The following is a 935,000-nucleotide window of genomic DNA, read 5'->3' as shown; positions in this document are numbered from 1 at the left end:
GGGTCTGTAACAGACAAAAAAATCTCTTCAGATTTAGAAAATCCTTATGTGTGTACTAGGGATGTAACGATTACCGGTACAACGATCAACCGTGGTTAGTATTACCATTTAAATTGTAATTATCATGATAACCGTGTTGGATTATCGCACTTCTCCATAGAAAACACCTATGCAAAGATCTGTTTTTATGTCAAATATTTGAGTATAGTTTTAATTTATTACAATTTTAATTGTATATTCCTAATATTTGGAACCAATATTCACTTTTAAAGTCTTTGAAAAGGTTCGTTAAGCATCTTTGTGTTATTTATGCAATAAATTATATACATTTTTCAAATCTGATTTTATATTTTTTTGTGTTTTTTGTCCTTTTGTGTTGATATAGTAGGTTAAAGTGAAAAAATAATAGACAGATGAGATAAATAAAGTTGTGCTGAAAAAACAGATACCAAACATGGGTATAGTAAACATTTGTTTATATAGTATATAAAGGCAAAATCAAAAGGACTGAAAAACAGACAAAATAGGCTCAGACCACTAAGGGTTAATATTTGAATGTTTCTGCAACAGAACGTGCATTGTGCCAATTATTTTATTTTATTATTATTTTTTTAATGCAACTTGGTTAAATTATTTCAGTGTGTGTATTAGTACTTTTTGAACATTTTGAGCACAATTTCAACAATACCGCGATAATAATGATAACCGTGATAATTTTGATCACAATAATCGTGATATGAATTTTTCATATTGTTACATCCCTAATGTGTACCCTGTTTTACCTACAGAAGGGGACTAGGGCCACTGAGAAAAAAAAAAAAAGTCTAATATTTTTCTCAGAATTCTGACTTTAATCTCAAAATAATGACTTTTTTCTCATAATAATAATAATAATAATAATAATAATAATGATATATTGGACGTTTTTTTTCAGTGGGCCTAATCCTTTTCTGTATTTACCCCTAAAAGGCAAAAAATAAATTTAAAAAAATTACAAGAAGTAAATCTAAAAAAAAAAAAAAAATACAAGAAAAACACATGTGAGGTGAAAGGGACATGTATTTTACAACATTAGACCAACATAAGTGCAACAAAATTTGCAAATGGAACAAGTGAAAATGATCTGGGTAAGATTTGTTGAAATAAGATTTTCAAGATCTATCGTCTAAAAATAAGTTCTTATATCTCACTTACAAGTCACTCTTAGGGTTGTAACGATATGAAAATTTCATATCACGGTTATTGTGACCAAAATTATCACGGTTATCATTATTATCACGGTGTTATTGAAATTGTGCTCAAAATGTTCAAAAACTACTAATACACACACTAAAATAATTTAACCAAGTTGTGTTTTGAAAAAAAAAAAACAACAACAAATAAAATAATTGGCACGGCAATGAGGAGGAATAAATATTCAGTTGTGTTAACCTTACAACAGGGTTAATGAGTTCAAATACCCATAATTGTAACAGGGCATTAAATTATGTACAAATGTTTATGACTGAGAAGTTTGTGATGTGTATGTGTATTGTTTAGTTGTAATTTTGTTTTTTTTCTATTTTGTGTATGTGTGTGTTTACTCGTTACACTTGTAATGTTGCAAGTGCCTTTGTTTGTAAGGTACAGGTCTACATGTGTTTATATTTACAAGTGTATGTGTGTATATAAAACAAAGTGTTAATAAATATATTGTTAAAAAAAATAAAAAATAAAATAATTGGCACAATGTACCTTCTTTTGGCAGAAACATTCAAATATTAACCCTTAGTGGTCTGAGCCGTTTTTGTCCGTTTTTCTGTCCTTTGGATTTTGCTTTTATATACTATATAAACAAATGTTTACTATACCCATGTTTGGGATCTTTTTTTTCAGCACAACTTCATCTATACCATGTGCCTATTATTTTTTCACTTTAACCTACTATAAAAACATAAAAGGACAGAAAACACAAAAAATATATAAAATTCAGAGGCAAATTTCTGTTACTTTGAGTGACATGCTAAAGATTAATATCCCTTTATCACCATATTTATTTCTGCTTAATGATGACTCTACCTTAGAACTTTCTCTTCAGCAAAGGCGTATATTATGGGATGCTCTCACTGCAGCCAAGAAAATGTTGGCATTGAGATGGCACCTCATACTTTATCACGGCAACAAGGGATAAATTATTTTCTAGATATAGTTATGATGGAGAGGTCAGTGGCCCGGATGCATGCAGTCGAAAAACGCTTAGTATGTGGGATGGTGTTTATTTTATGGTTAAAGAAAGACTGCAACATAACTGTCTGTGACTTTCCTGATCACTATTCTGTTTATATCTGTAAATTATATTCTCTTTCATCTATATACATGTATTTGTCTTTATTGGTCTTTATTAGTTGGTTTTTGTATTCTGAGATCCAGATTGGGTTGTAACGGGGGTCGCCACTGGTTCTGTCAGGGGGGGGGGGTTAATACTTTGTGTGTCACAGAATCTTGTATTATAAAATGTGAATTTCTTTTGTATTGTACTTCTGAGATGCACAATGAAAACAAATGAAAAAAAAAAGAACAAAAAAAAAAAAAAAAAAATATATATATATATATATATATATATACAGGGTGGGGAAGCAAAATTTACAATGAACATTTAGTTGTTTTTTTCTCAGCAGGCACTACGTCAATTGTTTTGAAACCAAACATGTATTGATGTCATAATCATACCTAACACTATTATCCATACCTTTTCAGAAACTTTTGCCCATATGAGTAATCAGGAAAGCAAACGTCAAAGAGTGTGTGATTTGCTGAATGCACTCGTCACACCAAAGGAGATTTCAAAAATAGTTGGAGTGTCCATAAAGACTGTTTATAATGGAAAGAAGAGAATGACTATGAGCAAAACTATCACGAGAAAGTCTGGAAGATACTATTAAAGAAGAATAGGAGAAGTTGTCACCCGAATATTTGAGGAACACTTGCGCAAGTTTCAGGAAGCGTGTGAAGGCAGTTATTGAGAAAGAAGGAGGACACATAGAATAAAAACATTTTCTATTATGTCAATTTTCTTGTGGCAGATAAATTCTCATGACTTTCAATAAACTAATTGATCCTACACTGTCTTTCAATCCCTGCCTCAAAATATTGTAAATTTTGCTTCCCCACTCTGTGTATATATATATATATATATATATATATATATATATATATATATATATATATATATATATATATATATATATATATATGTATACATATATAAGTTCAATTTGAAAAATGTATATAATTTATTGCATTAATAACACACAGATGCTTAACGATCCTTTTCAAAGACTTTAAAAGTGAATATTGGTTCCAAATATTATGTATGTAAAATTCAAATTGTAATAAATGAAAACTATATTCAAATATTTGACATAAAAGCACATCTTTACATAGGGTTTTCTCCCCTAAAAGTGCGATAATCAAACACAATTATCATGATAATTAGAATTTAAACGATAACACTAACCATCTGCAATTTATCGTTTATACCGGTAATCGTTACATCCCTAGTCATTCTTTCAGTGATTATGTCTTATTTTAAATGTGATAAGATATTTGGAGTAGAAATGAGAAAAAAAAAACACTTGGTAAGATTTAGGTTTTTGCAGTGTACTGAACCAGGAGCTGTAGTTTCTAATCTGTCTGGTCAAATCTCTAAAACCAGAACCGGACTAGACAGACAGAACCCTAAAGCGTGTCCTCCTGTGGGTCCAACTCACCGATGTTGTACTCCTGGACCTGGCTGATGTACCCGTACAGAGGACAGTGACCGAAAAGAACCAGCATGACCGGACTGGCCCCGTCCTGGAGGGGGGGCACGATGTGGGCGGAGTGTCCCACCACCGCGTACTGGTCCTTGGCTCGTGGGCTCAGGAGGACCCAGGTCTGGTTCTGGATGTGGAAAACCCACAGCTGACTGGACACGTTTCCAGTGGAGTCGATCTTTCCTCCGTACATGTAGATCTTCCCCTGAAGAAGAAGAAGAAGATTTATGAGTAAAGGTCAAAGCTAAAACAAGACTTTTTAAGACATTTGTGAATGTAAAATGGTGTAAAAATCACAGCTGGGATGCACTTTGACTCAATCACTATATGGACAAAAGTATTGGGACACGCTGAATTCAGGTGTTTCTTTTCTAACAGGGGTCTGGAATACAAAAAAATTATGACTAATGACAGAATATAGTTTTATATTGGGATAAATATTCTATTATTAGTTTGGTTTAAATTGTTATACTTTGTGTGTCACAAAATCCTCTATTCTAAAATGTAAATTTCTTTCTCTTTTTTTAGTATTGTACTTTTGGAGATGCACAATGAAAATAAACAAAAAAATGATAAAAAAAAAAAAAAGAACTAAAAATGTAACTAAAGTAAATGCAGCTTTGTAGAAGTAATGCCACCTTCATAATCCAACCTGAAAAAACACATTTAAGTCTTTTTTTTAAAGTCTGAAATGGTGATTGTTTCGAATTTACATGTTTTAAATCGGGTGTATAACATTAAAAAAAAGGAAAATGTCCAGTGGTGAACATTACATTAACCCTTTCATGCATGAATTATGAGAACCTTAATCAAGATTTTTTTTCCTGCATGTTTTTATTCATCTTTGGGCATGGAAAAAATAAATAAATAAATAAATGTGATTTTTTTTTTTTTTTTTTTTACCTATTTTTCATGGAGTTAAAAAAATGTCCACTCAGCTGGACACCATGCATTTCATTTTAGAAGCAAAGAAACATGCATTTACTGATATACAGTGGGAAAACTATGAAATAAAATCGCTTTTAATGCTGCTAATTTGACATTTTCTCACATTTTAACATACCTGCATGGAGATAATACGCAAAAAAAAAACCAAAAAAACTTTTTGTTTAAAAAAACAAAACTGTTAATTACAGTCTAATAACAATTGCCATATTTTTTTTTTTACACTCAAACATGTTATTACAGATCAGATTTATCTGGAACAGCAGAGTTACAGTAATGGTATGAATGTCAGTGTATGGGATGATGCATAAGTGTCCACTGTGTTGGCTGATATGGAACTAAAACAACAAAACCCATGAATATACAAGAGAACACCTTTGAACAGCTGTCCACTGGAGTGACCAGTATGCACGAAAGGGTTAAAAAGATGATTTATTTTACAAAGACTGTTGCTTTTATTGCAATAAAAAACACATATAAACACTATGAACAAGTGCAGAAAATGGCTGAACTTGACCCAAAGCTATAATTTAATCAGAAAATTCAAGTCAGACAGTAAATGACTTTGGATCATTCTTAACTTTACATGAGAAAAAGGAAATAAAGCCGAATAAAAGCGACTTTCAAAGGCATAATAATCCCGTAGTGATGATAAATTATCCTTCTAATCAAAGCTAATAATGAAGTTTAAACATTCACACAGGCTGAGACATTTCCCAAACCTTCATTCCATGACCTTCCAAATGTCCTTGAGTTTTAATAAGAAACCCGTTTTTTATTCCAGAACATTCCCTCTCATCTGTGAGGGTTGAAAACAGCCTGGAGGTCAGACAGAATAATGTCTGCGGATAATACGAGTCTGGCATTTTAGCTCTTTGAGTTCAACAGTGGACATGGTTAACCTTTACGCTGCGAGAACATACAGATGGTATCAAACAGAAAAACTTTGGTGTTGTTTTTATGGCAGCGAAACTCTAAAATAATTATAAAAGTCATGCACAACTTTGCTTATCGATTTAATATGTGACATTTCAGCCGATTCAACCCTCAGCAGGGATGTATATTCCACCAATAAGCAACACTGTGTCCACAGCTTAATCTGATTTATCTGTTTTTATTGGTTTTGACTGTTTTTGTGTTGTTCTTAATTTCTGCATTGGCACTTTTAATATGTCTGTAAAGCACTTTGGGCATCGTTGGTTGTTGTAAATGTGCTATACAAATAAATTTGACCTTCACCTTAATCCATCTGAGCCTTCATCTAAAGCAGCCGTCACAGATTTAACCCTATAACGCCAAACGTATCATTTTTGATACATGAGTTTTGAAGCCCTCTACATGATCAGTGTGATTTTTTTTTTTTCTCAAAAAACCTGATGTATACAATTAGATACATGCAATACACAGATAATCCACCAGGGGGAGGAATTCCTTCACCAGAGGCCTTTCCAGTGACACTACAAGATTAAAAGGAAGATTGAAGGAGCCCCTAGTCATTATTTAACGAGAATAAAGTCGTTATATTTCGAGAATAAAGTCATAATATAATGAGAAGTTGTACCTAATCATTGATGTTGAACTTGGAACATTTAGTGCAGTTCTGCTTTCATTAGTCTATCTTCTATCAACACATCAGTTTCAGGACTTGGAAGAGTTTGCACACATTTGGGTCTGTTGTAAGAATCGAATTGATTTGTAGCAAATTACTTCTTTTGTGGAGGAGAAACTGGTGAAGTGTTCAGCTGTAGGCTATCAGTGGAAACACCAGAGAACTAAACACAGAGGGTTTGTGTTTCTGAACAAACTGTGGGGATTCTACTGGGAGATTTGGAGTCCAACAGAAGGGAAAGTTACTGCTTCGCTTGTTGCATTCGCGGTAAAACCGGAAACTGTGTCGAATTTTCAAAATATTACAAGTTTAATCTCATAAAAGTACGACTTTATTCTCATTAAATAATGAGTTTATTCTCATTAACGACTTTATTCTCGTTAAATAATGACTTTATTCTCATTAATTAACGACTTTATTCTCGTTAAATAATGACTTTATTCTCATTAATTAACGACTTTATTCTCGTTAAATAATGAGTTTTTTAAAACTACGACTATATTCTCATTAATTAACGACTTTATTCTCCTTAATGACTTTATTCTCATTAATTAACGACTTTATTCTCGTTAAATAATGACTTTTTTTAAAACTACGACTTTATTCTCATTAATTAATGACTTTATTCTCGTTAATGACTTTATTGTCATTAATTAATGACTTTATTCTTGTTAATGACGTTATTCTCATTAATTAACGACTTTATTCTCGTTAAATAATGACTTTTTTTAAAACTACGACTTTATTCTCATTAATTAATGACTTTATTCTCGTTAATGACTTTATTGTCATTAATTAATGACTTTATTCTTGTTAATGACTTCATTCTCATTAATTAACGACTTTATTCTTGTTAAATAATGAGTTTATTCTCATTAATTAACGACTTTATTCTCGTTAAATAATGAGTTTTTTAAAACTACGACTATATTCTCATTAATTAACAACTTTATTCCCGTTAAATAATGAGTTTTTTAAAACTACAACTTTATTCTCATTAATTAACAACTTTATTCTCCTTAATGACTTTATTCTCATTAATTAACGACTTTATTCTCGTTAAATAATGACTTTTTTTTAAAACTACGACTTTATTCTCATTAATTAACGACTTTATTCTCGTTAATGACTTTATTCTCATTAATTAACGACTTTATTCTCGTTAATGACTTTATTCTCATTAATTAACGACTTTATTCTCGTTAAATAATGAGTTTATTCTCATTAATTAACGACTTTATTCTCGTTAAATAATGAGTTTTTTAAAACTACGACTATATTCTCATTAATTAACGACTTTATTCTCCTTAATGACTTTATTCTCATTAACAACTTTATTCTCGTTAAATAACGACTTTTTTTAAAACTACGACTTTATTCTCATTAATTAACGACTTTATTCTCGTTAAATAATGACTTTTTTAAAACTACGACTTTATTCTCATTAATTAACGACTTTATTCTCGTTAATGACTTTATTCTCATTAATTAACGACTTTATTCTCGTTAATGACTTTATTCTCATTAATTAACGACTTTATTCTCATTAATTAGCAACTTTATTCTCGTTAAATGACTTTTTTTTAAACTACGACTTTATTCTCATTAAATAATGACTTTATTCTCGTAGTGACAAGCTGTTGTTTTTTCTTATGTGGCCTTAATACGCCGTCGTAATTATTTATACGTTGTTATGATTGTTTTTTACTGGTCTGACCCACTTCAGATTGAATTGACCTAAAATGATTTTCACATCCTTGATTGTTAATATCTTCATTATAATTTTTGCATTTCACAAATTCATCCGAGGGGCCGGATTGAAACCTTTGGCGGGCCGGTTCTGGCCCCCGGGCCGCATGTTTGACACCTGTCTATTAGAAGAATGACTGGTGCAGTTCACAGGTTTTTACTCCAAACTTCACTTCATCACTTTAAACAACAACAGTGACGCTTTTCCGCTGTAGAAAATGTATTATTCACTCGTTCATCCTTCATCTACAGGGTGGGGAAGCAAAATTTACAATATTTTGAGGCAGGGATTGAAAGACAGTGTATGACCAATTAGTTTATTGAAAGTCATGAAAATTTATTTGCCACAAGAAAATTGACATAATAGAAAATGTTTTTATTCTATGTGTCCTCCTTCTTTCTCAATAACTGCCTTCACACGCTTCCTGAAACTTGCGCAAGTGTTCCTCAAATATTGGGGTGACAACTTCTCCCATTCTTCTTTAATAGTATCTTCCAGACTTTCTCGTAATAGTTTTTCTCATAGTCATTCTCTTCTTTCCATTATAAACAGTCTTTATGGACACTCCAACTATTTTTGAAATCTCCTTTGGTGTGACGAGTGCATTCAGCAAATCACACACTCTTTGACGTTTGCTTTCCTGATTACTCATATGGGCAAAAGTTTCTGAAAAGGTATGGATAATAGTGTTAGGTATGATTATGACATCAATATATGTTTGGTTTCAAAACAATTGACGTAGTGCCTGCTGAGAAAAAACAACTAAATGTTCATTGTAAATTTTGCTTCCCCACCCTGTACAGTCTGAGATGGAGCTTTTTATTAAGCACCCAAACTGCAACATCATCCTCAGCCGTGAGACGTAACATCAATTCGATTAGGCGTCAACTCGGGTTTGATTTCAGATTTGTCTTTGGAGCTTACATTGGCAAAGCAGACACATTCGCACACTGTGATGCAATCTGTGCATTACAAACAGTCTGCAGCTCAAACCACAGAGCGCGCACACACACACACACACACACACACACACACTGCGTCTTCCTCTGAATTTATTATTCCATCAGCGGCTCCTGACAGTCTTTTGGCTGAGAAGAAGCTGCTTCACCACTTCACTGCAGCGTATCAAAACCCACAGATTTATACATTAGTTCCAGACAATGACCAGACACCACTGAAAGCACAAAGAGAAGGACATGGACGAGTGGACGAGTGGACGTGGATGTGTGTTTCCTGGTGTTTCTGCTCGTGCCTGTGTTTAATTGACTGCTTGTGTGTCCTTTTCTCTTTAAAAGACATGACTCTGCACAAACAGACTTATGTGAGCTCAGCTATAAATAGAAACCCAGCGCTGAGTGGCTTTGGTCTGAATGTGCATCCTGCTTTGTGTCGGTACCTCGTGCAGAGCCAGGGAGTGTCCATATCTGGGCGTGACGGTGTTGACCGAGGGGTCAAGGGTCAACCACCTCCGGGTGCTGAGGTTATAGCTGCAGAAAGAGGACAGAAGACGACGGTCAGCGGGACAGTTTAGGAAAATGGAAGAGCAACGAGCATGGACTGTCATTTTTATTAAGTTAAGTTTAGTTAAGATAAGACAAGTTAAGACCAGACAAGACAAGTTAAGTTTAATTAAGACAAGATAAGACAAGTTAAGTTAAGTTAAGACAAGATAAGACAAGTTAATTTAAGTTAAGACAAGATAAGATTAGACAAGTTAAGACAAGATAAGACAAGTTAAGTTTTAATTAAGACAAGTTAAGACAAGATAAAACAAGTTAAGTTTAATTAAGACAAGATAAGACAAGATAAAACAAGTTAAGTTTAATTAAGACAAGTTAAGACAAGATAAAACAAGTTAAGTTTAATTAAGACAAGAAAAGTTAAGACAAGATAAAACAAGTTACGTTTAATTAAGACAAGTTAAGACAAGATAAAACAAGTTAAGTTTAATTAAGACAAGTTAAGTTAAGACAAGATAAAACAAGTTAAGTTTAATTAAGACAAGATAAGTTAAGACAAGATAAAACAAGTTACGTTTAATTAAGACAAGTTAAGACAAGATAAAACAAGTTAAGTTTAATTAAGACAAGTTAAGTTAAGACAAGATAAAACAAGTTAAGTTTAATTAAGTCAAGTTAAGTTAAGACAAGATAAAACGAGTTAAGTTTAATTAAGACAAGTTAAGTTAAGACAAGATAAGACAAGTTAAGTTTAATTAAGACAAGTTAAGACAAGATAAAACAAGTTAAGTTTAATTAAGACAAGTTAAGACAAGATAAGACAACTTAAGTTTAACTAAGACAAGATAAGTTACGTTAAGACAAGATAAGACAAGTTAAGACAAGATAAGACAAGTTAAGACAAGTTAAGTTAAGACAAGATAAGACAAGTTAAGTTAAGACAAGATAAGACAAGTTAAGTTTAATTAAGACAAGTTAAGTTAAGACAAGATAAAACAAGTTAAGTTTAATTAAGACAAGTTAAGTTAAGACAAGATAAGACACGTTAAGTTTAATTAAGACAAGATACGTTAAGTTAAGAAAAGGTTAGACAAGTTAAGTTTAATTAGGACAAGACAAGATAAGTTAAGACAAGATAGTTTAGTTTAGACAAGATAAGACAAGTTATGTTTAGTCAAGACAATATAAGTTAAGACAAGATAAGATAAGTTTAGTTAACACAAGCTAAGACAAGCATACTTAAGTTAAGACAAGATAAGACAAGTTAGTTTAGTTAAGACAACATAAGACAAGTTAAGACAAGATAAGTTAAGTTTAGTTAAGACAAGATAAGACAAGTTAAGTTTAATTAAGACAAGTTAAGTTAAGACAAGATAAGTCAAGTTAACTTTAGTTAAAACAAGATAAGGGTACTTAAGTTAAGACAAGTTAAGTTTAGTTAAGACAAGATAAGTTAAGTAAAGACAAGATAAGAAAAGTTAACTTCAGACGAGATAAGTTAAGTTTAGTTCAGACATGATAAGACAAGTTAAGTTTAATTAAGACAAGTTAAGTTAAGACAAGATAAGTCAAGTTAAGTTTAGTTTAGTTAAAACAAGATAAGCGTACTTAAGTTAAGACAAGTTAAGTTTAGTTAAGACAAGATAAGACAAGCGTACTTAAGTTAAGACAAGATAAGACAAGTTAGTTTAGTTAAGACAAGATAAAACAAGTTATGTTTAGTGAAGACAAGACAAGTTAAGACAAGATAAGACAATTTAAGCGAAGACAAGATAAGACAAGTTATGTTTAGTCAAGACAAGATAAGTTAAGTAAAGACAAGATAAGAAAAGTTAACTTAAGACGAGGTAAGTTAAGTTTAGTTAAGACAAGACGAGAAAAGTTAAGACAAGATAAGACAAGTTAAGTTAAGCTAAGACAAGATAATACAAGTTAAGTTTAATTAAGATAAGACAAGTGTACTTAAGTTAAGACAAGATAAGACAAGTTAAGTTTAGACAAGTTAAGACAAGTGCAGTTTAGTTAAGACAAGTTAAGACTTTAGTTAAATTAATATTTTTTTTAATTTTAAAAATGCTTAATTCTAATTCTCTATTATCTAAATATTTATATAAATACCAAATTTCTCATTTTCCTCAGTTTATATTTCAGTCTCACTTGTATTTTTTGTCTACCTGTCTTTCTCTTGCACTGGTGTGTTGTATGTTGCTTCTGTCGACTTCATTGTCAGTATTGTTATTAAAAAAAAAGTCCCCCTTTTTCATCACTCTCAGCCCATCACCTCAAAAAACAGAAACAACAGGACAAAAAAAAGGTGTGAACCTACAATATAACGGTCCGATCTGGATTTGAAGAACTAAAATCGATAAATAACCAGATTCTCTCCTTCAGCTGAAGGAGGAGCAGTCGTCTAAGTGTTCAGACTTCTACTAAATGAAAAACATGTTGTATATTGTGATTAAAAAAAAAAGTCCATTTTCCAACTAAGACAAAGCTGATAAATGGACATCATGGTCAAAATAAACTAATTACTTTCTGGAAATGGGTGTTTACTGTGGAAGTTGTACCTCAAATAGAACAAACGGCTCCCTCTGTTCATGTAAAACCACTGTTAAACTAGTGATAAGGCATTAAATGTGAATCACAGGCTCCACCTCAAGCCAAAAGGAAAATTATAACTTCGGCGAGCGCCAAAAAGTCTCTTAGAGAGCAGTAAACAGCGGCTCCAAATTGGCCAGTTTTTGCATCTTTAATTCCTTTTGTGTCCTGGATAATAAAACATCACAGAGCGGCTAAACTGCATGTTTGCGAGGGCAGCTGTAAAAGGCTGTTGCGTTGTGAAGCACTAATGGGCTGGATCACCATAAAGCCCTGCACATAGTTAGTGTCACAACAGGCCGGCAGTAATCACACCACCAATGGGTTCGGTCGCACTAACAGTTCCACGAAGCTGCACTTAAAGTATGGGCGCTTACATCAGCGTCCTGACATGTTCGCACGAAGAAAATACACACAGACCAGGTTTGGTACGAGGGGGAAAGGATAAGATAAAGAAGATCTAAGGAGAAGAAGTGAAGAAGACGACCAGATATGTCAGTTAGAGTTTTAAGGTAAGGGAAGATAAGGTAAGGTAAGATAAGACAAAAAAGTAACATAAGAAAAGTCAGATAAAATAAGGAAAAATAAGATAAGACAAAAAAAGTAACATAAGAAAAGTCAGATAAAATAAGGAAAATAAGATAAGATAAAAACAGTAAGACAAGATAAGGTAAAATAAGATAAGACAAAAAAAGTAACAGAAGATAAGTCCGATAAAATAAGAAAAAATAAGACAAAAGAAAAAAAGTAACATAAGAAAAGTCAGATAAGGAAAAATAAGATAAGACAAGATAAGATAAGATAAGATAGGACAAAAAAGTAACATAAGAAAAGTCAGATAAAGTAAGGAAAAATAAGATAAGATAAAAACAGTAAGACAAGATAAGGCAAAATAAGATAAGACAAAAAAAGTAACAGAAGATAAGTCCGATAAAATAAGGAAAAATAAGAAAAGACAAAAAAGTAACATAAGAAAAGTCAGATAAGGAAAAATAAGATAAGATAAGATAAGATAAGTTAAGATAAGATAAGACAAAAAAGGAACATAAGAAAAGTCAGATAAAATAAGGAAAATAAGATAAGATAAAAACAGTAAGACAAGATAAGGTGAAATAAGACAAAAGTAACAGAAGATAAGTCTAAATAAAATAAGGAAAAATGGGATAAGATTAAAAAAGTAAGAAAAGTTAAGGTAAAATAAGATAAGACAAAAAAGTAACATAAGATAAGTCAGATAAAATAAGAAAAGATAAGACAAGATAATATAAGATTAAAAAAGTAAGATAAGATAAGGTAAAATAAGATAAGACCAAAAAGTAACACAAGTCAGGTAAAATAAGGAAAAAATAAGATGAGATAAGATAAAAAAAAAAAAGTAAGATAAGATATGGTAAGATAAGGTAAGACAAAAAAGAAAGATAGGATAAATAAGATAAGACAAAATAAGACAAGATAAGATAAGACAAAAAAGGTACAATAAGTAAGATAAGGTAAATAAGATAAGGTAAAGTAAGATAGGGTAAGATAAGACAAAAAAGTAAGATAAGTTAGATAAGGTATGATAGGCTAAGATAAGATAAGATACACTGCAAAAATATAAATCTTACCAAGTGTATTTTTCCCCTTTCTAGTCAAAATATCTCATCACACTTAAGACATAATCACCTAAACTTTTTAATGAGATTTAATAACTTATTTTTAGACAGTAGGTCTGGAAAATCTTATTTCAAGAAAAGAAAGAAAGCCAAGGAACAGCGGAGGTAATGTTTTTGTCGGGGTTTGTCTGTCTGTCTGTCTGTCTGTCTGTCTGTTTGTTTGTTTGTTTGTTTGTTTGTTTGTTAGCAAGATAACTCAAAAAGTTATGGACAGATTTTGATGACATTTTCAGGAAATGTTGATAGTGGCAAAAGGAACAAATGATTACATTTTGAGAAAAAAAAAACCTCATCACTTACTGAAAATAATATCGTATTTTTATAAGATTAGAATCGTAATATTTTGAAAATGATTTCGCAATAGTGCGATAAAAAGTCACAATTTAGAAATTGTAAGCCTTAAACCTTGTTGATTACAGTGAATGCAACAAGAGATGCAACGCAGCAACTTTCACTTCTGTTGGACCGGACGACTAATGCTAACGTGTTGATGGTGGGCGGGGCTAGTAGGCTCAGTATTTGGCTGTGCGTAAACCCCAAATAAAAGTAAAACCTCACTAAATGTTCAAAGTTTTCCATTATGTGCCCAGTGAGTACGACTGTACTCTTGTAAATTATGATATTTTTCACATCTGTTTTTAAATTTTTATTATTTAGTAATTCTTATTATATAATTTCATTATTACCTCCGCCAAGGAGGTTATGTTTTTGCCAGGGTTTGTTTGTTTGTCTGTCTGTCTGTTTGTTTGTTTGTTTGTTTGTTTGTTTGTCTGTCCGTTAGTGTGCAACATAACTCAAAAAGTTATGGACAGATTTGGATGAAATTTTCAGGGTTTGTTGGAAATGGGATAAGGAAGAAATTATTAAATTTTGGTGGTGATCGGGGGTGGGGGGGCCCACGGGGGGGGGGGCACTGATCAGCCTTGGCGGAGGTCTGCGCTCTCCGAGTGCTTCTAGTTCTCATAATATCATGGCTTTATTCTCGAAATATGACAACTTTAATCTAATTAATGTTATTATCTTTGTTAAATTATGAAGGTTTTTTTTTTTTTTTTACTATTTTGTATTCTATTTTCTTATTTTACTTTTTTAATTTTACATTCCCTCTATTGTTACGTTCTTGCGTATAGTTTTTTTTAATTCATATTGTTACACTCCTTATTCCATTGAACACAATGACAATAAAAGGCTATTCTGATTCTTATTTCACGTCTCTATAACTTATTTCACAATTAATTGTTTGATTTCCTGCTTCTGTCTGAACCAACACAGTGAGTTATTTCCTGGTTCAACAGAGGTTAAGTAAATGAATAAAACATCTGAATCCTGTGTAAACCAAACAACCTCCTATAAGGACACGACAAATATCAGTCTACTGCAGTGTTTTTCAACCTTGGGGTCGGGACCGCATGTGGGGTCGCCTGGAATTCAAATGGGGTCGCCTGAAATTTTTAGTAAGTAATAAAAATTTGTAAAAACTTGCTAATAAAAAAATATATGGTGAGTTGAGAGGGACAATCACAATACAAAAAAACATGACAAACTGAGTCTGAAACTGAAGCACTGTGGTTCTGTTTATCTGTCAAATGTTCATTGTGGTCGGTTTCAGATGCTGCAGCTCTTTCATAATTCATAGTTTGAGTTCTTGTTTGTTCAGTATTAATTGTCAGCCTTGTAAATCCAAGCTGGACTGACTGTACATATCCTGACCAAGGAAAATCAAATTCTCACTTTGTGCAGTAATCTACACCTGGCTTTTCTGCCTCCGTCCATAATAATATACATCATTTAGTTGATATTTTATACGACATTTAGGCTATATAGCCTAAATATAGCCTAAAATTAACGTTTATTTGCAACATAGTGTAGCAAATTATTACATGATCAAAAAGAAATTAATTTTAGCAAAAGAAAAAAAGTCTTTGTTTTGAATGTCTGGGGTCGCCAGAAATGTGTGATGTTAAAATGGAGTCACAAGCCAAAAAAGGTTGGGAAGCACTGGTCTACTGTGTTTCTTATGACTTTAAACATCAATGCCACTTATTTAGGACAGACTTCAACCGTCACAAAAAGGAAGAAAATGACTCAATTGTCACATTAAACTAAGAAAAGAAGCGTTACGTGGGCCGTCAGTCACGATTATTGCATAATAGTGTGATTGTGATCATTTAAGGCGGTGATCATTATTGTGAATAATTGAGTTCCCATTCATGTGCATAAAAACAGAAACATCAGAATTCTGTATTATCATGCTGTTTTTGTTTTTTTTTTTTGCAACACCTCCATTGTCTTTCATTCACTCCAGCAGTATTATTAAAGGTTTGACTGATACTTTTTTAATGAAATCACCTTGATTTTAAAAGTTTAACATCAGCTGAGTGGAGAATTAGTAAACTGATGACTATTTATCTTGACCTATTAACCTTTAATATTCACCGCATTTGGTAAAATACGGCTGGTATGTTCTAATTCTACCTCTACAATGACACAAACCAACAGATTCTCCTGTTTTGGAGACTTTATTAATGGACTTTTGTATATTTAAGTCACAGTTTCCCAAATGTTTTCAGTTTAAAACACAAAAAACAAAATGAGTATGTCATGAGTTATTATAAATCTACATTTTATTGACTCATCTACTGTTAAAACATAGTCTGAGTCTGTGGAAGTCTCTTTCATTGAATCGTTTAGGTTGTTTTAATTTTGTCATCTCTTATCTTGCTTTTGTCTTTTACACCTGAGGCTCCTCAGTATTTAGTAGTAGTAATTTATTCGTCCATTTAACAGAACACGATATATACCTACATACAGTTTGGATTTCTACATTAAACATGAGTGAAAAGGCAAGCAACAGCTTGTTTATGCCTACCCTATTTACAAAAAGGAAAGTTCCAGAAACAAAACAGGATAACAAGACAGTGCCATTTTAAACAATAATAAAAATAAAACAAATAATACAATCCAAGCAAAATTTAAAATCTTTCACATGACTTAGAGATGAACATTTATAAACTTTTCCAGAGAACACATTTATTTTTGTTTTATTCAGAAATATTAATTCTACATTATTATTATTATTATTATTATTATTATTATTATCATTATTATTATTATTATTATTATTATTATTATTATTATTATTATTATTATTATTATTATTATTATTATTATCATTATCTTACTATAGTATTATAACAGGTATGTTATTATATTATCATCATTACCATATTATTATTATTTTGTTATATTATTAATAGTTATATTATTTTCATTATCATATTATTGTTATTTCATTCATTACATTATTATATTATATATTGTCTTATCTTATATTATTATAATCGTGTTATCGTCGTCGTCATTAATTATTATTATGATCATGACCTTTCTTTTTTAATCAATGACTAAGTGCTAATGCACTAATGCTAATGCTAGGTGCTATATGCGTTAGAATGGGTAAAAATGCAGCGCCAAAATGTCCATATGGGGATAATAAATGGACAAAACCTTAACCTTGTAATCTTTATTGCTATATATTTTCTAATTTAGATAATGATCCAATCCCCCTGTGTTTGGGAAAGACAGATTCAAACAATCACATATAATATTTAACCCTTTGCAAAAGCAGAAAGTCTTCATATGTTCCAATAAATACCAATAAATTACCTTTTTTTTTGCTTTAAGTGCAACATTATTGTTAGGCTCTTACTATAACAGTGGCATAAAATCGCTTCTCCTTGGCTTACTTAAGTGTATTAGTAATAAACATAATCGGAAATTGTGTCATATTTTAACATTCTGTGCCCAAAAAAATATACTACTACACTGGACTTAAAAAAACCCTACTATTTCTGGATGGAGGACGCTAATACTAAAGCACATTCCACTTGACTTTGCGACATGCTTGGCACATTCTAAGATCGACATATTCGACATCGACATTTCTTGGACTACACTGAATGAAATGTGTCCTCAGTTCTGTCTCGAACTTTCATCTGCTCTGAAATGGACTTTTATTGTATTATACAGACATGAATGTGATGGGAATCTGTCTGTATGCTGACTGTAAATCTCTGTTTTTGTTTTGACTGTGGTGCTGAGCTGTTCTGTTTTGTGTTGTTTTGAAAAATGAAAATTTAATAAATATATTCTTAAAAAAAAAAAAAACTGGCACAAAATGAAGATAAATGATATTTAGGTTTAACCCTCCCGTATCCGGGTGCGCCTTTTAGGCACACTTTGCACTTCGTATTAAAAAAACTCATATTATTTTTCACAATTTAAATAAGGTTAGAATTCAAAAGTTGTTCATTTTTGCATGATCTTTAAAATTCTGGCCACCAACTAAAATGTGCACATTGTAAACAAAAGAAAATTACCAGACTAGCATCTGTCTCTCAAGTGTGCCTAAAACGCACTATTTCTTCCATTTGATATGTATGATTAGGGCTGACCTTGATTTACAAAAATAAAATCAAATTAGAGCAGAAAAATAAATCAATATATAATATTGAATGGTTTGATTTATAGGTGTGCATTTTACGCACACTTGGTGACAGATGCTAGTATTTTTGAACATTTGACCTAGCGCCAAAAATAATTATGCAAATTAACCAGTGTTGGAGTTAATCATTGAAATATGCCAGGATGAAAAAATCTAATAATATGTGATCCACTTTTTATGTAGTATATTGAAAAAAAAATATTTTTTTGTGTTTTTTGCATCCAAAAAAATGGTTTGTTTACATTACAAACACGGCATTTGAAGGGTTAAAAAACGTGACAATTATTGAGTATTTGGTATTTTTATTTACGGCTCAAGTTGATGAAATAGAAAAAAGTGTAAAAGAATTAAAAACAAACTGTATGAAAATTTTTTTGACATTATTCCACAGCTGTGCCAAAAAGGCACACTTGGTGTTTAGTAAGGGCCTTCCTGGACGGGATACCGGACGGTTAATAACACTGGGTTACAAAAAAATTTTTTTTTGCAAGTTGTCTAGGTTTTTTCAACTGAATTAGGACCATTTTGCACCGCTAAATCCAAAAATGACATCTGTTTTTCTCAATCAGGTCAGGTTTTTTTGCTAATTTGATTTTGAAAAATTTGATCTTCTCACAAAATTGATGACATTTTTGGGACTTTATCAGTTGATTTTTTATATAGTTCTCACCCAAAATAGGTTTTAAGAGAAAAAAAATCATTTTCTAACAGGATTCCTGTTAGGTACAATGGTGTATTCACCACAGATGTCGCAGAATACATCAGGCTTATTTTTGCAAGACCTTCTAGTCGAAGCCATTTCATTCACCTGTAATGTTAAAAAAAAACATTAATCATAAATTGGCAAAAGTAAAATCTTCAGAACTTGTTTATTGCCCGAAATATGAAAGAATTTTGTATCATATGATGTGAAAATGCCCATAAATGTAAGCAAAAATGTTAAAAAGCCAATATGTAGCATAGTTCAGAAAGTTGACCTGATTGAGCAAAATTAATGTGATTTTTGGATTCAGCACACCAAAATTATCCTAAATCAGCTCCAAAAACTTCAACAATAAATTTGTTGTTGACCAGTGTAATAATGCAAATTAACTAATGTTGGAGTCAATCATTGACATATGCCAGGACGAAAAAATCAAATAATATGTGATCCACTTTTTATGTAGTATATTGAAAAAAAAATTTTTGTGTGTTTTTTGCATCCAAAAAAATGGTTTGTTTATATTACAAACACAGCATTTAAAGGGTTAAAAAATGTGATAATTATTGAGTATTTGGTATTTTTATTTACGGCTCAAGTTGATGAAATAGAAAAAAGTGTAAAAGAATTAAAAACAAACTGTATGATTTTTTTTTTTGACATTATTCCACAAGTGTGCCAAAAAGGCACACTTGGTGCTTAATAAGGGCCTTGCTGGACGGGATACCGGAGGGTTAATACTGAGTGATCCATGGACTTTTATAAACCTGACATGTCGACACTGGCTGAAAGGATCTGGCCTTGACCTGTAACACCGTAACACGAGTAAAGGCAATGAGCGGGACCTTCCAGGGTGGAGTTCACGGTGAGGAGCCTGTCATGTAGTTTTAGAGTTTTAATTACATTCCTGACTGACACTGAGCTGTAAGCACCGGGTTTCTGCTTTTTCCTGGGAGTTTTCAGACGTTTTCCCGACTCCAGTTACGACAGCAGCGGGGAATACTCACGCTTTGACCATGTGGTAGTCGGAGGCGTTGAAGACGTAGCCTCCGATGACCCACATGACGCCCTGGTCCACCACGGCCTTATGGGACGCCCGGGCCAGCCCAGCCTCGGTGTAGTCCTCCCGGTTCCAGAACGAGGAGTTGGCGGGGACGGAGACGGCGCAGTCCGGACCTGAGGGACACCGGAAACCACAGAGTCAGGATAAAAGACACTTCAGCTGGTTTAGAACAGGGACCACATACAGACTGAGATGATCTAAAGTGGGTCGGACCAGAGAAATAATAATATAACAGCTAATAAATAATAACAACTCCAAACTTTTCTCTGTTTTAATGGAAAAAATAACATTAAATTATGAAAATATTTACATTTACAAACTATCCACACAAAAAACTACATGTCAATAACCTGAAAAAACTGACATTTAGTATGAAATAAGTGTAATTTTAACAATACTATGCCTCAACTTATCATTTATGATATTAAACATTTATTTCCAGGCAGAATATTGATAAAATTACACTTAATTTTCTTCAGACATTTCAGGTTGTTCATTTTTGTTCATGTTATTCACATTTTATTGTTAAAGGATAATTTGTTGATGTAAATATTTTCATAATTTAATGTTATTTTCCATTAAAACAAAGCAAAACAAATGTGATCTCAAGTGGGTCGGACCAGGAAAATAACATAATAACCTATAAATACTGACAACTCCAAATTTTTCTATTTTAGTGCAAAAAAATAACATTAAATTATGAAAATATTGACATTTACAAACTAAGAATACAAAAAACTACATGTCAATAACCTGAAAAAAATTAATTTAGTGTGAAATAAGTGCAATTTTAACAATATTAGGCCTCAACTTATCCTTTATACATGTGCGTTAACATTTAATAAAAGGCAGAATATTGTTAAAATTCCACTTAATTTTCTTCAGACATTTCAGGTCGTTCATATTTGTTCAGGTTATTCACATTTTATTGTTAAAGGACAGTTTGTTGATGTAAATATTTTCATACTTTTATGTTATTTTGCACTAAAACAAAGCAAAACAAATGTGATCTCAAGTGGGTCGGACCAGGAAAATAACATAATAACCTATAAATACTGACAACTCCAAATTTTTCTCTTTTAGCGCAAAAAACCCCCATTAAATTATGAAAATATTTTCAATTACAAACTATCCAAACAAAAAAGTAAATGTGAATAACCTGAAAAAACTGAAATTTAGAAGACAAATAAGTGCCATTTCAACAATTTTATGCGTTTATTTATTTTAACTATTTTATTTATTTTAACGTTATCAATATTTATACTATACTTTATATTATGTGCATTACAGATCAGATCTGCAGAGGCACAAAATATTTAGTAACAGGCAGAATATTGATAAAATTACACTTAATTTTCTTCAGACATTTCAGGTTGTTCATATTTGTTCAGGTTATTCACATTTTATTGTTAAAGGATAGTTTTTTAATGTAAATATTTTCACAATTTAATCTTATTTTGAACTAAAACAAAGCAAAACAAATTTGATCTCAAGTGGGTCAGACCAGGAAAATAACATAATAACCTATAAATACTGACAACTCCAAATTGTTCTCTTTTAGTGCAAAAAAATAACATTAAATTATGAAAATATTGACATTTACAAACTAAGAACAACAAAAAACTACATGTCAATAACCTGAAAAAAATTAATTTAATATGAAATAAGTGCAATTTTAACAATATTAGGCCTCAGCTTATCATTTATACATGTGCATTAACATTTAATAAAAGGCAGAATATTGTTAAAATTCCACTAAATTTCCTTGAGATATTTCAGGTTATTCACGTTTTATTGTTAATGGATAGTTTGTAAAAGTAAATATTTTACATAATTTAATGTTTTTTGCACTAAAACAAAGAGAAAAAATTAGAGTTATCATTATTTATCAGATATTATGCTGTTATTTGACTTGAGATCTCATTGGTCTGTATGTGGAACATGAACTAAAACCAGTTCAATACCATTGCCTGTTAATATCTTCAGTGTCATTTTTGCAGATTCATCCAACGGGCCAGATTAGAACCTTTGGTGGCCAGTTTTGGACCACGGGCCACATGTTTGACACCCCTGTTTTTGAAGGCCACAATACAGACACTCCAAACAAAAAACACTACACGTCAATAACCTGAAAAAATTTTAATTTCTTAAGAAAATTGAGTGTAATTTTAACAATATTACGCCTCAACTTATCATTTATACATGTGCATTATGGATCAGATCTACAAAGACACAAACCATTTAGTAACAGACAGAATGTTGTTGTTAAAAATACACTTAATTTTCTTTAAACATATTTTGCCCAATTTGATGTCAAGCAGGCCAGACCAGTAAAATAATGACTAAATAACCTATGAATAATGGCAAATCCAAGTTTTCCTTTTTGTTTTAGTACAAAAAACCCCAATTAAATTATGAAAATATTTACATTTTACAAAAAGATGTGAATAACCTGAAAAAACAGAAATTTCATTTGAAAAATCAGTGCAATGTGAACAATATTACGCCTCGACTTATTTGTACATGTACATTACACACAATGTTACATAAACATTTGGTAACAGGCAGAATATTGTTAAAATTTTGGAGTTTGGAACTAAAATTTGAACAATTTCTACAATATTACGTCTGTTATTATTAACACAACTCCAGATCACAGTGGATCCATAAATGCACAAAACATTTAGTAACAGGCAGAATATTGTTCAAATTGCACATTTCGGGTTGTTCATCTTTGTTTTTATTTATGTATTTATTTGCATTTTATTGTGAAAGATCAGTTTTGTTATTTTCACAGTGTAATCTTTTTTTTTTTTTTCTACAAAATTTTTCACAAAGAAAATGTGTAGTTGTCATTATTTATGGGTTATTGTGTTGTTATTTTTACTGTAGATCACATTGGTCTGTATTTGGAACCTGAACCAAAATGATTTTGACCTTCACTGTTCAGGTTAATTTTTGCACTTTCATCCCGCGGGCCGGAATGGAACCTGTGGTGGGCCAGATTTGGCCCCTGGGCCACATGTTTGACACCTGTGATTTAAGTTATCCACTCCTTTGGCGAAGTTTAAAAAAAAAAAAGTACCTTAAGTTTAAAATTATTCAGAAATAATGAATTGAGATGGTAGATATGTTTTTGTTTTATTATGGTGCGAATGCTCGATGCAGTACACATTTAAGTTGATGTAAGCAGTGTATTAGTTAAAAAGGATAGGCAAAAAAAAAAAGCTTTTGCTTCTAGCCTATTCCTTTTTTGGCGTTTATGTTTGTGATTGATGTACTGAGTACAATGATTGATCTAAAACCAAAAATAAATTAATTCATTCATTCATTCATTCATTGTTAAAGGATAGTTTGTAAATGTAAACATTTTCATGATTTAATGTTATTTTGAACTAAAACAAAGAGGAAAATTTGGAGTTGTCATTATTTAAATGCATAATGTAATACTTCTTTTCACATTAAACCAAGAAAAAAAATTTGGAGTCATTATTTATAGATTATTATACTGTTATTTGACTTGAGATCACATTGGTCTGTATGTGGAACTTGAACTAAAACCAGTTCAACACCACTGACTGTTAATATCTTCAGTGTCATTTTTGCACAAATTCATCCAACGGGCCAGATTGAAACCTTTGGCGGCCCGGTTTTGACCCACAGGCCGCATGTTTGACACCCCTGTTTTTGAGGTAACCTGAAAAAAACTGAAATTTAGGCCTCAATTTATACAGACCGTATGTGGAACCTGAACTAAAACCACTTCAAAACCCTTGACATTTATTTATTTATTTATTTATTTGGAACATGCAAAGAAATAAAATAAAACAAAACAAAGCAAAATAAAACAAAAACAAAATAACATTTAAATTAATAGAATCTATCTTCAAGTATGTGCAAAGTCTGAATTTTTCATGGTCGAAAAGGAGTCGGAAGAAGCATAACTTACATAGGATTTTCAGTGTAAATTTGCACACATTCATCCAACAGATCGGCCAGATTAAAACCTTTGGTGGCCGGTTTTGGCCCACGGACCCCCTGTTTTTGAAGGCCTTGAGAGGAATCACCACAGACACGAGGCCAGAAAAGTCCACAAACTTAGGAGGTTCATAAATGGACTTAACGTCCCTGATGCAGAGTAGGTGAAGAACCCTGATCTATTATGAATTCCATCTCTTTAATTCTAAAGGTACGACGCTGATGAGAGGAGCTGGAGGTTAAAGCACCTCCAGTCGACTGAGGCTGATTATGGTCGTGAACAGTGAAATGATTAGAGATCAGAAAATGTGAAGAAAGACCAAAGGAACAGAAACATTAGACAGATTAGAGACGCGCCGCCCCCTCCTATCGGCCTCTTCAACTTATCAGTTTGACTAAAAAGCCTTGAATACTGTCACAGGCTATTGTCGTTGCCATGGCAGCACCTTTGAGGAAACACCGCCGCTCACAACTCTGATACAAATTAAAGCGGTTTGAAAGTTAAACTATACTATTAAACCACAGGGGTCAAACATACGGCACGTGGGCCAAAATCAGCCCGACTAAGGGTCCGATCCGGCCCATGGGATGAACATGTGAAATGGAAAAATGACTTTTAACAAATAAAAGTCAGAATGAGTGGAGCTCATTCAATATGATCTAAAGTGGGTCAGAACAGTAAAATACTATCTTAAAAACCTATAAAGACAATTTCAATTTTTTTTCTTTGTTTTAGTGGAAAAAAAGGAAAACGACATGAAATTCAAACTATCTTTGACGTATTGCTTTTTATGTTCATGCTATATCGGAGTCGTTTTTAGCTGATGTGTGTTTGTTTTTCGTCTGCATATTGTTAACTTTACTTTTTAACAGTTTGGTTTTCTTTATTTCTTTTCGCTGAGCTGATTAAAACTGTGAATTTCCTCCTGAGAATCCGTAAAGTTCATCTGTATCTGTAGAATTATTGCACATGTGGTTTGTGTTTGACAGTTACTTTCCACTTGGATTACCTGTATGAGTTTAACTTTCAGCTTCAATTTTTTACCGTTAGAAAAAATGTTGACATACACAGCTTTGGAAATAATTAGACCATTTGGGATTTTCTATCAGCTCTTCAACGCGGTCTTTTGATTATTTATTCTCAGTCTGTAACTGTGTCTAGACTGTTTTTTAACATCAGATGTTCTTAATTTACATGTTACTTGTTACTGATAAAGATTGGCTTTTATTATCATTCATTTAAATACAGTTTATGTGTTGATTAGATTAGATTAGATTAGATTAGATTAATTTAGGTAAAATTAAGTTAAGTTAAATTAAATTAAATTAGATTAGATTAGATTAGGTTAGGTTAGGTTAATTTAGGTAAAGTTAAATTAAATTAGATTAGTTTAGATACATTAGATTAGATTAGATTAATTTAGGTAAAATTAAGTTAAGTTAAATTAAGTTAAATTAGATTAGATTAGGTTAGGTTAACTTAGGTAAAGTTAAATTAAATTAGATTAGTTTAGATACATTAGATTAGATTAGATTAGATTAGATTAGATTAATTTAGGTAAAATTAAGTTAAGTTAAATTATGTTAAATTAAATTAAGTTAAGTTAAATTAGATTAGATTATGTTAGGTTAACTTAGGTAAAGTTAAGTTAAATTAAATTAGATTAGTTTAGATACATTAGATTAGATTAGATTACATTAGATTAGATTACATTAGATTAGATTAGATTAGGTAAAGTAAAGTAGAGTAAATTTAAGTTAAGTTAAGTTAAGTTAAATTAAGTTAGGTTAAATTAAATTAGATTACATTACATTAGGTTAATTTAGGTTAAGTTAAATTAAATTAAATTCAGTTCAGTTAGATTAGATTAGATTAGATTACATTAGATTAGATTAGATTAGATTAGATTAGATTAGATTAGGTAAAGTAAAGTAGAGTAAACTTAAGTTAAGTTAAATTAAGTTAGGTTAAATTAAATTAGATTACATTACATTAGGTTAATTTAGGTTAAATTAAGTTAAATTAAATTCAGTTCAGTTCAGTTAGATTAGATTAGATTAGATTAGATTAATTTAGGTAAAGTAAAGTAAAATTAAGTTAAGTTAAATTAGATTAGGTTAACTTAGGTAAAGTAAAGTTAGATTAGATTTTATTGATCCCACAACGACGAAATTCAATGATAAAGGCGTCAACAGAATAAAGCGCAAGAAAAAGTGTGCGTGCATAAATATAGAGCAAAAACCAAGATAGTCCAAAAAAGCCCAAACAATATAAAATAAAAAAATAAGAATAGTGACAAAAACTATACAGACTATATACATATTTCCAACATATAAAATACATATTTCCGAATTGCATCAATGTCAGCGAGTACAGTATTAAAACGTAAACCAAACATTTCATGCGCCTTTGCCAGGTTTTCTGCTTATGAAATACCTTTACAACTCATAATTATGACTGTTCACTACTTTTTTTTCCTTTTTTTTTTTTTTTTACAGCATCTTAATCATTTCCAAAGCTGTAGATATAGAGTTTTTTTTTTTTTTTTTTTTTGTACCATTACATCCAAACGCAACTCCCTTTTGTTGTAATGGATATGAATTAACCTCAGAAGTTAATTATCCACGTCCAGGGAAATTATTTGGCAGGGTTTAACTGTTAAATCCTGCCAAAAACACAAAACTTTCAGCATAAATAACAAGTCCCAGAGTATTTCAGTGGAATTATTGTGTAAACGACTGGATTCTCCAGCTGCACCCCCCCACACACACACACTCCACCCCCTCCTCTTGTTACTGGACAAGAACAATAACACCAACATAAACCGGAATTACTCCTGAATCACGGGAAAAGCTGCCGAGTTGTTTTTTTGGCAAACAGCTGCAAAAGCAAATGAGAAAAAAAAAAAAAAGTCAGTCGATACGTTTAAGTGTAAGTTAGTTTACGAAGGGATCTGTGTGTGTGTGTGTGTGTGTTTGCCTTTTTATTCGTCTATACTGTGTCCATCCAGTTTGATGAAAGGTGCAGATTAAACCTGCCCGCTATAAAATATTTACCAACCAATTAGTGCTATCGCTGCATCGCCCTGCACAAACAGGATGCTGCAGTCGGGGAGTTCCTTATTGATCATTATCACAACAATGCAGCGGTGGACGTGTGACAGCAGGGGAAGCGTCGCGATTCACTGCAACAATCAAGGTCACTTCAGCCGTTCTGCTTTTAGGGGTTTGTTTAGCTCTGGGATGTCAAACTCATTTTCCCTCAGGTTCCAAACACAGCCTGATTTGACCTTAAGTGGGTGGGGTCAGGAAAATAATAACATAATAACCTATAAATACTGACAACTGCAAATATTTCTGTTTTAGTGCAAAAAAAAAAAAAACATTAAATTATGAAAATATTTACATTTACAAACTATCCAAACAAAAAAATAAATGTGAATAATCTGAAAAAAACGAAATTTATGAGAAAAATGAGTGCAATTTTAACTATTTTATGCCTCAGCTTGATCAATATTCATAAATGTGCGTTACAGATCAGATCTACAAAAGCACAAAACATTCCCACCAGAGGGAGAAAGTGAGAGCGAATGAATAATGGATCAATAATGTAAAGCGCTTTGGGTGTCTAGAAAAGCGCTATATAAAATCCAATCCATTATTATTATTATTATTATTATTATTATTATTATTATTATTGTTTAATAACAGGCAGAATATTAATACAATTGCACTTTATTTGCTTCAGATATTTCATGTTGTTCATATTTGTTCAGCTTATTCACATTTTATTGTTAAAGGATAGTTTGTTTATGTAGATATTTGTAATATGTACTTTTTTTTTTTTACACTAAAGCAGAAACAATAATTTAGAGTTGTCATTATTTATAGGTTATTATACTATTATTTGACTTGGTCTGTATGAATAACCTGAACTAAAACCAGTTCAGCACCATTAACTGTTAAAAATAAGTGTAATATTAACAGTATTATGTCTCAATTTATCATTTGATGCATTCATACACGTGCATTATAGATCAGAGCTACAAAGTCCCAAAACATTTAGGAACAGGTAGAATATTGATAAAATTGCACTTATTTTTTTTTTTTAAACATTTCAGGTTGTTCATATTTGTTCATCTTATTCACATTTTATTGTTAAAGGATAGTTTGTAAACATAAAAAATTTCAAAATGTAATGATTTTTGGCCAAAAAATTTGGAGCTGTCATTATTTATAGGCATAATGTTTTGGGTTTCTTTTTTACTTTAAAACAAAGAAAAGTTCAAGTCATTATTTATAGGATATCATGCTATTATTTGACTTAGGATCACATTGGTTAATTTCTTCAGTGTCATTTTGGCACAGATTCATCCAACAGGCTGGAATGGAACCTTTGGCGGGTCGGTTTTGGCCCACAGGCCACATGTTTGACACCCCTGTTTTCGAAGTAACCTCAAAAAACTGAAATTTCTTTGGAAAAATGAATGTGATTTTAACAATATTATGTCTCAATTTATCATTTTTTATATGTGCATTACAGATCTGATCTACAAATTGCACTTATTTTTCTTTAAACATTTCAGGTTGTTCATATTTGTTCAGGTTATTCACATTTTAATGTTAAAGGAGAGCTTATAAATGTAAACATTTTCAAAATTTTATGATTTTTGGCTGAAATATTTGGAGTTGTCATTATTTATGGGTATAATTTTTTGTCTTGATTCTGTTTTTTTTTTACTTTAAACAAATAAAAGTTTGAGTCATTATTTATAGGATATTATACTATTATCTTACCTAGGATCACATTGGTCTGTATGTGGAACCTGAACTAAAACCAGTTAGACACCATTGACGGTTAATATCTTCAGTGTCATTTTTGCACAGATTGATCCAACAGGCTGGATTGGAACCTTTGGCGGGCCGGTTTTGACCCACGGACCATGAAATTTAGGCCTCAACTTATCATTTATACATGTGCATTACAGATCAGATCTGCAAAGTCATAAAATATTTAGAAACGGGCAGAATATTGAAAAAATTGCACTTATTTTCTTTAAACATTTGAGGATGTTCATATTTGTTCTGGTTATTCACATTTTATTGTTAAAGGGTAGTTTGTAAATGTAAACATTTTCAAAATGTTTTTAGGCAGAAAAATTTGTTGTCATTATTTATAGGCACAATGATGTTTTGTTTATTTTTACTTTAAACAAAGAGGAAAAGTTCAAGTCGTTATTTATAGGATACTATACTATTATTTGACTTGAGATCACATTGGTCTGTATGTGGAACCTGAACTAAACCAGTTGAACACCACTGACCGTTAATTTCTTCAGCGTCATTTTTGCACAGATTCATTCAACGGGCCGGATTGGAACCTTTGGCGGGCCGGTTTTGGCCCACGGGCCACATGTTTGACACCCCTGTTGTAGAAGTAACCTGAAAAAACTGAAATTTCTTTGGAAAAATACGTGTGTTAACAATATTAAGTCTTAGTTTATCACTTATATATGTGCATTACAGATGCGATCTACAAATTGCACTATTTTTTCTTTAAACATTTCAGGTTGTTCATATTTGTTCAAGTTATTCACATTTTATCATTAAAGGATAGATCATAAATGTAAACATTTTCAAAATTTAATGATTTTTGGCCAAAAAATTTGGAGTTGTCATTATTTATAGGCATAATGGTTTTTTTTTTCTTTTTTGTTGTTTTTTTTTACTTTAAACAAAGAAGAAACGTTTGAGTCATTATTTATAGGATATTATGCTATTATTACCTCTGCCAGGAGATATTGTGATCGCTTTGCTTTGTGTGCGTACGTGTTTGTTAGTTAGTTAGTTAGTTAGTTTGTTTGTTAGCAAGATAACTCAAAAAGTTACGGACGGATTTTCATGAAATTTTCAGGAAATGTTGATACTGGCGCAAGGAAGAAATGATTAAATTTTGGTTGTGATGGGGGGTGGGTCATTATTTATAGGATATTATACTATTATTTGACTTGAGATCACACTGGCATGTATGTGGAACCTGAACTAAAACCAGTTGAACACCACTGACTGTTAATATCTTCAGTGTCATTTTTGCACAGATTCATCCAACAGGCCAGATTGGAACCTTTGATGGGCCGGTTTTGGCTCACAGGCCCCATGTTTAACCACCCCCATTCTAAAGTCCGGTTGTATTTGACCAGTAAAGACCATTTACAACAGCGGCAGAGCTTCCATAACGACAAAGGGTTAAATACCTCCAATACCTGTTTTAGCAGCTGAAAAAAAAAAAAGAAAAAGACTAATATTCTTCAACCGGACTCCAGCGAACAGAATTACCTTTGCACCTCGGTGGCATTTCCATAAATAAAACAAAAGGCGGTCTCAGCCTCACTTAAGGAGGTGATTTGTTGAAGGCTATGCATCTGTGAACGACAGATTAAATGCAACGCTGGCTCGGCTAAACAGCCATTCGTTCTGTGCCTTCACTCAGTTCGGTGTAGAAAATGAGTTCATTTGGAGGCTGGCACCTCCGAGTACACTGTGTGTGCTACCCCTTGACTAAAACAGCATGACAGGGTAATAAAGGCTAAGAAAACGCCGCTCTGTTTCTCAGCTCCCTCTGCTTTGGTAATTAGATTGTGAGCACTCTGAGCTGCTGATATAAGTGCAGTTAAATGAAGCCGTTGTCTCTGCGAGCGCATGGCGACGCAGATGAACGGATTCAGAACTAATAGAGCAGTTACAACCGCCATATGGTCCGATTGGAGAGGGACGGAGTGCACAGTCAGGTCGTTACCGAATAAAAACACTCGATATTCACCAAGTCCGCCGGGTTCAGGCAGAACATGGGCAGAAGTTGTGTGGGCAGCTGCAGTGGAAGTAGAAGAACTAAACACCAAAAAAGCATTCAGCTGAATCACCATGGGGAATCTGGATGACAAAGTCAGAATACTGTTAAAAAAAAAACAAAAAAAAACATCCCACTGGCCAAATGTTCTTAATTATATCAAAATTTCCTCATCTTGCCACATTTAACTTGGCTGGATTTCTTCAAACTGGAATCACTGACCATAATGAGCCTTAAAATAAGGAAATAAAGCCAAAACTGAAGCAAGCAGCCACTACAGTTATCTGCAGGAAATTGCTTTTTTTGTTGTTGTTGTTTTTTAAAGCTGCAGGAGGTGAAATCAGAGGGAAAACTATGACCAGAATTTATAAAATACACAACACACTTAAGGACTAAATAGAAACATATATGACTTTTCTAAGATTTAAGAATAAAGTAGTAAAAAATGTTTTGGTTTTTTTGTTTTTATAAATTAAAAAATAAAAATAAAATAAAATAAACAAGAAAAGAATAGAAATTTAAAAAAAAAAAAAAAAAAAAAGAATGTAAATAATTTTTTTTTAAAAATTAAAAAAGAAGAAAAGAGTAGTAATATATCCAGGTCACCTAGGATGGAATCTGATTAGTGATTGGTAATTACAGCTGTCAATCATGTGCTTAAATACCACCCACTTGTCTGAAAACGCCTGTGATTGGACAAAATGTAGGCGTCAAAGGGTTGATTTTCTACAGAACTAAATACACACACTGAATGTAACTTTTGTCAATCTTACTCTGAAACTACTCTACACTTATTCTTTTTATGTGAAAATTCTTCAAATTTCTGGTCCAAAGTTGTACAAATATATCATATCTAAAAGTAATAATAAGATAACTATAACATCCCAAAATGTAATTACATATTTTAAACATGATATTCACAATTTAGAATTTGTTGTAAATTTTTTCATCTTATTTGGAAAATTTCATATAGATAAAAACAAATATACTAAAACACACCCAAATTTTAAAATCTTCATATCAGAATTTGAAAATTCTATTAAATCTTTAGAATTTATCTATAATAAAATTAAAAAAAAAAAAAAAAAAAAAGCTCTAAAACCTTGGCTACTTATAGACAACTCTTCACTATTGTCTGAACTCTCTGTTACATTTATTTATTTATATCTGTCAGATTTGTTATTTTTATTTATTTATTTACCTTTTTATACTATTATTTGTAGACTATGCTGTGTATCTTTAAATGTATGCATTATTTTCTTAAACTTATATGTTCAGATGCTTTTTCCCTTTCGACATCTTGTTGTTTGTTCAAATTTTTGTACTGTATACTCAGTGTTTTCAATAAAGTTGAAAAAAAAAAAACTACATACACTGAAAATCAGAAAAATTTAACTACGACAGGCTTTAAATTATGGAAATTTTAGTCAATGACACTAAAAAACTATCAAGTACTGAAACTTTAATATAATCTAATATTAGTTTAAAATTTTTATTAAGATAATGGTAACGGTTTCTTTTTAAAATTACATTATGTTTATAGTGAAAAACCTATTTTAAACAGGAATAAAAAGAATGTGGCTAAAAACAGAATTATTCCAACTTTATGGTTAAAAACTGTATATGTTTATCTAAGTATGCTTTTGAATGCAGGAGTTTTACTTGCAGTGTAGTATTTTTTTTATAGTGTAGTATTAGTACTTTTACTGAAGAAAGGGGTTGAATAGTTCATAACCTATTGCTATAATAACTCACAAATAGTCTGGCTTTTCTCCATTCAGTTAACTCTCTGGTATCCCGTCCAGCGAGGCCCTTACTAAGCACCAAGTGTGCCATTTTGGCACACTTGTGGAATAATGTCAAAAAAATTTTCATACAGTTTGTTTTTAAGTCTTTTACACTTTTTTCTATTTCATCAACTTGAGCCGTAAATAAAAATACCAAATACTCAATAATTGTTGCATTTTTTAACCCTTTAAATGCCGTGTTTGTAATGTAAACAAACCATTTTTTTGGACGCAAAAAAAAACACAAAATCTTTTTTTTTTTTTTTTTTTCAATATACTTCATAAAAAGTGGATCATATATTTTTTGATTTTTTCATCCTGGCATAAGTCAATGATTAACTCCAACATTGGTTAATTTGCATTATTATTTTTGGCGCTAGGTCAGATGTTCAAAAATACTAGCATCTGTCACCAAGTGTGCCTAAAATGCACACCTATAACTCAAACTATTAAATATTATATACTGATTTATTTTTCTGCTCTAATTTGATTTTGTTTTTGTAAATCGAGGTCAGCCCTAATCATACATATCAAATGGAAGAAATAGTGCGTTTTAGGCACACTTGAGAGACAGATGCTAGTCTGGTAATTTTCTTTTGTTTACAATGTGCACATTTTAGTTGGTGGCCAGAATTTTAAAGATCATGCAAAAATGAACAACTTTTGAATTCTAACCTTATTTAAATTGTGAAAAATAATATGCAGTTTTTTTAAAACGAAGTGCAAAGTGTGCCTAAAAGGCGCACCCAGATACCAGAGGGTTAAGAAAAGCATAAAAAGTACAGCAAATGCATCTAAATTGCAGGAATATGTCCTTTTTTTAGACTTTCACATTACCTGCCTTCATACATTAAACAGTACTGGAAATAGACGGAGGCCTATTTCCATGAAAAATGATGCACTGGTCATTTCAGCTGCTTAAAAATGACTCTTGGCTGTGAGCGTCATGATTTATCCAGGCCTGGCAGCGGAGGCCCTGTTCATTCTGCTCACGGCTCGGGCCCAGCGGAGGGCTCATCGGCTCAGTGACGGGGGGTGGGGGTGGGGGCGTTGGCGTGAACACCCCCCCCACCCAGCTAACCCGACACCGATCCGCGCTGTATGAGACAATGAGGTCAGATGTCAGAGCCGGCCCACCTTGCCATCCGCTTTTGCAGACGCAGGCCTTCCCCTGGCACCGGCCTCGGTCCGGGTAGCCGCAGTTGGCCAGGCAGTACGGGACGTCGCAGGCTTCCCCTTTCCAGTTCCCTTCGCACTCGCAGTACACGGAACCGGTGGAGTTCCCCACGCGACACTCGCCGTGGTTGGAGCAGTTGTTGGGACACGTGTTCACCCTGAGACAGAAAAGGGAAAAGAGACGACACAGTCAGATTTACAGAGAACACACATCCCAGTCTGAAGAAAAAACATCAGGAAGAGGAATGGGAAAGGAGAACCATTCAAAGTAGCTCAGATCTTTGGAACCGTTAGACAGGGTTCCTACAGGTTTCTATAAGTATAATTTAAGACCTTTTTAAGAGCTTTTGTAGACTACTTCGGGCGTTTTCACACAGCGTGCTCGAGTCTGTATCCAAGTATGCTGGCAGATTCGTCCAACGGGCCAGACCGGAACCTTTGGTGGGCCGGTTTTGACCCACAGGCTACATGTTTGACACCCCTGTTTTAGAAGTAACCTGTTACCATTATCATTATCACCATGGTTGTTACCAGAGGTGATTTCTCAGAGACTGCAAGGGAAGTTCAGCTTCCCCTAAAATGACAAAAATTAAATGGTTAAATATGTACGCTTGTGTTGACATTCATCTAACAGAGGAGTTCGTACAGAATCAGCTTTATCACAAATCAACAGACTTGATGTTGTTCACTTCTCACACATTCCTGTGTCTCTGTTTTCTCATACATCTCTGCTCAGTGCATTTGTCCGTAGACACTCAGCGTCCATGCACTTCAATGGGACTGAGTGGAACAGTTTTTTGCATTGCCTCAAAATTGGACAGTAATTGGATAAATGCCACGATGTTGTCCCGCCCCCGGACGCTCAGTGTCTCTGGGGGTGAATGGAGCTGTGGGCGGAGCTCACTGAGCTTCCACGTGCTGATTGGAGGATCAGTCGAAAGGCTGAATCCCGTTTGATTGACAGCTATTTTCAGATCTCCTCCTTCACTGACACAGCTCAGTTTAATACCGTCACACATTCTGCTGTGAAATCGAGAGAGAAACCACTACGAAAGTACTCATTCATTTCTTGCACTGTAAATAAAACACACTCATTGTACTTCCTTGTTTCAATTGAACATAATTTCAATGTTTTCTTGTTTAGTTGGTACGATAAGGTCACTGACCATTTTCTTAAAAAGGAACAGAGGGACGAATTTATGTTTAAATAACTAGACAATTTTTTTTTAATGTAAGCCGACAATGAGCTTCCCCTGTCTGAAAGACGAGCAGTCACCACTGGTTGTTACTGTTTGTATTGTTGATACTTTCTTGTGAGGGTCGTCACCATCTTCTTCTCTCTTGCTCTCTGCCCTTAATTTATATTCTCATACATGATGTTGTTTTATCTCACTCCTTCATTTTTGCATTTATTTGACAGCACCGTGTTATGTTATCCCCACCCTCTTTACTCTGATTCGCTCAATTTATTTGAAGTGTCAGGTTTTCATGTTTGCTGCACACATCTCTTTTATTGTGTTGTTTCTGTTTTAGTGTCTTTACTTGCATTTTGTATCCTTCTGCTTTGTCTGTCAAAGCACTTTGTAAACTTCATTTTTAAAGGTGCTATATAAATAAAGTTATTATTATCCCTCTGGTATCCCGTCCAGCAAGGCCCTTACTAAGCACCAAGTGTGCCTTTTTCACACACTTGTGGAATAATGTCAAAAAAATGTTCATACAGTTTGTTTTTAATTCTTTTACACTTTTTTTCTATTTCATCAACTTGAGCCGTAAATAAAAATACCAAATAATAATAATAATTGTCACATTTTTTAACCCTTTAAATGCCGTGTTTGTAATGTAAACAAACCATTTTTTTGGATGCAAAAAACACAAAAAATTAATTTTTTTCAATATACTACATGAAAAGTGGATCATATATTTTTTGATTTTTTCATCCTGGCATATGTCAATGATTAACTCCAACATTGGTTAATTTGCATTATTATTTTTGGCGCTAGGTCAAATGTTCAAAAATACTAGCATCTGTCACCAATTGTGCATAAAAGGCACACCTATAAATCAAACTATTAAATATTATATATTGATTTATTTTTCTGCTCTAATTTGATTTTATTTTTGTAAATCAAAGTCAGCCCTAATCATACATATCAAATGGAAGAAATAGTGCGTTTTAGGCACACTTGGCAGACAGATGCTAGTCTGGTAATTTTCTTTTGTTTACAATGTGCACATTTTAGTTGGTGGCCAGAATTTTAAAGATCATGCAAAAATGAACAACTTTTGAATTCTAACTTCATTTAAATAGTGAAAAATAATAGTAAGTTTTATAAAACGAAGTACAAAGTGTGCCTAAAAGGCGCACCCTAGACCGGAGGGATGATAATGATGAATATGATGATGATGATGATTATTATTATTATTATTATTATTATCATGAGTAAGTGTAATCGACATGGAACAACTGAGTTACATCTGCTTTTCTGCAACGCCTTCCCACCGTCTCCAGGCTAAATACTCAAATATGTACCCCCCCCCCCCCCCCCCCCCAATTTGATTGTTAACAGCTTCATCCTGTGTCGTCGGCCAGTCCAGCTCCTGTCCCTGATCTCAGAGGTCCATCTACGCTGAGGCAGCGTCGGGCTGGAGGCAGAGGTACCTGGCAGACCCAGCGCCACCACAGGCTCAGAGCGGCAGATGGCAGACACGCCCAACCCACAGGAAAAAGCCGCTGCTCGCTGTGTCTCTCAAAGGTCATTCAGCAATCCAGTCGACTGCTCTGTTTACCAACACCTCGCACACGCAGCGTCCAAAATCACACTTATTCTTCAGAGTCGACGTGTCATTTTAGAGCCACAAGAGCAGATTTAATGACTATTAAATCCACTACATATATATTCAGATTTGTTTGTTTTGTTTTTTTATTTTATTATGTTTTCAGAGATCATGAAATATTGGAAGAACTGTTATCCACAACTGTCAGAGGCACTAGAAGATAGTAGATTATTATGAAGATAATTTTGTGTCTTTATTCTGCAAGCAAAGGGAAAAAAAGCCAAACAAAAAATCAAGATTTGAAAACAAAAATGAAGGTTTCAAGATTTTTGAGCTTAACAAACTCGATTGCATTCTCATTTTCTTTCATTTCAAATCTGAAACTTCTGCTCGCAGGCCAAAATGTTTGGTCATTTTAAAAGTTTTGTTTGCAAGTCCAAAGGTTTTGCACCTCTAAATCTTTTGCGAAGCGAAAATCTTAATTTTTTTTCTTTCAAATCTTCATTTTTTGTTTCAAAAGAGTAGTTTTGTTTGCCGTTTTTCCCTTTGCTTACATAATAAAGACACAAAATTATCTTCATGGATTATTAGTCGTTTTATTTATTTATTTTTCAAAAGTTATTAATCTATCACCATAAAAGAATGTTTGCTTTATAAGGTACAAATAAAAATGTGTTTCTTTGCATTACTTTTGATTAATTTTTGGCAGAAATGAATAAAATCCAGTCAGAAATGAATTACTCTGTGGACTGTTTGATAGGGATCATGAATTATATAAATTTAATGGAAAAGATGATTTATATGCTCCAGCTGAAGAAAAACCAAAGGGAAAATATCGGAGGAGATGAGACTGCTGCACAGGAAATGGACACTGAAATGGGTTTTCATGATCTCTCCATTTTTTAATTTTTTATTATAATAATTATTTTATTGTTTTGTTTCTTACATAAAAAAAAAAAAAAAAATCACCTGAAAAAATGTTGTTTTAATCATCTGTCTCTGACCTCATGTTCTATTTGGTTTTATTACAAAAGTGAAAATTTGATGATTAAAATAAAAGTGTAATAAAAATAAGGCTCTTTTCACTAAAAAAAAAATATGCCATTTTTGACTGGAGAAACACATTCATGATTGATAGTTATTATATTACAAGAGCCAAACAGGTTACATTATGAAGGTGGTTGTTGTTTTTTTTCTGAACAAGAAAGGTCTCCAGAGTAATAATCTACATTTTCTCATTTCATCATTTTCCACAGTTTCCAGAAAGGAAAACCTTGAATAATCACATTATTTGAAAATAGATCAAATTATGCTGAAGAAAAACACCAAGAAAAAACATGAAAAATGTGAAAAAGAGTCAACTGAAAACATATAGACAGAAGATATATGAATTTATCCAATTTCTTTCTCACTAGATTTAGAAATAAGTCAAATTCAGGTCATTTCAGAGCGGGTCTTCATCTGATTGTAATAATTAAATTATATTAAAAAAACATATTTTTACATTTATTATCTCTGTTTAATTTGCCACACATTTTAAGTGTGTATTTCTACTTTAATGCCCTTCGTGCTGATGTAAGTGGTGAATTATCTGTGTGTCTGTAACTAATTTTTCTTGTACAATAGCTGAGGTCTGGGGCTGTGGGTGGAGTGTGTGTTATGTAACACTGTTTTATCTGAACGCCTTTTATTAATTTTGTGTTTGTCTCTTTAGTACCCTTCAAAAATGAGACGCTACATCTAAACAGGGTGTGCTTTTAATTAAATCTCATCCGTCATTTGGTGGATATGCAGATCCAATCACTTACATCTGATCTGAGGTCAGGTTTGATGTTTTTCAGAAATGCATTATTACTAAAAAAAAAAAAAAAAAAAAAAATCAAAATATATAAAACCTGGCAGATATTAACTGTTTGTATCAAAGGCATGATGGTGACTTTTCTGCTGAAACATATGGTACATTTAAATATTTTCATCACAAATGGAAAAAATAAACCTGTTTCTGTTTGGATAATGTAAAGATGTTTATATTTGTTCCATGAGGATGTATTGAAATTTTCCGATATTCTATTCTTTTTTAATTTGAAGCTTTTCTCTTGGTTTCAGTGCTTCCATTCAGGTATGTGTATATTAGAGTGTTTGTCCAATCAAATTTCACCATCATGTGTTGCCGGGTGAAATAAATCTGCCCAGGGGGTAGTTGAAATTTTTTTTGGAAAAGTACATTAGATAAGTCATCATGTAACGAATACAAAATAAACAATAAGAATTAATGCTAAAATATAAAACACAATAAATACATTCATACAATAGCTTTATTGTCAATCATCTTGTTTAAGCTTTAGTAACATTTTAAGAACATTTCTATTTTATATTAATCAAAATGAGTTTATTTGAGTAACTATGTAATTTTTTTTTTGTTGATAAAAGGTTCATTCATTAATTAATGACCAATTAAAGAGGGCACTTTTCAGTTTAAATGTTGCAAACAAAATTTACTTTAAAAAATTACAATTACATTATATATTACTATTATGTTGTATATATATGAATGTATGTATGTATATATGTATATGTTGTTTGTTTACAAAGTTTTGAAAATACAAACACCTTTGGCACAGGAACAAATTTTACCTCATTTTTTTTAACTAAAAATGCTGAAGCAAGAGTCGGGGGTACTTGGCTTAAAAAGTATATTTCAGGGGGTACTCCACTGTAAAAAAATTTGAGAACCACTGATTTAACCAATCAGATTTCATATCAGCCACATGTGGATGCTACAGCAGGTGTACGATAACGTGGGTATTTTCACGTCATCTGATTGGACAGTCAAAAAGCAACTAGTCAGAACAAACTCAGCTACAAACACATCTGTAGAGACTTGAATAAAATTAAATATATCAGTTTAGATTTAATATCTGTTTACGACCCACAATGGCCGACAGAGGAGAAGAAGTAATATTATATATTACTCATCTATACTATTATATACTGTACATATATTATGAGTATAATTGATGAGTATTATGTATTTGATGAACATTTGTGTGTTTTTGTCATTTTATTCAAATTAAAATGTGCTTAGAGGTCTTATTTCTGTCTTTGTGCATAAGAAATCAATATAAGTGAATCCCCAAAGGAACTTTGTGTTGGTAAATGCAAGTTCTGCAAATTGACAGGATTTCAGTTCTGTTGCAACATGTTGATGGTCATATGAACTATGTTTTCAGCTCAAAAATGTCCAATTTCATCACAATTAATGCTATATTTTCATGTCACAAATGGCCAAGTTATATTTGAACTCAATTTACCTGAAAAACAAATATTCTATTCTTTTAGATTCCCCAGTTTTTCTTACCAGATTCTACCCTACATATCACGTTTTATTTTTACAGGTTGCAATCTGGAGTATGGTGCTGATCCATCCTGCTTATGTTACGCCAATACACACATTAAGAATGTCACACGTCACTTTTTAAAGCAACAGTTTTCTAATAATAAGCATTTTTATAAAGAAATAACAATTCTATACTGTTATTTACTCTTTAGTATGATGATAAACTATACAATAAATAATTCTGATCCTAGTTTTTGCACAGGGATCATTAGTGTAAACAGTGACATGGCTGCCGAGCATCAGTGTGATGGGATCTGTAACAACCATGTCACATCCGTCCACTGCCACATTTTGTGTTTCTGTGTCAGCTGTTATTGTTTTAGATCCACAATACTAACATTTATGAATAAGAGGAGAATTAGCAATAGTAAGTCTATAAGTTTATTACTAATAAAGTACTGCTACTGACCAGAGCATCATGGGTAATGTCACGTCCGTCCACCAGCAAAAGTTTTCACATACACGTGCTACTCAAAATCCGATATTTCTGAAAACAGAGCTTCCACTGTCAAATAATATCAGTAGTCTGTGCACAAATGGATTAGCATTATTTCAACACAGTTCTATGCATTTCTTACAACTTTTTTTTTTTTTTTTTTTACAAAAGTGGCCACTCATTTGACCCCCTAAGTAAATTTTTAGCCGATTAGATAAACATATAATAACAAAGAACTGATGACTGAGAAGGATTTCTGTTCATATACATATACACTACAAACAAAAAGTGAAGGATATTCCTTTTTTTTTTTGGGTCATTTTTGCCATTTGTAAATAAAACTATGTCTGGTCATTAAAAAATGCGTTTCAATTCAATTATGCAAGATACCTGTCTGTAACACAACACCCTGTTATATAGTGTTTTTTGCATGATATTCATGGTATAGTATTGACATTAAAATGTGGATTAAGTCAGGTCGAACACCACTGAAGGCCTAAGGTATTATTGTTAATAAAAAGTTAGAGTAACACTAAAGCTAGCAGTGAAAAAATGACCCTATAAACAAAAAAAAAAAAAAAAAAAAGGTTGGGAAAAGATACAAACCCATTCACAAACTAAAACAGGTAAATGTTGCTTATTTATCGAGTTTATGACCTTGGATGATAAGAAATACCAAAAAAAGCTGAGAACATTTTCTATATTTCTTCATAAAATGAATGCATTCATCTGTTAAAAAGCTTAACTCGTATACGTACGTGTGGAATAGTTCAGAAAAGATGTAAAAAGCCAATAGCGAGTTTTTAAAAGCCATAAAATAATGACAGTTTGAGCAGAAAAAAAGTCAGCGGCTGCTTTTATTTCCACCGCTGCCTGAAAAATGTTTGACACTGTAAACACATTAGAGTCTGTATCCAGAGGCAGCGCTTTTTCTGATGACTGCATCTATTTTCAACACAAATCCTACAGCGTTCAGCGTTCTCAGCACAAAAACGCTCATGGTATGAAAAGAGTTTGCATTTAAGAACAGCGTGGCACTCACCAATGACACTTCCATGTCATCAACCAATCAGAATCAACAGGAGGCGGGACTTATGATGACTATCTTATGAGTACTACTGTCAACAATGATCTAAACCTGAAGGATTACCATGATCTAAGGAAAGAACTGAACATCCAATACACTTTCTAAACTTTGCTGCATGATCAGGACATTAATATACATCGCAGCGATGCAGCTTCAGACGAAAACATCTCAAATTCAGTCACATGACCTACCAATTGTGTTCTACTTAGACTTAGCTGAGTAGTTCTACATTTAACTCCATCCAAATCCTATGTAGTTCAGCCTCCTCAGCGCAAAAACAAAACAGAGTTCAACTTTGAGAACGTCACACTCAATGACACTTCCATCTCATCAACCAATCAGAATCAAGCAGAGGCGGGACCTAAGCACTTTCCCATCAACATTAACCCTTTCATGCATGAATTATGAGAACATTAAGTCAGACTTTTTTCTTTATTCCTCTTTAGCCTTTGCGCCACCAAAAAAAAAAAAAAAGTGGTTCCAGTGGTTCCAGGCCCAACAAACCCCCCTCTTGCACGTACAGTATTGCTGCTTATTTTGTCATCAGTCCAGCTGATATCATCATGTCTATGCATGTACTGATGTCAGCATATCAACTGCCTCTATATATGTGCCAAGTTTGAAGTAAACAAACAAAATTTCGCCCATTATAAGTAAATGGAGGAAAAAAAAGATTTTGAAAATTCATTAAAAAATTTTAACTTTAACCTACTTTTCCCAGAATGTAATCACATCTATTCTGGGTCATTGGCAATCTATAAACCCAATTTGGTTTAAATTCAACCAATAGTTTAGCTCCTAAAGTGGTACCAAACAAACAAACTGAACCAAAAACTACACCCCTTGCCTCCCCTTCGGGGGGCGGGGTTATAACCTATAAATGATAACTACTCTAAATTTTTCTCTTTGTTTTAGTGTGAAAAAAGTAGAATTACATGATGAAAATCTTTACATTTACAGACTAGATTATTCACATTTTTTTGTGAAAAGACAAATGAATAACCTGTAATTTCCTGAGAAAAATACGAGGAACTTCACCAATATTACGCCTGTTATTAAATGTTTGGAGTTTTTGCACATGTGTAATTTGTAATGCACATGTGTAATCTGTAATGCACATGTGTAATTTGTAATGCACATGTGTAATTTGTAATGCACATGTGTAATTTGTAATGCACATGTGTAATTTGTAATGCACATGTGGAAATGAGAAGCTGAGGGATAATATTGTTAAAATTGCACTTCTACTTTTTGCACTAAAGCAGTGCTTCTCAAACTGTGGGGCGCAAAGGCTACCCAGGGTGGGGAATGGGATCGCTCCTGAGTGTTTTTTTTTTTTCTCCCGTAGCAGGTGACACTAATGTTTTAGCGTTGGAGCACCCTGGACTCATTTTAGGGACATACAACAAACAAATTTACTGCCATGGTGATCTGTGACTAGATAAAGAGTTTAGGTTTAGAGAACGGACAAGTATTGGACTGAAAAAGTAAAATATGCAATGTTTCTGTTTTTGCACAGTTTGCACTTTAATGTTCTGAGATGTGCAATGTAAACAGGCTCATTGCAGCCACTGATATTGTTAAAATGTTCATCTTTGTTACCAAAATGTGTTTGTTGTTCTAAAAAAAAAGTAACTTTATTGTCATAGTTACCTCCGCCAAGGAGGTTATGTTTTTGCCAGGGTTTGTTTGTCTGTTTGTCTGTCCGTTAGTGTGCAACATAACTCAAAAAGTTATGGACAGATTTTGATGAAATTTTCAGGGTTTGTTGGAAATGGGATAAGGAAGAAATGATTAACTTTTGGGGGTGATCCGGAAGAAATCCTGGATTCTGGATCACTTTGAAATTTTCGTTAACATTGTGGTAAATGGGGCCAAAATTTTCGTTTCCCAATATCTCGCTTAATTATTGACCAAAACTCATGAAATTTAACTCAGAAATTGACAATGGGGTCCTCTATCACATTTCAAAGGCTGATCCGGATCTGATCCAGAGGGCGGATTTTATCTTAATTTATATAAAAAATGGGGGTGCCCTTACTTTTTGGCCTACTGTGCCTTTAATATTAAAGGTAGAAATTTCTGACAAGCGCCATCGTGTAGCTCAGTCAGTTCTGCATCGGGAGTATGCCACCGGATTTCATGTAGCTTTAATACTTAAGGAGCTAGATCCAGAAGAAAACCGCCATTACGAGAAATGTGATTTTCGTGAATAACTACTGAACTAATAAGGATATAATTATGAATCCAGTTGCTAATGGTATGTTTTCATGGTCAAGGAATCTTAAAATATAGGTCAAATAAATATGGGACTAATATTTATGGTGGAAATCACAATATGGGGGAATTGTGCAAATCTCATGCAATTTGACTCAGGGATTTACAATGGGGTGTTCTATCAAATGGCAAAGACTGATCCGGATCTTTCAAAAAGTTATGGACAGATTTGGACGAAAATTTCAGGAAATATTGATACTGGCACAAGGAACAAATGATTAAATTTTGGTGGTGATCGAGGGGGGGGCACTGATCTGCCTTAGCGGAGGTCTGCGCTCTCAGAATGCTTTTCTAGTTGTAAGATAATTGCGCATTTCCTATTTTTATTTGAAGAAAATATTATCTCAGGGAGCAGTCTTGTTGAGTTTATTTGTATCATTCAAGCAAAAATCTTAAAGTTATTTTTAATTTGTACAACAAATTATTCAAGGAAAAGCAAAAAGTATTGTTAAAATATTGACGTTTCTTTCAATAAAAGTTATAACCGCACCACTGTTACAATGTTGTTGGGGTTGAGGGGGTCCTCATCCTCCAAAGGGGGGCCCGACAGAAAAAGATAGAGAACCACTGCACTGAAGTAACAAGAAAAAATTGAAGTTATTTATATGTTAATTTGCTCGTATTTAACTGGTCCGGTCCACTTGAGATCAAATTGGGCTGAATGTGCCTGAACTAAAATGAGTTTAACACCCCTGCTCATGAAAAGTGTTCACCATTGAACCCATTATAAAACGTGAACTGGTATCATCCCCACCATCATAAAGGCATTCTGAGGCTCGGCTCGGCCAAATTACTGTAAAATCAATGCGGAGGACATCAAAACCAGGATAAAATTCAGCGTTTCCAGCTGTAATGGTTGACTTTAGACTATTAGTGTGATAAAGTGTTGGCATCTTAAGGATGATGGTTAAATATAATGAGGCAGAAAAATGGCAAAGACTGCAATTAAGAACTCTGAAAACATAAAATACACACAGAGATGTCTGATTAACCCTTTCATGCATGAATTATGAGAACCTTAATCAAGATTTTTTTTTTCTTGTGTTTTTATTCCTCTGTAGGCATGAAAAAAAACAATGTGATTGAGTTTTTTCTATGAACCTATTTTTCATGGCGTTAAAAAATCATGTGTTTAATTTTAGAAGCAAAGAAACATGTATTTACTGATCTACTGTGTGAAAACTATCAGATAATAACATTTTTAATGCTGCTAATCAGATGTTTTCTCACATTTTAACAATACCTGCATGGAGATAATATGCAAAAAACAAACAAACTAAATTTTTTGTTAAAAAAAAAAAGAAAAAAAAAGTTAATTACAGTTTAACCCTTTGATGCATACTGGTCACTCCAGTGGACAGTTATTCTACGGCTGTTCTATTGTTTATTCATGGGTTTTGTTGTTTTAGTTCCATATCAGGACTCTTATGCATCATCCAAAACACTGCAATTCATACAATTACTGTAACTTTGCTGTTCTTGATAAACCTGATCTGCAGTAACATGTTTTAGTGTAAATCAATTGCTAATTGTTATTAGACTGTAATTAACAAACCTTTTTTTTTTATTTATTTATTTATTTTATTTTATTTTTTCTTTGTTTGCACATCCTCCTGAGACCCAGCAATGCATTTTGTCCTCTGTAGGGGACAAAAGTTTGACAGTTTTACTTTAAAAAGGCTGTCTATTACAAAGGACATTCCATTAAAAAAACCAATCAATAAATAAAAATAGTTTTAAAAATGTATCTCAAAAAAGTGTTGCATTATGCAGTTTCCAATCAAGACAACTTTTTAATGTAAAAAAAAGCTAAAACTGTCTATTTCCTGGGTCTCAGGAGGATTTTATCTCCATGAAATGAGTAATAACTAATATTAGAGTGTGATAAAATGATTGATTGATTGATTTACTTCAAACACGAATGTCAAACAGAAGAAAATAAATAAACAAAACACTTAAACATAAGACATATAATACATATTTGAAAAGGAGTGAGAAAAAGTACAACTTATAAACTCCCACCCCTTCTCCTTATATAATTAATAACAATAATAACCTCCCTCGTCTAATCATATCTATACACTATGCCATAATATGACTGATACTTACAAGTAAATGATTAGGTTTCCGGCTTTATATTATTATGAATAAATATAATATAATTTACATATACACATAATACAATAACACATATATGTAAATACAAATTCATACACAGATCTATACACACATATACACCTACATACACTGAACAAAAATATAAACGCACCACTTTTGTTTTTGCTCCCATTTTTCATGAGCTGAACTCAAAGATCTAAAACTTTTTCTGTGTACACACAAGGTTTATTTCTCTCAAATATTGTTCACAAATCTGTCTAAATTTGTGTTCGTGAACACTTCTTCTTTGCTGAGATAATCCATCCACCTCACAGGTGTGGCATATCAAGATGCTGATTAGACAGCAGGATTTTTGCACAGGTGTGCCTTAGGCTGGCCACAATAAAAGGCCACTCCAAAATGTGCAGTTTTATCACACAGCACAATACCACAGATGTCACAAGTTTTGAGGGAATACACAATCGGCATGCTGACTTCAGGAATCTCCACCAGAGCTTTTGCCTGTGAATTGAATGTTCATTTCTCTACCATAAGCCATCTCCAAAGGTGTTTCAGAGAATTCATGAAGAAGACTGTGCGAGGAAAATGGTGGTCACACCAAATACTGACTGGTTTTCTGACCCCCCTGGACCCCCCAATACAGTAAAACTGCACATTTTAGAGTGGCCTTTTATTGTGGCCAGCCTAAGTCACACCTGTGCAATAATCCTGCTGTCTAATCAGCATCTGGATATGCCACACCTGTGAGGTGGATGGATTATCTCAGCAAAGGACAAAGGAGAAGTGTTCACTAACACAGATTTAGACAAATTTATGAACAATATTTGAGAGAAATAGGCCTTTTGTGTACATAGAAAAAGTTTTAGATCTTTGAGTTCAGCTCATGAAAAATGGGAGCAAAAACAAAAGTGGTGCGTTTATATTTTTGTTCAGTGTATATACACACACACACACCTATACATATATTTACACACACTTACCACATACTTGTACATCTTTAGAACACCCAGTGATCCCCAAGCCCTCCCTCATCCCTGTACTTCTGAAAAATTGTGTCTTTGTACCTCTTTTTAAATTAAAATGTGACAAAACATTAGGAATTTAGCAGTTAGTAGAATTAAAAATGCTTTTATTTCATAGGTTTCACACAGTTTATCACTTTCTGATGATGAGTTTTAACCCTTCCATGCATGAATTATGAGAACCTTAATCATGATTTTTCTCCCCTGTTTTTACCCCTCTTTAGGCATGAAAAAAAAGGCAATTGACAGCTTTTTATGAACCTATTTTTCATGGAGCTGCAAAAACGTCCACTCAAATGTATATGACGCATTTAATTTTTGAAGCAAAGAAACCTGTATTTACTGATACACAATGAAAACTATGAAATTTAAACACTTTTAATGCTGCTAATCTGATGTTTTCTCATATTTAAACATACTCTAATACTAGTTCTTATTCACTTCCTGGAGATAATATACAAAAAACCCATTTTGTTAAAGAAAAAATGATAATTACAGTCTAATAACAATTGATTTACACTCAAACATGTTACTGCAGATCAGGTTTATCAAGAACAGCAAAGTTGCATGTGCATAAGTGTCCACTGTGTTGGCTGATATGGAACTAAAACAACAAAATCCATGAATATACAAGAGAACAGCTGGAGAAGAACTGTCCACTGTAGTGACCAGTATGCATGAAAGGGTTAAATAAATGTTTCTTTGCTTCAAAACTTAAATGCATAGTGTCCAGCTGAGTGGACATTTTTGTAACTCCATGAAAAATATGTTCATAAAAAAAATAAATAAATAAATTGCGTCATTTTTTAATGCCTAAAGAGGAACAAAAACACTCAAGAAAAAAATATTGACAAAGGTTCTCATAATTCATGCATGAAAGAGTTAATAACAATTATCTTTTTTTTTTTTTTTTTTTTTTTTTTTTTACAGTCAAACATGTTAGTGCAGATCAGGTTTATCTGGAACAGCAAATTTACAGGAATGGTATGAAAATGTCAGGGTACGGGATGATGCATAAGTGTCCACTGTGTTGGCTGATATGGAACTAAAACAACAAAAACCATAAATATATAAGAGAACAGCTGGAGAAGAACCATCCACTGTAGGGACCACCCCAGCCAGCATGTCCATGTGGGCCCCAGAAGGGTCACAATTGGGCTGCATATAAGGGTCCCATGTGGGTTTGTCCGCAGTTTCCATGGTGGCCCCACATGTGTTTGCCCATATCAGAATCCGAATCAAAGTCAGAATCAGAATCAGAATCTCTTTATTGAATGAAATTGAGGCAAAGCTCTCAGGTTCAGAGCAAGAATTTACAGAAAAATATCAGTAAAACAACAACAAATATCAGTCAAAGGCACAGATATTTACATTAAAAAATAAAAAGTATTGCAAACTAAGATATTTGTAAAACAGAATTTAAGTAGTGCAAATGATATGAGAAGTAAATATTGTGGGACAAATAGTGTGAAAAATAAATACTATCAGATATTCAGATCTCTGATTCTGATTTTGATATGGGCAAACACATGTGGGGCCACCATGGAAACTGTGGACAAACCCACTTGGGACCCTTATATGCAGCCCAAATGTAACCCTTCTGGGGCCCACATGGACATGCTGGCTGGGACTATGCATGAAAGGGTTAAAACGCAGATTCACACGAGAAACTCAAGGGGAAATGTTTGTCTTAAAGTGAGGCACATTCAACACGATGCAAAGCCAGTCTCCTAAGTTTGCAGTAAACTCGAGCAAACATATTATCATCCATCACAGCTGAGAGTAAAGTGAGCAGATAAACATGTTTGGGAGCGAGGCAGTCGACACAAAGGGCCCTCCACGTTCTTTCATGTTCCTTGAGTGGTCGGATGGTTTGATGTGCCGGCTCCTCCACCTCTCTCAGACACCAAACGACCGGGCGCCCGGGGCCGCCTCGCTTTCATCTGCCTGTGCGTTTCTCAGCCCGACTTTAATCCCATCGCTATGGCGACGGTGCCGAAAAGCGGGCAGGAACGCAGCGGTGCATTGTGCCCTTTGCAGATGTTTGGAAGGATCCGCTTTGTGGTTATTTGTTTTTTTTTTTAGGAAAACTTTTCCTTTTTGTGGCAGCCGCGAGCTCAGAGAAAACGACAGACAATTTTCTAGTGGGATTATTTTATATTTTCGCTGTCGATTAAAGTGTCGGAAAAATGCTTTTCCCCCGAGTTACAGATGACATCCTGATGCACAACTCAAAAGATTCTTCATTTGAGAGTTGAAACGGGAAAAAAAACACAATTCTCCAGTTTAGATAAATATTTTGCTGTTTCCTTCCTCCTCTGAGTTATCTTAATAATTAAAATAAATTGATTATTTATTTATTTATTACCTCCATCAAGGAGGTTATGTTTTCACTGGGGTTTGTTTGTTTTTTTGTTTGTCTGTGTGTTTGTTAGCACGATAACTCAAAAAGTTACGGACGGATTTTCAGGAAATTGTCAGGAAATGTTGATACTGGCACAAGGAACAAATGATTAAATTTTGGTGGTGATCGGGGGGGGGCTGATCTATCTATCTATTGTGCAAAAGTCTTATTCCGCCTTTATCTTTGTTGCTTTTCCAGGCTTCAAATGATCATACATATTTATTTCTCATTGTCTTTTCTTCAGATACAACTAGAAAATAGCGATGTCCCGATATGTTTGGTTTTTTTTGCTTCTGATCCAGTCCAATTTTTTTGGGTTAGTTTTGCTAATATCATTCGATATTGATCCAATACCAACTTTTTACAATGAAATTCTGACTCAAATTTGGAGTCATTATTTATAGGTTATTGTGCAATTATTTTACTCACGTTACATGTGGAACCTGCCCATTTAAACCAGAGTGATTTTGCAACAGTGGCCATTTTTGTCAAACACTCTGCTTTGCATATTTACTTTGATTTACACTGGATATCATTTATATTTACTGAGTTACTGCGTCGATCAACTTCCTACCTCTTATAATGAGGAAATTTTTCAAAGTGGCACCAAATCCAGAATCAGATCCGGATCCAAATAATTTCACTAACTTTTGTTGACATCATCATAAAGAAGCTGTATACCAAGTTTGAAGTCAATCGGAATTGTAGTTTCAGAGAAGAAGACGATTGAAAGTTTTGTAACAGATGACGACGACAGACGATGACGACGACAACAGATAATGACAGACAATGACAGACGACGACAGACGATGATGACAGACGACGACGACAGACAATGACAGACGACGACAGACAACAGACGACAACAGACGGCGACAGACGATGGCGACAGACGATGACGACAGACGATGACGACAGACGATGACGACAGACGACAATGACAGACAACAAACGACAACAGATGATGACAGATGACGACAGACGATGACAGAGGATGATGATGACAGACGACGATCACAGACGACGATCACAGACAACGAAAGACGACGACAAATGCCGCATGATGACAATAGTTTACAGCCTGTCAGCAGGTAAGCTAAAAATTAGCAATCTGGCTCAGCTACTACTGAATGGAGCACATCAGGAGGATTTAGAAGTGGGTATACGCATGGATGACTGAAAAATAAGTAGGTGTACTCCATATACCGCTGTATACCCTGGACTACACCACTGGTTACCAGGTACAACCCCAGAAGAAAAAAAACTGTGTAGAATCAAGTCAAGCCGATATGGAAAGGTGCGGTGGAAAAGCAGCATATTAAAGAAACTTGGCAGATTAGAGCGTCGTATAATCTGGTGTTTTGTAGATTTTTTAGAGTACGATGAGACAAAAGAGACACAACACTGAAAGCCCAAAGGTGGAGTCCTGCTCATCAGTTCTGTCATTCATTAACCCTTTCATGCAATTATGAGAACCTTGGTCACAATATTTGTGTGTTTTTATTGCTCTTTCGGCATGAAAAAAACATGTGATTTAGGTTTTTTTTTTTTTTTTAAGGAGTTACAAAACTGTCCACTCAGCCGGACCCCATGCATTTAATTTTTCAAGCAAAGAAACATGTATTTAAAACCTAATCTCAGCAAGTGATATGGAAAAGTATGCAATAAAAACATTTTTAATGCTGCTAATCACATGTTTTCCCACATTTTAACATACTCTAATACTAGTTATTATTCATTTCATGGAGATAATATGCAAAAAAAAAAAAAACGGTTTTGTTTGTTGATTTACACTAAAACATGTTAGTGCAGATCAGGTTTATCAAGAACAGCATAGTTACAGTAACGGTATGAAATGCACTGTATGGGATGGTGCATAAGTGTCCACTGTGTTGGCTGATATGGAACTAAAACAACAAACTCCATGAATATACAAGAGAACAGCTGGAGAAGAACTGTCCACTGGAGTGACCACTGTGCACAGGATTCCTACAGGATTCTACAACTTAAATTTAAGACTTTTTAAGACTACTTAGAACTGAATTTAATGTCCATTTTACAGTCAAACTGGTAAAATTCATGACTCCTAAAATTTAGGAAAATGTATTTATTTACTCCAGTGCCTTGATTCCCACCACTCCCAGTCACTTCTCAGCGGGGGCTGCAGAATTAGCGATAATTGGTTCCTAATTTCAGTATAAATTGTTCGATTGGATTAGGTCTACATTCTTTGCAGCTTGGACATTTCCCAGACACATTTAAACAACACAGCGAATACATTTATGGCAACAGAACTTAAGACCTACCATATCAAATTTAATCCATTTTAAAGACTTTTTTAAGGTATTAAATGTAGATTTGGAAATTCAAGACTTTTAAGACTTTTTAACCCTTTCATGCATGAATTATGAGAACCTTAATCAAGATTTTTTTTTTCCCTGAGTGTTTTTATTCCTCTTTAGGCATGAAAAAAAAAACAATGTGATTGAATTTTGTTTTTTTTTCATGAACCTATTTTTCATGGAGTTACAAAAATTGTCCACTCAGTTGGACACCATGTGTTTAATTTTTGAAGCAAACAAACATGCATTTACTGTCATAATGTGTGAAAACTATGGAAAAAATTGTTTTAATGCTGCTAATTTGATGTTTTCTCACATTTTAACACACTATAATAGTAGTTATTACTCACTCAAATAATATGCAAAAAACAACAAAACACAACAGCTTAAAAAAAACCCTGTTAATTACAGTCTAATAACAATTAGCAATTGATTTACACTAAAATATGTAGCTACAGATCACATTTCTCAAGAACTGCAAAGTTACAGTAATGGTATGAATTGCAGTGTATTATGGGATGGTGCATAAGTGTCCACTGTGTTGGCTGATATGGAACTAAAACAACAAACTCCATGAATATACAAGAGAACAGCTGGAGAAGAACTGTCCACTGGAGTGACCACTGTGCATGAAAGGGTTAAGAAAGGACCGAACATTCTCCAGCTGTCTTCACTAAACATTCCAAAAGCAGAAGCTGAACGGCAGACAGCGGTGAAACAAAACCACCGCAGCATCTCTACATGATCCCTTTGATAAAATGCTGTCAAGCAGCCGTGCCAATGCAGAGGCTGAATCATGCAGAAAGTGATAGGTTTGTTATGCGTCATCATGTCCCAAGGAAGGCTGTGAAGTGGGCTGTCTGCCTAAGAAAAAAAAAAAAAAAAAAAAATCCTCAGCAGCCAGTAAACCAGAACTGATGTGCACCGAGGCTCTGAGCTCAGGACGCAGCGTGGAGGCATTTAGCAGATACACTTATTAACGGACTGACACTATCGCCAACCCATGTGTAAACCCCGACAGCACTACACACTCAGCTGCACAGGATTAGAGGCCACGGAGATGAGGAAGCTGTCGTCCTATCTTTACGACAACAGAGCGTGACTGTGCTTTTGCCTCTTACATTATTTTGAAGAACCAACATTTACAGAGACCATACTTAATCCCGTCCCAGGCTATTATTTTTCTCATTTCCTACAAGTAAAGCTTTTGGACTTTTTCTTTCCCTTTAATTTTATCCCATAAACAACAGTGGACGGCTTGAATCTTTAACTAGAAATAACATTCTACGGTGTGTGTAAAAGTTTGGACTTTACTATATTTGTCTGAACACAGATGTAAGTTTTTGACGCTCTTCCTGTTCAGTGAAAACCACGTATCTCCAAATCGAGGTTATTACACTGGTCAACAACAAATTTATTGTTGAAGTTTTTTGAGCTGATTTAGGATAATTTTGCTGTGCTGAATCCAAAAATCACATTAATTTTACTCAATCAGGTCAACTTTCTGAACTATGCTAAATATTGGCTTTTTAACATTTTTGCTTACATTTATGGGCATTTTCACATCATATGATACAAAATTCTTTCATATTTCTTGCAATAAATGAGTTCTGAAGATTTTACTTTTGCCAATTTATGATTAATGTGTCGTATGGTGCTGCCAGCTAAAATTGCTAGAGTGAAATAAATTGCTTTCGTATCAATCCGACGTTGACAAAGATGAAAACGAAGAGAATTTTATCCATAACACTGGTCAACAACAAATTTATTGTTGAAGTTTTTGGAGCTGATTTAGGATAATTTTGGTGTGCTGAATCCAAAAATCACATTAATTTTACTCAATCAGGTCAACTTTCTGAACTATGCTAAATATTGGCTTTTTAACATTTTTGCTTACATTTATGGGCATTTTCACATCATATGATACAAAATTCTTTCATATTTCTTGCAATAAATGAGTTCTGAAGATTTTACTTTTGCCAATTTATGATTAATGTGTCGTATGGTGCTGCCAGCTAAAATTGCTAGAGTGAAATAAATTGCTTTCGTATCAATCCGACGTTGACAAAGATGAAAACGAAGAGAATTTTATCCATAACACTGGTCAACAACAAATTTATTGTTGAAGTTTTTGGAGCTGATTTAGGATAATTTTGGTGTGCTGAATCCAAAAATCACATTAATTTTACTCAATCAGGTCAACTTTCTGAACTATGCTAAATATTGGCTTTTTAACATTTTTGCTTACATTTATGGGCATTTTCACATCATATGATACAAAATTCTTTCATATTTCTTGCAATAAATGAGTTCTGAAGATTTTACTTTTGCCAATTTATGATTAATGTGTCGTATGGTGCTGCCAGCTAAAATTGCTAGAGTGAAATAAATTGCTTTCGTATCAATCCGACGTTGACAAAGATGAAAACGAAGAGAATTTTATCCATAACACTGGTCAACAACAAATTTATTGTTGAAGTTTTTGGAGCTGATTTAGGATAATTTTGGTGTGCTGAATCCAAAAATCACATTAATTTTACTCAATCAGGTCAACTTTCTGAACTATGCTACATATTGGGTTTTTAACATTTTTGCTTACATTTATGGGCATTTTCACATCATATGATACAAAATTCTTTCATATTTCTTGCAATAAATGAGTTCTGAAGATTTTACTTTTGCCAATTTATGATTAATATGGTTTTTTAATATTACAGGTGAATGAAATGGCTTCGACTAGAACAGGGGTGGGCAACCTGTGGCTCCAGGGCCACATATGGCTCTTTGGCATCTGTCTATGGCTCCTTTGGTCAAAAAACCTAAGGAACATTTTGAAATTATCTGAAAGAGTCATTACTTTTTAACACTGTTTTCAGCCTAAATCTATTCTAACTTTGTCCATCAGCAGAAATGCACAGGCTTTACATGGAATAAAATCTTTTTTTCCACAGCATAAAAACCAAAATGGATTATTTTCTTCCCAAATTCAATACAAGATGCTCAATTTGCATTTGGTTGTAGTTTGTAAGTAAGCCACTATACATGAAAGTTGTGCTTTTTCTCCATTGCGCAACGTAATTATGTTTTAGAAAAAGTGTCCATCATTTAAAAAATGTAACAAATCTTGAATGTTTTCTTTCTTGTAGTTGTATAATTTCATAAATGCACCAGACATTGTATTATTATAATGGAAATACAAAGTTAAATAGCAAACTAATTCCAAATAGGCTACAGCAGAGCAGTCACCTCATGGTAAAATGTAGATGGGTTTACATTTATTTTTATGGCTCTGGTCAGATTTCTTTCTTTTTTCTAGACAAAAATGGCTCTTTGGGCTGTAAAGGTTGCCGACCCCTGGACTAGAAGATCTTGCAAAAATAAGCCTGACGTATTCTGCTACATCTACGGTGAATACATAATAAATAATAAATACATCCTGTTAGAAAATTATTTTTTTTCTCTTAAAACCTATTTTGGGTGAGAACTATATAAAAAAATCAACGGATAAAGTCACAAAAATGTAATGAATTTTGTGAGAAGATCAAATTCTTCAAAAGCAAATTAGCCAAAAAAACCTGACTTGATTGAGAAATACCGATGTCATTTTTGGATTTAGCGGTGCAAAATGGGCCTAATTCAGTTGAAAAAACCTAGACAACTTGCAAAAAACATTTTTTTGTAACCCAGTGTTATCGTTAACAAAAAACTAACAAAATGACGACAACTAGAATTGTAAAATATTTTCGTTACCTGAAATAAATAAAAACTATAATTAAAAGAAAAAAACAATAATTAACTGAAACTGTATTGTGTGTTTATAAAATTAACTACGTCGTCTAAAAATTAGAAATCAAATTCCCTTAGTTTTTGTCTTTGTCAATGTCGGATTGATATGAAATCGATTTATTTCCCTCAAGCAAGTTTAGCTAGCGGCACCATATGATATTTAACGGTCCATCTCTTCTCGTCACTTGTCGTTTAGAGTCGTCTTCTCGTCCCCACTCTACCTGGAAACATGCAGACTAAAGTTGGGAGAAAGCAGAAGAGTCCTGTCTGGGATTTATTTGAATACGACGGTGAAGAAGATAAAAGATATTAAAAAAAAAAAAAAAAAAAAAAAGGAAAACTAAACTAAAACTAAGCATTTAATTACGAAAACTAATAAAAACTAGCAAACCTGCTCTAAAAACTAATTAAAATTAACTGAATTACAGAAAATAAAGTCAAAACTAAATAAAACTAAACTATAATGAAAATGTAAAACTATTATAACCTTGCTCCAAATGTGTTGATTTTCCAATACGAGACAAACAGAAGGATTGATTATTTTTTCTTAAACTGACAAAAAAAAATTTCCCTCTAAAGCCAAATAACAACTCCCACATTAGGTCTGTTTTTCGAGTTCCTTACAAGTTTACTTTTTGGATATACATGGTTTTCACAGGACAACAATACCACAATCTAATAATGATTGGTCAGTGTATATTTTGGTAACTGGATTTTGTTTTCAGAAACAAAAGAAAAACTAGTGGTTCATTGATTTTTGTTTTAAAATAGAGGAATTAAAATTGAATTTCAAGGCGTTTTTTTTTTTTCAGTGTCAAAACAGATAAACCAAATTTAAAAAAAAAAAACATTGATTTTTATTTTCTCTTTCTCATAACAAAAAAGAAGGTTACTACCTGACAGAAATGGAAATTTATTTTTTTCATTTTCTGAGACCAGTCGTAGACATGCTCCGTCCACGAATGTCTACGAACTCCAGATTTCGTACAAACCCATCCTTCGTAAGAATTTTTGTGACCTAGGCATTGGTGCTCTTTCCTTGAAAACGACAACTTCCGGTCTCAGAAAATGAAAAAAAAACAGCTGTTTTTCGTTTGTTTTTCCATTTCTGTCATGTGGCATCTTTCTTTTTTGTTATTAGGAAGAGAAAATGAAAATCAATCCATTTTTTTAAAATTTGGCTTATCCGTTTTGACACTGAAAAAGACAAAAATTCAATTTTAATTCCTCTATTTTTAAACGAAAATCTATTAAGCACTAGTTTTTCTTTTGTTTCTGAAAACAAAATTCAATTATTCACTTTTTCTTCAGGTTTTTGTCAGTTTTTATATAATAATGTTTGAATTAACTGAGTTTTCATGAATATCTAAATCAAATACAGGAAATTAAATATAGGAAAATACATTATTTACATTGAAACATGCTAAATATAGAGGATAATATTAAAATAAATGCTGATAAATGACTAAAGAAAGGTTAAATAGAGAGAAAAATTCATCTGGCAACTACCACAAAAGTCGCCCTGGGTCTGTATGGTGAAACCACCGACAGTTATGAAGCTGTTAAACTGAGCTCCACCATAAACGTGGAACGGTCGTGTCCTCTCACCTGTAGGAGATGTTGAAGCCTGTCAGGTTGTAGGCGGCGTCGCTGAAGAAATGCAGCAGCGCGTAACCCGACTGAGACACCACCTCTGGAACCGTCTCATTCCCGTAACGTTCAGGGACAATCAGACCACTGGAAGACCCACACAAAAACACAAACAAACTCAACAAACAGCAATGTTTTCCACCAATATGGATTTTTCTTTTTTTTTTTAACTTTTCTACCAATATGGATTTTTTTTTCTTTTTTTTTACTTTTCTACCAATATGGATTTTTTTTTTCTTTTTTTAACTTTTCTACCAATATGGATTTTTTTTTTTTCTTTTTTTAACTTTTCTACCAATATGGATTTTTTTTTTTTCTTTTTTTAACTTTTCTACCAATATGGATTTTTTTTTTCTTTTTTTAACTTTTCTACCAATATGGATTTTTTTTTTTTCTTTTTTTAACTTTTCTACCAATATGGATTTTTTTTTTTTTCTTTTTTTAACTTTTCTACCAATATGGATTTTTTCTCTTCTTTTTTTTTTCTTTACTTTTCTACCAATATGGATTTTTTCTTTCTTTCTTTCTTTTTTTTTTTTTTTTTTTACTTTTCTACCAATATGGATTTTGTTTCTTTTTTTTGTTAACTTTTCTAAAAACATGGATTTTTTTCTCTTTCTTTTTTTTACTTTTCTACTAATATGGATTTTTTCTTTTTTTTTGACTTTTCAAAGGATATGGATTTTTTCTTTTTTTTTTCTTTTTATTATAAATTTTTAAAACACTTTAGCAGCACAGTAACTACAAAAACAGAGCATAAAACAACAAGGGGGGTGGGGGGTGCTGTTCCATATGCTCTCATCTGCTTCTCCACATCAGATCTGGTAACAAGAGTTAGTGTCCTTGAATACGCTCCATTTCTCCCACCTTCGATTAAAAGTTCCCACCTTAATCCTCAGATCAAATGTTAATTTTTCCATGGTATACATTTCCTCTATAATGTCCAGCCACTTTTTAACCAGTTCATTTTGACAACCTTTTTGCAAGCAACCATGAATATTTTAAATGAGTAAGCATCTTCTCTTTTAATTACATCATCAGGTATTAGACCCAGGTAGATAGTCTGTGGGTCCACTGGAATTTTGTAATTTACTGATATGGATATTTACTCATAGTTCAGGCTGTTATTGAATGCAACACCAACATCTGTGTAAAAGGTGTTTTTCAACCTTGGGGTCGGGGCCTCACGTGGGGTCGCCTGAAATTTTTGGTAATAGATAAAAAAATTTTTAAAATTAAAAATTAAAAACGTACTAATAAATAATATACGTTGAGTTGACAGAGACAATCCCAATCCATAACAGACATGACAAACTGTGAAGCTGAAACTGAAGCACTGTGGTTCTGTTTATCTGTCAAATGTTCATTGTGGTCAGTTTCAGATGCTGCAGCTCTTTCATAATTCATAGTTTGAGTTCTTGTTTGTTCAGTATTAATTGTCAGCCTTGTAAATCCAAGCTGGACTGACTGTACATATCCTGACCAAGGAAAATCAAATTCTCACTTTGTGCAGTAATCTACACCTGGCTTTTCTGCCTCTGTCCATAATAATATACATTATATAGACTAAATCAGTGTTTTTCAACCATGGGGTCACCTGAAATTTCTAGTAATTGATAAAAAAAAAAAAGTAAATAAATTACAATAAAAAATATTTTTTAATGATTCAATATATCATTATAATTAAAACACCACACATTTTTCCTAATAAAAATCAAGGATATAATATCTGAGAGGGCGTATCTTGATTGACCCGATCACGTTACCGCTTCAACCTGACAGTCAAAACCGGACCGAACAGAAAATGGAAATTTTTTTTTTCGCCTGTCTGGCCCCGCTAAGACATCTCCAAGAGAAAAAAATCTCCGTTTTGAATGTCTGGGGTTGCCAGAAATGTGTGATGTTAAAATTTGGTCACGAGCCAAAAAAGGTTGGGAACCACTGGCCTAAATGTCGTCTAAAATTAACGTTTATTTGAAACATAGTATAGCAAACTATTACATCATCAAAAACAAATTTTAGACAAAAAAAAAAAGTCTCCGTTTTGAACGTCTGGGGAGAAATGTGTGATGTTAAAATTTGGTCACAGGCCAAAAAAGGTTGGGAACCACTGGCCTAAATGTCGTCTAAAATCAACGTTTATTTGAAACATAGTATGGCAAACTATTACATCATCAAAAACACATTTTAACAAAAAAAAAAAAGTCTCCGTTTTGAACGTCTGGGGAGAAATGTGCGATGTTAAAATTTGGTCACAAGCCAAAAAAAGGTTCGAAACCACTGGCCTAAATGTCGTCTAAAATTAACGTTTATTTGAAACATAGTATAGCAAACTATTACATCATCAAAAACAAATTTTAACAAAAAAAAAAAAAAAAGTCTCTGTTTTGAAAGTCTGGGGAGAAATTTTTGAACGTCTGGGGAAAAATTTGTGATGTTAAAATGGGGTAACGAGCAAAAAAAAGGTTGGGAACCACTGGCCTAAATGTCGTCTAAAATTAATGTTTATTTGAAACATAGTATAGCAAACTATTACATCATCAAAAACAAATTTTAGACAAAAAAAAAAAAAGTCTCCGTTTTGAACGTCTGGGGAGAAATGTGCGATGTTAAAATTTGGTCACAAGCCAAAAAAAGGTTCGAAACCACTGGCCTAAATGTCGTCTAAAATTAACGTTTATTTGAAACATAGTATAGCAAACTATTACATCATCAAAAACAAATTTTAGACAAAAAAAAAAAAGTCTCCGTTTTGAACGTCTGGGGAGAAATGTGTGATGTTAAAATTTGGTCACAGGCCAAAAAAGGTTGGGAACCACTGGCCTAAATGTCGTCTAAAATCAACGTTTATTTGAAACATAGTATAGCAAACTATTACATCATCAAAAACACATTTTAACAAAAAAAAAAAAGTCTCCGTTTTGAACGTCTGGGGAGAAATGTGCGATGTTAAAATTTGGTCACAAGCCAAAAAAAGGTTCGAAACCACTGGCCTAAATGTCGTCTAAAATTAACGTTTATTTGAAACATAGTATAGCAAACTATTACATCATCAAAAACAAATTTTAACAAAAAAAAAAAAAAAAGTCTCTGTTTTGAAAGTCTGGGGAGAAATTTTTGAACGTCTGGGGAAAAATTTGTGATGTTAAAATGGGGTAACGAGCCAAAAAAAGGTTGGGAACCACTGGCCTAAATGTCGTCTAAAATTAATGTTTATTTGAAACATAGTATAGCAAACTATTACATCATCAAAAACAAATTTTAGACAAAAAAAAAAAAAGTCTCCGTTTTGAACGTCTGGGGAGAAATGTGTGATGTTAAAATTTGGTCACAGGCCAAAAAAGGTTGGGAACCACTGGCCTAAATGTCGTCTAAAATCAACGTTTATTTGAAACATAGTATAGCAAACTATTACATCATCAAAAACACATTTTAACAAAAAAAAAAAAGTCTCCGTTTTGAACGTCTGGGGAGAAATGTGCGATGTTAAAATTTGGTCACAAGCCAAAAAAAGGTTCGAAACCACTGGCCTAAATGTCGTCTAAAATTAACGTTTATTTGAAACATAGTATAGCAAACTATTACATCATCAAAAACAAATTTTAGACAAAAAAAAAAAAGTCTCCGTTTTGAACGTCTGGGGAGAAATGTGTGATGTTAAAATTTGGTCACAGGCCAAAAAAGGTTGGGAACCACTGGCCTAAATGTCGTCTAAAATCAACGTTTATTTGAAACATAGTATAGCAAACTATTACATCATCAAAAACACATTTTAACAAAAAAAAAAAAGTCTCCGTTTTGAACGTCTGGGGAGAAATGTGCGATGTTAAAATTTGGTCACAAGCCAAAAAAAGGTTCGAAACCACTGGCCTAAATGTCGTCTAAAATTAACGTTTATTTGAAACATAGTATAGCAAACTATTACATCATCAAAAACAAATTTTAACAAAAAAAAAAAAAAAAGTCTCTGTTTTGAAAGTCTGGGGAGAAATTTTTGAACGTCTGGGGAAAAATTTGTGATGTTAAAATGGGGTAACGAGCCAAAAAAAGGTTGGGAACCACTGGCCTAAATGTCGTCTAAAATTAATGTTTATTTGAAACATAGTATAGCAAACTATTACATCATCAAAAACAAATTTTAGACAAAAAAAAAAAAAGTCTCCGTTTTGAACGTCTGGGGAGAAATGTGTGATGTTAAAATTTGGTCACAGGCCAAAAAGGTTGGGAACCACTGGCCTAAATGTCGTCTAAAATCAACGTTTATTTGAAACATAGTATAGCAAACTATTACATCATCAAAAACACATTTTAACAAAAAAAAAAAAGTCTCCGTTTTGAACGTCTGGGGAGAAATGTGCGATGTTAAAATTTGGTCACAAGCCAAAAAAAGGTTCGAAACCACTGGCCTAAATGTCGTCTAAAATTAACGTTTATTTGAAACATAGTATAGCAAACTATTACATCATCAAAAACAAATTTTAACAAAAAAAAAAAAAAAGTCTCTGTTTTGAAAGTCTGGGGAGAAATTTTTGAACGTCTGGGGAAAAATTTGTGATGTTAAAATGGGGTAACGAGCCAAAAAAAGGTTGGGAACCACTGGCCTAAATGTCGTCTAAAATTAATGTTTATTTGAAACATAGTATAGCAAACTATTACATCATCAAAAACAAATTTTAGACAAACAAAAAAAAGTCTCCGTTTTGAACGTCTGGGGAGAAATGTGTGATGTTAAAATTTGGTCACAGGCCAAAAAAGGTTGGGAACCACTGGCCTAAATGTCGTCTAAAATTAACGTTTATTTGAAACATAGTATAGCAAACTATTACATCATCAAAAACACATTTTAACAAAAAAAAAAAAGTCTCCGTTTTGAACGTCTGGGGAGAAATGTGCGATGTTAAAATTTGGTCACAAGCCAAAAAAAGGTTCGAAACCACTGGCCTAAATGTCGTCTAAAATTAACGTTTATTTGAAACATAGTATAGCAAACTATTACATCATCAAAAACAAATTTTAACAAAAAAAAAAAAAAAAGTCTCCGTTTTGAAAGTCTGGGGAGAAATTTTTGAACGTCTGGGGAAAAATTTGTGATGTTAAAATGGGGTAACGAGCCAAAAAAGGTTGGGAACCACTGGCCTAAATGTCGTCTAAAATTAATGTTTATTTGAAACATAGTATAGCAAACTATTACATCATCAAAAACAAATTTTAGACAAAAAAAAAAGTCTCCGTTTTGAACGTCTGGGGAGAAATGTGTGATGTTAAAATTTGGTCACAAGCCAAAAAAAGGTTCGAAACCACTGGCCTAAATGTCGTCTAAAATTAACGTTTATTTGAAACATAGTATAGCAAACAATTACATGATCAAAAACAAATTTTAACAAAAAAAAAAGTCTCCGTTTTAAACATCTGGGGAGAAATTTGTGATGTTAAAATTTGGTCACGAGCCAAAAAAGGTTGGGAACCACTGGCCTAAATGTCGTCTAAAATTAGCGTTTATTTGAAACATAGTATAGCAAACTATTACATCATCAAAAACAAATTTTAGCCAAAAAAAAAAAAAAAAGTCTCCGTTTTGAACATCTGGGGAGAAATTTGTGATGTTAAAATGGGGTCACAAGCCAAAAAAGGTTGGGAACTACAGGTAAAAGTTTAATGAATAAACAGTTCAGTTCAGTTTCTCTGGAAATCACGGTGACACTTTCTAGAGCTGCGGTCGTAGTCGTACCTGAACGCAGCCAGGAGGGGGGCGTAGATGGAGTCTCCATCGTAGACGTACAGATGATCCCAGCTGCACTCGGTGGCGAAGTGGTTGAAACGCAATCGAAGTATGGTGTTTGGCCTGAAAACACACACAAAAGGACCATGATTATATGATCCCCATGGGTTAAATATTCAGTTCACAGCAACAGTGTTCAGTCAAGGTTATTTTATAATCATCATTTTGCAGTTATTGTCAAACAAGCGTCATAATTCTAAATAATCATGCTGTCAACAGTTTGCGTTCACCTCGACAAAAACAATTGGATGAAACTTGCAGAATTAACATGTTATTATTCCCACATTGTTTTCCCCAGTCTGACTGCCACCCTTTTACTGGGATCATCTCAGTTGTTTTGCTGTTAGTGTTTTCTATTGGTTTTCAGATGTTGTAGCAGCTGTTTTGTTCCTCACTTTTGTTAAAGATTTAATGTGTTTTTGTAGCATGTGGGGTTCCTTCTACAATAAAGTACATATATTTAGAAAAGCATAATTATCATATTACAATTATTTGAATTTAATGGGGAAAAAAAGAGGTAATTTTAAATAATCGCGTTAACTGACTCCATTCAACTCTACGAAAACTTTTAATATACTAAATATTTTGTCAATATTCCTACACTGTTTTTCCCCAGAACCTACTACTACCAGTTTGTTTTGCTATCTGCATTTTCCATTGGTTTTCAGATGCTTCAGCTGTTTCTATCAATTTACTTAATTTTTGAAGATTTACAGGAGTGATATTTTACTTTTTTAAATGGAATTCTGCATTTTCAAACATTCCCCTGTGGTCTGCATAAACTGTAAATGCTCTGCTTGGGTCTGAATTCTTCATTAATTCAACTCCACAGGTGCATCTTCAACCCTGTATCTGAGTAATGACACCAGAAAGGTGGTTTTGAGCGCTGGCACTTTAACCCTTTCATGCATGAATTATGAGAACCTTAGTTGAGATTTTTTTTTTTTTTTTTTTTTTTTAGTGTTTTTATTCCTCCTTAGACATGAAAAAAACATTGAGATTGAGGGTTTTTTTTTTTTTTCATAAATTTACAAAAATGTCCACTCAACTACACCATGAATTTTATTCTTGAAGCAAAGAAACATGTATTTAAAACCCGATATCATAAAGTGATGTGAAAACAGTCAAATGAAACCATGTTTAATGCAGTTAATCTGATGTTTTCTCACATTTTAACATATTCTAATACTAGTTATTACTCACTTCATGGAGATAATATGAAAAAAATAAATATTAACAATTGATTTCCACTCAAGAACCAATCAAGAACAGCAAAGTTACAGTAATGGTATGAATTGCAGTTTATGAGATGATGCATAAGTGTCCACTGCGTTGGTTGATATGGAACTAAAACAACAAAACCCATGAATATACAAGAGAACAGCAGGAGAATAACTGTCCACTATAGTGACCACTATGCATGAAAGGGTTAAATGCACGAGCCACTTCAGGCCCCGCCCCCATCCAGGTTGTTGACCGTGCTTTCTGTCTCGTTCAACCACTTGTGTTCGTTAATACAGCCAACAACTGAACATTTGAGGTAATCGGCTCAAAGTTTGGACATACTTTCCGTTTTTACTACAACCGTTGCTGCTGACAAACAATTATGTCGTACTAGGAGAAATGTTTGTTGGAAGTCTTGATGTTATATGTGCGAATGTCGTGACTTAACTAGTTATAAAACTTAACAAATTAAGCAGGAATTGAAACAGGTTGTAGAAATCCACTGGATTTTTGCCAAAATTAATATAAAGATAGCTTTGCAGCACCTGGAGGGTTCAAATTCAAACTGTATGAACTATTAGGGTCCAAATACACAAATAAATGAACCAAAGACTAATAAAAGTGGGTTTAGCAAAATATGACCCCTTTAAGTGTATGGTTGTGGGGTCTGGGGGTCCTTCCAAAAGAAAACATTTTTGAGGAGAAAAAAAAAAGAAGTTTTGTTGCACCTTTTTTGTCCTACATGTGTACATATACTTGGAAAAGCATCCAAAACATCCAAAAACTTGTTGAAATGCACTGGCGACCAAAAAGTTAGAGCTAGATCTGATGCTCTCCATATTGTTCTTTCATTCATGTGGCTTTGGTTTGGCCCAAAAATGGCTTGGGTCCTGGAGCTAAACCTTATAATGCAGGGTTTTTCCTAATATTAAAAGCCTTAGCTGCAGCATCCAGGCTTGTTTGGACTTCATCTAGGCCAAAAAGTACAATTAGCCCTTTCAATGTTGTTCATTTATCATCTGATAAACAGAGATATGGCATTACTCTGCAGCTTGTGGTTCCAAAAATGAAAAAGAAGCTTTGCGGGGTTGCCCCAAAGCTGTGGAACCAGTCGCCCTTCGATGTTAGACAGGCTAAGTCTCTGCCTGTCTTTAAATCGCATCTAAAAACACACTTTTTCTCATTGGCTTTTAATCAATGAGTGAGATGTTTCTTTTTTTATATTTTCTTATGCTGTTTTTATCACATTTTACTTTGGTCTCTGTTTTTATGATGGTTGCATTCTGTTGTTCTTAGCCCGCTTTGCACCCTGTGTTATCACTGTTTTTACTTATTTAATCCCTTGTTTTATGTTTTGTGTATGACACTTTTGCACTGCTGTAAAGTTCTTAAAGTGGTATGGCATGGCATGGCATGTATGGTACGGTATAGTGCAGTACGGTATAGTATAGTATAGTATAGTATAGTATAGTGCAGTACAGTACGGTTCAGTATAATATAGTATAGTACGGTATAGTACGGTACAGTACAGTATAGTACAGTATTTTACAGTATAGTATAGTACAGTACAGTACAGTATAGTATAGTATAGTACAGTACAGTATAGTATAATATAGTATAGTATAGTCTGGTCTGGTATGGTACTGTTCCAATATTATGTGAAATTACACAGTACAGTATAGTATAGTATAGTATAGTATAGTATAGTATAGTATAGTATAGTACGGGACAGTATAGTACAGTACAGTACAGTATAGTATAGTATAGTACGGGACAGTACAGTACAGTACAGTACAGTATAGTACGGCATGGTGCGGTATAGTCTTGTCTAGTCTTGTCTAGTCTAGTCTAGTCTGGTCTGGTACTGTTCCAATATTATGTGAAATTACACAGTACAGCACAGCATAGCATAGTATGGTATAGTATAGTATAGTATAGTATAGTATAGTATAGTATAGTATAGTATAGTACGGGACAGTACAGTACAGTACAGTACAGTATAGTATAGTATAGTATAGTACGGGACAGTACAGTACAGTACAGTACAGTACAGTATAGTATAGTATAGTATGGCACGGTACGGTATAGTCTTGTCTAGTCTAGTCTAGTCTGGTCTGGTACTGTTCCAATATTATGTGAAATTACACAGTACAGCATAGCATAGCATAGCATAGCATAGTATGGTATGGTATAGTATAGTATAGTATAGCACGGTATACTATAGTATAGTATAGCATAGTATAGTGTAGTATTGTGCAGTACAGCACAGTATAGTATAGAACGGTATAGTATAGTATAGTATAGTATAGTATAGTATAGTATGGTCTGGTACTGTTCCAATATTATGTGAAATTACACAGTACAGTATAGTATAGTACAGTATGGTATAGTATAGTATAGTATAGTATAGTATAGTATAGTATAGTATAGTATGGTATAGTATAGTATAGTATGGTACGGTACAGTACAGTACAATATAGTATAGTATATTATGGCACGGTACAGTATAGTCTTGTTTAGTGTAGTCTAGTCTGGTCTGGTACTGTTCCAATATTATGTGAAATTACACAGTACAGCATAGCATAGCATAGCATAGCATAGTATAGTATAGTATAGTATAGCATAGTATAGCACGGTATACTATAGTATAGTATAGCATAGTATAGTGTAGTATAGTACAGTACAGCACAGTATAGTATAGGACAGTATAGTATAGTATAGTGTAGTATGGTCTGGTACTGTTCCAATATTATGTGAAATTACACAGTACAGTATAGTATAGTACAGTACGGTATACTATAGTATAGTATAGTATAGTATAGTATGGCACGGTATAGTATAGTATAGTATGGTATAGTATAGTATAGTATAGTATGGTACGGTACAGTACAGTACAATATAGTATAGTATATTATGGCACGGTACAGTATAGTCTTGTTTAGTGTAGTCTAGTCTGGTCTGGTACTGTTCCAATATTATGTGAAATTACACAGTACAGCATAGCATAGCATAGCATAGCATAGTATAGTATAGTATAGTATAGTATAGCATAGTATAGCACGGTATACTATAGTATAGTATAGCATAGTAAAGTGTAGCATAGTACAGTACAGCACAGTATAGTATAGGACAGTATAGTATAGTATAGTGTAGTATGGTCTGGTACTGTTCCAATATTATGTGAAATTACACAGTACAGTATAGTATAGTACAGTACGGTATAGTATAGTATAGTATAGTATGGCATGGTATGGTACGGTATAGTATAGTATAGTATAGTATAGTATAGTATAGTATAGTATAGTATAGTATAGTACGGTATGGTACGGTATAGTTCAGTTCAGTACAGTATAGTATAGTATGGTACAGTACGGTACAGTACAGTTCAGTATGGTATGGTACGGTACGGTACAGTTCAGTATAGTATAGTATAGTATAGTATAGTACGGTACGGTACAGTACAGTACAATATAGTATAGTATGGTTCTGTTCCAATATTCTGTGAAATTATACACTCCCTGGCTAGAAGAACTTCCCACTTGGATTTAACTACATAAATAGTTCAGATCCATCCATTGGATAATTACTGAGGTGATTAATAGTACCTTCTCATTTCTGAAACAACCATCAGTTTGACAGAGAGCATAAATATTGGATAATACCCGGATTCATCCTCAGATTATGAAAGAGATTATAATTAAACTTCATTCCACTCCTTTCTGAATGTTTTCCTTTCTTTTCATATAAATCTTTTGGTGGTTTGGTTTTAATGGTATATTCAAATAAATAAACAGAGTGATGAGACTGTATTTTCACACATGCACCGGTCTTGGGAGATTCCAGGTCTGAACCACTTTGAGGATCTTTGGGATGAGGGAAGAAGACCTTACACAGTGGTCCAACTCTCCATCATCTAAACAAGACTTGGACAAAAATTAATACAATTCTGGCATCGCATGAGCATTAACCCTTAGGGGTCCATGGTCACAGGCCTGAGACTGAATCATACGACATTTTCAAGATTTCGATGAGAAAACCGGAGAAAACACCTAAATAAAGATATGCTTTTATGTCAAATATTGGAGAATAGTTTTAATTTATTACAATTTTAATTTTATATAGCTAATATCTAGAACCAATATTCACTTTTAAAGTCTTTGAAAAGGTTTGTTAAGCATCTTTGTGTTATTTATGCAATAAATTATATACATTTTTCAAATCAGATTTTAGATTCTTTGTGTGTTTTTTGGCCTTTTGTGTTTACATAGTACACAGGTGTCAAACATGCGGCCCGGGGGCCACATCTGGCCCGCCAAAGGGTCCAGTTCGGCCCTTGGGATGAAGGTGTGAAATGCAAAAATTACACTGAAGATATTAACAATCACTTTAGTTCAGGTTCCACATTTAGACCAATATGATCTAAAGTGGGTCAGACCAGTAAAATACTACCATAAGAACCTATAAATACTCACAACTTCAAATTTCTGTCTTAGTAAATGTAAATATTTCCATATATTTACACTAAAACAAAGTATAATTTCACAAAAAATGTGAATAACCTGAACAAATATGAACAACCTGAAATATTTTAAGAGAAATAAGTAAAATTTTAACAATATTCTGCCTGATATTAAATGTTTTGTGTATTTGTAGATCCACTGTGATCTGTAAGTTATAATAAATATGTGGAAATTGATAAACTGAGGCAGAATATTGTTAAAATTACATTTATTTTTTTCAGGTTGTTCATGTTACCCACATTGTTTGAAAGGATAGTTTGTAGATGTAAACCTTTTTAGAGCGTAAATTAACTATTTTCACTCTTAAACACAAAGAAAAGTTCAGAGTTGACATTATTTATATATTATTATGTTATTATTTTACTGGTTCAGCCCACTGCAGATCTAATTTAGCCGAATATGGCCCCTGGAATAAAATGAGTTTGACACCCCTACCATAGCTACTGATGTAAGAACTTAAGTGATTTTGGTTATTATCAAGAAAAACATGTTAAATGGATAGATATCAGCTCTGAAATTAAACGACTATGAGCTATTTTTGTTGTTATGATTATATTTGTCCAAACAAATGTACCTTTAGTTGTACCAGGCATTAAAATGAACAAGAAATTGAAGAAAACAAGGGGTGGTCTGATCATTTTTTTGTGACTGTACATTGACCAGGAAAACTTTAATTTGACGTTTTATCGCATTTTATTTGGGAAGATTATCGATTGTGCAGGATCCTGAAAAGATGTTTGATAACTGCCTCTGGGTAACTGACCTACTTTCGGAATTGCAGCTTCCATTTGCAGACTTTACAAGCTCATAACTTGTGTTGTTGTGCGTCCTGCAGTATCAATTTGTCCAATAAATCCCACGCACCAATCGCACTTATTAAGCTCTGTTCCCACTAGAGCGATGCACACGGCAGGAAAGTTACTGATTTCACCGTTGAAAATTGGCTCATTGCAAAACGCACCACCCACTTTCACTACATGAGCGGTGTAAAGAGGATGAAAAACATGAAAGGTAGATAATTAACCAACTGGCAGAGGAGAACCATTTACCACCTACAACTAACACTTACTGGCATTTTCTGCTGCAGTTACACACCCCGGCTCTACATGAGCAGCAGAAAACACGTAGTAAAAAAAACGTCCAAATTCAGCTTTTATAATTCTGCACATCAGCGCCTGCTAATCTGAAGCTGTGGTTGTTTTATTTCAGGCCCCACCTGAAATGGGAGAATGTATCCCACGGGAAAATTAAGGCACCTTCAAGTCCCAGCGCATGAGTAAAATGTCCAGTACCCACAATGCAATGCGGCAGACTGGCACTAATCATCACTCTGTAGAGCTGAATTTTACACTGCATCTGTGCAGAACTATTACACTGACTTTGAACTCTACTGTTACAGCTGCTTTACTCTCCATAGAGCTAAAAAATACTCTATGTAGGTTAAAATAGTTTGACTCTGAAATGTCGACAGTGCATATTTTTACTGTGTACACATTGAAAAAAAAACACAAAATTTAACAAAAACGTGACTTTTTATTCGTCAGGATTCAGTCAGTTCATTACCCCGGTGCGTTTGCTCATATGCACATATTCGACTACAACAGCTTCTCTCCAGTACTCAGCGCCGCCCAAGACAATTAAGATCCATTTAAAGAGCTAGAAAACAACCCAGATGGGAGAACAACAGTAGATGGTACCAGATCCATCTTCACTATGACGAAGCAGAAATGTATAAACCAGCTTAACCTCGAACAACACCCGTGATAAAAAAACACTGTTAACCCATAAAGTTGGAATAAAACATTTTTCCTTGGTCTCATGAAATGATCGTGACAATGTGATTTATTCTTGATAGTTGAAGTGTAACTGGGACTCAGTATGTAATCACTGCACCGGGTCAAAGGTCATAACTGTTGTAAATAAATAGGAATAAAAAGAGCAATGTGTCAGAAAACAATTATTTCAACTTTATGAGCAACAGTGAAAAAAAGACGACAGTTAATATTCTGAGCAATTGTAGAAACATGGATACAACCAAACCCCCCTATAAATATAAACGGTTAATTTCTAAAAAGGAAAACTAAATTACAGACTAATGAAAACATAATTAACACCAATCATTCCTGCCTGTGACCATCAGACTGTTGAATTCCACATTATAACCACATTATTTTAATAACACAACAATTTTTGCACACTTATTTGTGTATATTTCTTTTAACTATCCTATTCATAATATATTGTATACACCAGAACGTGGATGGATGGATGATTATTATTATTATTATTATTATTATTATTATTATTATTATTGTTATTATTATTATTGTTATTATTATTATTATTATTAGTAGTAGTAGTAGTATTGTTGTTGTTTTATTATTATTATTATTATTATTATTGTTATTATTATTATTATTATTATTATTGTTATTATTATTATTGTTATTATTAGTAGTAGTAGTAGTAGTAGTAGTAGTAGTAGTAGTATTGTTGTTGTTTTATTATTATTATTATTATTATTATTATTATTATTATTATTATTATTATTATTATTATTATTATTATTATCATTATTATTGTTATTATTATTATCTAGTAGTCTTTCTCAAATGGGGTTTTTTGAAATTTTAAAAAATACAAAAATACATAAAATAAGTCATCATGTACTGAATTTAAAATAAATAATGACAATTAATGCTGACATATAAAACACAGTAAATACAAATAATATATAATAAAATTGACACTCCTGACCTTATTTCATTTCAATATTTTTAAAAACTCAGAGCCCCCCCCCCCCCCCCCCAAAGCTTTGGTAACATTTTGAGAAAATTTCTATTTTATATTATTCAAGATGAGTTTATTTGAGTAATTAAATAATCATTTTTTGTTGATGAAAGGTTCATTTATTCATTTATTAAGGACCAATCAATTATTTTTTTCTTATCAAGGAAAGAGGGCACTTTTCAGTTCATATTTTGCAAAATTTACTTATTAAGATTCGTTATTTTTAAGATATTACAGTTATTAAATATATGTTGTTTGTTTAGAAAGTTTTGAAAATATAAACAGACACCTTTGGCACAGGAACAAATTTTTTCCCCATTTTTTTCAATCAAAAATGCTGAAGCGAGAGTTGGGGGTACTTGGCTAAAAAAAAGTCTATTTTAGGGGGTACTCCACTGTAAAAAGTTTGAGAACCACAAGGCTAGTACATATTGTATAACTTAATGTTCTTATATTATATCGTAACATACAATTTCCCCCTTGGATTAATAGATTTTAAAGATTTGGATTACAAATATTATGTTCGATATCTTCAATACACAATAGCTTCACTCTTAAAATTTTTGTATCTTTATTATAAATCAGCAGCTAAAAGAAATAAACTCTTAGCCTAAGGGCAGCAGACACAGACACAGTTAGAGTTAAAAACATCTGTTTGATTTATAACGTTCATGAGATTCTAAAAACTGCCACAGCTCCAAATTTGATTAGATTTGCGAAATGAAATCACGAAAACATGCGAGTGGAAAACAAAGTCCTATTTAGTATTGCTATTATCGGTGGAACGAGATGTGCGGGAAATGTTCTGAATAGCCACTTTTTATTCCTCTGCGTTTTATTTATGAGAGCGGTGAAGTGGCGGCTCGCGAACCAGACCGACCCGGAGACGACGTCAGCCTCGAGGTTTGATTAGACAAGAGGGCATGTGAGCGGCAAAATATGAGTCTAATGTAACTGAGGACCGAGCGGGGACATGCGACAAAGACCCCGTTATTCTGCTCCAGCTGTCGTTTTAACCCGACAGCAGAGCCGCACGCCACATCTCACAATTTTTTTTTTTTTTTTTTTTTAAAGTATTCGTGTCATTCTGATGCATATGATGCGCGTGACACTGTTAACCTTTGGCCGAGACGGAGCTGAGGTCTTAAGGAAGCATATAAATGTGCCATTAGCGTGGAATGAAAGCGGCGGACGGCAGGACGACCCGGTCATTAGAGACGACCCTCGACAAACAGGAAGGTCACGAGTACAGGTCCCTGAGGGGCACAAACACCGTGACGAGGCAGACGTGAGTGTGACTTCCAGGCCGGGTCGCTCACAGTTAGTCCACATTAACTCTGTAAAAGCCTGAACCGTTAAATCATTGACAGAATTCTTTGGAACTGGAGCTTTTATTGGTCCTTCTGTCAGTTTTGTATCATATTTGATACATCTGGTCTCAATGCTCAAATATTATTATTTTTGAACAAACAAAAAAATACATACAAAAACAATATATCAACAGGTATTCAACACTGTAGATCAGTTGATGGTTTGGTTGCAGTCAAATGAAAAATAGCAACAGCATCACCCCACCCCACCCCACCCCCCCCAAAAAAAAAGGGAATTTCCCTATAAGGCTAACACAACTGCTATCCCTTAGTTTGAGCTAAACTGCAACTAAGCACCACATTATCCCTGTAAAGCCTGAACCATTACATCATTGATAGAAAATCCCAGTTCTTTGTAACTGGAGCTTTTATTGGTCCTTCTGTCCTTCAGTTTTGTATCATATTTGATACATCAGGTCTCAATGCTCAAATATTATTATTATTTTTGAACAAACATAATATATCAACAGGTATTAAACATTTTAGATCAGTAGATGGTTTGGCTGCAGAGGAGTGAAAAATAGCAACAGTATCACCCCCCCCCCCCCCAGAAAAAAAAAAAAGTGAATTTCCCTATAAGGCTAACACAACTGCTATCCCTTGGTTTGAACTAAACTGCAACTAAGCACCACATTAACCCTGTAAAGCCTGAACCATTACATCATTGACAGAAAATCCCAGTTCTTTGTAACTGGAGCTTTTATTGGTCCTTCTGTCCTTCAGTTTTGTATCATATTTGGCACATCAGGTCTCAATGGTCAAATATTATTACTTTTGAACAAACAAAAACATAATATATCAACAGGTATTAAACATTTCTAAAAAGCCAAATAAAAGTCTACATTCTAATCATAATTATCTGTTGCCATATTAAATTTTTATTACTTAAAATTCGACGGATGTTAAAGTTGATTCTGATTTTAATCTAAATAGCCAAATAAAAGTCAAATTTCTAATCATTTATCTGTTGCTATATTAAATTTTTATTACTTAAAATTCGATGGACATTAAAGTTGATTCTGATTTTAGTCTAAAAAGCCAAACAAAGTCTCCTGTCTAATTGTATTTATCTGTCAAATACAGCTCCACATGTCAAAAACACATACACATTTATATTTCTAACAGAGTTGACATTGGTAATAGTCTTTGACGCAGCTCAAGATAAAAAAAATTCAGTTTATTCAAGATGCAGCAGCTAAAGCTTCTACGTCCTGTGTTTTTCCAATAACCGCCACCGTGTGTGATATTTTATTAAATAATGTAGGACACATACATATGCATGCACATACATGTCATTATAAAATGGAGCAGATTCTATCAATAATGAAGTGAACACGTATTGAATTTTCATGCATTACATAATAATAATAATAATGCTGCAGTGCTTTTCTATAATGTCGGTGTATGGCTGAATGAGTCCACTGGCCAAAGGCCTAAAATGCAAATGTATTGAAAGTATTCATGGTTTGGATGGACTAGAGGTTCAAAACTGTAAGAATGGCTGCTCCTGATCGATACTCTCAGGCGTGATTATGCAGAGTGAAACGACAGAGGCTAAGTATTGAATTTCTCACTTAGTTTGCCGTTGGTTTACATCCATCACTGTCTATACTGGAAAATCCCAACATTAGATGGATCTCAGCTTTTACGAGCGGATCTGAAATATCGAGCCGCAGCCTCAGCCTCAGTCTCAGCGTGTATCTCTGAACTGCATCGGGGTTTAAGGATCTCTGCAGCCTTCGACTTAGAAAACATGATCAGTGGCAGAGGTTTATGATGCATGTTTGTGATGTCGAGGTGAGAAGCTACCGAGCAGAGGCTGACAAGACGGTAAAAAGACCTCAGACTATTGTGTGGATGCTGGAGTTGGAAGAAAAAAGACCCAGTTTGCTGCAAACCTTAAACTTTATTTGAGAATCGTTGTTTGCTTCGTGCATTTGGAACACCATAAAGCAGGGACGTGCACAGGATTATAGAGAGGCAGGGGCTCAAAGTGTGCGCCAAATTTTTTTCAGGCCTTAATAACACAATATGTGGCTTAATGTAAAATTTAAAAAGTAGCTATAGATAACAAAAACAACATACACTATATTGCCAAAAGTATTGGCTCACCCATCCAAATAATCAGAATCAGGTGTTCCAGTCACTTCCATGTCCACAGGTGTATAAAATCCAGCACCTAGGCATGCAGACTGCTTTTACAAACATTTGTGACAGAATGGGTCGCTCTCAGGAGCTCAGTGAATTCCAGCGTGGAACTGTGATAGGATGCCACCTGTGCAACAAATCCAGTCGTGAAATTTCCTGGCTCCTAAATATTCCACAGTCAACTGTCAGCTGTATTATAAGAAAGTGGAAGTGTTTGGGAACGACAGCAATTCAGCCACGGAGTGGTAGGCCATGTAAACTGACGGAGCGGGGTCAGCGGATGCTGAGGCGCAGAGTGCGAAGAGGTCGCCAACTTTCTGCAGAGTCAATCACTACAGACCTCCAAACTTCATGTGGCCTTCAGATTAGCTCCAGAACAGAGCGCAGAGAGCTTCATGGAATGGGTTTCCATGGTCGAGCAGCCGCATCCAAGCCATACATCACCAAGTGCAATGCAAAGCACCGGATGCAGTGGTGTAAAGCACGCCGCCACTGGACTCTAGAGCAGTGGAGGCGCCTTCTCTGGAGTGACCAATCACGCTTCTCCATCTGCTAATCTGATGGACGGGTCTGGGTTTGGTGGTCACCAGGAGAACGATACTTGTCGGACCGCATTGTGCCAAATGTAAAGTTTGGGGGAGGGGGGATTATGGTGTGGGGTTGTTTTTCAGGAGCTGGGCTTGGCCCCTTAGTTCCAGTGAAAGGAACTGGGAATGCTTCAGCATACCAAGACATTTTGGACAATTCCATGCTCCCAACTTTGTGGGAACAGTTTGGAGCTGGCCCCTTCCTCTTCCAACATGACTGTGCACCAGTGCACAAAGCAGGTCCATAAAGACATGGATGACAGAGTCTGGTGTGGATGAACTGGACTGGCCTGCACACAGTCCTGACCTCAACCCCATAGAACACCTTTGGGATGAATTAGAGCGGAGACTGAGAGCCAGGCCTTCTGTCCAACATCAGTGTGTGACCTCACAAATGCGCTTCTGGAAGAATGGTCCAAAATTCCCATGAACACACTCCTAAAGCTTGTGGACAGCCTTCCCAGAAGAGTTGAAGCTGTTAGAGCTGCAAAGGGTGGACCCACGTCATATTGAACCCCATAGACTAGGAATGGGATGGACCTGAAATTCATATGTGAGTCAAGGCAGGTGAGCAAATACTTTTGGCAATATAGTGTGGCTGTGTGTATTGTGTAGCTGTGAGTGATGCAATTGCAGTTTCTCTTGTGTCATCAAATTATTGTCAAAACGGATCATAATACTAAGGTTTGGAGGACACGCGATTCAGCTGCAATTCTAAAAAACAATAAAACATCGGCTTATTATCAGGCTATATATTGTTGAAGATAAAGATTTTAACACATGAACATTCAACTATGAAACATTGAACACTGACAAAAATATAGAAATAAATACTAGAAAAAGAGTCCTGTTTAGTCTGTAGTTCAGCCTGCATGCCTACAGGACTGCAGTCAACATGTTGATCTCAATAATTTGTTGTTGATGTTGCATAACTAACATAGCAGTACGTTTTATCCAAGTGCAATACGGGTACTGAACACACTGCAATGACAATACCTCACAAGGACATATACTTAACATATGTCATAGTGTTCAGCCAGGGTCAAAGTGCAATATATACTAAGCTCTACTGTTTTTCTCGGTTGGTGACATGCCTGTTTTTATACTGTATATATATTTACACTTCCTTTCTTCTTGAAACTTTTTGCACTACGCACCACCAGAGTTGTCTCTTACAATTTTGTTGTACATATATGTAATGGCAATAAAGGCATTCTATTCTTTTCTATTCTATAGTCTGAGACCTGAGATTAGCTACACAATAAACTACAACAATTTCCCAACTCCCCAAAACCAAGTCATAACTTCCAAACTGGTAAGCTAAGGCTAATATGGTATTTTTCCCCAGGCGCACATTCACGCAGCTTTCATTTAAAAAATAAATAAATAAATAGTCCAGGCTCCACATAAACCAGTCCTACTGTGACTGCTGTTGGAGTTTCCTGTTCCTACTGGAGAAACATTCACAGCAGCAAAGGCACATGAAACTCAATATCTGGAGACAAATGTAAATTGTCGGTAAAATCAGGCAGAGTGAATGATTCCTCCTGTTTCTGCTGTGATTCAATGCATTCAAGTAATGTTGGGGGGGGGGGGGGGGGGCTTGATAAACCACAAAGGTTGAAGTCAATCCACTGTCCAGTCTCATCTGTACAGTAACTACACAGTGGAGATGGGACCACAACTTGTACCTCTCTCTCTCTCTCTCTCTCTCTCTCTCTCTCTCTCTCTCTCTCTCTTTTTTTCAATAACTACCTCCATATTGTAATAAACACTTAGTGTAGGAGTGGAGGGTCAAGCATGTGGTTAAACACATGGAGGTCAAGCATGTGGTTAAAAAAAATCTCAAATGCTGTTTGATGTTAGTTTTGTAGCTCGACGGATGTGAATGACAGTTATATGATAGCCATCACCATGGTAACAGCAGCATTTGACTGAAATGTGGTATTGTCATTCACAGAAGAGATGAAGTTGAGTGTCTTAGACATGGATTTACGCACTGAGGACACTTTATTATTTTAACCCTTTCATGTATACTGGTCACTCCAGTGGAAAGTTATTCTACAGCTGTATATTCATGGATTTTGTTGTTCTTTTCGTTGTTTTTTTTTTTTGTTTTTTTTTTACACATATCTTTATTAAAGTTTTAAGACACTACATATCTTTTCCGACATGAATTGGTAAGATTATGTAGATCTCTCCTGAGCATGAAACCCCAGAATCACAAGCCCTCCGCATAGTTTTCACACAATTTATCAGTAAATACATGTTTCTGTGCGTCAAAAATTAAACGTGTGGTGTCCAGCTGAGTGGACATTTTTGCAACTTCATGAAAAACCGGTTCATAAGAAATTTTTTTTTCATCATTTTTTTTTTTTTTTTTATGTTTTTTTTTTTTTTTTTTTCCAGAAGAAATTTTTCAATCGCATTGTTTTTTTCATGCCTAAAGAGGAAAAAAAAAACACTGAGGAAAAATTTTTGATTAAGGTTCTCATAATACGTGCATGAAAAGGTTAATAAAATGAAAAATCAAAGTTGTTTTCTTTCTTTACTCTTGGTTTCTGCAGCATATTTAACTTTAACATAGTTCAGTGCACACATCGATGTATTTTCTGGGTTTTTCCTACAATTTCTTACACATTTCCTACAAATTTTAAGTGTTTTTTTTTTCCCTAAAGGACTTTCACCAGATAAATATGGAGAAAAAAACATATTTGCAGTAAAATTACAAATTTTACATTTATTTCCAGTGAGATTTTATGCCTATATAGAAGCTTTGCTGTCAAAAACTTTATGGTTAGGAGCTTTAAAAAGAATATTTAGACATATTTAAAATATAAATCAATCAGAATTACCGTTGTCTTTGACTTCCTGATGAAGGCTTGAAGCTGAAACATGTAGAAGTGTTTTTTAGGTCTAGATATGACCCAGCCATGGTAATAAAGGCATTTTAATGTTTAAGAGAGTGCTTTGGAGTTTTCTTCTTGTTTGGTACGTGCTGTTTAATGTTAGTTTAGTAGCTCGACGGATGTGCATGGCGGTCATAGGATGGCCATCACCATGGTAACAGCAGCATCTGATTGAAATGTGGTATTGTCATTCACTGATGACACTTCATTATTTTAATAAAGTATAAAATAAAAGTTGTTTTCTTTCTTTACTCCTGGTTTCTGCAGCATATTTAACTTTAGTGCACACATCGATGTATTTTCTGGGTTTTTCCTACAATTTCTTACACATTTCCTACAAATTCTAAGTGTTTTTTTTACCCAAAAGGACTTTAACCAGATAAATACGGCGAAAAAAAAACATATTTGCTGTAAAATTACAAATTTTACATTTATTTCCAGTGAGATTTTATGCCTATAAAGAAGCTTTGATGTTGAAAACTTTATGGTTAGGAGCTTTAAAAAGAATATTTAGACATATTTAAAATATAAATCAATCAGAATTACCAGAATTACATTTCCAAAAATTTGTATGTTTTTTTTTTTTTTTTTCATCTAAAGGACTTTAACCAGATAAATATGGGGGAAAAAAACATATTTGCAGTAAAATTACAAATTTTACTTCAGTTTCCAGTGAGATATTATGTCTACATAGAGGCTTTGCTATCACTTCTTTCAGTAAATGTCACAGCATTGAACACAGGTCCCTCTTTCATCCAGTGACCAAGGTTCTAATAGTTTTGGATTTTTCATGATAGTTTAGTTTTATTTAGTTTTGACTTTTTTTCCTCTAATTCAGTTAGTTTTAATTAGTTTTTAGCGCAGGTTTGCTAGTTTTTATTAGTTTTCTTTTTTTTTCTAAATGCTTAGATTTATTTTATTTTAGTTTTAGTATTAATTTTAGTTTTGTCGTATCTTTTATCTTCTTCGCCATCATTTTTAAATAAATCCCATACAGGACTCTGCTGCTTTCTCCCAACTTTAGTCTCCATGTTGCCAGGAAGAGCGGGGATGAGAAGACAACTAAACAACAAGTGATGAAAAGTGACGGATCGTGAAGTGTCGTATGGTGCCGCTAGCTAAAATTGCTAGAGCGAAATAAATCGCTTTCGTATCAATCCGACGTTGACAAAGACGAAAACGAAGAGAATTTTATCCATAACACTGGTCAACAACAAATTTATTGTTGAAGTTTTTGGAGCTGATTTAGGATAATTTTGGTGTGCTGAATCCAAAAATCACATTAATTTTGCTCAATCAGGTCAACTTTCTGAACTATGCTAAATACTGGCTTTTTAACATTTTTGCTTACATTTATGGGCATTTTCACATCATATGATACAAAATTCTTTCATATTTCTTGCAATAAACCAGTTCTGAAGATTTTACTTTTGCCAATTTATAATTGTTTTTTTTTAATATTACAGGTGAATGAAATGGCTTCGACTAGAAGATCTTGCAAAAATAAGCCTGACGTATTCTGCTACATCTGCGGTGAATACATAATAAATCATAAATACATCCTATTGGAAAATGATTTTTTTCTCTTAAAACCTATTTTGGGTGAGAACTATATAAAAAAAATCAACTGATAAAGTCACAAAAATGTAATCAATTTTGTGAGAAGATCAAATTTTTCAAAATCAAATTAGTAAAAAAAACCTGACCTGATTGAGAAAAACAGATGTCATTTTTGGATTTAGCGGTGCAAAATGGTCCTAATTCAGTTGAAAAAACCTAGACAACTTGCAAAAAACATTTTTTTTGTAATCCAGTGTAATTTTTATATGTTTTAGTTAGTTTTGTAAACACACAATACAGTTTCAGTTAGTTATAATTTTTTTTCTATTAATTACAGTTTTTATTCATTTCAGTTAACGAAAATGTTTTTTCAATTCTTGTATTCGTCATTTCGTTAGTTTTCGTTAACGATAATAACCTCGCCAGTGACACATGTAGATTTCTTTAACATCAGGATCAGATGAGTCAAATCAAATCAGCTCGAAAAGTCACATCAGAGCGTCCCTAATAAATCTCATGCATCTCCTGAATGTGAATCGTGATCAACTTACTGTCCCTCGATAAGCCAGGTGCACTTGGTCTTGTACTTGTAGTTTCCCGGTCCGTCGGTCAGATGCCCAGAAGGCCCCGTTAGCCTGAAAGAAAAGAAGAACACAACAGAGGTTTAACATTATAAACATGTCAAAAGGTAGAATCCTTTTTCCCCAAACAAACTGAAAACCTGGAGAATTTCATATTAGAGCTGTGGGTGCGAAGATGACGGAGGAAGTCGATGTCAAAGTCAGACCCAAAACAGTATGGAGGGAAAAATAGTTGCCTCGCTGCATCAGTTATAGCAGCAAAAATAATGTGAATTTTGAACATCTGACATATAAACTGAAGTTAAAAGAAAATCTCTTCATGAAAAATTGGGCAAAATGGCTGACATTCACAGACAAATGTATCTATTAAGGGATCTTAAATATTCTGACACCAACACAGGCTGTTCTTTTCACTTGCTTGTTTTTCTGTTCAGGAACAGGGAGAAAAAATTGTTAAAATTGTGCTTAATTTTCTTTCGACATTTCAGGTTGTTCATATTTGTTCAGGTTATTCACATTTTAGTGTTACAGGATAGTTTGTAAATGTAAATATTTTCATAATTTAATGTTATTTTTTGTACTAAAACAAAGAAAAAAATTAACTTGTTAATTCTAGATTTCTTTTTGGCTTAATTCAAGATTTTTTTTTACTAAATTGAAGATTTTTCTTTTCTTTTTTTTTGCTTAATTCAAGATTTTTTTTACTTAATTGAAGATTTTTTTTTTTTTGGCTTAATTCAAGATTTTTTTTTAACTTAACTGAAGATTTTTTTTTTTTACTTAATTCATAAAAATTTTATTTACTTAATTGAAGATTTTTTTTTGGTGTAATTCAAGATTTTTTGCTAAATTTGAGATTTTTTTGGATTCATTGAAGATTTTTTTTTTTTTTTGGCTTAATTGAAGATTTTTTTTATTAATTGAAGATTTTTTTTAATTAACTGAAGATTTTTTTATTTTACTTAATTCGATTTTTTTTTTTACTTAATTCAAGATTTTTTGCTAAATTTGAGATTTTTTTTGATTCACTGAAGATTTTTTTTTTTTTTTACTTCACTGAAGATTTTTTTATTTTTTTGCTTAATTAAGGATTTTTTTTTTTTTTTTTACTTAATTGAAGATTTTTTTTCTTTTATTCAAGCTAAATTTTTTTTTTGCTTAATTCAATTCAAGACTGTGGAATTTTTGCACTATGCAAAAACATCCCAGGGGCCAAACTGGACCCTTTGGGAGGCTGCATTTGGCCCCCGGGCCGCATGTTTGACACCCCTGGTCTAATGTGTTGGCTGAAATGCAACAAAAAAAAGAACTCATGAATAAACAAGAGAACAGCAGTAGAATAGATGTCCACTCTAGTGACCACTATGCATGAAAGGGTTAATATTGGGGTGTCAAACTCATTTGAGTTCAGGGGCCACATTCAGCCTAATTGGATCTCAAGCAGGCCAGACCTTTAAAATAATAACATAAAAACCCATAAATAATGACAACTCCAAGTTTTTCTCTTCATTGTAGTGCAATAAAAACATTAAATTATGAAAATATTTACATTTACAAACTATCTTTTCACCAAAAATATGTGAATAACCAGAAAAAAAAAAATAATTTCTTAAGAAAAATAAGCTAAATTTTAACAATATTAGGCCGCAACTTATCACTTGTACATGTGCATTACACACAAAATAATATTGTTGAAATTTTAAAGTTTGGAAAGTGTAACTAAAATAAGAATGTCGATAATATTACGTGTCAACTTATTAACACAACTTACAAATCAGATCTACAAATCCACAAAACATTTAGTAACAGACAGAATATTGTTAAAATTGTACTTCATTTTCAGGTTGTTCACATTTTATTGTAAGGGTTATTAGACTATTATTTTACTTTAGATCACACTGGGCTCAAACCAGTTCAGCACCTTTGACTGGTAATATCTTCAGTGTAATTTTTGCACTTCATAAAATCATGCCGCGGGCCGGATTGGAACCTTTAGAGGGCCAGTTTTGGCCCACAGGCCGCACACTGTAAGCCCGGAATTTGTATTTACTAAAATGCTGTAACTACAATGCACTTAAATGATTTAAGTTTTATGATGTAACTATAAAATTTGAAATATATTCTACTAATTTGTAGACATAGTTGAAAGTACGAAAAAGTTTAAGTTGAATGGGTTTAAATCACTCAGTTTTAGTCATAACCACACCTTTTTATCTTCGCATTGCAATGTGGGTATTGGGCATGTTGTTGAAATTGTGTTATTTTTCTGTGCAGGGGTTCAGTGTGGTTGTGGTGTTAGTGTTAATTTGGATTTAATGTGTGTATGGCAGTGTTTATTGGCCTTTTTGTGTTTGTTTTTGTATTTTTGTAGAGCTGCACCATGAGTCAGAGCCAGAGGAAGAACAATGGCTTTCCTGTTCATCTCAGACTGTTATTGTACAATGGAAGTTTTAATGTTTTGTCAAATTAAGAGTGCTTCCTATTTATACTGGCAGATGACACTGAGCTAACTTATGCTACAATATATTAATCCTTTTATTTATAATAATATAATATTTTCCTGAGTGTTTTTATTCCTCTTTAGGCATGAGAAAGACAATGTGATTGATTTTTTTTTTTTTTTAATGAACCTATTTTTCACAGGGTTCCAAAAATGCCCAGTCAGCTGGACACCATGCATTTACTGACATACTGTGTGAAAACTATCAAATACATTTTTTTAATGCTGTTAATCTGTTCTCACATTTTAACATTCTATATCCTCCTAAGACCCAGCAATGCATTTGTGTCCTCTGTCGGGGACAATAGTTTTACAGCTTTATAAAAAAAATAAAATAAAATAAATATATACAGAGTGGGGAAGCAAAATTTACAATGAACATTTAGTTGTTTTTTTCTCAGCAGGCACTACGTCAACTGTTTTGAAACCAAACATATATTGATGTCATAATCAAACCTAACACTATTATTCATACCTTTTCAGAAACTTTTGCCCATATGAGTAATCAGGAAAGAAAACGTCAAAGAGTGTGTGATTTGCTGAATGCACTCGTCACACCAAAGGAGATTTCAAAAATAGTTGGAGTGTCCATAAAGACTGTTTATAATGGAAAGAAGAGAATGACTATGAGCAAAACTATTACGAGAAAGTCTGGAAGATACTATTAAAGAAGAATGGGAGAAGTTGTCACCCGAATATTTAAGGAACACTTGCACAAGTTTCAGGAAGCGTGTGAAGGCAGTTATTGAGAAAGAAGGAGGACACACAGAATAAAAACATTTTCTATTATGTACATTTTCTTGTGGCAAATAAATTCTCATGACTTTCAATAAACTAATTGGTCATACACTGTCTTTCAATCCCTGCCTCAAAATATTGTAAATTTTGCTTCCCCACCCTGTATATATACATATATCTATATATCTATATATATATATATCTCTATATATCTATCTATATATATATATATATATATATCTATATATATATGCACATATATCTATATATATATACACATATATATACACAGACAGATAGACAGACAGACAGACAGACAGACAGACAGACAGACAGACAGACAGACAGACAGACAGACAGATAGATAGATAGATAGATAGATAGATAGATAGATAGATAGATAGATAGATAGATAGATAGATAGATAGATAGATAGATAGATAGATAGATAGATAGATAGATAGATAGATAGATAGATAGATAGATAGATAGATAGATAGATAGATGTCCACTGCAAAGGACATTCCATAATAATAACAAAAAAAAAAACTATCTGAAAAAACTGTTGCATCATGCTGTTTCCAATCAAGACAATTATTAAATGTAAAAAAGCCCAAACTTTTCCTTTCCTGGGTCTCTAGTTATTACTCAGATAAGCAAAAAAACTGTTAAAAACAAAAAACTGTTAATTACAGTCTAATAACCATTAGCAATTGCTTTACACTCACATATGTTAGAGCAGATCAGGTTGATCTGGAACAGTAATGGTCTGTACTGCATTGTATAGGATGATGCATAAGCATCCACTGTGTTGGCTGATATGGAACTAAAACAACAAAATCCATGAATATACAAGAGAACAGCTGGAGAAGAACTGTCCACTGGAGTGACCACTGTGCATGAAAGGGTTAAGTTGAATGACTTTGTAACTATTTTGGTCAGGAATAGGATTTTGAGTTTGATTATCTTAAAAAAAGTTGTTTAATCAATGATAAATTAATCTGGCTGCAATTGAGAAAATTAGTCAGTGTAATCTAAAATGCTGAGTTGAATGGTTGGATAGTGGGGTTGATTTTACAACAGATTTAAAGTACAAATAACTTGTCTTTTAGTGTTTACTACTTAATAGTTTAAGTTCAATGCTTTTAGCATTAAAGTTGAACCTACTTAAACCAACTGATTAGTCGATCATTACTCAAATCATTTAAGTGCAATCACTTGCCTCAAATGTTTTGAGTAAACTCTACTTATCCGGGCTTACAGCGCATGTTTGACACCTGTGGGTTAATACCACTTCACCTTTCAGTGGTTCTAACATTGTGCTTTTATCTGCATACAGTCAACCTGCATTTCATCACACTCCCTGGTTACAAAACTGAGAGAGAGCGTAGGTAAACAATAACCTGTGCCACTTGTCGATTGCGCAAGAAGTAAACAGATCAGCTAAGAGGCAGAGAATTATGAAACCTCGCAGCAAATTATCACACTGGTCAACAACAAATTTATTGTTTAAGTTTCTTCAGCTGATTTAGGATAATTTTGGTGTGCTGAATCCAAAAATCACATTAATTTTGCTCAATCAGGTCAACTTTCTGAACTATGCTACATATTGGCTTTTTAACATTTTTGCTTACATTTATGGGCATTTTCACATCATATGATACAAAATTCTTTCATATTTTTTGCAATAAACCAGTTCTGAAGATTTTACTTTTGCCAATTTATGATTAATGGGTTTTTTTTTAATATTACAGGTGAATGAAATGGCTTCGACTAGAAGATCTTGCAAAAATAAGCCTGACGTATTCTGCTACATCTGCGGTGAATACACCATTGTACCTAACAGGAATCCTGTTAGAAAATTATTTTTTTTCTCTCTTAAAACCTATTTTGGTAATTACAAATAAGAAATTACATAATTAAACATGCTGACTGGGATCACATCAGAAGAGAACCAACAAACATAGAAAGACATTTTATCAATTTGACTGAAAATGATGGTGTAATGAAAAAACAAGTGTCCTTGATATATCAGAAGCTGTTGTTAGATTTTTCAGATAATACACAGCACATAAAACAACAATGGGAACTGGAATTAAACGTAATATTGGATGAAGATATCTGGGGAAATGTTTGCTCTGGTTGTCACAGGGAGGTGGGGAGTCAGCTTTGGAAGGAATTTGACTGGAAGGTTAAAATACGATTTTTCAGAACCCCATTAAAATCTTTTCTGTCTAAAAGTGGTGTTAGCAACAAGTGTTGGAGAAACTGTGGTCTTGTCGGTGATCAGACACACATATTTTGGGAGTGCCCCATTGTGAAACACTTATGGACTAATGGAAAAGGCGTATTGGATAATTTTCTTAAAGTGAACCTCTCTATGGACCCATTATTATTTTTACTGGACATATTCCCTGATGGTCTGTCCCACGACCAAGAATTCACACTACATCTTCTTCTGATGACTGCAAGAAAAATGATAATGTTATGGCTGAAACCTGAATCACCTACAATTGGACAATGGATACAAAGAATTAAACAGGTTTGTCTAATGGAACAGTTAACAGCACAGCTACAGCTGAAGACTCCGACCTTTGAAAGAAGATGGAGACCAGTATTCAGTCTTATTGGAATGGATATTTAAGCCTGGATTGTTTTGGGGTTTTTTTCTCTCCTTTTCTTCATTGTAACCAAATATTTTATATTGTAATCTTGGGCCCAATCTCAGGACAAACGTTATTACTCTGTACATTGTTTTTTTGTTTGTTTGTTTGTTTGTTTGTTTTAAATTTTGTTTTCTTCAATAAAAGTAAAAAAAAAAAAAAAAAAAAAACTATTTTGGGTGAGAACTACACTGAACAAAAATATAAACGCACCACTTTTGTTTTTGCTCCCATTTTTCATGAGCTGAACTCAACAATCTAAAACTTTTTCTATGTACACAAAAGTCCTATTTCTCTCAAATATTGTTCATAAATTTGTCTAAATCTGTGTTAGTGAGCACTTCTCCTTTGTCCTTTGCTGAGATAATCCATCCACCTCACAGGTGTGGCATATCAAGATGCTGATTAGACAGCAGGGTTATTACACAAGTGTGCCTTAGGCTGGCCACAATAAAAGGCCACTCTAAAATGTGCACTTTTACTGTATTGGGTGGTCCAGGGGGGTCAGAAAACCAGTCAGTATTTGGTGTGACCACCATTTTCCTCGCACAGTCTTCTTCATGAATTCTCTGAAACACCTTTGGAGATGGTTTATGGTAGAGAAATGAACATTCAATTCACAGGGATTCTGTTGGGTCTCTGTAAACTTAATTTGATTCTGATTTGAATTGATAAAGCACTTTGTGACTGTCTGTGAAAAGTGCTCTATAAATAAAATTTACTTTACTTTACTTACTTACAGGCAAAAGCTCTGGTGGAGATTCCTGAAGTCAGCATGCCAATTGTGTATTCCCTCAAAACTTGTGACATCTGTGGTATTGTGCTGTGTGATAAAACTGCACATTTTAGAGTGGCCTTTTATTGTGGCCAGCCTAAGGCACACCTGTGCAAAAATCCTGCTGTCTAATCAGCATCTTGATATGCCACACCTGTGAGGTGGATGGATTATCTCAGCAAAGAAGAAGTGTTCACGAACACAAATTTAGACAGATTTGTGAACAATATTTGAGAGAAATAAACCTTGTGTGTACACAGAAAAAGTTTTAGATCTTTGAGTTCAGCTCATGAAAAATGGGAGCAAAAACAAAAGTGGGGCATTTATATTTTTGTTCAGTGTATATAAAAAAATCAACTGATAAAGTCACAAAAATGTAATCAATTTGGTGAGAAGATCAAATTTTTCAAAATCAAATTAGCAAAAAAAAAACCTGACCTGATTGAGAAAAACAGATGTCATTTTTGGATTTAGCGGTGCAAAATGGTCCTAATTCAGCTGAAAAAACCTAGACAACTTGCAAAAAACATTTTTTGTAACCCAGTGTTATCTGAGGCCGACACCCCAGCGGACAGCCAGCCAGCCGCCGCGAACGCTGTAATAGCACCGAGCGCCCGGGCCTCTTGTTATTGCCTGATCAATTCCAGGCTGATGACACAGCAGCAGAGAGGAGCTGAATTACACAGGGGACAGTGGGGTGCAGTCCGAGAATGTATCATTACTGATGTAGGTCTCAGGGTGCAATGACTCCGCTAACACACCCAGTCGCAGGCTTGTTCCAAAACAACTCTCTCGGCTGCGATTGCGACCCAAAGTCTGCTGAGAAAGCTGCAGAGGAGACACGCCTCCACTGTTAAACACGACAAATCTCTGCACCGCGCTCCAGACCACCGGCAATACGTCATTTAGATGCATGCGCTGGCGTAAAAGCTTGACATTTCTGGAGAGTTACGGACTGTGTCGACTACATTTATTTATTCAGTCCCCATTAGTCAGTACAAAAGGTAGCGACTGTTCTTCTGGGGTTCCACGCGGTAAAAGCAAACATTCCATCAGAATGCAAAACATCATAAATATGTCATAAGGTAAATAAACCAGGAACAGAATAAGAACTGAGGAAGAAAGGAAAAGAAAGAACAAATACAGCAGTAAAAGTAATAATGACACTTTTAACTCTATTAACCCTTTCATGCATAGTGGTCACTACAGTGGACGTCTATTCTACTGCCGTTCTCTTGTACATTCATGGGTTCTTTTTTTTTTTTTTGTTGCATTTCAGCCAACACATTAGACCAGGGGTGTCAAACATGCGGCCCGGGGACCAAATGCAGCCCCCCCAAAGGGTCCAGTTTGGCCCCTGGGATGTTTTTGCCAAGTGCAAAAATTCCACAGTCTAGAATTGAATTAAGCAAAAAATTCTTTTAGCTTGAATTAAGGAAAAAATCTTCAATTAAGTAAAAAAAATCCTTAATTAAGCAAAAAAAAAAAAAAAAAAAAAAAAAATCTTCAGTTAAGTAAAAATAAAAAAATCTTCAGAGAATCAAAAAAAATCTCAAATTTAGCAAAAAATCTTGAATTAAGCCAAAAAATCTTCAATTAAGTAAAAAAAAATCTTTAATTAAGTTAAAAAAAAATCTTCAGTTAATTAAAAAAAAATCTTCAGTTAATTAAAAAAAATCTTCATTTAAGCCAAAAAAAAAAAAAAAAAAAATCTTCAATGAATCAAAAAAAAAAATCTCAAATTTAACAAAAAATCTTGAATTACACCAAAAAAAATCTTCAATTAAGTAAATAACATTTTTTTGAATTAAGTAAAAAAAAAAAAAAAAAATCTTCAATTAAGTTAAAAAAAAATCTTGAATTAAGACAAAAAAAATCTTCAGTTAAGTAAAAAAATCTTCAATTAACCCTTTCATGCATACTGGTCACTACAGTGGACAGCTATTCTACAGCTGTTCTCTTGTATTTTCATGGATTTTGTTGTTTAGCTCCGTATCAGCCAACACAGTGGACACTTATGCATCATCCCATACACTGCAATTCATACCATTACTGTAACTTTGCTGTTCTTGATAAACCTGATCTGCACTAACATGTTTCAATGTAAAAAAAATTTTTTTTAAAAATGGTAATTTCGATTAGACTGCAATTAAGAGTTTTTTTGTTTTTTTTAAGTTTTTGGGTTTTTTTCACATATCATCTCCATGAAGTGAGTAATAACTAGTGTTAGAGTATATTAAAATGTGAGAAAACATCAGATTAGCAGCAATAAAAATGTTTTTATTTCAAAGTTCTCCCACAGTATGTCAATAAATTCTTGTTTCTTTGCTTCTAAAAATTAAATGCATGATGTCTAGCTGAGTGGACATTTTTGTAACTCCATGAAAAATGAGTTAATAAAAAAATTCAATCACTTTTTTTCATGCCTGTAGAGCACAGGTGTCAAACATGTGGCCCGGGGGCCAAAACCGGCCCGCCAAAGGGTCCAATCCGGTCCCTCGGATGAATTTGTGAAATGCAAAAATTATAATGAAGATATTAACAATCAAGGATGTGAAAATCATTTTAGGTCAATTTAATCTGAAGTGGGTCAGACCAGTAAAATACAATCATAACAACCTATAAATAATAACAAATGCAAATTTTTGTCTTTTTTTTTTAGTGTGAAAAAAATTAAATTACACAAAAATGTTTATATTTAAAGACTATCCTTCTACAAAAAATGTAAATAACCTGAACAGATATGAAATTTCTTAAGAGACGTATGTAGAATTTTACCAATATTTTGCCTGTTACTAAATATTTTGTGTATTTGTAAATCCATTCTGATCTCTAAATTGTGATTCACATGTATCAATGATAAACTAAGGTGTAATATTGTTAAAATTGCACTTATTTCTCCTTAAAATTTTCAGGTTGTTCATATTTGTTCGCATTTTGTTCATGTACAGTTCATAGATGTACACATTTTCATCACAGAATATTACTTTTTTCACTCAAAAACATAGAGAAAACTTTGGTGTTGACATTATTTATAAGTTCTTCACCTATTATTTATATTATTTTACTGCTCCGGCCCACTTTAGATCTTATTAGGCTGAATGTGGCCCCTGAAAGAAAATGAGTTTGACACCCCTGCTGTAGAGGAATAAAAACCCTCAGGAAAAAAAATCTTGATTATGGTTCTCATAATTCATGCATGAAAGGGTTAAACAATGATAAAGTAGATGTTGATTGAAGTTCAGGTCTTAGATTATTCCACAAATTTGGTCCACCATATTTCAGAGAATACTGACAGACTGAAGTTCGGCAGCACGGAAGATAAAATTTGCTTGAAAATCGTGTTGGAAAGTTGTGAATAACAGAAGACAACATAAAGAAATTGTGAAAAACTTTAGGAAGAATATGAGTGAAGTGAACATATTTGGACATGAAGACACAGGTCTGGTGAACGTTCACGTCAAAAACTGAGAGAAGATTGAATTTTTGGAAAAGTGGAGCAGATGAGTCGAGTCTCTTAGAAAAACTGATCATTCTTAAAAATTTCTTTTGAATTAAGAAAATCTTATTGAGATACGTGGGACAGGTTGCCGCCCAAACAGTATTGCAATAATTAATGTAAGGATAAATTAAACGTATGATTTTGTAACTCTGTGAAAAATAGGTTCATAGAAAAAAACTCCATCACATTGTTGTTGTTTTTTTCATGCCTACAGAGGAATAAAAACACAGGAGAAAAAAAAAAAAAACCTTAATTATGGTTCTCATAATTCATGCATGAAAGGGTTAATTTCCTATATTTTATTTAGATGTTCATGAAAATTCGCAGTAAATTCAAAAGTTATATCAAAACAAAGAAAACTGAAGAAAAAGTGACTTTTTCAGCAAAAATATCATTAACTGAGCAAAAAAAAATAATCTACATCCACTGTCATTGATCCAACTCCATGTGTTTTACTGGTGAATCAATGTTGTAGAAGATGACAGTGTTTCCACAGTAATTACGGAGCCTCTGAACACCCAAATGGGTCATATCTGATGACCATGAAAAGACGATAAACTGTATTTTACACCAGTTATTTACATGTATTGATAGAATTAGTGGATCGACAGGTATTAAACACCTTAGATCGATAGATGGTTTTGGTTTTTGGATGTTTGGGTCTTTATGGGTTAAATTCATCCTCAAGTCCATTCCATAATTTCACACCTTAAACCCAGACTTCACATTTGTCCTCACTTTCGTACATTTCAAAAATATAAAGACCTCTTAAAATTATAATTACTGTCTCTTAATTTAAAGAAATATTGAATGTTATTTGAAACAGTATTTTTTTTTTACTTCATAAATCATCTGTAATATTTTAATATATACAATATCATGCAATTTTAAAGTTTTAAGTTGAATAAATAAATTATGAATTGCTTTAAAATATCCTACTTTATTAATTATTCAAATAGCTCTTTTTTGTAATTTCACCAATGTATCTATAATAGTTCATTCAGTCATTCATTCGGTAACTACGGAGCCTCTGAACATCCAAATGGGTCATATCTGATGACCATGAAAAGATGACAAACTGTATTTTACAACAAATATTTACATGTATTGATAGGATTAGTGGATCAACAGGTGTTAAACATCTTAGATCAATGGATGATTTTGTCGCCTCTGCCAGGAGATATTGTGATCACTTTGCTTTGTATGTTTGCGTGTTTGTTTGTTTGTTTGTTAGCAGAGTAACTCAAAAAGTTATGGATGTATTTTTAGGAAATTTTCAGGAAATGTTGATACTGGCACAAGGAACAACTGATAAAATTTTGGTGGTAATGGGGGGGGGGGGCGCAGATCTGTCTTGGCAGAGGTCTACGCTCTCCGAGTGCTTTTCTTGTTTTTGGATGGTTTCAGTCTTCGTAAGTCTATTCCATAATTTCACACCTTAAACCCAGACTTCACATTTGTCCTCACTTTTGTACATTTCAAAATATAAAGACTCTTAAATTATAATTACTGTCTCTTAATTTAAAGAAATATTGAATGTTCTTTGGAACAGTATTATTTTTTTACTTCATAAATCATCTGTAATATTTTAATATATACAATATCCTGCAATTTTAATGTTTTAAGTTGAACAAATAAATTATGAATTGCTTTAAAATATCCTACTTTATTAATTCCTCTAATGGCTCTTTTTTGTAATTTCATTAATGTATCTGTAATAGTTCATTCATTCGGTAACTACGGAGCCTCTGAACATCCAAATAGGTCATATCTGATGACCATGAAAAGATGACAAACTGTATTTTACAACAAATATTTACATGTATTGATAGGATTAGATAGGATTAACAGATATTAAACAGTTTAGATCAGTAGATGCTTTTGGTTTCCAGTGGATGTTTGGGTCTTTATGGGTTAAAATAGAAGGGAAAAAACTGAAATAGGTCAAAACTCCTGCAACGTTTGTAGAATACAAAACGACTTCAACTCTAAACCAGTACATTTCAGGACTGGATTTTTGTTAAATGTGAAATGTGTGATGAAACAGACTGTGTTTTCATTACTCTGCACAAAACAGTGCGTTGCCAGGGCATTACTCTGTATGATAGGAAGTGAAATCCTCTGATACGTGCCTGGTGTTAAAGCTGTGACCGTTGCTACTGTGTGAGACTGGATAGTGTGGAATATTCTGGATTTTAGACCAGAAATGAAATAAATCAGAACAGAAATAGGACTGCTCGAGTCTATTTGACAGTAATGTAAATAACTAAGGCTACGTTCAGACAGCAGGTCGGATTTTTGGGTGAAATACGATTTTTTTTGTGTGTTCGTTCATATTATACATTAAATGCGACTTCTATCAGTTTTGAGTTTGAACTGAATGCGACCCTGAAGCGACCCACATACAAAAAAAGAGGTCCTGATGTAATACGTGACCACCCTGTGTTTACAGAAGTAAAACTCGGACGTAGAATTGATGTTTATCGCATTTAAATTACACAAAGGTTGGTTAAATGCGATTTGGCTGTTCTAACTAAAGTCACATTGCAAAATATCAGATGCGTATCAGATTTAGGACCACATATGAAAGTGGCCTGGGTCGGACTTGTGCTGTTCAAATCATCTTTAACGGATCGGATACAGGTCACATAAGGGCAAAAAAATCGGATTTGGGCCACATTTGCCTGCAGTCTGAACGTAGCGTCTTTATACTGAAGTGCACATTTTCATTATCAGCTGCGAAAATATCAGAGGATTTTTATAGGAAAATGTAGTGACAATAGTTTGGAGCAGGGAAAAGCAGATCGACTCTCTCCATAATAATTTTAATGGTAAAACTGTAGTATTCATGTCTCTTTTAATTTTGGTTATTTCTCTCGGAATACACATTAAACCATATGGAAGAGGATTAGGGCCACTGGAAAAAAAAATTAAGGTCCAATATCTTTTATTTCCAAATTATTTATTATTATTATTTATTATTATTATTATTATTATTATTATTTATTTTTTTATTATTATTATTATTATTATTATTATTATTTCTGACTTTCTTCTCACAATTCAGTTTATTTTCTCAGAATAATAATAAAAAAATATATTAGAAAATGTAGTGACAATAGTTTGGAGCAGGGAAAAGCAGATCGACTCTCTCCATAATAATTTTAATGGTAAAACTGTAGTATTCATGTCTCTTAATTTTGGTTATTTCTCTCGGAATACACATTAAACCATATGGAAGAGGATTAGGGCCACTGGAAAAAAAAAATTAAGGTCCAATATCTTTTATTTCCAAATTATTCATTATTATTATTATTATTATTATTATTATTATTATTATTAAATTTTATTATTATTATTATTATTATTATTATTATCATTATTATTATTATTATTACTGACTTTCTTCTCACAATTCAGTTTATCTTCTCAGAATAATAATAAAAAAATATATTAGACAATGTAGTGACAACAGTTTGGAGCAGGGAAAAGCAGATCAACCCTCTCCATAATAATTTTAATGGTAAAACTGCAGTATTCATGTCTCTCTTTTAATTTTGATTATTTTTCTCTGAACACACATTAAACTATATGGAAGAGGATTAGGGCCACTGGAAAAAAAATTAAGGTCCAATATCTTTTTTTTCCAAATTATTTATTATTATTATTATTATTATTATTATTATTATTATTATTATTATTATTATTATTATTATCATTATTATTATTATTATTATTACTGACTTTCTTCTCACAATTCAGTTTATTTTCTCAGAATAATAATAAAAAAATATATTGGACCTTAATTTTTATTTTTATTTTTTTCCTGTGTCCCTAATCCTCTTCCGTAAAACCAAGTGTAACAAATCGAAATAGAAGCAATGTTCGCCTTGTAAGTAAGTACCACTTCCCCTCAGAGTCACTACTTCCAGTTCAGCAACCTATTATTAAATGCACTCGTCTATGAGTTACATGGGAATACTTTAAAATAGGGAACCTTTATCAAATTTGACACACTAATAAAGAAATAATCTGTCAAAAATGCTGGTCAGCTGTAGTTTCCAAGATACAAATAATGGCCAAATACTCACCACAGATGTACATTTTACACTATTTTTGAACCAGTCATATCAGGATGAATAGTGTGCAAGAGTTCATATTAATTTTCTAACATTGGTGACGTTCTGTTCCACATTTATTGACTTTTGAGTTTGACATTGAGTGATTTAGTATTTATCAGAATTTCCATGTTCACTTCAGCAGTTTTTAATACAGATAAAAACAGTTCATTTCAGATACACATTATGTTTTTAGTGTTAAATCTTTTCATTGGGAAGACCAGAAATTACCTAGCCCCCCCACCCCTTCATCAGCTAATCATCTTTTTTCTGCTTCAAACTCTTGTTCTTTTATCTGCTTTAAAAGTCTCTACTTGGCTCTGATTTTAGCCGATCACTAATAATAGACATAACAACTGGAGTTACCAACTATGACGGAAAATCAAAGCTAAAAAACACTCTCCCACGTACATTTTATACTTTTGATGATCCAACATCCCACGCTACTTCACTAATTCTACGCCTTTTATTGCTGTTGTTATTGAGAAATCACTAGCGCTGGCAGAAATGGTGCATTTAATTTATATTTAAGGGTGAATTTGAATATCTACTTCATTAAAAACTCATTTTCGAGTAAATAATAGCTCCAGTGTTTTGCAGGCATGGATGTTTTCTGCAGACCTTTCCAAATATCATTCCCTCAGTTTCATCATACACATAAGAAGCCAAACTGAAAGCATTCTTGTACTCAGACCTTCGGGAAAGATGTTGCTACTGTGCTGATATTACACAAGACTGTTTCTGTTCTGCATCCAGGCAACAAGTGAGCTGCAACTTGTTATTGAAAACTTCATCGCGCTGCCATAGCTGCAAGGTGGAGGCCGACAGCATCAGCTGCGTGGGCGGCTCAACGTCCAAGGCCAAGGGTGGTTTTAAGGTTAATGACAACTTTACAAGCCAAACATATGACAGTATACTGCAGCAATGCACCTGAGAGGGTCATGCTTTTTCAGTTAACAGTCAGTTTATCAGCTTCGGAACACATACAACTGAAGTCCTGTTCAGACTGAAGATTTATGATGAGACGAGCTACAAAATGTACGTGCAAAGCTCCAATCTGTAATCGGTCAGGTCATACCAATGCAATCAGGAAAAATGGTGTTTGGTTTCCATGGGGAAAACTATTTTTAGTTCCATTCTACATTAGGGATGGGTCCTATTTTCCAGTATTTAAAAAGTCATAACAGTAAAGAAAAATGAAAATAAAAAGCTCACATGACTGACCATCATCCTGTCCCTTAAATATACTGGCCACTTTAATAGGTACACCTTCCAAATACCAAGTGTACCTAATAAAGTGGCCAGTGGGTGTATATGCTACTGCTGCTTTATGCTCTACACCACAGGTGTCAAACATGCGGCCCGGGGGCCAAAACCGGCCCCCCAAAACTTCCAATCCAGCCCGCGGGATGAATTTGCAAAGTGCAAAAATTACCCTGAAGATATTAACAGTCAAAGGCATCAAACTCGAAAATAACTGCATAATAACCAATAAATAATTACTCCAAATTTTCTTCTTTAATGTGAAAAAAAGACATTATTCCTATAAATAATTGCAACACCATTTTTTTCTCTTTGATTTATTGCAAAAAACATTAAATTAAGATATCCTTTAACAATAAAATGTCAATAAACAGAACAAATATGAACAACCTGAAATATCTAAAGAAAAATAAGTGCAATTTTAACAAATGTTTTGTGCCTTGGTAGATCTGATCTGTAATGCACATGTATAAATCATAAGTTGAGGCATAATATTGATAAAATTGTGCTTGTTTTTCTTCAGAAATTTCTGTTTTTTTAGATTATTCACATCTTTTTTGATTTGGATAGTTTGTAAAATGTAAAAATTTTCAGAATTTAAGTTAAGTTATTTTTTGCACTGAAAAATTTGGAGTTGTCATTATCTATAGGTTCTTATGCTATAATTTTAATGGTTTGGCCCGCTTGAGATCGAATTGGGCTGAATGTGGCCCCTGAACTAAAATGAGTTTGACACCCCTGCTCTACACCACAGGTGTCAAACATACGGCCCATGGGCCAAAACTGGCCCACAAAAGGGTCCAATCCGGCCCACGGGATAATTTGTGAAATACTAAAATTACACTGAAGATATTAACCGCTAAAAAAGCACTAGGAGAGTGCAAACCTCCACCAAGGCAGATCAGTCCCTGCCGATCACCACCAAAATTTAATCACTTGTTCCTTGCGCCAGTATCAACTTTTCCTGAATATTTCATCAAAATCTGTCCATAACTTTTTGAGTTACTCTGCTAACAGACAAACAAACAAACAAATAAACAAACTAGAAAAGCACTCGGAGAGCGCAGACCTCCGCCAAGGCAAATCATTGTGCCCCCCGATTACCACCAAAATCTAATCATTTCTTCCTTGTGCCAGTATCAACATTTCCTGAAAATTTCATGAAAACCCATCCATAACTTTTTGAGTTATCGTGCTAACAGACAAACAGACAAACAGAAATCCTAACCTCCTTGGCAGAGGCAATGAAGGATGTCAAAATCATTTTTTTCCATTTACAAACTATCCTTTCACAAAAAATGTGAATACCCTGAACAAATATGAACCTGCAATGTCTCAAGAAAAAAACTGCATTTTTACCAATATTCTGCCCGTTACTATATGCTTTGTGTATTTGTAGATCCACTGTGATCTGTAAGTTGTAATGCACATGTGAAAATGATAAAATGAGGCGGAATATTGTTAAAATTGCACTTATTTTTCCTACAAAATTTCAGTTTCTTCCCATTATTTACATTTTTAAAAGACAGTTTGTAGGCGTAAACATTTTCATGATTTAATTTGACTTTTTTCACTATGTTTTACTGGTCCGGCCCACTTCAGATCATATTGGACTGAATGACACCCCTGCTCGACACCATCCGTCCACTGTACTCTGCGTTCATTTCGTCAGTATTTCTGTCCGTCTCCTGGAAGCTAATGGACCACATGGAGAATATGTTGCAGTACCACCGGGAACCAAAGGGGGCAGTGATGAGATTCAAAGTGAAAGATTTTCAGAACTACCACTAATTCCTCTCAATATAAACATGAGCAATAGAGCTGCACAATATATCATTTGAGCATCGATATCGCGATGTACATGTGCGCAATAGTTACATCGCAGCTCCTGCAATGTAGGAGGTAAATGAAATCAACATGTTCTTATCTAATTTCAAGGCTACCTGACACACATTGCACGCAGCGATCCACCAGTCGTCATTCTTAGGGTACGTTTACACGGCAACACTAGGATCTAATTCCGCAAAGATTTCTCCTTTGCGTTATAAAATCATTCTGCGTTAAGACGAAGCCGCTATGATAACGATCTGCGTTAACATGAGTCCGCGAGGACGGCTGAATACACTGTAGTGGCCATGCCAGACCAGTGGCTGGCGATGTAGAGCTGAACTCAGGCATTGGCGAATATAAGAAATGCGTCTCCGCTGGTAAGAGTGTAGACGCAGTAAGTCTAACTTTTGGTGGAGAAGCGACAGCAAACTGAGCACAGTTAGCAGCACGTATGTTGTTCTGAAACCGGCCATTGTTGTTGTGGTTGTTCCTTCTTTTTCTGCAGCTTTATTGTATCATAGAGGCTGGCAAACCAGCTTGGAGGCGCATTACCGCCACCAACTGGCCTGGAGTGGGTTAACTGGCGGTTCTTGGCTGCGCGCGCATGCGGTGACGTCATATTTTACCCCGGAACGCTCCGATTCGCGTTAACACGGAGCTGAAATGTGGAGCGTATCGATAACATTCCACCCTGGACCCTGGTATCAAAAGTTTCCGGATTCAGGCACTCTAGGCACCGTTTCCATGTTAACAGAAGGCTAATCCGCGATGAAATCTTCCCGGAGTCGACTGAATCCTACGCCGTGTAAACGGCCCCTTAATCAGTTGGGACTGAGTCGCTGGAAACAATATTGAAAAATGAGCAACAAACAAAAGGAAATTACCGTAAATGAAGACTTGGTGCGAAAAAGAAAAGCAACGTCAGATATCTGGAATTATTTTGGCTACAAGAAAGTCGACAGTGCCTTGCACCTGTTGCCACAACAGGAAACACAACTAATTAGTTTGACCATTCATGTCTTGGGGTGTAAGAAAATATCGGTTCTGCAATATATCACGATATTTCATTTCACAATACTGTATCTATATTAAACAGTACTGTATCAATATTTTTAGGTATTTATTCAAATGCAGATATTGTGGAGGTTCATATTTTATTTATTATTTAACACTCTTTTATTAAATAATGTTAGTTCCTTTGTTGGGATTGCACAAAAATAATGTTATGATGTTAGTTCTGAACTAATAGAATATGAACATTTGAACAGGATCTTAAACTGTAATGTCTGTAAAACATAATTTAAGTTTAAACACAGGAACATTTTGTGATATAGCATTAGATCCTGTTGTAATTCAATGAAAACGTGTTTAGTACTTGTGCATATTTCTGGTGTAATTCAATTCTTCAAGGAAAAAATCTTTCAAAAAAAGAAACAAAAAATTGGCTTTTTAACAGTATCATGATATATCATATTGTGATCCTAGTATTGCAATTTGTATCGTATCACCAGATTCTTGCCAACACACAGCCCTGTTCATATCGGCACCACACAGCTATTATATCCTCCTGAATATTTTTTCGTATCGCAATATATATTGCAGGGTTAAAAAATATCGCAATGTCAGTTTTTTTCAATATCGTGAAGCGCAAATGAGCAATGCCTCCTCTGTCGTCACCATGTTTGTTATTAATGACTTTTTTGACTATTATTTTCTGTGGGGTATTTGTCCAGTACGTCAATTCAGAGTGGCGTCCTCTAGTGGACAGATTGTCAAACGCTCATTCCAATGCAATGGATGCATATAGACGTATAAAGGAAAGGACATCTGCACCGTCTGAAATGCACACATCTGTTTTTATACAGAAGTAGAGCATAAATAAACCTTCAGTCCATCTGCGTCAAGGTTCAACATGTTATGCGCTGATGCTCTTCTACACACTTGGGTTATTGTTGCCTTTTCTATCAGCTCTGCTCTGACCTCTGGCATCAACAAGACATTATAACCCAGAGAACTGCTGCTCACTAGATATCTTATCTTTTAGACCTTTCACTGTAAACCCTAGAGATGATTATATGGGAATATCTGAGCACAAGAAGAATGAAGGACATGACGTCTGGAAATCAAAACTCAGAAAAATCATTATTGCAAAATCTAAACATGAGTCTTAAAATAGAAACAACAGTGGCCAGAGGAGAAGTTCAGAGATGGGTCTGGACATGTGAGACACACCACAACTGACTTATATCCAACTTATTTTCTATGTTGTCAGACAACTGAACGATTATCAAATAGTGATTTAGTCGTGACATGCTCCCAACAGCTCCATCTTTCTGTGTAAGTACCATATCTTAGAATCTTAGAAAAGCATTTGACATATTAAAATACAACATTTTACTCAAAAATCGTCCATGTTACATTCTTCTGACATAACTTTACAGTGCTTTAAATCATATGTCGCCAACCAGAACAATGTGTTACTAATGATAAATCAACTTTTCTACAGACAACAGCAGGAGTACCCCAGGGTTCTGTTCTTGGCCCATTTCATTTTAGTTTATACATTTATGAGTTACTATTAGGGATGTAACGATATGAAAATTTCATATCACAGTTACTGTGACCAAAATTATCACAGTTATCATTATTATCGCGGTGTTGTTGTAATGTGTTCAAAATGTTCAAAAACTACTTATACACACACTGGAATAATGTAACCAAGTTGAATTTTGAAAAAAAAAAAAAACAAAAACAAATAAATAACACACATGATGTACTTTCTGTGGCAGAAACATTAAAATATTAACATGTCAATATCAAACATACAAATCTGCATTAAAGCTAGCACCTTATGGCCATAAGAGATATCTGCACCAGGGGTGGAAATTAATAGGATTTTATTAATATTAACGTTATTGTGGATTCTGTTTACCAATCCAATTCCTTATCAAGTCTCCTATTGATTCTTGAATGTTTTTTTGAGTGGGAAAAAAAGTAGTTGGACAGGTCTCTCTGCTGGAGGAGGATCTGAAGCAGCAGGGGCGGGGGAGGGTTTTACAGTAGCGCGGACCCGTCCGTGCGTGCGCATGCTCGAACAAACTGGGTCCGTGTGCTCGCTCACTGGGACGGACTGGGCCCGTGCACTCGCTCGCACGCTCGGACAGACCTGGGTCCGTGCACACATAATCGGACAGACCAGGTCCTTGTGGGAGCCCATTATCCCCAAACTCTGGAGCTCTGTCCATGCAGGTGCTTTCCACCATGTTTTCAGAGGCCAAACATTACAAACTGCATACGCAAGCCTGGAGTGCCGCTGCTTGACCAGGAAACGAAGAGCATCACCGTGATTTTCAAAGTGCGGTAATCGAACACGGTTATCATAATAATTAGAATTTAAACGGTAATACTAACCATCGGAAATTTTAGCGCGGTTTATCATTATACCGGTAATTGTTACATACATTTTCAAATACATGCAGATGACACAATTGTTTATACTTCAGGCCAAACTATAGTGTTCTACAGTCGACACTGCTCTCAACTGTCATATCACTTACAATCTGTAGCAGCATGGGTTGAAAATGTATGTCTTCAACTCACTGTGAAAGAAGCATCTATTTACTTTAGTTTAATTTAATTTACTTCAAATATGCAACAAACTAAATAATCCTACTTAGTCTTTACGAATGAAACAGATTATAAGAAAACAAAACAAACAAAAACCTATACATATACATGAAAACAAAGTATGACTTCATTTGCACATTTGAAAAGAAGTGGGAGGAAGTGCAACTTATTTAATTCCACTCCTTCTCCACAAAACAGTCTATTTCCCTTTCCTCAAATGCTCAATCTTCAATAGAAGTCAATGAGTTAAATGTAAAGATGAATGTATAATTTATTAAAACAGGTCTCAGAAGTAAAAGATGTTGGCTTTATATTAAACTCCAATCCAAAATTTGAAAAGCATGCTAACATGGGGAGCAAAGTTGCAAAACCACAACCAAGCAATTAAAATTTTGGACAGGAAGCCAAAAAGATCACATCATTGTCATGTTCCTAAGATATTAAACATTATGAGAAGAAGTCATTCTAAAACTCATCTATAGATGTCTACATAATCCAAGTCCTCAGGTGTTTGGGGACTTTATGGTTCCTCTTAGAGTCTCACATCAGTAATATGAGGAGCGTCCATTGGGAACTGTAAGGAACCTTTACATAAAACCTCATGGAAAAATTGCATATTACCCCCCGCCCCCCCAAAGGTTTGCTTGTTTGTTTGTTTGTTAACACTTTAGCAGCAGAACTATTGGTTGAATTCATACCAAATTGGGTTTATAGATTACCAGTGACCCAGAATAGATCTCATTATATTTTGGGAAAAGTAGGTGAAAGCTCAATTTTTTTCTGAATTCAAAAAAATAAATAAAAATCCCATTTACTTACAATGGGCGGAATTTCAAATGTCTGTAGCAGAAAAACTATTAGCAGAATTCAAACAAAATTGGGTTTATAGATTACCAGTGACCCAGAATAGATGTGATTATATTTCGGGAAAAACAGGTCAAAGTTTAAATTTTTTATGAATGTTTTTAATCCTTTTTTTTTCTCATTTGCTTATAATGGGTGAAATTTCAAATGTCTATAGCAGCAAAACTATTGGTTGAATTCATACCAAATTGGGTTTATAGATTGCAAGTGACCCAGAATAGATGTCATTATATTTTGGGAAAAATACGTCAAAGTTTAAATTTTTATGAATGTTTTTAATCCTTTTTTTTTTTTTCTCTCATTTGCTTATAATGGGTGAAATTTTAAATGTCTGTAGCAGCAAAACTATTGGTTGAATTCATACCAAATTGGACTTACAGATTGCCAATATCCCCGAATAGATGTGATTACATTTTGGGAAAAGTTTGTAGTCGTAAGTTTTTTATGAATTTTTGAAAACATTTTTTTCTCCCATTTACTTATAATGGGCGAAATTTCAAATGTCTATAAAAACATCAATTTTGTTTCAATTTACTTCAAACTTGGCACATATATAGAGGCTATGGATATGCTGACATCAGCTGGATCGATGCCAAAATAAGCTACAGTACGTGCGAGGGGCGGGGTTTGTTGTGTCTGGAACTACTTGTTTTATTCATGTTATCAATATAGTTGATACTGACTGGAATCATTTTAAAGTAGATTCATAAAGGTTTTTTAGGGATGGGAATCGAGAACCGGTTCCCAGTAGCTCGATTCCTTGGAATCATTTGCCTGCCTGTTTAACAATTCTGCTTATCGATTCCGCCTTCATTGTGCATGCGCGATGACGTCACATGTACGCTGCATTGTTTTGGTCAGAATGTAGCCAACATGGCGTTGAGGCAGAAGCGGTCTAAACAGATGACACCAGGTCCACTTACTTGGAACACTGTCAAAGCTTCCATGTCTTCAAAAGGGTGGAATCCCTCCAATATCCTCAAACATTTGTCCACAGCATGTGAATCATTTACAGGAATGTCACGTATTTGATACTCTACTTAGCGGCACTTGTGAATATAGCGGCAGAGTGAACGCCGGGCCGGTTCCGGTGTGGGCAACAAATGTCGTAACTCCTCAAATACAAGTTTCTGAAGGTAAGAAGGGAAAGGAAATGAGGTGCACAACAACGGGAGACAAGCCGAGTCGAACCGGTTCCACGTAGCAGAAATGTGGCAATAGAGGAATTAGTAAAGCGTCTTTAGTTTCACTTTCACTGCCCCCCCCCGCCCCCCAAACCAGCCCGGCGTGATCTGTTATTACCTCCGCCAAGGAGGTTATGTGTTTGTTTGTTTGTTTGTCCGTCCGTTAGTGTGCAACATAACTCAAAAAGTTATGGACAGATTTGGATGAAATTTTCAGGGTTTGTTGGAAATGGGATAAGGAAGAAATGATTAAATTTTGGTGGTGATTGGGGGTGGGGGGGCCCACGGGGCGGGGCCACTGATCAGCCTTGGCGGAGGTCTGCGCTCTCCGAGTGCTTCTAGTTATTATTTGTACATACTGTATATGTTCTATTTTCTGTGCGGAGATGGAAATATAAAAGGCAGTTAATGCAAACACACCCGTTTGTACTCTTTTATTCCCTTACCCAATGAGAATCGATGAGGAATCGGATCGATAAACAATATCGATAATGGAATCGGAATCGTTAAATTCTTAACGATTCCCATCCCTGGTTTTTTTGTCACAAAGAACTTGCTCTTTCTGGTTCTTTTTGTTTTTATTGTGCAAAACTGTGCTTGAGTATTTATTACCTCCGCCAAGGAGGTTATGTTTTTGCCAGGGTTTGTTTGTTTGTTTGTTTGTCTGTCTGTCTGTTTGTTTGTCTGTCCGTTAGTGTGCAACATAACTCAAAAAGTTATGGACAGATTTGGATGAAATTTTCAGGGTTTGTTGGAAATGGGATAAGGAAGAAATTATTAAATTTTGGTGGTGATCGGGGGTGGGGGGGCCCACGGGGGTGGGGGGGGGGGCACTGATCAGCCTTGGCGGAGGTCTGCGCTCTCCGAGTGCTTCTAGTTTTGTACAGTTTTGATGTTATCTATTTTAAGTAGGGTCTGGCATTGCATGTTAGTCTTGGTTATAAAGTCAATTACCAACGCTTCATACTTATACAAATAAACTCTAAAAACATCAGCTGATAAAATAACATTATATAGTCATGACTGATTTCCAGCTATAATCAATTCATACTTGTGCTCGACAGGCCCATCCCTTTCCCTACAGATTGTGAAGCCGAGCCTTGAGAGAAGAAATAACATTTTATTCCTGTACTTTGTGTGACGTTAACGCCCACTAAATCACAGGCGACGACATCAGTCAGTCTGCAAACATGTCACACCCAAGTTCACTGGATCAATGCCGCACAATGGGGCTGCAAAAAAAGCTGATAAAAATGTAGAATGTAAAGAGCCTGTCTGGGAAATGTGTCAGCCCTTTTTGTTTCTCCTTTTCTCTTTAATGTGACTCTGGTCCTATTCCTTGTCTTTACAGAAACCAGTGATTTATTTTGTGTTTTACTGTTCATTTTCACTGTTCGATACTGCCACAAAACCAATAAAAAGTTCCTGGGGAAAAAATGTAGAATGTAGAAAATCAAGTATACCCTGCTTTGCTTCTTCATTAGCTGTACTGTACGTGCATTAATAAATTAAAACACTTATTACATCATCGTTCTGCACTAATTGTGTGGAAGAATCACTGTACGACAATTAATCAGCAGCTAAAATTTCATTGCAACAGCCTTAGTTGTGGCCCTTCCTGAACAGATTTTATTTTGGAAGTAGAAATGGACTCCATTAATATTCAGGGTTCACACACATTTTTCAAGGTCAAATTCAAGCACTTTTCAAGCACTTTTAAGAGTCATTTTCTAATTTTTCCAGCCCAGCACCTTATCACTGGAGTAGAATACATATCTACAGGAATATATATACTTAGGATTTTTTTTTTTTTTTTTTTCACTTTTTATCACAATGATGGACATTGTATTATGTTATAAACATCTAAAATTATGTTTCATAATCGCAAAAAGTTTAGAAAATAAAGGAGAACACAAGGTTTTACCCAAAAAAATGAAGCTATTTGGTGTTCTTCAGACTCACTGGCATCGAGACAAAGATTCAGATAAAAAATGTACCTGAGTGGACCTGAGAACATTTGGTAATATTCTTCTTTTACAAAGTTTTATTTTTCTAAATGTATCACCTCTCTGTAAGTAGCTTTGGTTTGACATCTAATCTGGCACAGTTAATATTAAAAATAGAGTTGCGCCGATCCCGATACAGCAGGGGTGTCAAACTCATTTTAGTTCAGGGGCCACATTCAGCCAAATTTGACCAGAAGTGGGCCGGACCAGTAAAACAATAACATAATAATATATAAATAATGTCAACTCCAAACTTTCCTCTATATTTTAGAGTGAAACAAGTAAAATTACATTATGAAAATGTTTAGATCTACAAACTATCCTTTAAAACGATGTGAATAACATGAACAAACTGAATAAATAAATGCAATTTTAACAATATTTTGCTTCTGCTTATCATTTACAGACATAATATTGTCAAAATTGCACTTACTTCTCTTAAGACATTTCAGGTTATCCACGGTTTTTGCGACATTATACTTTGTTTTAGTGTAAATACATGAAAATGTTTACATTTAAAAAGAAAAAACATTGGAGTTGTGAGTATTTATAGGCTATTACAATAGTACAGGGGTTGGACAAAATAATGGAAACACCTTCACCTCACGATGATAATGCCCCAATCCATACAGCTAGAATTGTTAAAGAATGGCATGAAGAACATTCTAATGAAGTTGAGCATCTCGTATGGCCGGCACAGTCCCCAGACCTCAACATTATTGAGCATTTATGGTCAGTTTTAGAGATTCAAGTAAGACGTCGATTTCCACCGCCATCGTCTCTAAAAGAGTTGGAGGGTATTCTAACTGAAGAATGGCTTAAAATTCCTTTGGAAACAATTCACAAGTTGTATGAATCAATACCTCGGAGAATTGAGGCTGTAATTGCCACAAAAGGCGGACCTACACCATATTAAATTATATTTTGTTGATTTTTTAAGGTGTTTCCATTATTTTGTCCAACCCCTGTATTTTACTGATCCAACCCACTTTAGATCATACTGGTCTGAATGTGGAACCTGAACTAAAATGATTGTTAATATCTTCAGTGTAATTTTTGTGTTTCACACATTCATCCAAAGGGCCGGACTGGACCCTGTGGTCGGCCGGATTTGGCCCCCGGGCCGCATGTTTGACACCTGTGCGATACAGTATCGGGATCGGGCCTCCGATATCAAATTAATTAAGTATCGTAAAGTATCTGAATATGACATGACGTCGCCGATCTACCTTCCGATACAATAGTATCGGAATAGTAAAATAAAAACTTAGTAGTAGTGAGGCCGCGTCCACCCATTTGCGGCAACTAGACGGAAGTGACTTCTTCTTTTTTGAGATAGGCGAAAGTCACATCCGCTTAGTTGCCGTAAATGTGCCGCGCGCAAAAACGAAGAAAGCATGTCCTTAATTTGGAGGTACTTTTCACTTGAGACGCAAAAAAGTGCCACGACAAAGTGCAACATGTGAAGCCAATGTTCCAAGGGGTGGACTAAAACCTTCAACGTTTAATACCACCAATTTGGCCAAGCATTTACGAAGACGCCATGCGAAAGAACACGAGGAGCTGGAGCAAGCTAAACAGCAACAACAACAAGCGCAGCAGAGGATAACCAATTCATTCAAGGGGCGTGAAAAACTTCCGACAGACAGTCCGAAGGCTCAAAGGATTACAGAGAAGATGATAAATTTCATGGCACTGGATGATCATCCTCTCTCTGTTGTTGATAATGTTGGCTTTCGTAGTCTGATAGAACACCTTGAGCCAAGGTATTTGAACCCCGGTGGAAAATACCTAACAGACACTGCTTTACCAACACTATACAAAAGAGTGTCATCGCAGCTAATGGCGCAGTTAAACAATGTTAAAGCTAAGAGTTTTACTACTGACATATGGTCCTCTGAAGTTAGCCCGATGTCGCTAATCAGTCTCACTGTACATTGGCTGAGTGCTGAGAATTATGCTTTTAACAGCGCGGTGCTGCAAGTTAAACAGTGCAGGGGCTCACACACCAGCGAGTTGATTAAAACCACAATGACAGAAATGCTGGATAACTGGAAGATTCTGCTGTCTAAAGTACATGTGGTTTTGGCTATGTAGTCTACTTAAGTATCGGGTATCGGAAAAGTATCAGGAAATAATCAAATTAATATCGGATCGAAATTGAAAAAACATAGATCGGATCATCCCTAATTAAAAACAAATGGTTCCAGACAAAACAAACCCCGCCCCTCGCAGTTATCGTAGCTTATTTTGGCATCGATCCAGCTGATGTCATCATGTCTATGTGTGTGCTGATGTCAGCATACAGCCTCTATATCAAGGTTATAATAGTTTTGGACTTTTCATTACAGTTTAGTTTTATTTAGTTTTGACTTTTTTTTCTCCTCTAATTCAGTTCGTTTTAATTCATTTTTAGAGCAGGTTTGCTAGTTTTTACTAGTTTTCGTTATTTTCTAAATGCTTAGCTTTGGTTTAGTTTTTTTCGTATCTTTTATCTTCTACACCGTAGAATTCAAATAAATCTCGTACAGGACTCTGCTGCTTTCTCCCAACTGTAGTCTACATGTTTCCAGGTAGAGTATGGACCAGAAGACGACTGGAAACCACAAGTGACGAAAAGTGACGGACCGTTAAATATCATATGGTGCCGCCAGCTAAAATTGCTGGAGGGAAATAAATCGATTTCATATCAATCCATCATTGACAAAGATGAAAACGAAGGGAATTTTATCCATAATTTTTATATGTTTTAGTTAGTTTTGTAAGCACACAATACAGTTTCAGTTATCGTTTTTTTCTTTTAATTCTAGTTTTGATTTATTTCAGTTAACGAAAGTGTTTTTACAATTCTAGTTAGCTTACCGGTCGACAGGCTGTAAACTATTGTCGTCATGCGGCATCGGCGTCTGTCGTCCGTTACAAAAATTTCAATCATTGTCTTCTCCAAAACTACAATTCCGATTGACTTCAAACTTGGTATACAGCTTCTTTATGATGATGTCAACAAAAGTTAGTGAAATTATTTGGATCTGGATCTGATTCTGGATTTAGTGCGAATTTGAAAAATGTCCCCATTATAAGCGATAGGAAGTGGATCGCTGCAGTAACTCAGTAAATATAAATGATATCCAGTGTAAATTTCTACAGTCCAGCCCTGATGGGGAGCTGACCAAAACATAATGTCCACATGCTGATCAGGATCTTCTTCTGGATCCGGGAACTTACGGAAAATTTAACATGGGCTCTTATGGGGGAAAAATTTTAATCAGCTTTTTCTCCAAAACTCCAGTTCTGATTGACTTCAAACTTGGTATACAGCTTCTGTATGATGATGACAACACAAGTTCGTGGAATTATTTCGATTCGGATCTGATTCTGGATTTGGTGCCACATTGAAAAATTTTCCCATTACAACAGATAGGAAGTGGATTGATCCAATAAATCAGTATCAATGATATCAAGTTGGAATTTGAATTTTTTACAGATCTGATTGGAATATGACCAAAACATGGGCTATTTCTGTAATATAATAAATACACAGAACTGGGTGATAATAAATGGCATCTGGATACATTTCCCAAAGCTTTTAATTTGGCCGGTAAGCTACAGGGCCATTGGTCCTATTTTTTTTGTCACTTCGTTAGTTTTCGTTAACGATAATAACCTTGCTCTATATATGTGCTACGTTCGAAGTAAATTGAAACAAAATTGATGTTTTTACAGATATTTGAAATTTCACCCATTAGAAGTAAAAGAGAGAAAAAAAAGATTTTCAAAATTCCAAAAAATTTAAACTTTGACCTACTTTTCCCACAATGTAATTTCATCTATTCTGCATCACTGGCAATCTATAAACCCTCTTTAGTATGAATTCAACCAATAGTTTTGCTGCTAGAGTGTAAACAAACAAACAAACCGAACCAAAAACAATAGCATTTTTATAATAATATGTTTTTCTTTTAATAATAGTTTTTATTTATTTCAGTTAACAAAAATGTTTTTTCAATTCTAGTTTTTGTCATTTTGTTAGTTTTCATCTTACCGGCTGATAGGCTGATTCTGGATTTGGTGCCACATTGAAAAATTTTCCCATTATAACAGATAGGAAGTGGATTGATCCAATAAATCAGTAAGTATCAATGATATCAAGATGGAATTTGAATTTTTTACGGATCTGATTGGAATATGACCAAAACATGGGCTGTTTCTGTAATAGAATAAATACACAGAACTGGGTGATAATAAATGGCATCTGGATACATTTCCCAAAGCTTTTAATTTGGACGGTAAGCTACAGGACCATTGGTCCTATTTTTGTTAACGATAATAAGCTTAGTGAGGACACAACGCCACTTTTGTGTTTTCGGTTCAGACTGTTGTCTAAACGTAGCCTAAAATTCTTTCCAGACCTTGAAAACACAACATTGAAATTCAAGCATTTTTTTTTTTCTCTTTTTTTCTTTTATGGGCTCAGCTGGCTGACAGGCAGCTGTCTACCGATAAGGCAGCAGCCGACACCAAATGTACTCCCAGTCATCATTGCCCATTTTTCTAACACCTTTGCTTGTGTATCCTCTTTTATTTGGACATTTTACCAGGGAGTATCTCACACTACTTTTTTTTTTTTTTTTTTTTTTTTTCCTACTTGTCCTGTCCAGCGTTCTAACAGCAGAATGGTAGTCTGGTTCCTTCTGGTGCTGAACAAATTTGCTTTGCCAAGGGTAACTTCATAAAGTACATGAAGCGCCCCTTGACACTCTACTGTGTTTATTATGAGTTATGTTGAACCACATTTCGATGCCGGACCTGACATGGGGGGTGGGGGGGTAGAAGAAGGGGAGAATTCAAGCATTTTTAAGGAGTTCAAACACCAGTACGAACCCTGAATAATTCTTAGAGCACCAAACCCAGGCAGACCAGCCTCTGTACACATACAAGGCTGTACTGAATATTGCCGGTTCACTGTTTATACTGCAAGTGTTTCAAGAGTAGGTTGAAGCAGTCGTTCTCACGTGGCAGGTCTCGGCGGTTTCCTAACGACCGCACAAACGCTGTAATTACCGATGTCTCAGCGCTAATATGGCCCAGGCCCTGCAGGGACTGGGAGCTCCTCAACCCTCAGACAAACAGAGGTCCCTCAGAGGCCAGGAAACGGCAGATTCTCCCTCTGAAACCTCCGACACAGCGCCGCCCTCCACAGACTCCATCTGCTTAAACTGTACTCAGATCAGCCCCCTTATCCACACATGCACAGATACCACACATTTTCCACAGATACACGGAAAAACTCCTCAGAAGATTTTCCAGCCTATATTTAACAGAGTACCGATACATAAAAGGCCTTAAAATCCACCTGTTACTTTGAATACACTCTGATTTTGTACTGGATTGACATAATAATGAAGCTATACTCAATAATTACAGTGATTCGACAAACTACATTTTGTGCTGAAAATGTCCTTATGATTAAATTTTGCAGAAACAAACTATTAAACTTAACCCATAAAACCCAGCGCTAATTTTGTGGTAGTTCCCATATGATTTTTTCCTCTATATTTAACCTTTCTTAAGTGATTTATCACCATTTATTGCAATATTATTTTGTTTATTTTGCATTTTTTCAGTGTAAATCATGTATTTTCCGATATTTAATATATTGATTATGTAGATGTTCATAAAAGCTCAGATTCAAGTTAAGGGTTATTGTATCAAAAACAGAAAAAACTGAAGAAAAAGTGACTTTTTCAGCAAAAATATCAGTAACTGAACTTAATCAAAGCGTCTCCATCCACTGTCACTGATCCAACTCTACGGGTTTTACCGGTGAATCAATGTTGTAGAAGATGATGGTGTTTCCACGGTAACTACGGAGCCTCTGAACGTCCAAATGGGTCATATCTGATGACCATGACAAGATGATAAACTGCATTTTACACCAATTATTTACATGGATTGATAAAATTAATGGATTAATAGATATTAAACCCAATCACCACACAAATAAGTGGAATTTTAAATTGACAAAATAAATCCAGAAAAAAGACATATCATCAACCTTTTAGTAATATTTGCCAAATTTCACATTCATTGCACTAAATTTGCACACCAGCGTCCGAACATTATTGTTTTTAAAGCACTTTTTTTCCAATTATTTAGACAATTTGAAGAACTTTATAAACTCTAAAGCCACTTAAATAAAAACATTTTGTCAAGTATATAACCTTATTTAATTTACATAATTTCTATTTTTATACCTTGAGCTTGTTCATTTTATTTTGATTTATTTTTTTAAATTACATTTGTACCTATATATTGGAAATGTAAAATATTTTGTGAGGTGTGACTATTTTTTTTATCCTACCTTGATGTAATATTATTATGTATAGATACTGCTCAATTGTTTAACCCTTTCATGCATACTGGTCACTACAGTGGACAGTTATTCTACAGCTGTTCTCTTGTATATTCATGGGTTTTGTTGTTTTAGTTCCATATCAGCCGACACAGTGGACACTTACGCATCGTCCTATACACTGCAATTCATACTGTTATTGTAAATTTGCTGTTCTTTATACACCTAATCTGCAGTGATATGTTTAAGTGTAAAAAAAATTGCTTGATATCATTATTAAACTGTAATTTACAGGGATTTTTTTTTACAAAAAGGTGTTTTTTTGGTTTTGTTTTTTTTTTGCATATTATCTCCATGAAGTGAGTAATAACTAGTATTAGAGTATGTTAAAATGTGACAAAACATTGGATTAGCAGCATTAAACATATTTTTATTACACAGTTTTCACACAGTATATCAGTAAATACATTTTTCCTTGCTTCAAAAATTAAATGCATGGTGTCCAGCTTAGTGGACATTTTTGCAACTCCATGAAAAATAAAGTCATACATTTTGTTTTTTTTTTTTCAATTGCATTGTTTTTGGGGTTTTTTAATGCCTAAAGAGGAATAAAAACACTAAGGAAAAAAATCTTAAGGTTCTCATAATTCATGCATGAAAGGGTTAATAAATAAATAAATAAATAACTGTAATTCATGATTTAATTGTCTTTTTCAGTCCACTTAAAGCCACCAGTGTTCACAACTACATGAACAGAAGTGTATTTTAGTTAATTACTGAGTGAAAAGTAAAGCTGCAGTGCAGATGTTGCCATAGATACCGACCAAGAATGTCCACCTCAGCACTTTTCCAGTTTCTAATACAGTTACCGACAGTTACTTTCACACATGCATCGTTAAGGTTAATTAAGTTTATAACTGAACTTGTTAGACATAAACGCAGACAGATTGAAACCGATGGAATTTCGATGCAATTGGCTCAGGAGGCAGCAGCAATAAATAAAACAGGCACTAGAGGAAAGAATAAATATGCATTTAAAAACTCTATTCACCCTGTGTCCCTTTTCCCCACTCGACTCTGGGGGAGTGGATACCGTTTCAGATGGCAACGGGACCTGAGGTGACCCATCTGTGCCCTGTCCTGACTTATGAGCATGGACTCCCTCCTTCAATCTAATTTTTTTTTTTTTACCTTTCTTTTATTTGATTATTTGACATTAAAAAATATTTAAAAATATTATTTTGGCATTTAGAGCAGACAACAAATGTATGCTATATGTACTGAATGTGAATGTCTGATACTGAATGTCAATAAAAAATTAAATTATAAAAAAAATAAAAATAAAATGTCCATCTCAGCTCCAGCGCAAAAAAAGCGAGTTTTAAGAAGTCTAACGTCATTTATTTCTAGAAGTCTAATAAGCATCCCTGCATTTTAAAACAAGTCAAACACACTAAGCCCACAGCGTCTGTATCACAACAAAAAGGCAGTAAAATATTTACAGCAGCAGCCTGACGGTTTTTAACCACCATAAAGCACTGAAACAGTGGCTTGAATGTGAAGAACAACTGCGTCTAAATCAGGAAGTAAAGCACAACCAAAGCTGCAATTACACAGAACAATGACAAAAGGGAAAAAAAAAAAAAAAAAATCACTTAACACCAAAGTTTTCCTGGAAGGTCGTCTATCCATTCAGTCTGACACATATGAGACAAAGAAACTGCAAAATACAATTAACACATAAAGACCCAGTGCTATTTTTGTGGCAGATACCGAATGGATTTCCCTCTAAATTTAACCATTTTTGAGTGATTTATCGTCAATTATTATAATATTATCCTCTGTATTTTGCTTTTTTTTTTCCAGTGAAAGTCATGTATTTTTCTGTATTTAATTCACTGATTATGTAGATGTTCATCAAAGATCAGATTAAAGTTGAGGGTTATTACATGGGTGCTTTTATGAAACTTATTTTAGTATCTGGCACTTTACCAGCTTTTTAGACCCAATAATAAAAGAGAAATTTAGACATATTTCCACCCAAGATGTACCTAATGACGACCTCAGATAAATGTAAAAAGAAAAAATTATACTCTTACTCTGAGCCATCCCAAAATTAATGCATTTTTAATAAAATATCGGGGCCAAAACTGGGACATGAAAAACTACCTATAGGTGTCAGTGCATTAGATCTGAAAACATGGCTGTAAATGGTCTTATATAGACTATAAATAAAGATACTGTGTTAAATTTGATGATCCTAGTGTTTTTTCTAATCCAGACATGTGGGTTTTTCATGAATCTCAGTCTCATTCCAGGTTTTGTGTGTAACCCATCGTGTCCACTTGCGTTACATGCAGAACCTGCCCACTTAAACACAATTAAATCGCGAGTGATTTGGCAACAGTGGTCATTTTTGTGAAAAACTGCCTTGAATAATTTGATTCCTAAAATGTACCTGAGAGAATAAAAAGATATTTTAAAAAAATAGTAGCACGTAATTTTCGTGTCCTTTTTACTGTTACATGCAGATTTTTGTATTAAATATAATGTAAAATAATAAAAAAAAAAAAAATCAGTTCTAGCTGAAAAATAGTTTCTCTTTTATCTCAATAAATATTTATTTTGAACTCTTTCATGCATGAATTATGAGAACCTTAATCAAGATTTTTTTCCTGAGTGTTTTTATCCGTCTTTAGGCATAAAAATAACAATTCTATTGATTTTTTTTTTTTTTTTTTTTGCCTATTTTTTATGGAGTTACAAAAATATCCACTCAGCTGAACACCATGGGTTTAGTTTTAGAACCAAAGAAACATATATTAACTGATATACTGTGTGAAAACTATGAAATAAAAACATTTTTAATGCTGCTAATCTGATGTTTTCTCACATTTTAACATAACTGTATGGAGATAATATGCAAAAAAAAAAAAAAACCTGTTAATTACAGTCTAATAACAATTAGCAGTTTTTTTTTTACAGTCAAACATCTTACTGCAGATCAGGTTTATCTAGAACAGAAAAGTTACAGTAATTGTATGAATTGCAGTGTATGAGATGATGCATCAGCATCCAATGTGTTGACTGATATGGAACTAAAACAACAAAATCCATGAATATACAAGAGAACACTTTTGAACAGCTGTCTACTGTAGTGACCACTATGCATGAAAGGGTTAAAATAGACCCAAAGTGCTTCCAAACTTGCTTCATAACATCTACCATCTACATCTGGTTTGAAGTTTTAGCCCCCATGTCCTGTTTTTAGGACCAGTTTCATAGAAGCACCCGCATCAGAAATCGAGAAAACTGAAGAAAAACTGACTTTTTCAGCAAAAATATCAAAAACTGAACGTAAACTAAGTGCGTCCATCCACTGTCATTGATCCAACTCCATGGGTTTTACTGGTGAATCAATGTTGTAGAAGATGATGCCGTTTCCATGGTAACTACGGAGCATCTAAACATCCAAATGGGTCATATCTGATAACCATGAAATGATGAATAACTGTATTTTACACCAATTATTTACAAGTACTGATAGGATTAGTAAATCAATGGGTATTAAACAGTTTATACCAGTAGGTGATTGCAGTCGTTGGGTCTTTATGGGTTAAAAGACAGATTTTCATTTTCGTCTTAGTGATCTGTCATAAAAAAACAAACACTGCACACAAGGCGGAAAAAAAGCGCTGTGAGATTAATAACAACCCAGCAGGTGTTAGTACTTGCTCTTATCAGACGGATCGAAAAAAACAAAACAAAACCAAAAACCCTACAGTGTTCCATCCGAAGCAGCTCCTTTTTCGTTCAAACACTTTCTGTGCAGCAGAGCCAAGTGGTCTGCAAAAGGCAAAGTGATGCCACACAAGAGCAGAGCAAACACCATCGCTCATTCAGAGGCAGCGACCGTTTCCAGAAGATGGAGAAGAAAAAAAAAGAGCATCATCAGACAGAGTCCAGACTGCACCACGTCTACGCCCTCTTAGATCCGACACCATCATGAAATGTTCTGGGAGAAAATACCACTTGAACTGACTTTAATTAAGAAGCAAGGACTCGATTTGATCATTTTAAACGGTTTTGCGCCTGATTTAACAAAGGCATTACCACTTTTAATCACATTTTGCACCATTAGTCCTTGATTTATTGAACAGAGGCTAAATATACACTACAAACAAATAGTTAAGGATATTATTTTTTAATTTTTGAGCTTTTTTTTCTTTCAGTTAGGATTCCTGCACAGTGCTTTTTACTTTTTTGTGAGTGAAGTGAAACACATTTTTTTAATGACCAGACATAGTTTTATATACAAATGGCAAAAATGACAAAAAAAAAAAAAAGACAAAAAAAAATATCCTTAACTTTTTGTTTGTAGAGTATGACATACACTCATAGGCTGAATCCTAGTTCACCCCTTGGCCCCTCCCCCTTACCCCTCTGTTTTACACATACACATGAAGGGGTAGTGTTGTCCCAATTCCCAATTAGAAAAATAGGACTAATAGCCCTGTAGCTTACCGGCCAAATTAAAAGCTTTGGGAAATGTATCCAGATGCCATTTATTATCACCCAGTTCTGTGTATTTATTCTATTACAGAAATAGTCCATGTTTTGGTCATATTCCAATCAGATCTGTAAAAAATTCTAATTCCAACTTGATATCATTGATACTGATTTATTGGATCAATCCACTTCCTATCTGTTATAATGGGAAAATTTTTCAAAGTCACACCAAATCCAGAATCAGATCTGGATTGAAATAATTTCAATACCTTGTGTTGACATCATCATACAGAAGCTGTATACCAAGTTTGAAGTCAATCAGAACTGGAGTTTGAGAGAAGAAGACCATTGAAATTTTTTCCCCATAAGAGCCCATGTTAAATTTTCCGTAAGTTCCCGGATCCAGAAGAAGATCCTGATCAGCATGTGGACATTATGTTTTGGTCATCTCCCCATCAGGGCTGGACTGTAGAAATTTACACTGGATATCATTTATATTTACTGAGTTATTGCATCCATCCACTTCCTATGTCTTATAATGGGGAAATTTTTCAAAAACCGCACCAAATCCAGAATCAGATCCAGATCCAAATAATTTCTCTAACTTTTGTTGACATCATCATAAAGAAGCTGTATACCAAGTTTGAAGTCAATCGGAATTGTAGTTTCGGAGAAGAAGACGATTGAAAGTTTTGTAACGGATGACCGACGACAGACGCAGGTTGCCGCATGACGACAGTAGCTTACAGCCTGTTGGCCGGTAAGCTAAAAAGGGGAAGGGCTAAGGCGGAGGGGTGTTTAGCCCTTGAAACTGAGATATTTCAAGACCACACTACGAATGGAGGGGTAGGAGAAATCTCCGATAATTCTGTTCGAATCTTCGGCAAGATGGAGGTAAACACAGCAAAAAAGTGCAGCAGTGTGATGAAAGAAAAATACTCAAATGTACAGTCTACTCTCGTTATACCGCCAACTTCCGTTCACGGCCAAATTGGCGGTATAGCGAAAATGGCGTTACAACGGGTTGCGTCCATAATGTGCATGTCTTTACTATATGATGTCTATGCTGCCTCCGTTAACCCGTTCTAATTGCGTTTCTAAATAAATCTTGAGTCTGTTATGTTGTAAGGGATCATTTAAAGTGGGGAAACATTTTAAGCATTATTATACCGTGTCGGGAAATGACACCCCATCATCTTGAGGCTTTGGCTTAATCCCACGTCCTCTTCCCGACATCCTGACCTACTGAGTGTTCTGTGATAAATGAACGGTGCCCGTTCCGTAAACCTACTCGTAGCTTGTCGCGATCAGCGTCTGGCGCGTTTGTTTCAGTGCATTGTTAAAATTTATGTGTACTCGATGGCAATCACGCTGGCGGTATAACGGTCGGGAAATCAATGGTATAAGTGTTGTTTGTGCATGGAACTGGGCTGGCGGATGGCGATAGGCGGAAATGGCGGTAGCTAATGGAATAATGCATTGGGGATTTTTGTGCAATGGTTTTGGTCGGCGGTGAGCGAAAATGGCGGTATAACGGCGGGCGGTTTAACGAGAGTAGACTGTACCTGTTTTCTTTGTAACCAACTTAATCATTTGATCGACCGTTTAACGCCGTTTCAAGGTGTTATAGATCGCATTTCTGCGGTTTATAGTTGATAGATGTAAAAAGATGACCAAAGCCCATGGAACACAGACGGTTACAGCGACTGACGGCATGGGGAATACTGTCGGAAACAAAGATTTCGCATCTGTTTACAGCAGACTTGTCCCATTTTATAGCAGAACGTTTCAACCCCTACCCCTTGCAGCTCTGTTTCAAGGGGTAGTGCCAATGCAAGGGCTAAGGGGGAGGGGCAAAAGGGGGGGGTGCTAAGGGGTGAAATTGGGATTGGACCACAGAAAGACTCTGAAACTCACTATTTCAACTTTAGTGTGTTACTGGCATGTTGACCTGTGGGGAAATGGGGTTCTAGATGTGGTAGTTTTTGTGCTGAAGAGAGCCGAGTTTTGGGAAAAGATGTTAGTCTATATTTTATAAGCACCAACATAAAAACTGTTTAGTCAATCAATCTTTAAAATTTAAACGAAAATTAATATGTTCATACGGATATCTAGAGACGGAAGTTAGTAAACGCCTCACTCCTGTTTTTAACTGTATTTCCCATCATGCAGCGTGTTTGATTTTATTGGATGTTTTTATTTTATTAGATGTCTTATTTATTGTTATTTATCATTTTTTATTTTGTGACACTGAAGAGGGTAAGCTCTACCCAGTTTCATTGTATAGCCATTGTACAATGAAAGACTTATTCTATTCTATTCTATTCTGTTCTGTCAACCATCCTGGCCATAGCAACATGACTGTAAGGCTATTGTATTCCAAAGTTACTAATATCTCCAAAATATTGGTCCTATCAACTTGCCGTTTTCACTAGTCTGTTCCTTAACCAAAAATACATAAGAATGACAAACTGCAGCAGTTCCAGAGTCCACTTCCTTTTATAACATAGATTGGAGGGCATAATGAGACTTTATTACTTGATTACTTTTGTGAAATTTTTCAACATTTATTGTCATGTAAAAAATTCAAGGTCAATGAAGTTACATTTACATTTATATTTATGCATTTGGCACTTGACGCTTTTTTCCAAAGTGACTTACAGGGGAAAAGTTATCGTATTTGGTTCCTTGCACATTTGTGGCAAAAAATAAATAAAAAAGCCAAGAAGTGTATATAAAAATTACAAGAAAAACATGTGTAATGTGAAAGGAACATGTATTTTAGAACATTAGAACATCACTTTTAGAACATTAGACCAACATAAGTGCTGATCCTTCAAAATTCTGCACTGCAACTCTTACTTTTAAATGTGTGTTTTTATATTTTTGGGTTTTATGTGTTTTCTTACTTGCTGTTTTTAAATCACCTTTTACATGTTTCTTTTATAATGTTCTAAATATGTTTCTATTTCCCTTGTCGCTGTATTTCAATGTCCTGTTTGAAGCACCTTGAATTGCCTCGTTGCTGAAATGTGCTATACAAATAAACTTCCCTTGCCTTGATCCAGACCCCTGTCCACATCCACATGATCCCTTTGAACATTATTCCTTACATTAGTACCATTACTTCATGGTACCTAACAAAGCAGGTCCACTCTCTGTTCATGCAGAGGTGGACCTTACAGACCCTGGAGACCACATTGGACCTGAGATTGGTGACTCACTGGAACTGTTGCTGTCACTGTCTTGTAATTTATGTGGAAATGACCAAAAATAGATGATTAGTTTTACCCTTTTATCAGGCAAGTGACAGTTTAAGCTTGGTTTTTTTTTGGTCATTTTTGGAGATAAATTCTAAAAACTAAAGTCAATTCCACTCATATCTTCATTTTTTCTGCTCTTCCTCAGTCATGTCTAATTGCTCGTATGTTAATTTGACTTTTACTTGGCCTTTTTTATATGTCAAAATGACGATAAGTGGTAATGGCTGAGGAAATGACTGAGGCTTTGTCTCACAAAATTAGCATTCAGGAGGATTTGAAAATTTCCCTTTATCATCTGCTTCGTCATCTTTGTCAGTGATTTCTTCTCTGACTAAACTACTGGTTGGATTAATTTAAAACCTTTTTTATGTAGCTTCCTTGGGACAATATCTACAAAGTTTGTTCACAGTTTTGAGAAATTTGGATTTTTTAAATATTAAAAATGTGCCTTTACTTATAATGGTCCATATTTTGATGGGTCGTAACATGGAAATGGTTACAGATCAATCAATATCAATATAGTTCCTATTGAGCACTAATAGGAAGTCATATATGGACTTTCATTTGGGGACATGACCTTTGACCTTGAGTGACTTTAAAGGGTAAAACTAAAGGTCACCAGTGTCTAGATTCCAACAATCTTCTCCAAAACTACTGGTCGGATTAATTTCAGATTTTTTTAAGTAGTTTCTTTGGGACAATGTCGACAAAGTTTGTTCACATTTTTGAGAAATTTTGATTTTTTGACAATTTTTTTTGAAATATTACAAATGTACTTCTAACTGTCCATATTTTTGATGGGTTATAACATAGAAATTGTTACAGACATCAATATAGTTACTATTGAGCACTGATAAGACGTCATATATGTGCTTTCATTTAGGGCCATGACCTTTGACCTTGAGTGACCTTGAAGGGTCAAACCCAAGGTCACCATTGTCTAGATTCACACACAGGTCGCTCTGCACCTAGGGATGGTTGTGGCTAAGAAATGTATTCTCTTAACCTGGAAATCTAACACTCCACCCACCTTTGCTCATTGACTCAGCAAGAGGTTATCAGTTATTCAAATGGAAAGACTGCGCTTGTACAAACGCAACGAACAGAACAGATCTGAGAGAATTTGGGGACCCTTCCTAGTAGGGATGTAAACAATTAATCGACTAACGATTAATTGTCGATAAGAATTTGCTCGATTAAATTATTAATTGTCGGTTAATTGCCCTTTAACGCCCGTCCACACCTGTCTGAAGGCTGCCGGTTTGTTGCGACGCCGTGGCTAGGATAGCCAGTCTTTGAACTGGATCATGGTGTTGATGAGTTAGAATGTCTTTATGGACATGATGGAGCCAAACACAGACCGGCCCGTCTGTTTGTGGGGACGGTGCACCCCTGAATAAATGCACGCACAAATGCGGGGTCGGTATCGGAGCGTTTTCCCTGGAGGTTGGTGTAGTCTACAGTCAGTGAAAAGTTTCAATTTCACTTCTGGGGGGGCACGGGCTGCACCGTACCCCCATAGTATTGGAAGCAGGATGGAAAGTGACGCACACAGACACACGGTTACCAACCAACACGCACTCATCCCCTGGCCGTACTGTGCATGTGCGAGTACTACACCACCACCACCCCACCCCCACAAAACGCATGTGTGTGCACCCCCACACACACCAGCGAAATGCACGCGCATGCATTAGCATAGTCACTGCATTTCCATGGTCACACGTAGCCAGTTTTTTAAAGGTGATTTGTTGTCTTTTGTAAATGATTTTCTGAAATCCGATTCTCCCTAATTATTTCTTTAGATCTGCGACTTACTGCACTCATACAATCTTGGGACTGTTGTGCTGACGGAAGTTGGAAAATCTTTTTTGTTGGAAGGGATGCATGCGCTAAATCAGCTTTGCTTTACCATTTTAGCTTTGCATTAGTTTTGATTTCCCAAGATTTTATTAGTGCAGTAAGTCACATGACCATGATTTGAGCCTCAATTTGTGATCATACTGACCCCACCGGACGAAAATAATGATTAGGGAGAACTGAATTTCACAATTTCACTCATAAAATACTACAAATCACCTATAAAAGCCTGGCTACGTCTGACCATAGGAATGAAGTGATTATGCTAAGCTAGGCTAAGCTAAGCTAACAGAAGGGCTGCGAGAACAAGGCAATCGGTGCACTGCAGTGCAAACTGTTTAGCCCACTTATCGAACTCATTAGTACATGACAAATGAATTAATAAAAAATGAGTGGTGAACTCTTCCTTCAGGGTTTTCGAGGCTGGTAGATCCCATCAGAATAGCCCACTGGAAAAGTTTAGCATTGCATATTCTTCCGCCAGCGCAGAATGTGTGCGTCATCGCAACAGGACAAGACAACGAGCATGTGCAGAATGGCAGGAATAAAGTCCAAACGGAATAAAGGGTTTACATGTCCGAGGAAGAATTTAGCCCGGATTCAAAAGTGGATTAAACCAGTGACTTTAATCAGGTTTAAATTTAATCCAAACTTTTCTTTTTCAACTGGAATGAGGTGTTTACATGGGCATCTGAAATAGGATCTAACCTTTAATCAGATTAAACCAGGAATAAAAGCTGTCATGTAAACGAACAGACTGTCACATATTTTACCTCTGTTCAATAAAAGTGAGTAATTGTACAAAATAAGTATTTAGTTGTGAATCTTCCAAAATGCACTTGGGCTGAGTTTCCAGGATTAAATCATCCACCAGATGTTGCATCTAACAGTAAATATGCCGTCCTCGCTTAATGCTGCTGCGCCAAAGTCCTGAAATGAAGAAATACACCGACATAAAAGTACCGTTCCTCACATCTGCCACGGAGGAGGAGGAGCAGAACTGTGGAGCTACATGACGCTTTTATATTATGTGGTTACGGTTTATATAACGCCCTGTTTCGCTTTTAAAATGCATCAGAACTTTGATGAAAGTTTTTCTGCCTCATCAACTTTAAGATCCATCTCATCTCCCCTGAAAGACTCGCATCCACACAAAGAACAAACTGAAAACCTCGGCATCTGGAGTCCACTTAAACATATCTGTGTGTTGTTTTGCAGATAAATTCAGTTCATCCTGCATCTCAGTGCAGCTGTATGCAAATCCACTCTGCCAGTAAAACTTTCCAAACTCCATCTTTAGCGCTGGGAAGCTGTGGGAGCAGAAGACAAATGTGTGTGCGAGTACAGAACCGGCGGGGTTCATTAGTCTCTGCAGAGGGTCTGCAGTCCGGCCGCTGGAGGACGGCCTTTTAGTAAAGTGAGGTCAGCCTTCGGGTTCCACAGAAACTCAGGAGAGTCGGACTAATGTGGACCTCACAGGAGGAAACAACAGCAGAAGTGAAGACCACACCTGTGAACAGCTTCAAGCCAAAACACAGACACATGTTTCAGCAGTGAAACCCAGGAAAAGGTCAGATCTAGGCATGTAGGAAACAAGGGTATTATCGTTAAAGAAAACTAACAAAATGACGAAAACTAGAATTGAAAAAAACATTTTCGTTAACTGAAATAAATAAAAACTATAATTAAAAGAAAAAACGATAAACTGAAACTGTTTTGTGTGCTTACAAAACGAACTAAAACAGATAAAAAGGGTGGTCCGTCATTTGCCGTCACTTGTCGTTTAGAGTCGTCTTCTCGTCCCCACTCTACCTGGAAACATGGAGACTAAAACTGATAGAAAACAGCAGAGTCCTGTCTGGGATTTATGTGAATACGACGGCGAGGAAGAGAAAAGTTATGAAAAAACTAAAACTAACACTAGACCTAAACTAAAACTAAGCATTTATTAAAAGAAAAAAAAAAAAAAAAAAAAACTAACTAAAACTAAACTATAATGAAAAATCCAAAACTATTATAACCTCGGTAGGAAAATACCGGCTCTGCAATATATCACGATATTTCATTTCACAATACTGTATCGATATTAAAAAGTACTGTATCGATATTTTTAGGTATTTATTCAAATGCAGATATTGTGGAGGTTCATTTTTGTTTTTTTGTTTTCTTTTTTGTTTATTACCTCCGCCAAGGAGGTTATGTTTTTGCCAGGGTTTGTTTGTTTGTCTGTCTGTTTGTTTGTTTGTTTGTTTGTCTGTCCGTTAGTGTGCAACATAACTCAAAAAGTTATGGACAGATTTGGATGAAATTTTCAGGGTTTGTTGGAAATGGGATAAGGAAGAAATAATTAAATTTTGGTGGTGATCGGGGGTGGGGGGGCCCACGGGGGGGGCCACTGATCAGCCTTGGCGGAGGTCTGCGCTCTCCGAGTGCTTCTAGTATTTTATTTATTATTATTTAACATTCTTTTATTAAATAATGTTAGCTCCTTTGTTGGGATTGAACTAAAATAATGTTCTGATGTTAGTTCTGAACAAACAGAATATGAACATTTGAACAGGATCTTAAACTGCAATATCTGTAAAACATCATTTAAGTTTGAACACAGGAACATTTTGTGATAAAGCTTTAGATCCTGTTCTCATAAAATAAAAATGTGCTTAGTTCTCATACATGATGTTGTTTTATCTCACGCCTTTATTTTTGCATTGATTTAACAGCATCATGTTACGTTATCCCTGCCCTCTTTATTCTGATTCATTTAATTTATTCAAAGTGTCATGTTTCTGCATTATTGTACAAATCTCTCCTATTGTGTTGCTCCTGTTTTAGTGTTTTTACTTACATCTTGTATCCTGCTGTTGTGCCCTTTACTTGTTTGTCAAAAGCACTTTGTAAACTTTGTTTTTAAAAGGTGCTATATAAATAAAGCTATTATTATTATTATCATTATTATTATTATTATAGTGTTTGTGCATATTTCTGGTGTAATTCAATTCTTCAAGGAAATAATCATCAAAAAATTAAAGAAACAAACAAAAATTGCTTTTTTAACAGTATCATGATATATCGTGATATATCATATTGTGATCCTAGTATTGTGATTTGTATCATCAAATTCTTGCCAATACACAGCCCTAGTCACATCACTACGAGACACAACACTCTGATGTGATTTACAAACCCTCACAGGAGTCAGGAAGGACGTAACCAAGGGCTGGGATAAGACACCGAGACCTCATTTCTACCAACAAGTCACTTTACAGAAGGTTTATGTTGAAATCTGTCACAACATGGAGATGATTACTCTTATTTTAAACAGCAACCAATCACACCTCAGCAGACGACTGTCCATCTATGTTGTTAATTGCTAATAAAAAAAAATATAATAATTAAAGCTGCAAGCAGCATTGGGCGGGACCTCGCACCAGGCATTCCGCCTCCCGTGCGTTCCGCCTCCCGTGACCGTCGACACCTCCGCTCCACTCACACCTCTCCGTCCCGACACCAGCCCCCTCCCTTTTGCATCCATCCGTTTACTCTATCTTTTGGTGCTATTTAGAAACCAATATGACAAACGGCCTCAGACTAGTTTTAATTTGAGGGTTTTCCTTTGAAAGGTACTTTGCCGACTTCCTGCTGGAGATAGCTCTATGACGCCCACCCGAACATTCGTAGTGCTCATCGTAACAAACATTTTGGCATGGGTTTCATGTCTCTCGGATATTCTGTTGGGTTTCTGTAAATTGGCTTAGAGTCTGGTTTTCGACCAACTCTATATATCAAGCGTCATGAGATAACTTTTTGTTGCGATCTGGCGCTATATAAATAAAATTTGATTGATTGAATAATTTAATTGGTTTTCCCCTGTAAGTCGCTTTGGAAAAAAAGCATCTGCCAAATGCATAAACATAAACATTCCTGCTGGCCACTATGGCGGTTTCCGTGTTTTTTGACATAGGTGGTGCTAAAGAGCCCATTTTGGCACGTACAAGGTTAATTTTTTCATTTTATCAAATTTTTCGCCGGACCTAATATACGTGCCAAATTAGGTGAGTTTTCGAGTATGTTTAGGGGTCAAAATCCAGTTCAAAGTGGCGGCAGAAAAATAATAATAATATTAAAAAACGAACAAAAAACAATAGGGGCCTCGCCTTCTTGCAACCTGCCCTCTCGGCTCGGTCCCTAATAATGGACACAACAGCGCATGACTGGGACAGTGCAAGATTCGAACCACCAACCCTTCAATTACTGGACAACCCGCTCTATCTCCTGAGCTGCAGCCGCCCCATGACGCCTGACACGCCTCAGCAATAAACTCACAACAACCTTTAATCTATGTTGTTAATCACTAATAAAAAAATAAAAACATTTATAAAAGCAGCTCTTATTTAACTTCATGAGTGGATTTTTGGCCTACTTTCTAAGTCGGGTAAGTTGGGGGGAGAAAAACAAGAAGTTCATTCAAGTTCAGCAATTTTGTGTCTTATTTCGTCCTGTTTCATTGTTAATTTGAATCAGGTTAAAAGTCGGCTTCAACTATTTAACGAGCACCATAAATGAATGATTTACTCATTCAAATGTTGAAAAAAGAGTCAGTCAAATACAATAAACCATACATAAATACAAACACTACAAATAATTTTTGATCATCAAAGCTACGCAAAAATGGCAAAACTGTGGCTGAACTACAAGAAAACTAATGCAAAATGTTTACAAAAACTAATATAATTACATATACAGTTGTGGAAAAAAATTATTAGACCATCAAAAGTCATCAAAAACGACAGTTATGCAATCCAGTACTAACTCCTGTGTGTATCATGTGACTAAAACAGACAGAAAAGAAAACATGGAATGTCTAAAAGCACTGTTTTTGTCAGTACAATGCCATAGATATTGATGTAAGAACTGAAGTGATTTTGGTTATTATCAAGAAAACATGTTAAATGGATAGATATCAGCTCTGAAATTAAACTACTATGAGTTAGTTTTGTTGTTATCATTATATTTGTCCAAACAAATGTACCTTTAGTTGTACCAGTCATTAAAATGAACAAGAAACTGAAGAAAATAAGGGGTGGTCTAATCATTTTTTTCTACGACTGTAGCTCATGACTCCTTTATGCTGCGTTCAGACAGATCCATAAGTATTTGGATAAAGACAGTGGATTATCAAGATGAGTGTGGACTTTCAGCTTTAATTCAAGGGGTTTAACAGAAACACTGAAGGATTTACAACTATTTTAACCCATAAAGACCCAAACATCCACTGACGACTAAAAGCACCTACTCATCTAAACTGTTTAATACCTGTTGATCCACTAATCCTATCAATGCATGTAAATAATTGGTGTAAAATACAGTTTGTCACCTTTTCATGGTCATTTGGATGTTCAGATGCTCAATAGTTACCGTGGCAACACCGTCATCTTCTACAACATTGATTCACCAGTAAAACCCATGGAATTGGATCAATGACAGTGGATGGAGACGCTTGGTTTAAGTTCAGTTAATGATATTTTTGCTGAAAAAGACACTTTTTATTCAGTTTTCTCAGTTTTTGATACAATGACCCTTAACTTTAATCTGAGCTTTTATGAACATCTACATAATCAGTGAATTAAATCTAGGAAAATACATGATTTACACTGAAAAAAAAGGCAAAATAAACAAAATAATATTACAATAAATGGCAACAAATCACTTAAGAAAGGTTAAATTTAGAGAAAAAAATAATTTGGGAACTACCATAAAAGTAGCACTGGGTTTTTATGGGTTAAGTTTAATAATTTGTTTCTGCAAAATTGTGTAAGATGGTATTTAGACCTTTACAGTTATGTGTACTATTTGTCTTAAACTTGTCTGGTTCAAAAGTTCGGAATGAAAATGTAAAAATAAATAAAATAATCCCATTAATTACACTGGTCAACAACAAATTTATTGTTGAAGTTTTTTGAGCTGATTTAGGATCATTTTGGTGTGCTGAATCCAAAAATCACATTAATTTTGCTCAATCAGGTCAACTTTCTGAACTATGCTACATATTGGCTTTTTAACATTTTCGCTTACATTTATGGGCATTTTCACATCATATGATACAAAATTATTTCATATTTCTTGCAATAAACCAGTTCTGAAGATTTTACTTTTGCCAATTTATGATTAATGGTGTTTTTAATATTACAGGTGAATGAAATGGCTTCGACTAGAAGATCTTGCAAAACTAAGCCTGACGTATTCTGGTACATCTGCGGTGAATACGCCATTGTACCTAACAGGAATCCTGTTAGAAAATGATTTTTTTCTCTTAAAACCTATTTTGGGTGAGAACTATATAAAAAAATCAACTGATAAAGTCACAAAAATGTAATCAATTTTGTGAGAAGATCAAATTTTTCAAAATCACATTGGCAAAAAAAACTGACCTGACTGAGAAAAACAGATGTCATTTTTGGATTTAGCGGTGCAAAATGGTCCTAATTCAGTTGAAAAAACCTAGACAACTTGCAAAAAACATTTTTTTGTAACCCAGTGTTATTAATCAGTCATCTTCTACAACACTGATTCACCAGTAAAACCCATGGAGTTGGATCAATGACAGTGGATGGACACACTCGGTTCATGTTCAGTTAATGACAGATTTTGTTTAAAAAAAAAAAAAAGTCACAAACACACCATTGTACCTAACAGGAATCCTGTTAGAAAATGATTTTTTTTTCTCTTAAAACCTATTTTGGTTATCAAAGATGTTTCCCTCGGTAAACCCCTCCTGTGACAGATGTAAACAGGGGCCGGCCTCACTTGCACATAAGTTTTGGAACTGTCCTTGTGTCAAAATATACTGGACCAAGATATTTCAGACTTTATCTGAAATCTTAAAAAAACAACTTAAACCAGATCCAGTTTTTGCTTTATTTGGTGTGAAGCCGGCTGCTGTAGAACTTTCCAACAACCAAAACAATATGATATGTTTTGTGGTGTTGCTAGCGCGAAGATTAATCCTATTAAATTGGAAACAAAAAACTCCCCCCGCCCATTCAACCTTAATGAGAGAAGTAATGAAATGCTTACATTTGGAAAAAATTAAATTTTTATTAAAAGGGAAATTAAATGCATTCCACTTAACATGGCAACCTTTCATTGATTATTTTAAAAATGCAAATGTGTAAACAATTTAGGATTGGCGATATATGATGTCGTCAGTTTGGTTTTTGATGTTCATTGTTTACTGTTGTTTGTGTGCTTTTTGTTTTACTGCGTGTTCTCATTTTTGTTGCATTGAGCACAATGAATGTACATGAACACGTTTTTGTTACTATGTGAAAAAACTCAATAAAGAGAATTTAAAAAAAAAAAATATATATATATATATATATTTTGGGTGAGAACTATATAAAAAATCAACTGATAAAGTCAGAAAAATGTAATCAATTTTGTGAGAAGATCAAATTTTTCAAAATCACATTAGCAAAAAAAAACCTGACCTGATTGAGAAAAACCGATGTCATTTTTGGATTTAGCGCTGCAAAATGGTCCTAATTCACTTGAAAAAACCTAGACAACTTCCAAAAAACATTTTTTTGTAACCCAGTGTTATTAATCCGTCATCTTCTACAACATTGATTCACCAGTAAAACCCATGGAGTTGGATCAATGATAGTGGATGGACACACTCTGTTTATGTTCAGTTAATGACAGATTTTGTTTTGTTTTTTTTTTTTAAAAAGTCACAATTTTTTTTTCTAATTTGATCTAATAACCTTTGAATTTACTCTAAACTTTTATGAACATTTATTACCACTAACTTAAATATAGGAAAATACCTGATTTAAACTGAAAAATGCAAAATGCGGAGGATAATATAATAAAAAAGCTGATAAATCATTTGGGTAAGAAAAAATATCATTTGGAAGAGGGTTTTTAAGGGTTAACTAAAGTCCCTCCATTGTCAGAGGCTCAAAATTAATTGGACAAACTGTCTGACAATAGACTTCGTGTCCAGATGTGTCCTATTCCCTGGTTTTTCTATGACAAATGAAGCAGATAAAACATCTGTCGTTGATTCCAGATGTTGGATTTGCATTCAGTAGACGTTCCCTGCAGCTCTTAATGAGGTCTAAAGAAGCATCAATACGAGTTAATGACAAATCTGAATAAATCTATCACAGAGGAGTGGTCCAATAAAGGACTTGGTGCGTTCTTATAAAGAGAGAAGTCACTGGATTATTGGTGAAGCCAGTACATGATGTCAACTCAATAGAGCAGCTTTTTCAGTTCCTGAAGATTCAACTGAGGGCAGAAAAACCCACAAACACACAGCAACTGAATAGATCTGTAGAAAAGCATGTCCAGGAGGAAACTGAGCATCTGATGATGTCCATTACTTCCATATTTCAGGGTTTTTTATCCAAATATTAGAAACAATCCTCATATTTATCATGATCTTAGTTTGTCTGATTACTCCTGAGTCTCTGAAAATGGAGGGAATATGTTTAAAATCCTTTTAACTCTGAAATGTTCAATAGAATATCTTTGTTAAACCCCTTGAATTAAAGCTGAAAGTTCACCCTTCAATCACATGTGGATTGTTACCCGAAGGGGATGCAAGGGGTATAGTTTTTGGTTTGGTTTGTTTGTTGGTTTGTTTTGTTTGTTTTGTTTTGTTTTGTTGGTTTGTTTTGTTTGTTAGTTTGTTTTGTATGTTTTGTTTGTTGGTTTGTTTTGTTGGTTTGTTTTCTTTGTTGGTTTGGTTTGTTTGTTTTGTTGGTTTGTTTTGTTTGTTGGTTTGTTTTGTTTGTTTTGTTGGTTTGTTTTGTTTGTTGGTTTTTTTGTTTGTTTTGTTTGTTGGTTTGTTTTGTTGGTTTGTTTTCTTTGTTGGTTTGGTTTGTTTGTTTTGTTGGTTTGTTTTGTTTGTTGGTTTGTTTTGTTTGTTGGTTTGTTTTGTTTGTTGGTTTGTTTTGTTTGTTGGTTTGTTTTGTTAGTTGGTTTGTTTTGTATGTTTTGTTTGTTGGTTTGTTTTGTATGTTTTGTTTGTTGGTTTGTTTGTTTTGTTTGTTGGTTTGGTTTGTTGGTTTGTTTTGTTTGTTGGTTTGTTTTGTTTGTTGGTTTGCTTTGTTTGTTGGTTTGCTTTGTTTGTTGGTTTGCTTTGTTTGTTTGGTTTGTTTTGTTTGTTTGGTTTGTTTTGTTTGTTTTGTTGGTTGGTTTGTTTTGTTTGTTTTGTTGGTTGGTTTGTTTGTTTTGTATGTTTTGTTTGTTGGTTTGTTTTGTTTGTTTTGTTGGTTGGTTTGTTTGTTTTGTATGTTTTGTTTGTTGGTTGGTTTGTTTTGTTTGTTGGTTTGGTTTGTTGGTTTGTTTTGTTTGTTGGTTGGTTGGTTTGTTTTGTTGGTTGGTTTGTTTGTTTTGTATGTTTTGTTGGTTGGTTTGTTTTGTTGGTTGGTTTGTTTGTTTTGTATGTTTTGTTTGTTGGTTTGTTTTGTTTGTTTTGTTGGTTGGTTTGTTTGTTTTGTATGTTTTGTTTGTTGGTTGGTTTGTTTTGTTTGTTGGTTTGGTTTGTTGGTTTGTTTTGTTTGTTGGTTGGTTGGTTTGTTTTGTATGTTTTGTTTGTTGGTTTGTTTTGTTTGTTTTGTTGGTTGGTTGGTTTGTTTTGTATGTTTTGTTTGTTGGTTTGTTTTGTTTGTTTTGTTGGTTGGTTTGTTTGTTTTGTATGTTTTGTTTGTTTTGTATGTTTTGTTTGTTGGTTTGTTTTGTTTGTTTTGTTGGTTGGTTTGTTTGTTTTGTATGTTTTGTTTGTTGGTTGGTTTGTTTTCTTTGTTGGTTTGGTTGGTTTGTTTGTTTTGTATGTTTTGTTTGTTGGTTTGTTTTCTTTGTTGGTTTGGTTGGTTTGTTTGTTTTGTATGTTTTGTTTGTTGGTTGGTTTGTTTTCTTTGTTGGTTTGGTTGGTTTGTTTGCTTTGTATGTTTTGTTTGTTGGTTGGTTGGTTTTCTTTGTTGGTTTGGTTGGTTTGTTAACACTCTAGCAGCAAAACTACTGGTTGAATTCATACCAAATTTGGTTTATATATTGCCAGGGACCCAGAATAGATGTTGTTGCATTTTGGGAAACGTAAGTCAAAGTTCAAATTTTTTATGAATTTTTAAAATCTTTTTTTCCCCCGATTCACTTACAATGGGTGAAATTTCACGTCTGTAGCAGCAAAACTATTGGTTGAATTCACACCAAATTTGGTTAATACATAGCCAGTGACCCCGAATAGATCTGATTACATTTTAGGAACAGTAAATCAAAGATCAAATTTTTGATGATTTTTTGTTTGTTTGGTTGGTTTTTTTTCCACATTTACTTATAATGGGCAAAATTTCACATATGTATCAGCAAAACTATTGGTTGAATTCATAACTATTTGTGTTTATAGATTGCCAGTGACCCAGAATAGATGTGATTACATTTTGGGAAAAGTAGGTCACAGTTCAAATTTATGAGAAATTTTTAAAATCTTTTTTCTTCTCCTATTTACTTATAATGGGCGAAATTTCAAATGTCTGTAAAAACATCAATTTTGTTTCAATTTACTTCAAACTTGGCACATATATAGAGGCAACTGATACACTGACATCAGCACATGCATGGACATGATGACATCAGCTGGAGCGATGCCAAAATAAGATACAACATGTGCGAGGGGCGGGGTTTGTTGTGTCTGGAACCACTTGTTTTATTTCTAATCCACTGTCCAAATACTTATGGACCTGACTGTATAGGCCAGTGTTTGTAACTTTTAACCATGGGAAAAGAAAAAAATAACAGTGATAAAGTGCCATCGTCATTTTTTTTTTTTTGTTGCAATTCGATGAGCAGTGATTTCCATCTGTCTTTATGATCTGAATTTACGACAACAATAACATTCTGTCGACACATAAACAAGTACAGACGGGCGACAAATTAAAGGAAAAAAAATAAAAAGGACCTTGTGGGATTCCAGGATGACAATATTATCTTTGACGCTGTACAGGAAGCATGTGGTGATCAGATACTTTATATTAAAGTAAATTTGTCGCCACCACATGTAGTTAGAGATTAACAGAATGTTCAGTCTTTGTAGATGTTTGCACATAAACACATATTAACTGAATTAGGCGTCGGAGTTTAAGTTCGAACCAGGACACAGACGTGTGTCAGAGGTTTACAGCGGCAAGAAAAAGTATGTGAACCCTTTGAGATTTCCCAGTTTTGTGCCTGAATTGGTCATAAATTGTGATCTGATCTGCATCCATGTCACCAAGTACAGACAATGTACTCAGACAGGTTTACTCAGTTCCATAATTTCACTTTTATCTGCCGCCATTTTATGTACCTATGTGTTTTATATATGTCTGTGTCTAATTTTAATTGTGTTTTATTGATTTTAACAACTTTGTACGGTGACCTTAAATGTCCTGAAAGGCACCTATAAATAAAATGTATTATTATTATTATTATTATTATTATTATTATTATTATGTTAAAACCACAAAAACAATTAGAATATGTTATGTCTTTATTGAGTACAGCTATTAACCCTTTCATGCATGAATTATGAGAACGTTAGTCAGTATTTTTTTCTTGAGTGTTTTAATTCCTCTTTAAGCATGAAAAAACAATGCAAATGATTTTTTTTTTTTTTTTTTTTTAATGAACCTATTTTTTGCGGAGTCACAAAAATGTCCACTCAGCTGGACACCATGCATTTAATTTTTGAAGCAAAGAAATATGTATTTAAAACTCATCATCAGAAAGTGATATACCGTGTAAAAACTATGAAATAAAAACATTTTTAATGCCACTAATTGCTAAATCACTAATGTTTTCTCACATTTTATCACACTCTAACATTAGTTATTACTCATTTCATGGAGATAATGTCCTTCTGAGACCCAGGAATTTGACAGTTTTAGCTTTTTTACATAAAAAAATTGTCATGATTGGAAACTGCATAATGCAACAGTTTTTTCAGATACATTTTTAAAATAATTTTTAATTATTGATTGATTTTTTAATGGAATGTTCTCTGTAATGGACAGCATTTTTTAAGTAAAACTGTCAAACTTTTGTCCCCTACAGAGGACAAAATGCACTGCTGGGTCTCAGGAGGATATGCAAAAAAAAAAAAAAAAAAAAAAAAAATTCTTCCATAAAACTGTTAATTACAGTCTAATAACAATTAGCAACTGATTTACACTAAAACATGTAACTGCAGATCAGGTTTATCATGAGCAGCAAAGTTACAATAATTGTATGAACTGCAGTGTTTGGGAGGATGCATGTTGGCCGATATGCAAGTAAAACAACAAAACCCATGAATATACAAGAGAACAGCTGTGGAATATCTGTCCACTGTGGTGACCAGTATGCATGAAAGGGTTAAAGTGGTTTTAAGTTAAGCACATTCTGTTAATTCCACATTATTTTAATAACACAACAATTTTTGCACACTTATTTATGCATATATCTTTAATTATCATATTGATAATATATTGTCTAGCATATATCGTACAAACTGCTGCTGTAGTTTAATATGTGTATTTGGTATATTTATATATATTCAGAGCTATATATACAAATTTCTATATTTAGAGTAAGGCAAAAAATTTCATAGAGTTCACATACTTTTTTCTTGCCTTTTAAATAGAGTTTTTAATCTTTTACGCTTAAAGTTTTTATCTGTTTTATCTGTGTTATCTATTTATCTGATTTTGTTTTGTTTGTTTGTTTTTTTCATTGCGATACTTTTTATTGCTTCTGCTGTAATGCTTTTAATGTTTTATGTAAAGCACTTTGAATGGTCTTGTACATGAAATGTGCTATAGAAATAAACCTGCCTTGCCTTGCCTATATGTTTATTTATTTATTTATTTATTTATATAATTTATTCGTTCGTTCGTTCATTCCAAACCCAGTCCGACTGAAGACCAAGAAATTCAAAATGTCACTGAAAATAAATCAATTCCAAGAAAAAGCTCCAACACAAATTAATTAAAAAAAAAGAAACAGTTGCATGTCTTTCTCTTTAAAACCGAAGCATAAAGTGAACTTTTGTTGCTGTAATCGGATAAGAGCGTGAACATCAGCCTGACAGCGACACTGATCAGCGATACCAACAACAGCTGAGGGAACAAGATGCATTAAACAGATAATGGGAGCGTTTCAGCTGAACACAGACACATAACCCCCATATCTGACGTTTTATCGAGTTTAGCTCTCGTAAAAAATAACAACTTTGATTATCCTGCAGCCAGTTGACCCAGACGGGCAAATGAAACACACCTGAACCCATGAAAAATGACCACGAACGAGCAAATTTACAACAATTACAATGGAGGGAGGAGACTACTGTCCAATGGACGACTATAGAGTCCATTTAACCAATTTAAAAAAACATTTAAGATTTACATTATATTTAGTTTTTACACTTATTAGACACTTACATCCACCTCAGTTATTACAGCTTTTAAATTTTCATTACTTTTACTCTTATTTAGTCTTTCAGTTTCATTTTTGATCGTTTGAATAAAGTTATGTTAGCCCATTGAGCGCCAAAGTAGCAATATTGTGACAAGTAACATAATGGAAAGAAACAGAGCTTTTAGAAATTTTGATATCAAAATTTAATGTTAACAAAAAAAAAAAAAAAACTCCACCACCTAACGCGGTGGTTCCCAACCTTTTTTGGCTCATGACCCCATTTTAACGTCACAAATTTCTGATGACCCCAGACATTTTTTTTTTTGGCTAAAATTAATTTGTTTTTGATTACGTAATAGTTTGCTTTATTATGTTGTTAAGAAATGTTAATTTTAGAGGACATTTAGACAATATAATGTAAATATTTATTAGTAAGTTTTAATTTTTTTTTTTTTTTTAATAAATTATTAGAAATTTTAGGCGACCCCAGACATTCAAAACAGACATTGTTTTTGGCTAAAATTAATTTGTTTTTGATCGTGTAATAGTTTGCTATACTACGTTGCAAATAAACGTTAATTTTAGAGGACATTTAGACTATATAATGTAAATTTTTATTAGTAAGTTTTTTAAAGAAATTAATAGAAATTTCAGGCGACCCCAGACATTCAAAACAGACACATTGTTTTTGGCTAAAATTTGTTTTTTTATTATGGAATAGTTTGCTTTATTATGTTGTAAAGAAACGTTAATTTTAGAGGACATTTAGACTATATAATGTAAATTTTTATTAGTAAGTTTTAATTTTTTTTTTTTAATAAATTATTAGAAATTTTAGGCGACCCCAGACATTCAAAACAGAGACATTGCTTTTGGCTAAAATTAATTTGTTTTTGATTATGTAATAGTTTGCTATACTATGTTGCAAATAAACGTTAATTTTAGAGGACATTTAGACTATATAATGTAAATTTTTATTAGTAATTTTTTAAAAGAAATTATCAGAAATTTCAGGCGACCCCAGACATTCAAAACAGAATCTTTTATTTGGCTAAAATTAATTTGTTTTGATTATGTAATAGTTTGCTATAACATTTTACAAATAAACATTAATTTCAGGCAACATTAGGCTATATAATGTACATTTTTATTAGTAAGTTTTAATTTTTTATCAAGTACTAGAAACTTCAGCCGACCCCAAGGTTGAAAAACACTGGCCTAAAGGGTTAATTAAATTTAGAAGAATGGCTCGTTTTCATTTACTTCTGTATTAATTTCAACCATCTCCAGCTGATTACCTCAGTGTCTTCCTCTAAGTTTCTTCTAAAAATTCACTTTATCATGTGTCGTTTTTGTTGATTTTAAAATGTATTTTAACATCATCAAGCACTTTATAACTTCATGTGGAGAACAGCTACATAAATAAAGTTATTATTATAGTAATCATATATTAATGTAACATTATTATTAATAATTTTACTCTACATTTTTTCTTTCCCAACTGATTTATCACCATTTATTGTAATTTTAACCTCTGCATTTTGCATTTTTCAGTGAAAATCAGGTATTTTCCTACATTTAATTTACTGATTATGTACATGTTCATAAAAGCTCAAAAGGTTAATATATCAAAACTTAAGAGAAGTGACTTTTTCAGCAAAATCTATCTTTAACGGACATAAAAACAAGCATCTACACCCAAGTCACATAGGTTTTATTGACGACGGTGTTTCTGGTGTTTCACTATGGAGCCTCTGAACATCCAAATGAATTATATGTGACAACCATGAAATTTAATATTGAATTTTCCCTGAATTATTTCAATGTATTTATACGATTAGTGGTTCAACAGGTATTTAACATTTTAGAATAGTGGATGCTTTAGGTGTTAGGCGGTTAAAACCAAACTGAAAGCAAAAATAAAGTAAAATGCAATGAAAGCACCGTACTGCTTCAGAATGGTTGAAGGCAATGACTTGTTATCTTGCTCTGGAAAAGATAAGTTACACAACAAAGAACAGACTTGATAATTTTTTTGTATGTTGTAAATACTGCAAAAATAAATAAATAAATAAATAAATAAATAAATAAAAGTATATGATATTGATAATTGAAATAAAAAATGCTTAATTTGATTTACTTTTGTTGTCCATCCATGATGCTGCTATTTGTTAAAACTTGCTATTTAGGTATGATCAATTTTTTTTTTCCTTCAGCCATTTATTAGGTTGTAAAATAGACAGTTTAAGGTATACACTGAATACAAAAAATAGACATTAATTTTTTTTCCATCCGTGACGTAGTAGTTTTTGATATTTTTCATTTAAAAATATTTCAAACTAAATTTTGCCCTTTGAGTATGTGTAAGATGGCATTTAGACCTTTACAGTTATGTGTAATATTTGTCTTAAACTCATCTGGTTCAAAAGTTAAGAATGAAAATGTAAAAAAAAAAATTCATCCTATTACCACATGTAAATAATTGAGCTAAAATTCTCAGCACTGGGGTGTTATTGCACCCATTCCCTGCATTACGATCTGTATCTGAAATCCAAAAAACCCTCAGATGAAGGAGATTACGTCGAAAAACAACCAAAAACACTGGTGGGTTTTGTCCTCGTCCTCGGTGTTGATATTGGCCTCGTCAGGACTCCATCTTGGCACGACCCAGCCACAGAAAGCTGCTTTTACCAGTGTTCAGCCGCCGTTGTATGGAGGCATTGTCTGTATGCTAAACACGGCCTCAGACCACAGCCCCCCCACCCCCACCCCGTCCAAAATAAAAAAAACACACACCAAACCCTTTGACCGACTTCAACACACAGACCTGATTCCGCCAACATCCACATCACAGACGAACTTTAACGTTTGACTGAACGACGATCAGCCATGGAGCGCCGCGACGGTTACAACGTCGCTAAGAACGTCAAACCGTGACGTTTTGAGGCGCCGTTATCGCTGATGTTCACCCTCCACCTGACAGGATGACAGACCGATGCTGGGCCTCTTTAACGCAATAAAGTTTGAGAAGAGAAACAGGCAATTTACGGCTGGACTGCTGCTGCTATAAATATCTCTGGTAAACTTAGCGGCCACACAAACGTAGACTAAGTTTAACTTTAATAATCCCCGTAGGGACCTTCATCCGCGGCCTGAGGCTACAGCTGGAACTGTCCAAGCGCTACCGCCAACTCCAACAGCCAGAGCTTCGGTCAACGGTGTACGAACACACTGATAAATACAGCGAAAAGGCACCGTGACCTAAAGGAAATAAACAGGTCAGTACCGCAGCTCATTAGTGTCGTCATTAAACGGCTAATTAACAGGAGTGGCTTTTCCATTGGACATCTGCGCAAAATTTTACCGATATTTACTAAATGTCAAAAAAAACAGAGAGGCATAATGTCGGTTTTTCCATTAAATTACAAATGTAATGATAACAACAAAAATAGCTCATAGTAGTGGAATTTCAGAGCTCATATCTATCCATTTTCCATGTTTTCTTGATAATAACCAAAATCGCTTCAGTTCTTACATCAATAGGCAATTTTCCACTGGACATCTGCGCAAAATTTTACCGATATTTACTAAATGTAAAAAAAAACAGAGGCATAATGTCGGTTTTTCCATTAAATTACAAATGCGACAATTCATTTATTATCGCGAGATGACACCAGAAGTCATTCCATAAACATGGCGACAAACGTAAATATGGTGTTGATTTGCAGATATATTCATTATTATTATATATTACCCCTCTGTCCCGTACTAAATTAAATAAAAATAGGACCAATGGCCCTGTAGCTTACCGGCCAAATTAAAAGCTTTGGGAAATGTATCCAGATGCCATTTATTATCACCCAGTTCTGTGTATTTATCATATTACAGAAATAGTCCATGTTTTGGTCATATTCCAATCAGATCTGTAAAAAATTCTAATTCCAACTTGATATCATTGATACTGATTTATTGGATCAATCCACTTCCTATCTGTTATAATGGGAAAATTTGTCAAAGTCGCACCAAATCCAGAATCAGATCCGGATCCAAATAATTTCAATACCTTGTGTTGACATCATCATACAGAAGCTGTATACCAAGTTTGAAGTCAATCAGAACTGGAGTTTGAGAGAAGAAGACCATTGAAATTTTTTCCCCTTAAGAGCCCATGTTAAATTTTCCATAAGTTCCCGGATCCAGAAGAAGATCCTGATCAGCATGTGGACATTATGTTTTGGTCATCTCCCCATCAGGGCTGGACTGTAGAAATTTACACTGGATATCATTTATATTTACTGAGTTATTGCATCCATCCACTTCCTATCTCTTATAATGGGGACATTTTTCAAAGTGGCACCAAATCCAGAATCAGATCCAGATCCAAATAATTTCTCTAACTTTTGTTGACATCATCATAAAGAAGCTGTATACCAAGTTTGAAGTCAATCGGAATTGTAGTTTCAGAGAAGAAGACGATTGAAAATTCTGTAACGGACGACAGACGACGAAAGACGCCACATGACGACAACAGCTTACGACCTGTTGACTGGTAAGGTAAAAATGATTGGGTTTCCTGGTGTGTTCACACATACGATACATGTTTCTTCTTCTTCTTCGCCTGTTGTAACGTATGTCAACATCCGTTTTTTTAATTCAACTGACTCTAGTTGCGAAAAAAGGTCTTTCCATTGCAGTTCTGTGTGATATACTATTTGCGCTACGCCCGAAAAACCACCTCTTGCCAGCGCAAAAACTTTTAATCGAAAAACGACATTTTTGGCAAAATTGTCGTTTTCCATTAGGTACATTTTTATGCGCAAGTTATATTTGCGCAACTTGAGGGTCAATGGAAAAGCAACTAGTGACTTTGCTTCGTCATTAAGTTGGAAAAATGTCAAAAATAAGAGAAAATGTACATCAGTTTTCCATATTTCACTGGGGGGGTGGGGGGGGGGGTGGTGGCAAGAATCTACTGATACGATACAAATCACAATACTAGAATCATGATACAATGATACTGTTAAAAATAATTTTTTTTGTTTTTCTTTTTTTTTTTTAAACATTATTTCCTGGAAGAATAGAATTACACCAGCAATTACAAATATTAAACACATTTTTATTTGATCACAACATGATTTAATGCTATATCACAATTTTTTTCTAATTCTCCTAGTTTCCAAAGGAACTACCATCTGCCTCTTAGACAGGAAAAAGTGCTTTTAGGATGCACTACAGCCACTATTCTAAATAGGTTGGTTTTATATCTTTTATATTCCATCATAGTTTATAGTTTATCTTTTCCTACTTATTCTATTTTTTACCTTATATGATATTCAATAACAAAGTGAGACTGAAACAGTATCTGAATTCTCTGTATGTTTTGTGAATCTAATGAATTGACAATAATTAAATATCTTTGCCTCTGGTTTCGTTCAGTGTTCTGTTTTATTTCACTTCATGTCATTTTGCTGTTTTCTCTTGTGTCTTTTATATTCTATCATAATTTATACTTTATCTTTTACACTACTTATTCTTTTTTTATCTTCGTATATACAGTCTACTCTCGTTATACCACCAACTTCCGTTCATGGCCAAATTGGCGGTATAGCGAAAATGGCGTTACAACGGGTTGCGTCCATAATGTGCATGTCTTTACTATATGATGTCTATGCTGCCTCCGTTAACCCGTTCTAATTGCGTTTCTAAATAAATCTTGATTCTGTTATGTTGTAAGGGATCATTTAAAGTGGGGAAACATTTTAAGCATTATTATACCGTGTCGGGAAATGACACCCCATCATCTTGAGGCTTTGGCTTAATCCCACGTCCTCCTCCCGACATCCTGACGTACTGAGTGTTCTGCGATAAATGAACGGTGGGCGTTCCGTAGACCTACTCGTAGCTTGTCGCGATCAGCGTCTGGCGCGTTTGTTTCAGTGCATTGTTAAAATTTATGTGTACTCGATGGCAATCACACTGGCGGTATAACGGTCGGGAAATCAGTGGTATAAGTGTTGTTTGTGCATGGAACTGGGCTGGCGGATGGCAATAGGCGGAAATGGCAGTATAACAGCGGGCGGTTTAACAAGAGTAGACTGTATATATATATATATATATATATATATATATATATATATACAGGGTGGGGAAGCAAAATTTAAAATATTTTGAGGCAGGGATTGAAAGACAGTGTATGACCAATTAGTTTATTGAAAGTCATGAGAATTTAAATCTTCAAATCATATTTTACTGCATTTCTAACGGTCTTGTTGTCTACCTGAAGTTCAATTGCCATTTTTCTCATGGATTTGGTTGGATCCTTTAGGATTTTGGATTTGAGAGCTTTAATAAAAACTTTGGTACGTTTTTTGTTGCTTCCTCCACTTCCAGACTTTCTCGTAATAGTTTTGCTCATAGTCATTCTCTTCTTTCCATTATAAACAGTCTTTATGGACACTCCAACTATTTTTGAAATCTCCTTTGGTGTGACGAGTGCATTCAGCAAATCACACACTCTTTGACGTTTGCTTTCCTGATTACTCATATGGGCAAAAGTTTCTGAAAAGGTATGGATAATAGTGTTAGGTATGATTATGACATCAATATATGTTTGGTTTCAAAACAATTGACGTAGTGCCTGCTGAGAAAAAACAACTAAATGTTCATTGTAAATTTTGCTTCCTCACCCTGTATATATATATATATATATATATATATATATATATATATATATATATATAGTATGACATTTAATAGCAAAGTGAGACTGAAACAGTATCTGAGTTCTCTGTATGTCTTGTGAATCTAATGAATTGACAATAATTAAATATCTTTGCCTCTGGTTTCCCTCTGCTTCTGTTTTATTTCACTTCATGGCATTTTGCCGTTCTCTCGTGTCTCCGTTTTCTTCTCCCCTCACTGTTTTATTATTTTGTCTTATAAATCCTTTCTAGGGGCCGATGTTTCAACTTAATACTCCCTGTAAACACTATCACCCTTGCATTGGGTAAATGTGTTCAGCTCTGTCCCCCATCAAATTAAATTCAATTGGATTCAATCTTCCGTTGGCAGAAAACAGCGACAGACATGGTTTTAAAGTCCTTTTCAGGGCCATTTGCCTTGAACGGTTTTGTACTGCAGCAGAAAAGCCCAGAGGAAACATGAGGGAACAGTGAGACAAGGTTGACATGCAACAAATGCCCTGCACTGAATATGAACCAGGGAGGCTGCGGAGATACAGGTTGCCAGGACAACGCTGTTTAATGATGGTTTACTCCTGGACCGTTTTAGAAACCCACATCACAACCATAAGTTTTCACAGCATAGACTGACATCAGACCACGATAGTCCACCAGTCTTAGTCTGTTCAGAAGTCTCTCTGTACGGTTTTAATTTATAATTTCCATTTTTAACCCTTAGGGGTCCGCGGTCACCGCCCCATGACTGAATCGCATGACATTTTCAACACGTCATAGCATCAGAAGTCGGTCACGTAGACTACTGGGGACAAATGTATTCCAAAGTGCAGACTTGAAACACTCTTCCACTTTTTATTTGATGTCGACAGAGCAAATACAACCAGAGATATGACGTTTTGAAATCGAAGCAAATAAACATGAATAAAAGTATGAAAATGAGCTGGGGGGGCGTTATACTTCTGACCATATCTATATCATTTTTTGTCCTTTTTCTAAAAAGAAAAAAAATGGCCAAATCTACTGATTCTAATCCACAGACTACATTAGCATTACAGGTAAAGGTGAGGATGACCCCCACCTGAACCAGATGTGGAAACCAGGAGGACCGGGGCTGAGAAAACGCCTGTGTAAAGATCTGCTTTTATGTCAAAATGTTTGAGTATAGTTTTAATTTATTACAATTTTGATTTTAAATACCTAATATTTGGAACCAATATTCCCTTTTAAAGTCTTTGAAAAGGTTTGTGAACCTCCCAAGACCCAGGAAATGTCAGCAAAGTACCAGCTTTTTTTGTTTTTTTATTAAATAAGTGCTTATATTGGAAACATCATGATGCAACAGTTTTTTCAGATGCAGTTTTAAAAATTTTTATGGAATGTCTTTTGTGGTGGACAGTTTTCTTTCCTTTTTTTGTATAAAGTTGTGAAACTCTTGCCCGCAAATGTGGACAGAAAACCTATAGCTGGGTCTGAGGAGGTTAAGCATCTTTGTGTTATTTATGCAATAAATTATGTAAAATTTTTAAATCAGATTGTATGTTTTTTGTGTGTTTTTTGTCCTTTAATGTTGATATAGTAGGTTAAACTGAAAAAATAATAGACAGATGAGATAGATGAAGTTGTGCTGAAAAAAAAAGATACCAAACATGAGTATGGTAAGCATTTCTTTATATAGTATATTAAGGCAAACTCAAAAGTACTCAAAAACGGACAAAATAGACTCAGACGCCTGAGGGCTAATGTAGAATAGAAGTAAAAACAGTTTTATGTCAAATATAGTATAAAGTAGTTTTAATTTATTACAATTTTGATTTTCTATACCTAATATTTGGAACCAATATTCACTTTTAAAGTCTTTGAAAAGGTTCGTTAAGCATCTTTATGTTGTTAATGCAATAAACTATATACATTTTTCAAATCAGATTTTATGTTTTGTGTGTTTTCTGGCCTTTTGTGTTGATATAGTAGGGTAAAGTGAAAAAATAATAGACAGATGACATAGATGAAGTTGTGCTGAAAAAAAAGATACCAAACATGGGTATAATAAACATTTCTTTATATAGTATATAAGGCAAACTCAAAAGTACTCAAAATCGGCCAAAATAGGCTCAGACGCCTGAGGGCTAATGTAGAATAGAAGTAAAAACAGTTTTATGTCAAATATAGTATAAAGTAGTTTTAATTTATTACAATTTTGATTTTCTATACCTAATATTTGGAACCAATTTTCACTTTTAAAGTCTTTGAAAAGGTTCGTTAAGCATCTTTGTGTTATTTATGCAATAAATTATATACATTTTTCAAATCAGATTGTATGTTTTTTGTGTGTTTTTTGGCCTTTTATGTTGATATAGTAGGTTAAAGTGAAAAAATAATAGACAGATGATATAGATGAAGTTGCGCTGAAAAAAAAGATACCAAACATGGGTATAATAAACATTTCTTTATATAGTATATAAGGGCAAACTCAAAAGTACTCAAAAACAGCCAAAATAGGCTCTGACCACTAAGGGTTAACATGTTTTTTATTCCGTGTACGGTGCAAAAGTCGAAGAACACCTCTATCTTTGTTGTTTTTACAGGGTTGAAACAATCGTACATATTTATTCTTCACTATGGCTACTTTCAGACAGCAGGTCCTAATGCACAATTCAGATTTTTGGGTGAAATTTGATTTTAGTAGTAGATGCTTTTGGTTTCCAGTGGATGTTTGGGTCTTTATGGGTTAAAGTAGAATGGAAAAAACTGAAATAGGTCAAAACTCCTGCAATGTTTGCCGAATATAAAACGACTTCAACGCTAAACAAGTACATTTCAGGACTGGATTTTTGTTCAGTGTGAAATGTGTGATGAAACAGACTGTGTTTTCATTACTCTGCACAAAACAGTGCGTTGCCAGGGCATTACTCTGTATGATAGGAAGTGAAATCCTCTGATGCGTGCCTGGTGTTAAAGCTGTGACCGTTGCTACTGTGTGAGACTGGATAGTGTGGAATATTCTGGATTTTAGACCAGAAATGAAATAAATCAGAACAGAAATAGGACTGCTCGAATCTTTATTTGACAGTAATGGAACTGACTAAGACAGCAGGTCGGATTTTGGGTGAAATCTGATTTTTTTTTTTTTTTTGTGCTCATTCATATTACACATTAAATGCGACTTCTATCAGTTTTGAGTTTGAACTGAATGTGACCCTGAAGTGACCCGCATGCACAGAAGAGGTCCTGATGTAATGTCTGACCACGTAGACACACTGTGTTTACAGAAGGAAATATATTTTTCCCGTCACTTCTTCTCCTGGGATGCAGAATTATGACGTTTGTCTCATTTCTATGACGTAAAGGTCGGATCACGTCACGTAAGATGGCGGCGCACAGTGGTGCAGCGGCTTCTCAAGCTCCCCGTGTCAGCATCTTTTATAAGTCAAATAGGACTATTCTGTATATTAAAAGTAATTTTTAGGGGGGGGGGGTGTTATTGTTCTTGCTATTTTTTTTATATCAGTATTTTATTATTTTTATTATTTTATCAGTAACTTATACTATTTTTACTAAATGCTGCTGGCAGTCGGGGACCTGAGTACAATATTTCGTTTCTGTGTATTTTTATATGCTGAAATGACAAATAAACTTGAATCTGAATCTGGCTAAACCTGACCTGACTGTTCAGACTGAAGTCACATTGCAAAGTATCAGATACGTATCGGATTTAGGACCAAATATGAAAGTGGCCTGGGTTGGATTTGTGCTGTTCAGACTGTCTTTAACAGATCGGATACAGGTCACTTGAGGACAAAAAAAAAAAAAATCAGATTTGGGCCACATTTGCCTGCAGCCTGAACGTAGCCTGTTTTCCTCAGATACAACAAAAAAATACAAGAAATATGTGCAAAATATATACATAAAAAACTGATTTTAGTTCACAGGGGCCACATACAGCCCAATATGATCTAAACTGGGCCTAAAAAAATAATACAATAACTTATAAATAATGTCAACTCCAAACTATTTTCTATGGTTTAGAGCACACGTGTCAAACATGCGGTCCGGGGGCCAAAACCGGGTCCAATTCGGCCCGTGGGATGAATTTGCAAAGTGCAAGTTAGGGCATCAAACTCAAAAATAATATCATAATAATCTATAAAGAATAGAATAGAATAGAATAGAATAGAATAGAATAGAATAGAATAGCCTTTATTGTCATTGCACAGATGTTACAACGAAATTGCGGTGGGGCTACTCTGCATCACATAATAATAATAAAAAATACAAGACAATAACAGTATATATAACTGTGATTAAAAATGGTAGAGACTAAAAATTAAAAAAAAAAAAAAAAGGCAGTGTACAAAGTTAAGTGGTGTGCAGGATTGTACAGGTGCCGAAGTTGTGTTAGACTGTGTGTGAAGGCAACTCCAAATTGTTTTAGTGCAAAAAATAACATTCATTTATGAAAATGTTTACATTTACAAACTATCCAAACAAAAAGGATGTGAATAACCTGAAAGAAATGGAATTTGTTAAGAAATATAAGTGCAATTTTAACAATTTTCTGCCTGTTACTAAATGTTTTGTGCATATGTATAAATGATAAGTCGAGGCATAATATTGATAAAATTATACTTATATTTCTTAACAAATTCAGTTTTTTTCAGGTAATTCACATCATTTTTACCTCCGCCAAGGAGGTTATGTTTTTGCCAGGGTTTGTTTGTCTGTTTGTCTGTCCGTTAGTGTGCAACATAACTCAAAAAGTTATGGACAGATTTGGATGAAATTTTCAGGGTTTGTTGGAAATGGGATAAGGAAGAAATGATTAAATTTTGGTGGTGATCGGGGGTGGGGGGCCCACGGGGGGGGCCACTGATCAGCCTCGGCGGAGGTCTGCGCTCTCCGAGTGCTTCTAGTTGTTTGGATAGTTTTCATTCATTCATTCATTTTCTGAACCCGCTTTATCCTCACTAGGATCACGGGGGTCACTTGGAGTCTATCCCAGCTACATAGGGGCGAAGGCGGGCTACACCCTGGACAAGTCGCCAGTTCATCGTGATGGATAGTTTATAAATGTAAATACTGGCATAACTGAATGTTATTTTTTGCACTAAAACAATATGGAATTGTCATTATTTATTGGCTATCACGCTATTATTGTACTGGTCCGGCCCACTTCAGATTAAATTGGACTGAATGTGGCCCCTGAACTGAAATGAGTTTGACACCCCTGGTTTAGAGCGAAAAAAGCAAAGTTACATGATGAACTAGAAGCACTCAGAGAGCGCAGACCTCCGCCAAGGCTGATCAGTGCACCACCACCCCCCCCCCCCCCCCCCCCCCCGTGGGCCCCCCCACCCCCGATCACCACCAAAATTTAATCATTTCTTCCTTATCCCATTTCCAACAAACCCTGAAAATTTCATCCAAATCTGTCCATAACTTTTTGAGTTATGTTGCACACTAACGGACAGACAAACAAACAAACCCTGGCAAAAACAGAACCTCCTTGGCGAAGGTAAAAATGTTTATGTCTATGAACTATCCTTTAAAAATTTGAACAACAAAAATGATAAATGACTGCACTTCTGTACCTTCATGGTGCCCACATTCACCCATTCACATACACGCTCATTCTTGCCCAAGGACACTTTGACATGTGGACCGTCGGAGCCAGGATTCGAACCGCCAACCCTTCGGCCATGGGAGCCACAGCCCTAAAGATAGTTTTGCAGCACCTGGAGGGTTCAAATTCTAACTTTATCAACTATTAGGGTCCAAATACACAAATAAATGAACCACAGACTAATAAAAGTGGGTTTAGAGAAATAAGACCCCTTTAAAAATCACTATAATAACACTGATCAACAACAAATTTATTGTTGAAGTTTTTTGAGCTGATTTAGGATAATTTTGGTGTGCTGAATCCAAAAATCACATTAATTTTGCTCAATCAGGTCAACTTTCTGAACTATGCTACATATTGGCTTTTTAACATTTTCGCTTACATTTATGGGCATTCTCACATCATATGATACAAAATTCTTTCATATTTCTTGCAATAAACCAGTTCTGAAGATTTTACTTTTGCCAATTTATGATTAATGTTTTTTTTTTAATATTACAGGTGAATGAAATGGCTTCGACTAGAAGATCTTGCAAAACTAAGCCTGACGTATTCTGCTACATCTGCGCTGAATACACCATTGTACCTAACAGGAATCCTGTTAGAAAATGATTTTTTTTCCTCTTAAAACCTATTTTGGGTGAGAACTATATAAAAAAATCAACTGATAAAGTCACAAAAATGTAATCAATTTTGTGAGAAGATCAAATTTTTCAAAATCAAATTGGCAAAAAAACCTGACCTGACTGAGAAAAACAGATGTCATTTTTGGATTTAGCGGTGCAAAATGGTCCTAATTCAGTTGAAAAAACCTAGACAACTTGCAAAAAACATTTTTTTGTGACCCAGTGTTATTAATCAGTCATCTTCTACAACATTGATTCACCAGTAAAACCCATGGAGTTGGATCAATGACAGTGGATGGACACACTCGGTTCATGTTCAGTTAATGACAGATTTTGTTTAAAAAAAAAAAAAAGTCACAAACACACCATTGTACCTAACAGGAATCCTGTTAGAAAATGATTTTTTTTCTCTTAAAACCTATTTTGGTTATCAAAGATGTTTCCCTCAGTAAACCCCTCCTGTGACAGATGTAAACAGGGGCCGGCCTCACTTGCACATAAGTTTTGGAACTGTCCTTGTGTCAAAATATACTGGACCAAGATATTTCAGACTTTATCTGAAATCTTAAAAAAACAACTTAAACCAGATCCAGTTTTTGCTTTATTTGGTGTGAAGCCGGCTGCTGTAGAACTTTCCAACAACCAAAACAATATGATATGTTTTGTGGTGTTGCTAGCGCGAAGATTAATCCTATTAAATTGGAAACAAAAAACTCCCCCCGCCCATTCAACCTTAATGAGAGAAGTAATGAAACACTTACGATTGGAAAAAATTAAATTTTTATGAAAAGGGAAATTAAATGCATTCCACTTAACATGGCAACCTTTCATTGATTATTTTAAAAATGCAAATGTGTAAACAACTTAGGATTGGCGATATATGATGTCGTCAGTTTGGTTTTTGATGTTCATTGTTTACTGTTGTTTGTGTGCTTTTTGTTTTACTGCGTGTTCTCATTTTTGTTGCATTGAGCATAATGAATGTACATGAACACGTTTTTGTTACTATGTGAAAAAACTCAATAAAGAGAATTAAAAAAAAAAAAAAAAAAAACTATTTTGGGGGAGAACTATATCAAAAAAATCAACTGATAAAGGGTAATTTTTGCATTTTACACTTTGTAAATTCATCCCGCGGGCTAGATTGGAACCTTTGGCGGGCCGGTTTTGGCCCTCGGGCCACATGTTTAACACCTGTGGACTAGAAGATCTGGCAAAAATAAGCCTGACGTACTCTGCTACATCTGCAGTGAACACACCATTGTACCTAACAGGAATCCTGTTAGAAAATTATTATTTTTTTCTTCAAACCTATTTTGGGTGAGAACTATATTTTAAAAAAATCAATGGATAAAGTCACAAAAATGTAATCAATTTTGTGAGAAGATCAAATTTTTCAAAATCAAATTAGCAAAAACCTGACCTGATTGAGAAAAACAGATGTCATTTTTGGATTTAGCGCTGCAAAATGGTCCTAATTCAGTTGAAAAAACCTAGACAACTTGCACAAAACATTTTTTTTGTAACCCAGTGTAATTCAACTGGTTTTTCAGAATCACACAGTAGATGTGTCAGTATCGCTGTTCCACCTCCGTTTTTATTGATTTTCCTGATTTACCGACGGCTTTTATCTGATCCGTCCGCTGTTTCCGACCTCTCCGTTCAGCAGCTCACTCATCATTTTAACCGATAAACTGACTCGACTTCAGATCTGGTTACGTCTCGCTTGCATTTATCTGTAAATCTCATCCAGGACACCCACTGAGTGGCATATGTGCTTTCAGTTTTCAGATAAAAAAAAACACCATCAGGCGGAGGCAGAGTGTTAGGAAACTGACACCGAGCCTGGTCTACCTGCTCCTTCAAGAAAAACCGTGTCACGCTGAAACTCTATAATCTGATGGAATCGCTCTAATAACCAACAGAACACAACTCCACTGGGTTCTAAAAGCACACTCGAGGGTTTGAACATAGTACTTTCATGCAACCACCTGAGCTAAAACATTACCCAGGATGCATCTGATGGGCGCTGAGGACTCCCCACAATGACAGACTCCTTAAACGGACACCTGAGTGTAATGGGCTCCGAGTCTTAAACCACAACCAGGACGGGTCATTTCATCCAGAGAACACTCAACCCTGGCACACTGAAACACTAGAGCAGGGGTGTACAACATACGGCCCGTGGGCCAAAAACCGGCCCACCAAAGGGGCCAGTCCGAGTGGATTTATGTATTGTATGATTTTTGAGCATCATTGAGTGTATTTTTGCGAGTATTGTAGGATATTTAAACATATTTAAGTGTATTTTTGCATATATTGTAGGATATTTAAACATATTTAAGTGTATTTTTGCATGTATTGTAGGATTTTTAAGCAAGTTTTAGTGTATTTTTGCATGTATTGTAGGATTTTTGAGCATCATTGAGTGTATTTTTTGCGAGTATTGTAGGATATTGAAGGATCATTAAGTGTATTTTTGCATATATTGTAGGATATTTAAACATATTTAAGTGTATTTTTGCATGTATTGTAGGATTTTTAAGGATCATTAAGTGTATTTTTGCATGTATTGTAGGATTTTTGAGCATCATTAAGTGTATTTTTGCATGTATTGTAGGATTTTTAAGCATATTTTAGTGTATTTTTGCGTGTATTGTAGGATATTGAAGGATCATTAAGTGTATTTTTGCACATATTGTAGGATATTTAAACATATTTAAGTGTATTGTTGTGTGTATTGTAGGATTTTTGAGGATCATTAAGTGTATTTTTGATTGTATTGTAGGATTTTTAAGCAAGTTTAAGTGTATTTTTGCATATATTGTAGGATACTTAAACATATTTAAGTGTATTTTTGAGTGTATTGTAGCATTTTTGAGGATCATTAAGTGTATTTTTGCATGTATTGTAGGATTTTTAATCATATTTAAGTGTATTTTTGCGTGTATTGTAGGATTTTTGAGGATCATTAAGTGTATTTTTGCGTGTATTGTAGGATTTTTGAGGATCATTAAGTGTATTTTTGCATGTATTGTAGGATTTTTGAGGATCATTAAGTGTATTTTTGCGAGTATTGTAGGATATTTAAACATATTTAAGTGTATTTTTGTGTGTATTGTAGGATTTTTGAGCATCATTAAGTGTATTTTTGCGAGTATTGTAGGATATTTAAACACATTTAAGTGTATTTTTGCATGTATTGTAGGATTTTTGAGCATCATTAAGTGTATTTTTGCATATATAGCAGGATATTTAAACATATTTAAGTGTATTTTTGCGTGTATTGTAGGATTTTTGAGGATCATTAAGTGTATTTTTGCGTGTATTGTAGGATTTTTGAGGATCATTAAGTGTATTTTTGCATGTATTGTAGGATTTTTAAGCACATTTAAGTGTATTTTTGCATGTATTGTAGGATTTTTAAGCATATTTAAGTGTATTTTTGCATGTATTGTAGGATATTTAAACAGATTTAAGTGTATTTTTGCATGTATTGTAGGATTTTTGAGGATCATTAAGTGTATTTTTGCATGTATTGTAGGATATTTAAACAGATTTAAGTGTATTTTTGCATGTATTGTAGGATTTTTGAGGATCATGAAGTGTATTTTTGCATGGTATTCACATTTCTTTTACTTTTTCTTTTTTTTTTTTTTACATTTCAGGTTGTTCACATTTTTAAAGGACATTTTGTAGATGTAAACCATAGGTGTCAAACATGCGGCTGTGGGCCAAAAGTGGACACCTGAGTGTAATGGGCTCTGAGTCTTAAACCACAACCAGGACGGGTCATTTCATCCAGAGAACACTGAAACACTAGAGCAGGGGTGTACAACATACGGCCCACGGGCCAAAACCGGCCCACCAAAGGGTCCGGTCCGACCTGTGGGATGAATTTATGAAATGGAAAAATTACACTGATGATACTGACAATAAAGGATGTTTAAATTATTTTAGTTCAGGGGCCACATACAGAGTAATATGATCTAAAGCAGGGGTGTCAAACTCATTTTGGTTCAGGGGCCACATTCAGCCCAATTTGATCTCCAGTGGGCCGAACCAGTGAAATGATAACAGTGAAAAAAGTAAAATTACATTATGATCAGGTTTACATCTACAAAGTTTACTTAAAAATTCTAAATAACATGAAAAACTTGAATTGTCTTAAGAAAAACAAGTGCAATTTTAACAATATTCTGCCTCGGGTTTATCAGTTTTTTCATTTATACATGTGCATTACAATCACAAAAAACATTTAGTAACAGGCAGAATATTGGTAAAATTAAATTCACTTTTCTTAAGACGTTTCTGTTTGTTCATATTTGTTCAGGTTATTCACATTTTTTGTAAAAGTATAGTTTGGTAATGTAAACATTTTCATGTAATTTTACTTTTTAACACCAAAAAACCAAAGAGAAAATTTGGGGTTTTCATTATTTATAGGTTATTATGATAATATTTTACTGGTTCTGACCCATTTGAAATCTAATTGAATTGAAAAACCCGAATTAAAATTATTTTGACACCATGGATTGTTCATATCTTCAGTGTAATTTTTGCATTTCCCACGGGCCGGATTTGGCCCCCGGGCCGCATGTTTGACACCTGTGATCTAAAGCAAAATAATAACATAATATTAGCGGTGCACAATGGTCCTAATTCAGTTGAAAAAACCTAGAAAACTTGCAAAAAACATTTTTTTGTAACCCAGTGTTACTATGCTGGGAAGGAGGTAGTATGTTAACAGTGTTACAAGACCCTCATTAAATGAATAAGGGAATCATGTTATTCACATTTTTAAAGGATAGTTTATAGACGTAAGCATTTTTCACGACATAACTTTGTTTTCTTCACTCTAAAACATAGAGAAAACTTTGGAGTCGGTGTTATATTATTTTACAGGTCTGACCCAGTTGAGCTCATACTGGTCTGCATGAGCCCCCTGAACTAAAACGAGTTCGACACCCCTGCATTAGAACACCGACAGCTGTTCAGCTTCCGTTTCACCTGTTCACATTCACTCCGAAAACGCCGCACTAATGCGTAAAAAGCCCGCCATCCCCCCTTCCAAGACCACCGCCGATTCCTGAGGATGCAAAACGCTGCAGGCCTCCAACCGAGCGGCTCCGTTTTACGACCTGATCGGCTGGAAGTGAGCTGAGACAGCAGAGTGTAGCATAAAAAAAAATGAAATAAAACACATGACAAACTGCCTGCGATCCCTTCAGAAACATTTAGAGGAGGGATGGCAGAGCGGCAGACCCTGGTGGGCACATTTTAGCGGCACAGACATGCACCATCATCACAACGCTGGAACAAGATCAGCACGATAACGATAAAAAAATAAAGAGCAAAGCAAAGGTTTTAGATTCCTGTTTGAGCTCATATTCCACTCCACCAGGGAAATTAGGTTTTCTAATTAAATACTCGTCTATGACATGCTATATGGACAAAAGTATGTGGACACGTTGAATTCAGGTGTTTCTTTTCTAACAGGGGTCTGGGATACAAAACAGTAATGAAAAATATAATATTATTAGGTTATATATTATTATTGTTATTATTATTATTATTATTATTATTATTATTATTATTATTAGGGATGTAACGATTACCAGTAAAACGATAAACCGCGGTAAAATTGTCAATGGTTAGTATTACTGTTTAAATTCTAATTATCATGATAACCGTGTTTGATTACCGCACTTTTACGGAACAAAACCCTATGTAAAGATCTGCTTTTATGTCAAATATTTGAGTATAGTTTTAATCTATTACAATTTTAACCAGGAGGACCGGGGCTGAGAAAACGCCTGTGTAAAGATCTGCTTTTATGTCACATATTTGAGTATAGTTTTAATTTATTACAATTTTAATTTTATATACCCAATATTTGGAACCAATATTCACTTTTAAAGTCTTTGAAAAGGTTTGTTAAGCATCGGTGTGTTATTTATGCCATAAATTATAGACATTTTTCAAATTGGATTTTATATTTTTTGTGTGTTTTTTGTCCTTTTATGTTTTCATTTATGTTTTCCTGTTGGCGCTTGTTTATGAAATTTTGTTACAAATTCACATTTGACTGAGTTTGGGCGTACTTCAATACACAGAACGCCTTTTCTGCTACAGTAAACGGCATGTCTATTTCTGAAAGCAGAACAATAAAAATGATTACACTTTTTTGAGCAAAAAGACCAAACAATTTTTGAACAAATTATTAGGTGATGAAATTGTGTTAATTTTTTTGGGATACCCTGTATTATGTATTTGTTTTTTTTGTTTTTTTATAATTTTATTTTTATCAGGGAGGTCATACATAGTCCAGCATTTTACAAGATCTCTGTGATACACACTAGGAAAAAAAAAAAAAACAAAAAACACAAGACATGTTTCAACAGCGATGATCTTCCAACCCCTGCTCTCCCTTACATTGTCCACCATATTTTAAACAGGTTTATATACTACTGAACAGTTGAACAATGGCTGTCATTTCCACTCATCCATCCTTAACTCTTTCAATGCCACGGGCCGATCAGATCGGCTTTGGAGAACACACCATATTTGTGTACAAACAAACCATCCACCCCCATTTCTTTCTCACATTTCGATGACATTCTTTCAAATCTTCTTGCAAATTACGATCAATAATGAATCGGCTGCGTCCGGTGCGTTTTGAATCTAAGTAGCAATCGGTCGGATGTTACCGAGCGGTTTTTGACCAAGGAAGAGCTCGTGTTTCGTTTTCTGTTTGGGAAATTTTATGAATGAATTTATGAATGAAATCATATGCAAATTAGATGGCCATTTTGTAGTAATATCGTAAACACAGCGATCTGTCAAAACAGTCCCATCTGCTAGAAAATGAGTTCTGATGACGATTCAGACTTCGATTATAAAAACGACGTGAAATACTGAAAAACGGCCAAATTCTGTGGCACTTTAAAGGCTTATTAGCCCCTTAACTGTCTGGCATCGAAAGAGTTAAAGATCCACACACAATACAATCCATATGATATTTCACTAAGTTATAGCAAATCTGGTCTCCTGGGTCTAATGTATCTAATCCATTTAGCCCACAGTCTCAAAAACTTTTCCATTTGCATTTTTAATGAGAATGTTAGTCTTTCCATAAAATAAGTATCATATATAATTTCATACCAATCTATGTATTTGTTTATTCAAAAAATAATAATATTTGAGCATTGAGACCCGACATATCAAATACGGTACAAAGTTGAAACTCATACATGGAAATTAAAATTTGAAACAAAAAAAAAAAATTGGGGGGGTTGTTCAGAAGAACCAATAAAGGCTCCAGTTTCAAAGAACTGGAATTTTCTGTCAATGATTTAATGGTTCAGGCTTTACAGGGTTAAACCACACACCAATGTAATGATATTTATCCCAATATAAAACTGTATTATGACATTTGCTATTATTGTTTTGTATCCCAGACCCTTGTTAGAAAAGAACCACCTGAATTCAACATGTCCCAATACTTTTGTCTACATAGTGTAACTTGGCATGGTGCGCAGTGTGGAAGACTTCTGTGCAAATTAGCCAACAGCGTAATCATCATTGATTTTATCTAAATGAGGCTGTCATCACCACTGCACAGCAATTTTCTACAGCGGACCATCACTAATACAAAGCCAAGTGACAATTTAATGAGCAGAGGAACGAGATGTGCAGCGCCGATAGTGTGAGTAGCGAACTAAAGATAAGGGCTTTTCAGAGGCCCCTGAGCGTCCACTTCCACAGACCGGTTTACAGCCTCCAGGTGGGTCATGAGGCAGAAATACACCTGCATTCCACACACTTTAAAAGAAGACCAACATGTTTACGGTAGCGCTGAACGTCCGGCTGTACTGCATCACATGTGAAGAACAGCGAACATCCGGTTTGTTTTACTGATGACAGGAAACATAAAAACCACAAGGCTGTTAACTCGGCCTCAATGCAATTACACGTGCATTAAATGAGGCTGGGGCTTATCAAATGTATAGCTCTGGTTGGTCTATTCTGGGTAGTTTTACAACGTGATGCAGAATTATCAGGAGGAGCATCTAGAGTCGACAACAGCCGATGCAGAGGGGTGGTTTTCTTTCCCTCTGATGGAAGAGACAAGTGGAAAAGTACGAAATGACACTGATTTCTGTCAGTTTGCTTAAAGAAGTGTGATTTCTACTCTGTTTGCAGAGCACTTCAATGAAAAAAATAGTAGATGTAGGATGTGAATCCCCTAACAGCTCCTATACTGGCATTGACATAAACACAGCATATATTAGCAATGATTAATAAGTTATAATTACTAAGTTATAGTAAGTTATAACAGTTCTCAATAACCCCCCCCCCCCAACCCCATTTTAGCCATTTTATATGATTTTTTTTTTTTTTTTTCTTTTTTTAAATATTAGCGGAACCATTACAGGGTGGGGAAGCAAAATTTACAATGAACATTTAGTTGTTTTTTCTCAGCAGGCACTACGTCAGTTGTTTTGAAACCAAACATATATTGATGTCATAATCATACCTAACACTATTATCCATACCTTTTCACAAACTTTTGCCCATATGAGTAATCAGGAAAGCAAACGTCAAAGAGTGTGTGATTTGCTGAATGCACTCGTCACACCAAAGGAGATTTCAAAAATAGTTGGAGTGTCCATAAAGACTGTTTATAATGGAAAGAAGAGAATGACTATGAGCAAAACTATTACGAGAAAGTCTGGAAGTGGAGGAAGCGACAAAAAACGTACCAAAGCTTTTTATTAAAGCTCTCAAATCCAAAATCAAACCAAAACACTGGTTGTCAACAAGTGTTCTGGTGTTCTTGTGTAAGATTTTAACTTCAAGTCATATTTTACTGCATTTCTAACGGTCTTCTTGTCTACCTCAAGTTCAATTGCCATTTTTCTCATGGATTTGGTTGGATCCTTTAGGATTTTGGATTTGAGAGCTTTAATAAAAGCTTTGGTACGTTTTTTGTTGCTTCCTCCACTTCCAGACTTTCTCATAATAGTTTTGCTCATAGTCATTCTCTTCTTTCCATTATAAACAGTCTTTATGGACACTCCAACTATTTTTGAAATCTCCTTTGGTGTGACGAGTGCATTCAGCAAATCACACACTCTTTGACGTTTGCTTTCCTGATTACTCATATGGGCAAAAGTTTCTGAAAAGGTATGGATAATAGTGTTAGGTATGATTATGACATCAATATATGTTTGGTTTCAAAACAACTGACGTAGTGCCTGCTGAGAAAAAACAACTAAATGTTCATTGTAAATTTTGCTTCCCCACCCTGTAGATTAGCAATGATTAATAAGTTATAATTACTAAGTTATAGTAAGTTATAACAGTTCTCAATAACCCCCCCCCCCCCCCCCAAACCCCATTTTAGCCATTTTATATGATTTTTTTTTCTTTTCTTAAATATTAGCAGAACCATTTGGGTCGTTTTTTAGTCTGCATTGGTATTTATTGATTATTTATTGTTGATTATTTAAATGCCTTTATTCATAGTTGTTTTCAATAGTCCTGTATTTGTGCACTGATGTTTATGTTTGTCACATTGCACTTTGGATGTAGGCTGATGTCTGTGGTAAGCTGCAAATGAATTGTCCATATGGGATAAATAAAGTTTTCTGAATCTGAATCATATCACACCATATGCAACCACAATGTAAATATGTAAATACTATTTATTACATTTTTTATTCCAATTCTCTATTTATATAAATACTAACCCTTTCATGCGTACTGGTCACTACAGTGGACAGCTATTCTACAGCTGTTCTCTTGTATATTCATGGATTTTGTTGTTTTGTTTTTTTGCACAAATCTTTATTAAAATTTTAAGACACTACATATCTTTTCTGACATGAATTGGTAACATTGTGTAGATCTCCCCTGAGTGTAATAGTTATAGTTTTCACGCAATTTATTAGTAAATACCTTTCTTCGCTTCAAAAATTAAACGCATGGTGTCCAGCTGAATGCACATTTTTGCAACTTCATGAAAAATAGGTTAATAACATTTTTTTTTTTATGTATTTTTTGACACTATTTATTTATTTATTTTTCATAAGAAATTTTGCAATCACATTGTTTTTTTCATGTTTAAAGAGAAATGAAAACACTCAAGAAAAAAATCTTGATTAAGGTTCTCATAATTTGTGCATGAAAGGGTTAATGTAAATATTTATATAAATATCAAATTCTCATTTTCTTTCATATTTCATTCCTTACTCGTTTTTTTTTTTGTTTTTTTTTTCCCGTCTTCTTGTTGCACTTGTTTGTTGTATGTTGTTGCTGTTAACTGTGAAATTCTCCCACAGTGGGATAAAAATAAAGTCCCATCTATCCATCCATCTATCCATCTATCTATCTATCTATAGTGGCAGAAAAAATTATTAGTCCATCAAAAGTCATCAAAAACAATGGTTATGATCCACCGACTGGATTAAAGACCTTATGAACCATCTGATACTAGAGAAAATCAGATAAACCACAAAAGGAAATTCGGTCAAATTCTACGCAATGTGTCAGCCTGTCTTATTACATATTAAAAAAAGATGGACACAAACAATTTCTCATTGTAACTAAGGATATATATTGATATATGATATATGGTTTTTTTTATTTTATTTTAATGAATTAATTTTACTTTATGTATTCATTTTGGATGTGTCTGTTCATATATTTTTGTTGGAGTATGAGGTGCATCAGGGTTGGGACTCTGTTAGAATGTGGGTACATAACTATGTTGTTATAGTTTATGTACATTCAACTGTACAGTTATGTATTGTTACAGTTATTGTTACAATATAAAAATTCAGTAAAAAAAAAAAAAAAAACTATGGAGAAAAAAAAAACAATGGTTATGCAATCCAGTACTAACTCCTGTGTGTATCATGTGACTAAAACAGACAGAAAAGAAAACATGGAATGTCTAAAAGCACTGTTTTTGTCAGTACAATGTTATAAGAACTGAAGTGATTTTGGTTATTATCAAGAAAACATTAAATGCATAGATATCAGCTCTGAAATTAAACTACTATGAGCTATTTCTGTTGGAATCATTATATTTGTCCAAACAAATGTACCTTTAGTTGTACCAGGCATTAAAATGAACAAGAAATCGAAGAAAACAAGGGCGGTCTAATAATTTCTTCTTCGACTGTATATATTGTCTTTTTACCTCCTGGTTTTATTTATTACCTGTTGTTAGTATGGTATTTATGGTATACTTCATTTCTATATATAGTAATTATTTCTTTTAATCTGTTTATTTCTTTGTATTTTATGGATTGTTTGTTTTATCTTGTTGTACAGTGTCCTTGGGTGTCTTGAAAGGCGCTTATAAATAAAATGTATTATTATTATTATTATTATTATTATTATTATTTGCTATATTTTATGCTATATATATTGGTCTTTGCTAATTTTGTTCTATTTTCATGTATGTGCAGGATTGAAAAACAATAAAGCCGCCTTTAAATCCTTTAATTTCAGTAATTTTCAAAAAGAAATGTGACTTTAATTTCATTTCATTTAGGTTAAAAACAACACAGCTGCTGATGTTAAAGCCAGGAAGGAAAGCTAACAAACTGTCCACTGAGCGAATCTGTGTATAAATAGAACTGAAGGGATTTTGGTTATTATCAAGAAAACATATTAAATGGATAGATATCAGCTCTGAAATTAAACTACTATGAGTTATTTTTGTTGGTATCATTATATTTGTCTAAACAAATGTACCATTAGTTGTACCAGGCATTAAAATGAACAAGAAATAGAAGAAAACAAGGGGTGGTCTAATAATTTTTTCCGCGACTGCATCTATCTATCTATCTATCTATCTATCTATCTATCTATCTATCTATCTATCTATCTATCTATCTATCTATCTATCTATCTATCTATCTATTATACAGATAAATGAACCAATTCTGTCCTTTTTACCTGGTAAATACTGCAGTTCATAATGTGTTCTATTCATGGCTGTTTCATACATTTGCAGGATTTTCTTTATTTCCCTTTTCAAAGCTATTATGACTAAAAAATAAAATTAAAAAAACGGAAGGATTTCAATACACTAAGATTTCTACTAAATTTTAGACGTATATTTTACTTTATTTTTTAAATTAGCCTGAGATTTTAGTCAATTTTAATGTATTCATTTATTTATTTATTAGTTATTTATTCTATTTTGCTATGGCTAATACAGGTCCTCAGTAACTAGTTTTGTTCTTTCTCTGGGATGAAATGATAAATAAACTCCTTTGAATCCTTTGAATTTCCTGATTCCCATGACACAAAAGGGGAAAGAAAATAAAAGTCAACTTGGTCATGACCCCATAAAGTAAAACTGGTTTCTGTTCTAGGGTTAATGATCTACATGGGTAGGGTTGGGTCAGTGTAAAATATGAAGGTGAACACCAGACCAACCAGTCCAGTTAATCCTCCCACTGGGCGTCACTTTTCTACTCAGACACTCACAACAGAAGAAATGAGATTAAATAATGACGTTGTGAGTCCAGTCCACTAAGCCAGCACTAATACACCATGAAGACTAATTAATGAGGAGAAGGACGAGGGGTAAAGCTAATAAAGTGTGGACATACGCTATGTTTGGACATAGAACTGCCACGACCAGTAGGGCTGTGTATTGGCAAGAATCTGGCGATACGATAAAAATCACAATACTAGGATCACGATACGACAGGGGTGTCAAACATGCGGCCCAGGGGCCAAATGCAGCCCCCCAAAGGGTCCAGTTTGGCCCCCAGGATGTTTTTGCCAAGTGCAAAAATTCCACAGTCTTGAATTGAATTAAGCAAAAAAAAAAAAAAAAAAAAAAAATTAGCTTGAATTAAGGAAAGAATCTTGAATTAAGCCAAAAAAAAAAAAAAATCTTCAATTAAGTAGAAAAAAAATCTTATTTTAATCCCAAAAAAAATCTTCAATTAAGTAAAAAAATCTTCAATTAAGAAAAAAAAAGTCTCAAATTTCGCAAAAAATCTTCAATTAAGCCAGAAAAATCTAATATTGAGTAAAAAAAAAAAATCTTGAATTAAGCCAGAAAAATCTTCAATTAAGTAAAAAAAATCTTGAATAAAGCCAGAAAAATCTTCAATTAAGTAAAAACAAAATCTTGAATTAAGCCAAAAAAAATCTTCAATTAAGTAAAAAAAAAAATCTTGAATTAAGTCCCCCCAAAAAACCTTCAATTAAGTAAAAAAAATCTTGAATTAAGCCAAAAAAATCTTCAATTAAGTAATAAAATCTTGAATTAAGCCCCACCCCCCCAAAAAAAATCTTCAATTAAGTAAAAAAAAATCTTGAATTAAGCCCAAAAAATCTAGAATTAACAACTTTTTTTTCTTTGTTTTAGTGCAAAAAATAACATTAAATCATGAAAATATTTACATTTCCAAACTATCCTTTAACAATAAAATGTGAATAACCTGAACAAATATGAACAACCTGAAATGTCTAAAGAAAATTAAGCACAATTTTAACAATTTTTCTGCCTGTTACTGTGTTTAGTGTCTTTGTAGATCTGATCCATAATGCACATGGACAAATGAGAAGTTGAGGAATAATATTGTTAAAATTGCACAAAATTTTCTTACGTTTTTTAATTTAAATTTCAGTTTCTTCAGTTTCTTTTTTTTTTTATGATAGTTTATAAAAGTAAGTATTTTCATAATGTAATGGGGTTTTGTTACATTAAAACAAAGACAAAAATTTGGAGTTGTCATTATTTCTAGGTTATTATGTTATTATTTTTCTGGTCCGGCCCACTGCAGATCAAATTTAGCTGAATATGGAACTGAACTAAAATGAGTTTGACACCCCTGCGATATGATATATCGCGATGTATCACGATACTGTTAACAAGGTGATATTTTTTTATTTGTTTCTTTTTTTTAAAAGATTATTTCCTGGAAAAATTTAAAGTGCAGCATTTGGATAAATAAAGTTTTAACAGGCGAGTTATATCAGTACAAAAAACACACAAATAAATAAATAAGTTTATTCCTAATAAAGTACTGCTACTGACCAGATCATCATGGGTAATGTCACGTCCATCCACCAGCAAAAGTTTTCACATACACGTGCTATTCAACATCCAATATTTCTGAAAACAGAGCTTCCACTGTCAAATAATATCAGTAGTCTGTGCACAAATGGATTAGCATTATTTCAACACAGTTTCATGCATTTCTTACAACTTTTTTTTTTTTTGACAAAAATGGCCACTCATTTGACCCCCTCAGTAAATTTTAGCCGTGATAATAAATGACGTTCACCATATTGTCATGTACTGATGCAAAACGAATCGGGTTTAGCACCGTGATCCTGCCGACACAGGATGCTGAGGTAGGATATTTAATTTTACACAACCTGTCGCAATGACAACATAATGGACAAACGTAAAACTAAACCGGTTTAAACTCTTACACTAGACCAGTGGTTCTTAACCTGGGTTCGATCGAACCCTAGGGGTTCGGCGGAGGTCAAGACACACACTCGACTCATTAGTCGGGTGTGTGTGTCGGGCTAGGTCCGCGTATGTAAACAAATGGCTTCGGAGACTCTTTCTCTGACTGGCATCCAATATACGCGGTGTATTGTTGTTGCTTATAGCACTACAAGTAAGTAAGTAAGTAAGTAAATTTTATTTATAGAGCACTTTTCACAGACAGAGTCACAAAGTGCTTTATCAATTCAAATCAGAATCAAGTTAAGTTTACAGAGACCCAACAGAATCCTTCAGGAGCAAACACTTGTGATTGGTGACAGTGGCGAGGAAAAACTTCCCTTTAACAGCAGAAACCTGGAGCAGACCCAGACTCCTGAAGGATGGCTGTCTGCCTTGACCAGTTGGGGTTAAAGAGAGAGAGAGTGTAAACGAGGAGAAAAGAGAGAGCGATAGAGATATAGAGAGACTGGGGGAGGGGAGGGGGGGGGGGCACATGGAGTACTTTATGATGAATACATACAACACATCCGGAAGTGTTTATAATCTCTTCCACTCGTCTGACGATGAATTATTTGAGTATTTTCCACATCGTCATGACTTTTGCTACTTCCTGTTAACCACGGAGGCAGCCATGTGTAGCATTTGTTTACATTTTTCGGTCACCGCACTGGTCAGTCACAATCATGTGACGACTGACGCACCATCGCGGATGGGGAAATCGTATTACGCTAAAGCCGAGCTAGTGCCGTAATAAAACAACGATCACAAAAATACTGAAGGAGTACAACGAGAACTTTTTTTTTTGATACACTACATGCAATTATCTTTTTTTTTTTATGTCAAAATTGCGTGGTTCGGAAAGTTCGGCGCGAGATGAAACGAAAACCGGGTTGACCTGACGGCCTACATATGATTGGTGATGTCACGCCCCGCTTGGCCATCACTAAAGAAGGGTTCGGTGAATGCGCATATGAAACTGGTGGGGTTCAGTACTTCCAACAAGGTTAAGAACCACTGCACTAGACATTTACCCAACTACATACGCAAAGTACTACTAAACACATGACATTTTCATCTTATATAGATCTGTGTTCTTTAAAATAACACAGTGAAATCAATGGAGAAATGAAAATGTTACAGTTCTATTTATTCAGAGTCATAAAACACAACTGTATGACATAACTAATGCAGAATCTATATGTAAATGTCCCCAGACCAGTATTACCTGCCAATTTACAGTCATTTGTGATAATTGCAGAGGTCGTCTGTGATCTTCATCCCATGTGTCTGTAATCTGTAACGTAAAAATTCCTCCGCATTTGACCTACCCTACTTCAGCGAACAGAGGTCCTATGATAATATTAGTCCTGTGCAAATCCACATCTCTAATCTTTTGGGATATGTCACATTTTTTGCTTCCTCCACACTTTTGTTCAGCCTATTTCCCGGTCGAGGACGACGGAGGCAGCGCCGGCGATGATAAATGAAAGTTTGAAAAAGTGTTACGGGTGGAAATTCAGGAGGATAGTGTCACGATACGGCGAGGATGAGCAAACTCAACTCCCTCAGAAGAACATCCTCCTCAGAAGGTGATGAGACGGATGAGACGATGACAGCTTCAGTCAGGATCAGTTTTATCGTCATATCTTTGAGTAGTTTTCTGAAAGTTTGCAGCCTGTGTTTGAATTTAGAACTGGAGAATAATGTCAGAACGCTGGAGTAAAAAACAGACATTACTTATGCAGAATATGGTGCACGAAACACAGACGTGGAGGGAGAATTTATAAATAAACAGACGTCAAACAGATTAGACAAGTACTGGACAAATTAGCCATGTCAGAAAATATCGCTTCCGCAATATTTCATTTCACGATACTGTGTCAACATTAAAAAGTACTGTATAGACATTAAAAAGTACTGCATCAATATTAAAACGTACTGTAGATATTAAAACATACTGTAGACATTAAAAAGTACTGTATCGATATTAAAAAGTACTGTATCGACATTAAAAAGTACTGTGTTGATGTTAAAAAGTACTGTATCGGTGTTTAAAAAGTACTGCATCTGCATTAAAAAGTACTCCATCGACATCAAAAAGTACTGTGTCAACATTAAAAAGTACTGTCAACGTTAAAAAGTACTGTGTCAGTGTTAAAAAGTACTGTGTCGACGTTAAAAAGCACTGTGTCAATGTTAAAAAGTACTGTGTCGACGTTAAAAAGTACTGTGTCAATGTTAAAAAGTACTGTGTCGACATTAAAAAGTACTGTGTCAATGTTAAAAAGTACTGTGTCGACGTTAAAAAGTACTGTGTCGGCATTAAAAAATACTGTGTTGACATTAAAAAGTCCTGTATCGACCTTAAAAAGAACTGTATCAATTATTGACATAAAAAGTACTGTGTCGACATTAAAAAGCACAGTGTCAATGTTAAAAAGTACTGTGTTGACATTAAAAAGTACTGTGTCAGCATTAAAGAGTACTGTATCGTTATTAAAAAGTACTGTATCAATTATTGATATAAAAAGTACTGTATCGACTTTAAAAAGTACTGTATCGACATTAAAAAGTACTGCATCGACATTAAAAAGTACTGTATCATTATTGATATAAAAAGTACTGTATCAACTTTAAAAAGTACTGTATCAACTTTAAAAAGTACTGTACCAACATTAAAAGGTACTGCATCAACATTAAAAGGTACTGCATTGACATTAAAAAGTACTGTATCAACTTTAAAAAGTACTGCATCGACATTAAAAATTACTGTATCATTACTGATATAAAAAGTAGTGTATCAACTTTAAAAAGTACTGTATTGACTTTAAAAAGTACTGTATCGACATTAAAAAGTACTGTATCATTATTGATATAAAAAGTACTGTATCAACTTTAAAAAGTACTGTATCGACTTTAAAAAGTACTGTACCAACATTAAAAGGTACTGCATCAACATTAAAAGGTACTGCATTGACATTAAAAAGTACTGTATCAATTACCGATATAAAAAGTACTGTATCAACTTTAAAAAGTACTGTATCGACATTAAAAAGGACTGTATCGACATTAAAAAGGACTGTATCATTATTGATATAAAAAGTACTGTATCAACTTTAAAAAGTACTGTATCGACTTTAAAAAGTACTGTATCAACATTAAAAGGTACTGCATCAACATTAAAAAGTACTGCATTGACATTAAAAAGTACTGTATCAATTATCGATATAAAAAGTACTGTATTGACATTAAAAAGTACTGTATCAATTATCGATATAAAAAGTATCGTATCAACATTAAAAAGTCCTGTATTGACAAAAATATTACAAATAAATGAACCCCAGACTAATAACCATGGGTTTAGCTAAACACAAGCCCTTGAACTCAGCTCCACCTGTCAGTCAGTCTGTCCATATTCTATATCTAATAATCGCCTTCATCGATCTCTGACCCGTATTTCTACTCCGTTCTCCTTTCCAGAGCCTGGAGTGCGACTCAGTTTCTATAAATTCGAACCAGTTCCTGGACGTGGGCGTTCAGGGGGCGACTGAGAGCGGATGTGTTGTTGGTTTTAGTCAGCGGACACCTTCCTCCCACCGCACAAATGTTTCCATGCATCCGAGCGACGACGCTAACCCAGAAAACCTCCGCCTCTTTCAGTCTGTGCATGGTGCTAACGGTTAGCGCTTCAACCCTGAGCTTCTGCTGCTTCTGCTCTGGTGTCAACAGCTACATGAGCAAAAAACCACGAGTTCAAGGACACGTTATGGGTTGTGTGGACACTGGGAACCTCTAAAAAAAAAAAAAAAAAAAAGACTGAAACATCCAGAAAGGAGACAGTAAAATGTATGACGATGACATTATTCTACAGGGGTCACATACGGTTCAATGTGATCTCAAATGGGCCGGACCAGTATAATAATAACATAATAAAAAAATAATAACCTATACAATGTCCAAACTTTTCTATATGTTTGAGTGAAAAAAGTAAAATGACATTATGAAAATGTTTAAATCTACAAACCATCCTTTAAAAAACAGACGCAACCTGAAATTTCTTAAGAAAAATAAGTGCAATTATGTCTCAGCTTATTATTATTGTTATTATTATTATTATTATTATTATTATTATTACTATTATTATTATCATTATTATTACAACTTACAGATCACAGTGGATCTACAAATACACAAAACATTTAGTAGCATTATTAGAATATTGTTGAAATTGCACTTATTTGTCTTAAGACATTTCAGGTTATTTTAATAATATATGTCTAAGTTTTTTATTTACACAAGTACCAATATGATCTAAAGTGGGTCAGACTAGTAAAATAATAACATAATAAGCTATAAACAATGACAATGACTGATTTTTCTCTGTTTTGGTGCAAAAAAAGTCAAATTAATTCATGAAATTATGAAATATTATGAAAATGTTTAAATCTACAAACTATCCTTTCAAAAAAAAAAGGGTGTGAAAAATGTGACTAACCAGTAAAAAAAAAAAAAAAAAAAAAATAATAATAATAATAATAATAATAATAATAATAATAATAATAATTATGAGTGAAAAAAGTAAAAATACATCATGAAAATGTCAAAATTTACAAAACTGCCCTTTGAAAAAAATTAATAACACAAACCTGAAATTTCTTCAGAAAAATAAGTGGAATTTTAACAATATTCAGCCTCAGTTTAACATTTACACATGTGCATTACAATTTACAGATCACAGTGGATCTACAAATACACAGAACATTTAATAACAGGCAGAATATTGGTAACATTGCACTTATTTGTCTTAGGTTATTTTAATAATATATGTCTCAGCTTTTTATTTACACAGGTACCAACATGATCTAAAGTGGGTCAGACCAGTAAAATAATAACATAATAACCTATAAATAATGACAATAACAAATTTTTCTCAGTTTTGGTGCAAAAAAATAAAATTAATTCATGAAAGTATGAAATATTATGAAAATGTTTACATCTACAAACTATCCTTTCAAGAAAAATGTGAATAACCAGTGAAAATAAATAAGTAAATAACATAATAATCTATAAATAATGACAAATTTTTCTCTGTTTTGGTGCCAAAAAATTTACTGAATTCATGACCTTATGAAATATTATGAAAATGATTAAATCTACAAACTATCCTTTCAAGAAAAATGTGTGTGTAAAATGTGACTAGACAGTACAAAAAAAACACACAAAAACATAATAGAGTGAAAAAAGTAAAATTACATTATGAAAATGTAAAAAAAAAAAAAAAAAAACTGCCCTTTAAAAAAATTTAAAATAACACGAATCTGAAATTTCTTCCAAAAAATAAGTGCAATTTTAACAATATTCTGCCTCAGTTTATCATTTACACATGTGCATTACAACTTACAGATCACAGCGGATCTACAAATACACTAACTCATCTTCTACAACATTGATTCACCAGTAAAACCCATGGAGTTGGATCAATGACAGTGGACGGACACATTTGTTTTTATGTTCAGTTAATGACAGATTTTACCGAAATAGTGGTATAAAATGTTTAATATCTGTTGATCCTTTAATCCCATCAATACATGTAAATAACTGGCATAAAATACAGTTTGTCATCTTTTCATGGTCATCACATATGACCCATTTGGACGTTCAGAAGCTCCGTAGTTACCGTGGAAACACCGTCATCTTCTATAACACTGATTCACCAGTAAAACCCATGGAGTTGGATCAATGACAGTGGATGGACACACTTATTTTATGCTTAGTTAATGATATATTTTACAGAAAAAGTAATTTTTTCTTCAGTTTGGTCTGTTTTTGATATAATACCCCTCAATTTTAATTTGAGCTTTTATGAACATCCATCATTTTGAAATAGCCTGTAGACGAGTCTGTTGGGAACAATGCACCGTTAACTATGATGACTTATTTATTTATTTATTTATTTATTCATTGTACTATGTGAGATTGATTGTTTTGGTTAGGGGGGTAAGAAAATATCAGTTCTGCAATATATTGCGATATTTCATTTCACAATACTGTATCGATATTAAAAAGTACTGTATTGATATTTTTAGGTATTTACTCAAATGCAGATATTGTGGAGGTTCATTTTTCTTTTTTTGTTTATATTTTATTTATTATTATTTAACTCTTTTATTAACCCTTTCATGCACAGTGGTCACTCCAGTGGACAGTTCTTCTCCAGCTGTTCTCTTGTATATTCATGGGCTTTGTTGTTTTAGTTCCATATCAGCCAACACAGTGGACATTTATGCACCATCCCATAATAATACACTGACATTCAGACCATTACTGTAACTGTACTGTTCTAGATAAACCTGATCTGCACTAACATGTTTGAGTGGAAATCAATTGTTATTTGTTAGACAAGAAGTTTTTTTTTTGCATATTATCTCCATGAAAAGAGTAATAACTAGCATTAGAATATGTTAAAATGTGAGAAAACATCAGATTTTATTTTATTTCATTGTTTTCATATCACTTTCTGATATTGGGTTTTAAACATGTTTCTTTACTTCAAAAATTAAATGCATGGATATTTTTGTAACTCCATGAAAAAAAAACAAAAAAAACCAACAAAAAACTTGATGACATTGTTTTTTTCATGCCTATGGAGGAATAAAAACACTCAAGAAAAAAAAAAGGTTCTCATAATTAATGTATGAAAGGGTTAAATAATGTTAGTTCCTTTGTTGGGATTGAACTAAAATACTGTTCTGATGTTAGTTCTGAACTGACAGAATATGAACATTTGAGCAGGATCTTAAACTTTAATGTCTGTAAAACATAATTTCAGTTTGAACTAGGGCTGCACGATTTTGGCAAAAAAAATAAAATCCCGATTTTTTTCCCCTAAAAACTCTATTTTCGATTTTTGGGTAAAACTACAAAAGACAACAGAAGTCAGCATGTTGTTTTTGTGAACAGCCCACAATGCAAGCCACTGCTCCGACCTCAAATCTGTGATGGTATCACGTGATGAACCCACAGAAGTTTGTTTTTTTTTCTTCATTAAATCTATATTGAATGAAGTAGCGTATACAAACAATGTATACAACAAGAAAAAAACATAAGTTTCATCAGAGCAAATACTGATGGTTTTTTTATAGCTTTTTTGTTTCCAGATTTATCTAACAGCTTTAAATAAAGTTCTGCATCTTTTAAAAAATAAATAATATTTGGTTTTGTGTTCCAGAACGTACATTTGTGAATGAAAAATTTCGATTTGACGATTTCCCGTTTTTGAAAATCGTCCTTATTAAAAAATCCGATTTCCATTTAAAATCGATTAAGCGTGCAGCCCTAGTTTGAACACAGGAACATTTTGGGATATAACATTAGATCCTGTTCTCATCAAATAAAAATGTGTTTAGTATTTGTGCAGATTTCTGGTGTACTTCAATTCTCCAAGGAAATAATCATTTAAAAAACAAAGAAACAAACAAAAATTGCCCTTTTAACAGTATCATGATATATCGTGATATATCGTATCGTGATCCTAATCCTGATCGTAATTCAATTCTTCAAGGAAATAATCATTTAAAAAACAAAGAAACAAACAAAAATTACCTTTTTAACTGTATCATGATATATCGTGATATATCGTACCGTGATTCTAGTATTGGGATTTGTATCGTATTGTCAGATTCTTGCCAATACACAGCCCTAGTTTTGGTTTTATGTGAGATATGTACTATTCTGTTGCAAATCAAATTACCTGTAAGGGACATTAAAGATTTTTCAATTCAATTCAATCATGATCAGTGAATTAAATGTAGAAAAATACCTGATTTTTACTTAACCCTTTCATGCACAGTGGTCACTACAGTGGACAGCTGTTCAAAGGTGTTCTCTTGTATATTCATGGATTTTGTGGTTCTTTTCATTGTTTTTTTTTTTAACACATATCTTTGTTAAAGTTTTAAGACACTACATATCTTTTCTGACATGAATTGGTAACATTATGTAGATCTCTCCTGAGCATAAACCCCCAGAATCACAAGCCCTCCCCATAATTTTCACACAATTTATCAGTAAATACATGTTTCTGTGCGTCAAAAATTAAGCGTGTGGTGTCCAGCTGAGTGGCCGTTTTTGCAACTTCATGAAAAATAGGTTCATAAGATTTTTTTTTTTTTTTTTCATTATTGTTTTGGGGTTTTTTTATGTATTTTTAAAATTTTATAAAATATTTTTTATTTCATTTATTTTTTCAATTTATTTTTCAGACGAAAATTTTCAATCGCATTGGTTTTTTCATGCCTAAAGAGGAATAAAAACACTCAGGAAAAATTTTTGATGAAGGTTCTCATAATTTGTGCATGAAAGGGTTAATAATGCCAAATACTGACCATATTATTAGAATAAATGAGTCAGTTAAGGGTTAAAAAACAATGAACAGTCTTTTTTTTGTAGACATCATTTAGAAACAGTAAAGTTAGTTTGAAGACTCCTAAACACATATGTATGAGCTACAACTGACTAAATAAATCTATTTTAAAGTGGTTGGGTTTTTTTTTTTTTTGCATATCTTTAGAGGAAAGAAAAACCCTCAGGAAAATAAATCTTGATTAAAGATTTCATAATTCATGCATGAAAGGGTTAATAAGATGAAAATTAATCCCCATAACTGTGTTTTGTTTTTGTGGACATCATTTAGAAACAGTAAAGTTAGTTTTAAGATTTCACACATATGTATGAGCTACAACTGACTAAATAAATTTATTTTAAAGTTGTTGTTTTCATGCTTTAAGAGGAATAAAAACACTCAGGAAAATAAATCTTGATTAAAGATTTCCTAATTCATGCATAAAAGGGTTAATAAAATGAAAATTAATCCCCATAACTCTGTTTTGTTTTTGTGGACATCATTTAGAAACAGTAAAGTTAATTTTAAGATTTCAAACATATGTATGAGCTACAACTGACTAAATAAATCTATTTTAAAGTTGTTGTTTTTTCCTGCTTTAAGAGGAATAGGAACACAGACGAAAATAAATTTTGATTAAGGTTCTCATAATTCATGCATGAAAGGGTTAAAAACAATGAAAATGAATTGGCTCTCTTTTTTTTTTTGCAGACATCATTTAGAAACAGTAAAGTTAGTTTTAAGACTTCCAAACACATACGTATGAGCTACAACTGACTAAATAAATCTATTTTAAAGTTGTTGTTGTTTCATGCTTTAAGAGGAATAAAAACACTCAGGAAAATAAATCTTGGTTAACCTGCTGAGACCCAGGAAATGTCAGATGCCAAATAATAATAATAATGCCAAATACTGACCATATTATTAGAATAAATGGTGATAAATCAGTTAGGAAAAGTTAAAAATAGAGAAAAAAATCATTTGGGAACTGAAACTAAAGTAACACTGGGTCTTTCTAGGTTAAACCGACGCAGAAAACTAAATCCAGAACATGGGTCGGTTCAGTTCATTCATACTTCCTCCTCAGTTTTATACCATATTGTTAAAAATAGTTCAATAAATAATGCACATAATAAACAGAGGGTTTCATCCCCCCTTCAAATCCTGACTGACGCAGCCTCGGTGGAAGCGTCTGAACAGGTCGTCACGTCACGCGTCGAGGAACATTCCTGCAGCGTTTCCTCGGCGTTCGACTAAAACAGCAGAAGCACCAGCATCACCGGTACACGCATGCACGAAAACCAACTGGAATCCAACTTCCGTCACATCTCCGACTGAACTCGGCGCAGTCCAGATGCTTCAGAAACAGTGACGAATGGAGTTTTTTTTTTTTTTTAACACCGTGACCTCATTTAGACACAACCAACACCAGACGGATGAGAATTACAGCCCACGTGCATGAAAATCAGAGGAAATCGAACTGTGTTTACTAAAAATATGACCTGTCGTGTGTCTTCTGAGGCTCTAGTCAGGTCCGTCTAGACATCGACAGGAGTAAAAAAAAAAAAAAAAAAAAAACACTCGATGACAACCGTGAAACAGCATCGTAACGTCACATAAAACTTCACAAGCGACTTTTGGACCTTCTGCTTTTACATAATAACTGCACTTTAGACGCAGTTTACAGTGATTGTTTCTGCAGTGCTGGTCGGCTAATGGGGTCTGGCAGAAGATAGGAACGGTATATGGACAAAAGTATGTGGACACAGGGGTCTGGGATACAAAACAATAAGGATTAATGTTATTATTTAGTTTTATATTGGGATAAATATTAAATAATAATAACAATTCACACCAATTTTTCAGGCAAAATGATTTTTAGAATGATAAAAGGGTGTAGAAAAGGTCATAAAACTATATTGAAAATAGAAATATATGATTGAGATTTCAAATTAGAGCAATGATAAGTTATGTTATTATTCATTCTTAGAGAACTTTCCGAGGGACTGAATTTAGTTCATATAAAAAGTTCTGTAATTTTCTTGAAAATCCTCTTTTGGCAAAAATTTTAATGGATTTAGAAACTTAAGATGTTATACTATTGAACTCCAAAATAGGTGCGCGACTTGACCCTATTATATTGATTAGTTTTGTTTAATTTATTATCTTTGATTCCAAAATGCCTCAGAGATGTTTACTTAATTTTTCTCAACATTGATTTTGTTTTGTTTTTTTAATCTGTGACTTTGACTTAATTTTAAATGTTCTTCCTCTAAATTTCTACAATATTTGTCATTTTCTGGCTGTAAATACTGATTTTTAGAAATGATATGGACAAAAATATCCTCCTGAGACCCCAGCAAAGCATTTTTGTCCTCTGTAGGGGACAAAAGTTTGACAGTTTTTATTGTTTTGTTTTGTTTTGTTTTTTATCTTAAATCAGAATAAACAGGACATTTTACAGCTGTAGACGTGATGTGTCCCAATATTTTTGTCCATATGTGTCACATGAATGTGAGATTTTTCTTCCGAAGTGTGATGTGAGAAAAGTACATGGTTAGTTGTGGTAGAAAATTATTATTTACAGTCAGAGCATGAAAAAATATTTTAGAAATTTAGAGGCAGAACATTTAAAATCATAGTCATGGATAAAAATTATAATAATAATGTTGAGAGAAATTAAGTCAAAACTATCTCTGAGGCATTTTAGAAGCAAAGATAACAATTTAAACTAAACTAACCAATGCAAAGTAATGATATTTATCACAATATAAACTATATTGTGATATTTGTTGTTGTTTTGTATCCCAGACCCCTGTTAGAAAAGAAACACCTGAATTCAATGTGTCCCAATATTTTTGTCCAGATAGTTGAATGTGAGATTTGTCTTCCGGAGTGTGATGTGAGAAAAGTAGATGGTTAGTTGTGGTTGAAAATTATTATTTACAGCCAGCGCACGAAAAATATTTTAGAAATTTAGAGTCAGAACATTTAAAATCATAGTCACGGATAAAAATAATAATAATAATGTTGAGAGAAATTAAGTCAAAACTATCTCTGAGGCATTTTAGAAGCAAAGATAACAATTTAAACTAAACAACCAATGCAAAGTAATGATATTTATCACAATATAAACTATATTGTGATATTTGTTGTTTTCTATCCTCGACCCCTGTTAGAAAAGAAACACCTGAATTCAATGTGTCCCAATATTTTTGTCCACATAGTTGAATGTGAGATTTTTCTTCCGGAGTGTGATGTCAGAAAAGTAGATGGTTAATTGTGGTAGAAAATTATTATTTACAGCCAGCGCACGAAAAATATTTTAGAAATTTAGAGGCAGAACATTTAAAATCATAGTCACGGATAAAAATAATAATAATAATGTTGAGAGAACTTAAATCAAAACTATCTGAGGCATTTTAGAAGCAAAGATAACAATTTAAACCAAACAAATCAATGCAAAGTAATGATATTTATCACAATATAAACTATATTGTGATATTTGTTGTTGTTTTGTATCCCAGACCCCTGTTAGAAAAGAAACACCTGAATTCAACGTGTCCCGATACTTTTGTCCACATTCTGTTACATTTTTCTGCTGTTAACATCTACTTCCACCAGTGCTGGGAGACGCACCAATAACAATAATAAGTAGAATTTTTTTTTTTTTTTTTTTTTTTATTACATTGTGAAACACCTATGATCGCTGCAGAAGTTCCCATGATGCATTTGTGTCCTGCATGTTTTGACAGTGAAATATCATTAACCATCAGATTAGTTGTGAATGATTTACCTCTAGAAGTCTGGCACTGCTCTGCAAGTGTTTTATGTTCCTTTATGTGGCTTTTATTATCCTTTTAATCTTCCTGATAACACATCAGATTGCACTGGCTCCTATATTTTCATTTAATGTTTCCTGTTTCAGGGTTGTGTTCTACTTTTGTTCGGTCCGTTACATCTTTTTCGTCTTTTTTTCACGCATTATATTAAACACTAAAAATAACCGTCTGGTTTCTTTAGTTTTCTCTTGAGGCCGAAATCAGCCTGGAGACATGACAATAATAACGATTTGACTTTTATTAGGTATATTAATTATCAGTACGGGCTCGGATGAACATGTTCGGCCCTATTATAAGTGTATATATGTTGTGGTTTTAAAAGCATTAAAATTTAGTTTATTGAAGGTGTTGGTGATTCATTCAACAGTTACAGTTCAACTAGTTATTGCAGGTTCAACCACTTAAAACAGGGGTGTTAAACATGTGGCCTGGGGGCCAAAAGCGGTCCACGGGACAAATTATGAAGTGCAAAAATGACACTAAAAATATTAACAAAGATGTCGAACTTGGTTTTAAGACTCCTAAACACATATGTATGAGCTATGACTGACTAAATAAATGGATTTTAAAGTTGGTCTGTTTTTTTCCTGCTTTAAGAGGAACAAGAACACAGAGGAAAAAAAATCTTGATTAAGGTTCTCATGATTCATGCATGAAAGGGTTAAAAAATAATGAACAGCCTTTTTTTTGTGGACATCATTTAGAAACAGAAAAGTTAGTTTGAAGACTTCTAAACACGTATGTATGAGCTACAACTGACTAAAATAAATGTATTTTAAAGTTGTTGGGGTTTTGTTCATGCCTAAAGAGGAAAAAAAAAACACTCAGGAAAATAAATCTTGATTTAGGATTTCATAATTCATGCATGAAATGGTTAAAAACAATGAACATTAACCCCCTTAACTTTCTTTTTTTTTGTGGACATCATTTAGAAACAGTAAAGTTAGTTTTAAGACTTCAAACAGATATATGTGAGCTACAACTGACTAAATAAATGTATTTTAAAGTTGTTGTTGTTGTTGTTTTCCATGTCTAAAGAGGAATAAAAACACTGAGGAGAATAAATCTTGGTTAACCTGCTGAGACCCAGGAAATGTCAGCAAAGTACCAGCTTTTTTTTGTTTTTTATTTAATAAGTGCCTATATTGGAAACATCATGATGCAACCGTTTTTTCAGATACAGTTTTTAAAATATGGAATGTCCTTTGTGGTGGACAGTTGTCTTTTCTTTTTTTTTTTTTTTGTATAAAGTTGTGAAACTTACCCACAGCTGGGTTTTAGGAGGTTAAGGTTCTCATAATTCATGCATGAAAGGGTTAAAAAACAATGAAAATGAATCCCCTTAACTCTCTTTTGTTTGTGTGGACATCATTTAGAAACAGTAAAGTTGCTTTTAAGACTTCAAACATATGTATGAGCAACAACTGGCTAAAGAAATGTATTTTAAAGTTGTTTTTTTATGTCTAAAGAGGAATAAAAACACTCAGGCAAAAAATCTTGATTAAGGTTCTCATAATTCATGCATGAAAGGGTTAAAATAATGAAAATCGGCTCTCTATTTTTTTTTTTTTTTTTTTTGCAGACATCATTTAGAAACAGTAAAGTTAGTTTTAAGATTTCAAACACATACAGGGGTTGGACAAAATAATGGAAACACCTAACATTGTGGCATCATAGAAGGTGTTTCCATTATTTTGTCCAACCCCTGTATGTATGAGCAACAACTGACCAAATAAATCTATTTTAAAGTTGTTGTTCTTTTTCATGCTTTAAGAGGAATAAAAACACTGAGGAAAATAAATCTTGGTTAACCTGCTGAGACCCAGGAAATGTCAGCAAAGTACCAGCTTTTTTTGTTTTTTTTTTATTAAATAAGTGCCTATATTGGAAACATCATGATGCAACAGTTTTTTCATATGCAGTTTTTAAAATATGGAATGTCCTTTGTGGTGGACAGTTTTCTTTCTTTTCTTTTTTTTCTTTTTTTTTTTTGTATAAAGTTGTGAAACATGTCCACAAATATGGACAGAAAACCCACAGCTGGGTCTGAGGAGGTTAAGGTTCTCATAATGCATGCATGAAAGGGTTAAAAAACAATTAAAATTAATCTCTTTAACTCTTTTGTTTTTGTGGACATCATTTAGAAACAGTAAAGTCAGTTTTAAGACTTCAAACAGATATGTGTGAGCTACAACTGACTAAATAAATGTATTTTAAAGTTTTGTTTTGTTTTTGTTTTTTCATGCTTTAAGAGGAATAAAAACACTCAGGAAAATAAATCTTGGTTAACCTGCTGAGACCCAGGAAATGTCAGCAAAGTACAAGCTTTTTTTGTTTTTTATTAAATAAGTGCCTATATTGGAAACATCATAATGCAACAGTTTTTTCAGATGCAGTTTTTAAAATATGGAATGTCCTTTGTGGTGGACAGTTTTCTTTTTTTGTTGTTGTTGTTGCTGTTGTTTTATAAACTTGTGAAATTTGTCCACAAATACGGACAGAAAACCCACAGCTGGGTCTGAGGAGGTTAAGGTTCTCATAATTCATGCATGAAAGGGTTAGAAAACAATGAAAATGAATCCCCTTAACTGTCTTTTGTTTTGTGGACATCATTTAGAAACAGTAAAGTTGCTTTTAAGACTTCAAACATATGTATGAGCAACAACTGGCTAAAGAAATGTATTTTAAAGTTGTTGTTGGTATTTTCATGCCTAAAGAGGAATAAATACACTCAGGAAAACAAATCTTGATTTAGGTTCTCATAATTCATGCATGAAATGGTTAAAAACAATGAACATTAACCCCCTTAACTCTGTTTTTTTTTTTTTTTTTTGTATAAAGTTGTGAAACTCTTGTCCACAAATATGGACAGAAAACCCACAGCTGGGTTTTAGGAGGTTAAAGTTCTCATAATTCATACACGAAAGTGTTAAAAAAAACAATGAAAATGAATCCCCCTAACTGTCTTTTGTTTTTGTGGACATCATTTAGAAACAGTAGAGTTAGTTTGAAGACTCCCAAACACATACGCTTCAGCTACAGCTGTCTAAATAACTGTATTTTAAAGTTGTTTTTCATGTTCATCCTGCCTGTTCTCCTGAACATGTGTACTATTCCATTTGTACTTTTAGTTTCTGCTGCACATGCAGACACTTGTGGCTTTTGCATCATGCTCTGTGCAGGATCATAGCTGCTATTTTCCACCTAAAACCCCCAGAACCTGCAGAAACCCAGAGTCCTGGCTCAGTTGTGGATCTGGTCCAGTACCTGCTGTGGATCTGGTCCAGTACCTGCTGTGATGTCACTGAACCTGGAGCCAACATGGGCACTGTGATCACAACCTAAGGCCCCTATAAGCCACACACAGGTTTATATTTATCCAGATCACATGCCTGCACAGCTTTAGGTCTGCTCCAGCACCGGTGTGCCCTTGTAGCAGCGGACCCGGGTTTTGGAGGCTCAGGTGCGCACAGCCGCGCATCCCCCAGCCCTTAACACCGACCCCCGATTTTAGCACAAAGACCGGGTGCAAGGAGCCGGCTGTCCCCCTTTGCACCGGGAGGCTCACCGTACCTGAATCGCCCTCCGCAGTGCTGGCATTGGTCCCCGACCCAACCGGGGAAGCACACACAGTTCCCGGTGGCGGCGTTGCACTGTCCGTTCATGCAGGCTTTGTCGCATTCCTTCGCCTCGGTGACGCCGGGCAGCGCGGACAGCAGCCCCACCGTGGACAGCAGCAGAGCCGCGGTGAGCATCAGCAAGCCCCGGCCCCGACTCCGGCCCCGGCCCCGGCTGGAGCCCGAGCAGGCCCGCCGCGACGCGCCGTCCATTCTCTCACAAAAGATGGCTGCTTACGACAGACGCTCCGGTGCTTCGGGAACGGCGGCGTAAAAAGCCCCGGTGACGCGGCTCCGTGGATCTCCGTGGACGGTTTCCCTTCAAAGGAACGTTTAGTGTGTTGTCGGAGGCTGGTGTCGGCAGGGGACTTGGTTTACATCTTTCCAGTGGTTCTGTTTCCCAGCGCCGCACCGAGCCGCATATTGACATCCAGAAGTGACGTGATGGCAACGGAAATGCGCAACCAGGGGGCGGCAAAGCGCACCGGGCTTTAAAAGAACAGGATGGAAAACCCGCCCCGTCACTAGGACCGTGCTGGAGTTTGGATCTTTACACCAGTTCAAGCAGATCTGTACTTTTATTCCAACTCTGAGGACCTCCTTATGCGTAAATCTCCGTTTTTACGCACCGGTGCGCTTCTGCTCCATATTATTCCAGACTCGCTGCGCAAATAGTTTTCTCTCCTCTGCACCTGTCTGACACCTGAAGATGGAAAGTTTAATGAAGAAGTGTTATCGTTCTCCACATTTAACCCTTTCATGCATGAATTATGAGAACCTTAGTCAAGATTTTTTTCTTCAATGTTTAGCCATGAAAAAAACAATGCGATCGAGTTTTTTTTTTCTATGGAGTTACAAAAATATCCATGCATTTCATTTTTGAAGTAAAGAAACATGTGTTTAAAACCCAATATCAGAAAGTGATATGAAAACAATGAAATAAAAACATTTTTAATGCTGCTAATCTGATGTCTTCTCACAGTTTAACATATTCTAATGCTAGTAATTACTCACTTCATGAAGATAATATGGAGAAAAAAAAAAAAAAAACTTCTTGTCTAACAAATAACAATTGATTTCCACTCAAACATGTTACTGCAGATCAGGTTTAACAAGAACAGTAAAATTACAGTAATGATCTGAATTACAGTGTATGGGATGGTGCATAAGCGTCCACTGTGTTGGCTGATATGGAACTAAAACAACAAAACCCATGAATATACAAGAGAACAGCTGGAGAAGAACTGTGCACTGGAGTGGACAGTGCATGAAAGGGTTAAGTCTTCCCTAAACAATTTATCACTTTTTTTTTTTTCTTTTAACCCTTTCATGCATGAATTATGAGAACCTTAATCAAGATTTTTTTTTTTTCCTGAGTGTTTTTATTCCTCTTTAGGCATGAAAAAAACAAGGCAATTGAAAAATTTCTTATGAAAAATAAATAAATAAATAAAAATATATAAAAAACAAAAAATAAAGTAAAAAAAAAAGACATATTACTACTACTACTAATAATAATAATAATAAAAATGATCTTATGAACCTATTTTACATGAAGTTGCAAAAATGTCCATTCAGCTGGACACCTTGCATTTAATTTTTGAAACGAAGAAACATGTATTTACAGATAAATTGTGTGAAAACTGTTGGGGGGGGGGGGGGGGGGTTGTAGCTCTGGGGGTGAGAGTATGCTCAGGGGAGATCTACACAATGTTACCAATTCATGTCAGAAAAGATATGTAGTGTCTTAAAACTTTAATAAAGATATGTGCAAAAACAAACAAACAAAAAAATCCATGAATATATAAGAGAACAGCTGTAGAATAGCTGTCCACTGTAGGGACCAGTATACATGAAAGGGTTAATTAATAAATAAATTATATATAATATATAATAAATAATAAATAATCATCCTGCTCCTTTTCAAGTATGGGTGTGTACATGTTGTTCACTTGATGATTATTGAATGTTTGCTGATGAAATGCACAAACATGAACGAAATAAATGAAATGAAATAAAGATTTCAATCAATCAATTCATTTTATTTTTATTGAAAAAGGGGATAAAATATCTGAAACATTACCATTCACACAGATGTCCTCTATTACAGCCCTTTTCATTTTGGATATTTTATACATACAAAAGTGTAAAAACAAAAAATTAACTGTGTGCTTACAGTTTTGGTATTTCTCACTTCAAATTGTTAAGTGAGAAATACCAAAACTGTAATAAATACATAAATGAATGAATGAATGAATAAATAAATGAATAAATGAATAAATAAATAAATAAATACATAAATACATAAATAAATAAACAAACAAAAAAGCTATGATTAAGTTAAAAACAATCATAGGTTTTTTGGTTTTGGTTTTGTTTTTGCATGTGTGTGTTTTATGGACACGTCCACAATCATTTACACACGTAGATAAATGTGAGTGCGTGTAAGTAAATGTAAATATGTTTGTTTATATATATAATCTTTATTATTATTCCTGTTATTGTTCTGCAAAAGTAGGACTATGAAAAGTAGTGATTTTTCACAAATCACTGCTCTGCTTTGTGTTGTGAAGTATTATTGTTCCCCACATTTAATCTTCCCGAAGCAATTTATCACCTTTGTTTTTTTTCCATTTAATTAATAAATAAAGATTTCAATCAATCAATTCCTTTCATTTTTATTGAAAAAGGGGATAAAATATCTGAAACATTACCATTCATACAGATGTTATCTATTACAGCCCTTTTCATATTTGATATCTTATACACACGAAAGTGTAAAAACAAAAAATAAACTGGGTGCTTACAGTTTTGGTATTTCTCATTTAAAATTGTTAAGTGAGAAATACCAAAACTGTAAAAAAAAAAAAAAAAAGAAAAAAAAAAGAAAAAAAAAAAGCTATGATTAAGTTAAAAACAATCATAGGTTGTTGTTTTTTTTTGTTTTTTTGCATGTGTGTGTTTTATGGACACGCCCACAATCATTTATACACATAGATAAATGTGAGTAAATGTAAATATGTTTGTTTACATATATAATCTTTATTACTATTCCTGTTACTGTTCTGCAAAAGTAGGAGGACCATGAAAAGCAGTGATTTTTCACAAAATACTCCTCTGCTTTGTGTTGCACTGGATAGTCTACATTTATAGACGATATTCATGCAACAAAGATTCACAAATTACTTTTTTTCTTCGTCTTTTTGTCAGCAATATTGACACCCTTTTTTCTTTTTTCAAAAAGTAAAAAAAAAAAGAGTTATAAATAAATAAATAAATAAATGACTCAGAAATAGGGTTGAAGATGGACCTGTGGAGTCCAATTAATGAAGAATTCAGACCCAAGCAGAGCATTTACAGTTTATGTAGACCACAGGAAAAAATAAAGGAAGGTCCACACAACCTGTGAGCTTCCAAACCGTTTATTCAGTGACGTTTCGGGTCGAGGCCCTTCATCAGACTGAGGACAGACAAACTTACACTGGTGTTTTATATGGAGCATCTAATCACAACACGTGACCTGCGTTATACGTCATAATGGAATAACAGAAAAAAGTCTATTAAAACTTTTCAAACATATGATCAATTATAAATGATCACGAGTCAAACATTTCCAAGTATCCACAAATACAAAATACACAGGTGTTTTATACGCAGTGTCCAACCACAATAGCACATGACATGCAATATACGTCATCTTAGAAGAGCAGAAAATAACTTATTAAACCTCATCATACGTACAATCATTCATAAATCGTAAAGTGTTTCAAATGTCTACAAATACACATAATTTTTAGCGATCAAACTGCTTTGTGGTCATATTTGTAAACAGATATTAATCAAATTTCTACAGGTCCATGTAGTTATACTGTCCATCTGAATGTGGTGACAAACACGACAGCATGTGTGCACAGTTCTTATTGACAAAAATACAAGAACAGATTTACAAAAGCAAAAACAAAAGAAAAACATGAAAAAAAATTGAGAACGTTGAGATACATCCAAATAGAAATTTATGTAGACCACAGGGAAATGTTTGAAAATGCGTAATTCCATTTAAAAAAGGAAAATATCACTCCTTTAACTTACATTATGCTTTTTTCTCTATAATGGATGAACAGAGAGGAAAACGTTTAATGCAGATAGTATCCATAAAATCGGGGTCGTTGTAATTTTTGGAGAGGTGAAAGTGTGCATGACGACAGATGTCCACATAAACTTTGGTGATGATGGATCACTGTTCTCAGACAATAAGCTACATTAAGTTTATTTTTTACGTTAAGCGTTGTAGAATGTCCCTGAAATAAGACCAGGCGCTAAAGTAGCTGTCCGTTAGCTTTGTGCAGCCAAATGACCCAGTCACCACCGCTATAATACGAACTTGGTCAAAGTCACTCTGTTCTTTACGTTGATCATTTTGCTGTTTCCAACACATCAGCTTTGATGAATAAATGTTCACCTGCTGTCTAATAAATCCAACCCAATAACCCACATCAATATTATTAACACCTTTTCTATCAGTGGACACATTAGTTGCTTTCCATTGACCCTCAAATTACGTGAATATAACTTCCTCATAAAAATGTACCTAATGGAAAAACAATGATTTTGCAAAAAACTTGTTTTTCGATGAAAAGTTTTTGCCCTGGTAAGGGGTGGTTTTTCAGGTGTAGCGCAAATGATATATCACACAAAACTGTAATGGAAAGACCTTGTTATGCAACTAGAGTCACATGAAGAAAAAAAAAAAAAAAAAAAAAAAAAATGGATGTTTACGTGCGTTAGAACAAGAGAAGACAAAGAGTTCTGAAAGAAATATGTCACGGTATGGGTAGGTATAGGTTTAGGATTAGGTTTGGGTTAGGGTTAGAGTTTAGGGTTTAGGGTTAGGTTTACGGTTAGGCTTAGGGTTAGATATGTATACTGGTGATCTTGGTGCAAATTGACACGTGATTGAATTGGGTTAGGGTTAGTGTTATGGTTTGGTTTCAGGGCTTAGGGTTACGTTTACTGTTAGGGTTAGCTGTTAAGAATATGTAAGAGTTAGGGTTAGGTTAGGGTTAGGGTTAGAGTTAGAGTTTAGGGTTAGGGTTTAGGGTTAGGTTTACGGTTAGGGTTGGGGTCAGCTGCTACGGATATGTAAGGGTTAGGGTTAGGATTAGGTTAGGGTTAGGGTTAGAGTTAGAGTTTAGGGTTAGGGTTTAGGGTTAGGTTTACGGTTAGGGTTAGCTGTTATGGATATGTAAGAATTAGGGTTAGAGTTAGGATTAGGTTTGGATTAGGGTTAGGGTTAGAGTAAGGGTTACAGTTAGGGTTAGCTGTTATGGATACGTAAGAGGTTAGGGTTAGTATTAGGTTAGGGTTAGGGTTGGATTTACGGTTAGGGTTAGATGTTATGGATATGTAAGAATTAGGGTTAGAGTTTGGACAATGTTTGGGTTAGGGTTAGAGTTAGGGTTACGGTTAGAATTAGCTGTTACGGATATGTAAGAGGTAGGGTTAGGATTAGGTTAGGGTTAGGATTTGGGTTAGGGTTGGGTTTCAGGGCTTAGGGTTAGGTTTACTGTTAGGGTTAGCTGTTAAGGATATGTAAGAGTTAGGGTTAGGTTAAGGGTTAGGTTAGGTTAGATTAGGGTTAGCTGCTACGAATATGTAAGGGTTAGGGTTAGGATTAGGGTTAGGGTTAGAGTTTAGGGTTAGGGTTAGGTTTAGGGTTAAGGTTAGCTGTTATGGATATGTAAGAGTTAGGGTTAGAGTTAGGATTAGGTTTGGATTAGGGTTAGGGTTAGAGTAAGGGTTACTGTTAAGGTTAGCTGTTATGGATACGTAAGTGGTAGGGTAAGGATTAGGTTAGGGTTTAGGGTTTAGGGTTAAGGTTAGGTTTACAGTTAGGGTTAGGGTTAGCTGTCACAGATATGTATACTGGTGATCTTGGCGCAAACTGACACATGATTGAATTGGGTTAGGGATAGGGTTAGGGTTTGGTTTAAGGGCTTAGGGTTAGGTTTACTGTTAGGGTTAGCTGTTAAGGATATGTAAGAGTTAGGGTTAGGTTAAGGGTTAGGTTAGGTTAGGGTTAGCTGCTACGGATATGTAAGGGTTAGGGTTAGGATTACGTTAGGGTTAGGGTAAGGGTTAGGATTAGGGTTAGGGTAAGAGTAAGGGTTAGGGTTAGCGTTAGGGTTACGGTTAGGGTTAGCTGTTACGGATATGTAAGAGGTAGGGTTAGGATTAGGTTAGGGTTAGGATTTAGGGTTAGGGTTGGGTTTACAGTTAGGGTTAGGGTTAGCTGTCACAGATATGTATACTGGTGATCTTGGCGCAAATTGACACGTGATCGAATTGGGTAAGGGTTAGGGATAGGGTTTGGTTTCAGGGTTTAGGGTTAGGTTTACTGTTAGGGTTAGCTGTTTAGGATATGTAAGAGTTAGGGTTAGGTTAGGGGTTAGGTTAGGTTAGGTTAGATTAGGGTTAGCTGCTACGGATATGTAAGGGTTAGGGTTAGGATTAGGTTCGGGTTAGGGTTAGAGTTTAGGGTTAGGGTTAGGTTTAGGGTTATGGTTAGCTGTTATGGATATGTAAGAATTAGGGTTAGAGTTAGGATTAGGTTTGGATTAGGGTTAGGGTAAGAGTAAGGGTTACCGTTAAGGTTAGCTGTTATGGATACGTAAGTGGTAGGGTAAGGATTAGGTTAGGGTTTAGGGTTAGGGTTAGGTTTACAGTTAGGGTAAGGGTTAGCTGTCACAGATATGTATACTGGTGATCTTGGCGCAAATTGACACATGATTGAATTGGGTTAGGGATAGGGTTAGGATTTGGTTTCAGGGTTTAGGGTTAGGTTTACTGTTAGGGTTAGCTGTTAAGGATATGTAAGAGTTAGGGTTAGGTTAGGTTAGGGTTAGCTGCTACGGATATGTAAGGGTTAGGGTTAGGATTACGTTAGGGTTAGGGTAAGGGTTAGGTTTAGGGTTAGGGTTAGAGTAAGGGTTAGGCTTAGCGTTAGGGTTACGGTTAGGGTTAGCTGTTACGGATATGTAAGAGGTAGGGTTAGGATCAGGTTAGGGTTAGGATTTAGGGTTAGGGTTGGGTTTACAGTTAGGGTTAGCTGTCACAGATATGTATACTGGTGATCTTGGCGCAAATTGACACGTGATCGAATTGGGTAAGGGTTAGGGATAGGGTTTGGTTTCAGGGCTTAGGGTTAGGTTTACTGTTAGGGTTAGCTGTTTAGGATATGTAAGAGTTAGGGTTAGGTTAAGGGTTAGGTTAGGTTAGATTAGGGTTAGCTGCTACGGATATGTAAGGGTTAGGGTTGGGATTAGATTAGGGTTAGGGTAAGGGTTAGAGTTTAGGGTTAGGTTTAGGGTTAGGGTTAGCTGTTATGGATATGTAAGAATTAGGGTTAGAGTTAGGATTAGGTTTGGATTAGGGTTAGGGTTAGAGTAAGGGTTACCGTTAAGGTTAGCTGTTATGGATACGTAAGTGGTAGGGTAAGGATTAGGTTAGGGTTTAGGGTTAGGGTTAGGTTTACAGTTAGGGTTAGGGTTAGCTGTCACAGATATGTATACTGGTGATCTTGGCGCAAATTGACACGTGATCGAATTGGGTAAGGGTTAGGGTTTGGTTTCAGGGCTTCGGGTTAGGTTTACTGTTAGGGTTAGCTGTTAAGGATATGTAAGAGTTAGGGTTAGGATAGGTTAGGGTTAGAGTTTAGGGTTAGGTTAGGTTAGGTTTGGGTTGGCTGCTACGGATATGTAAGGGTTAGGGTTAGGATTAGGTTAGGGTAAGGGTTAGAGTTTACAGTTAGCTTTACGGTTAGGGTTAGGGTTAGCTGTTATGGATATGTAAGAATTAGGGTTAGAGTTAGGATTAGGTTTGGATTAGGGTTAGGGTTAGAGTAAGGGTTACAGTTAGGGTTAGCTGTTATGGCTACGTAAGAGGTTAGGGTTAGGATTAGGTTATGGTTAGGGTTGGATTTACGGTTAGGGTTAGGGCTAGCTGTTATGGATATGTAAGAATTAGGGTTAGAGTTTGGATTATGTTTGGGTTAGGTTTAGGGTTAGGGTTAGAGTTAGGGTTACGGTTAGAATTAACTGTTATGGATATGTAAGAGGTAGGGTTAGGATTAGGTTAGGGTTAGGTTTAGGGTTAGAGTTAGGGTTACGGTTAGGGTTAGCTGTTACGGATATGTAAGAGGTAGGGTTAGGATTAGGTTAGGGTTAGGATTTAGGGTTAGGGTTGGGTTTACAGTTAGGGTTAGGGTTAGCTGTCACAGATATGTATACTGGTGATCTTGGTGCAAATTGACACGTGATCGAATTGGGTTTGGGTTAGGGTTAGGGAAAGGGTTAGGGTTTGGTTTCAGGATTTAGGGTTAGGTTTACTGTTAGGGTTAGCTGTTAAGGATATGTAAGAGTTAGGGTTAGGTTAAGGGTTAGGTTAGGTTAGGGTTAGCTGCTACGGATATGTAAGGGTTTGGGTTAGGATTAGGTTAGGGTTAGGGTTAGGGTTAGCTGTTATGGATATGTAAGAATTAGGGTTAGAGTAAGGATTATGTTTGGATTAGGGTTAAGGTTAGAGTAAGGGTTACAGTTAGGGTTAGCTGTTATGGATACGTAAGTGGTAGGGTTAGGGTTACAGTTAGAATGATCTGTTACGGATATGTAAGAGGTAGGGTTAGGATTAGGTTAGGGTTAGGGTTAGGGTTAGAGTTAGGGTTACGGTTAGGGTTAGCTGTTTCGGATATGTAAGAGGTAGGGTTAGGATTAGGTTAGGGGTAGGGTTAGGGTTTAGGGTTAGGGTTAGGTTTACGGTTAGGATTAGGGTTAGCTGTCACAGATATGTATACTGGTGATCTTGGCGCAAATTGACACGTGATTGAATTGGGTTAGGGATAGGGATAGGGTTTGGTTTCAGGGCTCAGGGTTAGGTTTACTGTTAGGGTTAGCTGTTAAGGATATGTAAGAGTTAGGGTTAGGTTAGGTTAGGTTAGGGTTAGCTGCTACAGATATGTAAGGGTTAGGGTTAGGTTAGGTTTAGGGTTAGGGTTAGGGTTAGGGTTAGAGTTAGGCTTAGGGTTAGCGTTAGGGTTACGGTTAGGGTTAGCTGTTACAGATATGTAAGAGTTAGGGTTAGGATTAGGTTAGGATTTAGGGTTAGGGTTGGGTTTATAGTTAGGGTTAGGGTTAGCTGTCACAGATATGTATACTGGTGATCTTGGCGCAAATTGACACGTGATCGAATTGGGTTAGGGTTTGGGTTAGGGATAGGGTTAGGGTTTGGCTTCAGGATTTAGGGTTAGGTTTACTGTTAGGGTTAGCTGTTAAGGATATGTAAGAGTTAGGGTTAGGTTTAGGGTTAGGTTAGGTTAGGGTTAGCTGCTACGGATATGTAAAGGTAAGGGTTAGGATTAGGTTAGGGTTAGAGTTTAGGGTTAGGGTTTAGGGTTAGGTTTACGGTTAGGGTTACGGTTAGCTATTATGGATATGTAAGAATTAGGGTTAGAGTTAGGATTAGGTTTGGATTAGGGTTAGGGTTAGAGTAAGGGTTACCGTTAGGGTTAGCTCTTATGGATACGTAAGTGGTAGGGTAAGGATTAGGTTAGGGGTTAGGGTTAGGGTTAGGTTTACAGTTAGGGTTAGCTGTCACAGATATGTATACTGATGATCTTGGCGCAAATTGACACATGATTGAATTGGGTTAGGGTTAGGGATAGGGTTAGGGTTTGGTTTAAGGGCTTAGGGTTAGGTTTACTGTTAGGGTTAGCTATTAAGGATATGTAAGAGTTAGGGTTAGGTTAGGGTTAGCTGCTACGGATATGTAAGCGTTAGGGTTAGGATTAGGTTAGGGTTAGGTTTAGGGTTAGGGTTAGGGTTAGGTTAGGGTTAGGTTAGGGTTAGGGTTAGGGTTAGGGTTAGCTGTTATGGATATGTAAGAATTAGGGTTAGGATTAGGTTAGGGTTAGAGTTTAGAGTTAGGGTTTAGGGTTAGGTTTACGGTTAGGGTTTAGGGTTAGGTTTACGGTTTGGGTTAGCTATTATGGACATGTAAGAATTAGGGTTAGAGTTAGGATTAGGTTTCGATTAGGGTTAGGGTTAGAGTAAGGGTTACAGTTAGGGTTAGCTGTTATGGATACGTAAATGGTAGGGTTAGGATTAGGTTACGGTTTTGGGTTAGGTTTACAGTTAGGGTTAGCTGTCCCAGATATGTATACTGGTGATCTTGGCGCAAATTGACACGTGACTGAATTGGGTTAGGGTTAGGGATAGGGTTAGGATTTGGTTTCAGGGCTTAGGGTTAGGTTTACTGTTAGGGTTAGCTGTTATGGATATGTAAGAATTAGGGTTAGAGTTAGGATTAGGTTTGGATTAGGGTTAGAGTAAGGGTTACAGTTAGGGTTAGCTGTTATGGCTACGTAAGAGGTTAGGGTTTGGATTAGGTTAGGGTTGGATTTACAGTTAGGGTTAAAGCTAGCTGTTATGGATATGTAAGAATTAGGGTTAGAGTTTGGATTATGTTTGAGTTAGGTTTAGGGTTAGGGTTAGAGTTAGGGTTACGGTTAGAATTAGCTGTTACGAATATGTAAGAGGTAGGGTTAGGATTAGGTTAGGGTTAGGGTTAGACTTTAGGGTTAGGGTTTGGGGTTAGGTTTACGGTTAGGGTTAGCTATTATGGATATGTAAGAATTAGGGTTCGAGTTAGGATTAGGTTTGGATTAGGGTTAGGGTTAGAGTAAGGGTTACAGTTAGGGTTAGCTGTTATGGATACGTAAGTGGTAGGGTAAGGATTAGGTTAGGGTTTAGGGTTAGGTTTAGGTTTACAGTTAGGGTTAGGGTTAGCTGTCACAGATATGTATACTGGTGATCTTGGCGCAAATTGACACGTGATTGAATTGGGTTAGGGATAGGGTTAGGGTTTGGTTTCAGGGCTTAGGGTTAGGTTTACTGTTAGGGTTAGCTGTTAAGGATATGTTAGAGTTAGAGTTAGGGTTAGGTTAGGTTAGGTTTGGGTTGGCTGCTACGGATATGTAAGGGTTAGGGTTAGGATTAGGTTAGGGTAAGGGTTAGAGTTTACAGTTAGGTTTACGGTTAGGGTTAGGGTTAGCTGTTATGGATATGTAAGAATTAGGGTTAGAGTTAGGATTAGGTTTGGATTAGGGTTAGGGTTAGAGTAAGGGTTACAGTTAGGGTTAGCTGTTATGGCTACGTAAGAGGTTAGGGTTAGGATTAGGTTAGGGTTAGGGTTGGATTTACAGTTAGGGTTAAAGCTAGCTGTTATGGATATGTAAGCATTAGGGTTAGAGTTTGGATTATGTTTGGGTTAGGTTTAGGGTTAGGGTTAGAGTTAGGGTTACGGTTAGAATTAACTGTTACGGATATGTAAGAGGTAGGGTAAGGATTAGGTTAGGGTTAGGTTTAGGGTTAGAGTTAGGGTTACAGTTAGGGTTAGCTGTTACGGATATGTAAGAGGTAGGGTTAGGATTAGGTTAGGGTTAGGATTTAGGGTTGGGTTTACAGTTAGGGTTAGCTGTCACAGATATGTATACTGGTGATCTTGGTGCAAATTGACACATGATCGAATTGGGTTTGGGTTAGGGATAGGGAAAGGGTTAGGGTTTGGTTTCAGGGCTTAGGGTAAGGTTTACTGTTAGGGTTAGCTGTTAAGGATATGTAAGAGTTAGGGTTAGGTTACGGGTTAGGTTAGGTTAGGTTAGGTTAGGTTAGGTTAGGTTAGGTTAGGTTAGGTTAGGTTAGGGTTAGCTGCTACGGATATGTAAGGGTTTGGGTTAGGATTAGGTTAGGGTTAGGGTTAGCTGTTATGCATATGTAAGAATTAGGGTTAGAGTTAGGATTAGGTTTGGATTAGGGTTAGAGTAAGGGTTACAGTTAGGGTTAGCTGTTATGGATACGTAAGTGGTAGGGTTAGGGTTACGGTTAGAATTAGCTGTTACGGATATGTAAGAGGTAGGGTTAGGATTAGGTTAGGGTTAGAGTTAGGGTTACGGTTAGGGTTAGCTGTTTCGGATATGTAAGAGGTAGGGTTCGGATTAGGTTAGGGTTTAGGGTTAGGTTTACGGTTAGGGTTAGCTGTTATGGATATGTAAGAATTAGGGTTAGAGTTAGGATTAGGTTTGGATTAGGGTTAGGGTTAGAAGGGTTACCGTTAGGGTTAGCTGTTATGGATACGTAAGTGGTAGGGTAAGGATTAGGTTAGGGGTTAGGGTTAGGTTTACAGTTAGGGTTAGCTGTCACAGATATGTCACAGATATGATACTGGTGATCTTGGCGCAAACTGACACGTGATTGAATTGGGTTAGGGTTAGGGATAGGGTTTGGTTTAAGGGCTTAGGGTCAGGTTTACTGTTAGGGTTAGCTGTTAAGGATATGTAAGAGTTAGGGTTAGGTTAGGTTAGGTTAGGGTTTGCTGCTACAGATATGTAAGGGTTAGGGTTAGGGTTAGAGTTAAGCTTAGGGTTAGCGTTAGGGTTACGGTTAGGGTTAGCTGTTACGGATATGTAAGAGGTAGGGTTAGGATTAGGTTAGGATTTAGGGTTAGGGTTGGGTTTATAGTTAGGGTTAGGGTTCGCTGTCACAGATATGTATACAGGTGATCTTGGCGCAAATTGACACGTGATCGAATTGGGTTAGGGTTTGGGTTAGGGATAGGGTTAGGGTTTGGTTTCAGGACTTAGGGTTAGGTTTACTGTTAGGGTTAGCTGTTAAGGATATGTAAGAGTTAGGGTTAGAGTTAGGATTAGGTTTCGATTAGGGTTAGGGTTAGAGTAAGGGTTACAGTTAGGGTTAGCTGTTATGGATACGTAAATGGTAGGGTTAGGATTAGGTTACGGTTTTGGGTTAGGTTTACAGTTAGGGTTAGCTGTCCCAGATATGTATACTGGTGATCTTGGCGCAAATTGACACGTGACTGAATTGGGTTAGGGTTAGGGATAGGGTTAGGATTTGGTTTCAGGGTTTAGGGTTAGGTTTACTGTTAGGGTTAGCTGTTATGGATATGTAAGAATTAGGGTTAGAGTTAGGATTAGGTTTGGATTAGGGTTAGAGTAAGGGTTACAGTTAGGGTTAGCTGTTATGGCTACGTAAGAGGTTAGGGTTAGGATTAGGTTAGGGTTAGGGTTGGATTTACGGTTAGGGTTAGGGCTAGCTGTTATGGATATGTAAGAACTAGGGTTAGAGTTTGGATTATGTTTGAGTTAGGTTTAGGGTTAGGGTTAGAGTTAGGGTTACGGTTAGAATTAGCTGTCACGGATATGTAAGAGGTAGGGTTAGGATTAGGGTTAGGTTTAGGGTTAGGGATAGGGTTATGGTTAGGGTTAACTGTTACGGATATGAAAGAGGTAGGGTTAGGATTAGGTTAGGGTTAGGATTTAGGGTTAGGGTTGGGTTTACAGTTAGGGTTAGGGTTAGCTGTCACAGATATGTATACTGGTGAATTTGGTGCAAATTGACACGTGATCGAATTGGGTTTGGGTTTGGGTTAGGGATAGGGTTAGGGTTTGGTTTCAGGGCTTAGGGTTAGGTTTACTGTTAGGGTTAGCTGTTAAGGATATGTAAGAGTTAGGGTTAGGTTAAGGGTTGGGTTAGGTTAGGTTAGGTTAGGTTAGGTTTGGTTAAATTAGGGTTAGCTGCTACGGATATGTAAGGGTTAGGGTTAGGATTAGGTTCGGGTTAGAGTTTAGGGTTAGGTTTACGGTTAGGGTTAGGGTTTGCAGTTATGGATATGTAAGAATTAGGGTTAGAGTTAGGATTAGGTTTGGATTAGGGTTAGAGTAAGGGTTACCGTTAGGGTTAGCTGTTGTGGATACGTAAGTGGTAGGGTTAGGGTTTAGGGTTAGGGTTGGGTTTACAGTTAGGGTTAGGGTTAGCTGTCACAGATATGTATACTGGTGATCTTGGCGCAAATTGACACGTGATTGAATTGGGTTAGGGATAGGGTTAGGGTTTGGTTTCAGGGTTTAGGGTAAGGTTTACTGTTAGGGTTAGCTATTAAGGATATGTAAGAGTAAGGGTTAGGGTTAGAGTTTAGGGTTAGGTTTACGGTTAGCTGTTATGGATATGTAAGAATTAGGGTTAGAGTTAGGATTAGGTTTGGATTAGGGTAAGGGTTAGAGTTAGGGTTACGGTTAGAATTAGCTGTTACAGATATGTAAGAGGTAGGGTTCGGATTAGGTTAGGGTCAGGGTTAGGGTTAGGGTTAGGGTTAGGTTTAGGGTTAGAGTTAGCGTTAGGGTTACGGTTAGGGTTAGGGTTTGCTGTTACGGATATGTAAGGGATAGGGTTAGGATTAGGTTAGGGTTAGAGTTTAGGGTTAGGATTAGGTTAGGGTTTAGAGTTAGGGTTAGGTTTACAGTTAGGGTTAGCTGTCACAGATATGTATACTGGTGATCTTGGTGCAAATTCACACGTGATTGAATTGGGTTTAGGGATAGGGTTAGGGTTAGGGTTTGGTTTCAGGGCTTAGGGTTAGGTTTACTGTTAGGGTTAGCTATTAAGGATATGTAAGAGTTAGGGTTAGGGTTAGCTGCTAAGGATATGTAAGGGTTAGGATTAGGTTAGGGTTTGGGTTAGCTGTTATGGATATGTAAGAATTAGGATTAGAGTTTGGATAATGTTTGGGTTAGGGTTAGAGTAAGGGTTACAGTTAGGGTTAGCTGTTATGGATACATAAGTGGTAAGGTTAGGATTAGGTTACGGTTTAGGGTTAGGGTTGGGTTTACAGTTAGGGTTAGCTGTCACAGATATGTATACTGGTGATCTTGGCGCAAATTGACACGTGATTGAATTGGGTTAGGGATAGGGTTAGGGTTTGGTTTCAGGGCTTAGGGTTAGGTTTACTGTTAGGGTTAGCTGTTAAGGATATGTAAGAGTTAGGGTTAGGTTAGGTTAGGGTTTGCTGCTACGGATAGTGAAGGGTTAGGGTTAGAGTTAGGGTTAGAGTTAGGGTTACGGTTAGGGTTAGCTGTTATGGATATGTAAGAGGTAGGGTTAGGATTATGTTAGGGTTAGGGTTTAGGGTTAGGGTTGGGTTTACAGTTAGGGTTAGCTTTCACCAATATGTATACTGTTGATCTTGGAATAAATTTACATGTGATCCAATGGGTTAGGGTTAGGTTCGGGTTAGGGTTAGGGTTTGGTTTCAGAGTTCAGGATTAGGTTTACAGTTAGGGTTAGCTTTTACGGATATGTAACAGTTAGGGTTGGGTTTAGGGTTAGGTTAGGGTTAAGTGTTTCGGATATGTAAGGGTTAGGGTTAGGACTAGGGTTTAGGGTTGGGGTTTAGGGTTAGGTTCACGGTAAGGGTTAGGGTTAACTGTCATGGATATGTAAGGTAAGAGTTAGGATTAGGTTAGGGTTAGAGTTAGAGTTAGAGTTAGGTTTAGGTTGAGGTTTAGGGTTACGGTCATGGCTAAGTGTTGGGGTTAGGGTAATGGATATGTAAAAGGTAGGGTTAGGGTTTAGGGTTAGGATTAGGGTTTAGTTAGGGTTTAGGGTTAGGGTTAGCGTTAGGGTTACGGTTAGGGTTAGGGTTTGCTGTTACGGATATGTAAGGGATAGGGTTAGGATTAGGTTAGGGTTAGAGTTCAGGGTTAGGATTAGGTTAGGGTTTAGAGTTAGGGTTAGGTTTACAGTTAGGGTTAGCTGTCACAGATATGTATACTGGTGATCTTGGTGCAAATTGACACGTGATTGAATTGGGTTTAGGGATAGGGTTAGGGTTAGGGTTTGGTTTCAGGGCTTAGGGTTAGGTTTACTGTTAGGGTTAGCTATTAAGGATATGTAAGAGTTAGGATTAGGTTAGGGTTAGCTGTTATGGATATGTCAGAATTAGGATTAGAGTTTGGATAATGTTTGGGTTAGGGTTAGAGTAAGGGTTACAGTTAGGGTTAGCTGTTATGGATACATAAGTGGTAAGGTTAGGATTAGGTTACGGTTTAGGGTTAGGGTTGGGTTTACAGTTAGGGTTAGCTGTCACAGATATGTATACTGGTGATCTTGGCGCAAATTGACACGTGATTGAATTGGGTTAGGGATAGGGTTAGGGTTTGGTTTCAGGGCTTAGGGTTAGGTTTACTGTTAGGGTTAGCTGTTAAGGATATGTAAGAGTTAGGGTTAGGTTAGGTTAGGTTAGGGTTTGCTGCTACGGATAGTGAAGGATTAGGGTTAGAGTTAGGGTTAGAGTTAGGGTTACGGTTAGGGTTAGCTGTTATGGATATGTAAGAGGTAGGGTTAGGATTATGTTAGGGTTAGGGTTTAGGGTTAGGGTTGGGTTTACAGTTAGGGTTAGCTTTCACAAATATGTATACTGTTGATCTTGGAATAAATTTACATGTGATCCAATGGGTTAGGGTTAGGTTCGGGTTAGGGTTAGGGTTTGGTTTCAGAGTTCAGGATTAGGTTTACAGTTAGGGTTAGCTTTTACGGATATGTAACAGTTAGGGTTGGGTTTAGGGTTAGGTTAGGGTTAAGTGTTTCGGATATGTAAGGGTTAGGGTTAGGACTAGGGTTTAGGGTTGGGGTTTAGGGTTAGGTTCACGGTAAGGGTTAGGGTTAACTGTCATGGATATGTAAGGTAAGAGTTAGGATTAGGTTAGGGTTAGAGTTAGAGTTAGGTTTAGGTTGAGGTTTAGGGTTACGGTCATGGCTAAGTGTTGGGGTTAGGGTAATGGATATGTAAAAGGTAGGGTTAGGGTTTAGGGTTAGGATTAGGGTTTAGTTAGGGTTAGGGTTTAGGGTTAGGGTTAGCTGTTATGGATATGTTAGGGTTAGGTTAGGATAGGTTAGGTTAGGTTAGGTTAGGTTAGGGTTAGGGTAAGGGTTAGGTTTAGGATTAGGGTTCCGGTTCCGGTTAGGGTTAGCTGTTACGGATATGTAAGAGGTAGGGTTGGGATTAGGTTAGGGGTTAGGGTTAGGGTTGGGTTTACGGTTAGGGTTACGGTTCGCTGTTTAGGATATGTAAAAGTGAGGGTTAGGTTTAGGGTTAGGTTAGGGTTAGGATTAGGTTTGGATTAGGATTAGGATCAAGGTTAGAGTTAGGGTTAGCTCTTATGAATATATAAGAATTAGGGTTAGAGTTTGGATTAGGTTTGGGCTTGGATTAGGGTTAGGTTTAGGGTTAGGGTTGGGGTTGGGTTTATGGTTACGGTTTTTGTTAGAGTTAGGGTTACAGTTACAATTAGGGTTAGAGTTAGGGTTAGGGTTGGGTTTACAGTTAGGGTTAGCTGTTATGAATATGTGAGAGGTAGGGTTAGGATTAGGTTAGGGTTAGGTTTAGATTTTGGGTTATTGTTAGGGTTAGCTTTCACAGACATGTATACTGGTGATCTTGGTGTAAATTGACACATGATCCAATGGGTTAGGGCTAGGATTAGGTTAGGGTTAGGATAGGGTTAGGGATTAGGGTTAGGGTTTGGTTTCAGAGTTTAGGACTAGGTTAGGGTTAGCTGTTACGGATATGTAAGGGTTAGGATTAGGTTTAGGGTTAGGGTTACGGATATGTAAGAGGTAGGGTTAGGGTTAGCATTAGGTTAGGGTTAGAGTTAGGTTTAGGTTTAGGGTTACGGTTAGTGTTCGGGTTAGGGTTATGAATATGTAAAAATTAGGGTTAGGATTAGGGTTTAGGGTTAGGATTAGGTTTAGGTTAGGGTTAGGTTTACGGTTAGGGTTAAGGTTAAGGTTTGCTGTTATGGATATGTAAGAGTTTGGGTTAGGTTAGGTTAGGTTAGGGTAAGAGTTAGGTTTAGGATTAGGGTTAGGGTTAGGGTTTAGGGTTAGGGTGATGTTTACGGTTAGGGTTACAGTTAACTGTTATGGATATGTAAGGGTTAGGGTTTGGGTTAGGATTAGGTTAGGGTTAGGTTTACTGTTAGGGTTAGCTGTTAAGGAAAAGTAAGAGTTAGGGTTAGGTTAGGGTTAGCTGTTACGGATATGTAAGGGATAGGGTTAGGATTAGGTTAGGGTTAGGGTTGGAGTTTAGGGTTAGGGTTTAGGGTTAGGTTTACGGTTAGGGTTAGCTGTTATGGATATGTAAGAATTAGGGTTAGAGTTTGGATAAGGTTTGGACCAGGGTTAGGGTTAGGTTTAGGGTTTGGGTTGGATTTACAGTTAGGGTTAGGGTTTGCTGTTATGGATATGTAAGAATTAGGGTTAGAGTTTGGATTAGGTTTGGGTTAGGGTTAGGTTTAGGGTTAGAGTTAGGGTTTGATTTAGGGTTACGGTTAGCTGTTATAGATATGTAAGAGGTAGGGTTAGGATTAGGTTAGGGTTAGAGTTAGGTTTAGGGTTACAGATTTGTTAGAGTTAGGGTTAGATTAGGTTAGGTTAGGTTAGGTTAGGTTAGGATTAGGGTTAGGGGTTAGGGTTAGGGTTAGGGTTAGGTTTCACAGATATATAAGAGTTAGGGTTAGAGTTAGGTGTTACGGATATGTAAGAGGTAGGGTTAGGTTAGGGTTTAGGGTTAGGTTTACAGTTAGGGTTATTGTTAGCTTTTATGGATATGTAAGAATTATGGTTAGAGTTTGAATTAGGTTTGGGTTAGGGTTAACTTTCACGGATATGTAAGAGTTAGGGTTAAGGTTAGCCATTACGAATATGTAAGAGGTAGGGTTAGGTTAGGGTTAGGGTTTAGGGTTAGGATTAGGTTAGGGTTAGGGTTTGGGTTAGGGTTAGCTGTTATGGATATGTAAGAATTAGGGTTAGAGTTCGGATTAGGTTTGGGTTAGGGTTAGCTTTCACAGATATGTGAGAGTTAGGGTTAGGGTTTAGGGTTAGGTTTACGGTTAGGTGTTATGGATATGTAAGGGTAAGGGTTAGGATTAGGTTAGGGTCAGGTTTAGATTTAGGGTTATGGTTAGCTAACCCTAACGGTTAGCTTTCACAGATATGTAAGAGGTAGGGTTAGGATTAGCTGCCACAGATATGTATACTGGTGATCTTGGCGTAAATTGGCACGTGATCAAATGGGTTAGGATTAGGTTAGGGTTAGGGTTTCGTTTCAGGGTTTAGGGTTAGGTTTACGGTTAGGTTAGTGTTAGGATTAGGACTGGGTTTTGGATTAGGGTTTAGGGTTAGGGTTAGGTTTACAGTAAGGGTTAGCGTTAGCTGTTATGGATATGTAAGAATTAGGGATAGAGTTTGGATTAGGTTTGGGTTAAGGTTAGCTATCACGGATATGTAAGAGGTAGGGTTTGGATTAGGTTAGGGTTAGGTTTAGATTTAGATTTAGAGTTAGGGTTATGGTTAGCTTTCACGGATATGTAAGAGGTAGGGTTAGCTGTCACAGATATGTATACTGGTGATCTTGGCGTAAATTGACACGTGATCAAATGGGTTGGGGTTAGGATTAGGTTAGGGTTTGGTTTCAGGGCTTAGGGTTAGGTTCACAGTTAGGGTTAGCGTATAAGGATATGTAAGTGTTAGGGTTAGGGTTAGGTTAGGGTTAGGATTAGGTTAGGGTTTAGGGTTAAGGCTAGGGTTAGGGTTCACTTTAGAGTTAGGTTTACAGTTAGGGTGAGCTGTTATGGATATGTAAAAGGTAGGGTTAGGATTAGTTTAAGGTTCGAGTTAGGTTTAGGGTTATGGTTACGGATATGTAAGAGGTAGGGTTAGGATTAAGTTAGGGTGAGGTTTATGGTTAGGGTTAGCTGTTACGGATATGTAAAAATTAGGTTTAGAGTAAGGGTTAGGATTAGGTTAGGATTAGGATTAGGGTTAGGGTTACAGTTAGGGTTAGCTGTTACGGATATGTAAGAGGTAGGGTTAGGATTAGGTTAGGTTTAGGGTTTAGCATTAGTGTTATGTTCACGGTTAGGGTAAACTGTTATGGATATGTAAGAGTTAGGGATTAGGATTAGGGGTTAGGATTAGGTTAGGGTTACGATTTAGGGTTAGGTTTATGGTTAGGGTTTGGGTTAGCTGTTATGGATATGTAAAAGTTAGGGTTAGGGGCAGGCCCAGACTGGGTAATCTGGAGGACCGGGACAATTCCCTGTGGGCCGGTATAATATTTTGGCCGTGAGGGCCAGAGTTCAGTTTAAATTTTTTTTTTTTTGTTGGGCAGGGGGGGGTCAGTCATAGCACTGGGTTGATCACGTGAACTGCAACCGCTGTTCCTGGGCCCCACCCCCTGTACTAGCAAGCAGACGCACCGTGACCTGACGTCATCTGTCCTTGCATACGGTTAGTAGCTCTAGACTGTATCTGTGGAGCATATACCATCTGTGCTCTGTAGGCTGTGGATGGTCAGCTGTGTTTACTGTTTGAAACATGGAGAATAGAAAGAGCAAGGGTGGTGTGGAGAAGACAAGAATAAAAAGAGGAAAGCTCTGGAAGCAAACGCAGCCAAATGTGACAAAATCGGCAACTTTTTCACAAAAACGACCTCCGGTTGGAAACAACTAATGAGGACGACGAACCGGGTAAACCACCTTTCAAGTTAGTTAATTATCGAGTCAGTGAATTGTGTGGCATTGTGGTGTGTAACATAATGTTATGCATTTTAAATAATAGTATGATGCGACACCACATAACTGGGAAACTTTGTCTTGTAGCTCCTCAGAGTCAGAAAGCAGATCCAGCAGCAGACACCAGCCATGAGCCCACAAGTCCAGAGTGTGCAGGTAGGACTGCTCAGAGAGGGAAGAGGATTAGAATAAATAGGCTCCAATGAAGAGTATGGTGTAGGCCTGTTCAGTATGAAAGGTGCTCTGAGATGCTCCAGGATTCAGCACTACATGAATGAAACTGACACCAAGGCTTTGAAAATAGAAGATTTGTGCTGAGAATTATGACCATTTTTAAAATGTGATTTAGTGTCAGAAGCAGAGCGAGGAGCCAGTACAGTGATCCCTTGCCAATTCACGCTTTAAGTTCCGCGGTTTTAGTTATTCGCAGATTTTATTCACGGCAACAGCTCCCCATCACCATGTTCCTTGTCCCTCGGAAGCCATCAGCCGAACCCTCACCTCCCCCGCCAGCCTCCCCGTCTGCAGCTGCTTCGCCAACTCCCTCCGAAGAAGCTTCATTACTAGACGATCCAACGCCTCAAGTAACATCTGACGACGAGGCGCCCCTAGAAGAGCTATAAGGCTCCCTTGACACATGTGCATTGTGTCATCTTCATCGAAGTGCACAGGTGTTTCATCATCATGGGCCTCATTGTCAGTCAAGGAAGGAGCCGCTGGAGTCTAATGTAAGTTATATTATATAAAAATGTTAAGAGAGAGAGAGAGAGTGTTCAAGGATAGGCTCGGGGGGGCTCCGGCTCCAGTTTGCGGATTTTCGCGGGGGGCGCCTGTCCCCCATTAACCGCGAAAAATAAGGGATCACTGTAGTGATGAGGGGATTGTTCCTGTCAGGATGGAAGGAAGAGGTGAGCTGTTGGAACAGACTGTGTGAACAAGCATTAGTTCCACTAAAACCACTTTCTAGACCCAAACAATAGTACTGGCCTTTTTTATTATTAAAAGTGAGACAGTAAATACACAAAGCCCACAATTGAAAGGCAATAGCATGAAGTAATATTAAATAAGCCTGCACATTTTGCCAATGTAAATATCTGAATTAGTTCAGTAAGTCCAAATGTCTGTAGATATTTTTTCTTGTGATCCAGGTGCAGGCGAGTCTAGAGAGAAACTGGAGGAAGTGTGAAAGGGAGAGCAGAGTCTACTGATGACAGAGGAGCAGCTCAGCAGCACAACCCTGAACCACTAGGCACAAATGAGACAGATGAAGATGAGTCTGTTGTTAGCTTTGATTACTTTGCTCGCCCTCAGTCACAGGATATACAGGGGTTGGACAAAATAATGGAAACACCTTCACCTCAAGATGATAATGCCCCAATCCATACAGCTAGAATTGTTAAAGAATGGCATGAGGAACATTCTAATGAAGTTGAGCATCTCGTATGGCCGGCACAGTCCCCAGACCTCAACATTATTGAGCATTTATGGTCAGTTTTAGAGATTCAAGTAAGACGTCGATTTCCACCGCCATCGTCTCTAAAAGAGTTGGAGGGTATTCTAACTGAAGAATGGCTTAAAATTCCTTTGGAAACAATTCACAAGTTGTATGAATCAATACCTCGGAGAATTGAGGCTGTAATTGCCACAAAAGGCGGACCTACACCATATTAAATTATATTTTGTTGATGTTTTAAGGTGTTTCCATTATTTTGTCCAACCCCTGTACATATATTTTTTTGTTATCATCCTCATCAAACCCCTAATATCACTATACCAAAAGTTTTCAAAAGCAAAGATGGAACAAACCGCAAGTAAGTTGTGATGAAAATCTTTTGTTGCAGAGGATACAAAAATGATAGTTATTAGAAAAAGCAGCAAGCTTTTTTTTCTTTTTTCTTTTTTTTAATTCTTTTTTTATTTAATATTTTTATATATTCTTTTATTTCATTTTAAACATTTTAAAGGTTTGAAAAATGTTAACACTTATAAGAACAAAAATATAGATTCTGTTATTGTTATGTTGTGAGGAATAATAATGTTGGAGACGTCGATGTGCACTCACTTTTGAAATAAATCCACATTGTGAAGCAACCTTTACTTGCACTGAATTGGAAATATTTTAGAAAATACACTGAATTACAAGGCTTTGCAGAACCGTGTGTAGACCTAACATGTAAGGTTAGAATTCCAGGATTTTAATAATCGTGATCTAAAGTGGGCCGGTCTGAGGTATGAAACTCCAGGGCTGAAAATGAGTCTCAGTCCGGCCCTGGGTCAGACACGGCTGTACCTGCAGGCCTGTGCCCTCTGCATGTGGAGTTCAGATGACCGTAACTCTGACATTATTTGTCCGATCGGAAAAATTCCAACAGTTTCTGAAATCTGAGACTCTGTGCTTTATGGACATTCTCGGGTCAATGCGAAAATTTCACAGGCACCCGTCCTAGAAGTCACAAAATAAGCCATTCTGTGACTGGGGACGCACACAGCAGAGCGGATTCACGGAGCGGAGAACCGGAGCGCATAATGGAGTGGATAACGCACAGGTGTCAAACATGCGGCCCTGGGGGCCAAATCCAGCCCGCCAAAGGGTCCAGTCCGGCCCTTGGGATGAATTTGTAAAATGCAAAAATTAGATTAAAAAAAAAAAAAAAAAGACATTAACAATCCTTTTAGCTCAGGTTCCACATTCAGACCAATTCAATCTCCAGTGGGCAGGATTCAGTAAAATACTATCATAATAACATATAAATAATGACAACTCTAAATTTTTCTCTTTGTAAACGTAAATATTTTCATGTATTTACACTAAAACAAAGTATAATTTCGTAAAAAAACCTGAACAAATATGAACAACCTGAAATGTCTTAAGAGAAGTAAATACAATTTTAACAATACTCTGCCTGTTATTAAATGTTCTGTGTATTTGTAAATCCACTGTGATCTGTAAGTTATAATGTACATGTGTAAATGATAAATTGAGGCATAATATTGTTAAAATTACACTTATTTTTTTCAGTTTGTTCATGTTATTCACATCTTTTGAAATGATAGTTTGTAATGTAAGCCTTTTCAAAATGTAAATTTACTTTTATCGCTCTAAAACAGAGAAAAGTTTGGAGTTGACATTATTTCTATATTATTATGTTATTATTTTACTGGTTCGGCCCACTTCAGATCAAATTTAGCTGAATGTGGCCCCTGGACTAAAATGAGTTTGACACCCCTGGGATAACGGATTAGATCTAGTGTTGGAAAATGTAGGCAAGATGGACATCCACAGTTCCAAGACCACCCTGGAGGTTTACGGATGGATTTGTGACCGAAGGAGCGACTGATGGAGCAACATCTGAAGAAGAAAGGTAAAGTTCACCCAGTTCCATTTAGTGGACTGTCTACATGACTGAAGCACTGTCTGCTTTTTTCTATGGAGTTTTTACTTGTTTTACTTTATTGTATTTGTAAATTGACGCTTATACTGCATGGTGGTTTTATAGAATAAAGTACGAACCATGTAGAATATGTGTTAGTTTGTATGTCGGACTTTCTGTGCGTAAAAGTGCGCATGACGCTCTCCAAATTAAGAGCGCATACGCTGATGTTCGGTGACTTTTTTTCTTCAATAGTGCAATTTGACCTTGTTTTGTTGGTGTAATACATTGTTCTGTGTGTGTTATTTTTCCATGTATCCACCGGAAGTTACATTCAAGGATGAAGAGGGAGGAGTCACGGTGATGCGCAAAGGCTGTGGGGATGAGAGCAGATACTGAAGACAGTCCACACACAGATGAAGGACGGAGGAAGAGCCTGAGGATGATCAGTCCAAAGACCACAGACAGTGGACACATCCACAGGAGGATGGACTTTTGGTGTGAACAGACTATTTTCCATGTGCAGACTGTGCCACAGGAGCACTGCCTGGATCAGAGCTGTGAACTGACACAACTGTTTCTGCAGAACCACGAACATGAAGGCACTCTGCAGACACAGAACGGACAAATGCCCTGTGTGTGTGTGTGTGGGGGGGGGGGGGGGGTAAAACACCTGTAAAGTTTGGATTTTTACCGTTTTTGCACAATAAAAGACAAATACTCACACGGTTTGTTGTAAATACTTTTTATATTTTCTAAGTTCATATTTAACTTTCAAATCTTGTATCCATGTGTAATTTCAGTGTTTTTTCTGCTAAAACTAAAAAAAAAAAAAACTAATTCCGTTTTTGTGTTTTTCATCATTTTAAACTGTTATTACAATATTAAAACAAACAGTGACTGCTATATTGAACGTTCGAAGTGTTCTGCAAAAATTGACAAAACGACTCAAAGCATATTTTCTGACCTTTTCATGGTCAAAATAAGAAAACAAGTCCAGGTGGACCATTTTAGACTCAGGAGTATAAAGGATTTGAATCCAATGCGCACATCCTCCTGTCTCATAGACCATTCACACTCTGCACACATCCACCTGCATGTGTCCATGAAGCTGCACACAGATGTGAAGCTGGGCAAATAGGAATTTCATTCAGAAACCGTTGGAATTTTTCCAATCGGACTAATAATGAAAGAGTTACGGTCATACTACACAGGACAGGGGGGCATGTCAGACCTGGCACGGTCGGACCCGAACTGGACCACAACATATTGTGGCATGTTTGCCGCAGTGCATTATGGGTAGTGGGTACCATGTCGTAAATGTGTTATTTTTATGCTCAAAAATTCAGTGGGGTTATTGTGTTAGTACTAGTTTTGACTTAATATGTGTATGGCAATGCTTATTGGACTTTTTGTTTATTTTTTCTGTATTTTTGTCATTTGTAAAGTTGCACCCTGAGTGAGAGCCATAGGCAGAGCAATAGCTATCCTGCTTTGATGAGTCCAGACTTTCCTGCCTGTCATATTAAAAGCACAAGTGCTCATACCTGACAATTGTTAGAACCAGTGACACAAGACTTGGACTCAAATGCACAACCAACAGACAGGAATAAAGTTAAAGAGTGTTTATTAAACACAGACAAAATTAACAGTTCACAAAAAGGTTTCGTTAAGGAGTCTTCGCAGGTCAGACTGTGTGAATTCGTCACGGCGTCCGAGACCGGCAAGGGAAACTCTCTGCCCGGGTCGGGAGCACACAAGGGTAACCCGACTAGGAGGAAACAGGAGAGTCAGGGGACAGACCAGGTCATACACAGAGGATCCAGAAAACAGGCAACGGTACATGGGGATAAAGCAAAGCACTAACCGTGAGTCCAGGCAAAAGTCGAAAACCAGTGAGGCAGAATCAGGCAGAGGTACAGACAGGGATCAGGCAGGCTCAGAAGTCGAGGAACAAACCGGGTCAGGAACGAATAGACAGGCAGACGAACAGGTTCAGAGAATCGCTGGTAGGTATACACAACACAAGGAAGGAATACGAACTGGCACAGGACAGGGGAAAACACAGGGCTTATATACACAGAAGGGAGGGAAGACAATGAGACACAGGTGGAACAAATCAGGGCGGAGACAGGTAATCAACACAGGTGAAACAATCAGGGAGAGGAAGCAAAGACACCAGACATGACACAAGAGGAGGATTAACAAAATAAAACAGGAAATGACACACAAGACAGACAAAACATACAAGAGTCCAAGTACTGATATGACAATAATAAGCTAATTTCCTACCAAAGTTCTTGTAATGCTGTTAGTACGGACACTGAACCCAAATGCAGAACTCAGAGACAGATATAAAAGTTCATAGAGTTTATTAGTCACTGATTGTACTGACAGGTAAATAATGAGGATTATTAACAATATCTTGAGGACAGTGGTCGGGGAGATCCTCTTCAGGTTTGTCCTCCGGACTGAGGACGCGAAACCTCTGTATGGTTCAGCGGTTCGAGTCGGTATCCTGACTAGGGAGAAGCAGAGGGAGGTCAGTGACAGAAACAGGTCATACACGGGTAAGCTATCAGCCAGGCAACAGGACATAAGGGATAGACAGAGCTCACGTACCATAAAGTCAGGCGAAGAGGTCAAAACCAGGAAGGCAGATAAAACCGACAGGGAGCAGGCAAACAGGCAAAATCGAGATGGCAAAACGGGTCAAAAAACAGGTAAGCAGACAGACAGACAGACAGGATCAGAACGCTGGTAAGTAAACTACGAGAGAATACGAACTGGCAACTGACCTGGAGGAAAGACAGGGCTTAAATAAACAAAAGGGAGGGAAGACAACGAGACACAGGTGGCACAAATCAGGGCGGAGTCAGGTAATCAGAGAAAAGGTGAAACGATCAAGGAAGGGAAGTAAAGACGACAGACAAGACACATGAGGGAAAATTAACAAAATAAAACAGGAAGTGACAGACAAACATGAAAGACAGACAAAACCAGACTAACGTCTGGTGGCAGGCTTGACAGTTCTACCTGTACTACAATATTATGTATGGTCCTCAAACAAGAGAGAACATATATGATTGTGTTGTAACGCAAAACTAATGCGTTGTTATGGAAATGTTCAACTGATAACCCACACAAAGAGGAGGAGAGAAAGTTAGAGTTAAAATAATAAATGCATTTATTGAGAAGTCAATCACAGAGAAACTCTGTAAGTGAAGTCTGATTAACCCTTTCATGCACAGTGGTCACTACAGTGGACAGCTGTTCAAAACTGTTCTCTTGTATATTCATGGATTTTATTGTTTTAGTTCCATATCAGCCAACACAGTGGACGCCTATGCATCATCCCATACACTGACATTCATACTATTACTGTAACTTTGCTGTTCTTCATAAACCTGATCTGCACTAACATGTTTGAGTGTAAATCAATTGCTTGTTATTGTTAATAGACCGTAATTAACTGTTTTTCTTAACCCTTTCATGTACACTGGTCACTACAGTGGACAGCTATTCTACAGCTGTTTTCTTATATATTCATGGATTTTTTTTTTAAATACATAATTTTATTAAAGTTTTAACACATTCATATCTTTACCTCCGCCAAGGAGGTTATGTTTTTGCCAGGGTTTGTTTGTTTGTCTGTTTGTTTGTCTGTCCGTTAGTGTGCAACATAACTCAAAAAGTTATGGACAGATTTTGATGAAATTCTCAGGGTTTGTTGGAAATGGGATAAGGAAGAAATGATTCAATTTTGGTGGTGATCGGGGGTGGGGGGGCCCACGGGGGGGGCACAGACCAGAAAATTTCATCAAAATCTGTTCATAACTTTTTGAGTTATGTTGCACACTAACGGACAGACAAACAGACAGACAGACAAACAAACCCTGGCAAAAACATAACCTCCTTGGCGTGGGGGGGCCCACGGGGGGGGGGGGCACTGATCAGCCTTGGCGGAGGTCTGCGCTCTCCGAGTGCTTCTAGTTTCTGACATGAATTGGTAACATTGGGTAGATCTCCCCTAAGTATAAAGCCCCCCCCCATAGTTTTGACACAATTTATCAGTAAATACATGTTTTTCTTTGTTTCAAAAATTGAACGCATGGTGTCCAAGTGGACATTTTTGCAACTTCATGAAAAAAAGGTTCATAAGAACATTTCATTTATTATTATTATTAGTAGTAGTATTAGTATTATGTTTTTTTATTTTTTAACTTTATTTTTTAAATTTTTTATTTATTTATTTATTTTCATTAGAAACTTTTCAATCACATTGTTTTTTCATGCCTAAAGAGGAATAAAAACATTCACCAAAAAAATCTTGATTAAGGTTCTCATAATTCGTGCATGAAAGGGTTAAACATGAAAATACTAAAGATTATATAGACCCAAAATCCAACCCCCCCCAATGGTGGACATGCCCATATGTAAATCGTACCACTCCATACCAGCCCTTCCCGTTCCGGGGGTGAGAGGTCATATTGACCCTAACCTTGTTTAAATAATATCTGGCGTGCAGGCGCCATCACATATTCTGCACATCCAGACATTTAGGTGTTTGGGTTTTAACTCAAGGCAAGAAGTCCGTTCCTGGGTCGGGGGTGTTACAGAGTGGTAAACATCACACATAACAATGACTCAGCATGTACTAACAGTATGAAATATAAAAAAGCAAATTTTCCATCACAGTTATAATGCAATACTTTTTTTTTTTTTTGCATGTCCCTTCCCGGGCTCCGTAAGATTGTGATGAGAAATATAAAGTAAATAATCTAACCAACGAGGCTGTGACTGATCAATAATAGGCCTAGATGATCTTATTATTAGGCTGTAAATGTTGTCCTAGGCTAATGCTTATAGTGTTGGGGTCGTGCTTGTTGAACTGAGGGGATCGAATGGACGAGTTCCAGCCCTTTTTTTAAAATATGCGATACTTGGGAACGCCCCCTTTTTCTCGGTGCCTTCGTGCCGCAGAGTTTATATTTGATATTCAAGTGTGTGCGGGAAATTTGCCGCTACTATTTGATTGGGTGAAAATTGGCATATAGGTGGGGTAATGTTGATTGGCAGGTCAGTGAATAACGCTCTGATTGGTTATTCGCTCGGACATCAGAACAAGGCCAAAACTCGTAATTCGTAACTTGTATTTGGCGATCTGTAACTTCAGATTTATAACTCGTAACTTCAGATTCGTAACTCGTAACTTCAGATTCGTAACTGGTAACTTCATATTCGTAACTCGTAACTTCAGATTTGAAACTCGTAACTTCAGATTCGTAACTGGTAACTTCAGATTCGTAACTCGTAACTTCAGATTCGTAACTGGTAACTTCAGATTCGTAACTCGTAACTTCAGATTCGAAACTCGTAACTTCAGATTTGAAACTCGTAACTTCAGATTCGTAACTGGTAACTTCAGATTCGTAACTCGTAACTTCAGATTCGAAACTCGTAACTTCAGATTCGTCACTTGTAACTTCAGATTTGTAACTCGTAACTTCAGATTCGTAACTCGTAACTTCAGATTCGAAACTCGTAACTTCAGATTCGTCACTCGTAACTTCAGATTCGTCACTCGTAACTTCAGATTCGTAACTCGTAACTTCAGATTAGAAACTCGTAACTTCAGATTCGTAACTCGTAACTTCAGATTCAAAACTCGTAACTTCAGATTCGAAACTCGTAACTTCAGATTCATAACTCGTAACTTCAGATTCGTAACTCGTAACTTCAGATTTGAAACTCGTAACTTCAAATTCGTAACTCGTAAATTCAGATTCGTAACTTCAGATTCGAAACTCGTAACTTCAGATTCGTAACTTGTAACTTCAGATTCGTAACACGTAACTTCAGATTCAAAACTCATAACTTCAGATTAGAAACTCGTAACTTCAGATTCGTAACTCGTAACTTCAGATTCGTAACTCGTAACTTCAGATTTGAAACTCGTAACTTCAGATTCGAAACTCGTAACTTCAGATTTGAAACTCGTAACTTCAGATTCGAAACTCGTAACTTCAGATTCGTAACTCGTAACTTCAGCTTCGTAACTCGTAACTTCAGATTAGAAACTCGTAACTTCAGATTTGAAACTCGTAACTTCAGATTCGTAACTCGTAACTTCAGATTCGTAACTCATAACTTCAGATTCGTAACTTCAGATTCGAAACTCGTAACTTCAGATTCGAAATTCGTAACTTCAGATTCGTAACTCGTAACTTCAGATTTGTAACTCGTACCTTCAGATTCGAAACTCGTAACTTCAGATTCGTAACTTGTAACTTCAGATTCGTAACTTCAGATTAGAAACTCGTAACTTCAGATTTGAAACTCGTAACTTCAGATTCGTAACTCGTAACTTCAGATTCGTAACTCGTAACTTCAGATTCGAAACTCGTAACTTCAGATTCGAAACTCGTAACTTCAGATTCGTAACTCGTAACTTCAGATTCGTAACTCGTAACTTCAAATTTGAAACTCGTAACTTCAAATTCGTAACTCGTAAATTCAGATTCGTAACTTCAGATTCGAAACTCGTAACTTCAGATTCGTAACTCATAACTTCAGATTCGTAACTCGTAACTTCAGATTCGTAACTCGTAACTTCAGATTCGAAACTCGTAACTTCAGATTCGAAACTCGTAACTTCAGATTTGAAACTCGTAACTTCAGATTTGCAACTCGTAACTTCAGATTTGAAACTCGTAACTTCAGATTCGAAACTTGTAACTTCAGATTCGTAACTCGTAACTTCAGATTCGTAACTCGTAACTTCAGATTAGAAACTCCTAACTTCAGATTTGAAACTCGTAACTTCAGATTCATAACTCGTAACTTCAGATTCGTAACTCGTAACTTCAGATTCGAAACTCGTAAATTCAGATTCGAAACTTGTAACTACAGATTCGTAACTCGTAACTTCAGATTCGTAACTCGTAACTTCAGATTCGTAACTCGTAACTTCAGATTCGTAACTTCAGATTCGAAACTCGTAACTTCAGATTCGAAACTCCTAACTTCAGATTCGTAACTCCTAACTTCAGATTCGTAACTCGTAACTTCAGATTCGAAACTCGTCACTTAGGATTCGTAACTCCTAACTTCAGATTCGTAACTCGTAACTTCAGATTTGAAACTCGTAACTTCAGATTCGTAACTCGTAACTTCAGATTTGAAACTCGTAACTTCAGATTCGTAACTCGTAACTTCAGATTTGAAACTCGTAACTTCAGATTCGAACTCGTAACTTCAGATTTGAAACTCGTAACTTCAGACTCGTATCTCGTAACTTCAGATTCGTAACTCGTAACTTCAGATTTGAAACTTGTAACTTCAGATTCGTAACTCATAACTTCAGATTCGTAACTTGTAACTTCAGATTCGTAACTCGTAACTTCAGATTCGAAACTCGTAACTTCAGATTTGCAACTCGTAACTTCAGATTCGTAACTTCAGATTCGAAACTCGTAACTTCAGATTCGAAACTTGTAACTTCAGATTCGTAACTCGTAACTTCAGATTCGAAACTTGTAACTTCAGATTTGAAACTCGTAACTTCAGACTCGTATCTCGTAACTTCAGATTCGTAACTCGTAACTTCAGATTTGAAACTTGTAACTTCAGAGTCGTAACTCGTAACTTCAGATTTGCAACTCGTAACTTCAGATTCGAAACTCGTAACTTCAGATTCGAAACTCGTAACTTCAGATTTGAAACTTGTAACTTCAGATTCGTAACTCGTAACTTCAGATTCGTAACTCGTAACTTCAGATTCGAAACTCGTAACTTCAGATTCGAAACTCGTAACTTCAGATTCGTAACTCGTAACTTCAGATTCGTAACTCGTACCTTCAGATTCGTAACTCGTAACTTCAGATTCGAAACTCGTAACTTCAGATTCGTAACTCGTAACTTCAGATTCGTAACTCGTACCTTCAGATTCGTAACTCGTAACTTCAGATTCGAAACTCGTAACTTCAGATTCGAAACTCGTAACTTCAGATTCGAAACTCGTAACTTCAGATTCGAAACTCGTAACTTCAGATTCATAACTGGTAACTTCAGATTCGTAACTGGTAACTTCAGATTCGTAACTCGTGACGTCAGATTCGAAACTTGTAACTTCAGATTCGAAACTCGTAACTTCAGATTCGAAACTCGTAACTTCAGATTCGAAACTTGTAACTTCAGATTCGTAACTCGTAACTTCAGATTCGTAACTTCAGATTCGAAACTCGTAACTTCAGATTCGAAACTCCTAACTTCAGATTCGTAACTCCTAACTTCAGATTCGTAACGCCTAACTTCAGATTCGTAACTCGTAACTTCAGATTCGAAACTCGTAACTTCAGATTTGAAACTCGTAACTTCAGATTCGTAACTCGTAACTTCAGATTTGAAACTCGTAACTTCAGATTCGTAACTCGTAACTTCAGATTTGAAACTCGTAACTTCAGATTCGAAACTCGTAACTTCAGATTTGAAACTCGTAACTTCAGACTCGTATCTCGTAACTTCAGATTCGTAACTCGTAACTTCAGATTTGAAACTTGTAACTTCAGATTCGTAACTCATAACTTCAGATTCGTAACTTGCAACTTCAGATTCGTAACTCGTAACTTCAGATTCGAAACTCGTAACTTCAGATTTGCAACTCGTAACTTCAGATTCGTAACTTCAGATTCGAAACTCGTAACTTCAGATTCGAAACTTGTAACTTCAGATTCGTAACTCGTAACTTCAGATTCGAAACTTGTAACTTCAGATTTGAAACTCGTAACTTCAGACTCGTATCTCGTAACTTCAGATTCGTAACTCGTAACTTCAGATTTGAAACTTGTAACTTCAGAGCCGTAACTCGTAACTTCAGATTTGCAACTCGTAACTTCAGATTCGAAACTCGTAACTTCAGATTCGAAACTTGTAACTTCAGATTCGAAACTCGTAACTTCAGATTCGAAACTCGTAACTTCAGATTTGAAACTTGTAACTTCAGATTCGTAACTCGTAACTTCAGATTCGTAACTCGTAACTTCAGATTCGAAACTCGTAACTTCAGATTCGAAACTCGTAACTTCAGATTCGTAACTCGTAACTTCAGATTCGTAACTCGTAACTTCAGATTCGTAACTCGTAACTTCAGATTCGTAACTCGTACCTTCAGATTCGTGACTCGTAACTTCAGATTCGAGACTCGTAACTTCAGATTCGTAACTCGTAACTTCAGATTCGTAACTCGTAACTTCAGATTCGAAACTCGTAACTTCAGATTCGAAACTCGTAACTTCAGATTCATAACTGGTAACTTCAGATTCGTAACTGGTAACTTCAGATTCGTAACTCGTAACGTCAGATTTGAAACTTGTAACTTCAGATTCGAAACTCGTAACTTCAGATTCGAAACTTGTAACTTCAGATTCGTAACTGGTAACTTCATATTCGTAACTCGTAACTTCAGATTTGAAACTCGTAACTTCAGATTCGTAACTGGTAACTTCAGATTCGTAACTCGTAACTTCAGATTCGTAACTCGTAACTTCAGATTCGAAACTCGTAACTTCAGATTTGCAACTCGTAACTTCAGATTCGTAACTTCAGATTCGAAACTCGTAACTTCAGATTCGAAACTTGTAACTTCAGATTCGTAACTCGTAACTTCAGATTCGAAACTTGTAACTTCAGATTTGAAACTCGTAACTTCAGACTCGTATCTCGTAACTTCAGATTCGTAACTCGTAACTTCAGATTTGAAACTTGTAACTTCAGAGCCGTAACTCGTAACTTCAGATTTGCAACTCGTAACTTCAGATTCGAAACTCATAACTTCAGATTCGAAACTCGTAACTTCAGATTCGAAACTCGTAACTTCAGATTCGAAACTCGTAACTTCAGATTCGAAACTCGTAACTTCAGATTCGAAACTCGTAACTTCAGATTTGAAACTCGTAACTTCAGATTTGCAACTCGTAACTTCAGATTCGAAACTCGTAACTTCAGATTCGAAACTCGTAACTTCAGATTAGAAACTCGTAACTTCAGATTTGAAACTCGTAACTTCAGATTCGTAACTCGTAACTTCAGATTCGAAACTCGTAAATTCAGATTCGAAACTCGTAACTTCAGATTCGTAACTCGTAACTTCAGATTCGTAACTCGTAACTTCAGATTCGAAACTCGTAACTTCAGATTCGAAACTCCTAACTTCAGATTCGTAACTGGTAACTTCAGATTCGTAACTGGTAACTTCAGATTCGAAACTCATAACTTCAGATTTGAAACTCGTAACTTCAGATTCGTAACTCGTAACTTCAGATTTGAAACTCGTAACTTCAGATTCGTAACTCGTAACTTCAGATTCATAACTCGTAACTTCAGATTCGAAACTTGTATCTTCAGATTCGTAACTCGTAACTTCAGATTCGAAACTCGTAACTTCAGATTCGTAACTCGTAACTTCAGATTCGAAACTCGTAACTTCAGATTCGTAACTCGTAACTTCAGCGTTGTACCTGAGGGTGGCAGAGTTGTGCCTCTATCAGATTTAGTTATACATGTGAGCAAAACATTCCCAATGATACAAATATGGTCTACACTTGCACAAATTATTTTTACAACCTCTTTTTTTTTTTTTTTTTACGTGTTTCAAAACTTTTCTTCAGCTACAAATCTGATGACACGGATTTGCTTCCATATTAACAGAGGATAGGAAAAAGTCAGTACAAAGAAACTATAAACCTGATTTTCAAGTAGATTTGCTTTGAAATAAAGTGATAGAAGTTTGTTTTGTTCATTCATCTAAAAAAATATTTCACTTTTACTGAATTTTACTGTTACTTTTATACTAATTTAGATGAAAATATCTCCATTATGACATTATGGTGAGACAGTCTAAACTTTATTAACATATATTTCATTGCAGATCTTGTTTGTCTTTAGAAAATTAAAGTAAATCTTTTCTCTAAGTGTTTGTCTGTCGCTCTGAATCATTATTTCTCATCTTTAAGAATAAATAAATGTATAAGTAGAATCATAAAATACTGATAGAAGGTAAAGTTTATAAAGACTGTGCCATTAAATGAACATTTTTGACCTCATCGACTTGATATTAGAGCACCCTTGAATAAAAATGATGCTTTCATTTAGACTTTTACACATAAAATGTCATTATTTTTTATTATTTCTCCCCCTTTTCACTTGTATTTATAATTTATTTTCACACAGGAACAAATACAGCAGCTCCATTTAGTCAGGGTTAGTTTGAAGTTTTCTTAGTGTGTTTATTTAAGCCTTTTATGCACTAAACGCTCATCACAGTGAAATATTTGCAGGACAAACTGTTTGAAACACATAAATTTGCAGGTTTGGAAATAATTATTCAACCACCTGTGATTCTCTATTAAAATCAGATGCAGTGGTTTTTTAAATTACCTTCTGATATTGTGTTTTTGGGTTATTAACCATGGTTTAGGTCAGGGGTGTCAAACATGCGGCCCGGGGGCCAAATGCGGCCCGCCAAAGGGTCCAGTTTGGCCCCTGGGATGTTTTTGCCAAGTGCAAAAATTCCACAGTCTTGAACTGAATTAAGACAAAAAAAAAACAACAACCTTGAATTAAGGAAAAAATCTTGAATTAAGCCACAAAAAAAATCTTTAATTAAAACAAAAAAAATCTTGAATTAAGCAAAAAAAAAAAAAATCTTCAATTAAGTTTAAAAAAAAAATCTTCAATTAAGCCGAAAAAAAAATCTTCAATTAAGTAAAAAAAAATATTTAATCAAGCCAAAAAAAGTTCTCAAATTGACCAAAAAATCTTGAATTAAGCCAAAAAAAAATCTTCAGTTAAATAAAAAAAAATCTTGAATTAAAGCCAAAAAAAAAATCTTCAATTAAGTAAAAAAAATCTTGAATTAAGCAAAAAAACAAAAAACAAACTTAAATTAAGTAAAAAAAATCTTGAATTAAGCCCCCTCCCCCCCCAAAAAAAATCTAGAATTAACAACTAATTTTTTTTTCTTTGTTTTAGTGCAAAAATAACATTAAATTGTGAAAATATTTACATTTACGAACTATCCTGTAATACTAAAATGTGAATAACCTGAACAAATATGAAAAACTTGAAATGTCTAAAGAAAATTAAACACAATTTTAACAATTTTTCTGCCTGTTCCTCAGTGTTTAGTGTCTTTGTAGATCTGATCCATAATGCACATGGAGAAATGAGAAGTTGAGGAATAATATTGTTAAAATTGCACGAAATTTTATGTGTTTTAATTTAAATTTCAGTTTTTTCAGTTTTGGGTTGTTTTTTTTTTTTGTTTTTTTTTTTGATAGTTTATAAAAGTAAGTATTTTCATCATTTAATGTTTTTTTTTTTTTTTTTTTTTTTTTTTTTTTTTTTATACTAAAACAGAGACAAAAATTTGGAGTTGTCATTATTATGTTATTATTTTTCTGGTCTGGCCCACTTCAGATCAAATTTAGCTGAATATGGCCCCTGAACTAAAATGAGTTTGACACCCCTGGTTTAGGTGCTGCACTGTCCAAAATAAATGACTTTATTCTCATTTAATAGCTGTAGTTTGTCCCCACTGGACCTGCACTAACATATGGTCAGAATAACGGCAAAAAATAATGGGAAACTATTCTTTTTTTAATTGAAAAATGTGACTTTTTGGTTACTGGAGCCTCCTAAAAGGGCTGTTAATGCTTCTAGTTTGTCTTTCTACATCAGATATTCTTAATCCATTTGGTTTAACTTGTATTTCATTTAAATAAAGCTCATTTCACTATTAACCCATAAAAACCCAGTACTATTTTTGTGTCAGTTCCCAAATCTTTTTTTTTTTTCTCTATTTTTAACTTTTCTTAAGCGATTTATCACCATTTATACTAATATTATGCTCAGTATTTTGCATTATTAAGTGAGACTCAGGTATTTTCCTAAATTTAATTCACCGATCATGTAAATATCTATAAAAGCTCAGATTAAAGTTGAGGTTTATTATATAAAAAAACAGAAGAAAAACTGACTTTTTATGTAAAATATAGCATGAACTGAAGATAAATCAAACGTCTCCATGGGTTTTACTGGTGAATCAATTTTGTAGAAGATGACGAGGTTTCCACGGTAACTACAGAGCTTCTGAACGTCCAAATGGGTCATATCTGATGACCATGAAAAGATAAATAACTGTATTTTACACCAATTATTTACCTGTATTGACAGGATGAATGGATCAACAGTTGTTTTAAAAAACTTTTTATGTCAGTAAGGGATTTTGGTCGCCAGTGGTTATTTGGGTCTTTATGGGTTAAATCAGGGGTGTCAAACATGTGGCCCGGGGGCCAAATGTGGCCCGCCAAAGGGTCTAATCCAGGCCTGTGGGATGAATTTATGAAATACAAAAATCACATTTAAGATATTCACAAAACTTTTAGTTCAGATTCCACGTACAAATCAGTCAAATGTATCGTCATAACCTATAAATACTTACACCTTCTCTTTGTGAATGTCAACATTGTCATGTAATTTTCCTGTATTTACACGAAAACAAACTATCATTTCCCAAAAAAATATAAATATCCTGAACAAATATGAATTCCAAACTTCCAAATTTCAACAATAATATAACAGTTACCACATGTTTGTGTAACATTGCGTGTAATGCACATGTACAAGTTATATACACAGTAAATGTGCCAGTGTAAAAAATGCAGTGTCAAAGTATTTTTATTCTTTCGGAGTTATTCCAACAATGGACAGAGTAAAATTTAACAAGATAACTTCCAGTGGTGGTGAAAATAATTGGAGTTAACAGAGGTTTTACACTGTCAGTGTCATATATTCAGTGTTAAAGTAAATTGACTCTCTCAAAGTTAATTCAACACCCATAAGAGCAAGAGAGCGTTCAGTGTTAAAAAATAATGACTCTGAAGAGCCCCGCCCACCAACCTCTGCGTTCAAACTGAGTGAGAAGTTGGACTCTGGCATCGCCATCTTCCTCGCATCGAAAAACTGCGTTTGTAAGTTTGTGTAAATAAACTCTTGCTTTTGTTATTTCATCCAAGCAGAATCTGTGTGCAAGAATATAATTACGTCATCGTTGTCACTGTTGGGTACGTGTTTTCAAATACCGAATTTCAAATGGATAACGTGATATCGGGTCGGCAGCTTTCATCGTACATGTCATTTTATGTTTACTTTTAATTGCAATATTTCATTTTTACTTGGAATTAATTGGGTACAGAAATAATGTTATCTTCTTTTGGCCCCTGCAGACACTGGGACTATAGTACATCATATGTAACACTGGTAGGAGACAGGTAAAAATCAACACTCTTTGGAGTCATTTATTTATCAACATGTAGTGTTAAGTAGGTTTAACCCTGGAAAAGTTATTTCTTAACACTTAACTCTTCAGTGTTGAATGTGAATAACACTATGGATTGATTGACACTAATTAGTGTAGTGTAGTGTCAAATATTAACTCTTACTAGAGTAAAGTAGACTCTGGAAATGTAACTCTATGTTCAGTGTAAATTTTACACTTTGTAGATAGGGACCATATGTTCACTGATGTAGTGTTAAAATTAACTCTTTAAGTGTTATGTAAACACTGGTGATTTTACTGTGTATATATATAATTTAAAAATTGCACTTATTTTTCTTAAGAAATGTAATTTTTTTTTTTTTTTTGCTGGTTATTCACATCTTTTTTGTTTGGATAGTTTGTAGATGTAAACATTTTCCTAATTTAAAGTGTTTTTTTTTTTTTTTTTTGCACTAAAACAAAGAGAATAACTCAGAGTTGTCATTATTTATGGGTTATTATGCTATTTTTTAAACAGTTTTGCCCACTTGAGGTTAAAGTGGGCTGAATGTGGCCCCTGAAAGAAAATGAGTTTGACACCCCTGGGTTAAATACACTCAGTTTAATTCCATGATGTTGTAAGTTTCACCTGTTTTCACCGATTTGCAAAATGTAGTTTCACTCATAGTAAACCTGCGACATCATCTGTGTCTCAAATATGTAATTTCATCATATTTTACTCTTAATTGTTCGTTTTTGCCACATTATTTACATTTTCATTGGTTTTAATTGCTTTATTGAATCTTTGAATGTTCTTATTGTAAGTTTTTAATTCTATTTATTAGAATTTAGTTGTATTTTTCCAGAATGAACTGCTTTCATCATCATTAAGTTAGTGTATTTTCTCAATATATTGCAAATGAGGCCTTTATTTCACTACATTCTGAGATTAAATGAAGCTAAATCTTTGTTTGTACAGCTAACATTCTGTGTTTTTACTGAAGAAAACTCACTTTTTGTTGCATTTTCACAGTTATCCGATTATTTTTAAAGCTGGATTTAACCGAGTAGTAAATGGAAGAAGAATGAAATAATAATAGTGGAATTATAGCATGAATTATTTAGCGAGAAACATAGTTAATAGGGATGCACCGATACCACTTTTTCCCAGACCGAGTACAAGTACTTACATTTGAGTACTTGCCGATACCGAGTACCGATACGAGTACTTAATAATCCCATTCCAGTTCTTAGTTCCTTTTGTAAATGTGCTTTATTGTCGTTGTCATTAGTCTGACTGGAACAAAGTGCTGCTACTGACATTTAATGTGTTGGAATGAGCGTTTCTTAGTTAATCCACCAGGGGGTGCCGCTCTGAATTAACCATACTGGACAAATATCACGAAGAAGAGGAGAGTTTAATGATGAAGAAGAAAGTCAGTAATAACAAACATGGAGACGACAGAGGCAACACTAACGTAATACTAATAGGCCTGTAACGGTACACAAAATTTTCGGTTCGGTACGTTTTCGGTTTTCAAAGCCACGGTTCGTTTTTTTTTTTTTTTCGGTTCAGTGGGGTAAGAAAGAAAACCCCTCAAAATGTCTGTTAATGCATTTATGAATTTTTTAACAATTTTCCCCCAATTTTTGGAGACAATAGAATATAGAAAAACAGGAATAATATAATTCTGCTGCAAATCAAATAGAAAATAAAATAAATTATTAATATTACTAAATGTATTTTAAACATTAGTATTGCACTTTTCCCTGAAATGTAGTTTCGAACAAACAAGAAAAATCTAATCACAGTTCTGTCAGTTCACATTCTGCAGAAAAATAACAAAAAAATTCCACATGAAGTGCAACATTAATAAGAGGGTAAACTGGTATTCTGTTAAAAACAAACTGAAGAGAAACTGACAACACAATGAACCAAATTATTTATTTTAGGACAGAGAACAAACTGTTTAGGACACTGTGTATTTGTGTGTGTCTGTGTGCACGGGGGATTTTTTTTCTTTGGTCGGAGCCGGGGGGTAGGGGGGGGGGCACAATTCTATACCTGGGGGTAGGGCTGCACGATTAATCGATTTTAAATCGAAATCGGATTTTTTAATTAGTACGATTTTTAAAAAAGGGAAATCGTAAAATCGATTTCATCTCTCTCGTGCCTGCGGGCCGCGCGCTTGCGGGCTCCCGTAGGCTCCTCCTCCTATCAGTGACAGCGGTCTGTCACAGAAGTCTGTGTAATGACCGGACTATAAATGTGTTCATGAGCCCGCAGTACTTATAGCAGTGTAAGCCGTGGCTTCACGCACGGATCCCGCAACTGAAATAGAACTGCATGCGGATCACTCATCTTACGTTGTCCCGGATCCGTACCGTACTGTCTTCTTCCGAACCGGGTCCGGGTCTCGGGTCATCAGCCTCAGCAGAGGAGCCCACACAGCCCTGTGCCCACACACATCCACCCGCTCCAGGATAGAATCCCTCCAGCGTGTCCTGGGTCAGTCTATTCCACGCACGGATCCCTCAGTTTAAACAGAACCGCATGTGGATCACTTATATTAACCTGGTCCACGCACGGACGCACGACTGATGCCTGTCACTGACTTACATTGGTATCACTTCTGTGGGTCCAGATACCCAGGGAAAAAAAACAAACAAACAAAAAAAAACAAACAAAACATATATATATATATATATATATATATATATATATATATATATATATATATATATATATATATATATAATTTAGTCCTCTTACTTGCTAAATTTTTCATTCACAAATGTAAGTTCTGTAACACAAAACCAAATATTATTTATTTTTTGAAAGATGTTGAACTTTATTTAAAGCTGTTCGATAAATCTGGAAACAAAAAGGCTATAAAAAACATAAGTATTTGCTCTGATTTGGACATTGTATTATATAGTGTATTCCCCCTGACAAACTTCTGTTATTTTCTTGTTGTATACATTGTTTGTATACTCTACTTCATTCAATAAAGATTTAATTAAGAATAAAACTTCTGTGGGTTCATCACGTGATCCCATCACAGATTTGAGGTCAGAGCAGTGCCTTGCATTGTTGGCTGCTCACGAAAATGGCATGCTGACTTCTGTTGTCTTTTGTAGTTTTACCCAAAAATCGAAATCAAAATCGAAAATCGAGTTTTTAGAGGAAAAAATCGGGATTTTTTTTTTTGCCAAAATCATGCAGCCCTACCTGGGGGTGCGGTCCATAACTAACATAACGAACGCTGTCGTGAAACGAAAGTGAAACTCTACATACTTTCAACGTTCTATTTATTCCTCTGTTATACAGCGTGTGTGACAGACAGACAGACAGACAGACAGACAGACAGACAGACAGACAGAGCTAGTGTCAGTGTTTTAGAACTACCGTAGTTCCTAGGGGCCAAACAACATCTGTCTTATTAACGTCTTTTTCCTTGTTGTCTTTCACCTGAACCTGAACTGATCCAAACTGGACTGGACTGATGGTGGAGGGTCTTCAGTCTCTTCTTTCCAGGTTCACATCATATTTGTTGTTTTTTTTAACCTTATATCAACTGTTATTTCATATTTCGGGTCAATGTGTACTCCTTTATTAAGTCCGTGTGAAACTTACGTGGCTTTAAATTTCCGCGTCAAACGACGTCTTTCATTCCTTTTTGTTTTTCTCATCATACTGTGCCGCTTCGGTACAGCTGTGTACCGAACTGAACAGGTGCGTACCGAAACGGTTCGGTTCGGTGCGTGTACCGTTACAGGCCTAAATACTAATATTGCAGCGTTTTCACTGGTAAGGTTTAACAGCTTAGCTTCAGCAGGAAGAGAAAAGAGAAATGAGTGATAAGTTTGGTTTTCACTTCTGTTGGCGGCGGTCCGCACCGCTCCGTACTCCCGCTGGTATTCTCATTCTGTTTAAGCATCCTCCAGCACCTGGAAAACAGATGGAATGTACACAGAGGACGGACAGAACGCTGCGTCTGTATCTGTCTGTGTCTGTAACGTTACTGTCAGTCAGTATTACTTTTATCACCGTCATTTATTTGGTTAAATCTCCACACTCTTCACACTCCACACACATTATTCCTCCTCCGCGTACCTGCTGCACTGAAATGGGAATGTCACACGGCCGTAAGTGGTATCGGTGCATTTGTATCGGATTACTTTTACGAGTATGAGTACACACACTGAGTATCGGAGCCGATGCCGATACTGGTATCGGTGATTCCCTAATAGTTAATAAGGGGATATATTCAGTATGGTGCCAAAAGCCTTACCCAGATAACAAATATTTTGGCAGTATTATGGCACACATTTGGTGTTTTTGGCTTTCTTTTGGCGCTGTGGTATGATTAAGGTTATCCATACTAAATATGGAGGCACCAGCAGTATATGGCTGAGTTATGTGTGATGGCCCTGCACCTTTCTGGGCACTAGGGGCACTGTCAGTTTCTTTACCAGGTGGAGATGTCCTGATTGGTTGCACCTGTGACAGGTGTGACACGCCTATTTAAGCAGGTCAGCATGGACGCTCAGTCTCTCTGGTCTGGTCCGGTCTGGTAACTGCCTGTTCTGGTCTGCTGGGCTCTGGTCTGGTCCTGTCCTGTCCTGGTCCACATGCTCCTCTCGACTGGTGGGTTGTTTTTTTTCACATTGTATTTTGGTTGTTGTTAGTTTATTTAATAAATCATTGTTACAACTTTACCACCTCCTCCGTCTGTTTTTGTCCAACCTCAGAGCCAGGTTGTGACACATGGCATATGTGTGGTTAACCAAAAGACTGGGCAAAGAGCGGGATCAAGTGTGGGGATGGTACGGCATGTTTATGGCAAGACAGAGGATTGACTAAAGAGCGGCAACATCTTATTCCATATATGGATGTGTTTTGGCTGGGGGCACATGTGCACACAGCGACCAGCAGCAAGTGAGAGTTCTTTTCTGGTTTTTATGCTTTTATCTTTTCTGGTTTTTATGTTTTATCTTTTCTGGTTTTTATGTCTTTATCTTTTCTGGTTTTTATGTCTTTATCTTTTCTGGTTTTTATGTCTTTATCTTCTCTGGTTTTTATCTTTTCTGTTTTTTCTGTTTTTATCTTTTCTGGTTTTTATGTCTTTATCTTTTCTGGTTTTTATGTTTTTATCTTTTCTGGTTTTTATGTTTTTATCTTTTCTGGTTTTTATGTCTTTATCTTTTCTGGTTTTTATCTTTTCTGGTTTTTATCTTTTCTGTTTTTTCTGTTTTTATCTTTTCTGTTTTTTCTGTTTTTATCTTTTCTGGTTTTTATTGTGTTCTATTGCATCTTGTTTTTATTTATTTGATCTTATTTATTTATTTTATTCTTTTACTTATCCATGCTGCTGTACTGATGAATGGTGGAACACGGAGCACTTTTTGTTTTGTCTGTAAGCGTGATCAAGTACCTGTCTTACATGTTCAATGTATGTCTTGTTGTAATACCAAAGCAATCACCTCGACTGCAAAACAAATCTACCTACGGGTACAAATAAAGTAACATTGACCTTGACCTTGGTTGTGTTTTGGCAAATTTCTGTAAATTCAAAACACTGTGCAAAGAACGGGAATTTCTACCCAGAAGAAAACACCACCTCATTTTAAAAGCATGATCAACACAAATTTTGGGTGAATTTTGGCTTCTCTTTGGGTCAGTTTTGGCTACTTTTTGGCTGGATTATGGGGATTTGGGGCTTTTCTGGGACAATTATGGCTATATTTTGGAAGTCCGCAATTATTTTTGGGTGAATTTTGGCTTCCTTCTGGTTTGATTTTGGCTTGCCTATTTTGGGCCATTTATATCCGCCCAGAACTTTGCTAAAATGGCATGCCAGTTTTGGGCCAGATTTAAGCCATAATGATTTTGTTATATGGGTTAGTTTGATGTTTTGAGTTGGAATTTCAACACATAATTATCTTCATAGTATAACTGCCTAAGTCATACACAAATGGACAAAAGTATTGGGACACGTTGAATTCAGGTGTTTCTTTTCTAACAGGGGTCTGGGATCCAAAACAATAATGACTAATGATAGAATATAGTTTTATATTGGGATAAATATCATTGTATTGGTTAGTTTTATTTAAATTATTATCTTTGCTTCCAAAATGAGATGTTTTTTACTTAATTTTGTCTCAACATTGATTTTTTTTTTTTTTAAATCTAGGACTGATTGTAAATGTTCTACCTTTAAATTTCTCAAATATTTTTCATGCACTGACTGTAAATTCTAATTTTCTATCACAACTAACACAACTACTTTTTTCGCGTCTCACTTAGGAAGAAAAATCTCCCATTAAACTTTAAGAAAATATTGATGTTTATAAAGTATATGGAAAAAAGTATTGGGACACATCATGTCTACAGCTGTAAAATGTCCTGTTTATGATGATTTAACAAATAAACATCAATATTAATACTCAATATGATATTTATCACAATCACAATATAAACCATATTATGACATTTGTCTTTATTGTAAATACTGTAAATAACAATTTTCTACCACAACTAACCATTTACTTTCTTCACATCTCACGCAGGAAGAAAAATCTCCCATTAAACTTTCAGGAAATATTAATGTTTTTATCTCAAATCATCAGCTGTAGACATGATGTGTCCCAATATTTTTGTCTATATAGTTTATAAACATCAATATTTCCTTACAATTTAATGGGAGATTTTTCTTCCAGAAAGCAGATGGTTAGTTGTGGTAGAAAATTATTATTTACAGTCAGAACATGACAAATATTTGTGAAATTTAAAGGTAGAACATTTAAAATCATAGTCATGAATAAAAAAAACCCCAAAAAACGTTTGAGACAACATTAAGTAAAAACCATCTCAATTTTGGAAGCAAAGATAACAATTTAAACCAAACTCATATTTCCCTTAACAATTTAAACTAAACTAACCAATGCAATCATATTTACCCCAAAATAAAACTTTATTATACTTCATTTTTCATTATTGTTTTATATCTCAGACCCCTGTTAGAAAAGAAACACCTGAATTCAATGTGTCCACATATTTTTGTCCACGCTATGAGGCTAATGATGTGTTTTCCTCAGATGCACATACAACTAAAATATACTGGAAACATGGAAACATCAGTAAGAAATAAGGAAATTATAGAAGTGTTATGAGATGAGTTGGACAGAGTAAAAAAAAAAGTGAAAGTCTAAGAGCAAAGAAAAACTCAGTGGAAGCTTCTTAGAATGTACCAGAAGCTTATTTAAAAAAAACTTTCACACCCAGTGGAGTTGAGGTTGTACAGAATGTAAATGGAGGTCACGTTAAGTTCTGACCTTTTAGTTCTGATGTATGTGTGTTTCAGACTGGGAGCAGTTTTCTTGGATTTGTAGAGAAATAAATGTAGACGCATATTTCTGCAAAAACTACCCACCTCACATGTGTTAGAGAAAGAAGACAAATACTTCAAGGAACTGGTTCAAAACTGATGCACCCAGTGAGGATCAGTGGATATAACAGAGGAAGTCTAGTCTATGGAAAAACTGACTTATGACCTATGGATCAAGGAACATATTGTCATAAAGCACTGGAGAAAATGGCTGGACCAGAGACGAAACAATGCATAATTATTATTACTGTGTGGCATTTAAATATTTTGTGTTCAACCAGTGACCCCAAGTTTGTGTGCATTGTCTGTTGACAAAATAAATAAAAACAATGTATATAAAAAACAAAAACCCCTGACCCCTAGTTTCTGTGTTGTATTGTCTGTTGATAAAGCAAATAAAAACAAAGTATAAAACAAAACAAAAACAAAAAGTGACCCCTAGTTTCTGTGTTGTATTGTCTGTTGATAAAACAAATTAAAAACAAAGTATATAAAAAAGTGACTCCTAGTTTCTGTGTTGTATTGTCTGTTGATAAAACAAATAAAAACAAAGTACATAAAAAAAGTGACTCCTAGTTTCTGTTGTATTGTCTGTTGATAAAACAAATAAAAACAAAGTACATAAAAAAGTGACCCCTAGTTTCTGTGTTGTATTGTCTGATGATAAAATAAAAACAAAGTATAAAAACAGTGACCCCTAGTTTCTGTGTTGTATTGTCTGATGATAAAATAAAAAAGTATAAAAACGGTGACCCCTAGTTTCTGTGTTGTATTGTCTGTTGATAAAACAAATAAGAAAGTATATAAAAAAGTGACCCCTAGTTTCTATGTTGTATTGTCTGTTGATAAAACAAATAAAAACAAAGTATTAAAACAAAACAAAAACAAAAAGTGATCCCTAGTTTCTGTGTTGTATCGTCTGATGATAAAATAAAAACGAAGTATAAAAACAGTGACCCCCAGTTTCTGTGTTGTATCGTCTGTTAATAAAACTAATAAAAACAAAGTATAAAAAAAAGGACAAAAACAAAAAAAAAACCAAGTGACCCCTAGTTTCTGTGTTGTCTGTTTATAAAACAAAAAAAATAAAGTTAAAAAAAAAAAAAGTGACCCCCAGTTTCTGTGTTGTATCCTCTGATGATAAAACAAATAAAAACAAAGTATAAACCAAAACAGTGACCCCTAGTTTTTGTGTTGTATCGTCTGATGATAAAATAGAAGCAAAGTATAAAAACAGTGACCCCTAGTTTCTGTGTTGTATTGTCTGTTGATAAAACAAATAAAAACAAAGTATAAAACAAAACAAAAAGTGACCCCTAGTTTCTGTGTTGTATTGTTTGATGATAAAATAAAAACGAAGTATAAAAACTGACCACTAGTTTCTGTATTGTATTGTCTGTTTATGAAACAAAAAAACAAAGTAAAACAAACAAAAAAACAGTGACCCCTAGTTTCTGTGTTGTATTGTCTGTTTATAAAACAAAACAAAAAAAAAAAAAAAAAAAAAAAAAAAGGGACCCCCAGTTTCTGTGTTCTATCCTCTGATGATAAAACAAACAAAAATAAAGTATAAACCAAAACAAAAACAGTGACCCCTAGTTTTTGTGTTGTATCGTCTGTTGATAAAACAAATAAAAACAAAGTATAAAACAAAACCAAACCCCCCCCCCAAACAAAACACACACCGAACACACCAAACTGTACAAACGGTATAGAACAGTTTATTAAATTTAGACTTGTAAGAAGTCATCATATTCCAACGCACTCCATCGCATGAAGCGCATTCATAATAACACCAACCCAGAACGGATTGATCACGGCATCGGAACATAAATAAAGCAAATGAACATATTTACAATTGAACACGGACAGAGAAATGGGAGTTGTGCACGAGAACACACACACACACACACACAACTATGTGTCCGGACGGAAGAGGAAGAAGAGGAAGAGGATCGACATAAACTCAACGAAGCGTGGAACAAAGCTATCATCACATTTTACCGGAGTCGAAAAAGAACAAAAAAAAAAAAAAAAATCAAGTGTAGAACCTCAGATAAAACACTATTGTTAATAATGCTGTTTGATATTGATGATACGATGACAATGACGAGCTATTTACGAGGTGATTTACAGTGTTTCCAGTCGCCTTCTCTGCTGTAAAAAAACGTTCTTGTGTCACAATTCTAGCAAAATTCGGTCGTAAAATTGTGGAAATTTTGGAACAAGTCAACAAAAGGTCCGGTCACAGTACATGCAATGCCCTAAAATGAGTCCCAATGCGCATAGTTCACCTTCTAAACTGACAATTTAACATTTTTCCAATGTTTTTCAATGCTGTTCTGAATTGAAAATTTAAAAAAAACAAAACAAAATCATGAGTCAATTCCAGTGAGCTGATTGGACAGATGAATAAACAACGTGTATCGGACATAGTCAAGACTTAACAGTACTCAAAACCCCTGCAGATTAATCAAAAAACTTATCCAAAAAAGAAGAAATCCTTACAAAAGTACAATCATCGAAGCGATTTACAATTAGCAGTTTGCGTGTGTGTCGTTACAAACGGGTCATGTGACTCTCGCAGCGCTCCTTATATATATATACATAAATCAATGCTTATAAAGGATCACATGACCCAAACCAGGTCCATGTCCTCAAAGGGGACCGAAACGGCGTCGCCTTTGTGGTTAAATGCTTTATCCTGCGTCGTGGGAGATCGGTTCGTTGTGCTTCGGGTGAATGAGGAGCACGTTTAGTTTGGGTTTTTTTTTTATTTTGTAGTTTTTTGTTGTTGTTTTTTTTTTTTTACAAAATAACGTGAGGTGACTGAACAGTTACAGAAAAGTACACTTAACTGACTCTCAAATGGCACTCTGGTCCTGCAGGTCGTCCCTCAAACCTCAAACCCCTCCCACCCCCACCCTCGCCCCCCCCAAATGTTGAAACCAAACACTGAGAATAATGTCAAACAGCTTTAAGAGATGACCGCCGTCGTGGGTCCGTGGAGGTCACGCTGTAACATTCAGCTATCTGTTAATGGCAGAGATCGTCTCCTTGGTTTTCTTCCCCCCTTATAAAATATCACACTATCTTACAGTCGCCTTATGAAAAAGCCATTTACAAGCAATGGCGCCTTACAATATGTACAGTATCGATCAAAATTATCTTCAGAAAGAACAAGAAAAAACAAAACAAAACAAAAAAAAAAAGATATTAACAGGTTTTTCCCTTCCCTTTGGGTTCTGTACAGAGGAGCAGAAAAGGAGGTGTAGTTAAATGATTGAGCACCTCGTCGAGTCACTGTGTAAATTTACACACAAGAAGAAGAAGAAGAAGTAGTAGTAGTAGTAGTAGTCGTATCGGCTTCCAGATCGCAAACTCACACTCATCGTCTTCTAGTCAGGCTCATGCAGAAAAAAACAAAAGCACTCATTCGATTCAGGGAGGCCGGAGCCCCTTCCTAAAGGCAAATCATATCGGGTGAAGTCTGTTCTACGCAACGCATCACCTTCTCCTTTACAAAACAATTTTTTTTAAAAACGCAGGAAAAAACTGATTATGCTTTTTTTTTTTTTTTTTTTTTTTTGGTATCCCGAATCAGGCGTGTCGGGTGCTGGATCAGCGGTTAGTGCTCGTACCAGTGATGGTGAAAACTCCTCACTAGTGTTCAGGACGATCAAGCATCCAAGGCCCCTTTGGAGTGTCCTCTGGGTTCCATACCTGAGGTGTAGCGTGGGTGGGTGAACACTGAGCAGGTGGCCAGTTATGACCAGACCGGGATCGAATCAGAAAAAAAAACAACAAAAAAAAAAAATGTCGGTTCTCTCTGAGCACCAGACGAAGAGGAGGAGACCGTGAGTAGGGTTCGGAGGAGTGGCTGGTAATCATATCAGAATCAATTAGGCGTCACGTTCTCTGGGTAACAGCTTATTGTACGCTAAGCCCCGACGTCTGCGGTAAACACGGCCCATCTGGTACTCGCAGCCTTTTTTAAAACAACCTCCGAGAAATAAATTGCGAGAACCGCTCCGGCCAAGTCTGCTCGGAACATTACGGAACATTACAGAACGGCTGCCGCTTAATTAAAACAGATTAAAAATTGGAAACTCGGGCCGAGCGGCTGTGTAACGGCGTGAGTGTTTGCCCAGCAGGAGAAATATATGTATGGACTTTGCCGTTTAGACAAATTCCAGCACATTTGTCTCTTTAAAGTGATTGTGTGTGAGGCAGTGTGTAATGGTGGGGCGCTGAGGTGGGGGCTGCAGAGGAGGAGGAAGGGGGAGAATGAGGGGGTTGTATTGCGTTGCGGGGTCTTTTTTATGTAGTGGATGTTTGGCGTGCGGGTCGGCCCATGGAGGAGGCGCTGTAGGTGCGGGAGCGCTGCCTCATGGCCAGTCGGCAAGGCAGCTCCAGCTCCAGCTCCTGGAAGAGGGCGTTCCCGGTGATGTCAGCCGCCTCTGGGCGCTCGCCGGGGCTCCAGGACAGCATACTGTGGACCATACTCAACTACACACATACACACACACACACACACACACACACACACAGGCAGCGGTTACTTCAACAGTAAACACTGACTTTACTGCACAGTCACCAGAGGATGGGAATTTAACGATCCAGGTTCCATTATTGAGTGTCTTATTGATTTTCATTGGATTAGGGCAGTGGTTCTTTTTTTCTTTTTACTTTTTACAGTGGAGTACCCTCTGGAATATACTTTTTTTTTTTTTTTTTTTATCAAAGTACCTCCAACTCTCGCTTCAGCATTTGTGATTGAAAAAAATGTGGCTAAATTTGTTCCTGGGCCAAAGGTGTCTGTTTATACTTACAAAACTTTATGAACAAACAACATTCATTTATTCATTCAGATATATTTAACTCCTAATATTTAAAAAATAACACATTTTTTAAAGTAAATTTTGTGTGCAAAATATAAAATGAAAAGTGCCCTCTTTCATTGATAAGAAAAATAAATAAATTGGTCATTAATATCGGTATGATATATCGGTTTGGCCGTTATATTGATTTTTTCAATATCAGCCATAATTTATTTTTGACAACTGATAATTGATCAGTAGTAAATATGTTATAAGATATTTGATCAGGCACCTGTGTGGACAGCACTTGAAGTTCAATAAATGTTAAGAGTACTATGTGTACGTGTATTAGTAATTTTCATTTATATTGTTACATAAAAATCTTAATTATCTGACTGTTTCAATTATATTTGATGGTCAATGTGCTTCAAAAAAAAAAAAAAAAAAAAATCTGCAGTAAATATCGGCCTCAAAAATAGCCCGAGCAAATTTTTTAAAGTTGGCACCAGCTTTAGAAAAACCCACATCGGTTGACGTCTAGTTGACACAGTGAAATGGCGCTAATATTAACAGTATCAATAGAACACAGAGGAGTTTAATGTTAGCGGCTGCAACAGAGGACGCCTCGCTGTAGGCTCCGCCTCCAGAGTCACCGCCCCCTTTGCTAAGCAGCCAATCAGAGACGTTCCACTGGTGCAGTTGAATTGGATGTTGTGCTTAAATGTTTCTACATGTTGGGGGTATTTTCCCACTTGGCCATAATAGAAGCTCTGTAACCGTTTTAAATGGCCTTAGCGCTGTCGTCAGTGGTGAAATACAACGAGACTTTAGAGGCTTCTGAACCAAAATACGGAAATTTGACGTGATGATGTAATGATTCCAAGGAACTGAGCTACTGAACTGATTCTCTACAGAAACCGGCTCTCGATTCCCATTCCTAATAACAGCTTAAATCTTGCTCATAATACTTGATATTTTACCTTAAGTACAGTTTTCATGCTTGTACTTGTTAATACTTCTACCACCACTGAAACAAATCGTCATTTTAAAGAATAAATTAGAATAAACCATCCGAACCGCCCACATATTCAGTTACAAACACATACAGTGCATACACAACACGACGGGCCTCTTAAAATAGAACGCCACACAACTAGTCAGAGTGGGATACTGGGATAAAAGAGCGAGGGTATTTCCACTGTGGGGGAATCCTGATTATGCCGTGGGATTATGTTAATCTCATTACAAGAATAAACAGTCAGGTAGGCAGGGTAATGTAACCAGCATGACACCGGCTCTATACATAGCACAGATGGTTTCATTATTAAAAAACATATGGAAACATGTTCGGATACAGCTTTGGATTATGTTAAACCACCTGTGATTTTCTACACAAATATTACCTTTAGATATTCTGTTTGTAAATACTAATGGTTTGTGGGTTTTACAACATTATATGTACATTAATAAAATAGGGGTTTTGTGTCGTTTAACTCGCATTTGCATACATGAGTAGTTATTTTTCGATTTGACTGTAGTAGACAATAGTAGCACTAAAACTGCGTATTTAACTCTGCTAATTAAGCAGTGATTAAACCTCTAATTGGATCAGCTCATGACTCTGACTCATCGTGATGCATGGATGGGATGTTTAAGGCTCAAACAGCCCCCACTGCCAGAACAAACCCTCGGAGGGAGCATTTACAGGGTTTGGACACATTTTTCAAGGTCAAATTCAAGCACGTTTAAGGCACATTTTCACATTTTTACAGCACAGCACTTTATCGCTGGGGTAAAGTACACATATACAGGGTGGGGAAGCAAAATTTACAATATTTTGAGGCAGGGATTGAAAGACAGTGTATGACCAATCAGTTTATTGAAAGTCATGAGAATTTATTCGCCACAAGAAAATTGACATAATAGAAAATGTTTTTATTCTATGTGTCCTCCTTCTTTCTCAATAACTGCCTTCACACGCTTCCTGAAAATTGCGCAAGTGTTCCTCAAATATTCGGGTGACAACTTCTCCCATTCTTCTTTAATAGTATCTTCCAGACTTTCTCGTAATAGTTTTGCTCATAGTCATTCTCTTCTTTACATTATAAACAATCTTTATGGACACTCCAGCTATTTTTGAAATCTCCTTTGGTGTGATGAGTGCATTCAGCAAATCACACACTCTTCGACGTTTGCTTTCCTGATTACTCATATGGGCAAAAGTTTCTGAAAAGGTATGGATAATAGTGTTAGGTATGATTATGACATCAATATATGTTTGGTTTCAAAACAGTTGACGTAGTGCCTGCTGAGAAAAAACTAAATGTTCATTGTAAATTTTGCTTCCCCACCCTGTATATGAGCACATATACTCATTTTTTTTTTTTTTACTTTTTATCACAATGATGTACATTGTATTGTGCTATAAACATCTAAAATTATTATTCATAATAGCACAAAGTTTAGAAATTAAAGGAGAACACAAAGTTTTGTCAAAAAAAAGTGAAGCTACTTAGAGTTCTTCAGACTCACTCGCGCCGAAACAAAGATTAAGAAACAAAATTTACCTGGAGTCGACCTCAGAACCCCCACTAAATTTTTATTTTATATTAAAAAATAAATAAATAAATAAATCACAGTGTCATAATTACAAGCACTTTCAAGCACTTAAACTACAATTCAAGCACTTTAAAGGATTTCAAGCACCCATACAAACACTGAATGTCAGTAATTTATTTGACTTTTTGTTTCTCCCACAGCTGTATGTACAGTATCCTGATAATTTAGAAGTGAGAGTAAACTACTGCCAGATCAAGCCTTATTATTTATTTTTATTTACCTTTATTTAACCAGGAAGTCCCACTGACATTAGAAATCTGTTTTGCAACAGGACACCTGGCCAAGGTAGCAGCCACAGAAAGTAAAAATTATATGTGTGTTTGTGTGTATTTTTGTAGGTTATGTATGCATTTTATTTTTTTAACCACTGATTTTTTAAAACATTTTTCTTACAAATAACGCAAACAATAATGACAACGAACAATACAGAATTGTGCATTATGCATAATGGCCTCAGGTTAAACAGTGACATTCATCCTTCACTGCATACTCCATGATACTTTAAAAATCATAAACAGAGATGAATGTTTGTAGTTTAAAAGTTTATTTTGAAGAAGATTCAAGGATTTCAAGCACCTGTACCAACCCTGTATTTAGCATAAGAATGAAGTGACCCTCCACTACTCCCATATCACATCATGTACACTACAAACAAAAAGTTAAGGATATTTCCTTTTTTTATTTCTTTTTTTGTCATTTTTTGGTCATTTTTACAATTTGTAAATAAAACTATATCTGGTCATTAAAAAAAAGTTTCAATTCAATTCACACACAAAAAAGTAAAAACGCTGTGCAAGAATCCCAAGTGAAAAAAAAAAAAAAAAGCCCAAAAATTTAAAATATCCTTAAGTTTTTGTTTGTAGCGTATATGTGCAATCACTATGTAAATATCTTCACTCCCACAAAACATCAGGACCTCGGACTCAATACAAAACTTCAAATCCCTTCTCAAAACTCACCTGTTCAAACTTGCATTTTCCTGAGCTCCTTCTTATTTGTGAAACGTCTTTGAGTGTCCAAAAAAGTACTGTATAAGTGTGATCTATTATTATTATTAAATCTTATACTTAAATGTTTATACTTTTAAGAGCCTTTATTTCTTTTGCACTGGTGTGTTGCATATTGCTGCTGAAAACTGTTACATTTCCCCATGGTGGGATCAACAGTCTTATCTTAAGCTCTAGTCTGATTTTATGGGCTCAGGTGCAGTTTGAGGTTTGTGCCACTAGATGGCAGCAGACAGTCACTCACCTCCTGGACGTTGTTTTTGGAGAAAACCTCTGGGAAGCGCAGCGCTCTCACCTCTGTCAGCGTCTGGAGGGAGACATGTAAACACCTGTGAGCGGAGCTGTGCTAAAAGCTAATCAGGCCCTTTGTTCCTGAGACAAAGAGCTCCTGCCGGCGAAGAAACAACTCCAACTCCGCGCCGATACTTTGAGGAAAAACTATTATTTAACTTGACGCCGTGATTTAAATGACAATAGTGTGTTACGGTTTCCCCCAAACAGAGATAGCAGGCATAAAAGAATAATTAAACGAATAAAAGAAGCGACATGAAGACAAAGTGCCTCTGTGGAAAGTCTAAACCAAACCAAAAATGAGTTATCGTCCTTTTACATCAGCGACCTGCCAGTTTAGGAGATGATGTGTGGAACTTAAAGCTGCTTCTAGGTGTTATAAAAATCCCTTTTCATACACAGAGGCATTAATCTTCCTTTACACGCCACCTCCCTCTTTATGTTTCTTGTGTTGCTTACATTAGCCTCGTCTCTGCAGGTTTTATTTTATTACGGGGCTCACTAACCGATTTGTACAGACAACATTACATATATCACGTCTTATTTGTGTAGTTTATTTTATGTGTTCTTTTACGGCGTAATAAACGAGGATGTGAGGTTCTGGAGAAAAAAACATAACAGACCACTCTGGATGTCCCGACCTGGACCCCAATCAAAGTGTTAATATTAGTACCTTCATATGGGAATTTAGGTGAAATATTGACCAGGTTTCAAGGTCAAATTCAAGCACTTTTAAGGGTCATTTTCCAAATTTTTCCAGCCCAACACATTATTGCTGGGGTAAAATACATCTAATGTTGCCAAAAAAATTATTAGACCACCTTTGTTTTCTTCAATTTCTTCTTCATTTTAATGCCTGGTACAACTAAGGGTACATTTGTTTGGACAAATGTAATGATACCAACAAAAATAGCTCATAGTAGTTTAATTTCAGAACTGATATCTATCCATTTAACATGTTTTCTTGATAATAACCAAAATCACTTCAGTTCTTACATCAATATCTATGGCATTGTACAGACAAAAATAGTGTTTTTAGACATTCCATGCTTTCTTTTCTGTCCATTTTAGTCACATGATACACACAGGAGTTAGTTCTTGATTGCATAACCATTGTTTCTGATGACTTTTGATGGTCTAATAATTTTTTCCGCGACTGTACAGGAATACATATACTCATGATTATTTTTATCACTCTTTATCACAATTGTATTATGCTATAAACATGTAAAATTATGTTTCATAATGGCAAAAACTTTAGAAATGAAAGGAGAACACAAAGTTTTATCCAAAAAACAGAAACCACTTAGCGTTCTTCAGACACACTTGCACCGAGACAAAGATGAGGGTAAAAATGTACCTGGAGTCAACCTGAGAAAACCCACTACATTTTTTTTTGTTTGTTTTTAATTTTTCTAAATGTATCACCTCTCTGTAAGGAGCTTTGGATTGTTATATAACCTGGCAGAGTTAATATTAAAAATAAATCAATAAATCACATCACAGAGTTAGAATTACAAGCACTTTCAAGCACTTTTCAGACCTTGAAAACACAAAATTCAAATTCAAGCATTTTCAAGGAAAATGCCGTTTTGCATAGATGTAGATGGTAACTACTAGAGCTAACAGAAACATAGCGATTCGCTGAAAACAGAAATAGAATAGCATTGCGGATGTGATCATGGATGTGTGTCCTGACTCACCCTGACTCTCTCCATCTGGGTTCTGAATGGATACAGCAGCTCGAACAGGATCAGGCCCAGTGAGTAAATGTCCACTTTATGAGAGTACGAGTTTCCAGAAAGCTGCGAGGACGAAAAAATAAAACAAAAACAAAATACCAAATGAATCTCACGTGTTGCATTTATGTTTAAAAGACTGACGTGATAGACAGTGTTTACAGTGATCACATCTGTTCACATCAAACTCATGACTATCATTGAAACTGAACCTTTAACTTGTCATCATTTTTCAGTCTAATATTTACATTTCCTGTACAATGTCTTTTTTACAAATATGATACAACAAATATCAACAATATAGCTCCTCTCTTATATAAGATTGTAGGTAATCTATTACAACAAGTACACTGTGTACGATGAAATGAACTACAACATTATCAATTCCCATCAATGCCCTTTATCTGGCTGTTATTATATTTTTCAAAGGTTATTTAGTTATTTATTTTTGTTAATGTTAATATCATCACTATTATTATCACTGCTGTTAATGATAATGATTTTTTTTGTTAATTATCCTTTGTTGCCAATTCCTTTGTCTTCTCTTTCATTTTTCTCTCACATACCAATGTATAATGATGAATATGTAGTTAGTATCTGTTTTTGTTTTGTCTTATTTGTTGTCATGTCTTTCACATATATTATGTAGTGTCATTTAATAAAAAAAGTTTTAAAAAAAATGATACAACAAATATCAACAACATGGCTTCTCTCTTATAATATAAAACAGTAGGTAATCTATTACAACAAGTACATTGTGTATTATCCTGACACAATGGATGAAATGGAAAAAATAAATAAAGAGATAAAAAAAAACATATCAATAAAATAAAATAAAAATATTCACAGGCATGGTGACTACAACTACATGGTCTGAAAACAATCTTCATCTTCTTCAAGTGTTATGTTTAAGTTTTATCAATGAAAGGTTGCATTTTTTTTTTATTTCAGCATATACGTTATTCTTTCGATTAACATTTGTCTCAGCCGCTGAGTCACATCTGGTCTGAGTCTTCCTCCACAGTGTTAATATTTACTTTTACATATAATAATAAGGTCTTTTTCCTGTTTTTTTCTCCCACTCAGATGCTTGTTCAGCTCTGACATAAACATCATTATGCATCTTCCTAAAACAGTGTTCTCTCTCTCCTTAACATCACTCTCTTCAGCCTATGTAAACTTTATAACTGTCCTCTCCCAGGCACGAGGCCAGTTCTCCTGCCTCTTCGCTCGCAGAGGCATTACGTGATGCTATCGATCCACTTAAAGAGGACGGCTTTGACTTCAGCGAATTATTTAAACAGCATTTATATAGGATTGATTCCGTCTCGCTGCTTCATTTGTTCACCCGAGCTGGGATAGGCGTAAGCGCTCTCTGCTGTATTTGCATGGAAGGAAATCGCAACTGTGAGGTTTGAACTGACCTGCTCCGGGCTCATGTAGAGCTTGGTTCCGACCTGGCCCGTGTGCCGGGTCAGGAGCGGCGCCGGCGTAAGGGTGCTGGACTCGTCGTCGTCCTCCTCCTGGTCCATGGCGGTGACCAGTCCAAAGTCTCCCACCTTCACCACGTCGTCCATGGTGAAGAAGATGTTTGAGGGCTGAAAGAGGGACGAGAAACAAACATCAGGTTGAAGTTCTAAGCACTCAATTCAGACAAGCACAATATGGACAAAAGTATTGGGACACGTTGAATTCAGGTGTTTCTTTTCTAACAGGGGTCTGAGATACAAAACAATAATGACTAATCTCATAATATAGTTTTATATTGGGATGAATATAGTTGCATTGGTTAGTTCGGTTTAAACTGTTAAAAGAAATATTGATGTTTATAAACTATACGGACAAAACTATTGGGACACATCATGACTACAGCTGCTGATTTGAGATAAAAACATCAATATTTCCATACAGTTTAAAGGGAGATTTTTCTTCCTGAGTGAAATGTGAAGAAAGTAGATGGTTAGTTGTGGCAGAAAATTATTATTTACAGACAGACAGATGAAAGATATTTTAGAAATTTAGAGATAGAACATTTAAAATCATAGTAATGGATAAAAGAACAAAAAAAAAATCAATGTTGCGAGAAATTAAGTAAAACCCATCTCTGAGGCATTTTGGAAGCAAAGATAACAATTTAAACCAAACTAACTAATGCAATGATATTCATCACAATATAAAACTATATTATGGCATTTGTCATGATTGTTTTGTATCCCAGACCCGTTAGAAAAGAAACATAACACAAACACAAAGAAACATGTATCTCCTTATTGACTATGTTTCTTGCTAAATAATTAATGCTATAATTCTACTATTATTATTTCATTCTTCTTCCATTTACTACTTGTTGAAATACAGCTTTGGAAATAATGACACAACTGTGAAAATGCCACAAAAAGTGAGTTTTCTTAAGTAAAAACATGAGGCAACTTAAACATAGAAGTGTCCGTTTCCTGTGGGTCACATTAAAGCGGATGGCGGTGACGTGTTACCTTCAGGTCCCTGTGCATGAGCCCTTTGCTGTGCAGGAAGTCGACGGCCTCTGCGATCTGGAGGAAGATGTCCAGACACTGGTTGTGCTCCCTCTGCTCGGGCAGACAGCGCTGGGCCATCCAGTCCTTCAGGTTCTCCTTCCGACAAAGCTGCATCTGGATGTAGAGGTACACCTGGGGACAGAAACAGGACGGTTTACGCTCAGCTATGGCAAGGTTTTCCACTCATACTGCTTCATGTTCCATAAGTTACATCTGAGTGTCAAGTGCAGAATAAATACGAGTGCTGAAACTAAATTCAACAACTTCTTAAGTCACTTTAGAAATATGTCTTCAACACCCTGACCTCTAGTTGTAATTGTTTTTACATGACTGTATTTCATGTTAATTTATCAGCCCTGATGTATTTTATTGTACAGTTTAATGACCGCAATTCATTTACCTAGTGCATTTTATGTTAAAGTTTAATGACCCTAATTCATCTACCTTATTGTATTTTATTTTACAGGTCAATCACTGCAGTATATCTACATAACTGCATGTCATGTTGCAGTTTAACTTTTTTTTGACATTTCTACAATCAAATGACTTTTAATGGCTTTTTTTAATAGAAAAATTACTAAGTGATCCAGTTGTGTTCTAATTAACGATTCGTCTTGTAGTGTGTATTGTATGTCTCGTACTGTAATTGTTCTTTATATGAAGCAGATGATATTCTTGCCTTTAGATATGACCCCGTATGCTGAATGTCACCCTGTCTGTTAACTGTTGTCATGATCACTCATCATATTATTATGATTAGTTTACCACCACCGGTGTGTGAATGCGAGAGTGAATGAATAATAGATCAAAAATGTAAACCACTTTGGTGCCTTGAAAAGCGCTATTGGAATCCTGTCCATTATTATTATTATTATTATTATTATTATTATTATTATTATGTGTCTAATGTGATTTAAGGTTTAAAGGTGGAGTGATCCCTTCAAAAGAGAAAAATCTGAAATATGTGCAATATTGTACATATTCAGAAGTTTATTTATTTTAGTGGTTTTATGGTCATTTTTATTGTATTCTACTTTGCTCTTATCTATTTTTATCGACCTATAACATTAATCTAAAACATTTACAAAAATCTTTTATTCTCTCTGCAATAGTTCTTCTTAACAATACAAAATAGACTGCACTGTTTTTAGTTAGTTTATCAGATCCATCCATCCATCCAGTAAAGCTGAGTCTGAAATCTCTGTACGGCTCTAACAGCTGATTGGACGGAGGCTGACTGACCTTAGGGGAGGGCATGGTCCGCTGGGTCGGGGGTGTAGTGGGAAGCGCCAGGGTGAGTGAGGTTGGTCGGGGAGGTGAAGAAGAAGAGGGTGGGGCGGTTTCCTTCTTGGTGTGCGATGAAGACGAGCTGTTCTTCTCCGTCGTCGTGCTTGGACTGACAGCGCCCGAGGCCGAATCCGTGTCGGCGTCGACGTCTCGGTCGCATCCTGAGTCCTCGAACACGATGTCGAAGGAGGACGAGGTGCAGTCGCTGGGTCCGCGAGGAGGGCACAGCTCAAAGGAGTGTGGGGTGTCTGAGGCGTCGGGGTCGGCCTGGCTGTCCCGCTCCGACATCAGGCTGTCGTGGCCCAGCAGAGGGTGGAAGGACAGATCGCCGTCGTCGACGCTGAAACCCGGAACGTCGCTGGTGCTGCTGGTCAGCAGGGCCCGAGCATCGACGGACGCCTCCAGGACGTCAGGACCACAGACAGGAGAGACGGAGCTGGACACCGGAACTTTGACTGACAGCGCCTCCATGTGGTCGAGAAAACTCATTGGCCAGTCAGTGGTGCTGAAAGGACAGAATGGAAGTTTAACTCTGTCCTGTTGTGTCTGCACTGTCACTGTTTAGTCTATGCTCCATCTGCAGGTCACTAAAAATATAAAACTAAAATAAGAAAACCAGTACAATCTGAATTCATTTGAGTGTGTCTATTGTTATTATTTTTTGACCTAGATGTATTTTTATTTCTTATTTATTAATTTTCATTTTCAGGTATCGACTGGACAATAAGCCACCCCTCTCTCATAGTTTTGCACAAATGTTATTAATATGTAAAAACACTGGAAAAGCATTTTGCAAATGTATTTATATTGCTTTTTCAAATCAAAAGATTTAAAAAAAAAAAAAGAGCTGGGATAGGCTCCAAGCAACCCCCTTGACCCTTGTGAGGATAAAGCGGGTTCAGAAAATGAATGAATGAATGAAAAAAAAAAGAAAGTCAAGTACAACTAAAAAAAACTTTAATGCATAATAGATCTGGATGATACGCCATCAAACTAAATTTCAATTTTGTTTTTCAACTTTTTGGATGATTTATGATTTCAGCTGATAATTCTCTAGTTTGTTTGTTTGTTTATTTCGAATTAGCATTAAAACCAAACAACAAAAGGATTATATCATATAAAAGAAAGTCCAACATTTGAAAAGAAGCGGGATGAAGTTTAATTTATAATCTCCCGCCCCCTTACCCCATCCTTCAGCCTACCCTAAATTCCTACACAAAACACAAAACTGCTGTACATATCAATGACAGACTGTCCATTTTGTAGCAGCATTTCACATTAAAGTAAACTCTGTCCTTTTTGTAGCTGTAACAGTGCACAACAAAATCAACAACAAAAAATAAAATCTGTCCATTACATAATAATAATACACATATTAAAAAACAACAGTTTCATAAACATGTTGCAGAAACACCTACTAAAAATAAATCTTTACCAAAGTATAAGCCACATGTGACTGGAGAAATACATTCACAGTTAATATAACACAAAAAACCAACTGGTTGCATTTTGACCTTTTTGTTGAGCTAGAAATGGCGCCAAAGAAATAATCTTGTTGTTGCGATTCAGTCATATTCAGAACACAAAACCTCAATTGACCAAATTAATTCGACATACTGCAGAGCCATGATGTACAGTAAAGATGCACGGGTAAATCACAAAATAAACATTGTGTGCTTAAGTACAATATTTATCAGCCGATAGCAGCTTTTTCTTGTTTCTGAGAAAGAGAGAATTAGAATTTTCTGCTACTGGTCGTGTGAAATAATGGTCGGCTGATCTAAATTTAAGCTGGGGCCAACAAATTAAAGTGACTACAACCACACCATGAATAAAACAGCTACAAATGACTAATTAACGAAAAGTTCAGAGAGGTTGGAGTCTAATGGAATGTAATATAATTTAACCATAAGAACAAGGATGAGGGTTATCAGTCCGCAGCCTAATTCACTTTGTTCTGACAAACCCTTTGTGTGTGTTGAGCGATGCAGAGTAACAGAGTCTGCGCTGTGATAAATGTCATTATTCTTTCTTTCCTTTCACGGATGCTCTCCCTCAGCAACAGATCGGGGCCCTGATTGGCCCGTCGAGCTACACGGGATAAAGCGTCTAAAGCCTCGGCTCACCTGGCGTCTTTCAACCACCTCTGGTCCATCTCCTCCTGCCAGCCCTCAGGGGGGCTCTCCTGCCAGGCGTTGAAGTAGCGGATTATCCCCGGGTGCTCCAGCTTGGCTAGAGCCTTCACTTCTCGCATCACCTTCTCACGGGCAAGCTCCCTACATGACGGAAAAAAAAAAAAAAAAATACAAGAAAGATGAGGTCTGATTTCTTATTCCTCTGCCAGAACCACAAAGTCAAAGAATTTCTGATGATATTTCAGCTTTATTCGTCCACAGAGAACAACTGGTTTTTGTAGGAAAGCCCAGATACAAGACGATAAAATACAAATATACAAGACATAAACACACAAGAAAAACCACATAGGGATGCAATAAAGAGAGTGATGGGAACTGAATGTGGTTTTCCCACACTGGAAAAAAATCTAAATCTTACCAAGTGTATTTTTCTCATTTCTAGTCAAAATATCTCATTACACTTAAAATAAGACATAATCGCCTAAAGAGTAACTTTCCAGTGAGATATAAGAACTTATTTTTAGACAATAGATCTCGAAAATCCTATTTCAAGAAATCTTACCATGATAATTTCACTTGTTTCAGTGGCAAATTTTTTTTGCTTAATTCAAGCAGAAAATCTGCCAATGGAACAAGTGAAACTTATCTTGGTAAGATTTCTTGAAGTAAGATTTTCAAGATCTACTGTCTAAAAACAAGTTCTCATATCTAACTGAAAAGTTACTCTTTAGGTGATTATGTCTTATTTTAAGTGTGATGAGATATTTTAACAAAAAATGAGAAAAATAACACTTGGTAAGATTTTGATTTTTTGCAGTTCAGGTTGGCAATCCCAATATTAAACATTAAATGATAAATATAAAGTATACTAAAGTAAAATAAAATATAACAAAGTGCTGAATTCTTTGACCTACTTTTCCCAAAATGTAATGACATCTATCCAAATTTGGTATGAATTCAACCAATAGTTTTGCTGCTAGAGTGTTAACAAACAAACGAACAAACAAACAAACAAACATACAAACTGAACCAAAAACAATACCCTTGCCTCCCCTTCAGGGGGCAGGGTAAAAACAACACAGGGTGCAATAAAAGGAGTAGAGGGGGACTGAATGTTGCAGGCTCAATGTGGATTCCCAGGTTGACAATCCCAATCATTAAAATTATATGCTAAATAAAGTGCTGAATTCTGGGAAACAAGGTATAACATCAATGAAGAACCAACATAATAGCAAGGTGGACACAATTTCAACAATATAAATGTAAACAGTTACCGAGAGTTAGGTAGTAAACTGCATTTTTTTTGGGTTTTATGTTACTATAAATCCACTTGTTCTTAGAAAATAATGAATAGGATCTGTTCCATTACACTGACTGTGGCATTAAAATAAACAGCCTAAATACACCAAGGGCTCATTGAGGAATAATTAAATGTCTACTTTCCAATGCACTGCGTGACGCATGAGCAACAACGGGGGTGAAATGAAAATACACGCAGAGCCAAAGCAGCTGAACACTCATTTTTCATGCTTGTCAGTGTAAATATATACACGCGCCATCAAATGTCGGAGCCTTTTCAGTATTTTCTCTTATTTAGATGAGTAACTTAGTGGCTTATGTAACTATTAAGAGAAGATGAAACTGAGATGAAAAGATCCAGCCTCCAGCGAGAGGTCTGCGGAGTTACCTGTTGGGCAGACGGATCCTTTTGATGGCGTAGTTGCAGTCGTCCACTTTGTTGCGGGCTTCAAACACAACGCCGAACCCCCCGCGGCCGAGGCACTGCACTGGCTCAAAGTCTGTCAGGTACCTGAGGCAAGACACTTTGCTCATCATCATGTCAAAAAAAAAAAAAAGCCGATTCTTATCTCAGCATGAAAAAAAAAAAAAAGTGTTACAATCTACAACCTTGATTCTGTGTAATTAACGCTTTCGGTGACTGGGTCATGTTTATGGAAGCGGGGAATGATTTTGCTTGTAATTAATTTCTTAAAACCATTATCTCAAGATCAAGAGTTAATTATTTTGTTTAACTCGAAGCATCAAAGCTTGTTTTCACACGATAACAAGAAATCAAAAAGAGGACAATTTCTATAGAGAAGGAGATAATTTATCAAAAGTGAAAAAACAACTGAGCTGAATGTTATCTGTGAAAAAAAAAGGCAGCCCTCACCCTCTGCCTTTACCTTGACAGAATTACAACCTGATGTGTTTATCAGCAATTAGTGCATATTGATCCAATATTTTCAGCTTTAATCAGTTGCTACAGCTGTCAAGGTGCATGCTGGTACAGCACTCCTGCTCTCTGATAAACTGAAGCAATGAGAGGAAACAATCTTTTGTTTTCTCCGGATGAGATAAATGAACTCATTATCAGAAGAAGAAAGCTTTATCTTGACATAACAAATTAACTCCGTATCTTGAGATAACAGCATTAAAAAAATATGCGTATGGCTGTTTCTGACATCTGTACATGTTAGGCTGAACTTCAAAACTGAAAAATGTTCCCTTTTTTTTCATCTTTCTTTGTATTATGATTATTAATACTACTATGCATGTATACATATATATGTATTTATATATAATTTTCTTTGTCTTATTTCCTATAAGTGTGGTTGGCGATAAGCACAAGTTTGTTAATAACATTATTATTATCATCATTTACTTACTTTTTTACTTTATTTATATTACTCCTTTTTTTGCATGTGTGCATTTCATGGACACATCAACAATCATTTGTACATGTAGATAAATGTGAGTGCTTGTAAGTAAATGTAAATATGTTTGCATATATATGATCTTTATAACTATTCATGTTATTGTTCCACAAAGTAGGATGACCATGAAAAGCATTGATTTTCACAATTTACTCCAATGTTATGTTTTGCACAGCAAAGTTCTGTTTTATTCTGTAAAACATACAAAGTCAGGGTCTTTGGGGGGGTTGAAAGTTTATGTCTTCTATGGAAACAAGTGGGCAAATGTGATTCAGGCCTTAGTTCCTGATCTGTATCTTCCTCCTAATGAGCCTGACTCATGTCGATCTCAGCTGCTGCAACAGTCACCAGTTTTATTTCAGGAAACTTCTCCTGCGTGGACTGCAGCAGGCATGGAGGGAGGGAGGGAGGGAGGGAGGGAGGGAGGGAGGGAGGGAGGGAGGGAGCGGTGTTTGTCATTTTTTGGGTTGATCAGAACAGAAAAAAACTGAAAGCTGATGACACCAGGGAGAGAAAATCTGCAGCTTAATCAGATCTGCGCTTCGGTTTTGGGTGGGTTCTGTCACATTATTGAGCTCTTGAATGTAAATATGCAAATTCCATCGATCAGACTTCAGGAGGTCAGCAGCAGCCCATAAATTACGGCTACTGATCATATTTGGGATGTCTGAAATAACAAAAAGCTTCTGACAACGTGCTGACAGTGATGTAAAGGGACACTGCGACCCTGTGGCAGATGCTGCCGGGCAGGGTGTGGATCATGGGGGGGGCAAGGTCATTTTCATTTGATAGCAAACACATGAGTTATCCAATCATGCACTACTACGACTTGTATCTCCTATCTCTGCCTTGTCCTATCGAGGCAGGCTGGAAGACCAGTGGTCACCATGGTAACAGTGCCGATTCTGTAGCTACACCTTGACAAACTGAGGCTCGCACGTGGCTTTCAGGTGTGAACACAACTACTCTCCGGCACTGTGGTGGTGTTACACGTTCTCCTGAGTCATGACAAAATCATTTAGGCTGAGCATGTTTTTTTGCCTGAGCATCAGTGTGTTAGCGGCGTACCTGGACACATATTCACTGGAACGGGTCTCCATAGCAACTGGCTCTTTGGATTCCACAACTTCAAGGTCAAACTTGGAGTCTGTCTGGCACTGTGTCTCCGACTCTTTCCGTTGCTTCAAGAGAGAAAAGGGGGACGAGAAACTTCGATCAACTCATTATCGAACGCTACGCTAGTGTAGATGATAACAACATTTAATACATTAACTCTTACAGTCTCCAAGGTTCTTCTGTTATTTTCCTGTTTCAATTTGGTTCAGTTTGTCTGAACTGGTTGATTGTACTGGAGCTGAACCTTGTGCATTTTTTGGAATAAGAATACTGAAAATAAGGAAAAAATGTGACGTTCTTGTTCTAAGGTATGTTTAACAAAATATAACAATAAAAAAGGGGAAAACTTATTTTAAGAGCAGTTGTTTTTGTTTTGTTTTTTAAACAGAGAATTTGTGTGTAACAAGTGTATGTAAAATTTCATGCTTTATCATTGTTGAATTTTCAGACATGGTATACAAATGTGCTTAGTTGTCTGTTGTAAAGTATCTTTCCAAGTAAAAAAAAATTAAATTTTATACACACACACACACACACACACATATAAATATATATATATATATATATATATATATATATATATATATATATATATATATATATATATATATATATATATATATATATATATATATATAAAAATTGGTTCAGTTTGCTTAATAATTTAGTTATTTCTAATGGTCAATGACTAATCTGACTTTGAATGGTCAGTGACTAATCTGACTTTGAAGGAAAACAAAACTGTCCCACATGAAACTTTTTACAGGTCACTTGACGTTCAGTTTGAGTTTTACTGATTAATTCCTATGAGATGATTTTAAATTCAACAGTTGTCGCGTTTTAATGAAGTCAAACAAGTTCATTTCTGAGAGTTTTGAGGACCGAGTATGGGGTGATATTGGTTGAGTAATTGATTTTGGGCTTCCCTGTTAGTTGACCTTTATTCTGGGTCTGAGCATCTCGTTTTAGAATACATGAATTCATAAGAACCCCTTCTACATGCTTTTGTGGAGACACTGTCACGTCTGTCTAAGTCAGTGTGATGCTTATTCCACGGTCTTCGTTCGTACCCGCACATAGGCCACAGGAGCTGGAGGGTGGAAGAACTTGCGGACGATGTAGGTGGTGGCGGCGATGCAGAAGATGATGGTGCCGATGATCTCCTTCCACCAGGGCAGGAGGAGCACGGGGTCCTTGTTCCTGCGGTTCTCGACTGCCGCCCCATTACCGTTTATCAGGCTGATGGCGCTGTCCCGTTTCTCCCGGTAACGCTTGCTGTATGGGAAGTAGTAGCCGTTGTCTAGAGAGGAGCAGAATCAGTCAGTGGGGTTTTATTTGTGTTGTCCTTTTCATTAGTCGACTGTATGGCGTCCGGGTTCCTACCGTATGGATACTGAAGGATGGACAGGGCGCCGTTGCTGTACTCATCATGGGAATACTTGTCATTATTCAGACACTTGTCGAACTCATCAGAGCCGACGAGGGCAGGCGTCCGTGATGGGGAATCTGCGTCAAGGACAAGATCAATCAGGACTTTGATTTCAGTCGAAAGACGGATCGATAAAGCCCGAGTAACAAAAATAAGTTATGCTTTAGGAGGAGCAAAGATAGAACTCTAACCAACAGGGATGTTAACAACAACCAGGGTCCCCACTCAGAGAACTGTAGACTTACGGATTAGTGGCTTCCACTTCACAGTGGGGAGTAGGATTATGTCCTTCTCCAAGCCAATCGCTTTGGAGGGGAACTTTTCTGTGATCCTCACTGAGGACTGGAGGTAGAGCTGTCCCTGGAACATCCCTGACAAAGAAACAGCAGCTGATTTTTACTGTGTACTTACAGGATTACAACAATGTAGTTATTATTAAAAACTCGATGTGATAAAATACTTTTAGTAACTGAATAAAAAAATTTCAACTAATTGAAACTGTGCTGTATTTCTAAAAATTTACTAAAATATCTAAATAAATACAAATTCTACATTCAATCCCCCCCCCCAGGGTAATTAGATTTCATGGTTTAGATTGTAAGCTTTTTAAATATCACCTTTGACACAAACAGCATATCATACAAACTAAAAAACTACTACTACTACTACTAAAAATAGCATTAAAACTACTAAAAACTAAACTGAGGCTTTATAAAGGTACAACTAAACTAAACAAGGAAACCAACTTCAACCTCAAATTAAAAACATTCACAAAAAATCAAATAATTAAACTGCTATAACCATGATTTCTGCATCAGGTAAAACTGTAGAAGTGGTTACAGTGTATGATCCGTGTATGTATGAATTTACCGAGGTAAACGCTGGAATCTGAAGACCTTCTGTTTTTGTCTCCATCTTCGTCCTCCTCATCGGTTTCTGCCTGGCTCCTGTAGGTGTTGTCGTCAAACAGGCTGATTGGTGTGACTTTGCCCCCACCCACCAGCCAGGCTGAGGCAATGGGCGTATAGAACTACAGGAGACAGGCGATACAAATGGGTTAACATACTGCAGTGCACTGATCTCCACAGACCCTATCAGGTGTTATTGAGCATTTTAAAGCAGTTCGCATAAGTTACTGCAAACTCTGGAAAAGACAAATCACACTCAATCACCCTGAACCCCATCCCCCTTCCGGAAAAAAAAAAAAAAAAAAACCTCTGGAGAAGACTCAAGAGGGAGACAGATGGTCACAGGACATCAAATAAAACTGAGCGGCTCTTATTTTTGTTTCAGGAGCGGCACAAAGCATCCAATATTGATGTGAAAGACTGGTGGAGAGCGCACCAAGACAAATCAAGGTTATTCCATCTTTTTTTTTTTTTAACTCTTCCAAAGTTTAAATTTTAGTATTAGTTTAGTTTATTGAGGTGGTCTTTGTATGAAATACATTTAGACACAGAAGCATAAGTAAATGCTGAGGGAAAAAATAGTTCTAACTATTTGCCTTAGGGTTTAAGTTGATTCATTTATTTGAGGTCTGACGTAGTTTTTTTTTCGCTTTTTGACCAGTATAGGCTCTACAGTCCTGTGGTCTTGATGCAGGTAATCAATCTCCCAATAGAAGTGGGCGGTACTTTAACTGGAGGAGAACTCAACTAATCAAATCAAAGTCCATATATGACTTCCTATCCGTGCTCAATAGGAACTATATTGATATCTCTAACCATTTCCATGTTATAAACCATCAAATTATGGCCCATTATAAGTAAAGGCAAATTTTGAATGTGTCAAGAATTCAAAAATCTAAATTTCTCAAACCTGTGAACAAACTTTGAAGACACTGTCCCAAGGAAGCTACAAAAAAAAAATTGAAAACCACAGTGGACGCAGCGTCTTCACAACAGCTCAAGGCCTATCAGACGGTGAGCTAAAAGCCACTGGTCTCTTAATTACAATCTATATTCTTATTAATCTGGTCATAATATCTCACCCGATGCTCCCAGACCAGCTGTCCGTCAGGCTCAGTGCTGAATGCCATCACCTTCCAATCAGGAACAGACACTTTAATGACCAGGTCCAGATTCTGGTTCTGACTTCGCTGATTCTCCGTCTGATCCCTCTCTTTTGGTTCCTCAGTGATGACCTTTGGACTCTCCTTCCAACCATCGCTGTTCGCCACTTCTCCTTCCAGGAAGTTGATTCCGGATTGCGCCTCAGGAACGAGCTTCAGCTCAAAGTTTCCAACGCTGAAGTTCCACCTGATGTCGAACGTAATGACAGAGAAGATACAGATACTGATGTTAACTGATATTGGCTGAGGAGGCGCTGACTTTATTAACCGTGACTGGAAAGTCAATAAAGTCTCTGATTGGAGCGATCCACATCCAGCTCCGGCTGACTGACAGTGACAGACTGATGGAGTCAAACTCACTTCTCCATCCCTGATCGAGGTCTGATGGCTCGCACAGTCTTCTGAGTCCTCTGCACCAGGAGCATGTCTTCGGCCTCCATGTCCTCCTCCCCCCACCGAGTGCACCCCCCCGCCGAGCAGATGTACCGAATCTGAGGCAACAACGAGGAAATTTAGAATGCTTTTAAGATACACTATATGGACAAAAGTATGTGGACACATTGAATTCTGGTGTTTCTTTTCAAACAGGGGTCTGGGATACAAAACAATAATGACAGATGTCATAATATAGTTTTATATTGAGATAAATATCATTGTACTGGTTGTTTTGTTTAAATTGTTATCTTTACTTCCAAAATGCCCTGACTTAATTTCACTCATCACTGGTTTTGTTCCTTTTTTGTTATTTTTTTTTATCCTTGACTATGATTTTAAATGTTCTATCTCTAAATTTTTATGTATTTTTCCAGCTCTGACTGTCAAGAGAAGTTTTCTACCACAGCTAACCATCTACTTTCTTAGGAAGAAAAATCTCCTATTAAAGTTTAAGGAAATATTGATGTTTATATCTCAAATCAGCCTGAACAGGACATTTTATGAACTGTAGCCATGATTTGTGTCCCAGTATTTTTGTCCATATCGTTTATATATGGACAAAATATGCATTTTGGAAGCAATGATAACAACTTAAACAAAACTAACCAATGCAATGCAGTGATATTTATCCCAATAAAAATCTATATATTAACGTTTGTCATTGTTTTGTATCCCAGACCCCTGTTAGAAAAGAAACACCTGAATTCAACGTGTTTCAATACTTTCCTAAACATATAGCATCATTTCAAGACATTGGCAAAAGCAATTCCAACATTTAAGCAGCTTTTCTGATATTTTCTTTGCATCCAGACCAATGTTCTTGTGTTTAGTCTGACTGTACCAGTTCTTTGAGACTAGATATCAGTACTTGAAATGTGCCTGTTCTGCTGGCAGGTCATTTGATTATTCATTTACAGCATTGTACTGCTTTTTGTTTGCGGAGTAGGGCCCTTCTCCGATTAAATGCATCAGTTTTTTTAGCTTTATTAACATGTTTTAACTTGGATGACTCCACTGACCTTGCCGCTGTAGGCCCCCAGGCCGTAGGTAGTGAGGGATTTGCCCCCGACCAGGACTGTGTCGTCTCCGATGCGGTACGAGGACTCCAACAGGGACTCCACGTTGAAAGGCACTGCCTCCATACTCTCCCTGTCCCGGTTCCACTGGAACAAGGCACCGTCCAGGGAAGGGATAAGCATCTTATTGCCAAAAACCTGCAGGCAAAAATGGTGAACATTAGAATTGAGTTCTCATGGAACAATATTTTATTTAAATGTTTATTTTCATCCTATTTCAGTTCCAGTAGGTCTTACTGTAGCTGACTCACCGGCTTTAAATGCTTCTAATTTTTATCACCACTGTTTCCTTTTGCCTTTGATCTTCTGTTTATTCATTTTTTTACTCTGCTATGATGTAAAAGAAGCCTGCAGGAATACATAGATCACTGAGCTGAAATGTTTGATTAAGAGCAGAAAAATAAGTTGTCTGAACATCTTTCAATCACTGAGGGGTTAAAAAATCCTCATATTTTAAGGTTTTTTATTTTTGGTTAATTTTTTACTCTGCTACGACATAAAAGAGGCCTCTACCTCAGTGTATTTTGAGTTAAAGTAAACATCGGGCATGAACAAGGTTTTAATTTCAGGAAAAAGAAAAAAAAAAAAAAAAAAAATTGATGTGGGGTACCGGAATCCGAATTGGAGTATCGACTGTGCGCAACTTTCACTGTGACTAATTCCTGAGCAACACAGATAATAAAAGAACTGATTGACTTTCATTACTTCTGTCTGATGCAATTCCTTTTAATGGTCTGTAAACGTCCTGGAATATCTTTCTTTCCAGTTTGGTAAGTCCATTGCTGCTCAGACAGACAATCGTTGAAACACAAAAACACTTGCCCACATCGGCTGACACATATCCGCCCACACAGCAGCAGCTTCAGCCCCCGCACACTTGGACTCAATCCACAGGCTCGGGACCATTACACAACTAAGAGCCTAAGTAATTAACCTGGATCTTTACAAAAGTGTGCGACCGTGGATAATGTGTGCGTTAGCTATTAGGCGTTCGCTGCGGGGGGTGGGGTGGGGGGGCTGCTGACGAGGATGACATCATTGCAAAAAAGTTGAGTGTAATCCCGATTTAACCTGCAACAGCTTTACCTTGTCAGGAGCTGTTAAGGCAATTGTTTTGGTCGGGCACGTCAGTCATTATGACACGACGACCGTCAAACGATTTATGGACGTCCGTGTCGTGACTCAGTCCTCTCAAAAACCTGTTCAGTGACAAGACAGCAGCATCGGACAATGTTTTTTAAGCTGAAATATATCCTAATAAATGTGATCTGTACAAAATTAAATGGCAGCTTTGTCTTTGTTTTTCTTTTTTTACTGTATTAAATGACTTTGGGACATGGTACTGATACACAATAGCTCTGTAAATCATGTTTAAAGGTAATGCACCGTGACATCCTCCCGTTTATAGCCTCTCTAAATGAGAAAACCAGTTATGAACAAACAGCAATAATCAATGCAAAAGAAGAATTACCATTCAAGTGTTAATGGCTCACTGTACAAAAATAATTCTACAAAATGGGACATTTAATAAGCAACCGTTTTGTAAATCATATGCATTCCTTCACTGTACCTAGTTTTAGGCTTCTATGAATCAAGGGTTTCCTCACACTACCTGAAATATTCTAGTAAAGAAAAGCAAAAACTAGTCACTTCATTCAAATAAAACAAACTCCTCATGCTGTTGTAAAACTAACAAAAGCCATCATCATAATTGCATGATGGAATAAAGAACAAAAAAAAAAAGACTGAATGGAGAATAATAAAATCCTCACCACGCAAGTCATATTTCAGTTTCAGAACAAAAGAGGCAATAATAACTCTGGGTGACAGACACTTCAGGTCATAATACGACTGAACCTGTGGTCCTTGTAACTCTAGAACACGAGAACTTGACCGGCGCAGGTCAATCACCTCGTTTGCAAATCCTGAGAGATTCTAAAGTAATTAAGAGCAGTAGCTGTAGTGGATAAAAATGTGTGTCAGGATGATTTACTGGAGAGCCGAGGCGAGAGCAGAGGTGATGTCATCTCTGCAGAAACACAGGGTTGGAGACGAGATGAGGATAAATTTAGCAAGTGAAAGGAGGAGGGGTTAACAATCTGACCATCACATCACACCATGCTGGCATGGCCGAGGGGGTGGAAAGAGGTTTAGAGCGGAGGGGGAACTTCTCAAAGCTGTGGATGAGTCATCGGGCTCCAGACGATTTAATCCGAGCTTCTGATCCATCAGTTACCGTGGATCTGCTGTCCCAGCCACCCTTTCTCTCACTAAAGGTCTGCTGGTCTTTACTACAGATTAATCATGTGAAAGATTATCAGATCAACTGTGATGTGATGCATAAACTCCCCAAATCGACAGCTGTGAGATTTCAAGAGGAGAGACATAGTTTTGCAGGAAATTCGCAAAAGTTATAACTCCCTGAGGAACTAAAGTGTGAGAATGCAATGTGTGCAATTTCTTAGTATAAATACTCAATAAAGTACTTGGAATTTTACTTAAACTTGTACATCTTCATAGATCGGGGGCGCCAAACTCATTTTAGTTTAGGACCACATTCAGCTCAATATGGTCTCACATGAGCCAGACCAGTAAAATCATAAGAGTGAAAAAAATAAAATTACACTATGGAAATGTTTACATCTACAAAATATCCTCTAAAAATGTGAACAACCATTAACAATGTGAAATTTCTTAAGAAAAATAAGTGCAGTTTTAATAATATTATGCCACTGCTTATCATTTACACGTGTTCATTACAACTTACAGATCACAGTAGATCAACAAATACATAAAATATTTAGTAATTCATTCAAATATTTAGTATTCAATTCTTTCATTGATCTTCTGAACCTGCTTTATCCTCACTAGGGTCGCGGTGAGTGTTGGAGCCTATCCCAGCTACCAATGGGCGAAGGCGGGATACACCTTGGATGAGTGGCCAGTTCATCACAGGACGGACATATAGAGACGAACAACCAATCACTCTCACATTCATGCCTATGGGAAATTTAGATAAACCGATTAACCTAACAGTGCATTGGATGGTGGGAAGAAGCCGGAGTAGTAACAGAACAGACATAATATTGTTAAAACTGCACTTACTTCTCTGAAGATGTCTCAGGTTGTTCATATTTGTTCAGGTTACTCACATTTTTTGTGAAATGATAGTTTGTAAATGCAAACATTTTTATGTAATTTTACTTTTTTACACTGACAAAAGAGAAAAATTTGGAGTTGTCATTATTTATAGGTTATTATGATAGTATTTTACTGGTGTGACCCACTTGAGACCTGAATAGGGCTTTAAGTGGCCTCTGAACTAAAATGATTGATTGTTAATATCTTCAGTGTAATTTTTGCATTTCATAAATTTGTCCCATGGGCCAGACTGGACCCTTTGGTGGGCTGAATTTGGTATGTTTGAATAGAATAGAATAGAATAGAATAGAATAGAATAGAATAGAATAGAATAGAATAGAATAGAATAGACTTTGTCATTATACCAGTTGTGCATAGAAATTGCAGACCCCTCTCTTATAGAGCTCTGTTTCATTTTGGCCACTAGGTCCTTCTTGTTTGTCTTTTATTATACTGTGCTTGATACATAGAGAGAATGTCAGTATGTTATATCATCCAAGAACATTTATTTATCTACCTTATTTAACCAGGAAGTCCCATTGAGATAATAAATCTCTTTTGTAAATAAGACCTGGCCAAGGTAGCAGCCGTACAAAACAAACACATACAAGATACACAAATGAACAATAGCACAGAATAACAGCTATTTGAGCACAATGGCCTCTCAAGAAAAATCTATGAAATTCCTCCCTCATTGCATTCTTAATGATACGCTTTAACATATTTGCTTTTGTTTTGTTCTCCCTTATGTGCATTATTACTGTATTGTCACAGCAAAGCATGTTGTCGGTCGTAAATATAAACAAAAAAGGAAGAAAAGCTCCGTAAGGTCTGGACTCCATCTGTTACACACTTTCTTATGTAACTCCATGCTAATGTGTTGAAGCACAAAAAAAAAAAAAAAAAACTGTATTAGCAGCTTCGACGACTGACCAATCACAGATATTCAGCGCCAGAAACAACACCCCTTAAGCTCCTGAACTTTCCAAGAGCACCCATGCTGAGGAGGGACTTTTTTAAGGGTAAATAAAGTCTTGTGAACTACATTTAGACTTTGGTCTGTGGAGGAAAAGGGTTCCTCAGAAGGTTTCTACTTCCTGGGGAAAGTTCCTGCAGTGGAAACACAGGCTAAAGTTCAAGTGGTGTCCTGCTGGCCAAACTATAACTCACTTTCCATAGTTTTTTTTTTAGTTTTTTTAAGACTACTACCTCCTCAATGGCATCACATGAGTACCTCATAAATGTAGTAGGAGTATATGGTGAATTATTAACCATTTCTCTGCCTTAAAAATCATTAGTTTTCAGTCCAGAGTAGTTCTGGTGAGGCCGCAGAGGCTTTTGTGGCCAGCTGGATGATTCTCTTTGACATGTACCAACTCGTCTTGAATGATAAAACAGCCTGTCAATATAAAAATCAACAAGGAGTGTACCAGCTTTAAGCGATAAGACGAGCAGGATGAGACTACTGAAGGTATTCACACCTAAAGAACTTTAACTTTAAAGGCCAGTGGAGTTCCCTCATGTATCAGCATTTTAAATAATGTATAAATATCTTATTCTTTCAGCTTTAATAACTGATTAAAAGAAAGAGAAAACTAAAATGAACAAAAACATTTTGGGAAAAAAAAAAAAGGAATTGTTTGTGTTTATTCCAAAAATACATTCTCTGATTTTAATTTAGAATCTCCAAAGACATATAATATAAATAAAATACACTGAATAGTTATCTTTATATACTTCAGGAGCAGACTATACTGACTGCAATACATTATCTAAGAAACATGGTTTTACTTTCCCAGTAGACTCCATGATATGTCTGGTAAAATATTAACATGTTGGCCTGAAATGGTAAAATGCACATATGATATCAAATAAGAAATTATTTATTTGTCAAGATTTGGTGCACAGATCATATCCCTCTTGTTGTGTCTGAAATCTCACCTTTGTTTTGACTTACTGTCAGGGTATTTTCAGGTTTGACGAAGCTGAATTTCTGACTTTAAAACATTTTTACAGTGTCTCTGGTCAACTTTCAGTCCTTAATTTCACCTAATTAACAATCCAACAGCCTCATACTTATTGTCTTGAACCAGTCTTAACCACCTTTTACTACAGCTAACGTTACATTTCCATTTCTCTATGACAAATGTCTGTTCATATCTGAACCCCTCCACCCATGAATGATTGTTGGAGGCTACACTCATTCCCATTTCCGTTAGGATAAAATAATGAACATTGTAATAATAATAATTAGGGCTGTGCAATTAATCGAAATTCAATTACGATTTCGATTAGTACACGTAACGATTACAAAAATTATGTAATCGAGAAAAAACGATTATTAATTTTGAGTTGTTTAATTCACGCGCACGCAAGCTACCATGAGCTGCTCAGCCCCGCCCCCCTCTAAGCTATAGCTGCCTGCTAGCCGGCAGGTCCACCCCAAGAGGAAAGTTGTACCTAGCGGCCTGGAAAAATAGCAGGAGAATCACAGCAGAAGTGCTTGGTAAACAAAAAAGGCAAGTCAAATTCAATTGTATGGAATCACTTTGGGTTTGATGAAGAGCAAAAACCCATTACATGCAAAAAGTGTTTTGTAGTTGTGTCCGCACCGACCGGTAACACAGCAAACCTTTTTAACCATCTAAAGTTTAACCACCGCCACCTTTATCATAATCTTATGAAAAACTAAAACAGATAAAAAAACTCCGTCTACAACTTCGTCCGCAATGCAATCTTCAGTCTCCGAATCTCTTTACGCTGCAACTCCCGTATTAACCTAACTGAAACCTCACGGCACGCCACTGAATTTACTATGTTTCATACTACACTGAACATACTTGAATTTATAATTTGCACTTTACGTGAGTTTTTTTTTTTTTTTATTGCTCCAGTTCTATGGCAAGTCTAGAGCAGTTTAATTCCAGTGCACTATTTGTTTACTAAAGGAAACATACTTGAATTTACAGTATACTTATTTGCATTCAAAGATTTTTTTGTTTCGTACAAAAGTGAACATACTTTGTTTTAATGGTTAAAAGCTTTATTTATATTTAAAGAGTATAACTTACATTGTTTTGCAAGAAAAAAATAAACAACTTTAAGGTTAACAAATAATCGTTTTTAATAATCGTGATTTCAATTATTGCTAAAATAATCGTGATTTTTTTTTTTTCTATAATCAAGCAGCCCTAATAATAATAATAATAATAATAATAATAATAATAATAATACTACAACAACAGTTTTATATAGTGCTTTTCTCTGTACTCAAAGATGCTTGAACAGAACATTAATTACAAATTTGACTAATCGTTTACACAGATTTCCAAAGCAAATATGGCAATATTGTGTCTTTTATTGTGTCTGTTGAATGTTTAAGACCTTCGAGTGTCAGATTTAAGGATTAATTATCAATTTTAAGGATAATTAGGGTCTTAATTTAGGAAAATCCCATTTAAGACTTTTTAAGGATCTGTGAACATCCCATAATATACACATGTAACATGAGCGGAGATCTGTAATACAGATGATATCAGAATTTATGACATAGGCTATTTGTGGAATACACTGCTCCTTTTTGAGCAGTACATATTGAATTTATTTTGTTATTACTTGCGTTTGTCTTGATCACCCTCATTATTAATGTATTTGCTCAGATCTTAGTTCCTTGCACACAAAAAACATTTAATTTTTTTCTTCTGTTCAAAACAAATGAATGAATGACTGAACTGTGTTATTTTCATAAGGGACGCCAAAATCAAAGCAAATAGCAGAACACTTACAAAATCTTCAATGACCAATGTGGACGTGACGCACATAAGACCCTAAATGACATTGTATAAGGCTGTAAAAATATATTTATTTTAAATGGAAACCTATTGCACTGATTAAAAAGGTTATTTCAGAGCAAAGGTTTGGAGGGTACAGACATTATGTGGATGTGGAGGGCGTTTGTTCATTGTACAGAAACCTCACATCTGAGCAAATTATCGTTTGATGAACCCGGGGATGAATATATGATCAAGGACAACCCCCACACTGCATTCTGTATTTCTTTGTCTCGTCTGTTAGTTTCAGATGATCTTTGTTTTCTTGCAAATGCGTTGGTTAATTAACTGTCGAAAGCATACTGGAAATTACTGAAAACAGAACACAAAAACAGGCTTTGATTTCTGGATTTTAGCGGAATAATAAAAGGAATGATTAAAGATTAAAGTTGCATAAATGCGTTCTTTATCCCTGCGTGTGTTTTAATCAAGGAATTCCGATTTCGCCAATTAGTGTTTCAAGGGCTCCATTCATGTCTTGGAAAAAAAAAAGAAAAGAAAAATCACTATTACTCTGAGACTCATTCAGCTTTTTTGGGATATAACTGCAGGAAGTTTTCAGCTGCTCCACTGGCCTCAAAACGCCGGGTACAGTAGCGTCTGTGTCATTATGTTTATTATTGTCTGAGTGGGTTTTAGTGCAGTTTTGTCATGATCTGGAGGGCTTGATGGCTGTTTGATATCATTAATCATGTCTCTGTGTTTCACCCTTGGGAAGTGTGGTGGTTTGGGTGGGTTCAGCGGGACTCAGGTGGAGGCTTGGAGGGGGAGGGGGGGATGTTGCTGCAGATGCTCGAGCGATTCTGTCAAAATAGTCAGCCTTCACCCACAGCTAATGCGACTCTGTTGGCCCACAAGGATACTGCTCCACTTAACGGCAGCGGACGACATGACAACACCGAGAGGGAGAACAAGTATGTGTAGATTTTTGTATAGAGCTGGGTTACACACATACACACAAACACACACATACATTCAATAGTGATACCTTGGCTGTGATACCAGTTTCCACCAATTTTTAACAAACAGAAACCCACAAGTATTTAGTCTTATTTTACTGCTCATTTGCATGTTTCTACACTCACGACATAAAATGTATAAACCTATTTAAAGTTGAAATCCCCAGTGATGTTAAGCTCCTGTATTTCGTTGCGATAAGAGGTGAATACATTTTCTAAAAAAAAGACTTGTGTAAAATCTTGTTTGTTGCCACTAAAAAAAGAGATAACCAAGAATTGGTACAAACCTGAGCCTCCTAGCCTAAAGCAATAGTTAGATGTAGCCCCAATGGATAAGATTACTTTCTGTCTGAGATCTAGAGGAGAAGATTTATCTTTAAAAAAAAAAAAAAGGACTACCTTCAGAGGAAGGGGATGCTGCCGGTTTGGGATTTTCTTTGGATGATCATAGACTTCTGCTTTAATTTACCATGACTGGTGTGACGCTTCAAATGAAAAGTTAAAATCAAAAAAGCACCTCTGCAACTCTAAATATTGAAATTTGGTATCAAATGTCAAAATATTTTTCAATGCTCCATAGTTTTTAAGCACTTTGTTCGCTGCCATAAAAATTATTAAAGTTTGGTTTCCAGGCTTGTGTGTGTGACGGGAAGGGTTAAAAAAGAATATAAAGATAAAAAAAACAAAAAACTAAAGAAAACAATCAAAATAACAAAATCAGATCATCCAGGAGAAAGATTGATCTTGTGACAAAAATATTGGTTATATGGCCTTTTTCATTTCCATCGCCACGCTGGGAGAATTATTGCTTGTCACATTAGTCACTGTGGGGAGATCGATCGTTATTCATAGTGCAGCGATCAATCAAATTCCCTCATTGTTCATTCATTCGCGCTGCATGCCAGCACAGGTACGCAGCTGTGCGTGTCAGAGTGAGTATGTGTGTATTATTGTCTATTAGGCGAATGACATCATCTCTGGTCTGAGGCATTACCTCACCTCCCTAATCACCCCCCTCCAACAGCATCCCTTTGACCCCGCCCCCTCAGTGTGAGTCACTTCACATCACTACTGACTCCTTCCATGCAACCCCCCACCGCACCCCATGCCACACTAAGCACCCCTGAGCGCCTCGTGGCTTTTTGAAGAGATGGCTTCTTTTTCTGCAGACAATGCTGTTTGTGGCTGTGCTGTCCCTCATTTCACTGGAAAAAGAAATAATACACTCCACACACTCCACAGGCTGCAGCAGGTGACTGGCTGCTTCCTCCCCGGTGTGCTGAGGCCAGCCAATGACACGGCAGCAGACCCCCCTTAGCCTCTAATCACTGAGCAGACTGGTGTCTGAGGGACCCGACGAGCACCAATGAAACTGTTGCCGAGTGCTCCGGAGGCGGCGGGTGAGGAGGACGGTGGGCGAGACGTCGTCAGCCCACCCCCCCACTTAAACAAAAGTGACAAATGCACACAGCAGACAGGCATCCTGGGTAACTGAGGGCAGAGAGGGCAATCCTGGATACACACTTACATAAAGTGTATGAGCATGAAAAATACACACACAGCAGGGGATCATAACAAGTGACGTCACTCAGAGAGTCACTGGGTTCAGAGCTGACAGGCATCTCTCCTCGTTCCGCTCCGTCAGCCAAATAAAAGCCAACAGGTGAACACACACAGTCAGCTTCCACTGACACCGGAGACGACAGCACAGCCATACAAGTGTCTGTCGAGGAATTTTTTGACGCTTCTCATGAAGTCTTCGACACCGAGTGAGTGCAGATGTCAGCAGGAGGAAGACAACGACTATGTTTACACGCACAAAATATCCCACCATTATTCTGAGTATGACAATATTCTGAATGTGACGCAGGTCAGGTAACAGCCGTATTTCCTGACTGCAACATATGGGATGCCTGATGTGATTCCAGTTTATGAGCGCTCTTGGACATATGTGCAGTTCATTCAAATGATGCGTCTCAGACAGTTGGGGTTTTATTAGGGTTTATGGTCTGGTATGTGTATTGTAGGTGAACCAACTAGACAAGAGTTTGCAAATTGGGGTGTAGATACAGACACAGCCAAAAGAAAAACCTCACATTTTGGTTTGGAAAGAGAAACACACCTACTTTTTAGACATTTTCACAGACTTGGATTTGCCATTGAGGATGTGCAATTTGGTGAAAAAGTCACGTTTCATTTACTGGGGAAAGTATTTGCTTGGTTATTATGGGAAATGCACAGATAATTGATCATTTTGAGACTCATCTGACTTTTTCCCAACTCTTTTCCTAAAAATACAGATCAAGAGTTTAAATTTTTTTTTAAAAATGACATATTATTTACTTGGTGATATCCAAAATATCACCAAGTATCACCAGTGGACCTTTTCAGTCATTCGACATTTCACATTGTGATTTGATTAATTTGGTGGTCCTTTTAGGAATATTGTCTTTTTCACAGTAAAAAACAATGGTACATGTCATCATAGTCAACATTCCTCCACAAAATCCTGACAATTACATTCGGTTTTACTTGCAAACGGGATCAAAAGGTCTGGTTTGATGCTGTAATCTGAAATAAAATGCTCATTTTTGTCGTCAATTAACTAATACAATTTTAATTAGTTAAAGAGCAAACACAAGAAAAGTACAGTGTTTTTATTTTATAGTAAAACTGAGACTAAAATGCTGCTAAAATCAGCTTTAAATTTGATTAATTGAGCAACTGAAGGACAAAAATGACTGAAAAAGATGGAATGGGGTTAAAATTGGGTACCCCCGTATTTTCAAGGTTAAATTTACATTCCAATGCAGACAGCGGAGACGTTGCACTGTGTTCAGACAGTCTCCATGGTGTATAAACTATAAGCGCTTGGAGGAACCTTTAGGGGGTCTCCATATTATAACCTCAGAAGACCACCAGGAAAAAAAAAAAACCTAGGTTCATGAATTCTGATTTTGTGAATATCTAACACAGCACTTCTTCTAACTTGGGTCTTGAGGTCTTATGTTTAATTAAAGTGTTTTTTTTTTTTTTTGGTTTTTTTTTTAGTCAAAACAGCCATTTGAGCATCTAATTCCAGTGATTGGCTCTAATTGAAGGTTTGTTAAGAGTGACTGTGGCTACAGTAGCTTTTAGCTGGAACAAAAACATGAAAGCTAATTGGTAATACTTGAAAAGCACTTAAGGTGCTGATATGAGAGATTCTTAAACACTTATCTGTAGTGAGCATCCTTAAAAAGGTGCTTTGTTTCAGAAATGTACATGAGAATCTTTTATCGTATGGCTTTAATGAACTACCAAAGCAGTCTGTTGCTGTCTTTCATGTGCAAGTCAGCGTGAGTGTTAGCATTTTACTGCCACTTGCCCTTCAATAGCCAAATCAACTACTCTTTTCAGGCTGATTACTACCAGCCTAGTGATGTTTCTGCTGAAAACTGTAAACACAGCACACCCAGAGCAAACCCTGGCTGTCAGAAATGGTGTAAATCCTCATGAACTGGATCTGGTCTCTATTGTAAACTCTGACTAATAAAGCACAAGTGCATTCCATGAGGGAGTCGGAGAGTTCTTTATACTCAAATGCGTCCCACCAGCTCCATTGGACTAACATTAAACTGATCTGAGCAGCCACCCAGACCCTTGTTAGTATCAGAGGCTTTTTCCCTGAGGCCAAACTCTCACTCAGAGCGAGTCCACATCAAAGTAGACCATGAGCACATCTCTGGTACGTATCCTGGAGAGCGCCGTGCTGGTCTCGCTGAGGGCTACACTTCACTTTCAGCATGTCGGTGTGGGCGGTTTAAGCTTCTGCATGCATGTACAGACGAGGGTCTTGCTGTGCCCGTATGTGTAAACCACCACAGTCAACAAAGACACTAATCCTCCAGGCAAAAGCGCTACTCTTAGATTTCTGTGGGGGTGTAGAATATGTCTGGTGTGCGTTGTGTTTGTATACATGAGATGAATGTTAGAAACGGCAAACCTTGGTTGACTGTTCAAAGTGCAACGAGTTCATTTACTGGTCCAACTGTCTACAAAGGGGAAGCCAGGAGGAATAGGCTTTGTTTTGAGGCAAAACCTCAGACAAAAACCACATCCTGTGACTCCCACTGACAAATCGAAGCAGTGGAAATGGACTTGGATCTACTGTTTGATATTTACCAGTTGAACCATGTCTGTTCAACTTGTTACAGCAGCTGTAATTGACTCCTCTTTGAGTATTTCCATGTTTACCACAGGCTGATTTGCAATTTTTCATTTGAGTAAAACTGAAATACTTATTTTTTTATGCATGATACTGCATAATTAATTGGTTGGTAGTGGTTGTTCAACACAGAAGGAAAGTAAATGTAAATTTTTGCCATTAAATTAAGGGGTTGGTAACAGTTCTGACATAGAGACTCTTGTGCCATTGAAGATGTTTTTTACATCCTTAATATGCAAACTGGTCTCAAAAGAACTGCTTTTAGTAACTTAACCCCTTAAAGGCCTAGAACTATTTTTGCTTCCCAATGAAAAGTGCTTTATCACCATTTCATCCCCTGCCTTTTTCAGCGACAATCAGGTATTTTCCTATATTTAATTCATTGATAATGTAGATGTTCATAAAAGTTCAGGGTATTATATCAAAATACAAAAACTTAAGAAAAACTGACTTTTTCAGCAAAATATATCATAATTGAATGTAAAAACAAGTGTCTGCAACCACTGCTGTTTGTCAAACTTCATGGGTTTTATTGGTGAATCAATGTTGTAGAAAATAATGGTGTTTCCAGTTTCACTGCAGAGTCTCTGAACATCCTAATGGGTCATATCTGATGACCATGAAAAGATGACAAAGGCTATGTTCAGACAGCAGGTCTTAATGCACAATTCATATTTTCTGGTTAAATACGATTTTTTTGGGTGCTTGTACATATTACACATTAAATGCAACTTCTATCAGTTTTGAGCATGAACTAAATGCGACCCTGAAGTGACCCACGTGTGCAAAAGAGGTCCTGATGTAATATGTGACCACGTAGACATGCACTGTGTTTACGGAAGTAAATATGTTTTTCCCGTCGCTCCTTCTCCATGGATGCAGAATTGTGACATTTGTCGCATTTCAATGACGTAAAGGTTGGATAAATGTGACCTAGCCATTCAGACTGATGTCGCATTGCAAAATAACGGATACGTATCTGATTTAGGACCACATATGAAAGTGGCCTGGGTCGGATTGGAAAAAAAAAAATGGATTTGTACTGTTCAAACTGTCTTTAACAGATTGGATACAGGTCACATATGGGCAAAAAAACAGGAAAAAAAAAAATCAGATTTGGGCCACATTTGCCTGCAGTCTGAACGTAGCCAAACTGTATTTTACCCTAATTATGTCAATGTATTGATAAAATTAGTGGTTGAAAAGTTATTTAACTTTTAAGATCAGTAGATGGTTTCAGTCACTAGTGGCTGCTCAGGCATTGCGGGTTAATATGTAATCTGTTCTTAATGTAATTGTTTGGGGTTTATTCAAACAGATATTGATGTATTTGTTTAACTTGTCTTAATACATTTTGAATGCAAGGATTTTTGTCATTTTATGTAAAGCTATGTTTTTTATTGCGGTGGTTCTACATTGATGATATTCTTGATATTCAAATTGCAGTTTTTTCCTGAAGTACCCTCGCCTAACACCAAAGTAAAACAAAACATGACCTAAAAACACCAATGTCTGGCCCAATCCATGGGGGTAATTGTTGGACAAGGTGAAAGTGTTGTCCTACCTCCGGTTTGCTGAGACTGGAGGACACAAGACACCCTGAGCCAACATCTAGGTCCCACTGCTTCCTGCCCTGGTTGTGAGGATCTAGAGCTGAGATCCGCCCATCAAGAGTACTGATGATCACGAGAGACCTGTGGAGAGAAGACAAAGACTTCAACTACACTCTTCAGAGACGAGCTGTACTTCCTGTAGCGTCAGGGGTTACAGTCCTTCAGCCTTCTCGTGATTCATGTTTTCCAGGTTCAAAACAAAATTCTTCTTATTCCCTCCACATTGGGGGGTTTTCAGCCCACTGGCTTAAAAGACAAGCCATTAAAAAGTGAAGAATGTGAATGTTAAGTGGTGCAGATGTTGTCTTTAACTCTCTAGTCAAGCGGGGTGACCTTCAAGAGCGGTCAACACCACACCTGTCCCACGACAATCCACCTCCTGTGGGCTGCACCGGGCCCAGAAGATGAATATTAAAATGCATGTGTGATGGTCATCATTCATTTTATTATACTCACATGAACAGCATTTAACCCCTTAATAGCAGAGCAAAAGAAATCACGCCGGCGAGTATGATACATGCTTTTCTATTGAGAAAAAAACATAAGACTTTGTAGATCAGGTATGTCAACATCTTTCCCGGATATCAGATCATTTTTGTATGTGTATGGTAATTTTGCCCTTTGTATGATGTTTAATCAGTGAAACCAAAGGTCCCATAGTGTGTAATAGTTTGATTATTTGTCACACTGAGTATTAGTAGTTGTAAACAGTCTAGGTGGTCTTGTTTTAATTCATTTCCAAGAAAAAACATGCACGTTACGTCTTTGTTTATCCACCTCCTTTCTCATGGCATCAGTCATGTTTGTGATGATGATGAACAGAACCCAAAAGGCAGGGCTGTTGTTAACTTCTCCATCAATCACATCCTCTTTATACTTCATGTGGTAGCTATCGGGCTTGTCTGGGTTTACACAGTTCAATGCAGTTTTACAATGCGCTGCTACTGTTTTGTTATATTACAATTGCACTGGGTAAATATGACCTTCCTGAACATCTCAAGAGTGTTTACATGATATGAGGAAAAAGGAAAATGAGGACAGGGGAGAGAAGAAAAGGAAAGCAGAGTTGTTGTTGTTGTTGGATGAAGTAAGCATTTCCTAGAATCATGTGTGCTATTCTAGTTCACTATTACAGCTTTGAGTTTATTCAGCAGCCGTGAATTTGTTTTCAGTGCTGGGACATTTTCATTTGAGCACGTCCTGAAAAATTAGCCGTCCATGCTTTGTGCTGTATAATCGCACATGCATTTTTATTTATTATTTCTTTAAAGCGCTGTGCTTAGATTTGTGGCCAGTGTCAAACCCTCGTTTGTCTCAATAAATACTTGAGTCATACTCTTGGCTGTGACTCGTGCATAATAATAATTTCTCTTTAAGTGAAATAATTTTCAGCCTGTGATACGATACAGTAATATTTCCCATCTGGCAGAACTGTATGGGAACAGCCCATTGATGAAGCCCTGAAACAGATGGTAACAGTGACTGCTGAAGCACTGAGGGGGGTTGACGGTTCTCACGCTAAAAACTGCTCATTTGTTCGTGAAACCTCAAATGTTTGATGAGTTGATGAAGGCGTTGTTTTCTTCGATGCGGAGTGAAATCTCTGATTGGTTTTGGTTTTATTCTGAGCTCTCTTGTATTGGCAGGAAATTTGTGCTCACAAATATTGGCTTAACTGCCCAAAAATGATGGTTTACAGAATCAGTGCTGTTACAAAAACAATCATTTTGAATCAACTAAAAATTCTCATTGCTCTTTACAAGTTCTACAAAGCTTATATCTAGGCTGTTTGATATTTTTTGGCCACAAATTACTTATTTTGGCCCAAAAAAAAAAAGTTAAAAAAACAAACAACTAAAATGGTTTTATTTGTCATTACACATTTCTTTGCCTATTTTCTTGATTTTTTGCGAATACTGTTTTTTTGTAAAATAAAGTGGACTATATTGTCTACATATTTCACCCACAAGGATTGTTGGAAGAGAAAAAAAAGTAGTATCTAAAAATAAGATGCAGGGGGTGAAAGGGTTTTCCCTTAGAAGATGTATGAGCTGTGGATTTCTTACGGCCCGGCAATTCAGGATGCCTCACTTCAGGGAACAGATTTAGAAATAATTGTGGTGATATATTGTCAAATTCCTGAGGTTTTTCTTCCAATTAATCTTGTATATGTAAAAAAGAAAAAAAAAAAAATCATCTGTGATGCGAAATGTTCGAAGCAGTTGCGCTGCCCTTTAGTTGCACACACAGCACAATTTGTTAACAGTTGTTCTCTCTTTTGTTTGGTAACTCCAGGCTAAAACCAGGCTGACGTGAATGAATCAAGACATCCCGCCCCACCCTTCGCCCGACTCTTATGGCTTCTGCCGCATTGGCTGTCAATCATGTCCTGAGCTCCGGCGGTGGCCCCCCTCCTGACTATTGATTTGTATCTGTCTAGAGGAGATACTGTCAACAGGGCTTTTAGCTTTATTTAACCAGCGAGGCTTTGCAGAGTCTCTGAGCACCCACTGGTTTGCGTCCACACAGCTGGGATCAAAGCGGCGTCCCTCTGCAGGCCACTGGGGTATTTGGGCCTGTGAGTGGGTCCCTGGAGGGCAACTAGACGGCAGCTGCTGAGAAAAGATTCGGCGCTACACTTTAGTTTCCCGGCTCAGACTGAGAAAAAAATATGGACTCGGCATCATCCATCATCTTTCTGATGTACACCAGGGTTATTAGAGTTAACTAAGAATAAAACTGAAAGTACCAGTGAAAAAAGATGAATTGGAACAGAAGTAAAGTTTTTAACAAGGCAAAAGTCAACAATGCAAAGGAGCTTTGTTTCTACTACCATTGAAGTTCACAAGAATAATAGATTCACACATTATGGGATGTTTAAATAGAAAAAAAGTTTTTCTTTTTCTGATTTTTTAATATACAATGGATTTGTAAATCATATTTGATGCCATTCTTCTCATCATACCTTTTACAGTTGCTATAAATCAAGACTTTCTTCACAATACTTGAAAAACTTCAACATTACATAAAAACAATTTTAAAAATTTCTCAATGTAAATTAAAACAAACCTACTTGAGCACTAAAACCAACCTGATATCAACAACAATAACTGCAGTGTACACATGACCTCACTGTCAATGAGCCTGATGCAGGTGAATTGCTACTGATGAGCTATAATTCCTTATTGATCTGACCTATTGACCACCGTTCAGTGATGAAGGGGAAGGAGCATGTTCAAGGATGTTTAAGCCTTAAATCAACTACGACATGGATTGTTTCAGAGTGTAAATCAATATTAGGAAGCTTTTTCTTATCTTTCACTCACTGACACATTCAAGGTTGGGTTACACTTGCTGCATAGGAGACACCACTTGTTTTAACTCTAGTGGAGCTGGAAGTTTGCATAAAAATGCAAATAGGATCACTTAACAGTAATGAGCCATGTGTCTTTCAGCGCCATCAAAGCTAAGATTATCTCCCCAAATCTGCTCCAAGCATTATCGGCCTCAGCGCTATCACTGAAGTGTGGAGTACTAAGAAAAACATTGTTTTTCCTCTCAGCCACCAATAAAAACAGAGCACCAAAGCTCGCTTACACCCTCTCGATTGGCTGTGAGGACCTGCCAAAAATATTAGGCTGATTGGTTGTTGCTAAGCAGTCGGCTCTGTGAGAGGGTGGAAACTTTGGCGGCATCGGCACGGCTGGCCCCGCCCCCCTTCCAGTCATGTTGTGAATGTAGAAGAAGTGGGAGAGGGAGAAGTCAGTGAGAGCATCAAGTTCAACTTCAGAGATAGAAAGGGGGTGAAGAAGAGATAGAAGAATTTCATTGTGAGGGGGGGATCAAAGGGGTTTGTGGACTCTTTGTACTTCAGATAAAGGATGGAGGAGAGGGTGGGGGCGGGGGCACTTAACTCTACAACTTAGGTATGGTGATGGTAATGGAGAAAACAAGTAGTAAAAGGAGAAACGGGGGGACAGTAATAGTACTAAACTGAACAATGCAAAACAAACAGCCCGACTGCATCACTCAGAACTCGAGGCAATTTATTTTCCATGTCTGAGCCCCGAGACGCTGCAGCTCTGCCCGTCACCAAAGGGATAACATGTAGCCTGTGGGCTGTTCTGCTGACTGTGACAGAGGCAGACGGTACAGACACTAAAGAAGACGTTGGAATGGAGAATGAAGAAGAAGAAGGGGAAGAAAAAGAGGGAGAGTAGTAGAGAGACTGCCGGCAGACTGAGGGTTGTTAGCGTCCTTGCCTGGATGCTGTCAAAGTGTCATAACAGTACCGAGTGCTTCTTCAATCACCAAGCGTATGGCGGAGCAGGGAGCCAATTAGCCTCGCTCTCACCAGACTCCGCGCTCCTCAGAGACGCTCAGTCTGCGCGCACACACACAAACACACACTCGCTGGCAAAACGGAGCTGCTGGTAAACACACTCCATTGAAAGAAACAACCAGGATGTTTACACAATCTAAGTCTCTAAGGAGCAGAAGCTGCTGAGATGGGCCTATCGTGGCAAGGTGCAGCTTCCCCGCAGCCAATGGCGGCCGTGTTTTTCTGCCGGCTCGGCCAATGCGCGCGCGGCTCTGCAATCCGGGAGCCAATGGCGGAGCGAGGATGCCTGTAACCATGCAACAGCGAGCAGCCTGGTTTGCATAGTGGAAGTGGAGTTCTGCTGCCGCACAGCTGCCGCTCAGCCTGCCGTGCAACTGCTGAGAGAGAGAACAAAAATATGAGAGCGTGGGGAGCACGTGGGGAAAAAAGTTATGGATGCAGCACTGAGCCGGCCGCACCCAGCGCCGCCAACTGCACTGGCAGAAAGTGCAAACATGTGCACATTCTGGCAGACAGAAGAGGGCAAAAGACTGCTCTTTCAGACTTTTTTTTTAAGCAAGAGCCGAGTTCAAATGAAGTCCATATTTTAATTTTAATGTCTGGCAAGAAAATGAAAGTAAAAAGTATCCCCATACATAGCAGACAGTATTTACATGTTTAACATTATTTAACTGTGGTAATCCAATAATGCAGTACTTTTAGAGCTGGGGGCAGTTAATTTTACTCTCTACATCACAGCATGTAACTGGAACTCTATCTTTTCTTTGGCAAACATGAATATGCTGATGTAAATATGCTGAATTTACATATACATCTTGTTTTCACTGAAATGTTTGCATTTCATAGTTTGAACTTTAGGTTAACTCTACCTTAATGCCATCTTACTTTTTCACTTGACTTTTTTAACTGTTAGATTACCCTGTGATTATCCTGCTTTTGTTTTGTTGGTCAAAGCACTGCGTAGGCAATTGCTTTTAGAGGTTCTATATAAATAAAGATATTACAATTCTTATCATTATTATTAACTGTGGTAATCCTTTAATGCAATGCATAAAGACCCGGAGGCAGTTTGTTTAATTCTCCGCAGCACAGCATGCAGCCAGAACACTATCATTTTCTTTGGCAAACATGAATGCTTGTCTATAAATAAATGCTGAATTTATATCGTAGAATTAAGACGGGATTAAGGTAAAGGAGAAGGGAGACATCGTCCACCTGCCAGGAGTCATAAAGGAAACTGACAGGCCAGGCAGTAAACATTAATAATGCCCGAATGACAGCATTTTAACACAGCTTAATGAGACTTGAAGGTTTATATAACTGTCCTCTGAAGCTGTTAAGTAAATATCTCTGTCATAGCAACTGCTGAGGTCGGGGGTGACAGACGATGTGATGTCTGCTTTAAAACCGACCTCTCATCCGGCAGGGTCACTGCAGCAGACCACCACAGTACAGAGGAAAGGGTGTGGTTAAAAAGACAAGAAAAAAAAAAAAAAAGTCTAGTACTGGCATTTAAAAAAAAAAAAAAACACACATGGAGAGCATCTAAGAGCGTTGCCATCACTCTCTCTCCCCTCTCCAACCTGTACCGTCTCACACGTGGTAAAATCCAAACTCTATGGCGCCACGCTCCTGCAGCCTGATTGGTCGGACTGTGGCTCTGAGCTGATGATCTGATTCGTTGTTGCTAAGCAGTGAGGAGCCATTGAGAGGGAAAACAAGACAGCGTGGTCCTACTAACTACCAGCAGAGTCCTTGTTTTCATCCAACACTTCCTCGCCCCCTCCTTCGCTCAGAGTATCCCACCTTTTTGCCACTGCCCCACCCATACTGCAGTGCTGCAAGATGGGTCCTCTGGACTTACCAAAATAGCCACTGACCTAATAAACCCCCTCCTGCTCATAATCATAATTCAGCAATCACATGTATGAAAATCTGGCTACTATGGTCATGAAACAACTCACACACATTCACAGTTAAGTCAACTGCAGAACCAGATATGAGATAAGAAATTCAGGGAAAAAAAAAACAAAAAACATTCCAACATCAGTAACTGCGGCTCCACTTTTATGCAACTTTATCAGACTGAAAGTACAGAATAATGAGCCAGAAAAAAAAACAACACCAGACACAGATACAAACTTGGTTACATAAGGATAACACAATAGGATAAAATAGGTTAAATGGGATTATATAATCTTGTTTAAAGCGACACTGAGTTCAATAGTCCTCTCTATAGCAAAAAAAAAAAAAAAAAAAAAAGCGCATGTACTGATCTAAGAGGATTGCGTTTACAGTGTTCAATTAAAACTTTCCAGAGGCAGTTCAATCACTTACATCTTGGCCTGTTATTTTGGGGACAGATACTATTAATAAAACCCACAACATCTCCCTGGTTACAGGAAAGCGGGCTACTGACACACAAAAAAAAGACAGTAGGAAAAGAAGGAAAAAAAAAACAACAAGGAACTGAACTCTCTGCTCCCAGAAGAAGAAGGAGAAAAAAAAAAGCCTTCTCCTTTTGCTTTACCTAACTATAGCCAGGCTCATGCGACCAACTCAAATTCTGAGCACTAGTCCATCTCTCCAACGCAATTGGCCCACAAGTTGCCCAGCCTGGACGATTGGCTGTTGCTAAGCAGTAGGCTGGTGGGAGTCAGCCGGCAAGCACGGCGGCCCAGAAGAGCTGTTGCCGCTACAGGGCCCTGAGGGGGGTGTGGGGGGAGGGTAAAAAGGGCGGTGGGGGGGGGGTAGCAAGTTCAAACAAAGCTGCTGTCCTCTCTTTTCTCACCTCCAAGTGCTCCCAAAGGTGCTGGAGGCCTCGGCGCAGAGCACACATCAAACCTGGAGCCCTGTCACATGCACGACTCCCATACGCGCACACACACACACACGTAAGCCTACACACACATATACAATGAGACAGATGTAAACACCAAGTCTCCAGAGCGGCGTTTGTAATGTATAGACGGCGGAGTGGAAGGTGAGGTGACAGCCGTCAGCCGACACGACAGGAGCTCACGTCAAAAACTGAAGGCCGGATCAAAGAAAACATCTAGAATATTTATAGATTACAGGATACAGAGGCGGAGAAGGGAACCAGATAAAAAAAAAAATACACACACACACACACGCACACAGACACACACAACAGCAAAGCAACTGACAGAAACTTAGAAGTGCTGACATCTCAAGTTGACGGCTTTTAAATCTGTCCACATGATGTGTTTTCAGCAGCCTGTGTTTGAAGTGCTCCACTCCAAAATCTAATTTGGAAGAAAATAAAAAAGCCATTGCTGACAAACCACTGAAACACATAACCGGCCGGTCTGTGAAAGCAAAGATGTTGTCAAAGTGAGCTTACCCAGAATCCCTGAAAGGAGGAATAAGTGCCTCTTCATCGGCTTGAATTTGTATCTTGAACAAGGTTATGATGTCGATTTTTAAAACAGGGACTTAGGATGTTTTTCTTAACACAATAAAGGCGCGTTCCCGTTATTATTGTCACAAGGTTGCACTTGTTATCACAGTGTTTGACTTGGAAAGGAGCTGCAGAAAACGCCTGGAAAGGTCAGTGGATAAAGTGGTGATATGTTTTAAAACAGCTGATCTAATTAAAAACTGTTTCACACTTACTCCTACTCCTACATGGGGATTGTTTCCTTTTTTAAGTCAATTCTGCTGAAAGAGGAAGGTCAAATGTCCACTAACTGTTATGGATGTTAAAAAAAAACAAAACAAAATCGACAAAACAATCCAAACAATAAAATGTGAACACTTTGCCAGTAATAAATAATGACTGTTGCGTTTTTCCGCCATTCAAAGCCTTCGCGGCCTAATTGTCCAATCTGTAGATAATGTGGCTAAACTAAAGTGACATTTCCAAAGTTCAATAATGACTCTCCTGACAGCTGGATGGAAACCTTGTGTTGCGTATCGTCTATACTCAGGGGACGATGGTACGAGACAAAGCGTATGTGTGATGGGAAGGAGAAAGCATTAGAGAAAGAGCAAGTGAGAGTAAATAAATGAGCAAGAGAAACAAGAGACACTTCAAAAAAGACAAATGACAGAAAGGTCTAAACTCTCTGTTGTTGTCTGGATGTTTTACAGACAAAAAACAGTGATCAGATTCATCTTCTACCTTCACTTTTTTTTGGTCGTCTTTGTTGTGGTGCAGATTAGATGTTTAAATGTTCGTTCTGGATACATCAGACTTGCAAACAACAACTCTAATTCCTTATTTTAACCAACATCTTTATCTTACTGGCATATTAGTTGTTTGTCACAGAGAAAGAAGCGTGTTAAAAGCTGGACAAAATTAAGTTTAATCAAACAATTTCATACAGACTTCATTATAAAGCATTGATGCAAACATATCTATAGATGCTTCATAAATAAACAATACACCATATATGAAATGTAGATTAACAGATCAAATAGAATGACTAATGGATTAACATTTTATACAACAAAGCATATGATCATAAAAGTGCATTCTAAAATCAACAAAAGTTTATGTGAACATTTAGGAAACAAGAGAAAAAGTGGGAAAAGACAGACTGTGATGCAGTGAGGCAGTTGAAAACAGAAGCAGAGACCAGCACTGAGTATTAAGATGTGCATGTAGGTAGACGACGTGTTCTATAGGATGAGACAGAAGCTCAGAGAGCGAGCGGTGGCAGGGTGTGACTAGCAGCAGGTTGAACACTCAGGAGTTTTCCTGCAGCAGCTGAGGAGCCTGGCAGGGGAATAACCTGCTTCTATCAGAGCAAACTGTTCTGCCAATTACTTTCGATTTCCTCTTGGTAGTGCACTCCACATGACAGTCAGGAGCTTTCTACTTGTAGTCCTTCACCACTCCTGCTATTAGACAAAGTTCCTCTACCACTGCTTTTCTTTTGTTAAGTTTTTGTCCTTGATGAACAGTGAACACGGAACAACCAGGGAAAAAAAAATCTCATTTTTGTGCCTTACTTACACAGTTTTTCCACAGAATAACATCAACAAATCTCACCTACTTGCCTCCACCTGAGATTTCTGCAGCCGACAGCATACTGTGCTCACTCGCTCCCTGTTGTGACAAAGCTGGTGTTGCATGGCTTCCTGAGCAACAAAGACTGATATTTTCTTGCCACAAAGCATTAAAGATAGGCTCATACCCAGAAAAGGTTGAAGGCACATGGGCAACATGCTGCATTTTACCATTACGTAAATATTTTAGCAGAAACTTCTCGTATTAATTCAAGATATGGCACTGGGATCTTCAAAAGATTTGACACTAACAATAATTTCTATTTCATGAGTTTTTTCCGACCTAACTCTTTGAAAAGTGTGCAGACAGCAGGGTCATAACACTACACAGAGAATAATTTAGTGTGCGAACCAGTATGCTTTCAATCAGCAAAGACAAGCCTCTGAAATAAGAATGATTTCAGGAGCTGTATCTTAGTCAGTTATGGTTTTAGTCTAAATAAAAAAATAAAAACAAGGCAGAAAGGAGGAACATCATGAAGAACACACTGCACAAAACAGCTAAGGTGGGCGTTAAACCTACTGTTTACCAAGAAGACAAAATCAATGCCCTACCCACTGCGCCAAGAGCTGCATCTCACTTCGGATAGCAGCAGTAAGAGTGGCCGGGTCCAGTAAACCTGACCAAACCTGTAAAACTTCAGAGCACCGAGATTCAGGGGAATTTCTCAGGAGTGGCAAGTCATTTCATCAAACCTTACCGGACTTCATTTGTATTCAAGACACAGGACAAGATAAACCACCAAACCGCCTGCTTTCATTTTTAACAAGTAATTTCCCTTTGACAAATCCTCTTAAAGTGACAGTTCAGTTGAGTTTAGCCAGGGTCTGGTCTCAGATTCTGTTAAACAACTGTGGATCACAGCTCAGACTGTAAACAAACAGTCAGACCCCTGCCACATACTTTGATTACCACTATCAAGACCAACTTCTGTGCAAAATTAATATTTCACAGACGTGTCACTCATGTACAGTCTATTATGACCATTCCTCCCATCTCAGAATAGGAATAACAACCAGATTATGACAGTATCTTATCTCTGCTGTTGTGTAATGAGCTTTTCTGATTCCTGCATTATAGAAATACACAAGTTAGAATGGAAGTTGTTGATTGGACAGTGTCAACCAGGGGAAGCAAAGCTAAAACCAGCAAGATATGCACTATTTTCGTTGCAGCTGTAAATCATAAGTGGCACAAATGAAAGGCAATCAGCTGATCTGCAGCTAAATGTGCGCACTCAGCTCCACTGATAACAATCAAGTGTATGTAAATAGAACATTTAACTACCTGTGCATGCAATCAGTTAGGAAACATGCACTTTTATTCCGCATACAAACCTAAACAGCCACCAAAACCATGTCTTCATTCATATTACCATGGGACATTTGCATCTGAATGGACTGACTGACAAACTTTCTGGACCACGCGGCGGGCGTGTTTTGCCCGGACATGCCAAGATGCACCCCCACTTGAATGGTCTACTTCTTCAAAACATACTTTCATAGACAAAAAATACTGCCAGACGATCACAAATGTCAACTTAAAGCGGTCCTACTTTTGCTTCGTCCCTGTCACATCCATGCATCTTTTTTTTTTTTTTTTGTCATTTCCATTGCACTTTCATTTTCACACCATGCGCCCATTATCGGACACGAAGACTAGCTCGATAATGACTTCATTTACCAGTTTTGGGCTTTGACAGCTCGATGGCACCACTTGAAATCAACACTTGAAGGACTTTAAAAGTAGACAGGGGCATAAAATGGAACACTACACATGGAAACTTTGCTAGTTGCACTGAAAATAGTGGCGTGTTTGAGGGTGCATGTGCATGAACACACCGCAAAGCACGAGACTGTACGTTACGTCAAGTTAGCTAGCTAACAAGCGTAAACTCTTAAACGACTTTAGCTACAATAAACTGACACGTTAGCATTGAAATACACTGGATTTTAATGTTTTAAGTGTATTTCTTTACCGTTTTGAAGCTGTTATGTATATCCAGTCCTTGTTGACTAGGAGAAAACAGGTGTAAAGGGACTCATTAGTGGTTTTCCTTACCTTGTCGGGACATTTCCGTTACTTTCCGGGTACGGCTCGTCGGTTTCCGCAGCCGACCCGTTCTCGTCGTCCTCCACCGTAACGTCAGCACCAATGACCGGGGAACCCAGGTTGTCCAAGCCCCGTTCCATGACTCTTACACCATCGTCCACCGAGGTCGAACCTGAGCCCCGGGCGGCGGGCTGCGGGTCCCTCGCGATGGTGGAGCCCTGAGCTTGCGACGTCCCGAATCCGATGAGCACTTTCAGCAACAGCAGGAGCACCAGGGAAATGCTCACGTTTCCAAAGTGAAGCCCCCTTTCCATTTGTAAGACTGGCACATTAGTGAAATATGAGATTTACATGCCAATGGCCTTGTAAATCTTAACATAAAAAAAAACTAAAGTGCAAAAAAAAACAAAACTCTGTGACTACAAGTAAAATTCCGCCGTGCCCCGCTGAATGCCCTTTCTAATCTGTTCTTTTAGTAAACATAAACAGCCACTGGGACACCATGTTATTCCCTTTATACTTGACTCAGACTTGCCTTAGTAACGATAAATCCCGCCCTGTTTCTACACCGGGATTGGACAGTCAAAACTGGATGAAAGTTAAAAAATAATTTAAAAATCTCTGATTGGACCGTAGACTGTCAATCACGTATACTCGCACACTAAGCAGAAGTCTATTGGCACATATATCTACCATTCAAAGAGGCGGGTTTTAGGCGTACCAACCCCCCAAACAGTGAATCTGATAGGTGCTTTTCGTTGTCAGTCAAGACAGCGCATGCGTACAGTCGCTACCATACAACCGGAGCAGAAGGTGACGCAAAAATGTCCCCGATGGCGTTTCCCGGTGTGAGGATGCGATTGGTTGAATGTGTGCCAGCTTGTCCAATAGGAAGGTCAACAACGATGTGCTGCGCCGCCATTGGTCACTTCTCGGCTCCGCTGAGTAAATGAGAGCACTAGATTCGATACCGGAACTGTCAATCAAAAGTAGTTGTCAAGACAGCTGACATGAAAGCATCAACGTGGCTTCAGTATATTTCCTGTTCCTGATCACGAGTGAGGTTTTTTTCACTCTGGGATAAACAAACAGAAGGGATTATGACATAATGTCTCCAGACCATTCGGAAAGCGGTCATTGCTGTACAGAAAATTACATAAATGTACGCCAAAAGACTTCGTTTGAATCCGTGGATAACCGCAGTACATTACATGACACTTTATTTACATCAATTAAATTGCATTGTGGGAGTTGAAACAGTAGCTGTAAGTGTATAACTTAATGGTGGACAAAGTGTACATATAAGAATGAAAACAACTTAAAGAAAAAAGTTCCATGAGTGTTGTACTATGATGCTGATATTTTTGATAAACTTTCCTGCTGCATTCATTTGTAAATTCCATTTTCCTTCAGTACATGTTTAGGCTTTAGTTTTTTGTTTTTAACCACTTTATAAAGTGTTTATAGCTTAATGTACATATTCTTATATTTTTAGAATCAATTACACTGGTCAACAACAAATTTATTGTTGAAGTTTTTGGAGCTGATTTAGTTTAATTTTGGTGTGCTGAATCCAAAAATCACATTAATTTTGCTCAATCAGGTCAACTTTCTGAACTATGCTACATATTGGCTTTTGAACATTTTTGCTTACATTTATGGGCATTTTCACATCATATGATACAAAATTCTTTCATATTTCTTGCAATAAACGAGTTCTGAAGATTTTGCTTTTGCCAATTTATGATGAATGTTTTTTTTTTAATATTACAGGTGAATGAAATGGCTTCGAGTAGAAGAACTTGCAAAATTAAGCCTGACGTATTCTGCTACATCTGTGGTGAATACACCATTGTACCTAACAGGAATCAAGTCCCAAGTTTCATAAAGTGTGCTTACCAATCTTATTTTGGTATTAATTATTATATTTTGTGAGAAGATCAAATTTTTCAAAATCAAATTAGCAAAAAAAAACCCTGACCTGATTGAGAAAAACAGATGTCATTTTTGGATTTAGCAGTGCAAAAATGGTCCTAATTCAGTTGAAAAAACCTAGACAACTTGCAAAAAACATTTTTTTGTAACCCAGTGTTATTGTTGCTAAACAGTGATAACTTCCTGAGCTCAGGAAAACAGGTCTGGTTTCAGGTTTGTGATTAATTTGCCCATTTTTTTAAAAAAGAATTTCATTCATTCATTTTCTGAACCTGCTTTATCCTCACTAGGGTCATGGGGGTCGCTTGGAGCCTATCCCAGCTACATAGGGGCGAAGGCGGGGTACACCCTGGACATGTCACCAGTTCATCGCAGGGCTGAACATATAGAGACAATCACTCTCACATTCACACCTATGGGCAATTTAGATTAACCAATTAACCTATCAGTGCATGTCTTTGGATGGTGGGAAGAAGCCGGAGTACCCGGAGAGAACCCACACAGACACGGGGAGAACATGCAAACTCCACACAGAAAGGTCCCACCCCCACCGACTGGTGTTGGAATCGAACCCAGGACCCTCTTGCTGTGAGGCACGAGTGCTAACCACTGAACCACTGTATCACCCAAAGAATTTAAAGAATTTGTTTAGTTTAAAAATAATCTGAACCTTTAAACGGTTCATCCTGTAAAACTGCTCAAAACTATACAAGTAACTAAAGCCGTCAGACAAATGTCGTGGAGGAACAAGTACAATTTTTGCATCTGTAGTGAAGTAAAAATACAAAGCTGTAGAAAATATGAATATCTTTACATTATGGGAGTTGAAACAGTTGCTATGTGTCTATAACTCAATGGTGGATAAAGTATACATACAAGAAAAGGCAACTGTGCAGTAAAACCATATGCTTTTGTTGTTGCTGAACTCATTGACCCCGACAATCAACTTTTCCTGAGCAACGAAAAACTAGATTTGAGGATTCAGATGCATTTATCTGGCAACTAAAAGTTGTCATTTTTAAAAGAGTTTGTTTAGTTTGAGGATAATCTAAATCTTAACCCATTAAGAAACACTCCATCCTGTAAAACAGTAACAGTACATACAGTTGTCAGACAAAAACATGGAGGAAGAGGTAGAATATTTGCATCTGTAGTGAAGTACAAGTGTATAGCTGCAGAAAAATGTCAATACTGAAGTACAGCGTGAGTAGTTCAAATCTGTACCCCTATATATGTGCTTCTCTTACATCCCACCACTGGTATGGCTTGTTTTATTAATGATTCAAGTTCATGTAAGGTTGTTGAGAACTGTCTCTACTTCCTGCATCTCTCAGCATCTGTATTTCTAGCACCCCCATGTGGCAACAATTTAAATTGCATCCCCTGTTAGCTTGTCCTGTAAAAAGAAAATAATTTCATGTAAACTTTCATGAAAAATGTAACTTTTTTTGTAGGTTTGGAAATAAAACAAGGAGACAAAACATTATTATTTTGGTCCTGTATTAGTTGACAACAAAAATAGTACCTTCACAGAAAAAAACATAATCACAGTAGAAGGATGAGAAGAATGCTGGTGCAAACATTTCCAGCCAAGTGTAAAAAAAAAAAAAAGTGCCAGGTATTATCAGTTAGGTTTTTCTTTGTCTACAGTCCACTGAGGCTTTATCTGAGTAAAATAAGTCCAGAATATAATCTTTGTACCTTAGAACAGAGGATTGTAGACAAACGTCACAGTCAGGTCAGTCAATTAAGTATTGAATTTCTCAGTCTTACATGTTCTCAAATATCAGACTTCTACATAAAAAAAAAACTAACAAACATATATAAACCCCAGAGTGTAAGGCATTGTGAGCCAAAAGGAACGTGAAACAGGCAAGAGCCAGGACAGAATAACACTGACATAAGCTGTCTGGATGTTTTAGAGCCAAGTGTAAGATTTTAAACGTGCACCGTTAAAGCTACATTAAGATTTTATCTAAAGTGCCTGAATTTTAACCATCACTGGTTCATCTTTTGAATTTTGACACATCTTCATAAAACATGAATGTCTTTAGTAGCAGTTATTTCTACATGATGGCCGGCTACGTAGTCTTTTGCATAATCTATTCCGCTACATGTAAATCAGTGGTTAAAATGTACCCCTGGTGCTGCTTGTTAAAATATGAACCACATCAGTTCACCGTCGGCTGAGAATATTCGAGTTGATGCGCTATGCTGTATGTTTGTTTTAATTTTTCATCATTATAGCAGCCAATCTCCATGTTTTTATCCGTAACTTTGCTTGTATTAATGGCACAAGACTTCTACTGGCTGAAGAGGTAATGTCAAACAGGCACAAATAGACACATTGCAATGAGGTACATGCATGAAACGTCCACACAGCAGTTTGGGTTCTGTTCAATAATTGGAGGTTTTGGACTTTTAGCTGCTGAAACAGACAGAGGAGGGCATATACGAAGCATATTACAACACCTACATCAAGATACGACACCATGCTGATGTGAAATTATGCAACTCGAGTTGAAGTGAAGCCGTGTGGGAAAAACAGCAGATCTGGACAAATAGGTGCATGTTCTCACAGTGACCTCATGGTCTCAGCCTGTACGGAGTTTCGGTGGTTTCAACAGTTTTGGCGAGAGCTGACCTACATGATCTTCCTCTGCTGTTATGATCACTGTTGGTTTTTAACCTTATATTATGTTAAGTCCCTGCTTCACTATGAGGAGCAGCAGTTTTATGAACGACATTTGCACAAAGACTGTCTCAGATTTCATGTCGGTGTAGTTTTTAATCCTTAAGATTGCTTGTTTTGTTGTGTTATTGTGACTTTTTTGTGTCTGATGAGGAATCGGGGTCATACATATTCAGGTTTTCCCTCAGGATTTTTAGGGGGTTGAGAGTTTGTGAGTTTTGGGGGTCGTCTACTATGAAAACTGGAGGTTCTTTGACTAAAAACCTAATTTAAGTGTTCTTCCCAAGGTTTATTGAAGACTTTTGTGCATTAATGAGGAAATAGATGTTGTCTAGAAGGAAAACATTAAAAAAAAGGTTACATAACGCCATGATTTTTGACTATTATTACCATATCTGTGCCAAATTTTGGAAATGCTGAACAGATAAATACCCCCAATAACGAAAGGAAACTACAACCATTAAATCTAGGAAACATAAAGTTACTTGATGATCTCCACGTTGATTTTATATTAATAATGCTAAGGTGCTGCAGGTAAACCTAATAATGATAAGGAAAACCTGAATATGTATGAGGGCGGTTACATCAGCGAAGGCATAAAGTTGTGTATAAATTACAGATGTAGAAAAAAAACACCGCTATAAAGTAGACTATGAAGACAGAAGCCATAGTTGTGGTTTGGGAGAGTCCAAATTAATTATATTTGTGATCCAAAACTCATTGTCTAAGGACGAAGACACAACAACCCGACTGATCACTCGGCTCCCGTCTACTCGACACGGTCAAAAAAGTGTGAAGAACACACCAAATCGACTACCGACTTCAGCGTACTTTCTGCACTTGCGAGAGACATAAAACCAGAAAATGACAGAACATCTCTCTAAACACAGAGCTCACTGTTATCAGTCATTGTTGTCAGCAGAGAGTGTTGAGTAATCAAGAAGGGTTGTTGTTGTAATTGTTGAACGGATGTCTAGTAATAAGAAGATACTGGCGTTATCAGCTCTCTGGCTGCTTCTTGTGGAAGAAGACAGATGTCATAGGCGAAAACTAAGGCGAAATCGGACTATGCTAACAATGCTAACAGTTTTCACTTCATGGAATGAATGAAGTCCATAGTCAACACTGACTGGCACTCATTCAGATACGATATGAGCAGTTGATAGTCTATTATAGAAGACAATAATAGTGTGAAGTACCTTAGCATAGCTGGATTCACATGGAAACTTCTCGTTCACTGGGCTATCCCTCCACCAATCAGATTGGTCCGACTGAATGACTTGGTAGTGGCTGATTACACATGTTGAATCGGCTGAAAAGACTGGTGACGGCATTAACGACAGCCAATCACACGGAACACACGAGACTCACGTGACTGACCACGCCAGACTGTCTGACAACGTCTGACCACCGAAAATCAGATTGGTGTTTCTTCGCCTTGAAAGGTACTTCTACAGACCAAATTAGACAGGAACATAACCTGATAAGCCTTGTATTATATTGGTGTTTTAACACAGTGGTAACAGGTCTTTCTATACCTGTTAACATGCACCTTTATGTCATTTAAACATGAAATCTGTAAAACATTATTTGTGCAAATGTCGTTTCATACAGTGTCTTTGTTACAGGCTGCTTTACACTACATGCAACATTACAATAGGTGTCACGTGAGCTAAATGTCACGGGATGAAAATGTCACAAGTGTATCACAGAGTCTCCCTAAATGTTTAGCAAACTAAGATTTTTGGAGCATCTTGCTGAAAACTAGCATATTAAGGGGAAAACTGTCCTAAAATGAGTCTAACTCTTTTCTGTTCAAGTGTAGAGTGGCCACATTCCCTCCATCTGTTCCATAAAATCAATTAAACTGAACAAAAACCCTCGAAGGCATCACGTTTCTGCTCAGCTTTCAATAGATTGATTCACTGCAGCAGCCAACAGGCCCATAATGCTCTGCTGTGGGATTCTAAGCTCATTAAATGTAACTTTAATAGCGTCATTTTTCATTGGACTAGCGTCGCTTTTTATTCAAGGCACACCCTAGTTTCACTGTGAAGCGCTGCAGTGATTCAGCGCTCTGCAGATATTCAGTCGAACCACTAATTACAGGAAGAGGCAACGTTCCCCAGTGTGAGCGGACAGATGACACGAAAATAGAACTACAAAACGCTACCAGATACAGTTGATTTTACTCATCAGGCACTTTAAAACTCACAGAATCAGAAGCACCACTTGCAGGATGAGAAAGATGGCATGGTCCTGATTTGTAACGGGCTTAGTGAGGTCTGGAAAATTCCCTAGTGTTGGGGTTTTTTGTCCGGTTCTGCAAGAGGGCAAGGATCTGTCCGAACACAGTCTGTGACCGGCAGAAAATCAACGATAGGGCACTTGTGGGAGACGAGAGGTCAGTCAAGACAAGGGACAACTTCCAATCAGTTGACTGGAGCGTCCCGGACCTGCACGCTGCCGTCCTCCATCCCGAAGTACGCCCGCTCCGCCATCCCGACGAAGAGCCCCGTCTCCACCACACCTGAGGATGACAATGCTGCTCACATCCAAACAGCTTCACACTTTCATCTGCTTTTCTTTACGCTTTCAGTTGTGTTTTAAGATTTCTGTCTGGTTTTAGTAAGTTTAACTATGTTCGAGTCCTGTGGTCTGGATGCAGGAGATCAATCTCCCAATAGAAGTGGGTGGTACTTTCACTGGAGGAGAACTCAACGAATTAAATTAAAGTTCATATATGACTTCTATCAGTGATCAATAGTAACTATATTAATATGTTTAACCATTTCCATATTATAAGGCAACAAAAAGCAAATTATTAATCCCATAAAAGGCATCAAATAATCTAAATTTCTCAAAACTGTGAACAAACTTTGTAGACATTGTCCCAAGGAAGCTATAAAAAAAAAAATAAATGAATGCGATCAGTGGTTTCAGAGAAGACTGTTGAAATCTAGATAATGGTGACCTTGAGTTTGACCCTTCAAGGTTACTCAGGGTCAAAGGTCATGGATGCAAATCAAAGTCCATATATGACTTCCTATCAGTGCTCAATAGTAACTATATAGATATCTCTAACCACTTTCATGGTAAAAGCCATCAAAATATGGACCATTGTAAGTAAAGAGACATTTTCAGTCATTAAAAAATTCATCATAAATTCCAAAATCAAAATTTCTGAAAACTGTGAACCATCTTTGTAGACATTGTCCCAAGGAAGCTACATATCAAATTTGAAACAAATATGACCAGTAGTTTCAGAAAAGATTGTTAGAAATCTAGACATTGGTGACCTTTGACCTTCAAGGTCACATCATAGACCCAAATGAAAGTCCATATCTGACTTCCTATCAGTGATCAATAGTAACTACACTGATATCTGTAACCATTTTCAGGTTATAAGCCATTAAAATATGGACCATTGTAAGTACAGTTTCGTCGGAGAAGATGTTTCAAGAAATCTCTAACGAAGACGCCAGATACAGCGCCTTCACACCGCAGCTCATGGCCAATCGGCTGGTGAGCTGATGAAAGGGGTGGAGCCGCCAGAGAGCTAATGCTAAACCACAACGGCCAGGTAAACGCTCTGATTTTCTTCATGTTGGTTTGTTGCATTGTTTCAATACTAAGTGTCTTTTCTGTTTTCGTCCACCTCAGGGTCACTCATGTTCATATCAGAGTCTCCTATACTGTGGCCTCTTTCAGAAACACTCGGCTACGTGTGAGGATTCAAACCCACAACGTCGCACACTGTTTCCTGTCAGCTCTCACCTGGAATCATCTTGATCGCAGTGTTGACCTCCTTCCAGTTCTGAGCGTGCTCAAACTTCCAGTCTAAGATGAAGTTGCTGTTGTCGGTGACCACAGGACCCTGAGAACGACAACAACATGAATCAGTTACAAGCTGTGGTCAGAGTACAGTACAGGTAAAAACAGACAGTGACCACTGGGATGTGAACCTAAAACTATTCCTAAAGTGTCTTGTTCATTGGAAACACATGCATTCGTGATCAATAGAGGTGTAATGGCACAGAAAAATTTCAGTTCAGTACGTTTTCGGGACAGGGGTCTTAGGTTCGATAAATTTTCGGTACAGTGAAGGAGACCAATTTCATAAAAAAAAAAAAAAAAAAGTAATCGATCTTCATGAAACAATGTCTGCACACCCCATGTACCTGTTCAAATACACTACAAGTATTTGTTCAGTACACATCTGTATTGTATTGAAAGCCCCAAACCAAAACAGTTCGGAACAAACAAGTGCACCGTTACACCCCATAATGATCAATGACAGTTGATAAAACCCATGTGTCTACGTGAGAAACATGAAAAACACTCAAAACAAACAAAATAGTTAAACACTATCAATGATGCTGAAAAGTTGAGTCTATCAGTAGGCCTCTTATTTTCACAAGTAGGAAACTCATCAGAAATCAGTTAAGAAATAAATACCAATGAATTTAATCAGCAAAACAAATACAGATTAACTTTATTGATCTACAACCGCTTCATAGAGCCAGAAAGAGAAGGAAAGGAAAAAAAGGAAAGAGAAGGAAAGGAAACAGAAAGGGAAAAAAAGGAAAGAGAAAGGGCAAAAAAGGAAAGAGAAAGGGGAAAAAAAGGAAAGAGATAGGAAAGAGAAAGGATAAGCTCTCATCAAGTCCCATCTGTAGCCTGTATGAAAACAAATGAAGGTACATTAGCACTTTAATGGACAACAAAGTTTCCTTCTGCACCATCAGGAATGCTGAAAGACAGTTAAACTGACTGAAAATACATTAGAAGTGAATATGTTGTGTTTCACTGCACTATGATAAAGTAATCAATACTGAAACTAAAACATGAAGCGCTACCACATGTCATAATGAGGTGGTTTAGAAATGAGATTCAATGCTTCAAAATATATCTGTTAAGAGGAAATTATAGCTTGGGAAAGGTCAGAGTGTTCAATAACCATCAAGAGGACATTGGGGATGTTACCGAGAGGCAAATGTTGCTTAAAATGTCTTGTCAGTCTCCACGATAAACAAACTGGGACTTGTCTAATCATTAGGACAAAGTGCTTCCGGGCTCGACAGTCAAACAGATCCAAACACAAAGAGACAGAGCGCCCAGCAGTGAAGCCCTCTGACTCTGCAGTCTGTTAATAATGTTGCACTTTCCTCAGTTTCACAGTTATTTCAAGCCTTTCCCGAGTCTCACACGCACAGACTGTCATCACATTTGGACGGACACAGCAGTGACTTCAGCCGATGACATGAGACGCCTGCAGAGTGTGTTCACTTCAAGTCCGCTCAAAGACCCCGAGGCTGACGTCTCTGGGCTCTTTGCATTAACACGACTCTGCAGCCCACTTGGATTTGATACACGACACATGAAAATATAACGTCAAGTCACGAACAGCACAACAGTAAACACTGGTGGGTAAACAAACAGCCAAGAAAGGCTGAAGTCCACTGTATCTACAGGGCACTAGTCATGTGTAGTTACAGAACAGAGGGGCTTATTCACATTTTAATGCCCTCATCTGTGCACAAGTAACTGAAACATGCAGTTTTTAATTGGAAACACCCAAGATGCAGACCGTCTTTACCATGTATGTTGCTATACAGCAGGGGTGCCCAATCCTGGTCCTTGAGAGCTACTATCCTGCATGTTTTAGATATATCCCTCTTCCAGCACACCTGATTCAAAGGATAAGCCTATCATCAAGCTCTGCAGAAATCTCATAATGACCGTCAGGTATGCTGGAAGAGGGAAACATCTAAAATATGCAGGATAGTAGCTCTCGAGGACCTGGATTGGGCACCCCTGCTATACAGGGTGTCCATAAAGTCTCTTTGCAATTTAACAAATTCACAACAAATGCAAATGAATAGACAAATCTGTGGAAATTATTAAAAAATGAAAAGTTACGGACCGCCTTTGGTGACATGTGAGAAAAAAAAACTAACAAACAAACAAAAAAAAAAACACGTGGCCACAAGTTACTACTAATGAGTGACCAAAAGACAATTCACCTGTGAGATTGCTGTATAGCGTGCACACCAATTTGATGTTCTTACCAACACTGAACACCTCAATTTGATTTCATTTTATTTTCACTTTGATATGAACTACCGTGATATACTTCTAACACTTGCGGTAAGGCATGGGGTTTTAGTATGGGGCATTAGAAACTAGAGGCCACGTATTAATAAACACATATAATATACACTAACATTTGCAGACTCAATCTGATTTTACCACTTAATATGCAAATAAACAAGCTCATCTACAGCCTAAAACACAGCATGTGCATTAGTTTAAAAGGTCAAAAGTTTGGGTTTGCAATGGTTCTTTGCAAATACAAGTCACTGTGTCATTTGATGTTGTCAATCAACACACCTTAAATATTAATATAATAAGTTTGACCGCTCCATTTGTTTTTGTTGGTGTCCTTTAATGGCTCTCCAAGCATTTAACATTACTGTATTTCCTGGATATATATTCGTTGGCTTTGTCAAATTTTCAGATGTTCCTTGACTATACTGCTGTTGGTACTAGTTAGTATTCAGGGCTTCAGTGTGTCCTGGGATGCATGACTGTTCAGACAACTCCAGAATATGGATAAACACTTCCCAGACCACCACCAAATGCCTCCCAAATATGTTCAGACCTGGTATTACAACAGTCTGCATTTGATCAAATATTGATGTGAGGTCTGCTAGGACGAGCTACTGCACCACTTACCGCTTTACTGACCGCCATCCGTAAGTTGGCCTCGCCACCAAAACGTCTGGCTATCGTCCTAGAGATGGGGACGTATGCCATCGGGATGACCTCGATGGGAACCCCCTTCTTCCACTGTTGACCCAGAGCTTTGGAGTCTTTCCTGGGATGGAAAAAGAACAAGCCATCAGACATTTTCCAGTACCAGACCATAGATATCTACAATTTCTTTCATAGAACACTTTTGCACATATTTCAGTGGACGTTCAGAGGCTCTGTAGTGAACGTGGAAACACCATCACGTTCTGCAACATTGATTCACTAGTAAAACCCGCAGTTTGACAAATGACAGTGGATGGAGATGTATTTTTGTACTCAGAAAAAAAATCTGTTTTGCTTCAGTTTCCCATTTTCTGATTTAATAATCTTTGAGATTTTATGAACATCTACATGATCAGTAAATTAAGTAAAAGAAAATACCAGATTTTCACTGAAACCTACAGAGAATAATGATATAATAAACAGTGATAAATCACTTAGGAGGTTAAATATAGAGAAAATTTATTTAGAAGTGTCACATAACACTTTTGTGACTATTTCACTGGATGTTCAGAGACTCTGTAGTGAACGTGGAAACACTGTCATCTTCTACAATATTGATTTACCAGTAAAATCTCTGTTTTCTCTGTTTTGACAAGTTTCACATTTACAGAGTTTTTTTGTACAACTGCATGATCAGTAGCATAAAAGGAAAAACACTTTTCACTGAAAAATGCACAATGCAGAGGATAATCTATATTGTAAAAGCCAAGTGGCCTCTGTGTGCATGTATGTGTGTCTGAAGATTCACACAAAATCTGGAAAGAGCTGACTGCTGCAGTTTGGGATAGTCATGTATTTTTGGTCAAGGAAGAGATTTGCGAAAACAGTAAGTCGATAGGACCTATATTTTGGGAGATGTTAGTAATTTTGGAATACAATAGCCTTACAATCACGTTGCTATACCCACAACGCTTTGGCAGTGACTGCTGGACAAATGCGGTACAGCATGCACGAATACACAACAGCATAAAAAGTACCACATCTAGAACCTGTGGATCCTCACAGGTCAATGCGCTAGTATTAAAGAAAATAGTGATGAATCACTGAAGAAAGGCTAAATGTAGAGAAACATTACATTGGATGTCACCACACAAATAGATGCAGTTCTTTAAGTGTTAAGTATGACCCATTTGGATGCTCAGAGACTCCGTGGTGAACATGGAAACACTGATGTGATACACAAAAATTGTTTTAAAATACAGACCTGATCAAAATCTTAAGACCAGTTGAAAAATAGCTAGAATTTACCTTTTGCACATTTGGATCTTAATGAGGTTTTAAGTAGAGCTACAATATACAAAAGCAAGAAGGGTGAGTGAGACAAAAAGCACTTTGAAAAAGTAATTTATTGAAAACAACAAGTAAACTGAAATAGGCTGTTTATCAGCTGATCAAAAGTTTAAGACCGCAGGCTATAAAAGCCAAAATCTGCTCAAAATTCTCATTTTCTGTCGGGCATTCACACGGTCATGCCCTCCTGATGGCTAAAGCTAAGAAGCTTTCTCTTCTTGAACGTGGTCGGATCGTTGAGCTGCATAAGCAAGGCCTCTCGCAACGTGCCATTGCTGCTGAGGTTGGACGCAGTAAGACAGTCATTCTAAATTTTTTGACAGATCCTGAGCATTATGGAACAAAAAAGTCAAGTGGTAGACCTAAAAAAATTACACCTGCGCTGAGCCGGAGGATCCGACTGACTGTCTGTCAAGACACAGGGCGGTCCTCGACCCAAATTAAGGCCCTTACTGGTGCCGACTGCAGCGCAATAACCATCAGACGGCATCTGCGGGAAAAGGGTTTCAAAAACAAAAAACAAATTCAAAGACCTCATCTCCTACAACGCCACAAAACTGCCCGTTTAGACTTTGCCAGGGAGCATCAAACATGGGACACTGAAAGGTGGAAAAAAGTTTTATTCTCTGATGAGAAAAAATGTAACCTTGACGGTCCAGATGGCTTCCAACGTTACTGGCATGACAAGGAGATCCCACCTGAGATGTTTTCTACCTGGCACAGTGGAGGGGGGTCCATCATGATCTGGGGTGCTTTTTCATTCAGTGGAACACTGGAGCTTCAGGTGGTGCAGGGTCGTCAAACGGCGGCTGGTTACGTGCAGATGTTGCAGCGGGCATCCCTCATGACTGAGGGCCCTCGTCTGTGTGGTAACAGCTGGGTTTAAAAACAGGACAACGCTGCAGTTCACAATGCTCGCTTGACAAAGGACTTCTTCAGGGAGAATAACATCACTCTTTTGGACCATCCCGCATGTTCCCCTGATTTAAATCCCATAGAGAACATTTGGGGATGGGTGGCAAGGGAAGTTTATAAAAATGGCCATCAGTTCCAGACAGTTGATGCCCTTCGTGAAGCCATCTTCACCACTTGGAGCAATGTTTCCACCAGCCTCCTGGAAACACTCGCATCAAGCATGCCCAAACGAATTTTTGAAGTGATTAACAAGAACGGTGGAGCTACTCATTACTGAGTCCTACTGAGAAAATGTTTTGTTCTGGTTTGGAGAGTTTTTTGTAATTTTTTGAGTGATGGTCTTAAACTTTTGATCAGCTGATAAACAGCCTATTTCAGTTAACTTGTTGTTTTCAATAAATTACTTTTTCAAAGTGCTTTTTGTCTCACTTCCCCTTCTTGCTTTTGTATATTGTAGCTCTACTTAAAACCTCATTAAGATCCAAATGTGTAAAAGGTAAATTCTAGCTATTTTTCAACTGGTCTTAAGATTTTGATCAGGTCTGTATACAAAACATGTTCAAGTCACATCTGGCTCAATGAGTGAATAAAAGTGTAATTACGAGGCAGCCTCTGGTTAAAACACCTTCACACTTTCTGCAATGATGGCACCTTACTTCAACACAAACCTGAAATCAGCGATGACGACGAAATGTTTGGCACAGCCGGCGACGATCTTCTCCTGAGTCAGACATCCTCTATGAGACAGAGACAGAAAAGGTCAGAGGTCAAAGGACCCCATCCTGAAACTCAGCGACCTGAACTGAACTCACCCTCCACCTTTGATCAGCGTGAGATCGGCGTCCACTTCATCGGCTCCATCGATCGCCACGTCCAGCTGTGAGACGACAAACACAGACACGATGTGATACCGGCACAAACTGCGTTCGCAAACGGCGGTCAGCAGCTCCGCTCATGTTTCGCCCCACAGACCCGGATCTCTCAACGCTCCAATTCGAGCTGACAGGGTTTGAAAGCCGACATATTGCGGCCCAATCTCAATTCCACGGCCTTCAGGTCCATTTGTAACGAGCTCGTCATACCTCGGGGTGCCTGTCCAGATCCGACAGAGTGAGGCCGTGCTGCAGGATCAGCTGACGAGCCTGTGGAGAAAGAACAGAGACAGGAAATATGGAGCCGAACCCAACAAAAGCAGCAAGAGGTGAGGCCGAAAACCACAGAGACACTGCAAAATCAATTCCTTTAATGACTTTTAAGACATTTTTTAAAGAAACCGCTCTGAACAAATGCAGGAATGAACTTTTCCTATTGTAAACATCTCCTTGTTTAGTCAAAAAGGAAACAAACTGGTGTGAGGCAATGGATTGCATTTAAAGCCACAATGTTGTAAGAGGCATCTCTGTTGTGTAAGAAGTCCAACTGACGAGTCTAGAAAACTTAAACTAACCTGGAAGGAGGTGGGAACACACACGATGTTCAGCTTCTCCTGACGAACTCTGTCCGCTGCAACGAATCACATCCAGAAAGAAAAGAAAGACAAGTTATGAATACACTTACAGATGTACACTGAAACCTCTTCTTAATGAGTACATGTAAATGCCAAACATCCAACTAGAACACAGACAGAAGCTTAATAATGTTTGTTCAAAAAGAAACATGCTGAATTCAGACAGGACAAAATAAATTAAACCTTGTCCAACAACTGCAACTGTATCCATGAGTAAACAAACGTTCAGACATATCGATTTACCAGTAAAACCCATGGAGTTTGACAAATGACATTGGTTGTAGACGCTTGTTTTTATGTTCAGTTGATGATATACTCCACTCAAGATGCCACTTTTTCTTCAGTTTTCTCAGTTTTGATATGATTACCTTTGAATTTACCCCGAGCTTTTACGAACCGCTATACGATTAGCACATGAAATATAGTAAAACACCTGATATTCACTGAAAAATGGCAAATGCAAAGGATGATATTATAATAAATGGTGATAAATCATTAAGCAAAGGTTAAAAGTAGTGAATAATTCATTTAAAAGTCACCACAGAAATAGTTCTAGGTCTTCAAGGGTTAAGAATGAATTTTACATAAAGTTGCACCAGAATACACACAGCCAAAAACTAATGGCAATTTTAATTGGCTTCATCATTTATTGGTTGTGGTACATATTATTTGAGTTAAGGTCTTGTTTTCTTTACATTTTAATCATGGTCAGATTTTTCCTCAGGTTTGTGGAGTTTTTAGGTGATGTGATGTCTCATCTTGTGTGTTATTTAAATAAAACAATGTCATTTTGACTTATATTGGATCTTTACTATTATAATATTTAGAAAATGGGTCAGACAGAAGACACACAAAACAACCCCATTCATTAACTAATGGCACGTTTCTACTACGTGGAACCAGCTCGACTTGGCTCGGCTCGACTCGGTATTCCTGGAGACCGTTTCCATTACAAGATACTACCCACTTTACAGTACCTGGTCGTCATAGCGATGCGGCGCGTTACTTCCGTGTCGTCTGCTCAGAGAGTTGCTGATAAACTCACTCGTTGCGTGTTGTCTTGTCTGAATTTTTACGTCATCCACCAAAGACTGAATCTCCTGGACCGACCATGGTGTAGTTTTGGGCTGTTATAATGTGAATTAATCTACCACTGTCTTTACCGTCAACTTCCGCATCTGTTTTTTGTAAAACAGGGGGTCACAGAGAAAACTGTCTGACCAGTCAGTGGTCTGCAGTGTTTACACGTCACGTTTTAGTATCTGTTCCCCAGTCCTGGAACCTCGGCGTAGGTGACACCAAAAAATTTGTACCAGGTTCCAGATTCCAGGTCCTTTTTCATAACGGAAATGCAAAAAGGCCAAGCCAAGTCAAGTCGAGTCGAGCCGATACCACGAAGTGGAAACGGGGCATTAGTCAAAGCACAGTTTCAGTGACAAGTGATAAACAGCCCCCACTTCTAAAAAGATAAATTCAAGAACAACACAGCTATGACATGTTTCTATGTCTATAATTTAATAAACCTGATCAAGGCCAAACATAAGGATTCTGTTTTGTTAAATACAACTACACATAGACTTGGACATCACCATGTGTCACATTTCACACCAGAGTTCAAAGACCCACCTACCTAATCTGTCCACAGCGTAGACGATGGTCGACCCACTGCCCACTCCCACCACCTGGTTATTCTGGAACACAACAACATTTCTCAAACTGATGTGACTTTTAAAGCCAAGAGCTCACATTTACTTCACCTTATGGGCAGCAAATAATGCGTTAGTGTAAGAACTGATTTCATTTTATTTTACAAAGGTTAAACAACACACTGATGATGGCTCAAGTCTTTATATAAACAGACAAATGTGTTTAGATTCCAAACACTGGATCCAGTTTGGACATTAAAGGAGTGACATTTTGCTTTTTTTAATGGAATTATGCATTTTTAAAAATTTCCCTATGGTCTACATAAACTGTAAATGCTCTGCTTGGGTCAGAGTTCTTCATTAATTCAACTCCACAGGTCCATCTTCAATCCTATTTCTGTGTAATGACACCAGAAAGGTGGTTTTGGTGCTGGCCCTTTAAATGCACATGAGCCACTTCACACCCCACTCCCTCCAAGTTGTTGATCATGTTTTCTGTCCCGTTCAGCCAACAACTGAACATTTTAGGTAATCAACTCAAAGTTTGGACATATTTTCAGTTTTTAGTATAACCGCTGCTCCTGACAATTATGTTGTACTCTGAGAAATGTTCGTTGAAAGTCTAGACCTTATGTGTGCAAATGTCGTGACTTAACTAGTTATAAAATGTAACAAATTAAGCAGGAATTGAAATGGGTTGTAGAAATCCACTCAATTCTTGCTGGAATGAATATAAAGATAGCTTTGCAGCACCTGGAGGGTTCAAATTCAAACTGTATGAACTATTAGGGTCCAAATACACAAAGAAATGAACCAAAGCCTAATAAAAGTGGGTTTAGCAAAATACGACCCCTTTAACATAATGGAAGTCCAATTTACTGTCGGTATTTTCCCCTGAGTCTTACAAAAGCCAAACAGGCACCAGAGCTCGTTTCTTTTTCTTTCTGATAACCAGGTCTGTGGGAACTGAAGCTGATACTGAGTTGCCTCAGTTGTTATCAGGACACTGTGTAACACAGCTGTGATTTGTTTTGAGCATGGGGTGAATCTCTGCAAGATAGCCAAAAAGTGTGGTTTTCCATTGCTGCAGGTTTGTTCTAAAAGTTAGATTTTAGTCAAACAGATCCATCTGTGGATAAGTGAGTTTTCCAACTATGTTTGTTTTCCTTTATGTTTCTTGGTTTACTTTCCTGTTGAGTTTGTGGATATCTACATTTCCTTTTACGTCACACTGGTGCATTGTGCTCCACTTGACAGGAAAAGAACAGTCTTATTTATGAAACAAAAATGGTGCATTTCCTTTAGAATTCCTCTGTATTTACTATCTCTTCTTCCTGGATTTTCTTTACATCTCTGAAACTGATGCAAGAGGAATTTAGGTCAGTGTTTACAGAGTGAGGAAATACTAGCCTTGGTCAATGCGGTTGCTTCAGTGTCAACACTGACTTAAATGGATCCTTGCATTAATCAATCAACTAATCAATATTTCATGCACATATTTAGCTGAGCTGGTTTTAGTTTAGTCAAAATTCATTTTCTGTTTTACACACATTGTCAGGACCGGTGCAATAATCTAGTCTAACATGCTACATCTGCCCTCACACAGTTATTCATTGTCTGTCTATATGTACATATGTTCAGCTGTACAGTCTGCACATATTATTCTAACCCACGACAAATTTCTCCTTGAGCAAAATAAAGCATACTTGATGAACTGATTTACCATTTACTCATTAGTAGAACATGAAACTTGCCTTTATTATGGATTGCAATACTGCTTACACTACTCTTCTGCCCTTGTTTCTTTTAAGTAAAGAAAAAGATAAAGTAATTCAAAATTACCTATGATTAAATATACCGACACATGGATCATCAAAACTACACAGCGTCTATGCTCTAAAACACAAGTGCCAAACATGCAGCCCACCAAAGGGTCCAATCCAGCCCGTGGGATGAATTTGTGAAATACAAAAATGACACTGTAGATACTGAAAGTCACTGGAGTCAAAATAGTTTTAGTTCAGGTTCCACATACAGACCAATTCAACCTAAAGTGAGTCAGATCAGTAAAATACTATCATAATAACCTATAAATAACAAAAACTGAAAATCTCTTTTTGTAGTGTAAGAGTTAAATTACATGAAATTGTTTATGTTTACAAACTATCCTTTTCTAAAAAATGTGAATAATCTGAACAACCTGAAATGTCTTAAGAGAAGTGTCATTTTAACAACCTTCTGCCTGTTACTAAATATTTTGTGTATTTGTAATTGTAATGTAAATTGTAGCTAATCCCTACACGTGTAACTGATGAACTAAGGCAGAATATCGTTAAAAGTGCACTTATTTTTCTTAAAACATTTCAGCTTGTTCATGTTATTCCGATTTTTAAGGAAACTTTATAGATGTAAACATTTTCATAATGTAATTGGACTGTTTTCACATGTATTATTTTACTGATAATTCAAGAATTTTCATTTTGTCTTCTCATCTTAATGATACAGGGGTTACTATTTTTTTTCTTAGTCTGAACAAAAGAAAATAACCACTTGATGATTATTTTACTGGTTTGGTCCATTTGAACTAAAATGAGTTTGACACCCCTGCTCTAAAAGCTCATTAGCTGATGCTATATATAATAGGGGTTCCATCAGGATAAACAGACATGTAACATATAGACTGGATCATTTCTGGATTAAAATATGTTTTGTTTATTCTACAGTGATGTGCAGCAGCCTGTGCAAAACTTCTTACTATAATCAGATATTAAAATCCTGCATGTGTTCGCTTATCTCTGTCAGTAAATACTACATAAACCGCCTTGTAAGAGGGTACACACAGTATTACAACACTTTAGTATATTTAGGACCTAAAGCCAAACACGGGATCAGATACATAACAGAGTTCATCCTGTTTAGATAACAGGTTAGCAAACAGGCTATAAGCTAACTTTGCTAGCTTACAGGACTTAAAGCAATATGGATAAACTACTGTATTTTACCCGCTAACCTGGTGTAAACTATGAATGATAAGAGGTTAAATCCAGGTGTTAAAGTGCAGTAGTTGACACGGTCCACGGTTACCTGGACGTGGTTGTCCACGGCTGCGTACGCGGCTAGTTTCTTCGCCTCCTCTGCCATGCTAGCGCTAACAGCTAACACTCCGAGCGCACACACGTGCTTCTGTTTCCACGACGAAGGGGAGGAAAGAAATCCAGCTGCGACTTTACTGAAGACCCAACCCCGAAGTCTCATGACCCGGCCCCCCAAACACGGCAGAGAGAGAGAGAGGCAGGCCCACGGAGAGTCAAACTACCCACTCCGCGCCACAAGACGCTACTTCTTCTTCTACGGTTTAAAACGGCAGAGACAGAGACACGGTGGTGCGTTTCCGGTGGTGCCCCCTAGAGTTGAACACCCATATTACAGTTCATTCATTTTCAATCCAGTCTGATATTATTATACTAGTCAACATTTGCTTTGGGATTTTATATTTGCACAATAATTGATGTGGTATGTGTTCCCAAAGTCAGAACTAAACATGGAGAATCAGCGTTCAGTTTCTATGCTCCGTATATCTGGAACAAACTACCAGAAAATATCAGGTCTGCTGAGAGTCTGAGTTCTTTTAAGTCCAGGTTAAAGACTCACCTGTTCACTGCTGCCTTTGACTAAAAGGCTTTTGACTTTTTAAATTTTATATTCTCTTTGAAACTCTGCACTGCAACTTTTACTTTAATATGTGTGTGTTTTTATTTTTATTTTATTTTATTTTATTTTGATTTTATGTGTTGTTTTCTTACTCGCTGTTTTTAATCACCTTTTATATGTTTCTTTTATAATGTTTTAAATGTGTTTCTTTTTGTTTCTTTTATTTCAATGTCCTGTGTGAAGCACCTTGAATTGCCTTGTTGCTGAAATGTGCTATACAAATAAACTTGCCTTGCCTTGTATAATATTTTGGGTGACTTCATACAGGGGTTGGACAAAATAATGGAAACACCTTAAAAAATCAACAAAATATAATTTAATATGGTGTAGGTCCGCCTTTTGCGGCAATTACAGCCTCAATTCTCCGAGGTATTGATTCATACAACTTGTGAATTGTTTCCAAAGGAATTTTAAGCCATTCTTCAGTTAGAATACCCTCCAACTCTTTTAGAGACGATGGCGGTGGAAATCGACGTCTTACTTGAATCTCTAAAACTGACCATAAATGCTCAATAATGTTGAGGTCTGGGGACTGTGCCGGCCATACGAGATGCTCAACTTCATTAGAATGTTCCTCATGCCATTCTTTAACAATTCTAGCTGTATGGATTGGGGCATTATCATCTTGAGGTGAAGGTGTTTCCATTATTTTGTCCAACCCCTGTATATTATGTGTGTACTTTGGCTAGTCATGTAAAGAAAAATGGACCAAAAGGTAAAAAAACATAAATTTGTATTGCACTTTCAGGCAAAAGGGTGATACAACCCTAGAAATTAGAGTTCACAACAATTACTCTTCCAATTTTGTTTTCACTGAAACCACTCAGAATTTTCTGAAACACATACAGTGTGATGTCAATAATGTGTATGGCCACCATCCACATCCGCAGGCTGTACTCCACTGGGAAAATAAACTGTCAAGTTTCCAGAATTACACCCCTGAATATAGCAAAGTTATAGTCCTGATCCCTAGCAAATGTTGACTAGTGTACTTTTAACCCTTTCATGCATGAATTATGAGAACCTTAGTCAATATTTTTTTCTTGAGTGTTTTTATTCCTCTTTAGGCATGAAAAAAACAATGTGATTAAATGTTGTTTTTTTTTTTTGTTTTTTTTAACCCTTTCATGTATTAATTGTGAGAACCTTAGTCAAGATTTTTTTCTTCAGTGTTTTTATTCCTCCTTAGGCATGAAAAAAACAATGCAATCCAGTTTTTTTTTCTGTGGAGCTGCAAAAATATCCATGCATTTAATTTTTGAAGTAAAGAAACATGTGTTTAAAACCCAATGTCAGAGAGGGATATAAAAACAATGAAATAAAAACATGTTTAATGTCGCTAATCTGATGTCTTCTCACATTTTAACATATTCTAATGCTATTAATTCCTCACTTCATCAAGATAATGTGCAAAAAAAAAAACCTTCTTGTCTAACAAATAACAATTGATTTACACTCAAACATGTTAGTGCAGATCAGGTTCAACAAGAACAGCAAAGTTACAGTCATGGTATGAATGTCAGGATATGAGATGATGCATAAGTGTCCACTGTGTTGGCTGATATGGAACTAAAACAACTAAACCCATTAATATACAAGAGAACAGCTGGAGAAGAACTGTCCACTGGAGTGACCTATGCATGAAAGGGTTAATGAACCTATTTTTCGTGGAGTTATAAAAATGTCCACTCAACTGGACACCATGCGTTTAATTTTTGAAGCAAAGAAACAGTATTTAAAACTCATCATCAGAAAGTGACATACTGTGTGAAAACTATGAAATAAAAACATTTTTAATGCCGCTAGTCTGATGTTGTCTTACATTTTATCATACTCAAATACTAGTTATTATTCATTTCATGGAGATAATATCCTCTGGGACCCAGGAAATTGCCAATTTTAGCTTTTTTACAGTAAAAAATGGTCTTGATTGGAAACTGCATAATGCAACAGTTTTTTCAGATACATTTTTAAAATAATTTGTATTCATTCATTCATTTTCTGAACCCTCTTTATCCTCACTAGGGTCACGGGGGTCGCTTGGAGCCTATCCCAGCTACATAGGGGCGAAGGCGGGGTACACCCTGGACATGTCACCAGTTCATCGCAGGGCTGAACATATAGAGACAAACAATCACTCTCACATTCACACCTATGGGCAATTTAGATTAACCAGTTAACCTATTAGTGCATGTTTTTGGATGGTGGGAGGAAGCTGGAGTACCCGGAGAGAACCCACGCAGACACGGGGAGAACATGCAAACTCCACACAGAAAGGTCCCACCCCCCGTCGACTGGTGTTGGAATCGAACCCAGGACCTTCTTGCTGTGAGGCACGAGTGCTAACCACTGCACCACCGTGTCGCCCCATAAATTGTATTTATTTTTATTTATATATATATATATATATATATATATATATATATAATTTTTTTTTTTTTTTTTTTTTTTTTTTTTTTTTTTTTTTTTAATGGAATGTCCTTTGCAATGGACAGCATTTTAGTTAACCCTTTCATGCATACTGGTCACTACAGTGGATAGCTATTCTACAGCTGTTCTCCTGTATATTCATGGATTTTGTTGTTCTTTTCGTTGTTGTTTTTTTTTTTTTTTTTTTTTTTTTACACATATTTTTATTAAAGTTTTAAGACACTACATATCTTTCCTGACATGAATTGGCAATATTATGTAGATCTCTCCTGAGCATAAACCCCCAGAATCACAAGCCCTCCCCATTGTTTTCACACAATTTATCAGTAAATACATGTTTCTGTGCATCAAAAATTCAACGTGTGGTGTCCAGCTGAGTGAACATTTTTGCAACTTCATGAAAAATAGGTTCATAAGAATTTTTTTTTCATTTTTTTTTTTTAATGTATTTTTTTATTTATTTGTTTTTAAATTATTTTTATTTTATTTATTTATTTATTTTATTTATTTATTTTTCAGAAGAAAATTTTCAATCGCATTTTTTTTTCATGCCTAAAGAGGAATAAAAACACTCGGGAAAAAATTTTAATTAAGGTTCTCATAATTCATGCATGAAAGGGTTAAACACATGGTGTCCAGCTGAGTGGACATTATGGTAACTCCATGAAAAACAGGATCATAAAAAATCAATCGCATAGTTTTTTGTTTGTTTCTTTGTTTGCTTGTTTGTTTTTTCATGCCTAAATGTCTAGAATAAAATCTTGATTAAGGTTCTCATAATTCATGTATGAAAGGGTTAAACTGTCAAACTTTTGTCCCCTATAGAGAACACATTGCATTGCTGGGTCTCAGGAGGATATGCAAAACAAACAAACAAACAAACAAACAACTTTTTGTTTAAGAAAACTGTTAATTACAGTCTCATAACAATTAGCAACTGATTTCCACTCAAACATGTTACTGCAGATCAGGTTTATCTAGAACAGCAAAGTTACAGTAATGGTTTGAATTACAGTGTATGTGATGGTGCATAAGTGTCCACTGTGTTGGCTGATATGGAACTAAAACAACATGAACCCATAAATATACAAGAGAACAGCTGGAGAAGAACTGTCCACTGGAGTGACCAGTATGCATGAAAGGGTTAAACACAAATCATCTTTCGTTTGACTCATTTTTATTGATTAAATTTTCTACCAAACATGACAAATACAAAGAAAAAAACATAAGGCAAGGCAAGTTTATTTATATAGCACATTTCAGCAACAGGGCAATTCAAGGTGCTTCACACAGGACACTGAAATACAACAACAAGGGAAAAAGAAACACATTTAAAACATTATAAAAGAAACATGTAAAAGGTGATTATAAACAGCAAGTAAGAAAACATCAAATAAAACCAGAAATATTAAAGAGTTTTAGTGCAGAGTTTCAAAAGAGAATATAAATGTTAAAAAGTCAAAAGCCTTTTAGTCAAAGGCAGCAGTGAACAGGTGAGTCTTTAACCTTGTCTTAGAAGAACTCAGACTCTCAGCAGACCTGATATTTTCTGGTAGTTTGTTCCAGATATACGGAGCATAGAAACTGAACGCTGATTCTCCATGTTTAGTTCTGACTTTGGGAACACAGAGCAGACCTGTACCAGATGACCTGAGAGGTCTGGATGGTTCATACTGGACTAGAAGGTCTGATGTATTTTGGGAAGAAACCATTCAGTGCTTTATATGATAGCAAGAGAATTTTAAAGTCTATTCTCTGAGAGACAGGGAGCCAGTGTACATACATAATAAAAAACACCTAAGAAATAATTTAATCCACTATCCAATGAGATTTTTATGACTAAATATTTGGAGAAAGTTTTGTTGTGCATGAATTTTGATTTAAAGTTGTAAAATTGAACACTAGCTTTCACAAAACTTTAACCCTTTCATGCATGAATTATGAGAACTGTAGTCGCAATTTTTTTCCTGAGTGTTTTTATTCCTCTTTAGGCATGAAAAAACAATGCAATTGAATTTTTTTTTTTTTTTTAATAAACCTGTTTTTTATGAAGGTAGATTTGTTTCTTTTTTGCTTTAACTAAAAAACATTTCAATTAAAAAAAAGCGTTTGAATGAAAAAAAAAATTATGACCCAAAAAATTGCATTTGAACACTTTTTTCTTTGATTGAAGTGATTTTTTTTTTTTTTTTTTTTTTTTTGTATGTTAAAGCAATAAAGACACAAATCTACCTTCATAATTTTTTTGTGGAGTTCCAAAAACGTCCACTCCGCTGGACACCATGTGTTTAATTTTTGAAGGAAGGAATGCAAATATCAGAAAGTGATATACTGTGTGAAAACTATAAAATCAAAACATTTTTAATGCAGCTAATCTGATGTTTTCTCACATTTTATCATATTCCCAATTTTTATTAGCAATTGATTTACACTCAAACATGTTAGTGCAGATCAGGTTTATCAAGTGAAGCAAAGTTACAGAAATGGTATGAATGTCAGTGTATGTGATGGTGCATAAGTGTCCACTGTGTTGGCTGATATGGAACTAAAACAACAAAACCCATGAATACATAAGAGAACAGCTGTAGAATAACTGTCCACTGGAGTGACCACTATGCATGAAAGGGTTAAAAAAAAAAGGTACTAACTCGACAAAATGAACAGTATTCAAACTAAATATTTATACAATGATCTAAATTATAAACATTTAACAACATAAACTAAACAATATAGTTAATAACATGAAAAATTATCAATAAAATGCATGAAGTGTTTGCTCCTGTAGGATTCTGTTGGATTTCTGTAAATTGGTTTGAGAGTCTGGTTTCAACCACCTCGATATTTTAAGTGTCATGAGGTATATAAATAAAATTTGATTGGTTGATTGATTGATGAAAATGAACAAACTGAATGATAAATTAACAATATATTAATAAAATATTGATAAAATGAGCAACATAAGAAAAAAAAATCAACAAAATAAACAAGACAATTGAAAAACAGTAGTAATAACAAGAACATAAACTGAATAACACAATCAATAACATGAAAAATAAATAATAAAATCCCAAAAAATCAACAAAATGAACAAGAAATGAATACAATATGAACAAAATGAGCAAAATAATGAACTAAATGACAAAAACGATCGATAAAAAGTGCAAGAAAATTGAGAAATAATTTCAAACATGACAAAAAAAATGAACAACATAATCAATAAAATGGAAAAAATAAACCAAATAAACAACATAATGAGTAAACTGTAAAAAAAAAAAAAAAAAAAATGTAAGTAAAAAGGAGATATTTTTTTGCATATTTATTAATTGAAAAAATATTATATTTATTATTTATTAATTAAAAATAATATATAGTTTTGCAGTCCATATGTCTCCATGTGTGGGTTTTCAGTGCAACTTGTTCTTTTCCACTGGATCTTCATCAATATTTCCAGTATTTAAAGTCCATTTACACTCCAGTACCTGATTATAGTCCAGTCTACTGTCACATGATCTGAGTTCAGATAGAAAATCCATTTAGAGACGCTCCTGTTTGGTCAAACGGGTTATTTTAACAAGAAAATAAATCTAATAAATCTGAAAATGTGAGAAAACACATGCAGCTTCTTGACTCCAGATGACTCCTGATGTGACGTCTGTCCTGAAGGTGGCGCCACAGGAGAAGCCCTGGGGGTCGGTACGTTCCCAGGGTTCATCCTCTTCAGAGAATGAATATGAAAAAAAGAAGTCTGGAAATTATAGTTAGATATGTGGAAACTGACCTGAAGGTGGAGCATGTGTAAAAGGTTGATTTGATTTTTTCCTTTTTTGTGTGTGTGAATTTGTTTGTATTCTATAAATGCTGGAAATAAACAATGAATGAATGAATGAATGAAAGATTGTATGTCAGAGGGAGAGGAGGAGGGAGAGGAAGGAGGAGGAGGAAGAGGAGGAGGAGGAGGAGGAGGAAAAGGAGGAGGAAGAGGAAGAGGAGGAAGAGGGGGGGGGGGAAGAGGAGGAGGAAGAGGAGGAGGAGGAGGAGGAGGAGGAGGAAAAGGAGGAGGAAGAGGAAGAGGAGGAAGAGGAGGGGGGGGGAGGAAGAGGAAGAGGAAGAGGAGGAGGAAGAGGAGGAGGAGGAGGAGGAAGAGGAGGAAGGTCCATAATATTTGTGTCCATAATTGTAGATGAGACGTTTACTGTCATCCAGATTTTCTTTATTATGTTGGATTTATTTTAATGTGACCCAAACACACATTTGTTTCATCTGAAGTTTAACCCTTCGGTATCCGGGTGCGCCTTTTAGGCACACTTTGCACTTTGTTTTAAAAATCTTCATATTATTTTTCACAATTTAAAAAAGGTTCGAATTCAAAAGTTGTTCATTTTTGCACGATCTTTAAAATTCTGGCCACCAACTAAAATGTGCACATTTAAACAAAAGAAAATTACCAGACTAGCATCTGTCTGCCAAGTGTGCCTAAAACGCACTTTCTTCCATTTGATATGTATGATTAGGGCTGACCTGGATTTACAAAAATAAAATCAAATTAGAGCAGAAAAATAAATCAATATATAAAATTTAATAGTTTGATTTATAGGTGTGCATTTTACGCACACTTGGTGACAGATGCTAGTATTTTTGAACATCTGACCTAGCGCCAAAAATAATAATGCAAATTAAACAATGTTGGAGTTAATCATTGAAATATGCCAGGATGAAAAAACCAAATAATATGTGATCCACTTTTTATGTAGTATATTGAAAAAAAACATTTTTTGTGTTTTTTGCATCCAAAAAAATGGTTTGTTTACATTACAAACACGGCATTTAAAGGGTTAAAAATGTGACAATTATTGAGTATTTGGTATTTTTATTTACGGCTCAAGTTGATGAAATAGAGAAAAGTGTAAAAGAATTAAAAACAAACTGTATGAAAAATTTTTTGACATTATTCCACAAGTGTGCCAAAAAGGCACATTTGGTGCTTAGTAAGGGCCTTGCTGGACGGGATACCGGAGAGGTAATCATCTTTTCTGAACAAAAAAAAAAAATGTTGGATGCCATTTTTTTTTGTTTTTTTTTTAACATCTGGTATTAACAGTGGTGGAAGGTAATAAAAGTATGTTTACTCACACCTTCTCCTTCATTGGAACTCCACAGACTCCTTCCAGTATTCAACGGCTCAGGGATGTTATGGCTTTCTCAAAAATAGAAAAGATTCAATATTCTTTAAGAGCTGTTCCCTCTAAATTCTACAGTAAATGCCGGCCCTTCTTAACTTCATTTAAATCCCTTCCATTCTTTTCTTGTGATTGATGCCCCCCCCATTTTTTAAATTATCATTTTTAATATACTTTTTACTTCTTTTTACATATCTAATTTTACTTATTTTCTATGTATGTTTTTATGGTTTTTTTTAGGTAGGTTTGCTTACCTCGTGTGTACTTTAAAAAAAAAAAAAAAAGCAAAGTATGGCTCTGATTTTTTTGGTGATGCACAAAGCAGTAACTATGACATTTATCTATTTGTCAGATTTTTCTATCTATCTATCTATCTATCTATCTATCTATCTATCTATCTATCTATCTATCTATCTATCTATCTATCTATCTATCTATCTATCTATCTATCTATCTATCTATCTATCTATCTATCTATCTACATTTACTCCTGTTACTTTACCTTTACTTCCATTTTCTGCTACTTTTCACTTCTAAGGGAATATTATCCGTCTTACTTGTCTGCATTTGTTTGACAATTTCAGTTACTTTTGTGTCATTTTATTAAAATATAATAAAAATACAGTACATACTATTATTATAAATTAAGATGAATGCATCAATAATTACAACACAGAGATACAGTAGATTATTGTGAAATGGTGTTTTATAAACTGTATTATTGTTACTTTGGCTCCAGTAAAACATCTGAATCCATTTTGCACTGCTGCATATTTGTTGTTGTTTTCATTCTGGTCTGATCTGACTTGAATATTTTAAAGGTTTGTTAAATAATTACTTCCTGTCCTATATATTTCAGAGTTTTAGCCGCTATTATAAGACTTAAGTGACGTGCATAGGCTGAAAAAAAAAAACAGAAAACGATGCCAAAGTAACCAGAGCAGACAGTGTTGATTTTATCCATGAGCTGATATTTTTCATGTTTCTCATAGATTTTAGTCAAATAAAAAAAAGGGGAAAAACAGAATTTGGAGGTGAAACTAGTGACTGAAAACCCTTTTTGTATTTAGGGCTCCATGTAAACCACAGGTGTCAAACATGCAGCCCGGGGGCCAAATCTAGCCCGCCAAAGGTTCCATTCTGGCCCACGGGATGAAGGTGCAAAAATGAACCTGAACAGTCCAGGTTGTCCAAATCATTTTGGTTCAGGTTCCACATACAGACCAATGTGATCTCCAGTAAAAATAACAACACAATAACCCATAAATAATGACAACTACAAATTTTCTTTGTGAAAAATTATGTGGAAAAAATATAAAATTAATATTACACTGTGAAAATATTTACATTTACAAAACTATCCTTTCACAATAAAATGCAAATAAATACATAAATACAAACAAAGATGAACAACCTGAAATATGCAATTTTACCAATATTCTGCCTGTTACTAAATGTTTTGTGCATTTATGGATCCACTGTGATCTGGAGTTGTGTTAATAATAAGAGATGAAATGTTGTAGAAATCATTCAAATTTTTGTTCCAAACTCCAAAATTTGAACAATATTCTGCCTGTTACTAAATGTTTAGAGCATTTATGGATCCACTGTGATCTGTAGTTGTCTTAATAATAACAGATGGAATATTGTAGAAGTTGTTCAAATTTTAGTTCCAAACTCCAAAATTTTAACAATATTCTGCCTGTTACCAAATGTTTATGTAACACTGTGTGTAATCTACATGTATAAATAATAAGTCGAGGCATAATATTGTTAAAATTGCACAAAATTTTCAAATGAAATTTCTGTTTTTTTCAGGTTATTCACATCTTTTTTGTAAAATGTAAATATTTTCATAATTTAATTGGGGTTTTTTTTGTACTAAATTAACAAGAAAAACTTGGATTTGTTATTATTTATAGGCTATTACGTCATTATTTTACTGGTCTGGCCCCCTTGAGATCAAATTGAGCTAAACACAGTCCCTGAACCAAAATGAGTTTGACAGCCCTGATGTACACGCTGCTTCAGCAAAAGGACTCAAAAGTCCTGTATTTTCCTACATTTATTTTACTGATCATGTAGATGTTCATTAAAAGTCAGATTAAAATTGAGGGTTATTCTGCCTTTCTGGAAACTGGAATTGACTATTATTTATTGCTTGCGACATTCTGATATAAGATTTCTAGGTGGTTTAAAGGTTTACAGAGTAATGAATTTAACCCACAGAGACCCAGCGCTACTTTTGAGTCAGTTCCAAAACTATTTTTTTCTCTACATTTAACCTTTATTCAGTGATTTATCACCATTTATTATAATATTATCCTCTATATTGTTTTATTTTTCCAATGAATATCAGGTATTTTCCTATATTAAATTTACTAATCATGTAATTTAATCATCATGCTGAGATCACATTTGAGGATTATTTTATCAAAAACAGAAAACTGAAGAAAAAGTGACTTTTTTTTTTAGCACATTTATCATTAATTGAACATAAACCCAGTGTGTCCATCCACTGTCATTGATCCAACTCCATGGGTTTTACTGGTGAATCAATGTTGTAGAAGATGATAGTGTTTCCACGGTAACTACGGAGCCTCTGAACGTCCAAATGGGTCATATCTGATGACCATGAAAAGATGATAAACTGTATTTTACACCAATTATTTACATGTATTGATAGAATTAATGGATCAACAGGTCACCGGTGGATGTTTGAGTCTTTATGAGTTAAGTGCTTCTTGTTTGAGTTGTGTTGTTTTCCAAAAATTGGTTTTGTTTAGCTTTTAGCTGAAGTTCTTCTGAATACATGGATGTATAGCATATGTATATTACTACAAGTGTCAAGTAGAATCACCATGGCAACACAGTAACTGGGTTTAAGAGTCTACTGCTGGATGTCACCTGCTGTAAAATGTAAAAAAAAAAAAAAAAAAAAAACAGGAAGTGGAAGCTATTCTAGATTCTATGAAGGAAAAAAAAAGTCAAGTAAAGTAATGAAAATGCAACAATCCTCATTTTCACATTACACACTAATGAAAACCTTAACCCATAAGGACCCAGTGTGACTTTTGTGGCAGTTCCCAAATGAATTTTTCTCTATTTAACCTTTCCTAAGTGATTTGGTGATAAATCACTTACCATCTTCTATATTTATTATAATATTATCCTCTGAATTTAGCATTTTTTCCAGTGAAAATTATTTATTTTCCTATGTTTAATTGACTGATCATGTAGATGTTCATCAAAGCTCAAATTAAAGTCAAAGGTTATTAAATCAAAACAGAAAAAAAATGAAGAAAAAATGACTTTTTCAGTCAAATCTCTCATTAACTGAACATAAACCCAGTGTCTCCATCCACTGTCACTGATCCAACTCCATGGGTTTTACTGGTGAATCAATGTTGTAGAAGATGATAGTGTTTCCACGGTAACTACGGAGCCTCTGAACGTCCAAATGGGTCATATCTGATGACCATGAAAAGATGATAAACTGTATTTTACACCAGTTATTTACATGGATTGATAGAATTAATGGATCAACAGGTATTAAACAGTTTAGATCAGTAGATGAGTTTGGGTCGACAGTGGATTTTTGGGTCTTTGTGTGTTAAATAAAGTTCTTCTGGACTCCTAAAACTGCTAAAAATGTTCATCCTCATGTAAATATCCCGCTGTTTAACTGATAAATGAATGTCACATCAGCAGCAGTGAAACAATGACCACATGTACACACACACATTTACATCACTACTACTTTTTATTTGGCAAACAGCTTGAGATAATCTCTCTTTTTCAGTGTACAGTATATATATATACTATAATAAACCAACACATTCTGTTTGATACCCATTTTTTTCTCATTTTTACATATTACAGCTTACAAATATAGCTGATCTTTTTGACAAAATTACAGATTCTGTTTGACACCTAAATTAGTATGCTATATAAAAATTCACACATCTTACATTCATGATTAGAAAAAGTAGGCTATATGAAATCAGGAAAAGAAAAAACTAAACAAAACACCACAGTACGCAATTTCAAACAAATCCAATTAGGAGGAAGAGGAGGAGGAGGAAGGAAGGAGGAGGAGGAATGGGGTCAAGGTTTCACAAACAGAGTAGTACTGTAATGTCGCTCACTCTGAATCCAATGTTAAGTCCTCTGAGAGAAGTTTGCTGCTATTCCAAAATTACAGAGAAGATATCGAGGAACAACAACAATACTGTCACATAAGAAGAAGAATGGTTAAACCTCTGTAGTCGGTCCAAAGATAGAAACTAATACCTTGCCATGGATTATAATGATAAAAACTAAACTTTGCATTGCAAACTGTACATATTACTTCATACCTCACAATCTCTTCTCTCACCAGTGCTGTCTTAAGGCTTAGTCCAAAGATTATGCAAATGCTTCCCCAGCTTTCCTTTTCATGCCTCGCTATCTCGGCATGAGACATCTGCTTAAATTGGACATCTTTCTCACATCTGTAAGACAAAGTTGAACAGAGCTGCATGAGGGAGCTGCCATTTGGATACTGGGAAAGCAACGAAACCGTAATAAAGTCTGGCACTGTGAATGCTGCGTTGACAGGCAGGCAAACCTTCGATTATTTTCACTATTTTGATTTTTTTTTTTGTCTTTCTGTTGGTTGTGATGTGTGCAATAATTGAGCCCGTTTACATGACCGTTAAAGTCCGATAACTGGGAGTAATCCGATAATTTCCATAATCAAATGCGACACGTTTACATGCACTTCAGAAATGCGATAATCAAAAAATGGTGTACATGTTTCAGTCCATTATTTGATTTCTTTCAGAGGAAGTACGTACGTTATGATGTAAGACGTACACTTCCTGTCATTTTCAAAACATCTGGTCTTGTCTTGTTGCCCATGGCAACGCCTACAATAGTCACTTTTCCATTAACTCTCAAATTGTGTGAATATAACTTCTGCATAAAAATGTATCTAATGGAAAAACGTCAATTTCGCTAAAACTCTCGTTTTTCGCTACAAATTTTTTGCGCTGGCAAGAGGTGGTTTTTTTGGGCGTAGCGCAAATGGTATATCACGCAAAACTGCAATGGAAAGACCTTTTTCCACAACTAGAGTCACGTGAATAAGAAAAAACGAATGTTGACGGAAGTTACAACAAGCGAAGAAGAAGAGTTTTAAAAGAAACATGTCGTGGTATGTGCGGACACACCAGGAAACGGAATCATTTTTTAATTTAGTACGGGATAGAGGGGTAATATATAATAATAATGAATATATCTGTAAATTAACACAATATTTACATTTGTCGCCATGTTTATGGAATGACCTCTCATGTCATCTCGCGATAATAAATAAACACATCATTGCACTTGTGATTAAATGGAAAAACCGACAATAAGTGCTTCTGTTTTGTCAACATTTAATAAATATTGGTAAAAATTTGAGCAGATGTCCAATGGAAAAGCAGCTAGTGTCAGTATTAGCTGTCCTAATGTGGGAGGAGCTAATACGACTACAAAATATGTTACATGTTGCTGCTATCCTTCATTTCATTTTACTGTTTGTTTACGTTTTTCCTTAGGCTCACGTTGTCGCTGCCTAACTTCTGTTTATATACATTTTATTTTTACACACGCCGCACATGTAAAAAAACTAAATAAATCAGATAAACCTGTATACATGCATGAAGACATCAGAGTACTGGGGAAAAATCTCAGTGTGTTAATCAGATTTCTCATAATCAGATCGGAAAAAGCCGATCAGATTGTCCTGTTCACATGATCACTGGAATAATCTGACTGCTCCAGAAATCGGATAATGATCGGAGTATTGGTGCGCATGTAAATGGGCTCAGTGGATCAGCGCAGAGTCCGAGTTTGTGTTTGTTTTGTACCGTGAAGATGGACTGAAAAGTTGCTGTGTTTAAAAAAATGGCAGCTGGCCTGCCTTCGCTTTCGCTGGGAAACCCGGATCTCGCCGGCGAAGTTCTGTTTTATACACAGTATTGCTGAATATTGAGCATTGCATTCGGTTTTACTGAGAAGTTACTGTTTGACTTGCTACTTTTTTTTTTTTCTGTTTGTAGGATACATGTCCATTGGCATCACATTGTATCAAAAAAAAACCCCAGATGAGTCATGCTTTAAGCAAACCAGTGCTTAGAAATGTTTTTTTCTTTTTGTAGATAAGATAATTTGTCCAGACGTCTGGATTATTACATGACAACGTTTGCAAGCATTGATCTAATCATAACATCTAAATAGAAAACAAGACCAGATTATTCTAAAACTCATCTTTGAACACTTTGCTCACAAAAAGAAAAAACAAAAAAATGCATTTGGTTGAATCCAAAGCCCACATGTTTTTTTTGTGTTTTTTTCCTTTTCGTTGGTTTTTAGTCAGTTTGTTCTTCTTCTTCTTCTTCTTTTTTTTTTTTTACACTTACTCACTCTCTTCTTTACTAACAGTTCACCAGAACCGTGTTGACATGGAGCCGGAAGGGACTTGGATATGTAAACACTGCGGCAAAAATCTAAGACAAAACAATAAAAATACAAGAAACAGGATCTGTGGAATGTAAAGGAGCAAACAGATAATCACACATTTCTGACCTGTCCGGGGGTAAACACACACAAAAAAATCATCTCCAAAGAGAAAATAAATATTCTATTTCAATTTAACCTAAAATACTTTTGTAATATTGCCTTAATATACTCTAATATATTCATAATTTGATAAAGATTTAACTATATGTTTTGGTTTGTGCTGTCGATCTAAATAATTACATATAATATATACCTGTGGAATGTATTTTTTAACGGTTGAACACTTCAATTCCACCTTAAAAATGAGGTTTTTTTGAAGAGCTGGCAGATGAAGTACACACACACACACACACACACACACACACACACATATACACACTCCTTTTTTCCTCTCCGTACTGAACGCTGAGCTTTATTGGAGTGACTTACTGACTAAACTAAATATAATGGAAAAAAACAGGGGAAGCCACAGCTAAAAGGTGCAGGAATGTTTAGGTAAATTTCAACACTGCACGACGACAGGATATAAAACTTTACACTGGCCTAAATGCAGTATTAAGGGGGCGGGGAAGTACTGGTTAACACGGTGTAAGTATGTAAAATGTACCCAAACACAGTGTAAAAACACAATGTGAGTGCAAAGTGTCAAAAAAAAAAAGCTTAGTTATTGGTTCTTACATTGTGCCATTGCACCTTTCTGAATACTTTACTGGCAGCATTTTTTCGTTACTTACACGTATTAGCGAGTACTTCGCCGCCGTACGAGCGCGTTGCACTCGGGTAACGGTAAAGCATAAAAAAAGAAAAAGTGTGAGAGGAGAACATGGAGGTATATGGCACTGAACGAGTAGACGGAGGTGAAACAGGGAGTTCTGGTCGGTCCTGTTTTCAGACAACTTCTTTTTTTTTTTCCCCCCCAGAGAGATGCCGTCCATCCGTCCGTCCATCTGTCCATCCGTCTGTCCGCGTTTGGAAAATATTTCCCGTGACTCATCTCTTGTTTCTCGCTCGACTTCCCACATTTCCAGTGCTTCACCTGTTAAAGAATGTCCATATCTGATACAAAAATCAAAACAGTCGGTTTCTCCTTTTTGCTTCCATACAGTTTTGCATTGAAAAATATGTTTTTTCTTTTTTAATCCTCATTTCTGGTTTTTTTTTTTTTTTCCTCTTTCTCTCGTTTTTTTTTTTTTTTTTTAACTCCAGACGTCTATGTTCGGACCCAGAGCTTCCTTCTCTCCATCTGTAGCTACATGTGTTGAGCATCCATTATGTCCAAGTATTTGGCCTCAATGATATGAGGAAGAACATTGTTCCTAAACAGAGAGCAGAGAGAATGGGTTTCAGTGGTTAGTTGTTAGTTGTTCAGGCCGGCGACGAGGGAGAAAAGAAAAGAAAAACAGCCAACTATCAAAATGTCAGATCTTATCACAGAAGATAAATCACTTCCTTCTCTGCGGAACCACAGAACAAGACAGCGAATCAACGATACAGTGGGAGCTCATGTACAAATATGTGAGTGGGTACAAAGGGATGAGGATGGGGGGAGGGGGGGGGGGCTGTCAGCGGGAAAAGAATACCTTAACTCTAGAAAGATGTATTTGAGGTTGCATTTCTATTCTCCTTTTCAACTGCACTGAAATAATATTAATTCTAAGCAATAATTGCAAACAGAGCTGCAATGATTTAGGATTTTAGAGCCAGGGGATATCGTGAAAAGTAAAAAAAAAACAATGAAATCATTATTTTTGTCCAGTTTATTCAAAGATTCAAAGGTTATTGGTGGTTTTAAGCTCTTCTTTATGGTTAGAACTTAACCCTTTCATGCATGAATTATGAGAACCTTAATGGGTGAAAACACAGTAATGTCCAGTTAGAGAGTGAACTTTCATTGATTGCCATTCCAACATGTATTTCAATATAAAGTAGCTCCTTGTTTTGGATAATGGTCCAACGAAAGCAAAAATGAATTTAAAAGTAAAAATGTGGGTCAATTGTCTCTAAAATCAATCAGTCAGAGAGATTTTGATTATCGTTTTTTGACCCTAATCAAGATATTGAGTGTTTTTATTCCTCTTTAGGCCTGAAAAAAACATTGTGATTGAAAATTTTTTTATGTACCTGTTTTTCAGGGAGTTGCAAAAATATTCACTCAGCTGGACATCATGCATTTAATTTTTGAAGCAAAGGAACATGTATTTACTGATATACTGAGTGAAAACTATGAAATAATTTTTTTAAAATGCTGCTAATTTGGTGTTTTGTCACATTTTAACATACTCTAATATTAGTTATTACTCACTTTATGGAGATAATGTGCTAAAAAAAACTTTTTGTTTAAGAAAAATGGTTAATTACAATCTATTAACAATAACAAGCAATTAATTTATGCTCACACATGTTCGTGCAGATCAGATTTATCAAGAACAGCAAAGTTACAGTAATGGTATGAAATACAATGTATGGGATGGTGCATAAGCGTCCACTGTGTTGGCTGATATGGAACTGAAACAATAAAATCCATGAATATATAAGAGAACAGCTGAAGAATAGCTGTCCACTGCAGTGACCACTATGCATGAAAGGGTTAATAAATCAAACTGGACATCTGTCTGAATATTTGGGCAGTTTTACAAAATCAAGCACAGAAATACACCAGCACCAAAAAATGTTTCTCTTTATATTAATTGTTGATGTAAGTTTCATAAAAAACTGTTGATATTAGGGTGCGATTTGTTGGGGGGATTTGTTGGGGGGATGGAGGTGATCAACCCCCCCTCTGGTTTTCACATCCCTACTTCTGCTGAATGAATTTCATCCTTGGGGGGGGGACAACCCCGTCAATGATTAAAAAACTATTGAAATAACAGGCAGGTTGGGACTGAGTTTTCTTACACCAGTGTAACATGTTCAACTGCATCTTAATCGATGAGGTTTTATGTTCCCTTTTACAGTCTGACTGAGTTTTCCGTTGGCCATAAATCCTCTCTCATGTTGGTGTCATCGGCCCCTATCCATGGTCCTGAAACTTAATGAGGCCATCTCCCACATCGCAGGTGTGGCTGTTGCAGAAAATTTAATGTTTATATTTTTTTGTAATATATTTATACATATTTATATTTATTATAATATTACCCTCTGAATTTAGCATTTTTTCATACTGAAAATTATTTATTTTCCTATGTTTAATTGACTGATCATATAGATCAGGAGTGTCAAACATGCAGTCCGGGGGCCAAATGCATCCCGCCAAAGGGTCCAGTTCGGCCCCTGGGATGTTTTTGCCAAGTGCAAAAATTCCACAGTCTTGAATTGAATTAAGCAAAAAAAAAAATTTTGCTTGAATTAAGGAAAAAATCTTGAATTAAGCCAAAAAAAAAAAAAAATTCTTCAACTGAGTAAAAGAAATCTTCAATTAAGCCAAAAAAAAAAATAAAAATCTTCAATTAAAGTAAAAAAAAATCTTCAATTCAGCAAAAAAAAAAAAAAATCTTCAATTAAGTAAAAAAAAAATCTTCAATTAAGCAAAAAAAAAACCCCTCAAACTTAGCAAAAAATCTTGAATTAAGCCAAAAAAAATCTTCAATTAAGTAAAAAAAAAAAAAAATCTTGAATTAAGTAGAAAAAAAAATCTTGAATTAAGCAAAAAAAATCTAGAATTAACAACCTAAATTGTTTTTCTTTGTTTTAGAGCAAAAATAACATTAAATTATGAAAATATTTACATTTACAAACTATCCTGTAACACTAAAATGTGAATAACCTGAACAAATATGAGCAACCTGAAATATCTAAAGAAAATTAAGAACAATTTTAACCATTTTTCTTCCTGTTCCTCAGTGTTTAGTGTCTTTGTAGATCTGATCCATAATGCACATGGACAAATGAGAAGAGGAGGCAGAATACTGTTAAAATTGCACTACATTTTCTTCCGTTTTTTAATTTAAATTTCAGTTTTTTCAGGTTTTGATTTTTATTTATTTTGTATTTTTTGGATAGTTTACAAAATTAAATATTTTCATAATTTAATGGGTTTTTTTTTTTTTCACTAAAACAAAGACAAAAATTTGGAGTTGTCATTATTTCTAGGTTATTATGTTATTATTTTTCTGGTCCGGCCCACTGCAGATCAAATTTAGCTGAATATGGCCCCTGAACTAAAATGAGTTTGACACCCCTGATATAGATGTTCATCAAAGCTTAAAGTCAAAGGTTATTATATCAAAACAGAAAAAACTGAAGAAAAAGTGCCTTTTTCATTCAAATCTCTCATTATCTGAACATAAACCCAGTGTCTCCATCCACTGTCATTGATCCAACTCCATGGGTTTTACTGGTGAATCAATGTTGTAGAAGATGACAGTGTTTCCATGGTAACTACGGAGCCTCTGAACGTCCAAATGGGTCATATCTGATGACCGTGAAAAGATGATAAATTGTATTTCACACCAATTATTTACATGTATTGATAAGTTTAGTGGATCAACAGTTATGAAACATTTTATATCAGTAGATGCTTTTGGTTGCTGGTGGATGTTTGGGTCTTTATGTGTTAAATGTTTTTTGTTTGAGTTGTGTTCTGTTTTCCAAAAATTGGTTTTGTTTAGCTTTTAGCTCATGTTCTTCTGATTACATGGATGTATAGCATATGTATATTACTACAAGTGTCAAGTAGAATCACCATGGCAACACAGTAACTGGGTTTAAGAGTCTACTGCTGGACGTCACCTGCTGTAAAATATAAAAAAAAAACAAAAACAAAAAAAAAGGAAGTGGAAGCTATTCTAGATTCTATGAAGGAAAAAACAAGTCAAGTAAAGTAATGAAAATGCAACAATCCTCATTTTCCCATTACACACTAATGAAAACCTTAACCCATAAGGACCTAGTGTGACTTTTGTGGCAGTTCCCAAATGAATTTTTCTCTTATTATCCTTTCCTAAGTGATTTGGTGATGATTGTCTTGCCATCTTCTATATTTATTATAATATTATCCTCTGAATTTAGCATTTTTTCCAGTGAAAATTATTTATTTTCCTATGTTTAATTGATCATGTAGATGTTCATCAAAGCTCAAATTAAAGTCAAAGGTTATTATATCAAAACGTGAAAAAAATGAAGAAAAAATGACTTTTTCAATCACACCTATCATTAACTGAACATAAACCCAGTGTGTCCGTCCACTGTCATTGATCCGACTCCATGGGTTTTACTGATGAATTAATGTTGTAGAAGATGATAGTGTTTCCATGGTAACTATAGAGCCTCTGAACGTCCAAATGGGTCATATCTGATGACCATGAAAAGATGACAAACTGTATTTTACACCAATTATTTACATGGATTGATAGGTTTAGTGGATCAACAGTTTAGATCAGTAGATGCTTATGGTCGACGGGGGGGGGGGGCTTGGGTCTTTATGGGTTAATATGAATATTATGTAACACTTCTGCAATTAGATCCACCTAAATATTACACACTGGACCTTTAAATGAGCTCTGATTCATTCATTTAAAAAGTATGAATGAAATCTCCATGTGCATATAGAAGGTGTCATCCATAGTGAGAACCATCAACAGCTGCATCTTTCATCACATCATGTTTTTTTTTTTTTTTTTACACTTCTACACAGTATATAAACTCACTGTGTGCAACATTTCCAACACCGACTGTAGGCAAACTTGGGACAGCAGAAGATTGGAGAGTGGACTTGTATTCATCAGCTGTAAATGAATGCTGAGGTCAGAATGCGCTGGATGGGTTTGGCATGTGTCTAGTTGGAGTTCTGAGAGCCAAATGACCCCTGACCCCCCCAGCGCCATCAACTACACTATATATAGTTTATGCAGCTACTTCAAAACTTTTCCAAGTGTACCATCATTTCTTATTTACCACATTTCACTCGTGTGATGCACCAGAGAAGGAGGGAGTCGTGAATTATTCGATGAATTTACAAATATCATTTATAATGTACTGCATCCATCTGCTGTTTACCGCTGCAGCCGCTGTTTTCACATTGTACAAAATGGTGCTAATGTGACTCAAGTTCACCGAGGCTACGTTCAGACTGCCGGCAAATCTGGCGCAAATCCGATTTTTTAGCTCATACGCGACCTGTATCCGATCTATTAAAGACAGTTTGAACCCTCCCAGGTAAAATAAACCAGATCACTGAAATTGTGGGTAAAGCATATAAGAACAAAGGAGAAAACGTGATATTCAAACGGTATCAGAAATTCAGTCGAAAGCGGGGTACACATATAAGGATTTTCTAAATCTGAAGAGATTTTTTTAATCTGTTACAGACCCTCATACATGAAGAAAAAAAAAATCAGACATTGAACAGTTTCGATCGTACTGTGTGTGGTGTGCTCCGACAATTTCAACACTCCGCACAAATAATGATTCAGTCCCACCACGATCTAGAATCTAGTCATGTTTAGCCGCATTATGTAATAAATTTCCAAAGTTCAAAATATAATAAGAATGTCACGTCATCTTGTAAAAAAGCCGCATTATGTCATAAACTGACGCATTTTGTAATAAACTACCTCAATGCATTATGTAGTAAATTTTTTCACATTATGTAGTAAGTTATTATAATTTGAGAAATTTATTACAAAATGCACTTGACACATTTTTATTTTCAGGAAAATGTAATGTGCTAAATTAATCTTTAAACTGTGTGGTTAAAGTTCTGATTCCATTACCTGTAGCTCCTGTGACTAATTTCTACTAAATTGCTCTGAAATTATATTAATTTGGATTGTTATTACATAATGAACCATGTTAATACATTTTTAAAAAAAGAAAAATGTGTCGAGTGCATTTTGTAATAAGTTTCTCTAATTGTAATAACTTACTACATAATGTGAAAAAATGTAATATGTAATGCGTTGACGTAGTTTATTACAAAATGCGTCAGTTTATTACATAATGCGGCTTTATTACAAGATGACGTGACATTCTTATTACATTTTGAACTTTTATTACATAATGGGAATTTATTACATAATGTGGCTCAACAAGGCATCCAAGACAGAAATCTTGTGTGATTAAATGTGATCTAACAAAAAAGAAGAAGAAACATAGCATGACTCCGGAGCAGAGCCCTGAAACACGTCAGGTACCTGATTCGCAAAAACATGCGGGGATGGGTTACAAAAAAAAAAAAAAAAAAAAAAAAAAAAAAAGAGAAGACTTTTCGTATGGGCTCAGGTAAAACTAAATGAAATGCAGGTGGGTAGCGGGCGAGGAAGTGAAAAAATAAAAATTCATGGATTAAAAACATTTGTAGGACATTTCATGATGATGATCGTCTAATTTCACCGTCTTTGATCCACAGCCAGTTTGTTTTATTTTAAGTGAGTTTCACGTCTGTTTACATCCGACCACAGATGTCATTGAGCAGCACATATTAGAGATTCAATGATAGCATGCATTTTAGCCAAAAATGAAGCCCTTAACAGTGAGTTATGTGTAGACAATGTGTTTAATCACAGGTCGGGTCAGGTTGTGGGTCTAATGTACACGGGTACAGGTGGGTGTGGGTTTGGAAAAGTGAACCTGTGCAGGACTCTGCTCAGGAGCTGTCGGCTTTCCGACGGAGGTCTGTGCCGAGTGCTTTTCTAGTTTGCAATGTGACTTTAGCCTGAACGGCCAGGTCGCATTTATCCAACCTTTATGTCATTGCAAGGTTAGAATACTTTTGGAGTTTTCATTATAGTTTAGTTTTAGTTAGTTTTGACTTTTTTTTCTCTAATTCAGTTAGTTTTAATTAGTTTTTAGAGCACAGGTTTGCTAGTTTTTATTAGTTTTCGTTTTCTTCTAAATGCTTAGTTTTAGTTTAGTTCTAGTATTAGTTTTAGTTTTTCATATCTTTTATCTTCCTCGCCATTGTATTCAGGTAAATCCCGTACAGGACTCTGCTACTTTCTCCCAACTTTAGTCTTTATGTTTCTAGGTAGAGTGGGGACGAGGAGACGACTCTAATGACATGTGACGAGAAGTGACGGACCGTGAAGTACCGTATGGTGCCATTAGCTAAAATTGCTCAAGTGAAATAACTCAATTTCGTATCAATCTGATATTGACAAAGACGAAAACGAAGGGAATTTTATCCAGAATTTTCATCTGTTTTATAAACACACAATACAGTTTCAGTTAGTTATTGTTTTTTCTTTTAATTATAGTTTTTATTTATTTCAGTTAACGAAAATGTTTTTTCAATTCTAGTTTTTGTCATTTCGTTAGTTTTCATTAACGATAATAACCTTGTGTCATCGAAATGCGACAAACATCGCAATTCTGCATCCCAGGAAGAGGAGCAATGGGAAAAATATATTTCCTTCTGTAAACCAAGGTTATTATCGTTAACGAAAACGAACGAAATTACGAAAACTAAAATTGAAAAAACATTTTCGTTAACTGAAATAAATAAAAACTAAAAACTAAAACTAAAAAAGAAAAAAACGATAACTAACTGAAACTGTATTGTGAGCTTACAAAACTAACTAAAACGTAAAAAAAAATTATGGATAAAATTCCCTTCGTTTTCGTCTTTGTCAATGTCGGACTGATACGAAATTGATTTATTTCACTCCAGCAGTTTTAGCTGCAGCACCATAGGACACTTCACAGTCTGTCATGTCTGGTCACTGGTGCTTTCCAGTCGTCTTCTGGTCCCCACTCTACCTGGAACACACAGACTAAAGCTAAGACAAAGCAGCACAGTCCTGTCTGGGATTTATTTTAGTGATGAGTGGGGTTGGTTTTTTTTTTTTTTTTTTTTTTTTGCTCACTGTGTGTGCACGTGAGTGACAGAGACAGAGTGGAGCTAAATGACCGAGTCAGACAGGACTAGCATCCAGGTAAAAACTGGAGAGTTTATCCCCATGAAAAGGCCTTCCAAGGCCTTAACTGCACAGTTTAGAAGAGGACAAAAGAGGAGGATGAAAACTAATCCAATTACAGAGGTATGGAACCCGTTATAATGTTAAAAAATGTTTGATATTGCTAGCTACAGCTAGCTGAACTGAAATGAAGCAAAGTTGGCTAATAATGGAAGTGTAGAGGATTAAGATATGAGAGATCTGCTAAGGTGTGGTTTACTGCTGCTGAACTGGGTTATATATGTTTATATATGTTTCTATCTGGTTTACTGCTGGCTGCTTTGTGCATCTCCTCTCACGCTTTGCACATCTTCGCATTGCTTTCACGTAAGTTACGTTGTGTATGGATCACACACACACACACCCCCAACCTGCTATAGGGAATTTATACATCATAATGTACATGTGTTTGTGTCTCTGCTTAGTCAGTGAGCCGCCCTAACCCAACCCCCAAATAAAGTGTCCAGACTAACCCACTGATTCACGCTTCACTAATTTCTTTGAATAGGATGGTGAGGAAGATAAAATATATGAAATAAGTAAAACTAAAACTAAACTAAACTAAAATAAACTAAAACTAAGCATTCAGAAAAAAAACATAACTAATAAAAACTAGCAAACATGCTCTAAAAACTAATTAAAACTAACTGAATTCGAGAAAAAAAAGTCAAAACTAAATAAAACTAAACTATAATTAAAAATCCAAAACTATTATAACTATTATAACTATATTATAACTATTATAACTATAAGCCGTAAACACAGTGTGTGCCTGCATGGTCACGTATTAAATCAGGACCTCTTTTGCGCATGCGGGTCACTTCAAGGTCACATTCAGTTCATACTCAAAACTGATAGAAGTCGCATTTAAAGTGTAATATGAATGAGCACACAAAAAAAAAATCAGATTTCACCCAAAAATCTGAATCGTGCATTAAGACCTGCTGTCTGAACGTAGCCGAAGTCAGAAAGTCACCCTAGAATGTTCCTTAGTGGGACAGAGGAGCCGTACCTGATTGGGATTAGCAGGATCATGAACAGAGGGAAGATCATCTTCATGTACGGTATCGGGTACATGCCAAACGTACACAGCACCAGCAGCTGCATCATCTGCAGGAAGGTGAAGTAGTGGATCTTCCTCTGGGGCACTTTGCGGATGTAGTGGGTAGGCGGGTAAGACGTCTGCAGGAGGCGAGAGGATCAGCGCAGATTAAAGTACAATCTCTCCTGAGGTGCTTTTCCCTCACTGTCCTCGGGTATGCATCCGCCTTCCAGACACAACTGAGGGAAAAGCTCAGCCCACACACATCAAATAAGCACACGCTGGTTTTGTGAACATAAATAACATTTAACACTGTGCTGGATGTTTTCTTATACAGTACAACAGGAGTATTTCTGGCTGTGGTGGGGGTAAAGGTTCACTGATATCACTCCGGAAGTTTCTACATAAGAATATTGCTAAAATTTCTAACCACAGAAAGTTATAAATGTGAAATAAAATGCCACATCTGTCAAAAAAAGTTTCATAAACAGGACTATACCTGCAAAATTATCCAGAACATATAATATTTTGATGATTACTGTTGAATAAATGAGTAAATGTTTGAAGAATAGAGGTTATGTGTACAGAGAAAATGGTGTTTAACCTTAGCCTTCCAGACATGACTGAGGGAAAAGCTCAGGCCACCCATGTCACATGAGCACACGCTGGTTTTGTGAACATAAAAAACATTTAACACTGTGTTGGATGTTTTCTTATACAGTACAATAGGAGTATTTCTGGCTGTGGTGGGGGTACAGGTTCACTGATATTACTCCAGAAGTTTTTACATAAGAATATACTTAATTGCCAACAAGAGAAAGTCAGAAATGTGACATAAAACGTCACATCTGCCAAAAAAAAGTTTCATAAACAGGTCTATACCTGCAAAATTATCCACAACATATAATATTTTGATGATTACTGTTGAAAAAATAGGAAAAATGTCTGAAGAATAGAGGTTATGTGTACAGAGAAAATGGTGTTTAACCTTAGCCTTCTAGACATGACTGAGGGAAAAACTCAGGCCACCCATGTCACATAAACACATGCTGGTTTTGTGAACATAAAAAACATTTAACAGTGTTGGATGTTTTCTTATACAGTACAATAGGAGTATTTCTTGCTGTGGTGGGGTAAAGGTTCACTGATATTACTCCAGAAGTTTTTATATAAGTATATACTTAAATTTCCAAAAAGAGAAAGTCATAAATGTGAAATAAAACGTCACATCTGTCAAAAACAGTTTCATAAACAGGACTATACCTGCAAAATTATCCACAATATATAATATTTTGATGATTACTGTTGAATAAATGAGTAAATGTTTGAAGAATAGAGGTTATGTGTACAGAGAAAATGGTGTTTAACCTTAGCCTTCTAGACATGACTGAGGGAAAAGCTCAGGCCACCCATGTCACATGAGCACACGCTGGTTTTGTGAACATAAAAAACATTTAACACTGTGTTGGATGTTTTCTTATACAGTACAATAGGAGTATTTCTGGCTGTGGTGGGGGTACAGGTTCACTGATATTACTCCAGAAGTTTTTACATAAGAATATACTTAATTTCCAACAAGAGAAAGTCAGAAATGTGACATAAAACGTCACATCTGCCAAAAAAAAGTTTCATAAACAGGTCTATACCTGCAAAATTATCCACAACATATAATATTTTGATGATTACTGTTGAATAAATGAGTAAATGTTTGAAGAATACAGGTTATGTGTACAGGGAAAATGGTGTTTAACCTTAGCCTTCTAGACATGACTGAGGGAAAAGCTCAGGCCACCCATTTCACATAAGCACACGCTGGTTATGTGAACATAAATAACATTTAACACTGTGTTGGATGTTTTCCTATACAGTACAATAGGGGTATTTCTGGCTGTGGTGGGGTAAAGGTTCACTGATATCACTCCGGAAATTTTTACATTAGAATATTCCAAAATTTCCATCAACACAAAGTTATAAATGTGAAGTAAAAAGTCACATTTGTTGAAAAAAAGTTTCATAAACAAGACTATACCTGCAAAATTATCCACAACATATAATATTTTGATGATTACTGTTGAATAAATGAGTAAATGTTTGAAGAATACAGGTTATGTGTACAGGGAAAATGGTGTTTAACCTTAGCCTTCCAGACACGACTGAGGGAAAAACTCAGCCTAAATGTATTAAATAAGCGCACGCTGGTTTTGTAAAATGTTTGAAGAATTGAGGTTATGTGTACAGAGAATTTGTTGTTTAACCTTGTCTTTTCAAACAATAAAAAAACAAACAAACACGTAAACCTTTTTTGAATGTAAGTACAAAATTAATGATCAAATGTACCAAAAAGGTGTGTTAATGTTAAATTTTTCACTGTTCTCTCTCTCTCTCTCTCTTTTACTTATTAGCATTTACTCAAGGACTAATATCACATAAGAAAAACTAAGCATTATCAGAAAAATGTACTAACAAATGGGCCTTGTTTTACTGATATATATAATATTTATGATTCACTTTATTGCATTTTTCTTGCTGTACATGTTACAAGTTGAGCTCTTTAAACCGTTGGTGGATTAATCAACAGCAATACACCATATTTGATAAGAGAATCATGTGTTTGTAGTGTTACAAAAACATAAAACAGTTTTCAGATTTGTGATTTTATATTGTCCAAGAAAGGTTATTTAGATGAAATAAGAGGAGGATCGGAAACTTAGCCCATAAAATAAAGGCTTCACCTTCATTTCATCACAAACATTCACACCTACAGTCATGGAAAGAATTATTAGACCATCAAAAGTCATCAAAAACAATAGTTATTCAATCCAGTACTAACTCCTGTGTGTATCATGTGACTAAAACAGACAGAAAAGAAAACATGGAATGCCTAAAAGCACTGTTTTTGTCAGTACAATGCCATAGATATTGATGTAAAAATTGAAGTGATTTTGGTTATTATCAAGAAAACACGGAAAATGTCAAGATATCAACTTTTAAATTAGACTATTATGAGCTATTTTTGCTGTTATGATTATATTTGTCCAAACAAATGTACCTTTAGTTGTATCAGGCATTAAAATTAACAAGAAACTGAAGAAAACAAGGGGTGGTCTAATAATTTTTTCCACGACTGTACATGAGAGAAAGAGGAAAGGGCTGAAAAAAATGTGGAATTTTTTTTTCTTTTAATTTTTATTTAATCTTTATTTAACCTGGTGAGACAGATTAAGCGAAAGGGAAAAAGGAGCTAAAAAAACAAGATTAAAATTAAACAAATAGGGCGATCGAAACACTAGAATAAGTTAAAATATTTATAAATATTTACAAAGACACAGTTAATACCTAAATAAAAGTAACTGTAGTTAATGTACAAATACAGTGAAGTAAAAAGTGTCATATTTTCATATTTATTATCAGATTTTAGTCTGATATGTGAGGATTTTGAGTTACTTATGGGATCTGACATAGGAATTTAGGGTAGGGGGGCAGGAGATTATAAATTAAATGTCATCTCGCTCCTTTTCAAATGTTTGACTTGCTTTTATATAATTATTTTGTTGGATTTTAATGCAATATTCAAAATAAACAAACAAACAAACAAACAAACAAACAATTCTGTATTTAAGTTCCATAGTTGTGTTAAAATATGTCGTTAAATTCTTCCACTGAGTCCATGTCAGTGTTTTTTTTTTTGTACACTTCCCTCCTGCAGCCATTTGGAGGCGCTAGTGTGCACAGATTGGAGGAACATGCCAGGCTTTACCTTTTAGACAGAGTATGAAGGTGAAATCGGACACAGGAGAAGAAGTGTTTGTATTTAGTAGTTTCCACATATGTGACTTTGTGCTTTTAGTCTAATATATGAGACCATGTGGTGAAGGATATGAACACCGTCATGTGACTGACACCTGCGGTTTAATAATATAGTATACAGTTTAATTCACCAGCTGATCCGTCCTCATTAACTAAACCCCACCCACCTGGTTTACTAAGTAGATTAAAACAAACGCACACAATTGCACTTGCAGATTTGACTGGACTGACCGGTTTTGGTCGTGCGGTCGCTCGTTCGATCTGCAGAGCCTCGCGGTCAACATATGGTCACACACACGCATACACACACATACACACACATACACACACACACCTGCTCCTTAAGGAGGAGAGCCATGCGGTCGCACATCTGGTTTCCGTCGATGGAGGTGAGGGCGATGTAGAGGAAGAGGCCGTAGAGGACGGGTTTGGGGATCCACTGCAGGGGGAGGGGCAGCAGCAGCACCGACACGCCGATGAAGATGTTGGCAGCCAGGGACGTCAGCCGGGTCTCCTTCACCTGGACGATGCTGAGGACCAACACACACACACACACTGATGAATGCGACAAGCGCACAATGGTTTTATACAATGAGACAGACGACGTACCTGTCCAGGGTTTTTCTTATCAGGGTTCGTGCACATTTTCTCGTCTAAATAAATGTGGGTTTTCTAAACCGAATTTACAGCATTTGAGGGAAATAAGTGTTTGTCAAACTGCGACTGCGGTTAAAACTTTTATTTCGCATAATCAACAGCACGGCTAAAATTTACTTAGGGGGTCAAATGAGTGGCCATTTTTGTCAAAAAAAAAAAGTTGTAAGAAATGCATAGAACTGTGTTGAAATAATGCTAATCCATTTGTGCACAGACTACTGATACTATTTGACAGTGGAAGCTCTATTTTCAGAAATATTGGATTTTGTGTAAATAATAATTCTGCAAACATAAATGTAAATAGTTATTTGGGTAAACACTGTCAGTATATACAGGGTGGGGAAGCAAAATTTACAATGAACATTTAGTTGTTTTTTCTCAGCAGACACTACGTCAGTTGTTTTGAAACCAAATATATATTGATGTCATAATCATACCTAACACTATTACCATACCTTTTCAGAAACTTTTGCCCATATGAGTAATCAGGAAAGCAAACGTCAAAGAGTGTGTGATTTGCTGAATGCACTCGTCACACCAAAGGAGATTTCAAAAATAGTTGGAGCGTCCATAAAGACTGTTTATAATGGAAAGAAGAGAATGAATATGAGCAAAACTATTACGAGAAAGTCTGGAAGATACTATTAAAGAAGAATGGGAGAAGTTGTCACCCGAATATTTGAGGAACACTTGCGCAAGTTTCAGGAAGCGTGTGAAGGCAGTTATTGAGAAAGAAGGAGGACACAGAATAAAAACATTTTCTATTATGTAAATTTTCTTGTGGCAAATAAATTCTCATGACTTTCAATAAACTAATTGGTCATACACTGTCTTTCAATCCCTGCCTCAAAATATTGTAAATTTTGCTTCCCCACCCTGTGTGTGTGTGTATATATATATATATATATATATATATATATATATATATATATATATATATATATATATATATATATTTTTTTTTTTTTTTTTTTTTTTTTTTTTAACTTTTTTAGATTTTTGCATAATATAAAACAGAACAAAACAAAACATCTGGGACAAGACATAAAAAATAAAATAAAATAAAATAAAATAAATAAAGTACACCACATAGTATTATTATTGTTACAGATATTATACTACATCTATAGATACATTGCCAAGTATCAAAATATTCATATATTTGTATACATATGCACACATCTATATAAATACACAACACCTCATGTCAGGGCTTATAAGAGCAATTCTCGTCAACAACCCAAAAAGTTTAATTATACAAATAGTCTTCGACCATGTGCCATCTCCGCTTAAAAAGATCCATTTTCATTTGTAATGATGCGGTCATTCTTTCCATAGTGTACACTTGTTTCAGTCTTTGTTTCCATTCTGTTACCGTTGGTGATTTGACACTCTTCCAATTTACTGTTACTATTTTTTTAGCAATCAATAGTAAAATATGTAAAATATAGCTCTGCTCTGCATTAAAATCATTGACCGGTATGACTCCAAGTAAATAGAACAAAACATTTGAAGGGACTTCTCTTTTTACAATTCTTTCAATTTCTTCTTTGATATTTTTCCAGTATATAAACAAGCTCGGACAGTCCCAAAATACGTGTGTATGGTCACCTGTTGTCAGTATATTTTTAACAAATACATAAATTAACTTATACCCTGTAATTTATTCCACTGTTAAACCTAACATTTCTTCAATATAAAATATTTTTACTTCTGAGCCTTACACACGCAAAAAAATCTGCCAATGGAACAAGTGAAAATTATCTTGGTAAGATTTCTTGAAATAATATTTTCCAAGATCTATTGTCTAAAAATAAGTTCTTATATCTCACTGAAAAGTTACTCTTTAGGTCAGGGATCTGCAAGCTTTACAACCTAAAGAGCCATTTTTGACTCAAAAAAGAAGAAAAAAATCTGACCGGAGCCATAAAAAATATATTTAACCTTATCTACATTTTACCATGAGGGGGCTGTTCTTCTGTAGCCTATCAGTGATTAGTTTGTTAGTTTGTTACTATTTAACTTTGTATTTCCACGACAATAATGCAATGTTTGGTGCATTTAATGATTTCCAAACCAAATTACATTGTGTAATAGATAAAAAGCTCAACTTTCATATATATGGGCTGACTTTTAAACAGCCAAACTACTAACAAATGCAAACTGAGTATCTTGTATTAAATTTGGTAAGAAAATAGAGTAGCGTGACATACATTTTGGTTTATATGCTGTCAAAAAATGATTTGATTCTGTGTATAGCCTGCACATTTTTGCAGATGGACAATGTATATGTTTACTTATCGGCTAAAATTTACTTAGGGGGTCAAATGAGCGGCCATTTTTATCCAAAAAAAAAAAAAGTTGTAAGAAATGCATAGAACTGTGTTGAAATAATGCTAATCCATTTGTGCACAGACTACTGATACTATTTGACAGTGGAAGCTCTGTTTTCAGAAATATTGGATTTTGAATAGCACGTGTATGTGAAAAGTTTTGCTGGTGGACGGACGTGACATTACCCATGATGCTCTGGTCAGTACCAGTACTTTATTAGGAATAAACTTATAGACTTACTATTGCTAATTCTCCTCTTATTCATAAATGTTAGTATTGTGGATCTAAAACAATAACAGCTGACACAAAAACACAAAATGTGGCAGTGGACGGATGTGACATGGTTGTTACGGAAATGATCCCTGTGCAAAAACTAGGATCAGAATTATTTATTGTATAGTTTATCATCATACTAAAGAGTAAATAACAATATAGAATTGTTATTTCTTTATAAAAATGCTTATTATTAGAAAACTGTTGATTTAAAAAGTGACGTATGACATGGTTAATGTATGTATTGGCGTAACATAAGCAGGATGGATCAGCACCATACTCCAGATTGTAACCTGTAAAAATAAAACATGTGATATGTAGGATAGAATCTGGTAAGAAAAACTGGGGAATCTAAAAAGAATAGAATATTGTTTTCCAGGTCAATTCACTTCAAATATAACTTGGCCATTTGTGACATGAAAATATAGCATTAATTGTGATGAAATTGGACATTTTTGAGCTGAAAACATAGTTCATATGAGCATCAACATGTTGAACAGAACTGAAATCCTGTAAATCTGCAGAACTTGCCTTTACCAACACAAAGTTCCTTTGGGGATTCACTTATATTGATTTCTTTTGCACAAAGACAGAAATAAGACCTCTAAGTAAATTTTAGCCGAGCCATATTTCTGTGGTAATCTAAACCGATGTCACACACACAAAAAAGTTTTGATTTAATCCAATATAAAATAAATTACTGACCTATTCTTTTTTATTAGTCATATTAAACTGGGGTCAATATGGAGACAATATAACCTTGGCTTCTTCCTACTCCATTCTGGACATAAAGTGTTGTTAAGGAGCCACAATGAAATAGTTTTTTTTTTTTTTTTTCTGTTGGTGAAATTATTGCCTTCAATATTCTACAGTGTTCTGTTTAAAATTGTAATTTCTTTTAGCTTTTTGTTCAGCTTTATATTTTAATCCGACTTCTGTTCGAAATAAAGTTTATCATTAATTGACATTATATCAGTTATACTGTACATTATTTTTTTTACTGTATTTGAGTTAATGTGTTGACATGTGGGGAAATACTAACAAAAAACAATGTACACATAATAATAATTAACATAATAATTTATGCAGGATATACAGACCATACAAATGAAATCTTTCAAAAAAAAAAAAAAACAGTTGGACGCTGGACGTACCTGTCCTGGGTTTTCTTATCAGGGTTCGTGCACATTTTCCTGTCCAAATAAATGTGGGTTTTCTAAACCGAATTTACAGCATTTGAGGGAAATAAGTGTTTGTCAAACTGCGACTGTGGTTAAAAGTTTTATTTCGCATAATCAACAGCCGTATTTCTATTGTAATCTAAACCGATGTCACACACAAAAAAAGTTTTGATTTAATTGAATATAAAATAAATTACTGACCTATTCTTTTTTATGGACTGTATACATTAGTCATATTGAACTGGGGTCAATATGGAAACAATATAACCTTGGCTTCTTCCTACTCCATTCTGGACATAATGTGTTGTTAAGGAGCCAAAATGATTTTTTTGTTGGTGAAATTATTGCCTTCAATATTCTACAGTGTTTTGTTAAAAATTGTAATTTCTTTTAGCTTTTTGTTCAGTTTTATATTTTATTCCGACTTCTGTTCGAAATAAAGTTTATCATTATCATCAATTGACATTATATCTGTTATACTGCACATGATTTTTTTTTACTGTATTTGAGTTAATGTGTTGACGTGTGGGGAAATACTAACAAAAACCAATATACACACAACATTTACAATGCAGAAAAAGGCCATTAGACGAATAATTTACACAAGATATAGAGACCATACAAATGAACTCTAACAAAAACAGCACAACTAATATTTAAAGCAAGACAACATTTACTTCAAAATAAAATCTATCTATCTATCTATCTATCTATCTATCTATCTATCTATCTATCTATCTATCTATCTATCTATCTATCTATCTATCTATCTATCTATCTATCTATCTATCTATCTATCTATCTATCTATCTATCTATCTATCTATCTATCTATCTATCTATCAGATTGGCCAGTGCATTGATGATTAAATAATGTGTTAATCGCGGCTTCTTAAAAAACCCAAACTTATTTCTGTGACTCCAAAATTTTTTTTTTCCTTCCCAAGTGATTTATCTCCATTTATTATAATATAATCCTCTGCATTTCACATTTTTCACTGATATTTTTCAATATTCAATTCAATGATGATGTATATGTTAATAAAACTAAAAAAATGAGGACAAAGGGACTTTTTTTTTTTTAACAAAACACATGATTTACAACATGAAAACAAGTGTCTCCATCCACTATTATTTGTCAAACTCCATGGGACTTTCCACCTATATGACATCAAACTGAATATCTAACCAAACAAGCAAGATGCAAGACATCTGAGGATGTTTTTCACCAATTTCAGTTTTTAAAAAAAAAATTGATCGACTAATCAAAAAGTGGTGCCAGGCACAACAAACCCCACTACGCGCATGTACTGTAGCTTTTTTTTTTTGTAGTTATTTTATGTCTTTTAATCTATACTTGTATTTTATTCTGTTATTTCATTTTTAGCTTACCGGCTGACAGGCCATGAGCTATTGTCATCGTCTGTTGTCGTCTGTCGTCCGTTACAAAAATTTCAATCGTCTTCTTCTCCCAAACTACAACTCCAATTCACTTCAAACTTGGTATATAGCTTCTTTATGATGATGTCAACAAAAGTTAGTGAAATTATTTCGATCCAGATCTGATTCTGGATTTGGTGCGACTTTGAAAAATTTCCCCATTATAACAGATAGGAAGTGGATCGATGCAATAACTCAGTAAATATAAATGATATGCAGTGTAAATTTCTACAGTCCAGCCCTGATGGGGAGATGACCAAAACATAATGTCCACATGCTGATCAGGATCTTCTTCTGGATCCGGGAACTTACGGAAAATTTAACATGGGCTCTTATGGGGAAAAAATTTCAATCGTCTTTTTCTCTCAAACTCCAGTTCTGATTGACTTCAAACTTGGTATACAGCTTCTGTATGATGATGTCAGCACAAGGTATTGAAATTATTTGGATCCAGATCTGATTCTGCATTTGGTGCGACTTTGACAAATTTTCCCATTATAACAGATAGGAAGTGGATTGATCCAATAAATCAGTATCAATGATATCAAGTTGGAATTAGAATTTTTTACAGATCTGATTGGAATATGACCAAAACATGGACTATTTCTGTAATATAATAAATACACAGAACTGGGTGATAATAAATGGCATCTGGATACATTTCCCAAAGCTTTTAATTTGGCTGGTAAGCTACAGGGCCATTGGTCCTATTTTTTATTTATTCCTCTGTATAGCACTTTGGTCCACTGTGGCTGTTTTAAAGTACATTATATATAAAGTTGGATTGGATTGCATTATTTTGGCATTGATCCAGCTGATTTCATCTTGTCTGTGCATGTGCCGATGTCCATGTAGACAAATCTGGCCATTATAAGTAAATAGGAATAAATAAAGGTTGTAAAAATTTGAACTTTGACCTATTTTTCAGGGGGCAATACCCTTGCCTCCCCTTTCAGGTGGCGTGGTAATAAAATAAACAAAAACATATAAAACAAGTGGTGCCAGGCAAAACAAACCCCACCCCTCGCATGTATTTCACCCGTTACACTGGTCTACAATTTTTTAGAAATGATTTGCTTCAGACATTAAATGTGCTAAATGTTACGTATTTTAATAAGATTAATTGGAAAATAAATGACAAAAGTGCCGGTTTGCTGATGTTTTCAAGGTATATGATTAAGTGTTATTACACATATATATTGGTTTATGTACATTTATATAATAGTTTTATAAATCTTCCACTAAATAGAACCTGTAAAGTGAATGTATTCTAATGTGCAGACAGTGTTTTGAAGTAGATCTTGTAGCTCTGAGACAAATATTCCTTTTGAGTCAAACCCATTCTCTCCTTAATTCTTGAATTTCACATTTTGACCCAAGGCTGTATCTTGGAAAGTTCAGCCAACCAGCATTTTTGACTTGATTTTTCTTTATCAGTGACTCTCATGTGGTAAAAATTTCATTACTTTTATTCTGGAAGCATTTTCCTTGTAGACCAGTGTTATAACAGTGGTTCCCAACTTTTTTTGGCTCGTGACCCCATTTTAACACCACAAATTTCTGGTGACCCCAGACATTCAAAAAGGAGACATTTTTTTGCTAAAATTAATTTGTTTTTGATCATGTAATAGTTTGCTATACTATGTTGCAAATAAATGTTAATTTTAGATGACATTTAGTCTATATAATGTATATTATTATGGACGGAGGCAGAAAATCCAGGTGTAGATTACTGCACAAAGTGAGAATTTGATTTTCCTTGGTCAGGATATGTACAGTCAGTCCAGCTTGGATTTACAAGGCTGACAATTAATACTGAACAAACAAGAACTCAAACTATGAATTATGAAAGAGCTGCAGCATCTGAAACTGACCACAATGAACATTTGACAGATAAACAGAACCACAGTGCTTCAGTTTCAGACTCACAGTTTGTCATGTCTTTTATGGATTGGGATTATCTCTGTCAACTCACCATATATTTTTTATTAGTAATTTTTTTTTTTTAATCAATTATGAGAAATTTCAAGCGATGCCATTTGAATTCCAGGTGACCCCACGTGGGGTCCCGACCCCAAGCTTGAAAAACACTGCATTGTAAGTAAATGGGATGATTTAAAAAAAAAAAAAAAAAAAAAAAAAAATCATAAAAATGTGACCTTTGACCTACTTTTCCCAAAATGTACTGACATCTATTTGGGGTCACTAGCAATCTATAAACCCAATTTGGTATGAATTAAACCAATAGCTTTGCTGGTAAAGTGTTGGTGGGGTGATTAATTGCAAAAACATTCGACAGATGAACTGACAATGAAACTCCTCAGTGGCAGCTCTGTTCTTACACATGCATAGGCTCAAAAGTAGGTCAGAAAAAAGTCCAATTTTACCCTAATGTTCCACTATTAAGGATAAAAGAAGTCCCGTCAGAATAAAAGCACCTCAAGTAACCTCGTCAATTAGATGAGACTGAACTGATCAGAAGGAATTTTCAATCAGGTCGAGAGGGTTGTTGTAAATCTTTGATAATTCGTTTAATAAGAAAATATTAGCACCTAATAATCACGTAAACACTTGACTCAAGTGTTTTTCTGATTCTTTCTGCACATGTTCGCTCCTGGTTAGAACATTAGGAGACGAAAAAAAAAAACCCCAAAAAAAACTGGCCTTTTATTTGTTGTTGGAAACCTTAAAAGATTCAAGGATTGTCGAACGCCTCGATGGTCGAGAGGCTCCAAACAACAAACATGCGAATCAAATGAGTGCTCGAAAAGTTTAATGAAGCTGAAAAACCACAGAGCCACTAAATAAATGAAAAACAGCTGGAAAAAAAAGCGAAGGCCAGACAAATCTGAAGGCTAAGAGTAAAAGTAAATAGAACGGCGTCATGTCAGAAGAAGTTGGGCTCTGAGTATGTGAAGGGGCAAACACAAAATTATTTTGCATCCATGGAAACTGCAGCTACTGTCATTTTATCTTTAATCCTGTTTCTTTCACCTTCTTATCTTGAGCAATGTTGCATCTGTTAGTAAAACTAGGCGAGAGTAGTGAAAACAAAAAAAAAAATTAATTAATATCTCCTCTTATACATGCAATCTGAGTTTTGTGGAACATCTCAGGGGGTGTGAGATGCTTAAAACAGCAGGATATGAAAGATTTCTGCAGCTTGAGGTACATTTTTTTTTCTCCATAGTTGCTTGAACCTCCACTGTGATTTCTAATAAAGTGTCCGCTATTTTTGTCACGACTTTCCCAAGTGATTTATCACCACTTCTTATCATATTATCCTCTGCATTTTGCTCTTTTCAGTGAAAATCTGGTATTTTTCCATATTAAATGCACTGATTATGTAGATGTGCATAAGAAGTCAGAGTAAATTCAAAGGTTATTGGATCAAATCAGAAAAAAAAAAAATGCTGAAAAAGTTATTTCCCTCATAGCTGCTTGAATCTTCACAGAGATTTCCAATAAACTGTAAGAAAATGACTTCTTGGTTGAACAGTCAGGATTGGTATGAAATTAAATAACCTCGAGCCGGTGCTTTTAGCTAATTTCTCACAGAATATCCCTTATAAATATATTCCAAACATGTACATTGACATACTTTATAGAATCCTGTGTTCTTCCATACATTATAAGTCCATTACCTCCGATAAGGTTGCATATAATATATTATATTGTAATGTAAACTGATGCCACACAAACATAGTGTTAGTTATTATGAATATGAGCTAAAAAAATTACCTGATTAATCAATTACAATATTAATTGGTAAGTATATTGTTGATTAATTGCAGCTTCTTAACCCTTAAAGACCCACAGCTATTTTTGTCACAACAGTGATTTATCATCTTTTATTAGACTATAATATTATCCTCTGCATTTTGCATTTTTCAGGGAAAATCAAGTACATTTCTCTATTTAATCCACTAATTATATAGATCTCAGAGTAAATTCAAAGGTTATGGGATCAAATTAAAAAAAAAAAAAAAAAAAAACTTCAGAAAAAGTCATTTTCTTTATTTTCACCAATAAACTGTCAGAAAATGACTCCTAGGTTGAACAGTCAGGGATGGTATGAAATTAAATAACCATGAGCTGGTGCTTTTAGCTAATTTCTCACAGAATATCCCTTATAAATATATTCCAAACATTTATATTGACATACTTTTTAGAATCCTGTGTTGTTCCATACATTATAAGTCCATTATCTGCAATTTGGTTACATTAATATATTATATGTAATGTAAACTGATGCCACACAAACATAGTGTTAGTTATGAATATGAGCTAAAAAAATTACCTGATTAATCAATTACAATATTAATTGGTAAGTATATTGTTGATTAATTGCAGCTTCTCAACCCTTAAACACCCACAGCTATTTTTTTTTTCTTTCCCAAGTGATTCATTACCATTTATTATAATATTATCCTCTGCATTTTGCATTTTTCAGGGAAAATCAAGTACATTTCTCTATTTAATCCACCAATTATATAGATCTCAGAGTAAATTCAAAGGTTATGGGATCAAATTAAAAAAAAAAAAAAAACTTCAGAAAAAGTCATTTTCTTTATTTTCACCAATAAACTGTTGGAAAATGACTTCTTGGTTGAACAGTCAGGGATGGTATGAAATTAAATAACCATGAGCTGGTGCTTTTAGCTAATTTCTCACAGATTATCCTTTAAAAATGTATTTCAAACATTTATATTGACATACTTTTCAGAATCCTGTGTTATTCCATATATTATAAGTCCATTATCTGTAATTAGGTTACATATAAGTGTGTGAAATAAGTGTAACTAGGACTGTGGTAAATGTTAAAAGCTGCAAAAATGATCGGATTAATCAAATACAATATTAATTGGTAAGTATATTGATGATTAATTGCAGTTTCTTAACCCTTAAACACCCACAGCTATTTTTGTCACAACTTTCCCAAGTGATTTAATACCATTTATTATAATATTATCCTCTGCATTTTGCATTTTTCAGGGAAAATCAAGGAAATTTTTCTATTCAATCCACCGCTTAGGTACATTTCAGAGTAAATTAAAAGACTATTGGATCAAATCAGGAAAAAAAAAGTTGGAAAAAGTCATTTTCTTCACAGTTGCTTGAATCTCCAATAAACTGAAAATGACTTCTTGGTTGTACAGTCAGAGTTGGTATGAAATTAAACAACCACTATTTGGTGCTTTTAGCTAATTTCTCACAGATTATCCTTTAAAAAATATCTTCCAAACATTCACACTGACATACTTTTTAGAATCCTGTGTTATTCCATATATTATAAGTCCATTATCTCCAATTAGGTTACATATAAATGTGAAATAAATGTAATTAGGACTGTGGTAAATGTTAAAAGGTTAACCTTTATTTCCCATAAACAGCCTAATTTCTGTTATAATGTAAATCGATGCCACACAGAGTTTGTTATTATGAATATGCGCTGAAAACTTATCTTAATAATCAATTCTAAAATTAATTGGTAAGTATACTGATGATTAATTGCAGCTTCTTATCTCTTAAACACCCACAGCTATTTTTGTCATGGCCTCCAAATTATTATTTTTGTCTTTCCAGAGTGATTTATTAGCATTTATTATCATATTATCTTCTGCATTGTGCATTTTTCAGTAAAAATCAAGTAAATTTCTCTGCAATTAGGAAGTTGAAAATGTTGAAAAAAGTTATTTTCTTCATAGTTGATTTAATCTCCAGCATAATTTCTGTCAGGGTTATAATAAAATATAATATATATAATATATTGTAATGTATATCGATGCCACACAAACACAGTGTTTGTTACGATGAATTTGAGCTGAAAAAATTATCTGATTAATCAATTACAATATTAATTGGTAAATATACTGATGAGTTATTGCAGTTTCTTAACCCTTAAACACCCACAGCTATTTTTGTCACAACGTTCCCAAGTGATTTATCACCATTTATTATAGTATTATCTGCTGAATTTTGCATTTTTCTGTGAAAATCAAGTACATTTCTCTGTAATTAGGACTGTGGTAAATGTTAAAAAATGTTGAAAAAAGTCATTTTCTTCATAGTTGCTTGAATCTCCAGCATAATTTCTGTCAGGGTTATAATAATATATAACATATGGGTCAAGTCACACGCCTATTGACTTTAAATCAAAAAATTAGAATTGATGTAATGATTTCAAACTTTTTGGAGTTCAATAGTATAACATCTTAAGTTTCTAAATCCATTAAAATTTTTGGCAAAAAAGGATTTTCAAGAAAATGACAGAACTTTTTAAATGAACTAAATTCAGTCCCTCGGAAAGTTCTGTAAGAATGAATAATAACATAACTTATCATTGGTTTAATTTGAAATCTCAATCATATATTTCTGTTTTCAATATAGTTTTATGACCTTTTATACACCCTTTTATCATTATAAAAATCATTTTGTCTGAAAAATTGGTGTGAATTGCTTTTTTAAGCATTTTAATATCAGATGGTGCCGGTTATGTAGGGAATTTCACTTTTCTGAAAAAACATGTTTTTTTTTTTAAATCACTAATTAATCAAATGAGCTAAACCAATGGAAATTTCTGAAAGTAAGCATTTAACCCTCTGCTTAAGCATGGCTTCATTGGAATTTAAGATTATTTTGTCACTAATCTAAAAAAAAGATTTATTTTTTTTCCCTACATAACCAAAAATAGGTCTCGACATGAAATATCTAGCTTCTGAAGGATTTTTTTCTTTCACTTTCTATAGATTTAACTTTTCAAATCAATAATTATTCTATTCTATTCTATTCTATTCTATTCTATTCTATTCTATTCTATTCTATTCTATTCTATTCTATAATATTAGGCTCTGCATTTTGCATTTTTCAATGAAAATCAGGTATTTTTCAATATTTAATCCACTGATCATGAACATGTTCATAAAAGATCAGATTGAATTCAAAGGTTATTGGATCAAATCAGGAAAAAAAAGTTGAATGAAGTCATTTTCTTCATAGTTGCTTGAATCTCCACCGTAATTTCTGTCAGGGTTATAATAATATATAACATATATAATATATTAGGCTCTGCATTTTGCATTTTTCAATGAAAATCAGGTATTTTTCAGTATTTAATCCACTGACCATGAACATGTTCATAAAAGCTCAGATTGAATTCAAAGGTTATTGGATCAAATCAGGAAAAAAAAGTTGAATAAAGTCATTTTCTTCATAGTTGCTTGCCTCTCTATTGTAATTTCTGTTGAAAAATGACTTCTTGGTTGAACAGTCAGGTTTATTATAAAATTAAATAACCACGAGCTGGTGCTTTTAGTTAATTTTATCACAGAATATCCCTTATAAATATTTTGAAACCATTTACATTGACATACTTTTTAGAATCCGGTGTTATTCCATACATTATAAGTCTATTATCTCCAATTAGGTTACATATAAGATCCCCCTCTGCCCTATTTATTGCACTTTACTACTCAAGTAATCCTGAATGATTGCTAATTACAATTTTGCACATCCCTGCATGGCCAGAATGATACACTTAATCCTCTCGCCTCTTTAAAAACTCCCTCACCTCTTCCACCCGGCGGGAAAATGCTTAGTTACATAGTAATCATGCAATCAGGGAAGAGCAGGATACAGTAGTCTGCAACACAAAATTACAGTCACCGCACACTCTGAAGACGACCTTTAATTGAGCGTTTGATTAGCGCCGGCGGTGAGACGGCGGGTAACTCACGTCTCGTAGAGGTGCCCCCCCTCCACGCGCTGCTCCACGAAAGCCAGCTGGCGCACATGGAGGGTGGAGTGGGGGAAGGCGGCGTGCATCCAGGGCAACCCCAGCACCGACATCAGTATGTTAATGAGCCCGGAGAGCATCAGGTCCCAGTGATACGCCGTGCCCTTCAGCAACCTGAGGAGGGATCAAACTGTTACGCACCGCAACACAACGGCAGCGGAGTGAACCGCAATAACAACCCAACAACCGGTCCCGAATTAGACCACACATGAACCACACATGACATCACTGATGAGGAGGAGAGCTGGACTGAGATGTTCAGGGTGTGTGTTGGTGTTCTTCATGCTCACTGTGTAAAGGTTTTTTTTTTTTTGTTTTCTTTAAGTGTTTTTAACCCATAAAGGCCCAGTGCTACTTTTGTGTCTGTGTGTAAGTTTGTCTCTCTATTTAGCCTTTCTTTTGTAATTTATCACCATTTATCGTAATATTACCCTCTGTTTTTCGCTTTTTTCAGTGTAAATAGTGTATTTTTCCCTATATTTCATTAACTGATCAAGTAGATGTTCATGAAAATTCAGAGTAAACTCAAAGGTTATTGTATCAAAATACAGAAAACAGTAGATACTCACATTTTCACAGTTTTATTTTTTCTCCTACTTATTTATCCTTATGTTACTTTGCAAAATTGTAAAACTGTTATTCTATTTTCTGATCTTATTTTTAGTTTTGTAATTTTATATTCACTCTATTCTTATTTTCTAAAGTCATGTTTTTTTGTTAATATTGCTGCACTGACTGGAGGAGACCTCCGAATTTCATTGTGCACACAATGACAATAAAGGCTATTCTATTCTATTCTATTCTATTCTATTCTATTCTATTCTATTCTATTCTATTCTATTCTATTTCTATCTAATACTATGTAATTCTATTCTATTCTATTCTATTCTATTCTATTCTATTCTATTTTATTCTCTTCTCTTCTATTCTATCTAATTCTATTCTATTTTATTCTCTTCTCTTCTCTTCTATCTAATTCTATTCTATTCTATTTTATTCTCTTCTCTTCTATTCTATCTAATTCTATTCTAATATTATTCTATTCTATCTAATTCTATTCTATTCTAATATTATTCTATTCTATTTATTCTATTCTATTCTATTCTATTCTATTCTATTCTATTCTATCTAATACTATCTAATATTATTCTATTCTATCTAATTCTATTCTATTCTATTCTATTCTATTCTATTCTATTCTATTCTATTCTATTCTATTCTATTCTATTCTTTTCTAATATTATTCTATTCTATTTATTCTATTCTATTCTATTCTATTCTATTCTATTCTATTCTATTCTATTCTATTCTATCTAATATTATTCTATTCTATCTAATTCTATTCTATTCTATTCTTTTCTTTTCTAATACTTTCTATTCTATTCTATTCTATTCTATTCTATTCTATTCTATTTTATTCTATCTAATACTATCTAATATTATTCTATTCTATTCTATCTAATTCTATTCTATTTTATTCTATTCTATTCTATTCTATTCTATTCTATTCTAATACTATCTAATACATTCTATTCTATTCTATTCTATTCTATTCTATTCTATTCTATTCTATTCTATTCTATTCTAATATTATTCTATTCTATTTATTCTATTCTATTCTATTCTATTCTATTCTATTCTATCTAATATTATTCTATTCTATCTAATTCTATTCTATTCTATTCTTTTCTAATACTTTCTATTCTATTCTATTCTATTCTATTCTATTCTTTTCTATTCTATTCTATTTTATTCTATCTAATACTATCTAATATTATTCTATTCTATTCTATCTAATTCTATTCTATTTTATTCTATTCTATTCTATTCTATTCTATTCTATTCTAATACTATCTAATACATTCTATTCTATTCTATTCTATTCTATTCTATTCTATTCTATTCTATTCTATTCTATTCTATTCTATTCTATCTAATATTATCTAATTCTATTCTATTCTATCTAATTCTATTCTATTCTATCTAATATTATCTAATTCTATTCTATTCTATTCTATTCTATTCTATTCTATTCTATTCTATTCTATTCTATTCTGGGCCACAGTAAAAACCCCAGACTGACTGAAAACACCCACATGAACACATGCGATCACAGACAGAAGTGGACACAGACAGTTTTGCATACAGTAATATTCCAAAGTGAGCACACATGACGTCTGTGGACAAACGGACCCACAAATCAAAAGGGCATCACTCTCCTAAGGTTAGCCATGCCCTTCAACACAACCTGAATAAACTCACTCGCTCGTAGGTTTTCAGCGCTCATTGTCTTCGGATGCAACAAGCGAGAAAAAGCCGCGTCCCTGTTGTGCGTCGTTTTCATATTTTAATCCGTATATCACTGATGATGACACGGGAAGCCGAGCGTGGTATTACAGTAAGTTTACGTCAAGGGAAAACGGCGACCTTTCCTCAGCACCAGGGTCTTCGTGTTAGTGAGGGATCACTGCAGCTGGTGTGCAGGCTCTGGGTGGTCACCTTAAAATACTGAACCGATCATGACACGACAGTAGAGACCCTGAAACATCCAAATAACAAAGATCTGTGTCCTCTGAGTGGGTCCTACGCTTGGAAATACATGATTCTGTGCTCATGTGGGTTTATGAGGGGAAATACATACGTGTGCTTGGTTTTATTTTGGTTAGAGGAGTGATATTTGGCCTTTTTTTTAAATGGAATTACGCATTTTCAAACATTTCCCGGTGGTCTACATAACCTATAGATCAGGGGTGTTAAACTCATTTTAATTCAGTTCCATATTCAGCTAAATTTGATCTGCAGTGGGCGGGACCAGAAAAATAAAAACAGAATAACCTATAAGTAACAACTCCAAATTTTTGTCTTTAAGTGTAAAAAACCCCCCAAAACATTAAATTATGAAAATACTTACTTTTATAAACTATCCAAAAAAAAAAACAAAACAAAAAAACTCAAAAAACTGAAATTTAAATTAAAACACGTAAGAAAATTTAGTGCAATTTTAACAATATTATTCCTCAACTTATCACTTCTGCGTGTGCATTATGGATCAGATCTACAAAGACACTAAACACTAAGTGACAGGCAGAAAAATTGTTAAAATTGTGCTTAGTTTTTTTTAGACATTTCAGGTTGTTTATATTTGTTCAGGTTATTCACATTTTATTGTTACAGGATAGTTTGTAAATGTAAATATTTTCATAATTTAATGTTATTTTTTGCACTAAAACAAAGAAAACAAATAAGCTGTTAATTCTAGATTTTTTGGGGGCTTAAGTCAAGATTTTTTGCTAAATTTGAGATTTTTTTGGCTTAATTGAAGATTTTTTTTTTTTACTTAACTGAAGATGTTTTTGGCTTAATTGAATTTTTTATTTACTTAATTGAAGACTTTTTTTGCTTACTTGAAGATTTTTTTTTACTTAATTGAAGATTATTTTTGGCTTAATTCAAGATTTTTTTTTTACTTAACTGAAGATTTTTCTGGCTTAATTCAAGATTTTTTGCTAAATTTGAGATTTTTTTTGGCTTAATTGAAGATTTTTTTTTTACTTAATTGAAGATTTTTTTTTCTTAACTGAAGATTTTTTTTACTTAATTGAAGATTTTTTTTTTTTTACTTAACTGAAGATGTTTTTGGCTTAACTGAATTTTTTATTTACTTAATTGCAGATTTTTTTTGGCTTACTTGAAGATTTTTTTTTACTTAATTGAAGATTTTTCTGGCTTAATTCAAGATTTTTTGCTAAATTTGAGATTTTTTTGGCTTAATTGAAGATTTTTTTTTTTTTTACTTAATTGAAGATTTTTTTTTCTTAACTGAAGATTTTTTTACTTAATTGAAGATTTTTTTTTCTTAACTGAAGATTTTTTTTACTTAATTGAAGATTTTTTTTTTTTTACTTAACTGAAGATGTTTTTGGCTTAATTGAATTTTTTATTTACTTAATTGAAGATTTTTTTTGGCTTACCTGAAGATTTTTTTTTTTTAATTGAAGATTTTTCTGGCTTAATTCAAGATTTTTTGCTAAATTTGAGATTTTTTTTTTTTGGCTTAATTGAAGATTTTTTTTTTTACTTAATTGAAGATTTTTTTGCTTAACTGAAGATTTTTTTTAACTTAATTGAAGATTTTTTTTTTTTACTTAACTGAAGATGTTTTTGGCTTAATTGAATTTTTTATTTACTTAATTGAAGATTTTTTTGGCTTACTTGAAGATTTTTTTTTACTTAATTGAAGATTTTTCTGGCTTAATTCAAGATTTTTTGCTAAATTTGAGATTTTTTTTGGCTTAATTGAAGATTTTTGTACTTAATTGAAGATTTTTTTTTTTTTTTGGCTTAATTCAAGATTCTTTTTACTTAATTGAAGATTTTTTTTTTTTTTTTGGCTTAATTCAAGATTTTTTCCTTAATTCAACCTTTTTTTTTTTTTTTTTTTTTTGCTTAATTAAATTCAAGACTGTGGAATTTTTGCACTTGGGAAAAACATCCCATGGGCCGAACTGGACCCTTTGGCGGGCTGCATGTTTAACACCCCTGTTGTAAATGCTCTGCTTGGGTCTGAATTCTTCATTAATTCAACTCCACAGGTCCATCTTCAACCCTATTTCTGAGTAATGACACCTGAAAGGTGGTTTGGAGCGCTGGCCCTTTAAATGCACATGAGCCACTTCAGGCTCCGCCCCCTCCAGGTTGTTGGCTGTGCTGCTCTGTCCTGTTCAACCAACAACTGAACATTTGAGGTAATCGGCTCAAAGTTTGGACATATGTTCAGTTTTCACTACAACCGCTGCTGCTGACAAACAATTATGTCGTACTCGGAGAAATGTTCGTCGGAAGTCTGGACCTTATACAGCGGTGTGCAAAAATTTTAGAACACTTGTCAAATCTTAAGAAACTGGTGGTTTATTTGTTCCCAGAGCCTGAATTTGACTTTTTTGCCATTGCAAAAGGTAAAGGTAAAGGTACTGAGAATATTTCACCTACAAATTTAGACTCAAAGTTGGACTCTGGCATCGCCATCTTCCTCACATCGAAAAACTGCGTTTGTAAGTTTGTGTAAATAAACTCTTGCTTTTGTTATTTCATCCAAGCAGAATTTGTGTGCAAGAATAAAGTTACGTCATCGTTGTCACTGTTGGGTACATGTTTTCAAATACCGAATTTCAAATGGATAACGTGATATCGGGTCGGCGGCTTTCATTGTACATGTCATTTTATGTTTACTTTTAATTGCAGTATTTCATTTTTACTTGGAATAAATTGGGTACAAAAAAATTGGCCCCTGCAGACACTGGGACTATAGTACATCATATGTAACACTGGTAGGAGGCAGGTAAAAATCAACACTCTTTGGAGTCATTTATTTATCAACATGTAGTGTTAAGTAGGTTTAACACTGGAAAAGGTATTTCTTAACACTTAACTCTTCAGTGTTGAATGTGAATAACACTATGGGTGTTACTTCTCACATAGTGTAAAACTTGACTGACACTAATTAGTGTAGTGTAGTGTAAAATATTAACTCTTACTAGAGTAAAGTTGACTCTGGAAATGTAACTCTATGTTCAGTGTAAATTTTATACTTTGTAGATAGGGACCACATGTTCACTGAGGTAGTGTTAAAATTAACTCTTTAAGTGTGATATATAAACACTGGTGATTTTACTGTGCATGTGGAATTTTAATAATAATCTCCGTGTTATTTAATGTTTTATGTATTTGTAGATAAACGGTGATCTGTAAGTTGTGATTCACATGTATAAATGGTAAACTAAAGTGTAATATTGTTAACATTTCACTTATTTTACTAAAGAATTTTCAGGTTGTTCATGTTATGTTCAAGTACAATTCGTAGATGTAAACGTTTTCATTACGGAATGTGCTTTTTTCACTCCAAAGTTCTTATCCTATTATTTATATTATTTTACCGGTTCGGCTCACTTTAGATCATATCAGGCTGAATGTGGACCCTGAACTAAAATGAGTTTGACACCCCTGATTTACATGTGTTGATAGAATTAGTTGATCGACAGGTATTAAGTAGATGCTTTTGGTCGGTGGCAGCGGTTTAGGGCTTTAACCCTTTCATGCATACTGGTCACTCCAGTGGACAGTTCTTCTCCAGCTGTTCTCTTGTATATTCATGGATTTTATTGTTTTAGTTCCATATCAGCTGACACAGTGAACGCTTATGCATCATCCCATACAGTGCATTTCATACCATTACTGTAACTATGCTGTTCTAGATAAACCTGATCTGGAGTAACATGTTTACGTGTAAATCAACAAACAAAACAGGGGTTTTTTGTGCATATTATCTCCATGAAATGAATAATAACTAGTATTAGAGTATGTTAAAATGTAGGAAAACATCTGATTAGCAGCATTAAAAATGTTTTTAATTCATACTTTTCCATATCACTTTCTGATATTAGGTTTTAAATACATGTTTCTTTGCTTCAAAAATTAAATGCACGGGGTCCGGCTGAGGGGACAGTTTTGTAACTCCTTAAAAAAAAACAAAAAAAACAAACAAAACTGAATCACATGGTTTTTTCATGCCTAAACTGGAATAAAAACACTAAAATATCGTGACCAAGGTTCTCATAATTGCATGAAAGGCTTGAAGGTGGAAATTTCAGTTCAGAAATCAACGGATGACAAAGCGAACACTGGTTCTGATGGACGACTTCCATATTTATTTGCTGCCACCGTTGATGAAGAGTGAGAGGTGAGCGTCTTCACCACTAGATGTCACTACACACTGAAGCTTTAAGACGGTGAAGTAGCTGGAATCATCCTGTGTAAAATCCTGCGGTAAATCTAATCAAAACCTTGGTCCACTCTCCAATGTCATTTATTTATTTATTTATTTATTTATTTACAGGGTGGGGAAGCAAAATTTACAATGAACATTTAGTTGTTTTTTCTCAGCAGGCACTACGTCAATTGTTTTGAAACCAAACATATACTGATGTCATAATCATACCTAACACTATTATCCATACCTTTTCAGAAACTTTTGCCCATATGAGTAATCAGGAAAGCAAACGTCAAAGAGTGTGTGATTTGCTGAATGCACTCGTCACACCAAAGGAGATTTCAAAAATAGTTGGAGTGTCCATAAAGACTGTTTATAATGGAAAGAAGAGAATGACTATGAGCAAAACTATTATGAGAAAGTCTGGAAGTGGAGGAAGCAACAAAAAATGTACCAAAGCTTTTATTAAAGCTCTCAAATCCAAAATCCTAAAGGATCCAAACAAATCCATGAGAAAAATGGCAATAGAACTTGAGGTAGACAACAAGACCGTTAGAAATGCAGTAAAATATGATTTGAAGTTCAAATCTTACACAAGAACACCAAAACACTTGTTGACAACAGCAACAAATCCAACTTTAGCAATTTTTGGGAATCATGTTTATGGCCGCCTTCTAGCCCAGATCTAAACCCTCTGGATTATGTTATTTGGGGCGTTTTAGAACATGCTACCAATAGAACATCACACAGCAATGTCGACTTTCTTAAAGATACTATTAAAGAAGAATGGGAGAAGTTGTCACCTGAATATTTGAGGAACACTTGCGCAAGTTTCAGGAAGCGTGTGAAGGCAGTTATTGAGAAAGAAGGAGGACACATAGAATAAAAACATTTTCTATGATGTACATTTTCTTGTGGCAAATAAATTGTCATGACTTTCAATAAACTAATTGGTCATACACTGTCTTTCAATCCCTGCCTCAAAATATTGTAAATTTTGCTTCCCCACCCTGTATTTCGAACATGCAAAAAATAAAAACAAAACAAAACATTCAAATGGACAGAATCTATCTCCAAGCACATACAAGTCTGAATTTTGCATGGTCGAAAAGGAGTAGGAAGAAGTATAAACTTACTTAATCCTACCCCTCAGTGCTTTTACACCTTTATCACTAACTTGACACAAGAGTCAAACAATACTATTTTCCTAATTTTAACATCAAACCACAACAAATACATAATGCAGTAACTGAGTTACACCCAATAATATGTTCGTGGCAGTGCAGTCATACAAACAGACTCAACAATTCAACCATTTTCTTCAGTAATTACAGCAGATTTATCAGTGCAACATCATCCCTAAACAAACTGGCCTCATTGTCATTCTTAAATACTGTACCTCTCAAGAATCATCTTTTTTTAAACTGAATTATGTTTGATATTTGTTTTCTCTCCACACACAATTTGTTCCACAATTTTACTCCACAGATGCTAATACAGAAACTTTTTAACGTAGTGCGTACTTTATGAATCTTTAAATTTAACTTTCCCCTTAAATCATAGCCTCCCTCTCTTTCACAAAACATTTCTTGAATATTGCCTGGCAGTAAGTTATTCTTTGCTTTATACATTATTTGAATAGTTTTGAATTCCACAAGGTCAATGAGTTTTAAAGTTTTAGATTGTAAAAATAGTGGATTTGTGTTCACGAAAACCAACATTGTGAATGATTCTTATAGCTCTTATTTGCAGTAGAAAAAGTCTTTGTAATGAACTTGTATATGCATTTCCCCATATCTCCAAACAGTAACTTAAATAGGGTAAGATCAATGAATTATACAAAATCTGAAGGGATTTTTGATCTAATATCCCCTTTGCTCTGGCCAGGACTGAGATGCTTCTGGATAGTTTGTTTTGTACATGTTTTATGTGAGGTTTCCAGCAAATTTTATCATCTTTCACAGTTTTTAAGCGGTATGCAGCCCTCACATGCAAGGAAACATTCAAAGAAACAGTGTTTCAGGAGGTAAGTTTTGTCTGTTTTTTCTTGTTTTATTATTATTTTCTTTTGGTGGAAAGGAATCTGAGCCCAGCCCCTGCCAACACGTCTGGTCATTTCCGTTTAACTTGGAACTGAGCCTCTGCCGCTACAGTAGAAATGAATCCAGTTAAATATTTAACATTTTCCAGCCAAGAAGAGAAGTTAGTGTAGCTGTTCAGAACCGTACGTCCTTCAGCCCTGATAGAATGGACACTATGTGGACAAAAGTATGTGGACGCGTTGAATTCAGGTGTTTCTTTTCTAACAGGGGTCTGGGATACAAAACAATAACGACTAATATTATAATATAGTTTTATATTGGGATAAATATCATTCTATTGTATTGGTTAGTTTTATTTAAATAGTTACGTTTGCTTCAAAAATGCCTCAGAGATGGTTTTTTTTTACTTTATTTCTCTCAACATTAATTTTTCCCCAGCTGTTTTTGGTTCCATTTGTTTCTTTGTTTCATTGTTTGTTTGTTTGTTAACACTTCAGTGGCAAAACTATTGGTTGAATTCATACCAAATTGGGTTTATAGATTGCCATTGACGCAAAATAGATGTCATTACATTTTGGGAAAAGTAGGTCAAAGTTCAAATTTTTTAATGAATTTTCAAACTCTTTTTTTCCCTATTTACATACAATGAGTGAAAGTTCAAATTGCTATAAAAACATCACTTTCAATTCAATTTACTTCAAATTCGGAACAGATATAGAGGTAATTCATACGCTGACATCAGCACATGCACAGACATGATGACATCATTTGGATCGATGCCAAATTAAGCTACAATACGTGCGAGGGGTGGGGTTTGTTGTGCTTGGAACCACTTTTTTTTTTTTCTTTTTTAATCCATGACTGGGATTTTAAATGTTCTTCCTCTAAATCTCTAAAATATTTTTCATGCTGTGACTGTAAAAAATAATTTTCTACCAAAACTAACCATCTATTTTCTTCAGATCTGACTTAGAAAGAAAAATGTCCCGTTAAACTTTAAGGAAATATTGATATTTATTTGTTAAATCATCATGAACAGGACATCTTACAGCTGTAGCCATGATGTGTCCCAATACTTTTGTCCACATAGTTTATAAAACTCAATAGTCTTTTAAAAATTTAAACAAAACTATCCAATGCAATGATATTTATCCGAATATAAAACTACATTATATATTTGTCATTATTGTTTTGTATCCCAGACCAATGTTAGAAAAGAAACACCTGAATTCAATGTGTCCACATACTTTTTTTTTTTTTTTTTTTTAACACATATCTTTATTAAGGTTTTAACACAATACATATGTTTTCTGACATGAATTGGTAATACTGTGTGGGTCTCCCTTGAGCATAAACCACCAGAACCCCCCGCCCCCCCCAAGACTAGACCACCTCTGAATTTTTGAAACAGCAGTTAAAGTAAATAACGAAATAATAAACGCGTCCCAATACGTTTTTTTTTTGTTTTTTTTTAACACATATCTTTTTTAAGGTTTTAACACAATACATATCTTTTCTGACATGAATTGGTAATATTGTGTGGGTCTCCCTTGAGCATATAACCCCCCCCCCCCCCAAAGACTAGACCACCTCTGAATTTTTGAAACAGCAGTGAAAGTAAATAACGAAATGATAAACGTGTCCCAATACTTTTTGTTTTCTTTTTGGTAACACTTTACTTGAAGGTCTAGTTTATAATGCATTAAGCGCACATTCATAGGACATTATAATGCACTTATAATGCATTATAAAAGTCATTACAACAGTTTATGATCATGGACAACAACTTCTACCAAGGTTAATAAAGTATTATAAGTGTAGGCATAATGTATTATAAATTCAGCTTTCATTATGTGTTATACATCCATTCCAAAGCAGTGTGAAGGAATTTATTTTTTTAGGTGGGGAACTTTTGTTAGGTTTTGTCACTGGTCTCTATACTCATCTATTTTAGGGATTTCATATTTATTAAAAAAAAAAAAGTATGTGTTTGAATTAACAGATTTAGAGCTGCCACATTATTTTTTATTTATGTATAAAACAACATGTAACACTTCTATTTACTGTCTCTGTTCTTTTAATGTTTTGTTTTTGCAAAACAAATTAATTACGAACACTTTGATGTATAATTTTTGACTTACACTTTACTTAGAGCCAGCAGATACTGCTCGTAAGTCATCATACTTGTGTTATATTATAATCAGTCATCAGTCATCCTGAAACTTATTATTGATGTTTATAAGGACTTATTCAGTTTCAGAAACTATGTCAGAGCAGTTCTCTGTGTCTTTGTAAGTGGCTAGAGTTATGATGGTTATAATGTGTTACGTAACCCAGGACTTGAGATTCTTCCTACAAACATTTGTCACTTTGGTTTGGATGTATAAAACATAATGAAAGCTGAATTTATAATACATTATGCCTACACTTATAATACTTTATTAACCTTGGTATAAGTTGTTGTACATGATCGTAAACTGTTGTAATGACTTTTATAATGCATTATAAATGCATTATAATGTCTTATGAATGTGCGCTTAATGCATTATGAACTAGACCTTCAAGTAAAGTGTTACCTTTTTTTTTAAAAAACACATATCTTTTTTAAGGTTTTAACACAATACATATCTTTTCTGACATGAATTAGTAATACTGTGTGGGTCTCCCTTGAGCATAAACCACCAGAACCCCCCGCCCCCCCCAAGACTAGACCACCTCTGAATTTTTTGAAACAGCAGTGAAAGTAAATAACGAAATAATAAACGTGTCCCAATACTTTTTTTTTTAAACACATATCTTTTTTAAGGTTTTAACACAATACATATCTTTTCTGACATGAATTAGTAATATATTGTGTGGGTCTCCCTTGAGCATAACCCCCCCCAAGACTAGACCACCTCTGAATTTTTGAAACAGCAGTTAAAGTAAATAACGAAATAATAAACGTGTCCCAATACGTTTTTTTTTTTTTTTTTTAACACATATCTTTTTTAAGGTTTTAACACAATACATATCTTTTCTGACATGAATTAGTAATACTGTGTGGGTCTCCCTTGAGCATAAACCACCAGAACCCCCCGCCCCCCCAAGACTAGACCACCTCTGAATTTTTGAAACAGCAGTTAAAGTAAATAACGAAATAATAAACGTGTCCCAATACGTTTTTTTTTTCTTTTTTTAACACATATCTTTTTTAAGGTTTTAACACAATACATATCTTTTCTGACATGAATTGGTAATATTGTGTGGGTCTCCCTTGAGCATAAACAACGAGAACCTCCTGTCCCCCCCAAGACTAGACCACCTCTGAATTTTTTGAAACAGCAGTGAAAGTAAATAACGAAATAATAAACGTGTCCCAATACTTTTGTCCACTTTTAGTGTATCTGACATCCTCACAAACCCTGTGTTCTAATACTGTACAAAGCCTGGTTAGAAATGACATATTCTTAGATTATTCCAAAAGAAATAAGAAATTCGTGTACATCCCAGAATGTTGAATATTCTTACATCCTGGGTGTATCTGCTGCGGAGGGATAACACCGATTAGCAGCTGCAGTGTGTCACACCGACTTAACCTTGAGCATGACATTGACAGTAGCGTGCTTTAAATCGACGCGAGTAAAGGCAGATTTCATTAGTTATTAGACAGTTACACTCAAATACATCTTTTTAATCGGTATGCATGAAAATGATGCGCGGCTATTTGCATAATGGCGATAAACACCAAAAGCAATAAATGAGCACAAATAGAAAAACAAACACAATCAAAGCATGTGACGCATAAAACGGCAAAGCGAAGGAAAGTGAAGGTTAAAAACAGCAAACGGCGTTGATCAAACGTATTTTGATGTTTCCGTCACCAGCAAATAAAGTCTTTAAGTGTAAATTGTTAAAAAGAGATCAATACTCTTGAAGATGCGCGGCTGCTATTTGGCTCCTGGTGATTTTAATTCCCTTTTTCGGAACAGACATCCAATTAATTCCTGCACCACAAACATAAAAGATAAGGTTCGGCCGTCCCTCATCGTAGATTTTTACTGTAGGGCTCCTCGATGGTACATCTATGAGGGAAGAATAAGCTCTAAATTAGTCCCTCCAATGCAAATATGGAACAAAAGGGGACAAGTTCAGCGTCGTGTTTTGGCTCTGAGGCTTCTTCAGAGTTCCCTGACTGTGACAATTTGACTCAGATGTCAAATTTATGGCTCAGTTAATCTGCTCTCCCTAACAAACCGGCAAATATCGGGTTGCAGCTGATCTCCAAGTAGGGCCCGTGGATCCCCAAAGGTCCTCGGTGGCTTTTTTGAAGGGTCACGGGTTGAGTTTATGTCTGTAATTAGAACCAACATGCTGAGAAAACGCGTAGATTATTATTCTGATCCCTGCTGACAGCCGCATAATCGTCATCCTGTCCAGAGCGTAGGAAGAGATGAAAACATGCACAAAGTTAGATGTGCTTGAAACTGACCAGAGGTGGCAAAAGTCGTCCACACATTCTGTCTTCTGGGGTAAGTAGAAGGACTGATTCACCCTCTAAACTTCAGTACGAGTGAAAAAGTTCTGAATCTGGAATGAATTTAACTCATAAAAACCCAAACAGCCACTGGTAACCACAAGCATCTACTGATCTAAGCTGTTTAATACCTGTCGATCCTTTAATTCTATCAATACATGGAAATAATTGGTGTAAAATACAGTTTGTCGTCTTTTCATGGTCATCAGATATGACCTATTTAGATGTTCAGAGGCTCCGTAGTTACCATGGAAACGCTGTCATCTTCTACAACACAGGTGTCAAACATGCGGCCCGGGGGCCAAAACTGGCCCGCCAAAGATTCCAATACGGCCCGTGGGATGAATTTGCAAAGTCCAAGTTAGGGTATCGATCTCAAAAATAATATAATAACCTATAAATAATGACAACACCAATTTTTTTCTCTTTGATTTAGTGCAAAAAACATTAAGTTACGAAAACGTTAATTAACAAATTATCTTTTAATGATAACATGTGAATAACTTGAACAAAATGAAGAAAATTAAGTGCAATTTTAACAATTTTCTGCCTGTTACTAAATGTTTTGTGCATATGTATAAATGATAAGTCGAGGCATAATATTGATAAAATTGTACTTTTATTTCTTAACAAATTCTGTTTTTTTCCAGCTATTCACATCGTTTTTGTTTGGATAGTTTGTAAATGTAAATATTGGCATAATTGAACGTTATTTTTTGCACTAAAACAATTTGGAGTTGTCATTATTTATTGGCTATCATGCTATTCTTTTACTGGTCCGGCCCACTTCAGATTAAATTGGACTGAATGTGGCCCCCAGAAGAAAATGAGTTTGACACCCCTGTTCTACAACATTGATTCACCAGTAAAACCCATGGTGTAGGATCAATGACAGGAGTCGGTTCTGTAACTAGCACATAAAAATTTGCCTAATGGAAAAATGACAATTTCGCCAAAACTTTTGTTTTTCGATTAAAAGTTTTTGAGCTGGCAAGAGGTGGTTTTTCGGGCGTAGCGCAACTGGTAAATCAAGTAAAAGTGCAATGGAAAGACCTTTTTCCACAACTAGAGTCACGTGAATAAAAAAAATAAGGATGTTGGTGGATGCTACAACAAGCAAAGAAGAAGAGTTTTAAAAGAAACATGTCGCGGTGTGTGTGGACATAACAGGAAACCCAATCATTTTTTAATTTAGTACAGGATAGAGGGGTAATATATAATAAATGAACACAGTAGTCGCTTTTCCATTGACCCTCAAATTGCGCAAATATAACTTGCGCATAAAAATTTACCTAACGGAAAAACGACAATTTTGCCAAAAGTCTCATTTTTCCATTAAAAGTTTTTGCGCTGGCAAGAGGTGGTTTCTCGAGTGTAGCGCAAATGGTATATCACACAAAACTGCAATGGAAAAACCTTTTTTCGCAACTACAGTCAGGTGAATTAAAAAAACGGATGTTGACGGACGTTACAACAAGCGAAGAAGAAACATGTCGCTGTATGTGTGGACACACCGGGAAACCCAATCACTTTTTAATTTAGTATGAGATAGAGGGGTAATATATAATAATAATGAATATATCAACGCGAATCAACATGGTATTTACGTTCATCTCAATGTTTATGGAATGACTTCTCGTGTCATCTCGCGATAATAAATAAACAAATCATCGTATTTGTGATTTAATGGAAACTGCGAAATTACGCACTTCTGTTTTTTTGACATTTAGTAAATATCAGTAAAGTTTTGCGCAGATGTCCAATGGAAAAACCACAAGTGCATGGAGACACTTGGTTTATGTTCAGTAATTGACATGTTCTGCTGAAAAAGGAACTTTTTATCTAGTTTTCTCTGTTTCTGATACTATGAAACACAACTTTAATCTGAGCTTTTATGAACATCTACATGATCAGTGAATTAAATATGGAAAAATACATGATTTTCAATTTAAAAAATGCAAAATACAGATAAAGTAATGTAATAAATAATGTAACTAGAAGCACTCGGAGAGCGCAGACCTCCACCAAGGCTGATCAGTGGGCCCCCCCGTGGGCCCCCCCGCCCCCGAATACCACCAAAATTTAATCATTTCTTCCTTATCCCATTTCCAACAAACCCTGAAAATTTCATCCAAATCTGTCCATAACTTTTTGAGTTATGTTGCACACTAACGGACAGACAAACAAACAAACAAACAAACAAACCCTGGCAAAAACATAACCTCCTTGGCGGAGGTAATAATAAATGGCGATAAATCACTTATGAAAGGTTAAATTGAGGGAAAAATTCATTTGGGAGCTGCCACAAAAGTAGCACTGGGTCTTTATGGGTTAAGGTGAAATGTAAAAGGCCTCGGTGATGTCAATAATCATCAGGATAAATACCAAATTTTTGTTTTTCTCAACTTTAATGGATGATTTATTTTTGGTTAGACATGACAAACACTTCAAAAAATGTCTGAAATCTAGCAGCAGAACATTCAGAATGACTACGTTTACTGATAAAATGTATTTTAGTATTAGAGTATAGAAAATAAACATAACGTGCTGCGTACTTTTAATCCCCCTCGGCCAAATATAGTGTACGATTCTGTTGAAAGTTACTGCCCTATAATTTAGATTAGACTGTCTTTGTGTAAAACTTATTACATACATATTTATATTTGAAAGTACTGCACAAGGTCATTTAACCTTGAAAAAGTAGGTCAAGGTCACCTATTATTAACTATTTTTGGCTTCTGCTCCATGCCAAGATGCATCCACAGTATAAATTTGGTTCAGATGTGTCGATGCATTCTTCAGATAATGCGATTATGTCGTTGAATGGACAGACAAACGACAAAATAATTACAATACTCCTCAGCCGAGACATAAAAATAATTGATAATCCTCCTCAAATGCATTAATATTAAAACCTGCTGAAAATGTACACAACAAACTTTGAGTGTTTGTGTTAAAATATTGGGAATAAAATAAAAAAAGGTCAGGTAACGACACTTAAAAGCAGCAGTAACGTATGGTAATGCAGTATTTGTAATTGGCGATCGGCCTTTACCTGTTTTCTGGAGCGTTGGTCAGAGACACAACGATGTTCTGGTCGATGAAGATGAGGAGCGCCAGGAGGAAGCCGAGGCCCATGGCGCTGACCACGTTCATGGCCGACAGGCGCTCGAACGGAGCCACTTTAAAGATGGGTCGGTTGTGAACTTTAAAGACTGGAACTGTTCGAAAGGGACAGAAATGTTTATTTATACACGTTAATAATCTAATGCAATGTGTGTTTACATCATAACATGAAGTAACTGTTGTATTAGAAATGTCTGTTTATAATAGTGACTGAGAAGTATATGTTAACCCTTTCATGCATACTGGTCACTACAGTGGACAGCTATTGTTCTCTTGTTAAATTCATGGGTTTTGTTGTTTAAGTTTCATATCATCCAACACAGTGGACACTTAATGCCTCATCCCATACACTGTAATTCACACCATTACTGTAACTTTGCTGTTCTTGATAAACCTGATCTGCAGTAATATGTTTTAGTGTAAATCAATTGTTAATTGTTATAAAACTATTAATAAAAGTTGTCTTAATCAAAAAGTTTTTTTTTTTTTTTTTTTTGCATATTATCTCCATGAAGTGAGTAATAACTAGTATTAGAGTATGTTGAAATGTGAGAAAATATCAGCTACATGAAAAATGTTATTATTTCATAGTTTTCACACAGTATATCACTTTCTGATGATGGGTTTTAAATACATGTTTCTTTGCTTCAAAAATTAAATGCATGGTGTTCAGATGAGTGGACATTTTTGTAACTCCATGAAAAATAAGTTCTTAAAAAAAAAAAAAAAAAAATTCAATCGCATCGTTTTTTCATGCCTAAAGAGGAATAAAAACAGTAAAAAAAAAAAAAAAAATTATCGACTAATTAATTCATGCATGAAAGGGTTAAATAGAATAAAATTAAGAACAAAAACTGAAAAATGCCTCAGAAACTAAAATAAAATACAACTGCAGATAAGACATAAAGCTACTGTAAACATACGACGAGTACGTACAGTCACATACATGTACATCTGCACTCAGCTCGTTAGCATTAGCCGTTAGCTTGTACGCTGCAGCTAAACATGAGCGATAAAATAAAAAAAAAACACCAATACTGACCAAATAATGAAGTCTTAGCTCTTAAAAACAATCGCTCGCAATTTTTATCTGAGAGATTTTAAGTTTGTTTTGTATGGAAGCCTGTGTGTGGTGGTGGTCTCTGTATTTTACCCATACAGTACCTAGCATTAGTATTAGCAGTTAGCATTAGCACCTTAGGAGCCATTGATGAAGCTCAGGGACTGTCTCCAGATGTTCATTGGTAATTATAGAACACTGATAAAGTTGATATTTTCTTTTACTTTATACCACAGACTATATGTAAACCTCAAAACAAGAAAGATGCATTTACAAGAATAAAATAGCTTTGCACATTGTGAAACCTTATGGGAAATAATTTACTACCTTTTTAAACTTAGATAAAATTGTGCTTTTCTCCATAATACCTAAAAAGCTCAAATGAACACAAAAATAAATAAAAAATTGTCACCTCCCAATAACAAAAGTAAAAATAAAACTACTACTTACGCAGTTAAAACGACACAAAAACCAAATATACTGTAAAAGACTATAAAAATAGTTTATTAAATTAGACTAAATACAGTCAAATATGGCTGCTTCTACGAAACTGCTCCCTAAAAGCAGGACAGAGGGACTAAAAATTCAAACAAGATATAGACTAATGCAAGTTTGGAAGCATTTTGGGTCTATTTTAAAAATATTTACTGAGATAGAAGAGAAACAAATTTTCAGATAAAACATTTTATATTATTTTATATTATATTTAATACAAAAATCTGCATGTAACACGGTCAAAAAGACATGTAAATTACGCGTCACTATTTTTTCAAATATGTTTGTATTCTTTCACAGGCACATTCTGGGAATTGAAGTAAATATGTAAGGCAGGGTGTTTCACAAAAATGACCGCTGTTGCAAAATCACTTGCGATTTATTTGTGTTTAAATGGGCAGGTTCTGCATGTAACACCAGTGGACACGATGGGTTATACACGAAACCTGGAATGAGACTGAGATTCATGAAAAACTCACATGTCTGGATTAGAAAAACCGCCAGGATCATCAAATTTAACACAGTGTCTTTATTTATAGTCTATATAAGACCATTTACAGCCATGTTTCAGATGTAATGCACTCACACCTATAGGTAGTTTTTCATGTCCGGATTTTGCTCCTATTTTTGGTCCAAATATTTTATTAAAAATTCATTAATTTTGGGATGGCTCAGAGCAAGAGTATAATTTTTTTTGCATTTATCTGATGTCATCATTAGGTACATCCTGGGGGGAAATATGTCTAAATTTGTCTTTTATTTTTGAACAAAGTGCCAGACACCAGAATAAACCCAGTTTCATGGACACAAAACACCGAGTTATTGAAGGTAAAGAACGAGGATATTCTTCAGTGGCCAAGTCAGTCAGAGGAAACAGAACAGTTATTATTTACATTCCATTGTCTTGATTTTTGGATCATTTCTGTTTTGTTTGGATTGTTGACTGGGGGGTACTGATCAATAAGGGTATCAGTAAAATAATCCACATCCCTAAGACTGGAAAATTTGTTTAATTGCTTTATTGTAATATTTGCCTAATGTCGCTAATTTGCATCATAGCTATTATATGTGCTATACTGACATATAACATATAATGTGTTTTTTAAATGTAATTATATATACATTTGGGCAGTAAGGAGTTAAACAGTTGATGCAATATTTTTGTTTAACCCACTGGTTCCCAACCTTTTTTGGCTCACGACCCCATTTTAACTTCACAAATTTCTGGCGACCTCAGACATTCAAAATGGAGACTTTTTTTTTTTTTTTTTTGCAAAAATTAATTTGTTTTTGATCATATAATAGTTTGCTGTACTATGTTGCAAATAAACATTAATTTTACATGACATTTAGTCTATATAATGTATATTATTATGGACGGAAGGCAGAAAAGCCAGGTGTAGATTACTGCAGTTACTACAGTCAGTCCAGCTTGGATTTACAAGGCTGACAATTAATACTGAACAAAGAACTCAAACTATGAATTATGAAAGAGCTGCAGCATCTGAAACTGACCACAATGAACATTTGACAGATAAACAGAACCACAGCGCTTCAGTTTCAGCTTCACAGTTTGTCATGTCTTTTATGCATTGTGATTGTCTCTGTCAACTCACCATATATTTTTTATTTGTAAGTTTTTTTTTTTTGTATTTTTATCAATTACTAGAAATTTTAGGCGACCCCATTTGAATTCCAGGTGACCCCACAGTTGAAAAACACTGCTTTAGATACTAAATATTACAGACAAAACTGTCGATTTGAGACTGACCTTAACTTTAATTGTGTTTTAATTAGTTTTGAGCTGGAAGCATTTGAACATTTGACAGATAAACAGAACCACAGTGCTTCAGTTTCACACTCACAGTTCGTCATGTCTTTTATGGATTGGGATTGTCTCTCTCAACTCAGCATATATTTTTTATTTGTAAGTTGGGTTTTTTTTGTATTTTTATCAATTACTAGAAATTTTAGGCAACCCCATTTGAATTCCAGGCGACCCCACAGTTGAAAAACACTGCTTTAGATACTAAATATTACAGACAAAACTGTCGATTTGAGACTGACCTTAACTTTAATTGTGTTTTAGTTAGTTTTGAGCTGGAAGCATTTGAAAGATAAACAGAACCCCAGGTGCTTCCGTTTCAGCTTCACAGTTTGTCATGTCTTTTATGAATTGAGATTGTCTCTGTCAACTCAACATATATTTTTTATTTGTAAGTTTTTTTTGTATTTTTATCAATTACTAGAAATTTTAGGCAACCCCATTTGAATTCCAGGCGACCCCACAGTTGAAAAACACTGCTTTAGATACTAAATATTACAGACAAAACTTTGTCGATTTGAGACTGACCTTAACTTTAATTGTTTTAATTAGTTTTGAGCTGGAAGCATTTGAACATTTGACAGATCAACAGAACCACAGTGCTTCAGTTTCAGCTTCACAGTTTGTCATGTCTTTTATGGATTGGGATTGTCTCTGTCAACTCACCATATATTTTTTATCAGTAACTTTTTTCTTTTTTTTTTTTTTTTTTAATTTTTTTCTCAATTACTACAAATTTCAGGGTTCCAAGGTTGAAAAACACTAATTTGAGCCCTTGACTTAAAGCTGAAAATCCAAATTGTATCTTGGTTGCTTCATTTCAACTCTATTACTGTGTTAAACAGAGGAAAAAATATATATATATATGTGTCACTGTCCACATATCTGGACCTGACTGTAAATCCAAAACTCCAAAAACAGAAGAAAACTGTTCTGGTGTCGTGACGACTCATGCTTTTACACTAACTACCATTCTCTCCGAGCAGCTGTTAATTTCTTTCAAACACTGGCATCTTTTTATGGACTGCTTGTCCTCAAATGCTGCTGAATCAAGTGCATTTGGTTACATTTAGGGAGAAATGACAATACAATAATGGGTCTATTGACTTATTGTCTCTGGGGGTAAAAAGAAGAGAAAATTGGCCGGGCACATTAAATCTAAATTCACTTGAGGTTTTTGGCGCTCGTCTCCGTTTCTGCGTCCACCCCTGGAGAACAGCTGCTGCCTTGGCGACGATGAATGGAGGCTCCAAATGACGCTGAACAATAAGGGGATAAAAACTGAAAATCTCCAGCGTGTCTTGGCCTGCGCCTTGATTAAAGAGCAGAAAATACAATAAAAGGCGGCAAATAAGGTCGCCCTCGCAGTTAGACAGCCTGTGAAGATGCAAACAGGAAATAAGTCAGGACCCTTAGGCAGGTTCGGAGACCTCGAAAATATAATTGCCGCCAAATAATGTGTCACTAAACGACGGCTGACGACCGGCCGCGAACGGCGTTTTCTCTGATGATAATGACGCGATCCTCAAAAATCCTTACGTAACCCAACACTTTGCAATTCATAAGTCATTTAAGAGCGAAGACAAAAACAAGGGCCTGATCTAAAATTAAATAAACCCCACTAAGTGCAGAGTTTAAATAGATAATACCGTGCATCAAAGTTAAACATTTATGGATAAAAACAATAACTGAAACTTGTCTTTTTTTTGTTTGTTTGTTTGTTTTTGGTGGATGTGAAATCTATCTTCCACATTTTTCCGCTTGATGATACAAACATCTTTTAAAGTCTTTTTTTTTTTTTTTTTTTTTTTTTTTTTTTTGTGGGTGTTTGATCATCTGCTAAGAAATCTCCTGCCACCAAATAATACTCCCCCCGTGCGACAACCGGCCACTAACAGCTTTTTCGCAGCTGTTTTCTCTGATGATAATGACGCGATCGGGAGAAATCCTTATGTAACTGAACACTTTGCAATTCATAAGTCCACATCTTTAAGAACAGAGGCACAAAAATAAAGGCCTGGTGTTAAATTAAAGAAGCCTCATGTGAGTACACAGATAAAATAATTAATACTAGGTTATTCAAGGTTATTATTGAATGAAACAAAAATTGAACTTTGAAAATTAAGTGTTACTTAATCATGATAAGATATAAGTAAAGTGAAACCCATCCTCCAATTTCATCATCGTTTATATTTTTCTTTCATGGATGGTTATTCAAGTGTACAAAAAATAACAAAAATTGAATAAAAACGGGACAAAATCAAAAGTAGTTAAGAAAAAAACTGCTTTAAAGAGTAAAAAGCAAAATAAAAATGAAAAATGCAACTAATAATCCAGTCATTTAAGGTTAATATTAAATGAAAAGGGTGAAAATTAAGTGTTGTATCCCTGGGAAAATAAATATTAAAATTACAGAGGAACAGTTATTAAATCTATCCTCCAATTTCAACATCATTTATATTTTTTTTTCATGGATGGTTATTAAAGTGTAATAAGTGAATTTTTTTTATACGCACTATGTTTTCTGACCCTCCAATAAATAAAAAAAGACCAAAAATAATAAAAATTGAATAAAAACTGGACAAAATCAAACGTAGTAAAGAAAAAAACCTGTTTTAAAGAGCAAAAAGCAAAAAAAAAAAAATTAAAAATGCAACTAATAATCCAATCATTTAAGGTTATTATTGAATGAAAAGTGTGAAAATTAAGTGTTATTTAATCATTATAAGATAAAAGTAAAGCAAATTGGTTATAAAGTCCATTGTCCAATTTCATCATCATTTATATTTTTCTATTATGGATGGTTATTAAAGTGTAATAAGTGAATATGTTTTATACACACCATGTTTTCTGACCCTCAAAAAAAAAAAAAAAAGACAAAAAATGACAACAAATCGATTAAAAACTGGACAAAATGAAAAGCAGCAAAGAAAAAAACTGCATTAAAGAGTAAAAGCATAATAAAAACTTAAAATGTAACCAATAATCCAGTCAATTCAGGTTATTATTGAATGAAGAGTGTGAAAATTAAGTGTTATTTAATCATTATAAGATAGAAGTAAAGTGAACTGGCTGTAAAATCCATCCTCCAATTTCATCATTTATATTTTTCTTTCACGGATGGTTATTAAAGTGTAATAAGTGAATATGTTTTATACGCACTATTTTTTCTGACCCTCAAATAAATTAAAAAAAGACAAAAAATTACAAAAATTTAATAAAAACTGGAAAAAAATCAAAGGTAGTAAAGAAAAAAAATGCCTTAAAGGATAAAAAGCTAAATCAAAATGAAAAATGCAACCAATAATCTAATCATATTATTGAATGAAAAGTGTGAAAATTAAGTGTTATTTAATCATTATAAGATAAAAGTAAAGTGAATTGGCTGTAAAATCCATCCTCCAATTTCATCATCATTTATATTTTTCTATCATGGATGGTTATTAAAGTGTAATAAGTGAATATTTTTACATGTACCATGTTTTCTGACCCTAAAATTAAAAAAAGACAAAAAATAACAAAAAAATTGAATAAAAACTGGCCAAAATCATAAGTAGTAAAGAAAAAAAACTGTTTTAAAGAGTAAAAAGCAAAATAAAAATTTTAAATGCAACCAATAATCCAGTCAATTCAGGCTATTATTGCATGAAAAGTGGGAAAATTAAGTGGGAAAGTAAATAAATTGAAATTACAGAGGAATGCTTATTAAATCTATCCTCCGATTTCATTGTCTTTTATTTCTTTCTGTTATTAAACTGTCATAAGTCATGTTTTTGTTATACATACCATGTTTGGAGACCTTTAAATTACAAAAAAAGTAAAAAAAAATAAAAAAATAATAAAAAAAAGCAATTAATTAGATAAAAACTGAACAAAATTGAAAAAAGTAAAGAAAAATCGGCTTGAAAAAGTAATTAAAGCTAAACCTTAATAGCAAAATAAAAATGAAAAATACAACTAATAATCCGGTCATTTAAGATTATTATTGAATGAAAAGTGTGAAAATTAAGTGTTATAAATACTGAGAAGGTAAAAAGTTGTTACCTGGGCACATTGTTTTCCTTTGTACTCATTTGTTCTCTTGTTTGTCTGTTATTTTTGTTGGTGTTTTTTGTTTTGTTTTGTGCGTTTCTTTGTTTTTGTCTTTTTTTGGGGGGGGGTTTCTGTTATAATTGTCCATAAAACTCAATAAAGATTTAAGTTACTATCAATTAAAATCAATTAAAATGAGGAAAAAAGGAATGGCTCTTAAATCTATCTTCCAATTTTATCATCATTTATGTTTTTCTGTTATAGGCGTTTTTGTTTTTTTTTGTTTTTTTTTTTTATTTAACCTTTATTTACCCAGGCAAGCAATTAAGAACAGATTCTTATTTACAAATGCAGCCTTATATTATTAAACTGTCATATACACACCATGTTTGGAGACCTTCAAATTACAAAAAAAAGGAAACAAACAACAAAACAAACAAACAAACCAAAAAATTAATTGAAAAAAAAAAAAAAATGAAGAAAATCGATGCAGATAACAAAAGAAACTGCCTTAAAAATAACTAAAGATTAAATTAGATTAAAAAAACAAAAACAAAGTCAAAGCAAAATAAAAACGAAAAATACTAAAACATTACTTTGCCGTGCACGCAGAAAATGTCGCAAATTCACTTTTTTTTTTTTTTTTTTCTTTTTTTTTGTCCACTTTTCTCCTCCACATCAACACGACTGTTAATGACTTCCTGGTTCATTAAAAGCCTGTGAGGAAACATGGGCCTGTACATGTTGTAAAGAGGTGCAAAGTGGGAGCAGTTATTCCAGGCTCTCACAGATCCAGTTTTCCTTCACAGACGTTGTTCAAGTAGTGACCGCCGCAGCATTTCTGAGGTTTGGAAGGGCATTAACTCCTCTGGACGAATCCCCAAAACAGCTGACTGAGATGCCCCAGAGACATGTTAGCGGGAATAAACGTGGTTGAAGCCGAAATTAAGTTTAAGACTCACTTGAAGTGTGTCCAGAAATGTCGGAGCAGAGGAAACATTCATCATAGCGGCATTTTAATCCCGTCTCCACCTACGTCGTGTCCTTGAGTTGGACTCGTTTTATGTAGGTGCAGCCTGTTGCTTTCGTTTTCACCCATTTGTCAAAACCAGGAGATTGGACCGGAATTTTGGAAAATACCAGTAAACCAGTAACTCCTCCCACTTTCCAACTCTTCAAAAACTCTGTAAACGTATATAAAGCTTGTTCAACCATTTAAGTAGTTGTTGTTGGATTGTGGTCTGTTTTCCAGAAATTGTTTTATTAGGCTTTTAGGTGATGTTCTACTGCTTACGTGGATGTATAGAATGTGTACACTGCTGCAAGTGACAGGCAGCGTTACCATGGCAACACAGATGGAACTGCTTCAGAGGGCTTAAGAGGCTACACCATTGTTTACAGGGTCCTTTTTCAATTTCTAAATCTCAGTTTATGGGAATAACACTGATTTTTTTTTTTTTTTCAAATAGTTGAATTGTAATTAAAATTTAAAAAGAAAGGAATATTTTGCAAAATTGATATTTTCCTCTATGTTTGGGTCTCTTCTCCACAAGTAAATGCTATTTTATGTCACAAAAACCAAAATGTAAACAGTGTACATATGTAAATACCATTTAAATTTTACATTTAAGAATGTTTAATTCTAATTCTCTATTTATATGAATATTTATAGAAATACCAAATGTCTTATTTTCCTTTATATTTTATTCTCACTTGTGTTTTTTTTCTATCTGTCTTTTTCTTGCATTGGTGTGTTGTATGATGCTGTTAAGTGTGAAATTTCCCCATGGTGGGATCAATAAAGTCTTATCTTACAAACTGAGATTTTTAAAACCTCTTTCTTTTTTTTTTCTTCTTTTTTCTTCTTTTTTCTTTTCTTTTTTTTAAAATTAATAAATGATTAAAATAATAATAAATAAATGAAAAATAAATGAAACATTTAAAACAAATTAATTAATAAAATCAATGAAAAATAGATAAATAAATAATTAATTAAATAAAAAGTCTTTCCAAAGTGTAGATTTTCTAAACATTGTAGAACTTTGAAATTGTAAAACCATGGTGTCACACTGTATTTTTCTCATGTCTATTATATCTTATGTAATGAATCTACACCTGAATCATCTAATTCAAGTGTATAAATCAGTGGATGACCTGCAGAAGATCAAGGTCAGCACTGATACCTTTGGGACACGGACCGGACCGGACTAGACCGGACCGGCGTTAAGGACAAATCCACATCATGTAAAGAATACACTTCCACAAACACAACCAACACTGAAAGAAACACAAGATTACAACTGAACTGCACCTTCATCTGCTACATCCACTATTATCCACAGTGTCCACGGGTTTGTCTAAGGGTGTGTCTAAGGGTTTATCTAAGGGTGTGTCTAAGGGTGTGTCTAAGGGTTTATCTAAGGGTGTGTCTAAGGGTTTGTCTAGGGGTGTGTCTAAGGCTGTGTCTAAGGGTTTGTGTAAGGGTGTGTCTAAGGGTTTGTCTAAGGGGGTGTCTAAGGGTTTGTCTACGGGTGTGTGTAAGGGTTTGTCTAAGGGTGTGTCTAAGGGTTTGTCTAAGGGTGTGTCTAAGGGTTTGTCTAAGGGTGTTTCTAAGGGTTTGTCTAAGGGTGTGTCTAAGGGTTTGTCTAAGGGTGTGTCTAAGGGTGTGTCTGAGGGTTTGTCTAAGGGTGTGTCTAAGGGTGTGTCTAAGGGTTTGTCTAAGGGTGTGTCTAAGGGTGTGTCTAAGGGTTTGTCTAAGGGTGTGTCTAAGGGTGTGTCTAAGGGTTTGTCTAAGGGTGTGTCTAAGGGTTTGTCTAAGGGTGTGTCTAAGGGTTTGTCTAAGGGTGTGTCTAAGGGTGTGTCTGAGGGTTTGTCTAAGGGTGTGTCTAAGGGTTTGTCTAAGGGTGTGTCTAAGGGTTTGTCTAAGGGTGTGTCTAAGGGTTTGTCTAAGGGTTCGTCTAAGGGTTCGTCTAAGGGTGTGTCTAAGGGTGTGTCTAAGGGTTTATCTAAGGGTTTGTTTAAGGGTTCGTCTAAGGGTTCGTCTAAGAGTGTGTCTAAGGGTTGTCTAAGGGTGTGTCTAAGGGTTTGTCTAAGGGTATGTCTAAGGGTGTGTCTAAGGGTTTGTCTAAGGGTGTGTCTAAGGGTTTGTCTAAGGGTGTGTCTAAGGGTTTGTCTAAGGGTTTGTCTAAGGGTGTGTCTAAGGGTTTGTCTAAGGGTTTGTCTACGGGTGTGTCTAAGGGTTTGTCTAAGGGTGTGTTTAAGGGTTTGTCTAAGGGTTTGTCTACGGGTGTGTCTAAGGGTATGTCTAAGGGTGTGTCTAAGGGTGTGTTTAAGGGTTTGTCTAAGGGTTTGTCTACGGGTGTGTCTAAGGGTTTGTCTACGGGTGTGTCTAAGGGTTTGTCTAAGGGTGTGTCTAAGGGTGTGTCTAAGTTTATGGATTTTTTTTCAGACAATGTAATCCCCCCCCCTTTTTTTTCTTTTTTTTCCCTTTATTATTTACTTATTTATTTCTTTTCTTATGTTTACGTCACCAGTTTCATTATTTTATTCATACTATGTCTTAGTATTCTTTTCATTGTATTGTTTATCAGGTTTCATTGTTATTTGTTCCTAAAAAATGTGCAGATCTGAACGTAAAGTGTTTACAAACCTGCTTAATGTTGTCATCAGTGTGCCATGGTATTGGCATGTACCTTTCATTTTCTTGTATGCACATCAATAAAAACATGGAAAAAAAAAAAAAAAAAAGAATCCTCAAAGTCCTTCAAATGACCTTTTGAGTTCCTGTTCATGGAATACTAACACCACAGATTCTTAATTTCGATGTTGGTTATTATTCATTAAATTACTTTTTTGTTGCCATTACTTTAATTACAGCTTATTTCTTCTGTAAACTCAGAAATCTACACTAAAACAGCTTTTTTTTTTTTTTTTAAACCTGCAACCCATTTACTACAGTATTTTTAATAAGTGGAAGCTGAAACAGTCTTATTTAATCATTATCAGTAAACTCTACCATACGTTTTTAAAAAAAATATTTTTATTGATTATTATTATTATTATTATTATTATTATTATTATTAATAAGAATAATAATAATAATAATAATAATAATAATAATAATAATAATAATCATCATCATCATCATTCTCTTCAATATGAAACATTTTACTGCTGCAATTTTCCCATCAAATATTGATTTTGCGCAGTAAAAACACGCTAAATTTGCAGATTTTTTTCAGGCACCAGTCCCATTTCATCGACTAACATCATCAATCATCTATCAATATGAATACTGTTGTGATGTACACTGATAATGACAGTAGTAAGTTAAGGTTAAAGACTCACCTTTTCACTGCTGCCTTTGACTAAAAGGCTTTTGACTTTTTAAATCCTCCTTCAAAACTCTGCACTGCAACTCTTGCTTTAATATGTGTGTGTTTTTATATTTTTGGATTTTATGTGTTGTTTTCTTACTTGCTGTTTTGAAACACCTTTTACATGTTTTTCTTTTATAATGTTTTAACCCTCCAGTATCCGGGTGCACTTTTTAGGCACACTTTGCACTTCCGGTTAAAAAACTTCATATTATTTTTCACAGTTTAAATAAGGTTAGAATTCAAAAGTTGTTCATTTTTGCATGATCTTTAAAATTCTGGCCACCAACTAAAATATGCCCATTGTAAACAAAAGAAAATTACAGGACTAGCATCTGTCTCCCAAGTGTGCCTAAAACGCACTATTTCTAACATTATAACCACTGTTTTTGATCCGAAAGCTATTAAGGCATAAATCCTGCTTTTACTGATATCTGGGCTTCATTTGAGAGGGGAGGGTCTAAATTAATTTATTAACATTTTGTTTATTTATTTGCTAGCCCAACTAAGAAAGGCATTGGTAAAAGATTATATGTGTATTTGTATGTGTGTATATGTATAAACGTATATATATGTATATTGATGAATGAGTGTGTGTATGTGTGTTTGTGTGTGTGTGAATAGATATATAAATATAGAAGAGTAATGTAAAAGGAAGAGGGACATATATTATTAATAATATTGTAGGGAGAGGGGGTGGGATTAAATAAGTTATACTTCTTCCCACCCCTTTTCGGGCATGTAAATGGAATTATTGCGCTTTTCTTCTGACTAAGATTGTTATGATTCTTGATATTTGTATAATTATGTATGTTTTGCAAGTGCATATATGTTAAATTTCATTGCATGTTCGGAATAAATCACTAAATCACAAATCACAAACATTGTTAATGTGGCTGTTAATCATTGACATATGCCAGGCTGCAAAAATCAAATAATATGAATTTTTATGTAGTATTTTGAAAAAAAAACCCCACAACAACACATTTTGTGTTTTTTGCATCAAAAAATGTATTGACATCATGATAAAAAGAGATCATTTAAAGGGTTTAAAAAAAACGTAAAATGATTGATTATTTGACATGTATGATTAGGGCTGACCTTGATTTACAAAAATAAAATCAAATTAGAGCAGGAAAATAAATCAATATATAATATTTAATAGTTTGATTTATAGGTGTGCATTTTTGGCACACTTGGTGACAGATGCTAGTATTTTGAACAGCACCAAAAATAATAATGCAAATTAACCAATGTTGGAGTTAATCACTGACATATGCCAAGGATGAAAAAATCTAATAATATGTGATCCATTTTTTATGTAGTATATTGAAAAAAAAATATTTTTTGTGCTTTTTGCATCCAAAAAAATGGTTTGTTTACATTACAAACACAGCATTTAAAGGGTTAAAAAATGTGACAATTATTGAGTATTTGGTATTTTTATTTATGGCTCAAGTTGATGAAATAGAAAAAAAGTGTAAAAGAATTAAAAAACAAACTGTATGAAAATTTTTTTTGACATTATTCCACAGGTGTGCCAAAAAGGCACACTTGGTGCTTAGTAAGGGCCTTGCTGGACGGGATACTGGAGGGTTAAATGTGTTTCTTTTTCCCTTGTCGTTGTATTTCACTGTCCTGTGTGAGGCACCTTGAATTGCCTTGTTGCTGAAATGTGCTATACAAATAAACTTGCCTTGCCTTGCGTAGTTTATTAATGCAGATGCGTTTTTGTGAGTTTAGGTCCCGGGATACATCAAACGCTTGGCAAAAAACTTCGGAAACTGCGACAGATAATCAAGGAACCTTCGCAAACACTGAAAATTTACTTAGTTAAATACTTTTTAAATGTGTTTATCGGCAGTGGCTTCAGTACAACGGTCCATCAATGTGTTGATTTCCTGCGCGCCTGTCCGCTATTTTTACTTTACCGACTAAATTACTGCAGGCGGCAAACGATCTACTTTGTGTCGACTCTAGGAACTGAGTGCAGGAAGTACATACAGGTATATATCATTACACTAAAGGCACTCTAGCGCTAAAATGTCCAGTGAAGCAATAAATGATACTAACGCTCAATGTCACTGAAAAGGTAGGAGCCGATGAAGGAGAACATGAGCACAGAGATCGGCAGAGCGCAGTCCGACAGCACCTCCCTCACTTTGGCATGCAGGAATGGACTGAGAGAGAGAGAGAGAGAGAGAGAAGACAGGAGAGAGTGAGCGGAGGGAGACAAATAATACAGGAATACAATTACTGTGGACAAGACAAGGACAATGGCTGCAATCCTGACACTGCTTAAGTACCTTGGTGCGCCTTTTGCTTACACGATTGAATCCGGCTTTGAGGTTGATTTGATTACCAGGAGCAATCAGAAGTAGAATATTAATGCTTATTAAATCACAGGCCGGAACAGAAGCTTTGACGGAAAAGGGAGCTTTGTAAAAAGCCTGTCTGGAAAGTTCCGTCTGACGGTCTTAAGAGTCAAGGCCCTACTCAGCACTATTCATCCCCAGCCTGCAGAGCTCCCATCAAGGCACCATTTCAACTTGTCCGGTGATTTATCTTAAAGAGTGCTGCAGCGCTGCGGTGCTGCACATACCTCCTTTTAAACTGGTAGAGGGTGTAGCCCATCCATAATGTCCCCAGCATCAGCAGGAGGCACAGGACGGGCCTCTCCCGAGTGCAATGGATGAAGGATTCGGGGAGGGCGTTGAGGACCAAGCCCGCCGCCACCTCGCTCCTGTTTCCTCCTAACAGGTCTGCGCCCCGAGGGAAGTCCTCCGCACTTCTGTTGGCCAGCGTCGGGGCGTGATAGTACCTGTGAAAGACTGACAACAACATCCAAGGTGTTGGTTTGAGTCAACAAGAAAATAAGAGGAAAAACAGAACAGATACACCACTAGTTCCTGGAAAAAAAAAAAAGAAATAGAATTCACACTGCACCACAGATTGTGTGTGATTATTTACCCATAAAGATGCAAATATCCACCGATGACCAAAATCCTCTACTGATCTAAATGTTTAGAACCACTAATCCCATCAACACATGTAAAAATTGCAGTAAAATGCAGCTTGTCATATTTGGGACAAATGGATCAAGTTTGTATCCTCTACTCACCCAGAATTTTTATCACTTCTCTAAAAATGTCCTCTTTTTTAAAAATCTCCTTGTATTTATTCTTTGTTTTATCCAAGCACAAAAGCACAAATTTAAACAAACACAAAGGTTTCCAAAGTGCTGTACAGTGAAATAAATGTAATACAACATAATAAAAAGGTAAAATACAAAGATAAAAACACAATAAATAAATAAATAAATAGACTGTCCACCCCAGATAAAATATCCATGCAAATAAAATCAACATCCTATGCGGTGTGAAAAAGCCAAAGAGAAGAGGTGGGTTTTAAAAAGAGTTTTAAAATTAGACAGTGAGGACGCCTGTCTAATGTGCAGCAGCAGTTCATTCCATAGTTTTGGAATTATTTTTTTCTGCATAAACATGTGTGTATATCTATCTATCTATCTATCTATCTATCTATCTATCTATCTATCTATCTATCTATCTATCTATCTATCTATCTATTAGGGCTGCACAATATTGGAAAAAACTGACATTGCAATTTTTTTAACCCTGCGACATATATTGTATTATGACCCTGGGTCATAATTTGTTTATTTACGTGTATATATGTATATATGTTTCTGTTCAGTGTGTGTGTTCTCCCCCATCCTGTAGGTGTGCTGTGCCCTTTTTGTGTCTGTTTGTTTTGCAGGAAGCTGATTGGTGGAGCGTGATTGCCCCGCCCCTTTAAATGGCCCTGGATGCAGCCCTTCGCTCTCTCTCTCTTGCCTCCTGCCAGCTTCCAACCGTGTGTTCCTGTGTGTGATCATCAGTCTTCGTGCTTTCATGTGATTCTTCGTTTGTATATAGTTGTAAATAGTATTTTAGTAAATTTGAACCTTTTTCTGGTAGGGAAGGTCGGCTCTTTTATTTTCACCTTTTCTCCTGTTTTTGGTTAGGGAGTTTTGGTTAGTTTTCTGTGTTTTATTTCTTGAATTTATTTTGGATTAGGTAATTTAGTTTGAACCTTGTGGAAGACTTTTTGTTTGTTGTTTTAGCTGCACCCTCCCCTAACCCTTCTTTAGTTGTAAAAAATAACTCTTGTGAACTTTAGTTTTTGACTGATGTGTGTGCTTGGGCGCTGGGAAGGGACAAAAGTGTGAGCACATTATGTTCGTCCTGGTAAACCCCTATCTATCTATATACACACATGTCTATATATGTGTATGTATGTGCATGTATGTGTAGTAGGGATGGGAAGATTATCCGATACATATCAATGCGCCGACACGCGCGTGCACGATCCGAGTGCACCGGTAGAGAAGCTGCGAGTGAATGAAAAGTTTGGAATGCATCGGTTATTGAATGTTTGTATCGATAAAATTCGATCCGTTCAATAGAATATATTTTTACTTGCATTTAAAAAGTGTTACTATTTATTTGAGTAAAGTTTTTCTTTCCTTCAGACCCACGTTAACATGCGCCGTGGATTCGCGGATGTGTACACTGTGCACTAACAGTCTGAGCTCCGCCCATGGACTGAGCATGTGCAGCACAGATGAATACTGAAAAGTCTGTATGTGAATGTGACAGACACAGAAGGAGGTGACCACATGTGGTTTATGAACAGGTACTTCTACTACAGGGTGTCCCATAAGTCTCCATACATAGGAGACATAATACATATGGTTCTAACATGTATTTCTTTATATTTCTTCTTTATAGTTCTTCAGCAGTGGAGGACACTCATTGAAATGTGTTCCCGACAAAATGGCAGTCATATAGAGCATATTATATAAATAAAAATGGTTTACATCAAGAAACGTTTATTTTTCCTATGTATGGAGACTTATGGGACACCCTGTAGATCAGCTGTACTGAGTACTGCAGTACAAACCATAGATACTTCCTTAAACTGTGTCATACAGATCCAACAGCACATCCCAGAATACCTTGCGCAGGTGTCTCTTAAAGTGACAGGACTTTTTTCTGTTTTACCTGCACTACAAATACATTACATTACAAATGGATTCAGCGAGGGAGTAAGAAGTTGAGTGTTAGAAACATGGAGAGAAACGACTTTGGAAACAAAGTCCTAACTTTTTCACCTGACTGAATGTGAGGCACGTGTTCTGAAACTGAACTAAAGACACTTTGTAAAAAGTCATGGTCTTATTTGATAAATAAATCATCAAGCTCATTGAATTGCACTGCATATTTTATTTTATTTTATTTTACCAGAATGGATGTGTTCAATCAGAATGTGCTTAATCTCTCTGCATCGTGATTTGGGTGTGAATCATATCTCATTGCATTGTGAGATGCCATACACACATCTTTAATATATTGAATCGGAGATGTTGTATTGAGATACTTGTCATATCGGCCTGAAAACTAAGATTCCCAACCCTAGTGTGTAGGTGTAGGTGTATATATTTATTTATATTTTCTCTTTAATGTTTAAAGAATCCAGAGGTATTGTAATGCTATGATTGTTTTTCAGTGAGAAATACCAAAACTGTAAGCATCCAGTTCATATGTTCATTTTTTTCTTTTGTTTTTTTTTTTACACTTTTGTATGTATAAAATAGGAAATATGAAAAGGGCTGTAATAGATAACATCTGTAAAAACAGTAATGTTGGAGATATTTTGTCACCTTTTACAATAAAAAAAAAACAAACAAAAAAAGTTATTCATCTTTTCATGGTCATCAAATGTGACCCATTTGGACGATCAGAGGCTCCGTAGTTACCATGGAAACACAGTCATCTTCTACAACACTGATTCACCGGTAAAACCCATGGAGTTGGATCAAAGACAGTGGATGGACACACTAGGTTTATGTTCAGTTAATGATAGATTTTACTGAAAAAGTCAGTTTTTCTTCAGTTTTCTGTTTTTGATACAATAATCCTCAAATGTAATCTCAGCATGATGACTAACCTGTTAAACCCTGACCATATTTTCAGGGGAAAAACGCCTAAAAAGACGTACCCAAAGTAAATGAAGAATTACTTCACAATAATAAGGTTCATATGGATGTTCTTGGAAGTCTGGGCATCCCTGCTTAGACTGTTACCCCCGCGACCCGGCCCCGGATAAGCGGAAGAGAATGGATGGATGGATGGATGTTCTTGGTGTCTATGGACATTTGCAGACTTCACAGAATCTATTCCCATTGTCTAAAATATTGTATCTCTTACTATGCCTGAGTAAACTGTAACAAACTAAAAGAGAAATTAGAATTTTTTTATCCTCGCCTGTTTTTTTTCCGGCTGGATTGACGATGATATGCATAAATTAATTGTTTGTGTCAGAGATTTTTAATAGCGTATATTTCATCCCACAAAGATTAAAAATCATGTTTGAACATTAAAGTTTGCACTAAAATACACTTTTGATGTACTTTTATTAACATTAGGGTCTAAACTTTGAGCAAAAGTTGAAAAAAACATCCATTGTCCTGATTTATTATATTTTTCTAGTACATGAATATTAATATAATTTTTTCGGCCCGCAGGTGGGCTGATAGGGCTCAAGGGGTTTTAAAGTATATGATCAGTAAATAAAATATAGGAAAATACCTGATATTTGTTGGAAAAATGCAAAAATATAGAGGATATATTAGAATAAATGATGATAAATGACTTAAGAAAGGTTAAATAGAGAGACAAAATATTTTAGGAACTGACACAAAAGTAGCGCTGGGTCTCTATGGGTTAAATTCCTTACTCTGTAAACCTTTAAAACCACCTACAAATCTTATTTCAGAGTGTTGCAAACAAGCAATAAATAATAGTCAATTCCAGTTTCCAGAAAGGCAGACAAAGTATATCCTTCTGCAAGTTTTTCAATATCCTCGAGGACCAGTAAGGCATTTTTGTCCTCTGTAGGGGACACGAGTTTCACAGCTTTACTCACAAAGAAAAAAAAAAACACCAACAAAACAAAAATGCTTTCCACTGCAAAGGACATTCCAAAAACCTATTTGAAACTGTTGCATTACGGTGTTTTCAGTCGTGACAATAATTTAATGTGAAAAAGCCAGACCTATTATTTTCCTGGGTCTCAGCAGGATACGCAAACCTATTTACAGAGCAAATAAATATGTATATATTTTACTGTTTATATATATTTTTTTATGAATAGTTATTTGTAATGAATTAAAGCAAGCGTATTATTCACTGCACAAATTCATGTTGGATAATAAAGTTTTTTGCCACACTATAATAAAAAATAAAAAGCAACTTTATGTCTACAGTGTTACAAACAGCTTTCTAGAGACACATCACATCCAAACAGTAGAAACAACTGCAAAAAAGAATAAAAATAATACATTGTGAGTAGAAATTGGAGCCTTTGGAGGACGGTGTATCCCCATATTACCTGTTACTGATGTTCGCTCAGTTTCATTGACGTTTCTCATTGACACCAGGGACAGTTTATGAGTAGTTTACTGTAAAAATATTCTTCCTGCTTTCAGTTCTGCTCTTCTATTATAGCAACAAGAATAAGGCCGTCATGAAATATTGTAAAAAGTGTAAAAATACTATTTTAACGATGCTAATGCAGCTTATTTGATCTGATGAGAACATACTTCCTTTGTTTTAGAGTTGTGACAGTAAAGACTCTATCAGCTTAAGTCAACAAAATCACCTAGAAATGTAAAATATCCTGCCTTTAATTTAATTTAATGTATATCCTTTATCCTTTAAATATTTGATTACTATAATTGGGGGATTAGTGTAAAAAATGTTGACATAAGCTGATACTGCAATTTTTTTAAGATGCTAATTTCAGTATCAAGTTGACATAACTGATATGGATCAAGCTTTAAAACCTACTAAAATTACGAGATTTATTGGAAAATGTTGGCTGAAGATACAAGCAACAACAGCTTTACATAACAAACAAGCAGATTTAGGATTTTTCAGAAATGGGTGAAAGTGGATGGTGGAAGTGGGTGGTACTTTTACTTGACGATAACTCAACAAATTAAATCAAGTCCATATATATCAGTGCTTAACAGTAACTATATATAACTATCTCTAACCATTTCCATGTTATAAACCATTAGAATATAGAGCATTATAAGTAAAGGCAAATTTGTAATATTTTAAAAAAATTGAAAAAAAAAAAAGATAAATAAATAAAAATTTTGCAAAATTGTGAAAAAATGTGTAGATATTATCCCACAGAAGTTACATATACGATTTTAAAAGAATCCAACCAGTAGGTTCGGAGAATAAGTTTGTTGAAATCTAGACATTGATGACCTTGAGTTTGACTCCTCAAGGTCACTCAAGGTCAAAGGTCATGAACCCAAATTAAAGTCTATATATGACTTCCTATCAGTGCTAAACAGTAACTATATTAATATCTGTAACCACTTCCATCTTATAAGCCATTAAAATGTGGACCATTATAAGTAAAGGCAAATTTGCAATATTTCCAAAATTTGTAAAAATTAAGAGGTAAATTTAAATTTCGCAAAACTGTGAACAAACTGTGTGGATATTGTCCCACGGAAGCTACTTATAAGATTTTAAAAGAATCCAACCAGTAGTTTCAAAGAAGATTGTTGAAATCTAGACATTAATGACCTTGAGTTTGACCCTTCAAAGTCACTCAAGGTCAAAGGTCATGAACCCAAATGAAAGTCTATATATGACTTCTATCGGTGCTAAACAGTAACTAGATTAATATCTGTAACCATTTCCATCTTATAAGCCTCTAAAATATGGACCATTATAAGTAAAGGCAAATTTGTAATATTTCAAAAATTTGTAAAAATTAATAAAAAAAATAACAGTTTTGCAAAACTGTTAACAAACTGCCCTGCGATGAACTGGCGACTTGTCCAGGGTGCACCCAGCCTTCGCCCTTAAGTAGCTGGAATAGGCTCCAAGCGACCCCAGTGACCCCAGTGAGGGTAAAGCAGGTTCAGATAATGAATGAATGAATGTTAACAAACTGTGTAGACATTGTCCCAAGGAAGCTGCACATAAGATTTTAAATGAATCTGCCCAATAGTTTCAAAGAACAAATTTGTTGAAATCTAGACATTGATGACCTTGAGTTTGACCCTTCAAGGTCATTTAAGGTCAACGGTCATGGACCCAAATGAAAGTCCATATATGACTTCCTATCAATGCTCAATAGTAACTATATTAATATCTGTAACCATTAACATGTTTTAAATGTGAACCATTATATGTCAAGGCAAATTTTTAATATTTCTAAAATTTATCAAAAATTCAAAAATCTAAATTTGTCAAAACTGTAAACTCATCTTGTAAACATTGTCCCACATATAAGATTTGAAATGAATCCGACCACCAGTTTCACTGGAGAAGATGTTTGAAGAAATTGCGAACAAAGACAATGATGCAAACGAAGATGAAGATGATGCCCAACACAGTGCCTTCACAATCTGTCATGGGTTATTGGCTGATGAGCAAATAAAAACTAAAACCGCCATTAACTCATGCTTCTATTCATTAATTTGTCCTGAGTATTATCCCCGTTTTATTCATATTTTTGACCTATAACATGTCCTTAAAGGGCTCATATTTCTCTAAACCCACTTTTATTAGTCTTTGATTCATTTATTTGTGTATTTGGACCCTAATAGTTCATACAGTTTGAATTAGAACCCTCCAGGTGCTGAAAGGCTATCTTTATATTCACTTTGGCAAAAACTGAGTAGATTTTCTACAACCCCTTTCAATTTCTTCTTAATTTGTTACGTCTATAACTAGATACGTAACGACATTAGCACATCTAAGGTCCAGACTTCTGACGAACATTTCTCTAAGTGCGACATAATTGTTTGTCAGCAGCAGTGGTTGTAGTAAAAACTGAAAATATGTCCAAACTTGGAGCCGATTCCCTAAAATGTTCAGTTGTTGGTTGAACGGGACAGAGCAGCACAGCCAACAACCTGGAGGGGGCGGGGCCTGAAGTGGCTCATGTGCATTTAAAGGGCCAGCGCTCAAAACAACCTTTCTGGTGTCATTAGTCCAGTGTTTTTCAACCTTGGGGTCAGGACCCAAGTGGGGTCACCTGGAATTCAAATGGGGTCGCCTGAAGTTTCTCGTAATTGATAAAAAAAGACAAAAAAAGCATACTGAAGTGGCAAGGTTTCACTGTAAAAGGATCGACGTTATTACAATACAAACTTTGGTGCTGCTGGTGGATATACAACCCGGGTTAGGCCTCTAATGCTGCCTTTCCATAACGTGGAACCAGCTCGACTCGGTATTCCTGGAGACCGTTTCCATTACAAGACACGACCGACTTTACAGTACCTGGTCGTCATAGCGATGCAGTGCGTTATTTGCGTATCGTCTGCGCAGAGTTGCTGAAAACTCACTCGTTGCGTGTTGTCTCATCTGAATTTTTACGTCGGCCACCAAAGACTGAATCTCCTGGACCGACCATGGTGTAGTTTTGGGCTGTTATCATGTGAATTAATGTACCACTATATTTACTGTCCACTTCCGCATCTGTTTTTTTGTTAAACGGTGTCACAGAGAAAACTGTCTGACCAATCAGTGGTCTGCAGTGTTTACATGTCACATTTTAGTATTTGGTCCACAGTCTTGGAACCTCAGTGGAGGCGATACCAAAAAACTAGTACCGGGTACCAGATTCCAGGTCCTTTTTCGTAATGGAAACGCAAAAAGGCAGAGTCGAGTCAAGTCGAGTCGATACCACGCAATGGAAATGGGGCATTAACCCTTTCATGCACGAATTATGAGAACCTTAATCAAAATTTTTTCCTGAGTGTTTTTATTCCTCTTTAGGCGTGAAAAAAACAATGTGATTGAAAATTTTCTTCCGAAAAATAAAAAAAGAAAAAAAATTTAAATAATTGTAAAAAATTTTAAAAATACATTAAAAAAATAATAATGAAAAAAAAATTCTCATGAACCTATTTTTCATGAAGTTGCAAAAATGTCCACTCAGCTGGACACCACACGTTAAATTTTTGACGCACAGAAACATGTATTTACTGATAAATTGTGTGAAAACTATGGGGAGAGCTTGTGATTCTGGGGGTTTATCCTCAGGAGAGATCTACATAATGTTACCAATTCATGTCATAAAAGATATGTAGTGTCTTAAAACTTTAATAAAGACATATGTAAAAAAACAAACAAACAAAAAAAACAACAAAAAGAACAACAAAATCCATGAATATACAAGAGAACAGCTGTAGAATAGCTGTCTACTGGAGTGACCAGTAAGCATGAAAGGGTTAATAACACCCTCTTTCCTCCTCATTTCAGTTTAACCCCTTGAGCACTGGTTTCAGATGTTTGTGGTGCAAGATTTTATCAGTTTGAGAAAGAACAGACTGTACCAAATAACTTAAAAAGGGGATTGGGAGCAGTTAATGCAGTGTTTTTTAACCTTAGGGTCGGACACCCACGTAGGGTCACCTGGAATTCAAATGGGATCGCCTGAAATTTCTAGTAATTGATAAAAAATTAAAAAAAAAAATTTAAACTTACGAATAAAAATGTACATCATATAGCCTAAATGTCGTGTAAAATTCATGTTTATTTGCGACATACAGCAAACTTACATAATCAAAAACAAATTAATGTTAGCAAAAAAAAAAAGTGTCTGTTTTGAATGTCTGGGGTCGCCAGAAATTTGTGACGTTAAAATGGGGTCACGAGCCAAAAAAGGTGGAGAACCACTGCATTAGTCAGAAATAGGGTTGAAGATGGACCTGTGGAGTTGAATGAATGAAGAATTCAGACCCAAGCAGAGCATTTACAGTTTATGTAGACCACGGGGAAATATTTAAAAATGCATAATTCCATTAAAAAAAAAAAAAAAAAGCAAAATATCACTCTCTTAAACCCAGTGTAATGTTTTTAATCTTTTACCTATTTCATCTAAATTCCCCCTGGTTCATTTCCTGTTGATAAATTAATCAGCTGATTACAACAGCTCCAGTATCATTGATCTGATTCCAGCAGAGTGTGAGTAAGAGCGGATCAGTCGACTGTAGACCTGGTCCAGACATCCCACTAATCAGCCTGAGAACATCATATAAAAGGCTCTAACTCTGTGGAGAAGTGATTCAACCACTACTTTAAGTAAGGAGGAGGACATTTACTTTGTCAATGAGAGAAGAAATAACGTCTGTCATCAGTTTGATTGGAGAGACACAACCCCGGCCTTTACGTGACGACAGCAAAAAAAAAGTTATAGAGTGAGCAAAGTTGTAACAGGAGTCTAGATATACTATCCCGAAATATATTTTATTTATGTTACTGGATGAAATGTGTCAACAAAGTGGCATAGGTTAATGTTATGGTAATGGCATATGAGCTCGGAGCATATTTTACAAATGGTTTCTCCAAATTGAATGACTGCACCGGCAATCTCCACAACAGGACAACATTCAGAATAAATTACATTACGCCGTCCTCATCACATTTTTTTTTCCTCCAAATTAAATTGTGAGAAAATATTTATGATCTACCAGGATGAGGTGGCGTATTGTAAAATGGCTGAAGACTTGTGGAATAATTCTCTGGAATAATTTAGTATCTGTCGGGCGATAAATTGTGCTGGTTTTGGTTTTCCATCCAATGAAATATCCCAAAAATTGTGTGTCTTACAGAACAATATTATATGGATACTATTGTTATGAAATGGACAGAGTTTATTTTTGTTTTTTTAATATGTGTATTATGGTTGTGAAATGGATAGAGTTTATTTTGTTGTTTTATATGTATATTATTGTTATGAAATGGACAGAGTTTATTTTTGTTTTTTTAATTTGTGTATTATGGTTGTGAAATGGATATAAAGTTTATTTTGTTGTTTTATATGTATATTATTGTTATGAAATGGACAGTTTATTTTGTTTTTTAACGTGTGTATTATTTTTACGAAATGGACAGAGTTTATTTTGTTTTTTATATGTATATTATTGTTATGAAATGGACAGAGTTTTTTTTTTTTAATATGTGTATTATTGTTATGAAATGGACAGTTTATTTTGTTTTTTATCTGTGTATTATTGTTATGAAATGGACAGAGTTTATTTTGTTTTTTTATATGTGCATTATTGTTATGAAAAGGACAGGGTTTATTTTGTTTTTTTATGTATTATTGTTATGAAATGGACAGAGTTTATGTTTGTTTTTTTAATTTGTGTGTATTATTTTTATGAAATGGACATAGTTTATTTTTGTTTTTTTTAATATGTGTATTATTGTTATGAAAAGGCCAGAGTTTATTCTTGTTTTTTTATATATATGTATTACTGTTATGAAAAGGACAGAGTTTATTTTTGTTTTTTTTAATATGTGTATTATTGTCATGAAAAGGACAGAGTCTATTCTTGTTTTTAATATGTGTATTACTGTTATGAAAAGGACAGAGTTTATTTTTATTTTTAATGTGTATTATTGTTTTGAAAAGGACAGTTTATTCTTGTTTTTAATATGTGTATTATTGTTATGAAAAGAACAGAGTTTATTCTTGTTTTTAATATGTGTATTATTGTCATGAAAAGGATAGAGTTTATTCTTGTTTTGAATATGTGTATTACTGTCATGAAAAGGACATAGTTTATTCTTGTTTTTAATATGTGTATTATTGTTATGAAAAGGACAGAGTTTATTCTTGTTTTTAATATGTGTATTATTGTTATGAAAAGGCCAGAGTTTATTCTTGTTTTTAATATGTGTATTATTGTTATGAAATGGACAGAGTTTATTTTGTTTTTTTATATGTGCATTATTGTTATGAAAAGGACAGGGTTTATTTTGTTTTTTATGTATTATTGTTATGAAATGGAAAGAGTTTATGTTTGTTTTTTTAATTTGTGTGTATTATTTTTATGAAATGGACATAGTTTGTTTTTGTTTTTTTTTATATGTGTATTATTGTTATGAAAAGGACAGAGTTTTTTTTTTATATATATATGTATTACTGTTATGAAAAGGACAGAGTTTATTTTTGTTTTTTTAATATGTGTATTATTGTCATGAAAAGGACAGTCTATTCTTGTTTTTAATATGTGTATTACTGTTATGAAAAGGACAGAGTTTATTTTTATTTTTAATGTGTATTATTGTTATGAAAAGGACAGTTTATTCTTGTTTTTAATATGTGTATTATTGTTATGAAAAGAACAGAGTTTATTCTTGTTTTTAATATGTGTATTATTGTTATGAAAAGGACAGAGTTTATTTTTGTTTTTAATATGTGTATTATTGTCATGAAAAGGACATAGTTTATTCTTGTTTTTAATATGTGTATTACTGTGATGAAGAGGACAGATTTTATTTTTCTTTTTAATATGTGTATTATTGTTATGAAAAGGACAGAGTTTATTCTTGTTTTTAATATGTGTATTATTGTCATGAAAAGGACAGAGTTTATTCTTGTTTTGAATATGTGTATCACTGTTATGAAAAGGACAGAGTTTATTCTTGTTTTTAATATGTGTATTATTGTTATGAAAAGGCCAGAGTTTATTCTTGTTTTTAATATGTGTATTATTGTTATGAAAAGGACAGAGTTTATTCTTGTTTTTAATATGTGTATTATTGTTATGAAAAGGCCAGAGTTTATTCTTGTTTTTAATATGTGTATTATTGTTATGAAAAGGACAGAGTTTATTTTTGTTTTTAATGTGTATTATTGTTATGAAAAGGCCAGAGTTTATTCTTGTTTTTAATACGTGTATTACTGTTATTAAAAAGGACAGAGTTTATTCTTGTTTTTAAAACGTGTATTATTGTTATGAAAAGGACAGAGTTTATTTTTGTTTTTGATATGAGCACTATTACTGCTATAAAAAGGACAGAGTTTATTTTGATGTGAAATGCTGTTGCAAAATGGAGTCTCTCCTTCATATGTACAGCAATTTTGTGATTTGTGCGTAGTCAGAATTTAGTCCGACATGCATGTGTAGGATTTTTGAGTGATTTATGGGATTTGACGTAGGAATTTAGGGTCGGTAGAAGGAACCTCATCCCGCTCCTTTTCGAATGTTTGAATTTTTTTTTATATACAGTAAATCCTTTTGTTGTTTGGTTTTAATGTTATATTCGAAATAGACAAACACACAAACAAAAGTGGACTAAATGTTCACTTATCCTGCTCTACTGTAGGTCAAACCACTCAAATAAAAGCCTGCTCTTCACAGATTATTTTTCTTTGAGTATTTTTTTTAATTATCTGTCATGGTCTACTTGAGAGGATTAAGAGTAATCGGAAAATGAACAGAAAAAAAAATAAAAAATTCACTGTCATCATTGCAATACTTAAAAATACTTTGTCTTTAAATGAACCCTTCTGCACGACTGCCTTCATCTGTGGCCGGACGTTAATAATGGGAGAAACTATTTGAGAATTAAATGGGCGAAATGATTAGCAGAGATCTTATGACTATTAGACAACAAAAGGCACTTGAGGAGAGGACAGTCATGATAATTAGTGAGCTGCGTACTTTAATTATATTCTCAGGATTCAGATATAGGACAGAGCAGTTCACAGACGGGTGACAAATTAAAGGAAAAATGAATAGGAGGTACTGAGAGATGCTACAAATCTGTAGTGGCTGGAGATGATACTTCCACATGTGCAGAGTAATTTCACTCATGGTTATTAAAATGTAAAAAAAAAATAAAAAAATAAAAAATCCTACTTTTCTTTTCTAACACCATCCTAACACAAGATATTCCATATATTTGGTGATTTAATTGTTTTATTTGGTATTAGTTTATTTTTCTTAGTTTTTTGTTGTTTTTAATTGTACAGCTTTTTATGTTTCTAATCTGTTCTTGTATTTTAATTCTTTTATTTAGATTTACTTACTCTTCTGTTTTTGTTTTGTTTTTGTTTTTTACAGTTCTTATTCTCGTATTTTAATTCTTTTATTTAGATTCACTTATTCTTCTGTTTTTTTGTTTTTTTTTTATAGTTCTTATTCTTGTATTTTACTCTTTTATTTAGATTTAGTTATTCTTCTGTATTTTTTTTTTTTTACAGTTCTTATTCTCGTATTTTACTCTTTTATTTAGATTTACTTATTCTTCTGTATTTTTTTTTTTTTTTACAGTTCTTATTCTCGTATTTTACTCTTTTATTTAGATTTACTTATTCTTCTGTATTTTTTTATTTTTTTTTTACAGTTCTTATTCTCGTATTTTACTCTTTTATTTAGATTGACTTATTCTTCTGTATTTTTTACAGTTCTTATTCTTGTATTTTACTCTTTTATTTAGATTTACTTATTCTTCTGCATTTTTTTTTTTTTTTGCAGTTCTTATTCTTGTATTTTACTCTTTTATTTAGATTTACTTATTCTTCTGTATTTTTTTTTTTTTTACAGTTCTTATTCTTGTATTTTACTCTTTTATTTAGATTTACTTATTCTTCTGTATTTTTTTTTTTTTTTTTACAGTTCTTATTCTTGTATTTTACTCTTTTATTTAGATTTACTTATTCTTCTGTATTTTTTTTTTTTTACAGTTCTTATTCTTGTATTTTACTCTTTTATTTAGATTTACTTATTCTTCTGTATTTTTTTTTTTTTTGACAGTTCTTATTCTTGTATTTTACTCTTTTATTTAGATTTACTTATTCTTCTGTATTTTTTTTTTTTGACAGTTCTTATTCTTGTATTTTACTCTTTTATTTAGATTTACTTATTCTTCTGTATTTTTTTTTTTTTTTTTTTTACAGTTCTTATTCTTGTATTTTACTCTTTTATTTAGATTTACTTATTCTTCTGTATTTTTTTTTTTTTTGACAGTTCTTATTCTTGTATTTTACTCTTTTATTTAGATTTTCTTATTCTTCTGTTTTTTTTTTTTTTTTTGACAGTTCTTATTCTTGTATTTTACTCTTTTATTTAGATTTTCTTATTCTTCTGTATTTTTATTTTTTTTTTGACAGTTCTTATTCTTGTATTTTATTCTGTTATTTTGTTTTTTATTTATTTTTCTGTCCAGCATTCTGGTCCACTGTGGGTGTTTTAAAGTGCTTTACAAATGAAGTTGATTGGATTGGACTTAATGCCTGACATGTCGATTCAACAGGCATCAAACTGTGTTGTCACATTCATTGAGTCCGAAAAGAATGACATGTCATAACCACTGTAACTTCAAATAAAATAAAACTATACAATGAAAACAATTACCATGACCGTCACCCCAATGTGAGTTTTCATATTCGTGCCTGTTTCGTCTTGTTGCATCTTTTACATAGTTTTCACATTATTAATGGGTATCATGTCTGATCTGCAGCAGTCGATACTGTAAGAATTATTATTATTATTATTATTATTATTATTTAGTGCTGTCAAACGATCAAAAATTTTAATCAGATTAATCACAGAATTGCTGTGAATTAATTTCAATGAATCACACTTAAATATTCATTTTTCATCTATATTAATCGCATTTAATTTTGCATGAGCAGACTCAAGAAAGAAGGGAATATATATGCATTTAACATGTTTGTACAAGCTGGGCAACGCGTTAGCTGAAGTGCTAGCAGAATCCCTGACTAACGTATGCTTCACGTTAATGTGGTATTTTAAGATCGAAGTGCTTCGGTGAAAAGAAAACTCCTTCCTGCAGAGTGTGGATAATACTTTATGTCGGTCGACTGTTCAGTCTTGTTTTTTGTTTTTTTTGTCCTCATATTTCCATCCAGAGACCCCAACGTACTGTTTAGTGTCTTCCATCTTTATGGGTTGGTTCTGCTGCCTGTCACTACCAGATCAACTGACCATTTGTTCATTCACGATGCTAACTCTACTTGGACAAACTGACCCAAATGTGTTGGCGGAGACGTTCAGAGTCATTCTGCACTGCAGATGGGTTAATTGTGTTAAAATTTTAATCAGATTAATCATGATGATGGATTAATCTATGTTAACTGGTTAATTTTGACAGGTCTATGATTATGATTATGATTAATAATAATGATAATAATAATAATAATAATAATAATAATAATAATAATAATAATAATAATAATAATAATAATAAAAGAATGACATGTCATAACCACTGTAACTTAAAATAAAACAAAACTATACAATGAAAACATTTACCATGACCTTCATCCCAGTGTGAATTTTCACATTCATGCCTGTTTCATCTTGTTGCATCTTTTACATAGTTTTCACATTATTAATGGGTATCATGTCTGATCTGCAGCAGTCGATACTGTAAGAATTATTATTATTATTATTATTATTATTATTATTATTATTATTATTATTATTTAGTGCTTATTAACAACAACTACAATAATAATAATAATAATAATAATAATAATAATAATAATAATAATAATAATAATTTATTTTTTTGTTTTTTAATTTTTGTTAATGCACACATCATATGGGTTGAAATCAGCCTTAATGATGTCATTTTGCAATCAATAATTCCCATCAAATGCATTAAAACTTAAGTAATGAGCCTGTTTTTAAGACTTCCTAACACAGACAGGATCAAGATCAAGAAACAGCACATCAGAGATATCCTTAAAGAAATATTTAAGGAAATCAATTATGATATCACATTGATACATATGTATATATTTAGATTGTTTTTCTTTTTTTAAATGAATTCTGAATGTGTATGGACTATGGAAGTCTCATAATTTTTATAATGTTTATGTATTTATAAAGTAGAGGCTTTAAAATAAGCCACTTTAGGCTCTCTGCCTCTCCATTCACCTTTACTGTTTTATTATGACTTCGATCAATGTTATGTATGTCCAAAACAAATCAATAAAATATAATAAAAAATCAAGATCTAAAGATATTTTTGGCCTCAATAACTTTTTCCTGGTTAAATAAAGGTTATTTGAAATAAAATAAAAGTAGAAAGTGCATTAAAAAATATAGAGCGTAAAAGTACAAATGTACCATAATAGTACCAAACTATTTAAGCACAGCAACTGTTTGCCATGTGTCTGTATATTTAGATACATTTTGGATTAAAGTTTCCTAAAATCCGGACATCACCTTGTAATTCCCTGACAGGATGACACTCTGCTAATCCAGTACTGGTGCTGGATGTGACAGGTATGATGCTAGTGTTAGCACTGGTTCTGATTAGTCAGAGCTGACTAGTCAGATCCTGATTTGCACAGTCACAGTGCCAGTAATCCGGCAGCAAGAGGCCACTGTGAAAACACTGATATAAACAGGCTGCAGGCTGAGCTGGAGGAACAACAGAAGAATGTCCACCGTCTTGTGTTTGAGCAACTTACTATTGACTGTGCCTTTGACTGCATCAACAACAAATGCAGTGGAAATGAAGAGCGCGATGACCTCCTCTGTCGACCTGAAAAAACAGAAAAACAACAGAACAGACAGTGAAAAAAAAGGCATTGAAAACTTCTGATACAAACTGAAATAAAAATATGCACTGTTTCGCTGACGAGACCAATGAAAACGCAGTCAATATTGAAAAAAATATAGTTGTTGAAATAACACAGACAATCCAGAAATAAAATAAATGACACAATTTAAACATTTATTTAAACTATGAGGGCATAATTTTGGATATGACACGACAAAATGGAAATAAAAAAAGTGCTAAAAGATAATGATATAAAAGATGCGATTAACTGAAAACACTGTAAAAGTCAATATAAGTTGAAAATGATCTAAAAAAAAAAAAAGTTGCCAAATTAAAAGAAGCAATGAGATGAAAACAATGTAAAAGATGCTACGTGATAGAACACAGTGCAACAATACAAAAATTCCAAGAAAATTAAAAGAAAACAGAACTAAAAGATGATGTAAAAGATGCGATTAACTGAAAACATTGTAAGTCGCTATAAGTTGAAAATGATCAAGAAACAGTTGATTACTATATTGATATCTCTAACCATTTCCATGTTATAAAACATCAGAATATGGCATTATAAGTAAAGACAAATTTGTAATTTTTCAAACATCTGTAAAAAAAAAAAAAAAATGCAAACATCAAAATTTCTCAAAAATGTAAACAAGCTTCGTAGACGACAATGTCTACGGAGTTTGTTTACATTTTTGAGAAATTTTAATGCTAGGAGGCTACATATAAAATTTAACCTGACCAGTAGTTTTGGAGAAGATTGTTGAAATCTATACACTGGTGACCTTGAGTTTGACCCTTCAAGGTCACTCAAGGTCAAAGGTCATGAACCCAAATGAAAGTCCATACATGACTTCCTATCAGTGTTCGATATTCACTATATTGATATCTGTAACCAATTCCAGGTTACAAGCTATCAAAATATGAACCATTATAAGTATAGGCAATTTTTTTTAATTTAAAAAAAATTGTAAAAAATCTAAATTTGCCAAAACTGCAAACAAAATTTGTAGCCATTGTCCAACGGAAGCTACAAATAAAATTTGAAAAGACTCCAACCAGTAGTTTCGGAGAAGATTGTTGAAATGTAAACATTGGTGACCTTGAGTTTGACCCTTCAAGGTCACTCAAGGTCAGAGGTCATGGGCCCAAATTAAAGTCCATATATGACTTCCTATTAGTGCTTAATAATAACTATATTGATATCTGTAACCATTTTCATGCTATAAGCCATTAAAATATGGACCATTATAAGTAAAGGCAAATATTAAATATTTCAAAAATTTGCAAAAAATGCAGACATCAAAATTTCTCAAAAATGTAAACAATCTTTGTAGCTATTGTCCCAAAGAAGATCCAAAGAAAATTTGAAATTAATCTGACCAGTAGTTTCAGAGACGAAGATTGTTGAAATCTAGACAATGGTGACCTTGAGTTTGACCCTTCAAGGTCATTCAAGGTCAAAGGTCACAGACCCAAATGAAAGTCCAAATATGATTTCTATCAGTGCTCAATAGTAACTATATTGATACCTGTAACTATTTCCATGTTAAACCATCAGAATACATCCCATTATTAGTAAAGGCACATTTTTGGTCTTTCAAAAAATTCGTCAAACATGTAAATTTCTCAAAACTGGGTCAGGGTTATAAAACTGAGATGACTTAAAGTAAAATAGAGGTTAAAGTGAAGTGGATTGGGCTGAAACGGCATGAGTGAGACCTTTTGAAGAGCTTCATGAGGAGGCTGACGTTGAAGATCCCCCCCAGGATGAGGAAGAGGCAGTTCCAAAGGCCGATGCAGGCGTAGAAGGCTGGGAAGTCCAGGTTGTAGTCGTCACAGATTCCTCGGATAACTACGAACACAAGCACACAGTCAGATCTGGTACATTCTGACCCATCAGTACCAGTGGAACTCCAGTGGAACTCCAGTGGAACTCCACTACAGATTGTCTCAGGTTCATCAGAGTGGATTTTGGTTTATAAACACCGTTCCTTTCTCGTTCATTTAAATTCAGTCATTTTCAGGATTTTGAGAAGTTGTATTTGGAGGAAAAACAAACAAACAGAGAATGAGCAGCAGTAGAGGCAGATCCATGTTAGTTTAATCAATAAAACATGAAATTATCGATCACTTTTGGCAATTTTGAAAATACACCAAGTTCTAAAACAACAATGAGGACTGTTTTTGTTTTTGCCATTAGCAGAAAACAGAAGAAAAAAACTTGATCTATTTTTTCTTTATTTTCTTTCTTTCTTTCTTTCTTTCTTTCTTTCTTTATTTTACAGATTTCTCCATCACGTAATGTAATATTATTCTTGTCCACATTAAACCAAGAAGAAAGTTTGGAGTCATTATTTATAGGTTATTCAGCTGTTATTTGACTTGAGATTATATTGGTCTGTATGTGGAACCTGAAAAACAAAACAAAACGAACCCAAAAAAACAGTTCGACACCATTGACTGTTAATATCTTCCCTGTAATTTTCACACTTGGTAAATTCATTCAATGGACCAGATTGGAACTTTTTGCAGACCAGTTTGGGCCTGCAAAAAGGAAATTGAAATTGAAGAAAACAAGAGGTGGTCTAATAATTGTTTCCGTGACTGTATAAATATCATCTTAAAACACAAACTGATTAAAGCTCTGAGCTAATGGAGTTGTCGAACCTATAAGATTGCACAGCCAGCGGACTTCCTGTCTGATTTCTGTTTTATATTTATATGCGTTTTATTTTATTCTTCCTTTCAGACTGTTTAAGCAGCAGGTATGAGCTGACTCAATAAGGCTCCAATGGTCTTTCAGGCCGTAAGAACACATTATTTAACTGAAGACACACTTGTAATTATAACCAGATGTATTTATACCTTAATGATGTGATATTGATCGGAGTGTTAACTCACAGATTCACTAAGTGGACAGTTTGTTAGCTTTCCTTCCTGGCTTTAACTGCAGCAGCTGTGTTGTTTTTAACCTATATGAAATGAAATGAAAGTCACATTTCTTTTTTAAAATTACTGAAATTAAAGGATTCAAAGGTGGCTTTATTGTCTTTAATCCTGCACATACATGAGAATAGAACAGAATTAGCAAAGACCAATATACAGTCTACTCTCGTTAAACCGCCCGCCGTTATACCGCCATTTCCGCTTATCGCCATCCGCCAGCCCAGTTCCATGCACAAACAATACTTATACCATTGATTTCCCGACCGTTATACCGCCAGCGTCGCGGCGCGGCACCTCCGAGGTGCGCCGCCGTGGCACCTCCGAGGTGCGGCTCCCAGTGTTGTCTTTTCCGTGGAAACCGGGTCGAAATGGCTCTTTGAGTGTTAAAGGTTGCCGATCCCTGCCTTACAACATAACAGAATCAAGATTTATTTAGACACGCAATTAGAACGGGTTAACGGAGGCAGCATAGACATCATATAGTAAAGACATGCACATTATGGACGCAACCCGTTGTAACGCCATTTTCGCTATACCGCCAATTTGGCCATGAACGGAAATTGGCGGTATAACGAGAGTAGACTGTATATATATGTATATATATGTATGTATATATATATATATATATATATATTTATATATATAGTGTTTTTAATAATGTGACGTTGAAATGAAAATTGTCCCTTTCTTCCATTGTCAATGTAAATATTTTCATAATTTGATGGGGTTTTTTTGGGCTAAAGGAAAAGGAGTTTGACACCCCTAGTTTGGATGGTTTGGATAACTCTTTTTTTTTTTTTTTTTCTTTTTTTTTACGTTGTTTTTAGTGAAGTCATGGTAAACCAAAGTGTCAGTCATACATACAAGATACAACATACAAGAAAAAAAACAATGCTTGTGAAACAATGATTATGAAAACTGTCAATTAATTTCACTGTCAATGTATATATTTTCATAATTTAATGCTATTTTTTGCACTAAATCAAAGAGAAAAATGTCAAGTTGTCCTTATTTATAGGCTATTATGTTATTATTTTACTTGAGACTAAATTGGGCTGAAGGAAAAGGAGTTTGACACCCCTGGTTTGGATGACTTTTTTTTTTTTTTTTTTACATTCTTTTTATTGAAGTCAAGGTAAACCAAAGTGGCAGTCATACAAGAAAAAACAAAAACAATGCTTTTAGATTATGAAAACTGTCCCTTTCTTCCACTGTCAGTGTAAATATCTTCATAATTTAATGATATTTTTTGCACTAAAACAAAGAGAAAAATGTGGAGTTGTCATTATTTACAGGCTATTATGTTATTGTTTTACTTGAGATTAAATTGGGCTGAAGGAAAGTGAGTTTGACAACCCTGGTTTGGATGGTTTGGATAACTCTGTTTTCTTTTTTTTTTTTTTTTAACATTCTTTTTATTGAAGTCATGGTAAACCAAATTGGCAGTCATACAAGAAAAACCAATGCTTTTAGATTATGAAAACTGTCCATTTCTTCCACTGTCAACGTAAATATTTTCATACTTTAATGCTATTTTTTGCACTAAAACAAAGAGGAAAAATGTGAAGTTGTCCTTATGTATAGGCTATCATGTTAATTTACTTGAGATTAAATTGGGCTGAAGGAAAAGGAGTTTGACATCTCTGGTTTGCATAACTTTATCTTTTTTTTGTTTTGTTTTGTTTTGACATTCTTTTTATTGAAGTCAAGGTAAACCAAAGTGTCAGTCACACAAGAAAAACCAATGCTTTTAGATTATGAAAATTGTCCATTTCTTCCACTGTCAGTGTAAATATTTTCATAATTTAATGATATTTTTTGCACTAAATCAAAGAGAAAAATATGGAGTTGTCCTTATGTATAGGCTATTATGTTATTATTTTACTTGAGATTAAATTGGGCTGAAGGAAAAGGAGTTTGACACCCCTGGTTTGGATGGTTTGGATAACTCTTTCTTTCTTTTCTTTCTTTTCTTTTTTTTTTTTTTTTACATTCTTTTTATTGAAGTCATGGTAAACCAAAGTGGCAGTCACACAAGAAAAAAAAATGCTTTTAGATTATGAAAATTGTCCTTTTCTTCCATTGTCAATGTAAATATTTTCATAATTTAATGATATTTTTTGCACTAAATCAAAGAGAAAAATGTGGAGTTGTCCTTATGTATAGGCTATTATGGTATTATTTTACTTGAGATTAAACTGGGCTGAATGAAAATGAGTTTGACACCCCTGGTTTGGATAACTTTATCTTTTTTTTTTTTTTTTTTTTTTTTTTTTACATTCTTTTTATTGAAGTCAAGGTAAACCAAAGTGTCAGTCACACAAGAAAAACCAATGCTTTTAGATTATGAAAATTGTCCATTTCTTCCACTGTCAGTGTAAATATTTTCATAATTTAATGATATTTTTTGCACTAAATCAAAGAGAAAAATATGGAGTTGTCCTTATGTATAGGCTATTATGTTATTATTTTACTTGAGATTAAATTGGGCTGAAGGAAAAGGAGTTTGACACCCCTGGTTTGGATGGTTTGGATAACTCTTTCTTTCTTTTCTTTCTTTTCTTTTTTTTTTTTTTTTACATTCTTTTTATTGAAGTCATGGTAAACCAAAGTGGCAGTCACACAAGAAAAAAAAATGCTTTTAGATTATGAAAATTGTCCTTTTCTTCCATTGTCAATGTAAATATTTTCATAATTTAATGATATTTTTTGCACTAAATCAAAGAGAAAAATGTGGAGTTGTCCTTATGTATAGGCTATTATGGTATTATTTTACTTGAGATTAAACTGGGCTGAATGAAAATGAGTTTGACACCCCTGGTTTGGATAACTTTATCTTTTTTTTTTTTTTTTTTTTTTTTTTACATTCTTTTTATTGAAGTCAAGGTAAACCAAAGTGGCAGTCATACAAGAAAAAACCCAGTACTTTTAGATTATGAAAACTGTCCATTTCTTCCACTGTCAGTGTAAATATTTTCATAATTTAATGTTATTTTTTTTGCCTAAATCAAAGAGAAAAATGTTGAGTTGTCATTACTTATAGGCTATTATGTTATTATTATTATTATTATTATTATTATTATTATTATTTTATTTTTTTTTTAATTAATATTATTTTTTTAATTAATTTTTTTTTAACATTGTTTTTTTTTTAAGTCAAGGTAAACCCAGGTGGCAGTCAAATAAGAAAAAAACAATGCTTTTAGGCTTTCCACATCCCTCCCCCTACCCTACAAAGTCCTGGGCAATGCATCCCCATCTAAGATTAAATAAATAAATAAGCAAAATAAAGAAAAAAAACCCCAAACCAAATCAAAAAAACATATATTGGCAATAATATTAGTAGGTATGACACTCATCAGGCAGGTTTGGATAACTCTTGTCCTCACAGACCCTTTCAGTATCTGCACCAACCATCAAAGTTTCCCCCTCTTTTTCCTTCTTCCTATCATTTCGCTGTGGTCTGTGGGGTCTGATTGGTCAGTGGCGGTCAGCAGCCGGTGCTTTTATAGCTGTTTTGATCTGCTATCTCAAACATAACCTGCCCTGGAGCGGGTCAGGTTTGCAGGGGTAAATCACCACTGAGCTTTACTGTGGGTGTGAAAGTAAACCACCTTTGTGATACTGAAAACCCAGGCTTGAACCACAAGTTACCTCGATAACCTTTTAATCCCGCTTCCTGATTCTAGCCCCTGAGGAGTTGATATCTTGTTAGAATTCACCTAATTATGGACACACTCTCTTTGCTGACTGCACCAGTGACAATTATCTGATTGCTCGCCAGCTGAGACCAGCCTCCTTAGATTTGTTTCTCAAGTCCTGATGATAACGGTGAGCTGAAACATGCAGGGGCTCAGCTCTTTTATTTGAGGCTTTTTCATTTTTGGTGTTTTCTTGGATATGACCTATTTATCTACAGTCTAAGCACTCTCTTTTCTTCATGATACTGTAATACACAGGTGTCAAACATGTGGCCCGGGGGCCAAATCCGGCCCGCCAAAGGGTCCAATCCGGCCCGCAGGATGAATTTGTGAAATGCAAAAATTACACTGAAGATATTATGTACAAACTAGAACACTGAGGTCATCAAACGCAGGGTTACTAGCGACTCCCAGAAATATTACAAAGAAAATGGGGGACGCAGCCTTTACTAATTATGCACCAAAGTTATGGAATACAATTCCAAAAGACATTAGAGAAGCCAGTTTACTGAATATATTTAAAACCAAATTAAAAACATTTTTATTCTCATCAGCCTTTGAAAGGAGATAAAAATGGGGTCACAATTCAGGAACCAGGAATGTGTGCTGTTTTTATTTTTATTTTATTTTATTGTATTTCTGTTTTTATTTTTTATTTTATTGTATTTTAAATTTCATTTTATTTCTTGCACTCAAAAATTCTATGTATAATCAAATATTTTAATGTGCGCTGTTCTTATTTTTTATTTTATTGTATTTCTCTCAAATTTCATTTTATTTCTTGATGTATAATCAAATCTTAATGTATTTTAATATTGTATTTTTTCAATCAATGTGAAGCACTTTGGGCTACAATTTCTGTATGAAAGGTGCTATACAAATAAAGTTTATTATTATTATTATTATTATTATTATTATTATTATTATTATTATTATTATTATTATTATTATTATTATTATTAACAATCAATGGTGTCAAAAGCATTTTAATTCAGGTTCCACATACAGGGTGAGGAAGCAAAATTTACAATGAACATTTAGTTGTTTTTTCTCAGCAGGCACTACGTCAATTGTTTTGAAACCAAACATATATTGATGTCATAATCATACCTAACACTATTATCCATACCTTTTCAGAAACTTTTGCCCATATGAGTAATCAGGAAAGCAAACGTCAAAGAGTGTGTGATTTGCTGAATGCACTCGTCACACCAAAGGAGATTTCAAAAATAGTTGGAGTGTCCATAAAGACTGTTTTAAAGACAGTTTTTTTTGGTGTAAAAAAGTAAAATTACATGAAAATGTTTACATTACCAAACTATACAAACCTGAATAAATATGAACAAACAGAAATGTCTTAAGAAAAGTAAATACAATTTTACCAATATTCTGCTTGTTACTAAATGTTTTGTGCGACTGTAATGCACGTGTAAAAGATAAACTGATAAACTGAGGCATAATATCCTCCTGAGACCCAGTAAGTAAACATTTTCACCATTTTACATTAAATACTTGCCTTAATTGGAAACAGCATGACGCAACAATTTTTTCAGATACATTTTTAAAAAATTTTTTATATAATGTCCTTTCTACTAGACTTTTTTTTTTTTTTTTTTTTTTTAAGTAAAGCTGTGAAACTCTTTTCCACTACAGAGAACAAAAATATATTACTGGGTCTCAGGAGGATATTGTTAAAATTGCACTTGTTTTTCTTAAGACAATTCAAGTTGTTCATGATATTCAGATTTTTTAGGAAACTTTGTAGATGTAAACCTGATCATAATATAACTTTACTTTTGTAACTGTAATTATTTTACTGGTCCGGCCCACTTGAGATCAAATTGGGCTGAATGTGGCCCCTGAACTAAAATGAGTTTGACACCCCTGCTGTAATATGTACCAGGACCAAACAACACCTGTCTGTAAAAACCTGCATTCATGAATAAGCACAAACATCTCCATTCAGAAAAGTGCATGTTGTGTTTCCATGTGTAAAGGGGATGTTACATTAGCTCACATTAAATGACTACAGACTTCTCTTCAGGGCTTCCACAACATGCATAGACCTACAGTTGTCAAAAAAATTATTAGACCATCCCTTGTTTTCTTCAATTTCTTGTTCATTTTAATGCCTGGTCCAACTAAAGGTACATTTGTTTGGACAAATATAATGATAACAACAAAAATAGCTCATAAGAGTTTAATTTCAGAGTTGATATCTATTCATTTTCCGTGTTTTCTTGATAAAAACCTACATCACTTCAGTTCTTACATCAATATCTATGGCATTGTACTGACAAAAACAGTGTTTTTAGGCATTCCATGTTTTCCTTTCTGTTTTAGTCACATGATACACACACGAGTTAGAACTTGATTACGTAACTGTTGTTTCTGATGACTTTTGATGATCTAGTAATCTTTTCCACGACTATAGTTAGCAAAAGCAAAAATTGAAACAACCCATGAATAAATAATTTTGTCAACTACTGAATGGACTCTCAGTTATAATCTTGACACAAAACCATGAGTGACAGACATTTTTTGTCGTTGGGTCGGGTTACATTTTATCACTTGCACTTCCATTCAGCAGAAGAGAAGAAATGAGACTACCAAAGCCCCTGACTGACTGTAACAACTCCAGTCCAGTGTGTGGCAGTAAACATTAAAAAATGAGGAAAAAACAGCCTGTCAACACGCTATATAAGACTTAACCCTATAACGCCAAATGTATCATATTTGATACATGAGTTTTGAAGCCCTCTACATGATCAGTGTGATATTTATTTTCTTGAAAAACCTGATGTATACAATTAGATACATGCAATACACAGATAATCCAACAGGAGGAGGAATTCGTTCATCAGAGGCCTTTCCAGTGACACTACAAGACTGTCATTAATGAAGAAGGAGGCAGAACTTTGACAATTTTGAAAAGGAATTACCAATTTGTTAGACATGTTTTGTGTTATATTATGTTTTTGTTTGTTCAAAAATAATAATATTTGAGCATTGAGACCCGATGTATCAAATATGATACAAAATTGAAACTCATACATGGAGATTGATATTTGAAAAAATGTTTTTTGGTTGTTCAGAAGGACCAATAAAGGCTCCAGTTTCAAAGAACTGGAATTTTCTGTCAATGATTTAATGGTTCAGGCTTTACAGGGTTAAGCAATACTATGATGAGGTTTGCCATGACTTTTTTTTTCCCTGTGATGTTAAGAAGTTGCTTCGTTTACATCTTTTGGCTCATTTCTTTCATCAGTTCCTTCAGCCACATTGCCATAATGGTCTTCTAGTCTCTCATGTTTCCTCTCATATTGCCCCAAAAAGTACATGGAATAAATCTATTATGGCCAGTAAAAAACACACATCATAAGACCATATATTTCACGTTCATCCACTGAAATGTTATTCTATTCATGCTACCAGCCTCAGCCCGACAGTAAGTTGTTGTTGCTCATTAGATACGAGCAAATCTGTCTATTTAAAACAATATGATATATAACAACATTACAAAATTGGAATCATCACATTTTACTGATGAAAAACAAGTTGAATCCTAATACAATTGGTATCAGATATAATGACAAATGTGGGTTCTGTCAAAATAAATGTTCCAGTTTAACCAATAAAGACCCTAACATCCACCGACTTATTTTGGCATCGATCCAGCTGATGTCATCATGTCTATACATGTGCTGATGTCAGCACACCAATAGCCTCTATATATGTGCCAAGTCTGAAGTAAATTGAAACAAAATTGATGTTTTTATAGAAATGTGAAATTTTGCCCATTGTAAGTAAATGGGGAAAAAAAGATTTTAAAAATTCGTAAAAAAAATTGAACTTAAAAATACTTTTCCCAAAATGTAACCACATCTATTCTGGGTCACTGGCAATCTATAAACCAAATTTGGTATGAATTCAACCAATAGTTTTGCTGCTACAGACACGTGAAATTTTGCCCATTATAAGTAAATGGGGGGTGGTAAAAAGAAATTCAAACAAAATTAAAACTTTGAGCTATTTTTCCCAAAATGTAATCAGTGCTATTCAGGGCCACTGGATATCTATAAACCAAATTTGGTATGAATTCAACCAATAGTTTTGCTTCTACAGATGTGAAATTTCGCCCATTATAAGTAAATGGGGAAAAAAAAGATTTTAAAAAATCATAAAAAATTGAAACTTTGACCTGTTTTTACCAAAATGTAATCACATCTATTCCGTGTCACTGGCAATCTATTAGCCTAATTATGTATGAATTCAACCAATAGCTTTGCTGCTACAGACATGGGAAATTTCGCCCATTATAAGTGAATGGGGAAAAAAAAAAGATTAAAAAAATTCATAAAAAATTGGAACTTTCACCTATTTTTCCCAAAATGTACTGACATTTATTCTGGGTCACTGGCAATCTATAAATCCAATTTGGTATGAATTCAATCAATAGTTTTGCTGCTGTAGACATGTGAAATTTCACCCATTATAGGTAAATGGGGAAAAAAAAAGATTGAAAAAATTCATAAAAAATTGAAACTTTGAGCTATTTTTCCCAAAATGTAAGGTCATCTATTCTGGGTCACTGGTAATCTATTAGCCTAATTATGTATGAATTCAACCCATAGCTTTGATGCTACAGACATGTGAAATTTCACCAATTATAAGGAAATGGGGGAAAAAAAAAATTCATCAGAAATTGAAACTTTGACCTATTTTTCCCAAAATGTAATCACATCTATTCTGGGTCACTGGCAGTCTATAAACACAATTTGGTATGAATTAAACCAATAGCTTTGCTGCTACAGACATGTGAAATTTTGCCCATTATAAGTGAATGGGGAAAAAAAGATTTTAAAAAATTCATTGAAAATTGAAACTTTTATCTATTTTTCCCAAAATGTAATGATATCTATTCTGGGTCACTGGCAATTGATAAACCCAATTTGGTATGAATTCAACCAATAGTTTTGCTGCTCGAGTGTAAACAAACAAACAAACAAACAAACCAAAAACAACACCCCTTGCCTCCCCTTCGAGGGGCGGAGTAATGATAAAAGAAAATGACTGAGCGTAACCCAAACTTTGAAATAACCCTTGGTTGAGTCTCCGTAAGTGACTGCAGAGACGCATACAAACACAATGTCATTCAAACAACACAAAAATGACAAAAGAACTACAATGGGTTTACAAAAAAAACAAAGTATTTGGTTGTAATCTTGTGCAGCTTTGTGTGTACATGAGTTACAACTTTACAAACACGCCATTGTTCAGCTCAGACAGGCTGCTGGAAATGTGGTCTAATTATCCCCATGAGAATGTGCTTAGCCCAATTGTAACCCATTTACTTCAAAGATCATCACACCACAAACCCAGCAAACTGCGTTGGTATTAAAACTACATCTTGGCATCGTCGTCGCTGCTTTTCCTCATCGCTGGCTGATTCTGCAGCTTCCAGCCGTCAACATTGTTTAAATTCCAAACAGCAAAACAACGCTGTTGGGTAAAAACCATGTAACAGTTTATGTGTTGTTGTCTCTTTGCAGCGAGGGTAAAGTTTACATGTTCATGTGTGCGATGAGTTATAGTTTCCTGACCCGTGGGCTTCTGTAACCAACCCTTACATAACATCAGAGTCCTTTGAGCTCCTGACAAAAACAAAAACAAAAAAAAAAAAAGCAGGAAATTTGGAGATACGCTTACACTGATGGGGTGTGTTTATGACTAAAACAGGGCAGAGGAGTTTTTTTAACTGCTGTTGTACTCAGTTAGGTGCCCTCTGCTTTTGATTTTTAACCGTAATCTTCTTAGCGGCCGCCCCCATCCTTTTTCAAATCAGCCATCTGCAGAGTCTGTGAAAAAATGGAAGTGTGTTTTGGCTGAGCTGAATGAAAGAGAAACCTACCGCTGATGAAGATGGCAAGGGGAGCTGTGGTTAGAGGGATGACTAGAGGAGAACCGGCGAACAACGAGTAGATGACCCCGCCGATGCACTGGCCGATGATGGTCTTGCGGACATCTGGACGGAGAGGACACACACAGAGATAACACAGGAGGAAATACTCATGTGTGCTGATTAATGTGCACGGATGGCTGCTAGGTTACGCTTCCGATCGGAGAGTTTGACTTTCAACAGTAAAGTCTGAATGTATTTTTCCCAAAGTCAATGAGATAAACCTACAAACAGAGATGCCGGGATTCAAACGTCGTATAAACCCTCGTCCTGCAGAGCTATTGAAAGGCACACGACCACAATTAAACAGAAAACACATGTCTTCCACAATCAGTTTCTCCAATTTTTAGAATCAGTGACTGATATCTCATCATCATAACTTACAAAATGAGACCATACCCTGTTTGTTTTTTGTTTTTTTTTAAGATGTTTGATTGTGTATCAGTCATATGAAAATGTTGACCTTTATTCAAGTCACTAATAAAAAAAAAAAAAAAAAAAAAAAAATAATAATAATAATAATAATAATAATTAGGGATGCACCGATACCACTTTTTTCCAGACCGAGTACGAGTACTTACATTTGAGTACTTGCCGATACCGAGTACCGATACGAGTACTTAATAATCCCATTCCAGTTCTTAGTTCCTTTTGTAAATGTGCTTTATTGTCGTTGTCATTAGTCTGACTGGAACAAAGTGCTGCTACTGACATTTAATGTTTTGGAATGAGCGTTTGTCAATTAATCCACCAGGGGGCGCCGCTCTGAATTAACCATACTGGACAAATACCACCAAGAAAAGTAAAGTTTTTTTGATAAGAATAAGAAGAAAGTCAGTAATAACAAACATGGAGACGACAGAGGTAACACTAATGTGATACTAATATTGTGATATAATATTTCTATTTTTAAGGTTATTAAGGTTTAAAAAGTGAAGCTTCAGCAGGTAGAGAAAAGAGAAATGAGCGCTAAGTTTCGTTTTCACTTCCGCTGGTGGCGGTCTGCACCGCTCCATACTCCTCTCCGTCTGGGTACTCATCCGCCAGCACTTGAAAAACGGATGGAATGTACGCAGAGGATGGACAGAACGCTGCGTCCGTATCTGTCTGCGTCTGTAACGCTACTTGCAGTCAGCGTTACTTTTATCATCGTCATTTATTTTGAAAAATCTCCACACTCTTCACACTCCACACAAATTATTCCTCCTCCTCGTACCTGCTGCACTGAACTGGGAATGTCACACGGCCTTAAGTGGTATTGGTGCATTTGTATTGGATTACTTTTACGAGTACGAATATGAGTACACACACTGAGTATCGGAGCTGATACCCGATACTCGTATCGGAATCGGTGCATCCCCAATAATAATAATAATAATAATAATAATAATAATAATAATGATAATAATAATGGATTAGATTTCTATAGCGCTGTTAGTTATATCAGTGGTACCCAACCATTTTTAACTCATGACCCCATTTTAGCATCACAAATTTCTGGTGACCCCACACATTCAAAACGGAGACTGTCTTTTTTTTTTTTTTGCTAAAATTAATTTGTTTTTGATCATGTAATAGTTTGCCATACTATGTTGCAAATAAACGTTAATTTTAGAGGACCATGTTGTATAGTTCTTGTTATCTGATGATTCTATGTGCTCCAAACAAAACTAAACTAACTAAAAGATGTTACAGATAAATGTTAAACTACCTCAGATGATACAAGATGTCATTCCAGACGTGGAAAAATAGTGTAGAAAATTTGTTTTTTTCCTGCTGTTTAATACAGGTGAATGCAGATATTTATCACTAGGGATGGGAATCGAGAACCGGTTCTTTTTGAGAACCGGTTCCCAGTAGCTCGGTTGATGCAAACATACCCATTTGTACTCTTTTATTTCCTCACACAATGAGAATTGATAAGAGAATCGATAAGGAATCGGATCGAGAAGCAAAATCGATAATGGAATCGGAATCGTTAAATTCTTAACAATCCCCATCCATATTTATCACAGCTGAGCAAAATTTTAATTGCATTTAGCTCCAATAATTACAATAATATGATTATGTAATGACCATGACAGGCCTAAAAAGACAGAATTATCACCAAATCCTAATGATGGTTTTTGGCAGAGATGCACCAATTGACTGACCGGGCTCAGAAAACACCCACTAACACGCCGTCGTAACAGATTTTCTTCCCCATATGAGGAAAACACAGAGAATAAACTTATTAGAAGTGACTTGCCAAGTGAAATGAACGTAACACGTCTGTGCGGCGGTGGTGCCGAGCTGCTAAACTGAGCTATTAGGAAACACTCATCTGCTACTGCAAGATGATGGTGCTGACAGTTGACAGAGATGCTAATATGTTAGAGAAAGTGCAACATACTGCACGTCATTTTTAGTTGGATTTTATGTATACGTAAAGCTTCATCTGGTAATTGATTCTGAGATTTAAAAGAGAGTAGGAATAGACGCTGTAAACTGGTGCTAAATGAGGAAATGAGTTTAGAAAAGTTTCAGGATTAAACATTTTCCGAAAACACAAATCATATGAGCTGGAAAATCTGTGTGTCATTGGTCAGTGTATTTTTTGGTAATTTTCTTTTCGGAAAGAAAAGAAAAACTAGTGGTAAATTGATTTTTGTTTTAAAATAGAATTAAAATTGAATTTCAAGGCATTTTTCTTTTTCAGCATCAAAACAGATAAACCAAATATAAAAAAAAAAGGATTGATTTTCATTTTCTCTTTTTCATAACAAAAAAGAAAGTTACTACCAGACAGAAATGGAAAAATGGAGGCCATTGAGGTCACAAAGGCCTCACAATTATGAACGATGGGCTTGTAGGAATCTCCCAGTTCGTATGAAATGTGGAGTTTGCAGACATTTGTGGAGGGAGCATGTCTACGAACTCCAGATTTCGTACAAACTGGAAGATTCGTATAAACCCATCGTCTGTAAGAATCTTTGTGACATAGGCATTAGCGTTCTTTTCTTGAAAATGACAACATCCGGTCTCAGAAAATGAAAAAAACAGGCATTTTTGGTCCGTTTTTCCATTTCTGTCAGGTAGTAATTTTCTTTTTTGTTATTAGAAAGAGAAAATGAAAATCACGCTGTTTTTTTTTAAATTTGGTTTATCTGTTTTGACACTAAAAGAAAAACACCTTGAAATTCAATTTTAAAATGAAAATCAATGAACCACTAGTTTTTCTTTAGTTTCTGAAAAGAAAATCCAATTACCAAAAGATACACTGACCATAATTTGTTCTTTTCATATTCACTTGAGAATCCACAATCGGAAAACGAAAAAATGACTCGTTATTTCATTACCTCCGCCAAGGAGGTTATGTTTTTGCCAGGGTTTGTTTGTTTGTTTGTTTGTTTGTTTGTCTGTCCGTTAGTGTGCAACATAACTCAAAAAGTTATGGACAGATTTTGATGAAATTTTCAGGGTTTGTTGGAAATGGGATAAGGAAGAAATTATTAACTTTTGGTGGTGATCGGGGGTGGGGGGGCCCACGGGGGGGGGCGCAGACCAGAAAATTTCAGCAAAATCTGTCCATAACTTTTTGAGTTATGTTGCACACTAACAGACAGACAAACAGACAGACAGACAAACAAACCCTGGCAAAAACATAACATCCTTGGCGTGGGGGGGCCCACGGGGGGGGCCACTGATCAGCCTTGGCGGAGGTCTGCGCTCTCCGAGTGCTTCTAGTTATTCATGTACAAATCAAAAATCAAAAAATGAGTTGTTTTTCATTCTTTTGATTTTTACGCACAAATTAAAAATTGGAAATAAGCAAATGGACCAAATATCGGTTTCATGTTGACATTTCTGATATCTGATTTGGTATGACCTGGAAGTTCGTGACTTCTTTGTGTGTTACGTGAAGTGTCTTCTCCTTAGATTGTCTACCATGGACGCACTGTATTAGACAAAACAACAATACCTGGAAGAGCCTAACTATTTTTTCAGTTGTCATGTCATCCTCCTTCAGAGTAACGCGTTTGTTGCCTCTGAATAACACGAAATACTCCATTAGCGCAGAATGCATTAGGCAGAATACTAGCAAACCCACGACTGTCCAGCTCAACACATGAAGAAGTCACTAACTTCCAGGTCATACCAAATCGGATCTAAAAATGTCAACATTAAACCCAACATTTGGTCCATTTGCTTATTTCCAATTTTTAATTTGTACGTACAATCGAAAGAGTGAAAAACAACTAATTTTTTGATTTTTGATTTGCACATGAATAATGCAATAACAAATCATTTTTTCATTTTCCAATTGTGGATTCTCAATTGAATATGAAAAGAACAAAAGATACACAGATTCTGGAAGGGCTGTGAATGCAAACAGTCGTGGAAAAAATCATTAGACCATTCTTGTTTTCTGCAATTTCTTGTTCACTTTGATGCCTGGTCCAACTAAAGGTACATTTGTTTGGACAAATATAATGAAAACAACAAAAATAGCTCATAGTAGTTTAATTTCAGAGCTGATATCCAGACATTTAACATGTTTTCTTGAGAATAACCAAAATCACTTCAGTTCTTCCATCAATATGTATGGCATTGTACTGACAAAAACAGTGCTTTTAGGCATTCCATGTTTTCCTTTCTGTCTATTTTAGTCACATGATACACACAGGAGTTAGTACTGGATTACATAACCATTGTTTTTGATGACTTTTGATGGTCTAATAATTTTTTCCTGCAACTGTATGTGATATGAAGTAAAATGTAAGTGCATGACAGCAGCTGAAGAGACAAAAACTACTAAAATGCCTGTAATGCAGTATCCATGTTGGATTAACAGGTGGTTGTCAGGGGCAACCATCTTGTTTTGAAAAAGTTAAGCATTAAAACGAAACCCAATTAGTGTGGGTGTAGCCTGAGAAAGAGGGAAACAGGACGGAGAAGGTCATAAATCACAATCAGCCACGAAAAATGCAATTGGTGCATCTCTACTTTTTAGCCTCTTTTTGGCTTTTGGTTTGTTTTTCTGACCTATTTATTTTTAGGAGACGGGATGAGGCCCAAATCTTTCAGGAAAAGGACGTCTGGGATGTCTAAAAGCAAAACGCATTCTGTGTTTATTTGGTGTTGCTCTTTAAATAAAGCCATGAAGATTTTTTTTTTTTTTGTTTTGAAACTTCAATTGTGTGGATTATTCACTCCACTCGTCCTTGTTTTTGTCACCTTCCATCTGTATTTTTCCTCAACCTTAACAATTTCTTCACAGATTAATCCTTTAGGCGCTTTTTTTTTTTATATTTACTTTTAATATGAAGATTTCAAAAAGCTGTTCCTTGGAAGTGTTTAGAGATAAACTCATACTGTGGATGAGAAAAATGGGTATGGGTATGACCCAAAATTTATGATGGGAGTAAATGCACTCATCTAATTTACATATTGTGATGTCACATGGTGGTGGCCATATTGGATTGTGTAACATTTAGTAAAACTGAACTTTGAACACATTTACATAAAATTTTTTGTTGTATTTTTGTTTGTTTGTTTGTTTGTTTTTTATATCATTTTTATCTTAAAATAAAATTTATTTAAACATTTACAGAACATTCAAGTAAATTTTCTTTCAAAGATAAAATGATTTAAAAAAAACAACAACAACAACAAAAACATTGGTGCTTCAAGGGTTAAATACCACTTGTCTAAAATAAAATAAAAAAAAAAGAAAGATCTGCTTCAGAGATTAAATGTTGTAAATGTTATGTATTTTAATAAGATTAACTGGAAAACAAATGATAAAAGTGCTGGTTTGCTGATATTTTCGAGGTATATGATAAAGTGTTATTACACATATATATTGGTTTATGTACATTTATATAATAGATTTATAAATGTTCCACTGATAGAACCTGAAAAGTGAATGTATTGTCATGTGAAAACAGTATTTTGAAGCAGATCTGGTAACTCTGACACAATAATAATAATAATAATAATAATAATAATAATAATAATAATAATAATAATAATAATAATAATAATGGATTAAATTTCTACAGCGCTTTTCAGGGCACCCAAAACACTTTACATTATTGATCCATTATTCATTCGCTCTCACATTCTTTTGGAGTAAAACCCATTCTTTAGTTAAATGTCAAATTTCACATTTTGACTTAAGACTGTATCTTAGAAACTTCAGCGAACCAGCATTTAGGGCTGGATTTGTCTTTAACAGTGACTCGTATGTGTTAAAATTCCACTACTTTTACTCTAGAAGAACTTTACTTGTAGACCAGTGTAATGCAGACAGTTACAGAACAGCTGAATATAACAGTAGTCTCTTTTCCACTGGACATCTGCGCAAAACTTTACCGATATTTACTAAATGTCGAAAAAACAGAAGTGCGTAATGTCAGTTTTTCCATTAAATCACAAATGTGATGATTTGTTTATTTATCGCGAGATGACACGAGAAGTCATTCCATAAACGTGGCAACGAACGTAAATATGGTGTTGATTTACAGATATATTCATTATTATTATTATATATTACCCCTCTATCTTGTACTAAATTAAAAAATGATGGGTTTCCTGGTGTGTCCACACATACAACGTTTCTTTTTCGCTTGTTGTAACGTCCGTCAACATCCGTTTTTTTAATTCACCTGACTGTAGTTGTGAAAAAAGGTCTTTCCATTGCAGTTTTGCGCTACGCCCGAAAAACCACCTCCTGCCAGCGCAAAAACTTTTAATGGAAAAAAAAAAACTTTTGGCAAAATTGTAATTTTTCCATGAGGCAAATTTTTATGCACAAGTTATATTTGCGCAGTTTGAGGGTCAATGGAAAAGCGACTACTGTGTTCATTTTGCGGTTGTGTTTTAGATAATTAAACAGGCGCTCGTACCAATCTCGCCGCGTGTGCTCTCGTCGTTGAGCGAGCCGAACGCGATGGCGGGAAGGAGGATGGCGATGTAGAGGAAGATGGCTGTGGTCATGTACTTCAGCAGGGTTTTATTACTGCCAACTATACCTGAAGAAGACACACAAACACAAACACATGAGTCATATTCAGCTCATAATGCAGCGGAGGAGGATCAACGCTTTCATTTCCAAACGACAAAATACATTAACAGCGTTCATCATTCAGTATCTGTGGAAAAATGGAACAAACCAGAACGTGGAGTTCAACTATTGTACAGGCCTTGCACTACCTACTGGCTTAAAATATGGGTAATTTGTTTTAGTTTTGTGTCATCCATCATTTTGTAGAAGCAGTTATCGCTTTTATCCAAATGATGGATAACTCATTTTGGAATAAAACACTTTAATTGGGCTCTAATGTGATCACAGTGATTTTGGTTGTGTGACCTTCATCAGATGATCATTATCTGATGGCACACGCCAACACAGAAATATCTTGATTTTGTTACAGCACAATGAATGTAAATGGGGATAATATAAAATGAAAAAGGACTAAAGGAGAGCAGCCAAGGAAGACCGTTCAGGAACTCTGCTCTTTTACTCCACTACTCTTTTTTTTTTTTTTTGTTGCGGAGTCAGCTGAGCCAGCTCTAGTCTTTATTTAATTAAGCACCTACAGCACTTTCACACACTTATTCAGAAACTTTCTGTGAATAATTTCTGTGGTCGAGGTAAAAACCGACTGGCGACCCATACCACGGCTTCAACAAAGCGAACAGACTGGAAAAGACTGGAAAGAAAAGTCGCTTTGTAATTAATTACCAAAGACCAAAATTGAATTAACCCTTTCATGCATAGTGGTCACTACAGTGGACAGTTATCCTCCAGCTGTTCTCTTGTATATTCATGGGTTTTGTTGTTTTAGTTCCATATCAACCAACACAGTGGACGCTTCTGCAACGCCCCATACATTACAATTCATACCGTTACTGTTCCTGTTCTTGATAAACCTGATCTGCAGTAACATATTTGAGTTTAAATCAACTGCTAATTGTTAATAGACTGTAAATTAAACTTCTTTTAAAATAAAAAGTTGGTTTTTTTTGTTGTTGCGTATTATCTGTGTGAGTAATAAATAGTATTTTAGTATGTTAAAATGTGAGGAAACATCAGATTCACGGCATTAAAAAATATTTTATTTCATAGTTTTCACGCAGTATGCCAGTAAATACAGGGTGTCCCATAAGTCTCCATACATAGGAAAAATAAACGTTTCTTGACATAAACCATTTTTATTTATATAATACGCTCTATATGACTGCCATTTTGTCGGGAACACATTTCAATGCATGTCTGCTGAAGAACTATAAAGAAGAAATATAAAGAAGTACATGTTAGAAGCATATATGTATGGAATGTATTGTGTCTCCTATGTATGGAGACTTATGGGACACCCTGTACATGTTCCTTTGCTTCAAAAATTAAACACATGGTGTCCAGCTGAGTGGAGATTTTTGTAACTCCATTAAAAATAGATTCATAAAAAAAAATTCAATCACATTGTTTTTTTCATGCCTAAAGAGGCATAAAAACATTCAGGAAAAAAAATCTTGATTTAGGTAATCATAATTCATGCATGAAAGGGTTAATTATCAGATGCACTGGCTGTGGCATCGTTGCAGTTAATGTCACAACATTAATTGTCATAGCTGCATTAATTCTTGGTTATTTAGTAAATGTAGGTTCAGTTGACCTAATTTTATGGACACATAACATTATGAATCTAAACCTGATCTACTGAACTAACCCCTGATCATAACACTGACCCCATAAGCTTGTATTGTAGGCACTAGGCATGATGGGTAACTTCATCCACCTCTGGAACAGGGTCAGTCTGGACCACATGACCTTTTTTCTACTGAAATACAGTCTAGTCTTTTCAAAAAATGTTTGGGAAGGAATGCTTCTCGGACCAAAAAAGAGTTTGTTCGAGGTGCTCTTTGGAAAAAGGGATTCAAAAAGTATTTATCGCACTGGAAGAAGAATCCAAGGCACTCTCTTTCAACATTAAAATGCCTTTATTATCATGGCATGGTCATATCTAGACCTAAAAAACTTCAATGCGTTTCAGCTTCAAGCTTTCATCAGGAAGTCGACTTCCTGAAACGTGTTGAAGTTTTTTAGGTCTAGATATGACCATGCCATGATAATAAAGGCACTTTAATGTTGAAAGAGAGTGCCTTGGATTCTTCTTCCAGTGTGATAAACACAGTCTAGTCTTTATTCTCTTTACAAACTAACAGTTGTTAACTCTTTCAATGCCATGGGCCGATTAAATCGGCTTTACGAATACAACCTTTAAAGTGCCACGGGCCGATCAGATTGGCTTTGGAGAACACGCCATATTTGTGTACAAACAAACCATCCACCCCCATTTCTTTCTCACATTTCGATGACGTTCTTTCAAATCTTCTTGCAAATTACGATCAATAATGAATCGGCTGCATCCGGTGCGTTTTGAATCTAAGTAGCAATCGGTCGGATGTTACCGAGCGGTTTTTGACCAAGGAAGAGCTCGCGTTTCGTTTTCTGCTTGGGAAATTTTATGAATGAATTTATGAATGAAATCATATGCAAATTAGATGGCCATTTTGTAGTAATATCGTAAACACAGCGATCTGTCAAAACAGTCCCATCTGCTAGAAAATGAGTTCTGATGACGATTCAGACTTCGATTATAAAAACGACGCGAAATACTGAAAAACGGCCAAATTCTGTGGCACTTTTAAGGCTTATTAGCCCCTTAACTGTCTGGCACCGAAAGAGTTAAAGAAATGACAAACAACTCACTGCATCAGTTAAAGGGTTAAAGAAGTGAAACATATAAATCACTGCATTAATTATGGGATGGATGGATCTGAACTATATGCACATTTTCTTTTTAACATTTCATTTTGTTCGGGCAGTGTACATGCTGATTAATATGAAAAAACATTGTTCTTTTAGGGATTACACACCAAAACTCCAGCCTAAGTCTAAAACGGTGGAAATCCAGTGGCTGAAATATGGAGACAATAGAAACGGTGTAACTACAAGGGCTGTGCACACCATGAACTTTAACATTTAACTACAACAATAATCATTCTGTGAACAGTCATGAAAAACACACTCTGTGGTCCAGCTGTGTCTGAGCCCCACAATGACATTTAATCCACAAAACTCACACCACGGAAATGACAAAAGGTGGCTTATTAATCCACTTTCCCTTGTATAAATATAAACATATTACACAAAATATTACAGCACATAATGTTTTTTTTTCTTTTTAACTCTGAAAAGCCCACAAAAAACACCCACAGAAGATAATATGCATGGGAAATATGCACATAATATTGTACTTTTTAGTTTTTTTCATATGTTGTACATATTCTTATAGTGTGTTTTATATTGTATGCTCATATTGTGTTTATACTGTTATCATTTAAAATATCTGACTATATAAGTTTCACCTTCTTAGTCGAGAACTACCTGTCTAAATTTTATTAAGTGTACATATAATGACAATAAATATTCTTGAATCTTGACTCTAGAAAACTAATGCCCCACTCTGCCCTCACTGCATTTCATCTTATTATGTTTTTCTTAATGTTATCATTATGGAAGAGGATTAGGGCCACAAAAAAAAAAAAAAAAAAAAAAAATGTTCCAATATATATAATATTTATATATATATTTTATTATTCTGAGAAAAAAGCCAGAAGTCTGAGATTAAAGTCAAAATTCTAAGAAAAAAGTCAGAATTTAGATTTTTTTTCTTAGAATTCTGACTTCTTTTCTCAGAATTCTGACTTTAATCTCTGAATTCTGACTTTTTTCCTCCGAATTCTGACTTTAATCTCAGAATTCTGACTTTTTTCCTCCAAATTCTGACTTTTTTTCTTAGAATTCTTACTTCTTTTCTCAGAATTCTGACTTTCATCTCTGAATTCTGACTTTTTTCCTCCAAATTCTGACTTTAATCACAGAATTCTGACTTTTTTCCTCCGAATTCTGACTTTAATCTCAGAATTCTGACTTTTTTCCTCCGAATTCTGACTTTTTTTCTTAGAATTCTGACTTCTTTTCTCAGAATTCTGACTTTAATCTCTGAATTCTGACTTTTTTCCTCCGAATTCTGACTTTAATCTCAGAATTCTGACTTTTTTCCTCCAAATTCTGACTTTAATCTCAGAATTCTGACTTTTCCTCCAAATTCTGACTTTTTTTCTTAGAATTCTTACTTCTTTTCTCAGAATTCTGACTTTCATCTCTGAATTCTGACTTTTTTCCTCCAAATTCTGACTTTAATCACAGAATTCTGACTTTTTTCCTCCAAATTCTGACTTTAATCTCAGAATTCTGACTTTTTTCCTCCGAATTCTGACTTCTTTTCTCAGAATTCTGACTTTCGTCTCTGAATTCTGACTTTTTTCCTCCGAATTCTGACTTTAATCTCAGAATTCTGACTTTTTTTCCTTCGAATTCTGACTTTTTTTCTTAGAATTCTTACTGTTATTCTCACAATTCTGCCTTCAATCTCTGAATTCTGCCTTTTTTTTAAAAAAAAATTCTTTGTTTATTTGGAAAAGTGTGTTACAGAATTTCTTTTACAGGTACAATTCAATTTCTACACATCAAATGAAAAAATGCTTATCTGAGATTTTTTTTAATCATATATAGAACATATAAAATAAAGAAAGAAAGAAAAGTGGGCTGGTGGAGAGGGCTTGCTCCACTACTTGATCAATACGACAAGACACTTTAAGGTGCATATGTTTACATCAGTCTAATCAGAATTGTTTCACATGTAAAAGTATTCACATCACCGATGTATTCATTTCACATCCTTTACAAATTTAACATAGTTTGTCCATTTTGACCAAATAGTGAAAAAAGACTCCTTTTGACCCTTAAAACAAAATGTCAACTTCTCTAGAATTCTGACTTTTTTTTGCTCAGAATTCTGACTTTTTTCTCATAATAATTTTAAAATATTGGACCTTAATTTTTTTTTTTCCAGTGGCCCTAATCCTCTTCCGTATATCATTTCTTATAATATGAATATAGCAAATACATCTATAGGGATGTGCAGCGCTGTCAGGAGTTGAACATGTGAATTTGTGTATTCTATCTATCTATCTATCTATCTATCTATCTATCTATCTATCTATCTATCTATCTATCTATCTATCTATCTATCTATCTATCTATCTATCTATCTATCTATCTATCTATCTATCTATCTATCTATCTATCTATCATTGTCATTATGTTGTTATTCTTAATGTTGCTGTCGTATCATTCATTAAATTCTCCTAAAACTGATCGCATAACCATTGTTCTTTGTTGTTGTTATTGTTGCAGCTACAATTATTAATCGATTAAATGTGATGTGAACTGTCCATTTGTGAATATTAAAACCACTCCCACAGATTCATGCAGGTAGTGGCTCTGCTATTCATAAAATATACGAAAAAGAGACACAGATAGTGCAGACTGCTTCTGTAGAGGGTGTAATATTTTTGTGCTCCACCTCTGGGAGCAATAACAATGAAACTACTATTTTTAAGAAACAAAAAAATATCAAGCTGAAAAGTGCACGTTAACAGGACCGAGGACGCTGATGGTGCAGACGCCCCAGTTCCGCTTTCTCGATAAAAAAGCCCGATCTGACGAGTCGATACGACCCGCTGAGAATGCAATTTGAACGTATGGGCCAATGTCCTTGTCTGATGGCTTGGGAAATTAGAATAATACTGGACACGGAGCGACATATGGCTGGACCGAGACATCTGAGATAGCGGCTTTAGCGGGAGACCGGCCTAGATGTGACACAGATGCAGCACAGATGTATTTGAGGCAAAGGGTGACAGACAAATGAGGAGCTGCCAGAGGCACCCCGGTGTGGCATAATAAGGAAGATGATTCACTTTCAGTGCAAGTCCAGCCTACCATCTGTGAAGTCAGAGAGGTAGAAAGGCAGTCGGCGGCACAAGTCCTCGTAAATCCCCCGGCCGGCTTTGAAGAAATCTTTACACTGTGGACAAAAGGATAAAGGTTAGATTTCAACAAGTCAGTTCCAAGCAAACACTTACGCCCCCTACAGGTAATAGTAATAGCAGCAGCAGAAATCGTGTATAAAATAGACAGTGTTGGGAGTAAAAGTAATGCATTACAGCACAGGTGTCAAACATGCGGCCCGGGGGCCAAATCTGGCCCGCCAAAGGTTCCATTCTGGCCCACGGGATGAAAGTGCAAAAATTAACCTGAACAGTCAAGGTTGTCCAAATCATTTTGGTTCAGGTTCCACATACAGACCAATGTGATCTCAAGTAAAAATAACAACACAATAACCCATAATTAATGACAACGACAAATTTTCTTTGTGAAAAATTATGTGGGAAAATTTTAAGTAAAAAAAAACATTACACTGTGAAAATATTTACATTTACAAACTATTCTTTCACAATACAATGCAAATAATATACATAAATAAAAACAAAGATGAACAACTCGAAATGTGCAATTTTAACAATATTCTGCCTGTTACTAAATGTTTCCTGCATTTATGGATCCACTGTGATCTGGAGTTGTGTTAATAATAAGAGGTGGAATAGTGTAGAAATTGTTCAAATTTTAGTTCCAAACTCCAAAATTTTAACAATATTCTGCCTGATACCAAATGTTTATGTAACATTGTGTGTAAATGTACATGAATACATAATAAGTCGGGGCATAATATTGTTAAAATTGCACTAATTTTTCAAATGAAATTTCTGTTTTTTCAGGTTATTCACATCTTTTTTGTAAAATGTAAATATTTTCATAATTTAATTGTTTTTTTTTTGTACTAAAACAAAATGAAAAACTTGGATTTGTTATTATTTATAGGTTATTAAGTCATTATTTTACTGGTCTGGCCTGCTTGAGATCAACTGGGCTAAATATGGCCCCTGAACCAAAATGAGTTTGACACCCCTGCATTACAGAAACAGATTGCTTTTTTTATATTCCTGCCTGAGACGGTAATATTCTAAAGCAGGGGTGTCAAACTCATTTTAGTTCAGGGGCCACATACAGCCTAATATGATCTAAATTGGGCCAGACCAGTAAAATAATATAAATAATAGGATAAGAACTTATTTATAATGTCAACTCCACAGTTTTTTTCTCTGTTTTTGAGTGAAAAAGGTCAAATTCCGTAATGGAAATGTTTACATCTACGAACCGTACTTGAACATAACATGAACAAATATGAACCTGAAAATTCTTAAGAAAAAAAAGTGCAATTTTAATAATATTACGCCTTAGTTTATCATTTATACATGTGCATCACAACTTACAGATCACAGTGGATCCACAAATACAAAAAAAAAACATTTAGTAAGAGGCAGAATATTGGTACAATTCCACATAATTCTCTTAAGAAATTTCAGGTTATTCACATTTTTTGTAAAAGGCTAGTCTGTAAATGTAAACATTTTTGTGTAATTTTACTTTTTTTTTACGCTACAACGTAAAGAAAAAATTTGTAATTTTCATTATTTATAGGTTTTTATGATCGTATTTTACTGATCTGACCCACTTGAGATTGAACTGACCTAAAATGATTTGAACATCCTTGATAACACTGGTCAACAACAAATTTATTGTTGAAGTTTTTGGAGCTGATTTAGGATAATTTTGGTGTGCTGAATCCAAAAATCACATTCATTTTGCTCAATCAGGTCAACTTTCTGAACTATGCTACATATTGGCTTTTTAACATTTTTGCTTACATTTATGGGCATTTTCACATCATATGAGACAAAATTCTTTCATATTTCTTGCAATAAACCAGTTCTGAAGATTTTACTTTTGCCAATTTATGATTAATGTTTTTTAATATTACAGGTGAATGAAATGGCTTCGACTAGAAGATCTTGCAAAAATAAGCCTGACGTATTCTGCTACATCTGCGGTGAACACACCATTGTACCTAACAGGAATCCTGTTAGAAAATGATTTTTTTTCTCTTAAAACCTATTTTGGGTGAGAACTATATAAAAAAATCAACTGATAAAGTCACAAAAACGTAATCAATTTTGTGAGAAGATCAAATTTTTCAAAATCAAATTAGCAAAAAAACCTGACCTGATTGAGAAAAACAGATGTCATTTTTGGATTTAGCGGTGCAAAATGGTCCTAATTCAGTTGAAAAAACCTAGACAACTTGCAAAAAACATTTTTTTGTGACCCAGTGCAATCATGTAAACTGTTTACTGTAATAGCTGTAACGGCAACGTATCTGATGTAAGCAGATGTTTCAAGAAAGGGGCAGGTATTATAAGTTTTCTTTATCCTGCTCCTTTCCAATCATTTAGATTGGAATGAATAAATAAATAAATAAACAAACAAACAAACAAACAACTATCATAATAATCTACAAATTATGAAAACCGTAATTTTTTCTCTTTGTTTTAGTGTAAAAAAAAAAAAAAAAAGAAAATTAGACAAGAATATTTACAGACTAGCCTTTTACAAAAAACAAAACAAAACAGTGAATAACCTGAAATCTCTTAAGAGAAGTATGTGGAATTTTGAGAACTAGAATTATGAGAACTATATAAAAAAAATCAACTGATAAAGTCACAAAAATGTAATCAATTTTGTGAGAAGATCAAATTTTTCAAAATCAAATTAACAAAAAAACCTGAGCTGATTGAGAAAAACAGATGTCATTTTTGGATTTAGCGGTGCAAAATGGTCCTAATTCAGTTGAAAAAACCTAGACAACTTGCAAAAAACATTTTTTTGAAACCCAGTGTTATTAATATCTTCAGTGTAATTTCTGCATTTCACACATTCATCCCAGGGGCCGGACTGAGCCCTTTAGTGGGCCGGTTTTGGCCCCCAGGCTGCATGTTTGACTCCTGTGTTCTAAGGTAAGGAATTACTTTTAAATAACAGTAACAAGTAATCTGTAATGGATTACAGTTTGGAAGTCACTTGCACAACGCTAAAAATGGAGCAGTAAAAGCTGCTGCACCGCTTACAAAATGAAGGTAATATTTACTAGCAGTTTATGGTTTTTTGACTTTTTACCTCCGCCAAAGAATGGTGAAGGTTATGTTTTCATTGGGGTTTGTCTGTTTGTTTGTTTGTCTGTTAGCAAGATAACTCAAAAAGTTCTGGATGGATTTGGATGAAATTTTCAGGAAATGTTTATACCGGCACAAGGAATAAATGATTGCATGTTGGTGGTGATGCGGGAGTCGGGGGTGGGGCTGATCTGCCTTGGCGGAGGTCTACGCTCTCTGAGTGCTTTTCTAGTTACAGCTGAAATGCATGTGTGTATTTGTATTTATTTATTGTATACATAATATATGGCAAAAGATTTTTAGTATTTCTTGTAGTTTTGTATCTTTTTTTTTTTTTTTTGGTGCAATTTGTGTGATATTTTATACAGTCTTTTTTGCACTTTAAGAGTTTGCTGCTAAACTGACAGCTGTTAAATTGATTTTCCTCCAACACTGACTAAATAATAATAATAATAATAATAATAATAATAATAATAATAATAATAATAATAATAATGATAATAATAAACTTTATTGCAGACACAAATCCATGTAACACAAGCACACAACATACAGAAAAATAGAATAAAAAGGAGATACAGAATTTGTGCATATTATAAAAATTTGTATTGTCCTCTATATGATGAACTGAGAGCCTGTTTGTTTGATGACATGTTTATCTGAAATCCTGATCTGTTCTGGAGCACTGATGACGACAAGATGAAATGGTTGTTTAGTTCAAATGTATTTAAATTAGCATTATTTGTTTGTAAAGCCTGGAAAAAGCAGCAGATATGTTTGTTTAAATAGGTCAGTATTTTATTTATGTATTTATTTATTTATTTTTTATATATAGGCAAGGCAAGGCAAGTTTATTTGTATAGCACATTTCAGCAACAAGGCAATTCAAGGTGCTTCACACAGGACATTGAAATAAAAGAAACAAAAAGAAACACATTTAAAACATTATAAAAGAAACATATAAAAGGTGATTAAAAACAGCGAGTAAGAAAACAACACATAAAATCAAAATAAAATAATAAAATAAAATAAAAATAAAAACACACACATATTAAAGTAAAAGTTGCAGTGCAGAGTTTCAAAGAGAATATGAAATTTAAAAAGTCAAAAGCCTTTTACTCAAAGGCAGCAGTGAACAGGTGAGTCTTTAACCTGGACTTAAAAGAACTCAGACTCTCAGCAGACCTGATATTTTCTGGTAGTTTGTTCCAGATATACTGTGCCTATTGTCTGGTATTTGATCTTTGGTTTGTATTTATGGCGTCTTATAAGCCCATGGAAGGGCTGGGCATGTCTGTATGCAAGACACAATCATAAAAACTTTCATTCATTCATTTATATAGAAACTATTGCACCAATACTGTCTCAGTTTAGAAGTGAAACCATAGAAGGTTTTCAGGTGGATGACCAGGGCTTCTATGATGTGGTTCTCTGATGGATCCAGGCGACTCATAAAACTGAACATCAACTGTCTTCATAGTGCTTCACTAGTTGGCACTCCTGTGGTCACAAACAGTTGACTGGCATCATGCCACCGAGGGACACAAAGCAGCAACCTCATTGCATCATTATAGGCTACCTCTGCAAACTCATTTTCTTACAGTTTGACCACAGCTGAGTAGTATGTAACAGTGTGATGTAGGTTCTGAATAGAGAACACTTCACCAAATCAGAGCACATAGAAAACCTCCTTATCAGCATGTTAGCTTGAGAATAAATTTTACAGCGCTGCCGATGTAGTAAATAAAGTGTATTTTTAACAAAATTATGCCTCAGCTTCTCATTAAAACTTACAGATCACAGTAGATTTAGAAATACATAAAACATTTAATAATAGGCAGAATATTGGTCAAATTGCACTTATTTCAGGTTGTCTGCAGTTATTCATGCTATATATCATATCATGTTAGATATTTTATAGTCTTTTTTGCACTTCAAGAGTTTGCTGCTAAAGAAAAACAGCTGCTAAGCTGATTTTCATCTATTCTATTCTATTCTAAATTTCACGTTTTACCTCAAAAACACACCGATTTTTTGCCTTGACTCATAAAATACCAGGACAAATCTATCCTCTAGGAGTGATCAGGGATAAGACAAAAGCCATTTCTAAATATTTTGCTTTGTCTTTGGTGCTATTTATTCAAATATTGGTCAAATTGCATTTATTTCAGGTTGTCTGTGGTTGTTCATGCTATATATAATATCATGTTAGATATTTTATACAGTCTTTTTTGCACTTCAAGAGTTTGCTGCTAAAGAGAAACAGCTGCTAAACTGATTTTCATCTATTCTATTCTATTCTATTCTATTCTATTCTATTCTATTCTATTCTATCCTAAATTTCACGTTTTACCTCAAAAACACACCGATTTTTTGCCTTGACTCATAAAATACCAGGACAAATCTATCCTCTAGGAGTGATCAGGGATAAGACAAAAGCCATTTCTAAATATTTTGCTTTGTCTTTGGTGCTATTTATTCAAATATTGGTCAAATTGCACCTGTTTTTCTTATTTCAGGTTGTCTATGGTTGTTCATGTTATATATAATATCATGTTAGATATTTTATACGGTCTTTTTTGCACTTCAAGAGTTTGCTGCTAAAGAGAAACAGAGCTGCTAAACTGATTTTCATCCATTCTATTCTATTCTATTCTATTCTATTCTATTCTATTCTATTCTATTCTATTCTATTCTATTCTATTCTATTCTATCCTAAATTTCACATTTTTAACCTCAAAAACACACCGATTTTTTGCCTTGACTCATAAAATAACAGAACAAATCTATCCTTTAGGACTGATCAGGGATAAGACAAAAGCCATTTCTTAATATTTTTGCTTTGTCTTTGGTGCTAATTATTAAAAATTTCAATGTAAATGAACTTATTTTAAATAATATCTATTTTACATAATTTGTAAGATAGTTTGCTCTCCAGATGAAACACCACATATGCTCCCCAGTGTGACTTCATCCATATTTAAAAATGGTAATAAATCATATGTTGGGGAAGAAAATGTTAATTTGGTGTTTCGTAGACACACTCCAAAGGGTCTTTCTATTTCAGTATTTAAAAATCATTGGAGTTTGTTGCGAAACAGTAATGTTTTTTTTTTGTTTAATTAATATATTTAGCACAACCAGACAAAGAACTGGACAACGAATGAAGAGGCGAACACATTTAAAAGCACTGCAGTTTTAATACTTGACAAAAGACTGTAACAAAGATGAATTCAACCTTAAAATGATTTTAATGGTGACTTCCAAATTATTTTTTTTATTTACATTTAACCTTTAAGTGACTGAACATAATTTACAGTATCATTATTACTATATTATTATAATTTTAAGTTTTTATGTTGAGAAATAATCATGTTGTTTTTAAAACTAATCTGTAATCAGTAATGAAACAATGCTAAATTAATATAATTATGTTTTTTTTTTCTTCTGTCTATGTGCTTTGTAAATGTAAAAATTGTAATACTTTAATATTGGGAATGGACCCCAAGAAGAATCGTCTACTTTGGTAGAGACTAATGGGGATCCTTAAATAAAGAAATAAAGAAATTATCTGCATTTTGTAGTTCAAAGCAGGTGTGTTATATTTAATGTACAATGTAGATCAGAGTAAATTCAAAAGTGTGTGTATTAACCCTTTCATGTATACTGGTCACTACAGTGGACAGCTATTCTACAGCTGTTCTCTTACATATTCATGGATTTTTTTGGTTTGTTTTTGCACATATCTTTATTAAAGTTTTAAGACACTACATATCTTTTCTGACATGAATTGGTAACACTGTGTAGATCTCCCCTGAGCATACTCTCACCCCCAGAACTACAACTGCCCCCCCCCCCAGTTTTCACACAATTTGTCTGTGAATACATGTTTCTTCCTTTCAAAAATTAAATGCAAGGTGTCCAGCTGAATGAACATTTTTGCAACTTCATGTAAAATAGGTTCATAAGATCCTTTGTATTAGTAGCAGTAGTAGTATGTCTTTTTTTTATTTAATTTTTTTTATATTTTTTGTTTATTTATTTATTTATCATAAGAAAATTTTCAATTGCCTTGTTTTTTTCATGCCTAAAGAGGAATAAAAACACTCAGGAAAAAAGTCTTGATTAAGGTTCTCATAATTCGTGCATGAAAGGGTTAATATAAAGAACATGTTGCAACGTCTCTTTTTTTTTTAACCCTTTCATGCACTAATTATGAGAACCTTAATAAAGATTTTTTCCCAAGTGTTTTTATTCCTCTTTAGGCATGAAAAAAACAAGGCAATTGAAAATTTTCTTATGAAAAATAAAAAAAATAAAATAAAATAAAACAAAAAATATAGAAAAAACAAAAAATAAAGTTAAAAAAAGACATACTACTACTACTAGTACTACTAAAAATGATCTTAAGAACCTATTTTACATGAAGTTGTCCAGCTGAATGGACATTTTTGCAACTTCATGTAAAATAGGTTCTTAAGATCATTTTTAGTAGTAGTAGTAGTAGTAGTATGTCTTTTTTTAACTTTATTTTTTGTTTTTTCTATATTTTTTGTTTTATTTATTTTTATTTTTTTTATTTTTCATCAGAAATGTTTCAATTGCCTGTTTTTTTCATGCCTAAAGAGGAATAAAAACACTTGGGAAAAAATCTTTATTAAGGTTCTCATAATTACTGCATGAAAGGGTTAAAAAAAAAAGAGACGTTGCTACATGTTCTTTATATTAACCCTTTCATGCACGAATTATGAGAACCTTAATCAAGATTTTTTTCCTGAGTGTTTTTATTCCTCTTTAGGCATGAAAAAAACAAGGCAATTGAAAATTTTCTTATGATAAATAAATAAATAAACAAAAAATATAAAAAAAATTAAATTAAAAAAAGACATACTACTACTGCTACTAATACAAATGATCTTAAGAACCTATTTTACATGAAGTTGCAAAAATGTCCATTCAGCTGGACACCTTGCATTTAATTTTTGAAACGAAGAAACATGTATTTACAGATAAATTGTGTGAAAACTCGGGGGGTGGGGGGGTGGGTTGTAGTTCTGGGGGTGAGAGTATGCTCAGGGGAGATCTACACAATGTTACCAATTCATGTCAGAAAAGATATGTAGTGTCTTAAAACTTTAATAAAGATATGTGCAAAAACAAACAAACAAACAAACAAAAAAATCCATGAATATATAAGAGAACAGCTATAGAATAGCTGTCCACTGTAGTGACCAGTATGCATGAAAGGGTTAACCTCCTGCCATCCAGGACAGTTTCTCATTTTTTGCATGAATTATCTTGAGTGAAAACAGCATAACGTGACATTTTTTTTCAGATATATTTTAAATATTTAATTTTTTTCTATGAATGTCCTTTGCGATGGACAGCTTTTTGGTTTCAATAAAACTGTGAAGCTCATTACTGGCTCTTAGGAGGTAAATGAGCCAAATATGTCATTAACTCAACATAAAAATGACTGTCTACAAACGCTGTCATTTGTCAAACTGCATGAATCAAAAACAGTGTTTCCACGTTCGCTACGGAGCCTCCGATCGTCCAAGTGGGTCATATCGGATGACCGTGGAAATCTGAGAAAGTACATTTTACCTGAATTATTTACAGGTATTGATAGGATTAGTGGTTAAACAGGTGTTAAATATTTTAGATCAGTAGATGTTTGTAGTTTCCAGTGACTGTTGAGGTCGTTGATGGTTAAGGAAATAATCAAAGTAGCATAAAAATAAAAGAAAGCAGTTTGGTTTCAAATGGAAGCAAAAAAAAAAATACACTTAAAGGATGACTGAGTTTGTTTGTTTGTTTGTTTGTTTATGTATTTATTTTGAATTTGCATTAAAACCAAACAACAAAAGGATTATATAAAAGAAAGTCCAACATTCGAAAAGTGTTACCAAATTACAACCTGCTGTTAATTGTACATTGTTGTCTGTAACTGACGCATTCTTCATTCACCCTCGAAGACCCAAATAACTGCAGGCAACTGAAACCATCTACTGATTTAAACTGTTGAGCCACTCATCCTACCAATACACTGAAATAATTCAGGTTTGTCATCTGTTCATGGTCATCAGATATGACCCATTTGGACATTCAGAGGCTCCGTAGTTACCATGGAAACACTGTCATCTTCTCCAACGTTGATTCACCAGTAAAACCCATGGAGTTGGATCAATGACAGTAAATGGACACACTTGTTTTATGTTCAATTAATGATGTATTTTGCTGGAAATGTCACTTTTTTTTGGTCAGTTTTCTCTCTTTCTGATGTAATAGCCTTCAATTTTAATCTGAGTTTATATAAACGTCTACATGATCAGTGAATTAAACATAAGAAAACACATGATATTCACGGAAAAAATGCAAAATACAGTGGATAATATTACAATAAATGGTGATAAATCACTTAAGAAAGGTTAAATAGAGAGCGATATTAATTTGGGAACTGATACAAAAGTAGCACTGGGTCTTTATGGGTTAAAGTGACTCCATTAAAACCTGTTCACTGCAAAAATCTAAATCTTACCAAGTGTATTTTTCTCATTTCTAGTCAGAATATCTCATCACACTTAAAATAAGACATACTGTAATTTCCGGTCTATAAGCCACTACTTTTTACCACACACTGTGAACCCGCGGCTCTAAAATAATGCGGCTAATTTATGTTTTCTTGGCTAATGATCGATCCGGCCGACGAAGAAGGAAATAGAGCTGCTGCACGTAAGCTTGGCATCAATGAAGCGATGGTGAGACATTGGAGATGGGGTGAGTGCAGTTTATAGTCCGGAAAGTATGGTAATCACCTACAGAGTAACTTTTCAGTGAGATATAAGAACTGATTTTTAGACAATAGATCCGGAAAATCTGATTTGAAGAAATCTCACCAAGATCATTTTCAATTGTTCCATTGGCAGATTTTTTTTTTTTTTTTTTTGCTTAATTCAAGATTTTTTTTTTTGCTTAATTGAAGCAAAAAAAATCTGCCAATGAGATATTTTGACTAGAAATGAGAAAAAAAATGTTGAATTAAGCAAAAAAGTCTTGAATTAAGCCAAAAAAAATTATTGAATTAAGCAAAAAAAAAAAAAAATCTTGAATTAAGCAAAAAAGTCTTGAATTAAGCCAAAAAATTATTGAATTAAGCAAAAAAAAAAAAAAAAAAAATCTTGAATTAAGCCAAAAAAAAGTCTTGAATTAAACAAAAAATTCTTGAATTAAGAAAAAAAAAAATCTTGAATTAAGTTAAAAAAAAAATCTTGTATTAAGCAAAAAAAAAAAAAATCTTGAATCAAGCAAAAAAAATCTTGAATTAAGCCAAAACAAGTTGAATTATGTAAAAAAAAAAAAAAAAAATCTTCAATTAAGGAAAAAGTCTTGAATTAAGCAAAAAAAAAAATCTTGAATTAAGCAAAAAATCTTGAATTAAGCAAAAAAAAAAAAAAAAAATCTTGAATCAAGCAAAAAAAATGTTGAATTAAGCAAAAAAAAAAAAAAAAAAAGCCTTGAATTACCCCCCCCCCCCCCCCCCCCCGCCCCAAATAAAAAAATCTTGAATTAAGTAAATGCAAAAAATCTTGTATTAAGCAAAAAAAAACAAACAAAAAAAAAAATCTTGAATCAAGCAAAAAAAAAAAAAAAAACTCTTGAATTAAGCAAAAAAAAAAAAAAAAAAAAGTGAAAATTATCTTGGTAAGATTTGTTTAAATAAGATTTTTCAGATCTATTGTGTAAAAATCAGTTCTTATATCTCGCTGAAAAGTTCCTCTTTAGATGATTATGTCTTATTTTGAGTGTGATGAGATATTTGGACAAGAAATGAGAAAAACACACTTGGCAAGATTTGTATTTTTGCAGTGTTGAAATGGATCCTGGTCCACCTGATGGGACTGAGGACTCTTTGACAGATCCAGATGACACTTCTAGATGGATCTTTTATTTAATTAGTTTTTACTTATTAATGTGACCTGGTTTTGTCTTCTAGATCGACCTCCAAAACCCCAAACATCACCCACCCAATGCCTGTGGCTGTCCTGTTCTGTAAATTTCCCTTTGTCCTGTGCTCCGGTGAGGACAATGACATATCTACCCATTATCTGTCTATAACTGCTTATCCTTTGTAGGGTCGCAGAGGGCTGGGGCCCAGATGACGCCCCGGACAGGTCAGGTAGTTCATCACAGGACTGACATTAAGGGAGCGTTCACGCTTACATTCACACATATGGCCAAGTTCGAGTCACTTATAGAAAAGGTGAAGTCCTGCCATTTCCACTTTTCTCTCTCCTCCAGCTCAGAGCCACTATAGATACTGCTGCAGATCTCAACGTGGCCAGACTTGCAGTGATTTTCACCTCTTTTAATTGAAGAACAGAGTGAAATGTACAAGTTGATGAGGTGTTACTGGGAGAAGATGGCCTTTAGGGCGGATCTGTCAGAAGAGCTTTAGGAAATCAGCTGAGGTTCACCGTGGATGGATGAGAACGTATAGGACTGTTGAAGCTGACGTTCACATCTATGATTTTTAGACTTTTAGTTGGTATTTTTAGCTTTTACCAAAATATGTAATCATTGTGCAATGTTTGTTGTCATTGTCAATTTATTGCTTATTATTACCTCTGCCAAGGAGGTTATGTTTTTGCCGGCGTTGGTTTGTTTGTTTGTCCATGTTCAAAATAACTCCAAAGTTATGGATGGATTTTCAGGAAATCTTGATACAGACACAAGGAACAAATGATTCAATTTTGGTGGTAATTGGTGGTGGTGGTAGTGGTGGTGGTGGGGGTGTCTGCGCTCTCCGAGTGCTTTTCTAGTTGTTACTATTATTATTACTATTAATTACATACTGTTATTTAATACTTATATATCAAAAGTCGCTTTTCCATTGACCCTCAAATTGCGCTAATATACAGGGTGACCCAAAAAAACGGGAATTTTTGAAGTGCGTATTGGCAGACATGAGCAAGTGGCAGCACTGCGAGACAGTGACCTTGAGCAAGTAAACACACCCCCATTTTAGTAACCATTGGAGGCTGTGCGAGAATTGTTCGGTACCCGTGTGATCTCAAGATTCGGTAACGTTCCCTGGCCCCCTAGATCGCCAGATTTGTCCGTTTGTGATTTTTTCTTGTGGGGCTATCTCAAGAGTAAAGTGTACACGACTGGACCAAGAACTGTGGATGAGTTAAAACAGAGAATTCAGGATGAAATTCACAGTATCCCAGCTGAGATGTTGCAGCGGTCAATGAGGAATCTCAACAGCAGATTTCAAGAATGCATTCGTACAGGAGGACGCCATCTACAGGAAGTCATTTTAAAAAAAATGAAAATTCCATCATTGTTTCTTAAATGGCATGTTTTAAGGTTTCAATTACTATGAATAAAATATTTTTCTTCCATCACTCTTGGTTTTATTGGATTGTTAAAAAGTTCCTGTTTTTTTGTGCCACCCTGTACTTTGCGCATTTCTCTCCAGGTACTCTGGCTCCTCCCACCATCCAAAGGTGTGCACTGATAGGTTAATTGGTTAATCTAAATTGCCCATAGGTGTGAATGTGAGGGTGACTGTTTGTCTCTATATGTTCAGCCCTGTGATGAACTGGTGACATGTCCAGGGTGTACCCCGCCTTCACCGATATGTAGCTGGGATAGGCTCCAAGTGACCCCCATGACCCTAGTGAGGATAAAGAAGGTTCAGAAAATGAATGAACTAGAAGCACTCGGAGAGCGCAGACCTCCGCCAAGGCTGATCAGTGGCCCCCCCCCCCGTGGGCCCCCCCACCCCCGATCACCACCAAAATTTAATAATTTCTTCCTTATCCCATTTCCAACAAACCCTGAAAATTTCATCAAAATCTGTCCATAACTTTTTGAGTTATGTTGCACACTAACGGACAGACAAACAGACAGACAGACAAAAAAAACAAACAAACCCTGGCAAAAACATAACCTCCTTGGCGGAGGTAATAACTTGCGCATAAAAATTTGCCTAATGTAAAGTGTCTGCGTAGCTTTTCATTTGCCCAGGTCATTGCTCTTCTCAGTTTAACTGGACTGGTTTAGCTTTTCTGAAAACGTTGCGTCTCTCATCCAAGAGACTTCTTCAGTTCTAACAACTGGTGCAGACACTGGACTTATAAACCTATGGGGGGGTGGTCTGTATAGGTATTAATCCATGTGCAAATGAACTGAAGTGTTAGGGTCGTAGAGAGTGTGTGTCCCCGGGGGTAGGATTGTTAGTGGGTATTGTGTGTGAATTTCAGTTTTTTTTTTACCTCCGCCAAAGAGGTTATGTTTTTGCTGGTGTTGGTTTGTCTGTCTGTCTGTCCGTGTGCAAGATAACTCAAAAAGTTATGGACGGATTTGGCTGAAAATTTCAGGGAATGTTGATACTGGCACAAGGAAAAAATGATGAAATTTTGGTGGTGATCGCGGGTGGGGGGTGGGGCGGGGGGGGGCACGGCACTGATCTGCCTTGGTGGATTGTCTGCGCTCTCTGAGTGCTTTTCTAGTTTTCTAATGGAAAAACAATAATTTTGCCAAAACTCTCGTTTTTCGATGAAAAGTTTTTGCACTTGAAAGAGGGGGTTTTTCAGGAGTAGTGAAATTGGTATATCACACAAAACTGCAATGGAACGACCTTTTTAGAGTCATGACAGCAAAAAAACAAACAAAAAACAAACAGATGTTGATTGATGTTACAACAAGTGAAGAAAAAGAGTTTTAAAACAAACATGGCGCGGTATGTGTGGACACACGAAGAAACCGAATCATTTTGTAATTAAGTACAGGATAGAGGGGTAACGAGCATTCTAGATTCAAAACAACAGATATTTATGATCGTCGCCATGTTTATGGAATGACTAATCATGACATCTCTCAGTAATAAATAAAGAAAGCATTGCATTTGTGATTTAATGGAAAAAACATTACGCACTTCTGTTTTTTTGACATTTAACAACATTTTTTGACATTTGACAAAAAACATGACGCACTTCTGTTTTTTTGACATTTAGTAAATATCGGTAAAGTTTTGCGCATATGTCCAATGGAAAAGTGACTACTATTATGTTTATCACTTTATTATAACTTTTTATTCTGTGATCATTAAACTACATATATATACACGGTGGGGAAGCAAAATTTACAATATTTTGAGGCAGGGATTGAAAGACAGTGTATGACCAATTAGTTTATTGAAAGTCATGAGAATTTATTTGCCACAAGAAAATTGACATAATAGAAAATGTTTTTATTCTATGTGTCCTCCTTCTTTCTCAATAACTGCCTTCACACGCTTCCTGAAACTTGCGCAAGTGTTCCTCAAATATTCGGGTGACAACTTCTCCCATTCTTCTTTAATAGTATCTTCCAGACTTTGTCGTAATAGTTTTGCTCATAGTCATTCTCTTCTTTCCATTATAAACAGTCTTTATGGACACTCCGACTATTTTTGAAATCTCCTTTGGTGTGACGAGTGCATTCAGCAAATCACACACTCTTTGACGTTTGCTTTCCTGATTACTCATATGGGCAAAAGTTTCTGAAAAGGTATGGATAATAGTGTTAGGTATGATTATGACATCAATATATGTTTGGTTTCAAAACAATTGACGTAGTGCCTGCTGAGAAAAAACAACTAAATGTTCATTGTAAATTTTGCTTCCCCACCCTGTATATATACACATACCTCTCAGAGAACTAACAAGGGTACAGTTCCCAGTAGATACCAGGCTTGGTGGGTTCTGGGCAGAGGTTTGAAATCTCAAAAACATCCATGACACTCTTTTTTTGTCATTTTAATCAGCATATTTTGTTCTTGAGTTCTCTCCAGGTTCTCTGGCTTCCTCCCACCGCCCACAGACATGCACTTTAATAGGTTAATAGTTAATATAAAATGCCTGTAGGTGTGAATGTCTGTTTATTTGTATATGTCATAGGTATAGGTATCATCATTAACCTCATATTTTCAAAGTCATATTTTCGGCCCAGTTATGATACCTGCTTAACTTTACTCCCTTAACACTGCTGCTTCACTGTTCATCATTGGCTATGACCTGACGAAAATATGACATAGGCAATTATGCTATGAGGCTAATGATATGCGATAGGCTCCGGGATCCCTGAGACCATCTTGAGTACTAAAATACATGGATGTGTTGTTGACTTGGCAACAAAAAACTAATAACAAAAAAAAAAAAACAAGCTCAAACCTAAATGTCTCTGGATGCAACTGGACAGACTTACAGCCAATCAGAGCAAGTGTGAACAGGAAGTAGACAGTACTGGCTACCACATCTGCCCCGCCCCATATCAGGTACAGGATTGTGATTGGCTCTAACTGATGTCAGTCCAGTAGATCAGCCTGTATGGGTGCCAGACTAATCTGCAGCTTTCTCTGAGGCGGACTTTTTCATTAGAAACCTGTGAGGGTAAACGTCCCCCGAGTCCATGACAGATACTGAGTGGTGCTGTATTGTCTTTACCAATAACTGCCATAACCTCGACTTACAATACAGAACTGATGGCACAATTCAGATGTGTGGTGGCCCAGAGATGGAATGGCCCAAAAAAATATCCATATGAGAAAAAAAAGAGAGTAAAACAAAAAATTATCCATTATAAGAAAAAAAAGAGAACAGCCCAAAAAATTATCCACTATAAGAAAAAAAAGAGAACAGTCCAAAAAATGTATCTACTATGAGAAAAAAAAGAGAACAGTCCAAAAAATTATCCACTATAAGAAAAAAAAGAGAACAGCCCAAAAAATTATCCACTATAAGAAAAAAAAAAATACAACAGCCCAAAAAATTATTCACTATAAGAAAAAAAAGAGAACAGTCCAAAAAATGTATCTACTATGAGAAAAAAAAGAGAACAGTCCAAAAAATTATCCACTATAAGAAAAAAAAAGAGAACAGTCCAAAAAATGTATCTACTATGAGAAAAAAAAGAGAACAGTCCAAAAAATTATCCACTATAAGAAAAAAAAGAGAACAGCCCAAAAAATTATCCACTATAAGAAAAAAAAAAAAAAACAACAGCCCAAAAAATTATTCACTATAAGAAAAAAAAGAGAACAGTCCAAAAAATGTATCTACTATGAGAAAAAAAAGAGAACAGTCCAAAAAATGTATCTACTATGAGAAAAAAAAGAGAACAGGCCAAAAAATTACCCACTATAAGAAAAAAAAGCAAACAGTCCAAAAAATTATCCACTATAAGAAAAAAAAAGAGAACAGCCCAAAAAATTATCCACTATAAGAAAAAAAAGAGAACAGTCCAAAAAATGTATCTACTATGAGAAAAAAAAGAGAACAGTCCAAAAAATGTATCTACTATGAGAAAAAAAAGAGAACAGGCCAAAAAATTACCCACTATAAGAAAAAAAAGCAAACAGTCCAAAAAATTATCCACTATAAGAAAAAAAAGAGAACAGTCCAAAAAATGTATCTACTATGAGAAAAAAAAGAGAACAGTCCAAAAAATGTATCTACTATGAGAAAAAAAAGAGAACAGGCCAAAAAATTACCCACTATAAGAAAAAAAAGCAAACAGTCCAAAAAATTATCCACTATAAGAAAAAAAAAGAGAACAGCCCAAAAAATTATCCACTATAAGAAAAAAAAGAGAACAGTCCAAAAAATGTATCTACTATGAGAAAAAAAAGAGAACAGTCCAAAAAATGTATCTACTATGAGAAAAAAAGAGAACAGGCCAAAAAATTACCCACTATAAGAAAAAAAAGCAAACAGTCCAAAAAATTATCCACTATAAGAAAAAAAAGAGAACAGTCCAAAAAATGTATCTACTATGAGAAAAAAAAGAGAACAGTCCAAAAAATGTATCTACTATGAGAAAAAAAAGAGAACAGGCCAAAAAATTACCCACTATAAGAAAAAAAAAGCAAACAGTCCAAAAAATTATCCACTATAAGAAAAAAAAAGAGAACAGCCCAAAAAATTATCCACTATAAGAAAAAAAAAAAAATACAACAGCCCAAAAAATTATCCACTATAAGAAAAAAAAGACAACAGCCCAAAAAATTATCCACTACAAGAATAAAAAGACAAGAGCCCACAAAATTATCCACAATGAAAACAAAACAAAAAAAAACATCATCCACCTTTTCAATCACGGGGGCGCTGTTTACCCGAAAAGTCTCTTGCTATAAAATTAAGGCCACCAGAAAAAATAAAAGCACTGGCTGAAAATTTTTAAGGCCCTGAGTAAATGTGGCTAATGCTAACGAAGTAACCCACTGAAAGTGGAAGTCGGTGCACTAAAAATAAAGTTAATTTAAAAATAAATAGTGGATAATTTTTTGGGCTGTTGTCTTTTTTTAAATTATAGTGGATTATTTTTTGGGGGCTGTTGTCTTTTTTTTCTTATAGTGGATGATTTTTTGGGCTGTTCTCTTTTTTTCTTATAGTGGATAATTTTTTGGGCTGTTCTCTTTGTTTTAATTTAGTGGATTATTTTTTTTGGGCTGTTGTCTTTTTTTTCTTATAGTGGATGATTTTTTGGGCTGTTGTCTTTTTTTCTTATAGTGGATAATTTTTTTGGGCTGTTGTTTTTTTTTTCTTTGAGTGGATCATTTTTTGGGCTGTTGTCTTTTTTTTCTTATAGTGGATAATTTATTGGGCTGTTGTCTTTTTGTTCTTATAGTGGATAATTTATTGGGCTGTTGTCTTTTTTTTTCTTATAGTGGATAATTTATTGGGCTGTTGTCTTTTTGTTCTTATAGTGGATAATTTTTCTGGGCTGTTGCACCTCTGGGCCACCGTACAGATGGGATGAAAAAATGAAATATATCTGTTGGTGTTGATAATAATAATAATAATAATAATAATAATAATAGCTTTCTTTGAACCCATTAAGACCCATTACTACTTTTGTGGCAGTCTCCATATGATTTTTTCCTCTAAATTTAACCTTTCTGAAGTGATTTATAACGATTTTTTGTAATCTTACCTTCTGTGTTATGCATTGTTTCAGGAAAAATCCTGTTTTTTCCTATATTTCATTTACTGATCATGTAGATGTTCATAAATTTTTTAATGTTTGAATACTGTTTTGATTCTTCATTTATACTGATATACATGACACTGTTTTATTCCATTCCTTCATTTTTATATTGATTTGACAGCATCATGTTATGTAATCTCTGCCCTCTCTACTTCGGTATGTTCCAATTTATTTGGAATGTCATGTTTTCCAGTTTGCCGTCCACATCTCTTTTATTGTGTTGTGCTGTTTTCTGTGTTTTAGTCTCTTTGTTTGCGTATTGTTTTTTTTTTTTTTCAGTTGTATCCTGCCGTTGTGCCCTTCTGTTTTGTCTGTCAAAGCACTTTGTAAACTCAGTTTTTAAAAGTGCTATATAAATGAAAGTTATTATGTTATTATTATTATTATTATTATTATTATAAAAGATCAGAGTAAATCCAAAGGTCATTATATTAGCATCTCACAGAAGAACTAAAAGATATTCAAAATGTTTTATTCCTTCAGCTATCACGCTTTTAAACAGTGGCAACAGCCATTTTAGATGAGGTTTTTTTTTTTTTTTTGTTAGATTGTTTTTAATGTTAGCAGAACCAATAGGGTCTTTTAGTCTGCACTGGTATTTATTGATTATTTATGTGCGTTTATTCATATTTGCTTTCAGTGATATATTTATTTATGTTTTTCAAACAGTTAATCAATCAATCAATCAAATTTTATTAATATAGCACCAAATCATAATAAAAGTTATCTCATGACACTTTACATATTGAGTTGGTTGAAACCAGACTCTGTCACATTGCACTTTGGATGTAGGCTGATGTCTGTGGTAAACTGCAAATGAACTGCCCGAGTGGGATAAATAAAATATTCTGAATCTGAATTAGAAACAGAGAAGTGACTTTTCAGCAAAATCTATCATTAACTGAATGGAAACTAAATGTGAAAATCAGGTATTTTCCTCTGTTTAATTCACTGATCATGCAGATGTTCATATAAACTCAGATTAAAGTTAAGGTTATTATATCAGAAACAGAAAAAAACTGACAAAAAAAGGGACTTTTTCAGCAAAATAAATCATTAATTGAACGTAAACTAAGCGTCTTCATCCACTGTCATTGATCCAACTCCATGGGTAATTTATCACCATTTATTGTAATATTATCTACTGTATTTTGCATTTTTTCAGTGAAAATCAGGCATTTTCCTCTGTTTAATTCACTGACCATGCAGATGTTTATATATACTCAGATTAAAGTTGAAGGATATTATATAGAAATAGAAAAAACTGACAAAAAAGGGACTTCCTCGGCAAAATAAACCATTAATTGAACATAATACAGCGTCTCCATCTACTGTCATTGATCCAACTCCATGGGTTTTACTGGTGAATCAATGTTGTAGAAGATGACATTGTTTCCACGGTAACTACAGAGCCTTAGAACATCCAAATGGGTCACATCTGTTGACCATGAGTGAATTTAGTTTGTGTGAAACAGCTGAATGGACTGCATCTAGTGTCACACATGATACACCAACACCACATTATGCAATTATGGCAATTATGGTATGAGGCTAAAGAATAATGATTTAACAGTTTTACCATAAACTGTGATTTTCTTGACTTGTAAAATGATCTTTTAACCCATAAGGACCCAGTGTTACATTTGTGTCAGTTCCCAAATGAATGTTTCTGTATATTTAACCATCCATTTATTATAATATTATCTTCGGTATTTTGTGTTTTTTCAGTGAAAATCAGGTATTTTCCTATATTTAATTCACTCATCATGTAGATGTTCATAAAAGCTCAGAGTAAAGTTCAGGGTTATTATATCAAAACAGAGAAAACTGAGGGGAAAAAAAAGTAACGTTTTCAGTTCAATCTAACTTAACTGAACATAAACCAAGTGTCTACATCCACTGTCATTTATCAAACTACATGGGCTTTATTGGTGAATCAATGTTGCAGAAGATAAAGGTGTTTCCATGGTAACTATGGAGCCTCTGAACGTCCAAATGGGTCATATCTGATGACCATGAAAAGATGACAAACTGTATTTTATAGGCCTGTAACGGTACACAAAATTTTCGGTTCGGTACGTTTTCGGTTTTCAAAGCCACGGTTCATTTTTTTTCAGTTTGGTACGGGAAGAAAGAAAACCCCTCAAAATGTCTATTAATGCATTTATGAATTTTTTAACATTTTTCCTCCAATTTTTGGAGACAATAGAATATAGAAAAACAGGAATAATATAATTCTGCTGCTACAAATCAAATAGAAAATAAAATAAATTATTAATATTATTAAATGTATTTTAAACAGTAGTATTGCACTTTTCTCTGAAAGGTAGTTCTGAACAAACAAGAAAAATGTAATCACAGTTCTGTCAGTTCACATTCTGCACAAAAATAACAAATACATAATAAATAATACAAATAAAGAAATAATAAATAAATAATAAAAATTCCATATGAAGTGCAACATTAACAAGAGGGTAAACTGGTATTCTGTTGAAACAAACTGAATAGAAACACTGACAACACAATGAACCAAATTATTTATTTTAGGACAGAGAACAAACTGTTTAGGACACTGTGTGTATTTGTGTGTGCCTGTGTGCCTGGGGGATTTTTTTTTTTTTTTTGTCGGAGCTGGGGGGTAGGGGGGGTGCACGTTATATACCTGGGGGTGTGGTTCATAACTAACGTAACGAACGCTGTTGTGAAACGAAAGTGAAACTTTACATACTTTCAACGTTCTATTTATTCCTCTGTTATACAGTGTGTGTGATAAACAGACAGACAGACAGACAGAGCTAGTGTCAGTGTTTTAGAACTACCGTAGTTCCTAGGGGCCAAACAACATCCGTCTTATTAACGTCTCTTTCCTCGTTGTTGTCTTTCATCTGAACCTGAACTGATCCAAACTGGACTGGACTGATGGTGGAGGGTCTTCAGTCTCTTCCTTCCAGGTTCACATCATATGTGTTGTTTTTTTTAACCTTATATCAGCTGCTATTTCATATTTCGGGTCAATGTGTGCGTCCTTCCATATGTCCGTGTGGAACTTGCGTGGATTTAAAGTTCCGCATCAAACGATGTCTTTCATTCCTTTTTCTTTTTCTCATCATACTGGGCCATTTCGTTACAGCTGTGTACCGAACCGAACAGGTGTGTACTGAAACGGTTCGGTTTGGTACGTGTACAGTTACAGGCCTAGTATTTTACACCAATTATTTACATGTTTTGATAGGATTAGTGGATCTACAGATATTAGACAGTTTAGGTCAGTAGATGGTTTGGGTCAACGGTGGATGTTTGGGTTTTTATGGGTTAAACTGCATGGCGACTTAGAGAAAATGCACCCAAACTCCACACGGAAAAGCCCCCAACGGCCCGAAAGTTCAAACCCGAACGTGCTAACCACTGCACGGTCGCCGCGACATACGCCTGAGGCTGTCCTCAAATCTAAATTTTCTTTTATTCCACACTCTGCTGCTGTGGACAATGACACATCTGAATTTAAAAATGCCTTTTTGATGATTCAGCTAAGACTTCACTGGTGATTCCACAGGGAGCTCTCTGAAATACTCTTTGAATCATCGACGTTAACGAGGTTGTCCTAGAAAAAAAACACATAATCGTATGACCCCAAAACCGGAATAAACAGATGCACATTTCATAAAGATCCCAGTGTCCTCCGAAAAATCAAGAATGACAGAGAGATGACAGCAAACGGTGAGGGATAAAAGATTTAGGGTATTTTTAGAGAAGTCAGAGGTAGAGTCAGGAAAAGCGACACGTGATTTAACAGGAGACGTAAAGCGCTTCTTAATAAGACGAGCTTTCAGGTTACAGCGGATAGAGAGTAAATGTGCTGTCCTGAATGAGCTTATTAAGTAAATTATCCAATTAGCCAGTGTTTCATTTTCTTGTCGAACATAGCATTACAAAATGTGACAGTGAGGGGTGTACGAGCAGGAAAAGCCCTTGGGGAGAAAATCATTCCTGCTCCCATTTGTCATCTTAAAAAGTTTTCAGCAGAACAAAGCAATTTACCTCAACGTAAACAAGGTGAGAACAAACAACGGCATCAGCAGTTTTGTTTCGGAGCGGGTTGGACGGTTTTATGAAGCCACACACGCTTGTACAACAAGGACTGCTCATCCATTAAATCCCTATACATGATGAAATCATTTATTATTACAAGGAGGCCGCTGTGTGTATTGGCCGTGTGTTGCGTTTGTGCGAAGCCTGATCGCCAGCTTTTGGCTCAGGTTCGATAAACAAAAAGTCTCGCAGAGGAATTACTGTCCACCTGTTTGCCATTTGCGCTGAACGGTCGATAGAGTGAGGCAACAGGAAGGAAAACCATAAAACACAACAACAATTTGGCCAAGTTTGTTCAAGTATAAGAACGTGGGGTGTTTTTTTTTTTTTTTTTTTACGGGCAATTTTGAAGGCGGGTGGTCTCTCTCTCTCTCTCGTTTTTTTTTCCTACCTCATTTTTATCATTTTCTGTTTCCTCTTGATTTCACCTGCTCTCTCACCCTATCTCTCCATCTGTCTTTCTCTATATATCCCTCTTTCACTGAGTGGCACTGAGCCTTTCAAGCCCTGGGATAAACACCTAACAAAATCCTGCGCTATGAAAAAAAGAAATAAAAGAGGGTGAAATTCACATAATGGAAAAAAACGACAATTTCGCCCAAACTCAAAATTTTTGAGCTGGCAAGAGGTGGTTTTGTCTGGGGTGTTGCAATTGGTATATCTCATAAAACTGCAAAGGAAAGACATTTTTCCGCAACTAGAGACCCGTGAATAAAAAACGCAGATGTTGACGGAAGTTACAACAAGCAAAGAAGAAGAGTTTAAAAGAAACATGGTGCGGTATGTGTGGACACACCAGGAAACTGAATCATGTTTTAATTTAGTACAGGATAGAGGGGTAATATATAAGAATAATGAATATATCTGTAAATCAACACCATATTTACGTTCGTTGCCATGTTTATGGAATGACTTCTCATGTCATCTCACGATAATAAAAAACAAATCATTGCATTTGTGATTTTATGGAAAAACCGACATTATGCACTTGTGTTTTTTAACATTTAGTAAATATCGGGATTTCTAATGGAAAAGCGAGTACTGGTACATACAAACTGGAGTAGGAAAACCATAAAACACAACAACAATTTGGCCGAGTTTGTTCAAGTCTAGGTGTTTTTTGTTTTTTTTTTTTGCGGGCAATTTTGAAGGCGGGTGGTCTCTCTCTCTCTCTCTTGTTTTTTTTTCCTACCTCATTTTTATCATTTTCTGTTTCCTCTTGATTTCACCTGCTCTCTCACCCTATCTCTCCATCTGTCTTTCTCTATATATCCCTCTTTCACTGAGTGGCACTGAGCCTTTCAAGCCCTGGGATAAACACCTAACAAAATCCTGCGCTATGAAAAAAATAAATAAATAAAAGAGGGTGAAATTCACATAATGGAAAAAAAATGACAATTTTGCCCAAACTCAAAATTTTTGCGCTGGCAAGAGGTGGTTTTATCTGGGGTGTTGCAATTGGTATATCTCACAAAACTGCGATGGAAAGACCTTTTTCCGCAACTAGAGACCCGTGAATAAAAAACTCAGATGTTGACGGAAGTTACAACAAGCAAAGAAGAAGAGTTTAAAAGAAACATGGTGCGGTATGTGTGGACACACCAGGAAACTGAATCATGTTTTAATTTAGTACAGGATAGAGGGGTAATATATAAGAATAATGAATATATCTGTAAATCAACACCATATTTACATTCGTTGCCATGTTTATGGAGTGACTCTTTGTGTCATCTCGCGATAATAAATGAACAAATCATTGCATTTGTGATTTAATGGAAAAACCGACATTATGCACTTGTGTTTTTTAACATTTAGTAAATATCGGGATTTCTAATGGAAAAGCGAGTACTGGTACATACAAACTGGAGTAGGAAAACCATAAAACACAACAACAATTTGGTCAAGTTTGTTCAAGTATAAGAACGTGGGGTGTTTTTTTCTTATTTTTTACGGGCAATTTTGAAGGCGGGTGGTCTCTCTCTCTCTCTCTTGGGTTTTTTTTCTACCTCATTTTTATAATTTTCTGTTTCCTCTTGATTTCACCTGCTCTCTCACCCTATCTCTCCATCTGTCTTTCTCTATATATCCCTCTTTCACTGAGTGGCACTGAGCCTTTCAAGCCCTGGGATAAACACCTAACAAAATCCTGCGCTATAAAAAAAAAGAAAAAAAAAAGAGGGTGAAATTCACATAATGGAAAAAAACGACAATTTCGCCCAAACTCAAAATTTTTGCGCTGGCAAGATGTGGTTTTGTCTGGGGTGTTGCAATTGGTATATCTCACAAAACTGCAACGGAAAGACCTTTTTCCGCAACTAGAGACCCGTGAATAAAAAACGCAGATGTTGACGGAGGTTACAACAAGCAAAGAAGAAGAGTTTAAAAGAAACATGGTGCGGTATGTGTGGACACACCAGGAAACTGAATCATGTTTTAATTTAGTACAGGATAGAGGGGTAATATATAAGAATAATGAATATATCTGTAAATCAACACCATATTTACGTTCGTTGCCATGTTTATGGAATGACTTCTCATGTCATCTCACGATAATAAAAAAACAAATCATTGCATTTGTGATTTAATGGAAAAACCGACATTATGCACTTGTGTTTTTTAACATTTAGTAAATATCGGGATTTCTAATGGAAAAGCGAGTACTGGTACATACAAACTGGAGTAGGAAAACCATAAAACACAACAACAATTTGGTCAAGTTTGTTCAAGTATAAGAACGTGGGGTGTTTTTTTCTTATTTTTTGTGGGCAGTTTTGAAGGCGGGTGGTCTCTCTCTCTCTCTTGTTTTTTTTTCTACCTCATTTTTATCATTTTCTGTTTCCTCTTGATTTCACCTGCTCTCTCACCCTATCTCTCCATCTGTCTTTCTCTATATATCCCTCTTTCACTGAGTGGCACTGAGCCTTTCAAGCCCTGGGATAAACACCTAACAAAATCCTGCGCTATGAAAAAAAGAAATAAAAGAGGGTGAAATTCACATAATGGAAAAAAACGACAATTTCGCCCAAACTCAAAATTTTTGAGCTGGCAAGAGGTGGTTTTGTCTGGGGTGTTGCAATTGGTATATCTCATAAAACTGCAAAGGAAAGACATTTTTCCGCAACTAGAGACACGTGAATAAAAAACGCAGATGTTGACGGAAGTTACAACAAGCAAAGAAGAAGAGTTTAAAAGAAACATGGTGCGGTATGTGTGGACACACCAGGAAACTGAATCATGTTTTAATTTAGTACAGGATAGAGGGGTAATATATAAGAATAATGAATATATCTGTAAATCAACACCATATTTACGTTCGTTGCCATGTTTATGGAATGACTTCTCATGTCATCTCACGATAATAAAAAAACAAATCATTGCATTTGTGATTTAATGGAAAAACCGACATTATGCACTTGTGTTTTTTAACATTTAGTAAATATCGGGATTTCTAATGGAAAAGCGAGTACTGGTACATACAAACTGGAGTAGGAAAACCATAAAACACAACAACAATTTGGCCGAGTTTGTTCAAGTCTAGGTGTTTTTTGTTTTTTTTTTTTTGCGGGCAATTTTGAAGGCGGGTGGTCTCTCTCTCTCTCTCTTGTTTTTTTTTCCTACCTCATTTTTATCATTTTCTGTTTCCTCTTGATTTCACCTGCTCTCTCACCCTATCTCTCCATCTGTCTTTCTCTATATATCCCTCTTTCACTGAGTGGCACTGAGCCTTTCAAGCCCTGGGATAAACACCTAACAAAATCCTGCGCTACAAAAAAATAAAAATAAAAAAAAAAAAAAGAGGGGGAAATGTCTGGGAGCCCTGGCCTGTCAACGGTAACATTAGGAGGAGATGTTGGTCCCTGGCATTGAGCAGAGAGCCCCTCTGGAGGTGTGTAAGTGTGTGTTAATGTGGGTGAGTGCGCGTCCACGCACGTGTAGCTAAGGGGTGGGGAGTTCTGACAGGACTGTGAGAGATGTAAGGTCATTTACCCACTGAGGAGGCCTGGCAGGAGTTGATGCTGATTGATTAGGGGGAGAGAAAAGATGGAAGAGTCAAGCCAGCCGAGCGAGGAGGAAGGAGAGGAGGCGGAGGTGGAGGCGGCGGAGGGGGAGGGAGGGAGAGGGAAGAGAATTGGGAGAAAAAAAAAAAAAAAAAGCTTGAGATGTGTAAATGCATGTCCGGAGTCTGGGCTCTCTACTGAGCTCTGTGACAAAAACGAGACAATTGAGAGGAAGAGGACGGCGGGAGAGGAAGATGAGAGCCAATGTAGAATAGTTCTTCCACTGAGACGCCGTGGGACCTAATTTTGGGAAAGATGTGTATGCTGGGAAACGTCAAGAGACTATTTTTGATCCTGTCTGAATTGCGCCTCGTCAGGGGGTAGCAAATAACTCATCATATATTTTATTAATGATATCATGTTAACAGAAATAGGTGCGTTTTTTTGGGTGTAAAGCCACATTAAAAAAACATGAGAGTGGGAACAGGTTTATATTGGAGCGCAAAAAAACCCCCAAAACACTAGATAAACGCAAATAAAGACTGTGTTGTGATGTGGAATGTAATATATACAGCGGTTGGACAAAATAATGGAAACACCTTCACCTCAAGATGATAATGCCCCAGTCCATACAGCTAGAATTGTTAAAGAATGGCATGAGGAACATTCTAATGAAGTTGAGCATCTCGTATGGCCGGCACAGTCCCCAGACCTCAACATTATTGAGCATTTATGGTCAGTTTTAGAGATTCAAGTAAGACGTCGATTTCCACCGCCATCGTCTCTAAAAGAGTTGGAGGGTATTCTAACTGAAGAATGGCTTAAAAAAGGTGTCAAACTCATTTTAGTTCAGGGGCCACATTCAGCCTAATATGATCTAAAGTGGGCCGGACCAGTAAAATAATATAAATAACAGGATAAGAACTTTTGAGTGAAAAAAGTTAGTTCTGTGGTGAACATGTTTACATCTACGAATTGTACTTGAACATAACATGAAGAAATATGAACAACCTGAAAATTCTTTCGTAAAATAAGTGCAATGTTAACAATATTACACCTTAGTTTATCATTTATACATGTGAATCACAACTTAGACATCACAGTGGATCTACAAATACACAAAACATTAAAAAACAGGGAGAATATTATTAGAATTCCACATACTTTTCTTAAGACTTTTCAGATATTCACATTTTTTGTACAAGACTAGTCTTTAAATGTGAACATTTTTGTGTAATTTTACTTTTTACACTAAAACAAAGAGACAAATTTACAGTTTTCATTATTTATAGGTTATTATAATAGTATTTTACTGGTCTGACCCACTTTAGACTGAAATGACCTAAAATGATTTTAACCCTTTCATGCACAGTGGTCACTACAGTGGACAGTTACTCTACAGCTTTAATCTTGTACAGGGGTTGGACAAAATAATGGAAACACCTTCACCTCAAGATGATAATGCCCCAATCCATACAGCTAGAATTGTTAAAGAATGGCATGAGGAACATTCTAATGAAGTTGAGCATCTCGTATGGCCGGCACAGTCCCCAGACCTCAACATTATTGAGCATTTATGGTCAGTTTTAGAGATTCAAGTAAGACGTCGATTTCCACCGCCATCGTCTCTAAAAGAGTTGGAGGGTATTCTAACTGAAGAATGGCTTAAAATTCCTTTGGAAACAATTCACAAGTTGTATGAATCAATACCTCGGAGAATTGAGGCTGTAATTGCCACAAAAGGCGGACCTACACCATATTAAATTATATTTTGTTGATTTTTTAAGGTGTTTCCATTATTTTGTCCAACCCCTGTATGTATATATGTATGTAGTGTACAATGTAGCATAAATGTATATTGTGTTTTAATTGTCTGTTGAATGAGTATACTGGATTGTACTGGTTTACAGGCACTATGTTGTGTTCAGCGATGTCATGATTACCGGTATAACGAAAAACCACGGTAAAAGTGCAGATGGTTAGTATTACACTGGTCAACAACAAATGTATTGTTTAAGTTTTTGGAGCTGATTTAGGATAATTTTGGTGTGCTGAATCCAAAAATCACATTAATTTTGCTCAATCAGGTCAACTTTCTGAACTATGCTACATATTGGCTTTTTAACATTTTTGCTTACATTTATGGGCATTTTCACATCATATGATACAAAATTCTTTCATATTTCTTGCTATAAACAAGTTCTGAAGATTTTACTTTTGCCAATTTATGATTAATGGTTTTTTTAATATGACAGGTGAATGAAATGGCTTCGACTAGAAGATCTTGCAAAAATAAGCCTGATGTATTCTGCTACATCTGCGGTGAATACACCATTGTACCTAACAGGAATCCTGTTAGAAAATTTTTTTTCTCTTAAAACCTATTTTGGGTGAGAACTATATAAAAAAATCAACTGATAAAGTCACAAAAATTTAATCAATTTTTGTGAGAAGATCAAATTTTTCAAAATCAAATTAGCAAAAAAAACCCTGAGAAAAACAGATGTCATTTTTGGATTTAGCGGTGCAAAATGGTCCTAATTCAGTTGAAAAAACCTAGACAACTTGCAAAAAACCTTTTTTTGTAACCCAGTGTTATCGTTTACATTCTAATTATCATGATAACCGTGTTTGATTACCACACTTGTAGGGGAGAAAACCCTATGTAAAGATCTGCTTTTATGTCAAATATTTGAATATAGTTTTAATTTATTACAATTTTAATTTTATATACCTAATATTTGGAACGAATATTCACTTTTAAAGTCTTTGAAAAGGTTCGTTAAGCATCTGTGTGTTATCTATGCAATATACATTTTTTAAATTGAATTTTATATATTTTTTGTATTTTCTGTCCTTTTATGTTTTTATAGTAGGTTAAAGTGAAAAATAATAGGCAAATGAGATAGATGAAGTTGTGCTGAAAAAAAAAAAAAGATCCCAAACATGGGTATAGTAAACATTTGTTTATATAGTATATAAAGGCAAAATCAAAACGACTGAAAAATGGACAAAATAGGCTCAGACCACTAAGGGTTAATATTTGAATGTTTCTGCCAACAGAAAGTACATTGTGCCAATTATTTTATTTGTTGTTTTTTGTTTTTTGTTTTTCAAAATACAACTTGGTTAAATTATTTCAGTGTGTGTATTAATACTTTTTGAACATTTTGAGCACAATGCGGTTGGCTGGTTTAAAAATTACCTGACAGACAGGAAGCTGAGTGTGCAGGTAGATGGCTGTACTTCCAGTTTACTCACCTTGACAAAAGGTGTGCCACAAGGGTCAGTCCTGGGGCCACTTTTATTCATAATTTACATTAATAACATCAATCACAATATATCAAACGCAAAATTTCATTTTTATGCTGATGATACAGTCATGTACACTTCTGCTTCCACTCCTGTCCAAGCTCTTACCCAGCTACAACTTGCTTTTAATACTGTCCAATAAAATTTTCATGACTTAAGACTGGTTTTAAATGCAGATAAAACAAAAGTCATGATGTTTTCAAACTCAAGGTTCAAACTGTCAAACCTGCCTTCACTGAGCACAATTTCAACAATACCATGATAATAATGATAACCGTGATAATTTTGGTCACAATAACCGTGATATGAAATTTTCATATCGTTACATCCCTAGTTGTTTTATATACAGATATTCTCTCATTTTCTTTCAGGGGCCACATTCAGCCTGATTTGATCTTAAGTGGGCCGGACCAGTAAAATAATAGCAGCATAACCTATAAATAATCACACACTCCAAATTGTTGTCTTTGTTTTAGTGCAAAAAACCCATTCAATTATGAAAATACTTACTTTTATAAACTATCCAAACAAAAAAGATGTGAATAACCTGAAAAAACTGAAATTTCTGAAGAAAACTAAGTGCAATTGTAACAATATTCTGCCTCAACTTATCATTTTTATATGTTCATTATGGATCGGATCTACACAGACACTTAAACACTTAGTAACAGTAAGAAAATAGTTCAAATTGTGCTTAATTTTCTTTAGACATTTCAGGTTGTTCGTATTTGTTCAGGTTATTCACATTTTATTGTTACAGGATAGTTTGTAAATGTACATATTTTCATAATTTAATGGTATTTTTTGTTCTAAAACAAAGAGAAAAATGTGAAGTTGTCATTATTTATAGTCATAATGTAATATAATTTTTTCCCACATCAAACCGAGAAGAAAATATGGAGTCATTATTTTTTGTAGGTTATTCTGCTGTTATTATTTTATGGTAGGTCATATTGGTCTGTATGTGGAAGCTGAACTAAAATGAGTTCCACAGCCTTGACAGTGGAGTTTTTGGATTTTGGTAATTCATCCCACGGGCCGGACTGGAACCTTTGGCGGGCCACATCTGGCCCCCGGGCTGCATGTTTGAGACCCCTGAACTAAACAAACCTGTAGCCACAATGTAATGTAAACATGCTTAGAGTGTGTGTGACAGACTGCAGTGGGACGAATAAGAGTGAATGGTTGGATGTGAATGAATTTTTACATAGATGGAGTTATAGAAATGCATGTTATATAGTTTTTTTTTTGTATATTTTAGTTTTTATTAATGTCTGTTTTAAGGTTAATGTATATTGTGCACTGTCCCTGTCTAAACAAATAAATAAAATGAAATGAAATGGAAAAAATGTAAGGACTAAAGATGGAAATTAGCCTTAGCTATAATCTTGCATAGTGGCACGTATTGTGTTTATTAATATGCAGTCTTTTTTGAAAAAATAAATAAATAAATAAAATAAAATAAAATAAAATAAAATAAAATAAAATACAATACAATACAATACAATACAATATGGGCCAATATGCAATATTATAGCTGAGGCTAATTTCCATCATTGGTCAAACTTCAATAAAACAGAGAAATCTATAGTTTGGGGGCTGGACTTAAGGCCACGGTTTCATTATGAGCACTAGTATCAAACCCCTGTTCCTGTGTTACCAATGAATCATTTTATGATTAAAAAAAAAAAAAAAAAAAAGACCAAAAATGGACTTAAGAGGTTTCCGCTTGACAGCAACAATATGCTGTATATCCATGTAACCAGAAGAACATCAAGGAGAAGCCCAACAGAACCAATTTTTGGAAAACAAACAAAAAGGTGACACTTCTCGCAATATGCATATTGTCACTGTCGGGTGGAAACCTCTTATGTCCAAAATGGTTATTTTTCAGGAAACTGGAAAAACCATGTATGTTCTAAGTAAATGAATGGAGTTAAGAGACATAGTCACAAGCAGTTTTCAACACTTTTCATAGGGTAAATATTTCTAAATCCATCAGGCCAATGTGAAGACTGACCAAAAGAATCATTTTATGACAAAAAAAACCAAAAAAAAAACAAAAATGGACTTATGAGGTTTTCGCCTGACAGTGACAACATGTTATACATCCATGTAACCAGAAGAACATCAACTAAAAGCTCAACAAAAACAATTTTTTGAGAAAAAAAAAAAACAGAACTCAAACAAAAAGGTGACACTTCTCGCAATATGCATATTGTCACTGTCGGGTGGAAACCTCTTATGTCCACAATGGTTATTTTTCAAGAAATTGGAAAAACTGTGTATATTCTAAGTAAATGAATGGAGTTAAGAGATGTAGTCACAAGCTGTTTTCAACACTTTCATAGGGTAAATATTTCTAAAACCATAAGGTCAATGTGAAGACTGACCAATAGAATTGTTTTATGGGGAAAAAAACAAAGAAAACCCCCCAAAAATGGACTTACAAGGTTTCCGCCTGCCAGTGACAATATGCTATCCATCCATGTAACCAGAAGAACAACAACTAAAAGCTCAACAAAACCAAATTTTTGGGAGAAAAAAAAAAAAACAGAACTCAAACAAAAAGGTGACGCTTCTCGTAATATGAATATCAACAGTCGGGTGGAAACCTCTTATGTCCAAATTATTTTTCAACTGAAAAAATGATGTATGTTCTAAACAAATGAATGGAGTTAAGAGATGTAGTCAAAGCTGTTTTCAACACTTTTCATAGGGTAAATATTTCTAAAACCATCAGGCCAACATAAAGACTGACCAACATAATCGTTTTATGACAAAAAAAAAATACAACCAAAAAACAAAACTGGACTTACGAGGTTTCCGCCTGACAGTGACAATATGCTATACATCCATGTAACCAGAAAAATGTTAACTAAAAGCTCAACAAAACCAATTTTTGGGAGAAAAAAAAAAAACAGAACTCAAACAAAAAGGTGACATTTCTCGCAATATGCAAATTGTCACTGTCGGGTGGAAACCTCTTATGTCCAAAACAATTATTTTTCAGGAAACTGGAAAAACTGTGTATATTTTAAGTAAATTAATGGAGTTAAGAGATGTAGTCACAAGCTGTTTTCAACACTTTTCATAGGGTAAATATTTCTAAAACCATCAGACCAACATAAAGGCTGACCAATAGAATTGTTTTATGGAAAAAAAAAAAAAAAAAAGACCAAAAATGGACTTATGAGGTTTCCGCCCGACAGCGACAATATGGAGATTATGTCAATTTAAAAGGTAATTTTCACAGTCGGACATGTCACACTGAAGTATCAAATAGTGAACAAATATAATGATTCTTCTGTATTTTTATTTCTTTTGAATCTATTTGTGTATTTTACTCTGTTATTTTGGTTTTATTTATTTTCTGTACAGCTCTTTGGTCCACTGTGGTTGTTTTTAAAGTGCTTTACAAATAAAGTTGGCTTGGACTGGATAATTAGACAGACTACACACCCAAGAGTCAACATAAGTTTATCTGTGAATACATGGCAGCAGCTCTGGGTACTGACACACTATCGCTTTTCCTCGTGTTGTTTGATGTATATTGCGCGAGACGAAACCCAGTCTGATATAAACCTCGACTTTACCTGGAATGACAGCTTTGGAAAGTTCACTACGCTATTAAATCAGTACAGTCAGACCCATGGGCTCGGTTGTACGACAAGTGACTTAGTGAAGTCCCCCCTACCGATGAGGTTTTAGATAATCTTGTTGACATGCCCCTGAAGGCTTCCAGATCTGGTGAGGGATGATAGCTAGGTCACTGTTAGCATGCTAAAGTTGGACAAAAAAACCCAAACATGATTCAACAACAGCAGGGCAGCTTTAAGTCTTTAGTCCAAATCAGTGTACAAATAAAAGATTGGACAGTATTCGTAGACACTTGTACGATGTTAAATTGAGCATGCAATTCACAGATGGTGTTGTCGATGATCTGCAAACTGGGCAGAAAAGTATCAAGAGTAAGATTAGCAAGTTTGAATCTGAGTTCGCATGAGAGGAAATAAGGGGATCAGTGGATGTGTTTCCATAGAATAACAAGAAAATGTGAGGAGAAGTTGATAAAAGTCGCAAAATATGTAAATACAGGGTGACACAAAAAACGGGAACTTTTTAACAATCCAACTAGAAAAGCACTCTGAGAGCGCAGACCTCCGCCAAGGCAGATCAGTGCCCCCCCCCCCCCTCGATCACCACCAAAATTTAATCATTTGTTCCTTGTGCCAGTATATTGGATTATTAAAAAGTTCCAATTTTTTTGTGTCACCCTGTATATATTATGTGTGTTCCCTTAAAGTGCATTTGGAATAAACAGGAACAATAAATATGAGCAAAATGTGCTTGTGTGTTCACACTAGTCACGTTTCCATTGACCCTCAACACTGTAAGACCGGATAAGTTGAGTTTCCTTAAAAAATCTTAGGTAACTCGTTGCCTTAAAAAATTTAAGTAATGAGTAATGAAAACTTGAGTGTATTAAAGTTAAATGCTTGATTTGAATGGAATTGCTATTTTCAGAACAACACACTAAATGCCAAGTGGATTTAACTTAAAATTTGTTGCAATGTCAAGTGCTTTATATAATCATTAGACTTAATATCATCAGTTCATTGTACTCAATTCCAAATAGTTTTAAATTAAACGGAATGCAATATAAATTGCTTTAGAAAATTATTCAGCTTAATATATTGTAGCGCGTTTGGAAGTTAAGACAAAGTTAGCTCTACTGATGTGATGTTCATGAACGAATCGGAACCGAGTCTTTGTGAAGAGCCGTTAATTTTTTTTTGTTTGTTTGTTTTAGGGAGGGAGTGTCTGATTGCCTGTCAATTTTGCATCACTGGGGAGGCACTGGCTTTATATACAGAGTAGAAGTGAGAGAACTCCTGATATGGTATCATTTGGATATTTACATTAGAGATATCAGGTATTTTGCAATGTTACATGAAGTATTTTATTTGCACTACAGTTTTTTAGGTATCTAAGTACTGTAATTGTTTGTTGTTTACATCCAACTGACTCTGTAAAGCCCTTTGAGATAACCTTGTTGTGATATTGGGCTATACAAATAAAACTGAATTGAATTGAATTAATTGCAGTGATTAATCACTGTTGTTTTGTGTAATTTTTTCCGTATGTTTACACACATTTATTATTCTTGTTTTCAGGAGAATAAGATGTTATTTCATAAGAAAATGTTTTATTTTCTTCTTCATTTTTAGGCTACAGACTAGTCCACATAATGTACCGTGATGTTTTTTGGTCACATTCCATCATTTGCCTAATGTCACCTCTCATGTCATGGATTTAGCCCACACATTTCAACTAACTATTCTTTTTTTACGGTAAGATAATATTTACTGCCGTGCCAATTAAACACCTTTAAAATGTAATGTCAATCATCACATGTAGCCTATTTAGTCATTAAAACATTGGTGTTTCAAAATAATGCAAAAAACATAACAGAGCCAGTCTTTTGAACGGCTCTTTTCAGTGAACGGCTTCCTTCAAAAAGCCAAAAGTCCCATCACTAATATATTGTAGCGCGGTTGGAAGTTAAGACAAAGTTAGCTCAATGTAATCAGCCAGTACAGACAGTGCTTTTAATTTGGTAAGGCTTAAATTTCACATTGTACTAAAACAATCATAGATAAACAGTAAAGCTGTTGTTGGGCGCATGGCTCTCACTCATGGTACAGCTCTACAGAAATACAAAAACAAACACAAAAAGGCCAATTCACGCATCAAGTAAAAATTAACACTAACATCACAACCCCCCTGCACAGAAAAATAACACATTTCCAACAACATGCCCAATACCCACAATGCAATGGAGAGATAAAAAGGTGTGGTCATGGCTTAAACTTAGTGATTTAAATCCATTCAACTTAAACTTTTCGTACTTTCGACTATGCCTACAAATTAGTAGAATATACTTAACATTTTATAGTAATGTAACAAAACTGAAATTATTTAAGTACATTGTAATTAAAGCCTTTTAGTAAATACAAAGTCTAGGCTTACAGTGAAATTACGCGAATATAACTTGCACATAAAAATTCACCTAATGGAAAAAAACGACAATTTCGCCCAAACTCAAAAGTTTTTGCGCTAGCAAGAGGTGGTTTTTCGGCATATCGCAATTGGTATATCTCACAAAACTGCAATGGAAAGACCTTTTTCCACCCATAAAAAACCCAGATGTTGACGGAAGTTACAACAAGTGAAGAAGAAAAGTTTAAAAGAAACATGGTGCGGTATGTGTGGACACACCAGGAAACGGAATTCTTTTTTAATTTAGTACGAGATAGAGGGGTAATACATAATAATAATAATGAATATATCTGTAAATCAACACCATATTTATATTTGTTGCCATGTTTATGAAGTGACTCTTTGTGTCATCTTGCGATAATAAATAAACAAATCATCGCATTTGTGATTTAATGGAAAAACCGACATTACGCACTTCTGTTTTTTCGACATTTAGTAAATATCGGTAAAGTTTTGCGCAGATGTCCAATGGAAAAGTGACTACTGATACACACAAACTGGAGCAAAATCTGCAATTTGGAAAGAGGTTTTAAAAATATAAGTTTTTATTACTTAAAATGTCAAGTACCTGTGGGACAAGGGATAGAAATGGAAAAAAAATCAATTTCGTAAAATATCTGCATTAGTTTGGAGAGGACATGGTAAAACAGTAGAAGATGCAGAATGTCCTGTTTCTGTTTTCCATCTCAAATGGCCGTGATGTCTTTGGACTGAGGAATATTTTAAACTCCTCTTAACTTTAACATAATATCTGGGAAGATGCACCGAACAGTCACAGGAGATAAATGTTTCCTGTGTCAGAAATTATTAAAAAAAAGTCATTGAATATCTTCTATGGGTGTTGCAAGTCGCAGTCAGCGTCCCAGTCAGAGTCGTGTCTGACAAAAATGGATAAAGGACTGTAAAATAAGTACCCAGTACCAGACACAAGTGTTGGCAGAATATCCAGAACTAAAGGACAATGCACAATATCAATCCCACACGCTGAAAAACACAGCACACAACAAACAGCCATTTAAATTCCAGTTTCTCTCAAACCAGTGCCAAAAAACAATTTCCTGTGCATCAAAATATGAACAAAAAAACTCTTTTGCAAAATTTGGAATTTTTTAAATTAGTTTTGTTGAGCTTTTAGTTGACGTTCTTCTGGTTACATGGATGCATAGCATACAGTCACTGTCAGGCGGAAACCTCTTAAGTCCATTTTCGGTCATAAAACAATTCTATTGGTCAGTCTTCATGTTAGCCTGACAGTTTTAGAAATATTTAACCAGTGAAAAGTGTTGAAAACAGCTTGTGATGACATCTCTTAACTCCGTTAATCTATTTAGAATATACATGATTTTTCCAGTTTCCTGAAAAATAACAGTTTTGGACATAAGAGGTTTCCACCCGACAGCAACAATATGCATATTGTGAGAAGTGTTACCTTTTTGTTTGAGTTCTGTTTTCCAAAAGTTGGTTTTGTTGAGCTTTTAGTTGATGTTCTTCTGGTTACATGGATGTAGAGCATATCGTCACTGTCAGGCGGAAACCTCGTAAGTCTATTTTTGGTCTTTTTTTTGGTCATAAAACAATTCTATTGGTCAGTCTTTATGTTGGCTTGACAGTTTTGGAAATATTTAACCAATGAAAAGTGTTGAAAACAGCTTGTGATGACATCTCTTAACCCCTTTCATTTACTTAGAATATACACAGTTTTTCCAGTTTCCTGAAAAATAATCGTTTTGGACATAAGAGGTTTCCACCCAACAGTGACAAAATGCATACTATGAGAGGTGTCACCTTTTTGTTTGAGTTCTGTTCTTTTTTCACAAAAATTAATTTTGTTGAGCTTTTATTTGATGCTCTTCTGGTTACATGGATGTACAGCATATCGTCACTGTCAGGTGGAAACCTTGTAAGTCCATTTTTGGTCATAAAACAATTGTATTGAACAGTCTTTACATGGCCCTGATGGATTTAGAGACATTTAACCAATGAAAACTGTTGAAAAAAGCTTGTGACTACATCTCTTAACTCCATTCATGTATTTAGAATCTATCTATCTATCTATCTATCTATCTATCTATCTATCTATCTATCTATCTATCTATCTATCTATCTATCTATCTATCTATCTATCTATCTGATTGGCAAGTGCATTGATGATTAAGTAATGTGTTGATCGCGGCTTCTTAAAAAACCTAAACTTATTTCTGTGACTCCAAAATTTTTTTTATCTTTCCCAAGTGATTTATCTCCATTTATTATACTATAATCCTCTGCATTTTGCATTTTTCACTGATATTTTTCAACATTCAAGTCACTGATCATGTAGGTGTTGATAAAACTAAAAAAAGATGAGGACAGTGACTTTTTTTTTTAACAAAATACATGATTAACAGCATGAAAACATATGTCTCCATCCACTATCATTTGTCAAACTCCATGGGAGTTTCCACCTATATGACATCAAACTGAATATCTAACCAAACAAGCAAGATGCAAGATATTTGAGGATGTTTTTCACCAATTTCAGTTTTTTTTTTTTAAATTTATCAACTAATCAACAAGTGGTGCCAGGCACAACAAACCCCGCTACTCGCATGTACTGTAGCTTTTTTTTTTGTACAGTTATTTTATGTCTTTCAATCTATACTTGTATTTTATGTCATGATTACCGGTATAACGATAAACCGCGGTGAAATTCTCGATGGTTAGTATTACTGTTTAAATTCTAATTATCATGATAACAGTGTTTGGTTACCGCACTTTGAAAACTAATGGTACCGCTCATTTCCTGGAGAAGCAGCAGCACTCCAGGCTCTCTCTCTCTCTCTCTCTCTCTCTCTCTCTCTCTCTCTCTCTCTCTCTATCTATCTATCTATCTATCTATCTATCTATCTATCTATCTATCTATCTATCCATTTTGGACATAAGAGGTTTCCACCCGACACCGACAATATGCATATTGCAAGAAGTGGTACCTTTTTGTTTGAGTTCTGTTCTGTTTTCCAAAAATGTATTTTGTTGAGCTTTTAGTTGACGTTCTTCTGGTTACATGGACGTATAGCATATGGTCACTGTCAGGTGAAAACCTCGTAAGTCCATTTTTGGTCATAAATCGATTCAATGGCAACGCAGGAACTGGAGTTAAGAGTGGTCTGAGTCGGATTTGAAAAAATGGGATTTGAGCTGTTCAAACTGTCTTTAACAGATTGGATACAGGTCATATATGGGCAAAAAAATCAGATTTGGGCCACATTTGCCTTTAGTCTGACCTAAGAGTCTTTAAACTGCAGGAGGAAGCCACACAAACACAGGGAGGACACGCAAACTCCACCCCAGCAGTGGATACCTCAGTTCACATGTCGAGGAAAGTTAGTGAGTGTTCAGCGATTACAAGCCGAGGCTGCTGGGAATGAGTCACACAAACACACGCTGCTCTGAAATGTGTTAAAAATGGCCTAATAGCCTCACACACAAAGTGGGTGCACACAGGCTGCTGCTGCTACTGTTGCCCACCTTGAGGGGTTTCTGACTGCGGGGGTCTGTCTCCTCCATCCCCAGAGCGGTGGGCTGCTGGTTGGTCGCTGTCAGCTGGTGCCTCTGGAACACCAACGCCTCCTTAAACTCCTCCTGCGTCTTGGTCTCTAAAAGCTTTTGCCGGAAGGAGATGTCGGAGAACAGGGTTGCAAACGTCCTGCCCAGCTCCATCGCTGTCTTGGTGCTTTTCTGTGATGGAAAGAAGCGAATTAAGGAACATTAGGAAAAAAATGACAAGAACTGACAGTTTAAGCCACATTTTCCTGTTAATATATACAGTTGTGGAAAAAATTATTAGACCACCCGTTGTTTTCTTCAATTTCTTGTTCATTTTAATGCCTGGTACAACTAAAGGTACATTTATTTGGACAAATATAATGATAACAATAAAAATAGCTCATAGTAGTTTAATTTCAGAGCTGATATCTATCCATTTTCCATGGTGAGATTCAACCTCAGTGTGTTATTGGAGAAAAAATGTCAATATCCAATAAGTAAACATGAAAAATAAAAGAAAATCACATGTAAGGTGCAGGGAACATGTTCTAATATTCTACAATACATACAGTCATGGAAAAAATTGTAACACCACCCCTTGTTTTCTTCAGATTCTTGTTCATTTTAATGCCTGGTACAACTAAAGGTGCATTTATTTGGACAAATATAATGATAACAATAAAAATAACTCGTAGTAGTTTAATTTCAGAGCTGATATCTATGCATTTTCCATGGTTAGATTCAACCTCAGTGTGTTATTGGAGAAAATCAAGGTTAATGAAGTTACCATATTTGGTTCCTTACCCGGAAATGGCAAAAAAAAAAAAAAAAAAAGTCAATATCCAATAAGTAAACATAAAAAATAAAAGAAAATCACATGTAAGGTGCTAGGAACATGTTCTAATATTCTAAAATACACTGAGTCGCGGAAAAAATTGTTACACCACCCTTTGTTTTCTTCTATTTCTTGTTCATTTTAATGCCTGGTACAACTAATGGTACATTTGTTTAGACAAATATAATGATAACAACAAAAATAGCTCATAGTAGTTTAATTTCAGAGCTGATATCTATGCATTTAACATGTTTTCTTGATAATAACCAAAATCACTTCAGTTCTTATAACATTGTACTGACAAAAACAGTGCTTTTAGACATTCCATGTTTTCTTTTCTGTCTGTTTTAGTCACATGATACACACAGGAGTTAGTACTGGATTACATAACTGTTGTTTTTGATGACTTTGGATGATCTAATAATTTATAGCTACATAATTCTCCTCTGTAAATGTACTGGCCAGTGCAAATATACATATGTATGTGGAAAAAGCTGTCTTTTGTAACAGGGGTCTGGGATACAAAACAATAATGACAAATGTTATAATATAGTTTTATATTGGGATAAATATCATTGCATTGGTTAGTTTGGTTTAAATTGTTATCTTTGTTTCCAAAATGTCTCAGAGATGTTTTTTTTTACTTAATTTCCCTCAACAGTGATTTTTTTTCCTTTTTTGCTGACTGTAAATAATAATTTTCTACCACAACTAACCATCTACTTTCTATAAATAAATAAATAAATAATACATACAATTATCATTACAGTCTTTAGAAATAAAAGTTTTAACATAAAAAAAAACAATCTACTTTCTTCACATCTCACTTAGGAAGAAAAATCTCTCATTAAACTTTAAGGAAATATTTATATTTATGAAGTATATGGACAAAAATACTGGGACACATCATGGCTACAGCTTATAACATGTCCTGTTCATGCTGATTTGAGATAAAAACATCAGTATTAATAATCAATATGATATTTATCCCAATATAAAACTATATTATGACATTTTTTTACTTTTTTATTGGACTGTCTTCTCTCTGTAGCGCTTTGAGATTCCCCTGAATGAAAAGTGCTTTATAAATGCAGTTTAAAATAATTAAAAAAAAAAGAAAGAAAAAAAAAATAATAATAATAATAATGACAAAACAACAACAACAACAATACCACTACTACTACTACTACTACTACTACTACTACTACTACTACTAATTATTATTATTAATTATTATTATTTATGATTATTGTTTTGTATCCCAGACCCCTGTTAGAAAAGAAACACCTGAATTCAATGTGTCCACATACTTTTGTCCATGTAGTGTAAGACTTATTGCTATGAGGCTAATGATTTTCAAATCTGAGATGTTTAGTAGCCTTAAAGCTGTAAAATCAGGTGAGAAATACATTCAAATTAAAACACTATCCTTCTGCACCTTTCTCCTCTGTCCAAATCAAAAGGCTAAATATAGAAAGATGACCTGATGTTACTTTTCTAAGCTTCCGTGTCATATATTTAACTAAAATATCTGTCTTTAAACACTATATTCAGCCAAAATCTTCCCTGTCCAAGTAGATTTTCTTCAGCCCAAATACAGAAAAAAATTGGAAGACATTTATTCTTCTAGAATTGACAAAATATCAAAAGGAAGTTCTGGAATATTTACCCAGTGACTCTAAAAATGTATCAAACACTTCAGCTTTAATATGCATCATTATCATTCATAAGGTGTTTTCAATGGGAGGTAGTTTTCTCCAAATCCTTTTCATATTCTTCTACTGCTATTATTCTGTTTTATATTTTCTTTGTAAATCCTGAATCTTTATGTAAAAAACCTGTCACATATTTTCCTGTCACGTCTGAAACAGTGTAAGTCTGAGTGTATGAGACTGATTTTAGCCTCAGTTCCATATTTTTGGTCAGAAGTCTGTCTGCCTCCCTCTCTGTTATGACTGCATGAATGTCTCATCATGTTAATGGAAATGCGTTTGGATGTCTGAAAATCGGTGTGTAAAAGCACACATTTTCTGCAACATTTTCCACACTTTTTTTGGGTGCTACTGCAGAAAATGTAGTTTTCATGAGAGGACAACTCCCACCCCTTCAGGTCTGCCCCAAGGGAATAATTTTGGAAAAAATACGAACAGAGGTCAATGGAGAAAGAAAAATGATGTTTTGATCCTGTTTCAATTGTGCAACCATTTATACATATGATATTTGTCAATTTAAAAGATAATTTTACAAGCCAAGAAAGCCCTGGGTTTTGGCAAAGACAGTAAAGAAATATTTAGTTTGTGTTCAACAGCTGAATGGACTGCATCTACACTCCAAAAAAATGATTCTTGGCTCTAATAAACATGAAGTAATATTTTAAAGTAAAATGTAACTGAAATATATGAAATTTAAAGTTTATTTATCCGAAAAAGTCAAACATAATGTGAATATGCTTAGTATAAAATGAATCTAAACAAATAAAGTAAACTTTATTTACTAGATCACATAAAAAGGCTGAGTGTCACAGTCAAACACAGTTTATGTAAAAGTTTGCATTAACTAAATCAAATCTGACTGAAGGTATTTAATTTATTCATATTGACTCAATATGATAGAAAAAACATTGTATTAAATGCAACTCTTTACATTAAACTTATGTAATAAAATTACATGGAAAATTTACATGTAATTAAAATACATAAAGTCAACATTTTTGGCTTAATTATTTTTTTGAGTGTAGTGTCACGCATGATGCATAACGGCTGCTTGGAACATTTTACCTCAGTGTTTTTCAACCTTTGGGTCGGGACCCCACATGGGGTCGCCTGGAATTCAAATGGGGTCGCCTGAAATTTCTAGTTAATGATAAAAAAAAAAAAAAAAATGCACTAATAAAAATATATGGTGAGTTGACAGAAACAATTTGAAACATTTGAACATTTGAAAGATAAACAGTACCACAGTGCTTCAGTTTCAGCTTCACAGTTTGTATTTTATCGATTGGGATTGTCTCTCTCAACTCATATATTTTTTATGAGTAAGTTTTTTTTTTTGTTTTTTTTTTAATCAATTACTAGAAATTTCAGGCGACCCCATTTGAATTCCAGGCGACCCAACGTGGGGTCCCGACCCCAAGGTTGAATAACACTGTATTAGAGGATATGTGGCGCGATCAGAGCCGAGCAAAAACAGCCTCCATTCCATGCACATCGCCGTGACCCCAAAACACAGGTGTCAAACATGTGGCCCGGAGACCAAATCCGGCCCACCAAAGGGTTTAATCTGGCCTCTGGGATGAACTGGTGAAATGTAAAAATGACACTGAAGATATTAACAATCAAGGATGTTAAAGTCATTTTAGGTCAATTCAATCTAAACTGGATCAGAGCAGTAAAATACTATCATAATAACCTGTAAATTATGAAAACTGTAATTTTTTCTCTTTGTTTTGGTGTAAAAAAGTAAAATTACAGAAGAATATTTACAGCAGTGTTTTTCAACCTTGGGGTCAGGACCCCACATGGGGTCGCCTGGAATTCAAATGGGGTCGCCTGAAATTTCTAGTAATTGATAAAAATAAAAATAAAAAGTCACTAATTAAAAATATATGGTGAGTTGAAAGAGACAATCCCAATCCATAACAGACATGACAAACTGTGAAGCTGAAACTGCAGCCCTGTGGTTCTGTTTATCTGTCAAATGTTCATTGTGGTCAGTTTCAGATGCTGCAGCTCTTTCATAATTCATAGTTTGAGTTCTTGTTTGTTCAGTATTAATTGTCAGCCTTGTAAATCCAAGCTGGACTGACTGTACATATCCTGACCAAGGAAAATCAAATTCTCACTTTGTGCAGTAATCTACACCTGGATTTTCTGCCTCCGTCCATAATAATATACATTATATAGACTAAACGTCCTCTAAAATGAATGATTATTTGCAATATCGTATAAAAAACTATTACATGATCAAAAACAAATTAATTTTAGCCCAAAAAATGTCTCAGTTTTGAATGTGTGGGGTCACCAGAAATTTGTGATGTTAAAATGGGGTCACGAACAAAAAAATGTTGGGAACCACTGTTTTACCTCAATGTGAAAAAGTATTAACCTCCTGAGACTCAGGAAATGTCAGCAAAGTACAAGCTTTTTATGGTCTTTTATTAACCCTTTCATGCATGAATTATGAGAACCTTAATCAAGATTTTTTTTTTTTCCTGTGTTTTTATTCTTCTGTAGGCATGAAAAAAACAATGTGACTGAGTTTCTTCTATGAACCTATTTTCCCATGGAGTTACAAAATCATGTGTTTAATTTTAGAAGCAAAGAAACATGTATTTACTGATATACTGTGTGAAAACTATCAGATAAAAACATTTTTAATGCTGCTAATCTGATGTTTTCTCACATTTTAACAATACCTGCATGGAGATAATATGCAAAAACAAACAAACAAACAAACAAACAAACAAACAAACAAAAACCCTTTTTGTTTAAAAAAAAACAAACAAACAAAAAAAAAACTAAACTTAATTACAGTCTAATAACAATTAGCAATTTTTTATTTTTTTTTATTTATTTTTTTTTTTTACAGTCAAACATGTTACTGCTGATCAGGTTTTTCTGGAACAGCAAACTTACAGTAATGGTATCAATTACAGTATATGGGATAAAGCATAAGTGTCCACTGTGTTGGCTGATATGGAACTAAAACAACAAAATCCATAAATATATATGAGAACACCTTTGAACAACTGTCCACTGTAGGGACTACTATGCATGAAAGGGTTAAATATGTGCCTATAATGGAAACATCATGATGCAACAGTTTTTTCAGATGCAGTTTTTAAAATTTTTTCAGAATGTCTTTGTGGTGGACAGTTTTCTTTTCTTTTTTTTTGTATAAAGTTGTGAAACTCTTGTCCACAAATGTGGACAGAAAACCCATAGCTGGTAAAGATCACTCTAGTCGGGTCGTGTTGAAGCTGAAGCGACACCTTCAGACTCTGAACAGATCATGGACAGACACATTTAACATGTCGTCACCTCCATCAGTTTCAGGTCTGCAGTCTTTATAGTTATATACCGTTAGCCTCATAGCGTAAGAGCCTTAGTCATATTTTTGGCCAAATTGTGATATCTGCATAAATCTACTCTCCTACCACTGCTGCTCCATAAAATATTGATTCAGATTTTTGTCTTATTTATGCAAAAATATTGTTTGGTATTTCCTCATATCCTGCCACCAAATCAGATCAATACTACATCATCAATCTAACTATGTTTTTAGCAAAATATCATATTCATAAATGTAAATTCTCCAATCACAAACCTTCTTTATTAATCTTTAAAACTGAATTAAAATAATGTATTTCAAGTATCCAATACTCAATATTCTGATGTATTATTTCTGCCTATATATTTTGTCCCCTGGCTATGTTCTGCTCTGTTCATGTTGTTATATCAATATTGTACTTTATTCTTTATATTACCATTGTATTCTGTATAACAGAAAATAAATATATATTACAAAAAAAAAAAAAAAAAAACTACTGCTGCTCCATTTTGCATTGTTGCCTATGACCTGCAAAAAATATCCTATGAGGCAAAAAAATGATGGTTCAACAGTTTAACCACAAACTGTGACTTTCTTGACTTGAAAAACTATCTTTTAAACTAACAAGCATCGTATGTGTAAATGAGGTAATAATTCAAAGGCCATTAAAAAAATAATACTCTTCACCATAAACTGTAATGCAGTTTTTTTTTTTTTTTATTGCAACCACATGTTATAGAACTGGAAAGGGGCGGGGCTCCTGCTCTCTATAGCGTGTTTAAGATCAGGTCAAAAGTATCTAAAAACTGTCACAATCAAAATTATTTATATATGTTCTATTGCAGCCATGAGAGAGAGTGACAGAGACGAAGGATGAAAATGAATATTAGATGACAATTGTAATTATTTGATATATATGAAGCTCAAATATTATATTGGACTCCACAGACCACAGGTGTCAAACTTGCGGCCCGGGGGCCTAATCTGGCCCACCAAAGGGTCCAATCTGGCCTGCGGGATGGATTTGTGAAATGCAAAAATTACACCAAAGATATTAACAATCAATGGTGTCAGAATCATTTTAATTCATGTTCCCCATACAGACACATACAGTCTGATTAGATTTCAAGTGGGTCAGAACCAGTAAAATATTATCATAATAACCTATAAATAATGACAATCCCAAATTCTGTCTTTGTTTTTTTGGTGTAAAAAAGTAAAATTACATGAAAATGTTTACACGATCAAACTATACTTTTACAAAAAACGTGAATAACCTAACAAATATGAACAAACAAAAATGTCTTGAGAAAAGTAAATGCAATTCTACCAATATTCAGTCTGTTACTAAAGGTTTTGTGCAATTGTAATGCACATATGTAAATGATAAACTGATAAACCGAGGCATAATATTGTTAAAATTGCACTTGTTTTTCTTAAGACAATTCAAGTTGTTGATGTTATTCAGATTTTTAAGGAAACTTTGTAGATGTACACCTGATCATAATATAATTTTACTTTTTTCACTGTTATTATTTTACTGGTCCGGTCCACTTGTGACCAAACTGGGGTGAATGTGGCCCCTGAACTAAAATGAGTTTGACACCCCTGCCATAGACAGTTGAAGGACGTTTGTAAATATGTAAGATTATCAGACTTTAATGCTTTTTGATTGTTTTACGGCACTTTGCACTACTACTACTTTGCAGAATGGCTTTAATATGATTTGCTGTGGTGTTGGATGATATATGATTTACTGAGAGGCAAACATTTGTCTACTGCTACAATTGGATTTCCCTAGATTTGCTGGATTTTATGTGGGCTTTTTGTTATTGTAATTCCACACGCGTAACAAATAACGCTGTCACAATGCACAAAGTGCAGCAGAGTGATGGCAATGACGTCCTGGCAGCATCTGAGACAGTGTGGTCTGGTGCCAGGGAAGCCTTGTTTGCTAGGAGGTGGTGATACGAACATAGCCCAACTCAGTGTGTACAGCAGCAGCTGCAGCAAACAGAATACCTAAAGCCTATAAGCTTTTTCCACTGTGGTAACTGAATTTCAACCAGATTAATCTGCCTTTTTGCAGTGCAGAGGCAGAGGATACCCTATCCTCTGTCAGACTACAAGTCTGAGAGGCATTCTAGAAGGAAGGCTTTAAAAGATAACCCGGAAAACTTTGGCTTTTGCGTGGGACTGCAAACTTGGTTAGTTTGGGTGCACAGAAATAACCACTTGTGCTGCATAATCCACCTCACTGCAGTCGATACGTGCGGTCAAAACAACGGTTCAATCAATAAATTAATCAATGAATACATGACTAAATGCATTACTCTCAGAGATGGAGGTGGCAACATCACACGCAAGTTGCTGTTAAATTATAGCATCAAATTGCTATATTTGGGATAAAGAGAACATATTGTTTAAAGGCTGAGAGGCATACTATTCTGTGGGGTTGTTTTTCCACACAGATCAATGCTGTGAATTAACTTTAACAACAGATGAACTGAACCATGAAAAAAACAAGCAACAAACTTTCCATTCCTACTTCTCTAACCTATAGTTGGTGAAAATTTAACCCATAAACACCGAAACATCCATGAATGACCAAAACCAACTACTGATCTAAACTGTTTAACGCCTGCTGATCCACTAATCCTATCAATCCACGGAAATAATTGGTGTAAAATACAGTTTGTCATCTTTTCATGGTCATCAGATATGACCCATTTGGATGTTCAGAGGCTCCGTAGTTACCGTGGAAACACCATCATCTTCTACAACATTGATTCACCAGTAAAACCCATGGAGTCGGATCAATGACAGTGGATGGACACACTGGGTTTATGTTCAATTATTGATATATTTTGCTGAAAAAGTCAACTTTTACGTCAGTTAACTCTGCTTAGATTGAATTTACTCTGAGCTTTTATGAGCATCAACATGATCAATAAATTGAATACAGGAAATTATCTGATTATCACTGAAAAAATGCGGAGGATAATATGTAAAACACCATGTGCATGTGCAACCACAATGTAAATATTTAAATCTGAATTTACATAAATACTTAGATAAATAGCAGATTTCTTTCCTCTCTTTATATTTTATGTTTCACAAGTGTATATTCTGTGTTTTCTGTCTTCCTTGCACTTTATTTTTGCATTTGCTTCAATTTCAAAATGGTGGGATCAGTAAACTCTTATCTTATCTTATCTTATCTTATCTTATCTTATCTTATCTTATCTTGTCTTATCTTGTCTTATCTTATCTTATCTTATCTTGTCTTATCTCATCTTGTCTTATCTTATCTTATCTTATCTTATCTTATCTTGTCTTATCTCATCTTGTCTTATCTTATCTTATCTTATCTTATCTTATCTTGTCTTATCTCATCTTGTCTTATCTTATCTTATCTTATCTTATCTTATCTTGTCTTATCTCATCTTGTCTTATCTTATCTTATCTTATCTTATCTTATCTTATCTTATATCAAGCAGTAATAGATGTAGAGAAAAATTAATCTGGTCCATGTTTTCAAGTTTGCCATACATATCTCTTTAATTATGTTTTGTTTTCTACATTTTAGTGTCTTTGCTTGCATCTTATTTATTTTTTTCAATTGTATCCTGCTGTTGTGCCCTTCTGCTGTGTCTGTCAAAGCACTTTGTAAACTCAGTTTTTAAAGGTGTTATATGAATAAAAATTATTATTGTATCATTATTATTATTATTTGGATGTTCAGAGGCTCCATAGTTACCGTGGAAACACTGTCATCTTTTACAACATTGATTCACCAGTAAAACCCATGGAGTTGGAGCAATGACAGTGGATGGACACACTTGGTTTACGTTCAATTATTGATATATTTTACTGAAAAGTCACTTTTTTTTTTCAGTTTTCTCAGTTTTTGATTTCATAACCCTCAACTTCAATATGAGCTTTTATGAACATCTACATGATCAGTGAATCGAACACAGTAAAATATGTTATTTCTACTGATAAAATACCAGATACAGAGGATACTATTATAAACAAATGGTGATAAATGACTTGAGAAAGGTTAGATAGAGAGAAAATTTCATTGGGGAACTGACATAAAAGTAGCGCTGGGTCTTTATGGGTTAAAGTTAAATAGATTTTCAGTGGAAGTTTTGAAGGTCGTTGGCTTGATTAGCCGGGTTTGACTGAAAATGCGGATGTAGAAAGCGAGAAACGTCGCTATTAACGCTAACTACAAGGACCTTTGAGGCATGAATGTACATGAATGTGTCAATAAGGCGAGTTCAGGTACGAGTTTGTTGAACTGAGTGAATGAAAAACAGAAGGGTCACGCCCGTTCAGCACATTCATTTTGGTCAAAGAAAAGGACGAGACAAAAAAGCCGCACATACTGTAAAGTTCTGTAAATTATGGGTGATGAAAAGGGTACGCCGTTACAGACGCTAGATCTGCCAACCAAAGGAATTCCTATTATCATTACCATCGTGCCTTTGCAAAGATTTTTCTTGCACAGGCAGTCATCATCAGGAATAATTGAGACATAATAGTGCTTTATGTTTACTTGAGGCTCAGATTAATGTCTGTGAGAACGCCATTAGTGGTTGTGATTGCTGCCTGTAAGACTGGCAAGGAGGGCACTTATGGAGAGGCATGAAGGGGGGGGGGGGGTCATGGGAAAAAAAAAAAGAGATAGAAACTGAACAAATAAACAAACAAACAAAGCGAAAACACAATGCAGTTGGCTGAAGCGTCACTGATTACCCCACCCCCATCCCCCATCCCTAACCCTGCGGTTCGTTGGTTTGTTAGCTTGGGTGAATGCTAATCGTAAGGCTAACATGAAAACATCCCTTCCATCCTGTCATTTTTTTTTTTTTCTGCAGAAGAGGTTGAGTGTTGCAGGGGTTGGGGAAGGAGGGGGGCTGGGGGGTGTCCATCTGGAGTGGGGCAACAATCAGAGCCATCTGAAGACAGCAGAGTGATATGTGCATGATGGTGATGAAGCAGTGGAGGACAGGGGTGTTGAGTGCTAGGACGAGTTCATGTTTTGATGGCACAGAAGGGTATTACAGCAGTGTTTTTCAACCTTTTTTTTACTCCTGACCCCATTTTAACATCACCAATTTCTTGCGACCCCAGACATTTTAAACGGAGACTTTTTTTTTTTTTGCTAAAATTAATTTGTTTTGATCGTGTAATAGTTTGCTATACTATGTTGCAAATAAACGACATTTAGTCTACATAATGTATATTATTATGGACGGAGGCAGAAAAGCCAGGTGTAGATTACTGCACAAAGTGAGAATTTGATTTTCCTTGGTCAGGATATGTACAGTCAGTCCAGCTTGGATTTACAAGGCTGACAATTAATACTGAACAAACAAGAACTCAAACTATGAATTATGAAAAAGCTGCAGCATCTGAAACTGACCACAATGAACATTTGACAGATAAACAGAACCACAGCGCTTCAGTTTCAGCTTCACAGTTTGTCTTTTATGGATTGGGATTGTCTCTAACAACTTATCATATATTTTTTTATTCGTAATTTTTTTTTTGTTGGTTTTTTTTTTAATCAATTACTAGGAATTCCAGGTGACCCTACGTGGGGTCCTGACCCCTTCAGCTCTGCCCCAAGGGAATAATTTTGGAAAAAATATGAACAGAGGTCAATGGAGAAAGAAAAATGATGTTTTGATCCTGTTTCAATTGTGTTCCCATTTACACATGTAATATTCGTCAATTTAAAAGATAATTTTACAAGCCAAGAAAGCCCTGGGTTTTGGCAAAGACAGTAAAGAAATATTTAGTTTGTGTTCAACAGCTGAATGGACTGCATCTAGTGTCACACATGATGCATAACGGCTGCTTGGAACATTTTACCTCAGTGTTTTTCAACCTTGGGGTCGGGACCCCACGTGGGGTCACCTGAAATTTCTAGTTAATGAGTGAAAAAAAAAAAAAAAATGCTCTAATAAAAAATATATGGTGAGTTGACAGAAACAATTTGAAACATTTGAACATTTGAAAGATAAACAGTACCACAGTGCTTCAGTTTCAGTGTCACAGTTTGTATTTTATGGATTGGGATTGTCTCTCTCAACTCATCAGATATTTTTTTATTAGAAAGTTTTGTTTTTTTTTTGTTTATTTTTAATCAATTACTAGAAATTTCAGGTGACCCCATTTGAATTCCAGGCGACCCCACGTGGGGTCCCGACCCCAAGGTTGAAAAACACTGTATTAGAGGATATGTGGCACGATCAGAGCAGAGCAAAAACAGCCTCCATTCCATGCACATTGCCGTGACCCCAAACTACAGGTGTCAAACATGTGGCCCGGGGGCCAAAGGATTCAGTCCGGCCCCTGGGATCAATTGGTGAAATGCAAAAATGACACTGAAGATATTAACAATCAAGGATGTGAAAATCATTTTAGGTCAATTCAATCTGAAGTGGGTCAGACCAGATTGTGTTTAGAGCGAGAAACGGACTTTTGCTGCAAATTTGCAGAGATTTTTTGTTTTAGTATCACAGGATGAAAAACATAGAAGGAGGTTTAATTTTAAACAGCAAAGGGTTCAGACTAATGTAAAGCAAATGTGTATTTGTGTTGTGGGTGTCAGGATGTGGAATTCTTTGGCAATGGAAGAGAAGAGCTGTACAAATATTTTTCAGTTTAAGAGGAAAGAATAGAGAAGCTTTATAAAAGCATGTAATGAAATACTTTAATTTATGGATTTTGGATTTGTTGTATTTGTATCGACTACACTGGTCCACAACAAATTTATTGTTTAGGTTTTTTGAGCTGATTTAGGATAATTTTGGTGTGCTGAATCCAAAAATCACATTAATTTTGCTCAATCAGGTCAACTTTCTGAACTATGCTACATATTGGCTTTTTAACATTTTTGCTTACATTTATGGGCATTTTCACATCATATGATACAAAATTCTTTCATATTTCTTGCAATGAACGAGTTTTGCCAATAAATGAGTTTTGCCAATTTATGATTAATGTTTTTTTTAATATTACAGGTGAATGAAATGGCTTCGACTAGAAGAACTTGCAAAAATAAGCCTGACGTATTCTGCTACATCTGCGGTGAACACACCATTGTACCTAACAGGAATCAAGTCACAAGTTTCATAAAGTGTGCTTACCAATCTTATTTTGGTATTAATTATTATATTTTGTGAGAGGATCAAATTTTTCTAAATCAAATTAGCAAAAAAAACCTGACCTGATTGAGAAAAACAGATGTCATTTTTGGATTTAGCGGTGCAAAATGGTCCTAATTCAGTTGAAAAAACCTGGACAACTTGCAAAAAAGATTTTTTTGTAACCCAGTGTTATCATGTAAACTGTTTACTGTAATAGCTGTAACGGCAACGTATCTGATGTAAGCAGATGTTTCTAGAAAGGGGCAGGTATTATAAGTTTTCTTCATCCTGCTCCTTTCCAATCATTTAGATTGCAATAAATAAATAAATAACCTACTATCATAATAACCTACAAATTATGAAAACTGTAATTTTTTCCTCTTTGTTTTAGTGTAAAAAAAAGTAAAATTAGACAATAATATTTACAGACTAGCCTTTTACAAAAAAAAAAAAAAAAGTGAATAACCTGAAATCTCTTAAGAGAAGTATGTGGAATTTTAACAATATTCTGCCTGTTATTTAATGTTTTGTGTATTTGTAGATCCACTGTGACCTCTGAGTTGTGATTCACATGTATAAATGATAACACTGGGTTACAAAAAAATGTTTTTTGCAAGTTGTCTTGGTTTTTTCAACTGAATTAGGACCATTTTGCACCGCTAAATCCAAAAATGACATCTGTTTTTCTCAATCAGGTCAGGTTTTTTTGCTAATTTGATTTTGAAAAATTTGATCTTCTCACAAAATTGATTACGTTTTTGTGACTTTATCAGTTGATTTTTTATATAGTTCTCACCCAAAATAGGTTTTAAGAGAAAAAAAAATCATTTTCTAACGGGATTCCTGTTAGGTACAATGGTGTGTTCACCGCAGATGTAGCAGAATATGTCAGGCTTATTTTTGCAAGATCTTCTAGTCGAAGCCATTTCATTCACCTGTAATATTAAAAAAACCATTAATCATAAATTGGCAAAAGTAAAATCTTCAGAACTGGTTTATTGCAAGAAATATGAAAGAATTTTGTATCATATGATGTGAAAATGCCCATAAATGTAAGCAAAAATGTTAAAAAGCCAATATGTAGCATAGTTCAGAAAGTTGACCTGATTGAGCAAAATTAATGTGATTTTTGGATTCAGCACACCAAAATTATCCTAAATCAGCTCAAAAAACCTAAACAATAAATTTGTTGTTGACCAGTGTAATCTAATATTGTTAACATTGCACTTATTTTTCTTAAGAATTTACAATTTCCCATTTGTTCATGTTATGTTCAAGTACAATTCGTAGATGTAAACATTTTCATTACGGAATTTGACTTTTTTCACTCAAAAGTTCTTATCCTATTATTTATATTATTTGACTGGTCTGGCCCACTTTCTATCGTATCAGGCTGTATATATGTGGCCCCTGAACTAAAATGAATTTGACACCCCTGTCCCAAAAGGTCCAGCCTACAGGACACTGATGCCCACACAAAGCACGCAGAAGCTGTTGGATAGACATGAGTTCAGACTGGCCAGGAGCTGTTATCACTGGAAATGTAGACACAGCAAAAACAAAGGAAAAGCCTAAAAGAATGGAGAATTACAATTTAAACAAGTAGAGAAGAGATCTAAGCAAATGCCCTCAAATAAAAATCATTACTCAGAATAGACAAAAAGCCTCAGATGAATGAAGAAAAAAGCTTTGATTTTGCAGTTGCAGTTTACATATTTAGCTCAATTATTTACAGCGTCTCTGAATGCAATTTAAGGCTTTTTTTATGTCCACATTGACAGATTAGTTGGAGGATATAGAAGAAAGCTACTGATATGAAAACAAAGTATGCACTCCTGTAGCTTTTTGCTGGTGGCTTCAGGCTTTTCTGCAATGTTTTTATACTAAAAGTTTGTTGTCTGTCTTTTTTCAACCACATCTTGTTAAACTTCCTCATATTACATAATATTTTTGACACATTACTTCAGGAAGTAGCTATTTTTTGATGAGAGAAGACACATCGCAAGTAGTTTTGTTTTATAGTTTTGTTGCAATGTGATCAATAATTATTTCCAGGATTGCTTTGACGACGCGATAAAATAAGAATTGATGTAAGAAATGATACGACACGATATGCTATGATGCGATACGACGCAACATAATACAGTGTGAGACAATATGATACGCTACGAAACAATAGGATATGTAATGAAAGTGATATGATACGATGCAATATGATATACCGTAAATTCTGGACTATAGACCGCACCTGAATATAAGCCGCAGACCCTAATTTTAGAAAGAAAATCAATTCTGTACACGTATAAGCCGCGTCGGTTTATAAGCCGCGGGTGTCCACCAGTGGTGATTTCTCATAGACTGCAAGAGAAGCCCGGCTTCCCCATCATTACGAAAATTAAATGGTTAAATATGTTTGGTTGTGTTGACATTTCATTGACTACACTTGTGTTAAAACACGTTCATCTCACAGACGAGTTCGTTCAGAATCAGTTTTATCACAAACCATCAGACTCCATGTTGTTCACTTCACATACATTCCCGTTGCGCTGTTTCCTCATACGATCTATGGTCAGTGCATTTCCCCGTTGAAGCCTGGCTTCTATGGGAGTCTATGGGACCGAGTGGAACCTTTTTTTCATTGCGTCAAAACTGGACGGTAATTACCTCTGCCAAGGATGTTGAATGTTTTTGAAGAATGTTTTTGCCAGGGTTTGTTTGTCTGTCTGTCTGTCTGTTTGTCTGTCCGTTAGTGTGCAACATAACTCAAAAAGTTATGGACAGATTTTGATGAAATTTTCAGGGTTTGTTGGAAATGGGATAAGGAAGAAATGATTAAATTTTGGTGGTGATCGGGGGTGGGGGGGCCCACGGGGGGGGGGGCGCAGACCACAAAATTTCATCAAAATCTGCCCATAACTTTTTGAGTTATGTTGCACACTAACGGACAGACAAACAGACAGACAGACAAACAAACAAACAAACCCTGGCAAAAACATAACCTTCTTGGCGTGGGGGGGCCCACGGGGGGGGGGGGGGGGGGGGGGCACTGATCAGCCTTGGCGGAGGTCTGCGCTCTCCGAGTGCTTCTGGTTGGATAAAGGTTTTCTTTGAGTTCAAATGAAATTATTCCCTGTACAGGGTGGGGAAGCAAAATTTACAATGAACATTTAGTTGTTTTTTCTCAGCAGACACTACGTCAGTTGTTTTGAAACCAAACATATATTGATGTCATAATCATACCTAACACTATTATCCATACCTTTTCAGAAACTTTTGCCCATATGAGTAATCAGGAAAGCAAACGTCAAAGAGTGTGTGATTTGCTGAATGCACTCGTCACACCAAAGGAGATTTCAAAACTAGTTGGAGTGTCCATAAAGACTGTTTATAATGGAAAGAAGAGAATGACTATGAGCAAAACTATTACCAGAAAGTCTGGAAGATACTATTAAAGAAGAATGGGAGAAGTTGTCACCTGAATATTTGAGGAACACTTGCGCAAGTTTCAGGAAGCGTGTGAAGGCAGTTATTGAGAAAGAAGGAGGACACATAGAATAAAAACATTTTCTATTATGTCAATTTTCTTGTGGCAAATAAATTCTCATGACTTTCGATAAACTAATTGGTCATACACTGTCTTTCAATCCCTGTCACAAAATATTGTAAATTTTGCTTCCCCACCCTGTATGTAAATGGGTCTGATATGTGTGAGCTTGCTGTCATATCTATAGGTTGATTCGTTGTTAATATGATGATTAAAAAACAAAAGACAAAAAACGAGGCAATGAAAGGATAGTAATAAAAGCACATTTTCTCTTTCTTTTTTTTTTTTTGTCGGTGGACTTATCGGGTTTCCTTTGGATTCGTGCCGATACGGGATTGACTTGCTTTTGCGTCGGCTGTGGATTCATGGACTTAAAATGACTTGAAAGACACTTGAAAGTGAACAAATTTTTGTTTTTTGTTAGAGTAGGACTTTTAATTTATTTTTAAATATAAAGATTAAAAACAAGTAATTACGTCTGTTGTAATATCATTTTCATTTAACATTACGCACGACGTGCGCATTAATTCTGAGATGCTTTACATTTCTGACGGTCTCTGGAGAGCTTTAGTGGGTGTTTTCATTCAGAGTTTTGTTATGTATATTTGTGAAACAATATTAACATTTGAAGGTTTACTTTTTTTCCTTAAAAGTTCCCCTTTTGTGTGTGTTAATATTAACTTTATAAAGGTTCAGTTGTTAATGTTATCCATTCCTGCATACTTGGTAACAATAGACAGATTCTCCCCAGGGGTGTGGCAGGCAATAAGGGAAAATCGTCGTATAAGCCGCGTCGGAGTATAAACCGCAGTGTTTAAAGTGTGGGAAAAAAGTAGCGGCTTATAGTCCGGAATTTATGGTAGTTTATTGTCCAAGTGGGGACATTTAGGCCTTTTTAGATGCATATATTACACTGGGTAAAGCTTTGATTATCAAATAAAAGTTATTTCCAGGAATATATTTAGGATACGATATGATACGATAAGAAATGCTAACAAAAAATCTGATACAAAATGCTACAAAATGATGATATGATGCAGCACAGAATGATATGACGCAATACAATATGATACTTTGAGAAACAATATGATATGATACGATACAAAAATGGTATGATATGATACAATATATTTTTATGTCCCTTGCTTCAGGCTTAAGGCTGGACATATCTGTGCAAAGCTCAATTTTTTCGACCACATGTTTTTTTTGTTTTTTTTTTAAACAACTTTATTAACAACATTTGAGTATATAGTAGAAAATTTTAAACAAACATCAAGATGTCAAAAGAGAAGCATTTGAACATATAAGTTTTAGAAAATAATGCACAGATTTAAAAATACAGAGCATAAAATACAAATTATAATAATAAAAAAAAGTAAATAAGTAAATAAATAATAAATCTGACAAATATAAATAAATACATGCAACAGAGAGTTCAGTGAGTATTGAAAAATTGTTTATAAATAGCCAATGTGTTAGTGCTTTTTTTTTTTTTTTTTTTTTTTATTATATATGAATTCTAAAGATTTCATATAATTTTCAAATTCTAATAGGAAGATTTTAAAATTTGGGTGTGTTTTAGTATATTTGTTTTTATATCTATGAAATTTTCCAAATAATATGAATACATTTACAATAAATTCTAGATTGTTAGTATCCTGTTTAAAATAAGTAATTACATTTTGGGATGTTATATTTATTTTATTGTTACTTTTAGATATGATATAATTTTCAATTTTGGACCAAAAATTAGAAGAATGTTCACATAAAAAGAATAAGTGTAAAGTAGATTGTCACACAAGAGTCTGCTTGGTGGGAAGTCTTCACATCGACCTGTTTTAACCCTTTCATGCATGAATAATGAGAACCTTAATCATGATTTTTTTCCCCTTGTTTTTATTCCTCTTTAGGCATGAAAAAAAAAACAATGTGATTGACAGCTTTTTATGAACCTATTTTTCATGGAGTTGCAAAAATGTCCGCTCAAATGGATACGATGCGTTTAATTTTTGAAGCCAAGAAATGTGTATTTACTGATATACTGTGAAAACTATGAAATCAAAACACTTTTAACCCTTTCATGCATGAATTATAAGAACCTTAATCAAGATTTTTTTTTCCCTGAGCGTTTTTATTCCTCTTTAGGCATGAGAAAAAAAACAATGTGATTGAATTTTTTTTTAAATCAACCTGTTTTTCATGGAGTTACACAAATATCCACTCAGCTACACTATGAATTTTATTCTTGAAGCAAAGAAACATGTATTTAAAACCCAATATCATAAAGTGATATGAAAACAGTGAAATGAAACTATGTTTAATGCAGCTAATCTGATGTTCTCTCACATTTTAACATATTCTAATACTACTTATTACTCACTTCATGAAGATAATATGCAAAAAAATAAATATTAACAACTGATTTCCACTCAAGAACCAATCAAGAACAGCAAATTTACAGAAATGGTATGAATTGCAGTTTATGAGATGATGTATAAGTGTCCACTGTGTTGGTTGATATGGAACTAAAACAACAAAACCCATGAATATACAAGAGTAAAGCTGAAGAGTAACTGTCCACTGTAGTGACCGCTATGCATGAAAGGGTTAATGTTGCTAATCTGATGTTTTCTCATATTTAAACATACTCTAATACTAGTTATTACTCACTTCATGGAGATAATATAAAAAAACAATTTTGTTAAAGAAAAAAATGATAATTACAGTCTAATAACAATTGATTTATACTCAAACATGTTTTTGCAGATCAGGTTTATCAAAAACAGCATAGTTACATGATGCATAAGTGTCCACTGTGTTGGCTGATATGGAACTAAAACAACAAAATCCATGAATATACAAGAGAAAAGCTGGAGAATAACTGCCTACTGTAGTGACCACTATGCATGAAAGGGTTAAATGCAACACCGAGTGTCATGTATGCTCGACTGTGAACCCTCAAACATCTGCTCACAGTACGCTCGACTCTGTGGGAACCTTTTTTGATTTTTAAGTAAAAGTTATTTCCAGGAAACGATACAAAATGAAACAATAAAAAATGAAAGGAAACAATATGATGGGAAACACTACAAAATGATGACATGATACAGCACAGAATAATACGACGCAATACGATATAAGAAACAGTATGATATGAAACGATACAAAACGATAATAAATACAGATAGATGTGATACTACACAAAAACGGTACGATATGATATAATATTGCTTTAGGCTTAGTGCTGCGCAGATGCATGCACACATTACAATGAGTAAAGCTTCGATTATTAACCCTGTAAAGCCTGAACTATTAAATCATTGACAGGAAATTCCAGTTCTTTGAAACTAGAGCCTTTATCGGTCCTTCAAACAACTCCCAAATTTTTTTAAAATATCAATTTCCATGTATAACTGTCAATTTTGTATCATATTTGATACATTGGGTCTCAATGCTTAAATATTATTATTTTTGAACAAACAAAAACATAATACAACACAAAGATATCTAACAAATTGGTAATGTCTTTTCGAAATTGGCAAAGTAACATATTCCAACTGAAAAAAGCGTATAAAGACGGAACAATGAGATTATATGAACAATTATAAGTTTTTACATTTTGGTTAGTATTTGTTTTGCATCTTGTGACATATTTATGTACTTATTTTGGTCTGGTATCGTAACTGTTTTGCATCATTTCATCAGGTATATATTTACATATGTTGTGTTTGTTTTGTACTTCCTAGATATGTAGTTGTACACTTGGTTTTGTATTGATTTTGTATTATTGTTGGATGTATTTTGTTTGGTTTGTCTGACTTTATACAGTATGACTTTATAGCTAGTTGTGTATAGCTAACATTTAAGGATATTATTATTTAGAGGGGGCAGGAAATACACGATTTTCTTCATCCTGCTCCTTTTTGAACATGGGTGTGTACATGTTTGTTCACTTGATGATTACCATGAACGAAAAAAAAAGTTCTGCCTCCTTCCTCATTAATGACAGTCTTGTAGTGTCACTGGAAAGGTCTCTGGTGAATGAATTCCTCCCCCTGGTGGATTATCTGTGTATTGCATGTATCTAATTGTATACATCAGGTTTTTCAAGAAAAAAAATCTCACTGATCATGTAGAGCAGGGGTGTCAAACTCATTTAAGTTCAGGGGCCATATTCAGCTAAATTTGATCTGCAGTGAGCCAGACCAGAAAAATAATAACATAATAACCTATAAATAATGACAACTCCAAATTTTTTGTCTTTGTTTTAGTGCAACCCCCCCCCCCCATTAAATTATGAAAATACTTACTTTTATAAACTATCAAAAAAAAAAAAAAACCCTGAAAAAACTGAAATTTAAATGAAAAAACATAAGAAAATTTAGTGCAATTTTAACAATATTATTCCTCAACTTATCATTTGTCCATGTGCATTATGGATCAGATCTACAAAGACACTAAACACTGAGGAACAGGCAGAAAAATTGTTCAAATTGGGCCAAATTTTCTTTAGACATTTCAGGTTGTTCACATTTGTTCAGGTTATTCACATTTTATTGTTACAGGATAGTTTGGAAATGTGAATATTTTCAGAATTTAATGTTATTTTTTGCACTAAAACAAAGAAAAAAAAAAGTTGTTGATTCAAGATTTTTTTTACTTAATTGAAGATTTTTTGGGGGGTTAGTTCAAGATTTTTTTTTTACTTAAAGATTTTTTTTTTGGCTTAATTCAAGATTTTTTGCTAAATTTGAGATTTTTTTTTTTTGCTTAATTCAAGATTTTTTTACTTAATTGAAGATTTCTTTTGGCTTAATTCAAGATTTTTTTTTACTTTAATGAAGATTTTTTTTTTTGCTTAATTCACAATTTTTTTTTTTTTACTTAATTGAAGATTTTTTTATGGCTTAATTCAAGATTTTTTTTTTTACTTAATTGAAGATTTTTTGGGGGTTAATTCAAGATTATTATTATTATTTTTTTTTTACTTAATTGAAGATTTTTTTTGGCTTAATTCAAGATTTTTTGCTAAACTTGAGGGTTTTTTTTGGCTTAATTGAAGATTTTTTTTACTTAATTGAAGATTTTTTTTGGCTTAATTGAAGATTTTTTTTTTACTTAATTGAAGATTTTTTTTTTTTTGGCTTAATTCAAGATTTTTTCCTTAATTCAAGCTAATTTTTTTTTACTTAATTCAATTCAAGACTTGTGAAATTTTTGCACTTGGCAAAAACATCCCAGGGGCCGAACTGGACCCTTTGGCAGACCGCAATTGGCCCCTGGGCCGCATGTTTGACACCCCTGATGTAGAGGGCTTGAAAACTCACGTATCAAATATAATACGTTTGGCGTTATAGGGTTAAATGAAACTAACAATCAATAAAGTCAATTTCCAAGCACGACTGAGATTAATGTTACTTTTTAATGAAGATAACGTTCATTTCAAATTCCGATCCATTTTAAAGATGTGCCAAAGTTGTATTTCAGACCCTTCAAACTACTTTAATTCTGAATTTCAGACTTCACTGTGGAACCCTGCGCTGTGGAACATGATAAGCTGCTTACTTTTGTTTCCTCCTCATTTGTCTTTTAACTCAGAGAACGTGTCAGAGTTCTCAGCGTGAACTCAGAGAACACGTTTCCCGCTCTCCTTGTCATAACAGATCCTCAGCTACTGTAGCCTGCTGCGATTAGCATCTCCTTATTACATGCTTTTAGATGACAGGGACATGGCATCCTACTAAATCTGGGCATAAATCACATTATTTTGGAGGTAAATATGGAAATTCTGACAGTTCTTTCCACGGTTTCCACCCGGTCTTGGATGTATGTTTAAGAAAGGAAACGTCTCCCAGCTTGACTCGTGTGTCATTCGCCTCGTCTCTCCCCCCCGGTTTCCCGTTATCTCTCCACTAATAAAGGCAAAGATAATACTTAATTGGACTCGTGACAGGTGGCTGAGTGTAACTGAATTTGTAAGAGGAGACTTTAAATGCTGAAAGCAGAACAATGGGATATGCAAATTATCAATTACATGGGCGATAGCAGCTGGATGTTTACACTGATCATATGGTCAGGTAAAACATACCGGGTTTATTCCTCAATCTGTTTTATGTTTCTGGTGAAAAAAATGAACACGCAAATCCAGGACAATCCAAGTCAAAGAGAAAACTGAAGGGATTAAGAAGGAGATAAATAAGGAGGAAATGTTTTATCTAGATCAGCTGAACAGTAATAGTGATATGGACGGAAATCTGTCTCATCAGATTTGGAATTATAGAAGACATTGAATTTCTAGCACTGAATTTTTTTGTACTGAAATTAAGTATCTGAATTTTTTTGTCTCCGAATTCAACTAGGTTCATAAATTTAGAATAAAAAAAAAAATCAGATGCAAAATATTCTGATGCAAAAATTGAGATGCAAAAAATTCAGATGCAAAATATTCAGATGCAAAAAATTCAGATGCAAAAAATTCAGAAGCAAAAATTCAGATGCAAAAAATTCAGATGCAAAAATTCAGATGCAAAAAATTCAGATGCAAAAAAATCAGATGCCAAAATTCAGATGCAAAAAATTCAGATGCAAAAAATTCAGATGCAAAAAAATCAGATGCCAAAATTCAGATGCAAAAAATTCAGATGCAAAAAAATCAGATGCCAAAATTCAGATGCAAAAAATTCAGAAGCAAAAATTCAGATGCAAAAAATTCAGATGCAAAAAATTCAGATGCAAAAATTCAGATGCAAAAAATTCAGAAGCAAAATATTCAGAAGCAAAATATTCAGATGCAAAAAATTCAGATGGAAAAAATTCAGATGGAAAAAATTCAGATGGAAAAAATTCAGATGCAAAAAAAATCAGATGCAAAAAATTCAGATGCAAAAAATTCTGATACAAAAATTCAGATGCAAAACTTCAGAAGCAAAAAATTCAGATGCAAAAAATTCAGATGCAAAAATCCAGAAGCAAAATATTCAGATGCAAAAAAATCAGATGGAAAAAATTCAGATGCAAAAAAATCAGATGCAAAAATTCAGAAGCAAAAAATTCAGATGCAAAAATTCAGATGCAAAAAATTCTGATGCAAAAATTCCGATGCAAAAAATTCAGATGCAAAAATTCAGAAGCAAAATATTCAGATGCAAAAATTCAGATGGATAAAAATCAGATGGAAAAAATTCAGACACAAAAAATTCAGATACAAAAATTCAGATGAAAAAATTCAGATGCAAAAAATTCAGAAGCAAAAAATTCAGATGCAAAAAATTCAGATCACACATCCATGCTGACCGTCTTCCTGCATCGGTGTCACTTGACCAACCTAACATAACTCAATTGGCCGGCTGTCGGTTCAACTTGAGATAGAATGGATTACTTATCCTTGTTGTCCGGGATGTGTCATCTGAATTTTTTACTTGTGAATTTTTTGCATCTGAATTTTTGCATCTGAAATTTTAGTATCTGAATTATTATTTTTTATTGAAATTTATTTTTTTTAATTTATGAACATAGTTAAATTGAGAAACAAAAAATTCAGATACTTAATTTCAGTGCAAAAAAAAAAAAAAATTCAACGGCTTTTCTAATTTCAAATCTGATGAGACAGATTGCCTTCCATACAGTGAGCTGTGAGATCTGCGAACGCCCCAATAATCCACCACAGTCAGATACATCACACATCTCATCTTGTCCCTCTGGGGGCGGTGCTTACCATTTTGAGCGGGGCCAGTATCAGGATGACATAGCGCACCTCGCAGCAGTTTTCCCCCCAGTTTTGCGGCCTCTCCAGGCGGGAGATGCACACGTGACGCCTCTGGAGACTCTTCACGTTGCAGCTGGAGCAGAGAGGGAGAAGGAGGAGGTTTTATAAATGTCAACGCCTCACCTCACCGCCAGCGCCCTTCATTTCCATAGATTAACCTCTTTCTCAGCAGCAACAGTTAGACAGTATTCAAATGTGCCGGGTGAGCCTGCGATCAGTTCCACACCGCTGCACACAAACACACACACATCTGCGTGTTTGTGTACGACAATGCAGACTCACTTAGAAATTCCTATAGTTGTAGTGCATCGTAAGAGAAATGTAGATATTACTATGGAAATACCTGTTTGGCTTACGGAGGTTTCAGTGTTGTTGCAAGTTTATAAAGATTATTTCTTTATTATTATTATTTTTTTAAATTTTATTTTTATTGAAAAAAGGTGACAAAATATTTCCAAACTATTATTTTGTATTCAGTGCATGAAAACTTATTTAATGTATTTTTCCGAAAAATTTCGAGTAGGGGTAAAAACTATCCTAAAATATCACAAATTGTGCAAAACAGACATGTTTTATAGGAGATTACATGTTTGTTTTGTTTTTTATTGAAGTTTTATAAACACACAGACACCAAAAACAACAAAAAAAATGAAAAAACAACTGACTGAGGTTTCAGTGTTGTTGCAATGTTATAAAGATTATTTCTTTATTGTTATTATTTTTTTATTTTATTTTTATTGAAAAAAGGTGACAAAATATTTCCAAACTATTATTTTGTATTCAGTACATGACGACTTATTTAATGTATTTTTCCGAAAAATTTCGAGTAGGGGTAAAAACTGTCCTAAAATATCACAAATTGTGCCAAACAGACATGTTTTATAGGAGATTACATGTTTGTTTTGTTTTTTATTGAAGTTTTATAAACACACAGACACCAAAAACAACAAAAAAATGAAAAAACAACTGACTGAGGTTTCAGTGTTGTTGCAATGTTATAAAGATTATTTCTTTATTATTATTATTATTTTTTAATTTTATTTTTATTGAAAAAAGGTGACAAAATATTTCCAAACTATTATTTTGTATTCAGTACATGAAAACTTATTTAATGTATTTTTCCGAAAAATTTCGAGTAGGGGTAAAAACTGTCCTAAAATATCACAAATTGTGCAAAACAGACATGTTTTATAGGAGATTACGTGTTTGTTTTTTATTGAAGTTTTATAAACACACAGACACCAAAAACAACAAAAAAATGAAAAAACAACTGACTGAGGTTTCAGTGTTGTTGCATTGTTATAAAGATTATTTCTTTATTATTATTATTTTTTTTAAATTTTATTTTTATTGAAAAAAGGTGACAAAATATTTCCAAACTATTATTTTATATTCAGTACATGACGATTTATTTAATGTATTTTTCCGAAAAATTTCGAGTAGGGGTAAAAACTGTCCTAAAATATCACAAATTGTGCAAAACAGACATGTTTTATAGGAGATTACATGTTTGTTTTGTTTTTTATTGAAGTTTTATAAACACATAGTCACCAAAAACAACAAAAAAATGAAAAAACAACTGACTGAGGTTTCAGTGTTGTTGCATTGTTATAAAGATTATTTCTTTATTATTATTATTTTTTTTAAATTTTATTTTTATTGAAAAAAGGTGACAAAATATTTCCAAACTATTATTTTATATTCAGTACATGACGATTTATTTAATGTATTTTTCCGAAAAATTTCGAGTAGGGGTAAAAACTGTCCTAAAATATCACAAATTGTGCGAAACAGACATGTTTTATAGGAGATTACGTGTTTGTTTTTTATTGAAGTTTTATAAACACACAGACACCAAAAACAACAAAAAAAATGAAAAAACAACTGACTGAGGTTTCAGTGTTGTTGCATTGTTATAAAGATTATTTCTTTATTGTTATTATTTTTTTAAATTTTATTTTTATTGAAAAAAGGTGACAAAATATTTCCAAACTATTATTTTATATTCAGTACATGACGATTTATTTAATGTATTTTTCCGAAAAATTTCGAGTAGGGGTAAAAACTATCCTAAAATATCACAAATTGTGCAAAACAGACATGTTTTATAGGAGATTACGTGTTTGTTTTGTTTTTTATTGAAGTTTTATAAACACACAGACACCAAAAACAACAAAAAAATGAAAAAAACAACTGACTGAGGTTTCAGTGTTGTTGCAATGTTATAAAGATTATTTCTTTATTGTTATTATTTTTTTATTTTATTTTTATTGAAAAAAGGTGACAAAATATTTCCAAACTATTATTTTATATTCAGTACATGACGACTTATTTAATGTATTTTTCCGAAAAATTTCGAGTAGGGGTAAAAACTATCCTAAAATATCACAAATTGTGCAAAACAGACATGTTTTATAGGAGATTACATGTTTGTTTTGTTTTTTATTGAAGTTTTATAAACACATAGTCACCAAAAACAACAAAAAAATGAAAAAACAACTGACTGAGGTTTCAGTGTTGTTGCAATGTTATAAAGATTATTTCTTTATTATTATTATTTTTTTTAAATTTTATTTTTATTGAAAAAAGGTGACAAAATATTTCCAAACTATTATTTTATATTCAGTACATGACGATTTATTTAATGTATTTTTCCGAAAAATTTCGAGTAGGGGTAAAAACTGTCCTAAAATATCACAAATTGTGCCAAACAGACATGTTTTATAGGAGATTACGTGTTTGTTTTTTATTGAAGTTTTATAAACACACAGACACCAAAAACAACAAAAAAATGAAAAAACAACTGACTGAGGTTTCAGTGTTGTTGCAATGTTATAAAGATTATTTCTTTATTGTTATTATTTTTTTATTTTATTTTTATTGAAAAAAGGTGACAAAATATTTCCAAACTATTATTTTGTATTCAGTACATGAAAACTTATTTAATGTATTTTTCCGAAAAATTTCGAGTAGGGGTAAAAACTGTCCTAAAATATCACAAATTGTGCAAAACAGACATGTTTTATAGGAGATTACATGTTTGTTTTTTATTGAAGTTTTATAAACACACAGACACCAAAAACAAAAACAAAAAAAAAAAGAACAAACAACTGACTGAGGTTTCAGTGTTGTTACAATGTTATAAAGATTATTTTTAAAATTTTATTCTTTTGAAAAAAAAAGACAAAATATCTCCAAAATGTTCCCAAAGCTTAAACAAGATGGTTATATATGGTTACATGAAAGTATTTATTGTGTTTTTTATTTCACCATTAATTTTCATTATTTCTTTTTTATTCAGTACATGATGACTTATTTCATGTATTTTTCCCAAAAAATTTCAAGTAGGTGTAAAGACTGTCTGAAAATATGACAACTTCTGCAAAACAGACATTATGTTTGTTAGGAGATTATGTGAGTTGTTTTGTTTTTTTTTTTTAATTGAAATTTTATAAACACATAGTCACCAAAACAACAAAAACGCACAAATAACTGTCTGAGGTTTCAGTGTTGTTGCAAATTTATAAAGACGATTTCTTTTTTTTTTTTTTTTTTTCAATTGAAAAAAGGAGACAATATTTCCAAAATATTATTTTGTATTCAGTACATGACGACTTATTTAATGTATTTTTACCAAAAAATCTCAAGACTGTCCTAAAATATCACAACTTCTGCAAAACAGATATTACGTTTTAGAGGAGATTATGTTTTTTTTTTTTTATTTTATTTTTTTTTTTTATTTATTGAAATTTTATAAACACACAGTCACCAAAAACAACAAAAACGAACAAACAACTGACTGAGGTTTCAGTGTTGTTGCAAGTTTATAAAGACTATTTCTTTATTTTTTTTCAGTGAAAAAGATGACAAAATATCTCCAAAATATTACCAAAGCTTAAACGAGATGATTGATAATAAAAGCATTATATGAATATATTTATTGTGTTTTATATTTCAGCATTAATTCTCATATTTATTTTGTTTTCGGTACATGATGTCTTAATGAATGTATTTTTCCTAAAAGTTTCAAGTAGGGGTAAAGACTGTCCTGAAATATCACATCTTCTGCAAAACAGATATTATGTTTTATAGGAGATTATGTTTTGTTTTGTTTTTTCACTTAAGTTTTTATTGAAATTTTATTAACACATAGTCACCAAAAACAGCAAAAAAACAAACAACTGACTGAAGTTTCAGTGTTGGTGCAACTGTACAAAGACTATTTCTTTATTTTTTTCATTTTATTTTCATTGAAAAAGATGACAAAATATCTCCACAATGTTCCCAAAGCTTAAACAAGATGACTGACAATAAAACAGATTTATTGTGTTTTATATTTCAGCATTAATTCTCATTATTTATTTTGTATTCACTATATGATGACTTATTTAATGTATTTTTCCCAAAAAATTTCAGGAAGGGGTGAAGACTGTCCTAAAATATCACAACTTCTGCAAAACAGACATTATGTTTTATAGGAGATTATGTATTTTTTTTAATTTGTATTTTTTTTTCACTAAAGTTTTTATTGACATTTTATAAACACACAGTCACCAAAAACAAAAAAATAGGTTTCAGTGTTGTTGCAAGTTTATAAAGACTATTTCTTTATTTTTTTCATTGTATTTTTATTGAAAAAAATGACAAAATATCTCCAAAATGTTCCCAAAGCTTAAACAAGATGATGGACAATCAAACTATTATATGAATGTATTTATTATGTTTTATATTTCAGCATTAATACTCATTATTTATTCTGTATTCAGTACATGATGACTTATGTAATGTATTTTTCCCAAAAGTTTCAATTAGGGTTAAAGACTGCCCTAAAAAATCACAACTTCTGCAAAACAGACATTATATTTTATAATAGATTGTGTTTTGTTTTTGTTTGTTTTTTTTGAAATTTTATAAACACACAGACACCAAAAACAACAAAAATGAACAAACAACTGACTGAGGTTTCAGTGTTGTTGCAAGTTTATAAAGACTATTTATTTATTTATTTCTTTATTTTATTTATTTATTTTGAAAAAGATGACAAAATATAACCAAAATGTTAACAAAGCTTAAACAAGATGACTGAAAATAAAACTAGAATATAAATGTATTTATTGTGTTTTATATTAGAGAGATATTGATGTAAGAACTGAAGTGATTTTGGTTATTATCAAGAAAACATATTAAATGGATAGATATCAGCTCTGAAATTAAACTACTATGAGCTATTTTTGTTGTTATCATTATATTTGTCCAAACAAATGTACCTTTAGTTGTACCAGGCATTAAAATGAAGAAGAAACTGAAGAAAACAAACGGTGGTCTAATAATTTTATATATATTTGTACTGATAATTTCTTTCCTGTTACTTTTTAATTATACTTAAATGGAGCAACTGTAACACCCAATAATTTCCAACTGGGATTAATAATAACACATCCTGATTCTGATTATTTTGGCATTGATCCAGCTGATGTCATCACGTTTATGTGTGTGCTGATGTCAGCATAGACAAATTTCAGCCATGATATGGAAATGGGGGGGAAAAAAAGAAACTTGGACCTACATTTCCCAAAATGCATTGACATCTATTCTGCATCACTGGCAATTTATAAAACCAAATTTGGTATGAATTCAACCAAAAGTTTTGCTGCTACGGACATTTGAAATTTCGGCCATTATAAGTAAATGGGGGGAAAAAAAGATTTTAAAAATTCATAAAAAATTTGAACTTTGACCTTCTTTTCCCAAAATGTAATCAGATCTATTGTGGGTCAATGGCAATCTATAAACCCAATTTGGTATGAATTCAACCAATAGTTTTGCTGCTAAAGTGTGAACAAACAAACAAATCAAACCAAAAACAACTCCCTTTGCGTCCCCTTCATTGGATGGAGTTGTAAAGAAACAGAATGTAACATCAGCTGTTGGTCAAAATGTTATTAGTGAGCGAGAATTTTGCAAACCGGTGCATCTCTCCCAAGGTTATAACAGTTTTGGATTTTTCATTATAGTTTTGTTTAATTTAGTTTTGACTTTTTGTTTCTTTAATTCTGTTAGTTTTAATCTGTTTTTAGAGCAGGTTTGCTAGTTTTTATTAGTTTTAATTTTTTTCTAAATGCTTAGTTTTAGTGTAGTTTTAGTATTAATTTTAGTTTTGTTGTATCTTTTCTCTTCTTCTCTGTCGTATTCAAATAAATCCCGTACATGACTCTGCTGCTTTCTCCTAACTTTAGTCTCCATGTTTCCATGGAGACTAATGGTCTAATGGTCTAATGGTTCCATGGTAGAGCAGGGACCAGAAGACGACTCTAAACCACAAGTGACGAGAAGTGACGGACTGTCAAGTGTCGTATGGTGCTGCTAGCTAAAATTGCTAGAGCGAGATAAATCGCTTTTGTATCAATCCGATGTTGATAAAGATGAAAACGAAGGGAATTTTATCCATCATTTTTATATATTTTAGTCAGTTTTGTACGCACACAATACAGTTTCAGTTAGTTGTCGTTTTTTTCTTTTAACCCTCCGGTATCCGGGTGCACTTTTTAGGCACACTTTGCACTTTGTTTTAAAAAATTTCATATTATTTTTCACAATTTAAATAAGGTTAGAATTCAAAAGTTGTTCATTTTTGCATGATCTTTAAAATTCTGGCCACCAACTAAAATGTGCACATTGTAAACAAAAGAAAATTACCAGACTAGCATCTGTCTCCCAAGTGTGCCTAAAACGCACTATTTGTTCCATTTGATATGTATGATTAGGGCTGACCTGTATTTACAAAAATAAAATCAAATTACAGCAGAAAAATAAATCAATATATAATATTTAATAGTTTGATTTATAGGTGTGCATTTTACGCACACTTGGTGACACATGCTAGTATTTTTGAACATTTGACCTAGCGCCAAAAATAATAATGCAAATTAACCGATGTTGGAGTTAATCATTGACATATGCCAGGATGAAAAAATCAAATAATATGTGATCCACTTTTTATGTAGTATATTGGAAAAAATTAATTTTTTGTGTTTTTTGCATCCAAAAAAATGGTTTGTTTACATTACAAACACAGCATTTAAAGGGTTAAAAAATGTGACAATTACTGAGTATTTGGTATTTTTATTTACGGCTCAAGTTGATGAAATAGAAAAAAGTGTAAAAGAATTAAAAACAAACTGTATGAAAAATTTTTTGACATTATTCCACAAGTGTGCCAAAAAGGCACACTTGGTGCTTAGTAAGGGCCTTGCTGGACGGGATACCGGAGGGTTAATTAGAGTTTTTATACTTCAATTTCTTTATTATACTTTTCATACATAGTTTAAGAAAGAACACAAAATCACAGACAAGAGCTTACGACCAAAATGTTCAAGGATCAATAACACCGTAAAGGTATTAAAATAAAATAACACACAAAAAAAACATACACACACAAAAAATAAAAAATAAATAAAATTAAATTAAAAAAATAAAAAAGACATATAAAACAACACAAAACATGATATATGTATTACAAGCTGCTAGTGAAGCGGTATTGGGTTGTTAGCACAAGATTGGAAGAAAAGATTAAAGTAAAAAAAAATCCATCAGAGTTTACAGGGAAGTCCAGCTTCTGAACATATTCAAAAAAAGGGTCCCATATTTTAGAGAACTGTTGTTGTGAGCCCCTCAACAAGTATCAGATTTTTTCCAAATTGCTAAAATAAAGTACATCCCTGACCCAATGAGAGTGAGACGGTGGAGTGACCTATTTCCATTTTAGAAGAATCAGTCGTCGCGCCAACAAACTGACAAAGGCTATAAAAGATCTGTTTCCTGAAGACAATGATAAAACATTTGAAGTTGCACCAAACACAGCAATAGTGGAATTTGGCGCAATACTTTCCCCAGTGACCTCACTTAAAATGTTGAAAATTTTGGACCAATAAGAGAATAATATTGGTGTGTCCAGAACATGTGAATAAGTGATGCATCAGCCTGGTGACACCCATCACAAGTTGGATCTATATTTGAATATATTCTTGAAATCCAGACCTTCGTCAAATGGGTTCGATGTAAAATTTTGCACTGTATAAGGCCATGTTTTGCACAAATTGAGGAGCGGTGAACTTTATTCCTTTCATGCACGAATTATGAGAACCTTAATCAAGATTTTTTCCCTGAGCGTTTTGGTTTCTCTTTAAACATGAAAAAACAATGTGATTGAAAAATTTCTTATAAAAATAAATAAATAATGAATAAATAGATAAAATAAATAAAAAGTAAAAAAAAAAAAAACATTAGAAAATAAAAAATAAAAAAGTAAAAATATATAAATAAATAAATATATATAATAATAATAAGAAGAATAAGAATCAGCTGGACATCGTGCGTTTAATTTTTGAAGCAAAGAAACATGTATTTACTGATAAATGATACTGAAAATGTATTATGGATTGTTGTGGTACGATGCTAAAATTAGGGAAATAGTACAGGCTGATTGCTGTATAAAGTTAACAATATAAGTGTAAAAGCACTGAGGGGTAGGATTAAATAAGTTTATATTTCTTCCTACTCCTTTTCGACCATGCAAAATTCAGACTTGTATGTGCTTGAAGATAGATTCTGTCCATTTAAATGTTATTTTGTTGATGTCTTAATTTGCTTTGTTTTATTTTCTTTGCATGTTCGAAATAAATAAATAAATAAATAAATAAATAGTGTGGAAAACTATGGGGGGGGTGATTCTGGGGGTTTATGCTCAGGGGAGATCTACACAAGGTTACCTATTCATGTCAGAAAAGATATGTAGTGTCTTAAAACGTTAATAAAGATATGTGTAAAAAAAAAAAAAAAAAAAGAAAAAAAGAAAAAAAGAAAAAAACCCATGAATATACAAGAGAACAGCTGTAGAATAACTGTCCGCTGTAGTGACCACTATGCATGAAAGGGTTATCTAAAACCTCCTCCCACATATCATTGGTTAACTACAGTTTTTATTGATTTCAGTTAACGAAAATGTTTGTACAATTCTACAGGGTGGGGAAGCAAAATTTACAATGAACATTTAGTTGTTTTTTTCTCAGCAGGCACTACGTCAATTGTTTTGAAACCAAACATATATTGATGTCATAATCATACCTAACACTATTATCCATACCTTTTCAGAAACTTTGGCCCATATGAGTAATCAGGAAAGCAAACGTCAAAGAGTGTGTGATTTGCTGAATGCACTCGTCACACCAAAGGAGATTTCAAAAATAGTTGGAGTGTCCATAAAGAATGTTTATAATGGAAAGAAGAGAATGACTATGAGCAAAACTATTATGAGAAAGTCTGGAAGTGGAGGAAGCAACAAAAAACGTACCAAAGCTTTTATTAAAGCTCTCAAATCCAAAATCCTAAAGGATCCAACCAAATCCATGAGAAAAATGGCAACAGAACTTGAGGTAGACAACAAGACCGTTAGAAATGCAGTAAAATATGATTTGAAGTTAAAATCTTACACAAGAACACCAAAACACTTGTTGACAACAGCTATGAAGGAAAAGAGATTGGAAAGGTGCAAGAAAATTATTACATGGTTCAAGAAAAAGTCCTCCATTGTAACGATCTTTTCAGATGAAAAGATCTTCACTGTCGATGCTGTTTTTATCGCTAAATGGAAAGCTGAGGTTAAGGGGACATTCAGAACAAAACATCCTGCTCAAGTTATGGCTTTTGGTGTTGTGGCTTCCGATGGAAAGAAAATCCCTATAAAATTCTACAAAGCTGATGAAAAAAATCAATGTTAATACTTACTACAACACTCTGAGATACCAGGTATTGCCATGACTTAAAGCAAACTACCCAGATGGAAATTATGTATGGACATAGGATGGTGCTCCAGCCCACACAGCTAGAAAAATACAAGATTTCTGCAAATCCAGCTTTAGCAATTTTTGGGAATCATGTTTATGGCCGCCTTCTAGCCCAGATCTAAACCCTCTGGATTATGCTATTTGGGGCGTTTTAGAACATGCTACCAATAGAACATCACACAGCAATGTCGACTTTCTTAAAGATACTATTAAAGAAGAATGGGAGAAGTTGTCACCTGAATATCTGAGGAACACTTGCGCAAGTTTCAGGAAGTGTGTGAAGGCAGTTATTGAGAAAGAAGGAGGACACATAGAATAAAAACATTTTCTATTATGTCAATTTTCTTGTGGCAAATAAATTCTCATGACTTTCAATAAACTAATTGGTCATACACTGTCTTTCAATCCCTGCCTCAAAATATTGTAAATTTTGCTTCCCCACCCTGTAGTTTTTGTCATTTCGTTAGTTTTTGTTAACGATAATAACCATGATCCCTCCACACTTACAGGATGCAGAGCCATGACTGCTGGTACTGGACTCCGGTGGCGGTGGCTGTCACTCCCTGGATCGTCTCTGACAGGAGGTGCACTGTAGAGCAAAAGGTCAAAGGTGAAACACAAGTTAGTTGGTATTGACCCTTGTGTCCGGTTTGATATTTAACTACTATAATTCCTTCTTAAGTACTCCTTTTTCTCTCTTAATAGATCCGCTTGCTTATGTCATCCCTTCATTTGCCCTGGGTTCGTTCTATTTTAATAACATTTAAATGGTATTTTTAGGATATTAATACGCATAAAAATGACACTAGGCTGCGATTTGTCTTTCTATAGCTCAGAGGTGTCAAACTCATTTTAGTTCAGGGGCCACATTCAGCCTAATATGATCTAAAGTGGGCCGGACCAGTAAAATAATATAAATAACAGGATAAGAACTTTTGAGTGAAAAAAGTTAGTTCTGTGGTGAACATGTTTACATCTACGAATTGTACTTGAACATAACATGAAGAAATATGAACAACCTGAAAATTCTTTCGTAAAATAAGTGCAATGTTAACAATATTACACCTTAGTTTATCATTTATACATGTGAATCACAACTTAGACATCACAGTGGATCTACAAATACACAAAACATTAAAAAACAGGGAGAATATTATTAGAATTCCACATACTTTTCTTAAGACTTTTCAGATATTCACATTTTTTGTATAAGACTAGTCTTTAAATGTGAACATTTTTGTGTAATTTTACTTTTTACACTAAAACAAAGAGACAAATTTACAGTTTTCATTATTTATAGGTTATTATAATAGTATTTTACTGGTCTGACCCACTTTAGACTGAAATGACCTAAAATGATTTTAACCCTTTCATGCACAGTGGTCACTACAGTGGACAGTTACTCTACAGCTTTAATCTTGTACAGGGGTTGGACAAAATAATGGAAACGCCTTCACCTCAAGATGATAATGCCCCAGTCCATGCAGCTAGAATTGTTAAAGAATGGCATGAGGAACATTCTAATGAAGTTGAGCATCTCGTATGGCCGGCACAGTCCCCAGACCTCAACATTATTGAGCATTTATGGTCAGTTTTAGAGATTCAAGTAAGACGTCGATTTCCACCGCCATCGTCTCTAAAAGAGTTGGAGGGTATTCTAACTGAAGAATGGCTTAAAATTCCTTTGGAAACAATTCACAAGTTGTATGAATCAATACCTCGGAGAATTGAGGCTGTAATTGCAGCAAAAGGCGGACCTACACCATATTAAATTATATTTTGTTGATGTTTTAAGGTGTTTCCATTATTTTGTCCAACCCCTGTATATTCATGGGTTTTGTTTGTTTTAGTTCCATATCAACCAACACAGTGGACACTTATGCATCATCTCATAAACTGCAATTCATACCATTATTGTAACTTTGCAGTTCTTGGTTGGTTCCTGAGTGGAAATCAATTGTTAATATTTATTTTTTGCATATTATCTCCATGAAGTGAGTAATAACTAGTATTAGAATATGTTAAAATGTGACAAAACATCAGATTAGCTGCATTAAACATGGTTTCATTTCACTGTTTTCATATCACTTCATGATATTGGGTTTTAAATACATGTTTCTTTGCTTCAAGAATAAAATTCATGGTGTAGCTGAGTGGATATTTTTGTAACTCCATGAAAAAGAGGTTGATTTAAAAAAAAAAAAATTCAATCACATTGTTTTTTTTTTTTCATGCCTAAAGAGGAATAAAAACACTCAGGAAAAAAAAAATCTTGATTAAGGTTCTAATAATTCATGCATGAAAGGGTTAACATCCTTGATCATTAATATCTTCAGTGTAATTTTTGCATTTCACAAATTCATCCCGCGGGCCAGACTGAACCTTTTGGCGGGCCGGATTTGGCCCCCGGGCCGTATGTTTGACACCTGTGCTATAGCCTAACAGCGTCATCCAAATGCCCAAAAATGTTCGATATATAAACGCTGCCTTATCTGCCGTGCCAAGCTTCTCGATATGATGTCTACATCAGAGGTGTCTAACGAGCTCGCCTCCTGCTTTACAGGGCGATGCCAGTCTGTACTGTGTGCAAACACCACACCATGACAAGTTAATAATGATGTCCATCTACCCCAGAAAACACCGACGCTTGTGCTAAAGGATTAAAAAAAAAAAAGCCCAGACATTTCATTATGCTGCCATGTTTACACAGAACAAATCATTAAACAGGGACAACTAGGGGTACTGCTCTAGCCAACTCACTGCTTCCTAATAAGAGGAATTTCCCTTCATGCTGAGTGATGAATAATAGTGTTTTGGGGGATATTCTTCAGCGGCTACGACTATCCCAAACCCCTCCAGAAGATTCAGTGGGCTATGCCGTGCAATGTCCTCTTCGACTCATCAGTACTGAGCAAATTACAGGGTGGAAATGTTTTGTACCGTAAGCAGCAGGGACGATCATTTCCATATCATTCTGATTTTCCCTGCCAGTGGTTCCTCTCTTTTTTCTTTTTTGTCTGTCTTTGTCTTTCTTTCCATCACTCTCCTTTTCTCTCTCTCTGCCATGCCGTCTCATCAATAAAGTATCCTCCATTCATGCCAGAAAATGATGGGCGTCACCATGACAACAGTATCACAGTGCTCAAGGAGTGAGAGAGCCAGGAAGGGAGAATAAGAGGAGGAGGAGGAGGGGAGAGAGAGAGAGAGGGAAAGAAAGGATGAAAAGAAGCTTGTAGGGAAAGAAAATGACAAGGAGGGGGGAAAAAAAAAAAAAAGCTGGCACGTGGGGTGGAAGAGAGTGAGAGAGAGAGGGGAGGAGGAAAGTAGCGACAAGAAAACAGAAAGAGAGAGAGAGAGAGAGAGGGAGAGGAATAAAAGAATGAAGATAGACAGGAAGAGGGAACGAGGCTGAGGATTGGGACGAGAGAATGAAAGTGAGACAGAAGGAAAAATGCAAGTAAGAAAAACAGGGCCAGAGAAAGACCAGGGGAATGAAAAATGAAAAAAAAAAAAATCTGACAAAACAACAACAATAAAAAAAAAAAGAAAAGAAAGAAACACGACAAACAAAAAGGAAAATGAGACTGAGACGAGATGAAAAGAAGAGAGCGAGACAGAGATAGACGGAGGGAAGGGACGCAGAAGTGAAGGAGATGGACTGGGATTCAATTCAATTAATAGCAGTAAGCCTGACAGCCATGTAATAATCAAAAACCATCCAATTTCTCATTGACGTCAGGGAGGAGAAGAGGGGAGAGTCGCAACGAGATGGAGGGATGCAAACTGAACAAAAGAAAGATTAAAAGATAAAAGCAAAAGGAGGGAAAGAGGATAAAAAAAAACAAAACAGGAGGATGAAGATACAGAGGAGAGGAGAGGAGGGCGAATAAACAAACTACTGTAGGCAGGAAACGTCGGAAAAACATCCAGGAGAATCCGACAGGGTTAGCGTCAATGTCTGTTACCGACAAATGTTTTTTTGGTTTTTTTTTTGGAACTGAGAGACATCCTTTCACAGTGGAGAGTAATTTAACAGCTAACCAGAACCATTACTGTCAACATTCAGGGTTGAAATTAGGGATGTAACGATTAGCATAACGATAAACTGTGGTAAAATTCCTGACAGTTAATATTAGCATTTAAATTCTAATTATCACGATCATATTGTTTATTTATTTTGTACTGTCTGACATTTACATATAACAGTAGTGGCTTTTCCATTGGACATCTGTGCAAAACTGGACCAATATTTACTAAATGTTGAAAAAACAGAAGTGCGGAATGTGGGTTTTTCTATTAAATCACAAATGTGATGATTTGTTTATTTATTAGCGCGAGATGACATGAGAAGTCATTCCATAAACATGGCGACAAACGTAAATATCTGTTGTTTTGAATCTAGAAAGCTTGTGATCTCTCTATCCCAGGGGTGTCAAACTCATTTTGGTTCAGGGGCCATATTTAGCCCAATTTGATCTCAAGCGGGCCAGACCAGTAAAATAATGACTTCATAACCTATAAATAATGACAAATCCAAGTTTTTCTTTTTATTTTAGCACAAGAAAAAAAAACTCCAATTAAATTATGAAAATATTTACATTTTGCAAAAAAGATGTGAATAACCTGAAAATACAGAAATTTTATTAGAAAAATTAGTGCAATTTTAACAATATTATGCCCCGACTTATTATTTATACATGTACATTTACACACAATGTTACACAAACATTTGGTAACAGGCAGAATATTGTTAAAATTTTGGAGTTTGGAACTAAAGATTGAACAATTTCTACAATATTCCATCTGTTATTATTAACACAACCCCAGATCACAGTGGATCCATAAATGTAGGAAACATTTAGTAACAGGCAGAATATTGTTAAAATTGCACTATTTGGGTTGTTTATCTTTGTTTTTATTTATGTATTTATTTGCATTTTATTGTTAAAGGAAAGTTTTGTAAATGTAAATATTTTCACAGTGTAATGTTTTGTTTTGTTTTTTAACTTAAATTTTTTCCACATAATTTTTCACCAAGAAAATTTGTACTTGTCATTATTTATGGGTTATTGTGTTGTTATTTTTACTGGAGATCACATTGGTCTGTATGTGGAATCTGAAGCAAAATGATTTGGACAACCGTGACTGTGCAGGTTAATTTTTGCACTTTCATCCCGCGGGCCGGAATGGAACCTTCGGCAGGCCAGATTTGGCCCCCGGGCCGCATGTTTGACACCTGTGCTTTAGACTATTTAAAGGTTCACTTTTCATTTCCAGTGATGATAAATGTTGATTATTCAGCATGTATCAAAAGTCAGAAATTTATAAAACATGAAACTGATTGAAGATATTTAAAATAAGAATAATAAACAAGAAGAAAAATGAACGTAGCATAGCAGGAAGCTTAGATTTAACCAATAAAAACCTAAATAAAAAGGTTATATTTACTTTATTACCCAGAAAGTTGAGAATGGTCTTAATCATATGTGCAAAAATCAGAGACATGGTTGCAAAGAAATCAAAATCATTATAAAAAAAATAAAAAGTACAGTAAAAGGCTGAAGGATACAAAATACAGGGTTTTTTAATATTCATTTTATTGTTAAAGGAAAGTTTTGTAAATGTAAATATTTTCACAGTGTAATGTTTTTTTTTTTTACTTAAATTTTTTCCACATAATTTTTCACAAAGAAGATTTGTCGTTGTCATTATTTATGGGTTATTGTGTTGTTATTTTTACTTGAGATCGCATTGGTCTGTATGTGGAACCTGAACTAAAATGATTTTTGACAGCCTTGACTGTGCAGGTTAATTTTTGCACTTCCATCCCACGGGCCGGAATGGAACCTGAGGCGGGCCAGATTTGGCCCCCGGGCCGCATGTTTGACACCTGTGCTCTATCCCGTACTAAATTAACCCTTTCATGCATGAACTATGAGAACCTTAGTCAAGATATTTTTCCTGAGTGTTTTAATTCCTCTTTAGGCATTAAAAAAACAACAATACAATCCAGTTTTTTATTTTATTTAATTTTTTTAAGAAGTTACAAAAACGTCCACTCAGCCGGACACCATGCTTTTGATTTTTTAAGCAAAGAAGCATGTATTTAAAATTTAATATCAGAAAGTGATATGGAAAACTATCCAATAAAAACATTTTTGTGCTGTTAATCAGATGTTTTCCCACATTTCAAGATACTCTTATACTAGTTATTTTTCATTCCTTGGAGAAAATATGCAAAAAAACAAAAAAAAAACCCTCTTTTGTTTGTTGATTTACACTAAAACATGTCACTGCAGATCAGGTTTATCAAGAACAGAATAGCTACAGCAACAGTATGAACTGTACTGTATGGGATGAGGCATTTAGTGTCCGCTGTGTTGGCTGATATCGAACTGAAACAACAAAACCCATGAATGTACAGGACAACAGCTGTCCACAGGAGTGACCACTATGCATGAAAGGGTTAAAAAAATTATTCGGTTTCGTGGTGTGTCCACACTTTCCGCACCATGTTTCTTTTAAAACTCTTCTTCTTCACTTGTTGTAACGTCCGTCAATATCCGTTTTTTTTTTTTTTATTCGTGCAACTCTAGTAGCGGAAAAAGGTCTTTCTATTGCATTTTTGCGTGATATACCATTTGTGCTACGCCTGAAAAACCACCTCTTGCCAGTACAAAAACTTTTCATCGCAAAACAAAAATTGTTGTTTTTCCATTAGGTTAATTTTTATACGCAATTTATATTTGTGCAATTTGAAGGTCAATGGAAAAGCGACTACTTATTCCGCAACACTGCAGTTTAAAGTAGGGATGTCCCGATCTAATCTAAAGATCGGTATCGGCTGCCGATCTGGCATTTTTTAGAAGATCGGATCAGATTTAGTCACAAGATCGGGCCTGGTTTGGGCCTGGTTAGCGTCTATAAGTTTCACTTTATGGTCTGCTCATACTCATTATGAGGTATGTACGGTAGTGATGGACAAGTCGGGTTTTTTTCATCCCGCGGGGCTTTTGTGGAATAATTTGACCCGTCCTAACTCAACCCATAAATAACCAGCTGATCCGCACATCACTACCGTATACCCCATATATTCCCTGGATGGACCTGTTCATAGACGCTCTACAGCAGAGGTAAACATACAACCTGTGGGCAAAAACCAGCCCGCCAAAGGTTTTAATTTGGCCCACACTATAATAATAATAATAATAATAATAATAATAATAATAATAATAATAATAATAATAATAACAACAACAATAATAACAATAATAATAATAATACATCCCACTTGTATAGCTCTTTTTTGGACACTCAAAGATGCTTCATAAACAAAGTATGAATTTGGAAAAATGATACTCAAGTTATTAAGAGTCAAAGGTGTCATACTTGTTTTAGTTCAGGTTCCACATTCAGCCCAATTGTGATCTGAAGTAAAATAATAGTATAATAACCTATAAATAATGACTCTGAATTTAAATCAAAATTTCATTGTAAAAAGTTGGTATTGGATCGGTATCAGCAAAACTAATCCAAAAAAAAAATCAGATCGGATCGATAGCAAAAAAATTCAGATCGGGACATCACTAGTTTACAGGCTTCAAATCCATCTAATCTAAGCTTTTATTAGTGTTTATTTTAATTAAATATGTTGTACAAATAAAGGAATTAAGCCAAATTTAGAGAAGAGAAAATATAACCTGTTTAGGATGTTGCAGTGGTGCAAACTGGGAATTCTCAGTTTGATTTTATTGTAATCTCAAGTAAAATAACAGTATAGTAACCTATAAATAATGACTCCAAATTTAAATCAAAATTTCATTGTAAAAAGTTGGTAATGGATTGGTATCGGTAAAACTAATCCCCCAAAAAACTGGATCGGATGCAAAAAAAATCCAGATCATGACATCACTAGTTTAAAGGCTTCAAATCAATCTAATCTATGCTTTTTATTAGTGTTTATTATAATTAAGTATGTTGTACAAATGAAGGAATTATGCAAAATTTAGAGAAGAGACAAAAATAACCTGTTTAGGATGTTGCAGTGGTGCAAACTGGGAATTCTCAGTTTGGTTTTATTGTGATCTCAAGTAAAATAATAGTTTAATAACCTATAAATAATAACTCCAAATTTAAATCAAAATTTCATTGTAACAAGTTGGTAATGGATCAGTATTGGCAAAATTTACCCTAAAAAAACTGGATCGGAAGCAAAAAAAATCCATATTGTGACATCGCTAGGTTAAAGGCTTCAAATTAATCTAATCTATGCTTTTATTAGCATTTATTATAATTAAATATGCTGTACAAATGAAGGAATTAAGCCAAATATAGAGAGGAGAAAATATAACCTGTTTAAGATGTTGCAGTGGTGCAAACTGAGTTCGGTTTTATTGTGATCTCAAGTAAAATAATAGTATAGTAACCTACAAATAATAACTCCAAATTTATATCAAAATTTCATTGTAAAAAGTTGGTAATGGATCGGTATTGGCAAAACTTACCCTAAAAAAACTGGATCGGAAGCAAAAAAATCCAGATTGGGACATCAGTAGTTTAAAGGCTTCAAATTAATCTAATCTAAGATTTTATTAGTGTTTATTATAATTAAATATGTTGTACAAATGAAGGAATAAAGCCAAATTTAGAGAAGAGAAAATATAACCTGTTTAGGATGTTGCAGTGGTGCAAACTGGGAATTCTCAGTTTGGTTTGATTGTGATCTCAAGTAAAATTATAGCACAATAACCTATAAATAATAACTCCAAATTTAAATCAAAATTTCATTGTAAAAAGTTGGTAATGGATCGGTATTGGCAAAACTTACCCTAAAAAAACTGGATCGGAAGCAAAAAAATCCAGATTGGGACATCAGTAGTTTAAAGGCTTCAAATTAATCTAATCTAAGATTTTATTAGTGTTTATTATAATTAAATATGTTGTACAAATGAAGGAATTAAGCCAAATTTAGAGAAGAGAAAATATAACTTGTTTAGGATGTTGCAGTGGTGCAAACTGGGAATTCTTAGTTTGATTTTATTGTAATCTCAAGTAAAATAATAGTATAATAACCTATAAATAATGACTCCAAATTTAAATCAAAATTTCATTGTAAAAAGTTGGTATTGGATCGGTATCGGCAAAACTAATCCAAAAAAAAAAAATCAGATCGGATCGATAGCAAAAAAATCCAGATCGGGACATCACCAGTTTAAAGGTTTAAAATCAGTCTAATCTATGCTTTTATTAGCGTTTATTAGAATTAAATATGTTGTACAAATGAAGGAATAAAGCCAAATTTAGAGAAGAGAAAATATAACCTGTTTAGGATGTTGCAGTGGTGCAAACTGGGAATTCTCAGTTTGGTTTGATTGTGATCTCAAGTAAAATTATAGCACAATAACCTATAAATAATAACTCCAAATTTAAATCAAAATTTCATTGTAAAAAGTTGGTAATGGATCGGTATTGGCAAAACTTACCCTAAAAAAACTGGATCGGAAGCAAAAAAAATCCAGATTGGGACATCAGTAGTTTAAAGGCTTCAAATTAATCTAATCTAAGATTTTATTAGTGTTTATTATAATTAAATATGTTGTACAAATGAAGGAATTAAGCCAAATTTAGTGAAGAGAAAATATAACTTGTTTAGGATGTTGCAGTGGTGCAAACTGGGAATTCTCAGTTTGATTTTATTGTGATCTCAAGTAAAATAATAGCATAGTAACCTATAAATAATGACTCCAAATTTAAATCAAAATTTCATTGTAAAAAGTCGGTATTGGATCGGTATCGGCAAAACTAATCCAAAAAAAAAATCAGATGGGATTGATAGCAAAAAAATCCTTGTTTAAAGGCTTCAAATCAATCTAATCTATACTTTTATTAGCATTTATTATAATTAAATATGTTGTAAAAATGAAGGAATTAAGCCAAATTTAAAGAGACAAAAATAACCTGTATAGGATGTTGCAGTGGTGCAAACTGGGAATTCTCAGTTTGGTTTTAGAACGAACACCAATCAGCTCCTGGTGATGTCAGTTCACCAAACGAAGCATCACCTCGTAAATGCTTTTTAACAAATAGATGCGTGTGGATTACACCAGCATTCACATTTACTCAAGTAAGTCCAACAAAGCTGCTGCACGGCACATTTGTCCTTGAGCGTCCTTGTCTCGCTCATCAGTACAGTAGAGTGGATGATGCACTAAAGTGACCAGTGTGGAAAGAAAACTGGCTTTAACTCACATTTATATGTACCTGTTTTAACTATCTGTGTGATTTATTAGATTTTATATCTTTTGCATCAAATTATCATGTTGGACTGTGTAGATGTAGTTCTCTGATAATACAAAAACTACTCATAATTAAGCTTTTATGTGTGTTTTATGCACGTTTTATGATTATAAATTCTGTTTAATGATTGTATTTGTGTTTTTTTTTTTTTTTTATCCCCCTGCTGCTTAGTATTTCATTTTTTTTTTTATTTGCAAAAAGTGGCACATATTTACACAACCCACATTTCTCACAACACATAACATGTAACATAAACACAGACGACTGATTATTAGCTCAGTAGTATTTCATTTGGACCTCAGGAAATGATAATCATCTTTTCTTGATATTATTAACTCAGCTTAAACTAAGAATAAATAAATAAATAAATAAATAAATAAAATGACACAGGCAGCTCTGCATTCTTAACCCTCTACAGCTCCGTTTCCCTTTACGCTGACAAAAGATGTAAGGAAGGACGTTGCTATGGAAACGACACAACACCTGGTGAAAAAAAAAACAAAACAGGTTTTCATAACGTCACAAAACCGGGGCTAACTCATGTTATTATGAGCGTCTGGTCTGAACACGGCATGACTAGTAATATCCAATCCTACTCAAACAGGTGCGCAGTAGAGCTCTTCTAATCTGAAACAGCACAAGACAGACTGGATGTCATGTGGCTGGGATGATGTGGCACAACACAAGTGAGACAGGAAATAAAGAGGGTAGAGATGACAACAGATAATACATGAGCCAGCTTGGAAAAAGTGGCAAATTACACTGGTCAACAACAAATTTATTGTTGAAGTTTTTTGAGCTGATTTAGGATCATTTTGGTGTGCTGAATCCAAAAATCACATTAATTTTGCTCAATCAGGTCAACTTTCTGAACTATGCTACATACTGGCTTTTGAACATTTTTGCTTACATTTATGGGCATTTTCACATCATATGATACAAAATTCTTTCATATTTCTTGCAATAAACCAGTTCTGAAGATTTTACTTTTGCCAATTTATGATTAATGGTTTTTTTTAATATTACAGGTGAATGAAATGGCTTCGACTAGAACAGGGGTGGGCAACCTGTGGCTCGGGGGCCACATATGGCTCTTTAGCATTTCTCTATGGCTCCTCTGGTCACAAAACATAAGCAACATTTTGAAATGAACTGAATGAGTCATTACTTTTTAACATTGTTATAGGTCTAAATCTATTCTAACTGTGCCCATCTGCAAAAATGCACAGGCTTTACACAAAATAAAATAATTTGGACAGCATAAAACCCAAAATGGATTATTTTCTTGCCAAATTCAATACAAGATGCTCAATTTTCATTTGTTCATAGTTTGTAAGTAAGCCACTTTACATGAAAGTTGAGCTTTTTCTCCATTACACAAGGTAATTATGTTTTGGAAGTAGCGTCCATCATTAAAAAATGGTACAAATCTTGAATGTTTTCTTTCTTGTAGTTGTACAGGGTGACACAAAAAAACGGGAACTTTTTAACAATCCAATAAAACCAAGAGTGATGGAAGAAAAATATTTTATTCATAGTAATTGAAACCTTAAAACATGCCATTTAAGAAACAATGATGGAATTTTCTTTTTTTTTTTAAATTACAGGGTGACCCAAAAAAACGGGAATTTTTGAAGTGCGTATTGGCAGCCATGAGCAAGTGGCAGCACTGCGAGACAGTGACCTTGAGCAAGTAAACACACCCCCATTTTAGTAACCATTGGCGGCTGTGCGAGAATTGTTCGGTAACCGTGTGATCTCAAGATTCGGTAACGTTCCCTGGCCCCCTAGATCGCCAGATTTGTCCGTTTGTGATTTTTTCTTGTGGGGCTATCTCAAGAGTAAAGTGTACACGACTGGACCAAGAACTGTGGATGAGTTAAAACAGAGAATTCAGGATGAAATTCACAGTATCCCAGCTGAGATGTTGCAGCGGTCAATGAGGAATCTCAACAGCAGATTTCAAGAATGCATTCGTACAGGAGGACGCCATCTACAGGAAGTCATTTTTAAAACATGAAAATTCCATCATTGTTTCTTAAATGGCATGTTTTAAGGTTTCAATTACTATGAATAAAATATTTTTCTTCCATCACTCTTGGTTTTATTGGATTGTTAAAAAGTTCCTGTTTTTTTGTGTCACCCTGTATAATTTCATAGATGCACCAGACATTGCATTATTGTAATGGAAATACAATGTTAAATAGCAAACTAATCACAAATAGGCTACAGCAGAGTAGTTACCTCATGGTAAAATGTAGATGGGTTTAAAATAGTTTTTTCATGGCTCCAGTCAGATTACTGTCTTTTTTTTCCGAGACGAAAATGGCTCTTTAGGTCATAAAGGTTGCCGACCCCTGGACTAGAAGATCTTGCAAAAATAAGCCTGACGTATTCTGCTACATCTGCTGTGAATACACCATTGTACCTAACAGGAATCCTGTTAGAAAATGATATTTTTTCTCTTAAAACCTATTTTGGGTGAGAACTATATAAAAAAATTAACTGATAAAGTCACAAAAATGTAATCAATTTTGTGAGAAGATCAAATTTTTCAAAATCAAATTAGCAAAAAAACCTGACCTGATTGAGAAAAAACAGATGTCATTTTTGGATTTAGCGGTGCAAAATGGTCCTAATTCGGTTGAAAAAACCTACACAACTTGCAAAAAACATTTTTTTGTAACCCAGTGTTATCCACCTTCTTGTTAAATATTTGCTGTTCTTATTTGCGTTAAGGTCGTTGTGTTTCAGTCCAGGTCAAACTCAATTACAGATCTTTCTAAAACTGTAATTGTAAATCTCAAAGTTCAATCCAGTCCAATTCATGACGCGCTCCAACAGAAGAGGCCCATATCAGTAAAAATAGAACAGAATTAAAATGTATAACAAGAAGGTGGTTAGATCCAACTCCACCAATAATAGGAGATTGGTAAGAGATCATCTTGCAAATATTTACAATGGAAAAATGTACTTACTCTATAAGATGGAAACATTTTCTTAATGTAATTTAACTTTTTTCCTCTATTATTTCACTGCTCTGGCCCAGTTGAGATCATATTGGGCTGAATTTGACCTAAACTCAACCCCTGAACTAAAATGAGTTGGACACCCCTGCACTAAATTAAAGAGAAAAAATTTGGAGATGTCATTATAATCAAATGAGCTAAACCAATGGAAATTTCTGAAAGTAAACATTTAACCCTCTGCTTATGCATGGCTTCATTGAAATTTAAGATTATTTTGTCAATAATCTAAAAAAAATATTTATTTTAATGCCTGGTACAACTAAAGGTGCATTTGTTTGGACAACTATAATGATAACAACAAAAATAGTTCATAGTAGTTTAATTTCAGAGCTGATATCTATCCATTTTCCATGTTTTCTTGATAAAAACCAAAATCACTTCAGTTCTTACATCAATATCTATGGCATTGTACTGACAAAAACAGTGCTTTTAGGCATTTCATGTTTTCTTTTCTGTCTGTTTTAGTCACATGATACACACAGGAGTTAATACTGGATTATATAACCGTTGTTTTTTGATGACTTTTGATGGTCTAATCATTTTTTTCCACGACTAAGTTATTATGATAGTATTTTACTGGCCCGACCCCCTTGAGATCCCATTGTTCTGTATGTGGCCCCTGAACTAAAATGAGTTTGACATCCTTGATTATTAATATGCTTGATGTAATTTTTGCATTTCACAAATTGATCCCATGGGTCAGATCGAACCCTTTGGTGAACCAGTTTCAGCCCTACTCTACAAACTCTACTCTTTCAGCTAAAAAAACAAAAAAACAAAAAAACATGACAGTAGCGTCCCTCCACCACCTTAACTTTTTGTCAAGGTAATCAGCTGCTATAAATGGTCGTAATCATGTGGGAATACAGCTAAGGAGAACAAAACTAAAAAAAAACAAAAAAAAAAACGAGGGGAAGTGAGGCGCTGAGGTCGCCGATGTGCCTGGTGTGATCAAGTGGGAGACTAATTAAAACAAGCACATTTGATACTTGTCAGTTATGTGGATATTTCTACGGGGTTTCATCAGCTTTTGGTATGCAAACACCGCTGTATCCCGACACAGAGGAGGAAAAAAACAGATGTTCACAAGCAGCATATCAAATATGACAAACTTCAATGGAAAGTGATGAAAAAAAAAAACAAGACGGAAAGACCGGATGGCTGGATTGCCCTCTTTGATCTTCTAGGATTCTTGGAGAATTCTCTAAATGCATTATCCACATAGTTTGGTTGGAGGGAGAAAACAGTTTGCAATTTCAGTCAATTGCTCAAAGAATGCAGTCTGTTAAGAATTGAATTGATGAATATCCTAAACTACTTATAACTGCTGAACATCTGGGGTGCACGAACAACAGTTATACTCCTGGAGGATATTTCCTGCATTTATATGGAGCGTAATTGTTTTCCTAATCTCACCTGTATATAGTTGTGGAAAAAATTATTAGACCACCCCTTGTTTTCTTCAATTTTTTGTTCATTTTAATGCCTGGTACAACTAAAGGTACATTTGTTTGGACAAATATAATGATAAAAATAAAAATAACTCATAGTAGTTTAATTTCAGAGCTGATATCTATTCATTACCTCCGCCAACGAGGTTATGTTTTTGCCAGGGTTTGTTTGTTTGTTTGTCTGTCTGTCTGTCCGTTAGTGTGCAACATAACTCAAAGTTATGGACAGATTTTGATGAAATTTTCAGGGTTTGTTGGAAATGGGATAAGGAAGAAATGATTAAATTTTGGTGGTGATCGGGGGTGGGGGGGCCCAAGGGGGGGCCCATTTCCAACAAACCCTGAAAATTTCATCAAAATCTGTCTATAACTTTTTGAGTTATGTTGCACACTAACGGACAGACAAACAGACAGACAAACAAACAAACAAACCCTGGCAAAAATATAACCTCCTTGGCGTGGGGGGGCCCACTGGGGGGGGGGCACTGATCAGCCTTGGCGGAGGTCTGCGCTCTCTGAGTGCTTCTAGTTTAACATGTTTTCTTGATAAAAACGAAAATCACTTTAATTCAATTTATACACAGATTCACTTAGTGGACAGTTTGTTAGCTTTCCTTCCTGGTTTTAACATCAGCAGCTGTGTTGTTTATAACCTATATGAAATTAAATTAAAGTCACATTTCTTTTTTAAAATTACTCAAATTAAAGAATTTAAAGGCGGCTTTATTGTCTTTCAATCCTGCACATACATGACAATAGAACAAAATTAGCATAGACCAGCATAAAATATAGCAAATACCATAATAACAACAGGTAATAAATAAAACCAGGAGGTAAAAAAAAAAAACATTAAATACAGTCAAGGAAGAAATTATTAGACCACCCCTTTTTTTTTTTTTAATTTCTTGTTCATTTTAAAGCCTGGTACAACTAAAGGTACATTTGTTTGGACAAATATAATGATAACAACAGAAATAGCTCATAGTAGTTTAATTTCAGAGCTGATATCTATGCATTTAACATGTTTTCTTCATAATAACCAAAATCACTAAATAGATTTTGTGAAAATTATGGCCTTAAAGGGCATTAAATAGCATTAAAGCAGTGGTTCCCACCCTTTTTTGACTCATGACCCCATTTTAAACATCACAAATTTCTGGTGACCCCAGACATTCAAAACTGAGACTTTTTTTTTTTCATTATGTAATAGTTTGCTACACTATGTTGCAAATAAATGTTAATTTTAGATGACATTTAGTCTATATAATGTATATTATCGTGGATGGAGGCAGAAAAGCCAGGTTGTTTGGACAAATATAATGATACCAACAAAAATAACTCATAGCAGTTTAATTTCAGAGCTGATATCTATCCATTTAACATGTTTTCTTGATAATAACCAAAATCACTTCAGTTCTTACATCAATATCTATGACATTGTACTGACAAAAACAGTGCTTTTAGACATTCTATGTTTTCTTTTCTGTCTGTTTTAGTCACATGATACACACAGGAGTTAGTACTGGATTACGTAACTGTTGTTTTTGATGACTTTTGATGGTCTAATAATTTTTTCCGCGACTGTAGATCCTGTATTACCTGTATTTATCCTTATCTGTTGTACATATTTCTCATCTGTAGTATAGAGTCAGCTTTTGTATATCTCTAGTTTTTGTAGTGCTTTAGTAGCATATGTATATTTCATATAATTCCTACTCCCTTTAAGGCAAAGAGTTGTTCCTTTTTCTATTATTCTATTTTTTTTTTATTTTTGTTTTGTTTTATTTTTTTCCCCTATGTTTTGTATTATGTTTGTGTCAGAACTAAACTAAACTAAACTAAACTAAATATTTTATCCTGGAGCTATGTGCACATGCTTACATTTTCAGTATTTTGTGTGATATTTTTATATAGTCTTTCTGCACTAAGTGTTTTTGCTGGTAAATAGAACAGAACATCTATTCTATTCTATTCTATTCTATTCTATTCTATTAACTATAATGAGAATAATATTTTAAGGATAAAAATTCCTCATGCAACTGCCATAATCAGAGGTAGAATCTTTGAAAATCCATTTGACAGTAAAATATTAGTGCCTAATGATGGTGTAAAAATCTGATCATTATTCTCTAGTTAGAAAAAAAAAACCCATGGAGGTAGAAAAACAAACCTGGTCTAATGCACAAAACCAGAATCCATCGACTACTAGTTACTATTCCATCAAATTAGACGCCTCACAGCAGGGGGAAGCAATTTGTGTGAGTCAAAAAAAAGTTAGATTCTGATGAGATGCTTGAGGGCATCTTATCTATTCTCCAAGATTGGGTCCCAAATCACAGGTGGGTTGTGGGGATTTTATTTGAGTTAGTACCTAAAAATGAAAAAAAAAAAAAAAAACTTTCAAGATGCAGCAGAATTGTTTTGTTTCTGGTAATTATACAAAAACTGAATCTACAATAACAGGCAAATGCACATTGTATTTGTTCTAAACTTCTAAATAAATGCACTATTTTGTTAAATTTCTGAACCATTTGCTTAATTACCAAAGTGTCCAAAATAGCTGGTGTGGCTATTTAATGATAATATTATGAGGTGATCTGGATATGATGCCGAGCCCGTTTACATGCGCATTAATATTCCGATAATTGTCAGATTTCTTGAGTTCTCACATTATTAACATGATCATTTAAACAGTATAATTTGTTTTATTGGATAACTGCAGTAATCTGATTATGAGAAATCAGATTAACACCTGGATTTCTCCCCAGTTTAAGAACATTGTATTTATTCTTAAATTCTAAATAAATGCACTGTTTTATTAAATTTCTGAACCATTTGCTTAATTACCAAAGTGTCCAAAATAGCTGGTGTGGCTATTTAATGGTAATATTATGAGGTGATCTGGATATGATGCCGAGCCCGTTTACATGCGCATTAATATTCCGATAATTGTCAGATTTCTTGAGTTCTCACATTATTAACATGATCATTTAAACAGTATAATCTGTTTTATTGGATAACTGCAGTAATCTGATTATGAGAAATCGGATTAATACCTGGATTTCTGCCCACTTTAAGAATATTGTATTTTTTTTCTTAAGTTCCAAATAAATGCACTATTTGTTAAATTTTGGAATAATTTGCTTAATTCCAAAAAGTGTCCAAAAAGGCCAGTGTGGCTATTTAAAGATAATATTATGAGGTGATCTGGATATGATGCTGAACCCGTTTACATGCGCATTAATATTCCGATAATTGTCAGATTTCTTGAGTTCTCATATTATTAACATCATCATTTAAACAGTATAATCTGTTTTATTGGATAACTGCAGTGATCTGATTATGAGAAATCGGATTAACACCTGGATTTCTCCCCAGTTTAAGAACTTGGTATTAGTTCTTAAATTCTAAATAAATACACTATTTGTTAAATTTTGGAATAATTGTTTAATTCCAAAAAGTGTCCAAAAAGGCCAGTGTGGCTATTTAAAGATAATATTATGAGGTGATCTGGATATGACATCGAGCCCATTTACATGCACACTAATATTCCGATAATTGTCAGATTTCTGGAGCTACGACTTTTTTTTTTGTTTTTTTTTTTTTCTTTTTGCTATGACTTTATCAAAGTGATCATGTAAACAGTATAATCTGTTTTATCAGATGACAGCAGTAATCTGATTATGAGAAATCGGATTAACACCTGGATTTCTCCCCAGTTTAAGAACATTGTATTTGTTCTTAAATTCTAAATAAATGCACTGTTTTGTTAAATTTCGGAACCATTTGCTTAATTTCAAAATGGCCGGTGTGGTTATTTAAAGATAATATTGTGAGGTGATCTGGATATGATGCTGAGCTCATTTACATGCACACTAATATTCCGATCATTATCCGATTTCTGGAGTTATCACATGATTAAAGTGATCATGTAAACAGTATAATCTGTTCTGTTTTATCAGATTACAGCAGTAATCTGATTAACACAAATGGACTTCTCCCCAATACTCCAATATCTTCCAGCATGTATTTATTTTATTTAATTTAATTTGTTTATTTAATAGGGACCATGCATGTTTATGAACATTGCTGTACAACAAATACACCCATGTAAATATGCCGGAATTAGTAAAAATAACTACTTTTCATCTGCAGTCCCTATACGGGTTAATCTGATTTATTTCATTCTTTTACGTCTGCGCATGTGTAAACACAATTAAAATTGTAGAAAACAGAAGTTACATATGTCAAATGTGAGTGGAAGACAATAGACGGAAGTTTGAGTCTACAATGAATATGTACACAAGTACTGCGAAAAAAATCTACATTGCAAATTATTTGGTTCTTACCCAGATTAAAACAAAACAAAACAAAACTTAGATTTACACTGGAAAAAATCTAAATCTTACCAATTGTATTTTTCTCATTTCGAGTCAAAATATCTCATCGCACTTAAAATAATACACTATCACCTAAAGAGGAACTTTTCAGTAAGATATAAGAACTGATTTTTAGACAACAGATCTGGAAAAACTTATTTCAAGAAATCTTACCTAGATAATTTTCTCTTGTTTTATTGGCAGATTTTTTTGCTTGAATTAAGCAAAAAAAAAACAACCTTGAATTTAGCAAAAAATCTGCCTATAGAACAAGTGAAAATGATCTTGATAAGATTTCTTGAAATAAGATTTTCAAGATCTATTGTTAATTGCGTAATTCAAGATTTTTTTGGTTCAATTCAAGATTTTTTTTTTTTTTTGCTTTATTCAAGATGTTTTTTTTTTGCTTAATTCAAGATTTTTTTTTTGCTTAACTGAAGCAAAAAAAATCTGCCAATGGAACAAGTGAAAATTACCTTGGTAAAATTTCTTGAAATAAGTTTTTTCAGATCTATTGTCTAAAACTCAGTACTTATATCTCACTGAAAAGTTCCTCTTTGGGTGATTATGTCTTATTGTAAGTGTGATGAGATATTTGGACTAGAAATGAGAAAAAAATACACTTGGGAAGATTTAGATTTTTGCATTGTCGAAGTGTTACAACATTTATCTTGTTTAAAGAATTAATTTTTTATTTCATGTGTTCAAACATGTGTAGACACGACTATTTCAAGAATAATCGATCTTAATTCAAGAAGTTTTGTCAAGTGAAATTATCTTACTGCATGGACAGATATTTCTCTTGTTTTGAGTACCTTTTTCCTCACATTTAGTGTTTTTACTTGTTTTTAGACACCCCTTTTTTGCAGTGTGATAATGGACTGCAGTGTCTAAACCAGGGTTTTCGATTATTTAAGTGCATGTAAACACATCAGATCTGATTATTACAGTTATTGGATTATGAATTTTTATGGTCACGTAAACAGGTTGCTGTTGGTTGTAATCTACTGTACGTTATTCTAGGATCACTGTGTTTGGTTCAGTTGTGTTCAGTTGCGTTGGAATCTCTCATCAGGATGAAGACATATCGTCCACGTATCTGCAGCTGAAGTGGAAAAAGGCCACGAGTCCCTCTGACGGAGAGAATCCTTACATTATGCTCAGAGGTGACCTCAATAAAATCTCCTGATCTTATGCTGCCTAAAAGATTAACTGTGGTCTCAGACACTGGTCCACACACACACATACACACTCTTAAACATACACACAGAGGGAATGATTGGTTTCCTTCAAAGTGTGGGTAGTGGAGGACACTTTGAAGGAGGTGATTAAAACACAGGAGGGCTCCATACAGCAGTGGCAGATGAAACACTTACTGTATATTAGGTTCCCGTCCTAGCCAATCACAGTGCGGGACACAGATGCTATGAAGTCACATGATGATGAGAGGACCACTAGGACTGGGTCAACTGTGTTATTAAAAGAGGCAGCGCCGCACATGACAAACTAAGTCCAATTATATAACCCACATGGAAACACTCCATTTTGTCTCTCAAGGTCATAACTCCAAATCACCAAAACAATCATTATTAAGTGATTTTGTTTTCGTAATCACAGTCAGATTCAGTCGTTCTGGGGGCTTACGCTGAAGTCGCATTTTTATTCATGGGGCTTTATCAAAAGGTCTGATAACATTATTGGACAATGAGTCCGGTGGACGGAGAGGGCGTTGATTTGAGGGGCAGCTGAAGAGGCATCGGTATCTGTGACACGGGAGGGATTGCTGGCGTCTGTAATCATTTGATGACTCAATGGATCGACCCAGTCCTAAGCGTGGCGAGGAACACAAACGGCATACTGATGGTGATTGGTACAGAAGCAAATCACTGATTGCAGCCTCACGGAGGCTGATGCTGACATTTTCATCCAATTAGCACAGCTTACCGTCATCAAAGAAAACGAAACTTTGAGACTTGTCTGCATGTGGAGAAGGAAGGAAGGAAGAAAAACCAAGAGGAGAGAGCGGATCAGTTCAGTTCAGTTACCTTTGTGATCAACAGGCGGGCACTTTTGTTAGATTTTAAGCGTATATACACAATTAAACACACACACATCTGCACCCACACACACACAGACACACACTCTGGTGAACAGGCACGCACATAAATATCTCTGGCGAACAGAAGCTTCATTTCCTGCCCTCCTTTACCTCATGCATATTAAATATCATTTTCCAGAGAAAATCCCTCAATGTCTCGTCTTTGTTGGGAGCAGAGAGATCTTATCTTGATTACCGTCTACGGGCTATTACAAAAATTGGATTTTATCACTGATAGTAAGTTACATGTTGAGCTAGTGTTAAGAAACCTGACGACGTCAATGGGGAGATGGGAAAATGTCGTATACGGTTGACATTTTTCATGTGGTAAAGAGTTCGAATTAAGGGTTTAATTTAGTATTCTGATCATTCCTGCAGAACGCTCCAGAGAGATTTTCACTGTGAAAAGTCATGCCGCCGGCCTGGAAAAGAAATATTATTATAACACAGAGGCATAGTTGGTTGATTTAAAAAATACACAGCACCTTTCCTGTTGAACGGCGATAATTATTTCCAGAATATTTACCGTACCTGCTCTGAGAAAAACCAAAAAAGGAATAAATGTTCTGCAGAAATACAAAACTACAGATAAGTAATAATAATCCTCCTGGTGTAACAGATGCTCATTTATTCTATTTTTTTTTAATATATATACATATATTCACTGAGTAGGTTCTATCACAGTATCACTTGCATTTCAAAGCACTATGACCATGAATGTTGTCATAGACTGTAGATATGCTGTTAAATGTGGCTTTAACAACAGTTTTTCCAAGACATAAAAGCATCCCGCGGTCTCTTTTCACATGTAAAATTATGAATATGCGACAGTTTTGCTGTGTGATTTGAGCTGACGAATAGAAATAAATAAATAAAAACACAGGAGGATTATGCAAATCGAGGTGAAGAGGAGAGCCGGCGAGATCGATCAAAGGTGACAGCAATTTAGGGAGAAATTATGGTACAGTCATCACAAATAGGGCACACAATCAGCACTGCACAGAGCAGCGAGCACTGGAGCTGCTAACAGCATCAGAAGAGAGGAAAATACAATTATACAATACATCATTACTGAAAATATTGACAATTAGTCATTCTGAGGTGGCCGCTCATCAACACTGTAAGCCTTGTCATCGCTTTCACAATCATCATCTACAACCTGAAGTAATTTATACGCTTAAAAATTGTCGGGACGATAAAAGTGTTATTTTTTAATCCATAAAGACCCAAACGAAAGCATAAACTGATCTAATATGTTCAATATCTTTTGAACCGTTAATCCTATCAATACATGCAAATAATTGGTGTAAAATACAGTTTGTCATCTTTTCACGGTCATCAGATATGACCCATTTGGACCTTCAGAGGCTCTGTAGTTACCGTGGAAACACCGTCCTCTTCTACAACATTGAATCCATAGAGATGGATCAGTGACAATGGATGGAGACACTTGTTTTAAAGTCACTTTTTCATCAGCTTTCTCTGTTTTTGACATAAATGACCCTCAACTTTAATCTCATGATGATGATTAAAGTACATTATACATTAATTAAATATAGGAAAATACCTGATTTTCACCAAAAAATGCATAATACAGAGAAACATTTATTTAAACAGAGAGAAAAAATTATTTGGGAACTGATTCAAAAAGTAGCACTGTGTCTTTATGGGTTAAATCAATTCTATTAAAACCTGTTGAAATAGATCCTGGTCCAAATGATGGGACCAAGGACTCTTTGACAGATCTAGATAACACTTCTAGATTTATCATTTTTTATTTTTTACTTATTAATGTCATGGTCATCAGATATCATTTGGAGGTTCAGAGGCTACATAGTTACCATGGAAACACTGTCATCTTCTACAACACTGAACCCATGGAGTTGGATCAATGACAGTGAATGGAGACATTTGTTTTACGTTCAGTTATTGATATCTTTGTCGAAAAAGTGACTTTTTCTTCAGTTTTCCCTATTTTTGACATAATAACCTTCAACTTTAATCTCATGATGATGATTAAAGTACATTATACGTTAATTAAATAGAGGAAAATACCTGATTTTCACCAAAAAATGCATAATACAGAGGATAATATTATAATAAATGGTGATAAATGACTTTAAGGTTTAAACAGAGTGAAAAAATTACTTGGGAACTGACTCAAAACGTAGCACTGGGTCTTTATGGGTTAAATCAAATCCATGAAAACCTGTTGAAATAGATCCTGGTCCAAATGATGGGACCAAGGACTCTTTGACAGATCTAGATAACACTTCTAGATTTATCATTTTTTTAATTTTTTACTTATTAATGTCATGGTCATCAGAGATGACTTATTTGGACGTTCAGAGGCTACATAGTTACCGTGGAAACACTGTCATCTTCTACAACACTGAACCCATGGAGTTGGATCAATGACAGTGGATGGAGACACTTGTTTTACGTTCAGTTATTGATATCTTTGTTGAAAAAGTGACTTTTTCTTCAGTTTTCTCTATTTTTGACATAAATGACCCTCAACTTTAATCTCAGCATGATGATTAAAGTACATTATACGTTAATTAAATATAGGAAAATACCTGATTTTCACCAAAAAATGCATAATACAGAGAAACATTTATTTAAACAGAGAGAAAAAATTATTTGGGAACTGACTCAAAAAGTAGCACTGGGTCTTTATGGGTCATTAGATTCATCATTTTTTATTTTTTACTTATTAATGCCATGGCCATCAGATATCATTTGGAGGTTCAGAGGCTACATAGTTACCGTGGAAACACTGTCATCTTCTACAACACTGAACCCATGGAGTTGGATCAATGACAGTGGATGGAGACACTTGTTTTACGTTCAGTTATTGATATCTTTGTTGAAAAAGTGACTTTTTCTTCAGTTTTCTCTGTTTTTGACATAAATGACCCTCAACTTTAATCTCATGATGATGATTAAAGTACATTATACATTAATTAAATATAGGAAAATACCTGCTTTTCACCAAAAAATGCATAATACAGAGGATAATATTATAATAAATGGTGATAAATGACTTTAAGGTTTAAACAGAAAGAGAAAAAATTATTTGGGAACTGACTCAAAAAGCAGCACTGGGTTTTTATGGGTTATTAGATTCAACATTTTTTATTTTTTACTTATTAATGTCATGGCCATCAGATATCATTTGGACGTTCAGAGGCTACATAGTTACCGTGGAAACACCGTCATCTTCGACAACACTGAACCCATGGAGTTGGATCAATGACAGTGGATGGAGACACTTGTTTTACGTTCAGTTATTGATATCTTTGTCGAAAAAGTGACTTTTTCTTCAGTTTTCTCTATTTTTGACATAATAACCTTCAACTTTATTGAGACATTTTATGAATATCTGCATGATCAGTAAATTAAATTCAGGAAAATGCATGAATTTCACTGAAAACAAGACAAAATACAGAGGATAATATTGGGATCAATTACTTAAGAAATGTTAAATATAGGGAAAAATTAACTCAGGAACTGACACAAAACACTGGGGTTAACTCATAAAGACTCAAACACGCACCACTGACTAAAAGCTTCTACTGATGTAAAATGTTAAATAACTTCTGAACCATTGATCCTAATAATAAGTTTAAATAATTCAGAAAAACTGATATTTGTCATCTTTTCATGGTCATCAGATATGACTCATTTGGATGTTCAGAGGTTCCATAGTTACCGTGGAAACACTGTCATCTTCTACAATATTAATTAAACCCTGGAGTTGGATCAATGACAGTGGATGGAGACACTTGTTTTACGTTCAGTTATTCATATTTTTGTTGAAAAAGTGACTTTTTCTTCAGTTTTCTGTTTTTGACATAAATGACCCTCAACTTTAATCTCATCATGATGATTAAAGGACATTATACGTTAATTAAAACTAGGGAAATACCCGATTTTCACCAAAAAATGCATAATACAGAGGATAATATTATAATAAATGGTGATAAATGACTTTAAGATTAAACAGAGAGAAAAAATTATTTGGGAACTGACTCAAAAAGTAGCACTGGGTTTTTATGGGTTATTAGATTCAACATTTTTTATTTTTTACTTATTAATGTCATGGCCATCAGATATCATTTGGACGTTCAGAGGCTACATAGTTACCGTGGAAACACTGTCATCTTCTACAACACTGAACCCATGGAGTTGGATCAATGACAGTGGATGGAGACATTTGTTTTCCATTCAGTTATTGATATCTTTGTCGAAAAAGTGACTTTTTCTTCAGTTTTCTCTGTTTTTGACATAATAACCTTCAACTTTAATCTCATGATGATGATTAAAGTACATTATACGTTAATTAAATACAGGAAAATACCTGATTTTCACCAAAAAATGCATAATACAGAGGATAATATTATAATAAATGGTGATAAATGACTTTAAGGTTTAAACAGAGAGAAAAAATTATTTGGGAACTGAGTCAAAAAGTAGCACTGGGTCTTTATGGGTTAAATCAAGTCCATTAAAACCTGTTGAATTGGGTCCTAGTCCAAATGATGGGACCAAGGTCTCTTTGACAGATCTAGATAACACTTCTAGATTTATCATTTTTTATTTTTTACTTATTAATGTCATGGTCATCAGATATGACTCATTTGGATATTCAGAGGCTACATAGTTACCGTGGAAACACCGTCATCTTCTACAATATTAATTAAACCCTGGAGTTGGATCAGTGACAGTGGACGGAGACATCTGTTTTGCATTCAGTTATTGATCTCTTTTGCTGAAAAAGTCACTTTTTCTTCACTTTTCTCTGTTTTTGATATAATAATCCTCAACTTTAATCTGAAGTTTTATGAGCATCTCCATGATCAGTGAATTAAATACAGGAAAATGCATGATTTTCACTGAAAACAAGAAAAATATAGAGGATAATATTATAATAAATGGGGATAAATGACTTAAAAAAGGTTAAATATTGAGAAAAAATAACTTAGGAACTGACACCATAACGACTCAACCCATAAAAACTCAAACACGCACCAATGACTAAAAGCTTCTACTGATGTAAAATGTTAAATAGCTTCTGAACCATTAATCCTAATAATAAGTTTAAATAATTCAGAAAAACTGCAGTTTGTCATCTTTTCATGGTCATCAGATATGACCCATTTGGACGTTCAGAGGTTCCATAGTGAATGTAGAAACACCGTCATCTTCTACAACATTGGTTCACCAGTAAAACCCATGGAGTTGGATCAATGACAGTGGATGGAGACATCTGTTTTACATTCAGTTATTGATCTCTTTTGCTGAAAAAGTCACTTTTCCTTCACTTTTCTCTGTTTCTGATGAAATAATCCTCAACTTTAATCTGAAGTTTTATGAGCATCTACATGATTGGTGAATTAAATACAGGAAAATGCATGATTTTCACTGAAAACAATAAAAAACATAGAAGATAATATTATAATAAATGGGGATAAATGACTTAAAAAAGGTTAAATATTGAGAAAAAATAACTTAGGAACTGACACCATAACGACTCAACCCATAAAAACTCAAACACGCACCAATGACTAAAACTACTGATGTAAAATGTTAAATAACTTCTGAACCATTAATCCTATCAATAAGTTTAAATAATTTCAGAAAAACTGCAATTTGTCATCTTTTCATGGTCATCAGATATGCCCCATTTGGACATTCAGAGGCTCCGTAGTTACCATGGAAACACTGTCATCTTCTACAACATTGGTTCACCAGTAAAACCCATGGAGTTGGATCAATGACAGTGGATGGAGACATCTGTTTTACATTCAGTTATTGATCTCTTTTGCTGAAAAAGTCACTTTTCCTTCACTTTTCTCTGTTTTTGATATAATAATCCTCAACTTTAATCTGAAGTTTTATGAGCATCTTCATGATTGGTGAATTAAATACAGGAAAATGCATGATTTTCACTGAAAACAATAAAAAACATAGAAGATAATATTATAATAAATGGGGATAAATGACTTAAAAAAGGTTAAATATTGAGAAAAAATAACTTAGGAACTGACACCATAACGACTCAACCCATAAAAACTCAAACACGCACCAATGACTAAAACTACTGATGTAAAATGTTAAATAACTTCTGAACCATTAATCCTATCAATAAGTTTAAATAATTTCAGAAAAACTGCAATTTGTCATCTTTTCATGGTCATCAGATATGCCCCATTTGGACGTTCAGAGGCTCCGTAGTTACCATGGAAACACTGTCATCTTCTACAACATTGGTTCACCAGTAAAACCCATGGAGTTGGATCAATGACAGTGGATGGAGACATCTGTTTTACATTCAGTTATTGATCTCTTTTGCTGAAAAAGTCACTTTTCCTTCACTTTTCTCTGTTTCTGATGAAATAATCCTCAACTTTAATCTGAAGTTTTATGAACATCTCCATGATCAGTGAATTAAATACAGGAAAATGCATGATTTTCACTGAAAACAATAAAAAACATAGAAGATAATATTATAATAAATGGGGATAAATGACTTAAAAAAGGTTAAATATTGAGAAAAAATAACTTAGGAACTGACACCATAACGACTCAACCCATTAAAACTCAAACACGCACCAATGACTAAAAGCTTCTACTGATGTAAAATGTTAAATAACTTCTGAACCATTAATCCTATCAATAAGTTTAAATAATTCAGAAAAACTGCAGTTTGTCATCTTTTCATGGTCATCAGATATGACCCATTTGGACGTTCAGAGGTTCCATAGTGAATGTAGAAACACCGTCATCTTCTACAACATTGGTTCACCAGTAAAACCCATGGAGTTGGATCAATGACAGTGGATGGAGACATCTGTTTTACATTCAGTTATTGATCTCTTTTGCTGAAAAAGTCACTTTTCCTTCACTTTTCTCTGTTTTTGATATAATAATCCTCAACTTTAATCTGAAGTTTTATGAGCATCTACATGATTGGTGAATTAAATACAGGAAAATGCATGATTTTCACTGAAAACAAGAAAAAAAATAGAGGATAATATCATAATAAATGGGGATAAATGACTTAAAAAAGGTTAAATATTGAGAAAAAATAACTTAGGAACTGACACCATAACGACTCAACCCATAAAAACTCAAACACACACCAATGACTAAAACTACTGATGTAAAATGTTAAATAACTTCTGAACCATTCATCCTATTAGTAAGTTTAAATAATTCAGAAAAACTGCAGTTTGTCATCTTTTCATGGTCATCACATATGACCCATTTGGACGTTCAGAGGTTCCATAGTTACCGTGGAAACACCATCATCTTCTACAATATTAATTAAACCCTGGAGTTGGATCAATGACAGTGGATGGAGACACCTGTTTTACATTCAGTTATTGATATTTTTTGCTGAAAAAGTCACTTTTTCTTCACTTTTCTCTGTTTCTGATATAATAATCCTCAACTTTAATCTGAAGTTTTATGAACATCTACATGATCAGTGAATTAAATACAGGAAAATGCATGATTTCCACTGAAAACAATTGGATAATATTATAATAAATGGGGATAAATCACTTGAGAAAGGTTAAATCTATAGAAAAATCCATTTGGGGAAGTGCCACAAAAGTAGCACTGGGTCTGTATGGGTTAATCATAAGAAGCAGGTTTATTGTTTGAAGTGTCTGAGTAATTGTGTTATCAATGCGTTGCATCATGAGTTGTTCCTCTGCACAATGTGTGTACTCGCTCCCATCACCAAATCCCAAGACGGAAGCGAAAAACCGAAAAACAGCGCGAGTTGGCCTCCAAAAAATCGACTCTCCTCTGCACAAGTTGAAGCAGGACTAATTATCTCTGTGGGCTTTCATCTTTTTCATTTCTGTAATTCTCTGTTCTTTCTGTGCCTGTTATAATCTCGCCCTGTTCTCTTTATCTCACAGCTGTACAGTATTACACTCCAAATGAGCTGGTCCGCTCACCAGCTGTATCACCTCACCGAGGGAGAGCCCACATAGATATGGCAGAAATTAATACCTGAAGAGATAAGTCCCATTGATAACATACTTACGTGCAATATGAATGTATTCCCCAAAGGAGGAGCCTTTGTTATTCTCCCTAAGATAGTTTTTTCCTCCCTCTCTCAGTTCTGACATGACACTGTTACTCATGAGAACGTTGATGATTTTACTTTGGAAATCTGGCAAAAAGTGGAGAAATTCACTCTGAGCGACAGGTTTTTATTTATTTTTCTCCCCCCTATTAAAATAAAACCAAAAAACAACACTCTGAGGAGAAAAAAAAAAAAAAAAAAAAAGAAATCCACTGTTGAAATGGTGCCTATTCATACTAAATAATTCATCGTATCAAATCAAAATTAATAGGTAACTGAAATCGGCAGTCCTGCTTGAAATAGACTTTTGCCAAGTGAATACATATGAAGAGGAACGTCTGAATTAATCTGCACCCCCGCTCTTATGATTTATATACATTTATATACCACGCTCTCTAAGTTACATCAATCATTAAATATCCACGTCAGTGTTCTTCGGCTCATTTGCATGCTTTAAACTGTAAATCTTTGTTGCATAATTACACAATTGTTACATCATTCTCTGCATAATTCATTGCTACCTCACTCTCTTCAACTATTGTTCAATTCCTGCTAACACAGTACAGTACATTTCCCCACAGCTCCCCAGCGGGAAGACGGAAACTATGGTTATTTTCAATGAACAATTACAAGGAAACTTTTTTTTAAAAAGATTTGACTTTACTAATGAATTCGTTAAGGAGGCAAAATTACCCACTGCCTGCTTTTATACAACAGTGAAAAAAAGACTCAGGCCTTTAACCCTTAGGGGTCTACAGTCACGGGCCCCTGACTGAATCACATGACATTTTCAACAGCGTCAGAAGTTGGTCACATAGAACACAGAGGACAACTGTATTCGAAAGAGCAGACTTGAAACGCTCTCCCACTTACAGTTTGAATTTGATAGAGCAAATACAACCAGAGATATGACGGTTTGAAACCGGAGAAAACAAACGTGAGTAAAAGTATGAAAATGAGGTGGGGGGGGCCTTATATTTCTCACCAAATCTTCATCATTTTTTGTTCTTTTTCTAAATGGGGGAAAAAAAAAACAAAACAAAAAAAAACTGGCTGAATCTGCAGACACTGCACAGTAAATTTGCCAGTGTAAAAAATGCAGTGTCAAAGTATTTTAATTCTTTCGGAGTTATTCCAACAATGGACAGAGTAAAATTTAACAAGATAACTTCCAGTGTTGGTGAAAATAATTGGAGTTAACAGAGGTTTTACACTGTCAGTGTCATATATTCAGTCTTAAAGTAAATTGACTCTCAAAGTTAATTCAACACCCGTAAGAGCAAGATAGCGTTCAGTGTTCAAAAATAATGACTCTGAAAAGCCCCGCCCACCAACCTCCGTGCTCAAACTGAGTGAGAAGTCGGACTCTGGCATCGCCATCTTCCTCGCATCGAAAAACTGCGTTTGTAAGTTTGTGTAAATAAACTCTTGCTTTTGTTATTTCATCCAAGCAGAACCTGTGTGCAAGAATAAAGTGACGTCATTGTGTTCACTGTTGGGTACGTGTTTTCAAATACCGAATTTCAAATGGATAACGTGATATCGGGTCGGCGGCTTTCATCGTACATGTCATTTTATGTTTACTTTTAATTGCAGTATTTCATTTTTACTTGGAATTAATTGGGTACAGAAATAATGTTATCTTTTTTTGGCCCCTGCAGACACTGGGACTATAGTACATCACATGTAACACTGGTAGGAGGCAGGTAAAAATCAACACTCTTTGGAGTCATTTATTTATCAACATGTAGTGTTAAGTAGGTTTAACACTGGAAAAGTTATTTCTTAACACTTAACTCTTCAGTGTTGAATGTGAATAATATTATGGGTGTTACTTCTCACATAGTGTAAAACTTGATTGACACTAATTAGTGTAGTGTAAAATATTAACTCTTACTAGAGTAAAGTTGACTCTGGAAATGTAACTCTATGTTCAGTGTAAATTTTACACTTTGTAGATAGGGACCATATGTTCAGTGAGGTAGTGTTAAAAGTAACTCTTTAAGTGTTATATAAACACTGGTGATTTTACTGTGTAATCCACAGACTGCATTAGCATTACAGGTAAGGGTGAGAATGACCCCCACCTGAACCAGATGCAGAAACCAGGGGGACCCGGGGGGGGGGGGGGGGGGGGGGGGGGGGGACCAGAGAAAATACCTATGTAAAGATATGGTTTTATGTCAAATATTTGAGTATAGTTTTAATGTTATATACCTAAAATGTGGAACCAATATTCACTTTTAAAGTCTTTGAAAAGGTTCGTTAAGCATCTTTGTGTTATTTATGCAATAAATTATAGACATTTTTATATCGGAGTTTATATTTTTTGTGTATTTTTTGGCCTTTAATGTTGATATAGTAGGTTAAAGTGAAAAAATAATAGACAGACGATATAGATGAAGTTGTGCTGAAAAATAAGATACCAAACATGGGTATAATAAACATTTCTTTATAAAGTATATAAAGACAAAATCAAAACTACTTAAAAACGGCCAAAATAGGCTCAGACCCCTAAGGGTTAAAGGGGTTATATATCGTATTTATATATTGAGATATTGAAAATGACCTAAAATTATCATTAGCGTTTAGAATAAAGAGCTGCGAAATTCTGCCAAAGATGCTAATGTATTGGATTATAGGGATATGAACTGAATTTATTTCTAGTGATGGGTCGGGGGATTTATGCGACCACTAGAGGGAGTAGTGAGTCACTCTGCTGGTCTATGAAAAGAGGTGATGACGAAAGGTGTGTAGGATCCCAAGAAAAAAAAAAAAAAAATCAGTGGATGAAAGGATTAGATAAAGTCTGCACAACCTTTGAGTTCCCAAAAAATCTTTAATTTAGTAACTGTGGTAAATAAATATTTTTTTTGGGAGCTCACAGGTTATGTGGACCTTATCTAATTCTTTCATTCACTCTGTTGTAGAGCCCGACCAATATGGGATTTTTGGGGCCGATGCCGATACCAGTATCGGGGGCTAAAAAAAGTCAATATCCAATATATCGGCTGATATCCGATATTGGCCGATAACTGATATATTAGCCGATATATGAAATAAGAATACTGATCTACACAGGATATAATAATCTTATATTAGATAGTTAAGGACAGGTGGATAAACAGTTGCATAAATCTTTGTTTATCTCACAAATATAATTTATACAACTTTCAAATGCAAACTATGCGATCACAAAAACAATTAGAGCAAAAAATATGACTGACCACACAATTATGTTTTCACTCACAAATTTGGATGTGTCTGCCTCATGCACTACAACTTCTTATGTGGACTAAGGACTAAACTGAGCATGTGCAGAGTGAATTAGATGAGTCCTAAGTTGTTCCTGATTGGAGCAACTGCAAGAGTTACAACTGACCCATGTTACAACTGTCCCCAGTCTCCCCTACACTATTAACACCCAGGTGTGTCTGCAGAATGAAACTGTGAGGTAGACAGGAAGTGCACAGACATGGGTGTGTGTGGGGGGGTGAATACGGGGGGGGGCGTGATTTTTGGAGCGGGGGGGGGGGGGTTTAGCGGTCCATCCTCGTCAGGGTGCGCAGTAGCGGTCTGCGATTTATGTGATTGTGTGTGTGTGGGGGGGTGATAGCGTCATTATCCGAGCAGGAGTGAAAGTGAAACTAACTCACTTTAAAGTTCCTCTTATTCTCCGGGCAGCACACACACACACACAAGAGCAGTGAGCAACAGAATCTCCGCGCAGCAAAAAAAAAGTTCATATATCGGCTACATATTGGCCGATGTTGATTAATTGGTGATACGCTATAATCGGCCCGATTAATCGGCCAGCCGATTCGGGCTCTACTCTGTTGGTCTAAGCATGGTGAGGAAAACTAACACCTCGGGGGTCTTTAACCAAAGCATCAGAAAGTGTCCACATACGATGAGAACCATTAAGAGACAACTTTTAGAGTCAAAGAAAAGAAGTGATAAAAATAGATGCATTGTGTTGTTTCTGCTGGAGAGAAGTATAAATTAAAAGAATGGAGTCTACAGTGGATTTAACCAGAAAATAATTCATCAGATAATCAAGTAAATTGTTAAAAAATAAGCGTCTATGAGTTTTAGGTTGAAGAAAACTTGACGATACCATAGTACAGATGTGTGTAAACGCTGAGCTTTATACTTTATTCAGTGACTGATACAGTCTGTGGATATATAGGGTTTATTCATAGGTGGTTTTGGTCCTAAGTGGGTTCTATATAAATAGAAATACAAATATACAAGCTCCAGTACAAGTATAAGACCTGGATTCAAATGCTATTTAGTAAAAGTACAGAGGTATTAATAGGAAAATGCACATTAAGTTTCAACAGTAGTAGTGCTCATTATGCCGATGGTTATATTATTATCTTTAAGGAACACATGCATGTTAGTGTTGTTCATCAGTAGACAGGTCTGTGTTGCAAATTATCGTTGGATTTTCCGAAAACAAAAGGAAATGCAAATTTATGCAAATTAACATCCACTACTTTTATGCAAATATAAAGAGCTGGTTCTTCATCATCATCATTATGGTTTAAAAGTTTGCTGGTGTAGTATCCATATAAAAACAAACTACCTGAGCTGCTGATTAAGGAGCAGAAACTAAGAGGTGTTTTGACAAAAAGTCCAAGCTGCTGTAGCTTTACAAATTATTCCAAACTCTCCCACAGTTTGTCAAAGCCTTTATCTCCGCAGCTCTTCATACGTTGGCTGTGTTTTGTTGCTGTTTTTCCATCTAATATGACATTTCTAAAATTAATTCACTGAACGTTGCAGCTATTCAGTACATCTATTTTACATTTGCACTTGTTCACATTTACCTTTTATCCACAAAACAACTACATAACATCTCAAATAACATCTCTCCCAAGCATCAAAAGTTTTTTTGTGATTTGTAGGATATTAAGGTGATGATTTCAGAGTACTTTTGTTTGACCATTTAATGTCAAATTCGAGTATTTTTCAGTTTATTTTCATATATAGGGATGTAACAGAAGTCAACACAACTGACCTGAGGATAGGTTTGGCTCGGACAATATCAAACAATTAAAGTTTCAAATCTCTCACTTATCATTAGTCGCTTTTCCATTGACCCTCAAATTGTGCAAATATAACTTGCGCATAAAAATTTAACTAATGGAAAAACGACAATTTTGCCAAAAGTCTCATTTTTCGATTAAAAGTTTTTGCATTGGCAAGAGGTGGTTTTTCAGGCGTAGCACAAATGGTATATCACGCAAAACTGCAATGGAAAGACATTTTTTCGCAGCCAGAGTCAGGTGAATTAAAAAAACGGATGTTGACGGACGTTACAACAAGCAAAGAAGAAACATGTCGCGGTATGTGTGGACACACCAGGAAACCCAATCATTTTTTAATTTAGTATGAGACAGAGGGGTAATGTGATTGGTGGATCGCTGCGTGTGGTGTGTGTCAGGTACCCAGGATGAAATTAGATGAGAACACGTTGAGTTCTTTTGCCTCCTACATTACAGGGCCTACGATGTGACAATTGCGCACACGTACATTGCGATGACGATGCTCAAACGATATATTGCGCAGCTCTGGAGTAGATGTACTTAGTCTCAGGTACAGATCCTGAGACTGAATTTATAATCAATGCTCATTTTTCAAAGCTTTCTTTTGGATTGTTAAAAAAAAAAAAAGCAGAGAAAGCAAAGAAAGTACAGATTGATTTTCCAAACTTTTCTTCACAGCTCAGACTAGCACAGGAAGCCTTTTTTGTTAAGATGGCAGCCACAAAGTAAAAGCCTCTGCCTTTAGCCTCTCTGCGGTGCATTCTGCTAAAGAAAAACAGTCAAGTACCGGCAGGTTGAGAGCCTCAGACAGCCATTTGAGAAGCTGTGTGAGTGATCAATGACAGAAGTCAATTATCACCTCGTGGATCTGTCAGAAGTGGCTGTGCAAAGGGAGCGTTGCACAACACCCGCCTCTGACTACCCGTCAACAACTGCGGACGCCAGACCGGTCAGACGGTAAACACTGAACGCAGACTCTATGACGGGCAGGTTTTACTTTACACTACCATTAACCTCCACGTATAGAAGCATACGCAGCGGGGAAACACCTGTGTAAGTGGTTTCCTGCGTTTGCATCTTTGGGTAAACTGAAACTTTAAAAAAATAAAATGATAGAGGGATATGGTACGATATGTGGGAAACACCAATCAACATCACAGTCATCTAAATGGAGAGAATTTAACCCTTTCATGCATAGTGGTCACTACAGTGGACAGCTATTCTACAGCTGTTCTCTTGTATATTCACGGGTTTTGTTGTTCTTTTCATTGGTTTTTTTTTTTGTTGGTTTTTTTGCACATATCTTTATTAAAGTTTTAAGACACTACATATCTTTTCTGACATGAATTGGTAACATTATGTAGATCTCTCCTGAGCATAAACCCCCAGAATCATAAGCCCTCCCCGTAGTTTTCACACAATTTATCAGTAAATACATGTTTCTGTGCGTCAAAAATTAACCGTGTGGTGTCCAGCTGAGTGGACATTTTTGTAACTTCATGAAAAATAGGTTCATAAAATTTTTTTATTTCATTATTTTTTTTTTATGAATTTTTTAAAAAATTAAAAAAAAAATATTTTTATTTTATTTATTTATTTTTATTTATTTTTCAGAAGAAAATTTTCCAATCGCATTGTTTTTTTCATGCCTAAAGAGGAATAAAAACATTCAGGAAAAAATTTTGATTAAGGTTCTAATAATTCGTGCATGAAAGGGTTAATTGGAAAAATCAAATTTGTTATTTCATCACACCCAAAATTAAAAGTAAACAAATCAGCTAAAATTTCCTTAGGGGGTCAAATGAGTGGCCATTTTTGTCAAAAAAAAAAAAAAAAAAGTTGTAAGAAATGCATAGAACTGTGTTGAAATAATGCTAATCCATTTGTGCACAGACTACTGATATTATTTGACAGTGGAAGCTCTATTTTCAGAAATATCGGATTTTGAATAGCACGTGTATGTGAAAACTTTTGCTGGTGGACGGACGTGACATTACCCATGATGCTCTGGTCAGTACCAGTACTTTATTAGGAATAAACTTATAGACTTACTATTGCTAATTCTCCTCTTCTTCATAAATGTTAGTATTGTGGATCTAAAACAATAACAGCTGACACAAAAACACTAAATGTGTCAGTGGACGGATGTGACATGGTTGTTACAGATCCCATCATACTGATGCTCGGCAGCCATGTCACCGTTTACACTAATGATCCCTGTGCAAAAACTAGGATCAGAATTATTTATTGTATAGTTTATCATCATACTAAAGAGGAAATAACAATATAGAATTGTTATTTCTTTATAAAAATGCTTATTATTAGAAAACTGTTGATTTAAAAAGTGACGTGTGACATTCTTAATGTATGTATTGGCGTAACATAAGCAGGATGGATCAGCACCATACTCCATATTGAACCTGTAAAAATAAAACATGTGATATGTAGGATAGAATCTGGTAAGAAAAACTGGGGAATCTAAAAGAATAGAATATTTGTTTTTCAGGTAAATTCAGTTCAAATATAACTTGTCCATTTGTGACATGAAAATAAAGCATTAATTGTGATGAAATTGGACATTTTTGAGCTGAAAACATAGTTTATATGAGCATCAACATGTTGAACAGAACTGAAATCCTGTCAATTTGCAGAACTTGTATTTACCAACACAAAGTTCCTTTGGGGATTCACTTATATTGATTTCTTATGCACAAAGACAGAAATAAGACCTCTAAGCACATTTTAGCTGAAATGAATCCTCAACAGCCACATTGGAGACTTTGCAATAACATGGATTCAGATCACACACACGTTTTGGAAATGCTCAAATGTCCAACCCTTCTGGGGGAAGGTTCACTCAGGTCTCGGTGATGTGTTGGGATATGCAATCCCAAATTCTTGTCTTGTTCTTTAGCTTGGACATTTGGAAGAAACGGTGCATAAAGAAGACAGATATCCTGTCAAGATCCTCCTGGTGGCCGGGAAGAAGGCCAGAACAAAGAACTGGTTTAAGACTGATGCTCTGTCTTATAAACAATGGCTTTCAATCATAGATGAGATACTTGTCATGGAACATCTGACATATAAACTGAAGTTAAAAGACAATCTCTTTATGAAAAACTGGGGAAAATGGCTGACATTCAAGGATAAATGTATCTATTAAGGGACCTTAAATATTCTGACACCAACACAGGCTGTTCTTTTCATTTGTTTGTTTTTCTGTTCTTCTGTTCTTTTCCTGCTCCTCAATTGGAGGAGATTGTAATGTACTGATAAAAATGAGAAATAAAAATTGTAAAAAAAACCAAACAAAACAAAAAAAACCCAACAAGCTGAAACATCCTGCTTTCCTCCAGAAGAAACGCAAGACTTCAAATAATTTCCTTTGTGAATTGAGCGTTCAGTACAGCTCGTGGCAGAGACGAGGGCTTCGACAATGGCTGCGTACTGTTATGTAACTGGGCGGATTTCTCCTGCTCTAATGGGCTGAGGAGATTCTCAACCAAGAGGCTTTGCTACTCAGCCAAAAGGACCCGTGCTGAAGGAAATGGACGACTAATGTGACAGGGATTTGAACGCCAACAAAGAGCGCCAGACCTGCAGAAACTACAGCCAATTTATGCATTAAACAGTGTAAGACGGGCTTTAAATCTGAAGTATATCATAACCTATGATTTCGGGTCCACAAATGGAAATTAATGTTTACGTCTGTGGGAGTGAACCGTAGACATAAACAGGAGATCGGAAGACTTTGGTACAGGGATTTTCCCGCTCAGAGAAACAGGGGGGTGGCCGACTCTGTCAAGTTTTATGCCACTTCCACGTCAAAACTCTGATGGGGGTATTCAAGGAAAAGACTGTTTTATAACAAGCATTACTCTCACTCAGTGGATTACAGTACTGGTCTATTTATCGTCTCCTCAACCCCCTGATGTTTAGTGTTATATTCTATGTATATAATTATATTGTTTAGTGCAGTGGTTCCCAACCTTTTTTTACTCCTAACTCCATTTTAACATCACAAATTTCTGGCGACCCCAGACATTCAAAACAGAGACTTTCTTTTTTTTTTTTGCTAAAATTAATTTGTTTTTGATCATGTAATAGTTCACTGTACTATGTTGCAAATAAATGTGCATTTTAGATGACATTTCGTCTATGTAATGTCTATTATTATGGATGGAGGCAGAAAAGCAAGTGAGAATTTTATTTTCCTTGGTCAGGATATGTACAGTCAGTTCAGGTTGGATTTACAAGGATAACAATTAATACTGAACAAACAAGAACTCAAACTATGAGCACGCGGTCACATGACTTAGACTTCCTTTATTGTTATTGCACAAAAAAAAAACACAGCAGTGAGATTTTGGCAACGAAATGTCGTTGCTTGGCTTCCGGATTCCACAGAATTAAAATATAGTCTATATAACTTTCAAAACAAGCTAAAAATAAATGAGTGCAATAAAGAATAAATAAATAAACAGAATGTAAACAACAGAATAAATAGTGCAAAACAGAATAACTAGTATATATGATCGGGTCAATAAACATATGCTCTCTCAGGTATTATAACCTGCATTTTATTTGAACTTGATTTTTTTAGGAAAAGTGTGTGGTGTTTTAATTATAATGAAATATATATCGAATCATTAAAAAATTATGTTTTATTAGTAATTTTTTTTTTTTTTTTTTTTTTCATCAATTACTACAAATTTCAGATGACCCCATTTGAATTCCAGGCGATCCCAAGGTTGAAAAACACCGGTTTAGTGTTTAGTGTTTATATTCTATTCTATGGCCCAACCCCAATTCACCCCTTAGCCCCTCCCCCTTACCCCTCCCCCTTGGCCCTTGCACTTGACACTACCTGTTCTCAGCTGCATTTGAATAGTTTTTTATTCAGAAGTTCAGATCTGCAGTTTCTTTTAAGCTTAAAGTTTTTATCTGTTTATCGGTTTTATGTTTTTTCTTTTTGCCTATACTTTTTATCGCTTCCCCTGCCCCCTTGCTGTAATGCTTTTATGTTTTATATAAAGCACTTTGAATTGTCTTGTACATGAAATGTGTTATAGAAATAAACCTGCCTTGCCTTGCCTTGCCTTACCCTTCGAAATGGAGCTGCAAGGGTTAGGGGCTGAAACATTCTCCTATAAAATGGGACCACCCTTCCAGACCTGTTACGTCATCAGCAGTCATCGATGCCGCTATTAACAGATGCGAAAACTTTGTTTCCGAAAGTATTCCCCATGCCGTCAGCAGCTGTAACCGTCTCTGTTCCGTGGGCTTTGTTCATCTTTTTGCGGCTATCAACTATAAACTGCAGAAATGCGATCTATAACACATTGAAATGGCATTAAACCGTCGATCAAATGATTAAGTTGTTTACAAAGAAAATATGTACATTTGTGTGTTTTTCTTTCATCACACGGCTGCACTTTTTGGCAGTGTTGACCTCCATTTTGTCGATGATTCGAACAGAATTATGGGAAATTTCGTAGTGTAGTACTGAAATATCTCAGTTTCGAAGGTTATACAGCCCTTCGCCTTAGCCCTGGGCAACACTACCCCTTCACTTGTACGCACAAAACGGAGGGGTGGGGGTAAGAGGGTAAGAGGGAGGGGCCAAGGGGTGAATTGGGATTGAGCCTATTTATTGATACTTTTTGATTTTTTTTCTGCTGTGTTGACTTTACACCGTCGGGCCTTAAAACCCCTTTAGCCCTATCAGCCCACCCACGGGCCGAAAAAATTATATTAATATTCATCTACTATAAAAATATAATAAATCAGGACAATTGATGTTTTTTTCAACTTTTGCTCAAAGTTTAGACCCTAATGTTAATAAAAGTACATCAAAAGTGTATTTTAGTGCAAACTTTAATGTTCAAACATGATTTTTAATCTTTGTGGGATGAAATATACGCTATTAAAAATCTCCAACACGAACAATTAATTTATGCATATCATCGTCAATCCAGCCGAAAAAAAAAACAGGCGAGGATAAAAAATTCTAATTTCTCTTTTAGTTTGTTACAGTTTACTCAGGCATAGTAATAGATACAATATTTTAGACAATGGGAATAGATTCTGTGAGGTCTGCAAATGTCCATAGACACCAAGAACATCCATATGAACCTTATTGTTGTGGAGTAATTCTTCATTTACTTTGGCTATGTCTTTTTAGGCGTTTTATCCTTGAAAATATGGTCAGGGTTAAACAGGTTAAGAGTCTTACAATTTCAGTTTTCTGTATGTGGCAAAAACTGACAATAAACCTGATGTTGACTTTTGACTTTGACTAGATGGGATGGAACAGCAAAAGAAATATTACTTTATTATTTTATACCACCGTTAGAGATTGCCATACCTTTTTTTCCAACAAGATCTTCAACAAATGTTTGCTGTCTGTCTAAACTCTAAGTGTGGCAGTAACAAAATAATCAGCGAATGTGCAAATCACTGTAATTTTGACATAATACTCCATGATTTTGCTTATTTGAATGTTAATTCTTATTATTCAACCTCCTACAATATATAGTCGCGGAAAAAATTATTAGACCACCCCTTGTTTTCTTCAATTTCTTGTTCATTTTAATACCTGGTACAACTAAAGGTACATTTGTTTGGACAAATATAATGATAACAACAAAAATAGCTCATAGTAGTTTAATTTCAGAGCTGATATCTATGCATTTAACATGTTTTCTTGATAATAACCAAAATCACTTCAGTTTTTACATCAATATCTATGGCATTGTACTGACAAAAACAGTGCTTTTAGACATTCCATGTTTTAGTCACATGATACACTCAGGAGTTAGTACTCGATTGCATAACCATTGTTTTTGATGACTTTTGATGGTCTAATAATTTTTTCCATGACTGTAGGTGTCAATGTTTGTGATGAAATGAAGGGTGAAGCCTTTCTTTTCTGGGCTATGTTTCCAATCCTCCTCCTATTTCACCTAAATAACCTTTTTAAAACCCTTCTTGGACTCATTAGACAATATAAAGTCACAAATCTGAAAACTGTCTTGTGTTGTTGTAACACTACAAACACCTGACTCTCTTACCAAATATGATATATCGCTGTTGATTAAACCACCAACAGTATATAGAGCTCAACTTGTAACATTTACAGCAGAAAAATGCAATAAAATGAATAAATAATAATAATAATAATAATAATAATAGTAATAATAATAATTATTATAATAATTATTATATAATAATAATAATTATATTATATAATAATAATTATTATTATTATTATAACAATCATCATCATCATCATAATAACAATAATAATAATAATAATAATAATAATAATAATAATAATAATAATAATAATAATAATTTTTTTTTTTTTTTTTTTTCTGGAACTGTACTGTTAAGTTGTGGTGACACTTCCTGCTTTAAATGTGAGGATAAAAAGTAGAGGAAGTGTACAATGCTGATGAGTGAAGTTACACGTCTCAGCTGACAGGAAAAAAAAAATTGACTTTGCCACTATCTACCGTTAGCGGTTAAGCTAACTACTGTTTCTGTCAAACCAGATCTTTATGGATTCCTCTGATATAGAAGTAAGACTTTTATGAAGTGTTTCACATCTTCACACTTCATGTTTCATTTTTCAGCCCTTTATCTGTTCTGTCCAGTTATATACAGTAAGTAAGTAAAGTAAGTAAAGTAAATTTTATTTATAGAGCACTTTTCACAGACAGAGTCACAAAGTGCTTTATCAATTCAAATCAGAATCAAATTAAGTTTACAGAGACCCAACAGAATCCTTCAGGAGCAAACACTTGTGATTGGTGACAGTGGCGAGGAAAAACTTCCCTTTAACAGCAGAAACCTCGAGCAGACCCAGACTCCTGAAGGATGGCTGTCTGCCTTGACCAGTTGAGGTTAAAGAGAGAGAGAGAGTAAAGGAGGAGAAAAGAGAGAGCGATAGAGATATAGAGAGACTGGGGGGGGGGGGGGGATGACACATGGAGTACGTTATGATGAATACATAGAGTGTAATCAGTCTGTGGTGGTCCTGGGTCAGGTGGGAGACTAAAAAGCCTTTTTGAACAGGAGGGTTTTGAGGTGTTTCTTAAAGCTCTCTACAGAGTCCATGGACCGTAGGTGTAGAGGCAGGTCATTCCATAGACGTGGTGCCACAGCTTTAAAAGACCTGTCACCACATGTGCTAAAACAGGTCCGTGGAACCATCAGCAGGTGCTGTCCTGAAGACCTCAAGCTACGAGTTGAGCTGTAGGGCTGGATCAGGGAAGCAATGTATGCAGGGGCCTGGCCATGTAGGGCCCGGAAAGTTAGCACAAGAATTTTGAAATGAAGACGATATAGAACAGGAGCCAGTGGAGAGATTTAAGGATGGGAGTGATGTGGGTTCTCATGTTTGTGCGGGTCAGGAGCCTGGCAGTAGAGTTCTGGACAAACTGTAGACGGGCCAGCTCCTTCTTGTTTAAGCATGTAAACAGGCTGTTGCAGTAGTCTAAGCGAGAAGATACGAAAGCGTGACCGATCATCTCGAGCTCATTTGTGGACACCATAGATCTGAGTTTGGAGATGTTGCGTAGGTGGAAGAAACAGTTTTTGACTAGGTGTTTGGAGTAGAATTCTAAAGACATGTCCTGGTCAAAGATGACACCCAGATTCCTCAGTTTGGTCTTTACTGAGGAACTCAGGTCTCCAAGGTGATGTTTGATCCCTGGGATTGCACTGTCCGGGGCAATGATGAGGGTCTCAGTTTTGCTGGAGTTCAGCTGGAGGCTGTTATCATTTAGCCACTGCTTCAGCTCTGACAAGCAGTTGATTAAGGAACTCAGTTTGTGGGGCTCAGAGGAGTTAAAGGAGCAGTATATCTGGATGTCAGTAATGATTATGTCAACGTACACAGCTGAGTATAAAGTGGAAATGGACCACGAGCTAAAAAGTATTTAATACGCTTAAAATGGTGAACGACTGCAGGTAAAACACTGATTATAGAAACTAATCAATGAGTCTGAGTTGAATAAATGAATCCTGACTACTGCCTCATTAAAGAAAGAAGTTATATGAAGCTAACGTTAATTGAATGTTTGGACCCGGAAGTGTTTTCCACTTAACAACTAGATAATGAACTTGATGAATGGACCTGCTTCCGTTTCATTTTGTGGTTCCGGAGAAACTTTGATTTCAAGCCATTGCCATCTTACTTCAGGCTTCTATTAACAAACAGTACAATCAGATTATTCCTAACAAGACAATACATAAATATTAAGTGTTATCATATTATATTTCTGTACTTCAGGCCAAATGATCCAAACATTCAGACAAGCTCAAATTCCTTAGAGATGTAGTTGTATTATCCATTTACATCCATTCATTATGAAGTCTGACTGGGGCATGTAATTATCTATGTGGTCTGGGGGTAGAAATGACTGTACCTGGTGAAATAATAAATATAATTAAGCAAATATTAATTCAACTTTACATCTACAGGCATAATTCCTAGCAATTAAAATCTTATAACACTGATTTGAATACAACTTCTAAACTCATAGTGCAGATGTGAGTAGAATGAGCATTTATACTTAATTGAAAAGCACTTTAACCCTTAGCAATCTGAGCTTATTTTGGCTGTTTCTGAGTACTTTTGATTTTGTCTTTATATACGATATAAAGAAATGTGTACTATACCCATGTTTGGTATCTTTTTTTTTTTCAGCACAACTTCATCTATATCATCTGTCTATTATTTTTTCACTTTAACCTAATATATCAAGACAAAAGGCCAAAAAACACACAAAAAATATAAAATCCAATTTGAAAAATGTATATAATTTATTGCATAAATAACACAAAGATGCTTCAGGAACCTTTTCAAAGACTTTAAAAGTGAATACTGGTTCCAAATATTAGGTATATAACATTAAAATTGTAATAAATTAAAACTATACTCAAATATTTGACATAAAACCATATCTTTACATAGGTGTAATGCTAATGCAGTCTGTGAATTAGAATCCGCAGATTCCGCCAGTTTTTGCCAGTTTGAAAAAGAAAAAAAAATGATGAAGATATGGTCAGAAATAGAAGGGCTGCCCCACATCATTTTCATACTTCTATTCACGTTTGTTTGCTCCGGTTTCAAACCGTCATATCTCCAGTTGTATTTGCTCTATTAACATCAAATAAAAAGTGGGAGAGTGTTTCAAGTCCACAGTTTTGAATGCAATTGTCCCCAGTGGTCTACATGACCGACTTCTGACGCTACGTCTTGAAAATGTCATGTGATTCAGTCAAGGGGCCATGACCGTGGACCCCTGAGGGTTAAGTCTGACTGGGGGATGTAATTATCTATGTGGTCTGGGGATAGAAATGACTGTACCTGCTAAAATAATAAATATAATCAAGCAAATATTAATTCAACTTTACATCTACAGGCATAATTCCTAACAATTAAAATCATATAACATTGATTTGAATACAACTTGTGCGGATATGAGTGCAGATATGAGTAGAATAAGCATTTATACTTAATTGAAAAGTACTTTAACCCTTAGCAGTCTGAGCCTATTTTGGCTGTTTTTGAGTACTTTTGATTTTGTCTTTATATACGATATAAAGAAATGTTTACTATACCCATGTTTGGTGTCTTATTTTTCAGCACAACTTCATCTGTCTCATCTGTCTGTTATTTTTTCACTTTATCCTACAATGCCAACATAAAAAAACACATAAAAAATGTAACAAAATGGATATAATTTATTGCATAAATAACATAAAGATGCTTAACGAACCTTTTTCAAAGATTTTAAAAGTGAATATTGGTTCCAAATATTAGGTATAGAAAATTAAAATTGTAATAAATTAAAACTATATACTAGGAATGCACCGATTCCGATACGAGTATCGGCATAGGCTTCGATACTCAGTGTGTGTACTCGTATTCGTACTCGTAAAAGTAATCCAATACAAATGCACCGATACTACTTACGGCCATGTGACATTCACAGTTCAGTGCAGCAGGTACTCGGCGGTGGAAAATTGTGTGTGGAGTGTGAAGAGTGTGGAGATTTTTCAAAATAAATGACGGTGATAAAAGTAACACTGACTGCAAGTAACGTTACAGACAGACAGATACGGACGCAGCGTTCTGTCCATCCTCTGTGTACATTCCACCTGTTTTCCAGGTCCTGGCGGATGAGTACCCAGACGGAGAGGGGTACGGAGTGGTGCGGACCGCCACCAGCAGAAGTGAAAACGAAACTTATCACTCATTTCTCTTTTCTCTACCTGCTGAAGCTAAGCTTTTAAACCTTACCAGCGAAAACGCTGCAATATTAGTATCACATTAGTGTTACCTCTGTCGTCTCCATGTTTGTTATTACTGACTTTCTTCTTCTGCTTCTTCTTCTTCTCAAAAAACTTTACTCTTCTTCATGGTATTTGTCCAGTATGGTTAATTAAGAGCGGCGCCCCCTGGTGGATTAATTGTTCCAGTCAGACTAATGACAACGACAATAAAGCACATTTACAAAAGGAACTAAGAACTGGAATGGGATTATTAAGTACTTGTATCGGTACTCAGTATTGGCAAGTACTCAAATGTAAGTACTCGAACTTGGTTTGGTAAAAAGTGATATCGGTGCAACCCTACTATATACTCACATATTTGATATAAAACCATATCTTTACGGAGGCGTTTTTTCCAGTTTTCTCACCCCCACCATCCTTCCCGAATTCCGCATCTGGTTCAGGTGGGGGTCATTCTCACCCTCACCTGTAATGCTAATGCAGTCTGTGGATTAGAATCTGCAGATTTGGCCAGTTTTTTCCATTTCGAAAAAGGACAAAAAATGACAAATATACAGTCAGAAATATAACGCCCACCCCACCTAATTTTCATACTTTCCGGTTTCAAAACATCATATCTCCGGTTGTATTTGCTCTATCAACATCAAATAAAAAGTGGGAGAGTGTTTCAAGTCCGCACTTTTGAATGCAATTCTCCCCAGTGGTCTACGTGACCGACTCCTGACGCTACGATGTGTTGAATATGTCATGTGATTCAGTCAAGGCGCCGTGACCGTGGACCCCTGAGGGTTAAGTCTGACTGGGGGATGTAATTATCTATGTGGTCTGGGGATAGAAATGACTGTACCTGCTAAAATAATAAATATAATCAAGCAAATATTAATTCAACTTTACATCTACAGGCATAATTCCTAACAATTAAAATCATATAACACTGACTTGAATACAACTTCTAAACACATTGTGCAGATGTGAGTAGAATAAGCATTTATACTTAATTGAAAAGTACTTTAAGTAAATAAAATAAAATAAAATACTTAAATTTAAAACTCAGAATGTAGTATTACAGATGATACATTAGGTTAGGACAGGGGTGTCAAACATGCGGCCCGGGGGCCAAAACCAGCCCGCCAAAGGGTCCGATCTGGCCCGTGGGATGAATTACTGAAATAAAAAAATTACACTGAAGATAGTAACAATCAAGGATGTCAACATAAATTTAGTTCAATTCCATCTAAAGTGGGTCAGACCAGTAAAATACTATCATAATAAACTATAAATAACAAAAGCCACATACTTTTCTCTGTTTTAGTGTAAAAAAAAAAAGTAAAATTACACAAAAATGTTAATATTTACACATTAACTTTTTACAAAAAATGTGAAAAACCTGAACAAATATGAACAACCTGAAATGTCTTAAGAGATTTAAGAATAACTGTACAAATATTCTGTCTGTTATTAAATGTTTTGTGTATTTGTAGATCCACTGTGATCTGTACACTGTAATGAACATGTAAAAATGAGAAGCTGAGGCCAAATAATGGCATAAATGGTTAAAATTACACTTTTTTTCTAAATAAATTTAATTTTGGTCGTGGTTTGTTCATGTTTTTCCACATTTTTTTAAAGGATAGTTTGTAGATGTAAAAAGTTTAATAATATTATCTTACTTTTTTCACTCTAAAACATAGCAATTAGACATACGAATTTTGGAATTGATATTATTTATGTATTATTATGTTATTATTTTAATGATCCAGCCCACTACAGGTCATATTGGGCTTTATGTGGCCCCTGAACTAACATGAGTTTGACACCCCTGGGTTAGGATAATATTAAACGACACCCAAACTGAAAATGATTACAACAAGTAACATCATATATTATTATTATAATAATATATTGATTCACTGTGCACGTATTACATGTAAAAGATAATTTCAGATATATTTATTTTCTGTGGAATCAATGTTTGAGCTTTAGTCCAGAGTAAGATGCAACAGCGTGTTACTGTAAGAGAACATATTCTTACTTCACATTTATATCTACGGTGTGAACTAAGGTGTTAAAAGTAGACAATATGAAATAATCTTCTAATATATATGGATATTTTTGCAGAACATTCACAACAACAGCAGGATTTTGGCTGTCCTTTACACTGTGAGGAGAGCAAAACAGAAATATATCAGAAAACATATTGAGTTAGCGGAACATTACTGAAAACAACACAAACACAGCAAACACAGGAGGGCTTTGTCGTTGTTGTTGTTTACACTCTACGGCTTTGGTTTGTGTGTCTCATTGGCAAAAAATAAAGAACGCACTCGAATGTTATTTTGATAGATGTCTTCGCATGTAAATTGCTGCCAATACAAATTCAGCGCTCGGAGTTTGTGTCGACTGAAAAAGCTGTCAGGCTAATGGGCAGCCTGAGTTAAAAACCCACAATTCTCTGGGTCCTACAGGGTTCTTGAACCTCTCAAGTACATCTGACAATTCTGCTCCTGAGCCTGAGGAGATGCAGTTTTTCAGGTAGGTGTTGAGGAGCAGACGTCAGATGTTTTTAGGTCAAGTGTCAGATGTTGTGGGTCTTTGGTCAGATCGCGAGCAGGCAGCGAATGCACATGTTCTCTCTGTCATATTGTGTTTGGAGTGAATGCAACATATGGTACGTGTGCGTTTTTTTTTTGCATGCTTTTTACACATACACACACACACACACACACACACATTGGTACGCTGCTTACCGTTGACCTCTTGAGCGCCTGCATCTGTGAAAAGCATGCTCATCACCTCCTCGAAGTTGCAGCTGGGCTCAGAGGCATTGCTGTCCTGACCCACGTGATGCAACATTCTCTTCAGGACGTCGTCCAGGGAGGCTGCGGTCTCATCCAACAGGATACTCGCCCTCGCCAGAAAGCCATCCAGGTCCCGGTGAGCCCGAACCTCCTCTTCAAAGTTCATCAGCTTCACATACTGCGGAAAAGGTACGAGTCACTATAAAAACCAGGAACATTCTGTACTCTTTCCAACATTTACAGTGGGATAATTACTGTCTAAAAATGCTCTTAAACTTAAAAAAGAAAAATCCAAATGGGAAAAAACAAACAAACAAAATGCAGTTCATGTACCACTGAAACACACGTTTCACTGAAATCACACGTTTACTGAACAATTCTCGCACAGCCGCCAATAGTTACTATGGTCCCAAAAGAATGGGAATTTTTGAAGTGCGTATTGGCAGACATGAGCAAGTGGCAGCACTGCGAGACAGCGACTTTGAGCAAGTAAACACACCCCCATTTTAGTAACCATTGGCGGCTGTGCGAGAATTGTTCGGTAACCGTGTGATCTCAAGATTCGGTAACGTTCCCTGGCCCCCTAGATCACCAGATTTGTCCGTTTGTGATTTTTTCTTGTGGGGCTATCTCAAGAGTAAAGTGTACACGACTCAACCAAGAACTGTGGATGAGTTAAAACAGAGAATTCAGGATGAAATTCACAGTATCCCAGCTGAGATGTTGCAGCGGTCAATGAGGAATCTCAACAGCAGATTTCAAGAATGCATTCGTACAGGAGGACGCCATCTACAGGAAGTAATTTTTAAAACATGAAAATTCCATCATTGTTTCTTAAATGGCATGGTTTAAGGTTTCAATTACTATGAATAAAATATTTTTCTTCCATCACTCTTGGTTTTATTGGATTGTTAAAAAGTTCCTGTTTTTTTGTGTCACCCTGTATCTTCGGTGTAATCTTTACATTTCACAAATTCATCCCAGGGGCCAGACTGGACCCCTTGGCGGGCCGGATTTGGCCCCCGGGCCGCATGTTTGACACCTGTGGTGTATTGGGATTGAGCCCCCGGTGGACATTTACGGTACTGCAGATTTCAACACTTCACATTTCACCCCTGAGGGTTCCTGCATGGTGAAAAGCAGTGTTATTTCTCTATGGTCTCGCCTCTGACTCCACTCAACATCCCCGCTGAATGTCGTCTGCACACCCGTGTCGCACACAGCAACAAGAACGCCACCGGGTAATGCCACGCACTGAATCAGCAAAAAAAAACACCACGCTGCGTAAACAAAGACACACACACACACACAAACCCAAACTGAGCCTGAATCGCAAATTTACTTTAAAGTATCACCTTCAACCACCTCCAGTAAGTCACACACTGTCCTTTTTTAAATGGCAGATGCTTCGCCCGTCGGAAGTTCATCACAGCTGGTGTCTTAAGAGTCACCGCAGAGACAAACACAGCTCGATTAAGAGCCCAGACACCCACCGTCCCTCGATTTCATTGATCCTGTGATTGACAGAAATTCTGAAGACGAGTGGATACCCTGCTGTTCTTTTTACAAGGAAAAAAAAAAAAAAAAAAGCCCATGTCTCAGCCTGTAAAGCTATTTTTGTGCTCTGTAAATAAATTTGTTGTGTTTGTTGTGCGCGGTATATCTGCTGGTATGTTTGTGTCCTCGGGGTCACGTCATTCAAAAGTGTTAACTGCAATTTATTTGGCATTTGGCGCTTATTTATGTCTAATAATATGCACTGAACAGCATGTGTGGTCTCGCAGCGAATATGTGAAAAGATGGGGCCGATGCCATAATATTTAAAGATTTCCTGAATTATTTAAAGAAATGCGCAGTCGTTGCCAAAAAAACATACGCATAATACCCCAAAAATTAATGCTATTTATAGGCCGTTTGCAAATAAACAAACCCTAACAAAAAATCTTGGCGGGCGGCGATCATGTGAAATTGATAAAAAACAGAGGGAGAGAGCAAACAAACAGAACTGTAATACAGAAAGGGAAGATTAGAGGAAAGAACGAGGCAAGCTGTTGGCAGAAACAAGGCACAACAAACCCAAGCGTCTGACAGGCTTGGACTGAGGAAGTCGAACTCTTGACAGCATTGGTTACCAGTTTTAACTAATGTCCTCTGGGTGCTGCCTTAAAAGCCTTCAACTGCGGAGATAGAGAAACATCCATTTATTGTATTTCCAGTATGAGAGATCACAAAGAAATATTAAAGAAACCACCCAATTTTGTCTATTGTTGCAGATATTCAGCTTTACACGATGTTTCTACTCATTTCTTTTTCCAGCGTTTGCAAAATATATCCAGTCGACATTAACATTTCAGTGTAGACTCATATTCTAACTAATGCGGATCAATAAAAAAAACAAAACAAAACATTAAAATATAAACAGATACAACACAATAATATAAAAAGAAAACATCAAAACACCTGAGAGAAATAACAAAGGTCAAAATCATTATTTGGCTTATCTATGTTTAATTATTTATTTAAAATATTCGCCAGATTTTTACTCATTTTGAAAGTGTTTTTTTTTTTTTAGTTTTGAAGGAAATATTTTCCAAGGAGCTGGGGTTATCAAACTTTTATTTCTTCTAGGGCTCAGTGAATTGATTCTTGAATTGTGATCATGGAATGGTCACATAAATCATATATTGCAAAAAATGGGTCGGAGTATTGGAATAATTAGACACTGTGAGAAATGTATTCGTCAATGGTTGACCAAGCTATTAGTTCAGTCATTAGTATTATCTCATATGGATTATGCTTCAGTTGTTTGGTCAAATACTAATGAAAATAATTTACACAAATTGCAAGTTGCACAGAATAAAGCAGCACGAATTGTTTTGGGTTGCCCTTACAGAACTAATAGAACCGCAATCCACAACAATTTGACATGGTTAACTGTAAAATCTAGATTGAAATATTCTTTATTATCATATATTCGTAACATTATCGCAACACAAACTCCAGAAATTATTCACAGAAAACTGTCATTTTTTGCTGATCAACATAATTATCGTACAAAACAAACCACTGAAACATGGTGTGCTCTGCCTTTAGGCGGAACAAATCAGTTACAGAGAACTGTTTTTTTTTTTTATCGGGCAATGGTTGCATGGAATGGATTGCCAGGGTCTTTGTTATTGGAAAACAATAGAAAATGTTTTCAAAAGAAATTAACCTGTTAAACCCTGACCATATTTTCAGGGGAAAAACGCCTAAAAAGACGTACCCAAAGTAAATGAAGAATTACTTCACAATAATAAGGTTCATATGGATGTTCTTGGTGTCTATGGACATTTACAGACCTCACAGAATCTATTCCCATTGTCTAAAATATTGTATCTATTACTGTGCCTGAGTAAACTGTAACAAACTAAAAGAGAAATTAGAATTTTTTATCCTCGCCTGTTTTTTTTCGGTTGGATTGATGATGATATGCATAAATTAATTGTTCGTGTCGGAGATTTTTAATAGCATATATTTCACCCCACAAAGATTAAAAATCTTGTTTGAACATTAAAGTTTGCACTAAAATACTAAAATACACTTTTGATGTACTTTTATTAACATTAGGGTCTAAACTTTGAGCAAAAGTTGAAAAAAACATCAATTGTCCTGATTTATTATATTTTTATAGTAGATGAATATTAATATAATTTTTTCAGCCTGCAGGCGGGCTGATAAGGCTAAAGGGGTTAAAACTTTTTTGTTTACACAACAGGCATGAAATGGAATGAGTATTGCTAATATTGAAAGCTGTTTCATCATTTGTATCAGACAGCTATTGTTTGGTGTAGGAGTACAAATGTATAGTACTTATTTTGTTTATTTATTTTAATTGCATTGGGCTGTTGTATATGTCCTGTTTGTGTGTGTGTGTGTGTGTGTGAATGCTGTAAGATTAATGTAAAAATTTAAAATTGTAATGGAATGTAGAGGAGACCCCAGGAAGAATAGTGACTGAATCATCAGTTGCTAATGGGGAACTTAATAAATGAAATGAAATGGCCAATTCATCACTTTAACCCTTTACAAGGGAAGTGACTATTTTTGATCATTTCTGCACACTTTACAAGACAATTGCTGTGTTTCCACTGTGTTGTACCGGCTTGACTCGACTCGGCCTTTTTGCGTTTCCATTACGAAAAAGGACTTGGAATCTGGTACTCAGTACTAGTTTTTTGGTATCACCTCTGCTGAGGTTCCAAGCGATACTAAACCGTGACGTATAACACTGCAGACCACTGATTGGTCAGACAGTTTTCTCTTACAAAAAACAGATGTGGAAGTGGACAGTAAATATAGTGGTACATTAATCCACATGATAACAGCCCAAAACTGCACCATGAAGAGATTCAGTCTTTGGTGGCCGACGTAAAAATTCAGACGAGACAAAACACAACGACTGAGTTTTCAGCAACTGTCTGAGCAGACGACACGGAAGTAACGCGCCGCATCGCTATGACGACCAGGTACTGTAAAGTCTGTAGTATCCTGTAATGGAAATGGTCTCCAGGAATACCGAGTCGAGCCGAGCCGAGCCGGTTCCACGTAGTGAAAACGCGGCAAATGACAGCTAGCCTGGCCAGCCATCCGGTTTTCTCAGTGTATTCAATACTGAGAAAACAGTCTGGAATTGGGCCAATCGCTGTGAAATATGCTGTATCTATACTATACCGACAAATCACAAATCTGGGGGGAGGGTGTTTCATAATGTGTCATATGCACTGACTTCTTTTGGTGCAAATCAATATCAGTTCCAAGTCCGCAAATCTCTTTACAACTGTTGTCGGTTGTTAACTTGATTCAAAAATAAGGACTGAATTACAGATTACACCCCGTATTCTTAAGTTTCTCTGACAACAGCGACAGTAATCATTCACCGAAGTTTCTACTCGACCACCATCACCGTACGCCATGATGGAAACATGCTGAGGTTTGTTGACATTAGGGATCTGCTCGACCCATAATTACATCACATCCGTCTTATCTGTGATTGGTTTACTCGGCGCCTGTTAGTCCCGCCTTCACATTTGGATTCAAGCCCTGTGATTCCAGACACATTTCTCATTGAGAAAGACAGATGGCTGGCCACTCTAAGTGACAGTAACAGTTCCAGTGAGGACAGTGAGTCAACAATCTCAGGTCCAATGTGGTCTCCAGGGTCTGTAAGGTCCACCTCTGCATGAACAGTGAGTGGACCTGCTTTGTTTGGTACCATGAAGTAATGGTACTAATGTAAGGAATGATGTTCAAAGGAATCATGTGGATGTGGACAGGGGTCTGGATCAGCACGCATGTTGGTCTAATGTTCTAAAAGTGATGTTATAATGTTCTATAATGTGTTTTTCTTGTATTTTTATATATACTTCTTGGATTTTTTTGCCACTTTGGCAAGGAACCAAATACGGTAACTTCATTGACCTTGATTTTCTATGGCAATAAACCTTTAGAAAAACTTCACAAAACTAATTAAATCTTGTTATGTCCTCCAATAACACACCAAGGTTGAAATTTTGAATTTCAGAGTATTTTTATGAGTGAAAAATAAAGGGTTCATAGATGTTTTTTCCTTTTTACACAAACTCAAGACAAAACATGACTCAATGATAATTTTTTTAATAGAACTAAATGTACTATATGACCGGAGGTAAATACTGACAATGAGGAAAGGAGGGAATTTTTGTGGAGCAACAAAAGACTCAAGTGGAATAATCTTGATTTGGCAAATTAGGCTTTTGTCACAGTTATGAGAAAGCAAATAAATAAATAAATAAATAAACAAATATCATTAACCATTAAAGACCTAGAACTAATTTTGCAGTGACTTCCAAATGAATTTTTCTCTACATCGAACCCTTCCTATGTGAGTTATCGCCATTTATTATTTTATCCTCAGCATTTCTCAGTGAAAATCAGGTATTTTCCTATATTTAATTCACTGATCATGTGTATGTATATCTCATTAAATTTTTTATTGCATCAAAAATTAAGATAAAGTGACTCTTCCAATAAAATTTATCATTGCCTGAACATAAAAACAAATATGTACGACTGTCATTGATCCAACTTTATGGGTTTTACTGGTGAATCAATGTTGTAGAAGATGACAGTGTTTCCATGGTAACTAAGGAGTCCAAATAGGTCATATCTGATGACCACAAAAAGATGACAAACTGTATTTTACACCAATTATTTACATGTATTGATAGGATTAATGGATCAACAGGTATTAAACAGTCTAGATTAGTAGATGCTTTTATTTTTGTTAAGGTCCAATGGGGTTAATAATAAAATCTTTATTTATATAGTACCTTAAAAAAAAGATCTACAAAGACAAAGTAAAGACAGGAAAGGTGAAATGCAATACAAACAACCATAAACCAAAAGCCCAGTGAAATCAAAAGCAGAAATAGAGAAGAAGAAAAGCTGCATAATGCTTGATAGAGATGCAAAAAAAAAACAAAAAACAAAACAAACTGTCAAAATAGCAATTTAACGAACACTAAAAGAGAATGAAAACAGTAAATGCAATAAAAAAGAGAAAAGACAATGTCACATCACAAATTAAAAGCAATAAAACGAATGAAAACAATAAAAGACAATAAAAGTTAATTAATCAAATGAGCCCAATATACTGACCGGCTAATATGTTATTGAGTTAGGTTAATATTCTGTTTAATTGGATGGGTATCCATGTTCTATTTGTTCAATAAAAGCCTCTTCTTTATGAACGTAGGCTCTTTGGTGTTAGCAGCAGCTGGGATGTGTGCAGCTAATACACATGCTTTCATATTTGTTTATTTATCACAAATCTTTCAATGAGTGAAATATATACAGGGTGTCCCAAAAAATTTGACATCATTTCATCAGTTGAGTCGCACCCCAGTGTGTGAGCTTATCTTAACGAGAATCTGCCAGGAAGATGGATTGGACGTGCTAATGATGGAGACAACATGTTATTGAAATGGCAGGAACTCCATTACCGACATCGAACAATCCGTGTATCATTCGTTCATTCGTTTGTCAATTTAAAACCAAAAATCAAATTCATTTTCAAAACCAGAATGAAAAACAGATAGTAGTTCATTTTTCCATTTCCCGATTTTGTGCTCAGATGAAACATGGAAAAAATGGATAACGACCGTTTCATTTTGCTATTTTCTATATAGCTAGGGTGTCTGACCCAGAAGTAGTCGTTACTAGGGAAAAAATAAACAAATGGAATCATGGCCGGACTGGAGGAATATTTGGCTATAATTAAGCAGCTGTTTGATACGTACAGAAGCGTATTGCATTCACACACAAAAATAAATTCGGCTCTGTTTTTCTCAATTAACAAGATAATTTTCTCATTAATTCAGAAAAACAGAGCCGAATTTAATTTTTTTTCACAGAACAGTATCTCATTCATTCAGAAAAAGAGCCAAATTTATTTTTTTACCCGTTGCGTGTTGACTCGTCTGAATTTTTACGTCGGCCACCAAAGACTGAATCTCCTCGACCGACCACGGTGTAGTTTTGGGCTGTTACCATGTGAATTAATGTACCGCTATATTTACTGTAAACTTCCGCATCAGTTTTTTGTAAAACGGCGGGTCACAGAGAAAACTGTCTGACCAATCAGAGGTCTGCAGTGTGTACACGTCACGTTTTAGGGTACGTTTACACGGCAACACTCCGCAAAGATTTCTCCTTTGCGTTATAAAATCATTCCGCGTTAGGACGAAGCCGCTATGATAACGATCTGCGTTAACATGAGTCCGCGAGGACGGCTGAATACGCTGTAGTGGCCATGCCAGACCAGTAGCTGGCGATGTAGAGCTGTAGTGAAACAGTGGTGGTAAAACACGCGCCTGCACACAAACGATTTCCAGTTTAGACAGCCTTTAAATGAGGAGGAGAAGAAGAAGAAGAAAAAGAGGCGGACAACACTATTTATAAACAACAATGGCGAGTGGTCGTACAAAGACGCAGGACTTTGTCTGGACAGACGAGCTGAGCACAGTTAGCAGCACGTATGTTGTTCTGAAACCGGCCATTGTTGTTGTGGTTGTTCCTTCTTTTTCTGCAGCTTTATTGTGTCATAGAGGCTGGCAAACCAGCTTGGAGGCGCATTACCGCCACCAACTGGCCTGGAGTGGGTTAACTGGCGGTTCTTGGCTGCGCGCGCATGCGGTGACGTCATATTTTACCCCGGAACGCTCCGATTCGCGTTAACACGGAGCTGAAATGCGGAGCGTATCGATAACGTTCCACCCTGGACCCTGGTATCAAAAGTTTCCGGATTCAGGCACTCTAGGCACCGTTTCCATGTTAACAGAAGGCTAATCCGCCATGAAATCTTCCCGGAGTCGACTGAATCCTACGCCGTGTAAACGGCCCCTTAGTATCTGGTCCCCAATCCTGGAACCTTGGCGGAGGTGATACCAAAAAAGTAGTTCCAGGTACCAGATTCCAGGTCCTTTTTTGTAATGGAAATGCAAAAAAGGCCGAGCCGAGTCAAGTTGAGTCGAGCCGATGCCACGTAGTGGAAACGGGGCATTTGATCTGGACGACAGAAAAGAACGACATAAGATGAACACCGCCGAATGTGAACCTTTATTGGGCATGAGTTCAGGTGGGTGACTCTCACCACTACCACTGGGGTTTTCATCCATTTCATTGTCTTTACCGCAGACGTTCCTCCGCTGTAATTCACTCTTTCTTCACTCAACTGCAGCCGACAGCAGCAGGCTCATGTGTTGTCAAAATGCTTTACTATTGGTTGAGAGAGGAGGTGGCGATTCTGCGTTTGTGGGCATTTGTTTTGTAATGCAGTCTGAAATAAAATGCCTAAGAATCGTCTGTGTACTGAAATGAGATTGCGCACATGTATGAATCGAGATCACAATCTTTTAATGATTACACTGGTCAACAACAAATTTATTGTTGAAGTTTTTTGAGCTGATTTGGGATAATTTTGGTGTGCTGAATCCAAAAATCACATTAATTTTGCTCAATCAGGTCAACTTTCTAAACTATTGGCTTTTTAACATTTTTGCTTACATTTATGGGCATTTTCACATCATAAGATAAAGAATTCTTTCATATTTCTTGCAATTAACGAGTTCTGAAGATTTTACTTTTGCCAATTTATGATTAATGTTTTTTTTTAATATTACAGGTGAATGAAATGGCTTCGACTAGAAGATCTTGCAAAAATAAGCCTGACGTATTCTGCAACAGTTTGTAACATTTAATAAATACATCCTGTTAGAAAATGATTTTTTTTCTCTTAAAACCTATTTTGGGTGAGAACTATATAAAAAATCAACTGATAAAGTCACAAAAATGTAATCAATTTTGTGAGAAGATCAGATTTTTCAAAATCAATTTAGCAAAAAAACCTGACCTGATTGAGAAAAACAGATGTCATTTTTGGATTTAGCGGTGCAAAATGGTCCTAATTCAGTTGAAAAAACCTAGACAACTTGCAAAAAAACATTTTTTTGTAACCCAGTGTTATTCATGCTGCCCTACTTTTCCCATCCCCCAGAATTTTTTATTTGAAATTTGTAGAATAAAACATTTTATGTCCAAAAATAAATCTGATTAAGTATCATTTATCCTGACCGTGTAGTCACTCCGATATGCACATCTCAAATTATGTTAATTTTTTCAGGACACCCTGTATATTAAAAAAAAAAAAAAAAAGGTTATTGCACATTGTGGATTCTCCTCATATTTTGCAATTTGAAGTCTAACTGAACTTTACTGTAATGTCATCCAGGATTATTTGTCAGACTCAGCTTTGTTGTCATTCAATCAATAGTACATGATAGAATGAAATATAATTACCCTGGTTTCAGTGTTTGCAGCCTGAGAAAAGATAAATAGACATAAAATAAAATAAAAAAAAAATAAAAAGAATAGAGTGGAAACTACCATAAATATGCAAAAACAAAAATCTAAATGTGTACAAAATTAAACAGGATACAGTAACAGTTAAAGTGGTGGTGTATGTCGCAGCAGCATCACTGATTTCACCGTCTGTCTCGTCTTTACCTGCTCCCAAATGGAAAATCACCGTGGGATTGATTCATTCTTCTATAAATCATGTATATAATCTGTTTCCCCGTAATGACGACAGCAGATTGCAAATTTTACAGCATTTATCGCTCTTGAATGAAGAGAAAACGGTATAATCCAAATTGTTGTGCGTGACCTCCCTTTTCGTAGGCAGACTCTGTAAAAGGATCTTGGCCTTCGTCAGTCACAGGCTTAATTACTGTGATTCTGCCTGGTCTAGTCTGGTCTGTTCTTAAAAAGGAGATAAAATACATAAGTCCTGGATCCAAAAGGCAGCTTACATTACTAACATTACTATTTTTTGCACTTAGGACATTTGACAGACGCATTTAAACACAATACAGCCAACAAGTTTATGGCACTGTAACTGAAGACATGCCTTAACAAGTTTAATACCTTTTAAAGACTTTTTTTTTAAGGTATTAAAGGCAGATTTGTAAATTCAAGACTTTTAAGACTTTTTAAGACCCTGTGGGAACCCTGTCCACAGTTTCCAGTCATGTGATCTGTTTCAAGCCATGAATACTTAACTCATGTCTCAAAAGAATTGAAATAAAGATGCGTGGTTAGTTTTGGATCCTTGAAATCAGTGGTGTATTCCGGGTTATAAGGCGGAATACGGCACATACCTACTTATTTTTTAGTCATCATTGCGTATACCCACTTCTAAATCCCCCCTGATGTGCTCCATTCAGTCGTATCTGCAGCCAAATTGCTCATTTTTTTCTCCTAGGATGATGAAGCCATGACCCGCCCTAGTCTGCCTCTAATTGGCTAGTACTTGCTGCCTTCACTGATTAGATTGGTTAACTTTAGGCATGAGGACTGATGAGCCAATCAGAGGCAGAGTAGGGCGGGTCATGCCGAGGAAAATATTGCTAACTAGCGCTGAGTACATCTGGAACCTGATTGGACAGTCCTGATGTCAGTGTCCCCCAGTTGATTGACAGGTCACGTCTCATTGAAAGATGTGCGATTTTTGGAAATGTGAACGAGAAAGGCAGAATGAACGTCTTTCAAGTCAGTGACACATATCGACAGAACCTACTTTCATGGAATCCATAATTCTGAGGTCAGTTTTAAGGTGGTTTCAGAATGAGTCACTGTTTTAAACTACTGGTCATATGACTGCACATTTAGAGAAGAGATTTAGTCGCCAATAGTTAAACTGTGCGAGTAGGCTAACATTATGAAAGGCTAACGTAATGAAAGGCTAACGTTATGAAAGGCTGATGTTATGAAAGGCTAATGTTATGAAAGGCTAACATTATGAAAGGCAAACGTTATGAAAGGCTAACTTTATGAAAGGCAAACGTTATGAAAGGCTAACTTTATGAAAGGCAAATGTTGTGAAAGGCTAACGTTATGAAAGGCAAACGTTATGAAAGGCTAACATTATGAAAGACAAACGTTATGAAAGGCTAACGTTATGAAAGGCTAACGTTATGAAAGGCTAACGTTATGAAAGACTAACATTATGAAAGGCTGACGTTATGAAAGGCTAACGTATGAAAGGCTAACATTATGAAAGGCTAACATTATGAAAGGCAAACGTTATGAAAGGCTAACGTTATAAAAGGATAACGTTATGAAAGGCTAATATTATTAAAGGCTAATGTTATGAAAGGCTAATGTTATGAAAGGCTAACATTATGAAAGGCAAACGTTATGAAAGGCTAACTTTATGAAAGGCAAACGTTATGAAAGGCTAACTTTATGAAAGGCAAACGTTGTGAAAGGCTAACGTTATGAAAGGCAAACATTATGAAAGGCTAACATTATGAAAGACAAACATTATGAAAGGCTAACGTTATGAAAGGCTAATGTTATGAAAGGCTGACGTTATGAAAGGCAAACGTTATGAAAGGCTAACGTTATGAAAGGCAAACATTATGAAAGGCAAATGTTATGAAAGGCTAACATTATGAAAGGCTAACGTTATGAAAGGCTAACATTATGAAAGGCTAATATTATGAAAGACAAACGTTATGAAAGGCTAACGTTATGAAAGACTAACATTATGAAAGGCAAATGTTATGAAAGGCTAACGTTATGAAAGGATAACGTTATGAAAGGCTAATATTATTAAAGGCTAATGTTATGAAAGGCTAACGTTATGAAAGGTAAACATTATGAAAGGCTAACATTATGAAAGGCAAACGTTATGAAAGTCTAACGTTATGAAAGGCTGACGTTAGGAAAGGCTAACATTAAGAAAGGCTAACGTTATGAAAGGCTAACACTATGAAAGGCTAACTTTATGAAAGGCTAGCATTATCGTATGTTTGCCTCATGTTGAATACATTTCCATTCATGCAGCTGCTTGTGTGACCAGTAAAACCTATGCTAATTTTATAATAGTGAGAAAATACTACTGACAGATTTTTGGGTAAACTAAATAGAGTAGTCTGACATGTCACTGTTTCGAAAATAGGGTGTTTTTCTGGACTACTAAAAATAATTTAATAAAAAAAAAAAAAAATTTGAGTATACCTACTCCTCTAGGGACCAGTACACCACTGCTTGAAATCGCCACTAAAAACAGTGACGCCCCTGTTGGAGACCCTCTTATTGGTGTCTACATATAACAGACTATATGTGGAGATTCCCTCCTCCAACCGTGCTGCAGAATTAAAATGTAAAAAACAGTTCTCTGTATTTTCCCTTTGGATGGGTTCTTACTGCAGCTGCTGTTTGGGAGGCAAATGACAAAAACCCTTCACTGTCAAAGCTAAGGCTGATTAGCTAACGGTAGCTGCCTAACGATACCTAAACATGTTTCCGGTGTCAGGGAAACGGTTTCTGCAGTTTAAATGAGCCTGTGTTGACAGTCTGCTGCTGTGGTTTGGGCTCCGTTATAGCAGTGTTAGGAAAAGCATAAATGTATTTTTGTGCCTGAGTTTGGTGTCTCAGGTGGGATTGTGCAGACGCAGAACCCAGGCTGGTCTCCTTGTCAGTTAGTGCATCCAATGGAACGACAACACAGCGTAAAGCTAAATAAACCTGGGAAAATAAATGTCCAGCAGTAGAAGAAAGGATTGTTTTGCCTCCATGACATTAATAGGAGTGTATGTTGTCATGTGAAAACTATGTATTAAGATCTAATGTGGAGCTTTTACAAATAAGGGGAGGAAACCTGAAGGCATCACTGCGATATACAGTCACGGAAAAAATTATTAGACCATCAAAAGTCATCAAAAACAGTGGTTATGTAATCCAGTACTAACTCCTGTGTGTATCATGTGACTAAAACAGACAGAAAAGAAAACATGGAATGTCTAAAAGCACTGTTTTTGTCAGTACAATGCCATAGATATAGATGTAAGAAAGTAGATGTTTTTTTTTTTTTAATGTTAAAACTTTTATTTCTAAAGACTGTAATGATAATTTTAAGTAATTTTTTGTTGTTTTTTTTTAGAATGTAGATGGTTAGTTCTGGTTGAAAATTATTATTTACCGTCAGAGCATGAAAACAATTTTTTTGAGAGGTAGAACATTTAAAATCACAGTCATGGATTTTTAAAAATTTTTTTTATTTTATTTGGGGGGGTTTGGTACGTTTGTCGTATGGTTTGTTTGTATATGTTGTGTCTGTGTAGTTCCCTGTGTATGGGTACGTGTTTGTGAAAATGTATAATTTGAAATAATAATAATAATAATAATAAAAAAAAAAGAAAGTAGATGGTTAGTTGTGGTTGAAAATTATTATTTACCATCAGAGCATGAAAAATATATATTTTTTTAATTTAGAGGTAGAACATTTAAAATCAGTCATGGATTTAAAAAAAAAAAAAAAATATGAGGGAAATTAAGTCAAAACCATCTGAGGCATTTTGGAAGCAAAGATAATAATTTAAACTGAACTAACCAATACAATGATATTTATCCCAATATAAAATGATATTTGGACATTTGTCATTATTGTTTTGTATTTCAGACCCTTGTTAGAAAAGAAACACCTGCATTTTTTGTATTCAGGTGTCCCAATACTTTTGTCCATTTGGTGTATGACTTAGGCAATTATGCTACGAGGCTAACAAAATGTAAATGCATCTTAAATGTGGAACATCATTTTGCACATGTACATTCACACTGGTCAGGACATTTACAGAGGAGAATTATGGAGCTACAAATTATTAGACCATCAGAAGTCATCAAAAACAACGGTTATGTAATCCAGTACTAACTCCTGTGTGTATCATGTGACTAAAACAGACAGAAAAGAAAACATGGAATGTCTAAAAGCACTGTTTTTGTCAGTACAATGCCATAGATATAGATGTAAGAAAGTAGATGGTTTTTTTTTTTTATGTTAAAACTTCTATTTCTAAAGACTGTAATGATAATTTTAAGTCATTTTTTGTTGTATTTTTTTAGAAAGTAGATGGTTAGTTGTGGTTGAAAATTACTATTTACTGTCAGAGCATGAAAATTATTTTTTTTTAAATTTAGAGGTAGAACATTTAAAATCAGTCATGGATTAAAAGAAAAAAAAATCAAAGTTGAGGGAAATTAAGTCAAAACCATCTGAGGCATTTTGGAAGCAAATATAATAATTTAAACCAAACGAACCAATACAATGATATTTATCCCAATATAAAAAAATAAATCTTTTTTTTAGATTAGTGACAAAATAATCTTAAATTCCAATGAAGCCATGCATAAGCAGAGGGTTAAATGTTTACTTTCAGAAATTTCCATTGGTTTAGCTCATTTGATTAATTAGTGATAAAAAACAAAACAAATCATGTTTTTTGAGAAAAGTGAAATTCCCTACATAACCGGCACCATCTGATATTAAAATGCTTAAAAAAGCAATTCACACCAATTTTTCAGACAAAATGATTTTTATAGTGATAAAAGGATGTATAAAAGGTACAAAACTATACTGAAAATAGAAATAAATGATTGAGATTTCAAATTATAGCAGTGATAAGTTATGTTATTATTTATTCTTAGGGAACTTTCCGAGGTTTGAATTTAGTTCATATAAAAAAAGTTCTGTAATTTTCTTGAAAATCCTTTTTTTGACAAAAATTTTAATGGATTTAGAAATTTAAGATGTTATACTACTGAACTCCAAAAAGTTTGAAATCATTATCTCAATTCTAATTTTTTGATTCAAAGTCAATAGGCGTGTGACTTGACCCAAATGCATCTTAAATGTGTTTTTCAGTTGTGGAACATCATTTTGCACATGTATATTCACACTGGCCAGGATATTTACAGAGGAGAATTATGGAGCTACAAATTATTAGACCATCAGAAGTCATCAAAAACAACGGTTATGCAATCCAGTACTAACGCCTGTGTGTATCATGTGACTAAAGCAGACAGAAAAGAAAACATGGAATGTCTAAAAGCACTGTTTTTGTCAGTACAATGCCATAGATACTGATGGAAGAACTGAAGTGATTTTGGTTATTATCAAGAAAACATGGAAAATGAATAGATATCAGCTCTGAAATTAAACTACTATGAGCTATTTTTGTTGTTATCATTATATTTGTCCAAACAAATGCACCTTTAGTTGTACCAGGCATTAAAATGAACAAGAAATTGAAGAAAACAAGGGGTGGACTAATCATTTTTTCTGACTGTAGTAAATACACACATCCATCAGTCTGATCCTTCACTTTTGATCTCTTTTCAGTGAGTTCCATATCAGACACATATTATTATTCAATGCAGTGAGTTAACCCTTAAAGACCTAAACAGCCGGCAATGAGCAAAAGCACCTACTGATGCAAAATGTTTAATAACTTTTGTGCTTCTAATCCTATCAATACATGTAAATAATGCAGTTTGTCATATTTCATGGTCACCACATATGCCCCATTTTTATAAACTTGCCTTTATGTGATGTTGTCTCTTTTTAATGTATGAATATTTAATTTTACCCTGTTTTGGTTCTTCATTTATATTGACATACATGATGTTGTTTTATCCCATTCCTTCATTTTTACATTGATTTGACTGCATCATGTTATGTAATCTCTGCCCTCTCTACTTCCACACATTCCAATTTATTCAGAGTGTCATGTTTTCGAGTTTGCTGTAAATATCTCTTTTATTGAGTTTTGTTTTCTACGTTTTAGTGTCTTTGCTTGTGTCTTTTTTTAATGTATCCTGCTTAGTCTATCAAAGCACTTTGTCAACTCTGCTTTTAAAGGTGCTATATAAATAAAAATTATTATTATTATTATTATTATTATTATTATTATTATTACTAGGACATTCAGAGGCTCTGTAGCCAAAAAGCCATGAAGTTAGATCAATGACAGTGGATGTAGACTCTTGTTTTTATGTTCAGTTAATGATATATTTTGCTGAAAAAGGCACATTTTCTTCAGTTTTCCCTTCTTAGATATAATAACCTTTGGGTTTACGCTGAGCTTTTATTAACATCTACATAATCAGTAAATTAAACATGGGAAAATACCTGAAAATGAAAAATGCAGAGGATAATATTATAATAAATGGTTATAAACCCCAGAAAAAAATATTAAATATAAAGATAAATTCATTCGGATTCAACAAAAATAGCTGTAGGTCTTTAAGGATTAAAAAACAGTTTCATGGTGAATAAACTCATTTTACTGTTTTACTTTCATAATATTGTGAGTAAATTTCACCACATACAACTTATGCCATTTTTTATTGAGTGTACTTCATTGCTCTTATTCAACAGGGTTTCTGCAGGTATCAGCAAATCTAACTGAATGTTTTTTAATGCCCTTTTTAATAGCACTTTAAACAAATTTAACGCCCATGTCCAACCGCAGATAGCTTTAACCAGGTTCTGAATAGTTCCTCCTCCAATCACTTCTGCCGAAACTTGCATTTTCCCATTTTCCGACATTTACTAATGTTCCCTCCGCTCTTTTGCCACAGCATGAGCACGCTCACAGCACGTTGTATTCCAAGCATCTGGTGTTGTGACTTAAAGGGTTCCACCTGTCAATCATCGCACTATACTTCTGATCAAAATTATTATAATGTTTATATAATCAAAATAAAATTGTGAATAATAATGTTTTTATTTCCATGAAATGCATTTCATTTTTTAATGCAGTGTTTTTCAACCTTGGGGTTGGAACTCCACATGGGGTCACCTGGAATTCAAATGGGGTCGCCTGAAATTTCTAGTAATTGATTAAAAAAATATATATATATATTAATAAAAAATATATGGTGAGTTGACAGACAATCCCAATACATAACAGACATGACAAACTGTGGTTGTGTTTATCTGTCAAATGTTCATTGTGGTCAGTTTCAGATGCTGCAGCTCTTTCATAATTCATAGTTTGAGTTCTTGTTTGTTCAGTATTAATTGTCAGCCTTGTAAATCCAAGCTGGACTGACTGTACATATCCTGACCAAGGAAAATCAAATTCTCACTTTGTGCAGTAATCTACACCTGGCTTTACTGCCTCTGTCCATAATAATATACATTATACAGACTAAATGTCCTCTAAAATTAACATTTATTTGCAACATAGTACAGCAAACTATTACATGATCAAAAAAGAAAAAAAAAGTCTCAGTTTTGAATGTTTGGGGTCGCCAGATATTTGTGATGTTAAAATGGGGTCACGAGTCAAAAAGGTTTAGGAACTACTGTTTTAATGGCTCTGGACATCGAATTTACTGCTATTTAATGCCATTTAAGGCCTTCATTTTCAGAAAATGTATTTAACCCTCTGGTATCCGGGTGCACCTTTTAGGCACACTTTGCACTTCGTTTTAAAAAACTTCATATTGTTTTTCACAATTTAAATAAGGTTAGAATTCAAAAGTTGTTCATTTTTGCATGATCTTTAAAATTCTGACCACTGACTAAAATGTGCACATTTAAACAAAAGAAAATTACCAGACTAGCATCTGTCTGCCAAGTGTGCCTAAAACGCACTATTTCTTCCATTTGATATGTATGATTAGGGCTGACCTTGATTTACTAAAATAAAATCAAATTAGAGCAGAAAAATAAATCAATATATAATATTTAATAGTTTGATTTATAGGTGTGCATTTTACGCAGACTTGGTGACAGATGCTAGTATTTTTGAACATTTGACCTAGTGCCAAAAATAATTATGCAAATTAACCAGTGTTGGAGTTAATCATTGAAATATGCCAGGATGAAAAAACCAAATAATATGTGATCCACTTTTTATGTAGTATATTGAAAAAAAAAATTTTTAAGTGTTTTTTCCATCCAAAAAAATGGTTTGTTTACATTACAAACACGGCATTTAAAGGATTAAAAAAATGTGACAATTATTGAGTATTTGGTATTTTTATTTACAGCTCAAGTTGATGAAATAGTAAAAAGTGTAAAAGAATTAAAAACAAACTGTATGAAAATTTTTTTGACATTATTCCACAAGTGTGCCAAAAAGGCACACTTGGTGCTTAGTAAGGGCCTTGCTGGACGGGATACCGGAGGGTTAAGGACTATTAATGCTTTACAATAACCCGCAGAAACCCTGTTCAAGGTGGTTTTAAAATAAAACTAAAACATCAGACTGAGCCAAACATTCCAGCAATCCATGAAAACATCTTCCACTGTTTTTGCCCCAAAGAATGGTCCTAACACATGATATAGATTCACACAAAAAAGACAATCAAATCACAACAGAATGATGTGTGCAAATTGAAAACAATGCCTCGGGCTAGCCCTCGGGCAACACGGCGCATTACCGATATTTTGCTGAAACTCCACAGATTGCTGACTTTAGAAAATCCACACATTGCATCAATAAACGCCGACCTCCCGAGGATTCGCTTATCGTGTCTTCCAGACCCGTTCTCGCACGATTTGAGGTGTATTTTAATTGGTGAGTTTGAGCGACCACAATAATTAAGCATTGTTGAATTATGATTCTTTGCGGTGTGGATAATCAGCTGCCGTACAGGTATAATAAATACCCCGCCGCCTCTGCTGTCTGATCCCCAACATGGAATAAAATAGGTGAGCCCACAGCCGAGCGAGCGAGCGGCATGAAAAGATAAACAGCTACTGTCAGTGGAGCTATCTGCTTGTCAGGTATATCTTATATAATGTAAATTGGATTGATTTCACAAACATGAGTGGAGCTCAAGTGTGCGTTGTGGAGGTGTGGAAAAACACATGCAGCAGTCTCAGACCCTGTAATGGATGACACTTCATATTAAATGATTCAGGACTTCCCTAAATGTAATGAAGCTTAGCGTAAGTTCAGCCTGTAAGACTTAGTAAATTTCCAAAAATACCCCCTCTCGTCTGTCACTCAGCGCTGCCACATAATCAGTCAGGACCGCACTCGTTACCTTCCACTTTGATAGGAAATAATTTCTCCGTGTCTTGTCCTGTCAGTTCGTGCATATTTAGAAAGCGGCGGCTGGCGCTTTGCTCAGCATCACGAGATCACTAAAACTTAAGCATCTCAACAGCTTCTTTTTGATCTCGATGAATAGTCAAATCTTCACCCCCTCAAACGGTCGCTCTCACTTGATGAAACTGATGCTGTCATTAGCGTGACAAGATACAAAGCGCTGAAATGTGTCTGCATCACATGCTTTATCCGCTTTTACATTTCCATTTAAAGAAAAGACGACAAGCAAATCTGATACCTGGAAATCTCGCGGCTCATTTTAAGAGTCTTTACACCTCGACGGGGAAAAGTTGAAAAAGGCAGAATGTCATAGAATTCCCCTGAACTCTATACTTCCAAGACCTTCTCAAGAAACATCAACAGTGGTTAATGATGAGAGACAAAACCCTTTTTGATCCTGTTTGAGTTGTATCATCAGCTATTAGGGGTTTAACGGTGCAGAAAGATTTTGGTTCGGTACGTTTTCAGTATGTTTTTGGTACAGTGAAGGGAGGGAGGGGGGATATGAGGGGGTGTGCTCCGTAACTACCTGTGACATTTCTACAAAATATTATTCAGTCATTTGTAGGGATGTCCTGATCGGATCTACAGATCAGTATCGGTTCCCAATCTGGCATTTTTACCTCGGCCAGGAGGTATTGTGATCACTTTGCTTCGTGTGTTTGTTTGTTTGCGTGTTTGTTTGTTTGTTCGCAACTTTACGGTAAAATTATTCCAACCATCTTTACCAAATTGTACCCACAGATAGGCCTAGGCCCTGGGACCAACCCATTAAATTTTGGGCCAAGTAGGCCAAAGTTCAAGGTCACAGCAAGGTCACAAAATCTACAATTTTCCTGTGTCTCATTATTGAGCAATTTTCGAAAATTCCTAAAAAAATTCAAAACGACTCTGATTCGCCTCCAATTTGACCCACCCATAACTTGTAACAATATCTTGTCTCTGGCGCAAAATTGTTCACATCCCCTGTGGAATGTGGACTCTGTGGACATTTCAATGTAACACTGAAAATCCCATTTACGACACATTTTTCATTCTAACTCAACAAATATTGATTGGAATTTGATATAATTTGACATACTGTTGAGCCGCATTATGTAATAAATTCCCATTATGTAATAAAGGTTCAAAATGTAATAAGAATGTCACGCCATCTTGTAATAAAGCCGCATTATGTAATAAACGGACACATTTTGTAACTAGAAGCACTCGGAGAGTGCAGACCTCCACCAAGGCTGATCAGTGCCCCCAGATATGATTTATTCTTACCAGTTGAACTGATAGCAGAGGTTATGTCAAATTTAATACTATCCTACATCAGCTGCCTGGTGGTAATGGCGTCACAAGCGCTAAATCTGATTTATTTTGCATCAATAATAAGCAACATGACAACATGATGAATGTAATTGAATTATATGTCACTTTATTATATTACCGTTACAAATGAACTGGTCACTTGTGTCTGGAGGAAGAGGATGTTCATGGTAAAGGTTTAGTGTATGGTGTTTGTTTACGAGGAAGTTCATGTGCTTTTTGGGGTGACACGAGAGTAGACATGACAGACTACAACTGCAACAATGGCAATGTGGCTGATCTGAAGTTGACAACAGAAATAAATGAAAAACTAAGACAGCGCAACATGTAAACTAGTGCTGCAACAACTAATCGATTTTTAACCCTATAATGCCAAACATATATTTAATTCATGAGTTTTGAAGCCCTCTACATGATCACTGTAATATTTTTTGTCTTGAAAAACCTGATGTATACAATTAGATACATGCAATACACAGATAATCCACCAGGGGGAGGAATTCATTCACCAGAGGCCTTTCCAGTGACACTACAAAACTGTCATTAATGAGGAAGGAGGAAGAACTTCGTCAATTTTGGAAAGGAATTACCAATTTGTTTGACATGTTTGTGTTATATTATGTTTTTGTTTGTACAAAAATAATAATATTTGAGCACTAAGGCTTGATGTATCAAATATGATACAAAATTGGAACTCATACATGAAAATTGATATTTGAAAAAATGTTTGTTTTTTGGTTGTTCCGAAGGACCAATAAAGGCTCCAGTTTCAAATAACTGGAATTTTCTGTTAATGATTTAATGGTTCAGGCTTTACAGGGTTGAAAGACTTGGCAACAAATTCGGCATTTGATTCGTTGGGTCTTGAGCACATAACAGAGGAAAACACAGAGGAGCATGGCTGAGGCTTCAGATGCTGGGCAGTCCTGTTTGGACAAAATGTAATGTGTCGTTTATGTAACAAAAGTTGAATATGGAGAAAAAAATGGCCAAAATCCTGCGGTGCAGTATGTTTAAGACAAACGGGGCTGCTGTGGCCACCGGGAACATTAGCTTAAGATAGCCTATTTGTCGTGATTACTTTAGCCCGGTAGCTAGTCAGACACTATCATCGTAATTACAATGTTTTCATCCATCTCCGTTTATCAGGCCGCCCAGGGCTCCACTGGGCCCTGAGTGAGAATATAGGTTAGAAGTTACGAAAATTTCCTGTAGACTCCGGAGAGGCATAGAAGCTGGGAATCGGACGTCCAAAGTTAAGTTTCATTTTCGGTTTGACATCAGTTACAGTAGTTGCGGCACACACCCTCAGGGTGGGGTGCTGTAAAGGGGGAGTAAACATGACAAATTCATGGGGCCCAGCATTACTGGGGGGCCCATAGAGCAGTGGAGGGGGTCCAGTGGATACAGGTTAGAAGTTGTCAAAATTTCGTGGAAGGTCCGCCGTGTAATAGAGGAATAGAAGCTGGGAGTTGGATATTGAAAGCATGTTAAGTTTCACTTTTGCTTCATTCCAGTGTTAGTTACGTTAGTTATGGACCGCACCCCTACATATATAACTGTTGCCCCTACCCCGCATACATACACCCCCAGGCTCCAACAAATCGATAAGATACTGGAATTTATAAAGGGCTTACATTGTTGAGTTTTCATGAGGCCCACAATTGCTAGCGGTCCCTACGTATATAACCCCCCCCCCCCCTTTTTTTTTTCCTTTTGCATTTATCCAGTGCATCGATTAGTTATTAAAATAATCTACAGATTAATTGATTATTAAAACCATCGTTACTTGCAGCTCTAATGTAAATACTGCAGGAAAACAGTCGTAGCTAACCTAATTACATTACTGCTAAAGTCTAACCCTATCTTAACAGCGCTCCTGCTTTTTCTTCTCATAATGTTGTGTTTATTGGTTGTTGTCAAATCCGCTTCGAGGTGTATTCCCACCACCAAAGGAGTGGAGTCACAACCCTCTCTACCACGGGCTTTAGTAGTCTCATTTCTTCTCCACAGTGAAAACCCACACAAGTCTGGTCATGATGAGGCTGCAGACTTTTCCACAGCTTTGGGCAGCTTATGGAGAAAGAAAGCTATGATAATGTCTGATTTGTAGTCCGTCTAATTATGCGTTCCCACAGTCTGTTTATTTTCTTGACTTGGAAAATTAGCTTTTAAAAACATCTTATGAGAAAGTGGTCATTAAGACTGAGGCTCAGGATTAAAACAAACTGTCTCTCAGCACTGACTTCTGTTGATTTTTTTTTTCCCACAGTGGCTTTAAGTTAATATACACACCCTAAGTTTAGATTATATACACAATACACCGTCATGGTGTTCTTCAGTGTCCTGAAACCCATGACTTATTCCCCATTTTTTTCATTTTAAACCTTCAGAATCCCCACTCTGATGTTGAAACCAAACTATGGCTTTTGCAGCGTTGTTACGTTCCCATTATTTCCCCAAAAAGACTTATTATTAACATATTATTTAACAGATTTTATCAGGCTTAAATTAAACATGTGTGCTTACCTTTCTTGATGTATTCAGTAACACACAACCAGAGTCATCCGCATCTGAGGAATAAAGCAAATTGGTACAATTAGACATACAACAAATACAGTTCAGTGATCTGCACACTTAAATACTTTACACGCCATTAGCTGCAATCCGGCATATTTACGTCTGCTGTTGTCTCAATAAAGACGTTCATTAATGTGACATTCATTAATGTTCGCTGTCCTGAGCAAATAAACTAAAAAATAAAAATAAATAAGACATATAAGGTAACATGAAGCCATTTCATTTCCTGTTCACACTCAACCAGAGGCGATTTCTCACAGACTGCAAGTGAAGCTCAGCTTCCCCTAAAATTACGAAAATTAAATGGTTAAATATGTACAGTTGTGTTGACATTTCACTGACTACAGATGTGTTAGAACACGTTCATCTCACAGATGAGTTTGTTCAGAATCAGCTTTATCACAAATCAACAGACTCGATGTTGTTCACTTCTCATACATTCCCGTGTTGCTGTTTTCTCATACATCTCTGCTCAGTGCATTTGCCCGTAGACGCTCAGCGTCCATGCACTTCAATGGGACTGAGTGGAACAGTTTTTTTCATTGCCTCAAAACTGGACGGTAATCAATAAATGCCACGATGTTGTCCCACCCCCGGACACTCGGCGTCTCTGAGGGTGAATGGAGCTGTGGGCGGAGCTCGGCTGGGCTGAACGCTGGGCTTCCACGTGCTGATTGGAGGATCAGTTGAAAGGCTGAATCCCGTTTGATTGACAGCTATTTTCAGATCTACTCCTTCACTGACACAGTTCAGTTTAATACCGTCACACATTCTGCTGTGAAATCGAGAGAGAAACCACTACGAAATTACTTGTTCATTTCTTGCACTGTAAATAAAACACACTCATTGTACTTCCTTGTTTCAATTGAACATAATTTCAACGTTTTCTTGTTTAGTTTGTACGATAAGGTCACTGACCATTTTCTTAAAAAGGAACGGAGGGACGAATTTATGTTTAAATAACTTGATTTTTTTTTTTTTGTTTTTAATGTCAGCCGACAATGAGCTTCCCCTCTCAGAAAGATGAGCAGCCACCACTGCACTCAACTATGGACAGAAGGTTCTAAAGAATCATTGTTTTTTCTAAAATTGGATGCAGAATTATCAGGATATATTGTAAGAAAAGTACACCTCACATTTTTCTGAAGTATTTTATTCTCTTGAATTAACAAAAAGATGACAGGCAGTATGATTGCAGGTCGGGCTGCATGATTAATCATTAAAAGATCACAATCTCGATTCACACATGTACACAATCTCATTTCTAAACACAGATGATTTTTAAACATTTTATTTCATGGGCTGCATTACAAACAAATGCCCACAAATGCAGAACCGCCGCCTCCTCCCTCAACCAATGGTATAGCGTCTTTACAGCATGTGACCCTGCTGCTGTCGGCTGCAGCTGAGTGAGGAGAGAGTGAATTACAGCGGAGGAACGTCTGCAGTAAAGACAGTGAAATGGAAAAGTTCGCATTCAGCTGTGTTAATCTCATGTCAGTCTTTTCTGTCGTCCAGGTCCAAGTGTCTTTTCACTTTCACTTCTCTGACTTCTGTGCTGTTCTTCTTCTTTTCTTTTCTTTGCCAGTGAGGATAACTCAGCCTTTATAACCAAGAATCAAAAGTCTCGCCCTCTTCAAAAATTTTACATTAAAAAAATTCCATTGTGCCGGCTGGGAAGTTTCTTTGCACTGCAAACTTTCACAGATCAGCTGACGTCGCTTAGCAACCGGGACCATAAGTGACCGGATATGTGATATGAAAGACACGAATCAGGGTTAAAAGAAACCACTTTCCTTGACAGTGGTGCAATAATCATTTTGTGACAAAAAAATCGTGCCAGAGAATCGTGATCTCAATTCTAAGCAAAAAAAATTGTTATTCACATTTTTGCCAGAATTGTGCAGCCCTAGTTTTAGGTTTGGAACCAAAGTAGTACTGTGTATTTACCAGAATTATTACTTTTTAAATCTCCAGATCAGTCCTTGCTTTTGTTAGAAAGAATAAAATTCATGTAATAAATCTTAATACAACATTAATACAGTGCATTTGCATTTAAAAGCCTCTTTAAGTAACAGAGCTTTCAGTATTGGTAGTGCATATTCTGAAATAAAGATCACAAGTAACAACCCCTCGGCCATTAAAGAAAAGAAGCCCGAGACTCTTTTTTTTTCTTAATAGTGATGAAAATGTCAAGAGGCGAGTCTCTAAATGCTCTCATTGAACAGGGATTGGAAGTTCTCTGCTGATAAAGCTTTAATGCACACGTCTGTGGAGCTGAGGCGAGTGCTCAGATAAAACACAAAGGTCTGGATTTTCCCAGTGTCGGAGAAAAAGAGGAAGGAGGAAAAAGCTTTTATGTTGGAAAACAATACGGGGACAAACGGAGGGATATGAGGTTTTCATCACACTTCAGTCCCTTAACTAGTAGACTGTCAGTACCCTGCTGACTCTCATAAAACAGTCCGCCACCGCTGTTACATAACACAGTTATCGCCGTTTACTGTGGGGAGGATGTTATTAGGTTACCATGGGCTTTCCTCCTCTGCTCCGCGTGATGCACTGTGTCGGCTCCGTCTGGAAATCAATCAGTGCTTAACTCCTCCCTCCAGCAACGGAAAGGCAAGAAAACCCCCCTTTAACAAGCCAATAAGCCTCGGGAAACCGCCAGGATATCATAATATCAATAATCCGGCCACAAGTGAACATTTCTGGATCAGCGGTGGGAGGAGGGGGGCGTTTTTACCATGCCAAAATCCGAACCGTCATAAAAACCCCTGCAGGCAGCGCAGGACGACAGCCAGCCCCAGCCCCTACCTCTATGATGAGACTATGGCGTGGGGTGGGGGGGGTGAGGGGGTGGGGGTGTCGTGTGCAGTGGATTTGGTTCATCAAAGCTTCACAATCAAAAAGCACACGGCTCGGCTGATCCGCTCCCACTGGGCCGAGGGAGCGGCGGCTCTAATTGCTGTCAGGCTGCAGCCGTAAGGAGATATTCATATATTCATATAAGATTACCTCGTCCCCAATGATCACCTTTTTTTAATGGGCTCTGTACGTCTCAATGTAGTGTGTGGCTTAAAGTAATCCAGGAAAGATTCAGGGCGAGGGATTAGGCAGAGGAAGTGTTAAAATGTTACAAGTGGCTTGTTTTCCCACTTGGCTTCTTATTTGATCAATGGACCTCTATAGCTGTTAATTACGCTCACTAACAAGTGTTATATAATCTTATAGTGCCGCGTTGTATTAGTTGAATCATCGAAGGTTGTAGGGCGATGAGCGAGGATGGTTGGATTCAGAGAAAACAACCCCACAAAACCAGGCTGTGTACACGTAAAAGAAGCGTTAATCCAAATTAAGGGGAAATGACATTAGCTCTAAGGCCAAGTCCACACGAAACCGCATCTTTTCCCATCCGATATTTTCAAAAAAGAGCTCATTTCAGGAAATATCTGCATCCACATGAAAGCAATGAAAACGATGTATGAGCAACCTGTAAATTCTTAAGTAAAATAAGAGCAATGTTAACAATATTAGGCCTTAGTTTATCATTTATACATGTGAATCACAACTTAGAGGTCACAGTGGAGCTACAAATACACAAAACATTAAATAACAGGCAGAATATCATTAAAATTCCACATACTTCTCTTAAGAGATTTCAGGTTATTCATGTTTTTGTTTTTTTTTGTAAAAGGCTAGTCTGTAAATCAGTGGTTCCCAACCTTTTTTGGCTCATGACCCCATTTTAACCCTTTCATGCATAGTGGTCAGTACAGTGGACAGTTATTCTACAGCTGTTCTCTTATATATTCATGGGTTTTGTTGTTTTAGTTCCATATCAGCCAACACAGTGGACGCTTATGCATCATCTCATACACTGTAATTCATACCATTACTGTAATTTTGCTGTTCTTGATAAACCTGATCTGCAGTAACATGTTTCAGCATTAATCAATTATTTGTTAGGAAAAAAAAGTGTTTTGTTTTGTTTTTTTTTTGCATATTATCTCCATGAAAAGAGTAATAACTGGCATTAGAATAGGTTAAAATGTGAGAAAACATCAGATTTTATTTTATTTCATTGTTTTCATGTCACTTTCTGATATTGGGTTTTAAACATGTGTCTTTATTTCAAAAATTAAATGCATGGACATTTTTGTAACTCCATGAAAAAAAAAAAAAAAACTTGATCACATTGTTTTTTTTCATGCCTATGGAGGAATAAAAACATTCAAGAAAAAAATTGTAACTAAGGTTCTCATAATTAATGCATGAAAGGGTTAATATCAAAAATTTCTGGCAACCCCAGACATTCAAAATGGAGACATTGTTTTTGCTAAAATTAATTTGTTTTTGATCATGTAATAGTTTGCTATACTATGTTACAAATAAATGTTAATTTTTGAGGACATTTAGTCTATATAATGGATATTATTATAAATGGAGGCAGAAAAGCCAGGTGTAGATTACTGCACAAAGTGAGAATTTTATTTCAGTCCAGCTTGGATTTACAAGGCTGACAATTAATACTGAACAAACAAGAACTCAAACTATGAATTATGAAAGAGCTGAAGCATCTGAAACCGACCACAATGAACATTTGACAGATAAACAGAACCACAGTGCTTCAGTTTCAGCTTCAGTTTGTCACGTTTTTTATGGATTGTGATTGTCTCTGTCAACTCAACATATATTTTTTATTAGTAAGTTTTTTATTTTTATCAATGACTAGAAATTTCAGGTGACCCCACATGGGGTCCCGACCCCAAGGTTGAAAAACACTGCCATAGACTATAGAACAACAACAACAATTCTAAGCAGTAGATCCAAGATCATGTAATGAATATTGTTAGCTATGGTTATTTGTCGCTCATTGTAATGAAAGAGTAGCCGAAGATTTTAATTCAATATTTCCAATAAGCTCAATAGCAGTTTAGTCGTACAGACGAAGATACGAAAAATAAAATTAAAAAAACATAAAAACACAGAGGAGAGGAAGTCTGACTGCCTATATTACATAATACTATGAGTAAAGTGTACTGTGTTGAGTAAAATGTTCATCGTGCAGAGATGAAGGGTATATTTGGGGGGGGGGGGGGGTCAGGTCTACAGAGCACCATCGGAGTCGAAGATTTTTCACAGCAACTTCGAAGAACTAGTAGCACGAAAACACATGGACACTAAAACACAACACTGGACCTAAACTTGGATCATCAGCTTTCTCCATGAAGGACAGTCCACTACACTGAGACGTACAGAGCACATTAAAAAAATTTAATTTCATTCCATCGTATCAGGTTGTGATGCAAAGTCAGAAATGCCCAGTTCTTCTAAACCGCCCCTCTTTAGATCCATTTATTTTATTGAATTTCTCTGCAGAATTTATTTTGTTATATCACATAAATGTCATTGCCTGTACTGTATTCAATGGTACAATAAATCATTCACCCTTTCATGCATAGTGGTCACTCCAATGGACAGCTGTTCAAAGGTGTTCTCTTATATATTGATGGATTTTGTTGTTTTAGTTCCATATCAACCAACACAGTGGACGCTCATCCCATACCCTGCAATTCATACCATTACTGCAACTTTGCTGTTCTAGATAAATCTAATCTGTAGTAACATGTTTGAGTGTAAAAAAAAAAAGCTAAATGTTATTAGACTGTAATTAACAGTTTTGTTTTTAAACAAAAAGTTGGGGTTTTTTTGCATATTATTTCCATGCAGGTATGTTAAAATGTGAGAAAACATCATATTAGCAGCATTAAAATGTTTTTATTTCATTGTTTTCACACAGTATATCAGTAAATACAGGGTGGGGAAGCAAAATTTACAATATTTTGAGGCAGGAATTGAAAGACAGTGTATGACCAGTTAGTTTATTGAAAGTCATGAGAATTTATTTGCCACAAGAAAATTGACATAATAGAAAATGTTTTTATTCTATGTGTCCTCCTTCTTTCTCAATAACTGCCTTCACACGCTTCCTGAAACTTGCGCAAGTGTTCCTCAAATATTGGGGTGACAACTTCTCCCATTCTTCTTTAATAGTATCTTCCAGACTTTCTGGTAATAGTTTTGCTCATAGTCATTCTCTTCTTTCCATTATAAACAGTCTTTATGGACACTCCGACTATTTCTGAAATCTCCTTTGGTGTGATGAGTGCATTCAGCAAATCACACACTCTTTGACGTTTGCTTTCCTGATTACTCATATGGGCAAAAGTTTCTGAAAAGGTATGGATAATAGTGTTAGGTATGATTATGACATCAATATATGTTTGGTTTCAAAACAATTGACGTAGTGCCTGCTGAGAAAAAACAACTAAATGTTCATTGTAAATTTTGCTTCCCCACCCTGTACATGTTTCTTTGCTTCTAAAGTTAAACACATGGTGTCCAGCTGAGTGGACATTTTTGTGACTTCATGAAAAATAGGTTCATGAAATAAATCAATTGACTTTTTTTTTCTTTTCATGCCTTAAGAGGAATAAAAACAGTCAGCAAAAAAATCTTGATTAAGGTTCTCATAATTCATGCATGAAAGGGTTAAATTAAGGACTGTAACATGCTTTTTCATGAAGTATATCAACAAAATTTAGCTTTTATTCTTATAGACCTTATTGAAAGAGAAATTCATGTTCTCAGGAAAATCTTATCAGTTAATCGTTATTCGATCGATAAGGTAAACCAACCGATGATTAATGAATCAATTGATAATTTACATCCCTATTCAAGACATCACTAACTTAAATCAGAGCTGAAAACTGTGTTATCTGATATCAATGCGCATGTCTGTAGCAGGGACAGCAGCTACAAACTCGTTCATGCTCTCTATGGAACGATGCTAAACTGCATCAGTGATATCCAGCGGATGAATAAACACATTCAAGCCCAGAGAGCCGAGGCAAGAGTCTGTAAACGTGCAGATGATGTGTTTGACTGTATAGGCTGGTTTACGCTGCTGGCTTTGACATATGGCCGATAGCCTGGGGCCGGTAGAAAAGTCTGTCAGGTCTCGTTCAGACCAGTGACAGTGTTTGTGCCAATGACTAGCAACATTTAACACAGTTAAAATGCCGCGAGCTAGAGAGTATAAAGTGTGGGTGTATTTCACTGGAAAGGACTCCAACACCAGATTGTGCAATAACTGTTGAAAAACGACGTGTAAATGGAGGAAGACGTTAGCAGCAGATTTCACGCCTTGTTTCTGAGCTCATTGTCTTTGACAGATGTAGAGACGTAACAATGGACACGATACAACTCATCATCTGTCATGACTTTATTTAATCACAGTCAGAAAAGTATGTTATAAAGACTGACCTAAGTGAAGTTAGAATTGTAATTTACTCACTAGACTTGCAACATGAACGCTACAACAACAACAACAACAACAACAACAACAACCCATGATGAAAATAATATTGATTCGTTTTCAGAGCTGGTTCTTTTGAGGGTCACTGCTGGAGAAATTCAACTGTCAAAGACCTAAACAGCTACCGGCAACTAAAAATACCTAGTGATCTAAAATGTTTAAGGTATATTGTGAGAAAAAAAAAAGGGGGGGGGGGTTACTTGCATATACAGGGTGGGGAAGCAAAATTTACAATGAACATTTAGTTGTTTTTTCTCAGCAGGCACTACGTCAATTGTTTTGAAACCAAACATATATTGATGTCATAATCATACCTAACACTATTATCCATACCTTTTCAGAAACTTTTGCCCATATGAGTAATCAGGAAAGCAAACGTCAAAGAGTGTGTGATTTGCTGAATGCGCTCGTCACACCAAAGGAGATTTCAAAAATAGTTGGAGTGTCCATAAAGACTGTTTATAATGGAAAGAAGAGAATGACTATGAGCAAAACTATTACGAGAAAGTCTGGAAGATACTATTAAAGAAGAATGGGAGAAGTTGTCACCCGAATATTTGAGGAACACTTGCGCAAGTTTCAGGAAGCGTGTGAAGGCAGTTATTGAGAAAGAAGGAGGACACATAGAACTAGAAGCACTCGGAGAGCGCAGACCTCCGCCAAGGCTGATCAGTGGCCCCCCCCCGTGGGCCCCCCCACGCCAATGAGGTTATGTTTTTGCCAGGGTTTGTTTGTCTGTCTGTCTGTTTGTCTGTCCGTTAGTGTGCAACATAACTCAAAAAGTTATGGACAGATTTTGATGAAATTTTCTGGTCTGCACCCCCCCCGTGGGCCCCCCCACCCCTGATCACCACCAAAATTTAATCATTTCTTCCTTATCCCATTTCCAACAAACCCTGAAAATTTTATCAAAATCTGTCCATAACTTTTTGAGTTATGTTGCACACTAACGGACAGACAGACAGACAAACAAACCCTGGCAAAAACATAACCTCCTTGGCGGAGGTAATAAAAACATTTTCTATTATGTCAATTTTCTTGTGGCAAATAAATTCTCATGACTTTCAATAAACTAATTGGTCATACACTGTCTTTCAATCTCTGCCTCAAAATATTGTAAATTTTGCTTCCCCACCCTGTAATTTTAATTTATCACAGTTTTAACTACACTACCGGTCCAAAGTTTTAGAACACCCAAATTTTTCCAGTTTTGTATTGAAATTCAAGCAGTTCAAGTCCAATGAACAGTTTGAAATGGTACAAATGTAAGCACGATAATAAAACAAATCATAGCATTTGTGATTTAATGGAAAAACCGACATTACGCACTTCTGTTTTATCGACATTTAGTAAATATCGGTGAAGTTTTGCGCAGATGTCTGATGGAAAAGCCACTATTGATCAGTATAACATGCCTATATGTGTGAATGTGAGTGTGAATGGTTGTTCGAATGAATGAATGAATGAATGAATGAATGTTTTTATTGTTGTGTCTTTCATAAAAACATGCCCAGCCCTTCCATGGGCTTATAAGACACCAAAAATACAAACCAAAACTCAAATACCAGACAATAAACACAATAGATATGAACAAAACAATGTACTGACCTATTTAAACAAACACATCTGCCGCTTTTTCCAGGCTTTACAAACAAATAATGCTAATTTATATACATTAGAACTAAACAACCATTTCATCTCGTCATCATCAGTGCTCCAGAACATATCAGGATTTCAGATAAACATGTCCTCAAACAAAGAGGCTCTCAGTTCATCATATAGAGGACAATAAAAAAGAAAATGTGATTCATTTTCCACTTCCCCCAAATCTGGTGAACTGGTAACAGGACGAAGCATGTTGGAAAATGGATGGATGTAACTGCACCTGGATGAAAATTGCTTGGATAACAGCTTGCATGTGTCTAGTGTTGCTGCAGTGCCATTATGAGCTATAAATCAAAACCTACCATTAACCATTTCCATCAAGATTTACTCAATGTATTTAATTCCCTCTGTCCTAAACCTGTGATTAGAAATATTTATGATTTATCTCACGCATAATGCATTATTCCTTTTGTCTATCTCACAAGTGTCAAATTTGGCCCGCTAAAGGATCCAGTCTGGCCCTTGGGATGAAGTTGTGAAATGCAAAATTTATACTAAGATATTTACAATTATTCTAGTTTAGGTTCCACATTCAGACCAATTCAATCTCAAGTGGGTCAGACCAGTTAAATACTATCATAATAACACTGGGTTACAAAAAAATGTTTTTTTGCAAGTTGTCTAGGTTTTTTCAACTGAATTAGGACCATTTTGCACCGCTAAATCCAAAAATGACATCTGTTTTTCTCAATCGGGTCAGGTTTTTTTTGTTAATTTGATTTTGAAAAATTTGATCTTCTCACAAAATTGATTACATTTTTGTGACTTTATCAGTTAATTTTTTATATAGTTCTCACCCAAAATAGGTTTTAAGAGAAAAAAAATCATTTTCTAACAGGATTCCTGTTAGGTACAATGGTGTGTTCACCGCAGATGTAGCAGAATACGTCAGGCTTATTTTTGCAAGATCTTCTAGTCGAAGCCATTTCATTCACCTGTAATATTAAAAAAAAAACATTAATCATAAATTGGCAAAAGTAAAATCTTCAGAACTGGTTTATTGCAAGAAATATGAAAGAATTTTGTATCATATGATGTGAAAATCCCCATAAATGTAAGCAAAAATGTTAAAAAGCCAATATGTAGCATAGTTCAGAAAGTTGACCTGATTGAGCAAAATTAATGTGATTTTTGGATTCAGCACACCAAAATTATCCTAAATCAGCTCCAAAAACTTCAACAATAAATTTGTTGTTGACCAGTGTAATCTATAAATACTCACAACTCCAAATTTCTCTCTTTGTAAATGTAAATATTTTCATGTATTTACACTAAAACAAAGCATAATTTTACAAAAAATGTGAATAACCTGTAATGTTTTAAGAGAAGTACAATTTTAAAAAATCTTCTGTTTGTTATTAAATGTTTTGTGTATTTGTAGATCCACTGTGATCTGTAAGTTATAATGAACATGTGGAAATAATAAACTGAAGCATATTTCGATTCATAAGGTTCTGAATCGATTAATCATGACTCGATTCGATTCAATATCGATTCAATTCAGTATTAACTGATTGATTCAGATTAATTTAGTGATACCAAAGTACAATTTTGAGTTGTAACCTGATTATTTGATTCCTGCAGTCATGCAACACATCAATACTGGTGTCAATATTGATATTAGAAAGGAAATAAATATGACATTTCAGCAGGAAGTAGCTGAATCTGCTCTGAAATAATGAACAGGACACAAACATGTCCATGTTTTTACAGTGGATCAGAACGGACTTGGTCATCTTTATTCTGTTTTATGGCTGGAGGCTACTACACATTGATTGATTGTTGGTCGGAGCGGAGTGGGGCTGGGGGGTGTGCGCGCTCTGTGAATTTTGGTCGCGGAGCATGTACACTCTGCCGGGGGGGGTAGCGTTGCGGTCGGACATTGTCACTTTCCTCTTCCTCTAACTCCATACACAGTCATAGGTGATAGTATGGATCCAAGTTATTATTCCAAGAACAACCGGCTTCCGCGACTCGCCGGGCTACCAGTTCCTTCACACTGCGGGTTCGAGTTTAAGGCCGGAGGACCTCCAGCAGAGGGGGTTTCCCCACCGCGTCTTTTTCGAAAGTGAGACCAAGTCTTCCTCAGGTGTTCGGAAGACGGAGCCGCCCGCAGTTCCGCGTACTCCCGGTCCTGCTCTGAAAAATCTGTCTCATCCATTATTAATCGATTACGCAAAATTAAAATGAGATCAATCCAAGATCGATTAAATGGATTTTTTTTACCCAGCCCTAATTATTATGTTATTATTTTACTGGTGTGGCCCATTTCAGATCAAATTTAGCTGAATGTGGCTCCTGAACAAACATAAGTTTGACACCTCTGGTCTATCTGGAATAACAAAAACTCATTTTTACCAGAATTTCATCTTCAGTTTAGTCTTTGAAGTATTATTTTCAAAATCTAAAAACAAAACAATTAATTCACCACAGATCTATACATGTAGCTTTAATCAAGTGTGAAATAAAGCTAAAACCCTCACCTCACAAAACAAACCTTCTGGCAAATATGTGACTTTTTTTGCAGACTTTGTTTCCCCAGAAAACGGATTCTCAGGCAGCTTTCTCTGCGGCTGTTTATCGTTCCCTGGAAGGATTCTGTAACAAAACACTTTGATGTCTTTTGCCCGTCCCTGTCTCCAGCACAGGAGACTATTAGGCTCTCCTCTTACTGTAAGTAGCTCAGTGTATGAGTGTCATTTCTATAAAATGTAAAAGAATCGGACTGATTACCATAACAGTGGCTGGTTTTTTTGACTTCAGAAACATGGAATTACCATTGGGTATACACAGCTTCAGGAGCAGACTAATACAGAGCATCTGCTGCCTCATGAGTCTGACTCCCACACTTCATTTACTGCACATTTTCTGTCCCTAAATGGCAAAATTCTAATTACAGAATTCCTCTTTTATCCAAAACCAAATGCTGGATGTTTTTTTTTTTTTATTAACTCTCTTCCTTGTCCAAATATTTTGCATTGAGCATCAGTTAAGCATTCAGGACTCATTTTTCATAGTTACACAATTGTGCAAACACTGTTGGAGAGATTTAAGTCTGAATACAGTTTAGAGCACACAAATTATATTTCCTTAAAAAATAAAAAACAATATAACACAACATAGGTAGAACAACAATAGACTAATACATATCAGAACTCTTCAACAGTTCTGACCCCCACAGACACCCCCACCAGTGGGGACCGCTCACTCTTCGACTTACATTTTATGTGTTTAGGTATGAATTACTACATCTGATTCAATCTAAAGCTGCAAGATCAATGTCAAGGTCAAAGTCAAGGTCAAGTTTATTTATATAGTACATTTAAGACAACGTAAAACGCACCAAGTGCTGTATAAATCTGCAGATTCAAATGCAAGACCTACAAAAATTAGTCAAATAAGAATAAATATAAAATTTACTACAACTAGTCAAATAAGAATAAATACAAGATATACTAAGAATAAATACAAAATATACTAAGAATAAATACAAGATATTCTAAAACTAGTAAAATAAGAATAAACACAAAATATACTAAGAATACATACAAAATATACTAAAACTAGTAAAACAAGAATAAATACAAGATATTCTAAAACTAATACAATAAGAATAAATATGAGATATTCTAAAACTAGTAAAATAAGAATAAATACAAGATATTCTAAATCTAGTCCAATAAGAATAAATACAAGGTATACTAAATCTAGTCAAATAAGAATAAATATAAGATATACTAAATCTAGTCAAATAAGAATAAATATAAGATATACTAAATCTAGTCAAATAAGAATAAATATAAGATATACTAAATCTAGTCAAATAAGAATAAATACAAAATATTCTAAAACTAGTAAAATAAGAATAAATACAAAATATACTAAAACTAGTAAAACAAGAATAAATACAAGATATTCTAAAACTAATACAATAAGAATAAATATGAGATATTCTGAAACTAGTAAAATAAGAATAAATACAACATATACTAAGAGTAAATACAAGATATATTAAAACTAGTCAAATAAGAATAAATACAAGATATTCTAAATCTAGTCCAATAAGAATAAATACAAGGTATACTAAATCTAGTCAAATAAGAATAAATATAAGATATACTAAATCTAGTCAAATAAGAATAAATATAAGATATACTAAATCTAGTCAAATAAGAATAAATACAAAATATTCTAAAACTAGTAAAATAAGAATAAATACAAAATATACTAAGAATAAATACAAAATATACTAAGAATAAATACAAAATATTCTAAAACTAGTAAAATAAGAATAAATACAAAATATACTAAAACTAGTAAAACAAGAATAAATACAAGATATTCTAAAACTAATACAATAAGAATAAATATGAGATATTCTGAAACTAGTAAAATAAGAATAAATACAACATATACTAAGAGTAAATACAAGATATATTAAAACTAGTCAAATAAGAATAAATACAAGATATTCTAAAAGCTCAGCATAAACCCAAAGGATATTATATGGAACAATGAAGAAAATGTGTCTTTTTCAGCAAAATCTATCATTAACTGAACATAAAACAAGTGCGTCCATCCACTGATATTAATCCAACTCCATTGGTTTTAATGGTGAATCAATGTTGTAGAAGATGACGGCGTTTCCACGGTAACGATGGAGCCTCTGAACGTCCAAATGGGTCATATCTGATGACCATGAAAAGATGTAAAACTGGATTTTACACCAATTATTTACATGTACAGATAGAATTAATGGTTCAATAATTATTAACCCTTAGGAGTCTGAGCCTATTTTTGCCGTTTTTGAATACTTTTGATTTTACCTTTATATGCCACATTAAAAAATGTTCATCATACCCATGTTTGTTTGTTGTTTTTTTTTTCCTAGCACAACGTCACCCATTATATTTCCACTCTGATATTCTATATCAACATACAGGGTCAAAAACGCACAAATATATAGACTCAGATATGAAAAATTATATAATTTCTTGCACAAATACCACATACATACTTAATGAACCTTTTCAAAGACTATAAAAATGAAGGTAAGTTCCAAATATATTTATATATTTGCATTCAGTACATACTGACAACATAAATCCTCACCGTAAATAATATATACATAAACATATATATCAAAAGACCGGATCTCCGTACACTCTGTGGATCAGCAGTTATTAAACATTTTATTCAGTGGATTCTTTTGGTCGCTGGTGGATTTTATTATTAGTATTTTATTTTACCAGCTAAAATTAATTGAGAACAGCTTCTCCTTTCCAATGATGACCAGGCAGGAGGCCCCGACAGACAAAAACAAAGACAAAACAAAACAGAACAAAAGAAAAACAGATAAAAGGAAACAGCACAGATGAATCCAAGACTCGCAAAGTTAAAAACAACCAAAATAACTACTAGAGTGTATGTTTGGGTCTTTATGGGTTAACCCTTCCATGCATGAATTATGAACACATTAATCAAGATTTTTTCCTAAGTGTTTTTATTCCTCTTTAGGCATTAATAAAACACATCAATTGAATTTTTTTTATGAACCTATTTTTCATGGAATTGCAAAAATATCCATTCAGTTGGACACCATGAGTTACATTTGTGACGCAAAGAAACATGTATTTACTGATATATAGAATAGAATAGAATAGAATAGAATAGAATAGAATAGAATAGAATATGGTACATAGAATAGAATAGAATATGGTACATAGAATAGAATAGAATAGAATAGAATATGGTATATAGAATAGAATAGAATAGAATAGAATAGAATAGAATAGAATAGAATAGAATAGAATAGAATAGAATATGGTATATAGAATAGAATAGAATAGAATAGAATAGAATAGAATATGGAATATAGAATAGAATAGAATAGAATAGAATAGAATAGCCTTTATTGTCATTGCACAGAAGTTACAACAAAATTGCAGTGGGGCCACTGTGCACCACATAATAATAAAAATACATATATATATATATATATATATATATATATATATACATATATACCAGTGGGATCACAACAATAAAGACTAAAAATGTTAAAATACAGTGTGCAAAGTTAAGTGCAGTGTACAAAGGTTGTACAGGTGCAGAAGTTGTGTCAGACTGTGTGTGGATGTGTGTGTTTGAGTCCATGGGTGTATTGTGTGAAAACAATAAAATATATATTTTTAATGCTGCTAATCTGATGTTTTGTCACATTTTAACATACTCTAATATTAGTTATTACTCACTTTATGGAGATAATATGCAAAAAAGCCCTTTTTGTTACAAAAAAAAAAAAGTTAATTACAGTCTAATAACAATAACAAGAAATTGACTTAGACTCAAACATGTTAGTGCAGATCAGGTTTATCAAGAACAGCAAAGTTACAGCAATGGTACGTCCACTTTATTGGCTGATATGGAACTAAAACAATAAAATCCATGACTATATAAGAGAACAGCTTTGAACAGCTGTCCACTGGAGTGACCACTGTGTATGAAAGGGTTAAACAGTGGGAGAGGAAGTGATGCTGATTCTCAGATATATCGGACACACCCGATATGATAAGGAGGGGTTCTGTCTTAATGGGAACAGAATGATTGATTGATTAAAATCTTTATTTCGAACATGTAGACAGTGAAACTAAAACAAAAATCAACCAATAAAATATCAGTACTGGTGCATAAAAGGTTACGTAAACAAAATAAATAAATAAATAAAATAAGTTAAATTAAATTATGCATGCTCAAAAAGGAGTAGGAAGAAGTAGAAACTGATATTCTCCTACCAACAATCTCTATTCCTTATGATCACTATACAGCAGGGGTGTCAAACTCATTTTAGTTCAGGGGTCACATTCGCCCCAATATGATCTCAAGTGGGCCGGACCAGTAAAATAATACCAGTGAAAGAAGTAAAATTACATTATGATAATGTTTATATCTACATCGTTTCCTCAAAAATCTGAAAAACGTCAACAACTTGAAATGTCTTAAGAAAAACAAGAGCAGTTTTAAAAATATTCTGCATCAGTTTATCAGTTTATCCTTTACACGTGTGCATTACAACTTCCATTACAATTACAAATACACATAATACTGATAAAATTGCATTTAATTTTCTCAAGACATTTCATGTTGTTCATATGTCTTCAGGTTATTCACATTTTTTGTAAAAGGATCGTTTGTTAATGTAAACATTTTCATGTAATTTAACTTTTTTTTTTTTTTACACTAAACAAAGATAAAATCTGCAGTTGTCATTATTTATAGGTTATTATGACAGTATTTTTCTGGTCTGACCCAACTGAGATCTAATTGGTTTATATGTGTATGTAAAATGATTTTTACACTATTGATTGTTAATATCTTTCGGGTAATTTTTGCATTTCACAAATTCAGCCTGGATTGGACCGTTTGGCGGGCCTGATTTGGCCCCCGGGCCGCATGTTTGACACCTGTGCAATATGGCAATTATTATTTTATATGAATGTCAATATAATAATAATAAATGACCAAAAAGGTTGGATTTTATGCCGTAACACAAAACTATGTAAGACGTTTTTTGTTGTTTTTTTTTACTTTCTTCTTACTGTACGTCTATAAAACATAACCTCACTCGTCATTGTCAAGGTCAAGGAATGTCAACGGCGGATTCTTCGAGTTTCCAGAGTGAGAGGCGCCTGTCCTTGTTCATGACTTTTCCACTTCAGTATTCAGCCAAATTGATTGAACTGAAATGGAACTAAGCCCGGCCCTGGCAGAAATATAATCATGAAATCAATTCTATTTATGGAGAGCGTTTGACAGCTGTATGACAAAGTTCTCTGAAGAGACAAGAATGGATAGGATCATGTCAGAGCGATAAAAAAAACACAGCCGGATGACAAACAAAATCCTTTTTATGACCTAACGACAATATTTTTTGTAAGCTCTTCAATCTTGAATACTTGAAAAACAGTCATCAATCACTTTATATGAGCTGTATTTGTGGTTTGCGTTACTAAACAAGATTTTTGAAACAACGTGATTGGTCAAAACACTAGCCTAACTGATATTAAAAACTGAAACGGAACATTAATTATTAACCCTTTTATGCATAGTGGTCACTCCAGTGGACAGTTCTTCTCCAGCTGTTCTCTTGTATATTCATGGTTTTGTTGTTTTAGTTCCAGATCAGCCAACACAGTGGACACTTATGCATCATCACATACACTGACATTCACACCGTTACTGTAACTTTCCTGTTCGTTTATCTAAATCAACTGCTAATTGTTATTAGACTGTCATTTACAGTTTTTTTTGTTTTTTTGTTTTTTTGCATATTATCTGAGTGAGTAATAACTAGTATTATAGTATGTTAAACTGTGAGAAAACATCAGATTAGCAGCATTAATCTCCTGAGACCTACGAAAATGAAAATTTTAGCTTTTTTCCATTAAACAATTGTCTTGATTGGAAACTGCATAATGCAACAGTTTTTTTTTTTTTTTTTTTTTCAGATACATTTTTTTTAATGTAATTTTTATTTATCTATTTTTTTAAATAGAATGTCCTTCGCAATGGACAGCATTTTTTTTTTATGTAAAATTGTCAAATTTCTGCATAATGCAACAGTTGTTTTTTTTTTGTTTACTTTTTTTTTTTCAGATACATTTTTTTAAATATAATTTTTATTTATCTATTTTTTAATAGAATGTCCTTTGCAATGGACAGCATTTTTTTAATGTAAAATTGTCAAACTTCTGCATAATGCAACAGTTTTTTTTTTGTTTAGTTTTTTTTTTTTTTCCAGATACATTTTTTAATATAATTTTTATTTATCTATTGTTTTAATGGAATGTCCTTTGCAATGGACAGCATTTATTTATGTAAAACTGTCAAACTTCTGCATAATGCAACAGTTTTTTTTTGGTTTTGTTTAGTTGTTTTTTTTTTTTCAGATACATTTTTTTACATAATTTTTATGTATCCATTTTTTTTTTAATTTTAATGTCCTTCGCAATGGACAGCATTTTTTTAATGTAAAACTGTCAAACTTCTGCATGATGCAACAGTTTTTTTTTTTGTTTGTTTAGTTTGTTTTTTTTCCAGATACATTTTTTAATATAATTTTTATGTATCCATTTTTTTTAATGGAATGTCCTTTGCAATGGACAGCATTTTTTTAATGTAAAACTGTCAAACTTCTGCATAATGCAACAGTTTTTTTTGTTTTTGTTTACTTTTTTTTCCAGATACTTTTTTTTAATATAATTTTTATTTATCTATTTTTTTAATGGAATGTCCTTCGCAATGGACAGCATTGTTTTATGTAAAACTGTCAAACTTCTGCATAATGCAACAGTTTTGTTTTTTTTTTTCCAGATATATTTTTTTAAATATAATTTTTATTTATCTTTTTTTTTTTTTTTTTTAAATGTAATGTCCTTCACAATGGACAGCATTTTTTATGTAAAACTGTCAAACTTCTGCATAATGCAACAGTTTTTTTTTTTTTTTTTCAGATACATTTTTTTAATATAATTTTTATTTATCTATTTTTTTTAATGGAATGTCCTTCGCAATGGACAGCATTTTTTTATGTAAAACTGTCAAACTTTTTCCCCTACAGAGGACAAAAATGCATGACTGGGTCTCAGGAGGATAAAAATGCTTTTATTTCATAGTTTTCACACAGTATGTCAGTAAATGCATGTTTCTTTGCTTCAAAAATTAAACGCATGGTGTCCAGCTGAGTGGATATTTTTTTAACTCCATGAAAAATAGGTCCATAAAAAAAAAAGGAAAAAAAAGAAAAATCAATCACATTGTTTTTTTCATGCCTATAGATGAATAAAAACACTCAGGAAAAAAAATCTTGATTAAGGTTTGTAGAAGCCAATAATGTAATAACAACCGATAACGTAATAAATTTGCCATTTTTAAAATGTAATAGGCCAATAACGTAATATCTGGCCAATAGTGTAATAAAAGTCCTGAACCGATAACGTAATAGCTTTTGGCCAATAACGTTATAACTTATTACGTTATTGGCTCAGTTATTACATTTGCAAAGAATCTTTTTTTTTACCAGGCCGATAACGTAATAACCAGCCAATAAGTTATAATGTTATTGACCAAAAGTTATTACATTATCGGTTCAGGACTTTTAATACATAGTTGGCCAGATATTACGTTATCGGCTTGTTACATTTTAAAAATTGCAAATTTATTACATTATTGGCCGTTATTATGTTACTGGCTTCTACAAGGTTTTCTTAATTCATGCGCGAAAGGGTTAAAAATAAAAAAAAGAGCTACAGGATTAATGCAGAAACACAGCCTGAGGGTCTTTACAAACACGGGTGCATGCATTCTGGAGAATTATGTGCTGCGTTTAAGTGCAGACTGGTGCTGAAACTGTTCACATACAATAGTGTCTTTGTTGAAACCGAGAATGACTTCATATTTCTGTTAATGATGATGATGGCACTGTGATAAAAAAAGACTTCTTTCAGCTGCACTCTGGAGTCTCATATTCAGGACGTTTAATCAAAAAAATGCTTTAAATAACTCCAATGTTGGAAGTCTAATAGCTCCTACAACATCTTAGTATTATACACTATATGGACAAAAGTATGTGGACACGTTGAATTCAGGTGTTTGTTTTCTAACGGATCTGGGATATAAAACAATAATGACTAATGTTATAATATAGTTTTATATTGGGATAAATATCATTACATTGGTTTGTTTGGTTTAAATTGTTATTTAGCTTCCAAAATGCATCATAGATGGTTTTGACTTAATTTCTTTCAACATTGATTTTTTTTTTTTTTTTTTAAATCCATGACGATGATTTTAAATGTTCTACCTCTAAATTTCTAAAACACTTTTCATGCTCTGACTCTAAAGAATAATTTTCTACCACAACGTCACATTTCACTTAGGAAGACAAATCGCTCATTATACTTTAAGGAAATATTGGTTACTTGTATTGTTGGTCTATGACTGTTTCAAAATACACTATATGGACAAAAGTATGTGGACACGTTGAATTTAGGTGTTTCTTTTCTAACAGGGGTCTGGGATACAAAACAATAATGAAAAATGGCATAATATAGTTTTTTTAATAGGAAATATTGATGTTTCTAAAGTATATTGGTGGCCAAAAAACAAAATCTCCTATCTGCAAATTTTTAGATTTTGAGCTTTCACATTAAATGGTGAGAACAAGGATGACTCCACATGTTCAGTCTATCTGCAAGATAATACCACCCTTTCTTATGACATGAAGGTCACCTGACAACAACAACAAAGATCATACTATACTAAAATTAAACCATCAATCAATCAATCAATCAAATTTTATTTGTATAGCGCCAAATTATAACAAAAGTTATCTCATGACACTTTACATATAGAGTTGGTCAAAACCAGACTCTAAGGCAATTTACAGAAACCCAACAGAATCCTCCAGGATCCACTTTTTTTTTTCCTGAAAAAATTTTTTTCAGATAGGAAGTTTTGTATTTTGGCTATCAATATGGACAAAAATATTGGGACACATCATGGCTATAGCTCGTAAAGTGTCCTGTTGATGCTGATTTGAGATAATAATTCATTTTATTTATTGACGCCTTTTAGGACACTCAAAGTCACCGCACAAAATTGTTAAAATAATACAATTAAAACTAGAAAAGCACTCGGAGAGCGCAGACCTCCGCCAAGGCTGATCAGTGCCCCCCCCCCCCCCCCCCGTGGGCCCCCCCACGCCAATGAGGTTATGTTTTTGCCAGGGTTTGTTTGTTTGTCTGTCTGTCTGTCTTTGTCTGTCCGTTAGTGTGCAACATAACTCAAAAAGTTATGTACAGATTTGGATACAATTTTCAGGGTTTGTTGGAAATGGGCCCCCCCGTGGGCCCCCCCACCCCCGATCACCACCAAAATTTAATCATTTCTTCCTTATCCCATTTCCAACAAACCCTGAAAATTTCATCCAAATCTGTCCATAACTTTTTGAGTTATGTTGCACACTAACAGACAGACAAACAAACAGACAGACAAACCCTGGCAAAAACATAACCTCCTTGGCGGAGGTAATTACACACATACATATATAAAACACATAGGCACATAAAAAAACTATGGAACTGAGTAAGCCTGTTGAAATAAATAATTTTTCAGCTGGGATTTGAAGGTGGTGACAGATATAAACATCAATATTTCCTTAAGTTTAATGGGGGATTTGAAGAAAGTAGATGGTTAGTTGTGGCAGAAAATGATTATTTACAGTCAGAGCACGAAAAATGTTTTTGAAATTTATAGGTAGAACCTTTAAAATCATAGTCAAGAATAAAAAAACAAACAAACAAAAAAACAACAATGTTGAGAGAAATTAAGTAAAAACTATCTCTGAAGTATTTTGGAAGCAAATATAACAATTTAAACAAAATTAACCAGTGCAGTTTACATTATGATTAAAGAAAGAGTACAACATACTTGTCTATGACTATCCTGATCACCGATCTGTTTATGTCTGTAAACTATATTCATTTTCATATACATATATATGCCTGTATTTGTTTTTATCAGTGGTTTTTGCATTTTGAGATCCAGGTTGGGTTGGTATGGGGGTCACCATTGGTTCTAGGGGGTTAAACTTTGTGTGTCACAAAATCTTGTATCATAAAATGTGAATTTCTTTCTTTTTTTTTGTTTTTTTTTGTTTTTTCTACCTCCACCAAGGAGGTTATGTTTTCATCAAGGTTTGTCTGTTTGTTTGTCTGTTAGCAAAAGTTATGGATGGATTTTGATGAAATTTTCAGGAAATGTTGATACTGGCACAAGGAACAAAAGACAGGATCTGCGCTCTCCAAGTGTTTTCCTAGGGTTTATATTGTACTTTTGCAGATGTGCAATAAAGATAAATAAAAACTTGATAAAAAAAAAAAAAAAAACTAACTAACCAATGCATTTGTTAGACACATTCATCTCTGGAAAGATGTAGATTGAAAATGTATCTGAAATTGTAATGTAAATACAAAGATTTACGGGTTGTATAAAATCTACAAAATCCACATATACAAAAAGAAAAGCATTCGGAGAGCGCAGACCTCCACCAACACAGATCTGCCCTGCCCCCTCCCCCCCGCCAATCACCACCAAAATGAATAATTTCTTCCTTGTGCCAGTATCAACATTTCCTGACAATTTCATGAAAATCCATCCATAACTTTTTGAGTTATCTTGCTAACAAACAAACAAATAAACAAACAAACAAACACGTGATAATAAGTTTAAAAAAAAACAACTAACCAATGCACTGATACTTATCCTAATATAAAACTATATTATTGCTTTTGTCATTATTGTTTTGTATCCCAAACCCTTGTTAGAAAACAAACACCTGAATTCAAAGTGTCCACATACTTTTGTCCATATACTGTATCTAGTAGAATATCTTTAGTACGATGCAGTAAAAAATATAGAATATAGCAATATCATAAAGGTCAGGAATGAATACTCCAGAAACTAGTCTGGCAGGAGACCAGATTTTTAATAAAAGCATTTTTCCTGAAAACAGCCACTGTAAAAAAAACAAAAACAAAACAAAATACATAGGAGAAGAAATGAATTAATTACACCAGACAGATGTTTGTGAAATTAAATTTAGGTAGAAGCTGCCGTCTCGGGGTCTGATGTAATCACCGAGCTATTTGCTTTTCCAAACCACTTCTTATTTAAGCAGACACGATGTGATTAAAAGTCCCGTTCAGAGTCGTACATTGATTTGATATGGTGGACATGTTCCACAGCGGCCTGCTGATGTGGAATAACAAAATAACATAACAATTTGCAACATGAATTAAAAGCATAAACAGGCACGCAAAAAAACTAATGACACTGGGATCAAATGCATGTGACAACTAGACTTGAGGGTTGGGGGAGAGGTGTGTGTGTGTGTGTGTGTGTGTGTGTGTGTGTGGGGGGGGGGGGTGAAAACAAACCACACTGATAAACATTCAGCTGTGCTGTCAATGAATAATGCACTGAAAATCTGGGAACAGACACTGTTGGGCATGACAAACACTCTGCACCTGCGGGTGACAATTTTGCCTGATGACAGCAGGGAGATTTAAAGAGGTTACGGCTGTACGGAGTGGAAGGAGAGCGGCACAAACACACATTCAGCCTCCACTGTTCGCTTCTGTTACTGTAGTCGGAGCTGCACATTGATATTTTTCGGTTCTGGTTGGATGGTGTGATGATTCTTTAATGTGAGATAAGATTATGTTATCTACTGTCAAAGATGTGGAGCTGCTGTAGTTATTATTCTAAGTTAATATGAGCAACAGGAGGGTTATATTTGACTTCTGCATTATTGTTTCTTTTTTTTTTGGTCTTTTTTATATAATTTTTTCATTTGGGAAAATACTTTGCATTATTGTTTCCTTTTTTTTGTCTTTTTTTTTTAAATAATTTTTTCATTTGGGAAAATACTTTGCATTATTGTTTCCTTTTTTTGTCTTTTTTTAATAATTTTTTCATTTGGGAAAATACTTTGCATTATTGTTTCTTTTTTTTGTCTTTTTTTTAAAAATAATTTTTTCATTTGGGAAAATACTTTGCATTATTGTTTCTTTTTTTGTCTTTTTTTTAAAAATAATTTTTTCATTTGGGAAAATACTTTGCATTATTGTTTCTTTTTTTGTCTTTTTTTTAAAAATAATTTTTTCATTTGGGAAAATACTTTGCATTATTGTTTCTTTTTTTGTCTTTTTTTTAAATAATTTTTTTCATTTGGGAAAATACTTTGCATTATTGTTTCTTTTGTTTGTCTTTTTTTTTTTTTATAATTTTTTCATTTGGGAAAATACTTTACAAGACAAAAAACAACTGAGCACATTTGTATATCATGTTTGAAAAATCAGCAATGGTAAAACATGAGCTTCAGAATAAACACATTCCATATAGGTTCTCTGTCTTCCCCTTTTCTTTTTCTTTTTTTAATCTTTTGTTATATTGTGTTAAATAATGTACATTAGAACAAAAACATGTCACATTTCCCCCTTATTTTCACTATTGTTATTTCAAAATCCACACAAATTTCAACTCCATTACATTCATCCAGTAAAAATACAACTTGTTAAATTTAATCTGGCCTCAATGGGGTGATTTATACAACGCATTTTGACCACAAAATGTCCATAGTTTTACGTCAGTTTGTGCATCGTTGCATCATTGTTTCAGATTTATTATACTGATGTCACTGGATTTGACAAAACAGATATTTCAGTCTGTTTCTTCATCCTTGAGCGAATCCTAAATTAATTTCCATAACATCTACAAGATTATATCTACTGTATTTGATACCAATACTATCACTCTTAGTTATTTTCTTGCATATTTCTCATTGAAAAGAAGACAAAGTGTAACATAAATGTTTTATTAAATCCCAAACAGAATGAAAACTTGCATCTACAAATACTCACAATAAAATAAGACATCATCCACCTACGATATGAAGCAACTGTTGCTGATTAATTTAGATTTAAACAGTTATCGTATCTGCTCAGTTTTAAAATCAATGAATTTATGCAGAGACTGAACAGATGTGGTTCAGTTTGTTAAGTGTAAAAACAACAGAGGAAACGCTTTAGTAATTGTCTGTGTGTCTATAACAGCGACCCAGCAGTTGTTACTGTGGATTAAAGTGAATGTGAGGATTCATGTGTTAAAGAGGGAAAAACCTACATTTAACGTTCACTGGTGGAGTTTAGATGCAGCTGAAAACACAGACGGTAGTTTTGTTTTTGTCATGATACTTACCAATACTTAGGATACCATTTGATATAATCAAAATATAGAACATTATATGAATAAGTGAAAATCTAGTTAGAACACAGACGTACACATAAAATAAGATATTATTGTAGTTAATTAATTATCATGATAAGAAGATATCACATTTATTGATCATTGTGTTTGGAGTAAATATTTAAAGTGCATTTCAAGGTTATAATAGTTTTGGATTTTTCATTATAGTTTAGTTTTATTTAGTTTTGACTTCTTTTTCTCTAATTCAGTTAGTTTTAATTAGGTTTTAGAGCAGGTTTGCTAGTTTTTATTAGTTTTTTATTAGTTTAAAAGTAAACACACGGAATCATGGCCGGACTGGAGAAATATTTTGCTATAATTAAGTAGCTGTTTGATACGGAAGCATATATCATTCAGTCAAAAAAATAAATTTGGGTTTTTCTGAATGAATGAGATACTGTTTTGTGAAAAAAATTAAATTCGGCTCTGTTTTTCTGAATTAACGAGAAAATTATCTTGTTAATTGAGAAAAACAGAGCCGAATTTATTTTTTTGTGTGAATGCAATACGCTTCTGTACGTATCAAACAGCTGCTTAATTATAGCCAAATATTCCTCCATTATTCCATTTGTTTATTTTTTCCCTAGTAACCACTACTTCTGGGTCAGACAACTGAACTATACTGAAAATAGCAAAATCGAATGAAACGCTCGTTATCCATTTTTTCCATTTTTCATTTGAGCACAAAATCGGGAAATGGAAAAATGAACCGTTATCCGTTTTTCATACTGGTTTTGAAAATGAATTTGATTTTTGCTTTTAAATTGAAAAACGAGTGAACGAATGATACACAAATTAAAAAACGAGTGTTTTTTTTGTTTTTTGATTTTTGGTTTTAAATTGAAAAGCAAATGAAAAAATGATACACGGATCAATACTGAACAAACAAGAACTCAAACTATGAATAATGAAAGAGCTGCAGCATCTGAAACCGACCACAATGAACATGTGACAGATAAACAGAACCACTGTGTTTCAGTTTCAGCTTCACAGTTTGTCATGTTTTTTATGGATTATGATCGTCTCTCTCAACTCACCGTATATTTTTATTAGTAATTTTATTTTTGTCAATTACTAGAAATTTCAGGCGACCCTATTTGAAATCTGGTGACCCCATGTGGGGTCCCGACCCCAAGGTTGAAAAACACTGCATTCATCTGAGGACAGACCCTCATACCAATATGTCAACCTACCACCTCCTCTCAGACATCTTCCTTCATGCCACTCACGTATTGTAAATCCTTAGACCTGACTTTTAGCACCTGTCCAACCTGAGAGTTTTTGGTGGTTGTTTTCTTCCTCTAACTTGTTCCCAGCTTGCACCACTCCACTTCTCTTGTCAGATGCCTTAAGTGTTACTATGTATGGAGAATCAGCCCCAGTGACATGGTCACCTGTCACATTCACACAGAACAGGCATCTCTCTCTCTCTCGTCTCTCTCTCTCTTTCCTGCTCTCCCCATGGTGCACCTGTGACTGTTACCGTGGCAACAGTAACCTGTTGACCCGTGGGGTTTCCAGTGATGGGGTCAAAATCATCTGCACCTGCAGCTGAGGAGCTGTCTGTCAAGTCAACACCTGCCATCAGACTGTGGATGGACTCAGACCCCAGCAGACCTCCACAGAAATTAGTTTAAAGTTGTTGATTTTTTTTTTTTTTTTTTCCCCTGCTGGACATTTTTCTTTTGCGCTCGTCTACAATGATGCTCTGGAGATCTGCCGTGATTGCAGACAAGCGTTGCCTTTGAAGAAATGTGCTTCATGTTATGATATGAAAAAACATTGCATGAGGCAAGAAGAAAATTGAACTAGTGTTATTGATCACACGGCTGAAAAACAGAGGGGATTATTGACTGGAAGAGGCATATTCAGAGAGAGAGGCAGCTATCCAATTTTAAAGCCTTTCTTCAAGAGCTGAATGCGTTATACATTCCTAAATTCTCACTGAGATCACATAAGGTGTTGTGGTGCAGTGCCTCTTCATGCAGAAACTAAACACTGGGGGCCTGTGAGAAGGTGACCACAGACTAGATGGAAATACACCGACTCAATCATCCTCTGATTCTCAGCAACGGCGGCGAGAGCAGTCGACTCAATTTGATTCTTATGCTGCCATTTTACATTTTAGCAAACTGCAGATGATCTCAGTGTGATTTACCGCTGAAGGATGTGGTGTTTTTTTGCTTATTGTTGGGGTGAACAAAGCACGGGCAGAATCCAATAGAGAGAGAGAGTGAACATCACATGTCATGTTTTGTAATATTTTAGATTCTGGCAATGAAAGTGTTTTGATTAGGGTTCAAATCTTCTGAATCAGAACAGAATTTAATGTCATTATGTTTAATAAAATTAAGAGTGCTACTCTTGTCACTGCAACAATATGAATAAAAAACAAAACAAAACAATATGTCAGAAAATAAATATAGAGCAAACAGAAAATTGCAAAAAAAAAAAAAGTAACATAAGAAAAACAAATATAAAATTTAACAAAAAGTAAAATAAAAATAGAACTTAAAAGTAGAATAAAATAAAAACAGACTGTAATATGAGTTGACACTATATTAACAGTATGTATATCTATGAAAGTCTATTAAAATAATGCATTTATGTTTGAATAAATATTGAATAAATATTGCATTATTACTGCAATGCAAAGAATTATTGCACAACTTATTGCATATAATTCACATTATACAGGGTTCTTACTTACTAATGACGTTCCAAGTCTTTTGTTATTTTTACCACGTCTTTACAGACATCTTTATTAAACCAATCTGTGGTATCTTTTCTGCCAGTATCTAAACTTAACCATAAACATTGTTATTACACTGTAAAACCTGATAAGTGACTTCAACTAAACTTTTAGTTAATATTAACACAAATTTGTAACTATAATCTGACATATTCCACAATACACACCTAAACATGTGTCAGAATCAGATGTGAAAAGTTAAGAAAATCAATTAGAATTTTTTTTATACTACTTTTATATTTTTAAAATTTTACCTTTTTATAAAGTATACCTATAATTTACACATTCATATTTTGCACAATATTTTATATTTTTCGAATATATGTCTGTATCTTATTGTCTTTTATTGAGACCACCTACAATTTCATTAAGCAACCTGCGTAATGACAAAGCTTATTCTAGTCTATGTTCCATTCTATATTATATTCTCCACTCTATCACTATTCTATTCTATTCTATTCTATTCTATTCTATTCTATTCTATTCTATTCAATATTCTATCCGATTCTATTCTATTCTATTCTATTCTATTCTGTATTCCATTCTACATTCTATTCTATTCTATTGTATCTCTTCTATCTGTTCTGTTCTTTTCTATTCTACTCTACTCTACTCTATTCTATTCTATATTCCATATTCTATTCTATTCAATTCTATTCCATTCTTTTCTATTCCATTCCATATTCTATTCTATTCTATTCTATTCTATTCTATTCTATTCTATTCTATTCTGTATTCTGTTCTATTCCATTCTATTCCATATTCTATTCTATTCTATTCTATTCCATATTCCATTCTACGTTCTATTCTATTCTATTCTATTCTATTCTATTCTATTCTATTCCGTATTCTGTTCTATTCTATTCTATTCCATATTCTATTCTATTCTATTCTATTCTATTCTATTCTATTCCATATTCCATTCTACGTTCTATTCTATTCTATTCCGTATTATGTTCTGTTCTATTCTATTCCATATTCTATTCTATTCTATTCTATTCTATTCTATTCTATTCTATTCTATTCTATTCTATTCTATTCCATATTTCATTCTACGTTCTATTCTATTCTATTCTATTCTATTCTATTCTATTCTATTCTATTCTATTCTATTCTATTCTATTCCATATTTCATTCTACATTCTAATCTATTCTATTCTATTCCGTATTCTGTTCTATTCTATTCTATTCCATATTCTATTCTATTCTATTCTATTCTATTCCATATTCCATTCTACATTCTAATCTATTCTATTCTATTCCGTATTCTGTTCTATTCTATTCTATTCCGTATTCTGTTCTATTCTATTCTATTCCATATTCCATTCTACGTTCTATTCTATTCTACATTCTATTCTATTCCATTCTACGTTGTATTCTATTCTATTCTATTCTATTCTATTCTATTCTATTCTATTCTATTCTATATTCCATTCTACATTCTATTCTATTCTATTTTCCAACAGTGAATCTCAAAGGTGAAACTATTAATATATTTTATATAACATTAATGAAATATACAGTTTACAGTATATATATTGAATAAAACAAATGTGTGACCTCAGGGTTTATTTATTTGTTTTTTTCAAATCCAGGTTCAGTGGTGTTTCATTTTCGTACAGATGGATGTGTTACTCCTGCTCTGGGCTGCTCCTTTAGGGGTGGCGACAGTAAATCCTCTGCCTCCATCTGACCCCGCCTCCTGTGTCTTCTGCCCACATGTCCTCCTTCACCACATCCATAAATCGACCTACAGTTCCCTAATTTCCGTCGGTTCCCTTGTTCGTTAACAGCACCGGTGGCGGTCGTTGTTATTCTGGGCCTGAACCGATCCGTTATGGAAGTCCTGATTTGCATGGTTCATTTGGCAGATGTTTTACGCCGGATGACCCTGATGATGTAACCGTCGTCATTTATCTGGACTTAGGACCAGAACTAGAAACCAGAACTAGGACTAGGCCGAAAACTGGAACCAGTAGTTGGATTTTTGCAATGATGTATAGACCATTTAAATACTGAACTCACTAGATTTATAACATTAATGCTTAAACTGTTCCGAAACTTTAACTGTACTCGCATTATAACAATACTTTATTTTTAAGTGAAGTTTAATGAATGCAAATAACTGAATCCAACTTTATTTTCTACATTTATGTTAACTTATTTAATGTGTTTGGTGCAGTATAGTGCCACAACCAATTAAACTGTCGTGTTGACATATAGTATAATACAGGGATGTCAAAATCATTTTAATTCAGGAGCCACATTCAGGCCAATATGATCTCCAGTGGGCTGGACCAGTAAAATAAGAACATAATAACCTATAAATAATGACAACGCCAAACTTTTCTGTACATTTTAGAGTGAATAAAGTCAAATTAACTTATGAAAATGCTTACATCTAAAAATTATCCTTTAAATACATGTGAATAACATGAGCAAACTGAAATTTCTTAAGAAAAATAATGGCAATTTTAACAATAATATTCTCCAGTTTATCATTTACACATGTACATAAAAAATTACAGATCACAGTGGATCTACAAATACATAAAACATTTAGTAACAGGAAGAACATCATTAAAATTCCACGTATGTCTCTTGAGACAATTTCAGGTTATTCTTTTTTTTTTTTTTTTTTGTACACTTAGTTTTTATTAGATATTTAACATTTTGTCATACAGAAACTAACAACAACAACAACAATTGGCAATAGATACACTCAGTGCCAATGAAAACACAACACTTGAATGTGTTTTATTGTTCCTGAGCTGCATCAATATGTTTCAGTTTCACCTGTAGAAGATAATCCCAGACAATTTCTTAACAACCTGAGACGGGTTGAGCTGTTGTCACGCTTGAATGAACTTGTCTGCATTCATAAGACTTGTTTTTCTCATTGCTCAGCGATGAACTGCTCAACTTAAGGAACTGTGGTCAGTTAAGGAGTGGTCATGTTCTGCATATAAAGGCAAGCTGAAAAGCACCAAAATCATTTGCAACTAGAAGCACTCGGAGAGCGCAGACCTCCGCCAAGGCTGATCAGTGGCCCCCCCCGTGGGCCCCCCCACCCCCGATCACCACCACAATTTAATAATTTCTTCCTTATCCCATTTCCAACAAACCCTGGAAATTTCATCCAAATCTGTCCATAACTTTTTGAGTTATGTTGCACACTAACGGACAGACAAACAAACAAACAAACAAACCCTGGCAAAAACATAACCTCCTTGGCGGAGGTAATAACTCAGCGATGCCTAGACTGACACGTGACCAAAGATACCATGCTATGGGGCTCCCGGAGGCCAGAATCTGTGCTCGGCAGGTGGCGCGCCGTTTTGGATGCAATGTGTCCACCATAGTCAGGATGCAACAGAGGCATGAAGAAACTGGCTCAACTGCAGACAGACCTGGTCCTGGATGAGCACGTGTGACCACACCACAGCAGGATCGCTACATGGAGCTGCAGCACCTCCGGGACCGCTTTGTGACTTTTGGTTTTGGGGGTCCTTGAGTTTCTTTCTTTATCTTTATTTTTTGTCAACAAATTTGGATGTGATTTTTTATTTTTACTGTATAGAAATGGCCTATGATGAATTCCAAAGAGCTTATGGAATAAAAATCCTCATCGATTTAAAAAAATATAAGAATCTTCAAGTGTTGCGTTTTCATTGGCACTGAGTACACATAAAAAAAATACAGATCATAGTGGATCTACAAATAAACAAAACATTTAGTAACAGGAAGAATATCATTAAAATTCCACATATGTCTCTTGAGACAATTTCAGGTTATTCATATTTGTTCAGGTTATTCACATTTTTTTTACACTTAGTTTTATTAGGTATTTAACATTTTGTCATACAGAACATAACAACAACAACGATCGGCAACAGATAATCCTCACAATCTAATAGTAAAGATAATTTAGGTTACGCTCATGAAATAGTAGTCAAGTTACACAAATACATTTTTAGTTTGTTTGTCTGTTAGCAAGATAACTCAAAAAGTTATGGACAGATTTTGAGGAAATTTTTAGGAAATGTTGATACTGGCACAAGGAACAAATGATTAAATTTTGGTAGCGATCCAGGGGGGCTGTTGATCTGCCTTGGCGAGGTCTGCGCTCTCTGAGTGCTTTTCTAGTTTATTACCTCTGCCAGGAGGTATTGTGATCACTTTGCTTTGTTTGTTTGTTTGTTTGTTCGCAACTTTACGGGAAAACTATTCCAACCATCTTTACCAAATTGTACCCACAGATAGGCCTAGGCCCTGGGACCAATCCATTAAATTTTGGGCCAAGTAGGCCAAAGTTCAAGGTCACAGCAAGGTCACAAAATCTACAATTTTCCTCTCTCTCATCATTGAGCAATTTTAGAAAAATTCATCAAAAATTCAAAACGACTCCGATTAGCCTCCAATTTGATCCACCCGTAACGTATAACAATATCTTGTTTCTAGCACAAAATTGTCCACATCCACTGTGGAATGTGGACTCTGTGGACATTTCAATTTAACATTGAAAATCCCATTTATGACACATTTTTAATTGTAACTCAACAAATATTGATTGGAATTTAATATAATTTGACATACACATGACTGGTACCAAGCTTCAACTGTTTCTGCTGTATGGAACAACCTCGAAACTGTTTAATTTAACTCTTTCATGCATGAATTGTGAGAACCTTAGTCAAGATTTTTTTCTTCTGTGTTTTTATTCCTCCTTCAGCATGAAAAAAACAATGCGATTGAGATTGTTTTTTCCTGTGGAGTTAAAAAAATATCCATGCATTTAATTTTTGAAGTAAAGAAACGTGTTTAAAACCCAGTATCAGAGGGGGATATGAAAACAATGAAATAAAAACATGTTTAATGCTGCTAATCTGATGTCATCTCATATTTTAACATATTCTAATGCTATTAATTCCTCACTTCAAGATAATGTGCAAAAAAAAAAAAAACCTTCTTGTCTAACAAATAACAATTGATTTACACTCAAACATGTTAGTGCAGATCAGGTTTATCAAGAACAGCAAAGTTATAGTAATGGTATGAATGTCAGGATATGAGATGATGTGTAAGTGTCCACTGTGTTGGCTGATATGGAACTAAAACAACTAAACCCATGAATATACAAGAGAAAAGCTGGAGAAGAACTGTCCACTATAGTGACCTATGCATGAAAGGGTTAAAAAGAAATAGTTGATCCACACATGCACACCGTTCAGGGTGCTTGGCGGAGGTTTGCGTTCTCTGACCACTTGTTTCTTTCATTGTTATTTCTTTTTTTTTAATTTTTTTTTTTTTGCTACGGTTTCACATCTAGAATTTGTGTGAATACTCTGTGCCTCCTGTTCCTATTCCTGATGTCGATGTCTTTTAGTGTATATCTAACTTGGGGGTGGGGACTTATGTTAAGAAGGACAGCAAAAATATCCACACTGTATGATGCATTCATGTTATGCTGTTGAAAATCGATCAATCAAATTATTAACCCTTTCATGCATACTGGTCACTACAGTGGACAGCTATTCTACAGCTGTTCTCTTGTATATTCATGGATTTTTTATTTATTTATTTATTTTTACACATATCTTTATTAAAGACACTACATATCTTTTCTGACATGAACTGGTAACATTATGTAGATCTCCCCTGAGCATAAACCCCCAGAATCACAAGCCCCCCCCTCCAAAGTTTTCCCACAATTTATCAGTAAATACAAGTTTCTTTGCTTCAAAAATTAAACGCATGGCATCCAGCTGATTATTATTATTATTATTTTTTTTTTACTTTTTATTTATATTATCTATTTATTTCTTTAAAAAAAAATTTATAAGAAAATTTTCAATCACATTGTGTTTTTTCATGTTCAACCCTTTCATGCACTGTCCACTCCAGTGGACAGTTCTTCTCCAGCTGTTCTCTTGTGTATTAATGGGTTTTGTTGTTTTAGTTGGAACTATCAGCCAGCACAGTGGACACTTATGCACCATCCCATACACTGTAATTCAGATCATTACTGTAACTTTACTGTTCTTGATAAACCTGATCTGCACTAACATGTTTAAGTGTAAATCAATTGTTATTTGTTAGACAAGAAGGGTTTTTTTGGCAAATTATCTCCATGAAGTGAGTAATTACTAGCATTAAAATATGTTAAAATGTGAGAAGACATCAGATTAGCAGCATTAAAAATGTTTTTATTTCATTGTTTTCATATCACTTTCTGATATTGGGTTTTAAACACATGTTTCTTTATTTCAAAAATTAAATGCATGGATATTTTTGTGACTCCATAGAAAAAAAAACCTCGATCGCAGTTTTTTTTCATGGCTAAACACTGAAGAAAAAAATCTTGACTAAGGTTCTCATAATTCGTGCATGACAGGGTTAAAAAAAGAGTTTGCCTGGTTATATGTAGACAAACAGACGTATTAATGCCATGTGTGAATATGCAGCGGCTGTGTTGGACTTCCAGGTATTGTCAGCCATGTTTCCTGTCATTCCGCTCCTCCTTATCCTCAGCGGACAGTCTAACCCCGGGCGCCTGTCTCTGGTTCTCTGTACTGACCTGGTCCGGGGCTGATCTGGTTGTCATAGAGGTGGATGTCATCTCCGCAGGCGATCGGCGAGTCCTGTCCCTCCTCTCGGCCCTCGCTGCCCTCCTCCTGCTCCGCCTCCCGCTGCTCTGGGGACACAACAGCACAGGGTCACCTCCTGGACCTCAGCGGCAAATCACTCCTTTAGATTATCCCCAGATGAGGCGTACAGCACGTCCCAGAATGCAACAGGCTACAGCCAATTATTCCATTAGTCAGCAAAATGTTTAGGAATGAAGACTGTCATGTGATGAGAATCTACTAAGAGTCAAAACAGCAACTAGTGATCAGGCATGTGCTTCATCCTCTGTTCATTTGAAACAAGATAAAAAAAAACAACTAACTAATAAATAAATAAAAACAGTATAAATAAAGTTGAATCCCCACTTATTATATTTAACATTTACACATGGTGAAGTAAGTAGACTAATGTCCCATCCACACTGATGTGTATGTTTGACAACATGGATGAAAGACAGACAGACAGAAAAACGATAGACAAAAAGAAAGAAAGAAAGAAAGAAAGAGATAGAAAAAAGAAAGAAATACAAATAGAAAGAAAAAGAAAGAGAAAGAAAGAAAGAAAGAGATAGAAAAAAGAAAGAAATACAAATAGAAAGAAAAAGAAAGAGAAAGAGAAAGAAAGACAGAAAGAAAGAAAGAAAGAAAGCGATAAAAAGAAATACAGAAAAAGAAAGAAAGAAAGAAAGAAAGAAAGAAAGAAAGACAGAAAGAAAGAAATAGATAAAAAGAAAGAAAGAAAGAAGAGATAGATAAAAAGAAAGAAATACAGATAGAAAGAAAGAAAGACAGAAAGAAATAGATAGATAAAAAGAAAGAAATACAAAAAGACAGAAAGAAAAAGAAAGACAGAAAGAAAAAGAAAGACAGAAAAAAGAAAAAGAAAGAAAGAAAGAAAGATACAAAGAAAGATACAAAGAAAGAAAAAGATAGATAAAAAGAAATAAATACAAAAAGACAGAAAGAAAGAAAAAGAAAGACAGAAAAAAAAAGAAAGAAAGAAAGAAGATAGATAAAAAGAAATACAAATAGAAAGAAAAAGAAAGAAAGAAAGAAAAAAGAAAAGACAGAAAGAAAAAGAAAGAAAGAAAAAAGAAAAAGAAAGAAAGAAAAAAGAAAAAGAAAGAAAGAAAAAGATAGATAAAAGAAAGAAAGAAAGAAAGAAAGAAAGAAAGAAAGAAAGATCCACATATTTAATGTACAGTTTGAAAATCTCTATTGGAAACAGCAAAGTTTCAATCCAAATTTGCCAGTCTGCCATAAATGTCTCTTTCTTTCTTTCTTTCTTTCTTTTTCTTTCTTTCTTTCTTTCTTTCTTTTTGCAAAACAGTGAATGCACATAGAACAAATTAAACCATCTTTTTAAAAATAAATTCTGACGGAAAACAAATTTCAGAATTTTGTCACAACGTGCATTATGGGAAGCGGAGGTTCATGCATCCACCTGGCAGCAGCAGCACAACCGTATGATATTATGTGGCTGCAACAAACACGACAAACACGAAGCACATCATGACAAAATTCTGAAGATGCCCAAGTTCCCTCCCGGCTCTGTTTGTAAACAAATGGTCTGTTTATGGTGGAGTACACTTGGAAGTTGTTCACCATGAGGGAAGAGATTCAGGTGAGTAATCACGGACAGACTTCTGGATTCATGATACTTCGGCTAGGACTGAGGTTTGACAGATTGGATGGAAAATTGGTGATGAAAGTCTTCTGCAGCTTTAACCCTTTCATGCATAGTGGTCACACCAGTGGACAATTATTCTGCAGCTGTTCTCTTGTATATTCATGGATTTTGTTATTTTAGTTTCATATCAGCCAACACAATACACTACAATTATTAACATGGCTGTAACTTGGCTGTTCTTGATAAACCAAATCTAACATGTTTGAGTGGAAATCAATTCCTTGTTATTGCTATTAGACTGTAATTAACAACAAAAGTTGTTGTTTTTTTTTTTTTGGCATATTATCTCCATGAAGTGACTAGTATTAGAGTTCACTATAAAAAAAAAAAGTTAAGGATATTTCTTTTTTTTTTTGTCATTTTTTTGTCATTTTTGCCATTTGTAAATAAAACTATGTCTGCTCATTAAAAAAATGTGTTTCAATTCAATTCACACAAAAAAAAGTAAAAAGTGTTGTGCAAAAATCCCAACTGGAAAAAAAAAAAATAGCCCAAAAATTTTAAATATCCATAACTTTTTGTTTGTAGTGTATGTTAAAATGTGAGAAAACATCAAATTAGCAGCATTGAATGTTTTTATTTCATAGTGTTCACACAGTAGATCAGTAAATACACGTTTCGTTGCTTTAAAAATTAAACGCGCATTTTTGCAACTCCATGAAAAATAGCTTCATAAAATAATAATAATAATAATAATCTCATTGTTTTTTAAATGCCTAAAGAGGAAAAAAGAAAAAAATATTGATTAATGTTCTCATAATTCATGCATGAAAGGGTTAAGTTTCATTTGTGGTTTCGTGTCAGTTACAGTAGTTGTGGCACTTACGGAACGCACCCCCACGCATATATCTCCTGCCCCTCTTCTTTTCTTTTGTGTTTATCCGATGAATAGATTAGTTATTAAAATAATCTACAGACTACTCGAATATTAAACTCATCATTAGTTGCAGCCCTAAATAATAATTAAATCCGTTCTTTTTTTAGTGCCTGTATCAGTTTTTACAGAACCATCCCTCTGATGTAATCCAGTCACAAAAGTGATTCATAAAAACTTGTGATTTTCATTTGGAAAGTCAACATTAAAGCTCAAGTGTCCAAGTACTTAGAGCTTATGATGACATGTTCTAATCTCCTATTTGTCTGTGAGTCGAAAAAGATAGAAAACTAGAAAAAACTTTACATTTAAGAAGCTGAGACTGAAAGAGCTATGATTTAGATTTTAGCTGAGTTGGACGACTGATAACACTGGTCAACAACAAATTTATTGTTGAAGTTTTTGGAGCTGATTTAGGATAATTTTGGTGTGCTGAATCCAAAAATCAGTAATTTTGCTCAATCAGGTCAACTTTCTGAACTATGCTACATATTGGCTTTTTAACATTTTTGCTTACATTTATGGGCATTTTCACATCATATGATACAACATTCTTTCATATTTCTTGCAATAAACAAGTTCTGAAGATTTTACTTTTGCCAATTTATGATTGTTTTTTTTAATATTACAGGTGAATGAAATGGCTTCGACTAGAAGATCTTGCAAAAATAAGCCTGACGTATTCTGCTACATCTGCGGTGAACACACCATTGTACCTAACAGGAATCCTGTTACAAAATGATTTTTTTTCTCTTAAAACCTATTTTGGGTGAGAACTATATAAAAAAATCAACTGATAAAGTCACAAAAATGTCATCAATTTTGTGAGAAGATCAAATTTTTCAAAATCAAATAAGCAAAAAAAACCTGACCTGATTGAGAAAAAGATGTCATTTTTGGATTTAGCGGTGCAAAATGGTCCTAATTCAGCTGAAAAAACCTAGACAACTTGCAAAAAATATTTTTTTGTAACCCAGTGTTATTATCCCTCCAGTATCCCGTCCAGCAAGGCCCTTACTAAGCACCAAGTGGGCCTTTTTGGCACACTTGTGGAATAATGTCAAAAAAAATGTCATTGTTTGTTTTTAATTCTTTTACACTTTTTTCTATTTCATCAACTTGAGCCGTAAATAAAAATACCAAATACTCAATAACTGTCACATTTTTTAACCCTTTAAGTGCCGTGTTTGTAATGTAAACAAACCATTTTTTAGATGCAAAAAACACAAAAAAATTATTTTTTTTCAATATACTACATAAAAAGTGGATCACATATTATTTGATTTTTTCATCCTGGCACATGTCAATGATTGACTCCAACATTAGTTAATTTGCATTATTACACTGGTCAACAACAAATTTATTGTTGAAGTTTTTTGAGCTGATTTAGGATAATTTTGGTGTGCTGAATCCAAAAATCACATTCATTTTGCTCAATCAGGTCAACTTTCTGAACTATGCTACATATTGGTTTTTTAACATTTTTGCTTACATTTATGGGCATTTTCACATCATATGATACAACATTCTTTCATATTTCTCTCAATAAACAAGTTCTGAAGATTTTACTTTTGCCAATTTATGATTGTTTTTTTTAATATTACAGGTGAATGAAATGGCTTCGACTAGAAGATCTTGCAAAAATAAGCCTGACGTATTCTGCTACATCTGCGGTGAATACACCATTGTACCTAACAGGAATCAAGTCACAAATTTCATAAAGTGTGCTTACCAATCTTATTTTGGTATTAATTATTATATTTTGTGAGATCAAATTTTTCAAAATCAAATTAGCAAAAAAAACCCTGACCTGATTGAGAAAAACAGATGTCATTTTTGGATTTAGCGGTGCAAAATGGTCCTAATGCAGTTGAAAAAACCTAGACAACTAGCAAAAAACATTTTTTTTTGTAACCCAGTGTAATCATAGGTTTAAAAACTGCAGAAAACACAAGATAAAGAGAAATATGGCAATAAATACATATATTTAACCAGAAAAGTCAAGCAAGACAATAAAAAATACACACTATTAGACAATGAAAGCATTCTGAAATGACATGTTTTCCCTGTTTTGTTTTGTTTTTTTTTTTTAAGAGAAGCAGATCATACAAAACGTCTTTCGGGTACAATTCAATGTTCGCACCTCAAATGTGAATCAAGATGCTATCCAAGTTTTTTTTTGTAGAATATAGAACAAATATAACAAGTGGATGGAAGGAAAGGTGTGTATGTTTACATTCACCTAAACAGAAATGTATATCATGTAAATTATTTCATATTTTTATTTTATTTATGTGCACATCATAAACAGAAAGAGAAAAAAAAGAAAAAAGCAATAGCATTCAAACAAGTAACAGCACTTGAGGGGTTGGATTAAATAAGTTTATACTTGTTCCTACTCCTTTTCGACAATGCAAAATTCAGATTTGCACACTTACTTGAAGATAGATTCTGTTCATTTCAATGTTATTTTGTTTTGGTTTTTGTCTTAATTTGCTTCGTTTTGTTTTATTTTGTTTCTTTCCATGTTATAAATAAAAAAAAAAAAAATAAAATAAAATAAAGTAAAATAAAAGTTGCATCATTGTGCAGGATAGGATTGAAGCCAAAAAAGGCTTATGTGAATACTTCTCTGGAAATAAACAATACACAGGAAGAACAAAAGAAAAGAAAAAAAGACGAAAAGACAAAAAACCAAAAAAAACAAATAACTCTCCCTTTCAGTGGAAGGATCCTCTGCCACCCACTTTTGTGAAATGGGTGCATGATTTACTTTTCTTTTCTTTTGGAAAAGATTAAGTTTTCCGTCAGTGGACAAATTAATGTGTTTTTTTTTTTTGGGGGGGGGGGGGGGGGGGCTCTTTTTGGGGGGTTTAATAGGTTTGTTGTATAATTTAAAAAAAAAAAATATTGTGTCTGTGTGGTTCCTTATGTACAAATACATGTTTATGTAAATGTTAGGCCTGTAACGGTTCACAAAATTTTCACTTCGGTACATTTTCGGTTTTCAAAGCCACGGTTCGGTTTCTTTCGGTTCGGTACGGGAAGAAAGAAAACCCCTCAAAATGTCTTTAATGCATTTATGAATTTTTGAACATTCTTCCCCCAATTTTTGGAGACAATAGAATATAGAAAAACAGGAATAATATAATTCTGCTGCTACAAATCAAATAGAAAATAAAATATGACTGAATGTATTTTAACCCTTTCATGCACGAATTATGAGAACCTTAATCAAGATTTTTTACCCGAGAGTTTTCATTTCTCTTTAAACATGAAAAAAAAATGTAATTGAAAAATGTCTTATTAAAAAAAAAGCTAAATAAATAAAAATAAAAAACATGAAAAAATAAAAAGTAACACAATAATAATAATAATAATAACAATAATAATAATAATAATAATAATAATAATAATAATAATGATAATAATAATCAGCTGGACACCATGTGTTAAATTTTTGAAGCAAAGAAACGTATTTACTGATAAATTGTGCGAAAACTATGGGGGGAGGGGGGGTGGCTTGTGATTTTTGGGGTTTATGCTCAGGGGAGATCTACACAAGGTTACCAATTCATGTCAGAAAAGATATGTAGTGTCTTAAAACTTAGTAAATGTATACTTTAAAATAATAATTAAAAACCCACAATATAACTGAAATAATAATCTAAGGTGAAACCAATAGAAATACAAATCAAATTACAAATCCTCAAATACAAATCAAACGATATACAACCTTACATTTTTTCAGAAATTAAAATTCTTTTCAGATGCTTTTTAAATAATGATACAGAAGACGTTGATTGAAGTTCAGGTCGTAGATTATTCAGATAACCGATACATTCAATTCCCATCAGTTACAGGTTTCACATAGTTTGTCCATTTTGACCAAATAGTAAAAAAAAAAAAAAAAAAGATACATCTATGTTTTTCATGAGGAGTTTCACATGTTGATCCAAACTCGGAATATTTACTGGATCCACTGGATGATCCTTGAGTTATGGAGACCCCAAACTCGAGGTCACAGCGCAGCAGAGGAGTGGGATTATGTGGGCGTATTTACGTGATGGTATCAGCCTCCTGTCCAAAACTGTAATTGCTTGATTGTAAATCATCTTCCGAAGCTCGGCTGTCGTGGATGCTGCTTGTGACCCAGCCGTTACTCAATCAATTAAATGTGTACAGATCCACCATTTCAGGCCTCATACGCTGCATGGGAACTGCACGCTGCACGAAATGGTAGATAATCCCATGAGCTGGTTCAACATTTTGACCTGCTTCTCACATTTTAAAGGGTCAAGGTCAAGATATTTAAGATTTATTCTCCAAAGGCTGCATTTAGTGGAAGACTGTGAGTAATAGTATTGATCTACAGTCGTGGAAAAAATTATTAGACCATCAAAAGTCACCAAAAAGAACAGTTATGCAATCCAGTACTAACTCCTGTGTGGATCATGTAAGGATGGGAGTCGTAAAGAATTTAACGATTCCGATTCCATTATCGATATTGCTTATCAATCCGATTCCTTATCGATTCTCTTATCGATTGTCATTGGGTGAGGGAATAAAAGAGTACAAACGAGTGTGTTGGCATTAACTGTCTTTTATATTTCCATCTGCACAGAAAATAGAACATATACAGTTTGTACAAATAATAAGAACAGATGACGCCGTATATATACATACATATACATATATACATACATACATACACACACACACATACACAAATACACATACATACATACATACATACAGGGTGGGGAAGCAAAATTTACAATGAACATTTAGTTGTTTTTTCTCAGCAGGCACTACGTCAATTGTTTTGAAACCAAACATATATTGATGTCATAATCATACCTAACACTATTATCCATACCTTTTCACAAACTTTTGCCCATATGAGTAATCAGGAAAGCAAACGTCAAAGAGTGTGTGATTTGCTGAATGCACTCGTCACACCAAAGGAGATTTGAAAAATAGTTGGAGTGTCCATAAAGACTGTTTATAATGGAAAGAAGAGAATGACTATGAGCAAAACTATTACGAGAAAGTCTGGAAGATACTATTAAAGAAGAATGGGAGAAGTTGTCACCCGAATATTTGAGGAACACTTGCGCAAGTTTCAGGAAGCGTGTGAAGGCAGTTATTGAGAAAGAAGGAGGACACATAGAATAAAAACATTTTCTATTATGTACATTTTCTTGTGGCAAATAAATTCTCATGACTTTCAATAAACTAATTGGTCATACACTGTCTTTCAATCCCTGCCTCAAAATATTGTAAATTTTGCTTCCCCACCCTGTACACACACATACATACATACATACACACACATACATACACACACACACACATGCACACATACATACATACAAACACACATACATACATACATACATATGTCGAGGCCCAAAACGGAATCTGGCCCGATTCATAATCGGGCCGGCCCAGAATGGAATTCTATTCTAGGCCGGCCTAGAATGGAATTCTGCTGCTGTAATGTTATTTTTATACCATGTTTAATGCAAATGATCTAAATTATTACAAAAATCAATACATGGAATTTGCAAATATGTGAAAAAAAAATGAAACAAACAACATTTTAATTGTAAACTATAATACACTTTATTTACAAATATAACCTAGTGGTACTCCCCACCAATATATGGTACAGTGAAATCAACTGAAATTGACAATAGTTACTCAGGTATGTAAGACTGAAAATGTAAAATTATGACAAATTATGGAATTATGGATCATTTGCATCATTTGGACTGGCCCGATTCTGAATCGGGCCAGATTCCATTTTGGGCCTCGACACATACATACACATACATACATACATACCCACACATACACAAATACATACATTCATACACACACATACACATACATACCCACACATACATACACACACATACACATACATACAAACCCACACATACACACACAGACATACATACATACACACACATACACATACATACCCACACATACACACACACACACATACATACATACACACATACATACATAGGGTGTGTTTTAGTGAGGTTTGAGCTGTGAATTCTTGTAAATAATGGTATATAATAGTGATAGTGCTGATTTGGAGTGTTCTACTAGTGTGTTTTACCCTGTTTTTGTCGATTTGTTGGGGGTGGGGTGGGGAGGATCAACTCCCCCTCTGGTTTTTACATCCCTACTTCTGCTCGATGAATTTCATCCTCAGGGAGGATAACCAACCAACTGAAATAACAGGCAGGTTGTGGCAGTTTTCTTCCACCTATATCCAACATTACCAGCACTAACGTTCACCTGAACTGAACTGTCAGCAGTCTAAGAATTAGTGAACGTCCCCATGCACTGGGGCACTGTAAAGGGGGTGGGGGGGTGTAACAAATTCATGGGGTCCAGCATTTGTGTGTCCAGTGGATACAGGTCAGAAGTTGTGAAAATTTTGTGTAAAATCCGCTGTATAATAAAGGAATAGAACCCAGGAGTTGGACGATGAAAGTATGTGAAGTCTCACTTTTGTTTCACGCCAGCGTTAGTTACGTTAGTTATGGAGCACACCCCCACGTATATAACCGTATATAGCCCACCCACCCCCGACCAAAAAACAAAAAAAAACCCAAAAAACATCCCCCTTTGTTGTTTTTTTTTGGAAATCACACTAGATAGATAGAACGATTGATAGAACGATAGAACGATAGAACGATAGAACGATAGATAGATAGATAGATAGATAGATAGATAGATAGATAGATAGATAGATAGATAGATAGATAGATAGATAGATAGATAGATAGATAGATAGATAGATAGATAGATAGATGCAGAGAGGTACCAGGACATAAAAAGATGCACTGTCTGTAAAAGAAGCAGATCAAGGATGTTTTTCTCAGTGAAATGAGGGCCTACAGAGACTATCACACAGGCTAAAAATGACTAGAAATAACTAAAAATAAAAAGCTGTTACATGGACGCAGAATGCTCTTGACAAGGGCTGTCAAACCCATTTTAGTTCAGGGGCCACATCCTCCCAGTATGATCTAAAGTGGGCCGGACCAGTAAAATAATAACATCATAATATATAAATAATGTCAATTCCAAACTTTTCTCTTGGTTTTCGTGTGAATAAAGTAAAATTACATGATGACAACGTTTAAATCTACAAACAATCTTTTAGAAAAATGTGAATAACATGAGCCAAAGAAAAATAAGTGCAATTTTAACAATATTCTGCCTCAGTTTATCATTTACACATGTGCATTACAGCTTCCAGATCACAGCGGATCTACAAATGCACATTCAAATTAGAATTTTATTTATACATTTCAGATTATTTGCATTTTTTGTAAATATTTTCATGTAATTTAGCTTTTTTGCACTAAAAACAAAGAGAAGAATTTAGAGTTGTCATTATTTATAGTTATTGGGATTTTATTTTACACATCCGACCCACTTATGATTGATTTGGTCTGAATGTAGAGCCTGAACTAAAATGACTGTTAATATGTTCAGTGTAAGTTCTGCATTTCACAAATTCATCCCATGGACCGTATTGGACCCTTTGGCGGGCCGGTTTTGGCCCACAGGCCGTATATTTGACACCCATGCACTAGACAAACAAAAATATTTGAGCACATGTAAAATAGTTAAAAGTTTATTTCTAATTAACTCATTTGAAGTTATTTTTCATATGATAAAAAAAAATCCAAGGGTCATTCCATCCCAAATCAACCAGATTTCAGAAAGTGCCCTGCATGACCCCCTCAGAAAATTCTGAAAAAATTCACACTTGTCCACCTACCAGATAAACGAACACATCCAAAAGAGAGAGGACATTTTGAAGAATGAGCCTTTTCGCCTGATTTCAAGGCCTCATGGACCAAACATGAAGGCACTTACAATTATTTTGGTGCAAAATATGGTCTTTTCAGGGGGATTTCACCCCAGACAGTACAGGGTGGGGAAGCAAAATTTACAATATTTTGAGGCAGGGATTGAAAGACAGTGTATGACCAATTAGTTTATTGAAAGTCATGAGAATTTAAATCTTCAAATCATATTTTACTGCATTTCTAACGGTCTTGTTGTCTACCTCAAGTTCAATTGCCATTTTTCTCATGGATTTGTTTGGATCCTTTAGGATTTCGGATTTGAGAGCTTTAATAAAAGCTTTGGTACGTTTTTTGTTGCTTCCTCCACTTCCAGACTTTCTGGTAATAGTTTTGCTCATAGTCATTCTCTTCTTTCCATTCTAAACAGTCTTTATGGACACTCCAACTATTTTTGAAATCTCCTTTGGTGTGACGAGTGCATTCAGCAAATCACACACTCTTTGACGTTTGCTTTCCTGATTACTCATATGGGCAAAAGTTTCTGAAAAGGTATGGATAATAGTGTTAGGTATGATTATGACATCAATATATGTTTGGTTTCAAAACAATTGACGTAGTGCCTGCTGAGAAAAAACAACTAAATGTTCATTGTAAATTTTGCTTCCCCACCCTGTATGTTTTGTACTTTCTGGACATGTAGTTTTGCACTTGGTTTTATATTCATTTGGTACTATCTTTGGATGTATTTAGTTGGTTTGTCTGACTTTATACAGTATGATTTTATAGCTAGTTGTGTATGGCTAACCATTAAGGTTACACTGGTCTACAAGGAAAATGCTTCCAGAATAAAAGTAATGAAATTTTACCACATGAGAGTCACTGATAAAGAAAAATCAAGTCAAAAATGCTGGTTGGCTGAACTTTCCAAGATACAGCCTTGGGTCAAAATGTGAAATTCAAGAATTAACGAGAGAATGGGTTTGACTCAAAAGGAATATTTGTCTCAGAGCTACAAGATCTACTTCAAAACACTGTCTGCACATTAGAATACATTCAGTTTACAGGTTCTATTTAGTGGAAGATTTATAAAACTATTATATAAATGTACATAAACCAATATATATGTGTACAGGGTGGGGAAGCAAAATGTACAATGAACATTTAGTTGTTTTTTCTCAGCAGGCACTACGTCAATTGTTTTGAAACCAAACATATATTGATGTCATAATCATACCTAACACTATTATCCATACCTTTTCAGAAACTTTTGCCCATATGAGTAATCAGGAAAGCAAACGTCAAAGAGTGTGTGATTTGCTGAATGCACTCGTCACACCAAAGGAGATTTCAAAAATAGTTGGAGTGTCCATAAAGACTGTTTATAATGGAAAGAAGAGAATGACTATGAGCAAAACTATTACGAGAAAGTCTGGAAGATACTATTAAAGAAGAATGGGAGAAGTTGTCACCCGAATATTTGAGGAACACTTGCGCAAGTTTCAGGAAGTGTGTGAAGGCAGTTATTGAGAAAGAAGGAGGACACATAGAATAAAAACATTTTCTATTATGTACATTTTCTTGTGGCAAATAAATTCTCAAGACTTTCAATAAACTAATTGGTCATACACTGTCTTTCAATCCCTTTCAATCAAAATATTGTAAATTTTGCTTCCCCACCCTGTAATAACACTTAATCATATACCTTGAAAACATGAGCAAACCGGCACTTTTGTCATTTATTTTCCAATTAATCTTATTAAAATATGTAACATTTAGCACATTTAATGTCTGAAGTAAATCATTTCTAAAAAATTGTTGACCAGTGTTATTATTATTTAGAAGGAGGCAGGAAATATAAGATTTTCTTCATCCTGCTCCTTTTCGAGCATGGGTATGTACATGTTTGTTTACTTGATGATTATTGAATGTTACTGATGAAATGCGCAACCATGAACGAAATACATAAATAAATAAATAAAAATAAATTTTAAAAAATTTGGGTGTGTTCGTCGTTTATCTGGTAGGTGAACAAGTGTGATTTTTTTCAGAAGTTTCTGAGGGGGTCATGTGGGGACCACTGGTTGAATTGCCATGGAATGACCCCCAAGTCTTTTTTTTTTTTTTTTTGCTTTAATACACTGTTTTGAAAATTTATTACATATAATAATGATAATTAATGGCCAAATACTGAAAAGGTAAGTTCTTTCTGAAAAAAGGTGCAAAAGAATTGGCAAAAAAAGACATTTTCTGACACTGTTACTGCAAAAACAACATAAATAAATCCAGGAGCCTGTTATAATGGTAATCCTTAAGGGGTGAAAATAATTAGTTGGCTGCTACTTTAAAAGGTAATCGATTACTTGTTGCAGCCGTGTCCAAATCCCATCCATTAAATGTTAGATTAAACCTTTATTTCTATTATAGACTGAGCCCTCAGAGAGCAGAAAAGCAAAAACTGACTGTTTTCTTAAAATTCAGTGTAAGACCGGATTGCAAATGAAACGACAGCTGTGTGGATTTAAAAGGACGCTCAGATGATCAGCGGTGTTTTAGATGTAAACACGAGTCTTCGATGAATCAGCAGGTAGATGCGAGTTGTTTTTTTTTTTTTTTTTTTCTGGCGTGTAATGGTCGGGATTTTGTCTAAAAGAAAAGCAGCACAGACCCAGCCTGGAGCTTGTTTGTATGACTCATCCCATTCTCTCTTCCCTGACACAGCAGCCCCTTAAATCCAATCCTACAGTAACTAGTGGGCGCCCAAATACCATCCGGCGATCGCCTTGATGCGACGAGAACAATATCTCATACTCGTGCTCTTTATCTGCTGACCTTATCCATGAGGAGGCCCCCAATTTCAGTTCATTCAGTTTGCCTTGCATCAGGATCATCCCTCAGCACTTGACATTATTTGAACCTCGCTGTGTTGTCGCCTTGCCTGCATCCCTCTGTGCCTCAGACTCACCGACTGGGCTCTGACTTTCAACTCACCTTGGCTGAGCTGCTGCCAAACAGGAGGGGGAGAAAAAAATAATAATAAAAAAAAAAAAAAAAATTGAAGGTTTTACTCCAAAATGCTATCAATTTTTAGAGAAAACTTTACCTATACCTGTATTCAAAAACACATCTCATCCCGTCAGCAAGCAATTTCAACTCATGGTGTTGTGGATATGTCACTCCAGATATGAAATTCACTGGCAATAATTAGGTGAGTCTATGTTACTAATAGCTTTTCGGACTCTTTATACTATGTGATATGAATAATAAATACTATCACTATTGCAGCGTTTTTCGATTCAGAGCAGAGGTGCATAAAATCCAGCTCTCCTTCCGTTACTGTGACCGAGCGTGCGATGTGTCGAAAGAACAAAGGAAGAAGAACGACGGATGTTTGATATAGAAAAACATTAAATGATTGATGTGTTTCCTTCAAATGCAGTGCAACGTTGTGCAGCAGCCTTGGAGATGTGTTCGCAGCTGTGACATTCACACACTGTACATCCAAACTGGAACAAAATTAGCTCCATCTGAGATGTAGAAACTTTTTTCTGTTTGTTCTCACTGAGCTGCCTTCTAGGGCTGCGGCAGACCATTATTTTAACCCCCCTCCCACTCCCTGCTTCCCAGATAAACAAATGAGCAGTTTTTTGTGCTATTTGAGAGCAAACTGGGTAATTTTACTTTTTAAAGCAAAGACGAGTCGCAGTATTTTTCTGCCGTGTCTTCCCAATTTATCAGAACTTTAACCCAAAAAGACCCGGGGCAACTTTTATGTCAGTTCCCAAATGAATTTTTTTCTATATTAACCTTTCTTAAGTGATTTATCAGCATTTATTATAATATTAACTAGAGCCTGACAGATATGGGATTTTTGGGGCTGATACCGATGCCGATATTGGGGGCTAAAAAAAAAAGCCGATATCCATTATGTCGGCCGATATCCGATATTGGGCGATAACCGATATATTGGCCGATATACAAAATACGAACATTGATCTACACAGGATATAATAATCTTTAGAGCCCGGCCGATTAATCAGCTGGCTGATTAATCGGGCCGATTATAGTGTTCCACCAATTAATCAACATCGGCCAATATGTAGCTGATATATTAACTTTTTTTGCTGAGTGGAGATTCTGTCGCTCACTGCTCCTGTGTGTGTGTGTGTGTGTGTGTGTGTGTGTGTGTGTGTGTGTGTGTGAGTGTGTGTGAGTGTGCTGCCCGGAGAATACGAGGAACTTTAAAGCGAGTTAGTTTCACTTTCACTCCTGCTCGGACAATGATGCTATCACCCCCCCACACACACACAACCCCCCCCCATCACCACCGTCACGCGCTCTGACAAGGATGGACTGCTTATCCCCCCCGACCCCGGCAAAAATCACAGACCGATACCGCGCGCTCTAACAAGAATGGACCGCTAAACCCCCGCCCGAAAATCACGGACCCCCCCCCCACCTGTCTTATGAAGTATTCACCCCCCCACACACACCCATGTCTGTGCACTTCCTGTCTACCTCACAGTTTCATTCTGCAGACACACCTGGGTGTTAATAGTGTAGGGGAGACTGGGGACAGTTGTAACACAGGTCAGTTGTAACTCTTCCAGTTGCTCCAATCAGGAACAATTTAGGACTCACCTAATTCACTCTGCACATGCTCAGTTTAGTCCTTAGTCCACATAAGAAGTTGTAGTGCCGTGAGGCAGACACATCCAAATTTGTGAGTGAAAACATAATTGTGTGGTCAGTCATATTTTTTGCTTAAATAATTTTTGTGATCGCATAGTTTGCATTTGAAAGTTGTGTAAATTATATTTGTGAGATAAACAAAGATTTATGCAACTGTTTATCCACCTGTCCTTAACTATCTAATATAAGATTATTATATCCTGTGTAGATCAGTGTTCTTATTTCATATATCGGCTAACATATCGGCTATCGGCCAATATTGGATATCGGCCGATATATTGGATATCGGCTTTTTTTAGTCCCCAATATCGGTATCGGCATCGGCTCCAAAAATTCCATATTGGTCGGGCTCTAATAATCTTATATTAGATAATTGTGAACAGGTGGATTAACAGTTGCATAAATCTTTGTTTATCTGACACAGATAATTAACACAACTTAAACTGCTGTATAATAGTCTTATATTAGACTATTATGTGACCTGTGAGGAACCACGGGTTGTTAGTGATGGGACTTTTGGCTCTTTGAAGGGAGCCGTTCAATCAGGAGCCGTTCACTGAAAAGAGCCGTTCACAAGACTGGCTCTTTTATGTTTTTTGCATTATTTTGAAACACCAGTGTTTTAATGACTAAATAGGCTACATGTGATGGCTGACATCACATTTTAAAGGTGTTTAATTGGCGCGGCGGTAAATATTATCGTACCGTAAAAAAGAATAGTTAGTTCAAATGTGTGGGCTAAATATATGACATGAGAGGTGACATTAGGGAAATGCTGGAATTTGACACATCTTTTCTTTCTGAAAAATCCATCTAAATACTCCTCCTTTTTCTTTGGCTCATTACTCACAGGTGGTCCCTCACTCACTCTCAAACTTTTCTCCAGTTTCCTCCAGTATTCCAGCTCCTCCTCCTCCAGTATGCTCACCTCATGCTTCAAACTGTTGTTTTTTTGCTAACTTCTTGCCATGAGACATGCGCAGTGCACAAGCACTCATTTTTTTCTGCTCAAACATTCTCTTCCTGCCCAGTGCCTTCCAAGTGACGCTAAATTGACAGGCAATCGGACACTCCCTACTTAAAAAAAAAAAAAAAATTAAAAAATTAACGGCTCTTTACAAAGACTCGGTTCCCATCGTTCATTTCAAAGAGCCGTTCAAAAGATTCGATTCATTCATGAACGTCACATCACTACGGGTTGTAGATGTGGGAGTTTTGATGCTAGGAGAGCAGACTTTTGAAAAAGATGTGAATCCATATTTTATAAGTAGTGACATAAAAAATGTTTGGTAAATCATTCTTTAAAATGTAAGCGACACCTACCTTTAATGAGTCCAACTACAAAGCAAACTATGCAATCACAAAAATAAACAGAGTAAAAAATATTACTACCACAAAATTATGCTTTCCCTCACAAATTTTGATGTGTGTTTGATGGGTGTGTGTGTGGGGGTGAATAGCTCATAAGACTTGGGCGGGGGGGGGGGGGGGGGGGGTTAGCTTAGCGGTTCTGCAGCTGATTAATCGGTCGGGCTCTAATATTAACCTTTGTGCTTTGCGTTTTTTAGTGAAATTCTGGTATTTTCCTATTTTTAGTCCCGAAAGGTCCAATGGAGGGCTGGGCGATAAAACAATAACAATATATATCGCGATATAACTTTTCCTCGATAAACTTTCAGTATTAAACCTAGCCATGAGTTATAATGTTGATTTTATTACAATTTTATTTTACCAAATGTAAGATTTTTTCCACCCACATTTCTTCGTGGAAGATGATGGTTCAGTGCTATTCTTCCTCTGCCCCCCACCCCCCCCCATCCCCCCATACTAATGCAAAGATAGAAAAAACATTGTTGAACCTACAGGTCATCACAAAAAACAACATATTTTATTCATTTATTAGATTAATATGATTTGTCAGTATAGTCACAGATCAAACTAGCAACAATGTCCGTGAAATCAAACTCAAGCAGTAGAACCACTGATAATATAAAATAATGCTCTTGGTTTTGTAGTGTTAGGGGATGACTCCAGTTTTTTTTCATTTATTTATTTTTTCTTATCTTTATTTTTTTTTCTGTCTTTTATATTTCCAGTTCCACTCTTGAATGTTTTGCCTGTCATCTGCACGCTTTATTTTCATTAATCTATTTTTATTTTATTTTATTTAACCAGGTAGGTCAATTGAAAACCAGTTTTCATCTGAAAAGACAAAAAAAAAAAAAAAAACAAGTTACAAAGTCACTCAACAAGCCATAACAGTACTTAAAGAGAATCTTATTTATATATTTAATAATATTTATTTATTATTGATTTTTTTTTTTTTTTTTTAATCAATTACTAGAAATTTCAGGTGACCCCATTTGAATTCCAGGCGACCCCACGGTTAAAAAACACTGATTTATCCAGTCAAAATGATGAAAACTCCACATTTCCCTGCTACATATTCCACTCTTCTCTATGTGGTTTCTAAAATAAAACAAAAACATGAGGCTATGATCAGTTCCAGTCGTTCGCACTAAAATGAGAACGTTATTACCGTTTGCGAGTGTCACGTCAGCTATTAACACGGCAACAGAGAACAAACTCTGAGGACATAAAAACCACCCAGGTAAAACACGAGCACTTCCACAAATATTCCGCATGTCACCCCGTTTAACAGCTCCGGGTCGCCAAAGTGCACTCACCTTCTAGACCAGCCTTCGCTAATGAACCTCGGAGATGACAATGGTGGATAATGCTTACTACCCAACAGTAATGTAATTGCATTTATATGCTGATAAAAGGTTGCCTAATAAAGACGGTTATGTTTAGCTGCAGCGGGGGGCTTTCTGTGAATCTGCTGAGTGAATTGGTGTGTTGCAGGAGGGGGAATAATTGGCTAGGGGAGACAGGGAGATCCAATGCAAGCATATTCTGTCCTGACTGCTTGTGCTGCACATACTAATTGGGTGCCTCTCCTTGGCTTGAAGGTAATGAAACTGCCGTTATCATAACAGCCGGAGCAAAGTTCATTATTTATATCCAAACGCAGTAGAGTGTGAGAACTGGGAGACTTTTCTGTGTCTGTGCTGCAACTCTCATCTTTATGTCACATCTATCACTATAGATATATAGTACAACATGCATTACTGAGAGAAAAAAAAAACAAAAAAAAACATATATATATATATATAAATATATATTTTTGCAGTTCTTCTCATCATGTCGAGTCAAGAATTGTACATTGTCCTTGTGTTCACCATGTGGCTCCGACACAGATTCCTCATTACCGGCTGCTTTATTTGTTTTTTCCACTGAAAACCGGCCACTATTGAATAGATATGCATTTATGTTTCTAGGCGGAGGCTCCCACTCACCCATTTCTTGAAAAAAGTATCCATTCTTGGACATCCCAGAGGGAGGCGCCTCTGCAGGAAAGACAAAACACAGAGACAACAATCACATCACTGAACCGGCAAACAGTAACAGGCCCTGCAGGGAGCCATTTTCTTTTTAAAGCATTATTCGCTATTATTTATAACAGTAATTGTGGGTTTGAGAGATGGCTGCTATTACAGCTACGAGACGCTATTGGACTTACTCGGTCATTTAGTGTTGGTTTTCTAAAGGCAAAAACCTGTTTATTTAAAGGTAAAATGGGTCATGGAAACAGGCATTCATTCACTCATTGTTCTGTGTAATATGATTTAACTATCTGCCCCCTATTGGCCATATAGAGACATGGCAACATGTGCTATAAGATGCATCTGTGTATGCTAGTATAAGACGACCAAACTGTTTTTAAAGACAACACAGAGGCAAAAATGGGTCAGCTCATAGTGGATATTACCTATTATTTAACCACTGATCTTTATAAAACTGCTCAAAACATGTAATTGAACCCCTTGAACAAGTTGGAGGAATGGAAATATAAAAAAATACATAAAAATGACAACTAATGGATATTTAAGGATGAAAAAATGACAAAGTATGAGCTTGCAAAAGGTTGATTTTCACTGTAAATGAAACATTGAGGAAATATGAGTACTGAAAATATAGAAAAATACATAAAAATGCAAATGAACGGATATTTAAGAATGAAAAAAATGAGGAAGTATGAACTTCCAATACGTTGATGTTCACTGTAAATGAAACATGAACAAATTAGAGGGATGGAAATGTAAATAAATACATAAAAATGACAACTAATGAATATTTAAGAATGAAAAAAATGATGAAGTATGAGCTTGCAAAAGGTTGATTTTCACTGTAAATGAAACACTGAAGAAATAAGAGTACTGAAAATATAGAAGAATACATAAAAATGCAAATGAATGGATATTTAAGAATTCAAAAAATGACAACGGATGAATTTGCAAAAGGTTGATGTTCACTGTAAATGAAACATGAACAAATCAGAGGGATGGAAATGTAAATAAATACATAAAAATGACAATTGATATTTAAGAATGAAAAAAAAAAAATGATGAAGCATAAGGTTGCAAAAGGTTGATTTTCGCTGTAAATTAAACGTTTTAGAAATACAAGTAATGGAAATATAGAAAAATACGTAAAGATGAATATTAGCGGGCATTTAAGAACGAAAAAAACGATGAAGTATAAGCTTGAAAAGGCTGTTTTTCACTGTAAATGAAACACTGAACAAATCCAAGGGCTGGAAATACAGAAAAATACATCAAAATAACAATTAACTGATATTTAAGAATGAAAAAATTACAAAGTATAAGCTTTTAAAAGGTTGATTTTCATTTGAAATGAAACATTTCGGAAACATGAGTAACAGAAATACAGAAAAATACATACAAATGACAATTAACTGATATTTAAGAATGAAAAAATTATGAAGTATATGCTTTTAAAAGGTTGATTTTCATTGGAAATTAAACATTTCAGACATATGAATAATGGAAATATAGAAAAATACATAAAAATTTCAATTAATGGATATTTAAGAACGAAAAAAACTACTAAGTATAAGCTTGAAAAGGCTGTTTTTCACTGTAAATGGAACACTGAACAAATCCAAGAGATGGAAATATAGAAAAATACATACAAATGACAATTAACTGATATTTAAGAATGAAAAAATTACAAAATATTATCTTGCAAATTTAAACATGAATGTGTAAGATTGCACAACATACGTAATAGAATAACCCAAGTATGGGTTGTTTGGACGGTTGCAGCTAAAGTCTATTTAATGCATGTTTTAAAGTAAACTTTATGGCTACAGTGATGCACAGGTCATCTCTGTGAAAGCCCTGTTGTGTTGGAGTGTCTTTCAGGAGACTAGACTTCAAGAGTGAAGGTGTGAAAGACAGCCGTGCTCCTGTAACAAGGGACAAAACTCATGAAAAGGCTCCGTGGAAACATAAAGATCAGACACCTGCTGACGACAGAGCACCCAAAACCATCACCTGGATTTCACACTGGACTTCAAACAGCTGAGATTCTTCTCCAAACTTCTGAATGTCATGTAAAACTAACAAGAAAATAACACTGTAGACCAGTGTCCAAGACTCCAGTCTCACTGCTCTTGAGCCTAAATCCTGTTGTGACACTTCTGATGTTGTCTAGAGTTGACAACAGGTCATATAAGTCCACTCTCTGGTAGCAAAGTCCTGAATTCTGTACATCTATGATCAAGTCCAACTACGTCTTGGCTATTAAGGAGAGGCAAGAAAGTACTAGAGCAGGGGTGACAAACATGAGGTCCGTGGGCCAAAACTGGGCCCCCAATGGGTTAAAACTGGCCCATAGGATGAAGTCCAAAAATTACACAGAAGTCATCAACAATCAATGGTGTCGTTCTGTCTTAACAAGTTGGATTATTCATCAAACTAGAAGCACTCGGAGAGCGCAGACTTCCACCAAGGAAGAAACAGTGCCCCCCCCCCCGATCACCACCAAAATTTAATCATTTGTTCCTTGTGCCAGTATCAACATTTCCTGAAATTTTCATCCAAATCCGTCCATAACTTTTTGAGTTATCTTGCACACAAACAGACAAACCAACGCTGACAAAAACATAACCTCCTTGGCGGAGGTAATTATGCCACATTTCCACTACCTGGTACTGGCTCGACTCAACTCAACTCGACTCGTCTTTTTGCATTTCCATTACAAAAAAGGGCCTGGAATCTGGTACCTGGTACTAGTTCTTTGGTATCACCTCCACCGAGGTTCCAGGATGGGGGACCAGATCCTAAAAGGTGACGTGTGAACACTGCAGACCACTGATTGGTCAGACAGTTGTCTCTGTGACCCGCTGTTTTACAAAAAACAGATGCGGAAGTGGACAGTAAATATAGCGGTACATTAATCCACATGATAACAGCCCAAAAAACTACACCATGGTTTGTCGAGGAGGTTCAGACGTAAAAATTCAGCATGTGCTTGACGAGACAACACGCAACGAGCGAGTTTATCAGCGACTCTCTGAGCAGATGACACGGAAGTAACGCGCCGCATCGCTATGACGTCCAGGTACTGTAAAGTCTGTAGTATCCTGGAATGGAAATGGTCTCCACGAATAGGACCTGGTACCCAAGTCGAGTCGAGCCGAGCTGGTTCCACATAGTGGAAACGCGGCATTAGATGTAATATAATATACATTATATTGGAGCTTATATATTATTTTATTTCCACATGCCCGTTTTATGCAGATCTATTGTGATCTGTCAGTTGGAATGGACGTGTGTAAATGATAAGACGAGGCATATTATTGTTAAAATAGCCCTTATTTTTCTGAAAATTTTCTGGCTGTTCATGGATGTTCCGGTTTGTTTAACGTCCTGTGACCTAGCTATGTATTTTTTTCTCTGTAAGGGACAAGAAAGAACAAAAAAAAAAAAAAAAAAAAAAATAGTACCACTGAAAAGACATTCCATAAGATAATAAAATAAAATTTGAAAAAATTCTGAAAAAACTTGTCCAATTAAGACAGAGAGCAAATTTTTTACTTTCCTGGGTCTTGGTAGGTTAAAGCTGTGTATGACTTTCATCACCAATTTTTCATCAAATCTGGAAAACTGATAGGTCACTCGGGGATTTGAGTTCAGTCAATTTTTTTTCGTAAATTTTCCATCAAATCATTAAAACCCGAGTCATAGCCTAAGTATCACGAATCCGTAAGTCTTTCCATGATTACTCCCCAAAATCTCTTCCTTCAAGGTGAACAATTTCAAAGTGTACTCCACCATAAACAATCCATTTGTTTACAGAGTTGGTAGGTCACTCGGGCATTTTCGGAAATTTGTCGCAACATGCGTTATGGGAAGAAGAGCTCCACGCAGCCTCATTATGGCCACAGCGGCAACAAACATGGAAACGACTTCATTGCCTCTTGCTACTGCAGCTGTGTGGAGCATTAATCACAGAAAGAGTTACGAATTCGTGATACTTAGGCTATGACTCGGGTTTTACAGATTTGATGAAAAATTGGTGACAAAAGTCCTACACGGCTTTAACGTCCTTAGACCCAGTCATGCATTTTTTTTCTCTTTATGGAACAAGAAAGAAAAAAAATCCTCAAAAAATGTAGTACCGCTAAAAGGACATTCCATAGAAAATTACATTAAATTAAAAAAAATCTGAAAAAACTGTTGTATTATGATGTTTCCAATTGAGACAAAGCAAAATTTTACTGTCCTGGGTCTCTGGAGGTTATGGATAGTTTGTAAACATTAACAGTTTCATACCGTAATTTAACTTTTTTCACTAAAACAAAGAGAAAAAATTGGAATTGTCATTATATACCAGTTATTATACCATTATTTAACTGTTCTAAATTGGTCTGTGTGTGGTCCCTGAGTTAAAGTAAGTTTGACAGCCCTGAACTAGACCCTTCTATGATGAATTATCTTGAGATTGAATGCATCTATTTTTTTAATTTATTTTTTATTTATTTAGTTTATCTGTTTGCACATTGCATTATTTCCGCACACATTAGTACCTTTTTCATGATTTGTCTCCATCTTTGTGGTGCAACTCTACTCACTCTTCCAGTTCGCAATGAACTCTGGGAAATACCATCTTTATACCATCAGCGATAACCTTGTGTGACTTTCCTTCTTGGTGCAATGTGCCAATAATTGTTTACTAGATAACTGTTAGATCAGAGGCCTTGCTCATAACTGCAGCAATAAAGTTTACATGGAAACACATATATCAGTTACAGGAGCGATCCTTAAAACACGTTTGTGCCGATTAGATTATTTATTGTAGGATTTAGAGATGAGATATTCCACAAATTTGGTTGTAATCTTACACATTTGCTGCTTCACTATCATTTTTACCCAGTAAGATAAAGTCAAAGCACTGCATTAACTTTGTATGAGACATCTAAACTGTTCATCTGTTCTGTTTTAGCTTTTTCACATTCATTTCTTGAGATGCAATTATAATAAATCTTATGTTTACAGCAGATGGAGCCTTTAATTACTGACTGGCATATCTTTTTCCTGTTGTGGACGTTCTATCTGAGTATAACAGGCACCAGTAACATACAGTAAAATGAAATATTCCTCATTAAAATTCCATGAATGTTGTGAAAATATTTTTCCGTCACTATGGTTTTGACCTTCACTGTTGTCGCCGGTTGTGTGTAAAGATGATGATCAGCAGAAGAAAACTGAGCATGTTATTTTTTTATTTTCACTTTTTAAAAAAATTCTCTTCCTTGTATTTATTCAATTTTAAAATCAATCTGAATCAAGAGACAAAACCAAACACTTTGCATAAAATGTTAATGTTGGCTTCGCAAACCCACGCTAAGTGTTAAAGGTTGACGTGTGACAAACAAATTAAATCACATCAGAGCAGGTCGGGCTTCAATTTGGACAGCCAATATTGTTTTGGGTCATAATGTGAAGATGGGTTATTATGGTGGGGGAGCTAAATAATGCTGGTGCAGGGCTGTACAGCGGGACAATTTCCATCGCATTTGCTACTGAAAATCATTGTGTGCAAAGAGAAATATGCATCCACTAGCACAAGTGCGAAGGAGTTGCGTTGGTATCAGGTCTAAGGGTGTATTCACACCTACCTCGTTTGGTCCATTTAAAATGGACCAGAGTTCGTTTCCCCAGAAAGTCTGGACCTTTTTTTTTTTTTTTTTAGGTGTGAATACAAAAATGCGAATTCTTGATTCAAACCAAACAAGCTGACCGAGACCACCACTTCCAAACGGACTCTGGGCCGGTTCACTTCTGGTGTGAATAGAACCGAACCAAACCAAGGAATTTTGCACCTTTTTGTGCTTGATGAGCCACCGTAGCCGCTGGAAGTAGCTGAGGTTTACGGGTGGTCAGAACTAACAGCAGCAGCTATGAGCTGTGGACAGACGTGGAGCAATGAGGAGATTGAATGTGCCACTGACATTTGGTCAGATGCCCGTATTACGAAACTGGCTCCGACTGAGCTTTTCTTGAGTGTTAACATTATTTTCGTAAATTTGTGTCTGTACAAATACAATAAATATTCTGAAAATGATAACTGTATGTAGGACCACCACATCTATTTTCATCAACACTGGCCGTCTCTGATTCATCCCGCCCCCGACTTTTCTGTCCAATGCTAGTGCAGTTCGTCACATGCGTGCTTCTGTTCACGCGTTTTGGTCCACTAGCAAAAAGTGAAATGAGAATGCGATCCGACCCAAATGAAAAAAATAAAGTCCGCATTCGATCCAAATCAAATAAGTGGACCAAAGGACTTTTCAGGCGTGAATACACCCTAAAATAGTGGGGCAAACTAGGCTATATTACTGTCTCTTGTCTTATTAGTCAGTTCCTGGAATGATGCTTCATGGGAGTTGTAGTTCTAATTGTGTACTGTGGTTCTCAATCTGAATACAAAAGAACTACATTTGCGGGTAAACGTTCCCGACTTTGATGTGTGATGTGTGCTGGGAAACCGCGACATTTGTATCATTTTTTTTACATTACAACTGAGAACAAGAAGAAGCCTCAAGCAAAACGAAGAGGTATTTTTCTGTAGTTTCTATCTCAGTATGTCACGACAACGATGTCAATGTATGTGAGTGTGGCGGGGGTGGTCCATACATAACTAGGGGTGTGTATTGGCAAGAATGTGGCGATACGATACAAATCACAACATTAGGACCACAATACGATATATATCGCAATATATCACGATACTGTTAACATGGCAATAATTTTTGTTTGTTTTGTTTCTTTTTCGAGGAGACTATTTCCTGGAAAAAATTAATTGAGTCAGAAATATGCACAAATACTAAAAAAAAAAATTATTTGATCAGAACAGGATTTAATACTATATCACAAAACTTTCCTCTGTAAAAATGAAATTTTGTTACAAATAAATAAATAAATAAAATTATGTTTATAGACATCGCAGTTTAAGGTCCTGCTCAAATGTTCATATTCTATTAGTCGTGAATGGAATGCATAGTGCACAGTCCCTAAATCATCCAACATCATAACATTATCTTTGTGTGATCCCGACAAAGAAATTAACATCTGCCTCTCTCAGACAGGAAAAAGTGCTTTTAGGATGACTGAAATAACCATTATATAACAAAAATTGTTATCAGTTTTAAAAAAAAAACTATATGCATGACCTGCAATATCATAATACTACTTTTTTAGTGTACGAACAACAGAGCAAAATACCCATGTGAATATAGAAATAAAAGAAACACTAAAAAGAAAGACAAAAAACACGAACCTCCGCCATATCTCCATTTGAATAAATACCTAAAAATTTCGATACAGTACTTTTTAATGTCGATACAGTATCATGAAATTAAATATCATGATATATTGCGGAACTTATATTTTCTTCGGCTAAAATTTGCTTAGAGGTCTTATTTCTGTCTTTGTGCATAAGAAATCAGTAGAAGTGAATCCCCAAAGGAACTTTGTGTTGGTAAATGCAAGTTCTGCAAATTGACAGGATTTCAGTTCTGTTGCAACATGTTGATGGTCATATGAACTATGTTTTCAGCTCAAAAATGTCCAATTTCATCACAATTAATGCTATATTTTCATGTCACAAATGGCCAAGTTATATTTGAACTGAATTCACCTGAAAAACAAATATTCTATTCTTTTAGACTCCCCAGTTTTTCTTACCAGATTCTATCCTACATATCACATGTTTTATTTTTACAGGTTCGATCTGGAGTATGGTGCTGATCCATCCTGCTTATGTTACGCCAATACATACATTAAGAATGTCACACGTCACTTTTTTAATCAACAGTTTTCTAATAATAAGCATTTTTATAAAGAAATAACAATTCTATATTGTTATTTCCTCTTTAGTATGATGATAAACTATACAACAAATAATTCTGATCCTAGTTTTTGTACAGGGATCATTAGTGTAAACGGTGACATGGCTGCCGAGCATCAGTATGATGGGATCTGTAACAACCATGTCACATCCGTCCACTGACACATTTTGTGTTTTTGTGTCAGCTGTTATTGTTTTAGATCCACAATACTAACATTTATGAATAAGAGGAGAATTAGCAATAGTAAGTATATAAGTTTATTACTAATAAAGTACTGGTACTGACCAGAGCATCATGGGTAATGTCACGTCCGTCCACCAGCAAAAGTTTTCACATACACGTGCTATTCAAAATCCGATATTTCTGAAAATAGAGCTTCCACTGTCAAATAATATCAGTAGTCTGTGCACAAATGGATTAGCATTATTTCAACACAGTTCTATGCATTTCTTACAACTTTGTTTTTGACTAAAATGGCCACTCATTAGACCCCCTAAGTAAATTTTAGCCATCTTACACCCCTATACATAACTCCACTTAGGCTAGTGTGAAAAAGAAACTAAAACTGAACATTCTTTCAGCGTCCAACTCCTGACTTCTGTGCATTTCTTATACAGTGGATCTTACACTTAATTTTCACAACTTCTAGCCTGTATCCACTGGACCTACCACTTGGAACTTATTTGAGTTCAGGGGCCACATTCAGCCTAATTCGATCTCAAGCGGGCCAGACCATTAAAATAATTGGATAAAAACCTATAAATAATGACAACTCCAAGTTTTTCTCTTCATTTTAGTGCAATAAAAACATTAAATAATGAAAATATTTACATTTACAAACTATCTTTTAACCAAAATGATGTGAATAACCAGAAAAAAATTTAATTTCTTAAGAAAAATAAGCTAAATTTTAACAATATTCTGCCTCAACTTATCACTTGTACATGTGCATTACACACAATGTTACACAAACATGATATTGTTGAAATTTTGAAGTTTGGAAAGTGTAACTAAAATAAGAATATCTACAACAGGGGTGTCAAACATGCGGTCCGGGGCTAAAGGGTCCAGTTCGCCAAGTGCAAAAATTCCACAGTCTTGATATGAATTAAGCAAAAAAAAAAAAAAAAAAAAATTAGCTTGAATTAAGGAAAAAATCTTGAATTAAGTAAAAGAAAAAATCTTCAATTAAGTAAAAAAAATATCTTCAATTAAGCCAAAAAAAAAATCACAAATTTAGCAAAAGATCTTCAATTAAGCCAAAAAAAAATCTTCAATTAAGTAAAAAAAAATCTTGAATTAAGCCACAAAAAAATCACAAATTTAGCAAAAGATCTTCAATTAAGCCAAAAAAAAATCTTCAATTAAGTAAAAAAAAATCTTGAATTAAGCCACAAAAAAAAAACTTAAGTTAAAAAAAAATCTTGAACTAAGCAAAAAAAAAATCTTCAATTAAGAAAAAAAATCTTGAATTAAGCAAAAAAAACCAAAAAAAATCTTCAATTAAGCCAAAAAAAATCTAGAATTAACAAATTTTTTTTTCTTTGTTTTAGTGCAAAAAAATAACATTAGATTATGAAAATATTTACATTTACAAACTATCCTGTAACACTAAAATGTGAATAACCTGAACAAATATGAACAACCTGAAATGTCGAAAGAAAATTAAGCACAATTTTAACAATTTTTCTGCCTGTTCCTCAGTGTTTAGTGTCTTTGTAGATCTGATCCATAATGCACATGGACAAATAAGTTGAGGAATAATATTATCAAAATTGTGCTAAATTTTCTCACGTTTTTTTAATTTAAATTTCATTTTTTTCCAGTTTTTTTTTTTTTTTTGGATAGTTTATAAAAGTTAGCATTTTCATAATTTACTGGGTTTTTTACACTAAAACAAAGACAAAAATTTGCAGTTGACATTATTTATAGGTTATTATGTTATTATTTTTCTGGCTCGGCCCACTTCAGATCAAATTTAGCTGAATATGGCCCCTGAACTAAAATGAGTTTGACACCCCTGCTTTAACCCATAAAGACCCAAACAACCTACATAAAATTACATTTTTTTTTAATTTCACAAAAGTAATAAAGTCTTGTTCTGTCCTCTAATAACACACTAAGGTTGACATTTTGAATTTCAGAGTATTTCTAAGAGTGAACTATAAAAGGTTAATACTGAGTGATACATGTCGGGTTTTTCACGGTACAAACTGGAAACCCCCGTAGTTCAACCAGCCCAGAAAAAAAATAAAAAAATAAAGAGCATGAAGATTTCCCCCGCGGGCGTGAAAAAAGATTTTATTCCGAACATCATCAGGTGGAAAAAAAAACGTTAACAGACGACAACTATATGCAACACACGCTCTTTTCATCGGTAAAGGTCTCGACTTCGCTAATACATTCAGTGATAATCCATATTGCGTTTTGCTTGCAGGCAGGCAATCGTTTTGCAATGGCAGGGTGCAGCGTTTTTTAAAATGGTGGATATCTCATTTTGGAATTAAACTTAATCTGGTGAAGAGCTCCACTACAAATGCACAGACAGGGAATTTAGAGTGCAACATTTCAGAGTGTTTGTCACGCGGCCCTGTGGATGCGTGCAGCATGCGGATGCCACAGAGCGACGAGGCAGATATGGAGCGGGGATACTTTGAAGGTTATTGAGACATTGTGGGCTCACGCTGAAGAAAGGGGATGGGGATGACGGAGGGGGGGTGGAGGGTGGGAGGTGGGGGGGCTCGTCCAGACTTCAGTGCGGCTTTTCTTCAGCATTAAGCCAATATGTTTTCATATTCATCCTATAACCAAAGATCAACAGCATGTCTCCGGGGTATTTCCCTGACTTGACTGCTAAAAATCTCGACAAAAGGGAAAGCGACGCGCACCCACACAAACACAAACCTGCACACGCACAGGCAAATGTCAGGCATAGAATTAATAAAAAATAGATTGAACTTGCCTCCTGCCCCGTGTTAAAATTTAATTTAATATCTTCTAAAACAGTGTGGAGGGACAACACCGACATGTGCAGTGTCTCCCCTCCTGAAAAGATCCTTTAACCCAGGGGTGTCAAACATGTGGCCCGGGGGCCAAATGTGGCACGCCAAAGGGTCCAATTCGGCCCCTGGGATGTTTTTGCCAAGTGCAAAAATTCCACAGTCTTAAATTGAATTAAGCCAAAAAAAAAAAACTTCAGTTAAGTAAAAAAAAAAATAAATCTTGAATTAAGCCAAAACAAATCTTCAATGGAGTAAAAAAAAAAAGTTCAGTTATGCAAAAAAAAATCTCAAATTTAGCAAAAAATCTTGAATTAAGCCCAAAAAAAATCTTCAATTAGGTAAAAAAATCTTGAATTAAGCCAAAAAAACTTCAATTAAGTAAAAAAAAAAAAAAAAAAAAAAAAAAAAAAAACTTCAACTAAGCAAAAAAAAAAAAAAATCTCAAATTTTGCAAAAAATCTTGAATTAAGCCAAAAAACATCTTCAATTAAGTAAAAAAAAAAATCTTGAATTAAGCCAAAACCAATCTTCAATGAAGTAAAAAAAAGTTTTCAATTAAGCCACAAAATAAAAAAATATCTTCAATTAAGTAAAAAAAAAAAATCTTGAATTAAGCCAAAAAAATCTTCAATTAAGTTTAAAAAATTTTTTTTCAATTAGCCAAAAAAAAAAAAAAAATCTTGAATTAAGTAAAAAAATATCTTGAATTAAGCCAAAAAAAATCTTCAATTAAGTAAAAAAAAAAAAAAAAAAAAAATCTTCAATTAAGCAAAAGAAAATCTCAAATTTAGCAAAAAGTCTTGAATTAAGACCCCAAACAATATCTTCAATTAAGTAAAAAAAAATATATATATTGAATTAAGCCAAAAAAAACCTTCAATGAAGTTAAAAAAAAAAATTCAATTAAGCCAAAAAAAAAAAATCTTCAATTAAGTAAAAAAATCTTGAATTAAGCCAAAAAAATCTAGAATTAACAACTTAATTTTTTTTCTTTGTTTTAGTGCAAAAAATAACATTAAATTATGAAAATATTTACATTTATAAACTATCCCGTAACACTAAAATGTGAATAACCTGAACAAATATGAACAACTTGAAATATCTAAAGAAAATTAAGCACAATTTTAACAATTTTTCTGCCTGTTCCTCAGTATTTAGTGTCTTTGTAGATCTGATCGAAAATGCACATGGACAAATGAGAAGTTGAGGAATAATATTATTAAAATTGTGCTAAATTTTCTTACGTTTTTTTCATTTAAATTTCAGTTTTTTCTTTTTTTTTTTTTGGATAGTTTATAAAAGTAAGTATTTTCATAATTTACTGGGTTTTTTACACTAAAACAAAGACAAAAATTTGCAGTTGTCATTACTTATAGGTTATTCTGTTATTATTTTTCTGGTCCGGCCCACTGCAGATCAAATTTAGCTGAATATGAAACTGAACTAAAATGAGTTTGACACCGCTGATTTAACCCATAAAAACCCAAACAACCAACGGGAACCACAATCATCTACCAATATGAAATGTTTAATAACTTCTGATCCACTAATCTCATCAAAACATTAAAATAATTGGTGTAAAATACAGTTTTTTATCTTTTCATGGTCATCAGATATGACCCATTTGGATGTTCAGAGGCTCTGTAGTTACCATGGAAACACCATCATCTTCTACAACATTGATTCCCCAGTAAAACCCATGGAGTTGGATCAATGACAGTGGATGGACACACTTGTTTTTACATTCAGTCAATGATAAATTTGCTGAAGAAGTCCCTTTTTCTTCAGTTTTTTTTCTGTTTCTAATAGGCCTGTAACGGTGCACGTACCGAACCGAACCGTTTCAGTACACACCTGTTCGGTTCGGTACACAGCTGTACTGAAACGGCACAGTATGATGAGAAAAAGAAAAGGGAACAAAAGACGTCATTCGATGCGGAACTTTAAATCTGCACAAGTTCCACATGGACATATGGAAGGATGCACACATTGACCCGAAATATGAAATAGCAGCTGATATAAGGTTAAAAAAAACAACACATATGATGTGAACCTGGAAGGAAGAGACTGGAGACCCTCCACCATCAGTCCAGTCCAGTTTGGATCAGTTCAGGTTCAGGTGAAAGACAACAACGAGGAAAGAGACGTTAATAAGACAGACGTTGTTTGGCCCCTAGGAACTACGGTAGTTCTAAAACACTGACACTAGCTCTGTCTGTCTGTCTGTCTGTCACGCACGCTGTATAACAGAGGAATAAATAGAACGTTGAAAGTATGTAGAGTTTCACTTTCATTTCACGACAGCGTTCGTTACGTTAGTTATGGACCGCACCCCCAGGTATATAACTGCAAGCCCCCCCTACCCCCCGGCTCAGACAAAAAAAAAAAAAAAAAAAAACTAGAAGCACTCGGAGAGCGCAGACCTCCGCCAAGACTGATCAGTGGCCCCCCCCGTGGGCCCCCCCACGCCAAGGAGGTTATGTTTTTGCCAGGGTTTGTTTGTCTGTCTGTCTGTTTGTCTGTCCGTTAGTGTGCAACATAACTCAAAAAGTTATGGACAGATTTTGATGAAATTTTCAGGGTTTGTTGGAAATGGGCCCCCCCGTGGGCCCCCCACCCCCGATCACCACCAAAATTTAATCATTTCTTCCTTATCCCATTTCCAACAAACCCTGAAAATTTCATCAAAATCTGTCCATAACTTTTTGAGTTATGTTGCACACTAACGGACAGACAAACAGACAGACAGACAAACAAACCCTGGCAAAAACATAACCTCCTTGGCGAAGGTAAAAAAAAAAAATCCCCCGTGCACACAGGCACACACAAATACACACAGTGTCCTAAACAGTTTGTTCTCTGTCCTCCAAGTTGACACTGAGTTGACATTGTCTGTATATTATGATGTTAAATGTGGCCCCTGAACTAAAATGAGTTTGACACTCCTGATCTACATGATCAGTGAATTAATTATAGAAAAATACCTCATTTTCACTGAAAAACAAAACAAAATACAACGGGTAATTTCATAATAAATGGTGGACACAATGGGTTTGTGTTCAGTAAATGATAAATTTTGATGAAAAAGTCACATTTTCAGAGCTCAAATGGAAAATTGTCCCAAGATTTTTCAGGAGACCGGAGTTAATTTCAAACATGAACTCCCTAAACCCCAATACCTGTTGGTGAAATTGCAGGGCTCACTTAGGGGACCATACCCATATAGTCTGGACGTGTCCTAAGATCAGACCTTTCTGGGATGGTATACCTGCCGCTGTGAACATAAACATCTTCTAAAGAATTAAAGTTTGCTATTTTAGATGTTATCCTATCTATCTACCTTCAACCTCCCAGTACTTTTATTTATTTGTTTATTTTCTGATCAGTACTCTATTTTACAAGTGTGTATTTGTGTTTGTCTGTGCAACAACTGTTTTTATATGTTTTAGCTGTGTTTATGTTTTGTTTATGTCTCTTTTTTTTAATTCTGTGACTCAGGGAAATGCACAAGAATTCCAAAGTACCTTTACTGCGATGTATTTGTGCAAATGGCAAATAAAGTCTATTGTATTGTATTGTATTGTATTCTATTCTATTCTATTCTATTCCCAGAAAGTTTCAAAGAAAATAACCTAAAATACCTTTTGTGTATTTTACTAATGGCAGCCATTAAATGCATCACTATCAAATGGTTGAAACCTGAACGTCCCACATATAACATTTGGAGTGAGAAAGTAAGATAAATCTATCAGATGGAGAAAATTACTTATGTACTTAGAATTCAGGTATTCAGATATTTACAAAGAGACGGAGTCACATGATTAACCTTTAAGTGCAATAAGCATTCCAAAGTGGTCATCTACATGTATGTTTTTTTTTGTTTTTGTCTCTTTATAGCGTCATTCGTGTTTCATTTGTGACTAATTGTAATCAATATCTACTACAGATATCCATATTTTTTCATATGGCACATATATAGGGATGTTCGATTAGATATGTTTATGTATATCTGTATGAGCAAAACTACATAAAAATTAAGTTTATAAAAAAAAAGTCACATTTTCTTCATTTTTACCTGTTTCTGACATAATAATTAATTTTACTCTGAGCTTTTATGACCATCTACATGATCAGTGAATTGAATAAAGGAAAATACCAGAGACTTTAAAGGATGATAAGAATGATTTATGTCTCGGACTGTGCCAATTATTGCATGTTACTGCCCTGTCATGTTTATCTTATTGCAGATGAGCCTTACTGTGATAGTTCTGTTTCGCACCTGTATTATTGTTTGTATTATTATTTACTTTTACTTTATTATTTATTATTAATTATTTGTTGTAGAGCACGGGTGTCAAACATTCGGCCCGGGGGCCAAAATACTACCCGCCAAAGGGTCCAATCCAGCCCGCGGGATGAATTTGTGAAATGCAAAAATTACACTGAAGACATTAACAATCAATGGTGTAAAAATTATTTAATTTCAGGTTCCAAATACAGACCAATTGGATCTCAGTTGGGTCAAATCAGTAAAATATTATCATAATAACTTATAAATAATGACAACTGCAGATTTTATCTTTGTTTTAGTGAAAAAAAGTCAAATTACATGAAAATGTTTACATTAACAAACTATCATTTTACAAAAAATGTGAAAAACCTGAACAAATAAGAACAACCTGAAATGTCTTAAGAGAAGTAAATGCAATTTTACCAATATTATTCCTGGTACTATATGTTTTGTGTATTTGTAATTGTAATGTAAGTTGTAATGCACATGTGTAAATGATAAACTGATAAACTGAGGCAGAATATTGTTAAAATTGCACTTGTTTTTCTTAAGACATTTCAAGTTGTTCATGTTATTCAGATTTCTAAGGAAACGTTGTAGATGTAAAAATTATCATAATGTAATTTTACTTTTTTCACTGTTATTATTTTACTGGTCTGGCCCACTTGAGATCATATTAGGGTGAATGTGGCCCCTGAACTGAAATGAGTTTGACACCCCTGTTGTAGAGGGATTATTTTCTTTGAAAATAAATAATACACTTGTTGAAAAAAAAAAAAAAAAGGAAATACCAGATTTTTATTGAAGAAAAACAAAATACAAAGGATAATTATATAATAAAAGGTGATAAATCACTTAAGGTTAAATAGAGCGAAAAATTCCTTTGGGAACTGCCACAAAAGTAGCACTGTGTTTTTATGAGTTAATATAACAAAGCCAACAGGAGCGTATGAATACAGTAAACTATTACAATTACGGAGGTTTGTAGATTGGAAAAATTAAAAGAAAGGAAACTGGGGATCCACAAATTCCCAGAGGGGTTTGCTTTTCAGTTTTGGCTTTGTAAAACATATTTGCATTTTGCAATGAGCCATTCTGTTATTAAGTCCCCTGGCTTTAACGTGAATGTTGGTCTGCCTGGTAATAAGTTTCTCATCACATTTATCATCTGCCTTATGGAGCATTTTTAACTTTCTGTCAATTTACTTGAGTATCTGATAAATGATTTTCTGGGTAAATCTAAAGTAGACTAGTCTGTATTAACAAGGATTCATTCTCAAACTGACTGAATGAAGGTTTAATAGCATCAAACATTAAAACAGACTGAAAAACATATGCTTCAACTAAACCTTCAGCTGCAATACAAAATGTGATCAGGTATTCACATTTTACTTGTACTTGAGGATATTTAGCCTGAGACGAACTGAACAAAATAGAAAGTTCTTTAAAGACAAATGTAGTATTAATATTCTAAGCTCTGACCAAAACCACCAATAAATAAACTCTATGTTTCCACAGACTGTATCCATCCCTGAATAAATAATATAGCTCATTGTTTCCACACATCTGTATGATGGTATCATCAAGTTTTCTTCTAAAAATTAAAACTCAAAGATGCTAATTTTAACAGTCGCTCAAAATAACACTGTGTCTTATAATCGTCACGTGCTGCATCAGCTGATAGTTTACATTATCCTCCTGAGACCCAGCAATGCATTTATGTCCTCTATAGGGGATATTTCACAGCTTTATTTGATAAATAAATCAATCAATAAATGAATAAATAAATAAATGCTGTCAACTGCAAAAAAAACATGAAGACAGGTGATAGACACGCACATCCAGGAAATGAAAGGTGCAGGATCCCAAAAAAGTAGATGAAAAAATGACTGCAAAAAAAATGCAAAACAACATTCCATAATAAAATTTAAAATGTATCTGGAAAAAAAAAAAGTTTCATCCTGATGTTTCCAATAAAGGCAATTATTTAATTTTTAAAACGCCAAAACTTGTACTTTCCTGGGTCTCAGGAGGATATAGCTCTGTTAGCTTAGCTCTGTTAGCTTAGCTCTGTTTTTAGACTGAAAACAGCAACAGTCAAACCACTAGTCACCTGTTTTCTGTTCGGTTTGTGTTGTCAGTAGTTGAACAAAAAGATCTGTTTGAATCCAACAAACAAGGTCTGAACTGTCACAGTTTAGTCTGAACCGAAGATCAACAAACAACAACTTAGCAAAGATAAGAACATCCCATAATAACTTTACACTTTCATAAGCCTCAGAATCAAACTCACCCGACACTTCAGCATTAAACTCCATTCTCTTCATTTACAGCTGAGTCCAGTGGAAATAACACAACGCATCTATTTTTATCACTTCTGTTCTTTGACTCTAAATGCTGTTTCTTAATGGTTCTCATCCCTTCTGGTCACTTTCACCCTGTAGTGTTAGTTTTCCTCACAATGGGACACCAGCAGAGTGACTCACTACTCCCTCTAGTGGTCACATAAATATTAATAAATTCATTTCATATCTCTACCATCCATTACATTAGCATCTTTGGCAGAACTTCACAGCTCTTCATTCTAAACACTAATGACAATTTTATTTATTTATTTATATTTAAATATATTTATTTATCATTTTTTGGTGCAGATTTAAGTTACACTGAACATTTGAATATTCAATTTCAGAGGCATTAAGCATGTTCCATTCTTCCCACCCCTGGTCTTACATGACATATGTGAAGATAGTAATAAAAAAAAAAAAAACAGAAAAATATTCATAGAACAAAGAAGGTAAAATAAAACAAAAAAGAATAAAATAAAAAATACATAAATAAAGAAACTAAAATAATAAAAGCAAAGAAAAAAATTAGCTTAATAATAGACAAATCTGCTTATTCACAGTTACATCCTAAATATCATCGGCTTCTTGATAAAACCTGCTATGTGACATTTGGCAAATTTTACAATACAAACAAAAAACTGTTTATATAACAGGAAACTGTGAAATATGACCAAAAAAAATCTGTTCCTTTAACCCTTTCATGCATGAATTATGAGAACCTTTGTCAAGATTTTTTCTTGAGTGTTTTTTTTTTCCTCCTTAGGCATGAAAAAAACAATGCAATTGACTTTTTTTTCATGGAGTTACGAAAATGTCCACTCAACTACACCATGGATTTAATTTTTGAAGCAAAGAAACATGTATTTAAAACCCAATATCAGAATGTGATAGGAAAAAATTTTTAATGCTGCAAATCTGATGTTTTCTCACATTTTAACATATTTTAATACTAGTTATTGCTCACTTCATGGAGAGGAAAAAAAAAAAAAGTATATATATATATATATATATATATATATATATATATATATATATATATATATATATATATATACACACACACACACACACACACACACACACACACAGGGTGGGGAAGCAAAATTTACAATATTTTGAGGCAGGGATTGAAAGACAGTGTATGACCAATTAGTTTATTGAAAGTCATGAGAATTTATTTGCCACAAGAAAATGTACATAATAGAAAATGTTTTTATTCTATGTGTCCTCCTTCTTTCTCAATAACTGCCTTCACACGCTTCCTGAAACTTGCGCAAGTGTTCCTCAAATATTCAGGTGACAACTTCTCCCATTCTTCTTTAATAGTATCTTCCAGACTTTCTGGTAATAGTTTTGCTCATAGTCATTCTCTTCTTTCCATTATAAACAGTCTTTATGGACACTCCAACTATTTTTGAAATCTCCTTTGGTGTGACGAGTGCATTCAGCAAATCACACACTCTTTGACGTTTGCTTTCCTGATTACTCATATGGGCAAAAGTTTCTGAAAAGGTATGGATAATAGTGTTAGGTATGATTATGACATCAATATATGTTTGGTTTCAAAACAACTGACATAGTGCCTGCTGAGAAAAAACAACTAAATGTTCATTGTAAATTTTGCTTCCCCACCCTGTATATATATTATATATATATATATATATATATATATATATATATACATATATATATATATATATATATATATATATATATATATATATATATATATATATATATATATATATGAAAAACCTTTATATTACAAAAAAAAACCTGTTAATTACAGTCTAATAACAATTAGCAACTGATTTACACTAAACATCTTACTGCAGATCAGGTTTATCAAGAACAGCAAAGTTACAGTAATGGTCTGAATGTCAGTGTATTATTATGGGATGGTGCAAAAGTGTCCACTGTGTTGGCTGATACAGAAGTAAAACAACAAAACCCATGAATATCCAAGAGAACAGCTGGAGAAGAACTGTCCACTGTAGTGAAAACTATGCATGAAAGGGTTGACGTTGGTACTTATGATGGAATGTCAACAACTTTCACAGGAGACTGAAATTTGAAGCTATAATAGCAGAGATAGCAGGTTTTTATTCCCAACCAAAATTGTCACTTAGCAGGTTTTATCAGGAAGCTGACAATATGGACATGTAGTTTTATTAAAATTATTAGAGTACACAAGTATATATAGCACACCAAACAGGAAAAAAAAAAAGTGTGAAATATAATGCCTAATGACAATTTTAAGTCATATTTCAATATTTTAAAGTAGAAATACGACATGTAACAGCAGGTAACATCAATGTTAGAATTTGATCACAGTTGGATATATTAAATGTGAATATTTTTTTTTATTTGTGTAATCTATAATCTATTTTTTTAAACTTATATTTTATTGTTTCATTTTTGAAATTTTACAACACAAACATCTTGAACATAGCGTCAGGTGTCGTCCTGTATATTGTCCATTTTTTTCCATCGATCTCCACATGTTCCTTGCTGTAGTCTTCTGATAAAAGTAAGTCTCTCCATGTTGTGAATTTCTTCCACAATATCTTAGGGTAAAGGGGGGGTCCTTAAATCTAAATCTAATTTTGCTATAACTAATAGAGTTGAGCTTGGTTGTGTGGTTCCTGTTGACAACGCCAGCACTTTCCAGTTGTAAATCTTTGTGTACCGTCACAAATCTCAGCCGTCTTATTTCTCTCCACCAGGAATCCTCAAATACTAAAATATAAAATTATAAACTGTTCCCTCATCTGAGTTGCCATGCTATCACGAGCGTGTCTGTATTTCTCTGACATTTTCTGCTGCTTGTGTGTTTGATTGTGATGTCAGTCACATAAAGTATCCCTTTTTTCCTACACCATCCTACATGGCAGACAAAGGTCGATCACTTCGCTGTTATGCATCCTGCTCTCTTGCACCTGATGCATTAAACATATCATCTGTAAAACAAACACTCAGCCATTCTCCAAAAATCTATCAGCAGTATGTACTGGTTTGCCCTCCAGATAGTTCAGTTTAGTCCTTTTATACAGTACGTCCAAGTAAATAAACAGGCTCCACAGCCATATTCTTGCTCTTTTAGTTTTTATTTTTTAGGCTGAAATGATTATTAAGCCAATTTTGGTCACATACTCTATTACCCTGATGTATTAGATGATTAAACATGTCAGTCTGATGTCTTCAAAAACAACTTACTGTCATGTCAGTTGTTTGGTAATGATATCTTATCTTGACACTTGACATTTATCTCAAGTTAAAGCATTCTGCACTGCAGTAAACTTTGGCTTTTCTGAAAACCAAGAAAATACAGTTGCAGAAAAAATGATGAAACTAGGGATGCAAATTATCCATTAATTCATTAATCGTTAGTTGATTGCTCTTATCGATCCATTAACGATTAATTGATAAGCGGCAGTTTTCCTGAGAACCTGTACTTCTTTTTCAATATGGTCTATAACAGGGGTGTGAAACTCATTTTAGTTCAGTTCCATATTCAGCTACATTTGATCTGCAGTGGGCCGGACCAGAAAAATAATAACAGAATAACCTATAAATAATGACAACTCCAAATTTTTGCCTGTTTCAGTGTAAAAAAAAACCCATTAAATTATGAAAATACTAACTTTTATGAACTATCCAAAAAAACAAACCCTGAAAAAACTGAAATTTAAATTTAAAAACATAAGAAAATTTAGTGCAATTTTAACAATATTATTCCTCACCTTCTCATTTGTCCATGTGCATTATGGATCAGATCTACAAAGACACTAAACACTGAGGAACAGGTAGAAAAACTGTTAAAATTGTGCTGAATTTTCTTTAGACATTTCAGGTTGTTCATATTTGTTCAGGTTACTCACATTTTAGTGTTACAGGACAGTTTGTAAATGTAAATATTTTCATAATTTAATGTTATTTTTTGCACTAAAACAAAGAAAAAAATTTAAATTGTTAATTTTAGATTTTTTTTGGCTTAATTCAAGTTTTTTTTTAACTTAACTGAAGAGGGTTTTTTTTTTTTGCTTAATTGAAGATTTTTATTTTTTTTTTATTTAATTGAAGATTTTTTTTTTTCCTTGATTGAAGATTTTTTTTTGCTTAATTGAAGATTTTTTTCTAAATTTGAGTTTTTTTTGGCTTAATTGAAGATTTTTTTTTTTTTACTTAATTGAAGATTTTTTTTACTTAATTGAAGATTTTTTTTGGCTAAATTCAAGATTTTTTGGAACTTACTTGAATATTTTTTTTGGCTTAATTCAAGATTTTTTTTTACTTAACTCATGATTTTTTTTGGCTTAATTGAAGATTTTTTGCTAAATTTGAGATTTTTTTTGGCTTAATTGAAGATTTTTTCCTTAATTCAAGCTATTTTTTTTTTTTGCTTAATTCAATTCAAGACTGTGGAATTTTTGCACTTGGCAAAAACATTCCAGGGGCCAAACTGGACCCTTTGGCAGGCCACATTTGGCCCCCGGGCCACATGTTTGACACCCCTGGTCTATAAGAATAAAAGCTAAATATTGATTACACACTTCATGACAAAAGCATGTCATATTCCTTAATGAGTGATTTATTGAACCATTGGATACAGTCAGTGTTTCCTGTGGAAGTCATCTGTTGATGTGGCGGTGTGTAATGGGGGGTGCACACACGTGCGTTTCGCTGGGGGGGGGGGTACTCGCACGCACGCAGTACGGCCGAGGGATGCGTGTGTGTTGGTTGGTAACCACACACATGCGTGCATCACTTTCTGTCCTACTTCTAATACTGTGGGGGTACTGGGCAGTCTGTGCCCCCACAGAAGTGAAAGTGAAACTTTTCGCTCATTTATCTTTTCCCCACCTCCTGAAGCTTCACAAATGCATTCCATACCTGTGGCCTGAATCAGGAGCCTGGAGAATGTTTTCAACTTCTGTCTCACTGACTGTAGACTACACCAACCTCCAGGGAAAATGCTCCGATACCGACTCCGCATTTGTGTGCGTATTTAGTCTGGGGTGTACCACTCCCACAAACAGACAGGTCGGTCTGTGTTTGGCTCCACCATGTCCATAAAAACATTCTAACTCATCAGCGCCATGATCCGGTTCAATGACCGCCTATCCCAGCCACGGCGTTGCAGTGTGGACAAACCGCAGCCTTCGGACAGATGTGGACAGGTGGAAAAGGGCAATTAACTGACAATTAATAATTCAATCGAGCAAATTCTTACTGACAATTAATCATTAGTCGATTAATTGTTTACATCCCTAGATTAAACCATTAAAAGTCGTCAAAAACAATGGTTATGCTATCAAGTACTAACTCCTGTGTGGATCATATGATGAAAACAGACACAAAGGAAAACATGGAATGCCTAAAAGCACTGTTTTTGTCAGTACAATGCCATAAATATTGATGTAAGAACTGAAGTGATTTTGGTTTTTATCCAGAAAACATGTTAAATGAATAGATATCAACTCTGAAATTAAACTACTATGAGCTATTTTTGTTGTTTTCATTATATTTGTCCAAACACATGTACCTTTAGTTGGACCAGGCATTAAAATGAACAAGAAACTGAAGAAAACAGGGGTGGTGAAAACCGATACTTATGATACCATTACTATTATGAAAAAAACCTGTCAATACTCATTTTTTTAAGAATCGATACCATCGGTAGGCTACTACTCCTCTGGAATTGATGGGGTTAATACAGTACACATGCAACAGGTACAGGAAGTCCTGAAAGAATGGACACAGCTGCAGCTAATGCTCCTCCTCTAATGGACAAAAAGGACCAAAAGTCGTGTGTGGAAGTATTTCAGGAAGATCACCATGATGTGGCATAAGCCACTGTGTAAACACTGCCACCGCGGAATTCAAACGGAGGGAGAAATACCAGGACCCTAGCAAAGCACCTTGGAGACAGACACCCAGATCTGTTTAAAGAATTCAAGGTGAGTTCTGTTTTTCAGCATTAAACATCTGACATGTGATACCATCAGGGCTCCACACTGGAACTGGTCTGATGGTACGATGCACTTTTTACAGCCTGGGCTGTTCGGACCACCGCCGATACAAAATGTTGACAATAAGGAACTATACCAGTGGTCATTAACAGCGGACCGCAGTCTGAGTCCTGGTCCGGACCAAGAAGCCGTCCCATATGGACCCAGACCTACAGACGGTGGTGGAGCGCTTCTATTTTAACTGGTGCAGCTCACAGTAGAGTACATGAGGAAACACACTGACCAATTACATGTATGTGGAACCATCCCATGTGATACCACTCAGCCAATCAGGTCTGTGCATTCAAAGCAGGAAACAGTGACTGACAGTGCAACAGATGAGTCAGAGGCAACAGCAATATTCATTTATATGCAAAAGCTTAAAGTATTTCTTGTTTAAGTTTATGGGTTCTTGTGATCACTTTGCTTTGTGTGTTTGTTTGTTTGCAACTTTGTGGGAAAACTATTCCAACCATCTTTACCAAATTGTACCCACAGATAGGCCTAGGCCCTGGGACCAACCCATTAAATTTTGGGCCAAGTAGGCCAAAGTTCAAGGTCACAGCAAGGTCACGAAATCTACAATTTTCCTATCTGTCATCATTGAGCAATTTTCAAAAATGCATCAAAAATTCAAAACGACTCCGATTAGCCTCCAGTTTGATCCACCCATAGCTTATAACAACATCTTGTATCTGGTACAAAATTGTCCACATCCACTGTGGAATGTGGACTCTGTGGACATTTCAATTTAACACTGAAAATCCCATTTACGACACATTTTTAATTATAACTCAACAAATATTGATTGGAATTTCATATAATTTGACATACACATGACTGGTACCAAGCTTCAACTTTTTCTGCTGTATGGAACAACCTGGAAACTGTTTAATTTAAAAAGAAATAGTCGATCCACACATGCACACCGTTCGGGGTGCTCAGTGGAGGTTTGCATTCTCTGACCACTTTTTTTTTTTTTTTTTTTACCGTGGTATCGAGAATCGTGTACGTTTAGTAGTATCGGTATTGATTCCAGAATTTTGGTATCGTGACATCCCTAGTAGGAGCAGTAACATTCATTCATTCACTTTCTGAACCTGCTTTATCCTCACTAGGGTCACGGGGGTCGCTTGGAGCCTATCCCAGCTACATAGGGGCGAAGGCGGGGTACACCCTGGACAAGTCGCCAGTTCATCTCAGGGCTGAACATATAGAGACAAACAATCACTCTCACATTCACACCTATGGGCAATTTAGATTAACCAGTTAACCTATCAGTACATGTCTTTGGATGGTGGGAGGAAGCCGGAGTACCCGGAAAGAACCCACACAGACACGGGGAGAACATGCAAACTCCACACAGAAAGGTCCCACCCCCCGTCGACTGGTGTTGGAATCGAACCCAGGACCTTCTTACTGTGAGGCACGAGTGCTAACCACTGCACCACCGTGTAGAAGTAGTAGTCATATTAATAGTATTAGTATTAGTAGTAGTATTATTAGTAGAAGTGATACTAGTAGTAGTAGTAATAGTTGTAGTCGTAGTAGTATTAGTAGTAGTACTAGTATTAGTAGTAGTGTCAGTACTGTCTCACACACCCAGCGTTGCTATGGAACACTAACAGTGGCTGATAATGTAACAATAAAGCAGCATCTTTAAAATGGTGGAAATAGCACGGTTTAATAAAAAAAAAAAAAAAAAAAAACAGCCTCAGACTGGGATGTACAAGTACAGATACAGATGACACTAACTCAAATCAACTGAAATCATTAAAAGTATGTTCAGATAAATCACTGACTTTCACTCCAGCTATTATTATAAACCGTCACACTCAGGCTTTACCTGAGGGGATGTCTCCATTGAACGGCTGGTTGATTTATTTGGAACATCACGCCATCTTCCTGTGGACACAGTGTGTCTGTGAACCATCGTAGTGTGAGATCAGGAAAAGCATCGTGAAGATTCATGTGCATTCGGCTTTTTGGCACAGACGTATGCAAACACAGATTTGGGAGGATTGGAAGTAGATGCATGTTATCCATGCGCCGGCTTTGTCGAATCAATGCAAACACGACAGGAGGGGAGTTTGGGAACAAAGTAGAAATAGCCGTCTAAATTTAACGATCCAAGCACTGGTGGAATTAAATGATCAGAGACAAAGTGGTATATCAGGGGTGAGAGCTAATAAACTATGCTTCTTCTCACTTCTTTTGCTTTTTTTTGGGTGTATTATTATTTTATGCTTCCTTTAATTTTTATTTCTATATTAAGCTGTGCAAAGAAGTCAATTAGTAGCAATCAGGAAGCTTTTATCATTTCTATATTTGAAATAAATCGATTAAAAAAAAAAAAAAAAAAAGATCAAATCTGGGCATTTTTTGTTAAATTCTCCAAACGAGGTTGTTTTTTTCCTTGTCAGTCAGGACCGACAGTGTAGCAGAAGTTCAACGAGCTGTATTTTGCGCTGCATTTTTAATGATGAGTAAATACATTCTGTCTTTGGCTGCTAGGCTGCACACACATGCAGACGATTGTTAGACAGAGCTGATTAAGACCCTTTACATACTTCATGCTCTGATGGTCTTTCAGAGACAGATTCATTAGCAGTCATGAAGGCTATTCTGCTGTGAAATCAGAAGCAGATCTCATCAAATTGTGTGAATTGAGACATACTGACTAAAACTAAAAAGGGCTGTTAGATGTATACGGACAGCAGGTGTTCTGTGCTAAACCAGTGTTTTCCACACATACGTGGTTCTGGGCTGAACTGCCAAAACACATAGATCAAATATTTATCATTTTCTATTTTCATTTTTTATTTTTTTTCCCATCCATCCATGAACGATCACGTAGCGGACAATCTTGCCGCGTTCTAATCCTGCTGTCGTTGTTCATTCCGTTAGAAGAAGAGCCGATTGACAGCCTCGCACTTGGGAGTCGTTGGCTGCTACGATGTTAGAAGATACATCTGTGTTGAAATTCATGAACGCACCATCCGTCAACTGCACCAATAGGAGGAGTTCCATAGTTTAACCCAGGGGTGTCAAACATGCGGCCCGGGGGCCAAATGTGGCCCGCCAAAGGGTCCAGTTCGGCCCCTGGGATGTTTTTGCCAAGTGCAAAAAATCCAGTCTTGAATTGAATTAAGCAAAAAAAAAAAAAAACTTGCTTGAATTAAGGAAAAAATCTTGAATTAAGCCAAAATAAAATCTTCAATTAAGTAAAAAAAAAAAAAATCTTCAATTAAGCCAAAAAAATCTTCAATTACATATTTTTTTTTTTTTTTGAATTAAGCAAAAAAAAAAAAAAAATCAATTAAGTAAAAAAAATCAATTAAATTTTTAAAAAAAAATCTTGAATTAAACAAAAAAAAAAAAAATCAATTAAGTAAAAAAAAATATTCAATTAAGCCCAAAAAATTTTAAATTTTGAAAAAAAAAAAAAAATCTTGAATTAAGCAAAAAAAAAAATCTTCAGTTAAGTAAAAAATCTTGAATTGAGCCAAAAAAAATAAATATTTAACTAAGTAAAAAAAATCTTGAATTAAGCCAAAAAAAATTCTTCAATTACGTAAAAAAAAAAAAAAAAAAATCATGAATTAAGCAAAAAAAAAAAAATCTTCAATTAAGTAAAAAAATCTTGAATTGAGCCAAAAAAAAAAAAAAAAACTTTAATTCAGTAAAAAAAAATCTTGGATTAAGCAAAAAAAAAAAAAAGTCTTTAATTAAATATAAAAATCTTGAATTAAGCCAAAAAAAATCTAGAATTAACAACTTAAATTTTCTTTGTTTTAGTGCAAAAAATAACATTAAATTATGAACAAATATGAACAACCTGAAATGTCTAAAGAAAATTCAGCACAATTTTAACAATTTTTCTGTCTGTTCCTCAGTGTTTAGTGTCTTTGTAAATCTGATCCATAATGCACATGGACATATGAGAAGTTGAAGAATAATATTGTTAAAATTGCACTAAATTTTCTTAGTTTTTTTTTTAATTTAAATTTCAGTTTTTTCAGTTTTTTTTTTTTTTTTTTTTTGATAGTTTATAAAAGTAAGTATTTTCATAATTTAATGTTGTTGTTGTTGTTTTTTACACTAAAACAAAGACAAAAATTTGGAATTGTCATTATTTATAGGTTATTCTTTTATTACTTTTCTGGTCCGGCCCACTGCAGATCAAATTTAGCTGAATATGGCCCCTGAACTAAAATGAGTTTGACACCCCTGGTTTAACCCTTTAAAGGAGCCATATTTAGCTTTTTTAAATGGACTTATGCATTTCAAAACATTATTAACATTTGAAACAACTGCCTTCATGTTGGCTTGGTTTTGAAGCCATCAGATCATGGAGATGTTGGATTTTTCCACTACATCACATTTTATTCAATATTTTTGGTCAAGTCACTTTAATCAAGGCTGCGTCTGAAGTCCTTTCCATTCATTTCACAACCAGTCCATTGATTAATTATATGTTTTTCTACAGTTAAGCCCAAACTTATTCATGCTTATCTCAAATCCTGATTTAATTATTTATTTATTTATTTTTTTGAACTTTTCATTTATTCCACCCATATAAAACACATGGAGATGTAAAAAAATCACACCAGCCTCAGTCTATAAATCACTCGATCCATATCACATTACTTTCACTCATAACTACTTATACTACGCCTTTTACATATAGGTCAAAAACATGTCAAGGTCATATATATTTTACACAGATACCAACATTCTTGAAATCTGACCTCTAATATTCCATCAGCACAAATAAGTGTATTTGCAAAACCAAAACAGGTGCTACTGAGGAAAAGAAAATGAATAAAATAATTGAGTTACTACAAAAAAAAAAAAAAAAAGCAATATTAAAAACAAAGAGGTATTTAGAGCTCTTGTATCGCTTAAATTATTGGTTTCCATCTTCTCTCAAATTTTTCTAGTTTCAGTTGTAACCCTGCAGTAGTTTTTTCCATAATAACAACCTTTTTTACTTTGTCTATCCATTGCGTTATGTTGGGGCTGATTTAATTCTTAATTTATGTTTGACTAATATGTTTTTTCAAACTGGAAACAATTGATAAAATATGCCAAGACATTATATTACAGATTTAAAGGAGTGATATTTTGCTTTTTTTAAATGGAATTATGTATTTTCCAACATTTCCCTGTGGTCTACATAAACTGTAAATGCTCTGCTTGGGTCTGAATTCTTCATTAATTCAACTCCACAGGTCCATCTTCAACCCTATTTCTGGGTAATGACACCAGAAAGGTGGTTTGGAGCGCTGGCCCTTTAAATGCACATGACTCCACCCCCTCCAGGTTGTTGGCTGTGCTGCTCTGTCCCGTTCAACCAACAACTGAACATTTTAGGGAATCAGCTCGAAGTCTGGACATATTTTCAGTGTGGACTACAACCACTGACAAACAATTATGTCGTACTCGGACAAATGTTCATCTGAAGTCTTGACCTTATATGTGCAAATGTCGTGATGTAACTAGTTTTAAAACATAACAAATTAAGCAGGAATTAAAACAGGTTGTAGAAATCCACTCGATTTTTGCCAAAATTAATATAAAGATAGCTTTGCAGCACCCTGAGGGTTCAAATTCAAACTGTATGAACTATTAGGGTCCAAATACACAAATAAATGAACCAAAGACTAATAAAAGTGGGTTTAGATAAATATGAGCCCTTTAAACCCTATACCTAAAAGGGTCTGCCTGGACATTTTTTCTTATTTTTACTAACTAAAAGGTTAAAAATATGCTGTGAGTCCATTTGCTCATTTTTCTAAAGTACTTTTTTCCCCCAGATCTTTCAAAATGTAGCTATCATTTACTATTTTCTGCATGTTATAATACTGCTAAATCGGCTTCTTCTCCAGCTTCTACAACAGTCATGAGTGAAATTACTGTAATGACCCAATAAAACCTATAAAGTGCAATGCCTCAGGTTTCAGAAATCGTTGGAATTTTTCCAATTGCACAAACAGTTAAAGCCATCCAGACTGCATATGCACAGGGTGTGTCAGCCCTGGCACATCAGGTTTTAAAGGGTTAAAGGAGTTTTGTTTTGTTTTTTTAGGTTATAGCCTAATGTCAGCCTTTGCACTGAGAAAATGTCTGTGTACAAACAAATGTCTGTGTCTATAATTGTCTTTTCAAGGGGTAGATGAAGGAATCCACTGGAATAATTCTGGGATTTTTAAACATTTTGAAAAATCTGTAGAAATTAATGGAATATGCTTATGATTGTAGCACGTAATTATTAAAAATGCTGTAGTGAAATATAACAGAGGAAAGACAGATGAATCATTATGTTTGAAAAACAACCTTCTTGGCCATTAAAGGATAGATTTCAAAGTTTACATGGTGTCCTTGAATGCACCATGAAGCACAAGACATAAGCAAATAGTATGTAACCATTAAAGTAAATAAAGTTTTGTAAAGTGTTATTGTATACTGTGAAAACAACAACTATGCTTGGTTGTCACATTAGCACAGTTGGTCTCAAATGGTGTATCAACCACAACACAAAGTAACACAACTGTATTGTATGTTCTGCATATTTTCTGTACAAAACACTGCATTCCATACATTGGTATTTTTCATTCATGCATAGCCCACATTTCAACAGCTGATGCTCAAGATTTAATATAATTCAAAACATATTTTTAAAAAAATGCAAATTTCACTGATTACGAACAGAAACAATCCTCTTTCACATACTTCATGCTTTCTGCAGACGAAGCTAAACTGCTGATCTGAAGGATCTTCACTAATAATCTGTTGAACTGTTACACTCCCTGTAGATGGACTATCTTAACGTTATTTCCCAGAATCCTTTGAGGCATGTGTATGTGTGACATGGAAACAGAGATAAAACATAATTTTAGAGATTTCAGGAAGGTATATGTACATGGGGGTGCGGTCCATAAACAACTTCACTTATGAAACCGTGAAAACAAAAACGAAACTGAACATGCTTTCAACATTTGCCTCACGACTTCTACACCTCTCTTATACAGCGGATCTTACATGAAACTTTCACAACTTCTATATTCACTGAGCCCCCTCCACTGCTCTATGGGCCCCCCCACAAATACTGGGCCCCATGAATTTGTCATGTTTACCCCCCCTCTTATCGGCACCCCAGACGGTTCCCATAACTGTACAAATTCCTCCAGTTTTCCTTTGGTCATATAATAGCAGCTATGGCTTGACATTTAACCTGGAAGAGTTAATATTAAAAATAAATAAACAAATCACAGTTATAATTCCATCACTTAAACTAAAATTCAAGCACTTTTCAGACCTTGAAAATACAACACACAACATAAAACTCACATCACACTGGTAGGAATCTGTCATCATGTGTTCTGTTATTATCACGACTTGCATAATTATATACACCACTTTTAATTGGTGTGTTATCTGTAGACATTATAAGCTTTCCTTGTGTACGTTCACGCAGTGTCAAATACCATGCACTGAGGGTTCGGGTTCAGGTTCGGGTTATGTGAACCAGAGATCTGGGCACAAATCAACATGCCACCAAATAACACACGACAGGTAGAAAATGCGTACATATAGCACACCAAATGCTATAAGAACTGGTGTATTCCTTGCTTGTCCTTCATCATCCACCGCATCAGTCCCTCTTTTTTCACCGTGTTTATCAATGCCATCACATTTACTGGGCTTTCTAAAATAACTAAGGAGACTCGGTTGTCTTCACATTTTGCGCTTGCAAAGTAGCATCTAATTTTGGCTAAAGTCAGCTAAACAATGAGACAAGACTTGACAATGACTGATTAATATGCACACTCGCCATCAACTGGACAGAAGGTCTACTACAGGTGGACTAACGGTGAGTCATTTATAGAGGTGGGTAATCCCAGCTCCATAGACAGGGCTCGTGACTGTGACTGAATTACGGTCGCATGCACCTGAGAATTTCGGTAGTGCGACTGTTTTTGAGATTACGATCACACGGTGCGCCAATAAAAAAATGAGCGAAAATTAATACGTGCGCCTAGAATAATGGCTGCAGAAGTAACTCGTCAGCTGAAAATAAACAAGCTCCACGCCCCGCTGACTGAAGCGGAAAATCTAGTCCCCGCCCCCTCGCGTGCGCATCTCTGCAGATGGTCCAACACTGCATGACTTCGATGCACTGCCAGCGGTCAGGAAGTACCTACACTCTGGCACCAGGTCAAGGAGACCTGACTTCAGGCGTCGTGGTGCAGACCACAGTGACTAAGGGGCACCAGGTCAAGGAGACCTGACTTCAGGCGTGGTGTAGACCACAGTGACTACGGGCCTTTAGGCCATGAAATAAAAAAGTTGGTTGTTGCAAATAATGGTGTGATTCGTCTTTCTTCTCCAAGAACCAACTAAAGTATATACCACACATTGACAATTGTTTTGCACCTGTGTCAATGTAAGCTTTTTCTTTCATACTCCATTCAAATACTTTATTCTAGGTTGTTAACATTGCTTAAATACATATAGGAATATTACTTGGTATGGCCACGAGTTTTGCTTGTTCTCCAAATTTTTTATATAATAGTGGTGCGCCTAGATTTTAGCCTGTGCTCCTAACTTTTTAGGGTTAGGAGCACAGTGCTCCTAGGTCAAAAAGTTAATTTTGAGCCCTGATAGAGTAAAAGTCCTGCCATGAATTGGTTCTACCTGTTCACTAAACACAGATGATTCCACTAATTATCCGTCTACCTGGATGAGGAGTTGTGTTCATCAAACTGGGCTGGTTCAGTGAGTGGTTGGAACAAATACATGGCAGGACTTTTACTCTATGGAACTGGGATTACCCACCTCTGGTCGTTTGACTGCAGTACCGCTGTTGTATTCAGCGTAGTAGTGAACAGCGGTGCTGTTGGTTCTGTACAGGTAGGATGCTGGTATGGACTGTTTGATGACTTGTTCAGAGACAGACAGAGCAGTGATGCTGTGAGCGGGTTCTGTTCACAGTGTTGTGTAATAACTTTCTTTGGTAGATTACCCTCAGTATTTTAATCTGTCAAAATGACGGACAGCCTTCAGAATATTCCGTCATTTAAAAAAAAAAATCCCTCAATGACGGAATATTTTCAGTTAACGCGACCTCTGGATTAAAGTGAAAAAACAATAGGCAGATGAGATAGATGAAGTTGTGCTGAAAAAAAAAGATACCAAACATGGGTATAGTAAACATTTCTGTATACAGTATATAAAGGCAAAATCTAATGTCCCATTTCCACTACGTGGTATTGGCTTGACTCGACTCGGCTCGGCCTTTTTTGCATTTCCATTACGAAAAAGGACCTGGAATCTGGTACCCGGTACTACTTTTTTGGTATCACCTCCGCCGAGGTTCCAGGACTGGGGACCAGATACTAAAACGTGACGTGTAAACACTGCAGACCACTGATTGGTCAGACGGTTTTCTCTGTGTTTTACAAAAAACAGATGCGGAAGTTGACAGTAAATAAAGCGGTACATTAATCTACATGATAACAGCCCAAAACTACATCATGGTCGGTCCAGGAGATTCAGTCTTCAGTGGCCGACGTAAAAATTCAGACAAGACAACACACAACGAGTGAGTTTATCAGCAACTCTCTGAACAGACGACACAAAAGTAACGCACTGCATCACTATGACGTCCAGGTACTGTAAAGTCGGTAGTATCCTGTAATGGAAGCGCTCTCCAGGAATACCGAGTCGAGCCGAGCCGAACCGAACCGAGCCAAGTCGAGCTGGTTCCACGTAGTGGAAACGCGGCATAAACTACTCAAAAACAGTCAAAATAGACTCAAACCACTGAAGGTTAATAAATATTTGAATGTTTCTGCCAACAGAAAGTACACTGTGCCAATTATTTTATTTGTCTTTTGTTGTTTTGTTTTTTTTCCAAAATACAACTTGGTTAAATTATTTCAGTGTGTGTATAAGTACTTTTTGAATATTTTGAGCACAATTTCAACAATAGCGTGACATGAAATTTTCATATCGTTACATCCCTAGTTGGAGTAGTATGTCTGCACAGTATTGTACGTTCCAGTTTTAGACTCCTATCCTGCAGAGTCACTAGTGGTTACATAAAAGTCCTTGCTCTTCAATGCTCTCAAAGCAGATGGGTGATAACCGCCTGAAGAAAAGAGGAAGCCATGTTCGAGCAAACAGGAAGTCAGTCTCAGTTATAATAGCATCACACATATGCCTCATCGCTTTCGCAGATCTGCGGGGCGAGCATGTGGGCGTTGATGTATGCGAGCCTCTCATATGGAGTCAATCCTTTTGTGACATATACACGAGGGAAGTATCTGTCAGTCAGCTGAGTTTACATGTCACAAAAAAAAAAAACCACAAGTAAGGCAACATCTGCTCCGCTCGTCACTTGAAGTCGTGTCAGTACAGGCCGCATGACAAACTCTTTCTTCCTGATAAACCCAAATCTCCGTCTGATATGAGCTATCAGTAAAAAAAAAAAAAAAAAAAAAAGATGGCAGGCGGCTTTTCGTTGCCTTTGCAGCGATTGTGGTTTTTCGCGTCAGTTCAATGACTGGTGGCACACAGCGAGTAACAGCGGCTTGACAAAGACACACAGAGGATTTGAGCAGTGAAAATGTTACCCAAGCTCACTGAAATGTTGTTACAATTTCCGTTTCTGTAACCGCAAATACCCCCGTGGCCTACGAATCAAACACCTGCAGACGCTTTGTTCTGCTTTGAATCCCCTTTTCGATCCCTGTGTTCTAAAAAAGAAAAAAATGTAAAGGGAACATGACTTCCCGCGGTCCGCACACACAAGAAACGTCATAAAAAAACAACATTCGGGGACGTTTTTCAGTGATTCGGTCGCCCGCAGGCAAAGATTGCAATAAGTTACTGTATGTGTACGTGTCTGCCCACATTTAATATGATTTACCACCTCGCTTACCAAAGTACAGTGCCATTACAAGCTAAACACTGCAGGAAACCCAGCACTTCCCTACCTGACACCACAGTCATACAGAGAACAAAACTATTACAGGCAGGTGATTTCAGTAAACAAAGCCAAGTGAGGGTTCCTCTGTGAATTACTACAAATGCTCTGCAGCCTGTTAAAGAACACATGAGGCAGGAAAAAGATAATAAACATAATTTCAGATGCAGTTTCCTGAGTGGAAGTGCAATCACCAGCGTATACTCTACACGCCAGTGCAAATGGACTAGATACTTTTAGACGCGTTTGCACAATGTCGCAGCCCGATATGAAGACGTATATGAGGCAGGGCTACTTTAATTTACAAGTAAAATACAGTACGAGCAGGTGAATGTGGAGGGGAGAGATAATTATGGTGTTTTGTGTTCCATTATTTACCGTTTAGCCCTGCGGGGAGTTTACACCAGCACAGGAACCACAAGTACATTATCTTAAATACTAATGTGCAATAAATAAATACTTAAAATATAGGTCAGAGTATGGGTAAGAAACTGAAAATTGACTCCAAATGCCAAGCCTAGGGTAGTGGTGGTATCAGTTCTGCTTATTGTGATTACCTTTTGTTTAGATATACTAGTATGCATGGAGAAAAATGCACAAACAAGACAAAGTCTAGTGCATCATAGTGGAGATTATAGTGGCTTTTCCATCGGACATGAGCGCAAAACTTTACCGATATTTACTAAATGTCAAAAAAGACAGAAGTGCGTATTGTCGGTTTTTCCATTAAATCACAAATGCGATGATTTGTTTATTTAGTATCACGAGATGACACGAGAAGTCGTTTCATAAACATGGCGACAAACGTAAATATCGTGTTGATTTATAGATATATTTACTATTATTATATATTACCCCTCTATCTTGTACTAAATTAAAAAATGATTGGGTTTCCTGGTGTGTCCACACATACCGCACCATGTTTCTTTTAAAACTCTTCTTTGCTTGTTGTAACGTCTGTCAACATCTGTTTTTTTTTTTTTTTATTATTCACGTGACACTAGTAGCGGAAAAAGGTCCTTCCATTGCAGTTTTGTGCAATATACCAAAATATATATATTTATATCACAGAAAAACCACCTCTTGCCAGTGCAAAAACTTTAATCGAAAAACGAGAGATTGGCAAAATTGTCGTTTTTCCATTAGGCAAATTTTTATGCACAAGTTATATTTGCACAATTTGAGGGTCTATAGAAAAGCGACTAACGTCCTTGAATAGTAAAATATAAGACAAAGATGCATGTGTTTATCACCAGAATGAAAAAAAGGAACAGATTTTTGTTACCTTAACCCTTTCATGCACGAATTATGAGAACCTTAGTCAAGATTTTTTTCTTCAGTATTTAGCCATGAAAAAAACAATGCGATTGAGTTGTTTTTTTTTTCTATGGAGTTACAAAAATATCCATGCATTTAATTTTTGAAGTAAAGAAACGTGTTTAAAACCCAATATCAGAAAGTGATATGAAAACAATGAAATAAAAACATTTTTAATGCTGCTAATCTGATGTCTTCTCACATTTTAACGTATTCTAATGCTAGTAATTACTTACTTCATGGAGATAATATGCAAAAAAAAAACCTTCTTGTCTAACAAATAATTGATTTACACTCAAACATGTTAGTGCAGATCAGGTTTATCAAGAACAGTAAAGTTACAGTAATGGTCTGAATTACAGTGTATGTGATGGTGCATAAGTGTCCACTGTGTTGGCTGATATGGAACTAAAACAACAAAACCCATTAATATACAAGAGAACAGCTGGAGAATAACTGTCCACTGGAGTGGACAGTGCATGAAAGGGTTAATATTTTACTTTTTGTTATTTTTAACATATAGGAATCAAAAACAGGAAGTTAATGAGAAAAAAAGAAGAATTAACTCTATAATACATTAGGTATGGTATTCTGGATTGTTCCCATCAGGGAGTTGCTGTTAGTGCAATGCAAAAATCTGCAATCTAATTAAAATGGAATACAATAGAATATGATGCAGCCAGACAGGATAATGCTACTGTAAGGATATTTCAGAGAACAAAGAAAGTAAGTCAAATATTTTAATTATATACTGTGTCTATTGTGTGAATAAGGATGTGCGTAATTCCACTTAACTGTGTGTATGTTCAGAGGAAACGTTTTCTCTGTATGTTATTAAGGGTGTAAGAAAATATTGGTTCCACAATATATCACAATATTTAATTTTATGATACTGTATCGATATTAAACAGTACTGTATCAACATTTTTTAGTATTTATTCAAGCAAATATAGAGGTTAATTTTTATAATTATACTTTTTTTCCCTTTTGTTCAGACAAGGTATAGTCTGAACCTTGTCTGAACAAAAAAAAGAAAAAAAGTATATTTACATTAACAAAAGACAAAATGATCATTAGCCTTATTGAGGTTAATTTTTTTTTTTTTTTAATATATTTTTTGGTTTTCCAGCAAGCTCTTAAATGTATATATTCCGATGGGTATTTTCCTCTGTTTATACTAAAAAAGAAGGTTTTTGTTTTGTCTGACAGAGGCAGATGTTAATTCCTTTATTGTTGATCGCACAAAAATAATATTATGATGTTGGATGATTCCGGGACTGCGCACTATGAATTCTTTTCACAACTAATAGGATATGAACATTTGGGCAGAATCTTTAACTGTCATGTCTGCAAAATATAATCTTATTTATTTTTTTGTGTATGTGTTTTTTGTACTAATAAAGCTCTATGTTAAAACTTTATTGTCCAAATCCTGCACTTCTAATTTTTACAGAGAAAAGTTTTGTGATATCCTCCTGAGACCCAGAAAGGTAAAAGTTTTGGCTTTTAGTACATCAAATATTTGCCTCGATTGGAAACACCATGATGGAACAGTTTTCCAGATGCAGTTTTTTTTGTTTTTTTTTTCTTTTTTTAAGCAATGTCCTTTGTAATAAACAGTGTTTTCTTAAATAAAGCTGTGAAACTCTCGTCCACCAAATAGGACAAAAATGCATTGCTGAGTCTCAGGAGGATATAGCGTTAGATCCTGTTCTGATCAAATAAAAATGTGTTCAGCATTTGTGCAAATTTCTGGTATAATTATTTTTTTTCAGGAAATAAGCTTAACCCTTTCATACACACTGGTCACTACAGTGGACAGCTGTTCAAAAGTGTTCTCTTGTATATTCATGAATTTTGTTTTAGTTCCATATCAGCCAACACAGTGGACGCTTATGCATCATCCCATACACTGCAATTCATACCATTACTGTAACTTTGCTGTTCTAGATAAACCTGATCTGCAGTAAGATGTTGACCATAAACTCTGTTGGAAACCACAAATAGAATATATCAAACGCAAAATATCCAAGGCTGTTGCGATTCTTTATAAAACTCGGGACTTGTTGAGCAAAAAATGTTTGCATATGTTGTACTGTTCACTTGTAATGCCATATATGTCATACTGTGTGGAAATATGGGGCAATGTGTATAAAACTAATTTAGACCCAATAATTAAACTCCAAAAAAAAGCTATTAGAGTCATAAACAAAGCTGGTTATCTCCAATCAAGTAATCCACTTTTTGTAGAATCTGGTTTACAAAAATTTTTTGATATTGTATATTTAAAAACAATGGAATTTATGTTTCGCTTTAAAAGTAAAAACCTTCCTTTTTGTATTCAGAAATTTTTTAAGTTAAGACAAGGACATTATAATTTAAGAGGGATGTTTGTGTTTGAAAAATGTAAAGTAAGAACAAACGTTAAATATCACAGTGTTTCAGTTATTGGTGTCAAGCTATGGAACAAACTGAAGGATGAAGTGAAATTGTGTAGCTCACTGTTGAGTTTCAAAAAGAATTTAATTTGTCAAATTATGAAGGGCTATGAAAGTAATATGATTACAAAATGACTTATAACACTGAATGTAGTATAATTTGTGTTTAAGTATTTATCTGCTGCAACTTCAGGTGTGGACTTGGACTAAGGATGTGAATAGGAGAAGCAGAAATAAGCCTCCGGCTTCAGCTTCTTCCTTTTTCAGTTACAAAATGTGTTAATTTTATGTTTGTTTGTTTTTTAAATATGTATGTGTTTTGTTTTGTTGTTTTTTTAATATGTATGTGTTTTGTATTTTGTATTTAACTGAAATAAACATTCATTCATTCATTCATTCATTCATGTTTGAGGGTTAAAAAAAATGCTAATTGTTATTAGACTGTAATTAACAGTTTTTTTTGCATATTATCTCCATGCAGGTATGTTAAAATGTGAGAAAACATCAGATTAGCAGCATTAAAAATGTTTTTATTTCATAGTTTTCACACAGTATGTCAGTAAATACATTTTTCTTTGGTTCTAAAACTAAATGCGTGGTGTCCACCTGAGTGGACATTTTTGTAACGCCATAAAAAAAGGGCTAACAAAAATCAATAGAATTATTATTTTTATGCCTAAAGAGGGATAAAAACACTCAGGAAAAAAATTGTGATTAAGGTTCTCATAATTCATGCATGAAAGAGTTAAAAAAATCGCCTTAACAGTTAACAGTATTGCGATATATCGTATCATCAGCCTAGTAGTGTGATTTGTATCATATTGCCAGACTCTTGCCAATACACACCCCTATATGTTATATATTAGCAGGTGATTGAATGTATAGAACGTGTTTGAACCACAAGAACCTCATTAATTCTTATATTTTTCAGAGTCCGGTTTCAGCCGACTCTGTATGTAAAGTGTCATGAGATAAGTTTTGTTATGATTTGGTGCTATATAAATAAAATTTGATTGATGATTGATATTTTTGGTAATGTTAATAACCGTCATAGTATTTGTAGTGAGATCGTTTCCATAGCCCCTTACCAATTCATCACGACTCCAGACGTAAACATTTTAACATTTTTCCTAAACTGACTGCACACTCTGCTACAGAAAACGCTGCTCAAACATGACTTAACTGTGTATTCATCAAAAACAATGAGCTGATTCTCTCTTAGAGGCTCAATTAAATCATTTCATACCACTTGGGATCCATTTTTACGGTATTTTGATTCTTTAAATTTTCCTCAGAATATAGATGATTAAACATCATTGAGACAGAGGGGAAAGGAGAGGAAAGGAGGGAATGAGAAATTATGTGTAGTCTCTTGCTTTCTTCACTTATTTTTGTACACTATACTACCTTTTTTTTTTTTTTTTTTTTTTTAACTTTTATGATTTGAGTTCCTTTATCATTATTTATGGTTTCTGTTTTTGATTTTCTTTTATGTTTTTCCATATTTATTTATTTATTTATTTATTTATTGGCCTGTGGATTGGGTGGGTGGGAAGGGATGGGTGTTGACAGTCAGATGTGTCATTCTTGATTGCGCATTGACTGTTACGAAATTGCTAAAATGTCTGTTGTGTTCATTGAAAATGTTCAATAAATACAGGGTGGGGAAGCAAAATGTGCAATATTTTGAGGCAGGGATTGAAAGACAGTGTATGACCAGTTAGTTTATTGAAAGTCATGAGAATTTATTTGCCACAAGAAAATTGACATAATAGAAAATGTTTTTATTCTATGTGTCCTCCTTCTTTCTCAGTAACTGCCTTCACACGCTTCCTGAAACTTGCGCAAGTGTTCCTCAAATATTGGGGTGACAACTTCTCCCATTCTTCTTTAATAGTATCTTCCAGACTTTCTCGTAATAGTTTTGCTCATAGTCATTCTCTTCTTTCCATTATAAACAGTCTTTATGGACACTCCAACTGTTGTTGAAATCTCCTTTGGTGTGACGAGTGCATTCAGCAAATCACACACTCTTTGACGTTTGCTTTCCTGATTACTCATATGGGCCAAAGTTTCAGAAAAGGTATGGATAATAGTGTTAGGTATGATTATGACATCAATATATGTTTGGTTGCAAAACAATTGACGTAGTGCCTGCTGAGAAAAAACAACTAAATGTTCATTGTAAATTTTGCTTCCCCACCCTGTATAGTTGGAAAAAAAACAAAAAAAAAACAAAAAACAATGAGCTGAAGTTGTATATATGGGTGGTACTCATTGTGCATCATTAGAAAGCTACTTTCATGTTAGTCACTAACTCAGAAAAATGGGGTAAGAGCACAGAACATTGTCTTTCTATTTGGCTAAATCAGGATTTATTACTGGGAGGATTAAGCAAATATGCACCTACGATGATGTGTGACAGTGTGTTTAAAGACTGCAGATGAATAGACCTGACATTCCTGCTGCTGTACGATGGCTCCAGGCTTTTAGTGACGGAAAAGGAGGAACCGTATATTCTACGAGCTTTTGTGGACGACTTTATGGTTAGGAATCACTCATTATTCTAACCCCAGTACAGACTCGGTCTTAATTGCGGTAAAAAATGTGTTTTGATGTGTATTTTAATGCTCCGAGACAACAGGAAGTCAACTTATACGACCCTTGGTGTATATATAAACCAGGCAGATTGAAAGCCAGCCAACCTGCCTCTCTACGCAGGCGGATCCAGTGCAGGGCAACGCGCTGCAGGTACATGCAAAACAGATGCCAGAACCCCCAGGAGGGACAAACCCTGGAATTTACAGGAGAGGTGAGGCTGAGAGCCTAAAGTGAGGAGGGCAAGAGATTAAAAGGTGTCCCTGCTGTGTTTGTAGGGGAATCTACGAGTCCTGGATCAGCACGGAGGAGGAGGCTGGGCCTTTTGTTGGCTAATTGTGCCCACAGGCCGTCTTGGCACCCGTCCTCTGTGGATCTGCGGTCGTTGACAGAGCCCAGGCGGAGAGGGAATTCCTCCCGATGTTCCGTAGGCCAGCCATTTACGCTCGTATACACATTTTAAACAGCAGGCCCACATTTGGCCTTTATACGTCTTCTTTTTATTTCCGAGGAATTTTAAAGAACTTCAGTTGGCACGCTAATTACGCACACGTTGTAAATGCCAATTTACAGTATGTGTTAGCGTGGTATTTCCCAAGAGGTGTAGGGCAGATTACAGCCTACAGCTACGATGTGAGAAGGCTTCAGCTGTTTTTTTCCTCTCTCTCTCTCTCTCTCTCTCTCTCTTTTAGGTATACAAACAGCTCTTTCAGACACATTTCTCCACTGGGTTCTGAAACCTGTTTTGGGGAAGTTGCAGAGAAACCAGGTCTAGGTACCAAACTGAATTCATTCTTTTTTGGCATCACATTGATCAGATACGATCAGATATCAAAGACGCCTGGAATCAATTTCAACACCCAAAGGGACAAATCTCATCGCTGTTTGTGCATTCAGTACCTCACACTGCATTTACACATTCTATTTAATGATAATATGACATCAGCGGGCAATTTCAGACTGTGGGAAATGGGCTTGATTTTCATGATGTAAAACTGTTTGAGTGAATAAAAATGTAAATGAGCTGGAAAATAAATCTAAGGACTTGTATTGTGTACTTGTGTTTTATTTGTAATGTGTTTTGTGATCTTTCTGTTAATATGGGAGAAAAATAATGTTTAGGAACTAGGGCTGAACAATATGGACAAAATTTCATATCTCGATATTCATGCCAGATATCTCGATATCGATACAATACGATATGACTACGGGTTCGGTGAAAACCAAGCATTTTTCAGAAAAATACTAACATCATAATGCAAAAGAATGTGGAAAGTGCAGTTTTATTTATAAAAACTCACTACCAGTCATCAACATTAACATAAAGTACAAATAAATTAAATTTGTTGTGACTTCCACAGCTGTACATGCAGGGCGAGCACGGGGGAAATCTATATCGTTTGTATCGTTGCTTTTTCGATATTAATATCTTGAATGTTCATATCTCGATATCGATATGATAACAATATATCTTTCAGCCCTATTAGGAACCAGTGTAGAAGCCAAAGTGCAAGATAATGGTACCTTTAACTAGGGGTGTAAGAAAATATCGGTTCTGCGATATATTGTGATATTTCATTTCACAATACTGTATTGATATTAAAAAGTACTGTATCAATATTTTTAGGTGTTTATTCAAATGTAGATATTGTGGAGGGTCATTTTAGTTGTTTTGTTTTTCTTGTTTGTTTATATTTTATTTATTATTATTTAACACTCTTTTATTAAATAATGTTAGTTCCTTTGTTGGGATTGCACAAAAATAATGTTCTGATGTTCGTTCTGAACTAATAGAATATGAACATTTGAACAAGATCTTAAACTGTAATGTCTGTAAAACATGATTTCAGTTTGAACACAGGAACATTTTGTGATATAACATTAGCTCCTATTGGGATCAAATAAAAATGTGTTTAGTATTTGTGCAGATTTCTGGCATAATTTAATTCTTCACGGAAATAATCATTTAGCAAAAAAGAAACACAAAAAATTGCTTTTTAACAGTATCATGATATATCGTGATATATCGTTTCGTGATCCTAGTATTGTGATTTGTATTGTATCGCCAGATTCTTGCCAATACACAGCCCTACCTTTAACATACATTTTTGAAAAAATAAAGAAAAAAAACAAATATTTCTATCAGAATTGCCTCATTATCTTGATTAAGAACTAGATCAACTGAAAAGAAACCTCGGCTCTTCTTCCACATGTGACCTAAATACAGCGAGCTTTGACTGTTAAAACACACCTGACATGACATTTGGGTGGGATTTCTCAAAGACAATCCTTTCCTCCCAAGATCTCTCCTGTTGTATAACTGCGGGAATTCAGACACGTTACATAAGCTTTCCCTCCATTTTGCCTTCCCCACCTGGGTAACGCCTCATTTATCTTGACATATATTCATCATTTGTGTTTACGCTTTGCTCGACACAGCGACAAACCATTGTGGTGTTGCACAAGCCATTGGAAAAATATGGTTGTCAGAGAACGGTGGTGCATTAATAATAATAATAATAATAATAATAATAATAATAATAATAATAATAATAATAATAATAATGAACTTTATTTGTATAGCACCTTTCATACAGAAATTGTAGCCCAAAGTGCTTTACATTGATTGAAAAAAATACAATATTAAAATACATTTAGATTTGATTAGAAATACAATAAAATAAAAATAAATATAAAAACAGCGCACATTAAAATATTTGATTATGCATAGAATTTTTGAAGTGCAAGAAATAAGATGAAATGTGAGAGAAATACAATAAAATAAAAATAAAAGCAGCGCACATTAAAATATTTGATTATACATAGAATTTTTGAAGTGCAAGAAATAAGATGAAATTTGAAATACAGTAAAATAAAAAATAAAAACAGAAATACAATAAAATAAAATAAAAATGAAAAACCGCACATTCCTGGTTCCTGAATTGTGACCCCATTTTTATCTCCTTTCAAAGGCTAATGAGAATAAAAATGTTTTTAATTTGGTTTTAAATATATTCAGTGAACTGGCTTCTCTAATGTCTTTTGGAATTGTATTCCATAACTTTGGTGCATAGTTAGTAAAGGCTGCGTCCCCCATTTTCTTTGTAATATTTCTGGGAGTCGCTAGTAAACTTGCGTTTGATGACCTCAGTGTTCTAGTTTGTACATAATTGATCAGTGAGTTTGCAATGTAACTTGGTCCGATTCCATTTAGAGCTTTATACGTGAGAAGTAGTATCTTAAAATCAATTCTGTAGGTTTTTGCATATGTTATTGTTATTGCATATGTGATACGTCCATATATTTAATGGATGAAGGTAGGGATGGGAATGGAAATGCGGTTCTTGTGGAAAACTGGTTCCCAGTAGCTCTCTTCCTTGGAATCACTGGCTGTTTCTCAATATCAAGAATGCAGAGTATGGTCTTGTGACCTCGGCGAGTCCGGTCTTGGTAAGAACAGTCCCAGAGAACAGACTTTCTAAGAACACAAGTCTATCTGGAATTGGAACGGCTGTACTTGTGAACTTTCCTTCCTGTTTCTGCTGTATTTACACCCTTAGCTCCCTAATGAATTTCCCTCAAATCACCACAGTGTCACTCAATTTGATTTTAATACATCTGTACTAGTATTTACATGTCATTTATACATTTTGTATATGGGTGCTTCTATGAAACTGGGTTCATTTTGGTATCTGTCACTTTTCCAGCTTTTTTAGACCCAATAATAAAAGAGAAATTAAGACATATTTCCCCCCAGGATGTACCTAATGATGACCGCAGATAAATGCAAAAAAATATATATATATATATACTCTTGCTCTGAGCCATCCCAAAATTAATGAATTTTTAATAAAATATTGGGGCCAAAAACAGAACCAAAGTGGGACATGAAAAGCTATCTACGTGTCAGTGCATTTTATTTTGAAAACATCGCTTGAAATGGTCTTATATAGACTATAAATAAAGACACTGTTAAATTTGATGATCCTAGTGGTTTTTCTAATCCAGACATGTGGGTTTTTCATGAATCTCAGTCTCATTTCAGGTTTTGTGTGTAACCCATCGTGTCCACTTGCGTTACATGCAGAACCTGCCCAGTTAAATGCATATAAATCGCAAATGTTTTTGCAACAGCGGTCATTTTTGTCAAACACTCTGCCTTGCATAATTAGTTCAATTCCCAAAATGTACCTGTGAGAGAATAAAGAGATAGTTTAAAAAATATTAGCACGTAATTTTCGTGTCCTTTTGACCGTGTTACGTACAGATTTTTGTATTAAATATACTGTAAAATATATAAAAATGTGTTTTATCTGAAAAATAGCTTCTCTATTATCTCAGTAAGAATTTACTTTTAAAATAGACCCAAAGTACTTTCAAACTTGCTTCATAACATTAGTCTACATCTGGTTTGAATTTTTAGTCCCTATGTCCTGTTTTTAGGAACCAGTTTCATAGAAGCATTCATATACTGTAATACATTTTGTCGGTTCAGCCGGGCTCATGGCTGGGCCGGCACAAACTGCATCTTGGGAATTATTTCCCAACCAGTGCATCCCTGGTTTAAGCTACAGGGGTTGGACAAAATAATGGAAACACCTTAAAACATCAAAAAAATATAATTTAATATGGTGTAGGTCCGCCTTTTGCGGCAATTACAGCCTCAATTCTCCGAGGTATTGATTCATACAACTTGTGAATTGTTTCCAAAGGAATTTTAAGCCATTCTTCAGTTAGAATACCCTCCAACTCTTTTAGAGACGATGGCGGTGGAAATCGACGTCTTACTTGAATCTCTAAAACTGACCATAAATGCTCAATAATGTTGAGGTCTGGGGACTGTGCCGGCCATACGAGATGCTCAACTTCATTAGAATGTTCCTCATGCCATTCTTTAACAATTCTAGCTGTATGGATTGGGGCATTATCATCTTGAGGTGAAGGTGTTTCCATTATTTTGTCCAACCCCTGTAGCTGACAAGAACAACATCTGGGTATTCCATGCGTTCTTGGTTTATGCAAACTTCCAGTTGGAACAGTACTTGGGCCGCGACTGATGACGTTTCACAAGAATGCGAGAATGGAAGAACAGACAAGAACACGTATTGAGGAACAGCCATTAGTCTATTCGCTTAACGATTCTGCTTATCAGTTCCACAATGTCATCATGTCATTTCTGTATTTTGGTTCTGAAGCCTCTAAAGGATCGTTATGGTTCACCAGTATTTGCACCAGTTGCGGAGTGTCCAGTATGACTAAAGTTTAAATACCTCCAACATAGACAAACATTTAACCACAGCATCCAATTAAACTGCACCAATGGAACGTCTTTGATTGGCTGCTTAGCAAAGGTGGTGGTGACTCTGGAGGCGGAGTTTACAGAAAACTGTCTTCTGTAGCAGCTGGTAACATTAAACACCTCCGGGTTCTATTGATACTGTTAATGTTAGCACTGTTTCACTAGTTGATTTTCCATTGACCCTCAAATGTAATTTGCGCATAAAAATTTACCTAATGGAAAAATGTCAATTTCGCCAAAACTCTCACTTTTCGATTAAAGTTTTCGCGCTGGCAAGAGGTGGTTTTTTGGGTGTAGCGCAAATGGTATATCACGCAAAACTGCAATGGAAATACCTTTTTCTGCAACTTGAGTCACGTGATTTAAAAAAAAACAGATGTTGACGGACGTTACAACAAGTGAAGAAGAAGAGTTTTAAAAGAAACATGGTGCAGTATGTGTGGACACAGCAGGAAACCAAATAATGTTTTAATTTAATACGGGATAGGGGAGTAATATATATTATTAATAATGAATATATCTGTAAATCAACACAATATTTATGATCGTCGCCATGTTTATGGAATGACTTCTCACATTATCTTGAGATAATAAATAAACAAATCATCACATTTGTGATTTAATGGAAAAACCGACATTACACACTTCAGATTTTTTTTACATTTAGTAAATATCGGTAAAGTTTTCCACATATGTCCAATGGAAAAGCGACTATTTTTGTTCTTTGTCGTTACTCTGTCGTTGTTGTTGTTTTTGGTTTGTTTATTTGTTTGATTTTCCCTTTGTTTATGCATTGTTGTTGTTTTTCTTTCCACAATGTCTTATTAACTATAACTAATTTTAAAAATATACATAAACGAGCTTTTGAACAGAATAACAGCTATTCAAGTCAAAACAATGATATTTTTTCCTCAGTTTCCTGTAGCTTGTGAGTTTTACATGCATCCACACATTAAATGGTCCATTTGCTGATCCATGTTATGCTTTTATTGTTTTTTCAACATTTAGTAAATGTCTGTAAAGTTTTGCGCATATGTCGAATGGAAAAGTGACTACTGTCAACTATGCTTTCACTATTGTTTATGAATAATTTCCATGACGACGAGGCTCAGAGGCTGTAGCAGGTAGATCTAACACTCTTTTAACTACACCTTTAGAATCATTTAAGAGTTTTCAAATCGGATGCAAAACGTTAGTGCATATTATACATTAACCCTTTCATGCATAGGTCACTCCAGTGGACAGTTCGTTTCCAGCTGTTCTCTTATATATTCATGGGTTTTGATGTTTTTTAGTTCCATATCAGCCAACATAGTAAACACTTACGCACCATCCCATGCACTGACATTCAGACCATTACTGTAACTTTGCTGTTCTTGATAAACCTGATCTGCACTAACATGTTTAAGTCTAAATCAACTGTTATTTGTTAGACAAGAAGTTTTTTTTTTTCCATATTATCTCCATGAAGTGAGTAATTACTAGCATTAGAATATGTTCAAATGTGAGAAGACATCAGATTAGCATCATTAAAAATGTTTTTATTTAATTGTTTTCATAACACTTTCTGATATTGGGTTTTAAACATGTTTCTTTACTTCAAAAATGTAATGCATGGATATTTTTGTAACTCCATAGGAAAAAAAAACCTCATTTGCCATGTTTTTTTCATGCCTAAGGAGGCATAAAAACACTGAAGAAAAAAATCTTGACTAAGGTTCTCACAATTCATGCATGAAAGGGTGAAATAATGAATGCAAACAAAGCCATTTATACTATAGTTTATGACCTAATCCAATGACAATCAATAAGAGAATCGATAGGGAATTAAATTGATGTGATATCGATAATGGAACCGGAGTCACTAAGTTCGTATCAGTTTCCATGCCTCGATGATGGTTTCTTTAATTTGTAGATGTGGCAGTCCGTCACCTAAAAAGGCAACATCTGCAGAAGTCGATGAGTCAAAACTACACCATCATCAACTTCCACACAAAACACAATTTACGATCAAGCACCTAACAGCTGCCAAGATGTCTGCAACCGCTCAGCTAAACTTCTCAGATCAATGCCACAGCATCTCAACTGGTACTCCCAGATTTCCTGCAAAGAAAACTACGTGCCTGTATTTGTAGAGTTATCGTCCCCATTACCAACAGAGGGAAAGGCTCCAGATCACACCAGTCTGGGAAAACCCTGCAATTTTCCCCCAAGAGAGGTGGTGTTGAAGGGGCCACTCTTCTATAATCTCGTTCAGAGTAAAGTATCCAAAAATGGACGGCGGTAAAAGATGGATCGGGTGGATCCGTGAAAATTACAAATTACAGCTGAAGGCGACCACATCACTAAAGGGTTGGGAATCTAGTCTGGATGAGTGTCACCTTTATCCCAGTTTCAGCAGGTCTTTCATCACGTTCACAGGTTAAATTGCCACATGTTTAAGTGTGGGTTCACCAGCTCCACCCACTGTGAAATTCTGACACTCCAAGGCTCAGAAGTGGGTACGGGGCTGAGAGCAGGGTTGGATGTGTGAGGCAGGAGTGGCTCAGTGACATCCCCAGGCCACAGGAAATGGAAAGTGACACAGAATTGGAAGGCGCCTCTGTCACACAGGACTCTGGAGGTGGATGACTTTCCCCTCTGGAATCCCCTGAAGCTGACATTAGTGTTCTGAAGGACCATAGAGGTTCTGTCAATTTTAGCTGCTGGTTCCAGCTCGAGCAACGCCCCAAGCCGGAGCTTTCGGAACAAGTGTCCATGCAAGATCTGGGAAAGTCATTGAGTGGTAACGTATGAAGGTTGGGAGAGAAAAAACGCAGAATATATAGTAGAATTGTGGAAAGAATTGAATTGTGAAAGAATTGTGTGTAATGTAGAATTTATAGTCGGGATTAGAGCCCGACCGATACGGGATTTTTGGGGCCAATGCCAATACCGATATTGGAGGCTAAAAAAAGCCAATATCCAATATATCGGCCAATATCCGATTTTGGCCGATAACCGATATATTGGCCGATATATGAAAATAAGAACACTGATCTACACAGGATATAATAACCTTATATTAGATAGTTAAAGACAGGTGGATAAACAGTTGCATAAATCTGTGTTTATCTCACAAATATAATTTATACGACTTTCAAATGCAAACTATGCGATCACAAAAATAATTAGAGCAAAAAATATTACTTGGCACACAATTATGTTTTCACTCACAAATTTGGATGTGTCGGCACTACAACTTCTTATGTGGACTAAGGACTAAACTGAGCATGTGCAGAGTGAATTAGGAGAGTCCTAAGTTGTTCCTGATTGGAGCAATAGCAAGAGTTACAACTGACCCATGTTACAACTGTCCCCAGTCTCCCCTACACTATTAACACCCAGGCCTGCTGGCAGAATGAAACTGTGAGGTAGACAGGAAGTGCACAGACGTGGGTGTGTGTGTGGGGGTGAATACTTCATAAGAGGAGGGGGTGGGGGTCCGTGATTATGTGATTATGTGATTGTGTGTAAGGGGGGTGATAGCGTCATTATCGGAGCAGGAGTGAAAGTGAAACTAACTCGCTTTAAAGTTCCTCTTATTCTCCGGGCAACACACACACACACACACACACACAAACAGGAGCAGCGAGCGACAGAATCTCTGCGCAACAAAAAAAGTTAATACATCGGCTACATATTGGCCGATGTTGATTAATTGGTGTAATTGGTGATACGCTATAATTGGCCTGATTAATCGCCGGCTGATTAATCAGTCGGGCTCTAGTACGGATGTAACAATATGAAAATTTCATATCACGGTTTTTGTGACTGAAATTATCATGGTTATCATTATTATCGCGGTATTGTTGAAATTGTGCTCAAAATATTCAAAAAGTACTTATACACACACTGAAATGATTTAACCAAGTTGTATTTTGCAAATAAAAATAAAATAAAATAAAATAATTGGCATAATGCACTTTCTCTTGACAGAAACATTCAAATATTAACCCTTAGTGGTCTGAGCCTATTTTGGCCGTTTTTCAGTACTTTTGATTTTGCCTTTATATACTACATAAACAAATGTTTACTATACCCATGTTTGGTATCTTTTTTCAGCACAACTTTGTTTATATCATCTGCCTATTATTTTTTTCACTTTAACCTACTATATCAACATAAAAATAATTAAAATCCGATTTGAAAAATTTATATAATTTATTGCATAAACAACACAAAGATACTTAATGAACCTTTTCAAAGACTTTAAAAGTGAATATTGGTTCCAAATATGAGGTACAGAAAATCTAAATTGTAATAAATTAAAACTACACTCAAATATTTGACATAAAAGCAGATCTTTACATAGGGGTTTTTTCCCCAAAAAGTGCGATAATCAAGCACGGTTATCATGATAATTAGAATTTAAACAGTAATACTAACTGTTGGAAATTCTACCACGGTTTATCGTCATACTGGTAATTGTTACATCCCTAACTTATATGGATGAACAGTATTACACACCGCCTCCACCTGGTTTAACTTAGCAATGAGCTACGACCTTTCCACCGGATAATTACTGCCGTGATTAACCCATAAAGACCTATTTCTACTTTTGTGAATTTTTCCTCTCTATTTAACCTTTCTTAAGCAATTTATCACCATTTATTATAATATTACCGTCTTTATTTTGCATTTTTCCATTGTAAATCATGTATCTTCTCATATTTAATTTAGATGTTCATGAAAACTCAAAGTACATTCAAAGGTTATTATATGAAAACAGAGAAAACTGAAGAAAAATTTAGTTTTTCAGTCAATATATCTTTAATTGAACATAAACCCAGTGTGTCTATCCATGTCATTGATCCAACTCCATGGGTTTTACTGGTGAATCAATGCTGTAGAAGATGACGGTGTTCTGAACGTCCAAAATGGGTCATATCTGATGACCATAAAAAGATGAAAAACTGCATTTTACACCATTTATTTACATGGATTGCTAAAATTAGTGGATCAACAGTTATTAAACGTTTTACATCAGTAGATGGTTTTGGTCGCCAATGGAGGTTTGGGTCTTTGTGGGTTAATACATTTCCAAAACAAGTTCTTTAACCCTAACTGATGCATTGAGTAGCTCCTCATTTCTTAACCCTGTAAAACCTGACAAATCAAAAACTACCTACAAATGTTTTTTTTTTTTTTTGGAATTGAGATGATTATTAGACCTTTTGACAAAATTCAAGCAAAACATTTTATTATATTTTGTTTATGATACAATTTATTGGATGTTTTTATACAGCACCTTATAAACCTGCAGTATCAAATCTGATACACACATTTTTAAGACAATTTAACTGTACCATAAATAATCAACTATAAAGTAACAATGCCTTGTTTCAGTACGTGAAGTACTTTTTTTTTAATGAACGACAATATGAATGTTCTTCTTAATGTAACTTTTTGAAAATTACCAAAGACTTTCCTGCAAAAAGTGTGTGGATGATTAACAATTGCAGCCATATTGAAAAAGGTTAAAAAAAAAAAAAAAAGAAAGAAAAAAAACACACTTCCACTGTCTGCAGTGGGATGATAATCCAAAAGGGGGCAGAAAACACATATTGTGTCCTATACAACAAGTTTTTAAAAGGAACCCCGACTATAGACAAATAGGTTTTAAAATACTAAGGCTGAACTCTTCTACTACGAAACAAAATTATTTAAAGTATATAAATATGTGTGTCATTTATAAAAATCCTCCTTGTTTACAACATAATTCTATCAACAGGAGCGGCCATTATTTTGCATTGCATTCTGGGACGATGATGTCAAAGCGTTGTACTTGAGTCAACACGAAACTAATGCTCAACTGCGCAACTTTTTTTTAACGGAGAAAAACAATCACAAAATGCCTCACTGTGTGGATTTTGGTTGTAACTTCCAGTCTAAAGGCAACAAGGGAACCCATGTAAGTATCCACAAAAAATTAGAAAATTAGAAAACAATGGGAAAAGAGTACAACTTCCCAAAGACCTGCAGCTATTGATCTTTTGGTTAGATAGAGGTCTTAGAACCTGGTGTAGCAAATATGATACAAATGGTTTTATAGGGTTAAACAACTACTAATTTGCCAGGAATCACTGCGTTCATTTTGGTTTGTAAAATAATGGTTCAAGAGAATAAGACATAATTTCCAGAGTCCAGACCTGAATCATATGGAGAATCTTTAGGATGTAATGACGACGACTTAATGCAGAGTCTGAATGTTCCATCAACAGTACAGGATGTTGGCGAAAAAGGCAAGTCTGGATTGAAATAAATGCTGTGACATTTATTATGACATTGCGTGGCATAAACAATGCCACGGTGAATGCACCCTATAATCAAAACCAAAGGCGATCCAGTGAAATATTGTCTGGAGGACCTTTTTTTGTTTTGTTTTTGGATCAGACTGTGTTTATTCTCGCTGTTGTTTCAGCTGTGTCATGGTATTGTGTCATTTATACTTGCATCGTAATCTGTTCATACAGTTCTCTCAGTCACAGTTAAAGCCAAAAATATGCATTTTGTCTGTTCTGGGAGGTCCAACCAAAGACTTTCAGTTCATTCATAACGCCATTCTATTAAACCACTGTGCTGATATTAGGTTTTAAACATAACATGGGTCAGCAAATGGACCATTTAATGTGTGGATGCATGTAAAACTCACAAGTTACGGGAAACTGAGGAAAGAATATCACTGTTTTTACTTGAATAGCTGTTATTCTGTTCAAAAGCTCATTTATGCTTTTTTTTAAAATTAATTATAGCTAAAAAGACATTGTGGACAGAAAAATAACGACTCATAAACGAAGGGAAAATCCAACAAATAAATAAACCAAAAACAACAACGACAGAGTAATGACAAACAACAACAATAGTCGCTTGTCCATTGGATATATGCGCAAAACTTTACCGATATTTACTAAATATTGAAAAAACAGAAGTGTGTAATGTCGGTTTTTGCATTAAATCACAAATGCAATAACTGGTTTATTATTGCGAGATGACACGAGAAGTCATTCCATAAACATGGTGATGAACGTAAATATCTTGTTGATTTACAGATATATTCATTATTATTATATATTACCCCTTTATCTTGTACTAAATTTAAAAATGATCGGGTTTCCTGGTGTGTCCACACATACTGCGACATGTTTTTTCTTCTTCGCTTGTTGTAACATACATCAACATCTGATTGTTTAATTCACCTGACTCTAGTTGCAAAAAAAGGTCTTTCCATTGCAGTTTTGCGTGATATACCATTTGCGCTACACCCGAAAAACCACCTCTTGCCAGTGCAAAAACTTTTAATCAAAAAATGAGTTTTGGCAAAATTATAATAATTACTTACATTATATTACCCCTTTATCTCGTACTAAATTAAAAAATGACTCAGTTTCCTGGTGTGTCCACACATACTGTGACATGTTTCTTTTAAAACTTTTCTTCTTCGCTTGTTGTAACGTCAACATCCGTTTTTTTAAAAATCCTGTGACTCGAGTTGTGGAAAAAGGTCTTTCCATTGCAGTTTTGCATGATATATCGATTGCGCTGCACCCAATAAACCACCTTGTGCCAGCGAAAAAACTTAAGAGTTTTGGTGAAATTGTCGTTTTTCCATTAGGTAAATTTTTATGCGCAAGTTAAATTTGTGCAATTTGAGGGTCAGTGGAAAAGCGACTAGTGACAACATCATATTCCAATGAAAAAGATCATAAATGCTAAGAGTAGGGATGTGATGATTACCGGTATAACGATGAACCGCAGTAAAATTGCCGACGGTTAGTATTACCGTTTAAATTCTAATTATCATGATAACCGTGTTTGATTACCACACTTTTAGGGGGAAACAACGCTTATGTAAAGATCTGCTTTTACGTCAAACATTTGAGTATAGTTTTCTTTTTTTACAATTTAAGTTTTCTATACTTAATATTTGGAACCAATATTCACTTTTAAAGTCTTTGAAAAGGTTTGTTAAGCATCTTTGTGTTAATTATGCAATAAATTATATACATTTTTCACATCGGATTTTATATTTTTTTGTGTTTTCTGGCCTTTTGTGTTGATATAGTATAGCTTAAGTGAAAAAATAATAGACAGATGAGATAGATGAAGTTGCGCTGAAGAAAAAGATACCAAACATGTGTATAGTAAACATTTGTTTATATAGTATACAAAGGCAAAATCAAAAGGACTGAAAAACAGACAAAATAGACTCAGACAACCAAGGGTTAATACTTGAATGTTTCTGCAACAGAAAGTACATTGTGCCAATTTTTTTTTTTTTTTTTTTCAATACAACTTGGTTAAATTATTTCAGTGTGTGTATTAGTACTTTTTGAACATTTTGAGCACAATTTCAACAATACCGCGATAATAATGATAACCGTGATAATTTTGGTCACAATAACCATGATATGAAATTTTCATATTGTTACATCCCTAGTTAAGAGCAACTAAACAATATAGCTTGGTTAGGGGCGATAGGGAAAAGAGAAAGAGGGGAGTGTGAATGAAAGTGAGAAAGAGAGAGGGGGAAAATATTAATTGTTGTAATACCAGTAGCCAAATTTGCTAGTATTATTGTGGCTTATTTATGTATTTTATATGTTGATTTCCTTTGGCTGATCCCTTGGACAGGTTTCGTTTCCGATCTTAATAGGACTTCATGGTTAATAAAAATAAATTAAAACTAAATTAAAACCACTAAACTCAGCAGTTTTGTTTAAACAGCTCAAACTCCGGTAAATGAGTCGATTTTAGTGCCGTTTCAGTCGCCCTACTAACCTCTGATTAGAGGGCGCTCACATGCTTCCTTTATATAAATCTCATGACCCTGGAAATCCCCAAACAGTCGCCTCCATGTCAGCTCTGACCTTGAAGCGTTCAGATCATCCGCCACAGCAGATGGCATCCACAGCCGTGACTCGACATTTTTGCCAAATGTAGAAAAAACAAAGACTTTAATGTACATTGCTTTATTTATGTCTGCCTGCTAATGCTCTTAACCCTTTTATGCATGAATTATTAGAACCTTAATCAAGATTTTTTTTTCCTGAGTGTTTTTATTCCTCTTTAGGCATGAAAAAAAACCAATGTGATTGATTTTTTTTTTTTTTTTTTTTTTTAAATCAACCTGTTTTTCATGGAGTTACAAAAATGTCCACTCAGCTACACCATGAATTTTATTGTTGAAGCAAAGAAACATGTATTTAAAACCCAATATCATCAAGTGATATGAAAACTGTGAAATGAAACCATGTTTAACCCTTTCATGCATAGTGGTCACTACAGTGGACAGTTCCTCTACAGCTTTACTCTTGTATATTCATGGGTTTTGTTTGTTTTAGTTCCATATCAACCAACACAGTGGACACTTATGCATCATCTCATAAACTGCAATTCATACCATTATTGTAACTTTGCTGTTCTTGATTGGTTCTTGAGTGGAAATCAATTGTTAGTATTTTTTTTTTTTTGCATATTATCTCCATGAAGTGAGTAATAATTAGTATTAGAATATGTTAAAATGTGAGAAAACATCAGATTAGCTGCATTAACCCTTTCATGCACGAATTATGAGAACTTTAATCAATATTTTTTTCTTGAGTGTTTTTGTTCCTCTTTAGGCATGAAAAAAACAATGCAATTGATTTTTTTTTTTTTTTTTTTTAATGAACGTATTTTTCATGGAGTTACAAAAATGTCCACTCAGCTGGACACCATGCATTTAAGTTTCGAAGCAAAGAAACATTTATTTAAAAATCATCATCAGAAAGTGATATACTGTGTGAAAACTATGAAATAAAAGCATTTTTAATGCCGCTAATTGCTAAATTGCTACTGTTTTCTCACATTTTATTACACTCTAATATTAGTTATTACTCATTTCATGGAGATAAAATCCTCCTGAGACCCAGGAAATGGACAGTTTTAGCATTTTTACATTAAAAATTTGTCTTGATTGGAAACTGCATAATGCAACAGTTTTTTCAGATACATTTTTAAAATTATTTTTATTTATTGATTGATTTTTTTAATGGAATGTCCTTTGTAATGGACAGCATTTTTAACGTAAAACTGTCAAACTTTTGTCTCCTACAGAGGACAAAATGCATTGCTGGGTCTCAGGAGGATACGTAAACAAACAAAATAAATAAATAAATAAATAAAAGTTGTTTGTTAATTGCAGTGTAATAACAATTAGCAATTGATTTACACTAAGACATGTTACTGCAGATCAGGTTTATCAAGAACAGCAAAGTTACAGTAATTGTAAGAATTACAGTGTTTTGGATGATGCATAAGAGTCCTGATATGGAACTAAAACAACAAAACCCATGAATAAACAATAGAACAGCCGTAGAATAGCTGTCCACTGGAGTGACCAGTATGCATGAAAGGGTTAAATTGGGCTCAAATCGGATAAATCTTTAAAATCAAGCTCATCCTCTCAGTAGTTTCCTTACTTTTCACGTGTCCTCGATTGTTAATTTATATCCAACTCTAAACTCCAGCGGCAGAAACTGAGACGTGCACCTACAGTTTCAATCTCTAAGCTGACGGTCAATATCATATTTTATCGACAGAGATGACACCTTTACTGCAGTTCAGATTCTACTGCGGCGTCTATGCGATGCATTTGTAAAATACAACCAAATAAATTTACAGAGCTTCACATTTTCTGGGTGATAAAGTAATTGATATTAGAGGGCAGCCAACATCTATTTCCTGTGTTGCTTGTATGGTTTGTACTGACGCCTTTTACTGCTTTAACCTATAAAGACCCAATGCTACTTTGGTGGCAGTTACAAAGTATTTTTTTCTCAATATTTAACCTTTCTTAAGTGATTTACCACCATTTATTATAAAATTACCCTCTGTATTTTGTGTTTTTTTTTCAGTGAAAATGAGGTATTTGCCTATAATTCATTCACTGATCATGATGTTCATTAAAGCTCAGATTAAAGTTGAGGGATATTACATCAGAAACAGACAAAAATGAAAATAAAGTGACTTTTTCAGCAAAGATATCAATAACTGAATGTAAAAACAAATGTGTCCATCCACTGTCATTGATCCAACTCCATGGGTTTTACTGATGAATCAATGTTGTAGAAGATGACGGTGTTTCCATGGTAACTACGGAGCCTCTGAATGTGCAAATGGGTCACATCCTGAGTACATTTTTAATAAATTTTGTCAATCTTTTTTCATTTATTATATTTGTTTTTGTTCATTTTGGGAGCTATTTTGTTTGTTTTTCTACATTTTGTCACCTATTTTATCATTTTTTTCCTCCATGTTGTTCTTTGTTGCTTATTATGTCCATGTAACTTATAATTTTCTTGCTTTATTATTTCATTTTGTTCATTTTATTAATCATGTTGGCTGTTTCAGTCATTTTGTGTCTCCATCCACTGTCACTGACCCAACTCCATGGTGAATCAATGTTGTAGAAGATCACAGTGTTTCCACGGTAACTATGGAGCCTCTGAATGTCCAAATGGGTCACTTTCTGAGTACATTTTTAATAAATTTTGTCAATCTTTTTTCATTTATTATATTTGTTTTTGTTAATTTTGGGAGCTATTTTGTTTTTCTACATTTTGTCACCTATTTTATTATTTTCTCTTCCATTTGTTGTTTGTCACTTATTATGTCCATGTAACTTATAATTTTCTTGCTTTATTATTTCATTTTGTTCATTTTATTAATCATGTTGGCTGTTTCAGTCATTTTGTGTCTCCATCCACTGTCACTGATCCAACTCCATGGTGAATCAATGTTGTAGAAGATCACAGTGTTTCCACGGTAACTATGGAGCCTCTGAATGTCCAAATGGGTCACTTTCTGAGTACATTTTTAATAAATTTTGTCAATCTTTTTTCATTTATTATATTTGTTTTTGTTAATTTTGGTAGCTATTTTGTTTTTCTACATTTTGTCACCTATTTTATTATTTTCTCTTCCATTTTGTTGTTTGTCACTTATTATGTCCATGTAACTTATAATTTTCTTGCTTTGTTATTTCATTTTGTTCATTTTATTAATCATGTTGGCTGTTTTGGTCATTTTGTGTCTCCATCCACTGTCACTGATCCAACTCCATGGGTTTCACTGGTGAATCAATGTTGTAGAAGATGACGGTGTATAACACGTTCACTATGGAGCCTCTAAATGTACAAATGGGTCATATCTGATGACCATGAAAAGATGAGTAACTGTATTTTACACCAATTATTTACATGTATTAATAGGATTAGTGGATCAACAGGTATTAAACAGTTTAGATCAGTAGATGGGTTTGGTCACCAGTGGCTGTTTGGGTCTTCATGGGTTAAAATGGTTTAACAACAATGCTCAGCAATTTCTTAGAAAATATCTGCTTCAGACATTAAATGTGCTAAATCTTACATACTTCAATAAGGTGAATCAGAAAACAAATTACAAATGTATGCTCAAGCTCATGTTATGTCATGACTTAATTTTTCTGTAGTAGTGACTCAAATGTAGTAAAGTTTAACTACTTTTACTTTAGAGGCATTTTACTTGTAGACCAGTGTAATCAATAGGGGTATGCAAAAAAAAAAAAAAAAAAAAAAAAAAAAAATCCATTCATATATAAATAGGGATTCTCATTTCCTACGAGTCAGAATCGATTTAAAATGTCCCAAAATCGATTTTAAAAAATAAAACAAATCCGCCAGTAGTCTGCCTCTGTTTTGCATGCAGGATGTCCTGACGTCATCATGCAGCCGGTTCTGGAACATACAAAAGCGCGGTAAGCACCAAAACAAAGAGGTAACTAATGGAGGAGGTAGGGCTAGCACGATTAGTGGCTAGCGCGATTAGCGGCTAGCGCATTGACACACAATAAAATGGCGTTAAACAACACACAAAAGGATAAAAATGTGTACGTATAGCACGCCAAATGCAATAAACTGGTGTCACGTACAATGCGATTTCATGAGCTCAGTCTGTCAGCTGCATCACCCACAGCTTAAGGCGGTGTTTTTCAACCTTGGGGTTGGGTCCCCATATGGGGTCGCCTGGAATTCAAATGGGGTCGCCTGAAATTTCAAGTAATGGATAAAAATAAAAATACTTACTAATAAAAAATGTATGGTGAGTTGACAGAGATAATCCCAATATATAAAAGACATGACAAACTGTGAAGCTAAAACTGAAGCACTGTGGTTCTGTTTATCTGTCAAATGTTCATTGTGGTCAGTTTCAGATGCTGCAGCTCTTTCATAATTCATAGTTTGAGTTCTTGTTTGTTCAGTATTAATTGTCAGCCTTGTAAATCCAAGCTGGACTGACTGTACATATCCTGACCAAGGAAAATCCAATTCTCATTTTATGCTGTAATCTACACCTGACTTTTCTGCCTCCATCCATAATTTTATTTATTTATTTATGTACAGGGTGGGGAAGCAAAATTTACAATAAACATTTAGTTGTTTTTTCTCAGCAGGCACTACGTCAATTGTTTTGAAACCAAACATATATTGATGTCACAATCATACCTAACACTATTATCCATACCTTTTCAGAAACAGTCCATAAAGACTGTTTATAATGGAAAGGAGAGAATGACTATGAGCAAAACTATTACGAGAAAGTCTGGAAGATACTATTAAAGAAGAATGGGAGAAGTTGTCACCTGAATATTTGAGGAACACTTGCGCAAGTTTCAGGAAGCGTGTGAAGGCAGTTATTGAGAAAGAAGGAGGACACATAGAATAAAAACATTTTCTATTATGTACATTTTCTTGTGGCAAATAAATTCTCATGACTTTCAATAAACTAATTGGTCATACACTGTCTTTCAATCCCTGCCTCAAAATATTGTAAATTTTGCTTCCCCACCCAGTATGTATGTATTTAACCTTTATCTATAGGCAAGCAATTAAGAACAGATTCTTATTTACAAATGCAGCCTGATCAAAGAGCAATATACATTATATAGCCTAAATTTTTAATAAAATACCATTTATTTGCTACGTAGTATAGCACACTATTACATGATCAAAAACAAATTCATTTTAGCCAAAAAAAGAAAAAAGTCTGTTTTGAATGTCTGGGGTCACCAGAAATTTGTGATGTTAAAATGGGGTCACCAGCCAAAAAAGGTTGGGAACCACTGGCTTAAGGACACGGTGCCGAGTCAGCCACCAGCAACAAACCAACGCACACTGCTGTGCCTCACCAAACTCCCTGCCAAGCATGGATAAATGTTTCAAACTGAATAAATGTGAAAAAGACATTTTAACGTCTGCATTTGTCATTCTGTCTTGCACAGCAGACTGGAGTAGATCATAAGAATCCTTTGCACACCTATAGACTGGAGCAGAAATCATTATGAATAAAAATACTTTTGAATTGAAAATTGTTTTGAATAAAAAATTGATTTTGACTGGAATTGTAGCTGCAAAAATCGGAATCTAATCGAATCTTGAGATAGTAACAGATTCCCACCCCTTGTAATCAACTTTATTAACTGGTACCAAATTCTAACAATTCTGACAGTCTTTGTGTCTAAGTATTGCCTTAATGCTAGTGGGTGAGTGCAGGTTATCAATTCTTTTGTCCAATTATGTCTTTAGAAAATTCTACTAAACTAAACAAGCCTACTCTGTACTGTCCTCCAGCCAGGCATACGAGGTAAACACCACGTTATTTGATGGATGCTTTTATCCCAAGAACCTTGAAGTACAATGAGTCACATCAGCAGAAAAAAAAAAAAAAATCTACTTTTGTCCTTCATTTTCCTTGAAACAGATTGGTAGAAATCCTTATTCTGCCTCAAGGGTATAATGAAGCGCATGTTTGCAGAAGACTGTGCTGTCTGTTTTCTGTGTGGAGATGCTTACGCTGTTAACAAAGGAAATGGAGAGAAATTGTAGTTTGTAACTCCACACAGTGACAGGTGACTGGGGAGGAAATTCATTAAAACTCAAACTGTCCAGATATCGCAATTAAATACGAAGTGTCATTCTGGAAGCTGGGTTCTACTGCTTTCATCATGATTTTAGATTTTCCTTTCAGACACTGCGCTGACGTTAATGTTCATTCACTGTCAGTCGCCTCATATGTCAGGAGAATGTTCCGGTGGAGCTTTCTGATCTGGATACAAATATTTAATAAATTAAGACGTTTGTTTGGACAAGGGGAAGCGCTGCTGGCTCTGCGGCGTACAGCTGTGTCCTCGGGCGGCGCTGACGTAACGGCCGAGCCTTGACCACAATGCCAGATAAAGACCAGTGGTCTGGTAAGCAGGTGGACAGATGTGCGCTGTATATGATGCATGACAGTGTGTATAATATGACTGAGCAGGTTTTAGAACATACGGAGGGGAAATATTCATACATCTGGGTCAGGTCAAAGGAACACGCACATCTATGAGAAAAATCTAAGTTCCTCTTATCCTTTTCTGTTTGCACTCATTTGTTAGCTTACATGCGGCTAACATGCGGCCCAGGGGCCAAAATCAGCCCACCAAAGGTTCCAATCTGGCCTGCGGGACAAATTTGCAAAGTGCAAATTAGGGCATCAAACTCAAAAATAATATTGTAATAACCTGTAAATAATGACAACACCAATTTTTACTCTTTGATTTAGTGCAAGAAACATTAAATTATGAAAATGTTTACATTAACAACTATCCTTTAACAATAAAATGTGAATAACCTGAACAAATATGAACAACCTGAGATGTCTAAAGAAAACTGAGTGCAATTTTAACTATATTCTGCCTGTTACTAAATGTTTTATGCCTTTGTAGATGTTATCTGTAATGCATATGTATGAATGAAAAGTTGAGGCAAAATATTGATAAGATTATACTTATATTTCTTAACAAATTTCATTTTTTTCAGGTTATTTACATCCTTTTTGTTTGGATAGTTTGTAAATGTAAATATTGGCATAAGTGAATGTCAGTTTTTTGCGCTAAAACAATTTGGAGTAGTCATTATTTATTGGCTATCATGCTATTATTCTACTGGTCCGGCCCACTTCAGATTAAATTGGGCTGAATGTGGTCCCCGGAAGAAAATGAGTTTGACACCCCTGCTCTAGGAGATTATGTCTTATTTTAAGTGTGATGAGATGTTTGGACTAGAAATGAGAAAAATACACTTGGTAAGATTTAGATTTTTGCAGTGTAGGAAATGCGTGTTAAGCACTTTGGCGTAAACCTTGTCAAAATCATTCATTCATTCATCTTCTGAACCTACTTTATCCTCACTAGGGTCGCTGGAGCTAGTCTCAGCTAGTTATGGGCGAAAGCGGGGTACACCCTGGACATGTCACCAGTTCATCACAGGGCTGAACATATAGAGACAAACAACCAATCACTCTCACATTCACACTTATGGACAATTTAGATTAACCTATTAACCTATCAGAGTACCCGAAGAGAACCCACACAGACAAGGGGAGAACATGCAAACTCCACACAGAAAGGACCCACCCCCCACACTTCAGCATAAACCTTGTCAAAAATCATATATCGTGAATTGTGTCGGAACAACATAAATATTTGTGATGCTGATCAATGAAGATGTTTGACATTGCTTTGTCACGGTGTCTTTGAATGTAGAACAATGATAATGTGATAGAACAATGATAAAAGACATTCTATTCTATTCTATTCTATTCTATTCTATTCTAACCACAACCACAAAACCACAAATAGAATATATCAAACGCAAAATGTCCAAGGCTGTTGCGATTCTTTATAAAACTCGGGACTTGTTAAGCAAAAAATGTTTGCATATATTGTATTGTTCACTTGTAATGCCATATATGTCATACTGTGTGGAAATATGGGGCAATGTGTATAAAACTAATTTAGACCCAATAATTAAACTCCAAAAAAAAGCTATTAGAGTCATAAACAAAGCTGGTTATCTCCAATCAAGTAATCCACTTTTTGTAGAATCTGGTTTACTAAAATTTTTTGATATTGTATATTTAAAAACAATGGAATTTATGTTTCGCGTTAAAAGTAAAAACCTTCCTTTTTGTATTCAGAAATTTTTTAAGTTAAGACAAGGACATTATAATTTAAGAGGGATGTTTGTGTTTGAAAAATGTAAAGTAAGAACAAACGTTAAATATCACAGTGTTTCAGTTATTGGTGTCAAGCTATGGAACGAACTGAAGGATGAAGTGAAATTGTGTAGCTCACTGTTGAGTTTCAAAAAATTTAATTTGTCAAATTATGGAGGGCTATGAAAGTAATATGATTACAAAATGACTTATAACACTGAATGTAGTATAATTTGTGTTTAAGTATTTATCTGCTGCAACTTCAGGTGTGGACTTGGGCTAAGGATGTGAATAGGAGAAGCAGAAATAAGCCTCCGGCTTCAGCTTCTTCCTTTTTCAGTTACAAAATGTGTTAATTTTATGTTTGTTTGTTTTTTAAATATGTATGTGTTTTGTTTTGTTGTTTTTTTAATATGTATGTGTTTTGTATTTTGTATTTAACTGAAATAAACATTCATTCTATTCTATTCTATTCTATTCTATTCTATTCTATTCTATTCTACTGCTGTTCTAATCATATATAATCTTATCCACTGAAAGGGATACAAAAAAATATATGTATGAGGCAAATAGTGATATAAATATAGTATTTAAAGTGTAATTTTGTTAAATCTGTGGTGTTTTGGGTCATTGTTCTTATTGTGTCTCATAGCTCACCCAAGCCTTCAACTGCTCGACACCCAGACTTCGGAAACCCCCACCACCACCACCACACATAAGACAGTCAGACTCCATCACAACATTTAAATCCAAACTCCAAACCCATCTGTTCAAACTGGCATATTTACTGTGACTGGACACTGTACACTGCATTTCTTTTTAGGTCGAGGTTTTGTTTTAATTGTGTTTGACCGTGTTATTTTATGCGCTTTATTGTCTGTGAGGTGACCATGGGTGACTTTAAAGGCGCCACCAGATAAAATGTATTGTATTTTAATCTAAATTTATATAAATACTTATGTAAATAGTAGATTTCTTTCTTCTCTTTATATTTTATGTTTCATGAGTGTATATTTTCTGGGGGTTTTTTTTGTCTTCCCTGCACTTTATTTTTGTATTTGCTGCTGTCAACTGTGCAATTTCCCAATCAAAGTCTCATCTAATCTCACTTTATCTCATTTTATCTGGTCATAATGTTTTTTTTCAGGGTTTTGTTTTTTTTTTTATTAATCATTTTCATTTTTGCTAACAAAATCACAACAAAAAGAAACTACAAGTCACCAGAAATAATGTATTATTATGTCTCATATCTTCACAGTGTAAATATGTATATACTGTTTTAATCTAAATTTATATAAAAACCTATATAAATAGCAGTTTTATTTCTTCTCTTTATATTTTATGTTTCATAAATGTATATTTTCTGGGGAGGTTTTTGTCTTCCCTGCACTTTATTTTTCTATTTGCTGCTGTCAACTGTGCAATTTCCCAATCAATAAAGTCTCATCTAATCTCACTTTATCTCATCTTATCTGGTCATAATGTTTTTTTTCAGGGTTTTTTATTTTTATTTTTTTTAATTAATCATTTTCATTTTTGCTTACAAAATCACAACAATAAGAAATTACAAGTCACCAGAAATAATGTATTATTATATCTCACATCTTCACAGTGTAAATATGTATATACTGTTTTAATGTAAATTTATATAAAAACCTATATAAATAGCAGATTTATTTCTTCTCTTTATATTTTTCTGTTTATATTTTCTGTTTTTTTGTCTTCCCTCCACTTTATTTTTCTATTTGCTGCTGTCAACTGTGCAATTTCCCAATCAATAAAGTCTCATCTAATCTTATTTTACCTCATCTTATCTGGTCAAAAATTTTTTTATTAATCATTTTTATTTTTGCTTTCAAAATCACAACAATAACGACAAACTACAAGTCACCAGAAATAATGTATTATTATATCTCAGATCTTCACAGTGTAAATATGTATATACTGTTTTAATCTAAATTTATATAAAAACCTATATAAATAGCAGATTTCTCTCTTCTCTTTATATTTTATGTTTCATAAATGTATATTTTCTGGGGGGTTTTTGTCTTCCCTGCACTTTATTTTTGTATTTGCTGCTATCAACTGTGCAATTTCCCAATCAATAAAGTCTCATCTAATCTCACTTTATATCATCTTATCTGGTCATAATTTTTTTTTCTTTTTTTTTTTTTTAATTAATCATTTTTATTTTTGCTTTCAAAATCACAACAATAACGACAAACTACAAGTCACCAGAAATAATGTATTATTATATCTCATATCTTCACAATGTAAATATGTATATATTGTTTCAATCTAAATTTATATAAACACCTTTATAAATAGCAGATTTCTTTCTTCTCTTTATATTTTATGTTTCACAAGTATATATTTTCTGTTTTGTTTTATTTTTTGTCTTCCCTGCACGTTATTTTTCTATTTGCTGCTGTCAACTGCGCAATTTCCAAATCAATAAAGTCTCATCTAATCTTATTTTACCTCATCTTATCTGGTCATAATTTTTTTTGATTAATCATTTTTATTTTTGCTTTCAAAATCACAACAATAACGACAAACTACAAGTCACCAGAAATTTAAAAAAACACGAAACAATAGGCAAAAAACAAAACAAAACCAAAAACAAAGACAATAGCCACTAAGGAAAAACACAAAAAAACCAAAAAAAAAAAACTGATAGATGACAATCTGGTCCAAATGTTAAAAATCATTTTAGCAGTTTTACAATTATCACTATGCTATGTGTAATATAGTTGCATATACCTTAAAGCTAAACTACAGTAGCTAAATATTTGACAGCAGCCAAGCCACAGCTGAATAAATACAGGAATTACTGGAATAAATGCCAAAATAAATAGCTATGTAAAGGTCAAGACTCAGACTTCTGTCAGATGAATCAGACTTTCAAAAAGAAGCTTCAACCATTTCTTGTTGTTTTTTTTTTTCCTTTTTCCATTTATTTAATTTTCAGATCTGTCAGTCGAAAATCCAAGAGTGTATATGAGGAAAGAAATAAGCAGAAGTAGAAAAGTGAGAAGTTTTATTCAGACTACGGGGGTTAGGTGTCCTTCACGCACACATCAGGGAAACAAAGACAGTCCGTATTATTGACTCTCAACAAGTTTCTGCCGTCAAAAAAAACAAAAAAAAACTTGGCTTCTTAAGTACTGCAGGCTCGGCTCAAACCACTTGTTTACATAAGGATCTGCTCTTTATCATGAAGTAAGACAGGCTCATTGGGAACCGAAATAATGGAGGGATGATCTGAAGATGACCTGGTAAAGATCAGGGCTGCATGAGTTGACAATATTTAACCCTCAAAGACTCAAACAAACACCAGCGACCAAAAGCATCGACTGATTTAAAACATTTAATAACTTCTGATCCATTAAACTTATCAACATATGGAAATAATTGGTGTAAAATACGGTTTGTCGTCTTTTCGTGGTCATCAGATATGACCCATTTGGACATTCAGAGGCTCTGTAGTTACCGTAGAAACATTAATCGCTTTTCCATTGACCGTCAAATATAACTTGCGCATAAAAATTTACCTAATGGAAAAACGACAATTTCGCCAAAAGTCTCATTTTTTGATTAAAAGTTTTTGCACTGGCAAGAGGTGGTTTTTCGGGCGTTGCGCAAATGGTATACAGTGGTCCCTCGTTTATCGCGGGGGTTACGTTCTAAAAGTAACCCGCAATAGGCGAAATCCGCGAAGTAGTCAGCTTTATTTTTTACAATTATTATATATGTTTTAAGGCTGTAAAAGCCCTCACCACGCAATTTATACACTTTTCTCCGACAGGCGTTTGTGCGCATTCTGCACTGTACAGGAGACATGGCATGGAGGAGATTGATTGACAATGGTCTACAGTCCCCTAGCCAATCAGGACGCAGAACACAATGCGCGGGTTTTCTCTTAGCCAATCAGGATGCAGAACACAATGCATGGGTTCTCTCTTAGCAAATCAGGACGCAAAACACAATCCACAAGTTCTCTCTTAGCCAATCAGGACGCAAAACACAATGCGCATTCATACGCGGTAAAAAAAAAAAAAAAAAAGCATGCAAAATTGCACAAAAAAAAAATCCGCGAAACAGCGAGGCCGTGAAAGGTGAACCGCGTTATAGTGAGGGACAACTGAATCATGCAAAACTGCAATGGAAAGACCTTTTTCTGCAACTAGATTCAGGTGAATTAAAAAAATGGATGTTGACGTACGTTACAACAAGCGAAGAAGAAGAAGAAACATGTCGCAGTACATGTGGGCACACCAAGAAACCCAATCATTTTTTAATTTAGTACGAGACAGAGGGGAAATATATAATAATAATAATAATGAATATATCTGTAAATCAACACCATATTTATGTTCGTTACCATGTTTATTGAATGACTTCTCGTGTCGTCTCGCGATAATAAATAAACAAATCATCGCATTTGTGATTTAATGGAAAAAACAATATTACGCACTTCTGTTTTATCGACATTTAGCACAGTTTTGCGCAGCTGTCCAATGGAAAAGCAACTACTGTCATCTTCTACAACATTGATTCACCAGTAAAACCCATGGAGTTGGATCAATGACAGTGGATGGTTTATGTTTAGTTAATGATGTATTTTGCTGAAAAAAAAATCAACTTTTATGTTAGTTCTCTCTGTTTAGATTGAATTTACACTGAGCTTTTATGAACAGCAACATGATCAGTACATTAAATATAGGAAAACATCTGATTATCACTGAAAAATGTGCACTTAAATGTCATTTTGCACATTCCTGGTTGGAATAGTTCAACTTGTTTGGCACCTTACAGTTAGCACACTACAGTTGTTTTTCAACACATTACAGCTATTATCCAGATTCTACCCAGATGTATTTATTATTCTAATTTATAGTGTACAGTGTATGGAGTTGTGTTCTTATGAATATTTACCTTTACACATATTTGCTGTGGTTTTAGATTGTTATTGAATGTGTGCCATGCTGGTGCTACACTGTCATTTTCCAGTTTGGAATTAAAAAAAAAAAAAAAACAGTCCGTCCGTCCGCCCATCCAAAAAATCCAAATGAATGGGATAATATTATAACAAATGGCGCTATACTGTGTGCATGTGCAACCATGATGTAAATATGTATATATTTTAATTTAAATCTAAATTTATATGACGACTTTCTTTTTTCTCTTGATATTTTATGTTTCACAAGTGTATATTTTCTGTTTTCCAGGCACTTTATTTTTGCATTTGGTTCTGTCAGCTGTGCAATTTCCCCATGGTGGGATCAATAAAATCTTATCTTATCTTATCTTACAGCTTATCTCTACTGTTTTTTTTTTTGTTGGCTGACATGCTTGTTTTTTATTCTGTATTTACACTCTTCTTTTAAACTGTTTTGAACCACGCACCACAAGAGAGTTGTCTCTTTTAGTTTCATTGTACATGTGTATAATGACAATAAAGGCATTCTGTTCTATTCTATTCTATTCTATTCTATTCAAATCTTATCTTATTGTATTGTATCTTATGTAGGAATAGTTAGATCACAGGTGTCAAACATGCGGCCCGGGGGCCAAATCCGGCCCACTAAAGGGTCCAATCCGGCCCTTGGGATGAATTTGGGAAATGCAAAAATTACACCAAGATATTAACAGTCCTTTTAGTTCAGGTTCCACATTCAGAACAATTCAATCTCAAGCAGGCAGGATTCAGTAAAATATATCATAATAACACATAAATAATGACAACTCCAAACTTTTCTCTTTGTAAATGTAAATATTTTCATGTATTTACACTAAAACAAAAGTATAATTTTGCAAAAATGTGAATAACCTGAACAAATATGAACAACCTGAAATGCCTTAAGAGAAGTAAGTACAATTTTATCAAAATTCTGCCTGTTATCAAATGTTTTTGTGTATTTGTAGATCCACTGTGATCTGTAAGTTCTAATGTACATGTGTAAATGATAAACTGAGGCAGAATATTGTTAAAATGATACTTATTTTTTCAGTTTGTTCATGTTATTCACATCTTTTGAAAGGATAGTTTGTAGATGTAAACCTTTTCATAATGTCAATTTACTTTTTTTCACTCTAAAACATAGAGAAAAGTTTGGCGTTGACATTATTTATATATTATTATGTTATTATTTTACTGGTTCGGCCCACTGCAGATCAGATTTAGCCAAATGTGGCCCCTTAAGTAAAATGAGTTTGACACCCCTGAGTTAGATGTAGAGAAAATTTAATCTGGACGTCGCCACAAAAAAACAGTTCAAGGTCTTATTGCAATTTGAGACGAAATACTCAATAATCAAGGTCCATTCATAGATTATTTATCACTGTAGAATATGTATTTTTCAACTCAAGCATACAATATTTGAACTAGAATAAAATATGCAGAAAATACAATAAATGCACTTGTTTCCATTCCCTCTCTCTGGTCAGTGTCTGAATCAGAAATCTCACCAAACACACACTGGACCTTTTCCACTGCAGCCTTTAGTCATTATCAGCTGCAGCGCCTGCAGGTGTGATTGGATCCAGTGTGTAGTCCAGTCTAGATTTCCAGTTCAGGTTGGAATGAGATTTGGGTCTCTGGTGTCACTTCACATCTATTACTTACATCAGTTGTGTTCAATTCAAAGTTGAGATACCAAAATGGCTGTTTTATTGTCATTTACTTATCTGTTTTTAATTATTGTGTAAGAATCTATGGATATCAGTATTGGGATGACAATAGCCTAGGATAGGGGTGTCAAATATACGGCTCGCGGACCAAAACTGGCCCTTCAAAGGATCAAATTCGGCCAAAAATGACACTTAAGATAATAATAATAATAATAATAATAATCATGGGTGTCATTTTAATTCAGGGCCACACAGACCAATTAGGTCTCAACCAGCAAAATAGCATCAAAATAACATATAAATAATGATGACTCCTAATTTTTCTCTTTGTTTTAGTGCAGGGGTGTCAAACTCATTTTAGTTGAGGGGCCACATTCAGCTAAATTTTATCTGCAGTGGGCCGAACCAGTCAAATAATATAATATATATAACAATATAACATAAAAATATATAAATAATGCTGACTCCAAACGTTTCACTATGTTTTACAGTGAAAAAAGTAAATTTATATTATGAAAAGGTTTACATCTACAATCTATCCTTCCAAAAGATGTGAATAACATGAACAAGCTGGAAAAAAATAAGTGTAATTTTAACAATATTATGCCTCAGTTTATCATTTACACATGTACATTATAATTTACAGTTCACACTGGATCTACAAATACACAAAATATTTAATAACAGATGGAATATTGCTAAAATTGTACTGACTTCTCTTAAGACATTTCAGGTTGTTCATATTTGTTCAGGTTATTCACATTTTTTGGCAAAATTATACTTTGTTTTATTGTAAATACATGAAAATATTTGCATTTACAAAAAGAAAAATTTGGAGTTGTCATTATTTATACATTATTATGATAGTATTTGACTGGTCCTGCCCACTTGAGATTGAATTGTTCTGAATGTGGAACCTGAACTAAAATGATTGTTAATATATTCTGTGTAATTTTTGCATTTCGTAAATTCATCCTACGGGCCGGACTGGACCCTTTGGTGGGCCGGATTTGGCCCCCGGGCCGCATGTTTGACACCTGTGTCTTCATGTAAACCAGGGGTGTCAAACTCACTTCAGTACAGGGGCCACATCCTTCCAATATGATCTGAAGTGGGCCGGACCAGTAAATTAATAACATAATAATGTATAAATAATGCCAACTCCAAACATTTCAATGTGTTTTATAGTGAAAAAAGTAAAGTTACATTTTGGAAACATTTCCATCTATAAACTGGCCTTTTAAAACATGAACAACCATGAAAAAAATTAAATTTAGTAAGAAAAATAAGTACAATTTTAACTCTATTTTGCCTCTGCTTATCATTTGTAAATGTGCATTACAACTTACTGATGACAATGGATCTGGAAATTTACAAAATATTTTAGTAACTGGCAGAATATGAGTAAAATTGCACTTACTTCTCTGAGGACATTTCTAGTTTTTCATATTTTTTTTGAAAGGCTAGTTTGTAAATTTACACAGTTTCATGTAATTTCACTTTTTTACACTAAAACAGAGGAAAAATTTGAAATTGTCATTATTTGTAGGTTTTTATGGTCGTATTTTACTGATCTGACCCACTTGAGACTAAAGTAGGGCTTTATACGGTCGGACTGGACCCTTTGGGGGGCCGGGTTTGGCCCCCAGGCCGCATGTTTGACACCTGTGTTTTAGTATACATTACAGTACAGTATACATACATTACATACACTGTCTTTCAATCCCTGCCTCAAAATATGTAAATTTTGCTTCCCCACCCTGTATACACACTTCAAATAATTGTAAAGTAGGTGTTTATTAAAATTCATTTCATTTTCAAAATGTAATAGAATTTACAAACATCATTTTATTGTTTTGTCACCACCTGTTCTCAAACTGAAATCCCCATAAAAAAAAAGTCTAATGGTGTGAGGTGTGGTGAACGTGAAGGGTATATAATGAAACCCCTCCGTCCAATCCACCTGTTTGTCCAGTTCACCAGACCTCACACCACTCCACTTTTTTTGTATGGGGATACCTAAAAGACAAAGTCTACGCTATGAGACCTGCAACAGTCGCTGAATTGAGAGCAGCCATTGAATGTGAATGCACGCAAATACCAAGGGAATTGTTTGGTGATGTGTGTGATTCCATTGCTTGGCGTTGTCAGCAGAGTCTGGACCAGAACGGACGTCAGTTTGAGAACAGGAAACAATAAAATGATGTTTGTAAATTCTATTACATTTTGAAAATTAAATGAATTTTAACCCTTTCGTGCATACTGGTCACTACAGTGGACAGCTATTTTCCCGCTGTTCTCTTATATACAGGGTGGGGAAGCAAAATTTACAATATTTTGAGGCAGGGATTGAAAGACAGTGTATGACCAATTAGTTTATTGAAAGTCATGACAATTTATTTGCCACAAGAAAATGTACATAATAGAAAATGTTTTTATTCTATGTGTCCTCCTTCTTTCTCAATAACTGCCTTCACACGCTTCCTGAAACTTGCGCAAGTGTTCCTCAAATATTCGGGTGACAACTTCTCCCATTCTTCTTTAATAGTATCTTCCAGACTTTCTCGTAATAGTTTTGCTCATAGTCATTCTCTTCTTTCCATTATAAACAGTCTTTATGGACACTCCAACTATTTTTGAAATCTCCTTTGGTGTGACGAGTGCATTCAGCAAATCACACACTCTTTGACGTTTGCTTTCCTGATTACTCATATGGGCAAAAGTTTCTGAAAGGGTATGGATAATAGTGTTTGGTATGATTATGACATCAATATATGTTTGGTTTCAAAACAATTGACGTAGTGCCTGCTGAGAAAAAACAACTAGATGTTGATTGTAAATTTTGCTTCCCCACCCTGTATTCATGGATTTTGTTGTTTTAGTTCCGTATCAGCCAACACAGTGGATGCTTATGCACCATCCCAGAATACACTGACACTCATACCATTACTGTAACTTTGCTGTTCTTGATAAACCTGATCTGCACTAACATGTTTGAGTGTAAATCAATTGCAAAAAGGTTTTTTTTTAACATATTATCTCCATGAAGTGACTAGTGACTAGTATTAGTGTTGAAATGTGAGAAAACATCTGATTAGCAGCATTAAAAATGTTTTTATTTCATAGTTTTCACACAGTATATCAGTAAATATACATTTCTTTGCTTCAAAAATTAAACGCATGGTGTCCAGCTGAGTGGAACTCCATGAAAAATAGGTTCATAAGAAAATTTTCAAACACATTGTTTTTTTATGCCTAAAAAAGAAATAAAAGAAATAAAATAGGAAAAATATCTTGATTAAGGTTCTCATAATTCATGCATGAAAGGGTTAATGAACACATACACTGACATTCAGACCATTACTGTAACTTTGCTGTTCTTGACAAACCTGATCTGCACTAACATGTTTGAGTGTAAATCAATTGCTTATTATTGTTACTAGACTGTAATTAACTTTTTTTTTTTTTTTTTAACAAAAAGGTTTTTTTTTTGCATTTTATCTCCATGAAGTGACTAGTGACTAGTATTAGAGTATGTTAAAATGTGTAAAAACATCAGAATAACAGCATTAAAAATGTTTTTATTTCATAGTTTTCACACAATATATCAGTAAATATATGTTTCTCTGCTTCAAAAATTTCCAGCTGAGTGGACATTTTTGGAACTCCATTTAAAATAGGTTCAGAAGAAAATTTTCAATCGTATTGTTTTTTTCATGCTTAAAGAGGAATAAAAAACACTCAGGAAAAAAAAAAAATCTTGATTAAGGTTCTCATAATTCATGCATGAAGGGGTTAAAGTGTGTATACATTTTTTTGGGACACCCTGTATTTTTATTTTGCTTGTCAGCAAAAACGTAATTTTACAGTAGGAACAAATTCTATCACTGTACTGAATAAAATAAGACTGTCTTTACTGAACAACAGAACCCTTTCTTATTCCTTGACTACTTGTATACAGTTGAATAAAACAGACATGTGCACACATAAGGTCCAAATGAGGCTTTTTTTAAAAAAAGAAATTCATGTTCTGCATCAAGGTTCTAATAGTTTTGGATTTTTCATTATAGTTGAGTTTTATTTAGTTTTGACTTTTTTTTTTTTTCTCTAATTCAGTTAGTTTTAATTCAGTTTTAGAGCAGGTTTGCTAGTTTTTATTAGTTTTCGTTATTTTCTAAATGCTTAGTTTTAGTTTAGTTTTAGTTTCTTTATATCTTTTATCTTCTTCACCGTCAAATTCAAATAAATCTCGTGCAGGAATCTGCTGCTTTCTCCCAATTTCAGTCCCCGTGTTTCCAGGCAGAGTGGGGACAAGAAGACGACTAAACGATAAGTGACAAGAAGTGACGGACCGTTAAATATCATATGGTGCCGCTAGCTAAAATTGCTTGAGGGAAATAAATCAATTTTATATGAGTCCAACATTGACAAAGACAAAAACAAAGGGAATTTTATCCAGAATTTTTTTACGTTTTAGCTAGTTTTGTAAACACACGATACAGTTTCAGTTAGTTATCGTTTTTTTCTTTTAATTATAGTTTTTATTTATTTCGGCTAACGAAAATGTTTTTACTACAAGGAACAAATGATTACATTTTGGTGGTGATTGGGGGGACTGATCTGCCTTGGCAGAGGTCTGCACTCTCCGAGTGCTTTTCTAGTTAAAGGATGGTTTGTGGATGTAAACAATTTTAGAATAATTATTAGGCCTGTAACGGTACACAAAATTTTCGGTTCAGTACGTTTTCGGTTTTCAAAGCCACGGTTCAGTTTTTTTCGGTTCGGTACGGGAAGAAAGAAAACCCCTCAAAATGTCTGTTAATGCATTTATGAATTTTTTAAAACATTTTTCCCCCAATTTTTGGAGACAATAGAATATAGAAAAACAGGAATAATATAATTCTGCTGCTACAAATCAAAGAGAAAATAAAATAAATTATTAATATTACTTAATGTATTTTAAACATTAGTATTGCACTTTTCCCTGAAAGGTAGTTTCAGACAAACAAGAAAAATCTAATCACAGTTCTGTCAGTTCACATTCTGCATAAAAATAACAAAAAAATTCCACATGAAGTGCAACATTAACAAGAGGGTAAACTGGTATTCTGTTGAAACAAACTGAAGAGAAACTTTGACGACACAATGAACCAAATTATTTATTTTAGGACAGAGAACAAACTGTTTAGGACACTGTGTGTATTTGTGTGTGCCTGTGTGCCTGGGGGATTTTTTTTTTTTTTTTGTCAGAGCCAGGGGGGTAGGGGGGGCGCGCAGTTATATACCTGGGGGTGCGGTCCATAACTAACGTAACGAATGCTGTCATGAAATGAAAGTGAAACTCTACATACTTTCAACGTTCTATTTATTCCTCTGTTATACAGTGTGTGTGATAAACAGACAGACAGACAGAGCTAGTGTCAGTGTTTTAGAACTACCGTAGTTCCTAGGGGCCAAACAACATCTGTCTTATTAACGTCTCTTTCCTCGTTGTTGTCTTTCACCTGAACCTGAACTGATCCAAACTGGACTGGACTGATGGTGGAGGGTCTTCAGTCTCTTCCTTCCAGGTTCACATCATATGTGTTGTTTTTTTTAACCTTATATCAACTGCTATTTCATATTTTGGGTCAATGTGTGCGTCCTTCCATATGTCCGTGTGAAACTTGCGCGGATTTAAAGTTCCGCATTGAACGACGTCTTTCATTCCTTTTTCTTTTTCTCATCATACTGTGCCGTTTCGGTACAGCTGTGTACCGAACTGAACAGGTGTGTACTGAAACGGTTCGGTTCGGTACGTGTACCGTTACAGGCCTAATAATTATTACTTCCGCCAAGCGTAATGGCGGAGGTCATGTTTTCATTGGGGTTTGTCTGTCTGTCTGTCTGTTAACAAGATAACTCAAAAAGTTATGGATGGATTTTCATGAAATTTTCAGGAAATGATACTGGCACGAGGAACAAATGATTAAATTTTGGTGGTGATCAGGGGGAGACTGATCTGCCTTGGCAGAGGTCTGCGCTCTCCGACTGCTTTTCTAGTTTTTTAATCTTACTTTTTTCATTCTAAAACATAGAGAAATGCTCAGAGTTGACATTATTTACTGGTTATTATGTTTTTTGTTGTTTTTTTTTTGTTCAAAGTGTTTTTATTAACATATCAAGTCACAGAAAAAATATAATACAGTCATTGTTCTTTTTTTTGTTTTGTTTTTATACCCAAACCCATGAACATTCCCACCCTGTTGCATCAAAAAAAAAAAAAAACAAGAATACTTGACAATAAAAATAATAAATAAATAAGGAACACAGATATTAGTCACAGACTTAATAAGACTATTGTGGAATAAGTGAGGGATCTACCTTTTTTATGTGATTCAGAACAGGTTGCCAGGTACTGAAAAACTTATTGGCACATCCTCTTATAGAATATCTGATTTTGTCCAATGTTAAATAATGTAAAAGATCTAGAAACCAAGATTTGAATGTTGGAGGTTGTTTATCTTTCCATTTTAGTAGTATTAGTCTACGAGCTAGAAGTGCGGTGAAGGCAATTCGATTTTTAGATTTTTGGTTAAAATGAAAAGAATGTGATGTAGATTATGTTATTATTTTAATGGTTTAGCCTGTTTGAGATCATATTGGACTGAATATGTCCCCTGAACTAAAATGAGTTTCAATGTAGTCACTGTTTACTATGTTGATGCTGCATCTACACCCACATGTACAGGGTGGGGAAGCAAAATGTACAATGAACATTTAGTTTTTTTTTTCTCAGCAGGCACTACGTCAATTGTTTTGAAACCAAACATATATTGATGTCATAATCATACCTAACACTATTATCCATACCTTTTCAGAAACTTTTGCCCATATGAGTAATCAGGAAAGCAAACGTCAAAGAGTGTGTGATTTGCTGAATGCACTCGTCACGCCAAAGGAGATTTCAAAAATAGTTGGAGTGTCCATAAAGACTGTTTATAATGGAAAGAAGAGAATGACTATGAGCAAAACTATTATGAGAAAGTCTGGAAGATACTATTAAAGAAGAATGGGAGAAGTTGTCACCCCAATATTTGAGGAACACTTGCGCAAGTTTCAGGAAGCGTGTGAAGGCAGTTATTGAGAAAGAAGGAGGACACATAGAATAAAAACATTTTCTATTATGTACATTTTCTTGAGGCAAATAAATTCTCATGACTTTCAATAAACTAATTGGTCATACACTGTCTTTCAATCCCTGCCTCAAAATATTGTAAATTTTGCTTCCCCACCCTGTATACACACTTCAAATAATTGTAAAGTAGGTGTTTATTAAAATTCATTTCATATTCAAAATGTAATAGAATTTACAAACATCATTTTATTGTTTTGTCACCGCCTGTTCTCAAACTGACATCCCCCCCAAAAAAAAGTCTAATGGTCATACACTGTCTTTCAATCCCTGCCTCAAAATATTGTAAATTTTGCTTCCCCACCCTGTATGTATGTATAATATAAAGGATACAAGACTGTTAAACATCCTGATGGAGCTTCTCGAGTACAAAACGCAGCGAAGCACGAGTGTTTAAAGGAAAACACCACAGGCAAACCTGGCCGAGCTAATTAAACAAAACTGCAAATCTGATCCCTTATTTCTAAGAACGCAGGAATTAAAAAGAGTATTTCATGCGGTGACAGACAGATGGCTTAGCAACAGGCTTCTAACGAAGAACAGGAATTCATGCTCCAATGTTTTATTCATTATAGCAAAAAGTAAGTATTTTTTGCACAAATATTCAGTCCTCCACCTTTTTTTTTTTTTTTCCTTTTGGTGAAAGTAGCATCTGTGTCTGTGCGTCAGGTCTGTGGACTGAAAGGCTCTGCAGTAATCCCCTGGTCCTTTCACCTGAGAGGGATTGATAGTTATAGTGAACTGGCTACCTCCAGTTCACAGATGAATTCGGCGCCGTCTGCTGCGAGATGAGGCGTCGTGACTGAGGTTAGACCGAGTACATGCTCCAATTTAAACCCCTTCAACCCTTGCATTTCTTTATTTTCTTACGCCCTTTTTTTCCGTACATCTATTTGTACCATTTACAGTCTCCGACACCTTCTTGTCTCCGCTTGCATTTCCTCATTCCTCGCTTTTTTAGCTTTTCTGTCATCTATTTTTTTTTTTTTTGTTTTTTTTGTTTTTACAACTAGTCGCGCTCAGGTATTATTCTCAGGTGCTGCAGTAGAGAAGGTTTTCTATCTATATGTGTGAGAATCAGTGAATGAGTGAGTGAACGCACACACCAGTCGACCGCTCGCTGCAGAAATTGGTTTCTCCGATTTTCATAGAAGGAAGGAAAAGTAAAGGAATAAAAAAAAATAAAAAAATAAGCGCCAGTGCTGGGGGATTCCTGCTAATTGCTTGCACATTCCCCTCTTCCTCCAGCTCGATTAAAGCCAGGCCACCATCTCCCTTTCAAGTCTGCTGTTCTCCACACAGCCCTCTACTGTATGCCGCTCCAGCCTGCCCGCCATCCGACAGCACATCTCGCTGCTTTTCATTTGCGGAGTCCCCCCGCAGAACTACACAGACACAGTTCCAACCGAATCGATGTAAAGGCAGCAGGAGAGAAAATGCCGGCACAAAGTCGAGTCTACTGAATGTCATGCTGTACATTTCCATCTTGTGTGAGGTGTGTAATGTGCAAAAATGTGGAAATAAGTGATTCTGACATCGGTTTTTCTTTTTTTTTTTTTTTTCTTTTTTTGGGCCCCCAGTGCTGCCAATACTTCAGAGGTTTTGACTTTTTATTTATTTACTCATTTTATACATTGAGCATCAATGTTACATGATGCACACATACACATGGTACATAGTGTTCACAGAAGCTCCTTCAAACAATGCTCATCCCTTATTTTCTTTTTTCTTCCCATAATTCACCCCCCCCATGCCTCCAAGAACATACAGGACACCAACCCACAGAGAGAGAGAGAATGAATGAATGAAGAAATGAATGAAGAAATGAGTCAGAATAGTAATAAGAATCTATATCATCATACTGGAAGGTCTTAGAACATCTGAGTGTGTATATATCTGCACAGTTCTGAGAAACTGAGGCATTTTTAACTGTCCAATTTGGTTCCTACAGTTGAGGAATAGTCCGCGTTGCCCATGACATTTGACGGGAAGCGCAATATAGAAGAAGAAGGTGAAATAGAAGAAGGTGAAGAAGAAGATGTTTTTACCTAGCGAATTTGGTTCCTACAGTTGAGGAACAATCCCATCTCCATATTAAATATCTCAGCAAGTTGATAGGACCAATATTTTGGGAGATATCAGTAATTTTGGAATACAATAGCCTTACAAACACGTTGCATTGCCCATGACGGTTGACGGGAGGCGCAGTATAGAAGAAGAAGGTGGTGAAGGTGAAGAAGAAGAAGAAGAAGGTGAAGGTGAAGGAGAAGAAGAAGAAGAAGGTGAAAGTGAAAAAGAAGAACAAGAAAATGGTTTTACCTGGCCAGTTTGGTTCCTACAGTTGAGGAACAATCCCATCTCCACATTAAATATCTTAGCAAGTTGATAGGACCAATATTTTGGGAGATATTAGTAATTTTGGAATACAATAGCCTTACAAACACGTTGCGTTGCCCATGGTGATTGACAGGAATCGCAGTATAGAAAAAGAACAACAAGAAGAAGAAGGTGAAGAGGAAGAAGAAGAAAAAGAAGAAGAAGTTGACGGTGAAGAAGAAGAAGGTGAAGAATAAGAAGGTGAAGAAGAAGGTGAAGAAGAAAAAGAAGGTGAAGAAGAAAAAGGAGAAGAACAAGAAGGTGAGGAAGAAGAAGAAGAGGGTGACGAAGGTGAAGAAGAAGACAGTGAAGAAAAAGGTGAAGAAGAAGAAAGTGAAGAAGGTGAAAAAGAAGGTGAAGAACTCCCATTCATCGGTTCACCGCTGTTCTAACTGCGCAGTATACATTTTAATTTACACAGACAAATAACTTAAGTCCAAATCTAACGGGTCTGTGGTTTTAAATTTACACAAATATGAGTTTGGACATTTTTTAACTGTCATTTAATACAAAATAAAATCATCCTTTTAATCGGGGGGGGGGGGGGGGGGGAGGTGTCTTTCAGTCTGAGTGTCAAACTGCGAACCTGGGCGCTGTCGGTACCCTGCCCTGTTCACTTCTGTCTCGTTGCTTTTGCTTAGTTGTATCCCGCGCCACACGTCCTGAATATAAATGAATCCACCTTGGCTACCTCCTGTTCTCCGGCTTATCATCCTACAGTATGTCTTACCACTAGCCGTCTTGTTTAATCCTTCACCTGACACTAGATGTGGAGAGGTTTGTGTCTAGTTTATGTCTTCAGCCTTGTCTTTACTCTGCAGGTGAGATCTTTATGCCCTCGTGTGTTGCTCAGACTCCACCGTGCAACATCAACTCGCATTCCTTTACATTAAAACACACACACACACATACCGCCCACAAGAAAAACAATAAACTAAATACTCTACGCTGTAATGCGAGTATAATTCGCTGCCGCCGCTTATGCGCACTGTAAAATCCACTGGCACAACACGGGACAAGGACAAAAAGGACAGAGTGTAAAGGAAAACAGTGTAATGGATGGAGATTATACATGCCAAATAAAGCATCAAGAGCTGCGTGAAAACATACCCTCGGCGTCTGCAGAACTGAATCAGAAAACGCGACGCGACTCGCCGTGCAGTAGAGAATGCATATTTTTCATTGGCTTACATATATGGGCTCACGGCAGCAGATGGGAGGTTTGAATTAACTATGCGTGAGTCAGAATATTTTGCAACTACATCAACAGTGAAAGGAGGGCGAGTCCTAAAATGTATTTCACAACGGCTTACAGAACACACATAATAGGAGGCACAAAAACTAGCTTAATACTTTTTTATTGATCCTTACTTAATGTTCTGTGATTAGGTTTGCATGTGAATAATCGATTAGTTGATTAGTTGATGTCTTTTTTTTTTTAACCCATACAGACCCAGTGCTACTTTTGTGGCAGTTGTGGTTCCTACCCCTCTTAACTGATTTATCAGCAATTTTTTAAAATGATATTATCCTCTGTATTTTGCATTTTTTGATATAAATCATGCATTTTCCTATATTTAATTCACAGATCATGTAGAAGTTAATGAACGCTCAGAGTAAATTTAAAGTTAATTGCATCAAAACAGAGAAAAATGAAGTAAAAGTTACTTTTTCAACATAGATATTGTGAACTGAATGTAAAAATAAGTGTGTCCATCCACTGTCATTGATCCAACTCCATGGGTTTTACTGGTGAATCAATGCTGTAGAAGATGATGGTGTTTCCACGGTAACTACAGAGCCTCTGATCGTCCAAATGGGTCATATGTGATGACCATGAAAAGATGACAAACTGTATTTTACACCAATTATTTCCATGTATTGATAGGATTAGTGGATTAACAGGTATTAAACAGTTCATGTATGCAGATGGTTTGTGTCACCGGTTTGGGTCTTCATGGGTCTCAGCTCATTTTTATTTGATGGGTTGGGGGTTGGAGGAGATTTGTTTAACTTCACAGAGATGCGGAACTAATGTTTATGGCAGAGTTTTGCATATGTTAAGTCTGCAGAAGTGTTTCAAGTGTGAAATGGTATAAAGAGTCGAAGTCCCGCCACTTCCTGTTGTGTCCAGTCAATGTGACTTTGCAGTCGACGGTGAAAGACGAGTTATTTTTTCATCCTGTTTGCATTATGCATCATACACACATTCGATGCAAGTCCGTTTAAAAGACCCTTTTACAAGTCAAGAAAGCCATAGTTTTGGGGTAAAACTGTTGAAGTATCAGACTGTGAAAGTATATAAATATAAAGATTACACACCTGAAAGTCATGAAGGTGACGTCATCGTAACTGTCTCTGTCCACGATCAGAGTGTGAAGATGTGTCTGCAGCTTTAACATGACCAAACTGGATGCACTTTCACATGTTTTTAGACTTTTTCACCATGCTCTTGAAGATTTACATAAAATATACAAAGGCAACTGCCATTTTGGTGTTGGTGATGAGTATCAGACACGACAAGAGGTGCAGTCCATTCAGCCGTTGAACACAAAATTAAATATTTCTTTAATATCATTGCCACAAACTGAAAATTTCTTGGCTCTAAAATGATCTTTTAAATTGAGAAATTGAGCGTAAATGTGGGCAGTAGTCAAATGGGATCAAGAGCATTTGCATTAACCACCATTCATATAATAATAATAATTATTATTATTATTATTATTATTATTATTATTATTATTATTACTACTAGTATTATTATAATTAGTGGTGGCGGTAGTAGTAGTAGTAGTAGTAGCAGTGGTAGTAACAGTAGTAGTAATGGCATTAGTAGTAGTAGTAGTAATAGTAGTGATAGTAGTGGTAGTAGCAATGGGAGTAGTAGTATTAGTATTAGTAGTAGCAGTGATAGTAGTGATAGTAGTAATGGGACTAGTAGTAGTTGTAGTAGTGATAGTAGCAGTAGTAGCAATGGGAGTAGTAGTAGTAGTAGTAGTAGTAGTAATGGCACTAGTAGTAGTAGTAGTAGTAGTAGTAGTAGTAGTAGTAATGGCAGTAGTAGTAGTAATAGTAGTAATAGTAGTAGTAGTAGTAGTAGTAGTAGTAATGGCAGTAGTAGTAGTAGTAGTAGTAGTAGTAATGGCAGTAGGAGTAGTAGTAGTAATGGCAGTAATAGTAGTAGTAGAAGTAATGGCACTACTAGTAGTAGTAGTAGTAGTAGTAGTAGTAGTAGTAGTAGTAGTAGTAATAGTAGTAATGGCAGTAGTAGTAGTAGTAGTAATGGCAGTAATAGTAGTAGTAATAGTACTAATGGCAGTAATAGTAGTAGTAGTAGTAGTAGTACTGACACTAGTAGTAGTAGTAGTACTGACATTAGTAGTAGTAGTAGTAGTAGTAGTAGTAATAGTAGTAGTGGCAGTAGTAGTAGTAGTAGTAGTAGTAGTAGTACTGACACTAGTAGTAGTAGTAGTAATAGTACTAATGGCAGTAGTAGTAGTAGTAGTAGTAGTAGTAGTAATGGCAGTAATAGTAGTACTAGTAGTAGTAATGGCCACTTTGGCCAGCTGTAAAGTTCTTAAAGTGCTTTATAAATAAAGTTGATATGATATATATGATATACATAGTAATGGCACAAGTAGTAGTAGTAGTAGTAGTAGTAGTAGTAACAGTAGTACTAGTAGTAGTAGGATAAACAGGGAATATCATTAACTATATATGTTTTTTTTTTCCCTCCACAGATTAAATATGGTTTTGTTGAAAGAAGAAAGAACTGAACCGGTGCTTCTCAGTGGTCGTGAAGGATCGTCATTAAAATTCCCACTGAATAAAATATTGTTGAATATTCTATTTCTTCAACATATGCACTGTTTAGACTTCAGTTCCACCTGTAGTTTGGGTTGAGTGGTGAATACGTCCCACAGTTCAACAGCTAAACTGGCTTGGACTGTGACTTGTATCCAGTTTATAATGAAGTGAAAAGCGATGACATCTCTCGGGGCGATTGATCATCTATCAGCTCCTGTCTGCTCCACACTACCGTCAATATATTACACAACTCCACCGATGGTTGACCTCTACTCCTGTGACCTTTTCTTCTCCACAGCGTCAAGTTCAAGTGCAACCAGTGAACGATGACTGGAATAAAACTAAGTTGGGTTTCCGTTGGTTTCTTGTACATTTTACTGCCTGTAACTAATCCTCTTAAAATAAAAACAGCACCGTAAAAGGGAGATTTCACCTTCTGTTTTCACAAAGCCTTAAATGGGTGAAAAGACGAACAAAAACAACCGTAACTGCAGAACGGAGGATGTATTCTGACTATCACCTGTTTATATCGTACAGTTATATTCACTCATAATTTGCATTTTAAAGACGTAATCCCATCATACTCCGAAACCACTGATATTTCTGGTCAACGATGTGGATTTTTCCAAGTTATCGACATCCTTGGAGTAATTATTCCATTGCAAAGGGAGGGGGGGGCGGGAGCAGCCGAGCTCCCCGTCTACGGCTGTGTTGTGTTTGTTTGTTGGTTCTAAATTAAATTCACTGCAAAAGGAGGACGTAGCTTGTGCGGTGCAGTTTGTTCTGCAGCCTTGGTACACCGTACAAGAGCCATATTTAATAGGAACTGAAACGAATACCGAGCCTGTGCACAGCCTCACTTCCTGTGCTGTAACCTGTAGAATAAGCTTTAATCTGCTGTGAAGGGGTGAGGACAGACTGGGAGGGAGGGAGGGGGTGGGGGTGTGTGGGGGTGAACTGCATCCTAATTACTAAACACCAAACTAGAGCAGCATGTCGTGACCAAAGATTGCAGAGGACCACCAACAGCGAGTGTGTGTTTTTGGGGTTTGGTAAATGTGCATGTATGTACAGGCGGGGGGGCGGGGGGTATTTACATGTAAAAGTAGCTGCATCAGTCTGGTCTGTGTTTAACCCAAACAGACCCTGTGATGATTTTGTGGCAGCTCCCAAAGGAATTTTTCTCTATTTTTAACCTTTCTTAAGTGATTTATCCCCATTTACTTGGATATTTATATCCCCGAAATTCGTGATGTCCTGATCTGGATTTTTTTGCTTCTGATCCGATCTGATTTTTTTTTAGGACTAGTTTTGCCGATACCGACTTTTTACAATGAAATTTCGATTTATATTTATATAAACAAGAGGTTTGGTGAAATTGTCGTTTTCTCATTAGGTACATTTTTATGCACAAGTTCAAAGGTCAATGGAAAAGTGACGAATGTAGAACAGGGGTATTCAATTAAAAATAGGACCAACGGCCCAAATTAAAAGATGATAGATGCCATTTATTATCACCCAGTTCTGTGTATTAATTATATTACAGAAATAGCCCATGTTTTGGTCATATTTCAATCAGATCTGTAAAAAAATCAAATTCCAACTTGATATCATTGATACTGATTTATTGGATCAATCCACTTCCTATCTGTTATAATGGGAAAATTTTTCAAAGTCGCACCAAATCCAGAATCAGATCCGGACCCAAATAATTTCAATACTTTGTGTTGACATCATCATACAGAAGCTGTATACCAAGTCTGAAGTCAATCAGAACTGTAGTTTGGGAAAAAAAAGACGATTGAATTTTTTCCCCATAACAGCCGATGTTAAATTTTCCGTAAGTTCCCGGATCCAGAAGAAGATCCTGATCAGCATGTGGCCATTATGTTTTGGTCATCTCCCCATCAGGGCTGGACTGTAGAAATTTACACTGGATATCATTTATATTTACTGAGTTATTGCATCGATCCACTTCCTATCTCTTATAATGGGGAAATTTTTCAAAGTGGCACCAAATCCAGAATCAGATCCGGATCCAAATAATTTCACTAACTTGTCAGCCAGTAAGCTAAAAATCACTGAGGTCCAGTTATTAAAATTTCCTCCAAGTAAAAGGTCTGAACCGAAGTCCAACTTGTGTCTTTGAGCCTTCCCCTATGTCCACATTTTCATATGGTTTCAACATTATTTATTGTCAATTTTCAACGCAGGACATGTTTAACAGAGTGCACAGCTAGTCCTTTTACCATTAGTAAAAGTAGTCCCCTCAAATACAGGACGTTTGTCCTGGACTATTATATATTATACATATGTATAAGTCTAATGCAACAGTGATGATTTTTTTGTATGAAATGTATTAGGGATGCACTGATACCACTTTTTTCCAGAGTACCTACATTTGAGTACCGATACAGAGTACCAATGCGAGTACTTAATAATCCCATTCCAGTTCTTAGTTCCTTTTGTAAATGTGCTTTATTGTCATTGTCATTAGTCTGACTGGAACAAAGTGCTGCTACTGACATTTAATGTGTTGGAATGAGCGTTTGTCAATTAATCCACCAGGGGGCGCCGCTCTGAATGAACCATACTGGACAAATACCACGAAGAAGAGGAAAGTTTTTTGAGAAGAAGAAGAAGAAAGTCAGTAATAACAAACATGGAGACGACACAGGGAACACTAATGTGATACTGATATTGCAGCGTTTTCACTTTTAAGGTTTAACAGCTTAGCTTCAGCAGGAAGAGAAAAGAGAAATGAGTGATAAGTTTGGTTTTCACTTCCGCTGGCAGCGGTCCGCACCGCACCGCTCCGTACTCCCGGTGATATTCTCTGTCTGGGTACGCACCCGCCAGCACCTTGAAAACAGATGGAATGTACGCAGAGGACGGACAGAACGCTGCGTCTGTATCTGTGTCTGTAACGTTACTTGCAGTCAGCGTTACTTTTATCACCGTCATTTATTTCATTAAATCTCCACACTCTTCACACATTACTCCTCGTACCTGCTGCACTGAACTGTGACTGTCACACGGCCATAAGTGGTATTGGTACATTTGTATCGGATTACTTTTACAAGTACGAATACAAGTACACACACTGAGTATCGGAGCCGATGCCCGATACTCATATCGGTGCATCCCTAAAATGTGTGGTGTGGTGGCATGGAGTTTGCTGTGGTGCTGCGCCATGGCAAAACCTTACCAGTGGAAACACTGCGGTAAGGGTTTGTCTTCCTCTGACTTCTGCATTTGTTGGATAGCGACAGAATTCCCTACACACCGCCACCTACTGTTTCAGCCCTGTAACACCTACTCGTATTCAGGCACGGGCTGCGGTACGTGCTTGTGAACGCAACATCTGCGGGAAAGGTATGAATGTAATCCAAGTAGAGTACGCACTCAGGTACGCAGTGTGAAAACGCCCTAAAAAACTACAGTTTTCTGCATCAACTTTAACTTGTTTTGGAGCAAGACATGTTGTCATCACTGTCTCTTCCTCTCTGCTCTGCTGGGTAAACAAGCGATATGATTGGCTCATCTGAGTGAAGCTATTGTCGTATGAACTGAAGCAGCAGCGCCCACTGTCTATAGCCACCACCGTTGGAAAAAATACTTTATGAAAATGATTCATTCTCGGGAATTTATCAGAGATTGGTCTCGGGTCCGGATAGAACCATTACTGGGTCCAGGTCCGGACCGAGGTCTGCCATTTGTTGATGCCTGTTGTAGAAGATGATGGTGTTTCCATGGTAACTACGGAGCCTCTGAACATCCAAATGGGTCATATCTGATGAGCATGAAAAGATGACAAACTGTATTTCGTCATCTTCCTGATAAAACCTGCTAAGTGACATTTTTGGTTGGGAATAAAAACCTGCTATCTCCCCTGTTATAGCTTCAAATTTCAGTCTTCTGTGAAAGTTGTTTACATTCCACCATAAGTACCAACATTAAAGGAACAAATATTTTTTGTCATATTTCACAGTTTCCTGGTATATAAACAGTTTTTTTGTTTCTCCTGTAAAATTTGTCAAAAGTCACATAGCAGGTTTTATCAGGAAGCCGACAATATTTAATTTAGATGTTCATGAAAACTCAGAGTACATTCAAAGGTTATGATATGAAAACAGAAAAAAACTGAAGAAAAATTGAGTTTTTCAGCCAATATACCATTAATTGAACATAAACTAGGTGTCTCCATCCACTGTCACTGATCCAACTCCATGGGTTTTACTGGTGAATCAATGCTGTAGAAGATGACGGTGTTCTGAACGTCCAAATGGGTCATATCTGATGACCATAAAAAGATGAAAAACTGCATTTTAGATATTTCAAATATATTTAGATATTTCAGATATTTTTTGTCATATTTCACAGTTTCCTGTTATATAAACTGTTTTTTGTTTCTCCTGCAAAATTTGTCAAAAGTCACGTAGCAGGTTTTATCAGGAAGCCGACGATTTTACACTAATTATTTACATGGATTGATAGAATTAGTGGATCAACAGGTATTAAACAGTTTAGATCAGTAGATGGTTTAGGTCTTTTAGGATGGGTTAAACCAGGGGTGTCAAACATGCGGCCCGGGGGCCAAATGCGGCCAGCCAAAAGGTCCAGTCCGGCCCGTGGGATGAATCAGCAAAAATTACACTTAAAATATTAACAATCAAGGATGTCATAGTCATTTTTGTTCAGGTTCCACATACAGAACAATGTGATCTCAGTTAAAATAACAGCATAATAACCTATAAATAATGAATCCAAATTTTCTTAGTTTAATGTGAAAAACATAATATTACATTACATCTATAAATAAGCAAGGACAACTCCAAATTTTTCTCTTTGTTTTAGTGTAAAAACTTGCATTAAATTATGAAAATTTTAACATTTACAAACTATCCTTTAACAATAAAATGCGAGAAACCTGAAATTTTGAAAGTGAAATTTTAATTATTAATTATTCTTCCTGTTATGAAATATTTTGTGCCTTTGTGGATCCAATCTGTAATATGCATGTATAAATGGTAAGTTGAGGTGTAATATTGTTAAAATTGCACTTATTTTTCTCAAAAAATTTCAGTTTTTTTCAGGTTATTCACAGGATTTTTGTTTGGATAGTTTGCAAATGTACATATTTTTATAATTTAATTTTGATTGCACTAAAACAAAGAGAACAATTTGGAGTTGTCATTATTTACAGGTTATTATGCAATTGTTTTACTGGTTCGACCCACTGGAGATCAAATTTGGGCTGAATGTGGCCCCTGAACTAAAATGAGTTTGACACTCCTGGGTTAAACTGTGTGAAAGATTACGTGCATGTCTGCGTCTGCGAACGTTTATTCTTGCTTTTTTTTTTTTTTTTTTTGACTCAGCAACTCAAGAGACAATGGCTGACAATCTGCTTCACTGCAGAGTAAAAAGCATTTATTGTATTCAGAATGAGATTAAGACATGACCTCACATCTACATTCACCCTTTCATGCATAGTGGTCACTACAGTGGACAGTTACTCTACAGCTTTACTCTTGTATATTTATGGGTTTTGTTGTTTTAGTTCCATATCAACCAACACAGTGGACACTTATGCATCATCTCATAAACTATAATTCATACCATTATTTTAACTTTGCTGTTCTTGATTGGTTCTTGAGTGGAAATCAATTGTTAATATTTATTTTTTGCATATTATCTCAATGAAGTGAGTAATAACTAGTATTAGAATATGTTAAAATGTGAGAAAACATCAGATTAGCTGCATTAAACATGGTTTCATTTCACTGTTTTCATATCACTTTATGATATTGGGTTTTAAATACATGTTTCTTTGCTTCAAGAATAAAATTCATGGTGTAGCTGAGTGGACATTTTTGTAACTCCATGAAAAACAGGTTGATTTAAAAAAAAAAAATTCAATCACATTGTTTTTTTTTTCATGCCTAAAGAGGAATAAAAACACTCAGGAAAAAAAAATCTTGATTAAGGTTCTAATAATTCATGCATTAAAGGGTTAAAGGACCCATAAACTCATCTTTTATCTTACACTTTCACCCCCGTCAAACGGCCTTAACGCTGATAAATTTGAGCATGTAATCTGTTCCTAAAAATAAATCAGACTAGGAAATGCAGTTGTCCAGAAACAAAAACGCTTTAGGTCCAATTTTTTGCGAATAAGAAAAAAAAAAAAAAAAAGACAACTATTGAGTAATGACTGTGAGATTTTCTGCTTCTATAATCAGAGTTAAAGATAACTACAGCCTGACTTGATTTATGATTACTGGTTGTTCGTATAGGATGCAGAATACTGGTGTTTAAACCCCATTTTATCGGACTTAAAAATAGACAGTTTTCCTCGCGCTCACAATAATAGATGCTTTTTATACAGTTTCATCTGGGAGCGCAGCAAAGCAACCAAGACGTGTGGAATTAAAAGGTTTGGGAGTATAACACGTTAAACACCACGTTGGAAAGGGCTACGAGGCTATTTCCGTACACGCTGCTAATAGACAGACTGTTTAAATAGCATCCAAATTCCACGTTCGGGTGGAATTCAGAATAGCTTTTAATAATTCTTAAACCGCTCATACTGTGCGGACTCCCCGCTGTGAGGACAAAAACAATGGGGAGGTTATGGAGACTCCAGTCGACTACATCTTCAACAGCTTCATTTGTTTTTTCAGCGGTCTATATTATTACTCGACTCCTTCACTTTATTATATTCACATCGTGATGGATGCAGCTTAATATATGTTTGATACATACACTATATGGACAAAAGTATGTGGACGCGTTGAAAAATGCATAATATGGAGAATAATATGCTAATAAATGGTGATAAATCAAAACAATACAAAACAATAATGACAAATGACAGAATATAGGTTTATATTGGGATAATTATTATTACATTGTATTGGTTAGTTTGGTTTAAATTGTTATCTTTGCTTCGAAAATGCCTCTGAGATGTTTTTTACTTAATTTCTCTCGATATTCTTTTTTTTTTTTTTTTAATCCGTGACTAGGATTTTAAATGTTCTGCCTCTAAATTTCTAAAATATTCTTCATGTTTTCACTGTAAATAATAATTTTCCACCACAACAAACCATCTACTTTCTTCACATCTCGTTAAACTTTCAGGAAAAACTGATGTTTATAAACTATATGGACAAAAGTATGTGGACGCGTTGAAAAATGCATAATATGGAGAATAATATGCTAATAAATGGTGATAAATCAAAACAATACAAAACAATAATGACAAATGACAGAATATAGGTTTATATTGGGATAATTATTATTACATTGTATTGGTTAGTTTGGTTTAAATTGTTATCTTTGCTTCCAAAATTCCTCTGAGATGTTTTTTACTTAATTTCTCTCGATATTCTTTTTTTTTTTTTTTAAATCCGTGACTAGGATTTTAAATGTTCTGCCTCTAAATTTCTAAAATATTCTTCATGTTTTCACTGTAAATAATAATTTTCCACCACAACTAACCATCTACTTTCTTCACATCTCGTTAAACTTTCAGGAAAAACTGATGTTTATAAACTATATGGACAAAAGTATGTGGACGCGTTGAAAAATGCATAATATGGAGAATAATATGCTAATAAATGGTGATAAATCAAAACAATACAAAACAATAATGACAAATGACAGAATATAGGTTTATATTGGGATAATTATTATTACATTGTATTGGTTAGTTTGGTTTAAATTGTTATCTTTGCTTCGAAAATGCCTCTGAGATGTTTTTTACTTAATTTCTCTCGATATTCTTTTTTTTTTTTTTTTAATCCGTGACTAGGATTTTAAATGTTCTGCCTCTAAATTTCTAAAATATTCTTCATGTTTTCACTGTAAATAATAATTTTCCACCACAACAAACCATCTACTTTCTTCACATCTCGTTAAACTTTCAGGAAAAACTGATGTTTATAAACTATATGGACAAAAGTATGTGGACGCGTTGAAAAATGCATAATATGGAGAATAATATGCTAATAAATGGTGATAAATCAAAACAATACAAAACAATAATGACAAATGACAGAATATAGGTTTATATTGGGATAATTATTATTACATTGTATTGGTTAGTTTGGTTTAAATTGTTATCTTTGCTTCCAAAATTCCTCTGAGATGTTTTTTACTTAATTTCTCTCGATATTCTTTTTTTTTTTTTTTTAAATCCGTGACTAGGATTTTAAATGTTCTGCCTCTAAATTTCTAAAATATTCTTCATGTTTTCACTGTAAATAATAATTTTCCACCACAACTAACCATCTACTTTCTTCACATCTCGTTAAACTTTCAGGAAAAACTGATGTTTATAAACTATATGGACAAAAGTATGTGGACACGTTGAAAAATGCATAATATGGAGAATAATATGCTAATAAATGGTGAGAAATCAAAACAATACAAAACAATAATGACAAATGACAGAATATAGGTTTATATTGGGATAATTATTATTACATTGTATTGGTTAGTTTGGTTTAAATTATCTTTGCTTCCAAAATGCCTCTGAGATGTTTTTTACTTAATTTCTCTCGATATTCTTTTTTTTTTTTTTTTAATCCGTGACTAGGATTTTAAATGTTCTGCCTCTAAATTTCTAAAATATTCTTCATGTTTTCACTGTAAATAATAATTTTCCACCACAACTAACCATCTACTTTCTTCACATCTCGTTAAACTTCAAGGAAATATTGATGTTTATAAACTATATGGACAAAAGTATGTGGACATGTTGAAAAATGCATAATATGGAGAATAATATGCTAATAAATGGTGAGAAATCAAAACAATACAAAACAATAATGACAAATGACAGAATATAGGTTTATATTGGGATAATTATTATTACATTGTATTGGTTAGTTTGGTTTAAATTGTTATCTTTGCTTCGAAAATGCCTCTGAGATGTTTTTTACTTAATTTCTCTCGATATTCTTTTTTTTTTTTTTTAATCCGTGACTAGGATTTTAAATGTTCTGCCTCTAAATTTCTAAAATATTCTTCATGTTTTCACTGTAAATAATAATTTTCCACCACAACTAACCATCTACTTTCTTCACATCTCGTTAAACTTCAAGGAAATATTGATGTTTATAAACTATATGGACAAAAGTATGTGGACATGTTGAAAAATGCATAATATGGAGAATAATATGCTAATAAATGGTGAGAAATCAAAACAATACAAAACAATAATGACAAATGACAGAATATAGGTTTATATTGCGATAATTATTATTACATTGCATTGGTTAGTTTGGTTTAAATTGTTATCTTTGCTTCCAAAATGCCTCAGAGACGGTTTTTAGTAATTTTTCTCAATATTGATTTTTTTTTTTTTTTTTTTAATCCATGACTACGAATTTAAATGTTCTGCCTCTAAATTTCTAAAATATTCTTCATGTTTTCACTGTAAATAATAATTTTCTACCAAAACTAACCATCTACTTTCTTCACATCTCGTTAAACTTTCAGGAAAAATTGATGTTTATAAACTATATGGACAAAAGTATGTGGACACGTTGAATTCAGGTGTTTCTTTTCTCACAGGGGTCTGGGATACAAAACAATAATGACTAATGTTATAATATAGTTTTATATTAGGATAAATATCATTACATTGCATTAGTTAGTTTGGTTTAAATTGTTATCTTTGCTTCCAAAATGCCTCAGAGATGGTTTTTACTTAATTTCTCTCGATATTCTTTTTTTTTTTTTTTAAATCCGTGACTAGGATTTTAAATGTTCTGCCTCTAAATTTTTAAATTATTCTTCATGTTTTGACTGAATAATAATTTTCTACCACAACTAACCATCTACTTTCTTCACATCTCAGTAAAACTTTCAGGAAATATTGATGTTTATAAACTATATGGACAAAAGTATGTGGACACGTTGAATTCAGGTGTTTCTTTTCTCACAGGGGTCTGGGATACAAAACAATAATGACTAATGTTATAATATAGTTTTATATTAGGATAAATATCATTACATTGCATTAGTTAGTTTGGTTTAAATTGTTATCTTTGCTTCCAAAATGCCTCAGAGATGGTTTTTACTTAATTTCTCTCGATATTCTTTTTTTTTTTTTTTTAAATCCGTGACTAGGATTTTAAATGTTCTGCCTCTAAATTTTTAAATTATTCTTCATGTTTTGACTGAATAATAATTTTCTACCACAACTAACCATCTACTTTCTTCACATCTCAGTAAAACTTTCAGGAAATATTGATGTTTATAAACTATATGGACAAAAGTATGCGGACACGTTGAATTCAGGTGTTTCTTTTGTCACAGGGGTCTGGGATACAAAATAATAATGACTAATGTTATAATATAGTTTTATGTTGGGATAAATATCATTACATTGCATTGGTTAGTTTAGTTTAAATTGTTATCTTTGCTTCCAAAATGCCCCAGAGATGGTTTTTACTTAATTTCTCTCAATATTGATTTTTTTTTTTTAATCCATGACTAGGATTTTAAATGTTCTGCCTCTAAATGTTTAAATTATTCTTCATGTTTTGACTGTGAATAATAATTTTGTACCACAACTAACCATCTACTTTCTTCACATCTTGTTAAACTTTAAAGAAATACTGATGTTTATAAACTATATGGACAAAAATATAGGGAAAAATCATGGCTACAAAGATGTCCTGTTCATGATGATTTGAGATAAAAAAATATCAATATTTCCTATTTAGAGATGGAACAGTTAAAATCATAGTCATGGATTTAAAAAAAAAAAAAAAAAAAAAAAAAGAGTTCAGAGAAATTAAGTAAAAACCATGGAAGCAAAGATAACAATTTAAACCAAACTAACCCATGAAATGCAATGATATTTATCCCAATATAAAACTTTATTATGACATTTGTCATTATTGTAAAGAAACACCTGAACTCAACGTGTCCCAATACTTTTGTCCATATAGCATAACATGTTGGTTCTACAGTTTTTAACCCATAAAAGACCCAGTGCTACTTTTGTGTCAGTTCCCAAATGAAATTTTCTCTCTATTTAACCTTTCTCAAGTGATTTATCACCATTTATTAGCATATTATTCTCCATATTTTTTGCATTTTTCACTGTAAATCATGTATTTTCCTGTATTTAATTTCCTATATTTGATTTAGATATTCATGAAAACTCAGAGTTCATTCAAAGGTTATTATATCAAAACAGAGAAAACTGAAAAAAATAAAAATAAAAAATAGGTGAATAAGTGAATGTAAAACCCAGTGTGTCCATCCACTGTCACTGATCCAACTCCATGGGTTTTACTGGTGAATCAATGTTGTAGAAGATGACAGTGTTTCTATGGTAACTACAGAGCCTCTGAACATCCAAATGGGTCATATCTGATGACCATGAAAAGATGACAAACTGTATTTTACACCAATTATTTACATGTATTGATAGGATAAGTGGATCAACAGGTATTAAACAGTTTAGATCAGTAGATGGTTTTGTCGAAAGTCGATGTTTAGGTCAGATCGGTGCAAATATTTCAGCAGAAATTGAACGTATGCGGCTCAAGGAATGGTGTTTGTTGTGAATATTGTTAAAAATGTAACGCCTGAGTGCAAATCCTCTCGTCATAAAGTATAGATTATTAAATAACTCAATGGAAAAACTTGAGAATCAAACTGTGGCTTTGCCTTGATTTGTCTGCCTACTTGGAAATGTACATACTGTATATCCTCATGAAATAATCAATGTCATAAAATTGAGTAGGACATTTTTGCATTAATGGCTTGAAACGCATAAATGATTGATAGATTCTTGATTTAGTCCCAAATATAACTTTCAAATCTCTAATTTTGTTGATCAGTGATGAAAATATATCGAACGTCTAAGTCTAACACAGAAAACCAGCAGATTTTTGCATCTGAAATGCAGCTACAAGAGGATATTTATCACGTTTTATTAAACCACTGTCAAAATTACAGCCGGATGATTTCACAGTGATTAGTAAATTAACCTATTAACTGTTTCAGCATCAAACTCATTTTAGTTCAGAGGTCACATTAAGCCAAATTTGATCTGAAGTGGGCCAGACCAGTGAAATAATAACACAATAATATAGAAATAATGTCAACTCCAAACTTTCCTCTATGTTTTAGAGTGAAAAAAAGTAAAATTATGTGATGAAAATGTTTACATCTACCGACTATCCTTTAAAAGAATGTGAATAACATGAACAAACAGAAATTTCTTAAGAAAACTAAGTGCAATTTTAAGAATATTCTGTCTCAGTTAATCATTTACACATGTTACAGATCACAGTGGATCTACAAATACACAAAACATTTAATAACAGGCAGATTATTAGTAAACTTACACTTCACACATTTCAAAATATTCACATTTGTTCAGGTTATTTGCATTTTTGTGAAAATAGGAAAGTATGAGTGGGCTATTTTTGTATTTATGGCTTGAAATGCATAAATAATTGATAAACTCTTAATTTAGTCACAAGTATGATAGTCCAATCTCTTATTCTGTTAACCCATTAAGCCAAATTTCATCAGAAGTGGGCCACAACAGTGAAATAATAACATAATAATATAGAAATAATGTCAACTCCAGACTTTCCTCTATGTTTTAGAGCAAAAAAAAGTTAAATTATGCAATGAAAACGTTTACATCCACCAACTATCCTTTAAAACAATGTGAATAACATGAAAAAACTGAAATTTCTGAAGAAAACTAAGTGCAATTTTAACAATATTATGTCTCAGTTTATCCTTTACACATGTTACAGATCACAGTGGATCTACAAATACACAAAACATTTAATAACAGGCAGAATATTAGTAAACTTGCACTTCACACATTTCAAAATATTCACATTTGTTCAAGTTATTTGCATTTTTGTGAAAATAGGAAAGTATGAGTAGGATATTTTTGTATTTATGGCTTGAAATGCATAAATAATTGATAAATTCTTAATTTAGTCACAAGTATGATAGTCCAATCTCTTATTCTGTTAACCCATTAAGCCAAATTTGATCAGAAGTGGGCCACAACAGTGAAATAATAACATAATAATATAGAAATAATGTCAACTCCAAACTTTCCTCTATGTTTTAGAGCGAAAAAAAGTTAAATAATGCAATGAAAATGTTCACATCTACCAACTATCCTTTAAAAGAATGTGAATAACATGACAAAACTGAAATTTCTTAAGAAAACTAAGTGCAATTTTAATATTATGTCTCAGTTTATCATTTACACGTTACAGATCACAGTGGATCTACAAATACACAAAACATTTAATAACAGGCAGATTATCAGTAAACTTGCACGTTACACATTTCAAAATATTCACATTTGTTCAGGTTATTTGCATTTTTGTAAAAACAGGAAAATATGAGTAGGTTATTTTTGTATTTATGGCTTGAAATGCATACATGATTGATAAATTCTGGATTTAGTCACAAGTGTAACAGTCCAATCTCTATTTTGTTCAAGCCATTAAGCCAAATTTGATCAGAAGTGGGCCACAACAGTGAAATAATAACATAATAATGTAGAAATAATGTCAACTCCAAACTTTCCTCTATGTTTTAGAGCGAAAAAAAAGTACAATTATGCGATGAAAATATTCATATCTACCAACTATCCTTTAAAACAATGTGAATAACATGAAAAAACTAATATTTCTTAAGAAAACTTAGTGCAATTTTAACAATATTTTGTCTCAGTTTATCCTTTACACATGTTACAGATCACAGTGGATTTACAAATACACAAAACATTTAATAACAGGCAGAATATTAGTAAACTTACACTTCACACATTTCAAAATATTCACATTTGTTCAGGTTATTTGCATTTTTGTGAAAAACAGGAAAATATGAGTAGGCTATTTTTGTATTTATGGCGTGAAATGCATGAATGATTGATAAATTCTTGATTTAGTCACAAGTATAACAGTCCAGTCTCTTATTTTGTTAAGACATTAAGCCAAATTTGATCAGAAGTGGGCTGCAACAGTGAAATAATAACATAATAATATAGAAATAATGTCAACTCCAAACTTTCCTCTATGTTTTAGAGTGAAAAAAAAGTAAAACTATGCGATGAAAATATTCATATCTACCAACTATCCTTTAAAACAATGTGAATAACATGAAAAAAGTGAAATGTCTTTAAACAATTTTAACAATATTATGTCTCAGATTATTATTTACAAATGTTGCAGATCACAGTGGATTTACAAATACACAAAACATTTAATAACAGGCAGAATATTGGTAAACTCGCACTTCAGACATTTCTAAATGTTCATATTTATTCAGGTTATTCGTGTTTTTGTGAAATCAGTTTGTTTTAGTGTAAATACAGTAAAATGACATGAAAATGTTTACATTTACAAAGAGAAAAATTTGGAGTTGGGAGTATTTATAGATTATTATGATAGTATTTTACTGATCCGACCCAGCTGAGATTAAATTAGTCCGTATGTGGAACCTGAACTAAAATAATTAAATATCTTCAGTGTCATTTTTGCATTTCACAAATTCAGACTGGACGCATGTTTGAGACCTCTGCTTGAAAGTACATGTAGATTAAGTTCACATATATTTTGCTTTGGCTTCAGTTCTTTAATCTGTCTTTCTACTACAATTTATTTTACAGTAACAGTATGTGTTGGGGTAATTGCACCACATTAATATCACAGAGGGAAAACCCACAGCACACAGGGTGACATTCAGAATAAATAAAAATCGCTCACTAATGTGGCGCGATACAATAAAAGCAGCGTCTGTAAAGTATAAGTTTGCCCCCGTGACACTGTCACTTTGAGAAACTGCTCAACATTCCCCGCATCAGTTGATTAAATAGATCGTGATAACAATAAAGCGCAAGACATCACCCAAAAATACTCGGCTCACAGTGACTCCGCCGCTCGTCCCTGATGACAGGAAGTGTTTTCATCACACTTTGATTACTGCGGGCCTGAATGTTAAAAACAACTCACGACACTTCTGAAGCAAACACCTTCTACCTGTTTCAAGCTTTCATCCAAAAATACACACCTGTCCATGGTCCGGATGTGTGTGTGTGTGTGAGGGGGGGGGGGTATCAGAGTGAAAAACTAAAGATGGAATGAAGCAGAAATGACAAACAAAACAAAGTGTGTGTGTCAGTGAGTGTGAGTGGTAATTGTAATAAGAGCGTGGTCTTCACTCTGTGTTCCTTGAACTGTGCATGATGAGTGTCTGTGTTGACACATCTACATAATTGTTTTGTGTGTGTAAACCAACAAATTATGTAGATAGAATGAATTGTGTATATAATTATGTGCGGCGTGTATGGACAATATCTGCCATGTAAGTGTGCGTGTGAATCTGCAGAAGAAAAAAAAAAAAAAAAAAAAAAAAGCTCACGCCTGTCATCTCGTACATGTATGTGGGGTTTTTTTTGTCATATTTGGGTGTGTGTGTGTGTTTGCCGTCGTCGCCGTCATTGTCGTGTGTGCGGTACTGTATAATAATTTGTATGTGTGTGTCGATGTGTGTGTTTCTCCTCTGCCCAGATGGCTGTGCTCAGACGCTGGAGCTTCTGAGATCTGTTGCCAGCGGTGAATACTGATCAGAGATCACTGTCACATCTACAGCACACACACACACACACACATGCATGCGCACACAGGCACACGTCATCCATCTTCACTCACACACACCTCCACTTCCACATGGTCGAACTACTAATTCACACAGCCACTATGTGTCCTCCATGCTGATATTTTCTGACTCTGCAGGTCACAGCTGCAACGCTGATTATCAGGCTGTCTGTCACACCTGAAGATTGACACCCCGCGAGCGTGACGCCGGGAGGCTTCGCTTTTACGTTGTGATTATGACATTTATTATGATCTGTTTAAAAAAAAAAAAAAAGGCAGTAGAAATTTACATCTATGCATGTGTAGGTATTACAATGTCACATTCTGGACCACTGCGTCAGGTTTGGGTTTTTTTTGTTTTTTTTTGCAACAGGAAACAGCCGTTTGATAAGAAGATTGTAATGAACTTTGTTTGCACGGCCTCTTTCCTACAAGAAACGCAGCTCAAAGTGCTTCACAATAAGAAAATTATATGCACCAAGAGCTTCACAGGGAAACAGAATGAACACAAAAACAGGGATAACATGCCATAATTAGTGTAACGTTGAAAACAAAAGACGATTCAAAAGAGGAAATACTGTACTTGCATGAATAATTTATCTAAATACAGTGTCTTCGTATTGAAATGAGCATAATAGAAATATCTGGAGTGCAGTCAGGTCCGTAAGTATTTGAAGAGTGACTTAAATTTGGCCTTTCATTCCGGTATTAAAAATAATAATCATGTTTAGAACCATCTTAGTTTGTTTGATTACTTTACAGCCTCTGAAAATGGATGGACTACAGATAAAATGGTGAATGTAACATTACTGGTAACCTGTTACGTCCTGGAATATTTGTTTCCAGTCGGAATCATTTCGTTAGTCGCTTTTCCATTGGAAAAAGGAGGTTTTTATGCTTTTTTAGGTTTCGTAGACTAAATGAGTCCAACAGTTCCTCATGAAGAAATCCTGAACAGCCTATTTTTTTTAGTAAATAGCAACATTTTTTTCAATTTTTTTTTTATTTTTTTACTTAAGTCATTAGTGGCTTTTCTATTGGACATCTGCGCAAAACTTAACCGATATTTACTAAATGTCGAAAAAACAGAAGTGCGTAAAGTCGGTTTTTCCATTAAATCACAAATGCGATGATTTGTTTATTTATCGCGAGATGACACGAGAAGTCATCCCATAAACATGGCGATGAACGTAAATATGGTGTTGATTTACAGATATATTCATTACTATTATTATTATTATATATTACCCGTCTATCCCATACTAAATTTAAAAATGATTGGGTTTCCCGGTGTGTACGCACATACCGCGCCATGTTTATTTTAAAATTCTTCTTCTTAGCTTGTTGTAACGTCCGACAACATCCGTTTTTTTTTATTCACATGACTAGTTGCGGAAAAAGTCTTTCCACTGCAGTTTTGCTTGATATACCATTTGCGCTGCACCCAAAAAACCACCTCTTGCCAGCGCAAAAACTTTTAATTGAAAAACAAGAGCTTTGGCAAAATTCCATTAGGTAAATTTTTATGCGTAAGTTATATTCGCGTAATTTGAGGGTCAAAGCAACTTTGTGGGAAAGCAACTAGTGAAACACAAAGTAACGGATTAGCAAATTTGTTCATTAAAAAATCAAGCTATGTTCAGAAAACAGCAAAGGTAAGACCAAAGTCATAATCATAACTTCATAATGTGACCTTTGTCTTATTTTCTTTCAGTGAGTTTTAACGCTAGAGAAATAATACTTGTACTGTTATTTTTGCTTGGTATTAGCTTAGCGCTGCAAAGTTTGTCTCACTGGTCTAATTTTAAATGAAATTATTAAAAACATTAAAGATTAAAGAGTTGATCTAAGTGCTTAATTGATTTTCTTGAGTTTTTTCGCAGACATTCTTCTGGTTACTTAGATGTATAGAATGAGCATCATGTGGCGTTACCACGGCAACACAGACAGAATTGTGTCCGGGTTTAAGAATCATATCGTCGCGGTCGGGCGGAAACCTCGTAAGTCCATTTCTGTTCTTTTTTTTTTTAATCATAAAACGATTCTATTGGTCAGTCTTCGTGTTGGCCTGACGGTTTTAGAAATATTTAACGAAATGAATTAAAAGTGTTGACAACAGCTTGTGACTACATCTCTTAACTCCATTCATTTATTTAGAATAGAAATCGTTTTTCTAATTTCCTGAAAAATAATGGCTGTTCAGAACATAAGAGGTTTCTGCCTGACAGCGACGACATTCATAATAACAATCATAGTTTTTTCAATTACTTCTGAGCCTCTGAAAACGTAGAGAGCACAGTTAAAATGGTTGTAATTCCTAAATGGTTAATGCAATATTTTGGTTAAAGTCCTTGAATTAAAGCTGAAAGTCCACATTTCATTTCCTGGATAAACAAAATCTGTGTCCCTGTCCAAATACTTATGGACCGAGGTCAATAGCAGTAACATTTATCGTTAATTACAAAGCTTGAGATATGGGTGCTTCTATGAAAATGGTCCTAAAAACAGGACATGGGGCTAAAAACTCAAACCAGGTGTAGAGTAATGTTATGAAGCATGTTTGGAAGCACTTTGGGTCTATTTTAAAAATACTGAGATAAAAAGAGAAACTATTTTTCAGATAAAACACATTGTTATATTTTTTATTAAATATTATTTTTCCATACAAAAATCTGCATGTAACATGGTCAGAAGGACACAAAAATTACGCCCTACTGTTTTTTCGAGTATCTTTTTATTCTCTCACAAGTTAATTTTGGGAATGGAATTAATGATGCAAGACAAAAATGACCACTGTTGCAAAGTTATTCGCAATTTATATGCATATAAATGGGGCGGTTCTGCATGTAACAGGAGTGGACACGATGGGTTACACACAAAACCTGAAATGAGACTGAGATTCATGAAAAACCAACATGTCTGGATTTTAAAAAAACACTAAGATCATCAAATTTAAGACAGTCTCTTTATCTATAGTGCTATATAAGACCATTTACAGCCATGTTTTCAAAATAAAACGCACTGACACGTAGGTAGTTTTTCATGTCCCAATTTTGGTCTTATTTTTATTAAAAATTCATTAATTTTGGGATGGCTCAGAGCAAGAGTATAATTTTTTTTGCATTTATCTGAGGTCATCATTAGGTACATCCTGGAGGGAAATGTGCTTAAATTTCTCTTAGGGATGTAAACAACTAATCAACTATACATTAATTGTCGATTTTATTGAATTCCTCTGCTGAATTTATTTAGTTCTACACCATAAATGTCATTGCCTTCACTGTATCCCTAATGGTACAATAAATTAATTATTAAAGAATATGACATGCTTTTTTCATGAATTATATAAACAATATTTAGCTTTTATTCTTATAGAGCCTATTAAAAGAGAAATTCAGGTTCACAGGAAAATCATCGCTTATCAATTATTCATTAATCGATCGACAAGGTCAACCAACTAATGATTAATGAATTAATCGATAATTTGCATCCCTGATTTCTCTTTAATTATTGGGTCTAAAAAAAAAAGCTGGAAAAGTACCAGATAGCAAAATAAACCCAGTTTCATAGAAGCACCCACATGTGATGTTATTTTTAAAGGGATCCCGGAGATGATAATGTAATTTATATTTATTAGTTTATCAGACAGAAAATCAGCATCATGTGATCTAATTTATCCGACTCAATGCTATCACATGTCATTAATACTGATAATTATTGCCCAGTCCTGCTTTGTGTAAGGACCTTTATGTAATGTAATGAATTGAGGATGCAACACAGGGGGAAACGTTCACATAATGTACTGGAGCTTTTCTTTAGGTACCGTGCCCACACTCTTCCAAGCAGCTGTTGTTGTTATTGTGAATTTCCAGAACAAAAGCTGATGCGCCGGAACAGCAGAAAGGTAAATCGCTCCTCACACCTCAGCACTGAATCAGAATCTCACTGCCATATTATCACATTGTGTAATTACATGAGGAAGCTCTGTGGTAATTTACAACTGCATAAAGTGAATCCCATATCTCCTGACCTCCTCCCACAGCACCAGATGCTCCTTCACCTGTCAGCAGGTTTCAACTGATAATGACACGATCACTAAAAAAATTACTCACAATATGCTGCAATAAGGATTTTTGCTGATGCTCATATGTGACAGCGGCAATAATAAAAAAAAAAAAAAAAAAAAGAAAAAAACACTTTCTGTTCATTGTATGGTTGACTAAGCTTTAAGCCATGCCGTGGAAAAAACACATTTCTGCTGCGATTTTGCCGCACAGAATTTCATTCTATGACAAAGTAATTGAGTTGAGTCACTGGTGGTGATCATTCCAGCAGATTTCACTGGATGGAAACACCTTTATTTGCACATTTACAGCCAAGGTTAAGTTTCACGGCTCGGGGAAAGAAAAAAAAAATAAAAAATACGAGCGATTGTAATTAGATGCATTAAAAATATTACCGGATCTGATATTTCTCCTATCGATACTAACCTTTTTCTCAAACCCCAACCTTTTTCCTGTGACTGCTAACAAACCTTTTGAGTACCTTTCCGTCTGCAGAAACAAATTGTTCTGCTGCAAGGATCAAACATGCCCTCTCCGCCTCTAATCAGCTCGTAAGCAAATGAATGCAAATTACTCTTTAGAGGACGAGCCACAGCAGTGTCCATCACACCCCGACACATACTCGGAAATGTAGTTAGTGTGCACAGTGCGTGACGCTCACGCATATGCACACACACACACACACACACACACACATACATTCACCAGAGCACGACTGAACTCAGACAAATTGACAAACACACACACACACACATACACACACAGTAAAATGCACGCAAACCCAGGCATATTCCCGCGCAAGATCCCATAGATACAGTACTGGGGACTGCACAAACACACTCAGATACACTCGCATTATCCCACATAACATCCTCATCACACACACACACACACACACATAGACGCAGTATCCCGCTCTGCCTTCCTAGACAAAATGAAAGTGAGGAGGCAGCCGCATCACACCTCCAAATGGGTTCTGGGATCTCAGAGGACTTTCAGCGAGGGGAGAACTCGCTGCTCTCCTGTGGCTGTCACCAACACTAATCTGTCTTTCTGTTTCACACACACACACACAGAGAAACACACACACAGAAACACACACATGCACACTCAGATATATGGATGCTATTGTGCACATTTTTTTTTTCTTTCAATTTATCCTACACAGAAAATATATGAACACACTCAGAGTACACACTGAGTAAACACAGATGCGTGTACACATCTAGACACTGTTTCTTAGGTTGTGTTTAACCCTCGCTGTCTGGCACACGCACGTGCACAAGCCCCGTCAGTGCAACACATGAAAAAGTGCATTCTGAGCTCAGGCTTTCTCTGCATTCCAGCTGTCCCTGCTCGACAGGTATTCTGGTTTTCTCAGGGTGGGTTTCCAATGCAATCGTTTTCTCAAGGTTCAGTTCCTGAACTGAAGAAATACGACGCAGGAACCTCTCCTGTCGCATACCAGAGATAAACAAGAAAAAAAAAAAAAAGAAAAAGAAAAACGGAAAGCCTTATACACATACAAAAATGCACAAAAACATCTGCATTTCAGTAAGTGCAACAGGGCTTCTAAAACCCCACCTCTTCTGAAGAAAAAAAAATAATAATAAATTTTAAACCAGGATTTCTGCTACAAACTGTACATCGCCACATTCCAAACTACACAGAAAGAGAAAGCGGAAAACACCAAGTACATAGAGCGGGACGCATGCACACCCAAACATCTGCCGTTGCTGAGAGTGGAAGTGGAGGTGGGCTGCACATGTTTTGCACAGGGGGTTCTCAGGTTTCACTAGGTAGGGAAACCCAAGGTTCTCCCAGTCAACGCTGTGTCGTGCACAGCTGAGAAGCAGCTCTCAGATCTTTGATTCACTTACCCGAAGGCACGAAATGAAGAACTTTGTTGGTCTCCATAGCTGAGCAAGTGGTGGCGAATGCACACTTCCTCTCCAACCGCTCCCCCCCCAAGTCAACCCATCATGGTTGTGTTATCCTGTGCTGATGAGTGTGAGATCACCTCTGCTCCCTTGCTCTGCTCTGTTTCTGACTGCCTCTCAGACACATGCAGTGACTCAGCCCCACTCAGCCTGCCTACTCGCTGCCTTTCTGCTGGGTCCTAAAGCCTCCTCTTTTCCCTCCGCTGCTTCATCCCAGCCCACCGCGCAGCAACCTATAGCAGGCGAGCTCGCAGCGGAGGAAGCCTCACGTCACGACACACCTCCCCAACTCACTTCTCTCAACATCACCATACCCAACATGCAACATGTCATCTTGTTGTCAGCCATACTAACACACCTGGTCGCCATCATGCTTTGTGATCTGGCTCAGACTGAGGAGGTTTCCTCACATGTGTGGAGGTGATCTCACTCTCATTCGCATGTACAGACCTCCATGGCTTATGTCGGATCACTGTCAAACCAGGGAAATGCAGAGAATGCTTAATGTGTTTAATCTAAATCCAATATATACACATGAAATACCTCATCATGCATAGACGTTAGTGCAGCGTTTCACTGAGGACTTTGAGCTGAATTAATATAAAAAGGGTATTTAAGCAACACACTAGAATCAGTGTTTGGATGGTCTTTTTTTTATAAAATTAGTGCATGAAAGCTACTGATCATTAGGGGTGTTTATATCACAATACTAGGATCATGATACGATATATCACGATATATCATGATACTGTTAAAAAGGCAATTTTTGTTTGTTTCTTTTTTTTAAATGATTACTGCCTTGAAGAATTGAATTACACCAGAAATATGCACACATACAAAACACATTTTTATTTGATCGGAACAGGATCTAATGTTATATCACAAAATTTTCCAGTGTTCAAAATTAAATCATGTTTTACAGACATATAGTTTCAGATCCTGTTCAAATGTTCATATTCTATTAGCTCATAACTAACATCAGAACATTATTTTTGCACAATCCCAACAAAGGAAGTAACATTATTTAATAAAAGAGTGTTAAATAGGGCTGGGGATCATGGCCACTTTCCTTAATCGATTCGATTTCGATTCATAAGGTTCTGAATCCATTAACTGCGATTCAATTCAGTATTGATTGATTCAGATTCATTTAGTGATACCAAAGTACAGTTTTGAGTTGTAACTTGATTATTTGACTATTGCAGCCATGCAACACAGAATCAATAGTGATACTAGAAAGGAAATAAATCTGACATTTCAGCAGTAAATTGCTGAATCTGCTCTTAAATAATGAACAGGACACAAACATGTCCATGTTTCTCCAGTGGCTCAGATCAGACTTCTTCGTCATCTTCATTGTTTTTTATACCTGGTGCTCCAGCCTTAAGGCACATTACTATCACCCTGGGGCACTGACACCAGTTTGGTCCCCCTGAAACAGAATCATGTTGGGCCCTTGGTACAAGAAATTCACTGGAGGGGGAGGGTGGGCGGAGCTTCGTGATTTCCGCTTTACTATTCCTCTAACTCCGCCCTCAGCCACAGGTGATCAAAGTTAATATTTCTACAACGACTGGCTTCCACGACCCACCTCCACCGGCCAGTTCCTCTGCACTGCAGGTTCGAGTTTGAGACTGGGAGGACCTCCAGCAGAGGGGTTTTCCCCACCCTTCCTCCGCCTTCCTCCCACACCAGAACCGCCGTGAGCACGACCAAGACGCCCAGTGTCCGCGAGGGGCTCGTGAGACGGAGCCAGCTGTGCTTCCACGTCGGCGGTTTCCGGGTCGTTTACTCGCGGTCCTGCTCTAAAGAAAAAATTGATCTCATCCATCATTAATCAATTACGCAAAATTAAAAGGAAATCAATCCAAAATCGATCAAATCGATTTTTTTACCCAGCCCTAGTGTAAAATAATAATATATATAATATACACAAAAAAGCAAAACAAAAAACCAAAAATGAACCTCCACAATATCTGCATTTGAATAAACACCTAAAAATATCGATACAATACTTTTTAATATCGATACAGTATTGTGAAATGAAATATCGCAATATATTGCAGAACCGGTATTTTCTTACACCCCTACTGATCACCAACTACATCAAATTCATTGCATAATACTCTGTACCACAGGTGTCAAACATGCAGCCCATAGACCAAAACCGGTCCACCAAAGGGTCCCATCCGGCCCGGAAATGCAAAAATTACACTGAGGATGGTGTCAAAATCCTTTTAGTTCAGGTTCCACATACAGAACAATCTGATCTCAGGTGGATCAGATCAGTAAAATATTGTCATAATAACCAATAAATTATGAAAACTGCAAATTTCCTTTTTGTTTAAGTGTAAAAAAGTAAAATTACATGAAAATGTTAACATTTACAAACTATCCTTTTACAGTAAATATAGACAACCTGAAATGTCTTAAGAGAAATTTATGGAATTTTAACAATATCCTGCCTGTTAGTAAATGTTTTTGTGTATTTCTTATTGTCATATACAGGGGTTGGACAAAATAATGGAAACACCTTCACCTCAAGATGATAATGCCCCAATCCATACAGCTAGAATTGTTAAAGAATGGCATGAGGAACATTCTAATGAAGTTGAGCATCTCGTATGGCCGGCACAGTCCCCAGACCTCAACATTATTGAGCATTTATGGTCAGTTTTAGAGATTCAAGTAAGACGTCGATTTCCACCGCCATCGTCTCTAAAAGAGTTGGAGGGTATTCTAACTGAAGAATGGCTTAAAATTCCTTTGGAAACAATTCACAAGTTGTATGAATCAATACCTCGGAGAATTGAGGCTGTAATTGCCACAAAAGGCGGACCTACACCATATTAAATTATATTTTGTTGATTTTTTAAGGTGTTTCCATTATTTTGTCCAACCCCTGTACATTGTAATGCACACGTGTAAATGCTAAACTGAGGCAGAATACTGTTAAAATTGCACTTATTTTTCTTAAAATATAGAACATTGTCTGAATAAGTGTATATCTAGTTATAATATAGAAGAATGCATAAAATAAGATATTGTAATGAATTATGCAGACTATCGTGATTAGGAGATATTATCACATTTGTTAATGATTGTAGTAAATATTTGAAATGCATATAAATACAGTCTACTCTCGTTAAACCGCCCGCCGTTATACCGCCATTTTCGCTCACCGCCGACCAAAACCATTGCACAAAAATCCCCAATGCATTATTCCATTAGCTACTGCCATTTCCGCCTATCGCCATCCGCCAGCCCAGTTCCATGCACAAACAACACTTATACCATTGATTTCCCGACCGTTATACCGCCAGCGTGATTGCCATCGAGTACACATAAATTTTAACAATGCACTGAAACAAATGCACCAGACGCTGATCGCAACAAGCTACGAGTAGGTCTACAGAACGGCCACCGTTCATTTATCGCAGAACACTCAGTAGGTCAGGATGTCGGGAAGAGGACGTGGGATTAAGCCAAAGCCTCAAGATGATGGGGTGTCATTTCCCGACACGGTATAATAATGCTTAAAATGTTTCCCCACTTTAAATGATCCCTTACAACATAACAGAATCAAGATTTATTTAGAAACGCAATTAGAACGGGTTAACGGAGGCAGCATAGACATCATATAGTAAAGACATGCACATTATGGACGCAACCCGTTGTAACGCCATTTTCGCTATACCGCCAATTTGGCCGTGAACGGAAGTTGGCGGTATAACGAGAGTAGACTGTATTATAGTTTATATTAAAAATGGTTGATTATGTAAATCTGATTGTGTGTGAGGTGACTAAAAAAGTGTATGTGAATGGTTTGTGTTATTGTAAAAATATACAGAAAAAAAGTGTGTTAACAAAGCAAAGGAAGTGGAGTGGATTTAATTATTAGTTGTAAAAAGTGGGTGGGAGTTTATAAGTGATACTTCTTCCCGATCCTTTTAGAGTGCCGAAAAATTTTGTTTGATCGTGTTGTATGGCTCTTTGTTATCTGATTCTATGTGCTCGAAATAAAACTAAACTAATTCATTTCAGGTTGTTCATGTTATTTAAGGAAACTCTGTAGATATAAACATTTTGGTAAAATAATTTTACTTTTGTCAGTGTTATTATTTTACTAGTCCAGCCCACTTGAGATCATATCAGGGTCTATGTGGCCCCTGAACTAAAATGAGTTTGACACCCCTGCTCTATACCGTTAACTTGGGAGGGTAGTTACAGCCACGTTTAACAAGATTAACTAATCAATAACATTCAAATCAATACTTTTCTTTATGCTTTAAGAAAGTAGGGGTCTTCTCAGTTATTATGGCTGCATGATACAGCCCAATATTACAATCACAGATTAAAGAATAAAGTAAATATACATATAAATAACATCTATACAAAAATACATCATCCTCCACCCATAGGTTTGAGTTTGAGTGATGAAAAACTCCCCCTAAAAACTCTTAACTTCCAGCATTATCACTCTAAAGTGTATATATCTGTGTAATAATCACTGTGACATATCAAACAAGGCAAATTAATTCAAATATGTCATGCTACAAGTTTTTGCCGTGTGATATATAATTAGAACTCACATGGTTCTCATTTTCTGTCACTAATCTACTAAAGGCCGTCTCATATAACATGATTTCCACCAATTTAAGGGTAGTTTGATATGCACTAATCCTCTACAAAATCACCCCAATCATTCGTGAGTAATTACTCCTGTCTATGCGGAGGTATTGAAGTCATCCAGGGACAATTTTTTTTTGGCTTTATATTTATTGCAATATATGAATGAAACAACAGCTGGCCTAGATTATGAGCTTTGAAAGACAAAACTTGGGGGGGGGGAATGACTGAGATGAAGTGACTGAATGCACTAACAGAGCTGATGGTGGCTGCAGGCGTCTGACTACGTAGCAAGTCCCATTTTACTCATGTCCCTTTGTAATATGAAGTGTGACTCCAGGACATGGTGTTTGCTTCATCAGAGAGCATGGTTCTTTGACTTTTTGTCTAGCTAATGCCAAAAAGATGGCAAGGACGTTGGCCAAAAATGATGACAAAAAGCAGTGGTTTGTCAAAGTCTCATCAGCACGACAAAGGCTGGTACCAGAACACACTAAAGGGCCAAAGCCACAAAGAAATCAACAATATGTATCCACAGACTGTATAAGTCACTAAATAAAGTATAAAGATCATTGTTTCCACGCATCTGTATTATGGTATCAAAGTTTTACTCTTCAGACTAAAACTCGTAGACGGTTATTTTGACAGTCACGAAAAACAACATTGTCTTAACCCATAAAGATCTATCACTGACCAAAACCATCTACTGATCTAAACTGTTTAATACCTGTTGATCCACTAATCCTATCAATACATGTAAATAATTGCTGTAAAATATAGTTATCGATCTTTTCTGGTCATCACATATGACCCATTTGGACGTTCAGAGGCTCCATAGTTACCATAGAAACACCGTCATCTTCTACAACATTGATTCACCAGTAAAACCCATTGAGTTGGATCAAGGTTATTAACGTTAACGAAAACTAACGAAATGACATTAACTAGAATTGGAAAAACTATTTTTGTTAACTGAAATAAATAAAAACTATAATTAAAAGAAAAAACGATAACTGAAACTGTATTGTGTGCTTACATAACTAACTAAAACGTATAAAAATTATGGATAAAATTCCCTTAGTTTTCGTCTTTGTCAATGTCGGGTTGATACGAAATCGATTTATTTTGCTCAAGCAATTTTAGCTCGTGTCACCAAACGGCACTTCACGGTCCGTCACTTCTCGTCACTTGTGGTTTAGAGTCGTCTTCTGGTCCCCACTCTACCTGGAAACATGCAGACTAATGTTTGGAGAATTCAGAGTCCTGTCTGGGATTTATTTGAATACAACGGCGAAGACGATAAAAGATACGACAAAACTAAAATTAATACTAAAACTAAACTGAAACTAAGCATTTACAAAAAAATGAAAACTACCGTAAATTCTGGACTATAGACCGCACCTGAATATAAGCCGCAGACCCTAATTTTAGAAAGAAAATCAATTCTGTACACGTATAAGCCGCACCGGTTTATAAGCCGCGGGTGTCCACCAGTGGTGATTTCTCATAGACTGCAAGAGAAGCCCGGCTTCCCCATCATTACGAAAATTAAATGGTTAAATATGTTTGGTTGTGTTGACATTTCATTGACTACACATGTGTTAAAACACGTTCATCTCACAGACGAGTTGGTTCAGAATCAGCTTTATCACAAATCATCAGACTCCATGTTGTTCACTTCACATACATTCCCGTTGCGCTGTTTCCACATACAATCTATGGTCAATGCATTTCCCCGTTGAAGTCTGGCTTCTATGGGAGTCTATGGGACCGAGTGGAACCTTTTTTCATTGCGTCAAAACAGGACGGTAATTGGATAAAGGTTTTCTTTGAGTTCAAATGAAATTATTCCCTGTATGTAAATGGGTATGATATGTGTGAGCTTGCTGTCATATCTATAGGTTGATTTGTTGTTAATATGATGATTAAAAAACAAAAGACAAAAAACGAGGCAATAAAAGGATAGTAATAAAAGCACATTTTCTCTTTCTTTTTTTTTTTGTCGGGTGTGGCAGGCAATAAGGTATAATCGTCGTATAAGCCGCATCGGAGTATAAGCCGCAGTGTTTAAAGCGTGGGAAAAAAGTAGCGGCTTATAGTCCGGAATTTACGGTAAAAAAAAATTGGAAACTAAAACTAATTAAAACTAACAGAATTAGAGAAAAAAAATGTCAAACCTAAATAAAACTAAACTATAATGAAAAATCCAAAACTATTATAACCTTGAGTTGGATCAACGACAGTGGATGGAGACACTGGGTTTATGTTCAGTTAATGAGAGATTGGACTGAAAAAGACACTTTTTATTCAGTTTTCTCTATTTTTGATGTAATATTCCTCAACTTTACTGTGAGCTTTTACGAACATCTACATGATCAATGGATTAAATACAGGAAAATACATGATTTTCACTGAAAAAATGCAAAATACACAAGATAATATTATAATAAATGTTGATAAACCACTTAAGGACGATTAAATATAGAGGAAAATTAATTTGGGAGCTGACACTAATGTTACACTGGGTCCTTATGAGCTAAAATCTTCACGCGCTGCATCAGCTGATAGTTTACATTATAGCTCTGTTAGCTTAGCTCTGTTAGCTTAGCTCTGTTTTTAGACTGAAAATAGCCACAATAAAACCACAAATTTTCTGTATGGTTTGTTGTCAGTAGCTGAACTAAAGATCTGTTTGGAATCCAATAAATCAGGTCAGAACTGTCACAATTTAGTCTGAACCGTGGATCAAAAAACAGCAACTTAGCTAAAATAAAAAACATCCCATAATAACTTTAGCCTCAGGAGCTCACGAGCTAAAATTGCTCGAGCGAAATAAATCGATTTCGTATCGACCCGACATTGACAAAGACAAAAACTAAGGGAATTTTATCCATAATTTTCATATGTTTTAGTTTAGCCTCAGAATCAAACACACATGTGTAGAAGAAACGCTGACATTTCAGCATCAAACTCCATTCTTTTAGTCTCCACTTGAGACGACAACAATCTTTCTTTTTATAGGCTATCGCAACTTTTCTTTGACTCTAAAAGTTGTTTCTTAATGGTTCTCTTCCCATCTGGTCACTTTCTGATGCTTTGCTCAAAGGCCCCACGGTGTTTTCCTCACCATGGGAGACCGGCAGAGTGACTCATTACTCCCTCTAGTGGTCACATAAATCCCTGTCCCATAACTGTAAATACGTTAATTTCATATCTTTACAATAAAATACATCCTGGATGCATCTTTGGCCGAACTTCACAGCTCTTTATTCTAAACACTATGATGATAATTTGGGGGTATTTTTCTTAATATTTTAAAGCAAAAATCCAACATATACACCCTTTAAACTCCATTCAACTCAAAAGCCGTGCAGACACTTGGATAAAATCCGATCAAATAACACAGACTGAGGAACCTGAAGAACCTGAACTGGATAAAAAGTGGAATAAATAGACTATATTTACACATCATCAATAAACTGACTGTTGCTAATGTTTTCTTTTGTACTTACTTGTGCTCTCGTTTGTCTGTTCTTTTTATTGTTTTTTACTTTTTTTCTTTTTTCTCTTGTTTTGTGGGGTCACTTTTGTTTGTCTTTTTCTTTTGGGATACTTTTACAATTCCATTTCAAACTCAATAAAGATTTAAAATACAAAAAAAAAAAAATCCTATCAAATAATGGTAAATAGGGCTGTGTATTGGCAAGAATCTGGCGATACAATACAAATCACAATACTAGGATCACATTACGATATATCATGATACTGTTAAAAAGGCAATTTTTTTGTTTCTTTTTTGTTAAATGATTATTTCGTTGAAGAATTGAATTACACCAGAAATATGCACAAATACTAAACACATTTTTATTTGATCACAACAGGATTGAATGCTATATCACAAAATGTTCCTGTGTTCAAACTGAAATTCTGTTTTACAGACATTACAGTTCCAGATCCTGTTCAAATGTTCATATTCTATTAGTTCAGAGCTAACATCAGAACATTATTTTTGTTCAATCCCAACAAAGGAACTAACATTATTTAATAAAAGAGTGTTAATAAGAAATAAAAGAAAAACAAGAAAACAAAAATGAACCTCCACAATATCTGCATTTGAATAAATACCTAAAAATATCGATACGGTACTTTTTAATATCGATACAGTATTGTGAAATGAAATATTGCGATATATTGCAGAACTGATATTTTCTTACACCCTTAATGGTAAATGTAAAAATTGCTGAACTTTTCCATAGAAACAGATTCAGACTAATTGAGAGCATTAATCGCACATACAGTATCATGTGATTTATCTATATAATAAAAGCCAAGTTGCCTCTTTGTGTGTATGTGTGTGTCCATGGATTCACACTAAATCCATACAGAGCTGACTGCTGCAGTTCGTCATATTTATGTATTTTTGGTCAAGGAACAGACTAGCGAAAACGGCAAGTTGATAGGACCAGAATTTAGGAGATATAAGTAATTTTTAACACAATAGCCTTACAATCACATTGCTATGGCCGTAATCCTTTGGTGGTAACTGCTGGACAAATGCGGTACAGCATGCACGAATACACAACAGCATAAAAACTACCGCATCTAGAACCAGTGGATCCTCACGGGTCAATGCGTTAGTTTCACGTAAAAATAGGGATGTAACGTTATGCAAATTTCATATGACGGTTATTGTGACCAAAATTATCACGGTTATCACTATTATCGCAGTATTGTTGAAATTGTGCTCAAAATGTTCAAAAAGTACTTATACACACACTGAAATAATTTAACCAAGTTGTATTTTGAAAAAAAAAAAAAAAAAAAAACAAATAAAATAATTGGCACAATGTACTTTCTGTTGGCAGAAACATTCACTGAGTCTATTTTGCCCGTTTTGAGTACTTTTGATTTTGCCTTTATATACTATATAAACTAATGTTTATTATACCCATGTTTGGTATCTTTTTTTCAGCACAACTTCATCTATCTCATCTGTCTATTATTTTTTTCACTTTAACCTACTATATCAACATAAAAGGACAGAAGACCCCCAAAAATATATAAAATCTGATTTGAAAAATGTCTATAATTTATTGCATAAACAACACAAAGATGCTTAACGAACCTTTTCAAAGACTTTAAAAGTGAATATTGGTTCCAAATACTGTATTAGGTATATAAAATTAAAATTGTAATAAATTAAAACTATACTCAAATGTTTGACATAAAAGCAGATCTTTACTTAGGCAATTTCTCCAGAAAAACGAGGTAATCAAACACGGTTATCATGATAATTAGAATTTAAAGGTAATACTAACCTTTTGCAGTTTTACCGCGGTTTATTGTTATACCGGTAATTGTTACATCCCTACGTAAAAACAAATACAATTTTTTGAATTAACTGCTACTTTCCATCCTTGTTTGCTGCAGCCCTAGTCTTGAGCTGAACTTTGATGTGATATAAGAAGAATAAGATGATAAACATATGTTGACAGCCAAGAAAAAGAAAGTAGCGTGACAAAAGACATCAAAACCACAATCACAACCCAACTGTTAAATATAGCGTCTGCGTATGTGTTCTCAACTGGCAGTTTATGGCAAAGAGCACAGATAAATACATCACAGGAAGCTAAAGTGACAGATACTGGGATAAGATTCGTGTTGACACCCACTAATGCACTTGCCAAAATCCTATCCTATGACAGGTAACCTTAACTCTGTCCAAAAAAAACACCAGCCCATGTCCTGGTTTGATTTATGAGTTCACACAAATCTAACGCGCAATCCGTTAATAAGGATTTTACGGCAAATTTGATCACACAGTAGATCGCAAAACGCCATTCCATAAAATATCTGAATAACACAAAGTTCCTACACATTATAGGCTCTTGTAGGATTTATATATTCTGAATAAATTAGTGATAGCAATAAAAAATACATCCTAGTATTCAGTCGATACTATTGTGTCTTTAGGGTAGACGGTTTCTGTCTTAATAAGAAGTTTGGTTAATTTCATAAATGTAGCTCACATGGAGCATACTAGATCAAAACGTTAATTTCCCATCCTGATGTAAATTCTCTGTGAAAGGTCAGTCATTTGCATAAGCCTGCATATGAAACATCACTGTGTGTGGTATGGCCGGTGGCTCTGTGAGGGCAAATGCGTCACTCAGTGAGACAGGGCACATTCTCCCTGGAGAATAATTCAAGTGTTCTCACCCACCACCAACCTGCAACACAAGGTGTCACCATGATGGGTGCACTCGAGTTTAACATAGAATGGCACGAATACGTTACACGCAAAGTCTTGGTACACGTTAATAGGTGCACATACAGTGTAGGACGCTGCAGAAGTTAACAAACTGGGGAGAAATGTGGTTGTAAGCAGCGCGTGTGACATCATTTATGGTTCAACATCTGACACACGCTATGTTAACGTGGCATTTACATAGAAGGCACAGAAATCTGGTTATTCATATCGTAATAAACGATGATGTGAATTACTCCATTTACTGCTTCCTGCATGCTCTTGGTGATGGTGGAATGCAGGGGTCTCAAATTCATTTTCTTTCAGGGGCCACATTCAGCCTGATTTGATCTCCAGTGGGCCGGACAAGAGAAATATTAGCATAATAACCTACTATGAATAATGACAACTCCAAATTTTTCTTTTAGTTAAAAAAAACCCAAAACATTAACTTGTGAAAATAATTGCTTTCATAAACTATCCAAACAAAAAAGATGCGAATAACCTGAAAAAACTGAAATTTCTTAAGAAAACTATGTGCAATTTTAACAATATTATGCTTTCGACTTATCATTTCTACATGTGCATTATGGATCGGATCTACAAAGACACTAAATACTTAGTCACAGGCGGAAAATTGCTCAATTTGTGCTTAACCCTTTCATGCACAGTGGTCACTCCAGTAGACAGTTATTCTACAGGTGTTCTCTTGTATATTCATGGATTTTGTTGTTGTTGTTTTGTTTTTTTTTTCCCCACACACATATCTTTACTAAAGTTTTAAGACACTACATATCTTTTCTGACATGAATTGGTAACATTATGTAGATCTCTCCTGAGCATAAACCCCCAGAATCACAAACCCTCCCCATAGTTTTCACACAATTTATCAGTAAATACATGTTTCTGTGCATCAAAAATAAAATGTGTGGTGTCCAGCTGAGTGCACATTTTTGCCACTTTATGAACAATAGGTTCATAAGAATTTTTTTTTTCATTATTATTTTTTTTTTTTATGTATTTTTTACATTTTTAAATTTCTTTTTATTTTATTTATTTATCTATTTTTATTTATTATTCAGAAGAAAATTTTCAATCGCATTGTTTTTTTCATGCCTAAAGAGGAATAAAAACACTCAGGAAAAAATTTTGATTAAGGTTCTCATAATTCATGCATGAAAGGGTTAATTTTCTTTAGACATTTCAGGTTGTTCATATTTGTTCAGGTTATTCACATTTTATTGTTACAGGATAGTTTGTAAATGTAAATATTTTCATAATTTAATGTTGTTTTTTGCACTAAAACAAAAAAAAAAAAAATTGAAGTTGTCATTATCTAACTATAGGCATAGTGTAATTATTTTTTTTCCACATCAAACCGAGAAGTCATTATTTTTTGTAGGTTATTATGTTATTGTTTTACTGGACATCGTATTGGTCAGTATGTGGAACCTGAACTAAAATGAGGTCGACAGCCTTGACTGTGGAATTTTTGCACTTGGCAAATTCATCCCAGAGGCCGGACTGGAACCTCTGGCGGGCCACATTTGGCCCCCAGGCCGCATGTTTGAAACCCTGGTGTAATGCTTTTTTTGTGGGGGGTTGGTCTGATCTTGGCTTGAGGTGTGAAATCAGAATCATCTTTATACACCAAGTATGTAAGCACATCCAAGGAATCCGTTGTCCGTAGATGTGTCTACTAAATTATAAAACATAAGATATATTTTTAAAAAATAGGACCGATATCCCTTTATCGCACCAGCATGTGCTATCAAGAATTAATAACAAGTTGAATTTATGAGGTTGTCAGGTTCTGCTGCTATGTTTGAGTCCTGTGGTGTTGATGCAGGAGATCAGTCTCCCAACAGGAGTGGGTGGTACTTTCACTGGAGGAGAACTCAACTAATTAAATTAAAGTCCATATATGACTTCCTATCTGTGCTCAACAGTAACTATACTGATATCTCTAACCATTCACATGTTATAAACCATCAAAATATGGATGATTATAATTATAGGCAAATGTTTAATAATTTAAAAAAATTGTCAAGACGCTTTGTAGACATTGTCCCAAGGAATCTACAAATATAATTTGAAATGAATCCAACTGGTAGTTTTGTAAAAGAAGATGGTTCAAATCTAAACATTGGTGAACTTGAGTTTGACCCTTCAAGGTCACTGAAGGTCAAAGGTCATGGACCCATGTGGAAGTCCATTTATGACTTCCTATCAGTGCTCAATACGAACTATATTGATATATCTAACCATTTACATGTTATAAACCAACAACATAAGGACAATTAAAAGTAAAGGCAAATATTTTATGATCGAAAAATTTGTTAAAACTTCAAAAATCTAAATTTGTCAAAACTGTGAATACACTTTGTAGACATTGTCCCAAGGAAGCTACAAATAAAATCTGAAATGAATCCAACCAGTAGTTTTGTAGAAGAAGACTGTTAAAATCTAAACATTGGTGAATTTGAGTTTGACCCTTCAAGGTCACTGAAGGTCAAAGGTCATGGACCCAAGTGAAAGTCCATTTATGACTTCCTATCAGTGCTCAGTAGTAACTATATTTATATCTCCAACCATTTTCATGTTATGATGCATCAAAATATGGACTATTATAAATAAAGGCAAACTTTGAATATTTTTTAAAAATTTGTTAAAAATGTAAAAATCACAATCTCTGAAAAATGTAAACAACATCTGTAGACTTTGTCCCAAGGAAGCTACATAAAAATCTGAATTGAATCTGACCAGTAGTTTCATTGGAGATGTTTGAAGAAATTGCTAACGAAGATGATGACTATGACAAAGACCGTCGGGGAGCTGAAAAATGTAAGGAAAGTAACATAAGATAAAAGAAAGTCTCACTATATTCAAAGAGACAGTTAGACCCAAAGACTCAAAGCTTCAGTAAATCTTTGTGCTAACTGTGAACACTGATTCCAAAGTGTAAGCTGCAGAAACACCGATCTGTACCAAACCACAAAGGTTGCATATATTTTGTGCAGTCGTCTAATACCGTTCATAAAAACAAAGACATCACTCGAAGTTTTAAGACCTGAACCTCGCTGAAAACCTCTCAAAAGGAAGACTGATGGTCACGAGACGTGAAAGAAAGCCAAGCTGGCTGCATTTCTGCACAGAGAGTAGCATAAAGCAGCTAAATACAATGTGAAAGAGTGGTGGAAAGCATGACAAGGTGCATGAAGGCTGTGGCTACGAGTCCACCAAATATCCTGGACTAGAAATGCAGGATTTTTTTGGATATTTTCTGCAAATTAAAATAAAAAAGACGAATATTTTGTTAGTCTTTTTTTTAATGATACATTGACATAAACATGTACTAAGACAAAAGGAACCACACAGACACAATACAAGAAAAACAAATTATACAACAAACCTACAGACCTATTAAACACAAAAAAGAGAAAAAAAAAACACAACATCAAAAAACAACAAAATAAATAATATTATTAACTCCTCTTTACAATGCTCAGAGCTGATTAAGAGTTAAAATAATGTATACTAACAACAAATTTCTCCATCAAGAGAACATAGGAGACAGCAGGATACTCTTGTTGACAGTAGAGAAAAAATAGGACCAATGGCACTGTAGCTTACCAGCCAAATTAAAAGATTTGGGAAATGTATCCAGATGCCATTTATTATCACCCAGTTCTGTGTATTTATTCTGTTACAGAAATAGCCCATGTTTTGGTCATATTCCAATGAGATCTGTAAAAAATTCTAATTCCAACTTGATATCATTGATACTAATTTATTGGATCAATCCACTTCCTATCTGTTATAATGGGAAAATTTTTCAAAGTTGCACCAAATCCAGAATCAGATCTGGATTGAAATAATTGCAATACCTTGTGTTGACATCATCATACAGAAGCTGTATACCAAGTTTGAAGTCAATCAGAACTGGAGTTTCAGAGAAGAAGACGATTGAAATGTTTTCCCCATAAGAGCCCATGTTAAATTTTCCATAAGTTCCCGGATCCAGAAGAAGATCCTGATCAGCATGTGGCCATTATGTTTTGGTCATCTCTCCATCAGGGCTGGACTGTAGAAATTTACACTGGATATCATTTATATTTACTGAGTTATTGCATCGATCCACTTCCTATCTCTTATGATGGGGAAATTTTTCAAAGTGGCACCAAATCCAGAATCAGATCCGGATCGAAATAATTGCAATACCTTGTGCTGACATCATCATAAAGAAGCTGTATACCAAGTTTGAAGTCAATCAGAATTGTAGTTTCGGAGAAGATGATTGAAATTTTTGTAACAGACGACGACGACAACAGACGACGACAGACGCCGCATGACAACAATAGCTTACGACCTGTCGGCCGGTAAGCTGAAAAAGGATGGTTTATTATAAAGACCACACCCACTGCATTTACCCATATCAATAATTTCCAGAGCTGCATATTATACCCTATGAGTAAGAAAACATGTTCCATTCATGTGTTTGTGGCACAGGTGTCAAACATGCGGCCCTGGGGCCAAATCCGGTCCGCCAAAGGGTTCAGTCCAGCCCCTGGGATGAATTTGTGAAATGCAGAAATTACACCAGGGGTGTCAAACTCATTTTCGTTCAGGGGCCACATTCACCCCAATTTGATCTCAAGTGGACCGGACCAACTGCGAAAAAAGTAAAATTATATTCTGATCAGGTTTACATCTACAAAGTTTCCTTAAAAATTCTAAATAACATGAACAACTTGAATTGTCTTAAGAAAACAAGTGCAATTTTAACAATATTATGCCTCGGTTTATCAGTTTATTATTTACACATGTGCATTACAATCGCACAAAACATTTAGTAACAGGCAGAATATTGGTGAAATTGCATTTAGTTTTCTTAAGACATTTCCGTTTGTTCATATTTGTTCAGGTTATTCACATTTTTTGTAAAAGTATAGTTTGGGTAATGTAAATGTTTTCATGTAATTTTACTTTTTTACACCACAAAACAAAGACAAAATGTGGGCTTGTCATTTATAGGTTATTATAATATTTTAGTGGTCTGACCCACTTGAAATCTAATTGGACTGTATGTGTCTGTATGTGGAACCTGAATTAAAATGATTTTGACACCACTGATTGTTAATGTCTTCAGTGTAATTTTTGCATTTCACAAATTCATCCCGCGGGCCAGATTGGACCCTTTGGCAGGCTGGATTTTGCCCCCGGGCTACATATTTGACACCTGTGAATTCCACTGAAGATATTAAAAATCAAGGATGTTAAAATCATTTTAGGTCAATTCAGTCTAAAGTGGATCAGACCAGTAAAATACTATCGTAATAACCTATAAATAATGAAAACTGTAAGTTTGTCTCTTTGTTTTAGTGTAAAAAAAAGATAGATTGATATTTTATTCATCCCATCAGGAAATTTACAAAAAAAAAGTAAAGCTACACAAAAATCTTTACATTTACAGACTAGCCTTTTACAAAAAATGTGAATATCTAAAATGTCTTAAGAGAAGTATGTGGAATTTTAATAATATTTTCCTTGTTATTTAATGTTTTGAGTATTTGTAGATCCACTGTGATCTCTAGATTGTGATTCACATGTATAAATGATAAACTAAGGCATAGTATTTTTAACATTGCACTTATTTTACTAAAAAAATTCCTAGGTTGTTCGTATTTGTTCATGTTATGTTCAAGTACAATTCGTAGATGTACACATTTTCATTACGGAATTTACTTTTTTCACTCCAAAGTTCTTATCCTATTATTTATATTATTTTACAGGTCCGGCCCACTTTAGATCACATTAGGCTGAATGTAGACCCTGAACTAAAATGAGTTCGACACCCCTGGTTTGTGGTTTAGTGCTTTAACATGTCTCTGAAAACCTGACATAAAGGGTTGGTTCAGTACTTACAGACCTCTGAGGAAATGACTGACAGCGGTCAAGTATCATGTCAGTCCCGCCCTAAAAGGTGATTGACAGACCTACTCTATGAGCTCTCTAAAGACAGACAACTGTTTTCAGCACAGTTTGACACCGGATGTTGGCTACTTTAGTTAGCAACTGAAATGCTATTTAGCCACTTTAGCGAATTTATGTTGCTCAGCTAAATGTGTGATTAATGAGACTGAACTGGAGTAAGTGCCTGTACTTTTACTCATACGACACTCTTTCTTTAGTCGTTGACAGCTGCTGTTGTTGCTTCATCTCCGGATACAAAGCTGTACTGTCCTGTCTTGTTTGTATTTGTTCATGGGCATTTTTGCGTCTTTATCAGATAACGGAACAAGGAAAGAGACAAACAGGAATGACTACAGCTTCCAAACACAATGACAATAGGAATGACTTAACTGAAAACAAAGGTCACCAGGACCAGGAACTAGAGCGGTGAGGTTATTGTTCATAGCTGGTGCCTTTAGCCAGGTCACACACTAGTATTGTAATTATTTTCGGTCATTAACTGATTAATTGTTGCTTCAAAAAATGTCGAAAGGGAATCGTTTCAGTTTCATTCAGCCAAAGGTGATGGGTTGAAATGTGCTTTTATTTTTTCCCAACAATTAAGAAGTTTATTCATTCATCTTACGTATCTACACTGGGGCGTCTCATTTTTGGGACTTCTTTTCTGATCAAGCTCTTAATTTGACCAGTTAATCTCTTATATATTAGTAACTCCCCAAAAAAATTTCAGCCCAGTCCGTAAAGTTTTAGACCCCCACCTACTGCCATCTTTAGGGTGCCCATCAGCCGAGTGCAGAAAACCCATTTTTCAATGGAAAATCATGCATTTGTCGGTTAGTTCTGCCATATTTCCTCATGCAAATGTCATATTAGAGGTTTTGGGGGATGCTACTGTCGTTTATGAAGGTCTCAAATCATGTACAGGTGAAGGTCACATGATTTTAGACAAGGTTAAGGTCATTTGACACTGAAAAATGGGTAAAATCACACATTTTTGCTGATTTCTTTATTGCCTAGTCTTATTTCAAAGATCTGCACTCAGGGCTTTCACTGGAGAACATCTGATCCTAGATTACCCATCTGGTACCCTCCCTTTTCTTCAGTTCAGCAGGTACCAGATTTCTTTTTCCAGACCAGGGTGGGTGGCTGTGGCTCAGCTGGTAGAGCGGGTCATCCAATGACCAAAGGGTCGGCAGTTCGAATCCTGTGAATGTGTGATTTTACCCATTTTTCAGTGTCAAATTATCTTGACCTTGTCTAAAATCATGTGACCTTGACCTGTACATGATTTGAGACCATCATAAATGACAGTAGCATCCACCAAAACCTCTAATGTGACATTTGCATGAGCAAATATGGCATAACTAACCGACAAATGCATGATTACCTCCGCCAAGGAGGTTATGTTTTTGCCAGGGTTTGTTTGTCTGTTTGTTTGTCTGTCCGTTAGTGTGCAACATAACTCAAAAAGTTATGGACAGATTTTGATGAAATTTTCAGGGTTTGTTGGAAATGGGATAAGGAAGAAATGATTAACTTTTGGGGGTGATCGGGGGTGGGGGGGCCCACGGGGGGGCCCACTGATCAGCCTTGGCGGAGGTCTGCGCTCTCCGAGTGCTTCAAGTTTTCCATTGAAAAATGGGTTTTCTGCACTCGGCTGACGGGCACCCTAAAGATGGTGTTTGGGGGGGGGGGGGGCGGTCTAAAACTTTACAGATTGGGCCACAATTTTTTTTGGGAGTTACTAATATATAAGAGATTAACTGGTCAAATGAAGAGCTTGATCAGGAAAAAAAAGTCTCAAAAATGAGACGCCCTTATCTACACAGTCTTTTGTCGGGTGGTGGAGGGGCTGGAGTCGACTGCAGCTCAGACAGGCTGAAGGTGGGGTTCACCCAGGACTGGTTGGCTCAATACCAAAACCTGCTAGCCTCACATTTGAGAAAAAGGAATCTGTATAATATTGGTATTTCTTAACTTACCCATTAAAGGAGTGATATTTTGCTTTTTTTTTTTTTTTAACTGGAATTATGCATTTTCAAACATTTCCCTGTGGTCTACATAAACTGTAAATCTGCTTGGGTCTGAATTCTTCATTAATTCAACTCCACAGGTCCATCTTCAACCCTATTTCTATTTCTGAGTAATGACACCAGAAAGGTGGGTTTGAGCGCTGGCCCTTTAAATGCACATGACCCCACCCCCTCCAGGTTGTTGACCGTGCTTTCTGTCCCGTTCAGCCACTTGTGTTCATTAATACAAACAAAAATGGAACATTTTAGGTAATCGGCTCCAAGTTTGGACATATTTTCTGTTTTTACTGCAACTGCTGCTGCTGACAAACAATTATGTCATTCTCGGAGAAATGTTCATCAGAAGTCTTGATCTTATCTGTACAAATGTCGTGACATAACAAATTAAGCAGGAATTAAAATGGGTTGTAGAAATCGACTCGATTTTTGATAAAAAAGAACATAAAGATAGCTTTGCAGCACCTGGAGGGTTCAAATTCAAACTTTTGGAACTATTAGGGTCCAAATACACAAATAAATGTACCAAAGACTAATAAAAGTGGGTTTAGCAAAATATGACCCCTGTAATATTAATTGGCAGCGGGGTGGCATAGTAGTTAGCGCTCTCAGAACTATAGAACAACTATTAAAAACATGTAAATATGGGTTAATTCTCCTGTTAGTACCTTTGACTATGGTACTGATGAAGACCTGGAATTGGTCCCTGAGCACCATCAATGGCAGCTGACTGTGCCTAATGTGCAACATGCTAATGCTAATGCTAAGTCCTGTAGGTATTAGGATTGGTAAATAAGACTGAATCCCACTATGGGGATAATAAGTGAGTTAGCCTAAACTTTACCTTTAAATAGACTACCGGTATATCCTGGCAATTCTACCTGTTCTTCATGTCTTGAGGTTGTTTGGGTGTTCTAGAGTCTGGACAGTCTTCAGATCTGAGATTGTAATTGATCTTCAGGTGTCTTACAATCTACTTTTCAGAAGGATTAAAGAGATAATGTCACTAAAAGACGACATAACAGATCAGTCAAAACATTCCTGCTCAGCTAATATTTGTTTTAAATGGCTTATTGTGTTAACACTGTGAACCAGTATCACTGAGCCATGTCTCAATTACTTATTTTAATGACGATGTTGTTGGGAATGGTTTGACATGACACTAAATTAAAAACTAAATTGTCCAATTTTATGTTACTTCATTTATTATTGGTTGTTGTCAATAATGAAATGCATGAATGTTATGTTTCCTTTGTTTTTGTGATATTAATTATGTTTTTCTCACTTAGCCTCTATAATGTTGGAATGTCTTGCTTGTTTTTGCATTTACCCTGGCAAGAATAGATGTTACTGTGGTACTAACTAATGGGGAATCTAAGCAAAATAAATAAATGAATGTCACAGATGTAGGTTGCTTGGCGAGTTAGTTTATATCAGTCTGTTTATAGAGATATTTTAGTGTCTGTCTGTGCTTAAGTGTTTGGATTTAGTCCGTACTAACGTGCAGTGTTTGTGTAACGTGTTGTTTTGCTGCTGTTGATGAGGAATTACCGTCAGTCTGTTAGATGTGGATACAGCTGCTGAACTTGATTGTGCAATGTTGAGTCGAGTCTGATTCACACAGATGCTTTAAAGTTATATCAGACTGTAAAAATATTTGGATTGGTACCATTCAGACATCCACAATCTACTTGATTAAGAGAAACACTGCAGCTGTATGTACAAGAGAATGGGACTTGTACATCATCTATGTAGATATTAACAAAACATTGTAATAATATTCGTCCAAACTGATGCATACGGTAGGTAGGTAGGTAGGTAGGTAGGTAGATAGGTAGATAGATAGATAGATAGATAGATAGATAGATAGATAGATAGATAGATAGATAGATAGATAGATAGATAGATAGATAGATAGATAGATAGATAGATAGATAGATAGATAGATAGATAGATAGATAGATTTATTCATCCAAAACTGGAAAATTACAGTGTAGCAGCAGCATGGCATACATTCAATAACAATATAAAACCACAGCAAACATGAGTAAAGACAAATATAACACAAGAGCAAACTCTATACATTGTTCACTATGAATTAGAAGGATAAAAAGATCTGGGTAGAATCTGGATAATAACTATAATGTGCAAAACAAGTTGAAATATTCCAACTGGGAATGTGCAAAATGACATTTATGTGCAAATGGATTTATGACCACAGACCTCAGACAGAGGTGAGTTTATGCAGAGTTTCTAGTCAGAAAACAACAACACAAAGCCATCATACACAGACACCAGAGAAAACTAGAGGCAAACTTGTCGTAGTTTGGTTGTAACCTGTTTACAGTCCATAAAGAAGATGAGAAAAGTGTGATTCAGATCATAAATTGTGATTTTACCAAAAAGATTGACATGATCTTTTGGCCAGATCTAAAATGAGACTTATTTCTACCTCAGTGATACACTAAAAAGTGAGTTAACTGTCTACAATAAATAATAGCCTTATTATAACACATAAAAGCCCAAAAAGATACTGGCGATTGAAACCATAAACTGTTAAATACAGGGGTTGGACAAAATAATGGAAACACCTTAAAAAATCAACAAAATATAATTTAATATGGTGTAGGTCCGCCTTTTGCGGCAATTATAGCCTCAATTCTCCGAGGTATTGATTCATACAACTTGTGAATTGTTTCCAAAGGAATTTTAAGCCATTCTTCAGTTAGAATACCCTCCAACTCTGTTAGAGACGATGGCGGTGGAAATCGACGTCTTACTTGAATCTCTAAAACTGACCATAAATGCTCAATAATGTTGAGGTCTGGGGACTGTGCCGGCCATACGAGATGCTCAACTTCATTAGAATGTTCCTCATGCCATTCTTTAACAATTCTAGCTGTATGGATTGGGGCATTATCATCTTGAGGTGAAGGTGTTTCCATTATTTTGTCCAACCCCTGTATCTGCTGATCCATTAATCCTATCCATCCAATCAATGTAAATTACAATTGTTATAAAATACAGTTTGTCATCTTTTCATGGTCATCAAATATGACCCGAACGTGGAAACACCGTCATCTTCTACAGCATTGATTCACCAGTAAAACCCATGGAGTTGGATCAATGACAGTGGATGGAGACACTTGTTTTTAGTTCAGTTATTAACATATTTGCTTAAAAAAAAAAAAAAATCACTTTTTCTTCAGTTTTCTCTATTTTTGAAATAATAACCTTCAGCTTTAGTCTGAACTTTTATGCACATCTCATGATCAGTGAATTAAATATAGGAAAATACATAATTTTCACTGACAAAACGCAAAGTAAAAAAGATAATATTACAATAAATGGTCATGAATTCCTCAAAAGAGGTTCAATATAGAGGAAAAAACATTTGGGAGCTACCACAAAAGTAGCCCTTGGTCTTTATGGGTTAATGTTTATAAAGTGTCATCGTGTAAAAATTGTATTATTAACTTTGTGCATGTTGTAATTGAAGTGGTCTGAGAGGACATGAGACGGCTGCATCTATAGAAAATCTACCCCGAGACTTTACAGAGAATTTACTCTCAACTTTTATGCACATCTACATGATCAGTAGGGGTGTAAGAAAATATCGGTTCTGCAATATATTGCAATATTTCATTTCACAACACTGTATCGTAATTAAAAAGTACTGTATCAATATTTTTCGGTATTTATTCAAATGCAGGTATTGTGGAGGTTCATTTTTGTTTTTTTGTTTTTCTTTTTCGTTTACATTTTATTTATTATTATTTAATACTCTTTTATTAAATAATGTTAATTGCTTTGTTGAGATAGCACAAAAATAATGTTATGATCTAATAGAATATGAACATTTGAGCAGGATCTTAAACTGTATTGTCTGTAAAACATAATTTAGGTTTTAATACAGGAACATTTTGTGATACAGCATTAGATCCGGTTCTGATCAAATAAAAATGTGTTTAGTATTTCTGGTGTAATTCCATTCTTCCAGGAAATAATATTTTAAAAAGAAACAAAACCAATTTAAAAAAGCCTTTTTAACAGTATCGTGATACATCGTATCGTGATCCAAGTATTGTGATTTGTATTGTATCACCAGATTCTTGCCAAAACACACCCCTCACGATCAGTACATTCAGTATATAGGAAAAAATAGGACCAATGGTCCTGTAGCTTACCGTCCAAATTAAAAGCTTTGGGAAGTGTATCCAGATGCCATTTATTATCACCCAGTTCTGTGTATTTATTATATTACAGAAATAGCCCATGTTTTGGTCATATTCCAATCAGATCTGTAAAAAATTCAAATTCCAACTTGATATCATTGATACTTACTGGTTTATTGGATCAATCCACTTCCTATCTCTTATAATGGGAAAATTTTTCAAAGTAACACCAAATCCAGAATCCGATCCGGATCGAAATAATTTCAATACCTTGTGTTGACATCATCATAAAGAAGCTGTATACCAAGTTTGAAGTCAATCGGAGTTGTAGTTTCGGAGAAGAAGACGATTGAAAATTCTGTGACGGACGACAGACAACAAATGACGACAAACGACGACAGACGACGACAAACGACGACAGATGACAAACGACGACAGACAACAAACGACGACAGATGACAAACGACGACAGACAACAAACGACGACAGACAACAAACGACGACAGACGACAAACGACGACAGATGACAAACGATGACAGCCACGCCGGATGACGACAATAGCTTACTGCCTGTCACCCGGTAAGCTAAAAACATAATTTTCACTGAAAAAAATGCAAAATACAGAGGATAATATGTAACAAATGGAGACAAATAACTTAAGAATGGTTAAATTTAGATAAAAATTCATTTTGGAACTGGCACTAAAGTAACTCTGAGTCTTTATGGGTTAACTAACTCTCATCAGTGTGTCATAGTAAGAGATAAGACCAATGGGGGACCTGGGTAAAATGGCTCTGACAACACTGCTCATGGACTCATGCACTATAGCCTCTCACACATATGGCATCATCTAAGAGCCATTCTAAGACTCGAGTGTTTTAACCTTATTATCCCAATGTTGTTTTTGGCCAACGGTGACAGACCAGGAGGGTGTAAGTGGCATCACATAACCTGCCACGGCCATATGCTCCATTCGACTGCCCCTGACACTTACTGTGTACTTGCTTAAAGTCGTTTGGGAAAAAGAGACGTCATTAAAAGATTTCTATCTGTACAGGGATCATTTATTCATGACTGGAAAATCCTCTTAAACCAGCGTATTTTTAAGAACTGGGAGCATTTTGTTGTTTTGTGTTGTTGTTTCAGTACTTTTGGTTTTGTCTAGTACTAAGACAAATTGCAGTAAGTGTTCTGTAAGCTGTTCCCTGCCATGCACAACAAAAAGCTCATGCAGTGTCTTACTTCTCTGCTAGACACAAGTTAAAAAAAAAAAAAAATCCAAAGTTTTCTTTTTCCTGTACTAGTTCAGCTCAGTTTCTCCTCTATACTCCCACAGCTCCAGACCTGGAAGCTGCCCAGTACAACCACAGTCTGATCTGTTGTCTATTTATCAGATGCACAACTACAGCTGGGGGTTAAATGATTGATGACTCAAGGCAATAAAGAAGAAAAATAATACCATCGTCTCACTTCCCTGTCCAGCATTTGTGCCAATTTAATTTTAAATAGAAAACGGTTGCACCTTGGAGCCTCTACCTCAGAAGCTTCGAAGTTAACACGGACGTGCTTTTCATATTTGGTTGTTTTAATTATATCCGAGGTTAGGAGGTGCTTCTGTTAAATTATGATGGAGTGAGTGTGCGAGTTTATGTTTTTTGAATGTCGGTTGCTAATAATGTATTACAGTCCTCAGTTAGCTGCAGCCTGAGTTTCACAGGGACATCATGTCTCACAACATGGAAAATGTGTGCTTTACTTTGGCTAATCCAACGTTTCTGCTGCATATGCACAAAAGACTAAATACTATTCAGTTCTAATGTGTTATTTTGTGAATGGATAAGTTAACAGTATATTACTGCAGAATACAATTAGATTTTTTTTTTCTTCCAACGCTAATCCTGTTTTAATTCATCATTTTATAGCATTTTTATCTCCTCTGGTTGCCAGACACAATTGTTGAAATTCTGGGCTGATGCATACACTACAAACAAAAAGTTAAGGATATTTTAAATTTTTTGGGCTGTTTTTTTCAGTTGGGATTATTGCACAGCGCTTTTTACTTTTTTTGTGTGAATTGAAACACTTTTTTTTTTTTATGACCAGACATAGTTTTATTTACAAACAGAAAAAATGTCAAAAAAAAAAAAGACCAAAAAAAAAAAAAATTAATATCCTCAACTCTTTGTTTGTGGTGTATGTTATTTTTGTGTTTGTTGTTATTTATTTCACCTTTAGGACCAGGAAAACAAAGATATCTTAGTATCAGTATCACTATCCCTTCGCCTTATCTGTGCTAGCTTCTTAGTTTATGTAAACACCCAAAGAACTCATCCTAGAGCTTCACAAGTTGCACCTAAATACCAAACATAAAGGAGATTGGATGATTTGGTGAAGAGCAATCACATTGGTGCCATTGCCAAAGGCCAAATTTGACACACTGACAATGATTTATCTTGAAAATGAAGGTCAAGGTCATCAGCCAAAGAACTCATTCAAGAGCTTCACAAGTTGCATCTAGATACCAAACATGAAGGAGATCGTATGATTTGATGAAGAGTAATCACATTGGTGCCATTGCCAAAGGCCAAATTTGATGCACCAACAATGATTTTATCTTGAAAAAAAAAGGTCAAGGTTGACGCCCACAGAATTCATCCTAGAGCTTCACAAGTTGCACCTAAATCCCAAACATAAAGGAGATCAGATGATTTGGTGAAGAGTAATCATGTTGGTGCCACTGCCAAAGGCTAAATTTCATATGCCGACCATGATTTTATCTCGAAAACAAAGGTCAAGGTCGACAGCTAAAGAACTCATCCAAGAGCTTCACAAGTTGCATCTAGATACCAAACATGAAGGAGATCGGATGATTTGGTGGAGAGAAATTACACTGGCATTGGTGGACAGACACACAGACAGATGCTCCAAGATACAACGATACCCCTGTGGTCAATGGCTGAGGAGTAAAAGATTCACCACACCCTTGCCAAACTATCTTTGAATAAGTACAAAACATACATAAAATGAAGTTTGTGTTGGGTGATTGATATCTGCTATATTAGCTGTTCCTATTTCTAAGCTAACATTATCTAGTGTTGTATGATGATAGTGGAACAGAAGTATTCAAAAGCTAGCATAAGGAATTTCACTGAGAATGTGTCTCTAAACCACTGTGGTGTATTGAAATCAGTGTACTGTGGTTGTTATCATGGACATAGGTAGACCAATGGGACTGCTGTTTTAGTTTAGTTCCAGGTGTCTCCAAATGACCTCGCATAAGGTTCTGCAAAAACACCTGGCAACAAGAATGGCTCTCAAAACCAACCGAAGGCAGCCATCTGAGACCAACTAAAGATCCTCGGTGTTATACCGTTATTACGTCTACAGGTAGGATTGTGACCTGGAGCCATTCAGTAATAATCCCACAGATGGGTCAAGTTGCAGCAAGAAAACCATTGCTGAGACTTCGGAATAAGAAAAAGAGGCTTGCCTGGGCCATGAAACACCACCAGTGGACTACTGAAGACTGGAAGAAGGTGTTATGGACTCATCAAACCTGCAACTGGAAGTTTTCTCTTCACAGTCGAAACTGAGACTTGCATACTACGACCACTATTGAGCTGTGCTTGAAGCTGTTGTCCTGTGAGTCTCCTATCACTCCAGCTGTTGACTCTCAGAAACTTGTCTTCTGATTCTGTTGTGTCTTTGGCTCTGCCAGACCTCTTCCTGTCAGCATTTCCCCCAGTTTCTGAGTGCCTTTGGATGGTGAAGGAAACTGGACTTACTGACACCTGGACTTTCTTGGCAATTTCTCCGTAGGAAAGACCTACATTTTTCAGTGTTATGATGGTCTGTCTCTCTTGTATCGTTAACTGCCTTTTCCTCACCATTTTTATAGTAACACAATACTTTCTGCAGTACAATACTGTTCAAGTAATGCTCACAACGGTATGGTACCAAAGTGTGTTCCAACACGACTTTCATGCAGACAGAGGGGGTTGTAAATAATTAAGAAACATTGGGACACCTGTAGGAATTAGTAGCACCAATTTTCAAGGCTTGATCAACCTCCATTGCTGCAGAACTGCTTTAAGTTGTTAACCCATTTCTTGTTCGCCTTTTTGTATAATTCTGAAATGTACATTATTTTTCAGTTTATTTAACCTTACCTTTTGTTTTTTTTTTGTTTTTTTTTTTGTTTTTTTTTTTTTTTTTTTTTTGTTTTTTTTACGTATGGCAGTTCACCGCTTACATTTGTACCATTTCAAGCTATTCATTGGACTTGAACTGCTTGAATTTCAATACAAAACTGGAAAAATTGGGGTGTTCTAAAACTTTTGACCGGTAGTGTATTTCTAAGCTAACATTATCTAGTGTTTTATGATGATAGTGGAACAGAAGTATTCAAGAGCAAGCAAAAGGAATTTCACTGAGAATGTGTCTCTAAACCACTGTGGTGTATTGAAATCAGTGTACTGTGGTTGTTATCGTGGACATAGGCAGACCAATGGGACTACTGTTTAGTTTAGTTCCAGGTGTCTCCAAGTGACCTAGCATCAGGTTCTGCAAAAACACCTGGCACCAAGAGTGGCTCTCCCAACCAACCGAAGGCAGCCATCTGAGACCAACTAAAGATCCCCAGTGTGATACTGTCATCACATCTACAGGTAGGATTGTGACCTGGAGCCATTCAGTAATAATCCCACAGATGGTTGCATCACACCAGTGGCCCCTCAAATGTTTAGACCTGCAAGTTGTTCCCTTCCCAGAATTTCTACTCCTGACCCTAGTATGGAGACTTCTGGTTTTAATGCTAAATATGAGCAATGTAGCATGGCTCATTGTTGGTTGCAGATTTGTTGGGAAAGATTTGGGGAGACACCACAGTATTGTTGAACAAATAGCATCTTCTTCAGAAGCCACAGGCAACAAATACATCTGTGCTGCTGCAGAAATAACAGTAAGAATACTCTTACTAGTTTGCACTACAGCTAACAAGAGCGTCTACTAGGGAAAAAACTGACATTGCGATTTTTTTAACAGTACGATATATATTGCAATATGAAAAAATACTCAAGAGGATGGTCAAAATGGTCAAACAAATTAGTTGTGTTTCCTCTAGTGGCGACAGATGAAAGGCACAATCGACACAGAACACGTGTTTCAGTATCATCCTTCTTGTAGCCGAAATAATTCCAAATAACTGACGTTGCTTTTCTTTTTGGCACCAAGTCTTCGTTTTTGGTGATTTTCTCTTGTTCGTAGCTTATTTTTCAATTTGGTACCAGTGACTTACTCCATGTGAGGGGCGTGGTCTGCTTCGGCAAACTGTTTAAGAACTATTGTGATTGGTGGATCACTGTGGGCAGCGTGTGTCAGGTTGAAATTAGATGAGAACATGTTGAGTTCATTTGCCTCCTACATTGCAGGACCTGTGATGTGACTATTGTGCACACGCACATTGCAATGACAGTGCTCAAACGATATCTTCAGCGTCTACCCTAGGTAATGGACTCCTAACACACCTAGTATAACCTCTGACCCCTGCCACACAAGGACACACAGGATTCCCATGATGCAAGCCTCCTAGAGAAGAGGTGAAACTGGTAACAAGTCACACAAGGCAACACATTATCAGCAGGGTGAAAGTAGCCTATTGAATGACAAGTATGACAGAGTTTTCAACCTTGGGGTCAGGACCCCACGTAGGGTCACCTGGAATTCAAATGGGGTCACTTGAAATTTCTAGTAATTGATAAAAATTTTAAAAAATTAAAGCTTACGAATTAAAATGTATAATATATAGCCCAAATGTCGTCTAAAATTAATGTTTATTTGAAATACAGTATATTATAGCAAACTATTACATGATCAAAAACATTAATTTTAGCAAAAAAAATGTCTCTGTTTTGAATGTCTGGGGTCACCAGAAATTTGCGGTGTTAAAATGGGGTCAGGAGACAAAAAAGGTTGGGAACCACTACAGTATGAGCTGTTAGCATTATCATTAGTGGCACTAAAACAGGACAAAATAGACTGCAAACCTACGCAGAGGTTGAAAGAAAATTTATCAAGCATGAGTTCATGTATATTTTTGGGAGTATGAGGTTAAAAATGTAATAAGAAATACACCCTGTGTGTGGTTATTATACAGTTCACTCACTGAAGCTACAGAGAACATGCTTTATCATGTCACTATAGTATCAGTATTGTTACAGCGACTTCTGTTAGTCTGCTCTTCTTTGCAAAAGAAAAAAAAAAGTCCTATCCTGCCTTAGGCTCCAACTGAGGGCTTTAAGCCAAGTCTGCCTCTTGTTCCAGTATAACGGCACATCTAGAACAAACGGTTCTTCACTTTCACTGGCTAACAGCCGTCAAAAGGTAGTTCCACCTCATACTCGGGAGTGGGAGGTCTCTGTGCATAGAAAACAAAGCCAGCATGTCAGTTTCAGATGATACTAAGTGTGCAGGCAGGCGTCTGGAATGACCCGGCGGCTAGTCTGTGGCTAGTCATCAGTGGGTGCTATGAGGCTGGAGGTGGGAATGGCCTCCAGGAAGCTCACAGCTTGGTATGTGCCTGTGTGTTAGTGAGTGATGAATCACCACTTGCGCACCGCCTTAACCACTAAAAAGCAATAAGGTGCACAGAGAGAGTTTAGCAGTTAGGACCCATCGCCTCTAGAATCACATGTAACCCCCCACTAGCATGAGACTGAATACTGCCAAACCTTCTACGCTGTGCATGTGGGTCTCTCTGCTGTCCTGCTGCTTCAATGAAAAGAAAGAAAGCCACAAAAAATGATGAGTTTATATGTGATCGGGTGTAACACTCACAGGGCCCATGGGGGCGGTTGCACATAAAAGGTTCAACCTTCATTTTCAAAACTCAGTTAAGTCCAATAATTTCTGAAGCACTGCATTTCTAAAGGAAAACTTGGAGAAATTTAGAGCAGAAGCCAACTCTGACCTACCAAATCAGACAGCAGTCAAAATAAGATAATAAGAAAACCAAATCTATTGAAAGCATATAAAAACAAACAGCAGCATGGAGAAGAACTAGATACGGTAACTGCTTTATCCTTAGTACTTTAAAGACAGCATGAGGTCTAGCTCAACATCACCAATGGCATCTATTAAAATGCACATGTACTCGTGGTGTCCACCTTTTATAAACATGAAAACCGGAGCTGAATACAAACAGTCTACTGGTTCCACAGCAAGTCCCACAGTGCAAATAAAACTGTAGAGTCTGTCAACACACTGCGCTCTATGAGGAAACACAGGAAAATGAGCCGAAGGGCAAACAAGACTTAGAATGTGGATATAGACTATATACAATTAACAATCAACCAAAACAGGCCACATTCTTGGCCATTTACACAATAAAGTTTGGCAACAAAATACATATTATTATCATCAAAATAAGATGCTCACTGAAATGCAGTTGGTTGAATATTAGAAGTTAAGGCTGTAAAGATAAACTGTGTTCTATGTAGCACTGATATTCCAAAATCTCACCAGCGGGGGGGAAGTCTGGCACCAGAAGTCACTTAAAACTAGGGATGTAACGATATGAAAATTTCATATCACGGTTACTGTGACCAAAATTATCACGGTTATCATTATTATCACTATATTGTTGAAATGTGCTCAAAATGTTCAAAAAGTACTTACACACACCCTGAAAGAATTTAACCAAGTTGTATTTTTGAAATAAATAAATAAATAAATAAAATAATAGGCACAATGTACTCTCTCTTGGCAGAGACATTCAAATATTAACATGTAAAGATCAAACATACAAATGTGCATTAAAAATGACATCTTACGGCCATTGTTTGACCATTTTCCATATCGAGTTTGAGTTGTTTTAGTTTCTTTTTCATAGATACATAGTCTCTCTCACTCTAGTTATCATGATAATTAGAATTTAAACGGTAATACTAACCGTCGGGAATTTTACCGCGGTTTATCATTATACTGGTAATCGTTAGATCCCTACTTAAAACCAAATCTACCAAAGAATCGACTCTATGTATCCACAGACTGTATCAGTCACAGAATAAAGTATAAAGCTCATCGTTTCCACACATCAGTATTATGGTATCATCAAGTTTTCTTCTTCAAACTAAAACTTGCAGTTGCTCATTTTGACAGTTACTCAAAATAACACTGTGTCTTATAGTCTTCATGTGCTGCATCAGCTGATAGTTTACATTATAGCTCTGTTAGCTTAGCTCTGTTAGCTTAGCTCTGTTTTTAGACTGAAAACAGCCACAGTAAAACCACTAATCGCCTCTGTTTTATGTTCGGTTTATGTTGTCAGTAGCTGAACTATGGATCTGTTTGGAATCCAACAAAGAAGGTCAGAACTGTCACAGTTTAGCCTGAACTGTGGATCAACAAACTGCAACTTAGCAAAGATAATAACATCCCAAAATAACTTTATACCTTCACAAGCATCAGAGTCAAAGTCACACATGTAGAAGAAACGCTGACATTTCAACATCAGACTCCATTCTTTACATCTACAGCTGTCTATTTTTATCACTTCTTTTCTTTGACTCTAAAAGTTGCTTCTTAATGGTTCTCATCCCATCTGATCACTTTCTGATGCTTTGGTCAAAGGCCCGGTGGTGTTAGTTTTCCTCACAATGGGAGACCAGAGTGACTCACTACTCCCTCTAGAGGTCACATAAATCTGCCAACCAGTCGCTGTAAATAAATTCATTTAATATCTCCACAATCTAATACGTTTGCATCTTTGACAGAACTTCGCAACTCTTTATTCTTAACACTATAATGATAATTTAGGTCATTTTTTTTAGAAATATTTGAAAGTAGAATAGCCCTTTTACAATCGAGTCAGCCAAACCTCAAAAGCTGAAAAATGTCCTAGAAAATGTAACGGTTTTGTTATTTTTCATCCAGCTGTTTTCCTATCCAATACGTTTGCATCTTTGACAGAACTTCGCAACTCTTTATTCTTAACACTGTAATGATAATTTAAGGTCATTTTTTTAAAAAAATATTCTAAAGTAGAATAGCCCTTTTACAATCGAGTCAGCCAAACCTCAAAAGCTGAAAAATGTCCCAGAAAATGTAACGGTTTTGTTATTTTTCATCCAGCTGTTTTCCTATCCAATACGTTTGCATCTTTGACAGAACTTCGCAACTCTTTATTCTTAACACTATAATGATAATTTTAGGTCATTTTTTTTAGAAATATTCAAAAGTAGAATAGCCCTTTTACAATCGAGTCAGCCAAACCTCAAAAGCTGAAAAATGTCCTAGAAAATGTAACGGTTTTGTTATTTTTCATCCAGCTGTTTTCCTACAGTTGGAAAAATGACTAAGTGTTATGCAAAATGATCACTGTCTGCTCAAACAATTGCAATCAGGTGATTATGTAATAATGGTGACAGGCCTATTTGCGAAAAAAAATATACCGGTGAGAAAGCGTGTACTGAATTGTCAGCTATTATTCTAATACTCGATATAGAGCTGTGATCAGTGTGGGCCAGTTGGAAATTAGGTGATTTAACTGATTTGTAGTCTAGGATTGTACGGAAGCGCGTTTGCTGCAGTGTATGTGCTGTCCTTTTGTCCTTGTGCCAGATGTCAGATGTGGTGTACAACTCATTAGGATGCCAACATACCTCTGCATCCGTGTGCACCAGACTTTCCACTTAGCGATGTTAAATGCTGACAACCCTGTTCGGTGAATCCACAGGGCCTCTATCTAAGGTAGCTGTATCTGCAATAGTGTAGTAATAATGGTAATACAGCATAGAAAGTAATGATGCACAAACAGCGACAGCTATTGCTTCAGTGAGTCATCAATCAGTGAGGGAATCCTGCTCCCGTCTTTGACTGGGAACAACCTTCATTAGCAGCCAAGTGTGTGTCTGTACGCTGCGTGTGTGCAAATCTGTACGTGTGCCAGCTTTTTTAACCACATGTCGCTGTCTGCATGTGTAGGTGTCATGTTTTGTCTTTCCATCTATGTGTAGGAGGCTGTTGTGTCTTTCAGTGTGTGTGTCTGGAAGCTCGTGCGCACATATGCACGTGCGTGTGCATGCGTAAGGGGAGGTCTTGGAATATTTTTTTTTGTTTGTTTTTTTCCATGAGCGTCATCTTTGTTGTTGTTGTTGTTTATGCTGGCACGGGAAGAGAAAGAGGCACAGTGATAATCATAACACTCGGGAATAAAGGAGGGAAGAGAGATGAGGGAAATGGAGGGAGGAGGAGGAAGATGATAAAAAGGAAGAGGAAGAGGAGGAGGAGGAGGAGGAGGACAGCAGCTGGTTCTTGTTACTTAGCTGCCCGTACACATCATTGCAGGAGCCATCAGAATATAGCCTCCTGCTATTCCCCCTGTATGTGTGTGTGGCAGCGTTCAGTACTGAGCTGTAACTATTGCCAAGGGGATGAGGGCATATTTCAGGTCACAAACTGGCTACAGATTTAATTTGGAGAAGAACAACTTGATTATGTTCTCTCAGGCAAAAACGGCTCGGGGAAATGTAACTGAGATGACACAGGTGAACACGCACATCAGTTTACGGATAATGACACATGCAATTCCACATATTGTGTTTGGTGGACACGTTCGTCTGAGAGCGTCAACGCACAGGCAGCTTGGCCCGAATCTTTCAGTTCGCCCTGAGATAGATCCTCACATGTGGTTTAAGGAAACAGAGTTAATATTTTTCGCGTTTTTTTAGGTTTTGTAGACTAAATGAGTTCAACAGTTCGTCATGAAGAAATCCGGAAAAGCCTATTTCGTTTTGTAGTAAATAGCAACATTTTTGTTTGTTTTTTTTAATTGTTTTTTTTGTCTCTTTTTTTTTTACTTCAGTCATCAGTGGCTTTTCCATTGGACAGCCGCGCCAAACTTCACCGATATTTACTAAATGTCGAAAAAACAGAAGTGCGTAATGTCAGTTTTTCCATTAAATCACAAATGCGATGATTTGTTTATTTATTATCGCTTCGTCATGAAGAAATCCTGAGCAGCCTATTTTTTTTTAGTAAATAGCAACATTTTTTTTCTCTTATTGTTTTTTTCAACTTCAGTCAGTCGCTTTTCCATTGGACATCTGTGCAAAACTTACAGACATTTACTAAATGTCAAAAAACAGAAGCGCGTAATGTCAGTCTTTCCATTAAATCACAAATGCAATGATTTATTTATTATTGCAGGATGACACGAGAAGTCATTCCATAAACATGGCGACAACCATAACCATCACATTGATTTACAAATATATTCATTATTTTTATATATTACCCCTCTATCCCATACTAAATTTAAAGTGATTTGGTTTCCTGGTGTGTCCACACATTCCGCACCGTATTTGTTTTAAAACTCTTCTTCGCTTGTTGTAACGCCCGTCAACATCTGGTTTTTTTTCATTCACGTGACTGTAGTCGCAGAAAAAGCTCTTTCCATTGCAGTTTTGCGTGATATACCAATTATTTGGCTACACCCAAAAAAAACACCTCTTGCTAGCACAAAAACTCTTAATCAAAAAACGAGAGTCTTAGCGAAATTGTCATTTTTCCATTAGGCAAATTTTTATACGCAAGTTACATTTGCGCAATTTGAAGGTTAAAGGAAAAGCGACTATTGACAATATTTACTAATGCATGTTTACAACTAATTTCTCTGATATAAATGAAACCATACAATGTAAACATGAAGCTGGGGGTGAGAGTAAATAAGTTTTACTTCTTCTCACTCCCTTTCGGGCTACTAGGGGTGTATATTTATAATGAATTATTGTATATATTTATGCATGCTTCAAATAAGGATATATATTTAACATATATCCTCCATGTTCAGCCAGGGTCAAAGTGCCATATATTTATCTCTACCATTTTTTGGTTGGTTGACATACTTGTTTTTATTCTGTATATATATTTACACTTTTCTTTTAAACTGTTTTGCACTGTGCACCACAAGAGAGCTGTCTCTTAATTTCGTTGTATATGTGTATAATGACAATAAAAGCATTCTATTCTATGTATATTTGCTTACAAATAATGGTGTGCAAGATGTGGATGTTATATTATCTTGTCTTATTGTGAAATTGAAACAACACTGTACACAGAGTGCACAAGCTTGAAATAAACCAATCAAATCAATCAATAATAAAGATCAAACTTGGACTTATTTTTTAATTTTTTTTTTTACCTACTTCTTCTTTTTCTACATCTTCTTCTATATTTCAAACTTCAGTGATTCCCCATAAAAAGGGAAGTTTCTGGAACTCAGATGTATTTTGTCCAATCAGATTTTACGTGCTTCATGACAGACCTGCCCTGAGCACATCTACATATCAACATGGAGGCTGTTTCCATGGCAACATAGCCAAGTTCAAGGTTTCGCCCATGAAACAGGAAATTGTCAGAACATTCATTCGTTCGTTCGTTTTCTAAACCACTTAAACCTCAAGAGCGTTTCACTGATGCAGGAGCCTATTCTTGGCAACCAATAGACGAAGGTGGAGTACAACAGGGGTGTGTCGCCGGTTCATCGCAGGACTGTAAGAACACCAATGTACCTAATCTTATCTTCCCCAAATTTTTTGGATCACAGACCTAGCCTCAACACACCCTTGGGAGCTCAAACCCAATATTCCCAGCACAGCAGTGTAAAACCAGTCCTTCCAGGTATAAACTGTGCAATTTTCCTCAGATTTTTCACAGAAATATCACTATTGCAAGAAGCTTTATTTTTCATAACTATTGTGACACACAAAGACAACATACACTGAAGATGTTCAGTTACTGTCCTTTGTGTTATAGCCTTAGATTCATTAGATTTTTTTCCTTGCGTGGTCTGAATATGTGTAATACCTACTGTAAGTTTATTATTAGATCCGTGTCGCAAAGCGTGGAAGCCAATAAACTTATAAGTCTGATGAAATCCCAGAGTCTGTAGGAGCTTTAGAGGATAAAAGGGGGAAATATAATCCATCTGTTCATTAAAGGTATCATAATCAGCTACAACAACGCACAATTGGGGGAACAAGGTGAAAAAAAATCTACCTTTACATTAATATACTACTATTTTATAATTATACAGACGCCATTTCATTACATTTTGGGGGATTATGTACTTTACTGTTCATGTTCACCCAAATATTCCAATGTCATTTGAATGTGACAATATTCTGAATTTTACAAAGGATGTGTAAACACCATATTCTGTACTGTACGGTGTCCTTGAGTGGCAAGAAAAGCGCCTATAAATATTTTTTTTAAAATTATTATTATTATTATTATTATTATTATTATTATTATTCAGACCATAGCCAAGTACTGTAGTCAGATTAATATGCAGGATATTACAATATTATGTGGTTTTAACCCTCAAAGACCTAAAGAGGCACCAGTGATCAAAAGAATCTGCTGAAATAAAATGATTAACTTCTGACCAACTAATTTTATCAATATATGTAAATAAGTCAGTTAAAATGCAGTTTGTCATCGTTTCATGGTCATCAGATTTTACCTATTTGGACGTTCAGAGGCTCCGAAGTTTTGTGCAACATTGAATCACCAGTAAAACCAATGGAGCCTGATAAATCACAGTGTTTGTTTTTATCTTCAGATAATAGGCCTGGGCGATAAAACGATAACGATATATATCGCGATATAACTTTTCCTTGATAGAAATATGAGACATGCGCGATAAAACTTTTATACAATTCATTCGTCCATTTTTTGACAGACCTGAGAACAGCCAATCGTAATTAAGTAGCGCTTAATAGTTGTTTCACTTTCAGTTTACGCCAGTTATGGCATGGAGGTACGCACAGCTCGACAGACCGAGGCGGGGGGCGGGGCCGGGGCCGGGGCCAGGGGGCGTGGGGGGCTAGTTGCAGTCCGTGCCTACCGCAATACTAATACACGCAAACCATACGGCCATATAACGGAAACTTAAGATGCTTATAAGACGGGGGTCAATAAATCTTAAGATGGGGGGCAGGGGGGAGATGAATAAAGTGGGGGAATAATATATAACAGTGTGTGTGTGTGGGGGGGGGTAATTCTAAGAGTGGAGGGAGGGACTTCTCCATAAGTACTGCAATGTATGTATTTCTTTCTTTCTTTCTCTCTCTCTTTCTGATGTCTTCACAACTAACTTATGAGTAACAGAAAATTTAAGCTTGATAAAATAAATAGTGATTTGATTTATTATGCGATACATATCGATATTGTCTGAAATGAAAAAAAATTATTGTGATATGATTTTTTTTTCCATATCGCCAAGCCCTATCAGATAATATATAATAAAATTTTGGTGAAAAAGTCAGTTTTGATATAACAACCGTCAATCTTTTACAAACCTCTATATAATCTGTCAATTAAATGTTGGAAAAAATGTGATTTTCAAAATGCAAAATACAAAAGAACATATTATTTGAAAAAAAAAAAATACTGGTAAGTCACTTAGGAAAGAGTAAATGTGGAGAAAAAAATAATTTCAAGGTCAGCGCAAAAATAGTTAATAGGGTCTCTAAGTGTTAAATATTAGGACCTAAATGCAGCACAATATTAAACCCTATATGAAAGTTGCCAAAATAAGTCCAAGAATCTAATATTTCATTGTGCATGTATGCATTACATTCAGCATGTGTTTCAGTTGGGAGGTTTTTGCACAAACCATCTAACTAATAGTATCAAGACTACAGCAGATGGATGTCCAAAAAATAAAAATGCTGGTCTGTTGTGGGTGGAGGAGAAGCATTAAATATTGTGAAAGACTTAAGACATCATCTAGTTTTTCAAAGTGTGGAAATATTGGTTGGAAAAGTACAGAATACCACCAATGAAAATGTAAAATCCTATTTTAGTTGCCTTATCCATGGAGGGTATTATTTTTCAACATTAGTGGGTATCTGTTTCGTAATAGGGTCAAAAACTGAGATATTCTGTGCACATAAACACGGTCATTGTTTTGTCAAACTGAAGATGTTTTGCGGTTTACATCTGGGATGGTCGGTGCCAGTATTCTTGCTGATAGACATGCTCTTTGACCTTCCATTGTCCTGAAGTTGGCAGGCTCAATAAACGATTGCAACACAAGCCTGGACAACAGGAAGACTGTGTGTTGACACAAACTGCAGCCTCATTTCTACCAACTATTATGTCAGAGACGGTATTATTACTGGCGGTGTTTTTATGACGCTGTTCTTTTGGCTGTAGCTAACGACAGACATACCCCAGCAACAGCTTTATCTACCCTTAAGAAAAAAAAAAAAAAAACAGACCGGCTTAGACTTAGCATTCATCTTAAATAATCTTGACTCCGCAGTTGATCATGTCCTGTGGCGAAAATGCTTCACCAACCGAGCTGACCTCTTGTGCGCTTCAAACCATTGATATAAATATAACATACACTGAAATATTAACATTAAAGCATCCTCATCTGAACAGGCAGGGCTGACTAAACCATAACCTTCTTACTCATAGCAGCTAATTCACTGACATGCATGAACTGCCCCTAAAAACACACATGAACTGATCTAATTTTTAGCACAAAAACCACTGTGAGGCTTCCACTAACCTCTAAAACCCTGCTACATCCATAATCCAAATCATGTAATGAGGATGATTTATTATTCCCAAAGGGGAACAGGGTCATAAATGACAAATAAACGTGATATTACAGGGTAAACGTCTGCATGATGCAAATGTTTTCTCCATAATTGCTCTGCCATAATGTCTGACTGATATATGGCTTAATGATTCATAGCTGTGATCAATAATTGTCAGTCCATGTGCAAATTATATTCACTAGAACTATGTGTGTTACTAGAATTACCATAAACTACATGTGGCTTGGGTTTGAGTAAAACCGCTCATAAATAACTGTACAAATTAAGACCAAAAAAAAAAAAAAACACCACAGGATGGAAGATTTCTAAGCAAAAGACCTTCAATATCCTCACAAGCACATTCAACACACAAATTAAACTCTGTGGTGTGACAGAGACACATACATACTGCCCTCTGCTGGAAAATAAAGAGGCAAAATGAGGAAGTGTGCTCCAAGTTCATCAAAATTTATCTTCTGTATCTAACTATTGCCTCTGTGGTACTATTTTTACGCTGTTCCTCTTCCTGAACAAGACTTTGTATCTCACTGAAGCTCGTCTAATCATGCACCGTCCGATTGCAGAAATGTGCAAAGAGGTGAAGCAACGTTAGATAGAAGCGAGCGGCCCTGTCTTTTGACCCCCTTTTCCTGTTCATGTTTCCCCCTTTCGGTGTTGCATGCTGGTCTGGTACCCTTTACACACACACACACACACATACACCACCCTGCAGGAAATGTTTGTTGTCCTTACATTTCCAAAAAGCCCTTATGGGGATGCAATGCTGACATAGACACTTTCAACTTTCAAGTGAGTGAAACGGTCACATCAGCAACATGGATCATCCTGCTGCTGTGATATCTGGAAGCCACTCCTTTAAAAAAAAAAAACAAGAAAAACTAGGTAAAGTACAGTTTTAACTCTTTATGTAGGTCATTTACAGTAATTGAAGATGCATTTCAGCCTTGAGATGAAGTAAAAGTCCTAACACCACAGATATTACACCAGTTTAAAGGAGTCATATTTTGCTTTTTTTTTTTAAATGGAATTATGTATTTTCCAACATTTCCCTGTGGTCTACATAAACTGTAAATGCTCTGCTTGGGTCTGAATTCTTCATTAATTCAACTCCACAGGTCCATCTTCAACCCTATTTCTGAGTAATGACACCAGAAAGGCGGTTTGGAGCGCTGACCCTTTAAATGCACATGAGCCACTTCAGGCCCCGCCCTCTCCAGGTTGTTGGCTGTGCTGCTCTGTCCCGTTTAACCAACAACTGAACATTTTAGGTAATCGGCTCAAAGTTTGAACATATTTTCAGTATGGACTATAGGGCGTCCCATTTTTGGGACTTCTTTGCCAATCAAGCTCTTCATTTGACCAGTTAATCTCTTATATATTAGTAACTCCCAAAAAAAAATTTTGTCCCAATCAGTGAAGTTTTAGACCCCCCCCCCCCCCACCGCCATCTTTAGGGTGCCTGTCAGCCGAGTGCAGAAAACCCATTTTTCAATGGAAAATCATGCATTTTTCAGTTAGTTATGCCATATTTGCTCATGCAAATGTCGTATTAGAAGTTTTGAGGGATGCTACTGTCGTTTATGAAGGTCTCAAATCATGTACAGGTCAAGGTCACATGATTTTAGACAAGGTCAAGGTCATTTGACACTGAAAAATGGGTAAAAATCACACATTTTTGCTGATTTCTTTATTGCCTCGTCTTATTTCAAAGATCTGCACTCAGGGCTTTCACTGGAGAACATCTGATCCTAGATTACCCATCTGGTACCCTCCCTTTTCTTCAGTTCAGCAGGTACCGACAAATGCATGATTTTCCATTGAAAAATGGTTTCTCTGCACTTGGCTGACGGGCACCCTAAAGATGGCAATGGTGGTGGGGGTGGGGGTGTCTAAAACTTTACGGGTTGGGCCGAAAATTTTTTGGGAGTTACTAATATACAAGAGATTAACTGGTCAAATTAAGAGCGCGATCGGAAATTAAGTCCCAAAAATGGGACGCCCTAATGGAGTACAACCACTGCTGCTGATAAACAATTACGGTGTACTGGGAGAAATGTTTATCGGAAGTCAAGTCGTGCAAATGTTGTGACTTAACTAATAAAACGTAACAAATTAAGCAAGAATTAAAATGGGTTGTAGAAATTCACTCGATTTTTGCCACAATGAAAATAAAGCGTGGCGTCTGTCAAACCGCCGACGGATCTACTCTCAGAAATCCAGCATTTTAACTACTTATTCTTGCCTTTCAACGCCTACTCACTTGAACCCAACCTCTTAACCGTGTCTTTTTTAACTTGACGCTATCAACCCAAACCTTCATCAGGACAGGTCAGTATTGTCAGTGGATCATTACCTCTGGTTGTCACCCACCGCTTCCCGCGCTCTGCCGGTATCTCGCTGCTTCCACCATGGCGTCATCCTCATCAGCTGGAGATAGTCCTCTCGTCCAAGAAAACAAAACCCTGGTAAAGGCTTACCAAACTATCGCAGATCTCAAAGAGGAAATACTGCGCCTCTCCGCAGAACTCGCGGAGAAAATGCCCAGCTCTGTGGTTTCTCCAGACCGCCTTCCCACACTGTCCAGTCTGTTCCTGAAAAGCGCAGAGAAGCCCAAAGCCTCCTGTGATGATACCGGTGTTATGGGATCCTTCCTCTGCCTGTTCTCGCCCCCCGTGTTCTACACCCTGGTCTGAAGTGGTGATTCGTGGCCGCAAAAGACACCAGCAAAGACTCACCACCGCCGACCATCAGCACATCAAACCGCTTCGGCGTCCTGTCCGTGGAGAACGCTCGGCTCCCCCCGCCACGGCTGATGTGCCCCCCATCCCACCTGGCTCTGTCCCGGAACCGGCTCCTGCTGACACCGTGGCTGCCACCGAGCTGATTACCGGCGACGGTCCTAAAGCCGGTCCTCCTGTGAAGCCGTCGAACAAGGGTCCCCGCTCCTCGGTCCGCTCCTCTGCCCGGCGCCGCCTCCTCCGAGAGGCCGTCCGCCGTCACACTGACGGTCCACCCGTGGAATGTCCACCTAGAGAGACCAGGAACCCTTCACCTTCAACACTGTCTCCTCGACCACTTTTCCCTCCGACCACCGCTATCCTCGGGGACTCCATCATCCGTCACGTCCGTTTCTTTAACGCCATAACCAGGTGTTTTCCTGGTTCCACCGTCACCTCCATCCTCCATGAACTCCCTCAGCTGCTGCTCTCACTGCCGTCCACGTTACCCGGATCATAGTTCACGTGGGCTTCAATGACACTTCTCTTCAACAGTCCGAAGTGACAAAGGTTCATTTTAAAAACCTCTTTGATAAACTGAAGGATCCGGGAAGGCTGTTTTCATTTCCGGGCCCCTCCCTCCTTTGCCCGTGGTGTGGGCCGTTTCAGCCACCTCCTCAGCCTGAACACCTGGCTCCAGTCAGCCTCTGCTCTGAACGGCTTCAGTTTTATTGATAACTTTAATCTGTTCTGGAACCGCCCCTCCTTCTACAAGTCCGATGGTGTCCACCCCTCTAGACTAGGCAGCAGGGTCTTGGCTCAAAACATCCAACACGCTGTCCTGACCAAAACCACACCCACACCCAATGTGACTATGCCCTCCCTTCTTCTGCTGCAGTCACCTGCTCCCCCTGCTGGTCACATCTAATATCACCACGTTCAGAGTCTCCTATAAAATCTGTAGTGAGAATAAACAACACCCCAACTGATCTCTCCTCCTCTCCCAGGCCCTCACTGTCCACCTGTCAACTAACCACCTCAGTGAATTCCTCTTCTCCTTCCCCATCTCCAGCAGCATAACCTCTGCCTTGCTCTTCCCCATTCCTGTCATATCCAGGTCTCGTATGGGTTTCACTCTGCTAAAAGGCATCGTAAGTGGTGACACAAATCCCATTACACACAGCGGACACGAACACCATGATGTCACCACCACCTAGCCGGTTTGGATTACTAAATGCACGTTCCATTGCCAATAAATCTTCTCCCTAAATGAGCTTTTTACCAACAGGAACTTGGATGCATTATTCCTGACGGAGACGTGGCAAAGGGATGGGGAGTTCATTCATTTAAATGAACTGTGCCCTCCTGGCTGCTCTGCTGTTGGTCAGCCCCGCCCCTGTCGCCGGGGCGGTGGCCTTGCTGTAGTGCACCAAGACAAATACATATGCAGAGGGATGAGCACCGATGACTTTCCCTCATTTGAGTCACAAATGATCAAGATTGGCTCGTCCAGTGTGTTTTACTGTTTCTTAATCTACCGTCCCCCTGGCCCTGCTGGTGCCTTCTTAAGCGATTTCAGTGATTTCCTTACATCAATAATAAAACTGGAGAAGGTTTTAATTCTTGGGGATTTCAATCTGCACATCGATAACAATTCATCCAGCCCAGCAATGGAACTTTTAGCCATGACTGACACTTTTAACCTCAAACAACATGTATCTGGCCCCACCCACAAGAAAGGACATACCCTGGACCTGGTTTTCTCATTGGGCTTACACGTCACAAATGTGTGTGTTGAGGATGTCCACTTGAGTGATCATTGTGGTGTGTTTTTTGACTTATGTGTGCCTCTTGAGCCCAAGCCTGCACCTAGAAGGGCCAAGAGGAGGATCATTACAGAGTCCACAGCCCAGGATTTCCGTGCCCTGTTTAACCCTAGTCTTCTTAATGAGTGTCCCGATGTTGATGAGTTTATCCAGTGCTTTGCCACACACTGCAGCTCTATTCTGACAGGTGGCTCCCGTGAAACTAATGTCACTCGTAAGTGGTCTTGTCCCTGGATAAATGAAAACATCTTAAACCTAAGGAGAACTTGTCGCAAAACTGAGCGTCTTTGGAAATCAACCCAGTTGGAAGTACACAGGTTACATCTTAAAGATCTCATAACCTCATTAAATAAAATGATTAAGGAGGCAAGATCCAGCTACTTCCACAAACTTATAGCCACAAACAAGAAAAACCCCAAGGTAATCTTTGACACAATCCAGTCCATTGTGTCCCCTGCTGTCCCTGCTGCCCCTGTGCTCTGTAAAGCTGACAGCAATGACTTCCTAAACTTCTTCACAGACAAGATCAGGGATATTAAACACAATATCCCACCACCCTCTGGCCGTATGACCCTATCTGATCCCCCTCTGCAAACCTGGTCCTCTTTCGACCCTGTGACACTGGAGGACATCTCAGCACTTTTATCCAAAACGAAACCCTCCTCCAACTCTGCAGACATCCTCCCCTATAAGCTCCTTGTCGGTGTCTTTGACACTATTGGACCATGGGTCACAAAGTTTTTTAACCTGTCGCTCTCAACTGGTTTTTTTCCCAGCTCCTTCAAACAGGCCATCATAGAACCTAAACTAAAGAAAACCACACTGGACCCCACAGACTTCAAAAGCTACAGGCCCATTTCAAAGCTCCCCCTATTGGCCAAAATCCTTGAGAAAGCAGTGTCTAAACAACTTACAGCTTTTCTGGAGACACACCAGATCTATGACACTTTTCAGTCTGGGTTTAGACAACGCCACTCAACAGAAACCGCACTATTAAAAGTGTCTAGTGACATCCTGATGGTGGCTGACTCCGGGAAATCCACGGTCTTGGTCCTGCTAGATCTCTCCTCGGCCTTTGACACAGTGGACCATACCATAATGATTGAGAGACTGAGGGACCTGGTAGGGATGTCAGGTCATGTGCTAGACTGGTTCTCCTCTTACCTGACCGGCAGAAGCTTCACTGTGTCAATAAACAACTTCCAATCTGACTCAGCGGATCTACTGTGTGGTGTGCCCCAGGCTCTGTCCTAGGACCAGTGCTATTCTTACTCTATGTCCTCCCACTTGGCCACATTATCCAGCAGTATAGTGATGTCTCCTATCATCTATTCGCTGTTGACATCCAGATATACTGCTCCTTTAACTCCTCTGAGCCCCACAAACTGAGTTCCTTAATCAACTGCTTGTCAGAGCTGAAGCAGTGGCTAAATGATAACAGCCTCCAGCTGAACTCCAGCAAAACTGAGACCCTCATCATTGCCCTGGACAGTGCAATCCCAGGGATCAAACATCACCTTGGAGACCTGAGTTCCTCGGTAAAGACAAAACTGAGGAATCTGGGTGTCATCTTTGACCAGGACATGTCTTTAGAATTCTACTCCAAACACCTAGTCAAAAACTGTTTCTTCCACCTACGCAACATCTCCAAACTCAGATCTATGGTGTCCACAAATGAGCTCGAGATGATCGTTCACGCTTTCGTATCTTCTCGCTTAGACTACTGCAACAGCCTGTTTACATGCTTAAACAAGAAGGAGCTGGCCCGTCTACAGTTTGTCCAGAACTCTGCTGCCAGGCTCCTGACCCGCACAAACAGAAGAACCCACATCACTCCCATTCTTAAATCTCTCCACTGGCTCCCTGTTCTATATCGTCTTCATTTCAAAATTCTTGTGCTAACTTTCCGGGCCCTACATGGCCAGGCCCCTGCATACATTGCTTCCCTGATCCAGCCCTACAGCTCAACTCGTAGCTTGAGGTCTTCAGGACAGCACCTGCTGATGGTTCCACGGACCTGTTTTAGCACACGCGGTGACAGGTCTTTTAAAGCTGTGGCACCACGTCTATGGAATGACCTGCCTCTACACCTACGGTCCATGGACTCTGTAGAGAGCTTTAAGAAACACCTCAAAACCCTCCTGTTCAAAAGGCTTTTTAGTCTCCCACCTGAACCCAGGACCACCACAGACTGATTACACTCTACGTATTCATCATAACATACTCCATGTGTCATTCCCCCCCCCAGTCTCTCTATATCTCTATCGCTCTCTCTTTTTCTCCTCCTTTACTCTCTCTCTCTCTCTTTAACCCCAACTGGTCAAGGCAGACAGCCCATCCTTCAGGAGTCTGGGGTCTGCTCGAGGTTTCTGCCTGTTAAAGGGAAGTTTTTCCTCGCCACTGTCCCATTCACAAGTGTTTGCCTCCTGAAGGATTCTGTTGGGTCTCTGTAAACTTAATTTGATTCTGATTTGAATTGATAAAGCACTTTGTGACTCTGTCTGTGAAAAGTGCTCTATAAATGAAATTTACTTTACTTTACTTTACTTAAAGATATCAGAGCTAAGCTAACAGAGCTATTATGTAAACTATCAGCTGATGCAGCACATGAAGACTATAAGACACTGTTATTCTAAGCGACTGTCAAAATAAGAGTCTATTTTGAAGAAAAGTCGATGATACCATAATACAGATGTGTGTAAACAATTAGCTTTATACTTTATTCAGTAACTGATACAGTCTGTGGATACATAGTGTTGATTAGTGGTAATTTTACTAGAACTAAGTGTGTTCTGGAACATAAATGCCTCCTGCTGTTCAGAGTTTGGAACATCTATAAGAGTCTGTAAGTATTATCAGCAAAATGTACAAAAAGTAAAATAAGTCGTGGTGCTATAAAATAGTCGTTCAGTGTTTGATTATCACATATATGTTGGGTTTTTTTAAATTCATTTCACTGCTGAACCTGTCCCACCACTTCTACCATGCTCCATTGAACATCATTTCGTTAAAAATATGAATTGCACTCACTGACAACAGACAAATCTATTGTCTAATATTCATGTTGGACCTGTTTTAATTGTGCTGTTAACTACAATATTTGTGTTTTTAAAATACAATTTTACACATCAACAAAGCAGCAGGATAGTAAGGTACCTGTGCCTTTCATGAAAGGTATCCAAAAGACTTCTTTTATTGTTTCAAATACAGCTAGGTCAGGTGAGGTCATTCTATAAGCTTTCGAGTTCCAACCTCACCTGCACATTTTTCGGACCTTCTCTCTACCAAGAGAGAGATGTACATGTATTTGTTATTTTATATTGTATGTGCAATAAATAAATAAATACGGAAAAAAAAAAACATCTCGATTTGTGTTAAACAGCTCAAGTGAACAGCACTCGTCTCTCGTCTCACATAATAAACAACACTAGATGGCTGCTGTCATGGCACATTTCAGCTTAGTCATTGAAACAAGTAAAACTATATTAAAAAGATCTGAAAATCATGACAGCTGGTCACGTTGAAGCTGAAGACACAACTTCGGCAGCTTTTGGGTGTGTCGTCTTTATATGTTTTGATACTTCAACAATTTTACAACAAACTTTTTATGACACTTTTCTGACTTGTAAAATGATCTTTTCAACTGACAAACATCACAAAGTGTAAATGATGGCATGATTAAAAATGGATCAAATCAAGTTTTTTTTTTTTCCAAAATAAGGTCCCGTGAGACACAGAAGGAAGATAAAAAAGACATTTCCTGATTGTTTCACAGTGATTATGACCAAATAAAGATGCCCACATGACTACGCTACTCTTGGAATATTACTCATCTGTCATCCATCACATTCAACAAAATCAAATTCAACACATTGGAAATACATGGTGTTACTGGACAGGAATGAAAACTGTAATCTATCTATTCTATTGTGAGACAAATGGGTGAGGTCAAGGGCGTCACAGATGGACCGTCCACTATTTTTTGATTCATAACTTTTGAACCAGACAAGTTTAAGACAAATATTACACATAATTGTAAAGGTCTAAATGCATTTAAAAATACTCAAAGGGAAAAATTTAGTTTCAAATAGTTTTTAAATGAAAATATCAAAAACTAATGCGCCACAGATTGACAAAAATTAACATCTATTTTTTGCAAGAATTACAAAGTTGTCAAAAGTGAAGTTCATCCTAAATGTATTCAGTGTATACTTAAACAGACCTGGGCAAAGTAAGGCCCGCGGGCCACATGCGGCCCGATGGCTGACCCTGACCGGCCCGCATGAGGTCACTGGCAAATAAAGTCAATGCAAATATTAATTAGGGTAATAAATGCAACGGCACAGCTTTTATTTAGTAGGATCTGCTAAATTAGCGTGTTTTCGCACATACTTTCCATCCTCAGCATAAAGCTTATGGTTATAATAAAGCTTATTGGTTTGTTGGTCAGTTTCAGCCCATTAAGATGTCAGCTAATGCCAAAAAAAAGAAAGAAAGATCGATTAAGAATGCAGAGATTTTAACAAGACATGGACTTCTAAGTATTTCTTCTCTGAAGTCAGAAAAGGAACTGAGATATGCAAACAAACAAAGCTGCATTTATAGTTTTTCATGTAAAATTAACATGGAGCTGGTTTTGCACATTTTTGAAAATGTTTTTGTAAATATTCATTAGATAGTTGTATTCTGCGCTCCACATTTTCATTGTATCATTGTACTGTTTCATTTACTGTTTTTATAGAGTTATATATTGAGCAGAGCTGCAAGTGAATTGATCCGGCCCTTAATAACTGTTAAAGTTTCTCATGTAGCCCCACAGGATAATTAATTGCCCACCCCTGCCTTAAACGCTCCATTTTACAACCTAATAATTGGTTAGAGAAAAAAAAAAAATGTTCTATTTAAATAGTAAGAGTTTTAACAAATGGCAGCGTCACAGATGGACAACAAAATTAAATATCAAATTAAACATTTTATTTCAATTATCAATATCATATACATTTTTTTTTTTACAATATTTACAACATAAAAATAATATTAACATTATATTCACATGTATTTTGCATAGATATATGCAATTATCAATTTTAAACACTGTGTTTGGAATATGACATAAATAATATAATACTCAAATATCAATGTATTTGGAATAAATGTAGTTTATTTATGAGAGTTTATAAAATGAACCCAGAATGACAGCACAAAACTGTGTCACTTTCCAAACATTCATACTCATAAAACACAATTTTTTTTCTCATTTCAAAATACATTTTCCTGAAAATATAATTACCTACCCAAAAATAGGTTTTGTGTAGATGATTGTAATTTAATTTTTTTGACCAGATGTTAACCTTCCCTTGACTTTGCCCAAATGTAGTGAAGTAAAAAAAAAAAAAAAAAAAAAAAGTACAATATTTGCCTCTAAGATGTAATGGAGTACAAGTATAAAGCTATAGCAAATGTATCTAAAATCTATCTGTATTCCACTCTGTTCTCAACAAAATGTCAAAATTATTAGAGAATTACTGTCATGGTAAATCAAATAATGCCTTAACCACATATCAGATTAAATGAGGTCCACTGAATTCACTGTCAGATCTATTTCCTGATGTTCTTACAGGAACTAGTTCACAGATATGTTTATTTTTAATCACTCGGCACTTACGAGAACTTACTTTGTGCTATAAATATTTTTGCAAAGAGTTCATGTCACAATGATCAAAATAGAATAAGCTGCCTCATTCTGTTAAAAAAAAAAAAAAAAAAAAAAACCTTCCCTTTGCCTGCTTCTCTAAAAATGTCACTCTGCTGTACGTTTTAACATTCTGTCCACCAACAGAACACATTAAAACACGGCAATAAACAGCAAAGGGCACCTTGTTGTATTGTGCTGTGAGCAGGAAGAAGGCAAAGACACAGTAAGTGGACAAACACAGGGTGGGATTTCCTCCCCTCCTGACTGGCTCCTGCCGTACATTGTCCATTTTCTGATGTTGGCCAAGTGCGGCTCGCCAAGGAGAACAACAAAAATGTGTTGTCATGAAAACACACACGCACACACATAGACATGCAAATACAAACAAAATGCATGCGCTCATTCTCGTGTAAACACTCAGCGTGAATGTGGGCCAAGGTGATTTATCATTATGTAAGTACCGCTGATACTTAGTGTGAAAATGAATGCAAACAAGGCAGCGGAATAATGTGTTTGAGCACAACTTAATCAAAAGTATCAGTACAGGATGGTGAATCTCACTGCCTCAGAATCCTTCAAAGATACTTCAGTTTGATAGCTTTCTGGTCAAAATGAAAGTATGGATTAAAAGACGATTAAAAAAAAAAAAAAGTAGATCTCTTTGATGTTTTAACCCAGACTCTCAACCAAACACCAGCTGAAACATTCTGAGACCTACCACAACACACTTATGCCGCGTTTCCACTACATGGAACCGGCTCAGCTCTGGTACCAGGAGACCATTTCCATTACAGGATACTACCAACTTTAGAAACTTTAGTAGCGATGCGGCGCGTTACTTCCGTGTCGTCTGCTCAAAGAGTTGCTGATAAACTCGCTCGTTGCGTGTTGTCTCGTCAAGCTCATGCTCATGCTGAAGTTTTACGTCAGCCACCAAAGACTGAATCTCCTCAGACCATGGTGTAGTTTTGCGGGCCGTCATCATGTGCATTAGCCTACCGCTATATTTATTGTAAACTTCTGCATCAGTTTTTGGTAAAACAGCGGGTCACAGAGACAACTCTCTGACCAATCAGTGGTCTGCAGTGTTTACACGTCACGTTTTAGCATCTGGTCCCCAATCTTGGAACCTCGGCGGAGGTGATACCAAAAAACCAGTACCGGGTACCAGATTCCAGGTCTTTTTTCGTAATGGAAACGCAAAAAGGCCAAGTCAGCTTGAGTCGAGCTGATACCACGTAGTGGAAAAGCGGCATGAGGCTACGTTCAGACTGCAGGTAAATGTGGCCCAAATCCGATTTTTTTTGCCCCTGTGTGACCTGTATCTGATCTGATAAAGACAGTTTGAACAGCACTAACCCGATTTTTTCAATCTGACCCAGGCCACTTTCATATGTGGTCCTAAATCCGATACGTATCTGATATTTGGCTATATTTTTCACGTATCGGTCACTTCGAGGTCGCATTCAGTTCATACTCAAGACTGATAGAAGTCGCATTTAATGTGTAATATGAACGAGCACACAAAAACATCAGATCTCACCAAAAAATCAGAATAGTGCATTTAGACCTGCAGTCTTAGTGGTCTTATATCGTGTTGATATTCTAAACTCTGACCAGTAGGGGGAATTCTGGTACCAGAACATACTTATGAGTACCAAAACCACCAATAAATCAACCCTATGTGTCCACAGACTGTATCATTCACTAAATAAAGTCTAAAGCTCATTGTTTCCACACATCTGTATTATGGTATCATCAAGTTTTCATCTTCAACCTAAGAGTAAGACTCATTTATTTATTTTAACAATTGCTCAAAATAACACCATGTCTTATAATCTTCATATGCTGCATCAGCTGATAGTTTACATTATAGCTCTATTAGCTTAGCTCTGTTAGCTTAGCTCTGTTTTTAGACTGAATACAACCAAAGCAAAACCACAAATCACCTCTGTTTTCTGTTCAGTTTGTGTTGTCAGTAGCTGAACTAAAGATCTGTTTGGAATCCAACAAACAAGGTCCGAACTGTCACAGTTTAGTCTGAACCGTTGATCAACATACGGCAATTTAGCAAAGATAAGAACACCCCATAATAATTTCATACCTTCATAAGCCCCTTGTAAAAGAAACGCTGCCATTTCATCATCAAACTCCATTCTTCAACAGACACTACAAAAAAAATAAAAATAACCAACAATACTTATGGTGAAATGCTCAAAAAAAATCCTGGATGGACCATGTCATCTACAGATTGGGTAAATATAGTTTTTATTATTTGTCATTCAGCCTGATGCAGATTAGTTGGTATGAATTTGCTGTAATGTTCTTTTGGCATTTGTTGTATCAGTAATTTTCTTGGCATGTGTCACTAAGAAATTCTTTTGGTTGCCTTTTCTCTTGTGTTTGTTTACAGTTTCTCAGATGTCATCGATTTCTGGCGTCATTTGCAAATATTTTTTGTCGCTTGGTGAATTTAAAAAAATAAATCATAGAACTGACTGGCAATGAGTGTATGAATAGAATCTGTACAAAAAAACCCAAATCACATTCAGAACTACACTGACAGTTTCTAGGCATGTTCCAATCTTAAGTTTAATACTCAACACTTTATGCTATAGATTAACCCATGAAGACCAAAACAACCGACAGCAGCCAAAAGTATCAGCTGATCTAAACTGTTTAATACCTGTTGATCCATTAATCCTATCAATACATGTAAATAATTGGTGTAAAATACAGTTTGTCATCTTTTCATGGTCATCACATATGACCCATTTGGACGTTCAGAGGCTCTGTAGTTACTGTGGAAACACCATCATCTTCTACAACATTGATTTACCAGTAAAACCCATGGAGTTGGATCAATAACAGTGGATGGACACACTTCATTACCTCCGCCAAGGAGGTTATGTTTTTGCCAGGGTTTGTTTGTTTGTTTGTTTGTCTGTTTGTTTGTTTGTCTGTCCGTTAGTGTGCAACATAACTCAAAAAGTTATGGACAGATTTGGATGAAATTTTCAGGGTTTGTTGGAAATGGGATAAGGAAGAAATGATTAAATTTTGGTGGTGATCGGGGGTGGGGGGGCCCACGGGGGGGGCCACTGATCAGCCTTGGCGGAGGTCTGCGCTCTCCGAGTGCTTTTCTAGTTTTACATTGTTATTGATATACTTGCTGAAAAAAAGTCACTTTTTCTTTCATTTTCTCTGTTTCTGATATATCTTTCAACTTTACTCGGAGTTTTTATGAGCATCTACATAATCAGTGAATTAAATATGGGAAAATACCGGATTTTTGTAAATAATAGGTGTAAAATGCAGTTTGTCATCTTTTCATGGTCATCAGATATGACCCATTTGGATGTTCAGAGGCTCTGTAGTTACCGTGGAAACACCATCATCTTCTACAACATTGATTCACCAGTAAAACCCATGGAGCTGGATCAATGACAGTGGATGGACACGCTTCTTTTTATATTGTTATTGATATATTTGCTGAAAAACTATTTTTTTCTTCAGTTTTCTCTGTTTCTGATATAATATCCTTCAACTTTACTCTGAGTTTTTATGAACATCTACATAATCAGTGAATTAAATATGGGGAAATACCGGATTTTTGTAAATAATTGGTGTAAAATGCAGTTTGTCATCTTTTTGTGGTCATCACATATGACCCATTTGACCGTTCAGAGGCTCTGTAGTTACCATGGAAACACAGTCATCTCCTACAACATTGATTCACCAGTAAAACCCAAACCCATGGAGTTGGATTAATGACAGTGGATGGAGACACTTCTTTTTATATTGTTATTGATATATTTGCTGAAAAATTCTTTTCTTCAGTTTTCTCTGTTTGATACAATAATCCTCAACTTTACCCTGAGTTTTTATGAACATCTACATGATCAGTGAATTAAATAGAGGAAAATACCTGATTTTCAGTGAAAAAATACAAAATACAGAGGATATTATAATAAATGTTGATAAATCACTTAAGAAAAGTTAACTAGAGAGGAAAAATCATTTGAGAACTGCCACAAAAGAAGCACTGCGTCTTTATGAGTTAAGCCTGAATTACAGTGAACTTCAATTTCTTGACACTTCACTGGTTCAGAATAATAATGCGCATCTGGTTGTGAGGAATAGTCCTGTTCTTTTGTTTTGTTTTGCCACTGAGGAGCCATTGACATTGTCGTTTGTTCATTTTTAATCCCATCCGGACGATTGTTTCTCAAATAGCAGCAAATATGAGATGTCGGCAGTGATTTTAGAACCGGTGAACTCATGAGTACTCTGTATACAGCTCAGAGGAGACTGCAGTGGCCCAGCACAGACGGAACTTTCTCAGGAAACTTAAACAAGTAGCTCTCCGACACCATTGTGCAGAGTCACCGTTGACCTAGTGCATCTCCAGTCGGTCTTCTATCTGCAGTATCAGTGACACTAAAGCCCTGCAGAGATGAGTCAGGGGAGCCAAGAAGATCACAGGCATCCCCCCTTACCCTCCATTCAGGATCTTAGTCAATCCCTGCACAAGCCACTGAACACTGCCAGATCCCTCATACTCTCTGATGGTTCAATCCTGTGCTATTAGGCAGGAGGTTTCACAGCATCAGAGCATAAACCACAGGAGTTTAACAGTTGCCTTCCACAGGCTGTTGGGCACATCAGCAGTAACTGAAGGTCCTACTGATCTGCTATACCAACAACTGACTGGGTTTATTCGATTTAAATGTGATTTGCACACTTAAATATGCACCCACTTCATATTTATTCATTCATTCATTTTCCGAACCACTAAGTCCTCAAGAGGATTGGGAGGATTCCAGAGCCTGTCCTGAGTCGCCAAGGCTGATATATACAGACCCAACCAACAACAACTGACTCTCACATTTACAGGTTATTTAGACTGACCAATTAATGTCTTTAGCATACTGACTTATTGTATCAGTGTTTGGTACAGCAGCAGCACAGTGGCCCGGAAGAAGGATCTCCAGAGGGTCATCAACACAGCCCAAAAAAATCATCGGCTGCACCCTCCCCACGCTGGAGGAACTGCACAGTTCCCGCTGCCTCAAAAGGGCTCAAAACATTATCAAGGACCCATTTCATCCGGGTCACAGCCTGTTTGAGTTACTGCCATCAGGAAGACGGTATAGAAGCATTAAAGCCAGAATAAACAGACTGAAAAATAGCTTCTACCCCACTGCAGTTAATGCACTGAATGCTGCTAAAAGATAGTGCAATAGGATGTGACTGTGTCTGTGTGTTTTTACTTTCTTAATCTATTTATTATGCGAGTGTGATTGTGTATGTGTGGTTTTTTTTTGTCAGGGATTGTACCATCTAGGATCGCACTTTTTAATTTCATTGTACAAATGTACAATGACAATAAAGATATATTCTATTCTATTCTATTCTATTCTTTAGAGGGAAAAGCCAGAGACAAACACACAAACCACTGGGATTAGGGGTGGGCGATATGGGCAAAAAAAATATCTCGATAATTTTTTAAAAATTTCCCGATAACGATAATCTGACAATATCCTTTAAAATGGGAATTTCTTTCTCTTTTTTTTTTATTTTATTTATTTTTTTTTTTTTTACAAAAAATGCTGTATAACTACTTGCTTGCCAGGACATCTATGGATAGACACAGCGTTTCAGAACAACAGCTCGTGTTTGTTTTTTAAGTGCGTCATACATCTAATGCAAAACATGCGGGGGGGCAGGGGTGGAGGCAGCGGGGCCGTACTTATATACATGGGTGTGCAGTCCATAACTAACGTAACCAACGCTGGGTGAAACAAAAGTGAAACCTAACATGCTTTCAACATCCGACTCCGGCTTCTATTCCTCTGTTATCGAACATGGTTTTCATGATAATTACAATTTAAACGGTAATACTAACCGTCGGGAATTTTACTGCAGTTTATCGTTACACTGGTAATCGTTACATCCCTACAACGGGCTATAATGTAAGTTACCTGACAGAACTGCTAGTATTACACGTGATCTTTTGAAGTACCTAGCAATAAAAGTTCCCAACATGTACGCTTTAATGTCACTGGGTTAAACTTCACTTGAGCAGTCCTGACTGTTTCTGTGGTCTCCTGTGTGATAAACAGCCACAGTTAAAATATAAATAAATGAGAAAGTCTTGTAATAAGCTGGGAAGCGTACATCAAATCTCATTTTGGTACAAAGGTTGACATAAAAATGGCTCAGGTTAGCAAAGTCACTCTTTATGAAGTACAGGCAGATTTTACAACCTCGTCGTATCATAAATTCAGCGAGCAGCGTTCCACTTACAGTAGACCGATGCAGGAGTTTTTATTAAGAGGTTGACATTCTCTTTTAGACCAAGGTGACCTGAGGTGTCAGTTACTTAAGCATATTTGCTCTCCAGTTCATTTCAATGTCTGCTGTCACCTATATGATTCCATGACTATGTATGAGATCATACTGTGCCTCCTGTTATCTGTCAGAGTGCTTTGCTACCAGCCCAACCTGAACACTGAGTGAGCTGTCACTGCAGCGCGTCAAACCAAGACAAATAGAACCAGGAGACGGCGTCAGACCAAGGAAAAGGTTGAGCTGATTTGGGGAAACAAACAGAAGAGGGTGGTGGATATGTCTGATAATACCACTTGGAACATTTAATGCATTTATAAATTGCAAAAGACAAAAATGTCAGTGTGAAATTCATCAGTAATTTCAACACTGTTTCTATAACCGTGTGATTCATTTCATGACACTGTACTGATTTTTGGATCCTTTTTTCTTAGTGTGGATTGTTGACTGGAGGAGCTGATCAATAGTAGCGTCAATTAGAGCCCAACCGATATGGGATTTTTGGGGCCGATGCTGATACCGATATTGGGGGCTAAAAAAAGCCGATATCCAATATATCGGCTGATATCCGATATTGGCCAATAACTGATATATTTGCCAATATATGAAATAAGAACACTGATCTACACAGGATATAATAATCTTATATTAAATAATTGTGGACAAGTGGATTAACAGTTGCATAAATTTTTGTTTATCTCACAAATATAATTTACACAACTTTCAAATGCAAACTATGCAATCAATTAGATAATAACATCAAATCAAATAATTAGCAAAAAATATGACTGATCACACAATTCTGTTTTCACTCACAAATTTTGATGTGTCTGCCTCACGCCACTACAACTTCTTATGTGGACTAAGGATTAAACTGAGCATGTGCAGAGTGAATTAGGTGGGTCCTAAGTTGTTCCTGATTGGAGCAATTGCAAGAGTTACAACTGACCTGTGTTACAACTGTCCCCAGTCTCCCCTACACCATTAACACCCAGGCCTGCTTGCAGAATGAAACTGTGAGGTAGACAGGAAGTGCACAGACATGGGTGTGTGTGGGGTGAATACTTCATAAGTGGTCCATGTTTGTCAGGGCGCGCGGTAGCGGTCCACGATTTATGTGATTGTGTGTGGGGGGGGTGATAGCATCATTGTCCGAGCAGGAGTGAAAGTGAAACTAACTGGCTTTAAAGTTCCTCTTATTCTCCGGGCAGCACACACACACAGGAGCAGCGAGCGACAGAATCTCCGTGCAGCAAAAAAAAGTTAATATATCGGCTACATATTGGCTGATGCTGATTAATTGGTGATACGCTATAATCAGGCGGGCTCTAGCGTGAATTAGGGCTGCACGATTTTCGATTTCGATTTTTTGATACAACTACAAAAGACAACAGAAGTCAGCATGTCATTTTCATGAGCACCCTGTAATGCAAGGCACTGCTCCCTACCTCAAATCTGTGATAGTATACACCCAAACCAAAACCATGCCACCTAAAACTCCATTCTAGTTGTCATATCTTTGGACCACATAGACCATCTCATTCAATTAACAAGAAAAGCACTCGGAGAGCACAGACCTCCGTCAAGATAGATCTGTCGTCCCCCCTATCACCGCCAAAATTTAATCATTTCTTCCCTGTGCCGGTATCAACATTTCCTGAAAATTTCCTGGAAATCCATCTATAACTTTTTGAGTTATCCTGCTAACAAACAAACAAACATGCAAACAAACAAACACGCAAACACACAAAGCAAAGTGATCACAATACCTCCTGGCAGAGGTAATAAACATGCACACATCTGTCACACACACAATTGCCTGATGCACACACGCACACGTGCACACACACACACATACAAACACACACATGCACACTCTCACACATCCACTCACCAATTAACGTTAACAAAAACGAAGACGAAAACTAGAATTGAAAAAATATTTTCGTTACCTGAAATAAATAAAAAGTATAATTAAAAGAAAAAAAACTATAACTAACTGAAACTGTATGGTGTGTTTATAAAACTAACTAAAACAGATCAAAATTATGGATAAAATTCCCTTCGTTTACATCTTTGTCAATGTCGGATTGATACGAAATCGATTTATTTCGCTCTAGCAATTTTAGCTAGCAGCACCATACGGCACTTCACGGTCTGTTACTTCTCGTCACTTGTCATTTAGAGTCGTCTTCTGGTCCCCACGCTAGCTGGCAACATGGAGACTAAAGCTGGAAGAAAGCAGAGTCCTGTATAGGATTTATTTGAATATGACAGCAAAGGAGATAAAAGATATGACAAAACTAAAATTAATACTAAAACTAAACTTAAACTAAGCATTTAGAAAAAAATTTAAACTAATAAAAACTAGCAAACCTGTTCTAAAAACGAATTAAAACTAACTAAATTAGAGAAAAAAGTCAAAACTAAATAAAACTAAACTATAATGAAAAATCCAAAACTATCATAACCTTGGCACTCACCCCCCCCCCCCAAGTTGACCATGTCTTTGTCAAAAATGTAGCTGTCTTTGTAAGATCTGTGTATTTTCTACATCGTCATATGTCCAATAATACTTGTATATGTTACATGTTATGTGTTGTCCGCTACTGTTGTGTGAAATGATGGCTGTGTAAATATGTGTACGTGTCACTTTTTGCAAATAAAAACAAAAAAATCTGTGATGGTATCATGGAATCCCCCAAAATTCTGTGATGGGCCCACAGAAGTGATACCAATGTAAGTCAGTGACAGGCATCAGTCATTCATGTCTGCGTGCGTGGACCACTTAATATGAGTGATCCCCAAGCGGTTATATTTAAATTGGGGGATCCGTGCATGGAGGAGACCGACCAGGACACACTGGAGGGATTATATCTCTGGGCTGGCCAGGGAACGCCGCGGGATTCCCTTGGAGGTAGTGGATGTGTCTGGGCAGAGGGCTGTCTGGGCTACTCTGCAGAGGCTGCTGCCCCCTGCGACCTGGGTTGGAAGACGATGGTACAGTACAGATCCGTGTGGGACCATGTAAGATGAGTGATCCCCATGCAGTTTTATTTGAATATGGGGATCCGTGAGTGAAACCACAGCTTACACTGGTATCACTACTGCAGCCCATCACAGATTTAAGACCGCTCATACAGATAGTAGGAGGAGCCTATGGTAGCCTGCAGGCACGAGAGAGATGAAATCGATTCGACAATTTCCCTTTTTTAAAAATCGTCCTAATTAAAAAATCCGATTTCAATTTAAAATCGATTAATTGCGTAGCCCTAGCATCAATAAAATAATCTGCATACCTGAGATTGGAACATTTATTTAATTACAATTATGCCTAATGTCACTCATTTGCATCATAGCTTTTACAAGTATATATTCAAATAAATCTCCATTGAATTTAGCATCTACTTGACAGCAACACAAATACATACATACATATTTATTTATTTATTTATTTATTTTTCATTTTATTTTATTTTAATTTATTTATTTATTTTTTTAATATATATAACTGTAATACATTTGGGCAATACAGGCTTAAATCCTACAATGAAAGGACTCATGGTATTAGAAATTCATAATTTCACTTTTATCTGCTGCCATTTTATGTACCTATGTGTTTTATATATGTATGTGTGTAATTACCTCCGCCAGGGGGTACTGCGATCACTTTGCTTTGTGTTTGTGTGTTTGTTTGCGTGTTTGTTTGTTTGTTGTTAGCAACTTTACGGGAAAACTATTCCAACCATCTTTACCAAATTTTACCCACAGATAGGCCTAGGCCCTGGGACGAACCCATTAAATTTTGGCCCAAGTAGGCCAAAGTTCAAGGTCACAAAATGTCAAATTTTCCTATCTCTCATCATTGAGCAATTTTCAAAAATTCATCAAAAATTCAAAACGACTTGGACTAGCCTCCAATTTGATCCACCCGTAGCTTATAACAATATCTTGTATGTGGCCCAAAATTGTCCACATCCACTGTGGAATGTGGACTCTGTGGACATTTCAATTTAACATTGAAAATCCCATTTACCACACATTTTTCATTCTAACTCAACAAATATTGATTGGAATTTAATATAATTTGACATACACATGACTGGTACCAAGCTTCAACTTTCTCTACTGTATGGAACAACCTTGAAACTGTTTAATTTAAAAAGAAATAGTCGATCCACACATGCACACTGTTCGGGGTGCTTGGCGCAGGTTTGCATTCTCTGAGCACTTGTTTTATTTGTGTTTCATTTATTTTAACAACTTTGTACGGTGACTGAGTTTCCTGAAAGGCACCTATAAATAAAATTTATTATTATTATTATTATTATTATTATCATTATTAGTACTATAAATACATAAATACCTTACTGTGCTGGAGCATACATGCAGTATTTTACAGTTTACAGATTTTATATATCAATACAATTGGAAACAAAGACAATACCCCATAACCACTACACCTCAGACATCTTGTATTTTACATAAGATCCTCCTGCGTCCTGCTTCTATATACAGTATGGACGTGTCATCTCAAAGACACTTAGCAGATGAAAAGCGTCTGAGGGCGACTGAAGGAGCTGGAGTGTAAGTGTCTGTCCACATCGGCAGTGTTTGAGATGATTAATGGCTTCACCAGTAGATACTTGATTCGACAGTCCCAGCAGACAGCGGTTAATGAATGACACTTTACAAACAATTAACACTATGAACCGCATGCCCGTGCATCCATGAAAACACTGTTGACATCACTGTATAGGACAGGCAGAGGAGGCAGAAGGTGAGCTCCAGTATATATTACAACAAAAACGGGTTCATGGCATTTGTTGCCTCATCAATTTTATCATAATTTGGCATTTGATCTGCTTTTTGTGTCATTACAAAGTCAGTAACAGTGCTATCAAAAATCTACTCAGATAACATTTGTTTTTTTTATTTCTTGTTTATCAGTAAAAAAAAAAAACAATTGGGTTTGTAGCATTAAATCTGCAGCTCTTTAACCCATAAAGACCCAAACATCCATCACCGACCAAAACCATCTACTGATCTAAACTGTTTAATCCATGTTGAGCCATTAATTCTATCAAAACACGTAAATAATTGGTGTAAAATACACTTATTCATCTTTTCAAGGTCATCAGATATGACCCATTTGGATGTTCAAAGGCTCCGTAGTTACCGTGGAAACACATCTTCTACAACATTGATTCAGCAGTAAAACCCATGGAGTTGGTTCAATGACAGTGGAAGCAAATGCTTGGTTTATGTTCAGTTAATGATAGATTTGACTAAAAAAGTCACTTTTTCTTCAGTTTTCTCTGCTTTTGACGTAACAACTGGGGCTGGGTATCATGGCCAATTTCCATAATTGATTTAATTTTGATTCATAAGGTTCTGAATCGATTAATCACAGTTCAATTCGATTCAATATTGATTTGATTCAGTATTAATTGACTGATTCAGGTTAATTTAGTGACACCAAAGTACAATTTTGAGTTGTCACCTGACTATTTGACTACCGCAGTCATGCAACACATCAATACTGGTATCAATATTGATATTAGAAAGGAAGTAAATATGACATTTCAGCAGTAAGTCGCTGAATCTGCTCTGAAATAATGAACAGGACACAAACAGTACCATGTTTCTACGGTGGCTCACAACGGACTTCTTCATCATCTTTATTCTGTTTTATGGCTGGTGGCGCTCTGTGATTGTTGGTCGGAGTGGGACTGTGGGAGGGGTAGCACACTCCGTGATTATTGGTTGGGGGGGTAGTGTAGCGGTCGGTTATTGTAGCTCTACTATTCCTCTAACTCCATTCTCAGCCATAGGTGATAGTATGGATCCAAGTTAATATTCCAAGAACAACCGGGTTTTGCCCACCCTTCCTCCGCGTCCTTCCCACGTGACGTCGCGAGCGAGACCAAGACACCCGGTCTTCCACAGGGGTTCGCAAGACAGAGGCGGCCACACTTCCACGTACTTCCGATCCTGCTCTGAAAAATCGATCTCATCCACCATTAATCGATAACACAAAATTTAAACGAAATCGATCTAAGAACGATCAAATCAATTTTTTTAACCCAGCTCTAATAATAACCCTCAACTTTAATCTGAGCTTTTATGAGCATCTACATGATCAGTAAATTAAATATAGGAAAATACATTATATTCACTGGCAAAACGCAAAGTAAAAAATATAATATTACAATAAATGGTAATAAATTACTTAAGAGAGGTTCAATATAGAGGACATAATCATTTGGAGATGCCACAAAAGTAGCAATGGGTCTTTATAGGTTACTGTTTTTATAGTGTAGTGCAAAAATTCTATTATCAACGTTGTAATTGAAGTGGTCTGAGAGGACATGAGATGGCTGCATCTATAGAAAATATACCCTCAGATGCAGAAGAGAAAATCAGCCACTTTAGGCACTATGTTCAATATTTATCCAAATATAAATGCACTATTTTTGCTTAGACTTGAGTTCATAGATATACATACTGTTTTCATAGGTACTATTATTAATATTGTTCATAGATATACATGTGGTCACATACTGTTAATACTGTAAATATTGTGTATTATTTTACATTAGCTCTATTCTTGTTTTCTCAAGTATTGGTGTTTTATTAATATTGCTGCACTGACTAGAGTAGCACTACTAATTTCATTGTACACACAATGAAAATAAAGGCTATTCTATTCTATTAAGGCTATTCTAAAGGGGTGCAATGCATGGTTACATGAAAATATGGTGTATAGACAAGGTGCAAATATATGGTAAATTGCATCTGAGAAACATATACTTCATAATTATCGATATTTATGAGGTTTTTATTGATAACCAAGCAAGCTGACTCATACCATTTGTTGTTTTTTTTACAAAATATGATCTGTAATAGAATATTTTCACAGTAGAGCGACTAACTAAAAATGTGTTCTGAACCATTTTACCATTTTTTGCCGCATAAGGACATATTATCAAACTGATAAATTGAAGACCTTGGATCTGACTAGCATTCAGCATTGCGATAAATAGTTTTAGAAAATACCCCTCGAATGAAAAAGTCCTTGTACGTCAGTAGATTGAATATCTGCAGTGCTGCATTGCTCACAAATTTAATAATGTTGCTGGGATACAAAACATCAGAAAAATGTGTAATATTAATTTTATGAAATAACTGTTGTATAACTAGCCCAATTTTACATCTACTCAATGGCAGCATAAAATAAGATATTTTTTTGGCATCACAGAATGGCACATTGAGCATTATAAGTATGTCATTTTTGAGTGCAAATTATCAGTGTTATTTACACTGAGGACATGTCCATGACACATTTCAAAGACTGATATTGTCTATAATTAAAAAAAAAAAAAAATCTGAAAAATAAATTAAAGAAATGACACCTATTCAATGGGAATGTGCAATAAGAAAACAGAAAAACACAATAGACACATAAAAAAAGAAAAATCAAATCCACCAGGCTACTGATTCTTAAATGATGCAAAAATGTACATATTCAAAATATTCTACCACTTCTGAAAGGCATATCACTTGACTAGGAGGGCTGACAACATGACTGGGCATGGAAATAGTCAAAACAGCTCAAAGCAGTCAGTAGGAACGTGATAAAAAGCAGAATTTAGCTGCAAAACAACTGCTAAAACAGACAAAAATCCCTGGAAATCACAATCCACGGTGAATTAACTGCTGGTAGTCATGGTAACGTCAGGTTTACTTCTCCAAATGGTCATTTGACAGGGGCGTGTCATTGTTTCCTAAAGTCTCCTTTTTTTTTTTTTTTTTTTTTTTTTTTTTTTTTTTTTTTTTTTTAAATCGGTCCACATTACAACAAATGATTCAAATTAAAACACTGACTGTTTTTCTTTTGTTTTTGTTTTTTTTAACATATCTATTTATCATTTTTTGGTGCAGATTTAAGTTTCACTGAACATTTGAATATTCAGTTTCAGAGGCATTAAGCACATCCCATTCTTCCCATCCCTTCACCTTCCCACCCCTGCTCTTACATGACATACTCGATGATTAGGGGTGTGTATTGGCAAGAATCTGACAATATGATACAAATTCCAATACTAGGATCATGATATGATATATCGCAATATATCACGACACTGTTAACAAGGTGATATTTTTTCTTTAATTGCTTCTTTTGTTAAAAGATGATTTCCAGGAAAACTAATATTTGCCTCTTTCAGACAGTAAAAAGTGCTGTTAGGATGCTTGAAATAACCATTATTTAACAAAACAGTGTTATAAAATTAAAAAAAAAAAAAAACTACAAGTATGACCAGCAGTATCACAATAGTACTTTTGACGTATACAAACAACAGAGTAAAATACCCATGTGAATACATAAATAAAATACCTATGTGAATATTTAAATAAATGAGTAAAATACCTATGTGAATATATAAATAAATGAGTAAAATACCTATGTGAATATACAAATAAAAGAGTAAAATACCCATGAGAATATATAAATAAAAGAATAAAACACCCATGAGAATATATAAATAAATTAAAATACCCATGTGAATATAAAAATAAAAGAATAAAATACCCATGTGAATATAAAAATAAGAGTAAAATACTCATGAGAATATATAAATAAAAGAATAAAACACCCATGAGAATATATAAATAAATTAAAATACCCATGAGAATATATAAATAAATTAAAATACCCATGTGAATATAAAATTAAAAGAATAAAATACCCATGTGAATATATAAATAGAAGAGTAAAATACCCATGTGAATGCATAAATAAAAGAGCAAAATACCCATGGGAATATATAAATAAAAGAATAAAATACCCATGTGAATATAAAAATTAAAGAATAAAATACCCATGTGAATATAAAAATTAAAGAATAAAATACCCATGTAAATATATAAATAAAAGCGCAAAATACCCATGTGAATGTAAAAATAAAAGAATAAAATACCCATGTGAATATAAAAATTAAAGAATAAAATACCCATGTGAATATATAAATAAAAGCGCAAAATACCCATGTGAATATAAAATTAAAGAATAAAATACCCATGTGAATATAAAAATTAAAGAATAAAATACCCATGTGAATAAATAAATAAAAGAGCAAAATACCCATGTGAATATAAAAATCAAAGAATAAAATACCTATGTAAATATATAAATAAAAGTGCAAAATACCCATGTGAATATAAAAATTAAAGAATAAAATACCTATGTAAATATATAAATAAAAGTGCAAAATACCCATGTGAATATAAAAATAAATGAATAAAATACCCATGTGAATATAAAAATTAAAGAATAAAATACCCATGTGAATACAAAAATAAAATAATAAAATATCTATGAGAATATATAAATAAAAGAGCAAAATACCCATGTGAATATAAAAATTAAAGAATAAAATACTCATGTGAATAAATAAACAAAAGAGCAAAATACCATGTGAATATAAAAATTAAAGAATAAAATACCCATGTAAATATATAAATAAAAGTGCAAAATACCCATGTGAATATAAAAATAAATGAATAAAATACCCATGTGAATATAAAAATTAAAGAATTACCCATGAGAATATATAAATAAAAGAGCAAAATACCCATGTGAATATAAAAATTAAAGAATAAAATACCCATGTAAATATATAAATAAAAGTGCAAAATACCCATGTGAATATAAAAATAAATGAATAAAATACCCATGTGAATGTAAAAATTAAAGAATAAAATACCCATGTGAATATAAAAATTAAAAAATAAAATACCCATGTAAATATATAAATAAAAGTGCAAAATACCCATGTGAATATAAAAATAAATGAATAAAATACCCATGTGAATATAAAAATTAAAGAATAAAATACCCATGTGAATATATAAATAAAAGACCAAAATACCCATGTGAATATAAAAACTAAAGAATAAAATACCCATGTGAATATAAAAATTAAAAAATAAAATACCCATGTAAATATATAAATAAAAGTGCAAAATACCCATGTGAATATAAAAATAAATGAATAAAATACCCATGTGAATATAAAAATTAAAGAATAAAATTCCCATGTGAATATAAAAATTAAAAAATAAAATACCCATGTAAATATATAAATAAAAGTGCAAAATACCCATGTGAATATAAAAATAAATGAATAAAATACCCATGTGAATATAAAAATTAAAGAATAAAATACCCATGTGAATATATAAATAAAAGACCAAAATACCCATGTGAATATAAAAATAAAAGAGCTTGCAAGATTCCCAAAAAATATGCACAAAAAAGAAAACCGAAAAAATAAACCTCTGTAATGTCTGTATTTGAATAAATACCTAAAAATATTGACAATACTTTTTAATATCGATACAGTATCGTGAAATGAAATATCACAATATACCGCAGAACCAATACTTTCTTAAACCCCTATTAATGATAGTAATAAAAATGGCAAAGCACTCAGAAAACAAAAAAAGTAAAATTAAAAAAAGAGAATAAAATTAAAAAAAAAAAATAAAGAAAAAAATAAAATAATAAAAGCAAAGAAAAAGAAATTAGCCTAATAGTAGACAAATCTGCTTATACACAATTACATCCTACACGCAAGATATGGACATGTAATGTTATTAGTATTATTAGAGAGTAAACAAGTACATATCAGGGTAGAGACTGCGATCTGGTAGGATCGGCGATTCTACCAGTTGAGACTCCGATCGTAGTCTCTACCAGTAGAAACTCCGATCAGAGTCTCTACTGGTAGAAACTCCGATCCTGCCAGTAGAAACTCCGATCGGGTTAGGGTTAGGGTTAGGGTCAGACACTCTGATCGGAGTTTCTACTGGTAGAGACTACGATCGGAGTCTCTACTGGTAGAATCGCCGATCCTACCAGATCGCAGTCTCTACCCTGACATTTATATAGCACACCAAAGAAGAAAAAGAAAGATCTGACTGTATTTCTAATCTAATACTACCCTGTGCTGTACATGCTTGCAGATGCAGTGTAGCAGAAAACGAGCACTGAAGAACTTGAGAGTGTGAAGGTCTTTAGCATTAGAAATTCAACCTTAAACCTCTGCAGATAAATCAGAGGCTGTTGTGGCCGTTACCATGGATGTAGGCAACTGAAACCATCATCAGCTTAGTGATGGAGTTAACCGATGACTCCGACTTCACATATTCACACGCAGATGTAAGAGGAGCCACATTCAGCCCAATCTGATGACAAGTGGGTCAGACCAGTTAAATAATAACAGATAGTAATAGAAAGAGCTTTCAAACACCAGTAAAACTAAACACAATCACAAATATTATCATGAAATATTTATACAAAACCAAATTCTGGACAGTTTCTACATGTCACGTCCTGGATGCGTTTCATTATTTTGCTGAAACATCCAGCTTTGCAACGTGATATCATGACTCGCGTAAATACACACGCCACTTTTAGTTGGCGTGTTATCTGTACGCATTATAAGCTTTCCGCGTGTACGTTCATGTCGTTAGTAGCCCCCTGTCCAACCTGAATCGATGCGTCAAATACCACACACTGAGGGTTAGGGGTTGGGGTTATGCGACCTTGATCTTGGCGTAAATTGACACTAGGGATGTAACAATTACTGGTACAATGATAAACCGCGGTAAAATTCCCAGTGGTTAGTATTACCGTTTAAATTCTAATTATCATGATAACCTTGTTTTATTACCGCACTTTGAAAACAGAGAGCGAGAGAGAGACCTCTGTTAGTTCTATCTATCTATCTCTGGAAAAGAAACTAAATCAACTCAAACTTAATATGGAAAACGGTCACACAATGGCCATAAGGTGTCATATTTAATACACATTTGTATGTTTGATGTTTACACGGTAATATATGAATGTTTCTGCCAACAAAGTACATCGTGCTGTTATTTTATTTGTTTGTTTGTTTGTTTGTTTTTCAGTACAACTTTATTGACTTATTTCAGAGTTTGTATAAGTACTTTTGAACATTTTGAGCACAATTTCAACAATACCGCGATAATAATGATAACCGTGATAATTTTGGTCACAATAACCGTGATATGAAATTTTCCTATCGTTACATCCCTAATTGACACGTGATTAAATGGCGTTGAATAACACGCGAAAGCTCGAAAATGTGTAAGTATAGCATGCCAAATGCCATACGAACTGGCGTGACAGCTCGCCACTGTCACCAATCACAAGTGTTTGTTCCTGGAGGATTCTGTTGGGTTTCTGTAAATTGGCTTAGAGTGATTGATTGATTGATTGAGATCAGTCTAAGTTTTGACCTCGACGGAACAGAGCATGTGCAGAATGGAACAATACTTGAAGTTCAATGACTTAAGAGTAGTCGCTTTTCCATTGACCCTCAAATTGCATGAACATAACTTAACACATAAAAATTTACCTAATGGAAAAACGACAATTTCACCAAAACTCTCGTTTTTCAATTAAAAGCTTTTGTGCTAGCAAGAGGTGGTTTTTTTGGGTGTAGCGCAAATGGTATACCATGCAAAACTGCAATGAAAAGACCTTTTTCCACAACGAGAGTCACATGAGTTAAAAAAACAGATGCTGATGGACGTTACAACAAGCGAAGAAGAAGAGATTTAAAAGAAACAAATCATTTTTTTTTTATTTAGTACAGAATAGAGGGGTAATATATAATAATAATGAATATATCTGTAAATTAACATGATATTTATGTTTGTCGCCATGTTTATGGAATGACTTCTCACATCATCTCGCGATAATAAATAAACAAATCATCGCATTTGTGATTTAATGGAAAAACAGGACCAATGGCCCTGTAGCTTACCGGCACTTCCTATGTCTTATAATGGGGAAATTTTTCAAAGTCGCACCAAATCCAGAAACAGATCCGGATCCAAATAATTTCACTAACTTTTGTTGACATCATCATAAAGAAGCTGTATACCAAGTTTGAAGTCAATCAGAATTGTAGTTTCGGAGAAGAAGATGATTGAAATTTTTGCAACGGACGACAGACGACGACAGACGGCGCCACCAGAGGCCACATGACAACAACAGCTTACAGCCTATTGGCCGGTAAGCTAAAAACTGACATTACGTACTTCTGTTTTTCAACATTTAGTAAATATTGGTAAAGTTTTGCACAGATGTCCAATGAAAAAGCGACGAGTGATGAGATCGATCTCATGAAATTGCGTTGTATGTCACACCACTTCTTATGTAGCTTGGCATGCTATACATACGCATTTTTGAGCTTTTGTGTGTTATTCAATGGCATTTGATCGCATTTAACCACTAACCCTAACCCTCAGTGCGTGGTATTTGACACGGTGTGAACATACATGAGGAAAGCTTATAATGCATACAGATAACACGCCGACTAAAAGTGGCGTGCATTTTTACGCAAACCATATGTTGGAATGATTCATGATGCAAAACATCACAAATACACCAAGTGTCCAAAAACCTTTTTCCACCACCATATAAAATAAATTATCACTAGACTAGAAATAACTGAGCTAAACTCAAATCAACAATGAATGCATAAAATCAAAAGAAAAATCTAATAAATTATGAGTAGACTGACGGACATAAAAGAGAGCTTTAAGTGGTTAGTTATTAGACAGTTGTTAGATCATTATTAAAAAAAAGATCCAAGTAGAAAAATAAACATATACACAGTATTGTAATGTAAACAGGAGATGCAGGGGTTACATATTTACATGTTATTGTAGAGGTAGTAATGGATGATAAATACTAATAAATAAAACGACAGCAGAAGACAGACACATGACAGACTGTGTAGAACAGACTACAGGGTGGGGAAGCAAAATTTACAATGAACATTTAGTTGTTTTTTCTCAGCAGGCACTACGTCAATTGTTTTGAAACCAAACATATATTGATGTCATAATCATACCTAACACTATTATCCATACCTTTTCAGAAACTTTTGCCCATATGAATAATCAGGAAAGCAAACGTCAAAGAGTGTGTGATTTGCTGAATGCACTCGTCACACCAAAGGAGATTTCAAAAATAGTTGGAGTGTCCATAAAGACTGTTTATAATGGAAAGAAGAGAATGACTATGAGCAAAACTATTACGAGAAAGTCTGGAAGATACTATTAAAGAAGAATGGGAGAAGTTGTCACCCCAATATTTGAGGAACACTTGCGCAAGTTTCAGGAAGCGTGTGAAGGCAGTTATTGAGAAAGAAGGAGGACACATAGAATAAAAACATTTTCTATTATGTTAATTTTCTTGTGGCGAATAAATTCTCATGACTTTCAATAAACTAATTGGTCATACACTGTCTTTCAATCCCTGCCTCAAAATATTGTAAATTTTGCTTCCCCACCCTGTATAGGTTTATACTTCTTCCTACTCCTTTTCGACCATGCAAAATTCAGACTTACATGTACTGTAAGACAGATTGTGTTCATTTAAATGTTATTTTGTTTTTGTCTTAATTTGTTTTTTGTTTTATTTAGTTTCTTTGCACATTCGAAATAAATAAAGAAATAAATGTGCATATTGACTTTTATTTTTTTTTTGACGGCCTAGTTTTGGCCCACGGGTCATATGTTTGACACCCCTGATCTAGACCAAAGGTTGATTCATTCTCCTCGGTTGTGCAGTGTTACTGGAAAAAATGTTGTTTCCTTTTTGGTGTATTTCAGGGTAGTTGTGTTGAACGTTGCCATCCTGTACACTGGTGAATCCAGAGCAGATGTGATATCGGTATTGTTGCTGCAGCTGTGGATGAGTGTTATTTGTGCAGTCGACATTGTGTGGTTTATGCTGAGTATTTTGTTATTGTCGACTCAGTAGCAGATTATAAGGCTATGCCCTTTTGTTGCGCCATTATGCAGTTCTTCTCCTGCCATAATTATCCACTGTGACCTCGTACTGAACCCCCATTACACTGTCTAAAATATGTTGAAGGTCGTATTTAAAAGATGATTTCTTATCAACCCGAGCTGAAACACTTGTTTCAAATCAATTGGGATAATTGCAGTAACTTCAAGGTTTTCCACAGTATTGTAAGGCTTAGCTGCAGCTCCAAGGCCACTTTTGGGGACGATGTGGACAATATCAAAATTTACTAAATAACTTTCTCCAGGACGATTGTGCAATTGGTTCCCAGTGGACTTCTTCACCAACTTTTCTTTTGAAGCTTTTTGGATGTTGTTTATTTAACATCTGCACTAGCTATTTTAATTTTTGTACACATATATGAGGTTTTTCTAAATGATTACAACATTTAAATGGAGTAGATTAGCCATTAAGAAGATAATGACAATTCTCTACTTCATTTTGTTTTCTTTATGATGGTGATAAATTAGTATTTCTGTAGTAGTAGTTTTCTGTTGTATTTTATGATTATTAATTCTACAACACACAAAAATGTATTGATGCCAGGAGATCATACTTACCTCATCCATAGAAGGCAACATTTTATGCTATTATGTCTGTGCAATGTATGAAAAGCACTTATTCAATTATGTAAAATTACAATTATTATGTGAAAATGCACACTTTTGAGTTCAATGACATCAAATGCTTCTAACTGCATGGCCACAAAGACAAAGAAACATTGTGAAAACTGTAGATATGGAATAACAGTTGGCCGAAATGGTATAAAATTAGATAATTTTATTTTTTAAAAATCTATCGTTTTTTTCCATACCACCTAATCCTGCTGAAAACCTTGGGAAAATCCTGGATTTCATTAGGTAATTACATTTTTTTAATCCAGGAAAATTGACTTTATTGCAAGTAAGTGTTTGAAATACTATTAAACAGTCTTTATATCCCTAAGGGAACTGGTGATAAATGCGTTTTTAATAATATTTATACATTTACAAGGCAGATAACTCTACAATAAGTCTTCTGAGATTAAAAGCCTAAGTCGAACACAGCCTAAACTGTAACGATTATGAGATTTATGAGAATAAAATGTGTCTTATTCAGAATATCAGCTATGATGGAATGGTGGAAAATGTAAAAACCGTAGGTCTGCAGCCTTCCCTGTGTTCTCTACAGTGTGAACAGGGTTGTGGGTATATTCCCCAGAGCAGGTCAGCATGTAGAGCACGGTGTTAACAGCATCAGAGATAGAAGCTCAAACTCCCACTGGAACAAAACAACATGTATGCACTCTCAAGTCCACCAGGAGCTCAGGATGAAAGTGCCAGCCAAATGGCATATAAAAAAAAATAAAAAGAGGTAATCCCAGTTAAGACAGTTACACAATACACACTGGATGATGGGGAAAAGGGTGTATGTTTGGGAAAATTCAAGGTCATAGAAACAATTTTACACAGTGCTCCGTCTGAACTTTGCAAAGATTCGGGACTTTAAAGCCTGTCTTCTACAAAGGCCAATTAAAATTACAAGATAAGGTAAAGGAAAGTTCAAGAGGCTAATAGTGTGAACTGTTCCAATTACAAGCACCTTGGTTTTATTATATAAAGTGGGGGGAGGAGAAAAATTGAACTACAGCAGCACTTTTTCTTACTGTTTGATACAGAAAATATTGTTTTTTTTTTTACTATATTTGGGTCAGATCAAATGAACATATGGTAGCTTTTCTGTTGGATTCCACACAGATCTTTACTTCAGCTATTAACAAAAACCGTACAGAAAACGGAGGTGATTAGTGGTTCTACTGTGGCTGTTTTCAGTCTAAAAACACAGCTAAGCTAACAGAGCTATAATGAAACCTACCAGCTGATGCAGCACACGAAGATTATAAAACAGTGTTATTTTGATCGACTGTTAAAGGTAATTACTTTTAGGTTGAAGAAGAAAACTTGACGATACTATAATACAGTAATACATAATATTCTTGGCATATGTTGGCAAAACTGCAAAAACTAATTTAAAAATGTTCTGGAAGGTTCTTTGGCCTACATTTTTTTTTCTATTAGGGCTATATTTTACATAGGGAAACTGTTTGGTTGTACTGTTCAGAAACTGGCAAATTAGTCTTAAAGATCAATGTAAACAATCGTGATAAAGTCGAGATTGTGATTTTATTTTTTAAAAATCGTGATATGACATTTTTGCCGTATCGCCCACCCCCACTACGGATACATGGTGTTGATTCATTGTGGTTTTGGTCCTAAGTGTGTTCGGGTATCAGACTGCCCCCTACTGGTGAGAGTTTGGAATATTAGTCGTAAATACTACATTATTTTACTTCTCCAGCTCCAACAGAGGCTCCAGAAGCAAATATTTAAGAGTTCCCTCTTGAAAAGGCACATTAACTGTATATATTATACAGGAATAAAACAGTTAAATATGGCTTCTACTACATACATATTTTTACATTTTATTGTTCCTGTTCATTTTGTGACTGTAACAATTATTTCAGTTCCCCGACTTGCAACAAAGACTGTTTTATTTCCCATTATTTGAATCTAAATCTGTTCTATTTTGTTTTTCTGCCTTGTGGTCTTGGAACTAAAAGCTTACTCTATGACTGAAATAAAAATAGGAGGTTGCAGATGGAAAAAAAAAACTAAGCTATCACGAAGAAAAACAATTAAATATGGCCTCTGCAATATTCATATTTCCTGCCCTGTACTTTGACTCTAACACACATTTTAACTCCCTGGAACTCATCTAAGACTGTATACTTCCCATTATTTAGCCCCTAAACCATGCCTACGGATGCAGTTTTTAGCAACTGTATCTTCTTAAAAGGTTAGTGATCATCTTGCTCTGAGACTGAAGTGCGTATGCAAGTCCACAGGCTGAAGGAAAAATCAGAAAGACGCCACTTTTCTCTGTTTGTTCAATTTGAAGCTGGTTGTTTACATGTGTCGTGACACTGCTGACATGTATTTACTCTGTCTTATCTGGGTCCACATATAATTCGATGTGCTGCTGAATTCTACCAGTTTCATGAGGAAAAACCTGGAAGGATGATCAAACACTTTAAAGCCCTAAAATATTTTTGGAATGCATGGAAAGCATGGAAGCAATTATGTGCACGAAAGATAGACGTAGAATATTGACGTTGGATGATAATAGCGTAAGGAAGTTCTCATTGTATGATATAGCGTTAAGTGCGTGGGTCAGGTGGGTGTTAATGGCGTTTAGATTATTGTTTAGGTTAGTTCAACAGACGCCAATAATGATAGCCTGCCATTTAACTGACTAAATCTATGTTAACAATTCCTGTACGCAATTACATGTGCACGAAGGATAGACGTAGAATATTGAAGTGAGATGATAATAACGTAAATAATGGTGTTTCTATAGTAGGAGCTTTATTTAATGGAAGTTATAAGCCTGTATAAATATGTTACCTGTCGTGGGAACTTTATTTGATAGATGTTATAAGCCTGTCGAAATGAGCTTCCTATACCCATATTCAGATGAATAAGTAAATACTAGGGATGCTCCGATACAGATACGAGTATCGGGTATTGGCTCCGATACTCAGTGTGTGTACTCGTACTCGTAAAAGACATCCGATACAAATGCACCGATACCATTTATGTCCGTATGACATTCCCAGTTCAGTGCAGCAGGTACGAGGAGGAGGAATAATGTGTGGGAAGTGGGAAGACTGTGGAGATTTTTCTAAATAAATGATAGTGATAAAAGTAACGCTGACTGACAGTAACGTTAAAGACACAGATACAGACGCAGCGTTCTCTCCGTCCTCTGCGCACATTCCATGCGTACCCAGACGGAGAATACCACTAGGAGTACGGAGCGGTGCGGACCCCCACCAGTGGAAGTGAAAGCCAAACTTATCGCTCATTTCTCTTTTCTCTTCCTGCTGAAGCTAAACTTTTAAACCTTACCAGAGAAAACGCTGCAACATTAGTATCACATTAGTGTTGCCTCTGTCGTCTACAGGTTTGTTATTACTGACTTTCTTCTTCTTCTCATAAAACTTTCCTCTTCTTCAAGGTATTTGTCCAGTATGGTTAACTCAGAGCAGCGCCCCCTGGTGGATTACTTGACAAATGCTCATTCCAACACATTACAGGGTGGGGAAGCAAAATTTACAAAGAACATTTAGTTGTTTTTTCTCAGCAGGCACTACGTCAATTGTTTTGAAACCAAACATATATTGATGTCATAATCATACCTAACACTATTATCCATACCTTTTCAGAAACTTTTGCCCATATGAGTAATCAGGAAAGCAAACGTCAAAGAGTGTGTGATTTGCTGAATGCACTCGTCACACCAAAGGAGATTTCAAAAATAGTTGGAGTGTCCATAAAGACTGTTTATAATGGAAAGAAGAGAATGACTATGAGCAAAACTATTACGAGAAAGTCTGGAAGTGGAGGAAGCAACAAAAAACATACCAAAGCTTTTATTAAAGCTCTCAATCCAAATCCTAAAGGATCCAACCAAATCCATGAGAAAAATGGCAATAGAACTTGAGGTAGACAACAAGACCGTTAGAAATGCAAGAAAATATGATTTGAAGTTAAAATGTTACACAAGAACACCAAAACACTTGTTGACAACAGCTATGAAGGAAAAGAGATTGGAAAGGTGCAAGAAAATTATTACATGGTTCAAGAAAAAGTCCTCCATTGTAATGATCTTTTCAGATGAAAAGATCTTCACTGTTGATGCTGTTCTGAACCGCAGAAATGACAGATTTATCGCTAAGTCAAAAGCTGAGGTTAAGGGGACATTCAGAACAAAACATCCTGCTCAAGTTATGGCTTTTGGTGTTGTGGCTTCCGATGGAAAGAAAATCCCTATAAAATTCTACAAAGCTGATGAAAAAAATCAATGTTAATACTTACTACAAGACTCTGAGATACCAGGTATTGCCATGACTTAAAGCAAACTACCCAGATGGAAATTATGTATGGACATAGGATGGTGCTCCAGCCCACACAGCTAGAAAAATACAAGATTTCTGCAAATCCAGCTTTAGCAATTTTTGGGAATCATGTTTATGGCCGCCTTCTAGCCCAGATATAAACCCTCTGGATTATGCTATTTGGGGCGTTTTAGAACATGCTACCAATAGAACATCACACAGCAATGTCGACTTTCTTAAAGATACTATTAAAGAAGAATGGGAGAAGTTGTCACCTGAATATTTGAGGAACACTTGCGCAAGTTTCAGGAAGTGTGTGAAGGCAGTTATTGAGAAAGAAGGCGGACACATAGAATAAAAACATTTTCTATGATGTAAATTTTCTTGTGGCAAATAAATTCTCATGACTTTCAATAAACTAATTGGTCATACACTGTCTTTCAATCCCTGCCTCAAAATATTGTAAATTTTGCTTCCCCACCCTGTATATAATAGTTTTATAAATCTTCCACTAAATAGAACCTGTAAAGTGAATGTATTCTAATGTGCAGACAGTGTTTTGAAGTAGATCTTGTAGCTCTGAGACAAATATTCCTTTTGAGTCAAACCCATTCTCTCGTTAATTCTTGAGTTTCACATTTTGACCCAAAGCTGTATCTTGGAAAGTTCAGCCAACCAGCATTTTTGACTTGATTTTTCTTTATCAGTGACTCTCATGAGGTAAAATTTCCTTGCGTTTATTCTGGAAGCATTTTCCTTGTAGACCAGTGTAATCGTTACATCCCTACTGCTGGCAGAGGAAATAAATCTGGACAGGGATGCAGATTCTTTTATGATGCTCTTCCATGTCTGCGGACCTTTAACTGTCACACTAAGACTTCAAAACATGAGCATTTCAGTTTCATCTTATGCAACATATCCATCAGATCTGTTGGATTCACAGACAGAATGATCCTAAACATATACAACAGGACTGGGAATGTTGAGGAAAGCAGAAGAAATTTGCTGGAAACCTCACATAAAACATGTACAAAACAAACTATCCAGAAGCATCTCAGTCCTGGCCAGAGCAAAGGGGACATTAGATCAAAAATCCCTTCAGATTTTGTATAATTCATTGATCTTACTCTATTTAAGTTACTGTTTGGAGATATGGGGAAATGCATATACAAGTTCATTACAAAGACTTTTTCTACTGCAAAAAAGAGCTATAAGAATCATTTACAATGTTGGTTTTCGTGAACACAAATCCACTATTTTTACAATCTAAAACTTTAAAACTCATTGACCTTGTAGAATTCAAAACTATTCAAATACTGTATAAAGCAAAGAATAACTTACTGCCAGGCAATATTCAAGAAATGTTTTGTGAAAGAGAGGGAGGCTATGATTTAAGGGGAAAGTTAAATTTAAAGATTCACAAAGTACGCACTATGTTAAAAAGTTTCTGTATCGCCATTTGTGGAGTAAAATTGTGGAACAAATTGTGTGTGGAGAGAAAACAAATATCAAACATAATTCAATTTTTAAAAAAAGATATTAAAAAAATTATTCTTGAGAGGCACAGTATTTAAGAATGACAATGAGGCCAGTTTGTTTAGGGATGATGTTGCACTGATAAATCTGCTGTAATTACTGAAGAAAATGGTTGAATTGTTGAGTCTGTTTGTATGACTGCACTGCCACGAACATATTATTGGGTGTAATTCAGTTACTGCATTATGTATTTGTTGTGGTTTGATGTTAAAATTAGGAAAATATTATTGTTTGACTCTTGTATCAAGTTAGTGATAAAGGTGTAAAAGCACTGAGGGGTAGGATTAAGTAAGTTTATACTTCTTCCTACTCCTTTTCGACCATGCAAAATTCAGACTTGTATGTGCTTGGAGATAGATTCTGTCCATTTGAATGTTTTGTTTTGTTTTTATTTTTTGCATGTTCGAAATACAGGGTGGGGAAGCAAAATTTACAATATTTTGAGGCAGGGATTGAAAGACAGTGTATGACCAATTAGTTTATTGAAAGTCATGAGAATTTATTTGCCACAAGAAAATGTACATAATAGAAAATGTTTTTATTCTATGTGTCCTCCTTCTTTCTCAATAACTGCCTTCACACGCTTCCTGAAACTTGTGCAAGTGTTCCTCAAATATTGGGGTGACAACTTCTCCCATTCTTCTTCAATAGTATCTTCCAGACTTTCTCGTAATAGTTTTGCTCATAGTCATTCTCTTCTTTCCATTATAAACAGTCTTTATGGACACTCCAACTATTTTTGAAATCTCCTTTGGCGTGACGAGTGCATTCAGCAAATCACACACTCTTTGACGTTTGCTTTCCTGATTACTCATATGGGCAAAAGTTTCTGAAAAGGTATGGATAATAGTGTTAGGTATGATTATGACATCAATATATGTTTGGTTTCAAAACAATTGACGTAGTGCCTGCTGAGAAAAAAAAAAACTAAATGTTCATTGTAAATTTTGCTTCCCCACCCTGTAAATTAATCAGTCAAATCAAATCAAATCAGACGTCGCTGTCGATATAAGCTACTGGTAGCTTACTTCGACGGAGCAGCTCGACTCGACAGAACACCAGTAATGGTTACATCCCTACTGCTGGCAGAGGTAATAAATCTGGACAGGGATGCAGATTCTTTTATGATGCTCTTCCATGTCTGCGGACCTTTAACTGTCACACTAAGACTTCAAAACGTGAGCATTTCAGTTTCATCTTATGCAATATGTCCATCAGATCTGTTGGATTCACAGACAGAATGATCCTAAACATATACAACAGGACTGGGAATGTTGAGGAAAGCAGAAGCTGGAAAGTTCTGTCAAAGTAGAAACTAGTGACTTGTCAGAGATGGAGTCTTGTTTACACTGCACCTAATTTTCCTCCTTAGTAAATTGGCCCTCCTCTGGTGCAGTTTGTTTGTCCCATTTAATTAAGCCATGGCACACACACTGTTTTCATCTGCCTCTGCTAACTCTCTCTCTCTCACACACACACACACACACACACACACACACACACACACACACATAACAAACATATACACACACATGAAGCTCAAACTAAAAGCATTAATGGATGAAAAGTGCACTGTGTAGTCCATTTATAGACACAGATTAAAACATGTCATGGCGGTGTCAGCGCGTCCAAAAAAACTCCACATTACCTTGGATGAATCGATTAACCGACATCCCCGTCCCCTCCTCATCCTCCTTCACTGTTTTCATAGTGAACACCGGTAAAACCCTACCGTGTTTTCCTTCTTCTTGTCGTCTAAACTGGACTTTTCTTCCTCCTTTCTGCTCTTTTCCCACAGGTAAACTATCCGCGGCCATCAGGTGATGATGACAGCACGCGACCAACAGACCGCCTGGAGGAGCAGCCCCGCCCACATTCAAGGAGGCTCCACGAGGAACCGGTGTGTCCGAAAAAAAAAAAAAAAAAGAAAAAAAAAAGTGGCGGTCACTATGGCAACCGGGGGCGTGGGAACCGGAACCGGAACCGGAGAGTGTTGGTATAAAGGGACACCTGTCAACTGATTTATATAGTTTCTATTTCTATACCTCGAGCTCTTTTTTTTTTTATTTGATTTATTATTATTATTATTATTATTATTATTATTATTATTATTATTATTATTATTATTATTATTATTTTACATACATTTGTATTTATATGTTAGAACTGTAATTTTTTGTGATTTTTGTGATTTTTGTGATTATTATTATTATTTTTTTTTTTTTATCATACTTTGGTGTAATAATATTATGTATAAATCATGTTCAATTGTTCATTGTTCAATTAAATTAAAAAATAAAAAAAATAAAAAAAAAACACCTGTCAACTAGTCCAGAAAAAAAGGAATAGTAAAAATAAATAAATACATGAATAAATAAACATAGATAAAATAATATCTAAATAATAATAACAATAATAATAATAATAATATCTAAAATAAACGCATTAAAAAATTGCAAATAAAAAGCATATATGTGTGTATATACATATTGTGTGTATGTATGCTTTATTTACATAATATATTTTTACAAATATTTATATTTTTGCTGAAAAAGTCTCTGCTTCATTCTGTGCTTTTATCAACATCTATGTAATCAGTAAATCAAAAATAAGAAAATACAGAATTTCCACTGAAAAAATGCTAAATATATAGGATAATACTTGCATTTTCTTGAGCCTCTTTTTTTCTCTCTCTGTTCTTTTTGTTTTGCTTGTTTGCGTCTTTGAGTATCCAAAAAAGCACTATATAAGTGTGATGTATTATAATTGTTATTATTATTATTAGTAGTAGTAGTATAGTATTAGTATTATAACAAATGGTGATAAATCACTTGGGAAAGAGATAAAAATATAAAATTTAGAAGTTGTGACAAAAATAATTGTGAATCTTTAAGGATTAATTGTGTATAAAAATTAGCAACAGTGGACAAAGTGTTTCCTGTATTATTATTATTATTATTATTATTATTATTATTATTATTATTATTATTATTATTGTTGTTATTGTTGTCTTATAATAATAATAATAATAATAATAATAATTATTATTATTATTATTATTATTATTATTATTATTATTATTATTATTATTATTATGTAATTTCTGTTTATGGATCTGCAGTTTTTGTTACTTTGTCCTTGGCTTCATTTTCCAGTCCTGACATCTTTAAGTCTATTTTCACCTGTTGTCTGCAGTGAACAGTGAGTTGCTCAAACAGCTTTGGACAAGTGGATTTCAGTTTTTTAAAAATAAATAAATAAATAAAAAGAGTAAACGAACCACACAGTGGAAGGACTAATGCAGCTTCAGTGGAGTTTTGCTGCAGGACATTTTAGTCTGTGATCTGTCAAAATTACAATGCATCACCAAGCATTATTTCATCGTTTCCACGGACCAGCCGGCCAGATTATAATGTTTCACCATCTGTTAAAATGCTGCAGATATGCTCGTACTAGGGGTTTATGGTTGCTTGTATAGTTCGCAGATTATGTCCCAGAAAAATCAGTCAGTTAAACCCTTATCTTGCTGAAGTAAAACTCCTGATCATAGCACTCACTGCAGAACGACTTAATGTGTTTTCCTCATGTTTTCTGGAAAAGTGTAATGTAAAAAGTCCATGTTAGAAATCTTTGTTGTTCTGGACTCAGACTCCAGCTGCCACATCAACACCGCACAGCAGAAGCTATGATTAAATCAGCCTTTTATTCTCTAAAAATAGCGAGAATCAGCAATCTCGTGTCCACGTGAGAGTTTGAGAAACTCATTCATGCTTTTATCTGCGGCAGGGTGCACCGCTCTCTCATCTGATCTTCCCACAAAGAAAAGCGCGGCACAATCAGAACGCTGCTGTTACAATAATCACAACCAAGACAACTGGACAGATTACTGCGATTGTTGATGCTTTACCCTGCCCTCGGCATATATTTTTGGGTGATTCTACCACTCTACACATTACAAATACACCTGGAGCGAAAAATATGTTTCTGATATGTTTGAAGATTAAATATTCAGAAGGTTTCTTAGATCTAAAGGAAAAAAACTTGTTGTGCCTCTAGTCAGAAGTAAACACTACGGGGCTGCATTAAGGTTTATATGTCGGACACCTTTCAAGTCCAAATATAAACAGTTGGCTCTATGTAGGTGTTCTCTATTGGAGTTTTTTTAAATGATCTTCTCATATCTTATGTCAATCCATAGTTCCAACAAGTCCACATTTAGATTTTTACTAAGGACTGTCTGGCTTCTTCATCATAAAATTTCCCTTATTTCCACTTTAATTGGCCCAGATATCATCACTAAGGAGGTGAGCCTACTGGTTAATGACACTAGCCCCTTTTCCACCGCACTTCTGTTCATTTTTGTTCACTTCTGTTATGTGCGACTACAGATGCAGTCCACTGAGCTGCTGAACACGAAACTAGATGTCTCTATCAGTCCAATCCAATCCAGGCCAGTCCGATCAAGGCCGGCCCAATCCAATCCAGGCTAGTCCAATCCAGTCTAATCCCGTCCAATCCAGACAAATCCAATCTAATCCAATCCAGTCCAATCAAATCTAGTCCAGTCCAATCCAATCCGATCCAATCCAATCCAATCCCGTCAAATCTAATCCAATCCAATCCAATCCAGTCTAGTCCACACAAATTCAGTCCAGTCCAGTGCAGTTCAGTCCAGTTCAGTTACTCCAGTCCAGTCCACTCCAGTCCAATCCCGTCCAATCTAATCCAGTCCAGTCAAATCCAGTCCAATCCAATCCAATCCAGTCCAATCCAATTTTGTTATGTGCGACTACAGATGCAGTCCATTGAGCTGTTGAACACTAAATTAGATGTCTCTATCAATCCAATCCAATCCAATCTAGACCAATCCAATCCAGACCAGTCCAATCCAATCCAATCCAGGCCAGTCCGATCCAATCCAGTCTAGTCCACTCCAGTCCAGTCCAGTCTAATCCACTCCACTCCACTCCACTCCAGTCTAATCCTATCCAGTACAATCCAATACAATCCAATACAATCCAATACAATCTAGTCCAGTCCAGTCCAGTCCAGTCCAGTCCAGTCCAATCATATTTTATAAAGCACATCTAAAAACAACAGAGTTGACCAAAGTAAGTTCCAAAAAAAAAACAAAAAAAACAATAAAATACATAAAAACACAATTAAACAAAAACTTTACTATTTTTGCCACCGACCCTGACTTTCTTGGTTCATAAAATCTTCTTCTATCTCAGTGCGGAGGTGACGTTCCTTGTTCCCATTACCAGTTTAGGCAGCTGAGGATTTGACCACCTAGGCCTCTGAACCCAGGTGACACAGTCTGGCCAAACCACATGACCAAAGACCTGACCACCAGGCACTCGCCGAGGAGCCCCCCCACCCCACCCCCCAGGCCTGGCTCTACGATGGGGCACCGGTAACCCTGATTCTCATCATAGCAGGTTGTAAATCGTTCCTTGTAGCTCCAACAACATAACTCCGAGGATCATTCAGCTGATCAAACCCATCCATCATGATAAGGTGGTGAATCAAAGAGGGGTCCTTCATGGAAAAACAAGTGGTTCCAGGCACAACAAACCCCGCCCTTCACACGTATTGTAACTTATTATGGCATTGATCCAGCTGATGTCATCATGTCTATGCATGTGCTGATGTCAGCATATCAGTTGCCTCTATATATGTGTGTATACATGGAACACATTATTTTTAGCCTAAAATATGAAAAAAAGTGGAGAATCTGTATTTTTTTTTCACTTTGTTTCCCATGTTTTTATATACTTTAATAGATCTGATCAGTATTTGAACTGATCATGGCCAGAATGTATCACAGATCTGCAGTCAATCTAAATATTCCCTAAAAAAAACCCAAAAAAACCCCAGATGTTTGGTTTTAACAAGGGTCAACACTGAAAAAAATCTAAATCTTACCAAGTGTATTTTTCTCATTTCTAGTCCAAATATTTCATCACACTTAAAATTAGACATAATCACCTGAAGACTAACTTTTCAGTGAGATATAAGAACTGATTTTTAGACAATAGATCTGGAAAATCATATTTCAAGAAATCTTACCAAGATCATTTTCACTTGTTCCATTGGCAGATTATTTTTTTTGCCTAATTCAAGATTTTTTTTTTGCTTAATTCAAGCAAAAAATTATCTATCTATCTATCTATCTATCTATCTATCTATCTATCTATCTATCTATCTATCTATCTATCTATCTATCTATCTATCTATCTATCTATCTATCTATCTATCTATCTATCTATCTATCTATCTATCTAATAACATTCATGAAGTTGAAAAAATAAATGCACTGTATGTTTTCTGACTTTTTTCTGTTTTGATATTATTTATCTGATATTATTTCAAGGTCACAGACTTTAAACTTCACCTCCAAAGCTCAAAATTTAACCCACAGCAAGTTTAATCAGATCCTTAATGGCATTCATTTATTAGAACAAGTCATTTTTTATTTATTTATTTATTTATTTATTTATTTATTTACTTAAGTCAGATTTTTTTTTCTTTTTCTGATTTCCCTATCCTTTATAATGAGAAGGTACCACAATGTTAAGTAAACGGTGGAAAAAATGTAGCCCAAATGTGGGAAAAAAAAAAAAAAGCCTTAGCTTTATGTCAGAGTGATGTATAACAACTGCCTCTATATATGTGCCAGGTTTGAAGTAAACTGAAACAAAATTGACGTTTTTATAAACATTTGGAATTTGGCCCATTATAAGTAAATGGGAGAAAAAAAAGATTTTAAAAATTCATTTAAAAAAATTTTAACTTTGACTGCTAATATCAAGTATTATCTCTTAACCAGGTCTAGAACCATTGATACATGCTTCTAAATAATGACTATTGCATTCATATACTATGAAATATGTTGAAAGGAGAATGCCACTTGAAAAACCCCTGGGTTTCAGTCAGTTCTCCTGCACGTTCCTTTGTAAATAATATATTGCATTTTCATATTGTATGTGTAGATAAACACATTCAATTAATTTCAGTCTTCTTTTCACCAAGGGACCATGTTTTCTATGTGTTATTGCCCAGTCCAAGTCAGTTTTGATACTGGGAATACATGTTATGATGCAAAATTAAAAATGAATAATAATCAGGCCTTCACTGCATTATAAACGAAGCAACAAACCTCTTTTAAGAATGAAGTCAAAAGAGAAGAAGCAGAAAATACAGATGTTGGTCGTAAATGTGAGGAATGTAAACACAAGTAAAATACAGATAACTGAAAATCTACCAGTTTTTCCCCAAAATTATTACATTTTTATTAACCAACAGGGGTATTGTTTTTGGTTCGGTTTGTGTGTGTGTTTGTTTGTTAACACTTTAGCTGCAAAACAATTGGTTGAATTCATACCAAATTGGGTTTATAGATTGCAGGTGACCCAGAATAGATGCCATCGCATTTTGGGAAAAGTAGGTCAAAGTTAAAAATTTTTTATGATTTTTTAAGGTTCTCCCATTTACTTATAATGGGTGAAATACAAGTGAGGGGCGGGGTTTGTTGTGCCTGGCGTCACTTCAAATTTATTTTATTTGTCATGTTTTTATTATGCCCTGCAATGAACTAGCGACTTGTCCAGGGTGTACCCCGCCTTTGCCCCTATGTAGCTGGGATAGGCTCCAAGCGACCCCCGTGACCCTAGTGAGGATAAAGCGGGTTCAGAAAAATGAATGAATGAATGAATGTTTTTATTATTATTATTATTTTGAATATTAAAAAAGAAGGGAAAAATGTAAAAAAATAAAAATAAAAAATTGAAAAAGGAGTGGGATGAAGTACAACTTATGTACTCCCGCCCCCTTACCCCATCTTTTTCCAATGATCACAAAGTCCCATGTCAGTTCCTCAAAATAACTTAACAAATCTTACACATGTCAAAACAAACTCTAAACAATCCTGCACAAAATGCAAAATTATTACACGTATGTATATATGTGTATATATATATATATATATATATATATATATATATATATATATATATATATATATATATATATATATATATTTTTTTTTTTTTTTTTTTTCCTGAATTCTAAACTATTAAAGCTCCCTGATTTAGTCAATTTCTATAATGCACAAATCTTATACAAAGCAAGTCAACAAACATTACCGGCTAACATTCACAAGTGTTTCACTGAATGAGAAGGAGGTTACAACTTGAGGGGATGTGGTAACTTTATAATTTTTTTTTTTTAATTTTTATTTTAACCCTTTCATGCATAGTGGTCACTACAGTGGACAGCTATTCTATAGCTGTTGTCTTGTATATTCATGGATTTTTTTTTTTTAACTAATTTTTTTTTTTTTTTTTTACACATATCTTTATTAAAGTTTTAAGACACTACATATCTTTTCTGAGATGAATTGGTAACCTTTTGTAGATCTCCCCTGTGCATAAACCCCCAGAATCACAAGCCCCCCCCCCCATAGTTTTCACACAATTTATCTGTGAATACATGTTTCTTTGCTTCAAAAATTAAACGCACGGTGTCCAGCTGACTCTTATTCTTATTCTTATATTTTATTTTTGTTACTTTTTTATTTTATAATGTTTTTTTTGTTTTTTTGTTTTTTACTTTTTATTTTATTTTATCTATTTATTTATTTTATAAGAAATTTTTCAATTACATTGTTTTTTCATGTTGAAAGAGAAACAAAAACACTCAGGGAAAAAATCTAGATTAACGTTCTCATAATTCGTGCATGAAAGTATTAATGTTTTAAATCACTTTTACAGTGCAGTAACAAAATGAAACAAAAAAAAAACACACACACAATACAAGGGGGGATGCTGTTCCTTATGCATTCGACTGCTTTTCCATACTTGACCTGATATCAAGAATTACTGTCCTTGAATATGATCCATTTCTCCCGTCTTTGCTTAAAAGTTCCCATCTTAATCCTCAATTGAAATGTTAATTTTTCCATGTTATATATTTCCTCTATAATGTCCAGCCATTGTTGTGGTCGAAGAGGGTCACTTTTTAACCAGTTCCTTGTGACTACCACTTCACATTTATTTTAAATGATAGTTTGTGGATGTAAACATTTTCATCATGTAATTTTACTTTTTTCGCTCTAAAACATAGAGAATTATTCATAGATTATTACGGGGGGGCTTTATTGAAAAATTAGTGGAAAAAGTACATAGCATGACATAGTTAAAATCACATGAGCTTCAGTTTTACACAGATGGACTAAAAGGCTGGTATGAACGCTTACAGAAGTGTATTGACCTGGATGGAGCATATGTTGAAAAACCAGAGCATAGCCAGACCCGCTGGGCCTGAAAAAATGTTGAAAATACAGATTCTTCCTCTGACCGTCACAGTTTTACAGTACTTTTCATTGACATATGATGGGATTTACAGCTCTTTTTGTTTTGGATGAGCTGGTTCTTTTGGCTCGGACACACAAACACCACCACACATCCTGATTAAAAGAAAAAAAGAAAAAAGAAAAAGAAAAGAAAAAAGAAAAGAAAAAAGAGCTATCACTAAAAAGCATACTCCTCCTCCTCGGCTTTTCCTGGTGGTTTCAGGTGACCCGTCCGGACAGATCGGGGTCCCAAACCGGCTTACTGACAGGGTCCGATTCACTGACCCAGGACTCTGTGAACCAAGGTTATTATTGTTAACGAAAACTAACGAAATGCTGAAAACTAGAATTGTAAAAACATTTTCAACACCCATTTCAGAACTTGTCCAAGCTATATAAACGGCCCCCATAACACGATCAGTGTGGCTCTCTACAATACTTTTTCTAACTTTTATTAATGGAAAATATATAAGTAACATTTACACAACATTTTAAATTTTTTTTCATCAGTTTAAATTGCCTATTAAAATTTACGTGGTATTTCTAGATTCATGTGCACTGACTATAACCTTTGAACATTATGTGAAAATACATTATACAACTTACTCTTCCCACACAGTTTATTTATTACACAACTGACATATTTAGTTTTACTCGAATAATTCCAGTTCTCACTGATACTTACAATTAGAAATAAAAATTGTGACAGTTAACCTAATAAATATTACTACACCAAAGAAAAAATAATTTTTTTCAGTGCTTGATCAGACCCATATGTGGTAAAAAATGGAAGATTTCAGCTGTTTTTTGTTTTATTTTTTTATCTGAAGTTAGAGTGTTTACGAGATGTGCCACAGAGCCAAAAGTGGTGCCTGAACTAAAATGCTTTTGACACCCCCTTGCACTACACTGTAAAAAAAAACCCAACAACTATTAGTCCGGCAGCAGGGGTGCCGAAAAATATTGCTAAATAATGGAAAATAACCGCCTCATAAAAATACGGTAATTTTCCATAATTAAAATACAGTTTCTTGCCCTAACTTTACATGAGATTTTGCTTTTTTTTTTTTTTTTTGACTTTTTAAGGTTTAATAAAGAATATTTTCATGTATTAAAACAATCAAATTACCTATAAATATATATATATATATATATATATATATATATATATATATATATATATATATATATATATATATATATATATATAATTTTCAATGAGACTAAGTTGTACAATCCACTGATAAAAACTGTATTTGGACAGTTTATCAGTGCTTATACATGTTATACATTCACAAAAATACATTTATTCAACATTTTTGTTATGAAACCTCCCATAATTACACAAAATATTTGTCAATTAACAAACAAGTCTTGTCAAACTTCCAGTACAAATACTTCTTTTACGGTTAATTGCCAGTAATTTTATCTTGTTTTTTTTTTTTTTTTTACAGTATTAAACTTGAAATTAACAGTTTAATCTCATAAATAGAAAATAAATATTTGTGAAATTACGATAAATTTGCAAATGTAATTATTCTGTAGAAAAAAAAATCATTTAAAAAAACTGAAATTTTATGGTTATTCACAGTTACAGTTTTGCTATTTTACATTTGACATGTAAAATCGCAGTCTATTTTTGGTGTTTCATTGATATTTTCCTGTATCATAAAAATACAGGAAAAATCAGTCAAATAAACGGTAAAAATTCTGTTAAATTACAGATTTTTTTTTTTTTTTTTTTACAGTGTAGAGCGCAGGTGTCAAACATGCGGCCCGGGGGCCAAATCCGGCCCGCCAAAGGGTCCAATCTGGCCCTTGGGATGAATTTGTGAAATGCAAAAATTACACTGAAGATAATAACACTCAATGGTGTAAAAATCGTTTTAATTCAGGTTCCACATACAGATGCACACAGACCAGTTAGTTCTCAAATGGACCAGAGCAGTAAAATATGATCATAATGTCATATAAATACTGACAACAGCTAATTTTCTCTTTGTTTTGGTGTAAAAAAGTCAAATTACATGAAAATGTTTACATTAAAAAGCTAGACTTTTACAAAAAAATTTAATAACATGAACAAATATGAACAACCTGAAATGTCATAAGAAAAGTAAATGCAATTTTACCAACATTCTGTTACTAAATGTTGTGCATTTGTAGATCCACCGTGATCTGTACGTTATAATGTACACGTATAAATAATAGATAAACTGAGGTTGAATATTTTTTAAATTGCACTTTTTTTTTTCTTAAGACATTTCAAGTTATTCCTACTATTCAGATTTTTTAGGAAACTTTGTAGATGTAAACATTATCATAATTTAATTTAACTTTTTTCCACTGTTATTATTTTACTGGTCCAGCCCACTTGAGGTCATATTGGGCTGAATGTGGAACTGAACTAAAATGAGTTTGACATCCCTGGTGTAGAAGCAGCCTGATGGCCACAGTTTAGGAGCCCTGCACTTCCAGTGTTATAAATGCCTTATTCTACACACCTTTAAAGACATGTACTAATCCACTCCTTCAGCAGGTAACTCCTGTTTTCTGATGCTTTAAAAGCCATTGAATTTCTAGCACTGATTTCTTTTTTTTTTTTTTTGTACTGAAATTAAGTATCTGAATTTTTTTTTGCACTGAAATTAAGTATCTGATTTGTCTTTTTTTTTTTTTTGCACTGAAATTAAGTTTCTGAATTTTTTTAAATTTTTTTTTTTGCACTGAAATTAAGTATCTGATTTCTTTTTTTTTTTTTTGCACTGAAATTAAGTTTCTGAATTTTTTTTAAATTTTTTTTTTGTACTGAAATTAAGTATCTGAATTTTTTTTGCACTGAAATTAAGTATCTGATTTCTTTTTTTTTTTTTTTTGCACTGAAATTAAGTTTCTGAATTTTTTTTTAATTTTTTTTTTGCACTGAAATTAAGTATCTGATTTTTTTTTGCACTAAATTTAAGTATCTGATTTTTTTTTTTTTGCACTGAAATTAAGTATCTGAATTTTATTTGCACTGAAATTAAGTATCTGATTTCCTTTTTTTTTTTTTGTACTGAAATTAAGTATCTGAATTTTTTTTTTGCACTGAAATTAAGTATCTGATTTCTTTTTTTTTTTTGCACTGAAATTAAGTTTCTGAATTTTTTTTTTTTTTGCACTGAAATTAAGTATCTGATTTTTTTTGCACTAAATTTAAGTATCTGATTTTTTTTTTGCACTGAAATTAAGTATCTGATTTTTTTTTTTTTGCAATGAAATTAAGTATCTGATTTTTTTTTTTCACTAAATTTAAGTATCTGAATGTTTTTTTTGCACTGAAATTAAGTAGCTGATTTTTTTTTGCACTAAATTTAAGTATCTGATTTTTTTTCTTGCACTGAAATTAAGTATCTGAATTTTTTTTGCTCTGAAATTAAGTAGCTGAAGTTTTTTTGCACTAAATTTAACTATCTGAATTTGTTTTGTTCTGAAATGAAATATCTGAATTTTTTTTTTTTACACTAAATTTCAGTATCTGAATTTTTTTTTTTTTTGGCACTGAAATTAAGTATCTGAAGTTTTTTTGCGCTGAATTTAAGTATCTACATTTTTTTTGTTCTGAAATGAAGTATGTGAATTTTTTTTGCACTAAATTTAAGTATCTGAATTTTTTTTGGCACTGAAATTAAGTATCAGAATTTTTTTTTTTGCACTGAAATTAAGTACCTGAATTTTTTTTTGGACACTGAAATTAAGTATCTGATTTTTTTCTTGCATTGAAATTAAGTGTCTGAATTTTATTTGCTCTGAAATTAAGTAGCTGAAGTTTTTTTTGCACTAAATTTAAGTATCTAAATTTTTTTGTTCTGAAATGAAGTATCTGAATTTTTTTTTTGCACAACATTTAAGTATCTAAAAAAAATTTTTCTGGCACTGAAATTAAGTATCTGAAGTTTTTTTTGTTCCGAAATGAAGTATCTGAATTTTTTTTTTTGCACTGAAATTAAGTACCTGAATTTATTTATTTATTTATTTATTTGGCACTGAAATTAAGTGTCTGATTTTTTTATTGCATTGAAATTAAGTATCAGAATTTTTTTTGCTCTGAAATTAAGCAGCTGAAGTTTTTTTGCACTAAATTTAAGTATCTGAATTTTTTGTTCTGAAATGAAGTATCGGATTTTTTTTTTTTTTTTTGCCCTAAATTTAAGTATCTGAATTTTTTTCTGACACTGAAATTAAACATCGGAATTTTTTTTTTTTTTGGACTGAAATTAAGTATCTGAATTTTTTTTGCACTAAATTTAGGTATCTGAATTTTTTTTTTTTTTTTTTTGGGCACTGAAATTAAGTATTGGAATTTTTTTGTGCTGAAATTAAGCATCTGAGTTTTTTTTTTTTTTTTTCTGGCACTGAAATTAAGTATCAGATTTTTTTTTGCACTAAATTTAAGTATCTGAATTTTGTTTTGCACTGAAATTAAGTATCGGAATTTTTTTTGTTCTGAAATTAAGTAGCTGATTTTTTTTGCACTGAAATTAAGAATCAGATTTTCTTTTTGCTCTAAATTTAAGTATCTGAATTTTTTTTGTTCTGAAACGAAGTATCTGATTTTTTTTTTTTTGCACTGAAATTAAGTATCTGAATTTTTTTTTTGCACTGAAATTAAGTACCTGAATTTTTTTTTTTTTTTTTTTTTTTGGCACTGAAATTAAGTGTCTGATTTTTTTCTTGCATTGAAATTAAGTATCAGAATTTTTTTGGCTCTGAAATTAAGTAGCTGAAGTTTTTTTGCACTAAATTTAAGTATCTGAAATTTTTTGTTCTGAAATGAAGTATCTGATTTTTTTTTTTTTTTTTGCCCTAAATTTAAGTATCTGAAGTTTTTTTCTGACACTGAAATTAAACATCGGAATTTTTTTTTTTTTTTGCACTGAAATGAAGTATCTGAATTTTTTTGGCACTAAACTGAAGTATCTGAATTTTTTTTGCACTAAATTTAGGTATCTGAATTTTTTTTTTTTTTTTTTTTTTTTTTTTTGGCACTGAAATTAAGTATTGGAATTTTTTTGCACTGAAATTAAGTACATGAGTGTTTTTGTTTTTGTTTTGTTTTTTGGCACTGAAATTAAGTATCAGAATTTTTTTTGCTCTGAAATTAAGTAGCTGATTTTTTTTTGCACTGAAATTAAGTATCAGATTTTTTTTTGCACTAAATTTAAGTATCTGAATTTTTTTTTTGTTCTGAAATGAAGTATCTGATTTTTTTTTTTTTTGCCCTAAATTTAAGTATCTGAATTTTTTTTCTGACACTGAAATTAAACATCGGAATTTTTTTTTTTTTTTGCACTGAAATGAAGTATCTGAATTTTTTTGGCACTAAACTGAAGTATCTGAAATTTTTTTTGCACTAAATTTAGGTATGTGAATTTTTTTTTTTTTTTGGCACTGAAATTAAGTACATGAGTGTTTTTTTTTGTTTTTTTTTTTGGCACTGAAATTAAGTATCTGATTTTTTGTTTTTTTGCACTAAATTTAAGTATCTGAATTTTTTTTTGCACTGAAATTAAGTATCAGAATTTTTTTTGCTCTGAAATTAAGTAGCTGATTTTTTTTTGCACTGAAATTAAGTATCAGATTTTTTTTTTGCACTAAATTTAAGTACTTGAATTTTTTTTGTTCTGAAATGAAGTATCTGATTTTTTTTTTTTTTTGGCACTGAAATTAAGTATCTGATTTTTTTTTTTTTTTTTTTTTTGCACTAAATTTAAGTATCTGAATTTTTTTTTGTACTGAAATTAAGTATCAGAATTTTTTTTGCTCTGAAATTAAGTATCTGAATTTTTTTGGTACTAAATTTAGGTATCTGAAATTTTTTTGTTCTGAAATGAAGTATCTGAATTTTTTTTGCACTAAATTTAAGTATCTGAATTTTTTTTGTTCTGAAATGAAGTATCTGATTTTTTTTGTTTGTTTGCACTGAAATCAAGCATCTGAATTGTTTGTCCCTGAATTCAACCTTGTTCCTAAATTTATCATAAAAAAAAAAAAAATTCACATGCAAAGACTCAGGTGCAAAAAATTCAGATATTTAATTTCAGTGCAAAAAAAACTCAGTGCTAGAAATCCAATGGCTTTTATCATTCTAAACCTGATGACACAGATTTCCTTCCATACAAGTGGCTGTTTCTGGATAAAGCGGGCCATGAAACCCAACAGGGACTCAGATCCACATACCCCCCCCCCCCTTTTCATTTCTCTGCCTTATCTGGCCTTCACATCTCCCCTCGGTGTGCTGCACCTCTCTGAGCCTCAGAATCTCCCCCTGCTCCTCTGCTTTCCCTAATAAGCCAGAGTGAGATTCCTTGGCTGACAGCTGTTCCAGATGGCATTATTACTCCACACTTTCACAGTCAGCTGGCTGAGGATACACCACTGGTGGAGGTGGCGCTCCCTCCGCGGGGCCCGGGCATCAACATCAATCCCAACATATGGCGGCGTTATGTAATACTGTATCTGTATCGTCACCTTCTCCCTCATCCTCCTCTCCGCTCGGTTTCTCCCCTTTTCCTTCTGTATTTACCTCGTACATATGGAAGCGTGGTGGATGCAGTGATGTAAAGGTGAGAAAACCTTGATGCTCCTTGGCTCTGCAAGAAAAACAGCCCCGAGAAACACTTGAAAGGCACAGAATTGGTTAGGCTCAAAAGTTCAAAGCACTTGCGATGAACACAGAAAATGATTCAGTGAACTGTGCTTTGAGTAAAGTACACTCAGGACTGTGTTTTCCCTTTTTTCAGCAGTTTACAAGGTCTTAAACGTGTCGGTAAAAGCCACTAGATGCTTTGTGTCAAGAGATGTGTCAATAATTTCAATCGATATTTATTTGTTGCTCATATTCATCCGTTTGTGTGTGCTTTTTTTACACATGGAACACGTTATTTTTAGTCTACGATATGAAAATAAGTGGAGAATCTGTATTTTTTTGTCCCATTTTGTTTCTCATGTTTTTACGTACTCTAATAGATCTGATCCGTATTTGAATTGATTATGGCCAGAATGTATTAGAGATTTGCAGTTAATCTAAATATTCCCTAAAAAAATAGATGCTTGGCTTAAACAAGGGTCAACGCTGGAAAAAATCTAAACCTTCCCAAGTGTATTTTTCTCATTTCTAGTCAAAATAGGTCATCACACGTAAAATAAGACATAATCACCTAAAGAGGAACTTTTCAGGGAGATGTAAGAACTGATATTTAGACAATAGATCTGGAAAATCTTATTTCAAGAAATCTTACCAAGATAATTTTCACTTGTTCCATTGGCAGATTATTATTATTATTATGATTATGATTATGATTATTATTATTATTATTATTTTGCTTAATTCAAGATTTTTTTTTGCTTAAATCAAGTTAAAAAAATCTGCCAATGGAACAAGTGAAAATTATCTTGGTACGATTTCTTGAAATAACATTTTCAAGATCTATTGTCTACAACAGGGGTGTCAAACATGCAGCCTGCCAGAGGTTCCAATCCGGCCCCTGGGATGAATTTACAAAGTGCAAAAATTCCACACTTTTGAACTTAATTAAGCAAAAAAAAAAAGAAAAAAAAAAAGCTTGAATTAAGGAAAAAATGTTGAATTAAGCAAAAAAAAAAAAAAAAAATCTTAAATTTAGCAAAAAAATCTTGAATTGAGCAAAAAAATTTAGCTTGAATTAAGGAAAAAAATTTGAATTCAGCAAAAAAAATAAAAATCTTCAATTAAAGGAAAAAAAAATCTTGAATTCAGCAAAAAAAAATTTCAATACAGTAAAAAAAATCTTGAATTAAACAAAAAAAATCTCAAATTTAGCAAAAAAATCTTGAATTAAGCAAAAAAATAAACTTCAATTAAGTAAAAAAAATCTTGAATTAAGCCAAAAAAAAAAAAAAAAAAAAAATCTTAAATTTAGCAAAAAATCTTGAATTAAGCAAAAAATTTTGAATTAACAACTTCAAATTTTTGTCTTTGTTTTAGTGCAAAAAAGTACATAAAATTATGAAAATATTTACATTTACAAACTATCTTGTAACAATAAAATGTGAATAACCTGAACAAATATGAAAAACCTGAAATGTCTAAAGAAAATTCAGCCCAATTTGAACTATTTTCTGCCTGTTACTAAGTGTTTAGTGTCTTTGTAGATCTGATCCATAATGCACATGTAGAAATGATAAGTGGAGGCTGAATATTGTTAAAATTGCACTTATTTTTCTTAAGAAATGTCAGTTTTTTTCGGGTTATTCACATCTTTTTTGTTTGGATACTTTATAAAAGTAAGTGTTTTCATAATTTAATGGGGTTTTTTTGCACTTAAACACAGACAAAAATGTGGACTTGTCATTATTTATAGGTTATTCTGTTATTATTTTACTGGTTCGGCCCACTGGAGATCAAATTGGGCATATTGTGGCCCCTGAACTAAAATGAGTTTGACACCCCTGGTCTAAAAATAAGTTCTTATATCCCTCCGGTATCCCGTCCAGCAAGGCCCTTACTAAGCACCAACTGTGCCTTTTTGGCACACTTGTGGAATAATGTCAAAAAATTTGTCATACAGTTTGTTTTTAATTCTTTTACACTTTTTTTTCTATTTCATCAGCCTGAGCCGTAAATAAAAATACCAAATACTCAATAATTGTCACATTTTTTAACCCTTTAACTGCCGTGTTTGTAATGTAAACAAACCTTTTTTTTTGGATGCAAAAAACAAAAACAAAAATTTTTTCCAATATACTACATAAAAAGTGGATCACATATTTTTTTTATTTTTTCATCCTGGCATATGTCAATGATTAACTCCAACATTGGTTAATTTGCATTATTATTTTTGCGCTAGGTCAAATGTTCAAAAATACTAGCATCTGTCACCAGGTGTGCGTAAAATGCACACCTATAAATCAAACTATTAAATATTATACATTGATTTATTTTTCTGCTCTAATTTGATTTTATTTTAGTAAATCAAGGTCAGCCCTAATCATACATATCAAATGGAAGAAACAGTGCGTTTTAGGCACACTTGGCAGACAGATGCTAGTCTGGTAATTTTCTTTTGTTTAAATGTGCACATTTTAGTTGGTGGCCAGAATTTAAAAGATCATGCAAAAATGAACAACTTTTGAATTCTAACTTTATTTAAATTGTGAAAAATAATATGAAGTTTTTTTAAAACAAAGTGCAAAGTGTGCCTAAAAGGTGCACCCGGATACCGGAGGGATATCTCACTCAATCAACCCAATCAATCATGGGTTGTAGATCTTGGACTTCATCATTGTCAGTACTGACGGTAGGATGATTGATGATGATGATTTAGTGATTTATTCTGAACATGCAATGAAATTTAACATAGTATATGTGAACAAATAAAACAGAAATAATAATGTAAAAATTCAACAATCAGGACAATCTTAGAAAGAAAAACAGCATAATAGCAAAAAAAAAAAGGGGTGGGGTGGGGGGGGTGGGGGGGGGTTTAAAATCCACACTCTGACCCTGAGGGACAACATTCTGGTCCCCCAGCACAGATATTTGTTGTGTGCTGTACTGCATTTGTCCAGCAGTCACCGCCAAAGCGTCCACGTGATTCTGGGCATAGCAAGGTGATTATATGGCTACTGTATTCCAAAATTACTAATATCTCCGAAAATATTTGTCCTATCAATTTGCTGTTTTCGCTAATCTGTTCCTTGACCAAAAATACACAAGTCTGCCGAACTGCAACACTCAGCTCTGTATGAATTTTATGTGATGCCCAAGACACACACACAAACACACACTAATCAAAAAAATTGATCTATCTATCTATCTATCTATCTATCTATCTATCTATCTATCTATCTATCTATCTATCTATCTATCTATCTATCTATCTATCTATCTATCTGTCTGTCTGTCTGTCTGTCTGTCTGTCTGTCTGTCTGTCTGTCTATCTATCTATCTATCTATCTATCTATCTATCTATCTATCTAATAACATTCATGAAGTTGAAAAAATAAATGCACTGTATGTTTTCATGACTTTTTTTTCTGTTTTGATATTATTTATTTGATATTATTTCAAGGTCACAGACTCTAACCTTCACCCCCAGAGCTCAAAATTTTAACCCACAGCAAGTTTAATCAGATTCTTAATGGCATTTATTTATTAACACAAGTCTTTTTTTTTTTTTTTTCCTGGTTTCCCTATCCTTTATAATTTGAAGGTACCACAATGTTCAGTAAATGTTGGAAAAAAATTTAGCTGAGATGTGAAAAAAAAACCCTTAGCTTTATGTCAGAGTGATGTATAACAATTGCCTCTATATATGTGCCAGGTTTGAAGTAAATTGAAACAAAATTGATGTTTTTATAGACATTTGAAATTTGGGCCATGATGAGTAAATGGGGAAAAATATGGAAGTAAATCTGTGTCATCAGATTTTGAATTATAAAAGCCATTGAATTTTTAGCACAGAATTTTTTTGCACTGAAATAAAATATCTGAATTTTTTGCACCAGAATTTTTGCATCTGAATTTTATTTTCTAAATTTATGAACAAAGTTGAATTCAGAGACAAACAATTCAGATACTTAATTTCAGTGCAAAAAAAAAAATTCAGATACTTAAATTTAGTGCAAAAAAAAAAAAAACTTCAGATACCTAAATATAGTGCAAAAAAATTCAGATACTTAATTTTAGTGCAAAACAAAAAATCAGATACTTAATTTCAGTGCAAAAAAAAAAAAATAAAAATTCAGATACTTAATTTCAGTGCAAAAAAAATTCAGATACTTAATTTCAGTGCAAAAAAAAAAAAAATTCAGATACTTAAATTTAGTGCAAAAAAAATTCAGATGCTTCATTTCAGAACAAAAAAAATTCAGCTACTTAAATTTAGTGCAAAAAAACTTCAGATACTTAATTTCAGTGCAAAAAAACCCAGCTACTTAATTTCAGAGCAAAAAAAAAAAATTCAGATACTTAAATTTAGTGCAAAAAAAAAAAATTCAGATACTTAATTTCAGTGCAAAAAAATTCAGATACTTAATTTCAGTGCAAAAAAAAAAATTCAGATACTTAAATTTAGTGCAAAAAAAAAAAAATTCAGATTCTTAATTTCAGTGCAAAAAAATTCAGATACTTAATGTCAGTGCAAAAAAAATTCAGATACTTAAATTTAGTGCAAAAAACATTCAGATCCTTAATTTCAGTGCAAAAAAAACCCCCCAGCTACTTAATTTCAGAGCAAAAAACAAATTCCGATACTTAATTTCAGTGCAAAAAAAAAAAAAAAAAAAATTCAGATGCTTAAATTTAGTGCAAAAAAAAAAAAAAAAAAAAAATTCAGATACTTAATTTCAGTGCAAAAAAAATTCAGATACTTAAATTTAGTGCAAAAAAAATTCAGATCCTTAATTTCAGTTCCAAAAAAAAAAAAAAAATCAGTGCTAGAAATTCAGTGGCTTTTATAATTCAAAATCTGATGACACAGATTTACTCCATAGAGGATTTTACAAAGCCATTAAAAAAATTTTGAACTTTGACCTACTTTTCCCAAAATGTAATCAGATCTATTCTGTGTCACCAGCAATCTATAAACCCAATTTGGTATGAATTCAACCAATAGTTTTGCTGCTAGAGCGTTAACAAACAAAGAACGAAACTGAACCATAAACAATACCCCTTGCCTCCCCTTCGGGGGGGTGTGGGGGGGTAAATTTATGGAATAATAAATCATATCTATCTATCTATCTATCTATCTATCTATCTATCTATCTATCTATCTATCTATCTATCTATCTGTCTGTCTGTCTGTCTGTCTGTCTGTCTGTCTGTCTGTCTGTCTGTCTGTCTGTCTGTCTGTCTATCTATCTATCTATCTATCTATCTATCTATCTATCTATCTATCTATCTATCTAATAACATTCATGAAGTTGAAAAAATAAATGCACTGTATGTTTTCATGACTTTTTTTTCTGTTTTGATATTATTTATTTGATATTATTTCAAGGTCACAGACTCTAACCTTCACCCCCAGAGCTCAAAATTTTAACCCACAGCAAGTTTAATCAGATTCTTAATGGCATTTATTTATTAACACAAGTCTTTTTTTTTTTTTTTTCCTGGTTTCCCTATCCTTTATAATTTGAAGGTACCACAATGTTCAGTAAATGTTGGAAAAAAATTTAGCTGAGATGTGAAAAAAAAACCCTTAGCTTTATGTCAGAGTGATGTATAACAATTGCCTCTATATATGTGCCAGGTTTGAAGTAAATTGAAACAAAATTGATGTTTTTATAGACATTTGAAATTTGGGCCATGATGAGTAAATGGGGAAAAATATGGAAGTAAATCTGTGTCATCAGATTTTGAATTATAAAAGCCATTGAATTTTTAGCACAGAATTTTTTTGCACTGAAATAAAATATCTGAATTTTTTGCACCAGAATTTTTGCATCTGAATTTTATTTTCTAAATTTATGAACAAAGTTGAATTCAGAGACAAACAATTCAGATACTTAATTTCAGTGCAAAAAAAAAAATTCAGATACTTAAATTTAGTGCAAAAAAAAAAAAAACTTCAGATACCTAAATATAGTGCAAAAAAATTCAGATACTTAATTTTAGTGCAAAACAAAAAATCAGATACTTAATTTCAGTGCAAAAAAAAAAAATAAAAATTCAGATACTTAATTTCAGTGCAAAAAAAATTCAGATACTTAATTTCAGTGCAAAAAAAAAAAAAATTCAGATACTTAAATTTAGTGCAAAAAAAATTCAGATGCTTCATTTCAGAACAAAAAAAATTCAGCTACTTAAATTTAGTGCAAAAAAACTTCAGATACTTAATTTCAGTGCAAAAAAACCCAGCTACTTAATTTCAGAGCAAAAAAAAAAAATTCAGATACTTAAATTTAGTGCAAAAAAAAAAAAATTCAGATACTTAATTTCAGTGCAAAAAAATTCAGATACTTAATTTCAGTGCAAAAAAAAAAATTCAGATACTTAAATTTAGTGCAAAAAAAAAAAAATTCAGATACTTAAATTTAGTGCAAAAAAAATTCAGATGCTTCATTTCAGAACAAAAAAAATTCAGCTACTTAAATTTAGTGCAAAAAAACTTCAGATACTTAATTTCAGTGCAAAAAAACCCAGCTACTTAATTTCAGAGCAAAAAAAAAAAATTCAGATACTTAAATTTAGTGCAAAAAAAAAAAAAATTCAGATACTTAATTTCAGTGCAAAAAAATTCAGATACTTAATTTCAGTGCAAAAAAAAAAATTCAGATACTTAAATTTAGTGCAAAAAAAAAAAAAAATTCAGATTCTTAATTTCAGTGCAAAAAAATTCAGATACTTAATGTCAGTGCAAAAAAAATTCAGATACTTAAATTTAGTGCAAAAAACATTCAGATCCTTAATTTCAGTGCAAAAAAACCCCCCAGCTACTTAATTTCAGAGCAAAAAACAAATTCCGATACTTAATTTCAGTGCAAAAAAAAAAAAAAAAAAAAATTCAGATGCTTAAATTTAGTGCAAAAAAAAAAAAAAAAAAAAAATTCAGATACTTAATTTCAGTGCAAAAAAAATTCAGATACTTAAATTTAGTGCAAAAAAAATTCAGATCCTTAATTTCAGTTCCAAAAAAAAAAAAAAAAATCAGTGCTAGAAATTCAGTGGCTTTTATAATTCAAAATCTGATGACACAGATTTACTCCATAGAGGATTTTACAAAGCCATTAAAAAAAATTTTGAACTTTGACCTACTTTTCCCAAAATGTAATCAGATCTATTCTGTGTCACCAGCAATCTATAAACCCAATTTGGTATGAATTCAACCAATAGTTTTGCTGCTAGAGCGTTAACAAACAAAGAACGAAACTGAACCATAAACAATACCCCTTGCCTCCCCTTCGGGGGGGTGTGGGGGGGTAAATTTATGGAATAATAAATCATATCTATCTATCTATCTATCTATCTATCTATCTATCTATCTATCTATCTATCTATCTATCTATCTATCTATCTATCTATCTATCTATCTATCTGTAGATGTTGCAGGGATAAATGTCCATCTACAGGTGAATAAATATTTGAAACCCACACAGATTTCCACTAAAGCCTGTTATTTTCCATTCTATTTCTGACTGGTCTAATAATACCTGAATTCTGAAGTTTTCTTTCATATAAATAAAGGCATTTCCACCATAATCCGATGCATCATGTCTATGCATGTGCTGATTTCAGCATATCAGTTGCCTCTATATACATGTGTATACATGAAACACGTTATTTTTAGCCTAATATATTAAAACAAGTGGAGAATCTGTTTTTTTTTTTTTACTTTGTTTCCCATGTTTTTCTATACTTTAATAGATCTGATCGGTATTTGAATTGATTATGGCCAGAATGTATTATAGATTTGCAGTTAATCTAAATATTCCCTAAAAAACAAAACAAAACAAAACAAAACAAAACAGATGTTTGGTTTAAACAAGGGTCAACACTGGAAAAAATCTAAATCTTCCCAAGTGTATTTTTTGTCATTTCTAGTCCAAATATTTCATCACACTTAAAATAAGACAGAATCACCTAAAGAGTAACTTTTGAGTGAGATATAAGAACTGATTTTTAGACAATAGATCTGGAAAATCATATTTCAAGAAATCTTACCAAGATAATTTTCACTTGTTCCATAGGGAGATTTTTTTTTTTTTGCCTAATTCAAGATTTTTTTGCTTAATTCAAGCGAAAAACTATCTATCTATCTATCTATCTATCTATCTATCTATCTATCTATCTATCTATCTATCTATCTATCTATCTATCTATCTATCTATCTATCTATCTATCTATCTATCTATCTATCTATCTAGATGTTGCAGGGATAAATGTCCATCTACAGGTGAATAAATATTTGAAACCCACACAGATTTCCACTAAAGCCTATTATTTTCCATTCTATTTCTGACTGGTCTAATAATACCTGAATTCTGAAGTTTTCTTTCATATAAACAAAGGCATTTCCACCATAATCCCATGCAGAAATGATTTAAATAAGTGAATAAAAATTCACCAGAACGTAGCGAGTGTTTATGCTCATAGTTTCCTGGGGCTGGAATGCCAGACCGTGACCTAATGTCCACCCCAGTGTTCATCTGGATCTACGTTCATGTGCATGGTCAAGGTTTTATTTGCATGTAAAGGGAAACACATTTGATCAAAAATAACAGTATATGTCTAAGAGAGTGGAACAGAAAAGAATCGTACGGAACGGAGCAGGTTTCCTTGATGCTTTTCCTTTTTCCTTTTTAAATCATATCATTATTCATTTATTTTCCTGTGTATTTTGTGTGGTTGTATTTCAGAAAACTCCACACTTCTGTCGTTGTTTTGTATTTTTTTTCATCCACCTCCAGCTCTCTTGGGGCTTGATCTGAATAGCTCATCCAAGGTTTTCATCCTCTCTTGTTCGTCGCTTAAATGCTAAAGTTTGTCATTTTGTCTTCAGTTTTCTCGCCTTGAAAGGAAACGCTCGGTAGCTTAGGGTAAACATGCAGAGATCTGAAGTTTCAGGAGTTCAGTGTGGTTGGTCTACAAGCAATTAGAAGAAAACATCCTTCCAGTCCTTAAAGGGTCGACGTAAAAGCATAATATGATCAATAAATGGACAAAAAAAATAGAACTAAGGAAAAGAAAATGGAAGATTCTTTTTAAGATATAATATTTTAACATAGATGAAGTGCATCAACCAGTCATCATTTCCAACTGTATAAACAAGTCTGAACATACACTATGTGGACAAAAGTATGTGGACACGTTGAATTCAGGCGTTTCTTTTCCAACAGGGGTCTGGGAAACAAAACTATCATGACTAATGGCAGAATATAGTTTTATATTGGGATACATATCATTCCATTGGTTAGTTTGGTTTAAATTGTGATCTTTGCTTCCAAAATGCCTCAGAGATGGTTTTCACTCAACATTCTTGTTTTTTGTAAATTTTAGTAAATTTGATAAATTTAATCATTTTCTACCACCATTAAAATTTAAGGAAATATTGATGTTTTTTTTTTTTTTTATCTCAAATCAGTATGAACAGGACATCTTACTCCTGTAGATACAATGTGTCCCAATATTTATGTCCATATAGTTTATAAACATTAATATTTCTTTAAAGTTTAATGGGAGGTTTTTCTTCCTTAGTGAGATGTGAAGAAAGTAGATGGTTAGTTGTGGTAGACAATGATTATACAAGGTCTACAAAGACGAAGAGGAGTCTACAAACACTTTACTGGTGAATCAGTGTTGTAGAAGATGATGGTGTTTTCATGTTCATGTGCCTCTGAACATCCAGATGGGTCATATCTGATGACCCATAATATAATAATCTAATCTAATGTATTCTATTCTATTCTATTCTATTCTATTCTATTCTATTCTATTCTATTCTATTCTATTCTATTCTAATCTAATCTAGTCTGGTCTTGTCTAATCTAATCTAATCTAATCTAATCTAATCTAATGTATTCTAGTCTAGTCAATAGTAATGTAATGTAATCTAGTTTAGTCTAATGTAATGTAATCTAGTCTAATGTAGTCTAGTCTAATCTAGTCTACTCTGGTCTAATCTAATCTAATCTAATCTAATCTAATCTAATCTAATCTAGTCTAGTCTAGTCTAGTCTTGTCTAATCTAATCTAGTCTACTCTGGTCTAATCTAATCTAATCTAATCTAATCTAGTCTAGTCTAGTCTAGTCTAGTCTTGTCTAATCTAATCTAGTCTAGTCTAATCTAATCTAATCTAATCTAATCTAATGTAATCTAATCTAATGTAATCTAATGTAATCTAATCTAATGTATTCTAGTCTAGTCAATTGTTATGCAATGTAATCTAGTTTAGTCTAATGTAATGTAATCTAGTCTAATGTAGTCTAGTCTAATCTAGTCTAGGATGGTCTAGTCTAATCTAGTGTAGTCTAATCTAATCTAATCTAATGTAATCTAGTCTAGTCAAACGTAATGTAATGTGATCTAGACTAATGTATTCTATTCTATTCTATTCTATTCTATTCTATTCTATTCTATTCTATTCTATTCTATTCTAATCTAATCTAATGTATTCTAGTCTAGTCAAATGTAATGTAATGTAATCTAGTCTAACGTAGTCTTGTCTAATCTAGTCTAGTCTAGTCTAGTCTAGTCCAGTCCATTCTATTCTATTCTATTTTATTTTATTCTATTCTAACGTATTCTAGTCTAGTCAAATGTAATGTAATGTAATCTAGTCTAATGTAGTCTGATCTAATCTAATCTAATCTAATCTAATCTAATCTAGACTAATGTAGTCTATTCTATTCTATTCTATTCTATTCTATTCTATTCTAATATAATGTATTCTAGTCTAGTCAAATGTAATGTAATGTAATCTAGTCTAACGTAGTCTGATCTAATCTAATCTAATCTAATCTAATCTAATCTAATCTAAAACGTGCGTCTCCTCCATCACATGCTTTGCATCTGAAGTGTCGTGACTCGTTCTTTTCATCGTACGACCCAAACCGATGTTGAAGTGGTCGTTATCGGACGCCGGCCCCTCCATAAACCCCCCTCCGGGTGTGTTTTTCTTTGAACGGGCGGCTTCTCGTCGTATCTGTTCCGTCGCACTCAACACGTGCTGGACGCGCCAACTTTCCGACCTTCCTGTTCAGCCTCGATTCACATGGCCGTCGAACAACGCAAATGCCGACAACCTTCACACTGTACGAACACAGCGATTAGTGTAATCTAGTCTAGTCTAATCTAATGTAATCTAGTCTAGTCTCATGTAATGTAATCTAGTCTAGTCTAATGTAATCTAGTCTAATCAAATCAAACGTAATGTAATGTAATCTATTCTAATCTAATGTAATATAGTCTAGTCTAATGTAATGTAATATAATCTATTCTAATCTAATGTAATATAGTCTAGTCTAATGTAATGTAATATAATCTATTCTAATCTAATGTAATATAGTCTAGTCTAATGTAATGTAATATAATCTATTCTAATCTAATGTAATATAGTCTAGTCTAATCTAATGTAAAGCAATCTATTCTAATCTAATGTAATATAGTCTAGTCTAATCTAATGTAATGTAATCTATTCTAATCTAATGTAATATAGTCCAGTCTAGTCAAATGTAATGTAATCTAGTCTAACGCAAAATAATGTAATCTAGTCCAGTCTAGTCTAATGTAACGTAATCTAGTCTAGTCTAATCTAATGTAATCTTGTCTAGTCTAGTCTAATGTAATGTAATGTAGTCCAGTCTAGTCTAATGTCACGTAATCTAGTCTAGTCTAATGTAATGTAATCTAGTCTAGTCAAATCTGATGTAATGTAATGTAATCTAGTCTAGTCTAATGTAATCTTGTCTAGTCAAATGTAATGTAATGTAATCTTGTCTAGTCTAATGTAATATAATGTAATCTAGTCTAGTCTAATCTAATGTAATCTAGTCTAGTCAAATCTAATGTAATGTAATGTAATCTAGTCTAGTCTAATCTAATATAATCGAGTCTAGTCTAACGTAATCTAGTCTAGTCAAATGTAATGTAATCTAGCCTAGTCTAATCTAATGTAATCTTGTCTAGTCAAATGCAATGTAATGCAATCTAGTCTAGTTAAATGTAATGTAATCTAGTCTAGTCAACTGTAATGTAATCTTGTCTAATGTAATGTAATCTAGTCTCGTCTAATGTAATCTTGTCTAGTCAAATGTAATGTAATGTAATCTAGTCTAGTCAAATGTAATGTAATGTTGTCTAGTTTAATGTAATGTAATCTAATCTAATCTAATCTAAAACGTGCATCTCTTCCATCACGTGCTTTGCATCTGAAGTGTCGTGACTCGTTCTTTTCATCGTACGACCCAAACCGATGTTGAAGTGGTCGTTATCGGACGCCGGCCCCTCCATAAACCCCCCCTTTGGGTGTGTTTTTCTTTGAACGGGCGGCTTCTCGTCGTATCTGTTCCGTCGCACTCAACACGTGCTGGACGCGCCAACTTTCTCACCTGCCTGTTCAGCCTCGATTCACATGGCCGTCGAACAACGCAAATGACGACAACCTTCACACTGTACGAACACAGCGATTAACGTAGTGTAATCTAGTCTAGTCTAATCTAATGTAATCTAGTCTAGTCTCATGTAATGTAATCTAGTCTAGTCTCATGTAATATAATCTAGTCTAGTCTAGTCTAATGTAATCTAGTCTAGTCTAATGTAATCTAGTCTAATCAAATCAAACGTAATGTAATGTAATCTATTCTAATCTAATGTAATATAGTCTAGTCTAATGTAATGTAATATAATCTATTCTAATCTAATGTAATATAGTCTAGTCTAATCTAATGTAAAGTAATCTATTCTAATCTAATGTAATATAGTCTAGTCTAATCTAATGTAATCTATTCTAATCGAATGTAATATAGTCTAGTCTAATCTAATGTAATGTAATCTGTTCTAATCTAATGTAATATAGTCTAGTCTAATCTAATGTAATGTAATATGTTCTAATCTAATGTAATATAGTCCAGTCTAGTCAAATGTAATGTAATCTAGTCTATCGTAAAGTAATGTAATCTAGTCCAGTCTAGTCTAATGTAACGTAATCTAGTCTAGTCTAATGTAATGTAATGTCGTCTAGTCAAATCTGATGTAATGTAATGTAATCTAGTCTAGTCTAATCTAATGTAATCTTGTCTAGTCTAGTCTAATGTAATGTAATGTAGTCCAGTCTAGTCTAATGTCACGTAATCTAGTCTAGTCTAATGTAATGTAATGTAGTCTAGTCAAATCTGATGTAATGTAATGTAATCTAGTCTAGTCTAATCTAATATAATCGAGTCTAATCTAAAGTAATCTAGTCTAGTCAAATGTAATGTAATGTTATCTTGTCTAGTCTAATGTAATGTTATCTAGTCTAGTTTAATCTAATGTAATCTAGCCTAGTCTAATCTAATGTATTCTAGTCTACTCTAATGTAATCTTGTCTAGTCAAATGGAATGTAATGCAATCTAGTCTAGTTAAATGTAATATAATGTAATCTAGTCTAGTCTAATCTAATGTAATCCAGTGTAGTCAAATCTAATGTAATGTAATGTAATCTAGTCTAGTCTAATCTAATATAATCGAGTCTAGTCTAACGTAATCTAGTCTAGTCAAATGTAATGTAATGTAATCTTGTCTAGTCTAATGTAATGTAATCTAGTCTAGTCTAATCTAATGTAATCTAGTCTACTCTAATGTCATCTTTTCTAGTCAAATGCAATGTAATGCAATCTAGTCTAGTTAAATGTAATGTAATCTAGTCTAGTCAAATGTAATGTAATCCAGTGTAGTCAAATCTAATGTAATGTAATGTAATCTAGTCTAGTCTAATCTAATATAATCGAGTCTAGTCTAACGTAATCTAGTCTAGTCAAATGTAATGTAATGTAATCTTGTCTAGCCTAATGTAATGTAATCTAGTCTAGTCTAATCTAATGTAATCTAGTCTACTCTAATGTCATCTTTTCTAGTCAAATGCAATGTAATGCAATCTAGTCTAGTTAAATGTAATGTAATCTAGTCTAGTCAAATGTAATGTAATCTTGTCTAATGTAATGTAATCTAGTCACGTCTAATGTAATCTTGTCTAGTCAAATGTAATGTAATGTAATCTAGTCTCGTCAAATGTAATGTAATCTTGTCTAGTTTAATGTAATGTAATCTTGTCTAGTTTAATGTAATCTAATCTAATCTAATCTAATCTAATCTAATCTAATCTAATCTAAAACGTGCATCTCTTCCATCACGTGCTTTGCATCTGAAGTGTCGTGACTCGTTCTTTTCATCGTATGACCCAAACCGATGTTGAAGTGGTCGTTATCGGACGCCGGCCCCTCCATAAACCCCCCCTCCGGGTGTGTTTTTCTTTGAACGGGCGGCTTCTCGTCGTATCTGTTCCGTCGCACTCAACACGTGCTGGACGCGCCAACTTTCCCACCTGCCTGTTCAGCCTCGATTCACACGGCCGTCGAACAACGCACATGCCGACAACCTTCACACTGTACGAACACAGCGATTAACAAAAGCACGCGCGCACATACATTTGCACACTTAACACACACACACACACACATCCACACAGACGTCACACTCCTCAGTTGGAGCTTACTCTATTGGCTGGTCTTAACTGCTTTGTAGTATTTTTAGGTCTGTTATTCTGGGGCCTGTCCTGGCAAGCCACTGGTAGAGTATATAAGCCTCCCCCTGCAGCTGGGGACCACTGAGAACACACAGTGGAAACATCTCTGCCCGACACTTCAGCAAACATCCAGGCATTTTTAATCCTCTCAGGGTGAGTAGACACTTTTTGGCAACTTAGTGCCGGTTAAACCTGCCCGGACCGGGTTGATCCGCTTTAATATTTTCACTCTAAACGCCTAAAATCAACACTTTAAGGGTCAGTGATTTGCAGTAAAAAGTAGCATTTCTGCACCATTTTTTTTAGGTTTTAGTCTCGATTGATACCTTTTCACCTTCAGAAGGTCAGAGGTCAGGGTCAGCCGCAGCTTCCTTCCAAAGTAGAGCCGATGGTGTTTTTTTGCCGAAGGACACTTGAGCTGAGTGGGGAAGTGCCAACAGGGGCCAGGGTCTGGGTCATCTGGTTGAAAGGCTTGTTGATCTCTCGGAGCTTTGTGCCAACCTGCTGCCCTGTCAATACTGAAGAGGGTTCGGAGGCGATTGTCAGGTTTCAGATCTGGAAAATACTTTTGCTGATTATTTCCATTTCACTCCACTACAGGGGTTGGACAAAATAATGGAAACACCTTCACCTCAAGATGATAATGCCCCAATCCATACAGCTAGAATTGTTAAAGAATGGCATGAGGAACATTCTAATGAAGTTGAGCATCTCGTATGGCCGGCACAGTCCCCAGACCTCAACATTATTGGGCATTTATGGTCAGTTTTAGAGATTCAAGTAAGACGTCGATTTCCACCGCCATCGTCTCTAAAAGAGTTGGAGGGTATTCTAACTGAAGAATGGCTTAAAATTCCTTTGGAAACAATTCACAAGTTGTATGAATCAATACCTCGGAGAATTGAGGCTGTAATTGCCGCAAAAGGCGGACCTACACCATATTAAATTATATTTTGTTGATTTTTTAAGGTGTTTCCATTATTTTGTCCAACCCCTGTACATCCCAGAGGAAATATTGTACTTTCTGACTCCTCTACATTTGTTTGGTAGCTTTAGTTTCTTTTTAATCATTGTTCAAATCTTCCAAAATTCCATGTTCATGCCTGTGATAAACTGAAGAAAGGATGGAGTTTTCCATATGGGTGATGACTAAACCTCTCCTCCTACTAATCCAGAGGTGTCAAACATGCGGCCCGGGGGCCAAATCCGGCCCGCCAAAGGGTCCAGTCCGGCCCTTGGGATGAATTTGTGAAATGCAAAAATTACACTAAAATATTAACAATCCTTTTAGTTCAGGTTCTACATTCAGACCAATTCAATCTCACGTGGGTCAGACCAGTAAAATACTATCATAATAACATATAAATAATGACAACTCCAAATTTTTCTCCATGTAAATGTAAATACTTTCATGTATTTACACTAAAACAAAGTATAATTTCGCAAAAAATGTGAATAACCAGAACAAATATGAACAACCTGAAATTTCTTAAGAGAATTAAGTACAATTTTAACAAGACTGCCTGTTACTAAATGTTTTGTGTATTTGTAGATCCACTGTGATCTGTAAGTTATAATGTACATGTGTAAATGATAAACTGAGGCAGAATATTGTTAAAATTACACTTATTTTTTCAGTTTGTTCATGTTATTCACATTTTTTGAAAGGATACTTTGTAGATTGAAACCTTTTCATAATGTAGATTTACTTTTTTTTGCTCTAAAACATAGAGAAAAGTTTGGAGTTGATATTATTTATATATTATTGTATTATTATTTTACTGGTTCGGCCCACTGCAGATCAAATTTAGCTGAATGTGGCCCCTGAACTAAAATGAGTTTGACACCCCTGTACTAATCCATTACATTCTGGTTATTTCATACTCATTCACATTAGATTCTGGGCAGCATGTCTCTTTCAAATCCAAAAAATAAAAATAAAAAATTCACAGTTAGAGCCAGCTGTGCTTTCTGAAAATTGTTTAAAAGAAAATAAGATTATTCCTTGGGAGATCTAAAATTAAAAAGTGTAACCTGCGTGCTTGTGATAATATATTAACTGAATGTGTTTCTCCAGTTGTATACTTCATATGTTTTAGTTAAAGTGGTTCTTTGTCTTACTGTTGTTCCAAACTCTGACCAGTAGGGGTCAGTCTAGTACCAGAACACACTTAAGACCAAAAACACCAACGAATCAACGCTATGTTTCCACAGACTTTATCAGTCACTGAATAAACAAGAAAGATCATTGTTTACACACATCTGTATTATGATATCATCAAGATTTCTTCTTCAAATTAGAATTCAAACACTCTTATTTTAACAGTTGCTCAAAATAAGTGTGTCTTATAAAATTCACAAGCTTCATCAGCTGATAGTTTACATTATAGCTCTGTTAGCTTAGCTCTGTTAGCTTAGCTTTGTTAGCTTAGCTGTGTTTTTAGGATGAAAACAGCCACAGTAAGACCACTAATCACCTCTGTTTTCTGTTCGGTTTATGTTGTCAGTAGCTGAACTAAAGATCTGTTTTTGTAATCTAATCTAATGTAATGTAATTTCAGCAATAACAAATGTAATCTAGTCTAGTCTGATGTAATGTAATCTAGTCTGATCTAGTTTACTCTACTCTGATCTAATCTAATTTAATGTAACCTAGTCTAGTCTAATGTAATGTAATCTAGTCTTGTCTAATGTAATCCAGTCTAGTCAAATCTAATGTAATTTAATGTAATCTAGTCTAGTCTAGTCTAATCTAAAGTAATCTAGTCTAGACTAGTCTAGTCAAATCTAATCTAATGTAATGTAATTTCATCATTAACAAATGTAATCTAGTCTAGTCTGATGTGATGTAATGTAATGTAATCTAATCTAATCTAGTCTAGTCTAGTCTAATCTGGTCTAATGTAATCTAATGTAGTCTAATCTAATCTAATCTAATCTAAAACGTGTGTCTCCTCTGTCATGTGATTTGGATCTAAAGTGTCATGACTCGCTCTTTTCATCGTACGACCCAAACCGATCAGCGTTTAATGTCTAAGTGGTCGTTATCGGATGCTTGCCCCTCCATAAACCCCCCCCCCCCCCCCCCCCCCCCCCCGGGTGTGTTTTTCTTTGAACGGGCGGCTTCTTGGCTGCTCCTGTTCCATCGCACTCTAAAGGTCTGTTTGCAATCCAAAAAACAAGTTCAGAACCGTCATAGTTTAGTCTGAACCATGGATCAACAAATGGCAACTTAGCAAAGATAAGAACATCCCATGATGACGTTATACCTTCATAAACCTCATGATCAAACTCTATTCTTTTCATTTACAGCTGAGTCCAGTGGAAACAACACAATGCATCTATTTTTATCACATCGTTTCTTTGATTCTTAAAGTTGTTTCTTAATGGTTCTCATCCCATCTGGTCACTTTCTGATGCTTTGGTCAAAGGGCCTGTGGTAGTAGTTTTCCTCACCATGCCAGACCAGCAGAGTGACTTACTACTCCCTCTAGTGGTCACATAAATACCCCGGCCCGTCGGTGTAAATAAATTCACTTCATATCTCTATAATCCAATACATTTAGATCTTTGGTCAAACTTCACAGCTCTTTATTCTAAACATTATAATGACTTTAACCCTATCCGTGTGCGCCTTTTAGGCACACTTTCCACTTCGTTTTAAAAAACTTCATATTATTTTTCACAATTTAACCCTTTCATGCATGAATTATAAGAACCTTAACCAAGATTTTTTTTTTCCTGAGTGTTTTTATTCCTCTTTAGGCATGAAAAAATAAACAATGAGATTGAATTTTTTTTTTTTAAATCAACCTGTTTTTCATGGAGTTACAAAAATGTCCACTGAGCTACACCATGAATTTTATTCTTGACGCAAAGAAACATGTATTTAAAACCCAATATCATAAAGTGATATGAAAACAGTGAAATGAAACCATGTTTAATGCAGCTAATCTGATGTTTTGTCACATTTTAACATATTCTAATACTAGTTATAACTCACTTCATGGAGATAATATGCAAAAAATAAATATTAACAATTGATTTCCACTCAAGAACCAATCAAGAACAGCAAAGTTACAATAATGGTATGAATTGCAGTTTATGAGATGATGCATAAGTGTCCACTGTGTTGGTTGATATGGAACTAAAACAACCAAACCCATGAATATACAAGAGTTAAGCTGTAGAGTAACTGTCCACTGTAGTGACCACTATGCATGAAAGGGTTAAATAAGGTTAGAATTCAAAAGTTGTTCATTTTTGCATGATCTTTTAAATTCTGACCACCAACTAAAATATGCACATTGTAAACAAAAGAAAATTACCAGACTAGCATCTGTCTCTCAAGTGTGCCTAAAACGCACTATTTCTTCCATTTGATATGTATGATTAGGGCTGACCTTGATTTACAAAAATAAAATCAAATCACAGCAGAAAAATAACTCAATATATAATATTCAATAGTTTGATTTATAGGTGTGCATTTTACGCATACTTGGTGACAGATGCTAGTATTTTTGAACATTTGACCTAACGCCAAAAATGATAACGCAAATTAACCACTGTTGGAGTTAATCACTGACATATGCCAGGATGAAAAAATCAAATATGTGATCCACTTTTTATGTAGTATATTGAAAAAAAATATTTTTTTGTGTTTTTTGCATCCAAAAAAATGGTTTGTTTACATTACAAACACAGCATTTAAAGGGTTAAAAAATGTGACAATTATTGAGTATTTGGTATTTTTATTTATGGCTCAAGTTGATGAAATAGAAAAAAGTGTAAAAGAATTAAAAACAAAGTGTATGAAATTTTTTTTTGACATTATTCCACAAGTGTGCCAAAAAGGCACACTTGGTGCTTAGTAAGGGCCTTGCTGGACGGGATACTGGAGGGTTAACACATGGGTGATTCATCCCTAATACTTTAGAAAGTGGAGAAAGACTTTGGAGAGTGTGATGACCTTATCTAACATGATGCATTGTGGCAAATTAAACCACCTACAGTTCATAAAATAGTTAAAATGAGCTTAACTTTAAACTTTAAACGTGCACAGCAGTAAAATATATCAACATACACATTAATGCAGCAGCAAAATTAATCATAAACATCAGATATAGACGTAAAACTGTCCGTAAACTCTTTTACTTTTGCAGACTTTAGAATATTTCCACCGTCCTTTTCCTTAACTGAAGGTTGCAAATCTGTCTTCCACCACTGTTGACATATGTTGTCTATTTTTAAAACATGTTCATCACATATGGAAAGTTCTAAGGTCGTATTAATCTGGTGAAAGCTTTGACTTTTCTTCGCCCCGTGAGCTCTGACAGTGACTAATGATTCCAACCTTTGTGTTCATTTACGGTCATGAATAGACGTGATATAATTGCCAATTCATCACTGTCTTATTCACAGAGTACTGTATAGAATACACTTCCTGCTTCAGTCTGTGTAGGATCTGCAGTAAAACCATTAACTTCTATTGTCATCCTCCTGTTGAAGGGTCTGGCGCTAAAATCTGGGATCAGGACTAGTTCTACATCAAATAGATATTCCCATCTGTCAATTATTTACTCAATTAATCAATTAGTTGGTTGGTTTGTAAAATGTCAGATGTGGAAAGATCTCCATAAAAGTCCAAATGATGTCTACAAAAGTCTTATTTTGGTCCAAAACCCAAGTATATTCAGTTACAGTTTACACTACAAATACTTTGCAACCTTACTTAAGTAGAAATTTGGATTATCTATACTTTACTAGAGTAATTATGTTTCAGCTGACTTTTTACTTCTACTGAAAAAGTCACTTTTTAATCCCTTTTTTTTTTTTTCCTGTTTCTGATAGAATAACCTTTAAATCAGTGTTTTTCAGTCGCCTGGAATTCAAATGGGGTCACCTGAAATTTCTAGTAATGGATAAAAAAAAAACAAAAAAAACCAACAACTTACTAATAAAAATATATATGGTGAGTTGAGAGAGACAATCCCAATCCATAACAGACATGACAAACTGTGAAGCCGAAACTGAAGCACTGTGGTTCTGTTTATCTTTCAAATGTTCATTGTGGTCAGTTTCAGATGCTGCAGCTCTTTCATAATTCATAGTTTGAGTTCTTGTTTGTTCAGTATTAATTGTCAGCCTTGTAAATAAAAGCTGGACTGACTGTACATATCCTGACCAAGGAAAATAAAAATAAAATTCTCCCTTTGTGCAGTAATCTACACCTGGCTTTTCTGCCTCCGTCCATAATAATATACATTATATAGACTAAATGTCATGTACACTCTCAAAAACAGAGGTACCAGCTTGTACTTAAAAGGGTACAAATGCTTATTGCTGGGGGTGTACTTTTTTGAGAGACATCTCTGTACCCTTTCGAAATGGTCCATTTTTGTACCTTAAGTACTTTACATAGAAAGAAAACTCTCATATAGTTGATAATGCCATGATGTTTAAAGTTTGAACCGGTGGCCTAATTAAGAAAAAAAAAAGAAAAGAAAAAAAAAAAAACGGCATAGGCAAGCTACGAATCAAGACATGGAGGTGTGAATGAAAACTTGATAAAACAGAGATTATGGCAATAATCAGAGGTCCTAATAAGATAAAAAAAAGATATTATTAGGCTATTATCATTGAGCTAATTGGGCTATTAAATTAAAACACAAATTATTATTAAATATAATATAGACATATAGAATATATACAGTCTGATATATAATAAATAATGCGCTAAGCCTAATGTTTGAACTATAAGTAGTCCTGCTGTTCAGTTCTTCTAGCCTACAGCCTATTCTCATGGTCTACACACAGTTTTGAATGCTGCAGGGTACCTTATAGTACACATTTGTACTTTACAGAACTTTGGACCCTTTTTCACAGTCTAAAGGTGCAATTCAGGCCTCCTAAAGACCAATATTGTACTTTTGAGAAAACATTCTTCAAAAATGTACTTATAGGTACATAAATGTTCTGATCTCATACTTCTATTTTTGAGAGTGTAGAATTAATGTTTATTTGCAACATAGTACAGCGAACTATTAAAGAAAAAAAAAAAAAAAAAAGTCTCTGTTTTGAATGTCTGGGGTCACCAGAAATTTGTGAAGTTAAAATGGGGTCATGAGCCAAAAAAGGTTGGGAACCACTGCTTTAAATTCACCCTAAGTTTTCATGAACATCCACATGATCAGTGAATGAAATATAGGAAAATACACACTGTAAGCCCGGAATTTGTATTTACTAAAATGCTTTAATTACAATGCACTTAAATGATTTCAGTTTTATGATGTTACTATAAAATGTGAAGTATATTCTACTAATTTGTAGACATAGTTGAAAGTACGAAAAAGTTTAAGCTGAATGGAATTAAATCACTAAGTTTTAGACATGACCATCATAAAACTTAAATCATTTAAGTGTATTGTAATTAAAGCATTTTAGTAAATACAAATTTCGGGCTTAAAGTGCACCTTTTTATCGTCGCATTGCATTGTGGGTATTGGGCATGTTGTTGAAAATGTGTTATTTTTCTGTGCAGGGGTTCAGTGGGGTTGTGGTGTTAGTGTTAATTTGGATTTAATGTGTGTATGGTAGTGTTTATTGGCCTTTTTGTGTTTGTTTTTGTATTTTTGTAGAGCTGCACCATGAGTCAGAGCCAGAGGAAGAACATTCGATTTCCTGTTCATTTAAAACTGTTATTGTTCAATGGAAATCCTTCAGTGTTATCAAATTAAAAGCACTTCCTGTACTAGCAAATGATATTTAGCTAACTACCATTCATGCTTCAAAGTATTAAGTTGAGTAATTTTGTAACTGGTGTGGTCAGGAATAGGATTTTGAGTGTGATTATTTTATAAAAAGTTGTTTAATCAATGATAAATTAATTTGACTGCAATTGAGAAAATTAGTCAGTGTAATCTAAAATGCTGAGTTGAATGGTTGGATAGTGGGGTTGATTTTACAACAGATATAAAGTACAAATAACTTGTCTTTTAGTGTTTTCTACTTAATAGTTTAAGTTCAATACTTTCAGCATTAAAGTTGCACCTACTTAAACCAACTGATTAGTCGATCATTACTCAAATCATTTAAGTGCAATCACTTGCCTCAAATTTTTGGAGTAAACTCTACTTATCCGGGCTTACAGCGCAGGATTTACACTGAAAAATGCAAAATACAGAGGATAATATTATCATAAATGGTGATAAATCACTTAAAAATGGTTAGATATAGAGAAAAAATCCTTAGGGAACTGACACAAAAGTAGCTCTGGGTGTTTATGGGTTAATATGACATTAGAGTCATTATGGCCTTTAGAAAAATGTTTTTTGGGGAGGTGGGCTAGTGCACTACAGGCCCCTCCCCTGTGGAACCGTCTAAGCTTTTGTCCTAATGGTATTTTTTTCCCCTTACATTTACTTTGATACTTTACTTTTGAAACCAGTACTTTTACACTTTTACTTGAGTAAAAAGCTAGAGGTGATACTTCAACTTCTACACTGCGTTGTACAGGGTGGGGAAGCAAAATTTACAATATTTTGAGGCAGGGATTGAAAGACAGTGTATGACCAATTAGTTTATTGAAAGTCATGAGAATTTATTTGCCACAAGAAAATGTACATAATAGAAAATGTTTTTATTCTATGTGTCCTCCTTCTTTCTCAATAACTGCCTTCACACGCTTCCTGAAACTTGTGCAAGTGTTCCTCAAATATTCAGGTGACAACTTCTCCCATTCTTCTTTAATAGTATCTTCCAGACTTTCTCGTAATAGTTTTGCTCATAGTCATTCTCTTCTTTCCATTATAAACAGTCTTTATGGACACTCCAACTATTTTTGAAATCTCCTTTGGTGTGACGAGTGCATTCAGCAAATCACACACTCTTTGACGTTTGCTTTCCTGATTACTCATATGGGCAAAAGTTTCTGAAAAGGTATGGATAATAGTGTTAGGTATGATTATGACATCAATATATGTTTGGTTTCAAAACAACTGACATAGTGCCTGCTGAGAAAAAACAACTAAATGTTCATTGTAAATTTTGCTTCCCCACCCTGTATACTTCTACCTGAGTAATGTATGTGAATACTTTTGACACCTCTGCAGAAAGGGAATAAAACCACAACATATTCAAGTCAATTTAGACTTTTTTCTGCAAATCTATTGTTTAAATGCTAATCTGAACCCTTGACTGTACAATTATTATGTTCTCAACCTTTAACCCTTTCATGCACAGTGGTTACTCCAGTGGACAGCTATTCCACAGCTGTTCTTCTTGTATATTCATGGGTATTATTGTATTTCTTGTATAATCAGCCAACACAGTGGATGCATATTTATTTATTTATGATATTATTTATTTGTTTATTTAGCAGGGACAGTACACATCAATGAACATTTCTCAAAATTTGCCAGTATTAGCAAAAAACCTATTTTTCAACTGTCTTCCCTGGGTAAGATTTAAAGTCCTAGCATTCATAAAATTAGAAACATTTAAGAAATTAAGGCTCCACCCACACGTTCCATAGCATTAGTTCACATATACAGTATACACAGTTAACCTTTAAGTATTAGTACACACACCTGGAGAGACACTGGCGCCATCCCATACACTGCGATTCATTCCATTACTGTAAATTTGCTGTTTTCGATAAACCTGATCTACAGTAACATATTTGAGTGTAAATACATTAATTGTTAGACTGTAATTAACAGTTTAGTTGTTTTTTTTTTTTTTTTTTTTAAAACAAAAAGGTATTGTTTTTTTTTTTTTTTTGCATATTATGTCCATGAAGTGAGTAATAACAAGTATTAGAATTTGTTAAATTGTGAGAAAACATCAGATTAGCAGCATTAAAAATGTTTTTATTTCATTATTTCCATATGACTCACTGATATTCTTTTTTTTTTTTTGTCTTTGTTTATTTCGAACATGCAAAAAAAAAAAAAAAAAAAAACAACCCAAAAAAACAAAACAAAATAAAAACAAAATAAAACATTCAAATGGACAGAATTTATCTCCAAGCACATCGAAGTCTGATTTTTGCATGGTCAAAAAGGAGTAGGAAGAAGTATAAACTTATTTAATCCTACCCCTCAGTGCAGAAACATGTATTCCTTTTGGAATACATGTTTCTTTGCTTCAAGAATAAAATGCATGGTATAGCTGAGTGGACATTTTGTAAATCCATGAAAAAAAAAAGAAAGAAAAGCTTGATCCCGTTGTTTATTTCATGCCTAAGGAGGAATAATAACACTCAAGAAAAAATCTTGACTAAGGTTCTCATAATTCATGCATGAAAGGGTTAATCTCTTTCAGAACTTTAAGTTTCCTTCAGTATTTTTGTCTTTATCATCATTTAATCTGTTAGTTAATATTTTTTTTGGCTGCTTTTGTAACTTATAACCGATTCAGATAAAACACATCACAGACTCAAACAGACTCTATGACACTTCTTCACCTTCATTAACGTTTATCTACTACTCATTACATTCATAACATAATATGAAACATGAAATACTGTTGTGAGGTCAGAAGGAGTGTTGAGCCACATTATGTAATAAATTCCCATTACGTAATAAAAGTTTAAAATGTAATAAGAATGTCACGTCATCTTGTAAAAAAGCCGCATTATGTAATAAGCTGACACATTTTGTAATAAACTACCTCAACGCATTACATAGTAATTTTTTTCACATTATGTAGTAAGTTATTACAATTTGACAAATTTATTACAAAATGCACTTGACACAGTTTTATTTTTAAAAAAATTTAATAACATGGTTCATTATGTAATAACAATCCAAATTAATATAATTTCAGAGCAATTTAGAAGAAATTAGTCACAGGAGCTACAGGTAATGGAATCAGAACTTTAACCACACAGTTTAAAGATTAATTTAGCACATTACATTTTCCTGAAAATAAAAATGTGTCAAGTGCATTTTGTAATAAATTTCTCAAATTGTAATAACTTAACTACATAATGCGAAAAAATTTACTACATAATGCATTGAGGTAGTTTATTACAAAATGCGTCAGTTTATGACATAATGCGGCTTTATTACAAGATGACGTGACATTCTTATTACATTTTGAACTTTTATTACATTATGGGAATTTATTACATAATGCGGCTCAACAAGGATATGATCATTGTAAGTAGGTTTAGTCATTAACCGCAAATCCAGTCATTTTGCTGATTAATCACTGACGTTGGATCTGCTCAACATGATGATTATAGCTGTATTTTTATTTACTTTCAATTTGATTCATTTATGGAGTTGAAGATTCCTTTGTTTTCAACTTGTAATCATTTGGATATCTTACATGATAATTGGCTTATATATTTAAGATCAGACTTGTTAAATTTACATCTATTATCACTGACTATGACAACTATTGACGTGTGCACGGACCATTAATTACACATTTTCTTAATTTCCTTGAGGAATTAAATGACATCTGTTTTTATCTTACAGCTGGTCAATGAGACGATAATGATAACACTGGGTTACAAAAAATGTTGTTCTCAAGTTGTCTGGGTTTTTTCAACTGAATTAGGACCATTTTGCACCGCTAAATCCAAAAATGACATCTGTTTTTCTCAATCAGGTCAGGTTTTTTTTGCTAATTTGATTTTGAAAAATTTGATCTTCTCACAAAATTGATTACATTTTTGTGACTTTATCAGTTGATTTTTTTTATATAGTTCTCACCCAAAATAGGTTTTAAGAGGAAAAAAAAAAATCATGTGATCACTTGATTCCTGTTAGGTACAATGGTGTATTCACCGCAGATTTCATTCACTTTTTCCATTTCATTCACCTGTAATATTAAAAAAACCATTAATCATAAATTGGCAAAAGTAAAATCTTCAGAACTCATTTATTGCAAGAAATATGAAAGAATTTTGTATCATATGATGTGAAAATGCCCATAAATGTAAGCAAAAATGTTAAAAAGCCAATATGTAGCATAGTTCAGAAAGTTGACCTGATTGAGCAAAATTAATGTGATTTTTGGATTCAGCACACCAAAATTATCCTAAATCAGCTCAAAAAACTTCAACAATAAATTTGTTGTTGACCAGTGGATGATATCATTTTAGATTATATCGCAGTCTAATTTGTATTACTATATCTTGATAATTTTCCTTGAAGTTTATTGAAATAAACACTGCTCAGCTAAAAATAAGATAATACTCACAATATTTCATTGGAATGCCACGTTTAGCTTTAATGATAGTGAGTATTTACTGCAATAAAGTTTCAATAACCTTATGGAAGGTCACAACATTTAATTATGTCTATAGCTCTATTATTTTTTGTCCAGAGCTTGTATTGATGATGGAGTTGGACAAATGTGTAAAGTCTGATCCATCACGTCCCTGAGAGTCTCATTGTGGTTCAGGTCTGGACTCTGTGGTGCCCAACCCATGTATAAATGAAGTTTCGTCCTCCTGAACCACTCTGTAATAATCTGATCCTGATGAATCCTGCTGTTGTCAAGTTGAAATATGAAGGTGTCATCTGCGAAGAAAAACTCCACTGATGTTTATTGTGGTCATTCAGTACATTCAGGTTCAGCTGAACTCGTTTTACAGACTCCTAATGAGCCGGGTTACACGATGATATCTGGGAGTAATTGGATAATTGTAATAATCAGATCTAACGCACTTACATGAACTTAAAGGGTTCATATTTATCTAAACCCACTTTTATTAGTCTTTGGTTCATTTATTTGTGTATTTGGACTCTAATAGTTCATACAGTTTGAATTTGAACCCTCCAGGTGCTGCAAAGCTATCTTTATATTAATTTTGGCAAAAACTGAGTGGATTTCCACAACCCATTTTAATTTCTGATTAATTTGTTACGTCTTATAAATAGCTACGTCGTGATATTTACACATGTAAGGTTAAGACTTCCAACGAACATTTTGTTGAGTCTCAAAAAGTTAAAAGTTTGAGATTGATCTTGATAAACCCTAACCTTGAAATTGGTTCACCTGGATTCTCCCTTTTTTTTTTTTTTTTCTTTTTTTTTACTTATTTTGACTATAAAAAGTTAGAAAATATGCTGTATGTTTTGCCCATTTTTCCATTACACTTAGAACTTTCAATATCTAGCAGTCATTTACAATTTATGGCATATTATAATACTGCTAATAGGGTTTATTCTCCAGCTTGTACAGATACAAATGAAATTACCATAACGATGGAATAAAGCACAACATCTCAGGTTTCAGAGACTGTTGGAATTTTTCTAATTGCACAAACGGAGTTAAGATACACTACATAAGCAGTAGTCCACAGCAGTGGCACCACCCTGGTTTATCCCAGTGGTCCTGGGGGGTGGGTGAGATGTTCAATTGTGTTTTTGTTTTTCTGCTTTTTTTCCCCTCTCACTCTATCAATGTGGTTTTCTTTTTATTTCTGACTGTTTGTTTGTAATGTTGATATCAGAAATGAAGCACCGTGTACCACTCAGGTGATTTCATGTTTGTGTTACGATAAGGCTTCACAATAACAACATCTGAAACACCAATTGCACAAACACCGACAGAGTTACGGTCTTCCAAACTGCACATATACAGGGTGTGTCAGCGATGACACGTCAGGTTTTAAAGGGATAACTACCAATATGAGCTGTCATGTTATTATTTCTGATCATATCCCACCTTTATAATATCTAAAAACATAAGAGTTAGTGAACTTACTGCCAGTGTCTGCTTCGTGGAGACTGATCTAATGAAATTGCGTTGTATGTCATGCCAGTTCTCATAGCATGTGGCGTGCTATACGTAGGCATTTTGGTCCTTTTGCGTGGTATTCAACGCCATTTGATTATGTGTCAATTTAAGCCAAAATCTCCAGCTCACATAACCTGGTGGTTCTCAAACTTTTGACAGTAGTGTACCCCCTGAAATTTTCTTTTTTATCCAAGTACCCCCAACTCTCACTTCAGCATTTTTGATTGAAAAAAATTTGGCAAAATTTGTTCGTTTGCCAAAGGTGTCTGTTTATACTTTCAAAACTTTGCAAACAAACAACATGCATTTAACTGTAATATAGGGCGGCTGTGGCTCAGTTGACAGAACATCTGGTCCAATGACTGGTTGGCGGTTCGAATCCTGGCTCTGACCGTCCACATGTCCTTTGGCAGTGACGTGCAGTGGGGTTCATGGCTGGGGAGGCACTGACTCTTTCAGAGCCAGATCTACAAATATATGGTGGCCTGAGAAACTGGAATAGAGAGAGTGAGCAAAAGGAATGGCCTGGGTATATGGGCTCTGCATCAGGTCAGCATAGGTAGACTGGCAGGAACTCAACAGGAAACCTTCAAAAAGAGCCATTTCAAACTAAAAATACAAAAAGTTTATGGTCTTACCTTTATTTGTACATGAAATCCATGCGCCGATCCTGGTGAATTAAAGTGTATAAAAAAGAACGAAGAAGATTGTAAGCGCATGAATCCGTGGACTCACAGGCGCCATCTATCATGAGGCAGGGGTACTGTTTGCCTCCCCTAGTGACTTTTTCACTGCGGTTTTATGATTAATATGCGAGCCTAAACACATTACAGAAATACATTCCATATGTTATGCAGATTATGGAAGGATAGAGCATATAATCAGAGTGTTTGAAAGCATTTTAACTGTGATATACAGAGGGACAGCGACACAATATTTTCATCGGGTACCAACAGAGTTCATGAGGGGAGGAGACAGTTCTCCTGGAGGCACAGCACAGCGCTGCCTCACGGCGCATCTCCTCCCTGTATTTGAACGGAGCATGCGGAAATTCTGCTATTGTAATTGACTAAAAAAAAAAATACTACTACTAATAATAACGATATTGGATTTGAACGGAAAATGAGTTTATAGGACATACCAGCTGACAACTATCAACATTTATTATATTTTATAGTCAAGTTGTTTTTTCTTTTCAAGATTGACCCTGCCTCCTCTGACTGCACGTCACTGGTCATTGGGCAAGACACTGAACCCTAAATTGCCCCCAGCCTGGCAGCGCCTTGCATGGCAGCAGAGTGTGTGTGTGTGAATTAGAGGTAAGATCGGGCCTAAAAAATCCAGCCCGACCCGACCCAGGCCCGCGGGTATTAAAGCCCGACCCAGCCCGAGCCCGACCAATTAACTTGATTTGCAGGCCCGAGCCCGAAGCAAACCCGAAATTTCATATTTTATTTGTGAGGACTCGGGAGGAGGAGGGGTGATTTATGATAACAAATTAAAGCCTGTCTTTTGTAACGAAATCTAAGTTAAACAAGACTGTATAAACATTTACATCTTTTATATTTCTGTGTCTGCAGAGGTTACATTAACCGGCAATTTTCCATCATTGACGGATTTTTTTAAGAGTTGACGGGAAAAATTTAAGGCCGTCCGTCATTTTGACGGGTTGAAAATTGGGCCATAAACCACAGCAGCAGTACGTCCTTAAGAATCTAGTGCGGCACTTTAAGAGAGAGAGAGAGGCAGAGAGACAAAGAAGAACAATGGAAAAAAAAAAAAGTCAGCGAGAGAGAAGCCCGGCCCGACCCGACCCAAACGTAATGACTGACATTTTAGGCCCGACCCAGCTCGGGCTCGGACTCAGGCTTGGGCTTAAGATCTTACCTCTAGTGTGAATGGGAGAATGTGAGGCTATGTAAAGCGATTTGGGCACTATATCAGTGCAGTCCATTTAGCATTCATAAAAAGTAAAGCTTTTTTTAAGTAAATTTTGTATGCATAATATTGTGGTGTAGGTGGAAGTTTGGCAGGAAGTAAACTCAGTGTCAAACATGAGCACAAATCATTCTTTTAATTTGACAAGCAGAAAGACACAGGTTGAAAAATCACAACAGGATAGCCATTGCTCTGCCTGCAGCTCCCACTCAGGGTGCAACTTTATAAATTACAAAAATACAAACAAAAAAATATACAAAAAGACCAATAAACATTGTCATACACATACTAAATCAAAACTAGTACTAACAGAACAACCCCACTGAATTCCTGCACATAAAAACAACACATTTACAACAAAATACCCACTACCCATAATGCACTGCAGCAAACATGCCACAATAGAAACATAGTGCCCTCTTTCATTGATAAGAAAAATAAATAAATTGGTCATTAATTAATAAATGAACCTTTCATCAACAAAAAATAATGCCTTAGCTCAGGGGTGTCCAACTGGTCCTAGTCCTAATGCTGCATTCCAGGCAACCCCTAACTCGTGTTTTTCCAACCTTCTACCGGTGAAAATGCACTGGAATATCAGTCAAACCTGTGACTTCCCACCCGTGAACTCGTACTAGATCCATGTACTCCCAGTTACTAGTTCTGACATCACGTAGCAATGGCAGCCCCCATGGATGCAGTGTTTATGCAAATTGTTTATTAAAACAAGGTATTGCTCTGACATTATTTATCTGTAAATGTTCTGCATAATCAGCAGCTACTCTAGTGTTAGCTAGTTTTCAGTCCAATGAGTACAAGAATAAATTTAAACACCATTTTTCCTCCTCTGTTTCCCTCAAATAACCAAGGAGCAAACACCTTTGGTGATAGAAATGATTGTAAATGAACATAACGTACGGTCCGACATGCTGGTTTGTTTACATCTAGCTACCACACTTCCTTGCGCTCAGGCAGTTTGGCGTGACTTGCCTGGAACGCTACAAAGTCGTGAGTCGTGGTTTGAAGTCGTGACTTACAGGCCCAAAAAACGGCCTGGAACGCAGCATAAATATCTACTATCCTGCATGTGTTAGATGTTTCCCTCTTCCTGCACACCTGACGGTCATTACACTGGTCTGCAAGGAAAATGCTTCCAGAATAAAAGTAATGAAATTTTACCACATGAGAGTCACTAATAAAGAAAAATCAAGTCAAAAATGCTGGTTGGCTGAACTTTCCAAGATACAGCCTTGGGTTAGGCTTATCATTTGAATCAGGAGTGTTGGAAGAAGGATCCATCTGAAACATGCAGGATAGTGACTCTGAAGGACCAGGGGTTGGACACCCCTGACTTAGCTACTCAAATAAACTCATTTTGAATGACATAAAATAGAAATGTTTTTGAAATGTTCCCAAAGCTTAAACAAACTGATTGACAATAAAACTACTATATGTTACTACTTATTGTGTTTTATATTTCAGCATTAATTTTTTATTATTTATTTTGTATTCAGTACATGATGACTTATTTAACCCTTTCGTGCATAGTGGTCACTCCAGTGGACAGTTATTCTACAGCTGTTCTCTTGTATAGTCATGGATTTTGTTGTTCTTTTCTCTTTGTCTCTTTTTTTTTCTTTTTTTTTTTTTTTTGTACACATATCTTTATTAAAATTTTAAGACACTGCATATCTTTTCTGGCATGAATTGGTAACATTATGTAGATCTCTCCTGAGCATAAACCCCCAGAATCACAAGCCGTCCCCATAGTTTTCACACAATTTTTCAGTAAATACATGTTTCTGTGCGTCAAAAATTAAATGTGTGGTGTCCAGCTGGGTGGACATTTTGCAACTTCATGAAAAATATGCTCATAAGAATTTTTTTTTCATTATTATTTGTTTATGTTTTTTTTTTTTTTTTTAATTTTTTTTTTTAATTTATTTTTCAGAAGAAAATTCTCAATCACATTGTTTTTTTCATGCCTAAAGAGGAATAAAAACACTCAGGAAAAAAGTTTGATTAAGGTTCTCATAATTCGTGCATGAAAGGGTTAATGTATTGGTCCCAACAAATTTCAAGTACCCCCTGGGGTTCTTCCAAGTACTCCTGGGGGTATGCATACCCCACTTTGGAAACCCTAACCCTCAGTGTGTGGTATTTGATGCAGTGTGAACATACATGCAGAAAACTTATATTACGTACAGATGACACGACAATTAACATCAAAATTAAAAGTGGCGTGTATATTTACATAATTTCATGATATCACGTTGGCTTCTTGTCAGGTAAAGGGGTCGTATTTATCTAAACCCACTTGTATTAGTCTTTGGTTCATTTATTTGTGTCTTTGGACCCTAATAGTTCATACAGTTTGAATTTGAACCCTCCAGGTGCCGCAAAGCTATCTTTATATTCATTTGGGCAAAAATCATATGGACTTCCACAACCCGTTTTAATTCCTTCTTGATTTGTTGCGTTTTATAATGACTTACATCATGAAATTTGCACATATAAGGTCAAGACTCCCAACGAACATTTCTCCAAGTTCGACATAATTGTTTGTCAGCAGCAGCGGTTGTAGTAAAAACTGAAAATATGCCCAAACTTTGAGCCGATTACCTAAAATGTTCAACTGTTGGTTGTATTAATGAACACAAGTGGCTGAACAGGACAGAGCAGCACAGCCAACAACCTGGAGTTGGTGGGGTAATTTGCATTTAACCCTTTCATGCATGAATTGTGAGAACCTTAGTCAGTATTATTTTCTTGAGTGTTTTTATTCCTCTTCAGGCATTAAAAAAACAATGCAATTGATTTTATTTTTTTTTTTATTTATTTTTTTTTATGAACCTATTTTTCATGGAGTTACAAAAATGTCCACTCAACTGGACACCATGCATTTAATTTTCAAAGCAAAGAAACATGTATTTGAAACTCATCCTCAGAAAGTGATCTACTGTGTGAAAACTATGAAATAAAAACATTTTTAATGCTGCTGATCTGATGTTTTCTCACATTTTATCCTACTCAAATACTAGTTATTACTCATTTCATGGAGATAATATCATCTGAGACCAAGGAAATTGACAATTTTAGCTTTTTTACCCTAAAAAATTATTTTGATTGGAAACTGCATAATGCAACAGTTTTTTCAGATACATTTTAAAAATATTTTTTATTTATTGATTGATTTTTCACTGGAATGTCCTTTGCAATGGACAGCATTTTAGTTAAACTGTCAAACTTTTGTCCCCTGTAGAGGACACAATGCATTGCTGGGTCTCAGGAGGACATGCAAAAAAAAAAACAAAAACAAAAACTTTTTGTTTCAGAAAACTGTTAATTGCAATCTCATAACAATTGGCAATTGATTTCCGCTCAAACATGTTAGTGCAGATCAGGTTTATCCAGAACAGCAACGTTACAGTAATGGTCTGAATTACAGTGTATAGGATGATGCATAAGAATCCACTGTGTTGGCTGATATGGAACTAAAACAACAAAACCCATGAATATACAAGAGAACAGCTGGAGAAGAACTGTCCACTGGAATGACCACTATGTATGAAAGGGTTAAAGGGCCAGTGCTCAAAACCACTTTTCTGGTGTCATTCCTCAGAAATAGGGTTGAAGATGGACCTGTGGAGTTGAATTAATGAAGAATTCAGACCCAAGCAGAGCATTTACAGTTTATGTAGACCACAGGGAAATGTCTGAAAATACATAATTTTATTTAAAAAAGCAAAATATCACTCCTTTAAATTCTTATATCCAGCTCAGTCAGACTAAAATTCCTTATTTCAAGTAATTCTGTCTTAAGTGAGTGTGATTTTATTTCTTGTACTAAGCACTGTTTGCTAAAATTCTAGCATTTTTTTCTAGTTTTAAGGCACATTATGTTTTTTTTTTAGTTGACAGACTTTGTTTGCTTGTTGACGAACATTTCTCCGAGTACAACATAATTGTTTATCAGCAGTAGTTGTAGTAAAAAACTGAAAATATGTCCAAACTTTAAGCCAATTACCTAAAATGTTCAGTTGTTGGTTGAACGGGACAGAGCAGCACAGCCAACAACCTGGAGGGGGCGGGGCCTGCAGTGGCTCATGTGCATTTAAAGGGCCAGCGCTCCAAACCACCTTTCTGGTGTCATTCCTCAGAAATAGGGTTGAAGATGGACCTGTGGAGTTGAATTAATGAAGAATTCAGGCCCAAGCAGAGCATTTACAGTTTATGTAGACCACAGGGAAATGTTGGAAAATGAAGAATTCCATTAAAAAAAGCTAAATATCACTCCTTTAACAGTCTGATCAACCATCTTCTTGTGTTCTTTATCTCCTTTATCTTAGGACGCTATGATTCCTGCATAATGTCAACTGAGGTTGCGATTCAGAAGTTCTCCTTCCCCTTCTCCGCCACCGTTCGCCTTTCTCAACCAAGTGAGGTGACTCAGAAGGGATGCATTCAGGTGAAGGCCCTGCAGCTCCAGGAGAACCAGACCTTAAATGAACCCAGCCCGGGTGCAGTGCATAATGAGACCCAGGCCCAGGCGGATCCAAAGCCCGCTCCGGTCCCGGCCTGCGGTGAAGACTCTCAGAGCGGTGTTGTGTGCAGAAAGAGCGTGTTTGAGAAACTGACGGCGGAGAGCGAGGATCAACGACCTGCGGCCAAGAGGCAGCTTTCATCTGAAAGTGCAGCCAGAACCATCACGGTGGTGAAGAAGAGCGCGGTGAGGAAGGAAGGTGAAGAACAGAGGCCCGTCAAACCTAAAGCTCACCTGGGGCAGAAGGCAGCGCCGTGCTCCGCCGCAGGGAAGAGGAGGCGTCGAAAGGACCTGTTCAGCAGCGCCGAGGTTTTCCACAGGGTTGATTCACATGTCATCAGGGCAGGAGCAGAGGTGAGGACACTTACACTCTATTTATAACATCACAGCAGACCAACAGAGCAGCAACAACAGCCTGAGCACTAGTGTATACAGCAGCGGTGGAAAGTTCTGTTACTCAAGCGCTGTCCTGAGGGGGACCAGGTCTCACAAGACAAAAAAACTAATGTGGGACATGTTACCAGGGCTGAGAGGCAGACGTAGGCCCAATCCCAATTAGGGATGTAACGATATGAAAATTTCATATCACGGTTATTGTGACCAAAATTATCACGGTTATCATTATTATCGCAGAATTGTTGAAATTGGCAGAACTATTCAAATATTAACCCTTAGTGGTCTGAGCCACTTTTGGCTGTTTTTCAGTACGTTTGATTTTGCCTTTGTATACTATATAAACAAATGTTTACTATACCCATGTTTAGGATCTTTTTTTTTCAGCATAACTTCGTCTGTATCAGGGGTGTCAAACATAGGGCCCGGGGGCCAAATGTGGGCCGCTAAAGGGTCCAGTTCGGCCCCTGGGATGTTTTTGCCAAGTGCAAAAATTCCACAGTCTTGAATTGAATTAAGCAAAAAAAATGTTTTTTGCTTGAATTAAGTAAAAAAAATCTTCAATTAAGCCAAAAAAAAAAAATCTTCAATTAAGTAAAAAAAATCTTCAATTAAGTAAAAAAAAAAATCTTCAGTTTAGCAAAAAAAAAAAAAAAAATCTCAAATTTAGCAAAAAATCTTGAATTAAGCCAAAAAAAAAAAAAAAAAAAAAAAAATTCTTCAATTAAGTAAAAAAAAATCTTGAATTAAGCAAAAAAAAACCAAAACAAAACATCTAGACTTAACAACTTTTTTTTTTTTCTTTATTTTAGTGCAAAAAATAACATTAAATTATAAAAATATTTACATTTACAAACTATCCTGTACCAGTAAAATGTGAATAACCTGAACAAATATGAAAAACCTGAAATGTCTGTAGAAAATTCAGCCCAATTTGAACTATTTTCTGCCTGTTCCTCAGTGTTTAGTGTCTTTGTAGATCTGATCCATAATGCGCATGGACAAATGAGAGGGTGAGGAATAATATTGTTAAAATTGCACTAAGTTTTCTTACATTTTTTAAATTTAAATTTCAGGGGTTTTTTTGTTTTGGTTTTTTTTGGTTTTTTGGATAGTTTATGAAAGTACGTATTTTCATAATTTACTGGGGGTTTTTTTGCACTAAAACAAAGACAAAAATTTGGAGTTCACATTATTTATAGGCTATTATGTTATTTTTTTGGTCCGGCCCACTGAAGATCAAAATTTGCTGAATATGGCCAAAAATTATCACGGTTATCATTATTATCGCGGAATTGTTGAAATTGGCAGAACTATTCAAATATTAACCCTTAGTGGTCTGAGCCTGTTTTGGCTGTTTTTCAGTACTTTTGATTTTGCCTTTGTATACTATATAAACAAATGTTTACTATACCCATGTTTAGGATCTTTTTTTTCAGCATAACTTCGTCTATATCAGGGGTGTCAAACATAGGGCCCGGGGACCAAATGTGGGCCGCTAAAGGGTCCAGTTCGGCCCCTGGGATGTTTTTGCCAAGTGCAAAAATTCCACAGTCTTGAATTGAATTAAGCAAAAAAAATTTTTTTTTGCTTGAATTAAGTAAAAAAATCTTCAATTAAGCCAAAAAAAAAAATCTTCAATTAAGTAAAAAAATCTTCAATTAAGTAAAAAAAAAAATCTTCAGTTTAGCAAAAAAAAAAAAAATCTCAAATTTAGCAAAAAATCTTGAATTAAGCAAAAAAAAAAAAAAAAAAAAAATTCTTCAATTAAGTAAAAAAAAATCTTGAATTAAGCAAAAAAAACCAAAACAAAACATCTAGACTTAACAACTTATTTTTTTTTCTTTATTTTAGTGCAAAAAATAACATTAAATTATGAAAATATTTACATTTACAAACTATCCTGTACCAGTAAAATGTGAATAACCTGAACAAATATGAAAAACCTGAAATGTCTGTAGAAAATTCAGCCCAATTTGAACTATTTTCTGCCTGTTCCTCAGTGTTTAGTGTCTTTGTAGATCTGATCCATAATGCGCATGGACAAATGAGAGGGTGAGGAATAATATTGTTAAAATTGCACTAAGTTTTCTTATATTTTTTAAATTTAAATTTCAGGGTTTTTTTGTTTTGTTTTTTTTTGGTTTTTTGGATAGTTTATGAAAGTACGTATTTTCATAATTTACTGGGGGGTTTTTTGCACTAAAACAAAGACAAAAATTTGGAGTTCACATTATTTATAGGCTATTATGTTATTTTTTTGGTCCGGCCCACTGCAGATCAAAATTTGCTGAATATGGCCAAAAATTATCACGGTTATCATTATTATCGCGGAATTGTTGAAATTGGCAGAAATATTCAAATATTAACCCTTAGTGGTCTGAGCCTGTTTTGGCTGTTTTTCAGTACTTTTGATTTTGCCTTTGTATACTATATAAACAAATGTTTACTATACCCATGTTTAGGATCTTTTTTTTCAGCATAACTTCGTCTATATCAGGGGTGTCAAACATAGGGCCCGGGGACCAAATGTGGGCCGCTAAAGGGTCCAGTTCGGCCCCTGGGATGTTTTTGCCAAGTGCAAAAATTCCACAGTCTTGAATTGAATTAAGCAAAAAAAAATGTTTTTGCTTGAATTAAGTAAAAAAAATCTTCAATTAAGCCAAAAAAAAAAAAATCTTCAATTAAGTAAAAAAAATCTTCAATTAAGTAAAAAAAAAAATCTTCAGTTTAGCAAAAAAAAAAAAATCTCAAATTTAGCAAAAAATCTTGAATTAAGCCAAAAAAAAAAAAAAAAAAAATTCTTCAATTAAGTAAAAAAAAATCTTGAATTAAGCAAAAAAAACCAAAACAAAACATCTAGACTTAACAACTTATTTTTTTTTTCTTTATTTTAGTGCAAAAAATAACATTAAATTATAAAAATATTTACATTTACAAACTATCCTGTACCAGTAAAATGTGAATAACCTGAACAAATATGAAAAACCTGAAATGTCTGTAGAAAATTCAGCCCAATTTGAACTATTTTCTGCCTGTTCCTCAGTGTTTAGTGTCTTTGTAGATCTGATCCATAATGCGCATGGACAAATGAGAGGGTGAGGAATAATATTGTTAAAATTGCACTAAGTTTTCTTACATTTTTTAAATTTAAATTTCAGGGGTTTTTTTGTTTTGTTTTTTTTTTTTGTTTTTTGGATAGTTTATGAAAGTACGTATTTTCATAATTTACTGGGTTTTTTTTTGCACTAAAACAAAGACAAAAATTTGGAGTTCACATTATTTATAGGCTATTATGTTATTTTTTTGGTCCGGCCCACTGAAGATCAAAATTTGCTGAATATGGCCAAAAATTATCACGGTTATCATTATTATCGCGGAATTGTTGAAATTGGCAGAACTATTCAAATATTAACCCTTAGTGGTCTGAGCCTGTTTTGGCTGTTTTTCAGTACTTTTGATTTTGCCTTTGTATACTATATAAACAAATGTTTACTATACCCATGTTTAGGATCTTTTTTTCAGCATAACTTCGTCTATATCAGGGGTGTCAAACATAGGGCCCGGGGACCAAATGTGGGCCGCTAAAGGGTCCAGTTCGGCCCCTGGGATGTTTTTGCCAAGTGCAAAAATTCCACAGTCTTGAATTGAATTAAGCAAAAAAAAAATTTTTTTGCTTGAATTAAGTAAAAAAAATCTTCAATTAAGCCAAAAAAAAAAATCTTCAATTAAGTAAAAAAATCTTCAATTAAGTAAAAAAAAATCTTTAGTTTAGCAAAAAAAAATCTCAAATTTAGCAAAAAATCTTGAATTAAGCCAAAAAAAAAAAAAAAAAAAATCTTCAATTAAGTAAAAAAAAATCTTGAATTAAGCAAAAAAAAAAAAAACAAACAAAACATCTAGACTTAACAACTTATTTTTTTTTCTTTATTTTAGTGCAAAAAATAACATTAAATTATGAAAATATTTACATTTACAAACTATCCTGTACCAGTAAAATGTGAATAACCTGAACAAATATGAAAAACCTGAAATGTCTGTAGAAAATTCAGCCCAATTTGAACTATTTTCTGCCTGTTCCTCAGTGTTTAGTGTCTTTGTAGATCTGATCCATAATGCGCATGGACAAATGAGAGGGTGAGGAATAATATTGTTAAAATTGCACTAAGTTTTCTTATATTTTTTAAATTTAAATTTCAGGGTTTTTTTTGTTTTGTTTTTTTTTGGTTTTTTGGATAGTTTATGAAAGTACGTATTTTCATAATTTACTGGGGGGTTTTTTGCACTAAAACAAAGACAAAAATTTGGAGTTCACATTATTTATAGGCTATTATGTTATTTTTTTGGTCCGGCCCACTGCAGATCAAAATTTGCTGAATATGGCCAAAAATTATCACGGTTATCATTATTATCGCGGAATTGTTGAAATTGGCAGAACTATTCAAATATTAACCCTTAGTGGTCTGAGCCTGTTTTGGCTGTTTTTCAGTACTTTTGATTTTGCCTTTGTATACTATATAAACAAATGTTTACTATACCCATGTTTAGGATCTTTTTTTTCAGCATAACTTCGTCTATATCAGGGGTGTCAAACATAGGGCCCGGGGACCAAATGTGGGCCGCTAAAGGGTCCAGTTCGGCCCCTGGGATGTTTTTGCCAAGTGCAAAAATTCCACAGTCTTGAATTGAATTAAGCAAAAAAAAAATGTTTTTGCTTGAATTAAGTAAAAAAAATCTTCAATTAAGCCAAAAAAAAAAAAAATCTTCAATTAAGTAAAAAAAATCTTCAATTAAGTAAAAAAAAAAAATCTTCAGTTTAGCAAAAAAAAAAAAAATCTCAAATTTAGCAAAAAATCTTGAATTAAGCCAAAAAAAAAAAAAAAAAAAAATTCTTCAATTAAGTAAAAAAAAAATCTTGAATTAAGCAAAAAAAACCAAAACAAAACATCTAGACTTAACAACTTATTTTTTTTTCTTTATTTTAGTGCAAAAAATAACATTAAATTATAAAAATATTTACATTTACAAACTATCCTGTACCAGTAAAATGTGAATAACCTGAACAAATATGAAAAACCTGAAATGTCTGTAGAAAATTCAGCCCAATTTGAACTATTTTCTGCCTGTTCCTCAGTGTTTAGTGTCTTTGTAGATCTGATCCATAATGCGCATGGACAAATGAGAGGGTGAGGAATAATATTGTTAAAATTGCACTAAGTTTTCTTACATTTTTTAAATTTAAATTTCAGGGGTTTTTTTGTTTTGGTTTTTTTTGGTTTTTTGGATAGTTTATGAAAGTACGTATTTTCATAATTTACTGGGGTTTTTTTTGCACTAAAACAAAGACAAAAATTTGGAGTTCACATTATTTATAGGCTATTATGTTATTTTTTTGGTCCGGCCCACTGAAGATCAAAATTTGCTGAATATGGCCAAAAATTATCACGGTTATCATTATTATCGCGGAATTGTTGAAATTGGCAGAACTATTCAAATATTAACCCTTAGTGGTCTGAGCCTGTTTTGGCTGTTTTTCAGTACTTTTGATTTTGCCTTTGTATACTATATAAACAAATGTTTACTATACCCATGTTTAGGATCTTTTTTTTCAGCATAACTTCGTCTATATCAGGGGTGTCAAACATAGGGCCCGGGGACCAAATGTGGGCCGCTAAAGGGTCCAGTTCAGCCCCTGGGATGTTTTTGCCAAGTGCAAAAATTCCACAGTCTTGAATTGAATTAAGCAAAAAAAAATTTTTTTTTGCTTGAATTAAGTAAAAAAATCTTCAATTAAGCCAAAAAAAAATCTTCAATTAAGTAAAAAAATCTTCAATTAAGTAAAAAAAAATCTTTAGTTTAGCAAATAAAAATCTCAAATTTAGCAAAAAATCTTGAATTAAGCCAAAAAAAAAAAAAAAAAAAAAATCTTCAATTAAGTAAAAAAAAATCTTGAATTAAGCAAAAAAAAAAAACCAAACAAAACATCTAGACTTAACAACTTATTTTTTTTTCTTTATTTTAGTGCAAAAAATAACATTAAATTATGAAAATATTTACATTTACAAACTATCCTGTACCAGTAAAATGTGAATAACCTGAACAAATATGAAAAACCTGAAATGTCTGTAGAAAATTCAGCCCAATTTGAACTATTTTCTGCCTGTTCCTCAGTGTTTAGTGTCTTTGTAGATCTGATCCATAATGCGCATGGACAAATGAGAGGGTGAGGAATAATATTGTTAAAATTGCACTAAGTTTTCTTATATTTTTTAAATTTAAATTTCAGGGTTTTTTTGTTTTGTTTTTTTTTGGTTTTTTGGATAGTTTATGAAAGTACGTATTTTCATAATTTACTGGGGGGTTTTTTGCACTAAAACAAAGACAAAAATTTGGAGTTCACATTATTTATAGGCTATTATGTTATTTTTTTGGTCCGGCCCACTGCAGATCAAAATTTGCTGAATATGGCCAAAAATTATCACGGTTATCATTATTATCGCGGAATTGTTGAAATTGGCAGAAATATTCAAATATTAACCCTTAGTGGTCTGAGCCTGTTTTGGCTGTTTTTCAGTACTTTTGATTTTGCCTTTGTATACTATATAAACAAATGTTTACTATACCCATGTTTAGGATCTTTTTTTTTCAGCATAACTTCGTCTATATCAGGGGTGTCAAACATAGGGCCCGGGGACCAAATGTGGGCCGCTAAAGGGTCCAGTTCGGCCCCTGGGATGTTTTTGCCAAGTGCAAAAATTCCACAGTCTTGAATTGAATTAAGCAAAAAAAAATGTTTTTGCTTGAATTAAGTAAAAAAATCTTCAATTAAGCCAAAAAAAAAATCTTCAATTAAGTAAAAAAATCTTCAATTAAGTAAAAAAAAATCTTTAGTTTAGCAAAAAAAAATCTCAAATTTAGCAAAAAATCTTGAATTAAGCCAAAAAAAAAAAAAAAAAAATCTTCAATTAAGTAAAAAAAAATCTTGAATTAAGCAAAAAAAAAAAAACCAAACAAAACATCTAGACTTAACAACTTATTTTTTTTTCTTTATTTTAGTGCAAAAAATAACATTAAATTATGAAAATATTTACATTTACAAACTATCCTGTACCAGTAAAATGTGAATAACCTGAACAAATATGAAAAACCTGAAATGTCTGTAGAAAATTCAGCCCAATTTGAACTATTTTCTGCCTGTTCCTCAGTGTTTAGTGTCTTTGTAGATCTGATCCATAATGCGCATGGACAAATGAGAGGGTGAGGAATAATATTGTTAAAATTGCACTAAGTTTTCTTATATTTTTTAAATTTAAATTTCAGGGTTTTTTTGTTTTGTTTTTTTTTGGTTTTTTGGATAGTTTATGAAAGTACGTATTTTCATAATTTACTGGGGTTTTTTGCACTAAAACAAAGACAAAAATTTGGAGTTCACATTATTTATAGGCTATTATGTTATTTTTTGGTCCGGCCCACTGAAGATCAAAATTTGCTGAATATGGCCAAAAATTATCACGGTTATCATTATTATTGCGATATTGTTGAAACTGGCCGAAACATTTAAATATTAACCCTTAGTGGTCTGAGCCACTTTTGGCTGTTTTTCAGTACTTTTGATTTTGCCTTTGTATACTATATAAACAAATGTTTACTATACCCATGTTTGGTATCTTTTTTTTCAGCATAACTTCGTCTATATCAGGGGTGTCAAACATAGGGCCTGGGGGCCAAATGTGGCCCGCTAAAGGGTCCAGTTCGGCCCCTGGGATGTTTTTGCCAAGTGCAAAATTTCCACAGTCTTGAATTGAATTAAGCAAAAAAAAATTTGCTTGAATTGAGTAAAAAAATCTTCAATTAAGTAAAGAAATCTTCAATTAAGCAAAAAAAAAAAAAAATCTCAAATTTAGCCCTTAGCCCCTTAGCCTTAGCCTTAGCCACAGGGAAATGTTGGAAAATACAGAATTAAATAAAAAAAATAAAAAAAAAAGCTAAATATCACTCCTTTAACTAAAAAGTTGTTAAAACTTAACATATGTTCCTCCCAACAGTATAACATCAGTATGTAACAAGGTTATTATCGTTAATGAAAACGAACGAAATGACGAAAACTAGACTTGTGAAAACATTTTCGTTAACTGAAATGAATAAAAACTAAAATTAAAAGAAATAACTATAACTAACTGAAATTGTATTGTGTGTTTACAAAACTAACTAAAACGTATAAAAATCATTGATAAAATTCCCTTAGTTTTTGTCTTTGCCAAAGTCGGATTGATACGAAAGCAAGGAAATGTTGGAAAATACATAATTCCATAAAAAAAAAAAAAAAAGCTAAATATCACTCCTTTAACTAAAAAGTTGTTAAAACTTAACATATGTGCCTCCCAACAGTATAACGTCAGTATGTAACAAGGTTATTATCGTTAACGAAAACTAATGAAATGACGATTACATATCGAGTCATTCAGAAAAGCATATTCCAGTCATTGCTTTTTGTTTTTTAATACCCAAACCGATGAACATTCTCACCCTGTTGCACCATAAAAAAAGATAATTGACAATAATAATAATTATAAATAAATAAGGAACCAAGGTTATTATCGTTAACGAAAACGAACGAAATGACGAAAACTAGAATTGTAAAAACATTTTCGTTAACTGAAATGAATAAAAACTAAAATTAAAAGAAAAAACAATAAATAACTGAAATTGTATTGTGTGTTTACAAAACTAACTAAAACATATAAAAATCATTGATAAAATTCCCTTAGTTTTTGTCTTTGTCAATGTCGGATTGATACGAAAGCAAGGAAATGTTTGAAAATGCATAATTCCATTTTTTAAAAAAAGCTAAATATCACTCCTTTAATAGTGAAAGATGCTAAAAGAATGTCTGATGCAAATACGAGGACATTTACAGCAGGAATGAAAAGGAGGTAAAGCCAAATAAGAGCATTAATGGTATGAAACAGACGGGGCTTTGTGTTCCTGAGCTCTGCAGCAAAAACACCGAGGAATGATAACAACTGTTCATCTACTGCAATAAAACCATAACAAGTCCAGCAGCTCTCAGCAGCACTCACATCCTTGAGCATTAAGGGTAACCTGGTTTGTTCAATACACAGGATGACACTGAACAAATAGGCTGATGCAGGAAGATGATGGAAGGGAAAAAAAAAACAAAAAACACAACCACCACAGAGACGGTTTCCATCTTCGACGCATCGCTGAATGAACAGAACCTGTACATTTGTGTTTGAACAAAGACCAAAATAATGTATTATGGGAATTATGTGCAACAATCTTCATTACAATATCAGTGCAAAATTCATTCAATATATTCTCCAATCATGAATGTACAATTATTAATAGACTTGAGTTCATACACATACGTACTGTTAATATAGTGTTTAGTTATGTCTTATATCCATTATGTCTGTTTTTGTTTTCATTTTTACTCTACTTTTAGTTCTATTTTATTTTAATTTTGTAAAGTTTAATATGCTATTTTCTTATCTTTTTTTAGTTTTTGTAATTTTGTATTCTGCTCTATTCTACTATATTCTATTTTACTCTATTCTATTGTACTCTATTCTATTCAACTATATTGCATTCTACTCTACTCTATTTATATTCTACTCCCTTCTACTCTACTCTGTTCTACTTTATTCTATTCTACTCCAATCTATTGTGCTCTATTCGATTGAACTGTATTCTACTCTACTCTAAAATACTCTACTCCATTCTATTGTATTCTCCTCTATTCTATTCTATTCTATTCTATTCTATTCTATTCTATTCTATTCTATTCTATTCTATTCTATTCTATTCTATTCCATTTTACTCTATTCTACTGTACTTTATTCTATTCTATTCTATTCTATTCTATTCTATTCTATTCTATTCTATTCTATTCTCCTCTACTGTATTCTATTCTATTCTATTCTATTCTATTCTATTCTATTCTATTCTATTCTATTCTATTCTATTCTGTTTATATTTTGCTGTACTCTAGTCTACTCTGTTTATATTCTACTCTACTCTATTCTACAATATAAACAGAGTAGAATAGAGTAGACTAGAGTAGAATATAAACAGAGTAGAATAGAGTAGAGTAGAATATAAACAGAGTAGAGAGGAGAGTACAGTAAAATATAAACAGAGTAGAGTAGAATATAAACAGAGTAGAGTAATACTCTGTTTATATTCTACTCTACTCTCTTTATGTTCTACTGTCTACTCTGTTTATATTCTACTCTACTCTATTCTACTCTCTTTATGTTCTACTCTACTCTACTTTGTTTATATTCTACTCTACTTTGTTTATATTGTACTCTATTCTACTCTGTTTATATTCTACTCTACTTTATTCTACTGTTTATATTCTACTCTACTCTACTCTACTCTACTGTTTATATTCTACTCTACTCTGTTTATATTGTACTCTACTCTATTCTACTGTTTATATTGTACTCTACTTTATTCTACTGTTTATATTCTACTCTATTCTACTCTGTTGATATTCCATTCTACTCTGTTTATATTCTACTCTATTCTATTCTGTTTATATTCTACTCTATTTTATTCTACTGTTTATATTCTACTCTACTCTGTTTATATTCTACTCTACTTTACTCTATTCTACTCTGTTTATATTTTACTCAACTCTGTTTATATTCTACTCTACTCAACTCTACTCTGTTTTTATTCTACTCTACTGTGTCTATATTCTACTCTACTCTGTGTGTATGTGTGTTGCAGTTAAAGGAAAAGCGAGTATATGATGTGAAGACCATCGTGCAGAGCATCACACACGGAGCCAGATCTGAGCTTGAGAAACTTCGGGCCATCTGGGTCTGGCTGTGCCATAATATCGGTGGGTATTTTAGTAACTGCACAGTGCCTCCTAAAAGTAGCCTCAGTTCCATATCTGCCAGATTAAAGACCATTTGTTCAGGGCATGTGTATGAAAAGCACCAGAACATGGAGCGTATGTAGTGATCGGCCTCAGGTTTCAGCTCCGTTTGCTCATACAGGGACTGTTTTGTTTCGTAGAGTACGATCTGAGCGGGTTCCTCGGACGATCGGAGAAGCTGAGTTCACCAGAGGAGGTGATCGCCGCCGGTCGAGGGGTCTGCTGTGGATACTCCAGTCTATGTACAGAAATGTGCAGGTGAAGATGCTTGGGTGTAGACTAGGGGTGATAGAAAATATCGGTTCTGCAATATATCGCGATATTTCATCTCACAATACTGTATCGATATTAAAAAGTACTGTATTGATATTTTTAGGTATTTATTCAGATGCAGATATGGCTCAGGTTCTTTTTTTTTTTTTTTTTTAATTGTTTATATCTTATTTATTATTATCTAACACTGTTTGATTAAATATTGGTTATTTGAAGCATCCTAAAAGCACTTTTTACTGTCTGAGAGAAGCAGATGTTAGTTCCTTTGTTGGGATTGCACAAAAATAATGTTCTGATGTTAGTTCTGAACTAATAGAATATGAACATTTGAACAGGATCTTAATCTATAATGTCTGAAAAACATAATTTAAGTTTAAACACAGGAAAATTTTGTGATATGGCATTAGATCCTGTTGTGATCCAATAAAAATGTGTTTAGTATTTGTGCAGATTTCTGGTGTAATTCAATTCTTCCAGGAAATAATGATTTAAAAAAAAAAAAGAAACAAACAAAAAATGGCCTTTTTAACAGTATCATGATATATCGTGATAAATCGTATCATGATCCTAGTATTGTGATTTGTATCATATCGCCAGATTCTTGCCAATACACAGCCCTAGTATAGACGGCCTTTTTTGTCGCTGACACTTATTTTTTTGTTCCAAGTGTTTTTATTACATATCGAGTCATTTAGAAAAGCATAATACAGTCTTTTTTTTAAAATTTTTTTATACCCAAACCCATGACCATTCCAACCCTGTTGCACCATAAAAAAAGATAATTGACAATAATAATAATAATAATAATAATAATAATAATAATAAATAAACAAGGAACCAAGATTATTATCATTAACGAAAACTAATGAAATTACAAAAACTCGAATTGTAAAAACCGGACCAGTAAAATAATAACATAATAATATACAGACAATGTCAACTCCAAACTTTTCTCCATGTTTTAGCGTGAAAAAAGTACAATTACATTATAAAAACGTTCACATCCACAAACTATCCTTTAAAACTGTTGCTGCTTTTCCATTGGACATCTGTGTAAAACTTTACAGATATTTACTAACTGTTGAAAAAACAGAAGTGCATAATGTCGGTTTTTCCTTTAAAAACAAATGCGATGATTTGTTTATTCATTATCGCGAGATGACACGAGAAGTCATTCCATAAACATGGTGACGAATGTAAATATGGTGTTGATTTACAGATATATTCATTATTATTATATATTACCCCTCTGTCTTGTACTAAATTAAAAAATGATTGTGTTTCCTGGTGTGTCCACACATACAGCGACATGCTTCTTCCTCTTCTTCGCTTGTTGTAATGTCCGTCAACATCTGTTTTTTCAATTCACCTGACTCTAGTTGCGAAAAAAGGTCTTTCCATTGCAGTTTTGCGTGATATACCTTTTGTGCTACACCCGAAAAACCACCTCTTGCCAGTGCAAAAAGTTTTAATCGAAAAAATGAGACTTTTGGTGAAATTGTCGTTTTTCCATTAGGTAAATTTTTATGCGCAAGTTATATTTGTGCAGTTTGAAGGTCAATGGAAAAGCAACTATTGTGAATAACAGAAACAAACTGACATTTCTTAAGAAAAATAACTGCAATTTTAACAGTTTTATGCCTCAGTTTATCATTTACATATGTACATTAAACTTACAGATCACGGCGAATCCACAAATACACAAAACATTTAATAACAGACAGAATATTGTTAAAATTGCACTTCTTACGACATTCCAGGTTCATACTTGTTGAGGTTATTCTTTTTTTTTTATGAGAAATGATAGTTTGTTTTAGTATAAATACAGTAAAATGACATAAAAATGTTTACATTTACAAAGAGAAAATGTTTGAGTTGTCATTATTTACAGGTTATTATAATTGTATTTTACTGATCTGACCCACTTGAGATTGAATTGGTCTGAATGTGGAACCTGAACTAAAATGATTCATATCTTCAGTGTAATTTTTGCGTTTCACAAATTCATCCCACGGGCCAGAATGGACCCTAAGGTGGGCCGGATTTGGCTCCCGGGCCACATGTTTGACACCCCTGATTTACAGAATACATGTAAATTCAAAATTCCAAAATCATTCATTTACACTCGAAAAAGAGTGGGAAGAAGAAAAACTTATTTAATCCCACCCCCATTCTCATCATCAAATAACATAATAAAATCAGGGGTCTCAAACTCATTTTCTTTCAGGGGTCACATCCAGCCTAATTTGATCTGCAGTGGGCTGGACCAGAGAAATAACAACATAATAACCTATAAATAATCACAACTCCAAATTGTTATCTTTGTTTTAGTGCAAAAAACCATGTTAAATTATGAAAATACTTCCTTTTATAAACTATCCAAACAAAAAAGATGAGAATAACCTGAAAAAACTGAAATTTCTTAAGAAAAATAAGTGCAATTTTAACAATATTCTGCCTCAACTTATTATTTCTACATGCGCATTATGGATCAGATCTGCAAAGACACTAAACACTTAGTAACAGGCAGGAAATCGTTCAAATTGTGCTTAATTTTCCTTAGACATTGTTCATATTTGTTCAGGTTATTCATGTTTAATTGTTACAGGATAGGTTGTAAATGTAAATATTTTCATAATTTAATGCTATTTTTTGCACTAAAACAAAGACAAAAATTTGAAGTTGTTATTATTTATAGACATAATGTAAGATTTTTTTTTTTTTTTATGTCAAATTCAGAAGAAAATATGGAGTCACACAAAAAGAGAATTTGGGGTTGTCATTATTTATAGGTTATAATGATCATATTTTACTGGTCTGAGCCACTTAATCTAATCGGACTGTATGTGTCTGTATGTGGAACCTGAATTAAAATGATTTTGATACCACTGATTGTTCATATCTTCAGTGTAATTTTTGCATTTCACAAATTCATCCCAGGGGCTGGATTGGACCCTTTGGCGGGCTGCATGTAGCCCCCGGGCCGCATGTTTGAGACCCTTGTTTTAAACACTCACTCCTGTCCTTAGACTTCAAACCAGAACATCGAACAAACAAAATAGGCCGATACCAAATTAGAATAAATCCATTTAATAGTATTTACATTATAGAACCAAAATGTGTGTGAAAAATAGAAACAAAGTACATTCCATTAGCCCACAGGTGTCAAACATGCGGCCCGCCGTGAAACCTCCCGTAATTACACAAGATATTTGTCAATTAACAAACAAGTCTTGTCAAACTTCCAGAACAAATACTTCTTTTACGGTTAACTGTCAGTAATTTTATCTTGTTTTATTTATTTTTTAATTTATTTATTTGTGTTTATGCATTTGGCAGATGCTTTTCAAAGCGACTTACAGGGGAAAACCAATCAAATCACTCCATCAATCAAATTTTATTTATATAGCGCCAGATTGCGACAAAAAAGTTATCTCATGACACTTAATATATTGAGTTAGTCAAAACCAGACTCTAAGCCAATTTACAGAAACCCAACAGAATATTTACAGGGTGGGGAAGCAAAATTTACAATATTTTGAGGCAGGGATTGAAAGACAGTGTATGACCAATTAGTTTATTGAAAGTCATGAGAATTTATTTGCCACAAGAAAATGGACATAATAGAAAATGTTTTTATTCTATGTGTCCTCCTTCTTTCTCAATAACTGCCTTCACACGCTTCCTGAAACTTGCGCAAGTGTTCCTCAAATATTGGGGTGACAACTTCTCCCATTCTTCTTTAATAGTATCTTCCAGACTTTCTTGTAATAGTTTTGCTCATAGTCATTCTCTTCTTTCCATTATAAACAGTCTTTATGGACACTCCAACTATTTTTGAAATCTCCTTTGGTGTGACGAGTGCATTCAGCAAATCACACCCTCTTTGACGTTTGCTTTCCTGATTACTCATATGGGCGAAAGTTTCTGAAAAGGTATGGATAATAGTGTTAGGTATGATTATGACATCAATATATGTTTGGTTTCAAAACAACTGACATAGTGCCTGCTGAGAAAAAACAACTAAATGTTCATTGTAAATTTTGCTTCCCCACCCTGTACAGTATTAAACTTTAAATTAACAGTTTAATCTCATAAATAGAAAAGAAATATTTGTGAAATTACGATAAATTTGCAAATGTATTTTAACTGTATTTTTCTGTGGGAAAAAAAAATAAAAAAATAAAAAATGGAAATTTTATGGCTATTCACAGTTACAGTTTTTTCATGTTATTTTACATTTGACATGTAAAATCACAGTTTGTTTTTGTCATTTCATTGATATTGTCCTGTATCTTAAAAATACAGGAAAAATCTGTAAAATAAATGATAAATTACAGATTTTTTTTCACAGTGTAGAGCACAGGTGTCAAACATGCGGCCCGGGGGCTAAATCTGGCCCGCCGAAGGGTCCAGTCGAGCCCGTGGGATGAACTTGTGAAATGCAAAAATTACACTGAAGATATTAACAATCAATGGTGTTAAAATCATTTTAATTCAGGTTCCACATACAGACACATACAGTCCAATTAGATTAAGTGGGTCAGATTAGTAAAATATTATCATAATAACCTATAAATAATGACAACCCCAAATTCTCTTTTTGTGTTTTTTTGGTGTAAAAAAGTGAAATTACATGAAAATGTTTACATTACCAAACTATACTTTTACAAAAAACATGAATAACCTGAAAAAATATGAACAAACAGAAATGTCTTAAAAAAAAGTCAATGCAATTTCACCAATATTCTGCCTGTTACTAAATGTTTTATGCGATTGTAATGCACATGTGTAAATGATAAACTGATAAACGGAGGCAGAATATTGTTAAAATTGCACTTGTTTTTCTTAAGACAATTCAAGTTGTTCATGCTTTTCAGATTTTTAAGGAAACTTTGTAGATGTAAACCTGATCATAATATAATTTTACTTTTTTCACTGTTATTATTTTACTGGTCCGGCCCACTTCAGATTAAATTGGGCTGAATGTGGAACTGAACTAAAATGAGTTTGACACCCCTGCATTAGTCTTTCCGTGCTTACACATCCACACTCAAGCCACTTAAATACATGTATATCATTGGAATGCACCTATATCTGTCAAATATAAAGCTTTCTCACGTCAGGCGTTCAACCGTACACCGTGTGAACAGGATGATAGGACGCTAAAACGTGCAGTGTCAGGTTTGTCATTGTCCCTCCCTCTGCTCTGTGCATGTTCGTATGCTAGTGCCTTCAAAGTCCTCCTGGTGACTTGAAAAAACAACCTCTGAGCTGAAACTACAACTAAAAATGTCAAGTTCTGACCAAGACAGGTCTCACATTTTTGTGGCATTTCATTTGAATACCGCAGCGTACTTCCACCAAAATAACTTCTGACACTATTCTGCAAAGACGGTCCAGGCAGACGAATAGAACCTCTGATCCAGACCGACAGTGGATGGTACCAGACGGACCTGCGCCTCTGGTACAGTATAGATGAACTGTAGAAATCTAATGTGGATATATGGAACTGCTGAGACTTTTACATGAAACTTAGTGATTTACATAAAATTCACAAGTAAATAAATGTAAAAAAACAGAATGATTTTTCAAAGTTAATTCAACTTGTTCCAGGCACAACAAACGCCGCCCCTCGCACATATTTCACCCAGTATAAATAAATGGGAAGATTTTTAAAAAAAAATATCAGTAAAAATTTGAAATTTGACCTACTGTTCCCAAAATGTTATGACATCTATTCTGGGTCACTGGTAATCTATGAACTCAATTTGGTCTGAATTGAATTAATAGTTTTGCTGCTTAAGTGTGAACAAACAAACAAACCAAACCAAAAAACAAGTGGTTCCAGGCACAACAAGCCCCGCCCCTCGCATGTATTGTTTTTTTTTTTTTTTTTTTTTTTTTTTTTAACAACTTTATTAACAACATTTGAGTATACAGTACAAAATTTAGAACAAATATTAAGATGTCAAAAGAGAAAAAGCATTTGAACATATAAGTTTAAGAAAATAATGCATAGATTTAAAAAAAAAAAAAAAAGTATAAAATACAAATAATAGTAATAATAATAAAAAAATAAAATAAAAATAAATTAATAATAATAATAATAAAATAAATAATAAATCTGACAAATATAAATAAATAAATGCAACAGAGAGATCAGTCAGTATTGAAAAATTGTTTATAAATAGCCAATGTATTATTGCTTTTTTTTTTTTTTTTTTTTTAAATTATAAATGAATTCTAAAGATTTCATATAATTTTCATATAATTAAAAAAAAAGAAAAAAAAAAGAAAAATCAATCACATTGTTTTTTTTCATGCCTAAAGAGGAATAAAAACACTTGGGGGAAAAAAAATCTCAGTTAAGGTGCTCATAATTCATGCATGAAAGGGTTAAATGTTCACGTGTTCTTGCTGCGCTGATCATTTCTGTTAAAAGAACAAACCTGCAGCCTCTGTAAGTATTTCATATCGCACTTGTGTTTGTCTAACGTCAAATCGAACACACGAGGAGCATCTTTGAAGCCCGTTCACTGCTTTAAATAACTCACAGTATTTTTACATTTTTACATTTTACGTCCTTGATCCTTTCTTACATTATAAAAACGTTTACATCTAAAAACTCTCCTTTAAAACAATGTGAATAACAGAAACAAACTGACATTGCACCTATTTTGCTGAAGAAATGTCAGTTTGTTTCTGCTATTCACATTGTTTTAAAGCAGGGGTGTCAAACATGCGGCCCGGGGGCCAAATGCGGCCCGCCAGAGGTTCCAATCTGGCCCGCAGGATGAATTTGAGAAACGCAAAAATTACACTTAAGATGATCACAGAAAATTTTGGTTCAGGTTCCACATACAGACCAGGAAAAATATTATCATAATAACCTATAAATTCTTCCAACTAGAATTTTTTTCTTTTTGTAAATGTAAATATTTTCATGTCATTTTCCTGTATTTACACTAAAACAAACTATAATTTCACAGAAAACTTAAATATCCTGAACAAATGCGAAAAACCTGAAATGTCTGAAGAGACGTAAGTGTAATTCTGTTAATATTCTTCCCGTTACTGAATATTTAGTGCATTTGTAGATCCACTGTGATCTGTAAGTTATAATGAACATGACGTCAATGACAAACTGAGGCAGAATATTGTTAAAATTCCACTTATTTTTCTTAACAAGTTTTAGGGTGTTCATATCATTCACATTGTTTTAAAGAACAGTTTATAGATGTAAACTTTTTCATCACATAAGGAAAGTTTAGAGTTGACATTATTTATATATTATGTCATTATTTCACTGGTCAGACCCATTTCAGACCAAATTCGGCTGAATTTGTCCCCTGAACTAACATGAGTTTGACACCCATGTTTTAAAGGATAGTTTGTAGATGTAAACATTTTGATTGGATAATTTTACTTTTTTTTCCCTAAAACATAGAGGAAAGTTTGGAGTTGACATTATTGATATATTATTATGTTATTATTTTACTGGTCAGTCCCATTTCAGATCAAATTCGGCTTAATGTGGCCCCTGAACTAAAATGAGTTTGACACCCCTGTTTTAAAGGATAGTTTGTAGATGTAAACGTTTTTATAATATAATAAAGGATCAAGGATGTAAAATGTAGAAGTACTAATTCAGTTATTGATTGAAACTTTAGAGTAAAATTTGACGTGGCAGGATGCTTTAGTTATGCACTATACAGACAAAAGTATGTGGACACGTTGAATTCAGGTGTTTCTTTTCTAACAGGGGTCTAGGATACAAAACAATATGAAAAAGTGCATAATATAGTTTTATATTGGGATAAATATCATTGCATTGGTTAGTTTGGGTTAAATTACTGGTGCTTCCAAAATGCCTCAGAAATGGTTTTGACTTAATTTCTCTCAACAAAATTACAACAACTACATTTCTACAACATTTTTTTGTGTTCTGACGTAAATATTCCTGTTTATAAACTATATGGACAAAAATATTGGGACACATCATGTCTATAGCTGTAAGATGTCCTGTTCATGCAAAATTGAGATATAAACATCAGTATTTCCCTAAAGTTTAATGGGAGATTTTTCTTCTTAAGTGAGATGTGAAGAAAGTAGATGGTTAGTTGTGGTAGAAAATCATTATTTACAGTCAGAGCGTGAAAAAATATTTTAGAAATTTAGAGGAAGAACAATTAAAATCATAGTCGTAGTTTAAAAAAAAAAACATTGTTGAGAGAAATTAAGTAAAAAACATCTTTTGGAAGCAAAGAAAACAATTTAAACTAAACTGACCAATGCAATGATATTTATCCCAATATAAAACTATATTATGACATTTGTCGTTGTTTTGTATCCCGGACCCCTCTTCCATATTTAAATAAACTAATGTAGCAAATTACTTCTGTCGTCTTTCCCATTCCAATCACATGGTTTTATTCGCAATGTAGTAAAACATGAGCAACATCAGAACAACTTGGGCGTCCTCTGTTTATAGCGTCGTTGTGCTTTTTGGGCCTTCAGCTTCTTGGTGGATGGTTTTGACTTAATTTCTGTCAACATTTCAGCACTGGAAGCCTAATTTATCTTATAAAACTAAGCCATAATTCAGACAAACTACTAATTCTTGTGAATTAATAGATAAATAATAAAAACAATATTGATCATTTTGGCTATAATACGAATATGAAATGTTTACGTGTGCTGCTGCGCTGATCATTTCTGTTAAAAGAACAAACCTGCAGCATCTGTAAGTATTTCATATCACACTTGTGTTTGTCTAATGTCAAATCGAACACACGGGGAACATCTTTGAAGCTTGTTCACTGCTTTAAATAACTCACAGTATTTTTACATTTTGCGTCCTTGATCCTTTCTTACATTATCAAAACGTTTACATGTAAAAACTCTCCTTTAAAACAATGTGAATAACAGAAACAAACTGACATTTCTTAAGAAAAATAGGTGCAATGTCAGTTCGTTTCTGTTATTCACATTGTTTTAAAGGAGAGTTTGTAGTTTGTGTAAATGTTTTTATAATGTAATAAAGGATCAAGGATGTAAGATGTAAAAATGTAAAAATACTAATTCAGTTACTGATTAAAACCTTAGAGTAAAATTTGAGGCGGCAGGATGCTTTAGTTATGCACTATATGGACAAAAGTATGTGGACACGTTGAATTCAGGTGTTTCTTTTCTAACTAGGGTCTGGGATACAAAATAATATGAAAAAGTGCATAATATAGTTTTATATTGGGATAAATATCATTGCATTGGTTAGTTTGGGTTAAATTATCGGTGCTTCCAAAATGCCTCAGAGATGGTTTTGACTTAATTTCCGTCAACATTTCAGCACTGGAAGCCTAATTTATCTTATAAAACTAAGCCATAATTCAGACAAACTACTAATTCTTGTGAATTAATAGATAAATAATAAAAACAATATTGATCATTTTGGCTATAATACGAATATGAAATGTTTACGTGTGCTGCTGCGCTGATCATTTCTGTTAAAAGAACAAACCCGCAGCCTCTGTAAGTATTTCGTATCACACTTGTGTTTGTCTAATGTCAAATCGAACACACGAGGAGCATCTTTGAAGCCCGTTCACTGCTTTAAATAACACAGTATTTTTTTTACATTTTTACATTTTATGTCCTTGATCCTTTTGAGTTCAGGGAGGACATATTCCCGTTAATGATGTGCACTGAATGGACGTTCTGCGGCGCTGAATGCATGAAGGACAAAAGGCGGTGATGGCGCTCTTCTTTGGTGTTTGTTTTACAGAGAGGTGGGCATCAAGTGCCAGGAGGTGCCGGGTCACAGTAAGGGCGTCGGGTACCGCCAGGGCCAGAGCCTGAAGAGTGTCAAGTCGGACCACCTGTGGAACGCCGTGCTCCTGGGAGGACAGTGGTTCCTATTGGACGCCTGCTGGGGGGCGGGACGAGTCGACATGGAACACGAAAGCTTCGTCAAAAGGTCTGGAGGAGAAAACCACGATCGCATCTGTGATCAGTGTTGTTTGTGCCAAGGCTCTAATAGTTTTGGATTTTTCATTACAGTTTAGTTTTATTTAGTTTGGACTTTTTTTCCCTCTAATTCAGTTAGTTTTAATTCGTTTTTACAGCAGTTCTGCTAGTTTTTATTAGTTTTCGTTATTTTCTAAATCAGAGGTGTCAAACTCATTCTAGTTCAGGGGCCAGATTCAGCTAAATTAGATCTACAGTAAAATAATAACATAATAATATATAAATAATGTCAACTCCAAACTTTCCTCTATGTTTTAGAGCAAAAAAAATTAATTTAATTTAAGTTGACTTACATTATGAACAGGTTTACATCTACAAACTATCCTTTCAAACAATGTGAGTAACATGAACAAACTGAAAAAATAAGTGTAATTTTAACCATATTCTGCCTCAGTTTATTATTTATACATGTTCATTATAACGTACAGTTCACAGTGGATCTACAAACACACAAAACATTTAATAACAGACAGAATATTGTTAAAATTGCACTTACTTCTCTTAAGACATTTCAGGTTGTTCACATTTTTTGCAAAATTATACTTTGTTTTAGTGTAAATGCATGAAAATATTTACATTTACAAAGAGAAACATTTGGAGTTGTCATTATTTCTATGTTATTCTGATAGTATTTTACCGATCTGACCCACTTGAGATCGAATTGTTCTGAATGTGGAACCTGAACTAAAAGGACTGTTAATATTTTGGTATAATTTTTGCATTTCACAAAATTCATCCCAAAGGCCGGACTGGACCCTTTGGCAGGCCGGATTTGGCCCCCGGGCCGCATGTTTGACACCTGTGTTCTAAATGCTTAGTTTTAGTTTCTTTATATCTTTTATCTTCTTCTCAGTGTTGTTTGTGCCAAGGCTCTAATAGTTTTGGATTTTTCATTATAGTTTAGTTTTATTTAGTTTGGACTTTTTTCCCCTCTAATTCAGTTAGTTTTAATTCGTTTTTACAGCAGTTTTGCTAGTTTTTATTAGTTTTCGTTATTTTCTAAATCAGAGGTGTCAAACTCATTCTAGTTCAGGGGCCAGATTCAGCTAAATTAGATCTACAGTAAAATAATAAAATAATAATATATAAATAATGTCAACTCCAAACTTTCCTCTATGTTTTAGAGCAAAAAAAAATTAATTTAATTTAAGTTGACTTACATTATGAACAGGTTTACATCTACAAACTATCCTTTCAAACAATGTGAGTAACATGAACAAACTGAAAAAATAAGTGTAATTTTAACCATATTCTGCCTCAGTTTATTATTTACACATGTTCATTATAACGTACAGTTCACAGTGGATCTACAAACACACAAAACATTTAATAACAGACAGAATATTGTTAAAATTGCACTTCTCTTAAGACATTTCAGGTTGTTCACATTTTTTGCAAAATGATACTTTGTTTTAGTGTAAATGCATGAAAATATTTACATTTACAAAGAGAAACATTTGGAGTTGTCATTATTTCTATGTTATTCTGATAGTATTTTACCGATCTGACCCACTTGAGATCGAATTGTTCTGAATGTGGAACCTGAACTAAAAGGACTGTTAATATTTTGGTATAATTTTTGCATTTCACAAAATTCATCTCAAAGGCCGGACTGGACCCTTTGGCAGGCCGGATTTGGACCCCGGGCCGCATGTTTGACACCTGTGTTCTAAATGCTTAGTTTTAGTTTCTTTATATCTTTTATCTTCTTCTCAGTGTTGTTTGTGCCAAGGCTCTAATAGTTTTGGATTTTTCATTATAGTTTAGTTTTATTTAGTTTGGACTTTTTTTTCCCTCTAATTCAGTTAGTTTTAATTCGTTTTTACAGCAGTTTTGCTAGTTTTTATTAGTTTTTGTTATTTTCTAAATCAGAGGTGTCAAACTCATTCTAGTTCAGGGGCCAGATTCAGCTAAATTAGATCTACAGTAAAATAATAAAATAATAATATATAAATAATGTCAACTCCAAACTTTCCTCTATGTTTTAGAGCAAAAAAAATTAATTTAATTTAAGTTGACTTACATTATGAACAGGTTTACATCTACAAACTATCCTTTCAAACAATGTGAGTAACATGAACAAACTGAAAAAATAAGTGTAATTTTAACCATATTCTGCCTCAGTTTATTATTTATACATGTTCATTATAACGTACAGTTCACAGTGGATCTACAAACACACAAAACATTTAATAACAGACAGAATATTGTTAAAATTGCACTTCTCTTAAGACATTTCAGGTTGTTCACATTTTTTGCAAAATTATACTTTGTTTTAGTGTAAATGCATGAAAATATTTACATTTACAAAGAGAAACATTTGGAGTTGTCATTATTTCTATGTTATTCTGATAGTATTTTACCGATCTGACCCACTTGAGATCGAATTGTTCTGAATGTGGAACCTGAACTAAAAGGACTGTTAATATTTTGGTATAATTTTTGCATTTCACAAAATTCATCCCAAAGGCCGGACTGGACCCTTTGGCGGGCCGGATTTGACCCCCGGGCCGCATGTTTGACACCTGTGTTCTAAATGCTTAGTTTTAGTTTCTTTATATCTTTTCTCTTCTTCGTCGTATTCAAATAAATCCCAGACAGGACTCTGCTGCTTTCTCCCAACTTTAGTCTCCATGTTTCCAGGTAGAGTGGGGACCAGAAGACGACTGGAAACCACAAGTGACAAGAAGTGACGGACCGTTAAATATCATTTGGTGCCAGCAGCTAAAATTGCTTGAGGGAAATAAATCGATTTTATATCAATCCGACATTGACAAAGACGAAAACGAAGGGAATTTTATCTATAATTTTTATACGTTTTAGTTAGTTTTGTAAGCACACAATACAGTTTCAGTTAGTTATTGTTTTTTTTTTCCTTTTAATTATAGTTTTTATTTATTTCAGTTAACGAAAATGTTTTTTCAATTTTAGTTTTCGTCATTTCGTTCGTTAACGATAATAACCTTGCTACAGACATTTGAAATTTTGCCTATTTTAAGTAAATGGGAAAAAAAAAAAGATTTTAAAAATTCGTTAAAAATTTGAACTTTGACCTATTGTTCCCAAAATGGAATGAGATCTATTCCCAATTTGGCATGAATTCAACTAATACTTTTACTGCTACAGTGTTAACAAACAAACAAACAAACAAACAAACAAACAAACAAACAAACAAACAAACAAACAAACAAACAAACAGAACTAAAACCAATACCCCCCCACCACCACTGGTTACTGGTTTTGTCAGTAGTACCTCCATTAGCAGAGAACAGGTGCAGAAAAAGCTTGTATCTCCATCTTCACGCCTTTAGTTTCGCAGCTCTGTATCCACGGTGACGCCTCTTTAGTTCAACTGGACCTACTTGATGAATCCCAGACGTCTGATGTTCCACCTCCTGTAGGTCATCCACTGAGTTGAATCTTCTTCCTGTAGACTTGTCCATTAAAACTTTGATCAATTATATAAAAAAAAACACAACTTTACACATAAAAACTGAGAGAAAATTCAACAGAGGGATGATCAAGTTTACTGCCAATTCCAGAAGGTGCATCATTAAAAAAAAAAAAAAAAAAAAAAAAAACAGATTCAGATTTTGCACAGATCTCCTGGTAATATTTTTTCACTGAATGATTTTTAGTGTAGTTTTAAGAAACTGAACCAATCAAAATGTGTTTCCTCCACTGGCAGATTGTTTGGCATAATACAAGAGAATGTGGTAAATATCAAATAATTGTCTCGGTTCGACTCTGCTAATTTCTGCCGTGCTTACTGATGATAATTCCGTAAAAGTACAACAGCGCTTCGTTTGCCAGTTTTGCTCTTCTGTTTATTTTCACTCGCTCGCAACCTGCAGCGACATGTGTCTCAAACAAATCTGCTGTCTCCATCTGTTGCCTCCAAGGTTCGATGATTTCTATTTCCTAACGGACCCGGAGGAGTTCATCGATTCACATTTCCCCGACGAGGAGAAGTGGCAGCTCCTGGACACGCCCATCGCCCTGGAGGACTTCGAGAGGAGAGTCTTCAAGACCTCGGCCTTCTTCACCATGGGCCTCAGGCTCATCCAGCCACATCGCTTCCACATAGTCACAGGTTTGGACGCTCCAAACACACGCTGAGTTTTATGTCAATGCAATTTTTGGATGTTTGGGTTTAAGTGTTGCATCAGAAAAGAATGATGGAGATGTAGAACTTCTACCATGGTCAGTGGAGCTTTTGGTAAATGGATTTTCTGCTTAAAAACAAAAGAAAAACTAGTGATTAATTGATATTCGTTTTAAAATAGAAATACATTAAATTTCAAGGCTTTTTTTTTTTTTCACTGTCAAAACAGATAAACCAAATTTTAAAAAACAGATTGGTTTTTGTTTTCTCTTTCTAATAACAAAAATTGACTAGCTGACAGGAATGGAAAAACCGACCAAAAATGGCAGATTTTTTTCATTTTCTGAGAGCGGATGTTGTCATTTTCACGGAAAGAGCGTTAATTCGAACGATGGGTTTGTACGTATCTTCCAGTTCGTACAAAATCTGGACATCGTAGACATGCTCGGTCAGTCTATCTTTTGGTAATTGGATTGTCTTTTCAGGAGCAAAAAAATAACTAGTGATTAATTGATTTTCGATTAAAAATAGAAGAATTAAAAGGGAATTTCAAGGCGTTTTTTTTTTTTTTTTTTTTTTTTTTTTTAGTGTCAAAACATAAACTAAATTTTAAAAAACAGATTTATTTTTGTTTTCTCTTCCTAATAACAAAAAAGAAAGTTACTACCTGACAGACATGGAAAAACGGACCAAAAACGGCAATTTTTTTCATTTTTTGAGACTGGATGTTGTCATTTTCAAGGAAAGAGCGCTAATGCCTCAGTCACAAAGATTCTTACAAACGATGGGTTTGTATGAACCTTCCAGTTCGTACGAAATCTGGACATCGTAGACATGCTCGGTCAGTCTATCTTTTGGTAAGTGGATTTTCTTTTCAGAAACAAAAGAAAAACTAACGATTAATTGATTTTTGTTTTAAAATAGAGGAATTAAAATTGAATTTCAAGGTATTTTTTTTCAGTGTCAAAACAGATAAACCAAATTTAAAAAAACAGACTGATTTTTATTTTCTCTTTCTAATAACAACAAAGAAAGTTACTACCTGACAGGAATACAAAAACGAACCAAAAACAACAGTTTTTTTTTTTTTTTTTTAATTTCGTGAGACCGGATGTTGTCATTTTCAAGGAAAGAGCGCTAATGCCAAGGTCACAAAGATTCTTATGAGTGATGAGTTTGTACGAATCTTCCAGTTTGTACAAAATCTGGACATCGTAGACATGCTCGGTCAGTGTATCTTTTGGTAAGTGGATTTTCTTTTCAGAATCACAGGAAAAACTAGTTGTTAATTGATTTTCATTTTAAAATAGAAGAATTAAAATTGAATTCCATGACGTTTTTTTTTTTTTTGTGTAAAACAGATAAACCAAATTTTAAAAAACAGATTGATTTTTGTTTTCTCTTCCTAATAACAAAAATGAAAGTTACTACCTGACAGACATGGAAAAACGGACCAAAAACGGCAATTTTTTTCATTTTTTGAGACTGGATGTTGTCATTTTCAAGGAAAGAGCGCTAATGCCTCAGTCACAAAGATTCTTACAAACGATGGGTTTGTATGAACCTTCCAGTTCGTACGAAATCTGGACATCGTAGACATGCTCGGTCAGTCTATCTTTTGGTAATTGGATTGTCTTTTCAGGAGCAAAAAAATAATTAGCGATTAATTGATTTTCGATTAAAAATAGAAGAATTAAAAGGGAATTTCAAGGCGTTTTTTTTTTTTTTTTTTTTTTTTTTTAGTGTCAAAACATAAACTAAATTTTAAAAAACAGATTTATTTTTGTTTTCTCTTCCTAATAACAAAAAAGAAAGTTACTATCTGACAGAAATGGAAAAACGGACCAAAAATGGCTGTTTTTTTATCATTTTCTGAGACAGGATGTTGTCATTTTCAAGGAAAGAGCGCTAATGCCAAGGTCACAAAGATTCTTATGAGTGATGAGTTTGTACGAATCTTCCAGTTTGTACAAAATCTGGACATCGTAGACATGCTCGGTCAGTCTATCTTTTGGTAAGTGGATTTTCTTTTCAGAAACAAAAGAAAAACTAACGATTAATTGATTTTTGTTTTAAAATAGAGGAATTAAAATTGAATTTCAAGGTATTTTTTTTCAGTGTCAAAACAGATAAACCAAATTTAAAAAAACAGACTGATTTTTATTTTCTCTTTCTAATAACAACAAAGAAAGTTACTACCTGACAGGAATACAAAAACGAACCAAAAACAACAGTTTTTTTTTTTTTTTTTTAATTTCGTGAGACCGGATGTTGTCATTTTCAAGGAAAGAGCGCTAATGCCAAGGTCACAAAGATTCTTATGAGTGATGAGTTTGTACGAATCTTCCAGTTTGTACAAAATCTGGACATCGTAGACGTGCTCGGTCAGTGTATCTTTTGGTAAGTGGATTTTCTTTTCAGAATCAAAGGAAAAACTAGCTGTTAATTGATTTTCATTTTAAAATAGAAAAATTAAAATTGAATTTCATGGCATTTGTTTTTTTTTTTTTTTTTTTTTGTGTAAAACAGATAAACCAAATTTTAAAAAACAGATTGATTTTTGTTTTCTCTTCCTAATAACAAAAATGAAAGTTACTACCTGACAGACATGGAAAAACGGACTAAAAACTGCAATTTTTTTCATTTTTTGAGACTGGATGTTGTCATTTTCAAGGAAAGAGCGCTAATGCCTCAGTCACAAAGATTCTTACAAACGATGGGTTTGTATGAACCTTCCAGTTCGTACGAAATCTGGACATCGTAGACATGCTCGGTCAGTCTATCTTTTGGTAATTGGATTGTCTTTTCAGGAGCAAAAAAATAATTAGCGATTAATTGATTTTCGATTAAAAATAGAAGAATTAAAAGGGAATTTCAAGGCGTTTTTTTTTTTTTTTTTTTTTTTTTAGTGTCAAAACATAAACTAAATTTTAAAAAACAGATTTATTTTTGTTTTCTCTTCCTAATAACAAAAAAGAAAGTTACTATCTGACAGAAATGGAAAAACGGACCAAAAATGGCTGTTTTTTTATCATTTTCTGAGACAGGATGTTGTCATTTTCAAGGAAAGAGCGCTAATGCCAAGGTCACAAAGATTCTTATGAGTGATGAGTTTGTACGAATCTTCCAGTTTGTACAAAATCTGGACATCGTAGACATGCTCGGTCAGTGTATCTTTTGGTAAGTGGATTTTCTTTTCAGAATCAAAGGAAAAACTAGTTGTTAATTGATTTTCATTTTAAAATAGAAGAATTAAAATTGAATTCCATGACGTTTTTTTTTTTTTTTGTGTAAAACAGATAAACCAAATTTTAAAAAACAGATTGATTTTTGTTTTCTCTTCCTAATAACAAAAATGAAAGTTACTACCTGACAGACATGGAAAAACGGACCAAAAACGGCAATTTTTTTCATTTTCTGAGACTGGATGTTGTCATTTTCAAGGAAAGAGCGCTAATGCCTCAGTCACAAAGATTCTTACAAACGATGGGTTTGTATGAACCTTCCAGTTCGTACGAAATCTGGACATCGTAGACATGCTCGGTCAGTGTATCTTTTGGTAATTGGATTGTCTTTTCAGAAACAAAAGAAAAACTAACGATTAATTGATTTTTGTTTTAAAATAGAGGAATTAAAATTGAATTTCAAGGTATTTTTTTTTCAGTGTCAAAACAGATAAACCAAATTTAAAAAAACAGACTGATTTTTATTTTCTCTTTCTAATAACAACAAAGAAAGTTACTACCTGACAGAAATGGAAAAACAGACCAAAAATGCCTGTGTTTTTTTTTCTTTTTCTGAGACAGGATGTTGTCATTTTCAAGGAAAGAGCGCTAATGCCTCAGTCACAAAGATTCTTACGAACGATGAGTTTGTACGAATCTTCCAGTTCGTATGAAATCTGGACATCGTAGACATGCTCCCTCCACAAATGTCTACGAACTTCAACTTTTGTACGAACTGGAACATTCATACAAACCCACTGCTCATACCAATCTTTGTTTCAAGAGTAATCTGCGAACATATAATCTAAATATAATATGATCCACAAAATAATTTGAAGTGTGTTGAACATGTATCATTTCTTGCTTATAATCTGTAAACAGACTGGTCAGACTCTTCCGAAACATAAATGAGAATAGGGAGCCATGAAAAAGAGGAATACGACATTATTTTTGGAGTGTTTTACAGCAGTTCCGTACATGTTTTCCACCTCTTCTGTCTTCGAACCTTTGAGTGCTGTCTGACAAATACACACACCTGCAGTAAGTCAGAAGAGACGACCGTGTAACCGCAGTTGTTACAGTTTTATATAGAGTTGTGACCGAACATGGTGTTATTGGCCGGAGGTGTAAACACACTGCCGAAAGGGCCACACTGAGCTGCAGAGAAAAAAAACAGAAAACCCAAAAAGAGGACAGGGTCTGCAGGTAAAGAACCCACCACAGACGTCCACTGGGTCTGAAGTGATGACTGAGGAGGACTATTATTGGATGAGTCTATACATTGTATTTGGTAGAAGAAAATGTTTTTTTTAAATTCATTTTTATTAATTTTATTTTTATTTGTTTTTGTTAATTTTGATACTTATTTTGTTTATTTTTCTACACTTTGTCTCCTTTTTTTTTTTTTTTAAAAATAAAATTTTCCTCCATTTTGTGGCTTATTATGTGCATGTAACTTATTATTTTGTTGCTGTATTATTCTGTTTTGTTCATTTTATTGATCTCATTGATTTTAATTAATTTTGTTCATTTTCATTAATTTTATTTGTTCTTGTTAAATTTGTTAGATATTTTCTTTATTTTTCTACATTTTGTCACCTCTGATATTAATTTTACTTATTAACTATTTACTTATTAACTTATTATTTTGTTGCTGTATTATTCCATTTTGTTCACTTTATTGATCTCGTTGATTTTAATTAATTTTGTTCATTTTCATAAATTTTATTTGTTTTTGTTAAATTTGTTAGATATTTTCTTTTTTTTTTTTTTTTTTTTTTTTTTTTACATTTTGTCACCTCTGATATTAATTTTACTTATTAACTATTTACTTATTAACTTATTTACTTATTTACCTATTTATTACTTATTAACCTATTTATTTACCTATTTATTACTTATTAACTTATTTACTTAACTATTTACTTATTATTTTGTTGCTGTATTATTCTGTTTTGTTCATTTTATTGATCTCATTGATTTTAATTAATTTAGTTCATTTTCATAAATTTTATTTGTTTTTGTTAAATTTGTTAGATATTTTCTTTTTTTTTTTTTTTTTTTTTTTACATTTTGTCACCTCTGATATTAATTTTACTTATTAACTATTTACTTATTAACTTATTTACCTATTTATTTACTTATTTATTACTTATTAACCTATTTATTTACCTATTTATTACTTATTAACTTATTTACTTAACTATTTACTTATTAACTTATCATTTTGTTGCTGTATTATTCCGTCTTGTTCATATTATTGACCTCGTTGATTTTAATTAATTTTGTTCATCTTCATTAATTTTGTTTTTGTTAAATTTGTTAGATATCTTCTTTATTTTTCTACATTTTGTCACCTCTGATATTTTTTTTCCCATTTTGTTCATTTTGTGGCTTCTTATGTCCATGTAACTTATTATTTTGTTGCTTTATTATTCAGTTGTGTTCATTTTATTGATCACGTTGGCTGTTTTGGTCATTCTGTCTCCATCCACTGTCATTAATCCAACTCCATGGGATTTACTGGTGAACCAATGTTGTAGAAGATGACGGTGTTTCCATGGTAACTACGGAGCCTCTTAACGTCCAAATGGGTCATATCTGATGACCATGAAAAGACGACAAACTGTATTTTACACCAGTTATTTACATGGATTGATAGGATTAGTGGATCAGCAGGTATTAAACAGATGGTTTTGGTCGACTGGATGTTTGGGTCTTCATGGGTTAAATGTCTAGAAGTCACAGACATAAGAGCTTGGTTATCCTTTAGGTTCACAGACACCTAAGGCGAACCCATATCACCTCCTTCTGGTGATGCTACACAGCCCGGTCCATTTGGTCCAAACACCTTTTTTCCTCTTTTGTGCAACATTTCAAAAGTTGCTTTAAAATAGGCCTTTTTTGGCAGCAGCCATTTTAGATTGTGAAAGCACTAGTGTTACAGATAAGACTACTGCACCTGCTGTAAATGGAACAGTGATTGTTTGTGGAGAAGCTTTTGCTCAAATCCATGGTCTGAAAGTGATGCACCGAAATAGGACGGAGCCATTGTTAACGATACCAAACACACCACTGGGATTTTTGACTTAACGAGGAAAAATGTCTACGGTGAAAAAGATCCATTCTGCTTACGGTGATATGACATGGAGACACGGCAAGAGTTCTGTACAGTTATAACCAGTTGGCAGTTATTAACCCATTAAGACCCAAATATCCACAGGCGACCAAAAGTATCTACTGAACTGGGATGTTTCGCCAAGAAGGTGATGTTTTCATCAGGGTCTGTCTGTCTGTCTGTTAGCAAGATAACTCAAAAAGTTATGGACGGATTTAGAAGAAATTTTCAGGAAATGTTGATACTGGCACAAGGAACAAATGATCAAACTAGAAAAGCAGACCTCCGCCAAGGCAGACCCCCCCCCCCCCCCACACACACACACACACACACACACACACACACACATCACCACCAAAATTTTATCATTTGTTCCTTGTGCCAGTATCAATATTCCCTGAAAATCCATCCATAACTTCTTGAGTTATCTTGCTAACAGACAGACAGACCCTGATGAAAACATAACCTCATAAGCTGGCGGAGGAAACTAATAGTTAATTGATTTTCGTTTTAAAATAGAAGAATTAAAATTGAATTTCAAGGCGTTTTTCTTCCTTAGTGTTAAAACAGATAAACCCAAAAAAAACAAAAAAACCCCATTGATTTTCGTTTTCTCTTCCTAATAACAAAAAAGAAAGTTATGACCTGACAGAAATGGAAAAATGGACCAAAAAACTGCTTTTTTCCCTCCGTTTTCTGAGACTGGAAGTTGTCATTTTCAAGGAAAGAGCACTAATGGGTCAGTATATCTTTTGATAATTGGATTTTCTTTTCGAAAACAAAACCAAAAAAATAGTGGTTAGTTGATTTTTGTTTTAAAATAGAAGAATTTAAATTGAATTTAAGTTTTTCTTTTTCAGTATCAAAACAGATAAACCAAATTTTAAAAACAGATTGATTTTCATTTTCTCTTTCTAATAACAGCAAAGGAAGTTACTTCCTGACAGAAATGGAAAAACGGACCAAAAATGCCCGTTTTTTTTTTTTCTTTTTCTGAGACAGGATGTTTTCATTTTCAAGGAAAGAGCGCTAATACCGAGGTCACAAAGATTCTTACGAACGATGAGTTTATCATTTATACAAGTGCATAACAACTTACAGATTTAATAACAGGCAGAATATTGTACAAAATTCCACATACTTCTCTTAAGACATTTCAGATTGTTCATATTTGTTCAGGTTATTCATATTTTTTGTAAAAGGATAGTCTGTAAATGTAACTTTTTTTTTTTTTCTAATTTTACTTTTTTTACACTAAAACAAAGAGGAAAATTTACAGGTGTCATTATTTATAGGTTATTATGATAGAATTTTACTAGTCTGATCCACTGTAGACTGAACTGACCTGAGATGATTTCAACATCCTTGATCGTTAATATCTTCAGTGTCATTTTTGTATTTCACAAATTCATCCCAGGGGCCGGACTGGACCCTTTGGTGGGCCGGATTTAGCCCCTGGGGCTGCATGTTTGACACCTGTGAACTAGAGAAAAAATTCCTTTGGGAGCTGACACAAACCAGCTCTGGGACTTCATGGCTTCAACCTGCTTTTGTTTTGTTTTTTTCTCAGAGGACGGCGAGGCCAACGTGTCCCTGGGCTTCTCCAGACCTGCCACTTTTACCTATGAGATCACGCAGCACCGGGACCTCCTCCACAGCGGCGCCTCGGAGCAGAGGGAGTCGTGCAGCTCCTCCTTCGGCCTCCTGACCGTCTCCCACCGGAGCATGAAGCTGCAGCTCCTCCCTCCCGCCAGCGGCACGTACGACGTCAAGGTGTTCGCCAGGCCCGAGACGGCGACCACTCCCCTGATCTGGGTCTGCTCCTTCACCGTCGAGTGTCCGGTCCCCAGAGCCATGGAGGAGATCCCAGAGAACCCCTTCCTGTCCTGGGGGCTGCAGCCTAACGCGGGGTCTCTGGGGGTCTCGGGTAGCAGCCGAGGCAGCGAGGCGGTGGAGGTGGAGCAAGGAGCCTTTGAGCTGGTGCTGAAGACGTCCAGGCCTCTGATGGCGCTGTGCGAACTGGTCCACCCCAAGCTGGATGCTGCTGTTGCTAAGCGCTGCCTGGCAACGCAGATCCAAGCAGACGTCCTGACCTGCAACGTCCTGTGTCCCCTGCGTGGGTTTTACCGCCTGTCGGTGTTCGTGCGGGACTACGAGAAAACGGACGTCAAGTTCCAGAATGCTGCGAACTTCCTCCTGCACTGCAAAGGGAAAGTGATGCAAAGGGAAGAGCTGTTTCCTCCAAACTTGGGCTCCGCGTGCGGTCCGGGTGTCCGCACGTCCGAGTTCGGGCTGATAAAATTCAGCCATACAGCCGGCCTGGTGAGCACGCAGCAGGGGAAGTGTAACATCACCTTCCACAACCAGCAGGACCTGGAGCTTCACACTGTGCTCAGTAGAGAGGAGATCAAAACAGGCGCTCTCCCGCTGTCGCGCCACCTCTTCTGCACGTACACAGACAGTAAGGTGACGGTGAGCGCCAGCCTGCCCGACGCCGGCGTCTATCGGCTGGGCGTGTACGCCAGGACCGCCCCCGGTGGAGACTTCAACCCCATGTGTGACTTTGTTTTGAGGAACAGCTGCGATCAGCCCGGGCCTCCGTTCCCTTGCGTCTACGCCGCCTGGAGGAAAGGCTGCGTGCTCTTTGAGCCGCGTGTGGGCCTGCTGGAGCCTGACTCCTGGGTCCGCTTCAGGGTGAGGGTCCCCGGGGCCCAGAGGGTGAGCGTGGTGGGAGACACGCAGACTGATCTCAAACTGAACAAGAGCAGAGTGTGGGAGGGGGAGGTGTTCAGCGGGAACGGCGTCCAGCAAATGAAGCTGGCCGCCTCCTCAGGGGAGACCAGCGATATGGCGGTTCTGATGACCTTCGATGTTAGGCAGTTGGAGAAAGACGCGTGAAATGGAAAGACGAGCGGCCTGTTGCACCAGCTATGAGTAAATTCCCCTTAAACAGAAGCAGGGTTCCTACAAGTTTATACATTTAACAGCTAAAATTTACTTATGGGGTCAAATGAGTGGCCGTTTTTGTCAAAAAAAAAAAAAAAAAAAAGTCGTAAGAAATGCATAGAACTGTGTTGAAATAATGCTAATCCATTTGTGCACAGACTACTGATATTATTTGACAGTGGAAGCTCTATTTTCAGAAATATCGGATTTTGAATAGCACGTGTTTGTGAAAACTTTTGCTGGTGGACGGACGTGACATTACCCATGATGCTCTGGTCAGTACCAGTACTTTATTAGTAATAAACTTATATACTTACTATTGCTAATTCTCCTCTTATTCATAAATGTTAGTACTGTGGATCTAAAACAATAACAGCTGACACAAAAACACAAAATGTGGCAGTGGACGGATGTGACATGGTTGTTACAGATCCCATCATACTGATGCTCGGCAGCCATGTCACCGTTTACACTAATGATCCCTGTGCAAAAACTAGGATCAGAATTATTTATTGTATAGTTTATCATCATATTAAAGAGGAAGTAACAATATAGAATTGTTATTTCTTTATAAAAATGCTTATTATTAGAAAACTGTTGATTTAAAAAGTGACGTGTGACATTCGTGTGACAATGTATGTATTGGCGTAACATAAGCAGGATGGATCAGCACCATACTCCAGATTGAACCTGTAAAAATAAAACATGTGATATGTAGGATAGAATTTGGTCAGAAAAATTAGCGAATCTAAAAGAATAGAATTGAATTATGAAAAATAAATAAATAAATAAATAAATGAATAAATAAATATACGAGCTAGAAGAGTGGTGAAGGCAATTAGATTTTTAGATTTTTGGATAAAATGAAAAGAATATGATGTAATGCCAAATATTGCAATTGCTGCCTCAGGTTCAAGTTGACACTTATTTTTGTGTTCACTGAATCGCATATTTTAGGTAGAAGAAGATAAAAGATATGAAAAAACTAAAACTAAACTAAAACTAAGCATTTAGACAATAAGAAAAATGAATAAAAACTAGCAAATCTGCTCTAAAAACTAATTAAAATGAATTAAAGTAGAGAAAAAAAAGCTAAAACTAAATCAAACTAAACTATAATGAAAAATCCAGAACTATTTGAACCTTGTAAGGAACACAGACATTAGTCCCAGACTCGTATTAATAAAACTACTGTGGAATAAGTGAGGGATCTACCTCTTTTATGTGATTCAGAACAGGTTGCCAGGTACTGACAAACTTATTGGCACATCCTCTTATAGAATATCTGATTTTTTTCCAATGTTAAATGATGTAAAAGATCCAGAAACCAAGATTTAAATGTTGGAGGTTGTTTATAAGTCTACGAGCTCGAAGAGCGGTGAAGACAATTAGATTTTTAGATTTTTGGTTAACATGAAAAGAATATGATGTAATGCCAAATATTGCAATTGTCGCCCCAGGTTCAAGTTGACACTTATTTTTGTGTTCCCTTTATCACATATTTTAGACAGAAGAAGGTAAAAGATATGAAAAAACTAAAACTAAGCATTTAGACAATTAGAAAAACGAATAAAAACAAGCAAACCTGCTCTAAAAACGAATTAAAACTAACTGAAATAGAGGAAAAAAAGGTAAAACTAAATGAAACTAAACTATAATGAAAAATCCCAAACTATTAGAACCTTGGTATGTCATGTCAAATGTCGTCCCGGTGTGACGTGTTGTTGCTGTTCCTCTGTAGCGTTCGATGCCACCAGTATTTTACAGATGCCTTCACACCTCTGAAAGGCCCGGTGGCAGATTTAACTTACATCTAACTTGTCAGAACTGTTTCAGATGGTGCAACCCTTATCATGTTAGTAGCACATAAACTCCATCCTGAGTGACAAATGAGAATCGGTCTGGGCTTCGTTTCAGTTTACTTACAGCTGGTGCAACCCGCTAGAGCACAGGTGTCAAACATGCGGCCCGGGGGCCAAATCCGGCCCGCCAAAGGATCCGATCTGGCCCGTGGGATGGATTTGTGAAATACAAAAATTACACTGAAGATATTAGCAATCGAGAATGTCAAAATCATTTTAATTCAGATTTCACACACAGACCAATTAGATCGCAAGTGGGTCAGAACCAGTAAAATACTATCATATTAAACCTATAAATAATGAAAACAGCAAATTTTCTTTGTTTTAGTGTAAAACAGTAAAATTACATGAAACTGTTTGGTAACACTTTACTTGAAGGTCTAGTTTATAATGCATTAAGCGCACATTCATAAGACATTATAATGCATTTATAATGCATTATAAAAGTCATTACAACAGTTTATGATCATGGAAAACAACTTATACCAAGGTTAATAAAGTATTATAAGTGTAGGCATATCGTATTATAAATTCAGCTTTCATCATGTTTTATACATCCATACCAAAGTGACAACAGTGTTTGTCAGAAGAATCTCAAGTCCTGGGTTACAGAACACATTATCAGTTGTATGATATAACACAAGTGTGATGACTTATGAGCAGTATCAGCTGGCTCTGAGTAAAGTGTAAGTCAAAAATTATACAGGGTGTCCCATAAGTCTCCATACATAGGAAAAATAAAAGTTTCTTGACATAAACCATTTTTATTTATATAATATGCTCTATATGACTGCCATTTTGTCGGGAACACATTTCAATGCGTGTCTGCTGAAGAACTATAAAGAAGAAATATAAAGAAATACATGTTAGAACCATATATGTATGGAATGTATTATGTCTCCTATGTATGGAGACTTATGGGACACCCTGTACATCAAAGTGTTCTTAATAACTCTATTTTGCAAAAACAAAACATTAAAAGAACAGAGACAGTAAATAGAAGTGTTACATGTTGCTTTAAACCAGTGGTTCTCAGTCTTTTTCTGTCGGGCCCCCCTTTGGAGCATGAAAAATCTCCAAGCCCCCCTCAACCCCAACAACATCGTACCTGTGGTGCAATTATAACTTTTACTGAAAGAAACATCAATATCATTAGAATACTTTTTGCTTTTCGTTGAATAACTTGTGCAAATTAAAAATAACTTCGATTTTTGATTGAACAAGATAAATGACCTCAACAAACTGCTCCCTGAGACATTATTTTTCCAATTAAAAATAAGAAATGTGTAATTATCTTACAACTATGACAAGAAGGTAAATTTTTTTGTAGAACAACAAACACATTTTGGTAACAAAGATGAACATTTTAACAATATCAGTGGCTGCAATGAGCCTGTTTCCGTTGCACATCTCAGAACATTAAAGTGCTGAATCTGTACAAACTGTGCAAAACCAGAAACATTGCACATTTTTCTTTTCCAGTCCAATCCTTGTCCATTGTCCAAACCTAAACTCTTGGTCTAGTCTAGTCACAGATCACCATGGCAGTAGATTTGTTTGTTGTACGTCCCTAAAATGAGTCCAGGGTGCTCCAACAATAAAAAAACATTAGTTCCACCTGATACATGTTCTAACCTGAAGAAAAAAAACTAAACACCAAGGAATGATCCCATGCCCCCCCCGGAAAGCCTTCGCGCCCCCCCGGGGGGGCCTGCCCCACAGTTTGAGAAACACTGCTTTATACATAAATAAAAAATAATGTGGCAGCTCTAAATCTTTGTTAATTCAAACACATACTTTTAAAAAAAAAAAAAAAAAAAATGAAATCCCTAAAATAGATGGGTATAGGGACCAGTGAAAAAAAACCTAAAAAAAGTTCTCCACCTAAAAAAATAAATTCTTTCACACTGCTTTGGTATGGATGTATAAAACATTATGGAAGCTGAATTTATAATACACTACGCCTACACTTATAATACTTTAATAACCTTGGTATAACTTGTTGTACATGATCATAAACTGTTGTAATGACTTTTATAATGCATTATAAAGTCTTATGAATGTGCGCTTAATGCATTATAAACTACACCTTCAAGTAAAGTGTTACCAAATGTTTATATTAAAAACTTATTTTACTGGTAAATATATTTACGTGTTTATGTTTATATTTAAGTTGGGGGTGGGGACTTGTGTTCAAAAACAGTAAAAATGTAAAGATTGTATGATGCATCTATGTAATGCTGTTAAAAATCCACAAAAAAAAAAAAAAAAATACAGGGTGGGGAAGCAAAATTTACAATGAACATTTAGTTGTTTTTTTCTCAGCAGACACTACGTCAATTGTTCTGAAACCAAACATATATTGATGTCATAATCATACCTAACACTATTATCCATGCCTTTTCAGAAACTTTTGCCCATATGAGTAATCAGGAAAGCAAACGTCAAAGAGTGTGTGATTTGCTGAATGCACTCGTCACACCAAAGGAGATTTCAGAAATAGTTGGAGTGTCCATAAAGACTGTTTATAATGGAAAGAAGAGAATGACTATGAGCAAAACTATTATGAGAAAGTCTGGAAGTGGAGGAAGCAACAAAAAATGTACCAAAGCTTTTATTAAAGCTCTCAAATCCAAAATCCTAAAGGATCCAACCAAATCCATGAGAAAAATGGCAATTGAACTTGAGGTAGACAAGAAGACCGTTAGAAATGCAGTAAAATATGATTTGAAGTTAAAATCTTACACAAGAACACCAAAACACTTGTTGACAACAGCAACAAATCCAACTTTAGCAATTTTTGGGAATCATGTTTATGGCCGCCTTCTAGCCCAGATCTAAACCCTCTGGATTCTGCTGTTTGGGGCGTTTTAGAACATGCTACCAATAGAACATCACACAGCAATGTCGACTTTCTTAAAGATACTATTAAAGAAGAATGGGAGAAGTTGTCACCTGAATATTTGAGGAACACTTGCGCAAGTTTCAGGAAGCGTGTGAAGGCAGTTATTGAGAAAGAAGGAGGACACATAGAATAAAAACATTTTCTATTATGTACATTTTCTTGTGGCAAATAAATTCTCATGACTTTCAATAAACTAATTGGTCATACACTGTCTTTCAATCCCTGCCTCAAAATATTGTAAATTTTGCTTCCCCACCCTGTATGTATATATATTTTACAAAAAATGTGGAAAAAAAACTGAAATGTCTTAAGATAAGTAAATGCAATTTTACCAACATTCTGCCTGTTATTAAATGTTTTGTGCATTTGTAATTGTAATGTGAGTTGTAATGCACATGTGTAAATGATAACCTGATAACCTGAGGCAGAATATTGTTAAAATTGCACTTGTTTTTCTTCAGACATTTCCAGTTGTTCATGTTATTCAGATTTTTGTAAATGTAAACATTATCAGAATTTAATTTGACATTTTTTCACTGTTATTGTTTTGCTGGTCCGGCCCACTTGAGGTCATTTTGGGCTGAATATGGCCCCTCAGCTAAAATGAGTTTGACACCCCTGCGCTAGAGGCCGAGAACCGCTCCTGAGGTGATTCTGAATGGATGAATACAACTGCCAATCAAATCCATAAACATAAACTGTGAGTCATACTTTCAGGTTTACCCTCATCATGGTACACATACAGACAGAGCTAGCTTAATGCCAGGCGTAAACGTGTACGAAAATGTTCCTGTGAATGTGTAATAATGTAGCACTGAAGTAGGTTGATGACATTACCGAACCCTGGCCACCGTGTGCTTTTGGGGGATTATTGGAAAGCTATATTTGATCCAGTTAGCATTCAGTGTTGGTTGTCAATGGTGCTCAGCTGTGGTGTTCAGCCATGATATCATACTTTAAAATGTGCATTTGTGCAGAAGTATTATGTGAGGAAATGTATTCCCGCGTTATGAAAATGATGCTCGTCAAAAGGCATGCGATGAATATGTACTCTGAGAAACAATGACTGACGTTTTCCCCGACAGTCACATGTTCAGTTTCCACGAGAACTGGAAAAAAACTGTATTAATAAAGCTAATTAAGCAAATATATGTCTGCTGCCGGGTGCTGATTTTCATTAAGTGTGGTTCAGATGCATAATGTCTGCTCTGTTCTGGAGTAATTGGATGAAATTCAAGCGTTGGTAGATGTCAAACATCTTGCAGTTGTGAAATGTGAACCTTAACTTTACAAAGAGAGAAATCGACTTGAACTACACTGCAAAAATCTACATTTTACCAAGTTTATTTTTCTTATTTCTAGTTAAAATATCTCATCACATTTAAAATAAGACATAATCACCTAAAGAGGAACTTTTCAGTGAGATATGAGAACTGATTTTAGACAATAGATCTGGAAAATCTTTTTTCAAAAAATTTTACCAAGATAATTTTCAGTTGTTCCATTGGCAGATTTTTTTTTTTTTTTTGCTTAATTCAATTTTTTTTTGTACTTAATTTAGGCCAAAAAAAAAAATCTTAAATTAAGCCAAAAAAATCTTGAATTAAGCCAAAAAAAAAAAAAAAAAAAAAATATTGAATAAAAAAAAAAAAAAAAAAAAATATATATATATATATATATATATTGAATTAAGCCACACTTTTTTTTTTAATTAAGACAAACAAATTAGAATTAAGAAAAAAAACTATTTTGAATTAAGAAAAAAAATCTTGAATTAAGCCAAAAAATCTTGAATTAACCCAAACAAATAAGAATTAAGAAAGAAAATATCTTGAATTAAGAAAAAAAATCTTAAATTAAACCAAAAAAATCTTGAATTAAGCCAAAAAAAAAAAAAATCTTGAATTAAAAAATAAATAAATCTTGAATTAAGCCAAAAAAAAAAAAACTGAATTAAGACAAACAAATTAGAATTAAGAAAAAAAAATTGAATTAAGAAAAAAAATCTTGAATCAAGCCAAAAAAATCTTGAATTAAACCAAAAAAAAAAAAAAAAAAATCTTGAATTAAAAAAAAAAAAAAAATCTTGAATTAAGCCAAAAAAAAAAAAAAAAAAAAAAAAATTAAGCCAAACAAATTAGAATTAAGGAACGAAAAATTTAATTAAGAAAAAAAATCTTGAATTAAGCCAAAAAAAATCTCTCCGGTGGGTTAAAGTACTTCTGCTGCATTTTGCAGTAGTTTGCAGTCGTCCAGATAAGGGATGTAACGATTACTGGTATAACGATAAACTGCGGTAAGATTGCAGATGGTTAGTATTACCGTTTAAATTCTAATTATCATGATAACTGTGTTTGATTACTGCACTTTTAGGGGAAAAAAACCCTATGTAAAGATCTGCTTTTATGTCAAATATTTGAGTATAGTTTAAATTTATTACAATTTTAATTTTATATGTCTAATATTTGGAACCAATGTTCACTTTTAAAGTCTTTGAAAAGGTTCGTTAAGCACCTTTGTGTTATTTATGCAATAAATTATATACATTTTTCAAATTGGATTGTATTTTTTTTGGTGTGTTTTTTGTCCTTTTGTGTTAATATAGTAGGTTAAAGTGAAAAAAATAATAGGCAGATGAGATAGATGAAGTTGTGCTGGAAAAAAAAAAGATACCAAACATGTGTACAGTAAACATTTGTGTATATACTATGTAAGACAAAATCAAAAGGACTGAAAAACAAATAGGCTCAGACCACTAAAGGTTAATATTTGAATGTTTCTGCAACAGAAAGTACATTGTGCCAATTATTATTATTATTATTTTTTTTAAATACAACTTGGTTAAATAATTGCAGTGTGCGTAAAAGTACTTTTTGAACATTTACCGTGATAATTTTGATCACAATAACCGTGATATGAAGTTTTCATATGGTTACATCCCTGGTCCAGATCCATTCTTGTCATCTCCATAATGTTGTGTTTTGCTCCTTGTTTGTAGTCACATCATAAGTCATTTCACTGCACAGTTCACTCCATCTGCTGACTGTGAAAACTGGTGAAAAGAGGGGGCTGAGTGGGGGTGTGGTTGTGGGAGGCGGGGCGGGGGTAGTTCAGGGACGTTCACAGGATAAAGAACAAAGAATTACACAACACCCACAGGGAATCATGAGGCATTCTCACAGGGTTAATTTGGAGTTTTTCTGCCTAAAAACACACTCCCCACAAGAATGAACGTCCACTCTTCACATGTACATGTACTGACAGGAGTAGTGGATCAGAAATGATTCAACCTTTTAGTTCAGTAGATGCTTTTGGTCGCTCTTTCAGGGTCTTTGAGGGTTAAATGTAAAAAATACTTACCAGAAGGTGGTTACAAGATTTTTTTTTCCTTAATTCAAGATTTTTTTTTTTTTTTTTTTGGCTTAATTCAATAATTTTTTTTTGCTTAATTCAAGATTATAACTTTTTTTTTTTTTTTGCTTAATTCAAGATTTTTTTTAGGTCTTAATTCAATATTTTTTTGCTTAATTCAAGATTTTTTTTTTTTTTTGCTTAATTCAAGATTATAATTTTTTTTTACTTAATTCAAGATTTTTTTTGGTCTTAATTCAAGATTTTTTTTGCTTAATTCAACATTTTTTGCTTGATTCAAGATTTTTTTTGGCTTAATTCAAGATTTTTTTTTTTGGGCTTAATTCAAGATTTTTTTTGGTCTTAATTCAAGATTTTTTTTTGTCTTAATTCAAGATTTATTTTGCTTAATTCAACATTTTTTATTTTTTTTTTGGCTTAATTCAATAATTTTTTTTGGCCTAATTCAAGATTTTTTAAATTCAAGATAAGTTTTTTTTGCTTAATTCAAGATTTTTTTTTGCTTAATTCAAGATTTTTTGCTTAATTCAAGATTTGTTTGGCTTAATTCAAGATTTATTTTGCTTAATTCAACATTTTTTTTGCTTAATTCAACTTTTTTTTTTGGCTTAATTAAAGATTTTTTTTTTTGGCTTAATTCAAGATTTTTTTTTGCTTAATTCAAGATAATTTTTTTTTGCTTAATTCAAGATTTTTTTTTTGCTTAATTCAACATTTTTTTTGGCTTAATTCAAGATTTATTTTGCTTAATTCAACATTTTTTTTTTTTTACTTAATTCAACATTTTTTTTTTTAGCTTAACTCAAGATTTTCTTTGGCTGTTGTGACGTAACTAGTTAGAAAATGTAACAAATTAAGAAGGAATTAAAATAAATTCTAGAAATCTACTCAGTTTTTGCTGGAATGAATATAAAGATAGCTTTGCAGCACCTGGAGGGTTCAAATTCAAACTTTACGAACTATTAGGGTCCAAATACACAAATAAATGAACCGATGACTAATTAATAAAAGTGAGTTTCTCTAAATACGAGCCCTTTAATGCTAGCCAAACACGTCGGCGCCTATATTTTGCAGACAGACAGGCCACTTTTGTTTTGCCTTAACTTCAGACCCATTTGAGCGAATTAAATAACACTTGTTTTTCCATTAGCACATGAAACGTATCGGCTAATCTGACAGGAAAAGCCATTTGCCAGAGTTCCACTTGTTAAAAGGGGACCAGCTCCTGTACTGTACAGAGCACCATTGTTGCAGTGACCCCGCCCACCCAGCAGGCTTTGGTGGACGCCAGTGAGAGTGATGAGTGTTTACATGTGGCTGTCATAATAGCCCACAAATAGCCCCGCTCGCCGCCTCGCTTCAAAAACAACAACAGGAGGGTGGGGACGAGAAAAAAGGAGGTTAATGGTCCAAGAGATGGGGGGGGGGGGGTTTAACCCATGAAGACCCACCGCTACTTTTAGGTCGATTTTCTCTGTATTTAACTGTTCTGAAGTGATTTATTACTTTATTATTACTACTTTATTTATTTTTCAGATTTTTATTTAGAAATATTGAGAAAAGTTCAACATACATTTAAATTACATTGTGGTCACGTAACAAGTATGTGACCAATGACCAATCTTTCCATTCTCAACATTGCAGTTTTTCTTTTTTTTTTTTTTTTTTTTGCTAATAAACAAAACAATTGAACAGTGAGCAACGGATGCATTGTTGCATAAAGAAAACACATACGAAAGACCAAGAAACTTTGACCTCCTCTCTCTAAAGAAAAAAAATCAATAAATAAATAAATAAAATATGAAAAGTAGAATTAATTAAGCACATAAAAAACAAGAAAATTCCAGATCCGCTGTCATTATATTGTCTTTTCTTGTACATTTAGGGTTCCAACAGATTGTGTTTGGTGAGTGTAAACAAAAAATATCCACTTTGACCATAGATTTGAAAATTTGTTCATTTGTAATCGAAGGGAGAAGGTTAGTCTTTCCATCTGGTAAATTTCATTCACAGTATCGACCCGTTTTTCCAGATTAGGTGGTTCAGGTTGGAGCCAGTGCCCGGTCACAGCCTTTTTGCCAGCAGTTATTAAAATTCTGTTGGCATTGTTCGCTAATATTTCAGTTTTTCCCATAATTAAAGTGGCAAATTCAAAAGGTAAGGTAACATTAAGTATATATTCTATATTTTTGTGTATACCCTTCCAAAATTGTTTTATTTTTGGGCAGTCCCAGAATATGTGCCAGTGATTGGCATCTTGGCTTCCACACTGTCTCCAGCACTTACTACTTTATACTTTATTTATTACTACAGTTTTCTTCTTCCAACTCCTTTTTGAGCGGTACATACTGAATTTATTTTGTTATTACTAGTGTACATGGCTATTGCTATTTTGTCTTTGTCATCTTTATTAATGTATTTGCTCGGATATTAGTTCCTTGTACACGAAAAATGTTAAATTTTTTTCTTCTTCTTCAAATCACTGCTCAAAACTCACCTGTTCAAACTTGGATTTTCTTGAGCCCCTTCGTTCTCTGTTCTTTTGTTTTGTTTGTCAAGTGTCTTTGAGTGTACAAAAAAGTGCTACATAAGTGTGATGTATGATAATAATAATAATAATAATAATAATAATAATAATAATAATAACAATAATAATAATAACAACAACAACAACAATTATTATTATTATTATTATTATTATTATTATGCTCAAAACAAACAAATGAATGAACTAGAAGCACTTGGAGAGCGCAGACCTCCGCCAAGGCAGATCAGTGTCCCCTTTCTTTTTGGAAAACAAAAGAAAAACTAGCGGTTAATTGATTTTCGTTTTAAAATAGAAAAATTTAAATTGAATATCAAGGCGTTTTTTTTTTTTTTTTTTCCAGTGTCAAAACAGATAAACTAAATTTAAAAAACAAAAAACAAAAAACGGACTGATTTTCATTTTCTCTCCCTAATAACAAAACAGGAAGTTATTACTTGACAAAACCAGATGTTGTCATTTTCAAGGACAGAGCGCTCTCGGGTCAGTGGATCTTTCGATAATTGGATTTTCTTTTCGGACACTACAGAAAAACTAGTGATTTAACCGATTTTTGTTTTAAAATAGAGGAATTAAAACTGGATTTCAAGTGTCAAAATTGATTTTTCAGTGTCAAAACAGATAAACAAAATAAAAAAAAAAAGGTTTGATTTTTATTTTCTCTTCCTAATAACAAAAAAGGAAGTTACGACCTGACAGAAATGGAATAACAGACCATAAAAATGGCTTTTTTCCCCCATTTTCTGACACTGGATGTTGTCATTTTCAAGGACAGAGTGCATCTTTTGGTAATTGGATTTTCTTTTTGGAAACAAAAAAACAAACAAACTAGTGGTTCATGATTTTTGTTTTAAAATAGAAGAATTAAAATTGAATTTAAGTTTTTCTTTTTCATTATCAAAACAGATAAACCAAATTTTAAAAACAGATTGATTTTTGTTTTTTCTCTTCCGAATAACAACAAAGGAAGTTACTACCTGACAGAAATGAAAAAACGGATCAAAAATGCCTGTTTTGTTTTTTTTAATTTTCTGAGACCGGAAGTTGTCATTTTCACAGAAAGTGTGCTAATGGGTAACTGTGTCTTTTGGTAATCGGATTTTCTTTTCGGAAACAAAAGAAAAACTAGAAAAGCACTTGAAGAGCACAGACCCCCCCCCCCCATCACCACCAAAATGTAATCATTTGTTCCTTGTGCCAGTATCAACATTTCCTGAAATTTTCATCCAAATCCATCCATAACTTTTTGAGTTATCTTACACACAAACAGACAAACCAACGCCGACAAAACCATAACCTCCTTGGCGAAGGTAATGAATGAATGAATGACCACTTATCTATAATATTATCCTCTGTATTTTGTATTCTGTCAGTATAAACCAGGTGTTCTGCTGTATTTCATTGATTAATTTTACTGATCATGTAGATGTTCATAAAAGCTCAGATTAAAGTTGAGGGTTATTGTATCAAAAAGAAGAAAAAACTGAAGAAAAAGTGACTTTTTCAGTCAAATCTACAATTAACTGGACTTCAAACCCAGTGTGTCCATCCACTGTCACTGATCCAACTCCACGGGTTTTACTGGTGAATCAATGTTGTAGAAGATGACAGTGTTTCCGTGACAACTACGAAGCCTCTGAACGTCCAAATGGGTCACTTATTTAGAGCATTTTTAATAATTTTGTTCATTTTTATTCATTTTATTTATTATTTAATTTGTTTTGGTTAAATTTCTTAGATATTTTATTTTTCTACATTTTGTCACCTCTTTTATTCATTTTTCTTCCATTTTGTGGCTTATTATGTCCATGTAACTTAGAATTTTGTTGCTTCATTATTCAGTTTTGTTCATTTTATTGATCACGGTGGCTGTTTTGGTCATTTTGTGTCTAAACTGTCATTGCTCCAACTCCATGGGTTTTACTGGTGAATCAATGTTGTAGAAGATGACGGTGTTTCCACGGTAACTACGGAGCCTCTGAACGTCCAAGTGGATCACTTCTTTAGTACATTTTCAGTGAACTTTGTTCATTTTCATTCATTTATTATCTTCTTTTTGTTCATTTTGTTAGATATTTTGTTGAGTTCTCTACATTTTGTCACCTCTTACGAATTTTTCTCCAATTTTCTTCCATTTTGCGGCTTATTATGTCCATGAAACTTATTATTTTGTTGCTTTATTTTTCAGTTTTGTTCATTTTATTGATCACGGTAGCTGTTTTGGTCATTTTGTGTCTCAACTGTCATTTATTAAACTCCATTGGTTTTACTGGCGAATCAACGTTGTAGAAGATGACGGTGTTTCCACGGTAACTACGGAGCCTCTGAACGTCCAAATGGGTCATATGTGACGACCGTGAAAAGATGACAAACTGTATTTTACACCAATTATTTACATGGATTGATAGGATTAGTGCAGGGGTGTCAAACTCATTTTAGTTCAGGGGCCATATTCAGCTAAATTTGATCTGCAGTGGGCCGGACCAGAAAAATAATAACATAATAACCTATAAATTATGACAACTCCAAATTTTTGTCTTGGTTTTAGTGTAAAAAAACATTAAATTATGAAAATACTTACTTTTATAAACTATCAAAAAAAAAAAAAAAAAAAACCCTGAAAAACTGAAATATAAATTAAAAAAACGTAAGAAAATTTAATGCAATTTTAACAATATTCTGCCTCAACTTCTCATTTGCCCATGTGCATTATGGATCAGATCTACAAAGACACTAAACACTGAGGAACAGGAAGAAAAATTTTTAAAATTGTGCTTAATTTTGTTCAGGTTATCCACATTTTAGTGTTACAGGATAGTTTATAAATGTCAATATTTTCATAATTTAATGTTATTTTTTGCACTAAAACAAAGAAAAAACAAAGTTGTCAATTCTAGACTTTTTTTTGTCTTAATTCAAGATTTTTTTACTCAATTGAAGTTTTTTTTGGCTTAATTCAAGATTTTTTTTTTACTTAATTGAAGATTTTATTTTTTTTTTGGCTTAATTCAAGATGTTTTTGCTAAATTTGAGATGTTTTTTGGCTTAATTGAAGATTTTTTTTTACTTAATTGAAGATTTTTTTGGCTTAATTGAAGATTTTTTTTTTTTTTTGCTTAATTCAAGATGTTTTTGCTAAATTTGAGATGTTTTTTGGCTTAATTGAAGATTTTTTTTTTTTTACTTAATTGAAGATTTTTTATTTTTTTTTTGCTTAATTCAAGGTGTTTTTGCTAAATTTGAGATGTTTTTTGGCTTAATTTAAGATTTTTTTTTACTTAATTTAAGATTTTTTTGGCTTAATTGAAGATTTTTTTTACTTAATTGAAGATTTTTTTGGCTTAATTCAAGATTTTTTTTTACTTAATTGAAGATTTTTTTTTTTTTTTGGCTTAATTCAAGATGTTTTTGCTAAATTTGAGATGTTTTTTGGCTTAATTGAAGATTTTTTTTTACTTAATTGAAGATTTTTTTGGCTTAATTGAAGATTTTTTTTACTTAATTGAAGATTTTTTTGGCTTAATTCAAGATTTTTTTTTATTTAATTGAAGATTTTTTTTTTTTGGGCTTAATTCAATTCAAGACTGTGGAATTTTTGCACTTGGCAAAAACATCCCAAGGGTTAAACTGGACCCTTTGGCGGGCCGCATTTGGCCCCCGGGCCGCATGTTTGACACCTGTGGATTAGTGGATCAACAGGTATTAAACAGTTTAGATCAGTAGATGATTTTGATCGATGATGAATGTTTGGGTGTTTATTATGGGTTGTGTGTGTGTGTGTGTGTGTGTGCGGGGGTCCTGCCTTGAGTCGCTGGGGAGAAACTGGCGGCGGAGTGGTGGCAGAAAAGAGGCGAGGAAACGCTGATGTCAGAGGTTAGCCATGTGGACGACTGTTTCTGCCTGGCAACAATACAAGGACACATGCACAGGCTGCGCTCTTGTCTTTTAAACACACACACACACACACACACACACACACACACACACACACACAAAGAGAGCGTGAAACACAAGGCTAAAACCATACGACGTGGGCTGAGATTCCTTGGATTCTCCGAACTATTACAGCTGCCTTTTCTCTTGAACAAACTGTGAATAACCACAGCGCTCACACAGACGTTCACACACAGCCCACAGTGGTCAGTGCACTGGTGGACCCCTACCACAGACCCACCAGCCACAACTGTGGGTCTGTGTGGGTGCAGGGTTTGGATGTACTGAGTGGACACATGTTGGATCTGTATATCTTTAGGTAATTTGATTATCTTTGTGGAAAACAGAAGAAAAACTAGCGGTTAATTGATTTTCGTTTTAACCCTTTCATGCATGAATTATGACAAGATTTTTTTCCTGAGTGTTTTTATTCCTCTTTAGGCATGAAAAAAAACAATGTGATTGAAGTTTTTTTTTTTTTTTTATGAACCTATTTTTCATGGAGTTACAAAAATGTCCACTCAGCTGGACACCATGTGTTTAACCCTTTCATGCACGAATTATGAGAACCTTAATCAAAAATTTTTCCTGAGTGTTTTTATTCCTCTTTAGGCATAAAAAAACAATGTGATAGAAAATTTTCTTCTGAAAAATAAATAAAAAAATAAATAAAATAAATAAAAATAAAAAAAACAAATAAAAATACATTAAAAAAGTAATAATGACAAAAAAATTCTTATGAATCTATTTTTCATGAAGTTGCAAAAATATCCACTCAGCTGTACACCACACGTTTAATTTTTGACGCACAGAAACATGTATTTACTGATAAATTGAGTGAAAACTGTGGGGAAGGTTTATGATTCTGGGGGTTTATCCTCAGGAGAGATCTACATTATGTTACCAATTCATGTCAGAAAAGACATGTAGTGTCTTAAAACTTTAATAAAGATATGTGTAAAGAAAAAACAAAAACAAAAAAATAACGAAAAGAAAAACAAAATCCAAGAATATACAAGAGAACAGCTGTAGAACAGCTGTCCACTGTAGTGGCTACTATGCACGAAAGGGTTAATTTTTGAAGCAAAGACACATGAATTTACTGTCATACTGTGTGAAAACTATGAAATTAATGTTTTTTTTTTTAATGTTGCTAATCTGATGCGTTCTCACATTTTAACATACTATAATAGTAGTTATTACTCACTCAAATAATATGCAAAAAACATCAAAACATAACAACTTAAAAAAAAACCCCAAAAACTGTTAATTACAGTCTGATAACAATTAGCAATTGATTTACACTCAAATATGTTGCTGCAGATCAGGTTTATCAAGAACAGGAATGTTACAGTAACGGTATGAATTGCAGTGTATTATGGGATGGTGCATAAGTGTCCACTGTGTTGGTTGACATGCAAGTAAAACAACAAAATCCATGAATATACAAGAAAAGTCCTCGGAGAGCGCAGACCTCCGCCAGGACAGATCTGCCTCTAGTGCATGCTTGTTTGTTTGTTAACAAGATAAGTCAAAAAGTTATGGATGGATTTTCATGAACATTTCAGGAAATGTTGATACTGGCACAAGGAAGAAATCACCACCAAAATTTAATCATTTCTTCCTTGTGCCAGTATCAACATTTCCTGAAATGTTCATGAAAATCTGTCCATAACTTTTTGACTTATCTTGCTAACAAACAAACAAACAAACAAACAAACAAACAAACAAACAAACAAACACGCACGCACGCAAAGCGATCACAATACATCTTGGCAGAGGTAACAAGAGAATAGCTGTAGAATAACTGTCCACTGTAGTGACCACTATGCATGAAAGGGTTAAAACAGATGCATTAAAATTGAATATCAAGTTTTTTTTTTTCTGTTAGAACAGATAAACCAAATTTTAAAAAACAGATTAATTTTCATTTTCTCTTCCTAATAACATAAAAGGAAGTTATTACTTGACAAAACCAGATGTTGTCATTTTCAAGGACAGAGCGCTAACGGGTCAGTGGATCTTTCGATAATTGGATTTTCGTTTCGGACACTACACAAAAACTAGTGATTTAACCGATTGTTGTTTTAAAATAGAGGAATTAAAACTGGATTTCAAGTGTCAAAATTGATTTTTCAGTGTCAAAATAGATAAACCAAAAAAAAAAAAAAGGTTTGATTTTTATTTTCTCTTCCTAATAGCAAAAAAGGAAGTTACGACCTGACAGAAATGGAAAAACAGATAAAAAAACCCTGCTTTTTCCCCCCATTTTCTGACACCGGATATTGGTATTTTCAAGGAAAGAGTGTATCTTTTGGTAATTGGATTTTCTTTTTGGAAACAAAAAAAACAAACAAAAAAACAAACAAACAAACTAGTGGTTCATTGATTTTCGTTTTAAAATAGAAGAATTAAAATTGAATTTAAGTTTTTCTTTTTCAGTATCAAAACAGATAAACCAAATTTTAAAAACATTGATTTTTTTTCTCTTCCTAATAACAACAAAGGAAGTTACAACCTGACAGAGATGAAAAAACGGATCAAAAACGCCTTTTTTTTTTCATTTTCTGAGACTGGAAGTTGTCATTTTCACAGAAAGAGTGCTAATGGGTCAGTGTATCTTTTGGTAATTGGATTTTCTTTTCGGAAACAAAAGAAAAACTACAAAAGCACTTGGAGAGCACAGACACCCCCCCCCCACCCCCACCCCATCACCACCAAAATGTAATCATTTGTTCCTTGTGCCAGTATCAACACTTCCTGAAAATGTCATCCAAATCCGTCCATGACTTTTTGAGTTATCTTGCAGACAGACAGACAGACAGACAGACAGACAGACAGACAGACAGACAGACAGACTCCGGTGAAAACAGAACCTCTGCCGTTCCTTGGAGGAAACTAGTGGTTAATGATTGTCATTTTAAAATAGAATTAAAATAGAATATCAAGGCGTTTTTCTTTTTCAGTGTCAAAACAGATAAACCAAATTAAAAAAAAAAAACAATTGATTTTCATTTTCTCTTCCTAATAGCAAAAAAAAAACCAAAAACAAAGTTATGACCTGACAGAAATGGAAAAACGGACCAAAAACTGCTTTTTTTCTCCATTTTCTGAGACCGGATGTTGTCATTTTCAAGGAGAGAGCGCTAATGGGTCAGTGGATCATTTGGGATTTTCTGTTTGGAAAAAAAAGAAAAAGTAGAAAAGCACTTGGAGAGCACAGACCTCCGCCAAGGCAGATCAGTCACCTCCCAATCGCCACCAAAAGTTAATCATTTGTTCCTTGTGCCAGTATCAACATTTCCTGAAAATATCATCCAAATCCATCCATAAATTTTTTGAGTTATCTTGCTAACAGACAAACAAACCCCGATGAAAACATAACCTCTGCCGTTCCTTGGTGGAGGAAACTAGTGGTTAATTGATTTTCATTTTAAAACAGATGAATTAAAATGGAATTTCAAGGTGTTTTTCCTTTTCAGTGTCAAAACAGATAAACCAAATTTTTACATTTTTTATTTGATTTTCATTTTCTCTTCCTAATAATAAAAAAGAAAGTTACTGCCTGACAGAAATGGAAAAACAGACCAAAAACACCTATTTTTTTCCCCACTTTCTGAGACCGGATGTTGTCGTTTTTCAGGAAAGAGCACTAATGCCCAAGTCACAAAGATTTTTGCACAAATCTTCCAGTTCGTACAAAATCCGGAGTGCGTAGACATTTGTGGAGGGAGCATGTCTACGATATCCAGATTTCGTACAAACCCATCGTTCGTAAAAATCTTTGTGACTGAGGCATTAGGGCTCGTTTCTTGAAAATCACAACATGAAAAAATGAAAAAAACAAACCAAAAACCAAAGCAGTTTTTGGTCTGTTTTTCCATTTCTGTCAGGTAGTAAGTTTCTTTTTTGTTATTAGAAAGAGAAAACAAAAATCAATCTTTTTTTTATTTGGTTTATTGGTTTTGACACTGAAAAAGAAACATACCTTGTAATTCAAATTTAATTCTTCTATGTTAAATGAAAATCAATTAACCACTAGTTTTTCTTTTGTTTCTGAAAAGAAAATCCAATCTCCAAAAGACACACTGACCATATTTGTCTCACAGTGACAAATCCACCGGTATGCCGAGCGCACTGCATATGTGTCAGCTGACATCTGAGATCAAAACACTTATTCACAATCAAAGTGGGTTAAAAGCTGAATAAGAAATGAGGGAACTTCAATCAACCATAGAAATATTTAATGGATTATGTGGTGCAATAAATACAACAGATTATAAAAGCATCAGTCACAGGAAAAAAACACAAGTTACAGTAGTTTTGTGCAAATGCGTTTCGGTTTTTCCCACCCTCGGAACACACAAAATGTGGAAGTCAGTTTGGCACTTTTGAAGTGTTTTTTTTTTTTTTTCCTTTTCTCATCACAATACAGACCATAGAGAAGTTATTTTTTCCTTTTACTTTGGACAGCCTGCAGATAGGGGAGAAGAAATGAGCCCTTTTGCTGTTTTTTTTTTTTTTTTATCCCGGATCTAATTCTGCCATCAGAACATCAAACGCCTCCCGGCTCGAACCGTTACTGTTCCCTGACACAAATAAAATCCTGTTTAGCCGGTCCGCGTGCGTCTACGGACACATATTAACCACAATTTCACCCCCCTCGTCTTCTGTAACACTTTGATAAAGCGAATAAGTAATGTCAGGTGCAGAAAGCATCAGCGCACCTGAGCGGTTTCAACAGGACTGTGAGGTGATGAGGTTCCCTTTGAACCTCACTGGGACGAAGCACCCGAACCATTAGCATCAGCTGTCCCCTGAGGTCGGACACATATTAGGACAGTTAGAATAAACCCACTTCTAATCCGACAAAAATACCACAAAGGTAACGACTTCTCCAAGAAGTGCGCGTGTTTCCACATTATTGACCATTTTGAACAGTGGAGCCAATCCTCAAAACTAGAAAGAAAAAAAAAAATAACACTGCAAAAAATCTAAATCTTACCAAGTGTATTTTTCTCATTTCTAGTCTGAATATCTCATCACACGTAAAAAAAAGACATAATCACCTAAAGAGGAACATTTCAGTGAGATATAAAAACTGATTTTTAGACAACACATCTGGAAAATCTGATTTCAAGAAATCTTACCAAGATAATTTTTACTTGTTCCACTGGCAGATTTTAGTTTTTTTTTTTTTTTTGCTTAATTCAAAACTTTTTTTGGGGCTGAATTCAAGATGTTTTTGGTTTTTTTTTTTTTTTTTGCTTAATTCAAGATTTTTTTGCCTGAATTCAAGATTTTTTTTTTTTGCTTGATTCAAGATTTTTTTTTTTTTTGGCTTAATTCAAGACTTTTTTTTTTTGCTTAATTTAAGATTTTTTTTGCTTAAGTGAAGATTTTTTTGTGGTTAATTCAAGATTTTTTGCTGAATTCAAGATTTTTTTTTTTGGCTTCAAGATTTTTTTTGCCTAATTCAATTTTTTTTGGCTTAATTGAAGACTTTTTTTTGCCTAATTCAAGGTTTTTTTTTTAAAACTTAATTCTAGATTTGATTAGATTTTTTGCTTATTCCAGATTTTTTGCTTAATTCCAGATTTTTTTTTTTGCTTAATTCAAGCAAAAACTCTGCTAATGGAAGAAGTGAAAATGAAGATTTTCCAGATCTATTGTCTGAAAATCAGTTCTTATATCTCACTGAAAAGTTCCTCTTTAGGTGATTCTGTCTTATTTTAGGTGTGACGAGATATTTGGACTAGAAATGAGAAAAGTACACTTGGTCAGATTTAGATTTTTTGCGGTGAACAAACAGAAAACGCTCACACTGCCGTATCACATGGCAGTGTCAGATCATCACATCTCCCCCCTTTCTAAACCCGATTAACACCAAACTTTGTTTTTGTCCTATAACGTCAGCTACAGAATGGCTAGCCTCCACATACAGGATGAAGACACCAGGGTGCTCCGTCTGCCAGAGCGCTGCGTAGACGTCACGCTGGGAGGCTTGTGGAAGGCTCTGTGGGCCCCCGGTGTGCAATAAGGAGGGGTTACCCGACTTTAGTCACAAACTTCAGTCCTATTTTTATCATCTGTTCTCTGATACAAAACGGCGAGGTTTTGAATCCCGACTTGGGCAGAACATCGAAGGACCAACGCTGAGGATTTACCGCCATCTAACTGGTTTAAAACGAAACAAAACTGGGTGCTTCTATGAAACTGGTCCCTAAAAACAGGACAGAGGGGCTAAAAATTCAAAGCTTTGGAAAAAGTTAAAAGACCACTCCACTGAAAAATGAAAAGAAGGCTGGTCTTTTCTTTTTTGTGTTTTTTTTTTTTTTTTTGTATAAAGCATCCAACAGCAAAATGAAAGTAAATCAGCGTTATTCAAACCATTATTGATTTCTGAGCTCTTCCAAAGTTAAAACATTGATCTAACTTTGGAAACTTAAGGTGTGAAAACGCTGCAGTTTTTAAATTACTTTGACCAGTTGCCATTTTCTGCAAATAAAAGCTTTAAACCGCATTATTTTGGTTTGGAATTTGGGAGAAATGTTTCAACAATAAAAGCTCATACATGGGCTGTGTATTTCCTAGAATAGTGATATGATATTTATCACATAGAGGAAGTTGCAGTTCAATCACTTAGATAAACTTCAATACTGTAAACCAGATGATACTGAGTGATATTTACTGTGTAATTTTAGGACAACTGTGTTCCCTTATATTAGTCTCACTTTAAGGCCAAGTCATCACTAATGCAGATAATGACTATTTTCCTTCTGTATTTAAGACAAAAGTCTGTCCGCATGGTAATAATGTACTAACAGACATAGAAAAAGTCCCTAAAATACAGTCGTGGAAAAAATTATTAGAAATGAAAAGGTTCTTATTACATATAGCTTGTGACTTTTGAAGTATCTTGTGCAAAATATCAAATATTTGAGTAAATTTGAAAAAGTATATATTCATATTCCTGTCTTAATCTGTACCTGACAACTTTTGATCACGTGTAAATAATAATATAATCTAATATTATATAATGATATTATAATAATGTACTGCAATTCCCCAGTTTGAGATCAATAAAGTCTATATACAGACGCAGAAAACATTATTAGACCATCAAAAGTCATCAAAAACAACGGTTATGCAATCAAGTACCAACTCCTGTGTGTATCATGTGACTAAAACAGACAGAAAAGAAAACCTGGAATGTCTAAAAGCACTGTTTTTGTCAGTACAATGCCATAGATATTGATGTAAGAACTGAATGGATAGATATCAGCTCTGAAATTAAACTACTATGAGCTATTTTTGTTGGTATTATTATATTTGTCCAAACAAATGTACCTTTAGTTGTACCAGGCATTAAAATGAACAAGAAACTGAAGAAAACAAGGTTGGTCTAATAATTTTTTCCGTGACTGCACATCAAATATCATCTTATTTTCCTAAGACTAACCAGTACACACCTGCGAAAGAAAGCGTGAAAATATTGTTTCCCAAAAGTTTTAAGCTTCCACATGAATACTCAAAACTTTAAGTTTTCTAAAATGTGTTTGACACTATAATACCATAGCTGTGAAATACACAGGAGAATGTTTACTTTGCTAAATATCTGGAATAGTGTGACCAAGGCCTTAGTTCAGACATTTTTGCAGCATAATCTTGACTGTATTGATTACACTGGTCTACAAGCAAAATACTTCTAGAATGAAAGCAGTGAAATTTTACCACGCGAGTCACTTTTACAGAAAAATCAAGTCCTAAATGCTGGTTGGCTGAAGTCTAGGGTCAAAATGTGAAATTGGAGAATTATCAAGAGAATGGGTTTTACTCCAGAGAAATTTTAGTGTCAAATCTAATTCAAAACTCCGTCTGCACATGACAGTACATTCACTTTACAGGTTCTATCTAGTGGAAGATTTATAAATCTAGTATATAAATGTACATAAACCAATATTATATCTATCTATCTATCTATCTATCTATCTATCTATCTATCTATCTATCTATCTATCTATCTATATATATATGTGTGTGTGTGTGTGTGTGTGTGTGTGTGTGTGTAATAACTACAGGGGTTGGACAAAATAATGGAAACACCTTCACCTCAAGATGATAATGCCCCAATCCATACAGCTAGAATTGTTAAAGAATGGCATGAGGAACATTCTAATGAAGTTGAGCATCTCGTATGGCCGGCACAGTCCCCAGACCTCAACATTACTGAGCATTTATGGTCAGTTTTAGAGATTCAAGTAAGACGTCGATTTCCACCGCCATCGTCTCTAAAAGAGTTGGAGGGTATTCTAACTGAAGAATGGCTTAAAATTCCTTTGGAAACAATTCACAAGTTGTATGAATCAATACCTCGGAGAACTGAGGCTGTAATTGCCGCAAAAGGCGGACCTACACCATATTAAATTATATTTTGTTGATTTTTTAAGGTGTTTCCATTATTTTGTCCAACCCCTGTATATAATAACTATAATAATCATATACCTTAAAAACATCACCAAACCAGCACTTCGGTCCTTTTTTTCCCCAATTAATCTTATTAAAACATGTAACATTTAATCTCTGAGGCAGATAATTAAAAAAAAAAAAAATTGTAAAAAAAATTGCAGTTGTGGAAAAACTTATTAGACCATCAAAAGTCATCAAAAACAATGGTTATGTAATCCAGTACTAACTCCTGTGTGTATCATGTGACTAAAACAGACAGAAAAGAAAACATGGAATGTCTAGAAGCACTGTTTTTGTCAGTACAATGTTATAAGAACTTAAACGATTGTGGTTATTATCAAGAAAACATGTTAAATGGATAGATATCAGCTCTGAAATTAAACTACTATGAACTATTTTTGTTATGATTATATTTGTCCAAACAAATGTACCTTTAGTTGTACCAGGTGTTAAAATGAACAAGAAATTGAAGAAAACAAGATGTGGTCTAATACTTTTTTCCACGACTGTATTTTATTGTTTTTTTTTTTTTAAGTGGTCTTTTGACTTTTTTCCAAGGTTCGCATACGTGGACTACCCTCAGTGCTTACGATGCCCAGCCCGTATTCCAACCTTTCATTTTTTTTTTTAGTTTGCATTGAATACCTGAATAAATCCGAGCCCTCCAGCGGCCTCACCACATGTGACCACGCCTACTTTACCCTCTGGCATAGTAAAAAAAAAAAAAACACATTGCTTTAGAAGAAACAACTCCATGGATTCCTTTCACCAACACTGTTGAAGGACGGCTCCTCGCCTAACAACACCTCCTCGTCCTCCCTCTCGTCGTCGTCCGCGACACGGGGAGGGGACGAGGGTTCTGAATGCAGCTTTAATCTCTGCTTTTCTTAGCCGTAGCCAAGGCACTGCTGGATCAGAGAAACCTGACATCACACGACCAATCAGATTCTCTTTGAAAGTTTTTTTTTTTTTTTGAAACTTCACCAAAAGAAATTGCATCTTCTTTTGCATTTTTTTTTTTTGTTTTGTAGCTTGTGCGAAAGGAGATGTTTTGTTAGCATCTAGTGTTCAATTCACAGTCTTATAAAAATACTCTGCGTTGTTTTGAGGTAATTTAAATCTTTAGCAGACAAGTAAAATAGATGTGATTATTTTTCTCTTTGTTGTACCAGTTTGGTGAAAGGCAAATTTGTCAGGATATACTCTATGTGTAATCCTAGTCACATGACATCTCAACACATGCAAAAGAGTGTAGACGTACTTCTAGTAGTAGTAGTAGTAGTAATAGCTTTGTATATATTTATATATATATATGTATGTGTTTGTGTGTATATATGTGTTAGTGTTGATTTCAATAGCACAAATACCTTACATACCCCTCGACTCTTTAAGGACGACCTTTTTGGTCTTTTGGTGGGTTCGGTTTTTTCGTTGAGCTGCTCTTTAACATGAGCAGCAGGTTTCAAAGCCGTGGCACTTTCAGTCTCTCATACGTCAGCCTCACATTTTCACTGTCAATCAAAGGTAACTCTCTGCAGTATTACGTAACTGGAGAGTGAACGCTACTCCAAACAGACGGCTTTGAGAGAGCATCGCTGAAACACTAAATAGAGCTTCAATAAGAGTTATCGTTCCGTCAACAAAGGATTTCAGTTAAATATTATCCTGCTCCGCTACGGGAGAGGAAAAAAGAAAAAAAGCTGCCTAATCTGCTGGCATTGTGTTCTATCAGTCATCTGTGAGCGAAAGTATCACTTATTTTAAATGGCATCTCATTTTGCCGCAAACCCCTTCAGCGTTATTAAGACCCTTTCTAGTGCTATGCGAGCTACGAGCGCTCGAAGCCAGAATCTGGCAGACTACAAGCTGTGAGAGACGGAGAATTTAGCAGCTCGTTTGATTCTTCAGCTTTGTCCTTAAAGAGCGATATGAGGGCACGGCAAGTAGAACATATAAAAAAAAAAACACAAGGTACAATTGCACTTCTGTTATAGAGTAAAAGGAAAGGACTGGATGGAAGGTGCTCATGGGAAACAGAAACTACCTTTGGGGTCAGCTTCGCTCAGTCGTACCCCTCTTTTACTGGCAATCCGGGACCTGCCAGGGTAATACATGTTAGACCGTTCACATCATATGTAATCGTGCTAATCTAGTCTGGTTTTTTTTTTCCTCCGTAAAAGACAGTGGAACATTTAAAGATGGTATGGCTTCAAAGAGTTCTCTACGCAGTGGAGAGATGGGGCCAGCAGTATCAGGGCGAGTTCTGAATAGTTCACAGGTCACATTTGGGAAAGTAAATAAGTCGACGACTAACACTTGACTCTTTGTCCGTCTGCCAGCCGAAAAGAAAATTATTAATTCCTTCTATTTTATGGTCTGTTGACAGCGTTGACAGACAAACATGAAAAGTGTTACATAGCCAGCATTGGGAATGTAAACCCAAAATACACTGAGGTCACCAACGGCCTTAAAATATCTATTGGGAGAGGAATCAAATAATTGTCAAGAGGCGTTCACGTCTGCCTCTCTTATCTGAAAAACCTCAGCGACATTTTTGGTAGAATATATAAAATTCAATAAATATATCGTGCCATTTAAGAAGCACTTATTGCAGCAAAGCCTGTTGATTAGACCGTACGTTCCACTGCTGACCCCATGGTGAATAAAAGTCATCAAATATCTATTCACTGTTCCAAGGCTCCTACACATTTCCATCATATGAGTCATCCACTTTTGTCCTTAACATTCAGATGTTTATAGAGTTTGAGTCCAACATTTTCAAGTTCAAATTTGCAGTTGTTTTTTTTTATAAAAACAACATTACGTGGATTTTTCTTTAAATTGCAGAATTATGAGCTGTGTAGGAACCTTGGTAAGAGGAAGACATGCATAGAACATCAGTGTGACACACACCATCGCAGAGCAAACAGTAGCATAAATACTCATTTAGACAGAACACAAAGTCTGATTCTCTGCAACATCACACCACCGACACAGAGCCTCACCTTACATTTTCATCAAACGGCTCTGCTCATGTGAACCCCAACCTCACCGAACAGTAACCCACATCTGGAGCTTCCAGATTATTTCATTTCACCCTTACCCAACCAAACACAGTGACCCAAACAATTAAAAGGTAAATGTACCCAGAACAGTGAATGAACATTTAACTCAAACTGTGACTGGTGAACCACACTAGACTGCATGAGGCTGTGCTTTTTGTGTCAGCAGCTCTAGAACAAAACAGAATACAGTTCTGTAAAGACAAGAGTCTTGAGGACATGTAACCTCAGTGATTCAATGTGTCTGTGATGGCCTCAGCTGTTTGATAACTACGACACTTTGCTTCAGGGAGTGAAGTCTGCTTTATTGCACTTTCATTAGATTCACTTTAGGAGTCTTAAATAAAGCACTCGGACGGCTTATAGCTATGTGATTAATGGCATCATTCATCAGTTGTCAGCCAACAGGCTGTCCAATGTTTACGGCTCTATGGCCAAGCGCTCCCTCTGCTGCAGCGTGGCACGCAGACAAGCTAACAGGTGGGCCATGGATTGGATGACAACAGAGGAGGAGCAGTTCTTGAGAAACCCCATGAGGGAGCCCACCAGTATCACACGGCTATCCATGCCGGTCCAGAAATAGAGGCATTAATTTGCCAACTGTGATAAACAGAAACGCACAAGCTGCAAGAGTGTGCGGTTGGAAATTCCCTTCAATTGTGCAAGACTCATAACTCGCAGGCTTAGTGCCGTAATCACATCGGTTTAAAGATGGAATCTTGTGTTGCGTTATGTTTCATATTTGTCTTCGGTTGCGGGGATAAGTTCTCCTTAACTTTTCTATATTTACAAAAGTAAATGCATCAGTTTTCCTCTTGTGGTGGACTGGACTGCCTGTTAGGTGACTTTGGATGGGTGATGCTGTTTCAAAGCTCAGCTGCATTAAACTTTTCTGTTTCACCAAATGAGACAAAGTGACGTAGTTGTAATAATGAATGGACTTTTAGCAGCATCAGTTTCTGCATTTGCATGTGAGCACACATTAAACATTCGAATGGAATGTTGAGTGAATAACCCCGTGCCCTCCCTGTCCCTCCCACTGTGGTTCACTCAGAGTTAAAGACAGATGGAGATGCACATACAGGCAGATTGTATCACGGATCAAACAGGTCAGGCTGTCCCTGCAGCTCCAGCTGACGGTTAAAAAGCTCGATCTCTTTGTTGGCTTCGGCGATGTACTCATTAATGAACTCATCCATGTCTGCGGTAACAGTGATGTAAGAGAAACAGCAACAGGATGACTACATATGGCAGTCAAATGGAGACGTAAGCCCACACACATATATAACCCTGATTCAGATGGAAATGCTTGGTGCACTAGGAACATCTGTGGAGTATGTGTTAATCAAATTCTACAGGTTTAATATGACCATAAAGTCAGAGTCTGACTTTCATACTCAACAGTCCTCACACCTAAACTATGAACAGGACACAGTTATCGACCAGGAAAAGGATACTGGGATGGAAGATCCTTTTTTCTCCAAAGATGTCGACATACTGGTAGCCATTGTAGAAGTAGCCTGGTGGGAGCGGCGCCAAATGCCTGCTCATCTAAAAACAAACAAACAAACAAACACACAACAAACAAACACACAACGGCACAATTCAGTCCAGATTGTCTGTGTGACACAATACGAAATAAAGTCCTATTTCTCTCCCAGTTTTACGGACCACATCAACAACATGACTCAAAGCGTTGGTGCATCAAGACAATAAACAACCAGGAAGCACCATGAAGGATGGCATTCTTCTCTCTTTTACAGTGGAATTGATTGGACAATATGTGCCGACAGTGCCCTTCAGACAACAACCATGTACAGATTAGCGCTTAAGTTCCATTGCAAGTGATTCAAGAGAAGTTGAGGAATTTAACAATGTTCTCAAACTTTGAGAATTTTCTTGTGAAAATAAAATTCACATGCGGTTTAGGTGTCCGGCGGAAGTAATTTACAGACTGATTTTATTTTATGACTATGAACAAAACTTTAATCTCATCTAAAATATAAGATTAACATATAATATTCTGTGTGATCTGTCATGTTCACTTTGCAGTACTTGTCTTAAAGATATGAATTCTTCTTTTTACTTTTTGGTAGCATTCTAATTATTGACATTTCTCATGGATTTACATTTAGTCACATACAGACTGTATTCATCAGGTGAACAGAGGTTATTTACAGATATCTGAAATCAGAAGCATCGAATGAATCTGATCTGACAGTGATATGACCATGCAAAAAGAGGAAAATAAGACAATAAAAGGAAAATGTTCCTGAATGAGGCCCATTGTTTCTAAATGTGTGTAGAGAGCCTTATTTTACCCCACACATTTACATATCTGCGTATTTGCATAATTTAAAACCTACACTATTTACATACATGCTCCCTCCATTGTCATCATCTTTTTTGCATATTGCAATTGTTTGTCAAAGTAAATCTACATATTTCTGTCGATTATAATCACTAACACAGCTTCACATGCACAAACAGTATGTACATTATGCATGCACTCCATCAACAGCAAACAGAAAACTCTCCAAACTTACATGTATGGTCTTGATTTCTTGTGGCGAGAGGGTATTTTTTGTCCTCTTAATCTTCTTTGCCTGCTTCTACATGGAGTACATAGAATAGAATAGAATAGAACAGAACAAACTTTATTATCATTTCAAGATATCGCTATAAAGTGAAATAAAATTTGGTTTAATGTTCTGCAAGGTGCTCAAGTAAAATACACACATCAATTATAACACTGAAGAATAATAAAAAAAAGTATAAAACAGGAAAAAAAAAAAAAAGACAATGCACTGAAATTTCCGGACTATAAGACGCTACTTTTTTCACACACTTTGAACCCTGCACCTTAAACAATGATGCGGCTAATCCACCGTCAATCAAACGCACTCACACGCAGTTCTTTAGATCAGTCATTTTGTGCATCATGCACACACCCTCATCATGGAAAGCACACAAAGAAATGCATATGAGGCAGCTTCCAAGTTAAAGGCGATTGATCCGGCTGTCGAAGAAGGAAATAAAGCTGCTGCACGTAAGCTTGGCATCAACGAATCGATGGTGAGACACTGGAGACGGCAGCGTGCGGCTTATATTCAAGTGTGCTCAATGGTCTGGAAAGTACGGTAAGTATAAAAACAGTCAAGGAAACGGAAGTAAAAAATACATGTTAATAACAATTTGTTCAGTGGATTGATACACAACCTGCACATGTTGGACATTTAGACTTTTTAGGACCTCCATCTACAGCAGTTCTACCATGCTGTTATAATACAAGTACATCTAAACTCTGTTAATACTAGCTGATGCTCATCATATGTAGATATGTGTATATAGGTGTACGTAGGAGTATCTGCCCTGTCTAATCTGTGGCATGTTCAGCATGTGCACAACAGCTGTAAATAGTATTTATAACTTTTTGTGATTTGTTAGTTACATTTCTATGTTTTCTACTGTGTATCTGTTTGCTGTGCTAACCCAATGCTCTTTTTTGCTCTTGTATGCTTTGTTGTGCTCCACTCTTGCTGCTGTAAATTTGGAATTCCCCCTTGTGGGACTAATAAAGGAATATCTTATCTTCAATATGTGAACTTCTTCTAAGGAAATGATGTGGCTATTAAACAGAAGGGGCTGAATAATGGTGCATGTGAACAACACAGCATGCATGGACTGATGTATACCAACTCACCCAGGAGTAACATAGGACTTTAAAATATAGTCAAAATGCACTTTTTTTTTTTTTTTAGCAAGATGTGTCTTTTGTAAAATTATGTAGCCCCTTTAGAGTCATAGTTCGCTGTTTGGTTCTAAATCTTGAAGTTGAAGATGAAGAATGTCTTCAGGCAGTGGATAGTGATGTTTTATTAATAAAAGTTCAAAACAAAACATTAGCAAAACAACTCCTTGGGATTAAAATAAAGCAACTTCAGCTTAAAGATAAGCAAAAAAAAATTCAACTGAAGCTCCATGGCAAGTTATAACTTCTAATCTTTATGATCTCTCATCTACATGAACACCTACATACACTGCAAAAATCTAAATGATACCAAGTGTATTTTTGTCATTTCTAGTCCAAATATCTCATCACATTTAAAATAAAACATAATCACCTAAAGAGTAACTTTTCAGTGAGATATAAGAACTGATTGTTAGACAATAGATCTTGAAAATTTTATTTCAAGAAATTTTACCAAGATAATTTTCACTTGTTCCACTGGCAGATGTTTTGCTTGAATTAAGCCAAAAAAAAAAAAAATCTTGAATTAAGTAAAAAAAAAAAGCTTGTATTAAGCAAAAAAAAAAAAATCTTGAATTACGCAAAAAATACTAATCTTGAATTAATCAAGCCAAAAAAAATCTTGAATTAAATTTACAGAATTTTGAATTAAGCTCTGTTCACTTGTTCAGTTGGCAGATTTTTTGTTGCTTAATTCAAGGTTTTTCTGCTTAATTCAAGCAAAAAAAAATCTGCCAATGGAAAATGTGAAAATTATCTTGGTAAGATTTCTTGAAATAAGATTTTCCAGATCTATTGTCTAAAAATAAGTTCTTATATCTCACTGCAAAGTTACTCTTTAGGTGCTTATGTCTTATTTTAAGTGTGATGAGATATTTGGACTAAAACTGAGAAAAATACACTTGGTAAGATTTAGATTTTTGTAGTGTACCATCTGAACAGGTGAAGGGAGAGATGAGGAAAATAATAAACAAAGGCATAAATACACTCCTTCACAAACAATGACGTAATCTAATCTCAACTGATGTACATGAAACATATGGCCACACATAGGCGCAACAGATAATCACACATTCCACACATTCCACACATGACATCATCTAACAGAGGCTCCAGAACCCTCCCCATCCTGTCGTCCTCTGTGTTCTAACCACTCGTTAACTGAGGATGTAATCACACAAACCTGAACTGGATTAACTGGAATAAACCACAAACAAATCCCCACCTCCAAGCATAACTCATTACCATCTAAACTGATCAATAATTAAAATTTAGATGATAATATTGGGTGAACAGGGCACAGTGAAACGAGCGAAGGTACTGCTTTCATAATCATTTCTTTGCCCTGAACACATTAATAAAAGTTCAGACTCCCAACTTCAGCCAATAGAAGAGGTGCAGGATTTACACACAGATACTGAAGTTTAGCTCAGAGGAACATTCAGAACTAAAAAACTAATTTGTACAGAGTTATAGCAGGGAGCTTGCTCTTTATCCAAATAAAAATTCCAAACTTTTTCAAAACTGTTATTTTTTTTCCCCGGTTTCATTTGTCTGACAAACTGGAGTTACAACGTTCAATTTGGCAATTCCCAACTCAGCCTTCTCTTCTCTCTTACAGGGTTTCTGCAGGTATCAGCAAATCTAATTTAATGCTTTTTAATGCCACTTTAAACACATTTAATGCCCATGTCCAACTGCAGACACAGTTTTAAATATAGTTTTATGTCGCTTTACCGTCGACAGGCTTTAACCAGGTTCTGAATAGTTCCTCCTCCAGTCACTTCTGCTGAAACTTGTATTTTCCCATTTTTCCGACATTTGCCAATGTTCCCTCCGCTCTTTTACCCCAGCATGAGCACGCTCACAGCATGGTGCATTCCAAGCATCTGGTGTTGTGACTTCATGTATCGGCCATAAACAATAGACAATTAAAGGGTTCCACCTGTCAATCATCACACTATGCTTCCTATTAAAATTATTAAATGTTTATATAATCAAAATAAATTGTGAATATCTATTTTTTTTCCATCAAGTGTATTTAATTTTTTAATGCCTCTGGACATGGAATTTAATGCTTTTTAATGCCATTTAAGGCCTTAATTTTCACAAAATCTATTTATTGACTTTTAATGGTTTTTAATGAAACCCTGTCTTACTTTCTCTCCCGCACTTGATCTAAAAATATTTGTATATTTTCAATAAATCATTGAAAAACTATTTCCTTTGTTTCGTCTCAGTTTAGACACACAAGGTCACAAGGCAGGGGGAGGATAAATACTTTTCCAGGATAACTTAACTGTTCCCTGGACATTTGACCTTTTTTCTCATTTTCCATGTTTTCCATGACTGGAAAATTGGTCAATCATTTTCCAGGTTTTCCAGGATGTGTGGGAACCCTGCTTTATTAAGCCTTTCACACAAAATTCCAGACTTTTCAAGGTCTCAAAAACAGTACTCGAGACTTTCAAGCCCTGTGTAAGCACCCTGTCTAGGTTTTTCCAGGTGATATCGTTTTTCAAGAAAAGCCATGACATGAATTAGGGAAAAGTTCTGACAGCCCCTGAAAGTTTCAGTCCACTCCGACGGCACTTAAAGTGGAAGTGTTTTTCTGGTGTTTATCCACACATGCTGTTTTCCCTGTTTACTGCCCTAAAATACAATGGTGCTATTAAAATTCCTACCTGCTTCGCACACAGTCGGAGCCAGTCCTTCAGTCCGTCTTCAGTGAGGCCGACGCCATCAAAGATCAGGAAACAGGAAGCGTTGGTCTCTCCAGCGTGCGGGGTCAGAAGTTCGCTGCTGTGGTTCGGGACAATGCTCAGATTCCCGCTCACTGTGTTGAAGGTCACCTCCATCATTTGGTCCGAGTCTGGAGGTTCCAGAGATGAAAGCGCTCACATCCATGTCTCGCATGCACTTCACACCTCATGTAACCCCCGCTACGGCAGCTTCACATGGTATCAGCATGCTGTTGGTGGGGTGTTAATGTTTCTACCTCCGTACGACCCTTGTGCTCCCAAAATGGCTCACAGAAACTCACGTGTGTTGCACAAAACAATATAAAACAAGTCTTAACCGAATGTAAAATGTGAATGTTAAACAGCTAAATACAAAAATAAATTCAACGTAACTAAATATAAAGTGGTGTAAATAAATGAAATTAATCTAAAGACAGTGGCTGAGATACACACTCGACACTAAGAGAATGGGAGTTTTGATCTCGATCATACAGTCTCCACACTCGTTCCACTACCGCACCTTTCCGATTCTCTACAACGCGGGTGTCGAACTCATTTTAGTTCAGGTTCCACATGTAGCTTAATTTGATCTCAAATGGGCCGAATGAGTAAAATAATAACAGAATAACCTTTAATTAAAGTCAACTCCGAACTTTTTTCTATGTTTTAGAATGAAAAAAGAAAGAAATTACATTAAGGAAAATGTTTATGTCTATGAACTATCCTTTAAAAAATGTGATTAAAATGAACCTGAAATTTTTAAAGAAAAATAAGTGCCATTTTAACAATATTATACCTCAAATTCTCATTCAGCATAGAGATCATAGTGGTTCTACAAAGGTGGAAAACATTTAGTAACGGGGAGAATATTGTTAAAAATGAACTTCCTTCCCTTAAGATATTTTATGTTGTTCATATTTATTCAGGTTATTCACATTTTTTGTGAAATGATAGTTTGTAAATGTAAACACTTCATGTAATTACCTCCGCCAAGGAGGTTATGTTTTTGCCAGGGTTTGTTTGTTTGTCTGCTTGTTTGTTTGTTTGTCTGTCCGTTAGTGTGCAACATAACTCAAAAAGTTATGGACAGATTTGGATGAAATTTTCAGGGTTTGTTGGAAATGGGATAAGGAAGAAATGATTAAATTTTGGTGGTGATCGGGGGGGGGGGCGGCACTGATCAGCCTTGGCGGAGGTCTGCGCTCTCCAAGTGCTTCTAGTTTTACATTTTTTTCCCATTCTTTGTTTATTCGGAGAAGCAAATCATACAAAACTTCCCTTTTGGGTACAATTCAATGTCCACACCTCAAATGGTGAACAAGAGAGTGAGTTGCAAATCCAAGTTTTTTAGTAGAATATAAAACAAATACAGTAAGTGGACAGGAGGAGAGGGCTTGCACCACTTTTACATCGTAATGGTACATTTTTACACTAAAACAGAGACAAATTTGGAGTTTTCATTATTTATAGGTTATTGTGATAGTATTTTACTGGCCTGACCCACTTGAGATTGAATTGGTCTGTATGTGGCCCCTGAAATAAAAGGATTTGAAAATCCTCGACTAATTGTTAATGTCTTAAAGTGTAATTTTTGCATTTCACAAATTCGTCCAAAGGGCCAGATTGGACCCTTTGGTGGGCCGGTTTTGTTTGACACCCCTGCTCTCCAATTTTCTGCACACGCTCTGAACATCCCCTTACAGTCACCTGCACTCTCTCCTCATGCAACAACTCCACCAGGGTCTCCAAAAGAAAAAGACTGAGAAAACTATGTGAAGGAAACCGAACCAGTGGACTATGGGCTGAAGTCTAAACACAACAACACCAGAGCAACAACCAAGCAAGACTCCTACCGTTAGAAGACTCTTGCCTGCTTTGAGGGAAACCTTTTCTCTAATATTTCCCAAAAAACTGGGAAATGCAAATGTAGGTCATATATTTACCAGGAAAGAAATCACATTTGTTTAGTATATCTTACATTACCCTGCAAAAGATCTCTGAAAATAAAAAAAATGTTAGCCAAAAGACTAGAGCATTTTATTTCACAAGAGGAAAAATATATAATAAAAAACGCAAATAAATGTATTTCTCACCTGAAAATCGAACCTTTCCCGAGATGTTGTACACATTTCCTTGGAAGGGGCTTTGCCTCAGTGATGACTTAAATGCTAAAGAAACATTAAGATATTTTTAGCAGCGATTACCCCACAAACAGAAGGATTTAACAATAATAACGTTAAAAGTACTTTTCTTGAAAAAAATGTACTTGCTGCAAATATCATGACTGCATTTTTGGGCAATGAAGATAATTTCACTGTGAGTGCTGACAAATACTCTGAGACCTCAGTTGTCTCCATATTTGGAGGGAAAAGGCCGCTTATGTAATGATCGCCAAACACTGCCAGCTCATATCTGGAGCTTCTGTCACGTGTAAAAGTCAAAAAAGTGGGGGAGGCTTTCTTTCCATCTCACCTTTACAGCGGGTGACAAATAGAGGCCTCTCTAGGGGCCGGGTGAATGCCACGCGTTGCTGAGTGAGGACCACAGACCCAGAACCAGTGAAGAAGCGCCCTTTGCACCTGAAACACACAACACATACACGTTACACAAATGGTGACAAAGTTAAGTCTGGAACATGTCAAATGTTTGTGCTTCATTTTGTCTCTGGATGGAAATTTGTTTACTTAAGCAGCGGCACACAGTAAATGCCAGTATGTGCGCTGGGCTGGTGAAACTGTGGAAGAGAAATCTGCAAATGTAAAAGGAGGGGCATCCCCTCCACAGAAATACACACAGACACACAAAATAAAGCTTAAAGATAAGTAAATCAAAAGGGCCAGACTGTGGCCAGATATCCAGTGTATGATCTGTGGGGAGGATTTAGCAGAGGTTCATATTAGGCTGACCACTGAGGCATGAAGGCTGAATGGACCAGGTCCAAAGGGAAGAAGACCCCCTGTGTGTACATGGCAACTGCATGGCCAACAGCTTGTTACTGGGCTGCCAGGAGGCAGCTGGTGATAGAACACAAGATGCCCTGAGGGGCTTTACAGCAATCAGCAGCCGATACCCCCACCACTGCAGCCGAGTGGCAATTAAACTGCAGGGAGGGAAGCGAGGCAAGACTGAGGAGACGGTGGAGTTCGAATCACCGCCAATCTGCTGCTTGAAGGTTGAGTGTGGACACAGGACAACACACAGGGGTCACATTCAGCAGGGTGGAACACAGGATGAGGGTCTTACCATCCAGGGTAGAGGACATAACGTGCTCTCAGCATCTGCGGCTCATTGAAGCAACTCTCAGACAATATCAGATTCACATCTTCATTCCTAATGAACCAAAACAAATAAAGAGTGATTTAAAGAACAAAACTGTCACAGGGAAGGTAGATCTGAGGTCGTTTACAAACAGAAACTACAAGAGCTGCTAGAGGTATAACACCAAAAAATGACACTTCAAAATGTTCTCGATTACAAATGTGAAGTGTATGAAGTGTGGCATGAAAATAATGGATGTCAAACACCAGCAGTGAATAACAGGTTTCACTTCATACAAGTCACTAGATTTATTTGTACACTCCTACTCCAACTAAGAGTGTAGGTTTTTCTTTCAGTACTGATAAGAACACAACCACCCACACAGAATCAAATCAGAAAACAGAAGAAGAAATACTTAATCCCAGGTTGGGAAATTATTTTTTCATATAATAACACATGCATAAATTTACTGTATCTTCTTGCGGGCAATTGTAAATACTGTGTGAAAAAGATTTTTTCAAAACAAAGTTTGAAAAAAACAATTTGTTACTAGGATCTCACCTTAAACCCAGAATATGAGCTGTTTCATCATCAACCTGCTCTTCATCAATGCTTTACAGTGCACACAGTAGAAAAATACTAATTCCAGTTCTATAATACTACATGCATAGTACTATAACAGGCTTTACTGTCTGACAGATAAGCTCATATGAAGTAGTTCATCCGACTGGAACAGACCTATTCCTCTGTGCATATGCAACGTCCATGTGAGCACCTGTTTCAAACATGATCCCAACTATGACAACATTATGCTCTTAATACACGACTCATAACTAGCGTATTCTATTCCCAAATAGGTCTTATTCCTGATGTGGAATTTTCAGATCAAGACATGCAGATATTATTGGGATATGGAGATATTATTAATATTAATAATATAATATTGTAAATATTGTGTCTATTTTATTCTATTCTACTTTTAGTTCTATTCTCATTTTACTTTTGCTAAATTTTATATTCTGATTTCTTATTTTGCTTTTTGTTTTTTTAAATTTTATACTTGCTCTATTCTTATTTTCTCGTGTATTGTTTTTTTTTCCCCCATATTGTTTGAACCGACGGGTGTAGAACTCCTAATGCCATTGTACACACAATGACAAAGGATATTCTATGCTATTCTATTCTGGTTTTAGGAACCATCTCTAGACATGTATTTACAGTATATTTTGAGGTCAAAGTTTCTTTATATAGCACATTTAAAAACAGACGTTACTCACCCAAAGTGCTGTACATATCTATCTCTCTATCTATCTATCTATCTATCTATCTATCTATCTATCTATCTATCTATCTATCTATCTATCTATCTATCTATCTATCTAGCTATCTAGCTATCTATCTATAAACATGTAAGTTTCTGCTGTGGTTTGCAACACACTCCCTCTTATTGTCTACAGCGAGCTTATACTGGAGGACAGATACAGGGCCAAAAAAAAGCCCACATTTTTGAATAGGAGGAAAAAAAAAAAAGACACCTACTTTACCTACATCATGAAAGACTTGGACTTAAACAGGTTTTAGACATGTGGAAATATTACAATGGCATTTTTTTTTTTCCTTTTTTAAGGTGGCTGAAAAATTGAGAGATGGAGGCAGTGCACGTTCCACTGAGAGAAAGATCCTGCTTTTAATCGGGATATGCGTGTCATGTCATATTCAGACTGAGGGTAAGAATTGGAATATTATGCGCATGTAAATGTACCAAGTGTCACATTTATTATCTTGGTAAAAGAATGCGTTTGGAGAAGTTGTCATGACTGTGCCAACCCGGCAGTGCTCTGACCCTACAGATTTAGACGCGGACTCAAAAAAAAATCGCAGTCTTGACGGAGTATTTTAGGAAACGATAAAAGCAGTTAAATGACTGTTTGTGGCATTGATCATGATTCTGTGGGCGCCTACCTTGTGACAGCTCCTCTCTCTGCCAGTATGAAGGCTGCGGTGGGGTTGGCAGAGCGTACCAACTGCTGAACATGCTGCATGAGAGGGTGCTTCTGCTCTGCTGTCAGCCCGGTGAACACCACTGTACTCACAATACCTGACATATGAGGAGGCACAAAAAGAGAAAATGAATTCTGGGAGAAACTCTATCGCTTGCCTGAAAATACAAAGTCAATTCCATGTAGCCGGTGCTGAAATACCATATTTTATTTCAGTTTTATTTCAGGGTGGTACGGCGTGACAGACAGGGGCTTACCTTGGCTGCACTGCTCCAACAGCTTGGGAAAGGCAAACCTACAGAAAAAAGTAGACGGAGCAGACGGAGCATTTTGGATTAGAAATACAGTGAACCTGGGTACAAGATGAGGATGACTTGACTACAAATGATTTTATCAGCGGTAATATCTTCATTCTTTCATCAGTGACTTAGCAACCTTGTGAAAATCACAGTTTAGGATTGATTGGATCCAATTAAATGTATTAGAGTGGCTCACATACAGTAGAATACACTTTTTGTATTGTTATTTGGACAGAAAATGAGCAATATCGACATTACTAATAACTAATTATGACTTAGAGGTGCCTGCAAAAGTTGTGCAGCGGACAAGGGGCTAATTTTTTGTTATGGCCATTGGCTGGAAATCGAGTTATCTCCCTTGACTCATTTTTCATAAAATGACATCATGACTGTAACTGGCAACTGACCAATGAAAAAGCTTCCTGTAACTTAATTTAATGTAAATTACAGAAAGCATAATTTATCCTGAGTTTGTAAAATCGATCAGTGTTATGCCTTCTTCTCTGAGCCAAGACTTCAGTTATCAAAGCTGAAGTCCCCCCACCACCACTACCACCACTACCAACCCCCCCTTTTAGCTTCTCCAGACCCTCCTCTGCAGCTTTTAGGAAGCCTGCATACTGGGGATCTAGCTATTTGAAAGGCATTTATCTTTCTGTCCTGATGTAATGAACTGTCTACATCCATCACAAAGAATGGATCATGACTGACTGATGAGCTTCAATGAGGAGGGGGGTGTTGGCCGCTCATGTGGATCTGGGAGATTAGAGGGCTATGCGGTGGGGGTGACAGGCAGGTCAGACCTAAGCTGGGCTAACCACACCCAATTAGCGCCATACTGGGGGTCTACGGACCTCTACACAATCCATGGCAACAGATACTGACAGGGGGTTTGTTGAAGATGTCTCAAATGGAAAAGTCAATACTAACCACATAGCTGACTAAACCTCTTATTACACATTTTTCCACTGCTGACCTGAGTACGACTGAAGCATCGTCACTACATGATCCAACAATGTGGGAGTCTCCCTTCTGTAATTTATACTATACATATATTTAGAAGTGTGACAAAATATTGATATGGCGAACTGTCGCAATATTTAATCTTTCAATGGATTATTGAAGCGCTCTCACCACATAACATTTTTGTAAAATTATTATTATTATTATTAAAATATAGCTGCTATAAACTTCTTTTATTGTTCCTCCTCTCCTTAGTGAGTCGAGTCACTGCTTTACATGTCATCCAGGGGTCACTCCTCGCGTGAGTGGCTGAAAATTTGACTGAAGTCATAGAAGAAAAAAGAAACGACGGCACTAATATGATGGACTGCAGGGGTGAAGTTAAAGAGAAAGTGTGGACTCACTTTGGCTTTTATAGTGTGGAGGGGACAAAGCTGGATAAGGACACTGCAGTATGTACGAACTGTCTCATGAAAATACGATACACAGGCGGCATGACAAACATGCACAGCCACCGATTTTATTTTTGTTACGTTTCTATTTAACATATTTGATCTACTTGAGAGACAAGAGATGTGGTGTTTCCAAATGAGTTTAAAATAGTGTCACTGTCTGTCATACACCTAAAAAAAAATCCTGTTTACAGTTCTGTTGAACTAAAACAGTGTCAATGTTTTTACACTATTGCTATTTGTACTCTGCTTAAATTATGCTAGAAAATATGAACTATGAATTTTTTTTGTTTGTTTTTGTTTCACCCTCATAAATACATGGATATATTGTAGGTTATTAAGAGCAATATATCGATAATCACAGTATCACCATATCGAGATATTATTGTGATTGTGAGCCATGTATCACGCATCGTATCGTATCACATTGTATTGTGAGGTACCCTGAGATTCCCAGCCCTTCATATATTTATAAATCCATGGCAACAGATACTGACAGGGGGTAACTTCTGGTGTTTTTTCCACAACATTTCTTGGGAAACTGATAAAATAAAATGGCAGCATTGCTTTTACAAGGATGTAACTTCACAAGTATACACTCTGTGTTTGGCTGTGCAGTGGAAAACAGCCCATTAATCGAAGTGCTATGTTACATTGCACAGAACCGTCTAGTCAATCTATGATAGTGAGAAGCTCCGTAAGCTACATCTAAAGCCTGTAACAAAAGGAGAGTGAGATTAAATGCAGGACTGATCCTCTCTGTGAAAAGAGACCCTGCCTTGAGTTTTAATAACTAAAAGTGTCGTGTAACCTCTTCCTGGAAACCTCAAGGGGGTTTGCCAGTTTATCAGCATCCTGCCCTGTCTGTCATCATCAGGTCTGCTCATATGTCATGTTGAAAACAGAAATAAATAAATTCTCCAAGGTTACAGTTCTAGTTTCTGCTATATTTAATCTGTTCAACTTAAAGGAGTATCATTTGGCTTTTCTTAAATGGAATTCTTCATTTTCAAACATTTCCCTGTGGTCTACATGAACTGTAAATGTTCTGCTTGGATCTGAATTATTCATTAATTCAACTCCACAGGTTCATCTTCAACCCTATTTCTGAGTAATGACACCAGAAAGGTGGTTTTGAGAGCTGGCCCTTTAAATGCACATGACCCCACCCCCTCCAGGTTGTTGACCCTGCTTTCTGTCCCGTTATTTGTGTTTGTTAATACAACCAGCAACTGAACATTTAAGGTAATCGGCTCGAAATTTGGACATATTTTCAGTATGGACGACAACCGCTGCTGCTGCTGCCAAACAATTATGTCGTACTCGGAGAAATGTTCGCCAGAAGTCTTGACCTTATATGTGCAAATGTCGTGACGTAACCAGTTATAAAACATAACAAATTAAGAAGGAATTGAAACAGGTTGTAGAAATCCACTCGACGTTTGCCAAAATGAATATAAAGACAGCTTTGCAGCACCTGGAGGGTTCAAATTCAAACTGTATGAACTATTAGCATCCAAATACACAAATAAATAAATCAAAGACTAATAAAAGTGGGTTTAAATAAATATGACCCCTTTAAATAAAAAGCCAGTGACCTGGTGTTATAATGATTAAAAGTACTATATATGACACCATCACCTCCTCTATCCAAGCTCCTGTCTCATCTTTACTGTAAGATAAAATGCTGTATAATTAAAAAAATGTTAAAAATGCAAAAAAGGTTTATCTCACTGTCTGTATCAACAGATTCACCAGAATTTTCATAGACTATCTATCCTGAACATTGACTGTATTTCCCACAGGTACCACTAGTGGTAGATTGGATGATGTGACATAACATGATCAAATTGTTTATTTTCTGTCACAAATTACACCTTTGGAGCAAAACACAGAAGAGTAAGGCTGGTTCATGTTTTTTTTTCTTTTACAGCTGTATGTATAGATTTTTTTTTTATGAGCTCAAGGCAAAGCATGAGTCAGAAACAGTCTTCTTTACCAAAGCCATGTGATGTGTACTTTTAATTTCTGCAGAGCTAGTAATGTCTCCACAGAAATAACGTTGAGATTTAGGCATTTTTCACCACTTTCAGAATTGGAGACCCCAATCAAATTAATTTAATGTACTGGTCAGCTCTAAATAAGGGTTTACATTCTCCTAAATGGCACAGATGGAGGCGGGATATATGCACGAAGCAACACAAACAAGCATTATGTAAATATGACTCAGAATGGGGAATGTCGAACAGGAGGACTCTGACCAGCTATAATGATGGAACTTCTACCTAAAAGAGGGACGATCTCTGTTAAATGGACATGGTGGACAAGGCAGATTGGTCTCATCAAAAGACTCAAACACTAATAAAATGTCTTCATCAACAACACAAGGACATAAAACAAACATAACAGATTTATTTATGAGAAATAGGTGTTTCATGTTAAATGACTCATTATCTGGGTATGAAATTATTACCTACAGGATGATATTTGGTCATATGACACAGCCCGAATCGACAGAGTGGAAAGCCAGGGTATGACAGATAGAGTTGTTACCTGTGCTCCATACAGGAGGAGAGGGGGTCCACACAGGCAGTGACAGCTCCGATGGTGAAACACGCCTGGACGACAGGGTCCGGGTGGAAGAGCACAGCCTGGACCACATCCAGAACATCTGTGTATCTGCACAAGTGGGCGCAAAGATAAGATAAGATAAGATAAGATAGAGTTGTGGAAAAATGTATTAGACCACCCTTGTTTTCTTCAATTTCTTGTTCATTTCAATGCCTGGTACAAGTAAAGGTACATTTGTTTGGACAGATATAATGATACCAACTGAAATAGCTCATAAGAGTTTAATTTCAGAGCTGAAATCTATCCATTTTCCATGGTTTTCTTGATAATAACCAAAATCACCTCAGTTCTTACATCAGTATCTACAGTATTGTCCTGATAAAAACAGTGGTTTTAGGCATTCCATGTTTTCTTTTCTGTCAGTTTTAGTCACATGATCCACACAGGAGTTAATACTTGATTGCATAACCATTGTTTTTGATGACTTTTGATGGTCTAATCATTTTTTCCACAACTGTAGATAGACTTTACTGACCCCAAACTGGGAAATTGCAGTACTTTATTATAATATCATTATATATTATAATATTATATTATCATTTACACGTTATCAAAGATTATTAGACACAGATTGAGACAGGAAAATCAATATATGCTTTTTAAAATTTACTCATATTTTGCACAAGATACTTCAAAAGTCAAAAGCTACAGATGATAAGAGCCCATTCATTCCTACTTTGTATGAACTGGACTGTTTCGTTTTGTTTCAGCTTTGTTGCAGTGGTTCAGTTTGACTTTTCCAGTCAGCTGTATCAAGCTGATCAGAAGGCTTTCTTACCCAAGTGAGAGCACCAGCAGACGGGGTTTGCCTCTTGGGCCTCTCTGGCTCTCCAGGAAGCTAGACAAGTACTGCTGGAGGTGAGAGGCTGAGAAGCTGTCACAGCTGTCAGGACCAGGCTCATATACCACCCACCTAAAGGTGCAATGGAATCTGACTTGTATTATTTTGGTGGTGTCATGTTTTCAGGTATTACAGCAGCTAGAATATATGTGCAATTAAACAGACGCCAGCTCAGGTAAAGAAAAAATAAATCAAAAAATAAAAATCAATCCTGCTTACCTTCCATGTTCCTTGCTAAACTTCACCAGGAAGTCACAGAGTCTCTTCTTATGGCTTCCCGGCAGTCCAGTGATGATGGTTATGACAACCTTTAATACATTAAAAGCCAACATCAGTATCCAAGTATCAGCCTTATCCTGATTTCATGCTGTATAACAAAAGACAAGCTCCTCTGGAAGCTCACCTTGTCTCCTTGACTGGTGGCTGGTTTCCGCAGCTCAGCAGAGGGGAAGAGTGCCCCCAAGTGGTCAAACAAAATAGGCTCCTGACCAATGCTACTGAGGGCAAAGTGCTGGAGAAACCTGGAAAAATATCAGGATGCAGCATTAGCAATGTGAAAAGTAATCCTGAGATACGGACTGACGTGACTAGATTACACCAATCTAAAGCAATAACAGAATGGAACACTGACAATCCTGAAAACACACATTATGAACCAACTTCATAAATAAATACTGGAAAAAGGAGTGACTAGATTTACATGCATGTTCTCACTGGGTATAAATGATTACAGTATATGGTCACTATACTGTTTGACATTTCTGGATGGACTAATTTATTTTTTTTTCTCCACTTTATTTTTCTTATTTTACTACAAATATGGTTAAACATACATAACAAACAGCAGGGTCAGGTAGTCACAACTTACATAGGAAAACTAATAAATGAATACATGAATAAAAATGCATTCTCACACAGTGTAAATGTGTATGTGTATAAGTTACAATTGCTTAGGCAGTTTTAGGCAGGTGGCATTTTTGAAGTTACTGAGCTAAGAAGAGGGTCCAGTTTTTCCAATGTCCTTCTCCTACATCCCTCTGTAGCCTCAGATCATAAGTGATCTGCTCCATATGATGTAAGTGATTCACAATATTTATGAAGATGTCCACAGAAGGGCCGCATTTTTGAAGCCAGTATCTCGTGATAGTTTTCTTTTTGGCAGCCAAAAAAATCTTTAGTAAATATAAATCGTTTTTGCTTAAATCCACTGGGGAAAGTCCAAGGTATAGTGTGGGAAAGGACATATTAACCTCAAAGCCTAGTGCTTCAGAGATTGTTTTGGACACTTCCTCCCAAAACAGCCTGATAAAGGGACAAGACCAAAATATACACTGCAAAAATCTAAATCTTAACGAGTGCATGTTTCTCATTTCTAGTCAAAATATCTTGTCACACTTAAAATAAGACCTAATCACCTAAAGAGTAACTTTTCAGTGAGACATAAGAACTTACTTTTGGACAACAGATCTTGAAAACCTTATTTCAAGAAATCTTACCAAGATAATTTTCACTTGTTCCACTGGCAGATATTTTTTTGGTTGAATTAAGCAAATTAAATTATTTTGACTAGAAATGAGTAAAATACACTTGGTAAGATTTTGATTTTTGCATTGTATGTGCGTGGTCCACCATTATTCTACTGCACCTCCAGCATGGCAGTGGAATCCCCATTTGTCTGGATTTTTGTTTGGGGGTTATGAAATAACAAGTAATATTTTCCCAGCAAAAGTCTCTCCAAGTTGGTGAGTTTCTGGAGGAGATTTGGACTAATTTGTTTTGCCAAAACAAGTAAACAAAACATGTGTGCATGGGTCATTTTGGGCTACACAATAAATCTGCATCACCTTACATGCTCCCCTGTGGCAGGAAAGACTACTCAAGTGTTGTCCAATACATGATATTTAAGAGAGGCTCAATGAAATCCTATTTTGGGAGGTTATAGTGGTGATTAAGACTAGCATCAGGTTTTATTACTTGTTTAATCCAACTCCACAGCACCCTACTGTGTGACTCCAGTTTGTACTAACATGTCCTGTTCTGGCAGCTGAGAGTAGGAAGTCTTCATGCTGCCTCTGCGTTTTGCTACCGGTGGCTCCTGACTGTCATGCAGCTTCTGCAGTTTGGAGTGCCTGAAAGAAAAAGGCAAATAAATCATGTGTAACGTCTAAAAATGAATCATGACTCAAAGCAAACTACACTCGAATACTATTGCGGTGTGAGGAAAAGGCACGGAAATGTAAAGGAGATTAAGCTTCCCTACATGTTTGTTTGGTTCCAGTTTAGCTTTTCTTGGTCCACCAACTCCAGAGTCAACACAGACTCAGAGTTTTGCCAAATCGACAAAACCTGAAACCAAGAGAAAACAGAGAAAGTGTTGACTGAAACGCAGATGACTTCTGAATGAGCACAAGGTAAAAAAGTGTATAACTATTATTAGAAAGAGATAATCCTTAGATAAAAGCTTAATCAAAAACTTTACATTATTAACATGTATAAGTCACTTTTAGCCCTTTTTAACCCTGGGAATGTATACAGTTGTAAATTACATTTTATCTGATTTGAGATACTTATTTTACCATGTGTTCTAATCACTAAAGTTAGTATTAGCATATTTTCATGTTGTAATACAATCGTGGAAAACATTATTAGACCATCAAAAGTCATCAAAAACAATGGTTATGCAATCAAGTACTAACTCCTGTGTGTATCATGTGACTAAAACAGACAGAAAAGAAAACATGGAATGTCTAAAAGCACTGTTTTTGTCAGTACAATGCCATAGCTATTGATGTCAGAACTGAAGGGATTTTGGTTATTATCAAGAAAAACATGGAAAATGGATAGATATCAGCTCTGAAATTAAACTACAGTCTACTCTCGTTATACCGCCAACTTCCGTTCACGGCCAAATTGGCGGTATAGCGAAAATGGCGTTACAACGGGTTGCGTCCATAATGTGCATGTCTTTACTATATGATGTCTATGCTGCCTCCGTTAACCCGTTCTAATTGCGTTTCTAAATAAATATTGATTCTGTTATGTTGTAAGGCAGGGATCGGCAACCTTTAACACTCAAAGAGCCATTTCGACCCGGTTTCCACGGAAAAGACAACACTGGGAGCCGCACCTTGGAGGTGCCACGGCGGCGCACCTTGGAGGTGCTGCGCCGCGCCGCTGGCGGTATAACGGTCGGGAAATCAATGGTATAAGTGTTGTTTGTGCATGGAACTGGGCTGGCGGATGGCGATAAGCGGAAATGGCGGTATAACGGCGGGCGGTTTAACGAGAGTAGACTGTACTATGAGCTATTTTTGTTGTTATCATTATATTTGTCCAAACAAATGTACCTTTAGTTGTACCAAGCATTAAAATGAACAAGAAATTGAAGAAAACAAAGGTGGTCTAATAATTTTTTCCACGACTGTATGTGTGTGATTTTACACTACTGCTGGGAGAGAGATGTATTGATAGATTATGCGGCTCCTGAACCCTGTAGGATATGACAGGCTGAAGGTCTTACTTTGGAATAGAAGGCCCTGTGGCTCTTAGAACGAGGCTGAAGAGCAAATACAAGACACTGGTCTGCGCTGTGGAGAGGGAACGGGAGGTGGGGCAGCAGGCTTTTCTCATACTCCACAAAAAGAGAAGCCACGGCACTGGTATCCTGAGGGCACACATGTCAGAGTCACGAGTTCATCAGTCAATAACACTGATTTTCGACCTTAAATATGCATTTTGGAGCACTGACCAACATGCCTACCGGATCATAGAACTTGAGAGAGCTGATGTGATCCTTGGAAATGGTGATGCTCCCATATTGAGAATGGATAAAGAGGATTCCCTCAGAGAAGAACACAATCTTGCCTAGATTGAAATTTCAAAAGACAAAGATAATTGTGCAACTCCATGGTCACGTATTATTATCATTTTGTTTCTACACAACCAGGGTTCCTACAGGTATCTACACGTTAAATTTAAGACATTTTAAGACCTTTTAAGACTACTTAGAACAGAATTTAATGCCTATTTCACAGCCATCCTGGTAAAAAATCATAACTCCTAGGATAGAGGAAAATGTATTTATTTACATCAGCATTGATTGAATATTCCATTCATACTGTACACGAAACTGAATATTCTGTGATCATTTCTCACCAGGGGCTGCAAAGTTAATGATAATTGGTTCCTAAATTCAATACAAATTGTCAAGTTGGAACGGGTGGAACTGAGTCAACTAACATTACTTTCTTTCTAGTCTGGACATTTCCAACACACATTTAAACACAATACAGCAAACAAGTGTATGAGAATATAACTTAAGACCTAACATATCAAACTCAATACCTTTTAAAGACTTTTTAAGGAATTAAATGCAGACTTGTAAATTCAAGACTTTTAAGACTTTTTAAGACCCTGTGGGAATCCCTGAAGTTTAATTTCTCTGTATATACATATGAGACATATGAGAGTTAATGTACCTTCTTCAGGTGTGGAGAGGTGACTACTGGAGAACACATATGCAGCATCTGCTACAGTCAGAGCTGTTCCCAAACAAGAACCTTCCTCTTTCTGTGGAAAAATATAATATAAAATAATGTAAAATAAAATAAAATAAAATTCATATGAATACATAAACAGTACAAACATCTATATACAGTGGATATAAAAAAACTCCTGGTATTACCTTTGTAAGCTGATGAGCTTGCTCAGACTGCTTTACATCAGATTCCATCTAAACATCACAAATATAAGTACTTTAGTAAAAGACAGTACAGGACAGAAGCAGTACAGTTCAATAAAAGGTGACACTCTAATAAGATGTTATACACTGCATATGTTCTCGTATAGATTGGAACTTTACTTGTAAACACAGAGAGGTAAAGCAGTGACTACAGCACAGGTGTCGAACATACAGCCCGGGGGCCAAAACTGGCCAGCCAAAGGGTCCAATCCAGCCCGTGAGATGAAATTACACTGAAGATATTAACAATCAGGGGTGCTAAAATCTTTATAGTTCATATTCCACATACAGACCAATATGATCTTAAGTGGATCAGACCATTAAAATACTATCATAAAAACCTATAAATAATGACAACTCCACAATTTTCTTTTTGGTTTTAGAGTAAGAAGTTAAATTCCATCAAAATGTTGACATTTACAAACAATCTTTTCACACAAAATGTGAATAACCTGCACACTATAACAACCTAAAATTTCTCAAGGGAAGTGCAATTTTAACACTATTCTGGCTGTTATAATTTTTTTTTTTTTTAAATAAATCTTTTTATTGGATTTTTTGTACACATATAGAAATATCTGACATGTACAATGTTTACTAGTGTTCTAGTTGAAAGGTAATAGGAAGCTGTCTTATACAATGTACACTGAGAACAACAGCAGTTTAAATTTAAGACAGAAAGGCTTCTATGAATCCTACTATATAATACACGTTCTGTGTCCGTCTGTCCGATCGATGTCTGATTGATGTTGCAGCACAGGAGGGCGTTTGTATGGGTTTTCCTCAGCCTTCACAGGCCCGATCACCACCAAACTCACCAAATGAATCGAAACATTACGTGACTATCTACTAGGCACAATTTTACGTCCGTATTCAAATGTTCTGAGATATGCTGGCCGATTTTAGCCTCTCATGCTATCGTACAATGGCACCATGCGTACAATGCCGCTAATAAAGTATAATTAACTATTATCCCTCCCCACCCACTATTTAGAAAAAAAAAAAAAAAAAAAAACCCAAAAAACCAAAACACAAATATAAAAAACCCCACACATGACCACTGCTGGATTTACAATTAAAATAAATGAAATTAAAATACGTAATTAAAACAAACTAGATGATAGGGGGATGTTCTGTGTATTTGTAGATCCATTATGGTCTGTAAGTTGTAATGCGCATGTGTCAATGATAAACTGAGGCATAATATTGTTAAAATTGCACTTCTGGCCCGCTTTAGCTCATATTGGGCTGAATGTGGCCCCTGAATTAAAATGAGTTTGACACCCCTGGACTAGAGTGTGTATCCACTCCAGACATCCTTTGTGTTTATAACACTAATGTGAAATTCATTTTGTGCTGTGTACATACCAGCCAGCAGGCGTAACGAGGCACAGTTGTAGTGAGGACGGTGTAGCAGCTGTCCGAGGACACAGTGCCATCTGCAGGAGAGGAAACAGACTTGTTTGACATGGAGGATAAACAACAAAGCCCAAGAATGACAAAACGTGGAAGATGAATCACAAATATGATCTTTGGAGCATGAAAGAGGCTATTTTTAGTCGACTCTCTGTTGTTTCAAAATGACTAATGCCTTTTCTGTTGACGTGACCTGTGGCTTTGTCTGCTTATGTAAATCCGATTTCCTTCGGGGTTTCAATCAATCATCGGTCTAATTCAATAAATTCAATCAATCTTCTACCTTTCTGCTGAATGTTGATGCTGGACTCCAAGAAGGACTCAGAGAAGACGACAGATCCCAGGTTGTCCCTGTCCCTCTGCAGGTCTGGAATGTTATGGACGGTCATGGACGCCTGGACAAAGAAACAAAGAGTTGCGATAAAAATGCATCTTGTACAAAGAAATGATTAACCCTTAAAGACCCAAACAGCCACTGACAACCAAAACCTTCAACTAACGTAAACTGCTTAATACCTGTTGATCCACTAATCCTATCAATACATGTAAGTAATTGGTGTAAAATGCAGTTATTCATCTTTTCACGGTCATCAGATATGACCCATTTGGACATTCATACCATGGAAACACCGTCGTCTTCTACAACATTGACTCACCAGGAAGACCCATGGAGTTGGATCAATAACAGTGGATGGACACACTTGTTTTATGTTCAGTTAATGATATATTTTACAGAAAAGGTCACTTTTTCTTCAGTTTTCTCTGTTTCTGATATAACCGTCAACTGTAATCTGAACTTTTATGAACATCTACATGATCAGTGAATTAAATATAGAAAAATACATGATGTTCACTGAAAAAATGCAGCACTGCAAAAATCTACATCTTACCAAGTGTATTTTTCTCATTTCTAGTCAAAATCTCTCATCACACTTAAAATAAGACATAATCACCTAGAGAATAACTTTTCAGTGAGATATAAGAAGTTATTTTTAGACAATAGATCTGGGAAATCTTATTTAAAGAAATCTTACCAAGATAATTTTCACTTGTTCCATTGGCAGATTTTTTTTGCTTAGTTAAAATATTTTTTGCTTAATTCAAGCAAAACAATCTGCCAATGGAACAAGTGAATATTATCTTTGTCCGATTTCTTGAAATAAGATTTTCCAGATCTACCGTCTAAAAATAAGTTCTCATATCTCACTCAAAAGTTACTCTCGAGGCGATTAAGTCTTATTTTAAGTGTGCTGAGATATTTTGACGAGAAATGAGAAAAATACACTTGGTAAGATTTAGATTTTTCCAAGCGAGAACACAGGATAATCTTAAATATAGAGAAAAAAGTATTTTTTAGGAACAGCCATAAAGTAGCACCGGGTCTTTATGGGTTAATGTGTACATGTTGCACAGAGAGGAAAAAAAGTATATTTGTCTTTATTTAACTTACTGTTTTTACAACATAACGGCTGTCTTCATCAGTCAGCAGCATTATCCTGAAGAAAAACAGAGAAAATACAATAATAACTAACATAAAACACACATTCACAGACATCGTATGTGCAAATTCAACTGTCTGGACCGACCTTCCTTGATTATTCACTGCTTGAATCGTGAATTCACATTTGGATCTGAGGAGGAAAACAAATGAAAGCTTAGAAACAAACAAAAAAAAGACAAAAACAGTCTAAACGACCTTTGCAGATACAGAGAATTGTTAAAACATCATTAGTATGTTTTTACCTTAGATGGCTGCGATATTGACTTAAATTCATTGAGTCCAAAGTCATCAAGAAGGTGTTCTCTGCAACATCCTTAGCCTGTAAGAAACAGCTGTCTCAGTTAATGAATGAAACTGGATGAATGAACTGAAAAAATGGAAGTATTAATGACAATAACTGAAATAGATGCATTGTCTTTTTTTTTTGACCTTGGTTGGACTGGAGGTAGACGAGTAGCATTTGATTCCCGACAGGACGGCTTGAACAACAGCTGAATAAATCTGGGACAGAATTCTGAACAAAACAGCGTCAGCTCAAACACTGCTGGGTATTTAACAATGACCACAAAGTAGCTTATTGTGAAAAACTGTAATTATGAGATTAGAAATTAAACCACTTACAAGACGTCTGTATTCTTCTGCTGCACGTTTTCATTTCCTGGGGGTGAAATAAACACAGCTTAAATAAATTATTGATACAAACGGGCTTCTCGCAGGAACCGCCCTCAGGCTCGCTGACCTTCTGCAGCAGGGTTCATGGCTCTTGCATATTTTCCTTTTCAGAATCCATAATATTCCAGAGTCAAATTTTTATACTTCTTGGCAGATTTTTCAAACCATGTGACGTCTGAGTAAGGCTAGATGTTTACTTTGTTAATAACTGGTTAATGTATTGTTAATAAGAATGTTGTCCAATAATTTCCAGGGGATTATGAGTACTGCAGTTCATGCATGGCAATTAAAATCAAACTCTGGAAGTCCCCAAATACTCCTTCGTTTCAAGCATGGGTCAATGATATGTTGTCATTAATACAGATGGAAAAGCTCAGGTCTTTGAGGACCTGTTCTGTGAACACTTTTTCAAGTGCTTGGACGCCATTTCTCGCATACTTGGAGGAAGTTAAATTGGACTAAGGCTTATATTGGTATACCAGTGACTGTCCTCTGCCTCTGCCCCTGTTTCTGTCTTTGAATAAGGACTGGCTAGTTAATTAATAAATTAGTTGTTACACACATCTAAGCCTTTGTTTTTGTGTTTTACATAACTGCAAAATAAAATATGTATTTAAAAAAAAAAAAAATCAAACCATGGATGATAAACCCAGAGCTCTGCGTAGGTGTGTCCATTCAACAGGGAATACAAACACTGGCCAAATTAACCACTAAAATGTTGAAAAATGAATGTAAACGAATACAATGGTCAACAAAACGAACTTAATAGTCAACACAATGAACAAAATAAGAACACAATCGGAAATAAAATGACCAAAAGCTACCTATAAACAAACAAAATAATGTGTTTCCATGGATCAGATTGCTTGTCCACCACCTCCCACAGACACTCTGTGGTCCTGAGATTGGTTTGTCCTTCCTTAGTCCATTTTTGGTCGGTACTAACCACTGCAGTCCAAAAACACCCAACAGGACCTGCAGTTGTGGCGATGTTCTGACCCAGTCATCACTATTGGCTTTTCCATTGGACATCTGTGCACAACTTTACTGATATTTACTAAATGTTGAAAAAAAAAAAAACAGAAGTACGGCATGTCGGCTTTTCCATTAGATCATAAATGTGATTTGTTAATTTATTATCACGAGATGACATGACAAGTCATTCCATTAACATGGTGACGAACGTTAATATCATGTTGATTTACAGATATATTCATTATTATTATGTAATACTCCTCTATCCCGTACTAAATTAAAAAATGATTCAGTTTTCTGGTGTGTCCACACATACCGCACCATGTTTCTTTTAAAACTCTTCTTCTTTGCTTGTTATAACATCCATCAACACTAGGGGTGTTACAAAATATTGGTTCTGCAATATATCACGATATTTCATTTCACAAAACTGTGTCGATATTAAAAAGTACTGTATTGATATTTTTAGGTATTTATTCAAATGCAGATATGGCAGAGCTTCATTTTTTTTGTTTTTTTTTCTTTTTCATATATCTATATTATTTAACACTGTTGTATTAAATATTGGTTATTTGAAGCATCCCAAAAGCACTTTTTACTGTCAGAGAGGCAGATGTTAGTTCCTCTGTTGGGAATGCACAAAAATAATGTTCTGATGTTAGTTGTGAACTAATTGAATATGAACATTTGAACAGGATCTTAAACTGTAATGTCTCTAAAACATAATTTAAGTTTTAACACAGGAACATTTTGTGATATAGCATTAGATCCTGTTGTGATCAAATAAAAATGTGTTTAGTATTTGTGCAGATTTCTGGTGTAATTCAATTCTTCCAGGAAATAATCATTTTAAAAAAAGAAACAAAAAAATTGCCTTTTTAACAGTATCATGATATATCGTGATATATTGTATTGTGATCCTAGTATTGTGATTTGTGTCGTATCGCCAGATTCTTGCAAATACACAGCCCTAATCAACACCTTTTTTTTTTTTTTTTTTTTTTTTTATTGGTGTGACTCTAGCTGCGGAAAAAGGTCTTTTCATTGCAGTTTTACATGATATACCAAATGCGCTACACTGGAAAAACCACCTCTTGCCAGCGCAAAAACTTTTCATCAAAAAAATGACAGTTTTGGCGAAATTGTCGTTTTTCCATTAGGCAAATTTTTATGCACAAGTTATATTTGTGCAATTTGAGGGTCAATGGAAAAGCGACTACTGTTACAATATGGTGCTTGGAAAAGTCTCTCAGTTCGTTATCTTGCTCATTTTACCGCTTCCAACACATCAGCTTTGACAAATAAATGTTCAGTTGCTGCCTAATGTATTCATCCCACTGACAGGTCCCATTGGAATGAAATAATCAATATTATTAACACTTCTCCTGGCAGTGGTCAGAATATTATGCTTGATCAGAGACACTAGAGGCAGCAGTCTGGAAACACATATTTTCCACTTCTTCGCTCACACTAACCCAGACATGGAAATGACTAAAATCAAATGTCACACTTTTCCATACTACACAGGAATCCCAGGCTATCTTGGTTAGTAAGAGGAGCATTAAAACTACACCTGGAATCTTAGACATTCATAAGATACTGTAAGATACACCTACATCATATGACTGGAAAAATCCTACGTAGATAGTAAAATAGTGAAATCTCACCAAGGTATGGAGTGTGGGTGGTCCCAAAGAAATAGGTTCTTGAGCAGGCTAGAGGTCCTTTGGGTGCTACACACTGAAGAACCTAAATTAAAAATAAAGTTGTATTAAAATTGTTGGCAGACTATACATCTTAAGGACAGATGACACAATTTATAAGGCACATGGACAGGAGTGAAGTTTTTCATGCAATACATTCCAAAATGACTACTAAGACCACTGCTGCTTTTTAATAAGAACCTAAAGTTTATCAGATGTGTTCACTATCCTTGCATCTTAATCTATCAATGCAGTTGTTTCATTTATAACATGACCTTGAATTTTTACCATCAAAACAAGTCCACGTGATGTATCATCCTTAAAGATATTAAGGACTTTCGTCATCAATTTTTCATCAAATCTGTACAATCTGAGTCATAGCCTAAGTGTCACGAATCCGTAAGTCTTTCCATGATTACACACCTGAATCTCTTCCCTCACGGTGAACAATGTCGAAGTGTACTCCACCATAAACGATCCATTTGTTTACAGACAGAGCCGGTAGGTCACTTGGGCATTTTTGGAAATTTGTCGTGTCATCACGGAAAGACTTGCGGATTCGTGATACTTGAGCTGTGACTCGAGTTTTACAGATTTGAAGGAAGATTGGTGACAAAAGTCATACACAGCATTAAATCCAAGTGAATGTTTAAGTCAAATGTCCCTAATTGTGTCCCTCAGATATCACACTCATGAGGTTATCTATTTATTTATTTATGTATTTAGTGTTTCTATTACAACAACTATTACTGCTAGGGCTGTGCAATTAATCGAAATTCAATTACGATTTCGATTGTTACACGCAACGATTACAAAAATTATGTAATCGAGAAAAAACGATTATTAATTTTGAGTTGTTTTAATTCACGTGCACGCAAGCTCCCATGAGTTGCTCTGCCCCGCCCCCCTCTAAGCTACAGCTGCCAGCTAGCCGGCAGGTCCACCCCAAGAGGAAAGTTGGACCTAGCGGTCTGGAAAAATGGCAGGACAATCACAGCAGAAGTGCTTGGTAAACAAAAAAGGCAAGTCCAATTCAATTGTATGGAATCACTTTGGGTTTGATGAAGACGAAGAGCAAAAACACATCATGTTCAAAAAATGTTTCGTAGTTGTGTCCACACCGACCGCTAACACAGCAAACCTTTTTAACCATTTAAAGTTGAACCACCGCCACCTTTATCATAATCTTATGAAAAACTAAAACACATAAAAACAACTTAGTCCGCAATGCAATCTTCAGTCTCCGAATCTCTTTATGCTGCAACTCCCGTATTAACCTAACCCGTATAACCTTAACGTACGTATTCTAGATGGCTGATGTATACAGAAGGCCTTAACTGAAACCTCACGGCACGCCACTGAATTTACTATTTCATACTACATTGAACATAGTTGAATTTATAATTTGCACTTTACGTGAGTTTTTTTTTTGTTTGTTTTTTTTATTGCTACAGTTCTATGGCAAGTCTATAGCAGTTTAATTACAGTGCACTATTTATTTACAAAAGGAAACATACTTGAATTTACAGTACACTTACTTGAATTCAAAGATTTTTTTGTTTCATACAAAAGTGAACATACTTTTTTTTAGTGGTTAAAAGCTTTATTTATGTTTAAAGAGTATATTTTACATTGCTTTGCAAGAAAAAAAATAAACAACTTTAAGGTTAAAAAAATAATCGTTTTTAATAATCGTGATTTCAATTATTGCTAAAATAATCGTGATTATTTTTTTTCCTATACTCGAGCAGCCCTAATTACTGCATTATCATTATTATTCATTTCTTTTTACTCTTTCGCTTATTGACATAAATTCTGTTTATAGATATATAACCATTATTTCTTTTATTTTTATGTCATTTTTATTTATCCCTCTACTTCATGGTAGGTATACAAATGATATTTATTTTGTTTGAAATACAGCCAGGTCAAGGTGACGTTATTCTATAAGCCTTTTGGGTTTCTGACCTCACCTGCACATTTTCGTACCCTTCTCTCTACCAAGAGAGATATGTACATGTATTTGTCTTATTTTATATTTGTATGTGCAAATAAATGAATAATAAAAAATAATAAATAAGAGGTCACAGTGACCTTGACCTTTGGCCACCAGTATTTATTAAATTCACCCCTGCATCCAAAGGAATGCTTTTACCAAATTCTACAACATTTTCTCATGCCATTCCAGACACATCATCTTACAGCAGGGGTCACCAATCCTGGTCCTCGAGGTCTACTATCCTGCATGTTTTAGATGTTTCCCTCTTCTTGCACACCTGACGATCGTTATCAGGATTCTGCAGAGCTTGATGATAGGTGTATCATTTGAATCAGGTCTAGTTGAAGAGGGATACATCTAAAACATGCAAGATAGCAGATCTCAAGGACCAGGGTTGGTCACCCCTGTCTCACAGGACACATCAAAAGCACGTATAGTTCCGAACTACTTCACTAGTTGGCGCTGTTGTCAGTTTTCCCGACCTTAAGCAACACGAATGATGAAGGGCAACATAATGATTATGATGAGCCTACTTATTGATTTGACGTCACTTTTTATAGCCTTCACTTGCTCCCACACTGTGCAACATCAGAGTTGAAAGTCTGTGGCTAAAATTATTCTTCAGCGCTGTATTAAACAGTTCTATTTACCACATTAATATAAACAGAATAATCAAGAGTTAGATGCTGCTTGTGCCTTAACATTGGGATATTGATAAGAATATAAACACATTAAAACATCCACACAGTAGACAGGTTGTTGGCAGCTTTCTCTCCAGGTTTTGGCTTCAGAAGCTGTGATGTTACATTTTTAAACTCCTCATATGTTTGTTCATCTTATGAGAAATACAGCTCTAGACATGTCCATATATGAAATTGGTGAATCAGGTGCGTATCAACTCAGATACGTGCAATATCTGTTTTTCTTAGTCTGTCAGTGCCATATAAAGCTACTTCAGTTTGTCTTTATCTTCTTATCCTAAAATAACCTGCTTATGCTATCAATGTGAGCATACTTTGACTGACTTGGTGTATTTGCAGTATATGTTACGCAATACTTGTTTTTCAGCATGTATTAAATTTGTGTTTATGGCTTTATTCCCACTTTAAAAAGGAGATATTTTCATGGGGATACATCAGTAAATTCAAACAAGATGAGATGTGAGTTAGGTATTTACTTGCACTATTGAATTTTTTTTTTTTTTTTCTTCAGAATTGTTCTTTCCACATTCAGTCAACAAGTGATTATTTTTCTTCCCTCAGCTGCTGCTTCTTACCATGTGTCTGGCAGTGGAACCTTCAGGCCCTGTGTTGCGAACCTGATGACTCTCAGATGGAAAGTTGAATGAATAGTTTTCCAGATCCTCTAAGGAGGAGTGTCTCCCAAATAGCACAAAGGGCTGCTGACTTTTACTGAAATAAAACAACAAACCACAAAATATTCAATCAATTTTAAGTTTTTACACTCTAAAATTCAGATCAGAATTTCAGTATGTGTGTCTGTTGAATATGAAGCAGTTACCTTTTGTCTGTGATATTGCTTGAGATCAATCCATGGGAGTAATAAGTACGGAATGTCTGTGGATTGATGACAGTACACTTAATGCAAAGGCACATATAAATTAACTTGTTTACTAAGGACATGCACTGGCTGCTTAAGAGATGATACTAGGGCTGTGCAATTAATCAAAATTCAATTACGATTTCGATTATTACACGCAACGATTACAAAAATTATGTAATCGAGAAAAAACGATTATTAATTTTGAGTTGTTTTAATTCACGCGCACGCAAGCTACCATGAGCTGCTCTGCCCCGCCCCCCTCTAAGCTACTGCTGCCTGCTAGCCGGCAGGTCCACCCCAAGAGGAAAGTTGTACCTAGCGGCCTGGAAAAATAGCAGGAGAATCGCAGCAGAAGTGCTTGGTAAACAAAAAAGGCAAGTCAAATTCAATTGTATGGAATCACTTTGGGTTTGATGAAGAAGACGAAGAGCAAAAACACATCACGTGCAAAAAGTGTTTTGTAGTTGTGTCCGCACCGACCGGTAACACAGCAAACCTTTTTAACCATCTAAAGTTTAACCACCGCCACCTTTATCATAAGCTTATGAAAAACTAAAACACATAAAAAAAACTCCGTCTACAACTTTGTCCGCAATGCAATCTTCAGTCTCCGAATCTCTTTACGCTGCAACTCCCGTATTAACCTAACTGAAACCTCACGGCACGCCACTGAATTTACAGTGTTTCATACTACATTGAACATACTTGAATTTATAATTTGAACTTCATGTGCGTTTTTTTTTATTGCTCCAGTTCTATGGCAAGTCTAGAGCAGTTTAATTCCAGTGCACTATTTGTTTACAAAAGGAAACATAGTTGAATTTACAGTATACTTATTTGCATTCAAAGATTTTTTTGTTTCGTACAAAAGTGAACATACTTTGTTTTAATGGTTAAAAGCTTCATTTATATTTAAAGAGTATATCTTACATTGTTTTGCAAGAAAAAAAACAACTTTAAGGTTAACAAATAATCGTTTTTTATAATCGTGATTTCAATTATTGCTAAAATAATCGTGATTATTTTTTTTTCTATAATCGAGCAGCCCTAGATCATACTATGTTTGTATAAATGTGTCTATGAACCCACCTCCCCTGCCTGAGCTTCAGACAGCTCCAAGATGGACAGATGACTCTCCAGGTCCATGCTGGAGAAGAAGCCATTCCACTGCTTTTCAAAGTTACCCAAGTCCTAAAATAAACACAGTTAGAACATATTGTTTTCGGTTTAGTTTGTTTGTTTGTTAACACTCAAGCAGCAAAACTACTGGCTGAATTCAAACCAAATTTGGTTTATAGATTGCCAATGACCCAGAATAGATGTGATTACATTTTGAGGACAGTAGGTCAAAGTTCCTATTTTTTATGAATCTTTAAATCTTTTTTTTTTTCCCCATTTACTTATAATGGGCAAAATTTCAAATGTCTGTAGCAGTAAAAGTACTGGTTGAATTCATACCAAATTTGGTTTATAGATTGCCAGTGACCCAGAATAGATCTGATTACATCATGGGAAAAGCAGGTCAAAGTTCAAATTTTTTATGAATCTTTAAAATCTTTTTTTTCTATTTACTTACAATGGGCAAAATTTCAAATGTCTATGAAAACATTAATTTTGTTTCAAACTACTTCAAACTTGGCACGTATATAGAGGCAACTGATATGCTGACATCAGCACATGCATAGACATGATGACATCAGTGGATCGATAAGAAAAAGAAGCTACAATACGTGCGAGGGGCAGGGTTTGTTGTGCCTGGCACCACTTGTCAAACTGGAGGCTTGTTCATATTTGTACACATCAAACAGAACTTTTAAAATGACAACGTGGATGGATTAAGAAGCGCAGCATTTACCTCTGTGAGAAAATGTTCCAAAGACACCGGATCGAGTCTGTTGTAAACTTGCCACAGTTTCTCACTCATGTCCATCAACTGGAAAGAGGGGGAATATATGAGCGAAATAAGCTGGATAACAATAGAACAAACCATATGTACCGCTGGTTCAAATGTACCTTGTATTTCATGGTAAAAAAGCTCCCTCCACCAATGCCTTCCAGGGCAAACGCTTGAATCAGTGGCCACTTTTCCACCATAAACATATCAAACTTCTGGATGTGTCCTAAAACAAAAATGCGTGATTACACTGTGAGCAATCAGAGGTTAAATCTCGTC

The 935,000-nt window shown here is 35.0% G+C and overlaps 6 protein-coding genes and 2 long non-coding RNA genes across 11 annotated transcripts in view; 1 reads left to right on the top strand and 7 right to left on the bottom strand.

The window, feature by feature from the left end:
* Positions 1-178,639, bottom strand: part of atrn (attractin) — a 607,345-nt gene extending 428,706 nt beyond the window's left edge. Inside the window, exons 1-8 of the mRNA XM_030126085.1 lie at positions 178,383-178,639; positions 80,602-80,685; positions 62,892-63,005; positions 57,122-57,250; positions 33,828-34,024; positions 20,023-20,191; positions 9,495-9,585; positions 3,750-3,999 (exon numbers count right to left, since the gene is read on the bottom strand). Coding sequence (XP_029981945.1) covers positions 3,750-3,999; positions 9,495-9,585; positions 20,023-20,191; positions 33,828-34,024; positions 57,122-57,250; positions 62,892-63,005; positions 80,602-80,685; positions 178,383-178,639 — 1,291 coding nt within the window. The remainder of the gene's footprint in view (positions 1-3,749; positions 4,000-9,494; positions 9,586-20,022; positions 20,192-33,827; positions 34,025-57,121; positions 57,251-62,891; positions 63,006-80,601; positions 80,686-178,382) is intronic.
* Positions 171,463-177,156, bottom strand: LOC115413324 (uncharacterized). Its single transcript, XR_003934449.1, has 2 exons — positions 177,100-177,156; positions 171,463-171,826 (listed from the first exon to the last, which is right to left on the bottom strand). It is a non-coding gene; the product is annotated as an uncharacterized LOC115413324 (long non-coding RNA).
* A 47,041-nt stretch (positions 178,640-225,680) lies between the features above and the next one.
* eif2ak3 (eukaryotic translation initiation factor 2-alpha kinase 3) lies at positions 225,681-274,984 on the bottom strand. The gene is made up of 18 exons (XM_030126608.1): positions 274,446-274,984; positions 262,959-263,088; positions 249,201-249,395; positions 248,107-248,237; positions 247,666-247,933; positions 246,546-246,705; positions 245,921-246,046; positions 245,630-245,752; positions 245,317-245,546; positions 244,199-244,311; positions 242,101-242,223; positions 240,405-240,554; positions 238,234-238,783; positions 236,950-237,123; positions 235,882-236,055; positions 234,422-234,523; positions 232,672-232,734; positions 225,681-228,490 (listed from the first exon to the last, which is right to left on the bottom strand). Exons 1-18 carry the CDS (start codon positions 274,748-274,750, stop codon positions 228,302-228,304), a joined length of 3,306 nt encoding a protein of 1,101 aa, XP_029982468.1. The 5' UTR covers positions 274,751-274,984; the 3' UTR covers positions 225,681-228,301.
* A 6,388-nt stretch (positions 274,985-281,372) lies between these two features.
* Positions 281,373-294,580, bottom strand: rpia (ribose 5-phosphate isomerase A (ribose 5-phosphate epimerase)). Its single transcript, XM_030127214.1, has 9 exons — positions 294,325-294,580; positions 291,225-291,285; positions 289,535-289,590; positions 289,170-289,229; positions 288,900-288,964; positions 288,756-288,824; positions 285,802-285,943; positions 282,841-282,940; positions 281,373-281,593 (listed from the first exon to the last, which is right to left on the bottom strand). Exons 1-9 carry the CDS (start codon positions 294,493-294,495, stop codon positions 281,496-281,498), a joined length of 822 nt encoding a protein of 273 aa, XP_029983074.1. The 5' UTR covers positions 294,496-294,580; the 3' UTR covers positions 281,373-281,495.
* Positions 294,581-308,953: 14,373 nt separating this feature from the next.
* On the bottom strand, positions 308,954-712,801 carry slc4a11 (solute carrier family 4 member 11). 3 transcript variants are annotated; one of them, XM_030126744.1, is made up of 21 exons: positions 712,619-712,801; positions 607,704-607,754; positions 589,196-589,312; positions 554,903-554,946; positions 531,522-531,750; positions 504,156-504,188; positions 483,564-483,645; positions 473,164-473,287; positions 448,838-449,047; positions 409,705-409,789; positions 403,697-403,822; positions 396,759-396,872; positions 385,920-386,052; positions 384,106-384,179; positions 367,367-367,595; positions 366,838-366,944; positions 352,906-353,071; positions 336,467-336,640; positions 323,182-323,377; positions 319,011-319,180; positions 308,954-310,423 (listed from the first exon to the last, which is right to left on the bottom strand). In XM_030126744.1, exons 1-21 carry the CDS (start codon positions 712,653-712,655, stop codon positions 310,357-310,359), a joined length of 2,568 nt encoding a protein of 855 aa, XP_029982604.1. In that variant the 5' UTR covers positions 712,656-712,801; the 3' UTR covers positions 308,954-310,356. The 3 variants fall into 3 exon arrangements, with proteins under 3 accessions (XP_029982604.1, XP_029982606.1, XP_029982605.1); XM_030126746.1 differs by having other exon boundaries at positions 589,196-589,307; positions 712,619-712,737; XM_030126745.1 differs by lacking the exon at positions 504,156-504,188.
* On the bottom strand, positions 424,491-446,611 carry LOC115413712 (uncharacterized). Its single transcript, XR_003934508.1, has 4 exons — positions 446,508-446,611; positions 443,705-443,711; positions 438,058-438,061; positions 424,491-424,502 (listed from the first exon to the last, which is right to left on the bottom strand). It is a non-coding gene; the product is annotated as an uncharacterized LOC115413712 (long non-coding RNA).
* Positions 712,802-819,999: 107,198 nt separating the features above from the next.
* On the top strand, positions 820,000-875,276 carry ky (kyphoscoliosis peptidase). The gene is made up of 7 exons (XM_030126013.1): positions 820,000-820,090; positions 839,983-840,530; positions 851,328-851,442; positions 851,622-851,739; positions 861,539-861,730; positions 865,683-865,873; positions 873,798-875,276. Exons 2-7 carry the CDS (start codon positions 840,003-840,005, stop codon positions 875,123-875,125), a joined length of 2,472 nt encoding a protein of 823 aa, XP_029981873.1. The 5' UTR covers positions 820,000-820,090; positions 839,983-840,002; the 3' UTR covers positions 875,126-875,276.
* Positions 875,277-889,481: 14,205 nt separating this feature from the next.
* Positions 889,482-935,000, bottom strand: part of dnaaf9 (dynein axonemal assembly factor 9) — a 49,714-nt gene continuing 4,195 nt past the window's right edge. Inside the window, exons 6-37 of one of the 2 annotated variants that reach the window (XM_030126011.1) lie at positions 934,841-934,947; positions 934,683-934,760; positions 933,917-934,018; positions 932,786-932,841; positions 932,541-932,676; positions 929,230-929,311; positions 926,537-926,573; positions 926,345-926,429; positions 926,158-926,234; positions 926,001-926,045; positions 925,865-925,910; positions 924,698-924,809; positions 924,367-924,437; positions 922,942-922,989; positions 922,736-922,826; positions 922,018-922,121; positions 921,778-921,921; positions 920,518-920,603; positions 920,285-920,386; positions 918,661-918,778; positions 918,477-918,565; positions 918,195-918,329; positions 917,339-917,464; positions 913,329-913,366; positions 913,034-913,169; positions 911,057-911,143; positions 910,286-910,392; positions 909,907-909,981; positions 907,757-907,944; positions 903,868-903,933; positions 902,779-902,872; positions 899,215-902,522 (exon numbers count right to left, since the gene is read on the bottom strand). In XM_030126011.1, the coding sequence (XP_029981871.1) occupies positions 902,416-902,522; positions 902,779-902,872; positions 903,868-903,933; positions 907,757-907,944; positions 909,907-909,981; positions 910,286-910,392; positions 911,057-911,143; positions 913,034-913,169; positions 913,329-913,366; positions 917,339-917,464; positions 918,195-918,329; positions 918,477-918,565; positions 918,661-918,778; positions 920,285-920,386; positions 920,518-920,603; positions 921,778-921,921; positions 922,018-922,121; positions 922,736-922,826; positions 922,942-922,989; positions 924,367-924,437; positions 924,698-924,809; positions 925,865-925,910; positions 926,001-926,045; positions 926,158-926,234; positions 926,345-926,429; positions 926,537-926,573; positions 929,230-929,311; positions 932,541-932,676; positions 932,786-932,841; positions 933,917-934,018; positions 934,683-934,760; positions 934,841-934,947 (2,975 nt within the window). In that variant the 3' untranslated portion in view covers positions 899,215-902,415. Of the gene's footprint in view, positions 889,535-899,214; positions 902,523-902,778; positions 902,873-903,867; positions 903,934-907,756; positions 907,945-909,470; positions 909,982-910,285; positions 910,393-911,056; positions 911,144-913,033; positions 913,170-913,328; positions 913,367-917,338; positions 917,465-918,194; positions 918,330-918,476; positions 918,566-918,660; positions 918,779-920,284; positions 920,387-920,517; positions 920,604-921,777; positions 921,922-922,017; positions 922,122-922,735; positions 922,827-922,941; positions 922,990-924,366; positions 924,438-924,697; positions 924,810-925,864; positions 925,911-926,000; positions 926,046-926,157; positions 926,235-926,344; positions 926,430-926,536; positions 926,574-929,229; positions 929,312-932,540; positions 932,677-932,785; positions 932,842-933,916; positions 934,019-934,682; positions 934,761-934,840; positions 934,948-935,000 lie in introns of those variants that run through there. The other variant, XR_003934444.1, reaches the window with a different exon arrangement.

This window comes from Sphaeramia orbicularis, chromosome 22 (genome assembly GCF_902148855.1).
Source record: "Sphaeramia orbicularis chromosome 22, fSphaOr1.1, whole genome shotgun sequence".
NCBI classification, from domain to species: Eukaryota; Metazoa; Chordata; class Actinopteri; order Kurtiformes; family Apogonidae; genus Sphaeramia; species Sphaeramia orbicularis.
Note: the sequence above shows the minus strand (reverse complement) of the source record. Positions and strands in the feature narration are given on the sequence as shown.

Excerpts from the sequence above, each read along its gene's own strand:
- eif2ak3 (XM_030126608.1), bottom strand. The coding sequence starts at position 274,750 with ATGGAAAGGGGGCTTCACTTTGGAAACGTGAGCATTTCCCTGGTGCTC. Across the intron at positions 244,312-245,316 it reads CTCCTGTGGCCTATGTGCGG|CAACGGAAAGAGTCGGAGAC; the intron begins GTACGAACGAAG and ends TCTCTCTTGAAG. Across the intron at positions 242,224-244,198 it reads TCCAGTGAATATGTGTCCAG|GTACCTGACAGACTTTGAGC; the intron begins GTACGCCGCTAA and ends GTCTTGCCTCAG.
- rpia (XM_030127214.1), bottom strand. The coding sequence starts at position 294,495 with ATGAGACTTCGGGGTTGGGTCTTCAGTAAAGTCGCAGCTGGATTTCTT. Across the intron at positions 282,941-285,801 it reads GGATGGCGGTCAGTAAAGCG|GGTCCTGTGGTCACCGACAA; the intron begins GTAAGTGGTGCA and ends TGTCGTTCTCAG. Across the intron at positions 281,594-282,840 it reads TGCGATCAAGATGATTCCAG|GTGTGGTGGAGACGGGGCTC; the intron begins GTGAGAGCTGAC and ends TGTCATCCTCAG.
- slc4a11 (XM_030126744.1), bottom strand. The coding sequence starts at position 712,655 with ATGGAGACCAACAAAGTTCTTCATTTCGTGCCTTCGG. Across the intron at positions 483,646-504,155 it reads TTTCGTTTTCTTTGATGACG|TGCACCTCCTGTCAGAGACG; the intron begins GTAAGCTGTGCT and ends TTTGCTCTACAG. Across the intron at positions 323,378-336,466 it reads GGGGGGCACCTCTACGAGAC|CATCGTCCAGGTGAAGGAGA; the intron begins GTGAGTTACCCG and ends GTTGGTCCTCAG.
- ky (XM_030126013.1), top strand. The coding sequence starts at position 840,003 with ATGTCAACTGAGGTTGCGATTCAGAAGTTCTCCTTCCCCTTCTCCGCC. Across the intron at positions 840,531-851,327 it reads TCATCAGGGCAGGAGCAGAG|TTAAAGGAAAAGCGAGTATA; the intron begins GTGAGGACACTT and ends TGTGTGTTGCAG. Across the intron at positions 851,740-861,538 it reads CTATGTACAGAAATGTGCAG|AGAGGTGGGCATCAAGTGCC; the intron begins GTGAAGATGCTT and ends TTTGTTTTACAG.